The 1153433-nt window shown below is 47.1% G+C and overlaps 1 protein-coding gene across 6 annotated transcripts; it reads left to right on the top strand.

The window, feature by feature from the left end:
• The first annotated feature begins 190063 nt into the window (after nucleotides 1–190063).
• SCLY (selenocysteine lyase) lies at nucleotides 190064–1141263 on the top strand. 6 transcript variants are annotated; one of them, XM_069618226.1, is made up of 15 exons: nucleotides 190064–190146; nucleotides 312645–312752; nucleotides 342606–342699; nucleotides 343656–343768; nucleotides 410572–410672; nucleotides 541001–541184; nucleotides 541361–541488; nucleotides 541637–541801; nucleotides 541905–542011; nucleotides 680144–680180; nucleotides 834324–834407; nucleotides 875416–875518; nucleotides 990752–990827; nucleotides 1093021–1093210; nucleotides 1141028–1141263. In XM_069618226.1, exons 3-15 carry the CDS (start codon nucleotides 342659–342661, stop codon nucleotides 1141130–1141132), a joined length of 1434 nt encoding a protein of 477 aa, XP_069474327.1. In that variant the 5' UTR covers nucleotides 190064–190146; nucleotides 312645–312752; nucleotides 342606–342658; the 3' UTR covers nucleotides 1141133–1141263. The 6 variants fall into 6 exon arrangements, with proteins under 6 accessions (XP_069474327.1, XP_069474332.1, XP_069474330.1 ...); XM_069618231.1 differs by lacking the exon at nucleotides 1141028–1141263 and adding an exon at nucleotides 877601–877709 and having other exon boundaries at nucleotides 1093021–1093157; XM_069618227.1 differs by having other exon boundaries at nucleotides 190102–190275.
• The last annotated feature ends 12170 nt before the right edge of the window (nucleotides 1141264–1153433 follow it).

The raw sequence follows: 1153433 nt of genomic DNA, 5'->3' as shown, positions 1-1153433 counted from the left end.
TGTATTTGCACAGAAACCGGTCGAAGGAGTACACCAGTGGCATGGAAGGTCATGCGGAGAATTGGAGTGCGCACCTTTCCTTGTTTTTCCATATATATATATATATATCTATATATATATATATAGATATATATATATATATATATGAAGATATTGAATATATTTACAGCTCTAGGACTGATCTTGCCATATAATTTGTTTACATGGCCCACCCAGATCTTTTCCACAATGGGATTAATTTCTTTTTTATTGTGTATTTACTGAAATTTTCTGAATAGCTGCCAACATGTCTTACTATTGTGCTTTCTGGAAACAATTTGCCATCCTGGTAGAGTACTGAGTCTTCGACCAGTTTTTATACTTAGTACGCAAATTGGCTATATTGTCCCTACATTGGGCATCAGCAAGTTGTCCCTGTTAACTTTTTCATGAAGTGCACACTATGATGTACCCTATGTTGTAATAATCAATCTTTGCTGGAAATGGCCACATTGTAGATTCCTCCAGGTTCTTTACCTCTAAACTGATTTTTCTTGCACATGGATGCACCGTACTGTATGGCATGACTTGATAAAATACTGATGGCTGTGTCAACTTTGCAGTTGGCAAATGCTGTAATTACTTTTTGATCAGAGAACAGCCTGCTATTTATATTTTTAATCTTATGCTCATTCCAAATTATCCGATTTCCTTGCATGTTAACTTCGAAATGCCCCTTCAGTTGTTTAAATATAAAATTATGAGAGCAATTAATTTTGAGCTCTAATATTTTATCATCACTAAGGGATGTGGGGGATCATAAAAAATGAGCCCCATTTAGAAAACCAAGACATGAAGATTCAGTCGACTCTGCTGTGAGAAGTTCCATTGGTCAAGTAGAATTATTAATAGGGCTCCAATTTCCTGGCTCATTTAAATAGTTTAGATCGTAAGCTCCCAAATAGCACAACCACTTAACTCGCAGCGTAACTTGGAATATACTCTTCTGCTTTGAAGGGAAATGGCCCTTGTTATTTCCCAGTCCTTCAGTTTTATACTTGGCCATCTCACAGTAAGCGTTCATGTCACCACAAACTATCATTCCACCCCTGGGCATTCCAATTCCATACCACTAGAATTTTGGTGAGATGTGCACCGTGGGGGTCATATAAACTAGCAAAATGTGAATTTACGTTCATCATCTGGAAATAAGCAAGCACACAGTACATTCAGCTCGCTCATCCCCAGAGCAAATTCTTTAAGGATCATATTGTTCTTGTCCCTATGACCAGGCCACTGCTAGGTCTCCCTACTACACCTATGACTGCTGCTTTATTTATGATCTCAAAGCCAGCTATTCTTAGTAATTAGCCAAGTCTCCTGCAACACAAATACATCACTATCTAATAACCTACACATGCCTTCTTCTCTTTGGGTATAGTGAGTATGGCCTCTAGTGTTCCAGCTCATCAATGTTAAAGAGGCATCCTCTATATTCAGTGGTATTCAATGATTTTTGCTCACAGATGCTCGAGGGATCCAGGGCCAATCCCCCTGAGCAGTGTTACTGTACGGAAGATAAATTATATTTCCTTCATTAGTAGTGCACCTATTGGCTGCTTCAGAAACTGCTTTATAACTTCTCACCTGGTGGTCTTCAGTATTCGCATAATGAAATCTCAGTTCAAAGATGTAACCCATCTTTGGGAAGTAAGGTGCCAGTGTCATGACAAACTCAGCCGTCTGTTTATTATGGAAATGCAAACAAGTTCAATTTTGATCGTATATAGCATTAGGAAGAACCCCAAAGCGATGTCCTTAGATGAAATAACCCTCAGTTGCTGTGACATAAGGAACAGTCTCAAATCCTATTGAGATAAGGACTGTCAGTTGTAGCAAAGAGAACCATGATCGTTACCTTTGTTTCCTTTATAACGTTTGTATTGCTTGATTGATGCCAGGTTGGTTGCCTTTCTGGTGGCAGATTATTAAAGGATAGTTCCGGGACTTTTTTTTATTGTCCCTACGGTTCGGCCATGTGTTTTTAAGCATAAATCGGTTGATCGTAGAAAACTTTCCTATGGACCTTACCCGACTTTTCGTCCATTAACGCACTCGAAATCAGCCGCCATTTTCTGATAATCCTATCATTTCCCCCCATCGACCTGGCTCACCTGCTTTTGCGGCACTAAATCAAATCCCCCGCCCCTGAGCCTGACATCAGCAGACGCGTACCGCCCATTTCCCAACGCCAAAGCACGTTTCGTGTCAACAATCGCTGCGCCTCAGCTAATGAAGTGTCGCCATGGAAATGGCAGGACGCCTCTTTCCTCAATAAGTATAAACACACCGTTTCACAACACACAGCAGCAGATTTTCGATTCCATTACTCTCTCTGTGTTACTTTGAGTATTCTGTGACTCGTTTCTGTGCTCTGGTCAACTACCTTCGCCGCTTCTAGGCCTTGTGAACACCTGTACCATCTCTGTAAATTATTTCACTTTCTTTACCACACAATGGCTACAATAATGCCGTATATGTACGAGCCCGAGTACACCGAGGAAGAACTACTGGAAAGGCAAGCACGCGAAAACGATGGGGATTCGGACGGCAGTTGGGAGGACCAGTCAACGGATGAAGAGCCTGGACCATGTCGCATGGACGGCGTCTCCACCTGGTGCACGTGCAATCGGTGCGAGCTAATGCCAACTGAGGAGGAGAACTGCTGCTGCCGTGAAAATTCCGGGTGCTTGGCCTACATTTCGGAAGGCGAGCCAAGTCCGCAATGCATCACCGAGCTGCCAGAGTTCAGGGAAGCCTGCCTCTCACGGACCGTGTTGAGGATGATGATGGTGCTTATGCACGAACTTCGCGGCACTGTTCGTCCGCGTAATCCGAGTAACGAGTAAGTATACTCTGGTTGTGATGTCAGTGATGCCACTACTATTTCATGGTCGTCTCCCACATATAAAATTACATCTACATATCATTCGAAGGCATGTAAATTGGTTCCATATTGTGCATTTTCTAGATAGAATTTTTTTCAAAGCAGAATGACATTTTTTACCTGAATCGACAGTGATAAGAAAGTTTTGTCATTTTAATACAGTTTGCATCTTTCATTTTCACAGGTGGTACAGGCTGGTGGCCTATCGTTGCTTCACTTGGTGGCTTCACGGGAGGCTCGGACACCGCGTTCGGAGAGTAATACCTGCCTGTGCGGTACTTGCCATTAGACAACATTTCCCCAGCGACAGTGGACAATACCGCAGATTTTCCCTGGATGTGCTGCAACCGGAACTTTACAATGTGTAATGTTTATTATTTATGTTCAATTGAAATTAAGATCTAAAATAAAACCCAACATATATTTTAACAATGGTTGTTTTGATTTTTTAAATGAATCTAGTGTGTCTCCATTGAATAGTCTTCCTGTGCCTTGTCTTGTCACACCACATGTCTCCGGCCAGCATCCTCCCTCACGCTGGCCGCCCACCTTCAATCCACATAACCGTTGAACCCATATGCAGCAGACATACATATGTTATTTTGCGGGTTGGCATCAAGCCTCCCGGCCTTGCCTCCTCCCCCAAAAATACTTACCACACCACTTTGTTCAAGCGTTGGCAATAAAAGGCCGTTGGATTTTATTGATACAAAACATGGTTATAGGTAAATAATCAATATGGTTGATCATAATAAATCATCCTTTTGGGCACCGGGTACAGAGATGACCCCCTCTGGCCCGTGCCGCCTTGCCACCACAGGCCAGTCTGCTGCTGACTAACTGCCTAGGCATCCAGGGTCTCCAGGGTGAACTGCACCCATATATTCACCTGGGAGGGTGAGGTATTTATAAACTCACCCCCCTGCCTTCCATGTACTAGATCCTGCAGCCTGCCTCTTACATGCAGTTAGATGGCCTCTCCTTGGTGAGGCCCTGCGGCAAACGAGTCTTGTCTGCACGACCACCGCCCCAATTCACCCCCCGCCCCATCAAAGGCAGTTCGCACCGGGGTACTTGTGCTGGCAAGTGGAGCTGTCAGGGAGCGATAAAGGCCAAGAGGTGCCAAAGACCATGTACACTTCAAAGTGGTCTATAGAGCATGGGTTGGTGTTCCCATGTCTACCTCCAGACCCCGTGTCTCCTGCCAAGCATCCCCCCTCACGCTGGACGGCCCCCTGCAATCCACATAAGTGTGTCTCCATTCACGAGTCTTCCTGTGTCTTGTCTGCACGACCATCGCCCCAATCCACCCCCCGCCCCATCAAAGGCAATTCGCACCGGGGTACTTGTGCTGGCAAGTGGAGCTGTCAGGGAGCGATAAAGGCCAAGAGGTGCCAAAGACCATGTACACTTCAAAGTGGTCTATAGAGCATGGGTTGTTGTTCCCATGTCTACCTCCAGACCCCGTGTCTCCTGCCAAGCATCCCCCCTCACGCTGGACGGCCCCCTGCAAACCGCATAATGCCACGACATATACACGTCATTCATTCACAAACACACCCCTGTTTCGAATTCTTTATAACCCACTTCATATTTCTAATGAGAACTTATTTGCGCTTTGCTAGTCAACCCGTGAAGGTGCTGGTTATCTGCTCTTCGTCTCTGTGAACTTCCGTGACCACTTCGAGGAAACTCGTCAGTTTGCAACCTGTGAACTGCTCCCTGTTCTACGACAAGAAACTACTCTGATCCCTGCATCTAACTGTTTGTTCGTCAAGGTAAGGCCATGTACCATAATCATTTTGCGTCCAATGTCTTTTCGTTCAAGACAGTACATGCAAGGAACTAGTCACATGTTCTGAGTTTAGTCAAATTATTTTTCTATTTTTTTAAAGTTATTCAAATACTTATCCGCATGTGAATAACGTGTATAGTTCCAAGAACCAAAACGAACCTTGCATTGAACCTTTTATGTGTCATTTAATTTTTTAACACATTGGTATTCATATAGAATTGTTGATCTTTACTTTTCAGAACTTTCCACAATGCCTGCCTGTTCCATTGGCGGTTGCCCTTCGAAGACCCATAAAAAATCTGAAGGTACTATAATGCATGTTTTCCCTAAGACAATAGATCAGATAAGAGAATGGGTCCGATATTGCGGATATCCACCGTCTGAGCTTGAAAGTAGAGTCCTAGAAGTCTTTGCGGACAAGAGGGGTGATCGATACCGCATCTGCAGCAGGCACTTTAGCTCAGACATGTACTCCACATCATTGCTAATAAAGAAGAACACACCGCGAGCGAAGCGAAAATTGCTCTCAACCGCTATTCCCACTCTATTCGTCCACATCCCTCCACAGGTGAGTCAAGTTTACGTATTTAGCTCTCAGCCTTGCGGTAGTGTGTAGCATTAGCTAACAATAATTTCCCCATTTATGTATCCACTCAATATGAAGGCGGAAGATTCTCCATCCGTGTCGTTATTGCAGTCATCAGCCACTTCAAGCGCCTATCGGGTAATCTTACTTAGCTATTCTGCCACTGACTTGTTTTAGGCATGTAAATGAATAGTTTTAATTTATCGTGTAATTATTTTACCTAATGGTACACCCTGTTATCCAAAATAATGCAAGTACTGTCTTTCAGGGAGATGCTGAGGAGGCCAAACCATTGACGACAACCGTTGATGTCACTCAGATGCTCGAGGTACGTTTCCGGACAGTTCCATCGATGGAGATCATCAGATCTTGCATTCTTGTAGCGTGATTGTTACACACAATGTTTCTTTCGTTTTTAGCCATTGATATGTCCTTCTGTCGTCGCCCTCCTAAATGTCTTCTTTTTTCAATATTGTGTTCATTACTAATGAAAGTCCTATGTTTCAGGGAGTCGATGGAGCATTAGTCCAAGAAGAAGGGGGAGCATGCAGTTACGGGTCGGCGCAACAGCTTGCAGAAGTGTGCACCGCAGTTACAGCGTTCCTTGATGTTCTTATGCATTTCGAGGTATGGATACTGACAGTTCGATCAAGCGAAATCATATGACGTGATGACATCCGCTATACTTCCTTCTTTATTAACGCAAGTACTATGTTTCAGGGAGATGACGGAGCTTCTTCTACAAGAACATCACCACTAGTAGTTGATGCAGATCTCTGGGTGGTGACACTTCCAACGATCGAGCAAATCGAATCATATTTAGATATCCATTATTTATTTTAGACAACTGATCATTTGTGCAGGTCTATTTAGATGAGCCGATGACGCCTGCACAAAGTTTATGTTCTTTTTAACAAAATAGAAAACCATACTAATGCAATTACTGTGTTTCAGGGAGTTACTGAAGCATCATCTTCAATAATATCATCAATGGAAGTCTATGAGGAGCCCGAGGTATGGATCTTGACAGTTCCATCTAACTAGATCAACAATGCGTGAATAATTGTCGTTTGAATGTTCTACACAAAGCGTTCATTCGTGTTTTGCTATTGAGATGTACGTGGGTATTGGTCCCCAAGTACATTTTGTGTTTTCAATATTATTATACATACTAATGAAAGTTCTATGTTTCAGGGAGTCGATGGAGCGTCAGTGCGTGATGGATGTGCTTATCATGAAAATATAGGCGTTGCAGCGCAAGAGGAAGTGGAGACATGCACACACGAGTCGGAGCAACAGCGTCCTGATGTTGAAGTTCGAAGCAAGAAAGTTTCAAAGAAAAGAAAGCAAAAGAAGGTTAGTGTCCTGGTCACTATATTATGTTGTTTTTCACTGTTAATAGTTCAATACTGTAAGTTGTGTTTAAACTGAACATCCCTTTTCCAATCTGTCCTCTAGTTGCGAGTGGGTGTACGAACTAGATCTACACAGACAGTGAAGCGAACGAGAGATGTTGCTTGTCAAACCTTTTGGCAGGGACTTGAGACTGGAGATGCATCGTGCCAATGGGAAGAATATGAAGTGATTGACAACGGAGCTATACCACCACCAGCCATTGATAGTGAATGTCCTCCTAGTAGTTCGGATGCAGTTGGATATCAATTCACTGAATCCACACCCGCAAAAACTAAGACCGCGAGAAAGTTGAAGAAATTGTTTTATTCACCCATCGCCGGAGAAGGAACAGATGTTGCAATGGAAGAGAATGAAGTGGACGACAATGAAACACCATCAATATCACTGAACATAGTGGAAGACGATATAAGAGATTCTACCTTTCATGTGAGTGACATGTCCTCAACGTTACAGGCCGAACCAGCTGGGATGCAGAGTGACAGTATAAGGAAAGAGGCCAAATTCATTGTATTCGATAGTTGTTTGATTGATATTATTATTCGGATGAAATGTGGGCATTCGGTTGGTGGGGAAGTATGTGGGGAGCCATTGATCAATGTGACTCGTGCAATTCGAGGCACTAACCTTAAAATACATGCCACCTGTACAAAATATCATCCTTTCTCATGGTCTGCACAACCCATGCTGGGGCAACTGCCAGCAGGCAATCTACTTTGTGCAGCGGCCGCACTTTTTAGTGGTTCAAGTTTTAAAAAGTTAGAGTCTTTCTTTCAGTTTGTGGGAATCCATTTCATTGCGAAAACTCAGTTCTACAAATACCAAGCCGATTATCTATTTCCAGCCATTAGCGAAGCTTGGAGAATGGAAAAAATGTCTATTGATAGTACATTCGCGGGCAAACGGTTCAGGCTAGCCGGTGATGGACAGTGCGACAGCCCAGGATTTTCAGCCAAGTACTGCACCTACCACTTTCAGGACATGGAAAGTAAGAAAATTGTGAGTTTGGTGGTCATGCAGGTGTCACAAAGTACATCCTCAATGGCCATGGAGAAAGTTGGCTTTGTAGCATCATTGCAAGAACTACAATCGCGGGGAATGGTGATCGACCTGATAGCCACGGACAGACACGTTTCAATTGCCAAGACAATGAGAGAAGAGTACAAAAATATAAATCACCAATTTGACGTTTGGCATCTTGCAAAAACAATCAATAAAAAAATGTCGGCTGCAGGTAAATAAAAAGATATGCAAGGTATTTCACAGTGGTCCAAGTCAATCAGCACCCATCTTTGGTGGAGCTCAAAAACATGTGGAGGGTCGTTGGAAATTCTACTGGAAAAATGGCGGTCAGTAATGCTACACTGTAGCAACGTTCACCGCTGGACCACAAACCAACATTTCCACAATTGTGAACATGGCCATTTGTTCACAGAGGAGGCACGGAAGAAGAAGTGGTTGATTCCTTCATCACCCACTCACAAAGCCATTGAAAAGATTGTATTTGATAAAACTATAACAAGAGATTTGAGGGGACTCACGGAATTCTGCCACACAGGAGATTTGGAGGTGTTCCACAATATGTGCCTAAAGTACAGGCCAAAACGATTGCATTTTGGCATGGAGGGCATGATAAATCGGACTCTTCTAGCGGTCTTGGCACATAACCATAATGTTGGCCGTCAACAAAGTAGGACGACCGGAACTTTAGGGACGCTTCGCTACAATAAGGCCTTCACTAAAAGAAGTAAACAATGGGTGATCAAACCAGTGTTTGAGGATATGCAATATGAGTTTATTGAGAGACTTATTGTTGATGTCCTAGATAGGCACATACAGGGAGTTGTGAACGAACCTGTGCAGGGGACAACTGCATTGCCACCCAACATTGCCTCTGTTCCATGTCCACCTAAGCAGAGCTCATTGAGAAATACACATCACGGTTTAAATGATTGTAATTTGATTGTCTGTTCTCTCGAGTCTCCTCATGTCGCAGGCCCATTGAATATGTGTAGCTATGTATTGTGTAAATAGAAGTGATTGCTCAGTGTACATGCAATGTGTCTCTCCACCCTTGTTCATTTGCGCATTAAATTAAACCAAACAGTAATATAAATAATTTTTCAAAAAATATAGAATGTCTCCGTATTTATGGTTCGCTGGGGCTGCAAATGCACGCAGACAAAATGCAAAGATGGAGTGTAAATTTCAAGTCCTGTGAGATGGCCTTACACTGAATGTAGCTAACTAGGAATGTGTGCTTGTTCAAAGTGAAGGTCAGCTGCTTTGATTTTTTGCTCGGGTGCCGGAATGGCCCACGACTCAGTATAAGGTTCTATTGTTATTTGACCTTGACAGGCCAGGACCATCCCGAAAGACTTCTTTTTGGGGGTGTGGGGCAATAACGTAAGAAACGATAATGAATATAATTTCAGAAACGAAAGCCATTTAATGTTCGTTCATTAGAAGAAATAACGTCGGCATAGAAGGAGTGGTATTTCGGGGCTGCCCTACGCACAGACACAATGGAAAATGCAAATATAATGTAAGTAACTCTTTAGATGAGTTTATACCGCAATTTAATTACTATACAGTAGCTTTAAAGACGGGTTAAGTTGTACTTGTTCGTTCTATGTGGCATATTGTTTTGTACCGCGCACTATCTTGAGGTGAACCATCTCCTTTTACGGAAGCACCTCAAAACCTTCCTCTTTGCTTCTGCTTTCTCTCTCCCTCTCCCCTGCTACAACTGGTCCACTGTCTGCGACCTCGGTCCTGGGCCCTTCCACTCTCCACCTGCACTGCCTCCCTGTCAACCCCTGCACTGGGGGACTGTCTCAGTATCCTACAGCCCCCCCTTGACGTATAATACCCAGTTGCACTGTCCTAGCTATGAAATAATTTCCCGACCTAATATATAAAATGAATAATTTTAATAAAGATCTGATGGTGAGACTAATTTCATTTTTTATGTTTTTAAAACAGGTACATCCTTCATTATTGTATGTGTCACGAGTACCAGACACCGGCGGATGGCTTTTACAACCGCCAGTTGCTTCTCCGCGTGAACAACGTTACCACCCTGACCATTTTATGGGACGATCGCCAAGTACAAGTATGCCCTTACGCGGTACTAACGGCTAGATGCAACATACAGACCGTTGTGGTGGCCTAGTGCCTCGTTGTTGGAACAGCCATGCGATTATCAGTGCGACCGATGAGCTTATTTTATCGTAAACCAACACCCTGTGTACTGCACACGAACATCGCTTGCCTCAAGACGAACTATTTTGGATCGAGAGCAAAGAAAAATGCAAATCGCTGAATATTCTCTAAACATTTGATGTCCAATAAATGTACTTTGCCAAATGTACAATCTTGCCGTTTGCTTTTAAACCACAGTTTCATATTCCGAATTGTGGCGCTGTATTGTGAGATGATCTAAGACCCTGTCTACAGCAAAGGAACATCGCGTGCCTCAAAACGAACTTTTTGGAACGTGAGCAAATAAAAATGCAAATCGCTGAATATTCTCTAAACATTTGATGTCAAATAAATGTACTTTACCAAATTTACAATCTTGCGGTTTGATTTAAAAGTACAGTTTCATATTCCGAATTGTGGCGCGCTGTGTTGTGAGCTGATCTGTGTTGGTTTCCGGGTTCTGTGTGGAGTCGCGTAGAAGACGCCTGGGCGCGTTTGCCTACGCAGCACAGTCACGTCACGGATAGAGGCGGGGAATATGAATGTTTTGATAAAGTCTGTTTCAGGGGCGGGGGATATGATTTAGTCCCGCAAACGCAGGTGAGCCAGGTCGATGGGGGGAAATGATAGGATTATCAGAAAATGGCGGCTGATTTCGAGTGCGTTAATGGACGAAAAGTCGGGTAAGGTCCATAGGAAAGTTTTCTACGATCAACCGATTTATGCTTAAAAACACATGGCCGAACCGTAGGGACAATAAAAAAAAAGTCTCGGAACTATCCTTTAATCGGGTCATCCGTGCTCCGCTCTATAGGCGCAGGGGTTAAATCCTCTTTTACCCCCCTCCCCCCTCAGTGACACAGGTTGTGTTCACCACCATTACAAGTTTGTTAGACCCAGAATGGTGAAAGGCTGTATCAGTCTAATGTTCTATATCCTCATAAGTGGGCTTGCAAACCCAGTTATCCAGAGTCCCCTTGCTAACAGCAGATTTTGGTTTAATCTTTTTCTTTCCCTTCTTATGTAGTACCTCTCTCTGTAAATAGTTGTTTTCCGTTGTTATGCAAGTCAGTCTAGAATCCATCTGCGAGGCTAAAGAACTTGCATTCTTTTTATATATATATTATTATTTTTTTTAAGTGTCTGGTTAAATAAATCAAACCTTTGCACTAAACAATCAATAAAACATAAGATTAAGAGTTTAACAGTGTCATTGCATTATACAAATATACATTGTTACACATTGGTTCAATTTTTTGTTTTTTTAATGTTATGGCCAAAAAAATCAATTCAACCTTTCCATGCATAACACAATAACATTATTTGCTTAATCACTGTTAAATACAATTTATAATTCTCCATCGACAGAACAATCCAAATATTATACAAATATTAAAACCTATCCACATGTAAACATTCCCCATTACAATCCTTTCCCTCCCACTCAATTGTTAAAATTTCTAATGATAATAAAAACTTTACTACTGCTAAAATCACAGAAATCCGTTGACCTCTAAAAATTATTTCCCATAATTTAGCTTCTGTTAATCCTCTGTAATCCCTAAAACAATGAAATAGAAACTGCCTCCTTTGCACTAGCAATTTGGGACAAGAGACCACAATATGACTCAAACTTAAAATGTATTGAGATTCAAGATGGCTGTCACACCCTAAAGATGGACTTGCGGAGAGCTCCGGCAAACCCTGTAATTTAAAAAAGCTTCAGTCCTCAAAATATGCATTTAGCCTCAGTAAATGTCAGTGGGAGCCCCCCAAGCTTGCAGGAACAGGTAGAAGCTAGGTTGAAGACCTTTGGCGTGGTGCAAACAAAGCCGAAGTTTCACTCTGAGCGGGGTGTGGCAGTGTGATCCAGAGACCAGCAACGAAAAGAGGGACAGGTGCGGACTTGCCCCCCCAATGAGGGTCGATATATTGGCACATTGCGCCCCGGATTGGGGTCGACAAGCAGAGTTCCTGCATGAGCAAAAAGTGGAGGACATGCTTGTGGAGGGGCCTGGCCCGCTGACCCGGAGGCTGGTAATCAATGGGGTGGTCATTCGGGAGTGCCCCCCCCCCGGCAAGGGACAGTGGACGAGAGGCTCATCCCCAAGGACACTTGATCTGGGTGTCGCCCACCTTTCTGGAAAGAGGGACTCTAATGTGAGCATTGGCTTAGCCCACAGGGAGGTGTCCGCAATATTCATAGAGGGCTTCCCCAAGTTCAAAAGGTTGGTATTATCCCACAGAATCCTGGAAGCGAAGATTGTGCATTGCCAAATTCAACAAGCGGCTAAGTGAGGTTTAACACTGTGGCTCCCGATATGAAACGGGAACGGACACTACTGAAATCCAGCTGCGGAGACATTAAAAGCTGCAGGCTTCAGTGACACAAAACAAGACTGCGTGGCATTGTCCAGGATAGGAGATCATCAGCAGATTGAACACTGGCCATAAGGTATTGCTCCCATAACATCACATGCCGAGGGGGGAAAAAGAAGCCCACCCCATCGGGACCCACTAAAGACCCTCTGACAAAATCAAACCCACTACAAAAATTGTGGGCACTGGGCCAGGCGACACCCCTAGCAAGAAGAACATCGATACCCCTGAAGATGACCCCTGCAGTCTTCATTTTGAGATGTCGGCTTGTAAAGAATACTTTGCAGTGAGTTTTCTGGAGTTTCAGGACACATTTTTAGCCTCCTTTCAACTAACAGTTTGCTTCCTTTACTACAGAAATCAGTCACTATCTGACTTTGGCAAGGACATTGCGTCCCTAGGGGAACCAGTTGACAATAACAAAAGGGCTATTCAGGAACTTATATGGGAGAGCAAACAATGACATTGCACTTGAAGATTTAGCCAGGCTAACACACAATCTTGAAGTACAGTGTGAAGATCTGGAAAACAGATCACGATGCTCTAATATATGCATAAGAAATTTACCGGAATCCATCACTGTTGCTGAACTGAAGGACACTGTAGCCCACATCTTTACTTATTTAATTGTGGTCGAGGAAACGCTCACAATCGTCTTAGACTGACTCCACAGAACAGGCACGAAAAGAACTGACCCTGAGGCCCACCCACAGGATGTCCTTTCATCTTGCACTTCACAGCCGCAAAAAGAGCTGATTCTAAGGAAATCACAGGAATCATTCACAATTAATTACAATGGGACTGAGATCCAACCTTTTCAAGACCTCTGGCAGATTACCCTCCAAAAATGACAGGCGATGCAGCCAGTAGTTGGAAAACTCTAATCGAGAGGAATTAGATATAAGTGGACGTTTCCCTTTGGCTTGACTTTTTCCTTAGAGGGCAGACAACATAGGATAACCTCACGAGAAGCAGGTATGGCCCTACTCCAAATCGAGGATCAAGAAACAAAAGGTGCAACAGAGATCGAGGATAGGCTAGCAGCCCAACAACACAAGCCTTGGGAGTGGTCGATAGCAACCCGTCATGGCAGGAAGGAAAGAGCGAAACAACAAGAAGATTGGAAAACCGGACTCAGAGGCCCTATCACCAAACCTCCACCAGAATAAAGTGACATTTAATCAAGGTCATCAACTCAGATGGATCAAGGATGGACATAAGGGCTACCAAGATAAGGGGACTCTGAGGGTTCCCAGTCAATTGGTCGAAAACATTTGGTCGACAGGACAATTGATCGACACCATTTGGTCGAATGCCAAATGGTCGAATTTTTTTTTTTTTTTTTACCCCTTTTTGGTTTTTTTGGGGGGGGTCAATAACCCCCCCCCCCAACCCCCTTTTTTTTCTTTTTTTTTTTTTCCCCACACGAAAACCCACAAAACACATATATATATTAAAAAAAAAAAATTCGACCATTTGGCATGCGACCAAATGGTGTCGACCAAATTGCAGTCGACCAGTTTGGTGTCGACCAATTGACCGGACACCGACTCTGAGCATGCCATCTTGGAATGTATCTGTTCAGGTAACGGATGGGGTACAAGGTTGCCCCGGGGTTAAAGTTGATTCACGGCTGGGATTTTGTATCCCAGGCAAGGTTAGACACTGTGGCTCACACCAGGGGACTTTGTTTGGGTACACAGTTGGGAAGATTGGGGCGAGGGGGATGACCCAAAGGGAGATCTTGGGGAGGTCGCTGCATGGTGAGAGTCAGATTGTGAAGAATGTGGGGTTTGATTGTTCCTCAGACGGTACAATATTGATTTGCTTTTGAAAACTATTCAAGTGTTCAACGCTTAATATTCGGGGCCTGAATGCCCAGGAAAAATTCTGGAAGATAGAAGCACTCTTAGGGTGTTACCAAACAGGATTTGATGGCGCTCCAAAAGGCACATATATGTCAGGAAGACAAAATTAAGCTTCACCTTGTGATTCGTTCAAATGCTGTAGGCAAAGTGGCTGGGGGTTGATGGCGATCCGAGCAGCTCCACATATCAAGGTGCTCCGTACGAAGATACACAAAGAAGGTCGCTATGTCTTCATAGAAGGTTACAGTGGCCTCAATCTACGCTCCCAACACTGGTCAGGAACAGTTTTTCAAATCTACCATAACACTAATGGAAGCTTTCGGGGAGGGGGAAATAATTCTTATGGGGGATTTTAATTTGCCTTGGGGCCCCCTCCGAGATCGCAATCTGGCCACCTACTTTCAGTAAATGGTGACATCAATAGCCCTAAAACAAATGTTTGTAAGTCAGGCTCTGATGGATGTCTGGCCAACAATTAAGGGGCAGGAAAGAGGGCATACTTTTTATTTACATGTTCAATGGACCTTCTCACGTATAGACTATGCATGGGTCTCAAAGCCATTTTTGGGATCGGTTACCCAAATTTCATGTCTAGTAATCTCTCTCTTTCGGACCATACGCCTCTTATCGTAGATCTGAATATAGCTAAGGCACTTCAGAGAGTTTGGGCTTGACGTTTCCCATCTGACATTTTGGAGGATGCTATAGTGGAAAATAAAATGGAAGGTAAGATTGAGTTCTTCGAGTTTAATTTGATGCAAGAAACCTCAGCAACATTAACTTGGGACACTTTTAAAGCGACCCTTTGCAGAATGTTTATAGCCGAAGCAGCATATAGATGCAAACAAAAAACAGCCCTAGAGATAGAACTGGAGCTAGAGTTAAAACAAATAATGGGAAAAATGCAAACAAAAACAGGTCCCTCTATCCAAAGAGCATACAGAAAATACAGAACATACAGAAAGGTGGCAGGCAAATAAAATCTACTCCAAGCAAAAAAGCTGAAAAGTCCTTATACCTCAGGTAAAAATACTATGTTAAAGCCTATAGGGCAAACCGTTTGTTGGCCAGACAATGCCAAAGAGTAGCCTCTCAAACTAGTCAGTCCGTCCAAACCCCCTCTGGGGGCGAATTAGCCACAGAAACACCTCAAATTATCTCACAATTTCAATTTTTTTTATTTACATCACTCAGTCTCCAGACCAAAAAACTCAGGTACCAAGAAGCAATTACTCTTCCCAGAATAACATTGGAGGACAGGTAAAGCCTTGAGGGGGTTACCACTTCAGAAGAAGTACTTGAGGTTATAAACTCTCTTCCCCCTGAATAAATCTCCAGGCCTGGATGGTTTCTCCGCCCAGTTTTATAAAACATACCGAAAGGTACTGACCCCAAAACTAGTATATTTATATCATTTGTTGACAGGGTATATTTCATCTACAATGGAAGAGGCAAAAATATTATTTCGAATGCCTGGGAAAGACCCGTGTAGATGTGGATCCTATCACCCTATAGCCCTCGTAAAGCTAGATGCAAAAATGTACTCCAAAATATTGGCCAGTAGGATCGAGAGCCAACTTCCTCCAGTTATACACCCAGACCAATCTGGTTTTATAAAATACTGGCAAGCGCATGATAACATTAGACAAACTTGTCACATTCTGGAAAAAGGGCTCTACCTCAGTTCTACTCTCTCGAAGCTGAAAAGGCTTACAACCGGCTTGAGTGGTCTTTTGTGTTTCTAACACTAGTGAAGAGGGGCTTCGACCCAAAATTTATAGAGGAAATAAAAATAAATTACAAAAAGCCCGCCTTCTGATTAATGGACAACTCTCCCATCCTATTATACTTCAAATATGGACTAAACGGAGACGCCCGATGTCACCGCTGCTCTATGCCATTTGTCTGGAGCCGTTTCTTGCAAAGGTTCGCCAAACCAAAGATCTACAAGGTTTGTTTGGGGGGATCTCGCATAGAATTATGGCCTATGCAGATGACATATTGCTGTTTATGATGGATGCAGAACGAAAACTGACTTCAGTTGAACGAGAGCTAAAGAACTATGGTTTGGTGGCAGACTTAATAAGTAATCCTACTAAATCTGAAATTTTAAATTTGTCTCTCTCCCTGGAGGAAGTACAGATACTTTGCATGCAAGCACAATTTGGCTCAGCACAAGATAGTATTAAACTCCTAGGCGTCATGTTAACTCCTGAATTAAGTGGGATGTACAAAGCTAACTGCCCACCACTGTTGAAAGAAAGAGCGGGTAAATTAAGTAAATGGGACCCGCTGACTATCTCGTGGCTCGGCCGAATTAATATAATACAAATGGTAATTCTTACTAAATGGCTCTTTTTTTCCAAGCTCTCCCAACCCGCTATTTTAAAAAGCTACAGAGAATATCTGCTTTTGTCTGGAATAAGAAACCTCCTAGGGTAGCATACGACATATTAACTACACCAACAATAACGGAAGGACGAGGCCGTCCAAATATGAATGTTTTATCAAGCTGCACAACTTCAAATAGTGAAGGGCTGGTGGGGTAAGAATTTGGAGAAGAGGTGGGTGCAAATGGATCGGGCGATAGGTGGGCCACAACTCGAAAGGCAATTTATGGCTCCCCTGAAGGAACCGCCCCCATAATATCCACAAGAGTCGGATTACAAACTTGGTCGAAGAAGTTTGGGACATAGAGGTAAAACATTCCCCTGGCCATTTACGCTGCTGTTTTTTAATCCTCAATTCACACTGGGCCTGAAAGCACGGGCATTTAGTAAATGGAAAACAATCTGGCTGCACAAAATTGCGGGATATGTTTCAGGGCTCTGACCCCAAGCCATTTACTTGATGTAAAATAAAATTAGGAATAAATGAATTAGCCCGCTTTCAGTACTTCCAGGGCCGGCAATGGATACTGGCTCCCCCGAACAAACAGGCGGCAACTAGAGAGCTTACCTCTTTTGAAAATGTGCCAGCTCCAGTGCAGGGAATAAGGCTCTAATCTACATACAACATTATTGCAAAGGTTCCCTCCGCCACTCCTCCGTACTATAGATCTCAATGGCAGCAAATGTTGGGAGAACACATTTCGCAAGTAGAACGGGAGGGGCTTTGCAAAGATATTCCCAAATTCACTTCTTCAATTTAAATAAGGGAATTCTGGTGCACGCTGTTAGATCAATGGCACTACACGCCGGCCCGCTTGTACAAAATGAGACCAGCTATCTCCTTGTAATGTTGGAGGCAATGTAGATCACTTGGGGATTGGAGGCATATTTGGTGGAGCTGCCCGAAATTGAATGGTTACTGGGCAGAAATCGACGATCAGATGGTGCAAATATTTAGTGTATTGAAACCTACTACCCTTAAGTCTAAATTTTTGTTGATTCTTGAGTCAAAAATGAAAGTATGCTCGAAACAAAAATTTAAAACGTGTATTATATTGCAACTGGCTGCTTTATTAGGCATAGTACAAAAACGGACTGGTTGTCCAGAGTATGGAACTTTGTTGCGCTTGAATGGATTACGTATAGTATTCAAGGAGATCCATCAAAATGTTCACAGGACTGGGTGGAAGTACTCCCATTTTTACTAATTGACTATGACATTCGACACGGTCCTCCGCATCTTTGAATCCTGGGTATTCACTGATTAGCTTCTTTGTTTTTTTTTATTCTTTCAATATGTACCCTGCAGAGTCCGAGGGGGTGGGGGTGCAGGGGTGAAAGAGGGGGTGGGGTGGAGGGGTAAATTACTGTTTGTTATAATCAAAATGGCAATAAAATCCATATAACAAAAAAACTTCCAATTTATTTTTAATTCTGACAGAATTGCCATATTCCCTTGTCCACAGGCCAATTTAAGTGTGTGCTTATGATCTCCCTAGTTGGCTAGAAGTTAAAATGTAGTCGTAAAAACCATGCTCTAAATTCTAGACACTGATATTTTAATATAAAGCTAATTTGTATGGCAATTTCATATCAAACTGACCATTAAAAAAATCTTTTAGCCTGTACATGCCTCCTACGTTGGTCTCCAGTCATAGGGCCAGAGTTTCATTTTGGCTCGATCTGGGTTAATTACTAGGTCCACTATGATGTCTGCTAAGAGCACTATGCCCAAACAGTCCATTTTCCAAGTCTGGAGTGAAGAGTCAATCTGATTTCCCAGCAATTGAGCTATGATGGGAATTATCAAATACGTTTTATGCTGATTTAGGACGCACTTTCTAAACAAAGTAAATGATCTGCATTTCATCATGATCTCTATGTCATGCATGCTGGACGTGGTCCTACCTCTTACGCTCATAGAACTGCTAGACCGTTCTACTCCAAATGGCGGTTGTTCGATTTATTGCCGGGAAAGCGGCGTCTGCACTTTTCACGTCGCTAAATTCACGTGAATACTGCTTCGTCACGTGATATACGGCATTACGTATATAAGTAGCTTGGGAACTTCACTCGCTGCTTCTGATCGAATCATTTGGCGTTGTGTAGCTGAACCTCCGATCTGCATCCTTGCAGGTTACCTCAGCTGCTTCTTGGGCCTTCTACAGTGTGTTTTCCTCCACACGCTGATTCCTGGAGCTGTTTGTTCGCGTGCAATTCCTCAAGCGCACGCTGTCTTCAAGCGCGGCTGGCCTGGACTGCGTGAAACCTGTTCGCGTGTAATTCCACACGCGCACGCTGTCTTCAAGCGCAGCTGACCTGGGCTGCGTGAATCCTGTTCGCGTGCAATTCCTCAAGCGCACGCTGTCTATAAGCGCGGCTGGGGTTTATAAGGAAGGGAAAGGGGGGATCCTCTTTGTATTTTATAGAGGGGCCTGAGTCTGGAGGAAGAATTTACACTGCAAAGAGAGGGGGTTGGACTCTGGCTGCCTCTTCCTCTGAGACACTAACAGGTGTCGCGCTAGCATACATGAGACCAAGTCTACGCTAGTAAGACTTGTGATTTTTTGTAATAGAACCCAACAACAATTTTTCACGAGTGCTTAAGAATTTTTATTTGGGACACACCCCAAAATATTTTTTAAAAAAACATAGACAAACTAAAAGTCCATTGTCACAAATTGTATTTTCATTATATTGTATCGGCATATAATGTCAACAACACTTAGTCATTAATACAACAAGGTTATCAAATGCAATATTATTGTTCATGCACTGAGAAGGAGTCGACACTTAGATGTGTTTCCAGCTATATAACAACGCAGATGTAGATGGTGGGTTGTTCTATAGCTTTCCTCAGGACTGTGAAATCGGGTAGTCTTGTGTGTGTTTCTCTGACCAAGCTGTGGATGAGGAACAAGAAAAAAGGGGGGGACATGTGCTGTTTAAAAGGGTTCTATAGAATAAGAAACTAAAAAAGCATGATGCTAAGCTCAGACATACCTGTCTTCAACAGTATTTTGTCTCAGGGCAGGATGGTGCGTGGGGAATGGCGAATCCGAGTATGCCAGACCAGGTGGTGATTGTTCTCTAGAGTTGCAGGAGAGGTCTCCGCTGCAATATATAGGACACAGCGTGTGTTAGATGCAAGTGTCCTACTTGTGTCATGAAATTGACACTGTGCACGTGAGAAATTAAGGTGCTGTTTGCCTATTATTGGCCGGTACAGAGTGTAGTTAGCTGTGCGTGGACACATGTCTCATGTTATAATATATAGACAATGTATCCTAAATGGGATGTCAATAGACTGTTATAGTCACTTTGGTATTAATACTTGTAACACCCCGAAGGAGAGGGCGAGATGCTTACCTTCTCGTACTGGGGAGAGCTCCTGAAGTGAGCTGTATCGCTGACCGTGCTCCGCGCATGCGTGGTGTCACGTCGGTGAGGCGGGCAACCAGAAAAAGGTGAACCAAAATGGTTTGCGCATGCGTGAGTAAATAGTGGTGGAGTTACCGCGCATGTGTGGGAAAAGAAAGTGTACGTGCGTTCATGGCTGGGATACTGTTGCTATGTCGCGTCAGAGATGGGCGTTATCTGTCTGCACAGTGGATTAGTCCCGTGATTTGCAATGTATACAGGGGGGCTGTGTAGTCCATGTGTTTTCCAACAGTACAGTACAGTCTGCATTTCATACATTTTGAGATTGAATTTCAGTAATACAGAGCACGTACATGTGTATTTTGATTAATACAAACATGCGGACATTAACATACATAGAATTTTGCACCTCATTCTATCCTATGTAACATGATAATTGGTTATTAGAATCTTTCCACACCTGGCTCAACACCGTAGACCCGTGCATCAAATTCACCATGAATTCAAACAACGACAGTATACCTTTCCTGGATCTCAACATTCAAACTACAGAAGAAGGCAATCTCGTCACTACCCTCTACAGAAAACCAACAGACAAAAACACACTGTTAAACTTTGAAAGCTTTCATCCACAATCACTCAGAGAAAACCTCCCTTTCGGCCAATTCCTCAGGATACGGAGAAACTGTACCACCCTACCAGAATATGACAAAAATGGAAAGGACCTAGAATTTCGCCTAAAAGCAAGAGGGTACCCACCGAATATTATACGTAGAGCACGTAGGACAGCAAGGCATATGAGTAGGGAAACATGTCTTACCAAGAGACCGAGAGTGGAACACGCTGAAAAAATGACATGTGTCACCACCTTTACCCCAATAAACAATTGCATTCGAAAATCGGTGCTATCAAATTGGAAACTTCTACAAACAGAAGATTTTAGCCCCGAAAAGCCTAGATTCGCATTTAAAAGAAGTAAGAACATAAAGGATCGCCTAGTACACACATACCCAGGCTCCACAAAAAAATCCAATCAGACCAACCTATGGGATCTCCCCCCTGTCATTGGACATCACAGATGTGGCAACTGCTCAGTCTGCAATTTGACAAAGGACCAAAAAACCATCTCGCTTAATGGCCTAGAATGGAAGTACAAAACCTTCACCAACTGCCATACCAAGTGGAGTATTTACGTAATACGGTGCCCCTGTGATCTATTATACATCGGCAAAAGTAAAAGAGAGGTGAGGCAACGTATTTGCGAACACAGATCATGCTTAAAAAACGTTGTTGAGGACAAACCTTTAGTGGCCCACTTCAGCAAACTTAAACATAAATATACAGACTTTCAATGGGCGATCATCCAAACCATAGATGAAAGGGAACGAGGAGGTGACAGAGACCTAGCCCTGAGAAAATTGGAACAGAAATGGATCCACAGATTAGATACGGTGAAGAATGGATTAAACATCTGCATAGAGTGGAACCTTTTCTTCTAAATACACCTTAATTACCTCCCACTAGTATACTTTCCTACTTTCCTCATTAACCAATTATCATGTTACATAGGATAGAATGAGGTGCAAAATTCTATGTATGTTAATGTCCGCATGTTTGTATTAATCAAAATACACATGTACGTGCTCTGTATTACTGAAATTCAATCTCAAAATGTATGAAATGCAGACTGTACTGTACTGTTGGAAAACACATGGACTACACAGCCCCCCTGTATACATTGCAAATCACGGGACTAATCCACTGTGCAGACAGATAACGCCCATCTCTGACGCGACATAGCAACAGTATCCCAGCCATGAACGCACGTACACTTTCTTTTCCCACACATGCGCGGTAACTCCACCACTATTTACTCACGCATGCGCAAACCATTTTGGTTCACCTTTTTCTGGTTGCCCGCCTCACCGACGTGACACCACGCATGCGCGGAGCACGGTCAGCGACACAGCTCACTTCAGGAGCTCTTCCCAGTACGAGAAGGTAAGCATCTCGCCCTCTCCTTCGGGGTGTTACAAGTATTAATACCAAAGTGACTATAACAGTCTATTGACATCCCATTTAGGATACATTGTCTATATATTATAACATGAGACATGTGTCCATGCACAGCTAACTACACTCTGTACCGGCCAATAATAGGCAAACAGCACCTTAATTTCTCATGTGCACAGTGTCAATTTCATGACACAAGTAGGACACTTGCATCTAACACACGCTGTGTCCTATATATTGCAGCGGAGACCTCTCCTGCAACTCCAGAGAACAATCACCACCTGGTCTGGCATACTCAGATTTGACATTCCCCACGCACCATCCTGCCCTGAGACAAAATACTGTTGAAGACAGGTATGTCTGAGCTTAGCATCATGCTTTTTTAGTTTCTTATTCTATAGAACCCTTTTAAACAGCACATGTCCCCCCCTTTTTTCTTGTTCCTCATCCACAGCTTGGTCAGAGAAACACACACAAGACTACCCGATTTCACAGTCCTGAGGAAAGCTATAGAACAACCCACCATCTACATCTGCGTTGTTATATAGCTGGAAACACATCTAAGTGTCGACTCCTTCTCAGTGCATGAACAATAATATTGCATTTGATAACCTTGTTGTATTAATGACTAAGTGTTGTTGACATTATATGCCGATACAATATAATGAAAATACAATTTGTGACAATGGACTTTTAGTTTGTCTATGTTTTTTTAAAAAATCTTTTGGGGTGTGTCCCAAATAAAAATTCTTAAGCACCCGTGAAAAATTGTTGTTGGGTTCTATTAAAAAAAATCACAAGTCTTACTAGCGTAGACTTGGTCTCATGTATGCTAGCGCGACACCTGTTAGTGTCTCAGAGGAAGAGGCAGCCAGAGTCCAACCCCCTCTCTTTGCAGTATAAGCGCGGCTGGCCTGGACTGCGTGAATCCTGTTTGCGTGTAATTCCACACGCGCACGCTGTCTTCAAGCGTGGCTGACCTGGGCTGCGTGAATCCTGTTCGCGTGCAATTCCTCAAGCGCACGCTGTCTTCAAGCGCGGCTGGCTTGGACTGCGTGAATCCTGTTCGCGTGTAATTCCACACGCGCACGCTGTCTTCAAGCGCGGCTGACCTGGGCTGCGTGAATCCTGTTCGCGTGCAATTCCTCAAGCGCACGCTGTCTTCAAGCGCGGCTGGCCTGGCTGCGTGAATCCTGTTCGCGTGCAATTCCTCAAGCGCACGCTGTCTTCGAGCGCGGCTGGCCTGGACTGCGTGAATCCTGTTCACGTGCAATTCCTCAAGCGCACGCTGTCTTCAAGCGCGGCTGACCCGGGCTGCGTGAATCCTGTTCGCGTGTAATTCCACACGCGCACGCTGTCTTCCAGCGCGGCTGACCTGGGCTGCGTGAATCCTGTTCGCGTGCAATTCCACACGCGCACGTTAATTCTCCGTGGCTGTTCAGAACCGCGTGTACTTTGTTTATTCCACAAAAGGGCGATATTTACGACTCCTGCATCTGTGATACTAACAGGTGGATTTATTCGTTTCTATACTTTTCTCTACGTGGGAAGGAGCTTTTCAAGGACTGTTGGAAGAGGACAGTGAACAGTACTTTGGACGCTATCCTGTGGTGCAGCAACCCGGTATCTAGCGTGAGCCTCGTGCCGTTCGGGATAACTCTCCCTTACTAATCTTCCCTTCCTTGTCGTTTGTTCCAGTTCCGGATTTTTCCTCAAGAGACTTCTGCTGGATTCTTCTACACCAGTCATAAGGTCAGTGTGGAATCAATGCCTAATACTGTTCTATCATAGGGAGTCAATTTGCGGCAGTTTCTTATGATACTTTATTTTGTTCTAGGCTGACTTCCTATACCTTACCCACGCCCTTTCCAGTGATCCATCCCTCTGCCTGTTTCATCAGTCAGAGAGTCGTATCATTTGGAAGGTCTAAACTTGACTTCACAACTATCAAATCGTATGAACAGGGATCCGGAAGACCCTACCATTTGTATCCTTTTGAGTACCGTATCCTTTTCAGTCAATACTTTGGTGCTTTATGACACTCTAGGGTTAATAGACATAACTCAAATCTTATTATTTGAATCGGTTTATACATTGTAAGCGACAGAACATTCTTTCAATATAAACCCTCCATTAGATTCCAGTCTACCCTAGAGTCAACCATTTTTGTTTCCGCCCCATAGATTAATGTGAGAATCACCTTGCTTGTAAAAATGTATCACTGGCAAATGGGAAAAATTCCCATATTTCTTGTGAATAACCAGAGCCTGGGCTGCAGCTATCACCGTTTTACACCTCATATGGAGCTTATTGAATATTATTATTGGTATTCATGCAAAAGTAGCTATATTCGTCAAGGACCATTAGAGTACTTTTTGTATAAGAACCTATTTACTCCTGCTTATTTAGTTGGCTTTTTGGGGGTTAAAATCAAAATGTTTGACTTCTCAACATTAATAATTAACTGAATTCTATTAGCTTATTGCTCCAAAGCCATTAGTAATCTCCGTAGGCCTATAGGCGTCCTGTCCAAAAGGACAAAATCTATGTATAGTTGCCACAATATGGGGGAATTCCCTACCTTAGGCGGGAAGGAATTCTCTTTACCCAAATGATCGACAGTATCACTTATATATGTATTAAAAAAGGCTGGGGCAAGGATGAGCCCCTGTTTTAGTCCCTTCAGAGTAGGGGTTGGTTTGACCAGAAGACCCTGTTGGTTCAATTTGACTTGAATGGAGGTCCCGGAGTAGAGCTGGAAAATTAGCGATTGAAATTTAGCCTGGGAAAGCTGCAGCTTTCATTTTTTGCAACAAAATGTCTTGAGGGACAGATACAAAGGCAACCTTAAAATTAATGATACCCATGTACATGGTCTTCCCATATTGTATTACTCTTTTCTTAATAAACCACAATGCCATAAGATTTATTGGGGTTTACCCCAACATCTTGAAAAAAAATATTGATGTACCTATCCCTGTAACAAACTCTGCTTATCTATCTGGACATTCCGTCCACTTAGTCAAAAGAGTTAAATCTCTAAGGAGTAAGCGGGCAAAGATTTTACATGGAACGTCTAGAAAGACTAACGGCCTATAGTTCTGCGGGGCTTCCCTATCTCCCTTCTTGAATATCAGTTTTATAACTATTTTCTTCCAGGATTGGGGAATTCTTTTAAGTTGAAGAACCTGTTTTTAAATAGTAAGCAGAATCATGCATCACATCTCCGGGTGTGCTTTGAACATAACATTTGTGTCGCCATCTGGCCCTCGTGCTCTAGAGGTACTTCTTTTCAATTTGCATTAGGGTGTCATGGCAATGAAATGCCAGTCAGCAGGTTGCGTTCCAATCTTCTGGCCATAAACAGTCTATCGGGGACAAGGAGGCATATCGTTTTGCAAAATAGGTAGCCTAAATTTACTCCTTAATAGTATTAATCTGTAAGGCATCTGGAGCTCATTATTCTCCAGTTTCAGGAGACATAATTTGGGCCCTATTTTTCAAGGCTAACGTTCTCGGCATATTTTCTCTGTCTTGCTGAAAGAAATCTTACCCCATATCCTCCTAACCAATTCTTATGCGTCAATGTAAGCTTTTTTGTCCTGAAAATCTGGATCGGCCAAAGCTGTAAAATTTTTCTTTAAGAGATTTTCCCTATTACAAACCGCCATATCGAACACATGTTTCTTTGAACATAGGGCGGAATCCTTTACGTGTGGTTCTGCAAGTAAATTGAGTGGCCTCATAGTCGCCCTCTTTTCTTAATATTTGACCATTAAATGTGGGGCCATAGTTTTCTATGCATGTATTTAATTTTAAGAGATGTTTCAGTCCATCTAAATTTATTTCTCCCCCCCCCGCCTCCCGTGACTTCTAGATTGAATTGATAGTATTCAATACTAGGTCTTGGGAGTGGAATATCCCAGGAGGTTAGTAAAAGATCATGGTCACTATTGCCTTGCTGTGCCACCCAAAAATCTTTCACATTCATCAATATTATTCTTTCCACAAAGAAATAGTCCATTTTAGAAGAGTTTGCATCCTTGTGTAATATAAAACCCTGGTAGTAAAAATGTCTCTTAGCTCTCAACAAGGACTCTCTAACCAACTGGGATGGGATAACCAGTCTAACACTCCCCAAGTTAGTCATTAAGGAATTCTACCTGGGCAATGTCTGATGACTTAATGGAACAACAAAAAATGAACCTGGGCGAAATGAGATCAGAACATCTGTACACACTCGACAATACCAAATCTTGTCAAAAAATATATATTTATTATAAGTCATTTTCACACATCTTTATTGTTCTTGTCATCCACATTTAAACACCACCATTCATTCCATCATTCATTCACACTCTCACTATACATGTCAATATTCCACACTTGGTGTACTTTATCCACCTACAACCTGTATATTTACATACATTTCAACACTTCTTAATAATTTCAGTAGGTGTTAAAACACAAAAACAAATAGCATCCTGCTTATTTGCTATAACTCAACATATGTTTTAGTCATCACAATGAGCCCCTAATTAAAGCCGGTAAGTATAAGCGACCTTCTTCAGGAGACGGATGGTTCTGTTGCAACACTCCGAAATGTCAAAAGGTGGAGGATGTCATGAAACCTCAATCTCCACACAAAATAATGGAGACGTGCATCAACGGTGGACTAAATCCTGCAGTGGTGATAGATGGATCTGCACCTATACTGATAAAGAATTCAGGTATAGGGGTGTCTTGCGTCTCTGGTCAATAAATCCGAAGAGGAAAATCCCTGTTGTACCTCGTGATTCAGAGTCCAGACATGTTCTATTCTGGTACCCCAGTTTTTCTTAACACACTCAGCGGTGAATCATCTTCAATGTACTGTGGCTGCTTCTCACTCGTCCTACACTCGCTCCAAATTTCACCTGAATGGCCTCCAACCCAATTTACCAGTTATCCATCCTAGAATGTTCGATCTATTTGGAATCAATTCCTCTAGCTTCCAAATACAAATTATAAGTCCAGGTACCTTTTTTTGGTGGACAGGCCCTAATTGACCATGAGAGCCCTCCCTGGGACCCTGAATCCCCCCTTCCTTTCTTGTGCTTATAAGGTACATTGCCCCATCACTTTAAAAATAGCCACTAGGTCTCAGATGATCCCCTCTTCAGGAGATTCTATTACCCCATACTTGCTCCCTATGGGATGCACAGCTCCCTTGCATCAAATGCCTGTGATCCTTTGAGGAAAGCAATCTTCTTTGTTTTAAAGTGTAAAATGGTTAAGGGGAGGAGGGTACAGATTTTCCTGCTCAACATATCCTCTTCAAAATGAGGCTTCCCTTTAGGATCCTCATCGATCCCAAAGGAAAAATATCTAATAAAGGAGCCCTCCATGATTGTTATGTAGTAAAATTGAGTACATCGGCCTCTTGACCCAATATCTCCATTAGAGTAGTGTTTAAATTCTGAATGACAGTCTTATTAATAATTTCCTCTTCAATTTTGACCAATTTCCTATTTTTATTTTGCATTACTTTAGAATTGTTCTCAGCCAACTTGGTATGCTCGTGCTCATGTGGTGGCGTGGATAATGTGCATAAAAACATCATTGGGCCAAATATTGTCGACTTCGTTAAAGATATTTGCTTTTTGGATTTCTTCCCAACCTGCTTAGATTTTGCCCCCCTTTCCTTTTACAAAATATTTTAAAAACAGGCTCTTCCACATCTGGTATTGGTATTACTTCCTCCGGACATCAAGGAGGAGTGAAGATTCGCCTATCTGTAGTATAGTATCACCTCTATCTGGTATCAAGGGAATATCTACAATCACCACCTCCTCACTCAATATATCCCTCTGAGATGGATGAGCCAATCCAGAGGTTGACATAATTGAAATTCCCTCCTGTTTATGGCTCCCTAAAATCCCCTTGCCCGACTCCCTTACTGTGGTATGCTCCTCAATCTGAGTCACCTTCCCTGTTGACATGGTTAATAAGGTTTGCTCCGTCACTCTATCATTTTAGGATTCAAACGGTTTAACTAATGCCAACAACCCGGTATTCATTGCGATCAAAGTAACTTCTAGCATGATGGGAGGCCCTGTTTTCAAGCCAAAGGATGGACGCAGATGAGTTGGAGGATGAGTCTAACGATTCAGGATATAGAATTGGGGCGCTTGATCTTTTTAAAGAATGCATAAGGATTGCATGCTTGTGTTGTGGTGGATAGAGTCTCAGGCAACGTTACGCAATCCAAGGATTGAATTGTGGGAAGGGCATAATCGATAGATTTATATTATTTATATTATTGTTTGGTGCCCCGTCTGATCTTATTTCAACTCCCCCTTGTGCGCCCTCCCTGTAAAATGGTTCAAACACCACTGTTGCCTTTCCCCGACAAAGGGTTGCTAGTACTGGTTCTTCTCGGCTGTGCACCTGAGCTTTCGAGTCCCTTCCCGGGGACAGTATTTCAGTCTCTGGATCACCGCCATCTAAGGAAGGCTCAGGCCTGTTCATGTGATGCCTAATATTTTACACCCCGCCAGAACTTCATTACTTATTCCTTTTATTGTCTTTTGTTCCAGAGGCCATTGTTCTGCATCCAAGGCCGTGTCTGGAATATCAACATTTATTAATGGGTCCGTTTGAATAGCAGGAACTTGACACCTTCCATTGTTAAATCAACTATCTGTGTTTGCATATTTTCCCCTGCCACATGATCCTTTGGTTTCTCCCAATAACCACTACTATCTGAGGTTAGTGATTTTGATCGTGAATGTGCAGAATTTAGTTTGGGCTGGGGTAATTGCTTCGTAAGCGGTTTACTCATCAAGGGATCCTTGCTTAAAGTACCCTTTCGTAGGTTTGATAACCCATTTTGCTGCACAGTCGTTTTAGGGTGTATGCGTACGACATAGGGTTAATGTGAAGTAGACAAAAAAAAAGAACACTTCTCACTTACAATTTTCCCCACAATAGCCAAACAGTAATTCTAAGGAAATAATACACAACCAATAAAATGTACACGCGATTCCCAATAAACAGACAGAAATGGAATCACCCCACAGAAAGAATTAGAAGAGGTGAGGAGCAGCTTGCATAAAAAGCACCTCCTGTGGTTTCCTCAAATTACAAAAATGAAAACAAAATAAAAAAATGAAGAATCTTGGACTCGCCCCAAGCCCAAATAGCCAACCAGCACTCTAGGTCCCAATCTCAAGTGTGCGTGAGAGCCTGTTTTTAAACATTCCTACAGCTGTGGGTGGGAGTTAGGTTCACAGAGTCTCCAAAAATCAAATATAAATAGTTTTTGACACACATTCTGCAAAGAAAGTAGAACATCTATATCAATCCATCCAAGACAAGTACATACGTCCAATCGGTTGAGGAGAGGTTCGTAATAAAGCAACTCGTACTTCGCAGCCTCAAGAAATTCAGGAGCAGAGTATTCTGCACCAAACAGCACTCTAGGTTGCACTCTGGTGCGTGCGCTAGAGTCAGTTTTTAAATGTTCCTACGGCCGTGGGCTGGGCTTAGGCCACAGTGTCTCCAAAAAGCAAATATAAATGATTTTCGATGGGATTGGTTCCTCCGACATATTCTATATCTGACAGGTAATCACCACCGCTGTGCTGCTTCGGAACTTTTTCGGTGTCTGCGCCCCGCATCGATGACGTCGATACGCTGTCCTTGAGGGCTTCCATCGAGCGGACGTCACCGGATGTTATAAAGAGGACGCATGACGCCCATAGCTTCAGTTCCGTTTTTTCCGCGAATGTGTTCGCTTCGGAGATTTCGGCGCGCCTCGGTTCTTCTGAGTTTCTATCGGTTCTTCAAACTTGGTTTTGTGAAGTAATATAATGTCTTCGGCTTCTTCCACCCCGCGGTCGGGTTTCAAGAAGTGTCGGGACTGCGGTTCCAAGATGTCGCTTACGGACCCGCACAACGCCTGCCTCTGGTGCCTCGGGGAGGAACACGCTACGGATGATTGTGACGGATGCCAGTTGCTCACGTTGAAGGTCTTGCGGGAGCGGAAGAAGCAGCTTTCTGTCGGTAGGGTCTCCAAAAAGCCCCGAAAGTCGAGATCTGCTGGGCTTTCGACCGACGGTTCGAGAGGCGACTCTCCGCATCGTTGGCGTAAGTCCAGGGGGTCTCGGTCCCGGAGTGGTTCCCGCCGCCACTGGTCACCTTCCTCGTCCGAGGACTCAGTCTGTCGGCGGGTTGCTTGTCCCAACAAGCATTCTTCTCCTGCGGAATGGGATGCATTTCGTGAGGAAATGATGGCGATATTTGAATCGCAGGGCTCCGGTCCGTCCGGGCCTTCGAAAGAAGCCGGCCGTGACCATGCTAGGGCCACCGCTCGCATGCCTTCAGGCTCGGGTGGTCAGCACGATCATCAGGAGCCTTCGAGGTCCCGATCAGACAAGGTGGATCGCTCTAGCCATGCCCGCTCCAGGTCCCGGTCCTCGACGCCCTCGAGACCGTCGGAGCCTGTGAGATCTTCTTCAAAGACGTCGACGCCATCAGCGCCATGTCCGTCGAGAGGTTCCCTCGAGGCTACGTCTCCGAGGAAGCCATTGGCGCCAAAGCCGTCGAAGGACACGCTCGGGGCACCGCCCTCGAGGCCTGTGTCAAAGCCATTGGCGCCACGCTCGATGTCGATGCCGAATCTGTCGACGCCCTTGACGCCTTTCGAGGATGCTTTGTCGGAGGTACCCCGGATACCGGCGGAAACCCCGAAGAAGGCCTTGGCTAAGTCCAGAAATGTGTTTGTCCCTTTTCTGTGCCCCCATTCCAGCCTCTGGATTATATTTCTGAGGTGGAGGAAGGGTCTGATGAAGGTTTGGTTCCTGATGAGGTTCCAGATGAACTATTGTCTGGTCATAGACAGTTGGATGACCTGCGTCATTCGTTGCATGACGCCAGTGGTCTGGACACCGGTGGGGTTTGATAGGCCTGAGCCTGGCACGCACACCGAGTCTTCGTACCGGCGGCTCATGTCAAGGGTGTTGGAGTACTTGGGGTAGTCTGCGTCACCAGTGGATTTTCTACAGGATGACCTGACAGATATCCTGGACCAAGGTCCGCCAACTGACCCGGTGCTGCCATTCCATATGGCGTTGCAAAGAAGGGTGGCGGCGGCTTGGACTGCTCCGGAGAGTCTCCCGGCAGTGGGTAAGTCGTTGCCGAAAAAATACCGCCCAGCCAGTGGCGACCCTGGCTACTTGTCCGTGCACCCTACCCTGGAGAGTTTGGTGGTGCAGGCGGCTATGGCCCCGGCTAAACAGGCGTCGTACCCTACCATCCCTCCTGATAGGGACGACAAGCGTTTTGACCGTTGGGCGAAGAAAGTGTTTTCTTCAGGGGGTATGGCTTTGAAAGCAGTCAACTCTGTGTGTGCCTTAGCACGTTTCACTCACACTCTGTGGAATTGTTTCATTGGCGGCTGAACATATTCCCGAAGGGGAGGAACGGGATGTCTTTCTTGCTCTGGTACAGGATGGCAAGGATGCCATGTGTGAATCCGTTCAGTCGGGTCTGTACGTGGCAGACTGTGTCAGCTGGTCCATGGCGGCGAGCACCGTGATGTGCAGGTTTGCGTGGTTGCGGAAGTCGGGGTTTGCTCCGGATGTACAAGCCAGATTTCTCAACATGCCCTTTGATGGTGACCATCTTTTTGGCAGCAAGGCTGACGAGAGCCTTGAGAGTTTGCAGACCTCGAAGGCTGCAGCAAAGTCGTTGAGCGCTGCAGTTCGCCAACCTCTGCCTTTTCGTCCTAGGGGACAGCAATGGAGCGGAGGTTCCTTTCGATATTACTCAACCTTTGGTAGATCGAGGGGAGCTGCAAGTCAAAGAGGCCAACATAGGAGTACCAGAGGTGGAAGACAAGGTACTCGAGGTGCCAAGGCCGTTAGGGCAGTTGCCTCTTTGCCCTCAGGCACTGCCGCAGCCGCTTCAGGTCAGTCATGAGGCCATGTCCCATGGTTCGCCGGTTGGGGGAAGGCTGGCGCAACATCTTGTAGAATGGCGTGCCATTACTTCAGATGTGTGGGTTCTGGAGATCATAGCCCACGGCTACTGTCTTCCTTTTGGGCAGAGGCCTCATGACAATCCACCAGGGAAATCTCTCTTTGAAGAGTCCGGATCCGCTCCTTGCGCAGGAAATCAAGTCCCTGCTGGAGAGAGACGCCATAGAACTGGTGCCTGTAGCGGAGAGGAACAAGGGATGGTATTCCCCATATTTTTTGATTGCGAAGAAAGACGGGGGATTGAGACCCATCATGGACTTGCGTGGTTTGAACAAGCTCCTCAGGAAGGACAAGTTCAAGATGGTGACTCTCTCTCAAGTCCTCCAGGCCCTTCAACTTCAGGACTGGTTGGTGTCTCTCGACCTCAAGGACGCTTATTTTCATGTGCCGATCCATCCCAAGCATAAGAAGTACCTGAGGTTCGCGGTTGGCGACTCGCACTTTCAGTTTCGGGTCCTGCCGTTCGGATTGACCTCCGCCCAAGGGTTTTCACCAAGCTCATGGTGGTGGTAGCAGTGTATCTCAGAAAAGGGGGGATTCACGTCTACCCCTACCTGGACGATTGGTTGATCAGGGCACGCTCTCCGGAGCAAGTCCTGGATCATGTCACTCACCTGCCACTCCCTTCACAGGCTGGCCTTCTCCCTCAACTTAAAGAAGTCCCACTTGACGCCAACACAGCGGCTCCAGTACATCGGAGCAGTGATCAACACATCCCTGGGGCAGTGTTTCCCTCCCCAGGTGAGGGCTTATCACATTCTGCAGATGGTGCACAAGTTTCAACTTGCCCAGAGTCTCCCGGCGTTCGAGTTCTTGAGGTTGCTCGGCTACATGGCTTCCTCCATTCTTCTGGTGCCAGAGGCACGGCTGCGGATGAGATCTCTGCAGTGGGCTCTCAAGATGCAGTGGTCACAGTCCTCCGGCAGGATGTCGGATCCCGTTCAGGTGCCGCCCTCGGTCGCCCAGGACCTTCTGTGGTGGGCTGTCGAAGGAAATCTGATGAAGGGGGCTCCGTTTTGGCTACCATGGCCAGAGGTGACGATCGTGATGGACGCATCCCTCACAGGATGGGGAGCTCATGCTAACGAGTTGACAGTCAGCGGTCGTTGGTCTCCGTCAGAGCCCAGACTCCATATCAATCTGTTGGAGCTGAGGGCCGTCAGGCTTGCCCTGAAGGCTTTTCTGCCGACTGTGCGAGGGAAGAATGTCCTGATTCTGACGGACAACACAGTGGCCATGCACTACCTCAACAGAAAGGGGCGGGCAGGGTCATTTCCTGTGTGCAGAGAGTCAATGCAGCTCTGGTTCTGGGCCATCCAGCAGGAAATTTTGATCTCGGCAGTTCATCTGGCTGGAGACGAAAACGAGACGGCGGGCGCTCTGAGCAGGCAGAGCACGATCTCGCACGAGTGGGAGCTGGCTCAGGAGATTCTCCTGGAGATCTTCGCCCTTTGGGGGACCCTACAAGTGGATCTCTTCACCACCAATGTCAACCGGAAGTGCGAAAGGTTCTGCTCGTGGGAATTTCCACCAAGAGGAGCCTTGGGGGATGCGTTTGTGGTGGCGTGGTCCTTCCCACTGCTGTACGCGTTTCCTCCAGTCCCCGTCATTCCGCAAGTGCTGCGGAGGTTACAGCGGTTCGGTTCCCAGATGATCCTCATTGCTCCAGCATTGGCCCAGAGAACGTGGTACCCGGACCTTCTCGACTTGTCCATCTGCCCTCCACGACGTCTTCCCTACCGAGACGATCTGCTCTCACGGGAGGGGCATCAGGTTCTCCATCCAGAGGTCAGATCCCTCAACCTTCACGCTTGGCTTCTGAAAGGTTGAGGTATAAGGATTGGGACCTCCCTGAAGACGTGATGGAGGTGTTGCTTGCGGCCAGATGGCCTGCAACAAAGTCCCTGTACCGTTGCTGTTGGAGAAAGTTATGCGACTGGTGCAGGGTTCAGAATGTGGATCCTTTTTCATGTGAAATTCCTGTGGTACTGTCTTTTTTGCTTTTTTGGCCCACAGGGGCCTGCAAGTGGGTAGTGGGTACCATTAAAGCTTACCTGGCAGCGCTGTCTATATTTAAGCGCTCGTCTGCGGAGTGTTCTTATTTTACAATTTCTTTAGTTTCTCAGTTTCTGAAAGGGCTCACTAATGTGTTTCCATCGTCACCTTTCCAGGTGCCCGGTTGCGATCTGAACCTGGTTCTAAAATTCCAAATGGGTGCTCCATTTGAGCCTTTACATTCTTGTCCTTTGAGACTGTTGACCCTTAAAACTGTATTTTTAGTTGCGGTTACTTCCGCTCGCAGAGTGAGTTGCAGGCACGGTCTGTTAAGCCACCCTTCACGGTGTTTCATAAGGACAGGGTTGTCCTTAGGGTTCATCCTTCCTTTGTCCCGAAAGTTGTGTCGGAATTTCATTTAAGCCAGAAGGTCATTCTTCCGGCATTCTATCCTCCTCTATATCCTGGTAAGGAAGAGGAGATGCTACATAGGTTGGATCCTAGGAGAGCTTGAAGTTTCTACATCTCACGCATGTCCCGGGTCAGAGTGGACAACCAGCTCTTTATAGGATACGCTTTAAGGCGTTTGGGACAAGATGTTACTAAGCAGACTTTGTCTAGATGGATTATCTTGGCAATTTCTGAATGTTACCGCTTGGCGGGTAAGAACCCTCCGGTAGGCTTTCGGGCCCATTCTACTAGGGGTGTGGCTGCCTCGACTGCTCTGCAGAGGGGTGTTCCCATTCATAACATTTGTGAAGCAGCCACATGGGCTTCGGTCCATACTTTTGTAAGACACTACTCCCTAGATTCTATCCATGGGCAGGATCTGGCCTTTGGCAAGGCGGTCCTCTAATCTGCAATTTAATTGGGCATTCTAAATTTCTAAATTCTGAATTCTTTTCCCTCTTCCATACGTTGGTACTGCTTTGGGAGTCTGTCATAGATATGGAATACGTCGGAGGAACCAATCCCCTCGAACAAGTTACTTTCTTACCTGGTAACGTTCTTTCGATGAGATGTTCTGACGTCGTATTCCATATCATACCCTCCCAGCCTGCCCCGCTACACAATTTCTTATGCGATTGCAGCTTGCGTTTCCGCAAGGCTTTCTGTGGTCATACGGGCAGAAGATTAGTGCCACACGTTCTGGGAAAAAACTACAACTGAGGCTATGGGCGTCGTGCGTCCTACTTATAACATCCGGTGACGTCGGCTTGACGGAGGCCCTCGAGGAAGCGTTTCGACGTCATCGACGCAGGAGCCAAACATTTTCCGAAGCAGCACAGCTGTGGTGATTACCTGTCTTAGATATGGAATACGTCGTCGGAACATCCCATCGAAAGAACGTTACCACGTAAGAAAGTAACTTGTTCTTTGACACAAATTATCACACTCAAAGTCAGGAGAGGAGTATCCAGCACCAAACAGAGCACTAGGTTGAACTCTCGTTCGCATTGAAAAAATTCAGACTTCCATTTTTTAAAAACCAAACCAAACAAAATTCATCCATAGGATAATATTAACAAAGCCTTTTTGCAACACCACATTAAAACTTCAGCCACCAATAATCATATTTTTGGATTTGCTTGGCTTAGTTACCACATCTTTATTCATCGCAAAGGCAGAAAGAGCTTCCATGGAGTGCTGAAGACTGATGGGCATATAATATAACAATGCTGTATAATCAGCATAGCCCATCCACGGGAAGGTCTCTTTGCCGATATGGGGTAATGTGAGGTTGGCATCATGGAAGGAGACACAGACCACAGATTTTAAGTTGAACAACAATGTTTTATTAAGAAAATGTCAGGATGAATTGAGGCCTATCTTGCCCTAAGCTAAAGTGGGAATTTTCTACCTATTGAAACTATGGAAAGTCTGTGTCAAAATGTTCAACTCAAAAGTCTGCCTGTTTCCAAACCTTATTCTTGCCCTCACAACCAATATAAAACAATGTGTAGGGATGTCAAATATAAACAACAGTGGTTCAAACATAAAGTTCTGAGCTATTGCCATATGTTCACCAGAGTTCAATGTATCTTTGTGTAGACTTGAAGAAATACAGTTCCAAATTTTCGCAAAGGTCAGGGTGGTCTTCCCCAAGTTCAAAAATGTTCAGGGCAATATGTCTCAGGGTTCCCTTCCCCAAGTTCAATATTCCAATGTAACACAGAAAGAAGCATTTTGAAGCTTTGTCTGTCGATTGATTTTTTCACAAGACTTTACAACAGAGGTTTTCCTTCCCCAAGTCTGGTATTCACTATTTCATGTTTTCCTCCTTTCACCACATCAAAATTCCTTGTTAGCTTATAGGGGTTCTCTGGTCTTGTTGCAGTGTTGGACCACACAGTCCACAAAATTACAAGTCACCCAACCAGGAACTTCCAGGTTTCCTTGAAGTTAATATTTAGCTAAACAAGTAGTTTCAAAAATGTAGTTTCACCACTTTATTGCTTTACATGTTACACTTAAGTCACCCTTGTTTCTTGCTTTAAATTCGGTTTTCAATAAAGGTAAATGTGCTTGTTCCATTCAGTTCGGTATTCATTAAAGGCTACTTTGCTTGTTTAATTCAGTTTGGTATTCATTAAAGGCAACCTTGCTTGTTTCCTTCCGTTTGGAGTTCATTAAAGGCAACAATGCTTGTTTCATTCAGTTTGGTATTCATTAAGGCAACTTTGCTTGTTTTACTCAGTTCGGTATTCATTAAAGGCAACTTTACTTCTTTTACTCAGTTTGGTATTAGAGGCAACTCATTCATTTATTATTCGGAACAATGCCTCTTCATTGATTTCCATAGACCGCTACAGCATTCACAATCATCTGGTACTCCTTCACACAATTTCTCCATCCTTTTGGGAACGCCTGTTCGCCAGGCACTTCTCTCTGATCACTCCTGCTCTCGAGTGTAGCTTTACTTCGGCTCTTCAACAGCACCTGCTGCCCGCCTTCTATTCTACGGGATCTCCACCCTGCACTTTCACTCCAGTAGGGATCCCATGTCTCATTTGGCGGTTTTTCTCTTTGGCTTCTCTCGCTCCCCCACGGCCCTATCCGCTTCCTCTTTCCTGGTTCTCTCCTTCTCCTTCATGTCCCGCTTTTTATACACCTGTGGACCAGTAATTGGCTGCAGGTGTGTTCCATCAATTATTGTTGCCTGGCTCTCGTTACCAGGGCATGCCTGACCTCAGTGCATCTTCTTCATCTCAGTACCAAAGTGGTGAGAGTAAGTTGTGTTTATTAGTTGCTTCTTTCTCGTCTCAGTACTTGAATATGGAAAGGTTGTAATATTAGTAACTCGCAAGTGTTTCTTCCTCATCTCAGTATGTTTTTCAAGAGGGGAATGAAGGAGATATGTTTTTATAAACAGTCAGAGGATGGTTAGGTTGGTTATTCCAGGGACAAGGGGAATATTTTGTTTTATCCCAATGCACCTTATCCCCAATCTTTCTCCTTCTCTGTTTATCCCATCTGGAATAATACGATCTCCTATCCTTCTCTGAGGCAGTGGAACAAGATGAACAATATCTCATAACCACTTCTGGGATACCGGTTCCTTTCTTAAAGGAAAATGCAGAATACTGTGTCTCACTTAAGGGCATCCCATCTCCAATCCCCAAGGACCCTCTATCCAGGTGATCCTCCCTCGCTTGTCCACCCCCAGAGGCAGGATCCCCAGAAAAATGGCCTTTCCTTTGCCAACTGCTTAGAGGATCCAAGGGGAGTAGATGCGAGAATGCCCTCAGGTTTCTCACAGTGAGAAATTACGACTAGCCATAATAGTGTCGTGCATATTGGCAACTTAATCAGGGGGGGCACGAACGCACCCCTGTTTGAGACCTCGGTTTGTATATACTGCCCGGGTCACAGTACCATCCTGTCCAACATGAACGTGCCCTAGTCCCGCTGGATAATTCTCTTATAAGATGTAAGAGACAAGGATCCAATCACCATTGCTGCAGCTTACTCCACAATTTAGGTTGAGATACAAAATCGAATGCCTTCGAATAATCCACAAAACAGAGTAGCAATTATTTGCCTGACCGAGATGAAATGCCTGCTACCACATAGTGAAGCATACAAATGTTATGGGAGGTACTCTGAGCTTGCCGAAAGCAGGTGTGATAATTTTTTTAAATAACTTTCTCCATCACCCACTTGTTCAATTATTATTTTTTTAACAATAGTGAGCAAACAATCTTAGAGCTAGAATCTAGCATAGCTAGAATCCTATAGTTGGAGGGGTCCATCTTGTCCGGCTTTTTGGATACTATTATGAGGATGTATTCCCTCCAGCTAAGCAGGATCATTCCCTGAATGAATATATTATAAAATAGACACTCCAAGAAGGTAGCCCGAAAATTGGTGTTCGCTTTAATTTCTTTTTTTTCCAACACATTTTATTGAGCATTTTTACATTGTTAACATCAACATGATTTGCAAACACATATGCAGATACAAGGACACACATGGGTATCGGAGGTGGCACTAATCAATGGTTCGGAGCTGGGCAGAGACTGGTTGAGTTACAGACCGGCCCACTTCACAAGTCTTGTACAGGGCCTTAGTGAGTTCCTTGTTTCTCTGTGGGTTCCAACGTTCTGGGGAGATTCTGACTGACCAGTGGTTTGGCTTTGGACACTTTGGTAGTCTTATTTGAAATTTGTTCAAGTTCTCCAGGTGCATGGCCGTAATCTTTTCGGCCTCTACTATGTCCCAGCATTTCATCCACCACATAGGTAGGGCAGGGCCATCAGGGTGCATCCACAGGCGAGCTATAGTGATTGTGGCTGCAGTAAGCAGTTGGATGCATAGGTTTGCCATGTGTCCCATGAGTGGGAACGCTCCTCTCTTGGTGTCTCCTAGTAGGACTAACCCTGGGTCCCATGGTATGCCTAGATCTGTGCTTTACCGGAAGTGTTCCAGCACCTCTTGCCAAAACTTTGGAACTTCCGGGAAGGCCCAGAGCAGGTCAAATGAGGCTTTTAGTTTCTTAAATGCCACCAAAATATTGTCTTTCAAATACTTTGTAAGCCTTAAGGGACTTAGTAAGTCTAATTGGTCCTGCCTGAGCCACGCTGTCATTAATATGTATAGCCCAAGTGTTTTCGGGAGTAGGGTTCAATTCATGTGACTTGTATCCTGCCAATAATTTACGATAGTACCAAAACCTTTGACTATTGTTCCCTCTTAGCAGGGCAAAAGCAACTTTCAATTTGCATTGTGGAGAACACTTGGGCAGATAGGGTAGATAATTGCTTTACTTGATCCACATAGGCCATAGTTCTTGATCTCTTGATTTACAATAGGCTTTATTCTTTTTGTGTATCAAGATATCAAACAAGGCCATGGAGGTCTCTATTTTTGCAGTGTACCCCATTAAAATGCAACGTTATAACAAATTTGGTCATCTCTCACATTCCAATTAGCCTGTGCCAATAATTGCTCGGGCTCTTGCTGCACGGAGTGATCTGACCATATAATACGGTTCCGCTGTTGAGTGACATCTATCAGGGACGTCATTTCACCAAAATGCCAGAGGTAGCGGAAGTGACATGACACGACCCTTGACCCCCTGATGACATCACAGGAAGTGATGTCATTTGACCGCGCCCCAAAGTGATATCGCGGGTAGCGATGGAACACGACATTTCACCCGTTCACAAAACAGGAAGTGGCATCACATAGCATTGTATACTACGAAAAATATAGTTACGATATCACTATGTGATGTACATTCATACAAGAATGGATCGCTATATGTACCATTAAGATCAGTGTGTATAGGCCCATATTACCAAATTACTTTGTATGCAAGCAGACGTCCATGACCAAATGATAATGATGTGGTATTATATAGCACTTACGCTTAAGTGCTTTATATAGAAAAAATATACACCCAATATCATCCAACCTGTGTTGCTACTCATTTATCGACCTCAGAAGCATGAAAGGCTGAGTGAGGCGTTTAAACCAGACTAAATCTGTGACTCATTCCCTGAAGTGTGCCTGAAATAAACATTTAATGAGCCCAGCAATTATTGTATAGAATTCCAGAAAGACACATTATTTGCTATTCCTATTCTTTCTTATTTAGGGTCAGTGCTGAAAGTTGTGGCACTCCTGTTCTTATTTTTCTTTTTTTTTTTTAAGGGGCCTGAACAAGAAAGCCAGCCACCCCAGAAGTAAAGAGCCACAGCTCAGGAGCTTGCATTAAAAAAAAAAGAAAAAAAGAAAACATTTTTTAGAGGTCGCAAGGGAGACCACAGAGGTCACAAGAGTGACCTCAGAGGTCGCACTTGCGACCTCTGGCACCCCCAAATGACGTCCCTGACTTCTATTTTGGCAATCTTGTGCGTCGCCTTCCATTTATGAATATAATTTATATACCATGTAAGTGATGCATGATCACTAGGATCGGTAAAGGTAATTTGTAATTTACTAGCCTTATCCCACATAGGTAGACCAATAAAAACCTAATCAAGGTTAGATTTAAATTTTCCGTTAGTCAATGTATGCGTCAATGTATGCGTCAGTGTTCTGCCTCTCAGGTCTTTCAGATTTAACAGTCAGTTATACATATTCAAAAACCTTCCCTATTGACAATCTGCTGTTTTCCCTGTTGAATTCGTACTGTGAAGATTGTCTGCGCTAATTACATCTCCATCAGTATCCAAGGAGGTGGGTTTGGCAATGAGCATTTAAATCGTCTGCAATCGTTGTTACCAGGGTACTGCTCCAGCCATTTAGATAGAAGCTTTACAATTGTGTTCCTGATGTTTATTTTGGGTGCAACCCACCAGGAGGATCATACAAGTTTGATCAGGTTCCTATTTGTTGGCATTTAGGATTTCTTGAGCAATGCTGAAAATACCAGGACCTGCTACATATTCACTTAACTTAACTTAACCAATCACCCCCCTCAACCCCCATATGGCGACCTCGCTCTTTGGTCATTGTTTGGCGGCAATTTATATTATATCCATCAATTTTAAAATCACTGCTCAACCAAGTTTCCTGCAATAAAAAAAGTCACTGTAACGAAGGAAAAACTGTTGGGATGGCATAAAAATGACCGAAATCCCTGATTGTACCATGAAAGCCATCTGATGTAGTGTTCAGGGGTGGGCATCAATGGTTTCTGGCTCCCAGTAATTCTTGAATCCAGAACTCTGCCTCTCAATACGATGGTGCCTTTGGGTTTGGTTCAAAAAATGAGAGGAGTAGCTTTCTTTTTTGCGGCCACTCTCCATAAATGCCTTCTCTACCTGAAAGACAGCTAGTTGCATAGACTCCTTCAAGGTGTGCTTAATATCTGCTTGCAGTGCACAGTTAGTTGGAAGCCTAAACATTTAAATTCAGAATGACAAGAGGTAAGCAGTTCAACGATTATAGGTGACACAAATTCTGCGACCATTATAGGTGACACAAATTCTGTGACCACTCAGTTTGATCGGCTGTCCTACTCTCGTAGCTCAATACGTGCGATATCATCTGAAACAATAGGCTTCAACTGCATTATATGATGGAACAAGTCCAATAAAAATAATAGTGCATAAAAGGACCTTTGCCTGATGGATTTAATTCTTCCAGTTTGTCCCATTTTCCAGTAGGTAAATGGATTTCAGGACACTGCCTCACCCGCTGGCCTTGTGAGCTTTCGGTACTATAAATGTCCTCCTTTGGCAAGGAATCAGGTGCTACCAGAAGGTTGAGTGTCAACATTTGGCCCTGGATTTGTAAAAGTGGGCCGGATATTAGTCAAGTATCCATATTTTCTGTTGGGAATGCACAATTAGACATACTTGTAGCCGAAGATGCTAATTAGCGCCTGCAGTAACAGGGATCATTGGGAGACAGATGGTATCTGTAGCCTCCCCCTGTTTTTGACCATCTGTCCATAGGTCCTCATAATTGAACTGGTCTAGCGTTGCCGTCCTTTAAAATATTGGAGACAGTGATAGCAGCTGATGGTCCTTTTGATTTTTAATGGAGCAGTGACTGGTTTTGCCTAGTTTTGTATTCTGCGAGGAGACCTTCTTGCGTGCTGTCAGGTTTTTCTCAATGAGTGGATAACGCTTTTTTGATGAATGAAAGGAGGATTCATGTAAGCAGCAATTTCCTTTTCTACTATTATTGATGAAGAGCCGCTAGGATGGCTGGCACAGTATTTGAAGATGACCTCATATTCAGCTGGTCTGGCCCACTAATTCTTCTGCAGGAAATTACGAGGGGGGCATATCCTGAGAATGCGTGGCTCCGTATAACTGCACAGGAGGCCAATCACCACCATCGTTTGTTGGGTAATATGTTATGCTGACCAGATGTTTTTGAAACAGTAATAGATGCATCTCCAACTTAATTCTCAAGGATACCGTCAACCACCCTCGATGGGATCCTCTTACAGTCTTCCTGTTCCCTTGCCATGTTAGAATGTAAGGTAAACAACACATCCACCGTGACAGCCACTGCATTAAGTGAAGGGGTGGAAAATGCAACCTCTTCAAGTGAAGTTTCCAAGGAGGTAGATTAATCCTCTCTTTTAACTTCTGATGATTCAGTAAATACACTAACCGTTGTATGGTGTAGTCGATAAGTTTGTTCCAATGATATTGAAACAATTGTGTATAGGCGCATTATAAATGTCCTATAACATCATTGTCGTATTGGTCTCTTACATCGGTTACCATCCCGAGTGCACCCGAAGAGTATCTTTGGCGACTTAGACACAAGTTTAACAATTAATTATTGCTTGCAATAGTGACTGATATATTCTGTACTGATGAAGCTCTTAAATTGTTGCAAAGCAGAGGCTGTGGAAAAATGGAGGGAAACTTGGTACACTCTATTGATGGAGAACAAGTAGACCCAAAAAAGCCTGTGATTTTTGTTAGTGCCACGGGCAAAGAATCCACTTCTTTTTTTAGATGGGGGATATCATTAGCTTGGACCATGGCATTTGAAGGGCTACGTGTTCGCTTGCCAATTTGCACTAAATTATTGTGCAGAGCGTAAGCACGAGTTTTGGATGGCTTCATTATTTCCAAAATATTTAAGTGGTTTTTGAAAAGATACAAATGCGGTCAACTCACCCCGCTTTTTATAAGATCTGCTCACCTGCTAGACTTCCAGACTGTGTGCACTCCTTATCGCACTTGCCGATGCGTGCCACTCCATATTTTAATGTTTTTTGTCAGGCGGTAGAACGCCGATCCACCAAACAGGAACAACTTGCCGATCCAAGCTGCATGGTGCTAAGTACAGTAATCCAAAATAAAGACAAAGTTCATAATGCAGTTTGTCTCTGACACTCACTGCCACACTGTGCACTGCACTCACCAATGCATTCTTTTTATAAGCAGGTTGCAAGGATCGTACTTTCTTATTAAGTCGACTTGATTTAGTTTTTGTCCTTCTCTGGCGTTTCTTCCTTCATCGTTGTGCAGAATCCACCTCCGGTTCAGGGAGGTATAATGAAGCCTCTCTGCTACCGACCCTACTGGAGTGAATGATTTGTATCTGTAGCCATAAGTTCTTCAGCTTTGCTGCCTGCGGACGTGAAGGAGTGGACATTCAAATAGCTGCGTCGATTGAATTTAACACTGCTTGACAATTATTTTGTTCTTTAAATATTACTGTACATAGTGATAGAATTGCCTTTTAAAATGAATGACCGTTTTCAGTATCCTGTTTGTTTCTCCATTGTAGTGTCACTATAATCTGAGCAATCACTAAATATGCTACCAGTAGATTCCACTAATCCCTCCTGATCAGGGGTTTGAGAAAGGTCTTCTTGGTAGTTATTGCAACCGGTTTGGCTTGACATGTCCTTAAATGTGGCTTTCTGGGGTTCCAGTTACTTTTCCCCAGTGCCTAACACAAGTGGGAAAAATGTTCTTCTTTTTCTGTCGGTGCGCTTTCCCACTGCGGTTTCTTGCTTATTTGTTATCTGCACATTAGATGGTGAGCCCTTAACTGATTTACTCAGGTTTTCTTATTTTGTTGCACACCGACTTCCTGATAACATTTAGCTCAGTATGAGTCATGTACCATCCACCTTGTTTTGTCATAATAACTCAGCAGGTAAGAGCACTGGTGGTAAGTGACTACAGTGTGTTATAAACTAATAAATCTTACTAGCTTCACGTATCCCCGTCACCCGTCAACCGCCAACTGCCCTGATCATGCACTTGCGGATAATTAAGCCTTCAAGTGTGCAGTACATCCAAACTATGTCCGCGTCAGTTGGGACATGGCCTCTCCACCACAGTCCTAAATCAGCCCAGTAAAAAGAAATATGCAGCAGAAACCACAGAGCCGTTGATAAAGATTCTGGATCAACCATGGGCACGATTAGCTATGGTCTTGCAGCCCCAACCTCTTTCTACGAACCCTCCACAAGCACTTACCCTTCTAAAACTGATTCAATTGGTGGCTCCTCTACTGGCAATCAACAGATCTCTACCAAACCTGTGTGTTCCCTGGTGTTTTGCAACATAGGATTGGATACATTGCCACTTATGAGGTACTCAGATGTTGGGCAAAGTGGTACTTAATCAGGATATCGTGACTTTTCTACTCTGATAATTGTATCTGGGAACGGGCCCTTGGTAGAGGCCTTTGCTTTTAGGCTTCTACACCAATGCCTCCTGTTTGGTGACTATTTTCAAGTCTACGTAGGTCATATTTCTTACCTTGACTTCCTGTTTCCCTCATGTGCCAGTCAGCACACACATTAACTTTCACATTTATAAAATAGGGGTCTCTGGTGCAGATCAGTGTGTTCAGATACCGGCTTTAGCAGCGAAACCCTATGTTCCGTGATTCTCAACTAAGGTCGGCTCTGCAGCTGAATTACCCTCCCCCAGAGCAGTTAGTGTATGCATTGCCCTTGCCCTCCCACCATCCAACCATCCTTTAACTTTCACTCGCCACTGCTTGCCTACTACACTTTCATTCGCCGTTGGTGCACTTACATAATACCCGATCTGGGACTACCAGAGGAAAAATGGGTGACTTTGACCTCCTTTTTCATTTTCCAAAACTGCCATTTTGGGAATATTTCCTAAGAATTATAAACCTATTAGAAGGGCTAAAAGGGGAAGGGAGTTCCGAACGCCCTGTCAAAATCCTCTCAATTCACTGATCCTGTGCTATCTTCATCCCACTAGTTCACTCTGGCCCGCTCCCCCTGCCTGATTGCAGTTAAACACCACAAATACACTAAAGTATACATCACAAATATAATCTTGACACTTATTGAGCACATCTATTAATATTAAAATCCGCTGGCTGCATTTTACAGCTTGACATTATGAGCATATTGTGAGCATATTAAGCACACTAAATGTAATAAATGTTGGTTTAGGATGAGCCTTTACAAGAGAAGCAACCAGCATGACTTTAAGGCTAGGCAGAGGGGCATTAGAAGTCGAGAGGAATCTCACATTGTTTGTCAAGGGCCTGAGGGACAGGACCATATTATCTATGCCCTTACCTTACAACTGTTTGAAAGTGACATGTCCTTGCAACTGTTTGGATTGCTGGCCCTCTGACAACTGGCTACTGGAGTATTGTAGGACTTGACTGGCACTTTAGTTTACAGCTGTAAACTTAACACAGATAAAAAAAGAACTTCCAGCAATAATATGGTATATAGGCAATAGTCTTGTGCCTTAAACATTGCTTTCATACTTGAAATTCGGGGTTGGTGATTAGAGCTTTACCAAGGTGGGGGTGAAGATCTGAACCGACATCGCTCCACTCAGATCCGCGTACTTCGTACAATATCTGCCATCCAAGTGAATCGCCTCGAATATCCTTTAATAGATACAGCAATCGGAAGTCTGCGGCTATTCACTCCAGCTTTCCCAACTAAAATCAGAGCCGGGAGACCCTGGTTCGGCTGGTGTAAAGAGAAGCACAAGTTACTTTCTTACCTGGTAACGTTCTTTCGATGGGATGGTCCGACGACGTATTCCATATCTATGACATGTAATCACCACAGCTGTGCTGCTTTGGAAACTTTTTTCGGCGTCTGCGTCAATGACGTCGATGCGCCGTCGTCGAGGACCTCCTCCGACGTCCGACGTCATCCGATGTGATAAGTAGGACGCACGACGCCCGTAGCCTCAGTTGTAGTTTTTTCCCCCAGAACGTGTGACACTAGCCAACTGTCAGTCAGACACAAAGCCTTGCGGAACGTAAGCTGCAATCGCAAAGAAATTCTGCAGCGGGGAAGGCAGGGCGGGAGCGATATGGAATACGTCGTCGGACCATCCCATCGAAAGAACGTTACCAGGTAAGAAAGTAACTTGTTCTTCGAGGGGATTGGGTCCTCCGACGTATTCCATATCTATGACAGACTCCCAAAGCAGTACCAGAGCAAGGAGGAGGGAAAGAATTTAGAATCAAAATTTAGAATAGCCAATCAAATAGCAGAGCAAAGGACCGCCTTGCCAAAGGCCAGATCCTGTGCTCGGATGGAATCGAGGGAATAGTGACGTACAAATGTATGTACTGAAGCCCAGGTGGCTGCATCACAGATGTTTGCGAATAGGAACACCCCTCTGCAGGGCAGCAGATGCAGCCATACCCCTGGTAGAATGGGCCCGCAAGCCAGCCGGTGGGTCCTTACCCGCCAAGCGGTAGCACTCCGAGATGGCCAAAATAATCCAGCGAGACAAAGTCTGTTTCGTCACAGCTTTCCCTAAACGCTTTCCAGCGTAACCAATAAAGAGTTGATCGTCCACTCTGACCCGGGACATGCGCGAAACATAAAAGCTTAAAGCTCTCCTAGGATCAAGTCTATGGAGCCTCTCCTCTTCCTTACCAGGATGCGGAGGAGGATAGAATGCCGGAAGAACAACCTTCTGGGCCAAATGAAATGCCGTCACTACCTTCGGAAGAAAAGAAGGACAAACTCTAAGGACAACCCTGTCCTTGTGAAACACAGTGAAGGGTGGCTTAACTGAAAGTGCCTGTAACTCACTCACTCTGCGAGCGGAAGTAACCGCAACTAAAAACACAGTTTTCAGAGTTAACAGCCTCAAAGGGCAAGAATGTAAAGGCTCACACGGAGCACCCATAAGAAACTTAAGAACAAGGTGTAAATCCCAACCGGGCACCAGGAAAGGTGACGGAGGGAACACATTAGTGAGCCCTTTCAGAAACTGTGAAATTAAAGGGATTTTAAAGTAAGAACACTCTTCAGACGAGCGCTTAAAGATGGACAGCGCCGCCAGGTAACCTTTAATGGTACCCACTTGCAAGCCCCTGTGGGCCAAAGAAAGTAAAAAGGACAGAACCATGGGGATGTCACATGCAAAAGGATCCACATTCTGAACTCGGCACCAGTCGCAGAACTTACGGCAACGGTACAGAGACTTTGTTGCTGGCCTTCGGGCCGAAAGCAACACCTCCATCACGTCTTCAGGGAGGTCCCAATCCTTATACCTCAACCTTTCAGAAGCGAAGCGTGAAGGTTGAGGGATCTGACCACTGGATGGAGAACCTGACCCCCCTCCCGTGAGAGCAGATCGTCTCGGTAGGGAAGACGACGCGGAGGGCAGATGGACAAGTCGAGAAGGTCCGGGTACCACGTCCTCCGAGCCCACGCCGGAGCAATGAGGATCATCCGGGAACCGAACTTCCGTAACCTCCGCAGCACTTGCGGGATGACGGGGACTGGAGGAAACGCGTACAGCAGCGGGAACGACCACTCCACCACGAACGCGTCTCCTAAGGCTCCTTTTGGAGGAAATTCCCGCAAGCAAAACCTTTCGCACTTCCGGTTGACACTGGAGGCGAAGAGATCCACTTGAGGGGTCACCCAAAGGGCAAAGATCTCCAGGAGAATCTACTGAGCCAACTCCCACTCGTGAGAGATCGTGCTCTACCTGCTCAGAGCGTCCGCCGTCACGTTTTCGTCTCCGGCCAGATGAACTGCCGAGATCGAAACTTCCTGCTGGATGGCCCAGAATTCGAGCTGCATCGCCTCCCTGCACAGAGGAAGTGACCCTGCCCCCCCCTTTTTGTTGAGGTAGTGCATGACCACTGTGTTGTCCGTCAGGATCAGGACACACTTTCCTCGCACAGTCGGCAGAAAAGCCTTCAGGGCTAGCCTGACGGCCCTCAGCTCCAACAGATTGATATGGAGTCTGGACTCCGACGGAGACCAACGACCGCTGACTGTCAGCCCGTTGGCATGAGCTCCCCAACCCGTGAGGGATGCATCCGTCACGATCGTCACCTCTGGCCAGGGAAGCCAAAATGGAGCCCCCTTCATCAAGTTGCCTTCGACGGCCCACCACAGAAGGTCCCGGGCGACCGAGGGCGGCACCTGAACCGGGTCCGACATCCTGCCGGAGGACTGCGACCATTGCGTCTTGAGCGCCCACTGCAAAGATCTCATCCGCAGGCGAGCCTCTGGCACCAGAAGAATGCAGGATGCCATGAGGCCGAGCAACCTCAGGAACTCGAACGCTGGGAGCGTCTGGGCATGCTGAAACTTGTGCACCATCTGCTGAATGTGAAGAGCCCTCACCTGGGGAGGAAAACACTGCCCCAGGGAAGTGTCGAGCACTGCTCCGATGTACTGGAGCCGCTGTGTTGGCGTCAAATGGGACTTCTTTAAATTGAGGGAGAAGCCCAGCCTGTGAAGGGAGTGGCAGGTGACGGACAGATGATCCAGGACTTGCTCGGGAGAGCTCCCCCTGATCAACCAATCGTCCAGGTAGGGGTAGACGTGAATCCCCCCTTGCCTGAGATGCGCTGCCACCACCACCATGAGCTTGGTGAAAACCCTCGGGGCGGAGGTCAATCCGAACGGCAGGACCCGAAACTGAAAGTGCGAGTCGCCAACCGCGAACCTCAGGTACTTCTTGTGCTTGGGATGGATCGGCACATGGAAGTAAGCATCCTTGAGGTCGAGTGACACCAACCAGTCCTGAAGCTGAAGGGCCTGGAGGACTTGAGAGAGAGTCACCATCTTGAACTTGTCCTTCCTGAGGAGTTTGTTCAAACCGCGCAAGTCCATGATGGGTCTCAATCCCCCGTCTTTCTTCGAAATCAAAAAATAAGGGTAATACCATCCCTTGTTCCTCTCCGCTACAGGCACCAGTTCTATGGCGCCTTTCTCCAGCAGGGCTTGAATTTCCTGCGCAAGGAGCGGATCCGGACTCTGCAAAGAGAGGTTCCCCGGTGGATTGTCGCGAGGCCTGTGCCGAAAAGGAAGACAGTAGCCGTGGGTTATGATCTCCAAAACCCACACATCTGAAGTAATGGCTTGTCACTCTACAAGATGCTGCGCCAGCCTTCCCCCAACCGGCGAACCATGGGACATGGCCTCATGACTTAGTGGGAGCGGCCGCGGCGTTACCCGAGGGCAAAGAGGCAACTGCCCGAGCGTCCTTGGCACCACGGGTACCCTGTCGTCCACCTCTGGTACCCCTGCGTTGGCCTCTTTCACTGCCAGCTCCTCTCGCTTTACTGTAGGACAAGTAATAGCGAAAGGAACCACCCCTCCACTGCTGTCCCCTAGGACGAAAAGGCGGAGGTTGGCGAACTGCAGCGCCCAACGACTTCGCTGCAGCTTTCGAGGTCTGCAACCTCTCAAGGCTCTCGTCAGCCTTGCTGCCAAAAAGGTGTTCACCGTCAAAGGGCATGTTGAGGAGCCGAGACTGCACATCAGGAGCAAACCCCGGCTTCCGCAACCACGCAAACCTGCGTATCACGGTGATTGCCGCCATGGACCTACTGACGCATTCAGCTAAGTCCAAACCCGACTGAACGGACTCACACATGGCATCCTTACCATCCTGGACCATAGCAAGGAGACCATCCCGTTCGTTCCCTTCGGGAATATGTTCAGCCGCTAACGCAACACAGTTCCACAGAGTGTGTGTGAAACGAGACAAGGCACAAATGGAGTTGGCCGCCTGAAGCGCCATACCACCAGAAGAAAACACTTTCTTCGCCCAGCCATCAAAACGTTTGTCGTCCCTATCAGGAGGGATGGTAGGGTACGACACCTGCTTTGCCGGGGCCGTGGCCGCCTGCACCACCAAACTCTCCGGAGTGGGGTGCCTGGTCAAGTAGCAGGGGTCGCTACTGGCTGGACGGTATTTTCGCGACAAGGATCTGCCTACCGCCGGGAGACACTCCGGAGCAGTCCAAGCCGCCGCCACCCTTCTCTGTAAAGCCATATGGAACGGCAGTACCCGATCAGTTGGGGGACCAACATCAAGGATGTCCGTCAGATCATCCTGCACAAACTCCCCTGGGGGAGCAGACCATCCCAAGTACTCAGAAACCCTAGCCATAAGGCGCCGGTACGAGGAATCGGCATGAGAGCCAGGCTCAGGCCTACAAAACTCCACCTCCGGAGAGGTGTCCAGTCCACTGGCATCATGCAGTGACTGTCTCAAATCGTCAAACTGACTATGGCCCGAGACAATTTCATCTGGAACTTGACTAGGAACCAGGCCATCAGAATCCTCATCCGCCTCTGAAATATAGTCCAGGTGGCGAAAAGAAGGCACCCGAGAGTGCTTGCTCTTAACCAGAGCCTTCCTAGGGGGTACTCCCGTGCCACGGGGTACCTCCGACACGAAAGGCGTCGATGGCGTCGAGCGAATCGGCGCCGGCGTCGAGAGAACCGGCATCGGCGCCGAGAGGATCGGCGTCGACGTCGAGGAAATCGGCGTCGACGTCAGATGCAGCGCCTCCAGTATCGGCGGCGTCGACACAGCCCTCGAGGCCGGAGCCCCGAGCGTGTCCCTCGACGACCTGAGCGTCGACGGCTTCGACGACTTCCTCGGAGCCGGAGCCTCAGACGTCTATGTCTTCCTCGAAGACCTCCCAGGTGCACACGGTCTCGAACGCGTCGAGGACCGGGACCTGGAACGGGTACGTCGAGAACGAGTCCCCTTGTCCGAACGGGACCTCTCCCGTGACTCGTGCCGACCACTCTTGCGAGCGGTGTCTCTCGACCTCTCACGACCGACCCCACTCGGGGGCGCGGAGGGCTTAGTACCCTGCGACTCAAGAATCGCCAGCATTTTCTTCCCGAAGGAAGCCCATTCCTCCGGCGTCGCACGGCTGGTGGGGTAAGCGACGTGCCGGGGAGAGTCCTCCGAAGAGGACCTGGAAGACGACCGGTGTCGGCGCTTCCGAGAATGCCTCGAAGAGGCTGAGGAGTGGCGAGACCGACTCCTAGAAGGGGACCCACGAGACTTCGGACGATGACGCGGAGAGTCACCCCTCGAATCATCCGTCGAAAGCCCCGCAGACTTCGACTTCCTGGGCTTGGACACCCGACCTACCGACAACTTCTTCTTACGTTCGCGTAAGGCTTTGGACGTGAGCGACTGGCAGTCGATACAGTCATCCGTGTCATGGGCCTCCCCGAGGCACCAGAGGCAGGCGTCGTGCGAGTCAGTCACCGACATCTTGGACCCACACTCCCCGCACTTCTTGAAACCCGGACGCGGGGTTGAAGACGAAGTAGAAGACATCTTCACACGAAGGATTTTCACAAAACGAACAGGTTCGAAGAACAGAACTCTAAAGAGTCGAGGCGTGAACCGAGAATCACAAAGCAACACGTTCGCGGAAAAAACGGAACTGAGGCTACGGGCGTCGTGCATCCTACTTATCACATCGGATGACGTCGGACGTCGGAGGAGGTCCTCGACGACGGCGCATCGACGTCATCGACGCAGGACGCAGACGCCGAAAAAAGTTTCCGAAGCAGCACAGCTGTGGTGATTACATGTCATAGATATGGAATACGTCGGAGGACCCAATCCCCTCGAAGCTGCTCTACGGCACCGCCATTGCGGCAAGAGAGCTTGCCTTTTTTAGGGGACGGCTGTGCAGCAACTGGGTCGTGCTGTGTACCAGGCAGGACTGCTTCGCATCGGAGGCAGGCTGCGAACTTGGAGAGCTGGTGCGTGGGAGAACCACATTGACTGGCCTTGACTGTGAGGGCTCCCTGGCCGTGTCTGCTGGGGTTGCTGTATCAGATCGCACAGAACACAGGGAGCTTGCTGTGTACGTGACTGTCTGAACGAGGGCGCTGTGATCTCTGTGGGACGTGCACCAGAGAGCCTGTGGTGGAATGATGCAGCGGACACCGTCGTATTCCTGAGAAGCCATAAACTGAGGAGGGCCAGGCTTCTAGAAACAAGGTGGGCCCATGAGAGGGGGGACTTTCCCACGAATCGCCCCGACAGCCGTGGCGTTGGTGAGGGGCACGATGTACGTCTAGGCCATGGATGCACAACATACGGCCCGCGGGCCAGTTGCGGCCCGCCATGCTCTTTTGTACGGCCCGCAAGGCACAAAGGCTTTCCTAATGGAGGGCGGCCCGCGGCCACCCTCCATTAGGAAAGTCTTTGTTGTCTTCCGGGCCGGACAAAACACTGGCCCTCATTGGCTCAGCACACATGCACCACGTTGCTCCTATGAGCCACGTAGTGTGTGTGTGCTGACCCAATGGAGGGCCAGCACTACGGCTGGCGTGGTCCATAAGGCTTGATGCCGGAAGGCATTTCAGCCTTGGACCACGCCAGCCGTAGTACGATTCCAGCGTTCCTGCTTACCTGCCGCTTACCTGCCTGCCTTCCAGCACGTCTCCGGTAAGTGGTCTGTTTGCGTTTGTGTATCGGGTCTGTTTTACTTTATGTTTGTGTGTGTATGTTGCGATGGGGGGATGGGGGGGTGTCGGATGTGTATGAATGTTGGAATTTGAATGTATTTTGTCTGTGTGTTGAGATGCGGGGATGGGTGTCGGATGTGTATGAATGTTGGAATTTGAATGCATTTTATGTGTATGTTGAGATGCGGGGGTAGGGGTGGGTGTCTGATGTGTATTAATGTTTTGATTTGAATGTTTTTTGTGTGCTGAGTTGGGGGGGTGGGGGTTCGGGTCTGTATGGGTGCATGTTTGTGTGTGTGCTGAGTTGGGGTTGGGGGGGTTCGGGTCTGTGTGTGTGCTGATTTGGGGGGTGGGGGTTCAGGTCTGTATGGGTGCATGTGTGTGTGCTGAGTTGGGGGGTGGGGGGTTCGGGTCTGTAAGGGTGCATGTGTGTGTGCTGAGTTGGGGGGTGGGGGTTCGGGTCTGTAAGGGTGCATGTGTGTGTGCTGAGTTGGGGGGTGGGGGGTTCGGGTCTGTAAGGGTGCATGTGTGTGTGCTGAGTTGGGGGGTGGGGGGTTCGGGTCTGTATGGGTGCATGTGTGTGTGCTGAGTTGGGGGGTGGGGGGTTCGGGTCTGTATGGGTGCATGTGTGTGTGCTGAGTTGGGGGGTGGGGGGTTCGGGTCTGTATGGGTGCATGTGTGTGTGCTGAGTTGGGGGGTGGGGGTTTGGGTCTGTAAGGGTGCATGTGTGTGTGCTGAGTTGGGGGGTGGGGGGTTCGGGTCTGTAAGGGTGCGTGAGTGTGCTGAGTTGGGGGGTGGGTGGTTCGGGTCTGTATGGGTGCATGCTTGAGAATGTGTGTGCTGCGTTGGGGGCGGGGGGTTCGGGTCTGTATGGGTTCATGCTTGAGAGTGTGTTTGGGGTATAGTGTTTTGTTGGGGGTGAGGGGGCCATGGGGCATAGTGTTTGGTTGAGTGTGAGGGACAGGGGGCATAGTGTTTGCTTGGGGGGTGAGGGACAGGGGGCATAGTGTTTGGTTGGGAGCCATGGGGCATAGTGTTTGGTTAGGGGTTAGGGGGGTGAGGGGGCCATGGGGCATAGTGTTTGGTTGGGGGTGAGGGACAGGGGGCATAGTGTTTGCTTGGGGGGTGAGGGACAGGGGGCATAGTGTTTGGTTGGGGGTGGGGGCCATGGGGCATAGTGTTTGGTTGGGGTGGGGGTCATGGGGCATAGTGTTTGGTTGGGGGTGAGGGGCCCATGGGGCATAGTGTTTGGTTGGGGGTTAGGGGGGTGAGGGGGCCATGGGGCATAGTGTTTGGTTGGGGGTGAGGGACAGAGGGCATAGTGTTTGCTTGGGGGGTGAGGGACAGGGGGCATAGTGTTTGGTTGGGGGTGGGGGCCATGGGGCATAGTGTTTGGTTGGGGTGGGGGTCATGGGGCATAGTGTTTGGTTGGGGGTGAGGGGCCCATGGGGCATAATGTTTGGTTGGGGGTTAGGGGGGTGAGGGGGCCATGGGGCATAGTGTTTGGTTGGGGGTGAGGGACAAGGGGCATAGTGTTTGGTTGGGTGTGGGGGCCATGGGGCATAGTGTTTGGTTGGGGTGGGGGCCATGGGGCATAGTGTTTGGTTGGGGGTGAGGGGCCCATGGGGCATAGTGTTTGGTTGGGGGTTAGGGGGTGAGGGGGCCATGGGGCATAGTGTTTGGTTGGGGGTAGGGGCCATGGGGCATAGTGTTTGGTTGGGGGTGAGGGGGCCCACGGGGCATAGTGTTTGGTTGGGGGTGAAGGGCCCATGGGGCATAGTGTTTGGTTGGGGGTTAGGGGGGTGAGGGGGTCATGGGGCATAGTGTTTGGTTGGGGGTGAGGGACAGGGGGCATAGTGTTTGCTTGGGGGGTGAGGGACAGGGGGCATAGTGTTTGGTTGGGGGTGGGGGCCATGGGGCATAGTGTTTGGTTGGGGTGGGGGCCATGGGGCATAGTGTTTGGTTGGGGGTGAGGGGCCCATGGGGCATAGTGTTTGGTTGGGGGTGAGGGGGCCCATGGGGCATAGTGTTTGGTTGGGGGTGAGGGGGCCATGGGGCATAGTGTTTGGTTGGGGATGGGAGCCATGGGGCATAGTGTTTGGTTGGGGGTGAGGGGACCATGGGGCATAGTGTTTGGTTGGGGATGGGAGCCATGGGGCATAGTGTTGCACTCCAAGAGTGAACTCAATAATAAAGCTAAAACAGGCACAGTTAGGAGATGTACATCCTTTGCTTTTTTGAGGAAACCTGACTCAACGAAGGCCATACTCCTCTTGGGTAACCCAAACAGCAAACTATAGCAGTCCAAAATAACGGAATGTCCAATCAAGGGTCAATAAAATATATATAATTTAATTAAACAGACGATATACAATAACTAAATCGAAACAAATGATAGCAATGGAAAATGTGTAGTACAAAATGTAAGTTTGAAATGCAATAAAAATCGTTACCCCTCAAAAACATCTTTTTCCATGTGTTTAATACAAATTGGGGGTTGAAAAAGCCTCCTGACATGTCCCGCCTACCGCCCCGCCCACTTTTACTTTTCGGCCCACTATAGCCCTCATGTAAGGTACTTTCGGCCCTCTGTCAAAATCAGTTGTGCACCCCTGGTCTAGGCCTATCCAGCTGGAGCTGCCTTCTTTGGACCAGCATGGCCCATTGGAAGCTGTAGTGCAAGTCTGACCCAGGAGGCGGTTGGATCATTGCCCTGAGCCTGCTGGACTCTGCATAGAGCAGTCCAGTGCAGCGGTGTTGGGGAGCAGTGGCTGGGCCTCGGCTGACACTGTGGAGCTGGTGGCTATACGGAAGGGGGTGCATGGGCCCTCCCTGCGTGGTTAACCCTGCTGGAGGCCTGTGCTGTGTCGGTGGGCCCCACAGGCCCTCTTTATTTTTTATTTAATGAAAGTTCTCCCTTTTCACTTGAGGCCTGAGAGGGAAAGGCAACCTGGTGCCCACACCTTCTAGGCACTACACTTTATCTGCAGCTCGTTGGTGCTGCTCACCTTGGTGACTGTGGCCCTGCTGTGTTGCTGCCCACAGGTAGCAGGGCTGAGGATTCAGCCTTGGGATTTGTGTGCAGGTGTCAGAAGAACTGTGACATATTCCTACTCAGCAGCTGGTGACCGGTGGTGTTGTGTGGACCCCCCGTTGCTGGTGTCGGTGGCTCCCCTCCACTGGGTGTTGGTGGGGCAGCGGTTACAACTCCCGTGCGCCCTTACTATTAGGGGGTGACTGCGGCTCAGTGAACATAACCATCCTCGCTGGCAACCTTGCCTTCACTGCATACATTTACTTTTCCATCTGTGCTGGTCGTTGCTGCTGTGGTCACTTGTTAGCTGCGCACTGCGCATGGGATTGCTTTGCTTGATGGATCCAGATGCTATCAACCCGGCGCGCTGAGCACCTGGGGACTGCATGCATCATCCGGGTGAGATTTAAGACTAATGGCCTATCCTGTATTGGCCCTGGTGCCCTGCACGTTCCGGTACCCCCAGTGTTGCACTGGGCTACGGGCATAGACTCAGTGCTGGTGCCTGACCCCTCCCTGTGGGCTGGGACATTGTGGTCGCGGCACATTCAAGGAGGTCATGACAACCTGTAGGGTTGCCCTTGTGCTTTTAAGGAGAGTAAGAGCACTGTGAGCCCACACGTGGGGGGAGATATCCTTCTGTGGACCACCTTTGGGCTGGTGGTGTCGCAGTGAAGGCTGGCAACATAGTAATTGGCAATACACTCCTCAGTACCACACTGGGCATTGGACTTGGAATATTCTGCAAAACGTTAGTGACAGTGTGTCTATTGGTGTCACCCACCGGATGAGCCAGGGTGTTTGATCCACAGTCTCTGCTTGCAACGCCATGCCTAAGGGCACGGGCAGTGGGAAGAAAATTGGTGTTATGGACAGATACACGACAGCCAGTGCCAAGGCAAACTCGGAGACTGCGTCAACCTCGGACATGGATGACTCGTAGGATATGTGCTCTCCACCTTCAGATCTAACGCACATTATGGAGGCCCTGGCAAAGTGTTTTGTTGCTGTCCATGAGAAACTGGACAATATCCGGGCCAACATCTCTTCCATAAGGACCCAGCTAGCCAGAGAATCTGGACGGATAACGGAAGCAGAGACACGAATTGGGACAACAGAGGATACTGTGCAGAACCTCCAAGGCACAGTCTCGACTGTGGTGAAGGACATGAAAATGTTAACGTCTAAATGTGATGATTTAGAGTCCCATTCCAAAAAGAATAACATAGGATAGTCGGAGAGCTGGAGGATGCCCTTATGGGGAACATGGAGCAGGCAGTAGAAGATCTCCTTAAGGACCTCCTGGGATCACCATCCCTATCCCCTTTGTTTGCAGTTGAACGTGCACATTTAGCGTTGGGCCCCTGACCAAAACCTGGTGATTTCCCACACCCGGTTATAGCTCAAATTCTCAGTTACCAAGTGTCACGACCCTCGCCCAAAACCCCCTCTGGCAAACCCATTGGCCAGGTGGAGTCAGGACTCGGGCCTCTAGAGCCTGGCATCCTCTTCAAAAGCCCTCATGGGGCCAGTCCTGGCGCCTATGGCGCCAGGCTCATACACCATGAATAAACAATGTGCTTGGGAACTACTTTATTATTGTCAGCCAACATGGATGCAACCACATAGCTTGGTTCCTAAGAACCAAGCTATGCGGTCTAGTGTTTTGGGTGTGGTAGCCTAGGGACTACTTTTCCTGGACTATTTTATTGGGGCTATTTAAACCACACCCAAGCAAGACAACACGCTTCGTGTTACTTTGCAGCTTGTAACGTGACGCTCACCGTTTCCAGCTATTCCCTCGAACCTCGGAGAAGCAGAACCTGCAAGGAGACAAAAGGAACATCATTAGCAGCAGCATCTCACCTGCAGTCTTCATCTTTAAACACTCGCAGCTACTGAGAACAGCTTCCTCGAATTTGCACGCATCGCGGACAGTACGACCTGAAAGAGGAAGATAGAGGCAACATTAAAGAAAGCAGTAGAGACATTTACAAATTACGAACTGCTCAAAAGGCTTACCTGTCTGGTCGCCTCTCGGCTGGCATCACTCCGGACATTACACTTGCGCTGAAGAACACTGCGACCTACAAGGAAGGAAAACAGAGGTTGGCAAAGGCGAGACTTTGCAGCACTGCGCATGGCACTTACCGCATCATAGCGCTCTTAATGCGCCAACATTAACCAGCGGGGCTCAACCAAGCCAGTTTGCCGCGCTGAAGCTCTGCATACCCAAGGGAGAAAAGAGACATTTTAAACAAAGAAAGTCATGCAGGATAGTAACAAAACTAAAGAAAAACAATAAGACCTACCTGAACAATATCAAACAGGCCGGTGTCAGTGAAGTAACTGGACTGTGAAAGACAGCGCGCCCCTGCAAAGAAGGCAGGACAGAGAGCATGCCTAATTCTACCACAAGGTGAGAAGAGGGCGCCAGAGGGACTGAAATCATACGGGGGTGGAGGGAGGATACTTACCCCAGTCGGGCAGTCTTGAACACAGTGGTCCTGTATTTTCAGGCAGAACCTTCCCTGCAGACCACATCAGGGCAAAGCTGAGAAGCATACCAGGGAGTAACCCGGCTCGGGGGCGTCCCTGTGGATACCAGGTGAGCATAACACCGAGACAGTGACCATCTCCTCCGCCTCGCCAGAGAAAGAATAGGAGCTACATCTGGGATCGCAAGTCATCAGACTTTCTTCCCCATAGCATTGCAGAATGAACGACACCAGTTTATTGGGGTTTAAAAACTGCTCCGCAGCTGTAACATTCAATATGCCATGTTGTTCCCAGCTAGACTTAAATTTCAGTTTCATGGAAAGCCCTTCTTGTTCACGGTTCCCGAAGAAGCGGTTAAGTTCATTGAGGCGCAGATTCTGATGCTGGATGACCGTGATCAGGCTGAAATTGATCCACTGCTGAAATGAAAGTGCTACTTATCAACCATATACTGTTTTATCCTACTAAACCTGTGAGGCTACAGGTAACACAGTATACCTATAGCCTAATGGAACATTTTAAAATATGATGGCATTGTTAGTCGCATAGCGGGTCTGGCCAGACACAGCTTACCCCACAGCAGTTGCTATTGTTATGTTGGTTACTGGGACAGGAGGGAGGCCAAGTTGGGGTAGGCTGACCAGAAAGGGAGCAGTAGGGAGGGGTGTTTACACTGCTTGGTTGGGGTAGGGCAGTGAGGGAGGAGGGGGCACAATCAGATTCAGTAGGGCTGTGGGGTGGATAGAGGGTGTGGGGGGCTTGATTGTTTCAAACCTGAACAGTTGGCTGGACGCAGAGCTCGGCCCTAAACCGGCTGCGTCGTCAAACCGGGGTTGCCGACCAAGGGTAAAGCAGGATGAGGAAGGTGGAAGCAATGTTTAAGGAATAGAAGAAATTGGAAAATGTTTGGCGGCAGGGTGCATGGTTGGAGATGAACACATAGGTAATACAGACACAATATCCGGCAAACAAGTGCAGGAAATTTGGGACACCCCCTGAAGTATGTGATGGAGATTAAGTTGATGTCTTGGAACATCAGGAGGTTGGGAAATGTCACTAAAGCGTGCAGAATTACTTTATACAAGAACTACTATATCAATCCCGAGGATAGATATGTTATTTTGCATTGCATAATCGCTGGTGTGGAGTATATGTTGGTAAATACATACTGCCCTAACGTTGACACCCCTGCATTTTTTGTTAATGTGGTGTCCATTCTGATGGGATATATTGGGATTCTGATCATATGGGGGGGGGGATATGAACTTGATTCTGGATGTTGGGCGGGACAGAACCGGGACTGCCCCCAGATTGTTATCTCAGGTGGCCCCTAGACTGCTTAAACATAGGACATTGTTGGGGCTAAAGGATGTCTGGAGAACCCTACATGTGTAAGAAAGGCAATATTCATATTATTCTTTGGTACACAATAGTTTGTCACGGATAGACATGTTCCTACTGGCCGGCACTCTGATGGGCCGGGTCAAGTGTACTGAAATACATGCCACCACATTATCCGAACATTCTCCAGTAACGCTGTCATTAGAGATGGGGTTGTCACCTATACCTCGCAGCGCCTTGCTGTTTAAACCTGAGGCGCTATCTGACATTGGCCCTCATTACGAGTTCGGCGGTAACCATGCCGCTATTGGCGGCATGGCTGCCGCTGACATCGTGTCGGGGTCCGGGTCCTCGGAATGAGGACTTACTGGGCCATTCCGAGTTCGGAAGGCCCAGTAATTCCTCCCTCCAAGGACCCGGACACGGTCTTTCCCCATTCCCATTTCCGCCCCCATAGGGCTGAATGGGAATGGGAGAGGGAGCAAACAATGGGCCATTACAAGATGGCCCGTTTTTTGCTCCCTCTTCCCCTCGAAGGACCCGGTAAGCATGCCTGGTTTTCCCAGGTGTGCTTACCGTGTCCCGCAAGGGGAACTCGTAATGCGGCGGTATGGGGTGAACGGCGGCGGCACCTTTTACGGCGCCGTTCACTCCGTACCGCCAGGGTCGTAATGAGGCCCATTGTGTTCAAGGCAGAGACCCGATGTGATATTGAAACATTTTTCACTTGCAATAAACAGCATACCTCCACTGCGGGAGTGAGATGAGAGGCCGTTAAGGTATATATTAGGGGCATGTCCATATCCTGGGATGCAGGTATACTGAAAGCAATTAGGAATGACGTTCAATGATCTGAAACCAATCTAAAGCGTCTAGAGCAGGAGTGCACAACAATGTCGAGCCCTGATAAATTAACACAGATACGAGCAGAGTTGGAATTCTGGGTCACACGCCCTTAGGGAAATACGCTATTTTAACACTCCCGCAGGCTGCAAGGAGATATGGTGAGGGAGAAAGACTGTTAGAACACTGGCTAGACTAACCAGATTGGAAGGCGGACAGACCCAAGTAGAATGTATTATTGACGAGCATGGCACCCAGCAGTGGATTGATCATGAGATCCTTAATGTCTTCTCAAGTTTCTATAGCGCCTTGTATGCAGCGGGCCAACCACATGATGTACATACAATGCATTCCCTCCTTTTAGTTACCAAACCAGAGAGGAGCTCGAAAGCCTGGTCACCCTAGAGGAGATAGTGACAGTTATGGCTGAATTGCCGAAAATTAAGGTCCTGGGTCCGGATGGTCTCACTCCGGAGTTCTATCAAGAACATGCAGCACGACTCACCCCGCGTGTTGAGGTTTGGAATGAGTTACTTTGTGACTCTATTCATCCCCCCACACTACGAGATGCTACCATAACTATTCTCTTGAAACCTTGTAAACTGAGCAGTGACTGTGGATCGTACAGACCACTATCTCTTATGAATATTGATACTAAAATGTTCTCAATGTTTTGTTGAATAGGTTCCACCCACTCATGCCCTACATGATACATGACAATTGGAGGGGGGGTGGGGTTGTTCCTGGCAGATCAACATTGATGAATATTAAAAGGCTCTTCAATGTAATGTCCAGAATCGACCCGTATGCGGAAGCAGTAGCAGTAACACTGGATGCTCAAAAGGCCTTTGACATGGTCTCATGGCAATACATGTGGGAGATCCTGGAGAGGATGGGCATTGGTCCAGAAATGATTAGGTACATCAAATTGCTACATACATGTCCTACTGCAAGTGTACTAGTGAACTCTCATAGATCTTCCCCTTTCACATTGAACATGGGCACCCGACAGGGTTGCCCGTTCTCCCCTATCCTCTTTGCTCTGGTCATAGAACTGATGGCCAACTTAATACAAGCTCGGCACGCTCGGAGTGGAATTCAGCTGAAGAACCAGCCGGAGATAATATCACTATACGCAGATGGTGTGATGCTGTACATCAGAGACCCGTGCACAAACCTTGACCCGCTATTGAGCGATGTGATCCGTATAGGCAGCTACTCTGGCTTTACAATCAATTATAGTACATCTGAGATTTTCCCACTCACTCTGAATACCAATCAACTGACGAGTGAGTTCCCACTTCGCTGGTCACCTTAAGGAATTAGATACTTGGGGGTCCAGATATCCAGGACCAAGCCAACGCTACTGTCGGACAACTACAGGGCGTTGGACAATATGTAGAGACTAAACTAACAAGATGGCGTCCACTTCCCATTACCATAGCGGGAAGACTATCTCTAGTGAAGATGATTTTGGTCCCAAAACGACTATATATTTTCGCAAATATCCTCACTGTGCGAAAGTAATGGGCTCTTATTCCCCTGTCTTATGAGAGAGGCTGCTTCACAGCCCCCAACCTCAAGCTGTATTGGATAGCAGAGCAGATCCTGTATGCCTCATACTGGTATGTGGATTCTGGTTGTCCGCCCCATGTTAAACTAGAACAGTTGGCAGCGGGTGATGCTGACCTTAAAACATTAATTTTGCACCTGACCTATAAAGACGACTGCTTAATGGACCCTACAGCCACTACGTTAATGGCCTGGCGCCGGGTCCTACCATTAGTGAGCGAAATACACCCCTACTATAAATGGCTCACTATCTGCAGATTCCCTCGGCTAGAACCTACACATGATATAGCACTAGTACACCATTGATATGGATTGGGGTACAGGTCACTAGCGGATCTATTCCCTGACGGGAAGTTCATCACCCCAGACATGGCGAGTTGGGCATTCGTGCTCAGGATTGGAAACACTACAATACTATAGGCTTCATGCATCAATCCGATCTATGTGGCCATGCTTCCCTGACTGATCCCCCCGATGCCCAGGAATTACAATATATTGCCAATTCATGTGGAGCTCACGGGATAGTGTCCTCGCTATATAAGATGTTGCTGGGGATAATCCCGGACACGACATCCAGGGTGCGCGCTGCTTGGGCGAGCGAGCTCGACCTAGACCTCTCAGACGATATATTGAGATCCATGAGCTCTCACACACACAAAGCCTCCCTCAATTTCAGATCTCGATGCATACAGCACAAACCTCTGAATAGGTTGCATTATAGCCCTCATAGGCTTAACCGGTTTGCCCGGCAATAACTCCATACTTGCCCAAGATGTCATGCTGAGGAGGCCGACCATATACACATGTTTTGGACATGTACCAGGCTCCAGAATTTCTGGAATGAGATCTGTTGAACCTGACCCACTGGGGGTTTTATTTGGTGTATGGGAAGGGATTGTGAATAAAAAAATGTTATCCTTTCTAAACATAAGCTGTGTGGTAGCCAAAAGATGCATAGTCCAGCATTGGAAGCAATCCTCCCCTCCCAACTTTACAATGTGGTTAGCTGCACTTACCTGGACTCAAACCTGTGAGGAGGAATATGTGAACTTGCTTCCTCTACACTCCCGACCCAAGAATGTATGGGCTGAGTTTCATACCTACCTATCCAACCACTCTGATGATTTAATTGTATGTCGTACTGCAGTGTGATTGACAACATGACTCTGTAAATGTGAAGATACCTTAATACGATATTCTGCATTTTAACACTGTATTAATAGCATACTTTAGCTGTCTGTATGTACATGTAGAAACTACTTCTTGACCATGTACTCTGTAAGTTTTGTTGCCAATAAATAAAAGTTTTTTTTAAAAAAGAAGAGCTTTATCAAGGTGGGAAAAAAAGCTTGCTCTTCACGAGGCGAGGGGTGTCAGATTAATTTACTCAGTTCATTCATATTTTAAAAAAGCTGAAAGCCCATAAACAAGAATCCTATTAGCGTAATCCTCCCCATTCTCTTGTTTCTTGATCCACTAGATGAACCATCATTTACACTGGCTTGAATACAACTGATGCAAACCCCCAATCAACATATGAAGCCAAAATGCTCTTAGGAGCATTGACATATTTTACCCCTGTACCTGTTCGTTTTGCTTCTTTTGATTAGAATTGTATTTCCCTTATAACTTTGGTGCTTGTATGAGCAAGTGCTCAGGGTTTGACTTGCCCCCTTTTTTTTTCTTGATTACCCATGTTCACTCTGTGTACATTATCCTGGACTGTGGAGTGTGCCTGGACCCATTTCCCCATCTACAGCTTCAGCTCTGTTGTTGGTAAATTCACTGTTCTAAAATGTGTGATGAATCCCAGGGGATTATCACTGCTTCCTTGGTGGAAGCCCCTTCCGATGAAGCTGGGAGGCCGTTACTCAATAGTCCCCTTCAGGGTGGTACTCAGCAGGCGGATATCATGGGAAGGTTAGCCCTCCATGGGACCAGTGATTACCGCCTATGATAATGCAGTACTCAGCTGCTTCATTTCAGTCTACTCCTTCCCCTCACCTCTATGTATCTCTGTAGAGGATGTCATTCATACAGATCATACTGGGATGAGGAAAAGTAAGACTTACCAGATGGAGTACATAAAGTCACTGACACAAAGATCATCAAACAAGGTGGAAAAAGCCCACTGTGGAACCAACATATGCAGTCTACCAAAGACCCTGCAGTGATAAAAAGTAAAGGAGGACTGTGTACCTTGTCAAGCCCGCCTTGGAGGAGAAAGGAACCAGACGTGGGTTCTGTGGCGAGAAACCCGAAGAGAACGAGACAATACCCAGGAGGGACAAGTGTCTCCAGTAGTTCCATGGAGCGTGAACATGGCCCATGACAGGAAAGGAGAAAACCTGCCGGCAAAGCCTAAGCAAGGGGAAGACTCACAGCCAAGGATGCGAGAGTGCACCTACCACTGCAGAGCCACCGAGGGCAGGACGCCGAACACGAAAGCAGTACAGAAGCCCCACTCTATTTCCAGGACAGACAGGAGACTGACGTCCCCCAAAGGTAGTGAAAGGGTCGGCCCAGCTGTTGGGATGCGGAGGGCACCAAATATATTAAGACGCTTACCAATATCTGGAGAGGCAGAAAGGGATAAAGAACGAACTGTAAAAGCTGCAACGTACTTTACAAAATATCCTATGTGGAGCAGTACCTGTCAGGCGAGTATACCAGGTCTGGTCAGTTGGACATTAAGTGAAGTGGGGATAGAGAACCTGCAAAACCAGAACACTACAGTCTGGGACCCATATGAAGTTGGGCGACCCCCACAACAGCAAAAGACATGGGTCAAAGACCCATTCAAGACTGAAGATATATGCAATCACTGGGCTGGGGCTCAGAACAAGTCGGGGGAGCCCAAGACAGCCCAGAGGTACCTGGGTCTCGTGCAAGAAAGTAAAACAAGGGGTCGAGGACCCGTTACCAAAGAAAGACGCTTTCTGGAATTCCATGTTCTACAGTCAAGTCTGGCAGGATAGTACACCAGACTTGACGCTTCAATAGTTTTGCTAAAGGAAAGAAAAGGGATAGAGATTTCCCTCTGATACTTGGGAACTGTGTTTTGGAATATAATCTGTGTCCAGTCTGGCAGGACGGTGCACCAGATTTGGCACTACATTGTTTAACTGAAGAGAAGAACATGGGGAAGAGACTCCCCCATTATACTTGGGAACTGTCTTTTAAGATTCACTTGTGTTTTCTCATCAGGAACTGAACTTTAAAAATGTGTATCCAGAACGAGAGAAGACTCCTTCTAGATCAAGAAACAACCCAGTTTTTCCTTAGTTTAGCATGCAAGGGACAGAAATAGGTTTGGATACAGGATGGTGGATATTTCACTTTACAAGACTTCCTGATAGAGTCCTTAGTATTTCTGTTGAGGTAAGAAAATCCCTCATGGAAATAGGATGATAGGTTTTCCCTTTCTTTACTTTTATATGAATAGTTCTTTGCCAACAAGCAACCCACCACTGTCATACTCCTACTTCTGCATCCTTACATGGTGTATGAAGTGGGATCTGACTTGGCTGACCCAAACCAGGAAACCCTAAAGTTTACCAAACATATTGCCCAGGCCTCCAACCCCTCAGTGCCCACTTTGGAGTCAATCGGGTTTGACTTATCCAGTAGTCACGATCTTATCATAGAACCTGGGGAAAGAGAAATTATATCTACTTGTCTATCCTCGTCTGCTCCCAAGCGTACCTACATTAGGTTGTCATCCAAGTCAGGGTTAGCTTGGAAAATATTGTATGGATGTACTAGCTGGGGTGGTGTACCCCAATTATTGGGGAGATGTTAAAATCCTCCTGCAAAACAATGGAAAGCAGGCGTATCACATTAAGAACAGAGATAAAATTGTACAATATTAGAAAAGGCAGTGTTCCCTAACATACTGGATGTCCCGGACCAGGATCAAAGAGAGGAAGGGGATTTGGTGAAGCAGACATAAGGGAGGAACTCAAACCAGAAACATCCACCCGCTGCGGGCAGAGGCTGAGGAAATTGAACTCATGCCAAATCAAACCTTTTCTTCGCACAAGGATCCCATATTAGCAGTGGCCTTCCAGAAGGTGATATCGGAAGAAGGCAGACGTGACACCCCCTTCTTTTTTCTCACAGGATTTACCGTATCAGCAAGATGCAACCCCAAAAGGTGTTGTAAGATCCCAGATTGTGGTTTCAAATAGTCATTGTAGGGCAGTCTTGGCGATTGCGCAGCTTACCAAGGGGACACTTGGGGGCAGCGAGGACCAAAAGGCAGGTAGTGAGTGGATTTTACTGCCCATGGTTTTTTGCTTGACATAAAAATGTCTGTTGCAATCTATTTGTTATGCCAGAAGACAACCCACCACCTCCCCCCCTCATGCCCACCCCCTTCAACCTTTGCCTGTTATAGATATACCTTTCTCCTGCATAGGGGGTGGATATTGTAGGGCCTCTTAAACCATCTCGGCTGGGAAATAAATACATCCTAGTCATTTTAGACTATGCGACCCGCTACCCCGAAGCATTTCCAATGTGGAACAGATCAACCCAGCAAATTCTAAAACGCCTCATTCCCTTCCTACGCCGCGTAGATTTCCCTAGAGAAATTCTCACAGATCAATTAACCAATTTTCTGAGCAAACTGATGGTCGCAGTGATAGGGATCCTTCAGATCAAGATACTCAGCGCATCAGTATATCAGCCCCAGACTGACTTGTTCAGTGTTTTAATAAGACCTTCAAAACGGTTTCCAGAAAGCATGTGGAAACCGATGGAAAGAGACTGCTATATATTGATCCCTTCAGCTCTTTGCTGTAAGAAAAGCGCCCCAGGCATCCTTGGGTTTTTTACCATTTGAACGTCTGTATGGATGTTAACCGAGGCATGTATTAGATATGCTTAGAGAGGGAGGAAGCTGAATTACCTTTATCCCAGACAGCAGAGAGAATAAAGAAACATATGGGGATTGTTTGAGATCTAGTCCTCACCCATTTAACCACGACCCAAGAATATTCAAAGGGCTTGTTCGACCGGAAAAAGGTCACTCAGTCTTTCTCGATCTCACTGAAAGTACTAGTATTGCTCCCTACCTCCAAAAATAAGATGTCCCATTGGCATGGTCTGGACGAGTCTTAGAACAGACTGGCCCATGTAATTATGGTATTACCTGAATTGACCTTTTGTACAATTGACCTAATTATAGTGGTCCTAATTGACCTTATGCACAATTGACCTTTATATTATTTTAGTTATTTGATATATGTATTGGGTTGGTTTTGGATTATAAATAATATAAGGGGATTGGGTGGGGGGTTGCATGGGTTTTTGGATTGGGTGGGGGATTGCGGGGGCTTTCCCCCGCATATAAGTCCTAATTGGCCTTCTAAATTAGGTAAATTCTCCCGAGGTCAATTGTGAAAAGGTCAATTAGTATACAACCGTAATTATAGTGTGTTCTTACTGGATAGAAGACTCAAGTCCCAAATCTACTGTATTAACATCTTAAAATAATGGAAGGAAGACCCGGTAGAGCCTTCTTGAGTAGTGGTGGCCAGTCTGTTAACTGTAGAAGGGGAGACACATAATCTAATACCATTTGACCTTCCTCTGGCTCAGCAGCATAACATTGAACACCTCTTAAACCAATACCCAGATGTTTTCAGTGAGGTACCAGGAAGATGTGAAGGCATGTATCATTGCATTCGTACTCCCCTTGGATAAGTGATGAATCTAAAACCATACAGGATTTCAGAAGCCAGAAAATAATATTCCAGGAAGTGGAGAAGATGCTAGCAGCCAACATTATAGAGCCCTCTCAGAGTTCATGGTCCTCACTAATAGTCTAGGTAGTTAGGCCAGATCAATTGTGGAGATTCTGCATTGATTTTCAAAAATGAAATGCTGTGTCCCAGTTCGACCCCTATCCCATGCCTAGGATTGATGACCTGATTGATTGACTGGGCGCAACAGTTTATATTTCCACGTTTGATCTCACCAAAGGCTAATGCATGTCACCCTGAAGACAAGGAAAATACTGTATTCTCCACCCCTGCAGGATTGTTTCAATTTAAGATACTTCCGTTTAGCCTTCATGGTGCAGCAGCAACCTTCCAAAGGCTAATGGATTATGTACTAATACCTTATTCTGGTTTCTTTGAGGCCTATTTAGATGATATCCACAGTAAAACCTGGGTGGAGCATATGGCACACCTGCATAAAATCATCATACTACCCCTACAACCGGCCGGGCTAACCGCCAACCCAAAAGAGTCATGTACCCCAATCCTTTGTGAGCTATCAGGGATTCTTTGTGGGCACTGGCTTAGGCCAACCCCAGGTAGAAAAGGTTAGAGCCATAAAGAAAAACCCTATAACAAAAACCAAGTAAGATTTAAGGGCTTGCTTGGGGCTGGTAAAATACCAACAACACTTTATTCCCAATGTTTCATCCATCATGGCCTGTTTGACCAATACACTGAGAAATGCTGAACCTCTAAAGATAAAATGGGGTAAGGAAGAACAAAGCTGTTTTGATACCCTTAAAAGCATACTATGTAGTGAACCAGTTCTTATGGTCCCTAACTTTAATAAAGAGTGTGTACTTCAAACTGATGCATCCAGGGCGGGCTTCGGAGTTTTTCTCTCACACACATGAGGGAATGGAACTTCCAGTGATGTATATTAGCCGAAAATAGTTTCCTAGGGAACAAAACTACACCACTGTAGAACTCGAAGCCCTGGCGATAAAGTGGGCAGTGGGACAACCAAAATATTACCTCACTGGGAGAAAGTTTACTTTAATTAGACCACTCACCCCTTACGTGGCTTAGTTTAAGAAAAGATAAAAATCCCCAAATCTTGCACTGGTTTCTCGATCTGCACCCCTCCATGGGACCAGTGATTATCGCCTTGGTAGAACACGTTCTTCACCTACTTAATTTTGGTCTCCTCCTTTCCCTCATCCTACTCAGCTCCCTATGGTCCCCCACACCTCTATCTCTGTAGAGTAGAGGATGTCATTCATACAGATCATACTGGAACGAGGAAGAGTGAGGCTTAGCCAGGTGGAGTACATAAAGTCATTGACATGAAGATCAAACAAGGAGGCAAAAGTCCACTGCAGAATCAACATAAGTGAGGCAGTCTACCAAAGACCACTCGGATAGAAAGCAAAGACAGACTATGTACCTTGTGAAGCCAGCCGTGGAGGAGAGAGGAACCAGATGTCATTTCCGTGGCGAGACCCAAGGAGAAGAAAACTAGATGTTGCAGAGATTGAGTTGAGTGTCTAAAGTAGCTCAATGGAGTGGGAACATGTGCCGTGATGGGGAAGGAGAACACCTGACCGGCAAAGCTAAAGCAAGGGTAAGACATACAGCCGAAGACACAAGAGAGCCTACGGCGGCAGAGCCGCAGTGGGCAGGACACTGAATGTGGAAGCAGTGCTGAAGCCCCACTCTATTCACAGGACATATCGGAGACCGCGACATTTCCCAAAGGGGAAGGGTCGGGCCAGCTAGTGGAGGGCACCAAATATATGAAAGACACCAATATCTGAAACGGCAAAAAGGATTAACAAACACACTGTAAAAGCTGTAATGTAATTTACAAAATATCATATGTGGAACAGTACCAGGCAGGAGTGTCACCAGGTCTGTTCATTTGGACATTAAATGAAGCAGTGATAGAGAACCCGCAAAACTAGCACACCACGGTCTGGTACTCATATGAAGTTGGGTGACCCCCACAAAAACAAAACACACTGGTCAAAGACCCATACAAGACAGAAGAAACACACAATCAAGGAGCTGGGGCCCAGTGCAAGTAGAGAAAGCCCAAGATAATATAAGGGGATCTGGGACCCACACACAAGAGAGAAGCTAGAGAACAAGTCGGGGAAACCCAGAGACAATCCAGAGGAACCTGGGACTCATGTAAGAAAGAAAGAAATGTTCAAGAAGGTAAAACAAGGGGCCGAGGACCCATTACCAAAGAGTGAGACACTTTCTGGAATTCCAAGTTCTACAGTGAAGTCTGGCAGGATAGTACACCAGACTTGGCGCTAATATTATTTTTCGGGAGAAAGGAAAAGGGGAAGAAATATCCCGATGATATTTGAGTGCTGTGTTTTCTAATCAGATCTACAGTAAAATCTGGCAGGATGGGGTACCAGACTTGACGCATTGTTTTACTGAAGAGAAGAAAAAAGGGAAGAGACTCCCCCGCTATACTTGGGAACTGTGTTTACTGAGTCACTCATTGTGTTGTCTAATCAAGAAAAGAACATTAAAAGTCTGTATCCAGGACTAGAGAACCCAGTTTTTCCTTAGTTTAGCATGTAAGCGACGGAAATAGGGTTCAACACAGGACGGTGCACATTTTAGTTTGGAAGACATCCTGACAGAGTCCTTTGTATTTTTGTTGAGGAAGGGCAATCCCTCATAGAAATAGTGCAAAATTCGGTTTTCCTTTTTTTAACTTTTATATAAATAAGTCTCTGCCTACAAGCGTTTCACCGCTGTCAGACTCGTACTTCTGCACCCTTACAGATGGCAGATAGAATTTAGAGTGGAGGCCCCCTGTTTTGTAGCACACATTCTACAGTCCAAAGTCAAAGAATGTATAGAGGTGGGCTCTGCATTGCTAAATTTAGTTACATGTGAACCAGCAAGGCTCTATGTATCATTATCCAACTTGAACTACTTTACACATTCTTTTAATAATTTAATTTAGTTGGAATTTAGTTCCCTACATGTTACTTTTATGAGCTCCTGCTTGGGCGTAGCATGGGTTCTTTTCTCTTTACTTTTAGGTCCCATTTATGTTTTTTGTCGGTCCTACTAGTGCCTGGGTTCAATTTCTCATTTTCTAGCTGGCACGGGCAGCCCCCTTATTGGTAGCACTGATGTGACTTTCCAAAGCCAGAAACTTTGAGGCGGGCCCTACCTTGCTTACTTGTGAAGTGGCACATTTAAGCCACTATACACCTTTTCATTATTTTATCTCACATTTTATTTCCCTTATGACTTTGTTCATTGTATGAGCTAGTGCTCTGGATGGCTGGCCCATTTTTTATTTTTTTTTATTTCCCAATTGTGTTCCTTGTGGGTCCTCTTGGACTAACGTGTGTGCCTTCTATCAGCTAATGTTATGTTGTGACTTAATTCACTGTTCTCTGATTTTAGCAGTCCTTCAGAATTTCACCTTTTGTGTACCTATTCTTTTAATTTGTTATTTTAGTTTGCATTTTATTTCCCTTATGACTTTGTTTTTTGTATGAGATAGTGCTCAGTGTTGCCTGGCTCATTTTCACTTTGGTGTATGTATTGCCCATTTCTGTTCCTTGTAGGTCCTCTTGGACTGTGGAGAGTGCCTGGACTCCCATTTCCCTTCTACCAGCTAATGTGCTATTGTGACTACATTCACTGCTCTCTGATCTTAGCCATGCTGTTAGAATTCAATATTCTGAAGTACCTATTCTTTTAATTTGTTATTTTAGTTTGCATTTTATTTCCCTTATGACTTTGTTCCTTGTATGAGATAGTGCTCTGGGTTGCCTGGCCCATTTTCACTTTGCTTTATTGCCCATTTTTGTTCCTTGTATGTCCTCTTGGACTGTGGAGTGTGCCTGGACTCCCATTTCCCTTCTACCTGCTAATGTGCTGTTGTGACTACATTCACTGCTCTCTGATCTTAGCCATGCTGTTAGAATTCAATATTTTGAAGTACCTATTCTTTTAATTTGTTATTTTAGTTTGCATTTTATTTCCCTTATGACTTTGTTCCTTCTATGAGCTAGTGCTTTCGGTTGCCTGGCCCATTTTCACTTTCCTTTATTGCGCCTTTCTGTCCCTTGTAGGTCCTCTTGGACTGTGCTTGGACTCCATTTCCCCTCTACCAGTTAATGTACTGTTGTGACTAAATTCAGTGCTCTCTGACCTTATCAATCCTGTGAGAATTCAACCTTTGTGTACCTATTCTTTTAATTTGTTGCTTTATCGTTTTGTTCCTTGTATTAGCTAGTACTCGCAGGGGGAGAGGTATATTCCCTATTCTATGGTGGACATAATGTAGAGGAGTGGCCATCTTGGGCAGTCACATGAGTGCAACCAAATTCTTTATGGAAGTGGTCATGGCCTGGCTGAATCTAAATCTAACTGTGAAGCAGCAATGCCCTAGGCAGTATTGGCCGATTTCAACCTTTGTGTACTGTAAGGGTGCAGAAGGAGGAGACTGACAAACAAGTGATATAGTTGTTGATGTAAACTTTTATTGTTTAAGAAAATAAAGAGAAAACCAATTGCTCTGTTATAATGTCCATGTAAATCAATAGTCACCACCGTCCTGTGTCAAACAAAACACCCCACTTCTGTCCCTTGCTCTCAATATTAAACTAAAGATGAAATAGGTCTTCTTGGTTCAGCAGAATGACTCGCTTCTTCTGGACTGGAAGTAGATGTTTGTTCCCAAGTATTGGTTTCTTCCTGAGGGAATGGCTTCCTTCCCCTGGCCTTTTTCTCATGTAGCTTCAAATACACAGTTCTCAAATGTTGGAAGGGTCCGCTAACCCTGGCTTCTTTTCGTCTTTGATTGGACTCACTTGGTAACCAAGTACTGCGACAAGGAAGATGATTTGTGCTACTTGCGATTTTGTGTCCCAGGACCCTGGCTTCTCTCTGTTCAGTTGGGCCCACTTGGTTCACTCTTCTGCAGAGTATGACATTGAGGAAGATGCCACGCTTCCGTTTTTGGGTCCCCGACACCTGTCGCACTCTCTGGTGGTCAGTGGTTTTTGTTAGGCTGCAGGGCTGAGGAAGTGTTCCTCTAATGCAGGACCACTTTGCCATCTGCCACGTGTGCAATGTCCACACCTGCAGTAATGTTTTGCTCCATAAGTGCATGGCTATATGTTCACAGCCCCAGCACACCACATGAAGAAATCTCAGACCCTGGAAGGCAATTATTCACACACACACACACACTGAGCTAGATTATAAAATGGCTCTTATATGTCCTATTTATTCATCAAAAGCATACAGAAATGAATAAAAACAAGAATAATAAGTAATAAAAATGGTTCTGATAAAATACTTCACTGTTGACGCAGCTTTAAAGTACACCCTCATCAAAATGAACTGCAAAGCTCTGACACAGGCAGGCAGAGAGATCTTTTACAGAAACGGGCCCTGGAGCGATGCGTTCATCCTCCAGCGAAGCTTTCTGACTGAATGCTCGGCTGCACCCCTTTTTTAAACCATTGCAAATGCAGGATGGCATTTTCAAGAACTTTCTGGCTTTTCCCAAGTCTCTACCTGTTGAATGTTTCGATGTGCCCCCCCGCCGGAGTGACTCATAGCAACCCCCAAGCGGCAAAGCTTTCCCTTTCTCATGTGAGCGCAAAAACAGCTACATAACTTTTCTTCAGCTTTGCAAGATTCCCTCGCAATGTTATCAAGTGCCAGCTGGCACCTTCTTCAAAACCGTCCTTGAAGCAATGCAGAAGCAAGAAAACGTGTTTGCCAGTAGAAGAACACAAACCATGTTAAGAGTTTACATCAAATGTAGCTTTCACTGAGGCCTGTAGAAAATGTCCATTATGGCTCTGGGAGTACCCAAAATGCACTGCACATAGGTGCCATGTTTTACAAGCATTGGCTGTCATGTCAGTCCTTATTGCTCTTATGGGCCATCTCATCCCAGTACTTGTCAGGCAAAGCCTAAGGCTCTCAATGATCTTCGTCCCTGTACTTCTGGTTAGGTTAACCTTGCAGATGTTAACAGGGCTGCCCATGGTCTCCGATGTTGTATATCCTAGCTTTAGAACCCTTAGCAATATATTTGAGGCAACAATATGAAGAGATAGGGGTCCACACTAAAGAGGGGCCGCACCTAATATCGCTGTACGCAGACGACATGCTGCTATATTTGAGGTATCCGGAAGAAAACTTGCAATACATCCTTGAACTAATGGACCGATTTGCGTCATTCTCCGGCATTGCGGTTAACCCCAGGAAGTTGTGCATATTTCCCTTAGGGAGATATAAAGGAATTGCGCAGGGTAACCTGTCGGTATTACAAATACCCTGGGAGACTAGCACGTTCAGATACTTGGGGATTAATATTTACCATAAGGTAGAAGAGGAACATAAACACAACACAGAGAAAGCAGTTGCTAACATTGAAAGCAGCATGAAGTTCTGGGCTAAACTCCCCCTGGCTAAAATGGGAAGGGTGGCACTGTTGCAAATGGTTGTATTGCCTAGGCTGTTGCACTTTTTTGTGAATATCCCATATATGCTGCCCAAACGCTTTTTTAGTAAACTACGATGCTTATGTAGAGGTTTTACCTGGCATAATACCAGAAATAGGATTGCCTTATGGAAGTTACAAAATGCATATGAGAGAGGTGGCATAAAATTACCTAACTTCGAGATATACCACCGGGCAATTACAGTTGGTGACCAAGTGGCTAGCTCAAGATAACGGCAGAGTCCAGACTGCTGAGGTCAGAATGCGTACCCTACTTTCTGAAAGAACTAATATGGTTGCCCAAATCAGAGCTAAGAGGGCGACCGAAGCTGTTAGAACTGGGGTGGAAGATATGGCGCAAGGCATGCCGGGTCATGAAGAACTGGACTCCATGCTCCTCCCAATTGCCGCTGGTGGCCCTGAGGGGAGTGGACGCACAACTAAGGAAGACAATACGTAGATATTGAGAACCGGTGGGCATAGCAACACTGGGAGATGTGTGGCAAGATGGGAGGGCACTGGAATTCACAACACTAATGGAAGAAACTAGAGTACACCCGGGGCAGTATATTACCTACACCAGACAGGTAAGGCCGATACGAGCCACATGGTCAGAAATAGTCCTAGAAGACCAACCAGATTTGTCAATAGAGACAATGTATGACATCTCAGAGGGAGGGCATGAAGTATCCTGGATTTATGAATTGGTAATGTCCAGGGTGGGAAAAGAGGTGACCCAGTTGAGACGGGAGTGGGAGGAGGATGCGGGTGATCCCATGCAGGACAGGCAATGGGAAAGAGCACAGTGGTACCATAAGAAAGTGTCCAGAAACACAAGATTACAACAGATTCAGCTATATGTAACCCACAGGGCATACATGACCCCTCAAAAGATAGCCTGATTCAAGAAGACGGAATCACAAAAGTGCCCCAAATGTGGGGAACTAAACGTGGGGAATGATACACATGCTTTGGGCAAGTCCAGAGATTTGGAAATTCTGGGGGGAGGTTACCCACCGCTTCTTGGAGAAAGGAATCAAGTTAAATGTAGAATCAATGTGGGCGTGCATGTTGGGAGGATTTACCAGACCACGTCAAATGAAGCATGTGGGCAAACTTAAGGATTTGGCCTACATTCTGGCCAAACGCAGAATAGCTATGGGGTGGAAAGCGAGCCAGACACCCAGGATAGAAGTGTGGTGGCATGACCTTCTGAAATGGGCAGAAGCAGAAACAGCAGCATGGTATGAAGTGGCATACAGAGGGGAGGATGAGGAAGTGGGAACACTGATGGCCTGGAGACAGCTAGTTGCCACATTAACAGAGCCCACCCGGGCCAGTCCAAGCGAACATGATACCTCCGGGAGCACGGAAGGAGGGGCGCCCCCGGAGGAACAGGACTAAAGGTGCAGTGGAGTAAGCTTGAGTTATTGGGGTTGGGGGTGGCAGTGATACATATAAGTTGATGCATATGATGTGTGGACATTTATAACTCACTGTCGGGCGTGCTGTGTTGTTTGTAAACTGGAAAATAATCAAAATTGTTAATACAAAATAAAAACACCTTGCAGATGTTACAGAAGTGCATGGGTCTAGTCTCTCTATGGGAGTTTGTGTTGGAAGAGTGGTCTAAGGACTGTAGGGGTGTTGGAGGGTGTGGGTGGAGGGTGGTGGGTATACCACATTCTCCTGAGCTGTTCTCCCTTGTGCCCAGGGGGAGATGTCGTCCCATGAGATCCTCCCTCTGGGTACCATCCCCAGGGGGACTTCCGGGTAGTGGCCTCACCACCCTGGCCTCATGGGGAGGGCTTTCCCCTTTGGTAGAAGTGGCAACATCTCTGGATTCCAGAAGTACAAAGTGTTGGTGGGCACCACAGTAATTAATACTTAAATGACGGAAATGTTCATTGTCATTTATTATTACGGAAATATTTTGACCTGGAGCTATCAGTCTGTAAAAGATCCTATGGCATCCGGATCTCGCTAAAACAGATAAGAAGAAAAAGTAAGGTGTAAATACCCTACTTAAGACTGGTGCTCTCAGTTGACCCTTGGCAGGGTTACACAATTCGATTCAACTCTTTCTTGAAGTGCTTATATCATCAAAAATTGCAAAAAGACGGTACATAATTTTCCAAAAGAAAATGTTCATAATTTTCTTTTCTTTCTGAAAATTACGTACCGTCTTTTTGCAATTTTTGATGATATAAGCACTTCAAGAAAGAGTTGAATCTAATTATGTAACCCTGCCAAGGGTCAACTGAGAGCACCAGTCTTTAGGGTATTTACACCTTACTTTTTCTTCTAAAGATCTCTGGATTTGTCACAGTACCTAATCTCTTAATTAGCTTGCGTTGGCAATTTGTTTTTCTTATCACTTGTTTCCTTGTATGAGCTAGTGCTTTGGGTTACCTGGCACCTTTTTCTGTGAATTGCTCATGTTCTTTCTTTGTAAAACCACCTGCAGTGCATGGTTTCCCATTTGCCAGCTAACATTCATTGCAGTCAACGATTAATTTATCATTCCAAAATGGTTGATTAAGTTTATAGAAGTGGCTCCTTTATCCAACTGGGCCATCTAGATAATCGCTACTGGGCAGTTTATGGACGAGGGCTTGGTGTGCTGGGGCAGTTGATGCAGCAAACACAAGACTCCCCCGCCCACAAATCCATGCTGGCAATGGAGGTGTCAAGCCAAAGGATCAAATGCAAACGATCGAAATACAATAGGGTCGAATCAAAAGGACCAAAAACAAAAGGGTTAAATGCCTTTTTTAACATGTATTTTTTTGGGGGGGTTTCCGTATAGGAAAAAAACGTTTTTTACACCAAGAACAGGTGCTTGGGGGGGACCCCAAAACAAAAAAAACATTCCACCCTTTTGTTTTCGGTCCTTTTGACTAGACCCTATTGTATTTCGATCCTTTGACCTACAACCGGCAATGGACATAGGGCTGAAAAAGCTGCTGGGCCACTGATTTCTTAAACATAAAATGAGCTTTGCCTTTTAGATAACACCAGTGTTCAAATACATTCTTTAAACAGGCGCTTCATATGTAGTAAAATAAATGTTTCTCTGAAAAAGAGCTTAACGTTCTTGTAGAAGCTGTGGCAATTTAGGATTTAAACTGTCTGAAAAAAGTATCCATTTTGGTAAGGCCAAGCAATGTGATTTGAAAAGGTAGTATTTAATTGTCAGGAAAGGTGGCTCTCCAAACCTGTATAGGAGAAATAACAATGTCCCCAAAGCAAACTGTTGAGGATGGGGCAACGCAGAGGAGTTTTCTGTGGATTTCCACCCCCTCCACGGACAGATGTAAACATCACAAGGTTTCTTAACCTGATTTTTAAGAGTCCTTGCTACTCTACAGGCACCCTACAAAACAATTTCCAAAGATGTGGCCTACATAAGGTTGCAAGCCCTAATCTTTAGTCTAAACTTGAACACGCCATATCCCCAGGAGTCGTCAACAAGTGTTCATTGGCATGCTGTTGTGGGAGCATTTTGGAATCGCTGGGGTTCGGGTTAACAGTTCTGCAGGGCTCCACATTAGCTTGTGGTTTCCCTAGGTGTGGTTAGGTTCCCAGGTGGTTCACATGAGAACAACCTTGTTGCTATACTGTTGTTGCAGGTAAGAATTATGCTTTGAATGTGTACAAACCATTATTAATGCAATATTGTTTACAAAATGTACCCAAGGGTAACACACTTTGTCTGTGATCCCTGTAATAGCCCCTCAAACAGAATAAAGAATGCGGTTAGTCCTACCCTGATAGTCGAATGCTTCTGCGGCATGGGTCCACTATGTTCAAGGCATGGTGGGACTTGCAGTCCCTTGTCTGTATATGTATTGACTGTTTCTTTACATGGAACATGGAGATTACACATTTCTGTGGGGGGGGGGGGTGAACCTACAGAATCCCTGAATCCCTCTCTTGCCCCTTTGGAAGGCACAGCCAGTATTGTCTGGACCAGCCCACAGGCACATCATTTAGGGGTCGCCAGAGGTCACAACTGCGACCTCTGTGGTCTCCCTTGCGACCTCTCAAGAAAAGGAAAAAAAAGTTTTTTTTTGTAATGCAAGCTCCTGGGCTGTGACCAGCACCATGTGGCTCTTTACTTCTGGAGGGGCTGGCTTTCTTGTTCAGGCCCCTTAAAAAAGGAAGAAAAAGAACAGGCGTGCCACAAGTCTAACACTTTCAGCACTGACCCTAAATAAGAAAGAATAGGAATACCAAATAATGTGTCTTTCTGGAATTCTAGACAATAATTGCCAGACTCATTAAAGGTTTAGTTCAGGCACACTTCAGGGGGTGAGTCACTGATTTAGTCTGTTCTTAAACGCCTCAACTCAGCCTTTCATCCTTTTGAGGTCGATAAATGAGTACCAACATAGGTTGGGTGATATTGGGTGTATATCTTTTCTATATAAAGTGCTAGTGCTATATAATAACACATCATTATTATTTGGTCATGGACGTCTGCCTGCATTCACAGTAATTTGGTAATATGGGCCTATACACACTGATCTTAACGATACATATGGCGATCGATTCTTGTATGAATTGTACATCACATTATAGTGATATGTAACCATATTTATCATAGTGTACAATGCTATGTGATGCCACTTCCTGTTTTGTCAACGGGTGAAAGGTAGTCTTCCATCGGTTCCCGCGATATCAATTTTGTGGTGGGGTCAAATTACATCACTTCCCGTGATGTCATCAGAGGTCAAGGGTAGTGTGATGTCACTTCCGCTACCCCTGGCATTTTGGTGAAATGACGTCCCTGCCAGCCCAGTCATATGTGACTTAGTTCCCTCATAGAAAATAATGGGTGAGTTCCTACAACTCCTTGCACTTGTAGGTGTCTGAGGTGATCAAAATATAATTCTGGTGCCACATCCAGGACCAGGTAAATGCTGTGAGTAATGGACACTGCACCCCATGGTTGACAAAATGTGGTGGTATGAAGTGTCTATCTGCTGAAGGAATACTCACAGCACAGTGCAAGGAACTGTGTGGACTCAATTAAGTCACGCCTCTCCCACGCAGCACCCACTGAATAACTTGTGAGCATACCGTGCCATTGGAGCCAATAGTAGGCCTGTTTGGTTATGGATCCATCAACATGGGAACACAAGTGGAACAACCAAACTACCATGCCAAATAATGAGATGTCCATTAACGCCTTAAACATGCCCATCGACCTGTTCTCCAAGGAGGATTCTATTCAATTCTATGGAGGCCATAGGACTTGTTTGGAGGGTGAAAGAAGCCTCAGGTGGGTAATATCTCCAAAAGATGGTGAGAGGACCTTCTCAATGCACTGCAGTGCTGGGCATTGCAGAACAATTGGTCCTTCAGCATACAATCAATGCAACAGAAGTACCAGCACACATAACACTGTCAGGTGAACATGGCTGACTGGCTGTTATAGTATTTGGAGGACATATGCCCCAATGGAAGGCCTAGAGTTCTGCTTGATGGGACGAAGTAGGAAGCCAATTTAGTGAGATTGCTTTGCGTGACAGGCATTGTTTGACACTGGCTATACACCAAACTACGTTCTGTGGTGGAGGAATCATTTGGTGCCCAAACACGCAGGGAAGCTCCTTTACAAACAATTTAAGAACAGTGGTGGCTAGTGATTTTTGTTATTTGGATGAAGGTTAATATTACCCAAATATTTCTATGACTTGTAGTGAAGTAGCACACACCAACCTACATAGGTTTAGTGGATGTATCCAGATGAGAACCTTTTCAAACAGCCGATTGAAATGGTGCATTTGTTTTTTTAAAAATGTTTGAGGGAAATTATGCAAAACTCATTCAATTAACAATCCTTTATGTAAGGTAATGCATGACAAAGTCAAATGGATGACAGCTCTCCAGGAGTATTTTATGACCTTTTAACGCCTGTGCCAGCATTGCCACAGTAAAACCAGGCGCTTGTAAAAACCAACTATTGCCAATTACTTCATGGTGCTTGTCCCAGAAAGTATACCATGCCTGTGTTGTAAAACTCAAATACACCAGTCTGCAAACTGTAAAGCATGTTTGGTGGCTGTGCCCAATATATGATGGCATGCCACATTCATGCTGTCTGTACGTTCCCCACGAAACACATACATGCATACACTAATGCATTTGCGCTCATTCAAACATTCTTGCACATGCATAAATGCATTGCATTCACAACACGGATACACATGTTTTTCTATTTTTTATGAAATTGTTTCTGCATGGTGATGGTACTACCCTGCCCGCGTCGGCCGGCTGTGGGTCTTTCCTTGAAATTTGCACGGCTTGTGCTATTCGTGCGACCCTTCCCTTCTCCCCGCTGGGGTAGAGTTGTCCTTTCGAGCTGGGTTTTGACCCTAGCCTTAAGTACAGAACATGTTTAAGATATGCCCATATGGAATTTGTTGCGCCTAGTGGAATAGATAGGTTTCTTCGCCCTGAGGATGGATTTTCTAGAATCCCAAACGCGTTGGCTGTGTACCAACTTCTAAACAGCTATTTTGGACTCTGTTCAAACACTTCATTTTTTATATTGATTTGGTGCTACACTGATTGAATTAAGAATTGGTGCAAATGAACTGAATACTGTATATTGTGACAACATGTACCATTTTGAGGATGTACTGACATGTTCCTGAGTTCTTGCGTCACATATGCTTGTTTATTTTTTGTATACCATTCCTTTTCTATACATCACGCTTTGTTGTATACTATACTCTTGAGCTCACCTATGCTTATATGAACAAGAAGTGAAAAAACCTTTTTGACTCTATACTGTCTCATTGATTTTTTGCTTGCATTAATATGCTTTATATGAACATGATTGACTTTTGATATTTATATGAAGCTGGTCCCCAGTTTTATTTAGTTTATTTTGGAGTCTGCATCCCGGGCTAAGAGTTTTTCTTCTACCCACGGGCTGTAGATGAATGCACCTTACTTGAGATTAATGTGTCCCTAGGAGTGCATTGGAGGGCTAGCATACGGCAACGTGTGGTTTTGGTTTTGCTTAATTCTGCTGAGTGGGTCAATGTAACCCACAGGATGAATGCTCCACAAATGCTCTTCCTTCCTCTTGTTCCCTCTGGCTAAAAGTATTTCCAGGGCAAACTCTAAGTTAAGACCCTTTTGCTTCATGGATTTGGCTGGTCGAAGAGGGGCGAGTGAATCAAAGGCTTTGTTAATAGCTAGTCTTAGAGAGGATGTAAACTCCGACAGAGGAACTTTACTGGCTAATGGAGGTATTGATGGCTTTATACCTTGTTCGTAGACTTTAGGAGTAGTAATCTTATGGTTACGTTGTGTGCTAGGTAGTCTAATTTGTTTTGAGGTGCTACCAAACACTAGGGGATTCCAAAGAAGAGTAAAGAATGGTCGGACCAGGTGCATTTCTCAATATGGTTTAAAAGTAGAGGTTGATATTTTTGACAATAGCCAGTCTAATATGTGCCCTGCACTATAAGTGAGACTGTTAATGAACTGATCAAACCCCAAGGTTGTGAACATCTGTAGAAGCAATAATGCTTCTGGGTCCTGGGAGTTATTTGCCCACAAATTAAAATCTGCAAGAATAATAAAAGCAGTGGTTTCCTTGGAAGTACTTCCAATAAACGCCAGCAATTGCTCTTCGAACTGAGTGGTCTTTGGCGGTTTATACATAATCAAAAAGCTGAGCGAGTAAACTGTATTAAGGCTCAGTTTGAGAAACATTGCCTCACATGAATCTATACAGGGATTTGTGGAGATATGAAAATCCAAATTTTGTCTAAAAATCATGGCAACCCCACCACCTCGTCTGGTTGACATGGACACACTTATACCTGTCTGGGGTAGCAAATGAAATTGCATGCTGGGCAGACTCTTGTAGCCATGTCTCAGTCAGAACTAAAAGATCGAAATCATTAGAAACAATACAGTTTGAGCTTTCTACTACATAGAGGACTAGGGAACGAGTATTCAGCAACCCGCATTTAAGTGTAGTGCTAACATTAACTTGGGATAAAGTAATAGTAATGTGCGCTTTTTACGGATTGGTTAGAATATTTGATGTGAGATTGTTCTCTATTGTGCATACTGTGGAAGGCTTTAAGATCAAGGAAGCAGCGAGACACTTAGGTGGAGAATTAATTGCTTCCTGTGTTACTGATGCCATTACAGCATTTGTGGGATTATGTTGGGGTGTCGCCTCAACTTCTAAATTTATGCAGGCTCTACGATTCCTTTGAATAGAGGCTATCAGGCTACAGAAATCTACAAGTGTTTTCCATGATTGGACAATGTATTAATGTATCAAAGTAAAAAAGGTTGTGACAAGAATACCTCAAACACCAAACACTCACCCTCACGAACCAGCACACTGGCTTGCCTGCTTCGCGCTGGCCTAATTCGTGCCTGAATTGCAAAGATATAGGCTGTAGAACTACAATGCTGATGGTAGTTGTAGTTCTTACGGCGGCTTGCGTGCAGAGCTACTAGGTCTCTGTTTCAAATCGCGCGCCAAAGAAATTAAAATGTCATGGACAAGAAAAAACAGTGTGTATGAAATAAAGCTAAAACAATATAAAATGCACAATGCTGGCAGATATTATAAAAGATAGTGTAAGCTAAAAACGAAATTCACAGATAATATACTTATGCCAAAATTAGGTTGTATATTGCAGAGGGCAGTCACACGGTATCGAGGATATACAAATTAACCATGTGCAGGAGTAATAGTGAGCTTGCGCTGACCCGACAGAGCTGGGAAGCAGATCTGAGGGATCCATTGACAGACCAGGAATGGGAGAGAGACATACCATTAAAAAGTATCCAGAAATGCGGAATTTCAATTGATATTTATACATCACCCACAAGGCTTTCTTAACCCCCCAAAAAAAGCAAAATTCATTGGGGCAGTAGAACAAAGGTGCCCGAAATGCAGACGTGATAATGGGGATTTGTGTAATGTCTGTGGTGTCACGTGCCCAGTTATTTCCGGGTCAAGTGACACACCGGAAATAAAGGAATTATCGGAACTGGCGTTAGAACGCCAGTCCGGGTTTATGCAGCAAAACGTGTGGTCGCGTCTTCTTTTGCGCACCGCGACGCGCGGCGCACTAAGCCAGGCCGAAGCCGGGCCTACCCACAAGGTCGGTCCCCACACACTACCAGGGACCCGACATCACACTGGCGACGAAGGGAAAGAAGAAGAGCCCGTGAGCGGAGCTGTGTATCAACACGCGCAGCATCCGAGCCTCGTTTTCACACCCCCAACATTCTAAACCTACACGTAGGACCGACTGAAACTTTGGAAGCCTCGTTCTCAGCCCCCCAACGTTCAAGGAGCATTGCGCTCGGAACAAAGTGGCTGCAGCAAGTCCCGCCTCACCCAAGAACAATTTAGTTTTTTTTTTCAAAAAATCATTTTTTTTTCTCCTATTGAACAATTAAAATATCAGGAGGCACAACCAAGCCAACAAAGTCAACGGAAGACACCACTCAAGCACCCAGGCGCCTGCATCACGACACTGGTGAGTGAAACCCTACAAGCCTGCATTTTTGGCTGCGCCATCACCCCAGTAACGCAACATGTCCAGCAGAGAGTCAAGCCCCTCGAGGGTCAACAATAGCTCGTCATCCAGAAGGAGCATCACCACAGATCACCCCGACCCAGCGCTCACCACGCTCATGCCTCCGTTTGACCCATTCACCACTGGAGCAGCCATTCGCTGGGAAATCTGGCTACAACAGTTTGAAATGCACCTCGACGCAAGAGATATCACAGTACCAAAGAGGAAACGCACCTTCCTCTTGCTCAACATCGGGGCTGCCGCCTTACGCCTGTTTAATGCCATCCCAAACCGCGGAGACGGAAACGACTACGACGCTGCAAAGACTGTGCTCACTAACATGTTCAAACCAGACCTCAACCCGGACTATGAACGCTTTCATTTCTGCATGGCCAGGCAGCGAGACACGAGACGGTTGATAAATTTCATGCACTCCTGCGCGAGATGGCGATCGGCTGCCTGACGAGGAGTTCGCCATCCGCCTCCAAATAATCAACGGCATATCCTCCGAAAAACTGAGGAGAGCTATCCTCTCAGAGAGGAATGTACGCCTGTCCCGCATCCTGGAAATGGCGCGCCTTCCTGAGCAGACGGAAGACTAGGTAGCGGTGATCGAAGCGGCGATCCAGAGACTTCCACTCGACAGCCCGAAACCAACAGAAGATGTTGCAGCCATATCCAGACACCGGAACACTCGTGTGAAGCCTGAGCAAAAGGCCCACATGCCGCAATGGAGGGAAAAAGCCTGCAAATGGTGCGGCGGCCCGTGGCACAAAGGTGAATCCTGTCCCGCATGGGGGTCAACATGCCGAAAATGCAACCGCCTTAATCATTACGCTGCAGTCTGTCTAAACCTGCCGAACCGAAACGACAGAGAGCCAACTCCGTGACCAGGGCAAGAGCGCCGGAAAAAGTTTGCACCCAGAGAAAATCCATTCCAGCCTAACAAGAAAGGAAAGGCCAGAGCCGTTGATCACTCCCAAAGATCCCTGGACACAAGCGAGAGTGACGACAGCGATGACAGCGAATCCCCCGATAGGATAGACAAAGACAGACGGAAAAGAGGGAACAAGCAGATACACCGGGTGCACCTCATCTCAGCCGTTGAACCACATCGATCCCGACAACGGAAGAGACCATCATGTACAAACGCCAACGGAGAACCACTAAAAGTAGTCATCGACACTGGCGCAACAGTGAATGTAATGCCAATGACAGCATTCGGCAAGCTCCGCCCGAAGCCCAAACTCCATGAGAAGAAGGTCCGACTATATGCCTACGGATGCAAGAAGCCCCTACCAGTGCAAGGATCCTTTAAATCAGACTTTTCTCATAACAACACCAGTTGCCGGGCACGCATATGTCGTGGATGCTGGCTGTGAAACGCTGCTAAGCTGTAAGACAGCGGAAAAACTGAAATTAATACATTTCACTTTCAGCCTTCAACACAAAGAACTCGACGGCCTACTAGAACAATACCAGAAGATATTCCAAGGCATCGGATGCCTGAAAGGCCGAACCATCAAGCTCCACATAGACCCTACCATCGAGCTGAAAGCCGTCCGACACCGACGGGTACCGTTCCACTTGAGAGAGGCAGTGGAGAAGGAACTGGCCAAGCTCGAAGAAGCAGGAATAATAGAAAAGACGTCAGGCCCAACCCCGTGGGTATCCCCCATGGTGGTTGCCCAAAAACCCAAACAACCCAATGCAGTACAAATCTGTATAGATATGAGGCTTCCCAATGCAGCCATCGGAAGAGAACGCCACATAACTCCAATGATAGATGAGCTCATTGTGGACCTCACAGGAGCAACAATATTCAGCAAACTTGACCTTAGATCCGGCTATCACCAGCTCCGACTAGCCAGAGAGTCGAGATATATTACCACATTCTCCTCTCACCTCGGTCTAAGAAGGTATAAACGCTTAACTTCGGGATATCGTCAGCTGCGGAGGTATTCCAACACGAAATCCGCAAAGTCCTCGCTGGCCTAGAGGGCACTACAAACATCAGCGACGACATCCTTGTGTACGCGTCAAACGAGAGAGAGCACCACAAACGCCTGGCAGCAGTCCTGGGCAGATTGGAAGAAGGGGGCTTGACGCTAAACGCAGAGAAATGCGAATTCGCAAAGGAAGAACTATGTTTCTTTGGGTACATCTTCAACGCAAAAGGCGTATCACCTGACCCCTCCAAGGTGGATGACATAAAGAACATCAAGGCACCTTAATTTGCCACTGAGGTAAGGAGCTTCATGGGAATGGCGACGTACTGCGCGCGGTTCATTCCAGACCTCGCCAGTATCGCAAGCCCACTCCGAGAACTAACGAAGGAGGACCAGAAGTGGGAATGGACATCGATCCACCAACAAGCATTTCAACAAATTAAGGACTCATTATCAGCCTCCACAACCATGGCATTCTTCAACATAGAAAGGCATACCAAACTCCTTGTGGATGCCAGCCCGGTTGGCCTTGGGGCGGTACTAACCCAAACAGACAATGAAGGCAACGTGTTCCCCATCGCATTTGCCAGTCGGGCACTCACCAAACCTGAGCAGAACTATGCACACATAGAGAAAGAAGCACTCGCTATCCTGTGGGGATGCCGTCACTTCAAAGTGTACCTGGTAGGCAAGCAAGCAAAGGTATTTTCGGATCACAAACCCCTGATCCCGATATTCCGAGGGTCGGCTCCTCACCTACCAGCACGCATTGAGAAATGGATTCTGCAACTGCAGCCCTACAATATAGAAGTTGAATATCGCCCAGGGACAGACAACCCAGCCGATTACCTGTCCCATAACCCGAGGCCTGCCACTGAAGAACAACGCCATGCGAAGGAAACTGATGAACATGTGTGCCACGTAGTCGCCTGCGCCCGACCACGGGCCCTGACCTTACAAGAAGTAGCATGTGAAACGGAAGCGGATCCCATCCTGCAACATACCACCACCGCCATCCAGTCAGGTAATTGGAAGAACTACCTCACGTCCATGGCCCAACGCACCACGTCAGCTCAAGCCAAACTCCGAGCAATATTCAGGATCCGACATGAGCTCTGTGTTGCCCCCGAAGGGGTACTCCTCAAAGGCCACCGAATCATACGGCCAGCATCACTAGAGGAGAGAGCCCTCGGCTAGCTCACAGCGGACACCAGGGCATTGTCAAAACCACGGCATACCTAAAGTCCAGAATGTGGATGCCCAACATACAACAACGGGTAGTAGAGCTGGTAGAATCCTGTGCAGTCTGCCAAGCCTCCAGAAGGCCCGAGAACCCAGAACCCATCAGTAGTGCCCCAAGAAGCAGCAAGCGGTGGGATGCAGTCAGCATGGACCACTGTACAATTGCCGGCAAAGGATATCTACTCGTGGTGATTGACGAGTTCAGCAGGTATCCTGAGGTAGAACACGTGGGGTCCACCAATGCGGAGACCACAATCCTCACGCTAGAAAAGATCTTCGCAACACACGGAATTCCAAGAACACTAAAGAGCAACAACGGACCATCATTTACCAGCCAAGAGCTGCGCGACTTCTTTAAGGACATAAATGTAGAACACAAGCGAATCACCCCAAGATGGCCCCAAGCAAACGGCGACGCCGAGAGATTCATGGGGTCACTCAATAAGGTAATTCGCATCGCCAAAGAACGAGGACATCCATGGCTGAGAGCGGTATATCGTTTCCTGAGGACCCACAGGCAAACCCCACTCTCTTCCACAGGCATCATCCCTGCTGCTCTCATGCTCGGGGTACCCATACAGGCAGAGCTTCCTATACACCCTCAGTGGGTAGCCCCCGAACATGACATCCCGGCCATAGACGCCATGCGACTGAGGCGAAATGAACAAGAAAGCATTACCAGGCGAGCCAGTCACAGTGAGCTAACGCCAGGTGACACTGTCATCGTCAAAAACCGGGCAACGCCCAAGAAGATGTCCCTCAACTTTGAACTCCAACTGTAGACAGTCAGTTTCGGCAAACCACAGCATGGTTACTGCCACCCGTGGGAGCGAAACAGTGACAAGAAATGTGTCACACTTCAGGAAAGTACCACCCGAAATGTGGGAAGAGGGCCCAGCGTCCCCAAGAAGAGAGACAATGGCACCTTGCACGCCCGAGACCAAGTATCACCTAGAATCTATGCCACGGCAAGAGACCCCGAGACGCCACACCAGCAAGAAGATAGGACTGAACCCGAGCTCCCAAGGGCGGACATGCCAGAGAGAGGAAACACCCGATACCTCCTGAGAGAGAAGCCCAGACCATCCTCCCGTCTCCAAGGATACGTGGTGGACGGAGTTTACCTACAGAAAACCCGGCCAAGATGAACTCAGAGTCAGTTTGAATGCACGTTACCGTTCTAATGTTTGTTGTTAATAGTGGTGTAAACACCTCCAAGTTGGGGAGGAATGTGTCACGTGACACACCGGAAATAAAGGAATCACCGGAACTGGCGTTAGAACGCCAGTCCGGGTTTATGCAGCAAAACGTGTGGTCGCGTCTTCTTTTGCGCACCGCGACGCGCGGCGCACTAAGCCAGGCCCAAGCCGGGCCTACCCCCAAGCTCGGGCCCCACACACTACCAGGGACCCGACATCACAATGTCCTACTTCCATTGTTGTTATTGTGTTTGAGAGGAACAGTCCTCTGTTTATTGCAGTTATGAGTGGGCTGCGACCCACGTGATTGAGGAGGCGGGTTACCGCCAATTAGCAGACATGCCAACATTGTGGAGCCCCTGAGAGGGAGATTTCACAACAGAAATCTGGAGAATGCAGTTTTCCCATAAGACTGCATTGGGGTTATAATGTCTTTAGGCGGGAGACAGTTAAAAATATCAGTATTTTTAACTGAAAAATCGGGAGACTTCCGCCTAAATCGGGAGGTTTGGCATGTATGAATTAGGCAGTTTGAGTTTGATTAAAGACCTGTCAAGACCTCCCGTTTCAGCTTCTGATTTATTGGCCTGCTTTATATTGCCCCACATTGCCACTCCTGCTGCAGCGTTGCGGCCAGCGACATAATCAGCCTGATATTCAACAATGGCGACGAGGTTTCTGCAGAACGGCACCGGAGCCCGGAGAGACAACTAGCCACTCCGACGCTGAAACAGTCACATCACGCCTGATTAAGACACCGGAGCTGTTTCGCAACACACGCGACGCAAGCAATTCATCCAAGTAAGGAACACCGGCCCACTAAACGGCACTCGCGTGAGCAGCCTGAGACAGCTGGCAGACGTGCTACGCGCACCGCGTAATACACGAGGGAGCCGGCGTATCAATATGCGTGCACCCTTAACGCGGTGCAGGGACATTTCTAAGCGAATCCATTCGCAGCGTTCAACGCGCTCTGCAATAAAACTGACACTGCAATATTTGACACGGCCCAGCCACGTGCGTGCGTTTCCAATAAAAGCACAGCGACTCGCCAAGCAGGAAATCTTTCATTCATCTGCCCACGTCCACAGAACTGCAGACTGAAAGTCTCCACGAATCTGCACCTCACAGAGCCAAGTGATACCCACAAACAAACAAGGCTTTGCCATAATCTGGAAGAAATCAATCATGTCTGAAGACAATCCAGATAGTGGAATCCTGAGCCCTTCCTCCAGCTCCACACCTCGCCAAGCCACTCACAAAGAAGATAGTGGGTCAGAATCCTTACAGTTACAAGCTCTGCCACCATTTGACATGGCGGACACCAGCAGTCTCGCCCTCAGATGGGCCAGATGGCTCAAAGAACTGCACATTTACATAGATGCATCAGGTGTAAGGGAGGAGCACCGACTGAGAGGCATCCTACTCCATTCATTGGGCCCAGTAGTACGTGACATCATCTTTGAAAAGTCCAACACTGACACTTTCCAAGGCATCATTGACGCACTAAATGCCTACTTTGCACCACTGCGAAATGTTGACTATGAACGACACATCTTTCACACATCGACACAGGAAAGCGGCGGAAATATGGACAATTTTGTAATGCGTCTAAGGAAAAGAGCAAAATATTGCGACTTTGACAAATATTCAACGGATGAAGCATTAAAATCTCAAACCATTGCTGGCTGCGCATCATATGAATTTAGGAAAAAGCTACTTCAGAAAAGTAGAACACTTGAAGAAATATTACAACTCGCACAAGCTGTCTCTGCTCTCATGCAACAGACGGAATCACTAGGTAACATCAAAATTACACAGTCTGCCTCCACTGCTTCAGTATTCCCCATCAGGACATCAAGAGACCCTCACCCCCCTGAACAAAAAAAATGCTACAGGTGCGGTTTTAAATTTCCACATGTCGGCCCATGTCCTGCCATTGGACACAACTGTGACAAGTGCGGAGGTGAAAATCACTTCCAATCAGTGTGTAGAAATATCAACTTCTTCCAGCCAGTGGACACAAACAGGGACACACGGAGGCAAGATCAAAACTCGGCAAGAGGAAGCTCGAGATCCCGCAAGAGACATTCGCCCACAGTCTCCAGACAGGAAATCCAACAATATTGGGAAGATACAGCTCATATGGTCCCCCAAGGCCTGCCTGCTTGGTATTTAATTTTTGTGCGTCCAAAATAGGTGAAACATGTAAGTAAACTGAAGGACCTGGCATATATCATGGCAAAACGCAACATAGCGATGTGCTGAAAAACCCAAGGGCCTGGAAGCAAAGCTATGGTGGATGGACTTCCAGAAATGGCTGAGACCTCTGTGTGGCAAGAAGCAGCTCCAAGCCAAGGGTTGCAAATCAAAGACTTACAGTCCTGGAGGCACAAATCACTACCCAAGCACAGGTACAAATCCTGTCGGCCTTTGCGGAAGGAAGGAGGAAGATGCACATGAATACTCTGTACAGAACAAACAGCGTATAGATTTTATGCAATACATGCAACTCCGGCTGGAATGTGGGAGGGGAGGGAGTTGGAGAGGGGCAAGAGGGGAGAGGGGCAATTGGGGAGGGCTGGATGGGGAGGGGGTGATCCAGGGAGGAGGCGGGATGGGGAAGCAGCAATGATCATTTGTACATTGCCAAAGTATATTCATGAGAATGTCTGTAAGCTATGTTGATGCTCATAAAACAAAACAAATAAAGATTTAAAAAAAAGAAATCGATAATTCTTTGGTTTTATACGAGGACCCTTTTTATATGTCCCTATATTAAGAATTGATGTGGTCCAGCTAACAGGGACTTTCGCTGTATTCACCACAATTTTATAAATGCTCTGTATAATTTCAGTCCCTGGAAGAGGATCCTTTTTTTTTAAAAAAAACAGCCAAACCATCTGGGCCAGGAGCCCTAGATGTTTTCATTTTTTTAAATACACTTTCAATATCTTCATTTGAGATAAATAAACTATTGTTTCACTACTTTGTCATATTACGGAACTATATTCAATTCCTTTTCATCTTTATACAAATTCTTACGAATATACTGGGCCCATGTCCATTCAGAAATAGGATTTACCTCAATCGCATCCATAGTCAACAGCTGATTACGCTTTATCAAAGCCCAACATTTTTTTTGTATCATTTGATCTAAGGGTGCTGAAAAGCATAAGCCAATGACTAGTGGCAACCAAACTCTTATGGCACCATAGCCAGTATTCATGGCTAGTCTTCAATTTAGTAAACTCCCTTATTTGTTCAAAAGCATTATTGTCAGCACCTTGCTACAGTTATCAATTCCTGGCTATTCCCATTCATCAGTATTGGAACCACAATCCCCAGAAGCCCTAGCGATCAGTGCTGCTTTCACCTTCTCAGGACCAGAGAGGGAGGAGGCAGATTACCTGCAGGTGTGTTGCTCCAGGTGCTGCCAATTAGCCTGTCTAAGTACAGGGCAGGCCTGTATTTAAGCAGCTGCCTACAGGAGCTCAGTCTCTTGCATTAAGAGTTCTCCCAGCACCTTTTTGCCTTGAGCCACGAATTGTATGCTGTTCCTGTTGCCGTATTATCCTGCTTCTGATCCAGTGCCCTTTGCCGGCTCATCTGGGCTCCCTGCCTTACAGGCTGCTACACTCCTCTGCCTTCAGCCCTGGTCCTCTGGGCTCCCTGCCTCGCTGCCCTGCTCCTTTGGGCTCGCTCCTTGCTGCCCTGCTCCTCTGGGCTCCCTGCCTTGCAGCCTGCTACACTCCTCTGCCTGCAGCCCTGCTCTTCTGGGCACCCTGCCTTGCAGCCTGCTACACTCCACTGCCTTCAGCCCTGGTCCTCTGGGCTCCCTGCCTCGATGCCCTGCTTCTCTGGGCTCGCTCCTTGCTGCCCTGCTCCTCTGGGCTCTCTGTCTGCAGCCTACTACAGCTCTCTGTCTGGCTCCTCTGGACTCCCTGCCTTGCAGGCTACTACAGTCCTCTGCAGTCCACAACAGTTTGCCTGCACCTTGTGCCATCCGTTACTGCAGCCCCGCTTCCTTGTTTGCAGCCCCCCTATTTCCTGGCTACTGCTCCCTTGCTCTCTTCCTTGTTTGTAACCCCCTTTTCTTGATCCCTGTCCTTCTTGAGTTACTGTTCTACTATTCCGTGTACAGTTTCCGGTCACCATTCCCTACAGTTAGATACTAGGTTCTGCCCTTCCTTTCTTCCGGATCCTGTTCTGAACCTTGTTCTCTTTGACTTCCTTTTCCCTGGATATTTCTGTTCTTGTCTTCACTTGTGTCTTATGTAAATCCTTTGTACAGAGCTTGACTGTTGGTTTCCGGCAGGCAACCTCTGCCCCTTCCCTTGTCGCGTTTTCAGTGTCGTACTTCGTGTCATTGTTTGGTTCCTGCTGGACCCGTACAGGCTTCAGTCTTGTTCGTGCCTTAGGGTTCAGGTACAGACACCCACTGCTGCTGTTCCCAGCCATGAGCATACAGAGTGGGCCCCTGTTATAGCAATCTGTGCAGAAGGCTGGAGTTTCCAAAGGTCCGTGGAACACTCTTTCCCATTTCTGCATACACCCCAAGAGGGAATCCAGTTTGTTTGTACCTTTGTAATCCCGGCCCCTTTTTGTTCACAGCTACTGTTGCCTATTCTTCTTTCTTGTTGAGCTTCCTGCCGTGTGTGCTCATCTGTCACCTTACATCAGCACATCCACCCAAAGCCTACCTGGGTGCCCTGTGCCACTCTTGACAGGGTGCCATTCCTGACAATGTGTGTGCCTATATTCACTGATAGCATGAAGCCTCTCTTTAGGTATCAATACATAATCCAACCAGGAATGTTTGTCACTGCTATATCAAGTGTGGGTTGGAGTATCCCACTTGTCATTCTTTGTCATCGGTTGGCCCAAATCATGGGATAAAATAAGAGAGCCCATTTTTTTTTTTATTGTTGCATTTACAGTTTACAAAAAACCATACACAATAAAATACACACAAAATAGAATAAAATACTATTCAACAAATAACATATTCTAAAATCAGAAGGAAAAGAAGACGAAAAAACATTTAAATACAGCACAAAAACTTTAATTTACATAATATTTTCCTTCCAAAGCTACATTTTTTTTATTCAACTCAGAAATAAGAAATATAAGAAAACGATTCAAAGATAAAACCAAAGAAATAGCAGAGCCCCACATACGACACCAAACATTTTTTCTAGATACCTCTGAACAGTTAATTGTGTTATCCTTGAAAAACCTAGTTTGTTCTTTAACAAAGAACGTACACTCTACTACCAAGTGTTTCAAGTTCTCGCGGGTGTTACTTACCCCACAAAACCTACATTCCTTGTCCAATACATTTAACCCATCCTGCATATTCATGCTGTTCCAGCTTTTAACTTTCTCAAAAACAGGTAGTGGGTTTAACCTAAAACGCATAAAGTTCATGCATATTACAGGACAGGGAAACTTTTGAATATATAGAGGCAGACATTCCCTAGTATGTATAAACCTAGAATACTCCACAAAACCTGTATACAAGTCGATACAATCAACTGTCTCAGCCCAATCGGACCTGAACAGAGTCTTTTTAATATGCCCCGGTCTGAGAATCAAATCCTCTTCAGATGCACAAAAATACAACACCACAGAGCACATGCGTTCATTAAACTCGCTCAATGATGGTACAGATCCTGCTAACATGACAACCTTAACATTCTCATAAAGAATAGTTTTAGGCGGAACAATTATTCTTCTAAAGAGAGACCGACTGTCTCCAAACATACCTAGACTTTAATGACACCAGACACAACTCGTGTCTAATGATGGCATTTGGAATAGCCATAGAGAGACCAAGTACATTCATCCATAATACTCCCTGAAGGTCACCCATATTTTGAGAGCAAAGGTCAAGTCCGTAGAGGATAATAGCCTCAAATATGGCCAAATAGTATTGTCTCAGGGGAATTAAAGAACATTTACATACTTTCTGCTTTAAGAATTTCATGTTAGCAGTAAGTTTCTTGGCTTTGTCATTCAGAATAAATTTCCAATGTTCGATACTAACCCTGTTAGTCAAATAATATCCCAGGTAGACTACGGTCTTCACCTGCTCAACATTATCGGTTCCCATAGTCCAAGCATATTGTATGTCCTTATTTCTTTTTGATAGAACCAGGACTTTAAATTTTGTAGCATTAGGGAACAAATTATTTTCCACTGCATATTCATAGAAAAGCTGCATCTTAACTCTCAGACCTTGCGGATTTCTATCGAACAGTATGAAATCGTCCGCATAGGCCATCCACTCCAACCTAACACTCCCCAACCTCGCAGGTGCAATGGAGGGACCCTGCCACAGTCCCTCAGCATCGCACGTATAGAGGTTGAAGAGTGTTAGGGGTCAGGGTACATCCTTGCTTAACACCTGTAAAGGTGGGTCTCTCAGAAGAGAGAACAATCAGCTGGACCATCTTACAGGGAATGCCCAGAGAAAGCATTTTGTACCAAACCCTAGATCTTATCACCCCATCGAAGGCACTAGTCATGTCCAATGATGCCAGATGCACATCCCCAACACAGGAATGATCGACATAATGTCAAAGATGGGGAAGAATAGCCGCATTTAGAGAAGTACCAAGCTCAACACGAAACCCCACCTGAAACCTACTCAAAAGGTTATGTTACCTGAAGACACAATGGAGGTCCCTTAACAGCAAAATAGAAAAAACCTTACTGGTAGCATCAGTTAGAGCAATAGGACGGTAATTGGACAAATCCAATTTATCGCCCCTTTTAAAAATAGGTACAATGATAGATTTAGACCAAGAAACAGGCACCGTATGAGACAAAAGAATATGGTCGAACATAGCCCTAGATGAGCAATCGGCCAAGCTATATCCTCTTTGTTCCAATTACAGATACCCTTCACAGGTGAACTCAAATCAAAATTATGCAAAGCTCTAAAGGCCTCAGGTAAGGCATATTTGTTAGTGTAGAAGGATACCCAAGAAGCAGAGTCTATGGGGCAATCCATACTCCTTTTAACATTCCCCGGAAGCCTGTTAACCGTAGACCAGAAATGGCCATCTTTACCCTTACACAGAAGCTCAAAAATATTTTGATGACAAAGAGAATAAGCGCCCATCCTAAGGGATTTGACGTAGTTCTTATGCCTCAAAATAATCGCACGTCTCAGTTTCCCATAGTCAAAGGGTTTTAAACCATCTTTTCTCAAAGCAGCAAGTTCTTTTCTTTTACGGGCCTAGAAGATAAAATTCTGTCATCTTTTACAACACATTTCTTATGGGGATTCACAGAACCAGTTGAGTCCCTAATTTTGCGAATACAGGCCAAGATAGTATTATATGAAGAGGTACCACCACCAACCTCAATATCACGGCCGTAAAGAACACCACCAGACCTTTTAAGCGACACAGAAAGGAGTTGATTACATTTGAGAACAATTTTCTTATTCCACTTAACTCTAGTGCCCCAATTATTACACTCCAGACCTGCCAGATACGGTCTAATTCAAGGGATAGACATAGGAATAGCCAAGGTAAAGAAAATGGGCAGATGATCACCCAAATCAGATTTAAGATGACTAAGATAGCTACACTGTTTCCTAATACTATTTGAGACATAAAAGTAATCAATACGAGAGGTCGACGCTCCTCTATGCCAAGTATGTTTAATGGCAAGAGAAGAAGGAAAATGATCCAGTAAGGACAAGGCCCACTCCTTAAGAAAAAGATCCCACCCAATGCCTTTTCTAAGGTTCACATGCTGAACCGAAGGAAGAGCCCCCAGTGAGTTCCACCTGGCACCTTCTGCACAGCAGGAGTTAAAATCCCCTCCCAAGATGATTTGAAAGCCGCAGCCCCTCCGAATCCATTCATGCAGAATCTCTCCTATCCCCTCCTCTACGGTTTCAAAACTGACTTGGATAGGGTTCTAGTAGAGATTAAGTATCAATATTGGAGAGAAACCTGCACCCAAATTTAACTCAATAACCAAGAGCCATTCCAGGCAGCGAACTTCCCATGAAAACAACAGATTACAATCTATAGCAAGGGTTAGACCTCCTCTTGGACACCCTTCATCCCCCCCTAACTGCAGGACAGGAAACAGTATTATACCCCTCTAAAGAAAGATTAGCCATCAACGGTTATAGGTCAAAGTTTCAACTCAAAAGGGTCGAATGACAAAAGGGTCGAGTCAATTCGAATTTTTTCTTTTGGGGAGGGTCCCCCCAAAACCCCTGTTTTTGGTGTAAAAACACCTTTTTTTTACCTATACTAAAGCAACAAAAAAATAAATACATTTAAAAAAAATATGTAATCCTTTTGTTTTCGGTCAAATTGACTCGACCCTTTTGTCATCTGACCCTTTTGAGTCGAAACTTTGACCGGACACAGCCATCAGCATAGTGTCCTGAACTAAATATATTCTAGGAATACTAGTACAAGTTGAATTATGGAATAATTTATACAAATTAAAGCAACCACAAGTATTCCAAGATATAACATCAATGGTTATCCTCTCATGCATGTACCATACCTAGCCTTAGACTTTCTAAAGATATAAGGGCAGGTTGTATCTATGACCAATCCTGGCCATTACCCCAAGAGGCTAGATATGAGAGATATAACATTTCCAGAGTCACCCACAGGTACAGGGGTAGTCCCCACATCTGTTTCAGGGATAGATAACACAGGTTGTACAAAAGAGAAATGTTTTTGCATCAGCAGAGTTACACAGTTCCACCAGGTCCAATCCCATAGATTTTACATTGCACTGTTGATCCCAAACCATGGAAGCAACCATACCTGAATGAAAGTAGCTAACCATTCTAACATCAGCTACTGTAGGGAGAGATATGGCATCTATGTCCTCAGTAGTTATCGAACTGAGAAGCGGAATTGCCTTGGAAAAAAGCCAATAGCCCAGCCCTTTTAAGGTTGTTCCCCTTTATACCATTCTCATTAGGTGTCCAACCTATGATTTTACTGCTTGGTCGTGGGGCTTCACCCATATCCACCAGACTGACCCCCACACCTGCCTGTGAGCCCAAGCTTGGCCCAGAGGACACCAGTGCCGCTCCATCCAAAACTTGAGCAGGATCCACTCCACCAACATGTTGTGTCAGAACTGGGCAAGCGGCGTCATCCGCCAAAGATCTGCAGTGCCCCATCTCTACACTGGGCATCAACAGACCTCTCAGAGGTTGTTCCACTTGTATATCTTCCTGAGTTGTGCCAGATAGACCTGTAACCGCCACTCGGTTGGCAACATTAGTAGGCACAATAGGCTGCAAATGACCAGTCGACGTACGAGCATGCATTGTACTTATCACTTTACCAAATGCTGTCATTTTAGTCTGTTTAGTTTGCACCCATTCCAACACATTTTCACCCTGGGCCCCCTTTTTTTGTCCCCTAGAGGAGCCAAGAGTCTCCAACAATGATCCATCACCTTTAGTAGTACCATGGACCTGGCTGGGGCAGTTCACCAAAGCTTCAGCCTCAGAGCCCTCCTCAGCCTGTTTAACACAGCCCTCTTTGTCAGCTATCTCATGATGGTTTAGCTTACGAATAGCCTTGAGGTTGGAATTACTACCCCTGATCTTCACAGAGGCCATATTTTTAGTTTTTATTTTAGTATTTTTTGCTTTCTTGATGTGCCTTTTGCCTCTAATAGGATTAATAGGCACTAACTGTATATCCAATTCATTTTCAGTAATAGAAAGATTGGAGTCGACCACCAGAATTGCCTCCTGTTCTGCAACACGGTCATACAGATTGCCCATTGCTGCTATCAGAGCTGAAGGACTGTCTATGCATTCCTCAGCCTGATTATCCATTGACAAAGCATGAGCAGTTCTTTCAGATTGATCAGACATCACCATTGGACAACAATCCACAGGGTCTCCCTGGGGTCTGACTGAAAGTGCCTCCAAAATAAGAAATTTTCGAAGGGATTGGGTCCTCCGACGTATTCCATATCTGACAGTAATCACCACAGCACAGCTACTGTCATAGATACTGTCATAGATATGGAATACGTCGTCGGACCATCCTATCGAAAGAACGTTACCAGGTAAGAGAGTAACTTATTCTTCTCATCCAACCTCACCAACCTAGAATTGTAATCATCATGAGGATTAACTCCCATAACAGATCTATTTATAGAATTCACATTAAGTAGATTCTCATAACCAGCCATACGTAAAGTAAGATCATTAAATGCCTTCTGCTGAACAGCCATAATCCCCCCCCCCAGATTTTCCTGAGTATCTCATAAGACCTTTAGTGCCAAATTTAAACTAATGTGTAAATTAGACAAAAGAGGGGAGATTAGTTCACATATCCACTTCTCAGACGTGCCTATAGGTACCCCCTTCGTAGGCTGAATTTCAGAGGGTAACCCTATTTTAGAAATACACAGACCAATCGGGGAGTTCATTGTTGTAATCAGACTAGGGAGAACTTTCCCATGAGAAGGCATGGCAGGAGATGAGTCCAGATCAATATTTTCTCGCATCGGATCCCTAATAACAACAGAACAAGTCCTCCAAACAACTCTCCTGAATTGAGTCGTGTTGTGGTGTAACAAAAGGGCCGACTATAGGACCATGTTGTTTTAAATGACCCCCATCACTTACAGGCAAATGATGATGAACATTACCAGGGGGTACACCCTCAATAGATTTTCCAAAAACAAATACATTAGATCCAGGACAGTTGGATGAGTTTTTAAAAGCACCCCAGCCAGAGAATGAGCCCACCAGCCATTCCAAGGTTTCCAACTTGGGCACCATACTTCTTAAATGACCTGATGGTTTGAGGAGTAGAAGCATGGAATCTATCATTTTTTCTCATTGCCAGAGGAACTACCATCTCATCAGTTTCTTGGAGGCACTCTGCATCAGTTAGTTCCAATAGTCCAATAGTCCAACATCTAAGGGAGCATTAACTAAAGTATCCAGCGTCCCTTCATGTGGAGGTGAAGAATTTAAAGGAAGTTCACCCAAAGGCACATCCGCCTGAACAGGATTAATTGATGCAATAGTTAGTTACATTTTCACCAACTGGTACCCTCCTAGCAACATCTGGGCACAATCTACTGTCATTAGCCACAGATGAAAGTACAGGCAAGGACCCCTGTTTTATTTCAACATTGAACTGTGGAGTAGCCCCCAAGTTATGTACTTGATCGGGTTCCATATGGCAGATACTGGCCCCGAAACCACTTTGCAAGGTAACCATGACAAACAGATGGAAGAACTATCTCTCTGGTTCCCTTTAAATCGAATTTAAATATTCACCACAGAGTGTTTCAGACAGAAAACACAGCTCAAAGGCAGAAAACCCACAGACACTGTGTCCCCTGGAAGAGAGAGATTAAAATGCACATCAGGAACCAAATCCAACTTGGGTCAAAGGGAATTGCCACACAGCACTCCCCCGCAGTCCCCAAGTAGTGAAGGGAATTGAGCAAGATCAAAGGAGGCAAACCTCCAACAGTCTCCCACACGGCCCAAGGAGATACTGGGAAACATTAACACCGGACTCCTTACCGACCGATCCCTATGTAAGATCTGCGTTAGCCTGCGTGCTCCTTAGCTCCGTTAGTCACACTATAATGAATTTCCAGGCACCTCCGGACACCTCCAGCAAATCAGCAGTGTAGGTAGAACAGACGCCCTTTTCGCTGTTGTCAACAATAAAAGCTATTGCGCATTATGTCTGCTCTAACCTTTTCCTTGATGTCTGAAAACCACGCTTACTGTGGATGGTGCAGAGCTCTACCCCTGTGATGGGATGTCTGAGGGTAGAGGCTAGATGTTTCTGTGCCCCTTTTCCTCCACAGCCTCCAGAGCCATACAGCAGCAAAACAGCACAGGAGTCCACAAATGCACCGCCCTTTACACCGCGGCCGGCTTCCAGAGCCAATTAAAACAGCCATAAACTGGATTACTTTCCATTTCCTCTACTCAAGGTAATAAAATATTGACACATGCGGTTATCATTGAACAATGGAAGCTCACAAATCTCTGATAATTGAGGTCACCAACCAATATATATCCTCCTTCAGTATTTTTGTATGTCCATTGTTCTAGCATTAGATTTATTCTATTAATGATGTCATCTGACATTTTACTACTTGGAGAATTATATATAGTTTTAACCAAAATCTCATTTCTCCTTCCCTGAGATTCAATTATTATGACAGCAGTCACGATATTAGTATGTGCCTCTCCACTATCAAACTGCACTGTACATACAATATTTTGAATACCAATTAACCCACCAGAGGGTCTCCCTATCCCATCATGTTGGGCCATTCTCTATGATCTTCTATCCGTCTAGATGGAAATAATCTGTCATCCATGTCTCCTGCAAGATGTCAGATGACAGCAAAAGATCTAGACCTTCCATAATTTGTGTAAATGAGAAGCCTCTGATGTTCCAACATAACATTTTAATAGCAAATAGTGTCTCTGTGTCCATTCACAATATTGAATCCATGACATTCAAGTCTTGTTGGCCTCCCTTATATTGATTGACCAAAGAATCTCTATGCATAGCAGCCAATTCTTTCCGCACAACAGTATTAACGTCTACATGTGGCATCTCAAATGCTTTTTCTGATCATTTAAAGGGTTTACTCCACTGCTTCAGAGGAACATCTTTCTCTCTATATATATCCCAAGTTCTTTAACTCAATAATATGGTTCAGAATCATTTCAACAACACTAAGGAAGACTAAGTGTACTATAGCCCAATTATCATCGGAAACAGGTTCGAGAACCTCCACCAGTTTTATAGCAGCAATTACCCTTGAATCAACAATCGTATGCAAGATGTTCAATACATCACTCCGATTCGCTCCCACCTGTAGCCCTAAGTTCCCAGATCTTAATTTTGTTAGACATAAATGTTGTACCCCATTGCTCTTCTAGTTTCCAGTAAAACCGATTAGTAAAATCCACCAATTATGGCTGGCTCACCACATTTTCCTTCTCCTTAACTATCAGAGCATCCTCCCCACTGTTTGTAAATTCCACTTCCTGTTGCTCATACGATTTCATGTTTACATTTTTTTGGATATCAATAGCAATATTCTTTGTCTTTATCATTGCATTAAGATTAGTAGGTTGTGGCCTCTTTCCTTTTTCAGTAGGTATAGCTGGAGAAGTTTTTACAGTAACATTCCTAGGGACTAAAGTGCGAGTTATCGACTTGTATAAATTCTGGTTTGGTATTTACCCCTTAACAAGTCAGATTGCCAACAGTAGTATTAGCACAAATCTGTCTGTCATGCAATACTTTTGTAGTTAATAGCACTAGGGACCTTAGAAGTTGGCATCAGCTGCTTTGCCTTACTTCGTCTCCGGAAATCCTTCCTAACAGCTACCAAATTAAACAAATCATTGCACTGAGAATCCATCAGTTCAATCGCATCCCAGTGACAAACATTTTCATTATTTATATCCTCTCCCATAACAACTTTTGAATTGATAGAAATAGGACAGGCATCTCAACCTTCTTGAGGCACTATAGTTTTGGGTAGATGTTCCTGGTAAGGTTGCCCTTTCTGAGCAGCTTTCAGCACGGTCTACTATGCATACTAGTCCATCTTGTATTATTTGTGCTGTGTGTAAGTTATTACTAATTACTAGTGTAGGCTTAAGCATTACCAGCATATCAGACCGAGGGGTGGAGGTGGGGGTGGCAGTGGAGGGGTCCTCTTCCGATGACTCTGAAGAGGAGTAGGAGCTAGAGAACTTTCCGCTATTCAAAACAAATCAGGAGATTTGGTCAGGTTGGTCATTGTGTCAGGTATTTTAATCAGATCTTCCAATTCTGGAGGAGAAAGACATTATTAGAGGCAGAGTACGCATATTGCCTTTTTGTAAGCTCTAACACATTCAGTAAGGAATAGTTGTCAATAGATAATATATTTGGTGATTCTGCATTTTTATTAACATCACCAAATTCCATAATTTCATCATCTTGCGTTTCACTCACTGGGTTATTTACCTGTACCTTTAAGTACTCTGTAATTTTATTTTGAGCCATGTTCTTGGCCGTGGACAGTGCCTCAACATGCTCACATTTTCACATGTTATTCCTCATTCTGCATGTTCTGCCCCCTATTTCGCTCGCTGCGTAGGTGTTAGGGAAAATTCTCATTTCATGGCTAATTTCCCTTACCTAGTGAGTCCCTCAGCAGCTTTGTTGGATCTCTGGAGTTATTTCTTTCCACTGGGTAAGAGTGTGAGCTTTCCCCCCACTCTTACTTGTATTTTGCTATGTGTTTTTACCTGTTTTTATGATTGTGGACTCTGGAGTACACTACTTCAGTAGCCCCCATCTTTTTGTGTGTCACACAGCACCCTCCGTGCAGTGACACAGGGTTGTCGTTCAGACTTCCCACCGACTCCATTTCTGAGGCTGACTACCATCCCCCAGAAAAGGGTAAAGTTACCATTAACTTTACTTGTCAACTTAACCACAGATCCAGTACACACCATTTTACATGGAGTGCTGGAAAGGGTTACTCCTTAGCCCTTTTTTATCTGTACCTCCTAGAGTATTGTTTCACTCTTTTAACATTTAGACATGGCTGGTGGCAGTGGTATCTACCCTAATTTTCTACCGCGGCTATCTTATATAACCGTGGTAATATTGTAGGCTATTGTGTTATCCTCAAACTTAAACCCGCTTGACCAAATGCTTTTTCTTTCGGCTCCGGTGTTTATTCGCCATTTCTTTTTGTTAAACTCCTTCTTGTGTTTTATTTTGAGCATAAAACCATGTTTGCCTTCTTTGTTCACTGTCATTTGGCGGGCTTCTGCCAAGAAGCCCTCCTCAAGGTGCCTGGGTGTCTAGGTGGGCTGAATGTGAGGGAGGGGTGTAGTCACCCCCTGCACAGGGTATCCTAGGAAACCCAAGTCACTCTTTTTCATGATTGGCTGAGGTGGTTGTCCGGGCTGGACAACCCCCCTGCTGTGTGATTGACAGCCAGGCTGTGTGAATGGGGAATTTTCGCATAAAAGGCAGATCTCTTGGGCTGGAAGTCAGAGAGTCGCCACTGGTACTACAAGGAACCAAATAGAAGCGGAGGAGAGGTTGACTGCTGCAACTATCCCGTCCCGGTGAAGCCCTGCTGCAGTCCTGAGCTATCTACCATTCAACGACTAAGAGGAGATCCAGTCCGGAGTCATCTTCCCTTGAGCCTGGTGGGGGACAACCAGCTCATCTTCTTCAGCCAGAGGTCCCCTTTGTGGTCGAAATCGATGCGCACTGCTCTAGTGGTCCGGATAGCCACCTGAAGAGCCTCTCCTGTTTTTTAAGGAGCGCACCTTTTATTCAGCGTTGCTGCTGCCGGCCTCATCCCTGTGTGGTGTAGACCCACTTCATCATCCTTCTTCGTGCCGAATCCAGGAATCGTGGGTCTACAGGAAACTACCAGGAACAACTGCCGTGGCACCAGCTTCGTCTTTGAAAAGGTACTGTGTCCTGCTTGAGGAATTTTGGGTGAAATCCCTCTTCTTCACTTATAAGTTTTGCCCTTATTTTTCCCTCCTCCTTATAACTTTTGCTTCCGAACATTTGACAATATCTAAAGTACTTTTGGCAACTTTGAATCGCGAACTATCCGACGTGAGATCCTCGACAAAGGAACCCAGTTCCACTTGACACTGGCTCCGGCCTCTTGACTCTTGCATTTCTGTCCATGAGTGTTCTTCGATTCTGTTTGCCTAACTAACATATTGCCTATGATTTTTGCCCCCAACTCTCCCTGGGAATTTCAGGTGCTAAGTGTGTTTTTGACCCGGTAGCATTTCTTGCCGCTGATACGCGTTTATTTAGTAGACCGAACTGTCAAAAAGTGATCGCAATCGTATTCACGGTAACGTGTATTGTTCCATAATGCTGGTTCTCTTAAACACAGGGTACTTACCTTGATTCATACCATACAAAGTGAATTGGTCAGTTGTAGTGTATTTAACGTGTGGTTTTAAATTTAATAGAAGTGTTGTGTTGATAACGAATGGTTAAAAAATAAATGTACTTATATTTTTCTACCTGAAACCTTGAGTCAGTGTTTGCTTGAGTCACAGTAATTGTGGTCCCTTTGTGTAATCTGTTCTACTGCTCATATACTCTTGGGATAAGTCTGGCTGCTCCGCTACTGCTACCACTCTAACATAGTAGTGCAGGCTTGTACCAAAGGTAAAACTTGTATTGCCACCTGTAGTCTTAATTGTGTGTAGTGGTCCCTAAGGGCACTGCACGGGATTCTGCCTAACAGTAGGCCCGGGCCACACTCTGCTTGGAGTCTCGCGCAAGGCGTTCCTCCGCTCGTAGTGACATGCCGGGCCACCGCGAAATCCAGAAAAAGTCCAGGAAAAGTAGCGCTCATTCGATTGCATGAATCAACGAAGGCGGATTTGTGCGTAGTTAAGTGCACAAATACCCTATTTTCCGCTCAGATCATTCCATGAATCGGGCACATAGTGTCTTTTTGTAAGCTCAAACACATATTCAATAAGGAATATTTGTCAATAGGCAATATATTTGGTGATTCTGCATTTTATTGACTAGCTCTTCACCAAATTCCATAATTTCATCCTATTGAGTTTCACTGTGTTCTGTTCCTGTACCTTTTTGTACTCTGTGATTTTATTTTGGGCCATGTTCAAAATACCTCTTTTTTCTCATGCAGTATTAATGACCCTGGTTGTTGCTCCCCTACCCACCAATTTTACACTTTTTAAATTTGTTTTCCACAATGAAAGCTCTACTACAAGCTGCCCGAACAGTACTACGCAATTGTTACTTATTACCAGTGGCTGGAGTAATAGATCAATCCTGCAACATGAATTGGGCCAAATACTAAATTATTTCACAATGTACTGCACAGATACAATAAATTTTAGGTCTGGATCGCCGTCAGCTCTAGCAATAGTGTAGAAAAGTTCAAATACTGTACTCAGAGGGAACGCCCAACTCGCTCGAGGGGCATGCTTAGTCCAACTCCATTTCCCCCCTTCCCCGCCCGACGCAACATTATTACACCAGTATTTCTCAATGTCAAAATCACAACAGTCACTACTGGTTTCATTAACAACTCGGACACGCAGAATTTGATCAACGGGCGACCGTAATAATCCCATTGATGCCATCAATATTCAGATTATTTTTTTTTTATTTTATTGAGCATTTGTAAGACACTTTATACAACAGAATTGTGTTTCAATGCGCCAACTATTCTAGCGATATTTAAATGCCCAATCCATTTGTGTTAATTTGGCCTCCGTGGATCTGCCAATAGATGGACCAAACAGCCTTTAAAAGCAGACTTCGATGAATTTCAAAGTATTTGTCTCGCCCACTTAACTTGTAGCCGATAGTATAGTAGGGAAAGTATGGTATCAACAGCAGACCCAGACACAATAGATGCAAGTTTCAAAAACCTTTATTTTGTGTTTGATAGGGTTGGGAGGATTCCTAACGGGCCCTAACTCTAGAATGGGAGTAGTCTCGACCATTAAATAACAAAGCACGCCCAGTCAAAATAAAAAGGCCTATACTAAAAAAAAAAACGGATCTTGCCCTCCTTCTCAAACGACAAATGTGTAAAGAGCATATGAAAAGGAAAAATTATGTCTTAAATGTCAAAGTCTTGAGTAACAACTCCCTTCCTCATGTTCAGAAGCACGGGGTCTCAAGAGTTTCTTAGGATAACTGGATGGCACAGTTCTATCAATCTGGCAAACTTTGGCTTACCGGTACAATTCAGCAGTTCAGACTTGGGCTTCAAGCTGTTGACAGTTCAACAAGTTGTTTAGGCTTCGTCCACCTTGCCACAAATTTACGGTCCAATTCTAAACTTTTACTTTACCACAATTCAGCACAGGATTCCCTCTACCGGGCTAGAGCCTGTTGTTCTTTTCCAAACTTTTGTAATTTCACTTCTCACATGGATCTCCCTCAGCTGGGCTCAAACCCTCATTTCTCTTTGTGGGGTTTCCTTCCCCATTTTCATTTCATAGACCTTTTCACTCTCGAAGACTTTCGAAACTGCAAGGATTTTATGTAGACCTATGCATGACGACTTCGACCTCTAAACAATTTGACAATCTTGATCAATTTGCAACACCAATGCTTCTTGGTACTTGTAGTTCCTTCTAATAATTTCTTTTCTTTGCCCTCTTAGCGTATTTAAAGTTCATATACTTTCATATACTTTGCTTTTCATTCAATCAACTTTCTAGCGGGATTGCAATTACTTTCTTGCCTTTGTTTCCCGCTTTATCACTCTGTTACTTTAAATACTCTTATCACAATGTAACAATTGTCTTTTCCATTACGCATCTTATCGGCACAAGCGCAACCTTCAACTCTTCTTACATTTGCTTTTAACACAAACCAACCCATTATTACCTTCGATAACTCACAGGTCGTGTTAATTGGGGTTATGTAGCTGTCACGGCCATTACCAATAGCTCTTCTGCTCCTCCCCGACTGTTGTCCACCCAGGAGGGGAGTGGTCCACCTTGAAGCACTTTCAAAGTAGATCCTTTCTTCTCACTTGGTTTCAGTATTGGAACACTCAAAGTAAGGAATTCTCACCTGGCTCTCTCATGTACTCTGCAACTGCCAATCCCCCCCTTGTCCTTCAAGAGCTGCTCCTTTCTTTTTTAATTTTCTTTATATATTTATGTAGCGCCGAAGCCCATAGGCATCAGGGCGCAGAATATGTACACAAGGACTAGCTGAAACGGGACGACAAAGAGGTGGAAGATTCAGGGGAGAAGAGTCAGGTGTTCAGAGAGCTTAATTTTCCTGAATTTTAAGAAGTTAGTTTCAAGTCTGAGGTGGCCAAGTAGCTCATTTCATGTTTGGATAGCTTTGGTGGAAAACGCTCTACCTAGACCCATAGCTTATCTGGGAGGGCCAACTTTCAGTAGTCCCTGGTTTTTAGATCTAAGACTATGAATGGGTTCGTACTGTGGAAATTATTATTTTTTGAGGTATGAGGGGGTGGCACCGTGTAGTCATCGATGGGCAAGCGTCGGGGATTTAAAGGGGATGCAGTCTTCTATTTTTAGCCAGTGAAGTTTTCTTCTGTCAGCGGTAATATGCTCTCTTTTGGCTCTGCCTGTGATGGTTCTGATGGCATTATTCTGGATTATCTGGAATTTGTTTAATGCAATTGCCACTAGCTGCTAACAGCAGTGCATTCCCATAATCCTGTCTCGAAAGAATGGTAGCTCGGGCTATCGTAGCATTATTTTGTTGGCTCAATAGTGTTCTGATATGGTTTAAGAGCCTTTGATGATATTGACAATTTCGCTTGACATAGGCTACTTGAGCCTCTGCTCCCAGAGAAGACTGTAAATAGACCCCAAGTGTCTTGACTTTATCAGCAACTTTGATTGCAGAGTCTTTGATTGAAAAAGGTGTAAGGAGGGTCTAGTCTGTTTAGCACTTTGGTGGAGCCAAATGTCATAAGATCTGTCTTTTGTTCTATTAAGACACATCCAATTTGATTTCATCCATATTTTGATGTGATTATATATGGTTGAAAGCTTATCGTTATCAAGGATATGGTTTCCACACAGTTCCTTTATCAGTTGTGTATCATCTGCAAAGTTTTAAAAGTAAACACCCAACTTAGAGAGTAGGGAGCAGAGACACCGAAGGTAGTGATTAAAGAGCAGTGGTGAAAAACTGGCGCCCTGTGGAACACTAGAGTCCACAGGTCTGGTAGCGGAGGAATAATTCCCCCAAGTGATTTTAGAGCTTCTGTCTTCAAGAAAGGAGGCAACCCAATAGATGGCTTCCTGGGAATAGTTTGCCGATGTATCCAGGGCCTCTCAGAGCTTCCGATGGTCAAGTAAATTGAAAGCCACCGAGAGGTCCAAGAGGATAAAAAGGTCTGCCTTGCCCCTGTCAAGAATGCCTAGCATTTTAGTTTGCAGATACAGAAGGGCAGACTCAGTACTATGTGCGCTTCTGAACCCTCATTGTTGTGAGTGGAGAATGTTATTTTTGTCAACATAGTCCTGAAGTTGAATTGTGGCTATTTTGGCCAAAATGTTTAGGAAAAAATTACAATTTGCGATTGGCCGGAGATTAGAGGGGTCTTCTTGATCAAGACCTGTTTTTTTAACCTGGGGGGTGACACTGACCGTCTTGATTTCCACCGGGACATTGCGGCCTCTAAATGAAGAGTTGGTCATAAGACAAAGCTAGGGGGCAAACATGTCTGCGTTGTCTATAATTAGTTTAGGGGGAAGTACATTTTCTGAGCAGGAAGTGCAGTTAATGGTGGCAAGTCATTCTCCATATCTTCCAGAGTGATTGGGGTGAACTGGAACTTAAGTTCATTGGCAAGGATCAGATCGTCCCTAATTGAGAGGGGGTGGGGTGAGTCATTGACCTTGCAGTCTACTATTGTTTCTCAAGCTTTTTTAAAATCTTCTTTTGAAACGCTGTTTGCACTTTTTCGCAGTCCTCCGTAGTGGGCTGGAATGGGGGAGAGAGAGTAGCTGGATTCTCAATAGATTTTAGAATTTGGAAAAGTTTCCCAGTTGAGTTTGGGGCAGAGGATATTTGTTAGTTATAGTGGTTTCTTTTTAGTTCTCTTAGTTTAGATCTGTATGTGTGGTCAATTTTTTTCCAGATAGCTTTGTTTTCTGAGGGCTCTTTGCGCCATTTTCTTTATAATTTTCTTTTATCTTTTTTGAGTTTGGTGGTTTCTTCCGTGAACCAGCCTTGGTGGTTGGGATTGAAGTGGCCTTGTTTGTTTTTTAATGGAGTGTGTTGATCTGGTAGCTCTTGAAAATGGCTGCTGTAGGTAAATATTAAGTCACAGGGGTCATCATTAGAGGTGAGGCTCAAAATATCGTTCATTGCTTGTGCTAATATAATAGGTGTTGTTTTCTTAAGGTTATTGCCTAAGGTGGTTTTAGGGGTGTTATTGATCTTTGTGGTCGTTTACTTTAGTGTAAGTCTGGCTTCTACTTTGTAATGATCTGTCCATATACAAGGTAAGGTGTCTGTGATTGATAAATCCTTGTTATTTGTTATAACCCAATCCAATTGATTGCTTGATATGGAAGTGGGACCTTTGTTGGTGACAGTATAATCCATTTTTGGTAGATCCCTTTCGAAGGTGATGGCCTCTGTATCTGCATCGTTGCCTCCATCTATTTAGGTCATCAAGAAGCAGTGTCCCTGTGTTAGGTCCTTTTAGGTTGTTTAAAATTTGGCATAAGCCATCATTAATCTCTGAGGTTAGCGAGGGAGGCCTATAGAGGACAATAAGGTTAATGCAGTGGTTTTAAGATGCAGTAATTTTGAGGTGTAGGAATTCACATCCTGGACATTGAATAGGTGAGGGAAAAAGCTTGAGGGTTTGTCTGGCTATTATAGCCACACCAGCTCCCTTTCCGGCCTCTCTATTTTGATAATAGATGTTGAAGTCTAAGGGAATCGCGATATCAATAGTAGGTCCTGTCGGTTCTTTTAACCAAGTCTCTGTGAGAAATAGGATGTCAAGGTTTTCATTTGTGATATAGTCATGGATGTCTTGTGCGTGCTTATTGAGTGATCTTGTGTTAAGCAATGGGATTTTGATATCTGGGTGACTGGTGTCCCTAACTGTTGGTGTTTTCCCTTTTGTGCTCTCGCTTAGATTGGTTGGTTGTATTTGTTGTTGGGGGTTTAAACTTGCAACAATAGGCAAGGGTGCAATAGGTACATTTCCTAGGGGATTTACCACAAAATGCTCCGGTTTCATGAGATTTGCGCTATTTGTCGTGGGGAGACTAATGGTTGTCTGGGTTGAGGCCACTGGAATGCCTGGGTTGGCGGGTGTGTCTAAGGTGTGCGAATCAAGCTTGGACTGTAGAATCTGCTGCACTATGTGCTGATTGTGGAGCTGATTTGCCTGCGCAATCGGAAGTAAAGTTTTAAAGCAGTCCATGACTTACTTAATCGAAGCCTTGGAGTGAAGAAGGCCTGAGCAGAGTGCCGTGTCGATGGGCCGATGTGCGCCGTGGACCGGCGGAGACCGGCTTGTTGAGGAAGCGCCAGCGCTGAAGCGCCTGATGTTTCCTTAACAGCGACTCTGGTGCTACTAGGAACTGTAGTCCCTCGGTGCAATCTGACAGTATGAGCGTTCGGGGGTCAATTCCCAAGAAGACTTGTGCTAAGATTCAAGACCAAAGTAAGATGTTTAGGAATACATTCAATATCACGAGATGTTAATTGCACAGATGTTAAATGCTCATGATGTAACAGTCTTACAAATGTGAGAGTGAGCAGGCGTATATGCTTCACGGAGTACTGAAGTTTAGATCTCCTCCAGCACTCGTATGAACATGTACAGTGAAAAATAGTTGAACTGCGGTAGGCTTAAAAAATGATCGCGCAGCAGGCAAATATTTAACACACAGTTCAGAACAAGGTGTTGCCTCCTTTCTTCTTATGCGTTGCAAAATTCAATTATTTCACCACCAGGTGACTGCTTGTCATTCAACAGGGGTTGAGTCACCAGCATCTGCATGCCCCATCTGCAACTCGCACTTCAGCCTATAGGTGCATCATTAAGGGTGGTTAGCGTAAACGTTTTAGAACACTGTCTCTGGGGGACTACTAGTGCAGTTGCCAAGTGATGAGGGTGCTGGGTGCTGTTATAACCAGTTAAATACAGCGAGGAACAATAGAGGTGTTACGTCCCTCCTGCACTAGCTAATTGACCAAACCAGAAACAAAACCCCAAACCTGCTTTTCATGATCCAGTTTATCGGGTCTGGTTACCAAATATTTAATTGGATAATTTGTCAAAAAACAGCGCATTACATTAATGAACTGAATTGTAAAATGACACATTACATTTTCCAGCACAAATACATTGTTAAATATTGATTAACAAATCTTGAAAAGGGTGAACCAACTAACCATACTTGCTCCCGATACTTCAGGCCACTGATGACTATTCAAAACCCAACTAGCTGGTGGGTCTCCTGCCAGAAACAAGTAATGAAATGCTGATCCTTAATGCCTAAACTCACTTTAAGTGGGGCTAATGTTCTTGTTCTGACCCTCCTATACTTGGGACACAAAAATATATTGTATCGGATTTAATTTCACCCGGCCGAGAAGGACAGCGGCTAGTTAATATGTGAAAGATTGAAACTCATTTGGACAATATAAAACTGTTGGCCCCTGGAATGCCACTCAAAGAAAGGTTGTAGTATCAGGGTTTGAACTAAGCATGTACAAAATCTGCGCTATTTCATAATTCTGTTAATTCCCATTAAGTTTAGCTTTGCAAGTGAAAGATATTCAGCTCATAGCCGAATCTGTCCACCGACTTTCTGGGTAATTGAAGCAACCGGCTGAATCGATTGGAATTGGCTCTCTTCGTAGGAAAGCAAGCAATGATATATTGGATCCTCCTCACATGCAATTATATCTATAAGATACATTCAAAGGGAAGCCTGGGGATTCCTCCGGATTGATAAGCATAACGGACCCTGGCCTATAGGAAATGCGTCCTCTAAATAACCAATTCCAATCTTGCGGTGCATAGCAAAAGCTGGGGCACTCTCCCGTAAAAGCTTATGATCAACATTTTTAATAATTTGTAGTTGTCGGGAGCGTTCCAACACTATGATCCCTGCACCATAAAGAGATTTTTTCTGGAGATTTTGCTTTAAGTTTGTAATAGGATTTCCAGGGGTTGTAGTTTGAAGTGATGGGAAAGCCTCATTGTATTCCAGCAATTGTCTTGCTCCTATGCATTGTCTTTTTTTATATCAGAAATGTATACCTAAGTAGTCAAAAGGCCACCGCTTTCTCTGGCTCTTTACTAAGAACAAAGTCAGTTTAACTATTCTTGACACTAATCGTGACACGGCCAAGTATTTATTAACATTGATTCGCCAATTTCTTGCTTTCATTCCATAGCATTTAAATGGCTATTTATTAAACCCTTTAAAGTTTATTGGTCCAAGCTAAAATCGCAACATCACCACCATAGAATAAGAGGGAATCTATGTGCTCATATATGGGGAACTTTCTCACAGCCGCTGGCGACTGGCGTGTGTGGAGGTGGTGGAAACAAGGACGCCATTAGACTGTGCCGCCACGTTCCATTTTCTACGTGTTTGACGGTCTAGTTTTTTTCTAACATTGCTGCCGCCGATAGTATTTACCATTCGTCTGTCGGCGGCTCGGCGCGTTGCAACTGTGTTTATTCCTCCGTTGCGTGTGCTCGTTTGCTACCTTCCTGGCGGTGTTCTAGTTAAACTCTGCCCGCTACTTTCAGCTCATTGCTCACCCTCTTTCTACTCCCTGGCTCTCTCCCCCCTTCCCTTGTACCTGCCTCCCTTTGTCTTGCCTGAGCATTCTATTTTGCTTCCTTCCCCGTTTGCCTTTCAAATAGGATTTCTCACCTGTTCTCTCTGTGTTTTCACTACGTGGATCTTCCACCAGTCATCCTCCAGGAGCGACGATCCTGTGCCTCTTCTTCCAGTGGACGTTCTCAGCACGGGAACGTTCCTCCACCCGCTTCTCAAACTGTGGACACTCCTGAGATCCCAGCCAAGTCTTCTGACTGCTTCTCCGGCGTCTACTCACCTCAGCACCAAGGGGTTTTTTGAGCAAAGGCTTTTTTCCCTTGCAACATCTGGCTGTCACGGAGGAAAGACACTGTGGATCTCTTGATCTAGAGTCACGGTGGCTTCCTTTCGAGGCAGATCCTATCTACTCAAGAAAAGGAAGCCCAACGCTCGACACACCCGAAAGAAGAAGTTGGACTATTCAACCTCATCAGGTGAGGAGGAGGAGGAGGGGAGATCGGGGGAACTCCGTTACTTAATTGAAGAGGAAGATATTGCTGAACCTTTAGCCGATCCCATTGATCAACCCGTTAGCCTTGATAGAACTTTGGAAGATGCTTTTTTTAACGCACACTATATGTATTCCATATGTGTGTATACTCCATTTGTGTGTAAAATAAAACATAGGAGGGGAGGACACAGCCCTGCTTTTAATTGTATCAAAAGGGGCAGTGCAGTTAACATTCTCATTACCTGCATAGTACAAGTATGCAGTCCATTTGTTAATTTTAAAAGGGCCTTTGGAATGCCCATCTCAACTAGTATTACCCACAAGGTTCTTCAGCCCACCAAATCGAAAGATGCATACAAGCTGCAAATATTTGTATTTACAATCAATTACATTTAGAAGTTAGTTATTAATAAGAAATCAGGTTCTTGAGTGACAGTTCCTGACACTGTTCTAAATCCCAAGGTAGTATCTGCTATCCTTGAAGTAGCCCAGTCAATTAAATGAATGTATAACAAATAAACCAAAATCTTTGTGTAACAATCCGCACTGAAGATCTCAAATGTCATTATCACACCAATGAAGTGACTCCCTCTATCTGATTCAATACTGTGGTTCAAATATGGGGAACATTTGCTTTATCAATGTTGCATTGGTTTCTGCTCTACAACGTGGAGCAGGTAAACATTCCAGACAATTGGTCAACATGCACTTCATTCCATGGGCTGATCGTTGAACAGGGCCAATAAAGTCCATTGGAGTTCAGGGCCACTGTAATGTCAATACTCTTAAGTAATGATACTCTATGCATCAGTGTACTTGGTTGGAACTGGGCATATATCAGGCATCCTCTTGTATAAAGGGTGATGACTTGCGACTAGTGTAGCATTAAATGTATAGCCTTGTGAATATCAGTAATACCAAAAAGCCTGTTAATAATATATATATATATATATATATATATATATATAACCACTTTAAATGCCCTTCACGTGGTTCACTGAGCCTACTTTCAGCCAGTGCGCTGTTTAAGGTTAAGGTCTAACCTTTAGAAATTACCATCAATGTTCTGCCCCTGAGCACTGTGTAAAATATCTTCACGGCCTCTAAGGCAAAACCAAATATATGAAGCTGCGTTAGAGCACAATGTACGTGCAAGAAAGTTACAAAGAAAAACAATGTGCTGCCCCGTAAGCACAGTGGCTTCAAAGCTTGTTTGTCATGCATTCAGTTCACGCAGGATAATACTGCTGTGAACATGTTATCAGAATAAAGTGGTCATTTGGCCTAGGGGAACGTATTTTAAGGTCATATTCAGCACAATTGTAAGCATACATTATGGAGTTGATAAAAGTATCTGTCCATTATTGTGGGCAGAATGATTAAGTTGCGTTTGATGAAATGTCCATTTAGACTAGTATAGGTTTGCAGGTCTAAGATGGCCAACGTTATTTCAACGCAAAGATGAATACCAAACAAATGGTCACATGACTTGAATAGAGGTCGACTCCTAGCGAAAATGTAGAAATAAAGGAAAGTTCGTGTAGAGATATCGTGAGACCTCCTGGTCTCGCGAGATCTCGTGCGCGGCCGGAAGTGCGGCCCCCCCCGCGCTAAATGCGGATTCCAGCGGGAGAAAGCCACGGAGCCAGACGCGCTCCTGGGCGCTCCTCCCAAGCAGAAGCCTCCAAGCCTTAGAAGAGACTATGAACATTTATACCAGCTGTGTCACAATTCTGGGGCCTGTTGCCTTTCGTTGACTCATATCATATATGATGCACATTTACTTTGATGTCACTGAAGAATAAAAAGGCACAACCTGCAACTACACCGCCTCCTATCATTTATTGTGGGAATTATACAACATAATTGGTGACGAGGATCACCACTAAAACCCGCGCTGAGCCATGCAAGGAGCGACACCACCACCGCCCTTCCTGCAAACTCCAGGTAGGCCTGCCATTCCGTGGCCACAATGGCAACCCTTATTCACAACGTATGTAGAGGCCTTGGGCGGTGCGGGCTACTCAGCGGCGAGACGCAGGGCGATGTTACTAAATGCCCTGGGCGTCGAAGGGCAGAGGGTGTTTGAGAGTCTCATCCCGGAGCCGGTAGCCGGTGACAACGATGATGTATTCAAGGAGGCTGTAAGAAGGATTGTTACAGGTTCGCCAGCAAGGAGAATACTGTCCTGCACAGGATCCGGTTCTATAGCCGCAAACAGGAGGCGTCCGAACCCGTTGATGACTATGTCACCAAACTGTGCGAACTGGCGGCACTCTGCAGCTTTGGTAACAACGCGCAGAGTCTCATCTGCGACATGCTGGTGGTCCACACCAACAGCAGAAAAGTACAAGACAAGTTCATTTAAGAGAAGGAACTATAGCTGGAAAAAGTAATTGAAATAGTGAGAGCAGTTGAGGAAACGTTAGGCAGAAGGAAAGAATTCGCAAGTGGCCACAGCCCTACTGAAGTACAAGCTGTGGCATTCCGCCCAAAGGAGGAGAAGCCGGTCCTCGATGCAAGAGAAGGGAAATGGGGGAAGAAAGAACCGTTGAAATGCCACAGGTGCACCAGCACGAAGCACCTAGCCTTCGATAGAGAGTGCCCAGCAAGAGACAAGGAGTGCTCAGTATGCAAAAAGATTGTACACTTCTCAATCGTGTGTCGTTGGCGCAACAAGAAGATCACGAGCGTCAATGCTGAACACAACACGGAGAGGGATTCGTCCTCGGAAGATGAAGGGAGACCTACATTCATCATGGTGAACAGCCCACGGGCCAGAAGGGAAAAGCCCCATTGTGCAATCAAAATCAATGGGCTGGAAACAAGAGTCATGGCTGTTTCGGGTTCTGATCTCACCATAATACCCCTGCGCAGGTACAAAGAGATGATGGGTACAGAGACGGTCCAAGTACTCAGCACACGGCACAGGCCTACAGCGTTCGGCGGTGCGTATGTAGACCTGTTGGGCTACATCAAAGGGAAAGTAGAGTTTAAAGGAAGAGAGACCACCACTAAAGTTTACTTTAGTCAAGAAGGCCCAGCGGTATTAGGGTGGGACGACCAGGCGAAACTGAAAATCAAGCTGGACCCCAGCACAGAGGATCAGGTGCTGTCAGTCAGTTGGAGGAGCGCACCAGTAGCGAAAAGAGATTACCCTAAGCTATTTTCGGAGGAACCAGGACACATCAAGGGCTTTGTCCACTAAATATTACTTAAAACCAACGCAGTCCCAGTCAAGCACAGAGTAAGGCCAGTACCGGCAACCGCAAGAGACACACTCAGAAGCCAATTGGACAGAATGAAGAAAGATGGTGTCATCGAAGAAATTGAAGCTTCTGAGTGGCTGAGCCCAGTGGTACTTATAAAGAAACAGAACTCACAAGAGCTAAGGGTATGCATTGATCTCCGCAGCCTCAACTTGGAAGTTATTGCAGACAGCTACCCACTGCCGAGCATCAATGAGTTAATCCTCATGATGAAGGAATCCAAAGTATTCTCGAAACTGGACATGAGGAACGCCTACCATCAAATACAACTGCACAAAGAGTCCAAGCCACTCACCGCTTTCATCACCCCGTTTGGCACGTACCAGTTCATCAAGATGCCATTTGGGTTATCATCTGCAGCCTCGGTGTTTCAACGCATGATGGATGCTCTACTGCTGAACGTCAGGAATGTGGCCTATTTCCAGGATGACATCCTGGTCTACGCAAGGGATGAACAGACGCACGATGTCACATTGAGAACAGTCCTCACCAAACTGCAAGAAGCGGGAGTGAGATTAAGGTAAGAAAATTGCGTGTTCAAAGCAAAAGAAGTTGAGTATTTGGGGTACAAGATATCAGAGCAAGGTATAAGTCCCAAGCAAAACTTACTGCAGGCCATAATTAAAGCTCCTGAACCCACCAACAAAGACGAAGTGAGGTCACTCCTCGGGGTGGCGGAGTACTATGCAAAATTCATCCCCAAATTCTCGGAAACCTCAGCGCCGCTCCGAGAGCTCCTCAAAAAGGGGTCAGAGTACAAGTGTTAAGAAGCTCAGAAGAAAGCGGTGGAAAGCATAAAACGACACATAGTTAAAGCGCCGTGCTTGCAACTGTTCAACCCAGAGTAGAGTACAGTCATCACTACAGATGCCAGCGCATATGGATTAGGGGCTGTCCTCACTCAGAAGAAGGGCGACACGGAACACGTGGTAGCATTTGCCTCGAAAGCCCCATCGTCAGCCGAACAAAACTACTCCACCATAGAGAAAGAGATGCTAGCGTGTGCATGGGCAGTGGAACATTTCAGGACATATGTGTGGGGCACAAAGTTCAAGTTGGTTACTGACCACAAGCCCCTCATCCACATGCTCAGCCCAGGCGGCACCAAAGTGTCAACGCCCAGATTAGCACGCATAGCAGCAAAACTGCAGGAATACACCTTCGAGGTGCAACACATTTCTGGATGGAAGAATTCGCAGGCGGACTGCATGTCAAGATTGCCAGAGGGCAATGACACCACTTTCTTACAAGAAGAATGCATTGTAGCATCCATTACAGATCTCAAGGCGCCCGACTACCTGGAACTCAGCGAAAAACACTGGATGGAAGAAGACATAAAGGATCCTACCATGGTGAGAATCAGAGAATGGATCAAAAACGGATGGCCAGATGAAAGGGCAGTGCCAGAAGGCATGAGACCTTATTGGAAAGTGGCAGATGAGATCTCAAAAGCCGACGGCATAATTATGAAAAATGATCAGGTAATCCCGCCCACAGGCATGAGGAAAACCATTCTGTGCAGGACCCATGCGGGCCATCTGGGGAACACCATGACACGTCGCAGAGTGAGAGAAGCCTACTGGTGGCCGTCCATGGACCAGGAGATCCGCACCATGATTGAGAGATGCCATGAGTGTCTCAACAGTGACAAGTGCCTGAAGATCAGGCAGGCGCCCATGATTCCTACAGAAACCCCAGAAGCGGTGTGGTCAAAAGTATGTCTAGACTTTATAGGACCATTGGAGGCGATGGCGCCCGAACATCGGTACGGCATAGGGCTGGTGGACTACTTATCGAAGTGGGTCGAGGCCGAGTTTGTTCCCAACATTACGACCGCAACAGTAATGGAGGTCCTCACGGCCATTTTCCAGAGGGAAGGGCTCCTCTGAGTAAGTAACAGACAACGGGGTACAACTAATATCCAGAGACATGGAACTGTTTCTGAGGAAGCACAACATACACCAGAAGAAAGCAGCACTCTATCATCCCCAAGCAAATGGGTTCGTCGAGAGGGCCAATAGGTTTATTAAGGGAGCCATCCAATTAGCGACTGCTTCAGGAATGGATCCCCTCAAAACAACAAAAGAGGCCATCGCAGCTCACAGACTGACTCCCAACGGGATCACCCAAATTTCCCCTTTTCGCATGTTGAGAGGGAGGAGAGCAGCCTCCACGCTAGTACCGCCATGGTTGGCCAGAGTAAGAGAAGACGAAGAAGTAGACATGTCGGAAGTGGTGTGGAGAATAGAGAACAGCAAGGCACGCATGAAAAGGTGGAGCGACAGAAGAAGGAGGACCAAACAACGGTCAGACGTAAAAGGAGGAGATTGGATCAAAATACGGTTACCGACCAAGGATCAAATCACAGGCTCACGGTTCAGCAGACCTGTGAAGGTGATTCACCGAGGTACCAACCATGTCCGCACCGAAGATGGCCGCACATGGAACATGGAAAGAGTTGCCATGTTTGAAAAGAGGCAAGAGAGAGAAAAGACCTTAGAAAGGTCTGAAGCTGAAGGAGTAATGGACAATGAGAGAGGGGAAGAACGAGAGCCGGAGACAGACAGAAGAGAAGTTGAAGAAAATGAGTTTGAAGCGGATGCACCCACAGCTGGGCGAGAAAATGACCAGCAGGACGTGTGTAGTGAGAGAGGTAATCGTCGGCGAAGGTAACACAGAAGACCGGTGAGATACAATGACTATGTTTTGCAATGAACTGCCTTTGCCTTATCAGAGGGAGGTGTGTAGAGATATTGCGAGACCTCCCGGTCTCGCGAGATCTCGTGGGCGGCCGGAAGTGCGGCCCCCGCACGCTAAGTGCGGATTCCAGCGGGAGAAAGCCACGGAGCAAGACGCGCTCCTGGGCGCTCCTCCCAAGCAGAGGCCTCCAAGCCTTAGAAGAGACTATGAACATTTATACCAGCTGTGTCACAGTTCTGGGGCCTGTTGCCTTTCGTTGACTCATATCATATATGATGCAGATTTACTTTGATGTCACTGAAGAATTAAAAGGCACAGTTAGGAATGAACCTCGTCTTTTCCTAGACAATCCTGAATTCAAATTAAAATGGAGTTATATTGCTAATAATTGCGGCCGTACTGGCTGATATTGATTATAGAAACAGCACAAGAAACAGCTAAAAAGATTGAAATAGATCTAAAGAATTTAGAAGAGGAAATAAAGAAAAAATTTGACATAGAGGCTTTCAAGAAAGGCCTAGAGAAACATCTAAAAGACATGCAGGAATTTAAAACAGAAACCATCACGGAACGTATCAAAAGGATGAAGAAAGATATACAGAATTTTACTCAAGAGAAGGCTTTTGGTTATATTAATAAAGACTATGCATTTGGGGAATCAAGATCTAACCCGAAGCAAAATCGGAAAGTACGTTTCCGTAATACCTCCTATAGCTCCAGTGATGGCGCTTCTGAGCATGATGAATACACTGACCCCCCTAGTAACAGCGGGAGTACCCGACCAAATCGGGTCAGAGGATCAAGAGGTAATAATCGTAGAGGGGACAATCAACGACAGTCTTTTTTAGGAAGGGGAGAAAATCAAAGACACTGGGCACCAGAGCGGATGCAAATACGCAGCAACAGGGGCTGGTAGTAAATCTCTCAGATGTTACTTTGTCCAAAAAAGAGGAGGAGGTACTTAACAAAGGACTTAACTTTGTGATATCTAAACATCACAATCCCTTTGAATTCAGGGTAGAATTCAACCAATTTATGCGCAAAGTACATCTGAGAGAGTTCTTTAAAGATACCCCGTTTGAGAAAGGTGAAAATCACAGTGGTCTTAGGAATCCCTCTACATTTGTGCCCCTTTCAATTCGCATACATCGGAATCCAAAGTCTTCGAAAAGAAAGTAATGGAGGAAATTAAAAGCTTAGAAGCTCAAGGAATACCGCATCATTCCAACTTGAGCAAAACAGAACAACATATTTTAAAAGACTTGGGGTCGAATGAGAAAATCATCATTCGTCAAGCAGATAAAGGCGGCGCAATAGTGGTTCTCAATAGGAATGACTATATTGAGGAGTGCTTAAATCTTCTCTCAGATACCAATCACTACCAAAAGCTAGATAAAGATCCCAGTAATGATCTTATTACAAAAATTAAAGAAAAAGTTACTAAAGCGGTTGAACTAGCAATGATTAGCAAACAGGAGGGTGAGTACTTGATTAGAGAGAATGGGAGAATACCTGTATTTTACATTCTCCCTAAAATCCACAAAAATCTGGATAAACCCCCAGGCAGACCTATCGTCTCGGGTGTTAATTCCCTTCTAGAACCCCTCTCTAAATTTGCGGATTTCTATTTGAGACCCTTTATTCCTAACATGAAAAGCTATGTGAAAGACACAACGGATGCTATTAATAGAATTGAGGGTAATGTTTTTGACCCTAATGTGAATTTACTGATGTGTTTGGATATACAAGCATTATATACCAACATACCTCAATTAGCAACGTTAGAGGTAATAGAAGAGACTCTACTGAATAGAGAAGATCAAAATCCAGTCTCGAGCTCTTTTATAAAATGGTGCACGGAAATGGCTCTTACGAATAACTTCTTTCAGTTTATGGGCCAGTTCTATAAACAAATAGAAGGTACTGCCATGGGGGCGGCAATGGCACCCAACGTGGCTAATTTGTACGTCAACATGTTTGAGGAAACAGTGATGTATACTAACCGTAATCCGTTCCAAGAGAACATCCTGTGTTGGCTATGCTACATAGATGACGTTTTCGTCATTTGGAAAGGGAGTGAGGAGGAATCAGAATGTTTCATACAATGGTTAAATCAACAGAACAGATATTTAAAATTCACCTGCAATATCAGTAACGAACAGATATATTATCTTGATATCTGTGTCTACCATGACCAAGGGTTCCTACTGGTGAAACCATATACTAAGGAAACTGATAGAAATGCTTTATTGCATTATACTAGCCACCATGCTCAACACGTGAAGAATAACCTGCCCGAAGGGCAATTTCTCCGGTTGAAGAAAAACAGCAGCACCAATGCTTGCTATGAATATGGGGCCAATGGGCTCATTGACAAATTGGTTCATAGAGGATATCCTACTACTTTAGTTAAAAAAGCTGCCAAGAGAGCATTTAATAACAATCGAGAAGCTCTTTTAGATAATCAAATACGTAGAGATGGAGAAACGAAAGAAACACCGCTGGTTTTTGTTAACACATTCAGTAATCTCTCGTATAAGATTAAGGGCATTATTAATAGAAATTGGAAGAAAATCATGACTAAAGAAATTGGGAATCCCATTGTAGCTTTTAAAAAGAGCACTATTATACGGAACTTAGTTATGAGACATGATGTCAAAAACAAGAAGAGAGTATGCCAACAGACGAACTTATGGGGTCTCCCACCTATATTAGGACACCATCCATGTGGTAATTGCACAATGTGTATGCAAACTGTCACGAATGGCACTCTAATAAGAGTGGCACAAGACACCCTGAAGAGTTTGGGTGCTGAAATAAAGTGGACAGATAGGAACACACACAGCGGAAAGGAAAGGGAGTGAAGAGTAGGGAAGAGTAGCAAGGGAAAAGGTACAGGGTGAATACCCTCTTGGGGTGTATGCAGAATAGGAAAAGAGTATTCCACGAACCTTGGAAATACTCTAGCCTTCTGCACAGTTTGCTATAACAGAGTCCCACGCTGTTTGCTCATAACTTGGAACAGCAGCTATGGGTGTCTGTGATATAGAAACGAGACAAAGGAAGGGGCAGAGGTTGACTGGTGGGAACCAGCAGACAAGCCCTGTACAAAGGGTCTACAAACAGTACAAGAGAAGATACAACAGACAAATCCAGGAAAGGAGATGATAGCAAACTAGCAGAAGGATAGGAAGGGAAAGTCGAGTAACAGGATATGATAACAGAGGACAGAAAGGTAGGTGGAGAGCTCAGAGGAGCAGGAAGGCAATGAGTAAGCCCACAAGAGTGGGACGGTAAGGTAGAAATATCAGAGGAAAAGGGCTTAGGGCAACAGAGTAAAGCAGACTGCACGGCAAGGATCCCAGAAGGGCCGGGCAGTAAGGAGTGAACCCTGAGGGGCAGGGCCGCCGAATGTAAAAGGTTGCAGAGGGCTGTAGAGGGCTGCTAGGCCGAGGACCCAGCGGGGAAAAAGGTAGGGGGTAGGCAGCGGAGCGTGATAAGCTGCAAGTAGGAAGCCCAGAGGACAAGGGCTGTTGGCAGCCGGAGAAGGGTAGGCTGTAGAGCAGGGGGCCCAGAGGACAAGGGCTACGGCAGCCGGAGTGAGGAAGGCTGCAGAGCAGGGAGCACAGAGGACAAGGGCTACGGCAGCCGGAGTGAGGAAGGCTGCAGTGCAGGGAGCCCAGAGGACAAGGGCAAAGGCTGGAAAGCAGCAGAGCGTGATACACTGCAATGTGGAGAGCCCGGCAGGGCAAGGGCGGAGACTGGAAGGCAGCAGAGCGTGATCCGCTGCAATGTGGAGTGCCCGGCAGGGCAAGGGCGGAGACTGGAAGGCAGCAGAGCGTGATCAGCTGCAGGGTGGAGAGCCCGGCAGGGCAAGGGCGGAGACTGGAAGGCAGCAGAGCGTGATCCGCTGCAGGGTGGAGAGCCCGGCAGGGCAAGGGCGGAGACTGGAAGGCAGCAGAGCGTGATCCGCTGCAGTGTGGAGAGCCCGGCAGGGCAAGGGCGGAGACTGGAAGGCAGCAGAGCGTGATCCGCTGCAGTGTGGAGAGCCCAGAGGAGCAGGGCTGAGAGGCAGGGAGCCTGGAAGGCTATGACTGGAGGCAGCAGGGTGGAGCAAGCAACAAGGCAGGGAGCCCAAAAGGCTAGGGCTGTAGGCAGCAGGGTGTAACAAGCTGCAAGGCAGGGTCCAAGCAGGAGTGAGGGTAAACAGCATACAAGGATCCGAAGACACTCGCGAAAGGTGGAGGAAGGACTCTCAATGCAAGAGGCTGAGCCACTGCAGACAGCAGCCTTATATACTGCCAAGCCCAGCACAGAGGCAGGCCAATTGGTTTCACCTGGCGAATCACACCTGCAGGCAATCGGCCACCTCCCTTTCTGTTCCTGGGCTGGTGGAAGCAGGACCAGACTCTAAGGTTCCTGGGGGGTGTAGTTCCATAGAAATCCAATAGGAACGGCCAGGAAACAATGCTTGCGGCCAGGTGCATTATGGTATGCGTAGTTAGTTGACAATAATCATTAAGTAGCAAAGTCCAAATGGAGCAAAAATGGATGTGCCCATGGCGCATGCATGACAGTATGCCCCTCTCCAGGCCCCTCTCCAGGCTCCCTGAAGACCGACCTGTAGGAAGAGTGTCTGTTCCACAGTACAAGAGTCTTACTCCAAAAAGACACATCATGAGGCACCAGAAACGAGTTGTAAGGTGAGAGTCTTGAATGACGGAGCCGGTACCAATGTTCTGAACCTTGGATGTAGAATTCAGAAAAGATGAAGTCTTTGGAACACAGACCCCAACTGTGTGTGCATGAAGAGAGGAACTGCGAAAAACTGCTGCAGGCTCCAAGATAGATTTTTCCTTGATGGGCAACAGTATGATGCTGGAAAGTGGAGCCCTAGGTACAGCAGAGTTGGTATCTTTAGGAAGGTTTTCCAAGACATCCGAAGTAGTAATGACAACATTAGGGTTTGCCATAGAGAGTTCAGAGGATACAGCAGCGGTGAGATCTTGGATGGCTGTAGGGGGTATCGAGGCTGTAACAACTAGGTGCGAGGGAGCCATGAGAGAGCCAGCGGGCTGGAAAACACCTGAGACTGGTAGAGTAAAGTCTGGCAGTCTTAGTGCTATAGATATATCAGCAGGAACAACTGGAGTAGTAGTTTCAGGATTCATAATAGCTATAGCGACCTCAAGATCTGTAGTAGGGACTTCAGGAGTCTCAAATGTGTCCGGGGGTTTAGGAACCACAGCAGTAGGCAGATCATGAATAGCAGTTGGAAGTTCGAGTGCTATAGCAGCTACAGACAAATCAGGTGTAGCAACTACTGGTAGATCGGGTACCACAACCACTGGCGATTCAGGGGGTATTGAAGAAACAGAAGATGTTAATTTCTCGAGAGTGATGTCTGATAGCACAGCCACACTTTGGCAAGCCCCGCTTGCCACTTCAGCATGCTCGGTGTGAACTGTGCCAGTCTCTTCAGCTGCCATTGTCATTGCAGAGGAGGTTGTAGGTGTGGGTACTGGACGAGAGGCAAGGGTGAGGGCGGAATCATCCTTTGACTCAGAGGGATTTTCAATCAGTGGACCACCCTTGTCTTGCGGTGTAATGACTGTGTGCATGATATGACACACCGGAGGAGTTAATTCTTTTCTATCAGTACAACAACCTGAGCTTCTGCGGCTGGAAGGTGAAAGAGCTGTGTCAATCTCTAGAAGGGATACATATGATCTATTTAGGTCTTCCATCTGCTTGGTAAATGTCAGTATACTTTTCTGTATGGCAACTCCAGGCCTTATCATGTCGATCTCTAGAGATAAGATGTCAGGTGTTGGACATATTGTCAGAAGGTCAGGTGACTTGTGTCCCTTCATAAGATTCTTATAATACAAAGAAACAAAGTCGTCATAGAGATCTTCGGTCTTTCTTTTAAGGCGTAGTAGTTGTTCGTGTAACAGGTAAGTATCATTAGTTTGATCTAAAACTTCAGAAGCTGGTGTGGCAGTAAATTCGGTTGTAACAATGGGAAGACTGACCTTAGGGTTATGGTGGTTAGCAGATACTGTGGAAGTATTAAGACAACCGATGGTTAGTATAGGTCTTTTGTACCCAGAACCAGATGCACAAAACTCAGGGTAATGACTGCCTTGTCCTGTTCCAGCATTCTGGGGAGCTTGCCAAGCTGAATTTGCACATCTTACACTGGCAACGGCGTATTCTGGTTTAGATTCTCTCACAATGAGTGATATGTCCTTAGCTGTTGCGGTGTTAGAAGGCTTATCAGAAGACGCAGGAGAGTTTTCCACTGTTTGGTCTAACAAGATCTGTAAGAATTCATTATCCTGCTGTAGCTCTGCAACAGATAAGGACTGCGGATCATAGTCGCAAATGTCATAATAATTGTACATGGAAGAAGGGTCAGCTAGCCAGAGAGTATAGTATCGTGCTTGTAAATCTTTGTTTACTAAGGCGAGTCTGTCCTTTAGACTAGGTTTCTTGTCTGCTGTCTTTAGGGAAACCATAGGTTTATGCAAAGGTTTCTTAACTCGGAAGGAAAGCATCTTAGGTCTGTGTGTGCCTTTCCGGCCAATGAAATAAGAAATTTTTGGCTCTTGCATTCTGTCACGAATGGCACTCTAATAAGAGTGGCACAAGACACCCTGAAGAGTTTGGGTGCTGAAATAAAGTGGACAGATAGGAACACACACAGCGGAAAGGAAAGGGAGTGAAGAGTAGGGAAGAGTAGCAAGGGAAAAGGTACAGGGTGAATACCCTCTTGGGGTGTATGCAGAATAGGAAAAGAGTATTCCACGAACCTTGGAAATACTCTAGCCTTCTGCACAGTTTGCTATAACAGAGTCCCACGCTGTTTGCTCATAACTTGGAACAGCAGCTATGGGTGTCTGTGATATAGAAACGAGACAAAGGAAGGGGCAGAGGTTGACTGGTGGGAACCAGCAGACAAGCCCTGTACAAAGGGTCTACAAACAGTACAAGAGAAGATACAACAGACAAATCCAGGAAAGGAGATGATAGCAAACTAGCAGAAGGATAGGAAGGGAAAGTCGAGTAACAGGATATGATAACAGAGGACAGAAAGGTAGGTGGAGAGCTCAGAGGAGCAGGAAGGCAATGAGTAAGCCCACAAGAGTGGGACGGTAAGGTAGAAATATCAGAGGAAAAGGGCTTAGGGCAACAGAGTAAAGCAGACTGCACGGCAAGGATCCCAGAAGGGCCGGGCAGTAAGGAGTGAACCCTGAGGGGCAGGGCCGCCGAATGTAGAAGGTTGCAGAGGGCTGTAGAGGGCTGCTAGGCCGAGGACCCAGCGGGGAATAAGGTAGGGGGTAGGCAGCGGAGCGTGATAAGCTGCAAGTAGGAAGCCCAGAGGACAAGGGCTGTTGGCAGCCGGAGAAAGGTAGGCTGTAGAGCAGGGGGCCCAGAGGACAAGGGCTACGGCAGCCGGAGTGAGGAAGGCTGCAGAGCAGGGAGCCCAGAGGACAAGGGCTACGGCAGCCGGAGTGAGGAAGGCTGCAGTGCAGGGAGCCCAGAGGACAAGGGCAAAGGCTGGAAAGCAGCAGAGCGTGATACACTGCAATGTGGAGAGCCCAGCAGGGCAAGGGCGGAGACTGGAAGGCAGCAGAGCGTGATCCGCTGCAATGTGGAGAGCACGGCAGGGCAAGGGCGGAGACTGGAAGGCAGCAGAGCGTGATCAGCTGCAGGGTGGAGAGCCCGGCAGGGCAAGGGCGGAGACTGGAAGGCAGCAGAGCGTGATCCGCTGCAGGGTGGAGAGCCCGGCAGGGCAGGGGCGGAGACTGGAAGGCAGCAGAGCGTGATCCGCTGCAGTGTGGAGAGCCCGGCAGGCCAAGGGCGGAGACTGGAAGGCAGCAGAGCGTGATCCGCTGCAGTGTGGAGAGCCCAGAGGAGCAGGGCTGAGAGGCAGGGAGCCTGGAAGGCTATGACTGGAGGCAGCAGGGTGGAGCAAGCAACAAGGCAGGGAGCCCAAAAGGCTAGGGCTGTAGGCAGCAGGGTGTAACAAGCTGCAAGGCAGGGTCCAAGCAGGAGTGAGGGTAAACAGCATACAAGGATCCGAAGACACTCGCGAAAGGTGGAGGAAGGACTCTCAATGCAAGAGGCTGAGCCACTGCAGACAGCAGCCTTATATACTGCCTAGCCCAGCACAGAGGCAGGCCAATTGGTTTCACCTGGCGAATCACACCTGCAGGCAATCGGCCACCTCCCTTTCTGTTCCTGGGCTGGTGGAAGCAGGACCAGACTCTAAGGCTTCTGGGGGGTGTAGTTCCATAGAAATCCAATAGGAACGGCCAGGAAACAATGCTTGCGGCCAGGTGCATTATGGTATGCGTAGTTAGTTGACAATAATCATTAAGTAGCAAAGTCCAAATGGAGCAAAAATGGATGTGCCCATGGCGCATGCATGACACAAACTAAAAAAACTACGACTGTGGATTTGGGCTTTGGGAAAATGTCGAAAATTGCAGAACATACAAATTGTTAAACAAGTAATGTTATTTACTTAATTAAATGTCCTTGCCAACTTATATACATAGGTAAAACAAATAGAAAATGTAAAACATGGATGATTGAACACAGAAGTTGTATTAGAAACAGTATTGAACAAGCACCAATGGTGAAACATTTTATGGAAAAGAAACATACCAGTAATGAATTTGAATGGGTGATTCTGAAACAAATTAAAGGGGAGACACAAGAATTGATTAACAAAAAATTACTACAATTGGAACAAAAACTGATTTTCATGTCTAGAAGCCACATTCACGGTCTGAATGAAGGGGTTGAGTGGCACAATGCCTAGACAACTTACTTTGGTTCGATCATCTATGTTATGAATAGGATTTTGGAGAAATGTAACCATACTATTGCCAGAATACCCAACTAATTTCCAACCGATTACACATGGTTTTTGGATTTGCTATTTGGGAGTAAAGTAAGGGGGTACTATGTTGCAAAAATATATACTCACGGAGATACTAGAATGATTTTTGACTAAGGGTTTTGTATGTAGTATGGACATAGGACTCTATAATACACCTGCTTGTCTAATAAGGTGATGTAGAATATATGAATAAGGTTGACAATATGCAGAGAGTCACTAAGTGAAATCTTTCCGGGAAACAATGCGAATATGCTAGTATATGCCACGTGAGAATAAACTGTATATTGATGGGAGTATTTATAAACGTACGGGGTTATCCATTCCTCCCCTCCTTGTTTTACAGACTGCTTTTACAATGTAAGAGAATGATTGTTCTATTGTTACAAACTGGATCGGAAAATGGAGGAACGGCAGGGTCTGTTAAAACTTGAGTGACCGCATGTCAGTTGTTTCAGTTGTTGACATAGGTAGACACGAGATGCTCCCCGGACTACATCACCCATAAGAAATGAGTAGTTCGGACATACACACGTGGGATGGCGTGATGACGTCAGTTTTGATGTGGTGTATGTGCCGACGGGATGACGGCACGACATTTCCTACGGAAATGAACTCGGGCTATAAGCATTAAAAACAGAGCGTTTCAGAGATACATCGTACAATAGGATTACTTGGATATCGACTGAGTGAGTAACTGTACAACAGTATACATCTCCCCCTTGATGGAAAGACTAGCGGTTTACATGAGATATTTGTTATCCCTCAGCTATTGAAGTAAAGAAAACTTCCCGTTGAGTGAGGGTCTGGATGGGAAGGGACTACGAGCCTTTGAGCAAGACACTTTGGAGACAGAAACCATCCTTCCCCTTATACAGACATACAAGTAAGTGGTTGTTATTGATGAGGTTGTGGAGTACTTTTTACTTAGTACGAAGTAAGCGGACATATTTCTGAGGACTATTTTTTTCCCATATTTATATCTTACAGGGATAAGATAGTTTGTTGGATAAGATAAAATAACGTTGAAAAGTTGGAACCGAACAATATTTTACGGAATAAAGATGTAGACAGGAGTCCACAACATCAGGGTAAGATTCATGTCCCAAGAATACAAGAGATGATAACGTACCATATTAAATCATTATGAATCTAATGTCGACATATATTGTATACTAGGTCAGAGGAGTGAGGAGATAAGGCATCAAGTTCTGAAAAATTGGAATTTTGCCGGCAAATTAACCATTCACGGTTAGAAAGGACTCCTGTATAGTGAACCTTCGAGTCAGAGAGGTATGTAATTAAAAAACATATGTCTCACCCTTATGGGGATAAGGGTTACACAGCTAGTTTATGTATAGGACTGTCATGATCTCTGCTTCCAAAAGGTCAGGGTTTTCCCAACTCCCTTGGAAGCAGATCCATAACCCAGGTTCCGAGTGCCAACCAGTCCCAATTGGGACCTTTTGGACCCAGTCCTGGCGCCAGTGGCACCAGGCTCATAAATATGCCCAGTCCCAGCGCTGGAAGCGCCGGGCTCATAATGCTTGGGTGGACTTACCTGCAGCAGACCATGCTGCTTACTTGCCTGCCAGTTGAGCCTCTGATCCTCTTCTGTTTGGAACTACTTTTCCTGTTGGGTGGGGCAGGAGCCACTCCCTAGATTCAGAACACTGGAACTCTTCTGGAAAGCAGGAACTCTTTTCTTACCTAGGCGTGGCTGTGGAAGGAGACACCTAAGCACTACAGGAGGCTATTTAAACCACACCCGATGGATGAATCTTGCTTTGCGTTATTCTGCATCCTCTGCAGCAGAACGCTCATCGTGTCTTCTGCATCTGATCCTGGGCCTAAGGAAAAAGGCTTACCATCCTGAATCCAGTCTTCAGCAACACCTATAAAGACAAGAAAGAACAGGTTAGCATTACGGTCTTCAGTGACAGCTCTTCACTTACCTGGTCCATCGGCTGTCACCAACGCCTCGCGCTGCATTCCGGCATCTGAAAGACAAAGGCTTACCTACTCTTCGTGCGCTCCGGAGTTCTTCACACTGCATTCCGGCATCTGAAAGACAAAAGCTTACCAACTCTTTGCACGCTCCGGAGGCCTTCGGCGCTGCATCCCGCATCTGAAAGACAAAACAAGGTGCGTTTAAAGACATTGGGGAACTTTAATACTCACGTGCCATTACTCCTTTCCACATCTAACCCAGTGGGTATTCCGGCAACCTGCAGCCGCTCCGAACTTGTACCTGCCAAATAAAAAGACAGATAGAGCGCATCGTGAAGCCGGCAACAAGCGCTTACTTACGTGCTTCCAGGCGCTTCTATTCATCACACGGGCTCCATCTTCAACTCACTTCAGCCCGTCATCCGCCATCGCCGGAACCCTGCAAAACAAGAGACATCATTACTAAAGACTTTAAAGACATTAGAATTACTCGAAACTTACCGTTCGTGCAGTAAACGACGGACAGCAGTCCTCTGAAGTCAAGAGGCCTGCTCCCCTTATCCAGTGAAGAAACTGGTTACAGCACCCTGCCCCGAGGCAGATGGAGAGCACAGCGTTCACTTACCTAAGGTGAGAGCGTTAACCTTTGGGGTTCTACAGGAGAAGAGAAAGGGAAGAAGAGAGAGACATTCAATAACCCAGTTCCTTAATCCCATAATTTCTATCTGCAGACATCTTACCCTTCGAGTCAGACATACAGTGCACAGAGGTCCAGCCCAAAGAGCCAGCCGTGTGTTACACATCACCTTTGAAGATACGGTATACGCCCAGTCAAGACCGGCGCCTCTACGGGAATCAGGTGAGCGTTACAAGGACTAGAACTGTGAGTTAAGAGAGTAATAGAGTGCCTCCTTTATTTTAACAGGGACATCGTCTTTTTAAAGAAGACGGAAATTTGATAATATGGTTGCATCTTGAACAGAATCGACACAAGATACGATTTGCCCCTGAAGAATGTCCTACATTGTTGTGTGAATGGGACAGAAACTTGTACAAGTTGGGAATCTGATAAATCAAAATGTGTAATAACCAGAATGACATCATGAGTTAAGGAAACTTAGTGTGACTAAACCACATGGGTTTGACTAGACACTGAATTGAATCTCAAACTTGATTTAAGCTGCTTTCACTTGTGTGGGTTTTAGACCAGATTATTTTATGTGATGTGATATGATCATTTTTTAATGATGCTTTTTAATGAACCTTGTTTCAACTAATAAAATTTGTATTTATTGAGTATCACAGTAATTGCTGATCATTAGACAGGATACCCTGGTATGTTTGGCACTTTTTTGGTAACTTCTTTTTGTAGACAACAGATATTGTTCCACGGAGTAAGAAGTTTGCATATCCCCACCTGTGGCTTAGAGCCGTGTTGAGAATCATGAATTAAAAGGCACAACCTGCAACTACACCGCCTCCTATCATTTATTGTGGGAATTATACAACAGTTCGCTATAAACAGATTGATTCACTTCGCCTGAAGAAGTCCCTGCATAGGGGTGGAACGTGTGGCTCACAAGAGGGGTGATTTGTGACTTTGCAAACAATTTGTAAGTCTATGCTGGTAAATATATTTACTATGAACTGTTTTTAAACATAATAAAGCTGTTTTGTACTTATTAGTTGGATCAAGTACCCTGTTGGAGGCATACACTGAAGAGCGTGGGGCTTTACCATACGCAGCACAATAACCCAGTGTGAGTGTGCATCCGGAGCAGGGTGGTGCTTGTATAGTGCAATGTGTGCATATTGGTTGCAGTAGGCCAGTGTCACAATTCAAAGGTGGGTTGTTTGGCCGTGGCACAATAGTTTAAGATTGGAAGTGGGGACGGCCATAGTATTTGCATGGAAGTGCACAGGGGTGCAGGAGACGGTGTTTTCCTTGTACAGTATAGTACTTGCTGCAATTTGTTGCTGCATACTTCCATGCTGGTGTGCAGGTTGGTCAGTAATGCAGCTGTTAGTGCTGTGCCACTATGTAGCACTGACAGTGTTGACGGTGTAGACTGTTGGGTCAATGGCCGAAGGCCGTAGCCTATAGGCCATGCAGGCAGAAGGCTAGGACTGCAGGACGTACACAGCAGTAATGCATTTTGAATCCTGCAGCAGTTAGAGGGTGGTGACATAGAAACACTTTGTGTGCAGCTAATTTCGCACACTGCAGCAGGAGAAGTGCGCTGCAGGCAGAGGTGTCTATGTGGATTGCCATAGTTGGTGATGTGGTGAAATGCATGCTGCATTATGCTCTGGGTACTCGGCCAGTGACAGAATAGTTTGAGAATGGAAGTGGCGCTGCCCATAGCATGTGCATGAAAGTGTGCAGGGGTGCACAGTAGTGTTTTCTTTCTACGCCATGGTAACAGGTGCCATTTGCTGCAGTACAATTCCATAGCGGTGCGCAGGTTGGGTAGGAGTGTTGGTGGTAGTGCTGTGTATGTGGATAGTTGGAGTTGGTGACATGCTGAAGTGGATGGTGCTATTATGTAGCAGGGAGAGTGTTGAAGCCGTAGACTTTGATGAACGGCTCAAGGCCGTAGCACTGAAGAGGCTAGCACTTTAGCACACACACAGTAGTAATGCATGTTGGATTATGCATCAGTTGGAGGGTAGTAACCTGTAAAGAATGGGTGTGGAGCACATTGCAGACGCAATGGAGCAGGGAAAGTGAGCTGCCATACGTGTGTGCTTGGTTTTGGAGGTGAGCACACTGGTAGAACATGGTAAAGGTATAGATGTATACTTGGCGATGGTGCTGTGAAAACTGATCCAGTGTGGCACTTGGTGTTGGGTTTACATACCGTCAGTATGGAAGAGGATGTGGTAAAAGTGTAACTTAATAGTGCTTGGTGACCATGTTGTGCGCTGCACTGTTGAAGTAGGGGCAATGTTGTGTAAAAGTACTGTTTACGTTGGGAGTGACGCAACACTTTGTCAATGGGTGTGGGTAGTGGTGGTGGAGGCCGTGGTATGTTTGTGGATTGTGCTGCTGGTGACCTCTTTCAGTGAATGGTTACAGTGTAGACCTTCAGTATGGGATTGGCAGATGAGTGTGCAAAATGGGTTGGACTGCTGGTGGCAGTGGTGTGTATGTGGATTGGCATAGTTGGTGATATGGTGAAATGTATGTAGGTTTGATTTTGCAGGTGAGGGCATAGTTACAACATGGTAAGGTTTGTGATGTGTACTTTGCGATGGTGCTGTGAAAAGCTATTCGGTGGGTGCTCGGGTTAAATACTGTCAGTGTGGAAGAGGATGTGGTGAAAGTGTACCTTAATGGTGCTTGGTTACTATGCTGTGTCCTCATTTGTTGACGTACGGCAATGTAGTGAAAAAGTTGTGGTGAGGTTGGTAGTGACACAATGCATTAGTGAATGGGTGTGGGTAGGGGTAGTGGAGGCTGTGGTATGTGTGGATTGAGCAGATAGCCACCTGTGTTCCTGAATGGGTGTTGTTGGTGGGTGCGTGTGCAGGTGGGGTAGGACTGCTGGTGGCAGTGTTGTGTATGGAGGTTGGCGTACTTGATGAAATGGTGAAGTACATGGTGCCATTACGTTGCAGTGCGTGTGTTGAAGGGCCTGCCCTATTGGGTGCAGTAGAGCAGCAGAAGTGAGCTGCCATGCGTCCATGTTTGGTTTTGCAGGTGATGGCAGTGTTACAAGTTGATAAAGATTGTGATGTGCCCTTTGCGACGGTGATGTGAAAAGTCATGCAGTGTGGCCAATTGGTGCTGGGTGTAAATACGGTTAGTATGGAAAAGGATATGGTAGAAGTGCACCTTGAATGTGCTTGGGTACTGTGCTGGGTGCTGATTTGGTAAAGTAGGGTGAATCCTGTGCAAAGGTTGGGGCTTGGTTGGTAGTGATGGAATACTTTGTGAATGGGTGTGGGTAGGGGTGGTGGAGGCTGTGGTATGTTTGTGGATGCTGCTAATTGCATTCTGTAGTCGTGAATGGGAGCTGGATGGTGTGAGCAAGTTGGGTTGAAGTGCCGCTACGTACAGTGCTCCAGATAAGATTTTGGAGGTGGGAGTATTTTACTCTCTATTTTTAAACTTTGAGAGTAAATGTGATTTTAAGAGAGTAAAAATGACTTTTCTCCTTTGCAAGAGAGTAAAATGTATGCGACATCCAGCCGATGTGTGCAAAAACTGTATGGAAATCATTACTATGCGTCAGCTTTCTGCATTGTGACAGAATACACCTTTCATTATTGCTGGCCATTTGATCGCTCCTGTATATATTTAAATGTTGAAATCACAAAAACCTAGCCAATTATATAGTAAAGCAAACATGAATTGTATTGTGTGTTTTGAGATTCGATAGCAGAATTGTCTTTTGATGTTTAATGAAAGTCCTATTTCCTGGAGCTATTACTACCTAATGGTATGCCAGTGTTATGATACAACAGTGCAGAGAGGCAAGAACTCAATGCTAAATTCTATATCTAATCTAGTGGTCAAATGGTTATTTATATAGCTCTTTTGGCAAAGCGCTGTGCATAGAACATATTTATCACAATTGCCACCAAACCAAAGTCGGTACTCCTTTATCGACCTTGAAAGGATGAAAGGCTGAGTTGGACTTGCCGAGATTCGAACCCGCAACCTACAGATCACGCACAGATTGCAGTGACGAGTGCTCAACCGGCTGAGCTATCTTATTGGCTAACATCCTTCAGAGGTTGGTTAACTGAATATCGACTGAGGTATAATAATCACAGTACCTAGATGTATGATGAGCCATTCATGAAGCGCTACATAAAGTTAAATACCTATCTGGATTATCACAGGGATAGGTTTTGCTGAGTTTCTATTTCAATTACCAATGTAACTTGCATTTGTTTTTGAACAGCACTTGCACTTCCCTCAGAGTCAGGTTTTGGATGTTTTGATTGTAGTCCTGAAGATTTGAGAGGCTAGAACACCTGTGATCAGTGTAATGACAATCACTCACCCTTGAACAAAGACTTTGCTGCCACTAACCATTTATAGTAATGTACCCCATTGACTGCAAGGTTGAATGGATGTAAACTAGACTGTGCATAGTCATCATTTTACACACTGTTTTTATAATTAGAGTGTAAATAATTATAAGTGTAAAAATGATCTGCCTTAGCATGATTATGCACACAGCACCGGAACTTTGAAAAATAAAATTGTGCAATACTGGTTTGCTTTCACTGGAAAAAAAGCAGAACTTGTTAAAAAAAATATGAATTCTCAATTGCAACTTAGTTTCCATCTTATTAGTTATACAATCCTAAAATTCTAGGAAAAAATGCACAGTGCTTCTGAAGCTGAATGGAAAGAAGCCATTCCGTTTATCAAAGTGTGCCGTTTATTTTTTTTAAAGGCTTCAGAGAAATACATTCTGTTTCAGAGGTGGCTTGCAATTACATCCATGTAGATAAACATCAAAAGAAGCCTCTGGTTTTTGTCAAGTAACCTGACCTTTGCACTGCTCTCTGCTCTAAACCTGTGTGTAAATGTACCCAGGAAAATAATAAAGCTGTCGTATTTACAAGATATTCATGCATAAAAAGGCCTGGTACCCACCTTATTGGAGGCCTGGCTAGGTATGTTACATTTGTGCGCAATGGTAGCTGGCCACATGGTCACATGCATGGATTCATAGTGTTGTGCTGGGTGTGGGCAAGGGTGGAGTGTTGTGTGCATGGCGAAATGTGTGGTGGGTACAATGCAGGACGATTGCGGATGCTGCAATAGGGCATCTTGTAGGAAACGTTTCTGGTTGAAGGGCGTTTATAAGCAAAGGGAACGTGTTGGAGTGTTTTGCGAGAGGTATGGAGTTGTGCACAGAATTGATACTGTGCAATGCAGAGGGTCACTATGTGTTTGGTGCAGGTGTTTTTGTACAAATGATAGTCGCCAATAGGCGCCACTAAGGGAGTGTTGGAGAAATAGAGTGCAAAGGATACAAGTATTCTGTGTGCTTTATTGGGGCGTGACTCTACGTGCACCTTGCCAAGCGCACATGCCACATCATGGCCTTGTGAGCATGGAGCCTTCGCAAATTGAATCTTGGGGATTCTCCAATGAGAATTGCAGGGTGTGGTTCACTGGAAGGGGCGGTGCCATATTTACCAAAAATTGGATGCTGTGTTCTTGGCAGAGATGGAGAGACAGTACGTGCTTATATTTGATGATAGTTTTGTGGGCGATCTGCACAAATATATCGTGGAATGAGGCTTTGATACTGACTTTCAGTTGGAAGGAGTGCAGGCTTTTTGGGTATAGTGTACGAGTGGGGTTTCGGGTGCATGGTTCTCCTTTGCAAATGTGTGGCCTCGGTTGGTACTGGTGAGGTGGTGGTAGTGCATTTTGGAGGATTACTTTTGGGGCACATGCCGTGCTCACATTTGCCTGCTAATTTACAGAGTTTGATGACAGCTGTGATGCAACAATTTCCTACTGCAAAGGTGATTTTCTCTACACTGACACCAAGAGGAAAATGGGACCATGCCGGTGTATTTTGTCCACAGCCAGAGGTCGGGAGATGTTGGATAAACAATAGGATGTGCAACTTTATGTGCAGGGCTGGGATGTTTGCACCGACTATGAAAGCATTAGTAACCGGAAAGATTTCCAGTGGTTCCAAGGAAATGGCATTTTTTTTTACTGCAATTGGCAATGCTGTTGTGTTTGCCACTCTGCACGAAGCATTGGTGAGAATCCTGTAGGCATGTGAGATATGCATTCATATTCGGTTAACAAAAATGTGAGGAGAAGCAAACAGAGTAAGCGAAAAAGAAAAACAAGAAGAAAAATGTATGAATGCACGTATATCACAAAATAAAAAAAAATAAAAAAATACATTTTAAAAAAGTAACTTTTTAGAGACAATCCTAAAGACACAATCCCCACCCCTGTGTTACCGTCCCCCCCCCCCAACACCTCGCAAAACAGCCAGTGAAACCCCTCATCCTCCACTTTGTGGCACGGTACTGCTGGCGAAATCTGCAGGATTTTGAGGAGTAGACGTGGCTCATCCGGGTGTTTTTATGGAGACAGCTACAGCATTGGCACTGTAGAGGATCAGCCAGTGGGCAATGTGGTTGTTGGGTGTGGTGTGTATCTAAACACTGACAGAAGGTCTGTTTGTACAGTTAAATGTAGGAGGCTATGGTGACAGTGTGCAAGGTAAGGGGCATGCATCTTGTTTGTGGGCATGCACTGCACGCAGTTACTTACCATTCCTAAAATATATTAATTGCTGCTTTTGTTGGGATCACTTTTCTGACATTTGTAGTGCATGTATTAGAATGGTAAGACCATATAGTGGACTGTAAAGGTAGGTGGTAGGCATCATGGTATTTTGTGCCATTTGTATCGCGCCTATGTACAAGTGTGTAAAGGTGCACATAGGAAAGGGAGGCGGAACGAAAGCCACACAGACACATTGATTCCTCTAGGCCAGCTGACATTGCGAGTGCACAAGTGCAAGGGAAGGGGAGGGCAAAGTGCACTACATGGGAATAATACAAAATAGAAATGCATGCACGTACGGCCGGTGCTGGCAAGTGCAAGGATATGTGTACACATGAAGTGGTGTCTGGACTGTCAGGGTTTTACAGAACAGTTTCAAAGTGCGTGGGTTGGCAGAAAGTTAGTGCAGGGGTGGAAATGTAGGGAGGATGGTGTCCTGGGGCACAGATGATAGGGTGGGTAAGAAACAAGTGCACAGTACTTTTTAGCCAGGAAGTGTGCTGGGGACAGGAGGCAAAAAAGAAGCAGCACATGGAAAGGTTTTTAGGTCCTTTTAGAGCCTACGATCTGTCTCCTGAAGGTTCATGGACACGACATAGTGTGTTCCACATGGATGCCCTAGCAGTTGCGTGTTGAAGAAAGTGATCCGGAGGGAGTAGGAGGCGGATGAGGGCGGAGCTGGTGCAAGCACAGAATTGGGAAATGACACTGTAAGGTACTGAGGTGCCAGGGACCGTAAGGCCTTCTGCATAATGCACAGGGCTTTAATGGTATTGTTCGCAGCCACTGGGAGGTATTGCAGACATTGTAGTCCACCACAGATAAGGTACGTGCCGTTGAGGTCAAGCACAATTTGCGCACTTCTTTTATGGATGGTTTGTGACGGGGCACAGTGGAAGTTGGCAGATTTAAAAAGAGTCTGTGGTAACAGTGCAGTCTGCAAAGCTCCACAGTTGTGCATACACTGACCTTTTGTTAAGTGACTGTAGGTTGCGAACATACATTCGGTGGTGTATTTAGTGCCTTCTTTGGACGAGATATGCAGTTGGTGGGGAATGCAGGAGCAATATTTGTAACATTGTGGGATGGAAGCAATAGAGTTCCTGTTTCACTCATGTAGTCTATGAAATGGTTAAGTGAAAAGGTAGCAAGCACATAGGAAGAAATTGCCACTTCATGGTAGGAGATGGGAAGAAGAACAGCATGCTATTTGTACACATAGTGAATGCTTAGAGGCAGATATCCTGCGCTGTGGCACTATGGAGCTTTGCTTGTGGGTTCCATAGCTTGTGCAAGTGTGAACCGTCAACTCAAAAAGATGATGAAAAAAGTGCAGCGCATTTTTACCACTGCGAAGGTGCTTTTCTCATGTATACCACCAAGTCCAGCATATAACTATTCCAATGCATGTTGTCGGCAGCCAGAGGTAGGAAGGCATCTTATCAACAGAAGCATGTGTAACTTTTTGCGTGCTGCTGGAACTTGTGTGACAATGACAACATTGGTTATTGACATGTACAGCTTCTCAATGGAAATGGCATTGCATGGTTGCGCAGTGGCAATGACATTTGTTTTTCCAATCTGCAGGCTGCACTGAAGACGCTACTGTAAGAATGTGAGGTGTAGTGCAACAAATAAAAACATTTCTAAAAGCCTGACAAAAGGGTTGTTACTGTGGAAGCTGTTTTAAAAAATAGAAAACACGCCTTTACGAGACACCACTGCAAAGGACATCCTGGGTGACAATTATTCCCCTACTCCCCAGTGCCCACACCCGCACAGGTCTGCAGACAGCGCGACAGTTGCAGGGTTGTACGTATAGCAAACACCCCTTTCGCACATGGTTAATTTACAATTGGGACTGTGGAGGAGATTAAATTGTGCAATAAGCTTTGTAGGTGTGGATTGCGCGCATAGACTGTCGTATATGGTATATTTGTCGACAAAAATCCAAAGGCTGAGTTTATGGCTTTGTGTTGTACAAGCCACAGGGTATGCTTTTTGGGTGAATTGTACATACATTACTTGACAGTGAATGGAAAACGGAGTCTGGTGGGAGTTGTGTGCAGTGTATCATGGGGGTATGTACCCGTATGGAGTATGTACAATGAAGTGATTGCTGTTGGTTTTTCTGTGTAAGAGTTTGGTAATGCTCGATCCCGTCGACTACTGTTTTTACTTGTGGAGGGACAAATGCATACTATGTAATACGATTTTCACTGCCCTTTATGCTGAGGGAGGCAGTAGGCCAGGTAATGTTCTGTTTGCAGTCTCCTGCATACATTTGTATCCCAAAATGCAGACAGCCATGTAGGCGTGTGACTTTTAATGTGGTCTAGAAATGGAGAAACCGCGGGACATGGTGAAGAAGTGTATGTGTGTCTTTCTACAACTTGTGCCATTGCCATACTGTACAAATGGGAATCTATGCTTTCACAGCAATAACAGTTTTACCTACAAGCAGCAATGTTGGTTATATTATTGCATTTCCGAATTTTGTGCGCTTTGCACTCATTGCCTTGATGGGCTTTTCTGCAAGTATTGGAATGGCACACTGGCGCTCTTCAAAACGCACTGCAACACTGAGAACCATCTGTTTAAACAGCCACCCATTTCTACTCTTGGCACTGCAGTGTTTTGCATAGTACCATGGTTCTGTGCATTTAGCACAGAATTGTGTCGAGGGTATACGATGCACGTCGTACTGCTGCTCTTCATTGTCACTTACATTGTGACACTGTGAAGCAAGCTTTATATCATTATCAGGCACAAACAAAATTCCTAAAGGGATGTTATGGTAAAAATGCCATCATTTCTAAATGCACTATGCCCAAGCTACGTTATGTTTCCAGTGCCCTACTAACAACATATGCAATTCACTAACAAAAAACGTTGTTACAGGGAAGTTTTGTTTAAGTTGCACTACCAAAAACCTATGGACGTTATGGTTAAAGGTTGGTTAAAGACGTTATGGTTAAAGATCCAGTCGCCCACTTGCTGAGCTGCCTCACCCTTCTCAGGTTTGAGCTGTCTTGCCTGAACCACCAGCGTCTGAGCACTATTAGTGCCCTCGTGCTCTGCCTCCGGGCCACCCTCTGGGCTTCACTCGCCCGCCTGTCGGACCGACCCATGCTGCATTTGGCACACTCCTGAGCTCAACCCCTGCTGAGCCACTGCCTCACGACCACCAGCGAGATCACCTCGACCTGCCCAGGACTGTCCGCCTGCAGAGCCCCTCGCCAGAACCACCAGTAGCTGGGTGCGGCTGGCGCCCTCAAGCTCCATCTCCGGGCCACTATCTGGCCCTCATTCGCCCACCTGCTGGGCCGCCCCCGACGCTCTCCCGAGCCCACCAACCACAGGAACTTTGCCTCACTACCGCCTCCTAAGCCGCTTTGCCCTTCCCAGGACATTGCTGTGCCCCTTGCCGGTACCACCAGCGTCTGGGTGCTGTCACTGGTCTCCATTCCCCGCCTGCTGAGCCGCTTGCCCCTGGCCAGCTCTCCCGAGTCCACCACCTGCAGGAGCTTCTGCCTTACTGCCCCCTCCTGGCTCTGCCACTGAACTCTCTTCTATGGACAATCTGCTGCTCTCTGCCCTGGACGCTCTGCTGCCCTGCTGATCTCTCCGGCTGCCCTTGACCGCACCCTGCGCAACCCTTACTCTAGGCCCCTGCTGTTGCCGTTCTTGTCCCTACCCCTTGGGACTCCTCCTAGCCTCCACCACTTACCCCTTTTCCCTGGACGCTCTGCTGCCCTCTGCCCTGGATGCTCTGCTGCTCTGCTGACCTCTCCAACCCCCCCCATATCACTTTCTGCTGCATCCCCTATTCCTGGCCCCTGATGTCCTCACTTCTCCCACATCCACCAGCACTTACTTCTTCCCCTTCCTGCCATGCACCCCATCTCTCTCCCTTCGTTGTCTTCCCTCCATCTCCCTCCCCCTCTCCCTCCACCTCTACCTTCCCCTCATCCTAATGTCCGCCCCATCGTCCCATCTCCCCCCCTGCCCACCCCTCCCTCCCCGCACTATCCCTTCCCGCCCTAATCTTATCCACCTCCCCACTGCTAGCCCCTCCAGCATTATCAACATTGCCCTCTGGAATGGCCGTTTAATCTGCAATAAAGCCACTGCGACCCTTGACCTGTTCTTCCGACTCAATCTTCACTTCCACTGTATCCTCGAGAATTGGATCCCCCTCTTCAATTCCAAATTCCCTGCGTCTCTCTCCACCTCCTCCACCTCCTCGTACTCCTCCTCCTCCTCCTCCTCCTCCTCCTTCTCTCATGTCTCACGCCCCTCTGGTCGCGGAGGCGGCGTCGGCCTCATTTTTCACCCTAAATGTCTTTCCTCATCCCCTACCCTCACCCTCTCCACCTTCTCTTCCTTTGAATTTCTTTTCAAATCCTTCACCTATCCTCACGCGATCTCCTTCTTAATTATTTACAGACCTCCTGGCCCCCTCTCTTCCTTCTATGAAGACCTTGACCATCTTCTCTCTCTCATCTCTCCTTCCCCTACTCCTCTCTGTCCTTGGTGACTTCGACCTCCCTCTCTCATCCATATCTCATTCTTCTCCTCTTCTTTCATTACTTGACTCCTACCTCCTCTCTCCCCTTCCTACCCCCTGTTATATCCGCCCCGCTATGCGGAAACGTAGGGCGTCTGAATAAAAGCCCCGCGCGAGGGAGGCAGTTCCGGGCACAGACTCCAGCAGCGTCTGTCTTTCGCTCCGGCTAGAGCTGCGTCACTGAGGCCTACCTCTGAGGCCTACCACGTTCTGCCTCCGGGCGGGGCCGGAACATAACCCTGGCGACGAGAGAAACGGGACCCAGCACGGGCGCTCGGCGCCCAACCATCTCATTCCTCCTGCATCGCACGACCGACAACCTTTCCAGCGAGCCCATGGGACCGCTCTTCGACACGTGGGCCTACCGCACACGCAAAGCGCATGTGCGGTCACGGCTGTGGAAAGTGGAGGAGAGGCAACGGCCCTATCCGCCAATGGGTTCATAGGTGGGCCTCAACAGGAACCGTCAGGGGACGACGTCACACGACATGGCGACTGGCACATCCACCCCCGGGCCTAGCACGCCGTCCAGAATTGCGGCGAATCTGCCGATCTTGCCACTGCCAGCTCGCCCACAGAGCAACTCGACCACGATGATTCAACCTTTCGATCCCTTCACGGATCCATCCTCGGTTGGCCCCCGCTGGCAGCTATGGCTCCAAAAATTTGAGATGGCTATGGAGTGCAAGGACGTAACCTCGTCTAGGAAGATGAGATCGCACCTACTCTTGAACGTAGGGGACGAGGTTCATACGCATTTTCAACGTGCTTACCATCGCGGATGGCCTGGACATCTACCAGCGATCGAAGGACACGTTGACGGCTCATTTTCTCCCGCAACTAAATCCCGATTGTGAGACATTCATATTCTGCACCACGTTTCAGGTGGAAGAGGAGACCTTGGATGCTTTTCACACCCGGCTCAGGAAGCTAGCAATGTCATGTGAGTTCACGGATGTCGAGCAAGAGATCCGGAGACAAATCATCAATGGCATCCATTCCGAGAAACTACGGAGGTTGGTGCTGGGTGAGAGGGGCATCTCTTTGACGCGCATTCTGGAGCTGGGCCGTCAGAGGGAGCTAGCGCATGCCAGGGCCGCTAACATGGGTTTGACTCTGCACAAATTACAGCCGGCCCTCGCGCCATCCATGGTGTCCCAGGTCACGAACAGACAATCTACAAGGTATGAATACGGTGGTAACTACACACCGCCCAGATGGCAGCCACGGATCCCGGGGGCCCACAGAGAGTGGATGGTGTGGTGGACCGCGTCACGGACGGCGAAATTTCCCGGCACAAGGCACAACGTGCGGGGCATGTGGCAGAAAGGACCACTATGCAAAGGTGTGCCGTTCCTCAGGCGCTCCATTACCACCTCCGCCGAACCCTCAGGAGAGGAGAGGAGTGGTACAAAGAAAAAGAAACAGGGAGTCACGAGGCGCGTCGAAGTGAACAACTCGTCAACTGAGGAAGACGGAGATGACATCACAGGAACTCCACTAGACCCTGGCAGAGAGCAGCGGAACAAAGGAAGAAAAGTCTACCTAGTGTCAGCCCTGGATCGAGGACGCAGCACGCAGAAGAAAGGGCTCTGGAGGCAAAAATGTCAGGTCACCCTCCAAAACCAGCAGATATGGATGACCATTGACACGGGGGCCTCGGTGAATGTCATGCCCACATCCTCGTTCAAGACATTGCAGCCGCAACCATCCCTCAAAAACACTGACACACTCCTGTTTGCATATGGCTGCAAGAAGCCGCTACCGGTATTTGGCAGATTCCACACGACCCTCAGCCACGGTGAGAACAAGCTACCGTCAAAAGTCTGCGTAGTGAACGCCGGGATCGAATGCCTCCTGAGCGGTGATGCGGCGGAGGACTTAGGGCTCGTACAGTTTGTTAATCAAATCGGGGAAGCCCAAGAGGTCGAGAAACTCCTGGCGCGACATCCGAACCTGCTGAACGGGATTGGGTGCCTGAAGGGAAAGACAATTAAACTCCACATTGATAAGTCTGTTCAGCCAAGGGCCGTCAGACGTCGGAGGAACCCATTCCACATGCGCGAGCAGGTGGAGATTGAACTAAAAGCGGTGGAAGAAGCAGGCATCATCGAGGAGGTGACGGGGCTGACACCATGGGTGTCCCCGATGGTGGTCACCCGAAAACCCAAACAACCGGGGAAGGTCGGCATTTGCATAGATATGCGCCTCCCGAACACTGCCATCAAGAGGGAGCGCCATATCACACCAACCCTCGACGAGATTGTGGCTGATCTCGCGTCTCACGGGATCCAGAGTCTTCTCAAAAGTTGATCTGAAAGCAGGGTATCATCAGCTGAAGGTACACAAAGACTCTCGGTACATAACGACTTTTTCTACACACTTGGGTCTGCGAAGATACAAGCGCCTAAGCTTCGGCATATCTTCGGCAGCTGAAGTCTTCCAACAGACCATCCAAGAAGTCATCCGGGACATCCCAGGTGTCCTCAATGTCAGTGATGACATTCTGATCCACGCCCAGGACAAAGGAGAACACTCGAGAAGGCTAGAGATGCTTTTGGACCGTTTGGAGGCTGCGGGCCTAACCATCCACAAGGAAAAAATGTGAGTTTTTCAAGACGGATATATCCTTTTTTGGCTACAAGTTCAGCAGCTCTGGCATCTCGCCGGACCCCCAGAAGGTCGCTGACATACAGGCCGCAAGTCCGCCCAAGACACCCACTGACGTCCGCAGTTTTCTGGGGATGGCCACGTACTGTGGAAGATTCATCCGAAACCTGGCCACATTGTCGGAACCCCTTCGTGAACTCACAAAGCTCAACGCGAAGTGGGAGTGGGGAAAAGCTTGCCAAGATGCCTTCGAGAGCATAAAAGAGTCGCTGTCCGCAGAGACGAGAATGGCGTACTATGACACTGCTCTTCCGACGGAACTCTACGTGGACGCCAGCTGTGTCAGCCTGGGGGCCATCCTCATGCAGGTTACCAACGAAGGCGAGAAGAGACCCATCGTCTATGCGTCGCGTGCTCTCACAGCGACGGAGTAGAGGTACTCTCACATCGAGAAAGAGGCAATCGCCGTAATGTGGGGGTGCCGCCACTTCCACCTGTATCTGTATGGCCGCAAGTTCACAGCGATTACGGACCACAAGCCCCTCCTTCCCATCTTCATGGGCACTTCCTCGCACCCACCGGCCAGAATAGCCAAATGGCTGCTACACCTTCAGCAGTACAACTTTGAGCTCCTTTATCAACCGGGATGTGGCAACCCGGCAGACTTCCTCTGCAGGCACCCGAGAGAGGCAACGCCACGGGAAGTCCAGGTGGCCGAAGAGACCGAAGAACACATCTGCCAGGTGGTGCGGGCAATGAGGCCGAAGGCGGTCAGCATTGAGGACATTCCGGAGGAAACATGCACTGACCCCTGCTGCGATCTGGTGAAAGATGCCATCATTTCGGGCGACTGGAGGTCATTTATGAAAAACACGCACAACAGGACGGAAGAGGCAAAGGCGTTCCTCACAGGAACATTCACCGTCCACCAAGACTTGTCGATAACAGACCAGGGGCTTCTGCTCCGCGGAAATCACATCGTCATTCCGCCAGGCCTGCACGACCGGATAGTGGCACTCGCCCATGAGGGCCACCAAGGGATGGCTCGAACAAAGGCGTGCATTCAACATCGAGCGTGGTTCCCTCGCATTGACGAAAAAGTTGAAAAACGTGTCAACACCTGCCTGCCGTGCCTCATAACCGGAGCCCCACCAGATCCGGAACCCATTTTATCGGCGGAAAGAGGCTCTGGCAGGTGGGACGCAATAAGCATCGACTTCTGCAAACTACGAGAGGGCCTGTACCTCCTGGTGGCAGTCGATGACCACTCCCGATACCCCGAGGTCGAGGTGATCGAGTCCACGGCAGCAGAAGTGGTCATCCCGGCCATTGAGAAGATGTTCGCGACACATGGACTCCCAACCACGATCAAAAGTGACAATGGAGCACCCTTCCAAGGGGTGGAGTTCAAACAGTACTTGCAAGATCTGAACATCCGGTATAACCACATCATGCCCAGGTGGCCCCACGCTAACGGTGATGTAGAACGATTCATGAGAACACTTAACAAAGTGTTGAGGCTGTCTAAGGCAAATGCCAGCCGGTGGAAGGTCAACCTCTATCGATTCCTGAGGAACTACAGGGTCACCCCGCACTGCACAACAGGCGTTCCCCCAGCGGATCTCATGTTCGGTACCGTCATCAGGTCGTCCATCCCACATCACCCCAGCAGAGGACCGGACGAGCTGGACGAGAGGCGCACTGACAGAAGACGCAGGGACGCCAACGCCAACATGAGTGCCAAGAGGAGGTCGCGACCATCCGACCACCAGGTGGGCGACCAGGTGGTCATGTTACGGAACCCGATGAAGTCCAAAATGGATTCCCGCTACGAGACTCTCCCATGGACTGTCCGTGAGACACGAGGGACCATGATAACTGCACAAAGGGGGCATCGTCAGGTGACGCGCAACGCGTCATGGTTCAAGGTGGTGCCGCGCAACCTCTGGACTGATGGGGACTGTCCCCAAGAAGATGAGTCACCGCGGATCGAGGACGGACCCGAGGATCACCAAGGCGAAGAAAATGCAGATGACAGAACGTGGGAGCAGGGGAGTGAGCAGGACCTGGGTGAGCCGGAGGCAGAAGGTGAGAGATCTAATGAGACTGTAGAAACCACCTCACGGGGTGGAAGATATGGCCTGAGGGCTGCCACTCAGCCGCCATCTCGGCTCAAGGACTGTGTGTGGTAGTGTGGACTCTGAACGTTGTAAATGGGAGTTTGCGTTTGTATTTTGTTATACTTATGAGTAGAAGCCCACTCGTGTGGGTGTGTTCCATTGTTGTGTTTTGTTTATAATAAAGGAGGAATGTTATATCCGCCCTCCGCCCCGCTATGTGGTGACGTAGGGCATCTGAATAAAAGCCCCTCCCCCACGCAAGGGAGGCAGTTCCGGGCACAGACTCCAGCAGCGTGTGTCGTGTCTTTCTTTCGCTCCGGCTGGAGCTGCGTCACTGAGGCCTACCTCTGAGGCCTACCACGTTCTGCCTCCGTGCGGGGCCGGAACATAACACCCCCCTACCCACACCTCTGGCTCCACACTCGATCTCATCTTTCTCTCTTCTTACTCTTCCTCCCCTGTATCGTCTCTTCCCAACTGTCTCTCCGCTCATGCCTTTCTCTCTTTCTCCCTCACTCCTCCCCCTTATCTTCCCCCACCTCTCCCTCCTTCTCTCGTCGCGACCTCCGCAACTTCAACCCTATTCTCTTCCACGACTCATGTTCTTCCTTCCTTCCCCCCTCTCTGATTTCACTTCCCTCTCAGCAGATGACGCCCTCTCCTCACTGTCCTCTTCTATAACCACCAGTCTTGACCAACTCTATCCTCACTCCCTTCTCACAAACCTTCCTAACCCTGGCTCTCTTCACACCTTCTGTCCATGCGCCACCTCCTCCGATGCCTCGAACGACGCTGGATTAAATCCCCTTCTCTGACTAATTGAAGTAATCACAAACAAGGTAAGTGGTATAACTCACTCTTTATTTACTTCTATAACATATGCTTAATAAATATATTATAACCGGCGCCCCGCACTGCCCACATCCACTCCTACGACATCCCTTTCTAACTGTCAACCTCTCACACGTCACACACTCATCAACATTCTCTCACACGCGCAGGCAGGGGCCGCGAGCTACATAGTCGCGTGCTTAAGAGATATCATTAGCATACTACATCATCCGCCCCTAAACATTTTAAACAGGAAATAAGAACTTATTTTACATACAAGCATTTGTGATCAACTCAATATAGTACTACCAATATTATATAAAATCTAATGACTTAAACTACATATAAATTTTGCATACCATTAAATGTGGTAATGAAACAATTAGAATATCATTACTTATACATTTGTAATATATCTTCACATGTCATAACCTCTGGAACAGAACGGCAACCTTCTCTCTCTTGAACTACGCACACTCCGACTTCCAAACACTTCACCTCCTTGTTGTCGTTGTACGTTTACTTCACCAACTTGCCTCACCAAGTCACCATTTCCATTTCCCATTCCATTTATAATATGGTCATCACCAAATAAATCTTTCCATCGTCTCTCCATTTTGACTTGCATACACTCTTCATTCTTACCTTCCCACATCCATTTACTAACTCTGTCCAGATTCCATACCGATCCTCCCATAACTCTAACCGCTCTCCTGAACACCTGTATCACCTTGACAGGCTTGCTGTATTTAGAGTCACCCTTCTTAACATTCCTTCCAAACTTGATTTGTACAAAATCTCCTGGCAATATTCTCAATTTAAACTTTTCTGAGGGCATGTTATGCATTTCTTTCTGTTTACCAGAACTTTGCAATCAAACCTTTTTTCCGATTAACCCATTCAGGATTTAATAACGTATTAGGAGCTCTCCCCCTCATAAATTCAAATGGAGAAATCTCCATTCCTCTTTTAACAGACATCCTAGTACTCCATATCCTCTCCTTAAGTACTTCATCTACCGGTAGATTGTTGCTCAACGCCAATTCCACTGTTTCTACAATTACACGGTTATATCTTTCCACTAACCCATTGGTTTGTGGGTGGTATAATGACGAAAATCTCCATTCAATTCCTGTTTTCTTAGCAAATTCTTTCATTTCTTTACTTCTGAACGGAACTCCATTATCACTTATTATTATTTTGGGAAATCCTTCCCTTCTGCATATCTGCATTATAAATTTTATTATTTCATCAGTATGAATTTTCTTTACCGCTTTGACTTCTATCCAACCTGAATAATAATCCACTAATACTATCAGGAACTTTTTTTCTCCAATTAATCTTACATATGGTCCAATAATATCAATTCCTATCATCTCCCACGGTGTATCACCTTTGTCAATGTTAATTGGCTTTGACTTGACAATCCTGCAACTCTTGTCACTATTTTGACATGGCCAACAATTCCTGATAAATCTCTCAATCATAATATCCATGCCTGGCCACCAATATCTCAAACACACATTGTTCTTTGTGCCTGTAATGCCAGGATGGCCTTGGTGTGCCTTCTCAATAAGCTCACTCCAAAACTTTCGTGGAGGAATTAATTTATCTCCTCTCACTAAAAATCCATCTTCCATGGACAATTCATCTTTAACTTCCCAAAATCTCCTACAATCTTCGCTGATTACCCTTTTTTCAGGCCAACCTGACTCTGTATATCTTATTATCTCTTGCAACATATCATCTTTAGCCAATTCCTCAATCCACCTTTCCTTGGACGTGACCTCAGAAATGACCGCCACTATTTCATCATCTAAATCTGCACTTGCTTCATCACTCTTCAATGGTAATCTGGATAAATAATCTGCAATGATATTTCTTTTTCCTGGCACATACTTCACAGAAAAATTGTAATCCTGTAATTTTAAACTGAGTCTGGCTAATCTTGGTGAAGCTTTACACATCCCTCTCACAGTGAGAACTTCTATTAACAGTTTGTGGTCAGTTTGAATTATAAATTTGTTTCCCCACAAATATTTTCTGAAATAATTCACTGCCCATGAACAAGCCAACAATTCCTTTTCGATTACAGAATATCTACTTTCTGTCTTGAAATGGCTCTTGAAGAATGACTGATTATCTTCTCATTTGCATCCTCATCTATTTGTGTTAACACTGCTCCTAAACCATTTCCACTTGCATCAACTGTGATTTTAGTCATCCTTCCATATACAAATCCTCCCAATTCTACAGAGTTACAGATTCCTCTTTTTATGCATTCAACAGCCTCACTACATTCATTACTCCAAGTACATTTTGCATCCTTTTTTAAAAATGTTCTCAATGGTTCTGTTGTACTTACAAAACTCCTTACAAACCTATTGTAATATTCACACAACCCTAAAAACGACCTTAATTCATCCTTGTTTTTAGGTTCAGGAGACTCCTTGATTGCTCTCATGGCATCTCTTTTGGGTTTATAACCCTTACCATTCACTGTATGACCTAAGTAATCTACCTCCTCTACTCCAAATTTACATTTACTATTTTCAATTTTTAACCCAACTTCTTCTAATCTCTTGATGTCGTAAATCTCCCCCGTCTCACCTGTGATCAGGATCTCCCTTGTTCTGCCGCAGGACTCTTCCTGTGGGTGGTTCGGGTCTTGAATAGGCTCGCCCGAGCCTCATCAGGTTGCAGAGCGCGTTCAGAGTTTCGGGAAGTTCGTGGTTCCAGGGTGTCCAGGATTAGCGATAAACAAGCAATGTAGGGGGGAAGTCCAGGAACAGGAAAAAAGGCAAGGAAGGAAGTATGAGGATCAAGGAAGCAAATGAGGAGAGCAAACACACGTCGGGTCACTATCGAAGATAGCGTTGAGACGCGCGGAACCGCAGGGGCGTGACCAATTTATAGTACGTGCTATGACGTGAAAGCTAGTGGGTAGCACGGAGCTTGGTACGGCCATGTTGGGAGGAACAAGGAGTACAAGCCCTTCGTGACAATGACCATGAGGTCCAGAAGGGGCAATTTCGCCGGGTCATGACAGCATGCCCCCTCCGAAGACTGGTTCCTCCAGGCTTGCCTGGGTGAATAAGATGCAATCTTCTGAGAAAACGAGGGGTCTTTAAATTAGAAACTGGTTCCCATGTTCTCTCGCTAGGGGGGTAGCCTTTCCACTCGACCAGATATTGTAATCAACCCCTTCTATACCTGGAATCACATTTCCTGGACACCTCATATTCCAACTCGTCGTCCACAACAACAGGTGTGGGTTTGAAGGGTTTTAGAGTAGAACTAACGTAGGGTTTCAACAGGGAAGTATGGAAGACTGGATGTATCTTCTTCCAGGAATCCGGGAGCTTAAGTCGGAAGGAGACAGGATTGATGATCTCCTTTATAGAAAATGGACCATAATAGCGAGGAGCCAATTTGTTTGGTCGTAGATGTCGGGGTAACAGTTTCGAGGCTAGCCAGACTTGATCGCCAACTGAATAGGAAGGTGATGGTCTTCTCTTAGAGTCCGCATATCTTTTGGTTCGAGTCTGGGCCTGTTCTAACTGATCCTTGGCCTCTCTTTGTAAGTCGATCAGCGTCTGAATCCAAGAGCCAAGGGTAGGTACCGGAGTAGATTCTGGAAGAACTGATGGTAAAACAGACGGATGATAACCTTGACTGCAATAGAAAGGGCTGATCTTGAGAGCTGAATGATCTGAGTTATTGTAGGAGAATTCGGCTAAAGGTATAAGGAGAGACCAATCGTCTTGAACCTTGGTGGCAAAACAACGAAGATATTGTTCCAGGGTTTGATTTACTCGTTCCGTTGCCCCATTGGTTTGTGGATGATAGCCTGAAGAAAGGGCACATTGGATTCCTAGAACACGACAGAGATGTTTCCAGAATTGTGAAATATATTGAGGTCCCCGATCCGAAATAATCTTGGAAGGGAGGCCATGAAGACGAAAAATATGTTCCAGGAAAATTACAGCAAGTTCTGAGGAAGATGGTAGTTTATACAATGGTGTAAAATGAGCTAGATGAGTGAACAAGTCAATGGTTACCATGATGGTTGTATATCCTCGGGAAGGTGGTCATTCAACAATGAAGTCAGTTGCAATAACTTCCCAGGGTCTGGTTGGCAACGTAGGTTGTAGAAGCAGACCCGCCGGCCTCTGATTATCGTATTTGTTCTGACTACAAATTGCACAGGTCTTGATGTACTGAACTACACTGGACTCCATCCCTGGCCACCAGAACTGTCTTTGTATTAGACGGAAGGTGTTGGTTACCCCTCGATGGCCGGAGTGAAGAGTATCATGGCATAGATTCATTACCTTCTGTTGATGTTCTTTTGTCGGAATGACCACTGAATTGTTCTTGAATAAATATCCTTTCTTGATTGTCAAACGCCAGGGATTTTTCTCGGATATGTCCTTCCAGAGTTCAGATGATTGAGTCTGTACTCTGATTTCTTCCAGGAGATTGATCGCTTGAGCTACAAAGATTGGAGGTGGAAACATTTTAGGATAGATCTTATCCTCCAAGGGAACGTAGTCGGGACGCCGAGAAAGGGCATCGGCGATCATGTTTTGCAGTCCAGGAACATGTGAGATTTGAAATTGATATTGAGCAAAGAAGTAGGCCCATCAAGCTTGTCTACTGTTCCTGCACTCCATGGATTGTAGGACCTGAAGATTTCGATGATCAGTACGGACTTGAACTGGATATTTAGCACCCAGGAGTAGATGTCTCCATTCAGTGAAGGCATGACGAATGGCCAATAACTCCTTCTCCAGAACTGAGTAGTGAGTCTCACTGGTAGTCAGGGTCCGTGAAAGGAAAACAATGGGATGTTCCAATTTATCATCGGATTCTTGTTTTAAAACTGCTCCTATGGCGTAATTGGAGCCATCTGTTTCCACTAGAAAAGGACGATTTATGTCAGGTTGGGCCAGGATGGGGGCCTGAGTGAATTCTTTTTTCAAGCGTTGGAATGCCTTGTCTTGTGGTATAGACCAGTTGAATGGAACATCTTTCTTCAGGAGATTAACAATGGGTTGAACAATCTCGGAAAAGGTGGGAATGAATTTCCGGTAGAAGTTGGCAAGCCCCAGGAAGGACTGGATTTGCTTTACAGATGTTGGGGCGGGCCAAGCCAGTATGGCCTTCATCTTTGAAGGATCCATACTAATTCCTTCTGAACTAAGGACAAACCCCAGCTAGTGAACTGATGTAGCATGAAACAAACATTTTTCTGGTTTGGCTAAGAGTTGATTTTCACGGAGACGTTGAAGTACTGCCTTTACATGTTCTTCATGTTTCAAGGAATCCTTTGAGAAGATCAATGTCATCCAGGTAGACGATAACATTGAGAAATAACATGTCAGAGAACACCCTATCCATAAAACGCTGGAAGACTGCGGGAGCATTAGTCAGACCAAAGGGCATGACTAGGTATTCAAAGTGACCAAAGGGTCTTCTAAAGGCTGTTTTCCATTCGTCTCCTTCCCGGATAAGGATCAAATGGTAAGCACCTCGGAGATCCAGTTTCGTGAATATCACTGCACCTCTCACAGCTTCAAGGATATCCGAGATCAGGGGTAGTGGGTATCTGTCTTTCAGGGTGTGTTAATTTAGGCCCCGATAGTCCAGGCAAGGTCTGAGCTCTTTGGTATCCTTTTTAGGAACGAAGAACAATGAAGCATCAGCTGGTGATTTTGAAGGTCTTATGGTGCCATTCTCAAGATTAGTGTCTAGGTATTCCCGGAGGGCTCTCTTTTCTGGTTCTGAAAGGATAAACATCCTGCCAAAGGGAATCACTGCTGAGGGTTCAGTATCTATGGCACAGTCTTCGGGTCTATGTGGAGGTAAGGCTTGAACGATGGCAGTAGAGAATACATCAGCATACCCTTGATAGATCTCTGGAACTTGTACAATATTGAAACCATGAGTGGTGTCTCTGGACACCTTGGTGGACCTTTAGGGGCTGTGACTGAGGTATCCAGGTTTAAACAATGGTTCATACAGAACTCCGAGCCCAGGAATAAGGATCCGGCCGTCCAGTTGATATATGGATTGTGCCTTTGTAACGAGGGCATGCCCAAAACCAAGGGGTAATGGGCTGTTTTTATAATGTCAAACACAATTCTTTCTTGATGATGATTTATGGAAAGATGGATCTCCCTTGTTTGCAGACTTATGGGTCCTGAGGAAAGAGGTCTTCCGTCAATCGCTTCCACTGGCTGTGAAAAACTTCTTGCTTCATCCGGAATGTTATGACTTCTGACCCAATCTTGATCAATGAAGACTACCATTGCTCCGCAATCCACCAAGGCCAGTATGGGGTAGACCTTGTCCTTGGATGGCGATAAAAAGGCCTGTAATATCACCAATTTGTTTTGTCCAGGAGAGTTCAAGGATGGAATTGATGTGGAGCAAACATCGCTCTCCTGAAAACTTGCTCCATTTAGGATCGGGAGCTGGCGTTTCCCGAGCGTCGGGGAGGAGCCAGAGGACATTCTTTAACTAGATGTTTATCCGAGGCACAATACATGCATAAGCCTGTGTGTATTCTTCTTAACCTTTTCTGCGGGGAAATTGGTCCACGAAAGGCTCCAAGTTGCATGGGTTCAGAATCAGTGCTCGGACTCTTGGCAGATTCTGTCCTTGTAGTATTCTCTAGGGAGTATCTTTGAATTGATACTTTATTCTTTTTCTTTTCGGCCTTTCTTTCTTGGATTCTAAAGTCTATTTGCATAGACAAGTCCAGGAGGGCCTGGAATGAACCAGGACGTGCCACCCTGGCTAGCTCGTCCTTAATCTCTTCATTTAGACCTCTGCGAAACAAAGTAAAACTGGCTTCCAAGGGCCAGTCCGCCTCTTTGGCTAGCTGTTTGAATCTGGTAACATAGGTCAACATGTCTTGGGATCCTTGTTGGGAGTCAAGTAGCTTTTCTTGAGCACTGTGAACCAGCTCTGGTCGTTCCAACATGGTCTTGAGTTCCGCGATGAACCCTTTATAATCATCCAGGAGAGCATACCCTGAATTGAGTAATGGAGTGGCCCATGTAAGGGCATTACCGGAAAGATGCGATATTATGAAGCCCACCTTAGCCCTAGGAGTTGTGAAATAGTAGGGCTTAAAGGTAAAATGTACCAAACAAGAATCCAGGAATCCACGTAAGGTCTTTGTTGAACCGTCGTATTTATCAACCACTCCTCCCAATAATACGCTGTCCTTGTTCGTGGAGTCGCGTGACAAGACGAGCTGTTTTAGCGCCGCATTCTCGGCTTTTATATTCTGCATCTCTGTGGAAAGTTCTTGCATTCCGCGCATCAGGTCCTGAATAGCATTCTCCATGGTAGAATCCGTATTGATCGTTCGGCGTCTCAAACTGTCGTAAATCTCCCCCTGTCTCACCTGTGATCGGGATCTCCCTTGTTCGGCCTCAGGACTCTTCCTGTAGGTGGTTCGGGTCTTGAATAGGCTCGCCCGAGCCTCGTCAGGTTGCAGAGCGCGTTCAGAGTTCCGGGAAGTTCGTGGTTCCAGAGTGTCCAGGATTAGCGATAAACGAGCAATGTAGGGGGGAAGTCCAGGAACAGGAAAAAAGGCAAGGGAGGAAGTATGAGGATCAAGGAAGCAAATGTAGAGAGCAAACACACGTCGGGTCTCTATCGAAGATAGCGTTGAGACGCGCGGACCCGCAGGGGCGTGACCAATTTATAGTACGTGCTATGACGTGAAAGCTAGTGCGTAGCACGGAGCTTGGTACGGCCATGTTGGGAGGAACAAGGAGTACAAGCCCTTCGTGACAATGACCATGAGGTCCAGAAGGGGCAATTACGCCGGGTCATGACACTTGAGTACTTCCTTCAACCTCCCATCATGCTCTACAGATCCCTTACCAAATACTATTATATCATCTTGATATACAAGCGTTCCACTCAAACCTTTCAACACATGTGTCATAATTCTTTGAAATACTGCTGCTGCAGACGCTAATCCAAAAGGCATACGTTTGTGTCATGCACCAGCCCTGGAAGTTCATGCATAGATGGAAATACCACTAACATGGTTCTTATAGTTCCAGGTTGACGGTCTAGTTTTTATCCAACATGGCCGCCGGAACCTATAAACAACAATGCATTCTGGCGCTCGGCTTGTTGTATCAACTTTGTTACGTGCGCTGCCAGTTCTTTCCCTAAGGCGATTTGCCATCCAGAGCCTCTTCTCTGTTTAACCTCTCCTACTCTCCTTTCTGTATGTATTTCACCTTTATCTCCTCACGTGGGTGTCTACAGGTTAAGGTAAGGTAACGCTTGGTTCTGTTTCGCTGTTCATACACGTAGCGCTAACCACCTTTGGTGTCTGCCGCTATTTCCATTTAACTGTCTATCTCGGCTATCTCTCTCAGCCTCTCTCTCTATATTTACTGCCTTCCTGAGTATCGGAAGTCTTTACATTTTTCTATTTCTTTCTCGCTACCTTCTATCTTTAATTCTTACCTGTTTCTTTCTTTCTTTGCCAGTGTTCCGGTTCCTTTCCGTTTTTTGTGAGAACTGGAGTCTGTTTTCCTCTATTCAGCCCCTCCTTTATCTAATCGGAGGAATCATTGGAGACTTTTCTGGTACCCTTGCCAAAGGACAATTGAAGGGTACTACCAAACACTCACAACATCGAAGACGGACTGCTAACATCTCTCAGGGTTTTTTGCCTTTGGGCTTTTTCCCAGCATGAAGGGCGTGCTCCTCGGGTTTCCCCAAGATCTGTAAAACATCCAGATCAAGGTGGCCACCGAGGAAGCGCGTCCTTACTTACGTCAGAAAAAAGAGAAGAGGCGAGTGGAAAGCATAAGAACCAGGAAGAAGACGGAAGCATTAAAGTTGGAGGAGATACAAGAAGAAACAGGTGAGGAGGAGATAGGGGAAGAGGAGTCAAGTTTTGACAGTTTGTATCTATACAACCCATGTGGTGTCCATTCATTTGGAATACTGATTTGGGAGCATACCTGTAGCATACCTGTAGCCTCGGCTTTCTGCAGATGCGGGACCTGTCTTCACGTTATTGATCTAGCGCACGCTCGCTTCCTGGAGGAGGCGGAGTTTCCTTGCGCCCACGTGACAGGTCACGTGTCTCCTTTCCGGCTCAAAGAGGAGCCCAACCCACCCTTGCGGCGTTAAGCCCGATGGGGTGAAGGGCGTGGGCTGTTGTGCGGCTGTTCGGCGAGCTGGGGCGTTACAATCAAGCACATAACATATCCCACAGTCGTGTGGGAGGCAGTCCGCGGTGAAACTGAGAGGGAAGAGGTAAGTCCTCTAAATGGCCGATCAGGGCCCACAAACACGTGCCAAACTAAAGCATTCATTACAAATGCGAGATTATAATGTCAACACGAGGTCATTATGTATGCTTGGGGGCGTACATGATCAAACAGGGTCGCTTGATGGATATGACTGGACAAGAGGAGGGCACGATGAGCGTGTGGAAGGACAATCATTTTCATGTAATCCATCCTATGTGTCAAACCAGAAAGCCTGTAATATATCAGCACTGCATCTAATATGCGAACAACCAAAAACTTTAGTACACATTGTGTCAGAGAGACTAAAGATTTTAAAAATAGACGCTAGACCAGCCGATGAAATTGATATGTCCCTTAAACGCCCATGGATAAGAAATGAGCACCCACTTGGTCCACTAGCGGACGCCGCCGCTGGCGCTTCGCCGGTCGAGGCGGAGGTCTCGCCCCGTGCGGCAGCCGTGGAAGCTGAGCTTGGCGTTACCGCAAAGACAACGATCGATGGCCAGGCTCTTTGGAACTCAGAGAAAAACAGGGAAAGCGCCACAAACGTGATTGAAGTGAATATAACGGCCTTCCAGTCGCCGTTTGATGTAACTGACATCGAGTTACTAGAAATAGAAGTACCTGCAAACCATAGCGACTCAGGCCTGGTCAAATTCACTTTTCCCTGTAATGTCCATGATGCCAGCGCTAGCTTGTCCAACCCTGCACACCTTATATCTACCACACGTGATGCAAACCGGGCTCAAGAGCTAATGCCTAAAATGCCGCAATTGATAAGCACACTCAATTTAAATCAAGAGCCCCTGTTGGAAGCAAATAAACGAAAATCAGAGAGAGGAAAGGGTGTCTCTGGCAGCCTAATACAAAACACGTCGTCAAGATCAAACTCCAAATCGGTAATAGCGGAGACCAGTATCCCAAAGCTAAACACTTTTGGAGTGGACTTGGCAGGTCGTGAAGCCAGGCTGACTGAACGCCTAAAAGCCGACTTTGAAAAAATGAAGGAGCGCCTGTCTGAGAGCTTCATAACTGACAAAAACAAAACAAAAAAAATAGTGTGCTCCACAAATGTCAAAGCTTTGATGGATGAAGGAACATATGCTCATCAGAACACAGTTTCGAATATTACAGCCCGACAGTGTTCAGATGATCAAACGCTGAACAAAAACGGCGATGTTAGCTGTGGTGAGAATCTGATTCCGCGGAATCAAAACACCATCAATCAAGCAAACACTCTCCACTTGAATCGACTCATAAATTCATCGGCAGCAAGGATTTCCTCGCACTGCTCCACTCCAAATACACAACAACATATGAATGGAGCAGCAAAGTCGTGGAAAGGGACTGTGGACCACGGAGTTCAAGGCATCTCTGACTCGAGCATTTTGCTCGATGAAAACAACTCAGCCCATCACCTCAAGGAGGCCCCTTCGTTTTCGAAATCAAACCTGTCAGCTGCTGCTGCGATACAGATACACAATAATGTTCTCGCAGCAACCTCACTAGCATTAATTCCATTCACAAAACTATATGAGAATCTCCACGAAGCAGTCCAAAACAATGGTGCATATATGGTCCAGCTTAACAACAAGCTTACAAAACTAGAAACCATGAATTTAATGCTGCAAGATCGCCTGGATAAAGAAGCAGAAACCTCTAAATTGTGGCATAACAGATTGAATGAAATCACAGGAAAAGATACAGTGGAAAGAAAAATAATGATGGACACATTAACTGCATGTACGAATCACCTGATGGAAACTAAGAGTGTAAAGCAAGCAAGTTCGACTGAATCGAGTACTATGGAAGATAAAAAAGCGAATTCCAAACAAAAATCGCCCGAAGCGGATGTGGCTTTCACCTTGAGCGACGGGGGATATCAGCTAAACTTTGGAAAGGGTATCAAGATCCCTGGGGCGATTGCGACTCCTGCAGTCCAGAGTGCCGTTATTCCGAGCGATTCCACCTCCGTCATAACTGCTAAACAACTCCATAGCAGTTTAAATGCAGTACTTGTCCCTGATTCAAAGGACAATGTAGTAAAAATAGTAAGCAAACAGCTTCTTGAAACAATCGAAATACCTCATTCACCAGTTGTTGCTCAGTGTTCATCAGCAAAAACATCATTTGGAATTTTCAATGGGCCTGCTAAAACGCTGACGACTAAGATCCCCATGCAGAATCTGCAAGGGACCAGCTTTGGTCCTACTAATAAGAAACAAAAAGAAAAAAAGAAGCATTGCACAGTAAACAAGCAAACTAGTAAATCAAAGAAGTTTATAAGAAACTTGACTACACCTGCCAAACTTGGACTCTTCGAAAGAGGTAAAAAAGACGAGCCAGCAAAACCAAGAAACACAAAAGAAATGAAACCGGTGGAATCCAAACCGACTACACCTCTAAAAAACAATTCTAAAAAACGTCAAAGAATAGACTCGGATGTCGAATCAGTTCACTCAGAGGCGTCATCTGATGACCTATGCAACCTCTCCACATACTACGATGAGAACGAGGACGAGCCAAGCGGTGAGGAACATTTCGATACTATAATCGTCCAAAACAAAATGGAAGGCGAGGCCGAATTGGTTGGCAAGACAACATTAAATCCTTGGTTCGCCATCCCAAAGATTGGGAAAAATGATACTGTGCATGAATATGTGAAATCGAGAGCATCTGAAGTTCAGCTGACGGGTAAACCAGTAGCTCCTCGTCAAGCTGTTAAACAAGTACAACGCCTTGTCAGCGATGAGCGGAACCCAATAATGAAGGAGATTTTGAACCCTAAACAAACGGCCGCACAGAGACTTAAAGTACAAAAACACATTGAACAGGAAATGCCCAAGGAGCACAATGCCATGGTAGCAAAAATTCTTATTGAAAATGTTTTTGTAGACGAAAATGAGGTTAATCTAAATAGAGGAAATGTCATCCGACTTCTTCACTCAATTCCAGCACTAAGAACGGTGTCCTCTCAGGACATCCAAATCGTTGAGTACATCTCTGAGAAGCATGCAGACAGAGTCTACCTCCATATAAAATCACAGGCGGTGCGTAAGACAATTCTATCGGCAAAAGATGAACTCTTGTTCCTGGGCTTCGAAGTCTCTGAAGTGCAGACTGAAAAACCTCACAACCAGTCAGAAAACAGACAAAAAGCCGCAAACGAGTCGGTCTATGCTAATCGCTGTGAAGAGCTACGTCAGCATCTAATGACTGCCTCAGGACCACAACCGTCGACCAGTAAATGGAAATCAGGAAGGACTAATCATTAGCTATGCCAGAGTTGGGAAGGAATCCCGCTAACATTGATTTCCTGGAACACTCGAGGATTTCATCACTTGTATGCTGACTTTCCGGATGATTTGACCAACAATTTAGCAATTTGTCTACAAGAAACATGGATGAGGACTATACCGAAGAAAGATGGATACGTGATCCTGTTAAATCCGGCAAAGAAAAATGCACAGGGCCGCCCGTTTTCTGGACTTATAGCCATGATCAAAATCGGAACCGCCTGGGAAATTCTCGAAACGGACAACCCAAATATCTTCGTACAAAGTACGTTATTACAACACCAAAATGGGAAAAACTCCAATAACCAGTATATCCTGTTAATTAACATATATTGGAATCCTGTCCAGATAACCCCAAAAAAATTAATATCTTCCGTAACGAAGATCATAGATAAATATCAACAAATAGATGGTGAAATTTGTATTCTCGTTTGCGGCGACATGAACACATCCTGGTTTGACTCAAACAGATGTTGTATCGTAGAGACCAGGAAAGAAGTGTCACGCCAACATTCGAGAAGTGCACTATGGTCACTCGCAATGGACTCACGAGATTGCGAAATGATAAATGGACGTGTAGAGGGTGACACACCACCGAAATATACCTGGAATAATAGGGGCCACAAAAAAAATTTGGATTATTTCTGGATCTCAAAGCACTCATGGCATAAAATCAAGAACATGAGAATTGTGGAGACAATAAATAGCGATCATGATGCTCTAGTTTTAACTTTGACTCTCCCCTCAAAACCAGATGGAATGAAAATGAACCAGAGCCTAGTGATAAATAATGGGCAAAATAGATTAAGAATAAACAGCAAACAAATAACTAGGCTGGATAAAGACTTCCAAAACTTGACACGGGCCAAGGATACAGCGTTAAATTATTGTGCGCTCCTACCATGCAGGAAAGAAATTTCTCTCTTGAAGATGCCACCAGACAAAATACACGCCCATGATTGGAGTCTCAAAGTCAAGAAGGAAAAGAAGAAATTGCACAAAGACATACATAGATTAAAAATAGAGGGAGCGGTGGGTACTGATGCAAGGATAAAAAAACGCAAACAAAAATACCGTAATTGGGTGAAATTTTATGCCCATATGCGCGACCAAGAACGTGGTGAAGCCATGTTGAAGCTTATAAAATCAAACAACTGCAGAGAAATCTGGCGAATCATGAACAAATTTTCTCGTAATCAAGCTGACACAATGGCTTGTGGAGTCGCTGAGAGTGACTGGAAAAGCCACTTTAGCAAAGTGTTTGCGATTGAAACCAACCGAATGATTCCACCACAAATAGAAACCAAAGATAAATGGGACTGTAATGAGAATATTGAAGACATCATTGCGGCCATACTAAAGCTTAACAACTCTCGTGCAGCGGGTCCTGATGGCATCACAAACATGATGTTGAAAGCCAACAAACAAGAATGGGCGATCTTTATTGGCAACCTGTTCGCTAAGATCGCAGAGCTTAGAAAAATCCTGCCCTCTTGGACAACAGCGATTATAGTACCCATCTTTAAGAAGGGAAATCGGGCGGATCCGGCAAACTACCGCCCAATCGCTTTACTCGATACAATCGGAAAGGTGTTTGCTGGTTTCTTACAAAAGAAACTCTCTGCTTGGGCTAAGTCGAAGAATATCAATGATTGCCATCAAACCGGCTTCACTAAGGGAGTTGGCACAGAAATCAACTTGACCCTGGTAACCATATTAAAATTGAACTCCATAGAAAAACGGTCAAAGTTATTCATGGCCTTTATCGATATGCATCAAGCATTCGATACAATAAATCGTACACAACTATGGCAGAAGCTAACCACGTGGGGCTGCCCTGAGAACTTATTACAACCCATTAAAGCTCTACACACGACGACATCTATACAGATTCGACTAAACGAAAAAGGAAATTTGTCAGACCCAGTGATGACACATAGGGGCGTGAAACAAGGCTGCCCGATTGCTGCGTGCCTATTTAAACTTTACATCGCGGACATGCCTTTGGCACTGAGAAAGGTAAAGTGTTTTCCGCCAAAAATAAATGGACAGCACATCAATTGTTTAACATATGCTGACGACATTGTTTTAGTTGATACAACCCAGATAGGACTGCAACGTCTCTTAACTAAACTACATCAATATATGACCATAAATGACTTAAAAATAAATGTAAATAAAACTAAAATAATGCAAATTGGATCGGCCAAAGGCTACAAAAATAAAAACTTTGTGTGGAAGATCGATGTTAATCCAATTGCTGAAATCAACGATATCCGATATCTTGGGATAACGATAAATAAATCGATCCGAGAATGGAGCTGGGTACAGGATATCACACAACGTATGAAAACGCTGGCACTTCAAGGTCGTCGAATTCACAATCTTTATGGCAAAATATTCCCTAATACCTGTCAGAACATTCTACTACCAAAAGGTAATACCCGCCATCACCTTTGGGTCAGAAGCTGGGTGGAACTTAGACTATCAAATTTGGGCCAAGCTAGAAAGCATGTTTTGGAAGACAGTGCTACAACTACCAAAACATGTTTCAATTATTGCCATTAGACACGAGTTGGCTCTAGATGAATTATACTCTAGTGTCCTTTGGAAATCTCTAGCGCTCCTACGAAAGATGCAGATGCCAAATCCGGAACCAGCGTATGAAATATTTGCCACATCAATTAGACATCCGCAAACAGATGTAACTTCAAAATGGGTCCAAGGTGTAAGAGAGATCATGCTTGCTGCAGACATTAAGATGGAGTTGCTTTTTGCGCAACCCCAAATTGCAAAACGCAAGATACATGAATGGGCCTGGATGACAAATTTAGAAAAACTAGATGGGTTAGCATCTGCACTAAAACTTGGACCTATAAAGAACCAACGGAACGTAATCCCAAGCTATTTGGTGCAATTTCCATCACGTTACCATCGAGATAAATTTCTCCGCCTGCGACTAAATGTCATTAAAGTAAAGGAAATGCTATTCATGAGACACGATCAGTCCACTTTAGATAATACCTGTAGACACTGTGGAGCTGCAGTAGAATCCTCTAGACATTTAATAGCAGAATGTGCAATCCTTAAAGATCTACGAACACTCCATCTAGCGAAGTTCGCGCCCTTGAACATGAATATGGATGAGTGGTGGTTTCGCGTCCTAAGTGGAAGCTCGGTCCATTTGACATGCGCAGTCGTAAACTTCATGGATTCAGTGATATACTGTATCTGAACAGAAAGTGATGTCGACAATAGCGACGAGCTGCGAGACCTCCGGACTATAAATAGAGATGGGAAAGAGAAAATGGGAATAGCGGTGAAGTGAACGTTTTGTAACAAAAGTGAATGTTTTGTAATAAAAGTTTGTAATAAACTATAATTTACAAAAAAAAAAAAAAAAAAGTTACAAACGCTGTAATATCTCTACAATCTTCTGTCAATGATATCTGATGATAAGCGCTCGATAGATCTAATGTAGAAAACATATCAGCATTGTCAATACGATTCAACATTTCTGATATAATGGGAAGTGGGAAAATGTCTGTTATAATATTCTTATTGACATCTCTCAAGTCCACGCAAATCCTAAGTTTGCCATTTTTTTTCAATGTAACTACAATGGGGCTCACCCATTCTGAAGACTCAATTTTCTCTAACTCCTTCATTTCCTAATAAAGTCAGTTCCTGCTCAACTTTGTCAGCTATGGCAAAAGGAATTGGTCTGGACTTTGTGTGTCTAACAGGCGTCGCTCCCTTCTTGAGGCGAATTCTGTGTGAAAAATCTTTTAATAAACCTAATTTCACTTTGCCTTGTTTCTTTTCTTTGACTTCCTTACTTTCTTGTGCTGGACTCTTGTTGACAACTAGGATTTGCCCTTCATTACATGGATCTAACCTGATTCTCAGTCCAGCTTGATCTCTCCAACCCAAAACATCTACTCCTTTTTCTGCTACGTATATTTTCACTTGAGACCGTCTTTCCTTGAATTGAACAATACTCGAGAACCATCCAATCATCTTGATCTTGGATCCTTCAAATCCACCCGTATTTGGTATATCTGATGCTTCTAACTTGACCTTTAGGCCACATTTTACCAAATTTTTCCAAGATTTCTTGGTAATAATCGTCCATGGCGAACAACTATCCACCTTCACTTTAAATTTCCAGTTGTCTAAAAATACTTCACAACTCGGGCATTTAAATTCTCCATCAGGTGGTTCACATATCAGGAATACCCTTTCTTCATCTGACTCTTCTTCTTCCATAATGGCAAAGACTTTCTTTTTCCTTCTACACGTGACTGCAAAGTGACCTCTTATACTACAGTTTCCACATTTTTGTCCCAATGCGGGACATTGCTTCGCATAAGCGTAATGACCAGTTCTACCACAATTATAACATCTGTCTCCTTCCTTCTGTTGGTTATACTGAACCCTCTGATCATTTTGAGCTCTGGGTTCATTCTTCACCCAATTCTTTCCTCTATATGAACTCCCTCTTTGTTCAAAATTCTTCATTCTGTTGCCTCTTCCTGTATTGACTTCAACTTTATCTATTTTCCTAACATTTGTTCCACCTCTGTCTTTAGGTCGTATTACATTAACTTGAGCTTGTTCTGTTTCTTTATCCTGTATCTCCTTGTTACTCTGGCTGTGCTTCTGTCAGAATCCTTTAATAGATTGCCTCTTGTTGAACGCGTCGTGAAGTAAAGAATTCTTTCTACCAATGTGATTCTCAGGGCTATAAAAGGACAGACTGAGAAACCAATTGGTCGAAAGATGTTATGACCTCGCTGGAACCGCGACAGCTGCATGAAGACGAGGGATCCGGACAACTCCTGATGACTGTAGAAGATATACCACTAATTACCAACTAGTATAGAAACCTCTAGTGATACTTCACATATAATACAGAACACTAACCTGTAGAAGAACGTAACATTAACCACAGAAGTTTCGTACAATTTGATCCTCAGGAATGATGGGTTCTGTAGACCACAAAAAGGTATTTTAGCATAGCAGATAACAAAAGGTACAGAGAAAAAAAAAATGGCAAAGGCAGGGAAGTGTTGTTACCAGTGTGTCCGGGAAATGATAGACCCCCAGGTGGATTCTTGTCCTTGTTGCCTCTTGTAAACGGAGTCCAGTTTGGTGATAAGTGGCTCCAATGCACCATGCACCTACCCCGACGGCACGAGGACGCCTAAGGTGCCAAGGCAGTCTCTAGTCCAGCACCTAAACCCTGTGCCCGCCGGCACGAGGACGCCTAAGGTGCCTAGGCAGTCTCTAGTCCAGCACCCAAACCTGTGCCCGCCGGCACGAGGACGCCCAAGACCCTAGGTGAGCCAGACAGAGGGTAGTAGATGAGGAGCAGAAAAACAGTATAGAAGAGGAATAGGACAATAGTAGAGTAGAGCCCCAGGAATGATGGAGAAACAGGCAGAAGTATCAGGTAGAGAGCGGTCTTGAACCCACCCAAGTCCAGAATCAAGAATAAACTCACAAAATCACAAAGCAAGGCAATCCAAGAACAATCCGAGGTCGAAAATATCCAAGAAAACAACAATACAAGGGCTATCCAGGCACAAAATCCAAGAGAAGCAATCCGAGATCAAGGTACCGGTAAATCCAAGAGAAAAAACAAACGCTGCTGTCAAAACTTGATCAGAAGCGCTGAGTGGAGGGCGAGGAGGAGTTAAATACCGGACTTCCGGCAATACCTCGATCATGTGACTCGCTACGTAAGGAATCACGTGGGACATGCTGCGCCCATTGCCGTAATCGCCATGGCAACTTCCAAACAAAGCATCCGTAAGGTGGTTTCAGATGAGCGCGTCTGCCCAAGTTGACTCGTGGACAAAACACCGCTCCCCTCCGTATTTTACCGGGTAAGCATACCTGCTGCTGCCTGCGAGAGGATAGAGTAACGGGAGTGACGCGAATCTGGGACCGTTTTCTAACAGCTTCTGCATAATTTGCACGGCCTCTTCTTTCTTGCTCCTCCTCTCCTTTGAACACAATTGGGTGTGTTCCACACGCTTGGCTATTGCTATAGTTTCCGGCAGAGACGGATTGCCAACCATCCACAATCTGTCCTGTATTATGTTGTCTTTTGAGTGGATGATGATCTGGTCGGTTATAATGATTAGAAGAAGTTGGGTAAAAAATTTAAAATAGTAAATGTAAATTTGGAGTAGAGGAGGTAGAGTATTTAGGTCATACAGTGAATGGTAAGGGTTATAAACCCAAAAGAGATGCCATGAGAGCAATAAAGGAGTCTCCTGCACCTAAAAACAAGGATGAATTAAGGTCGTTTTTAGGGTTGTGTGAATATTACAACAGGTTTGTAAGGAATTTTGTAAGTACAACAGAACAATTGAGAAAATTGTTAAAAAAGGATGCAAAATGTACTTGGAGTAATGAATTTAGTGAGGCTGTTGAATGCATAAAAAGAGGAATCTCTAACTCTGTAGAATTGGGAGGATTTGTATATGGAAGGATGACTAAAATCACAGTTGATGCAAGTGGAAATGGTTTAGGAGCAGTGTTAACACAAATAGATGAGGATGCAAATGAGAAGATAATCAGTCATTCTTCAAGAGCTATTTCAGAGACAGAAAGTAGATATTCTGTAATCGAAAAGGAATTGTTGGCATGTTCATGGGCAGTGAATTATTTCAGAAAATATTTGTGGGGAAAAAAATGTATAATTCAAATTGACCACAAACCGTTAATAGAAGTTCTCACTGTGAGAGGGATGTGTAAAGATTCACCAAGATTAGCCAGACTCAGTTTAAAATTACAGGATTACAATTTTTCTGTGAAGTATGTGCCAGGGAAAAGAAATATCATTGCAGATTATTTATCCAGATTACCATTGAAGAGTAATGAAGTAGGTGCAGATTTAGATGATGAAACAGTGGCGGTCATTTTTGAGGTCACGTCCAAGGAAAGGTGGATTGAGGAATTGGCTAAAGATGATATGTTGCAAGAGATAATAAGGTATACGGAGTCAGGTTGGCCTGAAAAAAGGGTAATCAGCGAAGATTGTATGAGATTTTGGGAAGTTAAAGATGAATTGTCCATGGAAGATGGATTTTTAGTGAGAGGAGATAAATTAATTCCTCCACGAAAGTTTTGGAGTGAGCTTATTGAGAAGGAACACCAAGGCCATCCTGGCATTACAGGCACAAAGAACAATGTGCGTTTGAGATATTGGTGGCCAGGCATGGATATTATGATTGAGAGATTTATCAGGAATTGTTGGCCATTTCAAAATAGTGACAAGAGTTGCAGGATTGTCAAGTTCAAGCCAATTAACATAGACAAAGGTGATACACCGTGGGAGATGATAGGAATTGATATTATTGGACCATATGTAAGATTAATTGGAGAAAAAAAGTTCCTGATAGTATTAGTGGATTATTATTCAGGTTGGATAGAAGTCAAAGCGGTAAAGAAAATTGATACTGATGAGATAATAAAATGTATAATGCAGATATGCAGAAGGGAAGGATTTCCCAAAATAATAATAAGTGATAATGGAGTTCAGTTCAGAAGTAAAGAAATGAAAGAATTTGCTAAGAAAACAGGGATTGAATGGAGATTTTCGTCATTATACCACCCATAAACCAATGGGTTAGTGGAAAGCTATAACCGTGTAATTGTAGAAACAGTGGAATTGGTGTTGAGCAACAATCTACCGGTAGATGAAGTACTTAAGGAGAGGATATGGAGTACTAGGATGTCTGTTAAGAGGAATGGAGATTTCTCCATTTGAACTTATGAGGGGGAGAGCTCCTAATACGTTATTAAATCCTGAATGGGTTAATCGGAAACAAGGTTTGATTACAGGATTACAAAGTTCTGATAAACAGAAAGAAATGCATAACGTGCATAACATCCCCTCAGAAAAGTTTAAATTGAGAATATTGCCAGGAGATTTTGTACGAATCAAGTTTGGAAGGAATGTTAAGAAGGGTGACTCTAAATACAGCAAGCCTGTCAAGGTGATACAGGTGTTCAGAAGCCCCGCACTGCCCACATCCACTCCTATGACCTCCCTTTCTAACTGTCAACCTCTCACACATCACACACTCATCAACATTCTCTCACACGCGCAGGCAGGGCCGCGAGCTACATAGTTGCGTGCTTAAGAGATATCATTAGCATACTACACTAATCAATCCTCTTATTTCTCATATCACTCTCTACGACTCTTGCCTCTCATCTGCCAAATGCTCCTACTACTCTAGCCTCCTCCACTCACAAGCCTCTCATCCTCGTCGTATCTTCCAGACACACTCTCGGCCCCCCCCCCCTTCTGACCCTTCCACGAACTCTCCCCTCTCTCGCTCTGACTTTGCCAACTTCTTCTCATCCAAAATCCTCTCTCTTCGCCAGAACATCCTCTCTTCTTCTTCCTTCTCCCCGTCCCCCCTTCCATCTCTGCCAACTTGTCCACCTTTTCTCCTATCACCCCTGCATGTCTCCCACCTCCTGTCCAAAACTCACCCTACTGCTGCCCCCTCTGACCACATCCCCACCTCCCTCATCCCCAAAATGTACCCCCTACTTATTCCCTACCTCACCACCTTCTTCAACATCTGTCTCTCCTCCGCCACCTTTCCTTCAGCTTTCAAACATGCTACCATAATCATCCCTATCCTGAAGAAACCTTCTGCTAACCCTCTTCTTGCCTCCAACTTCCGACCAATCTCCCTTCTCCCCTTTATTTCTAAGCTCCTCGAGCGCCTTGCCTACTCTCAACTTTCACCTATGTCCTCAACTATCTCCTCACTGCTCACTACGCTAAGCAATCTTCGATTCTCCCCTCCTTGATCTTTCTGCAGCTTTTGATACCGTAGATCACCCCTTACTTCTTAACACTCTGTCCTCCTTCGGCTTCAAAGACTCTGTTCTCTCCTGGCTCACCTCTTACCTCTCCAATCGATCGTTCACTGTCTCCTGGGGCCGCCGCTCCTGCCTCCCCCTGAACTATGGCGTCCCTCAGGGTTCCGTGCTGGGACCCTTTCTTTTCTCTCTCTATACCTCCCTTCTCTCCCCAGTCATTTCTTCTTTCGGCATTTCCCACCACTTCTGCACTGATGACACCCAACTCTTTCTTTCCTTCTCTTCCTTCACATCTGACCTCCACCTCACTCTTTCTTCCTGCCTCAAGGACATAAAAGATTGGATGTCATCCCACTTTCTTTCCCTCAATTCTGACAAGACTGAGGTGCTTTTCTTCCCTCCTAACACTTTCTCCCCTTCTCCCCCTCCCTTCATCCACTTTCCAACCTCCCCATATCTTCCCATGCCCGCAATCTCGACCTCCACCTCGACTCCTCTCTCTCTCCTTCTCCAAACACATCTCTCTAACCTCTCGAGCCTGTCGCCACCACCTCTATAACATCCGCAATATTCGCTCCTCTCTCACATTCCATGCTTCCAAACTCCTAATCTCCTCCCTTATTTCTCCTGCCTCTTCTACTGCTCCTCTCTCCTCTTTGGACTCCCTGTCTGTCACCTAACTCCCCTAAAATCCATCTACCACTCCTCTATCTGTACTCTATTTCTGCTCGGCCCTCAAGACTCTATTTCTTCCTCTCTCTCTCAACTTGACTGGCTTCCCTTCCTCTCACAACTGAAATGTCAATTCCTCTGTCTTGTCTACAAATCTCTCCTACCTTTCCTCCATCCTCTCATTTTACTCCCCCTCCTGCTCTCTCCGCTCAGCAAACCTCTACCTCCTCACTGTACCCCCAGCCCCATGTGCCTCCTCATGCTTCCGCTCCTTCCAACTCTTGGCCCCCCTACACTGGAACTCCCTCCCGCTCCACCCCTACCTACTCATCCTTCCGCCACTCCCTGAAAGCCCATCTTCTTCACTCCCCCCGACTCCCCTTCCCTACCCCTGCCCCCCTTGCCTCCCCTTTCCCCCCATCCTCTCTCCTTCCCCTCTGACCTTAAATTGGTAACAAATACTACTTAAGGGAAATGAGGACACCAGATCACTCCCCCTTCCCCCTACCTCAAATCCTACACCGTAACTCCGTTCACCTACCCCCTCGTCTACCCTCCCCCACCCTCATCCCCCACCCTCTCCCCCCCCTTGTAAATAGTTCTACTTATTGTTCTAATGACCTGTTCAAGTTTGTAAATATGCATCTCTCACGTTTGTACCTGTTGTTCTATTGTAAAGCGCTTTGGCTTAAAGCGCTATATATATATTCAATAAACATAAACCTAAATATAAAGGTGAAACAAACACCCTCGAAAATAGCCAGTTATGGTAGGCTAACCAACCACAACTTGCGCCACCAGTGTGCACTGCAAGGACATACAACCATGACATCAAAGATGCCAACACAAATCACATTGATGATATCACTGATGCCATTGCATGTGTACCTCCCCCTTTTTTGTTCACAGACATAAGTAGGCCAGATGCTTTTGTTGACTAGCAATCAGGAAGTAACAAATCAAAAGGGTCTATTTCTGTGTGCAACAGCCTTGTCATATGTTGTTGCACTACTTTACTCAGGGTTCACTGACATGATATGACACACATACACATAGGGGAAGAAGAAAGCGTGCATCACACCAATCATTTCTGTGCCTGAAGGTAATCAGTTATATTATGAACACTTTCTGGTAATAATGCTGTTGGTTTGCCTATTGTAATGTCTCTTTATATGCCCATGTCTGTATGAATTGTGGTGTTTTAATGCTTTCTGTACACAGTGCAATTATGAACTTACTAAGGCAATGGTACCTACATCTTACAAGTTTCACAGTACACGAAACTGTTCAACGAAAGCTTTCATGATGTCAGTATGTAACATGTGAAGAATTTAATGATTACGCTTCTATGGGGCACGGTGCAACCAATGGTTACGTGTCCAAATGAGTTGGTTCATGTACTGCAAGGAAGTTTGTGATACAATGGTGTGCATAGCAATGTGTTGCAAACTGAACTAAATATTTTATGATAGTTATTCAATGATCTTTCCCAGTTTTTTACCACCATTAAAATAAGAATCCTTTGTGCAGGCTGTCTATGACAACTAAATGCACATGTGATGTCATCAATGAGATTTGTGATGGCATCGTTGCTGTCATCGGTGTTACTCCTTGAAGTGCAGTCTGGTGTCGCGAGTTATGGTTGCTTAGCCTACCATAACTGCTGAATAATATATATGTATAAATAGAAAAGTCCATTTCAGCCAAGTCACACATTCCACTACGCCACCTAGTAGCCATTGGTGGAAGTTCACCTCTACTTATGAGCCAAAACAGCAAGTTATTGTGGGTATGCAAACTAGCCAGCTGTCCCTCTCTGTATCTCACTGTGTGTGTGTGTGTGTGTATATATATATATATCTATATATCTATATCTATATTACATATTACATGGCCTGTGGTACCGGCCATGTAGTTACGGTTCAGTTGCTGACCTCGTACAAAGAACACTTTTTGGGCGGCTTATAACTTCGCTCCCCATGGACGAATCCTTACCATACTTTGCAGAAAAAATATATGGCCCACCTTGAATTTTTTTGGAAAGGTTTGGTGAGGTTTCGTCAAGGGGAGCAAAATTAGGAGGGTCCCAAAATATTGTAAAGGCTTACACATGTGGCGCTATTTGACTAATGAACACAAACGTTTGCAAACAGATGTTACATATAGATATGTTTCTGTAAAATCTGAATCGATTTTGTGAAGTGGGGGCCAAGTTATATACCTTAACTTAAGTTATATGATTATTGTATGTGCATACATTTGACACTTTTGAAAAAATAAATCATGGGTCCAATTCCAGCAACCTTGTGTCAGGACCATGGGCAAGGACTTTAAAGCATGGTTTTGCAAATGTGGCCGTGTTTTATTTTTTGTCAAGTGTCATAATGTAGGTACAAAAAATAGTAATATACCTTTGGAGACTGAGGTGTAGCCTGTGCCCATGGACAGTGGCCATATTCTCTGGGCCATGGAATAAGGTTATGATCCGGATAATGTGCCTACTGGCCATGACCACGACAGAGAACACATGCGGTTAAAGTGGCCATGTCCACTTGGGACTTGCTTTGTGGTAAAGTTATTGGAAAATGGCATAGGTTAAAAGGGGAAGAAAAATGTGCTTCTGGTAGTATGCTCATGCGGTTCTGTCTTTGCCTTCTGCAGGATGCCATAGAAAGTGAAGAGGGGCCCTGTATGGAACTCCGCCTTCCCTTTTCATGGTAGCAATCTTGGAAAATCATTTGTAGTATATACAGAGGACTCTTTCATTAAAAAAATATGGAACAATAGCATCTTTTATTACTTCCAAGGTAGGTCGTGGCATTTTGTGTCCCACAGACGTAGGCTGCGTGGTTACAGTATTGGCTGCCGGAAGTGAGGTGGAGGAAGGTAGGCTCCTACTTGCCAAGAAAGGAACAAGCTTTGTGAGAGCATTGCGCTCATTGGATTTGGCGTGGCAGCAGATGGAGGTAGTCCCATAGGAGTACTGTCCGGGGAGTCTTTGAGTAGAAAGTTGCACTCAGTGCATTTCACTTTGGCAGCTTTAGGCTTTGGTACATTTCCCACCAGTGGTAAAGAACTGACATGGCCATGATTCTCTCTGGGTGCTAGAGGTAGCCGCTTCCTCCACCTCGTCCTCTTGGTGCTCTTCATTGTCTTTGGAAGTAATGCGCTTTTTTGTTGTGAAGCTCCTCCAGCTGCTGGTGGCTCTTGGGGAGGAGGGATGGCAATAGCTGATGTCCTTTTTAAGATAAATAGCAGTTTTGCAAAAGTTCTTCCAAGTATGTACTGTGTACTACATTGTTACTGGATAATGAGTAAGAATATGTGTAGGTGCTGTGCAAGGGAAATGTTGAAGTTCAATGTGCCTACATCAGTAGAAAATGCAGTTCTGAACTGTGTGCCAAGCACGGATCTGATCGTGAACTGCAGACACATTCAGAGACACATCATCATGCCGTGCACCAGCGTTTGCTTACGTGGCACTGTGTGGAAGGTCCGTGATGAAGTTAGATGTTTGTGGACGTGTACAGACACACAATGAGTTGAAAAAGTGCATAGAAGTGTTAGGAATGGTGCTGCAAGGTGGGAAATGGCATAGCTTTAAGGTGAAACTTTGTACATTGGACACAAATATTGCTACTTTGGGTAGGTACGATATTAGTAAGTTGTAGGAAAATAGCATGCACTGGTGAAAACCCATGAAATTCACTGAAAAAACGTTGTTGCAGGGACGTTATGGTTCAGTTGCACTAATAAAAACCTATTCCATGCAATGAAAAAACATTGTTAAAGGGACGTTATGGTAAAGTTGCACTATTAAAAACCTATTAAATTCATTAAAAACACTTTGTTAAAGGGACTTTATGGTTACAAGTACAAATGAAAATGTTATGGTACGCTAATCAACCATAACTCATGCCACCACCATGCATTTCTAAGACTAACACCCAGGATATGAAATATGACATCACATGTAAAAGAAATGTTGATGAAAATTCCCTGCAAGGAGTTCTGTTTATACTGTTGGTGCCAAGATGTGAGGGGTGATCGGGAGACCTATTGTGAAGTACTTAATGTATTAAAGAATGTACTCATGTAAAGAACATTGTATTTAGTGTTGTTAATACAGGAACCTAATGATATATAAACATAGGCAATGGCTGCAGCATGCATCATAGAAGTACGATCTTTATAATTGTGTAAGTTCGCTAAATACAATAATGAATGCCACCTTATGCAAGTTATGAGAAATGTTAAGCATGCAATAACTAGCTAACAATGCAACACTTACTACAGTTGTGCTAGTACAAACAATATATATGAAGAACCATAATGAACCCAAATCACATACACATACAGGGAAACTCAAGTAAGAAAGAAAGCCACAGCAGCATCAGAACATGTTAATAACATTAAAGTTAATCTTCATGTACACAAATTAATTGTATGTTTGAGGCCTGCTTCTTTCCTCATGTATGTGCACTATCAGCTGAGACTGAACGCTATGGAACGTACTTTAAGAACATATGACAAGGTTAACGTCTACATACATAGAACCTTTATTCATTTCAATCTTCTGGTTGTCATTGAACAAAACCACCTGGCATGGTTATGTTAGTGCCCCAGACATATGATGTCACCAGTGATGTCATATTTCATGTCCTGGGTGTTAGTCTTAGCAGTGCATGGTGGTGGCGCGAGTTATGGTTGCTTAGCTTAGCATAACTCACAAATTTCTGAGGTTTTCTTTGTACTTGTAACCATAAAGTCCCTTTAACAAAGTGTTTTGAATGAATTTCATAGGATTTTATTAGTGCAACTTGACCATAACGTCCCTTTAACAAAGATTTTTCATTGAATGTATATATATATATATATATATATATATATATATATATATATATATATATATATATATATATATATATATATATATATATCTCTTGCTTCAGCTGTCGTTTCCGCAGTTGGTGGAGGAGCACTCCTTGGTCCCAAAAAAATGTAGAGAATCAGAATACCAAAATGCAAAATTGTTCCACTTTATTTAAGTATCAAAAAAGAAAAATCCATAAAATCATTGCACATCCTCGTGGCAAGAAAAAGTTTTCACAAGCAACTCACATTGTGGCCCTCCCAAGGTAGCTGGCGCATAGTAGATGGAGTCTACGCGTTTCACGGTCCACTGACCGCTTGTTCACAACTATATATATATATAATGACAAGCAAACAAGAGGAAAACTGCCATTGAAATGTAACAGTTTAGCCTGCACTCCAAATCAAGCCAAAAAGTCCCGTTCATTATAAAAAATTAGCCAACAACTTGAAGTATTAAATACTTGCAAGTTTATTATATGAAAAAGTATAAAAACCACCATAGACTGTACAACCATACATGCCAACATTTCAACCCACCTGTGCGGGAGATTACGTCCGAAAAATCATGAAACAGAGATTTTCCCATAGGAATGAATTGGGCAAAGATTCATTTTAAGCGGGAGAACGTGAAAAATAGCAATATTTTTCACACACAAATCGGGAGTCTCCCGCCTAAATGGGAGGGTTGGTATGTATGGTACAACAGAGGCAGGACACCTAGAGAACAGTCCAGTATGGACGCGTTTCGCGCTCTACACAGCGCTTGTTCAATAACAATGTAAGTCCCTTCATAGTGTCTATAGCTCAACAGAAGTGTATGTGTATGGGTGGACTGGTGGCAGACATCTTGTAACATCTTGTAACATACTGGCACAGTGCTAAGGCCCTAACAGGATACATGAGTATAATACACAACATAGGGACAGCCAAAATGGTACATAATTAAAATAAAGCCACCTGCATAACCAAAGAGACACAGACTTGGAATTACGGCAACAACCTAAGATACATTTAGTGTAGTTACAGAATATGTGTTAAGATGTAAAACAAAAGTCAAACAGAGTTTGACAAGGGCAAAAATGTTAATACGTCGCAATCTAGTACATAAAAAAGCCAGTATAACCATCAAAATGCAACTATTGCACTACTAGGCGCATACATGAAAAACAAAGTGCTGGTGCTTAATAGCAGCATAGTATTAAACAAAGTGCAAAGGCTGGATAGCAACATGATAAAAATTGCATAGATGAACCAGTATTTCCATCCAACTGCATCAGTCACAGTACTGAATAAATAGTACAGAGTTAAGTCAGAGTAAAAGCAAAATGCAAAATTTGGAGAGCAGCAGAGTATTAACAATGTACAAAGATGTTGTATAGCAGCATAATAATCACAATAAAGTGCAAGTGCATATCAAATTTTAAAATCGGCAGAGTATTAACAACGTGCAAAGATGTTGTATAGCAGCATAATAATCACAATAAAGTGCAAGTGCATATCGAGGACTGAGTAAAATTACATCAGTCAGAATAGCAGCAAAAAGGCAAGAACCAAAGTGCAAATGCTTGATCACAATATAATGATGGATAATAATCACAACTGGTAAAAAGATCAAGGGGCTCAAAAAGTGCAAATGCAAGTGCATTGCAGCGACTGAACAAATTACGGGAAACAAAATAATAATCATGCCCCAAATAAAAACACAACTACTTGGCAGCAGCAAGTAGTTTTTCTGTAATTTAAGGTTGGAAGTATAACAGGTGCCTCAGAAAAGAAATTAAGCCCGGGCGAAATGAATGAGCATCATATTAAAACAAACCAGAGGGAAAAACACTAAATGCTTTAAAAAAGCATAAATAATGACTATGAACCATCAAGCCACCCCCCATTGACCCAGAAACAAAACAACCACCAATGTATAAAAACAAAGGTATATATGAAGAAAATGAAACTTTCATACTGGCAGTCAAAGATCCAAACCGACTGGCAGGACAAAGTGAGCAGAAAAATTAATTATAAAGCAAAACCTGCCAACGGCATCAACAACATATTCCCAGTGCATAAAGAAAGACCAAGAAGCATAAAATGTAGTTGGATCAGAAAAAGCATCAATAAACAGAAGAATCCCTTATGATGACCAATTTAAACTCCCAGAAAGGTATATAACTCCTCGTCAATGTTGTGACAGTTTGGTGTCTTGGTGTCAAAATCCAAAATATATTTGGTTTCGAGCTGCCGTAATTTTAAGACACGGTCACCACCACTGGGGTTCTTACTCGCACGTGCCACTGCAAAGAAACTGAGCAAACGAAAGTCATTATCATGTTTGTCTTTAAAATGCTTGGCCATTGGATAGGCCGGGTCTGAATTGTGTATCGCCCTTAAGTGTTGCAATACTCTAAGCTTTAATTTGCATGTGGTACTCCCCACATACCACTTCTGGCAGGGGCAGCACAGAACATATACAACAAATGATGTGTCACAGGTCATCAGAGGCTTGATGTCATAATGAATGGAAGTCACAGGGTGAATGAAAAATATCTGTGTGACAGCATGTGCACAAACTTTATATTTTGAACATTTTGTAAACCCCAGGGGGGAGAGCAGCAAGCCAATTGGCAGCCTTACATACACTTGGTAAAGGTGATAAAAAACTGGATACCAGTTTGTCTTTAAGAGACAACGCTCTTTTGTATGTGAGTGTGGGTCGTGCAGGCAATAAAGAAAGAAGGTCCTTGTCCAGCCTTAAAACATGTTTTTGGATGATTTTTCTCACTTGAGCCGATGAATTGTCATAGGTGATAATAAGGCGTGGATCGTCATTGGAGACAGAGTTGATGGGTCTGTTACAATGTAGCAATTCATCCCTGGACAATGCATGTGCCTTGTTATAGGCAGTTTCAATCACAATTTTGGCATATCCTTGTTTTAGAAAATCGTCTGCTGCTAAGGCACACAAATGATCAAATTGCACTACCTCAGTGCAATTGCGACAGTAACGAATTAACTCCCCATAAGGGATACTTTTCTTGCAGCTTGGTGGATGGCTGCTACTGGCATACAAATGTAAACCAGTGTTTGAGGATTTTTTGTAAAGAGAAGTATGAATGCCCGAGATGTCTAGACTAACATTGACATCCAAGTACACAATTTCCGTCACACTATGTACTTCTGTAAAAAATCAAATTCACCTGATTGATATTGATGTGTCCAACAAATGATAACCAGTCGTGTTCAGTGCCTTTCCAAATAACAAAAACATCATCTATATACCTCCACCAAAAAATAATCTGTGTGGGGAAGTGAGCAGAAATCAAATCAGACAATGATGTAGGCTCCCACCATCCCATCATGAGATTGGCATACGAGGGCGCAAATGTGCTGCTCATCGCAGTGCCTCTCATCTGACGGAAAAAAGAGCCCTCAAATAAAAAAACATTATTGGTCAAGCAGAAGAATAACATTTCCAAAATCATAGTAGTATGATGAAATAAATGTAAAGATCGTGAATCCAAAAAATACTTGCAGACCCTCATTCCTATGTCATGGTCAATGGAGGTATATAATGAAACAACATCTAAAGTGGCCAAAATAAGACCCTCTTCCCATGGAATGTCACTGATATGTTGTAAAAAATCCTTGGTATCACGTAAATAAGATGGTAAAACTGAAACAAACAAAATCAAAGTCTCATCTATAAACGGTGGGAAGTGCTCTAACAGTGAACCACATAAAGTAACAATAGGTCTGCCAGGTGGATGCGTTAACGATTTGTGTGTCTTTGGAAGAAAATAAATTGTGGGTATGGTAAAACAAGAAGGGACAAGAAATTTGCATAAGTCCTCATCAAGCAAACTCTTCTCCAACCACTTGGTACATAGTTAAGTCAATTTCAGCTGGATTTCAGAGAAAGGGTTGGTTGGTAAAGCAAGGTAACATGAATGATCACGAAGTTGCCTATTTGCTTCCGCCACATAGCTGACACGATCCTGCAGTACAATGTTGGAACCCTTGTCCGCTTGTTTGATCCCTATGTTGGATACATTTTCCAGCTCAGACATGGCTTTACGTTGGGACAAGGTAAGGTTATGTTTATGGTGAAACATGGATCTTCTGCGTAGTTTTCGAAGGTCACTGACACACAGATCATGAAAAGCTTCAATGCAGCCCCCATCCGGAATGGGTGGATTAAATCTAGATTTCGATTTAAGTTTGGTTCGAACATCCCAGTTAAGATCAATGTCAAAATCTGATAAGTCAAAGTTGGAGGGATCAAAAGAGTCATCACCAAGAGAAGCCAGACAGACCAATGAGGGAATATGCGAAATACAGAGATCAGTGCGGCCTGTGCGTAATATGGACAGCCTGCTGTTAGCTGGATTCATGGCAAAAAACATTTTTAATTTAATGTTTTGAAAAAATGTATCAAAATCAAGTTGTGATTGTACATAATCAAAGGAGGTGGTAGGACAGAAATTTAAACCCAGAGACAAAAGTGCCAATTGGGAATTGGTAAGGATATGGGAGGAGAGATTTATAATCTGACATTTGTTCATGGTGGGTTTCATTGTTTGGCTCCAGAGCATGTTGATCTGCCCTGTTGATCAATTTTTGAGCCATCTCCCACGCTGGCCTCGGCGGGTTTTCTTCCCGCTGGTTGTTTGTAACCTTTTCCTCTTCCTTTGCCCCTTCCACGACCCCTGCCACGTTTTTGATTTTTGCCGTCTTGGCACAGGAGTCACATTTCTTCTAGAAAATTCAGCCTTACTATAGGCTCCTCACTCTCTGAATTCGAAACATCAGATTCAAACGAGATGACACCAGCATCCGAAGGCTCCTGCACTGGAGGTTGCTGTTCAGTACTCTTGCGTAAAGGATCAAATCTCTTGGCAAATGTAAATACTCTGCCGGATTCTTAATCTAGCTTTTCCCTGATGAACTTCCTTAATGAATCTTCATGAAATAGGATCCTTTTCCAGTTCACTTGTCCTCCACATAAGTATCTCTTTAAAATGATCTACCCAATCGTGGGTGGTTACATTAGTTTCTGTTTTCCAACTCACAGATGTCTTAATAGGTTTTGTAATGCGTGCTAGAAATGCCTTGAAATATGTTCTTTCTAACCAGTTGATATAGTGGATAACGCTTGGCACAAATCTTACTTTATTACATGCGCTTTTCTTTCATTCAATGCTTTAAAAGAAAATGTTTATAGGTCTGGCTAATGTACTGGTTCTGGACATGCCCTCAATAAGACACCAAGAATGGGTAGGAATTGAAAATGAGCAGTCTGGTCGGGCTATGGTAGTTTAGGGGGCCTGGCTTAACCTGTACTTTTATTGTCCCCAGCACAGTTTAATCTTCAATAGGTGATCAATGTTTTCTGTGGAACTGGCAAAGTTGAGCAGTGTACATTCCCCAGGCTAAATTAATAAGAATAAGAGGTCCGCATTTTGTGCCTAATACCAAGGAGTCTTTCTCTATTTAGTGAGTATGTTTCTACATGTAAAATAAAGACTTGAATGCTAGTAGGTTTATAACAGAATTAGTTTTTATTAGGCTTTAACGCTATTCTTTATCCATACTGAGATTGGCAAATATTGGATTAGTCAATTTCTTGATGTGGTAATCTTCTTCCATCTGTGCTTGTCCTCTTTGTCATGTGATATCCTCTTGGGTGGTTTTCCTTATTGTGATATTTAATTTCCGCATGTGATTGTCTTGTTTTCTCTAATTATCCTCTTGTGTGTTTTTCCTCATGTGCAATGTCCATCAATTTAATAGTCTCCTCCTATAGTTTTCCTCTCCTCTCTTGTGGTTTTCCTACTTTCCTCTCCCTCTCCTATAGTTTTCCTCTCCTCTCTTGTGGTTTCCATATTTTCCCCTTTTGTGGTTATCCTATTTTCCTCAAGTGTAGCAATTGTCGATCCTGTTGAATGCAGCATTCTAAAATGACTGCTTATTTACGCCTGACATCATCGCGTTTGCGTCATGCGCGCTATGACTTGTTTGTTGGGACACTATTAGCGTTTTGTTTATGGTTTTGCACACTTTGTGTGATATTGAGTGAGCGGTTGTCAGTACTCACCATACAACGGACACGACACAATGGGTTGCACACCATAGTGTAGCTCAGCATGGACCCAAATGGTCCAAGCCTCCTCAACTGAGGGAGATCTTCCCAATGATACGCCCCTCTATTCAGTAAGTTTGACAAAAACAGAGGAGTACATCAGTTGGAAAATTGGGAAAGGAAAACAGGAGACCTTCAGGAAGGTCAGGCTGTAAGAAAACATGTTTTAGAATGACCTTTTAGTGCATAATGTATGGAACACTAGGTGTGAGAACTAACCTAATTATTCAGCTGTAACTTGAGCAGCATTGACCTCGTTCCAATGCTGGTAACGAGCTGTAGAGAGAGGATAATGATCAACACAGCTACAATCTCGTGGGATAAAAAGGTTGCGGATCAGCAATCACACTTGTCCAGTCTGAGGTCAGGAAGAAGCATAAGTGGGAGTCTGATGTCAGGAGGAAGTATGATGAGGACAATTCAGGCTACTGCAGGAGGTAGGAGCAAACGGAAGGAAGGGCAAGGTTGGTGAGGGACTAAAACCCGGGCGGCACGAGTGACGCACTAGGAGCAAATTGGTGCATGTGTACTCTCAGCAAAGCGTCCAATGTCCTGTGCACATGTGACTTGGCGGGTTCCAGAGGAAGGTATTTAACAGTAGAGGGGCACTTGGAGACTGTAGGTACTTCAGGAATGAGGAGATTCCTATGGAAGTCACGTATGGCTGGCAGGTAAGCAGAGGAGCTCGAGAGATAGGCAGCCAGTCAACGGGCAAACAGTCACTGCAAGGTGTTGGCAACAGACAAAATCGTGAGGCGAAGCAATCCGTAAAGCAGGCTGAGCGTTTACCGTATGAGACAAACAGCAAAGACACGAGACAGAGGCAGTCCGATAAGTTGGCAGCAGGGCTGGCAACATGCAGGGATAAACGTGTAACTGCAGGATCAGGAGAGCAAGCTGTCCGTTGGACAGAAGATGATTTCAAAACGAGATAACAGAAACTGAGTATCCCAGAGTATAACGCAGTGTTAACTTTAATCAGAAGCACCGCAGTATGAGTCGGAAGATCTTTTAAGTGATGACGACGGCAGCACTGTAGCACGGGGTAAGGCGATTGCTCACGTGACTTTGGTGTGCAAGCCTGCGTATGGGAGGTGATGATGCAGAGCAGTGCGCACGGTCGATAGACATGCACGACTCCATGGTAACCTGCAACGCTGCAGAAAAGGAGAAGCTGTGAAGCAAATGGAATGGGGAAAACGCAAGAGTCAGGAAGCGGTTTTCCTTTTAGAATGATAACCGGTGTCTGGGCTTGTGACCACATCCTCCCCCAAAGGTGCTTGCACACCCATGACGAGATGGAACCGCCGCAGCAACCGAGGGGCATGAATATTCCTCAGGGGCTCCCACTTCCGATCCTCAGGGCCGTATCCTTTCCAATCCACCAGATAAAAGGGGACACCTGTGCGCATCTGCATGTTCAGAATAGCAGCAACCTTGTTCGTTTTTTTTTTTTAAATTATTTTATTTCTAATGCGCACCAAACCCAAAGGGTAACAGGGCGCAGCAGTAAGAAAATGCAAAGCTTAGATAGTTAAAAGTATGGTCGCAATAAGACATATATAGTTACAGGTATGGTCACAGTAAGACATATACAAATATACAAGTTATAAGCAGGTTATGAACAGGAGGATAAATAAGCACAAAAGCAAATGTTACAATATAATGGAGGGATAGGCTAAGGCAACCTAGGTGAGGATAATGCAACGGCACAATCTAGTGGTCAGATCTTGCATTCCTCAGACCCCTGTACGATAACCGGGGCCGGGTGAGAAGGCAGACGAATAGATGACAAACTAGGCTTGAGCAGGGAAACATGGAAAACACTATGCACCCGTGTGCGAAGGGAGATTCAGATGTACTGTGACAGGGTTGATGAGGCAGGAGATCGAGAACAGACCAATGTAGCGAGGGAGAAGCATTTTTATTATTTATTTATTTTTTAAGGTATTTATTTTTATAATTTTTTTGGGCCAGGGCTATTCAGGTGTTTGGTAGATAACCAGACGCGCATGCCAACCTGATAATCTGGAGCCAATGAGTGATGAACATCCACAACCCGCTTTGCATCCGTTTGTGCCTGTATGAGATGACTATGGATACCTCTGTGCACGGTCAGTATGTCACGAACGCATGAACGATCTGCTGGGTTGTCCAAAAGAATGGGCGGGTCCAGGGGAAACAGTCTGGGGTGCTGCCGTACAATGCAAAAAAAGGAGTGGTTCCAGTCGATGAATTCAGAGGTTTTGTAGGCAAACTCAGCAGACTGCAACACAGACCAGGCTTGATTTTGCAAACATAAAAAACATAAATACTGTTAGAGTGTAGCATTCACTCTCATTCTCTGCCCATCGGTCTGAGGTTGATATGTGCTGGAGAACCTGTCCTCGATAAGAAAGGAGGCACACAAGGCTTTCCAGAAATGGGAAGTTTTTATTTTTATTGGTTCAGCTGATTAATGAACTTTACAATGTTACATTAAAAAAAAGATTATAAAATTCTACAATTTTTCAGAATATAAAGCAACACAAAATATTATCATTACAAAACTCTTCCTAAAATGTACCTAATACAATGTTAAAATTAATCTTATGCTTCATGTTATATCTTATTATTGTCATGTCTTTTCACATAATGTCATAGGCATTAATCAAACCTCACCCAAATGTGTTAAGTTAGCTTCAATGCATGTAAAAAGTTCAAGGTAGCAATTCTTAATGTCAGTTGTTGACCTGTAAATAAGTTTTTCCATAGTTCATCTGTCGTCAATGTACCATATTTTACAGATAACTTCTTAAAGTGCAAGGTGCGTAGATAATCTAGCATTGTACAATTGACCAATAAATGCTGTAGCGTCTCTTTAGTGTGTGCAATCATAAAGAATCGGCACACATTCTCACAATTTTGAATAAGCCCACATCTATTTTTGATGTCTCTCGTGGGCCATAAATTGAACCTAAACCTCATAAATGTACTTCTGTGTACAACAGAGGGTGAATTAAGCAAGTACTGTGCCCGTTTCTTATCATGAAATGGATTGGTCTCAAAATCTCTATATTTCATGCACTTATCTCTGGTAACAATCCAGTCATGGTCAAATAATTTTGTTTTAGCTCTACAAGGATTTTCTATAAGAGTTTGCACGGATATGTCTGCTTCTGACAAGGTCTGGATTACTGTCTCATTCCATTTCTGCACAAATTTATGACGTGACGTGTAAACATTTACTTAGATGGAATACCTAACAACATATTGGAATTCGGTGCCATCAGACATTTCCTAAATAGCGATATTAATTGCCATAAATATCTAGTATGTAAGGAAATCAGTCCACATTCATACTGCACCCATACTACTGGTACACAATTGGGTAAGTCAAAAATGAGTCTCCAATACCATGCTTCAAATTTCAGTAACATCGATTCGCCAAAAATGTTCTTTGTTTCCACCCCGTACAACAGTATTGGAGTTGTTTCTAGAGTGAAAAATAAAATTACAGGACTTAGGGTAAGTGTTCCATATTTTGCCTGTATGATGACAGATTGTGAGGTCCCTGTATTCACTTCCACTTCTAAATTTGCGTAGTATTCTTTGCTAGCTTTAGTGTTACTTATCACTATGCCTAAATATGTATACTGTTGTAGAATTTCTAAGGGCACGTTCTGTAAGAGCCATATTTCAGTGTATTTTTTGTTTGCATTATTACTACATATCATCAGTTTCGTTTTCTTCAAATTAATAAAAGATTCTGATCGACAAATTTGGACATTGCATCTAATGGACGTTGCAGACCTTGTAGAGTTTTGACATCAAAACAAGGTCATCTGCATAAAAAAGGGCCGGGATTTGCTGACCATTTATTTTTGGTGCCTCATTTTCAATGTCTTCGAAGTCCTCTGACATATCTGAGATAAAAAAGTTGAAAAGGGCAGAGGCAAGGATACATCCTTGCCTCAATCCACAAAAGGTTGGAACTTCTGCAGTCAGATCTCCTTGAAGGGAAGTTCTAATTCTGATTACAGTTTTCGTGTGTAAGGCTTCAATCAACTCTTAGATTTGATGGCCAATTTGCTCCTTCCAATTTTTTAAATAAAATCTCCCTAGAGACAGAATACAAAGCAGATTGGAAGTCCATAAAAAGAGGCAACCCAGAATTAAAATGGTTTTGTATGGCAGCAATGGTATATAAGTTAATCGACCTGCCCAATCCTGGGACAAAACCCGTCTGAAAACAGTTACGCTGCCGATTTTGCGCTGTCCATTGATTAAATTCTCTCAGAATAAATCTGGAGAAGATCTTCCCTGGAGCATCAAGAAGAGTGATCGATCGATAATTGGTGGGACATGACCGATGGCCCTATATGTGCTTAAGGAAAAGATCAGCCAAAGTAGGTGCAGAAGGAAGCCCAGTAAAAGGGACAAAAATTGCCAATTTGGTGAAATAATCAACCACCACCCAGATGGTATTGAAATGTTGCACAAAGGGTAGCTCCACGATAAAGTCCATGGAGATCATGTAAATTGACAAGGGGGGTCCTGGGAGTCTCTCTGCCAGACATTAGTCCTGGTTACGAGAGACTTACCCAGAGTCTTTAGCTCACTATCTTTCACAGAGAAGAAATATCCCAATCATATCAGTCTTTGTCCTGCCCTGGGGCAGTCCAGCACCGAAATGCTAGGCAATTCTCCTCTGAACAAGAGTACCAACAGCATCCCCAGACACGTGTTTCGGTCTGGTTGGACCTCATCAGTAGGCTGGATCTGTTTTTTAGTACAAGTGAACAGGAAGTGCTTGAAGAAACCACAGTACATACAAAGATGTTTTGTCTGCCGATGCTCCCTTTCTGCCGAGGTCAAAGGACCACAGCGGACAGCCCCTATCTGCATAGGTCCAGATTCCAGACGGGAGTGCAGAAGAGTGATGTCAAGGCGTGAAGCAACGGGAGGCAATGGCTTCTTCTCACCCTTTCGTTCAGCTCTCTGCGCATTGATCTGAAGCACCAGATCTAAGAGTTCTGGAAACCCTGTCGGTACCACAGGCACAGAGGCCGACATATTCTTTAAGTCATCAGAAAGGCCTTTGTAGAAGACAGCTGCCTTTTTGTCCTCGGGCCAACCAGACCCTGCTGCCAATTGATAGAATTTTGCAAGATAGGTAAGAAGAGGCAAACCCCCTTGTTGGAGGGTTAGGAATTCCTGGTCTGTCGTTTGTGATTTGTACCTGGTTTTGAATACTCTATTCATTGTGGTGATCAAAGCATCGCAATCTTAGCGAACATAACTGTTGGACTGCAGCAAAGCGTTAGCCCAAGCAGCAGCGGTACCACCGCTGTTAAGTCCATTGTTATGTTGAGACTGGACTATGCCAACTCCTTATACCTTGGAGCACCGACATACCAACTTAAACTCCAAAGAGCCCAAAACGCTGCTGCCAAACTCCTTGCCCTGGGACACAGAGACCACATCTCCCCCGCTCTCTGCACCATTCACTGGCTCCCTGTCGGACCAAGGGCCACCTTCAAAACCCTATGCATTCCCCCACCAAGCGGTGCACAAGTCCGGCCCAACATACTTACAGTAGAAGATTAAACCCTACCTCCCATTACACACCCTAAGATCAAGCACTGCCCTCTTACTAGTGATTCCAACCTCCAATTCAGCCAGGATTGGAGGATCCGCCTTCTCAACCTAGCTCCAACTCTTTGGAAGTGACTCCCCCACATATTTGACACATCCAATACTACATGGCCTTCCGCAAAGCTCTAAAATCCTAGCTCTTTCCGTAAACCTGATTAAGACCATCGAGGGCCGCTGAAACGCTGCAACACCATGGACCACGACTTCAATTACATTACATTGGAAAGTAATTACAGCCATTGGACAAATGTTTGAGGAGATACCGAGAAATTACACCACTGAAAGAGACTAATAAATCACCAAGACCGAGTCAGGAAATGGTTACCACAGATGGCAACCTTAGCGTCCTTCAGGCGCTAGATTTTATGACTGATAACTATCCACTTCCTGAGTCTACTACACATCCCTAGCGGCCTCCTGTGCCATCTCCCTCTGATTGCAGCTACCATGAAACGCGTGAATGTAATTCGGAACAGTGGGCTCGTAAGAGTAATACATCCACTCCAGACACTCACCTCTCGCATCACTATGCTCACTTTCTATTCTACAGCCACACACTGGTGCAGCTACACCCCTCGATCAATTTCAGCCTAGCTGCTCTCATACAAGCATTACTCCACAAACACCTCAACATCCTACTAGAAACCAGCTATACCCCACAAAAACATCGGCCCAGCTGCACACATAAGCATCCTACACAGGTCTAATGCCGACAGAATGCAGTCTTGGAAACCAACCATCAGACTGCATGCATTCAACTGATCTCTCAATACCACCACACCTATTGTTAGGATGCAACTACCATCAGGCAATCACATCAGCTGCTCACATATTGAGTGCTCCCAAGCACCCTATGGTGCCCTATTCTCTCAACTGACCTGGACTACGGCCCCAGAGGGCATTCAACCCAAGGGCGCTTTGAGGTCATACTAACGATATATGGAGTGCTATTTAAGTGCCAAATAACATAAGCACTCACAAAGGTTGAGTAATTTGTGCTCCACAAACTTGTTATAATAATCTGCTAATCCCAAAAAGGAGCGCAACTCATCATTATTTTGTGGATAAGGTGTTTTTTCAACAGCCTTCATCGCTTTACATTTTAAGTGGTGTATTTCCAGTAATCGTGGTGCAATTGTACTTGATGATATACAGGTAGACAGTGTTTCTCAACAATTATGGCTTTATTGAACTCCCTCAAATCCATGCATATCGTTACTTTGCCATTGGGTTTTCTAGCAACCACAATGGGAAAACCCCACTTGAACGCATCCACTTCCTCAATCACCACTTCACTTTCCAATCTGTGTAATACTGTTTTAACATCCTCTCTCAATTTTATAGGTATGTGTATTACAGTATGTGACATTGGTTGAACGCCCTCTTGCAACTGTATTTTGTGTTTGTATCATTGCAATTTTCCAATGCTTTCATTAAATAAATTGGGGGGAAAACTCTCTTTCCTCTGACAAATTTAATCCTGCCTTTCTCACTGTTAACTACTACAATCGTGTTATCTACTATAATCAACATAGGCTCTTTACTACCTCGATTGAGCTTAATTTGGAGTTTCGCATGGACATCCCAACCTAAAAAGATTTACTCCTTTGGACACCACATAAACTTTGACTTAGGCTAACATGCGTTTGAATTCACTAAGGGCTAGCTAACCCAATATTTGTATTCTCAAACCTTCAAATGCACCTGGATTTCTTATATCGTGCCTTTTCAATACAGGATCATATCCCTTTCTAAGCAGTTCTTCCCATTTTTACTTTGTAATTATGGTATATGGTGAACCAGAATCTACAGTAAGTTCAGAAACAATGCCATTGATTGAAAACATGCTCTTGGGGGCTTTCTTGTTGTACCATTTCTCACCATAGTGACAACTTCTTTTCCTCCCCCTCATCTTCCTCTTGTAAACATCTCATCTTTGGATTGACTTTCTTTTTACTACATACAATTTTACATACATTTCAATGCTGAAATGGCCCTTCATGCCACAATTTGAACACTTCTTATTCAATGCAGGACAACATTGAGAATTGGCATAGTGTTGCTTCTTCCCACATCAGAAACACTTCCCAAGAAAACTCTTCTTTCTGCTTTCTTCTCCACTGCTGTCCGCCATGACTTTCATAGCTTCCTTCCCTATCCAGTCTTTACTTTGGATCATCGTTGTCTCCTTAAAATTCGCTTAGGTTTCACACCATTCAACTTAGTCACTTTGGTTGCCAAGTCCCTTTCTCGCTCCTTTATAACTTTGCTGCATGTCAATGTGTGCTCGTCTTTCTTGGTGATCACCATAGCTTCATCCAGTGAAGGATCTCCACACATCCATAGTCTGTCTTGAACAATGCTGCTGTTTGTGTGGATAATTATCTGATCTCGAATTCATTCTTCTTGCATTACTCCTCTGCCAAAGATACACAATACCACTAGTTTCTTAAAAGCATTCACATACACTGTTTCATTGCAGTCTTGTTTCCTCGTGTAGAAATAGTATCTGTTGACAGCTACTTTAGTCTTTGGCTGGTAGTATTCATCAAGGGCTCTCAATACTCGTTCATATTCATCCACACCTTCTCCTTCACTCGCCCCTCGAGGTGGTAATTCCCTATAAATCCTGTGCCCTTCAGGGCCCAGGGAGTTTGGAAGTAATTGTTTCCTCTTAATTGCTGTGAAACTGTCATTGTCAATAGCATCCATATAGTTCCCCCAATACAACTTCCACAGAATAAGGGGGTCTCCTGCCATTGCCAGAAATGGTTGTGGTGGATGAATGGTTAGCTCCTGCATTGTTGCACAATTGCCACTTGCTAGGATTAGATACTGCAGTAATAAAAATGTGGCTTAAAAAATGCAAATAATATGCAATGCAAATGTAATGGCACACTGAAATGTAACGGAACCCAATACAATCCCTCAATTCTCAAATTTAAAATCTTAAATTGTAGGCAAGTGCTTCTAATGTTGCCAGGGGCTACTCATATGGTGCAAGCAGGTGCTTAACCTGTGCAAGCAGCGTATCAGTACAGGCAACAATTCCCTTGCTGGCAGTGCGCAGGTTTACAGTTGTAAAGGTGCCCCAATTGACATGAATTCTATCCAGACGCCTGCTGCTGTGTAGTCTCCTTCCATTAGGAGGCCCTGGGATGTGCCTAGAGCAAAGATGGCTGGACGTGATGTTACGTTAGAGGGTCCTTTCCTCCAACGTGCATTGGTTTACCTGGGGAAACAGAAATATCTATCCCTCAACATGAGGGTGTTCAATTATTTTATTTTTTTGGTGTGGTGAGATCAGCATGAGTGGAGTGTTGGAGTGTTGTTCTCTGGAGCTGGGTTCTATACTTGTCAGTTGGAGATATGCTGGCTTGAAGGGGACATGCTAATATTGTTCCTGGGTACTACTTTACAATAAACCTACTTAATATCTTACCTGCTGGTCCGGGTGTTCTTCGGGTACCAAGATATTACACACTGCTGTTAGCTGTAATGTACCTGCGTTTTGGGGCGCAGTTTGGAGGGATACTACCTTGCACTGCTAACTCCTGTGCTGGCTTTGTGATGTCTGAGAAGCTTTCAATAAACGTGGACGAGCTGTGATTTACCTGTTCTGTGGGTGTGAAGTATGCACTGCTGCTTTGGCTTGCACTGGACTTCGTGTCTGGGGAAAGCTTGCACTGTTCATAATGGTTCTTTGCCTGCTCTGTGAATGAGGGGTTGTCTGCTGCAAGTTGGAGACTTTTTTGGAAAATATGAGTAAAGCACCTATTTCCAGTGATTATGATGTACCTAGCACGGCAATGTGCAAAGAGAAGTGACAAATGTCTGTGACCAATCAAATCGGCATATCAATGTGTGCTTTTATGAGCAATACAAGAACTGAACCCTCAACTACAAAATTATTTATGGAGTAGAAGAAGTCTGTGCGCTGTTATGTTTGCATGTATTTGTGTTGCTGTTCGCTAGACACTATTTCGAGATCATTTCTTTTTTTCTTGTCGGAAGCGGCTGAGGCTCTGTTTCTCTCAGTGCACGTTACCCACGTTACGAGGTCCTTTCCTCTAACGGAATTCCAGAAACAGCAACGGCAGCGCCTGTGGGAAAACCAGCAGGGGCTTGCAGAGGTACCTGCAGAATTGGTGCTGTTAAGGCTGGACTTTTTCTGAATTTAGAAACTGCCGCTAGCCAGTTTAGTTGGAGGTTGAGCTGCATTTAGAGGCTGGTCCCGAGTGCCAGGAATCAGCACACTTGCCGTGAGTTGTTGAGAGCAGCTTGGGAGCGGGACCCGAGACGTGCAAGCTTGGCCTCTAAACTTTTATCTCACAGTCTGTACTGTCCTGGTCGCTTAGGAGCTTTGGGAGTTTGCTGGTGCATGGATACCTTCTTTTATTCCCATTGCATAGTTCTATTTCGTTTAATGCTCCCTGTTCCACAATCTGTGTGCTTTTATCTGCCTCTGTCTGTTTCTCCTTTCTCCGTACCCTACTGCCTTAAGTCGTTGCTGGCCTGACTGCAGTCGACTGCTGCTGCTAAGGTCCTTACAACAACCTTCAACCCCTGCTATATGAGAGGGGAGGGGAGGCGGAAACTATGAGTGGGCTTGGCTGGACTGCGTGTGTCCGTTTGGCTACCTATCTGCTTGAGGGCGGAAACTGACATTTTTTGAGGTTAGTATTGGAGGCGGCTGCTAGTAGTTCTGTGCACATGACACAGCGTGAGCATGAATTATAGACCAAGGCATGCTGCAGTGAGTGCAACCTGCAACCATACCTGCCTTCATTTGAAAATAAATCCTGAGATATATGCCCCACCCACAGTCACACAAAACACCGCCCGTTTTCACATGTCCCTGCCCACATGTCAAAAGGGTGAACTCTGTTGTAATGTGACGTCAGAAATTTGCAATTCAAATTGAAATATGCATATTTCATTAAATTGCCTTTTCACAACCACCCGAATTGCAAGTGGATTCGCCTTCCATAAAATCAACGCGTTAAAATGCTCACATGTAAACTCCGAGAACCAATACAAAGGTTTTCCCTGAATTCTGCAGTACCGAAATTGGACATTTCACCTTAGTAGTTTTTCATCAGGTTATTTAGTGCAGTTGTGAGTTGTCAAGCCTGCAAACCTGATAGCTGTGGTTCAGTGGGGCTGAGTCCACCCTAACTTGGCAAAAAGAACGAAAGCAAAAGAAACGGGTGTTCGCATTGAAAGTCGGCAAAAAACAATGAAAGGTGAAGCAGAATAAACGTGTTATTTTGTTTCACCTGCATTATTTTTGCCAATGTGCTGGAAGCGTTACAGTCATTGCTGCAGAGACAAAGCCACACTCGAGCAGGGAGCCGCGGTGGCGAAGTCCTGCAAGGATTTTTAAAAAAGCAATCAGTGAAAGTTGCCCCCCACCCCAACAACGGGCTCATTGGAGGCACATTTGCGCCGTTTCCGGGTCCGCGCAAATCTCCACCCGATTGGCTACCGGCAGCAGTCTTTGGCAGCCAATCGGGTGGAGGATCTGACGGGGTCCGGAAAGAACACAAGAATTCCTGAGATTCCAGGGACTACCCCGGAGACCCGGAGAAATGGTTAAAATTCCTGAGTCTCTGGGAAAAATCTAGAGGTTAGGCAGGTATGCCTGCAACCTGCAGTGCGTTCCGGGAAGTTTTGGCGATATGTTCCTTAGTGCCAATCCAAGTGATCAATCTCTACTTGCACCTGTTTCTCACTATGGTGGCAAAGCTCAGAGCCAGGAAGGCGAGCAGTAAGAAGTGTGGCCATCAAAAGTCTCAGCGTAAAGGCAGCAGGAGCAAGGGCACCAAACCCAACCAGGCAAGTCACAATAAACTGGGTGGCATGCAGTACATAGGCTCTGAAAACAACCCCTGTAACTGGCGGGGGTAGAGCGTTGGGGAAAATCCATCTGAGTGAAACAAACACGTTGGTAGATCTAACACCAGAGGGAGGCGTTGATAAGGAAGCTTACACACCGGGACCGTCCGAGCATAGTAGGGCGGAAAACCAGTTGGCACCAAATGATTTAATGACTTTCTCCCCCGGCAGGGATTTGGCAGGCCCACATGCTGGGGACACAAACTCAGTTTTTGGGCGGGCAACCAACTCTGCGCAGGGTATGGGGAAACTCCCCATGCTCCCTTTACCAAGTAGCAATACCCCTATTTCAACCAAAGCGGTGGGCTCATCGGATAGATCAATCCTGAGAGCTTTGGAACGTTCTGTTGACCGGTACTATGAAGAGACATGTCTCCAACCTCACACAATGAGAGACGAGATTAAGTCACCACACAATGTTCTCTCATGTTTTGACCGTTGTTCTCCGGATATGTGTGCAGTAAATTTCAATACTGAGCTGAGTCAGACTTGGAATGGGCCAGTTCATCTCATACTGAGGTGGACGGTTCCAGCCCTGTCAGCCTCACTAGAAGCAGACACCATAGGGACCAGTTCAAGGAGCTTCCAATAATCTCATTAAAGATCCCCTGGGCGATCAAAGTTTACCACATCCAAGGAGCTGCAGACTACACCCTAGTGGATTCTGAGCCAGTGAAATCCATAGCTGTGCCACAGGAGGGGGAGCTGTGCAGTGTGGCAAGCTCGCCTTTGGCCCTTCAGTATGGGCCTTCTGGAACACAGAACTGTATGGCTCCAGTAATCGATGATGGCAATATGGATTCCGATGGAGTGGGGAGTCAGCACACAAGTAAGAACATGGGCAGCTAAACGTACTTTGCTAAATATCTGAACAAGCTCACTGCTGCATATTTAGAACTGAAGGATGCCCTTAGGATTTCTTTAGCTAGAAGTGAGGGAGATGCAGGGAGATTGGATGTTTGCCTGGAGGCGATTAGCAGGTTGAGCAAATCGATGTCATACATGCACACCAGGGTAAACTCCCCGGGGGGGGGCATATGGTGACTGAGCTGGTCATGCACCCACCAGCTATCAAAGGCCTATGATGCAAGGGAACTCTGCAGAACTACAACGGCTGTTATTGATTAATTCAGTCACCAAAGGAAGTACTGCGGGGAGCACAGCCACAGAACAAAGTGCTGTATTTAGATGCATGAGCACCCGTACGCAAACAACTAATGTGTTAGGGGATGGGGGGGACGGTCTAAGACTTAACAGCCATTCCCAGTGCAGATGGTAACAACAAGGGAAGTAAGGTGCCAGGTAAACAAGCAACAGCTAATCTGTCAGTTGGCAAGCTGCAAATGGACTGGGGAACTGTGCAAGAGGTACCTAAAGAAGACCTCCCCTTTCCCCTCAGTGGTCGGAGGGAGACGCATTTGATTTGCTGCTTCAAGGGGTTAACACATGGAAATAAATATGCCTATAAAAGAGCATTGGTGAAAGCCCTTTTGGATGTTTTGTGGGTATCCGACATTTCCTTTAAACTGTTTCCAACTATAATACTTTCACACTGCATGTTGTGTAAAGGGTGCAATGTTCGATTTAGCTTTAACCCGACTGTTTTAGCCAATTTACATCCTATCTCTCTGCTTCCCTTTTTGTCTAAACTACTTGAATCCTTGGTTGCACCCTTACTTTCGTCTTTTCTTGAAACCCCTAATGTTTCTAACTCTGCACAGGCCGGCTTCAGACCTGGCAGAGGCACTGAGAGTGTGCTTGTTTCCAGGCTTGTGGACTCAAGTGGGGTGGGTGCCCTGATTCTACTAGATCTATCAGCGGCGTTCGACACTGTCGACCACCCCATCCTGTTGTCTCCTCTTGCCCAGATAGGAATATCTGGCCAGGTACTAGCCTGGTTCACCTCATTCCTGGCGGATTGCAAGCAGACTCTCTCTATGCCACCTTTCCTTTCTACCCCCTGTCACCTCACGTGTGGTGTCCCACAGGGCTCGTCTCTTTCTCCGATCTTATTCAACATCTATATTTGGGCCTTGGTGTGTCTCATCCGCTCCCGCAGTCTCAATTGCTACTTCTACGCCGACGGCACCCAAATCCTGATCTGCTTAGATCGAGACCGAGCTGATGTGTTGTCGTGCCTCCAGAGCTGCTTGACTGCCGTTGGTGAGTGGATGGACTACAACTGGCTCAAACTGAACGGAGAAAAGACAGAGGTCCTGGTGGTTGGGTGTCCCCCTGATCCCTCGGTTTGGGTCTCCTCTTTCTTGCCTTCTATCCTTGGCCGCCTCCCTACTCGGGTTGGTAAAGCGAAAAACCTGGGGGTTATTCTCTCAGCCTCCCTGTCCATGGCGAATGAAGTTGCAGCAGTCTGTCATCAGGCCGTTACCAATTTGAGGTCCTGAAGAAAGTGCTTCCTCTTATCACCGAGCCTCTCTGCCCTCTGCGGCTTTGGTTCTATCTCTCTTAGACAACTGTATTTAGCCCAACCCAATGGTCTCACGCAGCGGTTACAGCGTCTACAAAATCTAGTAGCCCGAATGGCAACTGGCACCCTTTATGGTGCCCACATATCTCCGGTGCTACGATCCTTGCACTTGCTGCCTGTTTGCCAGCGTATCAGATTTAAAGCCCTGTGCATAGTTCACCGGGCCCTCCATTCTCAAGGATTCTCCAATCAAAATTGACTTGCTATCGCCCTGAGCACCTGCTACGATACTCCTCTGCGGATCTTCTTATACCCAGGTTTCGTCACGCAAGGTCCTGCCTTCTCCATAGTTGCCAAACTATGGAATGGGCTGCCACTCTCAATCAGGAAATTATCGAATCACCTGGCTTTTAGAAAAGCACTCAAAACTGCACTCTTCTAGGTATTAGTCACTACCCTGTTGGGACTTGGTCTGAACACTGCGCCAAGATACCCTCGGGTGGCCATGCGCTTAAGAAATGTATCTAAACTTCCGGCTTTGTATTTTGAACTGTCATCTTGCACTAGCACTGAGGGGGATTGAAGTGTTTGAGGACATAAAGGTGGAAGTCTGTCACTTGCATGGCATCCAGGTTATAAACACTTGACCGAAGGGGTGAGTCTGGTGGAGAGGGGCAAGGTCACGAGGGGCAAAGGGCCTGATTGCAGCATGGAGAATAATGTTGACCCAAACTGCCTAATAATTGACCTGACAAAAGCCGAACTAGAATCAAGACTGTGTCAGGCCCAGTTTGGCCGCTATCGACCCTCCAAGCAGGCGTTAGAGCAAGTATATGTGTGTGCTATTCAGGTTCCCCCTCGGAAGCAGTTTTGATGGCCCAATTGGGAAGAAACAGGGTGGTCGGTGGGGGCCAGGAGAGATGATGATAAAGACACCAACTTCAAATGGGCTGGTGGGGGCCAATACCACCATAATAAGGGTGTCAACCGGCCATCGCACCCTGGCCATAACTGCCCAGCGTAGATCAGAGGAACATGGTATTCTCCACACGGAGGGGAGGGGAGGGTTGGAGAAAGTACAAAACAAACAGGGTGCACACAATAACTAGCAGGTGAGGGAAGGAATGTGGGGAAAATATCCATTTTATCCTGGAACAAAAGAATCACTGAACCTGCAATTAGGGACAACCTAGAAATGTATATTAATTGATTACTTTATGGTAACAACAAATCTGTGGAACCAGATAGTGGATTTTAGCACACAGCCTGTCCTCTTCAGTGATCACTACGGCCTGGCTTTGGTGATCCAGTTAAATGTAACAGCACCTTGCAGGAACATAATTAACCACCTGGAAGGGCTGACCTCCAGGGGCATTGCTACCAAATTCCTTAGATGGGAGCTGGCAGACAAACCCTGGTTAGGGGATCAAATCCTGAAACTAAACACTCAAAAATCCACGTTGTTATTAGACGAGCTGGCAACGCCAGAGTCAATCATCTTGAATTATGAGGACCTCACAAGAGGGACCAAGGGTTTTTTCCTACTAAAAAGAGCATTGGGTAAGAAGAAAGGAGCCCCGCAAGGCTGGTTTGATCAGCAGTGCAGGCCAGCAAGAAGGGTCCTCTTCTCATTACTAATGGATAAAATTGTGCAGAGGTGCAAATTCATATTGGCAACATTTCTCTATTAAAGAGCCGTAGAAAAACGGAAATCACAAATCGATAGTAATGCCTGGGAATCGCTGGAGGCGGCCAGCTTGGAAAGTAACTATAAAAACCTTTGGGCGGCAGTGAATTGAAACCCTTTGTATATTGGGCCCAAGTATCGGGTTTAGAGACTATGATCCCGGAAAGTGGCCGGGATGCGCATTTCTCATATCTCTATAAGAATACAAGCTAGGAATATAGGAGCCTACGAGGAGATGGGCAATTGGGAGGCTCAGTCCACCAGGGGCAAATAACTGTGAGCATTGACCAACAGCCAAGTGAAATTTGGCTACTCAGATGTAATAATGGCTATTAAAATGTCAAAAAGGAATAGAGCACCAGGTTCGGATGGAATTCCGGTAGATTACTACCACGATTTTATCGAGATTTGGGGACGCATCCTTGCAAGGTTGTTCAATGCGATAACGGTGACGTTCATTTTCCTGGAAAATAGGATGAATGCAATTATTGTCCCTTTATTTACAAAAGGGAGTAGAGAGTCCCCCAGTCTTATCACCCTATTTCACTCCTTAATTCAAGTTGTACACTTTTTGGGAGATGCCCTTTGAAGATAATAGGGGATTGGGCAAATTCAGTATTATCCTCAATCCAACTTGGATTTCGTCCTTTAGTTGGTGCTATTGACCAATGCCTAAATCTCTACCTGATTATTGCACACTCATTGTATATAAAGAAAGAGCCAGTGTACCTTGCATTCATGTACCTCAGCACTGCGTTTGATAAGGTCAACAGAACAAAGCTATGGCAGGTGCTGAGGTCCTACGATCTCCAGTAGAGAACCTGGATCTCCTAATGTCCCTACACGAGAACAATGTGGCATGTGTAAGATCAGGAGCAGAGGTCACTTCACGCCTTAGTTTCCGAGCCAGGCTAGTTTTAGGCAAGGATGCGTACTTGCCCCGATTTTATTTTCCGAGTACATTAATAAGCTGCATGAAGTACTAGTAGATTTTCACACAGACGTCCCAAAAATAGGGGTCATGTCATTGCCAGTCCTAATCTATGCAGACGATTTCCGTGCTTATAGCAGTCAGACTCGTTGCAATGTGATTAACAGCTATGTAGCCTTCATGTGAGAATTAATCAGCAGGTAAATAGTAAAAATCTGCAATAATGTACTGTAGCCCATTTAGTAAGCTGGGAAATTTAGGACACTGGTGTGGGACGAATCCAATTCCTCGGGTCGACTCACTCCACTTCTTGGGAGTCAGTTTCTAACAGGCTTTTTTCCCTCAGGCCCCCTTTTAAAAACAACTGTGCAGTATGAGGCAGTCAGTAGGGGGCATTTTCAGGTCCATGGGGCAACACAGACAGCAGCTGCTGAAGATCATTAAACCGATCTATATGGCTAGGACCAGAGGAATAGTAAAATGTGGAGCTGCAATTTGGGGTTACGGGAACCAGAAAGGAGTTCAATGTGAAGAAAACGCATTCCTGAAGAAGTTGCTGGCGCTACCAATGTCGGCACTGAACTTTGCGGTCCACAATGAACTAGGCCTGAGCTATATTGTGGATGAAGTGGTAAGAGAACCAATTTTACTGTGGCCTCAGGTTCTGCGCTATTCCCAGTGCTTCCCTGTCCCAGCATCTTATAAGAAACCTCTCCAAGCTCAATGGGGCAAATGAAATTAGTTGGCTGTGTTATATAAAAATAGCATTTCAGAACTTACATTTGGAGGGGATTTTTGATATGCCAAGCTCATTGACTAGGTCAGGGAGTCGCAAAATGGGAAAGAGAGTGACAGCCTGATTCTATGACAAAAGAGAAACTTTAGAGATTGCAAATCTTTCAAACGTTTTATGCTATTATCAACAAATGGAATAAACGATTATTTGGATCAGTCCCACAAAAAAATCACAAAGAAGCCACATCAACAGGGCTGATTTTACCTGTCTACCACTCGGTGAAATAATAGCGAAGAGAACAGGACTGAATATTCATGCTGTTTGCCCTGTCTATGGAGCGGGTTTGGAGGATTTGGCACACTTCCTGTTTTTCTGCCCCAAAAATGCCAAGCAAAGAAAGTGGTTGATGGTCCCTGTTGTACTTTTATGGATTTTGGAATCCGAATTAAGTTTTATTGCGACTATATACAGCAGTATGCAGGTATGTGTCGCTCCATCTGCCAGGCTGAACCTTTGCATATGAAGATGTTCTGACATCTCATGGTAGAATATGGACCCAACTAAATGGTGTTTAGATATAAACCTGGTCTTTCAAGGTGTTTCTGCCATACGATGGTGGTACCAGTGAATGCAAGACTGGTGAATACAAAGGTGTTCTCGTATATGATTGATTGCACCTTCTAATGTAAGACTTCACTTTGGTATATGATGTATTTTGGCCATATATGGTGACTGCATAAATAGTGCTACATGGTTATGTTGGACATTAATACATGCGAGTACCTGTAAATGGCTGCTTTCTGAAAGAAACCCATTTTGATAAAGAAAATGACTACCCATGATCATAATCTGCATCAAACCCTTTTGTAGAGCCAAACACCCTGCGTCCTCTTATCGGAAGTGCAATTGAGGGGAGGGAATGTGTATCCATAAAAAAAAAGCAGATTGGATCACATGTGCGTTGTAAACGGAGTTTAGGGACAGCGTTCTGATAAGAAAAGCTCTTGGTATCTTCACTTCTGCTAAATCCGTCATACCAGCACAGATAACCCATGATAGGGAGTGGTGTGAAGAGCAGAGACCGCCTACTGGAACGATTGTAAAGTATTATCTGTTCCACAGAAGTGCAAGACAGGGGGCCTTGTCATGGGGAAGAGTCGTAGTCTGCCGAGGCCCTGCATCTTAATGTTTGATTGAAGTCTACCATAGACATCTGGGGTATCTCGGGTCAGTCTTTGGGTACGTATCACTCGAAGTTTATTGGGATCAAGAGCAAAGCGGTTCTAGCACCCTTGCCACATTTAAAAACACTTTCAAATCAAATTTGATTACAAATTCTTCGCTTGAGAGACCTTCTCTTATGTGACCAACACAAATAACATATAATTGTATGTGCCCTTGATCCAAAGAATGGTGCATCCAAAATGCAGGTTGTCCATTCTAAAAATGTTTTCATCGCATAAATAATCACCCACTGCGTTAAAAAGTATGTTACATGTGTAACATATTACACCTTCGAGGGCTGTGCCAGGAGGAATAATTCCCACGCGTTACTGCAGAACTAAAGATGGAGGCCTGTTGCCAGAGATGTGATGGGGCTGCGAGTGAGAGAGTATTGGTATACATATGTGGATGCTCTGTAAAGCTGAGTTGGGGCTAGGTTAGGATGTGCATTATCAAAGCTTGTGCTTGCTGAAAATAACGGCTTGTTTAAACATTGCTCATTTGGGGGTTAACAGTGCTAGGGCAGAGGATGAAGTACGTGACCTGGCAAAGCTGACTGGATGTTTTGCATGGATGTGCATGGGCAGAACGTTGCTAATTTAGCGTCAGGTTCCATTGGTAGAGCTCGTCTTCACCCAGGTTATAGTTGCAGAGCTCTGCTTGGACTCGTGTTGGTAGTGTTCAGGGGATCATGATGTAGGTGTTCCATGTGATTTCATCTACAGAAATCACGGACTGGTAAGTTACTTTGAAGTAGTCTATTTCATGGCATTTTCCATGTTTTATACTTTGAATGGGGTTCTCTTTTACACTGCTATCACCTCTCTAACCAGGCTCCTTCCGTATCCCGCTACATATACCCATTTTACCCCCACAAAGTAACATACCACGAATTAACTTGGGATTCAGTAGTTTCTGTTGACAAAACCACAGGAAATGGATGTAGATATACTCGCAGAAGTGTCTGCAGTCTCTGGTAACAGGAACATTGTCCGTTTTCTGCAGGGGTTTGGGGGGGGGGTTTAAATTGGATAGCTAGTCTTCCAAACTCTGGATTGAGATATATTGGCTTCGTTTTTTTAAAAGCTCTGGATGTCAGAGAATTGGCATAGTAGGGCAAATTGTGATGATTCATTGGATTATTCCATTGATATCCTCGTGGCCCCTTGCCATTATGTATTGTTTTAGTGCTAAAGACTGTTATGACCCCAGTCTATTTCACCAAAAGGGCTGCACTGCTGCCAGAATCTGGGATGCTTTTGGAGGTAGAAGACTGGTGGGGCAATAAAGGCAAAATTCGAGGTTGTCTGATGAGCCCTGTGTTAATTGGGACTGAAGAATGACTATCCATCTTGCACATACCCTTGTAGCCTGTTAACATATCAGTTTGCTCCATTTAAATCCCCACTCTTGCTTTCCCAATAGAGCTAGCCATTTTGGATCTGTTGTTGGTCACAGGCAGGCTGGGGCCACACACCAGGCTCACTGGACGCAGCAGATTGCTATATCGATGCAAGTGTAGTCTCACTTTCTTTATCCCGGTCTGTAAACTCAGCATGGTACAGTACAGTATTTGATAGCATTTGCAGTGGCTGTTTCCACACCACTGTTGGAAAAAACAACTAATCTGTAGCCATACCATCAAAATCACGCAGCTTCCTAACGGAAAGCTGGGAGGACAAACAGGTTGTTACCACTGGCCCTCCAAAATTCATATGATCCACTCGCATAGCTTCTTAGAGCAGCCCTCCGAAGATCCTTTGTGAAAGGGGGAAGCACATACAAGACATCTGTGGGGAAACTGCTGACTGTTCTTGGTTTTTGCTCGAGAAGGGCCAAGAGCCAGCACATCTGCCTCTGCCACCAGTGAGTGGATCACCAGATGTTGTGCATTCTTTATACCCGTCCCCTTACAATGGAAAGTGGTAACCTATACTGAAGGCTCCCGGTTTTATGATATTTATTTTTGCATTGTATCCGGCTGTATTTATACATATTTATCTTTCGTTACTTTTTAGGGCTTTTTTTGCAAATGTATTCTGATGAAAATAAATGTGTATATTTAGGAAAAATCAGAAACCCCTACGGACACATGGTAGACAACGGAGCTGGGTTCTTGCGCATCAAATCCAACTGCATTCATACTTTATCGAGCATTGGCAGTGCCAACAGTTTGTGCTTTTGTGAGCATTTTATAGCAGTGCCTGCAAAATGCCTAATATTTTATACACATGGGCAATCAATGGGTGGGCAAATAACCAAACGCCTACAAACTTTGTGTCATCTTCAACATGCGGTACTCATGCAGTCCGAAGAGATGCACCAAAATGGAAGCGCCCCGCAACTTCAACTAAAAGAGTGTTTGCTGCTGCGCCTGTAAGCAAAACATAGGTTTCAGCTCTGTGCTACTAAAAAGAAGTAAAAATATCCAGAAACCTGATTGTCCTAATTCTGGTCAATCACAGATGGATGAAATCCTGATTCCACCTCAGTGGGATTCAAACATGTGTGTAACGGTTTATTGAGAAGCCACCCTCAACACAGGGATTTCCTTCCTTCATTCCCCACTTAAGGTGTGACGCAACAAACTGTTTAACAGATTATTTTCTTCAGCCCTACTTTAGTCACATATCATGCTCGTTGGATCCCTCTCCCCTGAGCTAACAATTTGCCAAGAACCAGGCCGGGGTACTGGAAATATATTGGTATTTATTTAAATGAAAAGTAATAGAAATTTGCATGAAAATGTCAAAACACCACTTTATCCGTGGCGCAACACAATCAACTTCTCTCAGCATAAATAAATCACAAAAGTGAGTTGAAAAGAACACAATCACAATTCTGCACTTTCTGCAAATTTCACTTGAAGAAATAATTACCCTGATCAATAATGAAAGCAATTATTATGTAGTGTTGTGCGATTTTGATTTTCCTGCGGGCTTAAAAAGGTTAGCAGTAGGATTTCAAGATTGGTACAAATACATATGGCAATTATGATTTTGCCCACACTTTTGGTTTAAAATAAACACATGATTTAGTGGTTTGTTTTTCAAACCTCCCCCCACCCGCCCCACTTTGATCTGTGTTGGGGAAGTCGGACAGAAAAATTGGAATGATTTGGGAAATTTAGGGATTTCAGACCCCCTCCACTGAAAGGCCTGTGTTGGGGAGGCTGGGTGAAAAGGTTGGACAGATTTAAGAACAAGTCGGGGGTCAGCAGGACAAAAAGGGTTACTCAATTAAATTATAGGCTATAGTGTTCAGCACACACAGGGAAGTGAGTTTTGTTAACAGAATTCACCCCGTAGTGTTCTGCCAAATGGGGGATTAATTAAATGTATATTTTTAGTTAAATAAGCTAAAGCAGTTTTGCACCCGCCCACTATAAAGGGGGAAAGGATTCAAGGCAAGCCGACTCCCCCACCTTTTGGTCTCCCAGGGCTAAATTAAATTCAGGAAAGCCAGCTGCATCCAGGACACTCTGGAAAGATAGGGCACGGGTCTGGTCACTCCACTTCCAAAGATGGCCTCCCGCTCTCCACCATATGACCCAGTCAGCTTTGAGGCCTTCCTAGAAATAGACAGCTCCACCCAGATGCACTCTCAGCAATCTCCTCTGATGTTCTTCCTTACAGCTTACTGCTGTCCGATAAGTTTCAGCAGCCTTCCTGATGGTCTGTCTCTTGTCTGTCTCTGTGTGTCCCTTGTGTGTCTCCTCCTAGTGCAATCCCCCTTTTATAGCAGCGATTACACCACCGATTTACAATCTTGGGGGAAGTACCCTGCAACAAATCCTGCACCTAGGATTGGACAGTTACCATTCTCTCTCCTCCCAAACCCAGCCTCCAATTCCCATTTGTGTAATCGCCATTTGTTCTCCTTTCAACTATTTGGCAAAAACGAGTTATGTATCACAACTGCATAATTTTGCTAGCCACTGCCATAATAAACATATTTTCTGATTCAGCTAATCATGGAGAATTGGATAAGCCGACCACTAAATCCGTACCATGTAGCACGGCCATATGGCATGTTTCTGCCGTTTCCATAAAAAGCATAAATTATGAATATGTAAGTTAGTACCCATATCCCTAATTTTATTCCCCACCCGCTCACCAACTCATATTTGGAACATGTTCATATCTGGTGAAACCCAGCTTAGATAGCCATTACAGTTTCACAAGTCGCAGGTGGATGAATTTTATATCTCCAAAATCGCCTGAAAATGACCTTAAAAAATGGTACATAAATGAAATCAATCTGCCTTATGTTTGCTGAGAAAAAGGCCTAAATGATATGTCCTTTTAAATTAAATGCGAATCTTCATGTGGACAAATTGCCTTCCGGCCATTTGTTTTCACTGGGTCAGCCTGCACCCACAGTTTTTTTATCAGTCTCTTTGCGTTAGAAGCTTGCTCTTTAAAGTTGCTTCCCCCATTTTCACACATTAGTCATGATCCAGCCAAGGGGATCTTCTCCTGTAGTCAATGCCTTCAGAGCCAGCAGGTCTGCAGAACACTGAATTTCGACACATTTAGCAGGACACTTTATTGCAGTTGCTTATTAGATGGGAGATGTGACATCCAGACTGGGAGTGGAAGATTTCCTTGGGAAGTTTCCCACAGCTGGCAAAAGGGTTTGTCTTGGGCTGACATTTTCTCATGAACACAAAGTGGCTTTTCAAATGTCACTGATGTTTTGTATGTGAAACATAATATCATTGCTTTTTGTCAACCTGTACATAATGGCTTTTTCCCTGCCATTTTTCTGTTTGCAGTGATACATTTTCACATTTAAACTACTTTTATTTGCACACACATGTGCCAGCCATTTTTGTGTCAATTTTTTGAAAGGGATCTTTTTTGTAAATTCAAATGCTACTTTTCCTTTGGTAATGACAGGTAGGCCCATTTTCCACATGACTCTTCAATTTAACTTGCAGAAAACAAAGGCCAAGCCATTTCTGTTCCAGTGTTTGAAATCCTGCTGTTCGTGTGAAAGGGACTCCTGTTTGGGACATTTGAATGCACCCCACATGTGACCTATGGATTGCATTCTGTGCTCGGTCAGCAGCATTCACTCAACCCAGCCATCTATCCCAGCTAGCAAAGCTAAAATGTTTCCCTTGCCTCTAACATGCCTCTGTCCCTCCCTTCCTCTGCCTCCACTCTAGCACTCCACTCATCATGGTCACATCCTAAGCGCAGCTGGCTGTACTGCCTACCTGCACAATATTGGTTGTCCTTTATGCATGTAAACTTATCGTGGTGCAGCCTTTCAGCGAAGGGGCAGAGATTGTGTGGGGCATTCATGTCCTGGTGTTAAGTAGGTTGGCAATGAGCCTAAAACGCTGACAAGCCTCTAGATTGGCCAGCGATGCCTGCTGACTGGAACGAAAGCAACCCTGATATACTGAGTGTTCTCCTGCCAAGGAGAGAACAAGATGCATGTAGCGCCAGCTTTAAGAATTTCCCTTCCAGGAAAGTTCTACACCAGAGACCACTGCTGCACAAGCAAGCAAATACGATTTGAGGGGTGGGGGGCATTGGGAGACATGCAAGTCTCACCACAGTTTGTTAGTGCAGGTAACTGGCATAAAGCCTAGCCTAATCACAGAATGGGCAAGTAACCATCTTTGGTTGACCCGGAAATACTTTCCAGGAGCTGAGCCTGCACACTTACTGGCATTCTGTTCTACTGTCCCGTGGAAGGTATTGGAGGAGAGTTCAAGTCTCCTGTGTCTTCAGATGAAGACACAACAAGAGTTCAATCTCATGTCTTCGTCGGGTTCTGACAGTTACTGCTTGGGGGGGGGATACACCTTGTTCATCGGATGGCGAGTGGAAGATGAACATTTAAGCTCTATTATGTTTCAATCAAGGAGGTGGTTAATCAATGATACATGAAATCAAGCGTAACTTGTAAACATGTCCCAGGGGCTGCCCTGCCCTACCTGCAATACTCCCCAGCCACACCTTGCATCGCTGTTATGTGGTCTTTGCGCTTCAGAACAGGTGAAAAGCTGCCTTAACCGACGCTTGCTGAGAAAAGGGGGAGTCACTCAACAAGGTCAAAATTGCCCTAAACAAACAGTAATGCATGCTTACCATTCCTCAAGCAGGTGGAATGCTTAAATGACAGTTCCCAAGTGAAATCTACTATGGAAGATCTTAATTTGAACGTTTCTCAAATGGACACCAGGGTCTCCACCTTAGAAAGTGTCTCTAATGCTATGAGTACTGAAATTGCCGGCAGCTTCAGAGCATATAATAATCTGAAAGACGAGTTGCAGAAGGAAAAAGGAAAAACATTGGAGCTGGATTTCAAGTTAAGAGGCGAGAATATAAGACTGGTGGGGATTCAAGAGAAAGCAGAGAAAACTATGAAGATCTGTCAAACCTGGTGATAAACATTTTGAAGGATTGCTACAGTTTTGACGGTATCACCATGGGAGACATTGACTAGGTGTACAGAGCTGGAAGAAAAGGGGGGTCTGAAAGCCAGACAGATCCTGATCACTCATGAACACCAGGATGAAAGAAGATATTTTAAAAGCTGCTAGAGATAAAGAGAGTGCCCAGTTTAATAGCTGCCTGATTTCCATTTGCCCGGATTACCGAAAGAAACCTTGGTGATTAGGAGGTCATTCAAAAGCGCTAAAGACAAGGCTCGCCTTCTGGGAGTTAAGGCGATTTTGAACAGAGACAATCTTTTATCCCTTTTTCTACCTGAGGGTGTGAAGGTTACTTCTGATCCTAATGAGGCATTAACCTGGTTGGATTCCGTGAAATCTTCATATAACAAGCAACCTAAGGCCAAAAGTGTTGTTATCTGTGCCTCCCCCACTGCTATTTTTATTTTTTCTTTGGTTATGAAGTTGTAACATTTCCAAAAGTTATTGGCAAAATGGCGCTTACATGTAAATACAGTTAAACATTTTTGATTTCATTGGAATGCTTACCAGTGCATCATGTATCTTTAAACTGATCACGGAAGCATCTTGCAAAGAGGTCTGGAAAGAGGACTCTGCGGTGTGAGACGGCCGTGATGACGTCACGTCAGTGTGCGGCTCGTATCAACAAAAGGACCTGCATTTGCGTTTATTCAGAGTGAACCGGAAATATGCCACGCTGCTTTAAGAGGACCGGCTTTGTCTTTGGATTTATTTATTTGGATGGTCTGGTTAACAACAGATTCCAGTGGGGCTGTTCACAGGCGAGAGTGGTCCGATCCTGTGGCTCCCGTGACACTGCAGTATGGATTTTGAATACTCTACAGTTCTCTGTATTAGCTCTGGTGTAGTCGGGGCCTGCATTTACTCCAAGGGGTTCTGGAAGAGTGAATACGATACTATGCGTCGGTTCTTTCCGACGTGGACTGTCTTGTATCATATGTGTTTAGATTGTAGCATCTGCTTTCCCCACTTGCTCGCAATGTGTGGCATTGGGCAAATCACCCACTCATTATGCCTCAGCGAACTTGTTTTCTGCTCAAATTTGGAGCACTTGCATAAATGAACACACAGTACTATCAAAAAACAGACCTACGTGTTGTGCTTGAGTGATGATTTGTTGCAGCAGACATAAATATACTATGCATTGGTCAAATAAAAACACAACGTTCAATGTGAAAACCTTTCCTACATTTTAAAAAAGCGCCAGCTACATGACTTCATTCAGGTTTTGGTTGTGGCCCTGCTGACTTCGATCTCATTCTAATTATCATTTTTATTCTCATTTTTATTTCAGTCTCTTTCAATCACACTGGGGCTCGCTCCAATTTAATGAGTAGATGGGCACACATTACAGTTTATTCATCCCACGTGGCATTGAAGAAAGTAAAACCTTTAACCAAACATCAACAGAGAAGAGACCAATCGTTAGTGAACCGTATGTGTTGCAGTGGTTGTCGGGTGGCCAGAGAGAAAGCACTCCATGCAAAGAGTTCCTCTTTATGATGCTGTTCTGAGCATAACATCATTTCCTAAGGCAATTTCAACACCTTGCAATCAATCCAATGGCGCCCAATATATACCTGCAAGCGAAAACTAAAGAACTTGTTTGATGCAAACCAGAGGCCGTATTATTAAAACCTTGCAACGGCACCATTTACATTTTGCACGGTATTAGCAGTGGGGCAAAAATAACCATGCTTTTCCTCCCCCTCATGAGCTAGCTGATGCTGCATTTCTCCTGTGCTTCCTCACATACCTTGTACATCATGTATCACAATATCATGTATGTACTAGCCCCTTGCACTTAGTTCACAGACCCCTTTCCCTTGCCCGTCTCTGTCGTTCTCCTTTCCCTCTGGGGGCACTGCGAAGTAACTGTGCTTGTGGTTGGCACCTTGTACATAAATTCAAATCTCTTGCACTTCACCAAATTGTGTAACTCTGGGCAAATAACTTCACCTTCCAGCAGCAGGGTGACCTTTTCTGATAACATTGGGAGCAATTAGGAACTAGATGAGTGCCAGCACATGGAACTAATAAATTAAAATAATAGAACCATAGCTGCTTCATGTTAGAATAAGAGCCAAGTCATGTGTCCCACTGCAGTGTACATTTGGATTAGGACTATAGCCAGGTTGACAATGCAGCATATGTTTTTTGTTTATATGTATGTCGAGTATCTTGAGGGGGAGGGGATATTTTTGAAACGTGATGGATTACATGTTTTTGAATGGGAACAGAAATGTACTATTTGACTCTTGCTTGTTCGATAGTTAAATGGATTATGAAAGGCATTCTATATAGTATATGTTCCTGAATGATTCAATGGTTAGCCATGGTATTGATATCTGCAATTTGCTAATGTTGTGAGTGGTAGGGGTTAACTAACTGTACAGGATGTTTGCATTGACCATACCTTTACCAGCCGTTCCTAGTGATGGACGTAGCCTGGGACAAGCTTATCAATTGAGCACAGAGGAGGAGATGGACCAGGAGATTTATGGGTTATGTTTCCATGATCTGGTCAGTTCTATATTTAGAGATATATGAAACCCAACTCTATCTGTATGTTTAATAACAAATCACTGCTAATTAGTCATAGATATAGGTGAGGCCAGCCTTATTGGGTGCATTGAGTATGGAATATTCATATTATTCATCTGCCCATCGTGAGAGCAGTTCTATTGAGATGGGGGCAAAGGGTGAACTATTGGCAACAATACATATTGATAAATATGATGACTAATATGATGTTCAATTTCGATTGGTGTGCTTTTAGTGGGAGACTCATGGTGGGATTGGGAAGAGGGTTAAATTTGCCTGGGACTTTCGGATATTGACCAAATGAGTGCTTGGTATGTTATATGGTTGTGACTTGGGGAGGGGTGGGGGGGGTTGGTAGTTTGAAATTGGATATACAAATGTAATTTGGATTCAATGGGTTATTGCTAGGGTTGAATTGAATATTGGTTGGTTTCTTATATGTTTTGGTCTTTTGGAGTGGATTTGATTTATTAATTTTTGTGTGGTTAACATGCTATACCAGTGGGGGAGGGAGAAGTTGAGGAGAGGATTTTTCTTTTAACATTCATGATACTTTGAGTTCAAGTTATTTAGGAAAGGTCATGGGTCCTCTTGTTATGGTCGGTTCCTCTCAGGTTATACAGCTGTTGTTCATGTCTTTCCTTCAGAGGGGTGCAGGGGGTTTAGGGCTTATCTGTTTATATTTTGTTTCAAGTCTAGTACCTTCTGAATGTGTGGAATTTGATGTGCGTGCATTAAACTGGAATTATTTTAACATGGAGGATTTGAATGTTGTCACTTGGAATGTGAACGGGTTAAATAATGTGATTAAGAGGAAGGAGATCCTGAACTATTTGGATGACTTGGAAAGTGGCATACGCCTTCTGCAAGAGACGCATCTTGTACAAGGGGAACATGAGAAATTGGGAAAAGGGTGGATTGGAAAGGTTTTTAGTTCCTCCTATAATTCGAAATCTCGAGGTGTGGCTATCTTAATACGTAGGAATGTTCCACTGCAAGTTTTGAGGGTGAGATCAGATCAGGAAGGTCGAATAATTGCATTATTGGCTAATATACATGGAACTAGGGTGATTATATGTAACATGTACGCACCCTCAATTGATGATGGTACCTTTTTTAGGAAAGTGTGATGCTGGAAATGCATTGGAGGGACAGGGCCTCCCTGTCCTTGTCCTGTAGTCCTTTTTCATGGTTTTCTGTATTGTCTTCTGCCCAGAAGTCCATGTGGGACTCCTGGCAGTGCAGCTCTAACTGTTTTTGGTTTGGTGTACAGACCCATGGGATACCCTTATGGCACCCATGGGTGGGGGTACAACCCTGTGTCCTTAGTGTATGTTTTTGGGCACCTGTGGGTGGCCCGCAGAGCAGGGTATGGGCTGGTGGCAGCTCCATGCTGAAATTGACAGGTGCGCTGAGTATCCTCCATTTTGGGATACCCAGGCCCTGCCATTGGAATCAGTTGATTCCTGATAGGAAACAAGATGGCCCCTGTGGCCTCTTGCTTTCTATTGCTTGTTACCTTGTTTTCCCAAAGTCCTGGGAAGCCCTGACTCTGTCCCTTCCCCCTGACTGGCTGTTGGGTGGAAGTTCCATATATGGTGTTGTTGTGAAGTCCAGTCCAGACTGGCTAGAGCCTTCCCAGTGTCTGTATGTTGTGGGTACGCCCTGTGGCTGGGACCTGGGTGAATTGAGTGTGTGACCAATATGCACTTCTTGTTGTGGCTGTCTGGTTTCTGGTATGAGAGACAAAGACTGAGACAGCCCTGCCCGAAACTGGCCTGAATGCAGTGTATAGTGTTGAATGGCTTGAATGCACTGTGTGCCTGATTGGCTGACTAACTGCATGAATGCCCTTCTGTATGATTGGCTGCTGAGTGTGACCCAGCAGTGTGGATGAGAGACAGGATAGTATATCTGGGGACCTCTCACCACTGGAAATTGTTCAGAAGCTGAGTCTACACTTGAAGAGTAACTGGAACTGCTGATCCTCGACGCCCAGCTGGAAGAAGAAGACTTGCTGTTGCATCTGCTTCGACCCGATCTGAAAGCTGCCGAACTCGTCGAAAACTGATCCAAGAGAGGACCTGTTAAGGCGCCCTCTCCCTGTGCTCCGAGGGACCATCGAGCACCGCTAACCTTTGCTGAAGCTCCCTGGAAGTCAGACCCTCGAAAGGCTGCCGACCCGAGACGGGACCGCTGATTTGTGGGTTCTCAGGTTTGTGTAACCACTGGAGGCTCGTCGAAGTTGTGTTGCCCAGACGCAGGGACCGCTTGACGCCGTGCTGCCGACGACCGGAGCCGCCCGCTCCTTTGCCTAAGAACATTTGAACCGAAGGACTCCCTTGTCCGCAACGTCGACCGCTTTGTCCCGCCGGAGAAAGTCAAGGCCGCCGACGCGCTGAGGAGAATCCGCCGGTGGGTTTCCCGCCACCCAGAGACCACAAAGACTTCGACGACTCGACGCCCTTGCTGGGCCACAGTTCTTCAGAAACTCTTTGCGGTCCTGAACGATCAATCGCCGAGGTGCCCCGCACACCTCATCCTCGCAGGACGTCGCCGACGAGCACCGCCTATGTCGACGCCGTGGTCTCGGCACTCTCGAACTTCTCGTCGACGCCGTCGACGCCAAGTTCACCTTCTTTGACGCCTCTCGACGATTCCTGACTCCTCCTTGAAAGGGGGTCACTCAAGAAGGAGCCGTCGACGCTTGTTCGAAGAACTCTACTCCACCAGGTACATTGGGGGGGTAAAAACATTATAGGAGAGAATAAGACTATTGAGCAATATATGGACTGGGCTTGTGCTATATCTTTATTTTACAGGTTGCCCAGGTGGGGGGATCTCCACACAGAAATCTGTCTAGGTAGCTGGGCCAGTATTCTGCCAATTGTGTCAACCATCTTGCTTTCCTTCCTATCTCTATTGCTGGTTTCCTTGTTATTGATCTGTGTGAAATTGTGACTGTATAGTTAATGCACTTTAATGAGATCTGATAATATTGGTACTACCACTTTAGAATTGTATATATTTACCATTATTGATTTCTGAGTACAAAGTGCGTTATTGTGATAGTGTACATACCTTTGAATATTAATTGTATAAAGACTGTTTTTTCAGTAATACAGTGTGTGGACATTCCTTTGTGGGGGCATGGGGACTACACTGTACTTAAGAACCAGCCTGCATCACCTCCTGAGAAGCTAGGCCTTGATTGCTCGCCCATTGCTACCGTAATAGAGAATCTTGGCTGGGGTCCTCTGTGCCTCTCCTCTACCATATAGAGAGCAGAAGTACAGACACCCCTTCCAGTCTTTACAGAAAGTTGCACAAATTATTCAAGATTTAGGTTCAAAGGATTTTGTGCTGGGAGGGGACTTTAATGTGGTGCTGGATCAGGGTTTGGATAAGAGTAAATGCAGGTTGCGAGAAAACAGAGACAACAACTATTTATCTTTGATCGATTTGCTGAGAGAGCATAATTTGTAAGACAATTGGAGGTTGGAACACCAGAATGTCAGAGTATAGTTTCTACTCTGGGGACACATGAGGTTTATTCCAAAATTGACATGTTATTGATGATTGGACGAATGACAGAGAACTATAAGACTAGCAGAATTGGCAATATCCTTCTGTCTGATCATGCGCATATCATGATGCACCTGGAATTGGATTTTGTGGTGCATAGAACTCATATTTGGAGAATGAATACTGTAGTTCTGCATGATGAAGGATTGATAGGGAAACATAATACTGAAATAGATTTTTTCATGAAAGAAAATCACAATGGAGAAATAAAAGCACAAAATGTATGGGAGGCGCTTAAATGCACCGTGAGAGAGATTCAAATTAGTTTGTCGAGTGGGCAGAGGAAAAAATATGAGAAGGAAAGATTGGAACTGGACGCGAAGATTTGGGAATTATTGAGAGAGGTTATGGCGAGTCCGGGAAAGTGTGAAAAGAGAAATATTTTGCAGAAGCTAAAAAAAATCTGAAAACCCTGATTAAGGATAGGGCGGAGAGAAATGTATACCATCAAAGGTGCTCGTATTATGAAAAGGGTGAGAAATGTGATAGATAGCTGGCTTATAGATTGAGGAAGAGGGAATCGGAAAGATCCATTACTGCAATTCGTGATGAGGATGGTAGGCTTACTTTTCAAGCTTCAAAAATTAATGAAATTTTCCATACATTTTATAGTGAATTGTATCAGAATATTCATGGGGATGGTGCATGATTTCTACAAGAGCTACAGATTCCTGAAGTCTCTCAGATTGATCCTCATCAACTTGAGGAAGACATTTCAGTTGCGGAGATTAAAAAAGCTATTGGTAAACTAAATTCAGGAAAGTCACCGGGACCATATGGGCTTGCATCAGAAATTTTATAAACTACTTCTTGACTCTGCTCTGGTGTTGCTTAAGGATATGTTTGAGGCTTCATTGGCCTCAGGCTTTTTACCTCCTACTACTAGAAACGCAAAGACACGCAAAGATGAAACTTCCACATCAAGCTACAGACCGATTAGTTTGATCAATACTGACAACAACATTTTGTCAAAAGTGTTGGCTGGAAAAATAACTTCCAAATTTGATTAATTGGAACCAGTCAGGCTTTAAGGGCAGACGAGCATCAAGTAACATTAGGAATCGGATTCAGACCATATCTAAAGCAAGTGACTCTCATGATGACATTGCAGTGCTTTCGTTAGACGTGGAAAAAGCATTTGATAGAGTGAACTGGGATTATCTATTTATGGTGCTTCGAAAGATGGGGTTTGGAGAGAGGTTTTTATCTTGGATAGAACTATTGTATGCTGATCCTACTGCGGATATTTACACTAATGGCATGCAGTCTGGATCTTTTAAACTGAAAAGAGGAACGAGACAGGGATGTCCACTTTCGCCTCTGCTATTTGTGATTGCTATGGAGCCCTTAGCGGTGGCTTTGAGATGTCACAATAGATTGCTAGGGGTGAAGAATTGGGGTTTAGAGCAAAGGTTGTGGCTTTTTGCTGATGACCTGCTCAGGAAATTGGGAATTTATTTGATACCAACACTTACGGAGATTCTGTCTGAGTTTCATCAATCGACAGGTTATAGAATCAAAATTGGTCTAAATCCGAGGTATTGCCACTAACGCCGTCCTGTGATAGAAATCTTATGACTTCTTTTGGTTTCAAATGGTGTACTTGGGAGTTTGGCTGACACCTAACATCATGGACTATGCAAATGAAAATTTGATTGTTGTCGATTCTGATTTTAAGGTTGATTTGGAGCAATGGGGATTGTTGAATCTCTCGCTGTGGGATAAAGTTAACGCTTTAAAGATGACTGCGGCACCAAAGATCGAATATACTGTTAAACGGAGATGACAACTGTATCGAAATTGGCTTAAATCCCATGCAATAATTATTGAACAAGACCGAGCCAAGTTAATGATGGAGTTATTGGTGAAAAAAACACAAGAGACACTTGGGCCATTTTGAACTCAGGACATACACAATGGGCCTCATTACGGGTCGGGCGGTCCGGAATTAACAGTGGCGGTAAACCCGCCGCCACTGTTAATTCCGGACTGCCCGATCCCGAGTCCTGCAGGCGGGAGGTGATCTTCCCGCCAGGTCTGACCTGGCGGGTTGAACACCTCCCGCCTGCAGGCGGACGTGGAAACACCAGCAACATCACGAGATGGTTCTGGTGTTTCCACTTCCCCATTCCCATTGAGTCCTATGGGACTCAATGGGAATGGGGATTAACACCATTCCGCCTCCGTGACTCACGGGACACCGGGGCTGTAATGCCCTGGTAATTCCGGGAGTCACGGAGGCGGAATGGTAATACGAGTCTGGCGGTAACCAGGCGGTTTTACCGCCGGACTCGTAATGAGGCCCAATGTCTTCCCACCATTTTAAATGAAATTGCAGGCATGGTTTGGGTAAAGCATTTTGCCACAGTGTACAAGAAGCCACTAATCAAACCATCAATGACGACCAATACCATTGCAACCCCTTGGGAAGTGAAAATAGCTCCGTAAGACATCAAAAGGGCAATTCAAAGACTGAAAAACTCATGTGCAGCTGGTCCCGACTTAATTACTTATGTGATGCTGAAAAAGCACATAACACAGTGGGCACAATTTATTGAAGCCTTATTCAGCCGACTCTCTAAAACAAAACAGATTCCGGATTCATGGTTAAAGGCTGTAGTTGTTCCAATATACAAGAAGGGCAATCGGGCGGATCCTGCAAATTATCGCCAGATTGCCCTTCTAGATACCATTGGTAAAATCTTTGGTTCCTTCTTGCGGCAAAAGTTGGCATCCTGGGCACCCCATGCAAAGATCACAGACATTCGCCAAACTGGTTTCTCAGAGGGGTTGGGAGTGGAGTTAAACCTTTTGATCTTGAATATATTAAAGCTAGAAGCTGTGAAGGCAAAAAAAAAAGGTACCTCGCATTTATCGATATGAGATAGGCTTTCGACAGCATCAATCGTGGAAAGTTATGGCTGAAATTATAACACTGGAAGTGCCCTGCTCCACTGTTGGAACCAGTAAAGGTCCTACACATGAATACCTCTATACGAGTAAGAATGTATGCCATAGGCGACCTGTCGGACAAAATTAAAACTGAGAAGGGCGTCAAGCAGGGCTGTCCACTAGCTGCAGAGCGGTTTAAACTGTACATATCAGATTTGCCAATGCAGCTTGATCAAGTACAGTGTTTTTCACCATAGATAAACAATGTCCCGATAAGATGCATATCTATGCGGACGATTTGGTCCTAATGGACTGTACCCAGATTGGCCTGCAACGCTTGTTAAATTGCATGAGTATCTGGGAGAAAGAGATCTTGAAATAAACGCTGCAAAAACAAATTGTCCATCGGTCCATTCGGCAACAAGAAAGACCAATCATTCCGATGGACGATAGCCAGTGAAACCTTGAACTTAGTGTCCTCAATAAGGTATTTGTGAATCACGTATAACACCTCACTACGTGAACATCCCTGGATTCAAGATCTAACAAACCGGATGACGAAGTTTGGCTTACAAGGAGCTATGGTAAATTTACTTTAGCACAGTAATGACCTTCTATCTGCAAAAAGGTCGTTCCAGCGATTGTATCCGGTGCGGAAGCCGGTTCGAACATTCACGAGAATAACTGGCAAATCCTAAATTTCCGCTTTTGGCGCAGTGTGTTAAACCTGCCACAATACATCTCAATGATAGCATTGAGACACAAACTGGCCTTTAACTCCCTGCACACTAGGGTAATGTGGAAATCATTGGCCGCAATGCGAAAAATGTATCTGAGTCCATCAATCCCGGCCTATCGGATATTTACACCTGGGAATAAAGGTGCACAATCGGGAATACTAACATTTTGGATAGGTCGGTTGGAAGAAATTTTGTCAGCAGCCGACATAAAGACATCCAAACTGTTAAAACGCCCACAAGTAGCGAAGAAGACATTTGAGAATTGGTGCTGGATAATTAACCTGGAAAAATATGCAAAACTTGATGCAGCTCTGCATCTAGGAGCAGGCGAAAACAAGTTAAATGCTCAACCCAGATATCTGCAACACTGCCCATCACAACATCATTGTGAACAATTCTTAAGACTCAGATTGAATGCCTTAAAAACCTAAGAAATGTTAGGCAAAGATGCGACAAAGATGTGAAAGACAACCAATGTCGCTTCTGTGGTTCAGCAATAGAACCATTGAAACATTTAGTAATCGCATGTCCAGGAACCAGCAACCAGCACACCATACACCTTGGAAGATTTGCACCCTTAAACGAAAAAATGGAAGCTTGGTGGTCGAATGTAATCTCAGGCAACAACATAAAACTTTCTTGTGCAGTTTTGATTATATGGAGACGATCAAGGCGAAGGAAATAACAAATGAGTTAGATAAAGATAAAGTTAATTTGCATATTTAAGTAACTTTGGGTCTCACCCTAAGTTACTAGGGGAATCCAGACGTGGACCCCTTGCTCCCTATTCTTAGAGAGGCACAGATCCACCCTACTGATGAGGTCCAACCAGACCGAAACACGTGTCTGGGGTTTCTGTTGGTACTCTTGTTCAGAGGAGAATTGCCTTGCATTTCGGTGCTGGACTGCCCCAGGGCAGGACAAAGACTGATATGTTTGGGATATTTGTTCTCCGTGAAAGATAGTGAGCTAAAGACTCTGGGTAAGGCTCTCGTAACCCAGACTAATGTCTGGCAGAGGGACTCCCAGGACCCCCCTTGTTAATTTGAGTTAGATATGCGAAATATAATTTAACATTATTTTTATGTTGTATGGTCTGAAGGATATTGTATTGTATTGGGATGAATAATCTTTGTTGTTTTAATGAGAGCCAGGAAACAATGCAAGAAGGATTGTAACAAAAGTTTAATAAATTTTTTTTTAAATTAAAGTTTTTCAATGAAAAAATAATTATGTATTGATTATGCTTCCTCTGACAATTAGCCCCAGATATTGGAAGGAATTGGATAGACTGATGCAAGAATTTATTTGGGATCATAAACGGTCCAAGTTGAAGCTATGGAAATTGCAACTTCCACTAGAGAAGGGTGGTTTAGGGGTTCCCAACTTTAGGGTTTACCACCTGTCATTCATGTCACATCTTTTTGTACCTTTTCTTATGAACGATCCAGATGAATGGGTGGAGGCTGAGGCTAGTTGCTCTTTTGCCTAGAGCAGTTTTATCGACGGCCTCTGGACCTAGAAGCGTCAAGAAGCAGATGACTGAATTTTTGAGAGTTTTGTGGAAGAAATTGTGTGAGTTATTGAAGGTGTATGCTTTATTGGACCAATGTTCTTCAGTATGGATGAATCCTGGAATTAGGATTAATGGCAAACCTATCTTCTGGTCAGACTGGTTCCTGGGTGGAATAAGGTGGGTCTCTGATCTTTTCAAAGATGGGAATTGGCTATCAGCAGAGAACTTCAGGAAAAGTGGAATATTGTGAATTTTTCAATAAATGATTATCGAAGGCTCAGGAAAGCTGTGGGACTGATGGAAGTGGATTCTGGGATGGATGTAGATCTTTTCACAAATAATCTCACACCAGGTGAGGGAGGATTGGCCAGCAAAATTTAACGTCAAATAGTATCCGGGTACAAAGGAAATGATTGAAGGATGACTGGAGTAGTCACATTGGTTGTGAGATGTCAACTGTGCAATGGTCGAATATGTGCCAGAATGTTAAACTCTGCTCGCTTAGTCTTGGTGAAAGATCATGTCAGATCAAAATTCTGAATAGGATTTATTGGATGCCAGAGCGGCTATGGAGAAGAGGGATGAATGATAGTAGTGACTGCTGGGCATGTGTTCATGAAGTTGGGACTTTGGAGCATATGCTATGGGACTGCTTGAGAGTGAGAGGGTTTTGCGCTGAGTTTGGTACAGTATGTGAGGAAGTGCTTGTTGAAAGAATTGACTATGACTTCAAAACTTTGGTGTTGGGATGTAATGAGCTTCTAGATGATTTGACTACAAGTCAGAAGAAATGGCCATTTCGTGGTGCGATGATTGGTAAAAAACTGATTTTGACTAGTTGGAAATCTACATTACCTGTGAAATTGTATATATGGATTAAGGGGATGCATGAATTGGCGGATATTGAGAAAGTTATTTATAAAAGGGAAAGGAAATTCTCCCTGTTTGAGAAGGTTTGTGGAGATTTCAATTACTATACTATACTAGACTTTGAAGCTTTAATGTATATACTTGGCTTGAACGGCGGGTGGTGGGGAGTGAGGGATCTGTTGGACTTTAGGCATTTTGATATATGAATTGTTTGACTAGTATGTATTAATGGTGATTGTGGAGTATCAAATTATTCTTGTATATATGTATATATGTGTACATTATGTATATTTTGAAATGAATAAATAAATATAAAAAAGGCACTTCTATAAGCAGTTAATTTATTCTGGAAGCATTGACATTGATTTTTCCCATTACAAAAATGTTTTCAAATCAGGACCATAATGTTTACTAACAGATAGCATTGACACACAGTCCTTTTTTGTGTGTGTCTTAATGACTTGACAGAAAAGCTGCATAACGCATAGATCTAGTTAGGCTGACATCATTTTGGATTCATATACTTGTATTCTTCCATTCCAAATAGGGAAAACAAAGTTACTGTCGTACTATTTTTGGTTCACATAAGTATTTATATATTTGTCATTTCTTTTTTTAATATTCAATTTTATTGATTTTCTTTGTGATAACAATATTAACGTGAAACATAACGATTTAGACCCAGCCCATCCCCCACCCCACCCCTTCCGATCCAGATGAAGCCACTATTCAGTGTTCACCCTATTTCCAGTATGCGCAGGTTGTGTGGGCATATAGACCCTTTTTAAAGTCCTCATTCAGGAATGTCATAACTTCTTCCCAGTCCGTTGCAAATTTCGTTAGTGCATATGACATCCACTCTAGTGCCGTAAAGTGCCAGACTTTCAAGAATCAGTCATGCTCCGTGGAGGGGTCCACCGCCTTCCACTTCTGTGCCATTACCATCAGTGCTGAGAGTGACAGGATCACATATGCTTTCTTAGTGGGTTTTGCCCACTGGTTCCAACCTTATATGCCTATGCCTAGAATCACCTACAAGGACCCCGGTGAGTGTTGGTGCGGAATATCGTGTGCATATTTTGATCTATTTGTTTCCAGTAGGTTTGCAACTTACTACATCCCCGCCAGATATGCAGCCAGTCCCCCCTCCCCTCCACAGTTCCTCCAGCATTTGTCAGAAGAATTAGGGTAATGCCACTGCGTCATTATCTTTTACCAGAATTCCCTGATCTGAATTGCTTGTGTGAGTTTTGGGATTGTGAGTCATAATTCCTCCTAGATGTCTTCCTGGCTCGTTTCCCCAAGTGTCTCCTCCCATGCCTTCATGTAACTAGGGTGTCTATTGATAGTGGAGTGGTTCGCACCAAGATAGAGCTTGTATATGTTGGAGATGAGGCACTTGTCCCCGGGGTCTGTTGTGAGAAACCCTTCGAAGAAGGTTAGGGATCTGGTCACCCCCACCCTTATCTTGGGGTACATTAGCCAATGGCGCAGTTGGAGATATTGCATTCTGTCTGTTTCTGCCAACCCCAGTTCCTTCTCACATTGAGTAAAGGACTTTGTCTTGGCCTTTAAACATGTCACCAATTCTGGCATAGCCTGCTTCCTTCCTTTTCCTAAACCTGCCCTCGGGGATACCCAGAGTGAATTCTGGGTTTCCCCAGATCGGTGTACAGGGAGAAGGGAAGGTGGTGAATTGTTTATCCCTTGCTAGCCTATCCCAGTGTTGCTCTACTAATGCAGTGATGTTGGATTTATGCATATTGGGCGGTCGATGATCTTTATGTAACCATAGAACTTCCCCAGGGGGGCGCCCACCACTGCCTGGTCCATCTGCCGCCAGATCTTCCCTGAGTCAGTGTTGAGCCCATCCTTAATTACCCTAATTTGGGCAGTCTTGTAGTACACCCGCAAGTCTGGTTGTCCTAACCCTCCTTTCCTGGTCGGCAACTGAAGTTGCCTCAGTGCCACCCGGAGGGGTAGGGGGGTTCTTCCAGATATATGCACCAATGCACTTATAAAGTGCGCGGAAAAAAAGATTCCGGCACCGCGATCGGGAGGGCTTGGGATAAATATCGTAACTACTGGAGGACCGTTATTTTAATGGCATTGATTCTGCCAAGCCAAAAAGTAGATAACGGCCCCCAGGTGTGGAGTGGATATTTTAGTTGGTCTAGTTGCGGGGGGTAGTTAGCTATAAAGAGGCCTCTAAGCGAAAGGGTAATCTGGATTCCTAACATTTTTATATTTGATTTTACCCACCTGAATTGGGAGGAGACTTGGGCATGTGTTAGCTTAACGGCTTGCGGTGTCAAGTTCAGAATCTCTGACTTGGCCAAATTGACCTTCAGTGCTACTACTTTCCCAAACCTCTGTATATCTTTGTTCACTGCTGGCAGCGATGTTGCTGGCGTGCTTAGGGTGAATAGCATGTTGTCGGCGTAAGCTGATACCTTATACTCCGTCCCCCCAAATGGTATGCCCCTGATGTCCTTGTTCGATCGCATGGAGGCTAAAAAAGGTTCCAAATAGAGTGCAAATAAAAGGGTTGAGAGGGGGCACTCCTGCTTGGTACCTCTAGAGAGGTTTATCTGAGACAGGAGTTCCCCGTTTACCACAATGCAGGCCGACGGGTAGCGGTAATTGGCTCTGACCATGGCCATGAACTTTGACCCCCATTCCCTGTTTCCGCATTGTGCTGAACAGGGAGGACCATTCCACGCGGTCGAACACTTTTTTGGTGTCTAAAGACAGCAGGACCGCAGGAGTTCCCTTTGTTGCGTTTTTTCGAGGATATGACAGACCCTTCTGATGTTGTCGTGTATCTGTCATTGTCTGATAAACCCGGATGGTCAGGGTGAATGAGTTGGAGCAGAAGACCCTCCAGCCTGCTGGCCAGGACTCGTGTGTACATTTTGGCATCAATGTTGATCAATGCTACAGGTCTGTACGAGCCGCATTGTGTGGGATCCTTATTTGGCTTGGGGAATAAGAGAATTTTTGCTTCCTCCATCGTGGGAGTTATTTTCCCCACTTCGGCAAAGGTGTTTAAGAGCGTCTTTAACTTAGGGGCTAAGATGTATTGACAAGTTTTATAGAACTCTGGGGTGTTACAGTCCGGGCCGGGAGCTCTTCCCGATGGGAGATGTTTACCCGCCGGCAGCACTTCCTCTTGTGAGATATCCGCCTCTAGGGCCTTGCTATCCACTTTTGATATTTGGGGAAGAGATATTGATCTGAGATAGTCCAATTGGTTTACCACATCTGGATCGTCGGATCTATAGAGATTCTCGTAAAAGGTGACGAATTAGGCCGCAATATCAGGGGTGGTGTGAACTTTCTTGCCTTGTGGGGAGGTGATACCCGTGCTAGTGTGAGCTGCGGTCTTCTGCTTTAATTGTCTGGTCAAAAGCCGATCCGCTTTATTGGCCTGCACATAGTATTTGTGTTTGAGAGCTAATAGGTCCCATTCTGCTTTTTTGTTTGGAGCATATTCAGTTGCCCCCTAATATGCTGAAGTTCATTGCGTAGAGCTCTTGTGGGACTACGTGTCATCCTCTCCATAACGACCTACAAGTCTTTTTCTAACTGAGTCTACACAGCGTGCTTCTGGTTTTGCCAGCGAGCCCGCAGGGCAATGAATTCCCATCTGAGAGTGGCCTTGAATGCATCCCATAATGTAGCCTCAGATACCCCTGTGCCCCCATTCAAGTCAAAGAATTCCCTAATCTTTGCTTCTACGTCCGCACATAGAGCCATATCAGACAGGGCAACTCTCGGAAATGACCGTCGCCATAGACCTTGGCGGGGTGATTGACTTTTTATCGATACTACGATTGGTGCATGGTCTGATAGGGTACTGGGCAGTGTATGTATGGAGTGGGTACTGCCTACTAGAGTGGTTAATCCCCAGATGTAATCGATTCGGAAGAAGTTTTGGTGGACATGTGAAAAGTATGTGTACCCAGGTTTGGGGCCCTTCTGTGCCACCGACAGATCTGATGGTGCTAGGTGTGTCATCTTTCTCAGAAGGGCCGGTGAAGAAGGTGCTTGTGGGTGGGGGGTGTTGCTTCTATCCCTTTGGGAGACCCATGCCAGGTTGAAATCCCCTGCTAGAATGATCTCCCCCTGTGCAAAGCCCTCGAGGTCTGCTAAAACCGCCCGGAGGAACCCATCTTGGCTGGAGTTCGGGACGTAGACCGTGGCCATGTAAGTGTGAGATCGTCTGTCAGAGTAACAAATTTTTATCTGCCTTCCTTGTCTGCTTTTGTTGCTAAAAAGTGGGCGTTGCATCGACTTCTGATTGCGAACAATACCCCCATGGTTTTGGACTCTGCATTTGCCTGGGCGATTATACGAAACCCACCCAGCATGAGGCGATTAGCATCCGTTTTCTTATGTGTTGCCTGCATTGTGAGGTTTTGGTGCATGCTGAGCAAGAAATCTTTCCAATTTTCATCACTTTACTGGGGTGTTAAGCCCCCGTATGTTGATCGAGAGGAGTTTGATCATATCTGCGATTGAGTTTCTATGCATACAAAATGGTCTCTCTGGATCGTCATAACCCTGGGCTCTATCCCAACTTGAGCCCACCCCCCAACTGTACCCTACTGCCCCGGACCCCCTCGTAACATCCCCCTCCACTCCCCCCTGTCCTCTGGCGGGTCTGTACGCCTGTGGTGGCCCCCCCCTCATCATGAACTGGGGCAAGAACCACCTGGATTCCCAGGGCTTTCCTGCAGGGGATCCTATACCCACTGTTGGTATCCAAGAGAGCGACTTGTGCATCCCCGTCTCCCTTCTTCTAGTATAGAATTGTATGCACTTGTTCGATGTTTGCTGTAGAACAGTGTCCTAGTTTGCTTGCGATTGAGTTTTAGCCCCCTGGGCATCTTCATGGGTTTTTGTGAAGTCTGGACCCCTCGGGGGTGGGAGGGGGGCCTGTTGCATCCCTTTGAAACTTGCGACCACTCCCAGGGTCTGGGGCGTCGAGGACGACTCGCTGGCCGCCCCATATCAGTCTAGGTTTTCTCCTCTTCCAGGTTCATTAACCGAAGCCCTTCCTGCAGCGCGGTAGCCTTGTGTAGTTTACCCTCCCACTAGAAGAGCAGTCCGAAGGGGAATGTCCATCGATATCTTATTTGTTTTCCTTGTAGGACCCTGAGAATAGGCGCCATTTCTTTCCTTTTTAGGAGGGTGGCGTGGGCCAGGTCTTGATAAAGATGCAACTCCACTCTGTTGTAGTTAACTGGTTCCGCCGCTCTGGCTGTTCGGTGGATTGCTTCCTTCTATGGGAATTTGGCCAGCGCGGCTTACACATCCCTTGGTCTAGTCCCCGGATCTTGACTCTTTGGGCCAATTCTGTGCACCGTATCAATTGGTATGTCCCCAACGAGGCCGCTTTCCAGGAGGGTCGCAAATATTTGAGTGTTCGTGTTTATCAGGTCCTGGCCCGAGACAGGCCCTGGTAAATTCCTAATTCGGATATTTGACTTGCGAGACCGATTCTCCAGGTCCTCACACTGTTGCTCGATGTTGTGGGTGGCTCTCGCCAGTTCCTCCAGTGCTATGCCCATTTTCTGAGTGTACTCCACCACTTCTTTCAGGCCCCTCTCCGTCGTATCAGTGCGATTCCCGTAGCTCCATCACGTTCTTCCTCAGTTCTGTGATGGATTGTTTCATTTCCCCCATGTAGGATGAGAATTGAGCTTAAAACGCGAGAGTCATTTTGTTTGAGAATTCTTGAAAATAGGCCTCCAGGCCTGTTTTCGTGGCTGCAGTCAAGGATGGACTATCTTGCTGAGATTGCTCACTGTGGGTCGATGAGGGGTCCTCTTTGTCGACCTCTTTGGACCCGCATCATTGCAACAGGCCCTCTCTGGTGGTATTTAGTGGGGGCTTTTTGTGTCCTTCTGACTTACCTCTGCTTCCTGGCATTTTGGATAGCTATCCTCCCTTCCCAGAGTGAAGCCCTTAAGGCGAGCCCTGTCGCCCCTGTCGCGCACCCTCTCCCCACGGTTTTGTGCCAAATTAATGTCGGGGATCCTGTCCGCTTATTTATCATCTGCTGCTTGCCCCCCATGGACCGAACTCGTTGTTGGCTACTGCGAAGGGGGATATGGCATTGGGGTTGTGTTCCTGGGGTAAATCCTGCGTGCTGGGGCTCCTGCCCTGCTGCGCCCTCGAGGTGTGATAATGTCCTGAATCCTCGAAGATGGCCCTTCCGCTGGAGGTGGCGTACCCTTAATGCTAGTTATTTGCTGCTGCGGGAAGGGTCTGGGGGGGTGGGGTGGCGTAGGGGTCCTATTCCTGAAATGAAGTCCGCGAGGCAGGATTCTTGCTCTGGTACTCCATGGAGATATGTTGCTGCCCTGAATCTCCGGATATGGATGGCCTTACCGCTGGGGGCCACATACACTTGATGTTTAAGGCGGCCATTCGTGTGTGCCTGCGGGCCTCCGGGGGGGCTCCCTGCTGCCCCTCAAATGAGCCGGGGGTGCAAGCCTCTCCCCGCTGTCTCTGCTTGTGTTATGGGAACCGGAGTGCTCCGCGCCTCTTGCTGTCAGGTGGGGGCAGGGGGGTGCCCGTATTGCCGGTGGCTTTCCCTTGATTGCTGCCTGTCAGAATTCTACACCGGAATGGCGCATTTGCCGGACCCGCGGATGAGAGGACCAGGGAGCTTTCTGCCCTCGCCTTCTGTGTTTTGCTTCTGATACGAAAGCTCAATCTGTTTTCCCCTGCGCGTACTCCAAGCAACTGTGCTCTAGGGCTGTTCTGTGGCCCCAATGCCACCTCGGTTCCCTGGATCCAAGGTCTCCCGTCTCCTTCTCCGGGCTGCGGGCAGACTCTGCATGCCGCTCAGGGTTGCCTCCTCGGTTCCCCGCTCACCTCCCTTGCTGGGGCTTTCAGTGTCAATGCCGCTGAGTCCTTTTCCCGCCTGCTGCGGGTCCTGGGTGATGGACGCCGCGCGGCTTACTTGGGCCGCTCTGCCTTCTGTTCCACTGGGACGTGGTGAGCTGCCCCTCTGATATTCTGGTCGCCTTCTGCCTGAGGTGGGTATTTTGCAAATAAACACACAAGGAGGGTTCAGTCCCTGCGGTATGGTTTTAACACTTAGAAAATGGAACATTCACCCAGGAATACATTTTAGTAACAAAATCACATTCAAACGTAGGCTTCCTGGATAGGAGACGACGTGCACGGGTGATGTGAGAGTCGTAGGAAGGAAAGTGCACACGTAGAAGACAGAAGGATAGAGATGAGTTCTATCTATTACTGCCCAATAAAGCACTAATGCCTAGCTGGCAATGGTGGCCCGCTTATCTAACAGTTATAGAATACAGAATGGAAAAAATCTACCCATTTGTAAGTGTGCACTTGTTTGTATTAGTAAGGTATTTTGCAGACCCTGCTTCAATGTTCGGTCCACGGGTTGGGATCCTGGGGGGACTAGGCGGCCACAGCCCGCCGTTCAGCGTCCCGCTGCAAGCCAATGCAACTTCTTGGCCCTTCCGTGTTTGGCTCCGGGTTGGTTGTCGCTGCCTCAGAGGAGGTCAATCTGCGGTGGTGGCTGTGCCCCCCTATGTTTATGTTGGGGTCCTGCCGATCTCAGCTCTGGGCATGATGAGATGGGGCCCGATTACAATCGGGGAGTGCAGAGTACACCATGGGCTTCTGGGGGAGACGGAGTGCACCACTGCACCTCCTCCTCACGAATCGTCATCTTGGAAATCCCTATATTTGTCATTTCAGTTTACAATGTGATTTGTGTAAAAAATCCCACGAACACACAGAGGACAATACTCGAAATCTGTGAGGAATGTCCTCTGAGTGTTTGCAGGATTTTGTTCGCATTCAATGCCGGCAGCCGGGAGCTAAAAATCCTGAATGCGGGCAGAATCCTTCAAACACGCAGAGGACAGTGCTCACGTCAGAGAGAATCTAGAGGCTAAAAACCCTCTGATCCTCTCTGACGTGACCACTGTGGGTTTTTTTGTCTTATTGGAAGTTTCTTATTTGAACACTTTACAGTTGGTTTAAAAGCGTTGGGGAAGGAAAACAATGGAAAGGGAATGCATCGAAGGACACAAATAGCAGTGGGGTGAGCCAGACAATTTGTGTGAAGCCGAGCACAACAAGGTGGATTTCGGGACCATGCGGGGCAAGTATGACCCTTCTCAGCTAATGGAGTCAATCATTGAGCCAGTAAGGGTTCAAGCACTACATGACATGTATCACAGCATTGCCAATTTTGTGTTGTAAAACATTGATACATATTAAAACTAATTTTAAAAAGGACAAGCCACAGCCCTAACGATATCAAATAAAAACCAAGGAAATGAAACACAGAAAGGACAGAAATGATTACTGTTGTCGAAAGTATTGTACATTACTTTAGCTATTTAAAAAAAGGTTATACTCGCATGATTCAATGTATCATTTTATTTGGAAGATGCATGGTATCTTTCCTATGCAAAGATGGCCGCTAGTTTTGGCTTGTTTCCAGAGAGCTTCCTTAGAGACAGTCATCCAGGATGGCTGCCTGCATGGAAGAGCTCAAAGAGTTCCGAGATGGGCAGGAATGGGTGGAATTAGCCATAGGGATTAGCATTGTTAGGGGCAGGGAATGGAAGGGATTCAATAATCCAACTATGAAACCCTCCTCAAATATCTTCTTCCCTGGAAAAGCCTTACAGACCCTCATTCAAAGCGCATATATGAAGCTTTTATGTTGAAGCTCTTATTTTAATGACAATAGTTTCAGCTTGAATGTAGTGCTCTCAGTGCCACCTATAGCCCAAACTAAAAATGTCTATTCTGGTTACTGCTTCAGGTCTGGGATGTTTCTCAGCCGTAATGTAAACTGCTTGAAATGGGATATTGGTTAATTGTTTTACACTTGCCAAGCTGCCTGTTTGAAAAACTATTCGCCTTCAAGGCATGACTGGCAGCCTGTGGAACCAAGCAGGGAAGCCCTGTTTTTCTGGTCTCCCAACCCCCCATTTTTCTAAATAAATACAGATAGAAAATCGGGTGATTGCTGTCTCTATTTATGTGTACAAAACAGAAAACAGGGAGTCTTACGTAATCCCCACATTACTTGCTTCTCCAACTCACCTAGATTGTGCTAATACTCACTTCTACTTGGACCCATTTCTTCCACAGAGAGGCTCCACTTGGTAGCATGTCACACTTAGAAGCAGTGCATCGGTTTAGCCTTGACACTGTATTCTGTTCCTCGCCACAGCTAAATCACACGTGGTAGCAAGTCACTCTGAAGGAAAGGCGTTGTCTATATGCTACACTTAGAAACAGTGGTACAGTTTATACTTGTATAATGTATTCTCTTCTCTCCACAGCTAGACCACGCTTAATAATAAACCACAGTTAGCAGCAGAAGGAGGATCGGATAGACTGAAAGGGATTTGGGGGTATAGACTCGCTCAAAGCCAGTCCTAACACAGTTAATCTTATAGCCTCCCATCCTAACACCACATTCCTTCATACCACAGAACACAGAAACACTCTATCCCAAACTCCCTTGTGTGCATCCTCAAATGATTTGCTTGCAAGAAACCAAGTGAGCCGCAAACATATTCACTCTTGATACCAACACCACAGTACAGCTGTGGTAGGTCTCACTGAACACAGCGTCCCAACATTCTCTGCTGCAGATGCCTATCTGCACACAGAGGCTGGTTTCTTTCAATTTACATGTTTCAACACCACAGAAAACTGTCCAACTGTGCTAAGTTCCTTCCTCCACAAATTCCAACCCAAACCAACACATCTCTTGCTGGTCCCGATGCATTGAGAAGCAATAAAAGTGGCAGAGGTTGCACATTTTTCCGAGATCATAACCTAACCTAACATTACAAAATCCAACATGTAATAGAGTTGTAGCCATAAACTTCATCATTCTAGCATGGTGATCTGTTTTCAATATTTATTTGTAGCTATTTCAGTAAAGTAGATTTACTGTATGTTTGTCATCGTCAAATGGTTTCTTTAAGAAACACTTCAAAGGAGCTGTGATGAACAACCTAAAGTGTTTACATTTTCACATGCATCCACAGCTCCTAGATTGTTCTAGTGTTTTGCGCACTAGATACTATACATCTGCACTCTAGATCACTTTTGTCAGATCCAACTGCTACTGTTGTCATGTTGTCAAGCCAGACAGTGGCTCTAAGATTTAAGGCATGCAGGACAAATTCTGACCCATTATGCCTGTGCACGAGGGACTTTTATGATCACACATAGTTTGTTGGGTATGAATGCAGCATAGATGTGGCTAGAAAACGTCACAAAACTGGATTGGCAATGAAGGATTATAGTACGAAGTTAATTGGCACTCGTAGAAACTTCGTGAAAAAAAACACTAATTTTTAATTGAATATAACATTCAAGTTTTAGCCACCGCATGACGCAAAATGATGTATTGATGTTTGAACAGAGGACTCATCCCAGTGATTTTTGTGGAACCAGGATGTAGCATAGCTCGACACAAGTAACTGAAATAAAGCCAAGGTAATGTGACTGAAATGCTATTCCTCCGTTAATACCTCCCCTCTCGAGCTCTTCGCTCCTCTACCTCTAACTCCCTCAGGGTCAGTTGTTTTTCAAAGAAACGAGCTAGGGGTAGATCTCTGTCTTCGCTGGGGCCTCCCTCTGGAATAGCCTCCCTGCCACTCTAAAACTTGAGGAGAACCACCTCTGGTTCTGGAAGCACCTCAAGACCTTCCTCTTTGCTTCTGCCTTCGCTCCACCTCTCCCCTGCTGATCTGCTCTCTCTTGCACTGCACACCTGGCCACCCTCTGTCCCCTGGGCCCTAGTACCTGCTCACCCTGCCACCCTTCTGCACTGCCTCCTGGCCACCCCTTGTTCTGGGGACTTTATTTATACCCATACAGTCCCCGCACCCCCATTTTCTTCTTTTTCTGCATTTATCAGACTTACTCAGTCTGCCGCCGTAAACACAGCGCTTGCCACCTGCTGGCTGCACTACCACTGTTTATTGCCTCTATTATCTATTATCTAATTATTTTATTTATTGTATTTATCTGTTCGCCTTTGTCTCCGCACTCTCCCCCTTCCAGCACTTTTCCCCTTTCCCATGCACTTGCACATTCTCAATGTCACTGGGCTAGGTAAGATCGTTGTTGTGTTTCTCCCCTGTTCCCCTCCCTTTCCTTGTCACGCTCTGAAACACTTGTGTATGAGCACAATACAAATAAAATATAATATATAATCTAGAACCTAAATGACTCAAGTCTGAGTATAGGAGGTACAGCTTTCCCAGCAAGGTGTCTTAGAGCTGGGATGGGGAGCGGAACAAGTTGCTGAGCTGGATAAGAGACTGGAGGAAGAGGCTGGGAAGGCGAAATGCTGCTACTCTACCCCATCCTGATTCTCTGCAGGTTGGGACACCACTGAGACCCTCATTCAGTAGGAAAACCTTGCCAGCATGTGAAATAGCTGGCCAGTGAGAAAAGAGTACATATGGTATAGGAGGACCAATCTTGTGGCTGTAGTCCGAGAGCAGAGTCTAACCAAGATAACAGAAATGTAGCAGAGAACCTTGCCCCAGAAGGGGAGGCTCACAGCAGGAGGTGAAGAAAGTGAGAAGAGTACCCTGGCCCAGGAGAGTAGCTTCCCCATAAGGGGTGTGGAAATTGAGCAGACAGTCGTGACCCAGAAGGGCACCTCTCCAAGTGATAAGAGAACTTTAACTCTGTGAGGCAGCTTCCCAACATGGAAGATGGCTAGAGCCTCAAACCCTGGCCCAGAAAGGCAGCCTTCCATCCAGTCAGAAGAAGGCGGTCAAAGGAATCAGCAGAAGAAATTGGAAAACAATACAAGCACAAAAATGCAGAATTCGGGAGTGTCAAAAATAACAAAAACCCATAATGACGATCAAGGGGAGCGGGGTTTGTGGAGGTGTCCCCGTGCACCCCATTGATCGTCATTATGGGCATTCAGGGGTGGTGGGGGTGTCCCTTGCTTGCATATAAAGGAAAGCGGGGGACAAAGAGTTTTGAAAAAAAAAAAGAAAAAGGACCCTGCGGCGGAGGTTCCGCCTCTCAATGGGGAGGCGGAACTCATGTCGCAGGGTCCGCGTAGCAGTGAAGGAGTACAGTTAAGTCGGGCGCTGAAGGTAAGTATGGGTGTTTTTAAGAGTTAGGGAGGTGGAGGGAGCGGGGATGGCGGGCGGTGGTAATGTGCGTGACAATTTACATTACGAAAATTATGAATTCAAAATGTTTGCATTCTAAATTTTCGTAATAGAAATAATCACGTATATACCGGTCAAAGGGAAAAAACCTTAAAAGAATGTACACTTTTATTTTATAGATGGAAATCCACAATGGGATCCATACTCCCGTAGTTAGCTTTTGAACTTTCGTTTTGAGAGACTGTTTGAGAGAGGACCAGCACTCCCATATTTAGATCCCAGTGCCAATGTTTATCCTAACCTGCACTATTACTACAGTTGTCGTCTTCTAAGTTGTTGTTGCAACCTTAGCCCCTGAAAGCTCTCCCCACTGCCTGCCTGACCATTTTGAGAGCCTAACTACATTTTTTGACACTCTAACGGTTGAGTTGGTGGTCTCCTGGTCCTTGGCCTCGGTGGCAGATGTCACAGGCCCTAGAGTATGTAAGTGTTAGGCCCATGTGAATTCTCTTTTACGTGTTGGCATTCATTGTGAGCTATTCCAGCATAAACATGTACAATTCCTAAAATGTGGGCTTGCAATACTAGACCAATGGATGCCTTTGCAATGGCTAGTAATAGGGAACTTAACCGAAATGTCTGTTGTTAATGTATAGCTGTGTAAAATCATTGCTAAGTCAGAAATTCTGGCTGGGGCAAAATGTGCTGCTCCTTCCATGCTCTAGTATGAATGCGTGATTCGTGGAGGCCTTCTCAGTTTGTTTTTATAATTCTTAAATTAATTTTTCTTTCTCTCTTCAATAACTTGTCAAATGTGTTTTTTTTCTGTATTTATTTTAATTGCATAAGGGTTGGAAGGGGTATAAGTGCGTTTTGTGTATGTGTGTTTAGAAGTGATCTTTCAGAGTCTAAGATGTCGGACAATAATTGTCTGTAAATGAAATGCGGTTCTATCTAATCTCCCAAAGATCCAACATGTGCAGTGCTTGATTGCGAAGGTGAAACAATACTTCTGCAACTCCTTTGTTCACCTGTAGAAGAGCAGTGGTGTATGCACACAAACCCCTCCCCTCTCACTTGCACACTAACCGTTATTTTGTTCTAGGGAAGGTACATCTGGAGAACATGGCTCATAAAAATTAAGAAATCTCATATTCTTATTATCCAGAAGATTCATAGCTCAGGCACTGCTCCAGTCCTGCAGTAACTCTTTTTCGAGATGAGGTGCTCAGTGCAGGGGCAATTCCAACTTAACAGCACCTCTTTATGCAGAGAGTTGTTTAGTTTGTCCTTGGTCATCAATGAGTCCACTAGGGCGAGACATCTGTTGAGGTCTCGTTGAGCTTTCTGGTCATCTGTGCAGAAAGTGAAGATATTTTGTGTTTTATCTGTGTAGTTGTAGCAGATGTGGCAGGGTTCTTTGAGTCTCAGGAGTTGTGCCATTTAATTGTTGAAAAGGAAGATATAGGCACGAGAAGCTTGATCCCTGATGGTAGCCGCGGGTGACATCATGTGAGTTTGATATGTAACGAGCGTAAAAAAAGTAACCACTGGTCTGTCGGCAAGAAGCCGATCATCCGCTTCTTCAGTCTTTCAGACGGAGAGTGGTGTGGCTGATAGTGTTGAACTATGCAGATATGTCAAGCAAAATAAGGGAGCATAGCTTTTTGCATTAGCTGTGGTCATTAGATCGTCACAAATTTGATAGAAGGGTCGATTGTGTTCCTTGGAGTGGACTGAATGCTACCTGGGATTGCTAGTTTCAATGTGGTTGAACAATTGGCAGAAGATAAACTTCACAGGATCTTGACTGGGTATGGCATGTCAAAAATAAGGCACTAGTTGGCTGTATCCTCTCTGTTCACTGTCACGCTCCTTCTATTGAACAGTGCTTGAAATGGCTCTCAGGTACTTTTGGATTTAGGATTGTCGTGAAGATGTGCCATTGGTTAACTAGCTCGGTTGCTTGTATTCATACATTTGGCAATGGTGATGGGTCTGTAAACGTTAACTTTGGTTATGTGCACAGTGTTGTATGCCTTTTCCTGGAAGTGGCTAATCTAGCTCTGCTTACATATGTAGGTGTTGGTGAATCAGTGACACTTTTTTCTTTTTCCAAATGTGTTTTTACTGAACATTTTTCTCGCACATTTACATTTTATATTACATTAAAAATGTAAATAGTACAACTCCGGAAGCCCCCCTCCAGCTCTCCCCTTCGCATCCTTACTCAGAACCCCTCCTCTATCTGCCTTCCCCTTGCTATCCTGACCCGTCCCAAGTCATTCAGAGTCCACTCCTTGCCCGGTCCTTACATCATTTTTGCCATATTTTTTCTTGAAGCTGAGCCATTCACTTTCTATCTCACTGGTTCTGTTGTGCAACCTCGCTGTGAGCATCTCTTCCTTTCATTGCCCATTCCTGTTACAATGGTAACCTATCTCTTCCATAACGTAGCCAGGCATTCTCTTGCTGCCAACAGTAGAAAGTGGACCATGTGGGGGGCTCTTTTAGTTTTACAGGGGCCACCATTAATTGCAACAGTTCAGTTTCCGACGTGGGCTCATCCGCCAGCCATTTGACTACGTCGCTGAGTTGGGCCACCAGGTAGTACTTTTCTAGGTTTGGTAGTTTCACCCCGCCTTTACCATACGGTAGGCATAATGTTGCAAGTGAAAGCTTGTGGCGGACCGTTCCCCACAAGAATTCGCGAAGCAGCGCTTCCAGTAGGCGTAAAAAGGATGCCTTAACATAAGAGTGTACGTTGTTAAAATAATACAGACATTTCGGCACCATAATCATTTTGGTGATGGCTACCCTACTAATCAGAGACAGTGGCAGTTTGGACCACAATTTCATAGATTTCCTTAAACCCTTCACCACTACTGCCATGTTGTTTTTGTGCATTTGTTCCGGTGTATGTCGTATGTTTACCCCTGGGTACCTGAACAATTCCAGCTCCCATCGGAGTCCCACTAAAGGCAGTTCACTCAAGTTCCTCCCCCTCAACCCAGCTATCGGAAATATGCAGGATTTGGTTCTGCTGAAACTAATCCCTGACACTCTTGCATAATTGTCTAGTATATCCAAGACCACTGGGACGTTTAGATGCAGATCCTTCAAGTACAATAGCACGTTGTCCGCGTAGAGCGATATCAAATGTCCCACTCCCCCAACCCAAATGCCTGCATCCAGGTATTGCTTCCGAAGATAAATTGCTATCGGCTCTAGTCCCTACACGTATAGCATTGGAGACAGTGGGCAGCCCTGTCTGGTTCCTCTCATTATGTCCCAGTCTGGTGATACCATCCTCCCAGCTTTCACCCTCGCTATTGGGTCTGTGTATAGTATTTGTACTCATTTGATGAATTTTTCCCCCGAATCAGAATTCCCTTAGCGTTGCCACCAGCCACTCCCAATATATTGAATCAAACACTTTTGTTGCGTCTAAGGAAAGTATAGCGTATTGTGCCTGGGAGTCAGCCGTTTGTGCAAGGACATGCTGCAGTCTGCATAGGTTTAACTAGTGCTGCGCCCTGGTATAAAACCATTCTTGTTGCTGTGGATCAAGCCCCCTATTACTCTGCTCAGACGCTTGGCTAATATTGTGGTTAGGATCTTAACATCGTAATTCAGCATTGCCAGTCAGCAGTAAGAATCGCGTTCATCCATTGGTTTCCCCGGTTTGGGTATCAGTATGACCACGGTTTCCTTCATGGACTCTGGCAGCACCCCTTTTGTGTATGCTTCTTTTAACACCTCGAGCAGCACTGTGGACAAGACTGTCTCATATGTCTTGTAGAACTCCGGGGGAGTCCATCGCTTCTGGGTGTTTTACTCGAGGCAAGTGATCTTATCGCCTCATACATGTCCTCCACAGTTATGTCCATCTCTAGTGCCTCCCGCGGTATTACCCCTATTTTGGGGGGGGGCCAATTTCCTCTAGTGTGTTTAGTATGTCCACCTGGGGCACCTGATGGTCATGGCTGTACAGACGGGAGTAAAATTCCCCGAAAGTTTCATTAATCTCTTGTTGCGATTTGTGCACTGTACCTGTTTCGTCCTTAAGTTCCTGGTCGGGTATTTTGGGTGTTCCCTTCTGCACAGCCATGCCAGTAGCCTACCTGGTCTGTCGCCCTCTGCATGTGCCCTGGTGGTTTTAACTGAGTAGTTGAATTTAGAGAGTCTTCCCCACGTCTCTTGACAGTTCCCCCTCAGCTGTGCTAATTCAAGCTCCTCCTCACGTGTCCCTTGTATGTGGGACTCTTTGTTTTATTTTGTCTTCCCACCTATCCAGTTCAGATCTGTGTTTTCCTGCTGCCTCCCACGCTGGCAATGACCTCCCCCCCTCTCCACCACCTTCATTGCCTCCCAGACTGTGCCCCATCTTTCAACGCTGCCCACATTTCTCTCAATATATTCCTTTAGTTTGCTCCATAATTCTTTTTTTTTTTCTTTTTTGATAACGCATTTTATTACATTTTGTGCAATAATACAAAACCATACAAAACGCAACCATATAACATTGCATACAAATGGCAGAGCAGTACGAGCAGGTATACTTTGGATATAAGCTTACGTAGAAACACATATGCTGTAAGGTATAGATGTGGACAAGTCAACAAATGGCCTTTTACATACAGGTCTTGCTCATGCAGCCACAAAAAGCAATGTTATCGTGTGTGACCTTTGCAGAGTTGCGCTACAAAGCCTGTTGCCCATGTTGTATCTGAGTTATAATGTCTGTTCCCATTTTCCCCAGATTTTATCTGCTTTGCCCGGACAACCTCTAGCCTGGTAGACTCGGCGTTCGATTAGGATGATAGCGTCCACATCTGATATTCATTGGTCGTATTTCGGGGTGTTTCCTGAACCCCACAATTGTGCAATGTTCCTTTTGGCAATTCCTGTGGCTGTCGAGAGAAGTAGCTTTTCGAAGCAAGACATTTCTACTGTATCTTCAATACCCAAAAGAAGGAGTTTGGGGTCTGTTGGGATTGGGCGAGACATGACTTTGGTGAGTCTTTCGCTACATTTGCACCAGAAGTGTTGTATACGTGCACATTGCCAGAGGATATGATAGAAGGACCCTTCTTCTTGTTTGCAGCGTAGGCATTTGGGGTCGGTCGTTTTGCCCCAATTATACAAAGCTACTCGGGGATAGTATATCCTATGAAGTATCTTCAGTTGAACAAGCCTAATTCTTGCCGAGATTGCAGAGTCTCTAGGATACATCATGGTCGAAATCCAATCTTCGGGTAATATTGGGCCCACATCTCTTTCCCATTTCATCTTCAGGTTCAGCAGCTCTTTCGTGGCAAAGAGGAAATAGCGTTGTACATAGTAGACGTGACCTTCTTACTCACACTGTCTATGACTATATTTCTTTCCATAGGCGTACATTCCGGCATGTCCGCTATTTGGGCCCTATGCAAGGTGAGTGCATGTTGTAATTGTCCATATTGATAGTGTTCGGTGTCTGGGAGACTGTGTGCTGCCACGAGCTCCGGAAACTGTATCAACTGGTCGTTCACGAATACCTGCTGAATGGTCTGAATGCCAGCTGTTACCCAGTTTGGCCATTTCTGAAGGTTACTAAGGCTCGAGAGGTGAGCATTGCTCCAGATGGGTTGGACTAGGGTAATTTTATTGTCCCATCCTAGGTGTTTGTGTACTTCCTTCCACACGAGGGCTTTGTGCGCTACTATCGTGCGTTCAGGCGGGCGAGTCTGTTTACAGTAGAGGCTTTCAATCGGGGACATGTCGTGTCGTGCAGCTAGTTCGGCCTTTATATGGGAAATTGTCGGGTCCCCGTGCAATATGTCATTGACTGTCGCTATCTGTGTCGCCCAGCAGTAGATCTGGATGTTCAGAAGTCCTATTCCCCCCTCCCAGACTGAGCGTTGGAGGGTTTTGAGGGCAATTCTCGGGTGTTTCCCACCCCACAGGAGTTTACGTGTTGTCCCATCTATTCTGTGGAATTCTTCGGTGGGGACATGGAGAGGGGCATTTTGGAGGATGTATGAGAACCGGGGTAGGGCCAGCATCTTAAAGAGCGCCGCCCTGCCCAACAGTGTCAGTGCAGTGCTTGCCAGTGGGCTGCATCTTGCTCGAATCTTTTAACTAGTGGATGCAAATTTTGTTTTACATAGCTATCCAGCCCATTAGTGATTAGAATGCCCAGGTAGCGGAACTGAGTGGTTTCAACTTGATATGGGGAACCCGATGCCGGTATGCAGTCTACCCCTTTTACTGGAAACAACACGGATTTGGACCAGTTTACTCTAAGTCCACTAAAGGCTCCATAGGTTTTTTTAATAAAACATTTTATTGTTTTTTCCTTATTAACATACAACAAACAGCCCCACACATTGGGGTAAACGCAACTTCTTTTACCCGCCCGCCAATAGTTCCCCGCATGATTCCTGTTAATGAGCCTTCAGACACTTTCTAGACATGCCTCGGCACACCGCTCCTGTCCTGACACACAGTCTGGCAGACTAGCAAGTCCTTGGGCTGTATTCCAATTTGCCATAATAGATTATTTTAATGCGCATCTTACCAGTTTTGCCATATTCTCTGGGCTTTCTCTGGACACCCTCTGGCAGCATAAACCCTTTTCTCCATTGCGATGCAGATGTCGACATACGTGATCCATTGGTCATAGCTCGGTGGCCTCTCAGAGCCCCACAGTTGCGCTATGTTCCTTTTCAATATTGCGGTGGTGGTGGATAAAAACGCCTTTTCATACCTTGTTAAGTCTATATCTCCCTCTATTCCAGTAGTTTTGGGTTCACAGGTATACTCTTTCCCATTACCCTTGACAGTTCATTCAAACATTGATGCCAGTATTGTTGAATGGCAGCACATTCCCATAGTATATGGTAGTAGGACCCCTCTTCCCTCTTACATCTCAGACAGTTTGGGCCAGAGGTCTTTCCCCATTTAAACAATGTGACTCTTGGATAATAGATCCTATGTAATATCTTCAATTGAATTAACCTAAGCCTGGAGGAGATAGTCGATTCTCTAGGGTACATTAATGCGGTCACCCATTCTTCTGGAAGTATATCGCCTACCTCCCTCTCCCATTTGGCTTTCAGGCCCACCAGTTCTTTTGTGGCAAAGGAGTTTATGGCGCTGTACATGGTGGACTTGACTTTATGTGTAAGCAATTCTGGGAATACATTGCGTTCCAGCGGGGAGTAGTCTGGCGCATCAATCAGTTCCGAAAGATGAGCCTGCAGTGCATGCTTGAATTGCATATAGTGGTATTGCTGGTTAAGTGGGAGTGCGAAGGTGTCGACTAGGTCTGTGAATGATCTTATCGCATTCTCTTTTATTACATCTCCGAATTTCGTGATGCCTAGTTGAATCCATGTTTGCCACCTAGGCAGTTTGTTCACTTCCGGGAGGTGTTTGTTGTTCCACAGAGGTTGTGCTAGGGTTACCTTTTTGTCCCAACCTAAGTATTTATGTATGTCTGTCCAGACCAGGGATATGTGGGACAAAATGGAGGGGACGGGAGATCGAACTTTTATCCCGTAAAGGAGGGACATGACGGGCCTTTCTTGTGTATCGGGATCCTGTATTCTATTGTGCGGCAGAGAGATGTCCCCATGCATTTTGTCGTTAACAATTGCCATTTGACTGGCCCAATTATAGGTTTGCAGCAGGGGGAGTCCAATCCCACCCTCCCATATAGATCTTTGTAGGGTAGTAAGTGCCAGTCGTGGGTGACCCCCTTTCCACAACAACTTCCTAAGCGTTTGGTCTATCCTATGGAACTCGCTGGACGCAATGGGTAGCGGTGCATTTTGTAATGTGTAGAGAAAGCGGGGAGAGCCATCATTTTGAAGAGTGCAGCGCTTCCCAATAGCGTAAGCGGTAAGGACATCCAGTGGCGGACGTCTTCCTTGAACCTAGTCGTTATCGGGTGGATGTTTTTTTCCACATAATCTGACAGTTTATGTGTGATTAGTATACCCAGATACCTGAATTGCCCTCTTTCAACCCGATAAGGGCATTCATCCGGTATGACATTCTCTATCTCCTTTACTGGAAATAGTATGGATTTTGACCAGTTGACGTGAAGTCCGCTGAACCTGCCGTAACTCTCTAATAGACGTGTCACTGCAGGACAGGAAACACGTGGTTTCGCCAGGTATATTAACAGGTCATCTGCATATAGGGACACCCTATCCTCCCAGCCATCCGCCCACCTGAAACCGTTCCATGTTTGTGAGGACCTTAATAGGATCGCTAATGGTTCAATTGCTAACGCAAAGATCAGGGCTGATAGGGGGCAGCCTTGTCTCGTGCCCCTACCCAGCTGAAAGGGTTTTGAAACGTACCCATTCACTTTTGTTACTGCTACCGGGTGGTGGTATAGGAGCTTGACCCAGCTCAGGAATTGTGGGCCTATACCCATGCGACGCATAATTTCCCAAATTGCTTCCCAATGCACGGAATCGAAAGCTTTTTCAAAATCTATGGATAGTAATGCCAGGGAGTTCTGCAATCTAGGTATTTTTTCCATTGCTGTGTGCAGTCTATATATATTCTGCCTGGTGGATCTTTGTGGCATAAACCCACATTGGTCTGGGTGCACAAGTTTGTGTATGACTTGCTGCAGCCGTTTAGCCAATATTTAAGTATTTTGGCCTCGCAGTTTATAAGCGAGATGGGTCTATAGGAGCTGCACTGGTCAGGTGGTTTATCTGCCTTTGGTAAAACTATTATCGTGGCTTTCCTGAGATCTGGAGGAAGGCTACCTTGTGAGTGTGAGTGTTGAAACAGGCGCAGTAGGTGTGGGGAGATTACGTTTATGCCTATCTTTCTCCATGTTTCAACAGGAAAACCGTTCGGGCGTGGGGTCTTCCCTGATTGGAGTTCTGACATTGCCTGAGACACTTCTTCCTCAGTGATGTCCTGTTCTAGCAAATCAACCTGCTGCCCATCTAGGACGGGGAAGGTGATTTCGTCCAGAATGTCGGTCGGTGGTGGTGAGGGTGGTGCACTCTAGTTCAGCATAATACTTTGCGAAACCCTCCGCTATGTCATGATCTGTTATTAGTGGTTCAGGGCCATCCGTTGTTAGCTTCCTGACCTGGGTGAGGCCTAGGTCCCTACGTTCTAGCCATGCCAGTATTTTGCCTGCCTTGTCCCCTGTTTCGTATACTCTTGCACGCATTGCTGCATGCGCCTGTTTTGCGTTGTCTAGGGCTATGTGTTGTAATTGTTTTTGTGCCAGTTGCAGCGCTCGCTGCGTCTCGGGCTGGTCATAAACTAGGTGTTCAACCTCTGCATTGCGTACCTTTTCTTCTGCTGCTTGTAACGTTTTGAGATGTTTCTTCCTATGAGCTGTGGTCCAGGCTATGATTTCACCTCTTAATACCGTCTTCAGCGCTTCCCAAAGTGTTGTTGGGCTATCCACAGAGTCTGTTTATTTCAAGGTAAGTTTCAGTGGCCTTCTGTATGTGTTCCACCATTTCCGGAAATCCCAGGTAGTAACCATTCAATCTCCAGCTGGGTGGGGGGATTGTTCTGTCTATTCTGATCGTTATCATAAGTGGGGAATGATCCAAGATACCTCTAGGGAGTAGTCGGGCTTCACTTACTTCATGTATATTACTGAGCGGTAGGAAAAAGTAGTCTAGCCTGGATAGTGAGGCGTGTGCACCTGAGTGATACGAGTATTCTCTTGTGTTGGGATGTAATGATCTCCATACATCCTGCAATCCCAGTGCATTGGTGAATGTAGCCAGTTTAGTACGTATGTCTGGGTTCCTGGAACGTACGTGCGTCCTATCCAGGTCTATGTTCATGACTTCATTGAAGTCCCCTCCTAGCAACATGAGAGCTTCAGGGTTGTTGGCAATTAAGGGCGTTATGTCATTCAACAGGGGGGTTAGTAGATTAGGTGGCGCATACACAGCAGGCAGACATAGATATCGTGCGTTCCCAGAGGGTTCCTGTCGTATGAACAAACCTGCCTCCTTGGTCATGGGTGACCTTATTGGGGCTATAGGGAAGTCTTTTATGTACCAGAATTAATACCCCCCGTGACCCCATGGTGTAACCAGCGTGGAAAGCTTGTCGGTAGTTTGAACGTCTAAACAATGTGCACCTCGTGCCTGCCAGATGTCTCTGTTTGGAAGACTATATCAGGGGAGTGGCGGTTCAGTGCTTGTAGGACTAAGCGCCTCTTAATGCTATTTCCGAGCCCATTCACGTTCCATGTCATCACCCGAATAGTTCTACTTCTAGTTACGTTAGTGACTTGTGCCATGTGGTCTGTGTATATGTGTGATTGGTATGTCGCATTTGCAGAGATATTACATGGTCGAGCAGTCCGGAAAGGGTTTGAACTTGCTGGTACCTTGGTATATTATGTGTCGAAATCTGCTTGTTTTCTTGGTTTACTAGACTCAATTTCAAGAGGCATATTACTACATGCGTATCAGCCTTGGTGCGGTTTTCAACATCTAAACAACGAATAATAACGTTCATCTCCAACTCCCGCCTCCCCATACTCCACCCCCAACTGAAGCATCTGTCGACCCAACATGAACTTTGAAACAGTCAAACTTTTCCCAAGCTACTATTCCATATACGCCCACTCAGCAGTAGCTGGGATCTGCAGGTCGTGCGAAGCCTGAGATGGGCGGCGTAGCACCCCTTTCCGGTGCCCTGGGTTCGTTACCTTGATTGGGGGGCGGCTGCTAGGCCGGCTGCCAGCCTTAATATGACATATGCTTTAGTATACTTTTCGGAGCACGGGCTCCGTTGCTCCAATATGCGGTGGTTTGGTCGTTTTCCGTAGCTGTTGCAAGTCTTTATGCGTTTCCTGGGTTCGGGTTCACCATTTGTTGTTGCTGCTGCGGCTCCATGTCCGGTGGGCGTTCAGGATGTGGTCTATTGCGGTCCCCTCTCCTCCTCCCTTCTGCGCTCCAGTCGCCATCTATATGCCTCTCGGCCCAGTTCCATGCCTCCTTGGGATCTGTGAAATGCACCGATGTGCCCTTATGATAAATCTTTAGCTGGGCAGGGAAGATTAGTCCATATCTGACACCCATTGAGTGCAGGCGTTTTTTGAGTGGGTCAGATGACTGGCGCGCTTTTTGTACTTCTCTGGTAAAGTCTGGGAAGAAGGCGATTTCGATCCGTTATATGTGATTGTCCCCTTTGATCTCGCCAGTTGCAGCACCGTATCCCTGTCCCTATAATTTAGGAATCTTGCAATGACTGTGCGTGGCGGCACCCCGGGGATGATTTTGCCGGTTGGAATGCGATGGGCCCGTTCAATGGAAAAGAACTTAGAGAATGATTGTGCATCGTATGTGCCCACCAGCCACTCCTCGAGGAATAGCTCCATACAGTCCCCCTCTGCCTTCTCGGGAAGGCCTTGTATGCGGATGTTGTTTCGCCTAGATCTGCCCTCGCCATCATCTACTCTCGCCTCCAGGAGCTTAATGCGTGCCATCATGCTGGACATGTTACGGTTTATCCCTCGTAGATTGTCTTCGGTCTCGGAGATCCGCGCCTCAGCCTCCCCAGTGCGTGAGGTCAACTTTTGCAGGTCGTGCCTCAGCAGGGATACGTCCGCACCGATGCTATCCATCTTCTTCTCCATTGAAGTTATGGAGCTGGCGATGGCGCTCATTATATTTCTGAGGGAGATATCTTCCTCCATGCAGTCTGATTCAGATGGTAGTGGCCGCTCCGGGGAGCGGGTCGATGGCGATGTAGCGTACTGTTCAATTCGACTTTGCGTAGAAGTTTTTCTAGGTTTATCCTTCCCCATTTCCGGATGTCCGGGGCAATGTCAGTGGAGGTTTGACCCTTGTAAAGAGGGAAAGGACAGCGATAGAGTGAGAGGGCAGATGTGGTTGTTGGGCCAGGGGTGATCCACCAGGTGGGCAACCTCCTAGAACAGCTGTGCCAGAAGCTGCTGCGAGTTGCAGGGTGTTGACTAGATCTGTGCCTGGCGTAGTGTGCTCTCCACCTCCCTGTGTGGAGCGCTATGCTTTGTTCTGCTGTTCTGTTGTGATGGAGAATTTGCTCTGCGTATATGGGAGGGATGATGGCGACGGAGCAGGTAGGCGAGTGTTTCCCGGAGCCCTGGGGGCTATGTACACCGGCCCTGGAATGACTGGGGCGGGAGTCACGTGGGGCCGTTTAGGATTAGCCTTCGTCTTTTGCCTCCACCATGTGTTGGGAGTGTCCGTCCACCTTATAACCTTGTGTGGCTGTGTGCTTTCGCACTCTTGGCTTGTCTGCCCCCCGGGTACTCTGCAGTTCCACTTGCACCCTCTCCCCCTGATTATAGATTGGCGCCAGTGGTTGTTGGTTGCCTGTGGTGGCAGGTTTGTTAGGGCTCAAGATCTGCACATGGAGTCATGATCGTGTGCGCACTACGAGTGTGGCGTTCAAAGGTGCGCCCCACTGTGGAGCGTGACAGCTTCGTTTAGTTATGGTGTATTCACACTCCTTGTAGCGGCAGCTCGCTTCCTGATAAAAGACCTGCCCCTATATATGTGGTCTCTATTTAGCGGTTGGAATGGGCGACCAGTGAAACCTGTCTGGCAATATTGCCGGCCGCAGTACGCGCTCCTTTCTTTGCTGCGTATTTGCAGATATGAGTAGAACACGCTCCTCGTCCCGCGTCGCCAATCCAGGGGAGTGGGGGGGGGGATGTCCGGCCACCGCGAGTGGTTTATTTAGAGTACCGTGTGTCCTGGGGTTCACAGTGTCCACCTATAGTCTCTGATGTATACGGTGGGGCCACGGGGATTGTAGTGTTACAGGGGGCTGAGGTTCTCGCACACAGGTTCCACCACCCCGCTCTTCACCACACCTTACCGCGATTCCATTACAGGGCCCGTTGGATTGATGGCGTCATAGTCCCGACTCCGGGGCGGGTTGTGGCGGATCCCCACCTCACGTGCCGACACAGAAGCAGTGTCAGAAGGACTGCCGCTGCCTCTCGATGAATTAGGTCCCGACTCACTTGGGTCACACAACGGGGGGAGAGAGAGAACACCCGCTCCCGGCTGCTTGCTGAAACGGGAAGCACCCGTATCGCCACGCAGACACACGGAGATGGGATAGTCGGCAGCCGTGGCAGATGACTCTCAGCACCACCGGCCACAGCGGAGTCCGCACCCACGGCCCTCCGTTCGTCGCCTCGCCGATGTCACGATTCCTCTTTTGTCGCAGGATGGGTCTCACACAAGCGCGCGGCGTCCTCCGCTCAACCGCCGTGTGCAGCGGCCATTTTGGTATCTTCGCGTGGTGTGGAGCCTGCTTTCAGGCGTCGTATCTGGGGATTTCGACCCCGGTTTCAGTCCGGAGTCGGATGCTCCGGTGCAGCAGCTCTTCCTGCGTCGCAGACATGGATTTTACCCACTTCAGATTTGTAGATAGCGTAGGATATCTGGAGGATCTGGCTGGCGGCACGGGAGCGATGCAAGCTCACGTCCGCATCGTAAGCCTGTTGGCCACGCCCCCCTCAAAGGCTCCATAGTTAATCAGTATTTGCGTGACCACGGGGCAGGAAATCGCTGGGTCGCCCAGGTATACTAAGAGGTCATCTGCATAGAGGGATATCCTATCTTCCCAGTTCGACCCCCATCTGAAGCCAGTCCACGTGGTGGCGTCCCGCGAAAGGGCTGCTAGTGGTTCTATTATTAGTGCAAACACCATTGCAGAGAGCGGGCAACCCTGTCTGGTTCCTTTCCCCAATTGGATATTACGCGAGGGCCACCCATTTACTCTTACCTCAGCCACTGGATTGTTGTAGAGGAGTTGCACCCATTTTATGAATGATTCCCCAAATTGCATCCTGCGCATTATTGCCCATAAGGCCTCCCAATGAACTGAGTCGAATGCTTTTTCGAAATCTATGGCCAACAATGCAAGTGATTGTTGCAAGGCAGGTGCTCTCTCCAGCGCCAGATGCAGCCTGCGAATGTTCATTCTTGTGGACCTTTGAGGCATGAAGCCGCATTGGTCAGGGTGAATCAGTGACGTGATGACCAATTGTAGTCTGTTGGCTAGTATTTTGGCTTCACTGTTGATTAGGGATATGGGCCGGTAGGAGGTGCATTCCTCTGGGGGTTTGCCTTTTTTTGGGATCACTATAATGGTGGCCTTGCGGAGGTCTGGTGGGAGCACACCCTGGTTTAGGGAGTGTTCAAACACGTTGAGCAAGTGAGTGGGTATATCCAGATGGTTTAGTTTTTTCCAAATGTCAAGTGGGAACCCGTTGGGACCTGGGGTCTTGCCTGTTTGGAGTTGGGCAATGGCTGTTGATATTTCGTCAGCTGTTATTTTGTTGTCTAGAGTGGTGGCTTGTTCTGTGGTAAGTGTTGGGAGGTCGATATCGTTCAGTATGGTGCTGGCTACAGCGTTGGTGGGGGGTTTGTAAAGGGCCTCGTAGAATTCAGCTAAGAGTTCTGCAATCTCTGCATCTGTGTAGACTAGATCTGCGTTCGAGGTTCTGATGCACTTCACCTTCTGGTGTCCTTCGTCGCGCTTTTCCAGCCACGCTAGCATTTTGCTTGCTTTTTCCCCCGTTTCGTACAGACGTGCCTTCATAGCAATATGTGCTTTTTTTGCGCAGTCTAAGGATAAATTGTGCAGCTTTTTCTGTGCCATTATAAGGGCTCTGTTCGACTCTGGGGTGTCGCTGGCAATGTGGTCTAATTCCTTGGACGTGACTTCGCTTTAGGCTTCAATGATTCTCTCGCGTTGTATCTTCTTTTTTTCCCCATGTTTTTGAGATGATTTCTCCGCGTAGGACTGGTTTGTATGCCTCCCATAGTGTATTGGGATCGTCAACCGAGCCTGCGTTTAATTCGAAGTAGTTGGAGGTAGCTGCCTCTATCTTTTCTTGAAAGTCCGGGAACCCCAGGTAGTAGGAGTTCAGCCCCCACGATGGGGGCGGTCGTGGTCTCGCCGTTTCCAGTTCAAGTATCAGTGGGGAGTGGTCGGAGATTCCCCGCAGGAGGAAGGATGTGCTGCATACTTTATGAATATTTTGGTATGGTAAGAAGTAGTCTATTCTGGACATCGAGGTGTGGGCCCAAGAATGGAAAGAATATTGTCGAACCTCAGCGTGCAGGTCTCTCCATGCGTCACACAGGCCCAATGCTGACACGAAGGAAGCCAGTTTGGTGGTGGTGGCGGGATTCCTGGCTCTCAAGTGCGTGCGGTCGAGGATGTTGTCCATGACTTCATTTAAGTCCCCTCCTAACACCCATGTGTCTGCGGGGTTTGCTACGAGGATGGGGGTAATCTCGGTTAGCAAATCATTAAGGAGAATTGGCAGGGCGTACACTGCCATGAGTGCCAGGGTTTGGCTCCATAGTGTTGCTTGGATGTGTACATAACGGCCTCCTCTGTCTTGTAGTATGTGCGTGATCACCAGCGGAAGTCTTTTGTGAATTAGTATGAGCACCCCTCTCGCACCCATGGAGAAACCGGCGAGCACCGCTGTACGGTAGTTTGATCTTTGGAAGAATTTGCACACATTTCCTGCTAGATGCGTTTCGGACAGAAAGGCTATATCCGGGGAGTGTCTATTTAGGTGCTGCAGTACCAGTCTTCTTTTGATGCTGGATCCCAGCCCGTTCACATTCCATGACAGGAGTTTGAGCTTTCTTTTGGTTGGATCAGTCTCAGGTGCCATTGGTTGTTTGGGATATAGATTCACACATGTGTTTCATCGGTTGTATATGCAGTGGTTGTACCGCGTTTGATCTGTACAGTGTCCTCATCATGCCTTTGCATGCTAAACGTTGAATAAAGACAGAAATCTAACTCCCCCCTCCCCATACTCCTCTCCCAACTGAAGCATCTGTCGACCTGATATAAACTTTTAAACAATTGAACTTTATACTACATCTGCACGCCCTATTGCAATCAGGTTTTGCAGTTCACGTTTGCCGGGTGGTGTGGATCGGGAATAGCTTGGGACTGGGCAGTAGAACAACACTTTACTGTGCTCCGGCTACACTTTTTGTCTGGGGGGGAGGGGGGGGCGGCTATTTGGCTGCCCACCAGCCGTCTTAGCCATTGTAACAAAGTTTGCAATGTGCAGTGTGGCCCCTTTGCGTTACGTTGGCGGTGATTTGGACATACGGAATACTGTCGCTGCTTATTATGCCTCAATATGCTGTGTGTTCTCAATCTGTTGCTGCTGCTGCGGATCCAGGTCAGGTGGCCGTTCAGGATGTGGTCTGTTACGTTCTCCTCTCCTCCTCCTCTCAGCACTCCAGTAGCCATCTATGTGCCTTTCGGCCCAGCTCCATGCCTCCTTAGGATCTGTGAAATGCACTGTTGTGTTCTTATGGAATATTTTGAGCTGGGCGGGGTAGATTAGCCCGTATTTGACTCCCATTGATTGCAGGCGTTTCTTAAGGGGATCAAATGATTGGCGCGCTTTCTGTACTTCTTTGGTAAAGTCAGGGAAGAAAGCAATTCTTGATCCATTGTACGTGACAGTCCCTTTAGACCTTGCCAGCTGCAGTACCGTATCTCTGTCCCTATAATTTAGGAACCTTGCGATGACTGTGCGTGGCGGTGCACCTGGCGTGATCTTGCCGGTTGGGATGCGGTGGGCCCGCTCAATGGAAAAGAACTTGGAGAAGGACTGCATCGTATGTGTCTGCGAGCCATTCCTCAAGGAATAACTCCATGCAAGCTCCTTCTGCTTTTTCGGGAAGGCCCAGTATGCGGACATTGTTCCATCTAGATCTCCCCTCACTGTCATCCGCTCTTGATTCCATAAGGTTTATGCATGCCAACATGCCAGACATCTGGCGGTTCTCTCCGCAAAGACTGTCCTCAGTTTCCGAAATCTGCGCCTCCGCTTCCCCGGTGCGTGAGGTCAGCTTCTGCAGGTCATGTCTTAACAAGGATACGTCCGCGCCAATGCTGTCCATCTTTTTCTCCATGGAAGTTCTGGAGCTGGCAATGGCGCTTATGTCTCTGAGGGAAATGTTCTCCTCCATGCAGTCTGCGTCGGACAGCGATGGCCTCTCTGGGGAGCGAGTCATCTGTGTGGTTGCGTATTGCTCAATTCTGCTTTGTGTGGAGGTTTTCCTGGGCTTATCTTTCCCCATTTCTGATATTCTGGTGGGATGGCTTCGAAGGTCCGCGTCACGCCTGGAGGGAGACGCCAGCTGAAGAGTGGAAAAGCAAGTGTTATTGAGGGGGTCTGGGGTGAGCGCTCTTCACCTTCAGTGCTATGAGTGCGATGGCCGTGTGGAGTCGTGCCGGATATGACTTTGATGTATCGGTCCCGGGATATTGACCACAGGGTGGAGGCCCTCGCCTGGGTTTGCGTTGGAACTGAGCCTGCGTTTGAGCCCAGGTCTGCCGTGGATGTGTGCCCTCGTGCACTTCGTTTGTTGTTGGTGCCTTGCTTGGTACAACTCATGGAGTTGTGTTCGGGCGCTTCTGCAGTGCACGGGGGGAGGGCGGCAGCAGGTTAGGCAAGCATGAACTCATTGGAGCTTCGACGGCGATTTCTTCTGGGCACCGGAGGCGCAAGGTTAGTGGATGCACGAGGCCCACTGGGGTCAGCCTGAGCCCTTCAACTCCTCTTTGTGGCGGGGGTGGCAGACGCCTTTGTGCCTATATGCAAGGTGCTTATTGATGCTCCGCCTGTTATGTAAGGTCTCAAGCTCCGTCTCTCAGGTATTCTTTTGGTTTGCTATCTCTTTTCCCTTCAATTGCCGTGTGGCTGCGGTTGTGTCCGATTGTGCAAACTGGCAGGGTTACTGGGACGGGAGGCACACCTCTGTGGTCATCCTGCCGTGCGCTCGATGATTGTGCCTCTGCTGTTGCAATACAGAGCTATTTTGCTGTGGCGTGTCACTGCTCCTTGCCCCTTTGGAGCAAGGAACTGCGCTTATAAGGAATTGCGCTTATATTTGAAGCCTCGCTGTCGGCATACTGCAGTTAGATCGAGCAGGTCATGGTGCTTGCTTGGTTACAACACGGGCCACATTGCCTGATCCTCTGTATCCCTCATGTATTCTAGGTGGCCGCCTGTCGATGTTTGTTGGCTGAAGGGGCCTCTGTATGAGTTCATGCGTTCGCCAGCAGGGACACCCTGCCTCCGCTCTCCGATCCGCAGCGGGGTAGGAAGACCTCTCGTCTCGGAGGTGGGGGGGTCCCGTAGGCGGGAAGCAGGGAGGCACCCCTTTGGATCCACCCTCTCGCAGTCAGGGAGCGGCGCCGGCGGCAATCCACATGCTCCTACGTTCACTCTCTGGCTCGCCACAGCTCCTCTCCCTCCGATTTGTCGTTGTCCCTCGGGCAGGATTTGTCATCGGCGTGCGGTGCCCTCCGCACATCCGCAGCATGCAGCGGCCATTTTGTTTATCTTACAGCGCGTGGGCCCGCATCTTGTAGGCTTTGCAAACAGGGTCTCCCAGCACCGATTTGCACCGGAACCAGGTAGAGATGTGCAGCACAGCTTCCCACGTTAATGAGGCACTTTAAGTCCTCTCAGGCAAGCAAATAAAGCAGGATTAATACAGGATCCGGCTGGCGGCACGGGAGCGATGCGATCTCACGTTCTCATCGTCAGCCTGCTGGCCACGCCCCCGTAATTCTTTGTTGCAGGCCTGATCTCTTAGGGCATTAGTTGGCATACGCCAAAGCGGTATGTGGGGGCCTAGGGCCTCGAATTTCTAGGTCAGCAGCAGTGGGGAGTGGTCCGATATTGACCTGCCCAAATATTGTGCCGATTCCACTTGTGCCAGATGGTCTCTGGCTACGAATAGGTAATCACTCTTGGTGTGTAGGGTGTGTGGCGAGGAAAAATAAGAATAACCCCTATCTGTCAGGTGCAGTTCCCTCCACACAACCGCCAGGTCTACAGCACCTATCAGCGCATTCAGTGCCCCTGTTGCTGCCTCATTCCGGGTTGCCGGTGGTTTAGGCCTGCCCAGCTCCCAGTCACTCACACAGTTAAGATTAGCACCCGAGAAATATTCTTGGTATGGGGCTAACTTAGCACCCAGTGCGTCCAGATGCATCGGGATCCCATGATTGGGGAAGTAAGAGTTGACAATACACATTTCCATCTGTTTGACGTAGCCCCTTAGTATCAAGTATCTTCGAGGCGTTTGGGTCCTCCGACGTATTCCATATCTATGACAGGTAATGTCCACAGCTGTGCTGCTTCAGAAAATCTTCGGCGAATGCGTCGATGACGTCGATGCGCTGTCCCCCGAGGACCGCCTCTGACGGCCGACGTCACCCGATGTGATAAGTAGGACGCACGACGCCCATACCCTCAGTTCTGTTTTTTCCGCGAACGTGTTCGCTTCGTGAATCTCGGTACGCCTCGACTCTTTGGAGTTTGCTGTTTCTTCTCGGTTCGTTGAACCTGTTCGGTTTTTTGTGAAGATCTTTTCGTGGCGATGTCTACTTCGTCTTCCACCCCGCGTCCGGGCTTCAAGAAATGCGTGGACTGTGGGTCCAAGATGTCGGTCACGGACTCGCACAACGCCTGCCTCTGGTGCCTCGGGGAGGCCCACGATACGGACGACTGTGTCGACTGCCAGTCGCTCACGGCAAAGGCCTTGCGGGAACGCAAGAAGAAGCTGTCGGTAGGTTGGGTGTCTAAGCCCCGGGAGTCGAGGTCTGCGGGGCTTTCGACGGATGACTCGAGGGGCGACTCTCCGCGTCATCGTTGGAAGTCCAGTGGGTCTCCTTCCAGGAGTCGTCTCGCCACTCCTCCGCCTCTTCGAGGCATTCCCGGAAGCGCCGGCATCAGTCGCCTTCCCCCTCCTCTTCCGAGGACTGCGCCTGTCGGCGGGTCGCTTATCCCTCCATGCAAGCGACACCGGAGGAATGGGCTTCCTTCGGGAAGCAGATGCTAGCGATTCTTGAATCGCAGGGCACCGGTCCTTCCGCGCTTCCGAGTGGGGTCGGTCGGCACCAGTCGAGAGACACCGCTCGTATGCCTTCGGGTTCGGGTGGTCGGCACGGCTCGCGGGAGAGGTCCCGCTCGGACAAGGGTAGCCGTTCTCGCCATGCCCGTTCCAGGTCCCGGTACTCGACGCGTTCGAGACCGCGTGATCCTGTGCCGTCTTCGATGAAGACGTCGACGCCTGTGGCGCCGAGGTCGTCGACGATTTCTCTCGAGGCTCCGCCTCCGAGGTGGTCGTCGACGCTGTCGGCGCCTAGGTCGTCGAGAGACACGCTCGGAGCTCCGGCTTCGAGGCCTATGTCGACGCCGTCGATGCTGGCGGCACTGCAGCTGACGTCGACGCCGTTTCTGTCGACGCCGGCGTCGACTCGTTCGGCGCCCTCGACGCCTTTCGAGGCGGTGGTGTCGGAGGGGCCCCGTGGCACGGGCTTAGCCCCTAGAAAGGCTCTGGCTAAGGTCAGACACTGCTTTGGTCCCCAGAGGTCTTCCTCTCCCCGCCTGGAGCACATTTCAGAGGGTGATGAAGGCTCTGATGACGGCTTGGTTCCGGTTACGGTTCCAGTTGAGCTTATCTCGGGCCATAGCCAGTTTGATGTCCTGAGGCAGTCACTGCATGATGCCAGTGGACTGGACACCTCTCCGGAGGTGGAGTTTTGTAGGCCAGAGCCTGGCACTCATGCCGATTCTTCATATCGGCGCCTTATGTCTCCGGTCACCGAGTACTTGGGTTGGTCAGCTCCCCCAGGGGAGTTCGTTCAGGATGATCTCACGGACATCCTTGATCTTGGTCCCCCCACTGACCCGTTTTTGCCGTTTCATATGGCTCTGCAGAGAAGGGTGGCGGCAGCTTGGACTGCTCCGGAGAGTCTCCCGGCAGTGGGCAAGTCTTTGTCGCGAAAATACCGTCCAGCCAGTAGCGACCCCTGCTGCTTGTCCAGGCACCCCACTCTGGAGAGTTTGGTGGTGCAGGCGCTTACGGCCCTGGCAAAGCAGGCGTCGTATCCTACCATCCCTCCGGATAGGGAGGACAAACGTTTTGACGGCTGGGCGAAGAAAGTGTTTTCTTCAGGGGGAATGGCGCTTCAGGCGGCCAACTCCATATGTGCCTTGTCTCGTTTCACACACACTCTGTGGAACTGTGTTGCATTAGCGGCTGAACATATTCCCGAAGGGGAAGAACGGGATGGTTTCCTTGCTATGGTTCAGGATGGCAAGGATGCCATGTGTGAGGCCGTTCAGTCGGGTTTGGACATGGCAGATTGTGTCAGCCGGTCCATGGCGGCGAGCACCGTAATACGCAGGTTTGCGTGGTTGCGGAAGTCTGGGTTCGCTCCTGATGTGCAGTCTCGGCTCCTCAACATGCCCTTTGACGGTGAACATCTTTTTGGCAGCAAGGCTGACGAGAGCCTTGAGAGGTTGCAGACCTCCAAAGCTGCAGCGAAGTCGTTGGCCGCTGCAGTTCGCCAACCTCCGCCTTTTTGTCCTAGGGGACAGCAATGGAGTAGAGGTTCCTTTCACTATTACTCGTCCTTCAGTAAAGCGAGTGGAGCCAGCAGTCAAAGAGGCCACCATAAGAGTGCCAGAGTTGGAAACAAGGGTACTCGAGGTGCCAAGGCCGCTCGGGAAGTTGCCTCTTTGCCCTCAGGCAACGCCGCAGCCGCTACCACTCAGTCATAAGGCCAGGTCCCATGGTTCGCCGGTTGGGGGAAGGCTGGCGGAGCATCTTGTAGAGTGGCGAGCCATTACTTCAGATGTGTGGGTTCTGGAGATCATTACCCAGGGCTCCTGTCTTCCTTTTCGGCAGAGGCCTCACGACAATCCAGCTGGGAACCTCTCTTTGAAGAATCCGGATCTGCTCCTTGCGCAGGAAATTCAAGCCCTGCTGGAGAAAGGCGCCATAGAACTGGTGCCTGTAGCGGAGAGGAACAAGGGATGGTATTCCCCTTATTTTTTGATTTCAAAGAAAGACGGGGGATTGAGACCCATCATGGACTTGAGCGGTTTGAACAAACTCCTCAGGAAGGACAAGTTCAAGACGGTTACTCTCTCTCAAGTCCTCCAGGCCCTTCAACTTCAGGACTGGTTGGTGTCTCTCGACCTCAAGGATGCTTACTTCCATGTGCCGATCCATCCCAAGCACAAGAAGTACCTGAGGTTCGCGGTTGGCGACTCGCACTTTCAGTTTCGGGTCCTGCCGTTGGGATTGAACTCCGCCCCGAGGGTTTTCACCAAGCTCATGGTGGTGGTGGCAGCGCATCTCAGGAAATGGAGGATTCACGTCTACCCCTACCTGGACGATTGGTTGATCAGGGGGAGCTCTCCCGAGCAAGTCCTGGATCATCTGTCCGTCACCTGCCACTCCCTTCACAAGTTGGGCTTCTCCCTCAATTTAAAGAAGTCCCATTTGACACCAACGCAGCAGCTCCAGTACATCGGAGCAGTGCTCGACACATCCCTGGGGCAGTGTTTTCCTCCCCAGGTGAGGGCTCTTCACATTCAGCAGATGGTGCACAAGTTTCAACTTGCCCAGAATCTTCCAGCGTCCGAGTTCTTGAGACTGCTTGGCCTCATGGCATCCTGCATTCTTCTGGTGCCAGAGGCTTGTCTGCGGATGAGATCTTTGCAGTGGGCACTCAAGCTCCAGTGGTCTCAGTCCTCCGGCAGGCTGTTGGACCCTGTTCAGGTGCCGCCCTCGGTCGCCCAGGACCTTGGTGGGCCGTTGAAGGCAATCTGATGAAGGGGGCCCCATTTTGGCTGCCCTGGCCGGAGGTGACGATCGTGACGGACGCATCCCTCACGGGATGGGGAGCTCATGCCAACGAGTGGACAGTCAGCGGTCGTTGGTCTCCGTCGGAGTCCAGACTCCATATCAATCTGTTGGAGCTGAGGGCCCTCAGGCTAGCCCTGAAGGCTTTTCTGCCGACTGTGCGAGGAAAGAGTGTCCTGATTCTAACGGACAACACGGTGGCCATGCACTACCTCAACAAAAAGGGGGGGCAGGGTCACCTCCTCTGTGCAGGTAGGAGATGCAGCTCCAGTTCTGGGCCATCCAGCAGGAAGTTTCGATCTCGGCTGTTCATCTGGCCGGAGACGACAACGAGACGGTGGACGCTCTGAGCAGGCAGAGCACGATCTCTCACAAGTGGGAGCTGGCTCAGGAGATTCTCCTGGAGATCTTCGCCCTTTCGGGGACCCCTCAAGTAGATCTCTTCGCCTCCAGTGTCAACCGGAAGTGTGAAAGGTTTTGCTCGCGGGAATTTCCTCCAAAAGGAGCCTTAGGAGACACGTTTGTGGTGGAGTGGTCATTCCCATTGCTGTACGCGTTTCCTCATGTCCCCGTCATCCCTCAAGTACTGCGGAGGTTACGGAGGATCGGTTCCCGAATGATCCTCATTGCTCCGGCGTGGTCCCGGAGGACGTGGTACCCGGACCTTCTCGACTTGACAATCTGCCCTCCACGTCGTCTTCCCTACCGAGACGATCTGCTCTCACGGGAGGGGGGTTAGGTTCTCCATCCAGAGGTCAGATCCCTCAACCTTAATGCTTTGCTTCTGAAAGGTTGCGGTATAAGGATTGGGACCTCCCTGAAGGCATGATGGAGGTGTTGCTCTCGGCCAGGCGGCCGGCAACAAAGTCTCTGTACCGTTGCCGTTGGAGAAAGTTCTGCGACTGGTGCAGAGTTAAGAATGTGGATCCTTTTGAATGTTACATTCCCATGGTTCTGTCTTTTTTGCTTTCTTTGGCCCACAGGGGCTTGCAAGTGGGGACCATTAAAGGTTACCTGGCGGCGCTGTCCATCTTTAAGCGCTCGTCTGAAGAATGTTCCTATTTTAAGATTCCTTTAATTTCTCAGTTTTTGAAAGGGCTCACTAATGTGTTCCTCCATCACCTTTTCTGGTGCCCGGTTGGGATTTGAACCTTGTTCTTAAGTTTCTTATGGGTGCTCCGTTTGAGCCTTTACATTCTTGCCCTTTGAGACTGCTAACTCTTAAAACTGTGTTTTTGGTTGCGGTTACTTCCACTCGCAGAGTGAGTGAGTTACAGGCACTTTCAGTTAAGCCACCCTTCACTGTGTTTCATAAGGACAGGGTTGTCCTTAGAGTTCGTCCTTCTTTTCTTCCGAAGGTGGTTTCGGAATTTCATTTGAGCCAGAAGGTTGTTCTTCCGGCGTTCTATCCTCCTCCGCATCCTGGTAAGGAAGAGGAGAGGCTCCATAGGCTTGATCCTAGGAGAGCGTTGAGCTTTTATATTTCACCCATGTCCCGGGTCAGAGTGGACGATCAACTTTTCATTGGTTACGCTGGAAAGCGTTTGGGACAAGCTGTGACGAAACAGACTTTCTCGTTGGATTATTTTATCTATCTCCGAGTGTTACCGCTTGGCGAGAAAGGACCCTCCGGCTGGCTTGCGGGCCCATTCTACCAGGGGAGTGGCTGCGTCTACTGCCCTGCAGAGGGATGTTCCTATTCGTCACATCTGTGATGCAGCCACCTGGGCTTCAGTACATACTTTTGTACGTCACTACTCCCTCGATTCCCTCGATTCCATCAAAGGGTAGGATCTGGCCTTTGGCAAGGCAGTCCTATATTCCGCAATTTGATTGGGCATGCTAAATTTGTGTTCTAAATTCTTTTCCCACCTCCTTGCTTGGTACTGCTTTGGGAGTCTGTCATAGATATGCAATACATCGGAAGACCCAATCCCCTCGAAGAACAAGTTACTTTCTTACCTGGTAACGTTCTTTCGATGGGATGGTCTGACGACGTATTCCATATCGCTCCCTCCTTTCCCCGCTGCAGAATTTCTTTTGCGATTGCAGCTTGCGTTCCGCAAGGCCTTGTGTGTCTGACTGGCACAAAACTGGTGGCACACGTTCTGGGGGAAAAAACTATAACTGAGGCTCTGGGCGTCGTGCGTCTTACTTATCACATTGGGTGACGTTGGCCATCGGAGGAGGTCCTCGGGTCCGGCACATCGACGTCATCGACGCAGGACGCAGACGCCGAAGATTTTCCGAAGCAGCACAGCTGTGGACATTACCTGTCATAGATATGGGATACGTCGTCGGACCATCCCATCGAAAGAACGTTACCAGGCAAGAAAGTAACTTGTTCTTCCCTCTGGTCCGCCTCCCACCCCAGTAGCTTAAAGGGAACCGCAGGGTTTATCCAAGTGAGAACCTCCCAGGCGTATTTCGAGTAGGGAGCCCTATAGCACTGTCCACTCCAGTGTTCTGCAACCTTAGCCATAGATTGTTGCGTTAAGTGGGTCTCTTGGAGTAGTGCAATAGACACTCTCTTCCTATTGAGGAAGGACTTCACCCGGTTCCTGCGCAAATACGTGCCCAAACCCCAGATGTTCCATGTCAGAACCTGAATATCAGCAGCCATACCAACATTTTAACCTCCCTCCGTACCTCCTCATTATTTGCTCCCAGTCTTCCGTGAAGAATTCAAAACACTACAAATGACAAACCAAAGAACTGCGCTCAGCAGCCACGTTCCATCTGCAGCACTGAAGCGCCCCTGCACCTTCTTGACCCGTCCGTGCCATGGCGTGCGGGTTATGCAGCACCAGCAACTGGCTAACGCCTAACAATTTGTCGGGTGGGTGTGTTGACTCTGATCGAGTCCTGGTCTCACACCTGCCGTATAATAGAACAAAAACTTCACTGCTTCGCCGCAGCACACCCGCAGGCCCCTCCATTGACGTGTTCATCTCGTTTCCCACCGCCTCCTCGGGCCGGCTATTACTCATGTCACTGTTTGTTCGCCTCCGTCCAAGTTGTTGTGTGCCATCCACATTGTGGCCGGCGCTGGCGATTCAAGGAAGACAGGTCATCCTTTGTGGACTACTTTGAGCCTAGACGGGTACATCAACATGTATTTGAGGTTCAGTTGCCTGAGCCTTATCTTGATTGGAACAAATTAGTTCCTTGCTCTTTGTACTGCGGGCATGTAGTCCGGATATATGGCTATGTTGGGGTTATCTCGACGGATCTCCCCCCCCCCCTTCTCTGGAGTATTTCAAGATGGCCTCCCTATCACGGAAGTTCAGAATCTTTGCTGTCATGGGGCAAGGGTGTGAGCCCGGTGGCAGTCTTTTTTGCAAGGATCTATGGGCCCTCTCCACCACAAATCCCTGTGATAGGTTACCTGCCCCGACTCCCTGCAATATCAGGTTCTCCACGAAATCCGTTGGGTTGGATCCTTCCACTCCCTCCGGAATTCCTAGCAGACATACATTGTTGTGCCGGGCGCATCCCTCTGCATCTTCTACCCTGGCTTCTAGTGCTGCATTTCTCCTCTCTAGTTCTGACAGTCTCTTTTCCAGGTCTCTGGTAGTCTCCATCCTTTCTTTCAGCTCTGTTTCAGCCGTTATGACTCTTCCTGTGAGGTTGCGACATCTTATCGCATCAATTTCACGGTGGTCTTAACCTCCTCAATCTTTGTGTCTATGAAGGATCTTAGGGCTGCAATTGCATCTAGCACCTGGTTCTCCTTGGTTCCAGCCGCCATATCCGGTTGATCACTTTGTGCCTCTGGGCCACTCTGTAGTTGCCCCTGCGTTGAAGGAGTCTGTGATAGTAGGGTCCTTCCTGTTTTTAGTGGAAGGCATATCCGCAGTGACACTGGAGGGACTGTTCAATGGATGCCATCCGTTTGGTAGCCTCTCTACTGCTTTTGTGTTGCTATCCCTCTCGTGGGCAAGGTTCCTCAGACCAATTCAGCGGCTTGCCACCAGAGCTCTCGGGTTATACGCATGTAGGCCTACATCGCGCCCCCCAAGCCGTGTTCCGTATGAGTTCCATCCTCCAATGTGGAACTAGGGCTCAGCACTAGTGCTGCCACTTGCTCCGACGCTGCCCCCATGTTAGCCGAGGGAGTTGTACTGTGGCTGCCAGACTAGGGCAATAATGACTTGATGATCTGAGAGACTAGCACCCTGCTAAATCATGCCGTGCCTAGTTCTCCTCCTGCTCCGACGGTGTTCGCAGGGTAATGTCTCAATAGTGCTGCATGGTGATTGTTGCAGTGGCCACCCGCCACCGTTGTCCGCACACTTTATTGCGCTTGGCAGCCTATGTGCAGATTTGTGGGAAGTTTGCTGCAAGTGTCTCCGCCTGCCCCCCCCCCCACTCAGTGCACAATTATGGTATACTGCGACCACCAAAGCTCAGGGGGCCCCCACGGCTCCTGTCCCCGTTTCCCTCTTGGCGCTGAGTGCAGCCCGCTGATTACTGTCTCAATGTCCGTGGGTGCCGCCTCAAATGATCCCTGTGCCCTGTGTCTCCTTATGGCAAAATTACCTCACCCGTTAAAGCCTCCCCATTCTACTACGTCTTGATCCCTCGCCCCAGGATCTTGACCACGTAGTTTGTGTGTGTGCTTATATAGTTTGTGTGTAGTCTTGCAATCACTAGGTTCCTTAGCCTACCTTCTGCTAGCTCCTCGATTGCGTGCCCTTATCGAAGCTCACAGCGTATCGTCCGACTGCTTTCCGCCGTGTTTTTCTGCTTCCCTGTTTGTGCTGGTAGCAGCGCTCTCCTGTGACTCCCGTCTCCGTGTGGTACCTTCTTTGGGCGCCCGCCGTGTCGATTACCGCTCAGCTACCTCCGTCGCTCTGCCTAGATGGGCTTCCTGCTCCGTGAGGCTGCCACTCGACGTGTGTGCCGTTGTCCTCACTTTCAAGTCTCTTGTCCGCCCAGAGTTTGCTTCTGGTGCAGCTCTTCCGCTTCTTATCTTCGATGTAGCCTTCCAGTGTCGCTCAGCCTTGCGCGCTGGGTCTGTCGCAGCTTTCGTGGCACCCGGGCGGTTACCGTGGTGTGCCGTGCATGCAGACTCCGTGCCATGGCCCTCAGTCAGCCTTTCCTCCCTGCAACGCTGCGGACTTCTCTTGCCTTCTCGCCCGCACCAGTCCCTCCTCTTCTTCGCTGCAGGGACACAGCTATGTCCGCCATCTTGGAAGCACCGGGTCCCCACTTTGCCGGTGTTTTTAGCTGCAATCCCTTTCTGATTCTTGCCAACACTGCACTCCGAAGCCGGGGAATCGGTCGCAGTGCCTGCAGGTGTGCTTACATTTATTTAAATCGTCATTTATTGCAAGTTTTCCAGGATAAATATAGGATCTCAGCAGGAGCTCTAATCACGCTCAGCCTCACACCATGAGCTCAGGCCACGCCGCCCAGACTCGTACATGAAACAGCACTCTGGGAAGAGGTGAAGTGTTGTCATCAAAATATCAGAGAGGGAGACCGCCAGGGGGCGCAGAGCATGCTGGACGTTTGAGACCAGCGCTCCTCCACCACCGCAGGGCCTAGCACTCTGAGGCAATCCCCGGCTGGGAGTTTGGAGTAACCCCGACAGGAACGTGCGCCCCCGCGGCAGCGGCCCAACGCATCGAGCGCTCCTCCTAAAGTGGACGCAGCCTGGCCCCGATTTGAAGCCCCACTCGCTGAGCAACAGAGAGGACACCTTTTCGGACGCCGTGCAGCAGAGCCGCTGGGGACGTCACATCTCGCGGTGCCCCAGGCCTCGGCCGGACCCGCCGCGGAGCTCGGAGCCGCTGGTTGCCGCCCCCGCGGCCCGGGACTGGAGCTTTGGGGACCCATACCACCAAGAGGGGGATGCCAGAGCATGCCCCCCACTGTGCGCGGACGCCGAGCGGTCCCTGGAGCTCTGCCCCGGTGGTGTGTGGACGTCGCGTGGGGCCGGGGGCGAGTGGAGCGTCTTGGTGGTGGGAGCCCCCCACCACCAAGAACCGCTCCAGTGCGGGGCCTTCCCGGGAAATCGCCACCACCAGCAGCAAATCACGTCTCGGGGAGCTTCCTGACCCAGCCCCCGCGCACAGAGGCCTACTCGAAAAGGGGCCTCCAGTGAAGGGGTCCGAGCCCACAACAGACGTGGTGCGGCCCCCGGCGGCCCGAAGAAGGTGAGGAGCGCACGGGGAGAACTGATACTGGAGACTCGGCGGACTGTTTGGCCTCCCCCCCACACCCCTCCGGCGCCCACCGAGCACGGACCAGTACATCTCACCCCACAAAAGCTGGCACGGCCTTCCCCCCCTGGAGTACAGGGGGCCCCCTGGAACATTTCAGCCGTGACGCATCTGGGGAAGCAGGCCCCAAATACAATCTCAGCCCCCCTCGTGAGGACCTGAGCCATCTCCGGGGTACCCCCACATGCGAGCTTGCCACCGCGGAAACGGGGAGGGCCCAAGACGACCAGAGGAAACTTCAAGGCATTAAGGCAGGGTGAGGGGCGCCCCCGCCCTCACCCATACTCCAAAGTGCACCCAGAGATCGGAGCCCTGGAACCGACCCAGCCCACGCACGCAATCCACTCCCTCCAACGCTTCCGCCGGTCCAACGCACCCCTCGGAGAACCACACAGAGTCACCATGCCTTCGAGTGCCTACTCCTCCACCCCCTGCAGTGCTAATGAAGGACGACCTCAAGGACATCCTCCAGGAGATAAAGGCGATTCGAACGGACATACAAGCCTCTATAGTTGATCTCAGGGGGAGAGTGGAGACGCTCGAGGAAAAAATGGAGGGAATGGAAAACAACCACCTCCAAACGGACCTGTTAGACATGAAATACAAAGCGAGGCTAACGGACCTAGAAATCAGAGAGGAGGTCATAGCCCTGAAAATGGACGACCTAGAGAACCGAGAACGCCGAAACAACCTGCGCATTATGGGTGTGACTCAACAGAGAGGCGAGACTGCCGCAGACGTGGGGAGAAAGGTTCAGGGCCTCATCAACCAACTCTTCACACTCGAGGGGGGCAAGGAAGTCCAGCTGGAAAGAGGCCACCGAGGGGGAGGTGGAGCGAGGGGCGGCCCAAGGTCCATAGTTGTGCGCTTCCTCCGCTACAGAGAAAAAATGGAGGTCTTCGAGAAAGCGAGAAGGCTGGAGAGCTTTTTGTTCGAAGGAGACACAATTAGGATTTTTCCAGGACCTCTCGGCTTTCACTCTTACCCGCAGAAGAGAGTGCCGGCCACTCACCCAGTGGCTCACCTGTCAGGACATAAGATACAGGTGGTTCTTCCCTTTCGCCTTGTCTTTCGAGCGTGCAGGAGTGGACTATAGAGTGACCAGCGGCAAGGAGGCATCCCAAGTGCTGCAGGTACTCAAAGGGGACACCCCAGAGGAAGGCAACGAGATGGAGGTGCAGGAGCCTCGGAGCACCAGGAGGGAGCCAGAGGGCCCCTGGTCCACAAAGAAGATGATAAAGGGCCGAAGGAAATTCAAGAAACTAAACACCCCCACAACGGAAGCCGAAGGAGACTAAGTGGTCAGAGGCTCGCTATTAGAGAAGCCGAGAGATGGAACCAAACAGCCCCGGCCGGGGACGCTGAGCTTAACAAGGGGACTGCGGTGGATGGACTTGCATTCACCCTGGTGGCTTGCCCGTTGGCAGGCGTCGCGATAAAGAGGGGGAGGGGGGAGGAGGGAAGGGAGGGAGTTAGGGCTGGGGATTTTGGGGACCCACACAGTCTCAAAACCACATTGGAAGGCGGCAGCAAGCACAGATCCGGGAAGACGGTATACACAAGGCAAGGGTCCAATGGCAGACAATGAGAATAGGGACAGGGGCTGAGTCACTGAGAATTGGTTCACTCAATGTAAAGGGTCTGAACTCTCCAGCAAAGCGCTCCCTCTTGGGGAGGGAAATGAAGAATGCTATTTGAATGCATTTAGAAGTGTGCTCAATAGTCTCTCTGAGAAAGTTGCATTTAGAAGTGTACCCAATTGTTACGCTCACCTGGACCCCACAGGGGTGTCGATCGGACCCGGACATCTGCGGTCTCCGTCAACGTGATGCGTAGTGCAGAGATGACTGTCTGGACTTGCCCGCCTAGTCTTGTCTGCTGGACCCGAAGAAGTATTTTCCTGCAAGTGGAGACAGGGATTAGCCACCTGTAGGTTTTAGTGATGGCCTCCCAACTGTTCTCGCTCTCCCCCACTAAGTGCCTCCGATATCCCCTTAGTAACCTCACCTTATGTTTGTAAAAGATGAACTCTCCATCCTGCGTGTCTTGCAGGGGCGCGTAGATACCAGTTACTTCACTGGTTTGCAGGCGTTGGGAGAGTTCCGGTAAGCATTGACTCTGAAGTCCCAGGCGAGATTGGTAAGTATCAAGTTCAAAGAGTTTAATTTGCCCAATGTTCACTCTTGTCCCCTTCCTTCCTTAAATTGCAACTGAGTTCGTGAGAAGAAGGTCTCGTAGCTGCTGCTGGCGTTCAGGTAAGAGTCTGTGTTACCCAACGCTGTCTGGTAACTATTGCATGCGTTAACGTGTTGTTTTTCTCCCTCTTTACAGATGCGGCATATGAAGATATGGAGAATAATACCGCCGGTGGTAAATCAGATAAGTCTATTTGGTAAGAGGTATTTGTTGATTCCCTTGGCTCACCTTGTTATTCTTGTGCCCCTAGGTGCCGGAGTTCGGCGAAGAAACGATGGAGACAGTGTCGGATCGAAAGATGCTGTGAGAACTGGTGAGTATGGCGCCGTGCTGGAGCTGGCGAAGCGACGCGTGCAGGACTGATGTACTTTCCAGGTCGGGAGATGAAATGGATCCGGAATCAGGTGAGGAATTTGAAATAAGTTCGTTTTCTAACCCTGTTCTTTTCTTTCTCTTTATACTAGGAGCTCCGGATTCGAAGCGGGGGCGTGGCAGAAGACCGGATGCTGGCTGCAGGCATGCGGGCGTGGCAATAGATTGGATGCTGGCTGCAGGCACGGTGAGAGTCACGCTGCTGGATGCAGAATAACACGAAGCATGTGCTGCTGCTCGGGCGTGGTTTAAATAGCCTCCAAAGTAGTTCCAGGAACGAAGTTCCCCAGGACCACACCCGAGTAAAAAATAGTCCCTGTAGTAAAATAGTCCCATTCAGGCCTCACGTTGGCTTGGATTTATTTACAGCATGGTCTGCATGAGGTAAGTAATGTCTATGAGCGTGGCGCCTATGGCGCCAGGACTGATTTTTATTATGAGCCTGGTGCCTACGGCGCCAGGACTGAACCCAGACAGCCCCTAGCTGGGGCTGCTGGGGTTTTTGTAAATGTCTGGATGCCTGCTGCCGGGGCTGATGGGCTTGATCCGGATGCCCGGGGGTAGGCATCATGACACCAATTGCATTTAGAAGTTGTGACCAATAGTCTCTCTGAGAAAAGTTGCATTTAGAAGTGTGCCCAATAGTCTCTCTGAGAAAGTTGCATTTAGAAGTGTACCCAATTGCATTTAAAAGTGTACCCAATTGCATTTAGAAGTGTGCCCAATAGGCTCTCTGAGAAGGTTGCATTTAGAAGTGTGCCCAATAGTCTCTCTGAGAAAGTTGCATTTAGAAGTGTACCCAATTGCATTTAAAAGTGTACCCAATTGCATTTAGAAGTGTGCCCAATAGGCTCTCTGAGAAGGTTGCATTTAGAAGTGTACCCAATTGCATTTAGAAGTGTGCCCAATAGTCTCTGAGAAGGTTGCATTTAGAAGTGTGCCCAATAGTCTCTCTGAGAAAGTTGCATTTAGAAGTGTACCCAATTGCATTTAAAAGTGTACCCAATTGCATTTAGAAGTGTGCCCAATAGGCTCTCTGAGAAGGTTGCATTTAGAAGTGTACCCAATTGCATTTAGAAGTTGTGCCCAATAGCCTCTCTGAGGAAAGTTGCATTTAGAAGTTGTGCCCAATTGCATTTAGAAGTGTACCCAATTGCATTTAGAAATTGTGACCAATAGTCTCTCCGAGAAAGTTGCATTTAGAAGTTGTGCGCAATAGCCTCTCTGAGGAAAGTTGCATTTAGAAGTCGTGCCCAATTGCATTTAGAAGTGTGCCCAATTGCATTTAGAAGTTATGCTCAATAGCCTCTCTGAGAAAAGTTGCATTTAGAAGTGTGCCCAATTGCATTTAGAAGTGTGCCCAATTGCATTTAGAAGTGTTCCCAATTGCATTCAGAAGTTGTGCCCAATAGCCTCTCTGAGGAAAGTTGCATTTAGAAGTTGTGCCCAATTGCATTTAGAAGTATGCCCAATTGCATTTAGAAGTGTACCCAATCGCATTTAGAAGTTGTGCCCAATCGCATTTAGAAGTTGCGCCCAATAGCCTGAGAAAAGTTGTATTTAGAAGTGTGCCCAATTGCATTCAGAAGCGTACCCAACTGCATTCAGAAGTTATACCCAATAGTTTCTCAGAGTGCGTGAGTGTGTCGAGCAGACAGGACTGTGTAGGGCAATCATGAACGCCTGAAGTGAATAAAAATTGCATAGAACAGACCTGATTCCATAGAATTGTGTGACGTACATAATATGCTTAGGAATGCAGGGAACATTTGAAAGGGCATATATCCTACCACACCCCACGCTTACTTTCTTCTTTACACCACCACTCAACTAGAACCAGAGATACTAGGACACCATTCGGTATAACTGTTCTCATATCAACATCTACCGCTCACTCCCCATCACTCTAAGTAAACACTGCTGGTTTCACCCCCCCCAGCCAGGCGTTCTCCTCAGGCCTAACGCAGCCACACTCGGTCTGGATAAATCCTGCCAGAGCGAACACATAATCCTGATCTCTCAACCACCACACCTACCGCTAAGAAGCAGCGACCACATGAATTCCGCACCAGCTGCACACATACCTGGTGCGCACACGCACCTTTGAACTCTCTCTACTGACCCGAACTTCGGTTCCCAAGGGCGTTCAACCTACGAGCGCCTTCAGACCATACCAATGGTATATAAGGCGCTATATAAATGCAAAAAAACATAACATAACAATAACAACATAAAATAGATGTCCTCTTCGTCCAGGAAACTAGAACGGTCACAGGAGAGGAGAGGGCCATCGCGGGAGCGCACGTGGGCCAGACCTTCTGGGCATCCGCTCCCACGAAACGGAGCAGAGTCGGGATCATCCTGCAGAGAAACCAGAGACTCACAGAGGTAACCAGGTGGGGGAGGGAGGACGGTAGAGCCATGATTATATAGGGTCACTTGCACAACTCCAGGGTCACCCTAGCAGCTATCTATTGTCCTAATGTGGGCCAGGCTGAATTTCTCAAAGAGGCAATGGGAGAGATATTGGCCAGGGCAGAGGGGGTCCTTGTACTGGGTGGAGACTTTAACATGTGGGCAAGTTGGGAATTGGATCATAGTGGAGGGGCCATCCCGCTAGGCAGCCGAGGAGGTAGACCCCAGGGGAAATTCCAGGAGCTGATGTGGGGCTATGGGCTAGTGGACACATGGAGGGAATTGCATCCGGAGGGAAAGGGATACACCTTTTACTCAGCGGTCCATGGCACCAGAACGAGAATAGATTACCTTTTCATGGGGCACCAGAACATGAGCCGAGTGGAGTCCTGCACCATCCGCCCGGTTAGCTGGTTGGACCATGACATGGTCTGGGCAGATATTAGTGTATCGGGTCTGAAGCCCAGAGAATCCCTGTGGAAATGCAATGACCTCCTACTAAGGGATGTGGTTTTTAAGGAGGAGATGGAGAAGGCGATCAATGAATATTTCGAACTGAACAACACGGGCGAAGTCAACATAGAGACAGTTTGGGAGGCAGCAAAGGCGTCCTGGAGAGGTGTTCTGATTAGAGAGGGGGCCTCCAAAAAAAGGACCAGGACCCTCCTGGCTCATAGGCTACGGGCGGAGATAATGGCATTGGAGGGATCTGAAGGGAAGGGTGACGAGGAGAGGGAAAGGGATTTGGGGGATGGAAGAGAGAAAAGGCAAGAGCTGAGAGCATTTGAGATGGGGAAAATTGTAGCGGTCCTCCAACACCTGCGTCAAAGGTATTATGAAAAAGGAGATAAGGCTGACACTATGCTGGCGGCCAAACTCCGGGGCCAACGGAGGGATAGATGGGTGACAAGGATCTCAAGCAGGGAGGAGGGGGCAAAAACGTATCCTGAGGGAATAGTGGAGGAATTTGCGGGGTTTTACGAGACTCTCTACGGGAGGGAAGGAGAAGTGGAGGCGGAGGCACTGGGAGCATATCTCGGAGGAGTAACATTACCTGTGATGGACCCCCCAGAGGCATCAGCCTTAGACGCCCCAATAACGAGCGAGGAGGTACTCAAGGCAATATCGGGACTTAAGCTGGGTAGGGCCCCCAGGGAGGACGGATTCACAGCAGGCTTTTGGAGGCCTACTAGCGGGGCTCTTGGCGGGCCTATTCACAAATATTATGAGGACCGGGAGTGCACCCCCGTCTTTTGGCAAAGCACTGATAACAGTGATCCCGAAGGAGGGCAAAGATCCAGCAGACTGCCGGTCATATAGACCAACTTCCCTCCTGAATGTGGACGCTAAACTGTTCACCAGGATCATAGCCACGAGACCAGACAGCCATATGCCGGTATTCATCCATTCCGACCAGGTGGGCTTCATACAGGGGAGACAGGGGGCGGACACCCTCCGAAAAACCCTGCACCTCACGAGAGAAGCGGCCCCGAAGGGAGACAACCCTGTCTTGGTGGCCATCGACGCCGAAAAAGCGTTCGACGGGGTGGACTGGGAGTTTCTGCACGGAGTCCTTGTCAAACTGGGCTTCGGCGAGGGAATCAGACGAGCCATTAAGGCCTTATACACAGACCCCTCCGCTAGAGTCATGGTAAATGGTCGCCTGTCACGAACATTCAGCCTTCAAAGGGGGACGAGGCAGGGCTGCCCCCTCTCCCCAATCCTGTTCGCCATGACCATGGAAATACTTGCGGAGTACATCACATGTGCCCCGATGGTCCGCGGTATCGACGTTGGAGGTCGGACCTTCAAGCTCGGTCTCTATGCAGATGACATACTGCTCCACCTGAGGGTTATTGAACGGTTTGGACAATTCTCAGGCTTCAGGATAAACATAGGGAAGTCAATGATCTTCCCCTTTGCCCCAGATGCAGACAGGGACCTGACGGAACTGTCCCCCCTGGGTTTTCAAATTTGTACCGAAGAGATCAAATACCTGGGGATCAACATCGTCCGGCCCCACGAAGATTTAAGCCAGGCAAATTACCCCTCGCTGTTGGATAATTTATTCAAAGAGATGGAGACATGGGGTAGGGGGCAAATCTCGTGGATGGGAAGAATAAACGCCGTAAAGATGAACCTCCTCCCCAGGGTCCTGTATGTTTTCCAGATGCTCCCTTTAGAAGCCCCAGAAGCACTCTTTAAAGAAGCCAAAAAACGAATAGCGAAATTTATATGGCAAGGCCAGAGACCCAGAATAGGTTATGAAACACTCACCCTCCCCAAGGATAGAGGGGCGGTCGGCCTCCCAGATTTACGAACCTACCACAGAGCAGCCCAGCTCAGAACCCTGGCCCCCCACCTCAGAGAGGACCCCAACAAACAATGGGTCTTTCGTGAAAACTCCCTCTTGAGCCCTGTCACAGTGGGTGAGTGGTTATGGGTCCCGATGAAAAAGCTCCCAAGGAGAATTAGGGAACACCATACTAGTAACAATGTGGAAGGCGCTAGAGGGTAAGGGACACGGAGAGAAGGTGACCACTTGGCCCTCCCCCATGAGTCATATCTGGTCCACACCTGTTCTAGAGGAAATCCCATGCCACGAACACTATCAGCCCTGGTTTGACGCGGGCCTATGCAGGGTTGGTCAGTTGGTCAGGGAGGAGTCCTTTATAAGTATCCAGGAGCTTGAAGAGACCTTGGGAATAGGCAGGCTCTCCCCACTCCTCTACCTGAGATTTAATGGAATCCTAATGCAACCAACAGTTGAGAACATTTTAGACACCCACGTAGTAATGAAAGTCCTCATCTCACTCCTTTACTCTGCCCTTCTATTTATTTTTAAATCTGTTTATTGGCATTTGTTATTCGTTATAAACACAAGAAAATTGTCAAATCTTCCACCAAACAATAAATCAGATTGCGTCTCAGGTTATTAACATTTACAACTTAACATAACTTAACATAGAAAGTTTAACTATCTCCAAATGTCTGCTTCTTGAGAAGTCGGTGCCAGGTGGGTCACCGGGGGGGATTGGGAGTTTCGGGGGGTGAGAGGAATTCCTTTAGCAGGGCTCGCATGAAGTTATGGTTGGGCTTCCTCGAGGATTCCACTCCTGTCCGTGGGACTTCCTATTGCGGGTTTGTGCTGACTCATGGGGGCTTATCGTCCGAGGGGTAAAACAAGGGGTCTGTGAGTCCTCTCCAGGCATCTAGGGTCACACTCGAGGCATCTGTGGATCTAGCTACACTTTCTTCCCAGGCTTTCGTTTCGGCTTGCACCCATCGTTTCAGTTCTCTGTGCCAGATTTTCTGTTGTGGTCCCGATGGTTTCTTCCAGGACATTGCAATTGTCCTCTTAGCCAGAATACACATAATGTCCATTAATCTACTAAGGTGTTTTAGCTTTGCTGGTCTGGGGTACGTGCCTAGTAGGCACTCCGCAGGGGTCCACTCATATCTGGTCAGCCCCAGAGATTCGCTTATCTGCTGTACAGAAGACCACAGTGATTGTGTCTTAGCACACCGCCAGAACATGTGGAACAGGTCCGCATTGTCCATTTCGCACCAGGTGCAATCAGGGCTTTGAGTGTTATAGAGTTTGGCCAGCCTGGATGGGGTTAGGTATGTTAGATGCAGAAGGTTCAATTGTATTTGTCTAAATCAGTGATTTCTGGACACTGTTTTAGGAAATATGAGGGCCCTTTCCCATTCCCCATCCGTTACTTCTCGGCCTATGTCTACTTCCCATCTGGATTTTAGCCCAGCACTGCGTGGATTGGGGGTGTCATTTAGGTGGCCGTAGATCTGAGACACCGGTCTCCCTCCTTCTCCTAGTTCATATAGTAGCGTAATCAGGGGGTTCGTGTCTGGTTCCTCCGGCCATGTCGACCATCTGGTGCGTGCCGTGGATCTTAATTTTTGGTACCATAGAAACTGGCCAGCGTGGACATCATTTTGTTCTTGAAGTGTTTCAAACTCCATGAACTCCCCCCTCCGTGTATAAGTCCCCCCATGAGTAAATCCCCTTCCGTTCCCAGTGCCTGAGGTGTTGCAGATCTGCGGGGGATTTGCATAGGTCTGAGACAAGCGGTATGTTCGGGGAGTATTGGTGTTTGACGTGTGCAAGGGATTCAGCCCTATGCCAGATTTTGCGTCCAAGGGAGACCAGTAGGGGGGCGTTTCTTGTCAAATGGGTGGGGGCCCAGGGAAGTTCTTTCATATATAACGGGGAGACCAGTGGCTGCAGGAGTGGCGTCTCCGATGTGGCATCGTCTGCTAGCCACTTGGTGACAAAGCCAAGCTGCGCTGCTAGGAAGTACTTTTCAAAGTTTGGGAGTTGGATTCCCCCCTGAGTGTACGGTAGTGACAACGTGGCAAGCGCAATCTTTCGTCTTCCCTTCCCCCATAGGAAGTCTCTCAGCATACTTTCCAGTAGGCGAAAGAAGGGCGCTTTGATGTAGAAGTGTACGTTCTGAAATCCATACAAGAATCTGGGAAGGACAATCATTTTAGTTATTGAGGCTCTGCCCATCAAGGATAGGGGGAGTTTCGCCCAGAAGGCCATAGATTTCCTCAAGGCCGGGAGAGCAGATTTAGTGTTGCGCTCATGCATTTGTTCCGGGGAGTGCATTATGTGTATGCCTAAGTATTTGAACGAGGTGTGTTCCCACCTTATTCCCACCGAAGGAAGCTCCGATGCTTCCTTTCCCTTAAGATTTGCCAGGGGGAAGAGGCAGGATTTGGCTCTGCTGAATTTTATTCCAGAGACCTTCGCAAAATTATCTAGGACCTCCAGCATCGTGGGCACATTATAGTATGGGTCCCTGACAAATAATAGGACGTCGTCCGCGTAAAGAGAAATAATGTGGTCAATGTCTCCCAGCCGGATCCCAGCATCAAAAAATTGCTTTCGAAAATAGATAGCAATGGGTTCCAGGCCCAATACGTAGAGCATGGGAGAGAGGGGGCAACCCTGTCTGGTTCCTCTGCATATGTTCCAGACCTCCGATATATGCTTCCCAGTTTTTACTCTGGCTCTAGGTTTCGTGTAAAGTATCTTGATCCACCTAATGAACCTAGGGCCAAAACCAAACCCTTCCAGAACCGCCAGCAGCCATTCCCAAAAGATCGAATCGAACGCCTTGATGGCGTCCAGGGACAGCAGTGCGAACGCTTCTGTGCTATCTACGGTTTGGGCGATGACATGCTGCACTCGGCGCAAATTCATGGTTGTGTTTCGGGCTGGTATGAAGCCGCATTGGTCCTCATGTACTACTTCCCCTATGATTCTGGCCAGTCTATTTGCTAACACTGTTGTCAGGATTTTCGCGTCATAGTTAAGCATTGCTATCGGGCGGTAAGAGTCGCATCTATCAGTGGGTTTATTGGGCTTAATAATCGGGATCAGGAGGGTCTCTCTCATGCTATCAGGTAATATCCCTGTCTCATATGCTTCCCGAAAGACCTCGTGTAGCAGGGGCGTTAATGTAGGCTCATACGTCTTATAAAACTCTGTGGGCAGGCCATCGCTCCCAGGCGTCTTGCAAGTGGCTAGTGAACTAATAGCTTCCGTGATTTCCTCTGTTGTGATATCTGCATCTAGGACCTCTGATTGTTCTGGGGGCATCCTGGGGAGTCCTATCTCTTCAAGGGTGTCCATGATTTTTTCCAGGGGGACCTGGTCGTCATGAGAGTAAAGGTATTCGTAGAAGCCCTTAAACGTTTCGTTAATAGCTTGTTGTGTCTGTGCTACCCCCCCCTCTTCAGTCTGTACTCCAGTGATTGTGTGTCTGGGATGTTCTTTCTTGCAGAGCCAGGCGAGCATTCTGCCTGGTTTGTCAGCCTCCGCGTGTATTCTATTAGTTTTGGTGTCATAATCAAATTTGGCGAGCCTATTCCATGCCAAGGTAGAGTTAGTTCTAAGTGCTCTGAGGTTGTCCTCCCTTTGTTCTGTGTCGACCGGGGCTGCTTCTAATTGTTCTATTTCCTGCTCCCAGCGGGCCAGGTCGCCCCTAAGTTGTCTCTTAATGCCCCCTGCCTTTGCTATTATTTCTCCTCTCGTCACTACTTTCAGGGCGTCCCACATTATACTTAAGCGGTCTACGCTTCCAGTGTTTCTCTCTATGAAGTTTTCTATGAATTCGTGTAGGTCCGCCCTAAATGTCGGGTCACCCAGGGCATCTATCGGCATTCTCCACATTGGGATAGGAGGCCTGGGGCCAGTGTGATTCCAGCCCACCAGAAGAGGCGAGTGGTCAGAAATGGTTCTGCCCAGATATTGAGCTTCTTCTATCTGTGAAAGGTGTTCATTACTTATAAAAACATAGTCCAGTCTGGTGTGGAGACCGTGTGGAGAGGAGAAATATGAATACCCCCGAACATCAGGGTGACACTCCCTCCAGGTATCCGCCAAGTGTAACCTATTGACTAATAGAGTGAGGGCTGTAGTAGCTGCTGAGGGCCCTTTCGGGTGCGGGAAGGACCTATCAAGTATTGGATCATGGACACAGTTGAAATCTCCCCCCCAGAAAAGGATTTCATGCCTATTTAGCGCAATCTTAGTGTACATGGAGTTTAGGTGTGATGGGATGTTAGTGTTGGGGAGATAAGAATTCACTATACAAATATCTGATTGTTCTAGCCTGCCCCATATTATTACAAATCTTCCCTCTGGGTCAGACTCAGACTTAGTTACCCGGAAAGGGAGTTGTGGGTGAATCCAAGTATATACCCCTCTCGCATACCTGGAATACGAAGATCCGACCCCCTGGCCTCCCCAGTGTTCACTTAGCCTCGCTAAGGATTCAGCCGTGCAGTGTGTCTCTTGGAGTAACGCTATCTGTACTTTCTTTCTGTTCAAATAGGACTTGACTCTATTTCGGCGTAGGTATGATCCCAAGCCTCTCACATTCCAGGTCAGTATCTTTATATTTATTTTAGCCGCCATTACAGGGTAATTGGGTCACACTCACAGTTGTCCGCCCCCTGTTGTCCTCACATGTCCCGCCATCTCGTCCTGGACTTCTCCCCGCCTGCCCTCTCGTTCCGGCCCCAGGTCTTTCGCAGGTTGGAGATTCATGAACTTGTGTAGATCCCATTGTGTTATATGGGAAGAAAACCAAACAAAACTTTCCAAACTGACCCTAGCAGCTGCTTTAAACTTGCAGCGCTCAGGGGCTCCTGAGCCTTCCAGGCCACTCCTGGCCTTCCGGATCAGGTTCTGTGTGAGCAAACAGCTTACACCTTTGTTGGTGGGGTGGGTTGTTTGTCCGCCGCTTGTGTGCTCCTCGGGTCTCGCGTCCGATGTAGCGAGATTAGTAGTAGGTCTTTCATGATGGTTCGTTCGTCTACGATTCGTGTAGCATCCCTTCTATTTGCTGCAGGGATTGCCCTTTGCCCGCATGCACCCGGGGGTGGGTAGTCATCCCCGATCCGAATTCGGTGGATCCTCCTTGTCATCCGCCAGGTTGTTATGCTCAAGCCACATATTAGCCGCGGCTGGGGTCTCCAGGAACGTTGCTTTCCCCTTATATAGAATCTTGAGCCGGGACGGGTATAAGAGCATATATTTCAAGTTGAGCTTTCTCAGCCGGGCTTTTATTGGAATGTAAGAGTTTCTGGCTCGCTGTACTGCAGGGGTGTAGTCTGGGTAAATGACTATTGTGGAGCCATTTCTTTTTATCTCCCCGCCTTCTCTGGAGAACCGCAGTATGATTTCGCGGTCTCTGAAATTTAAGATCTTTGCTATAATTGCCGTGGATGCGATCCAGGTGGGGGACGTCTCTGGAGAGACCTGTGGGCCCTTTCGACGGAGAACCCCTGGGAGAGTTTTGCCGCCCCTATTTCTTGCTGTAGCAGCATTTCGATAAAGGTCGTCGGGTCCGGGCCTTCCAGATCTTCAGGGACCCCCAGTATACGAATGTTATTACGGCGCGCTCGACCTTCTGCGTCCTCAGAGCGGGCCTCTAGCAATGCTACCTTTTGTTCCAAATCTCTAACCGTCATCTCCAAGTCTCGGGTGTTCTCAACATTTTCCTGCAGGGCAGTCTCTGTCACCGTGACCCTTTCTGTTAGGTTGCGGGCGTCCTGCCGCATAAGTTGCATGTCAGATTTCACCTCTTCGAGCCGTCCCTCGAGTGATGTGCGGAGGGCAGCTATTGCTTGGAGGACTTGCGTGTGTTTAAGGTCTTCCTCCTGTTGGGGCGGGTCTTCGGGGGTTTCTCGGTCTTGTTGTGTTGACTGCCGTTGGGGTCTGACCGTCGTGAAGGAGTCCATCGTGACCAGTTTCGGTTTGGTCCTGGGGGGAGACATCTCCTGACTAATGTTCTGTAAGTGCTGCCCCCTGCAGAGTGGGAATCCGTCGGCGACCCTTGTATTGAAATTTTCGTGTGGGCTACTAGGGAGCTTTGGTCCCAGGGACCCAACCTCAGGTATTCGGTTGTTTCTGGCTACTGGTGTTTTCCAGCAATTAGGTTCAGGTTGCATGGGGGGCCCCGCTCTGGGAGTCGTTGTGGTGCAGATAGGCCCGGAGCCACAGGTTGTGTCCAGTATTTTCTGATTCCTGCCGGCTTTCCAATGGGGGTACCGGCATGTAGGTGTCTTCCCACCACTAGTCAGAATGTTTGTCACCCTTCTCTCCTTCGGGCCTTAGTGGTGCGAGTGGGTCCAGTCCGCTGGGGTCTGCGTCCCGCGGGTCTTCCCGCGTTTCAGGCAGCCTCTAGGGCGATCGGGCCCCCGCAGATTCAGACCAGGCCTCTTTGCAGGAGTCAGTGTTGGGCCTCAGGGCCGGCCGAGCCTCGCTCCCCCAGGCTGCTGAGGCCGTGTGAGGCAATTGCGGGTGGTCCCGTTAGGGAGTGCCGTGGAGGGGACCCGATCCTGCTTCCAGCGTTAGTAAGGGGCCCGCCGCCTTTCGTTCTGTTCCCGGCGGCCGGTCTCGCCCTCGCACCGCTGGAATTGCTCCGTGTTCCCTGCTCCGGCGTCCGCGGCAGATGCGACCTCCTCCCGGCCACGCCCGCGCTTGGTTTCGCCTACCTCCGCAGCAGTCTCCTGCGCCGGCCCCTGCTCTCAAATGTTCGTCGTCGGCAGGCTCCTCCACAGCGGCCGCCCCCAGCCGCAACGGTTCGTGGTGTGACCCAGGGGGCCGAGGCTGGCCTTTTCCTATTCCGCGGCGGGCGCCGCCATCTTGGAATCCCAGGGGGCTCGAGTTCGGGCTTTCCGTTCTCCGCCTTTCGGACTCCGATTCCACCCAGAGTTGTTGCCGAGTGCTGGCAATCGGTTCCCCCACAGTATTCTGGCCTCCGTTCGTCTCGTAGACCTGGGTTCAGCGAAAGTTAAGCGATATTCACAGGATCGCGGACGGAGCTCCGTGGAGGTCTGTCCTTACGGCATGCGCGCTGGCCACGCCCCCCTTACTCTGCCCTTCTAACCCCCCGGGAGGGAACCACCAAAAGCCTCAGAGGGAAATGGGAAAGGGACTTGGGTTGTAGGATCGGAGACGGTCTCTGGGGGCGACTCTGTAGTAGATCATTTAAGACTTCGATCTCCTCCCAATACAAAACCCATGCTGTTAAACTCTTGCACAGATGGCAGTATGACCCGATCACACTCTCTCTAGGATGTTCCCTGATGTAATCTCCCTTTGCTGGCACGGGTGTGGGGAAAGGGCAAACTACTGGTACATGTGGTGGACATGCGGGAAGGTCCAAACTTACTGGGCCGAAGTCCTCAGCTGGCTGAAAGAGGTGGGAGAAGGTGTACTCCCACTGGACCCGATTTTGATACTCTTTGGCCTGCAGCATAAAGATGACCACTGGGAAAAATTACCGGACCTCTCACACTCCCTACTGTTTGGCAGCCAGAGCGGCTCACGCTAGAATATGGAAGAGGCCCGCCCTCCCCACGAAGAAAGAATGGGTGATGATAGCCAAAGACATATTCCTTATGGAAAGACTTACAGCGGCCTTACATGGTTCAAGCACCCCAATAGACACAGACTGGCTGCAATTTCAAGAGGTGTTTGGTAATACAGAGGTCATGCCCTGAGAGGCGTCCTTAGCCCGGCCCAAAAACAAGCCCCGACATGGAACGAATGGACCTGGAACCTGGAAAGCCGGTTGACCGCTGGCGGAGAAAACCTGGATCGACGCTGCCCTATGCCGCATCACTTCTGTGGGCAGTCTGCTTCGCTTCAGATACTGGGTGGGGTGGGTGGGGGGGGAATAAACGCAGGGAATAATGGCCTATAGTTTGATTTGTTATGGGCGATTGCCCAAATATCGTGATTTGTGTACCTATGCTGTTGTTTTCAAAAATCAATTAAAAATTGAATTAAAAAAATATATATATATATCAGAGAGGAGAACAATATACCAGAGGGCCTTGATCCCTACAGGAGATGCAGAAAGAGCCTGAAAAGAGCTAAACTAATCTGTAAGAAAGAGGACAGGGCGACAACCAGTCCTCTAAAAGAGCTTCAGAACTTAATCCAGAGGATAGCAAAAGACTATTTAGGCTTGGTCTATTGAACGGAACAAGAAAGCCAAGAAAACCCTGTGTAACCAGGAGAAGGGAGGGGAGCCATTCTCCTGGTCTTAGTTATACTAGTGGTAGGGTCAGATAGGTTGGATTTGAACAGCGAACAGACTTGTTTGGGACATTCTCACTGACTGACACCTTCCTTAGTAAAATAGGTAGGGAGCACCCCGTAGTTATAGGGAATGACAGGCCTTATTTTACTAATATAACGGCCATCTTTCCCCATCCCTTTTCAGTCTCCTTGGCACAGTCCATTGGAGACTTGGATTGAAAGGGACAGTCTCAGTTTCTGGTTATTGATAATATAGGTTCACATTATCATTAGGAAACTGATAATATTATAGTGTGTTATACAAGTCCATATAAACCATCACTTCGATGCCAACAGGGAGTTCCTCACAGGAATGGGAGTCCTTGTCCTCAAAGGGGGAGTCTCTCCCGGTGAGGTCAGTGGTCGAAGTAGGCGGGAGCGGTGCTCCTCTACTTTTTTAAAATAAGTTTCACTGTTCCTATACTTTCATTTTTAAAAGATACTATTCCGGAATGGTTTCGTTTTAAAATAAAATTTAGGAAAAAGTTGAAACTTGCACTTTTAGTGCACTGAACATTCCCTTAAACAGCCGGCACATTTGTTTGGGGGTTTGAATTGTGTGTGGGAGGGGGCGTGGTGATGGGGTTTGTGGGGAACGGGGCAGACCAACACGGAACATAGTTCCACTACTTCTTTTCATACACTTCGATCACTGGGTGAGGTCCCACTTGCTTCAACCCCTAGCGAGGGTGTTGCAGAGTGGGCTCACCTCCTTATCCTCACAGGGGGGGGGCTTCCTTTTGGGCAGGAGGGACACATTCCTGCAATTCGTTACAAAACCCTAATATAGGTTTCTTGTCTTGCAATAGAAATCGCAGCACTTTTGCTTTGAGTTCTTTAAAAATCACAGGGTCGACTGTCACTGGCAGCATCTGAAATAAAAATAGGATCCTGGGCAGGATGTTCATTTTTATTGAAATAAACCTTTCCAAGCAGGAAACACTTGACTTGGACCATTCCCCCATGTCATTGTGTATTGAAGAGGCAACTAGTTTGCCTCAAAGAGGTCCTCGATTCTCCTCGTGAGGTTTATCCCCAAGTACCTTATGTCCTTTTGTTGCACATTGAAGCCTGTGGCCTCCAGGTTTCCCACTGTTTCTTCTCATGTAAGGGAATACAAACGACTTTGAGTCGTTCACGTTAAACCCTGCCATGTTGCCATCCTTAACGCTGCAATAGAGTGGACAGCATCTCTCAGATACAGGAGGACATCGTCGGCAAAGAGGCTGATTTTAAATTCTTTGTCTCCCACTCTCAATCCTCTTACCTCGGTGTTCAGTCTGATCTTAGCCATCAAGGGTCCCAGGACCAGGTCATATAAGTTGCGAGAGGGGTCATCCCTGCCTCGTACCCCTCTGAAGCTTGACCCGGGTAGATTTCTTGCCATTTAACACAACCTGTGCTTCCGGTAAGGTGTATAGCATTTCCGTAGTGCCTCGCCACCGCCACTGAATCCCAAGTGCTTCAGAACCGTGAACAATAACACCTAATTCACTGGATCAAAGCCCGTCTCTGCATTCAAGGATGGGAGCACTAGTTCCCCCTCACCGTTGCATTATATGTAGCATCTTCTATACTGCATCTGATCCTCAACTCCCCACCAAGAACCCTACTTGGTCCGTGCTGACTAACTTCGGCAACACCCAGTCCGGTCTTGAGGCTAGAACCCTTGCAAAAATCTTGGTACCTACATTGATGAAAGATATCGGTCTGTAGGAGGCACACTCTTGGGGATCACTGCCCACTTTTGGAATCACTGCTATTATTGCCCTCTCAAATGACTGTGGGATGTCTCTATTGCCCATTATTTTGTTAAATAATCTTGTGAGGTGGTGCACCAGAATGGCACCAAATGTCTTGTGGAATGTGATCGTGAAGCCAACCTCTTCTAGGACCTTCCCTGACATTATACCCTTTTTTTTCTCTGGACACCTCCTTAATATCAGTTACTCCAGCCTGTGCCTGTCCAACTTGCCTAGTTAGGAAGGCCCAACCCCTTCAGATATGCTGTGATACACAGAGAGAGGTGTATCACAACAGAAAGAGGTGTGTTCCTACTAGTGGTTAATTCCAAAATTATTTTGTAATTTCTTTATACGTATTCAAGTAATATTAGCATCTTGGGAAAAAAACGTGCGATTATTACGGGAAATGTTTTGTCTTGATTCAATCAAGTATTTTAATAGTTTGAGCATTGGTGTCAATTTTCATTGTACATAGTTGTAGTACAATAGTGTAACATGATTCAACACATGCTTGCATACCAAAAGTATTACAAACGTGCTAGAGCAGGAGGCTGGTGCGAGTAACCTAGTGTATACATTATTTCAAAGAACAACGCAAACGGAGTGACACAACATATCTAAAAAATCACAAAATGTATTCTGCAAGTAGTCGGTGTCAACGCAGAGTGGCTGCGTTTCGGCGTGAATAGATTAAAGGCCTTCATCAGGCCAGGACTCCCCCCTCACATCCAAAGGAATGGTCTACAGCAGGTAGAGTCCTCAGTATGGGATCTTTACACAATTGTCTCTTACTAGGACATTTTCTTTGGTAATGGGGAATGCCACATGGAAGGTATATCAGTATGTTGGCAAAGCAGTCCGGAATGGTAGAGGAGTAAATCCCTCTTTAAATGTTGACAAAATCGGGGTCCAGTTCAGATGAAAGGATCGTGCAGGAGTTGCGTATGCTCAGGAAGCAAGACTCCAGATATGTTGTGGCTGCCTCCTCCATTGGGACATTCTCTGCCCCATAGAGGGTCCCGTGAAACTCTGCAAAACACTCTGCCAGTTTATCCACCAACGACCCCCCCCCCTCTCATCTCTCAACCTATGCACTGACCTGTCTTGTTTTTGGCCCTGCAGTTTAGTTGCCAGCATAGAGTCCGCTTTGTTCCCCTTCTCTGAGTTTCCTGAAAACCTCCCCTACGTTAAGCTCCTTCAGTTCCTGTCTTTTCAGTTGAATGGCTCTCCCCAATTACTCCCACCCGGTCTTGCATTTCTCAGTTCTTTCAGTTTCCTCAACTCCCCTCTAAGCCTTATATCCACCAACGTACTCTCCCTTCTCCTATCTCCCACCTTAATGAGTAGGCCCCGTATGATGCCTTTCACTGCCTCCCATATTGCACACTCACTCCACCCACGATGCCTCCAGCACCTTTTCCAGGGCCTCTTTCCCAAAAGTGTATTGACCCTGGTTGGGACGGTAAATCAAACATGTACCAAGAAGAAGTTCCCAACATATAGCTGCAATTTACAGCAAAGATGCTTCAAAGTCAAACCAGGAAATGATAAAAGGTTGAGGTGAACAATTTTTCCCATTCACAACCTTCAAAAGAGAACAGGACAGACTGTGGACGGGTATTTAAATTGGGTCACATAACAAAATGTGCATAGACATACCAATTATCTGAACCATTAGATAGCTAACACAAAGTAGTAGTAAATAAATAATCAGTCCCTGCTATTGCAATTTTTTCAAAAACAGCGATATTCGTATTCCGAATATTTTTGCATACATAAACATGTTATTAATAATAAATCATTATACATATATTGATACATGAGATCAGTTTTAAATACTGAAAACCAGAATGTGCACACAAAGAAAAGAAGGGGGGTGGGAAAAGAGAAAAATAAACATAACATGCGTGTTCAAAAATAAGTCAAACAAACAGAGGAACACAGTCATGTGGACCCACAAACATTAAATTATTGTGAAATATTATAGGTTCATCATATAAATTGTATAATTGAACAACCCTATGTAAGAAGAGTTGAAACTACCAAATAGTGGGACAAGGGACCACTATTTGTCAGCCCAACATACATGTAAATCTAATTGCGGGTCTACGTCAATAGGGCCTATACTACGGGCAATATTAGAAGTGTAACAAATCCTGATACAGTATAATATTATTAAATACATGTATTGGACCACCAATATGAATATTGGGCAACTTCTTCATTGGGTGGATTGACGTTTCGGCTGGTGTCTAAGATTTTGATGACCAAAGCCTTCTTCAGGACCCAAAAACTATTTATGTTCAAGGACCCTGCATATAAACATAAACCACTAGTGAGTATGTGCATACCTAATTGAAAGCACCACTGGATAGTATACAAAAACCTGATGAAAATAATTACAATTTCAAAGGGGCACACAAAAGAGGGATCAACTGGCTACCCGTGTACAATACGAGAAACTGGAGCAAAAACTATGAGTAAACAAAAAACTGACCTTTACACATAAAGGATCCGATCTGCAGCTTTACAAAAGGTTTCAAAAGAACACCCAAAGGTAAGTGACTCCAGCTACAATAAAATGTAAAACAAATAACAAAAATTATAAAGGATTAAAAAGAGGAATAGGAAAAGTTTTCCGTTCAAAACAGACTATAAGTCTGACTTCAAAATTCCTTAAGATAAATACATCGAGCTAAAAGTGGTCATATACAAGAACCAGATGAGCCTCAATGCCACAGGTGGTCATAGATAGGTAGGCCTGGGTTTACATAAAGTATAGGAGATTACACAAACTTTTTATGTGTACTAGGAGTTGAAAGAAGGCTGAGAAGATTGTAATAGTAAAATCATGAATCATTAAGGAAAAAACCCTGCGCCCCACTGGGGAGTGAGTGATACAAATAAGTAATTAAAAAAATCCAGCCCACCCACACCTAATTGGGAGTAGGTGAATAAGTCCACACAAATTGAATGGTTGTCAAACGGAGTCCAGCAGTAAGATATTATGTAAACTACCCTCTATTCGGGCCCAACGGGGCCTCCTTTGTCCATATTAGAGGGATTCAAAGGTGTTTATAAGGCATAATATGATGAAAACATGTCTGGTGCAGATCGTAGAGCAATATCCTCTGGGCTCAGATGTACCTCAGCAGCCAAGAGAAAGGGTGCCTGCAAAGCCAAAGGAAAAACTGGTAACAAATATTGCCAGAATAGGGGTATATCAAAGAAAAGAAAAGCAGAAACCATAAAGAGAAATAGGGAAAATGCTAACAGAGGCAGCATAGATAATGCACGGTTTGACAGAAATGAAGTAAATGTAGATAAAGTTAATAACGAATCGGTCAATCAGAAACCAGTGCTGCAGTAGTCGCGGAGTCATGGTGTGCAAGTCACGTTGATACGTGAAGGCGTCCTATATAATGTGTGTGCTTGCTACACTGTTAAAAATAAACTGAAAGACACTTACATCCGGAAGCCAAATGAGTGTCATATACTCCGTGTATTGCACGGGAAGGCGATGAAACAACGGTGCCTCGCGAGCTGGTGAGAATGCCGTGAACGCGTCCCCAGCTGGCATGTAGATATTAGAAAGCCAGAGGGTAGCGAGCGTTGCTATAGGACCACGTACGTGTTGCTAGTGGGCAGAGCATCAAGTTATGCATTGTGGCGCCGCCCAAACGCCTGGCAGAGCCGCTGTGCGGGGGATGGTTGTCACGGCAAAACAGCCGTGAATAGGAAAAAGAAAGAGAGTCTTCAGCAAGGTGTGTATGGTAGAGGTAGAAAGGGGACTGGTCCAGGCACGGAAGCAAATCTCCTATACTTCATATCGTAATAGATGCAAAAATAAAATGTTTTGTAAATCGTGTAACCAAGTAAACCTCGTTTACTTGGTTTATTTGAAGCTGTTAGTCAGCTTCAAATTCCCTATATGCCCCTTGACTCTTACCATTATTCTCTCCCTGCCATTTCTTCACCTTCAGCATCAAGGCGCTCCTCAGAATGATCACCGTGCCCCCTTCTTCGCTTCTCTCTAGGCCCAAAATCCTTACAAAAATAATAATAATAATAAAATGACTACCTTCCTCCAATTCACATGCTAGCAGCTATCACTTAGTCGGGAGTTCAGCCCCTTGACATTCAGAAAAGCTATTCACAATAGTCCCAGCTCCCCTTCCCTTTTTTTTCCTGTCATCCCGCTTCACCATTTGGTTCCCACAGTGGCCTCTTTTTACATGGCAGTACCCACCAAAGTACTTGGTCTACTTCTAAATGGTCCTCTTTAAGGATGCAAAACCACTCCTGTCCTTCTCTGCAAACCCCCTGCCCACCCATCCTGCCTTTCCCAAAACCCAACTATTCACCCTTAACCAATAAGTTACTGAGATGCCCATGCCCTGATGGGCCGCTAGGTATATTACCCTCCCCCAGCTTTCACCTTCAACACTCCCATTTTACAGCTTTCACTTGAACCCCCCTCCTATACTCTTGCCTGCTGTTCTCCACCCCTTACCATGAGCCAACTGTTACCCCCGGTGTGCGTTTGAGAGTCCCTTACGTTTCACCTTATCCAGGGCCTCCCATGAGTCTCTCAGCCCTTCCCTGAAGGTGGTGTGTTCATCTTCCTAACCTTTTGATCCCCTTGTACTCTCCTTCCTATGGCGGGCTCCCCCGCATTGTCATGTGGCTGTCCATCTGCATCCTGTGTTGCAGTTGATGTCTCTGTCTACACTTCTTTGCCCTGCGTAAGCGCCTGGTTGGCTTTATCGCCATTCTTAATCTCTAGTCCTCCCTGCCGAGCTCGAATGTGAGTGCAGTGCAGAGGAGAATTTCCAACGACACCTGATGTTCTGAGCCCTCAGCAATGTCGTCAGCCGTCCTTCAGTCCCTCCTCCTGGTTCCGAGCGTCAGACCAGACAAATCTTGAAATATCATCACCTTGGAGCCTTCAAAGTGAATGCTGCCCTTTTTCCTTGCCTTCAACAAAACTTAATCTTTTCCTTATAGTATTGGCATTTGGACCCATGACCGTGCCACCTCCTCAGTGCGCCTTGTCGTTGACCACCTCCTTTTTACCCGTTTCACTAAAGAGCTCATTGATGATCCCCTTCACCTTTTTTCTATATCCAAGGGGGTTTTCCCAGTGTTTCCCGAAGGCCCATGACTCTCAAGTTGTTTCTTCTTTCTCTGTTTTCCATGTCATCCACCCTCTGGGTCATCTCCTCCTTCACCTCCACCATCTGTCTCTCCATTCCCTCTCTCCTCCTGGGGCTCCATCACTCCTGTCACTGCTCCCCTTCTTTGATATCGTTGAAGTGCCTGGATCCCCTGCTGTGCTGCATGTTGATGTTTTGTGCTGTCATCCTCCACCCTCTACAAGGGATCCTCTAGAATGCGGGAGTGCCCGCAGGGTCTGCTGGTGCTCCGACACAGCCCCTCTTTCTGTGTGCCTTATGCCCAGATCGTTCCTTCTCACCTCCAGCTCCCTGACATGCCCCACTCTAGTTGTGTAGTTCAGGGCTGCCCTTGTTGATGTGCCTTTGTGGGGAGTGCTCTTTGTCCACCTCTGCGCTGCCTTTCACTGCTTTCTTCCTGTTGGGGCCACAGAGGAGGTCTGGGCCATCACTGTGTTTTTGTATGGGCACCCAGCAGGCCTTCCCTCTCCTTTGTCCGGCCCCCTTTTCCTATTTCTGCTTGATCTCCAGTGGTGCCTGCTTCGCAGAGTCCTACGTGCCGTTGCACTGAATGTCCCCAATGACCGAGACATTCCATGCTTCAATCCCATGCCAGGCCTCTCACCTCCTCATGGCATTGGCCAATCCCGAGTTGGACACCAACTCCTCTGGGCCACTTTTCACTGCCGTTCAGCCCTACAGATACTCCCTAAAAATAAGCAAATACTCCCAAAAAATGAATATGGGGAGTAAAAATACTCCCAACAATACTCCCAACAATAAATATGGCTCCTACAGGTGGCAAAGCAGGTGATCAAGCGCGGTGTGGTTCGAGTGGGACACCACGTGTGTGCAAGTGTTGAAATTGTTGAAAAACGCTCGACCAAACCCCGTCTATCTACGGCACCTACAGTTCGCTGTGAGCGATTGAGGCCGCGTGAAGGACCTTTGCCCGAGAGCAATGACTCGCTGGAGGAAGGGGAAGAGCCGGGTTCCGGTGTCCCGGCGGGGTTGGAGAAGAGGTCCTCATTGGAAAACGTTTAACCAGGCAGAGTCTTTTACGATGTTCAGATTGAAGTTCACGCAGAACCCTATGAATGCGATTTGCTTAGCGCCTCAAGCTGCGACGATGAGACCGGCACGCTGCAATCTGAAACTAAAAATGATGCCCAAGTTTGGGACGAAGAGCTCAACAGCAGTTCCGACAGTTCGTCTTGCAGAGATAATAATGGAAAAGTAAATGGAATAAGTACCAAGAAGATGCCGCTGATTTTGTCTCTGAAAAAACGATCTCGGAAACAAATGGTAGCAATTCATTTTCAAAAGAAAATGGCTTTAAAGAAAAAAAATGAGAGAACTACCGTATCAAATAAAAATCTGAAGAATCCAGTCAAACAGACCAACGGAACAGAGAAAAGAACAGAAAACACAAGGAAATAGTTCCCAGCAAACCTTTGTCCACAAATGTATTGAAGGACTTCTTCAGTAAGCAATGTAAAAGAAAATTCGACAAAATAGTCGAAGTTTCAGATGCTGAAATTTTTGAAGCAGTACAGGAAAATCGGCTTATTGTGAAGTACCGGAAAGTTGATGAAAAAATCGATTCCTGTTGAGCTAAGTTCTCAAACGAAGCGCCATCCTGCAACGTCATCAACTCTGGCAAAATGGCACTTTGGAAAGCCCAATGCGGCTTTGTGCAGAGTATCTAAACAACCTTTGCAGGAAACTTTGGTTCACAAAGGAGATGATGTTCAAAATGAAAGGAGGGAGATTGCCTCTACGAGACCGTCGCCAATCAATAACCAGGCGTCGCCGCAGTCACCAAAACAAATGATTCCATCATCTGAAAGCCTGCCTGAAAAAACGTCAGTCCCGTAAAAGAGCACACAGGCTAAAGGCTGAATCTGTCCTCCCGCAACAGTAATTCAGAAAACAATTTACCATTTCTCATCAGTGAAACGGATACTAGTGACACGAGATGCGCCCAAATGGATCGACTGAAAAAGGATAAAGATAAACGACAGTCGGTGACAGACTTGCACCTAATCAAAAATACAGAACTTATAGTCAGCCCCGTTTTACGGAGGGACTCGCTACCAATGTCTTCGTCCTCTCTACCTAGAAATAGAAGACTGAGCGAACTGCCACCGATTCCATCTCAAGATACTCTGTCAAAGAAACCAGACCTTTTCTCAATTATTTCCACAATAACGATAGCTTTAGCCCCTTTTAGCAAGCTGTATCAGTCGCTCAATGATGCATTAAAAGATCATACCATGATCTCGGCGATGATACATACAAAATTAATGTCTCTAGAAGGATATATAACAGCCATGGAACAAAGATTTAAAGACCAAGTGTTTTCAGACTCCTCCCACAACACCACCAAAGCAAATGAAGGGTGTACCATAAACGATGGTCAGGAAACAGTTACAAGTAATTCATTTGCGGTAGGCACGCAAACCCCTTCAGAAGTAAATCTACTTCATCAGACGGAACTCACGAAACATTTAAATAGACAGCAACAAAAGACCACTATGCACAGCTCTTTAGGCCACCCTTCGTGGGCCCTTCCGTCTGCAAAGGAAAAAGTGAAGAAGATTTGCAAGCAAACGCTTGCTGTAGGGACGCCAAATGGAAAAGAACTTTCTGAGAAAAGAACAGAAACACCTACACTAAATAACTGCGTTATTGAGGAGGACGTGATCTTACTTTCAGTGGAGTCCGGGATCAATAACACCTTTGAACGCTCCGAAAGAAAATTCAAACAAAGACTTTGCTATTTTCAAACATCCAAAATCTAAACATAAAGAAAATTCGGCGGACAGATGACAAACCACGCTTCGTCTAGACATTCCAGAGGAGACAAGAACTGACATGGATAGAAGAACTAAAATTGGGCACCCGGTTCCTGCACCATCAAAACTACAGCAATTCCCCGGTAACAAGGGAAAATCTGTGGTTAAACGCACTCCGCAGAAGTATTTGACTGAAAGAACTCAGCCTTCCAATTCTCCAAAATCAGTGGATGACTTCTTAGCCGACAAGGATTTAATTAATATAAGTCAGCACCTCCTCGTTGAGCACGAAGATCTACGAATTGAAAATACTACATAGAAACCAAGCTTGGTCTGTCGGCCACTAGCGACCTCAAGGATGGAAAAAACATCAATAGATGCACTTTGGACATGGAGACCACAACCACCTTCTATACTTTAGAAGACCGGTGTAAAAAAACAGGCTTCAGAAACAAATTGGGGAACGCCATAGAATACACCCCCTGAATTAAGAAAAGAAGAGCTAAACGGGCCAAGGAACGTACACGTAAGCACGAGAAGACACTCAACCAAAGCATGAGATTTGCCTAAACGGAAAACTTCACCAGAAGAAAAAAGCAACACTGCGAACAGCTTTCGGAGACCCAGGGTTACAACTTTAAGGAAACTGCCTGATCAGCCAGAAACTCATATTTCCAACATTCGTCAAAGACTACAAGTGGAGAAAAGGCAAAACAAAACTAAAAGACAATGAACGGTTTAGAAAAAACAGTGAAAAGTGAACCGACCTTCAAACTGGAACAAATAATGGACAATCAGGAATATCTCATACTAAATAGAACTGTTCTAAACTTACTACACTGTATTCCTAATTTGCGACTACTAAGAACAGAAGACCTAAAAATAGTGGAACCAGGCCCTGAGGGTCATAAAGCAATATCTTATTTGCACATAGTCTCTCCTATCCTGAAAACAATGATAAGGGATGCAGCGGAAAACCTCTTGAGGCTGGGATGGATCTAACTGAGGTAAGCGACAAAGTGCCCTCCTTTGACCTCTCATATCGAGCCAAAGGGTGGGAAAAGCCTCCCCTCAAAACCAGTCATATGTCAAAAAAAAAGAACTGTACAAAAATAGAAGATCTAAAGACAAAGACCGGAGTCATATCAGTCCAAAAAACAAAAGACATGACCACAAAACATCAAGCGGACAAATAGAACGAGACCGACAACAAAAAAACGAAAGCGGGTCAAACAATCTCCAGTCAAACCCAGCCCAGTAGATGCTTTAACTTTTGAAGTCCCTCTGAGGCATATTCCCAAGTGGTCCAATATCAAAAATAAAAAGGACTATTGTACAAGACCTCTCAGTAACAGCCCCAAATGCTCAGGAAAAGGACACAGTGCCGATCCTGTGAGAGTCAAGATCAGATTCAAACAATAAGGCGCCTTCTGCTGCCATGTCCAGGAACACAAAATATTAGAATGACATATTTAAACAGCTTCTTTGAATGGATTATGTTCTCCCACATGTTCCTCATCTTAGATATCTTGTCTGCCAGCTTTGCTGCTTCGGAATTTTTTTTCGCCAGTGGGGGTTGTGCTCGAGGCCGCAGAGTCGAAGTCCCTCAAGGGCTGCCGTCGATCACTGAGGTCATCTGCAGTATAAAGGGCACGAGCTGCGCCCGTTGGTCTCCGTTCCGTTTTTCCAAGCTACTGCTTCGTGTCACAAAACGGCGCATCCGTTTTTTCTTCAAAATGTCTTTGTCATCGAATCCATCTACACCCAAGATGGGTTTAAAAAAATGTCAGAAATGTTGAAGAAAAATGTCGATTACCGACCCCCATAGTAACTGCCTTTGGTGTCTGAGCCCGGACCATCGGGTCGACTAATGTGGTTCCTGTCAGGCGATGTCCAATAAGGCTCTTAAGGAACGGAAAGGTAAGCTGGCGGTGGGGGAGGAATCTTCTAAGTCTTCAAAAAGACAAAGAGATTCGGGAGGGTCGAGTGGAAAGGCTCGACATGAGTCGAGGAGATTGAGGTCTAAGAGTCGCTTGAAGAAATCCTTCTCCTCTTCATCCAAAAATGGAAGCGACGACATAGATCTTATGTCTTCCTCTTCCTCCTCATCTGACAGAAGGGTCATATCCTACCTTTCCAAGCACGATTCCCTTGAAAAATGTTAGGCTTTCTGGCCTTCGATGCTTGAGATTTTTGAGAATGCGGCCCAGACCCCCTCGAAAAAGCTGCGTCAAAGTCATGCCCCTGTTCACTCCAAGAGTGACAGAGGGAGATCTAAAACTAGGCACGCGAGATCCGACAAAAAGTCGAGGATGTCTTGACACCTCATGAATAAAGAATGAAGCCAAGCATAAATCGGAGGTGACGGCTGTCAAAATGGCATCCACATTCAAGTCGACATCGAAGATCGACTCGACGCAGCCTTTGATAACAGCGTCGAAGCTGCCGTCGAAGTTGGCGTTGATGCCTTACGCAACGGTCTCGAGGCCTCCCTCGACGACGACGACGAAGCCTTCTAAGAATCCGTCGAAGCCAGCGTCGATATCATTGACGCCTTCAATGCCTTTGTCGAGACATTCTGTGATCCCGATGCCAAAATCAACACCTTTTGTCAAAACCTAGGGCAATGGCAGTCATTTCACCTCAGAAGATATATCATCCTCAACCCAGGCAAGAATTTCTTTAATCCATGTCCTCTATCTTTGAGGAGCAATCCTCTGAAGAGGATATTACTTCAGCTGGGGTTAGATTTGGAACGAAAGAAGTTCCTGAGGAATTGATAGACCCAAACTCTAAAATGGCTGATCTTTATGATTGCCTACAGTCAGCCAGGGGCCTTGATACCTCCCCTGAAGTAGAGTTTGAGAAGCCAGATCCTGCTGATCATGCAGATTCTGGGTATAGAAACCTAATGGGAGGAGTCATTGATTTCATGGGATGGAAAACAGCATCCCCTTCATTTGACCAAGATAACTTAACAGACATCCTTAATGAGGGACCTCAAAGGGACCCTGTCCTCCCTTTCCATAGGGCATTGCAAAAAAAGGTGATGGCAACTTGGGATGCCCCAGACTCTGGGCCTGCAGTAAATAAAAAGTTTATAGTAAAATACAGGCCATCCTCATCAGATCCTGAGTACCTGACAAAGCATCCCTCGTCTGAAAGTTTGGTGGTACAAGCCGCAACATCCACTAGACGGTCTGCTTACCTTTCAATACCACCTGACAGGGATGACAAAAAAGTTGATGCTTGTGCCTGGAAGATCTTTTTTTCGGGCAGCATGGCCCTTAAATCTACTAATGTAACTTGTACTCTGGCAAGTTTTACATACACCCTGTGGGACTGTAGGACTCCAGCGGCTGAACACATCCCAGAGGGTGAGGAACAGGAGGGTTTCCTGGCAATAGTGAGAGATGGAAAGGAGGCTGTGGAGGAATGCCTCCAGTCAGGATTGGACACTGCTGATAGTGTAAGCAGGTCCATGGAATCTAGCGCGGTCCTACGCAGATTTGCATGGCTGAGGAAATCTGCACCTGATGTGCAATCCAGATTACTCAATATGCCCTCTAACGGCTTGAGGCTGTTTGGCAGCAAGGCGGATGAGAGCTTGGAGAAGCTGCAGACCTCTAAAGCGGCAACTAAATCGCTCGGCAACGCTAAAAGGCAGCCTCAGCAACACTCCTACGCAGGATCATCTTCCTGGAGGAGCCATCCTTTTCGTTTCTACTCCTCTTTTGGAAGAGGGAAAGGACAGGCCAGTCAAAGAGCTCGACAGAAAAGACTCTCTAGTGGTGGAAGAGGGAAAGGTGCTAGTTCAGCCCCAGCAGCGGCTACTTCCTCCTCTGCCAATGCTGCAGCCGCTGCAAAGCCAGTCTTCACCAACAAGACCCGGGTGGGAGGCAGGATCACTCGGTATCTGAACGAATGGCGGGGCATTACGTCAGATGCCTGGGCGCGATAGATAGTGACCCATGGTTACTGCCTTCCTTTTCGACAAAGACGTCAAAATCATCCATCGGGAGCCAATTCTGTCCAAATTCCAGACCCGCTCCTTGTGCAGGAGATTTTAGTCCTGCTAGAGAAAGGTGCAATAGAACATGTACCTGCAGCGGAGAGGAACAAGGGTTGGTATTCCCCTTACTTTTTCATCCCAAAGAAGGACGGAGGATTGAGACCCATCTTGGACTTAAAGAAATTTTAACATATTCCTCAGGAAGGACAAGTTCATGATGGTGACCCTTTCTCAGATCCTACAGGCTCTTCAACTTCAGGACTGGTTGGTTTCATTTGACCTTCAGGGTGCTTATTTCATCTGCCGATCCATCTCAAGCACAGAAAGTACCTCAGGTTCGTGGTTGGCGGTTCTCACGATCAGTTTCGAGTTCTGCCATGCTAACCTCCGCCTCGAGTGTTTTCACAAAGCTGATGTCTGTGGTGGCAGCAAGTCTCAGGAGGGGGGGAATTCACGTCTACCCTCACCTGGACGACTGTTTAATCAGGGCGAGTTCACCCGAACGGGCCCAGGAACATCTGACCATGACCTGCCACTTCTTGCACAAGCTGGGCTTTTCCCTCAATTACAAGAAGTCACAAATGATTCCACGCCAAAGACTCCAATTCATCGGAGCAGTCCTGGATACTTCCTTGGTTAAAGCCTCGCCTCTCGAGGAGAGAGCTCACCACATTCTCATATGGTAACAAAATTTCAGAACGCCCAACATCTGCCGGCCTTCGATTTTCTGAGGTTACTCAGCCTCATGGCATCCTGCATTTTTCTGGTGCCAGAGGCCAGATTGAGAATGAGAACACGTCAATGGGCCCTCAGGACTCAATGGTCCCAGTTTTTGGGGGATATGTCAGATCTTTTGCAAGTCCCAGCCAGAGTGGCTCAAGATCTAATATGGTGGGCTTGCAAGGACAATATCCTCAGAGGAGAGAATTTTTGGAAACCATGGCCACAGATGACAGTAGTGACGGACGCCTCACTCACAGGTTGGGGAGCCCACACCAATGATCTGTCAATCGGCAGTCGTTGGTCTCCATTGGAGTCCAAACTACACATCAACCTGTTGGAGCTGAGGGCAATCAGACTAGCGCTGAAAGCTTTTCTTCCCTCTGTACAGGGAAATAATGTCCTAATAATGACGGACAACACAGTGGCCATGTACTACCTCAACAAAAGAGGAGGAGTAGGGTCAATTCCACTGTGCAGAGAGGCAATGCAGCTCTGGTTCTGGGCGATACAAGAAGGAGTCACACTATCGGCAGTACATCTAGCCGGAGAGAAGAACACGGCGGCGGATGCTCTGAGCAGGCAGAGCAGTGTCTCCCACGAGTGGGAATTAGCTCTGGAAGTCCTTCAAGAGATCTTCACCCTTTCGGGAACCCCGCAAGTGGATCTGTTTGCAACCAGTGTCAACCGGAAGTGCGAACGGTACTGCTCAAGGAAATTTCCTCCGAGAGGAGCTCTAGGAGACGCGTTCGTGGTGGACTGGGAGTTTCCACTTCTGTACACGTTCCCTCCAGTCCCTGTGATTCCTCATGTAATCAGGAGGGTGAGAAAATTCAGGAAAACCATGATCCTGATTGCCCCGGATTGGGCCAGGAGAACACGGTACCCGGACCTTCTGGACATGTCCATCTGCCCTCCAATTAGTTTTCCGCAAAGAGAGGATCTCTTCTCGCAATGGGAATGTCCAGAGGTCAAGACTCTCAGCCTTCACTCATGGCTTCTGAGAGGTTTAGATATAAGGATTGGGACCTCCCGGATGACGTCATGGAGATTTTGCTTTCGGCCAGGAGGCCAGCAACGAAGTCCTTGTACCAGTGTTGTTGGAAGAAATTCAGTAACTGGTGCAAGGATAAGAATGTGGATAATTTTCAATGTGGCACTCCTGTGGTGCTTTCCTTTCTGTTTCATCTGGCCAATTTGGGGCTCCAAGTTGGCACTATAAAAGGATATTTGACAGTGCAATCTATTTTCAAGCGCTCTTCTGAAGAAATTTCTAGTTTTAAAATGCCCATAGTTGCCCAGTTTCTAAAAGGGCTAGCAAATGTGTACCCTCCAACACCTTTTCAAGTACCCATCTGGGATTGAAATTTAGTTTTAAAATGTCTCATGTGTGCCCCCGTTGAGCCTTTACATTCTTGCCCATTAACGATCCTAACTTTGAAAACAATTTTGCTAGTGGCTGTAACATCAGCCCACAGGGTGAGTGACTTGCAGGCGCTCTCTTGTAAGCCTCCTCACACCATTTTCTACAAAGATAAGGTCATTCTAAAAGTCAAAACCATCCTTCTTGCCTAAAATAGTCTCAGATTTCCACCTGTCACAGAAAATTACCTTACCTTCTTTTTACCCTCCTCAGCATGCAAGTAAAGAGGAGGAGAGATTCTACAGACTGGACCCAAAAAGGTATCTCAGTTTCTATATCTCTAGACTAGAGAAATTCTGATAAAGTGACCAACTGTTTGTTGGATATACTGGTTACAAATTGGGCCTTGGAGTGTCTAAACAAACTCTATCCAGATAGATAATCGTGGCAATTTCAGAGTGTTACAAATTGGCTTGGAATGAGCCTCCAGATGGGCTAAGAGCTCATTCAACCAGGGGCTTGACAACTTCTACGGCTCTTCAGAGGGATGTTCCGGTGCAGGACATTTGTGCGGCGGCCACCTGGTCGTCAGTGCACACTTTTGTAAAACATTACTGTTTGGACTCTACATCATATCAGGGAGGCCTTTTTGCAAAAGCCATCCTTCGTTCAGTCCATGATTAAATACTCTGTTACTCCCTCCTCCAAATACTAACTGGTTTGGGAGCCTATCTAAGATGAGGAATACTTTGGAGGACATAATCCATTCGAAGAACAAGTTACTTACCAACTGTTGAGTTCTTTCCACTGGATGTTCCTCCCACTTAGTCCTCATTGACCCTCCCAACCTACCCCTCTGTACAGTTTTTTTTTTTTAAATTTATTTTATTATTTTGATCAAACAATACATCAAACAACAAATAAGCATGAAACCTAAAACAACATAAACACTGCACAAGATATCTAAGATGAGGAATACGTGGGAGGAACATCCAGTCGAAAGAACGTTACAGTTGGTAAGTAACTTGTTCTTCTCTTCATTACTTCTTTTTGAAGAGCACACTTGGTGGACGCAGTTGATAAATGGAGAAAGGACTTCATGGGCAATCGCGGCAACAAAAATCCTGCAAAACGTACTAGAGAATGCCAAACAAAGAAAGGCTTTTTAACTAAGAACAATAAACTGAACTATCGACGATTGTTAAACTGGAAACAGACAAGACTTTTTATACTCTTCGTATATGAACATCTGTAAAGTAAATCTTGTAAAAATCACTATGCGATTCAAACAAGTAATAAAAAAAATAAAATTAAAAAAAATGGGAAACATATTACCTTGGGCCCCTGCTTTCACTCACACCGCTCCATGGATATGTTTGCACCAGCAGTGCACATAGTAGCACAGGAAGAAACTGCTATTATTACTGCGTGATCAGAAGAAGTAAACTTGTATCTTTTAATCTGTATGCATAACTAGGTGCAAAGAAATAATTATTACAAAAACATTTCCGTTTCCCAGTTAAAACATATTTTTACTAGCTTATAAAATACTCCCATTAGGATTTGAACTTACATTTTTACTCACCAAAAAATAATTGTACTCCCAACTTAAAAAATAGGGAGTAAAATACTCCCACTTTAAAATCTTATCTGGAGCACTGCCACCGTTTCTTTCATTCCTCCGGGGGCCTCCATTCTCCAGCTTTGCTGTGTGTTGCGCACTGGCGCACTGAGTATCCCCTGTGGCCGGGAACCTCAACAGCAGAGGGCGCTGTGTGACATCGAGCCGATGTGCCTTGCCGGTTACCATTCCCGCATCCGGATGTGACGTTGATGATGGCATAAATAGGCTGAACTGTGCCTATTGCCTCAGTTCTGTTTTTCCACATGCACAGCACGCTCTTGGAATGGTTCCACTGGCCGCAGGGAGTCCCTCGACTAAAGTTTTTATCGTTTCTGAGCAGAAATCTTCACAATGTCTATGCCGAAAATAGGCTTTAAGAGATGTGCAGACTGTGATTCATAGATGTCTATCACTGGTCTACGCAGGATTTGTGTCTGGTGCCTTGACGAAGAACACAAAAGTCATTAACTGTGCGGCTCCTGCCAATATATGACCAGAAATGCCTTGAAGGATAGAAGATCAAAGCTCAGCTTAGGTTTCCAAATATTTTCTTCCACAACTTTGATGTAAAATCTTCTGACGGTAGAAGTTCTACCGGAGACAAGTCTCCAGAAAGGCCCATGAAACGATCTCGACATTGTAAACGGTCAAGATCCAGGAATGATTCCCGTCATTCTTCCTCTTCATCGTAAGTCGAAGAAATCACACCATCGTTCCTCATCCTATTGACTACTCGCCCCCCACCAGCGTCGAGCATGTTTTCCCGACAAGACTGCTTCAGCGGCCAAATAGGAAACATTTAGAGAAAAGATGGAGATCTTTTTGAAGGCGGCCCCTCCTGGTCCCTCTAAAAAGCCCTTAAACCTGTTGAACCCACTGCTTCGTCCAAAACCGCCAGGGAATCCAGCAAGACTTCCACCTGCGCGCCCAAATGCCTGAGTCTGAAGACCTTAGGGTGGTTGTCTCCCGTAGCGTTGACGGCAAAGGAGTCGAATGGCCCTTGGGGGGTCATCCTCAGAAACAACTTCGAGTTTTAAACTAAAATCACAGATGGATTTCTTCAGATCCTTTGGGTCCATCTTTGAAGAAGGTGAGGAGGAAAATGACGTATCCTTTGGTTATGAACGTTTTGAAACTGCAATGCTCCAGAAGAGTTGGTCTCCAGCTAATCCCGGCTCGAAGACTTTCTGAATGAAGCCAATGATCTGGATACCTATGCTGAGGTTGAATTTGACACACCAGGCATACACTCCCATCCATATTCAGATAGGGTTATCCTCTTAAGATTTTTCAGTAACAATTATTTCTAAATAGTAAAAAGCTGCTTACCTGCTTTTGATGCAAGCTATTTAAGAAATAAGGATATCTTTTCTCACTTGCATGTCCTCTCACTAAGATTTAGTTTTTTTTGTTGCATTTACTGACTAGAGTTGAGTCATCATGTAATGTGGACTAGCTATCCATTAGATGTTGTAAAACTTGTGTTATTCTGGCAATCAGTTATGTATTGGCAAATGCCTATCCCAGATTCATTTTTCTCCTATGGGAGTACATTGCAGTTAACTTCATTTGGGGTCTTAAAATGAGTTTTGTCATAAAGTTGAAAAGAATATGGGGGCTAAAATGCACCTGTATCATACTCACATTCATCAATAGTCATTTGATGCATCTACATTTCCTGCTATAACAGATAATTACAGCATTTTAATAATGAATGCAATGCATCACATAATTTGGTGTGAGTTGCAAAATCAAAGGGGTTCCATAAATCAAATGAAACACACTTATATAGTGCTATCACGCTAGCTCATAGCATAGTTAATGTTAAGGCACATTGTATATGGGTTTTCCGAAAAATAACATTTGAACCATTTCATGGAAGATTCAGAAACATTGCCAGAGTGTATGGAACATTTCTGGATTTGTTCATGCACACATCGTATTTTATTTTTTTTAAAAATGGTTTTAATTAGTTTTTGAACACCTTCTTAACATGGGCTTTTCCCACATGAAAAAAACATTTCTTCGGCATAAATATCTCAAAGTTGGTTGCTTTGATTTTCAAGTTTTTTGGAAAGCACCTAGGTCTCGTCATGTAACCTTAACTCAACCTTATCAATTAAATTACAAGGCAACACGCAAACAAGTGTATAAGTCAAAATTAAATAATTACCACTGTAATTAAAAAACACATACTCAAAAAAAACAAATGTGCCTTTAAAAGATACCATTAACCTCTTAAGTGCCAGGGACGAGTATGCTCGTCCTTTTTGCATAGACTTACATAATAGCCTGGCACTTAAAATACACACAACTAAGCATACATATAAAAGTAATTTATTCACACAAATCAAACAATTACAACTAATAACAAAATCACCATCTAAGGCGACTGGGACCTACACAGCACAATCCGGCCCAACATGATCTTCGAACGCAGGACCGTTTTACCCGAATCCAGCCGCCGAACCCTGCCCCCGTCACCAGCCAAAGGAAACAAGATGGCGGCCACACCAGAGCCTAGCAGCATACTATGTGCACCGCAGTGACGAAGCTGTGGAGTGCCAAGGAGGAAGAGCGGACGGACGCCTGACTTTCCTCAGGGGCTCGCAAACCCGCCAACACAGAACCGCCCGGACCGTGCGAGTGGCGACTGGTGTCCACGGCAGGGGCTTTTTTCAGCGGCTCGTATGCTCGGCTGCGAGCGGGGTGCTGGAACCCCCCCCCCCACTCGGGGCCCTGACGCACACATCGAGGAGTCCTGAACCGGACCTAGCCTGCTGAAGAGGCAGAGGCCCCCAGCAATCACCCAAGGTCCCCCCCCGGCCTATCACTTCCTGGGGCGCCCCGGCCCATCCACCCATCCAGTGTCCTGGAACACTGTGGGGGAACGGCTGCTCCCCGCCAGCTTCTCAGCTACGTTCGAATACTCCTTGACAGCTAGCGGCGGAAGCACACGACCCACTGCCCCAACAACTCTCTGGACTCTTCGGGACCAGATCAAGCAGGGAGCTTGGAGCGATATTCACCCCTGGGGTCATCGCCTACAATCCTAGTCCCCTCTGCGACTCTTCCGGCCGAGACCGCCGAGCACAACCAGCATGTCCAGGCAATCAAAAGTTAGCAAGGGCACAGATATATCCACCATGTTCGCCGCACCGGATAAAAATAAAAAGCAAGATCCTCCTAAACTGACCCCACAGAAACCACAAGAGGACAGGGGAGCCCTCGCTACTAAAGGGGACCTAATAGCCTTCATAGCGGACATTAAGGCAGAGTTCCGCTCGTGCCTTTCAGAACTTACCACCAAAGTGGAGCAGACAGACCAGAGGGTTACGGAGGCCGAACAGAGACTCGGAGAAGTCAAAGACCAGACTCGGGATCACACCACCACTCTAGGGAAAATGCAGAGATCCATTGACACCCTGCAACACAAATGCGAGATCCTGGAGTTTAAACACGAGGACCTTGAAAACAGGGCACGTCGCAACAACCTCTGCATTCGGGGGGTCCCAACCTCCGTCCCCGACAACAAGCTGATGGACTACGTGGGGAGCTTCTTCAAGGCCTTACTCCCGGACCTGGATAAATCTCAGCTCTTGCTAGACCGGACCCACAGGCTACGCCCGCGCCGGGGGGTGGACTCAGACCCCCCCCCCCAGATGTTATTACCAGGGTCCACTTCTTCACGACCAAAGAGGCAATTTCAGCGATCAGCCGCCAAGGGGAGGATATCACCTTCCAGGGCACTCCACTTCAGATTTACCAGGACCTCTCACTACTCACCCTCACTACTCACCCTACAGAAAAGGAGAGCACTCCGACCCCTGGCACTTTTCCTCCAGGACCAGCAGGTCCGCTACAGATGGTTGTTCCCGACGGCTGTGCATTTCACATACAAAGGCACCCTACGCCGGATTAGCCACCTGGAGGACGCAGAGAAAATCATGCACCCGACCTCCCCCGAGAGCCCTCCACGCCGAACCCGGAGGGGGCTGGGGACCCTGAACCACTCCCCTCCCCAAAGCCTAGACGATCATCATGGGCGACAACACAGCAGAACAATAGGAGATAAGAGGCGCCCCTGCGTCCCCAGATACTAACATCATCCTAGCCCAAACTCACTTGGCCTCACCTAAATTTGGAACCACCACCCCACTCCTAAACCGATAAGCCTTGAAGACGGAGGCAGCGTGCCATACCCATGGCTCATACCCATTCCAAGGATACTTTCCACCACTGGTTCCTTGGAAACCCACAGTACACAATACTCGATGGGACAGTTGGCCCTGTTGGCCAAGGGTGCGTCTGTACTCACAATGTCGGCCCACCCGTCAGTTAAAGTTGCGGCCCCCTGTTGGGGCCCGGCGTTAAAACCTCAAGCGTAGGATGATACTCTAAAGACTCACAGTGGAAATGGCAGTTGAATCACCAGCTCCCGGCTCCCACCCAACCCAAGTAATAGAGAAAGAAAGGACATCAGACCACCAAATCCTGAGGCTTCTCTCCCTAAATGTTAATGGACTGAACTCTCCTAACAAGCGAAAAGCAATTCTACTAAAACTCCAGGACGAAGATGCTGCGATATCCATGCTCCAAGAAACTCCTCTGCTGCCAGCGGATGTTACTCGGCTTCGCTCTCGGCTATTTCCGCTTCAATTTTTCGCCTCTGGAGCAAGCAAAAAGGGAGGCACTGCGATCCTTTTTAGAAAAGACTTGAACCCGCAGGTTCTGGAAACTAAAACATGCCCGGAAGGCCGATATATAGCTGTCAAATGCCTCCTACTAGGAAACCTATATACCTTTATCTCGGTGTACGCCCCTAACTCTGGTCAATCGCACTTTTATGACACCCTGGGCTCGTCTCTCGCCCGCTTCGTAGAGGGCCAAACGATAATCGGAGGGGATTTCAACGGGGTTCCTGACCCCACCAAGGACAGATCGCACCCCCCGACTCCAAGCGATTTTGCCCAAGCACTAAGCTTCCTCCAGCTGTTCAGGTCCTTAGAGATAGTAGACACATGGCGGGTGCTTCACCCCACCGAAATAGACTACTCCTTTTACTCATTCGTTCACCGAACCTTTTCGAGGATCGACCTTTTCTTGACCTCCCCGCAAACCTTGGCCTTCATCAAGGAGGTATCCATCGGCACAAGAGTCATATCTGATCACGCCCCAGTGATCCTGGAACTCTGGGCCCAGAACCCCAAACTCGATAATCTACGTAAATGGTCCTTATACGACCCGATCCTGAATCATATGGCTACAAGAGACAAGATCGCACAGGGGATAAGAAATTTCTTTGACGAGAATCCAGCCTCAGACACCTCGCTGGCGAATAACTGGGACGCCATGAAGGCAGTGATTAGAGGCACCCTGATTGTCCAGGGAGCGGCCTATCACCGGGATAGGCGACAGACTCGGATAGCTTTGGAAGAGGAGCTGAAGGAAGTTGAGGCAGTCCTCAGGGAAAAAGGTTGGTCCCCTAAGACGCAGCGAATCATACGCACGGCGAGGAAGAAACTAGAAGCCCACTATGCGGAACAAACCGCACTGCTGATGGCGAAAGCCAAACAGTCGTACTACGCAAAGAACAACAAGGCAAACAGATTCCTGGTGACCAAATTGGCCAAGCAGAGACGCATTAATACGATCACCGGCCTGCGAGATCCCAATGGGGTCATACTATACTCAGAACCCGAAAAGCAACGATTGGCAACAGACCATCTGACCCAAATCATGACGGCAACCCCACGGAACCTACCGCAACAGATGGACTACCTGCAGAAGGCAGCATTGCCCCGTCTCCCTGACACGATGAAGAGCGAATTGGAGAAGCCCATTACAGAGGAAGAGGTTGAGGAGGCCATTAAATCACTTAAAACACAGACCCCAGGCCCAGACGGCTTTTCAACCAGATTCTATAAACTATTCAGATCCCAGCTGATTCCCCCCCTAGTAACTTTGTTCAACTCCTTCAGGGAAACGGGATCAGTAACCCTATCGATGCAGGAATCAACCACCATCCTCTTGCCCAAACCAGGAAAAGATCCTAGAAACCTGACCTCCTATAGGCAGATTGCACTTTTGAAAATTGTCGCAAACATATACTCTAAAATTTTGGCGAATCGCCTGAGTCGCGTCCTACCGAAGATTATCCACCCCGATCAGGCCGGCTTCATCTTACACCGCACGACAGGAGACAACATTCGGAGAACCTTGAACCTGGTAGACTTTGCCTCCCGGAACTCCCAGAAACTGGTCTTAATGGCACTGGACGCGGCCAAGGCATTTCATAGGGTGGATTGGGCGTTCATGAAACACACCCTGGAGGCCTTTGGCTTCGGGACAGCATTTCAAACGATGATTCTAGCTAATTATAGCAGACCAAGAACCTTCCTGAGAATCAACGGGCACAGCTCGGCTCCGATCCCCCTGTCTTGCGGAACCAGGCAGGGCTGCCCACTATCACCTCTGCTCTTTGCACTCACCATGGAGCCCTTTGCTCAGAGAATCAGGCGAAACAACCAGATCAAAGGCCCAGAGAGTGGCCCCACGTAACACAAAATCGCCGGACGACGTACTGCTCACGATCTCGGAGGCCCAGTCATCCCTGAAACATGTGCTACAAAAAATAGCCAGCTATGGTGAGGTCTCGGGCTTTACAGTAAACTTCGATAAATCATCGGCCCTAAGCATCGGCCTCACCCCTCACCCCGGCAGAGCGTGAACCACTGGCCAAGATGTGCCCGATAACATGGGGAAAAAAGAGCCATCCCCTACTTAGGGGTCTATATCCCAGCTGACCCAAAAGACACACATAAAACTAACTTCCCCCGGTTGTTCAAAGAACTGGAAGGAGACCTGAAACGTTGGGCGACCCAGGAGATTTCACTGCTGGGGCGCATTACATCCTGCAAGATGAACCTCCTTCCAAGGTTCCTGTACGCCTGCGCCTCCCTCCCAGTAGCGATTCCCGCACCAACTCTTCGCGATATCCAGAGAAAGATGTTGAAATTTATCTGGAAAGGTAAGAGAGCGAGAATCCCCCTCAGAACTTTACTAGGGGGCTCCAGGCTGGGAGGGTTGGGGGTCCCAGACCTACGGGCATACAGAGTGGCGGCTCAACTAGCACAGGTCCAGGCGTGGCAAATTAATACAAATCGCCCTAGATGGGTAGAACTGGAACAATTGCAAGTGCCCCTACCCTTGCGATTCCTGCCACACATCCCACCTCCCCACCCCCCTCAGAGCACACTGGGGAGACCTCCTCCTATCAACCAAACATACCCTAAACTCCTGGGACTGGGCGCTGAAGAGCAAGGGAGTGCCAAGAGGCCTGAGCCCACGAACCCCGGTCTTCCATAATCCGGCATTCTCACCTGGAGCACACCCCCGCAACTTTCAGAACTGGATAAATGGCGGGTTAGAGACTATAGGCCAGCTATATACGGGAGAGAGGCCCCTCACATTTGAGCAATGTAAGGAACTCCAGGAAAGGGACAGATTCACCTATATCCAACTGCGCCACTGGTGCTCGCACCCTCAAACTCTGCAAGCAGCGACACGCCCTCCCACCGCCCTGGAACTCACACTTGGAGATCTTCCAGCTCGTGGGAAAGTATCCACTCTGTATAGGCGCTCCTTAGGTGACTTCCTGATCGCGAGAACTCGCTGCATGGCCCAGTGGGAGGCAGATCTGGGTCACCCAATAGACGACCAAACCTGCGTGGACATTTGGACCAGAACTCACGCCTCATCCATCTGCATCACCAATAGGGAATGCGCATATAAGATCATGTTACGCTGGTATTACCCGCCCCTTAGACTCCACCACATAAATCCACAATTAGACCATTCCTGCTGGAGAGGATGTGGCCGCCCAGGCTCCTTCTTTCATATGTGGTGGGCTTGCCCAAAGATTCAGCTATTCTGGAAGACGTGTTTGGGAACCATCGCGCAAATCACCGGAACGGCAATCCCGCTGGAACCAGAGCCAGTCTTGCTAGGAGCCCCGATTCCCACGATCTACCCACGCTCCGGGACCAGATCGAAACTACTCACACACTGTCTGCTAGCAGGGAAAACGGTGCTGGCCCGCTCCTGGAAGTCCCCGGAAGGCCCTCACATGCCCCAATGGTGGACCAAGCTTTGGGATATTCTGATTGCGGAGAAGGTGACGGCAGCGCAGGCGGGAACTCTCCACCGATTCCAGAATATTTGGGCCCCAGTACTTGAATACGACCAGCGCTTCCCCGCTCTGACCTACAAACCCACCAGGGCTCAATGGATCCTGAAAGACCAAGTGATCCCTGAGGGAGACACATAGACTTTGAGGTGCAAAATAGGCGATCTAGGAGGGAGGAATCCACCTCCGAGGACCGAGGGGAAGTTGGGACGGTAGATCGGGGGAAAAAAGGACTGGGGATCAACATGCCTGAATGATTGTTGCTGACAATGTTTTGTAATTATCAACCTGCCTTGATTTAAAATAAACAAGTTAAAAAAAAAACGTAGAAACAATCTATAATCACTACTATACACATCATAAGATTACATACAGATACAAAACCTTTCAAAACTGTATAAACATAATATGGACCTCTTTACAAATACATGCAATACATCAGTGCAATTAAAAGAAATGTGAAGAGCAAAATAATTATCATTTACCACAGCATACGAAATAAAAGGATGAGTTCAGGTGTCCGTGATGCATGATTTATGTTTAATATGCTTTACATTTTGCATGAATAGTATCATAACCTTAACAGTGTTATTTCTAATGTTTATCGACTTTTACGTTTTTGTTGGTTTAACCATAACTTTAAAAAATATATATAATTTTGCCCATTCTACTCACTAGATCTCATCTCCACAGCATATGATATGATAGGTTATTTATAGCGTGCTCAATACCCAGAGGTTTCTAAGCGCTAACCCGGGGATCGAACCTGTGTTGCTCCGTGTCGTCTTGCTTCCAGGGCAAGCACGTTGCCGCTGAGCTATCCTCCCGAGACAATTATACTTTGTAAGCAGTTTATAAAGATTTACGGCATACTCGATCGATCATGCCCAATTTTGCTCTGATGCAGTACTGTGGTTTACAACATTTTCACAGAATCTGCCCAAGATAGTGAATGGTTATATAAAGGTTTCCGTGCAATTTCACTGAACTATCCAAAATGTGGCAGATAGAAGTTTTACCTTTTTAGAAGTAGGAACAATAATATCACGATTTATACTTTCAAATAAATTTCCTATTGCTGCATTTGCATTGGGGACTTTACAGATTAAAAAGATCCAGTGAGATTCTGTCAAAACCTAGACTTTTATTAGAAGCGTGTGGTTTTGGGACTCTGGTGTGTTTATAAAAGATCCTGTGAGATTTTATCAGAACTTGAGTTATATGTGAAGCTTGTAAATTTGCAGCTGTCACAAATTCAAACAGTCAAATGGGATTGTCCTTGCTGTTCTTCTAATTATTTACAGTATTGGTTTATATCTCTGGTTTAGCGGCCAAGTGGCCAGAATAAATGTTGCTAAAATGATTAAGGCACTCCTCTGCAACCACATGAATAATAAAAGAATGCACAGCTATGAATATGTTTCCAATAAAATAGGAATGTATTTTGATGCATTTCTTTCATCTGCCAGCTGTGAATTTACAGCATATGTTTTTGGAAATTTAGTAGCAGTGATACTCAGAGCAGAGAGGCTTTAAACACAGTACTACTTTGTGCCCCTTGAACAATAGCTATGTTATTGAAGTCTAATACCATTATTAACCTGCATCATATAAGGGGGAAATCACATAATTGTCAGATACAATTCAATCCATTTATTGGCGGTAAAGCGAAGTTCTCAATATAAATCTGAAGTTACTCGAAATGTAACTTGTACCGATCTAAAGGCAAGCTGACACACATTTGATGGAAGATCCTGTCAGTTAATTTCACTGGACTTGAGAGAGCAGCAAATTCATATAATTCTCTCCTTTGTTTTGAGCAAATCCAAATCCAGTGAAATTTTAAATATAGGCACTCTATCAACATACCTCATGATCAACAGAACTTTGCTCCATTATTTCTGTTTTAGTCAGTCTGTCATTCAATACCATATGGCATAAACTGGGTTTTTAATCCAAACAACATGAAGGAAATCATGTTTATGGTACAAGCTCGAAAGAGCAACTTCACAGCATCATAACTTGTTAAAGAGCCCCTATTGCGTTTTCTAATTATAGGGAAAAACGGGAGTCTCAGGACAAATGATCAGACAAGGTCTGGATTAAATATTTTAATCTGTAAACTTGCTTGTGTTGCTGTTTTTCTGTATAATATTTAGTACTAGTGTAGAAGCCCGTGTACACGGGCCAAAGTGCAGATTTCCTTAAGAAAGTAGGACCACTATATGTCCTAAGGCAACTGCTCCCTCTAGCGGTGACAACAGGCAAAGCTAACCAATTCTACAGCGCATGACTGCATCGGACAAAAGCACAAACCTACATCTGGCCTTTTATTATATTGTTAGATTTCTTTGAATTTACATGTTTTTAGTTGTATTACTGCTCATGTCTAGATCATTCAGTCACACAAGGGCAATGGTCAAGAATTGTTCTTCTAAATCAAGTGTGGTCAGAGACGAGATGGCATCAACCTCCACATACAACAAAACATCTGCATATCTGAGCATGTTTATGGAGAATCAACAGGGTATAGCCAGAACTGTAGGCAAGTCTAATGTGAGCGCAGTAAATAGCAGTGGGGTTAACACATTACCTTTGTTTCATCATTGTTTGGGAATTGGAGTTTGTGAAATTCAAGAAATGCAGCTAAACTAAACAGTCAATGTTTAGCTGAATTTCTACCAACCAATCATTACGTAGAATATCATGAGGCTAGTCATTGGAAGGAAAAACCAAATATCGGCAGTATTTTCTGAATTGAGAGCAAGTTGGGAAAAGCATTGTTCCCCAGAAGACTTGTGATGGACAGAGTAGTGACCGATTCTAGGGTAGTCTCCCTACCAGAACTAACTTCAAGTCATGTAGTCCGAAATAAATGCAAAGGCAATGTCCTAGCAATAAAGTTGCACCCAATGCATTAAAATATTAGGAATCTCACTCACAAGGATGCCAGAAAACGAAACATTAGTCTGTGGCATTAAAAAAGCAAGTAATATTTCAGAAGATTATGTAAAGATGTTGAAGACTGAACTGAAAATGACCTTATGTGGAAGTTGAAGAGGGGCATTCTTGTCTAAGCAATCCTCAAATGATACTTTCCACAATACTGCTTCAGCCCATGCCAGCAGTATCATGCTTCTTAGAAAATCCGGGAATCTAAGACAATCTGCCAGAAACTGACCTTGTTCACCATTTATGGTCAAACGAGCACACTGTTCGCTTAGGTGAAGACCCCTTTGAGAAAGCCTGCACACTGGATTACAGCTGGAATGTCCATCTATCTTTATTTTTTTAAATATGTCTTTTTTGGAATTTTTGCATAACTTATTAAACCACTTGACAACATTCTTCCCTCCATCCTTATCCCCTCATGTACAAAAGTGTCGCCCAATAATGTCCACCGTAGACCATCCACAAGATGTAAACAATGCAATCTTTCCTTCCCATACTAATATTCATTCTCCATTTCCCTACAATTATTTCCTGTGGCAATCCCTATTCCAAAACATAACTTTTTCTAAAAACATTACCCTATCCGTACCCTCCTTCCGCTTTGATGCCCTTAGGGTCTCATCATTACCAAAATGGGTCTTAGTGTCTTTTTGCCATTATCAAACCAGCTCTCAACAGGAGCTAATTGTGCCTGTTAAAATCCAGGACTGCCCAGCTACCCAGAAGAAACAATTTGGGATTGTACAAAACCTTCCAACCCATGACCTTGCATAGTTGCACAGCAATTCAGCTCCATCAGGACTTGATTCCACTACGTTGCCATGCATAACGTGACAATGTCTTTTTTACATTTCAAGCAAAGGCTGTATCCACTCTTGCCATTTTTCATAGCCTCTCTCACAAATTATAGATTTTTTGCAGGTTTTTCAGTTATATCAATTGAGAATGTGCAATCATGACTACCTCACAAGAATGATACAACGTGACTAACCAGTAATCCTCTATCTGTGGCCCTACATCATTTCCCCATTTTTTTTTTTTTGATAAAACATTTTTTATTGTTTTACATTCACAAGAACACAACATCAGCTTTTGTGGATTAGCATGTTCTTCCCAAATTCAAATCTCGTTAGATCAATTGACAATCACCCATGACATTACCCCTGGTTTTGTGCGATTAAACCATATCCTCCTCAGAGCACACCGCCGAGCCCAGCCGGCTCTAAGGTCCATCCTCTTCCCACCTCCCCCATATTTTGTTCGCCTTAGTAGGGCCTCCTCTGGCGGTATATACTCGGTGCTCTATAGTGGCACAAATGTTCATATCTGTTGCCCATTGCTCCATCGTTGGGGACTCCGGGGCTCCCCATTTTTGCGCTATATTACGCTTCATCAATCCCGTTGCCGTGTTCAGTAGCAATTTGCCCCATTTAGTAAGTTCAATCTCATCCGGAGCCCCCAAAATGAGAATCTTCGGGTCTAGTGGTATACGGCACGCCAAAACATTGCCCAGTACCGCACAACACTCTCTCCAGAAGGTGCGGATTTGGGGGCATGCCCACAGGATGTGAAAGAATGTTCCCTCCTCCTCCCCACAGCGGAGGCAGTTTGGGTTCAAGGCTCTCTCCCATCTATATAGTACCGTTCTGGGGTAATAAACCCTGTGTAGGATTTTTAGTTGAACCAGCCGGATCCTGGAAGAAATGGCCACCTCCCTCGGGTGCATTAGTACTTGGATCCAGTCCTCTGGATCTATCACCCCTACATCCACCTCCCATTTAGCTTTCAAAGTCGTGAGTTCTGGCGTAGCAAAGGATGTAATAGCGTTGTATAGGATGGAGGTGCATTTGGAGGGGATGAGAGCTGGTAGTATGTTACGTTCTATGGGTGTGTACTCCGGGATATTGGTGCCTGCAGGTATATGGTTTCTTAGGGCATGGGCCAGTTGTACATAGTGGTATCGCTCAGTGCCCGGGAGTTGGAATTTTTGCTGGATAGTTTCAAACGATGCTACCCCCCTCTCACCAAGAATGTCCCCAACCCTCAGAATCCCAGCCCTTACCCATCGGGGCCATGGTTGAAGCTTCTTAATCTCAGGGAGGTTACAGTTTCTCCACAGGGGTTGTGCCACCGTTACACTGTTTTCCCACCCAACGAATCTGTGTGCCTGTTTCCAAACCATGATGGTATGAGCCGTGGTCGTTGGTGGGAGAGGTCTCGGAGTAGTGTGGTATAGTAACTGCCAAGGTTCGGTATCGTGCATGGTCGCAATCTCGGCTTTGATGTGGGGGAGCTCCCTGTCTCCATGAAGCAGGTCGTTGACCACTGCCAACTGTGTGGCCCAATAATATGTTTGGAGGCGTGGGGCTCCTATCCCACCCTCCCAGACCGATCTCTGGAGCGTGGTTAGCGCTATCCTCGGCTGACCTCCCCCCCATATTAGTTCCCGAAAGAGGGAATCAACCCTCTTAAAGTCGGAGTCTGGGATCTTTAGTGGGGCATTTTGTAAGACATAGAGAAACCTTGGGAGAGTCATCATCTTGAAGAGTGCCGCTCTTCCCATGGGTGTAAGGGGGAGAAGCCTCCAGTGGTGGACGTCATTGACAAAACGGTCAAGGACCGGTTGAAAGTTGTGTAGTGTGTATTCGCTCAGGTTTGTGGTCACCCAGATCCCTAAGTATCGAAAACCATGGGGTTCTATTCGGTACGGACATTCCCGAGGGTCAGCTTGCACGATGCCTTTTACCGGGAAGAGAACTGATTTTCCCCAATTGATTTTAAGCCCACTAAGTTCACCAAAACGGGTAAGCATCTGTGTCACCCTGGGGCAAGACCGAGTTGGGTCCCTCATGTAAATCAGAAGGTCATCCGCGTACAAGGAGACACGGTCCTCATGTCCCTCAGGCCACCTGAACCCCGTCCATGCAGCGTCCTGGCGAAGCCAGAGGGCCAGGGGCTCAATCGCCAGGGCAAAGAGAAGGGGAGAGAGGGGACAGCCCTGTCTCGTGCCCTTTCCCAACGGGAAGGACCGGGACGGCCAACCATTCACTCTGACCTCTGCCCGAGTGTTAGTGTATAGTAGTTTCACCCATTTCAGGAAGCTGTCCCCGAACCCCATACGCCTCATGACTTCCCAAAGGCAGTCCCACCTGACCGAGTCGAAGGCTTTTTCAAAATCTACTGCCAGTAGGGCGAGAGGGGTGTCAATGATCGGGGCCCGCTCCAGAGCCAGATGGAGCCGGCGCAGGTTCATACGTGTCGATTTGTGTGGCATAAAGCCACACTGATCCGGGTGGATCAAGGTATGGGTCACTGATTGCAGCCGGTTGGCAAGGAGCTTGGCGAGAACCTTGGCCTCGCTGTTAATTAAAGAGATAGGCCGATAAGAAGCACACTGTTCCGGGGGCTTGTCAGGTTTGGGGATGACCACAATGGTGGCTTTACATAAGTCAGGTGGGAGGGTGCCCTGGTCGCGGGCACCAAGAAACATCCTGTAAAGGGGGGTCGCCAATTTGTTCCCTCCAAGTTTTTGCCAGGTCTCGGCAGGGAACCCATTAGGGCCCGGTGTTTTCCCCGTCTGGAGTTGCGCTAGGGCTCTGCTTATTTCGGATTCAGAAAGGTCCGACTCTAACTCCTCCCGTTGTTGTGGTGTCAGTGTTGGGAGAGCAATCTCATCGAGTAGGGTCGGGTCGAAGGGTGTTGTCGGGACCCGGTAGAGCTCCTCGTAAAACTGGGCAAAGGCTTCTGCTATTTCAGCATCCGTTTGGTACCTAACCCCACTCGGGGCAACAATCTCCCTTACATGACGCCTCCCCTCCTCCCTCCTCTCCAACCAGGCCAGCATTTTGCCTGCCTTGTCCCCCAGCTCGTATATCCTCGCTCTGGTGTCCCAGTGGGCCTGTCTGGCATTGTCTAGCATGGTATTTCTGAGGGTTTCTGTGGCTAATGTGAGGGACCTCTGAGTCTGCGGGGTAGGGTCAAGGACATGCGTGCTTTCAGCCTGAATCAATTCGGCTTCCGCCTCTACTATTTTTTGGAGTCTCTCCCGCTTTTTGTTTGCTACCCATGAGATGATTTCCCCACGTAACACCGTTTTATAAGCCTCCCACACCACCACCGGGTCATCCACCGCTGGTATATTTATGTCAAAGTATTCGTCGGACACCTCCGTGAGGCTGTCTACCAATTCTGGGAATCCAAGGTGGTAGTTGTTTAGCCTCCATGTTCTAGGGGGGATCACCGATTGTGTTCGTATTTCAATTAGTAAGGGGGAATGGTCTGAGATTCCACGGGGGAGGAATTCTGCGGATATTGCCCTGTGCAGGTCTGTGTTCGGGACGAGAAGATAATCGAGTCTAGAGAGGGAGCCATGGGCTCCAGAGTGGAACGAGTAGCCTCTATCTTGGGGGTGCAGCTCTCGCCATACATCTCGGAGGCCTAGGGCGGACACAAAGTTAGAGAGTTTCGTGGGAATATCAGGATTGCGCCCCCTAAGGTGGGTACGGTCCATAGTATTGCACATGACGTCATTAAAGTCTCCCCCCAGGACCCAGCGATCTGGATGGTGCTTCCCAAGGAGAGTGGTGAGATCCTCCAGTAATCCCTGGCCCAGTCCGGGTGGGGAGTATATGGACACAATGGCCAGTGTTTCACCCCAGAGTGAGCCTAAAATGAGTACATAGCGACCCCGTGGGTCCAGTTCCACCGCATGAGGGGAAAACGGGAGCCTCTTGTGTATAAGAATAAGGGTGCCCCTGGATCCCATCGTGTACCCTGCATGGAACGCGGTCCTGTAGTTTGTTTTCTGGAAAAAGGTGCAGTGAGTTCCCGCTAGGTGTGTCTCTGATAGGAGGGCCAAGTCCGGAGCGTGCCTATTCAATAGTTGTTTAATCAAACACCTTTTAATCCCAGAGCCCATTCCATTCACGTTCCAATTAAGCAGCTTAAGGGATCTGGGGCGATCGAGTGGAGGGGGGTGTGTTTGTGGGTGGGTCATCTAGAATTTCTTGTTAGAGGGTACGCAGGATACATGGGTCGGGAGAGTAGTCTCCCCTTGGTGTGTCTGTCGGGAGCATGGTCCCAATACATAGCGCTGCAGGGTGTAATGTTCAACGGGTTATATTTGGGTCTGCGGTTGAACATGCTATAAATCCAAACTAACAAAGCAACCTTAAAACTTTCCCTTTCATCCCCCTCCCTATACTCCACCCCAACTTGAAGTACCTGTCGCCCAAACATACAAGAACAGACTGGCAAAGGGCAGTCAACTCATCAACCAAGAACTATTCTTAAGTTGCCTTGTTCCAACCGTGGGGTGCTCCGCGTTCCGGGCCGCCAGTTATACAGACATCGGGTTCTCAGTTAGTTCACTGTTAGCATGGTCTAGTAGCACGGTGCCGGATCTCAAAGCATAATTGCGGGTGGGTGCCTTATACTCCATTTCAGTCATTATCTCTGTTTGGTTGTGCCTGGGGTTGGTGTTGCGGGAGTTCAGGAGGTATCCTGTCTCGTCTCGGGCGATTCCTACCGTTCCCTTGTCTTCCTTCTGGCCTCCAATCACCCTCCAGGTGTCTTTCTGCCCAGCTCCATGCTTCGGCTGGGTCCGTGAAGTGCACCGTTGTTCCATTAAAGTATATTTTCAGCTGCGCCGGGAATAGGAGCCCGTATTTCACGTTGAGGGTCTGGAGGCGTTTTTTAAGGGGGCCAAAGGATTGTCTAGCTCTTTGCACCTCCCTGGTGAAATCCGGAAAGAAACCTATCCTAGAGCCGTTGAACATTATGGTGCCCTTAGTTCTGGCCATTTGGAGTATTGCGTCCCGGTCCCTATAGTTAAGGAGTTTCACAATCACTGTGCGGGGTGGGGCACCTGGGATTTGCCTGCCAGTTGGCATTCGATGGGCCCGTTCAATGGAGAAGAAGTTCGACAAGGTTTTAGGGGCAAAGATGTCTGCGAGCCATTGCTCTAGGAACAGTTCCATACTTGCTCCCTCCGTTTTTTCTGGCAGGCCGAGGATCCGAATGTTTCGTCTTGCCCTGCCCTCCGCCTCTTCCACCCTTTCTTCCAAAGCTTTGAGGCGGGTAAGCGCTCCTGACATTTGCTGGTTCGCTGTTCTTAAATTGTCCTCTGTTTCGGATATTCGACCCTCGGCTTCTCCGGTGCGGGCTGTAAGTTTTTGGAGGTCGTGGCGCAATAATGATACCTCTGCGCTGATGCTATCCATTTTCTTTTCCATGGAGGTCCTCGAGTTCGCTATGGCGTTCATGACATCCTTCAGCGAGATGTTCTCCTCTGCTTCTGGTGTTACGCTAGTACCGGGTTGCTCTGGTGGGGGGGTTTGGGCGGGGGTCGTATACTGCTCTATTTTACTCTGCGTTGTCATGCCTCTTGCCTTGTCCTTCCCCATATCTGCAAGTAGTCAGTGGTCCGTGGTCCGTGGCAGGTCGGCCCCACTCCTGCACTGTTTATAGGGCTTGCAACCTACGGTCTCTAGGGCGATTTACGGAGCGGGTAGGTGCAGTTCCGAAGTTGGTAGGGTAGGTTTTGTTGGCGCCCTACGCTTGCTGGGTGGGATGGTTTGTGCGTTTGGAGATTGTTCCCCTTTTCATCGCCGTACCCCCTCTCCTTGTGCGTTCCGTATGGTTCCACCGGGAGGGTTCTACTCCTTTTGTGTAGCGATATGTGTGTGGTAGTTGGCCCTAGTTGTGGCACCACTGAGAGGCAGTTATGTCCCAAGCACCCAGTCCCAGGTCACCACAAGTCTGCAGGCACTTCAGTCGCTGTTCGTGCCGTGTTTATTGATGGTCCTCCCTTGGTATTGTGGCTTAATGCGTCATTTCAGGCGTCACTCTGCCGCTCTCTCCCGTACCTTTCACGGGGCCTCAATCCTCCAGCAGCTCTCTCCCTCTCCCCAGAGCAGTCTCTGTGTAGTCCGGCCTGTCTCCGGCGGGACAGCGGCTCCGCGGGGCCGTGGGGGTCGGGGTCGTGTGTGCCCGAGAGCACAGCGCAGGATGTGGCTGCTACTCTTCCACTCGCGGGCAGCTCCCGCTTGAGCGAGTTCGCAAGCTCGTCTCTCTCCCCCCCGCCCTCCGCTATGTTCCTGTGTGGCTGTTCCAGGCACCCGCTGAGCAGGGTGTCTGCCTCCTTCAATTGGCTTCGGCGGCCAAACGCCTCCGCGGGGCCGCGGGGGACAAGTTCTTGTGTGCCCGAAAGCACACGGTAGGATGTGTCTGCCGGCAGCGGGGCCCCCGTACCTTCACACTCGTCAGCGGTTCTCTCTTGTGCGGGAATTCACGGGGTCGTCTCTCCCTTCCGCCCTCCGGTGTTGTCGTTACTGCTGTTTCAGGCACCCGCTGGTCAGGGTGTCTATCTCCTACAGTTGGGCCTGCTCCGGCGGCCAAACGCACCCGCGGGGGCCGCGGGGGACAGTTTCGTGTGTGTCCGCGGCACACAGCAGGATGTGCCGTCAGTAGCGGGCCCGCCCTCCTTCTTAGTCGCGGGTAGCTCCCGCGTGTGCGACCCGCTCCGCCCGGCAGGAGTTCACGGGCTCTGTTCTTCCCACCTCTGTCTGCCGTGGTCCCACGCGGCTACTCCGGGCATCAGCGGGATAGGGTGTCGGTCTCCCGCAGTTGGCGCCGTATTGCACGTCCAGTACTAGTCCGTCGCTCCGGCGGCCATCTTGTCTATTATCACCGTCTCGGGCTTCCCAGACCTTTTGCGCCCATTCGGTGCTACGATTCGGGTCGGTAGCACAGCGACCCGATCCTCCGAGGTTCCGCTGCACCCGGGTCTATTTTCTGCCGTCGTGAAGCCCAAATAATCAGGATATTTTCAGGATTTGGCTGGCGGCCGCGGGAGCTCCGAGGAATCACGTCCTCATCCCGTGCTCGCTGGCCACGCCCTCATTTCCCCATTTTTGCTTGAGTTCCTTAAAAGGCACATCAAAAAGTACTGCAAATAGCATAATGTAATATCAAAAATTCCCACAGCTTTGCCTAAAGTCTTTGAACAGTATTTTGTATAAGAGCATCCTCAACCTTGACATCATGCTTGTCCCTCCAGGTCTGGAACCTTTTCAATTTAGCAACCTCCGAAGGGCCCCTCTGCTTCAAAGAGGTTCTTCAACATGAACTTCTCTCCCCACCCCCTACTAGCTAATACATAGAAAGAGACCAGATTGAAAAATAGGTTCTATTTCAGAATTACAAATTCAAAAGATTACACATTTTATAGGAAATGCATTGAACTGTATGGAAGCACAGAAGAAATGTACAATTATGTAGGTAGCACTGAGAAAGTGGTGTACTAAATCACTAATTCCAGTGATGCAACAGCCATATTAAAGGTTCTGTGCAAACATATGGCACTATTATATACCAACCGAAGAGTTGTTATGTAATAAGTGGAAGGCACGATAATGAAGGAGTACGAATTAAGCTCAGCTGGACTGAAGATGAGGAAATAAGGCAGAGGTGCTTTGCAACATTAAGGACCACGGTGCTATGTAACTTTGTGTTTTAGTTAATGGTTTGGTGATGATTACAAGGGAGGACTCCAATAATAGATACAGATATGTGTGTCAACGAGAGTGCAACACATTTGTCTGTGCTGTTTTCTATTATTGACCATTGGCTGAAGGGGTCTCTGATGCGAATAGTAAACTGTGCTAAGACATGGAAGTTCGACCTTGAAAATATATCAGTCACTTTAGGAAAAATTGAGGTTGAAGATAGCACAAAAAACGTCACCTGCATGCACAGATTTTTACCGGGGAAAATGGAAGAATGGCAGTATGTATGGCGCAGCAACTCCAGTGAAAGAAGTAGTGTGATAATGGTGCACACACTGGTGATGGCCAACATAGAATTCAGATGAGAATAAGTAGTATAGCTACTATAGGGGAGCAGACAGAGGTGGGCACATGGGCTTCTGGCTATTTGGTGCACCAGCTTGGTCACAAAATCAAGACGGTGAGCGAGATGTTCTTTTGATGGTAGGGAAGTGCAAGAGTACTTTTGGCTCTGTTATTAGTGGATCCAGTTACCCTTTCGAGATCAAAAATAGTCTACATTATACTCAAAATGCAAATTTATATGCAGATTTAGCAAGTTAAATTCTAGCCTCTCAGTCATAAGTAAACCAGACTGGAACTGCTCTGTAAAAGCCAAGCCTTCACTAGATTCCATGGAGCTCCTTACTTGCCACCTCCCATTATCACAGAAACAAAACAGGAGCGGGTCCTTTTAGGATGAAATCACAGACCTCTTTATGTCAGCCTTATTCTCACACAACACATATATCCTATGGCAACTCAATCTACCTAGAACATCGAAAAGATTAGGGAGGTCCTCAATGGCCTCATAAACTGTATTCATATACATCAACTCATATTAACACCCATCCACTTTAAAGGAAACACACTCAATCTCATTTTCGCTGCTCTCTCACACCCCCCTCTTACAAATTGCTCTGACCGTGTGCGGCTTGATTGGGCTGAACATGCAGCCATCACATCCTTCTCGTAAATTTCCTGGCGAACCTTTTTATTGTGGTATGAAAACCAAACCTTTCTCTTTAAAAAGTTAATAATACTTGTACAATAATAAAATACACAATTAATAAGAATTAGTCATTAACACTAAACAAATCTAAAAACTGCATATAAATGAAATTTGGTTTCCTTCCAAAATCCTACCCCAACATTCTACAGTTGTTAAAATATTCAAATCATGTACAAAGTAAGAGAAATGTTTGATTTCTTAACTGTAGTAACAGTAAACATTCAATGATGTTTCAACTTTCCTTGTGTCCTTACACAGCCTCACAGCCTACAAATTTGCTGTACTCTCTCGATTTGGAATCTTGCACCTTGTATTTTATAAGTGGGAAAAACGTACAAACGAAACCTCAAGAACCAGTGTCACCAGGTGAGCTTTGGAATTTTACAAGATACTTTGGTAATGTTTTTAAATGTTTTTCAAGATATGACTCGTATTCAAAAAGCTTATATTTCATTTTGTTGAGCACCAATGCTGTTTCCACATTTTTGTTTTCACGTCTGTGGGTTGATTTAATAGATAATCCTCCGTGCAATTTAAGCATCTTTAATTGACCTCCACAGCATTAATACCAGATTGAAAGCTTGTCCTGGTCATATTTCCCAAGCAAAATTTGAGATTGCAGAATAACAAATCCTTTGGAGGATCCAACACTTTACTGTACAATGTTAGCATTATCTACTTCACAGTTGTCTCTAGTGATAGCAAGCCAAGCTAATACTGGATAACTGTGGTTGAGGCACCCTTGGGTAATTTTGAAACGTATCTCCAGAATATACCTTCTTCCCTTAACCATAATACATTGTTCAAAGGTCCCAGGGTCTCAGCTACATAAATCAGATATATAACAACCTTTGCTTTGTAGAACTTTGAGCTGCAACTTTAAAAATCTACCATATTTGTTATGAATGTTTTTGCTTGAGCCGCAAGGGCTACCTTCTTGGCACGGACCCTTTCATATAAGCGCTTTTATTTTCAAATCACACGTGAATTAGTAAACCTAGATATGTTAAGTGATCTACCCCTTCTAAATTAGTTTGCTTGAGACTCTTAAATAGAAGACAAGATCATCATTTTTTATTTAGCCGGGGTAATTTTTCGAAATCGTTCATGTAGAGTTTGCATTCAGTTCACATTGTAAAACTATTGGGGTATAATCCATAAATACCAGATTGCCCACGTAGCCCTGCCAAGAAACCAGCAAAACCCTGAAAAATTGAGGAAACAACCTGGTGTCTTTAAAAGCCTCCCCAATGTCCAAAATGAATAAATAAAACAAGATTGGAGCCAGGAGGCAACCCTGTCGGAGCCTTCTTGGTGTCTCAATCATGGATGATAAATGTCTCTCTGTGTTCAACCTAATTTGTATTTTTGTGTCTCAAAATGTCGACCAGTGTAATGGGACAACCCCATTGTAGCAGTTTACCCCATAGCTGATTTTTATGAACACATTCAAAAGCATTGTTAATTCGATAAAGGCCAGAAATATTGGTTGGTGCTTTAGGATGGTTCTCTTATGCAGTAGGCACAATATAAAACCATTTAGAGAAGTGCCCAGGTGGCATATTGTTTGCTATAGACTTTCATCTACCAAGAAAATAAAGCGAAAACCTGACTTTCCCTACTTTTAGGAGTGGTTTCCCTGCCTCAACTAAAATGCAAATGGGTTTGACAGAATATCCTTGTAAAGTAGAGTCCACAGTCATGTGTAAAAACTCTGTCCCTTACACTTATAACTAAACTAGAAGGTTGCGTCAATGGTCTTGGTCCAGGAGAATTACTCCCTTTTCCTGGATTGGGTAGCACAGTTCTGGTTACAAGTTCTTAACCAGTGGAAATGACTCCTTCCCCTGGTCCCAATACTTCACAAACAAAGGACTGCCCATTCTGTAATACACTGTATCAGAAACGTTCTCTGTTTCCTCTGCCTAGTGGGAATAACTTCCTTCGCTTGGATTACAATATTCTAAGGCTTGATCCATTTTGCAGATTCAACTACTAGTTGAATGACTCCCTTCTCCTGGTCTCTGGCTTCAATGTTTCTCACACGAAACCAGGGGGAATGACTCCCTCCCCCAGGCCTCTTGGTTAGATTGTCCTTTTTCTTGTAGATGTAGCACTACCAGGTTAATTACTTCTTTCTCCTGGTATCTTGATTTCAGTCACTTTACGCTGAGAGATACTCACAGGGAATTACTCCCTTCCCCTGATGATCCTTATTTCACTGTTTTCCTTCTTTCTCAATAGTTCATATACAAGTATGCTTCTTATTTATTTATTTGCATTTATAAAGCGCACTGGCAGCCCAAGGGCATTGAGGCGCTGTTTACAAGAGAGTGACTTAGTTACAAGTTACATCATTGCTACTGGTTACAGGAGGCGTAGCACATTGGAACAGGTTCCATGTTGGGCTTTGTAAATACAAGACCGAGTTATGTCGAAAAGGAGGCAGTGAAGCATTTAAGATGGTCCAATGCATTTGGAGCATTTTGAGTCTGTACTAGGAGACTTCAGATGAACAGACATGTTTCAATTTCTTTGCAGAAGGTTAAGTGGCAAGAGATCCCTCCTAGTTTGGGTGGAAGGGAGTTCCACTGGGTAGCGGCGATGAAGGGGAAGCTGGCGCCTCCGGTACATGCTTTGTTGACCTTGGGTACTGAAAGAAGGTTAGTGTTGGGGGTTCTGATTGGTCTTTCTGTAAGAGGTCTGGTCAATCTCTGGGATAGGTATTGATGGGTATTGACCCAGTTATCCCCAGCATAGCCCACCTGGTCTTCAGGCTTGCCAGGTACAGCACGAGGGAGAGGGTCGTTCTCCGGCCTTTTCAGATCATGGGTCCCAGGACCAGGTTTCCTCGTCTCTAGACTTGTGCAGACTTGGTTCACTCTCCTGCCAAGTACTGCCATGAAGAAGATGCCGTATACTTCTCCTCTCTTGTGGGTGCGGGTCCCAGATCCGTATTTCTCTACAACTTTGGTCTGGCAGACCTGGTTTACTCTCCTGCCAGGGACGGCCACAAAGAAGGTGGCTTATACTTTTCTCTTCTTGTGGGTGCGTGTCCCAGACACAAATTTGTCTTGTTAGATATTTATGGTTCTTCATTACCCCAGGGGTTCCCTTCTTGCCCCTGCTCTGTTGGTGTTGCTCTATTAACTTTGAGCCTTCCCTGACTCCATCGTACGTCCACCTACTGTCCCGGCAAAGCAGGTGCCTTTAGGGTTTCCACTGGCGTGCGCGGTCAGTCTCAATCTCTTCCTTCTCTTGTCCCGTGGCTTCCTTTGCCTTCTGATGTACTGCTGAGACTCTACAGTCTCTGGTCCTCACAGGTGGTGTGACTTTACCTGACCACACGGTCCAGCTTCTCTGCGGGCCTGCACCTCTGCTTTGCCAGCTTCCGGGTTGGTCCTTCAACGCTGGACCGTGTCGGGACGTCTCTGCCTTCTCGCCAGCGTCTTGGTTAACAACCCCTTCTTAGTTCCATGCCGAACCGCTTCCTTGCTTGCAGCTCCTTAAAGGAGGGCTTGACAAACTCCCTAGTCCGTCTTTTGTTTTTTCATGTTGGTGTTGCTCGTGGCCCTTAGTGGATAACTAGAATGCTCACACCTACTTCCGGTAGTGATATTCATAGTTCTGCACCTCCACCTCCTCCTCGTCCCAGTCTTTGTGATGTAAGTCCTACTTGGGTAGTCTTAGCGCTTCTTCATCTCAGTGGAGTAAGTCAGTGGTCCTACACAGGTACATGGGGTGGTTGGGTATATTACTGGGGTGTACCATAGGTATAGGTACAGGTTTAGGAGGGGTAATTGGGAGGGGTGTCATACCGCGTTCTCTCTAGATGTCGGCCCCTGTTCCCAGAGGGGGAGTCTCTACCTTCAGCTTCAGCTATCCCTCCACAAATACCTCCCCTCTCGAGCTCTTTGCTCCTCTACCTCTAACTCCCTCAGGGTCAGGCGTTTTTCTTTGGCTGGGGCCTCCCTCTGGAACAGCCTCCCTGCCACTCTAAAACCTGAGGGGGGCCATCTCCGGTTCCGGAAGCACCTCAAGACCTTCCTCTTTTCTTTTGCCTTCGCTCCCCCTCTCCCCTGCTGATCTGTTCTCTGTTGGCACCGTGCACCTGGCCACCCTCTGTCCTCTGGGCTCAGGTACCTGCTCACCCTGCCACCCCTTGCACTGGGGTCTGTATCTGTACCTATACAGCCCCCCTTTTTCTTACTGCACTTATCAGACCTACCCTGTCTGCTGCCTTAAACCTAGCACTTGCAAATTGCTGGCTGCATTACCACTGTTTGTTGCCTATATTATTTATTTATTATTATCTGTTTCTCCTTTGCATCGCACTTTCCACTTCTCCCCCCTTCCATGTACTTTTCCCCTCCCCCTCTCCCATGCACTTGCGCGTTCTCAGTGTCACTGGGCCTAGTAAGATCGCTGTTTTGTTCTCCCCTTTTCCCCTCCCTTGCCTTGTCACGCTCTGAAACACTTGTGTACGAGCGCGATAGAAATAAAATATCTATATCAATAGGCATGAGATCCTCCCACTGTGTACCACCCCAGGGGGACTAATAGGTAATAGCCTCACCACCCTAGCCTCAAGGGAAGGGGCTCTCCCTCGGAGAGAAGTGACGACATCTAGGGATTCGTCACAATGTCATTTCTTTTAAAATCATCCATCTAATTTTCTAATTGCCTTTGGATGAGGGCTGAAAGATCTTACTAGAGACGTCTAAGAAGGTAATCAGACAGTAGTTCCTAGCATTAAATCGATTACCCTTTATACAGATGGGAACTAGATGTGATAACTTTCAAATAGGAGGGGTTGTGGCGGTTGATAAAATGTGTTCAAATAGTCTTGTAAGAATATTTGCCCATAGCCACGGCTCGCCCTTAAGAGTGAGATTGGGAAGGCCATTGGAGCCTGTGGCTCATGAGGATTTAACCTTCTTCTTTATTTGGTCATTTACTCTGAACTGGACAATTTTAAAGTCCATCTTGTGATTACTTGATCTACTGACGTGGGCTGAGCTATTGATGTTTTAATATATAGAGCCTCACAATAGGTTATCCACAGTGACTTTGTTGTTTGCTTAATTAAATGATTGGATTGAGAATCGTTTCCCCCGCTTGTAGGTTTCCAAAAGTTAACTGTGTGATTAGCTGATAAAAACATGCTCTTCGAGTCCTTTAGAATCACCAATTCTTACATTTTTACTTAACACTACTAAGTTTACTCGTTGCAGGGGGAGGATACAGCTCCGAAAGCTCTAATATTGCATCATGAGTCTCCTTTTTTTTTCTCTTCAGTGATGTCATCAGTGATATTTGTGATGTCATCTTTGATGTCCGGGGTGTTAGTCTTAGCAGTGCACGGTGGTGGCACGAGTTATGGTTGCTTACCTGACCATAACTGGCGAATTTCGGGGTTTTTTCGATTTTACTTGTAACCATAATGTCCTTTTAACAACGTTTGTTTACTGAATTTCATAGGTTTTTATTAGTGCAACTTAACCATACGTCCCTTTTAACAACGTTTTTTCAGGGAATTTCATAGGTTTTTACCAGTGCATGCTATTTTCCTACAACTTACTAATATCATACTTACCAAATATAACAATATTTGTGTCCAATTTACAAAGTGTCACCTTAAAACTCTGTCATTTCCCACCTTCTAGAATCATTTTTAACACTTCTATACACTTTCTGCAACTGTTTAAACTAGTTTTGTATCCGTAGACATCTACGAACGTCTGACTTCAGTGCGGACCTTCCAGACAGTGCCACATGACCATACGCTGGCGCGCGGCATGATGACGTGTCCGAGAACCCGTCCGCACTTCACGATAAGATCCGTCCTTCGCGGACAGTTCAGAACTGCAATTTCTACTGATTTAGGAACTTTCAACTTCAAAATTTCCCTTGCACACCTCCTACACCTTTTCGTACTCATTATCCATTACCAATCTAGTACACAGTACATACGTGGAAGAATTTTATCAAAACTGCTATTTATCTTAAAAATGGCATCAGTTATTGCCATCCCTCCTCCCCAAGAGCCACCACCACCACCAGCTGGAGGACCTTCGCAACAAAAAAAGCACAGTACTTTCAAAGACAATGAAGAGGACCAAGAAGATGAGGTAGAGGAAGTGCCTACTTCTAGCACCAAGATCGAATCATGGGTGTGCCAGTTCTTTGCTACTGTTGGCCGTCTACCAAAGGCTAAAGCTACCAAAGTGAAATGCACTCAGTGCAGTCACAGACTACCTGGACAGTACTCCTACGGGACCACCTCATTGCGCCGCCACACAAAATCCTATGTCCGCAATGCTCTCAGAAAGGTTATTCCTTTCTCAGCAAGTAGTACTTCAAAAAATACTGTAACCACACAGCCTGATGTCTGCGGGCATTGGTGCATTATATATAAATAAATAAATGAGGGCTACAGACTATTATCGTCCATTGCAGCCCCTTCAATGGGGGATAAAGGCCATTAGAACCCCTGGTTTCCAAAGCGGGAACCCAGGGTGCTAAAACATAGATGTTTCTTCCTATAGCGGGACTGGTACTCTGTACAAGATTGGTAATGGATAATGAGTATAAACAGGTGTAGGAGGTGTGCAATGGACATTTTTAAGTTGAAAGTTCCTAGATCAGTAGAAAATGCAGTTCCGAACTGTCCGCAAAGGACTGATCTTATCGTGAAGTGCGGACGGGTTCTCGAACACGTCATCATGCCGCGCGCCAACGCATGGTCATGTGGCGCTGTGCTGAAGGTCCGCAATGAAATCAGATGTACGTAAACGTCTACGGATGCAAAACCAGTTCAAATAGTTACAAAAAGTGTATAGAAGTGTTAAAAATTATTCTAAAAGGTGGGAAATGGCAGCGTTTTAAGGTGACACTTTGTAAATTGGACACAAATATTGTTATTTTTGGTAAGTATGATATTAGTAAGTTGTAGGAAAATTGCATACTTCGATAAAAACACATGACATTCACTGAAAAAACGTTGTTAAAGGGACGTTATGGTTAAGTTGGACTAATAAAAACCTATGAAATTCAATGAAAAAAATTTGTTAAAAGGACGTTATGGTTAAGTTGCACTAATAAAAACCTATGGAATTCCGTAAATAAATATTGTTAAAAGGACGTTATGGTTATAAGTAAAATCGAAAAAACCCTGAAATTCGCCAGTTATGGTATGGTAAACTAAGCAACCATAATTTGCGCCACCACCGTGCACTGCTAAGACTAACACCCAGGACATCAAAGATGATATCTGCAGTTCAGGAAAGGGCTAAAGACTTAGCTTTTTAAGGAATATCTCGAAGTAACCACAAATGCCAGCTCCCTTCTCGGTAGAACCATCCCTTGGCATGTACTATAGTTCACTAATCCCATACCTAGGTTTTCCCACTTTTGTTTGTATCAGTTCCCTTATCATTGTACAGTGCTCAATTGCTCCACAGCTCTGCTTGCACGTTGTAAAATCACATAAATATATACATATTGGTTAATAGTTTAAATGCGTACATGAACAGCAGAAAAGCACTAGATTCCTCATGTTTGGAACATGGGATTGATTAAGGAATGTTGAAGCGATGATCCCCACAGGAGTGCCACGAGAAATGTTTATCATGTATCAGTATTGGTTGAAACGGGAAGTGGTTCACACACAATACAAATGTAATAGTTAAAAGAAATATGGTTTTTTTCACTAATTGATTCCAAGGCAGACTTTAAGTCCACATGAAAGCACAAGATATTGCGTTTACTTTAATAATATGTTGTATATTTTGAGTGAAAACAAAAAAGAACTGCACCTTGATCAATGATTTATCCTTGCATACGGCACCTAGTTCAAACATTAGATCAGTGGTTTTAAGACTGCAGAATTTTGACGTACACTTTTAATCACAAATAACTGCAATTCTTGCTCTTAGTAGATTTGAAAAGGCCAGCAATCTACATTTTGAAAAAGAAAAAACACATAAAAACTGCTGACTTCATTTCCGTTTTTGCCACTGCACAGCAAACCTCAAAGTATGGAATGAATTAAGAGGACGAAAGGAAGGAAATTAAAAGCAAGTAAATGAGATGGCAGTGAATGAAAGAAACTAGGCAGGAGAAAGGAAGTTACGAAGAAAATGAGGTGAAAGAAGAAGACATGAAGGAGAGGAAAGACGATTAGAGAACACAAGGCTCTATATTCTTCAGTCTTTCTCTTTCTTGCCTTTTGTTCCATCCTTCTCCAGAATATTTCCATTTATCCATCCTCCTCATATTCATCTGTTTGTTCTGCAACTCTATGCATATGTCTTTCCTGTACACTTCAGTTTTAGGCTTGTATAGTTCTGTTGAATCTTCCCATGTATTCACCTTTGTTAAATAATATTATCTATGCTGCCATACTCTGTCGATTTTTCAATCATTCCTACCTTCCCATCTTTCCTTTCTACCATCACAACCTTTCAAACCTTACTCTTTTCACCCTTAATATTTACCTAGACTTAATGTCTATTTTTGTATCCTTCCTATCTTTCACACATCCTTCTCTATCCTGCCTCTTTTGCTCCTACATATCTGTTATGATGTTCTACTTTTCACTCCTCCATTCTTCTATCTGATCTATATTTGCCACCAGCAGACTTGGATTCTAAACCTGGCAACACCACCTTAACAAAATGATTTGATCTTTATCTTGCATCAGTTTGTCCAAAATTCTTAGAAAAGGACTTCTGCAGCACAATATCTAGTGATAAGACTCAATTCATTTGAGTAGGGAGAAAATGATGCAACAAAACTTTAATGCACCTATATTCCATTTTTTTCAGTCATGTGTTTTTAAAGCCAGGAAGTAATCTTTAAAGGGAGATATCTTTATTTGGCTAATGCACATTTTTCACCCTACCCTCTATAAAAGGTTCTTTGTGATAATGTTGTCGTAAAAAATATTGCCAATAGGTCGATGTGTTTACCTTCAAACCTAAAAAGCATTCCCATATTTTAGGACTGTTGTTAATTACTATTCTAATCCAGTCATAGACTATTCAGGGAAAGTGCTTGACAGTAGTGTGATGAGTCATCACTGAACCCCATCCTAAAGTCTCCTTCCATGTTGCCAGGGGACGGCAGACGCTACCTGATTCTGACCCTCGGGGTGGTATATTGAGGGAGGAACATATGGGAGGAGAAGGCTGTCGGGAGATGGGATGCCCCATCAGGAGGGTCGCAGCATTCTTCCATTCATTTTGAAGATTACCCTATAATACCTAAATTCCTGATTGCATGTTGTCGTTATTCCAATACTTTAAATGGTAAAACCCCTTATTGTCAAACACACTAGGCAGGATACCATTTACACTTCCTGTGCTCATAAATGCTCACTTAACATCACCTGCTAATGTTGGTTTTGATATGACCACAAACCTAAAGCAAAATAGCCTTAAAGGGGTTAAAACTTCTCTGGACTCCAACTCCCATATATCCTTCAGTACTGGGACAAACAAGAGGAGAAAGGAGTTAATGTGGAGCAGAAACACCAATATGCAGACTAGTCGTCGTAATGCTTATCAGCTGTGCAGGATATTTAAAAATGGTGTGCCTTTTCATGGCAGTAGTGAAGCAGAAGAAGAGAGATGCAGAGTGGTCACAGCAGGAAACAGTACCGAGAGCAGACACACGCAAGCGAACTCTGTGGAGGAAAGCAGGTGCTTCCCTCTGAGACGTCCAGAGACCAGGAGAAGCAGAGCGGGTGCCGCAGAAGGACCGCTTGCAGTACGGCAGCAGTGGAGAGGCTGCTGAGGTGCCGGTCATAGTGAAAGGTAGAGGTTTCAACGGTGGATGGCGGGAGGAGTTGTCGAGATAACCAAAAGCTCTATGCCACAGGTTGGGCACGTCAGTAAACGCTGGTGAGTCGGCCCAAGAGCATTGGGAGGGCCGGGGCGTACCGATAGGCACAGCTGGGGAAGTTACTTTAAACATCAAACAAGTAACATAAAAAGACTGTATTTACATAAGTCTCCATATATGAGATGTCGATATGGGGAAATCCAGAGTAAATGTTGTTGTGAGCAATTGAACTTTGATGAAGCAATTGAGAGGCAAGATCGGTACGAATCCTCGTATATGAAAAGTCACTATGGGGAAGATTGGAACAAGTATTACCACACGCCAATGAAGGTTAACAATGAAGACTGCTAGGCTCTAGAGAGCCAGAGGAATGTGTGGAAGTGCTGATTTTTCCGAGGGAAATTCGTTTCTGATGCTTGTGGATCTGCTTAGAATCACATACTGTGCATATAGTCTGACATCTAGTGGTAATCGCAGAGTATTGCATCTTTTTTTCAAATATTGAAAGGGACGTCGACATGAGCGTGACTGTAACACTATGCATAACGTGATGTGTAGTGTACCCAAAATCCCTCACGTGTCGAGGTCCCACCAGATTCTTTTTTCTGCCAACCTAGTCGGTTGCTTATGCGGAGCTCATAAGAGTTTATATTGCTATATCTATTCCCACGGCCAACGGTGAATTAGTGAACTTCGACAACCTTCTCGACGGCTGTATCATGGGTTTCCTGCTACCGCCGACTACATCTACAACTGCTCTGCGACTGTTGACCGCGTGGCCTCGGCCTTCATGCCTGGCTTTTACAGTAGGGAGAGTGGTGCCCTGTTTCTTCTCTCTGAGAATGCATTTCCTTCACCCCACTCTGTAAACTCTTTCGGCCTAAGACGCTGAAAGACAAGCGGACTAAGCAGTGGGCAGCCTACGCTATGCAGGCCGAAAACTTTCCCCCACTGTCGATTCGGACGATGAATCCGTCGGCAGCCATGACCCAGATTCGGAAGCCATCAGCCTTTCTGCGGAGCCTACGCACTCCCCGTTAGGCAGGCCGTCGGCACAGTTATGGGGAAGTCACACGCCGGCGATGAGCACCCGCTCACTAGGTGTACTTAAGCACACAACCCCTAAGGCCTCTTTGTTGGGGTCGAAGATGAAGTCCTGAATGCCCGTAGGGCCACTGAAAATTTCGGCTGTACCTTCCGAACCTCATGTTTCGGCACCCTCCCCGCAACCGCACCTAAGGCATGTGAATGGGCATAAAACTCCTTCTGGAACAGGCAGTTCTCTTAAAACGTCCACTACCGTCGATCTGCCGTCCAAAGGCGATCGAACGCTGAAGGAATCGGTGGTGTCGCAGACCGCAGCAGCGCCTCCAGGTGTACCGAACCACTCTATGCCATCAATACAGTTTCCGAAGGCTCCAAAGAGACCCCCTCTCCCTGATGGGACGATTCGGAGGCCCCTCCAGCCTCTTTCTGAGGCCTTACATAAGGGTTCACCCCTTTCTAGGCAGCCCTTCCCACCTCCTGACCTTTTAGCTTCCTCAGAATGGACTAGGGAGAGGTTTGAACAGTGTATGGCTAAGATGGCTGAGTTCATTGACTTTTCAGACCAGTATGACAGAACCTTGAAGAGACCTAGGAAAGTGGATTCTTGCCCCATCCCCTCTAAATTCCGGAATCATCCCTCCCCCGGTGCACAGTTTCCCTCTTTGGAAGAACCACCGGGACACCACGATAATATCTTTGGGGATCCCCCCGAGGACCCGACACAGGATGTTTCTTATGAAGGATTTAACCTTTATAATTGGGACCCAGTATATTAAGACCCAGACTGGAATCGGTGGAGGACCAGAGCTCGTGGCACACACCGCCGCATGCCACTGATCCAGACGTCCTATGTCTGGATCCCCCTACTACTCCTTCCCAGAGAGATTTGTCACCAGTTGACGACCAAATGCTGTTCAACTCCCTCTTAAAAAGAGCAGCTGACCATTTCAAAATTGCTACGCACAAAGCCGCTCCAGATTCGGACTTCGTGGAGGACATCCTCAAGGAAAAGACTCTGGTTAGCCAAGCAATTCCCTTATTAAATCTTATTAAAAAACGCCTGGCTCCTTCTTTACTGTCCCTGTTCCTTACACGGTTAATCCCCGTGTGGAAAAATTATTTTCGCCCAGCCCCCTCTTACTCCCTCTACATTAGGGGTCACGCCACGCCGGACTCCTTGGTCGTAACAACCAATCTCAAGAGGGCTGGGGTACCACTGTCCTCTGCAGAATCCTCTCCAGACAAGGACTGCAAATAACTTTACGCCCTTGGGAAGCGTGTCACCGCCTCTGCAGCCTACTCCACGAGGATTGCCAACACCACCATGCTCCTTGCGAGCTACAGTGATGTTGAGTGGGGCCTAGTACAGGATGCTCTTCAGGAAGTTCCAGTGCCTACCCGATCACGCCTGCTGGTGGTCGTGGCTGAAGGCAGAATATCCTGAAAAACACCCTAGACTCGGCCAAAACCGCTGGACGCACCGTTGCCCAGGGAACCCTACTCAAGTGGCATGCCTGGTTAAAGAACTCCGGGTTCAAACCCGAAACACAAGCCTCCCTAATTAACAAGCCTGTGGAGGAATCCAACCTATTTGGGAAAGCAGTTAACGATGCTGTGGAAATGGCAAAAAAGGAGCACAAGACTTAGTCGCTTAGCCAGATTACGGCTGTACCTTTCCACCCACGCGGCGGCCCTAGCACCCGCCGGTCCTTTCATGGCCAATCCTTCTCTGCTCACCCCAAGGTCAGTACGGCTCGCGGGGTACCCCCTGGTCCTCCGGTCAGGGCTTCTCTGTCAACTTCCAGTACAAGCAAAGAGGCTCCCGTAGAGGCATGGGCAGAGGTAGAAACCCTACTCCCAGAGGCTCCCTGGTCTCCACCTCCAAGTGACTCGCCGGTACGGGTCCCCTCCCACGCTTCCCTGGTCGGGGGTCGCCTGTCTTCATTTATCCACGCCGGGGATCACTTCAAATCAGTGGGTACTAAAGACCGTTGCCCACGGTTATTGTATTGAGTTTCTCCAACCGCCTACCTACCACCCACCAAGAAGCAGACGCCTGTCGCCAGAACACCTGCGAATCCTGCAGGAAGAAGTTCAGGTCCTGCTGGAAAAGGGCGCTATCAAAATCATCCCCCTTCTCCAGGTAAACAAGGTTATTTATTCAGTGTACTTCCATGTACCCGAAAAGAATCTCACTGTGCGTCCTGCGAACAAGTATGTCAAACCTCAAAAGTTCAGGATGACAACACTTCAGGAGGTAATCCCACTGCTGCAACATGGGGATTAAATGGCCACATTGGACATGAAAGATGCATACTTTCATATTTCAATGTTGCCAGTGCACAGAAAGTACCTCAGTTTCATGATAGAGGACACCCACCATCAGTTCAAGGTTCTCCCCTTCGGCATTGCCTCAGCCCCAATGGTGTTCACAAAGATACTGACGGTAGTGGCAGCAGTAGCGGCTCACCTGTCCAGGCAGTCCATTCCAGTCAATCCCTACCTCGACTGGCTCATAACAGGGGATTTGTACGGAACATGCCAGACAAATACCTAGAAGACAGTATATCTCCTCTTCAACCTAGGATTCTCTATCCAGAAATGCAGTCTAACCCCCAGCCAGGTCAAACAGTTTCTGGGGGCTCTAATTTGAACACAAGACGGGCTTCTCTTCCCCTCCAACGCGAGGGTTCAAAACATGCTGTCCCAGATCCCTGACTATGTAGCTAGTCACCAGGTGACCGTATGCAAAGCCATGCGACTGATGGGGACGATGGCTTCCTGCGTCTTCCTAGTTCCTCACGCTCGTCTGCACATGCGCCCCATGCAAGAGTGGCTCTCGAGCCAATGGTGTCAGGCCAGTGTGACAACCTAGTGGTTGTCTCGGCAGCTCTTGTTCAGTCTCTGCAGTGGTGGTCAAGGGAAAATCTTCTGCAGGGGAAAACCTTCACTACCCTCGCAGTAGAAGCCACTCTCACCACAGACTCATCTATTGTCGGTGACGGGGGCTCACCTCCTTCAACAGACAGCGCACAGCGTGTGGTCTCCATCAGTAGCGTCCAATCACATCAACTTGTTGGAACTGCTACCAGTGTTCAAGGCCCTGAAGGCTTTTCAGACACACCTCCAGAAGAAGACAGTCCTTGTCCTCAGACAGTATCACGGCCATGTACTACTTGAACAAACCTTTCTGGAGCGGGTAATCCCACTATCTCCAAATCAGCCCTCGAATTGGACCTGAATGTTGTTCTTACCAGACTAATGGGACCTCCCTTTGAAACATTGCACAAGGCTAGCCTTAAGGCACTCACCTACAATACCGCCTTCCTAGTGGCGATCACTCTATAAGGAGAGTTAGTGAACTGCAGGCCCTTTCAGTTCAGGACCCCTTGTCACGTTTCACAAAGACAAGGTGGTTTTGCGCATACACTGACGCTTTGCGCCCACATTTATCTCAAAGTTCCATGTAAACCAGTCCATAGAACTACCCACCTTTTTTTAGAACCCCACTAACGTTGCAGTAAGGAGCCTCCATACACTAGATGTAACAAGAGCATGTATTTACTATCTGGAGAAGACAAAGCCACTAAGAAAAACAAACCAGTTCTTCTTATCAGTGGCAGCTGGTAGTGAAGGGAACCCTGTCTTTAAGTCCGTTATTTCCAAGTGGATTGTAAACTGCATCACACTGTGTTACACTCTTGCCAAGAGAGATCTACCCTTCACGCCTAGAGCTCACTCGACTCAGAGCACAGGGGCTACCATAGCATTCATTGCAAATGTTCCTCTAGATTCCATTTGCAAAGCAGCACCCTGGAGTTCTGTACACAACACTACTCCCTAGATAAATACTCTAGATCTGATTCTCATGTGGGACCAGCGGCGCCAAGACATCTCTTTGCTACTGTCCTTCACACATCCCACAACCATCTGTGGGTACTGTTTGCTAGTCTATGCACAGCATGTGGTTCTGAGCAGATCCACAAGCATCAGAAGACGTACATTATTCGTCGTAATCGTATTTCTTTTTTTTATTTATTTATTTTTTATTCATTTATTTTCAAGATTTACAATAACCAAAATATACATCATCAAAAGTTCAAACAGAGTATTAAACATAACACTCAGTGTTTCATAGGTACAGAAGCAAAAAAGTCCAAATCATGGATAAATATTGAAACATTTCAGATAATACAAGACACATTTTGTACTATTCTTAAAATAAAACACCTAATCTCAAAATAATTCAACAATAAATGCAACATAGAACATTACAAAAACATAAAGACCACACACAGACTACATAAAACAGAACAAAAACAAAACTAGGGGAAATCCTCAACTGATGCACATAAATAATATCGGATAGTCGGATCCGATAGAAACAACTAATCCTCAGATACACAGTCACCATATAAATCTGTAAATGGTTTCCAAAGATCTCGATACTTATTTTCCTTTCCTTGTCTCACAAACATCACCCGCTCAAAGTTTGACAATACCAACAAATCATTAATCCAATTCTCCACTCTGGGCTTCATCGTATTTCTGATGATTGTATCTGCTAAAATTCACATGCGCCCCCCTTTCCTCCCCTCTCGGAGTAGAAGGAACATCTACTTCTTATACCTTCTCTATTCTGTACTCGCTCATGCAGACTATAAGTCTCCCTCACAGTAGAAAAAAACAACCAGTGGAACATCGACGCGTGAGGGTTTTTGGCTACACTACACATCAGGTTAGAGAAAGTGTTAGTCACGCCCATGTGAAAGTCCCTTTTGATCTTTGAAAAAAAGATGCAATACTCTGCTATTAGCACTAAATGTTGGACTATATGCACAGCATTTGAATCTAAGCAGATACAATAATCAGAAATCCGATTACAGTGAGTGTTGTATGCCATGTCTGCCAGATTCGGCCTTGTACAGTACAAGATTGTACATTGAATTCACTATTCGCAGTCCAAGCTCCTGTGGGTGGGGGTGGGCTGACAATGGTTGTTGCTACGGTGTCCGTGACTTGGAGGGTCGTTTTATCATACGCTCTGGAAATGTCACTTCGTTCATCTACTGTGGGGGAAATGTAACCGCAGGTTGTCTAATGTAGTGAAGGTGGAAGTCCCCTCCGAATTGAAATGTATGCTACTCGGGGTATAGGACTCTCAAAATATGATAAACCTTTCCTGGCGATTGCCTTGGGACTGATTAAGAGAGTCATTGCCTCCTTGTGGGGATCTCCGGATCGCCCCGGGGTGGCCAGCTGGATGGCCAAGATGGACATGTGCATGACCTTGGAAAAACGAGTGTAAAATGCCAAAGTGTGCCCTGCAAATTTTGTGAAGATCTGGGGCAAATGGGAGGAGGGGGGCAATGGTTAGGGGAAATGTATGGGATGGGTGGCACTGTCGGATGCTGCTATGATTGATACACTTGACAGACCTTCACAGGGAGACCTGTAATTACACATTATTCAATGTCTGTTTGTCCATACTGGTAGGTCAAGCATGATTGGTTATGGTTATTGTACTCTTTTCTTTTTTGTTCTATTGAAAAAACTAATTAAAACAAGTTGCATACAAAAATCCCAATGAAGACAGCAATCCAAATTTGAACAAGTCTCCATATTAGGAATGCCAACATGGGGAAAGTTGGAACATGTGTAACGTGAAGCCACTAGAGTATAACCAGTTAAGGAGTACACCTATGCTATCCTTAAAGAGAAAGAGAACTGAAAGATTATTTGAAGACCTGGTGAAAGAGGTGCATTAGGCAGCAAGCCTTTGAGGGAAAGATACCTGGCAGAAGAGGATCTACCAATGCCAGAGGAGTACACCAGGTAATCCATCTAGAGTTTGTGAACAAAAACATTTTGCGTGAAAAGGACCCTGGCGAGAGAGTACACCAGGAGACCTTCCATAATGAAGTGTTGAGTAGAAGAGACACTTTGCACCATTCTTATAAAAACCACCACTACTTTGAAAAGATACTCTTTGCTATTCTTAAGAAGGTATTGGGCCTCATTACAAGGTTGGCGCTCCGGTAATAACGATACCAGTAAGGCAATACTGGAATCCATTAGCGGACCAGTGTATTACGACCCTAGATGCCGGTTCTACCGGCATCGACAGGGACCCGTTGTGGCCGTGCACCACCATACCGGCATGCGCGTGGCCGCCGTGCCAGTAATACCGGCATGCCGCTAGGAAGAGGACATTACGAGTTGCACAGAAATGCACATACCAGCATCCAGATGCCGGTAAGAAGGGGCACCGTGATGCCAGCAATACTGGCATCGCAGATCACCCGTTAATAGTAAACTGCTGTGTTCCCAACTGCCACAGGTGCACACAATCAACACAGGTGGAGGCAATGGAGCCTGGCCCTGTACAAAAGGAGCACACCCACACACCACACCCCTTCCAAGACCAAAATGATTCCACTTGCAGTTGCGATACTGGAGGACATGCCTGCACTGCTACTCCTCGAGCAGGCAGTACACCAGGGATTACAGAGGAGACGCAGGAGGAGAAGGAGGGTGAGACCGCCCCAGAAAATCCCACCAGTTCAGGCAGTGGTTCCCCGCAGGCAGCCACCAATCCCTCGCACAAGGGCCATTTAATTAAACTTAACCCCAGCACAGATCCACACTCTGTACCGCCTGGACAGGGACACCATCGCCACCATAGTGGATCTAATACATGAAGACTTGGTCAGCCTGATCAACATCTACACCGCCATCTCCCCTCTGCTGAAGGTGGCGCCTGTGCTCCACTTCCTGGCCACAGGCACCTACCAGCACACAGTGGGCCAGCTGCAAGGCATCTCACAACCATGTTTCTCCGGTGTGCTAAACCAAGTGCTGGATGAAGCATGCAAGGGCCCACCTATCCCTACCACGGACAGAACAGGAGGTGAATGACACCAAAATAGCCTTTCATGCACTGGCAGGCATGCCCAATGTAATTGGTGCCCTCGACTGCACCCACGTGGAGTTGGTAGACCCGCATGCCGTGGAGGAGGTGTACCGCAATCGGAAGCTATACCACTCCATCAATGTGCAAGATGGTGTGTGATGACAGCAAGTTGATAACACATTGCTGTGCCACATTCCCAGGATCCACGCATGATGCAATGGTGCTGCGGAACTCCTTGCTACCCCGCTATATGGAACGAGAGGCTGAACGACGTGCCTGGCTGCTGGGTGAGTCTGCCCTTTGGGCCATGGGAGCGTATTGTGGAGGTTTGGGGGGTACCTGCATATGCATCCTGTCTGCCCTCTGGGTAATGGGAGTGTCCTCAATGGGGTGCCTGGACACTGTCCATGCTGGCAAACACAGTGCCCATAATCATACAAATAAGATGCATGACACAGAAAATGGATGTAGACCTAATCAGGCCGCACACCAATGTGTAAATGTCAGACTCACAATCAGCGCACACCCCTGAAATTGTCCACTGGACATCACCTGACCGTACCCACAGTACCACAATGCACCACCATCCAGTCACAAAGCTGAATACACCCGAACATGCATTGAAGTATCTTGCAGGTCATGCATCCATGATTGCGCAGTCTGAGTACCCACTCAGGGAAATCCACTGTCACTACCCCTCCCTGACAGTAACACTGCATAACACCATGGCAACATGTGCAGATGAATACAAATGGTAAAACACATGTGACAAGGGTGCTTCAAATTGGACTCATTAAGTATTGAACAACTCCTACATGGGTGCGATTGGTGCAGGAATCACCCACAGCGAGTACCAGCATGCAAGTCGACACACTGCATCATCCAAGGAACACATCCCTACACTGGGGGACCCTACCAACAATCACATTGTGCCATTGTGATTGGTGTGAAGACGTCGAGGGACACGTGCATGGCATCAACAATCATCCAAAAGCATGATAAACTAAACAAGCTGTATCACGCTGGGCATTAGCCTAATGCATAAAGCATTGCCCAATATGCATTTGTCTCATCCCCTGCCACACAACCCTCACATGTGAGTACATCATGGACCTTGTCACTCCATCTGGGTGGTTGGTGATTCCAATGTTAAGGCCCCTAAATTGTGTACCTCACCCAAGACCAGCACCATGGAGTGCCAAGCTGTGTACAGGGCAGATAGTTGCACAGATGTGAAGTCATTAGCTGCTATTCACGATATACTGCATATGAGCATGAACGATGTACAGGCTGAGCACAAATGGAATAGAACAACTACCCTTACACATACCTTATTCTGCTCCTATGCAGGTGATGCTGGCTATCCCCTGAAGCCGTGGCTCCTTCCCCTGTCAGGAATCTGCAAAACAGCCATGAAGAGGACTTCAATCGTGCCCATACACGCACTCGTGTGGTCATAGAGCAGACCTTTGGCCTGTTGAAGGCACTATTTCGCAGCCTCAGCAAGTCGGGTGGCGCACTAATTTATGATCCTGAGAAGGTGAGCAAGATCATCATGGTATGTGCCATGCTGCACAACATGTGCATCCGGCGGAACGTTCCTCTGCCACCTGACATGGACCAGCCACCACCAGGTGAAGAAGAAGAGGAAGGAGATGTTGCACATCGGCCAGGCCGCAATGCACATGAGCGACGTGCTGTGTGCCTATCAGTGATAGACCATAGTTTCTCCAGCATGGGGTCTGGCATGGATTCACATGCTCATGAATATTCCCCGTCGTCAGGCTGGGAATCCTCGGTAAAGAAAAAATCAGTATCAGTTTCGTTTCTGATCTGTCTTTCATAGTAGTAACCAATCACTGATCTCTGCGTCATACTGACCACAGCCAATGACTGCCCTCTACCTAAGCCCCGCCTCTGGCAGCCATCTTCAGATTTTTACCGCACGTTCAAGTGTTGGGATCCTCGTGCTATTGCTCTCGAGCGTTAGTGCTATTTTTTCACGTTTTTTTTCTCAAAAACTTCGATTTTTGGTCAAAAGAGCCTCAAGCTCCACCGTTGCTTAATCCGATCAACGGGGACCCGTGTCGGATTCGTCTACGCCCCTCAAGGGTGAAGATTTCGTCGAGCCACGCTTTTGGAGGACTCCAGAAGTTTCTTAGGCCCATCTCGGACATGGCCCAGGAGAAGGGAAGTTCGACGCCCGGAAAGCTGTTCAGGGTCTGCCCTGGATGCCAGCTTCAGAATGTCTTTAAGGAGGACGAACACTCCTTTTGTCTGTACTGCCTACATGAGGACAAGACGCACGTGGAGAAGGACTGTGCGTTTTTGCGGCAATATGTCGGAGCGGACCATGAAGGACCGCCATCAACGTCTCGCCAACTGGCTGGAAGGGAAGAGCCCGTCAGGCGAGAAGAAGAAGAAGAAATCCGAGCGGTCTTCTAAGACCTTTGAGGACGCCCCGGCGACGGGGGTCCAACACAAGGCCAAGCACCGCGAGTCCGCTGGCACCGGGAGCGCCGAACGGTCGGGCTCTACGGGCGCCAGGCAGGGCGCATCCTCCCCGGCACCATCAACCACGAGCCAATGCTCTGGTTCGGGTAAGAGGAAGGCCGAGCACCCGGCGTAGCTCCTGGAGAGGCCCCGGTCGAGCTCGAAGGCCCCATTGGAGGGAGAGCGAGGCAGTGACCCTCCCCCCAAGGAGAAGGCGATGAGCGCACCTAAGGTGGTGAAAGCCTTAATCCATCGGCCAAGGCCTCTATCGAGACAGTCGCGGCGGCCCTGGCTCAGCCTGTGGAGGCTACACCGGTGGTGGCGACCTCGGGGCTCAGAGTCTCCCTGCCACCGCGGAGGGAGTCCTCTTTTATGCCCATCGACAGGACCCCCGTGAAACCTCCGACGGAGAAGAAAAAGGGGGGGCAGGAGGTCGTCGTGGATTCGGCCTCAACCTCTGAGGAAGAGCTGATCGAAGTCTTAAGCCACGGCGTTGGCGTGGAAGACGACCAGCCCGTCGGGAGGGACCCCGACGTGGGAGACGACGATAACGTCGAGGGTGCTGACGGGGGCCCCTGACCGCCCGTCGGAATCCCCTCAACCAGTGCCGCAAGACAACTCGGCGGCCATTTTTTTTGGCTATACAGTCCTTATGCTCGGAGATAAGGACGAGACTGCCGTTACCACCAACGGAGGTACCGCTCCCGACGGGGGACCCGGAGCCAGGCCCTTCTGGGAGCCCTCCCCCTAAGAGAAGAAGGATTCATCCTCCACCTCCTTTTCAGCCATCGCGCCCTGTTCAGCCCTCCTCCCCGTCCACGACTCGTGGGGATGATACGGGGACTGACACGGCCGCGACGGGTACGGACGACGAGGTTTACGACGAGGATCTGCCACCGTCACCTCCCACCCGGGCTTCCCCGCCCTACGAGATTGGATCGTTTCACTCCATGATCGCCAGGACATCCGAGCTTTTCCAGCTCTGCCCGGAAGAGAAGAAGAAGGAAGGTTTCCTTTATCAACGGCGCGAGGCCAAGAGGAAGACGGTCCTCTCCGTACCTCTACTGGACGATATTTGGGATGAGGGCCTCGCCCTCCTCAAGAACCCATCCACGACGCCAGCTAGAAGAGATCGGTACGAGAAGAAGTACCGGGTCCCGGACGCGGCCCCCTTGTGCCTTCGGGCACAGCCGACCCCGGACTCTGTCGTCTCCGCGGCGGCAAGGAAGAAAGCGGGGGGGGCGCGGCCTCTACGTCGACCTCCCCGCCGGACGGCGAGGGAAAGAAATTGGATACGATGGGACGCAGGGTCATCTCGTCTGCAGCGACGACGATTAAGGCGGCCAACGCCTTGGCTATCGTAGCCCGCTACGACAGGGAGTGGTGGTACAAACTGGCCCCCCTGCTGGACTTCCTACCGGACGACAAGAGGGCGGATGCCCTAGAGATCTTGCAGGAAGGAGAGGTGGCGTCGGACCACGCCATTACGATTGCGACGGACATCGCTGACACTGGATTTCGCCAGTTGGGCAACGGCGTGTGCCTTAGGCGGCGTGGATGGCTCAAGGCTACTGACTTCCGTCAGGACGTGCAGACCAGAGTCTTGGACATGCCGTTCGACGGAAACAACCTGTTTGGGAAAACAGTGGACGATTCCCTTCAAGCCATCAAGGCAGACACGGAGACGGCCCGGGCTCTTGGGGTTCTCCAGCAACGGCAGCCGCCCTTTCGGAGCTGCGGAGGCAAACAGGGTGCCTCCAAAGGTTCCGGCGGCGGATTTTCCACCTACTGTCAAGCGGCCCGTTCGTCGTCGCAGGAAGCTTACAGGGGACGAGGCAAGTCAAGCGGACCCCGCCGTCGTCGCCAAGGAGGTCAAGGCGGCAAAGCCTCGTCGAAGCAGGACTGAACCGGCCGTGGGGTCGGGCCCCCACCGAAGCACCCCGGTGGGAGGCCGGCTGGCGAGCTTCATCAGCGTGTGGGAGTCCATCTCCACCGACCGTTGGGTGCTGGACGCCCTAGCCCAGGGTCACACGCTCGAGTTTCTAAAGAGGTGCCCGCGCATCCCCCCTGTGGCCAGGAAAGAACATCACATCCCTCAACTTCTCTTGGAGGTAAAGGCGATGCTCAAGAAGGGCGCCATCGAGCTCGTCCTAAAGAGGCTTCGGGGCTCCGGAGTTTACCCAAGATACTTCCTCGTGAAGAAGAAGACGGGAGGATGGCGTCCCATCCTGGACCTACGACGACTGAACAAATTCATCAAGGCACCATCCTAAAGGGACACCGAAAGTTTCTCAGGTTCGTGGTCCAAGGGCGTCACTATCAGTTCAGAGCCCTTCCCTCACCCAGGCTGTTCACCAAGTGCCTCGCATCGGTGGCGGCGCAGCTGCGCCGAGAGGGGATCCACGTCTACCCCTACCTGGACGACTGGCTCATCCGAGCGAAGACGAAGGAGCTCGCCGTGGATCACACGGCAAGGACCGTCCAACTTCTCACGGACCTGGGATTCTCCATAAACTACGCCAAGTCCCACCTGGTGCCCGCGCAAGACGCACTGTTTCTGGGAGCGAAGCTCGACACAGTGTCGCTTCTGGCCTATCCGTCGGAGAAAAGGACGAGGGCCATTTTGGGCAAGGTGCAGCGAATGCTGGTTGCGGACGCGGCCAGAGTGAGGTCCATCAAGTCCCTCCTCGGAATGATGTCTTATTGCATTTACCTCATCCCCCTGTGCAGGCTCCGGATGCGCCCGTTGCAGGAGTTCCTGGACGCGCGCTGGATCCAGACGACGGGCAGCTTCGAGGAGAGGATCACACTCGACGAGAGTTTCCAACAAGCGATCCGGTGGTGGGGCACCCGAGACCCCCGGCCACCAGGAGACAGTAACCACGGATGCCTCCCTAGAAGGGTGGGGAGCGCACATCGAAAATCTGCACGCGAGAGGCCTTTGGCTCCCGACGGAGAAGTCCCTCCATATCAACGTCCTGGAGCTCCGTGCAGTGTTTTGGGCCCTCAGGTCCTTCCTTCCGTCCCTCAAGGGCAAGGTGGTGAGGATCTTCACCGACAACACCACCACCATGTTCTACATCAGGAAACAGGGCGGAACCAGGTCCCCAGCCCTGTCCAGGGAGGCGCAGGCTCTGTGGCATTGGGCCGTCGCCCAAGGGATGTTTCTGGTGCCGTTTCATCTGGCAGGGATAAAAAACACCATCGCCGACTCACTCAGCAGGGAGCTGCGCTCGTGCCATGAGTGGGATCTATGACAGGATCTAGTGGACCGCCTCTTCTGACGGTGGGGCACACCCCAGATCGATCTGTTCGCGACGGCGACGAACTCCAAGTGCCGGAGGTTCGCCAGCAGGTATCCCCAGCCGAGGAGCATGGGCGATGCTTTCTCGTTCCCCTGGGAGGGCCTGTTTCTATACGCGTTCCCTCCATTGCCATTGCTGATCCAGCTCATCAACCAGCTCAAGAGGTCACGGTGCAGGATGATCCTCGTCGCACCTGCGTGGCCGAGGCAGATATGGTTCCCGGACCTTCTGGACTTGTCAGCGTCCCCGTCAATCAAGCTTCCAGTGGACGCAGATCTTCTCTCCAGGGTAGGAGGCGCCATCCTCCATCACGACCCGAAGTCGCTGAACTTGCAGGCCTGGCTCCTGCAGCGTTAGAGTTTGGAGGATACGACATACCGGCCGACTGCAGAGAGGTTCTTGCAAAGGCCAGGGCGTCCTCAACTCTTAAATGCTACGGACACAAATGGAAGAGGTTCTCTGTCTGGTGCCACGCACAGAAGATTAACCCTCTACGGGTTACGGCTCCCCAAGTACTGCCGTACCTACTGACGCTGGCCAAGGCTGGACTGGCGCACGCGTCCATCAAGATTCATCTTGCTGCGATCTCCCGATACACCAGAACCACGGGGCGGACGTCTTTGTGGTCTCATCGTCTGGTGAAAGAGTTCATGAAGGGACTGTTCAGATCGTTCCCGCCGGTGAAGGCTCCGGCCCCGGCGTGGGAGCTCAACGTGGTGCTGACCAAGCTCATGGGACCTCCGTTCGAGCCTCTGCACTCGGCTCCGTTGAAGTTCTTGTCGTGGAAAACAGCGTTTCTTGTGGCCATCACCTCCGCACGACGGGTGGGAGAGATCCAGGCCCTTTCCTGCAAGGCCCCGTACTTGACTTTTCACGACACGAGGGTAGTGCTCAGGACGCACCCCTCCTTCATGCCCAAGGTGCCGTCGGACTTCCACCTCAACGAACCCTTGGTGTTGCCTGTTTTCTTCCCGTCGCCTTCGTCGCCGGCTGAAAGGACTTTGCACTCGCTGGATGTGGCTAGAGCGCTGAAGTTCTACGTGGACCGCACAAAGCGTTTTCGGAAGACGTCACAACTCTTTGTGAACTTTGGACCTGTCAATCAGGGGAAGGCTCTCTCGAAGGCTTCCATTTCCAGATGGCTCTCCGGCTGTATCATGTACTGTCATCGGTTGGCAAACCGACCACTGCCTGGCCGTCCGAGAGCCCATTCCACCAGAGCGATCGCAGCTACCACGGCGTTCCTATCTGGTGTGCCCTTGCTGGACATCTGCAGGGCTGCTATGTGGAGGTCGACGCACACCTTCACGAAATTCTACTGCGTCGATCGGGATTCCAGGGAGGAGTCCAGGGTCGGCCAAGCAGTGCTGCGCAACCTGTTCGCCTAAGGTGAGCTTGGCGAGGAGGTAAGATTTGCTTAATGTTGAGTTTGATGTAATGCTTAATGTTGAGCCTTTGCCACCTCCCGTGGTTGTGCATGTGTGTACTGCTATGTATTCTTTATTCATGAGCATGTGAATCCATGCCAGACCCCATGCTGGAGAAGGAACAAGTTACTTACCTGTAATTGTTGTTCTCCAGCATGGGTCTGGCATGGATTCACATGCGAACCCTCCCGCCTACCCCTCTGCGGCTCTTCACTTGGTCATACTGCCACTTCACGTGCTACCAAATCTGAAGATGGCTGCCAGAGGCGGGGCTTAGGTAGAGGGCAGTCATTGGCTGTGGTCAGTATGACGCAGAGATCAGTGATAGGTTACTACTACGAAAGACAGATCAGAAACGAAACTGATACTGATTTTTTCTTTACCGAGGATTCCCAGCCTCACGACGGGGAATATTCATGAGCATGTGAATCCATGCCAGACCCATGCTGGAGAACAACAGTTACAGGTAAGTAACTTGTTCCTTCTGATACACTGGGATGCAGAGGGTGATATGGATGTGGGACCCTGGGCACTGTGACAGGGGGAATATGAGCACTGGGTTTGGGGATGAATTCGCACTGTCATGCAATAAATTGACACACGCTGAAGAAGCAATGTGCAGTCATGTGATTATTATTTTTTTTGTTTGTTTTAACAACGGGTGTATTGAACAGTTGTGATTTACAACATGAATGGACCCTCCACCCCTGAAACGCCCCCACACAGCTCCTCCCACCTCCCCATCCCCAACAGCCCCACACAACCCCTCCTACCTCCCTCCAACTCCCAACACTCCCAAACCTCCCTCCCCTCCTCCACCCCCAGCACCTCCACACACCCCCTCCCAACACCGACACACAAGAGCACAACATGTGTCTAGATGCACTTCCAGGCAACACGTGTAGTGTACCCCTGCTACTGCCGCCCACTTCCAGATGGAGGGGGGTGCATGTCTGTGCGCCGCATGCTGCACAGGGACCTGCGCACTGGGATTGTCTGAGTTGAGCTGGTAGGCGTGGCAGTGGATGGATGTGGCTCGGTTGCCACAGGACGCCGCTGCTTCATGGTATTGGCCATTCTCTCCAGTATCTGGGCCACAGTTGCAAAGCCCTCATGGGCCCGCTCATAATTTTCATTTACGGCCTTGATGATGGCCTCAGTGTTCTCCCTCATTGCCCGTCATGTTGCCTCCCCATCAGCAACATATTGCTTTAGAAGAGCATGCATTGACTCTTGACGGCTTCCATCCTTGACAAACGTCCCTCGAGGTCCCTTATTGCGGGGCAAGTGGTGGATGTTTCCATGGCTGGTGTGGACGTGCGCAGGACGGGGCTGTCCTCTGGTGGAGACCAATCCTCCTGGCTGCCCTGGCCTTCAGGCTCATGCTGAGCAGTGCCCTGTGGTGTGTCCTGCGGGCTGGGTGTATGTCCATCCCCCAACATGCTGCCTCCTTCATGGGTGACCTCCTCATGCCCCTCAACTGAACTTGTGGCTGCTGACAGCGTGCTATCGTGGTTGCTTGCCACAGATGTGGCCTCATCCTGTGTGATGTTTCTCTCCAGGGGGGCAGGGGCAGGTGTTTGTTGGACCGGTGTTGGGTGCTGTGCAGCCGGTTGGGCACTGGTGTGTGCCTTGTGAGCCCCTTGGCTCATCCTTGTGGCCCTGGACGTGGATGGCCTGGTGCCATTGTCCTGATCCCTGGACCTCTTGGCAGGTGGCTTGGGCTGTGGCGCTGCATGATCCTCAACGCTTTCTGCATCGGTGCCTGTGGGGGACCGAGAGGCAGGGCATCAGTGATGCGAGTACTTGCTTCATGCATGCATTGGTGTTTGTGCAGTTTGGACCTTGTGGTTTGTTGCATGCTTGTTGGCGTGGTGGACAGGGTGCTTGCAAGATTGTGGGGGGGTAGTATTGGCATCCCTCAGGTGCAGTCATGTTTTCAACATGTGTGTTGTGCCTTGCCTGCTGTGTGAAGTGTGATTTTTGTTTGTGTATTGATTGATTGTTTATTTATATAGCGCCCATACACAATTTGTTTCAAAGCACTTCAAGGAGGGGGGAACATAGGAAAATACAGTTATATTCAATGAAAGTCCTTGAAACAATACAGAATGTGAAAAATAACTATCGTACTAGGCCTGGCGACATTTCAGATAGTGCAAGTGCATGGAACAGATAAGGCAAAGAGGGAAGGGAAAAGAAGAACAAAACAAGCAGTAACATTACTATGCCTGACGACAATTGATGTAGTGCAAGAGGTAAACAGGAGGAGGGGTGGGAGGGGATCACGGGGGGATAAGAGTGGGGACAAGGCGATGAACAAGACACGCTACAGTGCAAATTTGTCGGCGACAAATTAATAGAGCAGGGGAGGAAGGAGAAGACAATGAGGGGAGGAGTAAGTGTTAAGTTGGGGGAAGAATGAGAAGAGGGAGAAAGATAGTGGGGTGAGGAGTAGGAAGGTGGCAAAAGAAGAGGGGTGAGGCGGCAGAAGGCAGATCAAGGGGGGCAAGGGGTACACAGACCTAACGGGGGGGGCAAGGCGGCAGGGGGGCACAACAGACACTCACAAGGGAAAGGGGGCGCACAGTCACTCAAGGGGGGTCATGGGGGCAAACAGACACTCACGGGGGCATGGGGCAAACACACTAACAGGGGGGCAAAGGGGAGCACAGACACTCACAGGGAGGAAGGGGGAGCACAGACGCTCACAGGGGGGCAAGGGGGAGCAAAGACACCCACGGGGGGGCAAGGGGGAGCACAAACACTCAGAGGGGCATGGGGCAAGCAGACACTCAATGGGGGTCAGGGGGCAACCAGACACTCACAGGGGGGCAAGGAGAGCACAGACACTCACGGGGGGCAAGGGGGAGCACAGACGCTCACGGGCGGGCAAGGAGGAGTACAGACACGGGGGCAAGGGGGAGCACAGACACTCACGGGGGGCATGGGGGAGCACAGATACTCACGGGGGCAAACGGGAGCACAGATACTCACGGGTGGAAAGGGGGAGCACAGACACTCACGGGGGGGCTATTGGGTGTGGATTGGGTATAGGAGCTGCATGCATTTTGATGTGACAGTGGTGGGTCCAGCTTCTCGACGGGGATCTGTGTATGTGTGTATGATGGGCCATGTATTTGCTCTCATCGGGTTCACATTTCTTGGCCTACGTTTTACTTTGGATGTCAGGTGTTTGTGGGGACTTGTGTGGTGCGCAAAGGGTCAGCTGATGATGGGATTCCATATGCCGCTCCACCAACTTCTTCAATGGCCTCCATGTAGATGGTTGAGCTACAAGTCTCTTCCCACCTCGACAGCTTTATGTGGGAGTTTGGACCGCCGCCTGTTGCCAGCCCCTGGCTGCGGTTGGGCGATAGGATGTTTCGGACTCGCAGGCGCAGGTCATCCCACCGCTTCCTGCAGTCCTTTACTGACCGTGCAGTGGTTCCAACCGCACCCGTCTTTCTAGCAGTATCCTCCAATATTCTTTTCTTCAATAGCTGTGCTGGACGGCGCAGGTCTGCACTGAAAACCACATCCGCCTGCTCCACTAATGTATCAGCAAGCATATTTAGCTCATTGTTGCTGAAACGCAGTTTTCGCATATGTGCTGCGCTTTTCTTGGTTACTTTCGCCATTGTACAACAGTAGGGGTTGGGAAGTTGGCTGCTCATGTCCTGTCTGCAGAGGATTGCAATGGATTGTGTTTTTTAAGATGGCCTCTGGTGCGTTTCCTGTTCTGGCGCAATGACGTTACTTCTAGTGCCGGTAGTGACGGTACCGGTAGGGACAGCACCGTTAGTGATGGTACTGTAGTGGTGGTACCGTTATTTGGGGTACCAACAGCGCTGGGGGAGGTTTCAGCGGATTCCTTGATGCCGCTATCAGGGAGTTTGGGGGGACTTTACCGGCTAGCCGGCATGCAGGGACGCGCATGCACGCAGACTGGTAATTGTACGTTATTTGCGGCGTGGTTACAGCACGGACACTTTCATACTGGCATGCCGGTCATGACAGATTTTTACTGCCTATCTCGTAGTGAGGCCCATTGTGTAAAAGAGACATTTATATTTCTCTTGGGGAGCCTTTGTTTGGAAAGCCAATTTTCTCATCATCCCTAAGAAAGTGTTAAACATCTTTTCTTAAGTTGCCAAGAGATACCCTGCCATCGTTAAACCACCATGGTTTGGAAAAAACACTTCATCTTAAGGAAGTGTTATAGGAAAGAGACATTTGTACCACTCTTAAGGAACTCTTGTTTGAACTGAACACTTTCAACATTGTACCTGAAACAGTTCAGGGAAAAGAAATCATGCCCTCGGTGCAAGGGTTGTTAAGTTGGATTGATATATTTGGGTGTTGCACCCTTTTTATTAAATTTAATGCAGACATGTTCCTTGCACATTTTGTTGATCATTTTTAGTGTGAGGGTCAGATATGTTTTGGACTCAAGGACAATTTGCCTACTTTTGATGACCAGACACAGACTGTTTCAGTTTCATAGGTAGGGAAACTCTCTTTAGGATAGGGACATACATGCCTTTATCCAAATCCTTTTATTTTAATGTCTAATGTTGAAAACTTTACAACTCTGTGTCCGTCTCTCATTTCTGGCCCCTCATAGTAGTGCAGGTGCAAATTTGAACAAACATTGTCTCATGATGATATTTTTACTGGTGGCATTAACACTGAATACTCTATAAAATGTGACTTATTGGTTGTTTAATTTGTTTGAGTAATAGAGATCATACTTTGTGTTGCTCACATGGTATTTCCCCTTGCATGTTGAATTCTTTCAGTGGAACCTGTTAATCAAAACCTTTATATTTGCACTTGAAAGTAAAGTAAGCAGAGAACCAAAAACTGCGATCCTTAATTTCACACCCTCACCACTGTCCATCTGGTAAACTATGAAACTCTTGAGACTAACTGAGGTGATTTATACTATGTCCAGGGCTAGGGGCTAGCGTGCTAATGTTCATATTTGACCCTGCTCTAAAAATGTGAACAGCATTATTGACAAACCATCTGCGATAATGAAATCAAACCTGACTGCCATACATTATTCTTTGTAACATCATTAGCATGGTCTATTTACTTAAGACAGTTCCCCAAGATGATAGCACCCATGCCTTTGGAGGTGTTATTTGGTTAACAATCTGCACTTTGTTTCTATCTCCCACAGTATCCACTGAGGAGTTGGGCAACCTGATAAAGCAGACCGCACATGCTAGGGACATGGAACACATCAAAGGAGGAGATCAGAGTTCTGATGAAAGGCATGTTGTATTTCAACTTTCTCGGGGCAGCATGGTGTCTTTACATCCCCTCTTCCTGACGTTATTTCTTTTATTTTAAATGTCCTTCTGTTCTGGAAGTCATCCACTCTTTCTCTGTCAAAACATTTGTTCTTAGGCTTTTTCATTTTTTTTGTATACATTATTTTTATTGGCATTTCACAAAGTTAACATATCAATACCCCACACTCCCTCCCATTCTCATCCCTTCTGCCTCACACCCCCATTCCACGATCTGCAGCACCTTTAGCATCTATGATAGTAGAGAGAAATCCATCATCGTTATCAGTGTTAAGTAAGACCTTAGGCAATGTACAGAATCCGAATGTTCTGCAGGCATAATTGAATCCTATAGTCATCACTCAAATTTTCCAGCAATACACCCCAACCTGTCCTGAACCTTTGACTATTCCCTTTTAAATTATAGGTGACCCATTCCATGGCAGTATATGCCATATTTTATTTGACCTTTCATGCAGGGGGGGGGGGGGGGGGAGCATCCTTCTTCCATTACCGGGGAATCGCAAGTAAAGCAGCCAATGTCAAAACCATACATGCCTTACTGCGTGCCTTCCCTTGTGATGCCATATCCTTTGTCCCAAGGCCCAGAACACATTTCCCTATCCCCCATGGGTGTATCTATCCCTACCACCACCTGCATTGTCAAGCACACTTGGTCCCAGAATTATCATGCATCAGGTCTTTAAACCTTAAACATCCTGCCTCCCTCCACTTCTCAAAGGCTCTCACATCCATCCCTGGCATAAACTGGGGATTTCCAAATAGTGGTGTGAAAGGACCCAAAATTGTTGAGATATGTCTCACTTTTACCACTTCATCCGACACCTCACCCATAATTGCAGTAATCCCTTAGGCTTTTTCTATTCCCTCATTTCTCTTGTTGACATTATAGTTATGTATTTTTGTTCCCTGTGCAGGAAGGTCTATATGGACTATAATGCCACCACTCCTTTGGAACCCAAAGTGATTCAGGCTGTAACAGAGGCCATGACGGAGGCTTGGGGGAACCCAAGCAGCTCATATGTAGCAGGTATGTCAAAGGCAGTGACGCCCATCAGATTACACACGCTCATCAGATATGTGATGTCATTCAGCAAGGCCTTGAGAACCATAATAGATCATGCAACAATAATGACATTTGTGGTGATTATGGCACACTTAGCCTTTTCTCTACCTTCTTTATAACATTTTCAGAATTGCCAACACCACTATAGGGATCTGAAAAATGGTAATCAAAGCTACATGCCCCTTTATAGGCACCATAATGTGTGTCGCTCTGCACACCTGTTTTTTCCGTACATGTGTCATCACGTTCCAGTTTTTACCCGTTTTTGTTTCCTACATGCAAATAGGAATCACATCCTGTGCTATGAAGGGATTTTTGGGAGTGTGCTGTGAAGGAGGGAGAGCAAGGACTCCCAGTAACAGAATGTTCAAACTGTTTAGGAATTTGGAACTGTTTAGGAATTTGGTTTCATAGAACACAATGCTGAGGAGGATAGACATCATATACCTAATAATGGTTCTGTGAAATTAGTTGCAGTTAAGTATTGGCTAAAAGCGGCATATTTTCTAGACAATCCATCCAAACAGTAATTCTTAAAGTTAGCATAAGGTGATGCTTGTGCATGATTGTTAAGAGGGTTTTTTTTAACCTACTGTGGGGAGATGTGCTGAGAAGCCAACCTAAAAGTGCAACCAGTTTCACACTTAAGTAGTTCACCAAACTCTCAATGGTGCACAGATCAGAGTCTATTAAAGAACAGAAGTTCCTACAGGTAAGTACACAAAATCACTATTAAACACAGGCAAGGAAGTTCAACACACCAATGGTAAGTAAAGTCACTGGAACATATATAAAATCCAAATGTGGTCACACCATAATGGGTTACCTAGCACTTTAGAATTCACCACAGTCGGTCACAGGACTATACACTGTAAAGTAGTGAGGGGTAAAAGGTTTAAGAATGGTTAAAAAAATGGCCTGTCTACCTTCATACAGAAGACCGATGTTTAGGACGTGCTTCCTGTGATGAATCGAGGGAATTCATTATTTCTTCCCAAGGGGGAGCCATCCCCTTTGAGACTAGGGAGGTGAGCCTGCTATGCAAAACTCTCCCTTGATTGGGCAAGCGGCATGTCACTGGGAATGTCCCTCCCTTTGGAGTCGAAGACTAGCATGTGAATTTATCTATACCATCTCCCTTAAACCCCATGTCCAACGTGGTTGTTGCTTACATGCAAGTTGATTACATTGCTAAAGAAATGGGCCTTTTAAAAATACTGGATTTGGTTGCTGACCCCTCTGTGAAGCTGAATGACCGGTGGAACTGTCTCTTGTACCCAGGCGGAGCACATAAGGAACAAGCCCTTTGCCTGGAGAGGAAGCAGGGCCATGGCGGAAGAGTACGATCGCTGGAAAGAGACCGCATCCGGGAGACCTCAAAGAGCAGGAGCCGCTGCTGTTGTGCATAGCCAACACAGCCTGGAGGCAGGACCACAACACATTCATGGATGGCAGTGATGCTGTGCAACTCTGCCGATTCCAGTGACGCTCCTATCACGAGGTCTCCGGGAGAGAGATCCCATGGCTACCGAAACGGCTGACCAAAAGGGCCAAACCACAGTCCCGAGCAAAGAAGACGGAAGACGTAGAACCAAAAAGGATGGTTCCTACCCAGAAGGAGCCACCACCTCCCCCAGACGACGGATCCCATGAGAACACAGGGACATGGGTCTGAGCCTGGAGAGGGAGCAGGGCGGCTAAGCTCCGCAAGATGCCAAAAGAGAACGAAAACACTAACAAGAGGAACTAATACAAAGGGCGCCCGGTGGGCCTAAAACATACAGAAACTAAAAGAAAGACCAAAATACTGGGAAAAAGAATACAAGACACAGGAGAGGGTTACTAAAAGCCAAAGAGTAAGCAGACATGCATATACCCTAGAAGGAATGACCGACAACCTGAAAGAAGCAGAAACAACCACAAGGGTCATATATAAAATATGCATTCCTCAAGATAACAGGAAGGAGATGGACTTATAGGAAAACAAAGAGTAAGCAAATCTCCCCATGGGAATGGACCTAAAGCCTATATCCCTGGTGGGGTGGCCGAAAGTCCCAAATAAGCAGAAACCAGCATGAGGGTTGTATATAAAATACACTATCTTCAAGATAAGACCCAGAAGGGGGCTACCAGAAACCATAGGGTAAGCAAACCACCTTGAGGGTCGGAACCCCCTATACCCCTGATGGGTGGACCGAAAACATGAAAAAAGCAGAAACCACCATGAAGGTTGTAGGTGAAAGATATATTCCTCAAGAGGGAGGCGTTGACCCAAGAGGGCTGAACCCAATTCCGATTGCAACATGCAAGCACACAGAGGGTGGAAAACTCTGAACAGTTCTTCTAAAGAGAGTCCCTCAGTCCAAGTTGGGCCATTGACAAATATATCATTCCTGATATCCAATCCCCCCTGGAAGGGTGGTCAAAGAACAGGGGAAGGAAGGTTGAAAGAGTTACAAAAGCAAGTTTGTCAGTTGAGAGCTGAATCAGAATTGAGCCGCTTGTTGGGGAGAACCCCAGGAGTTTATTATTTGTGCTCTTGTTACCTAAAATGAACCAGTGATTTGTTTGAACTGTGGAAGAAAGCTGATGCCTAGCGGCTGAGAGGAACGTGATATGATATGGCATTTGTAACACAACTATACGTAAGTGTTTCAAGGTGCGATGAGGCAAGGAAGGGGAAATAGAGGGAGGACAGAGACAACGATCTTACTAGGCCAAGTGACATTGAGCTTGCGCAAGTGCAGGGGAGGGGGAAGGTGAAAAGTGCCGGGGGAAAGGGGAGGGGGCAGTGCTGTACATGGAATCAAAACAATAACAAGAAGTGCGGCCAGCAGGTGGCAGGTGCAAGGTTAAGTGCAGACAGCAGGTGTCGAAAAGTGCAAGTAGGGGGACTGTAGGGTTACAGATACAGACCCAAGTGCAAGGGTTTCTGGGAGGCAGTGCGGGTGTGCAACAGGACAGGTAGGGACCTGGGCCCGAAATCAGAGGGTAGACGGGTGGCAAGTGCAGTATCAGTCAGGAAATCAGCAGGGGAGAGGAAGAGAGAAGGTAGAAGCAAAGAGAAAGTTCTTGAGGTGCTTCCGGAACCGGAGATGGTTTTCCTCGAGTTTCAGAGAGGAAGGGAGGCTGTTCCAGAGGGAGGCCCCAGCTGAAGAAAGATCTACCACCAACTTGTTGCTTGGAGAAGTGACTGATCATGAGGGATTTGGAGGTGGAGGAGCGAAGAGCTCGAGTAGGAAGGTATTTATGAAGAGAAAGTTGGAGGTATTGAGGACCCTGGCCCCAGAAGGCCTTGTGGACAATGCAGAGGGTTTTGAACTTAATCCTTGCAGCCACTGGGAGCCAATGCAGAGATTTCAGAGCTGGAGAGATACGATCCCTGGGCTTGAGGCCAAGGACAAGTGTTGCAGTCCTGTTCTGGATGAGTTACAGAGGCCGGAGAGTAGAAGCAGGCAGATTTAGAAAGAGGTTGTTGCAGTAGTCCAGCCTAGAGGGAACCATGGCTCTAGAGACAGTGAGCTTCTTTTGTATTTTGTAGGAACTTTCATGAACGTATTATTTTGTTTGAACTGTATTCAAAGACAAGAAGCCTGACCGTCAAGAGAGACTTACTCCAAAGAATTTTCTTTTTAGAATGGGGTCACGCACCAACCAGCAGAGGCCAAGAAAGGGGGAAGGAGAACCCCTTTTCTAGGCCAAGCTTATCTTTTTGTTATTTAGTGGAAGGGCCAGTTTAATTAATTAAAATGTTATAACATGCTTAATACCTGAGACCAGTCTCTTAAGCGCGGTACCAGATTCAAACCCATATTGCTCTGCGTTGTCTTGCTTTTATGACAAATGCATTGCCTCTGAGCTATTCTCTCAGCCAGTTAAAATGAGGATAGGTTTGCACAGAGGACTAGTTGTGTTTCTGTGACATCCTGACGAGCACTGTTTGCTCTTTTGTAGAATAGGGAACTTCCACCATTGCGATAGTGCCAGGGGAGGATTATTTCTTTACGTTTAATGAAAAACAAAACTTGAACCAACATTTCCAGTTGTCAGACTCCTACCTCTGACTTCCCACATTCCCTATACTTTTCAGAGATGATTCTATTATGGCACATAAGCACTTTAAGCAGATTTCTTTAAAAAGTCACTGTAGCAAGGTCCCAGTTGGTCCTTTAGTTATAGAGAAGATAGACTCCCAGGCCCTAGATGGCCAAAGTGAGGACACCTGACCCAGATTCCACTGCCTATGGCCCGGTAAAACATCTAGTTTTACGTTGAGGGCTTTACACCAAATGTAAGCCTATGGGGTTGGGGCACTTAAAGAGATATAAGGTATTGTGATCCACAGACTCCATCCTGAAACACCAGAGGACAGTGAATCAGTGGGGACAATGGAGCTCACCGTGGAGGAAGTCGCTGAAGGCTCACCGGCTTCAGGTTTGAGGGTTACACTGACTGTTCGGTCTGGCTCTTGCAGAGAACCCAGGACAGGATTATGATGGCTTGGTTTAGTTCTAGCAGCAAAAGAGGACCCCCCTGGGGAGCAGCAGACATTGGAGATAACTAGGGCGGGCTCGGCAGGCCCTCAGGAGCTGTGTTGTCATACTTTGGGTTCCAGGAAGCCCTTCCTCATGGTGAGACCTGGCAGCAGCAGGTCTGTGATGTCTCAGCAGCAGAGCCCTGAGGATGCCAGCTTCATTTCCAGTGATGAGACAAGAATGGGCACAGGCAAAGTTGCAGTCGGGAGCAGGCCAAATGCAGACCCAGCTATGCCACGGACCTTGGAAAAGCAATGCATAGAGAACAGTGCTTCAGACTGATTGGTCCCACTAGGGAACGTGGGACCAATGCACCCGGTTCAGGTCTTCCTAGTGGTTTTGAAATCACAGTTCTGAAGCGCAGTGGCTTTGTTAATGCTGGTCTCTAGTAGTCTTTTGGTTCCGAATGCATGAATTTTGTGGTCGGCGATCGTGAATGGCTCAGAGTACTCTACTTTTTTTTTACAGTATTTGTGCTGTCCCACCCCACTTTTGGAAGGGATGTGCAAACAGGTGGAGGTTGTCCAGACCAGTGTTGTAGGCTCCTGCACTCCCATTTTCAAATGGAGAGCCAGTGAAGCTGACCAGGGTACTCCTCAAGAAAGATGGCTCTGGAGCAACTCATGATGCTGCTAGGATGAATAGAAATACCACCTCTGGAGCCAGGGCATAAGTATTGTGGTTCATTTAAGCTGTTGCTCCATTGTTGGAAGATGAAGATGTTAGTGAGTGCAGTTTCAGTAGGAATGGCCCCTCAGAGAGCCAGTGTTACTTTTAGGTTTCTTCTGGGTTGCATCTAGTACTTTACTCGTGATAACAACTACGGCCCATGGATTTTCTTCAAGTCCTGTGCTTCTGCCACTTCTGGTGGAACGCAGTCACTGGGCAGCAAGTCCTTCTTGGGATCAGAAGAGCTTTGAGGGCTTGCAATTGGACTGTCCTGGCAAGTACAGTGGAAGGATTTGTCACTTCATAATTCCATGCAGTTGGTAGAAGTCCAAAGATACCAATCAGTGCTTTAGCATCAGAACTGTTCTTGGAATAGTGCTTCTCACAATGCATCTTCAATTAGACAACTTCTTATTTGTTTCAGGCCTTGTGTCGGGGAATGGCAAGAATGAAGACTTCTCATGTATAAGGGAGATTGGAGCCTGCGGAGGAAACTCCACTACCATTACCATTCAGTTTCCTTTTTAACTTTTGACAACCACCCAATCACTGAGGGGCTGCCTCATTTCAACATTCACAGGCATTTTCCCACACTTTCTTTCAGATGTGGATTCTGAATTTGACAGTCAAATTCAAAGATTTCAGTTGATTGAGTTAGAAGATGATTAGAAATTAAATGGAGTAAAGCTCAGGGACAACGCGTTTGTCCTGGAAGCAAGATAACACAGGTTTGAATCCCGGTCCCGCACTGGTCTCCGTTATTACGTGCGTTATAAAAGATTAATTAATTCATGAATACTAAAAATGTACTCCAAATAAACATATTGTCATGACTGGGTTTTTGAAGGAAATGGCAAAGCTTGAAAAGAAAACACCACCAAAGCCATCAAAGTGGTGTGACGGTGCTCTGCCTTCTTCCTTTGCAGCAAGGAAGGTTTTGTGGTAGGTTGTTCCTACTGTTATTAGTCTGAGTTTGTAAGTGGAGTTTCTAGTTTTGTTCTAGTTGGTCTCCAGTTTGCAGCATTAGTATTTTTATTGGGCTAGTGCCACTTGCACCATAGAATGTGCTCTGCTTTGGTTTACTCTTTCTCAAGGGTAGTGTGTGAATCAAATGTTGCATCAATGGTGACTGTCAGGATGTGGAGAAGTTAGTAGGTGGTGGGACAGGGTCCACACCCTGTGAGAGGAGACCAGGGACCCTTTCAACCCGGAGTAGGCAGTCCACCAGGGCATTGCCAGAGCCTGACCTACACTGGAGGACGAGGAACCCCATTCCCAGACTCGACCCGAATGCATGAACATGCGTGACAGCATTGGGCCCACTATTCCCTTTGCAAGTCCAGCAGACCCTGTTCTAGCCATGTTTCTTGTTTGTATTTCGGAACCACAACTCCTATAAACACCCGAACAGCAACCAAGAAGAAACAGAGAGGAGACGTTGAAATAGACTGGGTTATCCCAATCCAAGAGGCACTGAACATTCAAATCCAGAGATGAACAAAAGACCATCCCATACCAAGAGACAGACCCCATGTAGGACATCTCATCAGTGAAAGATTAAAGAAACAGCAAGAACAAACACTTTGCACCAATGGCAACGTTGATCCTGCTAGAGAACAAAAAGGGGGCAGGGCCAAGCTGACCATTTGAAGCTTCTTTAATCCAATCTGAACTCTTTGAGGAAAACCTAGACCACAATTCGGGCCACAGGACAGGTGACTGGGAAAGCCAATCGAAGCCAGGTGGAGCAATATGATTGGAGACCAGACTAAGTTGAAGGGTGTTCGGGTAAGGTTGGGAGCAGATTTGGAGAATCAATAGACCAGGTGGTGGAGAGCAGACAGTGGAAAAGAACGGTGGAGAGACTGTGGCAGTGTATGTTTCAGAGAGTGCAGGTAATGTATTGTATGGGGAAGATAGGTGTCAATTGGGATAGCATGGAGTCGAGTGGATGTGATGCTGGAAATGCATCTGAGGGACAGGGCCTCCGTATCCTTGTCCTTTACTGCTTTTTATCATGTGTTCTGTCGTGTTTTCTGCACAGGAGTTCACGTGGGACTCCTGGCGGTGCAGCTCTCTCTTTTGGTTTGGTGAACAGACCCCTGGGATACCTTTATGGCACCCATGGGTGGGGGTACACCCCTGTGCCCCTAGTGTATGTTTTTGGGCGCCTGTGTGTGGCCCACAGAGCAGGGTACGGGCTGATGGCAGCTCCGTGCTGAAATGACTGGTTCCCTGAGCGTCCTCCATGTTGGGATGCCCAGGCCCTGTCATTGGAATGGGTAGATTCCTGATCGAGACAAGATGACCCCCGTGGCCTCTTGCCCTCCATCGCCTGTTACCTTCATCTTCCTGAAGTCCCGGGAAGCCCTGACTCTGTCCCTGACTGGCTGTTGGGTGGAAGTTCCATATATCGTAGTGTGGGGAAGTGCTGACCAGACTGGCTGGAGCCTTCTCAACGACCGTATGTTGTGGGTATGCCTGTGGGTGGGACCTGGGTGAATGGAGTGTATGACGAATACGCATTCTATGTTGTGGGTGTCTAGTATCTGGTGTTTGACACAATGACTGAGACAGCCCTGCCCGAAACCAACCGGTAAGAATGCAGTATGGAGTGTTGAATGGCTGGGTACTTGCCCCAATACACATAACTTGTTGTGAGTGTCTGAAGAGAAGTGAATGGTCTGAATGCACTGTGTGCCTGATTGGCTACCTGTCTGCATGAATGCCCTTAGTCGTGATTCGATGCTTGATTGTGACCCAGCAGAATGAAGGGGAGATCAACAGTATATCTGGGGACCTCTCACTGCTAGGAATCGTGTTCAGAAGCTGAAGTCCACTACGACGAGTAACTGGAGTAACTGAAACTGAACCTTGAAGCCCTGCTGGACGAGAAGAATTGCTGTTGCTCTCTGTCACAATCTGAAAGCTGCTGTGCCTCCAACGACTGACCCACAGAGGACCTGGTAAGGCGCCCTCTTCCCGAGCTACGAGGGACCATCGTGCACCAGCTGTTCTTTACTGTGAGGGAGTTTATGGTAGCATAGAGAGTAGGGGGTTAGAGAGTGTATGTGTTTGTGGAGAATCATGTCAATTTGAGAGAGACTCAAGAGGGTAGTGGGAGAGTGGAGATAGCAGCAGTGTCGGAAGGGAGGAGATTGGAGAGTTGGTGGAAAGGTTGTGGCGAGAGAGGAGTAAGGAGTGAGGTGTGATCAGTACACTGATGGAGAGGAGAGACAACGCGAGGGGGGAGTAGGGTGTGTGGTGAGATCAGGACATGGAGAAAAAGGCATAGGAAGTGCATAGAGATCAGGATCCAAAGGGAGTGAGGCGTACAATGAGGCGAGCTTGAAGTGAAAAGTGGAGAGAAGAGGGAGTTCGGTAAGGTTTAGGAGGAGTGTGTGGCTGGAGGGAGGGGGTTAGTAAGGAGAGGAGAAAGGTGTACGAGCGATATAAAAACTCGAGTGGTGAGAGCTTGGAGAACTGACTATTGACAGCAGACGAATAAAAAAAGTCATTCTTGGGAAGTCGCGGAGTTGCATTTCCTTTACGTTAATTTATTGGATTGGATTTGTACAGCATTTTCGCCAAAGTACTGTACAGAAGCAGGTAGGAGTATAAAAGGAAATCAAGGTGGACAAATACAGAGGAGCCAGACCATGCAAGACCATGCAAGCATTTGAATACAATGGATAGGAAATGGGCTAACAAACGAGATTCAAAGGACATCCACGCAATAGAGTGTGATGCATTAGAAATAGAGACACGAGAGGGAAGGCGGAAGAGTGCAGAAACCATAGTTCAAGATTGAGGGCAACTGAGCAAGATGATAGGATGGAAGGCCGTTAAGAAATGCTGAGTAATAGTCAAGTCTAGAAAAAACAGAAGTGGCAATTAGAAGCTTTGTTGCATGAAATGTCAATAAGGGGCAAATTTTACGAATATTGAAAAGCAGGAAATGGTAGGTGCGAGCAGTGGTGGCGATGTGAGAAGTAAAAGAAACATTGGAGTTAAAGATGATTCCCAGATTACAAGCAGTAGAACACGAGACAATAGTTGGAGGATAGGAAATAAATGAATGAGAGTAGGAGGAAAGGAAATAATTTCTGTTTTGGAGGGATTAAGCTGAAGGAAAAGGGAATGCATCCGGGATTGGACAGCTTGTAGACAGTCCTCGTTATTTTGGTTGAGTTCAGAGAAGGCAGACAAAGAGAGGCATACAAATGAGCATATGGCCTGGTTGGATAGCTGTTAGGCAGAATTATATGCAGTGCCCTTTGGGAACACCACACACAATTAGGACTACAAGTGACAGTACAAATCCACCTTTGGTACAAGCCTGTACTACACAGTAAAGTGGTAGCGATGGCTGAGCATCCAGACTTATCTCAAGAGCAAGTGAGCAGTATCAATAGTTACACAAAGGACAGCAATTACTACGATTCAAACAAACACTGACTCAAGGTTTCTGGGTAAAAGAATATACATTTATTTACACATCAGTTGTAAAACATTTCACTAAAGTAAAGCAGTTGAAAAATCACACTCTTAATACACCGCACCACACCCAATAGATTCTGGACAAGTTAGGCTCAAAATGAAGTGTGATCAAAATGGCACACCAGCCATTTAAAAGGGAGAGAAAGACAAAGTTAGACCATAATTGAGCAGTACCAACAAGTAAGCAAGCAGGGCTAGAAAAAGGAACTACAGTGATGAAATCAAATTAAAAGGGCCTGGCCCAAAGTCAATGGACCAAAGTCTTTGCTCAAGATCACACAGTTCAGGGTAGTTCGCGGTTAAGTCTTTGCCAAGAGTTCAGGACGAAGTTGGTCGGCAGAAAAGTTAGCTTAAAGAATGGAGAAGAACAAGCCCTCGGATTGGCAAAAGGTTTCACACACTTTCACTGTGGCTGGATGAAACGAACAACCGGATTTGAACAGTACCTTAAATGGAGAAGAAGGCTGTAGCTGAGGCGGACGTTCCTGGCAGGTCCTGCAGGCTCACGTTTCCTGAAGCGACTGTCGGACTGACACGAAGTAGGAAGACTGGAGGGTCCTGCACTGCCCAGGGAAGAAACCAGCAGCAGAGCAAAGCAATGAATAAAAGGTGCGTTCCTTAACAGGCAAGCAGGGTCCGTTCCTCCTGGCTATGCGGTTCACTGTAGCTCTGTACAGCACATTCGACCAGAGAAGGGAGGCCTGGCGAGCAGTTTGGTAAACTGGTTATTCCCACCAGCTCAAGGGGAGAAGAGTCCTTGCAGATCTTACCTGTTGTTAGAGTATGATGATTCGGACCTGCAGCAGGGCTTCACTGGGAGGGTTCAGTCGCGGTAGGGGTCCTCTTCTGTGAGCTCCTCTTCGGTTCTCTCGTTACAGTGGCGACTCTGCTTTTCCAGCACCAGAGACCTGCTTTTTATGCAGTTTCCCCCCATTCACACAGCCTGGCTGACGAACACACAGCAGGATGGCTGTCCCGCCAGGACAGTCACCACAGCCAATCAGATCACAGTTTGACATGGGTCTCCAAAGAGACCCTGTGCAGGGAGTCCTAAACTCCTCCCTCACATCCTGTCCCCCCCCCCCCAGACATACAGGCGCCTAAAGAGGGCTTCTGTGCAGAAGCCTGCAAAAGGACGCCGAACAAAGGAACCAAACGTGGTTTGTCGCGCAGAGTAAAACCCAAGAAAGACTTTTACAAAAAGAAATGGCGACTAAACCCAGCCAGAACCGTATAAAAATGTATATGGTCTAGCGGGTTTAAGTTCGAGGCTACCAAGATAGCCTAAAACAATACCAACGTTATTTAAGATAACCGCGGTAGGAAAAATGGGGTAGTTACCACTGCCACCAGCCAAGTCTTAATGAAAAGGGAGCGAAACAATGCTCCAAGAGAAACAGACAAAAAGGGATAAGTATTAACCCTTTCCAGCACTCTATTTAAGATAATTTGTACTGGGTCTGTGAGTTATAAAAGGGACTAAAAGTCAGTGACAACTTTACATGTTCTGGGAGACAGTAGTCAGTCCCAGAAAATGGAGTCGGAGTTGGGAAGTCAAAAAGACAACCTGAGGCTCCGCAGTCTATGAACACAAGAAAATGTTAAACACACACAGAAAAACACATGTAAGAGTGGGGAAAAAGGCTCACAAATAAACCCCAGAAATCCAGCAAAGCTGCCGAGGGACTCAGTGGGTAAGGGAAATTAGCCATTCTGGAGAGATCTTCCTAACAATAGCTATGGGGCAACGTTTTTGTTCTGGAAGCAAGACCACGCAGAGCAAGAAAGGTTTGAATCCTGATCCCACGCTTAGAGACTGGTCTCTGGTAGTAAGCGCGTAAAAGGTGAATTAATACCTGAACATCATCTGCATAGAAGTGACCGGGAAAGCCAAAAGGTTTGAAAATGTGTGCAAGCAAGGGAAAAGAAGAGGGCCAAGGACAGAGCAGAGTAGGATTCCCAGTTCAAGAGACAGAGATAGAACAAGAGAGAGAAAAACTCAATCAATTTAGAGTAGACTGTGAGGAAGGCATGGTATCACAAGTAGACACTGACCCGAGAGTTGCAAGTTTCAAACCTTTATTGTTGGATTCAAAGGGGTTTGAAAAACTCCTGTCCGGCCCTATAACTAAGATGGGAGTAATCTCGACCATCAAATAATAAACAAACACTCCAGTCAGTCTTAGTCACACAATAAAGGCTTATACTAACAAAAACCTAATGCCTGCCCTTTACTCCAATACAAACTAATGTGACATAGGGATATGTATCTAAAAAAGGAAAAACCAGTGGTGAAACGAAATGTCGGAATGGCATGTTAAATCAGTATTAATTCTTGTCCCCACATTGTATAGCACGTGGTTAGATTGAACACTTGATGGATGAACACACTTTGGCTTGCAAACACAGTTAGGCGCCTGGCTGTGCTCTCCAGAGCCTTCTTGGCCATTCACGTCTGAGTCACAAGTTCACAGGTTTAACCTCTCGAGTTCCCATCACCCAAGTCCAGGTTACCCTTCAAGCTTCTACACAGTTTCAACAAAAAGTTTGTAAATATAGTATTTGGTCACAGTTCACTATGGGTTCGCCTTTTCTTCTTGGTGGGGTTCCGTTCCCCAAGCTTTCTTCACATTCCACAGTATAGGGTCCCCTCAATAGGGCTCAAACCTTTTAACTTCCACTTCTCACACGGGTCTCCCTCAGCCAGGCTCGGACTCTGTTTACATTTCAGACGTCGAAGACTTTCCTAACTGGGAGGATTTTAGCTCTCACCTCCGCATGACCACTACGACCCTCCCTCCTTTCTTTCTTTCACTTCCGCTGCATCTGCAGCTTTAAAACATTTCACAGAGACTTTCGATTGGGCAATCTCACTTCGCTGGACCACTCTGCTAATTTGTATTTCGTATTTACAGTTTTTAACAATGGATTCACTTTCTCTTGCAGCTTTTCGGCGCTTGCGTGACCTTCATCCCTCAGATACTCTTGCGAGCATTTCAGTTAAACACAGACTGGGCTTTCTTTGCTTCCCTCAACTCACTGGTCGTGTTAAGATGCTGTCGTTCTTTCGCACCTTTGATGTAGGAGTCCAGGTTGTTACCACTGCCACTTCTGCGCCTCCCCAACTCTGCCGTTCATCTGGGAGGTTGGCTGGTAACCTTGTAGCACTCGGAAGACTCTTTTTCCCTTCCAGATCGGCTGTTGTGCGCAATCCACACAGCATTTTGGAGATGACGATCTCTTGCTGGGGGTGTAGGGGGTCTGTGGCTTCCTGCCGCTTCGGTTCAACCCCTCGGTTTGTCGCTCTTCTTTGTCTGGTTCGCCATAGCGCTTGAGGGACTGCTCCTTCTCGTGCACGGCCTTCCTCTAAGTGACTCTGTGTTCCACCTTTTAACCATGTGGGGAGAGTTAATAGGTATTAGGTGAACGTGACCCTGCCTGATCTCTTTAGAGGGACATGGCCAGTGTATTGCATGGGTGGTAATACTTTCAGCCTGGTGGAGGGGGATCTGGGAAGTTGGAATATCCCATGAAATAGGATTGGATAGGGGTAATGGAAAAGGGGGGATACCGCGTCTCGCCATCATGTGTCCCTCCACCACTCCCCGAGGACCGCTCACCCAGGTGATCCTCCTGCACTTGTCCACCCCCAGGGTCTGGAACCACAGGCGATGGCTTGCCACCTGAGTAAGGGATCCCCGGGGTTTAGGCAGTGAAACGCCCTCTGGTTTTTCTCAAGACCCAGAAATGCCAAGAGAAGAAAGAAGCAGAGAATGCCAAAGGCAGGCAAGAGAACAACGGGAATGAGAACTGAATAGTTTCACTGGCAGGCAGAGTTATGAGTATGAGTAACCACAAGTAAATCAGATTCTGTGGAGTGAATGGGATGAATACCCGATTGAAAGGCAGAGAGAAGAGAGTTAAGATAAAAATAAATAGAAAGTTTAGAGTAGACTGTGAAAGGTAGGGAATAAGAAACAAAGGATGATCGTAGGCTAGAACAGACTAGTCCAGAGTAGGTTTCTTAAGAATGGGAAAAATGATGGCACGTGTTAAAGAAGAGGTTGAAAGAGAGAGGTTGAATAAAGATGTGAGATGAGGGAGGAGGAGGAGGAAAACTGGGAATCAGTGAGGTGGAAACTTGGTCCAAGGGAGAAGCCAACGGATGGGTTGAGTGATGAAATTAGCCATATTGGAGTTGGTTAGAGAAGTGAAGGAAGTAAAGGTAGAGGGGGGGAGTAGGAAGGGAAGAGGATGACGCCAATGAGGGAGGGGTGGACGACTGGAGAGGAGCCTGTGAAACAAGAATGTTACAGTAAAAAGGGTAGCGAAGTCTGATGAAGATAGAGGAACATTAAGAGGAGGATTGGGTACAGGAGGAGAAAGAAGTTGATTAAGAGACGGAAAAAGTAATTGAGATTAGATGAGGTGGAGAGAATAAGATTGGAGTAGTAGAGGGTTTTGTTTTGCATTTCACAGAGCAGCACTATAGGAATATTGCAGCAGAGAAACTGCTTGAAGGTTGGAAGAGTGTTTACATTGTTTCCATGTACGCTCTGTACAACAGAGAGAACAGTAAAGTAATCAAGATAAGGAGCAGGCCAGGGTTGAGGCGGCTTACGAGTAGGTTTAAAAGGTTGAGCAGGATGCAAATGATTGAGAGTAAACAAGAGAAGTATTAAGAGCACGAGAAGCTGTGTCAGCAGATTACAGTGCTGAGTACGCAGAGAAAGGAAACATAGGAGAAAAAGCATGAAGAAAAGCAGAAGAATCAAAATGACATGGTTGCGGTGTAGAAAAGTGGATGAAATGTTTGGACAAGGAGGTACAGAATAAGCAAAAGCAAGGAAGTGAATAGCATGGTCAGAAGAATGAAAGAGAGAGACTAAAACAGTAGAAGATGAAGGATGGGAAGCATAAATTAGATCAAGAGAGCAACCAGTGGAGTGGGAGGGACGGGGGAGAATATTGGAAGAGATGGTAGGAGTCAAGAAGAGGAAGAAAAGGGCAGAAAAGAGTACATGAAAGTTAAAGGTTGAAATCCCCTAAGAGGGGGAAAAAAGGGCAATGTAGCGGGAAACGAGAGGAGAGGAGATTATCGTCGCAAAATGGAGAGAACCAGATGGGCGATAGATAAGGAATCCAACAGGATAAATAAAGAATAGTAGGAGAAAGCCGATGACAGATTCAGGCGGGGAGCAAGGATGAAGGAGGAATGGAAGAAAATACTTGTGCCACCTCCCATCCCAAGAGACCAAGGGGAATGTGAAAATGCTGAGGAAGAAGACGTGAGAGCCGCTGCAGTAGCAGAATCGACGTAAGAGATCCCGGTTTCTCTGAGAGAAATTGAAGATTAAGGTGGAAAAAAGTATCTAAGATAAGGTGAGGTTTGTTGCATACTGAGTGGGAGTTCAAAAGACCAAAAGAATGGTGAGTTTGGTTGGAGGAGAACAAGATAGTTATGACATTATGTGAATTGCATGCTTGATGTGGAGGAGAAGAGAATGAGGAGCGAACCGTTGTATGTGTCAGAGTGTTAAGACATAGGTAACATAGATAGAATAAGAAGAGAGGAGAGGGAGTGTGTAACAAGCTGCGAGGTAATTACCATGAACCAGGAGGTCCTAATAAGGATAGAGCTGCAGCTAGAATCAAGATAAGAGACAGCATGATAGTGCCTGGAAAGGGGGCCAGGAACACCCTCCAGGTCTGAACGGGGACAAACGGGAATAGAAAAGGAGGGGAAAATGCCCTTAGATGGGCACCTTTTGATAGGGCCGCCCAGGGTGATGATTCCCTATAAGAGCAAGAAAATAAATGAAGGGAAAGATAAGAATGCTCACGTGATAAATCATGTGACCCGCCTGCACGTCCGGGTGAGCGGGGCAATTGCGCATTCCGGTCCCACAGCAGGGAAGAGACTGTGAGGTTGTACAGTCCGGAATGGAGCACCTCAGTGCCGGTGAAGGGGCACACTCAGCGTCTTTGCCTCGGAGAAGAATAGGTGATAAGGTCTGCACGTTTGGGCATCCCCTAGAAACTGGCTTTAGACAAGACCGTGGGGGGGTCACCAGTCAAGAACTATAACCTGAGGGAGATCCTCCACTGAAATAGGCATGCCTGGACTAGAGTGGACGAAGCCCACATGGAGTTTGAGGGGAAGACGTAGGAGGGATCCTCTTAGTGTGGCCATCCAAGAGATTTCCAGAGCACCTGTTGAACATTATTAATAAAACCCTTGAAACTTCCTACGTGGTCGTTGGAACTTTTTGAATATCTGTGACAGTGGGCACATTGGTAAGTGTGTTTTCTGGAATCCCTCAGTGAGTGGTTGTTAGAAGCTATCATAGAGGACCAGTTGGTGGCAGTGGTTTTGGTGTGATCGGAGGCAAAGGAATAGACCCACTAAGAGCAAGTTGTGGGTTTAGCAGACTGCCAGAAGGATAATGATGTCCGATAGTATTCTCTTTTGTGTTGTTTTGTTGATTCAGTAGTTTTTCTTTGGGATGGTTTCCTGATTAGGACTTTGAGGTCTAAGTTGTCACAAACGTTGTGCACCTCTGTGGGCGAAGGGATGCTGTATGTGTTCGTAACAGAAAGTTGAAGTTTATCATGCGGTGGAATTTGAACTGCTTTATCTTGTGTTGAACTGATGCAGATTCTTTAACTCTGCTTTATTTTCCACTGCTTAGAATCTTTGAAAGTCTGTAATTTTCTAAAAATCTTTGCACTCCCCTTTTCTTCAAACCCAATTAAAAAGATTTAAAACAAAATAAAAATACATTGGGCGGTTATAGATTTAGTGAACAGCATCTAATCCTTGATTCGAGCACTCCTGTTATGGGTGGGCCAATCAGAATGCTTAAAATGCAGTTTAAAAGTCACAATCTAGATTTCAGAGTTCTCTGCTGCAGGTGTCTGTCTGCAGATTACTCCACTTCCACGCCACCCACTTGAACCCCTTTGACGTTCAAACTCTGGACCCACACTTATTTTTCCATACACCCTGCTTGGGGCCTCCTGCCGGGCCCCTCCATCCGTTGCCCTGTCTTGCTAGGCTTTTACTTTCCCCCTCCACATTGTGGATCCTGAGCACTAAACAAATTTGTAATTTTCTATGATTATTTTTGGGTTTTAGCATCAAATGAGAGGAGCTGACGCCATGGAACATATAATAAATCATTTGAGTAAGTAGGACACAACAGGAAGGAGATGCACAGAGCCGGAGAGGCATGGACAGTCTTTGCGGTGACCCAGGGCCCCGCTATCAGATGCTGTCAAAGGGAGCTCCCCACCAGTGCCTCAGCCTGCCTCAACAATACCAAGAATATTTTTTTAATGGAGCTGTGCGGCTTCCATGCACTAAGCTCGCGTGAGGCCACAATTTGGCCTCCCATCTTCTTGTGGCTCTCTAAAGAGGCCGGAACTCCTTGGTAAAAGAAAAAAAGATTTCACTTTAAAACTGTATTTCAAATGGATTGTGTCCTCCGACGTATTCCTTATCTTTGATATTTCCTAATATCCAGCTTGCTGCTTGCTTTGGAAAAAAAAAAGTTTCCCAGTAGAGGGCGCTGCGCGTCGACGCCTGTTGCTTTCATGTCCCTCGAAGGCCTCTGTGTCGACATCGTCGTCGTCATGGGTGTCAGTAGCTCATGCAGCGTCGGTTGCTCAGTTCTGTTTTTCCGCGCTTCACAGCTTCGGGAATGTAACGCTCGGTTCCGTGTGAACATTGAAATTCTTCGAGTTTCCTGTCAGAAAATCTTAAAATATTCGATCGAGATGGCCTCGTCATCGGCTCCATCTACGCCCCGGCCTGGGTTAAAAAATTCAGAGACTCTGGGGCTAAGATGTCCATGACAGATCCTCATAGGGTCTGTCTATGGTGCCTTGGCGCAGAGCATCCGTGTTCGGAGTGTGAAGACTTTGTCTATGACGGCGAAGGCCTTGGGGGAGCACAGGGGGAAATTGGAGAGAGGTAAGCCCCAAAAGTCCATTACCCCGACCAAACGCACCTCTAATGAGTCGAGGTCCTCATCTCCATGACGTAAAAAACACTCCCTGTCTCGGAGTAGATCCCACCATTCATCCTCTTCTAAACATGCCAAGAAAAGGCACCACAGGTCGCCTTCCACTTCATCCTCCAGTTCACCGGAGAGAGTCATATGCCCTACCAAGCATAGCTCCCCAGCTCAAAGGGAAGAATTCCGCAAAAGTATGTTTAAGGTATTCGAGAAGGTGGCATTGCGCCCTTCGAATATTCCTAGAGGCGATACCCAAGGTGAAAAGCCTATTAAACACAAAAGCTGTGAGTCCTCGACCTCGGCAAAAGAAACTCCTCGAGAGAGTGTAAAACCCTTGAGTCGAGACAAAGCCTCTGTGACGCACAAGATGTCACTATTGACTCCTATGTCGAAGGAAGGGTCATCAACGCCTCGAACGTCAGCCCCTCGACGCCGCTGGGTACATTACCTTTTGACAATTTTGTCGAAGGCGTAGACGTCTCAATCTAATATATCGACGACCTCGAAGCCTATAACGGTTACATCGATGCCAATGGCATCCACATCAATTTAGACACTTTCTGCGCCAGTAGTCGCATCAATTGCTCCTGCTTCATTTGAAAGAACATATATCCCTCAATCTTGCTCGATTCTTTTAATACTCTATCCTCAATTTATGAGGAGGGTGAACATTCTGATGAAGAGAGACCTTTTAGGTTAGAGTATGGGAGACCCTCGATTCCAGAATGAAACACCTTCAGGACTCCCTACATGAAGCAAGTGGGATTGATACTTCCCCAGAAGTTGACTTTGGTAAACCTGACCCAGGAGACCATGCAGAGAGCAATTATAAAATGCTCATGAATAGGGTGATGGAATACATGGGGTGGTCTAGGCCTACACCAGTGTATGAACAAGACGGCCTGACTGATATACTTGATAAGGGGCCACAGGAGGACCCTATTGTCCCTTTTCACAAGGCTTTACACAAAAGGGTGTCCACTAACTGGGAAACCCCATATGTCATCCCTGCAGTCAGTAAAAGATTGACAGCTAAGTATAGAGCTTCGTCTGCAGATCCTCTATCTGTCCAAACACCCAACTCCTGAGAGTTTAGTTGTACAAGCTGCAACTTCTTCAGGAAAGCAGAGTGCATACCCCACAATCCCGCAGGATCGTGATAAGAAGTTTGATGCCATGGCAAAGAAAGTCTTCTCGGCATCCAGTATGGCTTTAAAGTCTGCTAATGCCACATGTACATTGGGGAGGTTTACACATAACCTTTGGGATTGTGTTTCAATGGCGGCTGACCATTTCCCCCGAGGGGGAAGAAAGAGACGGTTTCTGGAACATATCAAGGATGGAAAGGACGCCATGTGCGAATCCCTCCAAACCAGTCTCAACTCTGTTGACAGCATCAGCAGAGCCATGGCAACGAGTACGCCAATCCGCAGATTTGCAATGTTGCGTAAGTCAGGACTTTCCCCAGATGTACAGTCCAGACTTCTGAATATGCCCTTTGACGGCACACATCTATTTGGAACTAAAGCTGATGAAAGTTTGGAGACGCTGCAAACTTCCAAGGCGGCAACCAAATCCCTTGGAGCTGCAATAAGGCAAACTCCAAACCGGCTCACAGGTACGCCATAAAGGAGTGGGTCCTTTCATTATTACTGCGCATACGGAAGAGGCAAAAGCCAGCCGGCTAAAAGAGGCAACAGACGTTTTACCGGTGGGGGACGGGGTAGAGGAAATAAAACTGCATCAGCAGCTGCTACTTGAATCTCAGCATCTGCGTCAGCTGCCCCAAAACCTCTTTGAGGTCTTACATCACAAAACAGCAGTAGGAGGCAGATCAACTCAACATCTTACAGAATGGCAGGCTATTACTCCAGATGCTTGGGCATTGGAGACAATTAGCCACGGTTACTGTCTGCCTTTCCTACAAACACCTCAGAGTCATCCACCGGGCAACAACTCTTTGAAGATTCCAGGTCCGCTCTTTATGCTGGAGATTTTAGACCTGCTAGAGAAAGGTGCCATAGAACCGGTACCTGTAGCAGAGAGGAACCAGGGTTGGTACTCCCCATACTTTCTAATTCTGAAAAAGAACAGAGGAATGAGACCCATCTTGGACTTACGAGAATTTAACACATTTCTCAGGAAGGACAAGTTCAAGATAGTTACCCTTTCTCAGATCCTTCAGGCCCTACAGCTTCAGGATTGGTTGGTATCTTTGGACCTTCAGCATGCTTTCATGTGCCAATCCATCACAAGCACAGAAAGTACCTGAGGTTCGCCATTGGCAACTCTCACTATCGGTTTCGAGTCCTGCCATTTGGGCTAACCTCTGCCCCGAGGGCTTTCACCAAGTTAATGGCGGTTGTGGCAGCGAGTCTCGGGCCCTTCCTGGACGATTGGTTGATCAGGGCCAGTTCCCCAGAAAACAAGCCTTGGAACATTTAAACCATACTTGCCACTCCCTCCACAGACTGGGCTTATCCCTCAGCTTCAAGAAATCCCACATGATACCTTCACAAAGACTCCAGTTTATTGGAGCAGTCCTGGATGCATCCCTGGGAAAAGCCTTGCCACCAGAGGTGAGGTCTAAAGACATTCTACAGATGGTGACGAAATTACAAAATGCCCAGCACTTCCGGCCTTCGATTTTCTGAGGTTGCTCGGTCTCATGGCATCCTGCAATTTTCTGTTTGACGGACAACAGAGTGGCCATACACTACCTCAACAAAAGAGGTGGTGTAGGGTCACTATCACTGTGCAGGGAGGCAATGCAGCTCTGGTTCTGGGCAATACAAGATGGAATTTCTCTGTCAGCAGTTCACCTAGAGAGAACAACACGACGGCGGATGCTCTGAGAAAGCAGAGCACAGTCTCCCACGAGTGGGCCTAACTCAGGAAGTCCTTCAAGAGATATTCACCCTTTTGGGAACCCCTCAAGTGGATCTGTTCGCGACCAATGCCAAACGGAAGTGCGAACTGTACTGCTCAAGGGAATTTCCTCCGAGAGGAGCTCTTGGAGACACGTTTGTGGTGGACTAGGAATTTCCACTCCTCTATGCGTTTCCTCCAGTCCCCGTCATTCCTCGCGTAATAGGGAGGTTGAGAAGGAAACGCACAATCCTAATTGCCCCGGATTGGGCCAGGAGAACGTGGTACCCGGACCTTGTGGATATGTCCATCTGTCCTCTGATTCGTCTTCCACAAAGAGAGGATCTTCTCTCGCGAGAGGACAGTCAGGTTCTCCATCCGGATATCAGGACTCTCAGCCTTCACGCATGGTTTCTGAGAGGCTGAGATACAAAGATTGGGACATCCCGGACGACGTAATGGAGGTGTTGTTTTTGGCCAGAAAGCCAGCAACCAAATCTTTATACCGCTGCTGTTGGAACACGTTCTGCAGCTGGTGTTGAGATAAAAATGTTGACCCTTTCACATGTAATACACCTATGGTGTTATCTTTCCTGTTACACTTAGCAAATCTGTGGCTCCAGGTTTGCACGATAAAAGGCTACTTAGCAGTGCTGTTCCTTTTCAAGCGCACTGCAGAGGAAGTCTCATACTTTAAAATACCCTTGGCAATTCAATTTTTAAAGGGACTAACTAATGTTTATCCTCCAACTCCCTTTCATGTCCCTCTGTGGGACCTAAATTTGGTCTTGAAATTTCTAATGCGTACTAATTTTGAACCCCTTCATTCGTGCCCATTAAGACTTCTCACTCTCAAAACTGTCTTTTTGGTGGCCATAACATCGGCCCGAAGGGTGAGCGAGCTACAGGCTCTATGCTGTAAACCTCCTCACACTGTCTTTCACAGGGACAAAGTAGTATTGCAAGTGAAACCTAACTTCCTCCCGCAGGTTGTTTCGGAATTTCACATCACCCAGTAAATAACTTTTCCCTCTTTTACCCTCCTCAACATCCTGGGAAAGAGGAAGAAAGACTACACAGACTCGATCCAAGGCGTACCTTGAGTTTTAACATTAGCAGACTGGCAAAGCTAAGACAAACTGATCAATTGTTTGTGGGTTACACAGGTCATAAACTAGGCCTAGCCATCACCAAACAAACCATCTCAAGATGGATTATTCGAACAATTTCTGAATGCTATAAATTGGCCGGTAAGGACCCTCTAGAGCACATAAGGGCTCACTCAACCATGGGTATCGCAGCTTCGTCAGCGCTCCAAAGTGGAGTCCCAATAAGGGACATTAGTGCAGCTGCCACATGGTCGTCTGCATACACCTTTACAAGGTTTTATAGTCTCTACTCTTCCAATGGCCAAGAATTTAAATTTGGGAAGGCAGTATTGCATTCTGTGAATATCTAAAAAGAAAGTTACATTGTACTCCCTCCTCCTGTAAATACTACTGCTTTGGGAGACTATCAAAGATAAGGAATACGTGGGAGGACACAATCCATTCGAAGAACAAGTTAATTACCAATGTTAACGTTCTTTCGACTGGATGTTCCTCCTACATATTCCTTATCGCCCCTCCCATCCTTCCCCGCAGTAAAACTTCCCTTGTAGTTACAGCCTGCGCTCGCTCAAGGGTAGTAACCGTCTCATCCTGAACAGTGCTTCGCTCTTCAAAATAGAACTGAGCAACGGGCGCCGAGCAAGCTACTTATACCCGTGATGACGTCAATGTCGAGACAGAGGCCTTTGAGGGACATCGACTCGACAGGCATCTCCGTGAATCGCCCTCTAGCAGCAAGCTGGATATTAGGAAATATCAAAGATAAGAAATACGTGGGAGGAACATCCAGCCGAAAGAACGTTACCATTGGTAAGTAACTTGTTCTCCTCTAAAGCATTCACTGTCCTCTGGGTCATACTGCCCCCATCCAATGACAGTCATCTCCCTAAGCCCGCCTCTTTCATTCATCTTAAGATTTTTATCGCACGCTTCAGTGTTGGGAGTCCTCGAGTTGCTCTCCGAGCTATTTAGTACTTTTTTTCAGACATTTTCTATTTTTGTTCCATCAGAGCCTGTGTGCTCCTATTTTCATCGGCCGCCAACGGGGATCCATTGTTGGTGAAGTTGAGCACCAATCAAAGGTGATTGTTCGTTGAAATTACTGGAAGGCCGTCTTGGACAACTACTTTGCGCCCTTCGACTATGACGCGGGAGAAAAAGGAGCGAAGGACACTTTTCGGTCCTTGCACCCAATATGGGTTAAGCAACGTCTTTGTGGAGGACAAACATCTAAAGTGTCTATGTTGCTTGTACCCGGATCACAACAAGGGTGGGTGTGAGATATGCCTGGGCTTCTCGAAGAACACTAAGAAAGACAGGTATAGCAGGCTGGCGGCATGGCTCAAGTCGAGCAAGGCCTCTGACCCGTGCTCCGAGCAGGGTCATTCCTCACCCAGGACCGGTTGGTCCTTGGAGCGCCCTCCCTCCGGGAGGAGGTCCAAGTCCTTTGAGGGTGACCCATCCGTGGGGTTCCAAGACAAGGCCAAGAAGTGGTCTCGGGAGGATAGCTTAGGGGTAACGTGTTCGCCTTGGAAGAAAGACGACGCGAAGCAACACAGGTTCGATCCTCGGGTCCGTGCTTAGAAACCTCTGGGTATTTAGTGCATTAAAAATAACCTATAATAATAATGAACCGCAAGACAGATTACACCGGGTTCGCTGCTGATGCGGATCCCAGGTCGGATAGACCGCGATGGCTGTCCAACTCCTTAGCCAGCCTGCCATTGAGTTCCTTCTCAAAGAGAAAGTCCTCCACCCCGGGCAAGTTACAGGAGAAATCGGAACAAAGGGCGTAGGAAAAGAAGAAGGCCTCACAGGCTCATCAGGCGCAGCCGAAAACGCTGTCGACCGCTTCGTCGACATGGTCTGGGGCGACAGATACAGCAAGTGATAAACGACCCAGCGAGGGTGGTCCCTACAGTGCAGAGAGTATCCTTGCCTCCTAGGCATGACACGGCTGCCGAGGCAGCGGCGAAAGCTGCGGGCCCCCCCCACTCCTTGGCGGGGAGGAGGTACCGGTTCTGGTGCTGGCACATGGCCCTCGGGTGGGAAAAGGGGGGGGGAGTAGGCCCTCTAAGGTTTACATTCAGCCAATGGACCTCTCCTCCATGGACGATGACGACCAAGGCGTCTGACCACGAGGAGGACGGCAGCGCAGGGCCTAGCATTCCTCTTCAGCCGATGGGCATATCCATGGACAGCCTGTCAACTCTCCACACCTTAGTGACGGGGATCCAGCAGAGGTTGCCTCCAGCACAGGCACCTGTTGTTCTGCAGGCCCCTGACCAGCCTCCAGTCAAGACGAGGAAGCGTCACTCGACACTGCTGCATCAGCCTCCTCCACCATGTCAGGACCCGACTCCACCAGCGGACCCGGATGCACACACGCACACTGGTACAGAGATGGCCACGTAAATCGACAAGGATGTGGACTTTGTCCCGGCAGATGGCGAATCGCTGCACCTGGATGCCCCTCATAGAGGCTCTCCACCAGCTGAGGTGGGATCATTCCACTCAATCTCCAAGGCCTCTGAGCTGCTCCAGCTGGTGCCTGAGAAAACCATAAAGGAGGGCTTCCTTTATCAGCGAGGGGCGTCCAAGAGAAAGACTATAATGGCTGTACCCTTTCTGGACGACATTTTGGAGGAAGGCCTGGCCCTCATGAAGAACCCATGCACGGCTCCAACCAAACGGGACAGTTTGTAGAAGAAATACAGGGTGCCTGACTCCGCACCCAAGTTTTTGAGGTCACAACCGTTGCCGGACTCAGTAGTGTCGGCCGCCGCAAGAAAATGTTCAGCCAACCTGGCATCTGCATCATCAGTCCCTCCGTACAACGAGGGTAAGAAGGTGGACGCCATGGGGAAGAGAGTAATCTACACAGCTGCATCCACGATCAAAGCGGCTAATGCTCTGGCTATCTTGTCCTGATACGACTGGGAGCTTTGGTACAAACTGGGCCCTATCCTGGGATTCCTTCCCGACGACAAGAAAATCGAGGCGCTCGCCCTCTTGCAGTGGGTCGGACCATGCCATTATGGTGGCACTAGACCGTGGCGACTTGGTCTTCCGGCAGATGGGAAACCGTGTTTGCCTTCGTCGGCACGGATGGTTGAAGGCGACTAACTTGTGCCAAGACGTTCATGCAAAGGTGCTGGACATGTCGTTCAACAGCAAAAATCTGTTTGGGAAGGCAGTCGACAAAGCGCTTCAATCCATAAAGACAGACACGGAGGTAGCGTGTTCCCTTGGCACTCTGCAGCAGCATTGCTCGTCGTCTTTTTGCTCCTCCAGGGGGAAATCGAGCAGATCATCCAAGGGATACTCCACATTGTACAGACAACCTCCCCGATTCTCCACGCAGGAAGCCTTTAGGGGTCGCTCCCAGGCCTACGGCAGCAGAGGTCAGCGTTGCTGTCACACACAGGGCAAGGCGCCGGCACCCAACCAAGCCTGAACTGGCCAAGACGTCGGACCCCCACTCGTGCACCCCAGTGGGAGGCCTACTGATGGGGTTCATCAACGAGAGGGAGAAGATCACCACCCACAGGTGGGTGCTGGACGCTCTCGCCCAGGGACACACCTTGGAATTCCAACATAGGTGCCCTCGTATTCCACTGTTCCCCGTCAGGATCAGCACATGTTACGGAAAGGGGTGATCGAACTCGTTCCCCAACAAATCCAGCCCACCAGAGTCTATTTCTTTTTTTTAAAATTTTTTTATTTATTTTGTTGGTTTCGAAAAACCTTTTAAAAAAAAAAAAAAATCTTTCCCGGTTACATCATATGTCATAATACAATCCCACACCCTCGCGCATTAAGTTCCTTTGTTATGTCAGCCGTCCTCATAGGTCTACTAAGGCTGTGTTGATTGCGATGCAGATGTGGGATTTGCTTCAGCTAAGAAAATTTTTTAAATCCTTCAAAAACATTACCAGTCTGAACATGACTTTTCGATTTGTGCCGTTGAACATGGTTTTCCACCAGTCAGTTGCGCTGTAAGTTTGACATTCTTCAAAGAGTGGTCCGAATAGTTTAGTTCGTGATGATCTAAACTTTTTACAGAATAGGGTCAGATGTTTTAGAGTCTCAGCTGAGTGGTTACAAAAACGACATGTTGTATTTGCACTTTCGTTCCGCTTCCATGATTTTGTGCACTCTTTGGTTAGAAACAGGTTGAGTCGAAATTGCAGAAATAGCAGTCTTGTGTTTTGATCAGGTGATTGAGTTAGATAAGACTGTAGTTTATTGTACTCGCGGGCTTCAGGAAGGGCATCCTTCATCAGACGTGAGCTTTCTTGCTCTGTAGAAGTTCGGTGCCAGTCTGATCTCCATAGCGTCAGTTTTGCCTTTTCTAGGTTTTTTATCAGAGGTGCGATTTGTATATTATTTGTGTCCATTAACTCTATACAAATATTACTCTACTCTGATAGGACCGTGTGTTTTAGGTCAGAGACTGGATTTTGAAGAATTTTGAATTGTGGAGCTGGGTTGTCTAGCAAAGTCTTCCTATAGAGGGTAAGTGCGTTCCTACTCACCCCCGCTTTTATTGATATCAAACCCAGTTCATATTGTATGTTACTGGTAGGACAGCCCTTGGGTAAATGTAACGCTCTAGTCCAGAAAATGTTCTCCAATGTGTCCCATAAATTGTGTGGGCAACCAAACATGTTTTCAGCACCATATATTAAAGACGGAACAGCCTTTTGTCGATAAAAGTCGGTCATTGGCTTTGTTGAAAATTTTCCGTGCTTTTTATTTATGAAGACGGCTTGACAGGCTAACTGTTTGCATTTTCTTTTTGTTTCCTCCACCCATGGTCCGTCGTTTATGTTCGAACTTATCAAGGCTCCAAGGTACTTGATGTGGGGTGATGTTCTGAGTGGTGTTTTTTCCAAATGCCAAACAAATTGCTTGGTTCCTCGTTTTTTATTGGACAGGTTTCGTAATGTCAGTACTTCGCATTTTTGTTGGTTAATGCAGAGGTCGTTATCATTGACAAACATTTCGAGTGCGTCCAGCCTTCGTTGTAGCCCTATCGGAGTGACAAATAAGAGTATTAGGTCATCTGCATATATTAACCATCCTATGTGAGATCCATGGATTTTTGGTGGAAAAGTTTATACCATGTTAAGGGTATTCCCGATATCCGAGATGAAGAGATTAAATATGATGGGCGCCAAGGGGCATCCCTGTTTCACGCATTTGTATGTTTTTACCGGTTTAGATAATGTGCCACCTCGGTCTAGTCTGATCTGTATGGTCGTATCTGAGTGCAGTTCTCTTATTGCAGCGAGTAGACTAGCCGGGCACTCTCAAGCTTCAAGTTTGGCCCATAAAATATGTCAGTTGACACTATCAAAGGCGTGCGAGAAATCAATTGAAGCCACATAAATTGGGGCGTTGGTCCTGATTGATTCCATTTTTAGTAAATTCAGTGGTAGAGTGTTTAAACTACAGCCGACTCCTTTGACAAAGCCAGCTTGTCTGATGTCAATGTGATTTTTTTCTATCGAACATGCTAGCAGCATTTTTTGCAATTGGCGTGCATAGATTTTACTCAGCACGTCGAGCAAGGCGATTGACCGATAATTCCTTGGGTTAGATCTGTCCCCTTTTTTGAATATAGGTGCTATGATAGCATTTTTCCATGTTTTTGGTGTCACACATTTTGTTTTTATTCTTTCGAATAACATGCTGCAGAAATTGGCCCATGCGTCAGGATTTAGTTTTAGCATATAGTTTGTCAGGCCGTCTGGCAGTTTTTAATTGAACTCAAGATGTCAGATTTGTCAAAACACAGATCCCACGACGTTAAAGTCTCAGCGTTTATCTTACCTTTTGCTTTGGAGCTACTGAACATTTCTGTGTAGTGACTTACCCAGGTTTCCTCCAGAATTGGTGAGGTTTGATTTGCATTTTATGGTGCAGCCATATTGTTTGTTAAAGTCCAAAATCCAGAGGAGTTATTGTTTTTTAATTTTTTGAGCATCTTTTCGGAATCGTTTTGGAGCATTGTTGCGTTATAGGCCTTTCTCCAGTTGCGATATTTTTGTATTTCAAGTTTTTTTCCTATAAGGAAAAGACTTTTGTCCTTGCGCGATAGCCTTCGGATTTCTCTACGCATCATACATTTTTGTTGTAATATTTCAATATCAAACTTGTGCTTATGTTGCAGTCCTGCTGTTTAAGCCCTTGTTTATGTTCTGCAAATTGCATGAGTAAGTGCTGATATTCAATCGCATCAGATGTTAATGCCATGGTAGATGTAATCTGATTTACGTCACTGGATTTCAAGTTTAGCCTTTATCCTGCCTGAGTGATATGAGATGTCATGTGACCATGATTTTTGTATAAGATTTTTGCTAGAAGTGAAGGTCATTTTTAGGAGATTGTGATCGCTATGTTCCATTTTACATACTTTCAGGTCACAGGCTTTTAGTAAAAGGGGTTCTGATACAAAGAAGTAATCAAGTATTGAGTGCTGATTTTCTCTACTCCATGTTGGATTCGCCGGTGTATCGCTAGGCAAGTTTCCATTAAGAATTGTCAGATTTCGGGAGTCCCATTTCGAGGCACCATAGGCGGACCGCTTCCTCATATGCCTTTTTTCTAGCTAATTTCGGTATGTTCTTTATGTCCATGTTCACGCAATTGATGTTCAAGTCGCCGCAGATTATTATTTGAGCAGCGCATGAATTTTTGTGAATTTCGTCTAGAAATGCAGTCACTTGATCAATAAATGTTGTTCCCGTTGCGCTCTGGTTCCAATAAAGATTGACAATATAGAGGAACTCAGACCCGCAAGTGCCTAGTATTGTTACTTTGGCAGTTTGTATATAGGGTGTGGAATTCTTTGACTCAATAATCCTGAGGTCAGATTCTTTTTTTAGAGGCTATTAGTCCAGCCATTGGTCTACCCTTTCTCTGTTGGATAGCGGGATTTAGAGCTATTTCAAATTGGGATGAGATTGGGCATTCACTTAGCCATGTTTCCTGAAGGCAAATCAGGTCTAGGTTCTGCATCCAAGGTGTGTTAAACAGAGTGACAAATCCGCACGTGTTCCACGATCCAACATTCAGTGCCCGGTTTTCCCAGTGGTTCTGGCGTTACTTTTGCTGTTTGTTATTTAGAGTGGAGGCCAATCAATCCCAATTTTCATTTTCGGTGTGACTTGCATTTCCGTCCTCGCAGTTCGATTTGTCGAGTTTTGCAGTATTGCCTTCAATCGTTATTTCGATTTTCTCCTCTGGTGGTTGTCGGCATATTTCTTTGTTTTTATGTTTTGTTTCTATAAGGATTGGCGACTGATTTGATCTGCTTAAAGGTACATTTTCCTTTGTATTACTATTTTCTGCATTTTTGGGAGTTTTGTTGTTCATGCCCTTGGTCAAGCGTTCTTGTGCTACGTCATTGTAAGGCTGAAGGTACAAATCAAAGCCCAATGATAGTAATGCAGGTACTGCGTCTAGTAATAGGTCTCATATCCTTCTTGAAGCAAGATGTAAGGTTACTATGTCATTTCTTTGCTCACAGTGAAATTCTACAATTTTTAGATCTTCTGAGATTATAGCTCTCCAGCTAGGCACAAGGTGGAAGAGCCTAGTTATATAGTGCCGATTTAAGATCAAGTTTTCCATAGACTCCACCCTTTCCAGGATCAATTTTTCAAATATTGAGTCTTTGTTCATTGTTTTATGGTTTGTTTTATTGCCCCGGGTAACAGTTTTTGTTTTGATTTTAGATTGTGGTTGTAGGTTTAATGTGTCTTTAAATGATTGTGTTGGACGCGGATTCCATGTTGTGTTTGGTTTTTCCGATACGTTTTCCATCATTCGTGACCCAATTTCGCAGTCGTTTGCCTCTGGCCTAGACCCCGTTTGTTTTGCACGCTTTGACTCCATTGTCAAGAATGGAGTTCTCAGCTCTTCATTGGTGTTTCTATCTGTGTTTTTCATCAGCAATTTGCAGATTCTTTGTTGTTTCAGTTGTTTGGTGACACTTTGGAGATGGGCTCGTTTGTTTTTGAAATATTTACATTTGGGATCATAGGTTCTGTCATTAATGAATTTGACTCCTTTTTTTGGGACTTTTCAACTCTATTTGAGGGATTTCCTCAGCGTCATCATATGTAGATAGGTTGATCAGGTCATTTTCAGCATTTTGTGATCCTTCCGGAGACTTGGTATTTACGAGGCTCGTGGCTTTATGTTTTGGTGTTGTTTTCTTTAAATTTTGTTCTTTAGTACCAGTGTTGTTTTGAACCGTTAAATTAACAGTTTTTATATTTCGTAAGAATTATTTTGAGCCGTTTCCTCGCCTCATCCTATTTATTGATTGATTTTTTGTTTTTTTGCCCTGGACTTGAATTTGTCCAAAGGTAAAGGTTTTAATTTGCTTCGTGGGGCAATTCACTCCCTTGAAGATGTCAAAAGTAGGTAGATTTTTTTGCAATTTGTCTCAGGTTTCTCTGCAGTACCCAGTTTTCCTTCTGTAATTTTGTTAGGTATCTCAGATACAGTTTTGGATGATGAGGGTTTTTTGTGGGTCCAGTGTTGCAAGATTGCTTGCTTTGCGGCTATCTTCCAACGCTTCATCAAAGGAGGTCAAGTCTTGGATGACCAGTTATATGTCTGTATCTATCAGTGCTGGTTGATCCACGTTTTTTAGAGAGGTGATACTGTCTAACACTATTGCCTCTTTTGTTTTTGGGCAGCATAAAGTATCACAGGTTTTTTCGTTTTGGATACTGTAGTCTTTGTTGTTAGATCAGGTTTGTAGTTTCCAATGCTGCCATTTGTTGCTATTTGGCTACAGGTTTCTGTTGAAGTGATTGGTCGACTACATTTAACTGGATTTGAAATATCAGTGTCCTTTGGTATCGCAGCAATTTCTACTGGCACTTGGTTTGTGTTAGTGTTTTCCATATTTTGCTCAGGATTTTGTCTGGATAGTTTTAGAGCTTCTTTAGCTACTTCCGCAAGAAGTTTTTTGTTTTCATTATTGTTTTGCGTCTGCCTCAAGACTGTCTCCAGCAGGAAATCCATTTTACTACTAATAGTAGTAATGTCTTTTTTATAGCCGGTGCTTTTTCTTTTGACTTCCGTTAGTTTAGTGTTCTGAAGTGCCGACAGTGTTATGAGATCTGAAGGCAAGCGTCCCCAACCAGCACGATCCTCCCCGCAATGAGAGACAATGAAGGACTCTCCCAAGTTGGGAATAAAGCCAAGACAGAGTGCGGGTGAGCTTAAATGGGAGTTTATCAATCAGAATAGGGCATGCAAAGAACTCTGCAAACTCCGAGAGCGCTCTGTCTGACAATAGCAAAGACAGGCGTATATATTTACAAAGCACGTCATCAGAACCTACATACTATAAGGGGCACAAATTCAATGGGATTGGGTGGTGATGACTAGCTATAGGCGCTGCTGGGATGTGGTTGGCCTTGGCTGGAGGACGTCACTGGTCAGCCTCGTGGGTTGGGCTGGGCCTGGCGGGTCGGCTGAGTTCATCCGGGCAGTGTTGTTGAGCCATTGTGGCCAGTGTCAGAGATGAATGTCTTTTCCTGACTTATTTGCCCTAGGCCATGCACACCGCAGTCATTCAGTTATTGCAATATTATCTTCTTTAGTAAATCTTTCAATAGGTTATTCTACAGGTTAATGCAACACAGGAGGAATGCACCTTGTGAGGGGTCTGATGGTCATTCATCAGTGCATGGTTACCAGTGTCCTGTTGACCGGTACCATAGGTCGAGGGGCTAAGTCTCAGGGCATGGGACGGGCGGTACATGCCTCTCTGTCTTGTTAGAAGTCGTTATGAATGGGCTGCTGTATGTTGCCACAGTATTGGGTATCCTAATTGCACAGGGCCATAAGTCTAAGGTGATCCGGTGGGTTGTGGGGTTTAAGAGGATTTGTGTATTCAGGCAGAGGTTTACTGCTATGCTGTAAATAATGCAGGTGGCAGGCCGTGGCCTTGGGTGCTGCAGAGGGGACTACAAATCTTTGAAGCGACTCCAGCCTGGTTGGGGGAGGTGGAGCAGCGCGGCGCGGGCCTCTGCTCTCTTGTTTGGCAGTCTTCGCAGGGTGGGAGGGGGAATGGCCTTGCACATATTCACAAAGGTATCTTCCTCGTGTGTTGCTGACTTTAGGTACAAACATTTGAACACTCTATAATACTCATTTGGATCACTCGAAAGCATACATTTCAACTTTGCTAAATGGCTCTCAAATATAGCCAGTCTGAGCACCTTATTTGTACACTATGTTTTAACAACTACAGCATTTAGTTATATGCATATACATTTGCAGTAAGTGAGGTAGTAGTGTGGTTGGTGGAGCACAAAGAAAGAGACCCGCCACCGTGCGTGGCGGTAGTGGCACATAAGGGCTTAGACATACACACATGACGAGTGCATTCTCGCGCGTCCTTCACATGAGCCCTCTGTATGATTACACTTGTCTTCCCTTGTACTCTAGCAGCATTAATTCAGTTATGGCGCGGGACCGTGGAGTGTAAGCTTTTCAATGATACATATAACGAATAGTCCCCCGGAACGCTTTTTATTATTTGCACACAACTGCAGGGGTGTGGGTCCTTCATTGCTGGTGTCATGTGAACATGCGTTCTACCATAATTACACATTTTTACAGGTTTCTTTAATAGAAGAAGTTTTGTGAAGAGAATGCGCGTATTACAAGTAGTTTTGGCATTAGTATTTGGGGACTTTTCTGCTTTCATCCGATGACCATTTTACAGTTCTCTCCATCACCCAGGCCTCGCTGGCCGGGTCATGCTGGGAGCAGTGATACACTGCGGAAGGTGAAATGTTACAGTGTTAGTATCTTACGCTAGCTCATGTCCGTCTTGTTCGTGGGAACGAGCTCACAGCGGATCTGCCAGGGTGCTGCGGCAACAGGGATAATTGAAACTCTCCGAGGGTGGGGGCCGCGCTACAGTGCGCTGAGCTCACACCATCTTTATTAGACAAAATGGTTTCTGAGGCCTAGCTAAATTCAATACGTGTGGGCAATGTCTTCAGCAGGTGAGCCCTCCACCACCTGGGCCCTGGTGGTATGAGGGGACACCCAATGAGCCATGGCCCTCACCTGGGGAAGGGATGTAGGCAAGGGGGGCCTCTTGGACCAACCCTCCCCTACAGATCTTTGATGTTTTCGTTCAGGTGTTCGTAAAGCTTGATAAATGGGCCGATGGACATGTCCATGGCTGCCATGATGATTGCCTGTAAAACTTTATCTGACAATGTTTTTTGCTCAAGCTTTGGGTGCCGATCTTCTTTATCCTGTTTTTGTCGAGTGTGTCTTCTGGAGTTCCTGATTTTGGGGTAGGGGCGCTCCATTAGTGAGGAAACTGATGACGAGCTGTCAGATGTTACTGATTGACAAGAATTTCGCTCCATGTTCCTTGGGGGTTGAGTGTCATACTCAAGTGCCATCAGTTCTGGCCTAGTTTTTAGATTACTCTTAGTTTCTTTTTCAACAAGTTTAAGCTTTTTTCGTTGTGAGCATTGCAGTGTTGGAGAACTGCTAACATGAGTTTGTCTACGTTTAAGGATGGATTTATCTTTTGGTACAGTGTTGGTATTTGTGTTAGAAAGAACAGGTTGTATTGGTGTTTTCACTCTTTCAGGGGTGCGTACAGAATTTACTTTGACAGTGTTTACATTTTGCTGGTCATGCCGGGCTTTGTTGATCCGAGCTAAATCTGATATCAGTTTATCTGCAATGCCAATAGAATCCTGCCCATTTTTCAGATTTTGTGCAGTTGGCGGTGAACACAGCATTTCTGATGCAGTTGTATATGAGTGAGTCTTTCGAAATTCGTTAGCTGAGTTTGACTTTTCTATGTTAGACAATGTTTCATTATAGGAAACTTTGTCAGTCAGATTCCCACCAACCTTTCCATTCATGAAGGCAGGAGAGGCTGATGCACTTTCATAAATTGAGAGGCTGCGTTTTTTGTTTTGTAGGGTATATATTTGCTCTGTTGTGGATAAACATGTATGGTTTTCAGGACATCCTGTTTTATTCGGATGTGCTAAGAGCAGGTTACCCAGAGGTTCCACCTGGTGGGAATTCAGAATGGTGGTGATATGTATCACTGCCCCACTATTGAACTCAGACGTTTCCGCCTCAAAGGGCGCCTCAAAGGGCACCGTTTCTGCACCAGCGGACTCCTTTAGTTTGTCATTCCCAGGTTTCTCTAGGATAAGATTAGGTTCAGTCTGTGGCGTTTCATTTTGAGCACATTCAAGGTGCCTGCTATGGAAGTCTGTCATCATATTGGCCGCGGAGAGCGGTAGTGTTTTACCATTTCCAGTTACACTATCACTTTGTTTTTCTGTCTAATGCAGACTCTGCACGATGCACCTCACCATCATCATTGAATATGAACCAAGCATCGTGACAACCGCATCATCTGACTCATACGAGTCATGCGAGTGAGATACACTTACTTGCTCTGTTGAGACTCTACGTCGCAGGGGAAGGAGTGCTTCTGTGGCGTCTTGCAGGAATTCAGATTGCCTTGCTTTTCTTGTTTGAGCTCTCGTTTTCAGTAACTTTAGAGGCGGATCCACAGGTCCCTCTAGGCGGCGACTCGTTTCTGTTCCTTTCAGACTCTCAGCAGAGTTAGGCACAGGCAGGCAAGCAGAGGAAACGAGTGAGGCGTTCTGTCTTCGCAAACCACGCAAAACAGCACAACAGCAAAAGCTTGCCCTTTCTCCGAGGGCTTACGCCGCAAGGGCATTGAGGCAGCCTTTTTATGGTCAGCTGACACAGCTGACCTCGATCTTGTTAAAAGCACACGCACCTCTTACAGCTATTGCAGCTGTTACAGTTCGAATGAATGAAAACTCAGGATTCCGTTTCTCGTAGACTCTTTCTCTTGCGTAGTGCAGCACAACAGCAAAAGCTCCCCTTTCTCTGAGTCTATTTCAGATACTTTCTGGCCCGAATGAAGATAGGGGGTGGGAGTTAGGAGACCATCCTAGATCTAAGCCGAGTGAGCAAGTACCTGAAGTCCCAAAAATTAAGGATGTCACGTTGCAGTACGTGCTCGGCCAACTCGAGGAAGGGGATTTCTCGACATCGTTGGACCTCGAGGATGCGTACTTCCACGTCCCCATCCACAGGAAAAAATTGAAAGTTCCTACGGTTTGTGGTACAAGGCTATCACTACCAGTTCAAGGCCCTGCCATTCGGCTTAAAGTCAGCCCCAAGAGTGTTCACAAAATGCCTGGCTAATACACGCCTGCTCCTGGGAACTGGCTGACAAGCACACAAAGGATGCCGTCTGTCTACTGATGGAGCTGGGGTTCTCCATAAACTATCCAAAGTCCTGCTTATCGCCACCGTAGAACGCGCTGTTCCTCCGCGCCAGACTCAACACAGTGGCCTTCTGGCATCACACTCTGAGGAACAGCTAGCAGCCATTCAAGGGGAGGTGCAGTGACTGTCATCAGCGAAAATTGCCACGGTTCGGGCCATCACGTCATTGCTTTGCATGATGTTATCCTGCATCTACCTCGTCCGTCTTTGCAGGTTGCAGATGCAACCCCTACTGGAATTGGATACAAGTGTCTGGGAGTTTTGCAGACAAGAACCCCTTCAACGGAGTTCCGTCAAGTGATAGAGTGGTTGGGGGTGCGCTCCCACATCACCCAGGGGATGGGATTTCAAACCAGACATACCAGGAGACGGTCACCGTGGACGCCTCTCTGGAAGGTTGGGGGGCTTACAACGGACGTCTACACGCCAGAGGTCTTTTGCTTCCTGAAGAGAAGGATCTGCACATCAACATCCTGGAGCTACGGGCAGTGTTCTGGGCCCTCAAGTCTTTCCTACAGTCTCTGAAGGGCAAGGTGGTGAGGATGTTCACGGACAACACCACCCTCATGTTCTACATCAGAAAGCAAGGGGGCACTCGATCCCCAGCGCTCTCCAGGGAAGCTCAGGGATTGTGGCACTGGGCCATCAGACAGGGGGTGTTCTTCGTCCTTCTCCACCTAGCAGGCGTCAAGAACACCATTGCAGACTCCCTCAGGGAACTGCACGCTTGCTATGAGTGGTAACTTTGTCAGGAATCAGGTGGACCGTCTGTCCGTCAAATGGGGCAAGCCCCTGACCGATCTTTTTGCCTCAGCGGCAAACTTCAAATGCCAGAAATTTGCCAGCAGATCCACCAACCGAGGAGCTTGGGGAACGCATTCTCCTTCCCGTGGGAGGTTCTGTTTCTGTACGCTTTTCTCCCGGTTTCTCTCCTAGTACGTGTGATCAACACACACAGACCGTGTCAGTGCCGGATAATACTCATTGCCCCGGCGTGGCCGAAGCAGATTTGGTATCTGGACTTACTCAGCCTGTCAGCGTCGCCTCCAGTCATGTGGCCAGTACTTCTGGATCTGCTCACTGGAGAGGGAGGAGCAATCCTTCATCAGGATCCAGGATCCCTGAACCTAAAGGCATGGGTTAAGAGTTGCGAGCGGACTGCACTGAGGTACTCGCAAAAATCCAGGGCGTCGTCGATACTAAAGTGCTAGGGCCATAACTGGAAGCGTTTTTCTACGTGGTGCTGGTCACAGAAGATTACCCCTCTGGCCCCAAAGATTCTTCCGTACTTGCTTTCCTTGGCAAAAGCTGGTCTGGCTCACGCTTCCATCAAAGTACACCTGGCGGCCATATCACGCTACACCAGGTCCCCGGGAAGATCCTCTTAGTGGTCCCACAGACTCGTAAAGGAGTTTCTCAAGGGGCTTTTTTGATCTTTCCCGTTGGTGAAGGTGCCTGCCCCGGCGTGGGAACTCAACGTAGTACTGACAAGACTTATGCCCCTCCCCCCCTCTCGAACCTATGCATCAAGCCCCACTCTCGTAGAAGACAGCATTCCTCTTGGCCATCACCTCAGCCAGATGTGTAGGTGAGATCCAGACTCTGTACTGCAAGCAGCCGTATCTGACTTTGCACAAATCGAAAGTGGTGCTGCGTATGCACCCCTCTTTTATGCCGAAGGTTCGTCAGAATTTCACCTCAACAAGCCTTTGGTTTTACCTGTTTTCTTCCCAAAACCTTTGTCGCTGGCAGAGAGGACCTTGCATTTGCTGGATGTTTGTCGTGCCTTGAAGTTCTACATGTCACGCACGAAGAGATTTTTTGAAGACTTCTCAATTGTTTGTGAACTTTGGACCTTTGAATAATGAGAAGGCCTTGTCCAAGGCTTCCACCTCAAGATGGCTCTCCAGCTGCATCATGCACTGTTATCGGCTGGCTAACCGGCCTCTGCCGGGCCACCCGAGAGCCCACTCCACCAGAGTGATCACTGCGACGACGGTGTTCCTTTATGGTGTACCCCTGCTCAACATCTGCAGGGCTGCGACGTGGAGGTCCATGCATACCTTCACAAGGTTCTACTGCATCGACAGGGATTCCGGGGAGGAGTCCAGAGTTGGCCAGGCAGTGCTACGCAGCCTGTTTGCTTGAGGAGTCTGTTCCAGGGGTAAGCTTTGATTGCTTCTGTTGGTTCCATGTCATTTCATTGCGGGATGTTTTTTCGCTGTTTTTTTTACTGCAGATGTTTTTACGAAAAAACTCATTGAAATATTTTTTTTATTTCCCCCCCCCAAATCCCCATCCCATTTATTTTTTTATATTTTCCCCAAACGCTCTCCCCCCCAAAATTTGAAAGGACGTCGTACCCTTCTGGTGAGCCGTGCCACCACCCGTCGTTGCGTAATGGGTGCTGTGGTGTATTCGTTATTCATGAGCATGTGACTTCATGCCAGACCCCATGCTGGAGAAGTTTTAGTTACTTACCAGTAACTATTGTTTCCAGCATGGGTCTGGTATGGATTCACATGCGAACCCTCCATCCGGCACTTTGCGGCTCTTTTTCGTCATACTGCCACTTTACGTGCTTACCAAATCTGAAGATGGCTGCCAGAGACGGTGCTTAGGGAGAGGACTGTCATTGGATGGGGGTAGTATGACCCAGAGGACAGTAATTGGTTTAGAGGAGAAATAGTTTTCAAGTCAAAGTGAAACACTTTTTTCTTTTAATGAAGATTCCCAGCCTGACGACGGGGGATATTCATGAGCATGTGAATCCATGCCAGACTGCTGGTGACCAATAGTTACAGGTAAGTAACTTAAAACATTCCAGCGGCCCATCAGACTCTGCAGGCCCCTTAATGACTACTTATCACCTTCTTTCTTCAAGCAGAGCATTTCAAGTGGGGGTGATTTATAAGTGATAGCCCCCATTTAAGAGAGAATTGTTTTGGAGATGATTGTAACGTTTCTTTGTTAATAAATGCAAATAGGCATTTTAATTCTGAAAGCACACACAACGCACCAGATAGCTGCCTAAATCTAGTCTTTCCTCCAAGTCAATTACAATATATCACACAAAGCAGTTTTCAATTAGCTACATTATTGCCAGAAGTCAGTGGCGGCTGGTGAGTTTGAAAGCTGTTTGGGCGTACATTTCCCAGGGTAACTCTTTGAGCCAGCGTGCACAGCGCAAGCCCACACCACCCAACTGAGGTGTGGGAGGGATCTCCCCCCGCAAAACCTTTTGAAAAATCGCCTCCAAAATGCGCAATTTACTGTCCAAACCTACCGAAATATGACATCTGATCCCCACAAACATTTTTTTAAACAAGATAGCTTTGTACCTTCTTTACTAAAGATGAACCCAAACAGTTTGAGTGCCCTGAGCCCCCTGCCCTACAAAAGACTCATGCTAGCTCACCTGCCTTGTCATTCTGGAGAATGGTCTCTGCACTGAACTCCTTTGCAGGCTATGGTAAAACCAAATCCTGGAAGGTGCACTGTGGAGGTTGAAGTCTGATGTTTTCAGTTCCACAATTACCCTGGCCTGGTTGGATTTGTTCATGCAAGATGTTTTCGATGGTCTGTAAAGAGAAAGCGAGAGTCTGATCTGAGAAAAGGTAACATAGGCTCAGAGCAGTATTGGGTTTCAGACATGAAGGAGAGGGTTAACTGCTTGTAACATTGAAAGTTGTACCAAAATACACTCAATGCAATGTGTAAAGAAACTACCAGCAACTGCCACCATGTGCCAGTCATCAGTATAACGCTGCAATAAATTATTTTCTATAATTTTTTCGTTCTGGGGCTTTAAATGTGCGCTTTGCAGAACTCAAATTACAAAATTCATTTGCTGTAGCCCTTCAGGCCTTCACTTTGACCCATGGTTTAAACAAAAACCAAAAATGCTGGCGCTGGCCCATTTTATTTATCAAAGAGGGTCACTTCTTTTGCCATTGTGAGTCAAGCAGGTTGATGATAAGTACTTTACCATGCAGGCTGCAGCTACTAGTTTTGACCAGTGTTGCTCAGTAAATATTTTTTTTTATGCACAATGTGCACCACATTTTATCAAAAAAACTCCACCATGGGTCATATTGAAACAGTGTCACAAAAGGAATTAATTGATATTGCAAGTGTGGTTACTTTTAATGTAAGCGGTGCGCGCCTGGGCCTTTACCATCTGTGGCTCAAGGCCCAAATTAGCTCCCCCAGCCGACATACAGCTCATAAGCCACTGATCAACTGACCCAGCACTGGCTTTCCTTACTCACACCAATCGGGGGCACACCCGACCATGTACAGGCTTACTAATTAAACAGCCAGCGACAATCACAGCTACACGTTATTATTACATCTTCTGCCCTTGCCTCTGCTTTTAACCTGGGCACTGACAACACAGTTCTCATGTTTAAAGGCATACTCTAGTAAAACATTTTATTTTCCCTATGGGTCGGCCATGTTTTTTTAAGGCTAAGTGGCTCGATTTTAGAAAACTTTCCTATGGACCTTACCCGAGTTTTCGTCCATAAAACGCACGCGAAAACAAGCACCTGGGAGCCGCCATTTTCTGATAATCCTATCTTTTCCCCGATCGCCCTGGCTCACCTGCTTTTGCGGCACTAAATCAATTCCCCCGCCCCTGAGCCTGTCATCAGCAGACTCGTACCGCCCATTTCCCAACGCCAAAGCACGTCTCGTGTCAATATTCGCTGCGCTTCAGCTAATGACGTGTCGCCATGGAAATGGCAGGACGCCTCTTTCCTCAATAAGTATAAACAGACCGTTTCACAACACACAGCAGCCGATTTTCGATTCCATTCCTCTCTGTGTTACTTTGAGTATTCTGTGACTCGTTTCAGTGCTCTGGTCAGCTACCTTCGCCGCTTGTAGCCCGTGTGAACACCTGTACCATCTCGGTAAACTATTTTACTCTGTTTACCACACAATGGCTACAATAATGCCCTACATTTACGAGCCTGAGTATACCGAGGAGGAACTACTGGAAAGGGAAGCACGCGAAAACGATGGGGATTCGGACGGCAGTTGGGAGGACGATTCAACAGATGAAGATCCTGGGCCTAGTCGCATGGACGGCGTCTCCACCTGGTGCACATGCAATCGGTGCAAGCTAATGTCAACCGAGGACGAGAACTGCTGCTGCCGAGAAAACACGGGATGCCTGGCCTACATTTCGGAAGGCGAGCCACGACTGCAATGCATCACCGAGCTGCCAGACTTCAGGGCAGCCTGCCTCACACGGGCCGTGTTGAGAATCTTGATGGTGCTTATGCACGAACTTCGAGCAACTGTTCGTCCTCGTAATCCGAGTAACGAGTAAGTATAGTCTGCTTGTCATGCCACTCCTATTTCATGGTCTTCTACTATATCCAAAATTACATCTACATATCATTGTAACGCATGTAAGGCGTTGAATAGTGTGCATTGTCTAGATAGCATTTGTCCGTGTAAAATGCCATTAGTTACAAGAATTGTCATTGACAACAAACGTTTATTAAACTTATCTGGGTCATTTAAAAACAGTTTGTTTCATTCCTTTTCACAGGTGGTACAGGCTGGTGGCCTATCGTTCCTACACATGGTGGCTTCACGGGAGGCTTGGACACTGCGTTCGAAGAGTGATACCCGCCTGTGCCGTTCGTGCCATTAGAGAAACGTTCCCGAGTGACAGCGGTCAGTACAGGGGATTTTCTCTCGCTGTGCTGCAACCTGACCTGTATAATCTTTGAAGTCTTCTATTTTTGTGTCATGAAAATAAGATACAAAATAAAACACCACATTTATTTTAACAACGTTTGTCTCGATTTTTTAAATGAATCATATATATCTATACTATCAATTACCATTGGATTATACAGACCTTCGGGTCTTGGCCACTATAATACACTGGTTGAAGTGTGGGTCTGTGCTCACAAGAATCTGCGGTACGTGGCATTTGTTATTGATAAGCAACGATATACTATCATTCATATAAAGGCGATATACTGTATATTGATATAAAGGCGGTTCGCGCCGGTGGATGCTCGCTGGCATGGGGGGGCTGTCCGTGGCGCGAAAGGCCAAGGTGCCAAACAACATGTACACTTCAAAAGGTGTCCCACGCCAAGGGGCCATCGGTCACATGGCCTCCTCAGACCCCTTGTCTCCAGCCAGGCCTCCCCTTGAAGCAGGACGCCCCCCTGCAATCCACATAAGTGTGTCTCCATTCAGCAGTCTTCCTGTGCCTTATCTGCACGCCCCAGGCCCATCCATCCCACCCCCCTGTATCAAAGGCGGTTCGCGCCGGTGGATGCTCGCTGGCATGGGGGGGGCTGTCCGGGGCGCGAAAGGCCAAGGTGCCAAACAACATGTTCGCTTCAAAAGGTGTCCCACGCCAAGGGGCCATCGGTCACATGGCCTCCTCAGACCCCGTGTCTCCAGCCAGGCCTCCTCTTGAAGCAGGACGCCCCCCTAAGACCACGACATACATACGTCATTCATTCACAAACACACCCCTGTTCCAAATACTTTATAAACCACTTGATATGTCTCATGAGAACATCTTTGTGCTTTGCAAGTCAACTCCTGAACGTGTTACCTGGCAACCACCGAGATCTACGTTAATCTGGTCGTCGTCGTGCTATCCGTGAACTTCTGTGACCGCTTAGAGCAAACCCATCAGTGTGCTACCTGTGGCCACCCACCTATTCTCCTGCAACATACTGCTCTGCTTGCTGAATCCGACTGTTTGTTGGTCAAGGTAAGGCCATGTATCCTAGTCATATTTCGCAGATTTTTAAATTTCTATCTATTTGCGAGTAGAGTACACAATAGTGCTATGTTCATTGGTCTCATTGCTATTGACTATAGTTTCCATTGCTATGCTATCAATAGATCCATTTATTTTCATCTGTGTCTATTGTCATCGAATTGCATCCTTCGGGGATCCAGTCTATGATGTAAGCATGTTTCCTTCTCGTGCAATACAGAACATCCAAGGGATGAGTCTCATGTTCAGATTTTAGTCACATCATTTATACATTTCTGCAATTTATGCAAATACTAAGCTGCACATAATGAACTGGTACAGTTCCTGCGACCAAAACAAACCTTGCATTGATCATTGTATGATTCATTTACTTTTGTATCAAATCTTTATTCTTGAAGATTGTATAATAATGTCGATATTTACTTTTCAGATTTATCAACAATGCCTGCCTGTTCGATTAGCGGTTGCCCTTCGAAGACCCATGCGAAATCTGAAGGAACTACAATGCATGTATTCCCGAAAACTGTCGATCAAATAAGAGAATGGGTCAGACATTGCGGATATCCACTGGATGAGCTGGAAAGTAGAGTCCAACAAGTCTTAGAGGACAAGAGGGGCGATCGATACCGCATCTGCAGCCGGCATTTTCCCTCGAACATGTACAGCACATCTTGGGTAACAAAGAAGAATAAACGGCGAACGACACGGTATTGCTCGAAAACGCTATTCCCACTCTATTCGTCCACATTCCGCCACCGGTGAGTCAAGTGTCCGGATTTAGCTTTCGGCCTCGCGGTAGTGTGTAGCAGAATGGATTAATTGATATTGTAGGTGTTCTATCCCTTGTAATAATTTCGATATTGATATGAGTGTATATTTTTTTGAATAATGACATTTATCAATATATTCTTTTTCGATTTCATAACCCACAAACGCAATGTATATATATATGGGGACAGGGAACTGTGCTGTATTGAGCATTTTTCAAGTATTCTGTCGGCTTACATGGCTATTTTTAATATTGGCATTTCATTATCAATCATTAATTGACCTTTACAACTTCTTGACTATCCCTTGAATCTGAAGCAAGAACATTCTACATCCTTGACGTGGTCGCAGTTATCAACCACTTCTAGCGCGTATCAGGTAATCTTATTAGGCTAATCCGCTATATACTTGTTTTATGCATGTCAAGTAATAGTTTTATTCTATCGTGTAATTATTTTACCGAATGTTTGGTTACTGCTTTCCAATTGATATACACCTTAGTTATCGTCCACTGGTGTTTGTTTTCAGTTATAATTAGTGTTATCCATACTAATGCAAGTACTGTCTTTCAGGGAGATGCTGAAGCGTCCGCCACATCTACAACATTTCTAGATGTTTTTCAACATCAGGAGGTATGGATACTGACCGCTCCATCGAGCATCATCATCAGAGCTGGAATTCTTGTCGTTTCATTGTTCTACACAATGTTTCATTCGTGGTTAGCCGTTGATATGTACCTGTGCTGTCGACCCCAGGTGTATGTTATGTTTTCACAATTGTAATCCTCACTAATGCAAGTACTATGTTTCAGGCAGTCGATGGAGCGTCAACCCCTACACTTGATGCAGAGCCTGACATTCAAGTATACGAATCGGCGCAACAGCTTTCGGAAGTGCGCAGTACATTTGCAACATCCATAGATATTCTTCAGCAGCACGAGGTATGGATGCTGACAGCTCCATCAAGCGTGATCATATAACGTGATTCCATTTGCTATACTTTCTTCCCTATAAACGAAAGTGCTGTGTTTCAGGGAGACGACGGAGCTTCCACCCCAATCACAACATCTCATTGAGATGATGCAGACGTAAAGGAATCGTTGAAATAAGTCGATGAAATGTGATCATATTTGGATTTCCCTTGATTCTTTTGGACAATGCATCTTTCGCGGTTATCTCTTTATATGTACCTGTGCGTTCGACCCCAAGTGTGTGTTATGTTTCCAATATTGAAAACCATACTAATCCAAGTACTGTGTTTCAGGGAGACGACGGAGCTTCCACCCCAATCACAACATCTCATTGAGATGATGCAGATGTAAAGGAATCGTTGAAATAAGTTGATGAAATGTGATCATATTTGGATTTCCCTTGATTCTTTTGGACAATGCATCTTTCGCGGTTATCTCTTTATATGTACCTGTGCGTTCGACCCCAAGTGTGTGTTATGTTTCCAATATTGAAAAGCATACTAATGCAAGTATTGTGTTTCAGGGAGATGCGGATGCCTCCTCTCCAATACAACCATTCATGGCTGTCCATGCAGAGCCGGAGGTATGGATACTGACAGTTCCATCGAAATAGATCATCACTGGTCGAATACTTGTCGTTTGATTGTTGCACACAATGTTTAAATCGTATTTGGCTATTGAGATGTACCTGTGTGTTCGTCCTCACGTGTTTTATGCTAACAATATTTTGATACATAGTAATGAAAGTACTATGTTTCAGGGAGACGATGGAGCCTCATTCCTTGCTATCTATACGGATACAGAAAATATAGTCGTTGCAGCGCAAGAGGATGTTGAAGGTCGAGTCAAAAAAGTTGCAAAGAAAAAAAAACAAAAAAGGTTAGTTACAAACAGTTAATAACTTTAAAAAAATGTTTGTGGTGGGGACTATTTTATGTTTTTTTCTAGTCAATTCTACTACACTCCATCTTGTGTTTAAACTGAACATCCCTTTTCCAATCTCTCCTCCAGTTACCCGTGGGTATCAGAACTATACACACACAGACATTGAAGCGAATGAGAGATGTGGCTTGCCAGACCATGTACACTATGGAGGAACTATTAATTGAGGCGAGGCGTGTTCATGCTCGAGATGCTCATGTCCAATGGCCAGAACATGAATTAGCTCTGATTGGAGACTACAGCAAAGTTGCATTGGACCATAGCTACTGTGCGACCGGACCACTACAAGAAGATGTTATTGAATGTATTGGAGATAGCTCTGAAGTAGTTGCAGATCAATTTACACAATCTACACCAGCCAAAAAATTGCCACCAAAAAACATGTCGACATTGTTGTGTTCTCCCATCAATGTTGAATTAGCAGATGTTGAAATGAGAGAATGAACCAGCCGCAGCATCCATAGACGCAACAATACTTGATAGCAGCGATATTACTTTCCAATGTGTTGACATCTCCACAGCGTCAAAAGCTGAAACAACGTTGACGCAGGATGACAGTCTAATGAAAGAGAGCAAATACATTGTATTCGACAGTTGCTTGATGGAAATTATAAGTATGCTGAAATGTGTGCATTCCGTTAGAGGGAAAGTATGTGGGAAGCCATTGATTAATGTGACTCGTAAAATGAAAGGCACTAACGTCAAAATAAATGCCGCCTGTAGATTAAATCATAGGTTCTCATGGTCTGCACAACCGATGCTGGGGAAACTGCCAGCAGGCAATCTACTGTGTGCAGCTGCATCACTTTTTAGTGGCTCCAGTTTTAGAAAGTTAGAGGCTTTCTTTCATTTTGTGGGACTCCAGTTCATTTCTAGTGCGCTGTACTACACATACCAACGTGATTATCTGTTTCCGGCCATTAGTGATGCTTGGAGAATTGAACAATTGTCTCTAGCAAGTACATTCGAAGGCAAACGATTCAGGCTAGCCGGCGATGGACAGTGCGATAGGGTTTTCTGCCAAGTACTGCACCTACCACTTTCAGGACATGGATAGTAAGAAAATTGTGAGTTCGGAGGTCGTGCAGGTAACACAATGTACATCCTCAGTGGCCATGGAGAAACTAGGATTTATAAAATCAGTGGAACATCTACAATCGAGGGGGATGGACATCGAGCTCACAGCCACGGATAGACACGTTTCAATTGCCAAGACAATGAGAGAGCAGTTCCCGCATATTAAACATCAATTTGACGTATGGCATCTTGCTAAATCAATCAATAAGAAAATCTCAGCTGCAGGAAAAAAAAAAGGTTTTGAAAGTATTTTGCAGTGGTCACATTCTATCACCAGCCATCTTTGGTGGCGCTCAAAAACTTGCGAGCGGTCAGTGGAAATACTACTTGAAAAATGGCGGTCACTGATGCACCACTGTACCAACGTTCACCGCTGGACAGCAAATGAACATTTCCACCAATGTGAACATGGCCCTTTGTCCCCAGAGGAGGCACGGAAGAAGAAGTGGTTGATTCCATCATCACTGACACACAAAGCCATTGAGAAGATTGTTTTCGACAAAACTCTATCAATAGATTTGAGAGGACTGACAGAATTCTGTCACACAGGAGATTTGGAGGTGTTCCACAATATGTGCCTAAAGTACAGGCCAAATCGCTTGCATTTTAGCTTTCGGGGCATGAAACATCGCACTCTACTAGCCGTCTTGGCCCATAACAGCAATGTCGGACGTGAACAATCTAGGACTAGGGGCAAAGTAAGGATGCCTCGCTACACCAAGGTGTTTTCAAAACGAAGTAAGCAATGGGTGATCAAACCAGTCTATGATGAAATGCAGTTCGACTTTGTGAAAGGCCTTATTGTTGCTGTGTTAGAGAAGCACAGATATGGAATTTTGGACGTTTCTGTACAGAGCAGTGATCCATTGCCACCAAACATTGCGACTGTGCCATGCCCACCCGATGCACAGCTGATTGTAAAGTACAAATCGCGGTTTAAATAATTGCAATAGGATTGTATTTTTGTAAATAAATGTTATTGTACAGTGTACCAGTAAACCTAACCCCCAACTTCACCATCATGGGTGGCGAAGAAGCTGGGTGTCATCTTTGAATTCTCTCTATTCACCTCACATATGTGTATGTATATATTTTTCTCATGTCTCATCTCATGTAAATGTAAATGCTGCGCACTGTTAACGGAGGGGAGGCTTGCGTATTGCAAAAAATAAAACAAACAAACAAACAATAAATCTCACTTTTAACTCAACTCCTGTGGTACTTTATGCTTTCCCTGACCTTCCGCAAAAAAATTAAATGTTTCAATTTGGGCTGCAAAGCTCGCAGACAACGGGGACAAAATTGGGGCACTTAGAACGCGCCAGCCAAGCAGGCCGTGGCATTTGGGAGAGAAGCCAGTTCGCATTTGCACATTGAGGCGCACTACATAGACGGATTCTAAAGTTGAAGTTCTCACAGATGCCTATACTACGTGATGTTGCAAATAAAGAATGCGAAGGACAGTGCACAGATGAGGCCCACAAGTCGCACTGGAAGTATAAGGGTCTATTGTTTTTTTACCTTGAGACAGGGACCATACAGAAAGAACTGCATTTGAAGGGAGTGCGCAATAACGTAAGAGACGATAAGGCAGAAAATTCAGAAACTAGACCGAGTTTCAGTTTTAGGTCAGTATACGAAAAATCATTGTCAAGAGCAAGGTCCTTTTTACAGATTGCATTACGAAGAGACACAATGGAAATTTCAAATATAATGTAAGTAAATCTTTACACGCTTTTATACCGGAATGAAGATTTAGTGAATGGATGCATGAATAAATGAATGAATGAAGACTGTAAAAGATGTTAAAACTGTTCGTAGTGGGCACATGGGCATGCAGGTTCATTGGTGTCACCGATCTCGCTCCTTGGCCCAGCCACTTTTCCCTGCACTACGTGACTGTCTCTGTATCCTTCAGCCCCTTGTCCCGGCATTTACCTTGCACTTGCCACCAGCTGGCCCTATTATTTAATTTGTATTCAACTATCCTTGTACAGCCCATCCCCATGCGCGATCAGTATGCACTTGACACTCAGTATCACTATACACTTGAGTATACGCGCGTTACAAATGCCATATCATATCATTCCTCATGCATGTAGAGTGTCGTTTATCATTGTGTGTTGCCCTAGATTTATCTTGTTACTTTTCGCATTTATGTTAGAGAAGAACATACTCCATTGAACTACCCTTGCAAGCAAATAGTTTCTGATCGGCCGTAATGAATGAAATGAGTAATATTAATGAAGTTCGGCTAGTGAGACTAATTATCATTTATTTGTTTTCTTAACAGGTATTTGATCCCGTTCTGCAACTGCCACCTGTTTGAGACACCGGCGGACGGATTCTTCAGCAGACACCTGCAGCTTCGTGTCAACAACTGGAGCACGATCACCATATTATGGGACGATCGCCAAGGGCCCACATGCCCTTACGCTGTACTAGTGGCTAGAAGCAACATATCAACCTTTAGGCTGGACTAGTGCTTAGTTGATGGAACAGCCTTGCGGTTCACCGTGCTTCCAAAGTGATTCTTTTTACGAAAATGAACACCCTGTGTGCCATAATGGAACAGCGCGTGACCCAAGATGAAACGGAACAGTTATTGCGGATACAGATAAAAGAAAATAAATGTCTTCCGGAGTTCATATGAATATTCTCTAAACATTTGATGCCAAATAAATGTACTTTACCAAATGTACCGTGTTGCTGTTTCATTGTAAAGTACAGTTTCATATTCCGAATTGTGGCGCGCTGTGTTGTGAGTTGATCTGTGTTGGTTTCCGGGTTCTGTGTGGAGTCACGCAGAAGACGACTGGGCGCGTTTGCCTACGCAGCACAGTAACGTCACGGGGAGAGGCGGGGAATATGAATGTTTTGATAATATCAGGCTCAGGGGCGGGGGAATTGATTTAGTGGCGCCAAAGCAGGTGAGCCAGGGCGATCGGGGAAAAGATAGGATTATCAGAAAATGGCGGCTCCCAGGTGCTTGTTTTCGCGTGCGTTTAATGGACGAAAACTCGGGTAAGGTCCATAGGAAAGTTTTCTAAAATCGAGCCACTTAGCCTTAAAAAAACATGGCCGACCCATAGGGACAATAAAATGTTTTACTAGAGTATGCCTTTAAGTTTACATTAAGCTACCCGTTATAGATTGCTAGCCCTCGCATTACTCTGGGCTGACCCTACTTAACAAAGGGCAACTAATTACTTAATACCACCCTACAGACAGCTCCATATCATCAGGTCAACGTGTTTAGTAGGCCCAAAGCCCCCCCACTGTACCCCTCCACTACCTAGGATGTGAGAGTCAAGGCCTGATAAATTCTCTTTTCAGGGATACATTTGGATTTCAGTTTTTTGCTGACACATGGGACCACAAGCTTCCCTCATGTAACGAGTGCAAATCAAGGGGCACTAAGAGTTGCCATCAATTGTCCCATTTGTTAAAAGCCTAATACTCTGTTGTTGTAATCCCAACCGCTGTGCAAACCGTACTGTGGTGACGCATTAACGCCTGCGTCCTATTCCTGTTGCGGCAGTCCCTGGCTCAGTGTACACAATGACACCTACAGAGACAATGACAAGCTGCGGGAAATGCGCATTGAGCATATATGTAGATTTATCCTATTTTAAATATCACAACATCAATAAATGTTTTTGGAAAGGGCCATGCTAACGTGGGGTTGGGTTTTAGGGACTTCAAATGAAAATGTCATTAAGGGCCATGAGTTGACGTAAATGTCCAATTACGTTTGTCTTTCTACTTCGGAAGTAACATGGCACTCCAATGAGCGATTACTGCTGGCAAACAGCCTGGATGTTCATTTCCCTGATTTAAACTGGCTCCAGGGAAAGCCGTGCAGTCTTCTAAACCGCCTGTATAGACAGCGAATGGCTTTTTATCACCATCTAATTTTAACTGGGCTTCTCTGCTTCCTGGGCAAACCAGAGGCCATCGAGGCCTCTGATTAAACATTTTACTGTTAATATGTTTATTTAACACGAACAACAGTTTCCTCATTACCCGCCCCAAAATGTGACAGATGGACTTACAAACGACGCAGAGGCAGAAGCTAAGTAACAGCTGTGCAGGGCCTACAAAACAAATTCTGTGGCTCACTTCTTTTGGCCCAGGAGCGTACTGCTTACTTTCAAAGTAAGCGGTGCGCGCCTGGGCCTTACTTTACCTATGGTCCGTGGCCAATGAAGGTCCCCGCTACCTGGGATGTGCCCACGTTCCAGGTAGTGGAGGCCTCGGGGCAGGGGCCCCAAGTTGCCTACACGGCCCCAAAAGTCAGCACTGAAAGACGTGTAGCCTACACATCTTTCAGTGCTGACATTGTTGGGGCCGTGTTACATGACCCCAACGGTCAGAACTAATGGGTACTTACCGGCAATCTTCTCTGGCAATGGCCGTCTCGTCTCGGCTGGGCTGGGCAGGGCAGCTCAGCTCAGCTCAGCTCATCTCGTCGATGATTCCGAACATCACCTCTGCATAGATACAGTAATGTATTACTGTATCTATGCAGGGAGGGAATCTTCGGTGCGCTGTTTCCGCACACATTTTACTGGCGGGGCCACCCCTCAAGCGCCCCGCCAGCCTCCTAATAAAATGGTTTACGTAGAGTGCGTGGAGCTACGAGCTCCACGCACTTTACCATGCAGTGTAAAACGGGACGCGCCCCGCTGTAGCAGCCCGCCAGTGATAGGACAACAAGTTGAACAATGTATTGTTGCCACAGCGCCCCCGCGCTTCTGGCAAACGCAAAGATTCAGAAGAACTTATTCTGAAGCTTTTTTCTGCTTTATTATTCTGAACATCGGCCCGAGTCCCAGTGGGGGGGTCGCCGCCCTATGATAGCGGCCGCCACTGCCAAAAGTTCATATTTAATCCACCAAAAAGTGGTTATTTTTGGTAGAATGTGATTTCTTTCATCATATATGAAGACTACATTTGACACACTGAAACACAAACTGGTAACCTTTTCATACATTACACATCTTGAAAATAAAAAGGTAATTGTTTTGCCTTTTGCTGAATTGCAATCTGGTATTTGTAGTCTCCCAGTCAAGATGGGGGAATAATGCCACAATTGTACACTTTTTGCTTAACTTTTTGCTGTCAGAATGTATGTATTTGAGTTGTACTATGGTATGTGTACTTTTCAAGTCATCCTCTTAAAGCATAGTATTGTTGAAGCCAGGCATGGGGTTTGAGCAGGGTAAATGATGGGAGGGCAAGTGAGTCCTGAATATTTGCCCAGGATGTGGCAAGAGAGGTTTCAATCTGGATACTCATGCAGTTATTTTTCCGATTGTTGCCATGTGCTGCTTTTCACGGCATAAGTAAAGGATACATGTGTGTGGACAGTGTAACATTTTTCAGAGGGCGGACGCAACCCCCTTAAGTGTTTTTGAGGTCGGCAAGCTTGCTCAAGCATTTGGCTACCAATATTTCACCCAGGTTTTCATTGCAGACAAATTATAATCAAAGCCCATGCTCGTATTGGGATTTTGTTTTCCAGGGAGTATTTCCCTACATATTTCTGGGTTTAAACGGTGAGCACCTTTTATACTTTGCCAGCATATTTATTGGAACATTTCCTCTCTCGGGTTATTTTTCTGTTGTGGATTACTTTTTTTTTGAAAGTCCAATGCTCTTTTGTCTAGTGCACTTTTTTCTAAGGGGAAAGGGCAATTGAACTAAATTTGGATTTTTCACTTTAAGGTATGTTCACTTTTGTGTATTTTTTTGGGTGCCAGCTTTTGAATTTCACTTTGGTGGCAAAAGTTCCCACACGAAGTGAAACGAGGGAGCCGTACTCCTCCCAATGTACATTTTACTGCACGTTGCCGAAGGAAAAAGAAAGAAGACCCGATTTACAGGATTTACAGGACGGTCTAAACGTAGAACATCTCAGCAACAGTCTCCTAAACCGCTCAGTTGCCTTTGCCGGTGTAGAATAGCAGAGGAACCTATAGCAGAAAGTTGCAAACAGTGTTGGCCTGCTCAGCCCCTCCAATCAAGGCTCAGGTGGGTACATTAATGAGGCTCCCTTCTCATTTTGTAGAGAGCAGCACTTGTTAAACATAGTTGTTATAATTTTTTTGACCATCAAAAAAATCCTTATGTTTAGTTTAGGAAATAAAAGCATATTGATAATTTGAACATTATTTATTTATTTTTACTTTTGTAAAGCGCACTAAGCCTGTAGGCACCTAGGCGCAAACAATCATGAAACTTCTGCAAATACAGCAGTTAGTTTCAATTAACAAAACACAATCCCCATATTTTTTCAATGCCTTCCACAGATAGTGTTTTCAATTATACCAATTACATTTGGGAAGAGATGTGTAGACTGGTCTCAAATTCCGGCTTCTCCACTTAATCAAAGTCTGTGCTCACAGCCAAACCCTTTAATCACACTATGCCTTGTTTGCCAAAATGAGAAGTCTGTACAAGGTATTCGGCTGTCTGCTACTTCCCAAAAAAATCCATCACTCCTGATATTACCACATACGTAAATTTTAATATTGACAATTCATATACTGGACGTCAGTGTATTTGTTTACTACCTTGCGCATGGCAAAATGTTTCTAATTTAACTTCCCATGATACCTTTGCATACTAAAGACTCATTCTATTATATCACTGATGCCACTATTTTTGCAAATTAGGGGGGCCCACACATATTTTGCCACCCAGGGCCCTGCAAATCCTAGGGCCAGCCCTGGACATACATTATGCAGCGTCTGGTGCACACATGGACAGACATTGAGCAGAGTTGGTGGCACAATATATGACAAAGCCCTTGTGGTGAAACGTGTTCGTTTTTTTAGGATGCCTTGAATAAATAAACAGCACTGGAAGGATGCAGTGCTTTTACCTCTGATTAACCAGTAAGTCCTGTGAGTGCGCTGCAACCTAGAGTGTCTCAGTTGTTTCTCACAAATATATTTTCACTCCCGTTGATGTGCCCCATAATGCCATTTTGTATGTCATCGTGAATCCCTTTTCTCATAATATGTATGTGCTCATGGGCTTTGCAACGAAGCACGCCGAGTTAAGGTGGTCATGACTTCCCACATCCTCTGAATTTCAAGGGTTTTGATGAGTTAAATCTGATAAATAAAGCTTTTTCAGTGAATTTTAAGGGTTTTGTTATACCATATATTTTTTTTTAGAGGTCACTAGTCCTGGCCTTCGGCCATGTTCACTGTTCATGTTCCACCAAGAAGTTTCTTTGGGACCCAGTAGACATGGCCTTCGACCGTGTCCTCTGTCAATGTTCGACCTCCAGATTTCCTTCGGGCCCACCAGTCAGGACCTTCAGCCATGGCAGTGAGCATGGCCTTCTGCTGTGCCCACTATATCTTTTAAAGCACTACCTTTCCTTCCTGCTCACTAGCCATGGCCTTCGGCCATAACACAGTACATGTTCCACCAAGAAGTTTCTTTGGGTCCCACTAGGCATGGCCTTCGACCATGGCCACTGTTCATGCTCCACCTACAGGTTTCCTTCTGGCCCACTAGCCAGGTTCTTTTGCCCTGGCCAGTGAGCATGGCCTTGCGCCGTACCCACTGTATCTTTTCAAACACTACTGTTCTTTGAACTAGTCTTCCTTTTTTTTATAACTCATTTTGCATTCCTGCGATTATTCTGCAGTTATGATGCACCAATAACCACGACTACGCTTGAAAATGCAAAAGTCTTCTCCGTCCTCACAGGCGCTCCCCACCTGCTTCTTTCCCTTTCCGAGGTCATCCCACCTCCCCATCCGTTTTTAGCCCCCTCTCTTTGCACCCTTTCTGGCTTTGCTTTGTGTTACGTTTTTTCGTTTCAGAGCTCGTCTTCTGTTGTAACTGTGGTTATCTCGCAAGATGACTGCAGTATTCCCTCGATAAACTGTAAATGCTTGGTCTCTAGACCCCCCAACTCTCCAAGTTCACATGGTCATCTGTCCTCCCCCCCCCTTCCCACCTGTAGCCCAATGCTCCCTTAAATTTTTTCAGTGCTTTTCGTTTTTGGCTAACCCCAAAATAACCTGCAGTTATCTCTCGCATCGATCCAAAGAAATGTCTCTGAAAAGCCTCTGTTGCGATGCACCATGCTACCATTTTGGGAGACGTGGGCACCACTTCCCAATTAAATGTTTAAAAAAGTACTGGAAGAAACACACACACACACACACACACACGCTTTTGCTGTTTTCAGAATAAACATTACAATGTAGGCAGTAAAGCAAATTGAACACCGTAAAAGCAATTCAAACAAGTACCTTAATGTATAAAGGGTGGCTCCTTCCACTTCAGAAGTCCTTCCCTGCTAAGGTGAGTAGCCCTAATGCCATTGAAAGTGTCAAGAGCCCAGGTAAGTAGCAGGGAACTGGAAGTCTTTAAAAGTGAAGAACAAGTATTTGCAAATTCAAGTGGTAGGTAAAGGTTCCAGTGAAGAAGAAATTAAAATATGTCAAGTAGATTAGGGGTACTCTGCCAAACCCACCACACTAGGTGAAGTCCTGGAAGGATCCTTGGCTGGAACTCCAACAATTGCAACCATGCAATGGAATGTTCAACTGAAGTAAAAGTGCTGGGCTGACTGACTGCAGTTAAATGTCCGTTCCCAGGGCGTCCAGGAGCCGCAGGTCCAGTTTTCTGGTTCAGGGTTGGGTCTGACTAGACTGTGGTTCTGGATTTCCCAAAGCTGGACGACCCAGGTAGCGTAGCATGACAACTACTGTAGGACCCTACCATGACAGGAGACCCCAGGACTTGACTGAGATGGGGAGCACTGATGAACAACCCGATCAGAGGGGGGCAGGCGGAACTCTTGGCTATGAAGATAACTTTGCTCCAGGTAAAGGCCTCTATTTGTGTTGGAGAGTAGCAACTGCAGAAGGATTGGTACGACCTGCAGCATTCCAGGCCAAAACCTCGGAATGGGGGCTGATGTACCGAAGATGCCCTGGATGAAGCTAGTCGACCACAGGATGCTTCTGGGACATTTATGAGGGCAGAATCCTCATGCAGGTGCCCAGACGTGTTGGTGCCGCCAGCCCAAGGGTTGAAGCACTAACAAGGGTCTTGAGGAGATTGATGCAGGGACGCAGGGCTTTGTCACAACTTGGCTGGTGACCATGCTGGTTGTGTTCAATGGCAGTCTTCAGGTCTTCAGCAGACTTCTTTTCTTTTCTTGGCTCTAAATGACTATCTGAAGAATGGCTGTAGGACTCCTCCTTTTATTCCCAATTCGATCTGGGGTCGCCCCCATCCCACCAAGTGCAAGGTTCCCCACCATTCAAACTACTAGGGGCTGTCTAATCCTGGACAGCCTCTTGCTTTACATCTGCCCAGTCACAGGCATCTTTCCCCCATCGATCCCTCTCACCGCTCCTCTCTTCTGGAATGATCACTTTCTCCTTTCCTCCTGGCTCACCCTCTCTACCCGCTCAGGCCAAGCCAACTCCAGCACTAACACCTACCTTCTTGGTTATCCGACCCATGAAACATGTGTCAGTTGAGGCTTTCGCTGCCACTTTCTCACCCTCCTCTTCCACCTTGGCTGACTCGCACCCTGACACAGCCCTTTCCATGCTCCACTATGGTATATCTGATACTCTCAATGTTCTTGCCCCTGTCATGAGGATCTGCTTGAAGCCCAAAGCCCAGTGCAAATCTTGGTATGACTCAGACCTCATCACCTTTAAAAGCAAGTGCAGGATGGCCGAGATGAAATGGCGTGCTTCTGGTACAGTCTCTAACAAACTGGCCTGCCGCCTGCTCCAAAGACAATACCGGCTCTCTGTCCGCACTAAGAAGAGAACCCACATCCAAGCCTGTTCTGTGCGGCATCTAACAACTCGGCCGAACTCTTTAAAATCTGCAAGGAGCTGGCCAATCCTGCTGCAGTCTCTACCTCTCCTGTCCTCTCAGGCCCTCTGCACAGCCCTGGCTTCTCATGTCATCCTTTCCTATCTCTCCTCCTCTTCCCCCTCCTCACTGCTCTTCGTCCGACCCTTTTTCGGCCACCTCCTCTCCTCCTTCTCTGCCTTTCCTCTGTTCTCCCCTGACAAGGTTTCTAGACAAGTCTGATCTATGAAAATCTCGTCTAAGCAGGTTCACCCCTGTTCCTCCAAAACCCTCACGGACCACATTGACACCCTGGTTCTTGCTCTGGCTGATTCCCCAACCACTCCTTCGCCACTGGAGCCTTCCCTTCCCCCCTGAAGCACTCCCTTGTGCACACTCTTCTTAAAAAACACACTGCCGACCCTTCCTGTCTGGCTAACTATTGCCCAATCTCCATCACTCCTTTCCTGGGCAAACTCGTGGAAAAGCTGGCCATCTCCCAGCTTAATCCTCACACTGAATCTGTTGGTTGTCTCCATGACCATCAGTCTGGCCTCAGAGCTGCCAGAAGCACGGAAACAGCTCTCCTGAACATCCGTGAAGACCTGCTCTCCAACCTTGATTCCAACACCCCCTATGTCCGCTTCGTACTTTATCTCTCTTCTGCCTTTTTACTCGGTTAACCATGCGATCCTTCTCAACTGTCTCCGTGATAACCTGGGTATCACTGATCAGGCCCTGGCTTGGCTGACTTCTTTCCTTTCTGATCGACCCTCCCAGGTCCAACTTGGGTCCTTCCTCTCCTCTATTTCTGCCGCTACCTGTGGTGTTCCCCAGGGCCTAACCTCTCTCCCTGGCTGTTCAACCAATACCTGGCACTTCTTGCCCACCGCATTGCCGCTCTCTGCCCCAACTCTCAGTGCTATGCCGATGACACTCAGCTCATTTTCAGGCTCCCTTCCGCCACCGCTTCCCCTTCTCTCATCTCTGACGGTCTGCGATCCAAGAGTCGTGTGCAGCCAGTGATCTCTGTCTGTCTTAATGCCAGGAAGACCAAGATACTCCTCATCGGCACACCTGCTCCTTCTTTTCCTGTCACTCTCTGGCCGACCTCTCTTGGCCCTGTGAGGCTAAAAACCTCAGGGTCATCTTTGAGTCCACACTCTCCTTCTCTCCTCACATCTCTGACGTCTCTAAGAATTCACACTACCAGCTGCACCTCCTCAGAGGTATTCTTCCTTTCCTCTTCTTCCCCCAGAAGCTCACTGTCTCCAGAGCTCTGGTTCTCTCTAGGCTGGACTACTGCAACAGCCTCTTTCTAAATATGCCTGCGTCTACTCTCTGCCCTCTGCAACTCATCTGTACTTGTTCTTGGCCTCAAACCCAGGGATCGTATCTCCAGGACTGATATCTCTGCACTGGCTCCCAGTGGCTGCGAGAATACCCTCTGCCTTGTCCACAAGGCCTTCTGCGGCCTCAATATCTTCATCTCTCTCTTCCTAAATATTTTCCTTCTCGAGCTCTTCGCTTATCTGCCTCCAGCTCCCTTAGGGTCAGTTGCTTCTCCAAGCAACAAGTTGGCGGTAGATTTTTCTTCTGCTGGGTCATCCCTCTGGAACAGCCTCCCTGCCGCTCTGAAACTTGAGGAGAACCATCTCCGGTTCCGGAAGCTCCTCAAAACCTTCCCCTTTGCTTCTGCTCTCTCTCCTCCTCTCCTCTGCTGATCTCCTCGCTGAAACTGAAACTGCACTGGTTACCTGGCTACCCTCTGATCTCAGGCCCAGGTCCCCTCCCCTCCACACCTGCACTTCCCCCCTGGCAACTCTTGTACTCAGAAACTGTTCCTGTATCCCCTTCCAGCACTTGGCATCTGATGTCTGCACTTACCTTTGCACTTCAGCTGGCCGCACTTTTTATTTATTGTTATATATATATTTCTTTTACTGTTTATCCTATGCACTGCACTGCCTCCTCCGCTATCCCCCTCCCCTGCACTTGCGCAATCTCAATGTCACCCGGCCTAGTAAAATGGTTGTTTCTGGCTTCCCTCTGTTCCCCCTCCCTTGCCTCGTCACACCTTGAAACACTTGTGTGTAGGCGCGTTATAAATGCCATATCATATCATATATCCCCTGGCTGGAATGCACGTTGGGATAAGACAGTCCACATCCAGCCAGGACCACACACGTCCACAGCCACTTTGCCAGGAAAATTCAAAGTTTTGCTTGGGAAAGGGCTTACTATATATAGCATTTCCTGACCTGAGATGGTAGTGTGACATCTGGGCTATTCTCCCCAGCGGAAAGCCACCCTCTTTGAGGCTAGGGAGGTAAACCTGCTGAGCAAGACCCTCCCTAGGGGTCTGGGAAACTGGGACCTCAGTGGAAGGTCAAGGGGACAAGGACTCCCATTCCTATAAGAAACTCTCTATCAAGATTAAACTGTTTGCATATATGGGAATAGAAAAGACTGATGTTACAATCCAACAAATAGTGACATTGCTTCCACCTCTTTGGCTCCAGGTAATGCCGAATGCCCCTTGAACTCAACAGTCAAAGGGAAAACAACGCCCCTTTCAAATATGGCAGTGGAAATAAAGAGATGAAGAACCTTGAATGGAGGAGAAGGAATCCTACGAAGAGGCGAGCCTCTGAGGTGAGAATGTTCGGATCGGGCAGAGCTGCGCTGCGCTGCACTGCAGAACCAGCGGTAGCATGGAGGGAGAGAAGGAGCTAGGAAGGACGCCATAGGAAGGCTGGCACTGAGTGGCAAGCCAGCCCTGACCGACACTCAGATGGAAGGACCGTTTCTTCAAGTAGCGTGACCATGCTGCAGCCGTGGTGGGTCTGCGGCCTGCAGAATGACGCTGAAACCAGTCACACTGAGGAACGAACCATCTTCTCCGAATACGAGGAAGAAGACTGCCAAAACGTGCAGAGTCCAGAAAGTATGCGCTGACCTACCGGAGAAGCCAGAGGCGAACAAATGAAAACCTTCAAGATGAGACGCTATCCCGCTGGAGCAGATCCGACGGTAACAGAGGTGCCAGGGTTGTCCAGGGCAGAGGGAGGCAAGAAGCCAGAACAGGTTACGAGAGCCCTAGAAACCGAGTCCTGAACATTGGCCACGGCCAAAGAGATCACCCAAGATGGAGAATCGGATCGGTCAGGAGAACCCTATTGAAGCAAGTGACATTGTACACTATCCAAGTAGAAGCGAACCTGGAGGATTCAAACATGCAAAACAAGAGCCAAGAGGGGAACAACCAAAAGGGTGGAAAAGGCATGAAGGAAACATCCCTCCGTTAAAAGGATACAATACTTTGGATTTATATCTATCAAGAGTTGCAACATTTCCTTATGTAGTTAAAATGGGAGTTGGAAGCGTCTTCTTTGGTGAACTGACATTGAACATTTTGTTTGGGACAGAGAATAATATCCCAGAGAGATATTACCGAAATCTGGGATGGATAAAACCGGAGCCAGAAGCCTAGTGCTCTGGTTTAATTCATGTTTATTTTTTACAGTGGTCACGCCAGATAGCGATTAGGTTTTTGGACTAAGGACTACTTTTTATTTTTGACAATAGACAGGCACCCTAGTTTTGTAGGCAGGTAAATCCCTCTTAGCAATAGGGATAGATTGGCATTTAGCTTTTTTTCCGAAATTGTTTTCTCATAGTACACTTAAACAAATATCGAATTTACAACCATGCCTTCAGTGAAATGTACATATAATTCACCCCAAACCTCCCCTCACACGCATTCCTGTGTGAGCTCACTCCCGATTTCAACCCCTTTTATACATTAAGTCTCTCGGTTATTCAGTGATGATATTTCTCGAAAAACTGAAGCCAGGCCCCTTCAGTACTTGTTCATGTCTCATCCATCAGGTGCGTTAAGTATTCCATTTCATTTATGGCCGTGGCTTTTAGGACCCATTTCTTTTCCATGGGAGCTGCGTCTATTTCATCCCTCAGGTTTGCCTTTCCATCAGCGTGAGTCTTCCCCCAGGTACATGCTTACTAGCACATTCGGGGCGTAGCGCCAGCAGTGAATAAGTTTGATAGCTTTCATCCTATACTGTGGTCACACCGTGGACAACTTGACTCCTTTACACATCGTGTCCCATAATTGATCTGAAATGTCCCTGCCCAAGTCTACCGCCCACGTGGCCCTCACCGGCAAGACTCCACCCTCATAAGTGTACCTAAGCTCACCATACAGGCCCTTTGTGTCGGTCCCATGTAGTAATGCACTCTCAAATGTCATGAGTTCACGCCTCCGATTGTTTCCCCATCTCTGTTCCATCAGCACCCCTTTAAGATGTAGATAATGAAATACTGATAGCTTGCCTATATGGAGGCATTCCTCCAGATGTTCCAAGGGTAGATAGTCTCCCTTTGCCCACATCTGTCCAGCCCAGGTCAGGCCCACCTCATTCCAGAGTTGAAACTGAACCAGACCGTTGATCTGGTCTCCCAGGGGTGGGGCCCAAATGGAGCTCAATGTCAAGGGCACAACGTGAGCCATTGCGTGGCATTGCCCTCCTTCCACACTGTCCAGTACTTTTAGGATAGGATGCAACAGCACTCGTTTGGGTATCTCCCTCTGTGGGACCCACAACCATTCACCCAATGTTACCGGTGCCAGGACTGTTGTCCATATGGACCCACTGCTTTTGTCTCCGTGGGGAGCCCGAAAGCCCCAAATGGGAAAGCAGCTGTAGGCAGAAATACAACACGGTTGTGTTTCGAAAACGCTGCGGTTTTTCTTTCTAAGTTTCTCAGGCTCCTGAGAAAGGAGGAGCCTGAGAAACTTAGAAGGAAAAACCTGCAGCGTTTTCAAACACAATAACGTTGTATTTATGTTTGCGGTACCTTCAAAAGCTACTGCAAACATAAATACATTTTTAAAGCTGCGGTTTTATTTCTAAGTTTTCCGGGCTCCTTCTGCCCAGAAAACGTAGAAAAAAAACACAGCTAGTGCTTATTATTTTAAAAATAAATAGCACTTACCGAGATGCAGCTGCAGCTTTCCTGCCTGTAGTCTCCGGTCTGCGTCCTCCGAGTCCCGGCACCAATGAAGGAAAAGCCACCCAGTGGTAGCTTTTGTTTACTACAGCTGGCTGGCTTTTCCTTCATTAGTGCCGCAAAAGCAAGCACAGGCGGGCATCGATTTCACAAAATGGATGCCCCCATGTGCTTCCTTTTGTAAATTTTGAGCTTCATTTGCTCAAAATTTTACATTGGCACTTTTTTTTTTTAAAGTTCCTATCTATTTTTTTTATTATTGGCCATCTTTTTTTGCAATACCCTTTTTTGGGCGAACCATTCCTTTAATGTTTTCGTTTCCCCATACCTCCAGTGCCCATGGTTCCATAACCAGGGCGTATAGCCTGGGTGACAAGGGGCAGCACTGTCTTGTATCCATTTGTAGCTCCAGGGCCCTGAAGGTTCGCCCTTTAACCACTACTCTGGCAATTGGTGACGATTATAGAGCCGCAATTGAGCCCAACCATTTGGGTCCCATACAGACTTTCTCTAGAACCCATGTCATGAAAAACCAGGTGACCCGGTCGAACACCTTTTCTGCGTCAAGCGCCAAAAGCAGTGCCCCACTGCGCCTCACCTAAGGTTCAGTCATGATATGTAAGGTCTTGCATAAATTATCTGATCCTTGCCTATTGCGCACGAATCCCGTCTGGTCCGGGTGGACCAGCTTGGGGAGGTAAGCTTCCAATCTGGTTCCCAATATTCTGGCGAAAATCTTGGCGTCTGGGTTCAGCAGTGAGATAGGTCGATATGAAGAGCACTGTTCCCTGTCCCTTATCCGGTTTGGGGATGACCGCTATCAATGCTTCCAGGAACGTGGGTGATATTTCCCACTCCCTCAATGGAGATAAAGACATGGGCCAGCGACTCTGCAAGGAGCTCCTGGAATTGCTTGTAAAAATCTGAGGTATACCCATCTTCTCCCAGGGCTTTGCCTGGCTTGAGAGTGCCTATTGCATCCGCACCTCTTTGGACATGATGTCTCCTTCTAGCATTCATCTCTCCTCGACTGTCAACCGCGACATGGGGAGCCGGTCCAAGTACTCCTTTACCCTCCCGTCATCTTCTCTATGGGGTCACGCGTAGAGGCCCTCATAGTATTCCGCGAAGCATTCTTGAATATTTTCCCTTGCGTTCCCATTTGGCCCCCCACCCATCCCTGATGTGCTCCACGTTCCTCTCCACTTCGGCCTCCTTTATCCTATTTGCCAACGACGTCCCTGCTCGGTCTCCCTTATCATAGTATCTTTGCTTAGCATATCGTAGCCTCTTAACCACCTCCCCCCTAAAAGGAGTGAGTGCAGTTCCTGCCTCTTGTCCCTCATGTCTTTCAGGAGCACTTCCTGTTCAGTCCCTGTTTGTGTCTGTCGGGCCCACATGTTTCGAATATCCCCCGGTATTTGTTGCTCCGTCAATGCCCTCTCCCTTTTCTTCTGTGCCCCTTCTGCTATCAAGAGGCCCCTGAAAGAGCTGGTCCTGCCTCCCACACATACTTCATCTGTGTATCCCCGCTGGGGTTTATCTAAAAGAAGCACTGAATTTCCTTCCTCATAAATTCCCTGAAAGTTGGGTCCTGCATGAGGCCATAATTACAAGGCACCCCCCCCCCCCGACATTTCCAACCCACCACTCCACCGTGACCATCTCATCGTCAGACATGTCATTGTTTCAACACTGGGGGTGCGGGGGCGAGGGCGAGGTCCCTTTGCTCCTGAGGTATCAGCAAGAGGTTAATTCTAGTATATGTTTGGTGTGGGGGAGAAAAGAAGGTGTAGCCTCCCTGCTGTGGGTGATGGATTCTCCAGAAGTAGTCCTGGAGGAGCTGTGCAAAGTCCCTATGGACCCTGTCTTGGCATTTTCATTTTTAGTTTAATAAACACACTTGAAATGTCTTCCTTCAGTCCGACTCCTTCTGATTCATCACAGGAGGAGGAGGAGGAAGTCCAAAGCACAGGGTGAAAAATGCTTGGTGCAGCCATTTTGAGTACTAAGTACTCAAAATCGCATTTTGCAGCAAAATGCAAGAGTGCACATGGTAAAAGCACAGTAGAAAAATAACTACTGCCACAAGCCCATCTTGGACACCTCACAAAAGTAACAGAAATGTTACAAAAGGAAAAGGGATATAAAGTACCACTGCAGCACTTCACTATAAGGTGATTGTGCTACAGTAAAACAACAAAATAATATTACAAGGGGAACATAGTCCCTCTGCATTGGTATTTGTGTGGGCTGGACAGTGCCTCCAAAAGAGTTGAGCAGAACAAGGAAAGTAAATCAAAAAAGGCTTTACTTAACTTCATAAGTCAGGATAGGGTACAAATCCGAGCAACAGGGTAGGGGATTCCATTAATGTCGATAGAGGGGAAGCTGCAAAAATATAAGAAAATCTTTCCTAACACCCAATACTGATGATGTGTTACGAAATTCGGTCATTGGTTTCGTCAGGTAAGCTATGTTTTTCTTGATCATGGTGTCAGAGGTGTTCAGTTTCTTAGAGATATTAGTCAGCTTTACTGCTGGGTTGTTGTTTAATTCCATAAACCGAGGAGGATGGCCTTGCTTTATGGCAGATGCTCTGTCTGATCTGATCGTATCTGGTGATCACTGTTGGTTTGAATTTTGGGAATCTGTATCCTGAAGGTCCAGAGCAAGAGAATGTGCCAGTTCCTTTGAGGGTTTGGGTTGATTAGATTATTTTGGGTGGGTTAGTTCATTGTGAATTCTAAAAAAATCTTTAGTATTCAGTTGTGCAGAAAAAATATGGTTTCATATTCTAATTTGTTTCTTTATTACAATTGTTCTTGGTAGCTCCTGCTATGTATTTTCCACGTCGGATTGTCATGAATTCCTCCATATGTGCTCTAGATTGCCAGTTGCTCTTTTAAGGCAAGTCAATCATCAAATTGTTATTGATCTTCGTTATGGTTTTTATTCTTTTCGGTTTCATTGGTGCAACAATGTCCAATGTTTTGGTGATTTCTACGTTCATTTTGTCTAGAACGAGGGATTTTTTTCTGGTATTGTTGTCCATCTTGGGCAGTGTGAAATGTATCAAAATGTGTTTGTGGACTTTGTTCATTTGTCTTATAAGGATCTAATGCTTTTGATTGCCCTTTTGGGTAGATTGACACTTCCCATGCATGTGCGTGTGGTTTGTGTGAAGTCTTATCTCAAATGAGTAGATGATGTCAAGGGCATATTCATCTTTATGGGAAGACTTGTTACTTTTGATGTAGTATTTCCAAACAATTGTTTTCAAAACTGCGAGTGGGATGTGTGTCCACCTGAATTATCTTTAGTCTCTCTGTGTAAGCAAGGGCTACTCCTCCTTCCCTTTTAATTCATTATATTTGACATGATCATTTTATAGCTAGATTGTATTATGGAGCCCACACGTGTTTGGTAATGGTCAGTGAGCCATATTTCTGTGATTCCTACCAAGTCCACATTGACATTTTCGATGAATTAGCAGACATTGTTTTCATTTTTGATAGTGTATCTACGTGTGCCTATTTTTAGTGATGGGATTTCTGATTTCTTGGTGGGGGGTGGGGCGTTTGTGGGTGTTTAGGCTGATAGCCAGAGTATTGTCTTGTATAGTAGGTTTGGCTACTGTAAGGATGCCGAAGTAAGACTGACATGCATGGGTCATGGTGATTATTAGAAACCTTTATTCAAGTGTAAAAAGAAAAAGAAAACCCTATTTCGTACTAACTCTAAGAGGGGTTTCCCTTACTAAACTGAAATAACTTGTGTCAGAATGTCCAAAGCAAAAGACCCAATGTCCGAATCCTGACTCTGTCCCTCACATCTAAGTTTAAACCAAAATGAGTTTAGTTTTTTCCAGCCCAAAGGGAGTGGTACCCTTCCCCTGGACAAAAGACAGTTCTGGAATCTTCAGACCTTGAGGAATTGGGGAATATCTTCCTTCCCCGGCCTTGTTCAGGCTGCTCGTGAAAGTTAAACAACAGTTTGGAGAAATTCCATCCCCTAGCTGGCCTATCTCAGGCTTCTACACTGTCCTGGGTACCTTAACCTGATTGGCAGACCTGGTTCCTTTTCACCAGGCACAGTTGCAAACACAAATGGAGTTTCGATGTGTTTCCAAACTGAAGTGGGTCCTTGGCCCAGGTTGGTAGACCTGGGTTCCTCCCACCAGGTACTGCGACGAAGAACAGCCTGGATGCACTCGCCAAACTGTTGTCACATACAGACTTGGTTTACTCGCCTGCCAAGTACTGCATGTGTACTGTTTTACAGTTCTCTTTATTATGGGTGCGGGTCCCAGATTCGCACTTCTGACTTTAGTTTCTCACTGTATAGGCTCAGTTCACTCTCCTGCCGTGCCTTAGCCTGTGACCAATCAACCATCATTTCTCCCATGGTTTCAGGGTTCCAGACCATCTTTTTCTAGGCTCTCAGCTCGTGCTACCACTTCATTGGGCCTCCAGCGCATCTCCAAGCCAACCGCATACATTACTGGGTGGGTGTCAGTTCCTCCGGGGCAGCTGGGCTCTGTCACGGGGCTGCAGTGGCGTTCTGTAGCCTCTCTCGCTCTGCCACGATTCATCAGTCTTTTTGGAGTTCCTGCTAGCACGGTTTCTTCCATGCACACTCCTCAGAGTTTGAGCCCACCTTCTGTCCGTATGGTCCTCGTGTCCTGGACCAGCCTTGGACTCTCTCCCTCCGTTCTCGGCATCCCGTTCAGCTTCCGCCTTCACTCCTGGTCTGTGCTTGCTCTTGCGGCTCCTCCAGGGTTGGCTTGACACTTGGTCAAGTCCCTTGTTGCTTTTCACATGGCTTCTTTCATCGGCTGTCGAGAACCACTAGAATGGGAAAAGTGGTTCTGGTAAGTATTCTGTACTGCTCTGCGCCGCCTCCTCGTCCCAGTACTGTGTGAGATATGTTGTAACTCACTAGAGATCTTCCTCGTCTCAGTACTTTCTACTTTCGTTGGACTACAAAAATGTGTGGTATATGAGGGTAGGGGTAGAGAGGGAGGAGGTGAAGGAGAGATGGGGTTGTTGTAGTGATATGGTCCAAGGTCAGGTGATTGACAGGGATTCAGTGTTCTCCCGATATGGTCATCACCGGTCCTAAAGGGAGTTTCCCCTCCCATGACATCCACCCACTGAGTACCACTCCCAAGGGGACTATCTGGTAGCAGCCTCATCGGAAGGGGCTCCCCATTCGGAAGCAGTGATGACATCTTGGGATTCGTCCCACTACCCTGGAATGTTGGTGGAGGGAGGTTGAACATTAGTAGACTTTCTGAGGTTATGCTTAATCCACCTTGGAGCAGTGTTCTGGGGGGTTGTTGGCACCGGTGATTTCCTGAGTTGGTTAGTAAGGTGCCTTGAGGGTCAAGGGTCAGTTATATTTGTTTGCTTTACTTGAGTAATCTGATAACTTTGGGTTGTCTGTCATAAAGTTCAACTAAAGTCATGTTTTTAACCTAGAGCATAATGGATTACATTATTGTATGTGTTATGGTTCATTTGTCTTATGTGTAGCGGTGTGGTTGTGTACCAAGATATTCCTGCAAACACAGATCAGCATATATTATTTAAATGCACCAGGCATTATAGGGCTTTATCCTTAAATCAGGGACATGTAAGTAGAAGACAACACACAGCTCCCTAATGGGTAGAAAGAACCAGATAGACTTTAAAGATTTTAACTTACAATGTAGTTCAGCGTAGCTGTGACAGAGATTTAGTGGATGCACACGAGCCAACGAGTGAGCTGCCTGCTCCCAAAAAGTGCCAAACAGGGACACATGGCAGGCAAAATGGAAGTCAATTTGCAGGCATCTTCTTTAGTTGAGCTTGAACTCCACTAGGGAGTCAGACATTGTATATAATCATTCATGAAATACTTGGCCCGCATGTCTTAAAGACTGTTTTGAAACCAAGCAAGAAGCTTGAATGTTCATTCACAGTTTTTACACAGTAGAATACTGATTTCTGAAATGTAAACGGATGTTACAAAAGCTCATGCTCATAATGTCTTTTTCTTTTTTTTAAAGCTGAGTGAGCCCCTGTGGATTTATAGCAATAAGAAAGTGTCTTCTGTTTGTAACTGATCCCCACTTTTAGTCCTAACAACACAACCTGCAGTGTACAGAGTCTCACTGCTTCCTGGTAGAGCCCTAAACCATCCAAAATGGTGTCTTAAGATTTAGGCAAACCAAGTATCTGGCAGAGAGAGAATGTGAATACTGAAGTTAGTATGTTGATTTCATTAGAAAAACTGGCCTTTTTTCCTCATTGGTCTCCCCAGGACTTAACGCAAAAGAGATTATAGACCTTTCCCGTGGAAATGTCGCCATGATGGTTGGTGGCAAGCCTGATGACATCATCTTCACGTCTGGGGGAACAGAGGTAAGTCTGATCCCATCCCTCCCTAAAGAGGCCATGGCCCCTGTGCAGTGCCAACCCAACTCTAGCATATAAAACTCACAGCTGGGATTCAAAAAGCGGAACTTTGGAAAGTAGCAGTAGCCAGGGTGTAATTCCATTACTAATAAGTATAGACGTATGCTGGTAAATGGTTGTGCTCATAGGGATACCAGGTCAAACATACCAAAACATTGGGGAGTGTCAATGTGTTTGTGTTTTGGGAATGCCTTTAATGCAAAAACAGTAAATAGTGTGTTATTGTGGATGAAAAAGTGGATGTTTTGTTTTGTCATTTGGCTTCTGAGGGAGGGGATGGTGCGCAATCAACTTTGGCAATTCAGTCTCCAGAGACAGTGGACTGGGTCTGTTTGAGAGCCATTACATCCAGCACATACCATATGTTGATGCCAGGTTCATCTATCATGCCATTTCCTTCTATTTCAGTACAGCAGAACCTGTTTTATGAATTCTCTATCAGTTTGTTTCTTTTGCTGTGGCTGTCCCATCACTCTTGTTTCTCTGTGACTTTATCATCACTGTTCTCCCATAATGTTTAGAATTATCTTTCCTCACTGTCACCTACCAGGTGTGCTGGGGTCAGCCCTTAATGAGAGAAACCAATGTATTCTCTCTTTGACTGGAAACCTGGGCTTTTACAAGGCAGAAACAATATTTCTTGTTTATCATTTCTGGAAAACAGTTCCAATAGGCACCTTGGGTTTATGATATGATAGTTTTCTTTTTATAGCACCTATACACAATGTGTTTCGAAGCGCTTCAAGACAAGGGAGGGAACAAGGGAAAATACAATGACATTCTTACAGGCCATGAACATTAAGGATGTGAAATTAACTATTGTACTCGGCCTGACGACATTCCAGATAGTGCAAGAGCTAAGACATAGATAAGGAAGGGAGGGGGAGAGTGGGAAGGAAATTGAAACAGACAGGCGACAGGCGACTACTGTAATAGGCCTGACGACATTTCTGGTAGAGCTGGAGAAAAACAAAAGGTGAGGGAGAGGGGTGCAGAAAGAGAGGGGAGGAACAAAATAAGAGACTATCGTACTAGGCCTGACGACATTTCAGATAGTGCTGGAGGTGGGGAGGGAGGTGAAACAAGCAAGAGGAGGGGAGGAGGAGAGGAGACAGACAAGGTTGCTATCATACTAGGTCCAGGGACAATTCTGATAGAGTAAGTACATAGAAGAAAGTAAGGGAAGGAGGGGATGAGATATGGAAAGGGAGAGGAGGAGAGAACGGAGAGTAAGCAGTCAAAGAGTGGAGAAGCAAGAGGGGAGAGCGATTACAATTGCAGAAGTCAGTCGTAACACATAATGTTGCCAGGCGGTGATGGTGAAACCAGAATGTATCAGGACAGACTCCTGCAGAAGTAGGCTGGAGGTAGGGAGGGGGAGCAGGGTAGAAGAATCAAGGCCTGTGGGGACAGAGGTAGTAAACACATGTTGGTGCATGCTTACCTGCTGTCTGAGCAGGGGGTCGGGCCCTGGGTCCTTCTTGTCTGAACAGGTCCAAACAGCAATTGCCCTTTTCTTTGTCTGCCCTTCGCTTCGGACCCCCTTGATCTAAGAGTAGGAAGGAAGAGACAGGTCAAGAAGGTGGGTGGTGCTTAAGCCAGGCAACCTAGATCCACATGCACCTGCTCCCCCATCTACAAAGGAAAAGAGGCTGGGAGGGCTCTAAAAGAGCGGCAACCAGGAAAGCACCAGGTGGGCGGGGCTTGCTAAGTGGGGAAAAAGAGCAGCAACCAGGAAGGTACCAGGTGGGCGGAGCTTAGGCCATGTGACCTAGATCCACTTGCACCTGCTCCCCATCTTCAAAGGAAAAGAGGCTGGGAGGGCTCTAAAACAGCAGCAACCAGGAAGGCAGCAGATGGGCGGGGCTTGATAAGTGGGGAAAAAGAGCAGCAACCAGGAAGGCACCAGGTGGGCGTGGCTTGTGCCAGGTGACCTCGATCCACTTGCACCTTCTCCCCATTTGCCTGCTAAGGGGGGGGGGGGGAAAGAGCTACAACTCGATTGATTTTGTCTTTTTTTCTGATTTAAGAGATGTCACAAAGACCTGGGGAAAACATGATAAGACAAGTAAGGTAATGTTTTAGAACAATCTTCTAGGTGGCGATGACCCTCCTTAAACGGAATGAGAATTTTTGGGTTGCAAAGGGAATTTCTCTTTCTCCAAAACCTCTTTGTTTGAGTTGACTTTCTCGACTAGCCAGAGACTGGGGTGGCTGCTGAGGGGGGGCAAGCATCACTATCACTAGGCGGGGGAGCAGATGTAATTGCAGGATGTTTAGGTTGTATTGGAAAGGCCACTTTGAAGACACCCAAATCTATATCAGTACTCCCACTTCTAACATGATCTTTCGGAGCATATGTGAAAAACACGATCAGGCAAGTAACCTAATGTTTTAGACTAATGTTGTACAACTCCAGTCTTTATTTGGGGTTTCACAGCAAAAGGACCTTAATACGGCTCTTCGCAAGATCTAGAATCAAGGATATGTGAAGAAACACAGGATTCAGTCACTTCTTCCAAGGGAGGAGCCTTTCCTTGTGAGGGTAGGGCAGTGGGCCAGCTACGCAAAACCCTCCCTAGGGGTTGCAGCAAGAGGAACCTCACCAGGAGAGACTCCCCTGTCCCCTCTCCCTGGGAACAAGGACTACCATTCCGATGAGGAACTCCCTTCCCATTACCCTCAATAGACCCAGGGCGGCAATCACATTGAGAGAAAGCATGAAGAACCCCTTTCTATCTATTGTGATGCCTTAGACACTGACCAATTTCTATTGGATACTGGGACGAAAAAGATCAATCGAGTTATAACAAATGTAACTCAAGAATATAGTGGGATGAAGAAGACCAGTGGAGTTAAAATGAATATAAGCCAGAAACAGAAGGAGCACTCCCGGACTGAGGAGTGTTAAGGATTCTAACTTGGCGTCACACACCGGACCAGGACCTTCGCCCTCAGCCTTAGATGTAGCGCGCAATTTGAATGTTTTTCTTTAATTTCAACAAATTCAGATTGAGCCGATAACCGACCCGTCTCATACCCCATCTGCAAATACCCTGGGTCACAATGGACCATGAACCAGGCCAGTGGGTGGTAACACAATATTTATTTATTTAAATTTCAAAGAAAATCACACAATTTTTATATTGGGCAGCAATCACCAATGGGGTGATAATTGCAATGAAAACCACTGAAATACCCTTGGGTAACCTTCTACAAGAACATATCCAAAGCACAAATGAATAGGAGCCCTTCCCCCCCCCCCCCCACATTTCTGAGTGGATAGAAAGAAGCAGCAGGTAGTCCGGAATCTGTGGCAGCAAACGGAATCAAAGAGGCAAAAACTCTTTGCAATGGCCTATAATGACACTCAGATTTAAAAAAAATGATAAATTCTATGTGTAATTTAAATAATGAAGTACATATGTTTTATCACAGTCTCAGGGATGTCATATCTCTAGCAACTATAAGTTAAGGTATCACCAATGGCATACAGTTCAGAAAGCAGATTGAAATTGAAAACACAGTGCAGTCAAATCACACATGGAAAAGTTGCATTTTATTCTAGTTTGCAGTTTTATATGTCAAAAACGGTTTTTCAGAAAAACGGGTGAAATACTCTGAATTATGCAGTTTTTGGGCTCGGGATAGAGGCACATTACAGGGACAATATAGAAGTGAAAGGATGGCTATAGCTGAAAAATTGAATGAGATTTTCAAGGTGGAATGAGATTCAATTTTAGGAAAATAAAGCATTTAAAAAACGAAAATCGGTTTGGAAGGAAAGGAAAAGTTTTACTTACACAAGATTTAATGGCTAGAAAAGAGGAACACCACCTGTGAATATAAAAGTTACGCTGCAGTTGTAACCCTTCACTCAGTGTACCCCTTTTCTTTAGGGAACATTTATTTATTTAATCAAAATATTGCTAAGGAGTTGCAAGATGGGGTGAATGAAAGAAGGGCGCTAACACTAGAAAAACAAGGACGGGTGCACAGAGAATTAGAACAGTTTAGACAAGTAATCACGGTATGGATAGGAATACTTAGAAAATACGGCAAAGACAAAGGGGTCAATATGGGGTATGTTATGGGATGGGGAAATACTCACAATCAGTGCTGGAGTTTGCACTTTGGGACAGCCAACCGAATTCTGTACTCAAAAGGATCTGGTCACTGGATAGCGGGCTCTCCTGGCAAAATACAGCTAGGCAAAGGTCTGGTCACGGCACAGCGACACCTCAGCTGGATGGAGCGGGTAAGCAGGGCAAGCAGGCGGCACTGGAGAATCCCAAAGCGGGCTCAGCCACTTTTCCCCTTTCTCCCTGAAGTTAGTGGGATTTTGTTATGGGGTTTTAGTGCTGAAGCGTGATTCTGCCTGGATAGGAAGGCCTGGGGCAACTATTCCTTTTCTGGCAGTGGGGTCTGGAATCTTGCAGAGTGAAGGTGGAATATCTGGATATGCAGGTGCTGGAAAATTCAGAAGAGTGTCAGAGTTCTGTCAGGCTCCCTTATTTATAAAGCATGGTGACATCAGAGGATTATATGGTGGGGCAGGCTTAAGCTAGCACCTCTAACAACTGGATTGGGCAAGGGTGATTGTTACCGCCTTCTGGTCAGCTGGTTGGACTTTTGGAGACCTGACATCAGCTTTATGATGTGGGTTTACTATGTCCAGAACCTCCCACAGTTAATTTTGCCCCAACCCAGTTTTGACATACATGGCACATTTTTACAGTTGTGGCACCTTAACAAATTACATAGGCAGATTACATATTTTACTTGGAGCATGGGCGTCCAATTCTCACGTTTGTCAGACTTTGCTTCGCCTATCTAATAGTTTTTCCTCAGACTGTCAAATTCTCTGCCATTTCTGTTCCCAATATGGCAGTGAAGGCTACCACATCTTAAATTAAAAACCACAAAATTACATTTAAACTGTTAACTTTTTACATTCCTGCGAAGTCCTGTTGCAAAGATAAGTCTTTAAAAATGTTGTTAATAAAATAGTCCTTTGAGGCAAATGGTCAGCATTGTTCACCATATACGGGCATAGCTTACAAGGCTGCTCTTGAGTTGGCTTTGAAGCTCCCAGTAGAAGTTGCAGGGACATGTGATTTCCTTGTTCACATGTCCTTGTCCCAGAATCTCTATTGTAAGAGGCCTCAGCCCAGACAAAAGTCTGATGAGCCTCGGCTGTTTAGTGCTTTTGGTCCATTCAAAGTTTTCCAAGGTAGCAATTAGCACTCATATGTCCTATAATCTATTGTGGCTCCTTCTTCCGGGGGTTAGGCCACTCCTGTGGTCAGCCAACTGTCCCTTAAGACATGGCAGAAAACCTGTTTGGCTAGTTTTCAAAAGGCAGCCCATATCTTTATTTGTTATTTTATTTTTGCTCTGAATCAGAAGCAAGCCTGTTAGATAAAACATCCCATATATGTTTCCCAGCAACAACCCCTTCACATTGCTAGGCAAGAGCAGGGCCCTATCCAACATACACTTTAAAAACAGTGTGGTGAAGCCTGCTGGCATGTTCCTTTCAAAAGGTTCCATCTGAATTTCCCACGTTATTCTGCAGCCCCAGTCAGTTTCTCTTTTTCAGAAATCTGTTTGACACACATCCCCCTGAAATTGACATAGGCCCAGAGAGACAGGGTTTCTGTAAAGCATCGATTCTTTTGTAACTCAAAAGTCAAGCAATTTTCCTGCACGGCTGAAAGTGGGTTTCTTTTGATTTCTCAAATTTGGCTAACACAGCCTGTGATTCAGGAATAATGTTCTCTTCTGCTGAAGCACAATGTGAATATGGATGGGCATGGCAAAGTCTCACTGATAAAAGTAGTGTGATGAACGGGTGAAAATAGCGTCAGGACTGAATCATTTTTAATGTAAAATATTCCCTTTTCAATGGGAACTTTGTATCACACAGCCGAGCAGCGCTGCTTTTCAATTCGCTTCTTTTGGTGCACACAAGAACACACACTGGCACCTTTCTCGGTGTTCTCCCTGTTCAACTCGCCCATTAGATGTTTGGCAAGACGGTGCAGCCATCCTTTTGTCACTGCAAAATGCAGTTTTGATGCAATGGTGCTGCAAGGAGCCAGTGCAGCCATTTTGCTTTTGACTGCAGAAGCGCAGCTTGGTTATGGATGGGAATTCTGCTGAGTGGGTCAATGTAGCCCACAGGAGGAACTCCCTTTCCATCTCACTCAGAAATCTCCTAAGATCAAACCTATTGTTAGAAACCTCCAATATTTACTATTGTGATGCATCAACAGAAGAACCTACCAGGTACTGAGACGAGAAACTCCAGGGAGTAGTGAAGATGTATTTATTGTTTATTTATACAGTGCTTATACACAGGTGGAGTGCTTCAAGGTACCTGTTAGGTACTGCGACGAAGAAACCTAAAGGAGTCCTAACGATTATGACTCAGACACAGAGAAAGCTGTTACGCTCACCTGGCTCCCACAGAGGCGTCGATCTGAACTGGACAGCTGTGGTCTCCACCAATGTGACGCGTAGGGCCGAGATGACGGACTGGACTGGCCCACCTAGCTACATTTGCTTGGCCCGTAGGAATATTCTTCTGCAAATGGAGAAAGGGAATTAACCACCCGTGGAGTTGAGCGTAAATCCCCCTACCCCCTGTGGTTCTCCCCACAGATCACCTTTGATGTCCCCTCTTATAGTCTCACCTGATGGTTTTAAAAGATGAGCTCTCCATCCTGCATTAAGCGCAGGGGCGCGTTGATAACCAGTTGCTTCACTGGCTCGAAGGAATTGGTGAGTTCCAGAACAATATTGACTCCGAAAAGTATGTAGTTAGTAAGAGTTCACATGTCTGACTTTCACTCTTGTCCGATTCCTTGCAGTTTGCAGCTTGACCCCAGCGAAGAGTTCCTCGTGGTAGCTGACGAAGTGCAGGTAAGGATTTGGCTTATCCTACACAGTTCAATAAAATAAGGCCAGAATGTAACCTGTGGCTTGCTCCCTTATTCAGGTGTGGAGAGAAAATATGAAGTTCGGGGAATAATGCCTCCGGCGGTAAAATTAGGTAAGTCTATTGTGGTGAGAAGAGTTCCCCTTGTTTGTCCTTTCGTCTCACCTTGTTGTCCTTTCGTTCCCCTTAGGGGCCGGGGTTCGGCGAGGATGCAATGGAGACTATGCCGACCCGTGAAGAGGAATAATACCCCCGGCGGTAATCAGGTAAGTCTATGGGGGTAGTTACTATTGCCTCTGTTTATTCTCACCTTTGCTGTTCTTGTGTTCCCCTTAGGTGCCAGAGTGCGGCGGGAACGTGCAGAAGTATGCGGTGGATCGTGAGGATGCTGCGAAGGCCGGTGAGTTCAGCGCGGCGCTGCAGCAGGCGAGGCGGCGCGCGTAAAATGCTTCTTTCTTCCAGCTCGAAGGCGCGGTGGACCCGGAATTCAGGTAAGGATCGAAGGTTTTGCTCTTATTCTAACCTCTTCTTCTTCTGTTCCTCCCTTTTTCTAGGAGCTGCAGACTCGAGGCGGGCGTGGCAGAAGACTGGAGGCAGGCTTGCAGACATGGTGAGCGTTACGCTGCTCTTCGGCGTGCTTTAAATAGCCTCCAAAGTAGTCCCAGGTAAGTATTCCTCCCCAGCCCCACCCAAGTAAAAAATAGTCCCTAGGTAAAATAGTCCCTTCTAAGCCTCCTTTGGCTTGGAGCTCTGCAGCATGGTCTGCATCAGGTAGCTTGCAGCATGGTCTGCATCAGGTAAATTCTACTCTATGAGCCAGGCGCCATAGGCGCCAGGACTGACTCCATATGAGCCTGGCGCCATAGGACCGCACCCAAACAGCCCCTAGCAGGGGCTTTTGGGCTTGCTCAAAATAACTTGATGCCTGCTTCCGGGGTTGCTGGACCTGGTCTGGTTCCCCGGCGGTAGGCATCATGACAAAAGCACTGCTGAGAAGCAGAGGAATACCCAGAGCAGCATCATAAAAGAAGGAGGAGCAAGAGTGTCGGAGAGAAACCCAGCTGGAGCAAGAGTGTCGGAGAGAAACCCAGCTGGAGCAGGGAAGCTGGTAACCCGGAGACAACGCTGCTTTGCATGCCGGTGAGCTGCCGTAAGGAACATGTGTTTCAATTAGTATGCAGCAGAGACAGACTAACAAACCGTTGCCCAGAAGAGTCCCAAAAGGGACCTTCAAGAAAGCATAACCCAAGGAGGTCAGTACGGTGGAGTGCATGTGTTGCATTGCACCTGGAGAAAGAGACCCGTGGAGTGGTATCCTGTTGTGAGAAGTGCCAGGACGGGTATGGGAGAAGAAAGTCAGGAGGGGAAGGTGGAGAAACACCCTTTTCGTGCCGATACCATGCTGAAAGAAAGATACCACAGCACAAGCACCAGAGAGAGCATTCCTGTCAAGACACAGAGAGCTAGAGATAGTAAACGCCCACCCTCTGACGCAATCCTATTACAGTGAAGGTAACCTGGACAGCAGGAACCCCGGGAACACAGCACATGTAACGGGTGGCCTGACTATTCTCGTATCAGTACAGAAAACAAATATAATGATTCAGACAACCAGCCTACTTGTCCCAGTGAAGGGCTAAACCATAGGATCAGTGAGAGACACTCAGGCACCCCAGGTAGAAGCCAGACCCGCCACACTTAGTCCTTCAATGTCTACATCACTAAAATGCAACAATCAGGCAGCCAAGTGGGCCATCAACATAATGCGCTTTTACCTGGAATAAGACCACAATTGCACATTTGTACGCAGTCACTGGGAATCGGAAAATCAAGTCTCTAAGACATAAGCAACTGGAGGTCGAGAAAGCATCCAGCATTGCATTTCGCCCCACAAACCAAAAAGGACTTCTTGATGATGTTGAGTATCCAACTTTTCTTTTCGGTCGCCGGGGCCAAGTAAGGCAAGATATGGATCACATTCTCCTGGAACTCCAGCGACTTCTTCAACGCAGCGGCTTTCAAAATCCTGTCCTTATCCAGAGCGTCGCAAAGCTTCACAATGAGGGTCGGGCCAGAAGACTGATTCATGGATTTATTGGGGAGGAGGATTTGACTCTATAGTATTTGTCCAGGTATATCAGGTCTTCTTCCACCTCGAGATTGAGCAAAACAGGGAGCCAAGTAGAAACAAGGGTAACTGGGTCATTCTCGTTCCGCTCCCGTCGGCAGCCCAATTATCTGCAGTTGTTGTGTCCGGACCACCTTCTCCAGATATTCCAACCTGTTTTCTATTGCCAAATTCCCTTTGACAACCACGCTCATGTCCCACTGCGTCTGCTATGATATGATATTTTAATTATAGTGTGCCTACACACAAGTGTTTCAAGGCGCGACAAGGTAGGGGAGGGGAACAGGGGGGACAAGACAGCAATCTTACTAGGCCCAGTGACATTGAGATTGTGCAAGTGCAGGGGAGAGGAAAGGGGAAAAGTGCCGGGAGAAGGGGAGGAGGAGCAAGTGCAGGACATAGGATCTAAACATCGAAAACAAGAAGGGCCAGCAGGTGACAGTGCAAGGTTAAGTGCAGAACAGCAAGTGATAGATAGTGCAGGTAAGGGTAGGGGGACTGTAGGGTAACAGATACAGCCCTGAGTGCAGGGTTGCGAGGAGGCAGTGCAGGTGTGCAAGTGGGAGGGCAGGGACCTGGACCCGTGGTTCAGAGGGTAGTGAGGTAACCAGTGCAGTATCAGACAGGACATCATTAGAGAAGAGGAAGAAAGAAGGCAGAAGCAAAGAGGAACGTCTTGAGCTGCTTCTGGAACCGGGGATGGTTCTGCTCAAGTTTCAGCGAGGCAGGGAGGCTGTTCCAGAGGAACCAAGTGGAGAGTTTGCGCAAGTTGCTGACCCATTTCAGAGGTTTTCTTCTCCAAGGTGGCTGTCCTCGTCTCCAAATCGGCGGCTTTCGCATTCAGCATGTCGAATTTCCCTTCCAACCATGCTATAGACTGTTCGATTCTTCCCAGCGCAGCTATCACCAGATCCTGGGATGCCTGTTTTTCCTGACTCAGTTGCTTGCCCCTTGGTGAGAAAGTCAGTCACCTCTGCTATCTCCTTCTTACTGGACCTCCCGGAGGCCATCACTGCTGTTAGACTCGTTGCACAAGCAGAAAAGGGGCCCCATCGAGCCCAGATCGTAGCGCTGTTGCACATCTCAGGCAAATCGCATCTCTCCCCTACCACACCTCAATCTGGGCGATGCCACATTCCAAACCTGCTGCTCATACCGCTCCGAAGCTCCGCTTCGGTAACTTGCCCATCTCCTCGCAAACAGGTGTCTGCAGGTTCGGGCTTCTCGATAGTCGATATGCATCCCAGCGGGTGTCCCCCCAGGCCTGGGCGACAAGGGAGTGAGGGATAGCTCTCTTCCAAAACCTTTTGGTGTCACCGCAGTGGATTTCCCCCCACCAATGGACCCGGGCACTTCAGGCACCCGGCAAGGGTACACCCACCAGGCACCCCGGCCAAAGGGCCGGTATCTCAACCCCCAGATCCCAGATGTCCTGCTGTGCCCAAAGTTTGTCCACCTGTGCGCCGAAGCTTCCGACGGCCACCAAGCCGGTCTGCTGCCACCACCATTAAGTGGAGACGGCCGCATGGCGGACTGACTCCCCTCTGGGGCTGGAGCTACACAGAGGAGCGGCCATTTTCTTTGGGCTCTCGTGAGCCCCCCAAGAAGAACAGTTTTAATACATGCAAATTATGGCCAGGAGGATCTGTCAGCTCCGAGGAGCTGAAAACGCTCTCGATCCGCCCACATTGAGCTACAGTATTTAAGGGGAAAAAACACAAAATTAGAATGTTACAAATATCAAGTACATGTTAATCCCACGTTCCCCATTGGCTCCCACCTATAGAGAAATATAAGCACAATATACATTTAACAGGTCCTATTGGTTATTACATTACCGATGACCATCCTAAGTAGAGCCCCCTAAGAATGACCTAATTGGTGAGTCAGCAGAAAATGCTTCATCCTGTTTGTCAAAGTTATGCATGGAACATTTACTAAAATAGCATTCCCTCATTGGACAAAACAAGTACATGTAACTTCTGATGTGCAATCCCACCGAAAAGACCCAATCATGTAGTAGGTGTGAACAGTGAGGTCAACAAATTTGACACATCAATATCCTCTCCCATGAGCTCAGTGAATTTGGCAATCCCAGGCAGTTCTCAGGCCTTGTAGTGGTTAACGTGTGCAGCACTTTTTGCAACTCCCGTTTTAAAACATGTTGGTATCCCCATCACACATTTTTCTGGCTATCTCTTGGGAACCAGGTGGCTTTATAAAAAAACATAACTGAGGCACCACTCCTCATATTTATTTGTGCTATCAAGCTATCCTATTGCACACCGAGTTGTCCCATCACTACCTAGGGGGCATTATGACCACAATCTAGTTTTGACATTTTGGCAATGCCTTCACCCAAGGCTCCGTTCCCACCAAAATGTCTTTTGTGACTATTGTATTTTATCTATCGTCCAAAACACAAACCGTTATTCTACATTTCACTAAAAGCTTCCTGGGAACGGCTAAGCCTTGCAACAATAACTAATATCAGTCAGTCAAATAACTTTATTCGGTCGTACGACCATCAACGTACATCCTAGCAAAAACAATTCTAACATTACACTTCCATATTTACAGTCAAGAGAACAGGAAAGTTCCAGCATGCTGGGACACTGGTGGCAAAAATACAAAGGAGCAAATCATGACCCCTGTTAAATGGCTTGTGACGGATCTCTGAACTTAGATTCACTTGTCCGGTACCACAGTAGTTGCCGGATCGCCGAATGCCCAAGGGAATGAGGTTCGCACCAGATAAGGCATTGTTGGTAAGAAAGGGTTTGGGGGCGGCCACAGTGGCAGGTTCGGTGGACAGGCTGCCCGTAATACTACTATCAATGATAGTCCGGCCATGACACTTGAGTCTTCCCAATACTTCCCTGCCCATTTGTCCGTCCCTAAAGACTAATTTATTTATTTATTTTGTTCAGTTCAGAAAACTATACAACTTTTACATACATTCATACTATCTCACAATTAATTCATTACAATAAATACTCAAACATACATATTTTTATATTTCCATCAATCTTTGATTACTTAAAAAGAGTCATACTGTTCAGTTATCTAAAACTATTTTCCAAAACAGTTACAAGTGCTTTAAAGACTTTCAATTATAGGAGGAACAGTTTGCCATACCCTGTAAAGTGCGATGTAGACAGCTTCTGATTGCACATTCAAACACCATGTCCAAACATCTTCTGATTCCATATTATGGACAAAACGACCATAGTTCACCATATCGTGTTTTCGTCTTTCAGGGCAGCTTGTAACCACATGTCTCACAGTTTCTAACATGTCAAAATTTTGGCACATGGAGCCGTATCTGTCCTTTTCCATGATCTTCCATTGGTGACCAAAGGTGGATTTCACTGGGAGTTGATTGGTTCTCATTAGCAACCTCAATTTACAAACCCATGGATCTGGGCATCGTATTCGGTACCTGTGTGGTTTAAAGTACATATGTAAAATCCATTCAATGTATTTAAAGTTTTTAAGTTTGTACATGCGAATGAAATTCCTCTCCCAGTCATTTCTCTTGGCTTTAGCTTTAAACTCTCTTTTAATTGCAGGAACATATCCACACTGATTTGCTTTAGCTACCCATTGCAACTCTTGAAAATATTCACAGCAACTAGACACATATTTACACCTAGATTTAATAACATCAATTTTAGTAATATGTGTACCTATAATTTGTAATAGTTCACTTTCTGGGTGACACGCTGCTTTCGATGCTAATAACCCTCGCTGTTGTCTAACAATAGAACACAATGACTGGATGCCAAGTTCCACTCTAATATATTGGATGGGGCATGAACGAGGCACACCCAGAATAGTACGCCAAAATTGTCCTTCAATCCTATCTAGAAATGATAGATCGGTGATGGTAATGGCTTCAAGGCCGTAAAATAAAACCGGTGTAAACCATTGACGGTATAATGTCAATATCCCTTGCAGAGAGTATCATGCATAGTCTTTTACAAATTTGTTCACCATCATGGTGATTTGTTTAGCTCGTCCAACTTTATTCTCAATTAAGCAACGATAGCCAGTTTTACAATTGAAAGGAATTTCCAAATATTTATACTCCTGTGTATTCAACGTTACCCCATGATAGTTCAATTTTTACTTTATTAACTCTCTTACAAGAAAACAGCATAACCTGCGTTTTTTTAGGTTGATAGACAATCCATGTTCTTTCGCAAAGCTGCCAAGTTCTTCAAGCATGGCTTTCATCCCTCTAAAAGAATTGTCTATCATTACTAGATCATCCGCATATAACATGGCAGATATCATGATATTTTCAAATTTAGCTGGGCAACTGGGTTTAGCAGCCAGTCATCTAATCAGATCTTCTAAATAGAGGTTAAAAAAAGGGCAGCCAAAAGACATTACATTTTTTAGTGTTCCATTTAATGTTCGTGCCTTTATGATTGGTAGAGATGTTACTCGTACCGCTCAAAATCTTTATCATCTCAAACTATTTTTAATTTCGCACATATCATGGCATGATCGCTTTCACCATTATTTAGAACTTCAAAATCAGACACAATGTTAAGCAAATCAGTGTTCCACCATATATAATCAATCGTGGAACGTTTCTTTCCACATATCCATGTACATTTCCCAGGGGTATCACTTACAGTTCTCCCGTTTAGAAAGCTAAATCCCCACTCATCCATATACCTTTTCCATAGATTCCCCTGCGCATTGCATTGTTTACTCGCTGGGGTGTTAATAGTAGCTAAATTGTTGAAGTTAACTTTCATATTCATGGTACCACATTGTGCATTCATGTCCCCACCTAAAACAATCATCAAATTATTTGTATCGGACAACCAGCTTGTTATAATTTCGTCGATCGTGTCAAAATTGGCCATAGTTTTTACTCCTCCAGGCGGATCATAGACATTAATTACTAGACTGTTAACACCATGAGTTTTCTGTTTTGTACTTATTACTACCGCCAGTACATTGTCATTTGTACCAGAAGGCATAACTCTTTCTGAATCAAAGTCATGGCTAACTCCTATAATAAGGCCACCAAATGGCCTACCCTTAAGGCCTTTATTTGCATGGTTTTGAAATAACACGTGTGTCTACTAAAATGTCATTAACCAACCATGGCTCCTGAAGTAAAATAATTTGGTTATGTAAAATTCTATCTAGGGGGGCGTGGCTTGGAGTCATGGTGGTCGGCTCGGCTCTATAAGAGCTCCCGGCTGAAGCCATGCGCCTCTTCAAAATGCACCAGTGAAACTGACTTTTGCGCCCGGGTTTGACAAGAATCATGTTGCGGAACTCTTAGGGCGGCCGCCGATCTCCCCGGGTGCTGGGTGACGGCCGTTTTGGGCACTTTATGGAACCCGAGAGGAGAGACAACGAGGAAGCCCGCGGAGTACAAGATGGCGGCCCTCTGATGCAGCGCTGACTCGGGGGACCGCAGCCCGCGCAGCACCAACAGTTCGGCACTGGCCAAAGCAAATCTTCGCCGACCCCCCCCCCCCCTGTGCCCTTCAGCAGCTCCCCGGCAAAAGTTGCGGTGCCGAGCGGAGCCATCTGTGACCTGAGCGGGGCGCCCGGGTTGGCGGAGCGGAGCGCCTGCAGGCAAGTCCAGAAAAAGCAGTCGCAGCCACAGCCGGAGGGATCAGAGGCAGCGAAGCGGCCTGTCGGAGCGGGGCCCGGCCCCCCCTCTTACTACTAGGGAGGCCGGCGCCTGTGGAGTCGAGGAGACGGGGCGACGGTGCTCCAGCCCCACCGGGTCCACCCGACCCTGCGCTGCAGGCAGGGAGCGCACCCAGCAGCAGAGGCCAGGCGGAATCATTGCAGCACAGAGACCGCACCATTGGAGCCCTGGGGGGAGAGGAGGCTCCTGCGGGAGCTGGCCCGGAGCAGTTACTCCCCGCAGCCTAAGCCTGAAGGCGGAGCGGTGTGGGGGTGAGGTGGAGGCATAGCCCATCGCTGCTGCCTGCCTGACCACGGAGCCCGCTCCTTCCCCCGCAGCGGAGGAACAAGCCACACAGCCACGGAGGAGACCAGCCTGAAGGTGGGTGCTGCACACACGCCGGCCCGGCTGCCCCCCCTCCCAGCTGAGAAGAGGGAGCCTAGGGACTTGGGACCGTGGCTGGGAGATCACGCCCCCCACCTCCTTCCACCCGAGTCTGTGCTCGAATCTGCAGGACACGCAGCAGCTCAGAAACAGACAACTGTAAAGGCCAGCAGAGGTCATAAGCCCCACTAGGCCCACTCCCTGGGTGAGCACACAATTAATATCTGGCCCTGGACATTGGAGGCAGAGTGGGTTGGGGATTGGCCCAACACCGGCGGGGTGGGGCCCTGAGGGAGCCGCTGAGTGCAGTCTGGACACAGGCAATCCCATCGAACGAAGCGCCAGACGAGGTCCGCACACAATCCCCTCCCCCCCACAACAGTGGCGGAAGCACACCTGGTCTCATCTGGCCAGAGGGCGTCCCCTGGGCTCTGGCCCCACTGCGCCCCACCTACAACAACTGAGCCAACAGCCCTCACGGCGGGGACCGGCGGAGACGCATTCCCCCCGCTTCTGCCATGTCTAAAAATTCCAGCAAGCAAACCGACATCGCAACCCTTTTGTCCACCCCGGCCATGGACAGGTCTAGGAGAGGGGAGCGCCCGGAGACAAGGGAGACAGGTGCTGAAAACACGCACAGACCACATCCCCAGGGCGACCAGTCTATAGCGGTCACAAAGTCGGACCTCCAGGATCTGCTCTCAGCATTGACGAAGGAGTTCCAAAAAGGCACGGAGGACGTGAAAGGCACTATCACGGTGCTGGACACAAGAGTGGGGGAACTGGAAACCAGGACGGCAGAAGCAGAGAACACCCTATGTTCACACAGATACGAAATCGAGAAGGGGTCAGACAGATTGGCAGCGCTGGAGGCCAGATGTGAGGCCTTCGAGGCGAAGCAAGAGGACGCAGAGAACAGCTCCCGTCGCAACAACATTCCCACTTCAGTCCCGGATGCCGACCTGGAGAGCTACGTGCGAGACCTCTTTCACTTCATCTTAACTCTACTGGACGACAACCCCCTGGTGATCGACAGAGGCCACAGAACCAGAGCCAGGCCTAACCCCTCGGTCCCAGCTGACGTCCTCGCGAGGCTGCATTACTACAAAGAAAAGGAGGATATCATGCGGGAAGCTAGAAACTCCCTCGTTATCCTGTTCAGAGATGCCTCTATTTCCCTGTATCAGGATCTTGCGGCGACGACGTTAGCTAAGAGGAAGGCGCTGAAGCCAGTCACAGAATGGCTAAGGGAGAAAGGTGTCTCTTACCACTGGGGGTTCCCCACGGCCTTAATCTTCGCCTGGAACGGGAGCACCCGCCATATGCGCAACACCCACGAGGCAGAAAAATTATTGCTTCCAGATGGTGGGGAGGGACACAACAACGAAGAGGCGCCCTCCGAACACGAGGAACGAAAGGACCCCCACCAGACCTGGTCACATGTCGAGACTAGCGGGGCCGGAGAATTAGAGGCCCCCCACAAAAGACCAAACGACCCAGAAAAGACAGTTAAGGCGACCTACAGAGCCGCGATGCCGTAAAGCGTCACCCATTGGTCCGGACGTCGCCGCCGACCCCCCCATCATAGTGCGAAATTCATGCAAGCAAACCAATGAACGTAATACACTTTGTTTTCACCTGCTAGCAGCAAAGGCCAGTTGACCCACACCCTGGAAGGTAGCGTTGGCCAAGCCGGAACCCCCCCATTGGTTGAAGGCTGGTCCAGGGAACCAAGTTTTTTTGTTTTTTGGGGGGAGGCAATAGCAGAAGGGGGACTAACACCTGACAACTACCCACACGAAGTGGCGGAGAAGGAAGGGAGGCAGCAATAAGGATCAGCAACCGTATCCTCAGAAATGGGGCCACCCACTACAAATCTAACCATGATCACATGGAACGTCCAGGGCCTGAACTCCTCTAGCCCAACTGGAGGCGGACATAGTATGTCTCCAAGAAACCCATCTCCTGGCGTCAGACGAGCAGCGAATCAGGTACTGCAGATTCCCCAAGAGATACTTTGCAACCTGTGGCAAGAAAAAGAGAGGGGTTGCAATCCTGCTTAGCCAAGCGGTGGTGCTCTCCAAAGTCACGGTCATACGTGACCCCGACGGTAGATTCCTGCTGATCAAGGGACTCCTAGTCGAATTACCGATCACCATCGCAGCCATTTACTGCCCGAACGAGGCACAGGAGCGTTTCTTACACAGGGTGCTCCCAGTTATAACCACCTTTGCCGAGGGGAAGTTAATTGGGGGGGACTTCAACCTCACCCTGGACCCCACGATTGATTAATCCCTGCCGCCCAGTGGATCAGACTTTTCAAAAGCACTGGGACTATCTGAATTCCTGAGGGAAACGGGGACGATCGACGCTTGGAGACTAGCAAATGACAAAGAAAGGGACTACACCTTTTTCTCACACGTCCACAGGGGCCTATCGAGGATTGACTGCCTCCTGTTCTCGAGCACCCTGTTCCCCTGCATCACAGACATCCATATAGTCTGAGGGTCATCTCGGACCATGCCCCAGTGGTGGCGCAACTACAAACAGAGGGTTTACCGGATCTGACACAGAGAACCTGGAAACTGCAAGACTACCTCCTGAAGGACACAGCAGACAGCCAGGAGATTTCGGAGGCCCTGACTAACTATTTCACAGAGAACGCGGGTAAATGTTCCACAGAGGCGGTGGTATGGGATGCCATGAAGTCGGTCATCAGAGGAGTTGCCATGAACTGCGCGGCAGCACACAATCGCAGGCATCAGCTGACACTAGAGGAACTTGAAAGGGCAGTTACAGAGAGAGAAGCAACCCATAAGAAGAGACAGTCGACGAAATCATGGAGTGAGCTCCGCAAAGCAAAATTAATCCTCGAAATGCACTTGGCGGACCGGACGGCCTGTGCTCTATGTTTTACGAAGCAATATTACTACCTTAATAGCAATAAGGCCAATCGTCGGCTTGTGCAGAAACGGAAGAAATTTCACACCAGGAACACCATCACAGTCCTTCGGGATCGAGAGGGGATACCCCGCTGCCTGGACTCCGAAAAGGTAGCCATCATGACTGACCACCATAGGGAGGTGATGTTGGGGGAACCCACGGGGGAGGATCTAATTGCTGAATTTCTGCAAACAGCCCCGAAGCCGCCCCGCCACCCACAAATGGATGCCCTTGAGGATCCCATCTCCGCGGAGGAGGTGGCCGAGGTGATCAAATCTATGAAAAATACAGCTCCAGGCCCAGACGGATTCCCCCACCATTTTATAAGAAGTACAGCTACATCCTGGCCCCGCATCTGGCCTCTCTGTTTAACACCTTTTTAGTGACGGGCTTGGTCACCCGCTCCATGGAAGAATCTGTCACTGTCCTGATCCCAAAACCCGGGACAAATCCGGAGCTCTGCTCATCATACTGCCCCATCGCCCTACTAAATGTAGACGCTAAGATTTTCTCGAAGCTCCTGGCACGCAGACTCGCCGCTCTTCTCCCAGACCTCATACACCCGGACCAGACGGGTTTTATCCCGGGCCATAGTACCCAGGACAACATCAGACAGACATTTAAAATCATCGAAACAGCCAACAGAACAGGTGAATAACTGTCGATGGTGTGGCTTGAAGCACATAAGGCCTTTGATAGGCTGGACTGGGGCTATATGAGAGCAACACTCTGGGGTGGGACCAAAGTTCCAGAAATGGATAATGGCAAATTATCAACAGCCCACTACAACCCTCAGAATCAACGGGGTGCAATCCCCTAAAATAGCGATCACCAGAGGAACCCCACAGGAATGCCCCCTGTCGCCCCTGATATTTGCGTTGTCCATGGAGCCGTTCGCCACCAGGATCCGCCAAAGCCCCACCGTCCAGGGCCTAAAACACAAGCAGGAGACGTACAAAGCAGCCTTATACACGGACGACGTGTTGCTGACGCTGACCCACCCAAGCTCATCCCTTGTGCCACTAGAGGAGGAGCTGGAGAGCTTCAAAGCTGCCTCCGGGTTCACAATGAACCCCGAGAATCAACGGCCATGGGCATTAACATGTCCAAAACAACGGCAGATACACTACCAGCCGGCCTCCCAATTCCGTGGGCCAAAGCACACTTGAGCTACCTGGGCGTGCAACTTCCCAAGTTGACTGAAAACACATACAAGCTGAACTTCCCGTCCCTATTTAAGGTCCTGCGAGCAGACATGTCCCATTGGCATAAACAAGACATCTTCTGGATGGGAAGGATCACAGCACTGAAAATGAACTTGATCCCTAGACTGCTCTATCACTGCCAAGCTCTCCCAGTACTGATCCCCAAAAAGGCCAAGCAGAAGTTCCAAGCGAGCATGTTGAGATTTATATGGGAGGGCAAGAAGCCTCGAGTAGCCAGGAAAATCATGCTAAGAAGCCCCGGCTCCGGCGGCTTGGGGGCACCAGAGGTTGAGAGATACTGCCTGGCCGCCCAGCTCTCCGCAGCATTCACATGGCAAGCGACGACCAACAAACCCCGCTGGCTCAAGTTGGAGGAGGATTGGAGCAGCTGTTCATTGGATTCCCTACCACACATCACAGGGCCTAAAAACCCGCCGAACACAGGTGTTAGGGAGAATTCTCTGAAAAGGCTAATTTCCCACACCTAGTGAGTCCCCCAGCAGCTTTGCTGGATTTTTGGGGTTTATTTTATTTTTTTCTCTTGCTAAGAGTGAGACTCTTTTACTCCCACTCTTAGACATGATTTGAGGTGTTCCTTTATCTTTCCATGTGTTTAATGGGCTCTTTTACTCCATAGGGTCTCATGTGTTTTTGATGTGGGTTACACAGCACCCTCCGTGCCGTAACCCAGGGGTGTCGTAGCGAACCCCCCCAAGATAGACTCCATACCCTGGGACTGACTACTGTCTCCCAGGGCATGTAAAGTCACCATTGGCTTTACTAGTCCCAAATTATGAACAGAAACCAGTACAAACCATCATACTGGTTGGGGCAATTAGATTGCCCCGGGGTTTGTTGTTCGAGGGGGCACTTCTCCGTACCCCCTGATCGAGTTTTGGCTGGTGGCAGTGGATACTACTTTTTATATTCGACCGCGAATATCTCTCTATGGGATTTTCCCATTGTTCGAGGCTACCAACTTTAATTATTTAATTCTTATAGCCTCAAACATACCGCCGGTTTATTTATTTAATATTAATTCACCGGTTGGTATTTTTTTGCCAGAACTCGATTCTAAAATGGCGTTTGTGTTCTCTTCTGTGACTCCAACCCAAGTCGAACCCTTTGTTCCACTTTTTGGCGGGCTTCTCCACAGAAGCCTTCAAAAGTGGTGCCACTCTGTCTGGGTACCATAGGTGGTGTGGGAGGGGGTTTAGGCACCCTGGACTGAGTTACCTTGGTAACTCAAGTCACACTCTTGTGTGATTGGCCCAAGTGATGAGCCGGCCGGCTCACCACTTAGCATGTTTGATTGACAGCTAGGCTGAATGAATGGGGGTTTGCTGCATAAAAGCAGGGCTTTGGGGACTGGAACTTCAGAAGTCGCCACAGGACCCAAGAATCTGAGGAGGGAGAAGCTGAGCCGACCTGCAACGACGACACCACCGGTGGAGCCCTGCTGAACCGTCTCACCAATTTTCCCGACGACAGAGGAGATCTCCAGTCCAGAGAGTCTTCTTCCTTTGACTGGTGGGGATAACCAGTTTTGCCTTCTTTTCTTCTTTTCACCTTCCTGGAACATCTCGTAGCCGCCTTGCCCGTGCCAAGCACCCTGGCAACCGGAATACCACGGTTTACCACTACCACGAAGAGAAGGGTAGTACCTTTTAACCGAAGAACTCCGCGGTCGGTTTCTTCCCTGGCAGTGCAACGACCTTCATCTTTCCTCCACGGCGAGACCTCCTCTTCCTCTGGACGAAACACCGACTTGCACCCGCCGCCAGGAACAACTGCCCCGCTGGAGCTTCCTTCACACTTAAGGTACTATGTCCCGCCTGGCTTCCCTTGCGACAGATCGTTCGGGGTGACCGTAAAGCCTCGACTTTCTAACCTGGGCTGGCCTGGGACAATCTAGCTAACTTTTCCTGACTTTAATTTCATCCTTTTTGTGCGAACTATCTACAAGACTCTTTTGCCATAACCCCACTGTGTGAACCTGGACCCCTTCTGCTTGCTCTCTCCAAGAGTGGGCCCTGCAATTGACTTCCTTGCTCTCCAGTAGAACTTTGCCTGTCCTGCCTTACTGTGGTTCTTGTAAAAGTATTGAAACTTGTGTGCTTCTATAACTCTGCCTTTTTCCCTCCCTTTTTCATAACTTATTAGAGTGCCATCTTATGTGAAGCGCTCACCTCTGTCTGAAAATAAGTGGTGTTTCTCACTAAGACTTGTCTAACAAGTAATTAGGGTTGTATATATATATATTAGAGTGACTGTGTGCTGAATTTACTTACCTCTTTTCTTTGCTAGTGTAATTGTCTTTAAATAATTATATACTTTTACACCAAAGCTCTGGTCAGTGTTTGCTTGTGCTACTGTCTCTGTACCTATTGTGTATACTCTATATACTGCCTAACTCTTCTTGAGGGAAGTCTGACTGCTCAGCCACAGCTACCAAGTGAATCTGTGTGGTACAGACTGCTACCAAGTGGGTTTACTGCCAAACACCTGTAGTCCTAAATCTTTTGCAGTGGTCCCCAAGGGAACTGCACAGGTTTCTGCCTAACACTGGTGTACAGCGGTGGGATTTGTATTGAGTATACATTTTAGTGTGTTTATAGATACCTTAGTGCAACTAACCACAAAGCTTAGCACTAAAAGAAGTATTTTCTAAAACCTGTCAACTATGGAAAGTTATAGTCAAGAGTCCCTTTCTACAAAAACTGCTGATTGTTTAAGAGTTGTCTGTAAGCATAAGAATCTCCTGACTAAAGGCAAGAAAATGGAGCTAATAGAAAGGTTGTTAGCAAACCAAAGTCTGGATGGTGGTTCAGAGGAACCTACCACTCCAGCAACTGTAGATAACAGCAATGATATTGACATGAATGTTAGTATTGATAACTTTGAGTCAGAAGCAAAAGAGGAGGTGGAAGATGTTAGTTGTCTCCCTTGGGCCTCTACCTGCCCTGCCAGCTGTACCTACTGGACCCTTACCAGGTCCCACACTTAATCCTCAATATATGGAACTAGAAAAAATGAAGCTTGAATTAGAATTCTAAAGAATTAATGCTCAAACAGAACAACGGCACCAAGAACTAGGGCTCACAGAAATGGAGCTCAACCATGAGCTAGAAATGAAAAAATTGTCTGTTGAAAGTGCTTCTCTCTCCGAATCCTCTAGGAGTTCCAGTCCCAAAAGACCGCGGATGCCTAAGGAGTTGGTGGGTATGCATGAGCCTAAGTTGGATGTGTTGGATTGGTTGAGTTTATTTGAATATAATCATGGGCTCCAGAACATTACAGGAAATGATTTACTTTCCTGGTTGTTCTGTACGCTCCCCCTGTTGCAACTGATGTGGTAATGGAGTTGGGGGAGGAGGATAAGAAGGATTATGAATGTGTGAAACTAGCTTTGATAGCTAGATTTGGGAAGACCCCTTCCCAGTACCTTAAGAGGTTTAGGACCCTCAAAAATCATGATGGTACCCCTTGGGATACCTGGGTGAGTGAAAGTTTGAAGAATTTGGAGGGATGGATTAAGGGTTACAAGGTGAACACTTATGAGGGAATGAAGAATCTTGTGATGTTGGAGTCAATTTATGATGCCTGCTCGCCTGAGCTCAGACAGCACTTGGCTGATTCTAAGGAATTAGATTCCAGAAAACTAGCTAAGGCTGCTGACTTGTGGGTTGCCAACGGGGCTACTCACAAAGACTCTGGGGTAACTCAGAAAAAGGATGAGGGGAAGCAGCCAAAAAAAGAATCCAAAGAAAATTCTAATAATTCCAATCCCAAAGAGGGCCCCAAACAGAACAATAAGGGTAAACCACAAGGGAAACCAAATCAGAGTAGTGTGCCCTCTGGTGGTAAACCAGAAGGAGGTCAGAGCAAACCACCATTCCAGAAAGCATTTGGTAAATGCTTTGTTTGTGGCTCGCCTGACCATGTGAAAGGAGATTCCAGATGTAAGGGTAAACCTTCAGGGGTCCAGCTTGTCTCCTTAGCCTTCGCTCCAGAGGAGGAAGTACAAATGGCAAGTGGAAACTTTCTACTGCTGGCTGATGAGTCTCTGGGTCTGTGGGAACAACATAATTTAGATGTCTATAACTCTATCCCAGATAATACTAAAGAGTATTATAAGGACAGTGTCCAGGTGAATGGTCAGGAGACTCCTGCCATTAGGGACACTGGGGCCAGCATAACTCTGGTGGATAAATCTTTTTTCCAGGCTGAGGATGTTGCTAAGGCACCCAAACGCCTCACCAAGTTAGCTGGAGGTCCTGTGCAGATGCTTCCCCAATTACCAGTTCTCATCCAGTGTAATGACATGACTGTGAAGATACCTGTCAGCATACAAAGTGAGGTACCAGGTAGGCTTCTGTTGGGTAATGACCTGAAAACTCTTGGAGTAGTGTCACATACCCCCAGACCTCCTAGTAAAAGGTTACAGGAGCTCACCAGACCTGCAAGGGAGAGAACCATGAGAGGTACTCCCAAGGAGATGATGAAGAAAGATATCACTCCTACTCCACTGGAGTTACAACTTGCTATCACTGAACAAAAGGAAGCAAAGGGGAAACCCAAGACTTCCAAGAAACAGCCAACAGCAAGCACACCTGTGCTTCCAACAAGGACTTCCCCTATGTTGTCCAAAGATACACCTGTAACTCCACCTCCAGCTGATGCTGAGAGGGAGGTACAACCCTGTATGGTGGAACTAGACTCTGAAGAAGAGCTAGTGGAAGGCCAAGAACTCATTGGAGATCTGGATCCTGTTGACCATCCTGAGCTGCAGTCTTTACTGGCAGAAGGTGTACCCTACAGGGCGGACTTAAGTAAGGGACAGAGAGAATGTCCAACTCAGGAAGGTCTTCGCCAACAGGCAGCTTCTCGGGCTGATGGGCAAGAGCCTGGGAAGTATAGGTTGCACTGGGAAGATGGCCTCTTCTACAGTGAACCAACTGAGTCAACCCCTGGAGAGTACAAGCGGCTTGTAGTACCTCAAGAAAACAGACAACAGTTCTTGCAACTAGCCCATGAGATTCCTTTGGCTGGTCACTTGAGTTTCAAGAAGACCAAGGAAAGGCTCTCACTCTACTTTTATTGGCCAAAAATGGGGGCTGAGGTAGATAAGTTTTGCAAGAGCTGCCACACCTGCCAGACTTCTGGTAAGGTTGGGTCCAAGAATGTGGCACCTTTAGTGCCTCTCCCAGTTGTGGGAGTCCCATTTGAGAGGGTATGGATTGACGTTGTTGGTCCCCTTGATCCCCCAACCTCCTCAGGCAACAGGTTTATCCCTGTTGTAGTAGTAGACCATGCTACTAGTTACCCTGAGGCAATTCCTATGAGGACTGTCACAGCTCAGGCTGTGGTTAAGGCCCTCCTTGGTATTTCTACCAGGGTTGGGCTTCCTAAGGAAGTAATCTCTGACAGGGGGTCAAATTGTATGTCCCACTACATGAAAGCCATGTGGAAAACCTGTGGAGTTACTTACACGTTCTCTACCGCCTACCACCCTCAGACAAATGGGTTGGTAGAAAGGTTCAACAGAACCATGAAGAGCATGATAGGTGCTTTAGAGGATCCCCTTTAAAGGAAGTGGGACCTTCTGTTGCCATGCCTTCTCTTTGCTTATAGAGAAGTCCCTTAGGAGGGAGTAGGTTATTCTCCCTTTGAACATTATATGGCCATCCGGTCAGAGGTCCATTGGCCCTGATCAAGGAGGGGTTGGAGAGTGCTCCTTCCCCCAAGCCAGTCAGAGTGACTGACTATGTGATAGGTCTCCGCAGGAGGATGTCACAAATGATGGCTGAAAGCTGGACAAGCCCTGGTCAAGCACTGGCATGACCAGAAGGCTAACATGGTTGAGTTCACTCAAGACCAGCTAGTTCTAGTTATGATCCCAACAAGGCAGAGGGCCTTGAAAGATAAATGGAGGGGACCCTTCAAGGTTGTGGGTAAACTTGGAGAGGTGAACTATCTGGTGGACTTGGGCAATCCCAAGGAGGCTCCTAGAGTCTTCCACACCAACCGACTAAAGGCGTATGTCTCCAGACCTGAAGTAGGAGTCTTGCTTCTAGCTTCAACAGAAGAGGAAGAAGAGAGTGAAGCTCTACCTGATCTCCTCAGAGGCTTACCCTTGGACGAAAAGATTGAAGGAGTAAATCTCTCTTCAAATCTGACACCTGAGCAACAAGAAGAGTGCAAAGCCATGTTAAATCAGTTTGCCTCTCTGTTCTCACTTTCACCAGGCTTGACCCCTTGGGGACAGCATGATATACTCACTGGTGACTGTCTGCCAATCAAAAGCAGAGGATATAGAATGTCAGAAAATGTAAGGACCCACATCAAAGGGGAGGTCAAGAAGATGCTTGATCTCGGGGTAATAGAGCCCTCTACTAGCCCATGGTCTAGCATAGTTGTGTTGGTACCAAAGGCAGGATCCAAATAATTGAGATTCTGTGTGGACTATAGAGCTCTTAATGCAGTCACCAAGACTGATGCCCACCCTTTGCCAAGGACAGATGAGTTGGTGGATAGACTTGGTTCAGCCAAGTTCCACAGCACATTTGACCTTACGTCAGGCTATTTGCAAATAGCCCTGACAGACCATGCCAAGGAGAAGACTGCATTTTCTACCCCAGTTGGCTTATACCAATTTAAGGTTATGCCTTTTGGATTGAAGAATGCACCTGCTACATTCCTAAGAATGGTGAACCAGGTTCTGAATGGGATGGAAGACTTCTGCATGGCATACTTGGATGACATTGCAGTATTCAGCCAATCCTGGGAAGAACATGTGAACCACTTAGGGTATGTTTTGCAGGCTCTTGGACAGGCCAATCTGACCATAAAGCCAAGTAAATGCCAAATTGGTCAGAGTAAGGTGGTCTACCTTGGGCATGAGGTAGGAGGTGGAGAAATAAGGCCTTTGCTCAGTAAGATTGAAGCTGTGCAAAATTGGACAACACCTACTACTCAAACCCATGCGAGAGCCTTCCTAGGCCTCACTGGGTACTACAGGAATTTCATTGAGAACTATGGGACCATAGCTTCTCCACTGAATGTGATCTCCTCTCCAAAATTCCCTAAGAAGGTCAAATGGAATGAGGAATGCAATCAGGCCTTTGAAAACCTGAAGAAAGCTCTTTGCCAAGCACCAGTATTGAGAGCTCCCGACTATCACCAAACTTTCATTGTGCAGACAGATGCTTCTAATGTAGGTATAGGTGCAGTCCTTAGCCAACTGGATGGGAAGGGTAGGGAGCACCCCATTTGCTTCATCAGTAGAAAACTGAAGGATCCTGAGACAAGGTGGGCAACAATCGAAAGAGAATGCTTTGCTCTTGTGTGGGCACTGAAGAAATTTAGGCCATACTTGTATGGTTCTACTTTTGTCATTCAGACTGACCACCAACCCTTGAGATGGTTAATGCAAATTAAGGGAGAAAATCCAAAACTATTGAGATGGTCAATCTGCCTGCAAGGGTTTGATTTCACCATTGAGCACAGGTCAGGGTGTCACCATCAAAATGCTGATGGACTCTCTAGGATGTATGTCATCGACTAGAGGTATGAGGTTCATCCAGGAGTGGATTAAATCCTCCTGTCCCTTAGTCTGGGGGGGGGGGGGGGCGAGTGTTAGGGAGAATTCTCTGAAAAGGCTAATTTCCCAAACCTAGTGAGTCCCCCAGCAGCTTTGTTGGATTTTTGGGGTTTATTTTTTTCTCCTGCTAAGAGTGAGACTCTTTTACTCCCACTCTTAGACGTGATTTGAGGTGTTCCTTTATCTTTCCATGTGTTTAATGGGCTATGGGGTCTTTTACTCCATAGGGTCTCATGTGTTTTTGATGTGGGTTACACAGCACCCTCTGTGCCGTAACCCAGGGGTGTCGTAGCGACCCCCCCAACATAGACTCCATACCCTGGGACTGACTAATGTCTCCCAGGGCATGTAAAGTCACCATTGGCTTTACTAGTCCCAAATTATGAACAGAAACCAGTACAAACCATCATATTGTGGACGTACTGGTCGGGGCAATTCGATTGCCCCGGGGTCTGTTGTTCTAGGGGGCACGTCTCCGTCCCCCCTGATCGAGTTTTGACTGGTGGCAGTGGATACTACTTTTTATATTCGACCGCAAATATATCTCTATGGGATTTTCCCATTGTTCGAGGCTACCAACTTTAATCATTTAATTCTTATAGCCTCGAACATACCGCCGGTTTATTTATTTAATATTAATTCACTGGTTGGTATTTTTTGCCAGAACTCGATTCTAAAATGGCGTTTGTGTTCTCTTCTGTGACTCCAACCCAAGTCGAGCCCTTTGTTCCACTTTTTGGCGGGCTTCTCCATAGAAGCCTCCAAAAGTGGTGCCACTCTGTCTGGGTACCACAGGGGGCGTGGGAGGGGGTTTAGGCACCCTGGACTGAGTTACCTTGGTAACTCAAGTCGCACTCTTGCGTGATTGGCCCAAGTGATGAGCCGGCCGGCTCACCACTTAGCATGTTTGATTGACAGCTAGGCTGAATGAATGGGGGTTTGCTGCATAAAAGCAGGGCTTTGGGGACTGGAACTTCAGAAGTCGCCACAGGACCTAAGAATCCGAGGAGGGAGAAGCTGAGCCGACCTGCAACGATGACGCCACCGGTGGAGCCCTGCTGAACCGTCTCACCACTTTTCCCGACGACAGAGGAGATTTCCAGTCCGGAGAGTCTTCTTCCTTTGACCGGTGGGGATAACCAGTTTTGCCTTCTTTTCACCTTCCTGGAGCATCTCGTGGCCGCCTTGCCCGTGACAAGCACCCCGGCAACCGGAATACCACGATTTACCACTACCGCGAAGAGAAGGGTAGTAGCTTTTAACCGAAGAACTCCACGGTTGTTTTTTTCCCTGGCAGTACAACAACCTTCATCTTTCCTCCACGGCGAGACCTCCTCTTCCTCTGGACGAAACACCGACTTGCACCCGCCGCCAGGAACAACTGCCCCGCTGGAGCTTCCTTCACACTTAAGGTACTGTGTCCCGCCTGGCTTCCCTTGCGACAGATCGTTCGGGGTGACAGTAAAGCCTCGACTTTCTAACCTGGGCTGGCCTGGGACAATCTAGCTAACTTTTCCTGACTTTAATTTCATCCTTTTTGTGCGAACTATCTACAAGACTCTTTGCGCATAATCCCACTGTGTGAACCTAGACCCCTTCTGCTTGCTCTCTCCAAGAGTGGGCCCTGCAATTGACTTCCTTGCTCTCCAGTAGAACTTTGCCTGTCCTGCCTTACTGTGGTTCTTGTAAAAGTATTGAAACTTGTGTGCTTCTATAACTCTGCCTTTTTCCCTCCCTTTTTCATAACTTATTAGAGTGCCATCTTATGTGAAGCGCTCACCTCTGTCTGAAAATAAGTGGTGTTTCTCACTAAGACTTGTCTAACAAGTAATTAGGGTTGTATATATATATATTAGAGTGACTGTGTGCTGAATTTACTTACCTCTTTTCTTTGCTAGTGTAATTGTCTTTAAATAATTATATACTTTTACACCAAAGCTCTGGTCAGTGTTTGCTTGTGCTACTGTGTCTCTGTACCTATTGTGTATACTCTATATACTGCCTAACTCTTCTTGAGGGAAGTCTGACTGCTCAGCCACAGCTACCAAGTGAATCTGTGTGGTACAGACTGCTACCAAGTGGGTTTACTGCCAAACACCTGTAGTCCAAATCTTTTGCAGTGGTCCCTAAGGGAACTGCACAGGTTTCTGCCTAACAACCGGCCCGCTCACGTCAACCAGGAACACAGTCAGCAGCTGGAAGCAAGCGGCCAGGAAGTGGGAATGCAGGGGCCCACTAGGCCCTCTCTCCCCGATCTGGGATAACCCGGACTTCACTCCTGGGGTGGGGCGAGGCGCCTTCGCCAGATGGAAGGCAGGGGGCCTGAGGCGGGTCACAGACTTCTTCTGGGATGCCGTGCTCACCTTCGAGGACTGCAAAAAGAAATTCCAAGTCTCGGAAGACGAGAGATTCCGATACACCCAATTGCGCCACTGGCTTTCGCAGGACCCAATGAGAACACCAGGACATAGAGCACTCACGGCACTAGAACAAACCCTAACATCCAACCTGCCCAAAGGAAAGATCTCAGCCCTATACAATCTACTGGACAGGACCTCGGACTCAAAAGAACCCACATGGAAAGGTGGAGCGAGACATTGGCAAAGAATTAGACATGGCTAGTTGGAGTCGCATCTGGACGAGAACCCACAAATCCTCGAAATGCGTCACGAATAAAGAAGGTGCCATCAAGGTTTGCTACAGGTGGTACATCACTCCGGAAACCCTGCACAAATGCGACCCTGCCATTCCGACCACAATGCTGGAGAGGGTGTGGCGAGACCGGCACGCTGTTCCACCTACTCTGGTCCTGCCCGAAGGCCGAGAGGTTTTGGAGGGAGTTCTGGATCAGATCCGTCTTATCACAGGCCTGACGATTCCGTGGGATCCGGGAATTGTCCTGTTACGTGACACAGGGGAGGGTCAACTACCAATGTCAGGCAACCTGGCAGGACTCTACACGCACTTACTCACGGCAGCCAAAATCTCCATTGCCAGACTGTGGAAACTCCCGGAGGGACCGGCAATCCCGGTGTGGTGGGTAAAGTGTTGGGACATTGCAACCGCGGAGACAGTCGCGGCCCTCCACTTCGGAAAGAGCAACAAGTTCTACGACACCTGGTCCCCATTCCTAGACTACGTGGAGAAATTCCCTGGAGTGGCCAGACAACCACCGTCCCTCCGCTGGCTGCTGAAGACAGACTAGCTCCCCCCTCAGCTGAGAACATTTGCACCCCAACCCTCCGTCACCCCCGAACACAGCCCCTGTAACAAACAATCTGAGTCTGCAGAATCCCCCCTTCTGACGTTTACCGCCCCCCCCGCCCTTGTTGCCTCAGATGAGGCTAAGTTCTTTTGTTAATTGTTAATGAGACACTGTGGTTATATGTCATTGAGAATACTGTAGCCTCTATTTCTATAAATGTCAATAAAAAGAGTATGGGAAAAAAATAATTCTATCTAGGGAAGGTCCAGGTTTAATAAAATGGGCATGCCCCCTAGTATTCCAAGACACAATCGAACAAACTCATGGCAAGACTTTTTCATCATATCAACCAGTTGTAACCATCGTACCCCCACTTGATTTTCAGACTCAGCTTTATGTGCAACATTTTTCTGTTCTTCAGGTTTATCCACTTTACTGTGCAAACATTCATTTCGCTGTTCTTCATCTATAATCTCAATATCCAAATCATAGCCCAGAAAGTAAAGTGATTCTTTGTGAGCTCTAATAACTTTAGCTGTAGCTGGTAATACACAATGGTCCCTTGATATTGCACCAAACTGCCTCCTTATTGGTTCAATAAATTCAAACTCACATGATTTAAAAATTCGCAAATCTGGAATTTTGGCAAATAATGCTAACAAACACACTCTATTAATGTTTTTTGTTCTTTTATCAGGTTTTTCACTTACCTTCACAATCCGTGGATCAACCACTTCCACCTCATGCTCTATGAGCGTGGCATACTTATTCTCCACACTAACCCTCACTCTTTTCCCGATATTTTTCCTCTTATCATTAGTGTGCGTCGTAACCGAGCTAATCGATGAATCTTCCAGATCACTTTCAGAGTCAGAACTTTCTTCGTCCAAAGACTCTTCTTTTTTACTATTTGCTTTGTTATTTTGTAAGAGCCAACTTGTTAACATACCAGATTTCATTTCTTGTCTGTTCCTTTTCCGATTGGCCCGTTTTCGAGCGCGCCTCTTATTCCCTTTCAATTCTTTGCAAGATGTCGTTCTGGAATTGAGGGGATGACAGGGAACAATTTCAACTTCTTTATTATTTTCAGCCAGTTTAATATTACTCTGCTGCTGCTGCTTGCTAGTACGGTCATTTTTCCTGGACTTTTTCCTGGGATTATTAGTAACAGGCAGCTCCTCAGGGCAGATTTGTTCAGCTATGGATTCCACAATCACCACTGAGTTATCAGTCTTTTCCTTCTCAATTACGTCCTGTGCATCTTCTATATTCCACATTATGATCCATCAACTTACTATTTTTCATAAGGACACTTAAATATTCACTGTGTAATTGAGACTGGGAGTAAATATTATCACATAATTTAATCAAGATTTTAAAGGCAAAGTGGAGTAGGCTATGTTAATCATAGGTATATTGGTGTTATTATCGAATTCATTAATTTCCCTCGCAGGTCCTTCATGATTAAGGGTATTATTTTCTCCAACCTCTTCTCGGATGGTAGTGGGTTATGTTTCAGGTACGTTGGATGGAGGGACAAGGGAGGGAGTACTAGATAGTCTTGTAGATGCTTGTTGATCATTATGTTCCCTCACCATACTACCATTATTAGAATGCCCCCCCACGTGGCTCAAGATATCACCCTGTTCCGCAACAGCCCGATTGGATCCGCACAGGCGATAAGACAACTCCAGCAAGGAGTTATCATCTATAGCACCAAATGAGGGGACAGACGCTACACTCAGGTTAACTGTACCTGCCTTCGCATTTACTTGGGCAGTCATTTTCTAGAATCTGTCATCATGACCCTGCTTGTCAGGTTTAAAAAAGTCTGTTATTTGGATAGGCGATCTGCCAGGTAATATGGTTGATTTCTTAGGACCTTTACTCATCCCAACCTTTTCCCCACAAGCTGGCGATTCACTGCACATAGATGCAGCTTGGATTTTGGTTGTTTTTCCGTAAGGTTTTGTTTTGCAGAGATTATAATGTTTATTCCTTCCTTGTGCTTTCCCCGGCATAGTAGAGAACCAAAAGCACAGAGGGTGTGAGAGGAAGGGGTCTCAATCCCAAGCTCTTCCGTGTATTTCACCACTCAAAGGCTTACTTTACTATTATTACTGGCAGTCACAGAAAGTAAAGTGTATGCAAATCGCAAGATTAGATTGACTGAATATAGTCTGTGAATGAGAACAGTCAAATAGAGGGGGAGTTTACTCACGGCTCGCAGCTCGCGACCCTCGTCGAACACTCAGCAACTCACTCCGCTACACGCTCCGCATGTGCGGCTGAGTTGATAAAGAGTTGTAGAGGCTGTGACGAATGTCGCTGCATAGACAGCGAAAACAGACTTCCAGGGAACACCATTGAACACTCCACAACTTGCTACGCTACCTAAGACTAATTTATTTCACAAAAGGTAGCAGGCGCTCCGCTCCAGAGAAAACATGGCATGATAACCTGTTCTGAGGTGAGAGTTTGCAGAACACGCTTTTTGCTCACTGTACCTTTCACAGATGGGAAATATTCATTTGCATATCAGTCTTTGTCCCGCCCACATGGGCAGTCCAGTACCGAAATGCTATGGCAATTCCTCTCTGAACAAGACTAATTTAATGGAATCCTCAGGGTTATCACTGGTCAGCCTGTGACACCCCACCATGGACTCCCGGGTCACGAGCACAATCCACAACTGAGTGGAGCCAATGGAGGTATTTATTCAAAAGAGCATCCCTCTGTTCTCGCATGTCAGGGGGCAGTTTGGGTACCCCATGAAGAAAAACAATGGGCCCATTTTGCCTCCCCTTACTTGACACTTGGACGACCCCCAGAGAACGGTGAATACATGCACTGGTTGCCCTCACCATGAGGCGCTTAATACTTGCTGTGCTAGAGGCGCACAGTCCTTCAAGATGAGGAGGTTACCACCCAGAGTAAGGGGCCTAGTGGGCTCTCCAGATGCAATTCATTTTAGTGGCAGGATAGGCTGGGACTGACTCATCAGGATAGAGGCATTTGAACATCATTTTGTGGGCCCTGGCGGATCATTATGTGCAGAATATGGCACTGTCAGACCGGTTCCAAGTTTATCGGTGATTACCACCAGTGCCTCAGCCCAGCCGAGTAGTTGTGGGTTGTAGGAGTTTAGCGCCTCACAGATCTTCCTGGGTCAAATGTGAGCCTCGGGCACCCATAGGTTAGGGCAGTTTGCACGGTGGCCACCCCGTATTCTTTCCATTGACAGTTTAGGCTGGGCGCCATGTTGTTTTCGCACTGTATCCTTTCAGAAGGCTGCCAGTTGGAGCCCCAGGCAGAGGCCACCTCCTCCCTCCGGAAGTGCACCACAAGTGCGGCTCACTCTGCCGCGTCTCTCCAGTATGCCATGCCACAGCACTGCGCTCCTTCACCCGGGCAGGCCCCAGATAGATCTATGGAGCTGCCAAGGCGAGTCACGCCCGCTCTTTGGTCTTCAGCCACCTCTAGGGGACCAACTGTGATGTATTTGGTTGAGTTCCCCGGAGAAAGCATGGGCACACCCCGCCCGAGGGCCTCTCGTGGCTTATTCCACTCTGTACGCAGAGCTCTCTGTGGCAGATCCCACCACGGCTCCCCTCTGGTTAATCGCACTGACCGTTCCCGCGTTGTAGAGTGCGGCCAGTGTAGGTGGCACTACGCGGCTGTGGGTCTCGCAGGGTTCAGGCAACTTTCGGAGTCGGACTCTCCTCAGCCTTTCCAGAGAGATGGAAGCGCCCTGCCCTGACTCTGCTGTGTTTCCGGACACTGCGTATGCAGTCATGTTCGCCACGCATGCCGTCCCTCACCTCAAGCTCCTCCTGCATCTCCGTTCTCCGTACTCTGAGCACCATGGGTATCCAGATTTCCATGGAGTGTGCCGTGGATATTTCCCCAGCTACAGGGCGCTCTGCAGCGCTATACAATATATCTGAGACAAGATACAAGGTTGGCTAGTGCAGGATTGGATGGGAGCTCACAGGCTCGAGGCCATCTTCACTGGGCTCTCTAGCGCCCCCCGGAGGTGCACTTGAACTTAACGATTCTACAAGTAGCCTGGCACCTAGTATAAACCCTAGCGGTTCCTCTGCACAAATGTTCTCTGTTTTAGAAGATTTATTGACACAGCTACTTGCCAGAAGGGATATCGCTGCTAGAGAATAAGAGTCAAGAAACATCTCTTAAGGCCATTGAAGGATTTTTGTCTGCTCTTGCCAAATCTTCTAACACTCATTATACCAGCTTGGATAGTCTCTTCACGGAGGTCAACCCCTGGGACTGGGCACGGTTGGCTCTGAGACAGTGGCTCAACTTTCCAGGAGTGACCATCTTTCTGACATTGATCCTTGCCCCAACTTATGGTATCGACGAAGGAGAAAAAAGGTGTTCAATGCAAGCTATGATGTATGATGACCAGGCCACAAAAAAAAGAAATAGGGTGACTTTTATGGACAATGCCCCTTGTCTTAATAAGAAAGAGGCGGGGGCGCTGTTGCGTGGCTCGGAAGATGGCCGCTGCATGAGAGACTCCCGCAATGACTTCAACATCCTATTCGAAGTCCTCCACTCTGGGACCCAGCTCGACCTTTGGGGCTCACACCTATATCCATGAACTTAGGGGGCACTGTTTGAGCCTAATCTCTGCAGTAAAGGCACACTTTGAAGAGTGGCACGAGCGTGTGCGGGCCGCGGCCTCGCCGGACTTGCTGGAGGCGAGGTGGGGGAGGGGCACCCATGCTGCAGCTGTTGATGTGCTAAGCCCAACGGCTACGAGCTACATCTGCGCCCGCTCCTTGCCGCAGCATCGAATGTGTCCGGGTTGGGGGGGAGCGAAGAGAGGACCCTTACTTCATTGCTCGCTGATCTCCCCCCACTTGTTCCCCTGAACGAGGCTGCTGGCCCCGATGTTAGCTGGCAGTGTCTCCCCTGCCCCTCGCCTGAGGTGCTGCCACTCGACACATCATATGCGGCTCTGAGCCACTCAACAGGATCGGCTGCGGCGGGCGGCACACTCTGGCCCCTTATCCTTTCTCTGCAGAGCTTGACCCCCCTCCGCCTTAGCCGGCCTGTGGCTGCGGACCTGCCCTCCCTTGTGACAGCCATCGCGTCCTGGCCAGCCGCTGCACCCCACTTTAGTACCCTGCACCGCAGGCTACCTGTATAGTCTTGGACCCCTGAGGTGGCCTCCGCGAGGTGGCGCGCCGAGGGGGTCCCCGGTACGGCCCCGTGCCTGGGGGAGCAGACTCTGGCCCGTCGGTCATGGGGGCCCAAGCTCCCTCCACTGCATCAGAGGGGACCATGATTGGGGAAGATCGGCTGGAGCTGAAGCCAACCAGGGCAGATACCGGACATTGAATCATGCCGCGCCCTCCGCTCCTGATCTGCAGGCATCATCACCTACTGCAGCTGAGAACTCCACGGTAAGCAGAGGAATGGTAGATCGGAACTAGCTCTTCTGCTCCCAACCTGGAAGAATCGGCACCTGCAGCACTCCTGTGCACCGGATACTTGTCGCAGCACATCTGCCCAACGGGACACCAATTCCCGCCTGGGGGAAACTCAGGATAACTGTCAGGTCTGCAGAAGCACAACGTGGCATCTTTGTATGTGCGCTACAGCGAGACCTTCCCCACGTTCCGCGCACTGATCACATGACCTCCGCACCTTACCCAGCGTCCAACTGCAGAGATACTTGTCCACCTCCAGCGCCAAACTGAATCCACATCCCAGCACTCTGCGCAGTCCGATCAGTAGGTCCGTGACGCGCATGCATCCTACTCTGCAGGACACATGAGACGTCTGGGCTCCTTGCAACTGGGGTAACGACAGGAATACTAGTCTTGGTCTCTATGAAACTTTGTACCACAGTTGGGTGTCACTAGAGGCAGCAACAAGACACCACATACCACCCTGCCCTGGCCCCCTGATCCCCAGACACATGAATAAAGAGCTCAACGCATGCCACGCAGCAGGGGGACCACAAGGGCCCGGACCCTTTGCTGGCTAGTATTGCTCACACCGGGGGACTGCAAAGTGGCTGAGGAGAAGTGCCACGCCAGGAAGAAACATGAGCCCCTTCCCCCCCCCGTCCTCCCCCTGCTGCGTGCCGATCTCCAGCCCCTGGAGCCTCTCAGCAACGTTGCCCGTCCTGCTACTGCTTATGATCTCGGGATCCTCACATTGTTCCGAGGACTCATCCGGGGGGGGGGGTGGGATGAACGTCCTAGCTGCACATCGATCTCCTGCTGGGTGCTACCGACTGTGCCAGACCGCAGGTTGAGCCTCCTCGCACTGCCACAGGCCTACACACCATCAAGGGGCCCTGAGCACAGCCGACTGCAGACTAACCAGTGGCAACCCGCCCACCATCATTTGCAGAAAGATCGCCTCGCGGGCACTGTCGGCCCTGAATATAGTACCGAGTGGCGGCTTGTGGCGATGGAGAGGGAGGCTGGCGCAACGGCAGACGCATAGTACATTACCCAACATAACCAGCTCTTGATTCTCCAGAACCTCATTTAAAAGATAATATTCCCATATTTCCTTGCAGATATCAACTAGCAATTAGAAACCCTGTGGTCAAAAGCGGTTGCCTTCACCACTTACGGCTTGGACTTTGAAAAGCCCAGGAAGTCCATACAGCCCCCTACGGCCATCTGACCACCGAAGCAAATTGGTCAGGGACTCCTCAGGTCCCCGCAAACACACTACTATACGGCGCCCCCATTGTCTGCAGCGGCTCACCTAACCCTCTCTTGAAATCGCACAGCGCCATAACTACGGCGCGACACCTGGAGACTGGCACTACTATGGTAAATCCTAAGAGGCCAGCCAAGATGGATCAGTCTGCTCGCCCGGACCCGCCTCGATCGCCTTCAGCGACCTCTCCAAGCCTACCCACGACCCAACTAGACGTGGCTGCCTAGAACCAAACACTTCTGGCCCTAAAGAGCAGTACGGACAACCTGGGGGCTAAAATTGACGCTCTAACATGCAAAGTTGACGTGTCTGCTGTACAAATAGAAAAGCTGTGCAGGTGCATGACTGAAGCTGAACAGCGGATTGGGACGGTGAGGACAAGGTGGCCATCCTCCAGCAGGAAATGGCCGAAATGCAACAAACGGCGAAGAAGGTTCTGGCCAGGAACGAGGACTTGGAAGGACGATCCAGACGGAATAAAGTTTGGATACTCGGTGTGCCAGAGTCAACTGCTATCGACAATATGGAGAAATTCATTGAGACGCTGCTGGTGGAAATCCTAGAAAACCCCCCACTAACTGCGATATTCATGATTGAGAGAGCCCACTGATCCCTGGCCGCTCGACCTCTCCCGGGCGCCCCGGAATGCCTGATAATAGCCAGAATCTTTAGCTACAGGGATTGCAACATTATCCTCCATACAGCTAGGGAAAAGGGAGATCTACGCTGGGGATCCTCCACAATCCGATTGTTGCCGATTTCAGCCCTGGGGTAGAGGACCAACGAAAAACTTTCCAAGCAGCTAAAACGACGCTATGCAAAAAAGGAGTCAAATATGCAGTGCTGTTCCCCGCCAAGCTTTGGGTACAGCACAATGGGTCCACAGTCTTTTTTACCTCACCAGAAGCAGCTGAACGTTTCGTGACAAATGTACTCAATCCCGGAGAATCGCCCAGTCACTCCCCACACCACCCCTGAACGACCACAACTCCAAGATGATCTCCACTGTGTTCTTTAACCATAGGTTAAAGTAAGACTTTAGAGCCCCTTGAGCATGGCCCAGTATTGACACCATAGAGGCCGCTGCCACACGGAGTACACTGGCTGCCCCTAGTACACCACTATCCGCAGTCATTGCGCACTGTTCTGTTTGAAGTATGGGATTAGTTAAGGGATGGGGGTGGGGCGGGAGCCGTAGGTTATTGTTTCTCGCGTGGGAGGGATTGGCAGGTATGTTTAATGGTTTTGAGTAATGAGGACTCAGGGATGCACTCGAAGACTCACACAGGATACATTGATACATCACAAACAGCCATCAGAGATATCACAACATATGGTCACGCAGCACACTCCATGACAATCACCATGACTCCACTGGGGACATGACCAACCCGATATTGGGAGGGCGGCCTGGGACGACCTTGACAATTCACTCATGGAACATTAGGGGCTTACCAACCAGAAGAAATCGCGATTAATTGCAAACTTTAGTAGAAACCACGGAGTCGAACATATTGTGCCTTCAAGAGACTCACCTGCCCCAAGGCACCCCCTCCCCAGATTGCCGGGATGGGACATCCATAGGTACGATTCCTCATTCACCTCGCACTCCAGAGGTGTAGCCATTTACATTTGTGGCTCTCTACAATATAGACTACATGAGCAGATCAAAGATGAGGAGGGGCGATTCATAATGCTTGCGGGGGAGATATTAGGCACCAAACTTCTCATGTTTTTTTTTTATTATTATTCTTTTTTGTATAGCGCTCCAAACCCAGAAGTAGAAGGGGCGCTTAAAGGAGATGGTTACATAGTGTGAAATATGCAAATTCAATATACAGCAATTTACAGAGTATACAAACATAGTTAAGCAGTGGGAGGTGTACCCACGTATCTGTGGTGCTACTCTGTTTGGGAGCCAACCGATAACATGTTTCCTGAAGATTTGGAAGGACTCGATAGTTTTAATGTTGAGTGATAAATGTCTACGCACCGAACACCGACTCTCCTGAGTTCTTCTACCAATGCGGCAGGCACATCCACAAGTTTCCGGGTTCCAAGATCATATGGGCAGGCGACTTCAACCTCACCCTTACACTAGAACTAGATAGATCGACAACAACACAACTGTCCCTCCCACTGGCGGTTAAGGCATGGTCCTCCATTTCTCAATACCATGATCTGCTTGATGTGTGGCGGTGCAAACACCCAGACACCAGGGAATACACCTTCTTCTCAGGAGTGCACAGCAGTGCCTCCAGGATTGATTATGTAATGGTCACCACCCCCAAACTACGGAACGTCACAGAGGCATCCATTCTCCCCCAGACTTTGTCTGACCATTCTCCGGTGATGGCCCGATTCGTGGTCTCCAAATGTCCCCAGAGCCCACTACGATGGCGATTTAGAGCATCTGCACTCGAGGACGTGGCATTTCGCGCCGACATTGAGCAAGATATTCAAACCTACTTTCAAGAAAATTAAAGGTCAGTCCCTGATCAAGGAGTAGTATGGGAAGCCTTCAAGGTTTATATAAGAGGGTGCTGTATCTCTAAGGAGGGGGTCCTCAGGGCCATACTTCGCACCATGCGCGCGTTGGAAGTCAGTATTCGCGAGAGGGAGAACAGGCTGGGGATACTGGACATACCCAAATTACGCTGCAAACTCCGAGCACAAAGGGAAGAGCTTTTACAACTGGCTAATAGTGAAGGAAAGTTTATTAGAGACCCAATACTGGCAATGAAACACAGGGTGGCGGATCGACCGAGTAGAACTCTGCCGTGGGCCATAAGTAAGGAGCACCAGACCACTAATATAGCAGAAATTCAAGGCCAGAATGGGGTACTTGCAGGGGATCAATTGCGCTTTTAAGGAGTACTATGAACAGCTATACACTTCCCGCCCCACCCCCGGTCATGATGTGCTGGCACGGTACCTAGATGAGATAGCGCTGGGCTGGCTAGATCAGGACCAAGGGGGCGCTCTCAATGACCCAATTACAGAAGAAGAGGTACGCAATGCAATTAAATCATTAACTAGTTGAATGGACGGCATAACGTCCGAGTTCTATAAGGCATACGCGGATTTGGTGATCCCTCACCTGATGGGTATGTACGATCGCACCCTAGCCAATGGTACTCTACCAGAGGCTACCAGATCTGCCCTATTGACTGTCCTTCTAAAACCTGGGAAAACTCCTTGATCGTTGTCATCATACAGGTCATTATCGCTAATCAATACGGAAAACAAAATATTAGCAAAGATACTCATAGATCGCATTCTCCCTCACATATCAGCCTTGGTCCTCTCCGACCAAACTGGCTTCATCCCGGGTAGGTCCACTCAAAATAATCTAAGGCAGCTATTCACCCTTATGCACAATGTAAACCCTGAGGTGCCGATAGAACTTGCTGCCTTGGATGCCGAAAAGGCCTTTGACTCTGTCGAGTGGCCGTTTCTTTTTGAGGTGCTTCGTCGTTCTGGGTTTGGGCTCACCTACATCAGCTGGGTTAAACTGTTATTCACAGCGCCGCGAGCAGCAATATACACAATGGGTCGATCTTGTTGTACATTCACCCCAAACGCGGCACTCGCCAGGGCTGCCCCATCTCCCCAGTCCTATTTGCCCTTGCGATGGAGCCCTTGGCCTGTCACATCAGAGAGTTGCATGCACACCGCGGGATCCGCATTCATACACATCTCTCCACTGTATCCCTATACGCCAATGGCATCCTTCTATATATCAAGCACCCCCGGCAAAACTTGACCCCATTGACGCAGGAAGTGGTCAGATTTGGCGAGTACTCAGGACCAACTGGGACAAGTCAGAAATTCTCCCCTTGAGCCCGGTAGTGAAACAGACAGACGTGGGTGACATGTTCCTGTGGTGCCCACAAGGGATACAACATCTTGGCATTATAGTCTTCACTGGTAGGGACGGACTATACAAAGATAACTACATCACTCCTCTAGAGACAATAGAACATAAAGTAGTGACCTGGATATGACTCCCCATCACACAAGTGTCTCGCATAGCCCTGGCCAAGATGGTAATACTCCCCAAACTTCTGTACATCTTTAATAACGTACCAGTATTGCCCCCTCTCAGCTATTGGAAACTCATACGGAGAATGATGACCACACTCTCTTTGGCAGGGAAACAGCCTAGGACGACACATTAGCCCAACCCTATGAGCTAGGTGGGCTGGAATATCCTGATATGTACATATACTACCTGGCAGCGTAGGTGCAATACATAGCTGGTTGGAACTCCCCCAGCTCCGACTCCCCACATTCCCAGCTACTGAGAGCTGTCACTAATCCTGATGCACTAATGGGTGTGCTCTGTTGGGATAGAGAGACAGTCCCGAGAGGAGAGATCCAGCCCATAGTTGTAACCTGCAAAGCCTGGAAACGGATGAACCAACTGTTAGGGACTACCCCCGTCTATTTGCCCGATCTGCCACTGTACAACATAACTGGGGTCCCACTCAAACACGAAAGTTCATTCAGAGAACACTTTCTAACATTGGGAGTTCAGACCCTAGGGGACCTAGTACAAAATGGACGATTCATACTATTGGAGGAGCTCCGCTCTAGGGGCGCTCATAACTCTGTGACAACACTACACTACTACAGACCACGCAGCATTCTCCAGAATAAATGGCCTAACTTCCCGCAAGCCCCCACTCCCCAACCTGCACAATGCTATGTGACCAACCCCATCTCAACTGGGAAATGTGTGTCTACCGTTAACAAGCTCGTTAGGACTGGGAATGGAGCGAAGAACCACACCTACAGAACCACGTGGGAGGTGTTATTGGGAAAACTCTGAGCGAGGACCAATGAAAATGTGTTTGTATGCAAACCCGATGTATATCCATAAACGGCCGGTACAGACTGATTCATTACAAGTATATTCATCAGGTATACTACTCCCCACAAATTCTGAATAGGTTCTTTCTGGAAAGATCCCCCACCTGTAAGAGATGCAGGACAGAGCCAACTGATTTCTATCATCTTGCATGGCATTGCCCCCGTATGAGGTCTTTCTGGGTCACCATAGAGGAGGCAATATCTGAAATGCTATCTACTACGAGGGACTACTTACCTGAACTATGGCTACTGGCTCTAATTGAAGGAGGAACTCGCACCGAAAAAAAACTGTTGGGCATGGCCACAGCTGTGGCTAGGTATCTGGTGGCGAGAACATGGGGTAGGCCTGACCCTCCTGCCTTTTCGAGATGGCTAGATAGCATGAGGCTTTGCGAACAAACAGATTCCAGGTATGCTGCAAGACTCCAAACCTCTAGTCACCCATTTGACTACTGCCCCCCCTTCAGACAATAACTGATGGACGTTGCTCAGTGGTCACGGTTCCCAGATTTTACCCCAGGACATTGGCTAACAATTAGCGGCCTGTACCAGAAGTGAGTAACAGTTGGGCGTCGTAGACAACATCTCTAAACGCCTCCCAAGTGATATCTTCTAATCCAAATGAAATATGTGCTTGTTTTTGTTTCTTGCCGCAACATTGCGAGAGTCGAAAAGGGGAGATGGGGGAGGGGGTGAAGATGGGTTGTTTGGTTTTGTCTTGTTCTTGTTAATGGTAAAACAATAAAGAAAGTTAAAAAAAAAATAAGAACGTGGCTATTTTGCCTGGGTATATCTACAGCGGTCCCTATCATTACTGGCCAGTTGGTGGCTGGCTCAACTTTGAATATTTGTGCGTCTACTCTGACGCTGTTGTTGGAGGAGACTGGTGCCTCATCTCCCAATATATCATCTGCCCAGGGGGCATTGCAAAGAAAAAATCTCGCCTAGTGCCTAAACCTAGCTCTTTAAAACTGGTCTCTTCTCACGCTAAAGAATCTGCAGGGGGAAAACTTCATCCAAGCTTAAAGCTTATAAACAATCCTCAGTTCAGCCTGATTCTGATGACCAGGTCTATAACCTGGAAGAGTTGTTTGCTGGCACTGAGGTGGAGGCCAAGGTGGCCGAGCAAGGCTGCTCTAGGAATAATGCCTTTGCCCAAATGGACTCTTGTAGTTTTGGCACAAAAAAGGCACTGGTTACTCAGTCAACTTTGTTCTGGTAAAATAAGGGTGCCTAAAATACAAAGTCTGTTTTTTGATGGCAAGTTGCTCTTTCTGAAACGCACCAGAAATTTGGAATTATTTCATCTAAACTTACTGTTACGCTCTATCAATAGTAACAATATCAAAATTGTTGACATCTGTGAAAATGTCACTCAAGCTACTTCCTTAGTGTTTTTCAAAATGAACCATATTGTCAGGAACTGTGGTTGGAAGTTCTGGAACCGGTGGAGGTTTTGACTTTCTCAGTGAGACGTTCTAGTCCTCACCCAATATGGCGGAAGTTCCTTTAAATCCCGACTCCGCCCACAAGCTGGTGCGTTGTATCTGTTTTTTCTAGTTTCAACGCTCGTAGCTTGTTCTACTGTCGTTTCTACCTTCCAGTGATTACCCGCTAGTGCCTTCGTTCCTGCTATCCCCGTGTTCCTTCTTCAGCTTCAGTCTGCTTGTTTTCTCCTTCTATTACTTTCTTTCCCGCTTCCTCAGCGGACTTTCGCTCGCACTGTTATTCTGGTTCTGTCCTTTCTCAGGCGTCTGCCGTTACACACGTTGTAACCAGCGTCGCTTTTCGCCTGCTGCGTACACCTTGTTTTCTTTTCTTGTTTGTTTACTTACCTGTGATCTTGCCTTCTTGGTTTCCAGCGCCTCCTGCGCCAATCTTGTTTCTTGCAGAGTACCCACTGGGTCGCGAGCGGTTACCACGCTCTACCTGTTTTCTTTCACTCTCTTCAGCGGCGTCTATATTTCGCCATGCCTAACCATTCCAAACTTTCTCTCTCTTGGCAGGTCTTCCTTCTTCCTATGCTCCCCGACTCCTCTTGCTTTAAGTAATTTGCCGAGCCTCCGCTCTTCTCTTACGAGTCTTAGTTTCCTTTCCTCTTTTATTTTCTCTTTACCTTCTATCTACTGCATTTCTTATTTTTTCTTCCTCGTACTTGTTCTCCTTATCTCATTCCTTCTAGTTTCCTTCAGATCCTTTTTATTCCCTTATGCTTATGTTTTCCTACTACCATTCAGTCATTGGAGTTCTATCAAAACTATTTCATCTCTAGTCTGGAACATATTTACCCTGCACCATCTATTTTCTTTTGGACTTTGTGCATAGAAATCTGTGCCAACTCTTGTGGAACCCATCTATGGACTAGGGTTTTTTCTGCCTTCAGGTTTTGTCCCTGGTATCAAGGCTGGCCCCCTGGGATCCCCGAGGGCAGGTCTCCATCTCTGCCAAGGTGGCCTCCGGAGGGGCCAGACCTTATTTACACGAACGGAAGGCTCGAGTACCCAAGGTCAAGACTTCTACGAAGAAGAAGAGCCAGGGGAAGACTAAGGCAACTCTTCAGGGACTAACCTCAGAGGAATAAGGTGAGCAGAAGGGGGTGGTAGTCCTGGAGCCTGACACATACAATTGACTATGTGATGGAATTTTCTTCTGCATTTCATAGGTTGGGCTATGAATGCAGTGTTATTGAAGTAGATGATTGTTTAGGTTCAATCCCACAGAGGTCGGGGTTTGGCTGCCCTGTGGGGCAAAGTGGCTTTACCGGGCGAACAATTTCCATTCTTATCGCAGTGTAAAAACTCCCTCAGTAAGGAAACCTGTGCTGAAGTGGCATCATTACTGGATCAAAGTAATCAAAGTGGATCAAAGCTGGAACTAAGTTAAATTCCAAGTGTGGGTAGGTAGTCTAAGCAGCCTTTTCAAAATAACGTTAACCTGGCACTGAAGTTCCTAAATTAGCTGGTGACTATGATGAGCGGATGGATGGATGCCATTGGGGCGTAGGGGGCGACTGGTGCCATTTGGCATGGTTGGCGAATCTTGTAAATCAGCGTCGATCACAGCACTCCTAGCCTCCCCTTCCTGCTGTTGAGCTGGAATACTTGTGGAAACTCACATTTGTTTGCACATGACGGCCTGTTTGATTACATTGATAATTTGAATGTAATCTGTGACTCCTGAGAATAATATTCTACCAATCAGAATATTCTGGCAAGCACAAGGGATGGGAGTGAGACCCATTGTTTCCGAACACCCAATGCCAACCCCCACTTAGGGCGACCTCTGGGTCCCTGTGTTGCAGGCGAACAAAGAAATTTCACCCATCAACTACTAGAGGTTCCGCTGACCATGTCTCTTTTAGGGTGATTACATTAAAATTGGGACGCTGTAGGACGCTGTGACCACAAAGTACTTGTATTACTAGCATGGTATGTGCCTGGGGTAGAACTAACTATGCCTTCCTCAGTGAATTAAATGGTGATGTTCAACTTGCTCATAGGATCCCTGCCCAGGAGGTTAACTGGGGTATCTCGTGAATACAGTAATGGTCCTGTCAATTCTTGTGTGCCTATGGGGATGGGCAAATCTTCAGTGAAAGGAACCGATACAACTGCCGCATAGAATCCCTGCATGTCCATTGTTTCGCCTGACAGGAAACTACCCTTCCCTAATGCAGGATTTGGTAGCTCCTGTGTCGACCATAAAAGAAAATGTTCGATCCCCTATCTTCACTCCCACACGTGTTCCTCTTATTGGTGTGAAGTTACTGACAGTATTGGGTATGTCGGATCTCTCTTTGGGCTGTCCTATTGTGGGTGAACATCCGGGAGTGGGCAAGAATTGCCCCCTATCACACTAGCCCCTGTGTAATGAGTTACTGTGCCCTGTGGTATGAGGTTTTTACCCCAGGGATGAGCAGGTGCCTGCTGCATATGTGCCTGAGGGAGATTTGGTACCTGCTGCATTTGTGTCTCAGGGATATTTGGTGCTGGGCATTGGATCAACTGTGGCTGCATAGGACCTGGGCCGATATGGGAAAACGGGGGGCTTCATCTGAGACGGTGGGTGATAAGTGAGCCGAAACGCTTGTCCGCTAGGGTTGTTGTAGGACAGTGATAGTCTACTTCTGCATTCTTGTGCAAAGTGTCCTATCTTCCCACAAGACCAACACAGACCTCCAAACCTAGGTCTCATTTGTCTCCATCTAGCCCCTCTTCCTCTCTGGTAAATGCTCCGTCCCCTCTGTAAACCTCCCATTGGCCATCTACTGGCCCTTCTGTCCATCCTTGCATGGACCCTGCTGTGCGCTTTGTCCTTCAGTTTTGTTAGTAATCGCTGCTCCCTCATGTTGAATTTAGCTAGCTTTTTCTGTACTAGTCTTGCTTCAGCCTTCTGTGTTTGCTCTACTCTCTCTGCCTTTCGTTGGTTCACTCAACAATAGTATACTATGTGTGCATGTATTTCTGGTCATGGCTTTGCTTCGATACCAACCACCTTATTCTTCAAATCTGCGTGTACCTCTGGGGGAAGACCTTTGAGCATTATGTGATGAATGACTGCTATATTCTTGTCTCATCCATCTTTCGTCTCTAACCACCACATTGCCTGTATTTGGTGAATGTAGTGTGCGGGGTCATCTGCCTTCATTGTGCAGGCCATGATCGAGTTTAGATCAGACGTGTCTATGTATATGCTCTTCAAAGCTTTCCATATCTCTGCTCAACAGTTGTTAAATGGGACATCATCATGTATATTACTGCTCAACTTTACTCTCTTATACTCTGCTTTTCTCCATACCTCATCCACCTGTTCCCCTAATAGGGCGGCAAACTCCCCTACAGCTAACAAGATCCCGGCTGTCTGTTTTTCGAGGGCATAAATCTACTTGCCCGCTCCCGCCGTGAAGGAGTTCAAGGTGCACATTAAGTTATTCCGATCCATGTGGGACCAAGACACATGTTGCCCTCTCTCGGCTCCCTTCTGTAACAACAGGAACTGCATTCCTCGTTTTTTATTCTGGGAGGCTTTCTTCCTACCCTTAACTTGGGAAACTTGCCCGAGCCATGGTCTGAGCTGGCAGCCCCATGATGTTATTTCCTCCTTCTCATTTATCTCCCACTCATCGTCCTCTGCTTCCATTTCAGCGTTTACTGAGTCATAATCTACACTGCCCTGGCATTCTTTCCTATCTTGCAGACCCTCTGGAACCTCGCCTGATTTAGAGGATTCCTCATTTTTGTCTACCCTAAGATCTTTGAAATCTTTACTGCCGATCTATCGTAAATAGGATCTGTCCTGCCCTCCATTCGTCTGTGCCTATTGCCACACGCTGCCCCCCTCCTTGTCCCTACCCTGCTTTTGCTAGCTGCTCTTCCACATTCTGCAATGTCGCCTTTAATTTTCTGCGAGCCTTATTTTATATTTCCATAATTAATGGATCTCGGATTGCGACCTCAGGTTTCCCCTGATGTTCCCATTTTGTATGTTAGGGGTGCGGGGGTGGACCGGGGTTGGTGTACCCTGCAGCGGGCTGTAAAGAAAATCACTCTTAAGGGTGTCGGGCAGTGGCCTGTACGTGTACTTGATTGTTTTCCTTTGCACTGTCATTAGGGGTGGCCTCTTCCTCCTGAAACATTTTCCACAATTCAAGTATACTCGGCCTATTTTTCAACTTCTTCCCTTTATAAGTTGACAACAGATATGTATACAAATGTTCCAATACATATTTATTGCCTCTTCGGACCAAGGTTTAAACAGTTACCCACTGTTCCCTGAACCCCTCTTGGTGGTACTTCAGGATCTGCTCTTTGTATTGCGGGAGTCTTTTACACCAGAGTACACATCACAATGTGAGGCTCAAACCTCCTCCAAGACAACAAAGACTCCACAGACACCGGACCTGCAGTGCCTTATTTCAAAACTCACAGCACACCAATAAACCAATTATTCACACCAATATTACAACACCTGATCCTAAAACATTTTGCGCGCCCATGCAAAGTGGCCTTGCAAGTGGCCTGTTGAGTCTGTATGGTCTGTTGGGGCTGTGGGGTGATATCACTCTGTAATTGTGAATTGGTAAGTTATCACATGTGTTGTTGTCGAATGTTACACTTCGGCTGCATTTTCCGATGTATTTGGAAAGTAATAACGTCTGAGCACATATACATATGTAAGTCATGAGCTCTAAAAAAAAATGCTAAGGCCAAACACAATTTTGCTGCAGTGTCTGTAACACGCATGACAACTAGAATGAGTGTTGCTCGAGCGGCCGCAGTATCCGCGCCTGATATATCCAGCCTTGAGGAGGAGATGATGAACTGTGCACAGCTTTGCTCGATGGAGCAGAAAACGATTAACGGCTCAAAGGCTGATGCTAATGATGTTCAGCTGCCTGAAAGCTCCCAATCATTGTTTGCCGAAGAAGGCTTTATTGATGCCGTGAGTCAGGAAGCTGAGCTCGTTTGTAAAAACAACAAACTGAACGAGAGCTTCCTCTATGCAGAACCCCCCTACCCCCCGATTTTTGTCACAGGGGAGATCTCTTTGCTGGCTCTGTCACAGTATTTGGATCAAGATGTTATCTGTGATGATGTTACAGCCCCAAAGCCAGTTAGTGCTAATTTGCAATCAGCTACAGAGCCATGGTGCAAAGAGTTTCAATCTTCGTTGCTGTCCGAATTAAAAACACATACAAGACTGCTCAATGAACTGGTGTTAGCTTTCACTGCTCTACCCGAAATGCTTACAGAAATATATGCCAATAGTCGGGTTGAGGCAAAACATGTGCAAAAACCTTCAGATGCCAGTGGGGTAGTAAACATAAATGAGTCGGCTTCGGATGCCAACTTGGCTAAGGCTGTTTTGGGTATAGTGCCTGGTATTGCTGAGGTTAACATTGCAGTAACAGCTTTAAGTGACCTTAGCACAGGAGTTGAAAAATCTGATGGAGTAACCGTATTTAGTGATGAGGAGGACGGCATATTTGTTGAAAAAAATCTCTAAAAAAAAAAAAAAGAGAACAAAATTTTCAAAAAACAGGCAAAACAAGCAAAGGCTAGTTTCACCTCGTCTCGCAAATTTATGAGAACTCTTGACATACGTGAAGCCTGGGTAGACAGGCAATATAATACCAGTATAGTGAAAGATGCTGTATTTAACAATATAAAAGATCCTGTCCCAACTGTCCCCCCCACCGAAAACGGTAGCTTCAACCGTAGCAGAAACAGAAAGTCCCGTACATTCAGAATATACTGAGGGCACTTCTATGTTGTCAGAAGTGTTGACAAACAAAGCCACTTCTGACAGGATAGATAGTAATCTGCATGCCTTAGAAAGAGGGGTTCAAGATATATTTGACATTTTTAAGAACCCAGATGCTATGTCCAGACCCAACACTCCGATTGCCCCGGAGTGTGCAGCTTCCACTTGCCCTGTGGTCCTGGTTGATCAAAATAAAGAACCCAGTATGGATCATATAAATGGAAACAATTGTGGCAAGGGAACTATGTGTGGGATCGGTAATGCGGAATCACAGCAGAACGAGAAGTCTGGTATAAAACTGAAGGACACACGGTCTGCGCCACTCTGTAAAAAGCATGATGTAGATATACCCCCAATCAGAGTTAATACTGAGGTGCAGGACAAAAATGTGGCTGAGTACTCGCAGTTGTCTAGCGAAGCTGTTAGCAGCATTATTGAAGACATTCTGAATCAAAAACTGAATGATGCCAAAACATTTCTACGAAGCTCAGCAGGTATTTCCTCAAGGGAAAAATTATAGTGTGATCAACCCAAGCGGTCTAAGCTCAAATAGTAGAGTGCTTGACGTAGTCCCTAATAATGAGCCCCAAAACAAGGGCATAATAGAGGGACACGGAAAGCTTCATGGAAGACAGGAGTACAACATACCTTCTGACTACAATATCTGGGCTAATAGTGGTCAAATGATTGATACGCAAAACCTTAGACGTCCAGTATACCCAAAAGAACAAAGCCTTGTGATTTATTATGTATTTGATGAAGGAGGTCCAAGATCCCTAAATAGGCATTATATACTAAACCTATTTAGTGATATTGAGGAATTGAGCCTGTTAACCTCCGCAGACATTCAGCTTGTTTACTTTATTCACAATGAAAGATACGACTATGTTAGGCTTATAATAGCTTCCCCTCTGGTGAGGGCTCTAATATTGAAAGAGGCTGGAGCTCTGCAAAAAAGAGGCTTTGATGTAATGGAATTCCGAGAAGTAAACAACATTAATGTTGCTCCTAGTACGATTGAAGGTTACCCGAAGCACGTCACTAACCACGGAACAAAAACAAATGAGCCACAGGTTTCTGCCGGTTTGGATGGTGGCATGGTGTCTATGGCTGAAGCCAGGTCCCAAATGTCTGATATGCATGAATCGAGATGGTTAGCTTTATCACTAAGGGAATCCATAGACGGATTAAAATCGATGAAGGATCCACTTTAGCAAGAAAACATCATACAGTCTTGTATCATGGAATACAAGGGGTTGCTCGCACTTGATTGCTAATACTAAAATTGTAAAAATGTTGGAAGAGTATGATTTTGTGTTATCACAAGACACTTGGGCCACCGGTAATCTACTGTAGGATGGTTATGGAGTAATAAATATGAATGTGAAAAAGGGATCCCTTGGTCGTCCTAGTGGCGGACTCGCATTGGCTTACTGGTCAGAAACCAACATTACAATGGTCACTGAGCAGCTATTGTTGGATTATGCAATCGTTGGTACTTATTGTCAACAGAAAGTGGGAACATCGATTTAATGTTGATGAATATCTATTGGAATGTTGCCAATCACACAAATGAACAGCTTTTAAATCTGTTCGACATGCTAAACCAAAAGATAAGTGATTGGTTGGATATAAACACAGGTGGTGCATTGTTGCTTTCGGGAGACCTGAATGCGGACTGCAATCTGAATAATAGTGACGCAACATGGATCCAGGCATCAACAGGTTCTGATAGTGCGGTTGCTTCTAATAAAGCATACAGAGGGAGCTTATGGGTGGAATTCATGCTTAGTTGGGGCATGCAGCCTATGTATAACATCATTCCTACATGGCAAGTACGAGGTCTAAACTCAATTTTGGATTATATATTCGTGAGTAATCACTTCCAGGAAGTTTCATGTACTCTGAAAGTGTATAGTTTAGACGAAAGTGATCATGCAATGATCTCAACAAAACTCCTGTGGCTAAAAGAAAAGAAAGGTGAGGATTTCTGTGTGGAGAATGTCACGGTGAACGTTGCAGGCACTAAGGTCAAATGGACTCCAGATAACATAGTTAAGATAAACAATCTGATGTTACATGATTATACAACTCTCCCGCTAGAGTGGAAAATGGTAACTTATTCAGGGGAACGTTTTACGACCTATGTTTCTCAAATGTTGGAAAAAGCTAATGTTATTAAATCCAATTTGCAAACTCCTACAAAAACATGTACTCACACCTTCGAGATAGAAGTAAAAGAGAGAAAGGCACAATTAAGAAAAGAATTGGGCATTGTAAAGAAGTTAAATTTAAATCCAGTAGAATTGCGCTGCAAAATTAAGTATTGTAAACAAACTTTTAAAAACTGGCTTCTGTCACATCGTGCAATTATGGCCCAAAAAACGGAGAAGCGATGATCTCTGCTATAGAGTGTGGAAATACCTGGAACATATGGTCCATTATTAACGGCACTGAAGTAATTTAGCTGCAGTTGACAATGAACCCAATAGCTGGAAATACTTGGGTTGAATACTTTGAGAATCTATATAAGTACCTGACGCTCACCCACCAGATCTATACACTAGTAATCAGTCGTGGTCACTGAACATTTCGGTAAAGAATATCTCTAGTCATCTAAAGAAGGTTAGGGCAACGACCACCCGAGGTCCTAACAACCTTTCATATGTTACAATGAAACATGATATAGCAATATGGGCTGGTTTATTGAACTGTATGTATAGTGTTATCATGAGTGAGAAGATAATCCCAAAGTCCTGGAAAATGTCTCACGTTATATTAATATTTAAAAAAGGAAATCACCTAAGTCCACTGAATTATCGACCAATTATGTTGCCAGATGTTGAATCCAAGATATTTGCAGCTATAGATTTAGAGGAACTGAATACATGGATAAAAGCCAATAACATACTGGACATAAGACAAATAGGTTTTAGACAGGCTATGCGTACAGACATGGGTGGGTCAATAGTAACAAATGTACAGAGTAAGGCTAGAGTGAAAGATAAACAACCCTTATACCTAACCTCAATGGACCTATCCATGGCGTTCAACATGGTTGATAGGAATATCCTATGGAAGACGCTATATGACCTGGGTATTGAAAAAAGTTTATAAGAGCTGATAGTAGCTTTGTACTCGAATACAGTAATGAGGGTGAACTCAATACCAGAGGTTTACTATCTGATCAAATTCTGACTCATAACGGCTTAAGACAGGGAGGTGCAGATTGGCAGCCACACTGTTTAATCTTTATGTATCTAAGGCTGGAATGTTTTTGGACCCTAGTGGTTTAGCCTCACCAAAATTAGGTAAGATCAGAATAAAATGGATCGCGTATGCGGATAAAAATCTTTTATTCGATGGAACAAAGGTTGGCCTGCAAAGAACGATAGTAGCATTCGAAGACTTCATAAAAGACAGAAAACTGTTGATAAATCCAAATAAAACAGTAATATTCTATACAGGTACAACATTTATAAAACAAGACTCTTTCTCGGTGTCTTGTGGTGGCGTAAAGCTAAAAAATCAATCTGTATTGAAATACTTGGGTTATACCTATACCAGTACATATACACTTGGCTTTATAAGAAAAAATCTCAAATTAAAAGCTTCTGTCATTGCCAACCAGATGAAAATAGTGGAGAGGAAATACGGGAGATTTACATTAATCCCATGTATATTATTCTATCGTACAAAGGCAATCCCACGTTTGTCTTATGGTTTTGAGTTTTTTTCAGAGGATTTGGTACCTTTTTTTGAAAACAATTGAAGCACAAGTGTGGCGAAAGGTCTTAAACCACATGCCGAATTGTATACCAATGGAATTGTTACGATATGAGCTGGGCCTACCCTCTTCGAAGAGTATCATGTATTGGAAGAAGCTATCGCTATTACGTAAATGTCTTGTGTCCGATATAAACACGGTGTACTACTTTTTGGGAACAGACCTAGAAGGGGTATTTATGTGTGATCTTAAAAGAGAATGTGCCAAAATATTATGTGATTTGGGTCTATCAGTGGAGATTCTTATAAAGAATTCGGGTAAGGTTAAATAACTGTTAAAAGCATCAGATTGGTTGGAAAACAATGTGGTGATACTCAATTCTCACTTGTACTCACAAGCAATATCTTTTTGGAAGTGGAAACCTGCTCCCGAGAAATATATAGGAAAATATGCAACTAGAGTTTTTAGAAACCTGACCATGAGATTCCGTTTTAATGTTTTAAACACTCTCGAAATCCAGAATATAAGGAATAGAAATGATGTGGAAATCAAGTTTTGCAGACACTGTAATGTAAATGGGGTCATCAAATCGCTAATGCATTTATTACTGGTATGCTCGGAACTACTGAAACATGGAATTGAATACTTTTCAGTGTTTGTAAATATTTCCAATGTGAACAGAGTCAACTTGTGGTATGAGATGCTTCACGGTAATTCCACGGTTTTAAAAATACGTATAAACGAATATTTGAGAGTCATATGCGATTTAGTATGATATTGCGTTTATGCCTTGTTTAAGTGTTCTAAAGCAATCGACAAGAAATGTTATGTGTCGTTTTGGCTTGATTATTCTCAAGCAAGTACTGACAAGATGTTTTATCTGTTATCGGTAATTGGTATCAAGTGTATTAATGTGTAAATGTGTATGTATGTTTGCAACAGTTTTTATACAATAACATTTGTACTTTTGTAATCTTTTATTGTATTCTTTGTTTGAAATTGTTTTGCAAGGGTTTATACAAACCAAAAACAATAAAGATAATAATAATAATAATAATTGTCACCGGCCCACACTGGCCAAGAACTCCCTAGCTATGAATTCCTTTATATACACAATGTTGTAGATCCTTCCTCTGCCTCCTTGCCTCGCGCAAGGGAACTCAACCTTCCCCAAAAATCCCCTTCTGGAGTTGAGGGATATTCTATTTTTTCATTATAGTACCATCACTTTGTATACAGTGCTGTCTTTCCTCTTTTAAGAGGAGTTTTCCACATTTAAAAAAAAAATGTTTAATGTGTTTTTTAATTTACTTGTATTTAATCAATACGATTTTTACAAGCGTGCACGTAGCAAAAGGAAGATGATAAAAGTGTAGGAGAGAAAAATAGACGAAGAAGAAAGGGCGAAAAAGTTGTTCAAATCTGTGAGGCTAAGAGATTGCTACGCCAGTATTTAAGAAAGGGAGAGCAGGATCGTTCGAGAACGACATTGTCATGTATAGTATTACGACAAAACAGTTTCCTGCTTGGTCTTTTTTAGTGCTATATCTAACAACTTCACAGTTGCCAAAGTCCATCTAGTGGTCTCACCCGCAATCAGGTTGTTCCACACAATATCTTCTTCGGCAAAAAAAGAACCTGCCAGAAGCAGTGATAAGTACGCCACTCTTTCTTGTCTCATTTGCGCACACATCATCACCAGGTGTCTTATAGTTTCAGGCTGATCAGGGATCTTGCACAGACGGCACCCATTTGTGCCTCTCAATGATCTGATTGCTAACATTTTGTTGGTCATTAGTAGGTTCAAACGCACTCTCATGAAGCTTTTCCTCAAGAGTTTATCAGGAAATTTTACACAGTAAATCAATGGGACTTTCATTTTGTTGAAAATTGAAGGTAGATAGTTCAATAGTTTGTTTCCTTTTGCTTTCTCATTTGTGAGAATCCAATCTTGGTTTTCCATTTTGACTTTTACTCTTTGCGGGTTGGATTTCAGATCCTCTTCTGTGCAGGCTACCTCATTTAGTTTCTTTTTTCCACATTAATTCTTCACTTTTGCTACTCTATATGACATGCTCTTCCCTGCTGTGGGGAGCTTCACCTCAATACTTAATAAAACACATGCAATAACAGACAACATTGTCTTTCCACAGCTTATTTATTTATTGTTTGTTTATACAATAAAAATATACTGTTTCAAAGCAGCCGCAGGGAGGGAAGCAGAGTGGGAAGTACATAACAACAATTACAACAAAATATTTAAAGGAAGAGGGAGGGCACCAAACCTACTATGCTTTGTGGGTATTCGGAATGTGCAAGTGCAGAAGGAAGAGGGGATAAGTGCTGGGGAGTCATAGCCTGTGGATGAGCTATGGACGACGTGCTAGAATGTTGAGTGCTACACAGCCTTGGCTGCGAGAGGCCTAACTGCGACTCTCCAGAGCGGAGGGAATGCAGATTCACAGTGCTGTGCAAAGACAGGAGCTGAGAAGAATAGATGTTGGAGGTCAAGGCCCCGAAGATGCATAAGGGCCAGGGACACGGATTCAGCAACTGTGAGATTAGCAGAGGAGAGAAGGAGGGAAGGAGGAAGAAAAGAGGAAAGTCTTAAGGAGCTTCCTGAATTTGAGGAGATCCTGCTCCAGGTGCAGTGGGAGGGGGAGGGTATTCCACAGGAGGCAGCCTGTAGCGGAAAGTGAGCGACGCCTGCCCTCTGTTTGGCAAAACGCTTTACACACCGAGTTGGTGCCAGAGGAAAGAAGTGGTCTAGACGGAGAGTATTTGGTGAGATAGAGTTGAACATAGTGTGGTCCCCGGGCCCAGACACCCGGTGGATGATGCAGAGGGATTTGAATTTAATCCGTGCAGCAACCGGGAGCCAGTGAAGACTTTTCAGTGCAGCAGAGATGTGGTCGCTGGGATAAGTCTTGCTGCCCTTTTCTGGATAAGATGGAGGGCTTGCAGAGTGGAAGAAGGAAGGTTCGGGAGGAGGCCTTCAAGGAGATTCCCCTTCTATCACACTAACAATTTACAGGCAATTACAAACAATATCAACAACACTGTTTCATGCAGAAAGTGCACTCGCGTTCTTTGTGGTCTCAGAGTTCCCCTGAGGCCTTGTCCCCCGCAAACTGCCTGCACAGACCAGGCTGGCAGCCCACACTCCAGGGATAGGACAGACATTCAGAGTAACACAGCGTCTGCTCACCTCTCTGTTTGTGTGCACAGAAACTGCTCTCGGAATGCAGGGCGGCACTGCCTGGCCCGTGCGACCAGAGGTACTTCAGCGTCTTCGGGTGTTTAATGAAAGGCATGGTATCATGAATGAAGACAGACATAACTGAAGTATGATTCAAGGGAGTTTATTTTGCAAAGATCGGGTGTTAGAACGCCCATCTAACCCTATTTCTAAAGATGGGAGCAAGCTACGGCCATCAAACCATAAATAAAGCAGTCCTAGTAGAGTCTTGGTTAAAACAAAATAGCCTATACAAAAAAAACTATTGCCTTCCTTATTCTAATAACAAATCGGTGTGGGAAAATAGTTTATGTAAAAGAAATGGTGTTCAAGAAATATGTCAAAATGACTGGGTGACTAGCTTTCCTTCCCCACTTTTTCAGCATGGGACAGGGTGGCACACTCGAGTTTACTGGTGTGAGTCAGCCATCTGGTCCAGTTTCTCTCAATGTTCAAAAACAGGCCTGTGCCTGTGGAAAACCAAAATACTGCAAATGTCTGTTGCATATGAGCTCCTCTCACTTCCAAACAAAACTGTACAGGCAGTCTCTTTCTCAAATCTCCCGAGTCTTTCCTTCCCCAAGTACACCGTTCTTGATCTGGTAACACATCATCAAAATCAGTCTCTTATTGAGGTTTCCCTTCCCCAAGCTTTCTTTTAAGTCAGAGACTTTCAAGGCGACATAGGTTCCTTTTCTCTTTCTGGTGCTTGTAGTTTTATCCCACTAATCTGTTTCTCTTGGCTTCACGAAGCTCCCCTCAGTCGGGCGCAAGCTCTTTTACTTGGTTCCGCACTTTCACAGATGCTTTACTGTGTTCGCCAACTCGGTAATGGTTTACCTCCGGATTCCCTCAATCGGGCGTGAGCCTTCGTTCAATCTCTTAACTTTCAAACAGTTCACTTTAAACTGGGCAATCTTATTTCGCCTGACCACCTGTTACTTTGTTTCCTTCATAACAATGCATAATCTTCTTTCGCTGTTGCCGGTTTACGCGCAACGCTGTGTTTGGCTACTGTATCATCAACAGTAACACAGCCAGACTTTAGTTTCTTCCTGCTGACACTTACCGGTTGTGTTATATCGGTTTCTCGTGGCTTCAAAGTTCAGGCTTCCCGCTTTACCGAAAACTTCCTCAACTCAGTCGTTGACCAGGAGGCGAGGAAGCATCTCTTCAGGGTCTTTTACAAGGATAACATGTGGTTCTGTTTCACAGCTGCTTTTGGAAAGGGAAGTTCCTGGGCCTGGTTTCTTTCTCGCAACAGAACTTTCTGGCCTCTCACACAGTCCAGCCTGCAGCAGTTCAGAAAACAGACGGTCCTTCTCACCCCAGCCTCGCTCTCTGTGCCTCAGTGCTCTGCCTTTTTTCCACCATGGGGAAGTCAATTGGGATCAGGTGTAGGTGCTTGGGGTGAAGTGCCTGATCCTGACTGGTCCTGTTGGTGTGACAAAATTGCGGACTACCATAGGGAGCTATGGTCTGGCTACTCATACGGGGAATCTTCATAGCTCTGCGTTTGTTCTTCCTCGTCACAGTACGGTTGGTAGAATTGGAAGGGTGAGGACCTTGGGAGTTGCAATATTGTAATGAATAGAAAATTATACATTTCTTAGTTTTTTTTAAAAGGGCGAGGTGAGTAATGATATGTTTCTTGATGCTATTTTTTTTCCCTTGGTGACACTCTTAGGTGAGGATGATATAAAATGAAATTAGTGAGTTTTACAACAGCTTTGAGGATCTGAGGGCAAGGAAGATGGGTTAATATGTAAATTGGGATAAAGAGTCCACCCATTGGTATTTCTAGACTGTTTAGTCCTTCTTCTCTTTCTTTCCCCTGAATGTAAGTTTGGAGTCCTCTCAGGATTTGAAAAATCGTTTTTAGACTATCCCACAAAGACATTTGGCCTAGCTGGATTTGTTTCCCTACGTGGAGTAGAATACCATGTCTCGCATGGGTTTTCCCCAACTGTTTCCCAAGGATCCCTGGGAATAGGTTGGGGGAAACACCTCAAATTTCTCACAGGTGACACTGGATATCACGTTGGGGCCACCAAAAAATATAAGGTGGACCCAAAAATGATACAAAATAAATCCAAGGAAGCAATAATGGAGTGCATGATTTGCAAGAAGAACAGTTTTAATACATGCAAATTATGTCTGGGATCCGCCCACATTGAGGTACAGTATTTAACCTTTTAACTGCCATGGGTTTTCCCCCCCAGTGCCAAGGCCTTTTTTGGTGATTTCAGTATGTCACCATGCAAAGCCTTCTAACATTTTCTCCTTCATTAACCCCTTAAGTGCCAAGGACGAGCTATCTCGTCCTTGGCACTGGGGAGGTAATCCCAAGGACGAGATACCTCGTCCTTGGCACTTAGGGGAAAAAACACGTTAATCCTGCGTTCCCCATTTGCTCCCACCTAAAGAGAAATATAAACACAATATACATTTAATAGGTCCTGTTGGTTAGTACATTTCACGTGACCATTCTAAGTACATCCCCCTACGAATGGCCTAATTGTGCAGTCAACAGAAAATGCTTATCCTGATTGGCCAAAGTTATACATGTAACATTTACTAAAATAGCGTTCCTACATTGGACAAGACAAGTTCATGAAAGTTCTGATGTGCAGTCCCACCGAAACGGCCCAACATGTTAGGTGTGAAATCATGTTGTTTGTGAACAGTGAGGTCAACTAATTAGACACAGCAATATCCTCTCCCATGAGCTCAGTCAATTTGGCAATCCCAGGCTGTTCTCAGGCCTTGAAGTGGTTTACTTCTGCAACACTTTATGCAACTCCAGTTTTGAAACATGTTGCTATCCCTATTAAACATTCTTCCGGCTATCTCTTGGGAACCAGGTGACTTCATAAAAAACATAACTGAGTATCCACTCCTTGGAAATTTATTTGTGCTTCCAAGCCGTCCTATTGCAGACCCAGTTGTCCCATCACTCCCTAGAGGGCAGTATGACCACAACCTACTTTTGACGGTTTGGCAATGCCTTCACCCAAGGCTCCGTTCCCACCAAAATGTCTTTTGCAACTATTGTATTTTATCTATCATCCAAATCCAAAATACAAACCTTTAATCTACATTTCACTAAAATAACTAATGTGTGTGCTGCACCTCACCCTTCCTCCACAGACCTTGGCATGCTGAACACTTGAGGGGAGCAAGGATAAAGTTTAGTTAAATGGGAAGACAGAGGCTCAGAACTGTGGCCCAGTGCCCTACATAACAGAAATCTCCACACACTGATGAGGCCTTGTTCAAAATGGCAAGAACCTGGCTGTTGTGGCAAGAGGCCCTTATGCAGAAACCAGTAACAATGTCTTTGCTGCCCGTTATTCCACCATGTGCTTGGTAGCATAGCGTTCTCTAAAATGTGGCAAAACTACATCAAAGAAGCACTAACACTAAAAATTGCCAAATCTCCATGCTAATAGAACTTCCTTACACGTTTTGGGCACTGCATCAGCATTCCAACAGTAGGATACAGGAATATTTGCGTATTAACAATCGTGAGGAGTTCGATACATTAGTGTGTCAGAGGGCCTGAAAGAAACAATTCAAGAAGAGATTATCAAACTGGATGCAGCCAGAAGGAGCGGAAAGATGGAGAGGGTGGTCTGAGAAAGGGGATTAAAGATTAGCAAATGAGGATATATTAAGAAAAGAGTTATGGATGCACATATCAGAACGTACCGTTTTTCTCATGCAGGAAACCTACTGGATGTTGACATATGTCAAGTTCAATTACTTTGAGAAAGGGGAAAAGGCGGATAGGCTGCTTGCATTTAGATGCCAGCAGAGCTGTAGGGCCACATGAAGTATATGAGGGTTATTAAAATGTATTTCTAAACTCTGACCTGGTGGGCAGAGGCTTCGGAGGCCACCCTAGTTTAGTGGAACAAGGGAACCTTCTGGACAAGCCAGACCAAGCTACGGTAGCTTGGCAGGCGGTCAAGACTAAGTCTCGGGAGGGGTGAGAGTGATTGGAAGCCCACAATGAGCACACATAGTAAAACTCAGCAGAATACTCTTAGACAAGGGTACATAAAAAATACATATACATTTATTAGAGGTCATAATAATTAAACATGAATAAGGGCTAAGTTCGACAAATGGGGATGCGTTGGGGATATCTTAGAAGCTATTAAAGAACTGCACTCAGATACAGAGCTACAGATAAAGCTGGACGTAAGTGGGATCTTATAGCGCTCAATAAAAACATCAAGTGGCTTGAAACAGGGCTGCCCTTTGGCTCCAGCGTTGTTTAATATTTTCCTTTCAGATCTTGCAGATACTCTGAACAAGGTAAGAAGCTTCCCACCGAAATTCAATGGAGACCCTATTGATCATCTTCTCTATGCAGAGAATAGACCAAACTCTGCTGGGCTTGCAACGCCAATTGAATGCTATAAACATCTTCGTTCAAGAGAATGATCTGAAGATTAACGTGAATAAATCAAAGATCTTGACGATCCAATCCAGGAAAGGGAGGAAAATGGCCAAGAAAACATGGTCCATTCATAAGGAAAGGCTCCAGGAAGTTTCATCATTCATGTACCTGGTGAGCTGTATAAGCACAGCACTGAGAGAGGTACCGCACACAAATAGACGCAGATCCAAAATGTATTCTCTAGCGAACCAAGGGAGGCTGATTGGGAAAATGTTTGGTAAATGTTCAATTATTCCAGTGTTAACATTCTATAAAATGAAGGTAGTGCCAATTGTGACCTTTGCAGCGGAAGCCTTTGGAGCAATCCCAGTGAAGACCTGGGACAGGCTACAATCGGATTTTGGAGAAAGATACTAAAGTTCCCTAACTGTTTGCCCGCTGCAACAATAAGACAATAACTTGGCTTGATCTCAATGCATGCACAGGTTATTTGGAAAAGCCTGTTGCTGTACTGGAACTGCATTTAGGATACCCCTGTTAGAGGATTTGGTATCCTAAAAGAAGCAACTATGGGAGATTGTGACAGAGACCTACAAGCCAGGAGAAGACTATGGCGGGAAACACTGGAAGAGCAGTTGTTGACTAATACCGTTGCAGTAAAAGTAAAATTGTGGAGACCGGGCTGAATTTGGAAGCAAGATAAAGACAGACTGGTGAAATGTTGCCATCAGTACGTTGTTAGATGCAGGCCTTACAACATCTTGCTAAAATATCTGACAAAGTCTCCTTGTGGCTGGCTAAGATCGAAATGTTTGCAATTCCGTCTCAAACTTTACCCCACTTTGGATGTCATACATTTTAGGAACAAAAAGGGACCAAGGAATAACATCTGCAGACTCTGCAAAATCAAGAATGAGAAAGAAACATTAAAACATCTACTTTTATACTGCTGTGATGACCATACAGAGGACAACAATGTTGGGAGCCTTCTTAGGAGAGTCAAAAACTGACAGTGATGATTGATGGCAGATTTGTATGTAGGGGAAAGAACGTCTCTATTCATCGCCATAATAGCCTTCTTTGAGAAGGTTTTTACACGTATCAACGAAGAGGATGAACTACCGGTCGAAAATAGGGGATAAGCAAAGATCTTCGTAATCCTAGGGGTTCTAATGGAAATCTATTTTTGATAACGAATTCTGTAAAGGTTAAAAACATATTGTAAAGTTATAATACCTTTATAATAAAAAATTAAACACAAATAAACAGTAATATACAACAGTTACCACACATGCCTTTCACTATGTATATACCCATATTGGTATGTGTTCTTGTCGCTTTGTGTTTTGTCTGTAGTAATGCAATTATGTAATACATGGGTTTTATTAGCTACTTATTACATATTTCACAGTACACAAAAATCTATTAAGAAAACAATAATCATTTCATTATTCAACATATTAACATTACGAATGTTATACCTTCATCTTGTACGCTACACACAATGCTATGTTTCTGCATGAGTAGCTTAGTATACTAGATAGAACCCCATAATAGAATGCTATTTATATCAATGCATCGTTCAATGCACTAATTAGGGTATGATATTTATTGCAATGATCCTTGACACTTTTTTCGCAACATTATAATAGGAATCCCTTGTACACATATTTCATGAAAAGTACATACACATGTGGTGTCATCAGTGATGTCATCAATGACATTTGTGATGTCATCTTTGATGTCGTGGGTGTTAGTCTTAGCAGTGCACGGTGGTGGCGCGAGTTATGGTTGCTTAGCTTACCATAACTGGCGAATTTCAAGGGTTTTTCGGTTTTATTGGAACCATAACGTCCCTTTAACAAAGTTTTTTCACTGAATATATATATACATACATACACATACAAATATGTTTTGCCTAATGTGGTAAAGGAGAAAACACAGCCACAATCTGTAAGAGAAGGGTAGGTTTACACAAATATAGCATTAGGCAGTTCTTCAAAATGGATTCCTAATTTGAGCAGTCCAGCCCTACGGAGTGGGGAGCCTTGTGCTCAAAAGTACAGCAGTGCGTTAAAAACGTGCGGTCTTGTGTAAGGAGAGAATGCGGGTCCTCTTCAGGGAGTTGTAGCAGTTCAGGAAGGAGCTTGAGGTGATGAAGAACAGTGTCCCACTATTCGAGGACGGTCCACCCTTGCAGGCAGAGCGACTTTCCAGTTTCGGGAATCAATAGAGAGCGCAGTCTAGCACAGCTAAGGTGAGTACCTTTTTAGGGATTCTCGTGCGTAAAGAACAATGGCTGTGCCAGGGGGCCACCAGGAAGTGATGCAAGTACTCACTGACCCTCGACACAGTCTGGGCCACTCTTTGCCAGTTTAGTCCAGGTCGCTTGTATGTTCAACCCCTGCAGTTACACGTCACTCTGGTTCTCGGCGGCTGCGGGACGATCGTCCGTGGCAGGATAGTAGCCTTTTCTCAGTTCACGATCAAGAAAAGAGGACAGTTCCAGTGCAACACGTCTCCGGGAGCAGGCAGGCAAGGCCCCTACAATGACTGTCACCACAGCAGGCCAACACAGGGACTGAAAATGCTTGTGCGGTGGCACAATCTCCTAAATCGTGACAGAGGAGCTAGGGCACGAAATTTGTCGAGAGAGGGCCCAGGACCACAATCTGGCGATTCCCCAAGTCTAGAGTGTGAACTCAGAACAGCAGCGCTCCTATACGATACCCCGGGTTTGAGCTGGTCTACTCGTTGGATGGCCCAGGAACACTTCTGATGAGGCTCTTTGGGAGAGTAATCAGGAGGTGTCGAGAGTAGTTCTCACTACTGCAAAGGGTCAAAGCGCTCTCGCAGGCCTTCTGTGAACGATGCAAACGAGGGGGTCTGACAGGACATCGGGCTCAGGGTGCCAAACCTTCCAGCACGTCTCCGGCCGTACCATGGGTCTGCTTTTTCGTTTCAGGATTCTTGGCTCCTTTGTAGTTCGCAGTGAACTTCAGTTGATCGACCTGGAATGTATGCAGAGCCCCTTCTCTTATCCAATGATAGCTTTGCGTCAAAATCTGGAATAATCAATGAAAGATCTGCTCTCTGGCATGCACGCCAGGTGTGGCCACAGTCCTGAGCCAAACACGGTAAATGCAATATGGTTCATCAAAAAGAAACAAAAACAATATAAAAGTAAATTGCTGCCACTTGTACAATCACCAAAAATCCTTAGAGTGCGTCTAGAACGATAAAACAAAAAGGACCCTTATGCGCAGTACGGTAAGGTACTTGGCACATAGATAAAAAGTTACCAAGAAATGGCAACATATTCGAAGACTAAGGGAAACATAGTTTCCCAGTACCGACAGTCTGAACGACGTGTCCGTTTCCCCATAACAGATAAGCAAAAGCCCAGAGGAACGCAGCTGAAAGCTGTGCTCCACTGGAAAAAGTAAGGTTAGGTTAGCCAAACAAAAGCAAACGGTTTGGGGGGGGGGTCCATAAATGGAGGGTAAATTGCACGCAAGTGAAATCTTTCCCAACAAGGGTCCAAAGGGCAGATCATCCATTTATAAAAAGGAGATCACAGAGGATGTTAAATATTTGTACAAAGTACTGTATACATCTGAATATGAGGGTGGGGGAGATATTGGTAGGTATTTGAATAAGTTAAATCTTCCAAGGATAAATTTTGAAGATGCCCAAATGCTCGTTGTGGACATACCCCTGAAAGAAATATTGAAGGCAATAAAGGAAATGCCTAATGCAAAGGACCCAGAGTAGGATGGTTATACTGTCCAGTGTTATACGATTTTTAGTACCCACCAGGCCCCAGTGTTGGCAAAACTATTTCATGAGGTACTAGAGTGGCTTAGCCTCTCCCCATTGATGTTGAATGTGCTGATATCTTTTATACACAAGGAGGGTAAGGATCCCATGGCCTGTGAATCCTATCACCCTATTTCCCTTTTAAACATTTATATACAATCTTAGCAAAATCTTTGGGTAACAGACTAGATAAGATCTAGCCTTCCCTGATTCACTGGGTTTTTCCAAAGGACGCAGGGGTGGAAAACCTTAGGAAGACACTAGGTTTTATACATCTAGCACGGGAGAGGCGAGGGGAAGCCTGTCTAGTTTCCCTTAACGCGTAAAAAGCATTTGATTGTGTTTAGTGGCCATTCATGAAGGAGGGTCTGGAAAGGACAGAATTGGGGGGTAATTTTAGGCTTTTGTTGGCTGTAATGTACAACAGCCCGAAAGCAAAGATGCATGTGAATGGGGGTGCAAGGACATGGCAAGGGTGGCCCTTTTGCCCTCTTTTATATGCTTTGGTGATTAAGCCCTTAGCAACGACAATCCATTGGAAATTTAATATTAAGGGTTTCCTGTGTGAGGAAATGGAGTTCAAAAAGAGTTGAGTGAGTATGGTAAGCTAACCAGATTCAGGGGAAATCATTCCAAATATTTCCAGGTTGGCGGAACAGCAGCGGAAGGTGATTCATCAATGGACACTTAAGTGATGCAAATAGAGAGGAATGTATACAATATGTAAGTATTATGATACTAAGGGACTTGGAGAGGTTATATGAACTTTGAAGACAGATCTACATAGATAGGAACGGTTTCCTTGTTGGGTCGGATGACAACAGTCAAGATGAAATTAATACCAAGGGTACTCTTTCTTTTCACAATGCTTCCGATGATAAAGGTTTTTTTAGGGCAATTAATCATGAAATAATTAAGTTTGTATGGAGCCAAAAGAAACTGATTAACAAAACAGTGCTCTCTTTGCCAAAGGAAGTAGGTGGTTTTGGACTACCCAATTAAGTGTTTTTCTCAATTATATGTGGGACGACATTAGGACTTATTGGACCTACGTAGAAGACTGTGTGACACATCCAAATAAGATTAAAAAAACTCCTATGGATGCATAGGAAAGACTTATCAAAAAAGGTTTGTACTTGCTCCGTATTGGTCATTATTTTGGAATTGTGGAAGAAAGGCACTTCCAACAAATATGTATCTTCATCACCCACCCATTGAGTTAAATTTGTGGATGCCCATTAGACGTAGGAAAGGTGGGTGGATTGGCATCACGGAATTAGTCAGACGCAAGTTTGTAGAGGCTGGGCCAGCTTTCTTCTAACAAACTTTTAAAGAGTATAGGCTAGTAAGGAGCATGCTAGGGGATGATACGTTAAGGGTTATTCAATACCTCTGGATAAAAGGGTCCGCCCTTCCTGTGAACTGAGTGGAAAGAGAAGATAGGCAGGGACCTTGCACAGATAGAAAAAATATTGAGGGCTGCCCAAACCAGGAAGGGGATGATATTGAAGTTACTTAATTAACTATAAAAGTAATTTTGCTTAGCATTCTTGGAGAGAAACAAAAATGTAAAACCCAATCGGAGCAAGCCTAGCAAGAAAGTGCTACCTGAAACGTTCAGAGACAAGATCTGCATTATAACATTCCATGTGAATGGTCAACTCTTACTATGTCACTTAATTTTCAAATATTGTACTGGTGGCATTTTGACTCATTTAATATATCCTAGATGTCAGAGAGTGTGTGGGGAACCAGGAACGTACTATCATATGTGATGGGGATGTGTCTGTTGAAATATATTGGTTGGAATTCCTAAACTGGATTAAAGAAATAGATGATCCATTGCAGTTCGACATGCTCACACTTTCATTTATTACCCTCGGTATGATCACTACATGTTTCCAAGGACGTGGGAGGCATTAGTTAACTCTTGTTAGTCTGACTTATTTCCAAAGCCAAAGAGGATGGCGCCTTTCCATCTACATCGAAAAGGATGGTTTAGGTTCAACGCTTCTTCCCCTTGGAGTGAGTAAAGTCATAGGCAATATCAGAAGTTGAGGACTGGCTGGGGCCATCTGCCATCTCTCTTGCCTCTCCTTCAAGGAGGGCTCTTGAATTTGATTACGACATCTAAAGTAGCAAAAGGATGGGCAGGGTAGGGAATGTGTGACCCTAATATGTTGTGTCTTGGTGGTGAATGGTTTTGAAGTCTAGTGTGCAAAATGTGATCACTTCAGGGTAGAGATAAGATGATTAATATGGTGTCTCTTTCATTATAATACTAGTTTGAACTTGGACTAGAAAATGTTTTTCCTTTGGGGCTCACGGAAAGAGCACAAATGAAATTATGATTCTGTTTATTTTCCTCTGAATCTGAGAAATGCACAGCATGTAATGTTGAAGCTAACATTGGTGTTTGTATTTATTAAGCCTTAAAAAAAATATGTTGGAAAAAATACATTAGAAGTCAGTGGTAAGTCACAAACTTCTAGTTAATGGTGTAGAGCTCACTGAATTCCTTTTGGGTACAGGTAAAATGTCCAAGGGAAAGCAAGTACCCCAAGTGTCACTTCAGGAGAGTTCCAGGACAGATAGAACGTGTCATAGGAATCAATAGGACAGCGTAAAAGGGCAATCCAATTTTACAGAGGTAAGTCTGCTGTTCTACCCCGGAGGTGTGGATTCTATGTCAAACAACCCCTGGGAGGACAAGACAAGACCCCAATGAAGAGATCCAGAGGCCAGGAGATGAACCAGCTGTCTCAGGGGAAGATGCAGCAAAGCAGGAGGTCCCCCAATGTAAACAAATTGGAAATCCAGTTGATGCTCGCCTCTGGAGAATCTCGACTCGAGACAACAGGGATCCCTCAGGGTGAGTATATTTAATAAGCTCCCACCACAGGACCCAGAGGTAGATATTCATGTCGGTAGTTGTGGCGAGAAAGTTCCAGCAAAGAAAAACAACACGAGTAAGTACAGGCTTCCTTCCTAGGTGCGGTTTTCAAGATGTGGTACTCAGAAGAGGATTGAGCCCTGAGCCAACGATGACCCTCGCGGCCAAGGATATGAACAAACAGCCTTCCCACAATGTCGACTTTCTAATCTGAAGGAAGCAAAGAACCCTTCAAGGAAGCGTCTTAGAAAATGAGGTGACCCGTGAAGAGGGCTTCCGGCGGCTTGGTGGACAAAGCAAAGAAGGGTGGCAGCTCAGCAGAAAATGGTCCCAGGATGGAGATAACGACCGGAGGCAACGTTCGGCCGTCCCAAACAGCAGTTCAGATGGGTTGTTGGTATCTCAGCACCATTCTGTGCAATGGTGGTGACCCACAGCCAGGCTGAAGATCCTAGAGGTAAACGGTGGGTAGCAGCAGTAAACAGCCCAGAGCACAGTTCCCTCATTGGAAGGATCGACTCGGCAGATGAGGGGAGTCGATAGGAAAATTTAGGAAGCGTGCTCCAGAGGCAGAAAACCCAAACTGGAATATGGACAGGTAAGGGTTAAAAGCAGACCTGCTCCTTTCAAGTACAAAGCAGCAAGGAAGGAAGCAGGGACCAGGCAGGTCCTTAAGTACCACCTCAAAAAGGGCTGGCCAAAGGACATCCCACCAATCACAAGAGGGGGATGCGGGGCAAAGGGTCAGATGATCAACCATACTTATTGGTCAGGAGGACCGCCACTCAGCCTAGACCACCCCACAGAAAGTGAGGGAGATTTCAGGGACTTAGACTGGTCTAAACCAGTAAGAACCAATATGGAGACTGCCATGTTGCATCACAAAGAGCCCACATGGTCAGAACGGTCATTTTAAGGCCACTTCATGGTTGCCCTAAATAAAGGGAACCCTAAAACACAAAACGGCAGAGAGCAGGATTTAAACAAAAGCATTGATGCCCAATGTCAACCAAAAAGCCACATTGGGCTACCAGTGTGGTTAAAAAAAAAGTCACCTCTGGTGAAGCCAAAACTAAAGTATAGCTACCACCAACCTACTCCCTAAAGACAGTGTTGGATGATGTATAATCATCATAAGGGAAAAATGGGGTATCTGAGGGGACACCAGGGACTGGGCACCGTAGGAGCAAACCAGTACCATATACCTTCAGTTAGGTCAAATGAGTTGCAATGGCAGGGTGGCTTCAGGAGAAGTCCCTTTGGCTAACAAAAAAAGTCAATGATTCCAAAAAATAAAAAGAGGTGTGGTGGGGGAGTTAAGGGGCCCTTAAAAGTGGCCATAGAAACCCCAAAACAGAAGTTCTACCTTAACACCCATTGACATGAATGATTGTTTGTGTAGAGAGACTCAGTAGATCTTTAAGAGCAATGGAGGGGTTGTCTGTGGGATGCTGTAAGTGAATATTTTAGGAAATATATTTTCTTTTATCTAGAACTTACTCTGGTGAGGGGTTCTGAAAACCCAAACTAAAGGTGCAACCATTTGCACACTAAATAAAGACTTTGACCAATATCTCAGTTGTAGACTGACTGAGCTGTTAGGCTTAGACTCAGGAGGGAGTAAGCTTGGCATGAGGTGCAGTTAACAAGTGCAAAGTCTGTTAAGGAACAGAGGTCCACACAGGCAAGTGCAAAAATATGGTTCCAGGCTCGACGACACATACATAAAACTGACGTTGCAGAAGACAGCATGTGGGGTTTAATGGCAGCCCCAGGATCAAATGAACTGAAAGGCCACGTTAGGCACAAAATATGCAGAAATACCTTCTTGTCGTGGGAAGGCACACTTGCAGATTGAAAATCCAGCATCAAAAATGTCAACACTGCCAATGTGCTTAGTGAATCAAATGTATGTACTTCTGCAGTTGAAGCAAGCAATATGTGAACAATGAAACCAGGCTGCAGAAGGGGATTGGGAAGGCATATTGTGAATACTGAACTAAAAAGCCAGCATTTCATTTGCATCTGCCATATATCATAATGCAAATATAAGTGCCTGTTTCTAGAGGCATGACTTTAAGGTTCTATTTCCTGAGAAGGGCTCAGTTTCTATTCAGAATGCTCAAGTGACCAGGAAGGGATTTTGTTGAGGCTTGTTCTCTGAGATAAGCAACAGATCACCCATTCGCCGTGGGAGGAGAAAGGCTGATGACTTTACACCAGGCTAAAATCAACAACAGAGCAGCAGAGATTGGAGCAGATGCTCCGAGGGGAAATGAAACCTTGAACACGCAATGACATTTAGGGTGCTGTTTGATGGTCAGAATCATCTGTGTATATATATATATATATAAAATGCTTAGGTATGTTTCTGTACTCGGCTGATGCAATTTCTCAGTGTTAGGTTGCCCTCAGCTTTCCAAATGGCAAAGTGCACCCACTTCAACAACAGCAATCATTTCAACAAACGGAATGAGCACTGTCAGAATAATTTCAAATGACTACTTTCCACCCCAACATCTCTTCACATAGGGCACAGCAGTTCCAGTGTCATTGAAGAATTAATTACTGGCTCAACGTTTCAGTCTCTAAAGAGCAAAACGCTGTACGATGAAGGCCTCCTCAAAAGCTAAAACTGAAAGTAGGTGCTGTAATTATGCCACTACGCAATCTTATGCCATCATGGGGAGTCTGCAATGGAACAAGGTTGACAATTATGTATCTACAAAGACAGATCATAGAGACCTGTGTGACTGATAGAACTTGGATACTGTTCTTATACCGCGCATACCTCTCATTCCATCTGATAAGTTTAGCTTTTTCAGTGACCATTTATAAGTCACAGGGACCTACGCCCTCTATCTGGAAGCAATCAGTGGCGATTCCGATATTTAAGAAGGGGGACAGAAGTGACCCTATGAAATACCAACCAATATTTACCTTTAGGATATGCTAGAACGGTGTATTTTATGCCGGGAACAGCTAGTATGTATGTAATTATGTTGCCATAGGTTTATATTAGGAATCGCGTTTTGCCCATTAACTTTGGAACTGTGATACTTACAGAAATGGGACATGTATCTTTTTAAAGATTATCCCAAGGCCGATGTGTTGCCATGCCTTACATCAAAATTGGGGACAAGAGTTAAAACCTAAAATGTATTTCTAGCTCCCCATAAAATGTCACAAGGCCGAAAGTCAGGGGGGGCGGTAGTAGCATCGGGAATCATGTAATTGGGTATAAAGTTTGGTGATACAGACTTTTATTATTTGTGAGTAAAGTGCGTAAAACCGTCAGTTGGACCTGCATCCTGCTGCGGAGATGGGTGTTCGTTGCGAGCGGCATGATTAAGGGAACTCAACAATATGTTATTTTTATTTGTAAACTAAAGGTGTTGTCAGTAGTGACTTTTTAAGTGAACATTTTAAAAGTGTAAATTGAAAACTCTGTTAGGTGGATTCATGTTTCCCAATATTTCAACTATATACTCCATGGCCTATCCATAGAGAGGGGCTGGGCCTTAGGGGCAGAGAGTACCGTGGGCGGTCCAATTAGATTTCAGGGCTAATAAGTTAACACAAACTAATTTCAATGTTTCGGAGGTGTGGCTTTGAGGTTAAAAAGTGGTTGCACAAGCCAGAGAGGGAAGAACTGCTTAAAAATCACCTGGTCCAATACTGAAAGAGGGTTGCAGAATGTAAGCTTGCCAGAACAGCTGACTGAAGTCATCTGGGTGGAACTATTGAAAGCTGGATGGAGATGTAACATTGCCTGTGAGAGAGCAATTGGGAAAGACTAAGGTGGCTGGGATATTTGCAAGCAGAGTAAAATAGAGGGACGAATGCTGGTGGCTATCCAAGACTGAAGTGCCTGACCAGATCCCTGTGTTTCTCCAAGAGAGTGTCCTGAAACACTGATGCCTTTCCTGAGCACCAATCCCAGAAATTCAATGTAAGTAGTTTATCCAACAGAACCAGAAGTGTGGGGGATTTGTTTAGTTTAATATCTTCCCCTTAGTTAATGGGTGAAGGTTGTGGAAGTAGATCATTGGTATATTTTGATAAATAATTCAATTAATTCCCCTATAGCCAAATAACACAGGGTGATTTTGTTAACATTCGAAATTAAAAAACTCACTCCCAGTGTGAATAAAAACTACAGACTGTTAATGTAATCGGGTACACCTATTTTCCTTGTCAACCCTGGAATTCCCTAAAGGGAGGGGGGGGGGGTCCTTGTCTAAAACAAAATTACTAACTCTCACCATTCCTCAGACCTGGCCTTTAAACAGAGGGGTGCTGAATGTAACTGAAGGTCTGGGTTGTTGGTGCTGCGTAGAGAACTGCTTTGCTAAATGAAAAAAAGTTTAGTTCCTACTTGAAAAAGCACACTCTCTCCTTAGCATGGGTCAAGTCCTAAAATTAAAGTGGGGGGGACTCATCAAAAACGCTATGGGATCTGATGTTGGCAGAAATTAGAATATGAAGGTGAAATATGCACATTTAATTAAATTGGCTTTGCATAACAGCCCAAATTGAACAGGACAAATGGCATTTGCCTTTCATAAATTCAACACACATGCAATACAAAAACAGGATATTTTCTTCTAATGGCGTTTCTGAAAACGATAAAAGATGTGCATGCTTTAAACTCCAAGAACCAGTACAAATGTTTTCCCTGGGCCTTGCAGTACCGAAATGGTATATTTCACCTTTAGTTGTTCATTAATTTTTCATCAGGTTATATAGTGCATTGGTGAAGTGTCCAGCCTATAAATCTGACGACTGCAGTTTGATCAGCGAGGTCGGCTTTAATTCATAAATTCAAAGAGGACATCCAATGTTTCTCTTTTTGCTGGGTGGGGGGGACTGAGTCCACCCTCTGAATTAAGTGGGTGGACTCCGTCCCCCTCGTGTGTACCCTCGACTTGAGCCGTGCTCCTTAGAGTGAGAAAGGGGCCCCTGATAGAAGAGAAGTTTTGTATTGCTTCAGGGTGAAGAAGGGTTTATCAATCCAAAATATTATCAAAAGTCTGTGGTGCTTTCAAAACTTCTAGCATTTCAAGTGCGCAGGGAAATTAAACATACAAAGCGATGCATGTGTGAAATTGCTTTCGAAAATAGAAAAAGGTTGCTATTGGTTTAAATGTAAACCTCATCAAGAAATGCTAATGCTCATGATTATATGGTTAATTTCTAAATTCAGGTTTTTTTTGTGGGACAGGAGAGTGGAACTGTTTATTTGGCCTGTTCTCCATGTACGAAAGACCCAAAAGTGAAATCCCATAAAGTTAGTTTTTGTATTGAAGCTTTGTTTTGTGCCACAGAAAAGTGGCTTCTGTAGTCATTTGGTGCAAATATTCATGGGGACGTATTATTTAATAAATATATATTCTTTCTGTAACCCGGCCTTGTTCTTGGCTTATTGGTGGCAGCGGGTGGGGGGCAGTAAGGGGGGTTTACGTGGCTTTATATGAATCATGGACGGGCTAGACTGAAACAGACAAATTATTTACTGTGTGGCACTATAATTGGGTGGGGGGTGAACTCCCCATGTTAAGGGTAGTCTATAAATATGTTGCAGAAGGCCACACCTACAAGGTCAGTCTCATGAATCCCACCTTCCCATGTCCTTTTTGGGCAGGTGCCTGCCAAGCAACACCTCTCCTGTTGTACACCTCTCCCCACCCTCACCACTTACCTGCACTGGCCCCAGCTGCCACCTCCGTCTGCTCTAAAGGTCCCTTTACACCGAAGCCTGATGCACTGTACGTCCCGCAGAAGAGAGAAAAAAAAATTGCCAGTGCACATTTAAGAAACAAATTCCAAAATATGTATTTCTCCAGCATGGGGTCTGGCATGGATTCACATGCTCATGAATATTCCCCGTCGTCAGGCTGGGAATCCTCGGTAAAGAAAAAACCAGTATCAGTTTCGTTTCTGATCTGTCTTTCGTAGTAATAACCAATCACTGGTCTCTGCGTCATACTGACCACAGCCAATGACTGCCCTCTACCTAAGCACCGCCTCTGGCAGCCATCTTCAGATTTTTACCGCACGTTCATGTGTTGGGATCCTCGTGCTATTGCTCTCGAGCGTTAGTGCTTTTTTTCACGCTTTTTCACAAAAAACTTCAATTCTTTCGGTCAAAAGAGCCTCAAGCTCCACCGATCCTACATCCGATCAACGGGGACCCGTGTCGGATTCGTCTGTGCCCCTCAAGGGTGAAGATTTCGTCGAGCTACACTTCGGACTCCAGAAGCTTCTCAGGCCCGGTCTCGGAGATGGCCCAGGAGAAGGGAAGCTCGACGCCCGGAAAGCTGTTCAGGGTCTGCCCTGGATGCCAGCTGCAGAACGTCTTTAAGGAAGACGAACACTCTTTCTGCCTTTACTGCCTTCATGAGGACAAAACGCACGTGGAGAAGGATTGTGCGTTTTGCGGCAACATGTCGGAACGGACCATGAAGGACCGTCATCAACGTCTCGCCAACTGGCTGGAGGGTAAGAGCCCGTCTGGCGAGAAGAAGAAGAAACCCGAGCGGTCTTCTAAGACCTTTGAGGGCGCCCCGGCGACGGGGGCCCAACATAAGGCCAAGCACCGCGAGTCCGCTGGCACCGGGAGCGCCGAACGGTCGGGCTCTACGGGCGCCAGGCAGGGCGCACCCTCCCCGGCACCATCAACCACGAGCCAACGCTCTGGGTCGGGTAAGAGGAAGGCCGAGCACCCGGCGAAGCTCCTGGAGAGGCCCCGGTCGAGCTCTAAGGCAGAGGAGGAGCGTGGCAGTGCCCCCTCCCTCAAGGATAAGGCGGTGAGCGCACCTAAGGTGGTGAAGGCCTTGATCCATCCGACCAAGCCCTCTATCGAAACGGTCGCGGCGGCCCTGGCTCAGCCTGTGGAGGCTGCGCCAGCGGTGGCGACATCAGGGCCCAGAATCTCCCTGCCTCCTCGGAGGGAGTCTTCTTTTGTGCCCATCGATAGGACCCCCGTGAAACCCTCCGTGGGGAAGAAGAAGGGGGGGCAGGGCGTCGTCGTAGATTCGGCCTCAACCTCAGAAGAGGAGCTGATCGAGGTCTTAAGCCACGGCCTAGGCGTGGAACAAGGCCAGCCCGTCGGAATGGACCCCGACGCGGGTGACGACGACGACATGTCGAGGATACCGACGGGGCCCCTGCTCGCCCGTCGGATTCCCCTCTGCCAGTGCCGCGAGACAACTCGGCGGCCATTTTGTTGGCCATACAGTCCTTATGTACCGAGATAAGGACGAGGCTACCGTTACCGACGGAGGAACCTCTCCCGTCGGGGGATCCAGAACCGGGACCTTCTGGTGTTCCCCCTACCAAGAAAAGAAGGATCCATCCTCCACCTCCTTTTCAACCGTCGCGCCCCGTCCAGCCCTCCTCCCCGTCCACCCGAGGGGATGATACGGGGACTGACACGGCAGCGACGGGTACGGACGACGAGGCATACGACGAGGATTTTCCGTCGTCGCCCCCCACCAGGGCTTCTCCGCCCGACGAGATCGGATCTTTCCACTCCATGATCTCCAGGGCTTCCGAGCTTTTCCAACTCTGCCCTGAGGAGAAGAAAAAGGAAGGCTTCCTTTATCAGCGGCGCGAGGCCAAGAGGAAGACGGTCCTCGCAGTGCCTCTGTTGGACGACATTTGGGATGAGGGCCTTTCCCTCCTCAAGAACCCTTCCACTACGCCAGCTAGAAGAGACCGGTACGAGAAAAAGTACCGGGTCCCGGACACGGCCCCCCTATGCCTCCGGGCGCAGCCTACCCCGGACTCCGTCGTCTCCGCGGCAGCCAGGAAGAAAGCGGGGGGGGTGCGGCCTCCACATCGACTTCCCCGCCGGACGGCGAGGGAAAGAAATTGGATGCTATGGGACGGAGAGTCATCTCGTCGGCAGCGACGACGATTAAAGCGGCCAACGCCTTGGCTATCGTGGCCCGCTACGACAGGGAGCTCTGGTACAAGATAGCTCCCCTGCTGGATTTTCTGCCGGACGACAAGAGGGCGGAGGCCCTTGAGATCCTCCAGGAAGGTGAAGTGGCTTCGGACCACGCCATCACCGTGGCGACGGACATCGCCGACACTGGGTTCCGCCAGCTGGGCAACGGCGTTTGCCTTCGACGTCGTGGATGGCTCAAAGCTACGGACTTTCGGCAGGACGTCCAGACCAGAGTCCTGGACATGCCCTTCGACGGGAACAACCTGTTTGGGAAGACAGTGGACGATTCCCTTCAGGCCATCAAGGCGGATACTGAGACGGCCCGGGCCCTTGGAGTCCTGCAGCAGCGACGGACGCCCTTTCGGAGCGGCGGAGGCAAGGGCGCCTCCAAAGGTTCCGGCGGCGGTTTCGCTTCCTACCGTCAAGCGGCCCGCTCGTCGTCGCAAGAGGCCTACAGAGGACGAGGCAAGTCTAGCGGACCCCGCCGTCGTCGCCAAGGAGGTCAAGGCGGCAAGGCCGCGTCCAAGCAGGATTGAACCGGCCGTGGGGTCGGGCCCCCACCGAAGCACCCCGGTGGGAGGCCGGCTGGCGGGCTTCGTCAGCGTGTGGGAGTCCATCTCCACCGACCGTTGGGTGCTGGACGCCCTGGCCCGGGGCCACGCGCTCGAGTTTCAAAGAAGGTGCCCGCGCGTCCCCCCCGTGGCCAGGAAAGAACTTCACGTCCCTCAACTTCTCCTGGAGGTAAAGGCGATGCTCAGAAAGGGCGCCATCGAACTCGTCCCAAAGAGGCTTCGGGGCTCCGGAGTCTACTCGCGATACTTCCTCGTGAAGAAGAAGACGGGAGGATGGCGCCCCATCCTGGACCTGCGACGGCTGAACAAGTTCATCAAGGCGCAGAAGTTCCGGATGGTCACCCTCCAGCACGTCCTGGGTCAACTGGAGGAAGGAGACTTCCTATCGTCGTTGGATTTGGAGGATGCCTACTTCCACATTCCCATCCTAAAGGGGCACCGAAAATTCCTCAGGTTCGTGGTCCAAGGGCGTCATTACCAGTTCAAAGCCCTTCCCTTCGGACTACGGTCGGCACCCAGGGTATTCACCAAGTGCCTCGCACCGGTGGCGGCGCAGCTGCGCCGCGAGGGGATTCACGTCTACCCCTACCTGGACGACTGGCTCATCCGCGCCAAGACGAAGGAGCTCGCCGTGGTCCACACGGCAAGGACCGTCCAACTCCTCACGGACCTGGGATTCTCCGTGAACTACGCCAAATCCCACCTGGTGCCCGCGCAAGTCGCACTGTTTCTGGGAGCGAGGCTCGACACAGTGTCCCTTCTGGCCTCCCCGTCGGAGGAGAGGACTAGGACCATCTTGGGCAAGGTGCAACGGATGTTGGTGGCCGACGCGGCCAAAGTGAGATCCATCAAGTCCCTCCTCGGGATGATGTCTTCCTGCATCTACCTCATTCCCATGTGCAGGCTCCGGATGCGCCCGTTGCAAGAATTCCTGGATGCGCGCTGGATCCAGACGACGGGCAGCTTCGAGGAAAGGATCAAGCTCGACGAGAGTTTCCGACGAGCGATACGGTGGTGGGGCACCCGCGCGCATCTGACGGCGGGCATGGACTTCCAGACCCCAGCCCACCAGGAGACTGTGACCACGGATGCCTCCCTGGAAGGGTGGGGAGCGCACACCGAAAATCTGCACGCGAGGGGACTCTGGCTCCCGACGGAGAAGTCCCTGCATATCAACGTCCTGGAGCTCCGTGCAGTGTTTTGGGCCCTCAGGTCCTTCCTTCCGTCCCTCAAGGGCAAGGTGGTGAGGATCTTCACCGACAACACCACCACCATGTTTTACATCAGGAAACAGGGCGGAACCAGGTCCCCAGCGCTGTCCAAGGAGGCGCAGGACCTGTGGCATTGGGCCGTCGCCCAAGGGATTTTTCTGGTGCCGTTTCATCTGGCAGGGATAAAAAACACCATCGCCGACTCACTCAGCAGGGAGCTGCGCTCGTGCCACGAGTGGGAACTACGGCAGGATCTGGTGGATCGCCTCTTCCGACGGTGGGGCACACCCCAGATCGACCTGTTCGCGACGGCGACGAACACCAAGTGCCGGAGGTTCGCCAGCAGGTTTCCCCAGACGAGGAGCATGGGCGATGCTTTCTCGTTCCCCTGGGAGGGCCTGTTCCTCTACGCGTTCCCTCCCTTGCCTCTGCTAATCCGGCTCGTCAACCAGCTCAAGAGGTCACGGTGCAGGATGATCCTCGTCGCACCTGCGTGGCCGAGGCAGATATGGTTCCCGGACCTTCTGGACTTGTCAGCGTCCCCGCCGATCAAGCTGCCGGCGGACGCGGATCTACTCTCCAGGGAAGGAGGCGCCATCCTCCACCACGACCCGAAGTCGCTGAACTTGCAGGCCTGGCTCCTGCAGCGCTAGAGTTTGGAGGATACGACATACCGGCCGATTGCAGAGAGGTTCTTGCAAAGGCCAGGGCGTCCTCGACTCTTAAATGCTACGGACACAAATGGAAGAGGTTCTCTGTCTGGTGCCACGCACAGAAGATTAACCCTTTACGGATTACGGCTCCCCAAGTACTGCCGTACCTGCTGACGCTGGCCAAAGCTGGTTTGGCACACGCGTCCATCAAGATTCATCTTGCTGCGATCTCCCGATACACCAGAACCACGGGGCGGACGTCCTTGTGGTCTCATCGTCTGGTGAAAGAGTTCATGAAGGGACTGTTCAGATCGTTCCCGCCGGTGAAGGCTCCGGCCCCGGCGTGGGAGCTCAACGTGGTGCTGACCAAGCTCATGGGACCTCCGTTCGAGCCTCTGCACTCGGCCCCGTTGAAGTTTCTATCGTGGAAAACAGCTTTTCTTGTGGCCATCACCTCCGCACGACGAGTGGGAGAGATCCAGGCCCTTTCCTGCAAGGCCCCGTACTTGACTTTCCACGACACGAGGGTAGTGCTCAGGACGCACCCCTCCTTCATGCCCAAGGTACCGTCGGACTTCCATCTCAACGAACCCTTGGTGTTACCTGTGTTCTTCCCGTCGCCTTCGTCGCCGGCTGAGAGGACTTTGCACTCGCTGGATGTAGCTAGAGCGCTGAAGTTCTACGTGGACCGCACGAAGGGGTTTCGGAAGACGTCACAACTCTTTGTGAACTTTGGACCTGTCAATCAGGGGAAGGCTCTCTCGAAGGCTTCCATCTCCAGATGGCTCTCCGGCTGTATCATGTACTGTCACCGGTTGGCAAACCGACCGCTGCCTGGCCGTCCGAGAGCCCATTCCACCAGAGCGATCGCAGCTACCACGGCGTTCCTATCTGGTGTGCCACTGCTGGACATATGCAGGGCTGCTACGTGGAGGTCGACGCACACCTTCACGAAATTCTACTGCGTCGACCGGGATTCCAGGGAGGAGTCCAGGGTCGGCCAAGCAGTGCTGCGCAACCTGTTCGCCTGAGGTGAGCCTGGTGAGGAGGTAAGATGCTTAATGTTGAGTTGATGTGATGCTTAATGTTGAGCCTTTGCCACCTCCCGTGGTTGTGCATGTGTGTACTGCTATGTATTCTTTATTCATGAGCATGTGAATCCATGCCAGACCCCATGCTGGAGAAGGAACAAGTTACTTACCTGTAACTGTTGTTCTCCAGCATGGGTCTGGCATGGATTCACATGCGAACCCTCCCGCCTACCCCTCTGCGGCTCTTCACTTGGTCATACTGCCACTTCACGTGCTTCCAAATCTGAAGATGGCTGCCAGAGGCGGTGCTTAGGTAGAGGGCAGTCATTGGCTGTGGTCAGTATGACGCAGAGACCAGTGATTGGTTATTACTACGAAAGACAGATCAGAAACGAAACTGATACTGGTTTTTTCTTTACCGAGGATTCCCAGCCTGACGACGGGGAATATTCATGAGCATGTGAATCCATGCCAGACCCATGCTGGAGAACAACAGTTACAGATAAGTAACTTGTTCCTTTTACCTCATTTTGTACATGGGACACTACATTATGATGTTAAGGGGTTAGAGTTAGTGTTTAGTAAATGTTAATTAAATTAGTTAGTTATAGATAAATAATGTAGTCTTCTATGTATATGGTATTCAAGAGAAGAGAAACAAAATTGTGCACTTTACTCTCTGCAGTTTCACATTGAGCTTTTGCTGCATTATGAATCCTGTACCTTGCATGCCACCAGCCACATATTCACATGTGATCAAGTCATTTGTTCTTCAGGCTTCCAGGGAAGCAGCGCAGAGGCTGCTTTCGAAAGTATAAAACATATTCACACAGGCAATCAGCATGCTACTGGTAAGTCAAATTCCTGTTAAAAATGAAATACGCCACAGTTTGGTAATTCCAACACAGTCTAGCAAAGTAATGTACATTGTAAATCGCTAGTGCAGGGAAAATATTTTCAATTAGTACCCGGCGCGCTGTACACCGGGAATACTACGTGTGGATTGGCTCTTTTCCGAGCCATACCACACGGTATTCCCGTGTACGTTAGTGCGTCCCGCGCATGTCGGGTACTTTGTTCCCGACGAGGGGTGTGGCAGCCCCGACAATGAGGAGGCTCGAAAACGGGGCAATACCCGCTCTGAGCCTCCCCATGGTTGGAGGCTGCCTTCGTCCCCTGCCGGGGACTCAGGTATGTTTTTTTCCCTCCATCCCCCTCCCCTGCAAACTATCCCCTCCCAACCCCACTTACTTTATTTTTTCTTCTTTTCTTGTGAGCGAACGCGCTGGAAACACTTCTGTTCTCAGCGTGTCCACTCCCAATGGCCGACATGGAAAGGGAAAACGGACTATGTTTTCCCTTTACCGGCGGGCATTTACACGGCAGCATTTCGAAACAGAAAAAAATGCCATTAGTACCCCGGTCTAACGGGCCGGGGTACTAATGGCTATAAGACCCTCGGCGGCGGGCCAATACCGCCCACCGTAATGCTCCAGGGCTTCGTTAACTACGGCCCCGGGGGCATTACCTGGGGCGGTATTGGCCCACCGCCTTGGGTCTTATTGCCACAATAATTTGACAATCCTAGATGGGCCAGAGAAACTTCGTCCAACCCTACCCTTGGTATAGTTCATTGTATTGCCAGCAGGTGTTCTTATCAAGCACATATTTGTGCAAACTCACTGTAGCAAAGTTCCAGTTAGTCCTCCAACTTTGGAGGGTGTACAGCACCAGTCCCCAGGCCGAGCATGACCAAAAAGAAGACTCCTGAACCAGGCTCTACTGCCTTTGGCTCTTTAAGGTAGCTACTTTCAGGGGTGGACTGGGAACCAAAATAGGTCCTGGAAATAATTTTCAAAGTGGCCCCATATTAAACATTTACAGCAAGCCCAACCCTTTTCTTATGAGAAAATGTGGAAATAAAATAAGGTACCACACAAAAGAGGCCCAGGATGCAGAGGCCTTCCCTGAAATCTCCAGACTTCCTTATAGGACAGTCCACCCCTGGCTGCTTTTACCATGAGGGCATTGCGCCCAGTACAAACTAAAAGTCACAAGGGTATGTAAAGCAATATGAGGTATGTCGACTCACGGACTTGACTTGCAATGTCACAGGACATGAAATTCGTGGGGTCAAAGAGGCTCACTGTAGGCTTAGTTGCATGCGGTTCAAAGGCTGCTGGTTCAAGGCTTCCAATGACGGTTAGGTCAGGCTCAGCCAGAGAATCCAGGACAAGGGAAAGGAGGCTCAAAACTCGTTTCCAGCTCGCAGGAGGACCCCTAAGGAGCAGCAGACAGGAGTGGCTGTTGGTGTGACCTAGAACAGGGTTGGCATGCCCATTGAAGCAGCACAGTCAAACTTTGGGATCCCGCATGCCCTTCCTTGTTGTGGGAGACAGCAGCAGCAGGTTGGTAAGGTCCCACCAGAGCACTGAGTATGCCAGTGATGTTTTCAGCATTGAGGCAGCAAGCAGCCTGTGGAAATCTGCATGCATTCCATTTCCAGTCAGGTGCAGGACAAATGCAGACCTGTCGACGACTCCAACCTTCAAATGGCAACGGATGCAGAGAAGGGCTTCAGACTGGTGGGTCGCACCAGTTCAAAGGAGGTTGGTCCCAGGTTCAGGTTTTCCCAGTTGATTTGAAGACTTACACAGCGTTTGGCTTGGCCAGTGCAGGTTGCAGCAGCACACCTCCTGCAAGTCTCTGGCGGTCCTTTGACATCAAATGCTTGGATCTTGTGGTCGGCATTTCCAAATGGCTCCAGGACCTCTTCTTTTATCCAAACTTCATGCTGGGGGTTGATTTAGACCACTTGTGATAAGTGACCTGCAACGTTCAAACAGATGGAGTCTGTCCAGTCAGGGACAGCCTGCCAACTCCCGAACAGAACATACTCTGGTTGAATTTTGGAGACACACACACACACACACACACACACGGACACACACACACACGGACACACACACACGGACACACACACACACGGACACACGGACACACACACGGACACACACACACACGGACACACACGGACACACACACACACACGGACACACGGACACACACACACGGACACACACACGGACACACACACACACACACGGACACACACGGACACACACACACGGACACACACACACACACGGACACACACACACGGACACACACACACACACACGGACACACACACACACACACGGACGGACACACACACACGGACACACACACACACGGACACACACACACACACACACACACGGACACACACACACACACACACACCCCCCTACCTGCTCAGTACACATCACAAAAATAACTGTGGTGTTACTTCAAGAACAATAAAAGGAACCCAAGTACATTTTCTAAGGGGCGAAACGGTAAAGCAAGGTGTAATGTGTGTATACATTGCTTTACAGCCCTGTGGCATTTCAATGCCTTTGAAGGTGGACAAGGGGCACACAACGGAATTAACATGTTTGCTGTGCTCTACTCGTCTTTCTTCAAAGTGCAATGTTTTATGCCTGCATAAGATTTTCATGCAGGTTGAAAACGAATGGAATCTGCCTCAATTTAGCAAATACTAAAAGCAGGAACACATTTTAGATGGTTTTTGCAATGAGTAATTTGCAGGCATTGTTTCCATTTTTACAAAATAGAGCATAAAACCGTATTTCTGCCAGGTTTTACTTTTTACCTCAACTCCGCAAACGTTTATTGTATGCACGGCACCCCAACAGCATTTAAGTGCTCACATTTGTGGTCACCTTCATGCATTTAGCAGTTCTAATAAAAATGTGCTTGAAAGTGTCCCTGCAGCACGTACTGTCAAAATATAGGTGACATGCGAATGCTGGGGGACTCCATTGAAGTCAATGGAGGAACATGGCAAATAGAAAAACGTTCCTAACAAGTGACAAGATACAAATCATTTGAACCACAGGCAGTCTTCCGTTAAATTGACAACATAATCCCATTTCCACAAGCCCACGGTCCCAACTCACAAAACAAACCACCTCCTTTTACCTGCATTGTAGCATGGGGGTCCTGCTGATAGCTTAACACAAACAAAGGGGGGAAACACCAGTGTAGCAACACAGACAAGAATAGCAGACATTCTCCACAGCAAATTCAGGGTGAACTCAAGACCATAAGTGGCCCACGGGTGTTTTATGCAAGTAGCTTGTTAAAATGCCAATAACTAGAAGTTTGGCCCTCCTACCTAACATGCTTATTTTGTACCTCGAAAGAAGGGCCACGCTAGAAATCATGTCCTCATTGTTTGGTTTCTTATGGGATTTTTAGAGCTTCATAATATTGTGTTTGCAGTTCGGGGCCCGTCCACCCTGCACCAGGTGGGGAAGAGCATTTTCAATAATGTATTGTTGTGGCCTAAACAGAAGACAGGACGCTGTAGTATCTCTAACGGTCTTTATTGACTAACAGCAAGTGAGGAGGCTATGCGTGGCCTGGTGGCGCGGGGCGCTTACTCACTGTTCACTGCGACCAAGTCCTGTGCTTCCCCAGTTGCTTCACTGTGGAAGGGTTGTGCACACCGGTGGCACGCTGTAGTCTCCTAGGGCCCCCATGAAGCCTCCAGTGGCTGTGGTGTTACGCCCTAGGAGATGTGGTGTGAGTTCTCTAACTCACTTCTTCATATCCTGTAGTCAGGAGCAGCGCTCCTCTCTGACCGCTTCTGCTGGTTAGCTGGCGCCAAACACTGAAGCGGGAACGTTTTCCCGCGGAGCGTGGGCTCGCGAGATCCCGTCTCGCGAGATCTCGCGAGAACACGCTCCCGCGATCACGTGATGTCCCCACATGTATGCACATAGTTCAGGACGCTGTTTGCATCAGCTGAGGTAGGGCTGTATTGGTCACCATTGAGAATCTATCCAAGACCTCCCCTTAGAAAAACAGTGACCCTCGTACACCTCCAAAACATGTAGCCTAGTGCAGTCCCTCCTACTAAGCAGGTCGAGAAATCATCGGAGTCTAGCAGGGACAGTTTGTGCATTCTTTCAGGCGGCGAGTAATTGGGAAGTTCGATGCCTTGCAGGGTGTAGTGTTGGTTCAAGTAATGTCTTCTTTCTCTCACACTACTGCCGACATTACCCCACATTTCAACTGAAATTGGCACTGACAAATCCACTACAAGGCTTCTCTGGACGTGTTTGATTTTATGACACGTTCAGAGAAGCCTCGTGGTGGTTTGTCAGTGCCAATTTCAGTTAAAATGTGGGGTAAAGTATGTAAATGTGAGAGGGGATGCCGATGTTACTTGAACCAACACTACTCCCTGCAAGGGGTCGTACTTCCCAATTACTGGTCTCCTGCTAGAATGCAATGCTTGCTCTGAATGCCTCTGGCAGAATGTTTGTGCAGCTCTGATTCCACCGAGAGCCTATGGGTGGACATTGCCTCAAGGGATGTGAGATGTTAGTTGAATAGATTTGCTCACCTCCCTATTCGAGAGCTTCTATTTAAACCTCAAGAATCGTAGCTACGAATCCCAGTGCCTGCACACTTTTTATCTTAAGGATCCCGCCCAAAATCCATGCTTTCCCAGTAGTTTTTTTAATTTCAATTTTTGTTGCCAATTTGCCCCATTATGAAGCGTTGGCATGCAACCAACAGTTGTATCCCAGAATGGACCTACTGCTCCTCCAGTGCTGACACCAGCTCCTGTTTAAGGCGGACACCAGAGGGAGCTCAGACCAAGTGGCATTTCCATTGTCAGAAAGCATTCCAAATCGTAGGGTTTGGCACATCACATTTCCCAATTCAGCCACTCGTGAAATTCCGGCTTGAAATGTTAAACCCAGTATCTGTTTGCCTGCAGCAGAAAGACCCTGTGACCATTTCTTGTCCCCAAGAAGCCGAATCCCCCTTTGATATGTTGAAGTATCTGACAACCAAACTTCAGTGTGCTTCTTTCTTTCCACGCAAATAATCCAAAGGCCTTATAGGCCAGGTTTACCTCCTTTTGAAATGGGGGTAGGACCCCGAACACGTGCAACAGCTTTGGGGGGGGGGGGTGGCTTCACCTTACTGCCATAGCCTTAGCTACATTAACTGGCATTATTCTACTAACCTAGCTCACCACACTTACCCCCAAGTATTCCACTCCGCCTTCTGACCACGGCAATCCGCTGCATAGAAAGGTGACCCTAAAACATGTCTTAGACAGAGGTAGTACCTCCCTTTCGCCCCACTTTATTTCTTTGCTTGATATCTTGCCATAACTGTGGTACAGCTGGAACAGCAGTTCAAAACTCCGTTTTGGGTCTTCTAGTAAGACCACCACATCATCTGCATAGGCCAACGTTTTGGTCTCTTATCTTTTTTGGCCACACCCCTAACCTCAGGAGACTGGCAAATAGATGCCAGCAATGGCTCAAGTGCCAGATTAAGCAGCATGGGAGAGAGCAGGCATTCCTGCTGCGTTCCCCTTCCCAATTTCAGAGCGTCCGACTGTATGCCATTAGTAACAACGCACGCATTTGTGTTCGAGGATAGTGTTTGTAATAATAGGTACAAGAACTGTTCCCTAAAACTAAACCTTTGAAACATACATTCCAGGTAGGGCCAGCCAACCCGATCAAACGCTTTCTGTGCATCAATACATTTAGCTGCTCCTACTTCCTCTGTCTCCACATGCATGCAGGTTGTCTAACAAACACGTATATTGTTATTTTTTTTTACCACATATTCCTGTAGTAAAACCCGTTTGAGATGGGTGCATTCGTTTTCCCAATTAGTGTGTTCAAATGCATCGGAAATATCTTGTTCAAGATTTTCATGTCTGCATTATTTATTAGCGAAATGGGCCTACAGTTCATGCTTTTAGTTATAATGCTTTAGTGTATGTTGATTCAAGAGATGCCACTTATCATATACATTCATTGACAAGGTTGGAAAACGGAGGGCGTTAAACAATTTTGTTATTCTCGACGCAAACCATCCCTTTCTGTATTTTGCTGTGCCTCCAGTATGTTCCTATCTATCTTCTCCAACAGTGGCAGGTCAATGTTCTAGAAGAAGAATGCGTGGTCCCCATTTGATGTGGCTGGGTCCTCTTTATATAGCTACCTGCAGAACTTAAAAAGAAATAATCAATTCCAGAGCTGTCTATAAACATCTCACCTGTCTCTTACTTCACCAAATTAAAATAGGGCTTTTGGCCTCCAGCTCAGCGACCATATTTCCAGGCGCAGTACCTTTTCACTCAGTTCACAGAAGACATGCCTCGTATAACATACTTCCCTTTCTGCCTGCTTATTGAGTTGTGCTGCGAGTTCGACCTGTGAATTTTTTGGCACTAGTAGATCCACCTTCCTTTTTTTAAGCAGTTTTAAGCACCCAAACCAGCTCGTAGACCCCTCTGATGCTCCTCCTTTTTGTACAATGAGTTGGGAATCCTTTTGATAATGTCTGACAGAGTTACAGTTTTACTGTAGAAAAGGCGCAATTTCACGTGATGTTTTCAGCGGGTTATAAGCCAAATCCGATCTACTAGCTCTGGTTGACTGCGAATATCCTGATCCATTGCATGGTGGGTTCTAAAACTCTCTTAAGTTATATATTTTTTTGTGTTTAAAATTATGTCATTGGGTTCTATACAGCATACTTCTGCCGTTTTGATGGCCTTTTTGGTGCTTTGGGATCTGTGGGAAAACAGGGTTGTGTTTAGTGAATAAGAGCCGAGTTAGGAGTGCAAGATTGCTTTGCTGTTGTGTTGATGCATGCAGTTTGGCCAGAGACGGGTTTAGTGTGTTGGCATGTTTCTAGGTGAGCTGAGGTGGGCACACTTGGGTTCTGTGTATCCAGAAAGGAGCACTGGACGTAGGCATCCTGCTTGCCATGCTATTAAAGGGGAAGTTTGCTCAGAAATATTATTGGCCCAATCGATTGGGCATATATTTTTGAGCAAAGATCGTAAAATAAATTCCCATGCCTCTTATCTTTTGTTTATTCTCACATTTACGTGTGCAAAATTGATGGGTCGGGTACTCTCAGCTTGTGCTAAACTTAGCCGTTGATCCATCACCCTAAGTTCAAGTGCCCTTGCAACAGTAATTCAGATCACCCACCCCTCAAGCTGGCACCACTAGTCAAAACGATATGCTCCACCTATTCTCATTATGTTCGTGGACAGCGTAGCCAAACCTACCCTGTCATCACCCACCTTCATAACGTTACCGAACGCAAAACCAGGAAGATCAACATACACATCCACACACAGCACACACTTTTTTTTCTTTTCATTAAATGGAGTAAATAACATATAGAAGAAAATTGCAATAGTCTGGAATGTAAAAAGTTGTTATACTTTTTAACATAGCGCTCAAAATAGATTACTTCCACGAAAACATTGATAACTTTTGCCAACAGAAGTGATAGCTAGAAAACATTGCATGGTTTGCATTTTTTTATTACTGTCAACTTCCATCAAATATTGACGATTGCCTTTATCGATCGATTAATTCCTGTATTTGCATTCTTTAGTCAAGGTTCCATGTGGTTGAATCTAATGCGCTTATTTTTCATCACTGATGTTTCATCGATGCACATGGTGTTCCATTAGTGAGAAGAAACGAGTCCTTTCACTTTAAAATGCAAAACTTTTACAACCGTGCGTATTCAGACCATAAACGCAGGCGTGTTGTATCTTACTACTGCGATCGCACATGGACATACTGGTTCCTGATGATCGTCCCAAAATATTTATATTACAGTTGCGTTGTTAATGGCTATTGTCCAATTCTGGTTGAAGAAACCATCCACATGAAGATTGCATCGATGACAAACGCACATGCTCAGAACATAGCTATGTAAAAAAGGAATGCAAAAATATATTTCAGTACTCAATTAAAGAAATTATACGCAGCACATAAATATGTTGATTAACAATTTAACATAAAATGTACACATACCATGTCTAGTCTTTGCGTCAAATTGAAAATGTATTTGGCATATCATTAATCATCAAGCATACAGCACACATGGCAACTTAAAAAAAATGTTTTAAGCATTGTTTGTTTGGTTTTCGACAAAGATAAACATTCATCAACAAACTCCCAGCCATCCCCCGCCCTCCTACCCCTCCCGAATATATCAAAGCATTAAGAGCATTGACGATACATTGGTAAAATCAGGATCAAACTGATTCCTATCTTGTTCGGTTTTCCTGCCATGTAACAGTCATATGTCCATGTGAGTCGCATCAGTCTTCTCAAAGTGGGGCCTCCGACTCATCAAGACGTTTAGGGTTTTATAGGACAACATACGCAGCATTCTATTATTTATTTCTCAGAACATGATCTCATCATCTCTGTCTGCTTTTTACTTTACTTCCCTTTGTCATAGCTTACCGGATCCATCCCCACCCGGACAACTACTGTGCAACCTGCCATCTGCATGCATAATTCTTTCAAAAGTAAGCATCGTCACGCTACATCTTGCATGCACTGTTGTAGTACCTGCAACATTAAACATTAATTGGGTAAGCGTATTCCAAGCAAATACATCTTCACTCCCCTCTCGTTGACCCCTTTGTGTCGCTCTGTACCATATCACTGATTCCACCATTGCCCATCGTCGTAAGTCTCCCCAACATGCCTCAATACAAGGACCCCTCGCCAACTTCTAGACCATGGCTATTCTTTGATTCGACAAAATAAGGTCCTTCATTTTCTTTAAGTGCACAGTGTGCTTGCCCTTCCTATTCCCTCTTGCACCCAGTGGAAACATGCCTAAAAGGAAAGCCTCAGGTGGCCATCCATGCATCTCAGTACCACCTTTAGCTACCCTGGCTACAATTGATGCCAAAATATTCAGAACATATGCAACATTCCTGCTCCTTCTGTCTCACATCTGGGGCAGCTTTGCCTGCCCACACCTGGAATCATCGATATTCTATGCAGTGTCATATACAAGTAGTGTCACATACAGCTGAACCAATTTAAATCTGGAATTCCTCAACACTTGTTTCATGTAGAGAAGGGCTTTCCCCCACTCCTCATCCGTAAACGTTCGACCCAAATCCTCCTCCTATTTTGCTAATGCTCTCAATACCTCCACACCACGCTGGCCCATGAGCAACTCCTACAATCGGGACACCACATGGGCCCCCTCTGTCTTATCATGCATGGTCGCAAGCATCCAATCGCTCTCTATTCCACTGCGTGCCTCAGGCCACCTTTTCAAAATGATGTCAACCAGGCTTGTATGTATCAAAAATTGTCCGCTGTGGAGTCCACCTTTCAGACAGAGGGTTTGAAAGTCCATTAACCGTTCTTCCTGCATTAAATCTCCTACAGTGGCCACCCCTTTATCTTCCTACTGCATTCTGATAGATACTCTTGTTTCCTGGTGTTCATCTACTATCGCTGCCAATGGAGCATGTGGGGAATAGGAGTCCTTAATAGCTATTCATTTCCAAGCTCTTCTCCACATTTTCCTGCCATGAGCTAGCAGATGCAGTGTTTTTATTGAACTCTTTACATCCAGCCACAATATCTCCTTTAAGTAAAGGGGTTCCGCCCACGGCTGCAGGAGTCATGTATCCAGGGAAGTCTCGTCTGTTAGACAATCAATGACAAATTGTAACTGCCCCGCCACATAATATAATTCAAAGTTGCGCACTCGCATCCCCCTCCAACATAATCACTTGTGTAGCGTATTTGACGCTATTCTATTCCTCTTTCCTGCCCAAAGAAACTCTTGAATCACACGATCTGCCTTGCTGAAAAATGTACCAGGTATATCAGATGGGATATTAACCAAATGGTACAGTACTCGTGAGAGCGCCACCATCTTAATTAGCGCTGGCCTACCAGCTGGCCACAATGGCAATTTCCTCCAAAATGGCATGGTCTTCTCAAGACTCTCCACTACTAGCTTTGTGTTCTGCTCATGCTGGCTAGTCACTAGAAACCTCAAAGTCAACATAAACCAGACCAGATCTTGTATATGGTCTGACCACTATGTTATTGACTTCAACATCCAATTTACAGATCCCCTGCCAAAACCTAAAAACAACACCAGACAGTCATCAACCGAAATGTTAAAAGGGTGCTCCCTCAAGACCTTCAAACCTGTCTAGATACAATCATGACTAACACCCTAAACAAAGATCCGGCCGACTGCATGGTGTCCTCTTTTTCTAGCAACATCACAAAAATGCTGGATAAAACCCGCACAATCAGAGACACTAAAACTAGATCACCCCACAACTTTGGAGTCCTAAAGAGACAAAATCGCTCACTTGAATTGCGATGGCTGAAACACCAATCGGATGAAAATAGAAATGCCTGGAACAAGGTTGATAAAATATACAAACTTAAAATAGTGCACACAAGGGGGGCGCTGTTGCATACGTACGTGATGGCTGCTAGGCTGTAGAACTCCGCTCAGTCTACAATCCTTTTGATGAAAATATCCTGTTTCGGGGCCACCCAGACCAGTAGCTCAGCCTGATACTGGTATATGAAGTGGAGAGGGCTACCCGTTCGAAAAGGCAGGCTGATCCGCGACCACCGGGCTAAGATGCCCGTCTTGTGGTGGTGGAGCGGTTGAGGTGACGCTCGCTAGCTGACGGTGAGCACCGAGACAACTTCAGTCTATCCCGTGGCTGGTGCGGAGCCGCTGGGTCTCGGGGAGTGAGAAGCCTTCAGCACCCTCATCTGAGTGTGGGTCTCCTCCCCTTCTCGTGCCTTGGTGCCTTGGTGGTGCAACTACTGTTTCCTGAGTCGGAGAATGCTGGTGCTGTCGGAGAAACACGCAGCGAAGATACGGAAACGTCCTATTCACCACCTAGTTGAATGAACACCCGGAGACCCGTTGCTGGGCTGCAGAGTGAGGACAACCTATACCCTGCTGAACTGTGCGGGCCCCGAGGACGGCTGTGGGTGGCCTGACCCTGCTGATCTGGGCTGGAATACGCTGCTTGGGCCCTGCGTGGTACTAGGCCACCCCAATCTCCTGTGGTGCTCACGCCCGACCCGCTGTGTGGGGCCCATATGTGCCTGATACTGGCCGGTCCGGTGACCTGGGGCGCCGCGTGCTGGTCCTGAGGCCGTAATCGGGGATAGGAGCTGCCTCCCTGGTGTGCGGTCTCCCTCGACCGATCACTCTTGGGCTGTGGTGGCCCCCCTCATGGTGCCTTACACGGTTCGTGACATAAGAGCCAACCCCAATACATCCGAAGTACGGAAGGGCTGAGGTCCTGAGTGGAAGCGGCCAGCCAGCGCCTTGGACGCGGGCCCTGAGCATAGACAGACACTTTAGAATCCACGGCCACGTCCGATTGCCGCAGGTAAGCAGAGAATCCTGCGTGGTGTCCGCTGCAGATATACTCGCGCCTTGATGCATGCCCGGCGCTTGGGACACCTGCTGATTCTGAGGCCTGTGTGCCGGTATCCCACAGTGTAGTACGTTGATTGTGGGAATGGCGGCATACTTACACGCGGGGAGATCACATTATACCTGTTTTCATGGTCTGCTGCGACCGCTGGATCCCGCTGCCGGCCTCCCTGCGTGCTAATGGGTTTAGCCGCGGTATGCGGATATCGAGGTGCGGCTCGGCCCGAGACATTTGAGAGGCTGTGCTGATCCTCAGGTACCATATATTGGCACTGCCATTACAGAGGTGATATGCAGCAGCTACCTACTGATTACCCACGTGGAACTACGGATGGGGAGACTCACAGAAGACGCAATCCTCTCAAGGGCTGAACTAATAATAATTGTATGGTGAGCATATCTGTGTGTGGGCCCTACCCAGATCGCATGAACTGACTGACTTACTACTTGCAGCCACATCTGTCTGCTATTGTATTTGTGGTCACAACCCGTTGAAGTGTTACTGTACCTGCTATACATGGGAGGGTGCAGTCCATCCGGATTGCTTTTATTCTCTCTCACCGCACAGCGGGCTAGACCCGAAGTATGGCGACTTGAACACAGTTAATGAACGTGCCGTAGTTGCACCAAGTGTGGTCATATAAACAACAACTGGCGATCTCCCACACCCGGGTCGCGCAGGGATAGCAGTCTGCGTTCTGGCTCCCCCCATGCTGGCGGGTCGATGAACCCTATACTCTCATCTTGTGTCGCTATGCCTATTGATTGATGCCATAAGCTCTGGCCCACACACACGGTACCTTGGGCTCGCATATGTATCCTATGTGAGACACTCTCCAGCGGTGCAGCTGGCCAATTGTCAAGAAAGCCACCTGTAGGGCACAAAGTCTGCCTGGTGGATTGTGACATTCACTTGAGGCACAGACAGATATGCTGCAGTGCTATGTGTTCAGTCCCGGATCACTCCCTTGATTACTGCACGAGCCTACCTGTTCTATTGTACTGTTTCCTGGTCTGCTCCGGCGCTTTCACCCCCCGGCTATGACAAAAGGTGCCGGCTCCAGTCAGACCGAAATGGGGCCAATGGATTCATTCACAAATAATATGGCCATGTCTGCATCACCATCAATCCCTGGCGACCTCCTCTACGAGTAACTCCAGAGACGACCACCTCCTGGCATCTGTGCAAAGTGGGTTCCTAGCGGTCAGTGTAAACCTTGATGACCTTGTCTCCAAAATCGGACCACTGAAGGCCCGCTTGGACAAAGAAAGCACCCACGTGACAGAGGGTGAGGCCAGGATCAGAACTAATGAAGATTCTATAGGTCAAAACACACGAGATATCACCTTGCTGAAAGGAGAGATGGCCAAAATGCGTAGCAAATGCGACAACCTCGAATCCAGTACCAGCAGAAACAATATCTGTATAGTGGGCGTGGCAGAATCCTCTTGCAAGGGCCCTATAGAACTGCATGTAGAGGCTCTCCTGAAAGCTCTATTTGGTGGCACAAACTTTTCAGACCACTTCCTTGTGGGAAGAGCCCATCGGACATTGGCACCTGTGCCTAAACCGGGAGCCCCTCCCCCACACTATTATTGCCAAATTGCTTAACTACAGAGATAGGGATGCGGTTCTCAGGTTGGCGAGAGAGATGTGGGCCCTGCACCCCGATGTGGACAATATACATATATATCCAGACTTTGCCGCTGTGGTACAAGCCCAAAAGAGGTCATATGAAGTGGTCTTCCCTGCAAAGCTTAGGATCCAACATGGTGTCCGGGCTCATTTCTTCGAACACCCTGCTGCAGCAATGGACTATATTGAGGCTTTGATTCCACTGCCACCACGAGAACGTGGGCCAGACCAGAATAGGCCCCCACCACCTGCTGTGGATCAGAGGAACCGGCGGACTGACTGTTGCTGAGTAGGATATCCTTTTTTCGAAATGTAAACTGAGTGTCTGCGTGGCACTGCACTACTTTTGTTAAGTTGTATTAGACGGAGCGTATCCGGCTGTGGCATTTGTGAGCCGCAATATACGTGCCTCCGGAAGGTTCTGCAAGGTCATATGGGGGATGTCATCATCGAGTTGGGGTTGATGGTGTGGGCAGGGGTGGGGCATGGGGTTTACAAAGTTTTACCCCTGCAACTATGGTGGGACATAATGGGGATGTTAAAAGTTTAAAAACGAAGTTGTGTTCTCACGGATGATGTCCAGTGTGTCAATGTATATCAAACACGGGATGACTGGGATGGTCACATATGGCAGGTGTTACCCATATGAGCAGTGAATTAACAATTAGACTGCTCTCCTGGAACGTGCAGGGTCTGAACAACCCGGCTAAAGCCAGAATGGTAGCGGCTTATGTGACGAGACACAATCCACAAATTCTGATGCTCCAGGAGACACATGCCCTTAAAACACGAATGTTGCGTTCAATGCACATTAGGGTCCCCTTCGATACCACATACTATTCACCACAATCCAGGGATGTCCTTACCTTAATTCATCCATCTTTGGGGTTTCGGTACGTGAGCAGTAAAATTGACACCCTGGGTAGATTTGTGTTGGTCTGGGGCGAGGTTGCAGGGCGTCCCATTGTGTTAGTTAATACATACGGAGCGAATGTGGATGATCTTCAGTTCTACAGTACCTACAGTACCATCCTTGATAGTCTCACCCCACTGGATGAAACATTAGTAATATTTTTGGGGAGGAGACTTCAACACAATCCTTGATACAGCGCTAGACAGGTCATCCACAGTCCCTCATAGACCCACAAGGGCAGCCATCACACTACATCAGATTATGGTGCAGACCCCTTTGATTGATGCTTGGCGCATGCTACATCCGTCAGATAGGCGATATTCTTACTATTAGTCTGTCCACGACTCCGAATCTCGTATTGACTATTGGCTTCTCACCTCATCTCTCTCAGATGCAGTAACGGCATGCAATATCCACCCCCGCACCGTGTCAGATCACTCCCCAGTGTCCCTCTGCCTAGTACTACACGATCTCCCCTCGCGGGCTAACCGCTTCAGGATGCCCCCTAATATTCTCAAGGACCCTAAAGTCTGTGAATCCTTACATGTAGAAATAATGAATTCTTAGAGGTTAATGTAGGCTCCGTGCGTACACTTGCAACATTGTGGCAAACATTTAAAGTGTGGATGGGTGGCATTCTGATGGCCAAGACCACTGGACTACTGGTGTCGGTCAGAAAGGAGCAAGGCCAAGTGGAGTCCCGACTGTCGAGACTTGAGCAAGATTACAGTTACACCCATAATAAAGATACCCTTGCTGATATCCATAGATTGCTTGGGGAATTTCATAAACTTGCAGACAAAAAGGTCCAATATATGACAACCCCTGCTAGAGCCCGTAGATACTGAGAAAGCAACTAAGCTGGTAAATTTCTAGCAAATATGCTTAAATTTGACAATCAACATGTCCCTATCGCTAGCATACAGAGTGCACAAGGTGAAGTGGTTAACCGTGAAGAAGACATAAATGCTACATTTGCTCAGTTCTATAGGACATTTTACTCCAATCGAGATAAACAATCAGCAGGAGAGACGGCCGTGTTTTTGCGAGGGCTGGAACTCCCTGTCCTTTCTCCCGATATCCGTGTTACACTGGATTCGCCCATTACTCTGGATGAGATAATAAACGCTATTAAGTCCCTAACATCTGGGAAGGCTCCCGGTTCAGATGGCCTGGGAGCTGAACTCTATAAGACATTTCAAGAAAAATTGGCCCCCATCCTGTTGAAGGTGTGTGGGAGGAGGCAATGGAACGGGGCTCACTCCCAGACTCTATGCAAGAGGCCAGAATCACTGTGCTCCTGAAACCCCGACGCCCGCCCATGACATGTCCTCATACAGGCCTCTTTTCCTGATTAATACTGATGCAAACATTTTTGCCAAAATCCTTGCCACTAGAATTCTCACACACATGCCCAACTTAGTCCACTCTGAGCAGACAGGATTCGTTCCCATGTGGTCAACATCCCTGAATCTCCGCAGGCTGTTCGGGGTGCTGGCACAAATTGATCCCAATGCAAATGCAGCAGTTGCTGCACTTGACGCCGAGAAGGCTTTTGACTCTGTATCCTGGTCCTATTTATTCTTAGTGCTTGAACATTTCAGATTGGGGATGTATTTCATCAAATGCATCTGCTTACTCAATAACCACCCGGGAGCGAGGGTCCTTACTAACCACACTCTATCCCTCCCTTTTTTCCCTAGGTAGAAGCACTAGGCAGGGTTGTCCTTTCTCACCCATACTGTTTGCCCTTACTATTGAACCTATGGCGGAGTTTGTTCGGAAAAATCATGCGCACAGAGGCATTAGGATGACGGGGCCTCCGCAGATAATATCCCTTCATGCAGAGGACACTTTGCTCTATGTTAGGGACCCTGAAGTTGGTCTACAGCTGATCATGACTGGTATGCATGAATTTGCAAGCTACTGCGGGTATAAGATTAATATTTCTAAATCTGAACTGTTCCCACTCACCCCCGGCCACTGGTGACTTATCCGGTATTAGTGGATTTAAATGGTACCCGGTGCGGTTCTGCTACCTGGGGATAGTCGTGTCCTGAAACAAACACACACTATATGCAGATAACCATGAGGTATACTTGCAGACACTGACATTCAAACTAAATTTGTGGTCCAAACTCCCGATAGCCCCAAATGACCAAGTTGCGCTGTTAAAAATTATTGTTCTCCCCAAACTGCTGTATTATTTCTGTAACGTACCTATTTGGCCAGGCAAGGCTTTCTTTAAGAAACTCCAATCTTTGGCCACTTCGTTCATATGGGGTGGAGAGATGGCAAGGATGAAGTGGGTCAAGATGGTGGAGCAATATTCAAGTGGAGCCATAGCCGCACCTGACTTCAAATTGTACTATTTGGTGGCGCAAGCTCAATTTGTCGAGCACTGGTTCGACCCGGATGACACGGCCACTAAAATCCCCTTTGAGAAATGTGCGGCCTCCCTGGCTGACCTTTGGTCTGTTCTCTTCAGCCCCAGTCACAGAGACCCTTGTAAGTTTGACCCTGTGAGCACTACAGCCCATGCGTGGTCTAAGATATACGGTAGGATCGGAGTTGAGGTTCCTTATGACCCCAAGGCACCGCTGTGGCAATTTTCTGGAATCTCCCCAACTTTTGATAAAACAGTACAAATGACATGGGACCTGTCCAAACAATTGAAAATGCGTGATTTGTTCCCCAAAGGTAATTATGTAAGTCTAGAAGAATGTGTAAACACAGTGGGTGGTGGACAACTTAAGCAACTCCAATACTACCGCATGAGGGCCTCATTTGCTGCAAAATGGCCTACGCTCCTAGCTGAATCTGCCACGCATAAATGCACTCGAGCCATGACAGCGACTAGTGGAGGGAGAAAGAGAATCTCTAAACTATACTCTCTTGTGCAGTCACACTCTGGGTCCTTGAATGTTATGAAAGCAACTTGGGTGGCAGACCTGGGAGTACCGCTGAGTGAGGAACAATGGCTACGATATTGTCAACTCACCAAATCTGTGTCTATGAACTCTGGCCTCTGGCTTATACAATTTATGGTACTTAACCAACTACATTACATCCCCGCAAAGCTCGCCAAGTTTGTGGTGGGCTGTACCGGGGAGTGTCTGAAATGTGGCGCACCAAATGCGGGCGCATTCCATATATATTGGGCATGTCCTTTTATAACTGCATTCTGCGGCTGGGTCGCAGATATCCCTGAAAAGATTACATCAATCCCTGCTTCATTATCCCCTTTGAAATACTTATTTGGGGAGTTTGGTAAGGTGGCAGAGACCACCAGACGTCTATTCAATGTGGCCTGTGTTGTAGCGACACGTTGCATATTGAAATGTTGGAAACCTGCAAATGCACCTTGTATGGATGATTTTCTACGAGATCTCACACTGGTTAATGAATCTGATGTCAGGGTTCACACCGATAGCCCATTGGATCTGGTGGGCCCCCCAGTCATCGACTCCCATGAGGGCCTTTGAAGCCCCCAGAGCCTCTTGGACTCAGTCCTGGCGCCGTTGGCGCCAGGCTCATGATATGGGACGATTCATGTAGAAATACATGCCCAATCTAGGCAGGACTGGACCTTTCTGTTTCCTCGGGGTGTGGCTGAGGGACTATTTTGTTCCAGAACAGGGAGTGGTAAAGGGACTATTTTACTTGGGGCTACTTGGGAGGCTATTTAAGCCACGCCCTGCATACAGAATGCACTCCTGCAGCGTAACGCTCACTGTGTCTGTTCTGTTCCTGAACTTCTACAGCCACGCCCGTCCTGGACTCTAACCATCGGCATCTGGAAGGGAAAAAGTCAACGCAGCGGCGAAACCTTACCTGCAGCAACCTTCAACCGGCAGCATCTTTGGCTTCTTTGGCCGCTCCCAGGCCCTCGCATCAGCCGACTCACTTCGTTCAGGCTGAAGAGCCCTCTCGGGCCCAGTATCCTTCCGGAGCATCTTCGGAGTGTTCCTCCATTCTTCATTCCAGCGCCGCACCGCCTCTACAAAAGAAGGATAGCGCACAGAAGGAAAAGACTACACTTCAGATAACAGCGCTTCATTCTTGCGCTCCACTTACCTGTAATACATCTGCTCAACGTGCCAAGTCCTTCTGACTCCCCATGCATAATCCATTCGAAGCCACGCCTGAAAAGAGAGAAAGACACTGATTAAAGGAGTTGGGGCAAAATAACGACTCAAAGACTTTATACCAAGCAGTCAGTGGCATAGAGACTTACCTGTTTGTCCAAGCTCTCCGCAACTCAGCATTCGCTCTTCGGATCAGTGAAGCAACTCGATCCTGGAAGACATTTTCGCGCCCCTTCCAGATTGCAGGACGGAGGGCCTGCCTTACAAAACTACAAGGTGAGAGCAAGCGGAGAAGGGGATCAGATGGTAGCAGAGAGGGGGTCCAACTCAACTCTCTCTCAGCCGCTAATACCTTATTTTAACCTTGCAGACAACACCTCTGGAGCGTGGTAACCGGGGAAAAGCCGCAGCAACATCACCAATCACGCATCACCACACCAGCGCAGACATCATTTGTGCAGCCACGTGCTACGCCCCCGTGGAGATCAGGTGAGCGTGACAGAACGTGAAACCTTATACAGAAACCTCTACCTGGGCGTAATGGAAACCTCTGAAACAGATCAACTAGCTCAATTTTTGGTGGAACTCAGGGCTGAGGTACATTCAGCTTGGCAAGAAACCAATGCCTTAAGAAGAGAACTGATTGTGGCTAAGGATCGTACTGATGATCTTGCTAGACAATTACTTCAGTCACAGGCGGGGCAAACACCGCTACCTGGATTGGGGTCCACGGTTCCAACAGCACCAAGTAATCCAGTCCAAGTGGTCCTTCCTAGGGCCGTACCTTTGGAACCGCCGGAACGCTTTGCGGGAGACCCGAAAAGGTATGCAGTTTTTATCAATCAATGCCAAATGCATTTTCTTTGTAGGCCAGGAGCCTTTCAGAACGACCAAGCTAAAGTGGCTTTTTTGTCATATCTCAGTGGCAGCGCGGCGGACTGGTCAGTGCCACTGGTGAATCGGGATGATCCTATTTTGCAGGACTTTCAAAGGTTCCAGTTGAACATGGAGAAGCTTTTTGCCCGCCACTCCCAAGGCCAGGCTTTGGATAACAAACTCTTGTCTCTGCGCCAAGGCAATCAAGATCTGTTAACTTACATCACCACTTTCAATCGGTTGGTAATGGAAACCGACTGGCCAGATGACAAAAGAACAACATTAATTCATCGAGGATTAAGGGGAGACTTAAAAGACGTTTTAGCTCAAGTGGTTAATCCTCCTAGAGACTGTGCTGAATATATAGATCTGGTGGTTCAGCTTGATCATATACTACAGAACCGTAAGGCGGATCGATCTAGGATGGCCACTCAGGTATTTGTACGCCCTCAGGAAAGTGCATCTAGAACTACCGACTTAGCCGAACCCATGCAGATTGGAGGGGTACGCGGGCCACTATCCAAGGCTGAAAGAGATCGGAGATGGCAGCAGCAACTGTGTTTGTATTGTGGGTCAACCGGCCATTTTCTCCGAGAGTGTCCGGTGAAGCCTCCGAAAAGGGCAGTTGGGGTTGCCAGCAAAAAGGAAGCAGAACCAGAGCCGAAAAAATCCCTCACCTGACAAGCGTAGAGGTCCGCTTTTCGAGTGAAAAGAAGGACTTCCAGACATCGCACCTAGCCTTGCCAATGATCCTTATAAATCACCAACAACCATCTCGAATGCATGCAGTTCAAGGTTATATTGACAGCGGAGCCATTGGAAATTATATGGATCATGAGTTGGCTACAAGATGGGTCTTCCTTTCCGTGAAAAGGCAACAACAGATCTAGTCAACACTGTCGACGGAACAGAGATCACTTCGGGTCCTGTAACGCATTCAACGGCTGAGATGACACTTCTATGTCAAGACAGACATCGGGAGACAATTGTGTTCGATATAAATAAGGCCCCGCAATTCCAAGTTATTCTGGGGATGCCTTGGCTAGTATTACACAATCCTTTTATCGACTTGCGTGCCAAAAGCCTGACCTTCTCGGATGAATGTGCCGGTACGTGCTATCAAGATAAAGAACCCTTGGTCAAGGAAGCAACAACGATCATGAGCTTAGTTAATCCACTCCCCCCGAGTATCAAGATTACCAGGACGTTTTCCAGAAGGAGCAAGCCAACACCCTGCCTCCCCATAGATCGTATGACTGTCAAATCGATCTCATACCTGGCGCACAGATTCCGTGCAGTCGAATCTATGCACTCACTGAACCCGAAAACCTGCATCTACGGAAATATCTGAACCAGTACCTGGCTAACGGATTCATCCGTCCTTCAAAGTCCCCCGCAGCCAGTCCTTTATTCTTCGTGCCTAAAAAAGGTGACCTTAGAACTTGCATCGATTACCGCGCATTGAACCAGATTATGGTAAAAAACTGTTACCCTTTGCCTTTGATATCTGAACTTTTGGACCAAGTTAAAGACGCACAAATTTATACCAAATTAGATCTCCGTGGGGCATACCATCTAGTACGAATCAAAAAAGGGGACGAATGGAAGACCGCCTTCCGCACCAAATATGGGCTGTTCGAATACCAGGGATGCCCTTTGGCCTTTGCAACGCCCCGCGGCGTTTCAGTACTTTATGAATGACGTCCTGCGAGAACTAATCGATGTATGTGTTGTAGTGTACATCGACGACATTTTGGTGTACTCCCCATCTGAGCAAGAACATGTAAAACACGTCCGAGCTGTTCTGGACAAACTCCGCCAACACAAACTATTTGCAAAACTGGAGAAGTGCTTCTTCCACGTCATAGAGGTAAAGTTTCTTGGATTTGTCCTGACCCCTCAGGGTGTACGAATGGATACGCGGAAAGTGGATGCCATCCTCAATTGGCCCTCCCCGACCTCAATCAAGGGAATTCAGAGTATGCTTGGATTTGTGAACTTTTATCGAAGATTCATCCCGGGTTTTTCACAGTTGGTGCACCCTATTACCTCATTACTGAGAAAGAACAGGCGTTTTCAATGGTCTGAGGAAGCAGAGAAGGCGTTCCAAGACTTGAAACAGTTCATCTCAGCCCCAATCCTGACACATCCCCGCCCAGATTTACCAATACGTGGTTTAGACCGACGCTTACAGTTTAGCAATGGAGCAGTACTCCCCCAAAAGGACCCTGAATCTGGTCAGCTTCACCCTGTGGCCTTTTGGTCGCCGAAATTCACGGCCTCAGAACTGAATTACGCCATTACGGACAAGGAACTCTTGGCAATCAAGGCCACCTTTAAAGCTTGGCGGCATTATCTTTTGGGAGCAAGGCACACAATCACGGTACTTGCTGATCACCGCAACCTACAATACCTAAAGGTGGCAAAAGCTCAATCTTCCCGCCAACTCAGATGGGCACTATTTTTCGCTGAATTTGACTTTGTGATTACCTATCGTCCCGGTTGCCGAAATGGTACAGCGGATGCCCTATCTCGTATAGGAGTAGACGAGGAAACTGTCAATCCAGATCCAGTACCAATCATCCCAGGAGTAAAAATCTTGGGAATTACAACATCTTTCACCTTAGAAGACATCCATGAAGAGATCGCTTGTCTCATAGACACCAACACTCTAAAGGTTTGGTCTACCAAAAGTGCTCACCATTCGGTCTCAAACCAATTACCATACTTTCAGGGTCGTCTTTATCTGCCCAGCAAGGAACTTCAAGAAAAGGTCATCTCTAATTATCACGAGTCAGTGATCGAGGGCCACCCTGGAATCGCTAAGACTGCAGCCAAGATTAAGCAACACTTTTGGTGGCCAACCTGGCGGAAAGACATCAAACAGTTTGTGTTATCCTGTGGGGTCTGTGCTCAAAACAAAACCCTAAAAAAGAGATCGCCAGGCCAATTGCAACCTCTAGACATTCCACCCACTCCTTGGCATACCTTATCGCTTGATTTTATAACTGATCTTCCTCCTTGTAATGGCTACAATACAATTTTGGTAGTAGTGGACTTGTTTTCCAAGATGGCTCATTTTATTCCTCTGAAGGGGTTACCCTCGGCTTCAATCCTGGCAAGGGAATTCCTGGAACAAATAGTCCGGATACATGGATTTAATTCTATCCTGATTTCTGACCGTGGCAGTCAGTTCGTATCACGTTTCTGGAGAAAATGCTGCGAGTTAGCTCACATCGATGTAAGACTTTCCACCAGTCACCATCCCCAGACTGATTGGGCAGACCGAAAGAACCAATCAGACCTTAGAACAATATCTTAGGTGCATGTTACGCCAGACAGAGGACAATTGGAAAGACCTTCTTTGGATAACGGAATATGCCTACAACAACTCTCTTCACTCCAGCATAGGACAAAGTCCTTTCTATACTATGTACGGGTTGCATCCACGAACTTCAAATCTTGACCCACTACAACCCCTGGAAATGCCAGCAGGAAGAAGCTTGCACACGACTATCACTCAAGCCTTCAAACAAGCAGCTGACCACCTGACACGAGCAAAAGAAAGATGCAAGAAATCAGCAGATATGCATAGGAGTGAAGCTCCCAAATACCAGGTGGGGGATGAAGTCTGGCTGGCGTCTAAGCATATCCCCATGAAAGGAACTCGCACCTTCAACCCCAGATACATAGGCCCCTACACCGTTAAGGACATCATCAATCCAGTAGCTATAAAGCTAGATTTACCTCCTCACGTGAAAATTCATCCCGTATTCCATGTTTCACTTCTGAAACCAGTACAACCCGGAACCCAAATATTGAAACCACCAAAACCAATCATAGTTTGAGGGGAACCTGAATTTGAAGTGAAGGACATCCTGGACTCAAAGATCGTCAATGTCAGATCCTCACTCCTCTTGACAGGCGCAGAGGCAGCACAAACTCCTCCCTCCCCATTGGGTCTTGGCACCTGGGAAATAGAAACCACAGGCCACCGCAACCCTCTGGGGAAAGAGGGTTAGGGTTCGTTGAGTGGATGGGTAGAGGGAGTTCAGGATCACCGGAAAGAGGTTTAGGGAAACACAATGGATGGGCAGGGGGTCTTTAGGAAAACATGCTCCTCGGCTCCAGTGCTCCACTTGCTGCTGGTTGTTTGCAGCTGCTCACTCACACTCTCTCACACTATCTTTCTCTCAGTTTGGAGACCTTTGTATTGGAGCCTCTAACCAACTCACCACTAGATAGTATTCTCTAGTGCTAGCGTTATAAACTTCGCCCTCATTTCTTCATGAAGGCAAACCCACCAACATCACATCATATCGTGGTAAATCCCCACCAGTATGCAGATTACAAACTCCCCACTTCACCCAATACAATAGTAACAAACAATAACATGCACTCGAGGTGCTAAAACACTTAGCTCTGTGTTCTGTGGAATTCTAGGTCCTTTAGCCTCTTCGTGTCGATGGGCGTGATAAGACTCAGCAGTCCGCTCAAACATGTAACTGCAAATAGCAAAACAAAGTCAGTGCACGTGCGTGCGAATTGCCGTTCCAAAGGAACGCTCCCTAAGGGTTAAAATCGTTAAAGATGCGGTTGCTTCACCGCCAAGCTAACTCCCACTCCGGGTTAGTATTCATGCTCTGCATGCAAACTTTAACTCGTCTTTTCGTGCTTCCGAGAATGCCAACAGATTATTTCCTCTGCGCGTAGTGCGATTCCCTCCCTCGGGCTAAATCAGCTGGCTAGTATTAAAGACGTGTACTTAGCTTTTCCATGTACGCGGGGCCAGGGTTTGAGCTGGCGGGCGGTGCCCCGCGTAGGCGTGCCTGCAGGAGCTCGAATCAAACACGTCCTCCTCAGCCGAAAGTCAGTATTGCGAGCGTTGCTTTCAGGGCGCGGCTCGCGCATGCGCAGTAGCGCACGTGTGTTCCTTTTCCTCCCAGCAGGCCCGTGATGCGCAGGGCCTGCTGGGTAATGTAGTCTCTTGGCGGTTCTCCTTCCTTGGGCCTTCCCCCTGCGAAATGGAAGGAGAACATGCCTGTACAAGGTGGTTGGACTCCCCAGGGCCCTCCCAACACCCCCAACAAGCCCCAGAGTACTGCCAATTGTTCCAGCAGTACCAGCCCTGACAGTACTCCCCCTCCCTCCAACAGGTCCTGGTTTAGTGGGGTTTAATGCATGAAAGTGGCGGAGGAGCCGAGGAGCATGAATATTACATGCGGGCTCCCACGAGCGGTCTTCTGGGCCATATCCCTTCCAGTCCACCAGATACCAAAGTGAACCCTGTCTACGGCGTGAGTCTAGGATGTTGTGGGCTTCATATTCAGGGACGCCATCTCTCAAGACCGGTGGGGGTTTCTTGGTTCTTATGGAAGCTGGGGCTGGTTTTAGTAATGAGACGTGAAACACTGGGTGTATTTTCATGGATGGGGGTAGGATTAACTTTACTGCCACATGGCCGACCAGAGCTTTAATCGGAAATGGACCAATGAAGCGAGGGATAAATTTGCGGGAGCCCTGTAGGTGTAGATTGCGTGTCGAAAGCCACACTTGATCCCCCACCTGGTATTGAGGACTTGATCTCCTCTTCTTGTCCGCATGGTGTTTATAAGTAGCTTTAGCAAGATTTAAATTGCACTGCACTGCTTGCCAGATGCTCTCCAGATGTTTCTGTCTTTCACTGACTGCCGGAACTTCGGGCACTGGGTCATGTGGCACCGGCTGAAATCGTGGGTGATAGCCATAGGCACAATAAAATGGGGTGACCTTGGTTGATGCATGTGTGGCGTTGTTGTAAGCCAGTTCGGCCAGCCAGATTACTTCTGCCCATTCGTGTTCTTTTCCTTGAGTCAGACATCGCAAATATTGTTCCAAAGTCTGATTTAGTCTCTCGGTTTGACCATCTGTTTCTGGATGGTAACTGGTGGACAAGCTAATATCAATCCCTGCTGTCTTGCAAAAGGCCTGCCAGAAACGCGAAGTAAATTGAGGCCCTCGATCTGAAACTATTCCATACGGTATACCGTGAAGCCGTACCACATTTTGTAAAAACAGATTTGCTAGCATGCTGGCTGTTGGCGTGCCCTTGCATGGTATGAAATGAGCCATCTTAGTTAAGTAGTCCACAACAACCAGTATGGCTGAAAATCCCTGACTTGGTGGTAGTTCGACAACTAAGTCCAACGATACCGTGTGCCAAGGTGTCGGAGGAGTTGGAAGGGGTTGCAGCGGACCCGCAGGTTTTCTGTGTTCAGTTTTGTTCCTTAAACAGGTTTCACATCGCGATACATATTGTTTCACATCTCTTTGTACACTAGGCCACCAGAAATGACGCATGATTAGCTCCTTGGTTTTCAGTGTTCCTGGGTGGCCCACGAAAGGGGAGTCGTGGCACCATCTGATGGCTTGTTGTCGAGGCGGTATAGTAGGTAAGTATAGTGCTGATTTGTAGAATGGCAACCCCTCCTTGATTGTTTGCTCTTGACCCCTGCTAGCCCATAGCACCAGATCTTGTGCTGACATGGCCTTCCGGATTTTTTCAAATATGGCGTCTACCACCACACTACCGATTATTCGTGCTGAATCCACAATGGGTTTGGGTTCGTCTATGGTCTTCGACAGACCTGACTGTGTCTCTGGGTACCTAGAGAGTATGTCTGCCTTTCGGTTTTCCACTCCAGGTCGATATGTGACAACAAAGTCATATTCTGAGAACTGCATGGCCCACCTGAGTTGTCTCAGACTAAGCGCCCTAGCAGATTTCAAGAACTGTAAATTACGATGGTCGGTGTAGATGGTGATAGTATGATGGGCTCCCATGAGGTGATGACGCCACTCGTCGAAGGCCACCTTAATAGCTAACAGTTCCTTGTCTGCAATTACATAATTTTGTTCTGCCGGTAACAATGTTCGTGAGTAATAGGCGACTGGATGTAGTTGCCCATTGTCATTACGCTGCGACAGAATAGCACCCACTGCATAACTTGATGCATCGGTTTCTACGATGTAAGGCTTAGAAGGGTCTGGATGTTGTAACACTGGTGCTGTTACAAATGCTTCCTTCAAAGTTTGAAAGCTAGCTTCAGCCTTCTCATTCCACTGAAAAGGAACTCCTTTTCGTAGTAGGTGCGTAATGGGTTGGACCTTCTTGGCAAAACCGTCGATAAACCGGCGGTAGAAATTGGCAAATCCCAACACTGTTTGAACATCCTTCACAGAACTCGGAGAGGGCCAGTTGGCTATGGCCTGCACTTTCTTTTGATCCATTGTGATGCCTTGAGGTGACAAGATGAATCCTAAGAACTCGACTGTGGTTTGATGAAATTGACACTTCTCTAGTTTGGCATACAACTTATGTTCCCGCAATCTTTGTAAAACAGCTTTCACATGTCCCTGATGTTCTGCAGCATTGCGAGAATAGATTAAGATATCATCGATGTATACGATGGCAAAAACATCTAGGTAACCACGTAACACCTCATCTAAAAAGTGCTGGAATGCTGCGGGGGCGTTACACAGCCCAAAGGGCATGACCTGATATTCGTACAGGCCAAACTTGGTCCGAAAGGCCGTTTTCCACTCGTCGCCTTCTCTGACGCGTACCAGATGATACGCGCCTCGCAGGTCTAACTTCGGGTAAACAGTGGATCCTCGTACTTGGTCCAACAACACAGGGATTAAGGGCAACGGGTAACGATTCTTGATGGTAATGCGATTAATCGCCCTATAATCGATACAAGTCCTCAAGTCTCCCGTTTTTTTTGGTATGAAGAATAAAGGGGAGGACACTGGAGACGTAGAATGCCGTATGAAGCCGTTTGCCAAATTGGTTTCAATGTAATCCTTCAAGTGTTCATTCTCGGCTTCAGTGAGTGCGTATATCCTGCTACACGGTAGCACAGCGCCCGCTTCCAGGTCTATGCGACAGTCAAAAGGCCTGTGTTGGGGTAGAGTCTCGGCGGCCACCTTACTGAAGACATCCCGATATTCCTCATACTCTTCAGGTAAAACCACATCTGTACTGCCTCCGATGAAGTGGGGACAACACTTCCCCGTACTACAATTAGTCTGGCAATGCATTGATGAAAACTGTAGTGTACCGGCGGCCCAATCTACCGCTGGATTGTGGAGTCTTAGCCACGTTAAGCCCAAAATGAATCCAAATTGTGGTGCAGAAATCGCATCAAACTCAATAACTTCTTGATGTCCCTTCCCACACTCTAGCTGCATGGGCTGCGTATGCTGGGTGATCGGGCCTGAAACTAACAGTGATCCGTCCACTGATTTCACTTGTTCTGGCTGTTCTTTAGTCACCAAGGAAAGTCCTAGTCTTTTAGCTACTTGATCATCTACGAAATTACCTGTGGCCCCCGAGTCGACCATAAGTGACACTGGTATACGCCTTCCTTGAACATCCAGATGACCAGCCAGCATAATATGAGCAGACGAAGTGTGATGTACATTTGCTAGTATCTTTGTGGTATCTTCAGATTCGCTCGCCCTCACCCCCCTCAAGGATGAGCTGGGGCGTTTCCCAAGGGGGTTCCTTTGGCGGATGGTTTATTGGTGCATTCTCGGACGAAGTGGCCCGACTTTCCGCAATAGAGACACAACTTTTCTCTTCTTCTTCTCTCTTTTTCCTCTTTCGTCAAGGGGCCTCGTACGGTCCCAATCTGCATTGGTTCCTCGGTTCCCTTCTCTGTTAACTTGGTGTTTCTCTGTTGATCCAGCCGGACCATAGGCTTATTGTCCCATTTTCTACGGTCTTGGCGCCGTTCACTTTGTCTCTGATCTAGTCGTCGTGCCAGATCTATCATGGTGGAGCAGTTCTCTGGCTGGGGGTCTACTTGCGCTACTAAATCTTTCAACTCCTCCCTTAGACCCTGATAGAATAGGTCCATTCTCTTTTCCTGGGGCCAATCGGTTTCTACTGCCAACCGGTTAAAAGCTGTGACATAGGAAACCAAATCTCTGCTTCCTTGCCTCAGCGTTAGCAATTCTCGATCTTTAATCAATGTTGCTGCCCTACGGTTAAATATTTTACCGAATTCGTCCAAGAAGGTATCCCAGTCGTACAATACGGCATCATCCTTGCGAACCAGTGGTGTTGCCCAAGAAGCTGCATCCCCCGTGAGATAGGATATTACGAATGCAGTGCGAGCTTGTGCGGTCCTAAAAACTTCTGGCTTGGTCAAGAAGTGCAACTGACACTGCATAACAAACTGGTTGAAATTCTGTGGGTCCCCATGGTATCTCTCTGGGGCAGCTAAAGGCAAGGATGGTTCAGTGGCTACCTGCACTTGTACTGGCACTGGCGGAGGTTGTCTGGGCAAGGGCGTTGCTTTGGCTTGAGTCTGGATAGTCAGGGTGTGGACTTGACCTGCTAAATTCTGGTAATCCTGTCTGGTTGCTGCCAATTCGGCCTTCAGGTCCTGGAGAAGAGCTACCACGTCTGCCATAATTGTGCTGCCTAGGCGCCAAAAGAATACGTGGGCTCGCAATTCTGTCAGATCCTCACTCCTCTTGACAGGCGCAGAGGCAGCACAAACTCCTCCCTCCGCATTGGGTCTTGGCACCTGGGAAATAGAAACCACAGGCCACCGCAACCCTCTGGGGAAAGAGGGTTAGGGTTCGTTGAGTGGATGGGTAGAGGGAGTTCAGGATCACCGGAAAGAGGTTTAGGGAAACACAATGGATGGGCAGGGGGTCTTTAGGAAAACATGCTCCTCGGCTCCAGTGCTCCACTTGCTGCTGGTTGTTTGCAGCTGCTCACTCACACTCTCTCACACTATCTTTCTCTCAGTTTGGAGACCTTTGTATTGGAGCCTCTAACCAACTCACCACTAGATAGTATTCTCTAGTGCTAGTGTTATAAACTTCGCCCTCATTTCTTCATGAAGGCAAACCCACCAACATCACATCATATCGTGGTAAATCCCCACCAGTATGCAGATTACAAACTCCCCACTTCACCCAATACAATAGTAACAAACAATAACATGCACTCGAGGTGCTAAAACACTTAGCTCTGTGTTCTGTGGAATTCTAGGTCCTTTAGCCTCTTCGTGTCGATGGGCGTGATAAGACTCAGCAGTCCGCTCAAACATGTAACTGCAAATAGCAAAACAAAGTCAGTGCACGTGCGTGCGAATTGCCGTTCCAAAGGAACGCTCCCTAAGGGTTAAAATCGTTAAAGATGCGGTTGCTTCACCGCCAAGCTAACTCCCACTCCGGGTTAGTATTCATGCTCTGCATGCAAACTTTAACTCGTCTTTTCGTGCTTCCGAGAATGCCAACAGATTATTTCCTCTGCGCGTAGTGTGATTCCCTCCCTCGGGCTAAATCAGCTGGCTAGTATTAAAGACGTGTACTTAGCTTTTCCATGTACGCGGGGCCGGGGGTTGAGCTGGCGGGCGGTGCCCCGCGTAGGCGTGCCTGCAGGAGCTCGAGTCAAACACGTCCTCCTCAGCCGAAAGTCAGTATTGCGAGCGTTGCTTTCAGGGCGCGGCTCGCGCATGCGCAGTAGCGCGCGTGTGTTCCTTTTCCTCCCAGCAGGCCCGTGATGCGCAGGTCCTGCTGGGTAATGTAGTCTCTTGGCGGTTCTCCTTCCTTGGGCCTTCCCCCTGCGAAATGGAAGGAGAACATGCCTGTACAAGGTGGTTGGACTCCCCAGGGCCCTCCCAACACCCCCAACAAGCCCCAGAGTACTGCCAATTGTTCCAGCAGTACCAGCCCTGACAGTCAAATCCAAACTATTTTATCTAATAGACTGGAAAGGTTACAGACAACATGAAAGAACATGGGAGCCCAGCGAATACATTCATGCCCCTCGTTTGTTGAAAAGATTTCATCAGCACCACCCGAGCAAACCAGGCCCGCGAGGGAAAACCACTGTTAGGGGGGTCTTGGGGGGGGGAGTGCTATCAGGGTTCACACTGATAGCCCCTTGGATCTGGTGGGCCCCACCCCAGTCATCGACTCCCATGAGGGCCTTTCAAGCCCCCAGAGCCTCTTGCACTCAGTCCTGGCGCCATTGGCGCCAGGCTCATGATATGGGATGATTTATGTAGAACTACGTGCCCAGTCTAGGCAGGATTGGACCTTTCTGTTTCCTCAGGGTCTGGCTGAGGGACTGTTTTGTTCCAGAACAGGGAGTGGTAAAGGGACTATTTTACCTGGGACTACTTGCGAGGCTATTTAAGCCACGCCCTGCATACAGAACATGCTTCGTGTTATTCTGCACTCCTGCAGCGTAACGCTCACCGTGTCTGTTGAGTTCCTGAACTTCTACAGCCACGCCCGTCCTGTACTCTAACCATCGGCATCTGGAAGGGAAAAAGGCAGAGAAAATACGAGTCAGCGCAGCGGCGAAACCTTACCTGCAGCAACCTTCAACCGGCAGCATCTTCGGCTTCTTCGGCCACTCCAGGGCCCTCGCATCAGCCGACTCACTTCGTTCAGGCTGAAGAGCCCTCTCGGGCCCAGTATCCTTCCGGAGCATCTTCAGAGTGTTCCTCCATTCTTCATTCCAGCGCCGCACCGCCTCTGCAAAAGAAGGATAGCGCACAGAAGGAAAAGACTACACTTCAGAAAACAGCGCTTCATTCTTGCGCTCCACTTACCTGTAATACATCTGCTCGGCGTGCCAAGTCCTTCTGCCTCCCAATGCATAATCCATTCGAACCCACGCCTGAAAAGAGAGAAAGACACCGATTAAAGGAGTTGGGGCAAAATAACGACTCAAAGACTTTATACCAAGCAGTCAGTGGCATAGAGACTTACCTGTTCGTCCAAGCTCTCCGTGACTCAGCATTCGCTCTTCGGATCAGTGAAGTAACTCGATCCTGGAAGACATTCTCGCGCCCCTGCCAGATTGCAGGACGGAGGGCCTGCCTTACAAAACTACAAGGTGAGAGCAAGCGGTGAAGGAGATCAGATGGTAGCAGAGAGGGGGTCCAACTCAACTCTCTCCCAGCCACTAATACCTTATTTTAACCTTGCAGACAACGCCTCGGGAGGGTGGTAACCGGGGAATAGCCGACGCATCACCACACCAGCGCAGACATCATTCGTGCAGCCACGTGCTACGCCCCCGTGGAGATCAGGTGAGCGTGACATCTGAGGAGCAATATGTATTGACTGTAACAGCAACATGCCGCCCCAAAGACATTTGGGCTCCGTTTAGACATTATCTGTGTAACATGTTATCTGATGGCGACATTTCCTCCTCATCCACGCCTTGACCTACCACACCTCGTTGAAGTATATGTGTACATAATGTGTTGTATTGATCATGATGTACTTATAATATGTTGGCTCTGTGACGACTCTTAATAAAACAAAGTTTAAAAAATGAATAAATAGTGGACACAAAAATGAACTTCTTTAATACCCTGATTCACCAATACTCAAATTGCACTGGGAAGCTCTTTGAGATCCTGAAACTATTAAGAAAAACCAAAGGCACTTCAGACCACCTTCCAGCCCACAAGCCAGGACTGCTCCAGAGCACTTCCCCCACACCCAAAGACCAGCCAATCATCGAACCCAGGGACCATGAACAACTTATCTTCTCGTTTGCTCCGTTTTCTGTTCCACACATGCAAAACATGCTATCCTCCATGCGCCCGCCTTATGTCACCACCAAAATTGATTTTGGAACACAAATACTTGTTTTCCCCGTTCCTGACCAGATTTGTAAATGCCTCTTTTAGGGATGGCTCAGTACCTGACTCAATCAAGACCGTCAGTTACCCCTCACCAAGAAGCCAAACGCGAACCCAAAAGAACCAAACAATCTTAGACCGAAAACTACAAACTGTCATTTCCTCCTTTAGATTTTAGATTAATTTGCCACTTCTCAGCTTCAAGCACATGTGGAACGTAATAACATCCTCCATAAGAGGCAATCAGGCTTCGACCCTCTTTCAGCATCTAGACAGCTCTCGTCAACCTCCAGTTCCATATATTAAAAATCATTGACAAGGCAAAAGCTTCGATGTTGATCCTATAGGATCTATCCGCAGCTTTCGACTTAATAGATCACAAATGTCTTCTGCACTCCTTAAGCCATCTGGGTCACTGCTCTAAAGAGGCTGTTGGCTTGTTCCACTCATTCCTCTCAAATCGAGAGTCAAGAATCCAGTGGGGCTCAGTCTTCTCTCCATCTGCGCCCATTACTGCGGGGTACCCCAGGGAGGGTGCCTATCGCTCGTGCTTTTCAATCTTTATACCAGATCGCTGTGCTCAATCCTAGACAACTTGGGTGCACATTTTACAAACTATGCAGATGACTCCCAACTAGTCATGGAAATTAGTGGCAATCATGCCAAGGACTCGATTACTCTAACCAACATCTATAAACAAATTGAAGACTGTATGTCAAAAAACTGGCTATGCCAAAGCGGGAGCTCCTGATCGTTGGCTCACGGCAGACCCGGGGCAAATTTAGCACAGACTACAAACGTTTCAAAATCGGAAACAATTACATCCAAGTACAAAAGAAAGTAAAAACCGTGGTTGTTCGATTGGATGCCTCCCTACATGAAGATGCTCATGTTAACCATGTGAGCCAGAACTGCAATTACCATCTACACCTACTCAGGAACATTCGCCCTTATATTTCATAAAAGAACTGCACAATCATCGCCCTAGCAACCATTTTAACCAGACTTGACTACTGCAACTCATTATTCAGCAGAGCCTCACTTTTCAACCTCAGGAAGTGTCTGATAAATCAGAATGATGCGGTACGTATCGTCAAAAATGTCAACAGAAGGACCCACATCTCAAGCCACAGAAGGGACCGCCACTAGTTACTGATACAGGAACGTATACAGTTCAAATGGGCACCATGGTCCACTGTTGCATGCCCTGCCTACCTGAAACCATTGATCCCGCCTTACCTTCCCTTCAGAACCCTATGCTCCTCTAACCAGGGGCAGGTGCTGGGTACACGTTTCAAACGCACAAAAGGCCTAGGAAGATTGTTCCCTGCAAGGGTGGCATATTGCAGAACACACTGCCCCCCGCACTCAGACTAGAGGCAGACATAAAACTGTTTCGGAAGTCATTGAAAACTTTACCCTTCAAGTGATCGAGTAACAGCCTAGTACCTATTTCCCCAGGTCAAAATTTCCTGTCCTCTGTGTTTGTATGAGCATGTTTATATCACTGCGCCTTTATGCCTGCTGGCTGCCGGTGCATTACAAATAAATCATTAAAATACATTTTCTGATTTTCCATTGTCTCCATGTATGGATGAGCAACCATCTAGAATGACAGATCTCAGTGATAGAAACGTAACTTTTGTATGTTTAGTTTCATTCGTTTCATTAGTGAATCTTACAATTCTATTCTTTGTAGCTATTCGACACATTGTGTCCTTCAAATTGTTAGTATGGGTGATTCAAGGACAAATAACAGAGACCCCTTATTTATGTCCTCAGCCTGCCAAAGGAAGGTTTTGTTTTTGGCAACAAATGCCACATAAATGCACAATATTATTTTCTACTTTCAATTGCAAGCTGTGCAGTGAATCTAATGAAATATTTCAACTATTCCACATAACACAATATTTACTTCGATTTTAACAGTCTCAACGCTCCCTGTCCCACCTTGCTTTTTGCTACTTCAACACATGCAGCTAGGAGAGGTGCGGGACACGAATACACCACATTGCTGTGTGCTAATGGCCTCAACACGCACAGGAGGATGTAACAGGTATTATTTAATAGTAGAATAATAGCATTACTGGTCATATTTTATGAAGATAATAGTCAATATTGTCAATTTTCTGCATTTTCTGTGAAAGGCCATGAGAATGTGGGCATCTGAGATGCCCCTTTTAAAAAAACTTGGTGTTTTTAAGGAAGGCGCCTCTGCTTCCCTGAAAACACAAATGCATATCATGGGTCACTCTTACGCCTTCTCCATATCCCAGGATGACACCCCTCTCTTACCTCTGCTTCCATGAATTGAAATATGCAGCAAACTTTACAATAAAGTGCAACATGTCAGCACAATAAATGTCCACTCAGCGTCTCAGACCCAATAGCTGCAATTACCGTCAAGTACCTGACCACAACCTCTTGTAGTGTCTTGCACATTTGCACTCCTACATTTGCCTTGAGAAAGACCTCAAAGGTTGAAACACGTGTCGTCACTAGTGGAATACAAGTATATCACATACTCTGTACCACATATGAAGTTTTAGCAAAGAATATGTTGGTCACAAGAGTGACAACCAATGTGTGAATTACTGAAGGAAAAATAACAACAAATGTTGCAAACACCTAACGTGTGTGGAAATTGATACTCATTGGATACAAAGGAACCACTGTCCAGTGCCTAATTTCAAGTTTTGGATCCCAGTAACCCAGAACAACCCTTAATGCAATGTGACAGAGAAGTAATGTTCAAAATTTGCAATTCAATGCATCTTTCTTGCAAAGCTACAATCCATACATTGTCAGCCTATTTGCCTGGCGTTGTGCACGGTCAAACCATAATCCAGTGTTCAAGTCCCCCTAAAAAAGTGGGTTGACTCATTAACATAACCATTGAATGTTGTTTCATCATAAATTAGCTTATGAAGGTGCCCTCTGGAAAAAGCGGGGGGCTCTTTATAACTGTGGGTCTACTCCGTCCACACTCGTGTCCCTTCAACTTCAGTATAATGCTTGATTACTATCAACCACACAACTAATCGTTCTTTTAATGTGAATCTATGTTCTGTGTGCAATATACATTTTATCAAATGTAATATTACATTTGGCATCTGTTTTACTGTAAAGATTTAAATTTGTCAATGCTTTACTTTCTATCGATGTTCTATTTGTCATAATTAACATTTTACCATGACCGTTTACACATTTTTTTTAAATTAAAAATCATATGTATATAGCATACTTTTCCATGATTTTTCAATGAAGGCAAATATTAAAATAATCACATTGTCATTCATTGTTATATAAATCAATGATATTGAGGGGGAAAATAAAGGAAAGAACAAGTAAAACAGAACTATTAATAAATATATACTAAGATTACATCACAAAAAATTATTAAAGAAAAATAAATTCTTCAACAATTACATTTGAAGTGTTATACTATTACATTTTGTATGTGATCAATACAGTTTTCAAATAAAGACCGCAACACATGATTTGAATCTGGAAGTCAACCTTTTCAACAAGTTCAAGTTTTGGAAGACAAACCACGTTTGCAATGTTCTGTGGCATAGGCAGTGCCCTAGGAACAAGGTCGAGAGCCATTCTATGCGTATGCATGGCGAGCACAGTCAATGTCAGATCTTCAACAAATTCAAAATTCGTCTGCTGCAATATTGGCTTTGCCACCCACTGTCTGCTTCTTTTTGTAACCGCCATGTTGTAACAAAGCATCCAAAAGTTCCTGCAGTTTTGCCTTGTTACCTACCAACGTTCGTGTTGTGTGCAATCACAGCCAGTCTTGTTCTGGCCTCCATACCGTCTATGCCGAAATGCAAACTTTTAGGTCTGTTTTTTAGGCACATATTATGGAACACTTCATGCCTCTTGAAAGCCTTTTGCTGCACACAATCTTCTTTAGTGATGTGTGAGGAGGGGTGCCTGGCACCAACACTTTTTCTTACGCTCCTGCTCCTTACTCAAAGGTCCATGTACACATTTGGGGACATTTTCGTTTTCTTCCCAAGAGTTCATGTTTGAACAATGGTTCAGCATTGAATGCCACTTTTCGAGAAAAATATCTACAAATCCCTCACACGTTTTTTTTTTAGCTCCACCAAAGATGGTTGCTGATAGACTGTGAGCAATTTAAAATGTTTTCTGTACCCTTTTGTTTAACCAGCAGCTATTGTTTTTTTAGATATCAATTTAGCGATGTGCCATATATCAAAATGATGCTTTATGTGTGGGATCTGCCCTCGTGGGGCCTTTGGTATTCCAGCGTGCCTGTCGGTGGCTATCAGGTCTCTTTGCATTCCCCTGAATTGCAGAAGTTCATTGGATTTAATCAAACCATATTTCTCCATGGCAACAGATGTACATTCAGATACTTGAACAACGACTGAATTCAATGTTTCTTTGCATCCCAGTTCTTGGAAGTGGTAAGTGCAGTATTTAGCAGAATAAACATAACTGTCTCACTATCCATCAACAGCAAGCCTAAGCCTTTTGCCGGCGAGAGCAGTGTGCATTGATATTCCAGGCCTGGCTAATAGCGGGGAACAAGAAATTGTTAAACTGATATTGGTACTCTTCAGTTTTAGCAAGAAACTCGAGTCCCACAAATTTACAGAAACTTGACATTTTATTGAACGTTGATCCACTAAGCAACAAAGCAGATGAACAAAGTATATTTCCAGCAGGCACTTTTCCAAGGATAGGTTGAACAGACCATAGAAATGTGTTATGTTGGTGGACACAGCTCCCCTTGATCTTCAGGTTGGTGCCTTTGACTACACGAGTAAACTTCACCAATGGCTCCCCACAAATTCTCCTACTTAGTTTATGATTGTATTTAATAATTTTCATAATCTCTAGCAGGCAGCAGTCAAATAGAATTTATTTTGGCTCCCCTATTAGCCAATCGTCCTGCAGTACAGTGGTTTGTGACTCGATGGTGGTGGACAAGTCCCCCACACTAGGAAGAGTGAAGACCAGATCATTAACATGCTAATAGATAAATAAAACACATTTGTTGATCAATTCTGAAGATGCTTCAGTTATTTAAATCTATGGTATTTCTGAATTTTCAGAATGTATTGGGGGAAACGGTGAACACTACCTCTTTCTTTGAGTGACATTTTTAGACGGTGTGGATTGTGTGTGCGGATCTGCAAGTAATTCTGAAACATCTCCTGTGCTGTTCGTCTCTTCTGGGGGGTGTTGTCTGCTGTAACAATGATCCATTGTTACTTTCCATGGGTCACCTGTGACAATTTCACAGTTCAGTTCAAATTCAAGCCACTGGACATCTGCATCCCGACTCTGTATCTCGAGACAAGCATGGCGAGCCTCAAAATGTTGTTGCTCCCAAATGACATCGGTTTGGCAAGCAACATCATTCGTTGGTGGTGTGGTCTTAGTCTTTCTGCTTCTCTTCTTCCTAGGGCGCTAATCGATTAAAAATAACCTGCTTAATTTGTAGCACACTTACTGAATGTATGAATTACAACCCCAGAATGTAATCTCAATTAAATAAATTGTAAACAACTCCTTTAAAAAAAAAAGAAAGCCTGATTGTTATTTACCCTAGTTTTTCTAGTGTGCCATGATGCAATCAATCTTGATTTTCAGACAAAAAACACCAAGCTGAAAAAGAGCATTTTCCAAATATATAAACAAAGCATTTTACTCTTCCATTTCAATATACATATATAAATATGTTCAAGTAGAACCTAATTTCCATATGAAATACATTATCGCACAATAAAAATTCCATGAAAAGAAAAATTGATAAGTAATCTTTTATGATAGGTATCCAAACTTTAGCCAACTCTCTTACAACATGAAGATGTCACTGGCTTCCAGCAAACTTAAGGACCACTTTGGATCTTGTAAATGATGGAAGCCCCTAGTATTCCACGTTGCAAATTATAGTCATTTTTGGTTTCTTAGTACTTGTGGGATGAATTTCACAAGCCATTCCAACACCTGTTGGTCATTTATGGGTTCCATATTATTGGTCAGGACATTTTTGTTCTTGAATATTTCGTTTTACAGGATACATAATAATTTGCTGCTTGTTAAGCAATTTCCGGAGTTTTATTACCTAGTGTAAAGCCAAGTTTCACAAAATCTATCGCATAGGATCTAATGAGGTCAGCAATTACTCTTGCCACATTGTGTGCAAGAGACGTGTTCATATTGGCTTCCTCAATAATTTCTGTAAACTCCAGATCATTCCTGCTTAGTACCCTCAAAGGTGGAATCTGTGACAATAGGTTTAGAACTACAGCTCTGTTGATTGACTGATTTCTTGTTAGAGTAGACACTTGTTATCACCAGGATATTTGGATTGTTATTTCCACTCATGGGGTCTAGATTGCTGCAAGGCTTTTTTTCATTCTTTTGGGGCCACATTTCCTACTTTTGTTTTCTGATTCAGTTCCGGTGTGGAACATCCTTCAATTAATGTTTCAGAACTGTTCTCAGAGTCTGAGACAAAGGTCTCTTGCTCTTCATTGTTAGGCTTCACTCCCATACCATTCTCATTTTGATCCTTCAAAAGCTAACTGGCCAATGTTCCCTTTTCTTCTTGCTTTTTTCTTGGCTCTCTTACTCATTGATTAGGAGGTTATCCCAGTGTCAATATTCATAATTGGCACGTTTACCTCAGTACACACCTTTGCAGCACCTTTAGTAGGCATCACTATTTCTGGCTAATGTAATGTATGGATTTTTCAGAGTGCCCTACAATACTCACAGGGGATATTTGTGGTTCCAGTACATTCGCTTTATGCTTAGGGTCAGCACCCCTACTGTTATGTTCTGTCAATTTGCCACCCTGATTGGAGTTTACCTTCTCCCAGTAAATTTCCATTAAGATAGACTCAATGCACTGCAATATTTCTCCATGCTGATTAACTTCATCAATCACCCGCCCACCCAACGTAAGTAATATTTTTAATGCAAATTGCATTGTGGAGATTGCTGTCATTAGTTCCATAAACTAATTTCCACTCGGACTAATCCCTTCCACCTCCGACGTATCCTCCAACAACTGAGGTGTGGTGCTCAGTCTAGTGCTAGGCACCAGTGGCACCGTTGATGTTAAATGTACCTTTCTCACGTCACCATGGGAGGTCGGTATAACCAGGTTAATATGCATGGGTGGTATCACTTGTGCTTCTATATTTGTTTGCAGTGATTAACATACATTCAGCAGCGAGTTATCAATTTCCATACAGCACAAGAATTCATCTATAGTTGTACCATCACTAATCTTCTTCCATTATTTCCTACACTTCATTTCTCCACACTACTCTTATCTTCAGATGGGGCCCCTTTGGTTTTTGTCACATCTTCTGTTGTATTCGCTCGTTTCTTTTGATTATTCGCCATATCTGCGATTCTCACTTCAGGTATTTAGTTCACTTACTAATGTAATATTGTTAATGGTGGGCAGAAACAATTTGGACAGTTCACTGCCCACTATTCTTCCGTATGTTGTATGTGATGTTACTCTCTGTCAGTATGACAGTTTAAAGCTGCAACTAAATAGACTGCTGATATGTGTACTAAGAAAGATCAAGACTCACTTTGCAAATATCCAATAATTAGCTAGATTTCTGATTCCAAAAATGTGGGTACTTAATTCTTAAGGTGAATGTTCTCACCTGCCACCCGAACGCCGAAACCGCCTAACCGTCAGTACACTTGTGATCACTTGCTGTGAGCGTGTGCGCAGGAGCGCAGTTTAAATACTGTTCACAGCAAATAGGCATTTCCCAAAGCACTCCTCCAATGATTAACCAACAAATCTGGCACAGCTCAAACCAGCAGAATTGCCCGCAAAACCGTCAGTACACTTGTGCTCACCTGCTGTTGTTAAATGTAATGTTGAATACTTTGGCCTGAGATTAAAACAAGAGGTTTTTTCAAATATCAGAAAAATTCTAGGCACAAACTTTGAAATTTCACATTGACACATGTAAAAACTAAGCCATGTAAATATAAAATTTTAATATGGTTTGGTAAAGACATTTGAACATAATATAACAAATGGTTAAAAAGCCTTTTATTCAGTGGAAGTACCTGTTCTCAGTTTGTCGTACTTGGTAGATAGCTGAACAGAGCAAAAATAAGTCAGGCAGAATGGGAATTAAATAGACTGACACGAAGGAAAAAGAAACTCCAATGTTGTCGGATCAGAAAGGGTTTGTTTATATTTGTTGAAGAAAGAGGCATCTTGACCTTTCCATGGAGATACATCAATAGATTGGGCACAGAGGACTTTGTCATGAGACATGCATTGGCATTGTGAAAAGGTGTGTATGCATCTAGTGATGTCAGCTTCAGGGGCGGGTGATCTGAAATACTGTCGCCAGGGCACTTGAATTTATGGCGATGGGTCATCGGCTAAGTTTATCATAAAATGGCGGTACCCGGCCCGTCAATTTCGTATGTGTAGATCTGAGAAAAACAAAGGTAAGATGCATTGGAATTCCTTTTACGATCGATCGATGAATGCTCAAAAATACATGCCTGTTCATTTTGGGCCAATACATTTCTGAGCGAACTTCCCCTTTAATGAAGTCTGCCCTGAGAGCGATAATGGTTGAGGTTTGCTGGACCGGCTGTGTTATGACAAGCTAGTGATGGAGGTGTACATTTCGGAATGCTTGGTGTGTGCATGGGAGGATTATTAGCTGGTGTCCTAATGCCGCGTGTAAGTAGCTAGTCAATGTGTGTGTTTGGGTGTGTGTCTTAGAAGGATGGAAGGTAGAAAGGTGAGCAGGTAGGGTGGGACACAATCAAGAAACCACATTTCTTCTTCACTCACTTTATTCGGATAATACATTCCATTAAAGTAAACATTTCAAAATACAAAACATTGCATGCAAAAGTTGACATGTGTAACCATTCCATTTAAATGTACCCAAGATCATTAAATCAAATATAGCAAGTCTTAACATGGCCCTGCAAGACGATGAAGAGAATGATGAGGAATAAAAGGCAAAACAATCCATCAAAAGGCTCTGAAAGGTATGAAACAGTCTAACAAGGCACAACATAGCCTCCTCCACCTTTCCACCAGCCCCTGAACGACCGCTCCTGATTCAACCTTCTTACTCTACCACTGCCTAACCCTATCCCACTCTATCTCTCTGAGACACCACACACTGTGCACAAGAAGGAAAAGACAGAGGGCAGCAGACTGGGTATTCCACTCAACACTAAGCAAAGTGTCAAGAGTCTTGGGAGGCATGAAACACTTTTGTTTGGAGAAAGAGCTGATGCAACATGAAAACCAGAGGTGCCCATCTCCCTTTCCTCAGTGTCTTAGTTGTCAGGCTGAGAGCCATCCCAAACTTCACTCTTGCATGCACAAGTGCAGTGCTCAGTGGGGCCTACTGGGACTTTTCCCCACTTCATGAAGGCTATAACACCTCATGCTGGATTCCTCCCACTTCTAATCATTTCATAGTTGTTACGGTTACCAACTGTAATTGTATTCCCTTTTTCCACTTCAGAGGGATGAAAGGCTGAGTCGCTCCCTTGGTGGGGTTCAAACTAGCATAGATATTTCTTCAGTTTAAAAGTCCACCATGGGCTTCTTGAGCAATGTGCATAAGGTATTGTGTTTGGAGACCCTAGGGTCTGTGCCATATTTGAGAGATAAGTTTACCACAGGATGCCGACGACAAGTTAAAGGATCCACGTTTCCCAGTAAGGAGGACACGTAGCATACTTCCATCAGCAAATTAAAGGTTTCAATTTTACGAGATACCTTGATTGTTTTTAGGGTTGCCAAGAGTTTAAAGGATTACAAGATGGCTGAATAACTTGAGAGTAACAATGTTGATGGGTGAATAGCACTTGCTCTGGATAGTTAAACAGATGTTACTTCTTCATCTCAATGAAGGTCAGCATGTCTCCGAAATGCAGGATGGTCTACGAAGGCTCTATCTTGGAAGACTTGAGTTCAGTGACGTACCTGACGGCTTGTTTCATTTGCAGCCCGTTAATATGGTTAGCTTTACGTTTGTTCACTATGTGAACCACCCTATGGTAGCCCCAAAGGTGTATTTAGATTAGGTTTGTCGTCTACGTTGTTAGATTTCTTCGATCTATGTTCCACCTTCCATCCAATTCTATTCTTAACCACTTAGCCCAAATAGAACCATACATTGGCACAATCTGACCTGATATCCTTTCTCTAAGGAAGGACCACTTGGTTACGTACTGCATAGTAGTCTACACTATTTCCTGTAGTTAATGCCAATACTAAGATTGCATGACTAATACTGGAAGGATGAATATTTTGGCTCTACAGCTTTTCTACAGGGAATGGTATTGCCCTCCCCAATCCTTTTCAGTGTTGTGCACCAGCATATGACAAACAGGCAAAGCTTGTTGCACATGCTTGATGCATTGGAAATAAACGAGGACTGTTTCGCTGTGCTGCTTGGATCTCTATTGACTGCCTTTTCAAGTTCCTTGAACTTTTGCAGCCCCGTAGCCCGTTGGAAGAGCTGCGCGCCCACACTGAGGCTGTGTGTTGAGCGGCGCGTGTGTGAGGGCTGGGGCACTGTGCCTTTAAACATTGGCCTGCAGACGTACCGCCCATAGGAAGTGACTCATAAAAGGGGAAGAGCATCACCCTTGTGGCGTGAAGCCCGAGTGAGTAAAGGTCGAGAAGCAGAAAACGAGGACTGCTTCGCTGTTTTGCGGAGTGGCAATCTCCGTAGTTTATGGCAGCTAGAGCTGCACGCTCCGCTAGTAGGAAAAACAGTGCTGTGCACTCACTGGTTTTCGTGGAAAAAAACGAGACTTTTGGGCCACGTTTACGCAGCGCTAAAACAAGCACGGCGCTTCTTCATCAGTCAGACAAAGTGTTGGAGCTGCCTGTATCAAGCCAAGCAGATACAGAACTCGGACTGGCGGAGCCAGGCGCTGCATCCTCCCTGATGGACGTCTCTGTCTCTTCTGGTTCCGGTAATCCTTCAAATGAGATGGAGCCCCCGTCAGCCGCCAGCTGTCCCCCGCCGAGTGACGCGAGCGTAGCGCGGCCCCTCGGAGGAGAGGAAACGCCGCTCGCTCCAGGTGAGGAGGTATTAGTGGGCGGTGGGGGGGGGGGGTGAACGTGTTGGTCGGACTGTCTGCTTGTGCTTCCCCGGAAAATGGACTAGAGCTGCGAGCCCTTCTGCCGGCCAAAGACCCCCTGGCCCCTTTCGTGGTGGAGGGGTGCAACGACCAATCTGGGCGGCAGCCCCAGATAAATTCACTTGAAAGAAAAACGGACAGTTCAGTCTTAAATGGCCCTATACAGGTCGTCATTTTGCAACATTCTCCGCCGGAGTCTTGCACTGTGCTGGACGCAGAGGTTTCGCCGCGGTTTGGCCCCGGAGAGGACGTGCAGCCCACCGTCTCGAGGAACCTGGACCTTGAATCATCTAAAACCCCCAGGGCTGCGAGGCCAAAGGATAGCCAAACCAAACCCTCCCATGTTTCGTTAAATACTGTTTATTACAGGAAAAAGGGAGGGCCGTCGCGTAGGAAACGATGCGCGCACCAAAAGCCAAAGATGGGGTTGAAAGTTTTGATATCAAAATGCCAAAAATCTACGAACGCCGATGACAGGTCTGCAAATCAATCAGAGGTCGCCCAACCAAACTTGCCTATAACCAACAGATTTTTTGCTAAATTCTTAAAGAAGCTACCTTCAACCTCGGAAGAAATCTCGGATGCCGAGATTTTGGGAGCGGTCTCGGACCAAATCCCGGTCACAGCACCTGCACAAACAAATGATGAGAGAGCCATGCTTTCGTTAAAACCGGCGAGTTTTTCCTTTTCCAACATGGTCCCAAACGCGAACATTAGGTGGCATTTTGGGTCCCCAAGTCCTGCACACCTTCCATCTCCGAGGCAACTTCCAAGCTTATCAACAAACCTATCGAAAGGGCAAAGTGGTCTCGGCCAAATGTCTGGGTCAGACACACAACCTCTTTTGGCCAAAAACTTTGACACTGGAAATTCAGTGACCTCGGCCCCAAATGCAGGACAAAGCCATTCTACTCTCAAGAGTACTTTTCAGACTGATGAGACCCAACGCCCACTGACAATTTGCAGTGAGTTGGAAAGTGACGCAGAAGACAATCAGTCCGAACAATCTTTGTTCATATTTAATCCCTGCTCGACTGAAACAAATGCCGAGGGGACCGCGACAAAGACTGCGGGCTTGGGACTAGGGCAAGAGGATATCCAGCCCAATTCGGAGCCTGATAACATTCCTTTTCCAGTCCAAGCCTCGAACCATCGAAATTCAATTGGCTTGGGAAAGAGACCTAGCCTCGACGCTCCAAGGACCTCTTCAACTTCAAGAGGAGGGACAAACGACTGTAATAGCCATACAGCGCCTAGTCCAACGAGAAATCGGCGTTCCAGTGAACTTATAGGAAATCCACCTAAGGACCCTTCGCCAAAGAAGACTGACTTAAGATTAATTATGTCTACAGTAACGTTGGCGATGGCACCGTTCTGTAAACTATACGAGTCGATAAACGACTCCTTGAAAGACCATACATCTATTACAGCGATGATGAACAGTCGTTTGATTTTCCTAGAAGGCTATATTAACGCCTTGAACAACAAAATGGGAAAAATCAACACGGACGAATGTCCGGGGAAGACGAGAGCTAGGTCACTCGAGACACGACCTCTTCCTTCAGACGCCAGTACCCAGACCTTCGAAGATGGGCTGATTGTCGACCTTGAGGATTTTATCCCGGAGGGAGATAAGGAGTCCCCTGCTAGGGGTTTTTTAATAACCAAAGCAGGGGGCACGGCAGCAAAAACCAATGGATCGATTTTCAACGATCAAATCTCAATTTCATCTGAAATCGACAGTGTATCAGCATCAAAAGGCCCTTTCTTTAAACAAAAGCAAACGACAAGCAAGCTTCCCGTTGCAGAAGCAAATAGTAGCAAAAAAGTGCCTCTAAATGAGAAGGGAAAGCCTAAATTGCACGACAAACTATTGGGCAGAACAGTTCAAGGAAAAGGAGATAAAGTGAACTACTCAACTAAGGAAACAGACGACGTCATAGCCGGTATTCAAACAGCCTCTAATGAGGACAACCGAGAAACAGACGTGGACTTGTTAAACTTCAGTGTCTACACACTGTCTGATGACCAAGATGAGACTCCAGATCCAAATTGTACTAAGGAGGAAAACCTCCATTTTCAAACCCTAGAGAGTCGTTGTAGGAACCTGCAAAACAAAGCTAGCGGGGGGGCCGGAAGTGCTGAAGAAGATCCCGGAAAAAAGACAACACGCACGAAATCTAGATTACGACCGGCCGAAGATTAGTCCGTTAAAAGTCCGCAGGAGAAATGGGTCTCAAAACAACATCTTTGTTTCCAGAAGGAAATCTCCCCAAGGGTCCAGATGGGTGCATGCGACAAGGTCCAAAGACGCCCCAGCAACAAGAAAAAATGCGGAAGCATCTGCAAAAGACAAGCAGAATCGACATAACCCCAGATCTAGCCCAAAACAAAAATCGGTAAGGCCTGGAGCTCAGCCTCTTAGAACCAAACGTAATTTCCTTATTGAACAATTACCAGATAACAACAAATATATTATATTAAACAGAGGATTTTTGTTGCAACTTCTCAAATGTATTCCTTCCCTCAGGAAAGTCGAAACCAAGGATTTAACGAGGGTAGAACCATTCCATCAAGGGAAACTAGCGAGTGCTTACCTTCATGTCCATACGAATTGGGCAAAAACCAGACTAGCAGAGGCAGCCGAACACCTTTTAATGCTGGGATTCGACTTGTTCGAACTAGAAGAAGGTGTGCCTTCATCTACGCGGCGCGAATCATCCGAACAGTTGGGATTAAATACACCCCCGCATCTTGAAAATGTGAGTATTAAACCGAAGTTGTCTAAAAGAGATCTGGAGGACAGAGGCTTGGAGCGACAGGTTTGCTCTTTTGGAAAAATCAACGCGGATCTAACAGCAGAAATCCAGCAGACAAACCGCTACGATTTTGGGAGTCAACGACCCTGGGGAGAACCCACAAGAGAGGAAGTGGTTTACAAAGACCCGTTGGGAATAGGAAGACGCCCTCGCGGCCCTACGGCCACAATCCAACGGACAATAACCCAATCTTTGGGTAAGGAAGGCTCCGACATGAAGGACACTTCAAAACAAGCCCCATTGTTGCAATCTTGGGCATGGCTACCAAAGGCTCTCACACAACATAAGATTCAATAGCAATCCGCCAGCCACATCCTCACACCCCTTCCCATACAACAGACACGGGGAAAAGAAGTTCTCTCCCTGGGGTCATGGAATACGCGCGGTTTTCAACATCTGACGAACGAAGGGGATGTAAACTTGAGATGCTTGGATATAATCTGCTTACAAGAGACCTGGATGACGGAACGTCCATCCATCGATGGCTACGACTTGGCCCACGCGCCAGCAATCAAAGGTTCCCTTGGGCGCCCTTCCTCAGGCCTCGTTACGGCAATCCGGTGCGGCTCAGGACTACAACACCTAAAAATCTTACATTTATCCACTTACTTGCTGGCCACAGAAGTCAGCTGGATAACTGGTAAGAAGGACGGGGGCAACTTCAAAACACAGCCCCTAATTATTATAAACATCTACTGGAATCCCGCAGCCTTGAGCGATGTCTCTTTTATTGCCCTGTCTAGAGAGACCATTAACGAAGTCCTGGTGAACAATCCGGAAGCACTGTTGGTTATCTGTGGAGACTTAAATGCTACTTGGGTGCCGCTCGAAGTAGTAGAGCATCCCCCTCTCTTTTCATCCCTCAGAAACAAACGAGGGGACAAATGGTTATCTTTGATGTCAGCGTGCGACCTGCTGAGTGCAGGTGATCTTTTCTCTAGACAAGGGAGACCCTTTACTTGGGAAAGAGGAAATTCGCACGCGGACATTGACCATATCTTCATTAGTAGACATTTGTCTACTCTTACAACATCATTCGAAGTACTAAAAACCAAGGAGAGTGATCATAACTTGTTGGTGTTAAAGTGGAAGACAAACCCAACTCACAGTTTGGTTATGCCTGCTCCTGTCGAGGCGAACAGCCAACAAACACGTCTAAAACTGACAGCAGCTGCTATTTCTGCAATAAAGTTTCAGTACGAGAACACAGGCAAAGAACAAAAAGAACAGGAGTTTCTGCGATTACCAGAGTACCAACCACTTTTGTTACCTTACAGGTCAGACTTCAAGGGTCAGGGACGACAAAACAAAGTTATCTCACACGAGTACAGTAAAGAACTGGTTTTGAAAAGGCGCCAATTAAGACAAGCAAAAAGAAGGGTGAAAGCATTCCCTACGCCAGAAAATCAGGCGCTCTTTATGCAAGTGCAGAAAACCTATAGAACATGGATTAAACAACAACGGTGTAATCTTTACCAAAAAGACGCGGAAGCCATGCTAAAATTGGTCAGTGGTCATCATCCAAGAGAATTTTGGGCTTTAATTAGATCTACGATCTCGCCTTTCGGCGAACCACTAACAAACCCAATTGGTGAAACTGCTTGGATAAAATTCTACTCAAACCTTTTTCAGGCACCCATACACTCGGGGCCTTCACTGGAAAATACAAACTTGGAACCGTGGGTTGATCTGAGCAATAAAGAAGAGATCATTAAAATACTTCGTAGGCTTAAACCGTCCAGAGCCCCTGGCCCAGACGGTGTTACAAACCTGGACCTAAAACAATTTCCAACAGAATGGTCTGCATTGATCAGTGGCATCTTCAGACGATGCAAAAAGGCCAGACAAATCCCGCTCTCATGGACAACCTCCAATAGTCGTCCCTATCTTCAAAAAGGGGCTAAAAGACGATCCCAAGAACTATCGTCCTATAGCTCTCTTGGACACGATTGGAAAGGTGTTTGGTTCCTTACTACTTCAGCAATTTCATCGATGGTTTGATAACACAGATCGCTTAGACCCATTTCAAACGGGTTTTACCAAGAAAAATGGCACATCCACAAATATTATGTTTCTCAGTGCGCTAAAAAGTAAGGTGCTAGCAGGAGCTCCAAGAGTGTTCCTGGCCTTTATCGATTTGGCGCAAGCCTTTGATCAAGTCAATCGAGCAAACTTGTGGAGGAAACTGTCCCAGTGGAATTGTCCAGCAGAAATACTCCAACCAATTCAGGCATTACACAAGAACACCAAGCTTCGCGTTAGGTTAAATCAAGCAGGCTTGTTATCATCTGAAATTCTGGTTGACAGAGGAGTAAAGCAGGGATGTCCACTTGCTCCCGCACTATTTATCGCTTACCTCAGTGATTTCAAAGATTCAGAGCAATTAATTCGCTCCTTCCCACCGTTATTGGGAGACTGCAAAACTACAAGGTTACTTTATGCAGACGATCTAATCCTAATGGACTTGACCCCAATCGGTCTACAGCGTCAGCTTAATAACCTTGCTGCTTATGTCGGCGAGAACAATTTAACCATCAACGTTGCAAAGACCAAAATCTTGACGATGGAAAAATTCAAACGGCGACAAGAAAAATTATCCTGGTACTTGGAAGGCAAGGTTCTCGAGAAAGTGTCAACTATAAAATACTTAGGAGTCACCTTGGACAGTTCTAGAACAAATGTAGCATTCCAGATGTGTCTGATAGATAAGGCTAAGAAACTGGCAGCACAGGTGCGAGCATTAGACAGAAAGTACGGGCGTTTTTCTTTGCTTCCAGTGATCAAATTTTACCGTACAAAGGTAGTTCCATCAATCACCTATGCAGCGGACGCTCTCCCTCATGTGCCTTTCCATTTATGGCTGAAATTAGAGGGGTACTTTTGGCGCACGGTTCTGGGGTTGCCAAAATCCACATCGGCACCCTTAATCAGAAGGGAAATAGGTTTACTTTCACTGCAAGGATCTGTGGAGATTAAATCTATGATGCTCTACAGGAAAATTCTGTTACCCGATTGCCCTTGCGTGCTAGCGATGATCCACGCTGAGGTCAAAAGGACGCGATGCTTGGAGCTAAAATCTTGGGAAACAGCAAGAAAAGCAAAACTACTGGAACTCCATTTCTCGGAACAAGAGCTGGTGCGAAATCCTTCAAAAATAAAAAATAAAATGGCAGAGTGTGATTGGATAAAGACTCTGGACTTTGCAGAAAAAGCGAAATCAGTTCAACATCTCCCGCCCTATAACAGCAAATTAAACACGGTCCCTAACTATCTGAGCAGGTTCCCAAACAAAGCCGCCAGAAACCTTTTTTTGAGAGCACGTTTAAATCTACTGCAGACAAATAAGATTCTGAAACGAAGAGGACTGAGTGATTCAGATACATGTCGTTTTTGTAAACATAGCTCAAAAGTCGAAACTATTCGGCATTTGCTTCTCAACTGTCCAGGTACCCAAGATATTGGTGAAAAGTATCTGCAACAACATCTCCAGGCATCCTACATCAGGGAGGAAGAATTCTGGTGGGGTCGCCTAATGAGCGGAGAACGAAATACCTGGACAATCGCGACCACTCAAACCCTAAAGTCGATTTGTCTTTATGAATTTCCTTTGTTAAGAGTCTTCTACTTTGACTGTAAATGTTTCCTCATCTCAATTTTTCTACTGATTTCTTCAACTATGTTTTGTAAAAATCATTAATTTGATTAAATCAACGAAATAAATAATAATAATAAACAAGGATTCATGATCCAAAATGTTTGCGATTTCATATGCATGTTTAGATCCCTAGCGTTTGTTAACGAGGTCTCTATTGAATGGAGTTAATGTTAACTTTGGATGGCTCAGGCTCATTGGGGCTAAGTGCCGTTGAGATATTATTTAAGAGATTTGTTTGTAGGTGCTGAATTGTTGCTTTAGTAGAAGCTCTAAATTGAACGGGAGCGGGGGCCTTGTGTTTATAACTTGCCTGTGTACTGATAATAGGTTGATATGTTCTATTAATTAACTTTTACAGGTCTGGGGTGGATACCGTGGTACATGGGACATCTGTGTTGAAGTATATTGACATTTTCTTTCTTAACGTCCTTTGTCTGGGTCAAGGTTTGTATTGGTTGCTTTTTTTCCCTGGTTTTCCTTTAGCTGTTGCGCTGACAGGTGACAAGTTGACTGACCAGCTTGCATGGACCTAGTGCCGGTGGGGCTTGGTGATCATGGCCAACAAGCCTTCACCAGTTTCTTTTCTTTATTCTGCGGTTGTTAACAACATTTTTGTGAACCCTTCTAGGGCATGTTTGTGAAAACACACATGCAGCACCCTACATCTTGCATATCATGCAGAATGCATTACTTTTACACTTGCGCTGTGCTGATTTGCATAGTAGCAGTGATAAAGCAGATTACAATGTGGGCATACTATTTTGAAAAGGAAGTTCAAGATCAATTCTCACCCCAGTTCACCAGCACCCCGCGCATAGTGATATGTACCCTGTAGTGTGCATTATATTCTGCTCAGCTGTCCAGTTGGACCAGGCTTCAGGTTAGGACAGGCCCAAAGAGACCGATGACCATGGCATACATATATTTCAGGCTTTGGGAAAGCCAAGCTTTTCCCAAGTGGACTGCAGCACTTCATCAAACCTACAAACAGATTTCCATTGCTCATAGACTAGGCCAAGCTCTGAAACAGTTGGATGGGAGGCCCATTAGCATTGAATAAGGTGTGTTTCCAGGGCAGTCTTAGTAAATCTGCTTTTAAAAAGGATATATCTGCACACAGGTTAGCTACAGTATGCTTGCTTTCCAGTCGTGGTGTAGCTAGTGTAAACAGAGACTGAGACATGGGCCCCATATTGGACCATGCAAACGAATGTAGATGGCAAGTCCAACCCTTCTAAGCACGGTTTGGGGGGGATCTCCGCACATGGACATTTTGAAAAATGTGTTAAGAATGAGGAATGATATATTGGACATTTTCAAAGAAATTATTTGCTTCAAGCGGATATGTGGGATGGAAGGAAGGGGTCGGGTGCCTGGGAGAAAGCGTACAAGGATCAGAAAACCAGGGTACCCACGCAAGAGGCCAAAGGTGTGCAGAGGCCCACCAGGAAATCTCCAGAGTTTCCTTTATTCTAGTGTCTGACTACGGCCCTCATATTGTAAACTATGTAGACTATAAAGTCTATACTTGTTTCTGCCTCTTCTGCGCTTGCACAGAGTTGATTGACTTCTCTTCTATCAGAATGTAACTGCGTTCGTGGGACTTGCTTGGCATGTTTCTCAGATTTCGCCCATCTTCGTGTCTCCAAACAGGCCAATAATTTGGTTTTCCATTCAGCGGTACGGTATTTCAAAGAATTCCAAGAACTGAAACAGGATGTCCCAGATCACGATTACAGTGGCCTTGTGAGTTCAAAGCCACACTTCATCACTTCTAACATAGAACATGACTCTGTGCGTTTGCCACTGGAACAACTGGTGAAGGAGCAAGTAGCAGGTAAGCGGATGGCAACTGGCTGCAGTAAAATGGTCTCATCAGAAAAGGGATGGGTGGGGGTATAAAGGAAAAAGCATTTTTTGCTATACTCCTGATTCTAGTCTGTCTTCCCTACCATGTCATATATGTTTACTGTTTTATTTGGTGGCGTGAAATGTTGGTATCATCTCTTACAGAGGCCACCTTTGTCCAGGTATCCAAGGTGAGCGGGCGGGCAGAGGTGGATGATGTCATTGCAGCTATTCGTCCGAACACGTGCCTTGTGTCCATTATGATGGCCAATAATGAGACTGGGGTGCTCATGGTTAGTTAGTGGTTGTTTACTACTTCTGGTCATTCACCTCCTGTGCTTTTTCTTACCACATTCACAATCATTGCTACCTCCCCCCGTTTCTCAACTATCTGTTTTTATGCTGACATTTTAGTTATAACTCTACTTCATTTGCCCTCAGCCTATCTCTGAACTCAGCTGCTTGGTCAAGCCCCTGAACCAGAAGAGGTTAAAATGTGGGCTGCCCCGGATCCTGGTTCATACAGATGCTGCACAGGCCATTGGGAAAGTGCAAGTGGATGTGCAGGAGCTGGGGGTGGATTATCTCACCATTGTGGGTCACAAGGTAAGATTGGAGTAGGGAGTGCTCTTACAATAACTCCTCATGATAGAGCTTGTTCTGTCCTTGTCTCATTTCATATGCCATTATTTCTTTAATGTCATTGCAGTTCTATGCCCCCCGAATTGGAGCACTGTATGCACAAAGCCCAGGTATCACCACCCCACTGCACCCCATGCTGTTTGGAGGAGGACAGGAGCGGACCTTTCGACCTGGGTAAGGTGTCAGAGTGGCAATAGGCATAAAATGTCTCAGTGGTGTTGATATACTCTCTAGTAGCCTATTTTGCCTTTGGAAGGGGCCGATTTTACTGTGAGTGTTATTCCACAGACTAGAGAGACCACTTGACACTGAGACATTCTGGACAAAGGTTAAAATGTACATCACATGCTGTGTACGAAGTGCGCAAGCCAAAAATGCATTTAATATCACACAATTAAACAAATTACCAATGATCTAATGTTAGATCCATATATCCTGAGCATTTTAAAACTGTAAATGAGACAATGTATGGTTTAGTAAAGAACTCTCACAGCATGGAAGCATGATTTCATAGTTGCTTTCTTACCTACCCCTTCTCAATTCTGAAATTGTTTTTGAAAAATTGAGCCAAATTCCACATATTTAAACACTTTGAATCTCATTAAAAATAGTATGGTGGGTAATGTGAAAAGGGAATGTAAAGTAATTACTGCCACCATTACCATACCACAATATTCCAACTTTGATGGTAACTCAGAAGAAGAACCTTCAGCACTTGGCTGTTGGTTTTCCCTCCAGTAAATTGAGGAATTCTAGTTGGCAGATTTATCGCTGGTGACATTTCATCCAACCCCCAATGGAATCCAGTTTGATCCCGTAATGGGGAAAAATAGTGCCTTCAGACCACTCGTAATATGGCGGATTTACTGCCAAAACGAGTGGCACTATCTGTAAACTAACTTGGTGGAATTAGCATGGAACATTCTGCCAAACGTGAAATAAGGCATCTTATGCAGTATACCTTCTCACAAGCCATGTGCTCGATATGCAGTTTTGAAAAAGAGTGACTGAAATAGTCCAATACTTTCAGATTCCCCCCGCAGACCCAGAACCCATGTTCTTTTGCAGAATTAAATGTTTGTGCCATTGGCCATCAGGAAATTGGGTGCTCATTAAAACCAATGGATTCCCAGTAGGCCTGCTTGTGACACTAAAAAATAGTTTCAATGTATTGTGCATCAGCAGAGCATTGGCCTTCATAATTCCTATAACAATAAAAATTGCACCATTTTTAAATACTTTGTCTGGAGACACAAATCCCATCTCTGAGGGTTGGATGCCGTGTTAAGTGTTAAGGCATGGTATCAACAGCAGACAGACACAAAAGATGGAAGTTTCAAAAACCTTTATTTTGTATTCAATAAGGTTGAGAGAATTCCTACTCTAGGGACCGAAAATGTACGGCAAAAAACTCTTGCGAAAAAAGCCTGCCGTAACAATGTCGAACCTCACAATGCCCCTGTGTCCGAGTCTTACTCCTGATTCATTACAGTTACTAAAGAATTGTGAAATAACGGGTATGAATGTTGGCAATGCATCAAGAAATCAAGTAATATATCTATATTACATTTGACAGTCATCAACAGGATAAATCAACAGCCTTCAGTTCAAGTTCCCTCTGTGAATAATTAGCAAATTACAGTAACAGGTTTGATCCTCAAAGGATTCTAAGGTTTTCAGAAATATCTGTATTAGGCGAGAGAAATAATGCATTACTGCACTCAACCATTTTCTCACAGAGTAAAAAAGTAAGCCCCATTGTGGAATGTGTTATTTTTATGCAAGTAAAAATACATTTTAATTTTAAAAACATAAGTAATTTTTTATAACACATACTTTATTTGCACCCAGTGTGAAGTCGGCTGCTAGGTTCTGGGGACAGACAATGTGAGCACTTTGGGACACAGGTGTTCACTCAAGCCAGAGGTATCTGGGGGTCTGAGCACATCTATGCAACAGTTAAGGTGGCAACAAGAGTCAGACACCTACCTATCTGTAGCTCCCTGTTTTTTGCTGAGAGAAGTTTGCTAAATTTACACAGTAAAAGGACTGGTATTCTGCTTGTGTGAAAGGCTGCATGCAATCTTCTTCCCATAAATACATAAACTTAAGGAAGAGCCTCCATGCGACTAACTCTAGAATGGGAGTAGGCTTGACCATTAAACAAATAACAAGTCAGTATAGTCAAAATAAAAATGCCTATACTAAAAAAACTAACCCTGCCCTCCTTCTCAAATGACAAATGTGTAAAGGGGATATAAAAAGGAAAATTAGTGTCTCAAAAGAAATGTCAGAATGGCTTAGGTAACAACTCCCTTCCCTACGTTCAGAAGCACAGGGTCTCAAAAGAGTTTCCTGAACGGATAGGTGGATGGCACAGTTTTATCAATCTGGTACACTTTGGCTTACTGGTACAATTCAACAGTCCTAAGTGCTCACATTGTCTGTCCCCAGAACCTAGCAGCCGACTTCACACTGGGTGCAAATAAAGTATGTGTTCTAAAAAATTACTTATGTTTTTAAAATTAAAATGTATTTTCCACATTCCACAATGGGGCTTACTTTTTTACTCTGTGAAAAAATGGTTGAGTGCAGTAATGCATTGCTTCTCTCGCCTAATACAGATATTTCTGAAAACCTTGGAATTCTTTGAGGATCAAACCTGTTACTGTAATTTGCTAATTATTCACAGAGGGAACTTGAACTGAAGGCTGTTGATTCATCCTGATGATGATTGTTAAATGTAATATAGATATATTACTTGATTTCTTGATGCATTGCCACCATTCATACCCTTTATTCATCCTGTTATTTCTCAATTCTCTAGTAACTGTAATGAATCCGGAGTAAGACTCGGACACAGGAGCATTGTGAGGTCTGACATTGTTATGGCAGGCTTTTTTCGCAAGAGTTTTTTGACATACATTTTCGGTCGAAAAAAACTAATTGAAAAATATAGGGTTCTGGGGGGGTTAAGGGGCTATAAGGTGTAGGTGGATGTGGGGAATAGGGAATAGATTATAGGGGATGGGGAATTTCCCCCCCAAACATACTAATTATGTGAGTTTTTTAGGCCAAGAATATTCAGTAAAAATCTCAGCTAAAACAACTTGCAGATCTAAGAACATAGAACCCATTGTGTTGTTGCTATAGACTTTTATTTAAGTAAAAAGAGGGTTGAAGAAAGACCCATCTTGCACTATCACTACAAGGGGTTTCCCTGCCTCAACTAAACGAATGGCTGTCAGTGTCAGAATGTCAAAAAAATAGAGTTCTCCGTCATGTGTCCAAAATCCTAACCGGATCCTTACATGCTAAACTCAAAATAATATGCAAAGCGATATAATCATTCAATTGGACATCCATATCTTTTTCCAGTGTTCCAACACAAAGTTCCAAAAGGTGCAAAAATAAGCAAATGATCAAAGTCCCACAATCCTCAGGGGGTAAGGGGGGGTCCCTTCCCCTGAGTGTTCCCCGGGTTTCTTTACAGTTCAAAATCACACTTCTCTTCCTCTGGATATACAATTAGCCAATGCAGTGAGTCTGGCTCCCTTTCCCTGGATTTCACACACTCAAGAGGTCCCTTTTTCTTATCCTTGATTTCCACTACCCATTCACCAAATGGGTGTGGTTCCCTTGCCTTGGGCTTCACACTCTCAAGAGGCTCTATTTCCACTTCCTGAATCTGTCTATTTGTAATTGGGTGCGGGAACCAGACACGCAACAGGTTGCCTGGTATACTCTCCTGCCTGGGCTTTCTCCACACACAACAATTCACTTCAGTTTGACCCCTTTTCATTTATCTTGTTTTGAAATGCACTCAGTGTCCCAGCTTCCGTGCCCAGATATGTGAATGTTACAGCCTTTGCTTGGAATTTGGTATATGCTGCAAACGCCCTGGTGTCCCAATTCCCCTTTATGGGCTCACTGGTGTTGTCTGGGTGCTTCTACGTTCTATGCGGTCTTCAGTCTCTCCAGCAGGGCACCTCATCATTCTGCTGGTGTCCCATGTGCTCTCCGGTACTCGCTGTGCCTGCCCCTCCTCTGCGGAGCGTCTCTCACTGCAGGCCTCTGTGCAGCGTACCATCTCCCTCTCTGCTTTTCGCGACGGCACCGGTAGGAGCTCCTCTGCTCCCTACTGATGCTGGCTTCCTTCTCGCTTGCCAACCCGTTTTGGGTATAGTGGAACTCCACATCCTCGCAGTGCCAGGGTTTTAAATGTCCCGGCACATATTGGATTTCTCCAACCACCAGAGCGCGTATCTAGTTCTGTAGCTTCTGCGCTCTCTATTTATCTTGTGCTCTTCCTCGTCTCAGTGCTTTTGCAAACCGGGCTAGATAGCGCTCTACTATCAGCGTAAAGTGGTTGGATTTGATCTATACCACAAAATGCCATATAGGTTTGGGATTTCAGGGGGATGTCATACCCTGAATGGAAAGGGGATGCTATGTTACTGCCAATGAGTCTTCTTTCCTCCCACGACGGCTCTCTCCCCCATACGTTCCTCCTTCAGGTACCCACACCCAGGGTCGGGATCAGGTAGTGGCATCCCTTCCCTCGCCATATGGGAAGAGAGTTTCCCCGGGGAGAGAGTGATGACATCTCTAGATTCATCACATAACCTAATTGGGATAACTCTTTCTCAACTATCCTTTGATCGACCAGAACTGTCAGATGGATCATCTTGTCGATACAAGAAAATATGTGACTTGATCCTTGTTATGCTGAAATATAGTGGGAATAACACCCAAATTTAAAGATCCTGACTGAATCCACTATATCTAAATTTGACAAAGTGACTTTCCAAGAGACTTGAGTGGAGAAGTGTGGACTCCTGGTTTATATTGGGTTTTAAAACATTTTTGTATCTGCTTAACAGGATCGTCTATGCACTGCTTAGACATTGCTCTTGGGAAACATCCATACATGTATATCCCTTCCAAGTACCACAACTTGTATTATCCTAATGGGTGACTTTAATGTCTATATTGGTAAATATGATAGGCAAACGATTTCTGATCCCAATGAGTGGTAAACAAACGCTAGTCCTGCTACGCAAAAACGGTATGACTTTGTAAATAGATAAAGACTTACATTATTTGACATCTACATCTGTGGTCGTCAAACTAGATTTATTATAAATAGTAGGATGTATGGTAATGAACCCTCAAATGGGACATTCTCACATTCCCCTCTAGGTTTTTCTATTGTATGATCACCAGAACAGTAGATTATTGTCAACGTTCTGATGTTCAGTTCATAAAAAGACCAGAGTGACCATCATCCTGTTAATTACTTCAATTAGACCAAGTATGTTGAACACTATGAATGTTGTTTATTCAAATAACATAAGATGTGTCAAGTGGACACCAGCTAAGGATGAACTAATCTTGAATAGAGGGCACATCTATATAACACAATTCTTAGATGATGAATCTGATCCTCCTCCTTTCCCCTGTTCACCCATGATGATGATTCTAGACAAGTCCGATCTATGAAAGTCTCATCAAAGCAGCTTCTCCTTGTCTCCCCTGCTCATCCAGAACTATCAAGGACCACATCGACACCCTTGCTCCAGCCTTGACTGATTTCTGCAATCACTCCTTTGCCACTGTAACTTTCCCCTCCCCCTTAAGCACTCTCTTGTGCACCCTCTTCTAAAGAACCCCTGTGCCGATCCTTCCTCTCTGACTATCGCCCGATTTCCATCCCTCCTTTCCTGGGCAAACTCTTGGAAAAGCTGGCAGTCTCGCAGCTTAATCTACATACTGAATCTGTTGGTTGCTTCCATAACCACCAGTCTGGCTTCGGAGCTGCCGGAAGCACGGAACCTACTCTACTGAGCAGCCGTGAAGACTTGCTCTCCAAACTTGACTCTAATCTCCCTTCCGCCCTCATTCTCCTTGATCTATCCCCTGCTTTTGACACGGTCAATCATGCCATCCTGCATAATCGTCTCCGGGACAACCTTTGTATTACTGATCAGGCCCTGAGGTGGTTGATCTCCTTTCTCACTGACCAACTCTCTCAGGTCCAACTGAGGTCTTTCCTTTCTTTTATCTCTCGCTCTACTTGTGGTGTTCTGCAGGAGTCTAACCTCTCTTCCTGGCTCTTCAACCACTGCCTGGCACCTCTTGACCACTGCATTGCTACTTTCTGCTCCAATTTTCAATGTAATGTGGATGACACTCAGCTCTCTTTCAGGCTTCCCTCAGCCACCTCTGCTTCTTCTCTCATACCAGACTGTCTGGCCACAAATACAGGAATGGTGTGCCGCCAATGATCTCTGACTTAATGCCAGTAAGACTGAGACCCTCCTCATTGGGACACCCACTCTCTCCTTTCCTCTCTCTCTGGCTGCCCACTGTGCGCCCTCTTTCTGCTCCTTCCTGTGAGGCTAAGAACCTTGGTGTCATCTTGGACTCCATCTTCTCCTCTCCTCACATCTTGGACGCCTCTAAGAAGTCAAACGATCAGCTGCACCTCCTCAGAGGTATTCTTCCTTTTCTCACTTTCCCCCAAAAGCTCACTGTCACCAGAGCGCTGGTCTTCCCTAGGCTGGACTATTGACAACAGGCTCTTTCTAAATCTTCCTGCCTCTACTCTTCGACCTTTACAACTTATACAGACAGGACTGCAAGACATGTCCTTGGCCTCAAGACCAGGGATCGTATTTCTCCAGCTCTGAAATCGCTTACTGGCTCCCTGTGGCTGCAAGGATATGATATTTATAACGCGCCTATACACAAGTGTGTCAAGGCGCGACGAGGCAAGGGAGGGGGAACAGAGGGAAGACAGACAACGATCTTACAAGGCCAGGTGTCATTCAGATCGCGCAAGTGCATGGGAAGGGGGAAGGAGAAAAGTGCGAGGCTAAGGGGGAGGGAACCGTGCAGTACATGGGATAAATAGATTAAATAAACAAAAATAAAAAATACGACCAACTGGTGGCAAGTGCAAGGATAAGTGCAGACATCAGGTGACAAGTGCTGGAAGGGGGACTGTAGAGATACAGAAAACAGTCCCCAAGTGTGGGATTTGCCAGGGGGGCAGTGCAGTTGTGCAACTGGTGGGGGAGGTGACCTGGGTGCGAGATCAGAGGGTGCCAAGGTAACCAGTGCAATTTCAGTTTCAGACCGGAATTCAGCAGGGGAGAAGAGGAGAGAAAGCAGAAGCAAAGAGGAAGGTTTTGAGGTGCTTCCAGAACCGGAGATGGTTCTCCTCAAGTTTCAGGGAGGCAGGGAGACTGTTCAGAGAGAGGCCCCAGCCAAAGAAAGTGATCTACCACCAACTCGTTGCTTGGAGAAGCGACTGACCCTCAGGGAGTTGGAGGCAGATGAGCGAAGAGCTCGAGAGGGAAGAGAGCGTTGAAGGTATTGAGGCACCAGGCCCCAAAAGGCCTTGTGGACAATGCAGAGGGTCTTTAACTTAATCCTCGCAGCCACTGGGTGCCAGTGCAGAGATTTAAGTCCTGGAGAGATACAATCCCTGGGCTTGAGGCCAAGAACAAGTCTTGCAGTCCTGCTCTGGATGAGTTGCAGAGGGCGGAGAGTAGAAGCAGGCAGATTTAGAAGGAGGCTGTTGCAATAGTCCAGCCTAGAGCGAACCAGAGCTCTGGGGACAGTGAGCTTCTGGGGGAAGGAGCGGAAAGGAAGAATACCTCTGAGGAGGTACAGCTGGTAGTGTGACTTCTTAGAGACGTCAGAGATGTGAGGAGAGAAGGAGAGTGTGGAGTCGAAGATGACCCCAAGGTTTTTAGCCTTGCAGGTCGGAGCAGAAAGAGGGCCAAGGGAGGCCAGCCAGAGAGTGACAGGAAAGGAGGGAGTGGGAGTGCCGATGAGGAGAATCTCAGTCTTACTGGCATTATGGCAGACCTCATTGGCGGCACACCACTCCTGGATAGCAGACAGACGGTCAGAGATGAATGAAGGAGAAGAGGTGGCTGAAGGAAGGCTGAAAATGAGCCGAGTGTCATTCGCATAACACTGGAAGTGGGGGCAGAGAGCGGCAATGCGGTGGGCAAGAAGTGCCAGGTATTGGTTGAACAGCCAGGTAGAGAGGTTAGACCCCTGGGGAACACCACAGGTAGAAATGGATATAGAGGAGAGGAAGGATCCCAGCCACGCCAGGGCCTGATCAGTGATACTCAGGTTATCACAGAGACTGTTGAGCAGGATGGCGTGGTTGACCGTGTCAAAGGCAGAAGAGAGATCAAGTAAGATGAGGACACAGGGGGTGTTGGAATCAAGGTTGGAGAGCAGGTCTTCGCGGATGTTCAGGACTGCAATTTCCGTGCTTCTGGCAGTTCTGATGCCTGACTGATGATCTTGAGACAACCAACAGATTCAGTGTGGAGAATGAACTGGGAGATGGCCAGTTTTTCCAGGAGTTTGCCCAGGCAAGGAGAGATGGAGATTAAGCGATAGTTAGCCGGGCAGGATAGGTCGGCAGAAGGTTTCTTGAGGAGAGGGGTGCACAAGGGAGTGCTTCAGGGGGGATTTGAAGACCCCAGTGGCGAAGGAGTGATTGCAGAAGTCGGCCAGAGCAGGAGCCAGGGAGTCAATGTGGTCCTTGATGGTTTTGGAGGAACAGGGATGAACCTGTTTTGACAAGACTTTCATAGATCCTACTTCTCTACAAACCTCGTCTGGGGAGAACAGGGGAAAGGAAGAGAAGGAGGGAGGAGAGGTGGCCGAAGAAGGGCCAGAGGAAGAGCGGAGGAGGGGGAGAGGAAGAGAGAGAGGACAAGATGTCCTGAGTTTTAGAGATGAAATGAGAGGCAAAAGCCATGCAGAGGGCCTTGGAAGGGATAGGAGAGGTAGGGACTGCAGCAGGATTGGCCAGTTTCTTGCAGATTTTAAAGAATTTGGCAGAGTTGTTATATGCCACAGAGATGCAGGCTTGGATGTGAGCTCTCTTCTTGGTGCGGACAGAGAGCCGGTACTGCCTTTGGAGCAGGCGGCAGGCCAGTTTGTCAGAGGACGTACCAGAAGCACGCCTTTTCTTCTCAGCCACCCTGCACTTGCGTTTAAGGGTGACAAGGTCTGAGTCATACCAAGAGTTGCACTTGGCATTGGGCTTCAAGCGGATCCTCATGACAGGGGCAAGGACATCCAGAGTATCAGATATAGCAGAGTGGAGCATGGTAAGGGCTCTGTCAGGGTGTGATTCGGCCAAGGGAGATGGGGGGGGGGTGAGAAAGTGTCGGCGAAAGCCTCAACTGACATACGCTTCATGGGTCGGATAACCGAGAAGGTAGGTGGCAGTGCTGGGGTTGGCTTAGCCTGAGGGGTAGAGGGTGTGAGATGGGAGGAAAGGAGAAAGTGGTCACTCCAAGAGAGAGAAGTGGTCAGAGGGGTAGAAAGTGTAAGGGCTGAGGAGATCAGAACATCCAGAGTGTGCCCTGCAGAGTGAGTCGGCCAGCGGGGAGAATAGAGAGTGAGAGAGAGTCGCAAAGGTCACAAAAGAGTCCAGTGGAAGGACAGGAAGCATCCAGGTGGATGTTGAAGTCTCCAAGAAGGAGGAGTTGAGTGGTTGAGACCAGGAGGGAAGAGGAGAGGTCAGCCCACTCAGAGAGGAAGGAGGGGGATCGGACCAGGGGGCCGATAGATTAGTAGCCCCACTAAGGGAATGGCCAGGAGAGAGAGAGAGAGAGAGAGAGAGAGAGCCTGCAGACGAGGCATTCAATAGAGGAGAAGGCCTGCATAGGAATGATAGAGACAGGGATCCACTCAGGGACGATCAGGGCTACACTCCCTCTAGGACGGTTGGATCTGGGAGCGGAGAGGATTTTGTAGCCATCAGGGAGGAGAGTGTCAAAGCTCGTGACAGAGATGGCTGTGAACCATGTCTCAGTGAGACCGAATACAACAAGGTCAAGTTCCTCAAGGAGGTGGCAGATGTCAGAGGAGTGTTTGACAGCTGAGCGAGAGTTTAGAGTGGCAATATGGAGAAGGTTGCTGTCCTTGAAAGACTTCCGGGGTGGGGTACAAATCAGAGGTATGCCCTGCGGAGGTGTAGAAACAGCCCGAGGGGGGGTAGAAGAGGAAGGAGGTGAGGGCAAGGTAGCCAAGGAGGAGACAGTAGGGGGAGGCAAGGAAGCTATGGAGGGGGGAAGAGAGGGAACAGCAGGAGAAGAGAGGAAATTGATGTGGCGCGGGAAGCGTCTATGAAAGAGGAGAGAGAGAGGCTTGACGTCCTTGGACCAAGACGGTACCATCCAAGTAAACATTAATGATGACCTTAAAGGAGTGGAAGGAGGCCAAGAGGGCCTCCCACCAGGTGCCACCATTAATGGGAGAGGAAGAGAAGTGAGAGAGCACAGAGACCATATGTAGAGTCCATAGGTCTGGCGAGGGAACGACAAAGAGGATGTCGGTGACAGTTTGCCTGGAGGAGGCACTGGTATAGGTGTCGGGGATAGGGAGGCCTGGGTTAGAGACAGGATGTCCTTTTTAAACTTCTTCCTACCAGATTTATTGTGGAGAGCAGGATAGTTGATAGAGAAGCAGCAAGAAAAGATAGGAGAGACAGAGAGCACTATAGAGTAGGTAGGGAGAGGAGAGAAGAGGAAGCGAGTGGGAAGAGGTAGGGGAGAACACTAGGCAAGGACACAGGGCAGGGTGCAAGCAGGCGAGACCGAGGGACGAGACAAGTTGTCAATTGGACAAAACGACAGGTGCTAAAATAGCGGTAGAAAGTTTTTCTAGATGAGTGCTTTTGCTAGGAGGCAAGCCACAGGACAGCACTACTTTCACAATGCAATTTTGAGTACAGGAGAGAACGCACTTAAGTTTGAGAGTCTGCTATATGGTCAGGTTGCAGGGTAGAGTGAGGTTCTATAACTAACCCGGGCCACTCTTACCTTCCTTAGTCGCTGCAGTTTGACGGCTGGCAACTGGCTTCCCCTGCTGACATCTGCAGACACTGGCTGGGGCCGCCTCAGTTGGAGCCGCCCTTTGCGTAGGGGCCCTTAGCCGTAGGGGCCTGCACGGGCAGAGGGTTGCCCTGGGAAGGAGGGGGGCTGGCAGGAAGGCGGGAGCCAGTGGAAGCAGGAAGTGGGAGAAGAGTGCAAGGCAAGGGTCAGCAAAATCAAATTATTGGAGCAAATGCAGAGTCCCAGGAGGGTCTGAGCCAAGTTAACTCACTGTGCAAGCAGGAACGAAAAAGGATCAACCTCAAGACCGTCTGCATTGTCCACAAGGGTTTCTGGGGCCTGTGACCGCTCCTCCACCTCTAACTTTGTCTTCCAAAACATCTTCCTTCCTGAGTTCTCCACTCAGCCACCTCTAACTCTCTGAGGGTAAGACGCTTCTCCATGCAGAGAGTTGGGGGCAGATCTATCTCCTCGGCTGCGGCCTCCCTCTGGAACAGCCTCCCTGCCTCTCTCAAACTTGAGCAGAAGCACTTCCGGTTTCGGAAGCAATTCAAGACTTTCCTTTTCGCTTCCACTTTCTCTCTTCCTCTCCCCTGCAGATGCACCAGACTGCTCCGTGCACTGGTCACCTTCTGAACTCCGGTCCAGGCTCCTGCATGTCCAGTTGCCCTCGCCATGCCTCCGGGTTCCCCAGCACTTAAGGGTCTGTATCTGCGACCCTACAGTACCTTCTCTATGCACTTATGAGCCACCCGCTGTTTGCACTTGTGAGTTAACTGCACCTCCCCCTTAACCTCCCCCCTGGCACTTCTCCCCTTTCCTCTTCCCCACACTTGCACGATCTGAATGACACAAGGCCTAATAACATTATTTTGTCCTCCCTTGTTTCCCCCTGCTTGTCTTGTCACGCCTAGAAACACCTATGTACAGGCACCTTATAAATGCCATATATCATATCAAGGGCTTTTGATTTACTTAAATAATCGAAGGACCAGATTAAGGTAGAACAAAAGAGTAGGAATCAGTGATTTTATTAAAGGTTGTCAAAAGTCCAAGAAATTATTATTGGAAATCTACAAATACAAATTGTTCAGGTCCGAATACAGGTAATTTAAAGAGAGCACAAAACCAATGGGAACATGACGCATGAGAACATTTGATGCTAATATGTTAAAACCATGATAACGTTTGGCTTCTGGAATATGGTCACAAACAGTCCTAACTCAAAAGAACCTGAAGCGATGATGCAAGGTGAATATCCATAAGAAGGGTGGTATGAACACTATAGAAATGTTTATGCAGCCTCGAAGAGTTTAAAATTAATTATGTTTTAGAGTCTTGCTTTGAGTTCTAAAGTAATAAAATTACTCCCTCAATAATAAAATATCTGATATTGAAAATGTCATGGAAGAAAGCTGCTGGACTTAAAGGGATGGTCTAGTAAAAATTTTTATTTCAAAAATAGATAGGCCACATTAAAAAAAAAATACTAGCATCCTCCGTTTTAAAACTTCCTATGTAAAATTTTGAGCTATTCAAGCTCAAAATTCGAAAAAGCAAGCACAGGGGCGCCGCCATTTTGTGAAATGGAGGCCCTCCTGTGCTGGCTTTTGCTTTTGCGGCACTAATGAAGGAAAAGCCAGCCAGCTGTAGTAAACAAAGTCTACCGCTGGGTGGCTTTCCCTTCATTAGTGCCGGGACTCGGAGGACGCGGACCGGAGACCAGAGCAGGAAAGCTGCAGCTGAATCTCGGTAAGTGCTATTTTTTTTTTTTTTACAAAAAATAAGCACTAGCTGCGGTTTTTTTTCTAAGTTTTCCGGGCTGGAGGAGCCCGGAAAACTTAGAAATAAAACCGCAGCTTTAAAAACGTTGTATTTATGTTTGCGGTCGCTTTTGAAGCGACCGCAAACATAAATACAACGTTATTGTGTTGTAAAACGCTGCGGTTTTTCGTTCCAAGTTTCTCAGGCTCCTCTGGCTCGGAGGAGCCTGAGAAACTTGGAAAGAAAAACCGCAGCGTTTTCCAACACAACCGCGTGTGTTTCTGCCTGCTGTGGCTATCACTTTGGGTCTCCGGAGCACCGGAGACCCAAAGTGAAAGCCACAGCAGGCAGAAACACACGCGGTTATGTTTACATGCCGCGTAGTGTTTCTACCAGCAGCTGATTTCCCATTTGGGGCTCTCGGGCTCCCCGTGGGGAGCCCGAGAGCCCCAAATGGTAAAGCAGATTCAGGCAGACACAACACGGTTGTGTTGGAAAACGCTGCGGTTTTAAAACCGCAGCGTTTTCCAACACAATAACGTTGTATTTATGTTTGCGGTCGCTTCAAAAGCGACCGCAAACATAAATACAACGTTTTTAAAGCTGCAGTTTTATTTCTAAGTTTTCCGGGCTCCTCCAGCCCGGAAAACTTAGAAAAAAAACCGCAGCTAGTGCTTATTTTTTGTAAAAAAAAATAAATAGCACTTACCGAGATTCAGCTGCAGCTTTCCTGCTCTGGTCTCCGGTCCGCGTCCTCCGAGTCCCGGCACTAATGAAGGGAAAGCCACCCAGCGGTAGACTTTATTTACTACAGCTGGCTGGCTTTTCCTTCATTAGTGCCGCAAAAGCCAGCACAGGAGGGCCTCCATTTCACAAAATGGCGGCGCCCCTGTGCTTGCTTTTGAGCTTAAATATCTCAAAATTTTACATAGGAAGTTTTAAAACGGAGGATGCTAGTATTTTTTTTTAATGTGGGCTATCTATTTTTGAAATAAAAATTTTTGCTAGACCATGCCTTTAACTGTATGTTAGGGGATGTGTATAAAATATGTCAGATTGCTTGGCAAGTATTTTATCCAATGTACACTAACTAAACACATAGTTAACTAGCTCCGTCATCCCCATTTTAAAAAAAAAAGGGTGTTTGTGTAAAATGCGACTGCTACAAGCCAATATCAGTTAGCAGCGTCTTGCTTAAATTGCTGAGCTGATTCACAGGGTCTCATAACTTCTTCCCAGAATGGAGGCCTTCTCTGTGAGGCTAGGGTGGTGAGCCCGCTAAGCAACCTTCCCCCGAGGGGTGGTTGTAAGCGGGACCTCACAGTGAGAGGCTCCCCTCTTGAGGGACAAGTACTCCCATTCCGTTAAGGAACTCCCTGCCCCACTTTCCTATGAGCCCCTCAAACCATCACTGCCTCAGAGAACACAACCTGAACAAACCACTGTTTGCTATTGTAATACAACTTCCAAAGGGGCCACGGGCAGACGCTAAACAGCAGAGAGTATCACGAATACCGAGAGATTCATCATACTCGTCCCAGTAACAGTAGCAGCGAGTATTTTGAATACCAAAGGACGCATCATACTCGTCCCAGTAACTGTGAAAGCAGAAAAGTAATTGTGATAGCAGTAAAGAGTATAACGAAAACCAAGGGACTCATCATATTGGCGCAAAACTTGACTACTGCAACATCTTACTCCTAGGCACCTCTGCTAAATACGGTTTATAGTGATTTGGTCGAAAACAAAAATGACGAAAGTCAAAATGTCGAAAAAAGTCGAATTTCTTTTTCTATGATATGGCATTTGTAACGCGCATGTACACAAGTGTTTCAAGGCGCGACGAGGCAGGGAGGGGGGAACAAGGGGAAGACAGACAACGATCCTACTAGGCCAGGTGTCATTCAGACAGCGCAAGTGCAGGGGTAGGGGGAAGGGAAAAAGGGGAAGGGGGAGGGGGGGAGTGCAGTACAAATAAGTAGAATAGAAATAAAATATTAAATAAATAGGGCCAGCTGGTGGCAAGGTAAGTGCAGACAAGTGCTGGGGGGGGGCTGTAGTGATACAGAGACAGTCCCGCAGTGCAGGGGTTGCCAGGGAGGCAGTGCAAGTGAAGAGTGACTGGGCCCAGGACCGAGGTCGGTGAGAGTGGCCCAGTTGCAGAATCAGTGCAGTGTTGGTGAAGAATTTAGCAGGGGAGAGGGAGAGAGAAAGCAGAAGTGAAGAGGAAGGTTTTGAGGTGCTTCCGGAACCGGAGATGGTTCTCCTCAAGTTTCAGGGAGGCAGGAAGGCTGTTCCAGAGGAAGGCCCCTGCCGCGGAGAGAGATCTACCCCCAGCTCGTTGCTTCGAGAAGCGGCTGACCCTGAGGGAGTTGGAGACGGATGAGCGTAGGGCTCGGGAAGGAAGATATTTAGGAAGAGAGAGTTTAAGGTATTTAGTCCCCAGGCCCCAGAAGGCCTTGTGGACAATGCAGAGGGTTTTGAACTTAATCCTCGCAGCCACAGGGAGCCAGTGTAGAGATTTCAGTCCTGGAGAGATACGGTCCCTGGGCTTGAGGCCAAGGACAAGTCTCGCAGTTCTGTTCTGGATGAGTTGCAGAGGGCGGAGAGTGGAGGCAGGCAGATTAAGATAGTCTGTTACAGTAGTCCAGCTTCGAGAGAACCATTGCTCGGGAGACAGTGAGCTTCTGGGGGAAGGAGAGGAAGGGAAGAATACCTCTGAGGAGGTGCAGCTGGTAATGTGACTTTTTAGAGACATCAGATATATGAGGAGAGAAGGAGAGTGTGGAGTCGAAGATGACCCCGAGGTTTTTTGCCTTGCAGGTAGGAGCAGGAAGAGAGCCAAGAGAGGCCGGCCAGAGAGCTGCAGGGAAGGAGGGAGTGGGTGTGCCGATGAGTAGGATCTCAGTCTTACTAGCATTAAGGCAGAGGTCATTGGCAGCACACCATTCCTGGATAGCAGACAGACAGTCAGAGATGAGGGAGGGAGAGGAGGAGGCCGAGGGTAGCCTGAAAATGAGCTGGGTATCGTCCGCATAGCACTGAAAGTTGGGGCAGAGGGCGGCGATGCGGTGGGCAAGGAGTGCCAGATACTGGTTGAACAGCCAGGGAGAGAGATTAGATCCCTGGGGAACGCCACAGGTGGAGAAAAAGATGTCAGAGAGGAAGGACCCAAGTTGGACCTGGGAGGGTCGATTGGAAAGGAAAGAGGTCAGCCACGCCAGAGCCTGACCAGTGATACCCAGGTTATCACGGAGACGGTTGAGCAGGATGGCATGGTTGACAGTGTCAAAGGCAGAAGAGAGATCGAGCAGAATGAGAACACACGGAGTGTTGGAGTCGAGGTTCAAGAGCAGGTCCTCACGGATGTTCAGGAGAGCAGTTTCCGTGCTTCTGGCCGCTCTGAAGCCAGATTGATGGTCATGGAGACTATCAACAGCTTCAGCATGGAGGTTAAGCTGGGAGATGGCCAGTTTCTCCAGGAGCTTGCCCAGGAAGGGAGTGATGGAGATTGGGCGATAGTTAGCCGGACAGGAGGGGTCGGCAGAGGGTTTCTTAAGGAGAGGGTGCATAAGGGAGTGCTTGAGGGGGGAAGGGAAGACTCCAGAGGCGAAGGAGTGGTTGCAAAAGTCAGCCAGGGCAGGAGCCAGGGAGTCGATGTGGTCCTTGATAGTTTTGGAGGAACAGGGGTGAATCTGTTTAGACGAGACTTTCATAGATCGGACTTGTCTGGAAACCTCGTCAGCAGAAAAAAGGGGAAAGGCAGAGAAGGAGGGAGGAGGGGTGGCTGCAGAAGGGCCAGAGGAAGAGCAGGGAAGAGAGGGGGGGGGTGATAGGAGGAGAGTGAGGACAGGATGTCCTGAGTTTTAGAGATGAAGTGGGAGGCCAGTGCAGTGCAGAGGGCCTGGGAGGGGACAGGAGAGGTAGAGACTGCAGCAGGGTTGGCAAGCTCCTTGCAGATTTTAAAGAGTTCAGCCGAGTTGTTAGATGCCGCAGAGATGCAGGCTTGGATAAGGGCTCCCTTCTTGGTGAGAACAGAGCGACGGTATTGCCTTTGGAGCAGGCGGCAGGCCAGTTTGTCAGAGGATGAACATGAAGCACGCCATTTCCTCTCTGCCACCCTGCACTTGCGTTTTAGGGTGACGAGATCCGAATCATACCAGGAGTTACATTTGGCTTTGGGCTTCAGGCGGATTTTCATGACAGGGGCAAGGATATCAAGAGTATCAGATATAGCAGAGTGGAGCAAGGAGAGGGCTGTGTCAGGGTGGGAGTCAGCCGAAGGGGGAGGGGGGGGCGAGAAGGTGGCAGCGAAAGCCGCAACTGACACGCGCTTCATGGGTCGGATGACCGAGAAGGTGGGTGGCAATGATGAGGGTGGCTTTGCCTGTGGGGTAGGGAGGGTGAGGTGGGAGGATAGGAGAAAGTGATCACTCCAGGAGAGAGGAGTGGAGAGAGGGACAGAGAGGGGAAGGTCAGAAGAGATCAGAGCATCAAGAGTGTGCCCTGCAGAATGAGTAGGCCCGGACGGGAGAATAGAGAGTGAGAGAGAGTCGCAGAGGTCACGAAAGAGTCCAGTGGGGGGACAGGAGGCATCTAGGTGGATGTTGAAGTCACCAAGAAAGAGGAGTTGAGTAGTAGAGGACAGGAGTGAGGAGGAGAGGTCAGCCCACTGAGAGGAAGGAGGAAATTTGACCAGGTGGCCGATAGATAGTAGCCACGGTAAGGGAAAGGCTAGGAGAGAGAGAGAGAGTCGGCAGACAAGACATTCAAAAGAGGAGTAGGTCTGCGTAGGAGTGACAGTGGCAGGAATCCACTCAGGGAAGATAAGGGCAACACCCCCCCCTGCACGGTTGGGCCTGGGCACAGAGAGGATCTTGTAACCTTCAGGTAGGAGTGTGTCAGAGCTCGTGACAGAGCTGGCTGTGAACCATGTCTCAGTGAGACCGAGGACGTCAAGGTCCAGTTCCTCAAGAAGGCGACAGATATCGGAGGAATGCTTGATGGCAGAGCGAGAGTTAAGAGTGGCAAAGTGGAGAAGGTTGCCATCCTTGAAGGACTTCCGGGGAGGGGTACAGATCAGAGGTACGCCCTGCGGAGGTGTAGAAGAAGGAGGTGAAGTGGGAGTGCGAGAGGGGGCAGGGAGGGAGGGTAGAGGCAAGGTAGCCGAAGACAGGGGGGGGGACAGCAGGGGAGGAAAGGAAGTTGATGAAGCGAGGGAAGTGTCTATCAAAGAGGTGAAGGTTGGCCTGAGGGCCTTGGACCAAGACGGCCCCATTAGCGTAGACATTAATGATGGCCTTAGAGGAGCGGAAGGGGGCCAAGAGGACATCCCAACAGGTGCCACCATTAATGGGAGAAGAGGAAAAAGGAGAGAGCACAGAGACCATATAAAGGGTCCATAGGTCAGGTGAAGGCACGAAAAAGAGGATGTCAGTGAGAGTTTCCTTAGAGCAGGCACTAGTGTAGGTGTCAGCGATAGGGAGGCCTGGGTTGGAGACCAGGATGTCCTTTTTAAACTTTTTCCTACCAGATTTAGTGTCGAGAGCAGGATAGTCAATAGAGAAGCAGTTAGAGAAGATAGGCGAGATAGAGAGCACCATGGAGTAGGAGGGAGTGTGGGGGCGGGAAGACAGACGATACGAGAAGCACGCAGGCAGGACGTGAGCGGCAAGCCTAAGTTTACCACATTTCAGAACAGTGAATGAGTATTAGGTACAGCGGCCACCTAAGTTAGAGAATCCTGCGAGGGGAGAAAAAACCCAAGTTTACCACATTTCAGAACAGTGAATGAGTATTAGGTACAGAGGCCACCTAAGTTAGAGAATCCTGCGAGGGGAGAAAAAACCCAAGTTTACCACATTTCAGAACAGTGAATGAGTATTAGGTACAGAGGCCACCTAAGTTAGAGAATCCTGCGAGGGGAGAAAAAACCCAAGTTTACCACATTTCAGAACAGTGAATGAGTATTAGGTACAGAGGCCACCTAAGTTAGAGAATCCTGCGAGGGGAGAAAAAACCCACGTTTACCACATTTCAGAACAGTGAATGAGTATTAGGTACAGAGGCCACCTAAGTTAGAGAATCCTGCGAGGGGAGAAAAAACCCAAGTTTACCTCAACTGTGGAACACAGTGAGGTGAAGACACCATGCGAAGGAAGTGACCAGGTGTAGGTGGGGTGGGCCGCGCGAAGGTGGAAATGGCAAAGTACAGGCGCCTTGCGTCCCCTGCGGACACCTGCAGACACACAGGGAGCCGCAACTGAAGGAGTCGCCCTTGGCCTTGGGGCCCTTAGCCGCAGGGGGCTGCCGGGCAGAGGGCTGCCCCAAAGGGTGTAGTTATAGGAAGAGGGAGGAGAGGAAGGGGAGGAGGGGGGGTGTGGGCGGGCAGGGAGGCGGGAGGGAGAGGAGAACCAGGAAGTGGGAGGGGAGGGGGAGAGCAGGCACAACAACGCGCTACGAGCGCAGATGAAACTTTTCTCTTTTTTTAAAAGAAAAAAAAGCAAAACACAATACAATCAACTCACGGATGCCGAGGCAGGGCTTCCAGGCCTGCAGTTCCCTCGGGGCCACCGGCGACCGCTCTCCCACGCTCAGCTACACAAAAGAAGCGAGCAGGGGGAGCGGGCGCCGAGTAGCCCAGAAGGGAGGCAGGCAGAAGCCAATCAGAGGGGGGGGTGGGCGGGCAGGGAGGCGGGAGGGAGAGGAGAACCAGGAAGTGGGAGGGGAGAGGGAGAGCAGGCACAACAACGCGCTACGAGCACAGATGAAACTTTTCTCTTTTTTTTAAAAAAAGCAAAACACAATACAATCAACTCACGGATGCCGAGGCAGGGCTTCCAGGCCTGCAGTTCCCTCGGGGCCACCGGCGACCGCTCTCCCACGCTCAGCTACACAAAAGAAGCGAGCAGGGGGAGCGGGCGCCGAGTAGCCCAGAAGGGAGGCAGGCAGAAGCCAATCAGAGGGGGGGGGTGGGCGGACAGGGAGGCGGGAGGGAGAGGAGAACCAGGAAGTGGGAGGGGAGGGGGAGAGCAGGCACAACAACGCGCTACGAGCGCAGATGAAACTTTTCTCTTTTTTAAAAAAAAAAAAAAGCAAAACACAATACAATCAACTCACGGATGCCGAGGCAGGGCTTCCAGGCCTGCAGTTCCCTCGGGGCCACCGGCCAATACGTTTTTTTTCGAAATGGGGAGGTTCCCTCCCAACCCTCCTTTTTTCGATTTTTTTATTTTTATTTTACCCCTTTTTTTTACTTACCGAACCCAAAAAAAAATATAAATAAAAAAAGAATACATTCGACTTTTTTTTCGATATTTTGTTTTCGACATTTTTGTCATTCGACTTTTTTTTCCGACATTTTGACTGACCACCGCTAAATACATTAACAAACTGCAAACGGCACAAAACAGCGCCCTCACAGCTGCCCTCAACATCTCTAGCAGAGAACATATTTCACAGGCGAGAAAAGATGCCCACTGGCTCCCTATCAAAGAACGCATAACATTCAAAGCCCTCACGATCACTCACAAATGCATTGCCGAGACAGCCCCCGCCTACCTGACTGAAAGAATACACCTTGCTCCAGCCCACAGACCAAGATGGGACCAATACTCCCAACTATTATCAGTTCCAGTATTCAGTAGAGCCAAAGCGGGTCGGCACGAATTTTGACGTACTAGCCCCTAAAGCCTGGAACGCACTCCCGCCCAGCCTACGCCACGAAGAATCTCTCACAGCTTTCAGAAAGGTGCTGAAAACTAATGTATTTAACTAACCACTCCTACAATGCCTAACTTGTACTACTGCCTACGTAAAGATTTTTTCCAAATCTGTATGACTGCTATGTAAATTTACCTGAACTAAGTGAATATGCTTTAATAGCGCCACAATGCCTCCCGGCCGCTTGTCGCTTTATAAATTCAAATAAATAAATAAAATAAATAAATATTAGTCCAAGTAATTATGAAAGACGCAAAGTATGTAACAAATAAAGAGGGACTTGTCCCAGTGTTTACAAAAGCAGTAAAGATAGTGAATAAAGTCAAAAGTCTGTTAATACCTGTCTCAGTGGTTGGGAACATCAAGACATTATGAAAGAAGAGCAGAAGAACCTACATGTGAGTTCCCATAAGTGGAAGTCCTTAGAAGATGACGAAGTGGTAAAAGGGACCGGGGACACTGGTCTCTGGCGAATGTGAGACTGTATCAAGTACATGTGATGGAGATATTGATGCAAATGAAATCCAGAGGTGTAGAGGCCAAGACCCTTGAGTGGGGAAACAAGGAACTGTAAATAAGTCAAGATGGGATACCTGAGAGAAGGTGGAAGAGTCCCCTTGAGGGATTAAAGAAACTGATTAACTAGGTCTGTTAACGATTTCAATCAGGCAACACACACCTTGGTCTCGGCCTAGTATACAGTGCACGACTGAAATGCTTATCTCTCTAGATTATGTAGATTCAATATTGAGATGGTACTCCACTCATATCACACACCCTTTTCAAATACCCCGGGTCACAATGGACCATGAAACCAGCTGGTTGGTAAAATACAATATTTATTTATTTATTTATTTATTTTAAAATTCAAAAGAAATCATTCACATTTTGATATGGGGCAGCAATCACCAATGGGGTGATAATTACAATGAGAATGTGAGCAATGCACAGGATTTAACCTTCTAGTGGAACATATACACAGCACAGCGGAATAGGAGCACTTTTTGATTTAGGAAAGATAGCCCCCAAGTTAGAATTTCCCCCTGCAATATTCCCGCAACCCACAAATAATCAATTCTGAGGGGATAAACAGAAGCAGCAGACAATCAGGAATAAGAAACAGGAAATGGAATCCAAATCTGACCTTCCCTACCCAGATAAGAGAGAAAAACAGGTTTTAAACCCCTTGCAATGTTATGAAATGACACTCGGAAATGGACAAATAAATAATGAATGTGTGTTAAAAACCTTAAAGCAAATATAATTCCTCACTAAAGCAACAATGCAAAGACACTAATAATCACAAAAATGGATTACCAAGAGCATACAGTTTGAAAATGAGTGGAAAGTTTAAAACAGATTGAAGCAAAATGAGACGTTGGAAACTTTGCACATTTTTCAATTCCCACCTGAAATTACCCAAACGGTTTTTAATAAAAATGGGTGAAGTACACTGATTTAGTTTTTGGGTTGGGGAATAGAGGTATATCCCGGGGATATTCTAGAAGTGAAACTAGGTCTCTAGCTGTTAAATTTGAGGAGTTATACAAGATATAAAAAGGTGTGCTTTGAGTAAAATGAAGCTGTGAAATAGGAAAAGAAATCAGTTGCGACAAGAACAGTTACTTTAAACTACAGTATTCAGGCTAGACCACCAAAGAAGGATACAGTAAGCTCCAGGGTTGATTCGCGATTTCAACCCTGTCACCTCAGCGCCCAACCCTGGCGGAAACCATTCCGATCACTCGAAATTGGACTAGTGGCTTAGGATTACACAAGACAAAATTACTAAAGAGATGGCGCTAGCACAAGGGGAGGGTTGCAGGGATAATTCCAACAGTTTTAACAAGTTATCAGGGTAAGGATAGTATGGCTTAGAGAGTAAGATACAGACAAATGCAAGACAAGATAGGCTGTGGGTTTCTATGGGGTGGCGATTATACTCACACTCCACTTTTTCGTTTTGGGATTTTTGGACCATCAACAGCTTCTGGTCACTACACGACAGCACGCCTGGCAAACAGCTGGCCCGTTCTGGTCACCGAATGACACTGGACTGGAATGGCAATTCTGGTCACTGGATACTAAAGGTCAGCTGGATGGCAGGATGGCATTCAGTTAGGGGGCAGCAAGCCAGGCTGGTTCAGGATGCTTCCCAAAAGAATAGCACAGCTTTCCCCTTCTTAATGGGAGATTAGTGGGTTTTCAGAAATGAGACCTTGCTGGGAATAGGATCAGCACTGCTTGGGTTTTGCAGTGGCCCTGGAGTAGGGTCAGCAATGCTTTGGCCTTGTAGTTGGAATCTGGATGGATGGAACAGGAATGCAGCGCAAGAACGTCAGGAAGAGTATGTGTCTAGAGTCTTTTCAGGGACTCTTATTTATAATGCATAGTGACATCATAGATTATATTGCTGGGCCGGCTTAGCTAAGCCCCCTCCTCTAACCAACTGGATTGGACAATCAATGTTGGTTGCCTCCCATGGGATGTAAATCAGTTCAGGAGGTTGCATTTTATGATGTAAAAAGACTTGCCACAGACCTTTTTGTCAAAAATCTGTCATACCAGAATTTACACATTTGTACAGTTGTGGCACCTTAATAAATTACATAATCAGGTTACATATTTTACATAGAGCACAGCCGTCCAATCCTGCAATCTGAGACATTCTTTCACCCTTCTAACAGTTTTTCACGCTTTTCAATGGGATTTATATTACTCAAAATTTTAGTACTTTATACATGTGTGTGGATGATCATAAGGGGATGTATGTACAGAACTTCACCTTTGCAACATGGATGCTTTTCTTGTAATCCGCAATACACTGCCATTTCTATTCCAAAGTATCAGTAAATTCTACCATGTCTTCAATGAAAACCCATAAAATCATATTTAAAATATACAATTTTCAAATGTTTACAATTCTTGCTGCAGAGATAAAAGTCTTTAAAGTTTATTTATGAAATGGTCTCTGAAAGCAAATGGCAATCCTTTGTCTGCCATATTTGGTCATAGCTTGCAAGCTACCCCCCTAAAGGGCAGGGCCGTCATGGAGATCTCCGCGGAAGCCTCGTGTAGAAATCACAATGACGTGCGACTTTCTTCTCACATGTCCTTGTCCTGGAAATTTCATTGTCCCAGCCTGGAGCACAGACGAATGTCTGACGAGCGTGTGAACTTTCTTTGTCTTGGTCCATTAAAAATTTTTCAAGATAGCAATTATCACTTTCGTGTCCTGGAAGTTTATGGTGGCTCCCTTCCTGGGGGGAAGCTTTAACTCTGCCAACCGGAATAACCTGTTTTTGATAGCTTGCAAATCCAGCCAAGGCAGTTTAAAACCTTTATTTTCTGATATTTGATCCTGAATTAAAACAAGCCTGTGGAATAAAATAGCCCATGTGTGTATTATCACCAGCAACAAAACCTCTTCACATTGCTAGATAAAGCAGGCTTTCATTCAACAGTTTACTTTTTAAACTGGCATTTTTAGACAAGCCCATTTTTACACATGTGCAAGCTGCTAGTAGTTCTCTTTAAATTCAGTATGCATCGCCATCAGATTCCCACACTATTGCAGCTATAGTTATTTTCTTGTATGCAGGGGTTTGGTTTAAAGCACAGATGCATTGAAACTGACATGGCTCCGATAGCTGGAGTCTCTTTTGAACTACTGAGCTTGGATACATTTCTAAAGAAATTAACATTAACGCGTTTTCCCGTGCGAGTGAAAGTGAAGCTCTTTGTTGATTTTTCTCAAAGTTGGTTTGACAGGCCCTGTCATTCAGAAATCATGCCTGGTTTTGCTGACGCACAATGAGATATCCTGGACATGGCAGGGCCTTATTGATCAAAGTGGTTTAAGAAAGAACAGATGGAATTGGTGTCAAGGCAGCATTTTTTTAAAGGTAAAAAAAGTTCCCTTTTCAATGGTGATTTTGGGGTTTTCAGCAAAGCAATGCTGCCTTTTCACTTTCTTCCTTTTGTATATGTCAGAACACACTGGCACGCTCTTTCAGTGTGCCCCTTGTTCCATCCTGCCCAATGTATACTTGGCAAGAAGGTGCAGTCATCTTTCTGTTGCTGCACAACGCAGTTTTGAGGCCATGGAGCTCACAGGAGCCAGCGCAGCCATTTTGCTGTTTCTGCGCAAATGCAGCTTGGTGAAGTGGGGAAATACTGTTGAGTGGGTCAATATATCCCACAGGTCACAAGGAACTATCTCAAGATATACTACTTAGCCTGAGAAGGCCTGTCCAGGAGAAGAGAGGCATTCTCCGGGAACCCCTTTTTGTTTTGTTGGTGATGCAACCCTTAGTGGTAGGGTCAGCGTAGGGTATTTTTTGGACAGAGGACGGACTATTTTGGTTTGGACTACCTCACTGATGATGAGCACCCTAGTTAGATTTATGTTAGGTAGGGAAAACCCATTTTTGTTAGGAATAGATAGACCTTTTGTTTATTATTTTAATAAAATCACAGGTAGAAATGCAACCTCTTTCTCTGCCTCCTTCTGACCCACCACATTGCTTAGACAATTTGCACCGGCAAGATTTATAAAACTGAGTCGAAGAAAATGGAATTGTATCTTAAGTCCAATTAGGGTATACACTGGCTGCAAGAACAGTGGCGCAATGTTTAAACCTTTCACTTTTTATTAGTAAAGATGTAGAAGGCCAACATGGTGATTTGTACTTCACATCTATGGACATTCCCCTGCATTTTATATGGTGGACAGGTGTAGGTTTTAAGATATATATATATTTTTTATTTTTTTTTATTTTTTTTACTGTTAGCTGATAAATCAACTTTTACAATTTTTAAAACTTTACAATGTAAAACAATTACTAATTCAAACAACATTTTTAAACATCTAAAATAATCACGATTTAAAGTTCATAAAATTCAAAATGTAAGCATCATTGCTAATCATTAAAATACATATTAGTCAAACTCTTGAAACGATTCGATATGCTGATTTAAATTTCTTAAAATACAGTGAGCGTAAATCCTCTAGCATCTCACATCTAGTCATTAAATGTTGCAATGTTTCTTTAGTTCCTTCTTGCATGCAAAATCGACAAACATTTTTGCAGTTAGGTATCTGTCCACGCTTGCTTGAAATGTCTCTCGTCGGCCACAAGTCAAACCTTAAGCAAAGAAAGTCTAGCCTGTGTGATTCAGACGCTGATTGTACTAAGTAAAATTCAACAGTACTATACTTTTTATCTTGAAATTGATTATTTTTTAAGTTATTATATTTCAAGCATTTTTCTCGCGTTCGTATCCAGTCCTGTTGAAATAACTTAGTTTTGGCTTTGTCAGGGTTCTCTAATAATAATTGTATCGAGATATCTCCCTGTGCCAAAGTCTGGACCACCTGATCCATCCATGCCTTAGCAAATATATGGGTTCATGTAAACATGTATTGTGATAACATACTAATTAGCATTCTTGAATTCGGTGCTAACAGACACTTTCGGAACAATGAAAATACTTGCCACAAGTATCTGGAGTATAAGGAAATCGGCCCCAATTCTTGTCGAATCCACACAACTGGTACACATTTTGGGAGATTTAACATATGTTTCCAGTAACGCCCTTCACATTTTTGTAACAATAATTCAGGTGATCCAAGTTTCGCCTCCGCTCTATATAATGCTGTTGGAGTAACCTTTTGAGTGTAAAAAATTATGACAGGTGAAAGCGAAAACTTCCCATATTTAGCCTGAATTAATAATGATTGAGAAATCCTTGTAGCTACCTTTGACTCCAAATTCATCAAATACGGTTTGTCATATCTATCATTACTGAGTATTATACCTAAGTATCTATACTGTTGAACAGTATCCAGTACTGTTAATACCCATTTATTTTGGGTTCTTGACGCACTTTTGTTATTACATATTAACACTTTTGTTTTGCTTACATTGATTGTCAATACATTTTGATCAACATACACTGACAAGATGTCTGAGACGCTGGAGACCCTGAGGTGTTTTTGACATCAACACTAGGTCATCTGCGTAAAATAATGCCGATATTTGTTGTCCATTAAGTATCAGAGCTTCGCTGAAGACTTATGGAAATCCCTCATTTGAAGAGGGATTTCCCTATCTGCTATAAAGAAATTAAAGGGGGGCCGAGGCAAGTAAATATCCTTGCCTCAGCCCTCTGAGTTTCAATAAATGGGGCTAAGTCACCCATCATTGAAGTTCTGACCTGAATTTTTGTGCCTGTGTAAAGAGATTGAATTAAACCAAGAATAGTGGAAGGGCAATTTTCTCTTTTTAGTTTTTCAAATAAGATTTCCCTCAAGACCAAATCAAACGCTGCTTGAAGGTCCACAAAGGTCCTATAAAGGGGTTGGCTGCTCTTAAAATGCTGACTTCGGATGGCTTTAGTCATCAAATTGATTTACGTGCCTAACCCTGGACACAAATTCCTTTTGATACGGATCTCGATGGGAGTTCTTTATTGCCCACTGATTAAAGTCTCCGAGGATAAACCTTGAGAAGAGCTTTCCTGTGGCGTCAAGTAGGGGGATCGGTCGATAATCTGCTGGAGATGACCGATCGCCCTTCTTAAATATTGGATCAATGATAGAATGAGTGTAGTGAGTTTAAACAGAATGGATGGGGAAGTAGTCACAAATATGTTCAGCTGGTTTGTTAGTTCAAAGAACAAGATTGTACATTCATAGGTAAAGTATCTCACATTCAATGCGTTTATTAAATCAAAACTTAAATAAAGTAAACGTCTGTGTGTACACCGTTGTGTTTATACAATTGTAAAAGGAAGTGTTTATACTTAAGACACAGTATATTTCCATGTAATGTCAAAACACATTATTTGAAGCAGGCTATCTGCCAGGTAGCAATGATCAACTTGTGTACAATTGCGAAAAAATGCTTTGTACTAAAGACGTGCCATAATCGCATGTAAGTCCTGCCATGTAATGCCAAATGATGCCAAGTGTTTTATACTAAAGAAATGCCAACACGTGTTTCAACCAAAAAGGCCGTCCTCAGGGCATACAAATACATTTGCGGTTTGAACTGATATATAGTTGTTGAACCTTGGCTATTATTAAATAAAAACAACCAAAGTAGGGGGTAGTGGGTCAAAGCAAAAAAGCACGAAGAAACAGGAGAGAGGAGAAAAATAGAAACATAGCGTTAGAATGATACGTCCAATTAGTTATTCTAATTATTGATATATAGATAGATGAATCAATTCATACCTTGATTGTGATTATGATTTACTAATTCTTGATTATGCTTTTGATAGTTGGGGAATTTGTAATTCCTACATGCTTGGCTGGCCAGGTCTGTAAGCTGTAAAGCCATAAAGTAAAATGGTGCATATTTAGCTTAAAGTTCTGCACTGGTAGTTTATTGTGCAGTAATAACATATAATTTGTAAAAAGTATAGAGGTTATAATTACCAGTCTTACAATCAAGTCATAGTTGTTGCTCGACTGGTGTGCCGCTAATGCAGTACAAATGAAGTATAACGCACGTATTTAACGTGCTTTCCCTTTAATACCGGCCGTAATCTACAAAATGAAAATAACAGCGTGTTTAGACGATTGGAAATATAAAAATGCTGCATCAACTTCACACGTGAGAAAAGTAAGGGGCAGCTCTGGCTTACCGGCGTATGCTCCTAATGTTAGTGTGCACAATGGCGGGTTGTTTCTCCAATGCTGAAGGCATCGGCAAAGTCTGGGAGTTACTATAGTAACATCCACGGAGTAGGTCAGGTGATGTAGTCACATGACCCAGTTGCTTGGAAACTCCTTCCTAGCCGGAAATACTAGAAATAGACATTTGTAGAACGCTTGCTTTACAGAGATGCACTCATTCAGTGGAACTACATTCGCCAATAGTGTTTCAACAGCTTAATTAGGTGCAGATATTTGGTTATAGGTGCTAAATACCAACACGGCATAAAAAGTGGAAACGGACATTGTCCGCCCAGTTTAGGTGCAGGAACTACGGTAATAAGGCTTGGTGTATGCCTTGCAGGGATGCCCTCATTCAGTGGAACTACATTCGCCAATAGTGATTCAAAAACTTTATTAGGTTCAGATATTTGGTTATTGGTACTAAATACCAACACGGCATAAAAAGTGGAAACGGACATTGTCCGCACAGTTTACGTGCAGAAACTGCGATAATAAGGCTTGGTATATGCCTATATTTGAAAAACTTGGCGGTTCAATGTAGGAATATATGGTAATTTTACATGCAGCATATGAATGATTTGATGAACGTATATTGATACTAGAGTAGTCCAAATTTTTCAGGTCATTGTGTAATTTGAGGTGTGGGAAGGCAATTAATTGCCAGTTGAGAGATGATGGTCGGTGGAATCTCAAGTAGGTTCACTAGACTATGTATAGGCACCTTGGGCATAGCCGGTAAGCCCTCTCATTGTTCATGGGCTGAATAGCGTATGTTTAGCATTAAATTAAAATTGTCAAAGTTGCCACTAGGTTCCCATGGTAACATGACCAATTAAGGCTGAACTAATGAAGCATGGCCACTGTGGCTAAATAATCGGAGCAAAAGCAAATGCAAAGGTCAAATTAATCGGGCTATATCTGAGTATTTTTGTACCATGCTAAGCACAACTTGTCTGTGGTTAGACCCTGTTTAGCGAATATAGTTCGGTAGTTAGAAAGGAAAATTCATACACTTATGGGATAAGTAAAAGAGAGTATCATATGCGATGGGGTTGTTGAAACTACTGTAAAATGTAAGCCTATTGGAAGTAATGCTTGAGAGTTAGGACATTGAATGGTATACAACACAAGAACAGATCGAAATTCATGCCACCTATCGCTGGAGACAATGTCATTGATCTTTTACAAGTCAATTACCAAGGAAATTCACAAACACTTACATGGATTCCAACAAAATTGCTGCAGTAGGAAACAGAATTTAACCAAGATGGAACGACAGGCATTACAAGACATATGTGAAGACAGTTCAATCATTATTAAAGAAGCCGACAAGGGTGGCAACATTGTCATTCTCAATAAATCAGATTACATTAAAATAGCAATGGAACATCTAACTACTCCGGGATGTTATGAGAAACTTACTACTAACCCTACATTATTAACTTTACAAGAACTACAAACCTTACTTCAATTCTGGTATAACCAAGGATTACTTTCAGATGATGAAAAGGCGTTCCTATCGATTTCCAAACCACTTATGCCAACAATCTACTCCTTACCCAAGGTTCATAAACCGTTTCTGACTCTCCCAACAGTTCGACCAATTATGAGTGGACAGGGAGGAGTTACCGAAGCACTTGCTGATTATATAGACAGCAGTATTAAACACTTGGTACCTGAGATCCCAGCATATTTAAAAGACACAACGCACACGTTGCAAATACTACAAGGGATTACTTGGAAACCCACATACTATTTAGTGACTTTAGATGTGGCAGCACTATATACATCAATCCAACACCAACTGGCCCTGGAAACGATTGACTTCAGTTTCAGAACTTACTCTGCTTCCCATTATACACATGTACAGATGATTAAAAGTTTTTTGGAATTCACTCTTACGCACAACCAGTTTCTTTTCAATGGTGACTATTATTCGCAAATCAAAGGGATTGCGATGGGGGCAAAATATGCTCCCTCTTTGGCCAACTTATTTATGGCCTTTTTTGAGGAAAGATTTATTTTTCAGAATAACCCTTTCAAGCACCACATTATCAGGTGGAAAAGGTATATTGATGATGTCCTGGCCATTTGGGAAGGTAGTTAAGAAGATTTTGAAGCATTCATGCTTCATCTCAATGACAACACTTTTGATATTAAGTTTACAGGATACATGGACGCAGCAGAAATTACTTTTCTAGATCTTAAAATCAATATTGTGTCTGATAACATCGAAACCTGCACGTTTAGGAAAGCCACTGCAGTGAACTCTATATTGCATGCCACCAGTAGCCACAGACACAGTGTTATTCAAAACATACCTAGAGGTGAAATGTTAAGAGCCAAGAGAAATTGCAGTCAAGATGAAACGTTCCAATTAGAATGTAAGTCTATTGGACACAGATTTCGGGAAAGAGGGTATCCAATTCAACTAATTAGGAAAACCACTGATGCAGTCAAGAAAATACCGAGATCGCAGTTACTGACAGAGAAGATAAAACTGCCCAGTGAGCAATATCCTAAGCACGTCAACTTTATCACCAAATATTCCAGTGATCACAAATTTATACAGTACATACTGCAAAAACATTGGCACATTTTGCATTTAGATCCTGATTTGACATCGTACATTAGTGATCGACCAAGTATTATTTTTACCAAGGCAAATACCTTGAGGAATATTCTTAGTCCCTCTTTCCTTAAACCTCACCCCATTGGACAGGATAATTGGCTCACTGCATGTACAAAACCAGCAGGCTTTTATAAGTGTGGGACATGTAATTTTTGTCATCATGCCTTAGCACCTACACAAACTTTCAGCTGTCATAATGGACTTCAAACCAAAATACTTGACTTTATCAATTGCCGTACAAAATATGTCATCTATGGTATTCAATGTGTATGTCAGAAAATCTATATTGGCAGCACGATTAGAGAAGTTTGCTTCTTAAGAACACCTTAACAACCTCAGCAGTCAGGACATCAGACTCCCATTGGCTTCCCACTGGCAGAAGCATCATCAACTGGATAACATCAAAGATATTAAATTAATTGGACTCAAACACATCAAACAACATCAGAGAGGTGGTAACAGAGAATTGACCCTACGACAGCAGGAAGCAAGAATGATTTGTAAACTACGTTGCCTGTCACTTGGCTTGAACCAAGACCATGAACTCAATGTGTTTTTATAATTTGTGAAAATCCAATTGTTGGCATATTGTTCGGATACCATGGGTTCCTATAGGTAACGGACATCAACGACCATATATGCATATTCGTTACAAGCTTAGCTCATACGTTGTTGTTATCAGCTGTACGACAACTATTACTTACCAATTGCAAGCATATTTTGCCATTTCTTTCCAATGTTGTCGTTCATTTGTGTTGTATACCATTCAATGTCCTAACTCTCAAGCATTACTTCCAATAGGCTTACATTTTACAGTAGTTTCAACAACCCCATCGCATATGATAATCTCTTTTACTTATCCCATAAGTGTACGAATTTTCCTTTCCAACTACCGAACTATATTCGCTAAACAGGGTCTAACCACAGACAAGTTGTGCTTAGCATGGTACAAAAATACTCAGATATAGCCCGATTAATTTGACCTTTGCATTTGCTCCGATTATTTAGCCACAGTGGCCATGCTTCATTAGTGCAGCCTTAATTGGTCATGTTACCATGGGAACCTAGTGGCAACTTTGACAATTTTAATTTAATGCTAAACATACGCTATTCAGCCCATGAACAATGAGAGGGCTGACCGGCTATGCCCAAGGTGCCTATACATAGTCTAGTGAACCTACTTGAGATTCCACCGACCATCATCTCTCAACTGGCAATTAATTGCCTTCCCACACCTCAAATTACACAATGGCCTGAAACATTTGGACTACTCTAGTATCAATATACGTTCATCAAATCATTCATATGCTGCATGTAAAATGACCATATATTCCTACATTGAACCGCCAAGTTTTTCAAATATAGGCATATACCAAGCCTTATTATCGCAGTTTCTGCACGTAAACTGTGCGGACAATGTCCGTTTCCACTTTTTATGCCGTGTTGGTATTTAGCACCAATAACCAAATATCTGAACCTAATAAAGTTTTTGAATCACTATTGGCGAATGTAGTTCCACTGAATGAGGGCATCCCTGCAAGGCATACACCAAGCCTTATTACCGTAGTTCCTGCACCTAAACTGTGCGGACAATGTCCGTTTCCACTTTTTATGCCGTGTTGGTATTTAGCACCTATAACCAAATATCTGCACCTAATCAAGCTGTTGAAACACTATTGGCGAATGTAGTTCCACTGAATGAGTGCATCTCTGTAAAGCAAGCGTTCTACAAATGTCTATTTCTAGTATTTCCGGCTAGGAAGGAGTTTCCAAGCAACTGGGTCATGTGACTACATCACCTGACCTACTCCGTGGATGTTACTATAGTAACTCCCAGACTTTGCCGATGCCTTCAGCATTGGAGAAACAACCCGCCATTGTGCACACTAACATTTGGAGCATACGCCAGTAAGCCAGAGCTGCCCCTTACTTTTCTCACATGCGAAGTTGATGCAGCATTTTTATATTTCCAATCGTCTAAACACGCTGTTATGTTCATTTTGTAGATTACGGCCGGTATTAAAGGGAAAGCACGTTAAATACGTGCGTTATACTTCATTTGTACTGCATTAGCAGCACACCAGTCGAGCAACAACTACGACTTGATTGTAAGACTGGTAATTATAACCGCTATACTTTTTACAAATTATATGTTATTACTGCACAATAAACTACCAGTGCAGAACTTTAAGCTAAATATGCACCATTTTACTTTATGGCTTTACAGCTTACAGACCTGGCCAGCCAAGCATGTAGGAATTACAAATTCCCCAACTATCAAAAGCATAATCAAGAAATAGTAAATCATAATCACAATCAAGGTATGAATTGATTCATCTATCTATATATCAATAATTAGAATAACTAATTGCACGTATCATTCTAACGCTATGTTTCTATTTTTCTCCTCTCTCCTGTTTCTTCGTGCTTTTTTGCTTTGACCCACTACCCCCTACTTTGGTTGTTTTTATTTAATAATAGCCAAGGTTCAACAACTATATATCAGTTCAAACGGCAAATGTATTTGTATGCCCTGAGGACGGCCTTGAAACACGTGTTGAAACACGTGGTTGAAACACGTGTTGGCATTTCTTTAGTATAAAACACTTGGCATCATTTGGCATTACATGGCAGGACTTACATGCGATTATGGCACGTCTTTAGTACAAAGCATTTTTTCGCAATTGTACACAAGTTGATCATTGCTACCTGGCAGATAGCCTGCTTCAAATAATGTGTTTTGACATTACATGGAAATATACTGTGTCTTAAGTATAAACACTTCCTTTAACAATTGTATAAACACAACGGTGTACACACAGACGTTTATTTAAGTTTTGATTTAATAAACACATTGAATGTGAGATACTTTACGTATGAATGTACAATCTTGTTCTTTGAACTAACAAACCAGCTGAACATATTTGTGACTACTTCCCCATCCATTCTGTTCAAACTCACCACCCTCAGTGGTTTTCAGATGGTTACCAAGCGCAGCCTGTGTAGATGGTAATCCACAACAATTTGACTTACTTTAAGGTGATAGTGGTAGATCACCTTACCACCTACACGACAGCAGCTTAACCACTACTCAACTTCCTTTCATATAATTCCAGTTGTGCGCATTCCTGATTAGGGCTTTACTTCCACAAACTCTTTTCTTCAATGATAGAATGACGCCACGAATCAGGTATGGTACCGTGAGTTAGGGCATGCTGAAATATGTTATTAAGTATCGAGGCCCATTCTCATGGATGCTGTTTAAGCATCTTGTTGTTAAGGCCATGAGGACCTGAGGCCCGGGAATTGCTAGATTTCATCATATAATAAAGGATATCCACTTCATAAATACTCATCTGATAAGTGGTAGCAAAATTTGTAGTGTTTGTCTTAATATTGATTTTTGGTTCAGCATACAAATCAGTATAATACTGGACCCACTGTTCTTGGGTTACTCCATTAATTTGTATGGGAAGTTGAGTGTTATAATTTGCTGCATTGAAATATCGCCAAATTTGTGCTGAGGTTTTTCTCCTGCAACACTTGCAACATTGATGCACCATCTCTTTGGAAAAGGTGAGCTTGTCTTGATAGTCTCCTATTATTATATTTGCATTTGATAGATCTTATTAAAGCCTGCCTCTCTATAAGGGGTTTTGCTAGGGCTCGTCTCTTTAGCATTCTTACCTCTTTTCTTCTGCTGCAGCTCAAGATCAAATGCATTTCTTTTTTTAAATGTGTGTCCTGCATTAACCCGTGAAAGGATTTTAAATAAATGTAGGGCATTAATATATTTATCGCCATCTATAAAAGCATTCGTTTTTGATGTTTGAAATCTAATAATGCTGTTGTTAAGCAAGTTCAGAGAGTTGGTATTCCAGCAGAAATGTGTCCTTGCGTTATTAACCTGTAAACATTCAAAGTAATATCTTTGTGTTAACTGTTGCGTCCGCATGTCAAAATTACATCGTAACGCCAACAGCTCATAATCACTATGATCTTGTTTGACAACTTAAAAATGCACTGTCTTAGAATAGGTAGCAGAATCTACATAGACATAATCTATTATCGAATGACTTTGTCCTCTCCGCCATGTGGGAGCCGGTGGCACATCTCCTTCTGTTATACCATTCAACATGTATAATTGCCATTTGTCCATGATAGCTGTCCATGTTTCAACTGCTATATTTTATTTTAGTTTAGTTATTGGCAAAACATTGCAAATTTAAGTCCCCTGCAATGATGACATTAGTTATTTTCTACGGAGTCACTTATCAAATTCAATAATGTTTCAAGATCACAACAACATTTTTGGTCAGTGAAAGCAGCCAGATTTCTGTATATATTGATCAATGCACTCGTCCCCCCTGGATAGTAAATCTTAACTAAGTGTGCATATGGGAATTGGGAGAGACCCATCCCATAGGTCCATCCTCAGGCCTTCAATATTTTAGGTGATTACCATGAGACCATAGGTTGGACGGCCTTTGTTCTTACATATGGCCGAAATAAGATTGTTACTATGATTTTCCCAGACCGGCTGCTCAAGTACCAAAACATCAAAGTTATCAATAGTGCTCATACTTTCATTGAAAAGGTGAGAGTGACCTTGTGTATTCCAACTAGCTATCGTTTTGTTTGAATAATTAGCATCTAGATAGTGTTTAACTCCTGTGGTTCCACTGACCAGAAGGTTTCCTAGGTTGATTTAAGTAACTAGCAGATGTATTCGACTCATTAGTATACCACCGATGTGTGGACCCATTTTCAGTAATAGTAGCTCCTCCTTAAGTCAGTGGTGGATTAAATATCATCAGATCAGCTGCTAATATGAAGCCAAATTTAAAGAACTCTATTTTAGCCAACTACAGTGTATTAATAACAAAAGCTGATCGCATCCACAACCTTACTATAGTCGGGTCTTGATCATTAACAAACTCAACTTGATCGATATCTAATGACATAATATCTTCTAATTGTGTTAAGTCAGCAATTATGGCTAGTGTGTTTGATCGTTTAAGATCATAAGATTCAAATGGAGTGGAACAGCATTTTATTATCAACCGATGAAAATGCTTTGCATCTTGAGGCTTCACAGGAGAGTTTTCATTAAATTCAGAGGAGTGATGTGTGGCCGGCAGATCAGGTAGCTGCTGCTGTACTATATTGTTATAATTGACTTGCTCATTTCGTTGGCTAGCTGCCTGCAGTACATTCATACTAGAATTCTGCACCATTCCATTAGCATGTGATGGTTCATAGATTGGTATTTGCACTTTTTTGCCAGATAATCGTGAATATATTTTTGATTTTTAATCTCTTATTTGAGGTAAAAGCATTTCACTTAGAACTATTTCAATTTATTTCTTCTGTTTAGAGCCTACTGGTGTAACATGTATGTTCGCGTTTGTACTTCGGACTACCAGGATTTCTCCAATAACTCTGTATTCCTGTTCAATGTGTGTGACAAGGTCGTCCAAGGGTTGATAAAAGATAGTGTTTTTCTATAGACTGATGATTTACGTTCACGCCAGAGGTCATGTTTTTATACTTGGCTACCACGGCCGAACTAGCAATAGCATTTCTTCCGTAGAGGCAGGGTCTAGATGGAGTTCGGTGTCCATTATTTCTGTGATCTGCACTAAGAACTCCTTCCAGTATGTGGATATTATGGTGCAAGACCACCACATGTGTAGCATGGTTCCCACCTCCCCACACCCATGCCAGCACTGATCCGGAACATTTGGGGATATGCAGAGGAGCCTCGCCGGTGTGAGGTACCACCTGTAACAAAGCTTAATGGCCCCTCCTTTATTTGCCCCCAGATCCTACTCCAGGACTTCTCTGCGATTTCCTGTCCAATGCCTTGCTCCCATTTGATCATATAAGGATGTTTGCGGTTGTTCTCCAGGTTCCCCAGAAGCCTGTATAAGTAGAAGACCATCCCTGGCCTCTTTCCTTCTAGTGCCATGAGTTCCAGCCCACTAGGGGTGCGAGTGGCCACCCTTCTGATTGCCGGGTTGGTGATCCAGTGTCTAAGAGGATGTATGTGATCTGGCCGTGAACGTTTTGTTCGCGGGCAGACTGCCCGCAGTAAAACTGCTCTGTCCCTGTTTTGACCGTTAATTGAAAACAGGGGCCCCCACAACCCCCGAGCCGCAGAACATTGGGAGCAGGGGTCACCCCTGCAACCCCTGCTCTTCATGTTCAGTTTTGAAGGTCAAAAATGCACAAGGTAAAAAGGTACATCAAAAAGTAGGTCAAAAAGGCAAAGCGACCAAATTGGGTAATACTGTCTAAGCTGGATGTAGCGGAATCGCTCGGTTTCGCACAAGCCAAATTTGCATTCACCAAATGTGAGGGGTTTCCCCTCTTTGAAGAGATCTCTGAGTATGCTGTGAAAGCCACCCTGCTAATGCCTGAGGCAAAGTCTGGGTTACGTGTAATTGGTGTGAGAGTGCCATTGCGATCCCCAGAAGCTGTCTCGCTCTGTTCCAGTGTGCAAAGGTAACACCAGTCGTGTGCAAGATCCCCCCCTCCTCGATCCACTCCTATTCTCTTTCGAGAGAAATGGAAGATCATGCAACAGGGTTACTAACTCTGCTTTCTCAATATCCTTCCACCTCGAGGCCCGGATGTCTGGTGGTCAATCCAGTAACAGGGATATTTGCGCCCCCAAGAAGTAATTTTGCACCAACTTAATTTGTATCTTAATGGTCTTGCAGATTATTTAGTACCATTAACAACTGATGCTCTTCATAAAAGCCACGACTCTTGCCTTGTTTGGTCTATGCTGCTGATCTTTTTTATTCTGTAGGACACCAATTGCTCTACAGAAAGTATTAAATTGGTGGTATTACTTCATGATTTCAACATAAGATAAAGGCAAACACCACTTAATCCACGGCTATGTGCATTCATAAACACAAGAATGCGGTGCATAATTTTTCAATGAACTAAAATGCAATTAAGAAAGTATACATTTAAATTATCTTAGATTATGTTTTAATAGTAATGGGACATGGTCAAGCCATATTCAAAGGCTTGCGAGCTGTATGTGCCAGATAAATTCTGGCAATTCTTGTTTTTTTGTAAACCATAGTGGCAATGCGGGTGTACCCGTTCTAAAAATGTAAAATGCTAAATCATGTGTAATAGCAGTTTATGCGCCAGGAGTTTGGGCTAACATGTCCACCAATCATATATTGAAAGTTGAGAGGGTATTCCTGAAAATGTTACTCTGTTAGGCAATACAGCAGCAAAACTATTGTATTTAGAAACTTCTACATCCTCCTAATGTGTAAATAAGGTTACTGGCAATCATTGATACAGGGATATACTCAACGTATTTTCACTGCACTGTTCAAACTTATAGGATCCGTACCAGGAACATTTTACATTAGAAGTGAGCAAGTAAGATACCCTCGAGTTGTGACCACATTAGAGGGAAGGTAACGCAATATCTCACCTCAAACAATGGTTTCTATAGGAATCAGATCGGATGATGGGCATGAATATGACCCACCCCAAGTAAGAGACCTAAAAAAGAGGAAACCCAACCAAAAGAAATGGTGTTCAACTCAAAGTTCTGAGCTTTTTCCAGCTGGCAGCTTTCTTTCAGCTCCCCATCCCCAAGTATAAGCAAGTTCATTGAAAAAGTCTCAAGATTAGTTCAAGGTGATACAGTTCAAAACCAATCCTCGGGGTTCCAATCACCGCAGTTCCCAGTAAACAAAAGGTCTTGCGGCTTCATTCTCAAGACCACACATGTAGCTTCTCAAGTCTCAGGGCTTCCTTCCCCAAGGCTTAACTTCATCATCACAATATATTTGGGTTTTAAACAGTTAGAGCTCACTGGTCTAGGCGCAGTTGTCGGACCAAACAGTCTACCCATTACAGGTTTGCGCAACCAGGATCCATGACTCTCAGCCTCTTGGCTTGGTGTGTTGATTCACAGTCTTCAGGCTTTTCCATTATCATCCTCTTGGCTCTGCCATCACTTGTCACACATCCTTTCCAGTCTTTGGTCTTGTTACACTGCATTCATTCACAAAAGTTCAGTTTAAGGGTGTTTTGCTCACACACCCCTTTTTATGACTCTGTCACACTTGTGTAATTCGTTTTCTGTAATAAGTTTTCACCAGGGCATTTGGGTAATTCACTTTATTTGCCTGGCCCATGAACCTTTTCTTTCCACTCAAGGCTTAGAATGCTTAATTTCAAGGTTTCATTCAATTCAGTATAAGATAAGCATTCATGCCGCTTAATTGTAAAGTTCTGTTCATTGCAGCATTCAATGTGCATTGGTTTAGTAGAGTTTTAAAGTTCCATTCGGTTCAATATTGAATAAGTATTGCTTTCGCTTGATTTTAAAGTTCCATTGAATTCGGTATTCAAGAAGCATTGTTGTGGTTTGATTTTAATGTTCCATTCAATGTGGTATTCAATACATACTCGCAGGAGTGCCCCGGTGTGCGAGCGTCCTCTCTAACACTCAGGTGGGCAGAAGGCTTCGTTCTGCACGTGGACGACATCCTGGTTTCTTGATGCTCTCTCGCAGCTCCTGCTGCCAATTGTCGATAACGGAGGCTCCCAGACCTGCAATACTTTCATCGGCCACTGGCTACGGGCTGTGTACGTCTCCTGGGTAGTTTGCTGGTGTCGTGGTTCCTCGTCCAGTCCCACCAGGGCTGCCTCTTCTGATGCACGGTCCCCTGCTGGTCTCTTCCACACAGGCCTCCCTCTTTCTCTGTTCTGCTCCACTGGTCTCTATTTATACACCTACAGCCCCTTCACAGGTTGCTGGTGTGTATCTCTAATGAGACTTGCCTGGCCATAGTTAAAGGTTGTCATCTTCCTCATCCCAGTACTAAAGTGGTGAATGGGTTTAGTGTTAGTTACTCTTAGCTGCTGCTTCTTCTTTGTCCCAGTGCTAAAGTGGTAGAATGGTATAGTGTTCATTACTCTCAATCGCCTCTTCCTCGTCCCAGTACTGTCTGGTGTCATGTGTGGGGAAATGAGGGAGGGGTGTGGCTACATGACCACATAAAAGGACGTGCATCTCGGAGCTCTTGCTGATCCGACGAAGATCCGAATGCAGTGCAGATGTAATAAACAAGTTTATGGATATCAAAATGGAAGCTACAGCAGTATGAATATCTCTGGTGTACAGAGCTGAAAAGGCAGAGACGAACCTTGCATGTTGGACAACACGCAGAAGAAAAGAAGTTTGGATGGTGTTGCGAGCGAATCCAACAAAATGGCGCCTAGCCTAGAACAAAGGAAAGGGGAATCCGCGCATCGGAACTGAAGCTTAGCCCTGATCTCATGGGAAAGCCGCACCGGAGCCCATGCGAAGAGGTTTTGAAGACAACAGCAGCTACAGTGTGTCAGGAAGAGCTGAACTGCAAGCGGCTGGTGAACGCGTACAGTAACTCCGAGAAGCAAGGGATACACTGTCTCAAGAGTGCAGAGCGGGACCCCCGAACTGAGGCATATGCACCCGTTGTGACAGAAGTAGCGAAACCGTGTTGGATAAGCAGGCACGGACAAACAGAAGGATGAGATGCAACACGAGCCCCAGCTTCATGCAATGCACAACTTGACAATAAAGGCTGGTAAATGAACAACACAGAGCAACTATGCTGAGTGCCCACAGAGAGGATGCAAACTATATACTAGGGTTCCGAGGGGGGGCGGGGGGAGAGCATTTACGTATCACACGCCAGCAAAAGTCACGCACGGGGCTGACGAAATATGCACTACAACATCTACTGAGGGTGCACTACAGACTGAAAGGCACGTAGAGTCCTTATACCCCCGAAAGAAGGATCTATAGGGTTTTGGGCAACGTCTGAAGCATGGGAGAGTGGAGTAGGAGAGAAGTGTACAGCCCCAGCCACATCGGAATACCAGAGGAGCAAGTGGGAGGTAACCTAACAGAGGGGGCCTTGGAGACTGTTATAAAAGGGCAGAAGCAAGCTGGGTACCACGAAGAAGTCTTGGGGTGAGACCCTATTCAAACGCAGCTGCAACGAGGGCTGCTAGGGATTTAAAGCGGCACACCTCGAGGATCAGCCGCACCGCAAGTAACAAGGTGCCCACATTGCAGGTATAGCAGGTACATGGGAGCCACACCATCCCAGTGGTGCTGGTAGCAACACAGAGACCGCCCACGGAGGGGACGTTTCCTCAGCTTGAGTAGCTAGCCACTTGGACAGAGATACTACACTAGGCCCACGCACCGGCCACCATAACGAACAAGGACATTAAGGTGCCCACAACAATAGGAAACGCATGAGGAGGCGAGGCGGTGGACCGCCAAATAAGTCGGCGGAACAGCGGAACGTGCACTACACAGCATAACTGGGAAGGAGGACACTGCAGCGAGAAACGGCTGCCCCGCACAGCTGCGGATACATTGCCAGGGAGGTAAATAAGAAAGAGACAGCACCTCACACCGGTGGTGTGGTACTGCCGGAGGAAATAGGACCAATAGACTAAATATTAACAAGGGGGGGCCAAAGCCTGGCAACAGGTAAACTAGAGCGCTTCATAACACGACACCTTGCAATACACACAAGGACAATAACCAACACTACCAAGAAGGGATAACTCCCTGGAGTAAGGAGGTACAGGGGCCGAATCTAAGCCCAGGAGGTGCGGTTATTTACTCGAAACCCGGCAGAGGATAGAAAAGGAAGAGGCCACCAACACCAGGGACGATCATTTCACCATTACACACCAATGGTGCATTATTAACTTGGGACGCGCTCCACCCTCGGTAAGCGCAGCTGGTAGCCCCCAAACGGACCCCATCACTGGGTGAGCTGGTGCAAGCTGAAGTACCAGAAAGTCTGACCCGAACGGAGACACTTGGCGACACAGTGATGGCATCCATGTTGCCCAAGTTAAAAGGGAAGCAATCAACAATGGAGGAATTTACAAAAACACCACAGTCTATGGTGGGGGGCCAGAAGTACGGAGAGGAGCCAGCGAACGGACACAGCAACAACACGCAATGACCAGCAGATTTTGGAGGCAATTGCGGACCTGAAAGTGGCATGGGAAAGTAAACTAGAGGCAGCCATAGCCAAACTGAAAGCGTCACTGGAATTTAAAATTGATGCAGTGCACGCGGATGTAAACTTACTGAGACAAGACATAAGAACAATAGTGGAACGCACAGGCGAGCTGGAGAAAGACGTAAACTCAAACACAGCTGCCTGCACGTCAAACGCCTCAGAGATCCATACACTGCAACAACAAGTGAGCGACCTGGAAAATAGAGCAGAGGAAGCCGAAGGACGTGCTAGAAGAAACATACGCATTGTGGGGCGTCCAGAGGGAGTGGAAGGACCAAACTCTACGGACTACATTGAGACCATGTTGCTGCAAGAAATCGAGGGAGGAGCGCTTACCCAAGGGTTCGCGGTGGAGAGAGCACACAGAGCCCTGACAAGGAAACCAAAGCCAGAAGCCGCTCCGAGGCCGATCATTGCCCAAATATTGAATTATCGAGATGGGGAGAAAATCCTGGAACACTTCCAGAAAGGGGGCACAATAAAAAGGGCATCCGCGTCTATTACGGCGTACCCGGACTATACACTCCTGGTGCAGAGACGGAGACTGGAGACTGAATTATGGGATAGTGAAGAGGAGACTGCGCAAGGCGGGCTACAAATACATGCTGATGTACCCGACAAAACTGAAAGTGTTCCACAGGAACAGGGCCCTATTTTTGAGACTCCAGAAGATGCAGAGTGGCTGGATGCACAGAACTGTCCGTCGGGGACAGACGATCAGAGGGAGAGCGAACGGACAAGTGAGGCAGCGGTTCCAGAGGCCGAGGTGCTGTATAAACTGTGACACTGGGACTTAAATATAGAACTGGGCAAACGTTAGCAGAGAGATGAGCTATGTTTTGAGCGGGAGGATACGGGCGGGCAGAGCATAATGTGGCATCATTACGGGAGATACAGAGGACACACCTTTATACCCCTATAGATAGATAGTCTAGTTAGGTTGCCGGTAGTGAGGTAACCCCCCTGCTGAGTTCCTAGTACCGATGAAGCCAAGAAAGGACTAAATGCGGCATAGCCCGAGATCCAGGGATGGAGCTGGGCAACAGTTGGGAATCGGAAGGGCGGGAGGGGAGTTGGAGTTGGGGGATGTGTAGTCGTATTAGTTAGGGAACAAACTTACACCCACGAGCTGCTGCACATGTTGCAGAAGATAAGGGAAGACCGAGGTGAGACTGGGTATGGATGAGAGACAGGAGACCTTAAGATAGCAACCTGGCATGTCAGGGGGCTCAACAGTTACTTGAAGAGGAACAAGATCATGATTTATTTAAGGAGGCAGAAAATAGATATCGCCCTATTACAGGAAACTCACCTCACGAAAGAAAAACGGGAGGTGATAAGGAAGATATGGAAGGGGACCACCATAAGGGCAACGTATTCGGCATATGCCAGAGGGATAATTACCTGGGTAGCACCACATGTCCCCTTTCAGCTATTACAGTCCACAGTGGAGTCAGACAGGAGGATTATGGCGATACGGGGCTTGATAGAAAACTAGAGAGTTGTGTATCATTAATACATATGCCCCGAACAAAGATACTGTGGCCTATTTCAAGATATATAGTAAAGATATATAGTAAAATGAGTCCGTACCTTGGGGGTGCGGTTATATGCGGAGGTGACTTTAACTGCACGCTGGACCCCAGGGTGGACAGGTCAGACAGGAAATTAGACAAACATAACTCCGCAGCCAAAACCTTGAGGACCCTGTTGGGAGACTTTCAGCTGGAAGATGTATGGAGGCTACACCACCCACATGATGGACAATATTCGCATTACTCGGCCCCACAAAACTTGTACACACGGCTAGACTATATGTTTGCTACTCCGGAGAGGACAGAGGAGGTGCGGTCGGAATACAAAGTGAGGGTCCTCTCGGACTACTCCCAACTGGTCTTAACATGGCAATATTTGCCTCCTAGAACTAGGATCCCAACGTGGCGGCTCAGAGCCGAAGCATTGAAAGACACAGTGTTCAGAGGGGACCTGAGGAAAGAAATTGTAGAATACTTCTGGAAGCGTAAAATCGGCTGGCACTCTATGGGAGGCATTTAAGGTGGTGGTGAGGGGATCAGCTATATCTAAATCCAAAGGGCTGCAAGGAGGCATACTGCAGGGAGCTGCAGAGGGCAGAGGCAAAACTAGAGGCAGTCATGCGTAGAGGAGATAACTCCCTGGAGGACGCCAAAACCATAAGCCAATTACAGCAAGAATGCGGAGGGCACTGGGAGAGACTAAGCAACTTAAATTACAAGAAATACATAGTGAGGCAGCACACTGGCGGTGACAAGCCGGGGAGGTTGCTAGCATGGTTGTATAAAAATGAGACCCAGACCAACGATCAGAGCAATACAGGGGGAGAATGGACAAATACTTGATACCCAAGAGGGCATGAATGGAGGGTTCCTTGAGTTCTATCAACAATTGTATGGAGACGTAGAAGGGGGTGAATGGAGCAAGATAGTGGAAACACTAGAGGATATTGGCTTACCTAAATTGAATACTGAAGAGAGAGAGAGAACCTAGATGCCCCAATCACATTGGAGGAACTAGAAGCAGTGATTGAGCAATTACCTACTATTAAGGCCCCGGGAACGGACGAACTCCCCAGTGAGTTTTACAAGACGTATAGGATGGAAGTGCTCCCACGTTACTGGCAATGTTAAAAGAAGCGTTAGAAACAGGGATATTGCCAGAATCCCTGAGAGAGGCGATCATCATCCCGCTTCTCAAACCTAACAAGCCGAGCATGGACTGCGGATCATACAGACCGCTGTCCATGCTGAACCAGCACAGCAAGTTACGCACGGCTGTGTTGGCAAATAGACTGAGACAGGTCATAAGCAGACTTATACACCCAGATCAGACCGGATATGTTCCACACAGAAGCATATCTGACAATCTTAGAAGGCTCCTCGTGTCATAGAGCAAACAGAAGGGGACTCGCACGAAGTTGCAATTGTTTCATTAGATGCAGTGAAGGCATTCAATTCCGTCAAATGGCCTTGGCTGATAGCAGCCCTAAAAGAATATGGAAAAGGGCCCGGGCATCTGAAGTGGGTGAAACTACTGTACAGCTCACCACTAGCCAGAGACAAGACGGGAGCGATCATTTCAGAGAGGTGGCAACTCAGTAGGGGCACCAGATAGGGATGCCTTTTGGTCCCCGATGCTGTACATCCTCGCACTGGAACCCCTAGCGATATTCCTGAGGCAACAATACGAGGAGGTTGGGATCTACACAAAAGGAGGGCCACACTTAATATCATTGTATGCCGATGATATGCTGTTCTACTTGAGATATCCCGAGGAAAACCTGCAATACATCTTAGAAGTAATGGAGAGATGTGCGTTGCTCTCTGGCATTGCAGTTAACCCTAGGAAGTTGTGTATATTCCCCCTGGGAGATATAAAGGGATTTCGCGAGAAAACCTACCAGCACTACAAATACCCTGGGATACCAGAACCTTTAGTTTAGTTTAGTTTAGTTTAGTTTAGTTTATTATTTGTATAGCGCGCCATACCCTGGAGTATCAGGGCGCAAACAGACAAGGATATGCTCAACTTGGTTACAGGTACATAGAAATCAGATGAAGGTGCAGAGATGCGCTGAGATACCTGGGGATTGATATCTATCACACGGTGGAGGATGAATATAAACATAACACAGAGAAGGCAGTGGCAAATATGGAGAATAGCATGAGATTCTGGACTAAGCTCCCTTTGGCCATGGTGGGGAGGGCGGCGCTGTTGAAGATGGTCGTAATGCCGAGCTGCTACACTTTTTTGGGAATATGCCATACATGATACCCAAGCGAGTCTTTGTTAAACTTCAGAGCATATGTAGAGGCTTCATTTGGCACAATACCAGGAATATAATAGCCCTGTGGAAACTACAGAACATGTATGACAAAGGGGGCATAAAATGGCCAACTTTGAGATCTATTATTTGGCCAGTCAACTACAATATGTGGCTAAGTGGTTAACGAAACACTCCACATCGGAGTCCAGATTGTTGAGGTTTGAATGTGTCCCGTTTTTTTGTTGTTGAAAGAATGGATATGGCTGCCCAAATCAGAGCTAAAAGGGCACCCGGGGATGTTAGAACTGGGATGGAAGATGTGGCGTAAGGCTTGCCAGGCAATGGAGAACCCGACTCTGTGTTCTCCGCAAGTGCCGCTAGTGGCATTGACTGGAGGGGACGAGCAACTGAGGAAGACGATCCTTAAGCATTGGAAAACGGTGGGCTTTGCAACACTGGAAGATATATGGCAAGATGGGGAGGTAAGAGAATTTAACGTACTGGTAGAAGAAACTGGTCTACACCTAGGGCAGTATATTACTTATACCAGAGTGGTACGGCGGGTGAGAGAAACATGGTCTGAAATAGTGCTTGAAGATCAACCCGATACGGCCATAGAAACAATTTATGATATCTGAGTGGGGGGCACAAGGTCTCCCGAATCTACGAACTGCTGATGTCCAGGGTGGGAAAGGAAGTAACCCAGCTGAGACGGGACTGTGAAGAGGAAGCCGGGGAACCCATGAACGATGGGTTGGGGGAGAGGTTTCAGAGGTACTACAAAAAGGTGTCCAGCAATGCGAGGCTGCAACAAATCCAGCTATATGTAACCCACAGAGCGTACATGACCCCCCAGTGGATTGCTCGATTCAAGAGCGCAGAAATACAAACATGTCCCAAATGTGGGGAAGTGAACGCAGGGATGATGCATATGTTCTGGGCATGCCCGGAAATTGGAAAATTCTGGGGAGAAGTAGCCCAGTGATTGACTGAGAAAGGGATCACGCTAGACGTGCAATCTGTGGGCATGTATGGTCGGGGGTTTTCCTAGACCGTGCAAACTGAAACACGTGAGCAAACTTAAGGACTTGGCTTATATACTTGCCAAGCGCAGAATTGCCATGGGTTGGAAAGCAGGCAACAGACCAAGGGCAAAGGTTTGGTGGAATGATCTCCAGAAGTGGGCTGAAGCGGATACGGCAGTATAGAATGAAGCGGCCAATAGGGAGGTTGGGGGGGGGGGAGCTGAAACTCTGATGGCCTGGAGACACTTAATGGCCACACTGTCTGGGTCCACCCAGGCCTGTCCAAGTAAACATGATACCTCTGGGAATACAGAGGGGGAGGTACCCCTAGAGGAAACAACGACGGAGGGCGAAGTGGAGTAGGCTCGAGTTAGGGGGGGGGGTAACGGGTAAGCGGTGGATATTTCCCGATATTGTACATGAGGTTTAAAGCCGTATGACATGCATTGCTGGGTTTTTTTTGTTATTGATTGTTGTAAAAGTTAATAAAAATTGTTTTAAAAAAAATGTGTGGGGAAATGAGGGAAGTAGCTTTACCATAGCCTCTAAAGGTCGGGAAGAGTTAGGTCGATTCTCAACAGGAAAAGGGGGGATACCATGTCTCTCTTAAGGGTACCCCACTTTTAATCCCTCTCTATTTTCTTCTCCTTCTGCTGCCTCTAGAATGGCGAAGACTTTTATTATTTTCTTTGTCAAGGGGATAGGGGTAAAAATATCCCATGACTGCATTTGGGATAGGGGGTTCATTGAGAGAAGGGAACGTGATATACTGTGTCTCACCTGAGGAAATCGTGTCTCCAATCCCCAAGGACCCTCCACCCAGTTGATCCTCCCTCAATTCTCCACCCCCCAAGTCGGGATCCAAGAGCGATGGCCTTTCTATGGCCAACTGAGAAGAGGTCCCAAAGGGATCATATGTGAGGACTCCCTCAGGTTTCTCACAGTGATCAAATCTAACGTTATATAAGGTTAGAGACCCTCAATAATGGATACAGAGTGCTTATTTGGCGAAATGGTGTCCCATAACATGACGCTGAGTTTTGCCTGGAATGTTGTTTTATGGTAAACAGCCTGACGTTACACATGCTACGTGCAACGTCACACACCTATAAATGGTGCGCATACAAAATGACGCCGCACCAACCACGCCGCAAAATTAGACTGCGTTACCGTAATTGGACGCTGTGCGTTTTACAGATGCAATAACCATGTAAGTACATCGCTTAGAAGAGCTTTTAGAAATGAATTATATATCATGGAAATTTGCAGCAACTGTGTGAGGGTAATCTAGAATTTACATTGCAGAAGAGATGGGACATTAAGCAAGCAGGAAGAAAACGTCCCCACATCTTTTAGAAATGGTTTAATTTATTGATTGAAGGATTGAAATGGCATACCAGGTAGGGCAAACATAGATTTACTACTCTGACTAAGCAATGGGTTTGATGGGTAGAGTATTACAACAGATTTCGGATGGGACGTTTGTCACCAGATGACGGGAGTTAACGAAGAAGCGCTAGGCTGGAGTGAATAACTGTCTTGAAATGGAAATTGCATATGATGCATAGAGACGATTTGACATTAGCAAGTAAGCGGGACAAGTTTTGCTCACTTTAGACACATTGAAACACATGTTCCCACAATTCTGAGCAAATCCTAATGAGACCATTTGTCTCTTTTCAAGTTGTTTACAGATATAGGAAGAATCATTTATTGATGTCAAACATTACAAGCAACAAGAGCTTAGATGATGTTTCTAATTTTGGTGAATGTGAGGGTATCCTGCAAGAGGGCTAATGGTCATTTTGACTTAAGGGTAGGAACACACTGCCTGTGGGTGATCTCAAGAAGCAATGCATGTTCAGAGATAGGAATCACGACCAAATTCGGCATATACTGTCCAAATTATATGAAAAGTAACCATATATCATGTATTTAGAGTGAGATTCAGATAATTAAACATGCACTTCCAAGTGAGCACAAATCACGACAAGGATGGTGTTGGACTTGTTAGGCACTACCATACCAGCAACCATTGGGTTGTAGAGCAAGAAGTGATTGCAATAGATGGCATTTTGATACTGTACTAATTGATTTGTTTTTTATTTCCTGTTCCCCTTCCCCTTTTTGTTTCTCCCTTCCCTTCTTTCTGGTACTAAGAATTGTTTAACACTGAAATGTGTGTGTGAATGTTGCCAATAATATATACAGATGTGTGTGAGAAATCGTTGATACATATTTTGCAGTACATCTCATGCTGAAAAGGGCCACCCAACGTGATTTGGTGCGGCCATCAGGATAATGTGCCTTTTTATCACATTTGAAATTGATGCTATGGCCGCACACATGTGTGCTATGGTTTTTGCTGTATATTTTCTGATTCTACAACCTGGAATTGTATTGGTCATTATATATGATTTGGTGATTGTATGTTTAAAAAAAAAAAAAGATTGTGGATTATAACGTGATTATGATTTATAATATCACCAGCCCTGATGAAGACCTTGTGTAGGTCGAAACAAGTGTCGGCTATGTGTGTGTTTTTCTGGACATGAAATCCTTAAGAAAACTGGAACAAAGGCTATGGTCTTTTTGGGCAACAATTCCCAGAGATAGTCAATGGGAGATGAGCAGCGCATGGGTTACAGCTATCCAGTAGTGTTTAGAAACTTTGACTGTCCCGATTAGATGTTTTATTAACTGTTACTCTTAACACATTATGCCTGGATATTGACAAGGTCCACTGCTCCAAGATGCAGGAGTGGCACGAACCAACCACCACCACTGGCACCTGCAACTCGGGGTATACGCAGGCCTCTGCAATACCAACAGGGAAGGAGGGTCAGGAAAACGATGCTTGGATGGGTATGAGGGTTGAGGGAAACCGGAAAGAGGTTTAGGAAGAGGTTATGGATAGGCGGGGGGCATATGAAAGGTTAACCAGTACAAACTGTTGAGTACATTCTCACCCATACATGCGCACATGCCCCCAAGAAACAATGCAGTGATTAACATGGAGTACCGGTATGCACCAGCACTCAACAGGAAAGAAAACACTTAACTCTGGGTATGGCTGCTGGAGTGTCCCTTGTTGTCTCCCACCTGTGTGCTTTCTGGACTGGACAGCAGGAGCAGTTCAAATGCTGCAATGAGAGGCAGTATTAGTTCACACGATATATGGCTGCACGTGGCTTGCTGCCTGGACTATTGGGGTCTGAGTTAGTAGTGGCATGTGAGTGCTAGTAGCATGCGAGAGCATGCAGGAACCGCATGTGGCTTTCTACATGCAGCGTTCGCTAGGAGCCGCACGTGGCTTTGTGGTCCGTGAAGCCCATAGACCTCAGCGTGTCAGGCTGAGGTTAGTTTGTGAGCAGGACAGCATGTACTTCGTCCTTGGGGTTGATTGCGCTGTGCCTATATGGGCCGGTTAGGCGCGCTGGTTAATGTGGCACTGCTTATACATACAGCAGCTGCCGGCACAGTATTTAGCTCGGTGGGGAGCAGGGGCATGGATTCGGGCCGGGTGGGCCCCCTGTGCATGTCCCCCGCTTCCCACTCTATCTATGAGCGCTGCAGAACTTACCTTAGCCTTGTGAGGGGCCAGGATCGTGATCCTGTGGGGCGTGGCCCCTCGCGTGCATTCCCGTGACTGGAGCTGCTCTGCGTGCGTCTTGCCTGGTCGCAATCTCGAGCACAAGCCCTGTGCTTTGTTCGGCATGCATGCGCGCCAACGTGCCACTCCCAGCGTGGCTTGGGAATTGCAGTTTTGTAGGCGTTTGGCTGGCAGTAAGGGCAGAGAAGCCTCTGATGAGGCTTGATTGCCTTGTAATTCTTTTGTCTCGGCGTTGTTTGTCGATTTGGTTGTGGTTGGCCTCTCAAGCTCTCTCTTCTCCCAACTATACTCGCACCATGCATAGCATGGCCCACACTAACTCCATACACACCCTGGCCTCCAGCCCTGACAGATATATGGTCCAATGTTAAAGCAAAGGTGCCCAAAATAATTATAGTGGACATCATGAGTCTGACTGATATTAAAACTTGAGTGGTTTCATTATTATTATGTTAACAGTAACATTGCTCATTGAATCTTTTGTACTTATAATGTGATAGGATATAATAACAAAAGAGAGAAATATTCTGGAAATGATTAAGTGATATGATTAAACAATGAAATGTAACATTCTGAATAAATCTACTGTTAGTTCATTTTATCTACTGTGACGAATCCGGAAAATGCGTTCCTTCTCCCCAAAGGGAGCCAACCCCATTGAGGCTGGGGAACTGACCCTGCTCTGCAAGGCCCTCCCCAGGGGTTTGAGCAAGCGAGACCTCACTGGGAGTGACTCCCCATTTGGGGATGAGGACTCCTGGGATAGAATAAGAAACCCTATGAAATCTGTAATCTCTGCCTGTATGAATACCACAGAGGTTGGAAAGGTGATAAAGCCTTTGTTTGTCTAACACCAATGCAGAACCCTCCACAGACTCAATACAAAATAATCAGAAGCACAATACCTATTAGGATTGAGACTCCTATAAGAACACAGAAGTCCTTAGTTGGAGGAGGAGATTTCACTGACTCAAGGCCAAATGTGACAGGAGGAATCATTCAGAGCAAATGCTGCCGCTGGTGCGCAGGGAGCCTGGTGGTGAGACCACAGAGAGGAAGGACATGGTGGGCTCATAGCCAGCGGAACTTCGCCGAGCCCAGGAACATTTGGGGGTTAAACCTCCTCCGCCCCCATGTCCAGATTAGGCGAAAGAGCCGTGAGCACTGGTGAGACTCCACCGAACGGCAGCCAGATGCAAATGCCACTGACACAGGCATCACCGACTCTCCCTTGTTGACGCTGCGAGAAACCCGGTATGCGGGCCGCGCAGGAAGAAGGGAAACGGGCAGTTGATTGCTACTGGTGGGTGGGGCCCAAACCACAGTCCTTTACAGGTTAAGACGCCCGGGAACAACAGAAATCGGGACCAAAGAGTCCCATGTGTTGCAGAACAAGCTAAGAGTAGAGAAAGTCAAGAGATTCAGATTGCCATTCCTGAGAGGAGAAAGGGACGCAAACCCTCACTGAAAGCTACAAGGGAAATCCAGGGCATAGAGATCCCACAAATGGCCTGCAGCAGAGCTGAGGGGTCCTGAGAGACATAACAGTTGATAATACTGAAAGACAAGAGAACATTGAATTAAAAAGTGTAACGTCCACTACCCAGGAGTGGGAAGGCTTGAGGGAACGAAGATGGGCCACAGAATATGACAGTCTTGGAGAGAGATACGTCGAATAACTGGATGCACGCAATGAAATCTTCGATTAATTAAATGAAAAAGGACTTTGTACTTTTTTCTGAGCTGATCCTTTATTTGATCTTGATTTTTCTTTGTGAGAACTGCTGTGGATACCCAGGCAAAGAACTGTGTCTTGGGAGGAACGTTTATGTTAAAGATTGTTTGAAGCAGAAGGGTCACCTAGGAGGCCTTGACAAACCCCAGGGTGAAAACCTGTTTCTTTGTTTTGTTTCTTTTTATGTAGTGGTAGGGCTAGGTAGTTGGACAGGTTAGGACGGTGGACTGATTTTGGTTAGTCTGACATTCTAACAAGCACCTTGGTTTTAGTTTCTTAGGAAGTGAATTCCCTTTTAGCTGTAGGGTAAGTTAGGCGTTTTCTTTTTATTTTCATAAAGAAGAGTTGAATCATGTCCTCTGGTCCGAGTCTTACTTCTGGTTTGCCACATTATAGTGTGTTGGTCATTGCACCAAAGTTAAGTGGAGTATCAAGTTCCATAGAAAACCTGAAAATGGACAGATTGGCTGATTTTTCGCAAACAAAGAGTTTTTCACGACAAATTGGAATGTTACAGCTACAGTGAGGAGGGGATGGGGGTAATGGGCGTAGCTGAAGACTATGGCTACTGTGTTACTTTAAGGGGATCTATGTGAACATTTTCAAAATGCCTTTTCGTTTTTTTTGCACTTTTTTAATTTCAAATGCGAAAGGAGTCCCCCTACCACTCCTCCCCCACATTCCACCAACCTTAATGTATTCCCTTAACCAACCCCCATCTATTTTTTGTTTAAAAAAGTGCAAAAAAGCCCCAGAAATGTGATTATAAACTCAGCGTTTTCATCCTCGTTATTTTTTTACTTATTTTTTTTTACCACTTTAAAGAACCGAATGGTGCAATATGGAAAGTGGACCCCCCCACACTTTCTCCATGTGGACCCGCAGCGGCACTGCAATGGTGACCCGGGAGGGCGAATGTTCAAGTTCATGTGGTGGGGGTGGGGTCCAGTGGCCCTTCAGCAGTGGTCTTCAAACATATTTATGCTGAGCCAGCCCTCACCCCAGCCCCCCCAAGCCCCCCCCCACCTCCTCCTTTGACTCAAAATATTGTTTCCGGGCCCCCCCTGTTAGGACAGTTTTTCTGAAGTCCAGTTAAGGGCCTAGTAAAACCATTCAACTGAGGCAGTACAAGACTCCACTCTTAGTATAAGACTGTACCACCTGAGTACATGGTAGCGTAGGCAGAGCAGCCAGGCTTATCTTAGGAGGGAGAGAGGGCAGTAGATACAGTACAAGTGAAAATTGTAATACAAATGATCCAAAGAAACACTGAAACACTATGTATTATAAAAATAAAGGATTTATTTAAATACAAGTAGGCCCAGATAAATCTAGGGGTTAAGTAAATACTGAAACATTATATGAAATCACAATATAAAACACAACACTATACTTGAAAGTACACAGACCCAAGTATAGACCTTATTTGGAACACCTAACAGTAGTTCTAGGGAAGTCAAAACCTTGTTATACACATTTAGTATAGACCAAGCCTATTCTTTGGGAGTAAAAGACCAATGATTACTTTTTAGATTACTTGTGGTAATACAAGGACAGTAGGCCCTACTAGTTGTACAGTGTCTCTTGGAACAAATCACATAAACAGTCAACTGGACAATATACTTTTGGTGAATAGTGAAACACTTATTCTAGGTGCAGTAAAAACCTATAACTACTTTTGTCATAACACACAGTTATACCAGGTGAGTAAAACCTAATGGATGTAATATACAATTACAGATGCTTTGGAAATCAGGGAACCCCAGATGGAGATAAGCAATAACTCTTGTAACTTGTTTTGGATGGCACACAGCTAACACAAGGTAAGTAAAACCCACTTACTTTAACTTCACAATGAAGGGGAAAGTAAAACCCAATGTCACACTTTACAGAATAGATATTCTAGGTAGGCAACAACCTATTGTAGACTTATTAAAGACAGGCTAGCAGCAAGTCAGGGGAAGCAAGACCCAGTTGGGGGACACTCATACAGTTATCCTAGCAGGACTAACCTGGTGATACCAACACATTACTTTTGTAAAGAGGCACAACCTAATCACAGGAAAGTAAAATACCTTCACATCTACTTTCTTTTAGACTGGCAAAACAGTGGCTAAGGAAGAAAAGATGTTAACCATACTTTTAAGAACAGTGCATCACACATTCAAGATCAGTAAGAACTTTTGTAACTGTTCACTCTTAGAATTACAGTTACCAACCAACCAACTCTTTACAAGTAAGTAAAACACTTGATTTCTTTTCTAGGCAGAAGTCCCAATCCCTTCAAAGTCTTTCCCTTTGAGCATGAGTGTTCTCAGTGGCAGAAGGGGGTCACTAGGACTAGTGACCAATAGGCAGTGTTAGAATAAGTTCTTTAGTAGCAAAAGTCAGAGTTTCCTTAGGAAAACTGGCAACCAAGTGAGTACTTTACTTCTAGGGTTAGAAGAGGGTCCAGGGGCTTCGCAGAAGACACCCCAGCAGGATTCTAGCAGTGGGACTGGGTGTACTGGACGAGGGACCTCCCAATCACAGAAAACACCCCAGGACTACCCAGAAATCCCAACAGGCTTAAGGTAAGTATATACCCAAGCCAACACAGTACCTCAGCAATGAAGAAGAGATTGCAGCAGGAGAACTTCAGGGACTGCAGCCAAATACCCGGTCACTGGATTCCTTGTCCTGGAGACTGAACACAAGACCTCAGAAGGGACTTTGCAGCAGGGATCGATGAAGAAGGCTCTAGGCAAGATTTCTCTTGCAGCTGAATGCGGTTCTGCGGGTTTGGCGCCTTTTCAAGGAGCACAGATGAAGACAGAAAATCGCGGTTGAATTCTCGTCGTTTAAAAGGTCCAGCACTCTTGTGAGGGGACTTTTTGGACTCGATTCGTGTCTCTGGAGATAGACCAAGATGCCCACGAAGTTTCAGCGAGATTCGGAATTCGGTAGACCATGCACCGCACAGTGGCAGGAGGTCCCAGGGTATTGGGGTATTGCAAGAACGCAAGGTCGCAGGAACCCGTGGGATGGCTCAAAATGCAGGTCGTCTTGAGTCTAGTGGGTCTCACCAGGCTCTGGGTTCGGGTCGTCGTTTTCGGAGACCCCAGGTCGATCGGAAGGAAGGGCTGCAGCAGGCTCCGGTTACAAAGCAGGCTCTCCGGCCGCTGGAAATCATTCCCGCCGCTTTTCCTTCGTCATCCTCTTCGGTTTTCGGTTCCAGTGGTCGACATGACTTCAGCTTCCAGGTTTCCAGTATTTATCAGGAGCTGCAACACAACCTCTGCATTCTCTCCCCGCATTTTACAAGAAAGGGGCGTTTGGCTGTCCAATCAGGACAGCCAACCCCCCACTGGGATTTGGCCCAGTTGAAGGAAGACCTAAGACAAAGGAGGGGGAAGTTTGGGACCCCTCCCCCACTTCCTGTGCTTACAGACTGACTGGAGCCTGGGCGGGGTGTCCAGGGGACTCCCGCCGAAGACAAAACTCACACAAAGGATTTTCCCGCCCTGGATGTCAGGGGAAGGAACAAGAAACGACAAGAAACACTAAAATGGCAGAAAAAGAAGACAGGGGCCATTTTGGTAAAAATGAGCACCCTTAGGTGCCTTTACTGCAGCTGTGATTACAGCACGCGGTAAAGGTGCACCAAATTAGTAAAAGGTATCACTGCCACCAGCCATTAAAGGTAAGCTTGTCACTGTAACAGAATTGTTACAGTTTAAATGTGAAAGGGGATACATTGTATCTCCCCAGCACTCCACATAAGGTGGGGTGTGCTGGTTTCACAGAAGTAAATGTAAAAGGGATCCAAAGATCCTTTCTACCCTTGGGAACTGTAGTTCACTCAAGGTTAGCACAAGAAAGTTAAAGGGGGAGCCCCTAGGGCAACCCAGCAACAACAGGCACTTATTGCCAATAAGTTGTTAGACATGATAACTTTAAAAAGACACTATGGAGAGTCTTAAAAATGACACCCATAAAAAGAGTTAAAGACAGGTGAGTGTGGAAAAAGGTTCCCACTCACTGAGGTATTAATGGAAAATATCTCACTAGAAAAGCAAAAAGTTCTGGAGTTGAACCAGGCAAGGAAGATTTACCAGCCCTGTAGAAATCTTACCTAACACCCCCACAAGCCATAAATGCCTATATATTTCTATTAAATTCTTATATTTTCCATTAAAAACCGTAATCCCATTTTGAAGAGCCTTGCGCTCCCCCTTCTTGCCTTCTTGCAGCACCACAGGGTCTTGCGGCTCCCTGGGCACGGATGATGTTGCTGTGTTGCTCTCGGTTCTCCTCTGTCGACAGCCGGTTCCTGGAGTCTGGGGAGCTGCTTGATGGTGTTCGGGACACGGTTTTCTTGGGGCAGGCGTGTTTCACTAGATATAGGCTCTTGCTTGGCCGATCCTTCTTTCTTCGTTCCAAATAGTTGTCACTAGGAGAAATCAGAAAAGGCTGACAAGCATCTAATGTGGGAGGTATGGCAGAGATGTAGAAGAACTATTTAAAAACAGACTGGCACTGGGGCACGAATTGGGACCCTCTCAACTGCCATTGTCCTTAGGTTTATGGCAAAGTTCTCCCCTAATGGGAAGATCAGGGTACTATTTTATTCTGTTGTGTATGCAGTTTGATTAACTTTATTTAAATGTATTTTACTTCTACCACTTGTTACTTCCTTAGCAATAATGGTTAGGGGTTTGGCCACACATAGTAGTCTTGCCACTGAAAACTGTAACCTTTTTGGGGGTTAATCCTTAGCGGTCCAGTTCATTCACGAAACAAGATGGTCATAAAAGACTGAACCCAAAAAGAGGTGCCCACCAACTCATCATCCAAATGGTTGAGGAGCTGGATCTCTTCAGCATAAGTCTCAAGTCAGATAATATTATAAAAGAAGCGAGGCGTTGGACTTAAAGATTGTACAAAAGGGGCGAAAGAGAAGAACCCTTAAGATTACTGCTGTTGAGGGGATGGAAGAGAAAGGAGGCGAAGAGACTGACTGGTAGTGGCAGTGAATAAAGGATGAGAGCCTGGAGAGGCAGTATTGGTGAAGCCATGAGTGGAGTCAGCCTAGAAGGATGCCATAGTATTGCAAAGGGAAATGCACTATAACCATCATCTTAGACATAAAGCAACACACAAATGGAGCAACCAGACAATTAGATTGGGATCAGTGCACACCGGCCGACACAGTTCGGGACACGGTGGACGTACACAAGGAAATGATGGCTGAAACAAGTGAAACCAGCCTGTAGGCCTGAAACTGCAAAGTGGCTGGTGAAGAACATGTCAATAGTTAACAAAGCAGTAAAAGTGAGTTTCCTCTGCCTTGTACATGAGGCCTTTTGAGAAAGAGGTTCACAAAAAGAGGCTGCATTAACGTTATTAGTGAAACACCCAAACAAACGGCAGGTGGAAAGGATGAACAGATTTATACCGCAGACAGCATTTGTCTCTCACATCGGGTCAACCGGCACGCCAAGAAACCACAAAGGTGGCAACAGTGCGCGGTACAAGAACCTTTAACATAACCTAACTTCTTCTTGTCTGAATTCAAAAGCAGGGGTGACTCAGCTATTTATGCATATGAGGTTCATATATGAAGTACCATTATATTAGGGACATTTTATATTTGTGTAACTTTCTGTCTGTTAACTGGAATGGAGCCTCTAGCATCTGTTATGGGCTTGGACTTTGATTTTTGGGTGAGGCCTTTTAGCCTGACTCACTTGGTTTCCTAGAGTCTTTTGGGGTGCACTGGGCGCAGCTATCACCCAAGGGTAGTCTCCAGGCGCTCAAGTGGCTCTGCATGAGAGGATACTGGGTGTGTTATTGGGGATAGGATGATAGTATAGGTCGAGAAACAGGAGGAACTGGCATTTGTGAGCGATGTTTTGCATGTGGGAGTTGGTTCGGGAGGCCCAGTGTGTTGTACCCGTATGGGTAGGACTCAGTGCCTCGGATGTGTGCTAGTGTTTGTGTTGATGTGTGTGTCGTGTTATATTAGGGAGGATTGTGCGCACTGGTTAGTTGTATCCAAAAGGGGTCCAGTGTCACAGATGGCTGTTGGTGTATGACTATCGATGGAATTATGGGCTACGTGCCGTGGAGTACCCTCTCGGTTTGCTTCACTATTCTCAGATAGATGGTAGGGTGCGAACATTAGATTGAATCTTGCTGTGTTTGTGTAGTGTGGCTAGTCCCTAGTCAGGTATTGTGTTGTTGGTTATGTTGGAGGAGCAGCAAAGAGAAATGGGTTAGTAAGTTGGTCAGTTTGGTGAAGCTTCTGGTGCGAGTCTTTGATTGCCACTTAATGGTATCTACCAACAGTCTTGGTTGTGGTTCGTCTGCCCATTTCACCTCCTCTCTCCTTCCCTGCGGATTATGGTGGCAGGTGGTTGTACCCAGTGTGTTTCCGGTTACTCGTCCAGGTTAGTCATGGACATTGGGTGTGGACCTGATGTCCGATCGGTTGCCGAGAGGGTGCGCAGCAGGAGTTATAAAGATGGGCGGGGGGTGGTTGGCCGGGCGGCCCTAGTTCTGGGTGTGCAGGTTAGGGTGGCCCTAGCAGGTTGGAGTGATGCTTGGTTTTTAATGGTTTACTTGTCTGAGTTTCCTTGGTGCGTAATTGTGCGTGGTGTTATCCCTAAATCTGTCTGTTGGGCTGCCTTCTCTTTGTTGATCACTCTAGTTGTTGGACATGGTTGGAGTGGGTGCAGTGTTCTGGTCCTCTAAGATAAATATTTTATTTTAATATAACATTTTATTGAATTTTAAAACAAACAAAAAATAATCAATAACATTCCAGTTTGTCTTTATCAGAAATGCTGTGATAGCTTAGTCATACAAATAGTATCCCTAACCGTTTGAAAGTTTGTCCATTCCTGGCGCCCCTTAATTTGCATATATAGTTAGGCCTGCAATGATTCACTCGTGTCCCTCTTCCCATTTGTGCCATATTTTAGCAGCCTTCCCCGGTCATCCCCCAGTAGTGTAGATGCAGAGTTCCATGAGCACACGCCCATCTACATCGGAAACCCATTGTGCATAGCTGGGGCATTCTGCCGTCCCCATTTCTGTGCGATGTTTCGTTTAATCAAGCCTATCACAGTGGACAGGACCCATTTCTCATATTGCCCAAAGTTTTCATCTCCCCAGATGCCCAACAATTGGTCCTCTAAGATAATGCTGCTGTTATCTGTGGCAGTGTCCCTTAGTGTATTTCTTTTTGGTCCGCAAAATTATTGCTGCCGATGTCCCTTTGCGGTTGTCATCGTCTGTTGAATAATCAGGTTTTGAGTCGTTTCCTGAAGGTGATGTGGTCTTCTGTTGTTCTAATTTCTTTGGGCATGGTGTTCCAGAGGTTACCAATTAGACGTGAGAACGCTGTTACACCGAAATTCCTTTTTTCGTATTGTTTGGTCTCTATTTTTAGATTGTGGCTTGATCTTAGGTTCCTTCTTGGCTGGTAGTGGCTGATCTTGGCTTGGAGGAATTCGGCTCCTTGGACCTCATTACGAGTGTGGCGGTCTGGAAACGAGGGTGCCGGTAAGCTAACTTGCACCCTTGTTTCCGGACCACCACACTACAAGTCTGCCTGCTGGGGCTGCTGCGCCCTGCAGGTCTGAACCTGCCGGGCGCATTGGCCCCGGTACGCAGAGTCCTCACGGAAGCACTGTCCGTGCCAGCGCTTCCGTGACCCATTCCCTCCACGGGAATGGGCACTTACAAAATCCTGCGCCGCCGGGTCTTGTAATGTCCCAGTAGCACCGGGAAGTCAGGCGCAGGATTCAGTACAGGGTTGGCAGCAACCCGCCACTAGCTCCCGGCGGGTTACGGCCAACCTCTTAATGAGGCCCCTTGTCTGTGTAAGGCTGTGTGGGTGATGAAGGGTGTTTTAAATGTAATGTGTCTATTTTACTGGCAGCCAGTGTAGGCTTTTTAGTGCTGAAGTGATGTTGTCTCTTCTGTTTAATCTCAGTAGAATCCTGGCGGCAGTGTTTTGCACCCTTTGGAGTTTCTTGGTGAGTCTTTCCGCATTCCTAGGTAGAGGCTGTTTGCGTAGTCCATTCTTGTAAGTATATGGGATGTGATTGTGAGGGCTCTGTGAGGAAAGGAGAGGTCTGGGAGTAGTCCTCTGAGTAGTCTTGGGAGGATCAAGCATTTTTGGATGATTGCGTTAGCTTGCGGTTCTAGGGATAGTCCGTTGTCCATATATATTCCTATGTTATTTACTACGTTAAAAGTCTCTTGTTGTGTTCTCATGCCATCTGGCCAGTCCCGTTGCGGGTTGGCTGCGTTGATTTCTGTGGGTGAGAGCATTATTTCCATTTTTGCCGGGTTCAGTTTGAGGTTGTTTGTTGTCATCCAGTTGTTCAGGCAGTTATTTTGTTCCTGGGTCGTGGCCGCCTTAACAATCAGTGTTGTGTTGTATGCGTAGTTGTAAGCGGTGAGTCCATGGGTTTGAATGGTTTTCCTCAGGGGGCACATGTAGATGTTCAAAAGCAGGCGAGAGAGGCTGGATCCCTGTGGAACTCCGAACGAGATATTTTTGGTGTTTGAAATTAACAGTGGTAAGTAGGTTCTTTCGGTTTGGTTTGTGAGGAATGAGGTAAGCCACCTTAGTGCGGATTCCTGTATGCCACATTCCATCAGTTTTTTTGGTACTGTTGCATGGCTAATTGTGTCGAAAGCCGCAGATATGTCTAGTAGTATGAGGGATGATTGGGCATTGTCCGCATTTATTTTCAGGTCATCCCTTATCGATAGGAGAGCTGATTCTTTTCCTCTCATCGGTCTGAAGCTAACTTGTGACCGGTCGAGTAATCCGTTTGTTTCGATGTATTTACGTAGGATCTTATACACATTGTTCTGCAGGATCTTCGCTGGGTTGGTCAAGTTGGATATCGGTCTGTAGTTGCTCAAGTCTTCTGTGCTTTCTGATCCCTTTTTTAACAGTGGTTTGATGTATGCTGATTTGATGGCGGTTGATACGATTCCTTTTTCGAGTGATTGGTTCATTAAGTTCCAGAAGTGTGTCGATGGGTTTCTGTGGTTGAGGATTTCTTTGTAGATGTCAGAGGGGCATGGGTCTCTTGGGGATCCTGCAAGGTTGGTGTCCTTGATTAGTGTGGTGAAGTTTCTTCTGTGATTGGTTCTAGGCAGTTGAGTTTTGCTGTAGCCTGTGTTTCGCCCCTTGTTTGTGGTATATAGCTGTTGTGGTTGTATTAGCCCAGGTTGTGTTGCTGGTCTGCTGGATTGTGTCTATTTTTAATCTCCGGTGGTTGGTGATGCTGTCACAAAGTGCTTGTGTCGGGATGACGGATTTCTTGCAGGATGAGTTGTTTTTGTATATCTTTTGATGATTCTGTAGGAGTTCTTTCTGAGGATTGTTCGCTGATTCAATTCTTATGGTATAGTATTTTATTTTTGCTTTGATTACTGTTGATTTATATAGTCTGAGCTGCCTTTGGTATTTTATTTTGTCCTGTCGGTTGTACTGTTCTCTCAATTTTTTTTCCATTTTGCAGTTGTTTTGTTCTAGTTCTTTCAGTTCTTCTGTGAACTATTTTGCAGGCATTTTATTTTGGTGTCCTTTGAAGGTTTTACTGGTGCTGTCAGATGGTCTAGGGCCTCGGTGATCCAGATGTTGAGTGTTTTCTCTGCTGTGTCTGGGGTTGTTTCAGTGGGTTCTGTGGTGCTAGGTAGGGTTGAGTTTAAGTTTAAGGCCTCCAGGACTAGATCCTTCCAGTTTCTTTTCTTGCTGGCATGGAGTATTTATTTTCCGGCCAGTAGTCTGGTTTGAAGTGTGATGTACAGTGGTATCCGGTAATGTTCGCGCCGTACCATCGGTGTAGGTGGCGTGGATGCGCATAGCCTTCTCTGCAGAAGATTTCGCCCAGGGTGTGTCTGGCGTTCTGGGTGGATCCATGTACTATTTGCTTGAAGTGCAATGTTTCCAGGAGTGTGCAGTGTGATTTCGCTGCAGTTTTGTTTTCTTTTTCAAACCAAATGTTGAAGTCTCCCAGTATGTCTAGGTTGACATTGTAGGTTGATAAAATGGTGGCAGTGTCTGCTAGTTTTGTCGCAAAGTTGGGGTTGTAGGATGGTGGTCTGTAGATCAGGAGGAACAATATGTTGGTTTGGTCATTGAGATCGATCTTGATGAGGAAATATTCAGTCTTCTACATCAGCTGGGTTGAGTGAAGCAGCTTGGATGTGTTCTCTGTGTATGATTGCGATTCTGTCTCCTCTTCGGTTTTCTCTGTTGGTGTGTATTCATTTTAAATTGTTCGTTATGGCTTTGTTCGCAATGGCTTTGTAATTGTCAGATAACCAGGTTTCTGTAAGAAAGAGCAAGTCTCTGCCTACTTTGCTTAGTAGGTCATGGATTTCTGTTTTTCCATGGATCTAACGTTGAGCAGGCGGCAGTGTAGTTTATTTAATTTTCCTCGTGGATTGTTTTGTTTTATTGTCAGGTTCGGTGTGTTGTCGGTTGGGTTTCCGTTGCTGGCGGTTCTCTCCAGGTTGTGCCTGTTGGGAGGGGGAGTTACTTGGTGGTCAGTCTCTTCCTCAAGTAGTATGATTAGATTGATTGGTTTTGGTTCGTTCTGGCTGGTGCCCGTCCTTTGTTCCAGTCTTTGGTGATGTAGGGTGTGTAGAAGGTAATGGATTCAAGTTTGTCCCTGATTCTTGATGGAGTATTGTCCACTGTGTTCCCCCAGTTGGGGTGGTTCATCAATTGTCATGCTACGTTTGGCGTCCCAGTGGGTTCTGTATTTGTTTTGCTTCTTGCCTGTGGGTTTGTTTCTGGTATTCCTTCTTTACTTACAAAGCTGTCGTATGTGGAGAGGTAGCGGATGATGTATTCTGTCTTTCCTGTGTTCTTTGTATGTGTCCTCGGTCATTTTGGCCTCTTCTTCACCAGGCTTTTTAGAGTTGTGGGATCTTGCTGATTGGCACCTTCCTGTGCGGCTGATGTTTCCTTTTTATTTCTGTTGTCCATTCTAATTTTTGTCTTTCTTGTGGCGAGGCATGGTATTTGAGTTGTGGGTTGGGTTGAGTTAAGTTGTGGGTTGGATTCCTTTGGGTTGGTATGTTTCCTGGTCCCTGGGATTAAGTCTTCACTGTTTGTGGTTAGTGTTTGCTTGTAGTTGATGAAGTGGTCCTATTGGTTGTTGTAGGGTCACCTATGTCTTGTTCCTAGCCTTTGTAGTTGGTGAGTCGCCCGGTCCTGTTTGGCTAACTTTGGGTGGTTGGGTTTTGCGTTGTTTGAGGTGATTAACCATTCAAAATCTCTGAATGGGGCCAACTAGGGCGGTGGGTTTTAGGGTTGACCATGGGGCGTAGTTCTGTTTGATCCTAAATAATTCATTGCCTGTGCCAGGGACAGGAACAAACTATGTGACTAGCTATCCGTTGCAGTGGTAGAGATCTTTTGGTACGAACACCGAGACATGGTTCACGGCCAGCTCTGTCACCAGTTTTGACACTCCTCCCTGATGGCTATAAGGTCCTCTCCGTGCCCAGATCCAACCGTTCGGGTGGGGGTGTAGCCTTGATCTTCCTGCAGTGGATTCCTGCCTCTTTGATGCCAACGCAGGCCTACTTCTCCGTCGAATGCCTTGTCTGCAGGCTTTCTCTCTCACCATTGCTACAATCTATCGGTCACCTGGTCAGAGCAGCCAGAAGCACGGAAACTGCTCTCCTGAACATCCACGAAGACCTGCTCTCCAACCTCGATTCTCTAATCTCCCCTTTGTCCTCATCGTTCTCGATCTCTCTTCTGCCTTTGACATGGTCAACCATGCCATCCTTCTCAAATGCCTCTGTGATAACCTGGGTATCATTGATCAGGCCCTGGCCTGGCTGACCTCTTTCCTCTCCAACCGACCCTCCCAGGTCCAACTTGGGTCCTTCCTCTCCTCTGTCTCACTCTCCACCTTTGGTGTTCCCCAGGGGTCTAACCTCTCTCCCTGGCTTTTCGACCAATACCTGGCACCTGCTCTCTGCTCCAACTTTCAGTGCTATGCGGATGACTCTCAGCTCATTTTCAGGCTCCCCTCTGCCACCTCTTCTCCCTCTCTCCTCTCTGACTGACTGTCTGCAATCCAGGTGTGTGCTGCCAACGATCTCTACCTTAATACCAGTAAGACAGAGATCCTCCTCATCTGCACTCCTGCACCTCCTTTCTTGTCACTCTGGCCGGCTTCCCTTGGCCCTCTCCCTGCTCCCACCTGTAAGGCTAAGAACTCAGGGTCATTTTCGACTCCACGCTTTCCTTTTGTCCACACATCTCTGGCGTCTCTAAGAAGTCAAACTACCAACTGTACCTCCTCAGAGGTATTCTTCCTTTCCTCTCCATCCCCCAGAAGCTCACTGTCTGTAGAGCCCTGGTTCTCTCTAGGTTCGACTACTGCATCACCCTCTTTCTAAATCTGCCTGCCACTACTCTCTGCCCTCTGAAAATCATCCATAACAGTACTGTGAGAATTGTCCTTGGCCTCAAGCCCAGGGATTGTATCTCTCCAGGCCTGAAATCTCTCCATTGGCTCCCAATGGCTGCAAGGATTAAGTTCAAGACCCTCTGCATTGTCCACAAGGCCTTCTGGGGCCTGGGTCCGCAATACCTTCAACTCTCCCTTTGTAAATACCTTCCTACTCGAGCTCTTCGCTCCTCCACCTCCAACTCCCTCGGGGTCAGTCGCTCCTCCAAGCAACGAGCTGGTGGTAGATCTTTCTTCAGCTGGGGCTGCCTCTGGAACAGCCTCCTTGCCTCTCTAAAACTTGAGGAGAACCATCTTTGGTTACGGAAGCACCTCAAGACCTTCCTCTTTGCTTCTGCCTTCTCCCTTCCTCTCCCCTGCTGATCTCTGTCTGTTTCTGTACTGGGCACATGGCTACGCTGCCCACCCTGCTGCATACCCCTACTGCCTCCTCGCAACCAATACACTTGGGTCTGTATTGGCAACCCTACAGTCCCCTTACCTGCACTTATTTGACACCCCTTGTTTGGGCTTAATTCGTGCACTTGCCACCTGCTGGTCGCACTACCTGTTTTTGTTTTGATCACATGTTCAGCACTTTCCACTCCTCCCCTGCCCCTTGCACTTTTCCCCCCTTCCCTCTCCCATGCACTTGCAGATTCTCAATGTCACTGGGCCTAGTAATATTGTTGTTTTTGTCCTCCCTTGACTTGTCGTGCCCTGAAACACTTGTGTATGGGCACGATATAAATAAAATCTCATATATCATACAGCATTAGAGGGACGACCTCTGGGATTGGGACATAGGATTGGATGGCCAACCCCTGGGTTGGGGACACAGCAGTCAAAGGGAAACACCTAGGATTGGGGCACAGTGCTAGGGGTAGAACACCTGGAGTAGGAGGAACCAGTGATGGGAGAAAAGCATTTAAATTAGATATACAACAATTAATGCAAGGCACCTAGGTTTCAGATACCTCAGAGTGGATTCCTTCCTCTATCATTCCTATGCAGGCCTACTCCTCCTTTAAAGGCCTGGTCTGTAGGCTTTCTCTCTCTCTCCTGGCCACTCTCTCACAGTGGCGATCATCTACTGGCCACCTGGACAGATCTCCTCCTTCCTCTCCGAGTGGGCGGACCTCTCTTCCTCCCTCCTGGCCTCAACCACTCAACTCCTCCTCCTTGGAGACTTCAACATTCATCTGGATGCTTCCTGTCCCACACGGGACTCTTTCGCAACCTTTGCGATTCTATCTCTCTAGTCTTCCCTCTGACCTGACTCACTCTGCAGGGCACACTCTCGATGTTCTGATCTCCTCTGACCTCCCCCTCTCTAACCCTCTCACCTCTCCTCTTTCCTGGAGTGACCACTTTCTCCTCTCATCTCTCTCTCTCTCTACCTACCCCTCAGGCCAACCCTACCCCACACTGCCACCTACCTTCTCAGTCATGCTTGTGTCAGTTGAGGCTTTTGTCACCTCTTTCTCTCCCCCTTCTGCACCCCTAGGCTGATTCACACCCCGACACAGCCCTTTTCATGCTCCACTCTATCTCAGATACTCTCGATGCACTTGCCCCTGTCATGAGGATCCACATGAAGCCTAAACCTGAGTGCAACTCCTGGTACGACTCAGACCTCGTCACCCTTAAACGTGAGTTCAGGGTGGCTGAGAGGAAATGGTTGGCATCTTGCACATCCTTTGACAAACTGGCCTGCAGCCTGCTCAAAAGGCAATACTGACTCTCTGTCCTCACTAAGAAGAGAGCTCACATACAAGCCTGAGTTGCCGCAGCATCTAACAACTTGGCCGAACTCTTTAAAATCTGCAAGAAGCTGGCCAAACCTGCCGCAGTCTCCACCTCTCCTGTTCCTTCCCAGGCCCTCTGCACGGCCCTGGCTTCTCACTTCATCTCAAAAGCCCAGGACATCCTGTCCACCCTCTCAGCTTCTCCTGCTTCTTGCTCCAGTCTTCCCTCTTCCTCCTGCCCCCCAGCAGCTACCACCCCCCCCTCTTCTCTGCCTTTCCTCTCTTTCTCTCCTGACAAGGTTTCTAGAAAAGTCTGATCTATGAAAACCTCATCAAAACAGGTTCTTCCCTGTTCTTCCAAAACCATCCAGGACCACATTGACACCCTCGCTCCAGCCTTGGCTGACTTCTGCAACCACTCCTTCGCCATTGGAACCTTCCCCTCCCCCCTGAAGCACTCTCTTGTGCACCCTCTTCTCGAGAAACCCTCAGCCGGCCCCTCCCTCCTGGCTAACTATCGCCCCATCTCTATCACTCCTTTCCTGGGCAAACTCCTGGAAAAGCTGGCCATCTCCCAGCTTAATCTTCACACTGAATCTGTTGGTTATCTCCATGACCATCAGTCTGGCTTCAGAGCAGCCAGAATCACAGAAACTGCTCTTCTGAACATCTGTAAAGACCTGGTCTCCAACCTTAATTCTAATCTCCCCTCTGTCCTCATCCTACTTGACCTCCCCTCCCCAGTTGCGCAATCTCAATGGGCCTAGTAAGATTGTTGTCTTGTCCCCCCTTGTTCCCCTCCTCTGCCTCGTCGTGCCTTGAAGCACTTGTGTATAGGCATGATATAAATAAAATATCATATATCATATCAATTATTAAATAAATATATATAAAAGGGTAACATTTATAAAAATTAAGCATAAAATACAAGTGGTGAAAATAGTGACTCACAATCAGATTTGACAAACAACTGATTAAGCACAAAAAAGGGGCAACAAAATTATTTGAAAGCGTCGCCACAACTAGTCCACAGGAGGGTCAGAGAGCAACCAATGTACAGATGATCAGCGGCAGGTCAAAATTGTTTTATAACTAAATGGGGCTTCACCAAGAGTCCCGGCACAATTGTCCTCAAAACAGGTTTTATATAACCCAAAAATCTCATCTCCAGGGATCAAACTCAAGTTTACAGTTTAGGATAGTTTTTAGTCAACAGTTCAAAGAACTCCCAATAAAGTTCACAAGATCTCTGGGTATCTCCCTGTCACTCATTCTCTTGTGATTTATCTCTGCCAGTTTCTCTCATCTCTCTCTAGACTTAACATTAGAGAGCTAACAAGAATCAACTGGTGAGCCATAAATTGACTCCTCATGGAAACTCGGACAGTTGGATTCTGATGAGAAACTCAGCAGTTGCCCCAATAATTAATTTATCCTACTTTCAGGTGATAGCATAGTAGGTAATTAATTGTTCCACTTTCTCTTGTGTGATTCCCTCCAGGTTACTTGGTCCTTAAGAAGGCGGTACATCTATCTCCGCCGAAACGCTGCATGTGCGTCAACTTTGGAAAAATCCCACAGTTACTTTGCGTTGCTGTTTTTGAACACTTTATTTTGATGTTTACAATTGATAGTTAGGTTCTATCTGTTGGTCACTTTGTGTCCTGTGTCTAAATAGGTGATTGATATTCATTTACTATATTTTTCTAAAGTGTGAATAAGATAACATATCCGTCTGGGTTGTGACTGTATGTATATGTGTGTGTTTTTAGAAGTATGCATTCAAAAAATCATTGATTAAAAACATTTGATTAAATCATAATGAAAAAGGTGTAGAAACATAACCTTAGCTATAACTCCTTTGAAATATGAGATTTGACTTATGTATTATACATAGATCCCAATTAATAAGTAAAATAACAAGTGGATCTCTGTTTTGCACTGTTAGGACCCTTTTTGATGTACTGTTCTCTTACTATCCCCATTCCTACCAGATTAGGTGTGACCCTCCCTTTTTAGTACACAACTTCAAAGGAGATTGGGCATAGTTAGGGTCAGAAGCCAAGTAAGCCATTAGTAAAGGTTGTACTTAGTCATCGCAAAATCCAATCCCTACATACCCTACAAAGGTGTAAATGCTTGGGGGCTGGGGTAATATTGGCTTATACCCCTTTTTGAAGATTTTATTATCTAAGGGATAGTCCCCTCCAGAAGAAAACTGTTTATCCTGTCCCATAGGAGGCATTCAGCATGGCAGGCTTGCCTCCGTAGTCCCAAAGTGGGTGGCTTCCCCTTGAGGAGAGGTAACAATCTTCCTGGAATTGCCACAGTTGTTCTTGATGCATTCAACCCTTTCAGTGGGGTTTCTCTGAAATCCTAAAGTTCGTAGTCTAGTCTTTATTGTCTCATAACTGCATAACATGCAACTTCTCTGTATTTGGTCACTTTTGGATGACTCTCACTTGGTGAGTCCATATCTTTGTGTCGGTACAATCTTTTGTCGCCAGAAGCAGTTCTCTGTTTTGCAGCATTCCACACCCTTCCATGCTCTTTGACTTTCGCAGGAGTCCAGGGCAGCAGGGGGAAATGCATGAAGCTTGGGAGGAGGGGGTGCTCAAGAGCCACGCCATGATGGATGCTCTTCTCTGAGCCCCTGTTTCACCACATACTATCCAGACACTATCCTGTCCATTTGCATATGGTTGTCCTTGAAAAACCTGTGTGGACATTGCTGGTGAAATCGTGGGTCTGTCTGCAGTGTTTTTCTCTGCCTCCAAGCATCAGTGAAGTGGCAGTGGCGGGCCGACCTGCTGGGAGGCCCCGAGAGAGCAAGACTTCAGGGAAGCATAGGTGAAGCCAACTTGGAAGACTGAGGCGGATGGGCCCCTCTGTTAAGATCTTGGCCGGTGTGGCACGGCAGAGTGGTCACTCGGTGCTGGCCAACCACCACCCTGGTCCCCCCCTGCACAAAGTTTGCGGCAACTCCTGTCGGTTAGTGCTGGCCACGGAGGGGGGCGGAGGAGCCACTTGTGCCGGTCTGTGAAGCTGATCATATGCTCCGGCACCCCCTTGGGGGTGGCCTCTAAGCCCGATCTCGGCGGGGCCCACATAGAGTCCCCGCAGTGGGAGGCAGCGCGGGCATCGGCAAAGGAGCTAGGGTCTGGGGCGGAGGACTGTGAAGCAGTCAGGGAGGACCCGCAGCGTGACCAGCCTGCCTCAGTGCGGTGCCAGGTGGGGAGTAACCCTCACCCTTGTGTGCTGTTTCCAGGTGCCGGGGTGGCTGTTCTGCTAGGACTCGCCTGCCCGGCCCCACAGAGTGAAGAAGGCCCTGAGACTGCATTGCCATGGGCCTAAGGCATCTGTTTGCCTGTAGCACCTTTCGGACTGAATATCCTGGGCCCCCCCCGAAATGCAACGCCAAGCAATCACGAGGAGTCGGAGGTCGGGAGAGGCCTCCAGGCTCGTCTTTCAGAGAAACAAGCTTGCACGATCTCGCCCTGTAAGCAGGTGGTCAAATAATGTGGCAAAGAAACCCCTGGGTGGCTAGAGGGTGCCTCTGGGGCCCGGATTCTCTTGGAATAGCCAAAGGTGAACTCTGGGGGAGTTGGCTTGACACACGGCTGCCTTTTAATGTGTTGAGGACTCGGAGTCCCTAAGGAGGAGGCCTTTGGCTTCAATGTGAAGGCTAGAGCCAACAGTGGTGAAGTGGCCTCTTTCTATGCAGAGCCGAGGCGGTTGGGGCAGCCTTCCCTGTGAGCTGGGCGTCACTGTCTGGAGTGGGGAGCAGTCACTGTTGGGACACACACAGATGAACTTGTGAAATATGTGTTTGGAGGTAAGCTTCGCCCGTGAGATCTTTAGCACATTGGCCCGATGATTGGCTGGTTTAAACCCCGGTGCATGTGATTGGGGGACTTAAGGCAGAAATTTGGTTTTCACACAGCGGCCAGGGCTGAGGAACTGGTCTGGTTGCCTGGATTATCAGTGACATTGGGCGCTGGGGTGAGGTTCTTGAACACAGGTGGCAGGTTGAGTTGGTGGGGGCAAACCTGGCTGAGCAAGGTCGGTCACCTCTCTGGAACCCCCATTGACTCTCCAGACTGCAGGAAATATGGGGAAAAACATTAAGATGCAGTCCAGGCTCCCATTTGGCACACCTTCTTAGTAAAAAAAGACAGAAAAGGCATTGCAGGACATGGAGGAGGGGATAGAACCCCGGGCTGAGCCTTCGGACACTCTGTGAGACATAAAAGGAATCCTGACGCAGTTACAATCTGGTATTAATTTATTGGACAGCAAACTGGGCACTCTCACCTGTGAAGTTGACCACATGCAGGTTAGGCTCAACAGGCACAGTGACCTGCTGGATGAGGAAGAGCAGCGTCTATCCACGGTAGAAGATGAATCTGTGGCATCGACACCGGAAGTAGTTCAACTGAAAAAGGCAGTCAAAGAGCTGCTAGAGAAACAAGACGACCTAGAATCCAGGACCCAGTGAAACAATCTCAGACTAGTTGGAGTGCCGGGGGCAACGGATAAGGAGCCCATGGAACAATGGGTGGAATCAATGCTCCGCAAGATGCTGGGGGAGAAAGGCTTCATCAGCATTCGTGGTGGAGAGAGCGCACAGTATTCCGAGCTGCCATCGGCCAATACCCGGGCGCTGCCCAGACCTATTAAAGCCAGACTTCTTAATTACTGTGACAGAGACTTCGCCCAGCATTACGCGCCCTCAGTTTTGGCGGAGACCAGATCTGGCTCTTGCCAGACTTTTACATCAGAGGGAAGGTATCAAAGAAGAGTTTCATAGCTGTGAAACGGAGGCTTCAAGCGAAAGGGTACAAATATGCCATGCTATTTCCGGCAAGCCTGCGAGTGGAGCATAATGGCAAAGCCATGTTCTTCCAATCACCTGAGGAGGCAAGCAAGTTTTTGGGACCACGTGGACAATGGTGCAGGTACGACAGGCAGGCGAAGAACGGTGGTCTGGAGGGTTGCCCAGAGCATTGCCAGTGGTTAAGATTAATTCTAAACCTTCCAGCCATCACCTCTTTGTTTTTGCTATGTCACCCCGAGTGGGACGGGTATGCCCAGACGTGGGTCCCGTGCCTGCTGGGCCTAGAGACCCAAGCTACTCCTCACTGATGAGCCCCAACAAGGGCGAAACATGTTTGGGGATGCTTGTGGTCTCGTGCAGAAGGGATGTGGCCTAGCAGTTCGGGCTGGACTACCTCTTTTGGGGTGGGGCCAAGCCTGATTTGCATATGGTCTTTCCCTTCTGTAATGGCTTGGCAGGCGAAGAACGGTGGTCTGGAGGGTTGCCCAGAGCATTGCCAGTGGTTAAGATTAATTCTAAACCTTCCAGCCATCACCTCTTTGTTTTTGCTATGTCACCCCGAGTGGGACGGGTATGCCCAGACGTGGGTCCCGTGCCTGCTGGGCCTAGAGACCCAAGCTACTCCTCACTGATGAGCCCCAACAAGGGCGAAACATGTTTGGGGATGCTTGTGGTCTCGTGCAGAAGGGATGTGGCCTAGCAGTTCGGGCTGGACTACCTCTTTTGGGGTGGGGCCAAGCCTGATTTGCATATGGTCTTTCCCTTCTGTAATGGCTTGGCAGGCGAAGAACGGTGGTCTGGAGGGTTGCCCAGAGCATTGCCAGTGGTTAAGATTAATTCTAAACCTTCCAGCCATCACCTCTTTGTTTTTGCTATGTCACCCCGAGTGGGACGGGTATGCTCAGACGTGGGTCCCGTGCCTGCTGGGCCTAGAGACCCAAGCTACTCCTCACTGATGAGCCCCAACAAGGGCGAAACATGTTTGGGGATGCTTGTGGTCTCGTGCAGAAGGGATGTGGCCTAGCAGTTCGGGCTGGACTACCTCTTTTGGGGTGGGGCCAAGCCTGATTTGCATATGGTCTTTCCCTTCTGTAATGGCTTGGCAGGCGAAGAACGGTGGTCTGGAGGGTTGCCCAGAGCATTGCCAGTGGTTAAGATTAATTCTAAACCTTCCAGCCATCACCTCTTTGTTTTTGCAGGTACGACAAGAAACAGAAGAGCCCAGGGCAGACCCTCGCCCAGACACCCAGGCTAGAACACCGGCGGAAAGTCAGCGCCTGCATCTGTGGGAGCTATTGTGAACAGGTGACCTACTGTCGGGCTTACCGCAGTGGAAGAGGTTGGTGGGGGAGGCTAAGCCTTGAGATGCTCCCATGCAATGGCTTATTGACTACAAGTTGGGGAGGGGGTGGGGATTTAACTGACAGATTCGGGTTGTCTGTGGGGGCAGGAGAGGGGGGTGGGTTGGGTTTACTGTTTGATTGCTGTTAGTATGTTTGGTGGGGTTGGTTTAGTTTTCTCAGCACACACTTCTCTGGCCTCTAGTTATTATGTGGACAAGGTCGATTGAAAGGGTTTCGCTGCGAATCTAGATACCTGGGAGAATGGCTGATAAGGGGTTCACGTGCATGTCATGGAATGTCAGGTGGTTAAATTGCCCCTTGAAAGCTACAAGGGGTCTACTCTATATGCAACGGCACAGTGTGGATGTTGCTTTCCTTCAAGAGACGCACCTCACGCCCACCTGCGAATTTGCTTTTGCCAAAGCCTGCGGTTGCCATAGGTACTTTTCATTATATTACAGATGCTCTCAGTGGTTCTGTATAATTGTCAAAGGCACAGTGGGGTTTCGATGCACAGAGGTAGGGAGGAACGATCGGGGGAGGACCTTGATCCTCATAGGACTGATACAAGGGCATGGGTTTACCTTTGTGAACCACTACGGTCCAAATATGGGCTCATAGGGACATTGGAATTTATTGAAGGTCTAATAAGAGAACATGGTATGTTGGGCATGGGACTTTAATGATGTCATGAATAACTTGTTGGATAGGTCGGGGGGCTTAGTAAAAGAGTATCCAAGGATACTAGTAAGTTGTTACAGATTTGCACTAATGAGGGCTTGGTGTACGTATGTAGGGCTAGGCATGGTGAGGAGAGGGGGTTCACGTTCTGTTTGTCTGTACACGGCTATGTTTCTTGGCTGGATTTTTTTCTTGCCTCTACCAAAGGGTCTGGCTGGTTTTCAGATTGTAATATTCTTGCACACACACTTCCCGGCCATGCTCCGTTGGTTGTTAATCGCTCAATATCAGGAAAGGGACATGGGGGCACGAGCTGGTTCTTTAAGAACGAAAGCCTTCGGGACACAGTTTTCCACAGAGAGGTGAGGGAAGGAGTAATTCGGTTCTTGCAACAGAATGAGAGCTCCGTAACCTCATATTCGAGGGGATTGGGTCCTCCAACGTATTGCATATCTAGGACAGGTAATGTCCACAGCTGTGATGCTTCGGAAAATCTTCGGCTCCTGCGTCGATGACGTCGATGCGCCGTCCCCGAGGACCTCCTCCGACGGCACCCGATGTGATAAGTAGGACGCACGACGCCCATAGCCTCAGTTCTGTTTTTTCCGCGAACGTGTTCGCTTCGTGAATCTCGGTACGCCTCGATTCTTTGGAGTTTGCTGTTTTCTTCTCGTTCGTTGAACCTGTTCGTTTATTTTGTTAAGACCTGTTCGTGGCGATGTCTACTTCGTCTTCAACCCCGCGTCCGGGCTTCAAGAAATGCGGGGACTGTGGGTCCAAGATGTCGGTCACGGACTCGCACGACGCCTGCCTCTGGTGCCTCGGGGAGGCCCACGATACGGACGACTGTGTCGACTGCCAGTCGCTCACGGCAAAGGCCTTGAAGGGAAGGCAAGAAGAAGCTGTCGGTAGGTCGGGTGTTTAAGCCCCGGAAGTCGAGGTCTGCGGGGCTTTCGACGGATGACTCGAGGGGCGACTCTCCACGTCATCGTCGGAAGTCCAGTGGGTCTCCTTCCAGGAGTCGGTCTCGCCACACCTCCGCCTCTTCGAGGCATTCCCGGAAGCGCCGGCATCGGTCGCCTTCCCCGACCTCTTCCGAGGACTCCGCCCGTCGGCGGATCGCTTATCCCTCCATGCAAGCTACACCGGAGGAATGGGCTTCCTTCGGGAAGCAGATGCTAGCGATTCTTGAATCGCAAGGCACCGGTCCGTCCGCGTATCGGAGTGGGGTCGGTCGGCACCGGTCGAGAGACACCGCTCGTACGCCTTCGGGCTCGGGTGGTCGGCACGGCTCGCGGGAGAGGTCCCACTCGGACAAGGGTAGCCGTTCTCACCATGCCCGTTCAAGGTGCCGGTCCTCGACGCGCTCGAGACCGTGTGATCCTGTGCCATCTTCGAAGAAGACGTCGACGCCTGTGGTGCCGAGGTCGTCGACGATTTCTCTCGAGACTCCGCCTCCGAGGGGGTCGTCAACGCTGTCGGCACCTAGGTCTTCGAGAGACATGCTAGGAGCTCCGGCTTCGAGGCCTGTGTAGACGCCGTCGATGCTGGCGGCGCTGCAGCTGACGTCGACGCCGATTCGCTCAACGCCGTTTCTGTCGACGCCGTTTCTGTTGGCGCCGACTCGTTCGGCGCCCTCAACGCCTTTCGAGGCGGTGGTGTCGGAGGGGCCCCGTGGCACGGGGTTAGCCCCTAGAAAGGATCTGGCTAAGGTCAGGCACTGCTTTGGTCCCCAGATGTCTTCCTCTCCCCGCCTGGAGTACATTTCAGAGGGTGATGAAGGCTCTGATGACGGCTTGGTTCCGGTTACGGTACCAGATGAGCTTATCTCGGGCCATAGCCAGTTTGATGACCTGAGGCAGTCACTGCATGATGCCAGTGGACTGGACACCTCTCCGGAGGTGGAGTTTTGTCGGCCGGAGCCTGGCACTCATGCCGATTCTTCATATCGGCGCCTTATGTCTCGGGTCACCGAGTACTTGGGTTGGTCTGCTCCCCCAGGGGAGTTTGTTCAGGATGATCTCATGGACATCCTGGATCTTGGTCCCCCCCACTGACCCGGTTTTGCCGTTTCATATGGCTCTGCAGAGAAGGGTGGCGGCGACTTGGATTGCTCCGGAGAGTCTCCCGGCAGTGGGCAAGTCTTTGTTGCGAAAATACCGCCCGGCCAGTAGCGACCCCTGCTTCTTGTCCAGGCACCCCACTCCGGAGAGTTTGGTGGTGCAGGCGGCTACGGGCCCGGCAAAGCAGGCGTCGTATCCTACCATCCCTCCGGATAGGGACGACAAACGTTTTGACGGCTGGGCGAAGAAAGTGTTTTCTTCAGGGGGTATGGCGCTTCAGGCGGCCAACTCCATATGTGCCTTGCCTCGTTTCACACACTCTCTGTGGAACTGTGTTGCATTAGCGGCTGAACATATTCCCGAAGGGGGCGAACGGGATGGTTTCCTTGCTATGGTTCAGGATGGCAAGGATGCCATGTGTGAGGCCGTTCAGTCGGGTTTGGACATGGCAGATTGTGTCAGCCGGTCTATGGCGGCGGGCACCGTAATACGCAGGTTTGCGTGGTTGCGGAAGTCTGGGTTCGCTCCTGATGTGCAGTCCCGGCTCCTCAACATGCCCTTTGACGGTGAACATCTTTTTGGCAGCAAGGCTGACAAGAGCCTTGAGAGGTTGCAGACCTCCAAAGCTGCAGTGAAATCTTATGGCGCTGCAGTTCGCCAACCTCCGCCTTTTCGTGGCGACAGCAATGGAGGGGAGGTTCCTTTCGCTATTACTCATCCTTCAGTAAAGCGAGAGGAGCTAGCAGTCAAAGAGGCCACCGTAAGAGTGCCAGAGGTGGAAACAAGAGTACTCGAGGTGCCAAGGCCGCTTGGTCAGTTGCCTCGTTGCCCTCAGGCAACGCCGCAGCCGCTACCACTCAGTCATGAGGCCAGGTCCCATTGTTCGCTGGTTGGGGGAAGGCTGGCGCAGCACCTTGTAGAGTGGTGAGCCATTACTTCAGATGTGTGGGTTCTGGAGATCATAACTCACGGCTACTGTCTTTCTTTTTTGGAAGAGGCCTCACGACAATCCACCTTGGAACCTCTCTTTGATGAGTCCGAATCCGCTCCTTGCGCAGGAAATTCAAGCCCTGCTGGAGAAAGGCGCCATAGAACTGGTGCCTGTAGCGAAGAGGAACAAGGGATGGTATTACCCTTATTTTTTGATTTCGAAGAAAGACGGGGGATTGAGACCCATCATGGACTTGCGCGGTTTGAACCAACTCCTCAGGAAGGACAAGTTCAAGATGGTTACTCTCTCTCAAGTCCTCCAGGCCCTTCAACTTCAGGACTGGTTGGTGTCTCTCGACCTCAAGGATGCTTACTTCCACGTGCCGATCCATCCCAAGCACAAGAAGTACCTGAGGTTCGCGGTTGGCGACTTGCACTTTCAGTTTCGGGTCCTGCCGTTTGGATTGACCTCCGCCCGAGGGTTTTCACCAAGCTCATGGTGGTGGTGGCAGCACATCTCAGGAAAGGGGGGATTCACGTCTACCCCTACTTGGACGATTGGTTGATCAGGGGGAGCTCTCCCAAGCAAGTCCTGGATCATCTGTCCGTCACCTGCCACTCCCTTCACAAGCTGGGCTTCTCCCTCAATTTAATGAAGTCCCATTTGACACCAACGCAGCGGCTCCAGTACATTGGAGCAGTGCTAGACACATCCTTGGGGCAGTGTTTTCCTCCCCAGGTGAGGGCTCTTCACATTCAGCAGATGGTGCACAAGTCTCAACTTGCCCAGAATCTCCCAGCGTCCGAGTTCTTGAGACTGCTCGGCCTCATGGCATCCTGCATTCTTCTGGTGCCAGGGGCTCGTCTGCGGAGGAGATCTTTGCAGTGGGCACTCAAGCTCCAGTGGTCTCAGTCCTCCGGCAGGCTGTCGGACCCTGTTCAGGTGCCGCCCTCGGTCGCCCAGGACCTTCTGTGGTGGGCCGTCGAAGGCAATCTGATGAAGGGGGCCCCATTTTGGCTGCCCTGGCTGGAGGTGGCGATTGTGACGGACGCATCCCTCACGGGATGGGGAGCTCATGCCAACGAGTGGACAGTCAGCGGTCGTTGGTCTCCGTCGGAGTCCAGACTCCATATCAATCTGTTGGAGCTGAGGGCCATCAGGCTAGCCCTGAAGGCTCTTCTGCCGACTGTGCGAGGAAAGAGTGTCCTGATTCTAACGGACAACACGGTGGCCATGCACTACCTCAACAAAAAGGGGGGGCAGGGTCACTTCCTCTGTGCAGGGAGGCGATGCAGCTCGAGTTCTGGGCCATCCAGCTGGAAGTTTCAATCTCGGCGGTTCATCTGGCCGGAGACGACAAGGAGACGGCGGACGTTCTGAGCAGGCAGAGCACGGTCTCTCACAAGTGGGAGCTGGCTCAGGAGATTCTCCTGGAGATCTTTGCCCTTTGGGGGACCCCTCAATTAGATCTCTTCACCTCCAGTGTCAACCGGAAGTGCGAAAGGTTTTGCTCGCGGGAATTTCCTCCGAAAGGAGCCTTAGGAGACGCGTTCGTGGTGGAGTGGTCATTCCCACTGCTGTATGCGTTTCCTCCAATCCCCGTCATCCCGCAAGTACTGCGGAGGTTACGGAGGTTCGGTTCCCGGATGATCCTCATTGCTCCGGCGTGGGCCCGGAGGACGTGGTACCCCGACCTTCTCGACTTGTCCATCTGCCCTCCACGTCGTCTCCTCTACCGAGACGATCTGCTCTCACGGGAGGGGGGGGTCAGGTTCTCCATCCAGAGGTCATATTTCTCAACCTTCACGCTTGGCTTCTGAAAGGTTGAGGTATAAGGATTGGGAACTCCCTGAAGACGTGATGGAGGTGTTGCTCTTGGCCAGGCGGCCGGCAACAAAGTCTCTGTACCGTTGCAGTTGGAGAAAGTTCTGCGACTGGTGCAGAGTTAAGAATGTGTATCCTTTTGAATGTGACATTCCCATGGTTCTGTCTTTTTTGCTTTCTTTGGCCAACAGGCGCTTGCAAGTGGGGACCATTAAAGGTTACCTGGCGGCGATGTCCATCTTTAAGCGCTCGTCTGAAGAATGTTCCTATTTTAAGATTCCTTTAATTTCTCAGTTTTTGAAAAGGCTCACTAATGTGTTCCCTCCGTCACCTTTTCTGGTGCCCGGTTGGGATTTGAACCTTGTTCTTAAGTTTCTTATGGGTGCTCCGTTTGAGCCTTTACATTCTTTCCCTTTGAGACTGCTAACTCTTAAAACTGTGTTTTTGGTTGCGGTTACTTCCGCTCGCAGAGTGAGTGTGTTACAGGCATTTTCAGTTAAACCACCCTTCACTAGGGCAGGGTTGTCCTTAGAGTTCGTCCTTCTTTTCTTCCGAAGGTGGTTTCGGATTTTCATTTGAGCCAGAAGGTTGTTCTTCCAGCGTTCTATCCTCCTCCACATCCTGGTAAGGAAGAGGAGAGGCTCCATAGGCTTGATCCTAGGAGAGCGTTGAGCTTTTATATTTCGCGCATGTCCCGGGTCAGAGTGGACGGTCAACTTTTCATTGGTTACGCTGGAAAGCGTTTGGGACAAGCTGTGACGAAACAGACTGTCTCGTTGGATTATTTTAGCTATCTTCGAGTGTTACTGCTTGGCGGGTAAGGACCCTCCGACTGGCTTGCAGGCCCATTCTACCAGGGGAGTGGCTGCATCTACTGCCCTGCAGAGGGGTGTTCCTATTCGTCACATCTGTGGTGCACCCTCCTGGGCTTCCGTACATACTTTTGTACGTCACTACTCCCTCGATTCCATCAGAGGGCAGGATCTGGCCTTTGGCAAGGCGGTCCTATATTCCGCAATTTGATTGGGCATGCTAAATTTGTGTTCTAAATTCTTTTCCCACCTCGTTGCTTGGTACTGCTTTGGGAGTCTGTCATAGATATGGAATATGTCAGAGGACCCAATCCCCTCGAAGAACAAGTTACTTTCTTACCAGTAACGTTCTTTCGATGGGATGGTCCGACGACGTATTCCATATCGCTCCCTCCCTACCTTCCCCGCTGCCGAATTTCTTTTGCGATTGCAGCTTGCGTTCCGCAAGGCATTGTGTGTCTGACTGGCAGAAAACTGGTGACATAGGTTCTGGGGGAAAAAACTATAACTGAGGCTATGGGCGTCGTGCGTCCTACTTATCACATCGGGTTACGTCGGCCGTCGGAGGAGATCCTCGGGGACGGCGCATTGACGTCATCGACGCAGGACGCAGACGCCAAAGATTTTCCGAAGCAGCACAGCTATGGACATTACCTGTCATAGATATGGAATACGTCGTCGGACCATCCCATCGAAAGAACGTTACCAGGTAAGAAAGTAATTTGTTCTTCCACGCTGTGGGAGGCATTCAAATGCGTGAAAAGTGGTCTGTGTATCACACAAGAGTCAGGCATATTGAAAGTCATTAGGGCTGAAATAACCACCTTTGAGACCCGCTTGTGCGAACTGGAGCCAGGGATGGGGTTCTTAGTGGATGAGGAAAAGCAAGCTAGATTCCATGAAGAACTAAGTTTATTTAGGGAGCACCGCCGATCAGGAGGTTACATTTCTTAATAGGACAGCAATGGGCAGGGTCAGAGGACTGGGACCACGTTGGCATGCCTAATTAAATCTGAAAATTCCGGGGGAGGGTGGGTGCCATTGCGCAACAAAGATGGCCACCTGAGAGCTGAGCTCCTCTCCGGCAGTAATCCTGTTATAAAATATATCCTACTGCTGAGTCCCCCCGAACCGCCAAAATAGCAGAGCTGCTGTTACGAAACCTCCTGAATACCCCCAGAGGAAGAACGGAAGAAATCGGACCAGGCTTACCCAAATCCCGCCCGAGGTCGCGGACAAAAGGATCCGTACCGCCCTACAGTTCTAGAGATCCTAACTCCAAGACCGCAGCTCCGGGACGTGCGCAGGCCTGGAGGTGGGCGGGGCCTGCGGTCTGGGCTGCGTCCGTCAGCAGCGATGACTCCAGGCCGCCTGAGCAGATCCCAGGACCGAGACAGCCCGAGGACAACTACGGGACGGCGGTGTGAGCGGCGAGCCTGGTTACACGTGCCGAGTCTGCTGGTAAGGACGCTGCCATTCTTTCCGCAATACCAGCGGTGAAAACTGAGCACTGACCGCACGTGCCAGCACCCACACCGCGTGCGCAGAGCAACCCTACTGGGAATCTGCTGCGCCGGGGCCGGTCCTCGCCGCCCCCCTCTGTCGGGCCATAAGCGGCCCCTGCATAAACTGGCAGTTGAGTCTGCCGCGCTCAGACCGCGTGAACCAGCACCCGACAAGAGCCGTCGACAGGGGAGGCCCGGATCCAAACGGGAAATAAAAACAATACCAAAGAATAAAAGAGGAAAGAGCCCCGCTCGCGCAGTACAGAGACAGCGGTATACGCGGAGGGGGTGGGCCGCCTTGACCCGAGCTCCGCATAGGCCAGCTGGCACCGTGCGGACCTGATGCCACAGGCAGCATGAATCAGTGCTAGACCTACCCTCCGGTACTGCCTCACAACCCGCGCCGACCCCCGAACTAAGCACACCAGGTCCAACATTCACCTGAATTATAACCAACAAGCCCCACGGCAGTCCCGTACGCAGACATAATTCTTTTATGTGGAACAGTAAACCAAGGAAAGGTGACTACGTGGGAGGGCACAGTCCATTCCTGGAAACAGATACAGGAAATACAAACTGAACTCTCAACCATACGGCTGACTGACATTTGCCAAACAACAGCGCCAACATCCCGTGGAGTACGCAGGCCCTACAGCCACAAACGACTGTGTATAGCCATCCGACACTAAACTCCTTAAGTGGCGGAGGATCAACTACCCGGCGATCAGCGCACGAGGAAGGGAAGGCGACCATCACGTTAGCATTGGTTCTCCCTAAATCACTGCACCGGCCCGCACCTACGCCGACCCAGATTCCGGCAGAGGCGCAAATGGATTTAATAGGGCGCCCAAACCCATCATCCTTACAGGATCACACGACATAGATATCCTCGAGATGCCTGGCAAAAACGTGGTCAAAAACAGGAAGACGGGCCCAATGGACTCTTACACAAACTCACAAACACCCACGGATGGCCCAGACCCATCTACTGCCACCTCATCGGCAACCGCAGATGACACGAAATTCGACCATCTCCTCACCACGGTGTAAAACGGATTCCTAACAGTAAATGTCAAATTGGACGACATAGTCTGACCAATAGGTTCACTCAAAGCCCGTGTCGACAAATAAAGTGCCAGGATTACGGAAACTGAGAACAGAATCAGTGCCAACGAAGATTCGACTCACCAAAATACCCACGACATAACACTCCTGAAAGGTGAAATGACCAAGCTCCGGGGCAAGTGTGAAGATTTAGAGTCGAGATTGCGCCATAACAACATACGGATCGTCGGGCTCTCTGAATCCTTCTGCAAGGGCCCAATGGAATCACAAATTGAAACCCTGCTGAAATCCCTGCTTGGCGAAGACTCCTTTTCCCCACAGATCTTGGTTGAATGGGCGCATCGTACCCCAGCCCCGGTACCCAAACCGGGCGCCACTCTGTCACGGTCATCGCCAAACTACTGAACTATAGTGACAGAGAAACTGCTTTGAGACTGGCAAGAGAGATGGGTCCCCTGAGACACAGTAATGACAATATCCATATTTACCCCGACTTTTCAGCTGGCGTTCAAAGTCAAAGGCGATCCTACGAAACGATCAAACGCCAACTCAGGTTAAGGAGAGTAGCTTATGCTCTATTGTTCCCCGCAAAGCTGCGCATACAACACAGTGGACGGGCACACTTCTTCGAAACCCCTGCAGCGGAAATGGCCTATGTCGAAGCCTCTATCGCCCTTCCTCCACGGAAGAAACAAACACGATCAAAGCGACCTGCAACAACCAGTGGAAGAACCGAGAAACTCCAACGACTAAAGGCAGCTCTATGGTATCCTTTATTCACTATGTAAGTGTAGCAGAAAGGGGGCCTGAGCTCCCACAAGTTTAGCTGAGCCGGATGAGATGCGCTCGGCTACAAGGGCGGTGCTGCAGCACTCGTCCCCCTGGGAAGAACCACAAGTTTGCGACAAGGGATCATCATCATATTGGGGTCGATGGTGTGGGTGGGGGCGGGCACAGGACACAAGGGACTATTTTGTTGTTTGATTACATTTTCACTTCCTTATAGAGCCCCAGTTGGGCACCAGGAGTCAAAGTTAACTGGTTTGGATGGCTTAAAAATTGCACTCACCCTATCACAAGCTGCACCTCCCAAAGAAATGACCCCTCTCTCCATACATCGCCTAATCTTGCAGAAATGGCACAGACTATAGATCCACCCATAGGGTTGAAACTCAAACTGCTTACCTGGAATATCCGTGGGCTGAACAACAGGGCAAAAGCCAGTAAAGTAGGAGCATATATCAATAGACATCGCCCGCACATAGCCATTCTAAAAGAAACCCATGCACTACAAGGGGTTAACAATAGTATTTTACGACAATGGGGGAGCAACAGTTATTACACCGAATATTCATCCCACAATAGGGGAGTCCTTACACTGATACACCCCTCTCTGGGGTTTGTAACCGAGAAAAATAAAATCGATCCTCAGGGCAGATATGTAGTTGTCTGGGGCACCGTGGCAGGCAAGAAACTGATACTGGTCCACACTTATGGGCCAAACACGGATGACCCCGAATTTTATATCAATGTACTAGCTGACATTGGGTTCACTATAGACATGCGCGTGTTATGGGGAGGAGACTATAACTCTATACTCAATGTCTTCTTGGACAGATCATCAGACAAACAAAGGAACCTCACCAGATCGGCCACTGTGCTAAATCAAGCCCTAGTGGAATTAGCCCTGATAGATACCTGGAGAGGGATACACCCGATAGACAGACAATACACGTTCTATTTGTCAGTACATGACACAGAGTCAAGAATAGACTACTGGTTTATCTCCTCTCACCTGATCACTTCAGTGCTGCGCTGCAATATACTCGCCCGCACATTATCAGATCACTCTCCAATCGTACTTGTGATGGTCCAGACCATAAGACCACCAACCAGAAGGTGGAGAATGCCCCCAATATCCTTAAAGACCCAAACGTAGTAGAATCCCTATATATTGAAATGGAGGAATTTTTCCAACTAAACAAAGGGTCAGTGGACAAATGGTCGACCATATGGGAAACATTCAAGGTATGGATAAGAGGCAACATAATGTCTAAAACAACTGGAATTCTTAAGGCCGTCGGAACTGAACTTACCGAAACGGAAACACACCTGAAAATGACTGTAGCACAACACACAACAAACGAACATTAGCTGATATCAACGCACTCCTTCAGAAATGTAATGAACTGGCAACAAAAGAACAGCAATATATGGCCATACCAGTCAGGGCACGCAGATACAGTGAGGTCAATAAGGCAGGTCATATATTAGCGGGTTTACTAAGAAGTTAGTACAACCATACCCCTATCACAGGCATTTTTACGGAAGCTGGGGTGACTGTAAATGGAGAAGAAGAAATAAATTCCGTGTTCACCAAATTCTATGGTGATCTATATGCGAACTATGATACATGTTCTCGGGAAGACATCGGGGGATACCTAAACAAGATCACACTCCCTAAGCTCTCGCCAGACGACAACTGGTCCCTTGAACAACAGATAACTAGTGAAGAGATCGCTGTAGCAATCAAATCACTGGCAACCGGAAAAGCTGCGGGCCCAGACGGACTGAGCTCAGAATTGTACAAAGAGTATTCCACAATACTATCCCCAATGCTAACTCTGGTATGGGAAGAGGCCATGAGTACCGGCTCACTCCCAGACACAATGACGGAAGCTATCATCACGGTGCTGTTAAAGCCTAGGCGCCCCTCCCATGAACTGTCCTATCGTCCCCTCTCATTGATTAACACAGACGCTAAGATCTATGCAAAAGTGCTCGCAACCAGATTACCTAAAATGACCACCCTAATACATCCCGACCAATGCAGCTTCATTCCAACAAGATCCACGGCCCTAAACCTGCGCAGATTATTTGGGATCATGGCACAGATTAAACAAGAGGCACAGGCGGTGTCTATATCATTAGACGCAGAGAAGCGTTCGACTCAGTCTCTTGGACATACTTGTTCGAGGTCCTAAATAAATTCGGATTTGGCCCGTACTTTGTACAACGTGTCCGGGTACTTTACACCTCGCCCAAAGCCAGGGTCCTCACGAACCACACGCGCTCCAACCAGTTTAGACTAAATAGGGGAACCAGGCAGGGATGCCCCTTCTCTCCCATCCTTTTTGATCTTATGATAGAACCAGTGGCAGCAGCAGTTAGACTAGAACAGGAGGAGAGAGGCAGAAGGATGGCCCGTATTCTTCAATCCATATCGCTACATGCAGATGACACACGAACCTGAGAAAAATCTTACCCCCACACTGGCAGTGATAGAAGAATTCACTATACACTCAGGCTACAAAATAAATTCCGTAAAATCTGAGATCTTTCCACTAACACCAGCCACTACCTGCCATATGCGTACGCATGGTCTTAGATGGTCCCCTAACTATATCAGATACCTAGGAATTCTCATTTCCCGTGACAGAATGTCCTTATATGTGGACCATTATGAATCCCTGTTACAGACAATCCACACTAAACTACAGCTATGAGCCAGACTCCCTATATCACTCATCGGCCGCATAGCAGTACTCAAAATGGTGGTGTTCTCCAAGCTCCTGTACTTGTTCAGCAATGTTCCAATATGGCCAGGCAGGCCTTTATTTGAAAACCTGCGATCCATGGCAAAACAATTTTTATGGAACGGCGGAACTAACAGAATGAAATTGGAGAAACTGGTGGAACCGTATGAAAAAGGGGGCATCGGTGCACCCGATTTCAAGCTGTACTACCTAGTGGCACAAGCACAATATGCTAAGTACTGGCAGGACCCAACAGACAGAACACCACATGTCCCTATTGAGCGACGCTCGGTTCAACCAACCGATCTGCTGTTAACCCCGACTCGAGACTTGCGATCATAGGATTTGGGAGACGCACTCTTTCACCCTCACAAGTAACACACAAGTACAAGAATACGACGTCCTACCTGATCTTCAAACGATAGATTGAGGATAGGAGAGATTCACCTGATGTTCTTTCGCTGGGCAGCTGTAAAGTGCACAATGTGAAAACACCAGGGAAGCCCTCAAGGGGAAGAAAACCCTTGTAGATGGTGATCGTTGGAAGCGGAAGGGAGCTTGTCTCAGGTGTGTGTCTTCCGGGGGTAGTTAGTCGCCGTCGGATCGTCCTTGAGACGTCGGGGTGTTCAATTCGGTTCCAACACTAGCTATAATGAGAATGGAAAGTTAACCCGGATAAAAGTAAACAGGTAAGTTAAATGAATGGATAATATACTACCCTTGATGCTAGTTGTTGCTGAGGTTAAATTAGGCTGAATCCTCGATGGAGCTGGGAGTGAGGATCTAGATGGGGATACAAATTTTAAGCAAACTCAGATAAAACGGGAAACAGAGATCACTAGTACTGGGAGATATTCGTACGGGAATCCTGAATGGAGTTTGGAAGGTATTCCCGGGGTAAACGCTCCGCGAGGGAATAGAGGTGGTGGCTGTGAGATGCAGTCCGCGTAACCGCGAGTTGCATGAGATGCTAAAGTAAAGGAGTAAATGAGATGAGTTGGTATGTCTGAAGTCCGTTGTATTGGATGTGATGTAGTGGTATAGCTACCTACGTTGTGCAGTTCCCCGGAAATGTTTGGATTGGAAAATCCTCGTGGGAGCAAACAGATGGACATGGGGGGAAAAGATGGAGTTCCTGCTAGCGGGAAAGAAAGAAAAGTAAAACGTGAATCAGGGGTTTGGAATGCAAGCAAAAAGTGTAGGATTTCCTAGCTGCGATAATCACGAAGCGTGACTGCTTTAATCAGGAGCAACGCGATGCCGTTCTGTATTTGCTCCCGGAAGTACTTTCTCAGCACGGATAGGAGGAGCAGGATCGAATGCCTTCAGAACCACTGTACCGTCACCCTGCGATACAGCGGCCATCTTAGGTAGGAGAATCTGAATGCTTGAGATACGCCGCCAACGGCGCCACAATGACCTTTTCCTAAGAATGCCCCGAGGGTTTGTAACACCTGCGTTCCATAATATTCACGAAAACCCACAGATATGAATGTAAATTCGACCCAGCAACCTCCACGGTTACTCCCTTGGCCGCAATTGCTAAAAGACTACAAATAGATACTCCTTATGATTCGCAGGCCCGCTATGGAATTTCACAGGCATCAAACCCACATACGATGCCAGCATACATAAAACTTGGGTCCCGGAATACGAAATCAAAATGAGAAACTGTTAGGGAGGATTCTCATTTCATGGCTAATTTCCCTTGCCTATAGAGTCCCCCAGCAGCTTTGCTGGATATGAAGGGTTTGTTTCTTTATACCTGCTAAGAGTGAGACTCTTTTTCCCACTCTTAGGCATTTTTGCTATGTGTGTTCTAGGCTATTTTTGTGTTTAATGCCTATGGGATCTTTTCTCTCACCCATAGGAACCATCTTTATGCACGTGTCACACAGCACCCTCCCGTGACACAGGGGTGTCGTAGCGACCCCCAAACATATATTCCATACCCTGGGACTGACCACTGTCTCCCAGGGAATGTAAAGTCCCCATTGACTTTACTAGTCGATTTTTATGAACTTAACCAGTACACCCCATCTTAATATGGAAGTACTGGAAGGGGTTCATAGTTTTTCCCCTATGTTCATTTTCGAGAGGGTACCTTAAAGTCCCCCTCCACAAAGTTTCTGGCTGTGACAGGGGTTACTACCTTTATATTCAACTGCACATATTTCTCTATGGGATTTTCCCATTGTTCGAGGCTACCACTTTTACTGACAGCCTCTAACGTACCGCCGGTCTATTTTTTTTATTAACTTTACTCTATTTGCCAGAACTTTGATAAAACTTCTTTCTCGAGTCTTACTCCATTTTCCTAACCCAGGTCGGGGATCCTTTGTTCATCCTTTTGGCGGGCTTCTGCCAAGAAGCCCTCCTTTCGGCGCCACTGAGTCTGGGGTGGGTCTGTTGTTTGGGAGGGGGAGTAGAACCCCCGGACAGAGTTGCCACTGCAACTCAGGTCGCACTCTAACCTGATAGGCTGGAGGGTCTCCCGCCAAGATGACCTCTCCACTGTGTGAGTGACAGCTAGGCTGTATGAATGGGTCTCTTTCTGCCTAAAAGCAGGGTCCTGAGGTCTGGAAGAGCAAGACGTCGCCACTGGAACTACGGAACCGAAGGGAAGAGAAGCCAGAGACATCTTCAGCATCTACACCACCGGTGAAGCCTTGCCGGATCGTCTCACCACTTTTCTTCCACACGACGAGAGGAGATCTTCAGCGGAGGAGCCTCTTTCCCTTGAGCTGGTGGGGTCAACCACTTCACCTATTGCATCCTCGGACCTGCCTTGGTAGACTCGACAGTGCCCCGCACTTGAAGACCGGATAGCCAGGCAGCTATCGACCCAGACCGCGATTAAAAGGAGCGTACCTTTTAAACTTTGTTTGGCAGCACTGCGGCTGGTTTCATCCATGGGTAGTGCAGCGACCCGAACCTTCCTCCACGACGAGAGCCTCTCTTCCTCTGTTGGACCCCTCGACCTGCAGGAACTACCAGGAACAACCGCCACCGCAGGAACCATTTCTCCACGTTTAAGGTACATTGTTCCGCCTGGCCGCCCTTTCTCCGTGGTAGCCCTAAAGGTGTTTTAAATCCTTTACCTACTTGTGGGGTTGGCCGCCCTCTCTCTTAACATTGTCTTTCGCCTTACATCTACCTCTTCAAAAGTTTTCTACTAAAGACTTGACTGCAGCTACAAGAACATTTTTGCTCCTAAGCTCTTGGTCCTGTACCACTGACTCTGGCTCGGGCCTATTGACTCTGGCTGATTTGTTAGATCTGCTCTCACTAGATTAGTTTTCAATGAGAAATGTGTTGATGCACCTAAATCTTCTAAACCCCTCTTCCTTCCTACTGTTTTAACTTGTGGAGTGCCATTTTGCTCAGTTTTCATTCACTTGGCTTTTGGGTAAAGTGTTACTGTGCATTACTTGTTCACAAAGCTTCAGGGAAGTGTTGCTAGGGGGTGTCTGAAGATATTTCGGTTTAACTTGTACTTTCCCTCCCTTTCGTTGAATTGGTACGGTGCCATTTGTAGTAAGTTTTCACTGTGCCGTTTTGCTCAGTTTTCACTGTACCGCAAACTTGTCTACAATTGAATAGGGGGTTGTATATGCTTTTCTTTTGACTAAACTTAACTTACTTGATTAACTGTGATCTATGTGTTGGCTTAGAAGTGTATAAAATAAATATATATTCTCTTTTTAATACAAAACTTTGGTCAGTGTTTCCTTGCTCCATAGTACTGTACTACCTATTGTGTCAACTCTGAATACTGCTCATCTCCGTCTTGAGATAAGTCTGACTGCTCAGCCACAGCTACCAACTAAATCTTTGTGGTATAGACTGATACCAAAGGGGATTTATTGCTCTCACCTATAGTCCTAATCTGGGGTAGTACTCCCTAAGGGAACTGCCCTGGATTCTGCCTAACAGAAACATGTTCCCAAATGGGAGATTCGTAACACCAGAGGACTTCGCAGACACAGTGGGAAGAAATCAATTTGTGACTCTACAATACCACCGCATGAAGGCAGCATTCAAGAAGCGATGGCCAACATACCCAGAACAACCACCTGAACATGCATTCTTCCAATCACTATACTCACAGACTGGTACAGGGGTGTTTAAATTATACAACATAATCCAAAGCCATTTACAATCGTCAAACAATATCAAAGCCTAATGGGAGAAGGACATGGGCATAGTCATAGAAGAAGGGAAATGGTTGAGATATTGCCTTCTGTCCAAAAAAGTCTCACTGAATGCTGGCCTCAGGCTGATACAATTTAAAATACTGAATAGGCTCCACTAGGCCCCAGCTAAAATGGCAAAATTCTATAACACAATATCGGGAAATTGCCCGAAATGCTGTACTCCTGGAGCGGATGTGTTCCATATGTACTGGGCATGCCCCTTGATAGCCGGGTTCTGGCGGGAAATCGCGAGTATACTAGAGGACATGACACTGATCCCTGCGCAGCTCAGCCCCCAAAAATACTTGTTTGGAGATATTGGCAAAATCTCAGAGAAAACCAGAAGGCTGTTCAATGTTGCATGCGCAGTAGCAAAGAAATGTATCCTTCAAGCATGGAAAAGCAGTTGTGCTCCACGCACACATTTCCTTAAAGGATTAACCTATGGTAATGAATGCGAAGAAACTTGTATAGGTATGACGCCTACAACAAGCAGACCGAAAGATATCTGGGCTATGTTCAGAACATACTTAAATAGATCTGTATCTGACTAAGAGAACTCTAATAGTGAATAGATTCTACCTTGGTTCTGAAATCCCGCAATCCTGATATCACTGAAAACATAGAAACTGTGTACATGTATTTGATGGATGTCTAGATGAATGAGATGTAGGGCCTTTGTATTATTATTGCGTATACCCTGTAATTAGTTGGAATGTGGAGTAGCTGTGATGTGACATGCAAACCAAAAAAAAAGTTTTTTTTTTAAAAATCAGAAAATTCCAAGTCGCACATCAATGGTGTCGTAGGCCATACAGGGTTCTCATGCAGACGGACAAGGGGATGATGGGGGTATTTGTTGACTTCTACACAACACTGTATTCATCCAGGCACAACAGGGACCAGGTTATGTTAGACGAAGATCAGGACCACATTGGTCTTTACTGGTTGGCACAGGAAGAAAGAGATTGGTTGGGGAAAACATTAGCGGAGCAGGAGGTCCATGGGGCAATCAAATTGTTACCCGCCGGGAAGGCTGCCGGCCTGGATGCGCTTTCAGCAGACCTCTACAAGGTGTTTGTGAATGTACTGGTTCCTAACATGCTTTGCATGTACCAGCAGGCTCTGAAGGACAGCGAACTGCTGGGTTCAATGCGCCAGGCTCTGGTCACCCTCCTCTTGAAGCCCGTGAAGGAGGCGTACAACAATGTGTCCTACCGCCGGATCTCCCTAATAAACTTGTATAATAAGATCCTAGCAAGAGCGTTGGCCAATACACTTGCCCCGTTGATGCCGAGCTGTGTACTGGCCGACCAGGCAGAGTTTATTCCCAGGCGATCCACGTCCTATGGGCTTCATAGACTATTTGGTTTCCTGTCGGTTCTCGACCAACAAACTCCAATGGTGGTGCTCCTTCTCGACGCCGAGAAGGCGTTCGATTCAGTTGAGTGGCTGTTTCGCTTTGCTGTGCTGAGGATTTTATATGCATGGTTTCGAAGGGATTGTGTCCTCTGACGTATTCCTTATCTTTGATAATACGTTTTCAGCTTGCTGGCCTCGGAAATTTTTTCTGTAGAGGGCGCTGCACGTCGACGTCCGCCGAGTCGATGTCCCTCGACGGCCACCCTATCGGCGCCGACGTCACCATGCCCATAAATAGACACGCGCTGCGTCCATTGCTCAGTTCCGTTTTTCCGCGCTTCGTGGGGCCTCGGAACGTCGTTGCTCAGTTCAGTCAGGTTTATCTAAATCTATTTCGATGAATATTCCTTATCGTTCTCGATGGCTTCTTCATCAGAACCGACGACGCCGCGATACGGCTTCAAGAAATGTCGAGACTGCGGTAAAAAAGCCAATAACGGATCCACACAGGGTCTGTTTATGGTGCTTGGGGTCCGAGCACCATTGTTCGGAGTGTGAGGACTGCATGTCCATGACGGCGAAAGCCCTAAAGGAGCGAAAGGGGAAGCTCGAGAGAGGCAAGTCAGCCAAATCCTCCTCGAAGGTTTCGTCGGCTGAGTCGAGGCATTCATCTCCTCGCCGTCGAAAACACTCCCATTCTAGTTCTCGAAGCAGCTCCCACCATTCGTCGAGATCTAGACACTCAAAAAAGAGACGTCGAAGGTCCCATTCCTCGTCGTCTTCGGTGTCCCCAGAAAGAGTTTCCGTCCCACCAAACACAGTTCTCAAGCTGAGTGGGAGGAATTCAGAAAGAAAATGTTAAGCGTCTTCGAGAACGCGGCCTCGACCCCCTCGAAGACAGCTGAGGGTGATACCCCGGGTGAAAAACCCAAAAAATCAAAACGCAGCGAGTCGCAGCACCCAGCGAAACATTCCACTCGAGAGCGCCATGAGCCATCGGGTAAGAAGGCACCGTCTTCGCCGTCGTCGAAGGTTCCTTCGACGCACGGGTCGGCGCCATCGACGCCGTTGTCGAAGGGTTCCTTGACGCATCGGTAGATCGACTCGACGCCATCGTCGACGCCGATGAAAGAGAGGACCAAGGCTCCACAGACAACAGTGTTTTCAAGGGCCTCGGCACGACGCCGAGACCGTCGTCGATGCCCTCGAGTAGGATCCCGATCCTCTCGAGTTCTTCGAGACCCCTTCCAGTTTTTTCGACGCCATTTTCGACGCCTTCGAAGCCGGTTACATCGGCGTCGACGACTTCGACATTTTCTCGTCCAATAACGACGAGTTTGGCTCCTTCGGCCCTAGAGATGGGCTTTACTCCATTTCAGAGATCAGAATACCCTGGTCTTTCTTCAATTTATAAAGAAAGGGAAGACTCTGACCAAGAAACTTTTGGTTTACAGAGATCCACACTGCCTGCTGCAGAGGATTTCACCTCTGAAGAAAGAAGGCTGAAGGAACTACAGGAGTGACTTCATGAGGCAAGTGGACTTGACACTTCCCCAGAAGTGGAATTCGTAAAGCCAGACCCAGGGGAACATGCCGAAACACCATATAGAACCCTGATGGCAAGAATAATTGAGTTTATGGGTTGGTCTGCGCCTTCACCTGTTTTCCAACAGGATGATCTAACGGATATATTGGACAAAGGCCCACAGGAGGACCCGGTGGTCCCCTTCCATGCAGCCCTACAAAGAAAAATTGCATCCAATTGGGAAACTCCCGAAGTTATCCCAGCAGTCAATAAAAGACTGTCGACAAAGTATAGGGTAGCGGCTGCTGACCCTGAATACCTGTCAAAACACCCGACCCCAGAGAGCCTGGTGGTTCAAGCGGCAACTTCATCCAGCAGTAGGACTGCTTACCCTACTGTCCCACAGGATACGGATGACAAGAGGTACGACTCTATGGCAAAGAAAGTCTTCTCTGCCTGTAGTATGGCGTTGAAGTCCATCAACGCCACCTGTACGCTCGCCAGGTTCAGTCACACATTATGGGAGTGTGCTTCATCAGCGGCTGACTGCATACCCGATGGAGAGGGGATGGAAGCCTTCCTTAAAATCATTAAAGATGGCAAAGATGCCATGTGCAAATCACTTCAAACAGGCATCGATTCCGCTGACCGTATCAGCAGGGCCATGGCGCCAAGTACAACAATCCGCAGACATGCTTGGTTGCGAAAGTCGGGCTTTGCCTCTGATGTACAGGCCAGACTTTTGAATATGCCCTTTGACGGCTCTTCATTATTCGGGAAAAAGGCGGATGACAGTCTGGAAAAGTTACAGACTTCTAAAGCAGCAGCAAAATCCTTAGGAGCTGCTATCCGCCAAACTCCTTTTCGCCCCTCGGGAACCTCTGGGAGAGGAAAGTCCATTCGCATTCGGAAAAGGCAGAGGACAGCCGGCTCAAAGAGGCCAAAGAAGATCCACCCGAGGTGGACGGGTCAAAGGTACTAAGACCGCAGCAGCAGCAGGTGTGCTACTCACCACTCCGAATAGGCCGAAGATGCAGAGAAAATGACCTTGGAGATGTTGGTGGTATAAGATTCCGAATTCAGCCTTCCATCCCAGCTCCCCTGAGTACAAGACTCAGGCTTCCTCAAAGAGGGGCTCTTTTCCACAATGTACTTCTCTGCTGTTTCAGTTAGAACAGACAGAGATGTCAATTGAGTAAAAGAGCGGGGAGAACACACACCGCCAATACCAATGCTGCAAAAGAATACCAAGATATTAGACAGTGTTGATATTATACAAGTGATTAGAACAGTTGAAATGATTGGACAACTACCTAGATATATATTGGAGTGGAGTTGAGTTTCCCCGGGATGATCTACAAAGAATAACACAAATGAGTGGAATTGAACTAAATCAATATCGGTTCCCAGTATAGCTATAGAATTGATAACAACTGACCTGAATAAAGATAAATGGAGTAAAAGGAGTCCAGGATTCTGAAGACAACGACAGGAGAAAATAACAAACAGGGAAGTTAGTACAGGTAAGTAACCCCGAACGGCACGAGGGACACACTAGTGCCGGGTTGGTGCAGTTCAGGAGGGCCTTCATATGCACTTAAGAGCAATCTCACAGGAAAGTCACTCAATGTCCCAGAATCCAACAGAAGACAATATCCATAGAAGACAATAGGTATGTACCTGATTACACAAGTATAGTTGAGTAGCTGTTGAGATGATCCGGATAGTAGACAGCAATTGATGTGCAGAGCGGCAACCAGGAAAGAACCGCAAGACACAGAAGAGAGCCGTATCCAGTAGCGTTCCTAGTCCAACAACCAGACGAGCACGACAGGAATAAAGGAGGAGACGAGGCAATCCAAAAGTCGGGCAAAAGGTCAAAACCAGGAGTTCAGATAAGGATTCGTGTAGGGAGACACGAAGAGGAAACGGACGAAACCGCGTGTAGCTGGTAACGCTAATTAGCAGCAACGAGCCCCTTGGAAGACGGTGGTTTTATAGTCGTAAGAGGGGCATGGCTTGCTGTACGTCTTCCACGTACAAGACGTGTCAGGTGACCTGGAGTGCGTCGACGTTTGTACAGACGCCATGGTAGCTTGTACCTGGACCATAGAGGAGCCTGTAAAGAAGTTGTATTCTGCAAGGATGCCCGCGGGGAAGCCTGAAGTGTAACAGCATCCTCCCCCAAAGACTCCGGCAACCCCCTGGCGGAATGGAAGCTCCTCAGAAGAACCGGACAATGCAAATTGGAGAGTGGCCCCCAAGTACGGTCCTCGGGCCCTTACCCCTTCCAATCCACGAGGTAGAACAACGTACCCCTAGACACCCTGCAGTCCAGGATACGCGAGACCTCATATTCCTCCTCACCATCCATCAAGATCGGCGAAGGACGAGTAGGCCGACGGGTCCCATGGATGAAAGGCTTGATCAAGGAGACATGAAAGACTGGATGTATGCGCCATGATCGCAGCAGAGAAAGCTTAACTGTCACAGGATTGATGACATCAGTAATGACATAGGGTCCCACAAATTTGGGCAGAAGCGAGCGTTTGCCTGCAATTCGCAAATTGCGGGACGCTAACCACACCTTCATGCCACTGCGATAGACTGGAGCAGGTGATCGATGCACATCAGCATACTTCTTGGCACGATCTTGAGCTCGGAGTAAATGACAGCGTACATCCCGATGAATCTTATCGAGATCTCTGATGCAATCTTTTGCTGCAGGATTAATGGCCGGTAATACCGGATCAAGTGGAAGTGCCCTAGGATGACCTCCATTCAGGGCAAAAAAAGGAGAAACTCCAGTTGATCTATGCATAGAGTTGTTGTATGCAAATTCTGCATAAGGCAAAGAAGTAAACCAAGACTGTTGGTGTCACGCTGTCCTCATTCTGTCCCTTTTTCACAAACATCTAGGTCAGACAATAGGACAGGCAACACTCACAATACACCAGTTTCCCCAGTCAGGTTTCCACTCCATGTCCCTCACACTGGAAGGTTGTCACGTGAGCGGGTTTACCCCAAGGGCCACACATGCAGACTCAGGGGTTCTCCGTTCCTTCATTGGCGTCTGCCATGGCGTCTGCAAGAAGGAGCTCGCAGACGCCGGCTACAGGACGCTGCTCGCAGAAAGTCCAGTCCGCTATCATGGAGACCACGCTCACGTGTCACGTCCGCGGGTCACGTGACGCATCGCTGATCAGGTGACGCTGAAACTTCTGCTATTTAAACGCTGAACTTCCGCATGTCCGCGCTTCACAGCTGTTCTTTGGAGGACTCTGTTCAGCGTTTGGATACCTTGTGTTTTCACGGCTTCTTGACTCTTGGATTGTTTTTTGGATTTGCTTGTGCTCACGTCTTTGGCTCTGTTTGCTGGATCATCTTGAACTCGGAATGCCTTTTGGACTGTCTTGGATTACCCTGAATTGGACTTGGCATTGGTCTCTTCATTGTTTCACGTTATCAAGTACTTTACATTTTGGTCTTTTGCTTCATCAAGTTACAGGAGGGTAGTTGGGTTTTACCCAGCTTACAGTTCTTCTCTCTACTGTCATCAGGGAAACCAGCTCACGTGCCCATCCACGGAATTACCAACTATTTTAGGTTCTGGGCTTCCTCACCCATCAGATTAGGTAAGCCCTATTCTTTATTCTGCCTGTTTGCTTGTACTGTGCTCAGTTGATTGCTAATAAAGATTTTCTTTACAGCTGCCTTGGGTTTCAACATTTTCCATGGATCCGAGCTGCAAGAACTACCCACCTGTGGCCTCAATGATCGCATAGGGAGTAATCTTGTATTCTCTCTCTGTGGTACTTGGGGACAGAGGTTTCAATACTCTTCACGACAATCAAGAAATCTGACAGTTGGTACTGAAGGCATAAACAGCGTAGATACTGTTTGATGGTAGCATTAGTTCTCTCGGTCTGCCCATCCGTTTAAGGATGGTAAGCCGAGGAATTCCTGTCCTCAATACCCAGAGAAGCTGTAAGAGCCTTCCAGAATCGTGATGTAAATTGTGTGCCACGATCGGAAACAATAACCGAGGGTAAACCAAAGAAACGAAACACATTCGTCAAGAACAGTTTTGCCAATTCTGGAGCTGCAGGCAAACCAGAACAAGGTATGAACAATGCATATTTAGTGAAGTAATCAACGATTACCCAAATAGTGTCATAGCCCTGAACGTCAGGAAGTTCCACAATGAAATCCATTGACAGCATCTGCCAAGGTTTGTACGGCACAGGAAGAGGTTGTAACAATCCAACTGGTTTGGCTCTAGAAGTTTTACACTGAGTGCATATGGAACAAGTCAAAATGTAATCCTTTCCATCACGAACCATGGAAGGCCACCAAGCCCAACGCCGTAAGGCTTCAAGAGTTTTTTGACTTCCTGGATGTGCAGCAATCAAAGAATCGTGAGACCACTGAAGCGCTAAATCTCTAGCTTGACCTGAGGGTATATAGACGCGCCCTTGAATGAATGGCATACCCTGAATGATTTCCAGATTGAGGTCAGTGATCTCTTTTGGATGTTTTGAAACCCAATCAAGGATGATTGAACGCAAAGAGGGCTGAACCGAACAACCACAAACAACCTTGTTTGGTAGAAGAGGAAGAGCTTCGACCTGTTGAGACTGACCATACGCATGTAAGCGCAAGAGAGTATCAGCCGGAACTTGAGCTTTAGCAGGATGGTATGTGATAACAAATTGGTATTGTGAAAAGAATAAATGCCACCGCGCCTGTCTAGCCGTAAGGCATTTCATAGATTTGCAGTGATCCGAGTATACAGTTACAAGGTGTTTGGCCCCCAAAATATGATGCCTCCATTCCAAGAATGCGTCTCTGATGGCTAAAAGTTCGCGTTCTGTGATGGAATAATTATTTTCGTAAGCTGTCAATTTACGAGAGAAATAGGCAACAGGATGCATCTCTCCCGAATGCGGACAGGTTTGAGACAATACCGCCCAAAGGGCATAACCTGAAGCATCAGCTTCAACAAAAAAAGGAAGCTCGGGATCAGGATGTTTGAGGACAGGAGCGGAAGTGAAGGCTGATTTATAGCTTCTGAAGACCATACAAATGGTACTTTGGCACTTGTCAGAGAGGTAAGTGGTGCAGATATTTCAGAAAACCCATTGATGAAGCGTCTATAAAAGTTTGCAAATCCCAGGAATGATTGTAAAGATTTGACTGAATTGGGCACAGGCCATTCCAGGATTGCACTAATTTTGGATTAACTCATGCGCACTCCATAGTTAGTAAGGTCATATCCCAAAGATTCCACATCTGAGGCATGAAATATGCACTTTTCGGCTTTAACAAACAATCTATGTTCCCTCAGATGTTGGAGTACTGTCTTGACATGTTTTTCGTGGTCTTCCTGGTTTTGAGAGTAAATCAAAATGTCATCCAGGTAGACAACAAATTGATCAAGAATGTCGTAAAACAGATCGTTCATGAAAGCTTGAAAGGTGGCCGGGGCATTACATAACCCAAAAGGCATGACAAGATACTCAAATAGACCGTAACGCGTTCTTCCATTCGTCCCCCTCTCTCATGCGGACGAGATTGTAAGCTCCTCTGAGATCAAGCTTAGTGAATATTTTGGAAGAACCCAATTGATCAAGAAGGACAGAAATCAGAGGAAGAGGATACTGGTTTTTTATGGTTGCTGCATTCAAAGCACGATAATCAATACAAGGACGTAGATCCCCTTCCTTCTTAGGGACAAAGAAAAGTGGTGATGAAATTGGTGATTTGGAAGGACGAATGAATCCCATGGTCAAAGCCTTGTCTATGTAATCTTTAAGAACTTCATCTTCTTTGAGAGTGAGGGAATACACTCTGCCGGATGGTATTTTTACTCCCGGAATTAGGTCTATTGGGCAATCATAAGCTCTATGTGGGAGTAGAGTCTCCGCCATCCCTTTGTCAAAAACATCTGTGTAATCTGCATATTGAGAAGGTATCACAGAGGTAATATTTTTAGAGACAGCTCCGATATGCATCGTAGGTGAAACTAGCGCCCTGACTGGACTATCATGGGTAATACCGAGTAATGTAGTACATCGAGTATTGCAAATATTGGAAGGGAACTGAATCAGTGATGTCGACCAGTCGATGGCAGGATTATGAAGTTTCAACCATGGAATGCCCAGAATGACTTTGTAAGCTGGTGCTTTAATATCATCAAATAATATGTCTTCAGTATGGCCTTCATCAGTACTCATATGTAGTGGAACCGTTTGGTGAGTTACCATTCCTGAGACAAGAAGTGAACCATCCACTGCATTCACTGTTTCAGGTATAGTTTTGCGAACCAGTGGTATTCTTGACATGGCGGCAAAACATTGATCAACATAATTACCTGTTGCACCTGAATCAATCACGGCTGTTGTCTGGAATGAAACACCATGATCTAAGGAAAATGTAACAGGTAGGCAGACTAAATGACTCTGATTCTGTAATGTAGAGTCCAAGGGTGAGTTTCCCGACATAGGGACTCTGTCTACTGTCGGGATTTGGCGTTTCCCGCCTTTCTTTTAGGTTTTTTGGTACACTCAGGTAATAAATGATCAGAGGCCCCACAATACATGTAGAGATTGTGTGATCGATGATATTCTCGTTGAGCAGGGGTAAGCAGTCCCCTAACCACCCCAATCTGCATAGGTTCAGGCGCAGGAGATGACGAAGACGAGGCCTCTGCTGAAACCGTGCTGAACAATGCTGTTTTCTTTTCGCCGCGTCTTTCGGAATTACGAGCATCAATCTGAAGGACTAAGTCTAGCAGTTCCCCGAATGCCGCAGGAACTACAGGAACAGTGGAGAGGATGTCCTTTAGTTAATCTGAGAGGCCTTGATAGAAGACAGCTGTCTTCTTTTCTTCAGGCCAGTCAGTTTCTGCTGCCAACTGATTGAATCGTGCCAAATAAACCAATAAAGAATTGTTTCCTTGTCGATGTTTTAAGAGTTCCAGATCAGTAGCTTGAGTAGTATAACTTGTATCAAATACTTGACTCATCATAGCAAGAAGGGCATCACAATTGTAGAGAACATGACTATTAGATTCCAACAACGGGTTAGCCCATGCGGCTGCAGGGCCTCCCAAATGAGACAAAACAAAAGCTGCTTTGGTTGTAGATGTGGGAAATGAGGCGGGACGACACAGAAAATGCAATTTGCATTGATTAATGAAGGTTTGGTATTGTTTAGGGTCGCCTAGGAAGCGTTCAGGAGGAGCCAGAGGGAACTGGGTTGTAAGCATGATCGGGTTTGGTTCCTGCTGTGGAGGATGAAACCATGAACCTGATGCTGTAGCTCCAGCACCAGCCATCTGCGACGCTGGTGTGGTAACCAAAGACTGAATGGCGTCCATGCGTTGGCGCAGTACTTCTTGTGCGTTGGTCAAGTCGGTACGTAGATCTGTGACCATTTGCACGATTTGATTCAAAGCATCACTGGCCTCTGTGGACATTTTTTAAGGCTGCTAATTCTGTTACTCACCACTCCGAATAGGCCGAAGATGCAGAGAAAATGACCTTGGAGATGTTGGTGGTATAAGATTCCGAATTCAGCCTTCCATCCCAGCTCCCCTGAGTACAAGACTCAGGCTTCCTCAGAGGGGCTCTTTTCCACAATGTAACTCTCTGCTGTTTCAGTTAGAACAGACAGAAATGTCAATTGAGTAAAAGGACGGGGAGAACACACACCGCCAATATCAATGCTGCAAAAGAATACCAAGATATTAGACAGTGTTGATATTATACAAGTGATTAAAACAGTTGAAATGATTGGACAACTACCTAGATAGATATTGGAGTGGAGTTGAGTTTCCCCGGGATGGTCTACAAAGAATAAAACAAATGAGTGGAATTGAACTAAATCTGTATCGGTTCCCACTATAGCTATAGAATTGATAACAACTGACCTGAATAAAGATAAATGGAGCAAGAGGAGTCCAGGATTCTGAAGACAACGACTGGAGAAAATAACAAACAGGGAAGTTAGTACAGGTAAGTAACCCCGAACGGCACGAGGGACGCACTAGTGCCGGGTTGGTGCAGTTCAGGAGGGCGTTCATATGCACTTAAGAGCAATCTCACAGGAAAGTCACTCAATGTCCCAGAATCCAACAGAAGACAATATCCATAGAAGACAATAGGTATGTACCTGATTACACGAGTATAGTTGAGTAGCTGTTGAGATGATCCGGATAGTAGACAGCAAATGATGTGCAGAGCGGCAACCAGGAAAGAACCGCAAGACAGAAGAGAGCCGTATCCAGTAGCGTTCCGAGTCCAACAACCAGACGAGCACGACGGGAATAAAGGAGGAGACGAGGCAATCCAAAAGTCAGGCAAAAGGTCAAAACCAGGAGTTCAGATAAGGATTCGTGTAGGGAGACACGAAGAGGAAACGGACGAAACCGCGTGTAGCTGGTAACGCTAATTAGCAGCAACGAGCCCCTTGGAAGACGGTGGTTTTATAGTCGTAAGAGGGCGTGGCTTGCTGTACGTCTTCCACGTACAAGACGTGTCGGGGGACGTGGAGTGCATCGACATTTGTACAGACGCCATGGTAGCTTGTACCTGGACCATAGAGGAGCCTGTAAAGAAGTTGTATTCTGCAAGGATGCCCGCGGGGAAGCCTGAAGTGTAACAAGGTGCCTCTTTACCCTCGGTATCTGCATCAGCTGCCCCCAAACCACTCTGAGGCCTTCGCACACAAGACACCTGTAGGGGGCAGGTTAACTCACCATCTGACGGAATGGCAGGCTATAACGTCAGATGCTTGGGCGTTGGAGACAGTTGCCCAAGGTTACTGCCTACCCTTCCTACACATCCCTCAGAGTCATCCACCGGGGAACAGCTCCTTAAAAGTTCCAGATCTGCTCCTCTTGCAGGAAATTATGGACCTGCTAGAGAAAGGTGCCATAGAACCGGTACCTGTAGCGGACAGGAACAAGGGCTGGTACTCCCCCCGACTTTCTCATACCAAAGAAGGACGGAGGACTGAGACCCATCCTGGATTTAGGAGAATTGAACAAGTTCCTCAGGAAGGACAAGTTCAAGATGGTAACTGTCTCTCAGATCCTTCAGGGCCTCCAGCTCCAGGACTGGCCGGTATCTCTGGACCTTCAGGATGCTTATTTCCATGTGCCAATCCATCTCAAGCACAGGAAATACCTGAGGTTCGCAATTGGCAACTCTCATTATCAATTTTGAGTTCTGCCATTTGGGCTGACCTCCGCCCCGAGGGTCTTCACCAAGCTGATGTCGGTAGTGGCGGCGAGTCTAAGGAGGGAGGGGATCCACGTCTATCCCTACCTGGACGATTGGCTGCTCAGGGCCGTATCTTCGGAACAGGCCCAGACCCAGCTAGATTATGTCTGCCTCTTCCTTCACAGACTGGGCTTCTCCCTCAATTTAAAGAAGTTACAGATGATACCATCTCAGAGACTCCAGTTCATTGGAGCGGTCCTGGACACTTCCCTGGGAAAAGCCTCGCCACCAGAGGTGAGGGCTCAAGATATTCTGCAGATGGTCACCAAGTTTCAAAATGCCCAGCGTCTCCCAGCCTTCGACTTTTTGAGGTTGCTAGGCCTCATGGCATCCTGCATCTTCCTTGTGCCAGAGGCTCGCCTGAGAATGAGATCTCTTCAGTGGGCACTGAGAAGTCAGTGGTTACAATTCTCAGGGAGAATGTCAGACCTCCTCCGGATTCCGGACAAGGTAGCCCACGATCTTCAATGGTGGGCCTATTCAGAGAACATCTTGAAAGGAGAACTGTTTTGGCCACCATGGCCGGAGATAACAGTAGTCACAGACGCCTCGCTCACAGGGTGGGGAGCCCATGCCAACGACTTGACCATCAGCAGTCGTTGGTCTCCATCGGAGTCCAGACTACATATCAACCTATTAGAGCTGAGAGCGATCAGACTAGCGCTGAAAGCTTTCCTGCCATCAGTACAGGGGAGAAATGTCCTGATAATGACGGACAACACGGTGGCCATGCACTATCTCAACAAAAGAGGAGGCGTAGGATCACTGCCACTATGCAGAGAGGAAATGCAGCTCTGGTTTTGGGAAATTCGGGAAGGAATCTCTCTATCGGCAGTCCACCTAGCCGGAGAGAAGAATTTGACAGCGGACGCTCTGAGCAGGCAGAGCACAGTCTCCCACGAGTGGGAGCTAGCTCAGGAAGTCCTTCAAGAGATCTTCGCCCTTTGGGGAACCCCGCAGGTGGATCTGTTCGCCACAAGCACCAACAGGAAGTGCGATCTGTTCTGTTCAAGGGAATTTCCTCCGAGAGGAGCTCTAGGAGATGCGTTCGTAGTGGACTGGGAGTTCCCACTCCTTTACGCATTCCCACCAGTCCCTGTTATTCCTCAAATGATCAGGAGGTTGAGAAGATTCCGGAAAACCATGATCTTAATTGCCCCGGATTGGGCCAGGAGAACGTGGTACCCGGACCTTCTAGATATGTCCATCTGCCCTCCAATCCGTCTTCCACTCAAAGAGAATCTTCTCTCGCAGAAGGGAGGTCAGGTTCTCCATCCGGATACCAGAACCCTCATCCTACACGCTTGGCTTCTGAAAGGTTGAGGTACAAGGATTGGGATCTCCCTGATGACGTCATGGAGGTGTTGCTTTCGGCCAGAAGACCGGCAACAAAGTCTTTATACCGCTGCCATTGGAACAAGTTTTGCAGCTGGTGTAGGGAAAAGAATATCGACCCTTTTTCATGCGGTACACCAACAGTGTTATCGTTTCTACTCTACTTGGCAAACTCAGGCATTCAAGTTGGCACTGTAAAAGGCTATCTCGCAGCGCTTTCTATCTTCAAGCGCACTGCGGAGGAACCATCGTATTTCAAAATTCCTCTAGTGGTACAATTTCTCAAGGGTCTAACTAATGCTTACCCTCCAAAACCATTCCAGGTTCCATTATGGGACTTAAATTTAGACTTAAACTTCTTAATGGGCACTCCATTCGAACCACTTCACTCTTGCGCATTGAGATTTCTCACACTTAAAACTGTCCTACTGGTAGCACTAACATCTGCTAGGAGGGTGAGTGAGCTACAAGCTCTCTCCTGTAAACCCCCACATCCAATCTTCCACAAGGACAAGGTTGTCCTTCAGGTGAAGCCTAATTTTCTCCCAAAGGTGGTTTCTACCCATTCGGGGAAAGAGGAGGAAAGGCTACACATGCTGGACCCTGGGCGAGCTCTTAGCTTTTACATCAGCAGAATGGCTAGGATCATGCAAGCAGACCAACTGTTTGTAGGATACTCAGGTCACAAGTTGGGACTACCCATAACAAAACAAACCATCTCCAGGTGGATTATCTTGGCCATCCTGGAATGTTATAGACTAGCAGGGAAAGAGCCACCCCAAAATCTCAGGGCTCATTCAACCAGGGTTATCGCAGCCTCTTCGGCTCTCCAGAGAGGGGTACCGGTCCGCACATACATTCACAAAATTTTACAATCTGGATTCCTCCACTGCTCAATTTGGCAAGGCCGTATTACATTCGGTCCATCCCTAAAGGGATACATAACACTATCACTCCCTCCTCCAATTACATACCACTGCTATGGGAGTCTATCAAAGATAAGGAATACGTCCGAGGACACAATCCCTTCGAAGAACAAGTTACTTCTTACCTGGTAACATTCTTTTGACGGGATGTTCCTCCGACGTATTCCTTATCGCCCCTCCCATCCATCCCCGCAGTGATAACTTCCCTTGTGGTTGCAGCTTTCGCTCCTTCAAAGTTACTAACCGATTCAGGCATGTCTTTTCTTATACCACAAAACGGAACTGAGCAACGGACGCAGCGCGTGTCTATTTATGGGCATGGTGACGTCGGCGCCGATACGGTGGCCGTCGAGGGACATCGACTCGGCGGACGTCGACGCGCAGCGCCCTCTACAGAAAACATTTCCGAGGCCAGCAAGCTGGAAACGTATTATCAAAGATAAGGAATACGTCGGAGGAACATCCTGTCGAAAGAACGTTACCAGGTAAGAAGTAACTTGTTCTTCTTTATTGTATAAGGGCCCGGTTGCACGCATCAGGGTGAATCGTAGGCCTTCTGCCACCATAGAGATGGGAGGAGGAACAATACAGGGAGACCCGCTGTCTCTGCCGCCGTTCGCATTCACGGGGGAGCCCCTAGCAGAATTTGTTTGAACGCAGCACATTGATAAGGGAGTTTAATTGTTTACACATGAATTGAAAATCTCGCTCTATGCGGACAATTTGATAATATTTATTGGGGACAATGAGGTGAACCTGGCGTCCCTCATGTCTTGGTTTTCAGTCGGTTCTCTGGGCTTAATAGCAATACCTCCAAGTCTGTGCTTTTTCCCCTGACTGGTGGGATTTGGAGGTTCCAAGACGAGTTTGATTTTCAGTGGCATCACGACCAGACCCACTACCTAGGGGTGACAGTGGCTCTCTGGAACTACTCTACCGGGAGAATTATGAGGTACATTTGGAGGAATTTGCCTCTTGTCTTTATTCTGCCACATTGTCATGATGCCTACCCCCAGGCATCCGGACCAAGCCCATCAGCCCCGGGAGCAGGCATCTAGACATTTAGTAAAACTTCAGCAGCCCCGGCTAGGGGCTATCTGGGTTCAGTCCTGGTGACTTAGGCGCCAGGCTCATAGTAGGAATCAGTCCTGGCGCCAGGCTCATAGTCATTACTTACCCCAGGCAGACCATGCTGCAAATGACTTCAATCCAACATGAAGCCCGAAAGGGACTATTTTTCTACAGGGACTATTTTTTACTCGGGTGTGGTTCTAGGGACTTCTTACCTGGGACTACTTTTGAGGCTATTTAAACCACACCCGACCAGTAACACACGCTTCGCGTTATTCTGTATCCAGCAGCGTAAGACTCACCGTGCCTGTAGCCTGCATCCAGTCTTCTGCCACGCCCGCCTCGAATCCGGAGCGCCTAAAACAAAGAGGAAAGAAAGGGACAAGGTTAGAAAACCAACTTATTTCTTTTCCACACCTGATTCTGGATCCATCTTGTCTCCGGACCTGTAAAGAACATCATTTCTGCACGCGCCGCACCTCCAGATGCAGCGCTGCGCCATACTCGCCAGTCTTCACAGCTTCCTTCGGGTCGGCGCTGCATCCATCATTTCTTCGCCGAACATCGGCACCTAGGAGACAAAAGAAAACCACAAGGTGAGCCGAGGGAACCAACAAATTTAATTCTTACCATCATAGACTTACCTGATTTACCACCGGAGGCATCCTTTTGTGACTCTCCATATTTTCACGTGCCGCATCTGTAGAGAGAGACAAAACAACACGTTTTCCTCAAGCAACATTTACCGGACAGCGCCGGGTAATACAGACTCTTACCTGAGCGCCACCAGCTGCCACAAGAGCATCTTTTCACGAGCCAGCTGCAAGACAAGAAAGGAAGGGGGGAACAAGAGTGAACATCGGACATATTGAACTCTATGAACTTAATACTTATTGGTCCTCACCAGGAACCTCAGAGTCAATACTCTCGAACTCTCCCGCATCTTCAAACCAGTGAAGTAACTGGAATCGACGCGCCCCTGCATATCCACACAGGATGGAGAGCTCATCTTTCAAGAATATAAGGTGAGATTGCTGTGAGGGCATTTTGGAGGTGATTAGTTGGGGAGGACTGTGGGGGTGCCATCACTTGAATCTGCAATTGGCTAAATCCATCCCTCCACTTGCAAGAGAATATTTCTACGGGTTAAGCAGACAAGATTAGGAGGGCAGATCCAGTCGGTCATCGCTGCACTGCGCATCACGTGGGTGGAGACTGCAGCTGTCCGGGTCCGACCGACGCCCCTGTGAGCGCAACACACATCTTGTTAATTAAAGAACAAGTTACTCTCTTACCTGGTAACGTTCTTTCGATGGGATGGTCCGACGACGTATTCCATATCTATGACAGTAATCACCACAGCTGTGCTGCTTCGGAAAATCTTTCGGCGGATGCGTCCTGCGTCGATGACGTCGATGACGCTGTCCTCGAGGGCCTCTGTCGAGCCGACGTCACCGGATGTTATAAGTAGGACGCACGACGCCCGTAGCCTCCGTTGTAGTTTTTTTCCCCAGAACGTGTGGCACCAATCTTGGTATCAGGTAATATTATCCCCACCAAAAATATCAGCGTACATATGGTCGTCGGGAACGGCCATAGGCCATATTTTTGGTGGGGATAATTTATGGGGTAAATGGATGGGGGGGATTGCGGGGGTGTCCCCCGCTCCCGTTTAAAATATATGGGGGTTGCGGGGATGTCCCCCACAGGTTCCATGGGGTAATATCGCCACAGAAATATGCCAACATTTTTGTATGGCGATATTTTTGCGGCGATATTATCACATGGAACCCCAATCTTCTGCCAGTATGACCACAGAAAGCCTTGCAGAAACGTAAGCTGCAATCGCATAAGAAATTCTGTAGCGAGAAGGCAGGGAGGGAGCGATATGGAATACGTCATCGCACCATCCCATCGAAAGAACATTACCAGGTAAGAGAGTAACTTGTTCTTCGAGAGGATTGGGTCCTCCGACGTATTACATATCTATGACAGATGCCCAAAGCAGTACCAACGTAAGGAGGTGGGAAAAGAATTTAGAATATACAAATTTAGAATGCCCAATTAAATTGCAGAGTAAAGGACCGCCTTGCCAAAGGCCAGATCCTGCCCATGGATATAATCTAGGGAGTAGTGACGTACAAAAGTATGGACCGAAGCCCAAGTGGCTGCTTCACAGATGTTACGAATAGGAACACCACTCTGCAGGGCAGTAGAAGCAGCCATATCCCTAGTCGAATGGGCCCGTAAGCCTACTGGAGGGTCCTTGCCCGCCAGGCGGTAACATTCAGAAATTGCTAAAATAATCCATCTAGACAAAGTCTGCTAAGTCACAGCTTGTCCCAAACGCCTTCCAGCGTAACCAATAAAGAGCTGATCGCCCACTCTGACCCAGGACATGCGTGAAATATAGAAACTTAAATTCTCTCCTAGGATCTAACCTATGGAGCCTCTCCTCGTCCTTACCAGGATGCGGGGGAGGATAAAACGCCGGAAGAATGACCTTCTGGCTCAAATGAAAATCCGACACAACTTTCGGAAGAAAAGAAGGACGAACTCTAAGGACAACCCTGTCCTTATGAAACACAGTGAAGGGTGGCTTAACAGACAGTGCCTGTAACTCACTCACTCTGCGAGCGGAAGTGACCGCAACTAAAAACACAGTTTTCAGGGTTAACACTCTCAAAGGACAAGAATGTAAAGGCTCAAATGGAGTGCCCATTAGAAACTTGAGAACAAGGTTCAAATCCCACCCGGGCACCTGGAAAGGTGACGGAGGGAACACATTAGTGAGCCCTTTCAGAAACTGAGAAATTAAAGGGATTTTAAAATAAAAACACTCCTCAGACGAGCGCTTAAATATGGACAGCGCCACCAGGTAACCTTTAATGGTACCCACTTGCAAGCCCCTGTGGGCTAAAGAAAGCACAAAAGAGAGAACCACAGAAATGTCACATGAAAAAGGATCCACATTCTTAACCCTGCACCAGTCACAGAACTTTCTCCAGCGGCAACGGTACAGGGACTTTGTTGCTGGTCGTCTGACCAAAAGCAACACCTCCATCATGTCCTCAGGGAGGTCCCAATCCTTATACCTCAACCTTTCAGAAGCCAAGCGTGAAGGTTGAGGGATCTGACCTCTGGATGGAGAACCTGACCCCCCCCCCCCCCCCCCTCTCCTGAGAGCAGATCGTCTCGGTAGGGAAGACGACGTGGAGGGCCGATGGACAAGTCGAGAAGGTCCGGGTACCACGTCCTCCGGGCCCATGCCGGAGCAATGAGGATCATCCGGGAACCGAACCTCCGTAACCTCTGCAGCACTTGCGGGATGACGGGGACTGGAGGAAACGCATACAGCAGTGGGAAGGACCAGTCCACCATGAACGCATCTACCAAGGCTCCTCTTGGAGGAAATTCCCGCAAGCAGAACTTTTCGCACTTCCGGTTGACACTGGAGGCGAAGAGATCCACTTGAGTTGTCCCCCAAAGGGTGAAGATCTCCAGGAGAATCTCCTGAGCCAACTCCCACTCGTGAGAGATTGCGCTCTGCCTTCTCAGAGCGACCGCCATCTCGTTTTTGTCTCCGGCCAGATGAACTGCCGAGATTGAAATTTCCTGCTGTATGGCCCAGAACCAGAGCTGCATCGCCTCCCTGCACAGAGGAAGTGACCCTGCCCCCCCCTTTTTGTTGAGGTATTGCATGGCCACTGTGTCTGTCAGAATCGGGACATTCTTCCCCCGCACAGACGGCAGAAAAGCCTTCAGGGCTATCCTGATGGCCCTCAGCTCCAACAGATTTATATGGAGTCTGGACTCCGACAGAGACCAACGACCGCTGACTGTCAGCTTGTTGGCATGTGCTCCCCATCCTGTGAGGGACGCATCCGTCACGATCGTCACCTCCGGCCAGGGCAGCCAAAACAGAGCTCCCCTCACCAGATTGCCTTCGACGGCCCACCACAGAAGGTCCTGGGCGACCGTGGGCGGCACCTGAACGGGGTCCGACATCCTGCCGCAGGACTGTGACCACTGGAGCTTGAGAGCCCATTGCAAAGATCTCATCCGCAACCTGGCCTCTGGCACCAGAAGAATGCAGGATGCCATGAGGCCGAGCAACCTCAAGAACCCGAACGCTGGGAGACTCTGGGCATGTTGAAACTTGTGCACCATCTGCTCAATGTGGTGAGCCCTCATCTGGGGAGGAAAACACTGCCCCAGGGACGTGTCGAGCACAGCTCCAATGTACTGGAGCCGCTGAGTTGGCGTCAAGTGATACGACTTTAAGTTGAGGGAGAAGCCCAGCTTGTGAAGGGAGTGGCAGGTGACGGACTGATGATCCAGGACTTGCTCGGGAGAGCGCGCTCTGATCAACCAATCGTCCAGGTAGGGGTAGACGTGAATCCCCCCCTTTCCTGAGATACGCTGCCACCACCACCATGAGCTTGCTGAAAACCCTTGGGCGGAGGTCAATCCAAACGGCACGAAACTGAAAGTGCGAGTCGCCAACCGCGAACCTCAGGTACTTCTTGTGCTTGGGATGGATCGGCACATGAAAATAAGCGTTCTTGACGTCGAGAGACACCAACCAGTCCTGAAGTTGAAGGGCCTGGAGGACTTAAGAAAGAGTAACCATCTTGAACTTGTCCTTCCTGAGGAGCTTGTTCAAACCGCGCAAGTCCATGATGGGTCTCAATCCTCCGTCTTTCTTCGAAATCAAAAAATAAGGGGAATTCCATCCCTTGTTCATCTCCGCTACAGGCACCAGTTCTATGGCGCCTTTCTCCGGCAAGGAATGAATTTCCTGCGCAAGGAGCGGGTCCAGACTCTTCAAAGAGAGATTTCCTGGTGGATTGTCGTGAGGCCTCTGCCGGAAAGGAAGATGGTAGCCGTGCGCTATGATCTCCAGAACCCACACATCGGAAGTAATGGGACGCCATTCTACAAGATGCTGCGCCAGCCTTCCCCCAACCGGAGAATCATCGGCCTCATGACTGAGCAGAAGCGCCTGCGGCGTTGCCTGAGGACAAAGAGGCAACTGCTCGCGCGACCTTGGCACCTTGAGTACCTTGTTTTCCACCTCTGGCACTCCTACGGTTGCCCCTTTGACTTGCAGCTCCTCTCGATTTACTGAAGGATGAGTAATATCGAAAGGAACCTCTCCTACGTTGCTGTCCCCTAGGACGAAAAGGCAGAGGTTGGAGAACTGCAGCGCCCAACGACTTCACTGCAGCTTTGGAGGTCTGCAACCTCTCAAGGCCATATGGAATGGCAGCACCGGGTCAGTTGGAGGACCTTGGTCCAGGATATCAGCCAGGTAATCCTGCTGAAAATCCCCAAGGGGGGCAGACCACCCCAGGTAGTCCATGACCCTCAACATGAGACGCCGGTATGAGGATTCGGCATGCGTGCCAGGCTCCGGCCTTCCAAACGCCACCTCCGGAGAGGTGTCCAGACCACTGACGTCGTGCAGCGACTGACGCAGGTCCTCAAGTTGACTATGACCAGAAACAATATCATCAGGAACCCCTGCAGGAACCTCACCTTCCTCAGACCCCTCATCCACCTCAGAAATATAATCCAGAGGCTGGAAGGAGGGTACAGAAAAAGGCACAAAGACATGTTTAGCCTTGTCCAGCGCCTTTCTGGGGGGTGCCACCGTGCCACGGGGTACCTCCGACAAGGCCGCCTCAAGGGCGTCGACGGAATAGGCGTCGACATCGAGCGCGGCGCCGACAGCTTTGACGGCGTTGACGCAGGCCTCGAGGGCGGACCCCCGAGCGTGTCTCTCGACAGCCTGGGCGCCGATGCCGTCGACGACTTCCTCAGAGGCGGGGCCTCGAGAGTCCATCGATGACCTCGGCGCCACCGGCGTCGTTGTCTTCCTCGAATACATCACAGGTTCTCAAGGGCGTCGAGGACTGGGACCTGGAACGGGCATGTCTAGAGCGACCATCCTTGTCCGACCGGGACCTCGAAGGCGCCCGGTGGTCGCGACGACTGCTCGAGCCCGAAGGCGTACGAGCGGTGTCTCTAGCACGGCCACGACTCGGGTCGTCCGACGGCGCGGACGGACCGGAGCCCTGCGATTGAAAAATCGCCAACATCTCCTTTCGGAAGGAATCCCACTCCTCAGGCGTGGAATGCTTGTTGGGACAAACAACCCGCCGATGGGCGGAGTCCTCGGAAGAGGACGGGGAAGGCGACCAATGATGGCGCTTCCTGGAGTGCCTCAAAATGGCAGAGGAATGGCAAGACCGACTCCCAGACCGAGAACCCCCGGACTCACGACGAGGATGCGTAGAGTCGCCCCTCGAATCGTCTGTCGAAAGACCAGTGGAACGCGACTTCCGGGGCTTGGCCACCTTACCAACCTATTGCTTCTTCTTACGTTCCCGCAAGGCCTTCGATGTAAGTGATTGGCAGTCGACACAGTCGTCCGTATCATGGTCCTCCCCGAGGTACCAGAGGCAAGCGTTGTGCGTATCCGTCAGCGACATCTTGGACCCACACACCCGACACTTCTTAAACCTGGACCGCGGGGTGGAAGAAGCCGAAGACGACATACGATAGCAATGAAGAAACAGGTTCGAAGAACCGAAAGAACAGGATTCAGTAGAATCGCCGCGTGCCGAGATCTCCGAAGCGAACACGTTCGTGGAAAAAACGGAACTGAGGCTACGGGCGTCGTGCGTCCTACTTATAACATCCGGTGACTTCGGCTCGACGGAGGCCCTCGTAGACAGCGTATCAACGTCATCGACGCAGGACGCAGACGCCGAGCGATTTTCCGAAGCAGCACAGCTGTGGTGATTACTGTCATAGATATGGAATACGTCGGAGGACCCAATCCCCTCGAAAATGTTATACTGCCAAGATTTCTGTACAGTTTCCTTAATGTGCCTATATAGGTGCCTGTAAAAAGCTTTAAATCCCTGAAATCTGTTTTAACGTCATATATATGGCTGGGGAAACAGGCTAGAGTGCAGTGGGAGAAGCTGGTTGCTCGTTTGGAGAGGAGAGGGCTCGCCCTACCTGACCTGGAGGCTTACTGGACAGCGGCGCAGGCATCCTTCTTGCCACACTGGTTTGATTTGAAACCAGAACGGGCTCATGTACAGATCGAGAGGGCAATTTTAGAACCATCACTTTTGAGAGCAGTGGTCCTCACCGCCCCACAGCTGGTCATCAAAGCGGGTAATATGGTCGAACTGACATGTAGTGCGTGGAAGCGTAATGAGGGCAGGCCCGAAGGATGAGTTACTCTACTCCTCTCTCCTCCCTATCAAATTCATTCCGAGGATACCACTTAGGGGTGTAACGGTATATCGGTGTACCGGTATAAATACTGTGCACCCCTTTGAAAAAACATAAAATGCATCACTTTCATCCCATTTACTTTTACAATACTCCAGCGGACCCCAAAATCCGCATACATCATAAATCTGTTTGCTCTGCAGACACGCTGCAATGCCACGGATAAGGTCTTATTGGCTCAGGCCACAGGCTCTCAGGTGGAAGAGGCCAGAAGATATTGCGCTTGTTCAAGCAGACAAGTGTCAAAGTGAGCATTGCATTTCATTTTCCTTTTGTTCAGGTATGGCATTAATGAAGTGCAACCAAAAAAACATTTAGAGTCGAGAGCAGCCAGGAAACAAACATCCTTCCAGCAGGCACGTACATGTGTCGATTTTATCCTGCCCGCAGCACAAGCCACAGTAGTTGTCATGTTGATGTCTCCGTAGTTATGGGGAGGGCGTGTGTTCGGGTAAAGGGAAGTGACATCATGGGAAAGGGAAGTGATGGGTGGAGGGAGGCGGGGTGAGGGGCAGATTTATGTTCAGCTTGAACAAAGAAGACTAAGAGAATTCTCTCCGGCTCTGCGTAATTTGTGGTGTGGTACGTGCCTCCCCTCCGGCCCAACCCCACGGCCTGACACTGGCGACGAGGCAGGCAGCCTTCCGTGGGGTGTTGAAGACGCAGAAGGAGGCAACGGAGCAGCCTGGTGTCCGCTCGCGTTTTGCACATGAGTGCCAAGCAGAATCACGAGGCCCATCTCCACGTGGGCGGGGAGGTGATCCAGGCCACGGCGGTGGAACGTTGCAGGCATTCTCTTCCTGGGCCACGGTGGCTGTGAGAAGACTAGCACAGCACAGACACGGTGAAGCAGCCAGTGCCCCCAGCATCACAGAGAGGAGCCAGATCCACGTGAGGTGAGTGGGGGAAGGGCCCATCACCAAAGAAGCGCTCCAAGGCGGGAGGCTTCAAAGACACTGAACATTCAACGGATGGTGCTCGTGCCTACTAGAGGCGGCCATCCCTGTCCCTAAGAGGTAGAGGGACATCCAGGAAAGACACAACCCTGATGCTGCTCGTGCCAAGGAAGGTGGCCATCTCTGAGAGTGGGGACACAAGGAGTGGAGCAGACCCACCCCCACCACTGGGACTATAACATCCAGCTGCAGGGGTGATGTCCGGCCATGACAATGATCAAGGTGCGCAGGAATAGGGACAAGGACAACCGGGGCAGGGCCCCCAAGTGGTAGATCAGGTACCTTACAGGCAGCGCACAGATGCCAGGGGCATTCAACATCACGGACACAAGCAACATGGGTCCCAGATGGAGCAAATGGATCTGAGATTCTGAATTCTATAAGGGGGCCACAGGGCCCATAGAAGGTGCTCGCCAAAAATGTCTTTTGAAGCTGGCAGTGGGCTCTGCCACACGCGATATCACCAACGAGATGCCCCCTGACTCCCTTCCGGACCTGAAGGATGCTTTAGCTGCATATTTCACTCCCCACACCAACGTTGATTATAAGAGGCATCTCTTCCACAGCACCAAGAAAAGCAAAGGTGAAACCATGGATGCCTATATCATTCGGCTCCGCACGAAAATGAAACACTGCGACTTCACCAACTACTCCAACAGGGATGCATTCAGATCTCAGATCATAGCAGGATGCGAGTCTCAGACATTCCGGAGGAAGCTGCTACAGAAGCAACGCACTTTGGATGAAATTCTCGCACTAGCCAGAGCCGAGAGAGCCATAGACTCTCAGGTAGACAGCTTTAACAATCCGACTCCGGGGGAGAGCATCCACAGGTTACAGCAAGAGAGAAGGTCGGAGGAACTCTTCTGCTACAAATGTGGATTTGCATACCAACACAAAGGGACTTTCCCAGCTATCGGTCAGCGCTGTGCCACGTGTGGCGAAGAAGGTCACTTTAAAGCAGTCTGCAGACTGTTCCGGGACAAAGGTAGGGAGCGGACCAAGGAGATGTCGTCCCGACCCAAAACAAAAGCCTACCCCTCCCCAGGGAACCACCCCGGCCCGTCTCCCCAAGGACCAGCAAACCAAACACTCCCAGACTCAACAGAAAGGAATTCTGGGGAATGACAGGCAAAGAAGGGAGAGGAGGGAAGGAAGGAGATACGTTTTGCATGCGAGGCTGAGCGAATATCAAGGCGCCACGTGCGCTATCGAGTAGAACAATCACCATCTGACTCTGACCCCAGCTCGTCGGGAAGCGATAAAAAGAGAAGGCATACGTCTATGCCTTAGGGAACGCCACAGCACACAGCCCTACCCTGATCATCAAACTAAATGAGCAGCCCACAGAATTCCTCATCGACACTGGGGCCACGGTCAGTGTTGTCCGCGAAACCGTCTTCAAGGAACTGCCCACACACCAAAATTGTGCCCCGCAGCAGTAGATATTTACGCCTATGGCGCCAAGACACCCCTCAAGTGCCTGGGATAATTTGAGGGCACCTGCCGATACAAAGGACATGAAAAAAATAACTATTCACGTCCTAGGAACTTAAACAGATAGTGGGTGTTTAAAAATTGGTGACAAGGCAGGCGCTCTGTTGCCAGTCAAGTTTTCCTGCATTAGCTTCTCCTCCAAACGCACGTTTTCATGACTCCATCAATCTTCAGGGAGGCTGTGTTTCTTTGCTTTTTCAGGTTTGTCTTCATTTCCTTTTCAGGTGTGGCAAGTTAATTGACTCTAAGGATTCTGGTACTTGTATTTTTCGTTCTTAATTTTTCTTGCTGGTGACTGGAAACACTCCCTCCATAGCACAAATGTTCCCCTTGATGGGGGAGGGGGAAAGCCATGGTTGTGGCTCTCCACTGTAAGGCAGGATGGCCCTGCTGCTGCTGCCGCCTTTTGAGCCCGGGTGTAACGCTCACCTGATTCCCGCAGAGGCGCCGGTCTTGACTGGGTGAATGCCGTATCTTCAAAGGTGATGTGTAACACACGGTTGGCTCTTTGGGCTGGACCTCTGTGCACTGTATGTCTGACTCAAAGAGTAAGATGTCTGCAGATAGAAAATATGGGATTAATGAACTGGGGTTATTGGGTGCCTCTCTCCTCTTCCCTTTCTCTTCTCCTGTAGAACCCCAAAGGTTAACACCCTCACCTTAGGTAAGTGAACGCCGAGCTCTCCATCTGCCTCGGGGCAGGGTGCCGTAACCAGTTTCTTCACTGGATAAGGGTGCAGGCCTCTTGACCTCAGAGGACTGCTGTCCGTCGTTAACTGCACGGACGGTAAGTTCTGGGCACTTCAAATGTCTTAAAAGTCTTTTGTAATGATATCCCTTGTTTTGCAGGGTTCCGGCGATGGCGGATGGCGGGCTGATGAGAGTTGAGGATCGAACCCGCGTGAGGAATAGAAGCGCCTGGAAGCACGTAAGTAAGCGCTTGTAGCCTGCTTCACGATGCGCACTAACTGTCCCTTTTATCTTGCAGGTACAAGTTCGGAGCTTTAGAGAAGCTGAAGGGTGCTGGAATACCCACTGGATTCGGCGTGGGAAGGAGTAATGGCACGTGAGTAATAAAGTTGCCCAATGTCTTTAAACGCACCTTCTTTTGTCTTTCAGATGCGGGATGCAGCGCCGAAGGCCTCCGGAGCGTGCAAAGAGCTGGTAAGCTTTTGTCTTTCAGATGCCGGAATGCAGCGCGAGGCGTTGGTGACAGCCGATGGACCAGGTAAGAGATGCGCTGCCACTGAAGACCGTAGTGCTAACCTGTTCTTTCTTTGTCTTTACAGGTGCTGCTGAAGACTGGATTCCAGGATGGTAAGCCTTTGTTCCCTTAGGCCCAGGATCAGAAGCAGAAGACACGATGAGCGTTCTGCTGCAGAGAATGCAGAATAACGCAAAGCAAGATTCATCCATCGGGTGTGGTTTAAATAGCCTCCTGTAGTGCGTAGGTGTCTCCTTCCACAGCCACGCCTAGGTAAGAAAAGAGTCCCTGCTTTCCAGAAGAGTTCCAGTGTTCTGAACCTAGGGAGTGGCTCCTGCCCCACCCAACAGGAAAAGTAGTCCCAAACAGAAGAGGATCAGGGGTTCAACTGGCAGGTAAGTAAGCAGCATGGTCTGCTGCAGGTAAGTCCACCCAAGCATTATGAGCCCGGCGCTTCCAGCGCTGGGACTGGGCATCTTTATGAGCCTGGTGCCACTGGTGCCAGGACAGGGTCCAAAAGGTCCCAATTGGGACTGGCTGGCACTCGGAACCGGGGTTATGGGTCTGCTTCCAAGGGAGTCGGGCAAGGCCTGATCTTTTGGAAGCAGAGATCATGACACCGGGACTCCTGGAACAATGCTTTCCCCCTCCCCCATCAAGGGGATGATTTGTGCTATGGAGGGAGTTTCCAGTCACCTGCCAGCAAAATCAAGTGCGAAAAATACAAGTACCAGAATCCTCAGAGCTAATTAATTTGTTACACCTGAAACAGAAATGCAGACCTGCCTGAAAAAACACAGAAACTCAGCCTCCCTGAAGATTGATGAAGTCATGAAAACGTGCGTTGGGAGGAGAAGCTAAAGACTGGCAACAGAGCGCCTGCCTTCACATCTTTAAAGATAGTGGGTGTGTTCTGAGCTTCAAGGCAGCGGCCGACATGGGACTCATTCACATCTTGTACAACATCATGATCCACAAATACATTGACCCAGTTGAAATGATCAACAACCTCTATCCACGCATATTCAGAGGCATCTGGAAACTAAAGAATCGACCCATAAAACTGCACATAGATGACTCCATATGCCTGGTATCCCAACACTATCGAGGGATCCGCGTCAACATCCAAAAGAAGGTGGAGGACGAGCTACATAAAGTACTCGAGCAGGATATCATCAAGCCGGCCACCAGCCCCACCACCTGGGTTTCCCCTATAGTGCTGGTGCCCAAGAAAGGATCGGAAGCAATTCGACTGTGCATAGACATGAGGCGCCCCAACCAAGCTATACAGAGAGAAGGGCACCTGGCCCCTCGCATCTCGGACATGATTCACCTCCTAAATGGGACCAAAGTGTTCTCCAAGCTAGACTGACAGAAAGGATATCACCAACTCATATTGAGCCCAGAGAGCAGGAACATCACCACCTTTGTCACGCATCTGGGCCTCTTTCGCTATAAAAGGCTAAGCTTCGGTATGTCCTCAGCAGCGGAGATATTCCTGGCCGAGGTGCACAATGTCATCAAGCACATACCAAACTGCCTCAATTACAGCGACGACATCCTGGTCTTCGGCGCCGATGTCAACAAGCAGGATGAGGCCCTAATGAAAGTGTGCAGAGCACTGGAGGCAGCGAATCTTGCGCTTAATCAGGATAAGTACGAGTTGCGGAAGAGCATGTTGAGATTTTTTGGACATATATTTTCGGAAGCAGGCATGGCACCAGATCCTGACAAGGTTGCAGCGCTGAATGACACTGCACCCCCAGCCAACGTCTCAGAGCTGAGGTCATTCCTAGAGCTCGCCAGCTACTGTACCCGCTACATCAAGGACTTTGCGACGGTAAGCAAACCAATAAGGCTCGTAATCAGACAAGATGCCATCATCTGCTGGACGGATTAGTGCCAGAAGGCTTTCAAGATTATCCGAGAAAGGGTCACCAAGGCCGAGGATATGTCATACTACGACCCCAGCCGTCAAACTGAACTGACAGTAGATGCCATCCTGGCTCAAGTGGACCCGAAAGACCCGTGGAGAACGCATGTTGTTGCATATGCCAGCCGGAGCCTCTCCGCCACTGAACAGGCATATTCCCAGGCGGAATAGGAAGGTCTTGCTGTGGTATGGGCATGCAAACACTTCCACCTCTTCATATATGACAAGCCATTTCGATTCATCACAGATCCTCTGGCATTGCTATTCTTGTATGGGAACCCCCAGGGGAAGATGCCCCTATCGCGGATAGCTCGTTGGGGGTTATGACTGCAGGACTATACGATCAAAATTGTACATCGGCCACTGAAAGGGGAGAATCCAGCAGACTTCTATCCAGAAGGCCCCGGTAGGGGTGCACGCCAGAACCCTCTGTAGCGGACAGATACCTTTGGTACCTTATACACCAAACCACCCCTGAGGGGATAGACATTGGAACAGTAGCTTGAGGGACAGAAAATGATCTAGCCTGCCAAATCATCTGTGAAGGCCTTGAATCAGGCATGTGGAGGAGAGCCAGAGAGAGAGGGCGAGCAGCCGGGGACCAGGTGCATGTCGAGGTAGAACGACTGGTGCAGGTGAAGGATGAATTAGCTTTATCCGACGAGCACCTACTTCTAAAAGACTGCAAGCTGGTGATCCCGCCATCCCTACGAGCCAAAGTCGTTGAGCTCGCCCATGAGAACCATCGAGGGATGGTGTGGACCAAGCGTATGCTGCGCCAGAAGGTCTGGTTTCCGAGTATGGACTCACTGGTGGAGGAAGCCTTGAAATCATGCCCCACATGCAGCCTCATCACGCCCAACCGTCGCCCAGAACCCTTGAAGATGTCAGAACTTCCACAAGGAATATGGGAAGCTGTAGCCGCCGACTTCTTCGGGCCCATCGAAGGAGGGAAGTATGTGCTGGCGGTGATGGATGAATACTCCTGATATCCGGAAGCACAACTCAAATCCTCGACTGCCGATCAACATGTTATACCAGCGCTTGACTGCATATAATCCGCCTATGGCATTCTGAGAGTGGTCAAGACAGACAATGGGCCCCCATTCAATGGGCATCAGTTCACACAATTCACAAACTACCTCGGATTCAATCACCAGAAAATAACCCCCCTGTGGCCACAGGTGAACGGCATGATAGAACGGTTCATGGTCAACCTGAAGAGGGCCCTCAAAATCGCCAAGCTCACGGGACAGCCATACGAGCAAGTACTCAATCAACTGATGAGCGACTACAGGGGCACTACCCACAGTACCGCAGGGAAAACCCCAGCCGAGGTAATGTTCATAAGAGACATTCAAACGAGGATCCCGCAGGCCCGCCCAAGTGGTCAGCCCGAGGACCGCGACAGAGACATGAGAGAACGAGATGAAACCGCCAAAGAGTGCATGAAGGTTTATACGGACCAACGTCGAGGGGCGAGAGCACTCCAGATTGAAGTAGGTGACATTGTTGCGGTAAAGCAACCTCAGGCCCACAAACACACCTCGATCTTCCAGGAGGAGCCTCTGCTGGTCACGCAGAAGAAGGGATGCATGTTCACGGCGCAGGCCACGGGAGGACCCGTCACTCGAAACTCATCACATTTCAAGAGTTCCCCTGCTGGGATTACGCAGATTGAGCGGGCGTGTGGTCATCCCCATTGACTATGCCTCCGATGACCCGTATCAAGGAGTCCAAGGAGAGACGGAGGAGTCGGACCCGGAAGGTTTCCGCGAGAGTGAGGTTAGTGGAAGCCCTGCAGAACTTGCAAGTGCATGTCCTCTACGGGCCCGGAACAAGCCACGCCGGTGGATTGAGCAAATGGGTTAGCAACCCACATCAGACATTCACCTGTTGTGAAGGACGGTGGTGACAGTTTAAAAAGGGAGGAGATGTCATGTTGACGTCTCCTTAGTTACGGGTGTTCGGGGAAAGGGAAGTGACATCACGGGAAAAGGAAGTGACGGGTAGAGGGAGGCGGGGCGAGGGGCAGAGTTATGTTAAGCTTGAATAAAGAAGACGTAAAAGAATTCTCTCTGGCTCTGCGTATTTTGTAGTGTGCCACGCGTGTCCCCTCCAGGCCAACCCCACGCCCTGACAGTAGTGCACATTATCAGCAATGAGCTGGAAGAGCTTGGCTCGAGTGACACCAGGGAGGCTGGGTCTTACATGGAGCTAACTGCTTTGATTGGGTTGAGAAAGCTGGAAGTGCCCAGGCTTGTAGTAAGTAAACCGCTTCTTGGCCCGTCGCTGCATACTGGACTTAAGTATTGTTCAGACCTAAAAGGAGTTTGACTCGCAGTAAAGGTACCCTGGGTGGGGTGGGATGGGGTGGGCTTTGCTAAGGGCTATAATTGCTGTCACTGCTGAATATTCTATGGTCAGGACCTACTGTAATTCGACAATAATGTGTACATCACCGAGTACAGACTTAGCACCTTTGAGGAATCGATTTCTCTTTAACAATGCCGGTTTAAAGCATGTATTGAAGGTTTTGCCTCCCTCCTCATATTGCTAACTTTTTTATGTATAGCTTTTTATAGCACTTAGCTTTAGAATTGGAATTTTTTAAAAAATGAAGCGCAAACCATTTTAGATTAAAGATTTCCTCTTCATAAACCTGTTTCAAAGAGCTTGTGTTTGTAGAGGAAGGTCCTGACATTTAGGCACCCGACAACACCCTGTGAGAGACATATGTATATATATATATTTCCTTCTTTCAGCGCATGACACCCCAAAATGACGAGTGTCACTCGCAGGCACAGATGTCTCATAGCACACCGCCAGAAAGAATATCGAGGTATCTTCCAAAAATAAACCTTTATTTTAAAATGTACACTCCCAAAGATTCCACGAGGATTTCATAGTGGACCGTCCACCTGTCAACCAGCACCAAAACCACCAAGCAGCAGAGTCCACGAGAGACCCTACGACCCATAGTCCGACGCTGTCGCATAAAGGAAGGGAAACGAGGGAGAGATACCGATGCCGGGCGGAATATGAGCAGTGGAGTAGAGGAAGAGAACCTAAATGAGTGGTGAGCCCGAAAGCGTTCCCCTGCAAACATAGAGGTAACGGGGAGAACTGGAGTTCCTGGAGGCTGCCAGGGCATTACTATGTAAGAGGAGAAACTCATCTCAGTGAAATTGACGAGATGCTGAAAATAACGGCAGGGAAGTGGAACTCTATGAATGTAACCATGAGAATAACACATAATCCTGAGAGAGAAGGTATCAAGGAATGGATACCAAGAGAAGCTCATCCCAGGGAAAGTGACAAGTCCCTGAATATAAAGCCCGTAAAGTTGTTACATTATTAAGGTGATCCTGAAAAAAGTGAATAAGCATGAAATAGAAGGTGTTAAGAAGTGGAGACGAACACCCTGGGAAGAAGGGTGAGAATCTAAATGGAAACTGAAGTCAAGTGAAATAGGACAGAGAAGAAGTGATCAAACTGAGCCACGCCAAGAAAGGGGAAGGCTCACGTTGCTACAAAGGATAGCCACCTTAAAAAGACCAGAACTACAGAGATCAGAAAGGCATATTCAGTTGGGAGAAGAATATAAGAGAGAGATTTACAAAGCCTTGTGGAATAACCATCTCAAGAGGGGAGAGCAAACCTAAGTACATTATCGAAAAACTATAGGACCTTGTCCAGAAGTTGACAGTTGGTGAGCAGGTGCAAGTGGATCTAGGCCACATGGCCTAAGCCCGACCCACTGTCAGGATCCCTCCTATGCTAACTGGTTCCTTATCGGTCAAACCGGGGATACACGACATTAGGCACGGCAAGCGGAACAAAAGTCTGTTAATTCGGTGCTTGCCTGCTGTCTCATTGTGTCTCCGCCGTAAACGGTTCCATAGGATCAGTAGACACGGGTTGCCATGGAGACTGTGGCGGCCATTACGCTCTCCATACACAGCGTACTCATGGTTCCATGGCAACCTATTTATACTTCCGGGTTGCTCACCTCGCCGCTTCTGATTCTGAATGAATCGCAGCTCTACGTTATCTCGTTCTTGCTTCTACTGATGCCCTTCTTGCTCCTGTTTCCTTGCCTTGTGTCCTACCCTTGTGACTCAGACTGTTCTATTGATTCTCCATTTGCCTATCGATTCGATCTGCCTGCTCATCCGTGTACCGAACCAGCCTGCCTCCGGACTCCTCTCTTGCCTGCCGATTCTATCTGCTTGCTCACCTGTGTACCGAACCAGCTTGTCACAGGACTCCTCTCTTACCTGCGGATTCATCTGTCCTCCTACTCGAACGCCAAGTCAACTGCCTTGACTCTTCGGTGTACGGATTCGGAACACCACTTTGTTCATTAGCAGGATTGTCATCATACCATCACTCCTGTCTGTTGGAAAGTCCATCACACCCAGTGTATTACCTGAGAGCGTTGAACTTGCGACTGTCCATAACCTGCTCTGAGGCTGTTAGGCGTCCTCGTGCCGGCGGGATAGTATCTGGACTAGAATGCCTCCCTTCGTCAAGGCGTCCTCGTACCGTCGGGTTAGGGATAGGATACACTGCGTGTCATGCAACTGCAAGGTATTTCCCAACCCAAGAAGTGGTAAGTGCTGTTCCTTGTGATTCTATTTCTGGCTCCTCATTCTTTCTTGACTTATCTGGTTTCCTATGTATTGTAGATTACATCTCGATCCAACCATCTACTTGGGGTCGACCCCGACCTGTTAGAGTATTGTCTCTTGTTAGTGTTACGGTCTTGCTCTATTATTGTTTCCTTGAATGATTGCCTTGATTTTCCATAATCTTTCCTTTTTTCCTCTGCAGTGCCTGGTCTTCGTGTGGTTTTCCTCATCTTTTGACTAATTGATCCCTCTGTAATTTACCTTGTGTGTTCAGAGGGTTACATTGGTAGAAAGAACTCAATGGCTACACAACGGGTACAAGTCGAGTTCTACCTTGTATTCTGGCACCCATCTTTCAATCACTGCTAATCTGTTGGTGCCTTCTTGTTTTGCTGTCCTTTTTCCCACCTTAAGCAGCCCTCTGGCCTCTTTTCCTTTGCAGTTGATTTATTTATTTATTTATAAAGCGCTTTACACCAAGGCACTGTACAATGGAACAACAAAATACAGAGTAATAACAACAAATAACAGTGTGAGCATAGTGGCAACTTGAATCATTCAACAACAAAACAGTGCAAAGAGCAATTTACTGAGAGGGGGGAGAAGTGGAGTGCGAACAGGGGAGTGAAGGGAGGGGCAGGGAAGGATTAGGTGAGAGTAGAAGGAAGGGCGATAGAGTGTAAAATAGAAAAGGGGAAGGTGGAAAGGGAGGGGTGAGATTAGAAGAGGGGAAAGACTGGGGGGAGTAGAGAGGGCAGGGGGGGCTTCAAGGTGGGGAATGGAGGAGGAAGGATTTAAGGGAAGTGCAAAATGAGATGAGGGTAGTGGAAGAGCGGATTGAGAGGGGGAGAGAGTTCCAATGCAGAGGAGCAAGAAGTTGGAAAGAGCGGAACCGGGAGGAAGCGCAAGGGGAAGGAGGTACACAGAGCAGGAAGCGGTCAGCAGACCGGAGGGAGCGAGAGGGGGAGTAGAAGGAGAGAAGGGAGGAGAGATAAGGGGGGGCAAGACCGTGAAGGGATTTGAAAACAAGGCAGAGAAAGTGGAATTTTAGTTGTAGGTGGAAAGGTAGCCAGCCTAGTCGAGAGAGCGAAGAGGAAATGGAGTTGCGAGAGTTAAGGAGACAGAGGGTTCGAATGGCAGAGTGGTATATAGATTTAAGAGGGGCAAGCTGAGATGAGGGAAGACCGAAAATTATAGAGGAGCAGTAGAAGAGGCGGGAAAAGATGAGTGAGGAGATTAGGAGCTTGGTAGCATGGAATGTGAGGGAGGGACGGATTTTGCGAATATTGTAAAGGTGGTATCTGCAGGAGTGGGAGGTGAGCAAAATGTGTTGCGAGAAGGTGAGAGAAGAGTCAAAATGCGAGCATGAGTGGAGATAGGGAGATTGGAAGGAGGAAAGTGGATGAACGGGGGAGGAGAGGAAGGGGGAAGAGTTAGCGGGGAAGAAAAGGACTTCAGTTTTATCCATGTTAAGTGAGAGAAAGCGTGAGGACATCCAGTTCTTGATGGCTGTGAGACAAGAGGAGAGTTTAAGGTGGAGGTCAGGTGTGAAGGAGGAGAAAGAGAGAAAGAGTTGGGTGTCATCCGCATAGAAATGATTGGAGATGCCAAAGGAGGAGATGACAGGGGCAATGAGGGAGGTATAGAGAGAGAAGAGGAAAGGGCCAAGTACAGAGCCTTGAGGAACACCGTAAATCAGAGGGAAGGAAGGAGAGGTCTAGCCTCCCCATGAAACAACAAAGGAACGAGTTGAAAGGTAAGAGGAGAGCCATTTTAGAACAGGACCTTTGAACCCGAAGGAGGAGAGAGTGTGGAGCAGGAGAGGATGATCGACAGTGTCAAAAGCGGCAGAGAGATCAAGGAGAATAAGTATGGAGGATTGCTTCGCATGGCGAGCAGAGAGGAGCGAGTTGAGAATCGAGGTGAGAGCAGTTTCAGTGGAATGTTTGGGACGGAAGCCAGATTGGAAAGGAGGAAGGAGAGAGGAAGACCAGACAAAGGACGAGAGCTGAGAGTAGGCAAGGCGTTCAAGGAGTTTAGAAAAGAAAGACAGAAGAGAGATAAGTCTGTAGCTGGCAGTGAGCAGTGGATCAGCAGAGGGTTTCTTAAGAATAGGAATGATCGTTGCATATTTGAAAGCAGAGGGAAAGATAGATGAGGAGAGGCAGGAGTTGAAGAAAGTGGTAAGGTAAGGGTTAAGAAGAGGGTACATTTTTGGGATGAGAACGGAAGGGAAAGGGTCAGAGGGGGCGGCTGTGGGGTGGGCTTTGGATAGAAGGGAGGATACTTCGGCAGGGGAAACAGATGAGAAAACAGACATGCTGGAAGGAGGAGAAGAGAGGGAGTCAGAAAGGGAGTTAATTTTTTGTCTGAGTGTGATGATTTTAGAGGAAAAGTAGTTGGCGAAGTCAGAGGGAGAAAGTGTGGAATTAGATGAGGGGTCCGGAGAGGCAGGAAAGAGGAGGCGGGAAAGAGTTTGAAAAATCCGACGAGGTTGTGAGGCTTGAGACTGTAGAAGGTTAGAGTAGTAGGTGGATTTGGCCGTAGCAAGGCAAGAGTTGTAAAGTGCATGGTAGGAGAAGTAGGAGGTTTGATTAGAGAGCGAGGGAGTTTTGAGCCAAAGTCTTTCAAGGCGCCTGAGAAGGTGCCGCATAGAACGAAGATGGGAGGTAAGCCAGGGTTGAGGAGGTTTCTGAGTGGGGCGGAAGAGAGAAAGGGGATAGAGATGGTCAAGGGCAGTGGAGATGGAAGATGAGAGGGAAGCGAGAGCATCATTAGGAGAGAGTAGTGCAAAGTCATGGTGAGATGGAAGAGACGAAGAGCAGGTGTCAGAGAAGAGGGTAGTGTCGAAATCACGCAGGTCACGACGTGAGTAGATTGGAACTGAGGGATTTTTAATAGTGGAAGAAGAGCGAGGAGAAAGGGAGAACAAGAGTAATGCGTGGTCAGAGAGATAGACAGGGAAAGAGGAGACAGGGGAGGAGGGATAGGAGGAGTTGAAGATGAGGTCAAGAGTGGAACCAGAGGAGTGAGTAGGGGAAGAAGGAAGGGGGGAGAGGAGGTAGGAATCAAGGATAGAGAGGAGGGGAGAAGATTGAGGGGGAGAAGGAAGATGGATGTTAAAGTCGCCAAGCACAGTTAGAGGGGAGGGGGAGGGAGAAATAAGTGAGAGGAGGTGATCTAGGTCTTCGAAGAAGGAGGAGAGAGGGCCACGGGGACGATAGATGATCAGGAAGGAAATAGGGTGGGGAGAGGAGAATGATTTGTAGAGGACTTCAAAGGAAGGGAAGGAGGGAAGAGATGGGGATGAAGAGGAGGAGGTGTATTTGGGGTTATACAGGAGAGCGACACCTCCACCGCGGCCAGAGGGGTGTGGAGTATGGCGGAAAGAGGAGGAAGAAGTCGTTAGGGAAGCTGGGACAGAGGTATTATGAGGGGGAATCCAGGTTTCAGTTAGGCAGAGGAAATGAAGGTTAAGACGAAAGAATAGATCAAGTGTCGCCGCGGTTTTATTACAGATGGATCTGGCATTCCAGAGAGCAGTATTGATGTGGTCAGCATGGTTGGAAGTGGGAGGATAGAGAAGGTGAGGGTGGTGAGAAAGAGAGGGAGGGTGGCTAGGAGAGCGGGGGAGAGGATAGTGGAGGGGGCTAGGCATCAGGAGGAGCGAGGAGAGAAGGGAGAGGAGTAGAGGGCAAGGGGGAGAGGCGGAAGGAATAAATGACGGATCGCATAGGGTCAGGGGGAGTAGGTAATGGGTAAACAAGTTGGGAGTCCAAGTGAAGATGGCACAAAAGTGGACTCAAGTCAGTGGTGTGAGACAGCCGGGAAGGGCTAAAGGAGTCAGAAGGTGCAAGATCGCTTGACTGAGATTGGAGGAGACCAGGTGATTGAGGCGGGAAGATGGGGAGGAAGATCTGAATTGTAGCAGGAGGTCACGGGTCTAGTGCTGAGAGTTTACCGGCAGGACCCAATTTGGTCAAAAGGAGTAAGCACTCAAGGGCGTGGTTGTAGAAGAACTGCTGTCTGCGGCGAGAAGGAAAGTAGCAGTTTAAGGCCGCTTTACCAGAGTATGAGCCAACAGGTTATAAGGTGGAAAAAAGGCCGATGCAGAGAGAAGTCCAGCCAACGCCCAGAGATATATAGGAGTAGGAATGCGAGGTGATGATAGGGGAAGACCAGCAGACTGTGGTGGGTGGTATGAGAGCAGAATGAAGGAGGTTACCACAACGCCGGGCCACAGTTCATTCCACCACTCAGGAGGAGCTGTAGCTGAATCCAGGTGCGGTTGGAGTTTCGCCAGAGCTCAGTGCAGTGGAAAAGGGGCCGTTAAGGAGGCGCCTCAGAATCACAGTGGGGTAGGAAGGTGGAGGACCCAGGAGGAGATGCAGGGGGAGGTCCCAGGGGATCCGAAGACTGATCCACGGAGAACTTCAGAGCTGCGGAAGGGATGCACAGTGCTGCCTTGTCTCAGCCCAGGAATAGGGGCGGCGACAGGAGGAGATACCAGGCAGATCCAACTCTGGCACAGTGGGCGAGAGGGGCTGGTGAATGGACGGAGTGCACCGAAGCTGCAGAATGGACACACAGATTTGCCTCGATGATATCCGGACTCTGGAGCCAGCACAGCTGATGGATACAGGTTTGGCCAGAAGATTTGGTGCAGAAGAGGCTCACAAAGCGGCGATGTTGGTTAATCACCAGGACTCCTTGTATGGAAGAGGGGGGTCGGGCCCCGTGTGCTGAAGAGGAGCTCGGTGGTCGGGAGAGATCCCAAGTTGGATTAGGTGCTGGCTAGGTAGATGGCTGTGACTCAGAGAGGTGCTCCGATGGCTGCAGAGGGCGAAAGGAGGGTCAAGGGGATAGTCCCTAGCTTCAGGTGTGCAGTGGTGGCGCTCCGGTGGTTGCAGGGAGAGATGGAGGGTCAATGGGAATGTCCCTGGTGTCAGGTGAGCGGGGATGACTGCCGCCTTAGAAGAGAGCGAGGCGGGAGGGGTCCCGCAGGGCCGGCCTGACGAAGCGGGAGAAAGCTGAACCGGAGCTCAGGCTGAAGCCGAAGACCCTCATCGTCTGCTGGGGCTCTGAGTGAGGAAGCAGTGGGCCCAGACCCAGAACTGCAGCCGCGCCAGAATTCGTGGCAGCTGCTCTTGGACCTCCGACCAGGGAGAGGTGCGCCGGGGGCAGCACAGGGCGCGAGGAGAACCCGGGGATTGCCGCCGGTACCTGGTCCGCAGTGGTGGGTGGGGGCGACCACAGCCCCGGAACCGCTGACCCTCGCCGTCGGCTGGGGCTTAGAGTGAGGAAGCAGAAGGCCCAGACCCGGGACTGCAGCCGTGCCAGAATCCGTGGCAGCTGCACCCGGACCTCCGATCAGGGAGAGGAGCTCCGGGGGCAGCACAGGGCGCGTGGAGAACCCAGGAGTTGCCGCCGGTACCTGGTGCGCAGTGGTGGGTGGGGGCGACCGGAGCATGCAGAGCCGGTACGAAGGAGGAGTGGAAGGCGGCCGTGGAGGGGCTCAAGTTAGTGCTGATCCAGACGGACCCAGCCCACGTCGTCCGCTAGGACTCCGTGCGTAGAAGAGGAGGGACCGGGCCGCGTGGAGGTTGGTGGAGGGAGAGACCCCGATGCCGGTCCGATGCTGACTCCGTGGGCGGCCGGTTGCACAGGCGGGTGGAGGATCCAGGGGTTGCCGCTGGCACCGGAGCGCGAGGCTGGAGGGAATGACTGCCGCCCAAAAAGCCCAAGAAGTCTTCAAGGCGGGAAGGGTTCCCACAGGGCCGGCCTGGTGGAGGAGCAGGAGGAGGTCGTCCCGAGGATCAAGCCGATGTCGGAGAAAGCGGATCCGATTTTCGCTGGTAATGCAGCCAGAGGATTCCCAGAAGGTAAGAAACAGGAACGGAAGGGGGAAGATTGCAGAAATTGCAATTTAAACTGCTTTATCTGTAAAATAATTCAGCCTGATTGAGGAGATGCAGGCTCAGGCAGCCTTGCTCACGCGCCCCCTGGTGGTTGAACAGGTGCAAGTGGATCTAGGTCACGTGACCTAAGCACCACCCACCTTATTATCACTGTCTCTTCCTTTCTTCTCTTAACTCTTAGATCAAGGGCATCCGAAGTGAAGGGCAGACCAAGGAAAGGGCAATTCATGCATTCAGTCCAGACTCAGGACCAGAACCCCTGGCCCTATTAACATCAGAAAAGCTACCCTGAAAATGTGTTTGACTCCTCTCTCAGAACAACCTATTCCTACCATCAACACTCATAGCCAACCACGCCGCTCATCACCAACATCATGAACTCTGCATTGCAGCAACCTCACACATGTCACTGTACACCCCATCATCCATCATTACACATAAATTGATGCTCACCAGTGTCTGCTTAGCAATCAACCATGCAGCTGACATTGCTACATGCCAACATTTCCCTCAGTAACTTCAACATCCCTGGCAACCCAGCAACCAAATCAATGAATAAAGATCTCCACTGCATACTTTACAGAATGAACCTCACACAGCACAGGAAAGAACCAACTCACCGCATAGGTAATATCCTCAACCTCATCATCACTACACTGCCCACCCTTCATCACAGATGTCCTATTGTGCACGACTGACTGGACCATCTGTCTATACCCTTTGAGATTAGTCACACCACACCTCTCAAGCAAACCCATTGGAAACCAAGCAATCAAGCCTTCAGATCCTTCAAGAACTTCCCAGTGGGGGCTCTGACAGAAGACATCACCAAACTCTACGTCACATGGGCTGATGTACCTCTGAAGGATCCAGGACTGAAACTCGCTTCTCCAAGAACTCAACACCACCCTCACAAACCGCATCAACCACCATGCCCCAGTGAAATAGTGCACCCTCAAGCCTAAACCTTCAGCACCCTAGCACACTCAAGAACTCAACCTCAACAAGCTGACCATCTGAAAACAAGAAACGAATTAGTGAAAATCCTGCAGCGCATCCAACCTTGCTGTGCTAAAAAATCTCTGTTCTACACATAGGGTGACTGAACAACACTGCCAAGGGCAACTACTACCAAAAAAACCCAAAGTCAACAATTAAATAAAAGCCCTCTTCAAAACCATCAAGCACTGCATCAATCATGTGTGTGACTCGCCTATAGCACACTCCATCGAAGATTTCACCACCATCAACTCTTTCTTCATCAACAAGATCAACATGATCCGCCACCGAATAGACACCAACGCCACAACTGACGGCACACTACACATCCCATCTCGAAAAACCACAACTACCTGGACAACTTTCAAGACACCAACTATGGAAGACCCCCTGCCACCTAAGCATCACTCAAGGCCACATCGTATGTGGATGACATCCTCCCTGCCTCCTCACTCAAGACCCTTGCGACTGAAGCACTCCTCCAATAACTGACAATGTTCAACACCTCCCTAACTCAACGCACCTTACCCTCGACCCTCAAGACCGGACAAATCCTCCCGCTTCTTAAGAAACCAACACTGGACCCTGACTATCTCAGCAACTACCGCCCATTGCCCATCTTCCCTTTCTAGGTAAGATCCTTGAGTAAGCAGTAGCCACGCAACTCCTCCAATACATTGAAGCCAATAACCTCCTTCAGTCCTACCAATCTGGCTTCAAACCCAGCTGCAGCACAGAAATGGCTACCATCATGGTGTGGATGATGCCCTTAAAATCCTCTGTGATGGTCATCCTTTCCTCCTAGTTCTCCTTGACCTCTCAACAGCATTTGACACAGTAGTCCACCAGAAAATCACGACAATCTAAATCGCTGCATGGGGATCAGCTTGATCGTCCTGTGCTTGTTCAAATCCTACCTTGCGAGCCGCCAACATTACTCATGGATTCTTCCAGATCACCAACTATACCCCTCACCTGTGGAGTTCCACAAGGATCCATCCTGTCCCCCGTGATCTTCAATCTTTACATGGAACTGCTCGCTATCCTCCTCTCTCCACACAACATCCACATTTACCAATACGCAGATCTACCTCAAGATATCCTCCATCAAAGACATCCAAAGGCTCAAGGCCTGCCTCACATTGATCCAATCCTGAATGTCCAGTGCTTACCTGAAGCTCGACCCCTCCAAGACTGGATTACTTCTGCTGATCAACAACATCGAACACCCTGATCCAGACCTGGCTTTCTGCTATGAACCTCGAGGTATTCACACCCTAGCTAGCCCTCTGTGCCAAGACACTTGGGTTCAACATCGACAGACACCTCACATTCAAACAGCACAGAGCAGGAAATGCACAAATGGCGTGGTACCAATTTTCTCTCCTGCAGAAAATCAAGCCCTTCATTCCAAAAAAAACAACTTCAGATCCACGGTCCAAGCCTTTGTCTTCTCCCACCTGGATGGCGGCAATGCCCGTTTGAAATGCTTTCTGGCAACTACACTGGCACCCCTGAAATGTTTCCTGCATGCTGCTGCAAGACTCATTAAAGGACTCTGAAAATTTGACCACATCACCCCGGGCCTCATCGAACTGCAGTGGCTCCCACTGCAATCCTGTATCATCATCAAATCCTGTTGCATCATCTACAAGGCTGTCATTCTGAATTCTGCATGCTACCTCACTGAGAAACTCAGTATCTCTGGAGGCCTGCGATCCACCAATAGTAAGGAAATGCATAGACATGAATTGCGACAGTGCAGGTAGGAAAGAACCAGATGACAGGCCTTCTCTGTCTACGCTCCAAGACTCTGGAGCCTCTTCCCTGTCGACATCAGACTTGCCCACCACTTCTACAGTTCACTTAAGAGCTCAAGACCTTTCTCTGCAAGGAATGGCTCCTCCTCAACACCTAGGTCCACACACCCTGGACTACCCACCCTACCTGAGACTCAATGATCTGTTCACTACTGTCTTCCCCCCATGCTGCCATTTGCCCACCCTCTCCTGTTAGCTCCCTGCTCCTTTTCCTCAGCTTCCCTCGCTGTTTTCTTCCCCCTATGAAAGCTCTCTGTTGCTTCCCGAAGCTAGGTCCATGCTCAATAAATACCATAATAATAATAAGAGACTGTCTGACGATATTTTACAAATGACAACTATAAAATACATAGAGACATTGCCATAAGAGAACCACCAGAAGGGAGAGACATTTTCCTAGTATAACGTTAGTCAAATAGTGGTAGAATCAGTTAGTTAGTTTTGGACGGAGGCCATCTTCATTTCGGAATTCTGATTGACGAGCACCTTAAGTTATTTGTATAGACAATGAAACGCCTATAGCGATAGGGAAAGATGGACCTTATTCTTATTGTTTGAATAGACCACACTCAAATTGTCCTTCAAGTGTCCGCCTGCTTCTTCTAACCCGCCACAGCTCAGGGAGTGTACTGCACCAGGTTCTTGCTCGACCTTGCGGCTCACGGTTGCTCTGCTTTCTGTGTTTTCTTTGCGCATAAGCTTGGGACATGTTCTCATTTTAGACGTGGGCTACACAGATTCGCCAACTGACATTGTACATTTAGTTACATTCTTCCACCTTATAGCACAAAAAAGGTCTGCATGACCTGAAGGGGTGTTCAAGCCACATTTCTAATTGGGTTTGAAACCCCGAATGACCTGGGTAGTTAATACCAGGTCTTAAAGGGGATGACTGTCCTGCGGAATCCACTCCATCCACGCTCTGGAAATCAAATCGGGTAGTGGCTGGGCCAACCCAGTAACTAGCTACTTGTCCTGCTGACATATAAAAGGATCTGGAATCACACCACTCTTGCCTCCAGCCTCATTCCCTGCGCTTAGTCTTTCCCCAAGATCCTCTTGCAGCCTACTACCAGAACCTCCAACTCAGTCTGAATCTCCCCTTCCTAGTATGTCCCTTTTGTACTTTGGTTACTCCTCTCCTGAAGCCCGTCGGATGGAACGTCTGCACGCACTTTTCTGTCCTTATTGATGTTAGGGGTGGGGGGGTGATTGGTTAATGTGTAATTATTTTCCCCCTCCGCGGTATAGTATATTGCTGTGCAAGATTCGCATGGATGCTTTTAAAAACCAGTCTACCATTTTGTGTTTCTTTTGTGTATGAGTTTGCAAATGCACTCCAGCGCCAGTGGACCTCAGCAGAGGGACCCTTGGTGAGCTATGTAAGTGCTTCAGCTTGCGATCATATTTTCAAGGAGGGCTGGCTTCTGTACCATGCTAAGTCCGATGTGGGGAGGGGTGCACAGTCACACAAAAGGGCACATGTCCTTTAGCAAGGCACGTAGCACTTTTACCGGGCATCTGACTGCAAGTGATGCTGACCAGAGAATTCTCCCCATTACCCCCCTCCCTCACTGAGCCATCATCTTCTTTCTTGGGGGAGACTGCTGGTCCCTTTGGTCACCCCATCAGATGTCCGAAGAATAAGGCATGGGACTTTGTCACAGGATGTATACGTGACAAAATGTATTCTATCTATTGGACTCTTGATCACGTCTTGTCTCACTATGTGAGTTATGCAGGTGGAGACTTTTATTTCTTATCTGACAGCAAATTGTACTTATTAGAGCTATAAAGTTGAGTATTTCTTCTTGCAGAACAGTTGTCAAAATTAATTTTTGTGGGCTCATCTGCATCTGTTTCATTGTTTTCTGCTAAGAGTCCATTCTATTTTGAAATTTCAATAAAGGACGATTTGTAAACAGTGTGCCTAGCATGCATATTGTATTGTATTCTTTTTTACCTATGATCCCAATCTGCGATCCTGCTGCAACTCCCTAAATGACGGCTCTGCATCACCTGATAGCCCACAACTTATGCAATTTGAAAAATATCAAATAAATGTGCTGCGCTGGGTCAATCAAATACAAACAAATCTGTCCATTGTTGATACTGCATTTAATATGAAGTTGCTAGGAAATCCAAATATTCTTTACATTAATCACGTTGCCGACAGAAACAAATTGCTGCAAGTGCATGTGTTTCCCCCTTGTGGGTTTCGTCAAGGCCAGCTTCCAAAATTAAACATAAATTTCTTGAAAATCAAGGTTTCCTGAATTATGTTTCTTTCTGACTGAAGTAAATACCAAAGCAGTTCTACAGAAATGCCCTAGTCAAATTCCAAATTGTCCAAAAATCATTTACAAAAGGCGTTTCCCTTCTCACTAAGGTCGATTCCAAGGATGGAGTTTATAGTACAAGAGAGACTTGGGAAAAGAGAAGATTAAAGCCAAATTCAAACTATCCTAGTCATCAATGACCATATATGCTTTCCATATTTAAACAATTCCCTACCAATTCTAAGGATATTCTAGTTACAGATTTTATATTATTCATAGACCATTGGCAAAAAAGTGCTTCCTTGTTATATTCCCAAGTCCTTCATACGTTAATTTGAAACTGTAAAACAATTATACAAACGTCCATCAGAAATAAATCTTTATAATCATTCTTGTGAATTCCTGTAAATCAATATGTAAAATGATGTGTTCAATCTCATTCATAGTACCATATCAATGATTTCACCCGGTTCCGCTGCAAAATAATGTGCGGAAAATACTGTTTATTCAGTCACCATAACCAAGTAACTTCTAATTGTATTTATTCTGACCTAACCCGAAGTAATCGTAATCCGTTCTTACCTTATACTATAACCAAAACACCCTTCTCTAGTTCTTTCAAAATCTTGGTGTTCCGCATGTAACATCGGTGAGAAACCTGAGGATCTTCTCACTTCTAATCCCTTTGGTTCCTTTATGCAGGTGGCCAGGAAAAGGCCATCGCTTTGGATCCTTCCCCTGGTGGTGGACAAGTGAGGGAGGATCACCAGGATAGAGGGTCCCCGCGATTGGAGGTGAGAGGCCCAGGGGTAAGACAGAGTATTGTACATCCTCCTATTTGGAAGGAACCCTTTCTCAGAAGTGGTAATAGGATATTGTTCATCTAGTTCCATGGTTTCTGAGAAAGCCAGGAATCGGTATCATGTCAGCCAGGTTAAACACAGGAAGAGAACGAGTAGAGATGGGATACCTAGGAGTAAATCTTGGTATCACCCTTATCTTCACAATAACCCACCTAATCTTTCCCCGACCTTTGTGTCATTGTTAAAGTGTTCCACTTCCCTCACCCGTTGACATGCATAGTAATACGGAGACGAGGAAGAGGCAACTGGGAGCGGTGAAGATTACCTCCAATTACCATTTAGGTACTGGGACGAAGAAGAGGCCTGAAGGTCAGGCATGTCCCATAGACTTGCTTAATTATGGTCAGGCAAGGCAAACCCTTAACCTACATCTGCATCCTATTAGTACCACACCGGTGTACAAAGGGTGGGGCTGCAGGAAGAGAAGGCAATTCCAGGGAGAGCGAGTTGGAAGGAGAGTTGAAATGCCCGAGTTACACAGGACCAGCTGGAGGAGGACGACATGCTGAGACGTTGAGGGTTTGCCAGTTAAAGCAGCAAGAAGAAACGTGGAGAGGGAGTTTTGTCTCCAAGGAGCCAGAGAAGTCCATGAAAGGGAGCCGGGAGCATGTTATTCTCTTTTGAAGTGTTGTCAAGAGAAGGCTTTGTTTCTCTGGGCTGAAAAGGGAGCCCAGGAGTGTCTGAGGAACAGTCGTGAGACCCTGACCTCAGAGGGAAAAGACGTTAATTGGGAAAGCCAGGAAAACACAACTGTTGAGTCAAATGCAATAAGAAATCCGGTCGCGCAAGAAAGAAAGATGTGTTTGTTGGAACCTCTGAATGCTGTTGATAGAACAATGAACCGATGCATAGTTCCAGAGTTGTCGCATGTATGAAAACCCATTCTTGAAAGTCTATGTATGAATCTAAGAAACCTCATAAGAGAAGGGGGAGCTGTGTGCGGAAACGAAGTGGGAGCAAAATAGAGATACGAAAAGGGGGAGCTATGCAAGAAACGAAGTGTGAACAAACATCCCCAAAAGACTATTAAGAGTGAAAAACACATATGAATGAAACAGAACCCTTTGTTTCCTTAATTTGAATGAGACAAACTACACTACGAATATTGAATACCAAACAAAATAAATTAAAGCAATTTAACACCACGATTGAAACAGAACATGTTGCACTTAATGAACACTGAAGTTAGTGAATCAAGTGAAAATAACTTATTTTGAATGCAAGATGAATGAACTATGAAAAAGCTATCCTTATTGAACACTGCATTGAGTATAACAAGCCAGCTGGCCTTCGTTGAATACGGAGTTGAAAAGGAAAGACCAAGAGATAATGTGTGAAACAAAAGCCACGTCTATAGCAAATCACTGTGGTAAAAGTTGTGAAGCTGCACTCTAAGAATTGTTCATTCCATTACATACTGAACTCTGAAGAAAAGCTGAAAACTTGCGTGACCTGTAATGGGTGGACATGTAGTCTAAAACTGCGCCTTGACCAGAAAACTTCTTTTTGCCAATGAAGAAGCTTGCTGTGGTGAAAGCGGGAAACCAAAAACTGATAATCATCAGACTCGGGGAAGCAAACCCTAAGCTTTGGTATCTTGGAACTGTTTCTCCCTGGCATTGTCTTCAAGATATTTCCTCCTGATAGTGACACTAAGCTTGGGGAAGGGAACCCTATGTTTTGGTGTCCTGGAATGGTGTTGAACTTGGGGGAAAGGCACCCCAACCTTTATGAAACTGTATTTCTTCTAATGTTTAATGGAAGACAAATTGAACTTTGTGATGAATTTATGAACATTTGGGAAAGGAAGCTGAAGAGTAAGCTAGAGCTGGAAGCTGCTCAGAACTTTGTTTGAAATACTATTTAAGTTATGGATGATATGCCTACACATTGTATTAGTTGTGAGGGAAAATATAGGATTTGGACATAGACTTTTAAGTTGAACATACTGACACAGACTTACCTTTGTTTCTTTAGGTAGGAAAATCCCACCTTAGTATAGGGCAAGTTATGCCTTAATCCATCCTGACCTTGTCTTTAATAAATCATAGTTTAACTTTGAATCTGTCTGTGTCTCCTTCCTTGATGCCAACATTACACACCATGTTCGCCATTTTGGGATTACTTATGTGCAAATGACTTTGCATTCTGCTATGTGATGACGTCATGTGTGATTAAGTCATGTTATTAAGACATGTGATATTCAACGTATTTAAGATCAGCCTTTCAAAAGGTGTGGATGATTTTAATGTATTCATACCTCGAGATGTAGAGTAATGGCATGCTATTGATTGCTAACCTCATGATAATGAAGCTTTGGGCAACCGCATAACTCATAATTGCTCATTGTGTACTCAACGACCCACAATCGGATCTGTGTCTAACATCCCACGATAAATGATTCACCCTGGAAAATATCACTTCCTGATATTGTGCATATCCTATCCATATCGGGTCTATTGCATTCCTGGCCCTGATATCGTATGGGTTGTTAGCTACACAATGTGCTAACATTAATGACGTGATTGAGTAAAGGCTCATTATTATCATGAGGTTACCAATAAATAGCATGGCTGTACTCTATATTTTTCAAGGTATGAATACATTAGACTCATCTACACCTTTTTAAAACATGCAGATTTTAAATACATTGAATATCAGCATACGTCTTAATAACACGACGTTATCACACATTATGTAGCAGAATGTGACATAATTTGCACATTAGGAATCTCAAAATGCCGACTGCAATGGTACATACTTCTGACGGGATTTTGAAAGAACTAGAGATGGCCATTTTGGTTACAGAATAAGGTAAGAAGGTATTAGGATTTCTTTGGGTTAGGTCAGAATAAATACAATTAGATGTTACGTGGATATGGGGACAGAATACACAGTACTTTCCTCACATTATTCTGCAGCGGATCCAGGTGAAATGGTTGATATGGTACTCTGAATGAGATCGAACACATAGTTTCAGAAATATGAGAATCGAGAGATTACATGGTTTGGTAAGTACATATTGATTTATAGGATTTCACAATAATTATTTTAAAGATTGATTTCTGATGGACGTTTTTATAATTGTTTTACAGGTTCAGATTCCCATTTGAAGGACTTGGGAATATAACAAGAAGCACTTTTTGCGAATGGTCTATGAATAATATAAAATCTGTAACTAGAATATATTTAGAATTGGTAAGGAATTGTATAAATATGGAAAGCATGTATGATCATTGATGAATAGGATAGTAGGAATTTGATGATTTTATTTTCTCTTTTCGTCTCTCCACTATAGCCTTGGAATTGACCTTGGTGAGAAGTGAAATGTCTTTTGTAAATGATTTTTGGACAATTTGAAGTTTGTCTTTGGCATGTCTGTAGAATTGCATTAGTATTGACTTCAGTCGGAAAGAAATCTACTTCAGGAAACCTTGATTTTCAAGAAATATACATTTCATTTTGTAAGCTGATCTTGACGAAACCCAAAAGGGTGAAACACATGCACGTTCACCAATTGGCTTGTGTCAGTAATGTTCTTAATGTAAAGGATATTAGGATTTTCTAGCAACTTTATGCTAAATTCACTATTAACAATGGACAGATTTGTTTGTATTTGATTGACCCAGCACAGCACACTTATTTGATATTTTTACATTTTAACACTCTTTTATCTTCCCAGGCCAACAGGCATTTTGATGCAAAAATATAATGTTAATTACGTGCTGACACCAGAGAACGTTTTGCATAATGCCATTTGTACTAGATGCTAAGACCCCTTGGTGTTTCCTCTCTTCCTTAAGAAAAACCATGTGCACTATTTCGCAAACATAATACTGTCTGTAACAAACACTTCATAGCGAAGTTTCTATTAGATTAACACATGAATCAGGATTTTTCATCCAAACCTTTTTTCTGAATCCTTCATGAGATGTGTGATAAATAAAATGTCTATTAGGTGTCTATATTCTTCTTGTAAGGTTTTTTAGATCGACAGGTATGCTATTTGCTCATAACCTGATGAGAGAGGCTTCAAGGGCCAAGCGGTAGGGTACTGTGCAAGTAGGCATACGTACAAGTTACTCCTAGTCAAACATTCCTCTTCTACATTATCAACCCATGCCCTACCCTCTAGTCTGTGTTCATACACTTGGGATAATAGGGAAAAGTAAACCAACCTGTTGGGAAGCAGGCCTACTTTATACCGATTGTGCTGTGTTTGGGAAGGTTGTTATGCATTTGCTGACAGTTATTACAATGTCCTTTGTCTTTCCCCAGGAAAATGCTCTGATCTTTTCCTTTGCTTAGAGATAGGATGGGTGTCCCCTCATCACCTCTTCAAAGAGCAAGGATGACTGTTGAACTAATAGTACAAAAGCTGCAGCATTAAGTAATTTGCATTTTTCATTCCAGCACAGAGAACACCCCGATGATTGCTGGCCTTGGAAAGGTGAGCTTTAACACTACTCATTAACCTTACTGGTAGTCAACACCTGTTCTGGGCAGGCTGTATGTCTCTGCAAATCTAGGCTCTATGTAATTCTAATCAAGTTTGATATACACCCTCTTGCCATTGAAGGCCCACTAACATTCCCAATCATCCCACTATAGTATCTCCACCAATTGAATAATGGGCTTTAACCTGCCATCCAATGTAATGCCTTCAAAATGCCCTTTCTCAGGAAGGAGCACTCACATTTACTGTACCTAATACCTGCCACCCATCAAATAGGCTTTAGTATATCACTTCAATATCATGAACGCCTCTATCATCATTCCTAAAACATTGTCCCCTCTGGTATGTCCTAAGAGTTTGTATCAACCTTTCCCATGTACAGTAGGTATGAGTTTAGGAGTAGCTATTACGTTAATATCCTTTACATCTTGTGAGTAAATAGTAAAATATCTAGACTGAAATAATCAAGTTTAAACAAATGTATTAACTAAAGTACATGTCCCTGGTTTAATGGAATCAGGTGGCTGGGATGGAACGCTTGGGGACAGTAAAAAGGCTCTTATTATCCTGAACAGGTTTCTATATTTGCCATGCTAATATGTAAGAGGCTTAGATACACGTTCAGAAATCTGATATCCCTCACATTATCCTAGTCATATCGATTCATGCAAACTCCAAAGTAACGAACTTGAGATTTCTTCACAAGATTTGGGAAAATTAATGAACTGACTGATAAATTATGCTAGATTTTGTTTTTACAAATAACTTGGGAAAAGTTTATTACACGTGAAAAAAGTGTTAGCTTGTGGATCTGAATAATATATGTAGTATACACCTGGTGTAACAAAAGCCTCCCAATAGATACACAAAAGTACCGCTGTCTAGCACTAAACGCACTAAAAGCAGGAAAGAATAAGGCAGAATTCAAACGGGCTTCTGAAAAAGGGCAAACTAATTATTTCCGGAAAAAAAGGTGTGGCCAATATAATAATCTCAATTATGACATTTATGACCCCTAACTGACTTTATTCGTCAAAGGTCAACAGATTGAGTGGCATTCAATGAGATAATAATGAAACCTGTTATAACAGTGATTAGAATTTGGAAGAATCCGGAATTAATGCTTTAGAAGAACATAAATGAATAGCTCAAATGTAAAACCATATGCCAATGTAGTAGAATGTGATGACCTGTTGTGGGGCCTAGTGTGGTTGAATCCTGCTATCTGGCTCTGAGCTTTTGGCAGATGTGCAGAAGGTGCTTAGTTGGGCAGGGGGGTTCTTGGACTGTAGCGGTGCGACAGGTGGTTGTGTGTGCGTGCTGCAATTCTCCTCCTCCTTTCTCTGTGCCCACCTCTGGGTTCTCTTCTTTTGCTTTTCGTCTCCACCTCCCTTATGTGCCCACTCTGCACTTCCATCTTCCTCGCTGCCCTTCCACTTTCCTTTCTCTGTGCCTACACTGGGTTCTCTCCTTTCCTCCTCATCCTGGAACGTGTTTCTCATCCTCTCCATTGCATGTGCTGTGCGCACCTTACTTTTTGTGTCTTGTGTTTCTTCTTCAAGTCATGTCCTTGCCCTCCTTCGGCTCTTTGTGAGGTGCTATCCTCGCTTATGCGGCTTTGGGGCAGAGCTGTGTCTGTCCTGCGGGGAGCTGGAGCTGCGCTGTGCACAGTCGGTGGAACTTGTAGAGAATCTTATCTATATTATTTGAACACTTTTCTTTTAACAAATGTGTTGAGGCTAAGCCAACAAAAACTTAGTCTACAAACATCAGAAATAATAAAGTTAATGTAACAACATAATCTTTACTAATACATTAAAAAAATGTATTTAAATCAAATATCATGGTAACCTTAACTCACCATTTGTTTGTTTTGCCATTTTTTTTTTCTTGCTCTAAAATAAAATGCTTTATAGTCACAATAAATTTAATGTGTGGTGTGAATAATTGTTTTTAATAAAAATGTTAAGCAGTGTTTACTTATTTATGTTTTCAATGTGCATTATATTTGTGCTGCTTTTGTTAGCATTTACTGTTTGGATTATTTACTAAAGTTAATTCAGCACACATTAAATGTTTGCATTGTCTATGCAAAGTGTAATGACTATAAATGTGTATATGTTAATGTTATTTGTAGAAGCAAATGTTACTAGGCGTTTGCTGTATATGATATTTTAATAATTTGTTATTGGTTTTGCATTTTATTTTTCTAATGTTATTGTTTAGTAAATTATGTTTACAATAATATACCTTGTTAATATTTATATTTTTATTAATGTATAAAGTTATTTGTTAATTTATATTGTAAATGTAAAGTACGAGACTTGAATGCTTTAGTATATTTTGTTATTGAAGGAATGATGCTTCTATAAATTATAATTTTAAATGTATTGTGATGAATCAGCAATGATTCCCACAGAAAAACCTGCCCCGGGACCCTTCTCTTGTGGCCAGGGAAAGGCAGACACTTTCTGATCCCGACCTTGGGGGTGAAGATCACATGAGGGGGGAAGCAGGTCAGGAGCAATGGGAAACCCCCTTGTTCAACTTTCCTCAAAACCCAATCTTCTAATGGCTTATTGCAAAACAGAAGAAGAAAAACTAACACTGCCATTAGGGGCTTAATGTCCCATAATTCCCTAAGTACTGGGACAAAGAAGAGGGTTAAAGAGGAACAGTGCTGCAGGCGTGGTCAAATTGTTAATAGAAAAAACCCACACCTGAGAGAGACTTGGAGGCTTAAGAGACCACCTCAGGTGCAGGCCATTGTCAAGTAGAGCGAGCAGGAAGAGCAGTGTGATCTGTGTTTGCAGCCGACACAGAAACTGGAGGAGGGAGAAGACGCTGGGGCCACTGTAAAGCAGAAAACAGCCGTCCCTGACAGGGTCTCTGCCTCCAGAAGCCTTAAGTGCAGAGTTTGCACAGCAGGAAGCACGAAAGAGGGAAGCTTGCCCTCTGAAGACCTGTTTTGCAGAGGCTGCACAGCGAAAACCGAAAGTGGGGTAAGCTTTCCTCCCCAAGAGGCTGTCTCTGTTGGCAAACGAAGCTACTGTTACAAGTGGTGTGGCCAACGGCGGCCCATGTGTAGCAGTTTGCCATGTCACGAGGAGCCACTGAAGCAGAACACCTGCAAGCAGCAAGGGGAGCAGCAAGGGTATTGGACGCTCATGCCTTACCCTATGTGTTCACCAGCCGATAGTGACCCCGGAGCGCCCCAGACCGCTTGCACGCTCAAGGCAGGCGTTTAACAAGTAGCAAATACATTTGCGTATGAGTGGAAGTGATGCCAAGAGTAATTTTGAATACCGCACTATCAGAAAGCAGCAAAAACTATATTTGTCAAAACCAAATGACTGTAACTTTAAGCATGTCAGTTTGTGGAGAACCCAGCAACCTGATGGGGCAGTATTATTAAAAGCTAATAAATACAACCATTGCCCAAGCCAGGAGAAACCAAGGCAAATCAAATCCAATAGATATTGCCAAAAGCAGAAGGGGACTAATGAAAGGTCCATAGTTTGTGAAGCTTGTGGCCCGTATTTTGAGAAGCATATTGCAAACTTTGGACTAAATCCACATTGCCAAATCCAAGGAAGAAGTAGAATAAAGCCTATCCTCGTCAGTATTTGGTTGCCTATGCAGTGGGGAAACGAGAGTGGCAAGAAGGCTTCCCTTATGGAGAAGGTTATTCAGAAGGAGAGGAGCATAATTTGCAGAGGAGTATTAAAGAGGACCAATGTGAATCTTGCTTTCCCTGAAGAGTTTCTTAAAGTTTGATGTTGCAAAATAATGAGCATTGTGAAGCTGTTGCAAAGTTAATATAAGTTTATCTTAACCACAGAAGTACTTACTGTTGTGAAATGCTGTTCGGGTAGGAATGTATACCCGGATGGCAAACCATTGAAGTAATAGGCCTGGCATGGGAGTAAACCAGGTTGAAGTTGATGAAGTGCTATAAAGTGGTCCTGACAAAGACAATTTATGTTGCTTGAGGTGCTGAAGGAAGAACTGTATAAAACTGCTTTAGAGGAGTTACATTTCTTCAGAAATACTCAGTTGTGGCAAATCATCCTGACAAAGACAATTATTGTTACAATTGACAAACTAAGAAAATATTATTTGCAAAGGGGATAATTCTGAATTTTACTTTTGCTCAAGGAAGAGAAAGAAACTTCTATTTTCCTTGTTGAATCACTGGAGTGTTGGAACTTTCTGTTGTCAAATTGGAGTTACAAAGAACTGTGTTAGAACTTTGTTACAAACCAGGATTTCATTATTTCCTTTTGGAACTGTGGAGCAGAATCCTGCTTGAATTTCGGGAAGGGCAGTTAACCCAGATTATAAGGAGAGACTGTTGTCATATTTCGAATTCAATTGTTATGGTCTTTTTTGTTGCCTTTGAACTACCATGCATTCCCTCATAGATTTATTGTATGTATAAGTGTGAGGGATAGATATCCTTTGTTAGAGTGTTTCCTTTAGTTTATTTTAGGCAGGGAAATCTTCGATGGGGGTAGTGAGGCGTTTATCCAACCTTTAATTTGATGAAATGGCATCTTTTGAAAAACCTTTACAAAGTTGTCCGGCTCACATTTCTGAACCCTCACAGTATGTAGTAATTTTGTATTACAAAAATGTTATACTTTTACATTTGTTTATAGATGTACATTTAGTGTACTTTTGAATGATTTGACATTTTATACAATTACTTGTTTGTATATGTGAAATTGTTCTACTTTTATGGTAATATTGTATGCTTTTAAGTGTGTGGGTGAGTTAGGATAACTATGATATTTGAATTTAAATAAAAGGTGTATAGTTTTACCTTAAATTCAACAAATAATTGCAATTTCTTTAAACGGGTACATACATTGATTGAAAGTTTGCTGTGATAGTATCCTGTGCTGTAAGAGCATGTAGTATAAGTGTGTGCATGGCATAAGAGCATATTGCATAACAGCATGTTGTAAGTGCATGTGTTGTAAGACTGTGTCGTAAGATTGTGTGTCGTGTGTATTGCAGCAGCATGTGTTGTTGGAGCGCATTTTGTAGGAGCATTTGTTGTAGGAGAGCATGTTATGGCATCACGTGTCGTAGGAGTGTGCCATTACAGTGTGTGTCATAAGAGTGGGTCGTAGGTGCATGTGTCGTAGATCCATGTATCCTAGGTGAATGTGTGAACAAGCGGGGTACATCCACATGTTATCTGTAGTAGGCTTGTATGTAGTAGGCACACGTGTTATAGGAACATATTTTATAGGAGTGTGTGTTGTAGGACCACTTTTTATAGCAGCATGTGTCGTAGGACCCCATGTCAAAGGAATGTGTAATTAGTGTGTCATAAGAGTGCGGTAGCAGCGTGTGTCGTTTGTTGTAGGTGCATATGTCGTAGGAGAATGGGTCTTACATGCATGTGCCATAGGCAGTGCTCCAGGTAAAATTTGGAAGTGGGAGTATTTTACTCCCTATTTTTAAAGTTGGGAGTAAAATTATTTTTTAGGTAGTTCAAATGTAATTCAAATTCCCAATGACAGTATTTTATAAGTGGGAAAAAGTATTTTAACTACAGTGTTTTTTTTTTAAAATACAGATTTACTTCTTGTGATCAGACAGTTAAAACAGTAGCTTCTTCCTGTGGTACTACGTGCATTACTGCTCCAAACGTATCCATGGAACTGTATAGTTGAAAGCAGAGGCACAAGGTCTGTTTCCCAATTTTTGTTGGGAGTATTTGTACTCCCTATTTTAATTTTTTGGGTCGTATTTGCCTATTTTTAGAGAGTAAAGGTGGCCGATACACCTAGGGCCAGCCCTACAGAGAAGGGGTGTATGTGGGAGCACGTATTGTGTAGTAGCACACATGTAGTAGTATGTGATGTAACAGTGTGTCTCATAGGACCATGTCGTAGGACATGTAGTAAGAGCGTGTGTGTGTGTGTGTCTAGTAGGAGCACATGTAGTAGCTGCATGTGGCATAGGAGGATCTGTTGTAGTGCTTATCATAGGAATGCGTCGTAAGAGCTTGTGCGTTGTAAGAGTGTGTCATAGAAGTGTGTGGTTTGAGCATGTGTGGTAAGAGCATGTCGTACGTCCACATGTCATTTGTAGTAGATGCAAGTGTAGTAGCATATTCTACAAACATGTACAATAGGAGTATGGGTTGTAGGGTCGTGTGTCGTATGTCCACATGTTATGTGCAGTATGCACATGTGTAGTAGGTGAGCATGTTATAGCAACATGTATGATTGTAGGAGCACTTGTAATAGCAGCACGTCGTAGGAGCACGTGTCATTAGTGTGTGTTTTGTAAGAGTGTGCAGTAAGTGTATGTCATAAGGGTTTGTGTGTTTGGAGCGTGTGTCTTAAAAGCATGTGTCGTAGGTGCATGCTCTGTGTATAGTTGGTATGAAAAGTGTACATTTATTCCATCACCTAAAACTGACATCAAAGTCAGCTGTGACTTGAATTTAATGTGAGTTTTTAGTAGATGTTAATTGTGTAATGAAGGAACTATAAAACTCATACACTCTGTGGACAGTTCATTTGAAAGTGTACCTTTATCTCATCACCTTAAAACTCACATTCAAGTCAGCTGTGACTTGCCTTTAATGTGAGCTTTTAGGAGATGGTAATTGTGTGATTTACGTATTGTCAAACTCATACACTCTGTGGCCAGTTCGTATCGAAAGTGTACATTTAATCCATCAACTTAAAACTTACATCAATGTCCGCTGTGACGTGCCTTGGATGTTAATTTTGTAATTTACCAACTGTAAAACTCATATGATCTGAGTACGTGATTGCAGCGCATGTTGTAGGTGCCTCTGTGGTAGGAGTATGTATTGTAAGAGGGAGCACACAGAAGCCTGTGGGGTGACCTGCAGCATATGTTGCTCCTTTGACCATTTGTTTTGAAGTGAAATCCAGCCATATAGGAGCTCAGTCTTCTGGGTTCTAATTTGGTTTGCGCCTCGATCCAGTTGTTGAAATCTCAGAGGGCAGCAAGGTGTTTTTGTTGCATTGCCAGGTCAGCAATTTGCTCTGCTGAGTTTTCTGCAAAGGTTAGGTTGTCTGATTGTGTTTTGTAAGTAAGTGGAAAGGAGGGAATTGTTTTAAAATTGAGTGCCTAGTCAAACTAAAACCAAAAAAGTGATGGGTGGAATGTTTCAAATTGCTCTGGGCAACCTTCCACACCATTGCAAAAGGAGTCCAGCCATATGCAGATCATTCAGGTACTGCCATCAGTGGGAACAACCCCGCCCGAACTGCTAAGCCAGGTCCCCTCTGCACAGAAACTCAAGCAACCCCAGACATGTTTCGGCATTGTTTGGCCTCTTCAGTGAGATGCAGCTTGGTTCCCCATGGCGCAGGGAGCTAGAGACCCACGTCTGGGCATACCCTCTCTCACATAGGGAGACAAACTAAGACCAAATAAGTGAGTGAAACTAAAACCAAGATGTTTGGTCTGAACTGCCCGTTTTGTGGTGGGGCCAAGCCTGATTTGCATATGGTCTTTTTCCTATGTAATGGCTTGGCAGCGAAGAACGATGATGTGGAGGGTGGCCCAGAGCAATCCCAGAGCTTAAGTTTAATTCTAAACCTTCAACCATTGCCTCTTTTGTTTTGCTGTAGTCGCCCCAAGTGGGACGGGTGTGCCCATACGTGGATCCCATGCCTGCTGGGTTTAAAAACCCAAACATCTTTTCACTGATGAGGCCCAACAAGGCCGAAACATGTTCAAGCATGCTTGTGGTCTTGTGAAGAAGGCATGCAACCAAGCAGTTTGGGCTGGGCTGCCCCTTATGGAGTGGGACCAAGCCTGATTTGCATATGATCTTTCCCTTTTTGTAATGGCTTGGCAGGCAAAGAACAATGGTCTGGAGGGTTTCCCAGAGCAATGCCAGAGGTTAAGATGAATTCTAAACCTTCAGCCATCACCTCTTTTGTTTTGCTCAGTGCCTAGTCAATCATGAGTTATTCACTTTCTATGAAGTCCATGTGATGTGAAGTTGAAATTTTGAGGTGTTCCTTGTGTGCCGTAGTAGTACCACCTATGAGATTGAATTTATTTGGGATGAGGGTGTAACAAACTTTGGCTTTGAGTTGGTATCCGGACGAATTTCGGCTGAAAAGCAGCTATTTCGCTTCGGCCAAATACTTGCTGGAATCCTTACTTGAAGCCGAAGTTACACCCCTAATTTAAAGCCATTAATCTTTAACACAGTGTCTTCACAAACAGCTTGACATTAATTATTCCAGCATTCAAAGCAGCCATGGTCTGATGGAGCTTCTTTCACTTTTCATCTCGTTTTCGTTGCATTCGAATTTGATTTACATTTTAAAGCGGTGCATTATATTAAATGAACTAAAATGACAAAGAAAACTGTTAGCTAATATGCGTACTCTGCTTTATGAAACAAAATTGTAGAAAATAGTTTTTAAACAATCAAGTTTTGACTAAATATAAAGATTGAAAATACCCACGTAAATACAGTTTTTCTGCATCTCGGGAGAATCCTGTTGTGCAAATTTCAATGCAAATTAAAACATTCCCTAGTTTTATTTTTGAAGCCAAACTACAGAAAAAAGAAGGCATGAAAACCACCACACCGTCAATGTGTAATATCATGTGAGAAGGTTGCTAACTGCTTGAAATGACCCTTACCACAATTACCAAGCTTTGAATTACATCAGCGTTCAACGGTCAAAGGTTGCAGAGCCATTTAAGTGAGCACACCAGTCAATCTGCAGTTTATGGAATCTCTGCCGTCACTCGAGTAGCTTCCAAAAATCGTGCTTCATTTTTTAAATTTTAAACGGACTCCTTTATTAGACAGTTTATTTCCTTCTCAAACAGACCTTTTTCCATTTCAAACTTCAGTAATAAGATTGATTTTTCTGCCCTACATCTTAGTTTATCAGCAAAGCAGGGTCGTGTCATTATGTGCGGGAGTCCTGAGCTGTCAATAAGAGTGACTCCACTCGAGATATTCCTTAATAGGAGTGTAACCTTGGGGAACATGTTTTTTTTTTGCAATGTATTCAGCCACGCTTCTTGGAATCTGCGTGTTCCCCACACCTGTAACTTTGGCATCTTGCTAGTATGGGGACATGCATTAGTAGTGACCTTGCCTTCATTTCAGTTGCTACTGCAAATGTACACAATGAAGCCAAACGTTCTGCACGTGGACGGGCATGGCATCTAGCAACTGCTTTATTCAAATTGTTTCCGTTTGCAGGCCAAGCTCGACCCTGCTATTAGCCAGCAGGTAACCTGATTAAAGGTAGAAGGGCCTGGCACAGCACTGAAAGCAGCACTCTCTCATCCTACTCTCTCCACCGCCCACGGTGCCCATAATGTCTCCTTCAGCTCCCACCCTGCAGAACAAAAGGAGAGACAAACGTGCATCTTCTGTCTGTGCTCTCAGCACACTAGGCGGGGAGCACTATTTCGCTAAGAGGGCTTCACCTTTTAATTGATGGAGCAGGATGGATTTGGAAAGACTGGGAAATCACTTATTTTAAGTTGTTTCTTTGTTATTAGCAGTGCCTATTCCAATATGTAAATGTTTAAATAATTGGAGTTGTGATGGAACGCTTTTGACTGAAAATGCGCACACAGCCCCAGTTCCCTACCAAATTTAATTTCGTATTGGGCAATGAAAGCAAGCAATAATAAAACTCCCCATCTAAAGCTTAGTTACAGCTTGGATCTATTTATAAGCACTATGCATGTCCTTCACTGAGGTCCTGTTATAACAAGCATTGGCGAAGCCAACAGTTTTGGCTTGTTATGCACTGCCTTCATATGCCTAGGTACTCGCACCATTTGGCATCTGCAACCATCAATAGCCAGTTAATACCACTATGGCAGTGCCTGGCAACTGCCTTTCCCATGCCCACCCAAAATCACAAACGGTTTGCATTGCCAATGCTTGTTGTTGCTTCTAGGGGCAGTATGCATCTTCCCTGCACACTTGTGTAATGCGGTTTATGTATGATCAAAATTACTGATGCATAGCTCATTGATGGGTGTCGCTCTGAATTTCTTTTTATATAGTACTGCTATATCGAGTTCCTGCCATCTGTTTTATTTTGTAGGACCAATTAATGCAATATTCCTATGTTTTTATTTCAAAAGAAGATTTCTATTCATGTTATTGACACATTTCTACTAGCAAACTACTATTCGGCTTCACTATTCGGCCCCGGACGAATGCTTAGGCCAAATAGTTCGGTACACCCCTATTTGGGATTGATTTGTGCACTTTAACCTTGTAGTTGTCTGACAACCAAGTTTCTGTTATAAAGCGCATACAAGAGCATTTTTTTCTTTTTTCACTAATCATTTTGTTAACCTCTTCCTATAGAGCAGGTGTTAATCAGGCTGCAGTGTATCTTCTCTCCTGCCTTTAGGTATCATGTTAGTGTCATTGGATTCCCTGTGTTTGTTCCGTGTGCGAGCCGGGGATCTGACTTGTGACAGAAACATTAACCTGCCAAACTGTTTTACTGCAGAGAGCAATGTGCTGTGCTGTCTTTTGTGTCCCTGTTAACATTTGCTCATCTTCTTTCTTCACTTTAACCCCTACATTCTCCTGAACGTATTTTGAATCACTACTATCCATTCTCACCTTAATGTTCTGTTTTGAAGTGTGTTTTTGAAGTCTTCCCTCTTGGTCCATATGCAGAGCTCACAGGGATGCGTCTGATGTTAGCAAACTTGTGGAACAGGAAAGTGTCTGTTGCATGCCTCAAAGGGTAAACCTGAGTCCTTAGGGACCTGGCACATGGAGTAGCAAAATATACCTCTGCTTGCCCCTAATATGGGAGGAATAAGTCCTGTAAACATCACATGTGCACCTTTTAGAGCAAAGTACTGTATTGGGTAGCTATGGTGATCTTCTCTACAGACCCCTGACAGATGCTTTGTGTGCTGCTTGAATTACTCCAACGCAACCTCTGCCCGTTTTCCTCTGAGTAAATGGCTATATAGGGCTCTCCTGGTTGTGAAAAAACAGATACTCTGTTATAGGAAGAGCCCTGGATGCCCCCAGCACAGAGTTTGCTCTTCTACATGACGGCCCTATCAGTAAACAAGAAGGCTACCTATCACCAGCAAGACTTTCTGGTTGTTTGAGTCAATCTAACATAAGTACAATGTTCTCTATTTATACACCATGAGTAATGACAAGTAGTGAATCCTTTTGTGAGGGTCCATGTGCTTCATTAGAGCTACCGTTATTGATTATGCAAGCAGCACTGCTCTTGCTATGCTCCTTTCCTCTTCCTATTCCTCTCGTCTCCCTTTACTGCGCTTGTACTCCTCCTTTGCATTTGGTTCAGAGCTAGGTTCTGCTACTTGACAGCCAATCCGATACGTAGTGGGTTGTAGTACTCTCTAACTGGGAGTAGACTCGCAATACCTTGGTCAATGCTCTGTTACTTCTAGGGGGTTTGGGGCTTGTTCCGAAATGCTGTCACTTAGCTTCTATACAGCTCATTATATCTGATATTCCTGTACTGTGGTACTTACCAGGCCAGGGCATGGTATTGTCTCTTTTGGTTGATAACTTGGAAGTTTACAAGTGGTCAGGACTAGACTGAAAACAGTTCAAAACATCTTCTTTTGAATATGAGGGGCATTGTTAAGTCGACCTATGGCTAGGTACAATTGTTTTACATTAGCTCAGTGGGACATTTAATGATCATTGGACTGGAAGAGTAAACAAAATGCATCAACCCCAGACAGAGTGAAAGTTTGTTGATATCACTATGGCCATGTTAAACCAATTGTGCGTTCATTTCATTCTAAGCTATGAAAGTCAGTGGCAGGAAGTTCTACAAAGTCGTGCAGAAATGAGCGTTGGATCATATGAGTTATATTGTTGGAATATGACTTTGCAGAGTCTGAGGTACAAGAAAACTTTTGTAAACAAGCACGCAAGGAGATCCAGTGACGAGCGCACTTTCCAGAATTAAAATCAAATTGGAAGTGTCTCCCTTTCTTTTTCTTTGTGTCAGTTAGGCATTCCAACTCTTAAATACACCTGGGTGAGCTGAGCCTTTTGGCTCAACCTTTGATCCAGCTGATGTCATGGGAAATGACATCACAGGAAGTGAACTCACAGGCTTTCTTACCTGTAGTCATCACACTGTCTAGGTATTGTTTTTCTAATTACCCTCGACTTTCCACAAAACTAAAAAGTGATGGATTAGAGGTTTGACATGAATCAGAACCAATTTCTTTACTTTTTTTACTTGCAAAAGTCGATTATTCGGCTAGAACACAAAAAAACAAAAAAAAAGAATCATAACCAATGGCATTTCTCTGGGCAACTTTAGCTGTGATAATTATTTTAGCTGGTCTGCACTATAGAAAGAACCAGTCATTTGCAAACCAATCTTGGCCTTGCCACCAATGGGAGCAGTCCAGTCGGGATGCTAAGTCATGTCTTCTCTGCACAGGAACACAAGCAACCATAGATATGTTTCAGCCTTGTTGGACCTAATCCACGAGAAGCTTGAGTCCCTAGGCATGGCAAGCAAGAGACCCATGTCTGAGCATGCACTCTCCCACTCTTAGGGAGACAATCTAAAACCAAAAGGCGATTGACCAGAAGGCATTACCGCTGTCATTGCTCTGGGCAGCCTTTTATAGTATTCTATTGCTAGTCCTCAGAGCAGAGATATGGGTTGGATTGCCTGTGTTCCCTTGCAGAGTGCACATTGCCTAGAAGCTCTTATTAGACATTCCTTTTGGTGACACAATCACCAATGTAATGATTTTGATTTTGAAACATTTGTGTAGCGCACTGGGCGGACTTAACCATATTTAGGTGCGGATAATACAGTTTCCACAATGAGAAGGTGAACAGCTCTGTCGGATAAACTAGGCAACAACTAATTCCTATACCCATCAAGATCTCTTATTTGAATAGATGCGTTCTAAGGGTTTTCCGAAACTGTGGGAGGGATTCCAGTACCCTAATCTCCAGTGGGAGGCTATTCCATAGTCTAGGGCTGTATACAGCAAATCTACAGTCCGCCTTTAAAAACACAGCAATGTCTTTAATGGTGAAGGTAGGATGAAAAATGATGGTATGGAAGCCTCTGCAGAGCAATGATAGTTTAGTTTAGTTTATTTGCTTATATAGCGGACCTAACCCAAGGGTATCTAGGTGCTTTTTCTTGTACATAGCAAAAGTGTAGCATACATGGGGGTGGTGAAATACAGGTGTTACATACAAGAAGGTAGAACAATACAGTAGAAGGCGGCAGATAACTTGTGTTACATATCAAGAGTCTGCATGGCAAATGGAGAAACACACAGGAATAGTTAAAAATGGCAATTAGGGAGAGCGTAGCAAGCACCTAGTGTTACAAATCTAGGCAAAGACACACCCGTAGAAAAGTGCAATGTGCTGGAGTGTTTAAGTAGACTTTAGTTTAGATGGGAGAAGAGCTAGGATTTGGCCATGTTTCTGAAGGACACAAAGGAAAGTTCGGCTCTTAGCGATAAAGGCAGAGAGTTCCATGTTTTAGCTGCTAGGACTGGGAAGCTGGACCCTCCAGCTTTTAGAAGCTTGAATTTGAGAATCTTAAGGCAATTTTAAGACAATTGGAGTAGTTGGATCTCATAGGTCTGGTAGATTGCTGTCTAGTGAATTTGTTGACCAAACGTTTGGTGGCAGGATATTTTTTTTTTTTAATTCTTTTTTTTAATTTCTTTTTTTATTACGAGTATATAATCACCAAAGTGATTTTTACAAGAGGATGAAAAGAAGAACTTCAATTTTCAATTTCTTAAAAGTCTTTACAGAGTGTTTATAAGAAATCCAAAGTCAAGAGAAGCTGTAGCTAAGGAAGAATGAGCAAATTCAAAGTAAAGTAAAATAAAGTCACAAGGCAAAGACACAACCAGCCCTCCTGGTGAGTGGTCCATCCAACACCCAACCACACATTTCACCCCTTGTGCTTGTGCTTAAGTGGGTCCGCACTGTCGAGACTCTGAATCTGTATCTGAAAAGATTTGATCCAAGATTTGTGGCTGCTATTGTCCAAGAGGGTCTCAAGCCTCCTATTAGGCGATCCCACCAGAGTGCTTCGTCGACCAAGTAAGCTTGCTTTAAATGATGAAGCAGGTACGGCGATCTACATTTGTCTGTTCCTGGACACAATAGAAGAAGATGCCGTAATGTTTCGATTTGTTGGGTGTCATTACAAAAGCGGCAGACATTGGTCGAAGAGAGGCCTCTTATGTGCAAGATTTCGTTCGTAGGGAGCAAATTCAGCCTAGCACGGAGGAGAGTATTCCGAGTTTTTCTGCTTGGATGTTTTATCAGAAATGGTTGGATTGTATTTCATTTTCTACATGTTGGAGGTAGGTTACTAGTCAGCTTGTACTCAGAGGCTTTGTCCAATGTGTTTATCCAATCCATTTCTTCTATGCGGGTTTTGGTTTTTGTTGGATTACCCAAAAGTTCTTCCATAGAGCTGCCGCAGATTTCAAGCTGTGCTGTACACATTGCCTCCTATTTGGACAGAAGTGTGCTTGTACCTAAATTCATCTCCGCCTGCACCAGCGAAAAGATTGTCGGGGAAGAAGGATCTTTGATCTTCCTGTATAACATAACAGAAGCCCTAGTTACTATTGACTCCAGAGATGAAAGAGACAGTTTGCGTCTTATCAGGGCTAACGGAGTGGAAGGCGGTAAATTCAACACTGAGCGCCAGAAAAGGCTCTCCAGTCTGGACCACAGTGAGATAGGTAAAGATGGCATGGCATCCGCTCCATAGGTAATAGTTGGGATAACTTTGCCCCGATAGAATTTGAGTAGGGGCATCAATGAAAAGCGCCCATATTTTTTGTCCAATATTTTCGCTTGTAAACTCTTTTTTATTGAATTTACAACAAAACAGCCAGAACAACTAATCCCAAATCCCCCCCAAAGCACACCTGCTCAGCCTTCAGTCCCACGCTACCATGGGCCACTCCACGAAGTTCATTGCAGATCCAACAGTCTTAAACGTTGCGGACACCAAACCACCCGAAAATCGTCCTTAAGGAAAGCTAGGATCTCTCCCCAGTCATTAGCAAAATTGTGGACATTGTCATTCATGGCGTATGTCGCCCATTCGAGTGCAATAATCTCCCATATTTTACGGAGCCAATCCTGCATCCTGGGAATCTCTGCGCTCTTCCACCTTTGTGCTACCAACATTATGGCTGCCAATGTCAGGAATACTCTAGCCTTCTCACGTGCCCCTTTTCCCCCCTTCTTCTCTTCTCCCCCTACAGTGGACCACTCCCACGGCCTCAGTCAGGATCTGGGATCGTTTGTTTGGGAGTTGCTCCCTGCAGGATTACCCTTGAGGTCGATTAGCAGCAAGTCCACTCCTTCCTGCGTCGTTGTAATGCGCTTTTGGATTCCTTCCCATTGAAACACCAGGCCAAACGGAAAGGTCCAGTTATAACTAATGCCCTTTTCATTGAGCACCTTAAGGACGGGCCCCATCTGCTTTCTCTTTACCAACGTGCTGCTTGCCAGATCCTGGTACAGAGCTATTTGCTGACCCTTATATAAAATGGGTTCCCGCTTCCTTGCCATCCGGAGGACAGCCTCTTTCTACGCATACCTGGTGAAGGCAGCCAACACATCCCGCGGTCTGGCTGCAGCACCCTTGGATAACCTTCCCACCCTGTGTACTCGGTCCAGTTCTATCTTTTCCGGTAGCTCTTCACCCAGAATCTCCGCAAAGATGGCCTGTATTTCCTCTTTCAGATCTTTATCTTTGACCGTTTCCGGCAACAATTTCACCCTAATATTGATTCTGCTGGATCTGTTTTCCAGGTCTTCCATTTGGGCTTCCAAGTTCCGGGTGGCCACATCAAGCCTCTCGATGGCTTCACTGTTGGCGGTTGTGTCCTTGTCCACATCCTGGAGGCCCTTCTCCAAGAGATCAGTCCTTTCCCCCAGCTGTCTCAAGTCCTGCCTGATCTCCCCCAGGGCCTCGTTCAGGTCTGGCCGCAGGAGTTGAAATTGCTCTTGGAATGTTTTGGCCAAATTCGCCTGCAGGTTGTGCACTTCCCCCAAGAAGTCCTGTTTCGACATTAGGGCTGACCCCTCTGCATTGTCTGGGGCGGCGCGGCCCGTTGCCTCGCCTTGGCTTACTTTCAATCCTTCCCCATTATCTTGTGGGGGCCACAGAGAATGGAGGGTGCCCACCATGTCACTCGCAGCTAGGGGTGCCTTCCCCCCTTTGGCCTTCATTTTCGTGGTCATGACTCCTCGGGGGGACAAGCCCTTCCCACCTGTCGTCCTCTCCTTGGCAGACTCCCCAAAAGTATCTCTTGCCAGATCCCCTCTTGTCGGGCGTGCCCCTCACAGATGCCGGTGCCAGACAGATCTTCACTCTCCTTACTCCATCCTAGTCGAGCTACACGAAGGGTCTCACAGAGGGAAGAGTCTCGATGGCCAGCCCCCGTCGGGACCACCCCTGGCCATCTCCTCCAGGGGGTTCCCCCTCTCCTCCTCTTCGTTCCCAAGTCCTTGCCGCAGGGTATTCTGAGAGCAGGCCGGCCCCCCCAACCTCCTCAGGACCCTCGCCTCTCACCGCACGCCTGTGGGCTCAGCAGACCCCCCCGGAGCCCAACCACTGTCCACTGGGTGCCCCGCATACAGGCAGGCCCCTCAGGGCCTTCGCCTCTTGCAGTGTGTCTCCAGGCCCAGGCAGCTAACAGCCCCACAAGGAAGGCTCAGGGGCCCCGAATTCGCCGCCTGCCAGCGCAGACCTCCTCCCAGCACCACGTGGACCCAATCGACCCCCGGGTGGGGGCGGCCCACGCTTGTCTGGAGGTCTCTTCCTAAGCCCCCCCCACCCGGGGGGATGCACCGCCTCTCACCTCCTCCGAGCGGCAGCCGCCATAGTGGAGCCCCGCACCCCTCACAGCTGGCCGGGGCTCGCCGTCGGATGCTCCCCGCTCCTCCTCCTGTAGATACGGCAGGACGTCCTCGGGCACTACTAGCCCGCAACTGCTTTCCCCCGACAGCTTCCAAGTCAGCGGGGTCCGCGGAACTCACCCCAGGCACGCAGCGCAGCCGGGGTTCCAAGATCCTCCTCCTTCCCCGCTCGCGCCGCATCTCCCCAAACTGCCGATGGACCCTGCTGCCGGCACAGCACACGTGTTCCCCAGGTCCTCCGCCTCCTGTGCCACTCGTTGGAGGTCCGCTCCTGGCCCGTTAGCAGGGTGGTGGGCACCTAATGCCTACGAGGTCGGAGGAGCGCCGTCGGTACGTCTACGCAGTTCCGGCGGCCATCTTGAATCCCCTTGGTGGCAGAATTTGACAGGCATTTATGGGTAATCACTATCGTTCTGAAAGTGATCCTATCCTGTATTGGAAGCCAGTTAGAGTTACGTCTTATTTGTGAGATGTGATTGGAGCGGGAAATATTTAGAGCAGCTCGAAGAGCATTGTTTTACAACACTTGGCCAAGGTGAGAGAGCTGCTGATGGACAAGAAGGGCCTTCATGCATTGGCAGTGCTCTAAGTGGGCCGGGGCCGGGCCCTGGCAGTCTCCAAAAAGTGGTACTGAGCCGGGGCCCTGGTCCCACACAACCTTGGCGGGACGCATTATCCCGCCGCAGCCGCGACGGGAGATGCGCCCGCCATTATGTCAGCAAGATGACAGAAGTGCCAGCCAGCCACAGCAACGCTGAGGCTGGCTGGCACTTCTGTCAGTGTAACTTCCTCTGACGACCCCTCTTCAGGGTCATCAGAGGAAGTTACTGTCCTTTGTTTTCCCTCCCCAGGTCACTGACCCTCGCGAGCTCTGTGATCTAATATGCAGATTAGATCACGGAGCCCACGGGTTCGCAGAGGGTGAAAGGCACTTCCGGCTCAGTGATCTCTGCTCAGAGCAGATAGATCACAGAGCCCGAGGCGCCCTTCTCCGTCGGCAGCTTTATAAAAGATGTCTTGAATTGTGTATGTTTCAAGCCATCTTTTATAAACATAGAAATATTTCTATGTTTATAAAAGGCGGCTTGAAACGTGCACAATTCAAGGCATCTTTTATAAAGCTTTGTCGACGGACAAAGCCACCTTGGGTTTTGTCCGTCCTCAATGCTTTATCAAAGATGCCTTGAATTGTTTACCTGTCAAGCCATCTTTTAGAAACATAGCAACATGTTACAAATGTCTGTTTATAAAAGGTGGCTTGAAAAGTACACAAACCATAGTAAGGTAAGCACACACGTGTGCATAACTTACTATGGTTTGTGCACTTTTCAAGCCACCTTTTTATAAACACAGAAATATGTAACATTGCTACGTTTATAAAAGATGGCTTGAAAAGTACACAAACCATAGTAGTACGCATACAAATATATAAATGCTCACATACATTTATATATTTGTTTGCGTATCTTACAATGATTTGTGCACGTTTTAGGCCACGCCCACAATGGAAGCCAAGCCCCCAAATGAGGGCCTCCCTTCAATTTCTTACCCCACTTAAAGCACTGTGCATTGGTGAGCTTGGAGGTATAAGCTGTTGCTGAGGCAGTCTCATTGACTTGCCTAGAGATGGAATCCAAGTATACGCCAAGGGTTTTGACATAGTTGGAGACTTTGATGTTATTCCCATCAATGTTGAAGGAGATGTTGGGAGTCTAATTTGTTGAGTCGCGGTTTTGGTCCGATAATTAATAGCTCAGTCTTATCATCGTTTAGGCACAGACCATGGTTGGCCATCCAAGCCTGTATTCTGAGGTAAGTTTCGTTCAGTAGTTTGGAGTCTTTGTCATATGAGCCTATAAGAGTGATAAGGATTTGCGTGTTATCCGCATAGTTCGTATAGGAGACACATAAGTTGTTTAGATGGTCAAACAGGAGCTCTGAAAATATAAAGGGTCTGGGAGATGCAGGAACCCTGGGGGACACTGCAGATGATTGGGGCGGGTTCTGCTGAAGCCGACGGTGCGAAGACCCTCATAGTTCTGTCAGATAAAAAATACTTAATCCATATGGCAGCTTTGGGAGAGAAGGAGGCTGCAGTGGTCAAGTGTTTGGTTAGGATCTTTTGGTCGACTAATTTGAAAGCTACTGGTAGTCAAGCAGGAGGAGAAGACTTTCCATTATCTCTGGATTCGTCCATCTGTATTTTTAAGTCCAGGAGGGCTGTCTCTGTGCCGTGTCTTGGTCTTAACCCAGATTGGCGAAGGCCTAGCAGGTTATTGACTTCGAGATGGTTTTGAATTTGGATGAATGCCACTTTGTCTAGTATTTTCAAAAGAAAAGATACAGTCGATATGGGTCTGTAATTGGTAGGGATACTAGGGTCGAGATTAGGTTTTTTAAGGAGTGGCATGACCCACGCATCTTTGAGATTGTTAGGGACAGTGCAAGACTCGAATGAGGAGTTGATGAAGGAGTTGATAAAAGGAGCGAATTCTTTTTCCCCCTCCTTTATGATTGATGCAGGGCAAGTGTCGCCTTGACATCTTGAGGGTTTTAAGCTTGCTAAAACAGCTTCTACTTCTGTAGAGGTGATGGGTGAATTCGAATAAACTGCATGGTTTAGGATGAGTGATGTAGATCGCGCTAGATTCATTGCTTGAGGAGAGGCTGAGTTTGTTTGGCTTCTATTTTACCCTGCAATAGGGCCATTTTGTCTAGATGGGCATTTTGGATGTTGGCACACCAGGCAGCGTCTTTAGTGCAGGGTTCAGAAGGAGGGACTGGTCACTCCAACCCTCTCAAAATGGTAAACAGCTCTTTAGAGCTGGACTTAGCTTTTTGAATTCTGTTGTTGAAGGTGTTGCTTCTAGTTTTCAAGATGGCATCTTTATAGACATTAGAGGCCGTGGTGAAGTTTTCCTTATTCAGTACTGTGGTTTTTTTTCCCCCCAGATAGCTACGTAGAATCTTTTGGATTTGCGAAGAGCTTTAAATTCTAGAGCGAACAACTTGTTTAGGTGCGCTGGTAGCTTCGCTTTTCTCATTTTGAGAGGGGCTATTTGGTCTAATGCTTTGAGTAAGTTCTGGTTATATAAGTCCAACAGAGTGGACGGCTCATTATCTAAAATTTCGGGATGGCCTGTGATACGCTTGAGTAAAGGAAGTAGGTTCTACAGAGTGACCAAGCGATTGTTGGGGCTTAAGGCAGGGTGGTGGGTGATCAGAGTCCTGAATTGTAAAGGATATGACATGGTGGTCAGACTAGGCACAAGGGAAATTGGAAAGGATCTTTGTGTTGCAGTTTAGGTCTGCTAACCAATCTAGCGCTCTCCCTTTGCAATGGGTAGATTGGATATGCGGTGAGTAAAGCCAAGCTCGGTGAGAGTGTTCTCTACGGCTGTGGCATTAGCATCCTGTGTGTCATGTAGTCCTAAATTAAGATCTCCTAGTAGCATAATTTGGGAGCCAGGTTGGGTGTTCTGGGTGGGGAAGTGTGAGTGTGAAGTGTGGGAAGTGTGAGATATCTTCCTAGAAGGAAGAGATTGGGCCTGGAGGTCTGTACAAAAGGTGGATGAGTATGGTATGTGCAGCTGATATTGGGAGTTTGACAGAGAGAAGTTCTCCCAACGGGAATAGAACGTTAGAGAATTCTCTGATAACAAGTTGGTTTTTGGCAATAAAAGCTACACCCTCACCTCTACAAGAGGTTCTATCAGATCTGATGATTGTGTAATTTTCTGGTAGTGCTAATGAGAGGGAGGGGCCTCAGGCTGGGTGTAACCAGGTTTCTGTAACTGCTAGAAATTCTAGGTGGTTGGAAGATATAAGGTCTGCTATGTCTAATGCATGTGCAATCAAGGACCTAGCGTTGATGAGGTCGCCTTTGATGCGGGGTGTCTCAGCTAATGGAATGCCTGTAAGAGAGGGAGCTTAGGTGCCTGGGGAGGCAGAGTGTTATTAGTAATGTTATGATCAGTATTGGCTGAGGTAAGAGTTGTATGTGTGATCCTGTCGCGAGGTACAGTCTAGTGGTGAATGCTAGTCCGACATAGGTTACTAGCGCAAGAGCCTAGCCTAACATTTCTGATGCCGGTAGGGCAAGGTATGTTAGGAGAGGATCGAGAGGCGTAGCGTAAGATCCATTGAGAAGGAAAGAGAGGGAAATTGTTGTTTGTTAAATCTTCAGTCTTGCGTATACCCAGGGGCTGAGTAGAAGAGAGAGGGGAAGGAATTCAGTGGGTGCTATTGTGTTAAATAAAGGTATTAGGTTGGCCATCGTGAGAGTAACTCGAAGGTTAGCCATGGGAACCACTGGAATAGTCTTTGGGCTGAAGGCCATTGTATAGGCCGTATAGGCCAGGGAGAAATAGCTTTGGGGCCCTGAGCAGTATAGGCAAACCCGTGTTCATATAAAATGCAGTGTAAGACAAGTCAACAGAGACAACTTTCGGTAAATGCAGAGTGGGCAAACTAAGCTTCTAGGTGATATGCACTATAGGCCGAATATGCTTTTAAATGATGCGCAATGAATGGCAGATCAGCCGTATCATGGGTTATATGCAATGTGAGGCCGAGCAGCAAGAATAACTGACATGAGGTTACTATGTGATATAGGTGGTGCAAATTTTCACATAATAAGCATTGAACTTCCACAAAATTAGCATAGAGTGACAGATTAGCCAAATCGGCTTTCAAGGAAATACATTGTTAGTCGAATTATCATTTAAACGCATGCAGACAGGTAGGTTTTCAAATAGTATGCATTGAATGGCAAGAAAACAGAACAGAATTAGGGCAGGATGCATTGTGGGGCAATGTCAGGAATTTAGGCAGATTACAGTGTTGCTCCCAGATAGATTTCTGGCAGGATGTGACAGAGTAAGTAAGGTACTAGGTGGCCGAGTGAGTCAGAGGCAGCAATACCACAGTTTAGTTTGGCGGCGAACGAAGCTGGGAGTCACTTCAAAGTGGCAGTGGTCGGTAGCCTGTAGATGGTATCACACACCGTCCAAAAGAGAGACAAAAGGTAGCCTAGGCAGGAAAATCAAAGATTGTTGGGGATTATCAGGTGACAGGTCAAGGGGAAAGTCCTCCAGGTTGTAATTGCACGGCTCTACCAATGTGTGTGGCAAGTGGGTGTGTGATAGACTGCGCAAGGCAGTGTTGGCAGTGTGTAAAGTAGACTTGAGTGCAGCTGTAGAGCGCCGAAGATACTTAATAGATATAGCGGAGCAAGGAGGTGTAGTGCAAGTGTGCCAGGCTAGGGTCGGAGGGCAGGTGCTCCAGGGTGCAGCGAGTGGGCAGGTAACAGTAGTTGCACAGCTTTCCAAGTGCTTGCCAGACCAAAGTTGTGGAAACTATGGCCTAGAACAAGATGAACTGATGAGAGGCATGCTCGGAACATGTGTCCTGTCCGGCTCATTGCTGCTCCTGGCTCCTACAGACTCGGACTAGAGCCTTTCATGCAGGGCCTTCCGGGAAGGGGTCACCTTCTGCCTGCCGGTCTCCTGGTAGGCTATGTATCGCGGCGTGCAGCCAATCAGAATCTGAAAATTATTTTCATTTACAGCAACGGCTCGGCTACAGCAACAAGCGAAGTGGCCATCTTGGAGGGACTTCGTGTTCAGGGATGCAACGTGATGCTCAAAGGTAGTTGCAGGGCAATGTGCTTTTGGCGTTGCGGTCTACTGTCAATATACAAATAATGCAATTAAATTTGCATGGTTATCGGGCGATATGAATTAGCAGTGAAGCTGGTACAGTGATGATCATGGTCGCTCAAACCGTAGCAATAAGCCAGATGGCTTACCTTGAGGCTAAGAGACCTAGTTGCTCCTGCAGCTGGTAGCTGAAGAGGGAGAGCTCCTGCTCAATCCCAGGCATCTGGTCCAGAGGAGGTAGACGAATGATGAGGCCCAGGCTCGGGGGTGGGAGCTTTTCGTGCAGGGCCTTGCGGGAAGACGTTATGCCTGATTCAAGCCCTTGCATTCTTCACTGTTTGATTTCCTCTTCTTTCCCCTTCAATTACTGACTGTTATTTTTCACCTATCCATAAGTAGGTAAACACCTAAAATAATGAATTAGTCTTTTTTAACACGCTTAATACCAGAGACAAATCTATAAGCGTGGGTCTCTTTGCATTGTCTTGCTTCCAAGACAAATGTGTTGCTCCTGAGCTATCCTCCTGGCCCGGACATTTATGTATATTTGTAAGGCACATCAGTTGCTTGTTGCAGAGATCTGTGTGTCAGCAGCAAGTCACATGTTTGTATCCCAGATGAGCCAGCAAAGCATTTTATCCTTGATGAAATCAGCAACCTTCAGTTGGCTAATGCCCTCCTGTTTGGAGAGGGGAGGGATAGAGCAGCAAGCAGAGCTCAACAGATAGCCGTCTTAATCACTAGGAGATCTTTCCCTAGTCCACAACACACACAAGCGGAAACAGGAGCCGTAATGCACATAGACGGTGGGAGAGAGGGGCGAAGAACTAAAGTGATGTGCATCAGATGGCAAGCATCAGGTTTAGGCAATCGTTCCTTATGAAAAACTCAAGTGTGCACCTTCCACCGTACTCACTAGCTAATGGACTCCTTATACAGTCAAGGCCTTTGCCACATTCAAGTCCCCTTTCCCACAAAACGTAGTGTATAATCTGTTTCACTTTTCTGTTAGAGGGCCATTGCTCAAAAGCAGTGGTGTAATGAGCCAGCTACAGTGTAATTTATAGCCTGTGTTGTGTACTTTATGAAATTATCAATATTATTATAATATATGGAGCACTGTATATGGAACACACACTGTAGTCTATTCAACCTTGTATGAGCAAGATAAAGAGAGGCAAATGGGGGCAGCACTGTGAGGCGCCGAAGAAGATGGCCGCCTGACCTACGAGCTCCGCGGATGCAAATATCCTGTTTTAAAAACTAAGCAGAACGATGTGGCTGCTGACACCACCGTGCGAGTAGGAAGGTGCATGAATACCCCCAGCACAACTAGGGCCACTCGGAGAGCTGTCCGGCACTCTGTTCCTGAGAACCACCGACCGCAAACTCAGGCAGCCCACTCAACTGCGGCGAACCAAATCTTCCCCGCTTTCAACTACAGGCCCCTAGGTCTGGGTGAAAAAACAAAAATAACCCGCGTCTATCACATGAACATGGCAGGTGGGACCAGAAACAAAGAAAAAAAGAAGGGTCCCATGGACGCATTTGCAAACTCCCCCAACCAATCCCACTGACCGAGTCCACGATCCAGACCGCAGCTCTGGACAGCCTACGGTCCCCTAACACTGCAAGATATGATATATTTTATTTATATCGCGCTCTTACACAGGTGTTTCAGAGTGCGAAAATATACTTGGGCATTATAATGGCGCCCGACAGACGAACCTTGTATGCCAATAACTACGCTCCTTATTTGACACTACTGGAATGCAAACTCAACGCTTGGATCAGGCTGCCACTATCCCTCTATGGTCGCATCGCCCTACTGAAAATGTTGGTAGTGCCAAAGATACTATACTTATTCAACGGTATCCTGATCTGGCCAGGCAGGACATTTTTCGACACACTACAAAAACTCCCCACAAGTTTCATCTGGGGAGGACAGACGCCCAGACTAAGCTGGCCTAAACTATGCGAGAATTGCGATACAGGTGGCCTGGCAGCCCCGACTTCCAATTATACTACTACTCGGCACAGGCACACTTTGCAAAATACTGGTCTAATACTGTAAAACAATTTGCACACATTCATGCAGAAAAATTAGCAACATCCCCGCTGGAACTCAAAAGTATGATGTTCGCCAAGGTACCAAGAAAAAAAACATTGGCCCACCCCATGGAATCGAATGTGCGAGCATGGTCGCAGATCCTCAAGAGGCTATCAACTGGGTATCTACTAAAGACAAAATATTCCTCAAATCGGTTTCTCCGACTCATAAATGCCTCCACCAAGCAGTGCCTCAATACCTCATCACTAGATTCACCAAACCTACTTCTTCTCGCCCCTCTAGAACGGCCAATTCCAATCTCCTCCTGGTGCCCAGGTTTAAACGTACAATGTCGGGAGGGAACAGCTTTCCTGTAAAAGCAGCACAATTCTGGATCTCCCTTCCACCTCCTTGCAGGGAGGACCTCCCCTACCGCCAATTTAGAGCTAAGACCATCCATTGGCTCAAGGCGCACAATATATAACAACCTCTTGCTGCCCTGATGCTCCACACCAGAACGATTGTAAATATGTACACTTAGGTTGTCTACTGTTCAGCGTAGATACCTTTCATGAGACAACCGGCATCGTGCATATATTATTGCTTACATTGTACATTTCTGTAACTTATGCCTCTTCGGAGTGATGTGTTTCTTTTTGACGTTCCCAGCACTGTAACCACAGCTGGACCTCATTCCTTTGTAGGTAACTAAGCTTTGCAATCCTCTTGGTGCCTCTGCGCCTGGCTACCCCCGGGTTAGGTGCGCAATATAAATAAATAGGCGATGGAACTCCTGGATGAGCTGTAATCATGAAAGAGACAAATGACGTCACGGCTGAGGCCAACACACGTAGCTCCATTAGACACACAAGCACATAGACATCCAAACACGAAGATACACCAACATTAGGTCAAATTGCACTTAGACACAAAGAATATGCTTGCATCCACTAGAGTTACAAAACGTATACTATTTTCTATGCTGAAACACAAGTCGCACGAACATGCATATAAATGCTTGATTAATGCAGTACGCAACTAAAATGAGAGGCCATGTAAACCAAGATGGAGGATGCAATCACATTAGCTGAATAGGAGACATTGAGAAGCCCTAAAACGGCAGAGAGACCCTGTCGTGCTGAGCCAGCAAAAGAGCCAAGCCTGAACAGCGCAGATGGCGAGTGCACATCGTGCCAAAGTTATCGGGGCTAGAAGGGTTTGAACCAGCTTTGGAAAAGTACAGACAATAAGCAGATCCCAGACTACGGACATAACTCTAGCTGAAGAAGCAAATAAACAAATGTTGCAGGAAGTTCAGGTTCCCATCAGCTCACACCTGACTCCTAGAGGAAAATCGCTTGAACAACTCTCTAGAGGCCAACGAGGTAATGACACCCACAGCAAAAAAGGCTAAAATCCCCATAAATTACCAAGCAGAATAATTTGAAATGCAGTTTCCACACACGTGACTTGCAGCTGGCAGAGAATGCCATTTCGTTAGAGCCATACATGGGCAGACAGAGACCTTCGTTTTCATCCATTTCTTTGGGATGAAAGATACAATGCAGTGTAAAGTTGAAAGCTAAATGTCCTGGCTCGAGGCCTAGGGAATCAGGGAATGGTAACTTTAGTGAGTCACGCAGCACCTTGTGGCCATTCTCATCACCTTCAATTGTTGCTTATGTGCTGGCAACAGTCCAGACTGCCAAGGCTGAGAAAGCTATCCCTCACCAATCACTGTTCACCTTCCACGCTCACCTTAACAGTGTGCAGCCACCACTCATCACACAACCTGATGACCTGTACCCTATGTATCTTTTTCTATGAGGTCCTAGGCGGAGTTACCTGATATCCCCAGACCAATTAGTTTACTCACTCCACATAGAATACATATCCTACCATACTACTCATCCAATCCCATCTCACCTAGGTTTGCGCAATGTATCATTTGTTTGTGATGTCCTATTGAAGTAAAGCTCTGTGGCAAGCCTGCACCAAGACTAGTGAGAACTGGAGATCGCCTGATGCCCATTGCTTTCCCCGTTTCATTTTGGATATTGTTCACAAAACAGCATTTCGAGGGGTTGGATCCTCCGACGTATCCATATCTATGACAGTAATCACCACAGCTGTGCTGCTTCGGAAAATCTTTCTGTGTCCTGTGTCGATGACATCGATACGGCGTCCTCGAGGACCTCCTCCAACGGCTGACGTCACCAGTTATAAGTAGGATGCACGACACCCGTAGCCTCAGTTCCATTTTTTCCGCGAATGTGTTCGCTTCGAAGATCTCAGCGGGCCTCGACTCTTTGGGGTTTCTGTTTTTTCGGTTCTTCGAACCTGTTCGTTTGTGAAGTATTGTACGGGATGTCTTCCTCTTCTTCCACCCCGCGTCCGGGCTTCAAAAAGTGTGGGGACTGCGGGTCCAAGATGTCGGTGACAGACTTGCACAACGCCTGCCTCTGGTGCCTCGGGGAGGCCCACGACACGGATGATTGTGTCGACTGCCAGTCGCTTACGTCCAAGGCCTTGCGGGAGCGTAAGCAGAAGCTGTCGGCACACCAAGCGTTCCTTTCCAGAGGAATGGGCTTCCTTCAGGAAGAAAATGTTGGCGATTCTTGAATCGCAGGGCTCCGGTTCGTCCGCGCCTCTGAGTGGGGTCGGCCGTGACCATACTAGAGACACCGCTCGTACGCCTTCGGGCTCGGGTGGTCGGCACGATTTGCGGGAACGGTCCCACTCGGACAAGGGGAATCGTTCTAGTCATGCCCGTTCCAGGTCCCAGTCCTCGACGCGCTCGAGCCCGTGCGCACCTGTGAAGTCTTCGAAGAAGACATCGACGCTGGTGGCGCCGAGGTCGTCGACGGACTCTCTCGAGGCTCCGCCTCTGAGGAAGTCGGCGACGCCATCGGCGCCCAGGCTGTCGAAGGACACGCTCGGGGCTCCACCCTCGAGGCCTGTGTCGAAGCCATCGATGTTGTCAGCGCCGCGCTTGACGTCAACGCCGTTTCACTCGAGGCCCTTGATGCCTTTCAAGGCTGTGGTGTCGGAGGTACCCCGTGGCACGGGGGAACCCCCTAGAAAGGCTCTGGCCAAGGCAAACATGTCTTTCTCCCATATTCCTTGCCCCCTTTCCAGCCTATGGAGTATATTTCCGAGGTGGAAGAGGGTTCTGAAGATGGTTTGGTTCCGGACACGGTGCCAGATGAGATTCTTTCTGTTCATAGTCAGATTGAGGACTTGCGTCAGTCACTGCATGACGCCAGTGGTCTGGACGCCTCTCCGGAGGTGGAGTTCTGTAGGCCTGAGCCTGGCACCCATGCCGAGTCATCGTACCGGCGCCTTATGTCGAGGGTCATGGACTACTTGCGGTGGTCGGTGCCCCCAGTTGATTTTGTGCAGGATGACCTGACGGATATCCTCGACCAAGGTCCACCCACTGACCTGGTACTGCCATTCCATATGGCTCTGCAAAGAAGGGTGGCAGTGGCTTGGACTGCTCCGGAGAGTCTCCCGGCAGTGGGCAAGTCTTTGCCGGGAAAATACCACCCAGCCAGTAGTGACCCCTGCTACTTGACCACGCACCCCACTCCGGAGAGTTTGGCGGTGCAGGTGGCTACGGCCCCAGCAAAGCAGGTGTCGTATCCTACCATCCCTCCTCATAGGGACGACAAGCATTTTGATGGCTTGGCGAAGAAAGTGTTTTCTTCAGGGGGGTATGGCTCTTCAGGCAGCCAACTCTCTATGTGCCTTGTCATGTTTCACGCACACTCTGTGGAACTGTATTTCAATAGCGGCTGAAGATATTCCCGAAGGGGACGAACGGGATGGTTTTCTTGCTATTATTCAGGATGGCAAGGATGCCATGTGTGAGTCCGTTCAGTCGGGTTTGGACATGGCAGACTGTGTCAGCCGGTCCATGGCGGCAAGCATCGTGATACGCAGGTTTGCGTGGTTGAGGAAGTCAGGGTTTGCTCCTGATGTGCAAGCCAGGCTCCTCAACATGCCATTTGATGGTGAACATCTCAAGGCTGACGAGAGCCTTGAGAGGTTGCAGACCTCCAAAGCTGCAGCGAAGTCGTTGGGCGCTGCAGTCTGCCAACCTCCGCCTTTTCGTCCTAGGTGACAGCAGTGGAGGGGAGGTTCCTTTCGTTATTACTCATTCTTTAGTAAAGCGAGAGGAGCTGCAAGTCAAAGGGGCAACCGTAGGAGTGCCAGAGGTGGAAAACAGGGTACTCGAGGTGCCAAGGCAGCGTGAGCAGTTGTCTCTTTGCCCTCAGGCAACGCCGCAGCCGCTTCTGCTCAGTCATGAGGCCCATGCTTCGCCGGTTGGGGGAAGGCTGGCGCAGCATCTTGTAGAATGGCGTGCCATTACTTCAGATGTGTGGGTTCTGGAGATCATAGCCCATGGCTACTGCCTTCCTTTCCGGCAGAGGCCTCACGACAATCCACCGGGGAATCTCTCTTTGAAGAGTCCGGATCCGCTCCTTGCTCAGGAAATTCAATCCCTGCTGGAGAAAGGCGCCATAGAACTGGTGCCTGTAGAGGAGAGGAACAAGGGATGGTATTCCCCTTATTTTTTTATTTTGAAGAAAGACGGGGGGGATTGAGACCCATCATGGACTTGCGCGGTTCTAACAAACTCCTCAGGAAGGACAAGTTCAAGATGGTTACTATCTCTCAAGTCCTCCAGGCCCTTCAACTTCAGGACTGGTTGGTGTCTCTCTACCTCAAGGGCGCTTATTTTCATGTGCCGATCCATCCCAAGCACAAGAAGTACCTGAGGTTCGCGGTTGGCGACTCGCATTTTCAGTTTCGGGTCCTGCCGTTCGGATTGACCTCCGCCCCGAGGGTTTTTACCAAGCTCATGGTGGTGGTGGCAACGTATCTCAGGAAAGGGGGGATTCATGTCTACCCCTACCTGGACGATTGGTTGATCAGGGCACGCTCTCCGGAGCAAATCCTGGATCATCTGTCCTCCACCTGCCACTCCCTTCACAGGCTGGGCTTCTCCCTCAATTTAAAGAAGTCCCACTTGACGCCAACTCAGCGGCTCCAGTACATCGGAGCAGTGCTCGACACGTCCCTGGGGCAGTGTTTTCCTCCCCAGGTGTGAGGGCTCATCACATTCAGCAGATGGTGCACAAGTTCCAACATGCCCAGAGTCTCCCTGCGTTCGATTTCTTGAGATTGCTCGGCCTCATGGCATTCTTAATCCTTCTGGTGCCAGAGGCCAGGTTGCGGATGAGATCTTTGCAATGGGCACTCAAGCTCCACTGGTCTCAGTCCTCCGGCAGGATGTCGGACCCTGTTCCGATGCCGTCCTCGGTTGCCCAGGACCTTTTGTGGTGGGCCGTCGAAGGCAATCTGATGAAGGGGGCTCCTTTTTGGCTACACTGGCCGGAGGTGACGATCGTCACGGACGCATCCCTCACAGGATGGGGAGCTCATGCCAACGAGTTGACAGCGGTCGTTGGTCTCCATCGGAGTCCAGACTCCATATCAATCTGTTGGAGCTGAGGGCCGTCAGGCTTGCCCTGAAGGTTTTTCTGCCGACTGTGCGAGGAAAGAATGTACTGATTCTGACGGACAACACTGTGGCCATGCACTACCTCAACAAAAAGGGGGAGGGGCAGGGTCACTTCCATGTGCAGGGAGGTGATGCAGCTCTGGTTCTGGGCCATCCAGCAGGAAATTTCGATCTCGGCAGTTCATTTGGCCGGAGACGAAAACGAGACGGCGGATGCTCTGAGCACGCAGAGCGCGATCTCTCACGAGTGGGAGCTGGCTCAAGAGACTCTCCTGGAGATCTTCGCCCTTTGGGGGACCCCTCAAGTGGATATCTTCGCCTCCAGTGTCAACCGGAAGTGCGAAAGGTTCTGCTTGCGGGAATTTGCTCCAAATGAAGCCTTAGGGGACGCGTTCGTGGTGGAGTGGTCCTTCCTGCTGCTGTACGCGTTTCCTCCAGTCCCCGTCATTCTGCAAGTGCTGAGGAGGCTACAGAGGTTCGGTTTCCGGATGATCCTCATTGCTCCGGCGTGAGCTCGGAGGGCGTGGTACCCGGACCTTCTGGACTTGTCCATCTGCCCTCCATGTCATCTTCCCTACTGAGACGATCTGCTCTCACGAGAGGGGGGTCAGGTTCTCCATCCAGAGGTCATATCCCTCAACCTTCACGCTTGGCTTCTGAAAGGTTGAGGTATAAGGATTGGGACCTCCCTGAAGACGTGATGGAGGTGTTGCTTTCGGCCAGATGGCCGGCAACAAAGTCCCAGTACTGTTGCCGTTGGAGGAAGTTCTGTGACTGGTGCAGGGTTCAGAATGTGGATCCTTTTTCATGTGACATTCCTGTCGTTCTGTCTTTTTTGCTTTCTTTGGCCCACAAGGGCCTGCAAGTGGGTACCATTAAAGGTTACCTGGCGGCGTTGTCTATATTTAAGCACTCGTCTGAGGAGTGTTCTTATTTTAAAATCCCTTTTGATTTCTCAGTTTCTGAAAGAGTTCACTAATGTGTTCCCTCCGTCACCTTTCAGGTGCCCGGTTGGGATCTGAACCTTGTTCTCAAGTTTCTAATGGGTGCTCCCTTTGAGCCTTTGCATTCTTGTCCTTTGAGACTGTTCACACTTAAAACTGTGTTTTTAGTTGCGGTCACTTCCGCTCGCAGAGTGAGGGAGTTACAGGCACTTTCAGTTAAGCCACCCTTCACTGTGTTTCATAAGGACAGGGTTGTCCTTAGAGTTCGTCCTTCCTTTCTTCCGAAGGTGGTGTCGGAATTTCATTTAAGCCAGAAGGTTATTCTTCTGGCATTTTATGCTCCTCCACATCCTGGTAAGGAAGAGGAGAGACTCCATAGGCTGGATCCTAGGAGAGCTTTAAGCTTCTGCATTTCCCGCATGTCCCGGGTCAGAGTGGACTATCAACTCTTTATTGGTTACGCTGGAAGGCGTTTGGGACAAGCTGTTACTAAGCAGACTTTATCTCAATGGATCATCTTGGCAATTTCCGAATGTTATCGCTTTGCGGGTAAGGACCCTCCGGTAGGCTTACGGGCCCATTCTACCAGGGGTATGGCTGCCTCTACTGCCCTGCAGAGGGGTGTTCCCATTCGTAAAATCTGTGATGCAGCCACCTGGGCTTCGGTCCATACGTTTGTACGTCACTACTCCCTCGATTCTATCCGGGGGCAGGATCTGGCCTTTGGCAAGCTGGTCCTTTACGCTGCAATTTTTTTTTTAATAAAACATTTGATTGGTTTTTCATAACATAATCAAGAGAACCACAAAACAAGGCACCAAAAACAAAGCAAAAGCGCTTTAGGACAGACTCCAAAATCTGAATTAGCACAGTGTCCACATCATCGACCACCAAGATCTTCTCATCTCCCTCTTTCCCCCTCTCCACGCCTCGGTCTCCTTGACCCTGGTCATCACGGCCCAGTTTCTTCCCACTTCCCCCATATTTTAGAAGCTTTGGTCGGGCAACCCTGTGCGCCATATATCCGATGTTCCATCATGGCACATGACTCCATATCCAATACCCACTGATCCAGTGTCGGGGGGGGGAGGGGTCTGGTACTCCCCATTTTTGTGCGATATTACGCTTCATTAGGGCCGCCGCTGTGTTGAAAAGCAGTTTTTTCCATTTATTGGAGTCTGACTCGTCTGCCACCCCCAGAACTAAAACCCTCGGGTCGAGATCGATGGGGCGGGCAACGGCCCTGGACAACTCTGTACAGCAAGCGCTCCAGAAGGTGCGGATCCGGGGGCATGTCTAGAGGATATGGAAGAAAGTTCCTTCTTCCTCTCCGCACCGGAGACTATTCAAGTTTGTTGCCCTCTTCCACCCATACAACATGATCCTAGGGTAATATACCCTGTTCAGGATTTTAAGTTGCAACAGCCTGAGCCTTGAGGAAATGGCCACCTCCCGCGGGTGCATTAGGACCTGGATCCAGTCCTCTGGATCTATCTCCCCCACATTCCTTTCCCACCTGGCCTTTAGTCTCGACAGTTCGGGGGTAGCAAAGGAGGTAATGGCATTATACAGGGTGGATGTACATTTGGTGTGAATTTACTCTGCAATTTGATTGGGCATTCTAAATTTGTATATGCTAAGTTCTTTTCCCACCTCCTTACGTTGGTACTGCTTTGGGAGTCTGTCATAGATATGGAATACGTCGGAGGACCCAATCCCCTCGAAGAACAAGTTACTTTCTTACCTGGTAACGTTCTTTCGATGGGATGGTCCGACGACGTATTCCATATCGCTCCCTCCCAGCCTACCCCACTACAGAATTTCTTATGCGATTGCAGCTTACGTTTCCGCAAGGCTTTCTGTGGTCATACTGGCAGAAGATTGGTGCCACATGTTCTGGGAAAAAACTACAACTGAGGCTACGGGCGTCGTGCGTCCTACTTATAACATTTGGTGACGTCGGACATCGGAGGAGGTCCTCGAGGACGGCGTATCAACGTCATCGACGCAGGACGCAGGTGCCGAAAGATTTTCCGAAGCAGCACAGCTGTGGTGATTACCGTCATAGATATGGAATACGTCGTCGGACCATTCCATCGAAAGAACGTTACCAGGTAAGAGAGTAACTTGTTCTTTTGTCACATTACTGGACTTTTGCGTTTTTTGGGCGTGTTCGAGAGGGAGCGTCTTCCCCAATCTTGACAGACTTTTTTGTGTAGTGCAGCCAAAGAAAATAAAACCTATTTAGGTTGAGTGATTTGCCCTGGGGGCACATAGTTAGGTCAGTTGGGAAGCCTGGCTGTTATCTTGTTGCACAGCTTATGATTTTGTAGGTTCACGTTACATATTCTACTGTTGCAGCGTTAATTTGGTATTGACATGAAATGCTGTCTGCATAGTTGCTTGGCAAACGTTAAACTGGTATGCTGTGTGTGAGTGCAAACATCTACATTTTCTGTGTTGGGGGCTCAGTCTTAACCTTTGACTGAGCTAGTTGTAACAACACAGGAAGTGGTGATCTGCCCCCAAATGGTAGGGGTAAATGGGGGATGGCTGGATAGCGCATACGTGGTGCTTGCCTCGGACATGGGGCGAGCCAGAACTTCGCAATTTCAAATTCCATGGCAGCTCCGATTTAGCCCTTCATCCTTCTGAGGTTGATAAATTCTGTGTCATCAATTGGGGTAATAATATCTGTAATAGCTCTTACATGCTGGAAGAATCTGCCAAGAAGCCCTAAATTAAAACACAAATTATTGTTAGTATAAAGGGGGCAGGACAAGGGGCTGGGTTTCAATTATAGACTGGAAATAAACATGCTCTTGGTTCTTCCATCTTATTTTTTTTTAACTCTTTTTATTGGTTTTACATCAAATCAAACTTTTACCCTCCCACCTCCACAACCCCCTGACCCTCCCCACCCCCCACCAAGAGGCAAATCTGAGACTCTCCCTGATCCATTCCTTTTATGGAGGGGTTGTTGCAGATTACTGCAGCTCCAACAGTTTCAGGCGCTGTGGGCACCATACAATTTGAAATTCGTCCTTAAGAAAGGCTAGGGTTTCTCCCCAGTCCCTCGCAAAGTTGTGCACATTATCGTTCTTGCCGTGCGTCGCCCACTCCAGGGCTATGAGTTCCCATATTTTCCGCAGCCAGTCCTGCATCATAGGCACATTTGTGATTTTCCACCTCTGCACTATTATTGTCATGGCTGCTAGCATTAGAACCACTCTTGCTTTTTCCCGTTATCTGGGTTCTCCCGCCACCCCCCTTGAGTCACAGTAAGATTTGTTACGGTGGTCTGCTTCCCGTAGGCCTGTTCCTGCGCTTGCTGCACCTCCTTCCAGAACGGCTCAATTTTGGGGCACCTCCACCAGATGTGATCCGCCGTGCCCTCCTTCCCGCACCCCCTCCAGCACTCCCCTGACGTTCCCGGGTATATCCTGTGGAGGCGTGCTCGTGTGTAGTGCTAGCCGTAGATTATTTTTACCAAGCTTCTTGGAGCTGGGATGCTCTTGGAAGTTTGGGAATCTTCCCCCACAGTCTGTCCCATTCTTCCCCTTCAATGACCCTTCCCAGAGTCCGCTCCCATCTCTGCATATATGTCCACTGTTGTCTGGGGGCAGCCTTGTCCAATATCCTGTACAAGTTGGATATCAACCCTTTGGCTCCATCGTTGGTCAGCAGGAATTTTTCAAACAGCGTCGGCTTTCTAACTGCTGCCGCTTTAATGTCGGATTCGTTACCCAGTGACGTATTTGCGCGTACCTAAGCCTGTCCCCTTCCTTCACAGCAAATTCCCTTTTGCATTCCCCAAAGGTGGGTATTTCCTCTACCCAGAACATGTCCCGCAGCCTCCTGCACCCTCCTTCTTGCCAACGTGCAAAGGCCCCCTTTTCCAGCCCGGGCGTGAAGTCCCCTTTGTTAAATATAGGTGTGAAGAGGGATGGCAAGGTTGTAATTTCCCTAGTTCCCACCAGTTTGTCCCAGTTTTCCGCTACTAGTTTAGCTATAGTACTTTCATACATGTGCTTCGGTCCGTGCTGTTTCGGTAGCCACAGCACATCTTTCAGGTCGTGTTGTACGACTGTCCTGTCCATCCGTACCCATTGCTTATTCTGTGTGTTCTCCCTCTCCTGGAGCTACTCCCTAATTACCCTTAATTGCGTGGCCTCGTAGTACTGCTGGAAGTTGGGTAGCACCATCCCTCCCTCCCTTTTAGGTGCTATAAGTAGGTGTCTGCTGATCCTCGCTCTCTTTCCCTCCCAGAGGAATTCGTTGTTTAGGGCCTTTATTTCCCTGAAGAATTTTGCTGGCACCATCTGCGGGATCGCCTGGAATATGTACAGGAGTCTAGGTAGCGTAACCATTTTTATTGCTGCCAATCTGCCCATCCAGGAGACCCGGAGGTTCCTCCACTTGTGCAAGTCCTGCTTAATGCCTTTCAGTAGGGGCGGGGTAGTTGGCTGCAAACCACCCCGCGAAGGTCCCAGTTATCTTCACCCCCAAATACCTTATTACCCCCGGTGCCCACACAAATAGGGTGGCTGCTCCCAGACTGTTGCTGTCCCCTGCCCCTAAGGTGAGGTTCAATAGTTCCGACTTGCCGAGGTTAATTTGCAGGCCCGATACCGCGCAAACTCTTCTAGTAACTCCCTGCTTGTGTTGATGGACTCCAGTAGTTTTTTTAGTGTAAGTCACATATCGTTGCAAATGCTGCAACCTTATGTTGCTGTGCCCCGAATGGTATGCCCTGGATCTTGTCTGCCTCCCTAATCGCCTGTAGAAGGGGTTCCAGGTAGATTGCATAAAGCAATGGGGACAGTGGGCACCCTTGTTTTCGTCTCCCTGCCCAGCCAGAAGGGTCGTGACATGGCCCTGTTTACTGCCACTCCCGTTAGTGGTGCCTGGTAGTTGGCTTGCACCATTTTAAAAAAAAACCTGCCCAGGCCCATTTTCTCCATGACGCGAAATAGGAAGGACCACTCCACGCGGTCAAACGCTTTCTCTGCGTCTAGTGATAAGAGGACTGCAGGAGTGTCCGTCCTGTGTACCTTTTCCAGTAAATGTGCTACCCTCCTTATGTTATCTGCCGTTTGTCTGCCTCTTATGAATACCGCCTGGTCCGGGTGGATCAGTTCCGGGAGAAGGCTCTCTAACCTATTTGCCAGGATCTTTGTGTAGATCTTGGCATCCACGTTTATTAATGCGATGGGCCTGTAGGATGTCCTCTGCGTGGGGTCTTTGTTGGGTTTGAGAATGAGGGTCAGCCTGGCCTCTTCTATTGATGTCGTTATGCTGCCTGTAGTTTTGAATGTGTTGAAGAGGTGTGTCAGTTGTTGAATCAGTATGGGTGCAAACGTTTTGTAAAAAGCCGATGTGAAGCCGTCTGGGCCTGGTGCCTTATTCGGTGGTAAATTCCCTATCATCCTCCTTACTTCGTCTTCTGTGATCTCCCAATTTAGGGCATCCCGGGCTTCCCTGCTGATTTCATGCAACTTCACCCTTTCCTGGAATTCCACTTGTAAGTTCTCCTGGTTTTGTGATGCATATAGGGTCTCGTAAAACTTCGCTAGAGTTTCTTGAATGTCCCCCGCCCGTGTGACCCGTTCCCCTGTTTCCGTTTTCAGTGCCGTAATCGTGGTTTTTTTCTTCGCCTCCCCCCCCCCCTCAATCGGCGCGCCAACAGCCCGTCTGCCTTATTTGCTTTGGCGTAGTATTTTTGCCGGACGGCGAGCAGTGCGCCTTCCGCCCTTTTTGTTCGAAGGACCTCTAACTGCCCTATTGCCCATCTGTACTCCCTCATGGAGGATCTAGACAGGGTTGCTCCCGCCGCCTGCCTCGTCGCTTCTACCTCCAGCTGTGCCTCCAATGTCTTAAGCTGCTTTTCCCGCTGTGCATTTCCCGCTATCAGTTCCCCCCTAAGTGTGGCCTTGAATGCGTCCCATCTTGTATCTTCTCTCGTATCCCCCCTCTTGTTAGACTCAAAAAATTCCTTAATTTTTTCTTCTGTTTCTTCTCCGATTAACGGGTCCCTCAACAGGGACTGTGGGTATTTCCATCCCCATACCCCTCTTTCCTTGCGCCCTAGTTTCATTTGAGTTGAGACTATCTTGTGATCTGCTATTCCGATGGGACCCATCTTCACGTCCCTAACCTGCCCCAGCAAGCCTGCCGAAACCCAAATATAGTCAATCCTAGATTGTGTCCCGTGCACGCCTGATAAGAACGTGTAGCCCTCTTCATCACCCTTCAACTCCTGCCAGACATCCCGCAGGCCTTCCCTCTTGATCCTATCCCTTAATTCTGCTGACATTACTGCTACTCCTCCCCTCCCTGCACCCCCTGACCAATCCCGCTCCCTTTACCAGGCAATGTTAAGGTCCCCCATCATAATTTTTTGGCCCCGTGCGCTGTCCTCAAGTACACCTAAGAATTTCCACAGACACAGCTCTTGGCCTGAGTTGGGTGTGTACACTACTGCTGTGGTGTAGGGGAGGTCTGGATGTGTCCCCTTAACTATGATGTACCTACCCTCCTTGTCCCGGAAGACCTCAATCACTCTGAAGTCGACTGTGTTTTTAATGGCCAGGGCCACTCCCACCTTTTTGTTCTTTCCAGTTGCATGCAGAATCTGGTCAAAACCGCGCAATTTTAATCACCCCTGGTCTTTGTGCAGGAGGTGTGTTTCTTGTAGCCCCAGGATATCCAGCCTCTCTTTCCTTGTAAATTGCTCTAACTTTTTCCTCCTAAGGGGGAATTAAGCCCCCTGATGTTATGCGTCAGCCACTTGAATGGTCATTGCTTTGTCTACTTCTCGTGCCTGCTGACGATCCCCTTTTGTCCCTCCACCTAAGACCCCCCCGTGCCCTCTTTGGTCGACCTCCTTCCCTTATGCTTCCCCATTTTTGGTCCCTACTTGCCTCGCTCCTTGTTTCACCCCCTCCCCTCGCTCCCTATCTCCTCCATCCCTTCCCCTTCCCCCTAGCGGGGTTCACAACCCCCAACCCCACCCTTCCCTCTCACCAGGCCGAATGGCCCTTACTAACACCATTATGTTTCGCCCCCCCCCCCCTGCTATTCGTCTCCTTTTTGTGTCCACCACCCCTTTTCCATGTTGCCCGATCAGGGTTCTCCCCCATTTGAAGCTCCCCTCTCCAATCGGGTTTTCTCTCCTTTCCTTATGCGGCGGGCCGCATTACGTGGTTCTTCTTCTCCTGTTGTCTCCGACTGTGGTCCATTCCCACGGTTTCGGTCTCATTCCATTTGCCGTGCTTGGGGATCTTTCGGATCTGTCCTCCCTTTGTTCCTGGCCCAGGTCGAGGTGTCTGCTCCCTCTTGTAATGTAGTTATGCGCCTTTGCACCCCTGCCCATTCGAAGAGAAGTCCAAAAGGAAAGGTCCATTTGTATCTGATCCCTTTCTCCTTAAGTATTGCTAGGACCAGACCCATCTGCCACCGTTTAATTAGGGTACTGCTTGCTAAATCCTGGTACAAATCAATTTGGCGATCCTGATACTTGATTGGTTCCTTTTGTCTTGCCGATCTCAGCATCGTTTCCTTTTGGTCATATTTCGTGAATGCTGCGAGCACGTCTCTCGGTCTGGCGTTCGTGCTTCTGTTGAGGCGTCCCACTCTGTGGACTCTATCCAACTCCACTGCACTTGGGGTTGCTTCCCCCCTGCAAAGATGCCCTGGACGACCCCCTTCAGCTCCCTATCTGCTACCGTTTCCGAGTGCATTTTCAACCTTATATTGAACCTCCGGGACCTATTCTCCATGTCTTCCATTTGGAGCTCCAGATTCCGTGTCGCCACATCCAGCCTCTCAATTGCCTCGCTATTCGCCGTCGTGCTTCTGTCCACTTCCTGTAGGCCCCTCTCCAGGACATCTGTCCTCTCTCCCAGTTGACCCAATTCCTGTTTTACTTCCACCAGAGCAGAGTTGAGGTCAGCTCTCAGTAGCTGGAATTGGTCCTGAAATGTCTTGACTAGGTTGGCCTGTAGGGAGAACATTTCCCATTGAAAGTCCTGACAAGATATAGGGGCCAATGGATCCATCTCTTCTGGTGTTCTGCGCCCTGTGGCTCCCTCCTGGGTGCCCCGGAGTGTTTTGTTGGGTTCTCTAGGTGTCCACATTGTTGGTAGTGTTCCGGGGATGTCTCCCTGGGTGGGTGCTCCTCTGTTTGACTTGCTTTTAGATTTGTTTGACATTCTGGTGGTGTGTTGTATTCCTTTGTCTACAGGTTTGACCCTGGCTCCTGTCTTCCTGCACTAATGGGAGCCCCTGCGTGAGTGGTGTCTCGCTGTGGTCCCCCTCCTTTGGTCAGTTCCCACAGGGGTATTCCTGGTCTCCTGCGCCCCAATCCACGTTAGATGCCGTTCTCCCTGCTGCAGGCCTCTGATTCGCCTTTCCACCCTCCCTTTGCTTATTCTCTCCCTTCCTGTTGCCGTAAATGTTGCTTCTCCAGATCCTTATGGCGTTATGCCCCTCTGTTCCTTCTCTGGATCTCCTCTACCTCTGCTGGGGGGCTCAGTGCAGGGCAGCCGGACTACTTCCTTGCTCTCCCCTCCCTTACTGGGTGGCTTAGGGTGGGCCGAGTACCTGGTAGGGTCAATTTGCTGGGGTTCTTTTCCCTCGTGCGCCTTCCCGTTCTCTTGTTGCGGGGCCACACTGCCTAGGCACTCGTCTGCTTCCTCTGTCTCCTGGGAGGGATTCCGTGGGGGCGCCGGTGTCCCTGGAGCTTTCGGGCCCGATGCTGGTTTCCTGCACCCCGACTTACACTTGTTTCAGACTCCCTTGCTGAGAGCTTTTGCCTCTTCCCTTCCCCTCCCGTGTGCTATCTTTTTCTCGTGACGGGGACCAGGCCTATCCGGATCCCAGCGGCATGCCTTCTCCCAGCCTCTCGTGCTTAAGATCCACGCCGCCCTGTGGTTCTTGGGCTGGCGCGATTGAGCTATTTGCAGGCCTTCCTTACTCTTGTAGCCATTAGTGGAGGGGCAGTACTCCCAACTAGTCTCTTCTCCCCCGTGCTGCCACCTAGGTTTTCTGTTGTGGGGTTCCCCCACTCGGGCTCTTGGTCCTGTTAGGTGTGTCCTCCTTTCCCTGGGTCCCACCGGTGCCCTTGGGTCTCCCCGGGTCTCCACTGCGTACTGGGGGCCTTCCCGCTTCAATGGTTCCTCAATGTCACAGCTACTGGAAGTATACCGGCTCTGGGGTTTGTGTGTGGAAGGCTCACCTGTCGGCAGCGTGTCTGTGTTCCAGCTGCACTTCTTCTCCACGCCTTCCACGCTTTCTGGGCCTCCTCCACTCTTCTGTGCCTCTTTTCTCGCCCGGAGCACACTCCGCTGCCCCACCGCTCTGCCTCTCCTCCGAATGCTATCCGTTGTGCTCCGGGGCAGCACCTTGCCTCCCTGGCCGCCTCTCGCTGCTGGTAGGCCCACTCTCCTCAATCCCGCCTGCTGGCAAGCGCGTAAGCTTGCGCCTTATGTAAGCTGCTGTTCTCCGGGTCCTGGCGTTCTGCACTTAGGTTGCGGCCGCACCCGGTCCCCGGCGACACTGTATCTCAGTGGGGGTTCCTCTTATGCTGCTCCGCCCTGCTCTTCGGTCTCCTTCCCCTTGGGCGGGTCACCTCAGTGTCAGGGGCCTACTGTGGGTGACCAGGTTCGCTCCTCCCTACACCCGCGGTCGTGGAGCTCCACTCTTTGTGGACCTTTGGCTGCGGCTCTTCTCCTGCGGCCGTCCGGGTCCCTCCACTCTTTACAATGTGGTGCGTCCCGCTCCGCTACCTAGTTGTTCCTGTCCGCCACTTTTGAGTCGGTCTGCCGATGCCTCCAGGCGTACCCCGCCTATTCTGGATTGCCGGATCTTCCTCCCTGCCGGGTCGGCGGGTACTCTCCTGGGCCCGCCATCTCGTGGGCCCCGGCTCGGCCGGGCTCCTCCTCTCCTTTGGTGGTGCTTCTTTGTGGGGTCTGCGCTGCTTTTCTGGGCTAATGCTACGCCCGCCTTGCTCTCCGTTACTGTAGCTCCCTTTTTGGTCGGTTACAGCTGCTGCATGGTGGTGGAACCACGCCTAGTTGCCAGAGGGTTTGGGAGCTCGGCGTCGACACGTCTATCTAGTGTTGGCAGCCATCTTGGAATCCTTCCATCTTATTAGTCCCAAAATAGCCTAATAGTCTGAAGGAAGTGAAACAAAGTTCTACCCAGCAAAAGTGCTGCATATTAATTTCCCAAACAATACACTTTATTTTTTTACAACAAAGCCTTTAAGTTATCCTGGTTAATGGTTGAAATATGTTACAAGTTCTGGCTTTTAGCTCACATCATTCTTCATTCATGTACAGTATTCTTAACATTATTTCCCCACTACAAACTAAAAATGCTAGAACACACTGTTATGGTAGGCTAAATGCCAGGGCACTTTGAGCATTTAACACTAGACATGGGGGGGTCATTACGACCCTGGTGCTAAGGGGTTAACGGCGCCGTAAAAGGCTGCAGCGCCGTTAACACCTTAGCGCCTTATTACGAGGTCCCTTTGCGGGACTCGACCTTAACAGCTGGTCTGGACCAGCCGTTAAAGTAGGGACCCGCAAAGGGACCTTCAAGGTAATTACGGTACCGCAATTTGCGGTACCGTAAGTACCGCCTTCCCCAGTCCCATTGAGCCCGATGGGGCAAAAATGGGAATGGGGAATTACCACCCCGCCAACCTTGGAATGGGGTGTTAATTCCCCATTGAACATTGGCAGACTTGTTACAACACCGGCAGCAACCATGGTGCTAATAGCGCCGTGGGTTACCGCCAGTGTTGTAATGGGGGCCATGGTCTAATTTAAGATGACTTTAATTTTTCTAGGTTGTACATGTGTGAAACTTGCTTTTAGGCATTGCTTGGTAAAATCACCATATCATTATGCATGGTATATAATGTTAATACAAGTTGCATTCCCACCAAAAACGAATCATAGTATAAATCAACTGATGTTACTTTAAGAAAAATGGTTTGGCTTTCTACTGAGCTTGTAGGCCACATCGTCAATGTTTTGTCGCAAATGAACAATGGGGTGTTTCTGCGCATTTTAATGTTCATCTCGAAGTCACAAAAGGGATGCTCTTGCAGAAATGTTGGGAGCAGACATAGAGCAATGCGCAAAACATGATAGGGTAATTTATGATCCTGTCATGTGTTTTTCTTGAAAGTGTAACCGCAACAGTACCACAGCCGTCATATTTGCATTTCCAACCTCCAGGCAGGAATTGAAATGCTTTTTTTGGTTTACATTTAAGCAGTGGCGGCTGGTGATTTTTTTTAAGTGGTGGGGCATACATTATCTCCCCAAATTGACCCTAACGAATGCAGTGTGTGTGCTTGAACAATTTAACCAGGGTTGAGCAGAGGGCACTCTGACAAACATTTTAAATTGCCCCAAAATGGTACCGTTTACAGCAGTCTTTACAGAAAATATATAATACCCCATACAGTTTACAATTGGTTGTGGGGACGGGGGCAATAAATATTTAAATATTTTCACAGGATCAATGTACAGCCGAATGTGCGGCACATCATGCTGGCTGGGCCATAAGAAAATCATTATGCCTTTTTCAACAGTATGTATCATCATTGCCTCTGTAAAATATATTTTCAGGCTTCGTGTTGCGCGATTTTTTCCCTGTGTCGTTCTCACTGTCTCATCTGGCCCTCAGTGCCGGGGTCCGTTCCGTTCAACACTTGGCTCTCAGGGACTATTTCTGCCCTCCATTCATGAAGTGTGCAAGAGTATGTGGTCTTGATCTTTACAGTTGATTTTTCAGGCTAGTTCCTAGTTCTATGCATGGCTCTTTAAAATACATTCAAGCTTTATGTGCCAGAGAGATTGGAACATGCAACTGACCTAGGTTTTGCTTAGCCCGACCTGGTCTAAAATATCTGCTTACTCAAGAAGACACCCCAACACTTTGGAGAGACTCATAGGGTTCCTGGAGACAAAGCAAATGGCAGCGGTACAGTGTAAATCACAGTAACGTAACATAACATACCACAGCCTTCAGAAAATCTGAGAATAAAAAATATTTCCAGAGGCAGCCATAACAAGGAATATAACACTTGGACACTTTTACAGTCTGTAGACATTCAAATATGACCAATGGAACTGAGTGACAGAAGGAACAATGCATCTTGTAGAAGGTCAAGCATTGCTAATGAAGAGCTCAGACTCAAAGCCAACAAATCTCTCACTCAGTATACTACTAATTTTTCCGAATGTATCAAACCGCTTAGTGCCGGAATAGCTTGACGCCAACAGCTTCCAGGGGCTACTTTTGGCACCCCAGGACAACAAATGCCAAACAAACACACCTGTGTGAATTTAACTCTGCATTTGGGACAATCTAGAAGTACACATTAGGAAACATCTTTATGACATTTAAAACATAAGCAGCCATAAATTATGGGCAAAATAATATTTTTGCATCTTATGTGGAAGTTAGATTTATGGAACGGCATGTACTAGCTCCATGTACCCCAGTGGTCGCTCCTGGTCACTGCTTAATGTTGGATACCAGGGGCTGCACTCCTGCTTACCAAGCCCTAATTTTGAGCCTTGCTGTGAAACGTATACAATTATATAATGCAGCACTGAAAATATGAAATGGTACTCTTTAGACCAGACGCGAAACAAAGGCACATGGCTTGATGTGCAAATACACTCTGACAGTATGCAAAAACTAAAACCCACGAGAGATATATTACATAACAAAACAATATGGCATTACTGCACACATGAATATAGTTCACTTTATCAACCCAATAAGAATGCAATACACGGTGGAGGGGGCTCTAGAGAGCCCAGCTGTATTGCCCGTGAGCTCCCACTAGACCCGGTAAATATCCAAGCAGAATCCTGCTATAGCTACACCGAAAACTTCAGAGAAACGTACTGCTGCAATGTAAGCAGCCCACCAAGCACACAAGGGTGAAGTTTGGACAGCCAAGGTGCTCGAGAAGTGGTAAACGGAGACAGCGAGAATACCCGTGCTGAGAGCGTGGAGTGTGGAGGATAACTCTGGGATACGTGACCTGGAACGCGCAGCCAAGATCCATGTGCCCGACATCACTCCTGAACAGGGTGAGGGGATGGTGGGGAGCTGTGCACAACCGGGATAAAGCTCCTGCGAGGCCCAGCACACCCAGGAGGGACAGGAGGAGGCAGTGTGAAATACGCGGCTACGGGTCGACTGCCCCGCGGCATTGCACCGTCAACCGCGGTGCTTGTGAGAGACGGATCCCCGGCGATGGAACTGATATATGATATGATTGGCTATTTTGGGGATCAAACCTATGTTGCTCCGTCTCATCTTGCTTCCAAGGCGAGCACGTTGCTCCTGAGCTATCCTTCCGAAATTCGTGAGGCGATGGAGGGAGGGGCAGTGGGGGGTGCAGTGATCCCCCCCCAGGACTCAAGAACACTCGTGGGGCGGCCTGCAGTGGCACGCTCCTCCTGGCGGCATGTGCCATGAGGAGCCGTGCAGAGGTACGTTGGGCATAATAACAGGGGGAAGCCCTGGCATGACAGACACCACATTAGAAGGAGGACACAACTGTTAGAACTCAGAATAATAACAAAACAAGGAGGGACTCACCAGAGGCACGGAATAGACTCTCAGTATGAAAGGAATACCAGTTGGGTCGAATTATGATCGTAGCAGCCTCTGGCACACGTACTTTACTAGTCGAGGAAGAGACCTTCCTAGTGATGCACCTCACTAGCCATTTAATACTGAATGCTAGAGAAATGAATCACTCAAAAGGGCGAGAAAATCCACAAATCAGGAAAATGCCAGGCTGTAACAAGAGAACGGTGTTCAGTAACCAGCCTTCAGAAATGTAGATGTACTATCTGAGAGACCTCTAGACTAACCTGGATAAATGAAGTTCCGGACCTTCCTTGGATCAACTGGAGGAACACTTCCAGAACTCCCCTAAGAATGCAAGTTAATCAGAAGTAAGTGAGTAATAAGCCACCTGCCTATTCCCTCTAGAGCCCTTGGTATTCCCCATGGGTGTGCAGTCAAAATATCGAATCAATAATGTCAAAAGTCATAATCTCGAAAACAATAATGTCGAAAAAAAAGTCACATTTTTAATTTTTTTATTTATATTTTTTTTGTGGGTCTGGGAATAAAAAAAAAGAGTAAAAAAAAAGGGGGGGTTAGGGGAGACCCCCCCATTTTCGAATAAAAAGCGTAATTTAAAAAAAATTCGACTTTTTTGTTTTTGACTTTTTTTTTCTCGAGATTATGACTTTCGACATTTTTGTTTGCGATATTATCACTATAAACCTTCCCCATGTGTTCTCTTATTGTAAAAGAGGTTAGTTGGCCTTCCAGTGTATTTGTCCAGAGTAGAGGTGAATTGAGAAAACGATGCAAAAAGGGAAGGAATGTTAATAGAGAAAAACCCGTACAGAACAAGGGACGCGCTAGAGCCGGGTTGGTGCACTGGGTGAATAGATCTGCAAAGCGTACATAATTCGGTGCACTATTTACCCCGTGGAATAAGACCTGGATGTGGTAGAGATGACTGGTACAATGGATTCTCGTAATCTAAAGTTAATGTGGGAGAAGGAAGATCCAATATGTCTCATACATATACAGACATAGTATGGTGGATGATGATGCGATGTGGATAGTTCAAGATAACCTCAGTGAGTACAGCGAGGCTAGCGTGCAGGTGAAAAGAACAGTAGGGCTAACCAACGCCCGCGTTGCTGCAATGCCGGCAGCCAGGAAACAGGAGAACCTTGTTATGGATAGCGAGGCGGACGTGCCGGTGTAAACGATGGAAACCGTTCCTTAGCACCCTGCGCATACGGTAAATGAAGCACTTACTGAAAAGATGGTTGCTTGATGTCAGGAGAGCCTCAATTAGTGAAGCGAGGCTAGGAAAATGCTGTAATCCGGAGTTGCATCAGCAGGAAGAGAACAGCTTAACAAAGTAGCAGAGTAAGCCGTGGGCGGAGCCAAACCAAGTCCGTAAGAAAATCGGATTCATAGACAATGTTCACGAAGCGCTGAAAGCGGGGATGTGAATGAAGCTTCAGAGTATTGGAGAAACAATCAGAAGCACATGTTTGTTCTGCGAGCCTTGTTTCTTACAGAAAGAGGCACATTGGAGGCAGAAATGGCGTATGAAACCATGTCTGGTGTCACGTGATGTTGGGAAGGCGTGGACCTCACATTTGCCGATCGATGTCCCAGAACCACACAACGTCGCCACTGCAACCTCACCGACAACCTCCATTGAGTGTAAAACGGCCTAGCAGCTGTTCTGAATGCAAATGATGTTTCATCGTTACGGGAACCATCAAAGCGCGGCACACCAGTGAAGACAGGATCAGCAGGCATGACAACAACAAACAGTGCAGGAAATCTACTGGCTAAATCATAGGACTTAGAAGAAGAACAGAGCCCTTGGTGCAATAAACCGTGGCGTTGTCAGTCCACAGTGCATGGACAGAAGCATCACCATGGAGACAACCAGAAGCGCACCAAGCACACAGGGGCAGCACCAACAAGGGTGGCACAGACAACCCGACAGTGAGACACTGGCATACTGCATAACATGCCGTCGGGTGGAGAGAGGTTGACATCGGCCAACTGGGTCTGCCTGCCCCCAACCCCCTGGGACAGTGTTAACTAATAAACGGAGGAAGTCATCAGGGCAGCCATATAGCGCTCCAGCACCTTTTCACCAACGAGGAGGCTTGCCGGAGCTCGGCAACACCTTGAATCTCGGCTACCTAGTCAATGGCAAAGTCTTTTACTGCTGCTGCACGCCGCTGCATGGGAGGGGTCTCCTCACCGTCGTCTTACCACCAGGTACACTCCACAGACTGTAAACTGGGTGAGGTGTGATAGGACTTCAAAGGCTTTAAGGAACACCTGACTGGGAGGTGAGGGGGGGGCACCTGCATCACTTGTTGGACAATTCAAACTGGGGGTTTAGCACTTTGTGTTACAGATCAGCCAGCCAACAGTGTTATGTCTAAAGCACAGAAGTGCAGTAAAGAACAATCCAAACTGCACTTTGAGACTGCTGCAACCTAGAGGCCAGCCGGGAGTGATGAAGGACCCCACGAGGGTATCCCACAAATCTCGTCACATGATCCTAGGCGATGTACTCTGTGACATTAAAGCCATGCTGGGTCAGGTGCAAGCCAGCATACAATCACTTGACGGCAAAATGGATGTCGGATGCAGGTATGCCTGGATAGACACAATGTGCGACTGGATGAGGCTGATATCTACGGTGAAAGACGCGACTACTACATCGGTCAGAGATCTAGCAGAGATCAGGCACACAATGAAGAAAATGCTGGCCAAACAAAATGACTTGGAATCCAGATCCTGGCGGAATAATCTAAGGATATTCGGAGTACCAAAGGCAGATGACCAGCGATGCATGGAGGCAATGGTGGAGGGCCTGCTGAGGGAGGTGTTGGGTGATGAGGACTTCTCTGCTGTATTTATCGTGACAGATAGTCGAAATTCGGGAGAAGCTGCAGTGTCACTGATACTTCTCCTCATACTCGTACTCTTGAGGGGTCTGTATCCTGATTCACAATTCGGTGGGGTTCCGCCTAACTACAATGGTCAGGGACCCGGAAGGGAGGGGCCTAGTGGTGCAGGGAATCATACAGGGTCGATTGTATACTTATGGCCCGAATCAAGTTACGACGGAAATACTGGGGTCGATTGAGCGGCAGATAGGTCCACAGGCATGGGGAGACACAATCTGGACTGGGGATTTTAACGTGGTCATCGAACAGAAATAAGACTGCACGAGAGGTGCACACCATCAAACGCCTAAGATGACTGGTAAACTGAGGGACATGTGCTCACAGTGGGAGACCGCGGATATATGGAGGGTCAGACATCAATGGACCTTGGGGTATACGTACTACTCTCCTATGCACAACTCAGCATCTCGACTGGACTACTTTTTGATCTCCCATAGATTGATGGGTGAGTTGTCAGAGGAGGTGTCTATTCTAGCGTGTCCACTATCAGACCATGCCCCGGTACTACTGATTATCAAGCTAAAGGGTCGGGGAAGGGGAAGGACACCCTGGGTATTTAAAAGTAAAGGGATGGCGGACTTGGTGTTTTGGGAATCCCTCTCCGGGGCGATAGACGTGTTCTTTGAGGTCAATGAGGAATTGGTGGACTCAGCAGGGACCCTATGTGTGAATAGAAGGGGATGCATATCAAAAGAGAGTGGGATGCTAAAACAAATTAGGAAACAATTAATGGATAAAGAGGCCTGTATACAAGGGTTACAGTTAGGAACACCCACACCAACACCCTCGGAACAAGCAGAGATCAGGAAGCAACTGAAGCTGTTCAGTGATTTAGCTCACAGGTAAGTAAAATTCATCCGGGGGAAGGCCGCGGTGCAGCAATATGGGGAGGGGCAGAAATTGGGTAAACTACTGGCCAGGGCTGCCAAAACGGACAATCCAGGAGATCGTGTGATGTCCATTACAGACGCACAGGGAGTAGAGAAGTTTGCAGACCTAGAAATCGTCTGGGAATTCTGTAGGTTGTATGGACAACTATACTCGTCACATGTTCAGGTTTCTCAGGGAGAGGTGGAGAACTATTTGGAAAGAGTGGCTCTGTACTAGTGCACTGACAGGGAACAATATGCATGTCTGATATCACTAGAGGAGGTACTCAGTGCCATCCGTTCACTCCCTTTGGGAAAATCTCTGGGGTTCACAGCAGAGTTTTATAAGCAGTATATGGAAAAGCTGGCCCCTTACCTACTACAGATGTTTGAAGGATGGCCAACTGCCAGAATCACTGAGAGACGCAGTAGTGGTGGTGTTACTCAAACCAGACAAACCTCTGAATGAATGCTCCTCCTACAGACCCATATCTCATTAACCTAGATAACAAAATACTAGCTAAAATCATGGCCACTAGGCTAGCACCCATGATGCATTGAATGGTCCTGGCAGACCCGTCTGGATTCATACCGATTCATACTGGATTCATTTGTGATGTCATCTTGGATGTCCTCGGTGTTAGTCTTAGCAATGCACGTAGATGGTGCGAGTTATGGTTGCTCAGCTTACCATAATTGGGGAATGTGCAGTGTTTTTTGGTTTCACTGTGAAGTATAACATCCCTTTAACAAAGTTTTTTTACTGAATGTACATATATATATAATGCAGGGAATGAAAACAAAGGGGTTTAACATGTGATGTCGTCAGTGATGTCATCAATGACATTTGTGATGCCATCTTTCATGTTCTGGGTGTTCGTGTTAGCAGTGCACAGTGGTGATGGCAGGTATGGGGGCTTAGTTTACCATAACTGGCGAATTTCAGGGGTTTTTCGTTTTCAATTTGAACTATAATGGGGAGGTTGAATTATTTTTTTTTGTGAAGTGCACAGGTTTTTGGTAGGGCAACTTAACCATAACGTCCCCTTAACAATGTTTTTTTTGTAGTGAATTTTACAGGTTTTTGGAAGGGGAACTTAATCATAACATTGTGTCAATGAAGTTGTTGTGCTGAATATAAACTGTCATCATGTGATTTTGGGAGATAGGTACTATAATGTACTTACTTGATATACATTTAACATAGAACATACAGAACCCCCTCCCTATTGAAATTAGAAATGGACAGACTGAGCGCCTGTTTGCGGAGGGGGGCGGACAGGATCAACATTACCCAAAGAGGCAGGGGGTATCTGAAAATGTACTATTGTCTTACACAAAAAATGAGCAACGTAGAAGGACATAAACACATTATAAGTAGTAATAAGTAAATTTGGAAACCTAAACGTGTGAAATGAAAACAACATATTTAATAACCATGTAGAATGAAATGCATGGTACCATAAAAAAAAAAAAGCCTCCAGATCAAATGCCTAATGTTCACGAACAGCGCGCCTGTTCGACCTATCCGTAAGGAATGGAATGTGGGTGTTGTAAAGGCAGTACACCTACCCTTACTAATGTCAAGTAAGATAGAGTTGATGTTTGACCGCACCATCTGTTCAACTTGTGCGTACATAAACAGAAAGGGGCGTCCTAAGGACATTATACCTCGCCGTACTGCTTACAAACGAGATGAAACATGTTCGTAGAACACACCAGGTGTCCAGGATGGCTGAAAATGAACAAAATGGGAGTGTGTTAAGGACAGTATACCTGTCCGTATCGTCTGCAGCCAAAATGGTGCGGTCAGTAGAACAGGCGCGGTGGCCGGCAAGTTCGTAGTCAAACAAAATGGAGTTGTCCTAAGGACACTGGACCTGTCCGTACAGTGAGCATATCATGTATGCACATGCGCAGTACAACCGTAAGTATTGCGAACATCGCACCTGTCCCCAACTGTCCGTCTCACTTGTGTCGCACTTTGAATTAGTTTGAGAACCCGAACACTGTCCGTAGGACACTTGCGCGCATGCGCACGTTTTAATTCTTTGCATTTGCTGTCCAGCGTACTCCCATTTCTGTCGCAGATGTGTTCAGGACGTCATCATGCGACCGCACCCACGCTGAGCGTGTGGACTAATTTGCGCAGTTTGTGTTCTTCCGCAACAGTACAAAAGAACTTGTAGACACGAGGCAAATTATTGTAGAGTGTAAAAATATAATTTCACATATCCCAGACAATAGCTTACCTGAAGACTTGTTGTGTAAAATTTGCATACCGCTTTGCAGTGATGAAGACGGTCGCGAGGCACACCCCTCCACCCTTATAAATGGCCACACCCCCGAGCGCATCTTCGTTGTCCTTCTAGGTATAGCAGATTGAGGTGTACTGCCTTTACTGCTGTATTGACCAAAAGTAAAGTAATCGGTATGGCTTCCATGGCTGCTGTTGGTTCATTAGCCTCTGCAACAACCCCCGTACCCGCCACCACCACCACCTCCCCAAGGGCCTGCAGAGAGATATACGGGTGAGGATGTAGAGAGCGAGGAAGAAGAGGAGGAAGAGAATGAGGTGGAGGAATTCCGCGATACGAGCACTCGCCGGGAGTCGTGGGTGTGGCGGTTGTTTTCCGTTTATGGGAACGTACCAAAAGCACGTGCGAACCTGGTGAGGTGTAACCAGTGCCAGGTGGTGCTGAGTCGCGGGAGACTTGGTGCGTACAGCTTTGGTACGACAACCATGAAGCGACACCTTACTTCGTTCCACACTGCGGACATTCGCAAGGTAGTGCCACGTGAAGAGCGTAGTCGATTGAGTTCCTCCACAGCATCCTCTGTGTCCGATTCTCTCACCACAAGAGGCACTCCTGTGGTGGAGCGCCTCCCTCCAGCGGCCTCACAAGCCATTCGCAATGCTGTTGACCCTTACCTTTCAAAGTTGACAATAGTGTGTATGCATTGTGACGCAGTACTTTGCAGGGGGGAGAGTTTTCAAAGTGCTTTTGAGGCTACAGTCACAGAGCACCAGAAGATCTGCTCCTTACCTAAGTAAAGCTCACCCTATATCTTTCTCTGTCTACTTGCCCTTTCTTATCCTCGTGGCTGGTGTCCCTTCCTTACCCTCCTTTGGCATTCTCTACTAGTGTGTTGTGTGCTGAGAAGCAATAAACGTGAAAACAACAAAAATTACAGAAAAGGCTCTTTTCAGAGCCGCCTTTCTCAGTTTAACAATAGAAGTAAGAAGTGACCATTGTAGACCCCCGCGGAGTTGTGGAAAAGTTTGCGGACAGTCGGGGGTGGGAGGGAGGAGGGTGCAAGCGGAGCAAACACAATGAAGTGTACGCTGGGAGTAAGTGGTGGCTCTGAAAAGGGCCTTTCGGTGATGTGTTGTGTGGGTCAAAAACTGTGGATTGGAAAAAACGTATTGTCACATAGGTTATTGTGAATCCAAAAGAGCTTGCAATGCATTTTGTACATTGCGAAGAAAAATCTGATTGCCAGCATATGTGAGATGGACTCCATCTCTGCGGAAAATGAAAGAGCTGCGAAACAAAATGTTTTCATTGTGGAATGAGGACATGCCAACATCTCTTAAAAAGGCACAAACAGCCTTATTCACATTGCGTCTCGCTTTCTCCATTTGTGGACCAAAAGCAGAAGAACGCAACCATATTTGTCTTTGTGCAATACAGGAAAAAAGTATTTGACAATTTGGCAACATGTCCATGAGCTTTGCAAGTCTTTCCTTTATTGCAAATTGCAAAGAAATTCTAGAGACATGGCCTAAACTGTTTGCTCTGCAATGAATGATAAGTATATCTGGAGGACGCTATGTCAGTAAAGTAACACAGAGAGGTACCAAGTCCAGCCACCTCATGCCACGCACGCCATGCCAGTGCACTTCCACATGAGGAAATCCGAGATCTGCAGATAAACTGCAGCTTTCTGCATGCACCTTCAACCAATGTATCCATGAGTCACCCAAAATCCAGATAATCTGTTTTCGAGCACGCAAAGACACGGCTTCTGGTCTCCTGTCAGGGAGAAGACGATCTTACTAAATCTCGCCATTCAGAACACACCTACTGAACTTTATTGACCAATCCCTAGCTCCGCTCATTCTCCTTTGCATGCGTCTCCACCCCAGAATCCCCGTTGGTGATATGCGCTGGCTGCAAACTACCGCCATGTCCGCGGACATGTATAGGATCAGAGCGTGACAACGGTACAATCAAGTATTATTCCCCTTTTTCCCCTTTAAGGTGGGCTCTGAAAAGAGCTGTTTTTTTTTTGTTGGGCAGATACCTTACAGACATCTGTTATTTTGTTTATTTTTTGTATTTTTTGTCCTTACTTTACTCCTACAACCATTACAGAACCTTCTCTAAAGCAAGCCTTACATTCCAAAAGAACATCGCATTTCCCAAAGAAGATAGCGCAACACCATCTCCTTCAAAATAATCTGCATTACTTGGAACAATGTTTTCGTGGCTGCAGAAAAACATAGCAGCTCGTAACACAAAAGCATGCATGCCGCGATTAATGATACATCTCCCAATACTGGACAGAAAAAAGAATTGTTGTCCCATTTTACTCTAGGGAGTAAACCAGAAAAAATTACTTTCACAGTTGGAAATATGTTCATGCGTGCATGAACCAACTGTTCCAAATCTGCCAACAAAGTACGTGAACTCACGTAGCCCAAAGGGCAAGCACCGTAGTGCAAAATTACCACATGAGGAGAGGTCATTGTACGTATGTCTCTGCAAACTTGCAGAATTGCTGCAACATTGGCATCAGTCTCAGCGTTCCACACCACCTCCACTCCTCTCACATCGAAATGGTGTGCCACATGCCTATTCTCGGCATAGTGTTGTAAGCCATGGACAAAAATGTCTCCAAGCACCAAAACCCTGACCCTCTCCACCTCTGCCATCTTCAGTGTACGCACCTTCTTTCGACACAAAAGAGTAATGTGAACACCTGATTGGCTGATGCCTACAGTCTGCTTTCCATACAGGATTTGCTGTAGGAACCCGTATGTGACACGCCCTACCCGCGGACAAGCGTTGCCTACATGTGGCATGTAACTCTTACCCAGTCCTTCCACCCTTTCCGCAGCGGTAGCAAATCGAGTCCCTCATTGGACACAACTAAGCAGTCACACAACCATCCACCAATCACATTGAACATTGCTAAATCTAACTCCGTCATCAAGATTGCACACTTCAAAATTACTGTTGATAATTCTGAATGGAAATCGCATATCATTGCAAAGCACCTACTTCACAAGCTACTGTGCAAGTGTTGCGAATTTCTACGCACAGCTCCATGCATGCGCACATGCATGAGTATAGAGTACAGGTATGTATATTTTAATCGGAGAACATGTGCAACCCTTATGATATAATTTAAACAAATGAATGCCGCTAAATGTGCATAGGCAATAAATACCAACGGTCCCTCTTTTAAGTGCAAGATGTCCGATTTATCATTGACAAATCGCACGACTTCTTACTGTCTTCCGCATAACCTATAAATACGTTGCAAGCATACCTATTTAGGGCGAAACTCGATTTTGTATTAGAAAATGTTGGAGTTGTGTACTGTGTACGGCCTACAGTAATGCTACTTGCAATGTAATCGTATAAGAAAAGTAAGCGCTCCCGATTGCTGTGGTGACATCTCCCTCTGAGGGTCTCCCGATTTTTCAGCATCGTGCTTTTAATTTGCAAGTAGAAAATGTTTTCCCATCTACTACTATGCCCTATCGCTTACAAACCTCTCTCCTATAGATAGTACACCTTGTAAAAAACAAGGCATTTTCATAACCTTCAAATTGTTAGCAATTTTGAAGGACTTGCAAGTAACATATTGCAAATACCATGCAAGGGCTGCACAGAGTGAAGTAAAATGCACACATGCACTGGGTTGAAATATGAAAGGAGAATGCTCTGACGAAAGATGCACAATTAATGTGTGCAGTATCATCACTGCTGTGTAAACACAAAGTAATTTTGTTTTTTTGAATTGCAGTGAAGACTACTCTTCTGAGAAACAACAGCATCTACACTGCAAACGACATATCCGAAGAAACCTGGTCATTTTGCAAAAAAAGTAAGTGCAGTACTACCTTTATATTGTAACTACTCCTCAAAGAGGCTGCGTGGGTTATTTGTTTAATTTGGGCACCAAAGCAAACATTGATTTCTGAACCATTCTACCTACAAATATCCATTTATTGAACAAAGAATAACAGGCAGAATGGCTCACAAATCCCTGTGTGTTTGGAACTCAAATAACATACGTAATCCTTAGAAGGTTAGATTTAGAAAAGAAGTTGCTGTTGCAAGTTTATGGCATTTCATTTATTAATAATGCTTCTCGTCACCACTAGCCCACTTTGTACTCTCATCTGAAGCACATTGTAGTAGTATAAAAACAGTAAAATAGCCTTACCAAATCATTGCAAGAGTCCAATGCACATTCACACACCATGACAAAGAGCTTCCCCATCAGACTCATGCACGCATTCACACAGCACACATACATTGTTCAACAGACCAAAGTATGCCTTCTTTTTTTCAACAGACACCAAAGAATGCCTACCAAAAAGCAACTCTGTAGAAAGGAACGCAGAAGTAGAGCAAATAAAAATGAGTGTCCAATCTAAGCATCCATCTGTTGGAGAGTTTGTAGAGAATGTTGGAACAAACCAGCTAATGCAGTCGGTTAGCAAAACAAAGGAAGCTTCAACTACCAGAACTTTACCTCCTCCATCAAAATGTGTCACAAAATACAAAAATGTTGGCAAAAAATCGGCTACCAGTACAGCTAACAATGCTCCTAATAATCCTGATAGTGTAACAAGAACCCATAGTAAAAAAAGTATTTTATCAAAAATGTTTCGTCCCAGAGTCCTTCAGAATCTACTAAGAGAACCGAAATCATCCTCACCCCTTAAAACCTACCGTAGAAAGTTAATCCTACAAGCTCTCGTTGACAGTGCAATCCTTCTCAAAAGGAAGTTGTTTATATCAGTGTTAAATAGGATGAAAGCACTAACAAAACTAAGTACTAAACTAGAAAAGAAACTCAGCAATAAACGGAATGTGAACAAAAACAATTTCTTAAATGTTTGTGGTGGTGAATGGAGTCGCACAACAACCACAGAAATATATTTTAATGAAGAAGCATACAAACAAAATCAAACAAACACAATTGCCATCCATAGCAGTGGACGAGGGTATGAGAAAATCAATACTGCCATCATGGAACAAGAAACACTGCTTACAAAAGTATCCCCTGAAAACTCAGAATTACCTCTCGATTCAGCAGAACCACACCGTCCAGTATACAAATGGCCGTGCACATCAATGTGTGCCATTCCAAACAAAGCTTTCAAATCTTCACGTCAGTTCCTCAATCAGTATGTAAAAGGTAAAGACAAAAGTAAAATGAAAGTGCTGCAAAATATGTATATTTGTCCAGTGCGCAAATACACAGGACTACAAGGACATTCATTAGCCTGCATTTCTGGGCCTAATTGCAAAAGCACCTTCCATGATATCAAAAGGATATCAATACATCATTCAAATGTAAGAAATCTAGTGTATAAAATATACTATGCAAAAAGTCCAGCTTCAGAATTAGGCAATTTAAATAACACTCTTCGAAGGGATTGTGTCCTCCGACGTATTCCTCATCTTAGATATATATCCTTCCAGCTCTGCTGGCCTCGGAAAATTTTTTCTCTCCAGAGGGCGCTGCGCGTCGACGTCCCTCGAGTCGATGACCCTCGACAGCCGCCGTATCGACGCTCGACGTCATCCTGCCTATAAAGGCCGGGCGCAGCGTCCGTTGCTCAGTTCCGTTTTTCCGCGCTACTCGGTGCCTCGGAATACCGTTGCTCAGTTCTTAGTAATATTTACTTCAAGTTATTCGAATCGTACTCGATGGCTTCCTCGTCGGAACCGACAACCCCTCGATCCGGCTTCAAAAAATGTCGAGATTGTGGGAAAAAGATGTCGTTGACCGATCCTCACAGAAATTGTCTGTGGTGCTTGGGAGCCGAACACCATTGTTCGGAGTGCGAGGACTGTATGTCCATGACAGCTAAGGCCCTGAAGGAGCGTAGGGGGAAGCTGGAGAAAGGTAAGACTTTTAAAGCTTCTTCTTCTTCGACGAAGTCGAGACATTCGTCTCCTCGTCACCATTCACGCTCCAGATCTCGGAGTGGGTCTCATCACTCCTCGAGATCGAAACACTCGAAGAGGAAACGTCGAAGATCCCCTTCTCCGTCTTCCTCTTCCTCTGTTTCGCCAAAAAGAATCCCTTGCCCCACGAAACTTAGTTCCCGGGCTGAATGGGAGGAATTCAGAAAAAACATGATGAGCGTCTTCGAGAAAGCGGCCTCGACCCCCTCGAAGACTGCCGAGAGCGATGCTCTGGTCGAAAGACCCAAAGTTCAAAAACACCGCGAGTCGCAGTACCCGGCGAAAGAAACCTCTCGAGTGCGTCTCGAACCCTCGAGTAGGACTATGACCTCCAAACCTTCCTCGAAGGTTCCGTCGACGCCGTCGACGAAGGTTCCGTCGACGTCGAGGTCTTCGACGCCGTTGTCGAAGGGACCTTCGACACACAGGTCTGTCGACTCGACGCCGGCCTCGACACCGGCGTCGACGCCGAGAAAAGTCACGATGACCACACATCCAGTGACGATTCCCAGGCCCATGGCGTCGATATTGTCGAGTAAAATTCCAATTCTGTCGAGGTCCTCGAGGCCTCCACCTCTGTTTTCGACGCCACGCTCGAAGCCTTCGACGTCGGCATCGACGTTTTCGAGGCCAATAATGACAAGTTCAGCACCCTCTGCCTTGGAAATGGGATTTACTCCCTTTATTAATTCAGAACAATTGAGAACTATATCCTCAATTTTAGAAGAGGGTGATTTGTCAGAACAAGATGAGTTACAGGGACCTGTAACCCCAGTTAGAGAGGAATTTTCCTCTGAAGAGCGCAGATTAAAGGATCTTCATGATTCTTTACATGAGGCAAGTGGTTTAGACACTTCCCCTGAGGTGGATTTTGCTAAACCAGACCCGGGGGAGCATGCTGAAACCCCCTACAGAGCCTTAATGGCCAGAATTACAGAGTTCATGGGGTGGTCTACACCTTCACAATCTTTCCAGCAAGATGACCTCATGGATATTCTTGACAAAGGCCCACAAGAGGATCCAGTGGTGCCCTTTCATAAAGCTCTTCAGAGAAAGATCATGACAAACTGGGAAACCCCAGATGTAATACCAGCAGTAAATAAAAAACTGTCTGCAAAGTACAGGGTATCTTCCACAGACCCAGAGTTCTTGTCTAAACATCCATCCCCAGAAAGTCTGGTGGTACAAGCAGCATCCTCTACCGACGTCAAGACGGCTTATCCTACTGTCCCACAGGACAGGGACGATAAAAAATATGATGCTATGGCTAAGAAAGTCTTTTCAGCATGTAGCATGGCGTTAAAGTCTGTTAATGCTACTTGCACCCTTGCTAGGTTCAGCCATACACTTTGGGAGTGTGCTTCTACAGCGGCTGACTGCATCCCGGAGGGAGAAGAAAGGGATGCGTTCCTGAATATTATACAGGACGGTAAAGACGCTATGTGCGAATCCCTCCAGACGGGCATTGATTCGGCTGACAGTATCAGCAGAGCAATGGCGGCAAGTACATCAACCAGGCGGTTCGCTTGGTTGAGAAAGTCGGGTTTTGCCCCAGATGTGCAAGCCAGGCTCTTGAACATGCCATTTGATGGCTCTTCTTTGTTCGGGAAAAAGGCGGATGACAGTTTAGAGAAACTGCAAACTTCAAAAGCAGCAGCAAAATCCCTAGGAGCTGCAATCCGTCAGACTCCTTTTCGTCCCACAGGAACCTCTGCGAGGGGCAAGTCCTTTCGCTTCTACTCCTCATTCGGAAGAGGTAGAGGACGACCGGCTCAAAGGGGGTCAAAGAAGAACTACCCGAGGTGGACGGGGTAGATATTCTAAAGCCGCAGCAACAGCAGGTGCCTCTTTACCATCGGCATCTGCATCAGCCGCCCCAAAACCACTCTGAGGACTTCCCTCACAGGACACCTGTAGGAGGCAGGTTGACTCAACATCTGGCGGAATGGCAGGCTATCACGTCAGATGCTTGGGCATTGGAAACAGTTGCCCAAGGTTACTGCCTACCTTTCCTACGTATACCTCAGAGTCATCCACCGGGGATCAGCTCTCAGAAAGCTCCAGATCCGCTCCTCTTGCAGGAAATTATAGACCTGCTAGAGAAAGGTGCCATAGAACCGGTACCTGTAGCGGAGAGGAACAAGGGCTGGTACTCCCCTTACTTTCTCGTTCCAAAGAAAGACGGAGGACTGAGACCCATCTTGGACTTGCGAGAATTGAACAAATTCCTCAGGAAAGACAAATTCAAGATGGTCACTCTTTCTCAGATCCTCCAGGCCCTTCAGTTTCAGGACTGGTTGGTATCTCTGGACCTTCAGGACGCTTATTTCCATGTGCCTATCCATCTCAAACACAGGAAATACCTGAGGTTCGCAATTGGCAACTCTCACTATCAATTTCGAGTACTGCCTTTTGGGCTGACCTCCGCCCGAGGGTCTTCACCAAGTTAATGTCGGTAGTGGCGGCAAGTCTAAGGAGGGAAGGGATTCACGTCTACCCCTACCTGGACGATTGGCTGATCAGGGCTGTTTCTCCGGAGCAAGCTCAGATCCAGCTAAATCACGTATGCTACTCCCTTCACAAGCTGGGCTTCTCTCTCAATTTAAAGAAGTCTCAAATGATACCATCGCAGAGACTCCAGTTCATAGGAGCGAACCTGGATACTTCCCTGGGAAAAGCCTCGCCACCAGAGGTGAGCGCTCAAGATATTCTACAGATGGTTACCAAGTTCCAACTTGCCCAACGTCTCCCAGCTTTCGACTTTTTGAGGTTGCTAGGCCTCATGGCATCCTGCATTTTCCTTGTGCCAGAGGCTCGCCTGAGAATGAGATCCCTCCAGTGGGCACTGAGGACTCAGTGGTCACAATTCTCAGGGAGAATGACAGATCTTCTTCAGGTTCCCGGCAGGGTGGCTCGAGACCTTCAGTGGTGGGCCTGTCAGGAGAACATTCTGAAAGGAGAACAGTTTTGGCAACCCTGGCCGGAGATAACAGTAGTCACGGATGCCTCACTCACGGGGTGGGGAGCCCACGCCAACGACTTGACCATCAGCGGTCGTTGGTCTCCATCGGAGTCCTGACTACACATCAACCTGTTAGAGCTGAGAGCCATCAAACTTGCGTTGAAGGCTTTCCTGCCAGTTGTACAATTGAAGAACGTCCTGATAATGACGGACAACACGGTGGCCATGCATTACCTCAACAAAAGAGGAGGCGTAGGATCACTACCCCTGTGCAGAGAGGCGATGCAGCTCTGGTTTTGGGCAATCCAAGAAGGAATCTCTCTATCGGCAGTTCACCTAGCCGGAGAGAAGAACTTGACAGCGGACGCTCTGAGCAGGCAGAACACAGTCTCTCACGAGTGGGAGCTAGCTCAGGAAGTCCTCCAAGAGATCTTCGCCCTTTGGGGAACCCCTCAGGTAGATCTGTTCGCCACCAGCCTAAACAGGAAATGCGACCTGTTCTGCTCAAGGGAATTTCCTCCGAGAGGAGCTCTGGGAGATGCGTTCATAGTGGACTGGGAGTTTCCGCTTCTGTACGCGTTCCCACCAGTCCCTGTCATTCCTCAAATGATCAGGAGGTTGAGAAGATTCCGGCGAACCATGATCCTAATTGCCCCGGATTGGGCCAGGAGAACGTGGTACCCGGACCTTCTAGACTTGTCCATCTGCCCTCCATTTCGACTTCCTCTCAGAGAGAACCTACTCTCACAGAAGGGAGGTCAGGTTCTCCATCCAGACATCAAAACCCTCAACCTTCACGCTTGGCTTCTGAACGGCTGAGGTACAAGGATTGGGACCTCCCTGATGATGTTATGGAGGTGTTGCTTTCGGCAAGGAGGCCAGCAACAAAGTCTTTATACCGCTGCCGTTGGAACAGATTTTGCAGCTGGTGTAGAGAACAGAATATCGACCCATTTTCATGTGGTACACCAATGGTTTTGTCCTTCCTACTATATTTGGCAAATTCAGGCCTTCAAGTTGGCACCATTAAGGGCTATCTCGCAGCGCTATCTATCTTTAAGCGTACTGCGGAGGAACCATCCTATTTCAAATTACCCTTGGGAATACAGTTTCTAAAGGGGTTAACCAATGTTTATCCCCCAAGACCATTCCAAGTTCCCCTATGGGATTTAAACTTAGTATTAACTTTCCTGATGGGGACACCTTTCGAACCTCTCCATTCTTGTTCGTTAAGATTCCTTACCCTTAAGACTGTTTTATTAATAGCACTTACATCTGCTAGAAGGGTGAGCGAATTACAAGCTCTTTCTTGTAAACCCCCTCATACAATCTTTCACAAAGACAAAGTTGTCCTGCAAGTGAAGCCTAATTTCCTCCCAAAAGTAGTCTCTGAATTCCATATCTCTCAGAAGATTATCCTACCATCTTTCTATCCTCCTCCTCACCCGGGGAAAGAGGAAGAGAGGTTACACAGACTAGACCCTAGGAGGGTTTTAAGTTTTTACATTAATAGACTAGCCAGGATAAGACAGGCAGACCAGCTGTTTGTAGGCTACGCAGGTCACAAGCTGGGGTTACCAATAACTAAGCAGACCATTTCCAGATGGATCATTCTAGCCATTCTGGAATGTTATAAACTGGCAGGGAAAGGGCCCCCTCAAAACCTTAGGGCTCATTCGACCAGAGGTATTGCAGCTTCATCGGCCCTCAAAAGAGGCGTGCCGATTAAAGACATATGTGCGGCCGCTACATGGTCGTCTGTCCATACCTTTACACGTTTTTACAATCTGGATTCCTCCTCTAGTCAAGAGACTAGGTTTGGAAGGGCTGTACTGCATTCTATTCACCAATAGAAGACAGCGTGAAGTCAGTACTCCCTCCTCCGAATATAGAATACTGCTATGGGAGCCTATCTAAGATGAGGAATACGTCGGAGGACACAATCCCTTCGAAGAACAAGTTACTTCTTACCTTGTAACGTTCTTTCGACGGGATGTTCCTCCGACGTATTCCTCATCGACCCTCCCATCCATCCCCGCAGTTTTACTTCCCTTGTTGTTGCAGCTTACGCTCCTTCAGGGTAATTAGTCTAGTCCAAACAGTAATACTGTGGGCTACAAAACGGAACTGAGCAACGGACGCTGCGCGCGGCCTTTATAGGCAGGATGACGTCGAGCGTCGATACGGCGGCTGTCGAGGGTCATCGACTCGAGGGATGTCGACGCGCAGCGCCCTCTGGAGAGAAAAAAATTTCCGAGGCCAGCAGAGCTGGAAGGATATATATCTAAGATGAGGAATACGTCGGAGGAACATCCCGTCGAAAGAACGTTACAAGGTAAGAAGTAACTTGTTCTTCTGCATGGTACACCCAAATACTTACAAGAAGAAATTGACCGTATTCAGAGAAAGTATTTTGGAAGTGAAAGCCACTTACAAAATGCAATAGTTTTAGAACATAGTAGCAACAATTCTGCACATAGCAACCTTCTATTATACACATACAGAAAAGAAATAGTAAAATTTAAAAGGTCATCGGCTGAAGTACCAAACCATGTGTGTGTGTGTGTTGCCGCAGAGTGTTTTACAAAAGGAACACAACAAATTTAGACATAGCATACAAAATAGAAGACAATGAAGATTCTAAATGGTTTGTATTAGCTCTCTACCTTTTAGCAGAAAACAAATATGAACTAACTGAACACCTAATATGTTGCAGTTACTGTACTACAAAATTAGACAACAACCACACTCCTTCATGCGCTACTACAAATAATTTGGAATTGTTCCCACTACCAAAAATTCTGCAACAACTCAATTTGTATGAGAGCATAATAATTCAAACAGTTCACCCATTTCAAGCAATTATACGCCTTCATCCAAAAACAGCAAAATTACCTTCCTCTGAATTGGTGAAAGGCATTCGTGGCAAAGTAGTTTATTTGCCATTAGATCTAACGGAAAATGTACACACTCTAGGAGTGCAACGTTCAATAGAGCATTATTTAATAGTCTTGGTAAATGGTGTACCAACAAAGGACAAAAAAATGTGGCAACAACTGGGGGACTTACATAAAGTTAGACAAGCATTGCAATATCTAAAGACAATAACGAGTACTACAAGGAAATAAATATTAATGAAAGCTTAAGGGAAACAACTGAAATAATTCAAGAGCCATCAGAAACTGGACAATTCGAACTTCTGGATCCTGCTACAGTATCCACTCTTTTGGACCATTACACAATTCATCCATTGCATTCCAATGAAAGCATAGATGATGCACTAAAAACTTACCAAATGCGACAAACCAAAGGGTCACCAATGAGTATATGGGGAAAAAGTATAGAAGCACGTGCTTTTCCACTGCTATTTCCTACTGGCAAAGGTGGAAGATACAATGATAGACCCACTCAGATTGGGGCATCAGAATACCGCTCATTACGAATGTATTCGCAAGATCCCAGATTTAGACAAAATGTGGAATACATATTCCACCTACTCTATGAAAGTGAATTAGCAACGCTATGTTATGGAGTTGCACACATTTTGAAATCTGGAACCCACTTTCAAAATATGTCAGCTACGCAGTTAATACAAAAAGTACAGGAAAAAGATGAGGTTTTACAACCAAGTATAACAAATTTGTTTGCAAACATGCGTGGTACAAAGGAATACTGGTTCCGACGACACGGAATACGTGCGTTGTATGATCAGAAACCTTGGACCACCGACTTGGTTTGTTACGCTAAGTTGTGCAGAATATGCATGGGAAGATTTACAGAGTTCCTACGCGTAGCAAACAGCAACAAAAACAACATAGATATATTAACACCTGGAGAACTTTGCTCCCTAGATTCAGTTAATGTGTCAAGATATTTCCATCATCGTTTCATTGCGATGCTACACTTTATTTGCAATAAAACTGTTCCTCCCCTTGGAGAAGTGCAACACTTCTTTTGGAGAAAAGAATATTAAGCGAGAGGAGCACCACATATTCACATGCTGTTATGGATCAAAGGTGCACCGGAATTTGGTCACGACAGTGATAGCACTGTTTTGCAGTTTATCCAAAAATATGTCACTTGCGAAATCCCTTCAAAATAGACACACAGTGAGCTGCATGGGCAGATTTTACAATTTCAAAGACACAAATGTGGCAAATATTGTCGACGCAAATACAAAAACAAAGGTAAATACTACACCAAATGCCGCTTTGGTTTCCCTAGACCAGTTACAGAAACAGGTGAAGTAAACAACTTCAGGTCTTCAGTTCGACATAGTGTTAAAGGTAAATCACCTAATAACATGTATTACATAAAAAGAAGGGAAGAATCAAAATATATCAATGATTACAATGCAATCATTGCCCTCTTATGGAATGCAAACATAGATGTGCAGTACATTGCAGACAATTCAACTGCTGTTGCACAATATGTTACTGCCTACTTAACAAAAGCAGAACAAACAGAGCTTCAAGACCTGTGGGATGACCTAGCATCAGACAAAACATTATCACAGAAATTGTACAGCCTAGGCATAAAAATGCTCGCTCATAGAGAATGTGGCGCCTATGAATCAGCAGATCCTTTAACTGGTACTGCTTTGTATGTAAAATCAGACAACATAGTATGGCTAAGTCTTGGTCCTGCAAAATCTAGAAAAAGAGTGCTGAAATCATATGAGGACATAGAAACAATTGCCAGAAATGATCCCAACAGCCAAGACATTCTAAAAAACAATTTACTGGACACATACTATCCGAGCAGGAGTAGCACTTTGGAAAGCATGTGTCTATACCACATAGCTCAAAACTTTGCATACAAAAATAATGTAAAACCCGATGAAAGCAAACGTAGATATAGAGTGACCGATTGTGAAGGGAGCTTAGTGAAAGTTACCAAACGAAGCTTAATTAATCATGTAAAATTGTCATTAAAAACTCCTCAACAGAAAGAACTATATTACATGTCTCTGTTACAACTTTTCAAACCATGGAGAAAAGAGGAAGACATACTAGATAACTATGACTGCTATGAAGATGCTTTCAAAAGCAAATGAAAGCGCTATCACCGATGTGAACCTTACGCAGTACAAAACAATGTTACATAACGAGCAGCAACAGGAAGAACTACTTCAGGCCCAACTAGATAAGGACTCTTCTGACAGTAGTCAACCTTCTGTAACAGGAAGTCAAGAACCACTAATGGCAAATGGGGCTGAAGTAGCTATGGCAGAAGTAGAAAAAACCATGTATCATTATTGAGAAGATACAGAAGACTTAACTGTACAACAAGGAAAACTTAACAAAGATCAGCGCACCATTTTTGAAGACGTAACAAAACAAATTGTACATAGTGTACAACACGAAAATAAGGAATGTACCTGGCAAAATTGCAAACCTATACTGCTATACATGAGTGGTGAAGCTGGATCAGGGAAAACATTCTTAATCAAAATCATCAGCAAGTTCCTTCAACAATTGACAAACAACAAACTGTCAGCTGTTGTAACTTCCCCCACAGGTTTAGCTGCCTACAACATAGGCGGTGTCACTTTACACCGATTACTACTGCTTCCAGTAGAGCATCAAAATAAATTAGACTATTACAAACTTTCTGCAGAAGCTGCAATGGAATTACGTAGAGTACTGAAACGAGCATGGTCTCCAACCTAATGTTGGCTTTGATTCACCTCAGATTGCAAGAAGTACTTAAAAGTAACAACAAAGAACTCTTAGCAGGGAAATACATTACCGTTTTCGGAGATCTTCTACAATTGACATCAGTGAAAGGTGAACCTATTTTTAAAACCTTAGGCCACAAACTCTGCCAGAAAACTGTTGGTACCATAGGTAATATCAACCTTTGGCAACATTTCCAACACAGAGAATTAACTGAGAACATGCAGCAATCTGCAGATCTCACTTATGCCAACATCTTAAATAGTATTAGAGTAGGTGTACTATCGCAAGAAGCACAAGTTGTATTGAAAAACCGGCACATTCATGCACTTTATGGCAATAATGCATGTGCAACTGATGTTATGGAACAAATAGCGCACAAAAATGTCTATTGTATGGCCTTAATGCCAACTCTTGCAAGCTGTTTCAAATTCAATGAAACAATGTTAAATAAAGAAATGCAACCAGTAATGGAAATTAGCGCCACAGACAAACTAGATGTACATGGTATGACAGTACCCATGTATGAGCAAGCCACAACAAGACTAAATAGTTTAGAAAATTCAATCTCCAACACAGCTGGTTTGGAAAAAATATTAAAATGATCCTTAAATTGTAGAGTAATGCTTAAACGTAACCTTGACATCGAGAAAGGGCTAGTTAATGGAGCACTGGGTACAGTTGTTGGCTTTCAATCATACCCACGTGACAGCAACATTCAGTTTGTCAATATTCGCTTTGATAAAGTTTCAGAAGTGAAAAGGATAGGGCGCTCAATTCCCTCTCTTCAAAGACATGTATGTACGTAGAGAGCAATTTTCTCTAACTCTTGCATATGCAGTTACCATTCATAAATCCCAAGGTCTTACCCTAGACAAAGCATTGATAGATATAGGAAACACAGTCTTTAAGGAAGGCATGAGCTACGTAGCATTATCACGCTTACGTACACTGCACGGTCTATTGCTAATGAACTTTGATGCAAGTAAAGTCAAAGCTGATATTCCTTGCATTCTAGAATACAATAGACTGTGTTCACTGTACACCCCTCATCGGAAACAATATCCTGTTCCAGATAAAGTAAAACGTGGGAAAAGAAAACTAAATGAAACAGAAATGCAACAGAATCCAACAGCAAATTCCTCAAAGAAAAGAAAAGAAGCTAAAGTTTCATCAATTACCACAAACATAGAAGAACCTATTAGGGAATGTAAACCTGGGACGTCGTCAAAGAAGGAACAGAAATTCCGAAAAATGCACTCGGATACAGAACTAGCTGGTCCATTCAAATTTGCAAATGAAAGTGGAGTAAATTGCTATGCAAATGTAGCAATGAATATTCTATTTCAATTGCCACCAATTGTTAACAATATTTACTTGCAAAGTACAGACCAATTGTGTTTAGTTTAGTTTAGTTTAGTTTATTATTTGTATAGCGCCGCCTGGCCCTAGGGCATCCAGGCGCTTGCGATGAATACAACAAGAATAATACAACAGAAATGTACAAACCGATTACATATTTACAAATTTACAGTCTTGGTGCATGCTAGTAAGATAGGGCTAGGCAGTTTACGTTTCTTTGGATAGAAGCCAAATTTTGGTGTTGTGTCTAAATCTGTGAAAGGAAGGTTCTGATCTCAGCTCGAGTGGAAGTGAATTCCAAAGTTTGGAGGCAAGCACGGGGAAGCTGGAGCCACCTGCTTTTTGGAGCTTAAATCTTGGGATAATTAAGCAATGTGTTTGAGCTGATCTGGTAGGGCGCGCTGGGGTGTGGTGATTGAGATTGTCGTATAGGTATCTGGGTGCTTGGTTAGCTAGGCATTTGTGTGTGAGTGAGATGGTTTTATATTCAATTCTTTGTGGTATGGATAGCCAATGGCAGGTGCGTCTGGCGTCCGAAATGTGTTCATGTTTGGGTATGTTCAGGGCTGCTCGCAAGGCGTTGTTTTGTATGACTTGTAGTTTGTTGATGTTTTTCTGACTGGTTCCTAAGTATAACGCATTGCAGTAGTCAACTTTGGAAAGGACTAGCGCTCTGGCTAAGGTGATGCAGTTGGATGGTGAGAGGTAAGGTCTGCTGGCATTGATGAGTTTACAGGTGTAAGCAGTGGCTGATGATATGGAATTGATCTGTCTTGTCAGTGTGAGGGAGGAGTCGAGGTAGATTCCTAGGGTTTTGACGCTGTTAGAGACGATGATGTTATTGCCGTCTATAGTGAATGCTTGATAGAGTTTGTCGAGTTTATTAAGTCTGGGTTGGGAACCTAGGAGAAGAAGTTCGGTCTTGTCGTCATTGAGGCATAGGCCATGCTTGGCCATCCATTCTTGGATAATGGAATAAATGTTGTTGAGAGCAGTGAGGTCGGTGGAGTAGTCGCCTGTTAAAGGGATCAGTATTTGGGTGTCATCTGCGTAGTTGGTGTAGATGACACCCAAGCGGTCCAATATGTCAAAGAGGGGTTTCGTGAACACATTATATAGAGTGGGGGAGACGCAGGAGCCCTGGGGGACACCGCAAGTGACTGGGGCTGGGATGGCAGAGGCTGTGGGTGCGTAGACTCTCATGGATCTGTTGTTAAGGAAGGAATGGATCCATGCGTTGGCGTTATCTGAAAATTTGGCTGCTGAGGATAGATGTTTGCAGAGGATGTCGTGGTTGACCAGGTCGAAGGCGGCCGATAAGTCAAGAAGGAGAAGGATGGCTAGTTTACCATTGTCTTTAATGTTGTCCATCTGTATCTTAAGGTCAATCAGGGCGGTCTCAGTGCCGTGTTTGGGGCGGAATCCTGATTGTCTGAGTCCTAGTAAGTTATTTTTCTCAAGGTGGTTCTGTATCTGAAGATAGGCAGCTCTGTCGAGGATTTTTAGTAGGAAGGGTACGGTCGTAATGGGTCTGTAGTTGGTGGGGACATTAGGGTCAAGGGTGGGCTTCTTAAGTAAAGGAAGAACCCAGGAGTCCTTGAGGTTGTTGGGCACTATGTTGGAGGTGAAAGATGAGTTGTTGAGGGAAGTGATGAAGGGAGCAAGTTGTTTGGCTGCATCTTTAATGACTTTAAGGACTGGGTTTGGATTGCAAATGTTAGTGCTTCATAGAAATGCAACAAGCAATCCTGACAACACATACAGTGTTCATGGAATAAGGCAAGAATTGGACAACTGTGCTGGATTGATGAGATTCACTATGAACTCACAAGAAGATCCACAAGAATGTCTAATGTACTTACTATTAGTATTGGAAAACAAAAGCATACCTGTAAATGAAATCTTCCAGATTCCGTACATGTGGAAACATACATGCACTCTCTGTAGCAATGTGATACAGGAAGAAATCCCAAATGTTTCCATACCAAATTGTGAAAGCATTCAATTTCAGCAACTTGTACAGAATGCAAACAATGGCAGATTATGTACTATTTGCAATTCAGACAATCGCTCCACCTTACTGATACAATCACATAGTGCCTACATAATACTTATGTGTCTACATTATAATGCAGATGGTAGCAAAAACAACTGCAAACTGACTGGATTCACACACGGTCAAGTGTCACTTGGAAATAAAAACAATAGGTATAATCTACCATGCAGGAGCTACAACCAATACAGGTCGCTACACTGCATACATTAAAAAGAAATGTGGATGGTTCGAATGTAATGATAGCACCATTACTCTAAAGCAGAGATTGCCAGCTAATCTTACAAATGCGTATTTAATCTTCTTAAAGCCAAAATTTAATAAATAATGTGTACTTCAAGATTGCCAAAAAATTATGTGAAAGACTACAAACAGTTAGAATTGGCCAACAGGTATCTAACTGCCCAAGAGGATATAACAACAACACAAATAAATAAATATCACAGATCTGTAGGAACAAATGCACAGTTAGAATACGCCTACAAGTATCTAACTGTTGTTAGAAATCGGCAGGAAGGCAACAAACATAACATTAATCATAAAGATGAAGGAAACACTCAAAGGAAACAAGGAAGTAGATAGTACCTTAGCAAATTAAGGTTTTTTTTAATCCGACAAGGATTTTTTTTCCCCAGACCCAAGGATTAGAAAAGCAAACACAAAAAACTGAGCACAATGCACAGTACACTGGTTTGTACTAAATATGAGGGTAGAAAAAGGTAAACTGTCTATTATGCAATGTAGTAATTTTTCATAAAATGCAAAGACTAACATACCTTTTTCTTTTATCACAGGAATTACAAAAAGGGATACTTCCGCCAAGTACGAAAGGCATTTAAAAAATATATGTGGATTCTGAACAAAGTAAGGAGTAAGTATATTGGCAGTCATTTTCTACACATGCAAATCTACACGTCTATTCTATGGTAGTAATATGCTGCAGTGGCTGTAGGCTGGCCCTTACATCTTTGGTGTGTAACCTACCACCTATGCCTTACGACCAAGGTACAAAGAGTATAGTTCCTAGCCACAACCATCGCTGCATATCAAAACCATGGTCCTTGTAAATTAGCTACTTATAAATTAACTTTTGGGACCATCGTCTGCAGCCATGACACTAGGGCGTGCACACAACTAACGCATTACACCACACCCATATTCACTTATAACTCCACTGCTTATGACTTCAGTCTTGGGTGCATGGCCTTTGGGCATGCAGTCAAGACTCTGGATCCTGGCCACAAACACCACAGCATATCGGAACCATTGTGCCTTGTCATTTCACTATGTACAAAGTTGCTTTTGGGAGCATGGCCTTTGGGCATGCTCTCAAAATGCTACGCCCTCCCCACAACCATCTTAATGATGTTGCATAGTACAAGTGTACCAATAGCTGTGATATGGTGCAGTAGTTTGTAGCCACAGGGTACAGACGTGAGTTTGAGGCCATAGAATTATCAATGTATGGGTATACAGTATATAAAATGCATAGTTGCTTACAACTGCAGTGCTTATTACTTTATTCAAATACTCTACATCCTGGCCACTACTACCACACCATATGACATCCATTGCGGCATATAACTGCACTACGTACAAATGTGCTTTTGGGCATGATTGCAGCCCCTCCCCACAGCCGCCTGTGGGATGCACTACCACACCATATCACACCCATTGTGCCTTTTAAGTACACTACATATAACTGTGCTGTTGAGTGCATGCTTGGGTGTATGGCATACAGCCTGCAACCATGCACCCAAAAGTACACATCTTGGCCACAACCACCGCACTAGATAAAACCCATGTGGGCTTATAAGTGAAGAGGTTATATCTTTGTTGTTGGGTGCATGGCCTTCGGCCATGTACCTAAGACTGCACACACTCCCCACAACCCAGCAATCGATACGCATTACTATGGGTGTATCCATGCGTGTGACATGCTGCAGTGTTTGTGGCCAGGGCCTAGAGTTTTGGAAATAAGGCCTTCGGCCAACGGCCATGCATCCAAGACTCTAGGCCCTGGCCACAACCACCGTAGCTTGTGACACCCATGGCGGCGTACTAATGAATACAATAAACACAGGAAAAAGTAATGCAATTACGGCATGGTGTCAATTTCAATGTTCGCTAACACCACACGTGTCCTTACAACAGTTACAAGTTCCCTGTGCACTGCACGGACTGCAATACTGCCCTCATTGGACCCCTCATTTTCTGTGCGTACAAGGTGGCCATAGAAAATACATCATGAATAGGTTATAACTTTGTTATTTGGTGCATAAGAGTGCAGGGTCTCCCCACAACCACCTCAGTGATGTGTGGTAGTGGGTTTTTTTCTATAGATGTGGTATCCTTCAGTGCTTCTGGCCAGAGGCTTCACTCCTAGCTGTATGTCCATAAATATTACATGGGATGGGTGTGCAGTGGCTTGCACGTCCAGTACTTATAACTTTGTTCTTGGGTGCATGGCCTTTGGCCATGCGGCCATGCACCCATGCACCAAAGACTGCACACACTTCCCCACAACTTGGCAATCGATACACAATACTACGGGTGTATCCATGGGTGTGACATGCTGCAGTGGTTGTGGCCAAGGATTGTAGCATGTGACACCCATGGCGGCGTACTAATGAATATAATAATACCCATAGGAAAAAGTAGTGCAATTACGGCATGCTGTCAATTTCAATGTTCGCTACCACTACGCGTGTCCTTACAACAGTTACAAGTTTCCTGTGCACTGCATGGACTGAAATGCTACCGTTATTACACCCCTCATTTTCTGTGCGTACAAGGTGGCCATAGAAAATACATCATGAAGACCGACCCCCAGAACAAATGCATTAATCACCCTTGTCTTACTGTCTGAACCTTTCCCAACGCTCTGTGACACAGCAAAAGAGTTTTATAAATATAGCATGTGTACGCTGGTTGTTGCTCCGCTATCGGCGGATCCAAGATGTCGGGCGCATCCAAACAATCTGACGCAGAACACGTCTCGCAGCAGCCAATCGGCAGAAACGTCGCGTGTCCGCGGTCATGACGCCAGCCCCTTAGCCAATCGGTATCTTGTCCGTGGACCGAACAGGGAAGTGTGACCGCGAAGCGGACCTAGATAGCACTAATTTTTTCAGACCTACTTTTTGGTCATTTTAATGAAAAGTACTGCACAGAAGGTCACCAAATTTACAAAAGCACGCTTTCGGGACCAAGCCCCCCTGTACCTGCCGCAAATTTCGGGAAAATCCGTCCAGCGCAAAGTTTTTCCCCCATTCAGTCTATGGGAAAAAAAGATGTTTTGGGACCCCCCATATAACTTTTGCCCCCCTGGACCAAACGTCTCCAATCTTTGCAAAACAATTCAGAGTGGCCCATATACTTTTCTTGCAAAGTTTGGTGACTGTTCGTCCCGGGAGAGCGGAGTTATGGGCCACCCAAAAAGTGTTCTTCCTATGGAAACAGCAACTTAACCATAACAACACAGCCACTGCCGTGGCTGTGTAATATATATATTTCTGAGGCTTGTGGAATCTGCTTAGATCACATGCTGTGCATAGGCCGACATCTAGTGGAAGCTGCAGAGTATTACAGTTTGTTTTTCGAAACTCGAAAATGGGCGTTGACACAGGGCGTGCCAGTAATACTATCCCTAGTGTGACGTCCACTGTACCCAAGATCCCTCACGCGTCTAGGATCCTCAGATTGTTTTTTTCCGCCATACTGGTCGGAAGCATTTTGCGGAGTCCCCTGGCCTTAGCCATACTTTTGCTAAAATATAGATTAATTTACGTCCTTTCCCCATCCCAACGTCAAACTTCGACACTCAACGCCGGCTTGGAGAAGAATTCGACCGTCGGCTGCTGCACGACGGATTTGGGACTCGGAAGGCCTCTGGCCTCGGCCCTGCAAGTAGGGAGAGTGGGGGGTTGGACATACGCTACACTCTTGGTATATAGGTACACCTTATACATATCCTACACTTACTAGCCCGCTGCCTCAAGGTGCCTATGGAGGGTACCCCTTTTCAATTCTGCCCCAAGTGCAATCGCAAATACCCTTGGGTCGACAGGCACGCCACGTGCAATCTCTGCTTGCCGAGGGAACACCCTGAGGCGAACTGCAGAGCGTGTAGTAGGTTTAAACCTAAGACACTTAAGGACCGTTCGACGAAGCGTTGGGCCCACCACGCCAGGCAGGCGGCCATGGCAGCGGAGGGCGCCTTCAGCGATGGCAGCGACGCCGTGCTTTCGGACGGCGAGGGCATTACGGCGTCGAAAGACAGCCGAGCGCAGGTCCCCGACCTCGGAAGGTCGTTCAACAGGGCGGCTATGGGGAAGACCCCCGGCGACACAAGCACTTCACACACCACTCGCACAAAACACACGAAGTCCAACCGAGACTCGACGACGTCGAGTTCTCGGAAAGAGGCACATACAGAACGGTCCGAATCAGTGTCCTCTGGGCGTTCTCGATCGAGATCGCCGCATGACTCCAGGCAATCATCCATTCTTGCCAAGAGTGCCTCGCTCCCTAAGCTAACAGAAGTTCGATCGTCGGAAGACGAAGACGACTTCCACCCCCAGGCCGCTCTCCAGGAGTCGGAGCCCGCAGACAAGATCAGCGCGGCAACACGTTCGAAGGACAGGGACTCTACCCCCGATCCTCGACGCCAGGCGTCGAAAACCTCCGGAGCCACAAACGGACAGGGAAAACACTTTTCCACTCACGGGGAGGGGGGAAAAAAGCAGAAGAAGCAGCCACTGCACTCTTCCACACCTGTGAAACACTCCACTCCTTATAAACAGACAGACAAGACCAAGTCTGCTGCTATTTCTAAAACCAGCAAATCTACTCAGGATAAGTCTCCTAGACTTTCCGAGAGAGTCATTCCCAGTTCCAAAGAATGGTCGAGTGATGACATAGATAGGGTCATGTCAAGGATGTCTTCTTTGGCAGACTTTTATGATAAAAATCCAGACCATTTCCTTTCATATAATCCACAAGGGGCTACACCCTCAGGCTCTAATGATCCTATCCCCCCGAGTAAGAAGCCCCGGTTTGAGACACCTATGAGGTCTGCGGACCCCGTCGATGTACAACCATACTCACAGTATCAAGGAGAGACTTCCTTTTGTGAGGACCAAGAATTTGGCATGGTAGAAGAGCAAACCGGGACGGGCTACTATGGGGATGATGAGGACCAGGAAGAGGAAGACCCTGAAACCTACAGAGTAGATTCCCCGGTAGAGAAGGAAGCCCCGGTTACCGACTCCCCTGTCGATAACCAACCCCTCCTGAACGAGGTTCTCGCACGAGCAGCAGAACATTTCCATATTGACACCCACGGTGTCCAGGAAGAGAGGGACTTCGCCGAGGAGTTAGTGGGAGAAAGGAGGCCTGTTGCCCAGACCATCCCTATCCTTAAGTCTATTCAGCGAAGAATAGAACCGTCCCTGGTGAAGCCGAACCTCACCAGAGCAGTCAATCCCACAGTTGAAAAACTTTTCAGGGCAGCCCAGTCTGACCCTCTCTATATAAGAGGACATCTGAAGCCAGACTCCCTGGTTGTCACTAACACTCGTAAGAGGGCTGGAACACCCTTGTCATCGTCCGAAGCTCCTCCAGACAAGGAGAGCAAAAAACTATATGCTTTTGGCAGGAAAGTAGCCTCAACGTCCGCCTATCGGGCAAGGATTGCAAACTCCACCACCCTGTTGGCCAGCTACAACTGCCATCAGTGGGAAGAAGTCGTGGCACTCATAGCCTCTGCACCAGAACCCTTAAAGGGCCAGTTAGCACGAATTTCCGCAGAGGGTAGAGCCGTGTCTGGTTGCATTTTAAAAGCAACTTTTGATGCCGCGGACAACGCAGGCAGATTGATAGCAGAAGGTACTGTTATCAAGAGACATGCGTGGTTACGGCAGTCTGATTTTAAGGCAGAAACCCAGGCATCAATGTTGGACAAACCGGTGGAAGCCGATCTGTTGTTTGATAAGGCGGTCGAAGACGCACTGAAGAATGCCAAGGACGAATACGAGACACTCAAGTCCCTTGGCCAGTTTACCAATAAACCCCCTAACCAGAGAGGGAATGGTAATTTTCGTCGCCCACGCGGCCAAAATTCCCAGAGAGGATCAAACTATTCCCAGGGGCAGGGTACACAGTGGAACAACAACAGCCAACAGTCTACCCAGGGTTACGGCAGGGGTAATAGGAGAGGACGTGGTAAAGGCAGAGGCAGCCCCAGTAGAGGAGGCGGCACGCCTCCACCAAAGCAGTGACGCTCAGTTCAGGGTCCCTTCTCACGCAACCCCAGTAGGGGGACACATTTCCAACTTCACCCAGGCTTGGGAAGGGATCACATCAGACAGATGGGTGCTGTCAACAGTATCCGCAGGGTACTGTATAGAACTACTGCAGCGTCCCCGGAACCATCCTCCACGACAAAGAGTACACTCTTTAGAACATCAGAAGATTCTCCTCGAGGAGATCGCCAATCTGCTAGCAAAGGACGCGATAGAACTCGTCCCGGGACACCAGGTAAACAAGGGTATTTATTCAACTTACTTCCTTGTGCCAAAAAAAGATTTGACAATGCACCCAGTATTGGACTTACGGCCTGCCAACAAGTATGTCAAACCCCAAAAGTTTCGAATGACTACGCTACAAGAGGTAATCCCCCTCCTAAAAAAGGGGGATTACATGGCAACCTTGGATATGAAAGATGCCTATTTTCATATTTCCATGTTCCCAGCGCACAGAAGGTACTTGCGCTTCAAGGTGGACAGTCGGCACTACCAGTTCAAGGTACTGCCCTTCGGGATAGCTTTGGCACCAAGGGTATTCACCAAGGTACTGGCGGTGGCGGCGGCACACCTACGCAGGGAGGCAATCCCGGTGTACCCTTATCTGGACGACTGGCTCATAACGGGGGAAACTCCAGTAATTTGCAGGTCAAACATTCAAAGGACTATCGACCTCCTCCACGAATTAGGCTTCTCAATCAACGAGAAAAAGTCAAGCCTGGTGCCAAGCACCTCCAAACAGTTCCTAGGAGCAATCCTAGATACTCAAGAGGGGTTGACATTTCCTTCAGAGGAAAGAATTCGGAATATACTACTGCAAATTCCGCAATATCGGTCCAGTCACCAAATAACGGTACGCAAAGCAATGCGTTTGCTGGGCATGATGGCGTCATGTATTTACCTGGTCCCCCATGCGCGCCTGCGCATGCGTCCCATGCAGGAATGGTTGGCGAAACAGTGGTCCCAGGCAAGTGGTCAGTGGGACGATCTAGTGGTCGTTTCGCCAACACTAGTACAAAGCCTTCACTGGTGGACAAGAGAGAATCTTGCACAGGGGAAACCCTTTTACGATCCCGAAGTACAGGCAGTAGTCACTACCGATGCATGTCTGACTGGGTGGGGAGCTCACCATCTCCGCCACACAGCTCAGGGTCTCTGGTCTCCCTCAGTAGCCAAGAACCACATCAACCTGCTAGAGCTTCTGACAGTATTCAGAGCACTTCAAGCGTTCGAGCCCTACCTACTAAACCTGTCAGTACAAATCCGGACGGACAGCACGACAGCCATGTTCTACCTGAACAAGCAAGGAGGGACTCGTTCGCCAAATCTGTCCAAGTTTGCCCAGAAAATCTGGATATGGGCACTCAGACGGAACATCTTCCTGTCATCACAACATGTTCCAGGGGAGCTCAATTCCCTAACAGATGCTCTGAGCAGAGACTCCCTCCCAGAGGAACACGAATGGGTTCTACACAGAGAGGTCGTAGAAGATATCTTCTCTCAGTGGGTTTTCCCCACTATAGACTTATTCGCCACAAGCAAAAACAGACAATGCCCAGGATTTGCATCCAGGTTCCCCCAACCAGACTCCCAGGGGAACGCCCTGTGTATAAAATGGTCAGGGATGTTTGCGTACGCTTTTCCACCAACTCTTCTCATCAGGAAGGTGGTCAACAAGATGAACAGAGAGTCGATGACGCTCGTCCTAGTTGCTCCCATGTGGGCAAGACAACCGTGGTTCCCACACCTACACAGGATGGCGGTGTGCGAGCCCATCAAACTTCCTGCCTGGTACAACCTACTGTCCCAGCACCAAGGTCAAACAGTGCATCAGCAACCCAACTCAATGAACCTGGCATGAGTTTGGACATCTCAATTTACCACAGAGGTGTATGGACATCCTAAAGGAATCTAGGAAACCAAATACAAGGCACTGCTACTTTGACAAGTGGAAGAGATTCGTTATCTGGTGCCAGAGTAGACAAATCAACCCAGTTGATTGCACTCCTTCCACTATTGTTACATACATGCTCCACCTGCTAGATGCAGGATTGGTTTTTAACTCACTGAAAGTACACCTGGCAGCCCTGTCGGCATACACCACTTCCCATAACAAGGTCTCGTGGTGGAAAGTACCAGTAGTTAAAGCCTTCATGGAAGGAGTAAAGAGACTTCACCCTCCTATTTCAAACCCACCACCAGGGTGGGACCTTAATGTGGTGCTATCTAAGCTCATGGGCCCCCCTTTCGAGCCCATGCATAAAAGCAGTCTCAAACACCTGACTTATAAAACGGCCTTCTTAGTAGCTATTACTTCTATAAGAAGGGTCAGTGAAATTCAGGCTCTGTCAGTGCAGGATCCCTTCTTTACTGTCCATAAAGACAAACTGGTTTTACGCACACAACCTAGGTTCTCACCTAAGTTTATATCTAAATTCCACGTAAACCAGTCCATCGAGCTTCCGGCTTTCTTCCAAGACCCTCAAAGCTCGGCTGAGGTGAAACTACACACCCTAGATGTGCGTAGGGCGGTCCTCTTCTATGTAAATAAAACCAGACCGCTAAGGAAAACAGATCAACTGTTTGTCTCCGTAGCTACAGGCAGAGAGGGGGATCGCGCCTCTAAAGGTGCCATCTCGAAGTGGATTGTTAACTGTATCCAGCTGTGTTACTCACTCTCTGAATGACCTCTGCCTTTCACGCCAAGAGCCCACTCTACTAGAGGCATTGGGGCCACTCTGGCTTTCATTGCAAATGTACCCCTTGACACCATTTGCAAAGCAGCTACTTGGAGCTCTATTCACACTTTTACTCAGCATTACTGCATTGACGCCCATTCCAAGGCAGATACACAAGTGGGACAAGCGGTTCTAAGACACTTATTTGCTCATGACCCTTCTCACATCCCACCTCCTTCTTCAGGTACTGCTCGCTAATCTATGCACAGCATGTGATCTAAGCAGATTCCACAAGCCTCAGAAGGGATACATTACTCACCGTAATCGTATTTCTGATGCTTGTATCTTCTTAGATTCACATGCGACCCACCCTTCCTCCCCTCTGAGAGAAGGCGCATGGTTGCTTGTAGTCTTACCTTTCTATCTATCTGCTTGGATTATCTACTCACGCTACTCCTCATGCTACCTCATGTCAGAAAAATACAATCTGAGGATCCTAGACGCGTGAGGGATCTTGGGTACAGTGGACGTCACACTAGGGATAGTATTACTGGCACGCCCTGTGTCGACGCCCATTTTCGAGTTTCGAAAAACAAAGTGTAATACTCCGCAGCTTCCACTAGATGTCGGCCTATGCACAGCATGTGAATCTAAGCAGATACAAGCATCAGAAATATGATTACGATGAGTAATATATCATATATATATATATATATATATATATATATATATATATATATATATATATATATATATATATATATATATATATATTGTTTTTTCTACCTGTTAGGTAGAGGACTCAAGCTGCACTCTCCACAGTATCTTGGTGACCCCTCACCATTACAAAGAAGTCGGAATCCAAGCCGCTGGTTTCAATATCAAAACTGTTCTTTATTTGGTTTCACATGGAAAACATCACGTCGTATTTAAAAATCCATGGAAAAGCATTTCACAATGGAAAGCAAAAAAGACCAAAATATAAACAGGTCCTCCCAAGTGCAACCACTCCTCGTATATATATTCATCAATGTCCCGCTCCTACTGCCCAGGGGATATTTGAAAGACGACCTAAAAATCTGTGACAACACATTTTATTTGGGCAGGGAAGCGAGCTAGAGTCCCCTGGGACAAACTGGGGATGCCGATAAGTGGGCGGGGGTTGGCACTGCCTGATTTCGGGACTTACTATAATGTGGCTCCGGTTGGGCATCTCTTACACTGGTATGGAGATCAGGGTGATAAAAACATATGTAGAGGTCGAGAGAGCCATAGCCTCCCCATCTCTCTTAATGTCCATCATCTTGACGGCACCTAACTGGACAAATAGAGCAAGCAATATGGTGGAACTGACCTGACGCATCGAGTAGAGATCCGGAGGCAAGCTCATTTGTACCCCAGATCTACCTATCATATTCGTCCCTGGGATTCCCATCACCGGTGAGAGGAGCTATGTTGCCCTAACAAAACAACTGCATTTCACTGATTTTCGGGATCTTTTCCCAACTGGCCAATTCTTAACACTTCCGGTTGAGAAACTCCATGAGGCAGCTGTTTTCCGACTTTCCCCACACAACCTAAAGTGGCTCCTATACTCGATAAGATGATCCAGGGTGGCTACACCAGAAGAGTGGTCTCATCACTATATGCATGGACACCAGGCGGGAGGCAGGCATCTCACCCCAGGAGTGCTGGGAGGCATCATTAGGTCAAACCATACCGGAGGATACATGGAGATACTGCTGTGAAGGGACAAGGAAAATTCCCCTCAACGCCATATATAAACTGATTCACTATAAATACCTGCATCAATTCTATTACACACCGGCATCCTTGCATCGCTTTTTCACCAATGCCCCAGACAATTGTGTAAGGTGCCACAATATGCCAGCTGACTTCATGCACCTAGCCTGGGGTTGTCCACAGATCTCTAGTTTTTGGGGGCGGGTGTTTGGCATACTCAGTGAGATTACGGGGGAAACCCTGGACCCTAACCCATAAGTGGCACTACTAGGTTATACTAAATCAATCCCAGGGGGCATGAGGAAATTAGTTGGACTACTCATGCTTCTTTCTAAAAGACGAGTGGCAATGCAATGGGGGAGAATGCTGACTCCAAACAGTACATCAATGGCAGGCTGATATCCTATATTGTAATGACATGGACAGAGAATATGGCAAATTGTCCTACCGTCAAAATAGACCCAGTGATACATGAGGCCCGTACATGCACTACCTGATAACACATTGAAGAGTGTAAAAGGTGCACAACCAGCCGGGACCCGTAATCTGTGGGAACAAGTCACCAAATCAACCAATGCAGCACAAAGCCCATTGAATGCACTCCAGAAATAATATGGTCTTCTAACCAATATGTTGGAATGATTGTTAAAGGCACTTGCACTCCGAATGTAAGATGAGTAAGTAATCCTGATGGCCCATTACGTACTTAATTACTATGTAACTGTAGGAAAGCCACTGTTTGGGGGCAGGGGGTTGTTATCAGCAAACTTGCCGGCGTTGTTGTAAAATGTTAATAGAAAGAAGTTTAAAAAAAAAAAGAATGGAATACCGGGTTTACTGAATTCTAACAATGAACAGAGGATTACAAACACACGCATGCAAATAGTCTGTATTTGCAAGTGCTCAAACCACTGATTTCAAATGCAAGCGTTCTATTAAATCGTATGAGATCAGTTGCATATGCGTAATTGGTTGTTGACTAATCTCAATTACATACAGACCACCATGCCAGACTGTGAAGTTACGAACTGCAGTTTCTGACTAAATTAAAACTGTGAAACTGTTGCCAAAACAAGATGGGCCCCATGTCAATGTGCCCCTTTAATTCGAGACTTACTCATCCAAACTACATTTCCCAGAATGCAAAGAAAAAACACAACTGGATCAGCATCTCCGTTTTGGTAAGTAAAGTATGCTTTACTTTAATTACTTGACTCAAACGGAGATAACCAGTAACAAGGGATGGCCTTCTAATGATTCTTCTATAGGCAGTAATAATCGTTTGTCGAAAAAACAGCTGTTAAAAAACAATCTCCAAGCCAGCACAACCTGCAGTCATTGGGCTGAAGCACGTCAGTTTTATTCAAGGCCACATCATTAAATGCTTCATGCCAGTTACTCATTTAATGATGTGCTTAGCTGACATAGCACAGCCTTATGTTGAGAACTAAGCCTGCTGCAGCACACTGTCAAAAATCAACGAGTTAGCTTGGGCCGCCCACTTGAAACTATCCGCGCAAAAGAAAATGCCTAGTTAATGGTAACCAATGCTGAGTAGCACAAACAATTTGGAGTTTTTAGTTTGGGCTATTAGGTGGTGTTTAGTGCCACCTATAAGCCAAAACTATTGCATTGGAGTACAGGTAGGAGAGAGATGGCATATGAGGAGGGGCACACAGTTTGTGGGTGTTTTTCTGCTATTTACCCATCCCTTGATGACCCAAGGCCATGGTAGTCCCGATGGCCATTGCCACCCACTAACTTCACCTTCCGGACCCAAACACATTCTTCTGGGATCTCTTTAAGCTCGCTCTATCAAGAAATATCATACAACTTTAGCCTGCCAGTGTTTGTTCTAAGCAGTCTGCTGAGAGCTAATGGCTTAATTACAACTGTAAACGGCTGCAGGTGTAATAAAAATGTCTTAATCAAGAGTGCCTTCAGCGACTCAATTTATTTCTCTTGCATACACTGAAATCCTTTTAAAAAAAAGCAATGATTTGGCAACAGTGTTGGTTTGAGGTATTAGATAAGCATTTGTCAGGTACTAGCATCATATGACCAGGTAATTGATCCATTTTCCAGCTGTTCTGATATCATGGCCAGGTAGTATAGCAGTGCCTAGCAAATGCCTATCCAAAAGACCAAACCTTTGGCTTTGCCAATAACTGTTTTCTTTGGGACACGTTATATAGAACACAGTTTCGCATCACATAATCTTGCTTGTCATCTGCTGATTAAAGTATTAAACACGAATGTACCTTGTATAATTACACATATTGCCTGTCCCGTATTGGTATTAATGTTCTGAAATATGAGTCAAAGAAGTCATCTGCTTTCATACAGACACAGTTGTTAAATGCATTTTATTAACTGCCTTAGCCCTCCCTACACCTTTTCTTCAGAGAGTTTAGAGATGATGCAAAAATAAATATATATATTTAATTTTCTGACCTACCTGCTGGCTTCAGTGCAGACACATCCCCTCGTGGCTGAAGAGTTTGTCTCACTTCTGTGCGCAGATATGTTATGTTAGGCGTACTTATTGAGCACACCAAAGGCATCTTGGTGCTGGAGAAGAGAGAGGAACAGCGTGCACGCTGCAGCAGCGCTAGAACAAATGTTTTAAGAGCCTTTCTGAAGGCAAAGTGGTTTTTCAATTTTTTTTTAGATGAAGTGGCAGACCATTCCAAAGTCGGGGTGCTGCAACAGAGAAGGCCCGCCCGCCACAACGTGAAAGGCAGGAACAACATTTAGGCCAGTTGAAGCTGACTGCAGAGACTGCGATGGAACATAGCTTAGGAACTTAGAACACAGATATTCTGGCCCTTGGTACTGGAGGGCATGATGAACCAAGCACAAAATGTTAAAAACAATGCGCTGGGCAACCGGCAACCAGTGAAGAGTCCACAACACTGGGGAGATGTGGGCACCATAAGGGGAGCCGGTGGCAACCCGAGCAGCTGCTGAATGAGTCCCCTAGGTTGGGATAAATAAAGGGAGTTACAATAGTCTAAACGACTAAGCACAAGAGCAGCCACAACAGGTGGATGAAGATGAGTGGGAACAAAAGGAAGAACCTTCCTAAGAATACGCAGGTGAAAATGACCTGCTTCACATACAGCGGCAACCTGGGGCTCCATGGAGAGAGTGGCCGAGATTATTACCCCCAAATTCCTAACCCTATCAGCGGGAATCGGAAGGGGAACCAAAGAAGAAGGCCAAAAGGAAGATACCCAAAGTGAAGGATCAGGCGGGGATCCCACCACCAACACCTAAGTCGTATCCCCATTCAACTTCAGCCAATTGTGGTTCATCCAATCTTCGACGGCTGTCAGACATCTCCTCAGGCACGACGACATCTCAGCCTGATCATTAACTAGTCGGATCAGGAACTGAGTGTCGGCATGTGAGTAACATCTAACGCCGAATAAAATGTAGATATTGAAGAAAATGGGGGGCAGGTCGGAACCTTGAAGGACACCACAAAGAAGGCACGTTTTACACGCAGCTGGCCACTCCACACCCATGAAATGATAACAAGGCACACTAAGTGGTTGCAGTTACCACCTTTTCAGCACAGGTCAGCTTTCCGCCCTACCCCCACTCGCACACCATCTCATCTTCATATTTAAAAGTTTGTCTCTTCTTTCCAAATTGCTTCCCCCTCCAGTCTTGCAGCTGTTCTAGTAACTCAAGAGCTCTGAAATAGAGTGCCCAGGCTCCAATGTAATTACTGGTTGGTGTGAGAAACCTGAGTGTATTTTCCCATGTAGGCCCCAGGAGTCCCTTATTCAGGTAGCCAGGGAAAGGCTGGCACCTTTCAGATGGAGGGAGGATCACCTGAGTTGGGGAGCTCAGGGGTATGTTCGGGTAAATGCCCCAAGTGAGACACAATATTATACCGGGGAAGAAGGAGAGGATGACCAGATCCCCAAGACCTTTGTAGGTTGCGCTTCATCGGCCTCCCTTCCTCTAGTTGAATCTTTCTTACCCAGACACCATCGATCCCTGTATACAACCAATCCCCTAGGATCTCAAACTTTGTTACATCTAGAAACTATCTCTGCCAGAATCCCTGTTTTCCTATGTCCTACCTGAATATTCCCAGTCATTCTTTTTCCTGTCCCTCTGATTATTATTTCTCGCACCCCCAACCTGCTCAGATAAAATACTACCGTTCTCACAATCCCCCTTGTTTATTTCAAGATAATACTCCCGGTCATTCCTGTTTACGTCACAAACTTTACCAATCTCACCCGTCCGAATTTACCAACCCCCCTAGGATGAAGAATATAATTTATCATAACAAAACCCCCCTTTTTGACACACACACACACTTTCTTACCCAGTGCAAGACAGCAGACTAACGCTAGAACGGTTTACTTAACATGTCCCGACACATGGGTCAGGCAGAGTCAGGCAATTGACCGGAATCATGCACACACTTGACGGCCCTTTTTCCTTCCCCAAAGGGATAAAAGGTGGAGCACGATAGCACAGGATGAGCCAGGCAGACCGCACAGTGTGCTAATTCAGCATGGCAGTTCAAGAGAAGAAGGAAGACGGTGCATAACGAGAGGGTGACCAGGAGAGAAGCAACCCTGCCCTTTCCGACCAAGACTTGTGAAACCTCTGCAGATGGAAACAAGACCGCAAACAATAGCCAGCGTGTGTTGTAGCAGATGTCAGTGGTACACAAGACCCTCCTCCGCTGATTACCAAGCCGGGGAGAGACGATTGTGTCAGTGGTACCAACCTTGACTCCAAGGAGAAAGAAAGCCAAGCGGTTCATCACAGCCGTTGAGTCGAGGACAAATCGATAAGAAACCGAACTGTGTTGAACGAAAAGTAGCAAACAGCTAATTTGAACTTTGAAAGGCTTAAAGAAACTATTTATAAAAAGGGGGAAAACCAGAAACTGAGGAGTCCGGCGCCAAATTGGTGTTCACGCAAGAAACTCTGGCCAATTAACCGATGGTAGAAACTACCGTAATCAGAAAGCCTTGGGAAGAGGTCAAAGTGGTCATACAGGGGTCTTGTAAAATCCTCTGTACCATCGAAAGTCTTTGACCGACAGATTGGGAAGTGACTTCTGCTTGGTGAAAGTAGTACATGAACATTGTGTTGCAAAGGTTGGCAAGAGTGAACCCGGCGGAGGGATGCCGACAAAGCGGGGTAAAGTCTAAAGACCAGAAATAGAGTATGTTGACCAGAGTGAACCCGACCAAGGGATGTTTACAGTGAACTGTTTAAAACACCAAGCGAATCTAGAAAGAGAATCGTTGAAACCAAGCGAGTCTCTTCATAGTCACAGTACCAGGGAGAAGAGTGAACGCTTTTGGCTGTGCACAGTAAGAGAAACCTGGGAAAGGGAGACAGCTCCTGTGACTGTGAACATTGTGGCAAAGCTAAGAGGAGAGAAGATATTTTCTCAGCTCTTCAAGGAAGTGGAAAAGGAACCATGGGAAATAAGTAATGCCCGCTGGGGCTTATAAACAGTGAGAAGTCCAAAGGAAGGAGACGTTCTCTTGACCGCCGTGGAACTTAGTTTGTTTTTGCACCGTTTGGAACTTTGTGTTTTGAACTTTGAAAAGAATTATGAAAGATCTGCTCAGAAGACAACCCCTTTGCACTTTAGAATTGTTAGCATGAGGGATAGAATTAGAGTTTTTGACACCCTGGTAGACTTATTATTTTGAAGAACCCATTTGGAATTGTGTTGAGGCAGGGAAACCCCTCTTAGCATTAGGTCTAGAGAGGCCTTTCAACCAGCCCAATATTAATTTAAATAAAAGTCTGTAGCAACAAAAATGCTACCTGTGTTGATCTCTCACTACTGCACCGTCACAGTAGAGAGGAAGGGGGGCATTGGAGGGGAACACCCAAAATAAAAATGCAAAACATTTGAAGTAAAATGTTGAAGTAATTACTTTGTAGTATTTTAGCGATGAAATGACATGGAACCGAATGAGGCATATGACTAATGCCTAACTGTTTCTGTCCGGAACATCTGCTGTACCCTGTGGTTCATGTGGCGGCCTGACTACACCTTGTTTCCTGGTTCAACCTGGTGCACATGCCGACAGTTGTCTGGAGGATGCCTATCCCAGCACATAGCAAGTTCATGTTCTGTAAGCCTTTCTATAGTGCATGTGGGAGATACGATTGCATGTGCAAGAGGCAGTGTCTTGTCTTGCACTCATTTGCATACTGTTTCAGGCTTAGCAACTCTCACAGGACTTGGGTTCTTGATTTAGACCACAAAGTGCTAACGCAGCGTCCAGACCATTTCTTTCGATGAGATTGTTGTCTACACACTTCATGTTAAGCTGCATCACAGCACCCAACCATTGTGTTCAGATTGCCACTGCAGTGTCTGTCTTTTGATTCGCTTACACTATTCAAGTTTTCTGAGAACTATTCTTCATTGTGACTGCTTTTCCTCATGGCCTCTGAAGAAGTCTCCTCCTCCACTTCGCCCAGAAAATCTTCTTCTCAGGCGAATGGCACAACGATGGATGTGCTATCCCTACAGATGCCTCTCCATTTTCACATCACAGACACCAGCAATCTAGTCCTCTGATGGGTATGGTGGATGAGTGATTTTGGCATGTTATTGATTGACATGGGTCTACATGAAGAAAAGCACACAAGAGGTCTGTAAGTCACAAGAAGGTCAACAATGAAAATTTCATCTTCCATTCTACGACTCAAGCAAAGGGGGGGGGGAGAACGATGGGCAATTTCGTTATGCATTTCAAACATTGTGATTTTCATTGCTACTCTAATGAAGAAGCTCTTTAACTCAAATCTATGTCTACAACTTGCTAGCATAATACCGACTTGGCAGAAGGCAACTGTGAAGGCTGCCCCCTGCAAGGGAGGTTTTTTTCCTCTCTTCTTTCCTCCTGTTCATTTTAGACTCGGTCCCTCCCACTCACCGCTAATGCAGCATGTCCGCTGCTGCACTCCCCCGCCCCAACTCGCCTGTTCTGCCCCCCCTAGCCTGTCTGATCGCAGGTTCTAGTCTGTTTCCCAGAAACCCCAACATACTGCACGCCATGCTCCGTGATGCATTATTTTGTGTATCGGTTCAGGATCGCGGTCTAGAGACTTAAATCACAGTTCATCGCTGGATGTGAATCTATCACATTTCAAAGAAATGTTCAACAGCAACTACGTTCATTGGAAAAAAGTCAACCATAGCCTGAACCACTGTGGCAGTTGAGGAACAAGTGAAAATCATGGATAAGCCCAAACTAACACAGCTTATTACACAGTCCGTCTGTCAAGTGACTGACATACCTAAATCTACAGAAGCTTCTGTGAAACAAATGTCAATGTGTGTAGGACTACTCACAAGCACATGTGATTGGTAAATTATGCAGTGTTTGTGGCCAGGAAGGTATTTCCAAACAGTTTATCTTGCCTCCAAAATCTGTTGTACGCTAGCAGCAGAAAAAGACTTGTGCATGTTACACATGACACTCTCCAAGAAGGGAGCACTGATATTCACCGGAGCACGGCAAACAATCACCATTGTGCTGAAAATGCTTGCCAATCCCTGGCAATACCCAAAATCCACATCACAGTATTGGCTACCTTGATTCTAAATGTTCGCAACAAAATGAATCTGAGTCTTCATCTAGAAATCAGAAAGCAAATGTGAAGGTGCACTCCTTTATGTTTGTAAAGAGACTCAAACATTCAAAACAGTGTATAAGGTGAATTTAAGAAGTCAGGGTGCTAGGGAGGTAGTACAACCCTGGCATAGAGGTTGATAAATATAATTGAGATAATGGTATCCTATGCTAAAGGATACTGCTGTCCCCTACACACCTCGATACTGCAAAGTCAACATTTATACAAAATATTTAGTAAAGTATAATCAAAATTCAAAAAGGAATACAATAAAAATTCAGACAATGCCTTATTCAATTCTTACTGATATACAAAATGAGATTTAATAATAATTAAATGTTCAGATCCTTTTAAAATGTTACATTGCACAGTTCAACGCATTTCAGGATAATTCCCTTCTTCAGGAGCAATCTAGCAATGACAGATTCAAAGGTTGCATTTTTACTCAATAAATTCAACGGTCACTGCACATAGTCCAGTCCTCTTGTTACAAATTAATGGACAGCCAATAGAATTCATAATAGACACAGGAGCCACTTTTAATGCAATAGTGAAATGGAATATCAGTCACCTATGGGACTGCCTGCTTTTCATCCATCTTCCACTGCTATCCATTCCTAGTGCTCACAATCCCGTTTACTGTGTTTGGAATGTTCTTTGCGACCTGATGCATCCAGAGACCATGCTGCAAAAATAGACATCCACATGATCTACACAAAAATAAATCACAGAAGAATCTTTAGTTTCCAAACAGCCATGCAAATGTACCCATCCAATGTCTTCTGATTGTGTGTCAGAAGAATGTCGATATGGATCTAATCAAAAAACTATTCCTTTCTTTATTTCAAGGCCTGGGTAAACTAAACAATCAGCAGATTACATTTCATGTTGATATTACTGTCAAATCAGTTTCCCAAAATTATGAATGTACATTCAACAAGTGGAAGTTGAACTCTACATGTTGCTAGACCAGGATTTCATAGGGCCAGCTAAAAGACCAATGCCCACGGTTTCATTCATAGTCTCTATCCTAAAAAAGTGCTTGATTGGAGTCACCTGTATAAATATGGGAATCCCAAATCAGATAATTCATAGAGTAATACATCAAGTTACCAAAATCACTGACATGATGCACATCTTCTACTGGGTGACATGTTTTCAATACATGATTTGAATAAGGTATGTCACCCGATATATAACCCCCTTTGCTAAATATCTTGGGATATGTTGATGCAAATTTTGAGTTTTGGTGTATCGTGGGCAGTCTACATCTTCCAGGAAGAGCTGCACATGATCATATGCCATATTCTTCCCTGTCTAAATTACAGTGATGACAATGTAGTGTTTGCTGCAACTTGAGACACCCATATTGCAACACTGAGAAGAGTTTGCTTGATGATAGAAAAAATTACATTGAACAATGACAAGTGTACATTTATCAAACGGGAACTAAAATTCTTTTGGAACATCTTTTCCAGAGATCGGATCAAGCAAGATACAGAGAAGGTACCACTCCTCACCCCGTTCTCCCCAGGAAATGATGTGAATTGAATTACAAAAAGTCCAAGCTGGTACATTCAGTAATTGTTGAAACAGAACTATGTTATGCTAAAGGAACATTAAACCAGGCGAGGGAAGCCTGAAAGAATTGTGAATTGTGTTGAATAAGAAAACTCTTGAACTACTTTTGTTTGAACTATCTGGAGATCCCCAACAACTTGAGTTTGGGGAAGGGAGCTGAGCAGAAGCTCTATGGTCATCCTGATATTCTTTTGAGACTCTTATATACTTTGCCCAGTACTGTACACATTGTTAAATTGGCCAGTACTGTACACATTGTTAAATTGGAAAGTGAGGGCAAGTATAGGTTTGACACAGACGGACCCTTTTATTTTGACCAACAGACTTTTGGACTTCCTTTACTCCCATTTAGAAATAGGGCACGATTAGGTATTCTCCAAAAACCTCATTTTCATAAATAAAGGTTTTTGAAACTTGCAAACGTATGTCTGTGTCTGCTTCTGAGCACCATGCCTTTCTCAAAAGAAATGCAACATCCACAACTGCCAGTGATTCCCGGTTCCTGGTTAACAGTATCGTCTTAGTTACAGTTTTAGAGTTCACAATGGCATATTTTTCAGGGTGACTTGACAGCGCTGATGTTCCCACTTCAACAACTTCACTTCTACTTGATTCACTACAGTCACCTTTGCTTCACAGTACTCCACTTTGTTTAGACCAATACACCATTGCATCCCTTGACAACTAGATGCACTACCACAGCTTCAGTACTTTGGACTACTACCACAACTTCAGTGATTTGTACTTCTAGATAGGCTTCAATAAGATGCACTTCAAAGTACTTCAACAACTTCAAGTATGCAAGGCACTCTTCCTCTGAATAACCATCTGTGCCTCTGCAGCCTCTTTGCCTCTCTTGTCTGTCTGCCACAATAACAACCTGGTTCTGCGTTTAAGACTCACTTTTCTCTGTCTTCCGTAATTTCTGGCACTACAGGTTCTATCAACTTCGAAAATAGTCCTTACAAGCAGCCAGTTCCCTTCCCCAGCTTTACCTGCACCTTTCTGCCAGTTACCAGCAATAGTAATTACTCAGAAGCCTTGGTGCCACTCGCTTAGCTTCAGGTAATGCTTGCACACTTGCGTTTTAGGGCAATTAAACTGTTGCTAACTTCACAGTTCAGTTAGATTGCTCTTGAACTCTGAGAAAGTCTGGTTTCACTGTTAATATGGGAAGACTTTTGGCTTGGGCAATGCTCGTTCTCTTCAATAGCAAATACACTTTAACTTCTTATATATGAAAGGTATGCGGCTTTAAAGTAAAGAATAAAGTTCAGTATTTCTTTAGAAATCAGGCGCACACAACCACTTCTTAATGTAGTTTGTAAAGTTTAAAGATTATTGAATTGTATTCCTGTATGAAAGCGAAGGATATAATTCAATCCTCCTTTGGGAATCAAAATTAGGCACACATGACCACTCCTTGATATCGTTTTCACAAGTTAAAAGTTTTAACAATTTTATTATCAAGGTTAGGTATTCGGTAATGGTCTTCACAACGTTCACTCTCCCTAAATAGTGACACGCAACCACTCCTTCAGGCAGTAACAGTCTTTTAAAGATTGAACAATGGGTTTAAGCAGAGTTAGCTTCTTATGCGAGTAAAATGACTTTCCCGTTATATGCGATTGCTACATTTCTATTGTTCGGGTATTTCAGCTTCAACAAACCACTCCTACTAGCTTTAAATCTTACGCGAGTGAACAGGGAACTGTATACTGTTGCGGGCAATGCTAGAGCAAGGCAATAGAACGCCATGCTTTACTCACAGGCTTCTTTGACACTTGCTCTGCGGGTCGCACTGCTTCCATGCCACCACTTCTACTGCTTGTGGCTTCTTAGGGACCCACACCCTCACTCTGTGAAGGTGTCCCCGGTCCAGCCACATGTTTATGGAGCCCCTCTCACTCCTGAGACACACGGCTTTACAACTGCTCCTCGCCTCGGTCTCCAGCACGTTCTCTGCACGGCAACCACGGTAATCAGGCTCACATGGGGAAAGACATGTTTTCTGCTGCGCAGCCTCTGCACTTCAGAGTTTGGGGGAACAGGGCGAACAGGACCCTCTCGAATGAGCAGGTGAAATCTGATGTCTCCACGTTCCAGCTTTCCTCTTGTTCTCCCACTTCTGCTTGGTTTGCCAGCTTTGAGCATTCTTTCTTTTGCTACTACTGATACAGCTCGCATTCCAGTCACAGTTTCAGCTCCATCCAATTGTCCGCACCTCAGGGGGCCTTTTATGCCTCCCAGGTTCCTTCAGTTGTGGGCTGTTAAGCTTAATTGTCTGACTACTCTTCAGCCCTCTTCCTCATCCCAGTACTTAGGGGTTTATGGGACTTGTAGTCCCCTTCCACAAGTTAGTTCTTTTAACAATTGAGTTAATTTTAAGGCTAGATTTACTTCCCTTAAACTCATTAAAAGTTGAACTGTTAGAGTTGGTTGTTACAGAGGAAGGCACTTTTTCTGGATGCTTTTAAATTACACCTTAGGGAGTAAGGAGTGTATTTATTCTTAAAGGATATTTCTGTGGACAAGGCTTGCTCGTATTTACTAGAGCTTGTAATCCGGGTCACAGATTTTATATGTGGGTCACGGACAGTGTAATGACAATATGCCATTACCTGTTTTGGCAACACAGAAAGGCGCTACCTTTCAAAGGGCAAATACTGTGTTTCATCCCACGGGCTCGCCTCCACACCCTGGCCCTGTCTCCGCCCATGTGATCCTCCCCCAGTACACCACCCCCAAGGTCAGGTCCAGGAAGCATCTGCCTTTCCCTGGCCACCTGAGAGGGGACTTTAGGCAGGATTTCAGTGAGGGATCCGTATGATTCTTCACAGTATCCAAGCCTTTACATCAATTAATGCTCTCCTCTGTCCCCTCACAAAGCACAAATGGGAAGTTCTCCTTTGGAATCAGGAATTAGTGTCTTTGATCAAATCAAGCAGACAATTGCAAGGGCAGTCTGCATGGCTAACTTTGATCCAGAGCTTGGCATTGAATTGATTGTGGATGCCAGAACCAATGGGTTTGGGGCCATACTGCACAACACTAGCCAGGATGAAATGTACTCTTCTGGCAAAATAGTATCATATGCCAGTAGAAGTCTCAATGATTCAGAAAAGGGATACTTTCAAGCAGAAAAAGGTCTGGCAATTGTGTGGGCCTGTGAACAATATCATCTGTTCTCCTAAGACCTCAAGCAAACATATCTGTAGAACGTTTCATGGGTAATCTGAAAAGGTCCCTACAAATTTGTTCCATAACCAGAGGATCAATAGCACAATCTCTGTGTCAATTGTTGAGTGGTAACTGCAACTCTCCTTTTAGTGTGACAAATATACCTCATATTGAAGCTTGGAAGGGTTGTAAGAATGCTCATACCATAGATCCCATGTGATCCTTCCATATCTAATAAAATACAAGCGCTCAGAGAAAAGGTTGCTGCACACAAAACCAAAGTTAAAGATTGTGCCTACCAAAACAGAAGAGTTAAACTCCAGCAATTTGAAAGTTAGTTGTATGGTATTGGTGAAGTCAATCGGCAACCAACAAGGCAACGCCTCCATTTGATCCTTCACCATTGACGATAACGGATATAAAAGGATCAATGATAACGGCAGAAAAAGATGGCACCTGCATCACTCGAAATTTATATTTCTTCATACATGCAAACACACTGCCTAATGTTAAACTTGGAAGTTTGACTGATGAAAGAATGACATCAGAGGACAGTCAACTGTTGGATAATGAGTATCATCCTGAAACACCTACCCCCACCTAAATAAGGTAGGTTGATTACAGAGAGTGATTAGAAGGCTCATACGCTGGATTGAATAAATACAGTAAGTCGTTGTTTTCTCTTGCATCTGGGGGAGGTGGCGCGTCCTGAGTCACCCCATATTGTTATGCAGAAATTACTCGGGTGGATATCGTTGAGCTGAAAAAGGGAAAGAGGGTGTAGGTGGGCTGGGAAGAAAAGGTAAAATCACTGTGCGGCAATGAATAAGCAACGTTCTCCTGCAGCATCTCTCATCTCATTTGATTTATTTAAGGCTGCATATGACAGCCATGTTGCTGAAAACGGCTGTCGCAGGGTTGGTTACTGTAATGTCAGCAGCCTTTTCTGCAGAGGGGAGTTACCTCTATTAGTAAGCTTTGCAGCCTGCAGGAAAATCAAAATGCGACAACAAAAAGACATGTGCTTAATAGGAAGGTTCTGAGGGGGCATACACTCCTCCAAGAAGATAAAGACCCCAACTGTCTGACATTCGCTGTCATTCACTCCAATACTGTCAGTCGGCCTTTCATACAAACAAGTTAAAAGCAGTGTTATCCGGCATTGATTTTTTGTGGTACAGGTAGACCTGTTTCTTACACTTTTTCAGCGGCTTTGATATAGCAGCAGACAGGTTATCCCTGGTAACATAACATTATTCTTAAACTAGAAACCACCCTGGACTGCTAATATAGGTAGGGCACACTATATTCTCACTAGTTCATTAAATAATGTAATAATTAATCAATAAAAACAATCTCGCCCTTCGGTTTGACATGAAGGTATAGTACATATGGGCACATGATGTTTATATTGATCTCTAAAAGGATCTAGAGAACAATTGTAAGTTTTGCACATTAGGTAGGGTTTGTAAACAATAGTCAAAGGACTGAACATGGTGATAGTTTAGCACAGTTTTTAAATGTGTTTTAAATGGATTGACATATTTAATGTTGTCTTGTTTATATGTACTATACCTTCATGTCAAACCCAAGGGTGAGATTGTTTTTTTTAAATTATTTATTAAATTAGCTAATGAACTGAAGTACAATGAGTAAGATAATTTAGTGTACCCTACCTATACTAGCAGTCCAGGCTGGTTTCTAGTCTAAGAACAGGTAGACCCATTGCCATGATAGGGGAAATCAAGCAGTTAATGGAGCGTTCCTTGCATATTTTGGGTTCCTGTTTCACATGTAAATGCACAGTTGCTACATACATAGGGAGCGTTCTAGAACCTCTCCTGTTTCACTCTACAAGTGTTCTAGGGATTTTGCACTGGAAAACCAGTTTCATCCAATGCAGAACATTTTTATTAGACATGACCATGGTGAGAGTCCTAGGAGAATGAAGTTTTACCTGTGTGCAGCAGGATGATTTCAAAATATGATTTTTAGTGAGTGAAACCGTAATTCCCATTCCAAATGGAAATACATTTTAGGCAAGTAAAAATATTTCGAAGGGATAGTGTCCTCCGACGTATCCCACATCTATGACAGGTAATCACCACAGCTGTGCTGCTTCGAAAACATTTTCGGAGTCCTACGTCAATGATGTCGATACGCTGTCCCTCGAGGACCTCCGTCGAGCCGACGTCACCGGATGTTATAAGTTGGATGCACGATGCCCATAGCCTCAGTTCCATTGTTTCCGCGAACGTGTTCGCTTCGGGATCTCTGCGCGCCTCGGTTCTTCTCCTAATTGAATCGGTTCTTCAAACTTGGTTGTTTGTGAAGTATCATGTCTTCGTCTTCTACCCCGCAGTCTTCCGAGGAAGTCATCGGCGCCGAGGCCGTCAAAGGACACGCTCGGGGCTCCGGCCTCGAAGTCGTTGTCGAAGCCATCGGCACCTGGCTCGACGCCGACGCCAATTCCATCGACGCCCTCGATGCCTTTTGAGGAGGCTTTATCGGAGGTTCCCTGGAGACCGGTGGAAACCCTGAGGAAGGCCCTGAGGAAGTCAGTAAGGCCTGTGTTTGAGCCTTTTTCTGTGCCCTCATCCAGGGATTTGTTCCAACTTCTGGATTACTCTGAGGTGGATGAAGGGTCTGATGTGGAAGGTTTGTTTCTTGATGAGGTTCCTGATGACCTGTTGTCTGGTCATAACCAGATGGAAGACCTGCGTCAATCTTTGCATGACGCCAGTGGTCTGGACACCTCCCCATAGGTTGAATTTGGCAGGCCTGAGCCTGGTACACACGCCGAGTCGTCGTACCGGCGTCTCATGTCGAGGGAGAAGGAGTACTTGGGGTGGTCTGCTCCACCCGTGGATTTTCTGCAGGATGACTTGACAGATATCTTGGACCAAGGTCCGCCCCACCATTTCATATGGCCCTACAAAGAAGGGTGGCGGCGGCTTGGACTGCTCCGGAGAGTCTCCCGGCAGTGAATAAGTCGTTGCTGAAAAAATACCGTCCAGCCAGTGGCGACCCCAGCTACTTGTCTGTGCACCCCACTCCGGAGAGATTGGTGGTGCAGTCGGCTACGGCCCCAGCAAAGCAGGCGGCATGCCCTACCATCCCTCCTGATAGGGACGACAAGCGCTTCGACGGTTTGGCGAAGAAAGTATTTTCATCTGAGTGTATGGCTTTAAAGGCAGCCAACTCTGTTTGTGCCTTGGCAAGATTCACTCGCACTTTGTGGAATTGTGTATCTTTAGCGGCTGAACATATTCCTGAAGGGGAGGAACGGGATGGTTTTCTTGCCCTCGTTCAGGATGGCAAGAATGCCATGTGTGAATCCGTTCAGTCGGGTCTGGATATGGCAGACTGTGTCAGCCGGTCCATGGCGGCAAGCACAGTGATGCGCAGGTTTGCATGGTTGCGGAAGTCGGGGTTTGCTCTTGATGTACAGTCCCGGTTTCTCAACATGCCCTTTGATGGTAACCATCTTTTTGGCAGCAAGGCTGATGAGAGCCTTGAGAGGTTGCAGACCTCCAAAGATGCAGCGAAGTCGTTGAGCGCTGCAGTTCGTCAACCTCTGCCTTTTCGTCCTAGAGGACAGCAATGGAGAGGAGATTCCTTTCGATACTACTATTCCTTTGGTATATCGAGGGGGGCAGCCAGTCAAAGGGGCCAACGTAGGAGTACCAGAGGTGGAAAACAAGGTACTCTAAGGATCAGAGCCGCTCGGGCAGTTGCCTCTTTGTCCTCAGGCACTGCCGCAGCCGCTTCAGCTCAGTCATGAGGCCATGTCCCATGGTTCGCCGGTTGGGGGAAGGCTGGAGCAGCATCTTGTAGAATGGTGTGCCATTACTTCAGATGTGTGGGTTCTGTAGATCATAGCCCACGGCTACTGTCTTCCTTTCCGGCAGAGGCCTCGCGACAATCCACCGGGGAAGCTCTCTTTGAAGAGTCCAGATCCGCTCCTTGCGCAGGAAATCAAATCCATGCTGGAGAAAGGCGCCATAGAACCCAGGATATTCTGTGGTGGGCCGTCGTAGGCAATCTGATGCGAGGTGCACCATTTTGGCTACCCTGACGGAGGTAACGATCGTGACGGACGCATCCCTCACGGGATGGGGAGCTCATGCCAACTAGTTGACAGTCAGCAGTCGTTGGTCTCCGTCGGAGTCTAGACTCCATATCAATCTGTTGGAGCTGAGGGCCGTCAGGCTAGCCCTGAAGGCTTTTCTGCCGACGGTGCGGGGGAAGAATGTCCTGATTCTGAAGGACAATTTAGTGGCCATGCACTACCTCAACAAAAAGGGGGGGGGGCAGGGTCACTCCCTCTGTGCAGAGAGGCGATGCAGCTCTGGTTCTGGGCCATCCAGCAGGAAATTTGGATCTCGGCAGTTCATCTGGCCGGAGACGAAAACGAGGCGGCGGACGCTCTGAGCAGGCAGAGCACGGTCTCACACGAGTGGGAGCTGGCTCAAGAAGTTCTCTTGGAGATCTTCGCCCTTTGGGGGACCCCACAAGTGTCAACCAGAAGTGTGAAAGATTCTGCTCGCTGGAATTTCCTCCAAGAGGAGCCTTAGGGCACGCGTTCGTAGTGGAGTGGTCCTTCCCACTGCTGTACGCGTTTCCTCCAGTCCCTGTCATTCCGCAAGTACTGCGGAGGTTCGGTTCCTGAATTATCCTCATTGCTCCCGCATGGGCCAGGAGAGCATGGTACCGGGACTTTCTCGACATGTCCATCTGCCCTCCACACCGTCTTCCCTACCGAGACGAACTGCTCTCACAGGAGGGGGGTTGGGTTCTCCATCCAGAGGTCAAGTCTCTCAACCTTCATGCTTGGTTTCTTAAAGGTTAAGGTGCAAGGATTGGGACCTCCCTGAAGACGTGATAGAGGTGTTGCTTTCGGCCATAAGGCCTGCAACAAAATCCCTGTACCGTTGCCGTTGGAGAGAGTTCTGCGACTCGTGCAGGGTAAAGAATGTGGATCCTTTTTCATGTGCCATTCCTGTGGTTCTGTCTTTTTTGCTTTCGTTAACCCACAAGGGCCTGCAAGTAGGGTTACCTGGAGGCGCTGTCCATATTTAATCGCTCGCCTGAGAAGTGTTCTTATTTTAAGATTCCTTTGATTTCTCAGTTTCTGAAAGGGCTCACTAATGTGTTCCCTCTGTCACCTTTTCAGGTGCCCGGTTGGGATTTTAACTTAGTTCTGAAATTTCTGATGGGAGCTAAATTTGAGCCCTTATATTCTTGTCCTTTGAGACTGTTGACTTTTAAAACTGTATTTTTGGTTGCAGTTACTTCTGCTCGCAGAGTGAGTTGCAGGCACTATCCGCCAAGCCACCTTTCACGGTGTTCCATAAGGACAGGGTTGTCCTTAGGGTCTGTCCTTCCTTTCTTCTGAAGGTTGTGTCGGAATTTCATTTGAGCCAGAAGGTCATTCTTCCAGCGTTCTATCCTTCTCCGCATCCTGGTAAGGAAGAGGTGAGGCTCCATAGGTTGGATCCTAGGAGAGCTTTAAGTTTCTACATCTCACGCATGTCCCGGGTCAGAGTGGACGATCAGCTCTTTGTAGGATGCGCTGGAAGGCATTTGAGTCAAGCTGTTACTAAGCAGACCTTGTCCAGATGGATTATCTTGACAATCTTTGAATGCTACCGTCTGGCTGGTAAGGACTCTCCGGTAGGCTTACGAGCACATTCTACTAGGGGCGTGGCTGCCTCTACTGCCCTGCAGAGGGGTGTTCCCATTCGTAACATTTGTGAAGCAGCCACATGGGCCTATGTCCATACTTTTGTAAAACACTACTCCATGGATTCTATCCATGGGCAAGATTTGGCCTTTGGCAAGGCGGTCCTCTATTCTGCAATTTAATTGGGCATTCTAAAATTCTAAATTCTTTTCCCACCTCCATACGTTGGTACTGCTTTGGGAGTCTGTCATTGATGTGGAATACGTCGGAGGACACAATCCCTTCGAAGAACAAGTTACTTTCTTGCCTGGTAACGTTCTTTCGATGGGATGTTCCTCCGACGTATTCCTCATCGCACCCTCCCAGCCTGCCCCTCTACAGAATTTCTTATGCGATTGCAGCTTACGTTTCCACAAGGCTTTCTGTAGTCATACTAGCAGAAGATTGGTGCCACATGTTCTGGGAAAAAACTACAACTGAGGCTACGGGCGTCGTTCATCCTACTTATAACATCCAGGGACATCGGCTCGACGGAGGCCCTCGAGGGACAGCGTATCGACATCATCGACGTAGGACTCCGACGCCAAAACATTTTCCGAAGCAGCACAGCTGTGGTGATTACCTGTCATAGATGTGGAATACGTCGGAGGAGCATCCCATCGAAAGAACATTACCAGGTAAGAAAGTAACTTGTTCATTTTAACTCTAAAATCACTACTTTGTTGGTGGAAGCAGAGGGGTGCCTAAGTGTCTTGTTGTTTGTTTTACTCGCTCTTCTGTTTTTATGTTGCACAGCTACAGTAAAGAGGATGAAGAGGTACCTAGGAGGGCTTATATGGACACTAGTTGATTGGAAGAAGGAAGAGGGAGGGCATAGAAGGGGATTATAGTAGCAGTAGATCTATATATTTGTTTTTTCTCTTCTTGCTGCTATTTGTGTAATAAAGAAAAGAGTAGTGCATAATAGAAGCCACCTTGCCTTGACTTGGAATCCCAAGTAGGGTTGTCCTTGTTTGGTTGACTTAAGTAGTTAAAGGCATTGGTGAAAATCACATGGGCTTTGTCTGGGTCTGAAGTTGTATATTGTTGGCGGTTGAAGTGTGTTTGCTCTTTTTCATGTCAAAGGGATTGGGGATATCCCATGCCACCAGAAAATTGTCTGACACAGCGCCAAATGCAGGAGCAGGTCAATGGTTTGACCGACCTGCGGATAAGTACCTCGCCCCTTGTGATATGCTCAAGTTCCTCATACTGTTTAGGAACTCGTGGGTTAGATTATTAATGTGATAATTTACTCCTAGATTTAAATCATCACAGAAAACCAGTATTCGAGGGGATTGGGTCCTCCGACGTGTTCCATATCTATGACAGGTAATCACCACAGCTGTGCTGCTTCGGAAACTTTTTTCGGCGTCTGCGTCCTGCGTCGATGACGTTGCTGCGCCGTCGTCGAGGACCTCCTCCGACATCATCCGATGTGATGAGTAGGACGCACGACGCCCGTAGCCTCAGTTCCGTTTTTTCCACGAACGTGTTGCTTCGTTGATCTCGGTTACGCCTAGACTCTTTGGAGTTCTGTTCTTCTCGGTTCTTCGAACCTGTTTGTTTTTGTGAGAAAATCCTTTGTGTGGTGATGTCTTCTACTTCGTCTTCGACCCCACGTCCGGGCTTCAAGAAGTGCGGGGAGTGTGGGTCCAAGATGTCGGTGACGGACTCGCAAGACGCCTGCGTCTGGTGCCTCGGGGAGGCCCACGACACGGATGACTGTATCGACTGCCAGTCGCTCACGTCCAAAGCCTTACGGGAACATAAGAAGTTGTCGGTAGGTCGGGTGTCCAAGCCCTGGAAGTCGAAGTTTGCGGGGCTTTCGACGGATGATTCGAGAGGTGACTCTCCGCGTCGTCGTCGGAAGTCTCGTGGGTCTCCTTCTAGGAGTCGGTCTCGCCACTCCTCGGCCTCTTCGAGGCATTCTCGGAAGCGCCGACAGCGGTTGTCTTCCAGGTCCTCTTCTGAGGACTCTGCCCTGCACGTCGCTTACCCCACCAGCCGTGCGAAGCCGGAGGAATGGGCTTCCTTCGGGAAGAAAATGCTGGCGATTCTCGAGTCGCAGGGTACTAAGCCGTCCGCGCCCCGAGTTGGGTCGGCCGTGAGAGGTCAGAAGACACCGCTCGCAAGAGTGGTCGGCAAGAGTCACGGGAGAAGTCCCGTTCGGACAAGGGGACTTGTTCTCGACGTACCCGTTCCAGGTCCCGGTCCTCGACGCGTTCGAGACCGTGTGCTCCTGTGATGTCTTCGAGGAAGACATCGACGCCTGAGGCGTCGAGGGCGTCGACTGGCTTTCTCGAGGGTTCGGCTCCGAGGAAGTCGTCGAAGCCGTCGACGCTCAGGTCGTCGAAGGACACGCTCGGAGCTCCGGCTTCGAGGACTGTGTCGATGCTGGCGGCGCTGCATCTGACGTCGACGCCGATTTACTCGACGCCGATCCTCTCAGCGCCGATGCCTGTTCTCTCGACGCCGGCGCCGATTCACTCGACGCCCTCGACGCCTTTCGAGGCTGGGGTGTCGGAGGTACCCCGTGGCACGGGGGAACCCCCTAGGAAAGCTCTGGTCAAGAGCAAGCACTCTCGGGTGCCTTCTTTTCACCACCTGGAATATATTTCGGAGGTGGAGGAGGATTCTGATGGCCTGGTTCCTAGTCAGGTTCCAGATGAGATGGTCTCGGGCCATAGCCAATTTGACGATTTGAGGGGGTCACTGCATGATGCCAGTGGACTGGACACCTCTCGGGAGGTAGAGTTTTGTAGGCCTGAGCCTGGCTCTCATGCCGATTCCTCGTACCGGCGCCTTATGGCTAGGGTCTCCGAGTACTTGGGATGGTCTACTCCCCCAGGGGAGTTTGTGCAGGATGATCTCACGGACATCCTTGATGTTGGTCCCCCAACTGACCCGGTACTGCCGTTTCATATGGCTCTACAGAGAAGGGTGGCGGCGGCTTGGACTGCTCCGGAGAGTCTCCCGGCGGTGGGCAGGTCCTTGTCGCGAAAATACCACCCAGCCATTAGCGACCCCTCCTACTTGTCCAGGCACCCCACTCCGGAGAATTTGGTGGTGCAGGCGGCTACGGCCCCAGCAAAGCAGGCGGCGTACCCTACCATCCCTCCTGATAGGGACGACAAACGTTTTGATGGCTCGGCAAAGAAAGTGTTTTCTGCAGGTGGTATGGCGCTTCAGGCGGCCAACTCCATTTGTGCCTTGTCTCGTTTCACACACACTCTGTGGAACTGTGTTGCGTTAGCGGCTGAACATATTCCCGAAGGGGACAAACGGGATGGTTTCCTTGCTATGGTCCAGGATGGTAAGGATGCCATGTGTGAGTCCGTTCAGTCGGGTTTGGACATGGCTGAATGCTTCAGCAGGTCCATGGCGGCGAGCACCGTGATACGCAGGTTTGCGTGGTTGCGGAAGTCGGGGTTTGCTCCTGATGTGCAGTCCCGGCTCCTCAACATGCCCTTTGACGGTGAACACCTTTTTGGCAGCAAGGCTGACGAGAGCCTTGAGAGGTTGCAGACCTCCAAAGCTGCAGCAAAGTCGTTGGGCGCTGCACTTCGCCAACCTCCGCCTTTTCATCCTAGGGGACAGCAATGGAGGGGTGGTTCCTTTCGCTATTACTCGTCCTTCAGTAAAGCGAGAGGAGCTGGCAGTCAAAGAGGCCAACATAGGGGTACCAGAGGTGGACGACAGGGTACCTGTGGTGCCAAGGCCGCTCGGGCAGTTGCCTCTTTGCCCTCAGGTAACGCCGCAGCCGCTACCACTCAGTCATGAGGCCATGTCCCATGGTTTGCCGGTTGGGGGAAGGCTGGCGCAGCATCTTGTAGAGTGGCTTGCCATTACTTCAGATGTGTGGGTTCTGGTGATCATAACCCACGGCTACTGTCTTCCCTTTCGTCAGAGGCCTCACGACAATCCACCGGGGAACCTCTCTTTGCAGAGTCCGGATCCGCTCCTTGCGCAGGAAATTCAAGCCCTGCTGGAGAAAGGCGCCATAGAACTGGTGCCTGTAGCAGAGAGGAACAAGGGATGGTATTCCCTTATTTTTTGATTTCAAAGAAAGACGGGGGATTGAGACCCATCATGGACTTGTGCAGTTTGAACAAACTCCTCAGGAAGGACAAGTTCAAGATGGTTATTCTCTCTCAAGTCCTCCAGGCCCTTCAGCTTCAGGACTGGTTGGTGTCTCTCGACCTCAAGGATGCTTACTTACATGTGCCGATCCATCCCAAGCACAAGAAGTACCGGAGGTTCGCGGTTGGCGACTCGCACTTTCAGTTTCGGGTCCTGCCGTTCGGATTGACCTCTGCCCCGAGGGTTTTCACCAAGCTCATGGTGGTGGTGGCAGCGCATCTCAGGCAAGGGGGGATACACGTCTACCCCTACCTGGACGATTGGTTGATCAGAGGGAGCTCTCCCGAGCAAGTCCTGGATCATCTGTCCGTCACCTGCCACTCCCTTCACAGGCTGGGCTTCTCCCTCAATTTAAAGAAGTCCCATTTGGCGCCAACACAGCGGCTCCAGTACATCGGAGCAATGCTCGACACATCCCTGGGGCAGTGTTTTCCTCCCCAGGTGAGGGCTCTTCACATTCTGCAGATGGTGCACAAGTTTCAGCATGCCCAGACGCTCCCAGCGTTCGAGTTCTTGAGGTTGCTCGGCCTCATGGCATCCTGCATTCTTCTGGTGCCAGAGGCTCGCCTGCGGATGAGATCTTTGCAGTGGGCACTCAAGATGCAATGGTCGCAGTCCTCCGGCAGGATGTCGGACCCGGTTCAGGTGCCGCCCTCGGTCGCCTAGGACCTTCTGTGGTGGGCCGTCGAAGGCAACTTGATGAAGGGGGCTCCATTTTGGCTTCCCTGGCCGGAGGTGACGATCGTGATGGATGCATCCCTCACGGGATGGGGAGCTCATGCCAACGAGCTGACAGTCAGCGGTCGTTGGTCTCCGTCGGAGTCCAGACTCCATATCAATCTGTTGGAGCTGAGGGCCGTCAGGCTAGCCCTAAAGGCTTTTCTGCCGACTATGCGAGGAATGAATGTCCTGATCCTGACGGACAACACAGTGGCCATGCACTACCTCAACAAAAAGGGGGGGGGCAGGGTCACTTCCTCTGTGCAGGGAGGCGATGCAGCTCGAGTTCTGGGCCATCCAGCAGGAAGTTTCGATCTCGGCAGTTCATCTGGCCGGAGACGAAAACGTGACGGCGGACGCCCTGAGCAGGCAGAGCACGATCTCTCACGAGTGGGAGTTGGCTCAGGAGATTCTCCTGGAGATCTTCGCCCTTTGGGGGACCCCTCAAGGGGATCTCTTCGCCTCCAGTGTCAACCGGAAGTGCGAGAGGTTCTGCTCGCGGGAATTTCCTCCAAAAGGAGCCTTAGGAGACGCGTTCATGGTGGAGTGGTCATTCCCGCTGCTGTATGCGTTTCCTCCAGTCCCCGTCATCCCGCAAGTGCTGCGGAGGTTACGGAAGTTCGGTTCCCGGATGATCCTCATTGCTCCGGCGTGGGCTCGGAGGACGTGGTACCCGGACCTTCTCGACTTGTCCATCTACCCTCCACGTCGTCTTCCCTACCGAGACGATCTGCTCTCACGGGACGGGGGTCAGGTTCTCCATCCAGAGGTCAGATCCCTCAACCTTCACGCTTGGCTTCTGAAAGGTTGAGGTATAAGTATTGGGACCTCCCTGAAGACGTGATGGAGGTGTTGCTCTCGGCCCGACGGCCAGCAACAAAGTCTCTGTACCGTTGCCGTTGGCGTAAGTTCTGCGACTGGTGCAGAGTTCAGAATGTGGATCCTTTTGCATGTGGCATCCCCATGGTTCTGTCCTTTTTACTTTCTTTGGCCCACAGGGGCTTGCAAGTGGGTACCATTAAAGGTTACCTGGCGGCGCTGTCCATCTTTAAGCGCTCGTCTGAAGAGTGTTCCTACTTTAAAATCCCTTTAATTTCACAGTTTCTGAAAGGACTCACTAATGTGTTCCCTCCGTCGCCTTTCTTGGTGCCCGGTTGGGATTTAAACCTTGTTCTTAAGTTTCTTATGGGTGCTCCGTTTGAGCCTTTACATTCTTGCCCTTTGAGGCTGTTGACTCTGAAAACTGTGTTTTTAGTTGCGGTTACTTCCGCTCGCAGAGTGAGTGAGTTACAGGCACTTTCAGTTAAGCCACCCTTCACTGTTTTCCATAAGGACAGGGTTGTCCTTAGAGTTCGTCCTTCTTTTCTTCCGAAGGTAGTGACGGAATTTCATTTGGCCCAGAAGGTTGTTCTTCCGGCATTCTATCCTCCTCCGCATCCTGGTAAGGAAGAGGAGAGGCTCCATAGGCTTGATCCTAGGAGAGCTTTAAGCTTTTATGTTTCACGCATGTCCCGGGTCAGAGTGGACGATCAACTCTTTATTGGTTACGCTGGTAAGCGTTTGGGACAAGCTGTGACGAAACAGACTTTGTCTCGCTGGATTATTTTGGCCATCTAGGAGTGTTACCGCTTGGCGGGTAAGGACCCACCGGCTGGCTTGCGGGCCCATTCTACCAGGGGTATGGCTGCATCTACTGCCCTGCAGAGGGGTGTTCCTATTCGCAATATCTGTGATGCAGCCACCTGGGCTTCAGTACATACATTTGTACGTCACTATTCCCTCGATTCCATCCGAGGACAGGATCTGGCCTTTGGCAAGGCGGTCCTTTGCTCTGCTATTTGATTGGCAATTCTGAATTTTGATTCTAAATTCTTTCCCTCCTCCTTGCTCTGGTACTGCTTTGGGAGTCTGTCATAGATATGGAATACGTCGGAGGACCCAATCCCCTCGAAGAACAAGTTACTTTCTTACCTGGTAACGTTCTTTCGATGGGATGGTCCGACGACGTATTCCATATCGCTCCCTCCCTACCTTCCCCGCTGCAGAATTTCTTTTGCGATTGCAGCTTACGTTCCGCAAGGCTTTGTGTCTGACTGGCAGTTGACTAATGTCACACGTTCTGGTGGAAAAAACTACAACTGAGGCTACGGGCGTCGTGCGTCCTACTTATCACATGAGATGACGTCGGAGGAGGTCCTCGATGACGGCGCAGCGACGTCATCGACCCAGGACGCAGACGCCGAAAAAAGTTTCCGAAGCAACACAGCTGTGGTGATTACCTGTCATAGATATGGAATACGTCGTCGGACCATCCCATCGAAAGAACGTTACCAGGTAAGAAAGTAACTTGTTCTTCAGGATGAATGAATGACGATGAACATGAGGTCAGTGTAGTTGTCAAAGAAATGGTTATTTGCATCAAGATGCGATAGGCAACGACGATAGATATTGTTTTGATTGCATCAGAGTGTACATTAATACAGAAGTGCTTGAAGTGTGATATGACCGTTAATGACCCACGGTAGCTGTTAGATTGTTAGGGGGAATGATTGCCATTCCTCCATAAATGTTGTTAGCGCTTGTAGTTTTTTGTAGTCTGAGTCGTAAGGTGGGGAAATAGGCAGAGGAAATGTCAGGGAACCATTCTTCTTTGATGCCTAGAATGTGTGGGCTGTTTAATTTCAACCTAGCATGTATGTTGGTGGTATGCACAATTACCAAGCCAGGCCTTGTTGAGTCTGCTTCTATTCAGTTATTTTACTGTAACAACCCCATTTTCCTGGAGTTGATGGGTTGGGTGTTAGAGTCTCCTTCCTTTTGAGATGGGAAACATTAAGTCCATTCCAATTCTGGTCACAATTCCATTCCCCTGGTTCCAGTCCAGGTTTGCCCAGATGAGCCCAGATCCAATCTGGTTGTGGTGCTTTCGGTCTCTGCTACTTTGTTTTGTTTCCTTGGTTCAGAGTTTGTTAGGCTTCAAAGGCGTTGAGTGTTCAGAGGCCTCTCATGTGTTCTGAAAATAAGACCTGACAAAGACAGAGGCTAATGGGTATTGAGGCAAGGACAGTGTTACCAACATCTGTGCCTATATTCAATCAGTCTGGAGAGCAAGGGACTAGGGTCTTGGGTGTTGCTAGGTCTGGAAATGATATGAGGCTACGCTAATGTCGGGACTCGGGGCTAGCTAGCCTTTTGGTTGTAACCCCTGAGCTTCTATCCAGGGCTACAACCAAGAGACCTGGGCCTTAGCCCCCCCAGCAACACCTCGGTCCCTCTGAACTACCCCCAAGCCACCCCTGGGGTAGGACCAGCTCTGGCTGTACCCTAATAGGCAGCTGTACCCTAATTGGCAGCCTACTCCAGGTTCAGAGGAGGCCCTCCTGATAGGGTCATACCTTGTTACATACCTCCACCCTTTCCAATAGTCCCCTTCCCTCCTCCATGTTCCTGTTTTTTTACCTGCCATCTGATCTACCTAGGTGATTCTGTGGTTGACTGGGGTTAATGGACTTTCGCCAGCAATAAAATAACTCTGTCAAATAAACAAATCCTCTGGTAGGACTGGCATCCTTTCTGCAGATACTTTTAGGTGTCTCCTTATGACGCATATCCACACCTCAGCCTGGGGGTAGAAGTCAGTGTCCCGTGCGGGCATCAAATCCATGAGAAGGCCCTAGAAGCTCATTTTTTTCTGGTGAGTAGATCAGCTCGAGTGGCAGTCCGTCAGTTTCCAGACTCTACCAATGCGAGGGCTGTTCTGCCTTGTATGGTCATCATGGAATTAGTACACCACCTTCTGTCGACATGTAGGCAACGAGTTGATGAAATGCTCCAGTAAGTTCTAAGGTTGCGGAAGCAGGAGCCTGAAACGCAGATGTGACATAGTGGTTGCTATAAACCTTTATCGTTTAAGAAAATAAAGAGAAATCCTAACTTTCCCCAACTCTAGGGGGTTTCCTTACCCCAGCTAAAAGACTAATGGCTCGCAAACCAGTCAAAAATTATCATTCTTCAAACTGAACAATCCTATCCAAAAGGAATGGACGTTATGCGTTTGTATCTCAAATGTTTAACTGAAAACCTCAGTGTGAATCTTACAGATAACATTGAAATGAAGCTAAATTGCAGTAAAGATATGTGCAACACAATCTACCACTGTCATATAAAGGTTTTTAAAACAACTATTTTTATTGCCCCCCTGGCTTTGGCAGAAATGTAAACTATGCAGCAACTAAGCATAAATCTCTGAATGGCTTCTAACTGGAAACCCTCAGGTGGAAATGATGTGGCTCACTCGTGGTTAAACTAGAATACAGACAAAAAGAAAAGTACAGAAGACCCTGTACATACATCTTGAATCAATGCTAAGAATACCCTAACCTGCAGAACTCTCCTCACTGAAATAGAGCCTACAATTTCTTTAAAAATGAATGACTTGCTTTCTACTCATGATGAACTGTAGATATGAGTCAATGCATCCGAAAGTATAAACTTATAGCAATAGAAGAAATTGGTTACAAATGAAATGTGTATGGTTCAAAAGTTTATACTAAATAATTAGAGCTGCAACAAGCAACTTCCATAAAAATGTTATGTGTTGCATAGAATCATTTTCCAGGTCTTAAAATTGATTGAATAGTCCATGGTATTGTCGCTACCCCTGTCCTGCAAAATAAAAAAGGGAGCAGCCTTATAAAGTTGTTTGCATGGAGATTTGTCTTTGACAACATTTCCAAAACGGTGTTAAGCAAAGGAGTTAACGCTCCAACTGAAAACCGCCACGAATAGCAGATGCCTGTGGGGGAGTAAGATGTAATAATTGTCAATATGTTAGTTTATGAAATGCGAGATGCTATGCAGGGTTTGAAATTACCAGGAGTAGGTTTAGTTCCTACCTGTAGCAGGGAAAAGCTGCCTTAGCTTGACACAAACAACTGCTTTTGACTCCCTAGTCCAATTGCCACCATACAAGCATAACTACCTGACATTAACTCTTGGGGGATGTGTATGAAGGAGCATTGGGACATATGCAGAAGATATAATCACAATGAGTAACATGTAATGGATAAACAAAGTAATCACCCCATGTAGAAGTTAGATTTGTGACTCGCTCCTCATCCATCACAAGTAACTCTTGCTTACTGGGTGGTGCCTGACACCAAGCCCCTGCTTTTGACTCCAGCTCATTAAATCCTTAATTTAATTCCTGTAATCAGAGGCATCACATATCTCTCATTTGGAGTTCCTCAAGCTTGTATTTACTGACATCGGCCCATTTTATAAGTAGCAAAGTTTCACAGTTTTGTGAACCATAATCTTTCATTTACCCAACATTATTAATATTGTCTGGACATCTATTGGTTGAACTGCCCCACAAGGTAAGCCCATCCAAGCCTCCAAATGGCTTTCCAACAAACACATTCGAGAGCCCTTGCTCAAGCATGATTGGTTAGTTTCTTTAAATGACAGTCGATGTGCACCGAGAGACACTGTTTTAAATAACGGTTTCATGGTGACGTCTGTATCCAGCCTGTTATTAGCTGTCCTTTGAAAAGTTACTTCTTAAATGGGTTTATTTAATTGTTGAATGTATGAATATTTCCCATATAAATCTACATTTTGAAATATTTTGTCTAAAGCACTTATTTCTCAATCCAATTTGTACTTTAAAATTAGTGGCTAAAACTGATAGCATGAAAGGGTATTGCATCTCTTGTGAAACAGTAACAGTGTTGTGCTGTTATGATATTGGGTAAGCCAGGGGCTTATAGTCATTTTCTTTCAATCCCTTAAATATAATTTCTGCATTACTACCCGACACCCAAGGGTTTGGATCCGAGTCTGGCATTGCATATATTGTTATTAGGTAAACATACAAATGATTAAAAAAAATGTGTTCATGAGCATGCAGTAGTTGTAAGTTTAAATTACTTTTTCATGCTGTCTGCAGCACTCGTGTCAGAGACGTTATACTTATCTCAAGAACATGTTTAGATGGTCTTACTGATATTCATATATTTCAAAACATACAATAAAGCAGAATCTATACAATCTTGGAAAAAAAAAAAGACTAATGGCTCATTTCCAAGATGGCCGCTGACATGTGAGGACATGTTTCTCACTCCATCCGGGCCTACAAAAGCAGGCCGTTGGGCCATCATCTTGCCAAAAACTGGTAGCTTCTCCCAGTAACCAGCGTGAGAGGTCCCTTGCCACCACTCAAGAAATTCACTGCGACCTGGAGCAGGGAGGCTTCGCTGCTCGAGGAGACCTCCCAGAGATCAGAAGGAAATCCTCCTCACGAGAAGTAACATACGCCTCCTCAAATGGAAGAGCGAAGATGCTTCAACCCAAGCACCGGGCGCAACAAGATGAGACCAGGAGCGGTTTGGGGCCCAAGCGGATCCAAAGGGGAAATCGCAACACCCATAGAGTTTGGCGATCCTGTTGGCGACCCCCAGTGAAGAAGCGAGCAGATCACCCCCTCCTCCCAACGATAGAACCGGTGAGTGGGGAAGACTTGTGGGGAGCGTGTGCGATTTTCCCACCACCTGGCTTGAACCTAACCCCCCTTCCAGCGAGAAATAGCACACTGCTCCAGACGAGGGGGGAGAAAGGCTCACAGAACGGCCCGCGGTGGTGAGGGACGGGGGAAACAAGAGATCTAGGCCCAGGGAAGCCCTCTCCCTGGAGCAGTCCCTCCCGCCACCCGGCACATGGGGTCAACTCGGACTGGGGGCCCGAGGAAGGGACAGCCATCCGTACAGGGGGCGAAGAGTTGGACCAGCATACCGCACGAAAGAGGGGGGAAAGAGGAGAGCCCACAGCTTGCCACTTGAGCAATAACCTGAAGAGGGGCAAGGACAAAGAGCAGTTGATAGAGGGTGACAGCCCAGGCAGAGGAAGCCACAATAAACTGGCACACATCGACACCCCTCAACAGTGACGCGTCAACCCCCACCCAGGAAAAGAGGAAAGGCGGAGAGCCACGGAGGACTGGGGAAGAATAGACACAGGCCCAGGGAAACAGACACTGGCCTGTTGGGGGGCATGGCACACTCTTTCCGCAAATGGCCCCCCACAAAATAGACGGCAGAACTGGCTAACACTGCGTTGCGGGGGCCCCAGGAATACCGCATTAACTGCCAAGAACGGCAACAGAGACCAAGGGTAGAGCCTAGGAAAGTAAGTAAGGAGAACTTAGCTGCGGAGGGACCCGCACCATGTGGCCCTGCAGTGCAGAAAACAGAAAGACACCAGCCACCTGAAGGTGAGGGACAAAAAAGTGGGAATTGATAAAAAGTCTCAAGCCCCAATAGTCTTCAAATTCAGATCATACTCCAGGAAGAGAAGACACTGAAAAGAACACCACAGATGCCACAGGCTAAGGCGAAGGTTGTCCTGCCCAACTCCAAAGGGTCAGCGGACCCCCAAGGGGGTGAACTGGAACGTTGCTGGCGTCAGCAGCAGGAAGAAGGACAGGAACCAGCCACAGCAAAAACCACGGCAGGGGGACCCAAAGAAGCAAAATCGGACACTATGACCCTGAACAAGATCTACAAGAGAGACTCAGGAGAATGGAGGAAAGAACGATGATCTCATTCCAGGACCAAATTGTGAAAATCACAGACGACCTTAAAAGCTCTGTACAGGAGGCTCGGAAGGAAACGAGAGTGGACATTACCGAAAGGGGTCTGTCTGAAATATCAGAAGACATGAAGCAAAATAGAGACCTGTTGGAAGAAGTGGCCAGGGCCACCCACAACCTGGAACTAGAGGCGGAAAACATTGAAAACCGTTCCTGCAGGTCAAATGTTCGGGTGAAGGGGCTGAGTGAAGAGATACATGAGGCAGATCTGAGAGAGACCATGAAACAATGCTTCGGAAGCCTTCTGACAGGGATCCAACCGGAAGATGTTAAAATTGACATAACTTACAAATGGATAATCCCGTTCGGGCTCCTATTTTCATGGGAAGGGCAGCAACAGGGAGAGGTGGGACTTACTCTTGGCATCTGTTATGGGGTGTAGTACACCCCGCTGGGGAGTTTCCTGGGGTTGAATCAGGTCCAAAACCCCAGGATAGTATCTGGAGAGGTTCCTGGGAACTCAGGCCCTTACCAGGAAAGGGTAGGGTGTGAAGGTAGGGGGGACGAGAGGGAGAGGGGGCTGTGGGGGAGAAATTAGTGTAGGGAAATTGGACGGGAAGGGGGGATAATCAGTTCAAGTGGAAGGGAAAGGGGTGGAGGAAGAGAAACGGAGGAGGGGGCTTGTGTATGTAAAGCAATTTCAGAAGGTGATACAACTATAAAAATGATACAAACAGAAAGGAAGGACATCTGTGACCTTAATGTCACTTAGGATTCCATTTGCAGCCGCCCTACGAGACGGAGAGGGCCGGAGCCCTTCTCCCCCCACCATCAGCATTTACTCCCCCGCTTCCCGCCCAAAGTAGTCATCGAGCTTCTCCCACGAGCATCGGACTCTGATTTTCACAGGATAAGCAATCTGTTCTGATGCACCTCCTATTCGCACGGGTGAGCACTTCCTGAGCCTTTCTACGTGCTTCAGCCTCGCATTGTGTGCTCCAGATCAGCTGTTTTGCACAGCAGCCTCATTCCAAGATGGCCGGTGCAACGCGGGCCCATAACGAGGCAGCGTGTCATTGCTAAGCAACGAGCTTCGTTTGTATCCAGCAACATCCGTCGGTAGGCGGAAGCCGGTCCTCACAAGAGAAGGCCCGGCATGAAAAGGCCCTGTTCTGCGCCTGTTACACGCATGCAGCGTGGCATGGCCAACCCCTTTTCGCCCACTCACCGACACTGTTCGTGTATGCATCGTATTTGATCACATGAACGAAAGGCTAACCCCCTTCACAGCATATCGATTGCGGACGCAGCAAACTTATTCAGACACTTCCTGTATCGACTTACTCTGCTCACAGACACTTGCCTACCAGATGTAAGTACAATACTAAAGGTACCTAACCAATTTCTGTGACCTGCCATATGCCTTTAGACTACAGTACCTATCCACATTCGAACCTGCTCAACCAGCCCCATCCTGCTCATGCCTGTATGTCAGCATAGTGCCCTCTTAAGCTCTACTTTCTCCAGCATTGGATCTTTCATGGATTCACATGCTTAGAATATTCCCCGTCGTCAGGCTGGGAATCCCCGGTACATTATATAGACCCTTTCCCGTAGGAAAACTTTTTCGACGCTTATGCGTCCTATCCACCTCGTTTTGTATCATGCGTGCCCGCACCGTCAGGACGTCATGATATAAATACAGGACCCGCCCCCGCGCTCCCTCAGATTTCAACCGTCTTTCAAAGTAGTGGGATCCTCGTGATTACTGCTAGTGGAAACTAGGTTGTTTTTTTCTGTTTCGCTTCGGCGACGTTCAAATTCTGGAGAATTATGTCTGGAAAAGCGTTATTTCGCCCTTGTGCGACATGTGGCCTCAAAAAAGTTTATGAAGGAGATGCCCACATGGATTGTATCTACTGTCTCCACCCGCACCACACGGCGGATACATGTGAGATATGCCAGGGTTTCTCCCAAAAAACCCTTAAGGACCGTAAAAGAAGGCTGGTCGACTGGCTTAATGACGGAGCGGGTGCCTACCCGGCTTCGGAAGTTGGCTCCACGGCCTCCAGGAGCAAGTCGGAACCTCCATCGAAAAAGGTACGGCCAGCAGAAAACCTCGCTGAGGACAAGCATAAGGGGAAGCATGCTGGGTCTTCCTCATCACATAAAAAGCCCTCCTCCTCCTCATCATCTAAGACGGAGAGGCAAGCGCTGTCAAAATCCTCCTCAGGGGACCGTCCCAGGTCTTCCGTGAGTCGAGACGCTTCAGCCGGGAAGTCGGCATCGAAATCGGCGATGAAGTCTAAGGGCTCGACGACGACTACTTGCTCGTCGACCTCGGTGTCATTGACGATGCCTATTACTGTTCAGGCAGCAGCGGTTGGGATTCCTTCGTCGACGGAGACTCAGTCTATGGCTTGGCTGCCAGAGGTCTATGACCCGACCCCCCCTGAAGTCTTACTGCAGCCAGACACGGCCTGCTCGGCGGAAGGAGAAGGTGGCACGGTTCTGCAGCCATCGGATTTAGGCTTACGGCCTTCCACGTCGGCGACGACGACGAGTGCGAGTGGGGGTATGGTACCTATATCATCAACGTTACTAACCCCCCAGACAGTTCTGTCTCTGGATGTGCTTAATACTCTCCAGAAGCTCCTGCAGCGGCTGGATACGCAGATCCCTCAACCTGGGACTTCATCGTCACTTTTTTCTGTACCTTCCGTCAACGAGCAAACTTGTGCGGCTCGCTCGACGACTAAAAACCCATCGGCTCCCCAGGCGGTAAAAGATCGTCCTCGAACGCAGGAGGAGGGTGAGTTGTCGGAGTCCGATTCTATACTGGGTGACTCAGGGTCAGACATCTCCCTGTCACCGTCGAGGGACCCAACATGGAATTCGGATGTAGAGGTAGAGTCTACGAGGAGCCAGACACAGCCATCTCCTCCGGATGATGTGGGAGCCTTCCATGCAATGATGGGAAAAGCTTGTTCCGAGTTCGGCTTGATTCCTGAGGAGCAGAAGAAAGACTGTTTCCTTTTTGACCATATGGGTCAAAGGAGGAAATCGGTATTTGCCATCCCAATTCTGGACCACGTGTGGCAAGAAGGTCTCAAGACGATGCGCCATCCGTTCTCGGAGCCAGCTATAAAGGGGCGGATTGAGAAAAAGTTTAAAGCTCCGGAGTCCACTCCAAAATGTCTAACATCACAACCGCTGTCTGACTCGGTGGTGTCGGCGGCAGCGGCTAGGAAGGCCAGGGTACAGCAAAAATGTTCAACTCCACCAGAAAGCGAGGATAGGAGGCAAGACGCCTTTGTAAAAAAGGTGCTCTCGGTCGGTGCGACGACGGTAAGAGCAGCCAATTCCTTAGCGATCGTGTCACGATACGATAGAGAAATGTGGCACAAACTAGCCCCTATCCTAGAACACCTGCCAGACGAACACCGGAAAGCAGCCATGTTACTGGTACGGGATGGCGAAGAGGCCTCGAACCACGCAATTAATATTGCAGTTGACCTAGCAGAGTCTGGCTTCAAACAAATCAACCATGGCGTAGTACTTCGTCGACAAGCGTGGCTCAAATGTACTACTTTCCGTCCTGAAGTCCAGTACAAAGTCCTTGACATGCCATGTGAAGGGGAACACCTGTTTGGCGAAAAGGTTGATGAAGCGTTGAAGGGGATGAAAGAAGACACGGATACTGCTAGGTCCCTCGGCGCCCTCCAAACGGGTAGAAACTTTCGCTCTTTTCGTCCCTTTAGGGGTGCTTCTGGAAACTCCCGCTTTGGAGCCTCGAGGGACTTGTGGATTTAACAGGCCCTCGTACTCTTCACAAGGGTTCAGACGAGCGTCCCAGTCGGCACGTAGAAGCAGAGACTATCAAGCTTCCAGGCGGCGAGGCTCGGGTCCCTCGTCGACGAAGAACAAGCAAACCAGCAACCAATGACGGCCTTCGGAACGTCCTGGGGGGACGAGTCTCTCATCACTTCGACCAATGGAAATGCATCACCACAGATCGATGGGTTCTAGACACGATTCGCATGGGTCATGCGCTACAATTCAAAGACAAGCCTCCACGACTCCCGCCTGTATTTTCGACCCAGCCCCACCTCCGAATCCTCTGACAAGAGGCGGCGCTTATGTTGCGAAAAGGAGCGGTAGAGAGAGTTCCTGCGGCACAGGAAGGACACAGAGTTTATTCCCGGTTCTTTGTTGTCAAGAAGCCAAATGGAAAATGGAGGCCCATTCTCGACCTGAGGGTACTCAACAAATGGCTAAAGAGCCTAAAATTCAAAATGCTAAAGCTCCAGGAGGTTATCAGGTCGGTGCAACCCATGGATTATCTGTCGTCACTAGACCTTCAGGACGCCTATTTTCACATCCCAATACGCCCACGACACAGGAGATATTTAAGGTTCGTCGTCGGGAGAAAGCATTTTCAGTTCAAGGTCCTCCCGTTCGGGCTCAAGTCCTCCCCCAGGACGTTCACCAAGTGCTTGGCCCCTATAGCGGCCCATTTAAGGAAGGATGGTCATCATGTCTATCCATATCTGGACGACTGGCTGGTCAGAGGTTCGTCCAGGGAACAAACACGAAACAGTCTAAGGGCCACAATGTCCCTCTTACAGGAACTGGGCTTCGCAATAAACTTCAACAAGTCCTCCGTAGAGCCTTTGAGGACCTTGGTCTTTCTAGGAGCGGAGTTTCATACACACACAAGCCTGGTGAGACCATCCAGCGAAAGAATTCAGAAACTGAAAAGCAAGGCGTCGGAATGGAGATGCGGTACCAAGGTGTCGGTGCGCACATACATGTCCCTGCTAGGGACCATGTCGTCCTGCATTCCATTGATAAGCAACTGCCGTCTGTTTATGAGGCCTTGCCAGGAATTTCTAGCAGACCGTTGGGCGCAGAGCCGAGGTCGCTGGTCCGACAAACTGGTCGTCGACGAACAACTAGTACAAGCACTCTGCTGGTGGAGAGTGTCTACTCATCTAACGAAAGGAATGCCTCTACTGGAACCGGAGTTCCAAAAGACGGTGGTGACGGATGCATCGCTGAGCGGATGGGGAGCTCATCTCCTCCCTGCATATCAACCTGCTAGAACTGAGAGCAGTGCGATGGGCTCTGCAATCTTTTCTTCCTCAACTGAGGGACTCGGTGGTGCGTGTCATGACAGACAACACCACTACGATGTTCTACTTGAGGAAACAAGGAGGGACACGTTCCAGGTCCCTATCGACGGAGGCACAGAAAATCTGGCATTGGGCCCTACAACACAACATGCAAATCTTGGCGTTCCACCTGCCAGGCGTGAGAAATGTGGAAGCCGATGCCCTCAGCAGAGAAATGAACGAAGTTCACGAATGGGTGCTGAACGACCAACAACTACAGCAAGTATTCAAGAAATGGGGACATCCTTCCATAGATCTGTTCGCGACGAAGAACAACAGGAAATGCCATCAGTACGCAAGCAGATGGCCTCAGCAGGGCTCACTGGGGGATGCGTTCTCCTTCCCATGGTCGAACAAATTCCTGTACGCATTCCCTCCATTTCCCCTTGTCCGGAGGACGTTGCAATGGATCCTCAGGTACCCATGTCGGGTAATTCTGGTGGCCCCGTACTGGGCCAGACTGGTGTGGTTTTCAGACCTGCTACACTTAGCGGTGGCGGAACCGATGAGATTCCAGAAGACCCCCGACCTTCTGTCTCGACAGGAGGGTGTCGTTTGGCATCACGACCCGGACAGCCTCAAGTTGACTGCCTGGCTCCTGACTTCGCCGAATTCGGTCGGCTAACGATTCCGGAGGACTGTCGGCGTATCCTGCAAGCGGCAAGAGCGCCTTCCACAAACGCCTCATACACGTACAAATGGAGAAGTTTCTGTCAGTGGTGTGAGGATCAACCAGGTTTGGCCCCGCAATCGATTAAGCCGGAACAGCTCCTTCCATACTTGCTGTTCTTAGCTCAAAAGGGCCTATCGGTATCGTCAATAAAAGTACACCTGGCCGCCATTTCCAGGTTTACTCGTCGACGGCATTCGGCTCCATTGTTCAGCGACCGCCTGATTAAGCACTTCCTTAAAGGCCTCTTTCGGAGTTTCCCTCCAGAGAAGAAATTTCCGCCGGAGTGGAGCCTCAATCTGGTCTTAACGTCTCTTATGAAGCCTCCTTTTGAGCCAATGTCATCATCGTCTCTAAAGTTTTTGTCGTGGAAATTGGCCTTCCTGGTGGCCATCACTTCAGCCCGACGTATTTCAGAAGTTCAGGCTCTAATGGTAGACCCACCATACTTACGATTTTTCAAGAACAAGGTAGCCCTTGCCACTAACCCACAGTTCATACCGAAAGCTCCTTCGGTGTTCCATAAACACTCCTCTATTGTGTTGCCTATGTTTTTTCCGGAGCCATGCTCGGGAGCGGAGCGCACGTTACACACATTGGATGTAAAAAGGGCTCTCAAATTTTATCTTCATCGTACGCAACCATTCAGAGAAACGAGACATCTGTTCGTGGCCTATGGTTTGGGTGCTAAAGGAAAAGCCATTTCAAAGCAAGGACTGTCAAGATGGGTGTCATCTACCATTTCGTACTGCCATTCCAGGGCAGGGAAGCCTCTTCTACGACGGCCAAGAGCTCATTCAACTAGAGCAGCGGCATCGTCGACGGCACTGTGGGCCGGAGTCCCTCTGGGGGACATCTGCATGGCGGCTACCTGGGCGGCTACACACACCTTTACCCGCCATTACTGCCTGTCGCAGCAACATGCCGAAGATACCCGGATGGGACAGGCGGTGCTCCGACACCTATTCCAATAAGGTAAGCCCCTACTGAGGGGTTGCATCCTGTGGAATTTATGACTGTATGTGGTTCGTTTTCCTATGTTAACGATTACTAATGTATACATGATCATAGGGAACGGGCTTTGCGAAGAAAGTATATGGGTTTGCATGCACGCCTCCTCTCTTGGGGGTGTACTGCTATGTAATCTATTCTAAGCATGTGAATCCATGAAAGATCCAATGCTGGAGAAGGGAATAGTTTCTAACCTGTAACTCCATTTCTCCAGCATTGGTATCTTTCATGGATTCACATGCGCCCACCTGCCTCCCCTGAACATGCAAACCGGTTCCCCCACTACTTTGGGGGCCGAAATCTGAGGGAGCACGGGGGCGGGTCCTGTATTTATATCATGACGTCCTGACGGTGCGGGCACGCATGATACAAAACGAGGTGGATAGGACGCATAAGCGTCGAAAAAGTTTTCCTACGGGAAAGGGTCTATATAATGTACCGGGGATTCCCAGCCTGACGACGGGGAATATTCTAAGCATGTGAATCCATGAAAGATACCAATGCTGGAGAAATGGAGTTACAGGTAAGAAACTATTCCCATCTGTGCCCCACCATACTACAACCCGGTACCAGGTGGAACAAACTTACCTCCTCCATCTACCCCTTCTCCAACTACCTACGCTCATCATTCGATTTCATTGCCTATGTTGTGCTTTATGGTCGCTAATGGACCACTTTTGATCTATGCTATGCCTTATGGTCGCTAATGGACCACATTTGATCTATGTTATGCCTTATGGTCGCTAATGGACCACATTTGATTTATGTTGCACCTCATGGTCACTAATGGACCACTTTTGATCTATGCTATGCCTTATGGTCTCTAATGGACCACATTTGATTTATGTTGTGCCTTATGGTCGCTAATAGACTACATTTGATTTATGTTGCACCTCATGGTCACTAATGGACCACATTTGATGTATGCTATGCCTTATGGTCACTAATGGACATCATCTGATCTTGGTTGTGCCTTATGGTCGCTAATAGACTACACTTGATTTATGTTGCACCTTATGGTCGCTAATAGGTCACCCGGTTTCCCATTCCAGACCTCCTGGTCGCATGCCAGTTAAGGACTCGCAAGTCATGTATTTTAATCATTTTAGTGAATCTTGAATCTAGGCGGACCTATCTGCACTCTACACACTTAGACTTCTAGAATACTAAAACTCCTGACTATCACTAGATAACTGGCTAACAAACACCGTTATGACATCCTTCACGCGTAACACATCAATTGGCTACCTAGCCATACTCTCTACACTCTCTGCCTTAGCTTTTACAATAGCCCCTCGCCACATTCTTACTACAGAAAGGCAACCTATCAGAAAAATGTACACACAGCCACCACCTAAACAGACTGCTCCCCCGACCTGGACTCAGCTGAATCAGGCTTGTCCCACCGGACTAAGGAACTCTAGACTAGGTACTAGACTACCCAAACAGCCTGCCCCCCTATCCCAGACCCAACTGAGACAGGCTGATCGTATCGCACTAAGGAACTCTAGACTAGGCACTAGACTACCTAAACAGCCTACACCCATCTCCCAGGCCCTACAGAGCCAAGCCTACCATACCGAACTACGGAACCTCAGACTAGGCTATAGACTTCCTAAACCACCAAGCACTCACATATCCTCCAGCCACGCTAAGAAGGAGTTCAAACACACCAGCCGAAAAAGGCACACAAGGAAACCTTGCTGCAATCTAACCCTTTGCACCAATTGCACTGAAACTCTGCCCAACAAGGTCCACACTAGCAATAATACGCAAATAACTCAAAACCTCAAGGGTGGTCTCATCAAAGCTAGATCCCTAATATCTCACGCCTCGGAAATTGCTGACATCATCACCTGTAACCAACTTGACTTCCTAGCAGTTACCGAAACATGGCTTCACAAAGCCGCTGGCCCTGCCCTCATGATAGTCATACCCCCAACTTCACCATCTTCAGAAAAGACAGGGAAACCTCCAAAGGAGGAGGCACAGCTTTTATTTGCAGAGCCAATCTCACTATCAAAGAAATAGACAGCCTCACTATGCCGTCAGCTGAACTACTCTCCCTTAAATAGAAATCTCGGCCACACGTACTATCACAATACACCTGATCTACAGACCCCCTGGTCCACTAGGCACCTTTGAAGAGGACTTAACCACCCTATTAAATACTAATGCCAAACCGGGAACACAAATCATCCTATTAGGCGATTTCAACTTAGTCTACAAAGACCCAAAAGATGCTAATGCCTCCACTATAGCTAACACTATTGAGGAAGCAGGCCTCACTATTCGAAATAACGGCCCTACTCACTCTAAATGCCGCACACTGGACTGGGTCGCAGACATCAATTGCACCTCCCTCATAACGGCAATGGAACCCTGTATCTGGACAGATCACCATCTGATCTCTTTGACTATCTCGGACCTCCCACAACCTAAATCTACCAAACTTCATGCTCCACCTGCCCTCACCCGTTGCAAAAAAATATAACACTCGCTAATCTTCTCCCCCTGCTCCAACCCATCACTAATCACTCCAGCCAGTTCTCTAACCCTAACGATCTAGTCGACCTGTACAATAACACCATCAACTCGGCGATCGACGCCATTGCGCCGATGAAACCCACTAAATCAAAACCTATTGCCCATCTGAACACTTGGTTCACCCCTGCGCTAAAAGCCTTACGCAAAGAGAAATGACATGCAGAAGCCTGCTGGAGAAAAAACCCCTCCTCCCACAACAAAGACCTTCTCACTGCCCTCTCAAACAGCTACAAAAAACAAATCATTCAGGCTAAAAAAGAGACCTTCAATGACCGAATCAAAAAAGCCAATTCAAACACTAGGGAAATCTTCTCCATTCTGAGAGAATCAGAATCCCCAATTGCTCCCATAGACTCTTGCACCAAAGACAAAGTCTGGTGCACTAACATTCAAAAAGCCCTATGCAACAAAATCACAATGCTACAAGACAAAATACGAGCTAAAAAAACCAACCCTCCACATCATCGCCTCCTCTACGCAAGAAACCATCCTCCAGGAACTTGCCGCTAACCAAACTAAACCCCCTAACCAATTTAGCTTTAGAGCCATCTCTACTGCAGAAACTTAGAACATCATCTGGTCCTTGAAACCGTCCCAATGCCTCGGGGATACCTGTCCAGCCCCAATTATTAAAGAGGCTGCACATGAACTAGCCCCCTTCGTCACATCATTCATTAACTCCTCATTTAAATCATGCTCTGTGCCAACAAACCTTAAAGACGCATGGATACTACCTTTACTAAAAAAAGCTAACCTGGACCCCAACGTCCCAACAAACTACAGGCCAATAACAACTGTCCCGTTCCTCCTTAAAATCTTAGATAAAGCCGCATACCTTCAGATCCAAGATTATCTGGAGAGCAACAATCTACTAGGGTCAAGACAATCTGGATTTAGGCCAAGACATGGAACCGAAACGGCTCTCCTTGATCTTAAAAACCAGCTAGACGAGCGTAAAGACAGAGGAGATGTGTCTATTCTCCTACTCCTAGACCTATCAGCTGCTTTCGACCTGGTAGATCACAAGGTACTGTGCAATCACCTCAAATCGGCAGCCAACTTCTCCACAAAAGCCACGGCAGGGATAAATTCATTCCTGAACCAGAGAACCATAAGAGTCTTCTCTCCTTCATCAGCAGCGGATCCAGTCCCCATCACCTGCGGAGTCCCTCAAGGGTCATGTGTTTCCCCCACGCTATACAATATTTTTACAAAGCCTCTCTTTGATATATTGGACAAACTATGGGTCTCATATACCAATTACGCCGATGACACCCAAACCCTTATCCCAATCCAAGGTGACTACGGAAAAGACACCAGACTCATAAACAACACATTTCTACCCACAGAAGAGCCGCCAACTGTCTGGCCATCAATGACTGTATCAAACTCAAAACCCTGAACATTACGCATAACTGTCTGAACAACTAAGCTCCTGCATACCTGTCAGAAAAATTCACAAAGCATACTTCTGAACGTCCCATCAGAAAAGCCCTCTCAAATAGCATCAAAGTCCCTAACTTTAAACTGAAAAGAACTGGTGGGTCTAGCTTCCCGGTTCAAGCAGCGCAGCTCTGGAACTCCATCCCAGATGCACTTAGAGCCAACCCCTCCTTCAATGTGTTCAAAGCCAACGCTAAACTCTGGCTTAAAAATAACGACCGCTAAATGCCCCAACTATACCAAATACTATGTATATTCATTGCAAACATCTTACTTATCTATACCGTAAGTCATCCGACAGTGCTACATAAAAGATTCTGATAAAATGTAACATATCTCTCTTGTAAATAAAAATGCCTTGTAAGTAATGCTCGACATATGAGCCTGTAATATATGATATTGTAACCTAAGCAATGTAATGCAACTGTAATATATGATCTTGTAACCTAAGAATTGTAACGTATTCATGTACCTGTAACCCAAGATTTATTTCACTACAAGCGTCCAGTTGCTTAACGGCCAGGCGCGCTCTATAAATAAACAATACAATACAATACAATACTTCATGCAATGTAAGAGGCTTAAATTCACCTATCAAGCGCAAAAAAGTTGAGGGGATGCTCAGCCGATACCGGGAGAACATCATTATGCTCCAGGAAACCCACATAAAAAAATCTGATAAATCACTCCCCCCGATTCCAACACTTCACACTGATATATCAAGCAAACGCACAAGGGAAAACAGCTGGAGTACTGATTGGGTTTAGGGGCACTCTCCAAGCGCAAGTCCTGTATACACTGGTAGATAAAATGGGGAGATTCCAGTTCCTACAAGTACAAATGAGGCACAGAAAAAATAGAAAATGACACTGGGGACCATTTACGCCCCAAACGTAAACCAGGTCAATTTCCTTAGGTATTACTGAAGCTGGAAAGATTTGCAGTGGGAGAGATCATCTTCACAGGGGATTTCAACTTGGCGTGGGACCCCACAAGAGATAGAACCTCTGGGAGCAGCCAAGGGAATAATCCTCGGCCAAAGAGTTTAAGAGATGCCTTTGACAATCTGACTCTCAGACGTGTGGTGGAAAGTGAAGGCAGAGGCTAGGGAGGCGGGGGGCACACCTGTTTTTCTCACGTACACCAGTCATTGGGGGTCATTCCGAGTCAGGCTGTAGGGGATACCGGGCACCGATAAGGAGACCAGTGACGGTAATCACCTACCGCCCGAGTCCGAAGTCCCCTAACGGGACCCGTAAGGTACGTTTGGTCAGACCACACGCCCCTTACGGGTCCCGTTAGGGGACCAGGCCACTAATTACAGGCCTGCCATTAGCAGGCCCGTAAATAGCACCTTACCCATTCCCATTGAGCCCTATGGGGGCTCAAATGGGAATGGGGAATGGCATGTTCAATGGGGACTTACCGGTCCCGTCAGGGTCGGACTACACCGCTGCCGGACCCGTTATTGGTGGCAGTTGGACTACCACCAATCTCGGAATGAGGCGCAATTGTCTAGGTTCAACTATATCTGGGTATCAGTGGCTCTCCTGGGAGAAGTACAGGATATAGACTTGGGTGTAATCTCATTGTCTGACCACGCACCACTGACATTTACCATGCAGAGGTGGGAACCACGCAGAGGGCTGTGGGCCTGCAAATTCTTCCGGGAGAGATCATGGCCGACGAAGTGGCGATAAGAGAGCTTGGAGGCAGAATAGATGAGTTTTTCAATGAAAATGATGGAGGAGATGTGTCACAGGAAGGGATATGGGAGGCCTTTGAAGTGGTACTCTGGGGAGAAATTATAGCAATACAGTCCCAAAAAAAGAAAATGAGGGAGGCTGTGGAATTAGACCAGAATCACAGATAAGAGTAACCCTACAAAAGCTGGCAGAGAAGAAAAGTCGGGCTTCCCTCAACAAGCTGAAAGACCTCAGATCTCAGCTGGAGTTACTATGCTTGCGCAGAGCGGAAAAATCCCTAACTAGCCAGCGTTACTATATTAACGCAAACAGAGCCCATAAACCTTTGGCCAGACAACTGAGATGGGAAGAGGCAAACCAAACTATATCAGCCTTAAAACAGCCGGACGGGGGGGATAACAACTGAGACAGAGAAGATACTGAGCTCCTTCGAGGAATGTTATGGCTTTCTATATAGCTCTGAAAACCCTGACAAGCAGTCAGTTGAACAATATTTTGGACAGGCTCCATTGAGCAAATTGTTGGAAGCTGATAGAAGGCACCAGGAGGAAGACATCGCCAGGGAAGAAGTGGAAGCGGTGATCAAGGGTCTGCCGTGGAACAAAACCCCTGGGCCGGATGTGTACCCAGCTTGCTTCTATCAAATGTTTTGCACCCAACTAAGCCCAAAACTAGTAATCCTTATTAACTCATTCTGCCACAGAGTTACAGTGACACCCTCAATGGCAGAGGCCAAAGTAGTAGTATTCCCAAAGCCTAACAAGGGCCCAAAGCTATGTGGATCTTACTGCCCCATAACTCTATTAAGCTTAGACCTCAAGATATACACAGGGATACTAGCGACCCGACTGGTGGATCTCATGCCGGACTGATAGGCATGGACCAATCAGGGTTCATTCGGGGACAGACATACGTGGGACAACACTCGAAGGGTCTCCCACCTAATAGAAAAAGTGGAACGTTGGAGAGTCCCAGCAGCACTAATAGCGCTTGACGTTCAAAAGGCGTTCAATCGAGTTAAATGGCCATTGCTATTTAAATAATTGGAACAAATGGGAGTGGGTCCGAAATTTCTACAGATGATTAAGGTGGCATACAACTGGCCCAACATGAGAATCTCAATGTATTCACGCCTATCGTAAACGGTGCATATTTTTAGGGGGACGAAACTGGGATGCTGTCAAGACTCGAAGATCGCATGAAGTATGTATACCTCCGTCCCTAAGCAACCAACAGCGAGATAGGAACAACTTGCTGTTTGAGGATTAGGGCCACAGGTGCAGGAACACCAGGTCCTCCAAGTGGCTGCTGTGGAGAAAGGGGCAAGTTAACGAAAGACAAAACAGTCTAAATGCAGGGTATTAATGAATGAAGAACAGGAAAGGCACCTACCAACAGATGGTATGCAGGTTGCTGTGTTGGGAGGTGACTTAAATGTGTCGGGGTGTTCAGGGATGACTTCCTGTTCCCTCAGTGGGTAAAGCAGCAGAACACCAGGAAATGCTAGTAGTTAAGGGCAGGTGGTGGTTACCTCACTGGCAGCACCTCTGGATGCAGAACTTGATGGCTTAAGGCAAGGACTGAGTGTACACCTCAGCAGGATGCATGGATTCCAAACAGGATAACAACTGAAGTCCGAGTGAGAAATGCCAAAGGAAGAACCGGAGCAGTCCGTAAGAATAATCTGGGGTCGTTAGGTAAGTTGTCTGTAGATGTATCCGAGTAGCAGATAAGGGCAAGGCAAAAGGTAGTCCAAAGAACATAGTCCGAGGTCGGTTTATCAAAGTAGACAAGATCCGAAAACACCAAACGCCACACGCTGATTGAAACAGCTGAGAAGCAATGCGCAGCGTTAGCACAGCTGTTTTAAAGCATAACTATGAAACTGGGTCACGTGATCCTGATGCATGCATCACGCGCCCTGGTCCGTAGTTTGTTGTTAAGGTGCTGAATGCCGTGACACGTGCTTGTAGCAAAGGTTTCTTTATGTTGCGTTGTGTTGCCATGGTAATGCCTGAATGCTTCCTTCGTGCAGAAAGACGCCATGGAAGTTGCCATCTCCTCCAGCGTCCCAGCTGCCCTTTATACCGCTGAGCAGCCCGTGTAGCAGACCCCTGTAGCTGCTGACGGGTAACAGGATGACCATCCCTGAATGAAGTGTGTGGCTTAGGGAGTGTGCCTAAACGTGCGTACATGACAGATGCCCTGGCGTCAGCTGACTTCTTTCTTCTCCATCGGCCCTTCCAGGTTCAACTTGGTTCCTTCCTGTCCTCCATCTCCATCTCTACCTGTGGTGTTCCCCAGGCTTCTAACCTCTCTCCCTGGCTGTTCAACCAATACCTGGAACTTCTTGCCCACTGCATTGCTGCGCTCTGCCCCAACTTCCAGTGGTAGGCGGACGACACTCGGCTCATTTTCAGGCTACCTTCATCCACCACTTCTCCCTCCCTCATCTCTGACTGCCTGTCCGCCATCCAGGAGTGGTGTGCCGCCAATGATCTCTGCCTTAATGCCAGTAAGACCGAGATTCTCCTCAAAGGAACACCCGCTCCCTCCTTTCCTGTCGCTCTCCGGCCGGCCTCCTTTGGCCCTCCTCCTACTTCCACCTGTGAGGCTAAAAACCTCTGGGTCATCTTCGACTCCTCTCTCCTTCTCTTCTCACATATGTAACATCGCTAAGAACTCACACTACCAACTGCACCGCCTCAGAGGTATTCTTCCTTTCCTCTCCATCCCCCCAGAAGCTCACTGTCTCCAGAGCTCTGGTTCTCTCTAAGCTGGACTATTGCAACAGCCTCTTCCTAAATCTGCCTGCTTCTACACTCCGCCCTCTGCAACTCATTCAGAACACGACTGCAAGACTTGTCCTTGGCCTCAAGCCCATGTATTGTATCTCTCCAGGACTGAAATCTCTGCACTGGCTCCCAGTGGCTGCGAGGATTAATTTCAAAACCCTCTGCATTGTCCAAAAGGCCTTCTGAGGCCAGGGGCCTCAATAACTTCGGCTCTCTCTTCCTCAATATCTTCCTTCTCGAGCTCTTCCCTCATCCGCCTCCAACTCCCTCAGTGTCAGTCGCTTCTCCAAGCAACAAGTTGGTAGTAGATCTCTTTCCTCGGCTGGGGCCTCCCTCTGGAACAGCCTCCCTGCCTCCCTGAAACTTGAGGAGAATTATCTCCGGTTCTGGAAGCACTTCAAAACCTTTCTCTTTGTTTCTGCTTTTTCTCCCTCTCTCCCCTGCTAACTTCCTGGCTGAAACTGCAAAAAACAGGAGTGATAGGGGATACCAGGCTTATCTCTATTCTATGATCTGACCTGTACTAAATCAATAGAAGATCATAGAATTGGTGATTCTGTGTTGGTGAGCTCACATGTGCATACGCCTATAAAACCTTCATTTCATACCTACACATCATGGAGGACCAAATGTCCAGACCTAACAAGTGCGTGAGGTGAAAAAATTCAATTCAACTCACTCGACACAATGAAATATTTGACATTTTATTAATATGTAGAAAAAATATAAAAAGCATTTAATCTGTGCTAAAATTCATCAGTATTGCCAATCACAATACGTTTCCAAATTCAATAGGTTGATTGATAACCTGTCTGAATAGGCACAGCATAATCATCACATCCCAAAACACATACACCAGGCATACTACATTCATACTCAATCAAACAATCTCGCATCACAAGTTAGTACATTTAAATTTCAATATTTGTATCAAAGAAATAAAACAAATGTATAAAATACAATCACTAATCTTTATCAATAAGAATAGCAAAAGTTAACACATCAACAACCGCCAGATGTAAAATACAATACTGCTGTTGTGATATACTCTAATCAACAATGGTGTCAAAAACAGCATTGGATTCCCCAACCCAACATGTTTCTTTCTGTACTAAATCACTGTGCAGAAATTCTTCAGGGGCAAGTAGATCCAGCGTATTCAAAGGGATGTATGTAGCCAAATAGACCTGTAGACAACTACAAGAGCTCACCTGTAGATATAAATACAAAAACACACTCAATCAGGCTAAGTGCACTAATATACTGATTGAGAATTGCTACTACCGCCCTATTAATGGGCGGAGTGCAAGACAACTGGGGCAATCAACCCCACTGTCGCCTTCACTACCAAAGGGGTCACCGGTACCGCATCGGTACAATGACCGGGAGACCAGCTAAGTTGGTCCAATCCTCACTTATCACCACCACCGTGTGCACCGCGTGACAAATTCAGACTCCCACGATCATGAAAGTTGAGTAATGTAAACCATTTGTGACATAACTGTTTCTAAATGACTTGTTTTTAAAGGAAAAACAGCCTGCAGCAAGGAAAACCTGAGTGCAACCATGCAAAAAAGCCCAAGTGGATATAACCCCCAAGACCACTATCCAGGTTAGGGGTGCACTCGTGCTGTACAGGTCTCTTGGTGTAGTATTATTGCTCACAAAACAGAGTGGCTAGTAAATGGGCCATGGAAAAAACAAACCGCCCGTGTACACACCGTCCCCATCCGGACAAACCACAATGAGTACCGAAACAGTAAAACCACTCACAACTCGTGAACAGTTCCAGTTCACAGCGGCACGTCTGTCTATCGTGTAGAACAATCGCACGCAACCTGACGGACTTCAAATTCACACGGTCGCTCTACGGCCCAACGTGGTAAAGGGCCAAGTATCTCAGGCTAATAGTGCCACACCAACCAGAGTAAGGGAGGAGAAGATGACATAAGAAAAATAGAACACGTGAGTCAGTACCATACACGTTGTGGTCCATGTAACAAAGCCCGGTGTGCCAGTAGCACCCCAGGAATATCAACCCTAGATGTGGGCCATAGGGTAACTAACCTGATTAAACAAATAAACAAACAAACAATGTCAGCCCGTCGCCTTAATGGCGGACAACATCATGAGCATGGGTCAAGTACTTCCGTGTCTCAAGTGCGAGAGGTGACTATCGCGCCCACTGTCAAACAATGGTCCTCGTGAGATAACTGGTCTCTGTATAAAACATGAAAAGAGACAGACACCTAATCACTTGTCAACCTTGTGGAGCATTCAACATGCTCGCGTCTCCGGTCTTGCCTGTGACACACTGAGTAACCAACAGCAGTCTCAAACAAATCATAAGCAGCAAGCCGCTCTTAATCTAACTCGAAATAGTCAGTGCGACAAACAAAGCCCACAGACAACCGTAGCCGTCAAACTCGCTTACCACTGAGTGTAGTACGCAGTGTTCCTCATCGGGGGCCATGTTCGTATCAGCCGCCGCAGGAACGCTGCTGCTACGGATAAACACAGCGCTCGACTTCACGCACAGTCACGTGACGACCGCGTCCAGACTGATTCAACGTAGACGGGCCCGGCAACTACCGCCTGATACCTCTACGTGTCCAATTACATCCAAGGATGACACTAGTCGGTACGCTGATAGCCAGCTCGGGCTACCACCCCACGCCAACACAAATCGCCTGCGGTCATTATCAGGTATGGAGAAAAGTCATCAAACCGATGCTACGTTCGGTTTACTGCCCACAACAACACACACCACCTGAAAACATTATCTAGTGTGGTATAATTTCGCATATGGATGGAACCTGCGTGTGTGAAACTGAAACTGCACTGGTTACCTGGCCACCCTCTGATCTCGGGCCAAGGTCCCCTCCCCCGCCAGTTGCACACCTGCACTGTCTTCCTGGCAACCCCCACACTTAGGGACTGTTTTCTGTATCCCTACAGTTCCACTACCAGCAATTGACACCTGATGTCCGCACTGACCCTTGCACTTGCCACCAGCTGGCCGTACTTTACTTATTGTTTATTATTCTTTATCTCATGTACTGCACTTTCCCCTACCCCCTTCCCATGCACTTGCACAATCTGAATGACACCTGGCCTAGTAGGATCATTGTCTGTCTTCCCTCTGTTCCCCCTCCCTTGCCTCGTCACACCTTGAAACCTTGTTTATAGGTGCATTAGAAATGCCATATATCATATCATATATCATATATCCCCACTTCTGTATGCAATATATTTTGAACTGCTATTAATGTCCATTAGATGGAACACGAGTATTCAAGGGATAAGGTTCGGGGGGAAGAGCATAAAATAATAGCTTTCACAGATGACATGTTAGTTACCCTGACACACCCAGACACCTCAATCCCAGCGCCACTACAAGAACTCTCAAAGATGGAGGGAAATAGCGGGACTACAAATCAGCATGGCCAAATCAGGATTGCTGAGTCTTGGGCTAACGGGAAGTCACTTGAAACTCTTACAGGAAAGGTCCCCATTCAAATTAGCTACAGAAACAATAACTTACCTCGGGGGTGAAATTGACAAATTCCATTTCAACTATATATGGGGCCAACTACCCGGAAATCCTCTCAAGAATTAAGGCGGACTTAAACAGATGGAATCCACTGCGGATATCCTGGTTAGGGAGGATAGCATCAATATAATTGGTGGTACTCCCAAGGTTACGTTATCTCTTTCAGACGCTCCCAGTCAAGGTACCCCTACCATTCTTTAAATCTCTGAACAGGATTATAATCAAATTTATTTGGCAAAACAAATGCCCCAGAATGGCAGCAGAGATCTTGATGGCTCCCGAGATGAAAGGGGGCTTTCCCGAACTTTATCAAATACTATGCTGCAACTCGGCTGAGAGTATTGCAGGAATGGCACTCCAGCGATAAATCGAAACCACGGGCTAGAATGGATCAGGCAGTAGCAAGGACTCCCCTAGAAGGGGTGTTGCGGTTGAGTAAACAAGATAGACCTAGGAACATAGGCCTGAGCCACATTCTCTAGGTGGTATGTAAAATATGGAATCGCCTGATTAAAAAAGGGCAGTTGCCCACAATTCCTTCCCCATTCACTCCAATACTGGGGAACCCACAGTTCTCCCAGGGAATAACCCAGTGCTCCTTTCTAAAATGGCGGGCAGTAGACATGTTAGGGGAGGGAAAGGTTAGATCCTTTGGGAACTGCAAACAGCAACTAGGACTATCCGTAAAAGAGAGGATGGAATATTACCAGCTGGGACACTGGTTGAACCACGCTGAGATAAAGAAGGCAGGGCAATGAGGCTTGACTCCCTTCGAAAAATGTATAAGAACTCACAAGGGAACCAAACGGCTAGTATCAAATTCATATGGGATTCTACAGGGTTAAGTCCCAGACCACACATGGCCATACATGCTGAAATGGCAAAACCTAATTGGGGAGGAAATACCAGTCAACCATTGGAAAATGTGCTGCGGCCAAATCCCGAAACTAACCAGATCTATCCAAATAAGGGAGGCATGGTACAAAACTATGATGCATTGGCACTACACACCGGAGAGACTACATACAATGTACCCAGGGATATCTCAGGAATGTTGAAGGGAATGCTCAGGGAGAGGAGATTGGAAGCACATATGGTGGGATTACCCAATAGTGCAAGGTTATTGGGACGAAGTTAAAGCACAGATCCAGAAACTAGTGCAAGGTCCACCAAACTACTCGCAGAAAGAATGGATATGCGGCCTCTTTGACCCGGAATTCCAGATACCGACTAAACCCCAATGTAAAGCCTTTGTAATCTATTGATAGTGGCCTGGTAATGGAAGCAGAAAATATCCCCTACGAAAGTCGAATGGCTCTGCAAAGTCTGGGACATAGTGACCATGGAATGGATCACCTATGGAATACAAGGTGACAGGGACAAATTCCGACAACACGGGGGATTGATACTAGAATATCTCAAGGGAGACTACATGATGCAATGGTGCCCCAGAACCTAAAAATATTGGACATAATGTAGACTTGCATGCCCACCCAGAAGAAACAAGATTTGTATCACCAAAAGACTTATTGACAGGACTCGAGTCATGGGGAGAGAAGGGGATGGAGGGGGGCAAAGTGAGGGTGGGGAGTAGCGGTTGTTGGTTGTTAAATTGAAAATGCTAATAAAAAATAAATTTAAAAATAAAAGACTAATGGCTCTGTCAGAATGTCCATTTAAATCAATAGTCCACCGTCATGTGCCAAAAAAAACTCCTTCTGTCCCTTCCACTTGGTACTCCACTAAAGATAAAGTAGGTCTTCTTGGTCCAAAAAAAGGACTCCCTTCTTCTGGACAGAGTAGAAGTTTGTTCCCAAGTATTGGCTCTTTCCTGGGGGAATTGCTCCATTCCGCAGGTCAATGCACAACAGTTCAAAACGGTTCTCCTTGGCAGACACCCTGTCTATTTTCTAACAGTTCAACACAACCAGGGGGAATGACTCCCTTCCCCTGGTCTTGGTTACCAGGAGAATAACTCCCTTCTCCTGGTATCTTCGCTTTGGAGTTTGTACAACTTTGGTTACTAGGTTACTAGGAGAATGCTCCGTTCCCCTAGTATCATGACAGTTCAACACAACCAGTGGCAGGGTGATGACTTCCTCCCCCTGGTCTTTCTACAGCGTTCACAACACCAGGGGGAATGTCTCCCTTCCCCTTGCCATCTTTCAGGCTTGACAGTTTCACACAACGAGGGGGGAATGACTCCCTTCCCCTGGTTACCAGCCGAATGACTACCTTCTCCTGGTATTTTTTCCCTTGTTGGTACAGTTCAGATCACCAGGGAAATTACTCCCTTCCCCACCTTAGTTTTACAGTTCAGTACCACCAGGGGGAATGTCTCCCTTCCCGTGGTCAACGTCTCATGTAGCTTCAAATACACAGTTCTCCGATGTTCTGACCTTGGCTTCTCTCTCTGTTTGGTTGGGTCCCTTTGGTTCACTCTCCTGCTAAGTATGACCCTGAGGAAGATGTCTTGCTTCCTGGTTTTGGTCCCAGACCTTTGTTTCTCTCGCTGCTCGGGTCAGCTGTCTTGGCTCACACTCTCGCCAAGTACTGATACGAGGAAGATGCCTCGCTCCTTGATGCGGGTCCCCGGCCCTTGTGTTTCTCACTCTCTGGTTCAGCTCACTTGGCTTACCTTCTTGCCAAGTACTGATAGGAGGAAGATGCCTTGAGCCTTGATTTGGATCCCAGTCCCTGTGTCTCACACTCTCTGGTGGTCAGTGGTTTTCGTAAGGCCACTGGGCCGAGGAAGTTTTCCTCTAATGCAGGGCCACTTTGCTGCCTGCCCTGCATCCCTACTGGGCCTCTCGAACTTCCCCGTACCTGTGTTGTGTTGGGTTTGGGTAGCCCGCTGGTTCTTCCTGGGATCAGGCATCCTTGCGGCAGCACCAGTATTCCTTCTCCCTTGGCTCGTCGGTTGCTCGGGTCTGCTTCTCACAGACTTGCCACCACAGGGTTCTTCAGGACTGGAAGGGAGGTTGCTTTCTGCTCGGCCTCTGCGGGACTTCGACATCCGCTCCCCTGCATCCGCTGCTCTGCCTGGTTCTTCTCTGGACCCGATTCGAAACTCCTGGGTTTGTCGCGGGCTGAAGACACCAGGTCCTTCTCCGGTTTCCCTTTTGTTATGCAGGCTCCAGCCCGGCGCAATGTCCACACTTGCAGTAGTGGATGTCATGTTAGTCATTATTCCTCCTATGGGCCACTTCATCACAGTACTTGGGTCAGGCAAACTGTCAGGGCTCTCAATGATCTTCGTCCCAGTACCTTTGGTTAGCTTAACCTCACAGATGTTAAAGAAGTACATGGGTCTACTCTCTCTATGAGATTCTGTGTTGGAAGAGGGGTTGTAGGACTGTAAAGGGGTGTATAGGGCAGGGGTGGAGGATGATTATACCCTGTTTTCCCAAGATGTTCACCCTTGTCCCAGAGAGGAGATCTCCTCCCATGATATACTCCTGCTGAGTACTGCCCCCAGGGGGATATCAGGTAGTGGCCTCACCACCCTGGTGTCATGGAAAGAGGCTCCACCTCAGGGAGAAATGACATCTCTGGATTCATCACAAAGAGCATTTCCTTGGCATTTTCGAATATCTTCAGCCCCAGGCATTTGGTCATCAGATCCCAGACCGGGTTAGTACAGCTGTCTAGTAGTCACTCCCTGGCATAGACGCAGATTTTCAATCTCAGTCGATACCAACTTTTCTCGAATACCCCTTTTTATTTCCTCATATTGGCTATTCCATTTGGGGTTCCGACCATGGAAATACTGTTGAGCTTAGCTGATAAGGAGCAGCGCTGTGTAGCACGCACAATAGACTCTGTGCCACCCGGCTGTCTCGGCGACTCTCTTGAAATTGACAAAAAAGGCTGGTGAGTGTTCTGCATGCCCCAGTTTTTGGAACACCATTGGAGAAACTAAGGGGTTCCCTGGTCTCACCGCAAGAGCACCACAAAGGGACATCAGCATCTCCTGTTGTTAAGTAGGGTCCTGCTTAACTCCCCCCCCGCCATCCCTGGGGTAGGGTCAGTTCTGGGTGTACCATGGTAGGCTGCCTACCCAAGGTTGGGAGGGTCACTGTGCCCCCCTCTACTCCCCTCCCCCACCCGAGTCATATCCATGACCATGTCACAATATGTCCATTAGTTTCATTGTCCAATAGCGTGTGCTGAGTGAGTACAGGAGGAGGTCAGTAGTTTGTTCCAAAATAATAATGAGGCAGTGTCTTCAAAAATGTGATTTGGGTTGTTGCATGATAGATTACAGAGGAATGTATTCCTGCTATATTTGGAAGGTTTTCTGTTGTGGTATGTGATTTCAGCATAGTCCACTCCCCCATTGCGTAGAGATATGGGTAGGCCAGGGTAGAAAAGCCCACTCGGTTCAAGGTGTGGCTTGGGGTGCGGGGCAGAAAACTGTCACTGCATGCAGCAATCTGATATGGGGTGGTCAAAGTAGTTAATGGGAGGTTTATGTTGGTGTTCAGGGGCGGGTCTTTTGACCAACTGGAATTCCAGTTTCCCAGACAATAGGGGTTGCATTTCCGACAGGCTCGAAGTTGTGCACTGACGAATGAGTGTACATGTATAGCTAGTGGAGCTGGCATAACATGGTAACATCCTACTTAACTTGCATTATTATAAGGGTAGTCTATACCTAAGCAATGTGTTGGGTTATACTCTTGTGTCAATAAGTGCGTCAGACTGCATGTAGGTATAGCAGGACTTTATTAAGTAGACATAGGAGGTAAGTTACATGAAACAGGTAGATTAAGTATATTAGGAGGGAGAGACATCCACCGGCCCCCTCATCATCTAAGCTCAGGCCCCAACTGACTTTGTGGAACACACAGACACAGTTCATCAATAACATTCTACACTAACATTCCATCAGGGGCTCATACATACAGACCACTAATTAATTAGGAGGAAAAGTACAAACATAACACATCTTCCCCCTTTATGAAATCATGAAAGCAACAGAGGAGGAAGCAAGGGAAATTAATATAGAACTCTATAGAACGATTCAAGAAAGCCATCTAACTCAGACTTCCATTCCAAGCAAAATGCTCAGAGCAAAGCTGATTGCTCAACTCCACCAAACCTTAAACTAGCTTCTGTAATCTAAACTCCAACCATACATTCAACCAATTCCGTAGCGGGCCCACAACGGACATCAAACACAGGGAACCAGCCCTCACTCACAAAACCAAACCAATAACTCAGACACAGTACCATCATCATCCATCAGGCCTTAACAAGGTATGCAAGGACACCATAAGATGTTAAACACCTCTACCTGTACCCACCAACACAGGATACCAATTCCCACCAATAACAACATCACCATATTTCACGCTCCCAAGCAAGCGTGAGTGGGACACAGATCCCAATACACTATCACACCAAATAGTCAGAAATGCACCTAGTGCGAAGGATACCAGTTCACCCAGAACAAGAACCTTTTACCGGGACCATACATCCCACTGACACACCTAATAGTCAGAAATGCACCTAGTGCGAAGGATACCAGTTCCACCAGAATCAGAACCTTTTACCGGGACCATACATCCCACCGAAACACCATAATGACAGAATGCACCTAGTGCGAAGGATACCGGTTCACCCAGAACCAGAACCTTTTACCGGGACCATACATCCCACTGACACACTAAATAGTCAGAAATGCACCTAGTGCGAAGGATACCAGTTCACCCAGAACAAGAACCTTTTACCGGGACCATACATCCCACTGACACACCAAATAGTCAGAAATGCACCTAGTGCGAAGGATACCAGTTCCACCAGAACCAGAACCTTTTACCGGGACCATACATCCCACTGACACACCAAATAGTCATAATGCACCTAGTGCGAAAGATGCAAGTTCAACCAGAACCTGTACCCTTTACCGGGACCACCAGCCCCCTTAAAATTTGGCAATCACACTCATCACATCACCAAAAGACATTCACAGGTTCTATTCATGCAAGCTTCGGTAAATTGCACATATAAGTATGGAAAACGAGAGTTATACACTACTTATCGAGACCATGTTCTCTATAATACAAAGTCCTTTAGCTAAAATGATCCTGTGGAAAGAAAATGTCATTAAACATTTATACCTCAGCATAAATATCAACTTCACCTTTAAAGTTTCCCCACTAACAAAGGCCACGTCATATAAACTCATTAAACTCATACTCTCATTCAGAGACAGCTGACATCCTGATCATCATACACACTGTCACAGTATATTTAACATTGTCCCCCACTTAGACACCTGTGTGAGGAACTAGACCCCACAACATAACTTTAAAATGACAGGCCTCACATGACATTTTAACTCTTTGCAATATTAATACCAGAATAACACTTTAGGATATCATTACAGCAATTCATATCCTCTTTTCTTTTTCAAACGGAGAACGGAGAAAACTCCCCCAATCAGCAAAGCGTCTTTGACACTAATTGTTGACACTAAAAATAACTGGGCCGATATGTCAGCTAATCATCACATATCACATTTCTCCTCAAAAGACATGTGGCGCTTCGACAATAAAACATGTTTTTTTTTCAGTACCGTTTACAATCCAAGAGTGCTGTATTCCTCTTCTCACAAGCAGCATACTGCCTTTACCAATGCCAGAAAACTTTGAGCGCCTTAAACAAAACACCCAGTCAAAAGAAAAACGCCACAGCTGCTCGGTCCCTTCCATAGTTTCAAAATAGTAAACACACACACAGGAAAGGGCTCCGCTTCCGTGATGAATACTATATGATGATTTTGGTGGCAAGTAAATGAAGAGATCCCATGCAGTGCTCTGCTAAACCACATCACGGAAGAAGAAACACACGCTGCGTTGTCACGTTCAGGCACGTAGAAAGGTTCACTTTTTTTTTTTTTTTTTCTTCCAGCGCTTCTATGCAGCAACCGAACGTTGCTTCTATGATGTCAATGTCTCCGAAGCCTCCATAGCAACAATCACTAACTCCTCCAGCATACCACACTACGTCATCAGTCGGACTGGGCAGCTGAGTGAAACGGAGCTCTCTGCACCAACGAACTTTGCTGAGGGCCACCTACTTCTCCTTTCAGGGCCGCATAAAACTCCCCCGGAAAACGCTCTCTCACAGGCCGGCGTTCGAGACTCACATATCACAAGTCATGCAGCTCCTCCTGGGGTAATGCCACAACACAATTTCTTTAAAATGCTTCACTAATGCTGCTTTTCAATGCTTTCACTCCGCCGCCTTATGAAGCGCTGATCACCTTAATATGTTGATCCCCAGCCCTTTCGCGCTGCTGCAGCATCAGTGCCAGTTACAAGTCAATACGAGGGTTGACAGGACAACTCCTAAGTAAAACCGACCCTCTTAAATCAACGCTGGCACGGGGCGCGCTTACCTTGGGGCCGGGGGCTGGCCGGTGGATGTCTCCTTTGGCACTCTGCTTCTTTGCTAAACCTGTCCTGTTGCTCCATTTTCCTTTTTCTTGGTGCACGCTTTGCTTTTCTGTTTCTTTTCTTACTCCTATTTCCCCAATGAACTACACCGCTGCCGGACCCGTTATTGGTGGCAGTTGGACTACCACCAATCTCGAAATGAGGCGCAATTGTCTAGGTTCAACTATATCTGGGTATCAGTGGCTCTCCTGGGAGAAGTACAGGATATAGACTTGGGTGTAATCTCATTGTCTGACCACGCACCACTGACATTTACCATACAGAGGTGGGAACCACGCAGAGGGCTGTGGGCCTGCAAATTCTTCCGGGAGAGATCATGGCCGACGAAGTGGCGATAAGAGAGCTTGGAGGCAGAATAGATGAGTTTTTCAATGAAAATGATGGAGGAGATGTGTCACAGGAAGGGTTATGGGAGGCCTTTGAAGTGGTACTCTGGGGAGAAATTATAGCAATACAGTCCCAAAAAAAGAAAATGAGGGAGGCTGTGGAATTAGACCAGAATCACAGATAAGAGTAACCCTGCAAAAGCTGGCAGAGAAGAAAAGTCGGGCTTCCCTCAACAAGCTGAAAGACCTCAGATCTCAGCTGGAGTTACTATGCTTGCGCAGAGCGGAAAAATCCCTAACTAGCCAGCGTTACTATATTAACGCAAACAGAGCCCATAAACCTTTGGCCAGACAACTGAGATGGGAAGAGGCAAACCAAACTATATCAGCCTTGAAACAGCCGGACGGGGGGGATAACAACTGAGACAGAGAAGATACTGAGCTCCTTCGAGGAATGTTATGGCTTTCTATATAGCTCTGAAAACCCTGACAAGCAGTCAGTTGAACAATATTTTGGACAGGCTCCATTGAGCAAATTGTTGGAAGCTGACAGAAGGCACCAGGAGGAACACATCGCCAGGGAAGAAGTGGAAGCGGTGATCAAGGGTCTGCCGTGGAACAAAACCCCTGGGCCGGATGTGTACCCAGCTTGCTTCTATCAAATGTTTTGCACCCAACTAAGCCCAAAACTAGTAATCCTTATTAACTCATTCTGCCACAGAGTTACAGTGACACCCTCAATGGCAGAGGCCAAAGTAGTAGTATTCCCAAAGCCTAACAAGGGCCCAAAGCTATGTGGATCTTACTGCCCCATAACTGTATTAAGCTTAGACCCCAAGATATACACAGGGATACTAGCGACCCGACTGGTGGATCTCATGCCGGACTGATAGGCATGGACCAATCAGGGTTCATTCGGGGACAGAAATACGTGGGACAACACTCGAAGGGTCTCCCACCTAATAGAAAAAGTGGAACGTTGTAGAGTCCCAGCAGCACTAATAGCGCTTTACGTTCAAAAGGCGTTCAATCGAGTTAAATGGCCATTGCTATTTAAATAATTGGAACAAATGGGAGTGGGTCCGAAATTTCTACAGATGATTAAGGTGGCATACAACTGGCCCAACATGAGAATCTCAATGTATTCACGCCTATCGTAAACGGTGCATATTTCTAGGGGGACGAAACTGGGATGCTGTCAAGACTCGAGGATCGCATGAAGTATGTATAACTCCGTCCCTAAGCAACTAACAGCGAGATAGGAACAACTTGCTGTTTGAGGATTAGGGCCACAGGTGCAGGAACAGGAACACCAGGTCCTCCAAGTGGCTGCTGTGGAGAAAGGGGCAAGTTAACGAAAGACAAAACAGTCTAAATGCAGTGTATTAATGAATGAAGAACAGGAAAGGCACCTACCAACAGATGGTATGCAGGTTGCTGTGTTGGGAGGTGGCTTAAATGTGTCAGGGTGTTCAGGGATGACTTCCTGTTCCCTCAGTGGGTAAAGCAGCAGAACACCAGGAAATGCTAGTAGTTAAGGGTAGGTGGTGGTTACCTCACTGGCAGCACCTCTGGATGCAGAACTTGATGGCTTAAGGCAAGGACTGAGTGTACACCTCAGCAGGATGCATGGATTCCAAACAGGATAACAACTGAAGTCCGAGTGAGAAATGCCAAAGGAAGAACCGGAGCAGTCCGTAAGAATAATCTGGGGTCGTTAGGTAAGTTGTCTGTAGATGTATCCGAGTAGCAGATAAGGGCAAGGCAAAAGGTAGTCCAAAGAACATAGTCCGAGGTCGGTTTATCAAAGTAGACAAGATCCGAAAACACCAAACGCCACACGCTGATTGAAACAGCTGAGAAGCAATGCGCAGCGTTAGCACAGCGGTTTTAAAGCATGACTATGAAACTGGGTCACGTGATCCTGATGCATGCATCACGCGCCCTGGTCCGTAGTTTGTTGTTAAGGTGCTGAATGCCGTGACACGTGCTTGTAGCAAAGGTTTCTTTATGTTGCGTTGTGTTGCCATGGTAATGCCTGAATGCTTCCTTCGTGCAGAAAGACGCCATGGAAGTTGCCATCTCCTCCAGCGTCCCAGCTGCCCTTTATACCGCTGAGCAGCCCGTGTAGCCAGACCCCTGTAGCTGCTGGCGGGTAACAGGATGACCATCCCTGAATGAAGTGTGTGGCTTAGGGAGTGTGCCTAAACGTGCGTACATGACAGATGCCCTGGCGTCAGCTGACTTCTTTCTTCTCCGATCGACCCTTCCAGGTTCAACTTGGTTCCTTCCTGTCCTCCATCTCTATCTCTACCTGTGGTGTTCCCCAGGCTTCTAACCTCTCTCCCTGGCTGTTCAACCAATACCTGGAACTTCTTGCCCACTGCATTGCTGCGCTCTGCCCCAACTTCCAGTGGTAGGCGGACGACACTCGGCTCATTTTCAGGCTACCTTCATCCACCACTTCTCCCTCCCTCATCTCTGACTGCCTGTCCGCCATCCAGGAGTGGTGTGCCGCCAATGATCTCTGCCTTAATGCCAGTAAGACCGAGATTCTCCTCAAAGGAACACCCGCTCCCTCCTTTCCTGTCGCTCTCCGGCCAGCCTCCTTTGGCCCTCCTCCTACTTCCACCTGTGAGGCTAAAAACCTCTGGGTCATCTTCGACTCCTCTCTCCTTCTCTTCTCACATATGTAACATCGCTAAGAACTCACACTACCAACTGCACCGCCTCAGAGGTATTCTTCCTTTCCTCTCCATCCCCCCAGAAGCTCACTGTCTCCAGAGCTCTGGTTCTCTCTAAGCTGGACTATTGCAACAGCCTCTTTCTAAATCTGCCTGCTTCTACACTCCGCCCTCTGCAACTCATCCAGAACACGACTGCAAGACTTGTCCTTGGCCTCAAGCCCATGGATTGTATCTCTCCAGGACTGAAATCTCTCCACTGGCTCCCAGTGGCTGCGAGGATTTATTTCAAAAACCTCTGCATTGTCCAAAAGGCCTTCTGAGGCCAGGGGCCTCAATAACTTCGGCTCTCTCTTCCTCAATATCTTCCTTCTCGAGCTCTTCCCTCATCCGCCTCCAACTCCCTCAGTGTCAGTCGCTTCTCCAAGCAACAAGTTGGTAGTAGATCTCTTTCCTCAGCTGGGGCCTCCCTCTGGAACAGCCTCCCTGCCTCCCTGAAACTTGAGGAGAATTATCTCCGGTTCTGGAAGCACTTCAAAACCTTTCTCTTTGTTTCTGCTTTTTCTCCCTCTCTCCCCTGCTAACTTCCTGGCTGAAACTGCAAAAAACAGGAGTGATAGGGGATACCAGGCTTATCTCTATTCTATGATCTGACCTGTACTAAATCAATAGAAGATCATAGAATTGGTGATTCTGTGTTGGTGAGCTCACATGTGCATACGCCTATAAAACCTTCATTTCATACCTACACATCATGGAGGACCAAATGTCCAGACCTAACAAGTGCGTGAGGTGAAAAAATTCAATTCAACTCACTCGACACAATGAAATATTTGACATTTTATTAATATGTAGAAAAAATATAAAAAGCATTTAATCTGTGCTAAAATTCATCAGTATTGCCAATCACAATACGTTTCCAAATTCAATAGGTTGATTGATAACCTGTCTGAATAGGCACAGCATAATCATCACATCCCAAAACACATACACCCGGCATACTACATTCATACTCAATCAAACAATCTCGCATCACAAGTTAGTACATTTAAATTTCAATATTTGTATCAAAGAAATAAAACAAATGTATAAAATACAATCACTAATCTTTATCAATAAGAATAGCAAAAGTTAACACATCAACAACCGCCAGATGTAAAATACTATACTGCTGTTGTGATATACTCTAATCAACAATGGTGTCAAAAACAGCATTGGATTCCCCAACCCAACATGTTTCTTTCTGTACTAAATCACTGTGCAGAAATTCTTCAGGGGCAAGTAGATCCAGCGTATTCAAAGGGATGTATGTAGCCAAATAGACCTGTAGACAACTACAAGAGCTCACCTGTAGATATAAATACAAAAACACACTCAATCAGGCTAAGTGCACTAATATACTGATTGAGAATTGCTACTACCGCCCTATTAATGGGCGGAGTGCAAGACAACTGGGGCAATCAACCCCACTGTCGCCTTCACTACCAAAGGGGTCACCGGTACCGCATCGGTACAATGACCGGGAGACCAGCTAAGTTGGTCCAATCCTCACTTATCACCACCACCGTATGCACCGCGTGACAAATTCAGACTCCCACGATCATGAAAGTTGAGTAATGTAAACCATTTGTGACATAACTGTTTCTAAATGACTTGTTTTTAAAGGAAAAACAGCCTGCAGCAAGGAAAACCTGAGTGCAACCATGCAAAAAAGCCCAAGTGGATATAACCCCCAAGACCACTATCCAGGTTAGGGGTGCACTCGTGCTGTACAGGTCTCTTGGTGTAGTATTATTGCTCACAAAACAGAGTGGCTAGTAAATGGGCCATGGAAAAAACAAACCGCCCGTGTACACACCGTCCCCATCCGGGCAAACCACAATGAGTACCGAAACAGTAAAACCACTCACAACTCGTGAACAGTTCCAGTTCACAGCGGCACGTCTGTCTATCGTGTAGAACAATCGCACGCAACCTGACGGACTTCAAATTCACACGGTCGCTCTACGGCCCAACGTGGTAAAGGGCCAAGTATCTCAGGCTAATAGTGCCACACCAACCAGAGTAAGGGAGGAGAAGATGACATAAGAAAAATAGAACACGTGAGTCAGTACCATACACCTTGTGGTCCATATAACAAAGCCCGGTGTGCCAGTAGCACCCCAGGAATATCAACCGTAGATGTGGGCCATAGGGTAACTAACCTGATTAAACAAATAAACAAACAAACAATGTCAGCCCGTCGCCTCAATGGCGGACAACATCATGAGCATGGGTCAAGTACTTCCGTGTCTCAAGTGCGAGAGGTGACTATCGCGCCCACTGTCAAACAATGGTCCTCGTGAGATAACTGGTCTCTGTATAAAACATGAAAAGAGACAGACACCTAATCACTTGTCAACCTTGTGGAGCATTCAACATGCTCGCGTCTCCGGTCTTGCCTGTGACACACTGAGTAACCAACAGCAGTCTCAAACAAATCATAAGCAGCAAGCCGCTCTTAATCTAACTCGAAATAGTCAGTGCGACAAACAAAGCCCACAGACAACCGTAGCCGTCAAACTCACTTACCACTGAGTGTAGTACGCAGTGTTCCTCATCGGGGGCCATGTTCGTATCAGCCGCCGCAGGAACGCTGCTGCTACGGATAAACACAGCGCTCGACTTCACGCACAGTCACGTGACGACCGCGTCCAGACTGATTCAACGTAGACGGGCCCGGCAACTACCGCCTGATACCTCTACGTGTCCAATTACATCAAGGATGACACTAGTCGGTACGCTGATGGCCAGCTCGGGCTACCACCCCACGCCAACACAAATCGCCTGCGGTCATTATCAGGTATGGAGAAAAGTCATCAAACCGATGCTACGTTCGGTTTATTGCCCACAACAACACACACCACCTGAAAACATTATCTAGTGTGGTATAATTTCGCATATGGATGGAACCTGCGTGTGTGAAACTGAAACTGCACTGGTTACCTGGCCACCCTCTGATCTCGGGCCAAGGTCCCCTCCCCCGCCAGTTGCACACCTGCACTGTCTTCCTGGCAACCCCCACACTTAGGGACTGTTTTCTGTATCCCTACAGTTCCACTACCAGCAATTGACACCTGATGTCCGCACTGACCCTTGCACTTGCCACCAGCTGGCCGTACTTTACTTATTGTTTATTATTCTTTATCTCATGTACTGCACTTTCCCCTACCCCCTTCCCATGCACTTGCACAATCTGAATGACACCTGGCCTAGTAGGATCATTGTCTGTCTTCCCTCTGTTCCCCCTCCCTTGCCTCGTCACACCTTGAATCCTTGTTTATAGGTGCATTAGAAATGCCATATATCATATCATATATCATATATCCCCACTTCTGTATGCAATATATTTTGAACTGCTATTAATGTCCATTAGATGGAACACGAGTATTCAAGGGATAAGGTTCGGGGGGAAGAGCATAAAATAATAGCTTTCACAGATGACATGTTAGTTACCCTGACACACCCAGACACCTCAATCCCAGCGCCACTACAAGAACTCTCAAAGATGGAGGGAAATAGCGGGACTACAAATCAGCATGGCCAAATCAGGATTGCTGAGTCTTGGGCTAACGGGAAGTCACTTGAAACTCTTACAGGAAAGGTCCCCATTCAAATTAGCTACAGAAACAATAACTTACCTCGGGGGTGAAATTGACAAATTCCATTTCAACTATATATGGGGCCAACTACCCGGAAATCCTCTCAAGAATTAAGGCGGACTTAAACAGATGGAATCCACTGCGGATATCCTGGTTAGGGAGGATAGCATCAATATAATTGGTGGTACTCCCAAGGTTATGTTATCTCTTTCAGACGCTCCCAGTCAAGGTACCCCTACCATTCTTTAAATCTCTGAACAGGATTATAATCAAATTTATTTGGCAAAACAAATGCCCCAGAATGGCAGCAGAGATCTTGATGGCTCCCGAGATGAAAGGGGGCTTTCCCGAACTTTATCAAATACTATGCTGCAACTCGGCTGAGAGTATTGCAGGAATGGCACTCCAGCGATAAATCGAAACCACGGGCTAGAATGGATCAGGCAGTAGCAAGGACTCCCCTAGAAGGCGTGTTGCGGTTGAGTAAACAAGATAGACCTAGGAACATAGGCCTGAGCCACATTCTCTAGGTGGTATGTGAAATATGGAATCGCCTGATTAAAAAAGGGCAGTTGCCCACAATTCCTTCCCCATTCACTCCAATACTGGGGAACCCACAGTTCTCCCAGGGAATAACCCAGTGCTCCTTTCTAAAATGGCGGGCAGAAGACATGTTAGGGGAGGGAAAGGTTAGATCCTTTGGGAACTGCAAACAGCAACTAGGACTATCCGTAAAAGAGAGGATGGAATATTACCAGCTGGGACACTGGTTGAACCACGCTGAGATAAAGAAGGCAGGGCAATGAGGCTTGACTCCCTTCGAAAAATGTATAAGAACTCACACGGGAACCAAACAGCTAGTATCAAATTTATATGGGATTCTACAGGATTAAGTCCCAGACCACACATGGCCATACATGCTGAAATGGCAAAACCTAATTGGGGAGGAAATACCAGTCAACCATTGGAAAATGTGCTGCGGCCAAATCCCGAAACTAACCAGATCTATCCAAATAAGGGAGGCATGGTACAAAACTATGATGCATTGGCACTACACACCGGAGAGACTACATACAATGTACCCAGGGATATCTCAGGAATGTTGAAGGGAATGCTCAGGGAGAGGAGATTGGAAGCACATATGGTGGGATTGCCCAATAGTGCAAGGTTATTGGGACGAAGTTAAAGCACAGATCCAGAAACTAGTGCAAGGTCCACCAAACTACTCGCAGAAAGAATGGATATGCGGCCTCTTTGACCCGGAATTCCAGATACCGACTAAACCCCAATGTAAAGCCTTTGTAATCTATTGATAGTGGCCTGGTAATGAGGTAATGGAAGCAGAAAATATCCCCTACGAAAGTCGAATGGCTCTGCAAAGTCTGGGACATAGTGACCATGGAATGGATCACCTATGGAATACAAGGTGACAGGGACAAATTCTGACAACACTGGGGATTGATACTAGAATATCTCAAGGGAGACTACATGATGCAATGGTGCCCCAGAACCTAAAAATATTGGACATAATGTAGACTTGGATGCCCACCCAGAAGAAACAAGATTTGTATCACCAAAAGACTTATTGACAGGACTCGAGTCATGGGGAGAGAAGTGGATGGAGGGGGGCAAAGTGAGGGTGGGGAGTAGCGGTTGTTGGTTGTTAAATTGAAAATGCTAATAAAAAATAAATTTAAAAATAAAAGACTAATGGCTCTGTCAGAATGTCCATTTAAATCAATAGTCCACCGTCATGTGCCAATAAAAAACTCCTTCTGTCCCTTCCACTTGGTACTCAACTAAAGATAAAGTAGGTCTTCTTGGTCCAGAAAAAGGACTCCCTTCTTCTGGACAGAGTAGAAGTTTGTTCCCAAGTATTGGCTCTTTCCTGGGGGAATTGCTCCATTCCGCAGGTCAATGCACAACAGTTCAAAACGGTTCTCCTTGGCAGACACCGTGTCTATTTTCTAACAGTTCAACACAACCAGGGGGAATGACTCCCTTCCCCTGGTCTTGGTTACCAGGAGAATAACTCCCTTCTCCTGGCATCTTCGCTTTGGAGTTTGTACAACTTTGGTTACTAGGTTACTAGGAGAATGCTCCGTTCCCCTAGTATCATGACAGTTCAATACAACCAGTGGCAGGGTGATGACTTCCTCCCCCTGGTCTTTCTACAGCGTTCACAACACCAGGGGGAATGTCTCCCTTCCCCTTGCCATCTTTCAGGCTTGACAGTTTCACACAACGAGGGGGGAATGACTCCCTTCCCCTGGTTACCAGCCGAATGACTACCTTCTCCTGGTATTTTTTCCCTTGTTGGTACAGTTCAGATCACCAGGGAAATTACTCCCTTCCCCTGGTCCCTCCCTTACCTTAGTTTTACAGTTCAGTACCACCAGGGGGAATGTCTCCCTTCCCGTGGTCAACGTCTCATGTAGCTTCAAATACACAGTTCTCCGATGTTCTGACCTTGGCTTCTCTCTCTGTTTGGTTGGGTCCCTTTGGTTCACTCTCCTGCTAAGTATGACCCTGAGGAAGATGTCTTGCTACCTGGTTTTGGTCCCGGACCTTTGTTTCTCTCGCTGCTCGGGTCAGCTGTCTTGGCTCACACTCTCGCCAAGTACTGATACGAGGAAGATGCCTCGCTCCTTGATGCGGGTCCCCGGCCCTTGTGTTTCTCACTCTCTGGTTCAGCTCACTTGGCTTACCTTCTTTCCAAGTACTGATAGGAGGAAGATGCCTTGAGCCTTGATTTGGATCCCAGTCCGTGTCTCTCACTCTCGGGTGGTCAGTGGTTTTCGTAAGGCCACTGGGCCGAGAAAGTTTTCCTCTAATGCAGGGCCACTTTGCTGCCTGCCCTGCATCCCTACTGGGCCTCTCGAACTTCCCCGTACCTGTGTTGTGTTGGGTTTGGGTAGCCCGCTGGTTCTTCCTGGGATCAGGCATCCTTGCGGCAGCACCAGTATTCCTTCTCCCTTGGCTCGTCGGTTGCTCGGGTCTGCTTCTCACAGACTTGCCACCACAGGGTTCTTCAGGACTGGAAGGGAGGTTGCTTTCTGCTCGGCCTCTGCGGGACTTGCTGCTTTGCCTGGTTCTTCTCTGGACCCGATTCGAAACTCCTGGGTTTGTCGCGGGCTGAAGACACCAGGTCCTTCTCCGGTTTCCCTTTTGTTATGCAGGCTCCAGCCCGGCGCAATGTCCACACTTGCAGTAGTGGATGTCATGTTAGTCATTATTCCTCCTATGGGCCACTTCGTCACAGTACTTGGGTCAGGCAAACTGTCAGGGCTCTCAATGATCTTCGTCCCAGTACCTTTGGTTAGGTTAACCTCACAGATGTTAAAGAAGTACATGGGTCTACTCTCTCTATGAGATTCTGTGTTGGAAGAGGGGTTGTAGGACTGTAAAGGGGTGTATAGGGCAGGGGTGGAGGATGATTATACCCTGTTTTCCCAAGATGTTCACCCTTGTCCCAGAGAGGAGATCTCCTCCCATGATATACTCCTGCTGAGTACTGCCCCCAGGGGGATATCAGGTAGTGGCCCCACCACCCTGGTGTCATGGAAAGAGGCTCCACCTCAGGGAGAAATGACGACATCTCTGGATTCATCACAAAGAGCATTTCCTTGGCATTCTCGAATATCTTCAGCCCCAGGCATTTGGTCATCAGATCCCAGACCGGGTTAGTACAGCTGTCTAGTAGTCACTCCCTGGCATAGACGCAGATTTTCAATCTTAGTCGATACCAACTTTTCTCGAATACCCCTTTTTATTTCCTCAGATTGGCTATTCCATTTGGGGTTCCGACCCTGGAAATACTGTTGAGCTTAGCTGATAAGGAGCAGCGCTGTGTAGCACGCACAATGGACTCTGTGCCACCCGGCTGTCTCGGCGACTCTCTTGAAATTGACAAAAAAGGCTGGTGAGTGTTCTGCATGCCCCAGTTTTTGGAACACCATTGGAGAAACTAAGGGGTTCCCTGGTCTCACCGCAAGAGCACCACAAAGGGACATCAGCATCTCCTGTTGTTAAGTAGGGTCCTGCTTAACTCCCCCCCGCCATCCCTGGGGTAGGGTCAGTTCTGGGTGTACCATGGTAGGCTGCCTACCCAAGGTTGGGAGGGTCACTGTGCCCCCCTCTACTCCCCTCCCCCACCCGAGTCATATCCATGACCATGTCACAATATGTCCATTAGTTTCATTGTCCAATAGCGTGTGCTGAGTGAGTACAGGAGGAGGTCAGTAGTTTGTTCCAAAATAATAATGAGGCAGTGTCTTCAAAAATGTGATTTGGGTTGTTGCATTATAGATTACAGAGGAATGTATTCCTGCTATATTTGGAAGGTTTTCTGTTGTGGTATGTGATTTCAGCATAGTCCACTCCCCCATTGCGTAGAGATATGGGTAGGCCAGGGTAGAAAAGCCCACTCGTTCAAGGTGTGGCTTGGGGTGCGGGGCAGAAAACTGTCACTGCATGCAGCAATCTGATATGGGGTGGTCAAAGTAGTTAATGGGAGGTTTATGTTGGTGTTCAGGGGCGGGTCTTTTGACCAACTGGAATTCCAGTTTCCCAGACAATAGGGGTTGCATTTCCGACAGGCTCGAAGTTGTGCACTGACGAATGAGTGTACATGTATAGCTAGTGGAGCTGGCATAACATGGTAACATCCTACTTAACTTGCATTATTATAAGGGTAGTCTATACCTAAGCAATGTGTTGGGTTATTCTCTTGTGTCAATAAGTGCGTCAGACTGCACGTAGGTATAGCAGGACTTTATTAAGTAGACATAGGAGGTAAGTTACATGAAACAGGTAGATTAAGTATATTAGGAGGGAGAGACATCGACCGGCCCCCTCATCATCTAAGCTCAGGCCCCAACTGACTTTTTGGAACACACAGACACAGTTCATCAATAACATTCTACACTAACATTCCATCAGGGGCTCATACATACAGACCACTAATTAATTAGGAGGAAAAGTACAAACATAACACAATGGTAAAAAGAATTGTCAGCTTGTATAATTTTCAATTGTTCTCAGTGAGTGTCATGAGTTACCTTTTTTCAAGTAAAGAAGATGGCAGTATAAAGCCTAGGTCAATTTCGGTCTCACAGCTGGCAACAACTAGCATCAGTAGCAGTGTGGAGCAGCAGCTCAACTTGTAGAATGTACCAACCCTAGCCATCTTTCCAAGTGTGGATTAAAAGGGAACTAGGAGTAAGATGTTATTCACTGTAGTGACTACTGTGCTCCTAATCCTTAGTCCTCTGTTCCCAATACTCCTGTCATCTCCCTTTAAAAAAGAGCCATATTAAAAGGCACTCAAGTAAAAGGACTAGTGGCTGGGGCCACAAGCTTCCGTAAGGGTCGAACCGACGTGGGCGTGTCTTGATATGTGCAAACCTCTGGTGCAATGTAAAAAAATCTATAATGCTCCTTCGTATCATGCTTCTGTTCGTCCCTTTCCCGGGAACAATGTCTCAAGACTGAGGTAAAGGATCTATGGAATAGGAGTACAGTAGTCACTATGATAAGCCACTTGTTATTATTTTTTTTTATTTTTTTACATCTTTATTATTTTCAAACAAATTCATACATGGAAGTATAATAACATAAGAAATTTGAATAACAAAATCCTTAAACTTCCCCATATATCCCAATTCCTAATCTAACAAAACTAACAAAAAAATAAATAATAATAATAAAGTGTATGCATTGAGGCTCATTATAAAATCAACATATGTACATCAAGTTTTATTACTTTCCATAACAAAAAAACAAGAAATCATAAACACAAACAAACAAGTCCATGAAAGATTTCCAAAAGGACCAATAGTTATTCTCTTTATCCTGCTTCTTAAACATCACGAATTCAAACTCAGACAATACAATTACATCATTAATCCAATCTTCCAATGTTGTTTTTTTCCTGGACTTTCACACCTTCATGATCTGTTTAACTGCTATTACGAATATTTTTTATATCCATTGACTATACAAACGAGACTTCAGACAACGGCCACTTTTTGCCAATAACAATACCTGAAAAGGCTCCCTTGGAAACGAAATTGACAAAATAACATCCAATCTAGCCAGCACCTCTCCAAAAAGTAAACACTCTTGGGCAATGCCACAACATATGGAGCAGCGACCCCTTATCTATCCCACATCCCCAACATAAACAGCAATTAGTCCCAAGTCACACATTCGCACTGGAGTCCAGTATAAACTCCCCAAAATCTTCTGATGTATAAATTGTAACTTGAGATCCATCTTACTAGTATACCCAACTTGCCACACATAATTCCAAGCATCATCACCAATTACAAAACCTAAATCTACCTCCCATTTCTGCTTTAATGGAACCTGCAGCAACTTGTTCTTAATAGTGTTTGGGGCTACTCATTATGCGAACTGTGGAAATGTGCCTTGTTCTTTTTTAACATAATTTCTCATCAACTAATCCAGTTCATGTTATTGTTCTGCATGTTACTTATTTATGTATGCTGGTTAATGGAATATTTTTTGAACAAACCTTGAGTTGATTTGCTATCTTGTGATAACACTGTGTGGTTGATCTACCATTCTGAGAATGGACTTGCATCACCCACCCACCCCCTCCATTCCAAACGTAGGCTTTACTAAGCAGCCCCTCTCCGATGAAACTTTTTAGCCACTGTCAACAAGTGTTTGTGGGACAATAAGAATAGCCCAGACTTATTTGTTTGTGAATTACAAGGTGTATTCCTGGTTTCTTGCTAAAAGGGTCAAGGCAGTTTAAACAACAACAAAAACATGAATGTAAATCAAGCATCTCTTAAAGCTAGGAATTGTATTCCTCCCCCACTAAAGCCCTCTCCAGCCTCTCTGCCCCTTTATCGTCCTGAAAGTTTTTTTAGGATAATTGTTGCATCACAATTGTCTGTGTAACAGCATTTCTAAAGCCATTGGTCTCCTCAACAATAAAAACAAAGTCTTTCAAAAGCGTGTCCTGCTCTTTCCCCATTGTCACTAACAGTCTGATCAGTGATTCCTGTGGTCAAGAGTTTTGATCAGCGTCACAACGTGGTCCCAGGATTTTTTCCAGAGAAGATGCCAGTCTTTGGGTTCCAGTGGTTGTGTGGCCAAGCCGAGGCTGGAAGTATTGAAGGGTTCCCACTGGGGCCATGACCTTCCACTAACTCAAGGGTTCAAGGCCCTCCCAGCCATCTCCTATTTTCCTTGTCATCCCCTTTTGTGCTCATTCCTAATGGGTATGTCTGTAGTCTTTTTTTCACCTTGTGTCTAGGAAACTCCTACAATGCCTTCTCACCAGCCCCATGTGCTCATTCCTTCTCCTGCCTTACACACCCTGTAGACTTGGAGAGTATGTGTCCCTCTCTGTACGCTGGTCCTTCCTCAATTCCTTCTTCCCTTTAGCCTACCATTTTCCAAGCTCTTCTAGTGATTCTAAGGTCACTTATTCCTCCTTCGCTCTTCTCTTTATCCACTCTTCCTTTGTTGTCTCTTTGACTACCACCTCTTCTGAATTTCTCATTCTGTCTCTTGCTCTCATCTCGCACTGTTGCGTTCTATTTATCCCTCTTCTCTCGCTCACTCTCTCACTTGCTTCATTTAGATTCCCCTGAAGTAGGGAGTGAGAAGCCATCCTGATCCTTCCAGGGAAGAGATTTTATTTTAGCCTGCCAATCAAAGAATTTGCTGGACAGACTGTCTTCCTTGGTTCCCTAAGTGGGTTGTCGTTCACATAAGCGAGTAACAAGAGATTCTCGCCATAGAGGATGTCCATCTTTAACGTCCAATGGTTAGGCGGCTGAGTCGGGCCAGACGATAGGTGGTTTTAAAAGTAGTGGTGGTTGCTCACTGAGGGCTCAACCTTCCCCAAGCCCAAGGTTCCTGAACCTAGGGGCTACCCGCCCAATCTTACCATCCTCCTTGTCACCCTGCTTGTTCCTAAGGGGCCAGTCTCTAGTTCTACTTTCTTACCTTTGGGTTTAAATAACTCCTGCTAGGTTTCCTTGATGTCCTGCAATGTGCTTGTTTCTCCGCCCTGCCCCCTGAGGAGTTTATTTCCCTTTCTGATTTTTTCTTTTGGCCCTTCATCAACTCCTGTGTCTCTCTACCCTCCCATTTCCATAGCTTTTCTGGATATTCTGAAGTCTCACCTTTGCTCTTGTCTTCGTTCTCTATTGCTTTGCAGTATTTGACCACCTCATTTAGATTCCCACAGAGCAGAGCAAGAGAACCATCCTTACCATTTTAGTGAAGACTTGTTTGTCTGAACGAATGCTTGTATGATTTTTGGAGAGGGTGAGAAAGGGGTAGCCTAAGATTACCTTATTAGAGAGGGGTTAAGGTTGCAGTTCTGGTCTAGTCACTGAATTAATATGTATGTATAGTAATCATTAAGAATAATGTTTTTTTAACTCACACCATGATTAGGCTGTTGACCAATGCCCATGATATGACAGTCCAATAAAGGATGTCTTTCTTGGTTCCCTTGGTGGGGGCGCTTTGTTGCATAATAGGCTCACAAGAGCTTTGAGTAGTGTATCTTTGTAGTCCCAGGCGTCTTGCTAGAGAGTGTTGTTCTTTAGTGTCCAGTGGTTAGACAGCTGAGTCGAGCTGGATGTAGGGGATGTTAGAGGTACTGGAGGTTGTTCACTGAGGCCTTGACCTTCCACAAGATCAAGGGTTTTGAATGTAGAATCTCTTGGCACACTCATACTATCTTCTTGGTCACCCCACTGTTTACTCATACCTAAGGGGTCTGCCTCCTGCCAGGCTTCCTTGACGCCCTGCCACATGCTTGTTTTTCTTCCCCCTCCTCACTCACACATACTCCGTAGGTGTTGGGATTGTGCATCCCTCTCTGGTCCTTCCTCAGCTCTTTGTGTTCTCTAGCCTCCTGTTTCTGCAGCTATTATGGAGATTCTAAGGTCACTCCTTTCTCTAACCCCTTTTCTTCTCTCTATCTGTCTCTCTTGGACCACCTGCCTCTCTACCACCTTCTCTGCTCCTGTCTTCCACCTTCTAGGCTCCTCTCTTCCACCACCTCAAACCATATTCTTTTCTCCACCAACTCCTCCTCTGCTCCTCATTTCACACCATTCTCTGCAGACACTATTAATTCCTGTGTTCCTCCTGTCCCACCCCCTTTCTTCACTTTAACTCTCTCAACCACCTCCTCTTAGCTCCAACTCTTTCCTCCACTTTTTTGCTTTTTTTGTTATCTCCAACCTTCTCTCTCTTCAGCCGCTCTTTCCTCCAGCGGCCTCCAAACTCGCAGTGTCTCCTTCTCCAAACACCCACATCCATTCGCTCTTTAGGCTTTCTTGTAAAAGCTGCTGCCCTCTTCCCTTTGGCCAACTCCCTGTGGGGGTCTGCAACTGTGTAGGATTTCTTCTGCTAGTGCAGAATTGGTAATTTCCTAATTGATTCTCTGCCCCAGATGCATCTGTTTGATTAGTGTGGATCTTACATGACTGCTGGTCTGCTATCTTGGATGCCCTGCAAGCACTGTGCATGCGCCTGCAAGCCGCATGCACAGTGCACATCTGGCAATCAGAGTCTGTATTACTCTGGTGGCAGCTGCTTTATTGATTGTTCTGTTTGATCTTATGCCGGTAAACTGAAAGGAACTCCCTACCACCTTCTCTAAGGACACCCCAAACCTACACACACTTTAGACGCCAACTACATACACTGGATAAAGAACAATGACCGCTAACTCCATCCATCCCACCTCACTGCTGTCCACCTTGTAAATATGTTATTTTGTAAATCCGTAAACTTTTGCCTTTTGCATGACTGCTTTAACCATCTATTATCCATTGTATTTCCTGTATTGTATCTATAAAACCATTGTAATTACTGTGCTGCACTATAACATGTAACCAAGCTGCGAATAACCTTGTTGCTCCTGCGCCCTCATACCCTCGGGTCCGGTGCGCAATACAAATGAATAAACTAAACTAAACTATTTACAAAGCAATTCCGGTTAGTAAAAGTATTTTCCAACCACAGTGCCTGCTTGCAGTTCCAGCGAGGCTCTGGATTTCACAAATACCTTCAGCAAAGTTCTCTATTTTCATTAAAGGGCCAGATTTAACTGTGGCACCAATGTGTGATGAGCCCATACCTCTTGACCTTGGTGTTGTGGGGTGGACCAGGATATCCTCCCCTCAACTCACCAGGCCCTGCATCATGGAAAGATAGTCCAGACACCATATTCACACACCCACCCCCGCCACGCATCCCAGAGGCCTGGCAGGGGACCTCATCACACAATATAAAGGGGTGATTTCATAAAGCAGCAGACTCAGTTTACACTTAAGAAATAAATCACCCTAAGCCCAATGTGGGCCAGAGTTTCAAGCAGCAAAACTCTTAATGGTGGAAAGAGGTTGAAACCCAAACTTGAAACTGTCCACCCACTTTGTGATATATTAAAAGGAAACCACACATTAAACTTTAAATTGGAGCATCTGCAGCACGCTGGAGCTGGGATTCCCTGAGCATCTGTTTAATTCATATGTCTGAAAAATATATTCTAGTTGAAACAGATCCCCGACATCAGTCTAGAGGAATTTATTTTTTAAAGTAAAAAGCTTTTAGGATATGTTTATTCTTGTGTCTAAAAAGTAATGTAACAGCATGCAACCTTTACACCTGCCAGCAGTACACATCTCACAATGCTTTATTAAAACATGCTTAGCCTCAAATACAGGAATATTGTCCTGCTTACTAAGAGAATGTAAGCCCCACCCTGCTGTCTAGTATGCTCTTCTGAACACCCTCAAGAGAAACAATCAGGAACAGTTGGTGGGGGCATTGCTGACAGTCAGTCTTTTTGTAGATGATAGACTTGACGTAGCCATGGTCATATCCCAGAGAAACACATTATTGATACTCTAACATGTCAACCTCAACTTCTCACAGGCAGCAGAGATGGTGAGCCAGCACTGCAAGGAGTATGAACTGCATTTACGAAGTATTAGAAACTACTTGGAAGAGCAACTGCAGGTGAAGTTCACATTTATATTTCTCACATGCAAATGTATGTTCATACATCTCACTTATAAACATTCAGTCATTCCCCTATTCTCTTAAACAAGCATTAACAAAGACGTTAGTTTTGCCTTTTGCATAGATGGATAGAGTGGATGGAATAGATGGAGCGGATGGAGTGGACAGAGTGGACCGAGTGGATGGAGCAGATGGCGTAGACCGAGTGGATGGAGCGGACGGAGTGGACAGAGTGGATGGAGCAGACGGAGTGGACAGAGTGGATGGAGCAGATGGAGTGGACAGAGTGGATGAAGTGGATGGAACGGATAGGTGGATGGAACAGATGAGGTGGATGGAACGCACGAAGTTGATGGAACGGACATACGTGGATGGAACGAATGTAAGTGGATGGAATAGATGAAGCGGATGAAACCGATGAAGCACATGGAACGACTGCTATGTACATGTATCCCCATGTTACCCTATCCATCCTGTCGCTTTATATACGTATGCCGCTATGTACGCCCTGTGTCCTGTTCTCATGCCTCGCCGCAAGCGCTTCACTGATAAACCACCATATCACACTACTACGCTTACTCTCTCCTATACACCATCATTCAACTAGAACACAGCTATGCTATGACACATTCGGCCTAGCTGTTCTCATACTAACGTGTCCCCACGAACACCTCATCATCCTAATAAAACACAGCTAGCTGAGCACATTCCGGCTAGCTTAGGAATCTCCTCAGGCCTAACGCAGCCAGAACTCAGTCTGAGTGTCCACCCTCCAGACTGAACACATCCAACTGATTTCCTCAGCACCACACCTACCGCTAAGAAGCAGCTATCATGCAACAACCACACCCGCTGCACACATATCCGGTGCACCCACGCACCATACAACACTCTCTCTCTCTCTACTGATTGAACTGCGGTTCCCAAGGGCGTTCAACCTACCAGCGCTTTGTATTTGTATTTGTTTTATTTGTAACGCGCACCATCAGGCCCGGAGGCATCAGGGCGCAATTTAGACATGGTTACTAAAGCATACAATTAAATATATTCAAAGCATTAAACAGTACATAGTATACAAGGCATATAGCAATATACATATTTACAGAAGGTAGATTAGAGCAGGCGTTTCCCAGGGCCAGTCCAGACATCATAGCTGGTTGGAGAGATAGGATTTGGTTTTAGATTTGAAGGCACTAAAGCGTTCTTCGGATCGGATGGTGAGAGGGAGGGCATTCCAAAGCTTAGAGGCTAGGACGGGGAAGCTAGATCCACCCGCCTTTTGTAGTTTGAACCTAGGGATGGTTAGGCAGTGGGTCTGAGCCGTTCTTTGCGGACGGGTGGGCGCGTGTCGGGATAGCCAGCTACAGAGGTATGGTGGGGCTTGGTTAGCTAGGCATTTGTGGGTGAGGCCTAAGGCTTTCAGTGAAATTCTCTGTTTGACCGGTAGCCAGTGTAAGTTAGATCTAGATTCCGAGATGTGGTGGTTTTGTGGGATGTTTAGGGCTGCTCTAATAGCGTTATTCTGGGTAATTTGCAGTTTGTTCAGATTCTCTTGGCTCGTTCCCAGGTAGAGGGCGCTCGCATAGTCAATTTTGGCCATGATAAGAATTCTGGCCAGAGTGACCGCGTTGGGGGTGGTCAGGAATGGCCTGCAAGCTGCAATGAGTTTGCAGGTGTATGCTGAAGAGGATCTGACTGCATTTGTTTGTCTGGATAGGGATAGGGTGGCGTCGAGATAGACACCTAGTGTTTTGGTGTCTTTCGAGACTTGGATGGTGTTGCCATCGATGACAAATGATTGGTAGGATGGCTCAAGTTTACGAAGGCATTGCGTAGTGCCCAAGATGAGGAGCTCAGTCTTGTCATCATTGAGGCATAACTGGTGCTGTGCCATCCAAGCTTGGATACCCAGGTAGACCTCGTTCAAGGCCTTAGTGTCAGCCAGGTAGTCACCAGTGATGGGAATGAGTATCTGGGTGTCGTCAGCGTAGTTCGTATAGGAGACACCCAGATAGTCAAGTACATCAAAAAGTGGTTTTGTAAAGACGTTATAGAGCGTTGGCGACACACAAGAGCCCTGGGGGACGCCACAATGAATCGGGGAAGGATCTGCAGCTGCATATTGAGAGAAGACCTGCATAGATCTATTACTCAAGAATGATTTGATCCAAGCCGTGGCTGATGGTGAGAAATGGGCGGCCGAGTGAAGATGCTTGCATAGGATTTGGTGACTGACCAAGTCGAAGGCCGCAGAGAGGTCGAGTAGGAGTAATAAGGCAAGTTTGCCGTTGTCCTTTAACACTTCGATTTGGGTTTTTAAGTCTAGTAGAGCGGTCTCTGTTCCGTGTTTGGGTCGGAAACTAGATTGTCTAAGGCCTAGAAGATTGTTGGCTTCCAGGTGCTCTTGGATTTGCAGGTATGCTGCACGGTCTAGGATTTTTAGCAGGAACGGGACAGTGGTGATGGGTCGGTAGTTGGTGGGTATGCTAGGGTCGAGGGAAGGTTTTTTGAGCAAGGGGATCACCCAAGCATCCTTAAGGTTGTCGGGGACAGTTCCTGTTTTGAAGGATGCGTTGATGAAGGATGTGATAAATGGGGCCAGGTCGTGGGCGGATTCCTTAATAATTGGGGAAGGGCAGGGGTCGCCCTGGCAGTTGGACGTTTGATCCTCAGGATAATGTTTTCTACCTCCGCAATGGTGAGCGGTGAGAAGGCAAATCGTTTGCAGTTGGGGACGTCAGGAGGGAGGGCCCCTGCTGGGATGGGAGGGCGATTGTCCAGTTTCAGGATACCATGTTTGGCTGTGATTTTAGATTGGAGCATGGTGATTTTATTCAGTAACTCTGCCTGAATGTTGGCACACCATTTGCTGTCTTTAATGCAGGTGTCAGGGGGAGCAATGGGGGTTTCAAGCTCTTTTAAAATCTTAAATAGTTCCTTGGAGTTGGAATCGGCATGCAGAATGCGATTATTAAGGGATTTTTTTTTGCCTCTATAATGGCTGCTTTGTAAGTGAGCAAGGCCAGTAGGAAGCCGTCTTTATGCACGTCAGAAGGGTGGCTTTTCCATCGGTTTTCGGCGCAGCGTTTGGTTTTACGGAGTATTCTTAGCTGTGGGGTGAACCAAGAGATCAGGTGAGCTGTGGTTTGGCCTTCCTCAGTTTGATGGGGGCCAAAGAATCTATATCTGTCAGCATGCTGCAGTTATAGATGTCAGCTAAGGCAGTCGGGTCGTTACAGGAATCAGTAGCTGCTTTAAGTGAGGGGAGTAGTAGAGGGAGGAGTTTCTCTTTGGTTATGTCCTTTTTGTTTCTGGTTGGGAGAGCCGGCGCTATCGCAGTCGGGATGTGGCGGGCGGCTTCAATATTAAAGGTGATAATGTGGTGGTCTGACCAGAGGCAGGGGGTAATGGCCAGGACATTGATATTACAATTAGAGCTGGCTAGCCAGTCAAGGGTCCTGCCTTTAGAATGTGTAGGCTCTTGGATGTGCGAGGTGAAGCCGGAGTTGGAGAGGGAGTTTTCCAGATCAAGTGCAATAGGATCTTTAGGGTCACCTAGTCCCAAGTTGAGGTCGCCCAGGATGATGATTTGTGAATTGGTTTTAGCGTTGTCAAGGAGGAGGGTGGATATGTCGCCGACAAAGGAGGGTTCAGGGCCTGGGGGCCGGTAAATTAGGTGGAGGGTGGCTGTTTGGTTGGGTGTTAGCGTGAGTTTGACTGACAATAGCTCAGCTGATTCAAGTTTGGTATTGGTCGTTACTCTTAGGTCCAAAGTGATTTTATGGATGATGGCAAGGCCCCCACCTCTAGAGTGGGAGGCAGAGGTACGGTCACATCTCAATATGCTAAAGCCAGGTGGTATAGCAAGGGACAGTGAAGGCCCGGAGGCAGCATGTAGCCAGGTTTCAGCTATGGCAATGAAATCAAGATCTGACGATGTTATAAGGTCTGCTATGTCTAAAGCGTGAGCTGGGTGGGATCTAGCTTTGATAAGGGCGCCTTTGATGACAGGCAGTTGCGCCTCTGTAGAGGGGGGTTTGCTGTTGTTGAGGGCCTCGGGTGGGGCCGGGAGTGTGTGTCGTGTTTGTTTGGAGAGGTTGCAGCGGGTAGGGCGTATGCTGAATCTGGTGCCTAATCTTTTATTTCTAAGAGATGAAGGCCACGGTTGGTTCGGAGTAGGTTTGCTAGCAAAGTGTTCCAACCAAAGGGCTGGGTCATTGAGGTAGGGATTGAGGTCGGTAGTGAGGTGTTGGAGGCCTGAGGTGGGTGTCATAGCGGAGGTTGGGCCAAGACTGAGGCGAGACATAGTGTCAGGTGGCTGAGGGTGAGTCAGCCGTGTCGGGTACGTGCGTGGCTGAGTGAGGATTGTTGTTTCAGATGGCAGAGAGTGGAACAGTAAAAGGAGGAGCGCCCTAAGGAGCATGGTAAATGGACACCAAGGGGGTAAGCTTCTTAGCTATGGGCAAGTGCAATTGCCACGAGGGCGATGCAAAATCAACAATAGGCAGGATCGATTTTAGCTACGGCAATGCAAAATCAACAATAGGCAGGATCGAATTTAGCTACGGCAATGCAAAATCAACAATAGGCAGGATCGATTTTAGCTAGGGCATTCTATGGGCAATTTTAAAATAGTCCAGCAGTGAGCAAAGTATATGGACTATGCCGTTTTCTGATGTCCCACAGGCAGCTGAGGGAGTGGCAATGTACTCATAAAGATGCGGTTGGCAGAGGAGCACCTATAGTGGGGCACAGGCAAATGAGGCTAAATGGGCTGTAGTGTACATACACATGCATTATGGCGATGATCGTGCTAATAGCATGTTCATGGGCACGAGCTGACTGAGTAAGGCTGAAGGCGAATGGGATGTATGCATATGGTTTACAAGCACAGTTTTGATATTGTACACATACTAGACAAAGGCTATGGATAGTGCTTAGAGCGGGGGCTGGCACTGTGTTAGTAGTCAGAGAGAGCAAAAGTTCATGGTGCTGGAGATCTTACCCGGTGGCAGCTGTGGAGCGAGGCTGAGGAATGGGCCCTAGTGGGCTGAAATCCAGCATGGAGCTTGGCCCTGGGCTCTGTACGGCTCGTGACAGGCTTGGGACAGGAGGCTGCCTTGTTGGGTAGCCTTTGTGGGTGGGCCGGCGTTCGCCTGCCGGCGAAAAGTGATTGGCGAAAAGGATCATACCAATGATACATAAGGCGCTATATAAATGCCAAGTAACATAACATAACATAGGCTTTGACCAGGCATGCTGGGTTTTCACCATTTGCCATCTGTTGCCATCATGTACTTCCATCATTGGCTTGGTATTGTGAACCGGGGACAGGAAGTGCAAGAATTACTGCATAATTACAGCGCACCACCACACTTTCAGGGTAATTCATGGAATAAATGTGTGCTGAAAACGGGGCGCAAGTGTAAAAAATGCAGCTCACGCGTTCAAAACGGGTGCCAGTGCATGTTCACCTATTCATGGAACACTTTGCGCTTGGCTTACCTGCGACCTGCGCCGAATCCGCACTGGTCCTACACGTCATTGCGCCATCAGGAACGCTTTGCGCGAGATGCCCAGAGAAGGCGCACACCGTCCAGCGCACACACCTAAAAAGGGGGCGGAACACGTGGAATGGGGAACAACACACGAAAATGTGGTCGTAACGGGGGAAGTTTTGCAGCGAAATCCCTGCAACGCCCACACGCGCGCTAACAACACGTATTCATGGAATCAAACAGGGATAACCGGCGCACAGCAAATGACGCGCAAACCCGGAAACACGTATGTCAGGCGAAAGTTGGCGTAAGCGCCCCCCTGCGCAGCATAAAAGTGAGCGCAAACAATAAACGCATGTAAACAGCTACAATGAATGTACCATTCCTCGCAGCAGTGATCGTGGGACACCGCAGGAGGAGGAGGATAGCCAAGCCCTGCATTTTGTTTACCCAGGACCAGCCTTTTTGGGATGCCTGATGACCAGGTCTATGGCATGTATAGGTTTCCACCTCATATCAGCCTAGACCTCTGGTCACTGAGTGGGAGGATGACCTCACATCACCCACCCTGTGCTCCCAAGCACTGAGCCCCTTGGAAAAGGTGCTCAATGTACTGCATTTCTTGGCCACTGGGTCATTTCAGCGTACAACTGCCATAGTTGGGGGCGTCTCACAGCCCACGCAGTCACGCTGCCTTCACCAGGTGTTGCCAATCATGACTGCTCGCCCCTCAGTTCGCAGGCACATATACATGCCCAGAACACCTGCAGAAAGGCAGGCCGTGGTCCAGGACTTTTACGGGGTGGCACACTTCCCAAAAGTGTTTGGTGCCATTGATTGCACCCATGTGGCCCTACGCCCACCTAGGGCCACTGAGCACATCTATCACAATCGCAAGCACTGGCATTCCATCAACGTGCAGGTTGTATGCAATGCCAAGGGAATCATCACCTCTGCCTATGCAAACTATCCAGGGTCCACCCATGATAGTTTCATATTCAGAATGTCACCCCTAAACCGGGCCCTCGAAGCTGGGAGGCATGGCAACACATGGCTCATTGGTGAGTACACATGCCTGTGCACATGCATGCATGTCACACACAGACAAATAGACAAACCCAACTAATGACAACCATTATCACCTCCCCAGGGGACAGTGTCTACCCTCTGAGCACCTACATGATGACGCCAATACGGAACCCCACCACACCACCCCAGGTAAGATACAACACAGCCCATATTACAACCAGGGCCATAGTGGAGCGCACATTCGGAGTGCTCAAGGTATGTTTCCGTTCCCTTGACTGCTCTGGTGGACAGCTATTATATGCACCTCCAGTAGTGTGCAGGATCATTGTGGCAGCATGTGTCCTGCACAAGGTTGCAACACGGCGCGGCGTACCGGTGGACATGGTGGTGCTCCCACATCTCCAACCACATGCACGGCTGCTGCGCATGGGAGGGGAAAGGGCATGTGGCGAGGCAGCCCATACCCGGCTTGTGGCACAATTTTTCACCTAAAATCCCACCCCTGCGAAGTGCACACAGGCCTGGCACCTTCCAGATGACAATTGATGACAAAGGGACAGTCAACTGTGACAACCAAACCACCCAGAGAATCTGTCTTTGGAAGTGCTACATTGTGTGCATCCCTAGCTACTTAAACCCAATCCCGTGTGACCAAAAGGCACACATTCAGAACCCACTACCCCATTGCAAAACAGCACATCCAAATACTGGTATGTCACCTAAACCCTCCCAAACCCCATGCCACCTTCCCGATACACCATGCCATGGCATGCAATGTGAAAACTCCAAAATGAATGTACAACACATGACACAACTGTCACAAAGTGCACTTTGACAAATGGAAATAGGCCAGAGACAACTCCCCCTGCCACATCAAAATAAAACTGTACACATGAACACCTATTAACCATCATAACATATCATGAACACAGGACCCAACAGTGACAATGGCAGACAGTTGCCAATCACAATAGGATAAGAGTCTCAATGCGACAAAGCCCTGCCATCCTGAGTGTGTGGCTGCAAGCAAAATGTGGCAGGGTACTGCTTACATCATGAAGTGCATTAACAATGGAGACAGGCAAGGTAATAAATGAAGATGTAACATGTAAATATGACATGCATTACTTACCGTAAAAGCATTTCTGATGATTGTATCTGCTTAGATTCACATGCTGTGCATATGGTCCGACATCCTGTGGTAACCGCGGAGTATTGCATCTTGTCTTTCGGGGGACCAAAAGGGGACGTCAGCATAGGCGTGTCTGAAACACTATCCCTATCGTGACGTGTGTAGTACCCAAAATCCCTCACGCGCCGAGGTCCCTCCGATTGTATTTTTTCTGCCATGAGGGAGCCCAAGGCTATAGTGAGTGAGTACATGAAGAGAGAAAGTAGTAAGAAGTCTATGTTCCTTCCACCCCGAGCGGGGAGGCAGGGAGGGCGCATGTGAATCTAAGCAGATACAATAGTCAGAAATGCTTTTACGGTAAGTAATGCATGTCTTCTGATGCTTGTTAATCTGCTTAGAATCACATGCTGTGCATAGACTAGCGAGCAGTACCCGGAGTTTATTTTACATTTATAAAGCGCTCACACAGCCCGCAGGCATCGAGGCGCTGTTACAGGAATTGTTTGTTTTTCTTAGTTGCGTATTTTTTTTTGTCTTAGTTACGTATTTATAACGCGCTTAAACACCCAGAGGTTTCTAAGCGCGGACCCGGGGATCGAACCTGTTGTTGCTTCGTGTCGTCTTGCTTCCAAGACGCACATGCTGCCGCTGAGCTATCCTCCCGGGACAGTTGGAGGTGGGTTGTGAGAAGGAACAGTAGAAAAAAGATGTCTTAGTACTGCTTGTCCCACCTGAGAATCAGACCTAGAATGAGTGTCTAGGCAATAGTGTTTTGTAAAGGTGTGTACAGAACTCCAGGTTGCCGCTTTGCAAATGGACTCTAGGGGAACATTTTCAATGAATGCTATGGATGCCCCAGTGCCTCGAGTAGAATGTGCTCTAGGGCAGTTCTCTCTTTGCAAGAGTGTAACATAGTGTGATGCATTTGACAATCCACCTTGATATTGCTGATTTACAGACAGGGTCCCCTTCTCTACCAGCTGCCACTGAAACAAAGAATTGTTTAGTTTTCCTCAGTGGTTTAGTTCTATCCATGTAGAACATGACTGCCCTGCGCACATCTAGTGTGTGAAGGCTTCTTTCGGCCATGTTAGTAGGTCTCTGGAAGAACGTGGGTAGTTCGATTGACTGGTTCACATGGAACTTCGAAATAAATTTCGGCGCAAATCTGGGATGTGTGCGCAGAACTACCTTATCTTTGTGGACTGTAACAAAGGGGTCCAAAACCGAGAGGGCCTATAGTTCGCTAACTCTTCTGATATAAGTGATCGCTACCACAAAGGCTGTCTTGTAGGCTGGGTGAGTGATGGGGGGATGCATTCTTTTAACCCCTTCCATAAAGGCTTTAATCACAGGTATTTTCCACCACGACACCTTCTGCTGTGACGTGGTGTAGGCTGACAACGCCGCTAGGTGAACCTTTAAGGAATTGAAGACTAACCCAGAGTCCAACAGATGGGTTAGATATAACACAATGTGTGAAGGCAAGCAATCGGTGGGATTGACGCCTTTGGAACTGCACCAGATGTTTCCATTTGCTGGCATAGCAATAACGTGTCTTAGGCTTTCTTGCCTCCCTCAGTATGTCCATGCATCTTTGAGGGAGTTGCAGATGTCCAAACTCTATGACCTCAGGATCCAGGCTGCTAAGTTCAGAGTTTGTGGGCATGGGTGCAGAGTCTCCCCCCTGCCCTGAGACAACATGTTGTACGGACAGGGCAGCTTGACTGGTGGGGAGAGGGACATTTCCATCAGGTGCGCGAACCAAGGTTGGCGGGCCCACATGGGAGCCACCAGAATCATGGTAACTGGTTCCTGGTGCATCTTGTGTACTATCTTGTTCAGAAGGGGAGTCGGGGGGGAAAAGCGTAGACAAATTTCCCCGACTAAGTTATCCAGAGACAGTTCCCTTTGGATCGGTTCTGGGGGTACCTGGAGGCGTAATCTTGGCATTGGGCGTTCTCCTGAGTAGCGAACAGGTCGATCTCTGGAAACCCCCATTCTGCGAAGACGTTGGATACAATGTCTTCGTGCAGTGCCATTCGTACTATTCTGGCAGAGGAAAATCTCTGCTGAGTACGTCTGCCAGAAGATTGAGTTCCCCTGGAACATGTTGGGATATCAGGAACATCTTGTGTTTGAGAGCCCATATCCAGATGTTCTGGGACAGCTTGGATAGCCCTGGAGAGTGAGTGCCCCCCTGTTTGTTCAGTTAATACATTGCTGTTGTGCTGTCGGTTAAGACTAGCACTGTCTGCCCTTGCAGTTGCTCCTGAAAGGCTTTCAATGCTTTGAACACTGCTAGTAGCTCCAGTAGGTTTATATGGTTGAACGCTACCTGAGGGGGACCACACTCAGTGCGCTGTCTGTTGAAGCAGGTGAGCCCCCCATCCCGTGAGAGATGCGTCTGTCGTGAGAGTGGCTTCCACTGCAGGGGTGGTGAAGGTTTTCCCCTTCAAGAGGTTCTCCTTCGACCACCACTGCAGAGAGAGAACGAGGGCTGGCGAGACAACTAACAGATCTTCCCATTGTCCGCTGGCCTGACACCACTGGCTGTTGAGCCACTCTTGCATGGGACGCATGCGCAGCCGCACGTGGGGAACCAAGTATATGCATGACGCCATCATTCCTAGCAAACGCATAGCTTTGCGTACCGTCACCTCTCGACTGGCTACATACTGAGGAACCTGAGAGAGCATGTTCTGGACCCTCTCGCTGGAAGGGAAGACTAGACCGTCTTCCGTACGAATTAGAGCCCCCAGGAACTGTTTTACTTGGCTGGGGACTAAGCTGGATTTCTTTTCGTTGATAGAAAATCCCAGGCTGAACAGTACCTCTACTGTTTTTTGGGTGTTCGAAAAACAAACGTCGAACGAGTCCCCCGTGATGAGCCAATCGTCGACGTAAGGGTAAACTGGAACTGAAAGTCTGCGCAGGTGTGCCGCTGCCACTGCCAGGACCTTGGTAAACACCCTTGGCGCCGAGGCTATGCCGAAGGGGAGTACCTTGAACTGATAGTGTTTGTCCTGAATCACTAACTTTAGGAATTTTCTGTGCGCTGGAAGCTTTGAAATATGAAAGTATGCATCTTTCATATCCAATGTTGTCATGAAGTCCCCCTGATTTAGCAATGGGATCATCTCTTGCAGTGTTACCATGCAAAACTTCTGGGGCCTTATGAACTTGTTCGCTGGGCGCAGGTCTAGAACAGGACGCATTGTGAGATCCTTTTTGGGTACAAGGAAGTACACTGAATAGATACCCTTGTTTACCTGAAGAATCAGGACGGCTTCAATGGCGTCCTTTCCCAGCAGCGCTTCCACCTCTTGGATCAGGATCTGCAGATGTTCCGGTGAAAGGCGTCAATGTTTCGGTGGTCTGAACTGTGGAGGTCGGGCGAATTCCACGCAGTAACTGTGGACGACCGTCTTTAAGACCCACTGGTCTGAAGTTATCCCCTCCCATGCCTTGAGGAAGGATGTAAATCGCCCCCCAACCGGGGAGACATGGGAGGGGACCTGGACTTGGTGGTCATTTCTGACCCGAAGTTGACGCACCTCTGGAATTGGAGCCTCTGTCTCTATTCTTTCCACGCTTCTGACCCCTCTAGGGGTAGTAAGTGGGGCTTGCAGTAGGTTGACTTGAGTTGAAGTAGCCCGTGCCGAAGTTGTTTTGAGCGGCACGGGCTTGTCCTCGAATGGACCGCCGAGAATTACTGCCTATCTGTGAAGACGGTTTCTGGGAAATCTGGTGCAGCGACTTAATAGTCTCGTGCTCCTACTTGGCTGTCTCCAACGCATCGTCTACTGTCTTCCCGAAGAGGTTGGCCTCTTCGATGGGTTTGTTGATAATGGATGCCTTGGTCTCAGGCCTGAAGCCGGACGTGCGCAGCCACGCGTGCCTCTTTAGGAGAGTACCCTGTGCAAGAGACCTGCCTGCTGTCTCTGCGGTGTCCAGGGTATTCTTTACCACATTCTGATTGGCAAGTTTGCCCTCCAAGACAATGGCGAGAAACTTGGCTCTGGTTGGTTCCGGAACCTATTGAAGGCCTTCCTAGAGTATGTTTCATTGGGCGTCGACGTAGCTTGCTAGTAACGTCGTGTTATTGGCAATCCGGACGGTATAGGCCGCCGCCGATGTAACCCGTTTGCCTAAGGCATACAACCTTTTGGACTCCTTGTCCAGGGGTGACTCCCGTGGCAAGGGGAACCCCTGCTCTCTTGCGAGTGTTGGTCACCACCAGCGAGTCTGGGATTGCGTGTCCTTTGATATATAGCGGGTCGGTGGGGGAGGGTCGGAAAAGTTTTTCGACCCTTGGGTTCACACCCCTTGTCTGAGCGCGTGTGAGTAAGGAAGGGGCCAGCCGTCTCTTTATAGAGCTCAAGAGAGGGATAGACTGGCTTGCCCGAGGCTTTTCATTAATAATGTCCTCCACAAAATCTTGTTCGGGCAAGGCTTCAAGCGTGGCAATTTTAAAGAATTCCGCTGCTTTTTTCAACATTTTGTTGAAAGCCATTTGATTATCCACCGGGGAAGCTTGTCGAATCAGGGTGGATGGGGGAGAGTCGAGGCAAACGATATCAGAGTTGTGATCGTCCTGCTGGGCGTCCTCCCAGTTGTCCGTTGCTCCTTGATCTTCCCCATAGTTGTCCAGCAAAGAAGACTCCTCTTCTTCTGTATAGATGTCTCTATAGTGTCCATCTGGACATCTTCTTGATAGTCAACTTGGTGTTGGACATCTAGGTGTTGGACATCTTGTGTTTGAGGGTTAGGGTCTACCCGAGCTTTGTTCGGCGGAGGTTGATCAGAAGCCTTGAAAAACTGCTCCATCCGATGCATACACCCCTCGAATTGCTCCGTGGTCCACTTGGATGACCCAAATGGACCTTGCTGAGTAGGAACCGTGTTCTCCGTCCTAAGGCGTTGAGAGGATCTCCTCAGGGTGCTTGAGAGGGGTACCTGGCTTTCTTCGTAAGAGTCTTCGGGATCGTCTTCTCAATCAGTGGAAAACTTTTCGGCGGATTGGCCCATAACTGTGGGCGGAACCGGTACTAGGCCCACCGCCGTAGCAATCCTATTGATGCTCTTATGGATAGTCACCGAATCTTCGGGAGACAACGCCTCCGATGATGTGTCGGCAGTGAAAATGTCTTCCGCGGCTCCAGAAGGGCCAGCGGATGGCTTCTCGGGTAGAGGCCTACTCGTAGTTTTCGGGCCTGTACGGGCCTTGGAAACCTTGGAATCCGTCGAAGTTTCTTGTTCTGAAACTTTGGCACGTGTAGTTTGGGGAGTAGCGCGCTTGTTATGTTTCTTATGCCCAGTCGTCATGCGCTGCTGCGGATGCGGGGAAGGCTTCGGATCAGACCGATCCATGGGCGCCGCCGAAGTTTCCGGTGGACCCGTTGGCGCTTTCGCCTTCTTCGACGAAGTCGTCGAGGAGGGCGCTTGGGTTGTGTGCTTTGTGCGGTGCGATTGTTCGCCCCTGTCACCGGGTGTGGTCCCTGTAGCAAGACCGGAGTCGAGCCTGAAAGGGTCGGGGATGGGCGCGGCGGCCCTAGAATAATCCGCCTCAAGGTCTATAACGTCTGCGTTGGACGTTTGGTCATACAATGTACCCCCGTCACTTTCGGCTGGTGTCGCGGCAGGGGAGGGAGGCTCGACACGTGACATTCCATACGCGGCCCACCGCTTCAACCGGCGCTCCTTAAGGGTTTTAGGTTTATACGCTTTTCGTCGTGCTCTAGCGGGAGACAAGCGTTACACGACGTGTGCTCGTCTTTCCACGGATATCTGACCCTACACACAGGGCAGAATCTAAACGGAGTCCTTTCCATAGCAGAAGGGAAGGGTGACCAGACCAAAAAGGAAAGCAGTGGAAAAGAGGAAAGACATAATAACAGTATGGCAAACCCTGAGCCCACAATCTCTACTGTGTAGGCCGGCCGGAAGGATCGACCACGTGGAAGTCCGAACGCCGGATCTTAGGCGCCGGAACCCACAGCTGTAGACGATTCCCCCGTAGTCTTCGTCGAAGATGTTCTTGATGGGCGAACTGATTTAACGGGGAATAACCGACAATTCGGTAAGGTAAACAATGTCTCATGAAGAGCTCTGCTATAGCGCGACTAGTTATCTGGGCGGAAAAAAACAATCTGAGGGACCTCGGCGCGTGAGGGATTTTGGGTACTACACACGTCACGATAGGGATAGTGTTTCAGACACGCCTATGCCGACGTCCCCTTTCGGTCCCCCGAAAGACAAGATGCAATACTCCCGCGGTTACCACTGGATGTCGGACTATATGCACAGCATGTGATTCTAAGCAGATTAACAAGCATCAGAAGCACATTTACCAATATACAAACGAAAATGCATGTCAACCATGCAGCGGAGAAACCATCATGAATCCCCACTAGGGGTGTATACACAGTTTGGACTTAGGACTGGCCACAGAAATGATGGAAGCCCAATGCCTCTGTGTAAATTACTGTCACATGCTGCCATCCTTGCAAGCCCATGGAAAGGGGAAGCAGGAGTGGCATATATGTCCGAACCCCAAACCACAAACACCAACACGAGACAAGCCTGTATGGGCCCAGCCGGAAAGCACAGTGGATGCCTTCCGATGCCACAAAGCAACACACTCTTCCATGAATGTACAATAGACAAAAAAAAGGAAAACAAATAAAAATGGCCATGTTTGACCGGGGGCGGGGGGCACCCAGGAGGGAGGAGGTGCACCCTAACAACCACATGCGTGTATAATAGAGTATTAAAAAAAAACTCCATGGGCTCATGGCCTGCACGGCTAGGCCATGGTGGGAGTACTGTCGTCGCTATCGTCACCCTCTGGTGGAATATCAGGAGATGTGCGTGGTAAGGGTGCCTGACCACGCATAGCCCTGGCATGCTCCTCCATGGCAGCAAGCATGTGGGTCTGGAAGGTTTGGTTCTGTAGGATGATGGTACGGAGGTCCCCATGCAGCACCTCACGTGTAGCACAGAGTTCAGCCTGCAAGCTCTCACATGACATACGGACCTCCTCACGGCTTGCATGGAGTTCAGCCGAGAGGTTGCGTGTCAGCTGCTCCATCTGCTGTTCCGCCCATGTACTCTGGGCCATCATAATGGCAGCCAGAGTAGTTCTGAGAGAGGTTTTCTCTTCCCTCAGAGCATCCCTGTGGGCCACTACCTCAGCAGCAATGGCTGTGCACAGAGCCCCCAGTTCAGCCCGTCGTTCCCTGTTGGCGGCCAACGTGTCCTGCCTGTGTGAGCGGCACATGGACTGCGTTGCCTGCTGCTGGAGCTCCACCTGCCTTTCTGGGGGGAGAATGGAATTGGCCACCCTTTCCACGCCCTGAGCCATCATCTCACATGATGCCCCCTGGTTCTTTGCAATGGCATACATGAAATTCTCCCACACAGTATTACCCGGTGGCGCACGCCCACTGCGTTGCCGGACACCACACCTGTCGGGCCCAAGGAGACCTGGTCCTTGCTGTGCTGGCGCTGCCTGTGGCTGCAGGACTGCATTCCTCCTTTGATCTGCTGCCCCAGGACCAGGAGCAAATTGTGTGGAGCGTGACCCTGCATCTTTAACAGCCACAGGCGGACACACCAACACTGACTGGCCCTTTGAAGGGTCTACATCCACTGCAGGTGTGTCGGGCAGAACAGCATCCATGCCAGAATCACTCACCTGCAACAGCACATGTGGTTCCACATCCGATTCTGCATCAGAGACAAAGAGATCCTCAGAGGTGTACTCATGGACACCCCTGGCCAGGATGGTCTAGAGCACCAATGGATGTTCATGGCCTACCACACCACTGCCTCCACTGGTGCCCTGGGGCCCTGAACACTCCACACCCTCCGCCATCGCCTCCTCCTCCTCTGCTTCCGTTGCTTCGTCACCTGCACAAAATGAAAAGAAGACATGAACACACATTTTAACAGCATATACCACACACATAGGTATCACAATGTAGACAGCCAACATATGAAGCAGCCATGTCACACATAACACAAACTCAGGCATGCATGCAGTGACAATCAAATGGAAGGGGATCCTGAAAGCAGACATGGACGCGTATCCAATGTCAAGCCAACACATATACTGCATGGTGCATAGCACCTGCATCACACACAAGCCTGTGCCCGTCATAGACCTCCCACAAACATGACAGATGCCAACACACAGATGGCACGTAGCATAGCCATGTCAGTACTGTCAACCAGACCCAGATGGAACTCAAATACTACTGTCCGTGAACCATGGGAAATGCATGCCATTAGACAGCACATGGAAATCACTAAGACAAAACACAAATGCGTCACAGGATGCAACAACGCTAGGGTGTTGAAATACAGTGAAGGAAGGCACATGCTACATCGATGCTAGGTCACTTTGATATCACACAAGTGAATAGGCGTGTTGAAGGGAGAAACAGGGCTCAGAATTGTGTGGGTGCAGTACATGTGTAGGGCTTCAACAATCAATAAAAACACAAAACAATTAATGTCAATGTGGTGTCATGATGGCAGTGTAAGGGCAAGTTCACTTATGTGCAAAGTTCTGGCAGTGGGTTGTAGGGATACAGTAACCACCTCCCCTCAACCCCCAAGGACAGGGTATGGCTTGGAGGCAGTGCATGGCTTGAAATGGTGGATCAGAGTACTGTGTAGTAGCTGACAGTGTGGGACGGTGTCAATTGCATTATCTGAGTCATCTGGGACTACAGCAGGTGATAGGAGTACAGATTATCTGAGTCAACTGGGACTACAGCAGGGGAGAGGAGTACAGAAAACACAACACATGAGGAAGCATGAGAAGTTCACCCAGACATGGAGATGCTACACCAGCAGTTGGATAGAGGCAGGGAGGCTGTACCAGAGGGAGGCTCATGCTCGACAGAGACGAGAACCACAAACAAATGGGCGTGAGGATCAACTGACCATGAGTGAGCAGGAAAGGAATGATGAAATACCATGAGAAGGATGAAATACCGGAGATGGAGTCGAATGAGGGCCTTGCCCCCGATCCATAGGGGCTTGCCTGAAATGCACATGGCACATGAATGAGCACTCATGATCACTGTGAGCCTGTGCATCAGCACAGTCCGAGTGATAGACCCTGCTTCAAGGCGAAAAGACGTCCCACACAGTCCATGTCTGGCAGAGTTGCAGATGGAAGAGTGTATATTCACAGAATATCGGGAACAGGCCGCTGCAGTAGTCTGCCATGTGAATCACCAGTCCCATGGAGACAGTGAGCTGCTGGGGGATAGAGAGGCAAGGAAGTATGCCCCTGAGGAGGATCGGCTTGCAGGGTGACCTCACAGAGACGTCGGTCATGTAATGACAGAGGGCGAGATTTGAGTGGAAGCTCATCACAGGCTATCGGCAAACATATATTGGAGCAAGAACATGGAAAGGAGAGGCTGGCCAGTGATTGACATGGAAGGAGGGTGCAGGTGTGGTGATGAAGATTGCCTGTGTGCAGTACATGGTCTGTATACAGTCTGCATCACATCAAGCACATATCAGTCAAGCATCGCATGGGTCACACATGGCAGTCATGAATACATAGCCTGAACTGGCATTCAATCACTACACATCACCCAAGCAAAATACACATGGCCTGGACACACACGCATGCACACTCACCGGACATTGTCTCATAATCCGGCATGCCTCCCACACCTCCCACGACCCTCATCGATGAATCCTCCAGCGATCTCCTCATGTAGAGTGAGTTCATCGTCCTCTAGTGGTGAGCCACCAGAGTAGAGGTGTAATAAGCAGCACGCTTGTTTTTTGCTCGGTGTCGGAGGTCATGCCAACGCTTCGTGCAATCATCAGCTGTGCGCTTCTCACATCCCAATGTGCTAATACGGTCCGCAATGCTTTGCCAGTGCGCCCTACGCTGAGCAGGCGTAGTTCGAATGGATTGTGTCCTTCAACGTATTCCACATCTTTAACATGTAATGTCCACAGCTGTGCACTTCAGAAACTTTTTCGGCAGAGGGATCCCTGTGTCGATGGCCCTTGAAGGCCTCCGTCGAGGGCGACGTCACTAGATGTTATAAATAAGACGCGCGGCACCCGTAGCCTCAGTTCTGTTTTTTCTGCGAACGTATTGCTTCGTGTTACTCTGCGCGCCTCGTGTGTTCATCATTACAATGTCTTTCTTTTCGACCCCTCCAACTGCGGTCTGACTTCAAGACCTGCCGGGACTGCAAGTCCAAGATGTCGCTCACCGACCCGCACCGCATTTGTTTGTGGTGCCTGGGCGAGTCGCACGACACCGACGACTTCTCGAAATGTCAGTCGCTGACTGCCAAGGCCTTGTGGGAGCGGAAGGGGAAGCTTCAGGCAGGTAGGGGCTCTAAGCCTGTTAAGTCCTGAAAGTCCAAGGGGGTTTCCACCGACGACTCGAGGGATGACATTCTGCGTCGGCAGGAGTCCCGGGGATCTCGGTCCCGGAGTGGTTCCCGACATTCTTCTGCCTCGTCCCGGCACTCTAGAAAGCGCTGTCACCGGTCGCCTTCCCCGTCCTCCTCGGAGGATGGTGCCGCGAGGAAGGTAGCGTGCCCCACAAAGTCCTCGACTCCGGAGGAATTGTCCGCGTTTAAAGAAAAAATGTTTGCAATTTTTCAATCGCAGGGCACGGGTCCAGTCGCGCCTTCTAACAAAGCCGGCCAGGATCGGTCTCGTACCGTAGCTTGCACGCCTTCGGGCACGGGATTGCGATGCAACTCGCATCGCGAGCCCGTACGGACAAGGATTAAAAAAATCGCAAGAGACATGTCTCTAGGTCTCGGTCGTCGTCCCCGACGAGATCGCAGCTGCCTACTGAGGGCTCGATGCCGGCATCGACTCGGTCGGCGCCGCGTCCGTCCGACTCGGAAGTCAACGCTTTACCATCGTACCAGCCCACGGCTCTGTCGACACCTGTGTCGATGCCGAAGCCTTCAGTGCTCACAACGTCGAGGTTGTCGACGCTCTCAGCGTTTCGAAGCCTTCGGCGCTATCAGCGCCTTTGGGGATTTTTTCTCGAAATTTGCCTTTCGAGTACCTGGATCTTGTGGATCTTCCAAGGAAGGCTACTGGGAAGTCTGTGTGGCCAGTTTTGGCCTCCAGGCCCTCTTCTGTCTCCAGGGCTGGGTTTCAGCCCCCTCTGGATTGACATTTATGAAGAGGACGAAAGGTCTGAGTTTGAGGACCCTGGTGAACTTGATGAGGCTCCACTTTTTTCTGGAGACAGTCAGTTGGAGGAGTTGAGGCAGTCCCTCCATGATGCCAGTGGGTTCCAATTCTCCGGAATTGGAATCCGGTAGGCCTGAGCCTGGGGCTCATGTAGAGTCTTCGTACAGGAGGCTCATGGCGAGGGTCTCAGAGTATCTGGGCTGGTCCAGTCCTCCTGAAGACTTTGTGCAGGTTGATCTGACAGACATTTTAAATCAAGGTCCGTCCTCTGACCCTGTTTTGCCATTTCATCTTACCTTGCAGAAAGGTGTGGCAGCTTCTTGGCAGTCCCCAGAATCTCTTCCGGTGGTTAATAAATCTTTGACTAAGAAATACCGCCCTTCCGTTAGCGACCCCAGCTATTTATCTACTCGGCCTACTCCCGAGAGTTTGGTGTGCAGGCGGCTATGGCCACCTTGAGGCAGGCGGCGTACCCTACCATCCCTCCAGATACGGACGACAAGCGCTTCGATGGTTGGGCCCAGAAGGTATTTTCTGCTGGGAACATGGCCTTGAAGTCGGCCAACTCCACGTGTGCCTTGGCAAGGTTTTCACACACTCTGTGGAATTGTGTTTCTTTGGCGGCTGAGCTTATTCCCAAGGGAGAAGAAAGGGATGGGTTCCTTGCTCTCGTGCAGGACGGCAAGGATGCCATGTGCAAATCCCTTCAGTCAGGGTTGGATACGGCCGACAGCGTTAGCCGATCCTTGGCTGCAAACACTGTTATACGCAGATTTGCGTAGTTACGGAAGTCGGGTTTTGCTCTGATGTGCAGGCCTGTCTTCTCAACATGCCCTTTGATGGCGCACATTTGTTTGGCAGCAAGGCTGACGAGAGCCTTGAGAGGTTGCAGATCTCGAAAGCTCCGGCTAAATCTTTGAGCGCAGCTTTGCGCCAACCTCTGCCTTTTCATCCTAGGGGACAGCAATGGAGGGGAGGTTCTTTTCGTTACTACTCCTCCTTTGGTAGAACGAGAGGGGCCGCCAGTCAAAGAAGCTAGAGAAAAAGTACCCGTGGTGGTCGGGGAAACGATGGTTCCAAGGCCGCTTTGGCAGCTGCCTCTTTGCCTTTAGGCACTGCCGCAGCCGCTTCCAAACAGTCATGAGGCCATGTCCCATGGTTCGCTGGTTGGGGGAAGACTGTCTCAGAATCTCGAAGAGTGGCGAGCAATTACTTCAGATGCATGGGTTCTGAATACCATAGCCCATGGCTAATGCCTTCCATTCCTTCAGCAGCCTCACGACAATCCACCGGGGAACTCTCTTTGAAGCTTCCAGATCCGCTCCTTGCGCAGGAACTCTTGTTCGCTGGAGAAAGGCGCTATAGAACTGGTTCCCGTAGCAGAGAGGAACAAGGGATGGTATTCCCATTATTTTTTGATCCCAAAGAAAGACGGGGGATTGAGACCCATCATGGACTTGCGTTGGTTGAACAAACTTCTCCGGAAGGACAAGTTCAAGGTGGTCACTCTTTCTCAAGTCCTCCTGGCCCTTCAACTTCAGGATTGGTTGGTGTCTCTGGTCCTCATGAATGCTTACTTTCATGTGCCGATCCATCCCGCGCACAGAAAGTACCTGAGGTTTGCGGCTGGCGACTCACACTTTCAGTTTCGGGTCCTGCCGTTCAGATTGACCCCTGCCCCGAGGGTCTTCACCAAGCTAATGGTTGTGCTGGCAGCGTACCGCAGGCGAGAGGGGGGTTCACGTCCACTCCTACCTGTATGACTGGCTGATCTGCGCGCTCTCCTGAGCAAGTGTTGGATCATTCGGTCTCACCTGCCGCACCCTCCACAAGCTGGGCTTCTCCCTGAATTTCAAGAAGTCGCATCTGACACCTTCCCAGCAGCTCCAGAAAACCGGGGCTGTGTTAGACACATCCTTGGGGAAGTGTTCGCCTCCCAAGGTAAGGGCTCATCACATTGTGCAGATGGTGGAAAAGTTTCAACATGCCCAGAGTCTCCCGGCTTTCGAATTCTTAAGGTTGCTCGGCCTCATGGCATCCTGCATTTTTCTGGTGCCTGAGGCCAGGCTGCGGTTGAGATCCCTGCAGTGGGTCCTGAAGATGCAGTCGTCACAGTTCTCCGGCAAGATGTCGGATCCCGTTCAGATTCCACTCTCGGTCTCCCAAGATCTTCTGTGGTGGGCCAACGAAGGGAACCTGATGAGGGGGGAACCGTTTTGGCAAGCGTGGCCGTAGGTGACTGTAGTGACGGATGCTTCCCTCACAGGATGGGGCGCTCATGCCAATGATTTGACAGCCAGCGGTCGTTGGTCTCCATCGGAGTCCAAACTCCACATCAATCTGTTAGAGCTGAGGGCCATCAGGCTAGCCCTGAAGGCTTTTCTGCCTTCTGTGCGGGGGAAGAGTGTCCTGATCATGACGAACAACACAGTGGCCATGCATTACTGCAACAAAAAAGGTGGGTGGGGTCACTCCCGTTGTGCAGAGAGGCAATGTAGCTCTGGTTCTGGGCCATCCAGCAGGAAATTTCGATCTCGGCAGTTCATCTGGCTGGAGACGACAATGCGGCAGCGGACGCTCTGAGCAGGCAGAGCACGATCTCTCACGAGTGGGAGTTGGCTCTGGAAGTCCTTCAGGAGATCTTCGCCCTTTGGGGAAATCCGCAAGTGGATCTGTTCCCCACCCGTGTCAACCGGAAGTGCGAGAGATTCTGCTCCAGGGAATTTCCTCCAAGAGGAGCCTTAGGAGATGTGTTCATGGTCGATTGGTCATTCCCACTGTTGTATGCGTTTTCTCCAGTCCCCATCATTCCTCAAGTGTTGCGGTGGTTATGGAGGATCGGTTCCCACATGATCCTCATTGCTCGAGATTGGGCCAGGAGAGCGTGGTACCCTGACCTTCTAGAAATTTCCATCAGCCCTGCACGCCGTCTTCCCTACCAAGTGGATCTGCTCTGTCTCGCACGCGAGCGGGGGGGATTGTTAGGGGGGTCAGGTTCTCCATCCAGAGGTCAAGACCCTCAATTTTCACGCTTGGTATCTGAAAGGTTGAGGTATAAGTATTGGGACCTCCCGGATGACGTGAAGGAGGTGTTGCTTTCGGCCAGGCGGCCTGCAACAAAATCCCTGTACCGTTGCCGTTGGCGTAGGTTCTGCAACTGGTGCAGAGATCACAATGTTGATCCTTTTCAGTGCTCCATTCGCATGGTCTTGTCTTTCTTACTTTCTTTGGCCCACAGGGGCCTTCAAGTGGGTACCATTAAAGGTTACCTGGTGGCGCTGTCTATCTTTAAGCGCTCGTCCCAAGAATGTTCTTACTTTAAGATTCCTTTGATTTCTCAGTTTCGTAAAGGACTGACTAATGTATTCCCGCCGTCCCGTTTCCAGGTGCCGGTTTGGGATTTGAATTTGGTTTTGAAATTTCTCATGGGGGCTCCGTTTGAACCTTTGCACTCTTGTCCTTTGAGATTACTGTCCATCAAGACTGTGTTCTTGGTTGCAGTTACTTCTGCTCACAGAGTGAGTGAATTGCAGGCACTTTCATCTAAGCCACCCTTTACTGTGTTTCACAAGTGTTAGGCAGAATCCTGTGCAGTGCCCTTAGGGACAACTACACACAATTAAGACTACAATTGGTAATACAAGTTCACCTTTGGTACAAGCCTGTACTGCTATGTTAAAGTGGTAGCAGTAGCGGAGCAGCCAGGCTTATCTCAAGAGTATATGAGCAGTAACAGAGATTACACAAAGGGACCACAATTACTGTGACTCAAGCAAACACTAACTCAAGGTTTCAGGTAAAAAATGATAAGTACATTTATTTTTAAACCATTTGTTATAAACGCACTTCTTTTAATTCAAAGCCACACGTAAAATACACTACAACCAACCAATTCACTTGGCACTGTATAACTCAAGGTAAGTACCCTATGTTTTAATGGACCTTTATTGTGAAACAAAAGGCGTTACCGGGAATACATATGCAATCGCTTTTTGACAGTAATGACAGTTCGGTCTTACTAAAGATATGCTTATCCGCAAAAAGAAATGTTAACGGGGCAAAAACACACTTAGCACCTGAATTACCCAGAGAGAGTTGGGGGCAAAAATCATAGGCAATACTTTTGTCATGGCAGACAGAATCAGAGAACACTAGTTCACAGGAATTCAAGAGTCAATAGGCCGGAGCCAGTGTCAAGTGGAACCGGGTTCCTGTTGTCGAGGATCACACAGTCGGTCAGTTCAAGATTCAACATTGCCAGGAGTACTTGGATATTGTCACAGAGGAAGCAAAAGTTATAAGAAGGAGGCAAGACAAGGGCAGGCCTTGTAGGAGGAGAAAAGGTATTCACCCTAGCTCCTCGAAGCAGAACACAGTACCTTATTCAAGGAAGAAGCTGGTGCCGCGGCAGTTGTTCCTGGTAGTTTCCTGCAGACCCACGGTTCCTGGACCTTCAGCAAGGACGACGACGTCTGGAGGGGTCTGCACTACGCAGGGATGAACACAGCAGCAGCGACGGTGAATGAAAGGTGCGCTCCTTAAAAAAAACAGGAGAGGCTCTTCAGATGGCTATCCAGACCACTACAGCAGTGTGCAGCGATTTCGACCAAAAAGAGGATCCTTTGGCTGTGGAAGATGAGCTGGTTGACCCCACCAAGCTCAAGGGAAGAAGACTCCAGACTGGATCTTCTCCGGTCGTCGAAGGGTAGATAGCTCAGGACTGCAGCAGGGCTTCCCCGGGACGGGATAGTTGTAGCAGCCGTCTTCTTCTCCGCTTCTCTTCAGTCCCTTGTAGTTTCAGTGGCGACTCTGACTTCCAGCCCAAGAGTCCTGCCTTTTATGCGAAAATCCCCCATTCACACAGCCTGGCTGTCAATCACCCAGCAGGGGGGTTGTCCAGCCCGGTCAACCACCTCAGCCAATCATGGCAAAGTGTGACTTGGGTTTCCTAGGATACCCTGTGCAAGGGGTGACTACATCCCTCCCTCACATTCAGCCCACCTAGACACCCAGGCGCCTAGAGGAGGACTTCTTGGCAGAAGCCCGCCAAAAGACGGTGAACAAAGAAGGCAAACCTGGTTTGCCGCGCAAAGTAAAACACATTAAGGACTTTAATAAAAAGAAATGGCGAATAAACCCGACCAGAGCCAAAAGAAAAAGTATTTGGTCAAGTGGGTTTATGTTCGAGGCTAATATAATAGCCTAAAACAATACCACGTTTATATAGTATAAACGCGGTAGAAAAGTTGGGGTAGACACCAGTGCCACCAGCCAAGTCTAAATGTTGAAAGAGCAAAACAAGGCTCTAGGAGGTACAGATAAAAAGGGCTAAGAAGTAACCCTCTCCAATAATCCATGTAAGATGGGGAGTACTGGATCTGTGGTTAAATGACTATGTAAAGTTAATGGCAACTTTACCCTTTTCTGGGGGACAGTAGTCAGCCCCAGAAATGGAGTTGGTGGGAAGTCTAAAAGACAACCCTGTGTCACTGCACTGAAGCTGCTGTCTAACGCACAAAAGAAGGGGGCTACTAAAGTGGTGGACTCCAGAGCCCACAATCACAAAAACAGATGAAATACACATGGCAAAACATGGGTAAGAGTGGGGGAAAAGGTCACACTCTTACCAAGTGAAAGAAATAACTCCGGAAATCCAGCAACGCTGCTGAGGGACTCACTAGGTGAGGGAAATTAGCCATTGAATGAGAATTTTCTCTAACGACAAGGACAGGGTTGTACTGCGAGTATGTCCCTCTTTTCTACCTAAGGTAGTATCTGAATATCATTTGTGTCAAAAGGTGGTTCTTCCATCTTTCTACCCTCCTCCTCATCCTGGTAAGGAAGAGGAGCGACTCCATTGGTTGGATCCTATGAGAGCTCGGAGCTTTTACATTTCTAGGATGTCCAGGGTAAGAGTGGACAATCAACTCTTTGTGGGACATGCTCAACACCGATTTGGTCAGGCTGTTACCAAATAGACATTGTCCAGGTGGATTATCCTCACCATTACGGAGTGTTACCGATTGCCGTGTAAGGACCCGCCTGAATGGTTGCGAGCTCATTCCACTAGGGGCGTGGCTACTTCCACTGCTCTCCAGTGGGGTGTTCCTATTAGGAATATTTGTGATGCCGCCACGTGGGTTTCAATCCATACTTTTGTTAAACATTATTCTCTGGATACAATTCATGGTCAGGATATGGCCTTTGAGAAGGCGGTTCTTTATTCCACAATCTAATTGGGTACTCTAAATTCTTTTCCCTCCTCCATTTACTGGTACTGCTTTGGGAGTCTGTCAAAGATGTTGAATACTTTGGAGGACACAATCCATTCGAAGAACAAGTTACTTCCCAACTGGTAACTTTCTTTCGACTGGATGTTCCTCCAACGTATTCCACATCGCCCTCCCAGCCTGCCCCTCAGGAGAATTTCTTATGCAATTGCAGCTTCCGTTTCCGCAAGGCTAAGTGCAGTCAAGCAGGCATGAGACTGGTGCCACACGTTCTGAGGGAAAAAACTTAAACTGAGGCTACGGGCGCCGTCCTATTTGTAACATCCGGTGACGTCGCCCTCGACAGAGGCCTTCGAGGGACATTGACCCGGTGCCATCGACCAGACGCCATCGATGCAGGATGACCTCTGCCGAAAAAGTTTCTAAAGTGCACAGCTGTGGACATTACATGTCAAAGATGTGGAATACGGTGGAGGAACATCCAGTCAAAAGAATGTTACCAGTTGGTAAGTAACTTGTTCTTCTGCACCCTGCCATCAGCAGCATTTCGCGGCCGTGTGCCGACACGTAGCCCACAAGTGCGTCCAGTTCCATTTCCTTGAAACTCTTCTTCCTTGACGTGCCGGAGGCCTGAGCCGTGTCTGGGGTCCCATCCTGGACCACTGGAGCACGCTTCTTCCTCTTGGGAGATGGTGCAGACCCTGAGTGGCTTCTGCTGCTCCGGTCAGTAGGGGCTGAAGTGCAGGTTGACTGGCCACTGGAAGCAGGCAATGGCATGACGACCAAAGGTCTGACTGCAGGCATTGGCTTCTGGGTGCTGTCGCCAGGACCCAGCTCCACAACAGCCTCGGTGGCAAGGTCCGGGATCAACATAGTCCTGGCCAGGTGACTCTGAGCCGGGGTGGTGTCAGGTGCAGCTGCACCTGCATCTTCCACACCATGGCTGGCCGGGGCAGCAGATGACAGTGCTGCCACAGAACAACGTGACCTGGTGTTTGCAACTTAAACCACACGTGCTTTGGACTTTCTGACATGGAAGTCAGCCTGTGAGTAATCCCCTGCCTGTTCCGTGACCAATCCGGGCTGGGCTAGCAGACCCTGAGCCAGGGTGGTGTCAGGTGCAGCTGCCCCTGCAGCTTCCACTCCCTGCCTACTCGTGGCAGCTGATGCAACTGCTTGTCGGGCCTGAGGGGCGCTGGGGATGGCAACATTAGCTGCATCTCCCTGACCCGCTGTGGGGGGGCATAGCTGTCCTTGGATGGGCCTGGACACACTGCCCTCGTGGACCACCCTGCCCACATTGCCCACGTCCCCCACCTTGGCCACCCTTGCCATGTCCCCCACCACATCCACCTCTGGGAGGTCACCCAGCTTTGCCTCCCTTACCACTTGGTGGCCTCCCAACTATGGCACTGATGGACTAGTACGAATGGGAGGTGCACACAACAATTGTCCTGGGCAATTGGGGTGAAGGGCGCAGGGTACGTGATGGTAAACGTACCCCTGTGCTCCTGCAAGGCTGCTGTGACGCCTGTTAGGCAGAAACCTGTGCAGTTCCCTTAGGGAACACTGCAAAAGATTTAAGACTACAGGTATAGCAGTAAACCCACTTGGTAGCAGTCTGCACCACCCAGATTTACCTGGTAGCTGTGGCTGAGCAGTCAGACTTCCCTCAAGAAGAGTTAGGCAGTATGCAAAGTATACACAATATGTACTCAAATACAATAGCACAAGCAAACACTGACCAGAGCTTGGTTTCAGAAGTATATAGTTATTTATTTTAAGAACACATAAGTTGAAAACACTCTAGCAATATATAGTAAAACACTTCAAACACAGTTATATGGAAAGCAGTCCCAACCCTTATTCCTAACTAGACAACTCTTGGTTAACACCACATAATTCAAACAGAGGTGAGTGCTTAACTTTAGATGACACTCTAGTAGGTTCAAAGAAGGGAGGGAAAAAGAGCAGAATTAGGATAAACACACCACTCTAAGGTCAAGAACACTCTTTGTAAGTTCAAGGAAGCACAAAGTCACAGGTGAGCAAAAGTCACTAGGCAGGGCCCACTCTTAGAGCAGACGGAGAAAATGTGCCCAAGATCACACAGTTATTAGGGATTCAGAGTCTTGCAAACGAGTTCAGAAAGAGTTTAGAGAGGCTTATAAAGTTTAGCCAGGGTGTCCCAGGCAATCCCAGGTTCGAAAGCCGGGGGCTAAAACTACCCCGTACAGTCGGTGGCAAGGGAAGCCAGGCGGAACACGGTACCTTAAACGGGAAGGATCCTCCAGCGGTGGCAGTTGTTCCAGGCAGTGGCAGCAAGGCTCGACGTCGGTCAGGGAAGAAGAAGATCTCGCTGAAGAGCAGAAGAAGAAGGTCGTTGCACTGCCCGGGAAGAAACCAGCCGTGGAGTCCTCCGGTTAAAGGGTTGTACCGACTTTCGCGGTTGTGGTTAAAGTGTGGTATTCCGGTTGCCGGGGTGCTTGGCACGGGCAAGGCGGCCACGATATACCTCGAAGGAGGGGAAAGAAGGTGAAAACTGGTTGTCCCCACCAGTCAAGGGAAGGAGCCACTCCGTTAAGAGTTCTCCTCGGTCGTTGGGAAAAGTGGTGAGACGGTTCAGCAGGGCTCCACCGGGTGGTGTCGTCGTAGCAGGTCGGCTCAGCTCTTCCCTCGTCGGATTCTTGGTCCTGTGGCGACTTCTAAAGTTCCAGTCCCCAAAGCCCTGCTTTTATGCAGCAAACCCCCATTCACCCAGCCTAGCTGTCACACAAACATGCTAAGTGGTGAGCCGGCCGGCTCACCACTTGGGCCAATCAGGACGGAGTGCGACTTGAGTTACCAATGTAACTCAGTCCAGGGTGCCTAAATCCCCCTTCACCCCTCCTAAGTACCCCAGACAGAGTGGCACCACTTTGGAGGGCTTCTGTGGAGAAGCCCGCCAAAAGTGGAACAAAGGGCTCCACTTTGGGTCAGAGTTACAGAGGCGAACGCCAACGCCATTTTAGGATCAAGTTTTGGCAAAAAATCCCAACCGGAGTTATAATAATAAATATATAAACCGGCGGTATGTTTGAGGCTACCGTAAATAAATAATTAAATGTGTTAGCCTAAAACAATGGGAAATCCCATAGGAAAATATTTGCGGTTGAATATAAAAAGTAGTTTCCACTGCCACCAGCCAAAACTCGATCAGGGGGGACGGAGACGTGCCCCCTTGACTAACAGACCCTGGGGCAATCGAATTGCCCCAGCCAGTACGTCCACAATATGATGGTTTGTACTGGTTCTGTTCAGGATTTAAGACTAGTAAAGTCTTTGGAGACTTTACCTGCCCTGGGAGACAGTAGTCAGTCCCAGGGTATGGAGTCTATGTTGGGGAGTCCCTAGGACACCCCTGGGTTACTGCACAGAGGGTGCTGTGTAACCCACATTACAAAAACACATGAGACCCTATGGAGTAAAAGACCCCATAGCCCATTCAACACAAGGTTAACCAAAGAAACACTCTTCAAACATGCCCAAGAGTGAGGGAAAAAGGGTCTCACTCTTGCCAGGAGAAAAAAAGAAACCCCAAGAAATCCAGCAAAGCTGCTGGGGGACTCACTAGGTAGGGAAATTCAGCCTAAACAGAGAATTCTCCCTAACAACGCCTGGGGAAAAATGACGGGTCACGCAACGCTCAGGCACCCCAAAAACAAACATGCAGGTGACCCCTCGGTAGCCCACGTGTGTGGAATTAACATCCTGCAGTACGCTGTGGCACCCAGAAACGCAAATAATGCGTACGCATGGAACACGCAGGCTACTATGAGCTCGAAAATGGGGGACGCGACACACAGGGCCAAACATAGTGGGAAGAATGCGTGCGCGAGGCAACGTCTTCCTTGAAAAATGAAGAAAAACACACGCGCGTAGGCAACTCCCCAGCCAAAACAATAAGTACGCACTGCAACCATAGTGAAGTAATCGCGTGTGAACCCACAAAAGACCAGAATCTCACGCGTCGGTTCTCACGAAAAGCACGTACAGCACACTGGTGTCCTACATGGACCTTTAACCCGTACTGAAGGGCAACGCCTGCACGAGTCACATCGCTTACACGCTAAGGGCCTTTCCTCTGATTTCACGCTAACGCGCTGTTTTTGCACATGCGGAGTTACTCTGCATCCGGCTGGCCACGCGAAAGCACACGGGAGACCCACGCTCCTGCGCACAAGGCCATTCACCTGCCCCTGGCCCCCACGAGCTGCCTCCTACGAACCATCTGCTACTGCCAGCCCACTCTGTGTGCCTGCTGCCTACGTGCCCTGCAATTTGGTGCCTCCACTAAAGCCATTGCCAGAGATCCTGTTGCTGAGACCACCGCTGCTGACACAGAAGACTCCCGACTACTGTTCCATCGCTCCACAGCCCAGCCCCAGGACCCAGTTGCCCACCCACACCTGCCTCGGGGGTTGTCATGTCAGACCAAGCAACATCTGGGGCAAGTGGCAACCCCCGTCAGAGAGGCAGAGGGCTGCCACCTTCACTCCCCAAGAAGTTGGCATCCTGGTGGAGCAAGTCCTGGGGCATTATGATGCCCTCTTCACTGTGACATTGCGCCTTGAGGATGGATGGAGTAAGATCTGGGCAGACATCGTGGGTGCCATCAACACGGAGGGGGTGGCCCCCAGCTACTACAAACTAGTCCGGAAGCGCTGGGAGGACTTCAGGTCCAGGACCCTCAGCAAGGCCCGGCGCCTCGTCGCGTCTGGTGATGAAGTGGGGCACCAGGGCCGGTTGACCAACAATAAGATGAGGGTCCTGGAGCGCATACGCCCAGCACTTCACGCCTAGGTCATAGCATTGGAGCTCCGTCCGGAGTCAAGTGGTAAGTGTCCATGTGTTCTACTTCAGCGTAGTGCATGTTGAGGTGTGGCTGGAGTGTGGACTTTGGATTTATGTCTGGCATGACTCATGTACAGATGTGTGTGTGCATGTCTATGACAGTGCTGCATGTGAGTCCGATCAGGCGAGTTCCACATCAATGGTGTCTGTGTTGCAATGCGTGATATGCACCAGCATGTGTCGATGCACACATGTTTGCATACCTGTGTCTGGACTTGGCCATGCGAGAGGTGTGAGACATGGATGCTTATGTCACCATCATGGACATGCATGTTGTAGATTTGCGTGTGTGACTACCCAACACCATGGATGCATGACACATGAGCATTGCAATGCGTGATTGACTGATGCGGCCCAGTTGTCCACAAGTGCACTGTGACTGGGCAGGTCTACATGGCCTGATGCACAACTGTCAGGTGATGTATACATATGTGATGTGCATGTGCCATGATGCATGTGATGTTCAGACCCTCTACTCATGTGACCACAGTGCCTTGTACATGGATGTGAATGTTTGTTACACATGGCATGCTTGTTTGTGCATGTGTGTTGCTTGCAGTGACCTGTGTGTTGTGGAGGATGAAGATGGTTGTGACGTTTGACAGTGCCACTCATGTGCATTTGCTTTGTGTCAAGCAGACATTTGTTCGGTACACTGATGTTTGTGTACAATGTCTCCCTATCTACTGCGGTGATGGCGGAGGTGGGCGGAGACAGCGCTGTGGAGCACCGTGGCAGGGATGCCTACACCAGGCGGAGACGCAAGGCCCAGTCATCTTCCCAGGTTACAGCATCTTCCGGGAGCGAGGAGACTGGTGCTGCGTCCACAAGAACGGCCGCAGCTGCTGAGGGGAGGCCCGCAGGGGCACTCCGATGCGGAAGATGGCTCAGAGTCATCCAGGTTGGTGGTGGACGAGGAGGAGGCCGCATCAGAGCAGCACATGGGGCCTGGCGGGGGTGATGAGGTAGGTGCAATTGGTGCAGTCCAGGGGCAGGGACAGGAGGCAGTGCAGGTCACAGCGGAGGGGCCTGTGCCTAATTCTGTCCCTGATCCTGCATCAGTGGGCACCTGCAGGCATGCCTCAGCCCAAGCAGGTACGCAGGTAGAGGATGAGTCCACGTCAACTGACCTTCCTCTACCTGCAGACCAGGCAATCCGTGACAGGGTTGAGCCCATGCTAGCTGGTATCTCGAGGCGCACAGGCGCCATTCGTGATGTGCCGGCTTCCTGGCGGACGCTTGCACGTAATCACGAAGAGGTCTGTGCCCTCCTGAACTGGCTAGCACAGCTCATTGTCACGGCTTTGCTACATGTGCTGGGCACTGCTGCAACCCCCTCTTTCTCCACTATGCACCGGTCGTCCTCCCTGCCGTCTTCCGGCCCAGATGCCACCAGGGCCCCCTGTGGACCTGTCCCAACCACGGCGGCCAGTCTGGTGGAGACCACATCCCTGCCACAGTCTGGAGTTGGAGGTTCAGCAGAGGTGGTCACCCCAGCAACAGGACAACTGGCAATGGAGGTTGTGCAGGTATCTTGCAGCGGGGCACGTACATGACTTCCCCGGGGGTTGTCATCATCCTGGAGGCGCAGGCACAGGGCTCATTGGGAGCAACACCTGTGACCATGCCCCGGAGGAAGCCCACACCACTGGGGAGCCCCCAACACCCGTGACCATGCCTCGCGGGCAGCCCACGCCTCAGGGGACCCCCCCAACACCCAAGACCATGCCCCGCAGGCAGCCCACACCACAAGGACCCCCAGCACCGGTGACCATGCCCTGCAGGCAGCCCACACCACAAGTGACCCCACAACACCTGTGACCATGCCCTGCAGGCAACCCACATGGTACCATACCCCGCAGGCAGCCCACACCAAAAGGGACCACCCAAAACCCGTGACCATGCCCCACAGGCAGCCCACACCACAAGGGAGACCCCCATCACATGTGACCATACCCCGCAGGCAGCCCACACCACAGGGGAGCCCCCAACACCCATGACCATACCCTGCAGGCAGCCCACACCACAGGGGACCCCCCCAACACCCGTGGCCATGCCCCACAGGCAGCCCACACCACAGGGGACCCACAACACCCGTGACCATGCCCTGCAGGCAGCCCACACCACAGGGGACCCCCCAACACCCGTGGCCATGCCCCACAGGCAGCCCACACCACAGGGGACCCACAACACCCGTGACCATGCCCCGCAGGCAGCCCGCACCACAGGAGACCCCCAGCACCCGTGACCATGCCCTGCAGGCAGCCCATCACCACAGGGGACCCCCCAACATCTATGATCATGTCCTGCAGGCAGCCCATCACCACAGGGGACCGCCCAATCACCCATGACCATGCCACGCAGGCAGCCCACACCACAGGGGACCCCCCAACACCGGTCACCACACACGCAGCCCTTTCCACGCGATTTGGCTGGCGCGAGCGGGGTATGCGAATTTGCTGGTGTATGCGAGGCCATTTTCACGCGATTACAGTGGAGGGGGGCTGTGTGCTGGGCCAAGGATAGAGCGGGGACTTGCGACGTATTGGGGATTTCGATGGCTTTTTCCTGCGCAAGGGGCGGTGTTGGCGGCATCACTGGTGCTGCTGGATGTTCACTGCGCCACGGCTGACAATGGCTCGGGAAATCCATGAATACGCAGTGCGCGAAAATGCTGTTTTGCACCGCGGCTGGTGCACGTTCCCTCTCTGCACGAGGCGATTGCGCTGCTCCTGCGCCAGATTCTATGAATTGGGCCCTTTATGTTGTAAGGCAACACAATACTGCTGTCCTGCTTTGGGGAGACCATGCACTCCAACTCTTTTTGATGAGAAAGGATACACATACCTTGAAATGTTTGTGTTGTAGTACTTGGTCAATTTATTCTCCTCAGCCCACGTGCAAGACAAAGTCTGACAAATAGCAGCTTTATCAAATCTGCAAATCCCAAAATGTAATTTCTTGTCACCGTTCTGTGTGTGCTGGCCCTCTTCACCTGCCAACAGGCACTTCTTTTTCTCAACTACAGTATAGGCACACATTTACTTGTCCGCTGTCAGCTCAAGCTCGCACTATAACTTCCTCCCAGTTCTCCTGCTCTCCCGAATACTGGATCACCATGCAATTCCATAGTTTTTAGTTTTGGCTATTAGGTAGCTATTTCATTATAGTACAGCTGTGAGAGAGATGAGAAGTTATTAGAGACACACATCTTGTCGGTGTTGCTAGGTCATTTACCCACTCATTGACTGCCCATGACCATGCTAATCCTTATGGCTATTACCATACACTACCCGCCTGAAACATATCCCCCTGGGATCTCTTAGAGCTAGCTTAATCAAGCAGTGGGTCTTGATGCCCATTCTGTTATTAAGTGGTAAGAATGACCTCTGATGTTTGGCCAATCTGGATTTAATTTTTACTGTGGCATTGCATGATTTAAAGGGTATCGAGCGTAAAGTAAACATAAGTGTTATTACGGAGCTAGGCATCAAGGGTAAAGCCAGAATGATTAATGTTCTACAGTGTTGAGACTGGCCTTTATAGGTGCAGCCAGCCTTGACATGTTTTCCTATTGGGGCATGGCCTTTTTGATGGCAAAGCCAGAAGGAGTATGTTCTTACATGGGGATACTGGTATTAACTGGCAGAGCCAGCATGGAGATGTTTTCTTATAGTACCATTGCTACCATTATGTGCAAAACAAACATGAGTATGTTCTGATATGGGAATGCAGGCAGATATTGGTGCAGCCAGCATGGAAATGCATGGGCACAATCAGCATGAACAAGTCTTTATACTGGCATGTATTGTGGGAAAAGGCATCATGAAAATGCGTTGGAACATGCTCCTGAGCATTGTTGGTGACTTGCATCTATTGGATTTTTCATGAGTTACCCAAAAGAAAGCAATTGCAAAATAATCACCAGCCACCACTGCTATGTTCAAATCACACAGAAAAGTCATGCTAAAGAATAGCTTAGTGGACATACAACAGCAAGGAAAATTGATGAGAATCGCCAGCTGCGCAGCTAGCAACAGTACAAAATGGACAATGTTCTCAAGCTTCTATTCAATTCCAGAAGGCATTGCCACATTTTTGGATTAGACTAATATGTGAAGGTGGGAATGTCGACTTGTTTACTTCCTTTGGGTATCCTAATGGTTATCTCTTGCCTAACATTTTTTTTCACAAGTTATTTACTTTATAATCAACTGTTAATTACCACATGTATTCAAATTATGCAGTAAATTCTTAAGGGCCATAATACAGTGAGCGATAAAGAAAGTATTGCCTGCTCTTCCAGTTATCGTCATACTCCTAAAATAATGAAGGCCTAAGTCATAGACATGCCATTGCAAATGCACACCTATACTGTGCGCTCATTTTCTTTTATGTGCAGATAAATGCTGGCATGCAGCTATAAATACATGTTCTCCAGCATGGGGTCTGGCATGGATTCACATGCTCATGAATATTCCCCGTCGTCAGGCTGGGAATCCTCGGTAAAGAAAAAACCAGTATCAGTTTCGTTTCTGATCTGTCTTTCGTAGTAGTAACCAATCACTGATCTCTGCGTCATACTGACCACAGCCAATGACTGCCCTCTACCTAAGCCCCGCCTCTGGCAGCCATCTTCAGATTTTTACCGCACGTTCATGTGTTGGGATCCTCGTGCTATTGCTCTCGAGCGTTAGTGCTATTTTTTCACGTTTTTTCTCAAAAACTTCGTTTTTTTCGGTCAAAAGAGCCTCAAGCTCCACCGACTCTCCATCCGATCAACGGGGACCCGTGTCGGATTCGTCTACGCCCCTCAAGGGTGAAGATTCGTCGAGCTACGCTTTTGGAGGACTCCAGAAGTTTCTCAGGCCCATCTCGGTCATGGCCCAGGAGAAGGGAAGCTCGACGCCCGGAAAGCTGTTCAGGGTCTGCCCTGGATGCCAGCTGCAGAATGTCTTTAAGGAAGACGAACACTCCTTTTGTCTTTACTGCCTACATGAGGACAAGACGCACGTGGAGAAGGACTGTGCGTTTTGCGGCAACATGTCGGAGCGGACCATGAAGGACCGCCATCAACGTCTCGCCAACTGGCTGGAAGGGAAGAGCCCGTCCGGCGAGAAGAAGAGGAAGAAATCCGAGCAGTCTTCTAAGACCTTTGAGGACGCCCCGGCGACGGGGGTCCAACATAAGGCCAAGCACCGTGAGTCCGCTGGCACCGGGAGCGCCGAACGGTCGGGTTCTACGGGCGCCAGGCAGGGCGCACCCTCCCCGGCACCATCAACCACGAGCCAACGCTCTGGGTCGGGTAAGAGGAAGGCCGAGCACCCGGCGAAGCTCCTGGAGAGGCCCCGGTCGAGCTCGAAGGCGGAGGGGGAGCGAGGCAGTGTCCCCCCCCTCAAGGAGAAGGCGGTGAGCGCACCAAGGGTGGTGAAAGCCTTAATCCATCCGGCCAAGGCCTCTATCGAGACAGTCGCGGCGGCCCTGGCTCAGCCTGTGGAGGCTACACCAGTGGTGGCGACCTCGGGGCTCAGAGTCTCTCTGCCACCGCGGAGGGAGTCCTCTTTTATGCCCATCGACAGGACCCCCGTGAAACCTCCGACGGAGAAGAAAAAGGGGGGCAGGAGGTCGTTGTGGATTCGGCCTCAACCTCTGAGGAAGAGCTGATCGAGGTCTTAAGCCACGGCGTTGGCGTGGAAGAAGACCAGCCCGTCGGGAGGGATCCCGACGCAGGAGACGACGACATCGTCGAGGGTACCGACGGGGCCCCTGACCGCCCGTCGGATTCCCCTCTGCCAGTGCCGCAAGACAACTCGGCGGCCATTTTGTTGGCTATACAGTCCTTATGCTCAGAGATAAGGACGAGACTGCCGTTACCAGTGGAGGAACCACTCCCGTCGGGGGACCCGGAACCAGGCCCTTCGGGCAGCCCCGCTCCTAAGAAAAGAAGGATTCACCCTCCACCTCCTTCTCAGCCGTCGCGCCCCGTTCAGCCCTCCTCCCCGTCCACGACTCGAGGGGATGATACGGGGACTGACACGGCCGCGACGGGTACGGACGACGAGGTGTACGACGAGGATCTGCGTCGTCTCCTCCCACCCGGGCTTCCCCGCCCGACGAGATTGGATCTTTTCACTCCATGATCGCCAGGGCATCCAAGCTCTTCCAGCTCTGCCCTGAGGAGAAGAAGAAGGAAGGTTTCCTTTATCAGCGGCGCGAGGCCAAGAGGAAGACGGTCCTCGCGGTACCTCTACTGGACGATATTTGGGATGAGGGCCTCGCCCTCCTCAAGAACCCATCCACGACGCCGGCTAGAAGAGACCGGTACGAGAAGAAGTACCGGGTCCCGGAAGCGGCCCCCTTGTGCCTCCGGGCACAGCCTACCCCGGACTCCGTCGTCTCCACGGCGGCCAAGAAGAAAGCGGGGGGGGGGGGTGCAGCCTCCACGTCGACTTCCCCGCCGGACGGCGAGGGGAAGAAATTGGACACGATGGGGCGCAGGGTCATCTCGTCTGCAGCGACGACGATTAAGGCGGCTAACGCCTTGGCTATCGTAGCCCGGTACGACAGGGAGCTGTGGTACAAGCTGGCTCCCCTGCTGGACTTCCTACCGGACGACAAGAGGGCGGATGCCCTGGAGATCTTGCAGGAAGGTGAGATGGCGTCGGACCACGCCATCACTATTGTGACGGACATCGCCGACACTGGATTTCGCCAGTTGGGCAACGGCGTGTGCCTTAGGCGGCGTGGATGGCTCAAGGCTACTGACTTCCGTCAAGACGTACAGACCAGAGTCCTGGACATGCCGTTCGATGGGAACAACCTGTTTGGGAAAACAGTGGACGATTCCCTTCAAGCCATTAAAGCGGACACGGAGACGGCCCGGGCTCTCGGGGTTCTCCAGCAACGGCGGCCGCCCTTTCGGAGCGGCGGAGGCAAGGGCGCCTTCAAAGGTTCCGGCGGCGGATTTTCCACCTACCGTCAAGCGGCCCGTTCGTCGTCTCAGGAAGCTTACAGGGGACGAGGTCAAGGCGGCAAAGCCTCGTCTAAGCAGGATTGAACCGGCCGTGGGGTCAGACCCCCACCGAAGCACCCCGGTGGGAGGCCGGCTGGCAAGCTTCGTCAGCATGTGGGAGTCCATCTCCACCGACCGTTGGGTGCTGGACGCCCTAGCCCAGGGCCACGCGCTCGAGTTTCAAAGAAGGTGCCCGCGCGTCCCCCCTGTGGCCAGGAAAGAGCTTCACTACTTCCCTCAGCTTCTCCGGGAGGTGAAGGCGATGCTCAGGAAGGGCGCCATCGAACTCGTCCCAAAGAGGCTTCGGGGCTCCGGAGTTTACTCAAGATACTTCCTCGTGAAGAAGACGACGGGAGGATGGCGCCCCATCCTAGACCTACGACGGCTGAACAAGTTCATCAAGGCACAGAAGTTCCGGATGGTCACCCTCCAGCACGTCCTGGGTCAGCTGGAGGAGGGCGACTTCCTGTCGTCGTTGGATTTGGAGGATGCCTACTTCCATATTCCCATCCTAAAGGGGCACCGAAAATTTCTCAGGTTCGTGGTCCAAGGGCGTCACTATCAGTTCAGAGCCCTTCCCTTCGGTCTACGGTCGGCACCCAGGGTATTCACCAAGTGCCTCGCACCAGTGGCGGCGCAGCTGCGCCGAGAGGGGATCCACGTCTACCCCTACCTGGACGACTGGCTCATCCGAGCCAAGACGAGGGAGCTCGCCGTGGAGCACACGGCAAGGACCGTCCAACTTCTCACGGACCTGGGATTCTCCGTGAACTACGCCAAGTCCCACCTGGTACCCGTGCAAGACGCACTGTTTCTGGGAGCGAAGCTCGACACAGTGTCCCTTCTGGCCTCCCCGTGGGAGGAAAGGACCAGGGCCATCCTGGGCAAGGTACAGCGGATGTTGGTTGCCGACGCGGCCAAGGTGAGGTCCATCAAGTCCCTCCTCGGAATGATGTCTTCTTGCATCTACCTCATTCCCATGTGCAGGCTCCGGATGCGCCCGTTGCAGGAGTTCCTGGACGCGCGCTGGATCCAAACGACGGGCAGCTTCGAGGAGAGGATCACACTCGACGAGAGTTTCCGACGAGCGATCCGGTGGTGGGGCACCCGCGCGCATCTGACGGCGGGCATGGACTTCCAGACCCCAGGCCACCAGGAGACAGTGACCACGGATGCCTCCCTGGAAGGGCGGGGAGCGCACACCGAAAATCTGCACGCGAGAGGCCTTTGGCTCCCGACGGAGAAGTCCCTCCATATCAACGTCCTGGAGCTCCGTGCAGTGTTTTGGGCCCTCAGGTCCTTCCTTCCGTCCCTCAAGGGCAAGGTGGTGAGGATCTTCACCGACAACACCACCACCATGTTTTACATCAGGAAACAGGGCGGAACCAGGTCCCCAGCACTGTCCAAGGAGGCGCAGGACCTGTGGCATTGGGCCGTCGCCCAAAGGATGTTTCTGGTGCTGTTTCATCTGGCAGGGATAAAAAACACCATCGCCGACTCACTCAGCAGGGAGCTGCGCTCGTGCCACGAGTGGGAACTACGGCAGGATCTAGTGGATCGCCTCTTCCGACGGTGGGGCACACCCCAGATCGACCTGTTCGCGACGGCGACGAACTCCAAGTGCCGGAGGTTCGCCAGCAGGTTTCCCCAGCCGAGGAGCATGGGCGATGCTCTCTCGTTCCCCTGGGAGGGCCTGTTCCTATACGCGTTCCCTCCATTGCCACTACTGATCCGGCTCATCAACCAGTTCAAGAGGTCACGGTGCAGGATGATCCTCGTCGCACCTGCGTGGCCGAGGCAGATATGGTTCCCGGACCTTCTGGACTTGTCAGCGTCCCCGTCAATCAAGCTGCCAGTGGACGCGGATCTGCTCTCCAGGGAAGGAGGCGCCATCCTCCACCACGACCCGAAGTCGCTGAACTTGCAGGCCTGGCTCCTGCAGCGCTAGAGTTTGGAGGATACGACATACCGGCCGACTGCAGAGAGGTTCTTGCAAAGGCCAGGGCGTCCTCGACTCTTAAATGCTACGGACACAAATGGAAGAGGTTCTCTGTCTGGTGCCACGCACAGAAGATTAACCCTCTAAGGATTACGGCTCCCCAAGTACTGCCGTACCTGTTGACGCTGGCCAAAGCTGGACTGGCACACGCGTCCATCAAGATTCATCTTGCTGCGATCTCCCGATACACCAGAACCACGGGGCGGACGTCCTTGTGGTCTCATCGTCTGGTGAAAGAGTTCATGAAGGGACTGTTCAGATCGTTCCCGCCGGTGAAGGCTCCGGCTCCGGCCCCGGCATGGGAGCTCAACGTGGTGCTGACCAAGCTCATGGGACCTCCGTTCGAGCCTCTGCACTCGGCCCCGTTGAAGTTCCTGTCGTGGAAAACAGCGTTTCTTGTGGCCATCACCTCCGCACGACGGGTGGGAGAGATCCAAGCCCTTTCCTGCAAGGCCCCGTACTTGACTTTTCACGACACGAGGGTGGTGCTCAGGACGCACCCCTCCTTCATGCCCAAGGTGCCGTCGGACTTCCATCTAATCGAACCCTTGGTGTTGCTTGTGTTTTTCCCGTCGCCTTCGTCGCCGGCTGAGAGGACTTTGCACTCGCTGGATGTGGCTAGAGCGCTGAAGTTCTACGTGGACCGCACGAAGTGTTTTCGGAAGACGTCACAACTCTTTGTGAACTTTGGACCTGTCAATCAGGGGAAGGCTCTCTCGAAGGCTTCCATTTCCAGATGGCTCTCCGGCTGTATCATGTACTGTCACCGGTTGGCAAACCGACCGCTGCCTGGCCGTCCGAGAGCACATTCCACCAGAGCGATCGCAGCTACCACGGCGTTCCTATCTGGTGTGCCCCTGCTGGACATTTGCAGGGCTGCTACGTGGAGGTCGACGCACACCTTCACGAAATTCTACTGCGTCGATCGGGATTCCAGGGAGGAGTCCAGGGTCGGCCAAGCAGTGCTGCGCAACCTGTTCGCCTGAGGTGAGCCTGGTGAGGAGGTAAGATTGCTTAATGTTGAGTTGATGTGATGCTTAATGTTGAGCCTTTGCCACCTCCCGTGGTTGTGCATGTGGGTACTGCTATGTATTCTTTATTCATGAGCATGTGAATCCATGCCAGACCCCATGCTGGAGAAGGAACAAGTTACTTACCTGTAACTGTTGTTCTCCAGGTTGGGTCTGGCATGGATTCACATGCGAACCCTCCCGCCTACCCCTCTGCGGCTCTTCACTTGGTCATATTGCCACTTCACGTGCTTCCAAATCTGAAGATGGCTGGGGCTGGGGGGAAGAGAGGCGGGGCTTAGGTAGAGGGCAGTCATTGGCTGTGGTCAGTATGACGCAGAGTTCAGTGATTGGTTACTACTACGAAAGACAGATCAGAAACGAAACTGATACTGGTTTTTTCTTTACCGAGGATTCCCGGCCTGACGATGGGGAATATTCATGAGCATGTGAATCCATGCCAGACCCATGCTGGAGAACAACAGTTACAGGAAAGTAACTTGTTCCATATTGCCCATCTGTGAGCACACTCCTCCTATTAATTTGTGATTGCAGCTCATACTCTCCTATATGTAGGAATGAGTACTTTAGTCTTCATACTAGTGTATGCATGTTCCTACCTCTTTATTCATACATGTTTCACACCTCTCACTTGTACATGCAATTCATACTCAAGAGCATGTGTTTATATGTATCTGTGGAACATTTCCATGTCTATAAAGGCATGCCCACTTATCAGTTGTAAATGTATGCTTGTTTTCAGCTACACCCGCATACTCATCTAAGAGCATATGTTCATGCTCACCAATCAATATGCAGCAATCACCACCTCTGAATGCGCACTCATAGTTAACTTTAGCCAAAGCTTAGCATCTGGCATGTGCGAATAATGTCCTACGCTCTGCTTATAATGTTTTCACATGATCGTTTGTAAGTGGCCATGCGATTTGAGTCCTCCATGTATTTATTATGTGCCCTCTGTGTCCCCAAATAGGCTGGGTTTGGACAGCACAGGATCCACTTCAACAGCCACTTTCCCGGCTCCCAGCATCTTCCAAATACCTGTAATGTCTCTATCTTAGGACCAAAGCTGCAGGGTATGGAACCATTGCTCTATATTTGTTAACAGTTGTAGTGCATGTGTCTCATGCTGTCTACCGCCTTGTCTTTTGCTGTCTTCTATGTAACGTTATTATAATTGTTCTTTTATAACGCGCTTAATACCGGAAACCAGTTTCTAAGCGCGAGACCGGGATTCGAACCTTTGTTGCTAATCGTTGTCTTGCTTCCAAGACACACGTTGCCCTGTGATATCCACCCGGCATATTGGCTTCAATGATCTCTCATTGATTGTCACGCCCTGCCTGGAATTCTAGTATCACCTTATAGCTGTCTTTGTTCTGGTTCAGCGTTTTTTCTACTCTATTATCTACTCACTTTTTTTTGTTTTGGCTGTTAGATGGTGCTCCAGGGCTGCCTATATGCCCCAAGCTCTTGGAGTAGGAAGATAAGATATGGGGAGATGGAATGCGAGGAGGAACACACTGCTTGCACATGGTGTTTGATTAAGTTCCAACCCCCCATGTCCATGTTAAGGCCATCCGCCCGCCCACCCCTTTCTGCCCAAAACACCCTTTGGCGTGTGCATGAGCTAGTGCTAGCTCTTAGTTACATCACCGCAATGAATTAATGATGCCTTACATACCCAGGAATTGCAGATTCATACCATTACTATTAAAACACGGAGGTCGTTTTTCAGACATTTTTAGCTATTATGGAAACATTACAGTGCGCTTTGAGATGTTCATGTTTTCTGACATCTGAAAACATGCAGTAACATCTACATAATTATTAAATATAGCTTGCATACTCAGTAATTACAAGAACACTATCAAAAATGTCTGCAGGTTAGTATTTACTGGGCACGCTGCCAGAAATAAACGAGGTGGCTTATGTGTCTAGTTGAGTTAGCTATACAAAGAGCACAATTATTTGTTTTACTAATACTTGTTTTCTAGTCCTTCTACTCCTTCCCTGCCCCTTTCTGGCACTATTTGTCTCTAACCTTTCCCAGGTCCTCTTTTTTACGTTCTCCATTGCACTGATTCCGTTTCCAAGTCCATTATTTTTTCCTCTCTCACTTCATTTGTTCTCTGTCCTTTCTCATTGTCTTTTGCTGTCTTCTTCTATGTCACACTCTTGGCTTCAATGATGTCTCATTGATTGTCGTGCTCTGCTTGGCATTCTAGTAGTACCTTATAACTGACTGTGTTCTTGTTCAGCTTTTTTCTACACTCTCTCGACTAGCCTTTTCAGTTTTGGCTATTAGATGGTTCTCTAGGGCTGCCTATGTGCCCCAAACTCCTGAAATAGGAAGCCAACATATGGGGTAAATGGATGCGAGGAGGGACACACAGCTTTATACGACTTATAATTGTTATTCCTTCTGCCTCTTTCCTATCGCCATTCAACTGTGCGGAATTCACTCTTTCCTTTGCATCGATCCCTTGCCCCTCCCTTTCATGCTTTCTCTTTCTTCTGATCATTTTTCTGATGCGTTATCCTTCTGTTCTATTCCCCCTTTCACAGTCTCTTCATTGTACTTCTATTTCTTGCTTCCCACTTGTCTAATCTGTTACTGTTCTTGCTCTGTATTTTGCTCTGGCCCTTTGTTTCTGCCGTTTTATCATATTCTTCTAGCACAATATTGCAGGTTTCTTTAGAAAGGTACCATGTGTAAGAATTGTGGTTTCTTATTTTTTGGGGGCGGGGGTGTGTGGTTCTTGGGTCAAATGATGTCTGTTTGTAAAATAAACAGCCCTTCAACACCTTATTAGTTTACTTTTTTTCGGCCATCAGTGGATCTGTGGACACTGACATTTCTTTAAAGCTGGGTTCGTTTTTGAGGTGCATTTTATTACTTTTCATGATTTTTTTTTCTTCTGCAGTTTGGCTACAGTTTATCTTTTTACCACTGCCGCAGCTGTTTTTTCTTTTAGAGTTTGATTTGTATTTTATTCTTTAGATTGTGTTGACAAATGTCCAAAATTAATGTGCACACAGTAGTTTACCATCATACGATGATATTCGTGCAAGCATGGGCGTAGGAGGCACATAAAGTCTGGGGGAGACAGGGGACACCTTGGGGACTTTGCTTTTTCTTTTTCTTTATTGTGTAGGACTGCAGGCATCCTCTCGCCTGGCACAGTGTCTATTGGGTGGGGCACCAGGCCATGCAGAGTGGACCCTGTGTGTGTATAAGTGTCAGCAGCATGGCGCCACATTAAGGTAAGTGAAGTTATTTAATCTGTAAGCGCATATGGACTTGGAAAAGGTAATAGCATTATACGTTACTGACTGAAATATTTATGTGATTATTATTTTTCAACAGATAGGGAAATTAAAAGTAACATCCATACCTGAAGAAGGGGGCAAAGGAACCCCGAAACGCGTCATATTATATGTTGATCGACTGCTGGAGAACAATATGATGATAATATTGTTGGGTCAATATAGGGTTACTTGATTCGATGTCAAGACCGGAGGCTCCCATTATGCTTCTCTTTCTTTTATTAATATATAAATAGAAAGCTCAGCAGCAAGTGTTAATGCACCTTATTGAAAGCGCAGGAGTGTGTGGCAGACAAAAGGTGCATGAAAAAAACACAAAGAACTTAGTAAATATTAACAAAAACAGTGTAAGTCCAAAAAAAAACTTCATTTCCCAAGATGCTTCAGGAAAAGGTCCAGCAAAGGGTCACAAACAGGTGACTTAGTCCACCAATGAATAACTGGCTGTCCATATAAACAGTCATGCAAATTATGTCACTTCCTCTTTCTTGCTGCTCACAGCAAAGATAAGTACCCATTTTTTTTTATCTCCTTGATCATAAAAAAAATTTTTTTTAGAATTTTAAATTTAAATATATTTTAATAAGGTGAATGATATATGTACATATTTTATTTAGCGTTCGTAACTATAATTAGTATACGCGCGCGTAACGCGCTTCATTGTCTCCGTGTCAGTTTCACTCGATCCTCCGCGTTAGCAGCTTCGCTGCCGCGAGAGGATCTCTGCTGCTGACAGGAGCCCTCGTGTTTGCGAGCGGCCCTGTTAATTTATTCACTCCTCCGTGCGCGGCCCCCGGCTCGCTCTTCACTCCCACAGAGCCCGGGAAGGCCGCACACAGAGAGCATTTCGCTGCGGTGGCCTTCCGTGGCCACTAGAGGGAGCCTCTGCTCCCTGAGTCCTTTCCTCAAACAGCTGGCGCTCACTTGTCATTTCCGTTGCTTTTACAACGGATTTTGAAAGCGAGCGCCAGCTGCAATTACGAGCCCCCTTTCCTTTCCTTTCTTCTGTTTAACATCATAAAAAAAAAAGAAAGAAAACGGAAATCGAAGGAAGTCTCTACAGATAACTTCCACAGAAGCAGATTGATTTTCCTTTTCAGCAAGGTATCGTGCTCCACACCTTCTTTGTCTGAAATTAAGTGGGCTGAGAGAAGGCTGTCTGTTGCCCACAAAGAGCATTTATATTTAAAAAAAAAAAAAAGAGGTGCATTTGAAATTGATTATGGCAGCTCAGTACTTCCCCCAGGCAGATCAGGATTGGTCTGATCATGAGGAGGAAGAGTATCAGATAGATGAGGTGGCAATGGCAGACAGCCTCATAAAGGTGCTGGGATCCTCAGTGGAGACCACCATCAAGAAGGCAGTATCTGAGATGCTCCTGCCTATCCAGCAGCGCCTAGACAGTATGGAGGAGCATCTTCAGGAGACCTCCCCAACAGGGAGAAATAAAACCCGCAAAAGAAAGCACCTTATAGATGGGGGATCTTCTCCGGCTCGTAGGAGCAAAGACTCCATGACCCCCCGAGCCAGCCTACTCCTGCCACCGCTGCCGTCTCAGACGCCTTCTCCAGGCTTAAAAAAGCCTTCATGGACAGGAAGGACACCCCTTCCCTAGAAAGACCCTCTTACCCCGAGGAAGACAACAGGGGTATTAGACCCTCAAGCCCGGAGGCAGAGGAACAGGGCACTGATGACGAAGATAGAGGGGTCTATGATAACTACCATCCCCTTTCATCCTCTGATGAGGATTCTCAAACTATAGGGTCGCGACCCTCTACCTCTGGGATTGTGGCAGTCCCCATCCCCAAGAAGGTAACGGAGGAACCCCCCACTTCCAGCGGGATGTTTGCTCCAGAAGATCTTGTGCACCCCAGATCCTCTGACTGGGAGCCTTCGTCCAGAACAACCAATTACATCATGAACAGACTTCGCAAGCCTCTAGATAAGGAAGTAAGGGCCAGATTAAAGGTAGAATGCCCCCGTCCCAATATTCCTGGGAAAGTAGCCCTCACCCCGGAGCTAGACTCCAAGATGATCACATTTCTAGGAAAGAATGTGAAAGACCCGAGAAAGGGTATCGACCGCGCTTGGAAGTCCTGTCAGGACAGAGTCCTGGACATTACTGGTCCTCTAGCCAAGATTATGGACCTGGCCGAGGCAGCCATTGATTCCAGTGATCCCATCAATCCAACAATCCTTTCAGGTTGGGCGCAAAGAGCCCTCTGTCTACTGGGTAATGCCAGTTGCGCCATCTCGGCTGAACGCCGTAAAGGTATTTTATACAAAATTGACGGCAAACTAACCGAGCTAGCAGATACAGAATCAGGAGCAGCAGCCCAAGGTCTGCTTTTCGGAGACCCATTCATGAAAGAAATGTCGAAATTCGTCGGCACATTTACAGCCTTGGATAAGGCTCAAGCCTCCATCAGAAGGGTTTTTGCTACTAAGGTTTTCTCCAGGGCCGGACGAGGCAGAGGTCGCTCCTCCGGCCGCTTCGCCTTTGATCGAAGACCTCAGCAATCCCGGGACCAATACAATTCTTGGCAGGACCGCTCAGACACTTTCTTCCCCTCAAGAGGGCGGGGAAGAGGTTGTGGATGGAGAAGAAGTGCAAGATATCCAGCCCAACAGCAAACTACAGGTCAGTGTACCCATAGCAGCGCCTGCGCCACAGACACCCGTAGGGGGGAGGTTAGCTCTTTTTGCACAGGCATGGGACTCCTTATCAGGAGATGCATGGATCAGGGACGCAGAGCGCGGCCTGCGCTTGGAGTTTTTCGCTCAACCTCATCAAACCACTCGTCCTGCACCATTAGTTATGTCCATAGCAGATGAGGAAGCGTTAGATGGCGAAATACGCAGTCTACATCTAAAACAAGCAATTCGCCCCTGCTCAAGCCAAGGCGGGTTCTTCAGTCCCATATTCTTGGTTCGCAGGAAGCAAAAAGTACGCCCAGTTATAAATTTGAGAGCTCTCAACGACTTCATTGTCTACCATCATTTCAAGATGGAAGGGATACACATGCTCAGGGACATCCTGAGGCCAAACGATTGGCTTGTGCGCCTGGACTTGAAGGACGCTTACCTAGCAGTTCCTATTCACCAGGCCCACATAAGCTATCTCAGATTTTCCTGGAAAAACCAAGACTGGGAGTGCACGAGTTTACCCTTCGGGCTCTCCTCAGCGCCTTGGGCCTTTACCAAACTTCTGCGACCCGTAGTAGCCCGCTTGAGAGAACTGGGAGTAAGATTAATAGTCTATCTAGACGACATTATCTTCATGGCTCATTCTCAAGCCCTAGTAGTGCATCAGGCCAGAATAGCCATCGACCTACTGCACAGTCTTGGTTTCCTCATAAACTGGGAGAAATCTGTACTCCGTCCATCTCAGAATCTAGAATTTCTCGGATTCTTGGTGGACACCTTGAACTCGCAACTTAATCTTCCCGTGGCCAAGATACATGCGACACGGAGGGAGATCCGCAGACTTCTACAGAGAGACCTCATATCTCTTCGAGAGTTGGCAAGAGTAATCGGTCTCCTGTCGTCTTCCATTCAAGCGATTTTTCCCGGTCCTCTTCATTACAGAGAATTGCAAAGGCTCAAGGGTCAGCATCTGAGACGGAGCCTCTCTTACTCTCAACATCTGACACTGTCGACCTCTGCGCGCACGGAGCTCAATTGGTGGCTCACTCATATGGAAGCTTGGAACGGCAGAGCCATTTTCGGATCCACCCCCGATATTATCATAGAATCAGACGCCAGTCGCTCCGGTTGGGGAGCGAGATGCGGCTCTGTAGCCACAGGAGGGTTCTGGTCTCCTCAGGAGCTGAAAATGCATATAAACTGTCTGGAGCTTCTCGCCGGCTCATTCGCTGTGCGCTCCTTTGCCAGAGGCAAAGCGAGTTGTTGTATCTTACTAAAGATGGACAACATCTCCGCAGTATGGTACATCAATCACCTGGGAGGGACCAAGTCAAGACCTCTAGCGGAATTAGCCAAGGATTTTTGGCATTTCTGTCTGGAACACCAGATCTCGGTGACAGCGGAATATCTCCCAGGGCTCACAAACGTAGTGGCGGACTGGCACTCCACAGATTTCAGCGACTGGAGGCTCGACATAGAAGTCTTTCTCCGCCGCCAGCGAACATGGGGCCCCATGTCCGTAGATCTCTTTGCATCCCGTCTCAACTCCCAGCTACCCATCTTTTACAGTTGGAGACCGGACCCAGCAGCAGCTGCGACCAATGCATTCCTACAGCAGTGGACCCAGGGGATTCACTATGCCTTTTCTCCATTTACAATGATAGCGAGGACCCTGGCGAAGGCCCGTCAGGAGCATACGGACCTGGTCCTCATAGCCCCGGTCTGGACCTCTCAGACCTGGTATCCAGTTCTTCTGGAACTTTCTTCGGATTTTCCTATCCTTCTACCCCAATTTCCAGATCTCCTTCTGGATCCGTCAGGACAGCGTCACCCCCTTCTCCTCAACGGATCACTGAACCTAGCAGCCTGGAGGATTTCAGGTCAAGGTGGAGGATTCCCGGCATATCAGCCATGGCAATCAACCTCATTGAGGAAAGCTGGGCCCCTGCTACCCTCAAGAGATATTCTAACTCCTGGAACGCCTGGAGTAACTGGTGCCGAAGGAACGGTTCACATCCAGTTTCAGCACCTATAGAGGAAATCCTAAATTTCCTGGCATCATTAGTTGAAAGAGGCCTCGCCTATAGGACAGTTAACGCCTACCGCTCAGCTATTTCCGCCGGGCATGATCTCATTCAGGGGCTTCCAGCTGGAGAGCATCAGCTCGTCTGCAGACTCCTTAAAGGAATAAGACTTACAATTCCGCCCCCGTCCCACTATAAGCTTTGGGACGTCAACAAGGTTCTAAATCTTTTTCTGTCATGGCCGCATAACAAGGACCTGTCTCGGACTGCCTTGTCATGCAAACGTACTACACTGCTCTGCTTAGTCTCCTGCAGGAGGGTCTCTGACGTTAGAGCTCTCGATCTGCCGGGCAGGACCTTTTCTCCTGATGGGGCGGTATTCCATTTGCACAGGAGAACGAAATGTAACTCTAGGGTTATTTCGTACCCCGCTTTCAAAGATCAACCTAAGCTTTGCCTAGTTAAATGCTTAAAAGTTTACGAGGAGCAGTCTGCCCCGCTTAGGACTTCCCCTAACGAGCAACTGCTAATAGCCCTGCGTAAACCGCACAAGGCAGTTTCGTCTCCAACCCTAGCATGCTGGGTGCGCTGGACTCTGACTCAAGCAGGAATAGATACCCTGCATTTCGGGGCCCACTCCGTGAGAGGAGCCATGGCCTCCAAAGCATTTCAGGTCGGAGTACGCCTAGAAGATATCATGAGAATGGCGGATTGGTCAGGTGAATCAATATTCAAGGAATTCTACCTGAAACCGCTAGAACAACCAGCATCTAACGTGGTAAGTAAGCTTTAAACAAGCATAATGGGAGCCTCCGGTCTTGACATAGAATAAAGATTTTCCATAATAACTTACTAGAAATTCTTGATTCTATTAAAGACACGGAGGCGAGCATTATCCCGCCCAGCAAGAGAAATAACAGCGCTACCACCTTTGGGTAATAATTGTGCGACTTGTTTGGGAATGTTACTGCTTATTGGACTGACTTATGTATGTCAAGTTAACACACTATTTCTCTCCCACCCCCGTAAGGGGAACTAGGGTTCTCTGATGCATGAACTAATTCTAGTTACTTTCTCTTCTCTGACAGCGGCTTCAGACAAGCCCTCCTGATCGCCTAATCAGCTCTGCTTCGGCTTCAGTCACAAGATGACCTCAGTTACAGTTCTTCTTTTCACCGTTTTTTTTTTTTTTTTTCTTCAAGTTCGCAGCTTTCGAAAGAGGAAGTGACATAATTTGCATGACTGTTTATATGGACAGCCAGTTATTCATTGGTGGACTAAGTCACATGTTTGTGACCCTTTGCTGGACCTTTTCCTGAAGCATCTTGGGAAATGGAGTTTTTTTTTGGACTTACACTGTTTTTGTTAATATTTACTAAGTTCTTTGTGTTTTTTTCATGCACCTTTTGTCTGCCACGCACTCCTGCGCTTTCAATAAGGTGCATTAACACTTGCTGCTGAGCTTTCTATTTATATATTAATAAAAGAAAGAGAAGCATAATGCTCGCCTCCGTGTCTTTAATAGAATCAAGAATTTCTAGAAAGTTATTATGGAAATTCTTTATTGTACTACACACTACTTTGAATGTGCTTTGAATCAGTGATGTAAATAAATACACACATTTTTTTCAAAATTATTTTCCTAATCAATTATATTCTAATAAGAATTGGTTCATGTTGAATTTGGAACTCTGATTAGAATTGTGAAATACTTACTTCAGTCCGATAGGTGACTGTAATGAAAATGTATTCTCTGTATGTTTTGAAGTTTTTAAAAAAAAAATAAAAAAAGATTTGTTTACTGTGCATAAGAGGAATAGTATGTAAAACATACTTATACTCAATGAAATTTAATTGAAGAGGATTCACGTCCTCATTTGGAGTGACCAGGTTGTCATCTCAGATTTCTGAGTGGATATTAGCTTGCTGCCACCGTCAGGCCACCTATTTTATTTCCAGAGTTTCTCATATGAAAGGGGTTGGGATTTCTGAATATGGGCCACTTTGAACATTATTTCCAGGGCCTCTTTTGGTTGCCAGTCCACCTCTGAATATTAGTAAGCTTCCAGTCTTGTCAAAGAATAATATCCCAAAAAACTCCTTGTTTTTTGGAAACATGTTGAACACTTGGACATGTTTACAGAACCGGATGAAAGCACCCCTTTCCTAGTAAAGTGCATTGTTTTTGTAATATTGAAGGTCAACATGATGATGTACTGATATCAAATTCTCAAGTGCTAAGAGTGTGTATGTTTGCCTTGAATTTTTGTAAGGAATCATTGCAGGCTTTGCCCACTCCCAGACTCTTAAACACCTGTTGGCAGGTTTACTTTAAAAAACCAAAACATAATGGAAACATTTAAGGACCGCTTAAAAAACAGACTTTGCTTATGAGACCCTGAAAACGGCCCCACATCCATAAGACTCTCGTGGTCAGTATACAGCTTGGGGATTGCAGAGTACTTGATGCAACTTGTCATCGCGGACGGCAACATCCGGAGGCTGCATGCAACTGGATTCTGCAGCAGACAGTGGCAGAGACACAGTGCACTGTGCGCAACACAGATCTATTCTGGGGGGGATAAATGCCATTATATCCCCCCACTTAATATTATGGGGGGGTTGTCCCCCCACTATCCTCCATATCCTACGCCCATGCATGCAAGTGAAATGTAAGCGGGACATTTTTTAAACTGCAAATTCCACAGAGGGGGGGAACCTACATTTCCGTGCACTGCAGTTTCCTCCATGCAGTTTCTTTTTAAAACTCTCTTTGTACAAACAAACAAGACAGCAACTCTTTACAGGCAATTTGTAACAACTCAGTTCGAAAACATTTCCTAAAACCACATCAATTACAAGAAATCATCAGTCGAGTCTGTGGATTCAGTTGGATCAGATTGTAATTTTGATAACAAATAGGATTCATACGGATCCCATATATGTTTAGCTTGTGCAGAAGGGTGTATCATAGCACAATATTCAGCTTCCACATCATGGCAATGCAGGATATCAGACTTCCAATGCTCATGCCTAGGTGGACGTCTCCATCCCCAAACTATGGCCACCCTCCTTTTTGCTAGCACCAAACGGAGGTCTGACGTGTTTATTTTTCCTATGCTCACCGCACGACATACACATAGACCCGTGTACTCTGGGTGGACACAGCCTACAGGCGCAGTCTCCCGTCATATTTAGTTGGGATCTGACAGATGGAGTACACAATGCATCTGCAGAAGGGCCAAACGTTCCCCCTGCCATGGCCAGCCTAATTAACAAAGGCTTTATGGATCCACCCTGACCTTTTGTTGAGCCATGTAGCTGGTGGCAGCATTCACATACTAATCAGAGTTTAATTCAAACACGCCCACATGGGGCCTGGCTGCAGAGGCTAACAAAGGGGACAGGAAACTGTAAGGGAGGCATGGTATCACAAGTATGACACTGACACAAAAGTTAAAAGTTTCAAAACCTTTATTAGATTCTTGGGGTTTGGAAAAACTCCTACTTTGCCCTATAGGTATGATGGGAGTTGTCTCTACCATCAAATAATAAAGAAAAGACAGCCCTTGCCAGTCTGTCAAATCAAAATGCCCTATACTAACGAAACCTAATGCCTGCCCTATCTCATATCCAAAAAGTGTGTAAAGGGGAATTTGTATGCAAAGAAAAGTCAATGTTATAACATAAAGAATCAATGTGGCTGAGTCAGCTCTCCTCCCCACGTTGGACAGCACAGAGTAAGGTAGCCCCCGTAAACAGGATGACACACCCTGGAAAGGGTTATCAGATGCCCTAGGGAAAGGCGCACACTACAAATAAAATAAATACAAATCAAATAAAGGCTGTTCAAAACGTGGGTTGAGGCCCGCTTGCCCTTTCATGTTAGTCACTTATTCCAGCTTTCCAAAAGTTCTTTCACAGTTCATCAAAAGTTCACGCAGGTCTCCCTCTGTCGGGTTCGGACCACTCAAGGCATCAATAGTTCACGTAGTCTGGCTTGGACCATTCAATCAAAAAGTACCTGATTCAATGTAGATCTCCCTCAGCCCGCCGCGGACCTCGCAATCACAGCACTTGCAGGGGTTCCCTTCCCCAAAATTCATTCACATTCTTTAGGGGTTATCTTCCCCTGACTTATTTCATGTTTCTGGTCTCCCTCAGCCGATGTGCAAGGCTTTTACCATGGAACTCTGCAGGACCACTACGACTTTCACTTGAGCTTTCCCTTAACATTGTCACAATGTCGCTTGATATTAGTACTCCTGTATCTAAATCAGAAAAGTTCACAGAAATCTTCCTCTTCAAGCAACCACCTTTTAACTTCCCCTTTCGTCAGGGCTAATCTTGACCATTTCGCATTTCAGAGTTCGTTCACTTTGCTGCTTTATAACAAGACATCAAACGTTTTGCAAAGACTTTCGAGTGGGCTATTTCCTTTCGCCGGACCACTCCGCTACTCTGTATCACTGGCTTCAAAGTTATCTGTAACTTACAAGTACATTACTGGTTTGATTTCTTTGGCGCCTCATCAGAACGTGCGCAACCTTCAATCATGCGATACACTGTTGTAGCTTCAATCTTTTCTTGACACAAACCAGCCTTTCATTTTTTTCGCTAACTCACCGGTTGTGTGCATTCCTTTCTTGTCTTTGCAGCTTTTTATTGACGTGTTTAGGTGCCTTGCCTCCCCTCTCCCCAACTCTGTCGTTCATCCGGGAGGGTCGCTGGCGTCCTTAAAACACAATGTAGGCGGCTTCTTGTCTGGCATTTGGCTTTCTCTGCATCTTCTTCACGGTTTCTCGGAGGCAACAACCTCCTGCAGTTAACTTCAAGGATTTCTTATCCTTCCCTCTGGTCCCTCGATCGGTCGTCCTGCTCCAGTGTGTTTGCCTTCGCCCCGGAAGATCGGCTCCTTCTCGTGACTCACCTTGCTCAGAGGGTGTCTCTATGTTTCGCCTTTTATCCGTGTGGGAGGAGCTAATGGGTCTCAGATTTATGTGATAAAGGTAAAATGCATGATTTTGAATGACCTGATTAACGGGACATGTCCATTGAGATATGTAAGGGTTAGCCTCTTTGCTTTCAGTGGCCCTCTTCCTCGGCCCAGTGTTTATGTAGAAGGGGGCGAGGGAGTTGGGACGTTGGAGAATCCTATAAAATAGGATGGGGAATGGGCACATGAAAGGGGATACCACGTTTCACCAATGGTTATCTCACCCCTACTCCCCGAGGATCCCCCACCCAGGTGATCCTTCCACACTGGTCCATTCCCAGGGTCTGGATCCAAAGGCGATGGCCGTGCCCTGGCCACCTAAGAGAGCGATCCCTGGGGGCTAGCAAGTGAGACACCCTTTGGTCTCTCACAAAACCCAACACCCTTTCATGTGCACTGTGTCAACCTGAAGCTAGCTCCTGCCCTCGGTATCGATTGACAGTAAAATGTCATGTCTGGGATTGCATGTTAACAGTAGTCATCCCCGCTGGGGACCCCATTCAGAAGGTACGAGAATGTGGTTTGGCGAAGCCAGAAAATCTGGTCTTGCCGCAGCTTCATGGGAGACCTGCCGCTTTAATCAGGAACCACAGGGATCTCTTTTAACCACAGGTGACCCTTTGATCCACAACAGACAGGAAGATAGGTGCGACTTAGTATTACATGTTTTCACCCCTTTACCTTTTCTGTTGCAAAGCACTCTGTTTATGACCTCACACATACGGGAGATTGTTGGTGGGGACCCAGGATTGGTTCATTAAGGTAGGCTTAGCCTACACCAATCCCTGTGGTCCATTTGGCTTTAAAAGAGGGCTGAGACATCTTTTGGCAGATCATCTGAAGACTTTACAAGGGGTAACAAGAAGAACTCGCCATTGGACCCTGTCTGAAGGTACTGTCTGCCTTAGATCTTCCGCCAGTGAAGGAAGGCCAGGACCTCCAAGAGGGAAGCTAGATCCCTCCCCTAAACATCTCCCAGGGAACAGAGGGAGATACCGAATTCAGAGGACCATCCAGCAGCTCCAGAACCGTTACCCAGCAAGCACACAGTATGTCCTTATAGGATCTGCAGCAAGCTTCTTAGGTGGGAAGTGCCAGAGTGTCTTTGAACCCGAAACCAAGGACACTCTCCTCAGCTTTGGGACGTCCGCCTTAAAGGAGGACACAAGCCCAGTGAAGGAGCTATGAGAAGTGCATTGGCGAGCATTTATCAAACTTCGCCTTAAAGGACATTTTTAAGCCAGTCTAGCCCCTCGATCTACAACCGACTGCACCGCTGACTGTTGTTACGCGGCAGTCGCTAAAGCCGTCGAGACTCCTCGACCAGTGCTTCAGAACCGCCGACCAGCTCTGAGACAACGATTCCTGACCCTGAGCTGCCATGTAGGCCAGCCTTCAGCTGTCCGTCCAGCATTGCTCGCTAAACTGTTCTCAGCCTGATAGCCGCAGCTCTCTCCGGCTTGAACTCTGTCGCAGAAGATGCACAGTGCCCTGTAACAGACTTGACCCTGTTGAGCACCAAGAACACCAACAAGCACAAGATACATTGTGGTTCTGTCCCCCTGGTCCTTCTCCAAAGGCCCCTAGTGACATTTTATGACACATTGCTCCCTTTGTGCTGAAACCAAGTATCCTTGAACTGTTGTTATTATTTACTATACCGACTACCCTCCTATCAGTATCCAGAGTGCGTCCTTTTTCCTTCTTTGAAACGGTCTGTCCTCTGCATTCCTTTACAGGGTGGGTTGTATTTTGTAGTGTGCTAGAACGGTCTGTTGTGATGATAAAGTAGATATTTGTATACAACCTTGATTGGACTGAACAGTCCCTTTTATCATTGGGTAATACTTGTATTTTCGCTGTGTTGCAATTAACCAACGATCCGGAGATAAGCCTGGCGTTCCGTCGACGTTACCGAAGTTAGACATGGAGGTTTTGTAATTTGCTTGTTTCCAATCTGTTAAGATCACTACTGGTGTACTAGAGGTGTGGGCCTGATTGATGGCCTAGAAACCGATATTCATCCCTGGACCACTAGTGCCCCGGAAGTTGATTCGTCACACTTTGTGTACCCCAGCAGAGCAATTAAAGGAGAAGGAGTCAAGTGCTCTCCAATAATCTCACTTAATGTGCCAAACACTTGTGTCCAATAGTTATAGTTTCGGGGACATTGCCATGATAGATGTAAAAAGTTGGTTGGCGAGAACCCACATCGCAAACATTAATTTGAAACTTGGGGTAAAAATACATGCAGGCCTACGGGGGTAAAGTAAAACTGGTGTAGAAATATAAAATGTATCAATTTATATCTACTATTGAGTGCTACCTTTTTAGTCTGGGCACAGAAATAGCAACCCACCATCTCTGGGATAGGGGTACCCAGAAATTCCTCCCATTTTGTATGTTCATCCTCATTGCAACCTGCTTTATTATCTATAGTTTTTTCATATAAACTTGAAACCAACTTCCTATTGCCTTCCGCAACTATCATACCATGAAGAATCAGGTGCTACAGGCTTGCGCCGCCAGAAAGGACGGAAACCATTCTTTTAAAACATTTCTAAACCTAAAATATGGAAACAAGTCCATTGTAGTTGTACCACCCAAGAGCAACTAATCTACTGTGAGAAATTGTCCTAAGGGGAATAAATCTTGCCATCTGGAAATACCCAGTTCAACCATTTATTGAGTATAGCCCGTTTCCCCAGTTAGTGGGATACCAGGGACATGCACAACAGGTAAAAGGGTGGAGTACATTACACACAGGCGTAATTTCTGCTCAATTCATCGCCAAGCCTTACAAGTGCCTTTTATCATATTTCTAGCTCTTCCAATACATTGCAGCGAGGTAAGTATCACTGCTCTCAAGAGCGACAGAGCCGCAAGGGCCCTTTCTATCTGGACATGAGATCTCTCCAGGGTAGGGGTGTACCAGTTGGAATGAAGCTTGCACTTCATCGTAGTAGGATTCAGAATCGGGGGAGTGCAAGCCTACCCGTTTCCAGAGGAGCTATCAACCCCAGCGCATTTGCCGCTGTTCCCCCCCTCTCCCCCTGATAAAACCTGAAACAATAGTGTTCAACGCCTTGTAAAAGGCCCTTGGTGCCATCCCAATCGGTTGCTAAAGCCAACCTGCAGGACCTACTGTCAGCCCTGACCAAAGAAATTTAAAAAAGCGCAGAAGAGGTCACTAAGAAAATTAACTCTCTTAACGGTCGGGTGGGAGAAGTAGAGCACCGAACGGCCGAGCTGGAAACCAAGGTTTGTGACCAAAGATTTGAACTCGATCAGGACAGGGACAGGATCGCGGCCTTAGAGGCAAGGTGCAACCTTCTAGAAGCAAAACAGGAGGACGCAGAAAACCGCTCTCGGAGGAATAACATCCGCCTACGAGGGATACCATCCTCCATCCCAGATGCAGAACTAAAAAGATATGTCACAAACCTACTTAAATTTATAATTACACTTCCAGACAGCGCACCCTTGGAGCTGGACCGGGTGCACAGAACCTCCCCAAGAAGAGAATCTACATTCCCACCGGATGTACTAGTTAGAATCCATTTCTTTCAACTGAAGGAGGAAATTATGCGCAAGGCAAGGCAGATGCGCCAGGTCACGTTCCAGGGCTCCACAAGCTCACTCTTATCAGGACCTGGCTGCCTCCACGCTCCAAAAGTTGAAAATCATGCGACCTCTAGCGGAGTGGCTACGAGACAGGAAGATCCCGTATCAATGGGGTTTCCCGACCTCAGTCAAATTTAAATGGGAAGGTGCCTTTAGGCAAATTCACACGCCTAAAGAGGCGGATGGATTCATGGGCCTCAGAAAGTCTGACGGGGAGTCGGAAACAGAAGAACCATCCCGCCCTCCTCGGGAAAAGACTCCCACAGGAGAATGGTCAAAAGCCGGCAGAAGACGAAGACTTCGGGGTCCCCCTAAGAAAGATACCTTGCCGGGATGACCATTCGAGCAAGAACATAGCCGACCCCTGGCAACTCAATCTTGAGCTAGCACCCTGTTCAGGTATCCGCTCCAAAAGAGTGGCACATCCCACAGCTCATAACTACGCAAAACCCTAGTGAAGAGAGAGCCTCCAGAGAAACCTACTCTCATTTACACCAACAGTGCGGGAGCAAGGATGAGCTCCAAAAGAATTCAGAGCAGCGGCCCAGTTGGCCATCGTTAGGCGCTTTGGTGCCACCAGCTCCCCAGTGGCAGCAGGACAATGGTTCTACTACCAGTTCAAGTTGGGGGGGAGATAAAATATCAAGACAATCAACCTGGAGAGGAGCAATCCGTGCCCCACAGGTCCTGGCCTCACAGTCATCTTCACAGCACATCGCACCAGCAACTAAGCTTCCACCAGACCAACGCAGCAAACAAACGCCTCTAACAAACTCTTGGCACAGGAGAGAGAGCAAGGCCAACGACACACCGGACGTTAAAATGCATACCAATGGCCGATACAAGTGAAATAGTGATACTCACGTGGAATGTCCAAAGCCTGAACTCGCCAAGAAAGCGTAAATCAGTAGAGCACAGACTGGGTCAGTTATTGGGAGACATTGTACTGCTCCAAGAAACGCACCTATTGCAGGAAGACGAATCACGAGTAAGATTCAATAGATATAAAAACAAAGCCTACTTCGCCTCCTCCGGACAGAAGAAGAGAGGAGTTGCAATTCTATTAAGCGACAAAGTCCCACTATCGAAAATGTCCATAAAAAGAGACCAGGAAGGCCGCTTCCTCCTTCTAAAGGGCCTGTTTGAAGAACTTCCTATTACCATTGTGCCAGTCTACGGCCCTAATACGTCTCAGGCCAACTTTATCACAAACCTAATTCCGACCATTCTAGCCTTCCGCGAAGGACATCTGATCATAAGTGGTGATTTCAACTGCATGCCAAACCCACAAATGGATAAAACTCTGCCCCCTACGAACACAGACTTCACGCAAGTACTATCAGTAGACAAATTGCTAAGAGAAACCGAATCGGTCGATGCATGGAGGCTATTTAATGGCACCGCAAGGGACTACACTCACTACTCATGTGTGCATAAAGGCTTTTCAAGAATTGACCTCATACTGCTATCGGGAGTCCTGTTCCCATGTCTTAACAACACAGAAATCCACATCTGTATGATGTCGGACCACACTCCAGTATCCGCGAATCTAGTTATCTTAGGCCAAAAAGAACCAGTCCAAAGGCATTGGAAACTTAACGACTCGCTGCTATTAGATGAATGCATCCGAACGGAAACTGAAGAAACTATCTCCAATTATTTTAAAGAAAACACGACGGAGCATTCCCCCATCAACATCATCTGGGTTGCCTTGAAAACGGTCGTCAGAGGCACACTGATTAGTGCCGGGGCAGAACAGAGAAGAGTCTCGAACATTATGGCTGTTAAATTGGAGGAAAAAGTAAGGCAATTAGAGAACGAACTGAAATCACACAACTCCAGAAAAACGGAGAGATCCCTGAGAAAAGCGAAAACAGCACTGGAAATGCATTGCGCCGACCACACAGCAAAAGCCTCAGCTTTTACAAAGCAATTCTATTACAGCAAAGGGAACAAAGCAAACAATATCCTAGCGCAAAAAAAAGTCTGCACCCAAAATAACATCTTGAAACTAAAAATGAAAGATGGACAAATGCTCTACTCTGATACAGAAAAAATCGAAGAACTATTGAAACACCACAAATCAATCCTGTCCGGAGAACCCACGGCACTAGACAACCTAGCGGAATATCTACGCCCCATACCCTCCCGAGACACAACCCTGCTGGACTCCCTAAAATCACCCATCTCGTCTAAAGAAATCATAGATGCCATCAAATCTCTGAAATCAGCTGCCCCAGGCCCTGACGGCTTATCCGCAAATTTCTACAAAAAATACGCCAGAATTCTAGCACCTCAGATGTCGGCCCTATTCAACTCTTTCCTTACCTCAAAGTCAACAACCGACTCAATGGCGGAATCCATCACAATCCTGCTACACAAACCTGGAAAAGACCCTGAACTAGTGGCCTCTTACCGTCCTATCTCACTCTTAAATAACGACAGGAAGATTTTTGCCAAAGTACTGGCCAATAGACTGGCACCAGCTCTACCAACCCTAATTGATCAAGACCAAATGGGATTCATCCCTGGGAGAAGTACCCTTGACAACATTAGAAGGACGATCGACATTATCGAGAGTGCCCACAAATTAAAGGTAGGAATGGCCGCCATATCCTTAGACGCACATAAGGCCTTTGACCTGGTCGACTGGGGGTACATCCGGGCAGTCCTGACACACATGGGCTTTGGGCCTAACTTTATCACATGGGTAATGGCCAACTATCATTCCCCCACCACACAGCTGCGGGTCAACGGCACAAGGTCCAGCAAAATCCATATATCCAGGGGTACTAGACGGGGTTGCCCACTCTCTCCTCTTATCTTTGCTCTCTCTATGGAGCCCTTTGCAGCAAGAATCAGGCAAAATCCTAACATAAATGGTTTGTTCGTGGGAGGACATGAATATAAAATTGCGCTATACGCTGACGATGTTCTAATAACGGCAACAAACCTAACATCGTCCCTGGGTGCGATATGGGAGGAGATCTCAGAATTCAGGGCTCTATCAGGGTTCAGGGTAAACCTATCCAAATCCGTAGCACTACCGGTGAACCTCTCTAGACAGGAAAAAGACACCCTCAGCCACCTAATGCCAATCCCATGGTCAACAGGCCCAATCGACTATCTCGGGGTTCACATCCCCAATGACCCATTGCGCCTATATTCAAGCAACTTCCCGCAACTGATCAAAGATCTTCAAAATGATCTCAAAAGGTGGAAGCCACAAGAAATATCGTGGTTTGGCAGAATCACAGCCATCAAAATGAACCTACTCCCCAGATGGCTATACCATTGCACAGCACTTCCAATCAGCATCCCGGTTCCTGCCCTGGCAGCCTTGCAAAAGCAAATCCAAGCATTCGTATGGGGGAAAAAAAACCTTGTATAACCAAACAAATAACGACAAAGGGAATTCCACAGGGAGGTCTGGGAGTACCGGATCTTGCTATATACACCCTAGCAGCGCAACTTTCTCACGCCTTCACATGGGCCCAAGAGCAGACAAACCGAAGTGGACACTTCTCGAAGAATCCTGGTGTTCGGTGGCACCATCATCCCTCCCACACCTTCCACCCATAAAACCACAAGCAAACAGCGGTCCGCTGCTACCAACAATATCGACAGTCTGCTGCTGGAAGGAAGAAGCCTGGAAATGGCACATCCACGGCTCGCTAGGCCCCCTAATTCCCATCTGGAATAACCCTGATTTCTCCCTAGGTCTATCGGCGCAAGACTTCCAACCCTGGATGGCAGGTGGCTTACAGAAAACCAGGGATTTCCTGGAAGCAGGAGCACCTATCTCATTTGAAAGATGCAAAGCAAAATTCGGAGTGAATGAAGGGGAGAGATTCCACTACGCCCAAATCCGACACTGGATGTCCCAAAGAGTAACCAAGGAGAAATGTTCCAGAGAATTAACAGCTTTGGAACTATCATTAATAACCCCTAGAAGCAAAGGCAGGATCTCAACCGTCTATCGACTCCTAGACAGGGCAGACCCCTCGAAAAAGGAAAGATACATGGTTGAATGGGAAAAAGACCTGGCAAAAGAAATTGAAATCGAGGAATGGGGGAAGATCTGGGCCAGGCTACACAAAAGGTCACAATGCATTACAAACAGAGAAGGGGACTATAAACTCTGCTACAGGTACTATATAACCCCAGCCCAAATCAACAAGGCCAATCCAACCATACCCGGAACATGTTGGCGAGGGTGCCCGACCACAGGCTCACTGCTGCACATGGTATGGTCATGCCTGAAAGCGGAATTATATTGAAAAGAGGTACTTAAACACATCACGGAGATCTCGGGCCTCGCCATCCCATGGGATCCCGGAATCATCTTGCTGGGCAGCACAGGTGAAGGAGCATTCCCATTATCAGGCCAAATCCCCAGGCTATGTACGCATTTACCTCTAGCAGCAAAAATAGCAATGGCCCGGGTTTGGAAAAATAAAGAGGGCCCCTCCATGGCACTTTTGTGAGCGAAATGTTGGGATATAGTGGTGGCCGAAAGAATCACTGCGATCCGCGCAGGCTCGCTGAATAGAGCCCTAAATATATGGGACCCATTTATGGACTACGGCGCCAAATTCCCGGCCCTCACCAGGAGGCCTCCATTAACAAGATGGCTCCAAAGCAGTCTGCTTTACTGAACCACTGCAACACACACTATAGCTACCCATCGTCCCACAGTCCACTCGGCGAAAAAGGACAGGACAGACCATGATCAGTAATGGCCATTCTAACATTTCTGCTCCTCGCACCCCGACCCTCTCGAGAGTCGCTTTGCTAAATCAGAATTAATAATTAATGTTCTGCGATTGCTGTTATGATCTATGTACTGCATATATGTAAAATCAAATAAAATGTTGTTATGAAAAAAAAGGCCCTTGGTACTTCAATCGGTGCATTCAGGAAAGTATACAAAAATCTCAGAAAAATTATCATTTTAACCAAGTATATACTACCGTACAACGACAATGCTAGATGTTTCTCCACTACAGCCCTTCTCTGAACAAGCTTCACATGATAGTTTTTATGATAAAGAATCTTGGTGGATCGCGCAAGCTCACTACCCAAGTAGCGAGTGCTCTCCTCATGCCACTGGAAGCCCAACCCATCAAAATACCTCCCCATCTACTCAGTTAAAGGAAACAACACCTACTTAGCAGAGTTAATAGCAGGACCGGGTAATGCCCACACTCAAGAACATCTGCCATAATAGGTGCCAAATTAACTGCCGGTTCTGTGACAAACAAGATCCTGCCGTCGTTAGTGAAATGACCAGTCTGTGTGTAAACAAGCGTATGTCTCTATGAACATGTCTGGACTTCATTCCGCCAACGGTTCCACTGCCAAGACGAACAGCAGGGGGAAAGAGGGCATCCCTGCCTTGTTCCTCGACCCATCTGAACAGTTACAGATATATTTCCATGAACTACAAAGTTGTGCTATCAGTGCAGTGCATAACAGATACTAGCGATATAAACGTGTCCCCAACTCCCATGCCTCTAAGCCTCGTAAACCTGAAGGGCCATTCCACAGAATTAAAGTCCTTCTCGGCATCCAAAAGGGCAGCAACCGGAGGGCGTGGCCAGCTACCGAACGATGCGGACGTGAGCCTTCGAGCTCCCGGCCCCGCTACATACATCCTGCTTAAATCGCCTGCCATCCGTGTCGAACGACAATTATTAATCATACCATCGGCGAGGGGAACCGCTGCTGCGAATTTTCGTGAAAAAATCGTAGGTAGCGAAAAGTGCGACGGCGAGGCGTCCGGAGGACAGAGATCTCCCCGAAGTTTCCTGAGGGAGCGATTCCAAGATGGCGCCGGGCTACGTGCCGATGTAAACCTGCCTACGCAGCAAAGATACGAGATTGTGAACGGACGCCGGCTAAAGGAGACGAGTGGTGCGGAGAGCGGACCTGGGGCGTCCCCCGACGCGGAGGGGGTGCGGGTGGACAGTAACAGACAGTGAGGCACGGAGCGGGGCTACGTGGGGGTTGCCCGCGAGAGGAAGGCCGCCTCGCCTCCACCCCGACGCCCGTCCCGCTGAGGGGGGTGGCAGGCTTCCCACTCGTCCGCCAGACGGTCCGGGAGAGAGAAAGCTTTACGCCTGAAGAGGACGCACACGAGGATAGGCCCGGTCAAAGGGGTGGTGATCACGGCTGCGCCACCACATGAGTTTAAGTGAGAAGCCTGTAAAAGAAGAGCCTGAGGCGCCTCAAACCAAGACTTGTCCCCGTGCCAAGCCCTAACTGGCCCCCAGCACACAGCCGCCCAAATCGAAAGGTGTTCATCGGACTCACTGGCAGCACATGCTACGCAGAAACTCCCGTCTTTAGACCTCTGACATGGGGAAGAAAAATCCAGGAAAACCGGTACTCAAAGCAAAATTGATCAATTCACCACTGCCGCGGTGAATGCGCCGATAGAGCAGGACTGCAGTGAAACAATGGAGGAGGAAACAGGAGCAATTTCTCTGAAGGACATTATGGCGGCGATCACCGATTCCCGTGCCACTATGGAACAGAAAATCGATGGGATAAGCGTGGATGTCTCGCTGTTACGCAATGATCTCCAAAAATTGACGTCCCACACCGGTGAGGCCGAGCAGCGTATATCGGGGACGGAGGATGGACTAAGGAGCCTGGAGCAACAACTCCACAGAACTAAGGCCCGCCTGAAGGTACTGGAAGCGAGAGTAGACGAAGGAGAGGGCAGGTCGAGACGTAACAATGTACGCATCCTAGGCTTGCCTGAGAAGGCCGAAGGTGACTGCATGGAACTGTTCCTGGAACAATGGCTCATCGACCTGTTCGACAAAAAGAGCTTCTCCAAATTCTTCTCGATAGAATGAGCTCACAGAGTGCCTAAGCGGCGTCCCCCGCCTGGATCCCCGCCATGCACAGTGGTGGCACGGTTCCTGAATTACAGAGATCGGGACGCATTGTTGCAAATGGCACGCACGAGGGGCTCGATCACCCATAATGGCACCAGAATTGCCATATTTCCGGACTATACAAGAGAAGTGCAAAAGGCGAGGCAATCATTTGAGCAAATCAAAAGACAGCTGCGCTCTCTAAATGTCAAATATGGCCTAATCTTTCCGGCCCAACTGAAAATTTTCCATAAAGGGACGACGGTCCACTTCACTGACCCTAAAGAGGCATGGAGGTGGGCAGAACTACACATAGATGGCGACTGGAGACCGAATCGAAGAAGCAGACCCGCGCATCCTGGAAATCCTCCGGCCAGAGACCCCCCCCCGGACCAGCCACAGAACCGTGATGACATTATGCCACCACTTGTGAGGGAGGGATGAGACGGGAGACAAGGCAGCAGCGATCACCCAAAATGGCGGGACCCACGGCGGAGAATCGACATCCAATGGAAACAATGCAACAAGGTATTTGACACGGATGAGGAAACATAGCGGCCGTTTCGGACACACGCACCCCCTTAGTTACGTGGGAACAGTTGTAGAAGTTGTAGGGGTTGTTAACTGTTGCCCGAGCAAACCATTGGCGAGCTCGTACTGATGTTCGGGCGACAGATACTTCTTGTTGGGGCGGAGTATGGGGAGGGGGTAGGAGAGTTTGAAATTGCATCAGAAGTTATTTGTTTAGTTCCTTGTTTTAAAATGGCCCGTGGCTCCACTCGGGCACAGAAGTTACAGCACACTATAGGTCGGGATCTGGCTCCCACCGGAGAGATAAAGTTCACTACCACACGACACACACAGCACAACCCGCCACGCCCAATGCCTATCTCATATGATGGAATCCAACAACAGGAATAACACCAAGTCCATTAAGATTATGACCTGGAATGTGAACGGGCTGGGCAGTAGCATTAAGAGGCGCCTTGTTTTACAACAACTGAATCGAAATGCGCCAGACGCAGCCTTCCTAATGGAAACCCACCTAGCGGGCACGAACTGAAACCTTTTCAAGCGATCAAATTACTGCATAGCATTGCACTCAGGCTTTTCCATGGGGGCCCAGGGAATCCTGATCCTAATACACAGGCGATTGCCCTTCAAACTGTTAACCGTTGCACAGGACACGGGAGGCAGATATGTACATATAACTGGGACTCTCTGGGGACGCTCCATATCCATGTTAGCCATTTATGCCCCACCAACCTTATTTACCTCCCTAATCGACGACTTAACACCCGTAATCACTGCAGATCCCTCGAGCTTGGTGCTAGTGGGGGGAGACTTCAATGAGGTAATGAACCTGGAGCTTGATCGCACACATGTCCGCGCGAGAAACCCCTCCACGCGCACTAAATTAGCCACATTTACGGATGCCATGGGACTGAAAGATGTGTGGAGGCACCTACACCCTGACACGAGGGAATACTCGTTCCTATCTGGGGCACATGCCTCATTATCAAGGCTTGACTACTTTTTTCTGCCAACATCTGAAATACACCTAGTAAGTGCAGCGCAATTCCTACCAAGGGGCATATCAGACCACTCCCACTCATGATAGAAATCAACACTGTTAGGGAGAATTCTCTCTTTAGGCTGAATTTCCTAACCTAGTGAGTCCCCCAGCAGCTTTGCTGAATTTCTGGAGTTTGTTTTTTTCTCCTGCCAAGAGTGAGACTCTTTTTCTCCCACTCTTGGACATGATTTATGGTGTTTCTTTGACTGTTAATGTGTTTTATGGGCTATGGGGTCCTTTACTCCATAGGGTCTCATGTGTTTTTACTATGCGTGTTACACAGCACCCTCCGTGCAGTAACACAGGGGTGTCATAGTGACACCCCACCATAGACTCCATACCCTGGGACTGACTGTCTCCCAGGGCATGTAAAGTCACCATTGGCTTTACTAGTCCCAAATTATGAACAGAAACCAGTACAAACCATCGTATTGTGGACGTACTGGTAGGGGCAATTCGATTACCCCGGGGTCTGTTAGTCGAGGGGGCACGTCTCCGTCCCCCCTGATCGAGTTTTGGCTGGTGGCAGTGGAAACTACTTTTTATATTCGACCGCAAATATATCCCTATGGAATTTCCCCATTGTTCGAGGCTACCAACTTTAATTATTTAATTCTCATAGCCTCGAACATACCGCCGGTTTATTTATTTAATAATAATTCGCCGGTTGGTATTTTTTGCCAGGACTCGATTCTAAAATGGCGTTTGGGTTCTCTTCTGTGACTCCAACCCAAGTCGAGCCCTTTGTTCTACTTTTTGGCGGGCTTCTCCACAGAAGCCTCCAAAAGTGGTGCCACTCTGTCTGGGTACCAGAGGGGGTTTGGGAGGGGGTTTAGGCACCCTGGACTGAGTTACCTTGGTAACTCAAGTCACACTCTTGTGTGATTGGCCCAAGTGGTGAGCCGGCCGGCTCACCACTTAGCATGTTTGATTGACAGCTAGGCTGAGTGAATGGGGGTGTGCTGCATAAAAGCAGGGCTTTGGGGACTGGAACTTCAGAAGTCGCCACAGGACCTGAGAATCCGACGAGGGAGAAGCTGAGCCGACCTACCACGACGACACCACCAGTGGAGCCCTGCGGAACCGACTCACCACTTCCCAACGACGGAGAAGATCTCCCGGCTGGAGAGGCTTCTTCCCCTGACTGGTGGGCACAACCAGTTTACCTTCTTCTCTTCGCACCCCAGACCGTCTAGTGGTCGAATTGCCTGTGCCAAGCACCCTGGCAACCGGATAGCCACTTACCACTGGACCGCGAATAAAAGGACTGCTCCTTTTACCTGAGAACTCTGCGGCTGGTTTCTTCCCTGGCAGTGCAACGCACTCCTGTCTTCCTCCCTGATGAGATCCTCTCTTCCCCCGGACGAAGCACCGACTTGCATCCGCTGCCAGGAACAACGGCCCCCGCTGGAGTATTCTCACCACTTTAAGGTACCGTGTCCGCCAGGCCTCCCTTTCTAAAGATTGCTACAAGGTAATAATAACCCCTTAACCTTCTGGACTGGGCTGGCCGCCTTGACCCTCTAACTGGTCCCTTTCTTTTGGTCCAACTCTTTTCGAGCCTTTGCAAGACTCTTGTGCACTTCAACCGTGTGACCTTGGACACATTTCGTTCTGGTCCTCTTAAAGTGGATCCGGCCTTCTGAACTCTAACTTCACGGTTTTACTTGCCTTCCTCTCTTGTTTTGTTCTTATGAAAGCGTTGGGATCTGTTTCATATTATACTCTGCTTTTCTCTCCCTTTTTAAACAAATTATTAGAGTGCCATCTGCGTTAAGCGCACACCGCTGTCTGAAAATAAATGGGGCTTTACTTAAGACTTGTCTAATATTCTTCTAAGGGAGTGTATATCTTTTAGTGACCGTGTTTTTGAATTGCTTACTATTAGTGCCTGTGTGTTTTTCTAGATGTGGTTTTAAATAAATAGTTATATCTCTTTTACACCAAGCTCTGGCCAGTGTTTACTTGTTCTACTGTGGTCTTTTGACCTATTGTGAATACTCTGTATACTGCCTAACTCTTCTTGAGGGAAGTCTGACTGCTCAGCCACAGCTACCAAGTGAATCTGTGTGGTACAGACTGCTACCAAGTGGGTTTACTGCCAAACACCTGTAGTCCTAAATCTTTTGCAGTGGTCCCAGAGGGAACTGCACAGGTTTCTGCCTAACAAACACCGATAGACCGACCCCCCCACCTACCTGGCGGCTGAACAGTTACTACCTGGGTTTCCCAGAACTGTTGGAGCATGTACAAAAAACGACAGAATTGTACTTTGAAGTGAACGAACACTCTGTAGGCAGCCCAACAACTGTATGGGATGCATATAAACCGGTATTAAGGGGAGGAACTTATCTCCTGGATTGCAGCCCATAAGAGAAAACAAGCTAAATCAATCCAGGAAGCGGAATTGCGAGTGCAGAGGGCAGAGGCAACCCATATATCCCAAGGCCAACCGGAATCTCTCCGGGCATTGCAACTAGCACAAAAACAACTACAGAGCATCGCCCTCAACAACGCCAAACAGGTGCACACAGCAATGCGGGCTAGAGTGTACGAAACTGGGGATAAAGCGGGCAAAATGCTGGCATGGCTGGAGAAGCGAGATGAAGGGCTCAGACATGTCAGGGCGATTAGGACACAGAGGGACACACTCTTAACAGCGGACCGGGACATCGCGGAGGGTTTCGCCTCCTATTATAGGGAGCTCTACAAAGCACTGATCTCCCCCATTGATACCACAATCCTAGCGGAAGTTACCCTTCCCTCTCTAATACCCGAACAAACTGCCCTCCTAGACACGAATATCACGGAGGACGAATTGTCCGCAGCCATAGCGGACCTCCACCCCAGGAAAACTCCGGGGCCCAACGGCTTCCCGGTAGAGGTGTGGAAAAAATGGGTACAAACATAATTGCACCACATCTATTAAAAATGTATGAAACTTCCCACAGCGAGGGATTCCTCCCACGAGATCTGAGACAAGCCACTATAGTGGTAATACCCAAAGCGGACAAACCCCCGGATAGATGCAGTTCTTACAGACCGATTTCTCTCATCAACACCGAAACCAAAATCCTAGCGTAAACACTAGCTAATCGACTCCAGCCAATTATATCCTCCTTGATTCATCCGGATCAATGTGGGTTTATGCCACAAAGATCCATGCGCATGAACATACATCGATTACATACGGCGATAGAAAATGCGCCCACCATTCAGGGCCCACTAGCCCTGTTGGCGGTAGATTTTGAAAAGGCGTTCGATTCGGTACACTGCGAAGCGATCTGGGAGATAATGCAAAGAATGGGATTTGGGCCCCAATTCATGAGCTGGGTCAAACTACTGTATAAAGCACCAACAGCAGTCACAAAGGTGAACGGTTATACATCAAACCCCTTTCTAATAGGAAAGGGAACCAGGCAAGGATGCCCTCGGTCAGCCATGATATTCGCGATAGCAATCGAGCCACTCGCGATACTATTGAGAGGCAATGAGACATGGAAGGGCTTCCGCTAGTCGGAAAGCTGGGAAGACAGGGTGTCCCTGTATGCTGATGACTTGCTTGTATATCTGTACGATCCAGTAAGATCCTGTCCCATAGTGACCGGAGTGCTACAAAAATACGGCGCCTTCAGCGGCCTACAGGTCAACTGGGCTAAATCCATCATGTTCCCGCTGAGGCAGGTAGAACAGGTGATACCCCCACAATGCCCCTATCAGGTTGAAAGGGAACAATTCAAGTACCTGGGTATACTCGTCACAAATAATCTCAATGACGATGTCCCCAGAAACTTACACCCAGTGATGACGAGACTCGCGGAAGATTCCCAACACTGGGCATCCCTCCCCCTGACGCTACTAGGCAGTGCAGCGCTCTTTAAAATGATGTCCCTGCCCCGACTCCTATACATATTACAAAATGCCCCACTTCCCGTCCCCCCATACGTATTCGGGAAAATAGATCAATCCGAAAGTTGCTGTGGAATGATGCCCCCCCCCCCCGCATAGCACTTGCCACGCTCCAAAGATCCATTTGGGAGGGCGGAATAGGGCTTCCCCGGATACAGACATACTATTGGGCCAGCCAACTGACAATCGTTAATTACCAATTGCATGGGGACAAATCTGTGCCGCATAACCGCGCATTAGAAATTAACACTCCTGAAAACCCTGTCATGCAATACCTTTATAGGAAAAGGGCCTGTCCAAACATCTCCAATATGCGGACACACCTAACCCAAATCTGGACGGACGCACACACATTTGTGGGATGGGGCAACAAGCTGTCGCTAGCCCAACCACTGTGGAACAACAGAAATCTCCCGGGTGTATACAATCTCCCCAAATGGCAGCTCTGGTCCCAACATGGAACACTAACAGTGGGTGATGTCGTGAGAGAGGGCATCGTAATTCCATTCTCGGAGCTCGCGCTCAACCTCACACTTCCCCAAACTAAACAATATCATTATATTCAGTTGCACCACGCACTACAAGGCAATCTCCCTGATATGACCGCATTGCCGGAATTCACCCCAATAGAAAGGAACCTCTTCGCGGAGCGAATCACTCAGAAAGTGACGTCAGTCCTGTATAGTGGCATAACCTCCTTTGGCACGACAGAATTGCGAGCTCTACAGACCAAATGGGAGACTGATGTGGGTACAATACTGCCGGAAGAATGGGTCATAGCTCTGATGTTTCCCAGGGAGGTAGCCATATCGTCAAGGCTCAGGCTGATACAGTTAAAGATACTACATAGAGTATACTATCCTAGAGTGGCTCTCTACAAATGGGGAAGGATAAATGACCCAACCTGCCTGCGATGCAAGACAGAGGAAGGTACCTTCTTTCATATACTCTGGACATGCACACACATTCAGCAGTTCTGGGACGCATGTTGCAACAAACTATCTAGAGTCCTAGGTAAGGAGATCCCCAGAGATCCTAAGTTGCTACTGTTGGGAATAGACGATGAAGTCGACCTGTCAAAATATGAAAAACTGTTTGTGTTCACCACTACCGCACTTATCAAAAGAAACATTGCTCAGAAATGGGGATCGGAGGTGACTCCGAGTTATGGACAAAGGAGGACAGACGTAGAGTGTTGCAATGGAGCACAGGGTATACACGGCCAGAGGATGTCCGGCCAAGGCGCAAAAGGTATGGCAAAAATGGGAAGACGCCCACTGAAAGGTGACTCTGTATGAGCATATAAGAAAAGAGAATGTGGCGCCCCTTGACATCCAGGGTACCAATAAAGCGGGGAAATCGAATGTACCTCCTGTGAAGGGGCAGTAAACTCAATTTTGAAATGCTGTCTGTAATAACAGTGGGAAACAATCACTGACCTGTATTGACGGTGTGCTTATGTTGTTTGTTTGTCTCAAACCAATAAAATGTTTTATCAACAAAAAAAAAGGGCAGCAACCACTGGGACTTCATGATCCAGCACCGAGAGCAGGCCAAACACTCTACGTAATCCATAAGAGGTGGACCTCCCGGGATTAAAGCCAGCCTTGATCAGCCTTTACACTCTTTGACATTTATGGAGCTAGCCTGGCAGCCAAAATCCTTTCTGATATTTTATTATCTATATTTATAAGTGAAATCGGCCTATATGAAGAGCATTCCTCTGCCTCCTTCCGCGGCTTCAAGAGAAGTGTAACTACAGCTTCCCTCCTTGATTTCGGTGCTCTCTCATTGACTCTGGCAATCTCTCGCCTGTCAGAGCCTGATGAAACATAATCTAAAGGTATATCACCAAAAACGTTGACACATTTCTTAAAGAATTCGGCAGTATATCCGTCCGGACCTGGGGCTTTCCCTGACGGAAAAGCCCTAATTGCATTATGAACCTCTTGAGCTGTGATAGGGCTATCCAACCACTCCCTCTTCCCCTAATTAAACCAGTACAGAGCTATCAGATGAATTTACATTTCTATCAGAGACTGATGTGCCATATCCTTGGCAGAACAAAGCTTACTATAATAATCCACTAAGGTCTGAGTGATTTCATCATCTGGATGCTGCAGGACTCCAGCCGGATTTCTTATATCTGTAATATGAGCTCTAGGAGTCTCGCCCCTAACTGCACGTACCAACAATCTACTTGGGGGTTGACCTTCCCCGAATTGGCGGATAGACATCTAACAAAGACACAGCTTCTTTTGGTATTGTTTAAAGGGGAACCTGCAACATGTACAGCATAGTCATTTATTTACATTTTAAAATATGTATCTTAATGACATAACATTGTCCAAGGTGATAACATAATTTCCAGATTGTATCTTACCCTCTCCCACAGCTAGTGTTTTTCAACCAGTGGATGTAGAAGGCAAGTATTTTATTTTACCATCTACATGACATATCTCATAACACAAACTAGCGTTAGAACTGTTAACCTATCATAAAATGCAATTCACAAGCATTTAATATCACCAAATAACTAAGGATTTGTGTCAAAGCAGGAAGCTTGCTAGCTATTGAAAAGTAGCAAGAAGGCTGATTGGGGCAAGTCAAAGAAAGGGCTCTAGCTTAGAGTGCCTAAGGAGCCAAAGTGTTACTCACTGGTGAGTTTGTGAGAAATCTGAGTGCATTCTCAAATGTATGCCTCTTAGGACCTCCTCTCGGGTAACCAAGAGAGAGGGGAGTATACCCGATCTTGGCCCCGGGGGTGGATCCACGAGGGAGTGGCGGGACTTTGGTTATTGGGAGGAGAATGCCCATGGGTGTGACACAGTAAACATCATGATGAGGACCTACCCCACCTTCCCTCTAAGTTTATGGGTTATTGCCAACCCTGTGCCATCTTCCCTTCTTCACTCTAACAAAGGTCAGGGTCAGAAACAGGCAATATCCCCTTCCTATCACAAGCCATATTCAGGTGCTGGAGAGGTAACAAGGCAGCGGGGAATGGTGTCTGCTCCCTATCACAGAGGTCATTCTGTGAGTGGGAGAAGAGGAGAACAATCAAAGACATACACTTCCTACTGTGAATCCCAGTTAATCAGTTTCCCTCTACTCCCACCATGTTCTAAGAGGAAGAAGAGAGCGCCTAAGGGCGAGTCTTGGTATCCCCCCTTTCCTAACACTGGCCCTCATTACGACCCTGGCGGAATTCGGAAAACGATGGCGGAAATGCAATACCGCCATCGAATAGCGCTCGGTGCGACTATGACCCGTCACCGCAAAGTACGATGCCATTAGCGACACCGTAGTGAACGCCAACGCTAACTGCACCAAGCACGCGCGCCATGCCAAACCGTAAACACCACCATGGCGCAAGGGTACGCCAATTCCGACCCTAGCGGACATGTACCTAACGCCATCAAGCATGGCGGAATGCACCATTCCGCCATGGTGAGAAGTACGGCATCGCGAATCAACCGTAAACGGCCCCACTGAGTGCCCGTACACCGCTCCCTGCCCACAAAGTACAACTCCCCGTAGGTGCAATGAAGTCACAATGCAACCAGTGAAATGTACAAGTCACCCATGCATGCCAACGAACAAAAGAAACACAACAGGGGCCAATGGGAGCTGCAGGGCACAGATGGCACGAATACAGAAGCCATCCCAATGGACATGACCACAGTCCCCCACCAAGAAACGCACGCAAACACAGGCACCTGTGACCAGCAATATTCCGAAAATCACATCATTCCACCAGTCCACCTGGCTGACCGGCATCTGTTACACAAAACCCAATCCCCCGCCCCTGAGCATGACAACATTCAAACTGTCATATTGGCAGCCCCCATCCCTGACCTCACGGGCTTCGTAGGCAAACGCGCCCAGTACAGTACCACGCAACTAAACTCCGAAGCTGGAACCCAGTGCAGATCTCCTCACAATACATCGCCCCCCAAATAGGCATATGCCACATCACTTGCAAAGAAGAACGCTACACGGGCCAAATCAGAATAGAAATTTAATGCACATCAAAATCACCAAGCCCATACAGCCATCAGGCCATGAACTCCAAAACACATTTCACCATAGTGGGCTGCATCCGCAAGAAATGACCAGCCACTACTTGTGTGACGCCCTGTTCCCTCATGGTACACAGAGCCACATTCACGTACGAAAAGGCAACATGGAAGCGCACAGAACCGCAGGGCCGTCCCAATGGGGAGGCACTAGTCCAGCTGAAAGGCCGAAATGTTGCTCCGAGCCACCAGTACTGCGTAAGGGCATGTGGCCCATTGGCGATCGTCCCATAAGATCGTAATGCTGCTCCACTGATTAACACGAAGCAGCAGGTGTCGGGAGTAAAACCCATCTGCAGGAGTGGCATACAGATGGCAGTGGCAAAAGGGGAGGAGATACCTGTCAACCAAAAGAAAAGAAAAAGAACAGAATGGCCATCAGTACTACATTCCAACAACTCACTGCAATGATCACACTAAATCCACAGCCACATGCATGCAGCCCACTCCAAAGGTCCATCACCACCCAAAAACCACTTGCGACTCATAACTATCTATATCGAGGTGTAAACACCATCACAAACGAGTGTACCTGTGCATGCGCCTGTGAAAACAGAATCCATCTGATGGGATTGGTAACGTGCATGGACACAAGTGTCTGAGGGCGCGTCGAGACAGGGAGGGCTCAACAAGGCCAGATAGACGATGGTCCCACTATGGCAGCCCTGCATCACATAGCGTAGGGGAGGCGGATAGATCCCAAGAAGCCCTGTACATGGCAAACTCTGTATCAAATCACCTGCCCATGCATCCATTCATCATTCCCTCATTCCGGGATTAAAACGCCTGAATATTTACTCACATAACATTAGAAATATCCATTGAGTCTGTGCGTTATGCAGCCTGCAAAATCCACAGTGCCCCAGCCCGTAATTCCAGTGTAGTGAAGTAACATGTATTTGGGAACGTCCTGCCTTATCGTCCACTACGCTATTGCGCATCCCATACTATTCATATCAATCATTGCATTCTCGCCATGGCCCCTGTCCCAAGGACATTGAACAATAGAACGTTATATTTGCAGTCAGACCTGTGGGCATCTCCTCGCCGCTAGCTGAAAACCGAAAGCGCCGCCCTTCGAATTCCTCATTTGCAACATCACGTCGAAGAGGCATCTGTGGCCGTTTGAAAACACTAATTAATCCATCGAGTGCGGCTGTGTGTGAAAATGGAAACTGCCTTCACCCACGAATGGGACGCCCCGCCCGTTGTTGCAACTCGGTACAGTGATGAATGAGGGCCCACCGTTACTCGAGTACTACGTTCCACTGACCCTTCACAACTCTGTTCGCGACTGCACAGATAGTATGTGAAACAATGGGACCACAGCAGAATGAACATATCAACCAATGTTACACGGCCATCGGGTACAAATACATGATTGCAATAGCAAGATGCCATTCCACGAATTGCAGCGTTGTGCGCGGGACGTGCTCGGCCAAAGGGGAGAGCAGTTTGCACAGGTGGAATGAATCACCACAGGTGGAGGCCATTCAGCCTGAAAACACATAAATTGCACAGCCAGTCTCCTCCCACAACCACACCGAAATGCTACCGGCAGGACTCGCGATGTTGGCCCTGGGGGACCTGATAGCACTGCAAGTACTCCAACTCCAAGAAGAAGACGAACACCAACTACAACCGGCCGCACGGAGGAGACGCAGGAGGAGGAGGAGGCCAAGGCAGGGCCAGCAAGGGCCGCCAGCACAGCCACTACCACCACGCAGGCAGCCCGCAATCCCACGCCTCCGAGCACATCCGTTCAACCTCACTGATGAGCAGATTCACACCCTCTACCGTCTGGACCGGGACACCATAGCCGCCATTGTGGACATGACACAGGCTGACCTTGTCAGCATGATAGATAGCCCAACCGCCATCCCACCCCTACTGAAGGTGGTGTCTGTACTCCACTTCCTGGCCACAGGCACCTACCAGCACACAGTCGGACAGTTGCATGGCATTTCTCAGCCACTGTTCTCACGGACACTATTGCAAGTGCTCGATGCCCTCCTGCAGCACGCAGACGACTACATCTCCCTACCACGCTCGGAGCAGGAAATTACCAACACAAAAGTGGGATTCCATGCACTTGCCGGCATACCGGGTTGCATTGGTGCCATCGACTGCACCCATGTGGAATTGGTCGTCCCACATGCCATGGAGGCCCAGTACCGCAACCGAAAACAATTTCATTCTCTGAATGTACAAATGGTGTGTGACTCCAACAGGATCATTACACATTGTTGTGCCCGATTCCCTGGATCAACCCATGATTCTATGGTCTTGAGGAACTCTACAATACCACGCTACATGGAGCGACACGCAGGGAACAGATCCTGGCTACTCGGTGAGTCTCATTACATGCATGATAATGTGGGGTATGTGATTCGGCAATGACCTGGCAGGAAGGGGGGGGGGGTGTGCGTACGTAGCAATGGCATTCCACATCATACGTTTCTCGTCCACATACAGGTGATGCTGGATATCCACTGAAGAGATGGCTCCTCACACCAGTCCGGAACCCACGGGACCAGCATGAGGAGGACTACAACCATGCCCACTCACGTACCCGTGTAGTCATTGAACAGGCATTCGGCCTACTGAAGGGTCGTTTCCGCTGCCTCAGCAGGTCTGGCGGGGCACTCCTGTACCGCCATGAGAAGGTTGCAAAGATGGTGATGGCATGTGTCATGCTCCACAACATGTGCGTACGTAGAAATGTGCCCATGCCCCCTGACGCAGAACTGCAAGCACCTGATGATGGTCATGATGAGGGTGGGGATGTGGCAGCACCTCAAGGAGTCTGCGAGGCACCGGAGGCCCGTGACATTCGTCAGCATCTCATTGATGTATGCTTCTAGCACTCACGCCTGGTGGCTGATACATGGACACGGGACTCGTGGCACTGTGTGTGTCTGGGACATGCACAATATGGACTGTACGCCTATGATGGCCTAGTACACAAAGATCAATGTCCACACATCTCATTGGTTGATCGTGCACTTTTTATGGCATATGTGATATCATGTTGTACACCCTATCGACCCGCCACCCAAGTGAGCCCAACACACCCCCTCCACCCTCCCACCTCCCCCCCGAACACCAGTGTCCAAAGATGCTCATTGTCAGTGGGCAGTCGCTATTGCAAGCCCCCTCTGCGGGTATCAGGGGCACCCCTGCCTGTGGAGCGCAGGTTCCTCCCAGATCTACGTTGGGGGCTTCCCTGGACGGAACTTGCAACGGATGATGTCTCTGCCTGCTCACGTCCATGCATGTCCCTAAGGGTTTGCGAGAGCTCAGTGAGCACACGGCGCACTGCGGCAAGTTCGGCACATACGTCCTTGGACGTCGCATGCAGTTCCCCCCTCAGGCTCTCGGTGCTTCTCTCCATTTGTGCCCTTAGTGTCTCTGTACCTCTCTCCATTTCTGCCCTAAGTGTCTCAGTTGATGTTTCTATGTCTGCCTTAGTGCCCCCACATTCATCGGCATGGTCCTTGAGGAGCGTGGCCAGTTGCTGCTGTTGCACGATTAACTGGTCGAGGGACTGTTGCCTCTGCTGGGCCATGGCCATTTGCGGGGGTGTCACAGACGGGCTGTTGTCCTCATGTTGCCTTGCCACAGGGCTTGTGGGGGATGGCCAGTCGTCGTCTTGTGGGTGCCCCTGCGTGGTATCCTCATGTTGTACGGGATGGGACAGACAGGGGGATTGGGACAGGTCATGGATGGATCTGACTTCGACATCCCCGTCTTCTGTGTCGGAGCATGCTGCCATCAATGGGGTGTCACCTATGGTGCTGCTGCCACCGGAGGCAGTGCCTTCTGTGGCATCCGTTGGGGGGACCTGTGGTGGTGGTGTTGTGGGCATGCTGGCTGCTGGGGTGCCTGTTGATGTTCCCTCCTCTGTGCTGCCACCTGATTTGTGCTGCTGCCGTGTCTTGATGCGTGCAGCTGAGGTGGAGGGTCTTTGGCCGTTGGTCTTGGCCCTCTTTGCAGGTGTGCTGGTAGGGGTGTCCTGAAGCTCGTCGTTTGGATCGGACCCTGTGGTGGAGTAAAGGAGGGCGAGGGTTATTGATGGGTCTGTGGGAATTGGAATGGCAATGTATCACATGCATTGGGGTGGTACCTGAGGGTGATTTGGGTCGGGGCCTTGGAGGTGCTTTCATTTGTGTGTGGAGTGAGGGTGCAGTTGTTTGGCAGCCTGCAGTTAGGGTGTGCCTGCTGCACGTGTAGTGCGTGTTTTAGGGGTTTTTAATTATTTATGTATTTATTGTGGGTTTTAACGTGCGCTATCAGGCCGATGTGTGTGGACGTTCTCCTGGACATGTGTTTCTGTTGCACTATGTGGACGCATGGTACTTCACATGGATGGACTTTGTGGATTTGGCATTGTTTTATTTGGGCCACCTACCTGAATCTTCGGATGTCTGCACTCCTTTCTCCATCCCTCCGACTCCCTCTATGCTCTCCATTCCGATGGTGGAGGCACAGATTTCTTCCCAGGGGGTCAACTTGATGGGTGATTCAGGACCTCCCCCGGTGGCTGTGGCAATGTTGCGGTTGGCAGAGAGTATGCTGCGGACGCGTATCCGCAGGTCGTCCCATCGCTTACGGCATTGCTGTGGGGTGCGGGGTGCGGTCCCCACCGCACTTACCCGCTGTGCCACCAGAGCCCATATGGCCTTCTTGTTTGCAAGTGCCGTCCTGGTCATTTGCGTGCAGAAGACGACGGCAGCATTCTCCTGGAGGGTCTCTGTTAGCACGGTGAGTTCCTCACGGGAGAAGTGGACCTGCCGCTTGCGGTCGCACGCTTTCTTCGCTACTTTTCCCATTTTTCTTGGTTTCGCTAGGGTGGATGACGGGTTGGGGTGTGTCTCAGGGTAGTGATTTTAGTGGTTGTGTGGTTTTAGTGGTTTTATAGGTGTACGGCGGGATGTTTCCCGTTCCGGGCCCATGTTTTAACTTCCGTTTCCGTATATTTCCGGTCACCGTACTTTCCGGTAGGCGCACACTGCGGTGTCCGCTGTGATGGGTGGCGGTATTGCGCCGTACGGCGGCGGTGTGGGCCGTTTTGGGGTCATTTCCGCCATCGCGGACTTTGCACTTCCGCCATGCCGTGGTGCTCGTGCCCGATGGGTCGGAATGGGCCGCACTTTGCTCCTTCGTGCAATGGCGGAAACGCTATTTACGCTGTGGCGGTCCGGTCAGTCACTTTCCGCCAGGGTCGTAATGAGGGCCACTGACTTATCCACCCTTCCCTCAGCCTTCATGGGCCATTTCCTCTCATGTCTTATTCTACCCCATCGGTCCCCACAAAGTACTGAGAAGAGGAAGAAGCCTCAAAGAGGAATGCACACGTCCCATAGAAAACACCATTCTAGCACTGGGACGAAGAAGAGTGATTTGGAGGATCTGGCCTGTCCCATTCATTGTATTAACTATGGCCAGGCAAAAAGGGCCAAGGACTCACCTGAAACCCCTTGACAGGGTTCAGGTGTATAAAAGGTGGAGTGCACAGCAGAAGGTAGTTCATCAGGAGAGAGCAGCAGGAAGTTCAGTCCAGCCTGTGGAGAGCCGAGTGCTGAGATGCTGAAAAGCTGCAGAGTAAATCAGTTTTCTGAAGAATGACGAGGGAGCTGTGTCTCCAGGAAGCCTACGAGGTCAGAAGAAGGGAACCATGTGGCAAGTCGGTCCCTTCAATGTGGCATTGTAGTGCTCGTTCACCTGGGTAAGGAAGCCGACCCAGGAGTGTCTGAGGGGCAGGAGGTAAGACCCTGACCTCAGGTGTAAGAAGCCGTGTGAGCAGATAAACCGTGATATCCAGCAGCACGACTGTTGAGTTTCAAGTAAATGTAAGAAGCCTGGTACGCCAGCAAATTAAAGTTGCTGATGAAAGCTGTTGAAATACATTGTATCGAAGTGGTCACATGCAGCCGGGACATTACCGAAAGCCTCAGATCTAGAGACAATGAGCGAATAAGCGAATGTGATGCCAGCAATGGACCATCTGAATCTAGGTAACAGAGTAGTCACGTATAAGGAAATCATACGCGTATGAAGGCCACTGAACAATTGAATGTGAATTGAAAGTATTCAAGCAAGAACTCGATAAAAAGCTGTTACAAAACAGCAGAAGAGGGGGTTCAGTGAAGTGTGATCAAATGCTCGATCTGGCAACCCTGTTAAAAGGAGAAAGAGGCTACTAGTGGGAGCCGACAAAAACAAATATAAGAAAAACGGTGACAAAGAAAGCAAGTAACCTACCAGTGAATAGTTGGAGAAAAAGCTTGGGCAAAAAAGAAGCCAAATAAGAAACCAAGTAAGAACCTAGTTAAGGAACCAATTAAGAAACTACAAGGCTAACTGATTGCACGACCTGTGGTAGGTGGTGTTAGGGAGAATTTTCATTCTATGGCTAATTTCCCTTACCTAGTGAGTCCCCCAGCAGCTTTGCTGGATTTCTGGCGTTTATTTTTTCCACTTGGTAAGAGTGTGAGCTTTTCCCCCACTCTTACCTGTGTTTTGCCATGTGTATTTCATCTGTTTTTGTGATTGTGGACTCTGGAGTACACCACTTCAGTAGCCCCACTCGTTTGTGTGTTACACAGCACCTTCAGTGCAGTGACACAGGGTTGTCTTTTAGACTTCCCACCGACTCCATTTCTGGGTCTGACTACTGTCCCCTAGAAAAGGGTAAAGTTGCCATTAACTTTACATAGTCATTTAACCACAGATCCAGTACACCCCATCTTACATGGAGTATTGGAAAGGGTTAATCCTTAGCCCTTTGTATCTGTACCTCTTGGAGCATTGTTTCGCTCCCTTAACATTAAGACTTGGCTGGTGGCTGTGGTATCTACCCTAATTTTCCTACCGCGTTATATTACAAAATGTTGTATTGTTTTAGGCCATTTTAGTAACCTCGAACTTTAAACCCGCTAGCCCAAATACTTTTTATTTCGGCTCCAGTTGGGTTTAATCGCCATTTCTTTTTGTTAACATCCTTCTTGGGTCTTTCTTTTGCCTCCTTTGTCCGCCGACCTTTGGCGGGCTTCTGACCTGAAGCCCTCCTTTGGCGTCTGGGTGTCTAGGTGGGCTGAATGTGAGGGAGGGGTGTAGTCATCCCCTGCACAGAGTCTCCTTGGAGACCCAAGTCGCACTTTGTATTGATTGACTAAGGTGGTTGTCCATGCTGGACAACCCCCCTGCTGAGAGATTGAGCCAGGCTGAGTGAATGGGGGATTTTGGCATAAAAGGCAGGAATCTTGGGCTAGAAGTCAGTCGCCACTGGAACTGCAAGGAACCGAAGAGAAGCGGAGAAGAAGACGGCTGCTGCAACCCCGAGTCCCGGTGAAGCCCTGCTGCAGTCCTGAGCCATCTACCCTTCAACGACAAGAGAAGATCCAGTCCGGAGTCTTCTTCCCTTGAGCCTGGTGGGATCAGCCAGCTCGTCTTTTCTTCAGTCAGAGAATCCTCTCTTGGGTAGAAATCACTGCTGTGCTGTAGTGGTCCGGATGGCCATCAGAAGAGCCCTCTCCTGATTTAAAGGAGCTTACCTTTTATTCATCGTTGTCTTTTTCGCTCCAGACGTCCTCCTTCTTCTCCTCAAGACTGAAGCCGCAGGAACCGTGAGTCTGCAGGAACTAACAGGTGCCGTGGCACCAGCTTTTCTCCAACGGAATAAGGTACTTTGCACACTTGGTCATTCTCTCCGTCTGACCAGCCGGAATCGGGGTGAACCCTTTTCCTCCACGAAGATTTGTTCTTTCTTCCCTCCTTCTTATAACTTTTCCTTCCATTTGACAATCTTTACGAACTCTTGGCATCTCGAATATCGAACTGTTCAACGTCTGATCCTCGGCAACTGAGCATCTGCTCCATTGACACTGGCGCAGGCCTATTGACTTTAATCTGTATCTTTGAATAAGTCCTCGAGTCTCCTTGCCTTGAAAAAGTATTGCCTTTGATTTTTATTCACTTTTCCCTTGTGTGAAATTCTAAAGTACAAAGTGTGTTTTAACTTCGTGAGCATTTCTATCTGTGGGTACGCGTTAGTATTGCAACACCGGCCTGTCAAATCCTAATGTACTTACCTTGAATTTACTGGCACAAGTGGAATTGATTGTGTGTAGTGTATTTTACATGTGGTTTCGAATTTATAGATGTGAAGTGTTTTTATAACAGATGCTTTAAAAATAAATGTACTTATATTTTTTACCTGAAACCTTGAGTCAGTGTTTGCTTGAGTCACAGTAATTGTGGTCCTTTGTGTAATCTCTGCTACTGCTCATTTACTCTTGAGATAATTCTGGCTGCTCCGCTACTGGTAACACTTTAACGGTGTAGTACAGGCTTGTACCAAAGGTGAACTTGTATTACCACTTGTAGTCTTAATTGTGTGTAGTGGTCCCTAAGGGCACTGCACAGGATTCTGCCTAACATGTGGACCGTGCAGTCTCTCAAATGCCCCAAGACCAGGGAGCTGCAACCAACCTGTAACAATTGTTAAAAGAAGTCATGAATGCCGCGCTTTAAGAGATAAGTGCTTTTGAGCTTGGGGAAGGGAACCCTGAGCTGCTGTTGAACATTGTAATGGGTTATTTATAACACGCTTAATACCCAGAAGTATCTGAACGCGAGGATCGAACCTGTATTCAACACGAGCATGTTGCCCCTGAGCTATCCTCCCGAGACTGTGATTCTGATAATTGAACCTTGAGGAGAAGTGCTTTTGAGCTTGGGGAAGGGAACCCAGAGTATTGTGAACCAATTGACCTTTGTGAAATTAACAGAACATTGTACGTCAAGAACAAGTGTGTTTTGGACTTGGGGAAGGGAATCCCAAGGGTAGGCGAATTAGCAGAAACAAGCAATTACTGGAACTGTATTCTGAACTTGGGGAAGGGAGCCAGAGATGGCTCCATATTTGTTTCTGGACACTGTTTAGTTAACTAAGAACATCCTGATGCTGTGTTTAGTATTAGACGTGAGGGCAAGCATATGTTTTGACACAGACAGCTTTTTGGTTTGGGCAGAGACTTTCCTTAGTTAATTTAGGTAGGGAAAACCTCACCTTAGTTATAGGAGAAGATAGGTGTTAAACCAACCCAAAACTTTCAATAAAGCTTTTAAGAAACAGTTACTCTTGTTGTCTGTGTCATCTCTTGATACCATACCTGTCTCACACGTCCCATCCAGGCTGAAAAACGTCTGGTACTGTACTGTGTTCTCCTGCGTAGTGATGGACATGAGTGCTACCATTTGTGGCAGGAACCAAACTCATTGGCATATGCATTTCTGCAATGGTACAAATGGGCTAAATTGATGTGATGGAAGCTGGACACATGGATTTTCAGTGGTTATTATTCAAGGTTTTCCACCTGTGACTTGCTGGTGTAACAAACAATCAGTACAGTGATTAAAATAACACCATGTGCTGTTGCCCAGAAACCTAACATACTCTGATTGCTTTCTATTAATTTTATGTTGGTCAATTTTAAGGTGTCAAAATGCCATACAATCACAGCAGATGGAATGATGACTATCAATTTGTCAAAAATCCCCTTTGCCATTACGCTTTAAAATGCAGAGACCCCAAAGCTGGGACCTCTTTCATCAGAAAAAAATGTGTGTCTGTTGAAAAACACAGAGAGTTCATTTCTCTTTATTCTCAGATTTGGCATTTTGAGATCATTGCTCCATCTGCCTGTCATTTACTCTTAATCACTGGCCACCTCTGCCCCTCCCCATGTGTCCCACTCTCTTTAGTTGATGGCTTTTCTAAAATGCTTGTCAATTCCCTTCCCTATTTGTTTTCCATACTTCTACCACAGTCCCTCCCAACGCCTCTCCCCCGCAAGCCTGGACACTTTGGTTACCCTTTCGTCCCACTATCTGTACACCTTTTCCTCCTCTAATCCTTCCTGCTTTACCTGTGTCAAGCCCCAACCATTCCTCTTCAGAATCTCGTTTTACCACAGCTCTTCTCCAGTCAAGTTGAAAATGCCGGTTTGTTGTAACATTATTCCCGTCTCCACTTTCTCTGGTGTCCGGTTCTCTTTGCTGTCACTCTGAAGCCGAGGGTTCCATCCAATATGGCAGCTCCACTGAGTAGAAAGGCTCCCAGTAAAAAAGGAAAAATGTGCTGCCCAGATATTAAAGAAAACGGGAATTGACTCAAAAGCCCAAACTGTTGGCATTGTCAATGCTGGTCTTACCAGGGATTGCCACACTAAGAGTCACAGTCGCATGATCTGACAATGTCGGGGCCAAAATTGTGCATTCGGTAACCCAATCTGCACCCCTTTCTGAGCTAAGTGTGTAATCTATTCTTGAAGCAAATTGGTGTACTGCCGATCTAAACGTATAACCCCTTAAATGGCAATGACGGTCCCTCCAGACATTGGTGTAGCAAATCTGCTGAACCTTCTGCATAGCTTTAGAGAGTGATCTATGTATTCCCCTATGCCCCCCAGTTCTGTCCATGTCAGGATCGAAAACTGCATTAAAATCACCCGCCTAGATGATGTTAGCCGAGCACTTTAATAATTGCATTTCCACCGATTCCGATGTGTGCAGGGAATCAGTTTTGGGTCCATAATAATTTACCATTGTGACAACTTAGCCCTGCAACACGCCTGTAACAATCAGCACCCTTCCCTCAGAGTCTTACACCATGTCCATAAAACGAAACCCCAATGTCCCACGCACAACAATGCACACCCCCCGATCCAGAGTAATGGGAAAAGGTGGAGAAATACCTATGAAAGCCCCAGATTTGGCAAATATTTGGCAAATATTGATTCATCGGAGAGAGAAAGGTGTGTCTCCTGCAAGAAATCTGCATGGTGTCGTTGCATGTACAAAGACACCATGAGGTGCTTTTGAGGTGAAACTAAGACCACGTATATTGCATGTCATACAGTGTACTTTGTCAGTCATATGAAACACACATGGTTAATCGCCAAACAAACCTACAGCCACAGCTCAACCTCCCCCCTTCAGAAGCGTGGCTATAGAGGAATTCGATAGACACTCGATTCAGCACCCGCCAAACTGCCCCAAACTCTGAGAAAGTCACAGTGCCATCTCGGATACAATATAATTCTGCTTTCTGTGGTAACAGAACATCAAACCCAAAGCACAAGCCCTCTCTCAATACTGTAACATCCAGAACAATGACTGCTTGGGCCCTCTGCCCCATCTCCAGGTCCAACGCCCCTTTGTTAGTTGTGTTACCACTCTATTGTGGAAATCTGTACCAGAGCTGTTGTAACCAATAACCCAACGATCAACCATAAAAAGTTAACAACCCTCTGCCCAGCCCAACCCACAAACCACCAGTTAAAACCCCCACTGTCCCATACCAGTGACCATACTGCATCGTCTCATGACGACCATGCGAGAACCCTGCCAACCCTCACCAACTCATCAATCTACATTTGCTGCAGTGCAGTAAAACAGCTTTAAACACTTAAACTAGAGGCATACGATATTCCTCAGCCTCTTCCCTCAGATATTCCTCAGCCTCTTCACTCTCCCAGGGCGCCCTCTGGATTATTGCCCCTCTTGGCAGCCTGGCTGGTATTGTGAGGGGTCAGAAATGAGAGACGGACACAAAGTGGTAGGGTTCTCAACATTTGCCATGTTTGTTAGAGAAAAAAGGGTGGGATGAAGGCCTATCTGTCCCTATCCTAATGTTAAAGTCCCTTCCTAGGAAACTAGAAACTAAAGCAAGTTGACCTGGTGTCAAAATTGTATCTGACCCTCACACTAACATATACAAAACTTTGCATAATGTTTCTAGTTCCAACCCACCCAACAAAGGAAAGAGTGTGAAAGTTCAAATAGGTGATTCCAGTAAAGCAATCCTTGCATTCAGGAGTTGGCTCCCTTCCTCTGAACCAATTCAGGAAGCCTATTAGAAATATGTTGTTCCAACAATGTTCTGTTCAAATGAATCAAAATTTGTCTTTGGATTAGCAAAACAAAATGTCTCATCCATACAATACTGTTGTCAGAATAACCAAACACATGTCATTTCCACAGAATACGTTTCTGAGGAGGGCACAACCGTCTTTCATGAACACTGTTCTCAGGGTGGCAAAACCAAATGTCCATTTCATACAATACGTTTATAAGGATGGTACAACCAAATGTCACTTTCATAGAACACTGTTTTCAGAATGGCAAAAACAAATGTCTTTCATAGAACACGTTTCAAGAATGATATGGTTTCTCTTTTACACCGTTATTATTCTCCTTTTATACTCCCCAGCCATGTATCTCCTTCCAAAAAGTCTTACTACCAGATATTCTCATCAAGCCTTCCTTCTACCTTAGATATTACGCAATCATATTTTCTTCAGTGACACAACTTGTTGACTTCAGTGGCTACCAATTCCCCCCATGCAGACATTTCGTATGAGGGTTTGTTCAAGCTCTGTCTAGTCAGACTTTTTTTCAATTTCTCTTGGCTCTTGACAATGCTTGCTCCAGATCTCCCCCAACTGACCTCTCATGTCAGTGGAATTGTACCAAGTGTGCTTCTTTATTTCTCTCCCAATGCCTTGCGGCTTATGGCAATGCTGGTTCCAGGTTACCCCCAACTGACATTTCATGTCAGAAGAATTGTACCAAGTTTGCCTCTTTATTTCTCTCCCAATGTCTTTTGGCTTATGCTATTGCTGGTTCCAGGTTTTTTCCCAACTGACATCTCATGTTAGGAAAATTGTACCATGTATACCCTTTAATTTTACTTTGATTCGGTCGACATTCAAAAGTATTCTTTAAATACTCTGTCACACTTTCGCACACACCAGAGCCCCTTTTACTCTCAGGCTGACATACTGGTATATCGTGCTGTGGCTGTGAGAGTCTTCCGGGGGGCTGGCTTTCCTGCCTATGCAGAGATTTGTTTAGTTCCCACATCAGCATTCGCTTTCTTTGCTGCCAGGACCTGCGTAATTTTATAGGGCCTCTTCTCTCCTGACCCTGCTTTGCTTCATTCACCACCTTGTTGCCAGAGTTTCTCTTGTCCGGTCAGGATTGCTGCAGAGCCGCTACAGGCAGATGTTCACTGCTTTCCCCGTGACCCTTCTCCACTGGACTGCCTCTGCTGCCGGTCCCTCTTCCTGCTCTACTTACTCTGCTGCCACTCTCCTTGCTTCCTTTTTGATCCTCCAGCGGTAACCTTCCGGTTTACATTTCCTGCACAGCTGATTAGGTTTTAAACAACACCTCAGTCTTAAAGGCACTTTTCCTCACGATTGACTCTTTGTTCATCTTCTTTGTCTCAGTTTTCAGGTATTATGGGAATTGGAGTCCATATACATTCTAGACTTCTCAAGGAAAGATTGTTTTAAATATTTGTTGGAATAGAGTTTGTCAGAATCAGGAGAGGTTATGTGAACATTATGTAGTGATGTTGTGTGCTCACGAGTCCCAGCCAGATCAAAACCTCTATACTCGAGGGATGTTGAATGTAAACCCTAAATGCCGGAAGTATAAAGGTTATTCCACTGGGAATGTTCTTCATACACAGTGGTTTGGGTTTTAAAAGGGGGAGGATTTGCAAAATGACAACATACCATCAGGTATTAGGGATCATGGGGTCCTCCTCTTCATATAGAGACCAAGTCCCTCCTACATAAGTCTTCACATCCCCCTGACAGCCATCTCCTCCCATATGATCCTCCCTCATATAGCGGCTGCTTTCCCCAGGCCACAGAGGAGGAGAATATAGGATTGGGGTCAGTGATGACCCTGCAGGATTCATCACAGTACTCTGCATCAAATCCAGAAAATCGGCAGCCTCGTTGGGAGATTGAAAGAACATTGCTCTTCCCTTGTGTTCAACATGGAGATATAATATGATAAGTTATGTATAACGCGCTTAATACCCAGAGGTTTCTAAGCATGGACCTGGGGATGGAACCTGTGTTGCTCCGTGTCGTCTTGCTTCCAAGGTGAGCATGTTGCCCCTAGGCGATCCTCCCGAGACTCTGATATGCAGGGAAGAGCATCACATACTTTAAGCCTTTCTCCCTTAGTCGTTTTTTGACATCAAGAAATGTGTTTTCTTGCACCTTGTTGGAGAAGTGTGGGAATAAAAGCACCGGATCATAAACAAGGGCACCTGTTTCTCTGGAGCGGCACAGTGCATGGTTTGTCCATATAGTTAAGCAGCCAGGCTATCATAAATCTGGCCGGCGCTCCAGGAACAGGCATCCTCCCACCTGGGATACGATTTGCCCTTTCCACCACGAATGCTGACAAGAAGCCAGGGTCTCATGTAAGATCGATTCAACCAAAAGTTCCATGGGACCCGAATCTGCTGACTCAGGGACCCCAATTATCCTGAGGTTGTACCTACGGAATGTGGATTTGAGGTCCTCCTGCTTTTCTGACAACTTTTTGAGTGCCTTTGTGATTCTGGTTTTCTCGTGAGGACGATGAGGCTTCGTCTTCCACTATAGACAATTGGTTTTTGGCCTCATCCAGCCTGTCGCCGTGCTTATTGAGTCTAACTTGCATATGGTGCACTTTGCAAGTCTAATATAACACCTAGAGATTGAATGCCTGCCTGTAGCTGTGTGAACATGTCTTTAATGTCCTGCATGGCTACTGGTGGGGAGGGGTTACTGGGTAGTGTGTCCGCACTCCCATCTGCCACCGTCTCCAAAACAGTGTATTTCTTGCTCTGGGTGGGAGTTGCAAAATGGAGTTTGGATTGTTGTCTCACTGTTTTAGCCATCTTGAGGGGTGTCACCGTGTTTGTGTTGCAGCTTACCAACCAGCCCCTTCAATGTTACTGATCGATATCAGGCCATTCTGAGGATTCGTCTGGGTCCCCTGTGGCCGAGGATCATGCTGTGTGCTGCAACTAAAGCTGTGCATTCAGAGGATGCACAGTTAACCTGGGGATGTCTCTCAACCTTCTTGATCCGATTGTTTATGGATAATCCCTCCCCCGCAATCCCTGCCCAGTTATGCTGCTCGCTGGGCGTCTTCCGGCTTGGGGTTGGTCCACACTTGTAGGGATCCGTATGAGCAAAGCCTTCCTGCGCTCTGCGTCATCCGCGATGGAGGTAAGAATACTTGTGCCAGTCACACTGGCCCGGCTTGCTGCCTCCAAGGATCGTTCCACTGTGGCGTGTTCTGTCCGTGCCCCCACCTGCGCCAGCGGGTGATACTATTGCCCAGTCACCAGAGCATTGCTCGCTGTGTCCCGATGTACTTGTGTTTTGGGGGCCTACACCCCACTAGTCTCCTGCTTGCAACCAGGCCCCTGGGAGCGCAGATTTGCGTGCCAGATCTGTTCAGTCCCACAAAATCCTAATGCTGGCACAGATGTCACTCGGCAATGTGCCCGGGTGGCCAAAGGCTGCGTTGACCTCCGTCTCTGCTACTGATGTTTCCCGGTGGGCAACCAGTCACCTCGGCTCTTTAGATCTTCCTTGGAAGCAGGCCATTTACCCCTCTTATCTCCAGCTTCTGCTTGTTATCTGTGTCGATGACGCATATAGAGCAAGGGGCGCATCGCTCACCCGGGCAGGTTTGTTCAGGCACGACAGCTTCAATTCCCGCACTCCGCGGGTTCGAACAGGTCTCAGTGGAAGCTCATAAGATTCTTCCTGCGATGGGTCATCATGCCATCTGGAATCCGCAATGGCGATGAAGGATTTATCCGGCTTCACAAGGGTCAGTCGGGAGCTTACTCAAAGTCAGCCATCTTAGCTGGGCTCCCGAGCTTCCCCTCCTCCATGCAGTTTTTATTGTTTGTACTGCTAAATTTAAACAATCCACATAAAGCACGACAGACACAGGTTTAAGTGCATTATTTGCACTTCGTAGTGAAACCACATGAGGCATTTATCATGGATTCCATAGCAATCCAAGACATTTCCACCAGCATGATAAATAGTGGCATGCATGCATTCATTTTTTGCAAGTGGAGCCATTAGAGCTGGCAGCAAAATGCTTCTTGTTCTGTGTGATGCTCTGTCTCCCAAAAATCAGAACATTCCTCAGGGTGCCGAATCTGGTGGAAAACCATTTGTTAAACTTTTGCACATGGTTTTTACCCGTTTTAGCATTCTTGGGGTTTGGAAAATTACCCCCCAAGTGTGACTTCCAAGACTCATAAGAAAATGGGCAACCAGTCACCTGCAATTTGGTCCACTTTCCACCACATTATGTAATTCTTCAGTGACCGCTCTCCCCTCAGAACGGAAATCTGTGACTCTACAGACCCTCACCCCCGCACCCCACCCGGCACCCTTTCCCTCGCAATCTTCATGCTGCAAAAAGTCTCTTTTCCTCTTCAAGGATTCATCTGCAAACATACAGAAGTCTGTGTTGGATATAAAGTGAAAACCCCCTCCATAAATCTTTAAGCCTTCACTACCTCTGGGCTCTGAAAGAGACCTCCCTATGTGTTTAATTTGATTTTTGAAGTTCTAGCAACCTGACATTATTTCCTTCTCTTCCTTGCGGTTCACCTCCTTCTTCTACACCACAGTAGGTCATACACTTCTCTTTTTCCTGTAAGTCTCCTTCTCGTGTTACTACCTCTACCATCACACCATTAATTCTAGTGACCTCCTCCTGACCTTTCCCTGTATCTGCTTTTTCAACTTACTCCTTTAACTTTCTTCAACCCACCCCCCATTTTGTCCTTTCTCCTTCTCTGCTGTTCCCACCACCTACTGGAGCTCCCTTCAAGTGGATTGTGTCCTACAACGTATTCCTCATCTGAGATGTATTCCATCCAGCTTTGCTGCTCTTTGGAAATTTTTAAGGCAGAGGGCGCCGTGCGTCAATGTCGAGTCGATGGTCCCTTGAAGGCCTCCGTCGAGGGTGACATCATCGGGTGTATAAGTAGCATGCGCTGCGCCCGTTGGCCTCAGTTCCGTTTTTCCGCAGTATACGTTGCTTCAGACATTGGGCGCGCCTCGAGTTCTGTGAGAAGATATATAATAACGAAATATGTCCTTGTCATCGATGCCGACCACGACCCCGAAATCGGGATTCAAAAAGTGAAAATCGTGCGGGTCAAAAATGTCAATCACGGACCCGCATCGAGAGTGTTTGTGGTGCCTCGGAGAAGGCCACGACATGGAGGCCTGTATGAAGTGTCAGGCGATGACAGGGAAGGCCTTGCGAGAGAGGAGAGGAAAGCTTACAGGTAGGTCGAAAAACCGATCGAAAAACCTTTAGCGTGGAGTCGAGATCCCTTGAGGAGAATTCTCCTTGACACGAAAGGCATCGATCGAGGTCCCGTAGCGATTCCCATCGCTCGTCGTCTTCGTCAAAAAGATCGAAGAAACGACGCCACAGGTCTCCCTCCACCTCGTCGTCAGACGAGTCTCCAAAAAAGATGAAATGCCCCACGAAACATTGGTCTACCGAAGAGTGGGAAGCATTCAGGGTCAAAATGATGGAGGTGTTTGAAAAAGCGAAGCCTTGGTCAGCGCCTTCTTCGGAAGCCGGCCGGGAGCGTCATCGCTCTGACACTCGCGTGCCCTCGAGCCCGGGTGATTGAAAAAGGAAGGATAGGGAACCTTCCAGGACGCCGAGTGAAAAACGCTCGAGTCGAGTCGACCGCTCGAGGTCATCGACGCCGTCCGAGACCCATCATACCTCGAAGGGAAAATCTTCGAAGGTCGCCTCAACGCCCTCGAAGCAGACCCTGTCGACGACCATAGTGTCGTCGACGCCGTTGTCGACGCCGAAACCCTCGGCGCCAAAGGCTCCAGCCAAGCCAGTGAAACCAGAAAAAGAGAAGTATAAGGTTACAAAACCTGTATTGTCCTCAGAGCCAGGTACTAGACCTCTTCCTCCTCCTCTCCCAGAGAAGGTTTTCAAGCCTCTCCCCAGAAAGGAATTTTTCAAATCCCTGACCTCAATTTTTGAGGGACAGGAGAGATCTGATGAGGAGAATGTACCTTTTGGGCTGGAATATGGCACCCCAAATTTCCCAGAATGCTTGATTTCAGAAGAAAGCAGAATGAGGGACTTGGTGGAATCATTACACAATGCAAGTGGCATTGACACATCTCCTGAAAATGACTTTGGCAGACCAGAACCAGGAGAGCATGCCAGTCCATCATACCGTCAATCAATGACAAAGGTAGTAGATTACTTAGGATGGGCTAAACCATCAGCCCAATTCATCCAGGATGATTTAACAGATATATTGGACCATGGTCCCACCGAAGACCCAGTACTACCCTTTCATGTAGCCCTGCAAAATAGGGTAGCCAAGAATTGGGAAACTCCGGATTCTATTCCTCCGGTAAATAAATCCCTCACCTCAAAATACCGCCCGGCCAGTAGCGACTCTGGCTATCTGTCCAAACACCCAACTCCCGAGAGTCTGGTCATACAGGCAGCCACAGCTTCTAACAAACTTGCATACCCGTCTATCCCTCCAGACACGGACGATAAGCGTGTCGATGGTTGGGCACGGAAGGTATTTACAGCCGGGAGCATGGCATTCAAATCTGCCAACTCCACATGTGCCTTGGCAAAATTTTCGTACACTCTGTGGGAGTGCATTGCAATGGCGGCAGAGCACATACCAGAAGGGGAAGAAAGGGAAGGGTTCCTAGCCATTGTTAGAGATGGAAAGGAAGCTATGCAGGAGTCCCTTCAATCTGGATTGGACACTGCAGATAGTGTAAGCAGGTCCATGGGCACTAGCACGGTAATGCGCAGATTTGCGTGGTTACGGAAGTTGGGTTTCGCACCGGACGTACAGAACCGCCTTCTAAACATGCCTTTTGACGGGTCTCACCTTTTTGGCAACAAGGCTGATGAGAGCCTTGAGAGGTTACAGACCTCAAAATCAGCTGCCACATCTTTAGGAGCTGCTATTAGGCAACCCCAGCCTTTTTGTGCGCAAGGACAGTCATGGAGGGGACGACCCTATCGTTACTACACCTCATATGGAAAGGCGAGAGGAATGGCCAGTCAAAGGGGCCAGAAAAAGGCCACTCGTGGTGGATGAGGAAAACGTGCTAAACCAGCTCCAGCTGCAGCCTCTCTGCCATCAGCGGCTGCAACATCCGCCACAAAACCGCTTTGAGGACTTGCATCACAAAACACCTGTAGGGGGCAGGCTGTCACAGCATCTGCAAGAATGGCGAGCCATTACTTCAGATGTTTGGGCTCTAGAAATAATAGCCCAAGGTTACTGCCTTCCTTTTCTAACGCAACCTCAAAGCAATCCACCAGGGAGACACCCGTTGAAGTCTTCAAACCCGCTCCTACAGCAGGAAGTTTTAACCCTGCTGGAGAAAGGTGCTATAGAACCAGTACATGCAGCGGAGAGGAACAAGGGATGGTACTCCTCGTATTTTTTGATCCCCAAAAAGGACAGAGGACTGAGACCCATCTTGGACTTAAGAAACTTGAACAAGTTTCTCAGAAAGGACAAGTTCAAGATGGTTACACTTTCTCAGATCCTTCAGGCCCTTCAACTTCAGGACTGGTTGGTGTCATTGGACCTCCAGGATGCTTATTTTCATGTGCCGATTCATCTCAAACACAGAAAATACATGAGGTTCGTAGTTGGTGACTCACATTATCAGTTTCGAGTCCTGCCTTTCGGGTTGACCTCCGCCCCGAGGGTCTTTGCCAAGTTAATGGTAGTGGTGGCAGCGCACCTCAGGAGAGGGGGGATTCATGTCTACCCCTACCTGGACGATTGGTTGATCAGAGCGCGTTCTGCCGAGCAAGCACTGGATCATCTGAAAGTCACCTGCCACTTCCTCCACAAACTGGGCTTCTCCCTCAATTTCAAGAAGTCACAGATGACACCTTCCCAACAGCTTCAGTACATAGGAGCTGTATTAGACACGTCCTTGGGAAAGAGCTTGCCTCCCAAGTCGAGGGCTCAAGACATTCTTCAGATGGTTTCCAAATTCCAAAATGCCCAACATCTCCAGACTTACGACTTTTTTAAGGTTGCTCGGCCTCATGGTATCCTGCATCGTTCTGGTGCCAGAGGCACGCTTGAGGATGAGATCCCTTCAATGAGCCCTAAAGACTCAGTGGTCCAAGTTCTCGGGTCAAATGACGGATCTTCTTCAGATTCCGAACAAGGTCAGACAAGACCTTCTATGGTGGACCTGTACAGAAAACGCCCTAAAAGGAGAACCTTTTTGGCAACCATGGCCGGAGATCACAGTAGTGACGGACGCCTCACTCCTGGGGTGGGGAGCTCATGCCAACGATTTGACAATCAACGGTCGTTGGTCTCCATCGGAGTCCAAACTACATATCAACCTTTTAGAGCTGAGGGCAATCAGACTAGCGCTGAAGGCCTTCCTGCCATCTGTCAGGGGAAAGAATGTCCTGATAATGACGGACAACACAGTGGCCATGCACTACCTAAACAAAAGAGGTGGTGTGGGGTCACTACCCCTGTGCAGAGAGGCAATGCAGTTCTGGTATTCAGCGGTTCAGGAAGGAATCTCTTTAACAGCAATTCATCTAGCCGGGGAAGAGAATATGGCGGCAGATGCTCTGAGCAGGCAGAGCACGGTATCCCACGAATGGGAACTGGGCTGAGGAAGTCATTCAAGAGATCTTCGCCCTTGGGGGAACCCCTCAAGTAGACCTATTTGCAACCGGAATCAACCGAAAATGCGAAAGCTATTGCTCAAGGGAATTTCCCCCCAAGAGGAGCCCTGGGAGACGCGTTCGTGGTGGAGTGGAATTTCCCACTATTGTACGGGTTCCCTCCGATTCCCGTCATTCCTCAGGTCATCAGGAGGCTGAGAAGGTTTCAGAGCCACATGATCATAATTGCCCCGGATTGGACCAGGAGAAATTGGTACCCGGACCTTCTAGGCATGTCCATCTGTCCTCCAGTACGTCTTCCTCAGAGAGAGAACCTTCTCTCTCAAATGGAGGGTCAGGTTCTCCATCCAGAGGTCAAAATGCTCAACCTTCATGCTTGGTATCTGAAAGGCTGAGATACAGGGATTGGAACCTTCCAGATGACGTTATGGAGGTGTTTCTTTCTGCAAGAAGGCCAGCAACAAAGTTTCTATACCGTTGCCGTTGGAAAAAGTTTTGCAACTGGTGCAGAGAAAAGAATGTCGATCCTTTCCTATGTTCTATTCCAGAAGTATTATCTTTCCTTCTGACCCTAGCACATAGAGGTCTGAATATCGTAACAATAAAAGGTTACCTTGCGGCGCTTTCCATTTTCAAGCGCTCATCGGAAGAATGCTCCTACTTCAAAATTCCTTTGATAATACAATTCTTAAAAGGACTCACTAATGTGTTTCCTCCTCATCCATTTCAAGTACCGATCTGGGATCCAAATTTAGTCCTAAAATTCTTAATGTGTGCTCCTTTTGAGCCTATGCACACGTGTCCATTAAGATTACTAACGTGGAAAACAGCCTTCTTGGTTGCTCTAACATCAGCAAGAAGAGTGAGCGAATTGCAGGCACTGTCTTCTGGGCCACCCTATACTGTGTTCCATAAGGACAGAGTTGTGTTGAGGGTAAAACCATCATTTTTACCGAAAGTAATATCTGATTTTCATTTAAGTCAGAAAATTGTCTTACCCGCATTCTATCCTCCACCCCATCCTTCGAAGGAGGAGGAAAGATTACAGAGGTTGGATCCGAAAAGAGCTTTAAGCTTTTACATCTCTAGACTTCCAAGACAACCAACTGTTTATAGGTTACACAGGAAGGAAACTGGGTCAGTCGGTGTCAAAACAGACAATTTCACGCTGGATTGTGCTTTGCATTTCAGAATGCTACAGAGTAGCTCAAAAAGACCCTCCGGAAGGGTTAAGGGCTCGTTCCATCAGAGGCATCGCCTCCTCCACGGCCCTTCAAAGAGGTGTTCCAATAAGATCCATTTGCAAAGCAGCAACTTGGTCTTCGCTACACACCTTCTCAAAATTCTATAACCTGGATGCTTCCCAGTCTAGGGAGCTAACTTTTGGAAAAGCAGTACTATACTCAGCCATCTAAGTGTATCGATAAATCTACCACCTCCTCCAGAGGAATTGTTCATACTGCTTTGGGAGTCTATCTAAGATGAGGAATATGTTGGAGGACAAGTTACTTACCAAATGGTAACGTTCTTTCGATTGGATGTTCCTCCAACGTATTCCTCATCGCCCTCCCGGCCTACCCCTCTGTAGATTTTTCCGGGTTATTGCCATCTCAAATCTTGCAAGGCTCATACCTGTCTGCCGGCACAATCTACACAGTACAAGATCAAAGAAAAAAAAGGGGAAAAACAGAACTGAGGCCAACGGGCGCCACGTGTGCTACTCATACACGCGATGACGTCACCCTCGACGGAAGCCTTCGAGGGACCATCGACTGGACGACATCGACGCACGGCGCCCTCTGCCGAAAAAATTTCCGAAGAGCAGCAAAGCTGGATGGAATACATCTAAGATGACGAATACGTTGGAGGAACATCCAATCGAAAGAACGTTACCAGTTGGTAAGTAACTTGTTCTTCTTCCCATAACCTCCTTTTGTCCACTCTGTCGCTGATCATACTACCTCTTCCTTCACACACTTAGCTCTCACCACCACCCACTTCTCTCGACTGCTGCCACATTTCCAGTCCCTCTGATCTCTACTGCCTCCTTCCTCTCGAGCACTCTTCAGTCACCATACTTCTGCAACACGAGTCTCCTGATTCTGCAACACACACTTCCAGACTCTGCTGTCCCTGTGTTGGGGCTTGTGGTGAGGGTCTGCACCTATGTTCTCTGACATAGGACTGTGGTTGGTTGTAGTCCCTGAGTGCACCTGGGTCTTTCTGGGCTTAGGGAGTGGGGCCAAGACTACAACTGATCGTCCACCATCTCGGCAGCCTGTAATCCCTCTGTGACCTGCTTGTGCTGTGATCCTCTGCTTCCGCAGCATGTGAATTCAATACTGAAAATAATAGTTGGCGGGGGTGCGCTGTTGCGCACAGAGAAAATGGCCACTTAAGCCCGAAGCTCCCGCATCACCTTTACATCCTGCGCTTGTAGATCCGCTCATAGGCTGGCTGGTGGGCTGTAATCTGTTGTGCCGGTTGCAGTTTGGCTCGTATACGGATGGTGAAAATTTGAGCCCTCCAGAGTGCTGCACTGCCGAGTTCTGCCCTCGTGAATTTTCCCCGACACGGGCGGTGTTGCCGGGCTGATGCGCAGCTCCAGGGGAGCTAACCCGACAGTCGTGGTTGCTGAGCGCTGCGGGCCGCGGCGGGGCGGAGCTATCACTCTCGCGCCCGATTCTGCAATCCTTCAGGGAGGACGTCATGGGGGGCCCAGCGCTGCGCTGGATGGTCGGACGTTGCCTCGGTTCCCGGCCTCGAACCATCGCTGCGTGGCTGTCCTCTTTCCCTTGCCCTGGAGGTTTGTGGCTCCTGCCGGTGCAGGATCCTGACAACGCCGGACCCGGCGGACCAAGTAAGCTGCTGCCGGGGGTGGGAGGAGCAGACATGGTGCCCCGGCTGGGTCGCGAGTGCCGCTCCCTCGTGGTGCTGAATGTCCCCGGCAGATGTGGTACCCCTGCTACGCCATTTACTCCCCTGATAACCCTTCCTGGCATAACGGCTTTGGTCAGCTATATCACGCACATGGACCGATGTGCTCACGCTCCTGACTGCTGACTTGGTGTGCTGCGGTAGGTGCACGGCTGCCATGTTGCTGATTTCTGGAAACCCTACAGACATCCACTATCAACTGGATTTAGCAAATGGGAGTGTTTCTGGATTTGTTCGTTCGTTTGGTGAGGCGGCATCTGGTACTGGGTTCCAGGGTATCGCCCGAGACCTCCTGGTCTGGGGCTACGAGCCTCCTAATCTCTACCTGCTCCCGTGGACCTACAGTCGCTTTGTTGGATGGACTGAAATGCACCCTGTGTTTTGCCAAGTGTAGATCCGTTTTGGCCGGGACGATTACTCACCCCCGAACTGCTATTGCTACGCAGCCATTCTGGTTTCGCCCTGACGGCTGTGGCGGACCTCTGGGTGCCATTATACTGGTTGTTGGTACACTGGACATCATATACGTGGGAGGATACAGTCCATCCTGATCTCACAGTCCTGCGGTGGCGGCTTGCTGCGCTTAGTTGAGATCCCCTTGTGCCCGCGCCCAGGAGTTGGGGCCTCGACCCCACGGAGATCCTGTGACAGATCCACTATACGCAAAAGATTCGATGGGAGAGCCGAGCAAATCAAACGGAGCCTCCAAGACCCCTGGTGGCAAGAAGAAAGGCTCTATGGACACATTCACCAACGTGGCTAACCACGCTGTGACGGTGAGCACGCAGCCGGACGAGGGAGAACAGGGCGAACAGGATGTGTTGGACAGGGAGGATAAACTGGCCACGCTAGTTCAGAACGGATTCCTGGCGGTGAATACCAAGCTGGATGAGATAGTTGCCACCATCGGCTCCTTGAGGGCCAGAATCGATAAGGAAAGTGCATGTGTCACTGAGGCTGAAGGCAGGATAAGCGTGAATGAAGATGCTATTGGGCAGCACAGCCGAGATATATCCTACATCAAAGACACGATGAGCAAACTGCAAAGTAAGTGTGAGGACCTTGAATCTAGGTCCAGAAGAAACAATGTCCGCGTGGTTGGTGTGGCTGAATCCTTCGGCAAGGGCCAAATGGAGAAACATGTGGAAGAACTTTTCAAATCCTTATTTGGACCCGATGCACTATCCGAGCACTTCCTTGTGGAGAGAGCGCACCGCACTCTAGCTCCGGCGCCCAAACCAGGAGCACCGCCACGAACAATAATTGCTCGTCTCCTAAATTACAGAGACAGGTACACAATCCTTCGTCTAGCCAGGGAGGCCGGCACATTGCACTATGAAGGCAACCGTATACATATATATCCTGACTTCTCCGCCTCTGTCCAGGCGAGCAGACGCTCTTATGAACCAGTCAAGAAGCTCCTCAGAGAACGGCAGATCACGTACACCTTGATGTTCCCGGCCAAAATGAGAATTCAGCATGCTGGAAGGTCGCACTTTTTTGAGAATCCATCTGAAGCCCTATCATATATTGAGTCCTCTATACCTCTCCCTCCAAGAGGGGAACGACCTGCCCCGAACAATAGACCTCGGCCGGCGGACTAAGGTGAACATACTTTGTTAATTTGGTATCCAGCGGTTGTCGGCCTTTCTTCAGGAGCCCTGATGAACTGATATTACAGTCGCCATTCTCTTTGAGTGGTGGTGCTGGAGGCCGGGGATGGCGGTCATGTGAGGCAACATGGCTACCCCGGGAGTATTCCACAAGTTTAGGGTCAGACACCGTCGAGTTGGGGGAGACTGTGAGGGTGGCGGGCGGGTTAGGGGGTTGGAAATGGGGGATTGTTTCTTTAATACCCCAGGGTTTGAAGTGGGAAGGTTCCCCCACTGCATGGTTCTCTGTTCTGAGGAAGTTCTTGTGGGTAGTGGTTATAAGTTACTGTTTGAACAAGTGGTCTGGGAGGCACTGACACGTTCCATAATGTCTGATGAATGCATCCAAGAGGTTGGCGATACTATCCAAACATTTTTGTGTAAAGCTCTGCTCACGCACTGAGGGTTAAACTTGTGTCATGGAATGTAAGGGGACTGAATAATCGTTTGAAGGCCAAGAAGGTGGGAAATTACATTGTCAGGCACGGTGCCCAAATTGTTATGCTACAGGAAACACGTACTGTTGGTACCGATAATGAGTGCATAATGCCTGGTTGGGGCAAGTCCAGGTTCTGTACTAACTACTCATCCCAGTCCAGGGGTGTCGCTATGCTCATACACCCGAATCTTGGACTCCGGCTTGATGGCCATAAACTAGACCCCCATGGTAGGTATGTTCTTGTTTGGGGCTCGATTGCAGGACAGCGGATGTTGCTGGTCAACACATATGGACCGAACATTGATGACCCTGCCTTTTATACAGAGGTATACCAATTGATCGCTGCTATCGATATCCTTAGTATAGTTTGGGGAGGAGACTTCAATATTGCTATGGACCCTGTACTTGATAGATCCAGCACGATTATTAGAGCTCCAAGTAGGGCTGTTCTCACTGTTCGAAGTGTCCTTTCTCAGCTCTTCCTCGAAGATGCCTGGCGAGTGCTGCACCCAAATGCGAGGGGTTACACGTACTATTCGTCGGTACATGATTCCGAGTCCAGAATCGATTATTGGTTTGTCTCCCCCGCTGTGATTGCTGTAACGAAATCACGTGAAATACGGTCCCGCACATTGTCTGACCACTCCCCGATAACACTTGAGGTCACATTTCACAATTGACCCAAACCCACTAGAAGGTGGAGGACCCGAGGGGTTGCTGAGGGACCCCAGGGTGGTGGAGGGGTTGCACACTGAAATCGCGGAGTTCCTTGAAATTAACATCGACTCAGTCGATAGATTTTCCACGGTATGGGAATCCTTCAAGGTCTGGGTCAGAGGCATGTTATTGTCTAAATCTGTAGGTCTTCTAAAAGGAGTCAGGGCTGAACTGTCCCAAACTGAAGGCGAACTGAAAATATTGGAGGACGCTTATGCGCACACCCATGATAAGGCCATATTAGCAGACATACAGCAACATCTCCGGGAATTTGGTAATCTAGCCTCTAGGGAAGTGCAGTACATGGCGGCCCCGATCCGAGCCCGTAGGTATGGCGAGGGCAACAAGGCAGGAAAGACACTATCCAATCTACTGAAACAGAACAGACACCCTAATCGAATTACTAACATACAGACGCCCAGCGGCGCGGTTTTACTGAATGAGAACGAGATAAATGCTGAGTTTTACGAACGATTGTATAGTAATAGAGACACTAAATCAGCTACGGAGATCAGGACATACCTGGAGGGACTGACCATGCCGAAAGCCCATGAGGAGACCCCCCTTGCACTGGACCAACCTCTCACTACAGATGAGATTGCTGAGGCGTTTAAAGACTTAACATCCAATAAAGCTCCAGAGTTGGACGGCCTGGGTGCAGAGTTCTACAAGGAGTTCAGTGCGAAGCTTGTTCCATTGTTATTGCAGGTCTGGGAGGAATCTCTCCAGTGTAACATACTGCCCCCGTCCATGAGAGAGGCGTTCATAACTGTTCTCCCTAAGCCGCGCCGCCCGCCCCAGGATATGTCGTCCTATAGGCCGCGATCTCTTATTAATACAGATGCCAAAATATTTGCCAAAGTACTGGCCAATAGGCTTTTACCGGCAGTCCCCACACTTGTTCACCCTGACCAGAATGGGTTTATCCCTGCTAGATCTACTGCACTTAACCTTCGTAGGCTCTTTGGCATAATGGCCCAAATTGACCCGGGCAGAAACGCGGTGGCCGTATCATTAGATGCAGAGAAGGCCTTCGACTCTGTGTCTTGGGCCTACTTGCTAGCAGTACTGGAGTCCTTCGGGGTAGTCCCGAACTTCATTAGGTACGTGAAATTGCTTTATACGGAACCCGGGGCCCGGGTACTGACCAATCAGTCAATCTCGGACATGTTTCTATTGGGGAGGGGCACTAGGCAGGGCTGCCCATTTTCACCCATACTGTTTGCCTTGACAATAGAACCAATGGCAATAGCGATCAGGCTTCGACATTCCAACAGGGGCATTAACCTGAAAGGGGCCACCCAGCTAATATCCCTATACGCGGACGACACGCTCTTATATATCCGTGAACCGGAAAACAACCTAGCACCTTTAATGTCGGAGATTCAAGATTTTACCGCACACTCCGACTACTCCATAAACAAAGATAAGTCGGAGGTTTTCCCTCTTACACCGGCAACTGGCTGCCCCAGCTCTCTGGGCGGACTGAAGTGGTCCGATGAGTCCATCAGATATTTGGGGATACTTGTTTCGCACGGGCAAAACAGGTTATACACTGACAATCATGATGCCACGCTGCAGGCCTTGAAGACTAAATTGCTATTATGGGACCGCCTTCCGATATCACTACATGGTAGGATAGCAGTCCTTAAAATGATAGTTCTACCCAAATTATTGTACCTATTTGTGAACATACCGATTTGGCCGGGAAGACTCTTCTTTTATAAACTTAGGTCAATGGCCACGACCTTTCTATGGCATGGGCAGGCTCCAAGAATAGGGTGGGGAAAGATAACTGAACCATACTCTTCGGGTGGCCTAGCGGCACCTGACTTTGAACTGTATTATTATGTGTCCCAAGCCCAATTCTCTAAATATTGGTACTCCAGGGACGGGGGCCCCCCCTCATGTGGATGTAGAAGAGCTCACTACCTCCCCCACGAACATACAGTCTGTAATTTCTGACGCACACTATAGGGATACATGCGACTTCAACCCCGTAAACTGTACGATTGGTGCCTGGAGGGCAATATTAAAAAACTGGGTGTGTCGACCCCGTACAATCCAGAGGTTTCCCTCTCGGACTACCCTGGCATCCCACCGACACACGATGTTAGCCTACGTTCAGCCTGGGACCCCAATGATGAGATGCGACTGGGAGATATGTTTATCGAAGGGAAGTTTGCGGCCCTTCAGCTGATAACTGGGGCGTTTGGCAGGGGCCTGCTTAGGGTGCTGCAATAATATCGTATGAGATCGGCATTCCAGAAGTGCTGGGCGTCTTTCCCCGATGAACCCCCTACAAACCCTTGCGTGCAGATGATAACGGCCGGAGACCGTTTGAGGGTATCCAGTCTGTATGCTATAATACAAGCGCACTCACCCACGGCTAATTTGAACAAAGACAAATGGGAAAAGGATCTCCAGATCCCTATAGACGATAAGACTTGGGACAGGTACTGCTCTCTCACCAAGAAGGTTTCCCTGAACGCTGGGCTACGCTTAATCAAGTTTAAAATTCTCAACAGATTACACTATACCCCGGCCAAAATAGCCAAGTTTGTTTCAGATAGTCCGGGTAAATGCCCCAAATGCAAAGCGGATTACGCTGGCTCGTTCCACATGTACTGGAGCTGCCCAGCGGTGGCTGGGTTCTGGAGGGAGGTGGCAGATACACTTGAAGAAATAACACAAATCTCCCCGATATTAACCCCACAGAAATATTTATTCGGAGATATAGGAAAGTGCTCTGAAAAGATCAGAAGGCTGTTCAATGTCACGTGTGCAGTGGCCAAAAAATGTTTTCTACAACAATGGAAAAATCCGGCACCACCCACTGTGAAGCAGTTCCTCCGGGAACTGGTTTATGTAAATGAGTCTGAAGAACAGTTTGTCCTCACCCGCCCATCGGTGAGCAGACCTAAGGATATTTGGGGACCCTCAGAATGTTTCTGTGTGATATGATTTCTGATGATGATGGAGATGTGTAGACTCACCACCTCGGGAAGGTGTATATGTACATACTGATTTTTTACCTTGCCATGTTGATTTCAATCTGCACGATGAAGCTGTAACTGTGTTTTGTGTTTTCTGGACCACTAATAAAAAAAGTTTTTAAAAAAAAAAGAAAATAGTTGGCAAGCTTTCTACCATCTCTGTTTTACTGAATAGTCTGTGTGCTCTGAAAGATTGCAAGATTGTATCATTGGCAAAGAAACAACCTACCCGAGTCAATGTTTCTATAACTTTATTTTCACCCGGATAAAGTCCCCGTTCAGACAGCCGCCAACTTGCAGTATTGCATATCCCGAAAGCCCTACCTCATCAAATGTCAATTTGAAGCATTAGAATGATTTTGCTGAATTTCCAGATGTTTTAACAATGTTGCAATACATTCTACCAGTGTCTAGTGAATGAATGTTACCTTGAAGGGAAAAGGCGTATTTTCCTGCTGCAACGCTAGAAGTTTTTTTAAACAGACCTGCATAATAATTGTTCTTTTATAACGCACTTAATAGCAGCGAGTGGTCTCTAAGCACGGGATCAGGATTCAAACCTGTGTTGTGCTGCTTTGTCTTGCTTCTCACTCTTTCCTCACATGCTCTTTCAATTGAGGAGGGGTTGCCTTATTACCCTACAAGCTCTCACAACAGGTTAGGGCCTCCAGAACTAACCTGCCCTAGTGGACTAGTGGATTGGGGAGGATTTAGACCACCAGGATTGGACTGCAATGAGGCATTGCAGCTGTCCCGCACCATGTGTCCAGGAACAAGGTAGAGTGATAAGGTCATCTGTGTCTACACCTCACTGGTCCCCAGAACCAGTCAGGAACCACTTCAATGCCTCATCTCCCTTCCCATTGTTCTTCTCTATTTGGAGGTTTTTTGGAAGGCCTGGCTTTGAAGGTGGCTGGAGCCTTCTCTGCCACTAAATCCCAGGACCACTTGTTTTTCCCTATGCCCTCTGATTTTGACCCCTTGTCATTGTATCCCTCTATCTGCTTTCATGACTTGTGTGGGCAGCACAGGTGTCATCGCGTTTGTCGAGCGATCTACGATGAACCCCCAAACCTATCATCTACAATGCCTTCCAAGCTTTGGTGTAGGTTGTGGAGACGGGCACTGACATCCCACAACTGCTGAACTGGACTGGTGGCGAGATAGTTGCAACGTTCCTTCACCACCGATTGCATTCTTGGAACTTGATAGAGCTGGCTGTGGGGTTCCTTACTGGCTCCAACTTAAACTGAGTCTTCCTATTTGTTAGGAACAATATATTTTCTATTTGTTCCTTTCCTCCCATAGACTTCTATTGGACACCCTTTCTTTTTGCTTTGTTTGAATTCCTGTCCTAACTTATTGGAGATAACTAAAGTCTTATGCTTCACAGTGTCTGAAACCTGAGGGTATTCTTGCTCCTATTTCCCTTGGGTCCCCTGCGCAGGTTGCCAGGGAAAGGCCATCGCTTTCGGATCCTGACCCTGGGGTGGACAAGCGAGGGAGGATCACCTGGGTGGAGGGTCCTTAGGGACTGGGAGCGGGGGGACCTTAGGCGAGACATGGTATCCCCCATTTCCTAATAACTCACCCAATCCTTCGCCACCCTATATGGGTTTTTGTAAACCAACTTCCCTTGTTTTGTCTGTCATGCCATTCTAGTACTGCGACAAGCAAGAGACGACTAGGAGTCATGCACACTAACATACAACTACACCACTCTGGTACTGAGACGAGGAAGAGAGCCTTAAAGGAATACCACTACAAATGCCAGGCATGTCTCACTAATAGGTCTAATTATAGTAAGGCAATCAAAAGAGAGGATTCACACATGCAGCTCATTTACGAACCACAGATGTATAAAAGGTGGCAAACCAAAAGGGCACAGCGAGGGAGGGAAAGGCGAGAGACTGCTGGGAGCCATTGTATGCAAAGCTCCCGTGTGACAAGGATCGGAATACCAGGGACTGTAGAAGCTGGCGGTCCGAACTGGGATGGTGTGAGACCAGGAGTTTCCTTGGCGCAACTTCATGGCAACAGAAGACGGCATACTAAAGGGCCGGCCTTCTAACAAAGAATCAGAGTGCTCGTTCTCCTGTGGCGCTGTGAGAGCTCGGGAGTGTCTTTGGGGCAGAAGAGGGAACTGTGCATGCAATCAAGTTGAAGCGAGTCCAGTGTGATATGCAGGGAGCCTGCAGAGATAGCCGGTGAGTTTCAGAGATCAGGAAACCCGGTGTGAAACTCTGTGAAGAAACCAGTTATTGTGAAGGTATGCATTGTAACAGAGTGGTCAGGTGGGTCTGAAAGGAGCGGAACACGTTCACGAAAGTCTGTTTGAAACTGTTCATTGAGTTAACAATCATGTAAAGTGTTAAAGGAACCGTGCACCTTGAGAAAAGAGAAGGGGCCATTCTGAAAGGTTGCAATCTGCAAAATAGATTTAAAATGGTGTATACAACATATCACTGAACTTTCTAAAATATATAAACCTATTTAAACATCGAATTGAATCAAAATACAGCAGATGTTTTTTTTCTAAATACCGAATTAAATGCAAATCAACCAATGGGAGGAAAAAAAACAGCAATTGTGAACCATCTTGGGGAAGGTAACCCCAGTGTTTCTTTTGTGAACTATTTTGAACTTGGGGAAGGGGAAACCCAGTGCTTCTGGTGGGTTCTGATTCAAACTATTTCCCTTTTAGTATACGTAGAACAATTTTGAGACTTTGTTATGAAAATATTTCACACTTGGGGAAGGGGGTTGAAAAGAAGCTCAGAACGTTGGGTTAAACACTGTTTTCTTTTGGTTGCTCATATCCGTACACATTGTATAGAATTAGTTGATTGATTGATTGATATTTTATTTCTATCGCGCTCGTACACGAGTCTTTCAGAGCGCGGCAAGGGAGGGGAACAGGGGAGAACAAAACAGCGATCTTACTAGGCCCAGTGACATTGAGAATGCGCAAGTGCATGGGAGAGGGGGAGGGGAAAAGTGCATGGAAGGGGGAGAGGTGGAAAGTGCGAAGCAGAGGAGAAACAGATAAATAACAATAAATAAATAATAAAGGCAACAAACGGTGGTAATGCAGCCAGCGATTTGCAAGTGCTAGGTTTAAGGCAGCAGACAGGGAAGGTCTGATAAGTGCAGGAAGGAAAAGGGGGGGCTGTATGGGTACAGATACAGACCCCAGTGCAAGGGGTGGCCCGGAGGCAGTGCGGGAGGGTGGCAGGATGAGCAGGTACCTGGGCCCAAAAGACAGAGGGTGGCCAGGTGCACGGTGCCAAGAGAGAATAGATCAGCAGGGTAGAGGGGGAGCGAAGGCAGAAGAAAAGAGGAAGGTCTTGAGGTGCTTCCGGAACTGGAGATGGTTTTCCTCAAGTTTTAGAGTGGCAGGGAGGCTGTTCCAGAGGGAGGCCCCAGCCGAAGAGAGTGAGGGCAAGTGTAGGTTTTTGACACAAATTCTTCAGTTGACCTCCTTGACTCCAACGTTCTTTAGTGTTCTTTAGATAGGGACATTCCACCTTACCATAGGGCAGGTTAGGCCTTGCACCATCCTGACATTTAAGTTAATAAAAGGGTTTGAGTTGAAATTTTAATCTGTTGTCTGTGTCCTCCTTTATGATGCCTTCACAAATGGTGTAAGGTGTGGGATGCGGCTCAACTGATACAAGATGGGGATCCTAAAAAAAATAAAAAAACTGTTTGTCGGAGCATCAGACCCCTTAGTAGCCAGTTAAGGCTCTGTCGGGTTTGATATCTGTAGTAGTAGGGATGAGATCATTCCTCCCGGTGAAAGAAGACGAATACCCACTGATTTGATATTGCTTCCACCCCAGGATACCTACATAAGATTAGCACCCAAGTCAGAGTTAGCATGGAGATTTGGGGTTGATGTTTTAGTGTGAGTGATAGATCCGGACTTCGGAGGGGATGTTAAGGTCTTGTTACAAAATCCTGGGAAAGACCCCTTCCATATTCACCAAGGGGATGAGGTTCTTGAAGGGGTGCTTGAAAAAGCCCTGCTCCCTGGGGTTAAAGAAAAATTGGGCGAAGAAAGCACAGACACTGCGACTCAAGGTTTTGGAGAGGCTGATGAGACAACTGATGATCCTCCCAAAACTGAACCTAGAAAACTTAGAGGAAGAACATGAGACACTCTCTGATATAGCTTTTGCTCAGAGAAATGACCCCTTGTTGGATGAGGCATTTTTGCAGGTAGTATCACAGCCAGAGGGGCATGAAAAAGAAGACCCTTCTTTTTTAAATTTTTTAAAATGTATTTATTTTTTAATTATGGGCTTCCTTATAGAGCAGATAACATTTCGAAAGGTCTAGCAAAGACTCGGTTGGTGTCCCTAAGAGTCATAAGAGGGTTGTATTAAAGATAGCACATACACATCTGACGGGGAGTCATCTGGGAAAGTTCAAGACTACAGCACATATAGCTAATAAGTTCTATTGGCCCGGAATTCATGCTGATGTTAAAAAAAACTTCATCCAAGCCTGTACAGTCTGGCAGAAAAGTAGTTCACATATACCACCACCAGCCAGTGTAATTTTTGTCAATGTGCCCAGTGATTATTTCAGTTACTTTTACGGTGGGATGTGGGGTGGTGGGTGCAGGCCGCCGGGGCAGTAGGCACCAGTCAGTGACTGCACACCGCTTGCACACCGCTTGCTTATTAATATTCTCTGTGAGTGTGTGTCTGTGATTGTACTAATGAACACTGTTGATCCGAGACAGCAGCATACAGTACAGTAGCAGCGGACGCGGCCTGCAGCGCGGATTGAAGTTCCTACTGTTTGTTCACTTCCACAATGATTCTGGCGGCTGTGATGAGTTGACCTGGGACCCATCGTCCTTCCTGTACCAGGCCAGCCAGCCTGGGGGATGATGATCCTGTCCGTTTTGCAAAGCGGACGCGATCCTTATCATGCAGGCGAGAGAGACGACACAGTGAGTTTGAACTGTTTGATCAGATGAACAGTTAGGGTGCCAGCCTGCCTGCCCTACAGCCCGGGGGTGGAGTGGACTAGGTGGACAGTGGAGGCTGCTGGCTGTGCTGGGTCAGCAGGTGACAGGTGTGGGTGCTGATGCATTGCCTGCAGCCTTCCAGATGTTCATGAATGCAGTGCCAAATTGCAGCAAATTAACTCCCTTTTTGGGAGTCCTTTCCGTCCAGGCACGCCATTGCACTTGCTTGCGCCAGGAGCAGCAGCCTGCGTCGGACTTGTGCCGTGTTCGTTTCCCCATTGTGGTCAGTGTGCTTCCGCCCCTGCCTGTGTGGACCATGTGCCTGTTGCGTGACTGCCGACTCAGCACTTGTGAGTGACTCACTATTCGTGCCACTGCCCCGGCGCCCGGCGTTCGCCCCGGCTTGACTTGCTGCCCTGTCTGCCTTGCCGGCCCTGTGCGCAGCCCCAGGCCAGTGCACAGTGCTGTGCCACTGGCACTGCTGCTGACTCCTGCCCAGCCCCACCCAGCATCAATTCAGAATCGACAGAGTTGAAAGGGAGTGATGGATAGACTCAATTAGAAGAAGTAAGTAAAAAGTGTGTGCCAGCCTGCCTGCTTGCTAACTTCGGATCCGTATATTTCTGTCCTGCCTTTTTTCTGTTGCATCTCCTTTTTTGTTTATATTTAAACTCTGTTTTGTTGTAGCACAGTGTCGAAATTAGTCCAGTTGGCTGCTGATAAGGTCATGACTGGCACTTCCCGGATGATTAGTTGTCAAAGAACTTGTCAGGGTACCAGTTAAAGCCAAACATTTAACCTTCTCTTTTATTCTATTTCCTCTTTGTTGTGATGTTCTGCTTCTGCATATGGAATATACATGCCCTTTTTTCCTTTGTTTATCCTTCTTTGTTTGAACATCTACTTGGGGGGGGGGGGGCGTCAAGGAGTGTACTGGGCAGAGGATGCGAATGCCTCATTCCTTTCCTTGGTTATTTCATCTAGATTATATTGGGTAGCTTCGTGACGCTTGGGAGTCTGTCTACCACCACGATGATGGAAGTGTTCAAATGGCAGGGAACATTAGATATAAACTTGGTCACTGTCACTCAGTTATGGTGTGCAATAAGGTAGTGTGTGTTCTAATATTAACGGTCAATAATCAATTGAGAGCTTGAAATTGGGTAGTGGAGGAGGAGGAGATACTCTTGTGCTGTAGTGCATCTATTCTGTTTTCAAGCGAGAGACTATGAGAGAGGGGTCCAGCCGGTATTCCATCCTCCCGGGGGCTGCGGGCCACCCAGAACCGCTATTTGGGGATCACCCGAGGCTTCACAGAGTCAGATACCGATGGTTGGCCACAGCGAGGAAGCAGCAAGCTGTCGCCAAGGTAAGACGGCTGCCACTGCCTGCCTCCCTCTCGCAAGGGCTGGTATTTTGTCATCAGTGAATTCGCCCATGTGCTGAGTGTATTTTAACATGTAAACATGGGCAGTGGTTGGTCCGCTCGTCTTATCCCCAGGAACTAAGCACCCTGTGTTCTCTGGTGTGCAGCGTAGTGCAGCGCTCTCGCAGCATGCTGGACTGAGGGCTTCAGAAAGTATTAGCCCTTTGCTGAAGAAAGTTTTTGTGGAAAGTGCAGTTGACGGATGCACACAGGGAGGGTATTCACCAGACAGCTAGATGCAGTGCAGCAGCAGCGGCAACCCAGTGCGAAAAAGAAGGGATAAAGCGCCCCCCTCCTTGAAAGATGTGTCAGGTGAAAGGTCCCGTGGACCATCACAGCAGAGAATGTATAATACACATATGTGAACCCATAATCTAGGATGGGAACGTGCCACGTGACTGGTGCAGTGGCAGCCGTTGTATGTCTTCTTCAGGTGGGGAATACGGGAAGTTGTGCGACACTGCCCATGAGATTGAGATTCGGGGGTGTACAATGCTGGGAGCACGCTGCTGGAATCTGCGCCAGCATGTGCGGTCCCTGGGTAACCTGACTGCGCTGTGTCTATGCAATGATGCATGCAGCCCTGTGCCTATCATGAACAGCAATCATCGTGTCTCGCTGTAAGCAGAACCAGGCATGAATTTCAACCGTAATGGTTCTTAGGGGTGCAGCGTTGACAGGTTTGTGGTTTACGCACGTGTGCCAGTATCCTTTTAAGTTCATGCATGGTTGTGTCATTGTAGCTGCTGTAACATGGCTATTGTATGCATTTTGTGCCCGGCATACGCTATGTCAAGGTCAATGAAAAGTTCCCGCTTGTAGGTGCAGGCGGTCTGTGGACATGTTACAACAGTCAGTGCAGCGGCCTGAGCGGTGCAGCAGGGTTTGGCTAAGGTGTGTCACTCACACTTCACATGGTGCAGCTTGTCTGCGGGAGCAGCCGGTATAGTGAATTGTAATTGGTTATTTATAACGCGCTTAATACCCAGAGGTTTCTAAGCACGGACCCAGGAATTGGACCTGCATTGCTCAACGTCGTCTTGATTTCAACGCCGAGCGCGTTGCCCCTTAGATAGCCTCCCAAGTGTACGGGTGGGGCCGTGGGGTGGGGTTGTAGGGGAATACGAAATGTGGGGTAGATTGGAGAATGGTTGTGGGTCAGTGTGGGTATGTCCGGTCTCTCACGCCACTGGTTCACTCACATCACACTAGCAGCCAGCAGCAGCAGCTCTGTGGCTGAGGCAAGGACTGGGAGAGAACACCTTGGGGGAAGGATGTCTCTGTGGGACAAAAGAGGTGGTCATGAGCAGGAGAATGGAGACCCCTCAACCAGCCTATTATGCAAATTCCCATTGTGGCTTCCTTCCTGCAGGATTCAGACAGATTGAGAGACTTGCTTCCAGCTACGGATTTCCTTCTCAGACGATCTTCCTGAATACTTCTATTCAGACCATGAGGGAGGCCAGGACCTATGCCTCAGGAAGGATCACCGTTTCGTGAGCCATTCCAGTCGTTTGACCCTCCAAGGGGTTTCAGCCCGGCTCCTGCTCCGGCTGCACCATTTGCACCCCTCCCGCATCGAGGGATATGCCACTGGACATCCTGAAATGCCTGCATTCTTTGGTGGTGGAAATTCAGCAGCTGCTTCTGGCTGCTCCTGGTCCAGCCAGGAGTACACCCAGGCCAGCCACTAGTTCCACCCAGACCACTTAGGCATTGAGCGTCGTCACCCCTTAGGGTGCCTATCACCAAAGGGTCGGGGCTTGGGGCGTGTCCCCGATTGAAGAGGAACCAGTTGGCACAGACACTGATACTACTGCGACTCCACTGATGAGTTTGAGGATTATGTTTCTGCTGATGGGGAACCACCAGATGTTGATGAGCCTACCAGGGCTTCACCACCAGACAAGGTTGGATTTATCCACTCCATCATCTCGAAGGCGTCCAAGGTTTTCAATCTGGTGCTGGAGGAGAAAAAGGAGGGCTTCCTTTTTCAGCGCAGGGAGTCCTCAAGGAAGACTGTTGTGTCAGTCCTGTTGTTGGACGACGTTTGGGAAGACGGATTGGCTATCATGAAAACTCTGAATACCACGCTATTGATATCATATATGATAGGATATTTTATTTGTATCGCGCTGGTACACAAGTGTTTCCGAGCGCAACAAGGAAAGGGAGGGGAACAGGGGAGAACACAACAACGATCTTACTAGGCCCAGTGAAATTGAGAACGCGCAAGTTCATGGGAAAGGGAAAGGGGAAAAGTGTATGGATGAGGGAGAGTGGAAAGTGCTGATTGGAGGAGATCAAATAAATAATAATAAATAAAAATAGATTATAGAGGCAATAAACATTGGTAGTGCAGCCAGCAAGTGGCAAGTGCTGCGTTTACGGCAGCAGACTGGGTAAATCTGATAAGTGCAGAAAAAGAAGAAAATGGGTGGAGGTATGGGGGACTATATGGATACAGATACAGTCCCCAGTGCAAAGGGTGGCCAGGAGGCAGTGCAGTAGGATGGCAGGGTGAGCAGGTTCCTGGGCAAAGGGGACAGAGGGTGGCCAAGTGCACAGCGCCAAGAGAGAGCAGATCAGCAGGGGAGAGGGGGAGCGAAGGCAGAAGCAAAGAAGGTCTTGAGATGCTTCCGGGGATGGTTCTCATTAAGTTTTATAGTGGCAGGGAGGCTATTCGAGAGGGAGGCCCTAGCCGAAGACAGAGATCTACCCCCAGCTTGTGTCTTTGAAAAACGACTGACCCTGGGGGAGTTAGAGGTAGTGGAGCGAAGAGCTCCAGAGGGGAGGTATTTGGGGAGGGATAGCTGAAGGAATTTTGGGCCTAGGCCCCAGAAAGCCTTGTGGACAATGCAGAGGGTTTTGAATTTAATCCTTGCATCCACTGGGAGCCAATGGAGAGATTTTAGAGCTGTAGAGATACGATCCCAGGGCTTGAGGCCAAGGACAAGTCTCGCAGTCCTGTTCTGGATTAGTTGCAGAGGGCGGAGAGTAGAGGAAGGTAGATTTATAAAGAGGCTGTTACAATAGTCCAACCTAGAGAGAACCAGAGCTTGGGAGACAGTGAGCTTCTGGGGGAAAGAGAGGAAAGGCAGAGTACCTCTGAGGAGGTGCCGTAGGAAGTTTGATGTTTTAGAGACCTCTGAGCACCATTGAAGCTTGACAGACTGGGTCCCGGATTCGGCACCCAGGTGTCTCTTGTCTCAGCCTTCTCCTGTCTCAATGGTGTCGCCTGCCGCCAGGAAGCAGTCGTCCAATCCCTTTGTCATTGTCCATAGTGCCTCCGCACCAGTAAGGCAAAAAACTGGATGTGGCTGGCAAGTGCATCATTTACATTTGGGCCTCTGCCATCAAGGCTGCCAACGCCCTCGCCATCCTGTCCCGATACGACAGGGAGCTTTGGTACAAGCTCGGTCTCATCCTGGACTTCCTCCCTGATTACAAGAACACTGAAACCTTGGTCCTTTTCCAGGAAGGAGAAGTGGCGTCAGATCATGCCATTACAGTGGCGCTCGAAGTAGCGGATTCAGGGTTCCACCATGTGGGGAATGGTGTACCCTCTGAAGGCCACACATTTTCGAGCTGACATGCAGACCAAGGTTGTGGACATGCCATTTGACGGGGACAAGCTTTTTGGGAAGGCAGTAGATGACTCTCCAAGCCATCAAGATGGACACAGAGACGGCACACTCGCTGGGGAACCTGCAGCAAAGGAGGTTGTCCTTGAATTCCCTGAGCGGGAGGCTTCGGGTCCTCCAAGGGGTACACTACCCCCCTATCCTCAGCCTTCCTGCTCCACCACCCAGGGAGCCTACAGGGGCTGCAAACAGGCCTACAACAGTGATGGCCAATGTTGTCCACCATCCAGGATGCTGACGCTCAAGCAGGCCTGAACCGGCGTGGTCCTGTGCCTCCACTTTCGCCACGGACAAATTGGTACTGGACGTTCTTCAGCAAGGGCACGCTTTGGAATTTTGCAACGGGTGCCCCTGTATTCCTCCTGTAGCATGTCAAGAACTTCACATTGCCCAACTACTACAGGAGATTCAGGCCATGCTGCGAAAAGGGGCAATAGAGCAGGTGCATTCTAGATACTTTCTAGTAAGGAAGATGTAACGCTCACCTGGTTCCTACGGAGGCGCTGACTCAGGCTGGACTGCGACCCTGGGTTCGGGATGCGCTCAGGATGGGACCTCCGAATACGAACTGCCTGGTTTGTGAGGTATTTTTCTGTAGATGGGAAAAAGGGGTAAATACCCAAGTGATAGGATGAGGTTCCCCCCAGTCTTTGCTTCTCCCACTTCTAGGCTTTCAACAAGTCTCAGCGAGCTCTTACCTTTGGCTTGGTGAAGGTGAGCTCTCCATCCTGCTTCTGGTGCAGGGGCGCATGGAGTCCAGTTACGTCACTGGATGAATTCAATGTGCAGGTTAGAGTCCCTTTGTAATAGTCTTTAGATGCAGAGACTCCGTTGGGCGATGCTGTTGCAGTTGCACGTGCGGAGACACGCAAGTATAATTGAACTATGGTCTTTTCCAAAATGGCACCTGTAACAATGTCTTTCCCTTCCTTGCAGGTGCTGGGTTGCTGTGGGCGATGCCGCCGTTGCTGCACGTGCGGAGGCACGTAAATATAATTGAACTGTGGTCTTTTCCAAATGGGCCCCTTTAACAGTGTCTTTTTCCCTTTCAGGTGCTGGAATGCGGTGGGCGATGTCGCCGTTGCTGCACGTGCGGAGGCCGGTAAGTATAACTGAAACGTGGCCTTATCCTAATGGACGCCTTAAACAATGTCTTTTTCCCTTTCAGGTGCTGGGATGCTGTGGACGATGCCGCCGTTGCTGCATGTGCGGAGTCCGGTAAGTATAACTGAAACGTGGCCTTATCCTAATGGGCGCCTTAAACAATGTCTTTTTCCCTTTCAGATGCGGGGATGCTGCCGGAATGTAGGCCGCGGTGAGCCTTGGAGTGATCAAGGATGGATAAGGTAAGCGAGCGCGGCTGCGGGCGTTTTGCACGTTTTCTAACCTTGAACTTTAATTTGCAGGTCTCAGAGACTGGATTCTGGAGGCTGAATTCAGGTACGTATGAATTCCGGCGTGTTTTCTTAACCCCAGGTTGCTGCTCGGGAAGCTGAGGATGTATCCGGACCAGGAATGCAGGAGCCGACACGGTGAGCGTCCTGCTGCTGCTGCAGAATAACGCGAAGCACGTGAAATCCATCGGGCGGGGTTTAAATAGTGTAGCAGAGCTTTGGTGCATGTTCTTCCTCCAGCCCCACCCAGGTAAGAAAAGAGTTCCTGATTTGAGGAAGTAGTTCCTCCCAGCCCTGCTGGCTGGGAACTTCAGCCTGACTGGGTTGCTCTGGGTGAGTATGCAGCATGGTCTGCCCCAGGTAAGTCCACCCAAGCATTATGACATGGTTTACCCATATGAGCCCGGCGCCTATGGCGCCGGGACTGAAACCCTTTATGAGCCTGGCGCAAAGGCGCCAGGACACGGTCCAAAGGGCCCCCCTGTAGGGGCCTGCTGGGTCCGGAAGAATGAAAGGCGGGCCTGCTTCCGAGGATGCTGGGCCAGTCCTGGCTCCTCGGGAGCAGTGCTCATGACAGTACCCCCCGCAAGGCCCCTCCCAAACTTGTCCTTCCCGGGAGTTTTGGTTTATTGGTAAAAGTCCGGTGAAATTTTCTGACTAAACGAGGAGCATGGACGTGGTCATAGGGTTCCCATGATCTCTCCTGAGGTCCGTAGCCTTTCCAATCGATGAGGTAGAATAGTTTTGATTTGATGATCTTAGAGTCCAAAATATCTTTAACCTCAAATTCGGGTTCTCCATTCACTTGAACAGGCTCTGGAGAACTGGTCAATCTGGTTCCCGGTTGCATGGATTTTAAAAGAGAAACGTGAAATACAGGATGTATTTTCATATGGGTTGGCAATTTTAATTTGACGGCTACCGGATTAACTATGGCCGTAATTGGATATGGTCCCAGGTATTTGGGGTTGAAGGTGCGAGGCCCTTTAAGCGATAAATGTTTGGTGGACAGCCAAACTTGATCTCCAACCTGGTATTGAGGGGCATCGCTTCGGTGTTGGTCTGCTCCCTTCTTGTACCTTTCTTTGGCTCGTTGAAGATGTGCAGTCGCTTCTTTAAAGGTTTGGGTGATAACAGTATGCAATTGATCCACGGCGGGTGTTCCAAGATCTTGAGGTGGGTCAAGGTCGGAAGTTCGAGGATGAATACCATACAAAATGTAGAAGGGACTCTTCCCGGTTCCTGAATGAACTGAATTGTTGTATGCATATTCTGCTATCCAAAGGATGTCCTTCCAGTTGCTCTCCGACTGTTGTAGCATGCATCTTAAATATTGCTCGAGAGTCTGGTTGGTTCTCTCAGTTTGTCCGTCGGTTTGGGGATGATGGCTGGTTGAAAGTCTTACATCGATTTGAGCTAATCGACAACAGCTGCGCCAAAAGTTAGAAACAAACTGGCTTCCCCTATCTGAGATTACTATTGATGGGAAGCCGTGTAATCGGACGATGTTTTCGAGAAATACTCTGGCTAGGACTGAAGCTGAAGGCAAACCTTTTAGCGGAATAAAGTGGGCCATTTTAGAAAGCAAGTCTACAATAACAAGAATGGTGTTGTACCCGGAACAGGAGGGTAAGTCTGTGATGAAGTCCATGGAAAGGGTATGCCAGGGACACGGTGGAATGTCTAATGGTTGCAGAAGACCATCCGGCCTTTTCTTCTGACCCTTGTTTTGAGCGCATACACCGCAGGACATCACAAAATTTTTAATGTCTTTTCTCCACGAGGGCCACCAGAAGTGTCTCTTCACCTTTTCAGTGGTTTTGGCAATGCCAGGGTGACCCTCAATTAAAGAATCATGATAGCAGGAGATTACCAGTCCTTGTAAATCGGTGTGTGGTAGAAATAATCGTCCTTTGAAATAAGGCAAATCATTGCTTACGGTGAAATCTTTTCCTTTTTGTAACCAATTCTGTAAGTCAGATGGGGTCACAAGTTGTTTTGTTTTTTCCTCAATATCCTCGATGGATTGTGAAGAAATCAGGCCCACGATTCTTTGCTCAGGAATTATTGGTACAGGTTCTGGATTGGCAACGTTATCTCCCATTCCAATTCGGGAAAGAGCATCCGCTTTGCCGTTCTTGTGGCCTGGGCGATAGGTGATTACGAAGTCAAATTCAGCAAAGAATAGAGCCCAGCGAAGTTGTCTGGAAGATTGAGCCTTGGCGGTTTTTAAATACTGCAGATTTCGATGATCTGTGATCACTGTGACGGTGTGTTTGGCCCCAAGAAGATAATGCCGCCAGGCCTTAAAGGCGGATTTAATCGCTAGAAGCTCTTTATCTGTAATGGTGTAGTTGATCTCCGGCGCCGAGAACTTCCGAGACCAGAATGCCACAGGATGCAGCTGGTTAGTCTCTGGATCTCTTTGTGATAAGACAGCTACCATTGCTAAGCTGGAGGCATTGGTTTCAACAATATAGGGGAGGTCTGGGCGTGGGTGTTTCAAAATTGGCGCCGAGGTAAATTTAGCCTTTAGCTCTTGGAAGGCTTGTTCTGCTTCCGCAGACCATTCGAAGCGTTTATTCTTTCTTAAGAGGGCGGTGATGGGTTGTACCACTCGTGAAAACTCTGGAATAAATCTGCGGTAAAAATTGTCAAAGCCAAGCATGCTTTGAACGCCTTTCACGGAAGTAGGAGATGGCCATTTGAGGATAGCGTCAACTTTTCTTGAGTCCATGTGGACCCCTTTTGGTGACAGAATGAATCCCAAAAATTCGACTTCCGTGACATGAAAAACACATTTTTCAAGCTTGGCAAAAAGTTTATGTTGGCGAAGTTTTTCAAGGACCGCTCTGACATGATTTCGATGGTCAGCTTCTGAGGATGAGTATACAAGAATGTCATCTATATAGACAACAACGCAGACATCAATGAGTTCTCTGAGGACATCATTCATGAAATACTGGAAGGCGGCCGGTGCATTGCATAGTCCGAAGGGCATAACTTGATATTCAAACAGCCCATACTTGGTACGAAATGCCGTCTTCCATTCGTCCCCTTCCTTGACCCGTACCAAGTGATAAGCTCCTCGGAGATCTAGCTTAGTATAAATACAGGCGTTTTTACTTGGTCAATGAGCTCTGGGATCAGAGGTATTGGGTACCGATTTTTTACAGTTATCTGGTTCAGAGCGCGATAATCAATACAGGCTCTAAGGTCACCTTCTTTTTTTGGTACGTAGAACAGAGCCGAGGATGCAGGGAACTTCGACGGACGGATAAAGCCATTGGCCAGGTACTGGTCTAAATACTTTCGCAAATGAAGATTCTCAGGCTCGGTAAGGGCGTAAATTCTACTGCAAGGGGGAGTGGCTCCGGGTATCAGGTCTATTTGACAGTCATAAGATCTGTGGGGAGGCAGGGTATTAGCCTGTTCCTTCTGGAAGACATCTCTGAATTCTTGATACTGTGGAGGTAATTGCGGTCCTTCGGCCGTTGCTACCGCTAGGCCAATACTGGGTCGAGGATAACAAGTGGTTGCACGCTCTGGGAACTGAATCGTCTTTGCTCGCCAATCAATCTGAGGATTGTGTTTCTCCAACCAAGGAATCCCTAGAATTAGCTGGAATTGAGGAGCCTTGATCACGTCGAACACGATTACCTCCTGATGTCCGTCTTGGCCTAGTATCGTCACTTCAGTAGTGGTATGGGTCACTGGTCCGGAGGCAATTTCCGTCCCATCCACCGTGGTAATGACGTCTCTAACCACCTTTGGACAAAGAGGTAGGTTCATCCTGGAGGCCAATTCGCGATCCACATAATTTCCAACTGCTCCGCTATCAATGTATGCCTTAATTGCATGTAAGCGATCCGGTTGCTCAGGGTTTATGAGGACCATTGGCATTATGAAATGCGAGGTCAAAGAACTGTTTTTTACGCTCGGCAAGCGGACCTCTACACTTGTCAGGCGAGGTTGTTTCCCGGCTCAGATTTTTCAGAACTCTTATCAGAGACTCCCACTGTCTTCTTAGGTGGTTTCGCCGGGCAATCTCGAAGAAAATGCCCAGGACTCCCACAATAGAGACATAGTTGCATTTGTCGTCTAAGGTCACGTTCTTTCTGGGTTAAGGGGCCCTTTACAACCCCAATTTGCATCGGTTCGACGGCTTCTACTCCCTTGGTGTAACTTTGAGACTTAGGGAACACTTGTGTTTCAAACCTGGATCGATCCATCTTTCTATTTTGTAGCCTGTGATCCAACTGGACCACCAAATCAATGTACTCTGAACAATCCTGAGGAGGATTCACTACCTGGGCAAGGATGTCTTTGAGTTCGCCACGCAAACCTCTGTAAAAAAAGCGTGATCCTTTTGTCCTCGGGCCATCTGGTTTCCACGATTAGCCTATTGAATGATGCAATGTAGGTCAAAAGATCTTGATTGCCCTGTCATAGGGAAAGGAGTTCATTGTCCAGGGCCTGCCCCTGGGAATGCCTTGCAAAAAGTCTTTCCATATTGGCCTGGAAGGCCGGGAAATCACGAAGGATTGGATCGTCCTGTGTAACTAGAGGGATCGACCAATCCGCAGCGCTGCCGCTAAAATACGAAAGTACAAAAGGCTACCTTGGTCTGGTCCGTCGGAAAGGATGCAGGTCTACAAAGAAAGTGCAAACGGCACTGATTCATAAATACTGCGAATCTTTTAGGATCACCAGAATAGCGTTCAGGTGGCGCCAAAGGCACATTTCCAGGTATGTTGATTTGAAATGGATTGGCTGAGGCCACTGGAATATAATTCCCCCCTGAGTTCGGTAGAGGGGTTTGTCCTGCTTGACTCTGTAATAACTGTCTGGCGAGTTCATCAGTTTGTTCCTTTGACACTATCAATTCCCTCCTAAGGGCGTTTGTTTCCTGGCGAGCAGCATGGACTTCGGCCCTTAATTCTCCCAACAACTGGGCCAACTGGTCTGTGTCAGAAGTTTCCATAGCGCCTGGGTAGGAAATTTTTTGTAGGCTTTGCGTTCTGTAACGCTCACCTGGTTCCTACGGAGGCGCTGACTCAGGCTGGACTGCGACCCTGGGTTCGGGATGCGCTCAGGATGGGACCTCCGAATACGAACTGCCTGGTTTGTGAGGTATTTTTCTGTAGATGGGAAAAAGGGGTAAATACCCAAGTGATAGGATGAGGTTCCCCCCCAGTCTTTGCTTCTCCCTCTTCTAGGCTTTCAACAAGTCTCAGCGAGCTCTTACCTTTGGCTTGGTGAAGATGAGCTCTCCATCCTGCTTCTGGTGCAGGGGCGCATGGAGTCCAGTTACGTCACTGGATGAATTCAATGTGCAGGTTAGAGTCCCTTTGTAATAGTCTTTAGATGCAGAGACTCCGTTGGGCGATGGTGTTGCAGTTGCACGTGCGGAGACACGTGAGTATAATTGAACTATGGTCTTTTCCAAAATGGCACCTGTAACAATGTCTTTGCCTTCCTTGCAGGTGCTGGGTTGCTGTGGGCGATGCCGCCGTTGCTGCACGTGCGGAGGCACGTAAAAATAATTGAACTGTGGTCTTTTCCAAATGGGCGCCTTTAACAGTGTCTTTTTCCCTTTCAGGTGCTGGAATGCGGTGGGCGATGTCGCCGTTGCTGCACGTGCGGAGGCCGGTAAGTATAACTGAAACGTGGCCTTATCCTAATGGGCGCCTTAAACAATGTCTTTTTCCCTTTCAGATGCGGGGATGCTGTCGGAATGAAGGCCGCGGTGAGCCTTGGAGTGATCAAGGATGGATAAGGTAAGCGAGCGCGGCTGCGGGCGTTTTGCACGTTTTCTAACCTTGAACTTTTCTTTGCAGGTCTCGGAGACTGGATTCTGGAGGCTGAATTCAGGTACGTATGAATTCCGGCGTGTTTTCTTAACCCCAGGTTGCTGCTCGGGAAGCTGAGGATGTATCCAGACCAGAAATGCAGGAGCCGACACAGTGAGCGTCCTGCTGCTGCTGCAGAATAACGCGAAGCACGTGAAATCCATCGGGCGTGGTTTAAATAGTGTAGCAGAGCTTTGGTGCATGTTCTTCCTCCAGCCCCACCCAGGTAAGAAAAGAGTTCCTGATTTGAGGAAGTAGTTCCGCCCAGCCCTGCTGGCTGGGAACTTCAGCCTGACTGGGTTGCTCTGGGTGAGTATGCAGCATGGTCTGCCCCAGGTAAGTCCACCCAAGCATTATGACATGGTTTACCCATATGAGCCCGGCGCCTATGGCGCCGGGACTGAAACCCTTTATGAGCCTGGCGCCAAAGGCGCCAGGACACGGTCCAAAGGGCCCCTGTAGGGGCCTGCTGTGTCCGGAAGAATGAAAGGCAGGCCTGCTTCCGAGGATGCTGGGCCAGTCCTGGCTCCTCGGGAGCAGTGCTCATGACAGAAGAAGTCAGGAGGGTGGCAACAGATAATTGACTAAGGACGCCTGAACAAGTACCTGAATCCCAAAAGTTCAGGATGGTCACACGGTAGCTGGTGCTCAACCAGCTGGAGGAAGGGGATTTTCTAGCAAGAATGGACCTGGAGTACGCACACCTTTACATCCCCATTCATCGCAAACACTGGAAGTTGCTGCATTTAGTCATCCATGGGCAGCACTAACAATTCAAGTTCCTGCCTTTCGGCCTCAAACCGGCTCCATGAGTATTCATAAAATGCTTGGCCCAGGTAGAGTTGTAGCTATGCCGTAAAGGCATACACATCTACCCTTATCTGGAATATTGGCTCATTCGAACACGCTCCCATGCACTGGCGACCCAGAACAAAGCGGAGACCATCCGCCTTCTGACTTCGCTCGGATTCTCCATCAATTATCCGAAGTCCTGCGCGGTGCCATCACAGAACGCTTTGTTCCTTGGCACCCATCTCAACACAGTCTCATATGTGGTAGGCCCCTCTGAGGACATTGTGAAGGCCATCCTATTTGTATTTTATTTATATAGCGCACAAGGCCCAAGGGCATCCGGGCGCATCACTTAGGTTACAACACAGTATAAACATAGCGAGCAGTATAATGAGCAGTACACGAAACAGGAAAATATTTACAAAAATGATATACAGATTCAAATTATAAGGACAGCTAAAAACATATTTACACACAGAGGAGTTAAGCCGTAGACAAGAGCATAAGAGGAAGCTAGCGAGCGGTCCTAGGGAAGGTTCAGCGGCTGTCTGCGGTGTCCATCGCAACAGTCCCGTCCATCAAATCCCTTTTGGTTATGATGTTCACCCACATCCATCGAGTCCCCTTTTTCAGGCTCCAGTTGCAGCCCCTCCAGGAATTCCTAGATGCCAGATGGCAGCAGGTTGCAGGCACTTGGGTAGACAAGATGGCCATCAATCGGGAATTCCAGCAAACTCTGCAATGGTGGTCCGTGCGCCCACATCTCACTCAAGGAGCTCCCTTTCATATCCCCCATACCAGGCTACGGTCACTATGGATACCTCCCTAGAGGGTTGGGGACCCCCACACAGGACAGTCTCACGCCAGAGGCCTTTGGCTTCCGGAGGAGAAGGACTTGCACATAAACGTCCTGGAGCTCCGGGTGGTTTTAGGGGCTCGAGTCATTCCAGCCACAGCTACAGGGGAAGGTGGTGCAGATCTTCATGGACAACACCATATTTTACATCCAGAAACAGGGCGGTACACGCTCCCCCGCTCTCTCCCTGGAAGCCCAGTCCCTGTGGTGGTGGGCCATTCATCAGGACATGTTCCTCGTCCCCTTTCAACTGGCAGGCACCAAGAACACCATTGCAGATTTGCTCAGCAGGGAGCTGTGATCCTGCCACGAGTGGGAACTTTACCAAGCGCAGGTGTCTCATCGCTTCCACAGGTGGGGTCCTCCCCAGATTGACCTCTTTGTGACAGCTGCCAACTCAAGTGCCCGAAGTTTGCCAGTAGATATCCTCAGCCAAGGAGTATGAGGGATGCCTTCTCGTTCCCGTGGGACGGGCTCTTGTATGCCTTCCCTCCGATTCCATTCTTGTTACGTGTGATCAACACACTCAGACATTGCCATTGAAGGATGATCCACATTGCGCCGGCGTAGCCAGGCCAGGTCTGGTACCTTCTCCATCTGTCAGGGGCTCTATCCATCAGGCTGCCTCCACTTCCTGACCTTCTCACCAGAGAAAACGGAACAATACTGCACCACGATCCAGTGTCGCTGAGCCTCATGGTCTGGCTCCTGCAGCCCTAGAGTTTGGGAACTATTACCTGCTGCTGGAGTGCAAGAAGATCCAGGCCAGAGCTCCCTCTATGTTGTCTTGTTATAGACACAAATGGAAGCACTTCAGTGTGGTGCAGGACGCAGTAGATTAAGCCTCTGCAGATAAAGGCTCTGCAGCTCCTCGCGTACCTTCTCTCGCAGGCTACAGCTGCGCTGGGTCATGCCTCCATCAAGGTTCATCTGGCTGCCATATCCCGGGAAAAACACGGGCGCCAGACAAGCTCTCCATGTGGTCGCACAGGCTTGTCAAGGAGTTCCTCAAGGGCCTCATCAGGACTGTTCCACCAGTGAAGGCTCCTGCCCCGGCTTGGGAACTGAACGTGGTCTTGACTAAGCTCATGGGGCCTCCATTCGAACTGATGCATCGTGCCCCTCTGAAGTTTCTTTCATGGAAGACTGCTTTCCTAGTGGCAATCACCTCAGCCAGGCGGGTCGGGGAGATGCAGGCCCTCTCCTGCAAGCAGCCGTACTTGGCCTTCCACGCTGTAAAGGTGGTGCTGCAAACTCATTCCACATTTATGCCAAAGGTTCCTTTTGGGTTTACATCTCAACTAACCCTTGGTCCTGCCAGTTTTCTTTCCAAACCCTACGCCTGCTGAAAGGGAGTTCGCTGGACGAAGTTCTATGTGGCACACACAAAGGATTTTTGGAAGACATCTCAGCTGTTCGTCAATTTTGGACCTGTGGGACATGGGAAGGCCCTGTATAAGGCTTCCATATTCAGGTGGCTTTTTGGCTGTATCACACACTTTCATCGCCTGGCCAACAGACCTCTTCCAAGCCGAGCCAAGAGCCCACTCAGCGTGAGCCATTGCTGCAGCGACAGCATTTCGAGGGGATTGTGTCCTCCAACGTATTCCACATCTATGACAGTAATCACCACAGCTGTGCTGCTTCGGAAAATGTATCTGCGTTGGTGTCCTACGTCGATGATGTTGATACGCTGTGCCTCGAGGGCTTCCGTCGAGCCGACGTCACCGGATGTTATATGTAGGACGCACGACACCCGTAGCCTCAGTTCCGTTTTTTCAACAAACGTGTTCACTTCAGAATCTCGGCGCGCCTCGGTTCTTCTCCTGTTGAATCGGTTCTTTCTACTTGGTTTTTTTTGAGAATCATGTCTTCATCTTCTTCTACCCCGAGGTCGGGCTTCAAGTAGTGCTGCGACTCCGGTTCCAAGATGTCGCTTACGGACCTGCACGACGTCTGCCTGTGGTGCCTCGGCGAGGACCACGCCACCGATGACTGCGATGAATGCCAGTCTTTGACGTCGAAGGCCTTGCTGGCGGAAGAAGTTGTTATCTGTAGGTAGGGTTTCCAAACCCTGTAAGTTGAAATCCGCTGGGCTTTTGACCAACGATTCGAGGGGCGACTCTCTGTGTCGGCGTAAGTCCAGGGGGTCTCGGAGTGGTTCCCGCCATTCCTCTACCTCTTCTAGGCACTCTCGGAAGCACTGTCACCGGTCGCCTTCCCCGTCCTCGTCCGAGGACTCCGCCAGACGGCGGGTAGCTTGTCCCAACAAGCATTCATCTCCGGCAGAATGGGACGCATTTCGTGAGGAGATGATGGCAATTTTCGAATCGCAGGGCTCTGTTCCGTCCGCGCCTTCGAGAGAAGCCGGCAAATAAACGCGCCAGGGCCACCACTCGCACCCCTTTGGGCTCGGGCGGTCAGCGCAATCATCGGGAGCGGTTGAGGTACCAATCGGACAAGGGGGATCGCTCTAGCCATGCCCGCTCCAGGTCCCGGACCTCGACGCCCTCGAGACCTTTGGAGCCTGTGAAGCCTTCTAAGAAGGCATCGATGCCTTTACCGCCATGTCAGACGAGGGACTCTCTCTCGAGGCTTCGGCTCCGAGGAAGTCATCGACGCCATCGGCACAGAGGCCATCGAAGGACACGCTCGGGGCTCTGGCCTCGAAGCCGTTGTCGAAGTCATCGGCGCCTCGCTCGACGTCAACGCCGATTCCGTCGATGCCCTCAACACCTTTTGTGGAGGCTTTACCGGAGGTACCCGGGAGGACCGTGGAAACTCTGAGGAAGGCCCTGAGTAAGTCGGTGAGGCCTGTGTTTGAGCCTTTTTATGTGCCCTCTTCCAGGGATTTATTCCAGCCTTTGGATTATATCTCAGATGTGGATGAAGGGTCAGATGTTGAGGTGTTTGTTCCTCATGAAGTTCGTGGCGAACTGTTGTCTGGTCATAGCCAGATGGAAGACCTGCGTCAATCCTTGCATGACGCCAGTGGTCTGGACACCTCCCCGGAGGTTGAGTTTTGCAGGCCTGAGTCTGGTACACACGCCGAGTCTTCGCACAGGCGTCTCATGTCGAGGGTGACGGAGTACTTGGGGTGGTCTGCTCCACATGTGGATTTTCTGCAGGATGCCCTGACAGATATTTTGGACCAAGGTCCACCCACTGACCCGGTGCTGCCATTTCATATGGCCTTACAAAGAAGGGTGGCAGCGGCTTGGACTGCTCCGCAGAGTCTCCCGGCAGTGAATAAGTTGCTATCGAAAAAATACCGTCCAGCCAGTGGCGACCCGGGCTACTTGTCTGCGCACCCCACTCCGGAGAGTTTGGTGGTACAGGCGGCTACGGCCCCAGAAAAGCAGGCTGCGTACCCTACCATCCCTCCGGATAGGGACGACAAGCGCTTTGCCGGTTTGGCGAAGAAAGTGTTTTCATCTGGGGGTATGGCTTTAAGGGCAGCCAACTCCGTTTGCGCCTTGGCAAGATTCACTCACACTCTGTGGAATTGTGTTTCTTTGGCGGCTGAACATTTCCCGAAGGGGAGGAACGGGATGGTTTTCTTGCCCTCGTTCCGGATGGCAAGGATGCCATGTGTGAATCCGTTCAATCGGATCTGGATGTGGCAGCTGTGTCAGCCGGTCCATGGCGGCGAGCACCGTGATGCGCAGGTTTGCGTGGTTGCGGAAGTTGGGGTTTGCTCCTGGTGTACAGTCCTGGTTTCTCAACATGCCCTTTGATGGTGACCATCTTTTTGGCAGCAAGGCTGACGAGAGCCTTGAGAGGTTGCAGACCTCCAAAGCTGCAGCGAAGTCGTTGAGCGCTGCAGTACGTCAACCTCCGCCTTTTCGTCCTAGGGGACAGCAATGGAGGGGAGGTTCATTTCGATACTACTCTTCCTTTGGTAGATCAAGGGGTGCGGCCAGTCAAAGGGGCCAACGTAGGAGTACCAGAGGTGGAAAACAAGGTACTCGAGGTGCCAAAGCCACTCGGGCAGTTGCCTCTTTGCCCTCAGGCACTGCTGCAGGCGCTTCAGCTCAGTCATGAGGCTATGTCCCATGGTTCGCTGCTTGGGGGAAGGCTGGCGCAGCATCTGTTAGAATGGCGTGCCATTACTTCAGATGTGTGGGTTCTGGAGATCATAGCCCACAGCTACTGTCTTCCATTCCGGCAGAGGCCTCACGACAATCCACCGGGGAAGCTCTCTTTGAAGAATCCGGATCCGCTCCTTGCGCAGGCAATCAAATCCCTGCTGGAGAAAGGCGCCATAGAACCGATGCATGTAGCGGAGAGGGACAAGGGATGGTATATTTTTTGATCCAGAAAAAATATGGGGGATTGATACCCATCATGGACTTGCGCGGTTTGAACAAGCTCCTCGGGAAGGTCAAGTTCAAGAAGGTTACTCTTTCTCAAGTCCTCGAGGCCCTTCAACTTCAGGACTGGTTGGTGTCTCTCGACCTCAAGGATGCTTCCTTTCATGTGCCGATTTATCCCAAGCACAGGAAGTACCTGAGGTTCGCAACTCGCATTTTCAGTTTCGGGTCCTGCCGTTCGGATTGACCTCCGCCCCGGGGGTCATCACCAAGCTAATGGTGGCGGTGGCAGCGTATCTCAGGAAAGGGGGGATTCACGTCTACCCCTACCTGGACGATTGGTTGATCAGGGCATGCTCTCCCGAGCAAGTCCTGGATCATCTGTCAGTCACCTGCCACTCCCTTCACAGGCTGGGCTTCTCCCTCAACTTAAAGAAGTCGCACTTGACACCTACCCAGTGGCTCCAGTACATCGGAGCAGTGCTCGACACATCCCTGGGGCAGTGTTCGCCTCCCTGGGTGAGGGCTCATCACATTCTGCAGATGGTGGACAAGTTTCAACATGCCCAGAGTACCCGGCGTTCGATTTCTTGAGGTTGCTCGGCCTCATGGCATCCTGCATTCTACTGGTGCCAGAGGCCAGGCTGCGGATGAGATCTCTGCAGTGGACTCTCAAGATGCAGTGGTCGCAGTTCTCCGGCAGGATGTCAGATCCCGTTCAGGTGCTGCCCTCGGTCGCCCAGGATCTTCTGTGGTGGGCCGTCGAACGCAATCTGATGAAGGGGGCTCCATTTTGGCTACCCTGGCCGGAGGTGACGATCATGACGGACGCATCCCTCACTGGATGGGGAGCACATGCCAACGAACTGACAGCGGCAGAGTCCAGACTCCATATCAATCTGTTGGAGGTGAGGGCCGTCAGGCTAGCCCTGAAGGCTTTTCTGCCATCTGTGCGGGGGAAGAATGTCCCGATTCTGACAGACAATACAGTGGCCATGCACTACCTCAACAAAAAGGGGGGGGCAGGGTATCTCCCACTGTGCAGAGAGGCGATGCAGCTCTGGTTCTGGGCCATCCAGCAGGAAATTTCGATCTCGGCAGTTCATCTGGCCGGAGACGAAAACAAGGCAACGGACGCTCTGAGCAGGCAGAGCACGGTCTCTCACGAGTGGGAGCTGGCTCAGGAAGTTCTCTTGGAGATCTTCGCCCTTTGGGGGACCCCACAAGTGGATCTCTTAGCCACCAGTGTCAACCGGAAGTGCGAGAGATTCTGCTTGTGGGAGTTTCCTCTAAGAGGAGCCTTAGGGGACGCGTTCGTAGTGGAGTGGTCCTTCCCACTGCTGGACGCATTTCCTCCAGTCCCCGTCATTCCGCAAGTGTTGCGGAGGTTACGGAGGCTTGGTTCCTGGATGATGACCTTCTCGACATGTCCATCTGCCCTCCACGACGTCTTCCCTACCGAGATGATCTGCTCTCAGGGGAGGGGGGTCGGGTTCTCCATCCAGAGGTCAAGTCTCTCAGCCTTCATGCTTGGTATCTGAAAGGTTGAGGTATAAGGATTGGGACCTCCTTGAAGACGTGATGGAGGTGTTGCTTTCGGCCAGAAGGCCCGCACCCAAGTCCCTGTACCGTTGCCGTTGGAAAAAGTTCTGCGACTGGTGCAGGGTACAGAATGTGGATCCTTTTCCGTGTTCAATTCCTGTGGTTCTGTCTTTTTTGCTTTCATTAGCCCACAAGGGCCTGCAAGTGGGTACCATTAAGGGTTACCTGGCGGCGCTGTCCATATTTAAGCGCTCGTCTGAGGAGTGTTCTTATTTTAAGATTCCTTTGATTTCTCAGTTTCTAAAAGGGCTGATAAATTTGTTCCCACCGTCTCCTTTCCTGGTGCCGGGATGGGATTTGAACCTAGTTCTGAAATTCCTAATGGGAGCTCCGTTTGAGCCCTTACATTCTTGTCCTTTGAGACTGTTGACCTTTATAACTGATTTTTTGGTTGCGGTTACTTCCGCTCGCAGAGTGAGTGAGTTGCAGGCACTTTCTGCCAAGCCACCTTTCACTGTGTTTCATAAGGACAGGGTTGTCCTTAGGGTTCGTCCTTCTTTTCTTCCAAAGGTTGTGTCAGACTTTCATTTGAGCTAGAAGGTAATTCTTCAGGCGTTCTATCCTCCTCCGCATCCTGGTAAGGAAGAGGAGAGGCTCCATAGGTTGGATCCTAGGAGAGCTTTAAGTTTCTACATCTCACGCATGTCCCGGGTCAGAGTGGATGATCAGATATTTGTGGGATACCCTGGAAGGCGTTTAGGTCAAGCTGTTTCTAAGCAGACCTTGTCCCGTTGGATCATCTTGACAATCTCTGAATGCTACCGTCTGGTGGGTAAGGACCGTCCGATAGGCTTACGGGCCCATTCTACTAGGGGTGTGGCTGCCTCTACTGCTCTGCAGAGGGGTGTTCCCATTCGTAATATTTGTGAAGCAGCCACATGGGCCTCTGTCCATACTTTTGTAAAACACTACTCCCTGGATTCTATCCATGGGCAAGATTTGGCCTTTGGCAAGGCAGTCCTCTATTCTGCAATTTGATTGGGTATTCTAAAATTTTAAATTCTTTTCCCACCTCCATACGTTGCTACTGCTTTGGGAGTCTGTCATAGATGTGGAATACGTTGGAGGACACAATCCCCTCGAAGAACAAGTTACTTTCTTACCTGGTAACGTTCTTTCGATGGGATGTTCCTCCGACGTATTCCACATCGCACCCTCCCTGCCTGCCCCTCTACAGAATTTCTTATGCGATTGCAGCTTATGTTTCCGCAAGGCTTTCTGTAGTCATACTGGCAGAAGATTGGTGCCACATGTTCTGGGAAAAAACTACAACTGAGGCTACGGGCGTCGTGCGTCCTACGTATAGCATCCAGTGACGTCTGTTCGACCGAGGCCCCCGAGGGACAGCGTATCAACGTCATCGACATAGGACACCAACGGCAAAACATTTTCCGAAGCAGCACAGCTGTGGTGATTACTGTCATAGATGTGGAATACGTCGGAGGAACATCCCATCGAAAGAACGTTACCAGGTAAGAAAGTAACTTGTTCTTCTCTCTGGTTTTCCCCTGCTAGACATCTGCAGGGCTGCTGTCATGCATGCTGGACGTGGTCCTACCTCCTATGCTCGTAGAACAGCTAGACCGTTCTATTCCAAATGGCGGTTGTTCGACACGTTGCCGGGAAAACTGTCCAGAACCGCGTGTACTTTGTTTATACCCTAAAAAGAGCGCTATTTCCAACTCCTGCACCTGTGTTATTAACAGGGGGATTGATTCACTTCTATAATTTACACTATGTGGGAATGAAACTTTCAAGGATAAGTGGAAGGTGACAGTGAACAGTACTTTGGACGCTATCCTGTGGTGCATCAACCCGGTATCTAGCGTGAGCCTCGTTCCGTTCGGGATAAGTCTCCCTTACTAACCTTCCCTTCCTTGTCGTTTGTTCTACCTTGGATTCCGCAAGAGACTCTGCTGGATTCATCTGCCCTAGACTCAAGGTCAGTGTGTGCATCCATAACATTTCCTTTTCCATCATACCCAGGTTGGGACAGTTATTCATGATACTTTATTTTGTTCTAGGCTGACTTCTTATACCTTACCCACGCCCTTTCCAGTGATCCATCGCTCTGCCTGTTTTACCAGTCAGAGAGTTGTATCATTTGGAAGGTCTTAACTTGACTTCACAACTATCAAAACGCGTGAACAGGGATCCGGAAGACCCTACCACCTGTATCCTTTTGAGTACCGTATCCTTTTCAGTTAATACTTTGGTGCTTTCTGACAGAATCAGAAGCCATGGAGGGTACGGATCCTTTAGCTGTTTTGACTCAGTTGATCAGCGATTTGAGAAATGAAATGGTTACGGCACAGGACATGTTACGGCACCGTATGGACGTTATGCAAGACGCCATGCACGGTACTCCTCAGGGAGCACAGGTTCCAATGGCCACTGCATCTGGATCTGGGACCATGACACCCCCACAGGAAACTATTAATGTGGTTATGCCCACTCAGTTTCCCTTGGCCCCTCCGGAACGGTTCACTGGTGATCCCAAAACCTATAGAACCTTTGTTAACCAGTGCCACCTCCATTTTCTTTGCCGTCCTACATCTTTTCCTGACCTAACCACAAAAGCAGCATTCGTGCTTTCCCATTTAGGGGGCACAGCTGCTGCTTGGGCTAACCCTTTGTTGGAAACAAATAGCCCTTTGTTGTACGACTGTGACGATCTCTTGGCTGCTATGAGTAAAGTTTTTGACATGCGTTATGCTACTCAAGCCATGGATCTGGAGTTGCTTAATCTACAACAAGGCAATCAACCTCTTTTGCCTTACATTGCCCGGTTCAATCAACTAACGGCCGAAACTCAATGGCCTGACGGCAAGAAAACGGCTGTTTTCTACAAGGGTCTTTCAGAAGAACTGAAAGATGCCTTATCTACAGTTCCGGTGGTTCCTACGGGATTCACAGAGCTGCTCGATTTGGTTTTACAAATCGATGCCCGAAGGAATGCTCGGAAAGGAGAGAAAAAGCCCTTCATGCAAGCCTCGGGGCGTTCGGAGACACCGGCAGTCCTCTCGAACGACCCCGAACCCATGCAGATTGGCGTCGTGAGAGGCCGTTTGTCCAATGCAGAACGAGAGAACCGTAGAAAGAACCATTTATGTATGTATTGCGGTTCATCCGAGCATTTATTGGCGACATGTCCTAAAAAACCCATCAAGCGTTCGGGAAACGCCAAAACTCGACAATAGCAGGAGTCCCTATGTCGAGTGTTTCATCGGACTCCAGTACCATTCCTAAACACGCACCCGTAATTGTTGAGGTGACGTTACGTTGTGGGGAACGAGAATTGGTTCCAAGGCCATGGTTGATTCTGGAGCCACCAACAATTACATAGACATCACATATGCCAAGAACTGTTCCATACCCCTTGTAAACAAAAACAAACCTGAAACGGTTAATACCGTGGACGGATCTGTTTTTACTTCGGGTATGGTAACCCAGGAGACGGTATCTGTTCAGATGACATTATCGAATAACCATTCGGAAGAAATCATCTTCGATGTCATAGCTGCTCCACAGTACGAGATCATACTTGGTCTTGCATGGTTAACCCTTCATAATCCCGCCGTTGACTGGGTTTCGGGATTGCTCCAGTATCCTTCGAATCATTGCAATGAACATTGCTTCACCAGTCAAGAGGTGTCAATCAAGCAACACATATTGGCCTCTCTGGTGGGAGCTTCCACTATCAGCGTGGTACATCAAAGCGACGCTACCATACCATGCGAATACGCTGAGTATGCTGATGTCTTTGACAAGGGCCAGGCAGAACAATTGCCTCCCCATCGACAGTACGACTGTCCTATTGAACTAATTCCTGGTGCCAAAATCCCTACAGGTCGTTTATATTCCCTGACCCCAAAAGAAGACGTTGTGTTGAAAGAATACATTGACAAAGCTTTAGCGATGGGTTTCATACGGCCATCACAATCACCTGCTGCGTCTCCTCTATTCTTTGTTCCGAAGAAAGAGGGTGATCTAAGGCCTTGTATTGACTACAGGGCACTTAACGACATTACCATAAAAAACCAATATCCTTTACCACTGATAAACGTTCTATTGGATCAATTAGGTACCTCCAGTTACTTCACCAAATTGGACTTGCGAGGAGCATACAATTTAGTTCGCATTCGTGAAGGCGACGAATGGAAGACCGCTTTCAAGACGCGGTATGGTCTTTACGAGTATTTAGTGATGCCTTTTGGTCTGTGCAACGCTCCCGCCACTTTTCAATTCTTCATGAATGATATATTCAGGGACATAATGGACCAGTTTGTGGTGATTTATCTGGATGACATCCTGATCTATTCATCATCTTTTTCGGAACACGTCAAACACGTTTCTACAGTCCTACAAAGACTCAGGGAGAACCTTCTTTATGTGAAAGCCGAGAAATGCGTCTTTCATTCACAGGAAGTGGAATTCCTGGGCTATGACATTACCAATCTAGGTGTTCGAATGAGCCGTTCCAAGGTGAAGGCCATATTGAATTGGCCGGTTCCACACAATGTCAAGTCATTACAGTCTTTCTTAGGCTTTGCGAATTATTATCGCAGATTTATTCATTCCTTCTCCAAAACAGTAGCCCCTTTGACGGCCTTAACTAGTTCTAAAGTACCTTTCTGTTGGAATCCAAATGCCCAAACATCATTCGAAAAGTTGAAAGAGGCATTTACCACTGCACCCGTGCTTCAACATCCAGATCCAGATCGCCAGTTTATCGTTGAAGCGGATGCATCCAGTATCGCTACTGGAGCGGTACTCTCACAAGTTTGCACAGAAACCAAGGAGGAGCACCCAGTGGCTTTCTTCTCTCGCAAACTTACCCCATATGAACGGAACTACACCGTCACTGAGCGGGAACTGCTGGCTATCAAGGATGCCTTCCGAGAATGGCGTCACCATCTTCTTGGGGCCAAACATCAGGTGTTAGTGTACTCTGACCATAGAAATCTTCAAGCATTTAAATCCATGAAATGCCTTACGGCCCGACAGGCCAGATGGCATGTCTTTTTTGCCCCATACGATTTCCAGGTCACATATCGTCCTGCCCGAGAACACGTTAAGTCGGACGCATTGTCCCGTATGAGTGAAGAGGCGAAGGAAGAAGCACAAGTACAGAATCAGTTGTTGGCAGATCATGTAATATGTAGTTCTTCTGTTCAACCATCCTTAAAAACCGAAGTACAAGAGTGGGTGAAAAGTCATCCACAAGTTATCCAGGATATGAATCTGGACGTACATAACGGTTTACCATTCACACAAGGAGTGCTCTACCTACCGACGTCTTCAACGCGGAATAAAGCCCTCAAGTGGAATCATGATTCCTTGATCGCAGCCCATCCTGGACGGAAGAAGACACTAGAACTACTCAAAAGATGGTGCTGGTGGCCGTCCATGTCAAAAGATGTCATAGATCATGTATCTACTTGTTCTGTATGCATCCAATGTAAAAGCACTCCTGGTAAACCAGTGGGTTTACTCCAGTCCCTACCTGTCCCTAACAAACCATGGGACATGATATCTATGGATTTTGTGGTAGAACTCCCACCAAACCAGGAGTTCGATACCATATGGGTTGTAGTGGATTATGTCACTAAATTGGCTCTTTTTGTTCCCTGTAATGGTTTACCAACCGCTGCTGTTCTGGCTGACCTATTCATCCACCATATATTTCGTTTCTTTGGTCTACCGTCAGTAATCATTACAGACAGGGGCTCACAGTTTGCGTCACGCTTTTGGAGAGCACTATCCTCTGCATTACTGATTGATGATAGGATGTCCAGTGCTTATCACCCTCAAACTGATGGACAGACCGAAAGAGTCAACTGCACTATGGAACAATATCTGCGGTGTCTGTGTCTGCAGTACCAATCGGATTGGCTCACGGTCCTGCCGGCAGCTGAATTCGCCTATAACAACTCCTATCATAGTGCCATAGGCACTTCACCGTTCTATGCGCTTTATGGACAGCACCCTCGATCAATACCTTTGGATTCCAGCTTGTCTTTGGATACTCCTGCCGCAGGCCGTACCTTTCGTGATCTGAAGAAATTACAGAGGAAGGTGAAGCAGCAATTGGAGCAGGCTAAAAGACGCGACAAGTTCTATGCCGATGCTCATAGAATACCCGCACCCGTCTACAAGGCTGGTATGAAAGTATGGCTGTCCTCTAAGCACTTGAGAATTCCGGGCAAAAAGAAATTATTGCCTAAATACATTGGTCCGTATATAGTGCTCCAAGTAATTAATCCGGCTGCTGTCCGTCTGGCTTTGCCACAACGATGGCGAGTGCATCCCGTATTCCACGTGTCACTCATTAAACCATGTTCTGAAGCTACTAGATTGCCTGTGCGGCCTGTTGCTATTTCTGTGCGGGGTTCGGATGAATACGAGGTACAGGATATACTGGATATGAGACTACGTTCTGGTAGACCATTTTATCTGGTGGACTGGAAGGGCTATGGTCCCGAAGATAGATCCTGGGAACCTCTTTCTAATATTCATGCTCCTGCTTTATTGAAGCGTTTTCACACGAGAAGGGGAGAGGTTGCCCCTTTGGGGGATGGCACTGTCATGCATGCTGGACGTGGTCCTACCTCCTACGCTCGTAGAACAGCTAGACCGTTCTATTCCAAATGGCGGTTGTTCGACACGTTGCCGGGAAAACGACGTTTGCACTTTTCACGTCGCTAACTCACGTGTATTCTGCTTTGTCACGTGAACTACGGCATTGCGTATTTAAGCAGCGTGGAAACTTCACTCGCTGCTTCTGATCGAATCATTTGGCGTTGTGTAGCTGAACCTCCGGTCTGCATCCTTGCTGATTACTACAGCTACCTTTTGGCCTTCTATAGCGTGTTTTCCGCCACACGCTGATTCCTGGAGCTGTTTGGTTGCGTGTAAATCCACACGTTGTCTTCAAAACGCGGCCGGCCTGGGCTGCGTGAATCCTGTTCGCGTGTAAATCCACACGCGCACGCTATCTTCAAACGCGGCTGGCCTGGACTGCGTGAATCCTGTTCGCGTGTAATTCCGCACGCGCACGCTATCTTCAAACGCGGCTGGCCTGGGCTGCGTGAATCCTGTTCGCGTGTAAATCCGCACGCGCACGCTATCTTCAAACGCGGCTGGCCTGGGCTGCGTGAATCCTGTTCGCGTGTAAATCCACACGCGCACGCTATCTTCAAGCGCTGCTGGCCTGGACTGCGTGACTCCTGTTCGCGTGTAAATCCGCACGCGCACGCTATCTTCAAACGCGGCTGGCCTGGACTGCGTGAATCCTGTTCGCGTGTAAATCCACACGCGCACGCTATCTTCAAGCGCTGCTGGCCTGGACTGCGTGAATCCTGCTTGCATGTAAATCCACACGCGCACGCTATCTTCAAGCGCTGCTGGCCTGGACTGCGTGGATCCTGCTCGCGTGTAACTCCACACGCATATGTTGTCTTCAAGCGCTGCTGGCCTGGACTGCCTGAATCCTAATCGCGTGTAAATCCACACGCACACGCTCTTTTCGTCGCGGCTGTCCAGAACCGCGTGTACTTTGTTTATACCCTAAAAAGAGCGCTATTTCCAACTCCTGCACCTGTGTTATTAACAGGGGGATTGATTCACTTCTATACTTTACACTACGTGGGAATGAAACTTTCGAGGATAAGTGGAAGGTGACAGTGAACAGTACTTTGGACGCTATCCTGTGGTGCATCAACCCGGTATCTAGCGTGAGCCTCGTTCCGTTCGGGATAAGTCTCCCTTACTAACCTTCCCTTCCTTGTCGTTTGTTCTACCTTGGATTCCGCAAGAGACTCTGCTGGATTCATCTGCCCTAGACTCAAGGTCAGTGTGTGCATCCATAACATTTCCTTTTCCATCATACCCAGGTTGGGACAGTTATTCATGATACTTTATTTTGTTCTAGGCTGACTTCTTATACCTTACCCACGCCCTTTCCAGTGATCCATCGCTCTGCCTGTTTTACCAGTCAGAGAGTTGTATCATTTGGAAGGTCTTAACTTGACTTCACAACTATCAAAACGCGTGAACAGGGATCCGGAAGACCCTACCACCTGTATCCTTTTGAGTACCGTATCCTTTTCAGTTAATACTTTGGTGCTTTCTGACAGCTGCTACGTGGAGGTCTACCCACACGTTCACGAGATACTACTGCGTCAACAGGGATTCCAGGGAGGACTCCCGGATCATCCAAGCGGTGCTACTGAACCTGTTTGTTTGCAGTGAGTATTGCTTCTGCGAGCCTCCTGTGGTTGTGTATATGAACTGCTGTGTAATTGTATTCATGAACATGTGAATCCATGCAAGACATCATCCTGCAGAAGGTATAGTTACTTACCTGTAACTCCCTTTCTCCAGCATGCGTCTTGCATGGTTTCACATGCAAACCCTCCCTCATTTCTCTCCCTGGTTCTTCTTGGTTCATACTGCCACTTTACGTGCGCTACTAAATCTGAAGATGGCTACTAGGGGTGGAGCTTAAGAGGGCGGATGTCATTGGCTGGGGTAGTATGATTGGCTATAGAGGAGACAAGCAGTTTTCAGTCTAAAGCGAAACTGCTTTCTTTTTACCCAGGATTCCCAGCCTGAAGGCAGGAAATATTCATGAGCATGTGGATCCATGCAAGATCCATGCTGGAGAACAAGAGTTAAAGGTAAGTAACTTGTACCTTACCTGTGCCAACTATGTTTTGGTTTTGCAAAAAAGCAAAGAAATATGGGATCATGCTTTGAGACGCTTTCCTGGAAACCTAAGCTCACTGTCCCTTTATTGGAAGTTGACAGATTTTCTAAAAGAGTGATACATTTGGTTTTATTCTTAGTTTGGAAGTCACTCCCATTACAATGGAAATTAAATGACACTGTCTTGCTCCGCAAATCTAATAAAACATTGTCCCAAATGTGGAAGAAAGATTTCTGGTTGAACACCGGTCTAGGCCTCAATCAGCCAAGACTTTTTGGGGAATTATATGATCATTTTTTAAATACTTATAATGATTTATATCAGACTTTGCTTTGAAGAGATGTACCTTATTACTACAATGTTTTTTTTCTAGTTCTATGAACTTACTTTATGCCACCCACTGGAACCCAATACCATATGTACTGTTTTAGACAGTTATATTTATGTAGTATATGTTGGCTAAATGATGTGCAAAATCTCAAAGAATTTAAAGGAATGGAAGTTTGATATTGTTTGATTAAATGGTTATGAAACAGTTGTACTGTTCTGAAAATGTGTAATAAAAATATAAAAGTCAAGGAAAACAATGTTTTACGTTGTGATGGACATAGATTTGCTCAGTATCCTAAAAGGAGGTAAAAATGGGGGCATCTTAGATGTCTATCTCCCCCCCCTTTTGCTATATAATAAAGATTGCCAACGCTGACAGCTAAGGAAAGTCTTGATTCTATTAAAGACAACGAGGGGAGCATTATGCTTTACTTTCTTTTAATTCTGCCATATCAGCACTTCAAAACTTAACTTTAACTTTATTTTTTTGGTATCTCATCAGAAAAACAAAAGAACCAAATCAAAGTTACAAGTTCCATTTTCTTAAACAACTTGAAATGAGTTCCAGAAACTACAACTCCCATCCACCTGAGGCCTTCTGTAGTCCTGACCTCTGTCCTTGCACCAATCAGTGCCCAGGTCGGGGTATAAACTCTCTCACCCCTAGGTACTTTCCTCTTTCTTTTGTCCATGATCACTCAATCCCATAAGCATCCAGAACATGTCCAAGCTACTCCATCAACTGTGCTTTCGATCCGAAACTGGCTTAACCGCTCGGCCCAACGGGGACAACTTGCCAACGAATCACTGGCGCATTTTCCAAATTGCTCATGACGTCTTCTGCTCGTCTCCTGTGAGAACAGAGAATATCACATGAGGGTCGGAAATAAGTATCAATGCTACATACTGCATTACAATCATTATTCAGTTTCAGCTCTAACGGGAGGGATATAATGCTCGCCTCCTTGTCTTTACTAGAATCAAGACTTTCCTTAGCTGTCAGCGTTGGCAGTCTTTATTCTATGAAAAGATAGGAGGCTCGCATTATGCTTGTTCAAAGCTTGTTAACACTCTGCTTGGTATATCAGAAATCGGTTTAAAATAAAAGGTCTTAAAGGTGGATTCAGAAGACCAATCTGCAGACTTCATAATATCTTGTAATGAGACGCCTGTCGCAAACGCTCTAGAAGCCATTGCCCCTCTAGTGGAATGGGCCCCAAACAAGGATAAATCTATACCTGCCCAATGCATGACTTCCCTCATCCATCTCGTAATGGTTGCTGTCGCTACTGCATGGTGAGGTTTCTACGCGCTATAAGTAACTGGGTCACGCCACGCGGTCTAAGCTGAGCTGTTGCTGCTTGATAATCTTTGATACACTGCGCGAAGCATAACTTCTTATTCTCAGTAAAATATGGGTAGGAAATTACTCTGGAATCCGTTTTAGTCCTTTTAGCGATAGTAAACGCCACTCCCTCCGGATAGAAATGTTTCTATCAATCTCTAACGCTTTCACGTCTGAGACTCTCCGACATGCTATCGAACATAGAAGCATCGCCAATTTGCCTGACAATTGTGAACCGGACAGGACGTCATTCTCTGGCCACCTGAGGAATAATTGGAAAACGTCCCTGACGTCCCATAAGACTGCGTATTTCGGCTCTGGCAGCCTCCTCATTTTCATACCTTTGAGGAGACGCAGTACTGCTGGGTGCTCACCTACTGGATTCCCTTCCACTCTGCTGTGTCCCGCTGAAATAGCGGATCTGTAGACTCCAATAGTCCTATAAGCGCCCCCATCCTGAAACTTTGAAGCAAAAAAATTTAGGATGCTCACTAGAGGCGCTGAAATGGGATCCAAACTGTGTTCTGCACACCATTGCGCCCAACTGTTCCAAGCTGTGTTATAGCTCCTGACGGTGGAAGGCGCCCAGGAATCTCGGATACAATCTGCAGCGAGTTCTGAAATTCCTGGCAAGTTCCATCTCCTCCTGAAACCCTGCAGACAATCAGCTTCAAGGAGCCCGCTTCTACCAGCGGGTGAATCCGGCCGGACGGGTCGAGTAGACGGTCTGGGATGCTCGGAACTATCCTCGGAAAATCCGTAGAAAGTTCCATCGCTACTGGAAACCAAGCCTGCGTCCTCCAACAGGGTAATACCATTACCACCTCTGCTTTGTCCCTGCGGACTTTCGCCAGAGCTCTCGTCATCATTGCAAATGGCGGGAAGGCATAGTGCATTGCTCCGTGCCATGGGTGCAGGAAGGCATCTGTACCCGCTGCTCCCGGGTCTATCCTCCAACTGAAGTACTTCTGTGTCTGCGCATTCAGTCTGGACGCAAATAGATCTATATCTAAGGGTCCGCAAGTCTGCTGGATGCGCTGGAATATTAGGGGATGTAGCTTCTAGTCACTGGAGTCTACAAGATATCAAGAATTCAAGTCTGCTATGTAGTTCTGGCTCCCTGGGAGGTATTCCGCGGTCACTGCAACGTTGTTCTGGAGGCAATTATGCCAGAAGTCCTTTGCGAGTTCCGCTAACATTCTGGATTTTGTTCCCCCTTACTTGTTTATGTAGTGGACAGCTGAGATGTTCATCTTGAGCAGAACGCAACATCTTACTTTGTCCTTCGTGAAAGCTTGAATTGCGAAGGAGCCTGCTAGAAGCTCGAGGCAGTTTATATGGAGATGCAACTCCTCGTCGGACCATCTCCCTCCTGTCCCAATGTATTCGCATCTCGCTCCCCAACCTGACCTGCTTGCATCTGATTCTATGATCAGTTCTGGGACATCCCCGAAGATCGCTCGACCGTTCCAGGCCTCCATGTTCTCTAGCCACCAATGTAGCTCTGCCATGGCTTCCTGATCTAAGTCCACCTGCTGATGGTACTGCAAGCCTCCTTGAAGATGTTTGATTTTCAGTCTCTGCAATGCACGGTAATGCAATGGCCCGGGGAAAATAGCCTGAATGGAATAGGCCTACTATCCTGGCTAGATTCCGAAGCGAAATAGATCATTTCGCTATCACTGCTCTGAGCTCCTTCTTTATAGCTCTTACTTTGTGTCCTAGGAGCTCTAGAATCGCGTTCACTGTGTCCACTGCAAAGACTAAAAACTCTAACCTCTGCACCGGGGCTAAATGGGACTTCTCCAAATTTACCAAGAATCCCAGAGATGATAGGAGCTTGAATATCCACTGAACTTCTCTCGCGAGACTCTCTTAGCTGGATCCCATCGCTAGAATATCGTCCAGATAGATAATTATCCGAATGCCTCTTTCCCTGATAGCTGCCGTCACCGGCTTCATCACCTTTGTGAAGGCCCAGGGTGCTGAGGCCAGCCCGAATGGTAGGCACGCAAACCGCCAGATCTCCCCTTTCCATCGGAACTGCAGATATTTCCAAAAGGCTGCTGCTATCGGAATCGCTAGGTATGCGTCTTTGAGGTCTAGTCGCGATAACCAATCTCCTGCACTCAATAGGTCTCGGAGGAGGTGTATACCCTCCATCTTGAAATGATTGTACTCCAACCAGCCATTCAACTCTTTTAGGTTTATGACTGGGCGAATCTTTTGCCCTCTGTGCACAAGAAACATGTTGCTGAGGAAAACCTGTCCTTCTGTGACCTCTCGCTGTATCGCTTTCTTTTCCACTAATTTGCTCAACTCGCTGTGCAATAGTGTCTTTTCGTCCTGCGACATGTAAATGGGGGCCGGTTCTGCGTCCTGCTTTGGTACGCCTATGAAGTCTAGGTGAAGATCCTCTATCGCCCTTAAAACCCAAGCATCGCTTGATAAAGCTTGCCACTCTTTCAGAAAATGGAGGGTTCTCCCTCCGATAGGAATCTCTGGTGTACTCACCGCCTGTTGTACTGGGCTGACAGAATGAACCTCTTCCTCTGCGGCCCCTTGCGTGTCTTCCTCTGGCTGGGAAAAAGGTGTCCTGTTGACGGCCTTCCCAATACTGCGCGCGTGGACCTTGAGGTCTTCTCTGATAGTTATAGCGACCGGACGAGCTACCTCTGAAACGTCCGGTCCCAGCAAAAACACGCCCAGGGAAAATCTTTTTTATAGAGTTCTGGGCTTTTTCAAGAGCTGTATATGTACCTACAAATTGGGCCATCTCCTTTGCGAAGGCCTCTCCGAAAAGAAGGCCCTTGGCACCCTCTCCCGCTTCATATGTGGCCAGGTCACTATGTTTACTGTCAATTTTCAGGAGGACATCCCTCCTCCTCTCCGAAGAGAGGGCGCAGTTAACGTTACCCAGCAGACAAATTGCTCTTTGCGCCCAGTTCCCTAGGGCTTGATTATCAACTGGGATACCTGTGTCCTTTGACTTTTCGACCAAGTCCATTATTTTGGCTAATGGACCTGCTAGGTCCAGAAGTTTATCCTGGCACCCTTTCCAGGCGCAATTGACACCCTTCCGGATGTCTTTCGCAGATTTGGTCACAAAGGTGACCATCTTCGGGTCCAGGTCTGGAGTGTCTGCCAGCTTGCCAGGCAGCTCGGGTCTTGGACATTCTGCCCGCATGCAGGATCTAACTTCTCTGTCCAGTGGCTTCTGGATTTGTTGAGCTATATACAGTGCCACTCTAGGGGAGGGCACCCATTTGGAAGACCTCGGGTGCCTAATGGTCTCCGGATCAAACATATCAAGTATGTTGTCTTCCTCTTCGGGAGCTTCTTCTGGAATGTGTTGAATGGGTTGAAGAATTTCTTCTTCTTCCTCCTCTTCGCTGACTTCATCGTCGGGGGCGTATCCCTCTTCATAATCCCCTGAATTGTCCACCCCTGGGGCAGGGGGTCTGTTGTGGCTGTCAGCCAATTTAGCTAGAAAGGCTTCTTTCAGTCTGGCGACAGGGTCGCTCTGGTCTTGGGGAACAGTATTAACCCTATCCTTTGCGCCCGAGGGGGTCAAAGAGTCTGCGCTCTTCAGGGCCTTCTTACACCCCTGATTTTCAACCCTCTTCTGAGGGTGTCCAGCTGATGTCCCTTCCCCAGGGCTGTCTGCCCGTCTTTTTCTTGCTGTGAGCACGTTCTTTCTGCTCAGCCATGTATGCTTCCAGCATCTCTAACCTCTGCATCAGAGGTTGCACCCCCTGAGAGACCGCCTGAGACAGCGAATCCCCCAGTAACCTCTTGAAGCTGAGGGATAAATCCGAATCTTGCCAGGTGGGCTCCTCTTCCCACTCTTGTTCACTCCACTCTGGAGTAGTGGACTGAGAATCCACAGGGTGCGATGAATGAGCCATGAAAACTGTGTCAGCAGAGCTGACTTTCTGGGAATCAGCTTAAATGGAGGCTCCAAACAGAGATCAATCAACTGTGTGCCTTCTAGCTTATGCAACTGCATGTTTTTGTGCTTTGAATCACTGTCAGGTCGTCGCTTTCCTCATATATAAATTCCTGACAAATTTTTTTTTCTAAACTATTCCACAAGTGCCCGCACGTCTCGCCGCTCCGTTTCGCTAATATTCAATGCGAAAACGAGCGTTGGGAAACGTGCATGCCGGGATGGCTCTGCGGCGCTGTTCTGCTGGGTCTCAGCGCTCACCGTGTTCGGAGGCGCAAGACGTCCCTGCGCATGCGCGTATGGACTGTTACGCTCACCTGGCTCCCACAGAGGCGTCGATATGGACTGGACTGCTGCGATCTCCACCAATGTGACGCGTAGGGCCGAGATGACGGACTGGACTGGCCCACCTAGCTTCGTTTGCTTGGCCCGTAGGAATATTCGTCTGCAAGTGGAGAAAGGGAATTAACCACCCGTGGAGTTGAGCGTAAATCCCCCCACCCCGTTGTTCTCCCCACTGATCACCTTGAATGTCCCCTCTTATAGTCTCACCTGATGATTTGAAAAGATGAGCTCTCCATCCTGCATTGAGCGCAGGGGCGCGTAGATAACCAGTTGCTTCACTGGCTCGAAGGAATTGGTGAGTTCCAGGACAATATTGACTCCGATATTCCCGGCAAGACGCCGTAAGTATGTAGTTCATAAGAGTTCAAATGCCTGACTTTCACTCTTGTCCGATTCCTTGCAGGTTGCAGCTTGACCTTACTGAAGAGTTCCTCGTGGCAACCAGTAATGTTCTGGTAAGGATTTGTATTATCCAACACAGTTCGATAAAATAATGTCCATATGTAACCTGTTGCTTTCTCCCTTATTCAGGCGCTGAGAGAAAGTATGAAGTCTCAGGGAATAATGCCTCCGGCGGTAAAATCAGGTAAGTCTTTTGTGGTGAGGAGGGTTCCCCTTGTTAGTCCCTTGTTTCACCTTGCTGTCCTTTTGTTTCCCCTTAGGGGCCGGGGTTCGGCTAGGATGCAGTGGAAGCTGCGCCGACCCGTGAAGAAGAATAGTACCCCCGGTGGTAAAATCAGGTAAGTCTATGGGGGGGTATTCCTCTCTGTATTCTCTTGGCTCACCTTACTGTTCTTGTCTTCTCCTTAGGTGCTGGAGTGCGGCGGGAACATGCAGGAGGATGCGGTGAAATGTGAAGATGCTGCGAAGGCCGGTGAGCTCAGCGCGGCGCTGCAGCAGGCGAGGCGACGCGCATAAAATAACTTCTTTCTTCCAGCTCGAAGGCGCGATGGATCGGGAATTCAGGTAAGGATCAAAGGTATTGCTCTTGTTCTAACCTTTTCTCCTTCTTTCTCTCTTTTTCTAGGAGGCCCAAACTCGAGGCGGGCGTGGCAGAAGACTGGATGCAGACTTGCAGGCATGGTGAGCGTTACGCTGCTGGATGCAGAACAACGCGAAGCGTGTGCTGCTCTTCGGGCATGGTTTAAATAGCCTCCAAAGTAATCCCAGGTAAGTATTCCTCCCCAGCCCCACCTGAGTAAAAAAATAGTCCCTAGGTAAAATAGTCCCTTCCAAGCCTCTTTTGGCTTGGAGCTCTTGCAGCATGGTCTGCATCAGGTAAATTAATCTATGAGCCTTGCGCCTATGGCGCCAGGACTGACTCTCCATATGAGCCTGGTGCCATAAGCGCCAGGACTGCACCCAAATAGCCCCTAGCAGGGGTTGTTGGGCTTGCTTGGGGTAACTTGATGCCTGCTTCCGGGGTTGCTGGACTTGGTCTGGGTCCCCGGGGGTAGGCATCATGACAGGGACGGAGTGCCGCCGGGACCGAGGACTACTAGGCCCGTTGGCGCGAAATGGGTACGCGACTCTGAGGAGAACGGGGCAGCTGCCTAAAGCGAGCGGCTTTGCCTGCGGCTCCGCCCCGCCTCTACTCCGAGCTACGTTCTGACAAACTCTTCAGATACGGCAAAATAAACTTATGCGAGCGCGCCACCAATAGCGCTACTTCGTTAATGCATTCTATAGTAACATAACATCAAAGGATATCTACGAATGTCTATACACCCTGTGGGTGCACATAAATCTCTGAACATAAACACACATAGAAAACAGTACTCATCTTTTGTATGGCAGCAAAAAGAAAGAGGAAAGTACCTAGGGGTGAGAGAGTTTATACCCCGACCTGGGCACTGATTGGTGCAAGGACAGAGGTCAGGACTACAGAAGGCCTCAGGTGGATGGGAGTTGTAGTTTTTGGAACTCATTTTAAGCTGTTTAAGAAAATGGAACTTGTAACGTTGATTTGGTTCTTTTGTTTTTCTGATGAGATACCAAAAAAAAAAAATTCAAGTTAAGTTTTGAAGTGCTAATATGGCAGAATTAAAAGAAAGTAAAGCATAATGCGAGCCTCCTGTCTTGTCATAGAATGCACAGATCTTATTACAGAAGTAAACAAGTTCTCATAGAGTCCAACCGTAAACATTTGTAGATCGTCCATGCTTTCTAACAGGCTTCTTCCTTGGTGAAGTTTGCTAGAATCCAGTGCCCAGTGTAAGGAACTCATGGTTGCAACATTAAAGACAGACACAAGTGATCACAGTTCAAGGGTGTTTATTAAACTGTATAGGTAGGCTGGAAAAACCTAAATCTAAGATGAGAGCAAGCTACGACCATCAAATAATAATAAGGCAGTAATAGTGGCGTCTTGTAAAATTAAAGTGCCTATACTAATAAAAAAAACGATTGCCAATACTTACGACTAAATACAAAAAGAGTGTGGGATAGGGTTCATAAGAAAGAAAGAAGTGTTCACAAATTGATAGGTCAGGATGTAGTAGCCAGGGGTCTCCCCTCCCCACGCTTTGAGCACAGGACACACTCTCAAGCTTTCACAGCACGAGACTACTGTTCTGTTCTCCGGTATCAGGATCTTCGATGGTTATGTTATGTTACCGCATCTTGTAGAACGAACAGTCACCGAAAGGTATCATGGCGCTGGTGGAGAGAGTGAGAACTGGGCCCCAGCCAATAAGAATAAGTAGGTTTTCACCAACCTTGCTAAATAGTCAGAAGTATTCTTGATGACACCGGGAAGGTCATTCCACAAAGCTGCTGCCGCAACAGAACAAGCCCCACCACCAACCCGTTACCGTTTGTATCTTGGCACAACAAGTAGTTCGGCAGTAGCTGAGTGAAGGTTACGGGTGGGGAGGTAGCGGGTGAACTTGGCTTGGAGATATTCTGCACCCTGATTATGGAGGGCGCGATGAACTATACGTAAAGCCTTCAACTCCACCCGCTGAGCCACCGGGAGCCAGTGGAGCGTTCGATGCACAGGAGAGATATGGGCTCCAAAGGGAGTGCCAGGGCCACCCGTGCGGCCAGATTTTGCAACCGTTTAATCACGCCCTTTGGTTGGGCCAGGTGCAGAGAGTTGCAATAATCTAGCCTTGATATGACCATGGCTGCTAGAAGTGGAGGGCGTGGCAGGGCAGGAATCAGAAGCAGTACCTTCTTCAGAATTTTCAGCTGGAAGTGACCAGCCTGGCAAACCGCAGTGACTTGTTGATCCATGGAGAGAGATGCAGATAGAATGACACACACGTTTTTCACATCTTTACCGGGACCGGCAGGGATCCCAGGGAAGAGGGCCAGAAGGAGGACACCCAGAGTGTAGGGTCAAGGGGATAGCCCACCACCATCACCTCAGTTTTATTTCCATTTAATTTGAGCCAATTATTGTTCATCCAGTCTCCAACAGCGAGTAGCATCTGACGCCGAAAGAGCGGATCAAACACACAAGGGCCCAAATATAGATATTAAATAAAATAGGAGACAGGGAGGTCACTCCACAACTGAGCTGACAAGGAGCAGAGAGAAAAGGAGGCATCAAGAGGGTCTGGGTGCGATCCGCAAGGAAAGACGTAAACCAGGCAAGCACCTGCCCTGATATACCAATCTGGGCAAGACGGGATAGCAGAATGGTGTGGTCGACCGTGTCGAAGGCCGCCGAAAGATCCAACAGAATCAGGGCACCCACTCCACCTGCATCCAGCAGCCTGGTCATGTCATCAAAAACAGCGACCAGAACACACTCCGGGCCTCTGCCAGGACGGAACCAAGACTGAACTGGGTCCAGAAGATTAGTAGATTCTAGGAATGTAGAAAGCAGAGGGGACACCAGTGACTCTAACAGTTTAGCCAGAAAGGGGAGAAGTGAGATAGGCTGGAAATTAGATGCGGTTGCCGGATCCATTGTAGGTTTCTTCAGGAGGGGAATTACCCTGGCTGACTTCAATTCCCGTGGGATAGATCCCGTCAGGAGTGAATCATTAATAGCATGAGTAATCTCCGAAAGCAGATTAGGAGCAATATCTTTCATTTCACGTAGAGGGATGGCATCCGAGGGGGGCATGACTTAATTTTTCCAATAGCCGTCAGGACTCTTTCCTTGGAAAAACTAGGAAAGGTAGATCAGGTATTGACTACAGTGGGAATAGGAGTGGCATGCGGGGGCATAGTGTTGTCAGTTAGTGACAGGGAGGCTAATGACACTGCTGACTCATTGCAGCATTTGGCTTGAATCATAATAGCCAGGTTTAGAGTGTCCACGGAGTGCCAAGATCGCTGCCAAATTTTCTCTAGTGGGATTTTAGTGGGCTTGCCCATATCTTCCAGTCTACAGGAGACCATGAAATGGTGGTCTGACCAAAGAACAGGTTCAAATGACTGCAACCTTAGAAAGGATTTTTGAGTGAAGATCAGATCCAACATGTTCCCTAATTTGTGGGTTGGGCTGTTGACATGTTGATGAAGTTGCAAATCAGCCAGACTGTCAGCGAACAGGCCAAGAACAAGGGGTCTGGGCGGACTATGTTTTAGGTTAAAGTCCCCTAGAACCACCAGGTGAGTATATTGGACCTGAAGGTTAGCTATTAGGTTGGGAATTTCTCAAGAAAACTGTAACTGTAAGCTGTCTTATATATCACTGCAAACTCTCCTCCATGGTGCGGTGGCTCTCTGTCTACATGCAAGATTAAGAACCCAGGAGGGATGGCTTGAAGAAGATGGGGAGCAGAGGTTGCCTGGAGCCACGTCTCAGTAAGGCACAATAGTGTTGGGCAACGATCTTCATGCAGAAGGTGTAGCTCATCAGCATGTGCAGGAAGCAAACGAGTATTGAGCAACAATACTGAGAAATGATTTGGTGCTTCACTGACTGGGGGCCTGGGAGCAGTCATATCAGGTTCAGTAGGATTGCATTTCCAACCTCGAGGGAATATGGTGGCCTCCGGGGCCAAATCAGTTAGAAAGGCTTTAGATAAGGTTATACGGAGCTGGTTCTTTGGCGCGCTGGCAGCGTGCCTACTGCGCCGACGGTGAATAAGGCACATAAATACTGTCAACAGGAGGGAGGGAAGGCTAAGCCCGCCCCCTCACAGAAGTAGAAAGGGGACTGCCGAAGGCAGCGTCCCAAATTCACACGGATGTAGGGATTAGCAATAAAACAAGTTAAAAGCACAATTAGTGCATTCGAGCGCTGCAGCAATAATCCACTCAGTAAAACAGATATAAGAAGGCTCAGGAGGCCTTATAATTACTAACTGAAAGAGCAATCTTGCCTCTCCACCCGAGTGCTGGTCGAACGGCACTAAATGCCGTCAACAGGAGGGAGGGGAGGCTAAGCCTGCCCCCTCACAAAAGTAGAAAGGGGACTGCCGAAGGCAGCTTCCCAAATTCACACAGAAGTAGGGATTAGCAATAAAACAAGTTAAGAGCACAACTAGTGCATTCATCATCGTTGCAGCAATAATCCACACAGTAAAACAACAGATATAAGAAGGTTCAGGAGGCTTTATAATGAGTAACTCAATGAGCAGTCTCACCTCTCTATGTATATAAGAGACTATAAGTCTCTTATATACAAAAAAAGTCTCTTGCCTTCGGGGACCTGATGTGTTCAAAACAACCAAACAAAAAGTTCCTTTCCGTATGTATCTTGGGTGATGCCTTTTCACCCCTGGATCCCCCTCTTCCGGGTTCAGACCCTTCTCGAATGTTCGCCTCGCTCTGTCGGTTCACTATGGCTTTTTCCTAAACAATTTCACCTATTGCATTCACAAGTCTTAATGTCCTTTTAGACAATCCACTGTGGACATCCCTCTGTCGGGTTCACTCTTGTCGACGCAATGTTCATTGGGGCATCATGCTACGCCCCGTTAAGCAGGCATCCCTCTTTCGTATTCACATTTGTCAGCCACCTCACAGTTCTTTCTACTTTCTCACTATGTGGGATTCACTTCCCTTCGTTTTCCAATTACTTGGTCGGTCAAAAACTTACGACTGTACAGGGGGTTTTGCTAGACCCCTGTATCACCACTTTGACCTTTTCCTTCCGGCTCTCCTAAGGCCTTCTGGTATTGGTAGTTATAACAATAGGGGAATCAACCAGAGCCTCTCGAGTGAGCACCCACGTGGTGCTGGACCCCTCTGCAGCTGTTTTTCCCCTGTGATGTTAACAGTTCTTTGATTTTTCCTTAATTTGCCATTCACAACTTTCGTTCAACACAATTCGGTTTCTTATCGGTTTTCCTTTCAACTCACCGGCTGTGATTAGCTTTTCTTGTCTTTGGAGTCAAGGACGGTACCACATTAGCAAGCGTCTCTCCCAGTCCTGGCAGTGTAGGAGGGGTCTGTGTACCGTTGACATCTACTGCAACACACGCTGGCTATTGTTTGCGGTCTTATGATTCCCTTCATAGAGGCTTCGTGGGTTTGGCTAGAAAAGGGCATGGTCGCTTCTCTCCTTGTCGCCCCTTCGGTTCTTGCCGCCTTTCTCCTCCTCCTGAACTGCTGCCCTGGGATAGCCGTCTCGTTGGGCGTTCTGCCTTGCTCGTAGTGTGTTCTCGTGCTCCCCCTTTTATCCCTGTGGGGAAGGGAAAGTCAGTCAGGTGTATGTGTGATTCTGGTCAATTGCCTGACTTTGCCTGACCCTTGTGTTGGGACATGTCAGGTAAACGGCTTTGGTGTTAGTCTGTTGTCTTTTGTGTCATGAGAAAGTGTTTGTGTCGGGAAAGGAGCGGTGGGGTAGAGTTTCTGTGTATCCTACATGGTAGGATGGGGAAAGGTCTATAAAAAGGGGAATAACGCCTCTCACCCGTTGGTGTCCAACTTCCACTTCCCGAGGACCCCCATCCAGCAAATCCTCCCGCACTGGTCCAACCCCAGGAACTGGATCCAATAGCGATGGCTGTGTCCTGGCCACTTGGATGCCAGATCTCAGAGGACTTGTCTGGGAGACACCTTCAGGTTTCTCACACGAGGGACTTCAATATTCAGTTGATGAACCAGGCGACTAAAAGAAAGAACAAAGGACCTTCCCACGATGGAGCCCTCAAGCCAGCAGTGAAACTACCAGTTAAGGGAGACTCAAGGAAGGGTGAAGGAACACAGCCCAGTAGAAAATAATCCCAGCATGGGGATAACAGATATGGGTGACACACCGGATAGGCCAAGGAGCAGATAAGGTGGGATATTGGTGTCCCACTACTCTTCCAGGTGACGGCAGCTACTTGTAGAAAATTCAGGAGACCCTGGTGGAAATGGCGAGCAGTGGCAGTAAAATGACCTGAAGACAGTCCCAGCAGGGAAGGCTCAGTTCAACCAGTGTAGCCAGCGGCAGGTGCCAGGAAGCCCAGCCAAGACTTCTAGCAGCAGAAACCCCCTATCGGGATGTGCCTAACCAACTGACCCGAGCCAATATAACTGGATGAGGCCCTAAAAATGCACAAATGGTGGGAATCAGCAGGAAACTCCTCCCGCAGGCCAACAGACCTTCTTCGTCCCAAAATTAATTTCAGCAAGAAGAGACCAAGAGAGAGAGAACAGCAACAGGGAGGAACGTTAAGTACCACTTCCATTAGGGGCTAGCCTGTGCCAGCCCAAGAGGGGGCTAGGGAAAAAGTAGTCCTGTGGCCATCCATGCTTGTTGGTCAGCAGAACCACCACTTAGCCCAAACCCCTCCAAAGGATATAAGATGCAGAGGCCAGCGATTTATACTGGTCTAAACCAATTTGGAGGATGCATGTGGGCTTACAAAAAACTGCCATTTTATGTCTACCTCGTGGTTGCTTTGAGCAAAGGAAGCCCTACAATACAAAGTGCCAGAGGGTGGTAGTTAAAGTACATAGGTACCCCAATAACTATAAAAAGGGTGCATTTAGCTACCAGGGCAGTAAAATGGCTTGTACCCCTGTTGCAGTCAAAACATAAGTACAGCTGCCAATAGCCTACACCCTAAAACCAATGTATGGTCATTGAAGCACCCCATCTATGCCGTATGGTGATTCTGAGGCACCCTTGGGACTGAGATCCTTATGGATGACCTGTGTATATAAACCTTAATTGAAGGAAAAAGGGTTGCAATTTCGAAGGGCAGTCAGTAGAAGTTCCTCTAGCCATCAGAAATAGTCAGAGATCCAAATAAATAGATTGGGGGAGGGTGGTCAAATAGTTGATGGGCTCTTAAAAGTAGCCAGACGATCACCAAAAATAGCTCACACCATTGCAATAATCTAGTCTCATAATCTAACTGTAAACTTCTGCATTACTTTATTAGATTGGTAGAAGGGAACCACTTAGCATGTTTGGTTATTCTTTTGGTCGGTCTCTCCTGAGCTGCCTTTTTTACATTTCTTTCTTATTCCCTTCCTCCTGTTGGTTCCATATGTTAAAATCGCTGCAAAAATGGCAGTTTACACAAAAAAGTCACTGCAAAAAGGCCGTGGTTTTGCCGCTGCTATCCATGTAAAGGATGCGGGGGACACCCCCCAAACCCCAGGCAACCCCCGCTCCCCTTAAATGGTATAATGGTGTACGCCTTTGCCGGGTCCAACCACAGCATTTTTGCCGCTATTTTTTGTAAAGGCAACATTTTTGCTGCAATTTTATTACTGCATACCCTCCTGTTTCCTCGGTCAGTCATTGTCTTCATCTTTTTCAAACTCTGTTTATTACCCTAATTCGATCCCTTGTTAATAGTGTGCCTTTTTCTTTCCATTCCACATCTCCTCTTTCGAATGGATTGTGTCCTCCAATCAATTCCACATCTTTGACATGTAATGTCCACAGCTGTGTACTTCGGTTACTTTTCGGCAAAGGGCGTCCTGCATCGATGGCGTTGGGTTGATGTCCCTTGAAGGTCTCCGCGAGAGCGTAAGGGGAAGCTTCAGGTAGGTAGGGGTTCTAAACCCAGTAAATCCAGTAAATCTAAGTCTAAGGGGATGTCCACTGATGATTCGAGGGGAGACTCTCCGCGTCGGAAGGAGTCCCGGGGATCTCGGTCCCGGAGTGGTTCCCGCCATTGGTCCTCCTCGTCTCGGCATTCGAGGAAGCGCCGCCACGGTCACCTACCCCATCCTCCTCGGAGGATGGAGACGCGTTGAAAGTGGCTTGTCCAACAAAGTCCTCAACTCCGGAGGAATGGGCTGCCTTCAGGGAGCAGATGATGGCGAATTTCCAATCCCAGGGCACCGTTCCGTCCGCGCCTTCTGATGAAGCCGGCAAGGAACAGTCTCGATCCGTGGCTTGTGCGCCTTTGGGCTCGGGTCCTCGGCGCAATCCTCATCGGGAACCTTCGAGGTCCCATTTCGGACAAGGCTCATGATGGTCGCAAGAGACATGCTTCCAGGTCTCGGTCCTCGTCCCCAGCGAGACCACGGAAGCCTGCTAAGGGCTCGAGGTCGGCATAAGCTTTGCCTTCGTGCCAGCAATTGGTGCCATCCGCGCCATTGTCGACGCTGAAGCCGTTGACGCTCTCCACGCCAAAGCCATCGGTGCCCTCGACGCCGAAGCCATCGGCGCACTCAACGCCTTTGGAGCCTTTTGGCTGAAATTTATCATTGGAGATCCCTGGTACTCTGGATCCTCCAAGGAAGGCTACTTCCAAGTCTATCAGGCCTGTTATGGACTCCAGACCCTCGGCTGTCCCGAGACAGGACTTTTACCTCCCTCTGGATGACATCTATTAGGAGGAGGAGAGGTCATATTTAGATTTTGACACTGTTGAGCCTGATGTGGCTCCTGTCTTTTCAGGGAATAGCCAATTGGAAGACTTAAGGCAATCTCTTCATGATGCTAGTGGCTTTGACACTTCTCCTGAGGTGGAATTTGGCAGCCCTGAGCCTGGGGCTCATGCTAAGTCATCCTACAGGAGACTTATGGCTAAAGTAGCTGAATACCTTGGTTGGTCCAGTCCTCCTGAAGCTTTTATTCAAGATGACTTAACGGATATTTTGGATCAAGGTCCATCCTCTGACCCGGTATTACCATTTCATTTGACATTGCAGAAAAGGGTGGTGACTGCTTGGCAGACCCCGGAATCTGTTCCAGCAGTTAACAAATCTTTAACTAAAAAAATACCACCCTTCCGGTAGCGACCGCAGCTACCTTTCATCTCACCCCACTCCCGAGATTTTGGTGGTTCAGTTGGCTACGGCCACCTTGAGGCAGGCGGCGTACCCTACCATCCCTCCTGATAGGGATGACAAACACTTCGACGGTTGGGCATGCAAGGTGTTTTATGCGGGGAGTATGGCGCTGAAATCAGCCAACTCCACTTGTGCCTTGGCAAGATTTTCACACAAATTGAGGAATTGTGTTTCTCTTGCGGCTGAGCATATTCCGAAGGGGAAGAAAGGGATGGGATGCCATGTGTGAATCCCTTCAGTCGGGTTTGGACACAGCCGACAGTGTTAGCCGGTCCATGGCTGCGAGCACCGTTATACGCAGGTTTGCATGGTTGCAGAAGTCGGGTTTTGCTCCGGATGTGCAAGCCCGTCTTTTAAACATGCCCTTTGATGGCACGCATTTGTTTGGCAGCAAGGCTGACGAGAGCCTTGAGAGGTTGCAGACCTCAAAAGCTGCAGAAAAATCTTTAAGTGCAGCTGTGCGTCAACCTCTGCCTTTTCATCCTAGAGGACAGTAGTGGAGAGGAGGTTCTTTTCGCTACTACTCCTCCTTTGGTAGAACAACAGGATCCGCCAGTTAAAGGGGTCAGCGTAAAAGTACCCGTGGGGGTCAGGGAAATAGAGCTGCCAAAGCCGTTCAGGCAGCTGCCTCTTTGCCTTCAGGCGCTGACGCTGCCGCTCCAAAAAAGTAATGAGGTCATGTCCCAGGGGGCAGACTGTCTCAGCATCTCGAAGAATGGCGAGCGATTACTTCGGATGCGTGGGTTCTGGATACAATAGCCCACAACTACTGCCTTCCCTTCCTACAGCGGCCTCACGACAATCGACCGGGAAATCTCTCTTTGAAGATTCCAGATCCGCTCCTTGTGCAGGAATTCTTGACCCTGCTAGAGAAAAGCGCTATAGAACTGGTGCCTGTAGCGGAAAGGAACAAGGGATGGTATTCCCCATATTTTTTGATTCCAAAGAAAGACGGGTCATTGAGACCCATATTGGACTTTCGTTGGTTGAACAAACTTCTCAGGAAGGACAAATTCAAGATGGTCACTCTTTCTCAGGTCCTCCAGGCCCTTCAACTTTAGGATTGGTTGATGTCTCTGGACCTACAGAATGCTTACTTTCATGTGCCGATTCATCCCAAGCACAGGAAGTACCTGAGGTTTGCCGCTGGCGACACGCACTTTCAGTTTTGGGTCCTGCCATTCGGATTGAGCTCCGCCCCGAGGGTCTTCACCAAGCTAATGGGCGTGGTGGCAGCGTATCTCAGGCGAGGGGGATTCACGTCTACCTCTACCTGGACGACTGGCTGATCCGTGCCTGTTCTCCTGAGCAAGCGTTGGATCATCTCGGTCTCACCTGCCGCTCCCTCCACAAGCTGGGCTTCTCCCTCAATTTCAAGAAGTCGCATCTGACACCTTCCCAACAGCTCCAGTACATTGGGTCTGTGTTGGACACGTCCTTGGGAAAGTGCTCACCTCCCAAAGTAAGGCCTCATCACATTGTGCAGATGGTGGACACGTTTCAATATGCCTAGAGTCTCCTGCTTTCGAATTCTTAAGGTTGCTTGGCCTCATGGCATCCTGCATTCTACTGGTGCCAGAGGCCAGGCTGAGGATGAGATCCCTGCAATGGGTCCTCAAGATGCAGTGGCCACAGTTCTCAGGCAAGATGTTGGATCCTGTTCAGATTCCTATCTCGGTCTCCCAGGATCTTCTGTGGTGGGCCAACGTGGGGAATCTGATGAAGGGGGAGCCGTTTTGGCAACCGTGGCCGGAGGTGACTGTAGTGATGGACGCTTCCCTCACACTATGGGGAGCTCATGGCGAAGACTTGACCGCCAGCGGTCGTTGGTTTCCATCAGAGTCCAAACTCCACATCAACCTGTTAGAGCTGAGGGCCATCAGGCTGGCCCTGAAGGCTTTTCTGCCGTCTGTGCGGGGGAAGAGTGTCTTGATCATGACAGACAACACAGTGGCCATGCATTACCTCAACAAAAAAGAGGGGGTAGGGTCACTCCCGTTGTGTAGAGAGGCAATGCAATTTTGGTTCTGGGCAATCCAGCAGGATATTTCGGTCTCTGCAGTTCATCTGGCCAGAGAGGACAATGCAGTGGCGGACGCTCTGAGCAGGCAGAGCACAATCTCTCATGAGTGGGAGTTGGCTCAGAACGTCCTTCTGGAGATCTTTGCCCTTTGGGGAACCCCAGAAGTGGATCTCTTCACCACCAGTGCCAAACGGAAGTGCGAGAGATTCTGCTCATGGGAATTTCCTCTGAGAGGAGCCTTAGGAGTCACATTCGTAGTGGATTGGTCATTCCCACTTCTGTACGCGTTTCCTCCAGTCCCTGTCTTACCTCAAGTGTTAAGGAGTTTACTGAGGTTCGGATCCCACATGATCCTCATTGCTCTGGATTGGGCCAGCAGAGCGTGGTACCCGGACCGTCAATCTGCCCTCCACGTCATCTTCCCTACCGAGAGGATCTGCTCTCGCATACGAGGGGGTCAGGGGTTGGCCAGGTTCTCCATCCAGAGGTCAGGACCCTCAACCTTCACACTTGGTATCTGAAAGGTTGAGGTATAAGGATTAGGACCTCCCGGATGACGTGATGGAGGTGTTGCTTTCGGCCAGGGGGCCAGCAACAGGACCATTCCAGTGGTATTGTCTTTCCTGCTTTCTTTGGCCCACAGGGTCCTTCAAGTGGGTACCATTAAGTGTTACCTCTGAAGAATGTTCTTACTTTAAGATTCCTTTGATTTCCCAATTTCTTAAAGGGCTCACTAATGTGTTCCCGCCGTCCCCTTTCCAGGTGCCGGTTTGGTATTTGAATTTGGTTTTGAAATTCCTGATGGGTGCTACATTTGAACCTTTGCACTCTTGCCTTTTGAGATTATTGTCTTTCAAGACGGTGTTCTTGGCGAGTGAATTGCAGGTACTTTCATCTAAGCTGCCCTTTACTGTGTTTCAGAAGGATAGGGTTGTACTGCGGGATCGGTCCTTCCTTTCTACCTAAGGTAGTGTCTGAATTTCATTTAAGCCAGAAAGTGGTTCCTCTGTCTTTCTATCCTCCTCCTCATCCTGGTAAGGTAGAGGAGCGACTCCATAGGTTGGACCCTAGGAGAGCTCTCAGCTTTTATAGTTCTAGGATGTCCAAGGTCAGACTGGACGATCATCACTTTGTGGGATATGCTGGGCACCGATATGGCCAGGCTATTACCAAACAGACCTTTTCCAGGTGGATTATCCTCACCATTACTGAATGTTAGCGATTGGCGGGTAAGGATCCTCCTCAAGGGTTGCAAGCTCATTCCATTAGGGGCGTGGCTACTTCCACAGCCATACAGCGGGGAGTTCCTATATTTGTGATGCAACCACATGGGCTTCTATCCACAACTATGTTAAACACTACTCCCTGGATACAATCCATGGTCAAGATATGGCCTTTGGTAAGGCGGTTCTTTATTCTGCCATCTGATTGGGTACTCTAAATTCTTTCCCTCCTCCATTTTCTGGTACTGCTTTGGGAGTCTGTCAAAGATGTGGAATACGTTGGAGGACACAATCCATTCGAAGAACAAGTTACTTAGCAACTGGTAACGTTCTTTCAATTGGATGTTCCTCCAACGTATTCCACATCGACCTCCCAGCCTGCCCCTCTGGAGAATTTCCTATGCAAATGCAGCTTAAGTTTCCGCAAGGCTATGTGCAGTCAAGCATGCATTGGATATGTGCAGGTCACATGTTATGGAGGAAAAAACATGAACTGAGGCTACGGGTGCCGTGCAGCCTATTTATAACATCCGGTGACGTCACCCTCGACGGAGGCCTTCGAGGGACATCGACCCAACGCCATCGACGCAGGACGCCCTCTTCCAAAGAAGTTACTGAAGTACACATGTGTGGACATTACATGTCAAAGATGTGGAATATGTTGGAGGAACATCCAATCGAAAGAACGTTACCAGTTGGTAAGTAACATGTTCTTCTTACTGCTGTTATTTTGTTTATCTTTGTATCACTTAATGTTTTGTTCTAATACAAACTAGCTTTCTACATGTTCCTGTGCAAGCCTTTTCTCAAGTAAACTCTTTTCTCTCGTCATCGCTTGCACAGTTTCTCCAACCAGTGGTGTTTTTCAAACTGTTATTGTTTTATTCATTATTTGTTTCTCAACCAGTCTCTTTCAGTGTACTTTACTTTGAGTTTTCTTGTTGTACTAAAAATGGCTTTGTTTTCTGTAGGGCAGGCCGTGCTTGCTCGCTGCCATAACCTGCTAGCCAGTGTTGGTGCTGCGTGCCACTCAGACAAAAGCAATCGGTAAATAACACTTTCATTGTTGCATATGAAAACTGTATTACATTTTTTGTAAAGTAATGAATTTCACACTTGTCTGCCTTATAGAGGTTAGTTAGCTATGTACTTGAAGTACTTGAACTACTTCTTTCCTCTACACTTGAGATACCTGTATGCACCTCTGACACTCTGGTGTCCATATCAGGCGAATCATAGTTTCATAAATAGTCACAAAGCCAAAAGAAGTTTAAATCATATTTAGTTGAGGTATTTTGTACATCAAGCACATTTCCATGTTCTTTGTTACAGTATGTATCATTTTCAACAAACATGCATAATCACAATCAACATTTCTTGTCATCAGGAGATGATCATCTAAAGGTTGATCAATACAGAAAAATCCCAGCCAGTGTGTTTATGCACAAGCAATTATGAGGCTCTAACCTTTTCCCAAATAAACAAGCACTTGGACTAGTACAAACAAAAATATTTCTAATTAATACTCTATTTCCTAAGGATCTCCCTCAGGCACAAAGTTACAACTTCATTGTCTCTGTCCCACCATTGAACACTATTTCAACAACGGTTGCTCTCGAAGTCCAGAACCCATAGTACCATGATACCAGTCATTCCAAACTTTATAAGTAAGTTGAAAAATAAAAACTACTCCTGGTAACATCGAGAAAATACCTCCTACTCCTACACAAATGACATGCAAAGAATAAAATGTTAATGGATCACATCTAAAGTTACATTCGTAAATTTGCATTACATTGTTCCATTGTTCCCGGTATGTATTGTACATTATGAAAACAAATGATGTTCTTTGCCGCCATTTTTGTAGTTGGACAAACTGCTGGCACTCTATCAATCTTCCTGTAAGCTTCTCTCTGCAGCATTAGCATCTCCGTATCATTTGGTTTTGGACCACTTCTGGTATTAGAACTGGATTTGGAGTAGCAAGCAGCGAAGGAAGGCAAATTCTGCTGGTGAACTCAACGGGCAACCTGTCCCTATTAGGGATCCCTGGGTGGTGGGTGTGGTCCGGCGGTTGGGGACAGGGCAGGGGTTGAGTCCTAAAAGTAAAAGTGGGGGACTCATTAACATACCAATTGAATGTGGTGTCACCAGAAATTAGCATATCAAGGTGCCCTCTGAAAAAAGTGCGGGGACTCCGTCCGCTCGCGTCTACCCTCGTCTTGAGCCCTGGTACAGGGACTGGCTGTACGGTGAGGCTATGTGTTGCATAGCGCCTCCAGCCAGGAGGGGCAGCCAAGAGGAGCCGCCAAGAGGAGCAAATTTGTGGTTGCCGTGATCGGTGCAACTGCGAGTTTGCTGAAAACGCTCGACAAGGCGAAGTACATAAGTTGCTGCAAGGAGGCTGTTTGAAAACTTGCAGTGTTGGCAGTTTGTCAGCAGACGTAACGGTGGGACTTGGCCACTTCTTGGTTCACCCGCCACACCCATGGGAATTTTTTCTGGTAATGATGTATTTCTAACAACACTGGCGGCATAACCTTTACAGTAATAACTAATGTCACTACCCAGCTTATTCCTTGTGGCTTAAAAAGTCAGCAGGTTTTATTTCATATATGCAATCACATTTATTCTGTCCATACTGCAAATCACTCATTGGTTACATTATTAATCCTTGGTTCCAACCAACATATTTGCAATTAAACCATTACCCCAAATCACACTTTGGTTACATTATTAATCCTTGGTTCCAAACACATATTTGCAATAAAAAACATTTATCTGAAGAATGCACCTGTAGGGCGAGCGCTCATCCTTTAGAACCCTCCTAATATCAGAGACAAGACTGGAAGCTGCTTCCCTGGCCATGCGTTGCCACTGAACTTTCTATCCTGCGATCCATAAGCTGAGCCTCTAAAACCAATTCCCTGCGCTGCTGCACAGTGCTATGTATCCACATCAAAATGTTCTCCCACACACCCCATGCACACCTTTGTCGCACGCCGCCATTGTCAGAACCTCATCGCCCCTTCTGGTTCAATCAGATTGTCTTAAGCTTCTTAACTATCGCCAAAGGCGATGCCATCGCCCAACGAACACTGGTTATGCTATGCTAACATTGCCATCACCCCCATTCCTGCTCATGATTATAAATTACAAGGTGCTTAAAATATAACGGACTGGACGTTACGCGCCACCACCAATTACTAAAATATGGACATATTCTTGAACCCTAATGATGCCCCTGGGACCTCTTACATGTGGCCGCCAGCTCTGTAGCCAGGGACCACTCCGCTAAGCCACCCAGCAACATGCTGAAGCCCATGTTCATCGACCCTGAACATGTGGCCGCCAGCTCCGTAGCCAGGGGCCGCTCCGCCGAGCCACCCAGCAACATGCTGAAGCCCATGTTCAGCGACTCAAGCAGCATGGGTTCAATGCCTATGTATGACATTTAAACAAGCCCTAAAATCCGACTGACCTTTCTTTACGTGCTCCCACAATATTATTAATAAAGATTGAAAATCTTGGGCCTTAATCACCCCACCGGGACCCGAGCCAAAGGCCGCCCGATCCGTAGTCCAGGGGCTACTCTGCCTCTAGTGAGTCCAGGGACTACTCTGCCTCTAGTGAGGCAGAGTAGTCCCTGGACTACGGATCGGGCGGCCTTGACTCGGGTCCCGGTGGGGTCATTAAGGCCCGAGATTTTCAATCTTTATTAATAATATTGTGGGGGCGTGTAAAGAAAGGTCAGTCGGATTTTAGGGCTTGTTTAAATGTCTTAATGCCAGTAAGACTGAGATTCTACTCATCCGCAAACCTACTCCCTCCTTCCCTGCAGCTCTCTGGCCGGCCTCTCTTGGCTCTCTTCCTGCTCCCACCTGCAAGGCTAAAAACCTTGGGGTCACCTTCGACTCCACACTCTCCTTCTCTCCTCAAATCTCTGACGTCTCTAAGAAGTCACACTACCAGCTCCTCAGAGGTATTCTTCCTTTCCTCTCCTTCCCCCAGAAGCTCACTGTCTCCAGAGCCCTGGTTCTCTCCAGTATGAGCTACTGTAACAGCCTCTATCTCAAACTGCCTGCCTCTACCCTCCGCACTCTGCAACTTATCCAGAACAGGACTGCGAGACTTGTCTTTGGCCTCAAACCCAGGGACCTCATCTCTCCAGGACTGAAATCTCTGCACAGGCTCCCAGTGGCTGCGAGGATTAAGTTCAAAACCCTCTGCATTGTCCACAAGGCCTTCTGGGTCCTGGGGCCGCAATACCTTCAGCTCTCTCTTCCTAAATATCTTCCTTCTCGAGCTCTTCGCTCATCCACCTCCAACTCCCTCAGGGTCAGTCCCTTCTCCAAGCAACGAGTTGGTGGTAGATCTCTCTCGTCGGCACGGGCCTCCCTCTGGAACAGCCTTCCTGCATCCCTTAAACTTGAGGAGAACCATCGTCGGTTCCGGAAGCACCTCAAAACCTTCCTCTTTGCTTCTGCTTTCTCCCCCCCCCCGCTCCCCTGCTGAAGTCCTGGCTGTTACTGCACTGGTTATCTGGCCACCCTTCTGATCTTGGGACCAGGCCCGGCCAGTTGCACACCTGCACTGCCTCCCCGGCAACCCTTGCACCTGGGGACTATTTCTCTGTATCCCTACAGTCTGCCTACCAGCACTTATGTATGCACTTACCTTGCACTTGCCACCTCTGGCTTTTTACCATCTTATTTATTCTACTATCCCACTGCACTTTTCCCCCCTCCCTTCCCCCTCGCACTTTTCTCTTTCCCTCTTCCCATGCACTTGCGCGATCTGAATGACACTGGGCCTAGTAAGATCGTTGTCTGTCTTCCCTTGTTCCCCCTCCCTTGCCTCGTCGCTCCTTGAAACACTTGTGTATAGGCGCGTTATAAATGCCATGTCATATCATAACATGCTGAAGCCCTTGTTCAACCACACCACACCACTCGAGCAGTATGCCTTCCTTCTGAGATCGGGAGGCAATTCTGTGGACCGTATTTAAAGACCATTGCACGGCATATTCACTTCCCCATGTTGGTTAAAACACCCGCATTGCACGCTCAAGCATGGTACTACCTCCACACTTTCCAGGGACAGCGCTTGAAGCAGAGTGACCTCCAACCTGCCTACATCCGCAGTCACTTACGGATAATTTCAGCTGTGAAACGGCGAAGAATCTGTCACGACTCGCACTCGTGTCCGGCGCCACGAATACCATGCATTACTGCACGCCCTCTATGCTTTACCCGGGGTCAGAGAATAACAAATCAAATCCAATGTTGCTTCTGCTGCAAGGGGGAGCGAAAACACTGCCCTCCACGGATCTCGGCGACCGCGCAGTGGAAAAGAGGGTCGTGCATAGGCAGGTCACCTTTTAATACCTGCAGAGTGGCAAGCCCCCCTACTGGCTGCCCTCTCTTCTTCCGGCTGCAGATCCTCACTTCCCACTTCTGGGCCTTAGTTGATTTTGCGGGTTTCTGCCCTTTCCATTGTTAATCCTCCAGGGCCGTGTCCCCGGTTATGCTTATGCCTCCTCGAGGGTCGGCTACGCCTCCCACGTCATCATCACCATTACTTCTTTTCTCTGTTGATTATTGGAAATTTTCGTGTGGGAAATTGATGGCATGTAAGCACGCTTATCATCTGCGCAGCCATTCGGCGACCTCCGAGTGTGGCAAAGATGGCCCGCCAGAGGAGCTGTCCATGGAGGAGCCATCATTTAGAAGGTGTTAGTGTGGCGGTAGATACCATGTGCGCAGCTCCATCGAGCTGGCTGGGCTTCAGCCCAACACTGCCCCCTGAAATTTGAGCTGAGGGGTGGGGCTTTTTGTTCCTCAGAGAGGAAAGAGAAAGCTTTCCTAAAACCTTACCGTGTTCGTGTAGAAACATTTATTTGCACAAACTCAGCAAAACTCTAAAGCTGTTAGTTTCAGGAAAGGCTTCCATCACTTTAGTGTCAGTCACACAAGTGGTGGAACCAGTAGTCTGACCAAAGGGAGATGGTTGTTTAGAATCCCTGAGGGAGTTAGATAGAGAAGGCCAGTCTTCAGGTATCCCTCCCAGAGTAGAAAGTCCTAGACAGTAGACATTGGGGACATGGGAGCTAAGGATGCTTGGGCTAGAGTGGAGGGAACCCGTAGGGAGCCCCTTAGTTTCTACTCTTGTAGCCTTCCCAAACCATCAATTTAAACATTTGATAGAGCACTCTAAGAATGCTCCTTTTGTGGGGTTTTTGAGGCCATCTGTGACATCCTACTATGGCTCTTTACATTCAAACAAGTTCAAAGGTTGTAACTATTTACACAACAGTAGACTGGATTTTCAAACTACTGCTCAAATGCATTACCATGATGGTAGTAATATTCTTTTTTTACTTAGCAAGCATAACATAATATTTTGTGAAGAGAAAAGAGTATAGATTGAGTCCATGTAATGGATTCAGTAACTTAGTAATGTTTCTATTTTTTACAAATTAAATTTCATTTTACAATAACCTGTCTAAAATGAAAACCGAAAATAGCATCCAACATGAAGAAAAGTTGAATTATTGGAAACAATATACATCTTCTACGTTAACTATTTCTATATCATCAGACAATTAAGATTTCTATTCGCACATTATTTTATTCTATTATGATTTTTGTTCTGTTGCTACATTATGAACAAAATGGTAATCCCGATAATTCAAAATTATTACCTTTAAAAAGTGCTTTCTGCAAAACACGTGTCTGCCAAAGTGATTAACGATAGAAGTAAATGAGTAGTACCCTGCAAGAAAGACAACTCCAGCTTATTTATTTACATGTTGCAATACATTGTTCATTCAAAGCAATCCTTATAGAGACCAAATAGCATTAGACAAATTAAAATTTGTGACAAAAAGATAACGCCTTGACTGACCTGTCCATTCAGTGCACGTTAATGCGCACAGCACGCTTAAGAAACTTTTTGTTGCAAAGCGCAGAGCTCATCACCCGGAAAAGATTTGAAGTAATTCAATTATAGATATAGTAGAGGATATGTATTTTTCATAGGTGCTCGGGCAGCTTTCCACATTGATAATAATTATGCAAACTGTGGAGCGCAGATAGCATAATCGACATTCTGTTCATAACTAAGTAACTCCTAATTGATTGTATCCTTCCGCAGATACCTCATATTTAGAGATAATACCTCAGATTTAGAGAGATCCTATAGCGCGAGCTGTTCTTGGAAATGTTCAGCAGAGGTTGTACTGTAGCTCGACAACTGTCACATCTTAAAAACAGGTCTTTGACTCTGGACATGACGTTGCATTCATATAAATGGACCACAGTCCGCCAGATTACCCCAGTTCCTTTTTTCCACACGATCAGTACACTGTTACATCAGAATCACTTTGAAAGGTTTTTTTTTTGCCGCCCCACTAGGACTGCTCCCAAGCGTTCAGGATTCAAGTGTTGTCGGGAATGCCACATTAAAATGTTCTTCACCAGCCGGCACAACATTTATATTTGGTATCTTGGTGTGAATCATCTTGTGGAGCCATGTGGGTCCTGCCAGCTGATGAATCCGATTGCTCTCAGAGAACAGGCAGCTAAAGTGGCGGTAGGTCATTTCCCATCCAAGTACCAGGCTCTGTCACTTCCGAAGTCTTTGCAGGTCAAGTCAGAGGATGCTACCCCTCAGACAAAGCAGGAGAAAAGGAGGCAGAAGAAAGCAAATAATCGTTTGAATTCTCCTAGTAAGTTGTGTTATTCATTTCCTCCCCCTCCTGCAAGAAGAAGAGGCGGCACAGATCCCAGAGGGGAAAAAGCAAGGGATCTTACTAATCAAGCCAGTGTGATCAGGCCTTGTTTCCTTCTAAACGGGTGTCCAGAGGAAAGTGGGAGGAGTTTAATAAGTAAATGCTTGACAATTTCTCAATGGCCTCGACGGTAGGGCTTCAACCTTGATGGTGGAGTTGAAGTGTACTGTGCCTGTATCAGCCAGTATGAACGTTCAGGAGGGTAGCTGTATGCTCTCTAGCATAGCTTCCTCAGCTCTGATGTCTGCTCGTTCGGTCGGCGCTGATGATGATAGATTTAGCCGAGCTTTTGACGGGTGCATTGACAATGACTAGTTATGACTCGGAATCTATGGCACAATTTTGAGATCCATGCAGTCCATTTTGAACGAGGAGGTGGATTCCGTTCAATACAGACTGAAGACGGAAAGACCAGGTCATGCTGCCTGATTTCATGGCAGATGGAGCAGAGATTTTAGATTTGGCAAGAAATCTCAACAATGCTAGCAGCCTCAACACATCCCATGATTTCGACATTTATTTTATTTATGTACAGGTAGGAAAAATTCTCTTGATCACAGAAGAATGTGCAATAGATAAATCAGATTTGATGGGAAGTAGTAAGGTTCTTACAATGGGGTGAGTTTGTGTGGCATTCTGAGCTGGTTGTGGAGGGGAGTAAACGGAACAGTCACTGGGGACAATACATGGATGGACATGCATAGATTAAGGACAATCAACATTAGATATTTTTAAGTGCAGGTCGACAGTATGGCCACCTGAGTTAGGCAGGTGATGATGATGATGATGATGGATGACGTGCTAGAGTGGAGGCAGAGAAAGTGGGGGACAGATGCAGGTTGGAGGCGAGCGAAAAATGTAAAATAGAAGGCAGATGAGCGGTGTAGGTTAAGAGGGTAACTCTTAACCTACTCTACTCATTCTTGTGCTCCCACAGAGCAGTATTAATTTCGTCAAAGAGTGCAGTCATGAAGGCCTTCATAAAATGCAGAAACACAAGCCCACCCACCCACCCACGCTCCAACACTGCCTAAGCATCATGTCCAACTGTGAATTAAATGAGTCCCAATATGCGGCAAAGATGCCTACCAGAAGTAGACCAAAAGACATATGGGCCCCTCTGAGAAGTTATGTAGATAGACGTAATGCCATGGTCAGGTCATGTATGGTCACTCTGAAGCAGGGTTTATGGTGGATTAGGGTCCGGAGGAGGACCTAGCGCCTGAGTGGATAACCAGCCCTCCTGCAAGTATACCACTTAGTTGCTCAGATGTTAGGGAGCCGCAGGAGTGATAACAAGGGCTTGGACACAATACACAGCACAGGGTATACGCATTGTGACATATAAGGGTGTGGGGAAGGTAGTGGGATGAATTGCATGTGGAAAATGTCTTGTATTCATAAGAGGGGCATACTATTATGCAGTATCTTCCCCTGACCATATGTTAAACTGTAGAGCTGTTGTTCAGAGGTTTTGTATAGAAACAATAAAAAAAAAGCAAATTTAAAAAAAAAATAAACACACGCTCACAGGACAGAGGCAGGTTAGAGGCGAGGAAAAAATGTTAGCTAGAAGGCAGATGAGGTTAAGAGGGTAACTTGGACGCAAGCGGTAGGCATTTAGTTTGGTTTTGAACAAATCAGTGTGGACTGTTTCTTTGTTTATCAGGGAAGAACATTTCATGCAAGTGGAGAAAGAAGAGAGAAAGAGTGGAAGCGAGGGCATGCACAGGGAGGGCAAAGTGCCACATGGATAGTCAAAGAGGCAGAACAGAGATTTTAAGAAGGCTTGTAGAGTTGTATAGAGGAGGATAGATACAGGGGTACCTTATCATGGTTAGATTTGTGAACCAGGTGTCTCCATATGTGCATCCTAAGGCCTAGTTTAGTAGGACTATTGAAAAGGTGGCGGTGGCCTTGGGTCTCGGAGCTCATTTCCAGCTGCTTGTCCACTATGAGCTGATGGACATTCTGGATAAGGCCAGCAGAGTGAAATAGCTTTTCTGCTTAAATGTGGCCATTTCTGACCTTGTTCTGCTTTGTGCAATGACCTTGTTCCACTCCGCTAGTTGATGAGCACACAAAATGTATCAGGCGGCCTCTGTTGACCAGGCATTCTTCTCAAGCACCCCTCTCTGGACAGTCTGGTGGGTCAGGTGGCTACGGCCAACATGAAACCTGCTTAGACTTCCTTGACTCTTCCCCTGGTTCAAAAAGGAAAGCAGATTGATGCGTTGGTGTCAAACGTTTTTGCTTTCGTGGAGCAGGGCTTTGAAGGTGGTGAATGCCTCCTGTAATCTGGCGAAGTATACACATGTGCTCTGAACAGTCATTTCAATGAATTGTATGCTGACAAAGATTCCGCGTGCTGGTAGATCATTCCCTCAGTGTCAGCTGCTTGGAAAACTTCATCAGGGGGTGTAGTGTGTCTCAATGCAGTCTCTTTGACTTCAAAATGCCTCGACAGCACCACACCTTGGCGTGATGTGGCTGATCATGCACTGTGCACCCATACTGGTTTATTTTTTCCATGCACTCGGCACGCTGTTCGAAACACGGCTCGTTACGAACCAAATGTATTTGGCGTCTGTATGTCCAGGCCCAATCCTTCGGGTTTCACAGGCTGCCTGGACTGCAGCTCTAAGAAGCCCATGACGGAGTTACACGACATCTGTGTGTGCTGTCTGGAGGTGGAACACAATACGGAGCAATACGGCTCCTGTCCGTCCATGAACCCGAAGGCTTTGAGGAAACGCTCAGCCAAACATGTCGTTAGGAAGGCCTACTTCTAAGTCACCAGCCAGGTCGGCCACTAAATCCTCTGGAGTTGATATCGAGGGGCCCATCCTCAACAAAAATGATGACAAGGAAGGCATGCAGCATAAGAGATTGAAGAAAAATTGCCTTCTCGCAATGAGTCTCATACCTCATCCCTCTGGAAAAAGAAGCAGAGCAGGCATAGGCGCAAACAGGTAAATTCGGAGGAGAGGGGTAAGTAGTGCCCCTTGGCAGCTAGAGAGGAGTGGGATGTGCTTAAGCAGCAGATTCTGCAGCTCTTCCAGAAAGCAGCGGCAGGCATGGCTTCAGCCTTGATGCCGTCAGCGGGACGAGCATCCGGAACAAAGGTGTCTAAAAGGCACCCTACTTCCTCAACCTTGACCCAAACCGAAGAAGACTTGGGAGGTAACACTGTCAGCATCTATGCTATCAACGCCAGTCCCAACACAAGTCCAGATCGAACCTTTAAGCATGTGGGCATGGCTAGGCGGCCATGGACTAAGACGCGCTTCAGACCGTCTCCTGCCGATCCGGAATGATCCTTGGGTGCATCGGCACCATAATCCTGAACATTCGCCACCAAAGACAGACCAGAGTCGGTGGGAACGCTAGCTGCTTCGAATGACGACACTCCGCCCGAGATCCACTAAGCATTAATGCAGCTATCACAAAAATTGTGCTGGCGGTGGAGGACAGCGCCCGGAATCAAAGATGGCGGCCGTACGGCCTCTCCGAACAAAGAAACGGAAGGGTTGAGGAGGAGGCCTCGAAGGGCAACCTGAGGGACAGCGTCCCTGGTCGGTCAAGACGGCGGCTTAGAGGATAATCGTGAGGACCCCAAGCTGCGCTGCCTATTCAGGCGGACATCCGCAACGGGAGTGCACATGCGCTCCAGAGAACTGGCCCTGAAGCAGTCGACACAGGACACTTCCGAGGGGCCCCGAGAGTGGTTGCACATACAGTGGCGGCATCCACCCGGAACTGAAGGGTGGCAGGGGCTAAGAGTGGGCCCCCAACATACGTCTGGCCGGCCGGTGAGACTGCGAGACTGCGGGCCTACTCGTTCTACGGCACTGTGACAAGGGGCCAGTGGGCCTCGCTTGTGACCACGGGAATGCCAGACGGCAGGACGGCGTCCAAACTGCTCAAATCCAAGACGAAGCAGCCTACAATGGAAGATTTCACCGAAACCCCGCAACTGGCGCAGGGGGCGAGACCTAAAGACCAGAATCTACCGGTGGACATCCCTCCGACACGCGTCGACCGGCAGATCCTGGAGGCAATCGCAGACCTTAAGGCATCGTGGGAAAGCAAGCTAGAGGCAGCCACTGCCAAGCTTAAGGCAGCGCTGGAGCTCAAAATCGGCACAGTGCAGGAGGAGGTCAACTTGCTCAGGTTGGATGTGCGGAAAATGGCGGAACACACAGATGAACTAGAGAAAGAAGTGACCATAAACACAACTGCCCGGACCTCGCACGCTTCGGAGATTCATGTCCTGAGGCAGCAGGTGACCAACCTGGAGAATAGAGCAGAGGAGGCCGAAGGGCAAGCTCGAAGGAGCAATGTGTGCATAGTGGGCTTTCCAGAGGGGGAAGAGGGCCCTAACCCGACGGACTATGTTGAGAACATGTTGCTTCAGGAAATAGGGGCTGGAATCTTCACACAAGGCTTCGCGGTGGAGCGCACATACAGAGCGCTCGCGAGGAAGCCCCCTCCGGGTGTCCCCCCGAGGCCAATCATCGCCAAGATTCTAAACTATCGGGATAGGGAGAAGATACTGGAATATTTCAGGAAGGGGGGAACCATACAAAGGGCCTCTGCGACCATCTTGGCATATCCTGACTATACGCTTCAAGTGCAGAGGCTGAACTATGGGACGGTGAAAAGGAGATTACGTGCCACTGGGTTGCGATACATTTTGATGTACCCAGCTAAACTGAAAGTATTCCACAAAACCAAAGCTCTGTTTTTCGAGAGCCCGGAGGATGCGTTGGAGTGGTTGGATGGCCAGAACTGCCCGGAGGGTGCGGACGGCCGCAAGAAGGACGATACGGACGAGTGAGGCCCGATCATGGGACCGAGGTGCTGTACATATTGTGACTCTGGGACTTGATTATAATATAGTGTAGCGATTTGTTGACTCTCAGGGGCGAAGTACTTCATTGCAACATGAGGGATGCACAATGTATCGCAGTGATCATCAGGAGACGAGTGGGAAGCACTCTTGACCCCAATAGTTAGTATATTAGTTAGGTCACCTAATATTGGTGACACCCTGCCTGGTTCCCGACCATGGCATTTCGAGGTGGGACCAAAAGCGGGGGAGCCTGAGATCCAGGGATGGAGCTGGGCATTAGTTTGGGCGGGGTTGTGGGGGGTGGGGAGCGGGCTATTTGGAGAGCCCAAGTTGGGGGAGGGTGGGGAACGAGCCCAATTTCATGCTGGCCGGGACTGGAACGGTGACCCGAGGGGCAGGGGGGAGGCGGTACATTTTTCACACGGTTATGGATAGCCTCCGGATTGTAACCTGGAATGTAAGAGGTCTCAACAGCTATCTGAAAAGGAACAAAGTAATGATGTATTTGAGAAGGCTGAAAGTCGATATAGCATTGCTACAGGAGACCCATTTTACCAGGGACAAATTAGAGGTGGTCAAGAGAAAGTGGAGGGGAACCACCTAGGGAGCTACGTACTCGGCATATACAAGGGGGGTGGTCACGTGGGTAGCACCTCATGTACCTTTCCAGCTGCTCCAATCCACGCCAGACCCAGATCGGAGAATTCTAGTGGTGCGGGGGATGTTGGAGAATAGGGAGGTCAACATCGTGAATACATTTGCTCCCAATCAGGACACAGTGGCCTATTACAGGGCCCTATATGACAAAATAAGCCCCCTAATGGGCAGCGCTACCATCTGGGGAGGCGACTTTAACTGTACAATAGATCCCAAGATGGACAGGTCCGATAAGAAATTGGAGAGACCAACCCCTGCGGCGAAGGCGCCAACGGCCCTACTGCGGGATTTCAATCTAGATGATATTTGGAGGTTGCTGCACCCGGGGGACAGGCAGTACTCACACTATTCGGCCCCACATGACTTGTACACCAGATTGGATTACATGTTTGTGTCCTCGGGCATGGCTGGGGAAATGACAGGTTCGGAATACAAGGCCAGAGTGCTCTCGGACCACTCCCCCCTATTGGTGGAGTGGAGGCATCGGCCCCCCAGGGCGAGAATCCCGACGTGGAAACTCAGAGCAGAGGCTTTGCAGGATTTGGGATTTCGGGAGGACCTTAGGGAGGCCATAACTGAATATTTCGATATTAACACTGGCAATGTGCAGTCGGAGGGCACCTTATCGGAGGCGTTTAAGGCAGTAGTGCGGGGTGTGGCCATATTTAAGTCTAAAGGGCTCCAAGGGAGCATAGAGCGGGAGCTGCAGGAGACAGAGTTTCATGAACTACAGAACACGCCCCTTTTGGACTTCCTGGTCCTTGTCTCAACGGGGCTTACACTCCCTTGTACTTCCAACATGGCCGTCCACTGTGAAACACCTTCCTCGCTCTACACCTTGGACGTAGCGTGTTCTATTTATAGACCACGGCTCAGCGCGTCTCAATGCTATTGCGAAGTAGCGACCAGACGTGTGCTCCATAGCTCGCTGTATTGTTTCCCTTGCTTCTTCCAGCCTACCCCATTCCTAGTCCCTTTCCTTCCTTTCTTGATTCCTGGACTAGTGTGCTAGTTGCGCACTCTGTTAATTTCCCGGATTCCTGGATCCTTGCTTCCCGGAACTTTGAACGCACGCTGGATTCGGAAGAGACTTGTGCAGCCTTATTCAAGACTCGATCAGTCCGCAAGAAGACATCGATCAAGAAATCCAGCAAAGTTCGAACTCAGGTGAGAAGGGGGGAACTCCTTGACAGTTTGAGACGCCAACCGACCGAACTCGATATGGACATGGAAGTGGCCGTCCAGGACCTGATGCGTGGCATGCAAGAGCTATCAACCGAGCTGCAGAATCTAAAGGCGGAAAACGCGCTCTCAAACAATTAGTTCTATCCCGTGATTCTGCCACAAAAGAAAGTGTGTTGCTGGGCAGCATAGTGGACAAATACGATGGCTCGGCAAAAACCCTTCGCAGATTCCTGGATTCATGTTTGGTCCACTTTACTTTTAAGCCCTACTACTTTTCAACTCCCAGGGCTAAAGTAGGGTTCATAATTTCCCACCTTTCAGGAAACGCCTTAACCTGGGCTACGCCCCTCGTTAATTCTGGCGATGCTCTTCTAGATGACTATGATGGCTTCATACAAGCCCTTAAGACCATGTTTGACTGTCCAGAGCAGGTCTATAGTGCCTAGGAACGCCTGTTAGACTTTCAGCAAGGATCCCAGGATATGCTCACCTATGTTACCTGACTCAAGCAATTAGTCAAGGAAGCTGATTGGTCCCCTGAGGCGAGTTTTACCCTTTTGAGGAGAGCACTGAACGAGGAGATTAAGGATGAGTTGGCCAGAGTGGCTTGCCCAAACTCATTCCAGGCACTAATGGACCTTGCCATGCAAATAGATTTCCGTATCCAGGAAAGGAAGGCAGAGAAGAAGAAATCCAGGGGTAATCCTCCGAAGCTGTCCTTTGAGAGTACTACCAAGACGGACACTAACCCAGGCTCCATCTCTGAACCAGAACCCATGCAGATAGGAGCCTTCCGTGGACCTATATCTCCACAAGAAAGAATGAGAAGGATTCATACGGGGTTGTGCATGTATTGTGCCTCAGGCAAACACTTGGTTAGGGAGTGTCCTCTAGCCCCTCCTCGGTGTTCGGGAAACGCCAGCTCCCGATCCTAGATGGAGCAGAGCTTCGGGAGAGAAATGTTTGCTCCACATCAATTCGATCCTTGAACTCTCCTAGACAAAACAATTTGGTGATACTACAGGCCTTCCTGTCGCCCTCCAAGAATAAGACCTATCCCATTCTGGCCTTGGTAGACTGCGTAGCTATGGGAATTTTCATTGATCAAGACTGGGTTGTTAGTCATCATTTTCCGTACGAGACACGAAGCATCATGCAGCCGGTGGAAGCAATCGACGGAAGACCCCTCACTTCAGTACCCATAAGCCTGCAGACAAAAGAGATCCAACTTTCCATAAACCATCACCAAGAGCGGATTACATTCGACATTATTAAGTCAGCTCATTACCCCATGGTATTGGGTATGCCCTGGTTACAGAAGCACAATCCGTATATCAGTTGGACAGCAGGATCACTATTCCTAGGCTCAGAGTTTTGTATGTCCCACTGTCTATTCCTGGATCCCTCCTCGACACCCCCTAAGGAACCACTAAGAGACCAGAAAACACCACTCATGGTTTCCAATATCATACAAGTCCCAGAGGCCTATCAGGGATATGCTGATGTATTTTCAACTGCCATAGTCCAGGCCTTACCCCCTCACAGACCTGAAGACTGTGCCATAGATACAGATCCCTCAGCAGTGATTCCCTTCGGCAGAATGTTCATCCTTTCCGAACCTGAGAAAAAGGCCCTCCGAGAATACCTGGATACCAACCTTGAAAATGGCACCATTAGGGGGGGCGCTGTTGAGCGCGATACAAGATGGCCGCCTAGAGCGCGAGCTCCGTTCCGACAAATATCCTTAATAAAACGATCCTAACTTGGAGCACCCCGCGGATGATTTTGAAGAGTGGAGGCTGCAGCGGAACAATCCTGCATTCAACGGCAGAAATCCGGAAGAAAAACGCTGTTGTAGGACGGAAATAGAGCGCATGCAACTGTTGGCGGTGAGAGTAGGGGACGCGGACCGCCTCTCAGATCCAGGTGGATATTGGAAGCAACCGCAGACGCTCTAGCCGGCAGACCATAGAGGTCCTGCGATTCGACACCAACAAGCGAATGAACCAAAGGGCGCTTCGTACAAGCTGAGGCAGCCAACGTGTCTGTGGTGGGAAGAACAACGGTGAAGGTGCGGCAGGAACGGGTGAGGAGTGTAGACGGCACAGTAACCCAAGCGACACGTACCGAATCCGCCATTAAGCTACGTATTGTGAGTGCTTCGAGAAGGGGACGGTGCTGTAGAGACTGCTGGCCCTGACCACGAAGACAGCACTAATGCCTGATAAACCGACGAAAGGAGCGGGGGCTAGGAAAAGGGGCCCCATGGACTCGTTCACCAACAGCCAAGGGACGGATTTGATGGCAGAAACATCCGCTGCCCCTAACGTCGGAACTGAAGTTGTAAGTGAGGCTTCCTTACGATAAACGTGAAACTGGATGACATTGTCTCAACTATTGGGTCATTGAAGGCAAGAGTGGATAAAGAAAGCTCCAGAATAACAGAGGCCGAAGGCAGAATTAGTAACAACGAGGACACTATTGCAAGCCATGCTCGAGACATAACGCAATTAAAAAACGACTTTCTCCGAATACAGTCTAAATGCGAGGATCTTGAATCTCGCTCAAGAAGAAATAACATAAGAATTGTTGGGGTATCCGAAAAATTCGGCAAGGTAGCTATGGAACAACAAGTAGAAGCTCTCCTACAGACCCTCTTCGGACCTGAAACTTTTTCGGAACACTTTCTGATAGAAAGGGCACATCGCACACTGGCTCCGACACCAAAACCAGGGGCGCCGCCCCGCACGATCATAGCGCGCCTCCTAAATTATAGGGACAGAGATGCGATTCTTAAAAAAGCCCGTGAGCAAGGCACACTACACTATGAGGAGAACCGTATCCACATATACCTGGATTGTTCGGCAGGCGTTCTGGCCAACCGACGATCCTACAAACCAGTGAAAAGACTGTTACGAGCACATCAGGTCCAGTATGCATTAATATTCCCTGCCAAAATGCGTATTCAGCACGGAGGAAGAGCACACTGTTTTGAGAATCCGGCGGCTGCAATGACCTATATCGAGTCACATATACCTCTTCCCCCCAGTAGGCCGGGCCCCGGATCAAAGGCGGACCGATGATACCCTGATGCAGGGGGAACCAAAGCACATGCCTGCCACAAAAACGGAACAGGAATGAGACAAAATAAGCAGTGGTGCACCACAGGAAAACGGGGAAGTCGGACTGCGAGCACGAGCGGGCGGCCATACAGCGACAACATGGCAACCCCAGGAGATCTCCAGCAGTTTGTAAGGTTAAATCATCCAGTTGGGGCGGATGATGGGGGTGGGGGTAAGGGGAGAAAATGGACCTTTTGTTGAAAAGTTGAAAAGTTGTTTTGTTGAAGGTCGAACAGATAATTGCGCTGTGCATGTTGCACGGTATTTGGATAACACTGTAATAATGAGCAGATACGATGGCGGGTGGCACTGACAATGGCAAAGGGATGAAAATCAGACTGCTGTCGTGGAACGTCAGGGGGCTGAACAAACCCTCCAAAACTAGGATAATAGGAACTTACATTAATAGACACTCACCCCATATAGTCATGTTACAGGAAACACATACACAGGGCCCCAGCAACACAAATATACTGGCCGCATGGGGCAAGCAAAGATACCACACAGAATATTCCACTCAGGCACGAGGAGTCATAACCATACTACATCCATCACTGGGATTTCAGACCAAAGGACATAAAGAGGACCCCCTGGGGAGATATGTACTTATTTGGGGAGAGGTTGCGGTGAAATTGATTGCATTGGTTAACACTTATGGCCCCAATATAGATGACCCAGACTTTTATCTCAGTATATTGGAATTACTGATTACACTTGATACTACTAGTATTGTCTGGGGGGAGATTTCAATTTAATACTAGACCCAAATCTAGACAGATCCTCCAGAGCCAAGCGGGTACGGTCTAAAGCATCTATAGTCCTAGATCAGGTTATGCCACAGCTGATGCTACGGGATGCCTGGAGGGCACTGCATCCGGATGCGAAGGAGTACACGTACTACTCGAGCATACATGACTCGGAATCTCGTATAGATTATTGGTGGGTGTCGGAAGACATGCTGGCAGGGCTAGAAAGCTGTGAAATGTACCCACGAACATTATCTGATCATTCCCCAGTATCCCTGGACTTAATGTTTGGGGATGTCCCGAAACCGCAGAAGAAATGGAGAATGCCCACACATATACTCAAAGACCCTAATGTTGCGGAGGCATTACATATAGAAATGGAAGAATTCTTTAACAACAATATGGGAACAGTGGATAAATATTCAACAGTATGGGAGGCTTTCAAGGTCTGGGTAAGGGGAACTCTGATCTCCAAATCCTTGGGGCTGCTTAAAGCGGTGAGACAGGAACTAACTGAAACAGAAACGCGACTTCGGCAATTAGAGAACTCTTATAGCGAGACCCGAAATAAGGATACGTTAGCTGAAATAAACCACCTCCTAATGGAATTTAATAAGCTGGCCACAAGAGAACTGCAATACATAGCAGCCCCGGCCAGGGCACGTAGATACGGGGAGGGGAACAAGGCGGGAAGAGCTCTGGCCAACATCATCAGGGCGGATCGCCAACACACTCCGATAACATGCATTGAAAGCACGGAGAGTGGGATGGTGACCGGGGGTAGATCCATCAATCTTGAATTCCTGAAATTTTACCAGAAACTGTACTCAAATGCAGACGAGAAAACTGTACCGGAGATACAGGCATACTTGAATGACCTGGAATTCCCGACCCTCCCACCAGACACAAAACTGGCCCTTGATAGTCCAATCGCAGAGGAAGAAATCATAGAAGCCATAAAAGCATTGCATTCGGGAAAGGCCCCGGGATCTGATGGGTTGGGGGTGGAACTATACAAAGAATTTGAAAAGGAACTTGCCCCAATCTTGTTAAAAGTATGGGAGGAAGCGCTGGAACTTGGGGAGCTCCCCGGATCCATGCGAGAAGCTGTAATAACAGTATTACCGAAGCCCCGCCATCCCCCCCCACAGGACATGTCATCGTACAGGCCATTATCACTCATTAACGTCGACGCTAAAATTTTCGCCAAAGTCCCCGCAAATAGACTATTACCAAGCATGCCGTCTCTGATTCATCCGGATCAGAACGGATTCATACCTACAAGATCCACTGCGTTCAATTTGCGCAGACTGTTTGCAATAATGGCGCAGATCGACCCAGAGGCTCAAGCTGTGGCGGTGTCACTGGACGCCGAGAAAGCATTTGATTCGGTGTCCTGGGTGTACCTATTTGAAGTATTAGGAAGATTTGGAATGGGCCCCAATTTCATTAGCTATGTTAAATTACTGTACAGAAAAACCGGGGCGAGGGTCCTTACAAACACTGTGATCTCTGAGTTCTTTGCACTGGGCAGAGGTACCAGGCAGGGTTGTCCATTCTCACCAATATTGTTTGCACTGACTCTCGAACCAATGGCCATAATGATTAGGCTAAAACACGGGGATAAAGGAATAAGAATGTCCGGCCCACCCCAATCGATCTCTTTATATGCGGATGATACTTTACTGTACTTTAGGAACCCTGAGACTAACCTGACGCCTGTAATGCAAGATATAAATGAATTTGCTAAATACTCGGGATATAAAACAAATAATGAAAAATCCGAAATACTACCGCTGACACCTCAAACCACATGCCCGGGATCCACTAAAAACCTTGAGTGGGCAACCGGACACATCTGATATTTAGGCGTGCTGGTGTCTCGAGACAAAAAAACACTCTTTGCAGACAACTATGAAGCAATAATGCAGACTTTGAAGGCAAAACTGCAAACGTGGGCCAGGCTACCCATATCCCTGAATGGCAGGGTTGCGATCCTTAAAATGGTCGTACCCCCTAAGTTACTATATTTATTTACTAATATACCAATCTGGCCAGGCAAAACCTTTTTTGAGAAAATAAGATCAATGGTGGTCTCCTTTGTGTGGGACGGGAAAACCCCTAGAATGAAATGGGAAAAACTCACTGAACCTTATTGTACAGGGGGGCTAACCGCGCCGGATTTCGAGCTATACTATCTTACAGCACAGGCGCAGTTCGCGAAGCACTGGTATGACCCCGAGGATAGATCGCCCCATATATGGCTTGAGAAGTTTGCGGCACATCCCATAGACCTCCGTTCTATAATATTTTATTCTCAATACAAAGATCCTTGTCCCTTGGACCCAGTCGGGACCACGGTACACGAATGGAAGGCAGTATATAAAAAAGTGAAGATAGATACCCCATATGACCCAGACTTACCCCTTTGGAAATACCCCGGCATACCACCCACATTGGATAAGACGATACAAAGACACTGGGACCCAGACAGGGAAATCCAAATGCGAGACATGTTCCCGAATGGCAGATTTGTAACGCTCGAGGAACTCAGGGAGGCATTGGGGGGGACCAACCAAAACACTTGAATACCATAGGATGAAATCTGCGTTCAGTGCACGCTGGCCACTCTTCCCGGACGAGCCACCATCCCATCCCTGCATACAAGCCGCCACATCTGGTACAGGGCTGGGAGTCTCTAAACTTTATGCACTGGTACAACTACATACCCCCACCACAAACCAGGTAAAAGCCAAATGGGAGGAAGACCTGAACTTGAATATCCCGGAGGAAAAATGGGCGAAATATTGTATGCTTACCAAAGCTGTATCCATGAACGCAGGGCTCAGACTTATTCAGTTCCAGATCTTAAATAGACTGCACTACACTCCTACAAAGATGGTCAAGTTCTCAACGACTCACTCGGGGGACTGCCCTAAATGTAAGGCTAGCCAAGCGGGAGCATATCACATGTATTGGGAATGCCCCCCTGTTGCTGCATTCTGGAGAGAAGTGGCGGAGATACTTGAAGACATTACACAAATCCCTGCGGACATGCATCCACTGAAATATTTGTTCGGAGATATAGGCAAACAAGGTGAAAAGATCAGACGGCTGTTCAATGTAGCATGCGCTGTGGCCAAACAGTGTATACTGAGATGTTGGACAAGTACCTCTCCGCCAAAAACTGAACATTTTATTTGTGATCTGGCCTACATAAACGAATGTGAGGAACAATATACTATGACTGTGACAATGAGATGTCGCCCCAAGGACATATGGGCCCCATTTAGAATGTACTTATGTGAAATGGCCTCTGATGAGGAAATGTCTGTGTAAATTGTTTTATGATTTCCGAGCTATGCCTTTAACAACTATTGAATTGTATGTACCGACATATGCGGGTGCAATGAGTTTAATCTCTGTTGACCTTCAGTAATAAAAAGAGTTTAAAAAAAAAAAGAAAATGGCACCATTAGATCCTCAAAATCTCCAGTGGGTGCTTTGTTGTTCTTTGTTCCCAAAAAGGACACCAAGGATCTCAGACCTTGCCTCGACTATCGTGGCTTAAATCAATGCACCCTCAAAGATCGGTACCCACTGCCCCTGATCTCGGATATCCTGGAAGCTGTGAGAGGAGCCGTAATATTCACGAAGTTGGATCTCCGGGGTGCCTATCATTTGATCCGTGTCCGGGAAGGAGACGAATGGAAAACAGCCTTTAGAACACCCTTTGGTCACTATGAATATCTAGTCATGCCCTTTGGACTAGCTAATGCCCCCGCAGTTTTTCAATGTTTTATGGATAGTGTGTTTTCTGACATGTTATTCCTCTTCGTCATTGTCTATCTGGATGACATATTGATCTTTTCCAAGGATCCTCTAAAGCATGAAGAACATGTAAAGGCAGTATTACAACGACTCCGTGAACACAAACTTTTAGCCAAACCCGAAAAATGCTTCTTTCACGTTACTTCTGTTCACTACCTAGGATTCATCCTCAGCCCAGAAGGAATTGGTATGGACCCTTCAAAGGTAAAGGCCATACTGGCATGGCCTGCTCCCACGTCCGTGAAACAAGTTCAATCCTTCCTGGGGCTTTCCAACTTCTACCGGAAGTTCATTTCTACCTTTTCCGAGATCGTTCAGCCGATCGTTGCCCTCTTGAAGAAAGACACCCTCTTTATCTGGTCTACACCGCAAGATAAGGCATTCCAACGTTTAAAGACAGAGTTCACGCAAGCCCCCATCTTGGCCCAACCTGACATAAATCAGCCATTCCTAGTGGAAACGGATGCCTCTAACTATGCCATAGGAGCTGTCTTGAAGCAGGAACTTGAGGATAAACTGGAACACCCCATTGCTTACCTCTCACGAACCCTGACTACCAGTGAGACACACTATTCCGTCCTGGAAAAGGAACTGTTAGCCATCCGCCAAGCCATCACTGAATGGCGACATCTACTTCTAGGTGCTAGATATCCAGTTCAGGTCTGCACGGACCATCGGAATCTTCAAATTCTACAGTCGTTGGAGTGCAGGAACAGTCGTCAGGCGCGTTGGGCCTACTTCGTTGCCCAGTACCAATTCCAAATCACTCATGTTCCATGATCACAAAACATGATTGCTGACGCCTTATCTCGACGTCCTGACTATGTAACCACTGAAGACAAGGCCTATCCTAAGATGTTTCCCCACACGATCTTTGTAGCTCAAGCAGTCAACCTCCTGGAAGAAATTTGAGTGCAAACCCAATACTCTGACCTCTGGAAGGATATTTCAAGGAAGAATCCATGGAACCTAAGACTTAAGGAAGGATATTTATTCAAGGACAATGCACTGGTCATTCCTACACAGAAATTACAACAAAGAATAATAAAGCTCTGTCATGATACCCTTCACTCCGGACATCGTGGCATAACCAACACCCTCCGTTTTATACAAAGACAGTTTTGGTGGCCTGGAATGAAGACCAACGTACAGCAGTTCATCAGAGGTTGTACTGTCTGCAGTCAAAATAAACATGATAACAAGAGACCGGCGGGTCCTCTATTGCAACCTACACTGCCAACAAGGCCATGGGAATTCATTGCTACAGTCTTCATTGTAGAATTACCACCTTCCCGAGGATACACGACCATCATGGTTACCATTGACTTGTTCACTCATATGGCTCATTTTACACCCCTGTGTAAGCTGCCATCCTTGTCCGAGCTTGCTGGAATCTTCCTGGAACACATATTCCGTTTACATGGACTTCCTTCCAAGATCATATCTGATCGAGGACCTCAATACGTCTCTCAATTCTGGAAACATCTCTGTCGCATTTTGGGAATCCAACGCGCCCTCTCTTCTGGTTATCATCCCCAAACCAACGGGGCCACAGAACGTGCTAATCAGACCCTGGAGCAGTATCTATCTTCGATGTTTTGCCACGAAGGTTCAGGATGACTGGTCGCTCCTGGTACCGGTGGCTGAATTCGCCTACAACAATTCTGATAATTCAGCACTTAAGACCAGTCCCTTTTATTGTAGCCAAGGTTTCCATCCATCGGTTCTACTCTCTGTTCTCCCTCATCCTACACCAGTACCTACTGTCGACTCCTGGATAGAAACCCTCATCAACGTACACCAGGAGGCCAAAGGAAACTTAGAGAGGGCCAGAACACAGACTAAGAGGTATGCGGATTTCAAAAGAAGACCAGGTCCTTCTTATGCAATCGGTGATCAAGTCTGGTTGTCCTCGAAATTACTACCCCGACATCTACGGCCAAACAAGTTGGCCCCTTGGTACTATGGTCCATTTCCCATCAAGGAAATTATCAATCCAGTTTCATACCGGATCAGACTACCAGACTCCTGGAAGAAAATTCACCCAGTATTTCACACATCCTTATTAAAACCCTACACCCAATCCTCCCGGAAATCCTGCCGACCTCCTCCTCTACTGGTCGACAACCAATTGGAATATGAAGTATCCCGAATATGTGACTCCAGGTATAAACGGGGTCAGCTTCAATACCTGGTTGAATGGAAAGGGTATCCTCCTAGTGAAAGAACCTGGGAACCACTTTCTAATCTCAAGGCCCCTCGACTACTCAGAAGATTTCACCTTATACATCCGGGCAAACCCAGAGGAACGGGCCTTCGGAGGAGGCATGCTGTCGTGAACTACAGAACACGCCCCTTTTGGACTTCCTGGTCCTTGTCTCAATGGGGCTTACACTCCTTTGTACTTCCAACATGGTCGTCCACTGTGAAACACCTTCCTCGCTCTGCATCTTGGACGTAGCGTGTTCTATTTATAGACCACGCCTCCCGCGGCTCCGCACGTCTCAATGCTATTGCGAAGTAGCGACCAGACGTGTGCTCTGTAGCTTGCGGTATTGTTTCCCTTGCTTCTTCCAGCCTACCTAATTCCTAGTCCCTTTCCTTCCTTTCTTGATTCCTGGACTCGTGTGCTAGTTGCACACTCTGTTAATTTCCCGGATTCCTGGATCCTTGCATCCCGGAACTTTGAATGCACGCTGCAGTCGGACTCGTCCAGCCTTATTCAAGACTCAATCAGTCCGCAAGAAGACATCGATCAAGAAATCCAGCAAAGATCGAACTCAGGTGAGAAGGGGGGAACTCCTTGACACAGAGAGGGAGCTTGAAGAGATAATACGGATGGGATGCACCTCACAGGAAGATACGGCGAGGGTGGCCCTGCTCCAGCAGGCTAGCAGTGGGCACTGGGACAGGCTTTGTAAGTTAAATTACAAAAAGTACATTGAGAGGCAGCATGCGGGAGGTGATAAACCGGGCAGGTTGCTAGCGTGGCTTTACAAGAACGAAACGCTGCATCCAGTGATTAGGGAGATAAAAGACGAAGATGGCCAGACCTGGGATACCCAAGAAGGGAGTAAATGAGGGATTTCTCAGATTCTACAGGTGCTTATACGAGGACACGGGGGAGGAGATGGGCAGAGAGACCCAGGAAACCCTGGAGGATATAGGATTGCCCAAGCTTAGTGATCAGGAGCGGGAGGACTTAGACGCCCCAATCACTCTTGAAGAACTAGAGATGCTGGTGCAGCACCTACCCACGTGTAAGGCCCCTGGGTCAGATGGGCTCCCGAGTGAATTTTATAAAACATACAAGCAGGAGGTGCTCCCCCGCTGCTCGTCATGTTAAACAAGGCGTATGAACAGGGGGAGCTGCCGATGTCCCTGAGGGAGTCGGTAATAATCCCACCCCTGAAACCAGGCAAACCAGGCTCGGACTGCAGATCTTACCGACCCTTGTCCATGCTTAATAAGGATAGTAAGATTCTCACTGCCGTGTTAGCAAACAGGCTTAAACGTGTTATAGGGAAACTGGTCCATACCTATCAAACATGGTACGTACCAGGAAGGAATAGAACGGACAATCATAGGAGAATCCACCACATAATTGAGCAAACTGAGAAAGACCCAGGCGAAATGGCAATAGCCTCGTTGGATGCAATTAAGGCCTTTGACTCGGTGAGATGGCTGTAGCTGCTGGCGGTGCTGAGGGAGTACGGCATGGGGCCTGGGTATCTGAGGTGGGCCAAAATAATGTATAGCTCCCCAAACGCCAGGTTAAAACCGGCACCATGATCTCAGACAAGTGGCAGCTCAGCAGGGTTGTCCATGGTCGCCCATGTTGTATATCCTTGCTCTGGAACCGCTGGCAATCTGCCTCAGACAACAGCATGGGGAGATTGGCATCCCCACAAAGGGAGGGACGCACCTCACCTCGCTGTATGCAGATGGCATCCTTTTATACCTGCGCTTCCCAGAGGAAAATTTGCAATTTGTCCTGGAGGTGATGGAACATTATGCCACCCTCTCGGGCATAGCGGTGAACCCCAGGAACTCGAGCTTGTTGTCATGATCTCTGCTTCCAAAAGATCAGGACTTGCCCGACTCCCTTGGAAGCAGACCCATAACCCCGGTTCCGAGTGCCAGCCAGTCCCAATTGGGACCTTTTGGACCCTGTCCTGGCGCCAGTGGCACCAGGCTCATAAAGATGCCCAGTCCCAGCGCTGGAAGCGCCGGGCTCATAATGCTTGGGTGGACTTACCTGCAGCAGACCATGCTGCTTACTTACCTGCCAGTTGAACCCCTGATCCTCTTCTGTTTGGGACTACTTTTCCTGTTGGGTGGGGCAGGAGCCACTCCCTAGGTTCAGAACACTGGAACTCTTCTGGAAAGCAGGAACTCTTTTCTTACATAGGCGTGGCTGTGGAAGGAGACACCTAAGCACTACAGGAGGCTATTTAAACCACACCCGATGGATGAATCTTGCTTTGCGTTATTCTGCATTCTCTGCAGCAGAACGCTCATCGTGTCTTCTGCTTCTGTTCCTGGGCCTAAGGGAACAAAGGCTTACCATCCTGGAATCCAGTCTTCAGCAGCACCTGTAAAGACAAAGAAAGAACAGGTTAGCACTACGGTCTTCAGTGGCAGCGCATCTCTTACCTGGTCCATCGGCTGTCACCAACGCCTCGCGCTGCATTCCGGCATCTGAAAGACAAAGGCTTACCTACTCTTCGCATGCTCCGGAGGTCTTCGCACTGCATTCCGGCATCTGAAAGACAAAAGCTTACCTACTCTTCGCACGCTCCGGAGGCCTTCGGCGCTGCATCCCGCATCTGAAAGACAAAAGAAGGTGCGTTTAAAGGCATTGGGCAACTTTATTACTCACGTGCCATTACTCCTTCCCACGCCGAATCCATTGGGTATTCCAGCACCCTTCAGCTTTTCTAAAGCTCCGAACTTGTACCTGCAAGATAAAAGGGACAGTTAGTGTGCATCGTGAAGCAGGCTACAAGCGCTTACTTACGTGCTTCCAGGCGCTTCTATTCCTCACGCGGGTTCGATCCTCAACTCTCATCAGCCCGCCATCCGCCATCGCCGGAACCCTGCAAAACAAGAGATATCATTACAAAAGACTTTTAAGACATTTGAAGTGCCCAGAACTTACCGTTCGTGCAGTTAACGACGGACAGCAGTCCTCTGAGGTCAAGAGGCCTGCACCCTTATCCAGTGAAGAAACTGGTTACGGCACCCTGCCCCGAGGCAGATGGAGAGCTCAGCGTTCACTTACCTAAGGTGAGGGCGTTAACCTTTGGGGTTCTACAGGAGAAGAGAAAGGGAAGAGGAGAGAGGCACCCAATAACCCCAGTTCATTAATCCCATATTTTCTATCTGCAGACATCTTACTCTTCGAGTCAGACATACAGTGCACAGAGGTCCAGCCCAAAGAGCCAACCGTGTGTTACACATCACCTTTGAAGATACGGCATTCACCCAGTCAAGACCGGCGCCTCTGCGGGAATCAGGTGAGCGTTACACTTGTTCCCTTTGGGAAGATATAGAAGGGTCCCAGTGGAGAACCTGCCGGCAGGTTCTCCCGATACCCTGGCAGACCAGGCCCTTTAGGTATCTAGGCATTGATATATACCACTCAGTGAAAGGCGAACACAAACACAACAGGGAGCGGGCAGTAGCAGGTATTGAGAACAGTATGGGGTTTTGGTCTAGGCTCCCCTTGGCCATGATGGGTAGGGCGGCGCTGCTTTAGATGGTGGTCCTGCCGAGACTGTTGCACTTCTTTGTGAATATTCCATGTATGCTCCCCAGATGGTTTTTTCGAATGCTCCCTAGTTTATGTAGGGGCTTCATCTGGCACAATACCAGAAACAGGGTGGCTTTATGGAAGCTACAAAATCCGAGCGACAAAGGGGGCATACATTTACCGAACTTTGAGCTGTATTATCTGGCAGAACAACTTCAATACGTGACCAGGTGGCTGTCCGAGGAGGAGTCTGCTGAGACCAGGCTGCTGTATAAGGACTCGGCCCCTTATTTTGTGAGGGAGGTGGCGTGGTTGCCCAAAGCTAAGGTGCAGGGAAGGGCAGGACTTCTGACACTGGGCTGGGGAATCTGGAACAAAACGTGGCAGCTGTTGGGGATCCCGATTCCGTGCTCCCCGCAGGTGCCATTGGTAGCGGTATGTGGAGAGGACCCGCCATTGATAATGGCGGTCCGTAAATACTGGGAATCAACGGGACTTATGACCCTCAGGGATGTATGGCAAGAGGGTGAGGCACTAGATTTCAGTAGGCTGATTACCCATACTAGAATGATTAAACTGGTGTTGGACACATGGTCTGTGGAAGAGTTGTCAGAGGAACCAGATATGGCCATTGAGACAATGTATGACAATCTCGGAGGGAGGGCATGAAGTGTCCCGCATATACGAGTTACGGATGTCCAGGGTGGGTAAGGAGGTGTTGCAATTGAGATGGGATTGGGAGGATGAGGTGGGAGAACCCCTACTAGATGGACATTGGGACAGAGTTCAGAGATACCACAAGAAGTTGTCTCGCAACGCGAGGCTTCAGCAGATACAGCTCTATGTCACCCAAAGGGCGTATATGACCCCAAGTAGGATAGCCCAGTTTGGGAGCACAGCGGAGCAAAAGTGTCCACGGTGTGGAAAGGCGGAAGCAGGGCTAATACATATGTTCTGGGCTTGCCCGGAGGTGGGCAGATTCTGGACAGAGATCAAGTTGCGCCTGGCGGAGAAAGGGATCACATTGGAGATGGAATCAGTATGGGCATGTTTGCTGGGGGTGTTCACCAGACCTCGTAACCTGAAGCATGTTAGTAAAATGAAGGACCTGGCCTACATCCTGGCTAAGCGTAGAAACGCAATGTGCTGGAAGGCCGCCCGGCGCCCCTGAATAGAGGCGTGGTGGACGGACCTCCTAAAATGGGCGGATGCTGAAACGACATTCTGGTACGAAGCAATCAGCAGGGGTGGGGAGGAAGAAGTGGGACCCTTGATTGGATGGAGGCAACTCGTGTCTACATTAGCAGGCACCTCCAAGGCGGGTTCCGATGGGGACTCCGCATAGGTATGTGAGAGCATAATGAGACATTTTGGCGGGCGGCATGGAAATAGGGGCCCGAGGTAATGGGGAGGGAGGGGGAGGACTGTAATGTTTGATGTATGACTATATTGCAACAGACTTGAACGCAAATGTCCTCTAAGTTGTAATGTTTGGTGTGTTGGTTAAAAAAAATATATATATTTAAAAAAACAAAAAAAAAACTTTTAAGCATCTATGCAGACCATATTTGTTGAAGGGGATGGTGTTCCAAATGGGACACATCCCCTTTGGGACAGAACCTTTGTTGGGAGTTTGGCATACGTACCACACTTTGTCTGACCAAACAGAGCTCATGGAGTTAGCTGCAGGCCTTCATGCCGCGAATGAGCTGGATACGTCCCACAACATCGAAGTGCAGCGGGCTTCACTGTACGTGCAACCAAATGCCCAGTATCGGAGGGCGGTCGAGAAAGTGGTTGTCTCCCTCAGACTCAGCACCCCAGCCATGCCATTACAGTAGTACGAGCTCACAGATATCTTGAACAAGGGGCCACAGTCGGAGAAGGCCCAGCCTTTTAACATGGCAATAGCGGATCTGATCATGAGGCCATGGCACCATCTGTGCTTGACGTCAGCAGTTGATGACGGTGACCTTAACAAAACATGCAAACCTACTATATGCGACCTACCTTTATCCTCGGCTCATCTGACACCGAAGGGCTTTTGGTCAAGGCCACAACTGTCAATTTTAGGTTTTTGACGTCGACATTGAATCTCCCTGCGAGCAGGGAGTTTGACAAAAACCGACGCCCTCACAAAGGTGGTTTCCACTTTCGACAAGCATGACGCTGAAGGTTATCAATTCTCTTGTCGCTTTTGCCAAGTACTACTTAAACCTCCCATGTTCTCTGGGAGGTGATGTCAGAGGCAGCCACCCACCTGCTTGAAAGCGAAGTGAGAGACGGCTTCCTAGGCACCATGAATGACTGTAAGGAAACGGCATACCAAGCCCTCCAGGTAGCTCCATGGTGATGTCAACAGTAACTAAGGAGGGGCTCATACCTTTGAGGTTCCGGCTTCTCACCGAAAGTGCAGTCTGATCTCCTCACGTGGCCTTCGACAGAGAGCATTTATTCAGACTCTGAAGGCCGATGTGTCCCTGCAAAGGTTCAAGGACTGCAAGACTGCAGCGACATCGCTGGAACTTGCAACCTACCAAGCAATCCTTTTCATTCAGCTCCAGAGGCAGGGGATTTAGATGTACACCCCTTTGTGTGAGGGGCACAGTTGCCCCAAACCAATCATTCGGCAGAGAAGGTTTGCATGCCCCAGTGTGGGGCTGCAAATGGTCAATCTTCTTCGGCCTCTGTCGCCTCTATCATCAATCATCAAAACCTCTGAGTTCTCCCCACAGGTTTCTTCAGTTGGAGGAAAAGTCTTCAGAAACTTTGGTATGTGAAGGGAGATTGATACTGATACCTGTGTCCTCCAGTGTGTAGAACGAGGCTACTGCCTGCTTTTTTTCAGAATGCCCCTGGACAGACACCACCTACCTCATTTTCTGCATGCGGAACCCGAACTCCAGGAAGAGCTAAATGCCCTGCTCATGAAGGGCGCAGCATAGGAGGTGCCAGCCAGGGAGAGCAGTATGAGTTCGTACTCCCGCTACCACCTGTGGCACATAAAGGGAGGGCTCCTACTTTCCATCCTGGACCTCAGGGCCTTGGGCAAGTTCAGGATGGCAATTCTGAGATAGATTCCTCAGGCTCTACAAACCCAGAATTGGTTGATGTCGCTAGACCTTCAGGATGCCTACATTCACACACCGATCCATCAGAAGCACAGGTGTTTCCTGAGAGTTGTCATAGGGGACGGTCATTACCATTTCAGAGTGCTCCTCTTTGTCTGATCTCTGCACCCAGGGTGTACAACAAGTTGATGGCAGTGGGGGCGCCCCATCTCGGGAGATCTAGATTCTTCGTATTGCCATACTTCCCCAGAGCAGGTTTCCCGGCATCTCGAAGACACTTGCCCGCTGCTGCACAGTCTGTGCTTTTCCCTGAATTTGTAGAAGTCTCACACTACACCAATACAAAGGCTCCAGTTTATCAGTGTAGTCCTATACACAGATAAAGCCTTTTCTGTCCGAGGAGAGAGTCACCAGCATCAGACAAATGGGCACATGATTCGAGAACTAGAGCAGTCTACCATCATCAGCCTTTCTCCACCTTCTGGCTACCTGCATTTTTTTGTTGCCAGAGGCTAGACTTGAGATGCACTCCCTTCAGTATCTTCTCGGGAAACAGTGGTCTCAATATTCAGGCAACATAATTGATGTCCTCCTGATAACGAGGGCCGTGGCCAACGGCCTCTCGTGGTGGGCCGACGGGGAGAACATGATGGTGGGGGAGCCCTTCTGGGCTCGTTTGCCAGAGGCTCAAGTGGTCATGACGCTTCTCTGAAAAGCTCGGGCACTCGCTGCAGGTGAACGGCCTTCGGTTCTAAGTGGAATGCTGTTGGCACATCAATCTGCCGGAGATGCGAATAGTCCGGGAAGCCCTGATAGCTTTTGCGACTTCACTCCGGGAGAACAATTTTCTGATTTTCAACAGACAATATGACGACCATTCACTACCTCAACAAACAAGGGGTGTGTGGCCACTTCCTCTGTTCAGGGAAGCCATGCAGCTTTGGTTCTTGTTACTGGAGAATAAGATCTCGATCCCTGCATCCTTGGTGGAGTGGGTCTCCAGCCTTCACTATGCATTCCCATTGATCCCAGTCATTCCGTGGGTTCTCCGGAGCTTAAGGAGGTTCCAGGCCTACCTGATTCTAATTGCCCTGATTGGGTGCGGAGGACATAGTACCCAGACTTCTAGAGTAGACCGTTTGCCCACCTCACCGGCTTGCTCAGAGGCAGGGCCTCTTGTCCCAGTCAGAAGATTTAGTGCTTCACTCGAACCCAGGATCTCTCAACTTGCATGCATGCTGGGGGAATGAAAGAGATGGGGAGGCTGGAGAGTGATACAGAAGTTAGAACATGTTGAGGCTGAAAGCTATGGGATAAGGGAAGGAGAAGAGGGAGTGGAAGGAGGAATGGCGCAAAGTCAAGGTGCCTGATGATAGGGAGAAGAAATATGCAAGTGAAAACCATAAAGCAAGGGTGCAGCCCAAGAGAGAAAGTGGGTAAGTGGAAAGGGAAGGGGTGGATTGTTTAATGAGAGTAAGAAGGTATGCGTTCTGAGTTAGGCTAGAATGGGACAGTGGGTAGATGATACAGTTAACAGACCCAAAACAGGAATGGTCCTTAGTCCAGTAAGAGAGCAGAAGCTCAGCATTGAATGGATAATCAATGGGTGTAAGGATTCCTATGTGTGGAAGCAGGTATCTGGTAAAGGTTGAGCTCAAAGAAGTTTTGGCTGGAGCAGGGCTTCTTGGCCTAGGCCCTTTCCAGCCCTACCTGGCCTAAACAGGGAGTTGTCGTTTGCTGCTTTTGGCTGCAGACTTCCTGGATTGCAAGCCCTGGGGAGACAAAATAAGGAAGACAGTGTGTCACATGAGCCTCTTGGTGCCAATCTCAGTGCTCCAGGTGGCTTCCGGACTTGCAGGTAGGATCCTGGGCGTTGTAGGCTGAGGGAGTTTTGCTTTGCATGCAAGATCCTCAGATGGTGTACAGGGTCCTCTGTCAAAGCAAGATGTGGCCAAGAAAAAAAGTGGAATCCTTCAGACAGTTACATGACCCTGTAGGAGCCAATCGCAGTGCTTCAGATGCAGCTGGGTCCTGAAGAATGGCATCTTGGTCTTGGGCAATAAGGTGGCAGGTGCTCTGAGCTGCCACAGATTAGTTTCTCATGAGTGAGAACTTTGGCTGGAGGTCCTTTGGGAGGGGATCTTCAACATCTGATGAACCCATCTACTCCATCTTTTTGTGACAAAGGACAACAAAGTGCATGCTCTTTTTGAGATAATTTCCTCTGGGGGAGTCATTGGGGTCACATTACTGGTGAAGTAGACCTTCAGTCCCCACTATGCATTTCTGCCATCCCTCTAATTCTCAGAAGGCTGGAACGGTTTGGGTCTTGCATGACCCTCATTACCTCTGATTAGACTCAGAGGACCTCGTACAGAGACTTTCGCAAGTTGACTGTCTACCACAGCATCTTCCTTTGAAGATGGATCTGCTATCCCATTCAGGTGGTCGGGTGCTTCATCTGAATCTGCTGTCTTCATGCCTGGCTCTTGGGACGATGAGGTATAATGACTGAGTTTCTATTCAGAAGTTGTCGAGGTGCTGTAGGCCTGCAACAAGATCTATCTATGCGTGCAGGTAGAGAACATTCAAAAGTAGGTGCAGGAGCAGGCATGCAGGGCGCTTATCGTGCCCAATCTCTGTGCCCAACCTCATTTATTGAGGAAAGATTATACAGGTAAGAGGGCCTTGAATTTCTTTGTGGGTAGGACTGATCCATTTTGCATAGTGGATCCGCTTTTTATGTCTTTCTTTCAAGCCGGGATGGGCAAGACCACTTTCACACTGCATAGTGTTATACATCTCTGAATGTTATGAGAAAGGCAAATAAGTGCCTTCAGGTCTTAGAAGATATTCCACAAGGGAATCGTAGCTACTTCAGCCCTTGACAGAGGGTCCCCCTGGAAGAGATTTGACAGGCGGCCACTTCGTGCTCTTTGCATACTTTTTCCAAGCACTACTGTCTGGTGTTGCTGGCAGGTCTAGATGCCTACTTTGGCAGAGCGGTTTTGCAGAATTGTTTGTGAGCTTTTCGCTTTCTGCCCACTTCCTTCTACGGATGAATGTCATACTCTAAAAGGAAAAATTACTTACTTGTAATGTTCCTTCTACTGATTCTCCACACATAGATTCCTCATCGCCAGTCCACACTAGCACTCTTCTGGAAAGGAAAATAATAGCTTTTTAAAGATTTTTTTTATTTGCATTTAATTGAATACAATTTTTTTAGCAAAAAAACAATAAAAGGAAATACATGTATCCCATCCATTTCCCTTCTGAGCTTTTTGATAAATCTTCCAGTTTCTTTAAAATAAGTTTGCTAAGTAATTGACCACTGCGATCACATGTTGAGTCTGAGCTTCCTTGCACCAGGATACTCCACCATACTTCAGGGTGTAGTGTCCGGTGCTCGGTCATCAAGTATCCAAATTGTTTGGTTTGTGCATCTTTGAGAGCTGGACAAAGGAGAAGAACATGCATCACTGTTTCCACGACGACATTGTCTTTACAAAAACGGCATTTGTTCTCTTGAGTTTACTTTACTTTCGTATTTCTAGCGCAAGGACCGATTACCCGTGGGCTTAAGGGCGCGACAAGTAACAAGAACAGACAAACAAGGATCCCTATGCTGCGCAGTTTTATGGGTACACCCGACTATGTTTTTTAGTAAAACAGTGATGTTTTTAATTTCTTTTTTAATGCATTCGGTGTTTGAATTTCTCTGATCTCACTAGGGAGTTTATTCCAAGTAAGAGAGCGGAAATACTGAAGGCTCCTTTAAGAGTTTTATTATTTTTGCATCTGCGTGTCAAGAGCTGTGCCGTGTTGTTGAATCTGAGCTGTCTTTGGTTTTTCTTTTCCACGATACAGTCCTGCAAGTAGCCTGTAACAGTGATGACACATTGTGTGTCATCTGCATAGTTTGCAAATATAGTATTATTCTGTTCCAAAAGGTCGAAGAAAGGAACCATGAATACATTATATAGAGTAGGCGCGACACATGCACCCTGTGGTACTCCAAAAGTTAAGGTAACTGATTTAGCATCCGCTTCCGCACCTGCCACTCTACATTGTCTCCCGCTCAGGAATGATATCATCCACTGGGTCACCTGGCCAGAGAAGCCAGAACGTCCTTCAACCTGGTGGCCAATATATCATGGTCCACCAGGTCGAACGCTGCGGAAAGATCTAGAATCATAAGCAGTGATATGAGTCCGCTATCCATTCTTTCTAGCAGCTTGGACTTTGTCTAGGAGGGCCGTTTCGGTCCCATGACCCTGCCTGAACCCGGATTGAAATGTGTTCAAGGTAGGGTGGTTATTAATGTGTATTAGTGTGTTGCCAAACTGCCATTCTGATTTGACAGCTAGATGAGTTAAACTCCAGATAGTCCTGATCTCCGAACTAACGAGAAGGTTTAGACGTGTTCTCAGGAATTTGTCTCTGAACATTCTGTTAGGAAATTGTTTTAAGTTGTTAGGTACAACATCCCGTTTCCATGGCTCCGTCATCAAATGCGCTACTGACCAGTAACTTGCTGCTGAATCCAGGGTCACAATCCAGTCATGGGGGGGTCATTACGACTTTGGAGGTAGCCATTGTGCCTCCAAAGTCATGTCCGGGTTCTCAGAATGGGGACTTACCAGGTCATTCCAACCTTGGAGGACCCGGTAAATCCCCATTCTGAAAACCATTCCCCATTGCCATTCGAGCCCCCATAGGGCTCAATGGGAATGGGGAAGGAGCTAATAACGGGCCCGCAAATAGCGGGTCCGTTATTAGCTCCCTGGACCCTTAGCGGCTCCCGCTAAGGGCGCTGGGAAAACCAGCCGGCCTTAGTGGAACCCACTAAGGGACCTCGGAATGCGGCAGTAAGGGGTTAACGGCACCGGCATCCTTACCGGTGCCATTAACCCCTTACCGCCGGCCTCGTAATGAGGCCCATGCTCTTATAATATTGTCTTAATTCAAGTTGGATTAGAAAGTAGTACCTCAAAGGAGCCCCAAATTTCTTTTTTAGTTTGCTGTTTATTTCCTTTCTCAATTTGTTCAACATTGAGTTGTTAGATGACGTTATTTCCATATGGAGCAAGTACAAAATCTGGGGACGAGGAGAAACGAAGCATTTCCTGTAAAGGGCCAGGTTGTTCATTCCACAGTTAATTTTAGGGACGTGAGGCCCAACTCCCGACAAATAATCTGGATCAGAGAAGATAGAGGGAGACCTAGGACTTTTTTTCAAAATAGGCCTTTCAACTGTGACCATACTGGCTGCGGGATGTTAAACATCGCCTCCGTTCCATAAGTCAGGGAAGGAATCACTTTCAACATATAAAACATTATTACTGAGATGATCGAAAAGCGGCCACATTATCGGTTTAATGCACGTGCTTGGCTTGCAAGAACTTTACTTTTCTCTCTCAAATGAGAGACCATTGGGGCTTATGATTGGGTATTGCTGAGCCACACACCCAAATACTTAAATGCGAGAACCTGTTCGGTTTTTTTCTTGTTTTTATTTTTTTTTATTATTATTATTATTTTTTTTTTTATTAAAACCCCAGCTCAGTGAACCTTGAAAGCAAGCTTACAGGACGCCAAACTTTTGTTATGACAGATTCTCCCGACCTTATTCCTCTTTTACAAACAGGTTGGTCAGCAAGTCGTAAAAAAAAAACATTGGCCTCATTTATGAGGCTAGAAAAAAAAAACACTCCATAACCATTGAAAAAATCTAAGTAAGAAAATTTGTTACAACCAACAATCTCCTTCTGGTTCTGGGGAATCCGCAAAGGTTCACGTTAGTATTCGCTTTGAGACACCATTCTCATTTAGATGTAAAGAATCCAGGAAGTCCACTATTGCACAGGTTAGTTTGACATTGTGGCCCGCAATGGCATATGACCACCAACTCTGATCGTCGAGTTCCATGGGTCGGAAGCCTCCTAGATGGCGCATTCGCCGTGAGGTTATCGCAGGACATCCAGTTATTAAGTGTTCTAAGGTTTCAATTTCGACGTTGCAAAAGCGACAGAGATCGTCGTTTACTTCCTTGAAATGCCAGCGAAATTGCATCTCCCTGGTCTTCAAAACGTTAAGGCGTAGCCTCAAAAATTGGTTGCGATGATGTCGCGATGGACAATTTGTTAAATAGCGACACTGGACATTGAGCTTGTGTTCACTTATGCCCGATTTCAATGTAGATGGCATCATCTGTCGTAAGTTGCAATTCTGAATCCAGCCCCAGGACTCAAACTTCTTTTTCACATATTGGGGTTGTGAAATCAGATCGGCTAGATTTAAATTAGCATTGGCTAGGACTGCCTCTAACGTCGTTCGCCAATCGTCTAGGAGACTTGGACTCCCATGACCTGGAATTTGTTCAAAGATTCGATACGACGGGGTCAAGGGATTCAATTTCATTTTTCGCATCACCATCAGTGATTTCCACATAACACAGGTATGGATGGAGTTTAATGAAAGTTCATAGCGGAGTGAGCTCATCGAGATGTAAAGGGGCAGCCTCAGTACCCAGCGCCAGAATATGCCTTCTAACTTCTGCCAAAAGTGGGGTTCGATGTTCCAACCCGATTCAGACCCAAAGGTGATTGCCGGGAGAACCTTTTGGGCATAAAAAATTAGAACTGGGGTGAGCGTGAATTTTCCATAAGACTTGTTTATTTTCAGGGCTTGGATACTGAATTGCGTCATTCGATTGACGAGGTCAAGCTTCCAATGGTGTTCTCTGAGAGATGTGTTGAACTTAATCCCTAGATATCTGATGGAATCAACCAAACCTAGAGGGGTACCATTGATTTTCCACTGGAAGATGTTAGTCTTTTTGATTCCTGCAGCCCCAATGGTCATGATCTTAGTCTTTTCTATATTTAATTCAAGATCATTCATGCTAAGGTACTCATGTAGCTTGGTTAAGAGCCGTTGAAGGCCAATCTGCGTAAGGTCCATTAAGACGAGATCGTCGGCGTAGGTTATACAATGAATTTCCGTGTTGTTGATTTTTGGCGGAAAACAACAAACAGATTGTAATTGTATCGGGAAATCAGAAATGAACATTTTGAAAAGTTCAGCAGCCAAGGGGCAGCCCTGCTTCATTCCTTTTTCCATGGGTATTTTCTCTGATAGGTCGCCCTGATTGTTTAGGCATATCCGTATGGCGGTGTTGGAGTGTAGGGCTTTTATTGGTTGCAACAGATTTTGAGGGCAGTTCCATTTTGACATTTTCTGCCACAGCTTACCTCGGTTGACGCTGTCAAAGGCCCCCCGTAGGTTGATGAATGCCAAGTATAGTTTTCTTTTTGCCTTCAAGGTTTCAAGTTTCAATGAGTTTAGTATCAGTAAATTAACTTCGAGGGGATTGGGTCGTCCGATGTATTCCATATCTATGACAGGTAATGTCCACAGCTGTGCTGCTTTGGAAAATCTTCGGCGTCTGCGTCCTGCGTCGATGACGTCGATGCGCCGTCCCCAAGGACCTCCTCCGACGGCCGACGTCACCCGATCTGATAAGTAGGACACACGATGCCCATAGCCTCAGTTCCGTTTTTTCCGCGAACGTGTTCGCTTCGTGAATCTCGGTACGCCTCGACTCTTTGGAGTTTGCTGTTTTCTTCTCGGTTCGTTGAACCTGTTCGTTTTTTTTGTGAAGACCTGTTCGTGGCGATGTCTACTTCGTCTTCAACCCCGCGTCCGGGCTTCAAGAAATGCGGGGACTGTGGGTCCAAGATGTCAGTCACGGACTCGCACAACGCCTTCCTCTAGTGCCTCGGGGAGGCCCACGATACGGACGACTGTGTCGACTGCCAGTCGCTCACGGCAAAGGCCTCGCGGAACGCAAGAAGAAGCTGTTGGTAGGTCGGGTGTCTAAGCCCCGGAAGTCTAGGTCTGCGGGGCTTTTGACGGATGACTCGAGGGGCGACTCTCCGCGTCATCGTCGGAAGTCCAGTGGGTCTCCTTCCAGGAGTTGGTCTCGCCACTCCTCCGCCTCTTCGAGGCATTCCCGGAAGCGCCGGCATCGGTCGCCTTCCCCGTCCTCTTCCGAGGACTCCGCCCGACCGCGGGTCGCTTATCCCTCCATGCAAGCGACACCGGAGGAATGTGCTTCCTTCGGGAAGCAGATGCTAGCGATTCTTGAATCGCAGGGCACCGGTCCGTCCGCGCCTCTGAGTGGGGTCGGTCGGCACCGGTCAAGAGACACCGCTCGTATGCCTTCGGGCTCGGGTGGTCGGCACGGCTCGCGGGAGAGGTCCCGCTCGGACAAGGGTAGCCGTTCTCGCCATGCCCGTTCCAGGTCCCGGTCCTCGACGCGCTCGAGACCGCGTGATTGTAACGCTCACCTGATTCCCGCAGAGGCGCCGGTCTTGACTGGGTGAATGCCGTATCTTCAAAGGTGATGTGTAACACACGGTTGGCTCTTTGGGCTGGACCTCTGTGCACTGTATGTCTGACTCGAAGAGTAAGATGTCTGCAGATAGAAAATATGGGATTAATGAACTGGGGTTATTGGGTGCCTCTCTCCTCTTCCCTTTCTCTTCTCCTGTAGAACCCCAAAGGTTAACGCCCTCACCTTAGGTAAGTGAACGCCGAGCTCTCCATCTGCCTCGGGGCAAGGTGCCGTAACCAGTTTCTTCACTGGATAAAGGTGCAGGCCTCTTGACCTCAGAGGACTGCTGTCCATCGTTAACTGCACGAACGGTAAGTTCTGGATACTTCAAATGTCTTAAAAGTCTTTTGTAATGATATCTCTTGTTTTGCAGGGTTCCGGCGATGGCGGATGGCGGGCTAATGAGAGTTGAGGATCGAACCCGCGTGAGGAATAGAAGCGCCTGGAAGCACGTAAGTAAGCGCTTGTAGCCTGCTTCACGATGCGCACTAACTGTCCCTTTTATCTTGCAGGTACAAGTTCGGAGCTTTAGAGAAGCTGAAGGGTGCTGGAATACCCACTGGATTCGGTGTGGGAAGGAGTAATGGCATGTGAGTAATAAAGTTGCCCAATGTCTTTAAACGCACCTTCTTTTGTCTTTCAGATGCGGGATGCAGCGCCGAAGGCCTCCGGAGCGTGCGAAGAGCTGGTAAGCTTTTGTCTTTCAGATGCCGGAATGCAGTGCGAAGACCTCCGGAGCATGCGAAGAGTAGGTAAGCCTTTGTCTTTCAGATGCCGGAATGCAGCGCGAGGCGTTGGTGACAGCCGATGGACCAGGTAAGAGATGCGCTGCCACTGAAGACCGTAGTGCTAACCTGTTCTTTCTTTGTCTTTACAGGTGCTGCTGAAGACTGGATTCCAGGATGGTAAGCCTTTGTTCCCTTAGGCCCAGGATCAGAAGCAGAAGACACGATGAGCGTTCTGCTGCAGAGAATGCAGAATAACACAAAGCAAGATTCATCCATCGGGTGTGGTTTAAATAGCCTCCTGTAGTGCTTAGGTGTCTCCTTCCACAGCCACGCCTAGGTAAGAAAAGAGTTCCTGCTTTCCAGAAGAGTTCCAGTGTTCTGAACCTAGGGACTGGCTCCTGCCCCACCCAACAGGAAAAGTAGTCCCAAACAGAAGAGGATCAGGGGTTCAACTGGCAGGTAAGTAAGCAGCATGGTCTGCTGCAGGTAAGTCCACCCAAGCATTATGAGCCCGGCGCTTCCAGCGCTGGGACTTGGCATCTTTATGAGCCTGGTGCCACTGGCGCCAGGACAGGGTCCAAAAGGTCCCAATTGGGACTGGCTGGCACTCGGAACCGGGGTTATGGGTCTGCTTCCAAGGGAGTCGGGCAAGTCCTGATCTTTTGGAAGCAGAGATCATGACAGCACCCCCCCTCAAGGCCCCTCCCAAACCGGGCTTCTCCGGGGGTTTGGGCTTGTTAGGAAATGTTCGATGAAATCTTTTGATTAGACGAGGCGCGTGGATATATTCTGCAGGTTCCCAGGATCTTTCTTGGGGACCGTAGCCTTTCCAGTCAATCAGGTAAAATAGTTTAGATTTGGAGATCTTGGAATCCAGGATGCTTTTGACTTCAAACTCGAGTTCTCCATCAACTAGAATAGGTTTTGGAGATGTAGTTAGTCGGGTTTGAGGTTGCACGGGTTTTAATAGAGAGACGTGGAAGACCGGATGTATCTTCATGTGAGGGGGCAAGTCCAACTTGACCGCTACTGGATTTACTATGGTAGTGATGGAATAGGGACCAAGGTATCTTGGGTTGAATGTGCGTGGTCCTTTTAGAGGTAGATATTTGGTGGATAACCAGACTTGATCTCCTACTTGATATTGGGGGGCTTCCTTCCGATGTTGGTCTGCTCCTTTCTTGTATTGTTCTTTAGCCCTTTGAAGGTGAGAAACGGCTTCCTTAAAGGCTTGGGTGATTGTAGAATGCAGGTGGTCTACTGCTGGTGTTCCAAGATCTTGGAGTGGATCCAACTCCGAGGTTCGAGGGTGACTACCGTATAAAAGAAAAAACGGGGTCTTCCCAGTTCCCGAGTGGACAGAGTTATTGTAGGCATATTCGGCTATCCAAAGGATATCTTTCCAAGTTTTTTCAGTTTGTTGTAGCATGCAGCGCAAATACTGTTCCAGAGTTTGATTGGTCCTCTCGGTTTGTCCGTCGGTTTGAGGGTGGTGGCTGGTCGAAAGTCTCACATCAATTTGAGCCGACCGACAGCAACTTCGCCAAAAATGAGAAATAAATTGACTACCTCGATCCGAAATTAGAACTGAAGGAAAACCGTGCAGTCGGACGATGTTTTCGAGAAATTCTCGGGCCAGAGTTGCTGCTGTTGGTAAGCCTTTGAGTGGAATGAAATGCGCCATCTTGGAGAATAGGTCCACGATTACTAGGATCGTATTGTATCCGGAGCATGGAGGTAGATCGGTGATGAAGTCCATAGAAAGCGTATGCCAAGGGCGAGGCGGGATGTCAATAGGGCGTAAGAGGCCGGCTGGTTTTTCCTTTTGACTCTTGTTTTGGGCGCATACTCCACAGGACATTATGAAGTCTCTGATATCTTTTTTCCAAGACGGCCACCAGAAGTAGCGCTTGATCTTTTCCGAGGTCTTGGTCATACCGGGATGTCCTTCCATTAAAGAATCCTGATAACAAGAGATTACCTTTTTCTGTAAATCTGTGCTGGGCAGGTATAACCGTTCTTGGAAATATAATAGGTTGTCCTTCACCGTAAAGTCCTTTCCCTGCAGATGCCAATTCTATATGTCTGCTGGAGTTACCAGTAGCCTGGCTTTATCCTTAACTTCCTCTATGGATTGTGTGGCGATTACACCTAGAATTCTTTGTTCGGGAATGATAGGTACAGGTTTAGGATTGATCAAATGTTCTTCCACTCCCATCCGAGAAAGGGCATCAGCTTTACCGTTTTCTGTACCAGGTCGATAGGTAATTATGAAGTCAAACTCGGCAAAGAATAGTGCCCAACGGAGTTGCCTAGAGGATTGAGCTTTTGCGGTTTTCAAATATTGCAGGTTTCGGTGATCTGTAATCACAGTAACGGTGTGTCGGGCCCCCAGAAGATAATGCCGCCAAGCCTTAAAGGCGGACTTGATAGCTAGAAGTTCCTTATCAGTAATAGTGTAATTGATTTCAGGAGGCGAGAATTTGCGGGACCAAAATGCCACGGGATGCAACTGATTGGTTACTGGGTCCTTTTGTGATAGAACTGCCCCCATGGCAAGGCTCGAAGCATCAGTTTCAACGATGTAGGGGAGTTCTGGGCGAGGATGTTTTAAGATCGGTGCAGAGATAAATTTAGTCTTCAAATTCTGGAAAGCTTGTTCCGCCTCGGTAGACCATTCAAAACGTTTGTTTTTCTTTAACAAGGCGGTGATGGGCTGGACTATTCGAGAGAATTCGGGGATAAACCTGCGGTAAAAGTTAGCGAAGCCTAACATGCTTTGAACACCTTTTACGGAGGATGGCGATGGCCATTTGAGAATTGCATCGACCTTCTTTGAATCCATACGCACTCCGCTAGGTGATAATATGAATCCCAAGAATTCAACTTCAGTCACGTTGAAAACACATTTTTCCAACTTAGCGAAGAGTTTGTGTTGACGCAATCTCTCGAGGACCATTTTCACGTGTTTCCGATGTTCAGTTTCCGATGAAGAATAAACGAGGATGTCGTCAATGTAAACAACAACACACACATCTATGAGCTCTCTGAGGACATCGTTCATAAAATATTGAAAGGCGGCCGGGGCATTGCAAAGTCCGAAGGGTATGACCTGATATTCAAATAGCCCATACTTGGTGCGGAAGGCCGTCTTCCATTCATCGCCCTCTTTTACTCGTACCAAGTGGTAGGCTCCTCTAAGATCCAGCTTTGTATATATGCATGCTTTTCTGACTTGGTCCAGGAGTTCAGGGATCAAAGGTAACGGATATCTATTCTTAACGGTGATCTGGTTCAGGGCGCGATAATCTATACAAGTTCTAAGGTCCCCTTCTTTTTTTGGAACGAAGAACAAAGCTGAGGAAGCAGGGGACTTGGAAGGACGAATAAACCGATTCGCTAGGTATTGATCCAGGTATTGTCGGAGGTGAAGATTCTCAGGCTCGGTGAGAGCATAAATTCTACTACAAGGAGGAGTAGATCCAGGTATCAGGTCTATCTGGCAGTCATAAGACCTATGAGGAGGTAGAGAGTTAGCCTGATCCTTCCGGAAAACATCTTGGAATTCTAGGTATTCAGGAGGTAACTGGGGAGCCTCCGAGGAAATTGCTGCCAGTGCAACACCAGGTCGAGGGTGACAAGTAGAGACACATTCTGGAAACTGAACCGTTCTTGCTCGCCAATCGATCTGAGGATTGTGCTTCTCTAACCAAGGAATTCCTAGAATAATCTGGAACTGAGGGGCCTTGATCACATCGAACACGATCTTCTCATGGTGTCCATCTTGACTTACTAGCGTCACTTCTTGGGTGGTATGCATTACTGGTCCGGAGGCTATCTCCGTACCATCCACCGTAGTAATGACGTCCTTTACAGCCTTTGGACAAAGAGTCAGATTCATCCTCAAAACCATTTCATGATCCACATAATTGCCGATGGCACCGCTGTCGACGTAAGCTTCAATCGCATGTAATCGATCCGGATGTTCAGGGCTAATGAGGACCATAGGTATCACGAAATGCGAGGTCACTGAACTGGTTTTAACGCTCGGCAAGAGGACCTCTATTCTTGTCGGGCGAGGTCGTTTCCCTGCTCAGAGTTTGTGACCCTGGTAACTGCAGCTCCTACTGCCTTCTTGGCTGGTTTCACCGGACAGTCTCGAAGAAAGTGCCCCGAGTTTCCGCAATAGAGGCATAATTGCAGCTGTTTTCTCCTTTCCCGCTCCTTTTGTGTTAGTGGTCCTTTCAGGCCCCCTATTTGCATGGGTTCCCCGGAGTCTACTCCTTTGGTAGGAGTTGGTGGTTTGGAAAATACTCGAGCATCAAACTTGGAACGATCGGCCTTCCTGTTCTGCAGTCTGTGGTCAATTTGAACGACTAAGTCAATATAGTCCGAACAGTCTTGCGGGGGATTCACTACTTGGGCTAACACATCTTTGAGCTCTCCACGTAGACCTCTATAAAACAGCGTAATTCTTTTGTCCTCAGGCCATCGAGTTTCCACTATCAGTCTGTTGAAAGACGCAATATAAGCCAAAAGGTCTTGATTACCCTGTCGCAATGAAAGGAGCTCATTGTCCAAGGCCTGCCCCTGTGAATGTCTTGCAAACAGTTTTTCCATACTGAGCTGAAAAGCTTGAAAATCATGGAGAACCGGATCATCTTGATTAACTAGAGGGATCGACCAGTCCACCGCATTGCCACTAAGGTACGAAAGCACGAAAGCTACCTTAGCTTGATCAGTTGGAAAGGCTGCTGGCCGGCATAAGAAGTGCAACCGGCACTGATTAATAAATACTGCAAACCTCTTTGGGTCACCAGAAAATCGTTCGGGCGGAGCCAGAGGTACATTCCCAGGTAGGTTGATCTGCACTGGGTTCGTAGAGGATGTTGAAGGAAGATTTGCCCCTGATGCGGGTAACGGAGTTTGTCCGGCTTGTGACTGTAGCAATTGTCTAGCGAGATCGTCTGTTCGCTCCTTGGAAATAATCTGTTCCCTTCTTAGAGCATTTGTTTCCTGACGGGCTGCATGCACTTCTGCTCTTAGTTTCCCAAGTAACTGGGCTAGCTGGTCGGTATCCGAGGTTTCCATAGCGCCTGGGTGGGAGTTTTGCGGTAGGCTTTGTGTTCTGTAACGCTCACCTGATTCCCGCAGAGGCGCCGGTCTTGACTGGGTGAATGCCGTATCTTCAAAGGTGATGTGTAACACACGGTTGGCTCTTTGGACTGGACCTCTGTGCACTGTATGTCTGACTCGAAGAGTAAGATGTCTGCAGATAGAAAATATGGGATTAATGAACTGGGGTTATTGGGTGCCTCTCTCCTCTTCCCTTTCTCTTCTCCTGTAGAACCCCAAAGGTTAACGCCCTCACCTTAGGTAAGTGAACGCCGAGCTCTCCATCTGCCTCAGGGCAGGGTGCCGTAACCAGTTTCTTCACTGGATAAGGGTGCAGGCCTCTTGACCTCAGAGGACTGCTGTCCGTCGTTAACTGCACGAACGGTAAGTTCTGGGCACTTCAAATGTCTTAAAAGTCTTTTGTAATGATATCTCTTGTTTTGCAGGGTTCCGGCGATGGCGGATGGCGGGCTAATGAGAGTTGAGGATCGAACCCGCGTGAGGAATAGAAGCGCCTGGAAGCACGTAAGTAAGCGCTTGTAGCCTGCTTCACGATGCGCACTAACTGTCCCTTTTATCTTGCAGGTACAAGTTCGGAGCTTTAGAGAAGCTGAAGGGTGCTGGAATACCCACTGGATTCGGCGTGGGAAGGAGTAATGGCACGTGAGTAATAAAGTTGCCCAATGTCTTTAAACGCACCTTCTTTTGTCTTTCAGATGCGGGATGCAGCGCCGAAGGCCTCCGGAGCGTGCGAAGAGCTGGTAAGCTTTTGTCTTTCAGATGCCGGAATGCAGTGCGAAGACCTCCGGAGCATGCGAAGAGTAGGTAAGCCTTTGTCTTTCAGATGCCGGAATGCAGCGTGAGGCGTTGGTGACAGCCGATGGACCAGGTAAGAGATGCGCTGCCACTGAAGACCGTAGTGCTAACCTGTTCTTTCTTTGTCTTTACAGGTGCTGCTGAAGACTGGATTCCAGGATGGTAAGCCTTTGTTCCCTTAGGCCCAGGATCAGAAGCAGAAGACACGATGAGCGTTCTGCTGCAGAGAATGCAGAATAACACAAAGCAAGATTCATCCATCGGGTGTGGTTTAAATAGCCTCCTGTAGTGCTTAGGTGTCTCCTTCCACAGCCACACCTAGGTAAGAAAAGAGTTCCTGCTTTCCAGAAGAGTTCCAGTGTTCTGAACCTAGGGACTGGCTCCTGCCCCACCCAACAGGAAAAGTAGTCCCAAACAGAAGAGGATCAGGGGTTCAACTGGCAGGTAAGTAAGCAGCATGGTCTGCTGCAGGTAAGTCCACCCAAGCATTATGAGCCCGGCGCTTCCAGCGCTGGGACTGGGCATCTTTATGAGCCTGGTGCCACTGGCGCCAGGACAGGGTCCAAAAGGTCCCAATTGGAACTGGCTGGCACTCGGAACCGGGGTTATGGGTCTGCTTCCAAGGGAGTCGGGCAAGTCCTGATCTTTTGGAAGCAGAGATCATGACAGTGATCCTGTGCCGTCTTCACAGAAGACGTCGACGCCTGTGGCGCCGAGGTCGTCGACGATTTCTCTCGAGGCTCCGCCTCCGAGGGGGTCGTCGATGCTGTCGGCGCCTAGGTCGTCGAGAGACACGCTCGGAGCTCCGGCTTCGAGGCCTGTGTCGACGCTGGCGGCGCTGTGCCTGATGTCAACGCCGATTCGCTCGACGTCGATGCCGCTTCTGTCGACGCCGGCGCCGACTCTTTCGGCGCCCTCAACGCCTTTCGAGGCGGTGGTGTCGGAGAGGCCCCGTGGCACGGGGTTAGTCCCTAGAAAGGCTCTGGTTAAGGTCAGGCACTGCTTTGGTCCCCAGATGTCTTCCTCTCCCCACCTGGAGTACATTTCAGAGGGTGATGAAGGCTCCGATGACGGCTTGGTCCCGATTACGGTACCAGATGAGCTTATCTCGGCCCATAGCCAGTTTGAGGACCTGAGGCAGTCACTGCATGATGCCTGTGGACTGGACACCTCTCCGGAGGTGGAGTTTTGTCGGCCGGAGCCTGGCACTCATGCCGATTCTTCATATCGGAGCCTTATGTCTCGGGTCACCGAGTACTTGGGTTGGTCAGCTCCCCCAGGGGAGTTTGTTCAAGATGATCTCACGGACATCCTTGATCTTGGTCCACCCACTGACCCGGTTTTGCCGTTTCATATGGCTCTGCAGAGAAGGGTGGCGGTGGCTTGGACTGCTCTGGAGATTCTCCAGGCAGTGGGCAAGTCTTTGTCGCGAAAATACCACCCAGCCATTAGCGACCCCTGCTACTTGTCCAGGCACCCCACTCCGGAGAGTTTAGTGGTGCAGGCGGCTACGGCCCCGGCAAAGCAGGCGTCGTATCCTACCATCCCTCCGGATAGGGACGACAAACGTTTTGACGGCTGGACGAAGAAAGTGTTTTCTTCAGGGGGTATGGCACTTCAGGCAGCCAACTTCATATGTTCCTTGTCTCGTTTCACACACACTCTGTGGAACTGTGTTGCATTAGCGGCTGAACATATTCCCGAAGGGGACGAACGGGATGGTTTCCTTGCTATGGTTCAGGATGGCAAGGATGCCATGTGTGAGGCCGTTCAGTCGGGTTTGGACATGGCAGATTGTGTCAGCCGGTCCATGGCGGCGAGCACCGTAATACGCAGGTTTGCGTGGTTGCGGAAGTGTCATGATCTCTGCTTCCAAAAGGCCAGGACTTGCCCAACTCCCTTGGAAGCAGACCCATAACCCAGGTTCCGAGTGCCAACCAGTCCCAATTGGGACCTTTTGGACCCTGTCCTGGCGCCAGTGGCACCAGGCTCATAAATATGCCCAGTCCCACCGCTGGAAGCGCCGGGCTCATAATGCTTGGGTGGACTTACCTGCAGCAGACCATGCTGCTTACTTACCTGCCAGTTGAGCCTCTAATCCTCTTCTGTTTGGGACTACTTTTCCTGTTGGGTGGGGCAGGAGCCACTCCCTAGGTTCAGAACACTGAAACTCTTCTGGAAAGCAGGAACTCTTTTCTTACCTAGGCGAGGCTGTGGAAGGAGACACCTAAGCACTACAGGAGGCTATTTAAACCACACCCGATGGATGAATCTTGCTTTGCGTTATTCTGCATCCTCTGCAGCGGAACGCTCATCGTGTCTTCTGCATCTGATCCTGGGCCTAAGGGAAAAAGGCTTACCATCCTGAATCCAGTCTTCAGCAACACCTATAAAGACAAGAAAGAACAGGTTAGCAATACGGTCTTCAGTGACAGCGCTTCTCTTACCTGGTCCATCGGCTGTCACCAACGCCTCGCGCTGCATTCCGGCATCTGAAAGACAAAGGCTTACCTACTCTTCGCATGCTCCGGAGGTCTTCGCACTGCATTCCGGCATCTGAAAGACAAAAGCTTACCAACTCTTCGCACGCTCCGGTGGCCTTCGGCGCTGCATCCCGCATCTGAAAGACAAAAGAAGGTGCGTTTAAAGACATTGGGTAACTTTATTACTCACGTGCCATTACTCCTTCCCACGCCGAACCCAGTGGGTATTCCGGCACCCTTCAGCAGCTCCGAACTTGTACCTGCAAGATAAAAGGACAGTTAGTGCGCATCGTGAAGCAGGCAACAAGCGCTTACTTACGTGCTTCCATGCGCTTTTATTCCTCACACGGGTTCCATCTTCAACTCACTTCAGCCCGTCATCCGCCATCGCCGGAACCCTGCAAGACAAGAGACATCATTACAAAAGACTTTTAAAGACATTTGAAATACTTGGAATTTACCGTTCGTGCAGTAAACGACGGACAGCAGTCGTCTGAGGTCAAGAGGCCTGCACCCTTATCCAGTGAAGAAACTGGTTACGGCACCCTGCCCCGAGGCAGATGGAGAGCTCGGCGTTCACTTACCTAAGGTGAGAGCGTTAACCTTTGGGGTTCTACAGGAGAAGAGAAAAGGAAGAAGAGAGAGACACCCAATAACCCCAGTTCATTAATCCCGTATTTTCTATCCGCAGACATCTTACTCTTCGAGTCAGACATACAGTGCACAGAGGTCCAGCCCAAAGAGCCAACCGTGTGTTACACATCACCTTTGAAGATACGGTATTCGCCCAGTCAAGACCGGCGCCTCTGCGGGAATCAGGTGAGCGTTACAGAACGCAAAGCCTACCGCAAAACTCCCGCCCAGGCGCTATGGAAACCTCGGATACCGACCAGCTAGCCCGGTTACTTGGGGAACTAAGAGCAGAAGTGCACGCAGCCCGTCAGGAAACGAACGCTCTAAGAAGGGAACTGATTATTTCCAAGGAGCGAACAGACAATCTCGCTAGACAATTGCTACAGTCACAAGCCGGACAGACCCCATTACCCGCATCAGGGGCAAATCTTCCTTCAACATCCTCTATGAATCCAGTGCAAATCAACCTACCTGGGAATGTACCTCTGGCTCCGCCCAAACGATTTTCTGGTGACCCAAAGAGGTTTGCAGTATTTATTAATCAGTGCCGGTTGCATTTCTTATGCCGGCCAGCAGCCTTTCCAACTGATCAAGCTAAAGTAGCTTTCGTGCTTTCGTACCTTAGTGGCAATGCGGCAGACTGGTCGATCCCTCTAGTTAATCAAGATGATCCGGTTCTCCATGATTTTCAAGCTTTTGAGCTCAGTATGGAAAAACTGTTCGCAAGACATTCACAGGGGCAGGCCTTGGACAATGAGCTTCTTTCGTTGCGACAGGGTAATCAAGACCTTTTGGCTTATATTGCGTCTTTCAACAGACTGATAGTGGAAACTCAATGGCCTGAGGACAAAAGGATTACGCTGTTTTATAGAGGTCTACGTGGAGAGCTCAAAGATGTGTTAGCCCAAGTAGTGAATCTCCCGCAAGACTGTTCGGACTATATAAACTTAGTCGTTCAAATAGATCACAGACTGCAGAACAGGAAGGCCGATCGTTCCAAGTTTGATGCTCGAGTATTTTCCAAACCACCAACTCCTTCCAAAGGAGTAGACTCCGGGGAACCCATGCAAATGGGGGGCCTGAAAGGACCACTAACACAAAAGGAGCGGGAAAGGAGAAAACAGTTGCAATTATGCCTCTATTGCGGAAACTCAGGGCACTTTCTTCGAGACTGTCCGGTGAAACCAGCCAAGAAGGCAGTAGGAGCTGCAGTTACCAAGGTCACAAACTCTGAGCAGGGAAACGACCTCGCCCGACAAGAATAGAGGTCCTCTTGCCGAGCGTTAAAACCAGTTCCGTGACCTCGCATTTCGTGATACCTATGGTCCTCATTAGCCCTGATCATCCGGATCGATTACATGCGATTGAAGCTTACGTCGACAGCGGTGCCATCGGCAATTATGTGGATCATGAAATGGTTTTGAGGAAGAATCTAACTCTTTGTCCCAAGACTGTAAAGGACGTCATTACTACGGTGGATGGTACAGAGATAGCCTCCGGACCAGTAGCGCATACCACTCAAGAAGTGACGCTAGTAAGTCAAGATGGACACCATGAGAAGATCATGTTCGATGTGATCAAGGCCCCTCAGTTCCAGATAATTCTAGGAATACCTTGGTTAGAGAAACACAATCCTCAGATCGATTGGCGAGCAAGAACAGTTCAGTTTCCAGAATGTGTCTCTACTTGTCACCCTCCACCTGGTGTTGCACTGGCAGCAATTTCTTCGGAGATTCCCCAGTTACCTCCCGAATACCTAGAATTCCAAGATGTTTTCCGGAAGGATCAGGCTAACTCTCTACCTCCTCATAGGTCTTATGACTGCCAGATAGACCTGATACCTGGATCTACTCCTCCTTGTAGTAGAATTTATGCCCTCACCGAGCCTGAGAACCTTCACCTCCGACAATACCTGGATCAAATCCTAGCGAATGGGTTTATTCGTCCTTCCAAGTCCCCTGCTTCTTCAGCTTTGTTCTTCGTTCCAAAAAAAGAAGGCGACCTTAGAACTTGTATAGATTATCGCACCCTGAACCAGATCACCGTTAAGAATCGATATCCGTTACCTTTGATCCCTGAACTCCTGGACCAAGTCAGAAAAGCATGCATATATACAAAGCTGGATCTTAGAGGAGCCTACCACTTGGTACGAGTAAAAGAGGGCGATGAATGGAAGACGGCCTTCCGCACCAAGTATGGGCTATTTGAATATCAGGTCATGCCCTTCGGACTTTGCAATGCCCCGGCCGCCTTTCAATATTTTATGAACGATGTCCTCAGAGAGCTCATAGATGTGTGTGTTGTTGTTTACATTGACGACATCCTCGTTTATTCTTCATCGGAATCTGAACATCGGAAACACGTGAAAATGGTCCTCGAGAGATTGCGTCAACACAAACTTTTCGCCAAGTTGGAAAAATGTGTTTTCAACGTGACTGAAGTTGAGTTCTTGGGATTCATATTATCACCTAGCGGAGTGCGTATGGATTCAAAGAAGGTCGATGCAATTCTCAAATGGCCATCACCATCCTCCGTAAAAGGTGTTCAAAGCATGTTAGGCTTCGCTAACTTTTACCGCAGGTTTATCCCCGAATTCTCTCGAATAGCCCAGCCCATCACCACCTTGTTAAAGAAAAACAAACGTTTTGAATGGTCTACCGAGGCGGAGCAAGCTTTCCAGAATTTGAAGACTAAATTTATCTCTGCACCAATTTTAAAACATCCTCGCCCCGAACTCCCCTACATCGTTGAAACTGATGCTTCGAGCCTTGCCATGGGACCCAGTAACCAATCAGTTGCATCCCGTGGCATTTTGGTCCCGCAAATTCTCGCCTCCTGAAATCAATTACACTATTACTGATAAGGAACTTCTGGCTATCAAGTCTGCCTTTAAGGCTTGGCGGCATTATCTTCTGGGGGCCCGACACACTGTTACTGTGATTACGGATCACCGAAACCTGCAATATTTGAAAACCGCAAAGGCCCAATCCTCTAGACAACTCCGTTGGGCACTATTCTTTGCCGAGTTTGACTTCATAATTACCTATCGACCTGGTACAAAAAACGGTAAAGCTGATGCCCTTTCTCGGATGGGAGTGGAAGAACACTTGATCAACCCTAAACCTGTACCTATCATTCCCGAACAAAGAGTTCTGGGTGTAATCGCCACACAATCCATAGAGGAAGTTAAGGATAAAGCCAGGCAACTTGTAACTCCAGCAGACATACAGAATTGGCATCTGCAGGGAAAGGACTTTGCAGTGAAGGACAACTTATTGTATTTCCAAGAACGATTATACCTGCCCAGCACAGATTTACAGAAAAAGGTAATCTCTTGTTATCACGATTCCTTAATGGAAGGACATCCCGGTATGGCCAAAACCTCAGAAAAGATCAAGCGCTACTTCTGGTGCCCGTCTTGGAAGAAAGATATCAGAGACTTTATAATGTCCTGTGGAGTATGCGCCCAAAACAAGAGTCAAAAGGAAAAACCAGCCGGCCTCTTACGCCCTATTGACATCCCACCTCACCCTTGGCATACGCTTTCTATGGACTTCATCACCGATCTACCTCCATGCTCCGGATACAATACGATCCTAGTAATCGTGGACTTATTCTCCAAGATGGCGCATTTCATTCCACTCAAAGGCTTGCCAACAGCAACAACTCTTGCCCGAGAATTTCTCGAAAACATCGTCCGACTGCACGGTTTTCCTTCAGTTCTAATTTCGGATCGAGGTAGTCAATTTATTTCTCATTTTTGGCGAAGTTGCTGTCGGTCGGCTCAAATTGATGTGAGACTATCGACCAGTCACCACCCTCAAACCGACGGACAAACCGAGAGGACCAATCAAACTCTGGAACAGTATTTACGCTGCATGCTGCAACAAACTGAAAAAACTTGGAAAGATATCCTTTGGATAGCCGAATATGCCTACATTAACTCTGTCCACTCGGGAACTGGGAAAACCCCGTTTTTTCTTCTATACGGCAGTCACCCTCGAACCTCGGAGTTGGATCCACCCCAAGATCTTGGAACACCAGCAGTAGACTACCTGCATTCTACAATCACCCAAGCCTTTAAGGAAGCCGTTTCTCACCTTCAAAGGGCTAAGGAACAATACAAGAAAGGAGCAGATCAACATCGGAAGGAAGCCCCCCAATATCAAGTAGGAGATCAAGTCTGGTTATCCACCAAATATCGACCTCTAAAAGGACCACGCACATTCAACCCAAGATACCTTGGCCCCTATTCCATCACTACCATAGTAAACCCAGTAGCGGTCAAGTTGGACTTGCCCCCTCACATGAAGATACATCCGGTCTTCCACGTCTCTCTATTAAAACCCGTGCAACCTCAAACCCGACTAACTGAATCTCCAAAACCTATCCTAGTTGATGGAGAACTCGAGTTTGAAGTCAAAAGCATCCTGTACTCCAAGATCTCCAAATCTAAACTATTTTACCTAATTGACTGGAAAGGCTACGGCCCCCAAGAAAGATCCTGGGAACCTGCAGAATATGTCCACGCTCCTCGTCTAATCAAAAGATTTCATCGAACATTTCCTGACAAGCCCAAACCCCCGGAGAAGCCCGGTTTGGGAGGGGCCTTGAGGGGGGGTGCTGTCATGATCTCTGCTTCCAAAAGGTCAGGACTTACCCAACTCCCTTGGAAGCAGACCCATAACCCAGGTTCCGAGTGCCAACCAGTCCCAATTGGGACCTTTTGGACCCTGTCCTGGCGCCAGTGGCACCAGGCTCATAAATATGCCCAGTCCCAGCGCTGGAAGCGCCGGGCTCATAATGCTTGGGTGGACTTACCTGCAGCAGACCATGCTGCTTACTTACCTGCCAGTTGAGCCTCTAATCCTCTTCTGTTTGGGACTACTTTTCCTGTTGGGTGGGGCAGGAGCCACTCCCTAGGTTCAGAACACTGGAACTCTTCTGGAAAGCAGGAACTCTTTTCTTACCTAGGCGAGGCTGTGGAAGGAGTAACCTAAGCACTACAGGAGGCTATTTAAACCACACCCGATGGATGAATCTTGCTTTGCGTTATTCTGCATCCTCTGCAGCAGAACGCTCATCGTGTCTTCTGCATCTGATCCTGGGCCTAAGAGAAAAAGGCTTACCATCTTGAATCCATTCTTCATCAACACCTATAAAGACAAGAAAGAACAGGTTAGCAATACGGTCTTCAGTGACAGCGCTTCTCTTACCTGGTCCATCGGCTGTCACCAACGCCTCGCGCTGCATTCCGGCATCTGAAAGACAAAGGCTTACCTACTCTTCGCGTGCTCCGGAGGTCTTCGCACTGCATTCCGGCATCTGAAAGACAAAAGCTTACCAACTCTTCGCACGCTCCGGAGGCCTTCGGCGCTGCATCCCGCATCTGAAAGACAAAAGAAGGTGCGTTTAAAGACATTGGGTAACTTTATTACTCACGTGCCATTACTCCTTACCACGCCGAACCCAGTGGGTATTCCGGCACCCTTCAGCAGCTCCGAACTTGTACCTGCAAGATAAAAGGACAGTTAGTGCGCATCGTGAAGCAGGCAACAAGCGCTTACTTACGTGCTTCCAGGCGCTTCTATTCCTCACACGGGTTCCATCTTCAACTCACTTCAGCCCGTCATCCGCCATCGCCGGAACCCTGCAAGACAAGAGACATCATTACAAAAGACTTTTAAAGACATTTGAAATACTTGGAACTTACCGTTCGTGCAGTAAACGACGGACAGCAGTCCTCTGAGGTCAAGAGGCCTGCACCCTTATCCAGTGAAGAAACTGGTTACGGCACCCTGCCCCAAGGCAGATGGAGAGCTCGGCGTTCACTTACCTAAGGTTAGAGCGTTAACCTTTGGTGCTCTACAGGAGAAGAGAAAAGGAAGAAGAGAGAGACACCCAATAACCCCAGTTCATTAATCCCGTATTTTCTATCCGCAGACATCTTACTCTTCGAGTCAGACATACAGTGCACAGAGGTCCAGCCCAAAGAGCCAACCGTGTGTTACACATCACCTTTGAAGATACGGTATTCGCCCAGTCAAGACCGGCGCCTCTGCGGGAATCAGGTGAGCGTTACAGGAAGTCTGCGTTCGCTCCTGATATGCAGTCCCGGCTCCTCAACATGCCCTTTGACGGTGAACATCTTTTTGGCAGCAAGGCTGACGAGAGCCTTGAGAGGTTACAGACCTTCAAAGCTGCAGCTAAATCGTTGGGTGCTGCAGTTCACCAACCTCCACCTTTTCGTCCAAGGGGACAGCAATGGAGGGGAGGTTCCTTTCGCTATTAGTCGTCCTTCAGTAAAGCGAGAGGAGCTAGCAGTCAGAGGCCCCCGTAAGAGTGCCAGAGATGGAAACAATGGTACTCGAGGTGCCAAGGCAGCTCGGGCAGTTGCCTCTTTGCCCTCAGGCAACGCCGCAGCCGCTACCACTCAGTCATGAGGCCAGGCCCATGGTTCGCCGGTTGGGGTAAGGCTGGCGCAGCATCTTGTAGAGTGGCAGGCCATTACTTCAGATGTGTGGGTTCTAGAGATCATAACCCACGGCTACCGTCTTCCTTTTCGGCAGAGGCCGCACGACAATCCGCCTGGGAACCTCTCTTTGAAGAGTCCGGATCCGCTCCTCGCGCAGGAAATTCAAGCCCTGCTGGAGAAAGGCGCCATAGAACTGGTGCCTCTAGCGGAGAGGAACAAGGGATGGTATTCCCCTTATTTTTTGATTTCAAAGAAAGACGGGGGATTGAGACCCATCATGGACTTGCGCGGTTTGAACAAACTCCTCAGGAAAGACAAGTTCAAGATGGTTACTCTCTCTCAAGTCCTCCATGCTTACTTCCATGTGCCGATCCATCCCAAGCACAAGAAGTACCTGAGGTTCGCGGTTGGCGACTCGCACTTTCAGTTTCGGGTCCTACCGTTCGGATTGACCCTCCGCCCCGAGGGTTTTCACCAAGCTTGTGGTGATGGCAGCGCATCTCAGGAAAGCGGGGATTCATGTCTACCCCTACCTGGACGATTGGTTGATCAGGGGGGGCTCTCGGGAGCAAGTCCTGGATCATCTGTCCGTCACCTGCCACTCCCTTCACAAGCTAGGCTTCTCCCTCAATTTAAAGAAGTCCCATTTGACACCAAGGCAGCGGCTCCAGTACATCGGAGCAGTGCTCGACACATCCCTGGGGCAGTGTTTTCCTCCCCAGGTGAGGGCTCTTCACATTCAGCAGATGGTGCACAAGTTTCAACTTGCCCAGAATCTCCCAGCGTCCGAGTTCTTGAAACTGCTCTGCCTCATGGCATCCTGCATTCTTCTGGTGCCAGAGGCTCGTCTGCGGATGAGATCTTTGCAGTGGGCACTCAAGCTCCAGTGGTCTCAGTCCTCCGGCAGGCTGTCGGACCCTGTTCAGGTGCCGCCCTCAGTCGCCCAGGACCTTCTGTGGTGGGCCGTCGAAGGCAATCTGAGGAAGGGGGCCCCATTTTGGCTGCCCTGGCTGGAGGTGATGATCGTGACGGACTCATCCCTCACGGGATGGGGAGCTCAGGCCAACGAGTTGACAGTCAGCGGTCGTTGGTCTCCGTCAGAGTCCAGACTCCATATCAATCTGTTGGAGCTGAGGGCTGTCAGGCTAGCCCTGAAGGCTTTTCTGCCGACTGTGCGAGGAAAGATTGTCCTGATTCTAACGGACAACACGGTGGCCATGCACTACCTCAACAAAAAGGGGGGGGGCAGGGTCACTTTCTCTGTGCAGGGAGGCGATGCAGCTCGAGTTCTGGGCCATCCAGCAGGAAGTTTCGATCTCACCGGTTCATCTGGCCGGAGACGACAACGAGACGGCGAACGCTCTGAGCAGGCAGAGCACGGTCTCTCACGAGTGGGAGCTGGCTCAGGAGATTCTCCTGGAGATCTTCGCCCTTTGGGTGACACCTCAAGTAGATCTCTTTGCCTCCAGTGTCAACCGGAAGTGCGAAAGGTTTTGCTCGCAGGAATTTCCTCCAAAAGAAGCCTTAGGAGATGCGTTCGTGGTGGAGTGGTCATTCCCACTGCTGTACCCGTTTCCTCCAGTCCCCGTCATCCCGCAAGTACTGCGGAGGTTACGGTGGTTCGGTTCCCGGATGATCCTCATTGCTCCGGCGTGGGCCCGGAGGACGTGGTACCCGGACCTTCTCGACTTGTCCATCTGCCCGACACGTCATCTTCCCTACCGAGACGATCTGCTCTCATGGGAGGGGGTCAGGTTCTCCATCCAGAGGTCAGATCCCTCAACCTTCCCGCTTGGCTTCTGAAAGGTTGAGGTATAAGGATTGGGACCTCCCTGAAGACGTGATGGAGGTGTTGCTCTTGGCCAGGCGGCCGGCAACAAAGTCTCTGTACCGTTGCCGTTGGAGAAAGTTCTGCGACTGGTGCAGAGTTAAGAATGTGGATCCTTTTGAATGTGACATTCCCATGGTTCTGTCTTTTTTGCTTTCTTTGGCCCATAGGGGCTTGCAAGTGGGGACCATTAAAGGTTACCTGGCGGCGCTGTCCATCTTTAAGCGCTCGTCTGAAGAATGTTCCTATTTTAAGATTCCTTTAATTTCTCAGTTTTTGAAAGGGCTCACTAATGTGTTCCTCCATCACCTTTTCTGGTGCCCGGTTGGGATTTGAACCTTGTTCTTAAGTTTCTTATGGGTGCTCCGTTTGAGCCTTTACATTCTTGCCCTTTGAGACTGCTAACTCTTAAAACTGTGTTTTTGGTTGCGGTTACTTCCATTCGCAGAGTGAGTGAGTTACAGGCACTTTCAGTTAAGCCACCCTTCACTGTGTTTCATAGGGACAGGGTTGTCCTAAGAGTTCATCCTTCTTTTCTTCCGAAGGTGGTTTCGGATTTTCATTTGAGCCAGAAGGTTGTTCTTCCGGCGTTCTATCCTCCTCCACATCCTGGTAAGGAAGAGGAGAGGCTCCATAGGCTTGATCCTAGGAGAGCGTTGAGCTTTTATATTTCGCGCATGTCCCGGGTCAGAGTGGATGATCAACTTTTCATTGGTTACGCTGGAAAGCGTTTGGGACAAGCTGTGACGAAACAGACTTTGTCTCGTTGGATTATTTTAGCTATCTCCGAGTGTTACCGCTTGGCGGGTAAGGACCCTCCGGCTGGCTTGCGGGCCCATTCTACCAGGGGAGTGGCTGCGTCTACTGCCCTGCAGAGGGGTGTTCCTATTCGTCACATCTGTGATGCAGCCACCTGGGCTTCAGTACATACTTTTGTACGTCACTACTCCCTCGATTCCATCAGAGGGCAGTATCTGGCCTTTGGCAAGGCAGTCCTATATTCTGCAATTTGATTGGGCATGCTAAATTTGTGTTCCAAATTCTTTTCCCACCTCCTTGCTTGGTACTGCTTTGGGAGTCTGTCATAGATATGGAAGACGTCGGTGGACCCAATCCCCTCGTAGAACAAGTTACTTTCTTACCTGGTAACGTTCTTTCGATGGGATGGTCCGCCGACGTATTCCATATCGCTCCCTCCCTACCTTCCCCGCTGCAGAATTTCTTTTGCGATTGCAGCTTGCGTTCCGCAAGGCCTTGTTTGTCTGACTGGCAGAAAACTGGTGGCACACGTTCTGGGGGAAAAAACTATAACTGAGGCTATGGGCGTCGTGCGTCCTACTTATCACATCGGGTGCCGTCGGAGGAGGTCCTCGGGGACGGCGCATCGACGTCATCGACGCAGGACGCAGACGCCGAAGATTTTCCGAAGCAGCACAGCTGTGGACATTACCTGTCATAGATATGGAATACGTCATCGGACCATCCCATCGAAAGAAGGTTACCAGGTAAGAAAGTAACTTGTTCTTCTACTCCGACTCCCTTGGTGAATCCAGTTTGACGGACATCATAGATCTGTTCTTGCATAGACCATCGGACCAATCTTTGGCATAGGAAAGAAGCAAAGATCTTTCCGATAGTATCCAGGAGGGCAATCGGGTGATAGTTGTTAGGATCAGCCCGACTGCCCTTCTTGTACATAGGAACGATGTTTGCTTCTCGCTAGGACTCTCGAACCAACATTGAAGAAGACAATAAAGAGAACAGAGCTTCGATGAAAATTGACCATTGATGGATGTTTTGTTTTAACATCATGTTTGAGATCATATCAGGGCCTGCAGCGTGGGAGCTTTTCAGTGCTTGTATTGCAGTCATGATGTCATCTACAGGGATTTGCATGTCCCACGAAATTTGATTGCTTTGTGGATCAGAGGTAAGTTCGTTCCAGGGAACACTAAATATGTTCCTAAAGTGCGCCTCCCATTTGACTGCTTCGATTTCATTTGACAAAGACGCAGCGTGTCGTAAGTTTCCTGCATTCAAGAATGCCCATATTACGCGTGTATTCTTTTGAATCAGTTGTTTCATTATTCATTCAGCTTTGTCCTGTTCAATTATCATTTTTTTGGGATTTCAACCAATGCCTGTAGTTTTGTCGCCGCAATCGAATTGCAGCATTGAGATCGGAGCCACTCATCTTTATAAATGAAGACTTTTTCAAGGCTCTTATGTCTCGTCGCATTAATCTCTTTTTCAGTTGTTATCAGTGTTGACGAAAGATGCCTGTGTGAGATGCCCATCACGCTGTCGGACACTTTGATGGTGATAAAGTCGAGAAGAAGTGGAGCGTAATCAACAGCCGGGACTACGTTTTGATTGAATAATTGTTGGCTCATAGTGTGGATTTGAGAGCCATTGATCTGCAGTCGATTGCCCCCTGCGTTGACCAGTAGTGGGGTTGCGTAAGCCGTTGTGTAACGTGTCCATTCGAGCGTACAGGAGGAACGCAAGAGGTCATGGTCACTGTTTATCATCTTACATACTACCAGATTCAAGTCCTGGCAGAAAAGGTTTTCGGATACCCAAAAATAGTCAATTATCGACCGTGATTTTAGGTTTGACCAAGTTGCGCAGGGAGGTTGATCTCCATTCACGTTGCCGTTGACCATTTTGCAGTTTCGATTATGCAGTGCAAGACTCCATGATTGACCTCTTGCAGTTACCTCTTCGGTTCGTAGTGGCATAAAGCACTAAGTTGAAGGATCAATTTTGAACCATGTACAGTTCAGATCGCCACAGCAAATTATAGAGATATTCGTGTAGGTCGTCAAAGCTTCATCGATCAACTGTGTGATAGAGATTATGAAAGTCTTTGTACTAATTTTGTCAGGATTCCAATATCCGTTTAAGATTAGCAGATGATTCCTTGAAGCTGTGTTGTCGTCTCCGGTCCGCAACAGAACACCTTGAACAAAAGGGTTAGGCGAGCAGGTAGTCACAATTGACCACCAGGGATTGATTTTTATAAGTGCCAAGAGACCTGAGGAAGGTCTCCCTTTTGAACTTTTAATGGCTGTGTTTAGTAGGGAGACGTGGCCATCCCTTGATGGAGCTTCACTTAGCCAGGTTTCCTGGAGACAGATTACGAAGACTTTTTCCAAAGAAACATCAAAGCTGTTAAATAAATGAGAGTATCCTCTGGTATTCCAGGATAAAAATTCACACAGTTGGACACTTACAACCGGTCGTGGCTAATTATTTTTCACTGAATTCAATGGGTTGTCGTAGGCCTGAGTGAATCGCCTTTGAGAATTAATGTCGCCTTGGCGTAATTTAGCAGTCGATTTCATAGCTTTGCGTATCTCAGCACGTCTATCATTCTGATACTCGTGGTCCTCAGATCTCGATCTCGTCTTTTCTGGGCTTGAGTGAGTAGAAGATGGTTCAAGGGTTATGTCAAAGCCGAATACGAGCAGTTCTTCGGAGGCCTTCAAAATTGTGTTACGGACCGAGGCAGAAACAATGTGAAGAAGAACCTGGTCACAGCATTTCTCAGTTGCATACTCAACTATTTTTATATCATCGGGCGTGATGGTAGGAGGTAGAGGAATACAGTTGAAAAGTTTCATCACGTTGCGCCGGTTCAGATTTAGTTCTCCATCATCTGAATGGAGATTTTGTAATCGCAATTTACAATTTGCAGAGCTTGAACTTTCAGCTCGATGGACACGAGATGTATAGTTTTTTTGAACAGTGGTTTGTTTTGGGTTCATTTTTGAGATCACTGTCGAATTACGAGCGGGTAAACCTTTGAATCCTTCCACTTCTTTGTCGCTCGTCTCGTCCCTTTTTGTGGATTTTGCCTGTTTTTGGTTTCCTCTTGCATCATCATTAGTCGCCTGATCGTGGAGCTCTGCTTGCTCAGGAAACTCATCAGAATAGGTAGATAGGTCACATAGGTCGGTAATAGACACAGGAGACCCAGCAATGGACTCTTCAATTTCGGATTCAATTCTTCCTCATTTTCTTGGAGGTGCAGGTAAACGATGATGTGTTTAAGACGAGAGATACATTTCTTTTCCTGTGGGAATCTGGGAATTGGAGATCTCCTTTCTACTGAGAAGCCCAGGTTTTGTCACAGGCACCATGTTTCTGATATATTTCCTTTGTTTTGTAGGACCCTGTGCTCCTTTAATGCTTAGACTTCCTTTTGTTGATGTCGACTCCTCTGGGTCATTTTTCCTTGCCGGCATTTTTGAGGCAGGCTTCAGGTTTGGAGCTATTGTTTTCGTAGTTCCTTCAAAAATTCCATACGAGACCAAGGGAGTAGCTGGGACAAGGCTTGTATTTTGACCAGGCCTTTGTTTGTTTGCCTGAGTGTCTTGATCAGGAAGCTCATTTGTAGGGTCGTTCACAATTTGTGGAGCATTTTCAGGGTTATTTTGCAGAATGTCAGAGTTTTGTTCATTTTCGTTTGAATGTAGAACTTCTTGTGGAACAAGATCGCCAACAGCTTCGTCTAGGGTAACCATTTGCATGTAATTTTTTGGTCGTTTTTGACCATTGCTTTTTGCTTCACATTCATCTTATTAGATTGAGAAGCAAGTTGTTGTGGATTAGTTGACATGTCGTTATAAGTCGAGGAGACAGTTGAGTGTCGCATCCATTTGACAGCTTCGAGTAGACCTTCAGACAAAGTGTCATTCTGACAATGATATTGAGCGGCTAAATCACTCAACCTTTCTTGCCAGCGAGTTGTTTGGTCTGCTTCACGTAGTAACTGATTCTGAAGAAATAGGTTCACAGCTTCAAAATTATCAATTTTTTCTATTAATGATGATATAAGTGAAGACTGATCTTTAAAATCTTCAAAAAGGGATTCATACATCTTCAGGAATGGCAGCAACGCAGTTGATGAGGCTGCAAGAACGTTGTTATAAATCTGCATAACTGCTGCCGACGAGAGACTGGGTTTAGAACTCATGCCGGTATTCTCATCTGTGTTTGAATGTGTGCTGTTTACCGTGTCAGAGTGAGAATCACTTGTTAAGGATGTATTTACCACCGGGATCCCATGTGAGTCTCTCAATGAAATAGTTGAAGGTGGACGTGCGCATACAGTTCGTGGTGTACTTGAAGAGGCGTTTCCGTTTCGTGATCTGTGTGATTTCGTGTGTACGGCTTGCTGAGAGGCGTCCTCGATGGCATTTTTCTTAGCAGCCTCAATGCTTGGCGTTCTCATCTGAGACCCATGTGATAAGGGTATATTCTGGGTTCCTTTAAGTCGTATTTCATTACCTTGAGCACCACGGTGCATGCTGAAATTCAGAGATGGCTCCAAAGAACAGGACTTGTGGATGGATGGCGGTGCCGCCAAACGATCGAGCAAAAAAGGAAGTGACTTTTCCGTTGTCACAGTATTAGCCGGTTGTTGAATTGCATTTGAAACTTTTTTTTTTTATTTAGCAAGGTTATGTCGGGTCTTTGGAGTAGATTTTACTTGTCTAAGACCACCTGACTCGTGGCCTGATTCTTCACCCGAGGCTCATGTTCAGTAGCACCGCCTGCCGCAGAGAAGGTCTCTGACGGCATTGCGGTAGTCACATGCCTTGTTTTCGGACAAGCCGCAGAAGAAGAGCTCTCTGGTGATTTTACACCATTTGCATGCAAAGCAGAAACGCTAGGCCCAGGCTGGAGCCCGGTGTGATGCAAAATAACGTCCTCGTCTTGTGAAGCCTCCATTAGTTCGGCATCAGTACAGTCAAAGGGTGAGAAGAAAACAGCAGTTTCAGGGGTCAGTAAGGACGTCTCTTTATTTGCCGTAGCTGGCGAAGGGGATCTATATGAAACAAGCGGTAAGTCTTTCAGAGTGAGACGTTTTGTAGACTGCTTGCTGTGTGGCATGATGCAGTTCTCAACATTCTGGGCTGCCTCAGCCAAGATATTTCCCAAGATCGGCACCTCACTGGGTGCCATGATCAAACCAGCATCGAATTTTTCAGGTTCAGACAAGCGTGGGCATGGATCGCACTTCTCCCCCCCTCATGAGAGTCCAACTCTTCCGACTCCTCGGTGAATGCGGGAGCCGTTCCAGGTGCCACCGCAATTGCAAGAATGTTAGGGTTAGTCAGAGTGACTGGGGCGAATGAGGCCTCTGAAGAAACAGGGGGAGTCGGGGGTTAATAATGATGAGACGCTTACCTTCAAGGTTTTGACGGTTGCGTCAGCTTTCAACGCGGTCCATGGGTTCTGCATGCAGCGTTGCTGCAAAGTTTTCTGCCTCAGAGTGGGACTCTCGTGGCCCGTGATCGCCGTCATTAATATCACAGTCCCGTAACGGCCCGGGGCCGACTGGGGACTCGAGCCGAACTCCACGCCGAAAAGCGTTTTTGAGAACAACCACAGACGCTGGACTCTCAGGACTCTCAAGACTCTCCCTCGTAGTGCAGCTCCTGTGGCAAAAATAAACTCAATAGATTCCTGTTGTGCACGTCTTATTTTGCTCGCTATGAGGGGCTCTGCGCTTATGTGATGATATTCGTCCTTCCTCCTTACCCCTCCAAACCCCGCCAAACACTTTCGCTACACTTCCGCCTGTCCGATTCAGTCCCTATCCAAGAACCACTGAAATCGTTTTTTCCCCCTTGTTTGAATTTCCAAAACTCAAGATCTTTGTTTTCTCCTTGACTTAATATAAGATTGAAGAGAGTACAGTTGATGTTGGAGCCAGTTTTCTCATCACATTATTCATAAGGTATGATAATGTGTATCAGATTGGTAATCAAATATTTGTTTTTTTCTCTATTCTGAATTTCCATGGTTGCGTGCATCTCTCGAAACCTACTTTAACCTGCGTGGTATGTTTTTATTTTCAATATTTTCTGATTACATGAAATGCAATGTTTTGTCTATTTTATTGTGAATTATTGTGCATTTGATTATGGCAAATTGTACCAATATAGCCTTGAGAACGACCACAATGGTCGAAACACGTGTCGGCTATTGATGACACAAATCACAAACGATATAATTTCAACATAAAGACAACACTGGATTGAACACACAGTGTGGACTATTATTATTTGTATGCTATCTGCATATGGATTTGCATAGCGCAAACATGTAATATTAGTATCAAGCGCGGAGAAAGAGTATCGCAATATTTGATTCATTTTCTGTGAGATCTCATTTAGGAACTCCCGAGGCGGCTTGTTTGGCTACAGATGGTCGTGGAGTATGAGAGCTCTTGACAGCCATGACCAATCAGTTGTTTTTTCCCTTGTCATCAAGGCTTGGGTCAGCACACTGCTACTGTTGACTTGTCGTAAGGACGATTCCGGTTGAATCGTGTCACGCAACTTCGGCATAGAACCGCAGGTTTTGCAGACTGGAATCCTTGAATTGGTGCGCCACTTACTGCACCTGAAGTATTCGGCTTGATCCTTGGTGGTATGTGTTGTGACTGTTGAGGAGTGCCAGACTCTAAGTTCTTAACTTGTGTTAGGTCGAAGCCCAGCATCAGAAGTCTTTCCACAGCATCAATCAGCATACCCTTTACCACAGGAGAGGTGATGTGGAGATAGAGAGAATCTGTGCGTATCTCGTCTCTGATCTCAATGATCCTCAAATCTTTAGATGACAGCTGTCGTAAATTTGGAATACAATGAAGTAATTCCAACACCGTTCTACGGTGGGAGATAAGGTCGTCGTCTTTGTCCAGAATTCTCTCTAGTTTGAGAGAACAATTTTTCGGGTTTTGAGTTCTTGTGACGAGTTACTGACTATTCAGCTGCAGTGAATTATTGGCCTTTCCCGCCATTCTAGCCAAAGGGCTCCTTGATGATCTAGTTCTCGGCTGGTTCCCGCAGCTTGAAGTAGATTTTTTCTGGGGGAAAATAGCAAAAGCAGGATTTACGAGGTCCCCCAAGCATTCGGCCATGGCCTGAATTTCATCTGCTGCACATTCTGGGAGAACACACAATCCATTTTTTCCAGTTAAATCAAGAACCACCCCCTTCGCCAGATGTTGAGATTGCTTACGATCAAAGCTTACTGCATCTCCTGTGAGGTCCACTTGCTGCAGGATTTGATGTCTGTGTAGCTTGCGTGGATCTTATTGGTTGTCTAGCATCTTTGTGATGTGGCTCACAACTGGTTTCATGGTTTGAGTGAACAGCATTTCGAGGGGATTGGGTCCTCCGATGTATTCCATATCTATGTCAGCGATATGGAATACGTCTTCGGACAATCCCATCGAAAGAACGTAACCAGGTAAGAGAGAGTAACTTGTTCTTCGAGGGGATTGGGTCCTCCGACGTATTCCATATCGCTGACATAGATATGGAATACGTCGTCGGACCATCCCATCGAAAGAACGTTACCAGGTAAGGGAGTAACTTGTTCGTTCGGTTCGTTGCTCATTTGCTGTGATAAAACCCTTCAAGAAAACAAGTTTCAAATGCATCATGGCCAATAATGTAGTATGATCCTTTAATCCTTTAGCGTGTCATTTAGGTGTTCATAGAGTTTTGCAAATGGGGCTAAAGCAATGGTTATTGTCGACATCATTGTAAGTAGGTTGGGTTTGTTCTTTCTAGCCGAGGTGTTTGATTGTGCTGTGCAGGGCCCCTGTTCCACTATGGTAGCGTTGTAAAAGTTCATGCCTGAACTGGACAGAGATGTTCTATTACCTGGAGACAGCACGGGACAATTGTTATTACTGGTGGTCTGATCCGAGTCCAAATCTCCCTGAGCTGTCACCTCATCCTTCAGTCCAGGTTTAGGCAGGTCTGTTGTCCCAGGAGTGCTCTTCCTGCTTTCCGTTCTCACGGGAGGCAGTAGGGGGCTCAAAACTGAGCACCGCTTGTGCGTTTCCCACTCCTGAGCTACGTTGGTAACCTGGTCTGGCTCAGTAGGCATAAAATCGGAAGCTGAAACAGAACTAAAATCTTAAGTTGGCTGTCACCACACGTACCCAGGTAATTGAGGCTCTTGTTCTTGTTTTTAATTGAGCTCTCTATTTCTGTTGCCCATGGGTGGTCTTCAGTAGGGCAAGTAAATGATTGTTAGCAGTTAGGTTAGTATAGAGCCTGGTGTTCTCCATAGGAATTCTTGGCTTAGTGTAAGCAGAGAAATTGTAGGGTATGGGAACTAAAGATTTTTGGACAGGCTCGATAGAACCTGATTTTTCAGTGGCGTCTTTGAATGGTTTGCCACAAACATCCATGCCCTCCAATATTCCAGCATCAGATAGGTCTCCTGGGGCTAAATCAATCGTGATCAGGGCTGATTTAGGTAAATAAAAGTAAAGGCAATATAGAATTTGGTAGATGGCCTTTCACTATCGTTTTGCGGTAAGTCTGAGGAAAATGTATTGGATAAAGCCCCCAACTCCCCGTGCATTTGCACCCTTACATATATGATGGAAGGGACCGTCATCCGCGACGTTTGCTCTGGTTGAGTCGGTTTCAACCCTAACCCATGTGGGGCTAAGGCAGCAGGGTGGTCCGGCGCCACAATTCGGGTGAAACGCCCAGCGTCCTCCATATGATATGATTTGATAGTTTATTTATATAGTGTCTGTACACAATGTGTTTCAAAGTGCTTCAAGGCAAGGGAGGGAACAAGGGAAAATACAATGACATTCTTACAGGCCATGAACAGTAAGGATGTGAAATTAACTATCGTACAAGAGCTAAGACAAAGATAAGGAAGGGAGGGGGAGAGTGGGAAGGAAATAGAAACAGACATGAAACTACCGTACTAGGCCTGATGACATATCTGGTAGAGCCGCAGAAAAACAAAAGGTGAGGGAGACTGGTGCAGAAAGGGAGTGGAAGAACAAAACAAGCGACTATCATACTAGGCCTGACAACATTCCAGATAGTGCTGGACGGGGAGGGGGGAACAAGTAATGGGAAGGGGGACGAGACAGACGAGGTTGCTATCATACTAGGTCCAGGGACAATTCAGATAAAGTGCATAGAAGAAGGTACAGTGAGGAGGGGAGGAGACAGGAAAAGGGAGAAAGGGAGAGGAGGAGAGAACAGAGATTAAGCAGTCAATAAGAGCGGAGAAGCAAGAGGGGAGAGCAAATACAATTGCAGAAGTCAGTAGTAACACATAATGTTGCAAGCCAGGATACAACCATGAGTACAAGATGCAAAGGAGGTCCAGCATGAGAGTTGAGAAAGAGTGACGCACCGTGAATCAATGAAGTCCATAAAAGTCAAATCCAGCATTGGCCACAAGACGGTGATGGTGAAACCAGAATGAATCAGGACAGACTCCTACAGAAGTAGGCCGGAGGGGAAGGGGGAGGGGGCGGGGGCAGGGTAGAAGAATCAAGCAAAACAGGCAACACCTGTGCGCGAGAAGGGTGGGGCACAAGGGAACATCACAGGGGGGCAAGAGGGGGTGGGGATGGCCTGTGGGGACATAGGGAGTAACGCATGTTGGTGCATGCTTACTATCACATTCAGCACTGCTCCTAAGTGCGGTTGTTGGTTGGAAGTCGTAATTCAATGGGCCCACTCTAAGGGCCTTGTCTGGGCTCCGTACTGCAGAATGTAACACTTGTTTGGACTGGACACCTGCCCACTGTCCATCAGTGTGGGAAAACTCATAAGGACTGGAGCCAGAAGCAAATGAAGAGGATCCAGAGTGAAAGAAAGTCAATGGAGCTGATTTTGAACAACAGGCCACCTGGGATGCTAGCCCACTCCTTTACGTGGCTTCCGATCCTGTTGAAATAGATGGAGATGGAATTCTGTGGGTCAGTGCATTTGGCAAAGGGGGTGGCTGACTGTTTTCAGGTCGGAGGAAAACGGCCGATGGTAAAGGCGGGAGGTTGGGGAAGAGAGCAGTGAAATGTTTAAAATTGCAGTCTTACTCCGTTTTACCCGCCGAGGTTGCGGGAGGTGTCTGAAGCTCTGGAGAACGACACATCAACCTCAGCAACTTTGAGCTTTTAGCCGATGTTGCAGGCTTCAGTTCGCCTTCCCTCTGGGTCCTAGAGCTCCTCAGGGTTCTGCCTTCCTCCATTTGGCCACAGGCACGCTGCCCACTGGACACCAGACACTCGTCCACACTCCGCTCTTCAAGCTGGTAAAAAAGGCAGGCGTCAGCAGGAGGGGTGAGGTTTCAGGGCTCAGATGAAAGAGGAGAAAGACTCCTCGGCAAAAGTCTCTCCACGTAGCACGAGCAGCAGCAGTTCAGGTACACCAGACACTATAAAAGAATACCCTATAAACAGTCACAATGTTCATCAACCTTTTGTCACATCCTGTTCCTGCTCTAAATTCCTTTTCTGTACTGTTTATTTCAGCTGCATACCATGGAGGGCAAAAAAGGGGAGAACTGAGGTAATGGGAAATGGTGTGCTTCATTTGTACGAAATGTGACGAATCCAGGGAATATGTCCCTTTTCGTTTAGGGGGGCCGCTACGCCATATACCTCCTAGGGGACAGTGTGCATGGCCTCATGCTGGGGGTGACATCCTTAGGTGATAAGAAATTCCCAAGTAAGGTTGTGGCTACACCTTTCCTTGAGAGAGAATCTCTGTTGTTTATGGGTTATATGGAGATAGCACTATGTTATAATGTAGCAGGTCCTTTAAGTGGCTTGACTGCTGACCCCACTCTGTTAACCTCTGTTTAGGAGACTCCACACCAATCCTGTTTGCTCTCTTGTTTTGAGGGAGAACATGAAGGGACTAAAGACATACCTTCAGGGGAAGAGTGAGGCTGAGCCAGCCCGCAGACAGTGGTAGCCTGGGCTGTAACGTTGGACGGATCAATCATGGAACCTGGCCTATGTCACATACATGGTGCGCAGAGGAATCATGGAGCCTGCAGAACGATGCCGATTCTAGGTCCCCTGAAGCGGGAGACAGAGCCACCAGAGATGCCTCGCACTTACACTCCCTAGCAACAACGCAGAGTTGAGGGACTGCTGCAGGAGAGCTGACGACCATCCCAGTGGCTCTCTGCAGCCACAGGAGGCACCTGCTCCATTGACAAACAGGGCCGCCGCAACACAGGTATGGAGCTGATGCAAAGGAGGAGAGCAGTGAAGCTTCTAAATACTCCAAGAAGGGGTGAGGACATTGTCACGTATGCATCCAGCAAGGCCGAACAGCCGACGACTGGCTGAGAGTCCCAGTACCCCAGGAGGGGGTGAGAACATTGTACTACACAGGTTGGTAATGTAGTTGAGCAGCCAGGCTTATCTCAAGAGGGGTCAATGTGAGTAGTAGGGTAGTTACACAGAGATTCACAGTGACAACTATCCAAATAAACACTTACTCAAGGTTTCTTGATTAAACAATTATTAATTTATTCAACAGTCAGTTTGAATACGCCTTCTTCAGAAGGGAGCAATGGAATAGCAACATACAAATACACTTCAAAATACACACTCTTAGTTTCTCTAAATCAGCAAGTACCCATTTGGGATGGCACACAGACACTTCCTACACCCTCAGGTGACTTAAATAATAAGGACACTGTGGATATTAATCTATCACTGGTACATTTAGAACAATACTGAGATGAGTTTCAAAGAAAAGGTTATCAGAATAAAACAAGAGATCACACAAATATTCTGAAGCAGGTAAGTACTTTTTGAAAAGCCCCATTGCAAAGTAAGTTAACCCCTTCCTGGAAGGAATGCAAAACACACAATCAGAAAGGAGAAGAGTCATTCAGGGAGCCAGGCCAGGCAAATGTCAATTGGGCAAAAGTCTAGGTGAGCTGAAGCTCTTCTTGCAGGTAAGTAAAAGTCTTGCACAATGTTTTAGAAGTCTTTGTAGAAAATAAGAATCCATTTATGGTCACAAGCTGTTAGGCTTGTGAATAGTAGAAGATGCAAGCAACTCTACAGAGCTACTAAGACAAATCTCAACTGAGAACAGGCAAGGCCACACAGTACCTTTGGTTAGAAGAAAAACGTGGCAGATGACTTCTGTTCCTGTGCAGCTCTGCATATCCTGCTGTTCCTGGGCCTCAGTTGTGGGGACAAGAGGGAGGACTTCTGGGGATTCCTACACTGCAATGGGACGGTCACCGATACCAACCGGTAATCTTCATACCAGTGGCACTTTGGTGTTTCAGCTCCTCGCGTCTACCGCAAATAGCACTACTGTAGTTTCTGGCTGTCGAGATGGGCTTTCCTTGAATCTGGTGTCCAGCACTCTGTTGAGGTGGCTCAGGCTCGGTCAGTCCTGCTTCCTGGGAGTCCAGAGAATCTTCCTGGAGCTCTTGGCCAGCTTAAAAGTGATGCACTCTGAATCTGGTGTTCCTCTCCCTGGCACTTCGGTTCCTGCAGCGGCAAGCAAGTACAGCCAGCTCTGAGAGGATGTCCAGACGAGTTCACTTTGGAGTTGATTGGTCCCACCAACTCAAGGGAAGAAGTCGTCCTTGCAGATCTTCTCTAGTCAAGGCGAATTCTGAGCTTCAGCACAGCAGCAGGGCTTCACCGGGTAAACCAACGGTCCAGGAGTAGCAGCAGGCTTCTCTTCCAAGTTCTTCTTCGGATTCCTTCGTCCAGTGGTCGACTATGCCTTCCAAGCCAAAAAGCCTCGCCTTTTATGCAGGTTTCTCCCTTTCATTCCAGCCTAGCTGGCAGTCTAACAGCAGGGTGGCTGTCCTTGCCGGACAGCCTGCTGGCTAATCGCCTTTGGGTGCATTCCTGTAACCAAGGGGATTAAGCGCAGAGAGTTTCGGGCCCCTCACTTCCTGCCCCTGCCAGACACTCTGGAGCCAGAGTGAATCCCGCCAAAGACAAAATGAACAAAGGGACCAAACCTAGTTTGGCGCGCAGAGTAAATCTCAAGAAGGAAGACTGGGGCCATTTTGACACAAATGGCAGGCATGGGTGCTTTACTGCCGCTGCGAACACAGCCCGTGGTAAAAACACACAACGGTAGTAAAAAGTAAACCACTGTCACCAGCCATTAATTGTAGAAAGGGTAACATGAAAATGTTACATGAGAAACTAGACAAAGGGGATACTAAGTAACCCCTCCAGCTCCCTATTGTAAAATAGTGTGTGCTGGGTCTAGAAAGTTACAAATGTAAGTAAAGTCAATTTCACTTCACTGTTCTTGGAAACAGTAGTTTATCCAAGAGAAGGTATTTAAACCTTTGGGAAATCTGAAAGACTTCCCTGTGCCACTGCACTGAAGGTGCTGTGTGCCACAATGTAAAAAGATGCCTATGGAGTTTGTCAGACTCCAAAAACCAAAAGAAGCACAGAGTTAAAATCACAGAAAAATACATGAGAGAGTGGGGAAAAAGAGTCTCACTCTCTCCAGGGTTAAAGTGAAAAAGTCCTAGAGTCCAGCAAAAGGGCTGGGGGTCTCTAAGATAGAGAGGAATTAGCACATTTCTGAGAATTCTCCCTAACAGTGATAGAATCAGAAGGTCAGGACTGGACTGAGAAAATGAATCATATAAATATAGAAATACTCTACAGGGGTGAAAAAGGGAGACCATTGAACCTAGCATTCAAATCCTGTCGTGACATACTAGTGACTGAACTACAAGAACAGATATCACAACTAAAGACAGAACTTTTTTGAGTTAAGTAGAACCTTGGTGAGCGGATCTGGAATCCCCTTCTACAGAGAGTACATTTATAATCAAAACACAATTAAACCACAATCATGAAGAAATAATACCAAGCATGATCATACACAATGTAACATATATACAATAATGCGATTAGCCTAAGACTGATGATGGGGGGAGAAAATAACCACGACCTGTAACGGCAAAGAAGTTAAATCAACACAGATGTCAGTTTAGGCAGTCCTTCATCAACAATCTCTAACTTATGTAGTCCAGACTTATGAAGAGAGGAGCCTAGTGCTCAAAGTATAGTTGTGCGTTAACGCGTGGTTGTGCGTAAACGAAAAAGCGGGTTCTCTTCAGGGGGCTGTAGCTGCTCTGGATGGGGCTTGAGACAATGAAGAATATGTTTCTATTCCTAGAAGAGGGTGACATAGAGTGACATTCGGAGTTAGGGAATAGCTGGTGAGCGCAGGCTATCCCAGCCAAGGTAAGTATCTTTTGAGGGACACTTGTGCGTAATGAAAATGAAAAAGTTAGGAATGTACTCACCGACCCTCGACACAGTCCAGACCAAACTTTGGCAGTCTAGCCCACATTGCCTGTTGGTGTTATCAGTTTCTGGATGCTCCGGCTCTCAGCGGCTGCGATACGGGACAATCGTCTGTTACGGGACGTTTGCTTTTTTTCAGCCCTTGAAGGAAGAAGAAAGTTTGTTCCGGTGCGGCCCGTCCCAGGACACGGTAGGCAAGCACTGCAGGCACTTTCAGTGATGGTTACCACAGCGAAGAGATGCAGGGACCGGAAATGCTCACAGTGTGGCACATTCTTGTAAATTGTGACCCAGAGGAGCTAGGACAATGGGTTTTGGCGGTAGAGGGCCCAGGACCAAAAGCTAGCGATTCTCGAGTCTCATCTCTGGACGGCAGCGTTCCTGTGCAATACCCTGGGTTTGAGCTAGTCAGTTCACTGGATGGCCCAGGAACACTTCCGAAGAGGCTCTTTTCTGGGGTAAGTAGGAGAATACGAGAGTAGTTATTCCCACTACTCCAAAGGACGAAACAGGGGTCTGACCGGACAACAGCGGGGTCAGGGTGCCAAACCTTCCAAGCACGTCACCAGCGGTTCCTTGAGTCTTTCTTCTTAAGGATACGTGCCTCCTTATGAGGTTTGGTGTGAACCTCAGTAGATCGACCTGGAATGGATGCAGAGCCCCTTCTCATCCAAGATTCGGTTCACGCTCAAATCTCGGATATCCAATGGAAGATATGCTCTCTTGCATGCACGCCAGATGTGGGCCAATCGTGGCCCACAGTGGTTCCAGTCATTCATGTCTACCAGACATACTGGCACTAGTAGTGTGGATTGGGGCCAGACAGCCCCAACCCTCTTTCTGTGCATTAGCACAAGTGACATGCAAAAGCCCGCAAAAGTTGCAGTTTTTGTGGCAGGCAGCATGCCCAAATAAGGAATACTCAGGTCTCTCAACCTGAGGGAAGGCGAAGTGACAAAATGGCCAAAGGACAGAACAAAAGACTTTGTTGCAAGGCCAATTTCGGCACTGGCCACAATCTTGGGCCAAACGCAGTAAACACGGTATGGTCCATAAAAACAAAGTAAAAATACTTTAAAAGTAAACTGCTGCCACCAGTTCATTCTAGGCACACTTTTAGAAACACCAAAAAATACATAGAGGGTGTCTAGGGCCATAAAACAAAAGGACCCCTATGTGTGGTACTGTAAGGTACTTGGCACATAGATAAAAAGTTACCAAGAAATGGCAACAAAGTCGAAGACTAAGGGAAACATAATTTCCCAGTAATGACAGCCTGAAGGAGGTATCAGTTTCCCCATAACAAATGAGCGAAAGCCCAGAGGAGCGCAGCTAAAGGCTGTGCTCTACTGAAAAAAGTCAGGTTCGGTACTCCAAACAAAAGCAAAACATTTGGCGGGTTCACAAATGGAGGGAAAATTGCACTTAAGGGAAATCTTTCCTAATACTCACCCCTCCCAGACCTAAGGACAGGGGGACTTAATCCACCCCTGGATGAGTCTTATGTTCAGGTTGACTAAACATTCTGGACAACCCATCAGCATTGCTATGTTGGACACCTGGCTTGTATTCAATGGTGACATCACAATCTTGCAGGCTTATGGACCTCCTGAGCAACTTTGGATTCTCGCCCTTCATGTTCATTAGCCACTTTTAGGGCTTATGCTCAGTTTGCACAGTGAAGTGGGTCCCATAGAGGTAGGGCCTCAGCTTCCTTAGGGCCCACACAACGTAGAACCATTCTTTCTCTACAGTGGACCACCTGAGCTCTCTGTCCTTAAGCTGGCGACTAATAAATCCAATCAGGTGTTCCTTGCCTTTCTCATCTACCTGTGATAGTACAGCACCTATCCCAGTGTCAGAGGCATCTGTCTGCACAATAAAAGCACCTTTGTAGTCGGGGTCCCTGAGAACAGGAGCCTGGCACAGGGAGCCTTTTAAGTCATTGAAGGCCTTCTCACACTCCTCAGACCAGGAGACCTTCTTGGGTTTCTTTGGAGTGGTGAGAGCAGTCAGAGGGGCAGCTCTGGTGCCATAGTCTGCCATGAAGTTTTGATAGTACCCAGTGAGACCTAAGAAGGCTCTCACCTGAGTTTGTGTAGTGGGGGTAGGCCAGTCTTGTACTGCTTGTACTTTACTGGGTAGAGGCTGAATCCTCCCTCCACCTACTTCATGTTCAAGGTAGTCCAATCTGACACTTACTGGCCTTTATGGTCAAGTGGGCTTTCTGAAGAGCCTGCAATACTATTCCCTGGTGTTTCACATGTTCTTCACATGAGGACTGCTATATCATCCAAATATGCTAAGCAGAATGCATCGAACCCATTTAAGACATGTTTCACAAGCTTTTGAAAGGTAGCAGGTGCATTCTTCAATCCAAAGGGCACTACTCTGAACTATTAAAGCCCCTCTGGGGTTGAGAATGCTGTCTTCTCCTTGGCATGTGCTGCTAGGGCTATTTGCCGATACCCTGCAGTGAGGTCAAATGTGCTGAGGTACTTGGAGGCACCCAATGTATCCACCAGCTCATCAGTTCTTGGCAAGGGGTCAACATCTGTCCCGTTGACAGCAGTCAGAGTCCTGTAATCCACACAGAACCTCAGCTCAGAGGTACCTGCCTTTGGCACCAGATGCACAGAACTGGACCATGGACTACTAGAGGGTTCCATCACCCCAAGATCTAAGATCTTGTTGACCTCAATCTTGATGTAAGATCTCACCTTATTTGACATCATCTACCCCCTACTTTTGGTAGGTACACTGTCTCCTGTGTCAATTTCGTGTTTGCACCAAGTTGTCAAGCCAGGAGTCAGGGGAAACAAGGGGGAGAACGGCCTAAGCAAAGTTCTTACTTCCTCTTGCTGGGTAGAAGTCAGATGAGGGGCCACATGGACACCCTCAATGGAGCCATCTGAAGGGCTACCTTGGAACAGGTCAGGCAGAGGCTCGGATTCCTCTTCCTCTCTATCTGATTCCAAAGGTAGTGCTGCTACGTCAATCCTATGGATGAAAGCCTTTAGCCCATTTATGTGGAACACTTTAGGGGCCTGACCAGGTCTCTTATGGTCCACTAAATAGTTTATCTCACCCAGCTGCTCCACAACTGTGTAAGGACCTGACCATTTGTCCTGTAGGGCTCTGGGTTTTATAGAATTCATAATCGGGACTACTAGGCCTGGGGTGAAGTGAATAAGCAAAGCCATCTGGTCATACCCCAGTTTCACCGGAGTCTGGCCTGCCTTCAACTTATCACTGGCCTGTGCTTCAGAAGGACCATTCTCTTCCTTAAACCTAACACTTAGTCCACTACATTGGTAGTGATGGAAGGAGTATGGAGTTCCCATCCCTCCTTGACTATGGCCAATGGTCCGCTAACAGGGTGACCAAAAAAAAAGCTTTAAGGGGCTAAAACCATCACCCTCCTGAGGTACCTCTCTATAGGCAAAAGGTAAGCATGGCAACAGGCAATCCCGTTTCATTTTCTCCTTTGAGGTTCTTCCAGCGCCCCAATCATGCCTTTGAGAGTTCTATTAAACCTCTCAACTAAGCCAATAGTTTGTGGGTGATAAGCTGATGAAAACTTATAAGTGACCCCATACTCTTTCCACGTGGCTTGCGTGTACTTAGACATGAAGTTGCTGCCTCTGTCTGACGCAGCTTCTTCAGGGGAGCCAACCCTAGTAAATATGCCTAGCAATGCTTTTGCAATTGACTTGGCAGTCAGTCTTCAATGGGATGGCTTCAGGATATCTGGTGGCATGGTCGACCAGCACCAAGATAAACCTATTGCCAGAGGATGTCTGAGGGTCAAGAGAACCAACAATCCCTACCCTCTCAAATGGCACCCCAACCGCAGGGAGTGGCACCAATGGAGTCTGGATTGTTGAGCCACTCCTACCAAAAATCTGACAAGTGGAACAACTCCTACAATGACCTTCTACTTGGACCCCCATCTTGGGCAAGTAAAAACATTGTAGAACAAGTATGCAAACGCATACAAAGAAATCCAGGACATTGCCCCCATTCCGGTTGAACGAAATGTTTTATTATTATCATCCAATCCTCAAATTTGCCCTTTACTGATGACACGTATTTCGGCCCTTACTGGCCTTTCTCAAATCTGGGCTGGGCTTAGTATTTGTATATTCATACTATTATAGTGTAAAATAAAAATAAGTAATAATAATACAGAAATAAGAGAAAATCCATGTATACAATGCCAAATCAACACGACTGTTGAACAAAATCAGGTATTACATAATACAAATGTCAAAAATAAATTCCACCATATTCATATGTAATCAAAGGACATCATAAACAAAGTGAGAGAGAAAATTTGGCATCTAAACAAATAAAGCATAATGAATAACATGAAGATAATTAACCATAAGGTAAATAAAACATGTCATACAATTTAAATTGTAGGGAAGGGTGAGAGAGAGAAGGGAATGGAAAAACATACATACAGAGACAAGAAACGGATATTAAATTAGTCACGGTTTGTACCAGACCTAAATATACAATTAGAGCCATAGCTTTTAGGCATCATGACTTACCCACGCCGGGGGTCATTGACTCCTCTTTTGTTAGTTGTGTGTATTGGGTTAAATCCCTTTTACATATGATCTGATGCTAAGATAGATACAAGAGAATTATTTTAGACCCAAAAGAGTAGTCCACATTAATTTAAATTTAGAAGCAATACTCAAATGCCAGTGTCGTAATCCGCATATTAATTAAAATCACGGATGTAAGAGCCTTAGGTGCGTATCCCACTCATTTAACAGAAACATTAAGCAAAGGGTACGTGTCATCCAAGTCTAATATGAGATGCCATCCATAATATCCAAAGTCCCGCGTCTCATGCTTCCTATTGTTACGATAGTATTTTGACTCTTATAACCTCGTATCACTCCGTTAGTATGACTTCTATGTAAATATGTGACCAAAGTAAAGTAAAGCGCGATGCGCAAGAATGTGTTACAACACTTACTTCAAAGGAACCCGCAGTCTCTCGCGTTGGCTTCGTATTGAAAGGGCGGGTGCCATCTTCGGACTATTTGTTTAGTTCCCATGGTGACGTGTTGTCAAATGTGCCACTGAGCCTGGTTGCTAAGCAACTAGCGCGCGGATTACTTGGAGCTAATATTAGTTTGTCGCAGGTCTACCAGCGACAAACTGTTTCCTAGAATGTGGTTGTGGGTTAACAGATCACAAAAACCAAGTTTAATTTTATATATATTAAATTGTCTATTTTCGTGAAATAAGTCTTATGGGTTGTCATGGCAACTCGACTGCACTAATAAGTTGGTTAAAGTTGTCTACCCACTTATCTCATATGTACAATTTTACCAGTCCTGTCAGTGGATTTCAAATCAGTAAGCAAAAACATTCACATAGTGTCATGTAATTAACGTAATGTGTCTCATCAAAAACCTTTTAGGGAGTGTTATAGGGAAATATACCAGATATAACAACTGGGGTTCACAATAGTGTGCTTCAAAGATTATTAAGTCACATGAAACGAATACCAAATAATTAATACATCATTGACACTATACCCATATCCTGCAAATGCATACATCTAAAGTAATATACCAGGGATGGCACTAGTCTAATTCATTGATAGGACTATTTGTGCCTTTATTACTATAAAAATTATGCCATTTCAGTGTCCAAATTTAAACCGAGCACAGTTGTATTGAAAAAGCAAATCAATATCGCTCTGCCTGACGTAGTGCTTGGACTCTGTCTCCATCCCTTTTGGTCATTGTGATATGTTGTAGACCAATAAACTGGATGTTAGCCTTATCATCCATCTGATGATTCTTTTGCCAATGCGCTGCTAGAGGCAGGGTCAGGTATTGACTTCCAATTTTAGCCAGGTGCTCACGCATTCTTATCCCGAGTTCTCTTTTTGTGCTACATATATAAAGTTTGTACAGGTGCATCTGATAGCATAGACAACATACTTTGTTCTACAGTTAATCATATGTTTAATCATGAAGACTTTTCCATTTTTACCCTCTCTCGTTTTTTGATTTTATCACCCGCAAATTTGCACATCGTGCAGAAACCACATTTCCTAAAACCTGGTTCTGTCTTGGTGCGCCAGGTGGCTTCTCTGGCTTTCGCTGGATCTGTTAAAAAGGATGGACAGATGATTGTTTTGAGGGTGTTAGCTTTCTTGAAAATAATTGTTGGTCTATCATCTATGAATTTGCACAGATGTTCATCCAACTTTAACAAATACCAATGTTTTTGTAAAGTTCTTCTAATTAGTTGGTGGTTTTTATTGAATTGAGTTATGAACATAAGTTTCATCTCTTTTTCTTCTGATGAATTCTTAGGGGTTAATGTCTCCTCTTGTTGTAGGTTTTTGGTTTTCTCAAATGCTTTTTGCAGACATTTGTTAGGATAACCTCTTTGTTTAAAGCGGTTCCTCGGGAATTTACATTCTTGTATAAATTTGTGGTCATCTTTGCAGTTACACCTTGCTCGAATATATTCACCGAAGGGAATGTTATGAATGGTGGTGCGTTGATGACAACTGTCCTCGTGGAAAACTGAGTTCACTTCGGTTGGCTTACGAAAGTTTCAAGTTTCAATATGACCATCCCGTATATGATTAGTGCGATCTAGGAAGTGTATTAATGTAGCATTGTTTTCTCCTGTGAATTGTATCTCAAATTTGTTATGATGCAGTCTTTCTATAAATACTTGAAGTTCGATGTCAGAGCCTTCCCAAATCAAAAAGATATTGTCTATGTATCTTATCCAAAGTTTGAATTTATCCTGGAATGCTGGGTCCGGATACACTGTGTTCTTCCAAAATCCCCATAAAAATGTTAGCTATTGATGGAGCATATTTGGTCCCCATCGCCACTCCTTTTGGTTGTTGATAGAGACAGTTATTGAAGATAAATAGGTTTGAATCCAAAGTTAACTGCAGCATTTCTTTCAGCATTTTAATTTGAAGGTAATAGAATGCAGAATCTTCTTTTAAGGTATGATCAATAGAGGCTATTGCCCATTTGTGTTGTATAGACGTATAGAGTGCCTTGACGTCCAGAGTGGCCAGTATGAAGGAATCCTGCCACACAAATGTTTGGAGTATACGAATAAGGCTGGAGGAGTCCCGTAAATAGGATTTAACTACGGTAGCACGTGGTTTCAAAATTCCATCCAGATACATTTTCTGAGACCCAACCGATACCGCTTAATATTGGGCGGCCCTCAGGTATAGTTTGGTAATGTTTATGAATCTTCGGTAGGAAGTACATTGTAGGCGTTACAGGGTTTTTCGTGATAAAATAGGAACGTTCTTCATCTGTGATGTGGCCCTTTCTTTGCCAACTCATTATAGATTCCTCAATTTGGCTAAGAATTACTTGACGATCTGTTAAGTTCAATTTTCTGTAGCATCCAGGTGTTGATAAATGATTGGCAGCCAATGCGTAAATATTCATCTCTATCCATTATCACGATATTGCCTCCTTTATCAGCCTCCTTTACAACTATTGATGTATCCTCGGATAGGGTCTTGAGGGGTTTTCTTTCCCCCTTAGTTAGGTTGTCTTGGTCAAGTTGCATTCGACTATGGTCATGATTCATACGTTCAGATAAATTGTATAGGTCTTGTGTAACCACTCTATAGAATGTATCAATGATACTATCAGATGACAATTGTGGGTTAAATTTTGATTTTGTCTTCAATTCTTTGGTACTTAGGAGATCTGGTTTGATTCTTAATTCATAAAGTAAATTATGCATCTCAAAATTGTCATCTTCAATCAAGGATCTTAGAGTGAAGGTGTCTTCTATGTCTTCTATGTCCTGTATTGTTAGCTCACTAATAGGTGTCGATATTTCTTTAACTTGGTGATTCCCAGGTAATCTTATGTACTTTTTAAGATCAATTGTATATAATGTTTTTGTATTGAAAAGTTGATTTATCTCAACGATATCAATAATAAATAAAAAAAAAAAAAAGATTCCCAGGTGCTTTGGTCGCAAAGAATTTCTTTAACCTTAATTTGCGTATGAATTTAAACAGGTCTATATGTATGTCAATATCATTAAGCTTTTTAGCTGGTGCAAAGGACAGTCCTTTATTGAGTAACCTCCTCTCATCCTCAGAGATAGGTCTTGTTGAAAGATTCAGTACCAAATCCTTATTTATTTGTTTTTGTTGGCTTCCTTCGAGCTGGCCCTCGTCTGTCTTTTGTTTTCTGTTGTGGTTTCTTGTCCTCCGCTGTTTGCATCCCCCCTCCTTCCTCTCTTCCTTGTGATGGTATGGGTGTGTTCACCGTTGGTGGTAGTTGAAAACGGACTGTTTTTTGCGTTAGATTTCTATTGCCCTTCTTGTATCGTTTTATTTGATTCATATAACCTTTATCCTGTTTAGATTGGGATATCTCAGCATCAACTGTATCTTTTTCTGAGTCAGCTTCTGAACTGGCGGATGACGTATTAGGTGTGGAACTTCTTGATGATGGTTTAGTATAACTGTCATATTTTGTTTGAAATGTATATACTCTGTCTTCTTTATAATCTCCATCATCTCTATAGCTTTTCCTTAGTTTTCTGATTTTAACTTCATCTTGATAAATTTGCAAAATGTCATACATCTTCTCCTAGTTCTTAAGTTTCGTCTCCTCGCTAGATTTCATCTCATTTATTTCCTTTTTAATGGCCTCAATCCCTTCTATTGCTCTCTTATGTTCTCTTGTGGCATCTTCAATCAATAAGTCCATCATTTTCATAGAGCTGTTGCTGAGATTTGTCTCCCATGCTTCAGCCAAATCGGTGTCTTCTTCTGTTTCTTCTTCTCTATTTTTGAGATATGCTGCCATTTTAGTATTTGTGCGAAAGTTGGTCTGCCTGATTGCCAAGCTGTAGGATTACACATTTAGAAAGAAAGCCAGGCTTATGAGTACAGCTGGTCTGTTTGGCGACTCGTTAATCACGATTGAACCACCAAAACATTGATCCGCCTCTGCTTGGTTCTCTTGATCAAAAGGTGACCAGCTAGAGGAACTTCATGCACCAGTTGTAGGAGGAAGGGTTTGAATTGAAGGGGGCCACCATCCTCCTATGGTCGGCTTCAGGATACTCTGTGGGCTCACTGTACAGGGGTCCACCTTCCCAATAAATCCTATGTTTTCCAGGAGGTTCACCCTCAAGCTGGGAATACGCCTGTCTCCTTAGACCTTCTGAAGATGCGCAGTCACGTTGGCCCTTACTAAATCTTCCCTATCAGGACCACCTTCAACCAATAAACGTTGGAGTTGAGGATGATCATGTGGGTTAAGAATTTCAGGCAGCACCTGTTTCTCGTCAGGTTCTGGTGCTTGGCCAACTACCTCCACCTCAGTGGTAGGTAAGTTAGGGGGAATATTTTCTTTCCCTCTTCTTGGTTTCTAGACTCCCTTAGCCTTGGGTTTCCCTTTTGGCATTGGCTCAGCCTTGGGTTTGGCCAGGGCAGCCTTTGTTTGCGACCTTGTGCATAATCATTCTGCTGTGTCTCCCACAAGACCTAAGTCTCTGAGGTCATTTCCCAGCAGAACCTTTCCTAAAACTTGCCTCTGAACATTCACAGGACTCCTAACTACTGTACCATTTATGGTTAGGTTTACAGGCATTATTGGGAACTTGAGAGGGAGGCCATCAGCTAACTTGGTGGGCATCAGTGGAGCTCTGGCAATCTCCTCTGGGTTTACCAATGTGGAATCCACCATAGTTCTACTGGCTTCACTATCCCCAATGCTAGAATACGCCTCAGACTCTAGGATCCCAGGAACCCAGGGATACTAAAATGACTACAGATTCTATCCCATTTGGGAAGGAGTCTGAAGAGAAGGATGCCCCTGTGATACCCCTGTGATAATTTCTTCTTCCCCATAGGAGTTGAAGGCCAGACTCTGAGAGTGGACCCCCAAGGTTTTGACATTAAATATGGGGTCCCTCTTCACGTGATCACTTGCTCCACAAGCCACGCAAGATCCACTGGGTCGTGGGACATAGGGAGGCTTACTGTAACCATAATTATGCTTGGGAGGATGATTCCCACTATTCTTGACATTCTCATGTGACTTGCTGTTTTTTTTTTTTTTAAACATTTTTATTATTTCAAAAAACAAACAACATTACAACCTTTTAGGACGTTCATAGTCTGTATCACATATCATATTACACAGAGGTATTTACTGTCCTCCCCCCTCCCTTCCCCTTAACTCGAGCCATCATATCTGTGCCATCTACATGAGCTTCTTCGGGAGTCTCAGTGCTCGTCGACTCCTCCGAGTCATCTGTTTCGTAATTGTCCTGGTGAGGGTTCACCATTGAAGTCACCAGTTGCCTCCAGGCTATCAGGGGGCCCACCTCCTCCTCCCCTCTCCTGGTAACAGCTTCAAACCACACCACAGTCTTTGCTTCTGCCCATCTCAAGAGGTCCGCCCACCAAATCTCCACCCTAGGCCTGTGGGCCGCCTTCCAACTCATTGCGATTCTGCGCTTGGTCAGAACGTAGGCCAGATCTTTCACCTTACTGATATGTTTTGAAGTACGTGGCCTGGGAAAACTCCCAAGCATGCATGCCCAAGAGAGACCTCACATCAAGCTCCACTCCCCTGCCAGCCATTCTCATCCTTACTTCTTCCCAGAATCTCTGTATCTCAGTGCAGGCCTAGAACATGTGCAGCAATCCTTCTTCCTCCTCCCCGCACCTGGGGCATTTCTGTATAGCCGAGCCTCCAAACCTGGCTATTCTTCCGGGGGTCAAATAGGCTCTATGGGTGACATACAGCTGGATCTGCTGGAGCCTCGCGTTCCGGGACACCTTCTTGTGGTACCTTTGCGCTCTATCCCACTGTCCATCTGTCATAGGTTCTCCCACCTCCTCCTCCCAGGCATTCCTCAGTTGGGGCAGCTCCTTCCCTGCCTTCGTACTCAGGAGCTCATATATCCTTGATATTTCGTGCCCCCCCTCAGAGACGTCATACATCATTTCCAGAGTGGCATCAGGTTCTTCAGTCAACACCGTCTCAGGCCACCTCTCCCTCACCCGTTTAATAAGCCTAGTGTAAGTAATATATTGGCCTCCATGCACCCCTGTCTCCTCCTGCAACCTCTGAAACTCCACTGCCTCCTCATCCTGCCATATATCTCCGAGGGTAGCTATGCCCACCGGTTCCCAGTATCTGCGGACCCCTTTAAGCAGTTGGGAGTCTACCCCACATAGCGCCACCAGCGGGACTTGCTGTGAAAGCGTGTCTGGGTCGCCCACTGTTCTCCATGCTCTGCGCCAGATCTCCCAGCCCAGCATCAACAATCTCCCCATCTCTGCCACTTTAGTTCTATGCAGCCACACTGTCTCGTTTAGGAAGTAAGGGGCAGAGTCACCGCGTAAAAGCCTGGCTTCCGCAGAGTCCTCCGCAGACAACCACCTAGCCACATGTAACAGCTGTCCCGCTAAGTAGTACAATTCGAAATTCGGTAGGTTTATGCCCCTCTTATCACTAGTATTTTGCAGTTTGCACAGGACAACCCTATTCCTGGAGTTGCCCCATAGGAAGCCCCTACACATGCTGTGAAGTCTCACAAAAAAGCGTCTGGGAACAAGGAACGGGACATTCACAAAAAAATGCAAAAGTCTGGGCAAAACTACCATTTTGAGCAGGGCTGCTCGTCCCACCATGCCCAGGGGTAGTCAAGACCAGAACACCATGCTATTCTTAATGCCCTCGACTGCCTCCACCGTATTGTGTTGGTGCTCTGTCTCTATCCTATGGTAGATGTTTACGCCCAGATACCGGAATGTCACGGGCTGCCAGGGTATCTGCAGGATGGGTAATCTCTCCAGTGGGGTGTTCTTATATCTACCCAAGGGGAACAAACTGGACTTCCCGGGTTCACCGATATGCCCGATAGGGTGGCATAACGGTTCATCACCTTCAACACATACTGCAAGTTCTCCTCAGGGTAGCGTAGATAGAGGAGCATATCGTCTGCGTACAATGAGATCAGGTGTGTGCCGCCTGTTGTTCGGATCCCCACCTCCCCGTATTGTTGCCGCAGGCATATTGCCAGTGGCTCTAACGCCAAAATGTATAACATGGGCGACCAGGGACATCCCTGTCTGGTCCCCCTGCTGAGCTGCCATTTATCAGAGATTATGGTTCCCGTTTTAACTCTTGCAATCGGGGAGCTATATAACATCTGGACCCATCTGGTATATCCTGGCCCCATCCCGTATCCCTTCAGGGCCGCTTTCAACCAAGGCCACCGCACTGAATCGAATGCTTTGACCGCATCCACTGACACGATAGCCAGCTCACCCGGGTCTCCTTCGGCCTGATCAATAATATGGTGTAGCCTTCTATGGTTATCTGTAATGTTTCTACCAGGGACATAGCCTGTTTGGTCTGTGTGTATCAGCTTCCCAATTACCTTCTTTAACCTATTGGCCAGCACTGCCGTGAGTATTTTACTGTCTTGATTGAGCATAGACAGGGGCCTGTAGGACCCGCAGTCCACGTCTGGTTTGCCTGGTTTCAAGAGCGGGATGATTACTGCCTCTCGGAGAGATGCCGGCAGTTCCCCTTGCTCATAGGCCTCATTAAACATGGCAAGTAGCGGCTGGAGTAGCTCCTGCTTATATGTTTTATAAAACTCACTGGGTAACCCATCCGACCCAGGCGCTTTACATGTGGGCAGGTGTTGGATCACCATCTCTAATTCGTCTGAGGTGATAGGGGCGTCTAGCGCAGCGCGTTCCAGATCATCTAAGGTGGGCAGCCCTATGTCCTCTATTGTTTCCTGTATTTCTTGGCTCATTTCCTCTCCCGTATCCTCGTATAGTCGTCTGTAATACTTGAGGAACTCCCCGTTTATTCCTTCCTGTGTATTATAGGTTTGGCCTTACGCGTCCTTGATCTCTCTGATCATCGGACGGGGGGTTCTCATTTTTTCATAACCAGGCTAGTAATCTACCCGGCTTGTCCCCCCCTGCATGTAGCCTCTCTGTATATTTCTTGTAATTTAATCTACACAATCTGTCCCAGAGTTCACTACAGGTCATCTGTAAATCCCTAATCCTGGCGCTGTCCTCACTGATGGTCCTCCCACTTTGTATCAAGCCCTCTTGCTCTCTTTCTATTTCTTGCAGTTCCCGTTCAATACCCTTCTGGAGCCCCTTGGATTTGGATATAGCCACCCCACGCACCACCACTTTAAATGCTTCCCAAACTGTCCCTTTGGAGCGTACACTGCCGGTGTTAATTTCGAAATATTCATCAATGGCCTGCCTCAGGTCCTCTCGAAATCCCGAATCCTGCAAGGCCTCAGTTCTAAGCCTCCATGTCGGGATTCGCGCCCTGGGGGGTTGATGTCGCCATTCGACGACCAAAGGTGAATGGTCAGACAGCACCCGGGCCTTGTATTCCACCCCCACCATTTCTCCCATAATCCCGGCATTTGCAAACACATAATCCAGCCTCGTGTAAAGGTCCCGAGGTGCTGCATAGTGCGAATAATGCCTGTCCACTGGGTGCAATCGTCTCCACACGTCCTCTAAGCCAAGGTCTGTCAGCAGTGTCAGTAGCGCCTTGGCTGCCGGCGCCGGCTTTCCTAGTTTGTCATCTGACCTGTCTTCCCTGGGATTCAGGGTGCAATTAAAGTCCCCTCCCCACACCGTTGCGCCACCCACCATGGGGTTAATTTTGCTATATAGGGATCTGAAGTATGCCGCTGTGTCATGGTTGGGGGCGTACAAATTTATGATGTTTACTTGTCTATTTTTCAGGAGTCCCGCCACCACCACCATCCTGCCCTCTGGGTCTATCGTCGAGCTGAGCAGCTGAAATGGCACGTGTGGTGCCACCCATGTAATTAACCCTCTTGCATATGCAGAGTATGTGGCCCCTATGACGTTGCCTTTCCCTTTTCTTTTGACCACCTCCAGCTTCTCTTTAGTGAGGTGGGTCTCTTGTAGCAGAGCTATGTCAATCTGCATCCTCCTCAGATACATCATCACATTATTACGTTTTAGGTAACTATTGAGGCCCCGCACATTCCAGGTAACAATTCTGAGATTACCCAATGCCATTGGTTTGATGCATGCAATACAGATCCCACTTCCGTCTCAGTGCCCCTGGGCTCGTTCCCCAGTTCAAACTTTTCCCCCGATTCATACTTCCTAAAGCTACAAACACTCCCAACCTCCCTTCTCCCTTCCCCCCGCTTCCCTTTCCTCAATTACAACACCCCACCGCACACAACCCGTTCCCTCCCCCCTCCCTACCCAACCCCAACAAATGCCCAGCTCCATCCCTGGATCTCAGGCCCACCCACGTCTGGTCCTAACTCGTAACCGAAGACTAGGACCCCGCGGGGTGTCACTGATCTAACAGTGACCTAACTAAGTATACTGCTAAGGGGTTTAAGGATTGTCTCCCGGAGCTCCCAATCAACTAAATAGGATGGCTGCATCCAACGGATCCTGCTAGCACATGGTTGCTGCATCCTATTCCCGACACTCTTTATTTATTTATTTAACACTATATTCAAGTCCCAATGTCTTCATACGGTCAGGATTACAGCATCTAACGGATCTTGCCAGCTTCTATTGCTGCAACACTTTCCCCATCAGTTTTATATAATGCCGACTTCTAGTCCCAATGTCTTATATTATGTCGCCTGGGGTGACCCAGCTACGTGCTACTTATCTTATGCTGCTCCCGTCTGGATGTCCGGCTCCTGAGGGCGACCCTGCATGTCCAGCCAGTCCATGGCGTCCTCCGGCGTCTCGAAGAACAGAGTTTTATTCTTATAGAACACTTTCAGTTGGGCTGGGTAAAGCGACATATATCGGTGGCCAGCTTCTCTCAACCTCCTTTTCACCGCCCCGAAGTTCATCCTGCTGCGCTGTACGTGCAAAGTGTAGTCCGGGTACACCGTGATTTTCACCGGCCCCTTTTCTATCGTTCCTCCCTTCCGGAAGAATTCGACTATCTTCTCCCGGCCCCGATAGTTCAAGATCTCTGCGATCATCGGCCGCGGGGCGGCCCCCGGTGGAGGCCTTCTCGTCAAGGCCCTGGGTGCTCTCTCAACTGCAAACCCCTGGGTCAGCACTCCGCCAGTTACTTCCTGCAGGACCATGGATTCCACATATTCTGTTGGATTGGGCCCCTCCATTCCTTCTGGCAGTCCAACAATGCGAATATTATTGCGTCTAGCGCGCCCTTCCGCCTCCTCTGCCCTGTTCTCCAAGTTACCAACACGCTGCACGAGGGCATGGAGCTCTGATCCATGTGCGGCGCATGCCGCCGTGTTCGGGGGCCATCTCCTTTTCCAGGTTTCCAGTGCGCTCCGCTAGCGTCCACACATCCTGTCTCAACAAATTGACTTCCTCCTGGACCGCTCCAATCTTGAGGTCCAAGCCCACTTTCAGTTCATCCATTGCCAAGCCCAGTTTAGTTTCCCATGCGACTTTCAAGTCTGCAATCGCTGCCAGCACTTCCTGGATCGTGCCCGGTGTGTCTACTACTGCAGCGGTAGTGACTTTGCTCTTGCCCCCTTCTGCACCAGGGGGCGACTTGGCGTAAGCCTCCAGCGTGGGCTGTTTGTTCTTGGGTCTGACGTTTTTGTTAGACATCCTGCGCTGCTATTCGGGCGTATGCCAGCAGCGTCTCCCCTTGTACAAAAATCTGCGTGGCCGTTTCACTGGTGTTTAGGTGTGTCCTTAGTGCTCTCCCCACACCTCGGATGGGCTGTGTCCTCCCACGTATTTATGCTCTCGCAGTGTCACTCCACCGGCCCCGACTGTATGTCTTTCAATGGTTAGTAGCCTGCACATCCACTGACCTGGCGCTCTCCCGCTCCGGTGCTCCGTTCACCTCGGGGCCTTCTAGCCCCCAGTCTTGCATCAGGTGTTCTCCTCGCACCCCTCGGCTGAGGGGGCCGCCCGACGTCGTGTCTGGGGATCCGCAAGTGACCCCCAGGGCCTCTGCATTCGCTGTCTCTCTTCTGTAACTCGCCTCGGGACCCCACCAGGCTCAGGCCTTGCACGCACTGCACCGCGCGTTCTTACGCTCGGTCTGGACTGCTTTATGTCCCAGCGAGGGTGCAGCCCTACTTCCTCTGCAGGCCCGGGCGTGCTATCTGAGCCCCATGCCGGCTCCTTTGTTTATTGACACCAACACATGTGCGGCAATAGTCTCCCGGCCTTTCTTATCCTCCCCCAGGGCCTCCTGTGTGTCCTCTCAGGATCCGAGCACCCTGCTCAGGGAGGCAACCAAACACCCTCCTTGGGGCGCGTGCAGTTCCTCTACAGTTCCCAGATTTATGGTAGGAACTTCCCTTTGGCTCCTTGGTCCCTATGTATGTGTTGAAATGGCCGGGCAACCCCGCTCTATCTTCTGGCCGCCTTGCCTGGGCCCCCACTCGTGAGCGCACATGCGTGCATCATCTAATGTGCTCTGTTGGGGCACGAACTCGCCGACCTCCTGTGCCAGCTCCCATGCTCTTAGTGCTCCCAGTGGCTTGGGGGCACCGCTCTGCTCTCTGCGTACCCATTCGCTCCCGGGCAGAGGCTGCAAACAACGCCGGGGGGCCCCGCGTCCTGCGGCCCGTGTTCGGGCAGGTTGTCCCTCTCCGCTCCGCAGATGCCGCTGCATGCGGCTGAGGCCAGCGATACGCCGCCTCTCCAGACCCCGCAGGGGCCTCTCGCCCGCTCCCGATCGGGTCTGGTCTCAGCCCTCTGGTGCTCCGGGCCACCACGGGGGTCGGCTCGTTGTGTCGGGCCCACTCCTGGGTTCCCGTGGTGTAGGGCTATCGACTCCTCGGGGGCCCTCCCCGCCGTGCCGCAGTCCCCAAGTTCCTGCGCTGCCAGCTTCTATCAGTGCCGGCAGCGCTGCAGCGTCTCGCTTCCCCAGCGCTCCTCGGTGCCCGTGTACAGGTCCAGCCGGGTCCTTCACACGGGCCTGTTGTCTGTACCACGGCTGGGCTCAGTCGGCCCCTCGGTGTGTTCCCCTCCAGCCAGCTTTGTACTGTCCACCTCGGGTTCACTCCACAGCAGTGCGGCGTCGCAGTAGACGTGGGCCAGCCTCCGCTGCAGTTCTTTCGTTCACGGCACCCTGGTCAGTTTATGACCCTTTGTTCGTAGTCATCCATTTTTATCCGCACTCGCAACGCGGACCCCCGGTCCTTCACGAGACGCCGAATCTCGTTTGTTCCACCACTTCTTGCATTTATTCCAAGCCCAGGGTGCGCTCCTTCCATTCAGCAGACTGTGGGTGTGTTGCCTGCAGGCTAGTATTCCTGCAAACCTCCTATTTCTTCACGGATCAATGTAGGATCACGGGAGCTCCTCCAGAGCCCGTCCTGCTATGCGTGCATCAAGCCACGCCCCCTGACTTACTGTTATGCTTTTTGTGTCTCTTGTGGGAGGAAGTTTTATAAGACCCCCCACCTTCCCTATCAATTGTATAGCTGCCTCGCCTCCCCCCAACAACTCCACCCACCCATCCCAGGCCTACATCGCACCCCTCATTCCACCTCCCTCCTTCTATCATCAACCGTAATGCTGGCAACGGTATCGGTGTGTCCTAAGGTGTCTTCCGCATCCTGGATACTTTGATCAGAGACTGCTAGCTCAACTATCAATTATCTCCATGCCTCCACCCCTCCCTCCCACCCCTTGTTCCGTGTTCCTTCCTATCGCCTACTTCCGTACCACAGTCTCTGCGTTGGCCCATTTTAACAAATCCCTCCACCACATCTGCACAGCCGGCCTCGATGGCGCCTTCCATCCCATCACAATTCTGCGCTTTGCTAATATATATGCTTGATCCTCGAGTTTGCTCACATGTTTAGCCTATTTGGGTTTGGGAAACCCCCTAACAGGCAAGCCACGGGGATCCCACATCCAGGATAATCTCTGCTTTTGGCAACGTTTGGGCTACCTCTCTCCAACATCTAGCTATCTCTGCGCATGCCCAGAACATATGCACCAGATCTGCATTTACCTCCCTGCACTTTGGGCAGGTGTGTCTCTGCTTGATTAAACTTAGCTATTTTGTTTGGGGTCAGATACGCTCTATGAGTCACATATAATTGAATGTGTTGTAGTCACGCATTCCTCAACACCTTTTTGTGGTACCCCATAGCTCTGCTCCACATCTCATCCGACATTGGTTCCCGCAAGTCACTTTCCCAATTCTGCCTTATCTGTCCTACTTCCCTGCCAACCTTGCACATCAATAGCTTGTATATACGTGAGACCTTGTGTCCCCCTTCTGCCACGTCATAAACTGGCTATAAAATCTCATCTGGCTGGAAGGGCGTTTCAATCTCTGGCCATCTCTGCCTTAGGCTCCTCAAGAATCGGGAGTATGTGATGTGTTGCCGCCGGGGCACCCCCGTTTCTTCTACCAGTTCCTCGAATCCTTTGGGCCTCCACTCCTTCAGTATGTCTCCTACACTCTACACCCCCATTGGTTCCCAATACCTTCTCACGTTCGTTTAACCGATCTTGTTCGTCTTTCCCTTCCAACCCCACCAATAGTATCTGCGGTGAATACGGTGCTCTGCGCCATATTGTACAGCCCAGATGCAGCAGTAGGTGCTCACTTGTCTTGCTCGACTGGGGCAGCCATATTACTTAACTTAGGTAGAACAGCGTACTTTCTCCCTATAGTAACCTCGATTCAGGTGTTTGCTCAACTGACAGCCATTTAGCGACATGTTGTAACTGACTAGCCATAAAATAACCTCAAAATTGGGCTATTTTATCCCCTCTTGCTCATATGAATTCATAAGCTTCCCCAATGCCACCCTGCACCTTGAATTATGGCAAATAAAACTCCTGCAAATGCTATGTAATTTCTTAAAGAACAATTAAGTTATTGCATACAGGATATTCAGAAAGTAGTGTAGGAGTCTCGGCAGCAGCACCATCTTTAGTAGTGCAGCGCGCGCCATCATGGACAATGGCAGCCTCGTCCAAAATGATATGCAATTCACTATTTTGCCAACCGCCTTCTCCGTATTATGTATACGTTCTCTCTTCGGGTCATGGTATATGTCCACCCCCAGGTACCAAAACGTGTCTATATCCCACCTAATTGGTAACACCGGTAATTTGTGCATGGGCTTCCCAACGTACTCTCCCAAAGGGTACAGGCTCGATTTTTGGGGGTTAACTGTTATACCCGACAGTGCAGCATAACGTTACAGGACATATTGTAAATTCTCTTCTGGGTGCTGCAGGTATAGGAGCATGTGATCCGCATATAACAATATCAAATGCCTCCCCCCTAAGGTACTAATACCCGCTTCCCCATACTCGTTTCTTAGATAGACCGCTAGTGATTCCAAAGCTAGGATGAAGGGCATCGGCGACCATGGACAGCCCTGCCTGGTGCCCTTGCACAGCTGCCACTGCTCCGAGACAGTGAAGCCTGTTTTAACTCTTGCTTATCAGCGCATTGTACAACAGCTGCACCCATTTAATATATGTTGGCCCCATGCCAAATTCTTTCAGGACCGCTAGCAGCCAAGGCGATTTGACTGAGTCGAACGCTTTTACTGCATCAAGAGACACTACAGCTACTTCCTGCCTCTCTCTACTGGTAAAGTCTATTATGTGATGTAGTCTTCTCAGGTTGTTGGTGATATTTCTGTGTGGAACATATCCTGTCTGATCTGGGTGAGTGAGCTTACCTATGACCAGTCTAAGCCTCTTTGACATAACAGCAGTAAGTATCTTCCCATCCTGGTTCAGCAATAAGAGGGGCCTATACGATCCACATTCTGTATCCAGTTTATTTGGTTTGAGGAGGGGGATGATTATCTACTCCTGCAGGGACCCGGGCAATTTACCAGTTTCTAGCGCCTCATTTAGCATTGCCAGCAGTGGGGGAAGAATGTCGGCCCTATATTCTTTATAAAATTCACCAGGGAGCCCATCCGTCTCTGGGACTTTGTTTGTTTGTTTATTTGTTTGGTAATGCGCACCAAGGCCTTGGGTAGACGGGCACAACAGAAACAAGAAATCTTAAAACTTAGTTACAGTGCAAAGGTAGAAATACATAGAGCAGTGATTGCAATAGGAACAAGATACGGGTACAAGATGCATTAAATACAAAGCAATGGTCTTGGTAAGTCAAGGAAGCTTTATCATGAGTATCAGTATATGCACGTATACATATACACATATGTATATACAACCTTACATGTCTACGTTATCGTATATCCATGGTGCATGCAAATATGACAAAGCAGACGACCATGCGTGCACAGTTAACCAAACTACAGTGTAGTGTGGTGGAAACAAAGGGTCGTGTAGGGGCTGGAGAGGTAGAGGTGTAGTTCGTCAGTGAGGTGTCATTGGTGTGTAGCCAATTGAGTATCTTATGCCTGAATTTAGGGTAGGGTTGTTCTAGTCTGAGGTCAACTGGTAATTTGTTCCAACATTGTGCAGCTCTAACAGGGAAACTAGTTCCTCCTGCTGTCGAGCGTTTAAACCTAGGAATCTCCAACATAAATGAGTTGGCAGATTTCGTAGGGCGGGTAGCTGTTCTCCTAGTAATTTTATCCATTAGGTATGGAGGTGCTAGGTTATTCAGGCATTTGGAGGTGAGGGAGGCTGTTTTGAAGAGAATTCTGTCCGTTATTTTCAGCCAGTTAACCTCTTTTCTGAATTCTGTAATATGCTCTCTCTAAGGGATGTTCAATGCTGCTCTCAGGGCGTTATTCTGCAGTCTTTGAATTTTGTCTGTAATATATTTGTTGGCCCCTGAGTACAGGGCATTACAGTAATCTAATCTTGACATGATAAGAGCATTGGCTAGTGTGGTGCAGCTCGCTCTCGAGAGGTATGGTCTGGAGGCTCTGATGGGTTTGCAAGTGTACGTTGTGGATGAGGCGAGGGAATTGACTTGCTTTTTTAGAGTGAGAGAGGAGTCCAAGTAGAATCCTAAAGTTTTAACTACAGACATCACTGTGATAGGGTTGTTATCAATGTTAAAGGATGTGTAGTTTGGGCTGAGTTTTTGGATATTGGCTTTAGAGCCTAAGATTAGTAACTCCGTTTTTTCGTCATTCAGGCAGAGGCCATGGGATGCCATCCATGTCTGAATAAGCGTGTACATTTTGTTCACCAAGGCTGAGTCCGCCTCGAAGTTGCCCAAAAGGGGTATGAGGATCTGTGTGTCATCTGCATAATTAGTGTAGGTGACACCCAGTCTATCCAACTTGTCAAACAGAGGCTTGGTGAAGATATTATACATAGTAGGGGAGACTTAGGAACCTTGTGGGACCCTGCAGGTTATTTTGATAGGGTCGGCAGAGGCTGAAGTAGAGAAGACTTTCATGGTCCGGTTAGCTAAGAAGGATTGGACCCATGCTATAGCATCTTTAGTGAAGTTGGCGGCAGATTGGAGGTGGTTGCATAACACTACATGGTCCACCAAGTCGAACACTGCCGACAAGTCCAGTAGGAGTAGCAAAGCTATTTTTCCATTATCCTTTAATTCTTCAATTTGTGTTTTATGGTCCAGCAGCGCTGTTTCAGTGCCATGGAGACGGCGGAAGCCCGATTGTCGTGAGCCGAGTAGGTGGTTGGCTTCCAGATAGTCCTGAATTTGTATGTAAGCAGCTCTATCTAAAATTTTAAGAAGAAATGGCACAGTGGTGATGGGTCTGTAATTGGTAGGGATAGTGGGGTCCAGAGTTTGTTTTTTAAGTAATGGTAGAACCCAGGATTCTTTAAGGTTGGCCGGTACTGTATTAGTTTTAAATGAGGAGTTTATCAACTTAGAGATAAAAGGGGCTAGGTCTCTAGCTGCATCCTTTATTATCTGTGCTGGGCACGTGTCGCCTTTGCAGTTAGAAAGGTTTGAGGAAGAGTATTATTTTTACTGTTTCAGTTATGGAGCTAGTCTTGAATCTAAAGGGTGTGGTTGTCCTAGTCACCGAGGGTTGACTAGATTGTTGGTCAGTGAGTGGTAGTGAGGCCTTTTTTTTTTTAGTAATTTTGCATTGTAAGGACAACATTTTATTCAATAGAGCATTTTGTATGTTAGTACACCATGCTTTATCCTTAGGGGCATTGTCTGTCGGTTTGATTGGGGATTCTAGTTCGTGGAGGATGGAGAATAATTCTTTAGTGTTGGATTTAGTTTTCTCAATCCTGTCATTGAAGGTGTTCTTTTTGGCTTTGGTTTTTTAATCACATTCTCTAGCTCCTCTATCGTAATAGGTATCGCCAGGCTGTCCCTCTCTTCCTTACCCAATTTGGGAAGATTGATCTCTGTCAGTGCTTCTTGTATATCCACCTCCTCTCCCTCCGTGTATTCCCCATACAGGTGTGTGTAATAATCATAGAAACACTTATTTACTTGTTCTTGCGTCTCGCGCAGCTTCCCGTCCGTCCCCTTCACTGCTCTGATTGTCTTCCGTGTGGTCTCACTTTTATATAACCAGGCCAGCAGTCTGCCCGGCTTGTCTCCCTCTGCAAGTTGTCTCTCAATGTATTTCTTGTAACTTAGATTACCCAACCTGTCCCAGTGTTCCTTACATTCTTGTTGTAGGCGGGACACTTCCCTGGCCTCTTGTAAGAATCTATTACCAGCCCGCATTATAGTTTCTATTTTACTCTCTTTTTTTCTGCAGGGCGGCATAGTGCGAGTATACCCGATCTTGTGGATACAACGTTCTCCATACATCCAATAACGTAAACATACTCAACAGTGTATTCAAAGCTTTGGCTGAAGGGGTTGGATAAGCAAATGATCTATTGCTCGTTGGGTCCAAAATACAATTGAAATCTCCTCCCTATATCAGCGCACCATCTCTAAATGGACTAATCTTAGGGTACAAGGATCTAAAATAAGCTGCCGTATCTTGATTCGGGGCATACATATTGATAACACATATTTCTTTACTTTTCACGAATCCCCGAATTATGACCATCCTACCATCTTTGTCTAGAAAGGTCCGAAGAACCTTAAATGGGACTGTCAGTGCCACCCAAATTAGAACCCCTCTAGCATACGCCGAGTATTTTGAGCCCAGGATCATCCCACTCCATTTCCATTTCAGCATGCTTCTTTCTCCTTGGTCAGGTGGGTTTCCTGCAGGAGCGTTATGTCTATTTTCTGGCGTCTCAGGTATTAACCCGGTTTCTTTTAATATAGCTATTCAAGCCTCTCACATTCCAGGTTACTATTTTAAGTTCACATTTACTCCTCAATCGTCCCACCTCCTCTCTCATCCATATCTCTTCCTCCCTCATGTCTCTGTGTATATCCGTAGGCCTACTCCCCTTTAACTACCCCAACGCCCAGTTCCCCAACCATTCCCAACATTTGCCCAGCTCCAAGTCTGGATCTCAGGCATCCCCGCATCTCGCTCCTTTCGCGGTCCTATACCGTTGCTCGGAGTGCAGCAGGAGGATACTATTCTACTAGTATCCTGACTACACTAAACTAGTGTGGGTGATAGTGTGCTTCCGAGCGCTGCTTGAACTAAGTAGCACCTGTGCCTTCTGCATTTAGCTAACAGTAAGAAACGATTTGCTCCACTGCTTAATTGTCACTGTTGGATCATTGTATGTTGACTCTTGTACTACTCCAAGGAACATTAATCACGAGCAACAATTTCACTTATCACTTCCTCCCCCCGTCTGGTCTCGTCTCTCTTCCGGCATATTCTGCATGTCCATCCACTTGCTTACGTCTTCCGCGGTCTCAAAAAAAAAACGTGTAGTCTCTATATAAGACCTTCATATTCGCTGGTTACAACATGTATTTAACATTGGCAGTACGTAACTTCCTTTTGACAGCTCCGTAGTTCATCCTTTGTTTTTGCACCATAAAAGTGTAATCAGGATATGCTGTGATGGATGCTGATGCTCGGCTGATCGTACCCCCTTTACGAAAGTTTTCCAAGATTCTCTCCCTGTCTTTAAAGTTTAGGAGCTTGGCGATTATCGGCTGGGGCGGAGCTCTGGGCAGTGGTATCCTTGTCAGGGCCCTGTGCGCGCTTTCCACTGTAAACCCTTGGGTAAGTGTTCCAGCCCCTATTTCCGGTAGGAACATATCTTCTATGTAGTTGGTCGGGTTCGTACCTTCCTCGTCCTCTGGGAGTCCAATTATCCGTACGTTATTCCTTCGTGCCTGTCCTTCCGCTTCTTCTGCTCTGTTTTCAAGATTCTGCACCTGCTGCTTCAGTATGGAAACTTCCTCAGAGTTCTTGTTACAACTGCTGGTGTTCACCTTCACATCTTTCTTTAGTGCCCCAGTACATTCCGTAAATGCTCTGACGTCCTGTCTCAAGAGGTTCACATCTATACTGATTGCGTCGATTTTGAGTTCCAGCATCGATTTCAGCTCTGCAATAGCATCTAGTATTTGCTGATCCATACGCCTGGACACTCCTCCTTCATGAGCATCTTGCCCTGTCATCTTCACACCATCTGACATTTGAGCTGGTTTGATGAATGCGCTGATTGACAACTGTTTTCCTTTGTTCTTATTGGGTTTGGATGCCATTGTCGCGTCTTCTTACACTGCAGTTCTCTTCTCTGCTTTGGGCCACTTGATGCAGTCACTTCTCTACCTTAGTGCTGTGTTGGGGGGTGTTTCTGCTGTCTGCTTAGAACCACGTGCTGTGTCTGATCTTTAAGAGTCTTGTCCTGGCACTTGCGCCTCCCCTCCATTACCTTTGCTATTGGGCTCTCTGTGTTGCTTGTACTTCACGTGTTTCTTATCTTCTCTTATTGTCCTTATGCTTTCCAGTTGGTGCTTCTGAGTTAGCTGGTGGGTGCATGGACGTTCCTGCCTTCCTCAGATTGTTGGTCTTCACATTACCGCTGGGCGCCTCTCTGATATGTTGTACTTGCGGTGCATTCTAAACTGCTCAGTTGGTATTGCCTTTCTGTAATTGCCCTAGCTTCCGTTGACTCTCTGTGTTGCTGCTGACTGCAACGTGCTCCCACCGGTTCTAGCTTGGTCTGCTCTAGAGAGGGCCAGCATTCAGCAATCTATGCCGGGTTCACACATCCATTTCGTGGGCCAGCTCTGCATTTCGTGAGTATCTGTGTCCCCAAACACCCTGGAACATCGTCGCTCGCCGTTCTTACTATACAATCGCTAATGCAGTTGCCACATTTATATTTAATCAATTGGGGGCCCCTTGGGCAGTGCTTGGCCACTGCTACCGCTCGCTTGCCAGCTGGCGCACTTCGGGCCAGGTCTCTGGCAGCTGTAATTCCAATGGGTTCTGTTACAGCCCTTTGATTGTCTTAGGCCTTGGCCGCCTTCTGGTTCCACCCTGACCCGCCTCCGCTTCTCTGCGCAGGTTTCTGTCCACCGGTCCACCTTTCTCTCATTGTGCTGTTTTTCTTATTCCGGACTGTATTACATATCAAATGCCGGACTTCGGAGTTCTAGTGGTCCTGTATGGTCCCTTCTATACATGGGCCTGGCCTCCTTATTTCCTCAGTTCCTCTACTGCCACGCACCCTGATCAGCTTTTGTTTACTTCGCCCACAGAGTGTGCTCGCCCTCGAGCGTCCAGTGTCTCCCCAGCTCCCCTAGTTTTCTCTTCTGCGGTGAGTCAGCCCGTGTTACAAATCAGCTCTTCCTCAGTCATATGCAGGCCTTTCTACCATGCTGTACACACGTCAGTTTCACCGTTTCGGTAGGGCACTCTCTGTGTTTCCTTGCCTGCTACTGTATCTCTTCACTCCGCCTCTGTTGCAATTTTCACTCCGTAGTTGACGAGATTCTGCCACGGGGGGGACAAACTTTCACTGGGCAGAGGCTACCACGATTGGATGCTCCGTGTGTGCCAGTATGGTCCGGTCTCTGACTTGCAGTATGATCAGAGTGCCGGGGGCCGTACACTCGATTCCGCAATCTGGTTTCCTCGCCGGGTGGCTCTGTGAAGTTGCGAACCTCCCCACTCACTTCTCTTCGTTCTCTTGTAATGCACTCTGTGCTCAACACTCCGGTGCGCTTGTTTTCTTCACTCGGATCTCCAGAATGTACGACTTTGTTTTTCTGCGTTCAGCCGGCCTTCCACACCATGACTGCATGGGCTCTTGTGCCAGATAGCCTCAGGAACAGCCACTATTTACTTTCTGCATTGCCCGATCCCGCATCATTCGCCGGTCTGGGTCCGCCTTTGTTGTCTGTGGCACGGTTCTTTTTCCTGTAGTGCAGCTGTTCCACTGCTAATTCCTTTGTTCTCAGCCATCCGCAATCTTGATTACTCAGCTTATAGGATTCTGCAAACTTCTCCAGCACATATTTCACAACCCGTGCTGCAATTTTTACCAGAGTTACGATCGTACTATGCTCCGTGCATTCATGCTTCTGTAGTATCGAGTTAGCAACTCACGGCTATTGCGGAGCATGTTTAAGCCTCAGGATCTTTAAAGGATGAGCTGCAGCACCTCATAGTCATGTCCTATCCCGTGGCCATGTAGCCACGCCCCCACCCCAAGTATTACATTCTTTTGTTTTGTAATCCCTGAATCTTTTCAAGTATTGGGCAGGAGACTCCCCAAACTTCGAGAACAGGGTTTGCTTTAACTTTGCAGTTTTTTCTGTCAGCCTTAGACATTTCCATAATGGCACTGCAGCCAGAATGTGGTAGTCGACTGAGCAACCATGCAATTTTATCAGCATCCACAACTTCTTGCACTTCACATGCATACTCAAATGCAGTTAACCAATCCATGATATCATTCTTGTCATCATACACACTAAGCCGATCTTTTGGGAACCTTGGATGAGAGCAGGAACTAGACCCATTACCAGATCCTCTAGAGAAGCCATTGGTATTTTGTATCCTAGTAAGCTCCAACTGGTGATCCCTGTCGTTCTGATTTTCTGCTTTCTCCAGTTTTAGCTTAGCCATGCAGAATTCAAGCTCCTTCTGCTTAAGCAGCAGCTCCTGTCGTTTAAATTCCAGCAGGACTTCGGCCTCAGAGCCAGCAGAGAAAGCATGGGGACTCTAAATCACCTGTCTCTTCGATGAAGGCAGCAACAGCCCTTTCAGCACTGTTACTGAGAGCAGCCTCAGCACCTTCTGTACTGTCATCTGAGGGATAAGCTGTGATCTGGTTTTCCTGCCATTCCATGATCTTTTGGATCAGTTCAGCTTTTGATTTTGTGCCAGAGGCTGACAAGCCTCTTTCAGCACAGATCTTTCTGAGCGTTTCAGATTTGGAAGCACCCAAAGGGTTTTTTGCCATTGCTTAAAACAGTTGATTTAAACTAAGGTCACTGTGTTTTCTGTGTAAGTACAACCTGGGTATTTCACCAGTGTGCAAACACTGGGTACCTCTGATCTTATCCCACTGCTATACACCAATATGTTAAGATGGATTTCTAAACTCTGACCTGGTGGTGAAGTTTTGGAGGCCACCCTAGTTTAGTGGAACTGGGGAACATTCTGGACAAACCAGACCAATCTACGGTAGCTTGGCAGACGGTCACGACTAAGTCTCAGGAGGGGTTGGAGGGATCGGAAGCCCAAAATGAGCACACACAGTAAAACTTCACAGATTACTCTTGGACAGATGTATCAAAAATACATTTATTATATGCCTTTATAATCAAAACACAATTAAACCGTATTCATGAAGAAACAATACCACACACGATCATACACTATCTAACAAATATACAATAATGCGATTAGCCTAAGACTGATGATGGGGGGAGAAAATAACCACGAACTGTAACAGCAAAGAGGTTAAATCAACACAGATATCAGTTTAGGCAGTCCAGACAGCGTGGCAAGCTGGTTCCTGGGTTACCGTCCTGCTCCATGCATGGCGTCCCACAGCTTGCCCAACTGGCGATCCTGCGGCGCAGCTTCCCAGCTGATCGGCTTGGATCTCTGCTCACAGCAACACAGAGGGTTTCTCCCTGGCCTCAAAGCTGTGAAAGATTTGAACTCCCTAGTTGGGAAAGGGAGTTCTCCTGGACCAATCGGATTCCTTGTTAAACTACACCACTCACTTTGGTTTACCGGAGTGATCTTCATTTTTGCAGCCTTCTTTCTTGTCTCAGTACTTTGTCTAAAACATGGTACCTCAACACTTATTTTTTCTTTACTCTGCAGGAATTACTCCTCTGTTCTGTTCTGTACCATGTTCACAATAAAACCTACCAGTTCGTCAGGGCAGATGGAAATGGAATCTAACTCCTGGAAAGGGGTAGAAGTGTTCTCTAGGGGTTCATACAGCGTTGCCTTAAGGTGTTCGTCTCCAGTCCCATAAGGGACTTCCCTCCCCAGGTGATATTCCCACGGTGCACCGCCCAGGGGGATTATTGAACTGTGGGGACTCTGCCCTGGCCCGCTGTGAAAGGTCTCCCCCTAAAGGTGAGGGGACGATACCCTCAGATTCGTCACACTATATAATGGAACTGTAATTGTACTCTATGGATGGTAGTGAAATATTTTACAAACTGTCAGTTCCACCCCTTATATGCTGGATTCATCTAACCATATACACAACAAAGTTGGATTCTCCCCAAACAGGTAAGTAGCTGGACTTGAATTTGACGACTATGTTGCTCGGACCTTCCCACCAAAGTTCTCCCCCACCTCTCCATTAAAACTCCCAATCACTTTGGGAGTCCCGGACCTTCAGAAATATCACATTGCAGCACAGTTGGCCCAATTTCAAGCTTGGGATCTTGTCTCTAATCGCCCCAAGTGGGTGGAAATCGAACAATCTCGCCTTCCTCTTCCCCTCCGCTTCCTCCCGTTTATCCCCACCACTCTCCGACGCAACTGGCCAGGGGTACTGACTGCCACCAGGCAGACGTTGAAAGCATGGGAGTGGGCCCGCAGACGTGGAGGCCTACCTGGAACCCTTAGCGCAGCCTCCCCAGTTTTTCTTAACCCTGCTTTCACCCCGGGAGCCCGCCCGCAAAACTTCAGGAACTGGGTGGTGGGAGGCCTCGAAACCTTGGGACAGCCCTTTGAGATGGATGCCCCTCTCACTTTTGAACGATGCAAAATGACTTTCCAGTTTACAGAGGCAGACAGATTCTCCTACGCCCAACTGAGGCACTGGTGCACTCACCCCCAAACTCGAGCTGCCCCAACGAGACCCCTGGACCCCCTAGAGCTCATGATTAAGGACTTGCCGGCCCGGGGCAAAATCTCGGCTTTATACAAACTTTTGCAGGATGACCCTCTCCTCTTCAGGCCCTCCTATATGACCCAATGGGAATCGGACCTGGGTCAAGCGATCGAAGACCACACATGGATAGACATTTGGACGAGAACGCGTACGGCGTCCCGGTGCATTACCAATCGGGAATGCGCCCATAAGCTCTTGTTGCGTTGGTACTACCCCCCCCTTCTCCATCACTTCCAGCGGGCCCTAGATCCCCACTGGTGGCGCCAATGTGGCTCTCCAGGTTCCTACTTCCACATGTGGTGGACTTGCCCCAGAGTGACGGAATTCTGGACCCAATGCCTGGCCATCATTCGAGAGATCACCCAGGTTGAGATCCCCCTAATGCCTGAGCAGGTTCTTTTGGGGATCCCACTTCCGGACTCGTACCCAAGAACGGGGAGAAGAGTGGCACTGATCTTCCATCTCTTACTAGCTGCCAAAATTACAGTGGCTCGCACTTGGAAGTCTCCGGATGGCCCTCTGATAACTCTCTGGTGGCTTAAACTGTATACATTCTAATAGCCGAAAAAGTCACGGTAGCCAAAGTGGGACTGCTCCACCGATTCACTGACACTTGGGCTCCAGTTTTGGACTACGACTGGAACTACCCGGCCCTGACTTTCAAACCACGTTTGATCGCCCGGGCGCTCTCCCCGTCGGAGGGGGTCTCCCAGCTTGCTCAGGCCGAATGAGATATCTTCTGCCACTGACGCGGGAACTTTGGGGGGGGGGCGTTCGAGTATATATATTTTCCTTTTTTTCTTTGCTTGACCTACCTGTGAGACTCAATTACTGTTCATTTCTTGTTTCCTATGTGCTGTGTTATAAATAAACAAATTTTAAAAAAAATAAACTTCCAATCACTGTCACTTAAATTTTGGACTGTCTTGAAAAACATTATGCCCTAATCAAAATCTTCTCAAGTCATCTATGCTAGCTTCCATTTCTTCAGATGTATGCATCTCTCACTGACCTAAATCTTTTGTCATACCTTATATGTCTATTTCATTGCTTTTCTCTGATCACTTTGCCCACTTTCTTTTCATGAATCTTATTTTACTTTCCTATGTCTAGGTACTTGTAGAATACGTAACATACACCTAAAGAAACCTTAACGACAAAATGAGGCCTCACAGTAATTTTCAAATTTAAAAATGAAGAATGTCTTAAATATCTCAAAGGCACTGTATTTTTTACAAAAACAAAATGTAAGCAGAATTTAGAGTATGAGGGGCTGGCTAAGAAGGGCTTTCCTTTGAAGACGTTACAAGGAATTTTATTGGAAGGCGCAGAAAGAGTTTGGTGAAGAGATAGTGTATACGTCTTTTAAGGGTGAGGGATAGCAGTGAATTGTTTGACATTAATGAAGCTCATTGGAAGTATCAATTGTAATCAGAACCTTCTTTCTTGCTATTAGACCTTCGCCGATCCTTTTGAACAGCGGAATCCCACATGACGTAGCCTGCAATGCCTTGCGTCTCAGCGTGGGGCGGGAAACCACAAAGGAAGACGTGGACCTTATCATCAAAGACCTGAAGCAAGCAGTGGCAGAGCTGGAGGAGAAGCAACATTTCTTGGGGAACGAATCTTCTGAGACCCACCTTCATGTAGGGTGCATCTCCAACTTGAACCAAATCGAGGCCTGAGATTTTGGGAGGGTCTGAGGATAAAACACCCAGATAGATGTCCTTGAGATATATAGTCACTCAGTATGTCAGAAGGAATCGTTTTTTTCATTTTGTATGTGTATGAGATGTACAAGGGCTGTGTTTGATTCAGCGGGCCTCATAACAAGTTTGGTAATAGTTTGTAGTACTTCCCTGGAATTACTCTCAACCTTGATTACTGTTATCCCCACTTTACCATGGGATTACAAGTGCAGTAATAACTGTGCAAGTCCCCATTTTTGGATTCCATAGGACTCCATTGGATTTTTTGCGGTGTTACTACAGGGGATAATTCGATTACAGCAAATCCAATGATATTTGAGATAAAGTGCTATATGCTGGAGGCAAATTCTCCACTTTACCTCTAAACTAGTTTGGTTGTGTGGGAAATTGGTGGTAAAGTGGCAGTATTACTGTTAACGCTATTTCACTGCAGTTGTTTCTATACCACCAATCTTGTAATGATGCCCAGTGTATGTGTGTGTGTGCTCTTGCATAGATGTTGCTGTGTGTGCACTTACTTGTATAATGGAGTGTCTGCAGTGATGATGCCCAATTGTATACTTGGTTGACCCTACACGTTTTTGCTTGGAAAGTGTGCTTTGTTCAATAGGGGGTGGGGGGCGGTGTGTGTGTGTGTGTGTGTGTTTAGTCGTAGTATGCTCAATGCTATTTGTGCATGAGATGTGACATCTCATTAGAATGACTTCAATGTGATTTTGTGGACATAAGAGTTTTCTTAAATGAGTGTACAAATTATAGAAGGGGGTTGGGATTTGACATGATGGGACTATACATGGAAGCTGTTATGTACATTAGGAGTAACTGAGCACAACCATGGAAATGCCCTATTAATTGGGAAATTCTGCATACAGTGAAACTCCTTCCATGGTAGTGACAAGTTAAAATCACTTAAAATAGTCTCATAAAGGGAATTATTTCCATAAGGAGGTACACTCAGAAATGTTTATAAAACAGGAATCCCCTATTGTAATACTACCAATAATCAACTGGTTTTTGGAAATCATTTTTGTGGAGTTACTACAAGTGATAGTTCAGTTACAGCAAATCCAATGATATTCAGAGATAAAGTGCTATATGCTGAAGGCAAATTCTCCACTTCATCTCCAAACTCGGTGGAATTACTTCAATGACAATGTGATTTATTTACCATATGATTTTTCTTAGATGAGTGTTCAAATTACAAAAGGGGTTTGGAAATTGACATGATGAAACTATACATGGAAGCCATTATGCTCATGTTCACATAGCATGAGCTACTACATTATGAATAACTGAGCACAACCATGGAAATGCCCTATTATTTGGGGTATTCTGCATACAGTAATACTCCTTTTATGGTAGTGACAAGTTAAAATTGCTTAAAATAGTCTCATAGCGGGGAATATTTCCATAAGAAGAGACGCTCATAGGAATGTTTATGAAACAGGAATCCCCTAGTGTAATACTACTGATAATAGTCTGGCTTTTGGAAATCATTTTGTCCACCTCCGTGTCTTTCAGGCTTCCATCAGCCCAATCTGGACTAAATCCTGTAATCATTAGGTTTTGTATAATTTATACTGCTGGTTCTTGGACCAATGAATCAATTTTGCCAGCCAAACCCCAAGATCTGGTTGCTGGATACATTGGATTTTTTTATGATAAAAATTACTTTTGGTAAAATGTTTTTTTTAGAGGTCCCAACGTTTTTCACAGAATTAATTTAAACCTAACTCCCAAAATCTTTTAGAGGGTTCCACAGCTCAACTCAAATAAGCTTTCACCACCAGAGGGGAACCTGTTACGGGAACATGTTAATTGGCTATGAAGGGGAATATGGAAATGTCTGCAGGTCTGTTGTCTATAAAAGTAAAAACACAGGTGCTTGTTTTATATTTTAAATCGTGCTGTAAATTAGTCTTATTTTTTGTGTGTGTGTGTGTGTGTGTGTCTGTGCGCACACAGAGGAACAATATTGTTAAATATCTTGCAGCTTTTTATGCACTTGACCAGTCTTTGAAACACAGAATTACTGTAATAGGTTAATGTTATAAGAGCATAATTTCTCTTATAGATGCAACACAACATGGTAAGCCAAGGTTGTTATGGTTTTATCCACAATATTTCTGAATATTTGATTCTCCCTTTAAGTATTGTGGGTCTCATAGTAAGGCATTTCGGCCTCATGTATAATCTGTTACATGTTAATAGCCAAAACATTATTAACTGTACATAGTGTTTCTCAGCTGCTGCATTAAAATCAAGTTTGTTTCTCAGTATAACGTTTTGAGATACAAGTCTGTCTTCAGCATCAGATATATATATAAGAATTCATGAAATAAACATGCGTCATGGATTAGGTTCTGCAGTTCAGTCCTCAAATAAAAATTGTCTATGCAGCACCAGATGTCCAATCTTCTTCAACATGACTCCCTCGATTACAGAGCTCAGGAAAATACTATGCATCATCATACTGTAAAAACACTTCAACATACATAGGACTATGACTATTATCACAACATTAAGGCTGTCATTGTTAGGGAGAATGCTAATTTCTTTGCTAATTCCCTTCAACCTTAGAGACCCCCAGCTCTTTTGCTGGACTTTAGGACTTTTTAATTTTAACCCTGGAGGGAGTGAGTGAGACCTTTTGCTAACTCTCATGTGTTTTGACCTGAGTTGGGTTATGTGTTTCCACTGTTTTTGGAGTCAGACAAACTACATAGGCATCTACCTTTTGTATGGTGATACACAGCACCTTCAGTGCAGTGTCACATAGAAATCCTTTAGATTTCTCATACGGTTTAAATACCTTTACTTAGGTGAGCTACTGTTCCCAAGAATAGTAAAGTGAAATTGACTTGACTTACCCTTTCTCTTTTGTAGGTTCAGGACACACCATCTTGTGGAGTGCTGGGGGGGGGGGTTACCTAGTAGCCCCTTATTCTACAGTCTCATGTAATTGTTACGTAGTGAGCCAGAGACAATAAAGTGTTCAGCAACGTTTTTATTACACGGCTCACCAGTCTTCACGCTATTGTAAGCAAAACCAAAAAATACGGGACTTCCTCTCTTCAAGAAAATGCAGCTTTACAGTTCGTAGCGGCTTGAGCGTGGTCTTCACAAGGTCGTTTCTTTAAGTAAATGTCCCGCACTTCCTTCAGTGCTTTCACCAGGCTTGCGGCTGTAGGTTTTCCGAGGCTCAGCCCACTGGTCCGCATGGCCCCAGAAATCGAGGGAACCTAAAACAGACACCTCCCCCTTGTCCGTCCTTACGCTGCTTAAGGCTCCTTTCCCTTCAGGCCCTTCCTCCGCTGCACAGCCGACTTTGACCGCAGGTCTGGTAGGGCGTTCTCTGGCAGTTCTTTCTCTCCTCCCTAGTACGCCCACTGGTACTCGGGACTGGTCTCGCTCCACTCCGGGGCAGCTCAGTCAGCCTCCTTCCACTCCTGCAAGGCAAGACCCACTCTGAGTGGTTTGGTGATGCTTTTAACCCAGGTGCCCCTCCTCCCCAGTGATTACCGCCGGGTGTTCCCAGCAATGGTTCCCCACACCTGCTGCTAATTCCCCTCCTCCCCTCTCAGCCCTCAAGGTGTTAGCCTTGGTTTTAGTCACTGATTGTGGGGGTCTGCCTGAATATGGAAGCGTGTCTTCCCATCTTCCTTGCTTATTTTCCTTTCCCCTATTCTGGCTTTTATACTGATGCCGTATTTGGTGGGGAATTCTGAGATATGTAGTCCGTATGTGTTTTATTTCACTTGCTTCACTCAAGGGTAGCATTATTTGATCCGTTGGCTTACATCCCTCCCTGCTGTTCTGTTCTGTACCCACCCTTCGCACAGTATCTCGGGTGGCTGCCACTTCTTCACCATCACGGTAACATTGTTATGTTATGTTCTCCCTGTTACCCTCACTACTTTAAATAGCTGGTGGCAGTGGTTTTATTTTCCTACCACTGTGCTTTTCTACCGCTGGCTGAACCCTCAGCTGCAGTACAGCACCTATGGGTGACCATTTCGTCAAAATGGCCCTGGTCTTTTTTCACCATTTTCTGTTTGTGGCGTCTTTCTTGGGTTTTACTCTGTGTGCGTTAAGCCAGGTTTGAGCACTTTGTTAGTTTTGCCCATTTCGTCAAAATGGCCCTGGTCTTTTTTCACCATTTTCTGTTTGTGGCGTCTTTCTTGGGTTTTACTCTGTGTGCGTTAAGCCAGGTTTGAGCACTTTGTTAGTTTTGCCTTTGGCAGGCTTCAGCCCTAAAGTGTGTCTGGAAAGGTGGGATGTGAGGGAGATCCCGAAACTCCCCTGTCCTTTGTCTCTAGGAATGCCTGAATTCAACCAGTCCTGGTTGGCTGGCTGGCTGTCCTTTCAGGACATCCACCCTGCTTTGTGATTGACCGCCTAGGCTGTGCATGAATGGGAGAAACCTGCTTAAAAGGCGAGTGTTTTGGGACTAGAGGCAGAGTTGACCACTGGAAGAAAAACCCAAAAAAGAAACCGTGAACAAAGCTTGCTGCATCCTCCTGGACCTTTCAATGGCACAGTGAAGCCCGGCTGCTGTGCTGGAACTCTTTTTCGATTCGACAGAGAAGCTCTGGAAGGGACGACTTCTCCCCTTGGGTTAGTGGGACCAACTAACCCCGAGACGAACTCCTCTGAACCATATTCCCCGACTGGCTGTACTTCGCTGCTGCAAGAACCGGGTGCCTGGGGTCGAGTAATCTGTAGTCGAGGGCAACACCTGAAATCTGGCTAGAAGCTTCAGGAGTCTCCTAAGGACCCTACAGAAGCAGGATGACCAGAGCTTGAGTCCCCTCACCAGAGTGCAGGACCCAAGGAGTGAAGGAAGCGCAACCGGTATCCCAAATCTGCGACAGTGCTGTTTACGAAGTGCTGAAACAGCGAAGTGCTGCTGAACTGAAAAGAGCCTGTAGCTGCCAACGACCTCCCAATTACCGCCGCAGGAGCCCTCCAGAAGTCCTCCCTCTTGTCCCCACTACTGAGGTTCAGGAACACAGGATCTGCACCGCTGTAACAGGACAGAATCCACCTGGCTCACTCTTCTTCAAACCAGAGGTACTGTTTGGACTTGGGGTACTTACCTCATGTCTTTTTAGTTGTGCTTTTCTCAGTTGGGAATTGCATTTGCTTACCTTAGAGTTGATTCCAACTCTCGTTCCACAGGCTGACCGCTTGTGACCCTACAAGTGCCTCAGCTCCATAGACTGTTTCAAATTAACTTTGGCTGTCCTGGCTCCCTGCAGACTCTTTTAGCCCATTGACTTTGATATTGCTGTCCCTCATAGGTGGTAACTTTATTTTTTTTTTATTTTGATACAGCTGAAATCAATCAACTTTTCAAAATTACATAAATATAAACATAAAATTAAAAGATCCATTTCAATTACAATTTTTGACACAAGTTCACTTACAATTTCACATAAAAAACCTTAACGAGACATAAAGGAGCAAAAGGAAAGAAAGAAAGTAAAATAAAAGAAGATAAAGTCACTAAAATACAAGAGCACAGCCAAAAGATAAAAAACTGATATGAACAGATAAGAACATCTTAATTCTAAACTCATATTGTCATTTAATAACAACAAATTTTGTAAATTGGCTCAGTTCTACTTAACTATAACATAATTTTAGTTGGTAAAATATTTTCAAGAAATTGTACCAGGGCTTTAATTACCGCAAACCTCTGACTATTAAATAAAATGCTCCAAGTCTCAATTTCATTCCTTTCCATATGAAGGTCTAACAAGTTTGAAAAGTATTTATTTCTGATATCTTTCAATTTAGGGCACGATACTATCACATGTTGTAATGTTTCCCTTACAGAGAGTATTTCACAAAATCGACAAAAATTTAAGTCGGCGGAAACAATTTGGCGCCTCACTAGCTGCTCTCTCGTAGGCCATAAGTTCAACCTTATACGGAAATATTGATTTCTGATTTTTGCTGAGGGGCATTTCATGAAATAACTTGCCGCTTGACCCATTCGCTTATTGCCAAAAATTCTGTTATCAAAGTCTCTGTAATTAATGCAGAGCTCATAGTTCTTAATCCAAGCCCATTGATAAGAGTTTCTTAGCACTGGTTGGGCTATCAATTAAGAACTGTAAGGAGATATTTGCCTCCACAATAATTTTTAGAACAAAAGTTCGCCATTTTGCAGGGAAGTATAGGACAGAGGTGGTCAAATAGCGGGCAACTATGCTCAAAATGTTATTGTTTGTCACATCCATCAAGCATTTTCGGAAAAAGGTACACATTCTCCATTTAACTCTACTTGCTAGAGAGTTGATGCCCAATTCAAAACGTAGTATAGGCAAAGGCACACAATTGGGTAAGTGTAGCACCTTTTTCCAGAAAGCAGCTTCGAGTTTATTCCATAATTGATCATTTACGTAAAGTTTAGACTCAGTGCCATATAGGAGACTAGCAATCACTTTTTGTTCGTAGAACATAAATAAATGCCTTAAAGTGAATTTGCCGTATCTATAAACAAGTATTTTAGCTTGTGACACCAATGATAGCAGTTTGGATTGCAGCATTATCAAATATTTGGGATCTCCAATAGTATTTTGGATAAACAAGCCCAAATATTTGTATTCAGAAACTATTTGCAAAGGTTCAAGTTGGAGATTCCAAACCACATGTTGGTTCTTACATCTACCCTTAGGTCTGCATATCATGATTTGTGATTTTTCCAAATTTATTTTTAATTGGTTCTTCAGGGCATAATCAGACAGCGCAGATAACATATTCTGGAGGCCCTCAGGCGTCTGCGTCTGCGAAACTAAAACCAGGTCATCAGCGTAAAGAAGCCAAGGTATTCTCTGGCCACCCAATTCAGGCACATCCGATGAAATGCGATGAAAAGCCTAAGTCAAGAATGAACAAATTAAATAAAAATGAAGCCAGAATACACCCCTGTTTGAGTCCTAAAAATGTGGCAAAAGATGCAGATAAACCTTCTGTGGAAAGTCTGACACGCATAAAGGTTTCTGAATGTAATTGAATGATTAAGGATAACAGAGAGGACGGACAACCAAGTGAATATAACTTATGAAATAACAAATTCCGATTGATAGAATCAAAAGCAGAACGAAAATCAATAAAAGCAAGATATAAGGATTGATTGCGTGCTGCATATTGTGACTTGAGCATGTTCAGTGAGATCATGTTGGGTAAGGTGCCAAGACCAGCGACAAAGCCTGATTGTAAAGGATCCATTTTTGAGCATTCCTTCGACCACTTTCTTAATTCTCTAAGAATTATACGTGAGTATATCTTGACAGGTACATCAAGAAGGGAGATGGGCCGATAGCTGGCAGGGTCGGCTCAATCTCCCTTCTTGTAAATAGGGATGACGATTGATTGTTTCCACGACATTGGAATCGTTTGTGAAACATTGATAGATTCAAACAGGAGGCACAAAATATCTGCCCAAATGTCCGGAAATTGTTTGAGATGTATATTGGCCAAACCATCCGGACCAGGGGCTCTAGAATTGCTTGCCTGTTTTATAAAGTACAATATGTCATCTCTATCGAAGGCCAAATGCAGTGGTGGTAAAGCCACTGGAACTGCTAAATCTACATTTGACAGGGGATCTGCAAATAAGGTCGAATAATGCTGAATCCACATAGATTCCGTCACATCATTAGCTTGGACAGCCACCTGATGTCCCTCTGTAACCTGATTAATAATATTCCAAGATTGAGCAGAATTCTTCTCTGCTAAGGCCTTTAACATAGAATTTCCATCAGATTGATAAAGTTTAGCCCTCATACCCCTCACCCAGTTTCTGTACTTTGTTCTAATTTGGGTCAAGAGGGGTGAGCGCATATCTGCTGGCAATTTGAGGGCGGCTCTCCTATCTGCCCTCATGCTGGCTTTTTTGGCTCTAATTTCCTGGTCAGGTAGATGTAAATGAGGTGTCTGTTTCAGTTTGTGCAGAGAAGAGCTTGCTTGGAACAATTGCATCAAGTTATGATAAATGACATCACCAGGTGAAAACCCCCCTTTTTGACTAATCAATTTTGCGTGATAGCAGTCCCTAAAAGCCGTAAGTGATGTTTCCGACCATAACAGTCTGTTCCTCGCAGGATTAACTTTGATAGGACCCATAGTATAAATAGGGTCCAAATTAGATGTGTGAAAGTTTAAGGACCACGTCATATTTAGGATATTGTGATCACTGGCTTCTGTATCTATTATTTCAAATGCTGAAATGTTGTTTAGCAAACTTGCATTTACATACATAAAATCAATGATACCTCGACTCCGACCACGGTGCCATGTAGCTCTGGGTGGTATATCCTGCGGAAACGCTCCATTTAGCATAAACAGATTTCGGGAATGAACAAGACTCACCCACTTCTGCATGCAAACTTTTTCAGCATTACGTGGAGAACTCAAACAATGCAAGTTTAAATCGCCAGCTAATAGGATGAAATCAGTAAGGCCCTCGAACATGACTATGTCCAAGGCCTTAGTAACAGATTTAAGAAAACAGTTATCATGAATTCCGGAGGGATTCCAATAAACGTTTATCGCCGCACAAGAAAAATTCTTACCCATGATTTTTGACATTTGTAAAAAGGGGCTAGGGGAAAACCATGGTTCAATTTTTAACAAAGAAGATTGTTTCACTGCAGTCAACAGACCCGATGTAGGACGCCCCCGGGAACCTTTCTCAGCTGGATTCAAAAGCACATCATAGTTGTTCCAAGATGGAACGCTCGTGAACCAAGATTCTTGCAACATTATAACATCACGACCCAATAGCTGTGCATTGTTATTATTAAGCAAATGACCATGACCTTGTGAATTCCAGCTAACGAAAGACCAAGAGCAAATTACAAGTTTGTCAAGCTAGTGTTGGCTACTTTTGAGATCGCACAAGCAAGTGCGTGTAGTTACCACTTGTGTTTTGTTTGAAGATTGAGTGAGAGGAAAAGCCTGTGGACATTTTTGTGACGAATCCGAAAACTCTGACATTGTTTGAAGCGTGAAACCCAAATTAGAAAGTTGATGTTTAACCGCCCAAATAGAGTTTACCACAATTCTTGAGTTTATCCAGAGATGTACAGTTGAACAATTTGGTTTGTTAAAAAATTCCACAAGCTCGATATCAATAGATCCGATATCATCTAATTCAGGAATTTCACTAAGAATTGCAAGAATGGAAGCACGATTAAGTTTATATTGTTTGGCTGGAGGAGGCAAGCAAGTAAGAGTTAAAGCATGAATCGCTGGTCGTTTATTGCCTCCAGTCGAACATTTATGTTTTAGTGACAAAGGGAGAGCTTTAGCCATTTGCAGAGGTGCACTAGCTACATTGGGTTTTACATGGATAGAATTTTCAAGGAACTTGTTCACAGACAAATGAATCAGTCTTTCTGTGTCTCTAGTAGAGATAGTCTCAGCCACAGATCCAGTTGCCGTGGACTGTACAGCCACCTGGGAACTAATTTGAGATGGAATAGCCTTAAATCCATCTGGAAGCGCTGTTTGTGTAGGCTGGGTAGAAACAGTCTGTGGAACAGCTTGAGTGGACACAGCGTTTGCCAATTGTTATGAGGATTTTTGTACATATTGCGACGACAAAACAAAAGATTCTTTTGTGGGCAGAGAGTTAGATAGGGGAAAGATCAATTTTTTTGTGGCAGATTTAGATGACATATAATCATCAATTGCTTTCCTTAATTCTTTAAGTCGTGTATCTTTATCTGCAGGGCCGTTCAACAAATCTGCTTTATGGGGAAAATCATCAGTTATGTGATTACTGTGTGTACTTTTGGACATATTAGTCGCCACTCGTATTAGGTCATTTAGAGGGCTGTGGTCCACTGACACTGACGGAACCCTCTCTTTCCGATTGAGTGACTGCAAAGAATATTTTTTTGCAACTACTTTGGCCGCAGCAATAGTAGTGGCGGCAGGTACAGAGATGTTTTTAACAAAAGCTTTGATTTGACTATTTTTGGATTTTTTGCTAGAAGCAGTCTTGTTTCAGATCTATTTTAGCACAATCCACAGAAATTGATTTTCCATCAAATAATGGATACGTTGGTTTCGATGATTTTATTTGCTGATCTAAAGGAGAGTTTTGTACAGCACTCATGGGATCTGTAATGGGATTAGGAAAGCACGGGATAGACTGATATTTTTTTGAGGAGGTTACGAGCAAAGAGGAAGTCTGAGAAGCTTTGGACCTCCTAATTTTTAGGCGACTAAGAGGGGGTCTCAGACTTTCTAACTTATTGGTAAGCGTAAGATGCTCTGCCAGATGCTCTGCCAGAACTTCATTTAATTGATTGGAATGTAAATCAGCCTTCGTAGCTAGGACCTCAAAAAGTTGGCTAAGGCCAAAATAGCAGTATTCATTGAGGTGAGAGCTATTGCAGTTTGAACACTATGCGATTCCACCAGTCCCAGATCTGCAATACCGTGAGCATTTGATTTGCGCGGAGTAGGAGCAGCAAATGACAAATTAACTATGGAATCTGCAGCACTGATGTTAGTAAATAAAATGGGAGATTTAGATAAATTTTCAGGAAGTGTATGAGTAGAGATAAGCGTGTCATTTATGTCATTATCTATTACCGGCATGTCACCAAAGATTGAAATTTTTGAATTTGAAGAATTACTAATGGAGATTGCATGCTGGTCTGGCGTTACGATGGAGGGAATAACAGCGCCAGTTAATACATTTTTTAACAAAATACTGTCAGACAAAGAAACATTTTCATTTGCAAAAGAGACATTTGTTGGGCCACCAGGGCCAGATTTTACCATATCTTCATTTTTGTCTTCCACCATGATGTTCTTGGCTGCATGTCCATTTTGTGAGGCTTTTTGTGGAACGGGCACTTTGGTCATCCTGACCACATGGTGTTAATTTGTTATATCCAGTTCTATTTTCCACGGAAAATACAGTACTTTGGTCACTGCAAAAGGGACGAATGTCCATGCCTAGACGGTTTATAGTTCTTGTGTCCATTTTTAATTTTGAATTTTCTACTCGAGGTGTGGAACTCGAGCGATGTTTTCTTTTAACAGCAGGTCATTTTTCACCATTTACAAAATGAGCAACTGAAATGTGAGGCATTCCTGTTTTTAGGGTGGAGATACCTCGTTTAATTTTCACCAAATCCCAGAAAAGAAAAAATAAGAGAATGGGGTGCAAGGAAAAAATGAAAGTGATAAATATAGAAAGAAAACAAAATATAAAGGAGCAGGAAAGTAAAAGAACGCCACACGCCGCGACGAGCGCGGCGAAGCGGCAAAGCAGGACTTCTACGGGCTTCCTCGGGTGCGCGCGCGGTGCACGCGCGTTCTTGTATTTATAGGCCGCATCCCAGCAGCAGTAAAGGCTCCTGGTAGATGGAGTCGTATTAAGTAACGAAAAGTTCGCATTTCACAAAAGTCCAGCAGCAGCAAAGGAGAGTCTCCGGGCAAAGCGGGACTTCTACGGGGCTTCCTCGGGTGCGCGCTTGGGAACTTGTTTTAGACTGATATTGCTGGGAAAGGTTTGTCTAGATTCCATTGGAAGATGTAAGTGCCCTCACATATACTGGGAACCTGTTTAACATTTTCCTTCCTTAAACCTTTCCTTACTGCAACCTCAGAATCTGCAAAGTATAACTAGTGTGATGTATAAATGCCATTACTGTCCTTGTGATTGAAGTCACCTCAGGGTATAGGAATTATGTAAGAAGCATATCCAAAAATTACCCACTAACTTGTGCTGATCCTGAAAAGTATTTTTTTAACCAAAACTTTATTTGCTCAACACTGTTTACATGTATGATTAGCTTTGTTTCTCCATGTAACATTCTGCATAGCAAGTTTTAATCAACGTTATACTACATCAACAGTAACATCCCCCTTTCCCCTGTCCCCTCACTCCCACCAGTTCCTACAGGTGGCCCATTAAGTCCTATTAATTGCGGCTCTGCCCTCTGCTTCCTATAAGATTCCCAGTGCCCTCAGTCTCTTCGGGATGTATAGGTGTGCAGTGTCCTTAATTGCGTAGTTTGACGGGAGAACAAACTTTACTGAATTTCCTCAGTGACCCTGTATTGTCGCCGTAATCTTTTCCACATCTATCGTGTCCCATATTGCATAATACCATTGTATAATGTATGGCTGCTCCTTCTGTTTCTGCTGTTACATCTCTTTGTGGTCTTCATTCAGTTTGCCCATAATCTACCAGCACCCCCACCAATACTTACTTTGTCCATCAGGTGCAGCGCCTAGGAGTACCTCTACTCTCTCAAAGTCCTTGTCTAATTCCATTATTTCAAGCACCTTTGATTTCACCTCCTGACAGGAATGTTTCAGCCGCTGGCATCCCCACCAGATGTGTTCCATTCTTCCCGTTTCCCCACACCCTCTCCAACACTCTGCTGACATTGTGGGAATCATTTTATGAAGTCCCTCTGGGGTGTAATGCCACTGGTGCAGCAGCTTGTATTGTAGTTCCCGATGTTGTACCGAAGTGTATGAGATGTACCAACTCTTTTGTGCTGTGTCCCGTTCCTTGTCAGTGAGCGCCTTTCCTCTTACCTTCCCCCATTTATGCCTGAGTGTCCCTTCAGCCTCCTTCTCCCCACTTAACAAGATCTTATAATTGCTGAAATCAGTCCCATGTTATTCTCTACGGATGACATTAGCTTTTCCCACTCTGTATATTCCCTTGTAGCCCCTTCTATCATTGCGGGGGTTCCCGCCCAATGTCTTAGTTGTTGATATGCAAACAGCTCCCCTTTCTTTAGGCCCAGTTCCCTTCTAGAGTCTGTAAATTACATAGTGTGTTCCTTCATAGAGATCGCCAATTTCCCCTGCCTCCACCCACTGTTTGAACCTATTGTACTCCCTACCTGGTGGAAAAGCGGGGTTGCCGAAAATGGGTGTCCGTGCCTATGGCCAAGGAGATAATTTAAACCTCTTCTTCAGCTGCTCCCAGATCTTCAAGGTATTTCTTGTAATTGGATTCCCTAATAGCCCCTCTGGCCTGTCCACCTTCCTCATCGCAGACACTTTCCAAAGGTGCTCTCCCGCCATTGCTTGCCCCATGCGTACCTGATGTTTCTGATTTATCCGCCCTCCCCCACTCTGATATAGCTCCCAGCTGCGCTGCCTGGTAATATTTCATTGTGTTGGGCAGGCGCCTCCTCCCTGAGCCTTACTCCTGAATAACATTTTCCTCCCTATCCTCTGCTTTTTCCCTCCCCAAATAAAACCCATGATGCATTCCTGAATGTCTTTCATCAGTTTCCCTGGGACTGCTAGGGGAATCGCCTAAAAGAGCTATAAGAGCCGAGGAAGTACGTTCATTTTGACAGTGGCTATCCTTCCAAACCATGATATGTACAGCCCTCTCCATCTTGCTAAGTCAGACTTAATTTGTTTCAGCAGCGGCAGGTAATTTGCCCCCACTATTTGTTTTATCGAAGTTATGTTCACCCCCAAGTATCTGACTGGTCCTGAAGCCCACTTGAAAGGGTTGCTGTTTTCCAGCTGTTTCCTTTCCCTCTCCCCTATGGATAGATTTAAAATCTCTGACTTTCTGAAGTTCACTTTAAAGCCTGACACTGCAGAGAAAGCCCTTATCTCCTCCATTATTGCCAGTAGCGAGTTCTCCAGTTCGGTGATCATCAGTATCACATCATCGGCGAACAGGCCTATTTTGTGGTTTGTCTTTGCCCATCTGACCCCTCGGACCTCCCTATTCTTCCTTATCTGATGCGCAAAGCATTCCATCAACAGGGCAAAAAGGAGTGGGGAGAGTGGGCAGCCTTGCTTTGTTCCCCTCCTTATTGAGAATGGGTTGGTCAGCCCCCCCATTCACTTTAACCTTAGCTTGAGGATGCTGGTAGTTAGCCTGATTCGTTCTAAAAAAATTAGGTCCTAATCCCACTTTTCTGAGTATTTGCTCCATGAAAGCCTAATTGACACGGTAAAATGCCTCCTCGCCATCTAGCATCATCAGGCAGGTGGGTATAGCACCTCCCTACCCGCTTTGTCAAAAATATGTAATACCCTTCTTATAATGTCAAACGTGTTCCATCCTTGAATAAACCCTGGTTGGTCCTGCATCACCAGCCCCGGTAGAATCCCTTCTAACTTTGCCGCTAGTACCCTCGTATATATTTTGGCGTCCACATTGATGAGCGCTATAGAGCGGTATGAGGAGCACAGGTGTGGGTTGTTTCCCGGCTTCGGGATGAGAATGATATGTGCCATTTTCATAGATTTGGTAATCTCCCCTTTCTCTCGAAAATAGTTAAATACTTCCGTAGGTATTTGGTGAGTGATTCCCTAAATATGTCGAATGCTGCTGTTAGCCCATCTTCGCCCCGGGGCTTTAGTTTACCTTTAATCAGGATATTGCTCTTTGCACCTTTCCGCATGTTATGGGTTCCTCTAGTTGGTCTTTTTGCTCTGAAGTTAGTCTTGGCCCTTCCCAACCTGCTAGGTATGCCACTTGCCCTTCCCCAACAGCTGGGTCCGCCCCGTACAAGTCTGCATAGAACTCTCTCACAATCTTACATTTGGCTCCCTCCGCCCCCACTTGCTTGCCCCCCCTATCCTCCAGTGTCTATAAATGCTTTCTGTTCTCTAGCCCTTATCCTCCACGCTAGGACTATCCCTAATGTATTACATTGCTTATAGAACTTCTGTCTGCTCCTTAGGAGGGTGCTCTCCACCCACCTGTAAGTCATCTGTTTCAGTTGTCCTCTCACATGCGCTAGTCTTCTGGCCACTTTATTTGTTCCCTTCTCCTTATGCATCTTCTCGAGTTCCCGGATCTCTTTTCTATAGTCCTCCCTCTGCCTCCCTCCTTTCCTTGCGGCTCTTCTTTGAATTATTCTTTAATGTGCTGCTTGAACACATCCCATCTCTCCCCCGGGCTGTTTTCCTCATCCCCCCTGCCCTCCACGAATTTGTGTATCTCATTCTTGGTTTGTTGCCTCACCTTGCGATCTCTGATAAGATACTCTTCTTCTAATCTCCAGTCCCTCTCCGCGTGTTCCCTCCCTCCCACTCTAGTGAGACCGGCGCATGGTCTGATATTGTCATGCTCCCCATATGTACTCTGCTGGTTGCTTGAACCACCCTTGTGTTGCCATAATATAGTCGATTCTGGAGTAGGTCTTGTGAACATGCGAGTAAAAGGAGTAGTGTCTCTCTTGTGGGTGGTGTGTCCTCCACACATTATTGACCCCCTCTTCTTTAAACCTCCTTAGCAGGTGTTTGGACGTTGTCCCCGTTGCATGCCCCCTCAGACCACCTTACATATCCCAGACGGCGTCTGCTGCTAGATGAAAATCCCCAGATATGATAATGTCCCCCTTCCAGAACTTGCCCAGCTCCTCTAGAAACCTTTTAAAGAACCCTTCCTGCCCATGATTGGGGGCATATACTGATGCCCATTTATACATCTGTCCCCTCATTTTCCCTTTCAACATCACATACCTCCCCTCTGGGTCCCGTTTGACCTTGGTCCCTTCCATTCATAAATTTTTATGGAAAAGGATTTCTACCGCTGCCCGTTTAGTTCCTGCTGTAGCATGGAATTGCAGTGGATAGTTCCTACTATGCAGGTGACCCTCATCCCCCTTTATCAGATGCGTTTCCTGCAGGCAGACTATTTCTGGTCCCTCTTTGTCAATTTCACTCAGGATTGTGACCATCTTATTAGGGCTGTTCAGTCCCCTTACAGTCCATGAGTTTAACCTATACATCCCTTCTTGCTGGTATTTATCCCCGGTTTCCCTGACACCCTTTGCTTCCTCTGAATGACTGAGCCTTTGTCTCATTGCACCCGGCCACCCTCAGAACTTGTAACTGTCCGTGGATCCATTGCCCAGGTTTTCAACGTGTTCCCCTTTATGGACTGTGTATGTTATCGCCCCCCCCCCCCCGCCCGCCCCTTTACCAATTCCTTACCCCACACTAGGCTATATTCTAGTCCTTGAGTTCTTTTGTAGTGAGAATCTTCCTAGGTCCCATTGATGATCTTCACGTCATCTGGGCCTTTTTCATGGTCCACCCTTAGGGCCCAAATCGTGCCTTGCCCAATGTCTCTCCTGGGTGGTTTTTCGAGCTATCTTCTCCTTTCTCTCTGTGAGCCACCCCCAGGGCCCTTAGACCATCCTCCATCTGGGAAACAGTTTGTTCCTCGTTGCCCATGCAAAATTGAAGCCTTGTCATCTTCCTGTTATTCAATTCCTCTGTGAGTGGTTTGAATGAGCGTCTCCTCGCCAGTGTGGCTTGGGACAGGTCGCCGTATAGCTGGACTTCACATCCACTCATCCCCTCACTCACATTGTTTCCTTTGTCCTGGCCGCCCCTATTAGCTGCGCCTTGTCCTTGTAGTTATGCATTTTTACTAGTATGTCATGGGGTCTTGCACCTGGGTCCATCCACCGACTGCCTACTCTGTGTGCTCTTTCTATCCCCATACTTCAGGCCTGCTCCCCTCTACCAGATTCTCAAACAGTTCCCGAATGCAGGTTTGAGATCATGGCCATCCATTCCCTCTCCCAGGACCTTGATCTGAGCGCCGGTGTTACCGTGTCCGTGTGGCACAGCTGCCGGAATCAATGGTTGATTCTGTGCCAGCGTGCATGCGCATTCAGGCATGCTGGAAACGGTAGCACTGGCATGCCGGTAACACCACCAAATGCCCCCCAAAAAACCTACACCAGCACCCTCGCTGCCGCTGACTCCAATTCTGGCTCCGAGCCCCCGGACCTACCGGCACCGTTGTTACCAGCACCAGAAATAACGTGATCACCGCAACAGGAAATGTACCGGCGGCCATTAACAAAACGCAATCCATTGCAATCCTCAGTGCACAAGAGTCAGAGCCACATCCAAAGCACTGACAAAGTACCCAATGCATGTCCTCAAGGCTACCAGCTGCATGATGGTACAAGCAGCGGTTCAGCGAGGCTGAACTCAACATGCTGGCGGACACGCTAGTGGAAAACTCTGAAGAAGTCTTCAGCAGTGATCTACGCCGGCAAACTCAATTGCACGAAAATGCCATATGTGAGAAGGTGACCCGGAAGGTCTCAGCGGTTGGGACAGCCACCAGGACAGTCAGGGACTGCAGCGGTGGGACGATCTTCATCTCAGGGTGCGGAACCTCCTTTGCGCACAGCGCGCTCAGGGCACAGCCACAGGAGGGGGACCGGCATCTCCAATTCAACTCCAGCCCTGGGAAGAAACTTGCAGCAGTGTGATGCACCTGGAAGCCATCGAGGGAGTAGGAGCTGCGGAGGCTGGAGGTGCAACATCTGATGAGGCTGGTGAGTCCCCGTAAGCCCAATATCAGATCACACACCTTGTACCCTGCATGTCCAGTATGTTGTAGCCAATGCCAGTACAGCCCTGCACTCACAACGCTGTTTATGGTCCTGTACACTGCTATATTTGCGCTTTACTGGTTTGAGATTTCTGGGTAAGATTTTTATGCTGGTTACTGCCCCCCCAATTAAACACTGCAAAGGGCCTCGTAGTTGGACTCACCCAGCAGTCAAGTGTGCTATGCTGGTTAATGCCCCTCCCCCACCAAATTCAACACTACGCAGGGCCTAGTAGTTGGACTCACCCAGCAGCCAGGTGTGCTATGCTGGTAATTGCCCCCCCACCCCAGATTCAACACTGCACAGGGCCTAGTAGTAGCCAAGGAAACTTGCACAGCAATGGGTGATGAGTTGGCTTGCATCACACACCATCGGTACGTTCAGTGAATGGAACAGCTTCCTGTTGCGGTACACTGCCTCCACTGCATGCCTGGCCACAAGCTCAACATGTGTGCAGTCCAGCGCACCGATTACATTAGGCATGTCTGCAAGGGCTTGGAATTCTATTTTTGTCATATTTACCTCATCAGCAGTCCGGGGTAGGCTGATGTGGTCTTGTACTTGACTGAGGAGTGCATCAAGCACCTGGAAGAGCACACGGGAGAAACAGGGTTGCGAGATACCATGCAGCTGCCCAACGGTGTCCCGATATGCGCCTGTGGCAAGGAAATGTAGCGTAGACACTACCTTCAGCAAGGGGGAGATGGCTATACGGATATTAATGAGGTTCACCAGGTAATCCTGTATCAGGTCCACTATTGTGGTGATGGTGTCTCTGTCTAACCGGTACAGGGTGTGGATTTGAGCGTGGGTGAGGTTGAATGGTGTGCCCTTAAGCAAGGGATGGGTGGCTGCCTGCATGCTGCAACCTGCTGGACATTGTGGATTTGCAGGGCCATGATAGCCCTCCTTCTCCTCAAGTGCTTCCGCTGCATCCTCCGCCACACTGCCTCTTGAAATAGTAGCATTGCATGCATGGCCTCCAGCTCCAGTACCGCTACAGCTGCTGCAAGCAGTGTGGTGTTGGAAGGGGTGTGGGGTGTGGGAGTGGTCCTTTTGTGCTGTAGCACAGCCCATTGGGTCCACCCGTGCTGATTATCAGCATCTGTGGCATGTTTCTACACACTAGAATCCATTTAAAGCCTGGTCCGCGATGCCGGTATTTCTGGCATCGATTTCACATTGTTACCAGCATGTAGATGCCGGTGATTGCGTGTCCGTGCACCTCGAAATGTGCACTTACTTACGCCATGGCAGTATCTCAGGCACGGCTGCTGCGTGTCTCTACAGATACCGGCAACGGTGTTGCCGGATGCGGTGGGTCACTTGCGATGCCGGTGTTACCAGCATTGTGATTCTGAGTACGCCGGTCTGGAAAAAGGTACCGGTATGGCTATACCGGCACCGCTATTTCTGGACCGGCATACTTGTAATGAGGCCCAATGTCTTTCCAGTTGTTCGTAATGGCCTGCGAAAGCTCTTCTCTTATGCTTGCTCCTTCTGCCTTGACTGTCTCAGTGAGCTCACCTTTGAATTTGGTCAGTGCAGCAAGCAAATAGTCTTTGTTGAGTGCCATTTCCCCGTCGCACTGACCTGCCGGATTTCCAAAGGGGAGTTTTGTTTGTATATGTTATATGTCCCTTGTAGCGTCCTTCTTGTTGCCACTCTCCTGCGTTAGTATTCCTCTTTTTTGGTCCCATCGACTTTCCACTATTCCATTCCTGCAGACATCTTTGCCCACTGGTCCCAGGTATCCCAGTTTCTCCTGTTATGCCCTTCTTAAACTTGACTTGTGCTCCCCTCCTGCTTGCTCTTGTCCGGCCTATTTTCCTGCTTCATGCAGTTCTTTCCTCAGTGGTTCCAGCCACCTCTCCTCTCCAGCGAGATATCCCCCTTTTATGCGTTCTGGGGATGCTCCTCTGGTGTTCCGTGGGCCTTCCCCCTTGTTGGACCTTGGTTTGCCCCTTTTGCTGTTGTGGGCATGGGGCCCCGTTGCTTTCCCCCTACGGCCTTGAGGCATCCTTCCTCTTCCTCTCTGTTTCCACTTGGCCCCTGACACCACTATCTTGCCAGGGTCCTCTGAGCTGAGCAGTATTTTTAAACGACCTTTCGATCAGTCTCCAGATCCAGGCCCCACTGGACTTTTTTGGGTGATGGGTTTGCTACTGTCTCTCGGGGTACTCTGGGCTGTGCAGTATTTTTAAGTGACCTTTAGGTCAATCTCCAGGCCCAGCCCCCGGCCCCGGGGCTTTACGGGTGTTGTACTTTCACTTTCCCCCACTTGCAGGCTGTGGCAGTGCCTCGTAGCCTCCCTCCTCTCTCTCCGGGCCTTACTGCATTGAAGCCGCAGGTGAGGGATCTCTGCCGGCAGTCTTTCACCCTTTCCGGCCCGCTGCTTCTCCTCACCTTTTTTTCCGAGGTTCTTGAAGTCCTGAGCCTCTGCTGTGCTTCTTTCTCTCTCCTCTTCCGTCCTTTCTCTTTCAGCCTTCGGTCTCCCTTATCAGCACTCCAGCATGTCCGGGCTCCAGGGTCGCCAGCAGTGCCTCGGCTCCACTCCTCTGCAGCAGCAGGTCCGGGTTAGGTTCCTCGCTTCGCTTGCTTCCTGTCACACCAGGCAGCACTCACTCTTCCTCCTCTGACTGCCAGCTGCCTACGATGTGGCCGGGATGCTTGGCTCCTGCTGTGGACGTTCTCTCTGGGTCTTCCTGCCTTGCGTGGTCCTTCCTAGCTCGTCTCCGCTCTCCTCACATCTGCTCGAGGGCTCGCAGGATTGTTCTCGATCCTCCTCCTGCGGGGTATGCCTCCCTCACTTGTCAGCGAGATCCTGCCAGTACTGGGTCTCCCTGTATTCTGATCCACTGCACTTCTCTGGGGTTAGCAGGAGCCGCCTGCCATTTTTCCTCAGGGCCTCCTTGTCTTCTCTACCGCCTCGCCTGTTGCCCTTCTGTTGGTGCAAACTCGTTCCACTGCTCCCTCTCGTTGTGTGCTCTCCTCCGTTACAGCTGACACTGTTTCTACTGTTTAAAAGCGTGCCTGATGTCGGTTTTTACTTCATTGCACCGGGCAGGGACAGAGCTCCTCCACAGCACGTCCACTCAGCCCCCTATCTTGGCCACGCCCCCTGAAAAGTAATTTAAAAGTATATTTACCTTGTTAGATAAATTGCCTTTTTTAAGAATGCTTATTTAAAAAATGATGTTAAATAAACTATTTAAGAAACCTTGAGTGTAAGTGTTACTTGGTTACTTGTATTTACGTATTTCATTGCTACAGCTCAACAAATCACATTTACCCCTCTTGAGACTTGAGACTTGAGGCCTGGCTGCTCAGTCACACTACCAACTTGTGTAGTACAGACCTATACCAAAAAGGTGGGTTACCTAATACCAAGCAGTTAAGTGTTGTGTAGTCTAGCACAGTGTGATTGCATCAATTCTTACCTAACAGCCATCCGCCCTCAGAAAACTCTTGAGATGATATCCGAGACGAAAGGTAAAAGGTAAAGGTTCTTAACGTGTCAATTTATAGGAATACTAGTACCTTGTCTGCAAGCAAGGAGCAGTAAAGTAAAAGGTCAAGGGCAAGTCAAGTTATCATAGATATGGTCTCCAGTGTCGGCTAAAATTCTGACATAACAAAGATTTTCAGTAACAAATTAACACTTCCGAGTAGGTCCGTCACCTAGGCAATATTAAAATCCTAGACCTATTACACAATCCTGCATCCTTGTCTTAAAAAGATTGTTCACCTAGGGAAAACGTGAAAAGACCAGCCAGATAGTGAAGGCAAGCGTCCCCACACAGCACGATCCTCCCCGCAATGAGAGACAATAAAGGACTCTCCCAAGATGGGAATAAGGCCAAGACAGAGTGCGGGTGAGCGTAAATGGGAGTTTATCAATCAGAATAGGGCATGCAAAGGACTCTGCAAACTCCGAGAGCGCTCTGTCTGACAATAGCAAAGACAGGCGTATATATTTACAAAAAACGTCATAAGAACCTACACACTATAGGGGGCACAAGTTCATGGGGATTGGGTGGCGATGACTAACTATAGGTGCTGCTGTGATGTGGTTGGCTTTGGCTGGAAGACGTCACTGGGCAGCCTCGTGGGTTGGGCTGGGCCTGGCAGGGTGGCAGAGTTCATCCAGGCGGTGTTGTGGGGCCATCGCGGCCAGTGGCAGAGATGAATGTCTCTTCCTGACTTATTAGCCCTATGTCATGCACACCGCAGTCATTCGAGCATTTTTAGCATTATCTTCTTCAGTAAATCTTACAATAGGTTATACAACAGGTTAATGCAACACAGGAGGAATGCACCTTGTGAGGGGACTGGAGGTAATATGTCAGGGCATGGTTACCAGTGTCCTGTTGACCGGGGCCATAGGTCGAGGGGCTAAGCTTCAGGGCCTGGCACGGGCGGTACATGTCTTCCTGCCTTGTTAGAAGTTGTTATGGATGTTCCGCTGTATGTTGTCAAAGTGTTGGGTGTCTTTATTGCACAGGGCCATAAGTCTGAGGTGGTCCGGTGGGTTGTGAGGTTTACGAGGGGGCGCGTGCGTTCAGGCAGAGGTTTACTGCTGTGCTGTAAATAATGCAGGTGGCGGGTGGTGGCCTTGGGTGCTACAGAGGGGGTTACAAGTCTTTCAAGCGGCTCCAGCCTAGTTGGGGGAGGTAACGCAGCGCGGCGCGGTCTCTGCTCTCATGCCTTGGCAGCCCTCGCTGGGTGGGAGGGGGAATGACCTTGCACATATTTCACAAAGGTATCTCCCTCGTGTGTTGCCGGTTTAGGTAAAGACATCACAAACATTTGAACATTCTATAATACTTGTTCAAAACACTACAGAACATGCATTTAAACTTTGCTGGATGTGTCTTGATTATAACCAGTCTGAGTACCTTGTTTATACATTTATGTTTTAACACGTACAGTATTTAGTTATATGCATATATATTTGCAGTAAGTGAGGTAGAGTTAGGGTTGGTGGAGGACATAGAAAGTAACCCGCCACTTGTGCGTGATGGTGGTGGCGCATGTGGGGCCTAGACATGCACCTTCTCATGCATTCTTCACATGGGCCCTTTGGATGGTTTACATTTGTTTTCTTGTGTCCTCTAGCAGCATTAGTTCAGTTATGGCACGGGCCCCATGGGGTGTGCGTTTTTCAGTCATACATGTATTCGTGGTGTGTGCCGTTATTATTAGTACCCAACTGCAATGGTATATGCTCACCATCGTTCATATCATGGGGGCATGATCTCTTGTAATCATACATCCTACAGGCTTTTTGTAATATAAGGGGTTTTATGAGAGAAAAGCATCCTTTGCAAGTAGTCTCAGCATTAATATACAAAGATTGTCGGGCCTGTAACAACCATTTTACTGTTCATTTCATTTTGCCTAGGCCTGCTGGCCGGGTCATGCTGGGAGCGATGATACGATACACTGCGGGAGGTGAACTGTTACAATGTTAGGCTATTACGCTAGCTCATGTCCGTCTTGTTCGTGGGAACGTGCTCGCAGCGGATCTACCAGGGTGCTGCGGCAACAAGGATGACTGAAACCCTCCAAGGGTGGGGGCCGCGCTACAGTGCGCTGAGCTCACACCATCTTTACCAGACAAAAATGGTTTCTAGGCCTAGCTAAATTTTAATACGTGTGGGCAATTAATACGTGCGGGCAATGTCTCCAGTGGGTGAGCCCTCCACCACCTGGGCCCGGGTGGCATGAGGGGACGCCCAAGAGAGCCATAGTCCTTACCTGGGGAGAAAGTGCAGGCGAGGGGGGTCGTCTTGGACCAGTCCTCCCCTACATTTCCCCCCTTTCGTTACTAAAGTAACGAATTCTTTAAATCTTCTATCCTCCTACATTCTGCCTCGTCCATCACCGCCTCATCCCATGCCGGAGTTCCTTTGATGGGCATCCATGCTCGGCACACTGCTCTTAAGCTCTCACCTCTCTGGGCATATTCATCTGGAGTACACGTTAGATATATGCACCCACCATCTGCTTCTAAATCTACCCAAACTTCCTCATACCATTCTAGTATACGGGGCTCTTTGATGGTGGTGTGCCACAACTTATCTACAATATCTTTATCGTGGTATATGGGCACCAGTTGGTACCTGGGCGAATTATCTATCCCTGTTTGTACTTGTGCTTCTTGCATTGTTTTCATTGTACCATGTGAGTTGCCCATTGTCACCATCATCATTGCACCATTTGGTACTGCGTTAGCACAGACTCGAAGACCCACCTGGCACAGGCAAAAAAGTAGAAGGAGGAACACAACAGCTGGTATTAAAAACTTCACAGTTGTTCCAAGCCATGAGGGAACCCAGGAGAAGATGTTGTCGAACCAGGTACTCGCTTCTGCTCCACCTTCCATTTTCATTTTTTCTCCTAGGTTGTGGACTGCTTCGATCACATGGGACAGGGAGCCATTCTCTGCATCTTCAGAAGGTACGAAAGTGCAGCAGGCACTTCCTATTTTTCGGCAAACACCACCGTCCATCGCTGTCAACAGGTCTAGAACATACCTGTTTTGCATGGTCATTAGTCGTAAGGCTCTTAGTTCAACTCTGATGATATTGAATTCCTTCTTCAGTGTCGTTCGCCAGCTGAATCAATTCCCAGCGTGTTATCTGGAGCCATTTTGCGTTTGCCCGTGCTTGGACACTTGAGACGAGTGAGGCAAAAAATGTTTCTGCTGAGCTGAATAATCGATATTTGTCTGGGATCTGCGCCAATAGTTCTGATGATGCCTTTGATATGTAATTTGATGCTCGCCTGTTGCGGGTCAGCACTTCTTCCTTGTTTCCAGAAGACAGGACATATATTTGTGTCTCTGCAGTTGGTTGAGCCACACTCTGCATGCGTTCCCGTGTCCCATCGACGTGGCTTTCTGGTATCACCATCAGGGCTGAGTGCAGAGTGGCCATTGAGCAGCTACCACTCCATGACTGGGGGAGGTGTAGGTATGCCTGTTTGCCGCACACCCAGTACGTGTCCATCAGGGCCGCTGTCCCTTTCTTTAGGTCTGGGATGGTGAGGGTCTTGTTGCAGTTCTTGTTTGTTCCCATGGGGGTTCTCCCTTCTCCTTTAAAGCACAGTTTATAGTCCATTTTGCTCTGTAGTTTGAACGGCTTTTCAATGGCAGTTACCCAAGTTAGCTTTGAAATGTGTTCTCTCCATACTGGTGTACATGTTTCCTCTATCCACTGTAATTTATCCGGCGCCACACCTCTTAGTGCTTCCGCTTTGCACAGTACTTCTTCATCCTTCCGCTTATTGTCAGAAAAAAGTGTCCCACCTATCACAAAAAATGGTTCTTTCAAACATACTACTCCTGCCGTTTTTGGGTAACACGTTTTCTCGTTCTGCAGCATTTGAAAAGTCACTTCGTGTGCCTGGAAGGTGTTCTTAATCCTGCACAGCGTGAGATGAAGGAGACATTGGGCATCCACAATAGGCAACTCTTTGGGTAACAACACTTTGGGTGTACCTGATGCATGGGGGATGAGGGAACAGACATAACAGCTCTCGTTTGTTGTCTGTTTAGCTGTGGCACTCATGTCTGCATACCACTTATTTGTTTGATGGGGGTGTCGTGGGTCTTCCATCTCATCTAGACCTAGCCCATAGTACTCATCGTACTTTCTCCTCCCTGCTTCTCTCTTTCGTCTGTTGTTCTTGTTGCTCATGTACTTCACACCCCCCTGGGCAGTGGACAAACTAGACCCCCCTTTCTCATTCCCGCCCCCCTTGACCCATTCATCATATAATATTTCGTGCATTTCTAGTAGCTTTTCGTCTTCTTTCCTGACGTTATCTGGCATATTGTTTTCTGGGGTGGGGGCAAGCTGGCTGGTGGGGGTGTTATATAACCATGATATGGCAGACGGGTTTCGGTCATTGAGACTGTGGGCATTGTAAGTGGATACCCTGGGTGGAGACACTGTGTTGCTCTGCATTCCACCCTGTGGCTTTTCTCTTTGTGAGGTCACAACACTGGATGGTGTGGTATGATACCCCCACACAAGTTTAGTTCCGTCCCAGATCAAAAAATCACCTTCCTTGGTATTGACCCCTGCAGTTGCATTGGGCCCGGTGGTACTGTTGATTGGTCCAGTGGTGTTGTTACTCCCTCCCCCCTCGTACATCTCGATAGAGATGAACGCTATAAACCAATATGTAACCAAGCCGAACATTATCATAAAAAACAATGTAATGCATATTGATAATCCACACTCATACGAATATCTACATCTCTCATATATTAATTCTCTCATTCTACTAATTCTATCCGTTGCAGGCTGCCCGTTAGATGCCATGGAAGCTCCTGTTTGAGATATAAAAGTGCATTAAGTGCATGCATGTAAACGTTTTGCTGGCACCATCTGTGCCAATACATTTGACGGGGAATGGAAGCGGGTGGGGATGTGGGGGAGGGGTATTCACAGACAAGGGTATATACATGTTATAATATTATTATTTCATTAATACATACCACTCAACAAGATAAAAAAAGGAACACACACACAAAAAAAAATTTTTTTTTTTTTTTTTTTTTTTTTTTTTTTTGTAATATCCTTGTCAGTCATTATTCCATTGAAGTCCAGTGCTGACACACACACACACAAGTCGGTATTTAGACATTTTACTCATTTGCATCGTTTGCTGTTGTCTGTGCCTCCTCATCTATTTCCTCTTGTACATTGCTGTATGCTTTTCGTACGTCGGTCAAGTGCACCCAGTACCTCAAGCCCTTCACCTTTACTGCCGTGGGCGTGCAAAATATTACTTCGTATGGGCCATGGAATCGTGGTGCATTCCACCGACGCACGAAGCTTCTGACATAAATTGAGTCGCCTGGCATTAGCTGTAGCTGTTGCTCTGGCTCCGTGACAGATCCTGTTACATTTCCTCTTCTCTAGTGAAGGGTGGGGAGAGTTGCTTCGATATTGCGCGCGCTGCCCTTGTTAATTTTCTTAGGTAGTCTGTGAACTCATCTCCCAATATTGTGGCGCTCCTGTGAGCATCTGAGTGTTCACGCAGTGGAGAGTGTGCTGTGTTCATTCGTCTCCCAGTCACGATCTCGTGTGGGGACAAATGGTGGTCTTTACTTGGTTGATTTCTCAACTCAAATAGTGCCAGGGGTAGACAGTAAATCCAATTTTTCTTTAATGAGAAGCATAGTTTTGATAACCTGCCCTTTAACAGGCCGTTCATCTTTTCCACTACGCCATTACTTTGAGGATGATAAATCGAACACAATTTATGTTTTATACCCAATAACGTGGTAACTTCCTTGAAGAGTTCATTCACAAAGTGAGAGCCGTTATCTGAGCGAATCACGTCACAAATTCCCCAGCGCAGGAACACTTCCCTTACTAGGAACTTGGCGGCGCTTTTGGCATCAGGTCGCGCACAGGGTCCTGCTTCCACCCACCTTGAAAACGGGCACACAACCACGATCATGTACCGTGCGCCATTACACCTTTCCCCCATGTCTGCATAATCTATATGCAGTTCTCTGAAGGGGCCAATGGGTTTGGGAATTGTTCCCCGGAGTGTGCGTAGGGTCATTCCTGAGTTGTATATTTGGCATGTTGTACATTCCATTGCCAATCGAGACACATGCTCCTGGAGACAGGGCACAAACCATTCTTCCTGTATTTCTGCTGCGATGTGCTGTTTAGTGTTGTGTGCGGGGAAGTGTAGCTGTTGAAATGCTACTTCTAGTAACTGTAGTGGCATTACCACTTTCCCTGAGTTATTTTGCCGCCATAATAGGTCTGTTCCTGATTGGCTGCATCCCCGTTTCGTCCACGTTAGTTTTTCTTCTGCACTAGCTCCTTCCTGCAATTCCAGAATTTGTGATAAGGACATCATGTTGTACCCTTCTGACAGTTCTTCGGTTGTTGTGTTCTTCATCATGAACTCACCTGTGTCGTATTTCTGAAAATAGGAAGCCTCCTTGGCGGCAGCGTCCGCTGCCGCGTTCCCTAAAGACACAACGTCTGTATTGGATGTATGGGCCTGGCACTTCACTATTGCTACAGCAGTAGGGTTTTGTAGGGCCTCTATTAATTCTTTTAACAATTCTGCATGCTGCACTGGCGTTCCGTCTGCCCTTCTGAATCCCCTACGGCCCCATCTTGCTAGACCTCCATGTACTGTCGTCGTCATGTAAGCTGAGTCTGTGTATATTGTAACTGCACAGCCCTTTGCTGCGTGTAGTGCTTCTATGAGCGCAACCAGTTCTGCTGCTTGTGCAGAGTAATGTGACGGGAGGCGGTACTGTACTAGTGTTTCAAATTCACCTCCCTCTAATCTCACTACCGCCATGCCAACATGCTTTTCTCCCGTATCCATATCAATTGATGCGGATCCATCCACAAAGTACACTTCCCCCTCGCTGAGAGCGTTTTCACACACCACTGTGCCCTCCCCTCCTTCTCCTGTGTGGGTTGTGCAGTCGTGATTTTGCATATCCTCCAATGTGCACGCTTCTGTGATAAACGTGGCGGGGTTCACTGTTTTACATCTCACTATGTGGATGTTGGCGCTGGACAATATGATCTCATATGCTGTTGCCCGCTGTGTGGTCAGCGTGCTTTTTGATCTTTCGAGTATTGCAAATAATGAGTGTTCCACAAACAATGTTACAGAGCATCCCATTACTATTGTGGCACTTTTCTCAATCGCGAATGCGGCTGCTGCGAGCGATTGTTCGCACGCGAAATGACCCTGCATCACGGCATCTAAAGTACCACTAAAGTAAGCTAGGGGCTTGTGTCCTAAGGATGTCTTTTGTGTCAGCACCGCTGTCATAAGTGTTCCTTTGCAATGGGAAAATAGGTAAAATTCGTGTCCATAATCAGGGTTTGCTAGTACTGGAGCGCTTGAAATTAGCTCTTTCAGTAATTTGAACGATGTGCTCATTTCTTCTGACCATTTTATTTTTACATTCTCCTGTTGTGCTTCTTTGAGTGCTTGCAGGAGGGGCCTGGTGTATGCTGCATAGTCTAGTATCCATGCTCGGCAATAATTGCACATCCCCAAAAATTTTTGCATGTCTTTCACCGTCGTGGGCTCTCCTACTGACCTTATTGCCTCCACCCGGTCGGGAATTATTCTTTTTCCATCTTTTGATATGAGCTGTCCCAGGTATAGGACCTCAGTCAGGCAATACTGTAGCTTCTCCCTGTCTACCTTGTACCCTTTGTTGGCTAGTAAAGTCAGGAGCATTGTTGAATCTTTTCTACATGTTGCTTCGTCTTGTGCACACACCAATAAATCATCCACGTACTGAATGATCGTACTGTCTGCTGATAGGTTTCCCAAGTCTTCATGCAATATGCGGTTGAATATGCTCGGGCTTTCACAGTATCCCTGTGGCAGTCTGCAGTGTTCATATCTTTTTCCCCCCAGTGTGAACGCTGTAAGGTATCTACTCTCTTCAGCCAGAGGTATTGAGAAGAATGCGTTTTCAAGTCCACTACTGTAAAATGTGATGCTGGTTTTGGGATACTGCATAGTATGGATGCAGGGTTCGGGACTAGAGGGAACTCTTTTTGTATTACATCATTGAGGGGGCGTAAGTCCTGTATCATCCGCCAATATCCCCCCTTTGCTTTTTTGATTGGATAAATACATGTGTTACATGGGGAGTTTGAAGGCACTATTATTCCTTGTACTAGTAGTGCATTTATGGTCTCTTTTATCCCTTCTTCAGCTTCACGGGACAATGGATACTGTTTAACTCTTGGTAAGATAGCTCCTTGTTTTAGTTTTATTCTCACAGGTTGTACTCCATGCAACAGCCCTACATCATGTGGGCCTGTTATCCATAAATTGTTTGGTACTAGCCTCATGTCGTCATCAAAAAATGACGGTGGTGTTCCTACCACTGCCATCAATTGGACGGGGATCTCTCTGGCTTGGATCAAAATGTCACAGGGCATCGCTATTTCCATTACTATCTCACCATCTACTTCTGTATCTGAAAAGAGATCCTCATCTGTTACCTCGCGCAGGGCAAGGTTTGAGTTTGTACACAGTACGGTGCGCCACTCACATCCTTCTCTGTCTATTCCAATCACAGCGATCCGTTTCGTTGATACCTGCACGGCGTGCAAATCCAACGACACCACTGATCCTGGTGCTGCATTTGGACACACTATGGGGCGGAAGAGGAATTCTGCTGGAATCCTCCAATCCATGTTTTTTAGCTCTGGGACTATAAGGGCCAAAGTCTTTAGCCCTGCAATAAACATCTCTTCCTTTTGTGGCAGCCCTCGTATTTCCTGTGTGGTTGTGTAGGCTTGCACTACCAACATTGCACGCAAGGGGCATATCCCGGGTGTAGAACACACTATTCCTCCTTCGGTAAATGATATGGTCATGTTAAGTTTACTCATAAGGTCCCTTCCCAGCAAATTTATCGGGGACTGTTCATAATACAGTAAGGGTGCTTTTATAGTCTTGCCCCCTATGGTTACATCCAAAGCTTCTGTGTAAGGAACTTCAATTACAGCCCCAGAGAACCCCTGCGTCTCTAACTTCCTGTTAGATAACGGGAACCGGCCCTCCCTGACACATGATTTCTCCGCTCCCGAATCAACCATGAATATAAATTGCCTGTCTCCTATCTGCGCCCCCACCAATGGTTCCTCTGCTGCACTGTGGGTGGTAGATAGAACTGGACACGCAAGTGTTCTCTGTGGGCTGTCCTATGCGGGGTGTCTCATCGCCCCCCCTTCATTAAATACGTTACCTGAGACCACTGACATGCCGTTATAAGGTGCTGGTGCGGGGGCCCCGTTAGCTGCTGTCGCGAAAGGGTTGCCTGGTGTATACTGCATGCTGTCATTGTTATGCATGTTTTGTGGGTGGTTCTGTGTTCTATACTGGGGTCCCTGTTGCTGGCTCGTGTTACCCTGGCTTGGGTCTCTCAGTTGCTGTTGTCCCATCGGAAGGCCATATGGGCTTCCCGGGTGGGGATGGCCATACTGTTCCACCTCCTGGAACCCGTTGTTTTGTCTACTTCTGCACTCCCTGGAGTAATGTCCCCATCGCCCACAGTTCCAGCAACTCCCCTGAGGGCCCCTGGGACCCTGCCATCCACTTCCTCCCATTCCCCCGTACCCCTGTGGTCCACCTCCTCTTCGGCTCCTGTACCCACCTCGTCCCCCTCGAGGGGTCCACTCTTGCCACTGCGGACCTCCACCCTGCTCCTGCTCGTTCCACTGCCGCTGTCCTGTTCCCGCCCAATTAGTTGCCATCCTTCCTTGTATTGCTATCAGCCCCTCCTCCTCATCTTCTCCCTCCCTGCTGTGTGGGAGCGCGGCTACTGCTGCTGCAACCTTCACTAACTTTGTCTGCACCAACTTCGCCTCGTCTGCCAATCTTTTCTGCGCCACCTCCTTCTCCCTTTCCTTGATTCGTTTACAATGGTGTACTATTATGCTCTGAATTTCCGGCCATCCCTTTGCTTCTATACCTGCTATTTTGTCAAGCGCCTTCTGCACTTCCTTTGGGAGCCCCCTTTTTATAATGAAGTAAAATAAAGATGTCGATTGATACCAGGGCGTGCCCGTCTCCACTCTCCACATCTCTTGGACCCGAAAAATGTAATCCATAGCCTCCTCCCCGTCATTCATGGCACACTGCATCACGGACTGTAAGTCAGGTGTGTCTGGAAATGTTTCGCGTAAGGCGTCCCACACCCTAGCCCGCACTGTGTTAAAGGAGGCCCCATCATGGCGGTCGCAGTCTAATGTTACTCCCGGGAAACCGGCTTTAACCCATACTCTTTCAGCCTGGTCGCCCACCGCTGATACGAGCAGACTTTTCACATCTCCTACAGCTAGGGGTACCCCAGCTGTATGTTTTTCGAAGGCGTATATCCACTTACTTGCCCCTCCTGATAACGGGGGCAATAGCTTTAATAAATTAGCTTTATCCATCTGTGCCCATGGGATATAGTTAGGCCTCCCTCCTCCCCTATGTATCAACGGGAGCTGTAGCTTTCCTTTCGTTGTTGCATCCAGACCCGTTTTGGCTGCTGATGTTCCTAGTGATGCCATCTTTCCCACTCTGTTCCTCAGTCGCCCCGACCAGTCATCATCTAGGGTTCTCATAGAACATGCACCTTCCTCCCCCTCGCTTCCCCCTCCTATTGCCATACTCAATCTGTCGCTTTCGTCTAGCTCTTCTCTAATATCACATAGTAATTCCTCTCTAAGTCCCCCAAGCCTTTCTTCGTTACCACCATCTTCCTCTCGGGTCCCTACTTCTATTATTCGCGTTGGTTCTTCCTCAATCCTAAACAGGATCTCGCCCTTCTTCCACCCCTCTTCGGGCCGTCTGCTTTCATCCGATGCTCTAGACGTACGTCCAGCTCTAGTTGTATCCAGTGCTGTCCGTTCGCATATGTTTTTTATCCTCGAGAGCTCATCTTTTGCTATAGACAGTCTTGATTCTAGATCATCTGTGAGTTTGTCTATGTCCACCCTTTGTGTACCCGCCTGGCCTCGTTCCCTTGTACTTTCATATGGTGGGGGTGCAGTGGGCCGGTGGGGTGTGGTAGTTGTCGGGGGAGGTACATACGTTGGATCACTGTATCCTTCTGCGGGTACAGGTTTCTTTAATATCGGGTATAAACTTATTACCTCTACTGGTGGTGTTACACCTGGCACTTCTTTGATATCTTTCTGTAACACCAGTGGATTGTCTGTAGTAGATGGGAGATCAGGATTTGGTGCTGGCGCTTTAGGCGGTGGTACCTCTTCGAATAACCGCCAAAGATCTAATATTTCCCTCCTATTCTGCAGCTGTTTCCCTCGGTACTTCAAGAAAATGCATGTCATTACCGTATCTAGAATGCTTTTGTCAAATGATCCTCCCTCTGGCCATAACTGGGGTAGCCCCTCTCCTTTCAACTCGGTTACCCATTGGTCGTGATATTTCTTAATCCGCTCCGCGTGCCCTGGAAGACTTTTACAAATATGTGATAAGGGTGTTTCAGCCCCCATCTCTGTGTCCTCCTAGCGCTTATGTGTCGCTGTGTGTGTGTGTCTACAGCCACAATGTGAATGTAGTATAGATATTATTTTTTAGTATTCTACTTCACATTCAATGTTATGCTCGGTTGGGCTCTCCCTCCCTTGACTGCACAACACGGAACAGACGGTACACAGTTTTTAACTTGTTCTCTTTGGGAGACACATACAACAGCAACCCATCTTTTATTTTGACAACATCAACCCGGAAATCAAAAAGCACCCACTCACGTCGCTGTCTCAATGTTGCCTTCAAAACGTTTTATCCGGTCACACTTACCATGACCATTTAACAATTATATATTTATAGCTGTTTTACACATTCTTAACATCACAGTCGTCCCTTGACACATACGAGGTGCACACACCTTTTGGTAACACTCAGTACACCATTCACACTGTCCTCCCTTTCCTCCCTAGCCGGCTGTTCCTGTCTATCTTACTTAGGGCATATGCATATATTTATAGGTTTTAACCTGCTCTCCCCCCTCTAGTAGGACCTTTGTTCTCTTACTTTTCTCCCAAGTTCGTGCTAATTCCGTTTTTATTCTCCCCCTGCCCTTAAAGAAAAAGAAAAGAAGTAGTAGCGATCACTAATATATTCTCAGTGCCCCCTTTTGCTGAACACTTTTATCTTGTATTTCACTTCGTCATATATTCCCAGCACTAGTCAATATAGCACTATGCGGCGCCGCCTTCCACCCCCTTTCGGAGCTAGGTTCCCGTCACTTCTATCTCTTTATTCACCTCGTAATCCTAATGGCCATATGCAAAGAAAAAGAAAGGAAAATTTTAGAGTAATCTTTAGTATATCTTCGTACCCCCTTCTCGGTCCCTTTCCTACCCTTCTCTCCCCGCTCCCTTTACAATCGCTCACACTCAGTACTCACGTGCCCGTCTTGAACCGATAGTCTCCGAAACTGGGTCCGTCCAGGCAGTGTCGCCGTTAACTCAACAGTCAGCCCCGGCTCCGGCGAGCGGTACTCAAAGGGGATTTTTTTCCAATCGGGATCCCGTACCCTTTCTCTATTGAGTGCGCACTTCTTAGTGTACCGGTCGCCGTTGGCGGGCAGCCTCCTGGAGCCGGCTCACTGTGCGTATCCCTTTCCGACCGGAGATTCTCGTGCCAAAAGGGGACGGTTATAATGGGTTTAGGAAAAAATAAAATCACGCTATCGGGGTCACCACTGAAGGCAAGCGTCCCCACACAGCACGATCCTCCCCGCAATGAGAGACAATAAAGGACTCTCCCAAGATGGGAATAAGGCCAAGACAGAGTGCGGGTGAGCGTAAATGGGAGTTTATCAATCAGAATAGGGCATGCAAAGGACTCTGCAAACTCCGAGAGCGCTCTGTCTGACAATAGCAAAGACAGGCGTATATATTTACAAAAAACGTCATAAGAACCTACACACTATAGGGGGCACAAGTTCATGGGGATTGGGTGGCGATGACTAACTATAGGTGCTGCTGTGATGTGGTTGGCTTTGGCTGGAAGACGTCACTGGGCAGCCTCGTGGGTTGGGCTGGGCCTGGCAGGGTGGCAGAGTTCATCCAGGCGGTGTTGTGGGGCCATCGCGGCCAGTGGCAGAGATGAATGTCTCTTCCTGACTTATTAGCCCTATGTCATGCACACCGCAGTCATTCGAGCATTTTTAGCATTATCTTCTTCAGTAAATCTTACAATAGGTTATACAACAGGTTAATGCAACACAGGAGGAATGCACCTTGTGAGGGGACTGGAGGTAATATGTCAGGGCATGGTTACCAGTGTCCTGTTGACCGGGGCCATAGGTCGAGGGGCTAAGCTTCAGGGCCTGGCACGGGCGGTACATGTCTTCCTGCCTTGTTAGAAGTTGTTATGGATGTTCCGCTGTATGTTGTCAAAGTGTTGGGTGTCTTTATTGCACAGGGCCATAAGTCTGAGGTGGTCCGGTGGGTTGTGAGGTTTACGAGGGGGCGCGTGCGTTCAGGCAGAGGTTTACTGCTGTGCTGTAAATAATGCAGGTGGCGGGTGGTGGCCTTGGGTGCTACAGAGGGGGTTACAAGTCTTTCAAGCGGCTCCAGCCTAGTTGGGGGAGGTAACGCAGCGCGGCGCGGTCTCTGCTCTCATGCCTTGGCAGCCCTCGCTGGGTGGGAGGGGGAATGACCTTGCACATATTTCACAAAGGTATCTCCCTCGTGTGTTGCCGGTTTAGGTAAAGACATCACAAACATTTGAACATTCTATAATACTTGTTCAAAACACTACAGAACATGCATTTAAACTTTGCTGGATGTGTCTTGATTATAACCAGTCTGAGTACCTTGTTTATACATTTATGTTTTAACACGTACAGTATTTAGTTATATGCATATATATTTGCAGTAAGTGAGGTAGAGTTAGGGTTGGTGGAGGACATAGAAAGTAACCCGCCACTTGTGCGTGATGGTGGTGGCGCATGTGGGGCCTAGACATGCACCTTCTCATGCATTCTTCACATGGGCCCTTTGGATGGTTTACATTCGTTTTCTTGTGTCCTCTAGCAGCATTAGTTCAGTTATGGCACGGGCCCCATGGGGTGTGCGTTTTTCAGTCATACATGTATTCGTGGTGTGTGCCGTTATTATTAGTACCCAACTGCAATGGTATATGCTCACCATCGTTCATATCATGGGGGCATGATCTCTAGTAATCATACATCCTACAGGCTTTTTGTAATATAAGGGGTTTTATGAGAGAAAAGCATCCTTTGCAAGTAGTCTCAGCATTAATATACAAAGATTGTCGGGCCTGTAACGACCATTTTACTGTTCATTTCATTTTGCCTAGGCCTGCTGGCCGGGTCATGCTGGGAGCGATGATACGATACACTGCGGGAGGTGAACTGTTACAATGTTAGGCTATTACGCTAGCTCATGTCCGTCTTGTTCGTGGGAACGTGCTCGCAGCGGATCTACCAGGGTGCTGCGGCAACAAGGATGACTGAAACCCTCCAAGGGTGGGGGCCGCGCTACAGTGCGCTGAGCTCACACCATCTTTACCAGACAAAAATGGTTTCTAGGCCTAGCTAAATTTTAATACGTGTGGGCAATTAATACGTGCGGGCAATGTCTCCAGTGGGTGAGCCCTCCACCACCTGGGCCCGGGTGGCATGAGGGGACGCCCAAGAGAGCCATAGTCCTTACCTGGGGAGAAAGTGCAGGCGAGGGGGGTCGTCTTGGACCAGTCCTCCCCTACAATAGTTACATTTTAAAGCATTAATGTAGGTCAAAATGCAGTAGACTTTTTGAAGAATGGGGATACTACTTGGCCTCCTTCATTGGGCAGAACACATTTGACTTTAATGTTGGTTATGGGGTGTATAACCCCTCAAGAGTGTTGCAAATATATTTTGAACTCATTACGAGTTTGGTGGTAATTCACTGGTAAATTTGCAGAATTACCACCAAACTCGATTGCCATTATTGCCAATTGGTCCTATGGTGATAATTCCCCATTTTATTGTCCATAGAAGTTCATTGAGATTTTTGGCTTTTTTTGCTGCTGGTGGAATTTCCGCACAGTAAATGTGCTGATTTTTGCGGGTAAATTGGCAGATTCACTTCTAGATTTTTGCTGGAGGTTAATCCACTTCACCTCAAAATTATAATTCTGTGGCAGATTAATTGTCAGTAATTTTGTTACTGCCAAAACAAGTGGCAGGGGAATTACCACCACTTTTTTCCACATCACTGAATTTCTAATGAGGGTCTTTGGGCTATAAAGAACTGGAAGAGAATTGACCGAAATAAGAGTGGGAGAAACAGCGTGGGAAGTATTGGGTCACATAGATTCTGAAGAAAGGGTGTTTGATTCAGGCAGAAGGGATGGGCTAGACGGCCACGGACATGCACCCTAACACAAAGATGAGCATTTATCATGTTCGGTTTCCTTGACAGAATACATACCATGTTTGGAAAATAGCTGCACAGTTCTCAGCATGCCCGCACAGGATTGCACATCTGATCTGTAGAAGTTTGTGAAACATAGCAACAGCTTTTCAAGAAGTGTCCCAATTTTGACATGGTTCATAATGTGTTAAAGGGTCATGGTAAAGCCAAGGATTTGTGACTTGGGTGCATTAGCCCACAGGAGTAGGCTCAACTCTAAATTATATCCTGTTTTGAACTCAGCTGCAATTTGAGGATGCTGGTTTGTCTGGTTTCATATAGTACATGGAGTTCCAACACTTTCGACTCTGGAAGACCCCTAACCTTGCTGAGTAATGTGGTGTGATATTGAGTTTACCTTGAACCTGCTTTTCAGATTGTGTGATCATGAATTCCATCTCATCTGTTTAGTTTTAACTAGCTCTGCGTGATCCATGTAACACTGGCATTCAAGCTGCCTGACAGGTGAGAATTCAACCCCTGGAATTCTGTGAAAGACAAATAAACAATTTTGCTGTTCACCTACTGCTGGCACTATTGATTATGCTGGCTGATAATGTCTGCAGTTTCCTAACAAGAACATTGAGAGACAGAAGCACACCCTTACAGCGTACCATAGTGATGATTGTCCTTCTGATGGCACATGGAACCCATGGCCTCGAACAGTTTCAAATCTGCAGAAAAGATTAACTAAATTCCAAGCACTGTGTTGCACATACCCATGCTGCGTCTCATAATGACTCTGTTTCACGTGATGGTGAACATGTGGCAAATGCCAGCAATTTGATCCAACCTGAAATCAACAGATCTTAGGAGATTATTTGCTACATACACTAGTAATGCCCTTTTAAAAATCTGTTTCGAGGATAATTAAAGTGCTCTGTGCGTACAGGACAGTTTAGGAGTTCTTCCTTGTATCCAAAATTATCCCAGAAAGCAACAATTCAAGATCATAAGTATCTAGTTACCCAAGAAGTTAATGTTGAACGCTGTTTTGTTCTAGGGACTTATTATAAGCAAATGTTTAGGAACAGTTGCACACACCTACTGAAATGAATGAATCAGCAATGCGATATACGTCTTTCTTAAAGCTCCATTTTAAGAGAATTGATTGCCAAGCATTAAGCTCCAAGGTAGAGCAGTTCATCCCACTGGTGTGAGCTCCGAAGCCACTATGGGGTGAAGCCATGCACGGTGCCTTGCTATCGAAACGGAGTATGGTATTTGTCAATATTGGAACAGATTTTCAACCGAGGTATAATTTTGTCATATATTACACAGCCCACGGTAGTGGCCGTGTAGTTATGGTTAAGTTGCTAAACCCATAGGAAGAGCACTTTTTGGGCGGCTTATAACTTTGCTCCCCCTGGACGAATCTAAACCAAACTTTGCATATAATGCCCACTCTGAATTCATTTGAAAAGTTTAGTTAGGTTTGGTCCAGGGGGGGCAAAGTTATAGGGGGGTCCCAAAATTTATTTTTTCCCCATAGACTGAATGGAGAAAAAATGTCTGTCGTGCCTACAGCCAAAACCGCTGGACGGATATTGACCAGATTAGCAGGATGAGCGGTGGCTTGGTCCCGAAAGCGTGCTTTTGTAAATTTGGTGAAAATCCGTCCAGTAGTTATTTTTTTAAACGACCAAAAAGTAGTTCTAAAAAAATTAGTGATATCTATGTCCGCTCCACGGACACACTTCCCTGTTCGCTCCGCGGACAGGACACCGATTGGCTAATCGGCTTGCGTCATGTCCACGGACACGCAGCGTGTTCTCTGATTGGCTGGGATGAGGCGTGAGGTGCGTTATATTGTTTTGATGCGCCCGCCATATTCGATCCACGGACAGCGCAGCGTAGAAGTGAGCATAAATCCAATTTTGGGGAGTGTGTTGGTGTGTATGAGTGCTTGGAATATGTGGGGGAGTAATAGATGGGTCAAATGCTGTATTTGTTTAGGTGAGAGAAGGCTGTGATGTGTTTGCAGTGTCCGCGGTCACCACGGTTGTCCGCACACATAGTAAACACTGGGCGCGCTACTGGCTATTTCACTTCACTATGATGTTGGTTTTGGGCCGTTAGTAGAGCATTGAGTGAAGAGGGTATGTATTGAAGAGTTTGTGCGTTGGTTGTATTTATTATTTTAGAAAATTAATTGAAGAGGATAGGTTTTGAGGTGGATGTGATATATTTTTGGGTTGTGGTCATTTGGTAGGTGTTTTTTTCTATAGGTGTGTTATGCTGCAGTTGTTGTGGCCAGGTCCTAGAGTCTTGGGTGCATGGCCGAAGTGCCGTAGACTCTAGGCCCTGGCTACAATCACGCAACATAACACACGCATGTTATGAAAGATTCTGACTGTGGTATGTGGGCTGCCTAGGGGATATGTTTTCAAAAATGTGTGTACTGATTGGTTGTAGTGTAATAGTGTTTATAGGATAGTGAGATGATGTGTGTTAGTTTGTTGGATTGTGTTCAGAATGTTGATGTTGACGACTAGGCATTTTGGGTTGTATTTATTGGTGAGGTGTTTGTTTGCATGGCTGTGTTATGTTGCAGTGTTTGTGAGTTTAATTATTATATATTTACTGTTTCTTTTGTTGAGGCTGTATGAAGAGTTTTGGCCAGGCCATGGAGTCAAGATTGTAGTGTTTGGCAACAAGCGCTACAGCATAAGATACCCATGGAAGCAAACATTTTGGATTGCAGTGTATGGTCAGGTGTTTGCTTGAATGGGTGTGTTATGCTGTGTTCTTAGCTGTATTGTTTGAATTTTTTGTACAAATTCTGCTAGAGGTGGATGCTTATTTTGGAGCGTTTTAGTTTGATTTCGTTTACTTAAGCGTTGCTTTCTACAGAGTTGGTTGTTGGGTGGTATTCCTTGGGGTCTGTTGGAGAAAAAAAATGTGTGGGTTGGGATCTTGTACAGTGCGTGTGTGCTTTGTGCATGAGTGTCTGAGTATGATGGTAAGCATGTATGTAGAGGTATGTGTTTGTGCAATGAGCTGCTACATCAGGTTGGGAAGGGTATTCTTGTATTTGTGTGTTACTATACTGGTGTTCAGATTACAATACAAAGTATGGAGCTGGTGAGGGGAAGCACTAATACTGAATCTATTGTTGCAGGGTTAATACAATTGTTTGTTGTACAATACTAGAATTCTACAGTGTTTGAGTAATAGTTTGCAACATTATGGCAGTATTGCACTTATTTTTTTGGATGGAAAGAGTAGGTTTCTTCAGAGTTCTCCTTTGAACTTCAGACGCTGCTGCTTTGCAGGTGAGTGGTCTTCACTGCAATTGTGAAAGAAAGTAGATAGCACTGTTGTTAATGTACACCTGGATTTCTTTGTTTTTGCAGTAGTAGTGCTTTCTGATAACTGTGTATAGCATGCACATGCACTTTCCTTTGCCTATGTGCATTCTGTAAATTTAATTTAGAATGTATTAGTTGAATGTGCTTTAGAAATGAGTACAATGGTTTATAATGACTTTTTCGAATGCCATATTTTCGAAATGGCATTTTCTCGAAACAATTTTGCAGATTTTTTTTTTTCGAATGTTTTTTTTTCATTTTATTTTTGAAATGGGGGGGGTTCCCCCACCCACCCTCTGTTTTTATTTTATTGATACTTTTTTTTTTAGTAACCAAACAAAAATAAAACATATAAAATAAAAAACTAACCATTCTAAGAAAAAAAAATTCGGCATTTTGTTTTCGAGAAAATGGCATTTCGAAAATATGTTTTTAAAATATTGACTGGATACCGAGTACAAAAGTAGGTCGCACAGAACACGGGAGGTGTTATTGGATGTTAGGAGATGGAAGAAATAATCGTATGCTTTGTTTGCTATTTTTACAAGGTAAACGGCAGGAACTATACGGAAAAGTATGCAATGTATGCATTTGTGAAGGTGTGGGAAATAAATCAGAAGGATTTCATGGGGTCAGCAGCTTATTACTCAGTAGGCCATTGCCAAACCACTGGGTGATTCTGTCGTGCTTGGAGATGGGAGTGTCTGAAATAAAGTAAGGGTTGCAAGGAAGGATCTGGTGCTTGTGTTGCGGACTGAAGGGAAGGGGGGAAATATTGTATGTGCTGCTTCTCAACACTGTAGATAGATAGACATGACTGCACCTGTGCATAGTTGAATGCTGTTGTAAATGCTAGAACGGAATGGGCAACCAGCTGGAATGAGAGAGCTGTCTAGATTGGAAGAACAGTTGTAGAGGCAGTGGTGTTGTTTCAGCTGGGAGCCTTTCAAATGATATTGGCTAACTGTGTGCATAAATAAAGATGCATGTACTCATCCTGGCTGTGTGTCATTTTAGAACACACTAGAAAGCCTTTTTGCTTAATTATACTGTTATTTCTCCCATATTTTAACATGAAATGACACTTTGTTAGATAGCTGTGTGTTGTGTGTGATTACTATTATAATCATTTGTAAAGGAAGTGGAAATGACGGAATGTATGTTAAATATGCAGAATGTATACAAAGGAAATTGTATGTACACCTTATGCACTATAATGCATTAAATGCTATTATGGTTGAAATGTGGAGAAATAGGTGGCAGTGGTTACACAAATGATAGCATGAATGAAGAAAATAACAGTTTGCAGATTCCAGTTAATAATATGGGTAAATAAAAAGTTGGAGAGCAGACAACTTTGCAAGTCACAGTTGATCATAGCAGATGGCAGAAATGACAGTAAGCTTGTTTTACAGGCTATACAGGGTAAGTGGCAGTTACTCTGTTTATATGCATTTGAACAAGAGATGTACATGTACTGTGCGGAAAATATTAATACCTGTAGTTTGTGTTAATGTATGTGGATGTGCATGAATCTGCAAGTAGAAATGTTGTAGAGTTTACTTGTAGTTGCTGTAGGTGCTTTGCAGTCCCAGTCCAATTGTAGTTAGAGTGATCAACAGTACATCTGAAGTGCTGAATTGTGATGACGGAGTTAGATGTAGAGGTCTTAGATGTGATTGGTGGATGGTTGTGTGACTGCTTAATAGTAGCCAATGAGGAAATGGTGCAGAGAGTGAAGTGGAAAGGATGGAAGGGCTGTGCCAGTGTTACGCGCTCCACGGACACTGGCTGTTCGCGGAGAGGGCGTACCACATCTGGGGTTTCTCAGCAAATCCAGCATGGAAAGGGGACTGTAGGGATTAGGCAATCAGGTGTTGAGGTTCTGGTTTGTATTGAGAGAGGCTGAGTGTAGTGAAGATGGCAAAGGTGGAGGAAGGCAGGGTGCTGGTGCTTGGAGGTATGTTTGTGAATGGTTTGGAGCAGTATGCAAAATGTAGGAATGTGGGAATCAATTTTGATGTAAAAGGAGTGGAGGTGGTGTGGAGCACTGTGCCTGGTTTGAATTTGGAAGCAATGGTAAAAGTTTGTCACGATATGGCTTGGGTTAACAGTGCACATGTGGTTGTCCTGCACTGTGGTGCTTCGCATTTGGGTGACGTAAGGGCCACTACTTTGTTGGAAGATCTGTAAAACTTGGTTCAGGCAGTAATGAAAGTAATTCCAAATGCTAAGATAATTTTTTGTGATTTGATACCTAGGGCAATATGGGACAATAGTTCTCTTTTTTATGCTTAGCAAAATGTTGCTAGGTGAGCATGTTTGCTTTTATGACTAGAGCTGGCATGTTCTTTTGCAACAATGACAACATTGACTCTGGTAATGTTGATAACTTTAAAGAAGATGGCATGTCTTTATCTTTTATGGGAAATGCCATGCTGTTTTGGAACATAAGGGTTGCTTTGGAGAAGCTAATGTGAAGATTTTTGGAGGAAAATGAGGGGGAAAAAAACAAAAGAAATATAAACTAAAAAGTGTTTCTGAAGCATCTGCAGAAAAAAACAAAGGAAAGGGTCTTTTCAGAGCCAATCTCAAAGGGGAAATGGGGCATACTATTTAAATTTTAATTCCCCACGCTCAGATTTTACGATTTGTCTACAGACACGCGTATTACATGCAGGGGTTTTGAGGCTGAGAGGCATGCAAATGAGATTTAGCAGAGCAAGGGATTGGTCAATAGGGTTACTGCGTGTGATGTGTGAGCAGAGACTTTGTCAGAAAGTCTTTTTCCTGAGAGGAGAGCATATAGCTATGGGTGTGTATTTCAGAAAGCGGATCGTCTGGATTTTGGGAGATTTGTGGATAAATTGTTTGTATGTACATGCAGATCACTGTGGAGTGGCTGTACATCTTGGATTCCCTCATGTGGAAGTGCCTATGATGGTGTTTATCCGCAAACTTCGAGCAACAGTTTGCCCTTGCAATCCAAGTAGTGAGTAAATGTACTCTAGGATGATGGCGGCCTTGAAAGAATACAGGATGGGACCAGGGTATCTGTGGTGGGTGAAAATGGTGTACAGCGCACCAACAGCCAGAGTCAAAACGGGAGCGATAATTTCAGATAAATGGCAACTTAGCAGAGGCACGAGACAGGGCTGCTCCTGGTCCCCAATGCTATACATCCTTGCACTAGAGCCACTAGCGATCTGTTTGAGGCAGCAATATGGAGAAATAGCGGTCCACACCAAGGGGGGACCGCAATTGATATCACTGTATGCGGATGATATGCTGTTATACCTGCGATACCCAGAGGAAAACCTGCACTATGTCTTAGAGGTGATGGAGCGCTACTCTCTCGGTGTTAGAGCCCAAGGCCTAAATCCAGTTGTGGTGGCTTGACACGTCGAGACGCAATTTAGTCTTTCTGAAAATATACCCCTCAAGAGTAGAAAAAGGACAGATTGAGGTGAGTATTGCCCGAAAATGTTTGTACACCCTGGTGCTCAGACAGCTGGCTGCAAGAAAACCAAGTATTAACATTTGGCTAAAGGCACTGTTATCTCAAAACAGGATGAAGAACCGATATTCACAAGCAAGAAACTCAGAATGGGACTGAATATTTCCAAGCTAGATTGATGAGTATCCTAAAACAAGAAAGGCAACAATTACCAGGAGGACAGTAGTGTAAGAAAAAGGCATGAACCAAACTGTATGTGCTTACCAATTGAGTGGACAGGATAGAAACAGCAGATGTATTCTGGGGAATGAAGCGGTAGTCCTGCAAACCCAATATCCTGGTTCCTATTCCTGCCGGCACAAGGACGCCTAAAGAGACTATTGATCCTTGCGCCGTTGCACTAATGTTCTTTGATCCTTGTGCCGATGCGCTACAGTTCTTTCTTATCCTTAAAGTCTTTGAGCAGAAAAATGAAGATGGAGCACTGAATGCAGATGGAACAATCCAAATGACTTAGGTCTTGGCAAGAGGGGTAAGACGTGAAGAAGACCAGGCAGTCCCTGAAAGTTTCGAGGTATGCAGTAATCGGGTAGGACTTGAAGAATGAGGCGAATGCAGTCCGTGGCATTTCTGGGTCTAACAAGGAGCAGGTAAGACTTGTGGGATGAGGCGAATGCAGTCCGTGGCAGTTCCGGGTCTAACAAGGAGCAGGTAAGACTTGTGGGATGAGGCGAATGCAGTCCGTGGCCGTTCCGGGTCTAACAAGGAGCAGGTAAGACTTGTGGGGTGAGGCGATGCAGTCCGTGGCCATTCTGGGTCTAATAAGGAGCAGGTAAGACTTGTGGGATGAGGCGATGCAGTCCGTGGCTGTTCCAGGTCTAACAAGGTGCAGGTAAGACAAAGGCAATGACAAGAACAAAGCAAGCAGTCACAAAGAAAAACCAAGGAGTCGAGGAGCCAAAAGACAAGGTAATGAAAGGCTTAGCTTAGGAGTTTTTGCAAATTCAGAAGCACCGCTGTGCGCGGGGGCGGGGCTTAAATACTGGTCAGCTGACCACACGCACAAATCAGCGTCATAGGCCTGAAAGCCTACGCGAATGCAAAGGGCGCCAGCGTCTCCAAGGTAACCCATAGCGTTTGCCGAAAAGGAGCGAGTAAACAAACGAACCATGATTCCGAGGAGTTAAAGAGCGTCCCGCTTTGCAGTGAGAATCGTTTACTCTACTGTGTATTCGGGAAGGTTTGTATTTATGCGTAACCGCTTTATGTTCAGATGGGGAGCCATCTAATGGAACCCTGACACTTGGGCATAGCTGTGAATCCCAACAAATCATGCATGTTCCCCCTCGGGAAGTACAGAGGAGTCCCACAGGAGAATTTACCTATTTTGCAGATAGCCTGGCAAACCAGAACATTTAGATACATGGAGATTAATATATACCATACGCTCCTATATGAGCATAAACATAACATAGAAAGGGCAGTGGAAGGGATCAAGAACAGCATGGGGTTCTGGGGAAAGCTCCCCCTAGCCATGGTGGGTAGGGCGGCCTTACTCAAGATGGTGGTTCTACCTAGGCTACTACATTTCTTCACCAATATCCTATATATGGTGCCTAAGCGCTTTTTCACTAAACTCCATGGCTTATGCAGGGGATTCTTGTGGCACAATTCCAGAAACCGAGTAGCCCTATGGAAACTACAGAATACTTATGACAAGGGGGGCATACACCTGCCGAACTTTGAGATATACCATCTAGCAGGAACACTACAATATGTCGATAGGTGGCTGTCCGAGGACGAGACAGCAGAATCTATATTGCTGAGGGGTGAATGCGACCCATATTTCCTAAAAGAAATGATATGGCTACCCAAACTCGAACTGCATGGGCTATCGAGATTGTTGGAACTGGGCTGGAGGACATGGCATTGCCGAATGGTGGAAAACCCGACCCCATGCTCCCCACAGGCGCCACTCGTGGCTCTAAGCGGGGGGGATGAGTAACTGAGGAAAGGGATCCGGAAACATTGGGAGCCGGTAGGCCTAGCGTCCTTGGGAGATATATGGCGAGAGGGAAGGGCACTGGACTCCCAAACAATAGTGAATGAAACTGGGGTACACACGGGGCAATATATCACATATACCAGAATAATTAAACGGTTGAAGGAAACGTGGTCTGAAATCGCATTAGTAGAACAACCTAACACCGCCATAGAAACGATGTACGATATCTCAGAGGGAGGGCACAAAATATCCCGAATTTATGAGCAGGTGATGTCCAGAGTGGGTAGGGAGTTGCTCCAACTTAGACGGGATTGGGAGGAGGAATCTGGAGAGCCTATGCGGGATGGGCAGTGGGAAAGGGCCCAAAGATATCACAAAAAGGTGTCTAGGAATGCGAGGCTGCAACAGATCCAGTTGTATGTCACCCACAGGGCGTACATAACCCCCCAAAGAATTGCTAGATTCGGGAGTAGAGTAGTACAAAAATGCCCCAAGTGTGGAGAGGTGAATTCCGGGATGATCCACATGTCCTGGGCGTGTCCGGAGGTGGGGAAATTTTGGGAGGAAATCGGGCTACCACTATCTGAGAAGGGGATTAAGATGGCGGTGGAATCCGTATGGGCATGTATGTTGGGGGGATTCACCAGACCACGCAACCTAAAACATGTCTGTAAACTGAAGGACCTGGCCTACATTCTGGCCAAAAGGAGAATAGCCATGGGCTGGAAAGCAGCTCGTAGACCAAGATTGGAGGTATGGTGGAATGAGCTCCTGAAGTGGGCGGATGCCAAGACAGTCGTATGGTACGAGGCAGCTAGTAGGGGGGATGAGGATGAAGTGGGACCCCTGATAGCATGGAGACAAATGGTAGCCACACTGTCGGGAGCACTCCAGGCCACTTCCAGTGAACATGATATGTCTGAGGATGGCGCAGGGGATTAACCCCAGGTAACCCCAGGAAAAAGGAAACCCGAGGAATCACAGTGGAAGCTTGAGTTAAAGTGGAGGGGGGGAGACGAAACTGAATAATATGCAAATGTATGCTGAAAAGCCTGTAATTGGAAATGTTGGGTGTGACGGTTATGTTCTGTGTTGTAAAATTCAATAAAAGTGTTTAAAAAATAAATAAATAAGTGTACTCTAGTTGTGATGTCACTTAGTCCACTACAATTTCATGGTTGACTCCTATATTCTCGTAACTTTGATCTATCAATGGCAAACAAAGGTACTCTTGAAATTCTATTTTTATTTTTTATTTTTTTTATTTATAGTGTGTTATAGTTACAAAAGTAAGCAACTTTTCACACTTACATTTAAAATTCTAATACAAATAGAGCATCTTACAGAATGTTTGTGTGTTTCACATCCAACCAATATATACACAAAAATGCATAAAAACGAAAACAAATACCACCATACACAATTACATAGACAAGTTAAATACATAAAATAAAAATTTTCTACTTTTTCTAATATGATATCAGATTTAATTTGTGTTAATTCTGAATGTTCAATTACTATCATTAACATAATCTTTCATTTTTTGCAGTAGTTCATCTTCAATTTTAGCTAATAATCTAACCAGTGCACACATAAAAGCATTATAAGGATTACTTATACATTTTTGCCATAGCATTTCACGATAAGAAATAGAATTCCCGACATTTTTCTAACCCAGATACAGGATTCTGTCATCTTCAAAATGCCTGCAATAGATAACCAGATGTTTTGTGGTTTCTTTTTGTGTATCTATCTCACAAAAGCGGCAAATATCTGTTTCAAAATTCAACCATTGTCCTATTCGTTCTTTAGAATGTAGTTGATTCAGACGAAAACGCATATACATATCACGTATTTTAGTGTCCGGAAAACAATCTATGTACATTAGCCTCAGAGATTTTTTATGTGAATAGGAGACAAATTCTTTATATGACCGATATGTACTAATTTTTTCCTGAGTCTCAACCCAATCCAATTGATACAGCATTTTTTTTACAATATGCCACTCTCACTACTAGATCTTCTTTTGTGATGTTAATCCGTTGTAATGCTAGATCCATTTGTTGTTTAAACATTATAATTGAAACTGGATGCTCTAGCAAACACATTTTTGCAAACTCAACATACATTGAGTTTCTAGGGGGATTTTGAATTTTAGCGTATAAGGTTATTTGACGCCACAACAATCGAGACGCTAAACTTGATAAGCCCAATTCCCCACGAATACATGCATTTGGGATAGAACTAGCCAATCCCAGTACCTGCTTCCACACACGGCCCTGGATAGAATTAAAAAAATCATTGATATCGTGCAAGCATAAATCCAGATTGTAAAGAATTATAGGTTCAATCTTGCAATTCTATACATCCCTCGCAATTTGGGGAAATCATAGTGGTGTCCTTATGTTTATTTCATGTAGAGCCATGAAGCAATATTTCTTTTTGTCCCAAATGTAATGGAATGCATTGTCGTTCAATAATGTACAGTGTCTAAGTGACATGTGTACTGACAACAATGCCATTGGATACTAGATTTGTCATTGTCAAGTAAGGTTTAATACACTTATTTTGTTCATTTAAAAACAGTTTGTATCTTTCTCTTTCACAGGTGGTACAGGCTGGTGGCCTATCGTTTGTTTACATGGTGGCTTCATGGGAGAGTTGGACACTGCTTTCAACAAGTAATACCCGCCTGTCTTGTTGGTGCCATTAGAGAAACTTTCTCCAGTGACAGCGGTTAGTACAGGGGATTTTCCCTCACTGTGCTGCAACCAGAACTTTATAATGTGTAGTACATTTGTGCTATCAAAATCAGCAACAAAATAAAGCACAACAGAACTTTCATCAATGGTTGTTTCAATTTTTCAGTGAATCAAGTGTATGTCCATTTAGCAGTGTTCCGGCCCTTGCTGCATTGTGTGATTGTGTCTTTGACTCTGTCATTCTGTCAAACTAAGAATGTATTTATTTAAATCTTCCTCTGACATCACTATCCTGTGTGTGTCAGGGCAAACCATGACTTGTAGTTGTTCATCCATCGCAACAAATGTTCCCCGCTGCTGGAAAATTACTGCTTGTTCAACCTTGTGCCCCTCCAAAGCTATTCTTTTCATGTACTAGATGTGTGACACTTCCTTGCAGACCACCCCAGAGTTCCTCCCAATAAAACAAGACCCCAGTCACATTATATTCTGTCCTTAACTAACATGTGTCACTCCACCTGCTTTCTAGCTGTGATGTGTCAGACCTGGCAGCTATCAATTCCGACCCCCGCCGGTTGTCTCAGGGGCAAGATCCACACATCCTTCACCTCGCTGCTGACCCAAAGTGGGATTGTACAAACACACATGTGCAACTTCTAGGCCTCTAATATATAAATGCGGTCATGGGTTCAGGAGACCGCGGCCTGGCTGGCGGGGGTTGTAGCAGGGCTTGCTCGGACATTCTCGTACGAGCACATTTTGTCAGGGCTCGAGACTTGCTTTTTGCCAAAAATGTTTACTTGATTTGCCGTGTAAACAGGAGATGGGCTCAGCTGACAGGTGGTGTGGGCTGACTGTGGAAGTCGCTGGGAGAGTGCAAAGTTCTCCAGAGGAACAAAGTAAATCACTAGAAATTGTGCACATCATTGATGGATGGTAGCAAACAATTCATATGTTTTTCAAAACATTTCCGATGCCACTATGGTCTGAAGGGGTATTGGCTACCATTGTGAGTGAAGGTCAGCGGCAATGAATTTCTGCTTGCGAGCTGTGCAAACCACGCATCGTACACAGTATAAGGTTCAATTGTTTTTCGACCTTGAAAGAAAGCGAGGATTCCGAAAGGAATGAAGGGATGGGTATAATAACGTTAAATATGATAAGGGTTTCCATTCCAAAATTGGACAAAGGAAGATGTCATTTCAGTTCATGAAAATTTGTTGACTTGAACTGAGTCTCTGCGTTACGCAGAGAGAATGGAAGTGCTGAATATTATGTATGTTTTATTTTCAACGATTTTATAGACCAACGAGTCAACTTATCATTCGCCGACCGTTATTGCTGGGTTACATTGTACTCGGTTGTTGTTTGGTGTATATTGCAACGACACGCAAATACAGCCTGTGTGTGTACTTGTCTTTGTCCCGTGCACATGGCTAGTCCAGCATCGAGATGTACACAGTGCATCACTGGGTTCCCTCCGGTTCCACCAACGTCTAATTCAACGCTAATATTTAATGAAAATTCCGTCTGTGTTCTTCTTGGACTTAGCTTGCTACCTGATTGTAGCGTTAGCTTCTGCCTCCCATTTCGAGCTGAACATACTCCATAGCCCTAACCTCTGAAGCAAATTGTGAACTACTTTCCACGTTGTGTTCTCTGTGTTCCCATTGCTTCATGTCTGTGTTCATCATTAGTTTTAACATGGGGCCGAATTAATAGGTGAAATGATAAATTGTAATAAAGATCGGCTACTGAGACACATTTCTGTTATGTTTTTCAAAGAGCTACATCCTGCCTTTCTGCGATTGTCATCGATTCCAGATACCAACTGACAGGTTTTTTAACCGGCAGGTGCAGATACACTTGAATGGCTGGATCACATTGACCCTTTTTTGGGACAAATGCCACGGCCGTTATGCCTTTACTAGGTACCAGCGATAAGGAGCAACCTGACATTGTTTACGGTGGCTTAGCGGCAAGCTGATGCGAAAGCCTTGCGATTGACGATGCATCTAATGCTCTTCTTACACCCAAAAGGAACACCGTGTGACTCACGATAAACATTTGTGGATGGAGGACAAAGAAAATAATTACCCATTTGCTTGAATATGGCAATCGGCGGATGTACTCGGAGCGCTTATTGTGAGATAAAAGTACTTTACAAATTGTACAGTTTTGCTATTTCCTTTAAAAGTATAGTTTTATAATTAAAATTGGGATGCGCTGTGTTGTGAGATGTGTGTTAATATATTCCAGGTTGTCCGTCAACTAACGTTAACACATAGATGATGACTGGGCGTGTTTGGCTACGCTGTACAGTAACGTCTTGGAGATAGGCAGAGATTATCACTAGGTTTGGTGATGTCAGCCTCAGGGGCAGGGCATATGAATTAATGCCGCCAGGGCAGTCCACCTTGGGAGATGCAGCAACGGATAGGATTATCACAAGATGGCCGCGCCCTGCTGCCTGATTTTGCATGTGGAAAAAAGAGGAAAAGTACAGTAAGGTGCATAGGAAATGTTTGTACGATCGATCAACATATGCTTAAAAACACATGCCGAATCCTCAGGACAGTAATATTTTTGAGAGTACTATTCCTTTAATAGATCAATTTATTGCTTTATTCTCTGAAGATCATTTTTAAAGGTCTCTGTTTCTGTATTTTTGTTTAATGTCTGTGTGGTCTGTGGAAAAAAAAATGGTTAAGTACACATAAATTAATGATTATTAATTGGTATATATAGAGAAGTGTAGTGTCTACCATTAGTATCACTGTTTTCACTCATTTCATCCCGAGGAAAATTGTTTTCCAGCCATTCCAAAGTACTAGACATTTCTGTGTAAAATAAAAAAGATATACTTTTAGTGTATATAATACAGAAAGTTTAAAAATATATACAATAAATGTAGTGTACTCACTAATTTCTTGCTAAGTTTTGCTGTTACTGATGCGTAGGTGTGCTGTTGATTTTTCCTATGCAGTTTCTGTGAGGTCATTCTGTTCGAGGTATTTCCATTATGTTGCATATGCTATGTAATTGAACGGTTGGTGTCTTATATATAGTTTCCACTTTTTATTTATTATTGAATGTAATGCATGTATGGGCTGCTTTTTGAACATGTTCCGTGTTTTTATTGCATGATACAACAATGTAAGATACCCCCTGAGTTTTTGGATAGTGTTGCTGTTGACCACGTCCGTCCGCGGACATGTGTATAGTCCGCAGACATCAGAACCACTAGCGCAGGTAGGGGGTGCAGTATGTTCTATGTTATATGTATATAAACTAAGGGAATCCTAGTAAACATTTATCAAATGTATATTATCTAAATCTATAGTCCGTGAGAAAACTTTGTTACAGAACCGTTATGGTTAAGTTGCGCTACTAAAAACCTATGAAATTCAGTAAAAAAAACGTTGTTAAAGGGACGTTATGGTTAAGTTGTGCTATTGAAAACCTACGGAATTCAGTGAAAAAAACTTTGTTAAAGGGATGTTATGGTTCCAAGTAAAACCTAAAACCCCCTGAAATTCGCCAGTTATGGTAACCTAAGCAACCATAACTCGTGCCACCACCGTGTGCTGCTAAGACTAACAACCAGGACATCAAAGATGACATCATAAATGCGCAACTTAACCATGACATCCCTTTAACAAAGTTTTTTTACTGAATATATATATAAATGCATATGTATGTGTGTATATATATATATATATATACATATATATATATATATTTATTTATGAGTACATGCAGACTTGCAACCTATTTCGTAAGTGCAGCAGTAACAATGACCAGCCCTCCACCCCCTCTAGTTAACAACAGTTGGTGACTCACATAGTTCAATTCACACTATGTACGTATATTTATACTATATTGTTACACATGTTTTAGTGTGTACTACCCACATAAATGTTTAGCTTATAATAGGTACACATCTGAGGTGTTAGCTACAATACATCGTATTGATATCACTTTTTTTCAACCCGGGAATAGCCAAGTACCTTATTATCGAACACATCATTGATAAGTAAGATGAAATCATGCTGAATCATTTCACGGCAGATGGGAAATTGAGAGTAAGGAGAAACTCCTCTCAAATGGAGTCAAATGTATCATTCAATTCTTCAGCCTGGCATGCAGCCCTGCGAAGTTAATTTTCAGCAGTGGTCCACTTGATTAACTCCTTCAGCCCTACACTAAAGACGGGAGCCACTGTGCTTTCCAGTGTTGTACTATTAAGCGCTTCAACAATCCAAAGTGTAATCTTAACAGGTAAACCGCCTTTTTGAGAAACAGTTGATTTGTGGCCTTTTCAACAAGTATTCAAGAATCATTGTACAAACTGTGAGTGTTTCCTTTTTGTCAAAAATCATAAATGATCAGACGATGGTGTGGTGAGGTGGAGTAAGGAGTTGGACAAAGGGGTGGCATGTTTCAATAAGTTCTCTTGAGTATTACTCCCTTCTCCTATTGAACTGGCTCAGTCTTTATTTCTTTTCCAACATTCGTTTGCACTAGCTTCTGATTCAACAAAGATTATATGATCAGGAGAATGACTACCTTCTACTGATCCACCTCGCACAACCTTGAGGGCAGACTTGGGATATTCTTTTACAATAGTCCTCAAAGCTCTCTTCCCGTCTTACCAAAGGCTTCTGTAAGCTTGCTTTACAGTTCCAGTAATTCTTCCCTGTCTTATGACATTTTGAAGATTATCTCCAGGTAGCTCTTATTGTCTGGTGTCTTATTTGGATTATCAGTTTGACGAGGGAGATTCCTCCTAATGCACTCATGATTCTTGGTTCTCTGGGTATCACCACTGTGACGAGGAAGATTACTCTTGAGGCTTTCTTGACTCTTGGGGGACAAGCGAGGGAGGATCACCTGGGTGGAGTGTCCTTGGGGATTGGAGAGAGGGTACCTGAAGGCGAGACATGGTATCTCCCTTCACTAACACTCACCTACCTAACCGTCCTTCAGTTTTCATAGGATATTGTAAATCTTATCCCATCCTTCCCTGTAGTTTCCCACCAAGTACGGAGAAGAGGAAGAGGCAGCTAAGAATACATTTTCTATTCCAAACACCACTCTGGGATGAAGAAGAGGTGCCTGGAGCCATCCAGTAATGAAGATCCGGCATGTCACAGTAACAGGCTTATACAAGGTCAAGCAATTGAGTTTAACTCATTTCACCTGCCGTCTGTTAGGAATTGAAAAGAGTATAAAAGGTGGAGCCCAAAAGCATACAAGTAGCAGCAGAAGGGAGAGGGAGGAGAGAATCCACTGTGCTGGAGGACCAGGATGCCGAGACGCTGCCAACAAACCCTGAAGACCTGCCAGAGGGACTGGGCAAGATCAGGAACCCTTGTATGGGAAGGCAGGTAGCAAGCGCTGCTGTATAGCAAAGTTGGAGCCAAGCACAGAAGCCAGTGTGTGCGTGGCGACGTGCCTGGCGAACTAACGGTTTGGTTTCTCGTTCGGGAAAGCTGCCGGGAGGAGCATGCGAAAAGCCGGTAAGTGTCAGAAAACACTGGGAAGACCAGAGGGCTCTGAAGGACTGAAAATAAGTATCAGTCCATGAACACATGTGAACGTTGCATTTATTGAATGCTGACCTGAAACAAAGTTATTTGAGTGAGCACAAGTAAACGCTGCATTCATTGAATACAGAACGGAAAGAAAGGGGCTATTTGAGTGAGCACAAGTCAATGCCGCATATATTGAACACCAAACTGAAAGAAAGCTGCTGATTGACTAAACTACGATGTGCTGAATGGTGAATGAATACTTTAACTCAAATGAAAACTAATTACAGAATTAAAGAATTGCTGCAGTAATTCCACCAAATCTGCTGATTTTTCGGCGTTCTCCTGGAGGTGAATCCTCCACTCAAAACCCAACCTCATAATTTGGCATAGTAGTAAAATTGGCAGTAACTCGGTTATTGCCAATTTGACCACTTACTGCCCAACTCGTAATGAGGCTGAAAGAACTTTGTTTTTGTTTTGAATGTTTTATTTTTTTCTGGAGTGGCTTCAATTTGCTAGTGGAATCTGGATAGTGTTGTGACAGTAAAGGCATAGTGTTGTGACTGTTGTGACAGTAAAGGCATAGCATTTCCTAATCCTCAATAAATGGTTTCATGAATATGGCATTTTGTAGAACTTTGGCGATATGGAGGGTTGCTAATATACCGCTGCTTGACCTAGTGAAACCTACAGAAAGCTGGGTTTACAAGGGGAGATAACATTCCATTGTTCTTCCAGATATCAACTATTCCCCCTGAAGAAATACTTATCTGCATTGGATTCCTTATCCCAACTCATGTAGAGAACAACATCCTAAGCATGCGTTGTAGGCCTTTAAAAAAGCCAGAGTTCTTTGACAAATCTGGTTTAAAGTCATCTCATGAAAGTGTATTGCTCTTCATTAAATTTCAATGAGATATAGTTAACTTTAAAATAATTGTTGTTTTACTGACGGTGAACTTTGGATTCCTCCACCTGCTAAACTGATCAACTTTGACAAGTGTAATGCCCCTGCTTACCTTCTTTGTTTGATAGGCTTGTGTTTCTGCCTTTTATTAAGATCTTTTATAGTTTCATGACTTCAACTGCACTCTGTGGCAAAATTAATACTGACCCGCAGAGGTACAAAGATTGCTAGAGTAGGTTAAGAGTTACCCTATTAAGCTACCTCTCATCTGCCTTCTAGCTTCCATTTTTCTCTCGCCTCTAACCTACCTCTGTCCCTTGCTTTCTCTACCTCCACTCTAGCACTTCACCCTGGTCCCATCCCCAACACAGCTGGCCGTTTCACCTACCTGCACTTAAAAATGTTTTTAAATGTTGATTCTCCTTAATCTATGCATGTCCACCCATGTATTGTCCAACGTGACTGTTCCATTCACCCTCCCTACCCCCCAACCCCAACAACCTGGTCAGAATTTCACTTTAACTCACCCCAAGAAGCGCACAAATTCCCATCACATCTGATTTATTATTTATTGTACGTTCTTTTGTGATCAAAAGAGCATTGTTGCTCCCTGTGTATATATAAATAAGAAATAAATAAGTAGTGGCTAAACTGCCTACTCACATCCACACTACTACTAAACCAGCAGTGATCTCAATCGCGACAGTAAAACAGATACAGCACTTAAGGGATACCTCCTTCATCTTGTGCAGTAGCGCAGGCTGAATCAGACTAGGTCTTCAGGAGTGGTGTAAAGTGATAACAGTAGCAATTTAAACAACTTAAGTACATTGGTTCCAAAATAATACAAAATTCAGCCAAAGTTTTGTGTCAGTCAAGTGTTGTAAAAATATAGACTTTTACTCACACAATAAAATGCAATCAACTTACTAAAACACTGAGGGCGCTAGAGAGCCCAGCCAAGAAGGCTGCCAGCCCCTGAGTTCCCAACACCTCATAAACGGACAAGATCATGTCGACTCCCCGGCTACATTGAATAACCTAATGCGTCAGTCATTATAAAGGACACGTCCACGATTGAGTAAAATCTGGAGCCTGTTGGACCCCGAGAAACAGAGCTGTGATCGGTGCCTGCCCCCGACACTGCGGCCCCGACACTGAGCTGTGGAACTCAACCGAGAAGGAGGCGGTCCTAAGAAGGGAACAGGCTGGCTAGTGGCGGTGAACACACTGAGAGGAGTAACATAGAGCGGAGGGGACCCGCTGTGCATGAAAGAGCTGCGAAGTGGCTCAGGAAGAAGCGGTCTGCCAGTGGCAGAGGGCAAACCACATCCCTCGTAGTGGAAGACTGTGCTGCCCAGAGCGGTATTAGACCGGCTATCAAACAAGCCTGAAGCAGATGCGCGGCCGGAGGAGCAATCGGGAGCTGCAACAAGTGGTAACGATCCAAAGAGCCAGGAACAGTAAACAAACCACATGAGAGAGACCCAGTGGGAAGCCCCGTTGCAGCTGGAGAGCTAATCGTGCTGCGCGGCCATTGGAGTAACTTTGCTGGGGAGGACATGACATCTGAAGAAAAGAAGCCCCAGCCAAATGAATGGGGCTAAAATGGTGTGCCATGAAAGTTGGGATGAGGGGACAAACACCCCTGACAAACATCTAAAATTACGCCCATGCGTGCGGCTGAAGGAAGAGGAACACCTGGCGAGGTAGAGGCTTACGACAAGAGAGCATGCATGGTCTGGCCTGCAGCAGACCTGGGGACACACAACAAGGTACGTGCTCATCCCACATAATAGCAGAAGACACTGCAGCCCAGTGACCCAGGAGTAAGGAATTGGAGCCTCTTGATCTGGGACCACTGAGGGTTTGAGTAGCACTTTTAGACTGATGACAGTCCCCCCTTTCTCTCTTGTCTTTTTTATCCTTTAGGATCAGGGACTATTCCATTAGACCCAGGTGGACCCCGGAAGATATCCTCAAAAACTTCATAGAATTGAAGATACTTATAGAATACTAGAGCCACAAGTATTCGTCCTGAAGAAAGTGGCCACTCAAGAATCCCGCTGAAACCGGTTGACTATTCTTATAGAAGTATTGGTTGATAACCCAGACTCCGATACCCTTACATATAGAGAAAAGGGCATGTAAAAAGAAATGTATTAAGTTATCACCACTCATTCTCTCCCCTACCTACATAACATAGTGGCCAGAAAATACATTTTAAAAAAAATGTCTCTATTGACCATTGGTCATAGAGTTTTTACTAGTTTGTTTTTTAATGATAAGACACACGCCTTGGGGGCGGAAAAATTAAATATAAGATACCGACCTCCACCTTGTGTGCACTTACTTGTAGACACTAGGAAAGTGGTTTAGAGAGGATAGGATCAGGATCTCGACATCCCCTTGTAGTCGGCGCAGCACCAATAACTAGGGCCGTCAACATATGGATACGAGATTTTTTACAGATAGGGTCATTTAACTTTGTACTAGGGACTCAGCGTTAGGAATAATTTTATAATAAATGAGCCTTCTGTTACATATGTGTTACATTAAAAACAGGAAGACCTCGAATCTGCGAATAATAGCAGTGCCTGAAGCGGTGGAGCAAAGATTTGTGGAACCTGTAGTCGAAGAGATCCTAAGGAAAGCATTGGGAGCAGAAGAATTCTCTGCAGTATTTATAGTGGAGAGAGTGCGCATCGAATAGCAGGCGGGACGAAACCAATACCGGGGTCCCCCCGTGCCTGATTATAGCACGAATGCTGAACTACCAGGACAGAGGTCTAGCACTTCGCAAAGCCAGGAAAAAGGGAATCCTGACATACAAGGGAGACACCATTAAACTATTCCCATATTTCTCGGACAAGGTGAAAGCATCTCAAAGAACTTAAACAGACGTGAAGAAAAGACTGCGGGATAGAGGCATACTCTATGCCATGATGTTCCCGGCCAAACTACGAATAGAACGGGGCACGCACACTTTTTTTCCACACCCCGGATGAGGACAGCTGCCACGAAAATCCCGGTCACGGGAGACCAAGGGGTGACATTGCACCAGATATAACCTGTCTCTGCTCGTGGTCACTTGACACAAGGAAGGGGCGAGACCCGACCATGGCTGGGGAACAAATGTTTATGTAACAGGGGCTGAGGATGGTTGAGCAACTAGCTGTCCCTCAAGCAGAAGTGCAAGTTTAAGGGGGAGAAGGGGTGATGCTGATCTGTTTGGGTTGTCAGATGGGGGTGTGTAGAGGCTGGGGTTGTCGGTGGGGGAGGGGAGAAGGAAGGGCAGGGTGAGCAGATTACTGACATGTTGGGGTTGTCAGTGGAAAGGAGAAGGGATTGGGGGGAAGGAGAACTAGATGGGGGGAGGAACCCTGGAAGCCAGAATGGGCAATATTCACACAACAAGGATACACAGGCGAGTTGCACGGGCACATGTGGGGCAGATAATGGATTCAGGGTCAGGACATTCACTATATTTGAGTAATGACTTAGATGTATCATGTGGAACATGAGGGAACTAAACTGTTCATCTAAATGCCGCAAGGTTCTACTCTATATGCAGCAACATCAGGTGGGAATAGCGTTCTACAAGAGACGCACTTTACATTAGAAGTGGACTTGAAATTTGGGAAGAATTGGGGATGCCACTGCTATTTTTCCTCTTACTCTTCATATGCAAGAGGGGTATGCATTCTCATTCACAGTTCTAATGGGTTTTGTGTGATTACCATAATCAAGGATCGAGATGGAAGAGGCCTAATAGTTCGAGGTATGGTTCAAGGCCGACTATACACACTAATTAACTCCCAATGCCCGAATCAGGACACAGTGACAACCCTAGAGTGGATAGATCTTCAACTGAGGCCTCCCCACCGGGGAACATAATCTGGGCTGGGGACTTTAATGCAGTAATAGACCCCAAACTGCACCACACAGAGGGCTCCTCCCGCCTGGTATCCAAGGGGACTAACGAGCTGAGGGGCATGTGTCAAATGTGGGAGATAGAAGACGCCTGGAGGCTTAGGAACCTGGGAGAACTGCAGTATACCTTTCACTCATTGGTTCGTAATTATGCACAGGCGTCCTGGACTACTTCCTGGTCTCCCAGGTACTGCTAGGAGAAGTCACAGAGGTTGCGATACTTGGATGCACACTATCTGACCATGCCCAGGTATTGATGAATGTGGACTTGGCAGTCGGGGATAGAAAGAGAAGGACCTGGAGGTTTAAGAGCAAGCGCCTGACGGACACCCTGTTCCAAGAAGACCTAACAGGGACGATAGATACCTTTTTCACGGTTTGGTGGAATTGGCGGAGGTCATCTGGGAGTGCTTTAAATGTGTGATAAGAGGGGGGTGCATTTCAAGAGAAACAGGACTACTGAAACAAATCAGAAGGGAACTGACTGACACAGAGTCATGCATACGTACACTACAGGCAGCTGGAGCCGCACAGTCATGCGCAGGATGGGAATGGGAGAACAAATTATAGCCATGGTGTCACTACTATACATGCTTCCTGTCGCCAGAGTACAGGTGAATGGCCATCTCACGCTGAAGATGCAGTTGGGTAAGGGCACCCGACAGGGTTGCCCCCTCTCACCACTATTATTTGCATTGGAAATAGAGCCACTTGCGGAAAGGATAAGGGAGGCTCGCCTACACAAAGGGATACAACGTTTCAAACATAGGGTGGTGCTCTCGCTCTATGCAGATGACATGGTGCTAGTCATTGATGACCCTATACACAACCTAGACCCCCATTATCGAAGATGTCCTCAATTCAGGGTTTTCTCAGGGCTTTCGATCAATGCAGCAAAATCAGTTCTTTTCCCATTGACGGACAGTGGGATACAATATCCAGATAGGTGGGGGTTCCAGTGGCACACAACACCGACTTGATACCTGGGGATCAACATTGCCCGAGATGTACCCATCCTGTATGAGAGCAATTACCAGAGTACTGTAACAAGCCAGGGACACCATGGCTGGATTGAGGAATCTACCACTCTACCTCTATGGTAGAATCTCCCTACTCAAGATGGTGCTGTTGCCCTGGTTTATGTACGTATTTCTTAATGTCCTGATTGTACTACCTGCAGAATACTTCAGAGACCTGAAATCGACGATAACACAGTTTATTTGGGCAGGGAAACAGGCCAGAATATCTTGGACTAAGCTGATGGATCCAATACATGAGGGGGGGTCTAGCTCTACCCTACTTTGAAATGTATTCCAATGTGGCCCAGGCTGGGTTTATCCTTTACTGGTTCTGGGACCAAGCGGACAGGAGGCACGTGGAGGTGGAATGTGCGATGGCAGCACCGTTCCTCCTACAGTCAGTCATACTGACGGCAACCAACAGGGCCTTGAGGGTGGGAAACATGGTTGAACTGACTTGCAGAGCATGGGCCCGGATCAAACATAAATCAAGAGGAGAGGTCCTCTTCTCCCCAACATTGCCAACTGTATACACACCAGGGATCCCACTCACTTCTGAATTAGGCTTTGAATTCTTATGAAACGTTTGTAGGTGAGTTGTTACTGTGACCTGTTTCCCAATGGGAGGTTCATACAACTTGAAGAATTGAATACCAGGGGGAGATTGACTGCTCTAGATGTGTTTCTGTATTACAGACTGAGAAACTTGCTACAGCAAATATTCCTGACATTCTCACAACAACCCGAGATAGCCCCCATATTGGACAAGATAATCTAAGCAGGGTACATTAAGAGGGTGGTCTCAGTTATGTATGCTATAAGCCTCAACTCCAAAGAAGGTAAAACTTTCGTTAGGGCATGGAATATCAAGCAAGGAATGGAAGTACTGCTGTGAGGAAACGAGCAGGGTGGCACT

The sequence above is a fragment of the Ambystoma mexicanum genome, chromosome 10 (genome assembly GCF_040938575.1).
Source record: "Ambystoma mexicanum isolate Mex_15411 chromosome 10, UKY_AmexF1_1, whole genome shotgun sequence".
NCBI classification, from domain to species: Eukaryota; Metazoa; Chordata; class Amphibia; order Caudata; family Ambystomatidae; genus Ambystoma; species Ambystoma mexicanum.
The sequence above is the reverse complement of the archived record's forward strand: the minus strand, read 5'-3'. Positions and strand labels throughout refer to the sequence as shown.

Coding starts and splice junctions, on each gene's coding strand:
- SCLY (XM_069618226.1), top strand. CDS start 342,659: ATGGAACACATCAAAGGAGGAGATCAGAGTTCTGATGAAAG. Junction 343,769..410,571: donor AAGCAGCTCATATGTAGCAG/GTATGTCAAAGG, acceptor TGGTCTCCCCAG/GACTTAACGCAAAAGAGATT. Junction 834,408..875,415: donor ACTTGGAAGAGCAACTGCAG/GTGAAGTTCACA, acceptor GTCCCCAAATAG/GCTGGGTTTGGACAGCACAG.